Raw genomic sequence first — 1,153,433 nt, 5'->3', positions numbered from 1 at the left:
TTGGTTTTTTGGTTGGGGGGGGGGGGTGGAATTTAATAAATTTTGACTGACTGACACCCCCTTCCGAACAGTTAGGTCAAAGTATGTCATTTTTCACACCAAATCCGTGTTTAGTCATCTCTAGCAAAGAATTGACAAGTTTCCAAACTCAAATATAAATTTATTTTAATAGCAAACATCTTCCGAAAAAGAAAGATACCCCAGGAAAGTATGTTGGTCCACCTACTGTCTACAAACAGAGCATAAACATGGTGCAAATGTGGTTAATCGCTGAGACATTGCTTCGTTATCTCTCCTGGGAGCAGGTGAGACGTGGCATTTTATAAAGTATGGCAAGGAGAATGCAAGGGCAGGCAGACAGCGTGTTTTCTGCTAGGGGAAAACTGGTATAGGTGTTTTTTTTTTGTTTTTTTTTTTTTTGACACAAGCGACTAACCCAGGGGAATAGATAATTGCTTGAGCTGTAAACATGAGAATCTCCGGCAGCAGTTAAAACAAAGGTAGAAGGTGGGCACGTAACCGTTCAGTTTCTGTGTATTTTTTGTTACGAGTATGTGGAGGAAATGGGTTTGTATATTAGGTACAGCGTAATTCATTTTTAACCGACTTCAAAAAAAGAGGAGGTTATCAATTCGACTGTATGGTTTTTTTTTTTTTTATGTTTGTTACCTTAGTACGTTCGACTGGGTGAACCGATTTTGATGATTCTTTTTTCATTTGAAAGCTGGTGCTTCCCATGTGGTCCCATTTAAATTTGGTCCAGTTCTGACAATGGCATCCATGAGAAAACCATATAAGTCAAATTTTCATTAAATGTGTGCGCGACAAAAGGACGAATAACTCAATATCACGCCAACCGATTTCGATAAATGTTTTTTTTATTGGAAAAGACGTACTTCAAGGGTATTTTAATGAGAGTTTGGTTAGGTTCTGATCATGGGATCCATGACAAAGTAACGGAACTCTTCAATTCTTAGGTGCCTGCCATGGTGCTAATTAGCAATAGCAAAAAATTTTTTTAAGTTTGTTATTTTAATTTCATTTAATTTGGTTAAACGTGACTTCAAGAGGTAGTTTAACCCTTTCACTCCTGGTGTCCACTGTAATGGACACAAACTTTGAACGAAGTTTTATTTCAAACTAAGCGGCATTTTGCTCCACACAAGTATTGGAACGCACCCTTATTCAACCCAGCGCACTACCTGACGTGTGGTGCTATCTTGTGACGAAGGTTGGAACTGCCTGGCCACTCTATCTCTTGCATGTCGTCATGGCGCGCAATAGACAAGGTATCATCATTTTGTCCTTACATTTTTAATATTATTTTTAAGTGGTTTTAAATGTTTTATCATTTGTGATTGCATTGCTAAGATAGAATGAAGTTGTAAAAATATGTATACCACTGTTAATCTAAAGGTTTTATCATAATATGACTTCAAATTGTTTGTCCATTAGAATGGACATATCGTTTGAAGAGTTGCAAATCGCCTTCAAGCCTTTTAAATACTTTTGTCCACTGGAATGGAAATTTATTTGATATACATGCAAATAAATATTATAAAACTTTACATATATGTATGAATAATGTATAATTAATAATTACACCTGTCTACAAAATAAATTCTAGTATAAATTTCATTTTAGAAACAGGAATAATTTGTTTTACTACATTTTGAAGAGTTAACTTTATGTTTACTTGTTTTTCAGAACGTTTCAATCTGTCGGATCCTAAAGACGTGGCACGTATTTTCGATTTATTGGAGAATGCCTACAACACTCTTGAAGAAGATATTCCTCAGAGAGATTTTACATCTCCTACAAACAACTTACCAAAACAAAGGATATAGGGTGGAGGCGAAGACCTTTCGACCCACCAAGTATTGAGTGGAATGATTCCGAGGTGTGTGATAGTGGAATATCAGAATTGACCCCTGTTCAGTACTTTAGTAGATACATTTCAGATTAAGACATTTCGACTATTTCATCCATGACCAACATCTTTGCTCTCCAACAAGGGACTTCTTTTATTCCAACAAATGACTTGGAGATACGAGCTTTTATAGGGTTGCACGCAGTCATGAGTTGTCTGAAGTATCCCAGGATAAGCATGTACTGGGAAAAATCACTACAAGTAAACATTTTTCCAGATACTATGACAGTAGATCGGTTTTACAAACTACGTTCACATATTCACATTGTAAACAATTTGCAACGACCAAACGATAATACTTACAAATTCTATAAAGTCAGGCTGATTTATGATGCAGTACGTTGTCGTTGCCTAGAGTTGAATGTGGAACAAAATGTTTGTGTAGATGAGCAAATGATTCCATTTCGAGGAACACTCCAGACAAAACAGTTCATGCGAGGAAAGCCAAATCCTTGGGGGATAAAAAACTTTGTTCTTTGTGTGAAAAGTGGCTTATGTTATGGTTTTCTTCTTTATCAGGGTAGTAGCACTGAAATCGACCCAAATGTGCTGAAAACATTTGGTTTTTGTGCAGCAATAGTGATACACTTGTCAATAAGACTGACAAAAGAGCATCACATTCTCTTCTGTGATAACTATTTTCATACCTACAACTTAGTTGAACAACTCAGGCAGCAGAAGTTACACATTGCTGGAACTGTTCGTGTCGCTAGGTTTGGTAAGCCTCAATTTTTGAGTGACAAAGAGTCAGCCAAGACAGGGCGTGGATTTTGAGAAGAGCTTGTGAGTCGAGATGGAGAAGCAGTTCTCGTGAAATGGACTGATAACCGCAGTGTACACTTGGCATCCAACTTCATCGGCACTGGTGAATGTGATGAAGTCAAGAGATGGGACAAAACTAAAAAATCTCATGTAAATGTGAAACGTCCACAATTTGTCAAAATGTACAATGAAAGCATGGGTGGGGTTGACAAATACGATATGTTAGTTTCACTCTACAGAATTTACTTGAAGAGTAGAAAGTAGACCCTACGTATGTTTTCCATGCAATAGACATGGCTATCGTGAATTCATGGCTCGAGTACAAGCAGGACAACAAACACATAAATGACAAGAAATTACTTGATCTTTTACATTTCAAGTTGAGGTTAGGCGAGTCACTGGTGAAAATGTACAGACCTACTTCAGGTTCTGCAAAAAACCGAGGGCGCCCGAGGCAAAGTGATAGTCCAACAGTAAAGTGCAAATCTCTTGAAAAGCGACCACTGGAAGAAGTTCAAAAATAATTGACAGATCATATGCCAGAGTATGATGATGCCAAAGAAGCAACACGTTGTAAAGAAAAGAAATGTCTTGGAAAAACACATGTTTATTGTGATAAATGTAAAGTTCATTTGTGTTTCGTGTAAGGAAGAAACTGCTTCAAGAATTTTCATATAAACTTGACTTCAAATTTACAGAAAAAATCTTCAAGTCAGAGTGTAATTTTCTTGAAAGATATATTCAGTGTGCATATCATCTGCTACTGACAATTATTCTTTGGCTAAAGAATTTTTTGTGATAAGTGTAAATTTATTTGTGCCAAATATGTGTTTGAAGAAATTTCCACAGACGTTTTCCATGGATCGTGTATCTAATGACTGAAAAAAAAATTTTGTTGTACAATTATCTTTATTTTTATACATTACAAGGGTAATAAATGTAATTGTAATAAGTGTACAGTTTTGTATGCTCTGTAAAAGACGGGACATGTTTCAAATCAGCGTTCACGGTCTGAAGCATAAAAACCTTTGTAAATGGAATTATTATAAACATGTAATTTCCTCAATTTGAGGATCAATATCACTTATAAATGTCTTAAACAGTGTTTATGCTAATATATGACTTGAATTTTCTGTGTCTGTAACAAATTTGGTGTATGTTTACTGATTTTATTGTAATTTTTTTACTTGCAGCATTAAAAATAATTTCACTCTAAATTGTCACGGTTGACTCTATATGTCCACTACAATGGACGTAATCAAATTGTATAAAAAAAATTAAATATTCGTTTTTATGAAACTATTTCTAGGGTAAATAAGTCATTTTAAAAAAGAATTTCATAGCCAATAATTTTTTTACCCAATAAAAAAAATTTTAGAGTGAAAGGGTTAAAAAACATTTAATACCTGTATTTATACCTATTTACGAACTTAAATTAAAAAGTATAAAATAAATAATACTTCAGAGTCCCTAAAAATGAAAAAAATAAACAAACATTTTAATAAAAAAAAAACCGACTTCAAAATAAACAATTCCAACACAAAATAATATGCACTAAAAAGTAAAAAAATAATTGTGTATTCTTCTACAACTTAATAATCAAATTACTTTTTCTACTCATCAATATGTATGTAAGATCTATATGTTTACCACGCAAGAAGGTAGGTAGGTACCAACCCACTTCAAATATAACTCAACACATACCTATGAATAACAAACAATGATCAAAATGTTTTATAGAGTTCTCCTAAGTAAAATGAAATGAAAAATATTAGACTACTTAAAAGTCAATCAAATTATTACGATAATATAATGTAGTTATAATTATTGTTATTTTTGGAGTCGGTGTCAGCCAAGTATGCTAGCATACTTGGCTGACACCGACTCCAAAAATAACAATAATTGTAACTACATTATATTATCGTAATAATTTGATTGACTTTTAAGTAGTCTAATATTTTTCATTTCATTTTACTTAGGAGAACTCTATAAAACATTTTGATCATTGTTTGTTATTCATAGGTATGTGTTGAGTTATATTTGAAGTGGGTTGGTACCTACCTACCTTCTTGCGTGGTAAACACATAGATCGTACATACATATTGATGAGTAGAAAAAGTAATTTGATTATTAAGTTGTAGAAGAATACACAATTATTTTTTTTCTTTTTAGTGCATATTATTTTGTGTTGGAATTGTTTATTTTGACGTCGGTTTTTTTTTTTTGTTAAAATGTTTGTTTATTATACAGTTAATTACTACGTACTATCTACACTTTAAATTAAATCAAGAACCCTCTCAGTTCAACCACACATTAGCCTGCACACTGGAGCTCGGCTCGACAGTGTCTGTCCGCTCACCGCAGTCGTCGACAACTACCCCACCACTCACCCACGCTGCACCCCAACATCGCCCCGACTCTACCGAAGAGGTGCTCGCGTGGGTCACCCTTGCCGGTATCGCTGCCACAGAGACTCTTCCTCGGTGGCCAGGCCTTCAGCCGCAGAACAGTCGCTCCGATGCCACCACGCGGGTATCACCAATGTCACTTGCCAGTAAAAATGTTCTGCACCCTCCCTTCCCTCTCCTCCCGGAGGCCGGGCATGGAAGCACCCAGATTCCGCATTTGACGACCCAGAACTTTCTCTCGACATCTCGGCGGTGGCGTGTTGGTATGCCAAGCCTCCAGGGCTCTAGCGAGGGAGGCCGGGAGGGGGGGGGGGGGGAAGCGGCCAGTGTAACAACATACTGGAAAAACATGTAATGTCATTTCAGGATAACAGATTCCATATAGTATTTTAGTTCATAGCCGGATAGTGGTATATAATAGAGGCTCCAGAAACTGGCGCCGGCGCGTGGATTGTGATTGTCGGTCCGCCATCTTGGATTGTGACGTCACGGCGGCCATTTTTGACTCAAAAATTCCTCAAAATTTCTCAAAAATGGTTCAAAATGACTCAAAAATTCCCATTTTGAGGAAAAATTCCCATTTTAGTCCTTAAAAATACCAGCAGCTAGAAATGTCCATATATAGGCTTTAGCATCCATGTCTACAGCCTCCGATAAGACTCTTACATCATCTATGGATTCTCTTTCTGAACGCCGTATCTATCTGGATTATGTATTTATTAAAAACTGTTACTGTTCAAAATTAAATTGTAAGTACATTCTTGATAATACTGGCATTAGAATTCCCCAATTTAACAGCCGTTTAACTTCTATCTTATGTACATACCATAAAAAGAATGATATAATTTTTCGACTCATTTCTAATTTCAATAAAATTGATCATCTTAATCTGTGAAAGTGTAGCTAGGTAATAATATATATATATATATATTTTTTTTTTTTTTTAAATTATTTTTTACATAACCCCGCAATTAGTAATTTCATTATAATGTAATGTCTATGTTTTGTATTTCTTTTTATGCATTTTATATTTTGATGTTTATTTTTAATAGTTTTACTTATTTTAACTTTACTTGTTTGTTTGTATTTTGTTTGTATTGTTTATATGTTGTCCTTGTATATATGTGTTGTGCCCACCGCTAAAGCCCTCGGCTGTTGGTGGGCATGTTACAATATTAAATAAATAAATAAAATCTTGGATTATGTCGTCACCGTTGAAATTTCCGTTATGCCCGCCATCTTTTACTTTTAAAATTTATTATACGATTTTAATGAAAAAATTTAAAATTTATAAAAAAATTCAATTAATAAAATTTCAATAAAAAAAATTTAAAAAACATATATTTATGGCACGGAGCTCGAAGTCCTCAGTTCGAACCTGACGGGTGCAAAAAAAAAATTGCGACCGAAACTTCCTCCACGGAAACCCCTGACAGTCTGACCTCCCACGACTAATACTGATGTATATATCGTCAGCTGGTATGACATCATGTCAGCCATCTTGTCTTCATCTGCTGAAAGACACCATCGTGTTATCGTCTGCTAGAGTGCGCTGACATGTCAGTTGAATTCTTACCCGCTAGAGTGCAGTAATCTTTTATTATTACGGAGGCACCCGTCATCTTGGAATTTCAACGCCATCTTTGAATCATGTAATTATTTAGCTAGAAATTCGGGAAAAATTCCAAAATTCACCAAAAAAAAATTGGCAATCATTTCACAGAATGATTCGATCTGTTCCAGTCCTTGGTTCGATACTCGATCAATGTAATAATGTTAAATTTTATACAAAAAATAATAATTCAATATCCATGTTAAAATTCTTTAAGAGACTTTAAATCCTCTACTACCATCATCCTATAATCCATGAAGACCACCATCTTGGAAATTCGTAATAATTAACCTAGAAATTCAGAAAAAAGTTCAGAATTCATTAAATAAATTTCCAATCAATATACTGATTAATTAGATCGACTAAGGTCCTTGGTACGATCTTGGATGATGCAAAAAATTAAATATATGTAACATCAATTTAACATAATAGTGACAGGTTCGAGGAATTAAACACCGCAAGTTCTTTTACATAGGTACCTACATATTATTTATTACATAATTTCTATTCTACTACGGGAACACTTACGAAAGCTAGCAATCTTATAATCAATCATTTAGTTCCGCATCGGTGTGAAATGACTAATTCTTAGCTCCAATTGGTTTACACTAGACAGAGACCAGCCAGAACATTTACTGACATAGTTCTCCTCTTCTTGACAGAGTTTCTGGATACTGTGTTTAACAGTTTGCTTCACATCGTCAGAACTGTAAATTACTGCAGCCGAAGTCTTGAATGCACACTTCTTCACTTTGTCATCTAATGGATATGGCTTTCCATATATGCAGTCCATCCAAAAGTTATATTTCAAAGGTCCATTTGTTGCTACATCATCAGTAAGCTGATTGATTATGTCCTGTCTGATATCATCAAAAAAAGTACAAATGTCCTTCGTCTCACCTATCGTATTTAAATAATAGTAGTCTTTCAACGTTCCACGAAATGCAGACTGCGCCAAGTAGAAGCCATTATCGTTCACTTGTAATGCTCCGAACAAAGTCTTAGGTTTATTTTCATGTTCAGACATCATAGCAATCGGTTGCTGCACATCTGTTTTTTTAGCTTGTACGCTCACGAGTCTCCAATCTAAACCGAGGAGTCGAAATGACGGCAGGTAGTTCAACAGTAGGCGCGCGGACTTCACCTATTCAGTTTTTCGCATGTCGGCGCAAATTATCAATTCGAGTAAACCATTTATGGCACTCATCACAGCGAAACTTCATGCGAGAAGGATTCTTCGTACATTTACTCCTCTCATGTCATCGTACATCATGTGCAAATGCAAACGTCATGTCGCAGTAGCCACAAGGATGCCTAGTTGAAGTCAAACCCGAACCAGATGACGATGTAACTGTGGTTGTACCATTTCCAAGCATAATCTTATGCACATCAATCATTCGCTGTTGCACCTAAACCTTTACTTTCTGCCGCTCTGCAGGGCCTTTACATGTCTCCAAGTGATGCTTCAAATTAGCATTTCTTGTAAATTGCTTGCGACACTTAATACAGCCAAACATTTTACGATAAGGGTTCTTAGCACATTCTCTCTTCTCATGCCGACAAGCATTGCTGATGTTTGAGAAAATCTTGTCCCAGTAACGACATGGATGTTCGTTAGTTGTTGAGGATTCGTCATCCATTGAAGACTCCATCGAGGGCGAAACAGTGTTCGTTCAGGTTTCCTGTACAGCCAGCACTACCGGCATTACAGTCTATTCTGCTGGTGGTATCATGTCTGTTGAATTCTCCTCCAGTGTTGTCGTCACCATTGCCAACGGGATCTGCTCCATCATCGTCGTCGCTGACGTCAAGGTTCACGTAGACGATGGTACAACGTCCATCGTGTTCGTCTTTAAAGACGGTAAAGATGACATCGAGTTCTCAAGAACAGGTAATTGACACGACGTATGCACCAGATGAAACAAACTATGTGATCCTTACACCGTCGACGACAGTAACAAACTGAGCGGTCTGCTGTCTAGGACTCGATTATATACATGCACCGGATGGAATAATACACTAGTCAAATCAAGAACCATTTACTATAATACTAGAATCAAAACAACATTCAAAATAGAAGCACCATCAAAAAGGCAGTACATTTTGGACGCACCGTCAATAAAAACGAAGAACATTATACAAAACAAAAGCTCATTTAACGAAAAGGAAGTACATTCTCAGTTACATTCAACTTGGTAGGATGCGATTGTCAGTGTTAAGTTAGGATATAATGTCTCCATCAGTCTATGAATCCATCAGTTAATAGTTCCATAAGTCATTGGCTCCAATAGTCATTGGCTCCATCAGTCATTGACTCCCCAACAGTCTTTTGGCTCCAATATTCATTGGCTCCAATATTCATTAATATTCATTGGCTCCAATATTCATTGGCTCCAAAATTCATGGGCTCCAATATTCATTGGCTTCATCAGTTATTGACTCCAACAGTCTTTTGGCTCCAAAAGTCATTGGCTCCAATATTCATTTGCTCCAATATTCATTGGCTCCAATATTCGTTGGCTCCAATATTCGTTGCCACCAATAGTCATTGGCACCAATATTCATTGGCTCCAATATTCATTGGCTCCAACAGTCTTTTGGCTCCAAAAGTCATTGGCTCCAATAGTCATTAGCTCAAAAATTCATTGGCTCCAATAGTCATAGGGCTCCAATAGTCATTGGCTCCATCAGTCATTGACTCCAACAGTCTTTTGGCTCCAAAACTCATTGGCTCCAAAAGTCATTGGCTCCAATATTCGTTGCCACCAATAGTCATTGCCACCAATATTCATTGGCTCCAATAGTCATTGTCTCCAATATTCATTGGCTCCAGTGTTCATTGACTCCAATATTAATTGGCTCCTATATTCATTGGCTCCTATATTAATTGGCTCCAATATTCATTGACTCCAATATTCATTGGCTCCAATATTCATTGGCTCCAATATTCATTGGCTCCAATATTCATTGGCTCCAATATTAATTGGCTCCAATATTCTTTGGCTCCAATAGACATTGTCTCCAATAGTCATTGGCTCCAATATTCATTGACTCCTACAGTCTTTTGGCTCCAAAAGTCATTGGCTCCTACAGTCATTGGCTCCAACTGCATTTTGTCTCGTCAGCTTCAAATATATTTGGCTAGAATTCTACGAGTCTAAGAGACTATGAGGCCAGAAGGCGACGAGTCTAAAAGGATCTAGCTGGTTACGAGTTAGACATGGCTGCGAGGCTACAGAGCTACGAAGCTTTTAGAACACAAGTTTACGTGACTGCGAGGATCTTGGACTACAAGTCTGCATGAGTACTTGACTACGAAGCTACTCGTCTACAAGGCTCCAATTGCCGCATATGTCTTCGACGAAATTTTCTCTTTTGCTCCAACTGCTTCAACAGCATTATGTTATAAGATTACAAGGCTACTTGCTTACGTAGCTTCAAGTCTACGAGGTTCCAATGCATCATGACTACGAGACTACGAGCCATGAGGTTACGAGACTATGCGATTGCGATTCTTTAAGGTTACGTGATCGCGAGGCTATAGGACTACGAAGCTTCCAGAACGCATGGTTACGAGACTGCATGGCTAAAAGGCCGCGTGGCTACGAAACTTCATGACTCTAACTAACTACAATAGCACCATTCAGTGGTGAGAGTTAATTTATCTCATGCAAAATAACCTGTTTAAAGTAGTGTCGATTATTGTCATCAGATGACAACACGTGTTGTTTACAGGTAAATATTATTTATTTCTTTTATGCGGGATGCGGGATGCTCACTAACGATCGCAATAGAAGGATGGCTTCGCTGGACTTCAAGGAAAAGGAAGTTTGTTCTTCCAGTCAGTGTTTCACAGATTTCTCAGAGCATATTATTTGACTGAGTAATGATATTTTTTTTTTAATTTCCACCTGATAAAAATATTGCTTGTGTTGATTTAGTAGCAGAAATTATCGAATTAAATGTAACTCCAAATAAAATGCCATGACTCATTAGGCAAAAAAAATCATTCATGCAGAGAGCTGTTTCTCAGAATAGACAGAAGCACTTGAAGAAACGACAGGAATGATCGCAAGAACACGGAAAAAACCATCTAAATATTGACAAGAATAATCAGGAGCACACGGAGAAAACCATCATAATATTGGCAAGAATAATCAGGAGCACACGGAGAAAACCACCATAATATTGACAAGAATAATCAGAAGCACACGGAGAAAACCTACACACGTTTTCTTTGATATCATAAAATTACAGGAAATAATATTTAAAAATAAAAATAAATTAATAAAAAATTTAAAATAAAATAAAAAAATACATAAAATTCTGGCTTGTACTAGAACTCTATCTTTGCTCAACATAGTCCAGTCCCTTAGGATAGAAAATTGAAGTCCGTATGCTCCTTCGTGAAGAAAGCAAGAGACAAATTTTATTGTGTTCTTATATGTCCCAGGATACCGAAATGCCTTGGTGCCACTTTCACAGTGACGTCATTATAAATTGGCGGCCATTTCAAAATGGCCGCCAATTGCATTCATAAAACAAACTGTATCTCTGCTTTCCTTCATCCGATTTTCATTTTGTTTTTTTTATTAGACAGATATTTTAACGGTGATTACATTTGTTGTCTACTAGATTTTTCATAGGTCTGACCATTTTCCTAAAATTTTGGAAAAATTGAGTATTTAAGAATTTTTATTTTAAATATCTTATTACTGTGAAAAAACAAAGCTGTACACGATAATAAGTGTTTCATGAAACTTAAAGATAATTTATTAAGCTTTAATTTGATATATTACACAATGATACTGATCTTCAGTACAGCAACATAGTTAGTGAATTCATCTGGGAAAGTGTACTTTTGTAATTGATAAAAAATGTCACAAATATTTCTGCTTGTTCTATCTTCTCTCTAACCTGTGATTTTAATGTAATATAATTTAATTTTATGTTGCAGGTGAACTGTTGAGTAAGCTTTGATGGAGAACATAAAATCAGTTGCTAAGTTCGACCTGCCACCTTCTGCTAAGAGAAGGCGAACTTCGGAAACAACATGGACACTGTGTTTATTGTGCTAGTTAGAGACTGCAGAAAGTGTTTCGGAACCAAAACGTAAAGAAAGTTATGAGAAGTTATTCAACTGTATCACAGAGCGAGCAACATGGAATGACTTGAACTTTGTGGAGTTGAAAATGTGCCTAGGTGAGTTGACAGCAACAGACTTTGAAGTAAACAAAGCAAAGTGGCATCATTCTTGCTATCAAAATGCCACACATAAAGGGCATATGGAACGTGCCCACAGAATGTTCATTGAACAGTCCCGAAGTTCAATAGAGTGTCAACAAGAATGTAGCTCTTCTCTACATTTACCATACACCAGAGCAAAAACTAGTGTTTATGTGAAATCTGTTTGCATTTTTTGTGACAATGGTCCAACCAACCACAGTAAACTACATTTAGTGCAAACTGATATTGCCGGGGAAAAACTGTTGAAAGCTGTAGAACTCAGTAATGACGATAGGTTACGTGTGCGAGTAAATGAAAGTTTAAATCCTGCAGATGCTCACGCCATTGATGTAATGTATCATAAAAATTGTTGGAATACAAATGTGAACAACAAGTTGCGGCAAGTAAATGTTCCATATCAAAAGCAAGATAAATTTGTTGAGGCATCAGACATTGAATTTATTAATTCGCTAAGAGATTTTTTGGAACAAGGTCATGTTGTTAGTATGGCAGAATTGGAAAATGTGTACAAAAATATTTGTCTAACAAATGGTGTCCCTGAAAGTGAAGTTAAGAGTAGACGGCAGATAAAGAAGTTGATTGAAGAACAACTTTTGGAGTTTGACGTGCTATTCAGTTCTCCAAAGCGTAAAAATGAATCGGAAAGGGTGTCATTGAAAGCAGTTAAAGATGTCGCAATGGCACAAGCAGAAGACGAAAATGTTGGAGAAAACCTGAGGAATTTGTACTCTGCAGCAAAGTGTATCAGAAAACTCGCATTGGAAGCAAAAAATTGGAACTTTGAAGGGTCTCTATTACAAGACAATGTGGATGATATTGTGCCAATGGAAATGTACTATTTCTTCAAGTGGTGCCTTGTTGGCCAAGTAGATATGTCCCATGTGAATGCTAGCAAATCGTCAGAAGTAAATAACAGAGCTGTACGACTTTCGCAAAGTTTGATGTATGAATGCATGTCATCACGCCAAGTAGCAAAGAAGGATTCCCAGTTATCTCGCCACATTCATGATGTACCAGTTCCATTAGCTGTTGGAATAGCTGTTCACAAAGAAAGCAGAAGTAAGAAACTTATTAAGATTCTAAATGGGTTTGGCTGCTGTGTTGATTACCATAGGATTTTACAACTAGAAGATCAGATAGTGGGTGAAGTTTTACATAGGATGGAAAAAAATGATGGTGTTTACATTCCTCCTGACCTGACAATAGGTAGGTTCATATTTTGTGCTGCGGATAATATTGACTTTCAAGAAGATACACGTGATTGGAAGCAAACCCTGCATGGAACTGTTATGGTAGTCTACCAAGAGATGCAAGAAGATGACACAAGTGTACCCCTGGTGTTAACTGGAAAATCACATAGTGAATCTGGGAGAAAAATTAGCTATAGCAAACAAGAATCAGTACATCTGAGGTCAAAACAATTGAAACCATCTATGCCAGTTTTAAATGCAGAATTGAACACCAACATGTACAGTAATGTATTTGAAGGAGCAGAATTAGATAACACTGCTTGGTTGATACTACAGGCAACATCTGTATCTTCCTTGACTGAGCACCCTGATAAAGAATCAAATGATTTTTTTGAAGACAACTCAGTGAACATCAGCTTACCTGAAGCTAACCACACATATACTTGGTCTGCATACAACTCCCTCATAGGTTCAGTCCGTCAGAGAACTCGGGTGTGTGTACTGCCACTCATTGCTGAGTCACCTACGGACAGTCAAACTCAAATTAAGTTTATGAAGACCTTAGAGAAAATCAATACTATGGTGCAATGTAGCCAAAAGAAGGTGGTAGTCACTTTGGATATGGGACTTTATAGACCAGTTAAGCGCCTTGAATTCAACCACACTGACAACCAAAACAAATGGATCCTTCGACCTGGAGAGTTGCATATTATTATGGCTCAACTAAGAACTATAGGCAAATATATCGATGGCACAGGTATCCCAGAATTGTGGGTCGAGTCCAACATATATGGCCCTGCAACTGTGAAACAAATCTTGGAAGGTAGGCATGTACGGAGAGCACTAGAGGCTCATAAAGTCGTTCTCATATCTCTTTTTTCACTTTACCAAGAAGCATTTTTTGAGCAGTATCCAGAAGTGAAGCAGATTTTAAGTTTTAAGTTGAAAGTCCTTATTAAAGACTTTACTGATGGAGATGTTAAAATGGCTCACAAAGATATCTTATGTATACTTTAACCTGTGAGGATATCATCAATAAGTTTGAATGTTTCGACTCTTCAAATGAAGTTATGAACCCTACCTTCAAAGTAATGAGGCAGTACATGAAGATGGTACAGTCCATGCTAGCATTTGTAAGCTCAGTACGCATAGGGGATTGGCATTTGCATCTTTCTTCCTTACATGACTTCACAAAAATTTCTTTGCAATGGACCTCTTCAACTACTCTGGCATGATTGCTTGGTACCTGGCTGAAATGGAAACACTCAAAACTACAGATCCAGAAATTTGGGAAGAGTTTGAAAAGGGAAACTGGGTAGTTAACAAAACACAAGTACCATTTTGTAGTTTGGGTGCAGATGAAGCCTTAGAGCATGAAAACAGGGCTATGAAAGTTATGGGAGGAATTGTAGGAATTACTCTTAATGAAAATGCAAGAACCCGTTTCTTTCTCACCTCTCCTGAGCTCACGCGGCTTGTAAAAGAAGCTAAGGATATGGCTGGATTTCAGGGATCCAATAAAACCAAACATCATGAACTGTCAAAAGTTGCTTCAGGAAGGCAAAGCAAAAATGTTTCAGCACTTTTGAAAACCCTTGAAAGAGTCGGGAACCCATTCAAATACTGCAGAAATGAATTGATAAACATTAGAACAATGTGTGTTATGCCTCAGAAGACGAAGGAAGATATGTGTAACATGTCAACCATAGGCCAAAAACAGTTTATTAAATTCACAACAGAGCGCATAATTACTGGTCAAGTAAACCTATGGGATCCCATAAAAAAATTAAATCTTAGCACCTGCAAACATTCAGTGAAGACAGTACAAATAAAAATGAAAGACACTGTTTTGTAACTGAAACAAGACAGGGACCTATTTGCGAGATTGCTCATAGTGGCCAGATCCCGTCCTCGGGTGGATGTGTGCGATACCATCAGTAATTATGAACTTTCTGTTGTACCACGTTCAATGCTTGCTCCTGATGGAACAATGTTGCACTGCTCTCAGAAGAGTAAGCTAATGGAACTACTCGAGTCATTACTAGACAACTTCCAGCATGAAGATAGCCACTCAGACATGGTCGAAGCAATGCAACCCAACTTAAGTGGCAGTGTTGCTATTATTGATGCCATGGCCGAGGTACAGGCGCTAGACAAACCACCTCACATTAAGACTTGTTCAGACTTGGCAGACCACTTTATAAACCGCATTACTAATAAATATTGTTCATACAAATGCATCCACTTGATATTTGACTCATACATAGAAGATTCCTTAAAGCAGTTCACTAGAGAAAGGCACCGTGTTAATGTTGAGCCAACTCATTACCGAATTCAATCTGAAACTACTATTTATACAATTTCAAAACAGAAGCTCCTTTCCCATGAAAAGACAAAGGACGAATTGTCCAACCTTTTAGCTGAGCAGTTTCTAAAATATGCAGCACGCACAGGTCAGGATGTGGTAGTTGCTTGGCGTCAGATTGCTAAGGGCACAAATGAATGTGCATCTTTTCTGAGCAGTTCTCATGAAGAGGCAGATGCAAAGATCATTTTGCATGCCATAGAATCAAAAAAGGCTGGAGCAACACATTTAGACATCATCTCTCCTGACACTGATGTTCTTGTTCTTGCTTTGAGCAAGTATCCATCACTCCCACAAAACACAAATTTCATCACTGGAAGTAGAGACAGGAACAGAAGTATACCACTTCAGCCACTGCACAGTAAATTGGGAAATCTAAAAGCTGAAGCACTTGTGGGTTTACACTCAATATCAGGAGCTGATATCACTGGCTCGTTTCACAAAAAAGGGAAATTAAGTTTCTGGAAGCCCTTCATGACTGCAGACAATAATGTTCTGCATGCACTGGCAAACCTTGGTAAAACTGAAGTAGTGTCTGATGATGTAATGCTGGAAATTGAGAGGTTCCTATGCAAAGTGTATGTTCCCAATACAACTATTACTACAATTGGAGAATTGAGATGGTGGCTTTTTACACAAAAGCAAGTGGTGGGTGAAAATCTCCCTCCAACGAGGTCTTCACTTAGATTGGCTATATTGAGGGCACATTTGCAGGCAATGGAATGGCATCAGTGCGACAAACGACATCCAAGTTCAGCAAATCCCACAGAGTTTGGCTGGAAATATGAAGATGGACACTTAGTCCCTGTTACTTGCAACAATATTCCAGCCCCTCAAGCAATACTTGAGCTTGTTAAGTGCAACTGTGTCAAAACAAAATGTCAAACTGTTCGCTGTAAGTGTTCAAAAAGTAACCTCCCCTGCACAGAAATGTGTAATTGTGGTGGAGATGCTGACTTGTGTGGAAACAATTTGAACAGTGAAACATTCACATTCGAAAGTGACGATGAAGATGAAAATGGTGTCCATTTCATGTGAAATCAAAATGATTAAAAATATTCATGACAGCTGTATTATTATGTCTACATAATGCAATTATTATGTACCTAATTATAACTCTATTTATGAGACAATGCGACATGAGATGCTATTTGAGCAATAATTTCAGTTTTTTTAATATTTTTTTTATGTTATGCATAAGAACGCCAAAAATGAGTACATGGTTTGTTTAAAAGTTTAATTTCGCACCAAGAAATAGAAGAATAAAAAAATTTCATTGGTTTGATAAGACTTTTCATATTTGTGTTTTCTTTTTTTGTTAACAACACGTTCTCCTTAACACAATAATAAAATAATACAGATATATTCACTTGTAGTGTAAATATTATGCATACATTGAAAACAAACTACATGAGTATTAAACAAATCATCATATAAAATAAATAAAGTTTAATAAGGAGCATTTGTCAATTGACAAAAATACACTTTCCCAGATTAATTCGTTTACTATGTTGCTATACTGAAGAACAGAATCTTGTGTAATATATCAAATTAAAGCTTAACAAATTATCTTTAACTTTCATAAAATACTAATTATCGTTTACTGCTTTTTTGTTTCACAGTAAAAAAAATATTTAAAATAAAAATTCTTAAATATTTAGTTTTTCCTAATTGTTTTGAAAATGGTTAGACCATTGAAAAATGTAGTAGGTAACTAATGTAATCACCGTTAAAATATCTGTCTAAAAAAAAAAAACAAAATGAAAATCGGATGAAGGAAAGCAGAGATACAGCTTGTTTTATGAATGCGATTGGCGGCCATTTTGAAATGGCTGCCAATTTATAATGATGTCACTGTGAAAGTGGCACCAAGGCATTTCGGTATCCTGGGACATATAGGAACACAATAAAATTTGTCTCTTGCTTTCTTCACGAAGGAGCATACGAAATACCCTAACGGCCCCTACTAACAATGATAGTTAGTCCAGTAGAAATTATTGAAGTCCGTGTGTTTTTAAAGGGGGACCTTTTTTTATTATTACAATACATTTTTGGTATGCCAAAAAGGAATTTAAGCATGGGAGCCATTTTTGAAATTTTGGCATTTGACCGCTATTTTGAAAAAACAAAAACCAATGTCGTTTACATGATAATTCTTGGTATATTCCCCAAACTAACCTTTTTTTTTAGGTCGGGGCTTTTTTTAATAATTCCATTCCATTCATTACATTATATAATGTAGTTAGCATGGTAAACATTTGTTTAATTTTAGCATTTATGTGCTATTAATGTAAAAAAAAGTAACCAGTATATACTATATGACAGTTTTAATTGGAAGTCTCAAATGTCCTATGTGTGATTGTTATGTTAGTACTATAGTCTGTATATATTTTCTTTTCTTTGTTGCAGTGAGTTAGTAGCATAGAAATGGAAAATGGATGATCCTGGTACATCAAAATTAAGAAAACGACATGCATTGTTGAATGCATCGCCACCTGAACCTATTGGCAAGAAAACGAAAACACGTGCAGAAGACGACTGTGTGATATGTAAGCAATCAACTACATCTAAAAGAAATCCACTACAGAATCCAAATCAAGACACCTGGAACAAAATTGCAGAAAAAGGACTAGAATGGAAGGATTTAGGGACGAGCTTCGATAATATTCACGAAAAGATACAGGTAAATGCTTTTCCTAGGAAAATTCATAAAGTCTGCAGGCTTGAAGTCGTTGGTCATTAGCTATTACGAGCACAGGATACATATTATAGAAAATCTATGCCTGAAGAAAATGTGGGAGAAGCTGCTGGTACCTCTGCAGAACACACAAAAGAACAATGCATACGAAGCAGCCGCATTGTTTCTAAATCTGTTTGTGTTTTCTGCACAGAAACCTTGGAGGGAAAAACTGTTAGAAACAATGTTGGTGGAAGAACACCAGTGAAGGTTCACAGACTGGAAACACAAGATGCTTGGAAAACTTTCTTCAAAGCAGTCGAGTACGTTGATGATAAACAAACTAAGGATAGACTGCAGGCTATAATTACCTTCTGTGACAATGAAGGATGGATACTTAAAGCGGTTGCATTGGATATTAAATATCACAAAGACTGTTGGAAGACATACTGCAGACCAGTGTACAACCAGAATGAGAGCGGCATAAAAAAAGAACATAAGCAACAGCGATTAAAATGGTTGGAAGAAAAACAAACTGAAGCATTTAATAGCTTGCGTAAATATATTGTTGAGCACTTGAACATTCGCAAAGAGGTTTATACTCTGAGAGACTTATTGTCAGAATATGAGCAAATTCAGAGAGACATGATGATCAGAAATGAAGAAATCAGAATCACATGTGATGACAAATACGCCCTACTGGATTTCAGCCGAGATACCGGCGAAACGAATCTTCAATAGCATTTTTTACTAAGCATGGTGGGGCATATGTGGAAAGTGCTCTGAATAGTTGGGGCATGAACACTTCAAAATTGATACAGAACGTTGCTAAAATTCTACATGGTAAACATAGAAAAGTGCCTGGAATACCATGGCCATGCCAGGTTGAAGAACTCAAGAATGATAATACTCCTAATGACATCCATAACTTAATAGCCTTGCTTGCTGACCCTTATGCTAAATTGGAAGAAGACCGTGTAGTTGTTGAAGAACGTTTGCCGTCAGCTGTTTGTTTCCTATCTGAAGGTGTAATGCATTTAATTACAAGAAAATGCCAACCACTGCAAGTAAATTTATCAATATCTGTACACAACTTGACGGGCAGCAAGAGCTTATCAATGTTCTCAAAAAATTGAGAATTGGCATTTCATATGATGATGTACTCGACGAGTTGTCAGCATTAGCATTACAGCAACACAACAACGGAGAACTAAATAATACTGGTTCAGATATCCTAATATGTCCACAGCAAATAGCATCAGGTCAGTCGGGAACATTAGTGATGGATAATGATGATTTTAAAGAAGATGGACTTACAGGTTCTGAGACTAGTCATTACACGAATGTCATAATGGCACAACCAAAATCTTTTCGTCGTGATGCACAGACGAATAGTACAAGATTAATTATACCAACGCCTGAAGCCAGAAGAGCTCTAGTTTGCCCTGTTGTCACCAAAAACTTACACAATGATGGCATACATAGCGACCCACAACCACATAAATTTAAACCTGCTGAAAACACTGTAACAGTACACAGACTGGTAGCTCACTCACTTCACCGTGTGATTCAAAAAGAAGGAAATGTGCCTTCATATACTGGTTACTATTGTCACCTTTCAAGTGATACAGACAAGTGGGAAACATATAATGTCAAATCTTATTCACAGCCACCAGGTAAGGAAGTTGTCACATATGTATTGAATTGGTGCCAACGAGTTGCCAAACACAAAAAAAAAGCCTCTTATTCAACTTGGTGACCAAGCAATATATATATATATTGAAGAATGTCTATGCGAGTATGAGGATAGGTGGTCTCGTAAAGGGTGTGTTAGGTGGATTTCACACAGAATTGTCATACCTTAATTCTGTAGGAAAAAGATATTCTGGAAGTGGTATCGAAGAATTAGCTGTTGCTGCAGGTGTTGTAGCTGTAGGAAGTTTAAGTCAAGCATTATCTGGAAAACATTACAACAGGGCAATGCGTCTGCACAAATTGATAGCAGAAGCTTTAATACATATGCTTACACAAAGTTACATTGAAAATCACCCAGATATACTTGAAGGCTTAGAACAGGTGGTGGATATTTCAACAGAAAAAGAATTTGATGAATTTGTTGCATCACACTCATTTAATGGATTCGTGCAATTGATTTTTCAAAACATCTTTGAGAGTAACTCAGATATAGCAAAATTTTGGCTTTCTCATATTATTTATGTGGAAGTCTTGTTTCAGCACTACCATTGTCTACGGAGTGGAGTAAATTTTGATGAATACTTAAACAGTTGTCGTAGAATGCTTCCTCTACTAGCATCATATGGAAACATAAATTACCTTCGCTTCCTCTCTCTCTATTATTGGCGAATGTCCAACTTGACAGATAATGAGAAGAAACATATGGCTTCAATATACTCATTTTCATTGACTGGCAAGAGTTACAGCAAATTGCCTCCTGACCAGGTCATTGAAATGACTATGAAGAAACAATCCAAGAACCGTAGAAGTGGTGGCTGGGTTGGATTTTCCAAGAATCTCTCCATGATTGCTATTAACATTTTGAGCAGGCCTGCTGTGTTGTACTTAAGAGAGCAATTGCAAGAAGCCATAGATATGAAGAAGCATCTTTACAGCCACCCAGAATTGGGTCCATCGAGGATGAAGAAAGACTTGCGAGTGATTCACGAAGTGAAACTTGCTCTAGAGGAATGGGATGCGAACCCATGGGACATAAGTCGGCCAAATCTACGCTCACTTTGCACTGGACAGCCAGCACCAGAACACGTAGTGAAAAGTTTGGACACAGCTCATGATAAGGGAAATGCCATAGCAGAAGCAATATTGAACCGACTATCTTCAGAAACTAAATCACTCCACAGACCGATTACAAAGAGGAAAAGCCAAACATTTGCGACGAAGACTGTCTCCACTGCAAAGAGCAGGCAAACACTGAGGACATTGGTAGATCATACTGCAACAAAGCAAGTTGTCGATATGTTAAGTGGAGAAACTGCGACCAAGACACTACTGGATATCATGCAGTATAGAATAACAAATGTGTGTTTATCATTGTTTACAGCTGATGGTATGATCCATAAACCAGTTAAGTCAAAATTCATGATATTACAATATCTTCACCCTGTGATGGCACCACCGCTTTAACATGCTATCGTAGATCTCGGAATGGCCTGGAACAAGATACCAACTTGCAAGACTTGGAGTCTTTATGCCTACAACCTCTACAACTTCATACTAAGTCGCCATACTGAAGCAGTAGCATTTCACATAGTCAATGATATTTACAACGAAGAAACATTGATTGACAGTACTAAATATCATGAGCAAAAACGTCGTATGCAATCGTATGGGTTCGTACCGAACATTTACCCCATTGCTGACAAGCAAATGCCTACAGGAAATGCATGGCGCTCATTTCTCTCAAAGCCTGCAAATAAACTAAGACTTCAACCCTTCCTTCTCAATGAGTGGCAATCCTATAAGCACAATACTAACTGGTATTACACGAAAGATCTTCTCTGTTATGATCTCACATCCAACGAATGTGATCCCCGATTCGAAGCACCACTGCCATGTGATGCAGATATAAGGGCGTTCTTCCAAGCAGCACAAATAGATGATCCTCATCCAATTGTACTTGATTTCGAAGACACAGACGTATGGGTTATTGCTTCATACATCAGTCACATAACCGAGCAGGATATGTACATGTATAAAAGGAAATCGGATAAGTTCTGCAGAATTCTACACCTGTCGCTCATTGTTCTCTAAAAAAGACAAAGCATGTGCTGCTATTGGTCTCTGCACATTTACCGGTTGTGACACGGTAGAAGGTTTCTTTGGCTGTGGCAAAGTGACAGCAATGAAACACATTCTCCAATCAAACAATCTGACATACCTACAGACAGTACTACAACTAGGAGTCGGCAAAGAACTATCCCATGAAATGTTCATTCAACTGGAGTTGTTAACGATTAGGATTATCTACAATGACTCTGTGAGTCAACGATTGTGTGAAACACGAGAACGAAAATGGAGGCAGTTACGACATTATGATTCTGCCAGGTTGCCTCCAGACGAGGACTTATTTAGACAACACTGTCTCCGAATTCATTTGCAAGCATATGAATACAAGAATGCGAGACTTCTAAAGCAGTTGCCCCCTACTAACTTCGGATGAGAAAGACACAAAGATGGATTGCGACCTGTCACACACACCATACCCGCACTTCCATTTGGAACCCAATTGCCTCAATCCAATGAAACCCTTTCAGAGGAGTGTGGTAATGAATTAGAAGATGAAAAGGAGCAAGTCAGTGGAATTCTGTATGACTCATCAGTGGAAACCAGTGATACCGATGAAGAGTATAGTGATTCAGTAGAAGATCAGTGAGATGATTGTCATATACAGTGAACATTAACTATGTGTGATGTTACATTCAAGACGTTTCCATATGTAAAAAAAAGTCCTGTTTAAAATTCACAGGCTGTGGTGTATTAACCTGAAAAGCTCATATAGCATACACTAGTTTCTGTTTTCCAAATGGCGCCCAAATGCCAAAATTAAAAAGGTGATTCCCATGCTAAATTTCATTCTCTAAATGTTAATAATGAAATTCAATCGAAATATAAAGGTCCTGTTTAAAAATGCACAGGCTGTGGTGTTTTAACCTGAAAATCTCATATAGCATACACTAGTTTCTGTTTTTCAAAATAGCTGCCAAATGCCAAAATTACAAAGGTGACTCCCATGCTAAATTTCATTCTCTAAATGTTAATAATGAAGTTCAATCGAAATATAAAGGTCCTGTTTAAAAATGTACAGGCTGTGGTGTATTAACCTAAAAAGCTCATATAGCATACACTAGTTTCTGTTTTTCAAAATGGCGGCCAAATGCCAAAATTACAAAGGTGACTCCCATGCTAAATTTCATCCTTGGCATTCCGAAAATGATTTTCAATAATAAAAAAAAAGGTCCCCTAAAAAAACGCACGGACCTTTGTATATCGACCGGACTAAGTGTTCTATTACAAGCTATCAGAATCTGTTTATGTATTTTTTTTATTTTATTTTAAATTTTTCATTAATTTATTTTTATTTTTAAATATTTTTTCCTGTAATTTTATATCAAAGTAAACGTGTGTCGGTTTTCTCCGTGTGCTTCTGTTTATTCTTGTCAATATTATGGTGGTTTACTCCGTGTGCTCCTGATTATTCTTGTCAATATTTTGATGTTTTTTTCCGTGTTCTTGCGATCATTCCTGTGGTTTCTTCAAGTGCTTCTGCCTATCCTGAGAAACCGCTCTCTGCATGAAGGATTTTTTTTTTTTTGCCTAATGAGTCATGACATTTTATTTGGAGTTACATTTAATTCGATAATTTCTGCTACTAAATCAACACTTTCAATATATTTCTATCAGGTGGAATTTAAAAATATATCAAATAATATGCTCTGAGAAATCTGTGAAACACTGACTGGAAGAGCAAACTTCCTTTTCCTTGGAGTCTAGCGAAGCCATCCTTCTATTGCGATCGTTAGTGAGCATCCCGCATCCCGCATAAAATAAATAAATAATATTTACCTGTAAGCAACACGTGTTGTCATCTGATGACAATAATCGTCACTAGTTAAAACAGGTTATTTTGCATGAGATAAATTAACTCTCACCACTGAATGGTGCTGTTGTAGTTAGTTAGAGTCATGAAGTTTCGTAGCCACGCGGCCTTTTAGCCATGCAGTCTCGTAACCAAGCGTTCTGGAAGCTTCGTAGTCCTATAGCCTCGCGATCACGTAACCTTAAAGAATCGCAATCGCATAGTCTCGTAACCTCATAGCCAGTGCCGTGCACAGCCTTAAAAAGTGGGGGGTGGGGTTATAAAATTTCGCCCCCCCCCCCCCCCCCAACCCCGTCATTAGGCGATTGAAGAAAAAAAATCAATAATAAACAAAAAGTTTTATTTTTAATATCAATACCTCAGTAATTTGACCATGTTGTTTGGTGTAAATTTTAAACATACACGTGTTGACAATTTTCCAATTTCTCCAATTGAAAAAGTAAATTTTAAATATATTTTACAACGTTTAACCCTTTCTCAATAGTGCTAATAGTCCCAAAAGCAGAAGTAGTATACTTTTAGCATATAATAATATTCTTCAAGAAAATAAATTTATTTTAAACAAATCCAACTTAACATTCTTCACTGTACTTATTTTTAAATCTTACAATGAAAATATTTTATTTATCATACCACAAAATAAGATATAAATAAAAATTTCTTTTTGCAGAAGAACTGTATACATAAACTGAGAAATTTTTCAGTGCAGGCGACGTGCCTTAATAGCGGCAAATTGCTCTATAACTGTATCAAAAGATAGGTTGCGAGCATTGTCACTTTCTATTGAGAGTATTGCCAGTCCAGATAACCTTTCTTGAGCAATGGTGGATCGCAAGTAGTTTTTGATGAGTTTCAGCTTGCTGAAACTTCTTTCGCATGAGGCTATTGAAACTGGAATAGTCAATAACAATTTATATGCCGTAAAGGATTCTGTGAAAGCTTCCTGCAAGTCATTGTTTACAATTATTTGAATTACATCTTTGGGTTTAGATTTTGGTGGAAGTTTGTCAGCCAGGATGTTTCTTAAAGAAAGAAGCTCGGAATAGAGGCCACTGTCCAAGTCCCGCTCGTAATATCTCGTCAGCTGTTCACAGGATTTCTGTAAATCATTGCTACTTAGTTTCATGAGTCGGCAGGGATACATGAATGAAAACATGTTTGCTACGTCTATAAGGCCTTCAAAACTTTCGGAAAGGCTTGCAATGATCCTGTCCAAAATTTTGTTGTAGATATTAACTTCGAAAGCTTTATTCTTGTCTGTAATTGGCTCATATTTAGTTAACTCATCCGAAAATGATACCTTTCTTCTTTGTCGTTTTTCAGAGAGTGGTACGGATACTCCCAATTTACTTGCAAGTTGTATGGCTTCATCCATGAAACTGCTGAACTCATTTGCTCTCATATTCTGTATATTCTTGGTCGAAGACTGGAGAAGATCAGCTGCAGTCAAAATATCACAATCTGCCTTTTGCAAGTATTTGCTTGTTATATTCAGCAACGTTACGATGTTATCCTATATAACAAGCATCACAATGAAATCAAATTTTGATATATGACTCAAAAGACCATCACAGTCACATTTATCACTGACATCTTTACTTTCTGACTTGATGCACTTGAGAACATCAAAGATTTTTGGCAGGGCTTTTCGGAGATTGCGAATTGGAGCAAGTCGGCCTTCCCAACGTGTGTGGTGCAGACTTGCTTAACTATGACTGACCTTTTTGGCAGGCTATTGTCTTGTTGATTTTCAGGTATTTCATCATTTGTGTTTTGCAGTATATCTTCAGTTGGGTCACATTCATGAATTCTTTCAGAAGCCATAGCTGGGTCTGAAGCTTTTATGAGCATTTCCCACCGACGGTTACTTGAAGAGAAGAATGTGTAAAACTTCTGTACTACTCCAAAGAAAGTTACTATCTCGGGATCAACTTTAGCCGAATCTGCTATGACGAGATTAAGAGTGTGGGGTGCACAGTGAACATAAACAGCCAACGGATTTTGTTCTTTGATACGTGTTTGTACTCCAGAAGAATAGCCCTTCATTACTGATGCACCATCATAGCTTTGCCCTCTACAGTTAGCAATATCCAGTCCCAGATTTTCCAAGAAAGAGAGCATTTAACCACGAAGTCAGTGGCTCTTGCTTCATCTCCTGGTATACAGATGAATCCAAGGAATGACTCGGTGACTTTAACTTGGTCATCAATTTGGACATAACGAATTATGAAGGATAACTGATCAGTGTGGGAAGTGTCAGTGGTTGTATCTACCATAACAGAGTAATATATTGCATTTTTGATAGCGTCAATGATGGCCTATTGAACTTGTTTGCCAAGAACAATTAACTCATTCTAAATTCTGTTGCTGAGATACTTTACTCCTTCCTTCTTGTTTATGTGGTTATGTAAAACCGGATCATATTTAGCTAGCAAGTACACTAGAGCCAAGAAATTCCCACTGTGTCTATGGCCAATTTGTTCAACTGACCCACGAAATGCCATATTCTGTGCATAAAGAAGCAGAATTACATCAATGATTCGTTTTAAAATATCATTCCAATTAGCAACCTCGTGTTCATATTGTTTCTGTAAATCGCGATCAATTAAGGCATTGCTACTGACCATTTTCAAAGAAATCAGAGCATTTCTATGCAAATATGATTGTTCATGTTTTGCCACCTTGTCATGTATCTTACGCCAGTTACAAACACCTACTCTGCTAAATGCTGGATCGTAGTTAGGATCACTAGTTTTGGAGAACAGCCAGCAACAGAAACAATAAAGTCTGTCATGTTTCACTGAGTAATGGATCCAGCCAGTTTTTGAATGCCTTTGTTGGTAAATAGCAGGGGTAAAATGGCCTCCATACTTATTTTTGGGAAACTGGCATTGGTCCTTTGTTGGCTGACAAGGCCCTACTTTGAGTAGAAATTTCTTGGTCTCAAAATTAAGTTCACTGCCAGATCTGCCACCATAATATATTGGATCACTTGGCCACTTTTGACTGAGCAGATTTTCAAGTTCTGTGTCGTTGCCTATCTCATTAGTTTGGTTCGGTAGAAATTCTATTAGTACTTTTGGAGATGAATCCAAATTCTTCAGAGAGGTCAACGGAGTGTCATCTTGAACTGCACAATTCCTTAATGAGTTATCTAGATTTTTTTCAGGGTAAGTTGTTTCCCTGAAATAAAATCAAATTGATAAAAATTGAACAATTAACAATGAACATGTTTCGTATAAACAAAAATCCTGAAACAATACTTACACAGAAATGAGCCCATATTTCCCAGTAATTGAACTGCTTGCTAGTTCTGGTATTGTAGATACTATTACTGCTTCAGAAAAACCTTTGGAACTCTTCAATGTTTTTATTTGTGGGAAGTCTGTTAAAGTTTGAGCTGGATCAAAATCCATCACAGAGTTCAAAGGAGTATAATCTTGAACTGCGCAATTCCTTAATGAGTTATCAAAAATTTTTTCAAGGTAAGTTGATTTCCTGAAATAAATTCAAATTGATAAAAATTGAACAATTAACAATGAACATGTTTCGTATAAACAAAAATCCTGAAACAATAATCACACAGAAATGAGCCCAGATTGCCCAGTATTTGAACTGCTTGTTTGTTTCGGTATTGAAGTTGGAGATATTTCTTCAGATAAATTCTCAGAACTTCTTACATGACTTTGTAACAACTTTTCACTTAAAATTGAACCTGAAGTTTCCACAGATGTAGATGTAGATGGAGCAGGGTCTGAGCCTGGATTTAAAAAATTTAGCAAAGAAGCTCGTGTATTTTATCTTCTTCGTCGTGCAGTCGCTTTTGCAACTTTCGCTGAGCTCCAGAAAGTTTAGCATATTTCCGCTCTGCAAGAGGGTGTGAGTCCATATCTGTAAAATTAGGTAATTTACTATACTGACGCAATCAGTGTGTAACACATAGGCTACATATACATACTTTCCGAGCCAATAAAAATAAGTTACTTTCTAAAATGTTTAGGCAACATAGATTTTTTAATATAAAAATATAAACTCATCACTTTTTATTTTAATATCAAATTGTATAATCATGATTGTTTGATTGAGATATTGAGATGGGTCAGGTGTATGTTGTGATTTATTTACTATTGAATTTTATAATTGAGCCACGAATACTTCAACGCTGATGGCCTAAGCTTTTATTTTTTGGTACGTTGATTTCGCATTTACATAATATTATGTACCTATCTCAAAAATGTATTTTTGCGAATTAGTAGCCAACGTTTTTTAATGTTTCATGTAATCTCGATGCCATTAAGAAAATATTGTTCAATTTTAATGCATCTGTTTTTAAGATATAAAAATCAGCACTCGAACAATTAATTATAATACAAGTAACTAACTAGAGCTGTACCGATTCACAAATTTTTGCCGATACACACATACAGATGTTGCCGATACGTCTATTCCAAACCGATACAAGGGAAAACACTTTTTTTTTCCCGCCACATGATCGTACAGCACCACAAATTACACGTGCTTTACTTTAATTATCTTGCACAATTTCATACAGTTTTTTATTTTAAATTTTGTTTGGACGTATTTGTGGTAACTTAAGTTAGTGCATTGCCATCCTAATTTTGTTTACATTAACCTTTGGCCTACTACAAACCAAAATTAGGTGTAACTACTGTGCAAGCACCATACTCTAATTTTGTAGAATAAGCAGTTTCTTAAAATACTTTTAAATATCCTCTCTCACATAAATAATATTCAAACCATGTATAACTGAGAAGCAATAATAAGAAACATCTGTCTATTTAACTGTCCAAAACAATAATGGTGCACGTAAATGTGAAGACAAATGAATAGCAACTTACGTAGAATTATAGAATATTTACCATAACTACAGCACAAAACCCAATATTTACCTTAAGATAATTATCTTAAAAAGAACAAGATTCTGTGAAAATACCATAATTACTGCAGAAGCATGATAAGCTACCACATTTACACTATAGTTACCGTGACACAGTTTTACAAAACTAATTAATTATCAAATTTATTATGAAAAGAAATAAAAAAGATAGCCGTATGTACATACCTCCTCGATATTTCGCCTCCTGTAGAAAATTTCGCCCCCTCTGGCGATTTGTGTGGGGGGAGAAAACACCCCCCAACCCCCCCACTAAGCACGGCACTGCTCATAGCTCGTAGTCTCGTAGTCATGATGCATTGGAGCCTCGTAGACTTGAAGCTACATAAGCAAATAGCTTTGTAATCTTATAACATAACTATAACTATCTGCCCGACCCGGCTTCGCACGAAGTAAAGTTTTCGGTGCAACAGCGAATTATTGATGTGCATAAGAGTATGCCTGGAAATGGTACAACCACAGTTACATCGTCATCTGGTTCGGGTTTGACTTCAACGAGGCATCCTTGTGGCTACTGCGACATGACGTTTGCATTTGCACATGATGTACGATGACATGAGAGGAGTAAATGTACGAAGAATCCTTCTCGCATGAAGTTTCGCTGTGATGAGTGCCATAAATGGTTTACTCGAATTGATCATTTGCGCCGACATGCGAAAAATTGAATAGGTGAAGTCCGCGCGCCTACTGTTGAACTACCTGCCGTCATTTCGACTCCTCGGTTTAGATTGGAGACTCGTGAGCGTACAAGCTAAAAAAACAGATGTGCAGCAACCGATTGCTATGATGTCTGAACATGAAAATAAACCTAAGACTGTGTTCGGAGCATTACAAGTGAACGATAATGGCTTCTACTTGGCGCAGTCTGCATTTCGTGGAACGTTGAAAGACTACTATTATTTAAATACGATAGGTGAGATGAAGGACATTTGTTGTTTTTTTGATGATATCAGACAGGACATAATCAATCAGCTTACTGATGACGTAGCAAAAAATAGACCTTTGAAATATAACTTGTGGTTGGACTGCATATATGGAAAGCCATATCCGTTAGATGACAAAGTGAAGAAGTGTGCATTCAAGACTTCGGCTGCAGTAATTTACAGTTCTGACGATGTGAAGCAAACTGTTAAACACGGTATCTAGAAACTCTGTCAAGAAGAGGAGAACTATGTCAGTAAAGGTTCTGGTTGGTCTCTGTCTAGTATAAACCGATTGGAGCTAAGAATTAGTCATTTCACACCGATGCGGAACTAAATGATTGATTATAAAATTGCTAGTTTTCGTAAGTGTTCCTGTAGTAGAATAGAAATTATGTAATAAATAATATGTACCTATGTAAAAGAACTTGAGGTGTTTAATTCCTCGAACATGTCACTATTATGTTAAATTGATGTTACATATATTTAATTTTTTTGCATCATCCAAGATCGTACCAAGGACCTTAGTCGATCTAATTAATCAGTATATTGATTAGAAATTTATTAATTAATTCTGAACTTTTTCAGGAATCTATAGGTTAATTAAAACGAATTTCAAAGATGGTGTTTTTTATGGCTTAAAGTATGATGGTAGTAGAGGATTTAATGTCTCTTAAAGAATTTTGAACATGGATTTTGAAACTATTATTTTTTTACATAAAATTAAACATTAATACATAGATCGAGTATCGAACCAAGGACTGGAACAGATCAAATCATTCTGTGAAATGATTGCCAATTTTTTTGGTGAATTTTGGAATTTTTCCCGAATTTCTAGCTATTAATTGCACGATTCAAAGATGGCGTCCAAATTCCAAGATGACGGATTACTCCATAATAATAAATGATTACTGCACTCTAGCGGGTAAGAATTCAACTAACATGTCTTCAGCGCACTCTAGCAGATGGTGTCTTCCAGCAGACGAAGACAAGATGGCAGACATGACGTTTTACCAGCTGACGATATATACCTCAGTATTAGTGGTGGGAGGTCAGTCTGTCAGTGGTTTCCGTGGAGGAAGGATCGATCGCCATTTTTTTTTTTTGCACGCGGGTTCGAACCGATGACTCCGAGCTCCATGCCGTAAATATATGTTTTTAAAATATTTTTTTATTAAAATTTTATTAATTGAATTTTTTTATGAATTTTAATTTTTTCATTAAAATCGTATAATAAATTTTAAAACTTAAAGTTGACGGGCGTAACGGAAATTTCAACGGTAACGACATAATCCAAGATGAAGTCAGAGGCTTATCGGAGGCTGTAGACATGGATGCTTAAGCCTATATATGGACATTTCTAGCTGCTGGTATTTTTAAGGACTAAAACGGGAATTTTTCCCTCGAAAATGGGAAATTTTTCCTCAAAACCTGAATTTTTGAGTGATTTTGAGTTATATTTGAGGAATTTTGAGGAATTTTTGAGTCAAAATGGCCGCCGTGACGTCACAATCCAAGATGGCGGACCGACAATCACAATCCACGTGCCGGCACCAGTTTCAGGAGCCCCTATTATATACTACTCCGGTTGTTTTCTGCCTGATCCAAACAAGTTTTTTTAGCCACATTTTGAATGAAAATAACCACTATACAGTGAATGTTGTGCCTTGTTTTGCGGACAAGTAGATATAAGGGTTTTACCAGTTTGCTTACAGCCTCGATTTTATGGAGGTAGCGATTTTACGAATGCAATCAGTGGAACCGTGAGCGTACGTAAAATTGGGATACTAATGAGTGGCTGGCTCCAAATTCAAATTTCAAAAGATGTCAACAACTGTATTGTCTGCTAGGGAGCGCCATATTTAAATTCTAAAAAGGCCCCAAGTCTAAATTCAAAGACCACCATTTTTTTTATAGAACTAGTTGCTGGAGCCATGTTTAAATTTCAAAAAACCGTAAATAGTAAAAGGCACCGACGACTTTGTTGTCTGCTAGGGACAGCTATGTTTAAACACCAGAGGGTGCCATATTTTTTTATATATTACAGTTGTCTGTGTCAAATTCAAACACGAGGCGTGCCATCTTGGATTGGCATGATGCGTCTGAGGACTCGTGCAGCATTAGGTAGCCCTGCTATCTGGGATCGAGTTCATGCCCAAGTATATGCATTAAAAATTTTCTTAAAACAAAGGTTTTTTAAGTGGTAGGTATGCTTATAGGTATGCCTTTTTTTTTCATTATAGAAATAAGTGATATCTTTATAAGTATTATTTTAGGCATATGTTTTTTCTTTTTCAGTAAAAAAAAGTTATTGCTTTATAAGTATGCTTATAAGCATTTCTGTTCAGTTATAAGTTAGTGAAGGCATTTTTTTATGTTAGTGATACCTTTTCTCTCTACTATAAAAACAATATTTGTTTATGATAGGGATGGACAAATCAAATTCTTAGTATTCGAAGGATTCAATGTTTGAGGAAAAAAATTTGAAGAAAATATTGGTATTGGAGGAACTAAAGTAGGTAAATGTAAAAAACCAACACTGATAACCCCTCAAGTTTACTTGTTTACTTCTTTTTTTCCCCACATCTGTCCTGTTACTATCCCCGAAGATATTGTACAATAATTACCTACATTATGTATTGATTAACAAAACTTAATTTGTGAAACGAACATTTAAAATTTGGATGTTTCAACACTATAGTTAACATTTATATTTCTTGTAGGGTTGTTTTCTTCTTCTTTTTCTTCTTCGAAGCCTATATTCGGATTCCAGGGATATATTTTAGATACTCTTTGGGATTGAGTCATGACACCCACCTTGTCAAATTTTCATGAAAATTGGTAAAAACGATTCTGTTACTATTCTGATAAACCCTGTAAAACCTTTTTTCATTATCATTTACAGGTTTTTTTTTTCTAAGAGAATCTTTAGACATTGTGCCTGTAAAGTGCACTCACAACTTAAAAAATATTTTTCTTGAAAAATATTCAATATGATATGAAATTTTGTAGGAAGTGTGTGTGTGATGCCTAAAGAGCAGCTGAAAATTCTATTACTAACCTACCTCAGTTCCCCAAATATATATAATTATATATATATAATAAAAATATAAAATAAAGAACTATACAGGCCTATTTAAAAAATGTAGTATTTTTAAAGAGGTAGTCAATAGGAAATTGGAGTTCTAGTATACTTTTAAGTTACAAGCATACAAACATTAAACGTACTGCATAAAACAATTGGAATATATACTAGTAAGTTTGGAAAGTAATGAGGGTAACTCCGAGTGTGCGCGATGCGCCGAGCCTGTCTCAACGGACTCTTCTCCTGTGGCTGCGTGCTCCTGTTCTGGCTTGTACTAGAACTCTTATCCTTGCTGAACAAATCAGTTCACAAGATGGCAGAGGTTTTTGTAATTTTTTTATGTTTATTATTTTTCTTTTTTTATTATTTACTAATTTGTTTATTTTGTTTTTTACTGATCTTGCTTTAGGAAAATGTGCATTAGTTTTCTCCGTGTGCTCCTGATTATTTCTTTCACTATTGTGTTGTTTTTCTCCATGTGCTCCTGATTATTCCTGGAAAGACTTATGCTAATGTTCTCCATGTGCTTCTGGTTATTTCTGAGAAAATAATTTCTCCATTAAAAATTTTTTACTTAGTCAAACATGTAATTTTATTCAGAGTTACATTTAATTAGTGAATTTCTGTTACTAAATCAGCACTCACAATATTTTTATCATGTGGAAGTCAAACAAAAGTATCAGTACTCAGTCCAATAATATGCCTTAAGGTGGTTGAGAATCTCTATCATGAAGACAAACTTCCTTCTCCTTGGTGTCTAGCAAAGTCGTCCTCTTGCGATCATGAGCATCCCACATACCACACACATGAAAAATAAATATTTACCTCCACGCAACATGTGGTGACATCTGTTATTGATAAAAACTGTTTGGCCATGAATCTTTAACAATTTTAATTAACTCTTACTTATGGATTACTCAAATATCTGTTTCTAATTAAAAGTCTCAGTTTGCATCTATCATTAGTTGCTGAAGCTAACATTGATCCTGGTTCGTTGTCTGCAGCAAATTTGACCTGATAAGGAATGCTATAGGCATCACGAGAAGATTGATTGTGTTCAAAACTCACTATGCAAAAAGTTAAGCTGCAATCGGTGTAGCAGGTTTTTTTACATGAATTTATAGCTTAAAAAGACATGGTAGAACATGTAAAGACAACCCCACTTACGAAAGAGAGGCCATCAGTATAGCCACTACACTAAGGAAGAGTGTGCTGCATGATATATATAATTTTACTTGTCTTGAATGCGATTATGTTCATAGCTCTCCTGATTTCAGCAAAGAACTTAAACTGGAGGTTGCTGACGGTTTAGGAAGACTGAAACCAATGAAAGTATAATCGTGAAAAGTGAAAATACATTCAAGCCCATATAAGATAGAATTCATTCTTTATTCTTTGGAATAATGATGGACCCTTAAAAAAGAAGCTGTTAGATGATGAAAAAGCTTCAGAATCAACAATTTCGAGTTCTTGCAGTAATCCAGTAATTTATTTAAACTTTATTTACTCTTATCACTGACCAAGAATCGAAACATGGATGTTTTGAGTGCTTAATACTTTTTTTATCTCAAATAAATGTTTTTGGATCAAGCAAGGGTTGAACCAAGCACTGTAATATAAATATTTCATCATTTTAATAAGGTTTTTTTTAAATGAATTTTGGAATTTTGTCTGATTTTCTAGCTTATTAAATACAGATTTCCAATATGGCACCCAAATTTTAAGATGGTGGGTGCAATGGCACTAAATAATTACTGAACTCCAGTGGGTGAAAATTGAACTGACATGATAGTAGTGTCCTCTAGGAGATGAAAACAATATGTTGGGTCCAAGATGGCAGCCACCAGCAGACAAAAACAAGATAGTGGACATGACATACTAGCTGGCGATATAGTATTTACCCTAGCATTAGTGGTGGGAGGTCACACTGTCGTTTGCTTCTCTGGATAAAGGATCTGTCGCTTTTTTTTGTGAAGTTTGAACAAAGGACTTCATATGTAAGAGCTTTTTTAAATTAAAATTCTAATTAAATATTTTTATGAATTTTTTCCTATAATTACAGATTTCCAATATGGTGAACGTGCACTGAAAAAACAGTTTTGTGGTGACCAAAAAATTTTTGTTGGCGACCACTAAATTTTTTTGTCAATATAGACATGACAAAAATTTTAGTGATGCCAACAAAATTTTTTTGTCATTGTGTGTTTTGTGGTGACAACAAAGTTACTGTATTGGTAGGCAGATAAAGTATTTTGCTGGAACCAATAACCAATTTAGTAGTGTTAGCTAAGTGATTTTGTCGCAATTGCAAAGTAGGGTTGCAGTGACTACAAAATTGATTTTGCAACCACTGCAAAAGTGGTTTGCAGTCACTACAAAAGTTATTTTGCAATCACTACAAAAGTTATTTTGCAGTCACTACAAAAGATATTCTTCAGCCACTACTAGTCATTTTGCAGCCACTACAAAAGTGGTTTTTCAGCCACCACAAAACTTGTTTTGCAGCCAATACAAAAGTTGCTTTGCAGCAACTACAAAAGTTGCTTTGCAGCAACTACAAAAGTTGCTTTGCAGCAACTACAAAAGTTGTTTTGCAGCAACTACAAAAGTTGTTTTGCAGTCACTTCAAAAGTTTTTTCGGGCATATAAAAGTGGATTTTCAGCCGCTACGAAAGCGGAGTAGTGGGTGCTGCAAGAGTGGTTTGTAGCAGCTTCAGAAGTTGGCACTTAAGTTAAAAGAAGTATTGTAGCTACAACAGAAATTGCTACAATCTTATTCAACAATTGTACAAATAAACGTATGGTAAAATATTACACAAAAAGCTTTCACGTTAACCATCTTAAGCAGGGCTTTCAAAGTGCTCAAATTATTTTCAAAAGCAGATAACAGGACTTCCTACCACTTAGTCGTTTGTGGCCTTGGCATGTTTGCTGCAAGAAATAACCAGCAAACTAAAAGTACAAGTATTACATTACTAGAGAACGGATTATGAAACCTCACGTACACACATAACAAATCCAAATCAATAACTTGGACTGTTTTAATCAAAAGCACTAACTTTTAGGGAGATAATTTTAATTTAAAATTTGAGAGAGAATTGTACATCATTAATAACTTACACTGGTGGTAAACACAAAAAAAAAATTATCTGCTGACTAATTTTACTATAAATTTTTTAAGTATTTCCATTTTCATTACCTACCTAAAATCACACAATTTGCAAGTAACTAAGTATGTATGATTTTTCAGAATCAATGATCATTATAATATGTGAGTAAACATGAAAAGTATCAGTAAGAATTTCCTTCAAAATGTGTAGTAAATGTTTTCTCATCACTGCTAATCAATGAATTAAAATGAAAAGTATTCAAATAACCATAGGCTACGAAATTACCAACATCATGCAACTTATGTGAGACCATTCTTCCGCTATTGTAACATACAAAGGGAAGGTTGGCAAAACATGCATTGTTGAAACAGATCTACATTGTTAATGTACCTCCCGTGAAATGCATTCAGAAATTTTTCTCATTTTTTGAATTACATGAAATTATTCATTATGTTAAATGTGAAATATTGCAAAATTTTCTACTTGCTGTAATTCAAAAAGAAAGAATAAATTAAAGTGATCTGATACTGCTCTAGAATCCAAAAATCTCAACAAAAAAGTTAGATCAGAAATCATCACCCTCCATTTTAAACACAATTAAAATATAAAATAAACAATTTAAAAAAAATCCAATTTTATTTATCTTTTAGATACTACATGAAAATACAAGCTTCACCATTATGTACAAGATAGCCTACTGGTTATCTTCTGTCATAGTAGTTAATTTATCACAAACAAAAGTGCCCATTTCCAAGTATATTTACCAAAACCATACATTAACACAGTAGTAAAATAAACAAATAACTAATATAGTAAAACCCTGTTTAAAAGTTTTCCTGACAATAAGTTGAAAACTTTGTACACAGACTGCTGTTAACTTACGAGAATAATACTATATTCTCGTAAATTTATACATGTCAGAAGTCTTGGCTGCATTTCCCTACATTGAGTACAATTTGTTACAATGTTTCAATATCTGTATAACTTACAAAAACAGCTATGTTTATCATAGGTCTACAAAGAAAAAATTACTTTAATTCAACTAAATATTAAAAAATAATGGAACATTCATATCTTATGTGCTTCACTTTTACTTAACCTACATAGAAACTTATTTTTATTGATCAAATAAATGAAAAAATAATCTAAGTTTAGTTAAACATTATAAAAAAAAATAAACATTGTTATTTGATTTCAACATTCCTGGAACTGCACAAAGTTACTCAAAATATTTATACATAATATATAATAGATAATATATATATTTTTTACATGCATTTTGATGTTGCCAGGGCTAATCTTTATATACTAATAAATCAAAGTGAGACTACATAAAAAAATTTCTTCAATTTTCTATAAAAGATTACTCAGTGAAATTACATTTCCGTAAAAGAAAGCACAACATTATTAACTGCCAAATATTTTATGCATAGTTACTGTTTATGCCAAAAATCTTAGGGGGGGAAACATTTTTCAATAAAGAATGTAATGGAAAATTTCATATTACAGTTGCCATGACATAAGATATACTACATTGGGCGGGGCCAGGTAAGACAAAAAAAATGGTTGACTGGAGAACTAACAGTGCTCACGAGACATAATTAGCATTCATAGCACTGTACAAGATTTCAGAGTAAGTTACAAGTAATTTCTGCATTCAGTTATTACAGCGACAATGTTGTAAGAATTCAGAGTATTATTGTTTGTATCAAATTAAATAATTGTCTTCATGTTTATACACTTGTGTGGTGGACAGAAACATAACCAAACTATTGTCATGCAACATTGCCATGCATCAATTATGCGATAAAAAGTGTAACTATTTTCTTTCCTGGAAAATTTAATGCGATAACTGATGGTGATGAGAAAAAAAAAACCTTTATTTTAAAACATAATTATTTTACAACATAATTATTTTACCTCAACTGTACGCAAGTACAACCATTGGCTGCCATGTATTTCCACTGAGGATTTGTATCATTGATTGAACATGACCCCTGGTGAGAGATGGTTTGGCATATAGATTCGCCAAGAAGGAAGCAATTTCAGTTTTAAACATTTTGTGATATTCATCTAATGACATATTTTTGAGCTGAACATTTTCTAAAGGTAAATGTTCTTCAGTTTTATTTGTTTTTAGGTCAACTACACCCAATCCTCCAGATGAACTGGAATTACACGTTGGTTCACAATGAAACCGAACATCTGGCTTGGCTTGCAGCACTAATTTGTGTGAAAATTTCAAGTGACTACGAAAAGATGCCAACTTGTTGAAACTCCTTGAACACTTATTTTCACCACACATAAAATAACTGGATGAATTTAAGCAATGAATATACTTCATATGTGACAACAGTCCATTAATATTAAGAAAATTGTTTTACAAAGATAACACCTAGGCATTTTTCTTTCTTCTAGTTTTAAAAGTTGCATAAAAAGTCAGCTGCACAAATATGTAAATTTACAAATATGTTACATTTAAGATAAAAATATAGCATGTAGCACTTTGACATGTTGCAAGAAACTCTTCTAGATCAAAAATGTTATGCTTTTAAGGTAAGAAATATGTATATGTATCAATTTTTATACTACTAATATTTTATACATCAATGTCAAAGTAGAATCACACTGCCAACAACCAAATGTAAAATTAAATCCCCATATAAATTGCAATATTCTTTTAAAACAATACTAATCAGCATTACTTGAAATGTTTTAGGTGATATTGCTATTTAGTAAGGAATAAACTCAGCATCACACACTAAAAATCAACTAGATTGACGCATCTGAACAAAATGTTATATTCCCTGAAACCACTTATATCTACCAATATACTTAAATATCACCATTGTTTTGCATTAACAAGATCAAAAACAACAACGCAGCAACTTTTAACTCTGAAGTTACCTAACATCCTATAAGTAACGTGATTACAAAATCTTAACGCACATGTAGTTGCAGTTTTACAAATGATACCACTAAAACCCAAACATATATATAGTAAAGCAAAAATAATTAGAAAGTTTGTTACACTTACAAAAATTGCGGAGATTCTAGTTTGTAAAGCACATTATCCACAGCAATGTACGAGGATTCCACTGACGATTCACTCTCACCAACAAGGTAGATACATGGTTGCACTGGGAGTTCCAGAAGAGCTGCTTTGTTTTTCCTTCTTTCAATTGCTGGCTTAACATCACCAGAGACCTACGAATAGTACCAAACATTTCTATACATAAATTATTATTAGGAAAATGAATTGTTACTATTAATATTGAATTGACAACTAAAATTAAGAAGCTGCAATATTGCGTGCGAAATTCCTAACTGGTGGTTATTATTTCCAGATATAAATATAAAAATTAAATTCTTCAGTTTCTACGAAAACATCACACAAGATATAATTAATACACCTCAATAATTTTAACTTAGAATAACACTTTGAAATAATTTCATGCAATGGTATTATTTTTGGAATAGTACATTGTAGTTTAGCATAGCAGAGCTGTAAAACTCAACATAATATCATGCAATATTATTAACTACAGTATAGATGATCAAAAATTTGCAGAGCACTCCAAGATGCTGGATGAATAATGTACTGTACTTCAATGGACACTCAATAAATGATACTAATTATCAGAATAATTTGTAGTTCTGCCCTTATGTGTAATATGTTAACATTACCATTTAATGTTTCAGGCACATATATAAATGTATATTTCAGTCTGTAATAGTGCTGGTAAAGTGGCCACTTTATAGTAAATAACTATTTGACAAATAATACTGCCCATAGGTGCATATATATTTTATGTAGACCCACACTTTCTTCTAACAATCACATAAATGATACCTTGTTAGTTATCAGGTCACTTGTTTTGTTACCATCCCACCAGGTCGTATAAAGCGAGAGTTCCCTGAAAAGAACTACAAAACGCAGATACTTTTGGGTTTTTGTTCCTGCAGATGTTGACGATATGATGGCATACGTAGTACCAGTCATTTCAAAAAAATTTAGGAATCACTGCGACATCCATATAAATTCTCAACTTTGCAGAAAATGTGTTGTTTTAATATTTGGATTTAAGTTTTCGGCTACCGCATACAAACAAAATGTGCCACCATCTTCTATGCAAAATTGTACTATGGCATGTGGTCACTGATTTAACCAAAAATCCAGTAATTCTTGTAAATTACCGGAAAAGCAGATTACTGCCAAATGCATTTAATGAATGCCATTGAAATGTGAAGTACTTTAAATATTTCACAAAATAATGAATCCGTTTGAGCTTTGTGGTATGAGTTATTGTTATTGATTACGAAAAAATAAAACATATATATAGTATTTCAGTGCATAAAAATAGATATTTTGCTATATCGAGCTACTGAATTAGTAACATGTGTCAGTGTAGGTATATATTTCAAAGCTCACAGGAGATGTTACGACAAGTTCTCTCTTTCATTTTGCCATAAATATGTTTTAGGAAATGATTTAGCTCTGATAAGGTGAAGAATAGAAAAAAGTGTACATTTTAAATACAATAATGATGGAAATCATTAACAAGTAGTAGTGCAATCACAAAAATGCAATGACAAAATTGTTTTTGTGTTTCACATGTATGACTGAGAAATGCAAATACGTATATTAAACGTAAGTAAGTAAAAATTTGAAAACAATTCCGTAAGAAAATGTAATACATTGCAGAAGCTTTATTTTGGCAGCAGAGCACATATGATATTGGTTTATGACAGTAAAGATATTGATGCTATAACAATGTAATGTATTTAAAATATTGATTTTTCTACATAGCAATAATTTTACAACTTCCATGTAGTTAAAACATTTCTTCCTAATTCACATGGGCGGCATTTGCCACCCTTTGAAACAAATTTCACCTATCAATTTATCATGAAACAAACACCTGCTGATGAAGCATTACTAATGAGTTAGAACCTTATAATATTGCTCACATCTATTACCTTGACCATTGTGACGAAGCTCTCCTGGCACTCAATTCGCAAAGGTCTCCATATACCAGATTTTTGCTTAATCGTCGGAGTCACTCGGAAAAGGCTCACGAGTGTGAACAGTATGCGTACAGAGATGTCCTCTACGAAAGAGATAGGATAAAAAAAAAAAAAAGAAACAACTACTGTCAGATAACACTGTTATTTCGAAAACATTACAGTATAACTGTGAAATCCAACGTATCCAAAAACACTCCACTATTTGTGTGAATAAGTCACATTGATTCTTATTTTCCCATTATTTTTAACCGCACAGTACTCATTTCGCTAAAATATGCCATATTAAAAAAAATATCAATGTGCAGACAAGCTGACTTAAGAATCAAATAATATTTTTAAAAATATAACGTCGGCTGTTAATTATTCTACACAAAAATTACGTGTAAAACTCACAAAAGTGTGTCGTTTACCTATATTACTTCTAAAACATTGTATTTTTCCTTTTGCTTTCCTGAAGGGATAAAATATTTTACTGTGCTGAAGTTAGCTTTATCCGTCCGGCAGTGAGAGGGCGAATAAAGCTAACTTCAGTACATTAATATTTTTGCTTGTAAAAATAAAATACGAAAACTAATTAGGTTGACTATACAAAATAATGTTGCTGGTTAAATACAGAGCAGTCTGCTGGTGATCTTACATCCTTGTTTCAGCACATTTTAAACAGAAAGAATTTACTTCCAAGATTTAATGACTTTTAGGTTAGGCCTACTCCCCACTCTCGTAGGCGGCTACGTTCTCGCTTGTTGTGTCGCATATTACCACATATTTTATGTACAAAGGCTTCCAAAAATACTTTGAAGTATAATAAAATGATAATAATTTAAGAACAGTGTTTCATGAAGAGTTAAAAGGTTTCTGTTCATCATAAATATTAACATAGTAATTTGCCAGAATAGCGACTTCGATGAAAATAAAGTATTAATAAAAATCAGAAAAAAGTATTTAAGTTCCTCTAACTTTCTGATTGTTAAAAAAATCAGAATAATGTCTACAACAGTTTTTTTTTAAAGTTATATTCAGGCATTTAGTTAACAACGCCGATTTTATGTTCCAATGTTTGAAGTGCTAAATAAATAATATTATCTGGATATTTGCCCAATGAGTATGCTGGGGTGCAAAACCGTGTTAATACTTGTAGTGTACTAAAATAATTCTATAAGCAAGTCTAAACATAATGTAATTTAATAAAACAGCACTATTTTTTTTTAATTATAAAGGGGCGTTGGGAAAATTGCGTTGTTTCTATTCTTTCGAATCGGCAACCAACTTCGACGGTAACGTAAATAACCAAGAGTTTTAGTATTTCCTGTTTTATTATAATATTGAAACAAATTGCCATTGCAAACCAAATTAAGAAAAACGGACTTCACATTTCACGAGAAGACTAAACAATACCATAATTTATTAAACTACAAGCTTCCACATTTTTACAAAACATTTATCGAGTGTATTGTGGTGACATATTACAGTTGCTTTAACACGTATACTGACATTATTTATTTTGCACGTTATTTTACATGCTATTGAATGTAATGAGGGTAAAGGTTCTGTATTGTGTATCCAGGTGTCTCGAGATATACCTATGATCCTAATGGCATGATCCAGTACACCTGATCCTGTGGTACATGATGCTTATTTTTTTAGCAGTAGGTAGGCGCTGCTAATAAAAACATGTACCACAGATTCAGGTATACAGGGTCATGCCATTAGGATCATACCATCAGGATTACAGGGTTAACTTGGATACGCAATACGGAACTTTTACCATAATAAGCACAGAATGTGAAACGTAAATAAACGTAAACAAATAACAACATGGCCATTGCTGCACTAATGTTGACACTTAGAATTGTCAACCATAAACAGCAATTTCTCTGAAAACTGTAAGGAATTTATCTTCAACTTTTGCAATAAATTCTGGAACGTTTATATTATTAATTGAAATTTAACAGTATTTTTCACTTTTGTATTAAAGAAGATGTGCTAAACTAGAAAATTATCCTAGGCTACAAGTCCAATGACAATTTGAGGGGAATCTACGCTATTTCGGTAAGACATTTGGTTTTTCACAATACACAAATTTATTACTGCAATGGTATTAACACCAACGTTCCATAAAAGGCGTGTAAAATATTTATTATTCCCGATGTTACACAACGCCACACTAGGTACCCCCAAGATGCCATGCGAGGTTAAATAGACTTCAATTAAATAATTTTTTCTCAAGTAGAATATCAATGATCAATATTTATGAAAATTATAAAATTGTTGTGATAATTATAAAAATTACGTGAACACATTTTGGGTAAATATTGTGGTAAATATTTACAATCGCGGTAGATGCCAAAAATAATGCTAAAAATCCGAAAATACTTTTATTCTATGCACTTTCACTTCCTCTTTTCAAATCAACCGGCGGAGATAAGAAATTCCAAATACTTTAGGAGATATCGAATTGTTTAATTTCATGATATGTAGAGTCGCGGTAGATGCCAAAAAAAATGTAAAAAATCCTAAAATACCTTTATCATATGCTCTTCAACTTCCTCTTTTCATTAAAAGCGGCGGAGATAAGAAATTCCAAATACTTTAGGAGATATTGAATTTTTTAATTTTGCAATACAAGACCTGTGGAACCATTCGAGCGGCGCCATTTTTGTTATTTTGCCGTGTTCGTGAATACGTGAATCGTGAATGCGTAATTAATAAAATGGTTGATTAGGTCAGGTCAGTTACATTATTAATACTTTCAAACTAAGCCGACATTAAAAATTATTTTGTGAATTAATTTTAATGGCTGTTTAGTTTTAAAATATTTATAATGTAACTGACCTGACCAAACAAACCCGGACAGAGGGTGAACAGTAAACTAAAATGGTCGATTATGTCAGGTCAGTTACATTATAAATACTTTCAAACTAAGGTGATATTAAAACTAATGTGAATTAATTTTAATTATTCTTTAGTTTTAAATTATTTATAATGTAACTGACCTTACCTAACAAACCCGTAACAAAGGATGTACAGTAACAACTCACGTAAAAAAATTTTTTTGTTACTTATTACTTGCGCAACAATATCAAAATAACAAATAAGACTTTAAAATTAGAAACGTTAAAAACTCACGTAAGTTGGAGGCGGTAATTAAACACCTTTTAAACAATAATTGAACTAAATAATCACGTATTAGTTCATTTGAATTCTGGCCTATCACGAACAATCACGTGACATCATAATCCAATAAAAAAAAATAGATACTCGTACGTAAACAAGAAACAATGGTGCACGCACGCCACAGGAATGCGCTGGTTTTGTGCTGAAATTTAAAAATTCGATATCTCCTAAAGTATTTGGAATTTCTAATCTCCGCCGCTTTTAATGAAAAGAGGAAGTTGAAGAGCATATAATAAAGGTATTTTCAGATGTTTAGCATTTTTTTTGGCATATACCGCGACTCTACATATGATGAAATTAAAAAATTCGATATCTCCTAAAGTATTTGGAATTTCTTACCTCCGCCGGTTGTTTTGAAAAGAGGAAGTGAAAGGGCACAGAATAAAAGTATTTTCAGATTTTTAGCATTTTTTTTGGCATCTACCGCGATTGTAAATATTTACCAATATTGTTGTAGGCCTAAAGGTTAAGTACGGTAGGCCTATGGCTTTATATTATGAAATTCATAATTTCATAAATGTAATTAAGGTTGTGTTTCGACAATTTTCTGATACCGGCCAAATCGTAAACAGTAACAGTTGAATATACGAAATGCAAATCATAAAATACGAAGCGTAAAGTGAATTTAATTGGAATAGCCTACGACGTAAACAACACTGTTGTTTAACTGAAGAAATGTTTTTTTATGATTAAATGCGTTAAGTAGGTAGCTTACGTGACGCATCATAATATCGCACAAAAATAAAATACGTCTTACTTACATAAGTGAAGGCCATAAAGCGACACGTAAATATGAAACATCTTAATCCCAGCATAATGTATTTAGGCCTAATGCTCACAGAACCTCAAATATCTCGTTTATGCCTAAGCACCTAATGAAAATACAGGTATACAACCTTGCGTGTTTATAAAGTTAGCTGAAGTATTTCACTTACCTTCGAATAAAGGGATTCTGTCCTCCATTCCCCATTTTTTTAACATATCTCTCGTAAACTCGTCCATGCTGGCGACGCTAACACACAAACGACACAATATGGCGTCGTCACGGGTCACGGTTTCCTTCTGTCCAGCGGGCTGATTACGAACACCATCGACGACTAGCGTTATTCTTCACGCGGTAACGAAACACGTATCGCATTTGGTGATTACGACCCACCTTGCGATATGCGTTTCGTTATTTTTCACGGTAACGCTGACCTGCGATACGAATCCATGACGTCAGAGGACAAGCAACAATTGAACAATTAATATGTTCGTCGAACAGACTATTTTGTAAGTGAATCATGAATACTTAGTGTTACTTGGAACAAAATAATCTTTTTTAATGCACTAATTTCTTAAATAAAGTCTTTAAAGCTTTTTTGCTGCCTTTTTCGTAGAAGTTTAAATTGAAAATGCAGTTAAAGATTTCGCGTCGTCATTGTGGCTAACTGCGTCTTGCCATGTAAACATAAACATCGAACGAGAAGCATGTTTAAACTTCAATAGAATGAAAATGAGGCCACTCTACAGGTTACAAAATTAAAGGAACAACTAATTACCACGAACCCGTGTCTGTTTTTATTTTACCTATTATTGATATGATATGAAGAGTGGAATTAAAAAAAAATATTTAGTCAAGTTTTGTGTGCTTGTGTAAAAACATAACCTTATACTTCAAAGTTAAACATATATGTGGTTAATGATATATTTAAGTGGTTATTAGCATACCTAATAAAAACTACACTTTTTAACATATTTCCAGCGGTGAGCTTTCTAGTTTATGTAATCTAATCAGTTAAAATTTTATAAATATATTTTAATACTCATGTGCTTTCGTATATTTTATATACAAGTGTTTTGAAACAATGTTTCCAAGATATTAGTACCATTCGTAAATAAAAATAATTTTGCTAATATTTATATTATAGGTCACTCAAACATTTTTTACTCCCTTCGTACACTTGGTAAAGTTTAATTACAGAAAATTATTTAAATTTGTGGTTTTCTTGATTAGAGTGCACATGCCGCTATTAAAGAGGACACTGTGTTGAATATTTGTGTTCTCAGTTAAAATAAGCCTTAGAGTGGCACTGGTAAAGTTACTGCTGCCCAACAGAAATCATGGTGTGGTTTATTAAGAGCCACAGAGAGTTTGCAGCCAATTTTTCTTCAAATAATGAATGTGAAGCTTGCATGTATCTGTGGATTTAACTGACAAAGAGGCTTAACAAACGTTTAGGGACATTAAAAACCATTGACCATTGGCAAAATATTAGTTTTCTTTTTTTTTTCTTTAGTGAATATAGCATTACAATTTTTATGTAAGCAGCAGCCTTCAATTAGCCTTCAATTCATTTTTTGAAGTCTGTTTTAAACTCTTCAGTGTATTGGGTTGCATATTCTAAGGATAAAATTAGGCCCATAATGTTTCAATTTAAAAAGATTGACATTTTAAACAGTTATTATGGAACAGTTCTTGAAAATTTTCAGTGTAAGAACAGTTTTTTTTTTTTATAATCTGAGGATATGAAAGTTCATTGCTATGTTTTTTTTAATTGCTGTTTAATTTAATCTCACCAATGACTTAAACAAGTGAAACTAAGTACTGAGTAATTAGAGTAAGTACTGAGTTAACAACTTTGTTTTCAAGATGGCATTCAAGTTGGTTAATGATCCAACATGTATGTAAATTATTAATATGCTGCAATTATTTTAAAAACTGTCTTGAAATATTCAATAATTTTAATTCTCCCCTCCCCCTTTTTTTCCATTAAGATAAATTAATAGATTACTTTTTCTCAGCAAGTTTAGAAATTGATGGTTTAATATGTAAAATAATATTCAGTTTGAACAATTTCTCATGTACATGCATTCCAATTATTTAATCCATTTTTTTTAAATTCAGTAATGGATCAACATGATATATGCTGCAATAAAAAGAGCAGCTTAAGCAATAGCTGCTAAGATAACAGCTGGCAATATTATCCAAGTTATATTTCTGAGCAGCCTTGACCAGTGAATTATCCAAATATTCGGTACAGCATCATTGGGAATGATGTAGATTCTAGAAGGTGGTTTTGTCCCTCAACCTCTGGTAGACATTATATTGTGTTAGTCATGCATTTTGTTTATCCTATACTTTTCCAAATATTTATTTGAAAATTAAATATATATTTTTTTCAATACTGGTATGCTTCCAGTTTTGTTGTTTGAGATTGGTGTAGTGGGTTTAAAATAAGAGTGGTGAAAATTAAGTAGTTAAGATACCTGAAAGTTGACAGAGAGAAATTGGAGGTGTGCTACATTTAAAATGAAACACAAAAAAATGACTTGCATAAACATGTAAGTGTTAATAGTTCATATTAAAAAAAAAAATTAAAGTTGTTCTACTCAGAAGTGTATGCAGAATTTTGTTATGAGGGAGGAAGGGGGATGGGGAGGAGGAAAGTGGTATAGAAGCACTTAGCCTGTTGGCTTTATTTTTTTTTGTGGTGGGGGGGGGATATAGATTTTTCTTTTAAGAATTTTGGGGGAGGCATATATTCCTCTTGCCCCTGCATATACCCCTGGTAGGTTCATTATTAAAACAAGACCTCTTACAATCCTTGTGTTTTCATAAGATAGCCAAGAAACCTAAGAGTTTTTTATGCATATTTGTTATAATGGCCATCAGTCATAATCAGTTACATATTAATTTACTGTATTAGTCTTTTATTTAAGTTAAATTTTACTTAATATAGTTAAATAAGCTGTTTAAATGCTTCATCACATATTTTAAGAAAGATATGATTTGATCTCTAAATACTAGCTCAAAAATTGCTTATTTTAATGTTCACACACATCTAAGCACAGATTTAGTGGTTATTGGTTATTCTGATGATAAATAGAAAGATAAGAACAGTGAGTGATGATAAAAATTCATAAGATGCAGAGTGTTGACTGGGGAGGTGCAAGAAATGGAGCTGTACCAAACTTTATCGCAAGATGAATCATACTAAGTAAGTCAATATTTGTTCCTGAATTATCTAGCTAAATGCAATGTGTGTCATTTAATTTGTTTGTACTTGTCTCAGTCTCAATAAACATACCTACATTGATTCTAAACTTACAATAATAAAAATTAGTTCAAAATATTTTTTTTATATTCGTCCGCATGAAACAATGTCAATACTGTATACAAATGGGCTCACTAGCAACAACAAGCAGTTGTACCTGCTGGAACTTGCATTGATAGTCAGCTAGTCTAATGAAATTCTTCCATGTAATATCTTGTTTACACAAAAAAAAGTAAAGAATGGTTAGATACAAGCATTGTGAAATATTTGACTGGAAAAACCTTGATAATTCTTTTAGTCAGCATACTTTATAGAATCTGTACTTTGTTATTAGCACCTCCTTTATTATAACTCTGCCTCTATGATACCTAGTGTAACCTATACAATTCATACTGGTAATGATCAATAGTACAATTTAAAAATAATAAAAAAAAAGATCAGTTGAGCAGCATTCAAGAAAGATAGCTGGCAGCTGATAAACAACATTCAAGAAAGACAGCTGGCAGCTGATGAGAAGCATTGGGAATATGTGCTTCTGAAATGGTAACCAGCAATTTGATTAAAAATGCATCAAAGAACTTAAAGAAAAGTTAAAAGGCATGCTAGAGGCATGTGCTAAAATTGCCAATTATGAGAAAATATTGTGTTAAGAAATAATTTTTTGTATACAAACATGGAAATGAGTGAACACTTATTTTCACAATTTCTTTAATAAATGCAACAAACTTGATAACAAAGTATTTATTAAATTGCATAGCTCGTTTCTTCATGTTTCTTCATTTTCTAAGGTTTTCCAACTGCTATGAGGGTGCAATCTGGCAATTCGAAGGGATTTTGATGGTTTCTTAACAATCTTCTCTGCCTTCTCCTCCAGTTCGATAGCTAGCAGAAAGGCAGCAAAGGCCATTGTGTAGAACCTGAAATATTTTCAAACATTAACTAAATTAGTGTAATATAGTTTGGTAGGCTACTAATTGTTAACAAGAGGGCCTGATTAATAAAAATAATTTTTTAAGATGATATTATTGAGCTAATATTCCTCGATGTAACGCATAACTGCATTCATTTTTCTTTAATTTCTAAAAACAATTTTAACTTTTCGACTTCTTTTCCAACAATTCTCCATGAGTGTGTTGTAATTCTTCAAGCAGTTAAACTAGAAATATGCCATTTTAATAGCTTGTTAGGTTAGGTAAATCAAAAAATTTAGACATGAGAATGATTGGTTGACTTAAGTAAGCTACATTAAAAATACTTACTGTGTGATTTTGTGAACTGTTTCTTAAGTTATGTTACCAAAAAAAATAATAGGTATAAACTGTTGTGTGGTTGGTTAGGTTAGAGTTAGCTGTGTTACAATATATAATTCTTAAAAACTGTTAAAATGAGTTCACAGTATATTTAATATAACTACCATAACCTAATAAACTGTCTACACTACTTTCAAGTATTTGTAATTAACCTAATCAAACCAGCCATTCCCACCATTAAGTTTGTTAGATGAATTAAAAATAACAAAAAAATAGTGTGGATCTGTGTGAATGGTTAGTTAAGTTAGGTTAGTTACATTAATTGTACTACAAAATATGTGTGGATGGTTGGTTAGGTGAGGTAAGCTTAATTTTCTATTAGTAAAACAATGTTACAGTATTGATAGCCTATGTTAATTATTGGAATTAATGTCTGAAAACTAATAAATAATTTTAAAAAAACATATGGACAAGTAGCTTTTCACCAGATTTACCTCATTATACAATATTTAAAATGTAGCTAACCTATCCAACTGTAGACATGAATAGGTTTGCAGTATTTGAAGTGTAGCTACCCACACATAACCAACAATTTAAACAGTAAACAACTTGAAATATCTCAACAGAAATAAGTATCAAGGTTAATAATAGGAACTCAAAATTACCGTTTTCATAAACTTATTTTTATAATAAAGCCTTGCCTCCCCTACATAAAAACTCGAAATGTTATTTAATAGAATCATCCTGGGGAGGGGAATTCATAAATAAATTATTCATCAAGTTATTTGTTTTATGATCAGCCCCACTTGTTAACAATTACCAATGTTAACACATTTAGGTAATAGAGCCAATATGTAAATGAATGAGCACAAATGAAAAATGTCTTGCACAATTGAACACACAAGGAGGCCGGAAATAGCTTTCTGAAACTAAATAGAGAAATATACAATTTACTGTCTGAAGTCTACAAGCGCACAGATTAAAAAAAAATTGCATGTTGAGCAAATACCCGAACACAAAATATACATAAGTAGCCTATTTGAACTATTTATAGCTATGTTGAGTTCATAATGTGCGTGTAAATAATATCGCTCTTTAGGTTAGGATTAATTTGATAAGCTATGACACAGCATTTATTAATATTCTTATTACCTACTTTGATCGTATTTAAACCACTTCATAATTATTCCACACAAACTATGCATTGAAAACAATGATCCCATGGTACAATTAATAAACAGAAATAGCATGTTAAAGGCCGGGATACATTCGCAATAGCACGCAAACAGCACACAGATAGCACACACGCACAGAGATAGCACAGAGCTTGATGCTACATTCACGCACAACACAACACAAAATAATACCGGAAGCATTCAAAAAAGTTTTTTAAATGTAAAACTCCCGTTCACAATTTTGGTCACTGAAGTTGGCATACGTGACGTTTGTTTAGATTCGTGTGTTGTTATTGTGGTACGGTTTTCGTTAAACCCAGAAATATTTTAAATATTTCAAAGTTTACGTACAAAACACAATGAGCATTCAAAAATATATATATCACTGTTTATTTCAAATCCGGCTTCTTTAACACATTCAGACACAGACTTCCAAGCATTTAATTTAGCTTCTTCATTTTTGTATCCTGCGGATCCCCTGTCATACAAAATATTTTTACTTTCTATTACAGCTATCAAAAAGCTATCAAATGTGCCTTCCATTTTTATGTTATCGCGTGTTTGAAAACAATAACAAACTACTCAAGTCAAGAGCACCAATACTTTCGTGACAATTGTTCTTTTATAAGCCCACTCGAGTAGTACTTAAACTGTTTGCTGATTGGCTACCATCATGGTCGCGCACAGAAAATAACCTAAAAGTTAAAAGTTAATGAACTTTCTGTGCGCCGATCCTGTGCTATTTTTCTGTGCGCGTGCTATTTGCCAATGTGGCAGCTCATATCTAATAGTGTATGTTGAACTTCTGTGCGTCTGTGCTGTTTGCTTGCTATTGCGAATGTAGCCCGGGCTTAAGAATAATGTTCGCGTGTTAAATATGCACACACTAACCTAAAACAATTGTTTACTTTTAACTTCATCGCTTTACATCGTACTCGACTATATTTAAAACAATAATGTGCGATTATAATGACGTTTTTAGGACGGGAGGACATTATTTTTAAGAGTAATTATATCACTTACCTCACATTCGCTTCGTATCACCAGTTGAAATGCTCGTGATATATAACGTAGCTACGGTGCGATAAATATCACTTGAAAAGTGTGCTCGTAATCAAAGTTTGCGATATATACCGCCACAACGTCATCAATATTCGAAGTTTAACGAAACAGGATGTGTTCGTAATCACGTTGCTGGTTCCTGCGATATTCTTCGCAAACCTTCGTTATTTATCGCAACTTATAACGCAAAGTGTGTGCTCGTAATCAGCCCGCAGCTCGTCACGCGCATGCGCAGATTTTTTTTTTTTTTTTTTTTTTTTTTTTTTGGATAGTGGCCTACAGCATGAAGCCCACGGCCATAGTTCAGAGTGTCGGGAGCATGTTAATCAGAAGAGGAGACTAGAGAATAAACTACATCTTCTTGGTAGAGGCCCGTCTACCGAGGGTGGAGTAGGCCGTGGAGCATGGAACAAGGAGTTGGGGAGGGCCGGCCACCAAGGAAGTTACAAGAGCAACCCCAGGGTTACAAAATGATGCCATTGGACAAAAAGTAAGCGATGATTGCCAAATATGCAGCGTGGGTGGAGGTGTATACCATATTAGGGTATGATAGTGGGGACGGCAATTCCAGTTCCTGAAAAGTACGTAGGAGGTGCGTTCTCGCACTCAAACGGGGACATTCCAATAAAAGATGCTGAACATCTGCGACAGGAGCCCCACAAGGGCAGGTCGGATGGGGTGTCATGTTCAATCGACAGAGGTGCTCTGGAGTCAGAAGATGCTCGGACCGAAGACGGAAGGACATGACCGCCTGACGGCGAGAAGCATATGGGGGAAGCGTTTTGTAAACTGGAACCGTAGAGGGATGGAGAGAAGGGTAGAGTGATGAATGCGTGTGGGCATAAGCAATCCAATCCTGGAACATAATCTCCTTGAAGTATCTCGTCACGAGAGGGAGCAGAGGCTGGTACGAGGCGGGTTGTACTAGGTGACCAGTGGATATGGCTAAATTGGCCATCTTATCGACAGTTTCATTTCCCCCCAAGCCAACATGGCTGGGAACCCAAAGGAACGTAACAGGGCCCGAATGTGGTTCAATTTGAAGGCAGAGGTGTTTAATACGTAAGAGAAGCAAGTCGGAGGTCTGATGAGACGAACAGAGGGACGTGAGAACGCTGGCAGAATCTGAAACAATCAAGGGAATGGGAACCACGTGCGACAGAATATATTGTAAGGCCATAAGTATTGCAAGCGCTTCGGCATAGTAGATGGAAGTGTAATCAGGAAGCCTGTAAAGTCCAGATCGACCGTGCGAGGAGTCAAACCATGCGGCACCCACACCATCCTGACGTTTAGAGCCGTCCGTATATATGCGAGAGGCAGAGGGGTATGATGCAAGAAGGTCCAAGTATATTTGCCGAAGCACCGCGGGGGGTTTGTCTTTATGACCCTCAATACGAACCAAGGGGACATAAGTAAGAACATCAAACGAGTAGCAGTATTTATAACAATACAGTCCGGGATCAATGGATCGAGCAGCTGTAAGAACTGGAGTGGGAATGTCATATAGGGCGTCCATAGCCCGTCGTAAACCTGGCATCTTTACGATACGAAGGTGAACCCAATGGCGGGCATATAGCATACGGCGAGATAAGGATAACGGAATAAGGCCTAGTTCAATGTACATATACATGATAGGTGTGGATTTAAACGCACCTAGGATGATTCGCATAGCATTATTCTGAAGTGTTTCCAACCTTTGCAACTGGGAAGTGGACGCGTGCATTAATACCTGGCTACCGTAGAGAAGGATCGGTCGGATAGTAGAAATGTAAAATGAGCGAAGACTACGGACATCAGCCCCCCAAGTTTTCCCCGCTAGAGCCTTAAGGAGGTGTAACCGACGAGAGCATTTATCAATGACATAATTAATGTGAGTGATACCGAGCATTCGTTGATCTAAGAAAACACCAAGGTATTTGATGCACGTGACTATAGGTAAGGGAACACCATCCAATGAAATAGCATGAGCAGGCGTCGTAACCCGTTTTCGTGTGAAGTGAATTATCTTCGTTTTCGATAGGGACAGACTGAATCCATGCGTTCCCAACCAATGTTGAGCCTTAGTGAGTGCAGCTGAAAGAGTAGTACTAGTGTCAAGAATAGTAGAACCACGATACCACAACACCACATCATCGGCGTACGCAGTTAATTTAGCCGAAGTTCCAATGTGAAACATAAGGTCTTGAGTATAGAGAAGGAAGAGAAGAGGGCTAAGAGAGCTTCCTTGCACTAATCCCTGGGACACCTGGCGGGTGTAAGGTGCAGGTCGTACCATCCGCGGTGTATAAGTACGAGAAGAGAGTAAGGCAGAAAGGATCCTGATAATCTGACTAGGAAGTCCTAATTTATATAGTTTCGAGTACAGGATGGGAAGTTGGACATTATCAAAAGCCGCAGATATGTCCATGAATATGGTAGAGAATATCTCTTTACGTTGAAAGGCTAAACGAATTTGAGAGTAAAGGGAGCAGATGGCATCTTCAGTGCCCATACCAGAACGAAAGCCAAATTGTTCTGGACGAAGGAGGTTATGATACTCAAACCACCACACCAACCTATTTTTGAGTAACTTCTCAAATAATTTAGCCAAGCACGAACGGAGAGCGATAGGTCTATAGGAGGTGGCCTCAAGAGGAGACTTGCCTGGTTTAAGTATCGGAAGGATGTAGAATTCGCGCCAGCTAGGTGGAATAATGCCAAGCCGTAGAATGAGGTTAAAAATGTGCAATAAGAAGGACTGCGCATTTACAGGAAGATGACGGATCATACTATAAGTAACCAAGTCCGGTCCGGGTGCAGAATCAGGCGTAGTCTGGACACATTGAGAGAGTTCTGAAAAAGAAAAGTCTTGTAGGAGCGAGGTACAGTCCTTATCCTTTGACGTGGGGCGAACCGGAGGAACGTCATCGATGAAAGGCGGAGGAGAAACTGTAGGAGGAGCGACCAGTGACATGAAGTCATGGAGTAAGTGGGGAGGCAGAGATGCCCAGGCCGTGGATGTGAGACTATGTCGAAAAGTATTGAATTGTCGCCATAACGTTTTCAGAGAGGTAGAACGTGAAAAAGATTCACAGTAAGATTGCCAGTGAGCTTGTTTACGTTTTTTCCAGGTTAACTTAGCAAATGCTTGGGATTTTTTAAGAAGTATAAAGTTCTCCAAAGTAGACCGTGTTTTGTACGTCCGTAAGGCGTTTAAGCGCTGCCGATTGGCACTGGCACAGTGTTCATCCCACCAGGGAGCCTTACTTTGTTTATGTACAGGACCCTTTAAACGGAATGGCATAGATGCGCAAGCTGCTTGGAAGAGGTTATTATAGAAGCTAGAGTATAAGTGAAGGAGGTCATCATTGGAAGAGCAGAACGTAGCAGCGGTCCGAGATTCCAGCCACGAAGAAAACAAAGTCCAATCGGCCCGTGATGAAAGAAAAGTATAATACCAGTGTGATTCTGAGTGCCATTGGGTAGTGGGGTGTGACGTGGTGATAAGAATAGGGAAGTGGTCACTGCCCCAGTTGTCCGAAAGAACCTCCCATTTAAAGTTGCCAGCCAGATTAGACGTTATGAAAGAGAGATCGATTGCAGTAGATGACGCAGTAGGAGGACCCATCCAGGTGTGTTGTGTACCATTTAATAGAATATAAGGAGACGTATGTAAATAGTCAAGAAGATTGATCCCAGCTGCATCATTAGATTTGTTGCCCCAGAAAACATGATGGGCATTAAAATCACCCCCAATGAACACAGCACCATCGAATTGTTGAAAAAAGTCTTCCCAATTTTGAGATGTATACGAAGATCGGGGGTGGACATAAATCGAGACAATGGTGAGGGGAACATCATCAAGGAGGAGCCTGATAGCGATAGCATCTACGCGTTGCATAGAGGGAGGGAAGGACACGTTAATTTCCGTGCTGGGATGTCTTCGAGAGACCAGAATGGCCGTACCCCTATCCAACTTTTTCGAGAGGTATAAGTTATAGCCGGGAAAAGTAACATGATGTCCTGAATTTAAAAGAGTTTCTGTAAGAAGAACTGCATCACATGAGACCGTAGAGAGAAAATGGAGCAGGGGGAACCTATTAGCCGAAAGAGATTGCGCATTCCACTGAAGAAGCAAGAAGGGGTGTTTGAGAAGCATTGTTAAACGAGCACCTGGACAAAAGCCGCGATGAGGCTTTCTTTGTCGAAGGCGTAATCAGTTTCCTTTTTAGCTGTAGCTATCATAATTTCAATGGTATCGACCAATGACTTAAGTTTTTCCATGTTAAGCTTTAATCGTGTGGAGTGTGGAGGTGGAGCTATGTCAGAAGAGGAAGTGTCCTGAAGGGCATCCTGTGAAGGATGACGCGTATGCATCATAGGGGGAGAAGAGGACAGTCCTCCGTCGGGAGGCCCCGGCAGTGCCACACCATTGGTGATGTCAGGCGTGTAGGGCCGAAACTGAGAATAATAATGTTGAAGATTGAAAGAATTCTGACTTGTTACATTCGTGATCGGTGGTACTGCTTTATAGCAAACCCTGTACCCATCCGATCGAAGGGGTGGATTCGAGGAGTCGGAGTGAAGAGCCTGTGCGTAAGAGTGATCAGAAATGGGAATGTGTTGTGGACCGATAGGTGAAGGCTGCGTCAGAGGGGGGAAGCTGGTGAGCCTCGGCAAGTGGTGGGGATCCATACCATCTTTAGGTAATGGGTATATCCGACCAGTAGCGCGCTGTACCTGCTGTCTCGCATCCGAATATGAGAGATTATTGTAGGCCATTACCCGTTTTATTTCCCTCTCAAATTCCCAAGCAGGGCACTTAACCTTGTCCGTGGAGGGGTGGTTACCCCGGCAGTTGACACATAATGGAGAATCGTTATGGGGACATGTATCCAAGGAGTGCTCCTGAGAGCAAATTGCACATGATAGAGCCTTAGATCGACATAACTTGAGCGAGTGACCAAAGCGGTGACATCGATGGCATTGAAGGACTGACTGAACACGAGGTTTGACGATGAAACGCTCTTTAAAGATGGCAATATATTCGGGAAGGGTTTGTCCCTCAAACGTCACTTTAACCAGTTTAATGGGTACCCGGGTATCTGGAGCTATATATTTAGTCAACCGCTCAAGATGTATGACGCGTTGAGGGGACTCGATACCCTCTAGCAGATCGTCAATGGCCACGTCCAAAGGGATGCCATAGATCAATCCCTCCCGCTGGATTAGGCCTTGGGGAATAAGATATTTAACCTGAAGTGACTTGACTTGCTCTGAAGTAACGAATTGGTTCGCTGCCTGTAGGGTAGCGAAGGTAATCTTCAGCCTGTTAGGCCCCGAGCGCTGAATTTGGACAATATAAGGGTTAGGATGAAGTTTTTTGCCAATGGTCAAAGGGTGTAAGTTACCTATATTATGTTGCATTGATTCTATCAGGACAATATATGGGCCAGGATGGTTAATGGGGTAACGACACTCTGAACGATGAACATACCTGTTATTAGGAGAACTGTGTTGCTGTGGATCTGCAATCTTATGAGCCTTAGCTTGTCTATCAACTTCAGTAACTTCCTCAGTTAGCAATTTCCTCTTAGTTAGACTACTATTATCCACCTCCATAGTTAAATGTTCGGTAACCTGCAAATTTACATCATGCTGTAATTCACTATCCAGACTGACCACAGATTACAGTCTCTGTGAACTGTCGCACTCGATGGTCAAAACCCGAATCCCAAGTCTACAAAAATCCGCATGCGCAGATGATTTCGTTACTTTGTTTTGTTGTTATGGCAAAAAGTTTTATTGGGGATGACATGCGTACTATTGGTGTCAGCAAAATATTTAGTTGTAGCTAATAAATATATATCCAACAAATAAATATTTTAAACACTACTAAATGACTTTAGTACTTGTAAACCTATGTGTTAGTGAGGACCACAAAGTGTTTTTTAGCGACTACCAAAATTCACTTCAAGAAGTATCAACCAAATAGATTTTGTAGCCACTAACAAATCATTTCTTTCAGTGTGGCATTATAATTTTAACATGTCAGAACTTGTTTCTTAGAAATTTATTCTATGAATTTTTTGTTAGTTTAAAAAATCTTCCTGATTTTCGATCATAAATACGATTATTAAGATGGCAGCAGTTATGTCATAATTAAAAATGGCGGTCGTGACATGGTTGAGGTCTAGATCTCATTTGCTTTCCCTTAGGCAATTCAAGCCGTTGAAATTATTGGAGACAAATGGGAAATTTTCCCTCAAATAGGGTAATTTTAATTTTTCTGATTTTTAGGATTTTCATTAGAATTTTTTTTTTTTTTTCAAAAAACTAGAAATTTTGGCTAATTTTGAAAGTCAACGTTCAAATATGGCCGCTATTGCATCAGAATCCAATATGGCGGCCGACACCACCAACACATCCTGAACCATGAGCTCGGACCTACTATTATGTACTACTCACAATTGGAAGCACCGTTGGAGAAACATTAAAAAAAAAAAAAAAAAAGTACATTTAACGAAAAGGATGCAAATTTTTAACTGGGTAGGATACAATCTCCTCAGTAGGATTCGATCGGTCGCAGAATGCTGTATGACACTTTGGCTCCAAACGTCATTGACGTCAAAACATGGGTTCAGGGTACATTCCTCTGGTCTCCGCCTGGGAACAAGAGCATTCACTCTCATACTAAACCATACAAGCTTAGGAAGCTACCACTTCTCTGAGCAAAAATCAGCTGAATACACAACAATAATACCCTATCTCAGCTGATTAATTTGCCGTCACAAACAATAACAGGTGTACACGCTTGTATTACACCCTCTCATATGCCAAGGTAACATATTAAATTTGGTGTGGCATTCAGGCATAGCTGCAAAACAGAGTAACACGCCTGCTACTTGGCATATACAGTTGTTTACACTTTGTTATGATTCAACTTTAGATGGATCTCAATTCTTGACTATTCCAAGACAGGGTGATAGGGGGCTCAAGACTAACAATGAAAGACAATTCAATATATAGACTTGATTTACTGTCACGTACTATTATAGAGTTAGCGGTCACCAAATTAGACAATAATCAGGGAGCCTCGCTACCACACCTCGGCAGGTTCCTTACCCACGCTGTGCTGGGTCGCGCTCGCGGCAGGATCTCGACGACGGACTGCGGCGGCCGAGGACCACGGCGCTCCGTGGTGCCGATGTCAGGACTCCAGCCGTCCAGTCGCCGGTGACCAGAAGAAGCCCCTTCTCGACGGTGGCTGTCGTTTTTATCCTTCTGTCCGCGTCCGTGTTGATGTTCCGTGTTGTCCCCTTTTCTCTCGCAGCGGCGGTCGGCCTTCGGCGACCCGCGTCGCTGTTTCGCTGGCGGTGTTGAAATTGCTGACACCTCGTGTTTGACTCAGGGCGAGCCTCGAAGCCGCTTGCCAGAGTGCTCAGAGCGAGTCATAACACTCTCCCCCTGGTTGGATTAAGAGGCTGTCCTCAGCCTAGTTCAAGAGGACACTGGTAACTGCATCTTGGAGCGGGACGTAGGTATCTTGATGCATCGGCCGCGGACCCGATCTTCCTGTAGGTGCCTTTACGCTCGGAGCGCCGCGTGTCCTTTCTTCTCTCGCAGTCGGTTACAAGGATCGACTTGCTTTCCTGACGTGGTGTGACGGCGAGACTTTCTATAGTTGTTATAACTTTTCTATTTAGTATTCTGAGGGTACCGATTTGTGATTACATTGATTCTTTACAACCGATATAACATAACAAAACACAATTTAATATAATCAACGTGTTAACAACTTGATACATGTTAGTTGTATTATAAATACATCAATACAATTCATATGAACATACTCTGACTATATGTATGGTAACCAGATTTTTTTTGTAATTTTACTCTATCATTTATTTATTTATTTATCCATTGTTACATTCACAGCAACACTCAAGTGAGTCTAAACGTTGTGCACGACTTACAAGACAACTACTACATACAAAATAATATATAATAAAGTGAAATAAAATATAAATACAAACAAAAACAACATTAAGACAAAAACTTATAACAAAATATACAAATTACAATACAAACCACTTTGGACAACAAAATATACAGACACATTGATAAAGGAATGAAAAATAATTATATCATCTAAAAGGAACATATCTTTGACACAAATGGACTATAAAATTAAGTTTTGTATGGAGACATAAAAATAATTTCCACATAATTATGTTCTTATTTTATATATATATATATATATATATATATATATATATATATATATACATACATATCCTTTTTGTTCTTATATCTAATTAATAACATTTCCCTACTATCTATAGCATATGCCATCCTCCTATACTATAAGCTGTAAGTTATAATTTATTGTATTAACTATTACTAATATAATTTATTTTATTAAACTACTCCTTACATCCTATATCTCAGTAACTTATTGACATGGACACTTATCTACACGATTTATACCATTATTTTATTGTACAAAAATGGGTCGACCCTTAACTCTTGTCCACTGTAGCGCTACATAACGTGAACTCCCGGGAGTGAAAATTGGTACCATGGCGAGGGAATTTTATAGGATAAGGTTTTATTTACTATTGTACCTACACCTATATGGGTGCGTTTTTTTTTTCCATATAGACTTGTACCTTGTCTGCTTTTTTCCTAGAAGGTTGGAATGGGTTTGCGGCCGTCTTGTTGTATCCTTATACTTACTCTTATTTTTCTCTCTCTCTCTTTTTGTAGGATCTAAAAATTCAAAACGGGCATCAGTTTTAAAACTGTTTTCCAGTCGTTGCGCAAATGTTTTTAATACTTGTGCATTGCTACACAAGTGTTTTTGTGTCATGGAACAAGTCTTGTTCTCCCATTCCTCTATTACCTTGCTATCACTAGATGGTGAAAATGGAATTTTATATAGCAAGGGAATCGATTCCTCATATGTAATTACGCCTTTTTTTTTTTTTTCCCCAGCCAATACACACCCGCATGAGTACGAAAGCTAGGCATATTGTTACTGACGACACTGACTGCAAACATGCTGAGTATTAATAGATGCCAGATTACCTGACAGAACTCCATGATTGGCTCCTCCCCTGTAATACAAAACATGCCATTAGGTTCATACATATTATACTATGCTATATCAGTATCCTATATATTTGTCTTGCCTTACTGTCTTATTGTTATCGTTATTCTTATTACTAGGCCGAGCATTATCACTCTGATAACAGTACGAACTGTCGGTTTATGTATGCTCGCTTTAAATGACGTGTTGACACCGTGTCGTTGATCATTTTATTACCTTTCTTCATTCTCAACACTACTGTCGCTGGCCCCAACACCTTGACAACCTGGAAAGGACCTATGTATTTAAATGATAATGACTTATGCCGAGCTTTACGTCTAAGCCAAACGGAATCACCTTCCTTGTATGTATTTACTTTAAATTTCTTATTAAAATTGGTTTCCTGTGTTTTTTGACTGTGCATGATATTTATTTTTGCTTGCTCTCTATCACTACGTAAGTGTTTTTCCCAATCTACCGGCCGACGTGGAAATTTCCCAAGCACAGCGTGTGATGGTTGCATGGCCTCAACCCCGTGTACAAGGAAAAAGGGTGTGTATTTACTGCTGGAATTTACTGTCGTGTTATAATTAAAAATTATGTATTGGAGATATTCATCCCATCCGCGGGGGTCTTCAGCTGCCCATATTGTCAGTTGTTCTCCAATTACACGGTTAATAGATTCCACCAATCCATTACAACAGGGATTGAAACTTGTTGTCTGGAGCTTCTTGATCTGCAGTTTTTGTAAAAGTTTTGTTACTAACTCGTTATTAAATGACGTTCCTCTGTCCATCAGCAGCCTGTCTGGACATCCAAAACGTAGAATAACGTCCTTGATAAATTCTGCACAGGTCTCGGCGTCGATTCTTGGTACTGCCTTAGCAACTACAAATCTTGACGCATATTCTGTCATAACAAGAATATACTTGTTGCCATTCCTGGTACAAGTAAGTGGACCTTTGGCATCCAGTGCCCACTGTTTAAATATTGGTAGCGGTTCAATTGGTTGCAATTGACCCGATGGTTTTTCACGCCCTTGTTTAGCTCTTTGACAAATTTCACATGATTTGACATAATTTGTTACGTCCTTACTTATTGTATCCCTATAATATGCCTGGCGTATTTTTGCAATTGTCTTAAATATGCCGAAATGGCTGCCTCCTAAAAGTGCATCATGGTGGGCTTGTATAATTTCCCGTTGAAAATTTTTAGGGACTAATGTCAGATGAATTTCTCCTCCCGGTGTATTTAATTTATAATATATTTCCCCATTATTTTTCATTCCATAACGCCGAGCTAATTTGATGTATTTTCCCTCCGCATGTTCCGGGTCTGTAAGGGCTACTTTTAATTTTTGAATATGGGGGTCTTCGCTATATTCTCCTTGAAAGGGTGATGTGTTTACAATGTCGTTCACTGAAAATAGTAAATCTTCATCTCGTTCAATACCTATATCGTACCAGGAGTTCAACACTACTGTTTCGAATACTTGTTTATTATGTTTGTTATGTTTGAGCAGCACTATTGTTTGAGTAGGCATTTTAGTTTCGAATGTTTTCTCTTGACATGTTTCGATATCAATTATCTTAATATTGATCTGATAAATTTCCACGGCTGCGTGTAATATAGGCTCACTTAATACCTCGTCCTTACTCATGTTTATTAGTAGAATTTTTTCTTTGTTCAATATAGGGCTACCCAGGTTTTCGTAAAATGTTTTGTAATCACTCCAGTTTTTGTGGATGTGGGGGGGGGGGGGGGGGAAGCGTCATGACGTTCCGAACTTTCTAATGTGCCGTTATTCCAAATTTATAATTTTAATTAGACATTATTATTTCTAGAACCCTCGTAAATTAATGACATCTGTCTGAATTAGTTGGCGGAAGGCCTATAATAATACATAATAAAATTGAGATTAATAATATTTGAAAATAGAAAGTCAAGCTGGAGACTGTCTGTCACTTGTTGACTACTCCAGTGGCTATTTGCAGGTGAAAACGGAGAGGTTAATTAGGTTGATTTATGCTGTTGTTAATTATTGGCGGAAGGCCGCAAGGGATGTTCCGAGCGTTTATTAACTGCGGTTTCCCACGGGGAAAACCGCTGCACCCCTATGGCGCACTTTCACTCTTAAGGGTTGTTTTAATAATTAAAAATCACTTAATTACTCCCAGTAATTAATGAAGCATAAGAGCTGTTTGGTGGAGTTGGCATATGGGCGTAATCTATTTAAACACTCACCGACGTCGACGGCTCGCTTGACTCACGTGACCTGGACTAGGGTTGTGTTCCGTTAGCGGGGTTTAATACTGGCGGGTGGAGGCCGGGCTTTATGGCCTTCGGACGGACGACGACAAACGCCCCCCCCCCCCCAACCCCCTGGAGAAGCCTGGCCTAGCACGCGATAGGCCCCGCCACGGTTTGGCATCCCTAGCTCCGGCAGCCGGTGTGTGCAGGTGTGTGCAGGTGTCGCCTCATTACTGCGGAGGCAGTGTGGCTGAGGGGCGGCGTCGTGGCACCTGTGGAGGCGAGAGTGCGCAACTCCTCGGCGGCTGCTGTGGCAGGCTGGCCGAGGGGCGGTGTCGTGGCGCCTCCTATTCCTGGCAACCGGTCAACTCGGGTGGTGTTCGTGGTTGGTAGGCCTGTCCCCTTGCTCTTGGGTCGTCCCACGTCGAGCACCCGGGGGTCGGGTTGTCCACCTGTCCCCTCAGGAAGTCTCCCAGGTCGTAATCGGCCAGGTACTTCGGAAGTTGTGGGGCTCGTCGGGGGCGCTCAATGGGGCCCTCCGCCTGGTGGTAGGGCTTCTCATAGCTTGGAGCTGTGGGGGCCTCCCCTTCTGTGGTTGGTTGGTGGGGTATCGCTCGGTAGGGCCTCCTCTCCCGTTCCGGGATGCAAGGTGGGTCGTGCGTCTCCGTCTCTCCGTCGTCCCGTGGGATCCCCATGTAGGGGTCCTTGGATCGGTGAGACCGGTTCCGTTGTCGCCATGACTTTTTCCGCGACTTCTCCCCGGGCAGATCGATGCACACGCGGAAGGTGGCGTCAGCGAGTGAGGCGAAGTGTCCCCATGCTCCCCGTGTTGGGGACTCGGGTGTCACATCCCCCTCTTCCGGCTCTGAGATAAGTGGGGTTGGTCCTGGGCCCTCTTCCGCTTCGGCCCCGTCCAAGTTGTGTGAGACGTCTGTTATTGTCAGTGTCCGTGACCGTCTTCGGCGAGGGCGCCGTCGGGTGGGTGTGGGTTCCAGGGCATATTCCCCTAAGTGCTGTAGCCGGCGTCGGAGACGACGTGGCCGTGGCCTGGGCCCCTCCTCCGGGTCCTCCGTGTGGCTCTGGTCGGGGGTGCTGGCCGGCTGATTGTGGTGGCCTTCGAGTTCGCCCACCAGGTCCCCGCGTGCCTCTGCAACCGCCTCTAGGGGCTCGACTTCTGCTGTTGTGGCTCCGTCGTTATCAGGCTCCACTGCGGTTCCGGGTAGCCCTCGGAGGGAAAGTGGGAGTGGCTGTCCTGGTCCGTGTTGGCGTCGGTGGGGTGTCTGGTAGGGGTCTGCACCCTCTTCTTCGCGCGCTGCATCAGCCTCGGGGGTGGGCGGTGTCCCTGAGGCCGGGAGCCTGTCTCCTGGCAGACTGGCGAGGCGCAGGTCGTCCCGGTGTACCTTCTTCACCTTCCGCCCCCCGAGGTGTACCAGGTACGTTGTCCTCCCCAGTCGGCGCTGCACTGTGTAGGGGCCTCCCTATCGTTGTGCTAGACCGGCACAGTAGTTGCGGGGTGCAGCTGACAGCGGGTGTACCCGCGCGAACACCTGGTCCCCGGCCTGCACAGTCGGTGGTGGGTGCTGCATCACCGGGGTTATCTCTTCGGCATAGGCCCTTTGGCGACGCCGGGCATCCTCCTGGACTGTTGTGCGGCGCTGGTCGCGCTCCTCTGCGGTTTCTGTGGGGTGTGGGACCCCGTGAGTTGCCCACTCACCTGGCAGTGGCAGGTTGTGTCCTTGTGCCATCTCCGCCGGCATCATGCCAGTCGCGGCGTTTGTCCGGCGTCGGATACAAAACAGTGCGTCAGCCACATGCAGGTCCCATTGTGTGTGATCCCCACCGAGACATATGCGCAACTGAGCCTTCAGCTCCTGGTTACGTCGTTCGGTGGGGTTCGCCCTCGGATGGTAGGCGGGCGTGGTGTGGTGTTCGATGCGCTGTTCGTTGCACCAGACTTTCCACTGTCGCCCCAGGAATTGGCTGCCATTGTCCGTGAGGATGGACTGTGGGTAGCCCCAGCGCGGCAGGAACTCGCTAGTCAGGATCTCGGTGATGGTGGGAGTTCTTACGTTTCTACATGGGTATACCTCTGTCCACCTCGTGAAGAGGTCCGTGACCACTAGTAGGAAACGTTGTGCGGGGGTACGGGCCCATTACATCCAATGCTATGGTCTGGAACGCGGTAGTTGGTACCCGTGGCCGCTGCTGTTCTTCGCTGTCTCGTCACCGTGCCTTCTTCACTTGACAGGTCTCACATTCCCGAACGTACTCTCGCACGTCGTGGGTGATGCCGGGCCAGTGGTAGTGCTGGCTGATGGCCCGTCGTGTATGGTCTGTCCCTGGATGGCCCGCGAGGTCATGGTCATGGAAGAACCTTAAGGTCGCCTCCCGTGCCTCAGGCGGTACGTAGACTCTCCAGTCGCGACTGCCTCCGGGTGTCCGGGTCATCACTGTCTCATCTCGCATGCTCCACGCCTCGTGGTCTCCGGCTGTTGCTTGCCGGCGGCGCCGGTTGGCATCCTGCGATGTCTCCTGAGCTCTGAGGACGCGATTATGGACGTCGGCCACTGTACTCGGTGGGCTCTCGTTGCTATGCGCGTCGGCGGTGATGCGTGCGCACGTCGAGTCCAGGTATGTCCGTTCGTCCTGCGGGCTAGGGGGCAGTATCCCTTCCCAGTCCTCGCCGTCCGTTAGCTGGGTCTGGGTGTCAGGTTCTCGTGACAGTAGATCGGGTAGTTGATTCTCGGTACCAGGGACGTATTCTACTTCGAAATCGAAGGACTGAAGGAACAGCGCCCACCTAATCAATTTCCCCTTCCTCCCCTGCATTGTATGCAGCCACGTGAGACACCTGTTGTCCATCCGCAGCGTGAAGTTTCTCCCCTCTAAATGGGGGCGGTATGTTTTCATCGCCCACACTACTGCTAGGCACTCTTGTTCGTTGCTATGGTACCGGCGTTCGGCCGGACCGAACTTGGCACTAGCGTAGTCCACTACCTCCTTGTCACAGTTCGGGTTTACGTGGAACAGTACCGCCCCCACCCCAAGGGAACTTGTGTCCGTTTGCAGGTACAGGCGGTGGTCGGGGTCTACTCGCGCGAGCGTGTGGCATCGTGTGAACGAGGTTTTGATTTTGTCAAACGTGTGTTGGGCCACGTGGTTCCAGTGATATCGAGATTGTGGTGACAGGAGGTCAGTTAGCGGTGCTATTGTTTGAGAGAATTCAGGAATGTAGCACCTGAGCCAATTCACGAGTCCGACGAAACGTTGCAATTGCTTTCGGGTCCGCGGTACCTCTGCCTCCATGATCTTGCGCAGGTGGCTGGGCTGGGGGCGGTTACCTTCGGCACTCACAACGTGTCCCAGGAACTCTACCTCCTGTGTCCCAATGTGGAACTTGTGGTGGGCGGCTGTCAGGTGGTGTGTCGCTAAACGCTCCAGCACTAATGCCAGGTGTTGGACGTGGTTCTCCCATGTCTCCGAGAAGACTATGACATCCTCCAGGTAGGCGATCGCAAATTGGCCCACATAACCTTCCAGTACCCTCGTCATCATTTCCTGAAACATGGCGGGAGCGCATTTCAGGCCGAATGGCATGGCCCTAAACTGAAACCGGCGCACGTCTGGGTTTGTGAAGGCGGTCTTTTCCCTGTCCTCAGGACGTATCGGCACTTGCCAGTAGCCGGCTTTCAAGTCGAGGGTGCTGAATACCCTGGCTCAGCCTAGCCCCGCTACGGCGGCTTCGACACTGCTCTGCGGTGGGGTGGAACTGACCGTGATGGCATTCAGTGGGCGAAAATCTACGCAGAAGCGTAGGGGGCCATCTTTTTTAGGCGCCAGCATGACACATGCATTGTAGTGGCTGTTAGATGGTTCTACTACTCCGTCCCTCAGCATCTCTGACACTTGCTCCCGAATGGCGCGCTGTTCCCGGAAGCTGTAGCCTCTAGGGGTCTCGCGCACGGGGTTGTTATGAAGTGTGGGTATGCGGTGTTCCGCCACGGTGGTGGGTTTGAGGGGGTCGGTTGTCGCGAACACGTCCTGCCTCTCTGCTAGCACACGGTTCACCCTATCCTGATAAATGTGGGGGACATCAAGTCGCAATTGTTCTAATGTTAACAGTTCTGCGGGGGCCTCGGGTGTGGTACTGGTCGCGTACACAGTGAAACGTTCATAGGTGCCTAGGTGAACTCGCACAGGCCTCATCTCTACCACTGCGTCATGCTCAGCTAACCAGGGCTGACCCAATACAATTTCTTCGTGTAAGTTTTCGACGACAAGGGCTGTCACTGTTGTTGATAGGCCCCGAAGGCTTACCTTAAGCTCCACCTGTCCCACCGTCACGCCTGGTTGGGTGCTTGTTGCCAACCGCAGCTAGGCCTGGTGTGGTCGCAGCCCGCCGGGTGGCACCAGGCTCGGAGACACGAACACGTGACTCGCGCCCGTGTCTACCAGGGCGGCTGCAGGCCGTCCTTCCACCTCCACCGGGAGGCGTATGAGACCATCCCGGGAGCGGGACAGTTGGTTCAGGACGGGCGTGGTTCCGTGCCGGTCCCGCACGTCTCGAGCTGCAGTTGTCGGGGGCAGGGCACTTAGTTCCGTGCCCCCGGGGTCCTTTCCCGGCGGGTGAGTTGGTGGAGGTCGCTGTGGTGGTGGTAGTGGGCAGTCCATGTGCCAGTGGCGCGTTCCAGGCAGGCAACCTCGTTGACATCGGGGTAGTGATGTGTCGGTCTGCCTGGATGGGCCGTCGTGACCGTCCCGTGCGTCTCTTCCGTTGTGCCTAGGTGCCTCCTCAATGGCACGTCGCCGTGTGGACGGTTGTTGTTGTCCATCGGCCCCCTCTGGTAGGTTCGCTAGGGGCGGGCCTCGCCTCGCTGGGAAATTAATTTGTCCCCTGTTGGTGCTCGGCGTGCTCCGGCGCAATAGCCCCTGTAGGTTGCGCTCGATGTCTACGGCCTGTTGGACGTAGTCTTCGATAGATTCGTGCCGCTGGCATCTCAAGAAGGGCTGTAGCTCATTACATAATAGGGCTGTCATAGTAGTCAGTGCATGTGTCGGCTCCCTGCCAGGCGATATTCGCCTGAAGAGTTTTTTTTCTGTGCGATGAATTACTCGACTGGTTCGCCGTCCCATTGTCGTTCGCCGTAGAACTGAGACATACACTGTACGATGGCTTGGTCGTTATCGAAGCGCCGTGTGAACGTGGCTGTGAAGGCCTCCCAGGGCATGCTGAATTGCCCCCACGAGTTCCACCATTGGCGGGTGGTGCCTTTCAGTTGCTCGCTGGTGCGTTCCGCCCATTCGTCCGTGGGTATCCCGGACCTAGCCAGTCGCGTTTCACAATGTTGCAGGAATGTGGTAGGGTCTTCGTGTGCAATCCCACTGAACTCGGGCAGCACTAATTTGCTCTGGTTCCACGATGGTCGCGTGGGCATCCAGGAGCTTGGTCCGGTTAGTGAAGCTAACATTCTAGCTCGTGTTGGGTTTGGTGCGGCATGCACATAAGTCGGGTACGATGTGGTCTTCGTGTCGATCAGCGTGGTGCTAATCTCGGTTTTTACTGTAGTGGGTGATATGGGCGTCTTGGTGGGTTGCAGCGGCCATGGCAGTTCGCTAGCCCCTGCCTCTTGCTTGCACCCGCCCCATGGGCAGCTGGTCACTTTCCCTGTCGGTGTGCATTGGCACGTGCTGTACCATGGTAGTGTCTCTGTCAACAGGTCTACTTCCCTAGGCAGTAAGCAGTACGCACACACGGTAGTCGCCGGCGGTGACTGCATGTTGTTGATTAGCTGCTGGGGGTGGTGCGCGGTGTTCCGCGCTTAAGTCAGTGAATGGGCGTGGCAGTGACGAGTCCGCTGGCCGGTCGCGCGCGCCGGGTCGGGCCGCTGGCTGAGAGGTGCCCGGACAGCCGCACAAAGAGGAATCGTGAAGGATTAGGGAGGGGAGCGCTGCCCGGATGACCGCGCGAAGCGGGGAGCGTCGAGAGGTGTGAGGAGGTGGGGGGAGAGTGCCCGGACAGCCGCACAAAAGGGAGAGCGGGAGGATGCGAAAGTGGAGAAGGGTTGGGGGTGGGCGCTGTGCTGTGACGTCACGTGTCCGCGCATCCTTTGTTCCGCCGGCTTGCCTTTGTCCAGGAGGCGGAAGGGGACCATTTGTCCGCTACTCTGGCCGTGCCTGCCTGTCTGACCCCAATCACTTGTCGCTCGCAAAATGGCCGCTTCTTGCCCACGCCGTGGTCCGTTTGAAGAAAAATGGCTAAAAACTGTTAAAAAAGTCCGGTTTTCGCCACACGCAAAGGGCACCAAATGCCGTCACCCGCGGTCTCGTGATCGAGACCCGGGGCGGTCCTAGTTGTTTTAGTGGCTCTTAATGAAATCTCCGGCGGGCGCCAGGTTAATTTGAGTATTAACCGAGGTGGTCGTGCGTTTTTGCCCCTGTGTGTTCCACTAGGATCGGCGGCTGTTGATGGTGGAAGGGAGTCTCTGCTTTTAATACGCACTGGCCCTAAACAGTGTAGAGGACTGAATGATGTAATCCAAGATGCCGGCCGGAAGTGACGTCAGGGGTCAAAGGTCATAACAGTGACATCAGGGTTCAAAGGTCACGAATCCTGAATCCTTTGCCACCAGCCACTGTGCTCGGATCGGCTATTACATACTACTCTGGTGGTTCTAGCATTTCGCCTCATTTCTTCCTATTCTTCGCTTCCTGTATAAGCTTCTCGCTTATAAACTCTTCAATTTCTTTCCTGCTGGGTAGATTTTCAACTCGGGTGTCGTTTCACTTCGGGAGGTATTGAGGGCGATTGAACTTTCTGCATAGAACTTGAGTGTTATTTCCTCGCCTAGAACGAGGGCTTGGTGTAAAAGAGGGGGGAAGGAGTGTGTGCGCGAACAAACTGTCAGACTGGGTTGGGCCGCCAACGAAAGACATGACCGCGTGCGACTGTTTCGCGAATTTATTCTGTCGCAGTTTTTAAATATTGTAGTGTTAAATGGGCGCAGCAACTGTTTAATTGTGGTACACGAGTGAAGTGCAAGAAATGCGCTTGTGTGAAATCCGTGTGAGACAGACTCGAAAGGAGCGGAAATATGCTCGTGTTTATTTCGCGGTGATTACTTTTTCACACATTTAGGGCGGTATTCTAAGGCATTCGGGTAGGGTAGCGAATTAGCACTATTGTATTTGGATACAACCGTAACCAAACTCACAGACTGTATTCCAGAACTTGTCCAAGCCCAATCCCTGTAAGGTAACGAGAAAGTAACCATTCTAATAAACTGTGCCTTGCACGAGGCTAGAAACTGATTTGAATGCATTCTAGCAGACTTTGACAACCATCGATACATTTGTTAAGTCAAAAATCCTACAAATAGCAGCACTATCGCGCATATTTAATTGTGTAATTTCAATTTTTTTAAGTACTTTTGAAGTTCCGATTATAGTTTTTATGACCATTAAAATGTATTACAGGATAGTTTTGCAATCATAAAGTTTCATTTAGCACACCAAGACGCATGGTACATCCCCCGACGATCACAAAAATTACTGCTAACCTAAGCTGAGCTCTGGGAAGAAGGGTGCCCCGGGAGGACGCTGAGAAATGCGCTCCCGGTCACGAAGTTGGACACTGTTCCTGGTCATGTTCGTCGTCCGAGGAATCAATTTTGGAGCTGGAAAAAGCATCGTGGGACTCTAGTAGGAAATATTTAATGAGGATGAAACAATGGACTAACAATGTTTATGTTGAGGAATTTAGGTGAGAAATAAATTTGTGCCAAATATTTCTAATTTGCAGCACTTCTTGGGAGACGTATGTATTATTTACGATACACATGAACTAAAGTATGTGGACTAGTCCTAGTCCAAGTGGGGCTTCCCAAGAATGACTTATAACCAAACACATGCAATCAGAACTGATCCGAAAGTTGGCGCAAGTCCGACACCATCAGATTTTGAAGTGCACGAGATAGTTGATGGGATGGAAGGCACAAACACGAGTAGGGAAGGAACATCAGTGAGGAAGGAGATAAGAGAGTAGAGTTTACAAAATGCCACCACACAGTATACTCATATACTAATTGGGCCAACACCCCGAAGTCATGCCGAAAAGCATCATGACCTCAATAATTCAACATAACATGACACATCACCCATATATGATGTCTATACTAAGCGAGTCACTGCCTGCCAGTCTACAGTAAGCCACTGATCTAGTTGATGTGCATGGGGACCTTCCTACGATGTTCAAACAGGTAGGGCAAGCAATAGAAGGTACAGTCGCAGAGGCAAGGACACTTATGTTCCAACTCAAACCAAGCGAGTCATCAGATGCGCACAACGAGACTTATTTGCAGTCGAATGCTAGGAGGACATGCCCGAAAAGCCAAATCCTCAAAGGCCCTGTCACACTGTCAAATTTTTGTAATCAACTTTATTTGACAGTAAAGTTGGAAGTGTAATATTAGATTAAAAAACATTTCAGTTTTTTACACCAAATTAGGTTGAACAGATAAACACACATATTATTTTTTTAACATGTTACACTATTAAAGATGATCCTAGGTCTGAGTTATCTCATTTTTTCAATTAAAATCTCATTTTGAAATTTAATATGTAACTTTTAAATCTTCTAATAAATTTAACTCACTTTGATGCATGTAAGGTAAAGTTAATGTTCAGTGTTTTTTTGACGTGACAATGTCTAATAAATCGATGAACGCCGGCTGCACGCACGAAAAAGTGTTCCATAACAAACATTGTCCCACTACGACGTGTCCCGTTACGCTCATTGTACGCTTGCACCGCATCTCTCTTCCACTCGATTGCAACAACCATTGATTTGACTTTTCAATCATGTTTTCGTCTTTTGAATTATTAATATTATGTAATTTAACGATAGTCCACCGATTTTCAGCACAATCGGTATGGTTATTTAAAAGTAATGTTGAATTTTCAAATATGTTTTTGTACGAACAATGGTGTTTTACAGTTACACATTGATGCCTTCTGCCTTCTGCCGAGGTGATTTTAAGGGTGTGGAGTTGCTTTTGGGCACCAACTAGCAATATTAACTACGTGCTAGTGCATAGCCGAGACTCTTGACTCAGGGCGTGACGTCGCCAGGTGGCCGGCAGGCAGTAAGGGTCGTTCCGTCAGAGTTACCCCCGGCTGTTTTAGCCATCAGAGATGCTATGCTACGGGCGTTGTAACAGATACGCGAAGGCTCAATTTAAAGTGATTTATTACAAGGCACGCTATACATGCGCTGTGTCGTGCATGGCCCGCTTACTGGGAGCCGCGCTCTACAGGCCAAGTTTCTGATGGGCTTGTGCCGTGCTACCCTAATGTTCCGTGCACACTTCACACTCCACTAACCTTAAACAGTATTTAAGTAACACTGGGAGTTCCGGTGATGAGCACGAATTAAGTAAGGGGTGAACTCAGGTCGACTAGCCGGACTGTCCGTGAGGCTCGGAGCTTACGGGTTTAAAACTCACGCAATTCCGGTAGAGATGGCAAGGGCGGAGGTCGAGAGGCTCCACGGGCGACTCGCGACTAGTCTCCTTGGAGGGCGGTGATCAACTGGCGATGGCTGTGGCATCCGCACGACTCCCCAGCCTCGCTCCCACGAAAACATGTCGTGTGCAAAAGTAATCCCGGGCCATGCACGCTGCCTGATCGCGCTAAAGTCCAGAATTACAAATAACATTTAATCATAGCCATTACTCAATTAAGATTGTTTTTAAGAGCGCTGGAAGTTAATTACAATATCCAGATAATAAGGTCACCTCACAGTACCCCCGTGGTCGACTATCACGCGGGCGACAGTCGATTAGGCAGGGCAGCTTATGTTCGAGGCGTTGCACCACACTGCACCCAGGTGCGTTCACGTCGCACACGCTCGGGTCGAGGCGGCGACGCGCCATAGCGGTCTGTGCGGATTCGAGGAACACTAATGGTTGGCGTCAAATGCCCCCCTTTTCCTGAGGCCGCTATGGTCATCGACGCCCCGATCACACACATTGGCTCGTTGTACTGAGGCCGACACTGCCTTGGGGGATTGGTCCTGGTGCTGCTGGGTTTTGGGTGAACGGGGGAAGCAGAGACATGACACTGAGGCGGGGTACATCGGGGTGTGGCTTCCGGTCTACTGGTAGTCGTAGTGGGCGCCAAATGAACTCCCTGAGGTGCCCCAGATTTTAGCGGACTCGGGTGGACTGTCGTGGTCCCTCGGCACTAACGTTCGCCCCTCCCACTCCGGGGGCTGTCTGGTCACCACCCTCCCCCCTGCCGGGAGGAGCAATGAGTACTTCTTGGCTGTTGGCCTCGCAGCATCCTCTCGTCGGCGCCCTAAGCACTCGGTGGGATGCCTGACCTCAGGTTAATCGGGGGGGGGGGGGGGGTAAAATACCACGGGGCATGGCTGAGTGGTCGTAGTAGTTGGCCCGCTGGGGCATTCGCCCCCTGGGTCCAACCTGTCAATCAGACGCCCAAGTCCCCTTAGCTCGCTCCTCGCACTTCGGCTAAGATGGGGGGGAGTCGTGACAGGTGACATGGTGGGTGATGTGGGGCATGTGACTGGTGATGCGAACGGTGACATTGGTGATGGTGCGTCAGCTATGATGATGGGCCGGCACACGTCCTGCATGTCGGCGGGTGAGGTGGTGCGTTGTGGTGTGGCTGATGGCATGGCTGGTGGTGTAGCATGGGGAGCTGGTGACGGGGGTGGTGATGACAGCGATGTGGTGTCCATGGTGGAGGGTTGGTGGTAAGGTGATTGGCCGACTAATGACGTGGCTCGTGAGGCTGGTGCGCTTGGGGTGGGGGCCCTTGGGCACTCCCTACCCTCAGAGGGATCCTCGGCGGTGGAAACGAGATGCAGGTCGTCCCTGTGGTTTTTTGTGGCCCTACCATTTGGGAGTCTGATGAGGTGTGTGGTGGGGCCTAGGCATCGCAAGACCTCCCGGGGGGCTGCCCACTTGGGGCTCAGCCCCGCGCAGTAGTTCTTCCCGCCGGACGACAGGTGGTGACACCGGGCATAGACCATCTGCCCTGGCTCCAATGGTGTTGGGGGAGTGGCTGAATGCAGGGTTCGGGTGGTCAGGAACTGGGCCTGGTGCCGTCGTGCCTCTTCCCTTAGGTCAATGGCTGGTGGACGGGTGACTGCCTCTGCTGCCTCGGCGACCCGCAACTCACCCGGTATGGCGAGGTTCAGACCGTGGAGCAGTTCCGTGGGGGAATGGCCGGTAATGGCATTGACACGCTGGCGCAGGCAGTAGAGCAACTTGGACAGGTGTACGTCCCATTTCGAGTGATCATCCCCCAGGCGGAGGCGCAACTGAACTTTGATGTCCTGGTTGCGTTGCTCCATCGGGTTCGCCCTCGGGTGGTACGTCGGGGTAGTGTGATGCTCAACTCCCCAGCATCGGCAGTCTGCCGCCCAACATCTCCCTGTGAACTGGGTACTGTTGTCTGTGAGTAGCATCTTTGGGTACCCGTAGTGGGGGAACACCTCGCTGTCCAGAACGCCACTATCGTCCCTGTGCGTGTGTTGGACACTGCAAATGCCTCTGAACATTGCGTGAATACGTCGGTGGTCACAACGAGGAAGCGCTTTCCCTGGGTCATGCGGGGGTAGGGCCCCATGACGTCGAGGGCCACAGTGTGGAAGGGCTCCTCCGGTCGTCTGGGGCGCTGCTGTTCTACCCCGTCCGCACGGCGCGCCTTTCGTTGCTGACACGGTTGGCAGCTGCGCACGTGCACGCGGACATCCCACGCTACCCCTTACCAGTGGAACAGCTTTCGGAGTGCATGTTGGGTCTGTTCAGCCCCTGGGTGGCCAGCCAGATCATGGTCGTGAAAAAATTGAAGGACCACTTGCCTCGCCGCAGGGGACACATGGATCTGCCAGCTGTCCATATCACCTGGGGCCCGATTCTGCAAAACCCTGTCTAGACTACGCTGATGGGGCTGAACCCCTTCCCCATACGCGGCCAGGTCGCGCTGCGTGTCGGGGTCGTCGACCTAGGCCTGCCTCACATGCTCTATTAGGGCGAGTAGGGAGGCATGTGTGTCTGCCTGGGTAGTAGGGTTCGCCCGCTGGATGGCTTAGAGGGTCACTGGCGCAGGTGCCGTGGTGCTGCTGGCTGGCGGGTGAGGTGGTGGCAGGAGTTCCTCCCAGTCCTGGGGATCCTGGAAGACAGTAGTGGGGCCAGAGTGACAGGACAGCTCGTCTGCCAGCTGGTTCTCCCACCCTGGGATGTGTTCTATGCGGAATGCGAAGCCCTGGAGCATGAGCGCCCAGCGGGTAAATTTGGACTTCCGCCCCTGGGCAGAGTCCAGCCACCGCAGACACTGGCTATCAGTGCGCAGGGTGAACGGCCTCCCCTCGAGGTGGTGCCGATAGCGCCCTAGTGCCCACACCACTGCAAGGCACTCCTGCTCGTTTGCATGATAGCGGCGTTCTGCGGGGCCGAATTGGCGCTGGCATACTCGGCCACTCGCCGCTCCCCGTCTCCCCCTTCCTGGTAGAGCACCGCCCCCATGCCCTCTTGGCTGGCGTCCGTCTGGACGAAGATGGGTTTGTCTGGGTCCAGGCGCGATATGGTGTGGCACTCTATAAATCGCTGCTTGACCGCAGTCAGGGCCTGCTCGGCGGCGGTCGTCCACCGGAACTGTGACTTGGGCGATAGGAGGTCGGTCATGGGTGCTGTGATAGTGGCGAAATGGGGTATGAAATACCACAACCAGTTGAGCAGCCCCATCAGTTTCTGGAGCTGCTTCCTGGTGCGGGGTGCCTGTTTGCTGTCGATGAGGTCCAACTGGGCGGGAATGGGCCGGCATCCCTCGGCGCTGACAATATGCCCCAAGAACTCCAGCTCAGCGGCACCAATGTGACACTTGGGCGGCGAGCACGTGAGTCCGTGTGTGGCGAGCCGTTTGAGGACCAGCGCGAAATGGTGGGCATGGTCCTCCCACGTCCATGACCAGATGATCACGTCGTCCAGGTACGCGGTGGCAAACTCGCCGATGTACCCATCCAGGATGCGGACCATCATAGTCTGGAACGTCGCGGGGGCGTCCATCAGCTCGAACGGCATCGCACAGAACTGGAAGCGCCGCCCATTGGGGGCCGTGAACGCTGTCTTGGGGCGGTCCTCGGTACGTACTGTGACTTGCCTGTACCCCAACTGAAGGACGAGAGATGAAAAGATGCAGGCGTACCCCAGCCTGGTGAGTGCCTCAGTGATGTTAATGAGGTGTGGTGGTGCTAAGATGGTGGTGTCGTTGACGGGCTTGAAGTTAATGCAAAAACGGAGAGATCCGTCCTTTTTGCTAGCCATGACGATCCGGCAGTTGTATGGGGATTCTGTTGGCTCGATGATGCCATCCTCTAACATCTCTGTGATTTGATCCCTGATAGCAAGATGCTCACGAGGTCCAAACCCAAATGGTTTCTCGAAAGGGGGCCGGTGTGGTATGGTTGGTAGGCAATGTTCTGTATAGTGGTTCAGCACAGTAGGTCCGTGGCGGCAAACACCTGGGGCTGCTGCCCCAAGACCGCATCAAACATGGGCACATGTGTTCTTCGCCATTTTAAAGTGGTGTGGGCACTAGGGCGCTGTCGGCACCACCTCGAGGGGAGGCCGTTCACCCTGCGCACTGATAGCCAGTGTCTGCTGTGGCTGGACCTCCCGCACCAGGTCCACCTCAGGGATGAGGTGGGCAGCGATGTAGGTATGCGTGGCCGCGGTGTCCACCAGAGCGGTGATGGGCTGGCCGTTCAGCTCCACTGGGATGCGGATCAGCGCAACAGCCTCGGGCCCCACTCGGCCCAGCCTGGGCCGACACCCCAGCGTGCGGGGGCGGCGTCGATGCCAGGTGGGCAACGTCGCTCGCCGGCGACCTGGGGCAGGCCGCGAACGGGTGAGGCGGCAGCTGCGAGGCCCCTGCAGCAGCATGCGGAACCGCCCCAACCCCAGGTGGGCGGCGTCATTCGCCTGCGACCTGGGGTGGGCCGCGAACATCGCGAACAGGTGAGGCGGTCCCCTCCCCAGCTGTTATTTGTGGGCGGGGCGGCAGCTGGGTGGTTCCGAAGTGCCGGGGTGCGTCTCTCGGCGGAGCTGGGCGGCTAATTGGGGGATGGTGGCCAGCGGCGTCACTGCCCCCTAGATGGAGTTTCCCGGGAGCATCACCTCGCCCCCTCGCGTTCGCCAGTCTGCCTCGCAGGTCGGGCACACATAGTGCCAGTGGTACTGCTCTGTCGCGCAGTAGCGGCAGTGGGGTGGCCGGCTGTCCGGGGCGCCCTGTGTTCCCAGCGGTGGTCGTCGCGACGCGTTTGTACAGCACCACGATGAGGAGGGCCCATTAGGGGCATCCCTTCCCCCATTGTGGATGGGTCGGTGGGCCGGTAGTTGCCCCTCGGCGGCGGTGGGCCCGTGTACGGCACTACGGCATGTTCGTCCTCTGCGTGCGCCGCCACCTTGGTGGACGGGACTGATGGGGGTGTCGCGACGCCCTTGGCGCTGCGAGCTGATTTGAGGTCATGCGCTACGGCTCGTGCTCGCGCGAGAAAAATGTCCAGCCTGCGAGTCACTGCTTCGCGCAAGAATGGGCGAAGTTCGGGGGACACTAGCTCAACTATGAAGGGAAGTATGTCACTAGATTGACCCCCGGGTGTTAGGCGGTGGTATAGTTTGAGCTTGTTATAAACAAACGTCTCCACCGCCTCCCCGTCCCCTTAGCAATGGCTGAACATCTCACAACGACATGTGTTCAGGGCTCGGGTGTCATTGAAGCACGCCTCCAGCTGGCAGGTGAAGTTCTCCCAGTCTACATCGTAGCTGCTTGCCTGGGCCCACCACTCGCGCGCCTCCCCGCGCAGCTGCACGCTTATGCATTCCGCCCGCTCTTCCCGCGGTATCTGGTGCCACACGAGCCTCGCCTCGCATGCTCGCAAAAACACGCGCGGATCCTCATGGTTGAGGCCAGCGAACTCCAGGAGGGTAATAGGCCCGGTGGGTAGGGCGGGACGTGGTAGCTAGCTTACCCCCTGGGTGCCCTCGTGCGCGTCGCTCGCAACCTCCACACGGAAATAGTCCGTCCCGGAAATTTACGAATTCCAGCGCATCTGCGCATGCGCGGTGTTTAATTGTTCCGCACTGCTGGCATTTCGCTACCTCGCCTCAGTAACCGTGACAGTGGACAGTGGCGTACTGGGGACCCACCTAAGTTCTGGGCTGCCCCTCCGTCTTGACGCGTACCCTTTCGGAGGTGCAGTACAGGTGGGGGTATTCACCAGTGCTGTGGCTGGTGGTGTGTGGCTTGCCGCACTCGGCGCAATAGCTCTCCATGGTGATGGCTATGTCCGACCTCTTGTCCATGGGCGATCCGCGGCTGTCCGAACCGAGCGTAGGGTTGAAGCGTCGGTGGCGGGATAGGGCAGATCCGGGGGTGCGCCCCCTTGCGCTTACGACCGAGCGGTCTTGCCCACACACACGCGCCTCACGGTTGTTTAACGCGGCCGCGGCTGGTGACGTACTCTGGCGTCTTGGTGATCTTCGGGTGCGCTCGTTTGTCCTCAGCGCGCGATCGGTCGGGGCAGTCCACTCTCCCGCGAGGGGTTTGGGGGACCGTGAAATTCGGGAGGGGGTGAGCGAATGAATTGCGCGCGGTAGGGGGGTGGTGTGGAACCGTGGAATGCGGGAGGGAGTGAGCAAACGATCTTGCGGCAGGAGGGGGGTGCTGTGGCCTTATTACCCGGCGCGTCCCTTATGCGGCGCCTGCACGTATGCGCGCGCTTTCTCTCCTCTTTGTGCTGTTACTACGCGTAACTCTGCCGGATTTTATGCGATTCGGATGGCATTTGCGGCGTTGTTATGTTGCCACACTAGGTGGGCACCATTTGACGCCTTTTCCTTCTGCCGAGGTGATGTTAAGGGTGTGAAGTTTCTTTTGGGCGCCAACTAGCAATATTAACTACGTGCTAGTGCGTAGCCGAGACTCTTGACTCAGGGCGTGACATCGCCACGTGGCCGGCAGGCAGTAAGGGTCGTTCCGTCAGAGTTACCCCCGGCTGTTTTAGCCATTAGGGACGCTATGCTACGGGCGTTGAAACAGATACGCGGAGGCTCAATTTAAAGTGTTTTATTATAAGGCACGATATACATGCGCTGTGTCGTGCATGGCCCGCTTACTGGGAGCCGCGCTCTACAGGCCAAGTTTCTGATGGGCTTGTGCCGTGCTACCCTAATGTTCCGTGCAAACTTCACACTCCACTAACCTTAAACAGTATTTAAGTAACACTGGGAGTTCCGGTGATGAGCACGAATTAAGTAAGGGGTGAACTCAGGTCGACTAGCCGGACTGTCCGTGAGGCTTGGAGCTGACGGGTATAAAACTCACGCAATTCTGGTAGAGATGGCAAGGGCGGAGGTCGAGAGGCTCCACGGGCGACTCGCGACTAGTCTCCTTGGAGGGCGGTGATCAACTGGCGATGGCTGTGGCATCCGCACGACTCCCCAGCCTCGCTCCCACGAAAACATGTCGTGTGCAAAAGTAATCCCGGGCCATGCACGCTGCCTGATCGCGCTAAAGTCCAGAATTACAAATAACATTTAATCATAGCCATTACTCAATTAAGATTGTTTTTAAGAGCGCTGGAAGTTAATTACAATGTCCAGATAATCAGGTCACCTCACAGTACCCCCATGGTCGACTATCACGCGGGCGACAGTCGATTAGGCAGGGCAGTTTATGTTCGAGGCGTTGCACCACACTGCACCCAGGTGCGTTCACGTCGCACACGCTCGGGGCGAGGCGGCGACGCACCATAGCGGTCTGTGCGGATTCGAGAAGCACTAACGGTTGGTGTCAACATAATAATTCAAATTACACCCGGGATCTTTTGCACAATGTTTAAAAAAATATTGTAACACATTATAAATAAGTTTGGTGTTTTTGGGATGCGTATATGTTATAAAATCGTATTATTGAAACAAAATAATATTATTCCCCTACGGTGCTGCCATCTACAGTGACGGACGCAAACCGAACGTTTCGCGCTATCTATTCGCTTCCGCGGCAACTAGGCACAAGTTAATACATATTTTCCTTTGCTTATCGCGAGGGGCGTTATTATTAATGAATTATAAATAAAATTTCGTGCCCGGGGTTACAATTGCATATTATTTTGAGCACTTGAAGACATAAAAACGTAAAATATTCTCGACGAATTTTAATCTATGGTTTTCATTGTTTATTACAACAACAAATTCGGCAATAAAGGTTAATTATTCGTGCATTTTAATAATCTGATTACTAGTATAATTTCAAGTATTTATTCTTTTATTATTAAATAGTAGCATCTGTCGGCGAGTGCAGGTTATGTTACAATTGACTAAAAAATTATGGTGATTCATATAATTGATTATAGATATTTGATTACAGTTTATTTATATGAAAACTTGTTCATCATTATATTTAAACTTTATAGCTAAATGCCAGTTTTTAAAAGTAATTACAATTCATCTACACGTGAACTGTTTCGTCGACTGTTTATAAAGTGATGTGAAAAGTTAATGTGGTTTTCATTGCTTATTTCAACAATAATTTCGGCAATAAATGTTAATTATTCTTACATTTTAAAAATATGATGACGTCGTACCGCCGAAGGCCACAAAGCCCGGCCTCCACCCGCCAGTATTGGCCCCCGATGGTGGAACGCACCCCTCGCCGAACCAACACGAGTCAAAGGAAGAACCCTCCCGCAAAGTAGCCCTAGCGCCCTGTAACTTAAACATACTCACCTAGCAAGGATGCTAGAAAATTAAGCCCCATTAAACTCATCAGGTATAATTACCCAAAGTTAAGTGCCGGGAATGGTGCGTCTTAGTGTGTGTGTGTGTGTGTTGGCCCCCTAAGGGCATCCCAATTCGCTAACAGAAAATCTTTCCCGTGCGGCCTGGGGCCTTAATTATAGTGGAAAACTGCATGAGTGCATCATAGTCGTGATTAATTATAAAATGTGCAGCGAGGGGAGTGTTTAAATAATAAGCGAACAGTCACGAACTTGAGCCCCACTTTTGAATGTTTTATCGGCTAAGTGTGTGGCCACAAATTCAATAGACACAGAACCAGTTGAGAGTAGCCTTAAATCTAATTAAAACAAGAGTGACATGTAATTAGCACGTAAGTTTTCCAGTTTATATTTTATAATGGTAAATTCGATATTTTGGCGCGAGGGAACAATGACTCCCTCCCTGGCGCCATGTTCCCCCGGCAGTTCTTCGCGACTCGCGGTCTAGGGCGTACGTGTTCGTCCCGTGAAGTGTCATGACCTTTGTCTCACTGATCGTCATACTGATAATTATTTTATTCTTCAAAACCCTTTTCAGTCACCCTCCGCGAGCCCCTAGACCATTTACGGTGCAGGGCTTAACTCGGCCGCTTTTCATTTCACTCCCGTGACGCGTTCATGTCGCCACGCGAGTAACAGCATAACGGACCTGGCTGACTCCAGACCACAGAACTTTTGCTAATACAACCGCGCAAATTCCTGCCGGTCACAAACTTTGGTAATTAGCAAACACGTGAAGTGTCAATTTAATTATAATTCACGGGGCTGGCCGACTCCAGCCGAGACACAACATATAACTGCCGCTAGGGAACGTGGACAATTAGCGTAAGCATAGTAGGTACTCTGCCTTGTACTTTATTTTAATTAACGTGTCAGTGTAAAGTGTTAGTGCAACGTATCGAATATAATTGTGTACTTTGTAAACAGTGTTTGCGGCATCGCAAAATAAAGTGACACGCACAGAGCGTAATAAAATCCACCAATCGGATCTTGCCGTCAATTATTTCACTCAAACCAGTAATCACCTCAACCGACCCTCCGCATATGGTGTGCTGCAAACCAACTCACAGCCTACGGACCTAGTTAACATGCTGGGGCTAACGAACCATACCCTGCTCTACCACCCAGTGTCTTCAACAACGGCTAGACACACAGACTAGCCTGGCGCCCACCTGGTAAATTCGGCATAGAAACAACTCACTACACACTAGGTCCTCCCTGGGGTGCGACCACAAAAACCCAGGTGATGGGAATGATTACTAGTATAATTTCAAGTATTTATTCTTTTATTATTAAAATGAAAATGATTTAATTTTATTCAAAAAAGTATGCAATCATTTCATCAATGTTTTGTTATGACATCATGTTAAACTATCGTCCGTAAACCGACTTTACAGACAATAATTTTTTTTTTTACAATTTATAAACACCTAATTTTCTTATCCATTTAAAATTAATTCCCATACGACATAGATTATAGCATTACCCTATTTTAGTTGTTTCAACTTAACAACTCTATAATCGCCCCTGTGTTCTTCGCCATTTAAGAGATTAGTTTTGCTTATTTAGTGGTGCAATTTTGACTGGCTAATTTCGTCTAACATCCAACATATTTTAAAACTGGTCCTATGTGCAAAATAATTGATAAAGAATCAAGTCAAACAAATATGGTATAACATTGATGTCATAACACTACAAATTTATTTTACAAAATATATTGGAAGGTGTTGAAAGTGAAGTCTGACAGTGTAGCAGTGACCGTGTGACAGCAGAGCCATGTTTTTTCGACATATTGTGTAACTTGATTTTCCATGAAATATTTCACATTTTGGATGGGTTCTAAAATATGTTGGAAGTTTAATTCAATCAGCCATTATAAATTGTGTCTAGCGAAAAACAGAAAAAAAACTTATGTTTCCTCACAACGAATCTTTAAAATGGCGAAGAACACATGAGCGATTAAAAAGTAATTAAAGGTGAAATAACTTGATGTGTCCCAAGATGTCCATCAGGAGTGTGAGGCAGGGAAGGAGGTAGGAGTGGTCCTCGAAGGTCGCTGCATGGGAGAGGGAGGTACAGGGTGTCCCGAAGAACACTACCCGTGAAGGAGGTCGTGGTGGTCCTAAGGTCGCTACAGAGGACGAATTATTAACTCCAGTCTTTTACTAGGCTCCCAGATAACTCTGGAAGGAGCTTCTTCTGTGGTTGAAGGTGATGTATTGTTTGCATAGCCCACATTCCTTGTGGCAGGTGGGGTTCTGGGTTCAAGTTGATCTTTGGATTGTGGGTGGTGTCACTCGGAGTCTGTATCCATGGCTGCATAGAAGATTTTATCTTTGGGGTTTACCCTTTCTTATGCCAATGAAAAACACTGCTTGATTTGGTAAGGGTCAATGGGGTTTGTTGGCAATAAGGGAGAAAGAAATTTCCTGGAATTGTGGCCTTCTGGTTCCTGTGTGAAAGAAGTTTAATCCATTTGCCAATCCTCTTGATTTTTTCGGAAGAGTAATCAGTACCGATCTCATTCGGTGTATTCGGGTTGACTCATTCTTTGTTGCTCGAGTTAAGAGCTTCGGGAGAGGTTTGTCTGAAGTGAATAGTTTTCTCTTCGAAGTTTAGAGTCGCCTGCTAATTTGCGAACCAATCGTGTCCCAGTACAACTTCTTCTAGGCAGGGGATCTGCATCTCTTGGTCGGCGATGCATATTGCAACATGGCTTATTGTAATGAAAGGGTAGTTCCCTGTTGGGCCAGTTGCACAGTTTAGGTTTAGGAATTTGACGACATCCGTCATGCCTTCCTCAGTCGCTAAGGTCGCTGTTACCCATCGCCGTTCCTTTTGTCCTTGTGCACCGGGAGGGAGCGAGTGCGAGTGTCAGTGCAGTGGCCCAGTGTGTGTGTGTGTGCAGAAAAGTGACAATCGTCCATTTACAAGATGTGGAAACTAGGTTCTCTCGACTGCCGCACGGCGACAGCAGAGTACCTATGTTTGCGGTTACACCACTCTGGCAGTGGAGGGAGGGGAGGGCCTGCTACTGCGCTCCCGCTGGCTCTGGATTCAGTGTGCAAGTGCAAGAGCTAGTGGTGAGAGCGGTGATCGACAACCGCTACACCCACGCCGAGCGAGACGTCGCCCTGCAAACCAGGGTGCTGAGGCCAGAGGAGCAGTTGCCTGGAGGATGACCGGAGGCACCGTCAAGAGCTGCTGGCTCGCGCCGACTGGGAGAAGCAGCTAAAAGGTGAGAACAGCCTCATCAGCTGAGCCATCCCCTTCCCCTCATCTATAAGGCCCAAACCTACCCCTGAAACCGAGCCAAGCCCCAACCCACATCGACAACCATTGGGGAACAGATGGAACCAGCTTCAAATTGGTGCCCAACTTGTGTGGCTTGGTTTTCTATTCACAAACACATTAAACTCGAAAATTACTGCTGAGTGACTTAAAATGGAAGAGTGTTGCATGGTAGCATCAGACGCGAGAAGGGACAGGTGCGACACAGAGAGCAAAGAAAGGGAGTGGCACGGGATCACATCGCAGTGTGACAGGACAGATCTGATAACGAGGCGTCGCGCGCGTTTCACTTGCCAGTGCCGTGCGGTGAAACAGTGTGTCTACTGTCACCCATAAGGTGGCGAGCATGCAGATAAAGGACACTTTTGTGCAGGGAAGAGAGACTGACCTCTCCCCCTACCTGCACCTTGCCACCGATGACCTGGCCCATCGCTCGTGTCAGGCAGCCACAAAAGCCTATGCAATGGTACATGCCCGTAGTTTTAAAAAAGGACGGAATATGCCAGACTTGTACTTAGCACACAGAAATATTAGCATGTGCTCATGTGCTCGTGCGCACACGTCGACTAAATCAACTGGGAAACAGATCACGTGGGAAGTGCAGCAGTTGTGAAGTGCACGGTGGTAGGCTGTCCCAGACAACTCGATGAGACGGCCCGGTGCTATCAGAGTGGCACTGCAAGCAGGAGCGCAACAACAGGGGGGGCAAGGGTATTTCCCCTCCCCCCTCTGAAACCTTGAAGTGGGGGCAAACAGGGGCAAAGAAAGTGCTGTGTAATCAATTTTTAGATAATAAAACTGCTTAAATTGCACCATTTTCCACCCTGAAATACAAATTTTCCCGGTGGAGGACCCTCGGACCCCCGCTTCAATAGGGGGGATCGATGATTCTTTATAAAAGGGTATATTGCCCCCCCCCTTTAGAAATTTAGTTGTTGCGCCCCTGCATGCAAGCATAGGACTTGCTCTGATGTACGCGAGTTCCGTAATTTTCGCTACAATTTGCGAGGACATTTGGACAGCCCTCACACCTAGAAACCAAAGCCAGTGCAACAGGTCGTGAATGCAGCTGTGTCACTAGTGGTGTTCGCACGCCTGGCGCATGAGCATCTTCATGCATTTACCCAGTCATGTCAGGACAGACTAACAACACATTCTGTGGCCAATGATGGGTACACAGAGAGGGTCAGTAGACAGCTTTGTGGATGTGCCTAGGAGTGATGGTCAATAGCAGGTGAGTACCAGATGCCCTGGTACAAGTTCGCGACCCGACTAGAGACCTGTTTTGACGATGCCTGAGTGCAGGCCGACTGTCAGCATCAGCTGTTCTGCCACCAGCAGGCCGCCGGGGAAAGGGTTAAAGGCTTCGTCTATGATAAGCTATGGCTCCAGCACCGATGTCTGAAGACGGGCAAACAGAACGCCGAGATATTCCTGGTATTCGTGGAACTTCTGATCCCAGACTTACACCTATTCATGCGTGGTGTGGCAGGACGAAGTGTAGACGAGTTCCTAGCTGTGGCCAGAGAGGTGGAACGGGACATCCATGCCCTGTGTCTAGCACCCAGAGCATTGGGGGTGCAAAGGAACAAACCTACCTGGGATGTCACATCTCCGGAAGATGCTATGGCAGTAATGCCGTAAACAGGACCGCCAACACCACGAGAGATGATCACTCTCACAACAGAGCTATGCGGGTGCAACCTGGTGCCACAGCAGGAATGGCGACAGTCTCACAAGGAGGAATGACACAGAGGCCAGGTGGCCTGTGGAGAGCAGCCTTTCCGCTTCAGATACTGCCCAACTGAAGTGTACCACTGGCACCGCGAGTGTCCCTTCAGGGCTCCCAACAGAAGGGCGGATGAAGTTCACCCCATGCCATCGGGAAATAGTCGATAGCGGGCAGAGAGACAGCATGGCCCTGCTCCCTGACTTCCCGACCAGCCACGCAGCCAGGCAGCTGTATCTCGAAATGCATGTCCTTGGACCGTTTACAGATTTCATCGTACTTAGCCCCCTCCTCCATGCTCAGTCACCCACATGGATTATTTTCGGCAAACATGCCAGATGAGTACACTGGTCTCATAAACAGAGTGATAGTGAGCCAACCGCAGGTCTTAGCCGCTGCAGGCATGTTACGTCTGCTACACATACTCTCTTCTTCACTTGTGTAACTTATATGTCCCCTTAAAACGACTTTGGGAGACTGGTGAATCTCTTAGTTTCAAAGGCAAAACAATAAAAGAAGTGATTTCGTCTATATTTATTGTACCATCAATTAAGTGAATATAAAACAACAAAACATGAATTCCACAAACAGGTTAATAAGGTAACTTAATTTACATATATGTATTGACATATATATTAAAATTATAATATTCAATGAATTGGTTAACAAATATATTAAGTTTATTAAATTATATTAAAACATAGTAAAATTACATCATTTAAAGTATGGGTGGGACCTAATTAGACTATTAAACTTAGGTTTCCTTTGGCATAGATAATAAACCATAAAAAGGTTCAAATAAACAATCCCAGAGTTAGTGCTTAGTGTGATTAAAGTCCCATAAAGAAAAATTTCGGCTGTTCCAATCTTTTCAGCGTAGTGATCTAATGGTCATGCTGTAGACATCACCAAAAAATCTGGAGGACTGGAGATTTGACGTTAGCTGGCCGAAGTTGACCTGTTACATGGTACCAGGATGCCTTAGTCGTCCTGCTTTCCAGAAGAAGGAGTCGAGGGTGGTGTAGTAATGTCCACACCCGGCTCTTGGACCCTGTCTGTGAACAAGCCCGAATCGAACATGATCAGAACTGGTTCACAGACAGTCAGAAAAATGGCAGAAATTGCCCACTAAAAGTGGTGATGGTTGGGGAATAAAGATTTGGCAAAAACTCACTAGGCAGGAGATGGCTTCTAGCATCAACAAAGTAGCCCAACCAGGATGCGAAGCTCGCAAACACGTGGTTGCTGCGGACGTTTCCATAATTTAAAATAATTAGTAAAATTTAGCGAAGTATATCTATCTCTACTAGGCACGCAGACTGACTAATTACTGGTTTAAGAAATTAATTAAGGGACAACATCCCTTGACTAGCCGACTGAAGTCTTGCAGTATGCTGGCCGATGCTCGCGAAATTCGGAGTGTCTTCGTGGTGGTAGTGACTCGTAATTAAAAAGGCGATAGCAATCAAAAGAAAGGGGGGGAACTTCGGCTTCTGGACCGAAAGATTCCGAAGATTTTCGAGGGGGTGGTCGAGAAATACTGACTTCGATATCTCGAAGTTGGTGGTAGCGGCCGATGTCTGTGCGACCTACTGAGGGATGTCCGAAACAAGAAAATATTGACTCATGCATCTCTCGCATGAGGCGACTGCTAAATCATGGAGCTTATGGAAGGGACTAGTGCAATGCTCTGGTGGCTTGGAAATGAATTATGGTGCACTGCTTGTTGCGTGAGGTGCCAGGGGGCAAACATTTAGCGGGTGTTCAAATGCCAAGGAGAAATAACTCGCAAATCCGTCACGAGAGGCCAGAGGCGGTACATTAGAAGATCGATTTGCGTCCTTGGATTCAGCTGGGGTTGGTGGCCGGTCAGTGAACTGGGCATGGTTCCCTGGAAAGGCAGTAAGAGGGATGGTGGAAAAGTGCTAGAGCAGTGGGAAACTCTCCCGACAGAGGCCTGAGACATGCTGGGGCGGTGGTTAAGACGACCCGCGGATGTGCCTCTCGGTGCTTGCCTCAGGAGCGCTCCAAGAAAAAGTGTCCTGGGAGAATGCCGAGATAAGCTGTCTTGATCACGGCTCATGGAGAATTAGAGGCGGTAAGTGTGCCTCCTAGCCGTGAAAATGCGAGACCCTGGATGACTTGCAAAGGCTTGGCAAAAATCAGACCTAGTGCTGGGAAGAGAATGGGGAGGCTAGCCTCACAAAGAATAAATGGGAGTGGAAAATGTTCAAGTTTTAGCAGGAATAATGACTGGCACAATTATTTTTCTAAATTCAAATTTAGAATTGTGCCAAAAAATGCTAATTGGTGGCACATGTCGCACGACGATCACCGAACACTCCATTCCGATGGTTCCACATCAACCGCCACACAAGAAGGTGTTTGGGCCCAGGGAGCAGGATGCTATACAAGAACAGATACGCGAAATGCTACTAGATGGGGTTATCGAGCCCAGCACTTCCCTGTATAACTGCCAGATAGAGATGGCTGGCAAAAAGGATGGCATGCTATGTTTTTGCGTGAATTTCAAACCGATAAATTGCCTCACTATTCCAGTCCCGCCACCACTAATAAACATTACCGACACCCTGGCCAGCCTAAGAGATTCTAAGAGCTTCACGACCATTGATCTCAAATCCAGCTACAGGAAGGTACCAGTAAGTACCGCCGACCGCCCCAAGACAGCATTCACGGTGCCTGATGGTCAGTATTTTCAGTTCTGTGCCAATATATTCGGGCTGATGGATGCAGCTAGACACAAACAGTGCCGCACACCAGGAAGTAGCTCCAGAAACTCATGGGGCTGCTGAACTGTTCCAGTCGTTCATCCCTGAAGACCAAGTTCCAGTGAACAACTGCTACTGACGAGGCCTTTCACCAGGTCAAACAACAATTTTGTAGCTGTCACACCTTGTATGATGCTCCAGAGTTTTCCTTCTCTGTCAAGCATGTTCGGGGGAGGGATAACCAACTGGCTGACGAGTTTTCCCGACATCCGGACCTGGCCAACGAGTCTCACGACAACCATGGTTGAGAAGAGCTTCTTCTGGGGCCCGAGTCCGCCAGAGATAATCCAGAATCGCGGTCACAAACCTTGTACTTATTGCTCGGTTATTCTGCAACCCCTTCAAAGGTAGAGTCTGCCACCCTGGCGAAGCTGATAGTGCAAGTATATGACATGCAGCACCTCGACCCATATACGCGAGCCCGCTAGGATGGTTGTGGGGCAAAGGTGGTCCCTAACCACAGTAGTCTGGAAGAGCTACTCCAGATGAAGGGCTACCACCGAAGGGGTTGCAGAAGAACCACGCAATAAGTACAAGGTTTGTGACTGCAATTCTGGATCATCTCTGGCAGACTCGGGCCCCGGCTGAGCAAATGCTGTGGAGGTGAAGTTGACTTTCCATTGGCAGGGAATGACCACGGATGTCAGGCAGTATGTCAGGGCATGTCAACATGCCAGAAAAATAAATCCTGCCGCCCATATGGAAAATAATATCAGTTGCCACGATGGCCCAACATCCCCTTCAATATCTTCACCATAGACATTATGGACCCATACCAGTGTACGTCCCGAGGCTGCATCTTCATCGTCGTGGTCACAGATGTCTTCAACCACTGGGGTAAGGCATTCGCGGTGGCAAGCATGAAGGCCAGCATGCTGATTGCGCGGCTAGAGCGCGAAGTCTTCCTGCGATATGGGTCCCCAGGGGTGTTGTTGATTGACAAAATGGTTCAGTTCGGAGGACGGGATTGGAAGGGGCCTGTAAGTATGGGGGGTTGGAGCACTACAACACACTTTCCTACCACCTACGTGCGAACCCTACCGAACGCAGAAACCAAGACATTAATACCCAGCTTCGCATAAAGTTAGATGAGAACCACACCAAGTGGGACTTGCACCTCCCTACCCTCTACTGCCTACATCGCCGTACGAACTTCGTCATGGGGCACTCTCCTGCCAAACTGCTGCAGGGATGTAAACTCGCCCTGCCCAGAAGAGGTCCAGGCAGGATCAAAGAGCGAGCTCTCATGGCAGTGCAGAGAGAGAGGGCCTGCCAGCACCAGGTGCAGTTCCTCGCATAGTGCACACCCCAGACGACCCGACCCCCTGTCCCGCTGGACCCGGGTTAGCTGGTATATGTACGGTGCCACCACCTGTCGGCTGCCAGCCAGAATTTTTGCGTAGGGTTGGCGCCGAAGTGGTCTGAGCCACGGAGGGTGGTAGCCTGCTTCAGGCCCACTGCATACCTGGTGTGATGCCCGAATGGACATAATGTGGTTCACCAGGACGACATCCACCTAGCCGATCTACCTGATGACCAACCCGACACTGCCCCAACATTCTCATTGACCCAGCAGGGAACATGTCCACACAGCCCCCCCCCCCCCCCGACCAGAGACAGACATAGATTAGCCCACACCTAGGGACAGCAACCTGAGCACTTGCCCACCCAGTACCAAAAACCAAGTTAGGATAAGGACCCAGGTGTCTGCTATGGACGAGCCATGTGGAGCAACCATCGCCGAGCTCGAGCAGCTCATGAACAGACTGTTTCCAGAGGACAACATCCCGGAGCCCGTCGATGGCCCTTGTCCCGACCTAGGTGTCTCGAACACCCTGATCATCGAAAAGGGACTGGAAATTATCGAGTTCTCGGAGGGCGATGCACTGGGTACTCCAGTTGCCAGAACTAAGTTGTTGGTGTTTTCCCCGACGACCCCACTGAGCAAGGAGACAGCCGCAGCAGTGGACGTGAACTTAGGGAAGCCTGTAGTGGTGCCAGCCCGATGCCCTGTCACATCCTGTGTCTGCCATTATATCGGTGCAGACACGATGAGGTGGAGGGACTTTCCATCCAACTTTTCATTGGGGAAGAGGACAAAGATCGGGCGCAGCTTGTCACTATTAGCATGGGCCAAGAGGAACAGAGTTTTCACCCACCTAGATTCCTGATAGCAGTGTGTCTATCCTCACATCAATGGAAAGCCCCAGGTTACCTGCGCGACTGCAAGTTGGCAGGCCAAGTCCCAATTCGAGTCACACTGTGGAACCTTACCCGCCCGACTATCTGGCCTCGTTGCTGTGTCTTACAGCACCTGCCAACCTTCGCCAGACCCCGGGGTCACTCAGGAGGTGTACCTACAGTATGTATATCGCCATTGCACTGTCGTGGTTCCACCCCTCTGGCAGTGGAGGGAGGAGGGGTCCCGCCACTGCGCGCCCACCGGCTCTGGAGTCAATGTGCAAGTGTAAGAGCGAAAAGTGAGAAAGCTGACCGACAACTGGAGCAGCCCTGACGACCGCTACACCCCCGCTGAGCGAGACGTAGCCCTTCAGACCAGGGTGCTGAGGCCAGAGGAACAGAGAGCTGCTGGCTCACACCGACTGGGAGAAGAAGCTACAAGGTGAGAACAGCCTCATCAGCCGAGCCATCCCCGTCTTCCCACCTATATTACCCAAATCTACCCTTGAGATCGAACCAAGCCCTAACCCACATCGACGACCACCGAGGGACATACAGAAGAACCATCATCAACTTAACAGTGGTTCCTGTTTGTTTCAAGTATTACATCCTTGTTCACAAAACCCACTGTGACTGCTGAGTCAATAAGGACATGAATAGACTATGGTTCAGTTGCACTTCGATTCATGACAGTTCCTGGAGTGTGTTGTACTGTTTGAACATAATACTCTCGGTTAAAGTACTTTCTGGTGTAGCTTGTATACAGGGATTATTTCACTTGGTCTCAGTAGTTGTTGGTTCAACACATTAACTACCCGTCAATGCATCCTCCCTCTATAACAATTAACCGCAAAACACATAATTAACCATGCAATAAATAAAACATTACCATCCCGATCGTTGCATTGCATTTACTTGCGATTACATTACACATCTCATCTTTTGTTACAATGATCACACTTTTAACAAACATATACACCATCTTGAGTGGCTGATATATTACTAAAACAGAAAACATTTAACTCCTTAATTCCAAGTTGTGTCCAATACAAAAACATTCAGCAATATAGTGTTCATATCCAACATACTCCCACCTTTTGATTACAGGACAAACCAATCAAAACACAAATTAAAATTAAATCGTTACGTACTTCACCACTTTTTTTTTTAGTCTTCAACAAATCTAGATGGAAGTTTTACAACCCTGCCACTCCTAGTTAATATAACCTTATTAATAGGTAGAGCCCCAGACTTTTCTTTTTCTATGACAAGGTCTGTTGGGCTAGAGACTTCTAAATGATACAGATGTTGCACAGGTCGCATCATCTCGCCATTCATAGTCTTCAAAAGCACCACTCTGACTTCTCCATCTTTTCCAGGGAACACCTTTATCACCTTAGCCATGGGCCAGTCTATTCTTCTTTTACCATCACTGCCTATTAGAACCACGTCACCTTCTTTAATGCCTCTTATGCAATATCATTTTCCTGGGTGTTGCACAAGTTGACTTAAGTACTCTGCTCGAAACCTCTCACTTAAGTCACTGCAAAGTCGCTGCAGATATTTAAATCTGTTTGACAAGTTGATCTCATCTAAATTATCAAGATCGGCAACTCCCACCATTTCCTGGTCTTGTATGAACGTTGCCGGTGTTAATGGTAGAAGGTCTTGAGGATCATCTGACAGGTAAGTTAGTGGCCTCGAGTTTATTATTGCATCGCAATCAAACAGCAGGCTCAGAACTTCCTCATAGTTCAATGATGCTTTATCTAAAGTATGCATTAACAATCTTTTCACAACCTGCACTAAACGTTCCCAACAGCCACCCCACCATGCTGCGGTGGGTGGAATAAACTTCCACTGAATCTTTAGCACAGCAGCTTCACAATTGTCTTCCAATCAAGAGTTTTGAACAAATTTTCTGCTCTTGTGAAATTTGTTCCATTATCACTGTAAACAATCTTCGGCCTGCCAAAGCGAGAGATAAAACGTCGAAAACTAAGAAGAAAGCAATTTGTACTGAAGGAAGAAACAATTTCCAAATGCACAGCTCTGTACACGGCCCAAGTGAAGAGAACGATCCAAGCTTTACTTTCATCTCTGAGGGTCAATGGTCCTGAGTGATCAACCCCAATGATTTCCAATGCAGAAGCATCTTTGACTCTATCTTCAGGTAAAGGCACAGGAGAAGTACAAATACTCTTTGCTTAATACTTCCTACATTTAACACACTTGGAGAGACCTTTTCGAACATTGCGTCTCCCTTTTAGAAACCAGATTCGCTCTCGCAGTTTTGACAGGAGGATGTGAGTTCCAGCATGGGCATTCCTGTAGTGCTCCTCAAGAACCAACAATCTGGTTAGTTCGTGGTTATTTGGAAGTACCATTGGACATCGAATATCCTCAGCATCCTTTCGAGAAGTTATTTTAGTTCTGACTCTCAAAATTTTTTCGCTGTCTTCAAAAGTGCACAATGTTTTCAGTTCATTCAATTTGTTGAACCGGAATGATTCATTTTGAACAATTATCACGAGAAGCTTCTCTGCCATTAAAAGTTCCTTATTTAACAACTCCCCCTTTCTGTCGTTTCTCAGGCTTCGCTTGTACATTATCTCTGAATCTCAAAATCCACGCTATCATTCTTAACACTCGTTTGTAACAAGAGAAGTACCTTAAGTACCATGCCTCTTCCTGACATTCTGCAACAAAACATTTCACATTCTTGTTATTATTTTCGTGACCAATGCTTTCTGTATGAGGAGTGAGTTCAGACTTTGGCCAATCTTCTTCTCTCTATTTAAGCCAGTCTGGTCCCTCCCACCATCTTGACTCCAACAGTGTATCAACCTACATCCCCGCGAAGGAAGATCAGCTGGGTTAAAACACCCCGGAACATGATACCAGTCCTCAGTGTTGGATATTGATTGTATTTCCTTAACCCTGTTGTTGACAAATGTTCCCTGTGATTCACCTCTCGTGATCCAATAAAGAGCAGTAGTTGAATCAGTCCATAAATAAATTGGTACATCCCATAAATCCAAACTTTCCTTTGTTGTTATTGCAAGCCGAGCCCCAATGCAACACGCCAGGAGTTCCAGTCTTGGAATTGTTGTTTTCTTCAGTGGAGCCACTCTAGACTTTGCCTAAACCAGTTGAACACAAGTTGAATTGTCAATCTCATGCTCACTTCGCATGTACACCACAGCAGCATATGAGGATTGACAAGCATCACAAAATACATGAAGACTTCGTTTCACGTGACCACCTGGCAGCGAAACGAATCTTGGTATCTTCACATTCGATAGCCCTGGTAACTCTTGAACCCATTTGAGAAATTTGAATTTGACATCTTCTGACACTTCTCCATCCCAGCTCACCTTGCTTTTCCAGCTATCTTGCAACAACAGTTTAGGTGACAGAGTAGCTGGACACGAGAAACCAATGGGATCGAACACCCTTTGTGCCATTGACAAGATAATTCTCCTAGTAATGGGACCTTCAGGCAGTTTTATTTCACTGACACAGCAATAAAGTAAATCCTTTTGTTTGTCCCATGACAAACCAAGTACTGTTGATGGCTCGTTGACCACTTCTTTCTGTTGTATCACTGTGTGCTCCCAACCTCTCAAATCAAACATGGCCGTAGACATTAACTGAGAAGCAACATCAATAAAATCCTTTAGTTCATTTTCATTGCTAACTGGTGTCACACAATTGTCCACATAGAATGATCTCTTGAGTTTCTTTGCTGATGGCCTAAGCTCAGGTGGACAGTTTTCCAAGTGATTGTTTATAACTGCACCAAGAATAAATGGGCTACAGTTCACTCCAAACACTACACGACAATGTCGGAAAATTTTCACCTCATTGACAACACTGTCTGCCCACCACAAAAATCTCAAATAGTCACGGTCACTTTTACAAACAGAAACTTGCAAGAAAGCCTTTTTGATGTCAGCTATAACTCCAATTACATTCTCTCGAAACTTCATCAACATGGAAGGTGTAAGTTCTAACAAATTTGGTCCCTTAGCAAAGCAGTCGTTAAGTGACAGTGATCTTTTGATTTTACACGAAGCATCAAACACAGGCCTGACCTTTGTTGTGGAACTGCTCTTGAACACATCTCTGTGAGGCAAATAATGCCCATGTTTTTCAGGATAATCCTTCGAAACATCCTCGAACACTCCTTCCTTCACCCAAGCTTTGAAAATTTCATCATAATCACGAAACCTGCCATCAGATATAAGTTTATAAGTCATGCATGTCAACCTTTTATCTGCAACTTCTTTGTTTTTATTAAGGTCATTCCGATCTTGCAACCATGGAAGGGCTACTTCATACCTGCCCTCACAGTTAACGCTCACAGTCTCTTTGAAATGATCCAACACAGCAGCATCTATTACTTCTTTTGTTTTCACCTCACAAGGATCCTTTATACCTATGGCTTCAAGACTCCACAAATCAGGTAAGTTCTGGCTGTTGATTAATAGAGTAGTTACCATGTTAGCATAGTTAGCACTTACTTTCTGATCAGGCATTCTTCCCATGGTCACCCATCCAAATAGTGTTTCCATTGCAGTGTGCGTATATGTTCCTTGAGTATATACATCACACTGTTATGTATCCAGATCCGTAGACAAATTTTATAATAAAATAATCAATACAAATTTAAGAATTATTAGTATGTTTACCCTAGGTAGGAAAGCTAATATTTAAATTTCCATTATTGTATTACTACCATATATAATTTATAGGATCTACCCTGTACCAGACTGATTTTTGATCAAGTACACGGATTAGGTCGGACACATAACACTCAAGTGTTCTTAAATATAATGAATGTTTAGTTAAGATGTCTATGTTTAATTATGACACCAAACAATTTTTTATTGTTAAAATTTATTTTAATTCCTCGGCTATAGTTAATCTCAGGGTAGCATTTCTTGAGTTCTGTCTAACGAGACTGCTGGGGGCCGAAAATGACTTGATTTCTTTCAACAGAAAACATATTATCCGGAAAATATTTGATTCATTTAAATTATATTTAATTGTCAGCTTTTCTTGTTAAAATTATCACTGATTTCACTTTAGACTGTTACTTATATGTATATAATTATTGAATCTTGTAGAACCCGAAAAGACATGTAATAAAGTACACATACCACATCAGCAGGATGAACTTACAATACGAACATTGTTTCTTGAATGAACAGATAGGATTAGTAATATTATTTTCAATCTTCTCGGCATTAATTACATACATTTTCCCTTTTAGCGTCCTTAGCAACCAACTTATTTTTCATAAAACAAGCCTTTCCAAAGAATAATGTACACATAGACATGGTTGTCTTTGACCGCAACCATGGAGTAACAAAAAATAATTAAATGAATTACATGCACAATTTGTAAGATAACTATGCACCGTAACGGTACATAATTGCCGCTTCTGATAATGACACAAAACAGACTATGTCAGCACACAGTAATTCGACTATGGAGTTTTTGTGTTCATTAACAATCTCTAGAATCACATTAACCGTGTACACTCAACTGTATTACTAAATAAAAAAACGTACTATCGCTCGGGCGATCAACACACACTGTAACATAAACATTCACAACAATGGGTGATGTCTGTCCGAAGCAATGTTGCATCTCGTTGCACGAAGACGTACTGCATTATACAGCAGCATCTGACTCCATCCTCTGCATATCCTGCGTTGATGTTCAAAGACGACGACACACACAAGCAGACATCACGGTGCACTCTTACCTCCATGATGAAAACAACAGTGTACCTGGGTAGAGGCAATGGTACAGGTCGATTGGCAGTGTCCTGACAGTGGACACCACTTAAGCAGCTTCCTGGGTTGACAGGCAGTCACTAGTCGTCAGCCTCGGGGCTATGATAGTGATTCTGGTCCATGCGTCGCTGCTGCCGATGACAGGCGCCTCTCCCAGGCGACAGCGCCATCACCGCGACGAAGCACGTGGCAGCGATCCGTGCCGCTTCCGCCACTTGGACTCACAACCATCCGCTGATCGTCGTTCAGATACCCATTATACAAGTCTCTTAAATGGTTTTTGGGTTTAATGGTAGGTGTCCCAGCACTTACATATAACTATCACACACTTTGAAACATAGCGTGTCCCAATTTCGAAATTAAATGTGTCTACTTGCACTATTCCTTGAGCAAGTCTTACACCTACACAAAGCTTCTTTTCTTGAAGTTGTCTGGTACAGAATAGATCTTTTTTTTTTTTTTTAACTAAATTAAATACACTTAATAATATTTAACACTAACGTTGTGTTAGAATAACATAATAACCTAGGGTCAAATTTTTTTATTAGCTTGTCAGCTGAGGAAAAAAATATGTAAACAGTGTATAGTGATGCGTTGCGTTGACAAGGCGAATAAACGCTTTTCGGAGGCGTTGTAAATACCGTACACCTTTCGTGTGCTTCTTAAGATAATTAAAATGTTCAAATTTTTCAATCCAATCGAAATAGTGTCAACTACGAGTGAGGATATATATATTTTCTTATTTCACTGGATACCAACTGAATTATCATCAAACAAGGTAATTACTCATTCTTGACAGTGTATTTGCAACTGTGTAGTCTCTTCCTTTATTTTGCAGGTAATACTGATTTAGAGCCTGATAGTTACGATGTTGTTCTAAAATACGCTTTTCGTCAGATCACAAAATGTAACAGGCGTTATTGAAATATACATGTGAGTAAAATCAGCTATCATCATATGATAAAATCTCGTCAAATTAAATAATACTGGCTCTCGTGCTTGAGTAGTGTACTAGTTGATACCGAATAGTTTCTGTATATCTTGACCTGATGTGTTAATGCCAAACTCATGGTTTGAACACAAATCACAGTAAATAGAATCTATGCTTTAAGTCCTCGGACTTCGCCGAACTGTGACATAATATTCCGTACGCAGGCGGTATCACACCTCACCTATACGTCAGACATCGACTGGAAAATACTTCAGCCGACACAAAAAAAACACAGTCAGTCAATTCCAGCGACTCGTCGGCACTTATAACTACTGTACCATACTGTTATACACGATGCAGCTGAATTTTCTCTCTACTCTGGAGAACTATGTAGATAATTAAATTTCATTTAACTGACCATACTCAATTGTTTACTTTCATAACAGATTACATTAGCATTGTGTTGACATCAATTTATCTAACTATCGGAGGCTTATATTCGCGTAATTGAGCAATATTGTATCTACCAATTACACGCTTAGTATCTACCTCAGCTAGCGTATAGCAATTTTCATTGATGACTTCAGTAATCACATATGGTCCAGTGAATAGTAAGAATAACTTGCTGGTTACATTATACCATTTCTTGCTAATATTGGACGTCTTACGAAGAACTAGCGATCCAATTTCGAAGCTACTTCTCTTAGATGCTGGCTTTCTTCGGCATCTTGTTGCTGCGGCAGACAGTAGTTTAGCCTGTACTAGCTGATGGACATCTTCGCTCGTAGGTAGGTCTTCTCTTGATGATTTCTCGTCTAGTCCAGGAAGGTAACGCGGGTCTATCGCATCGGAACGGTTCGGACAAAGGATTTCAAATGGAGTTAACCTCTTTCCAGGTACTAGGGTCTCGGTCCGGGGCGATATTACCTTGACCTGTTCTAGTTTAACATCTGGTCACATTTCGCTCTTCCGTCTGTTACTGTAGAGGTAGCAGCTCCTGACGGCATCCAGATGCCTGCTTTGTTGGCATTATTTACAGCTGTTTGGAAATTTGGAGCTGTAGGGTTCAATGGCTCGTTCCTAGAAAAATAGCCATGTTGTTGCTGTGGTGATAATGTTGAAGTGAACGGTGGAGGAAATGTAGGACTGATTTGTTTACTGTTCGAGGCGTACCCTGCTGTTCTGGGGCTGAGACGATCTTCTCGTACAGTAGGAGACTGGGATAATGTCTGTCGATCTTCCGTGCAGTGTCTCGACGCTTGCTGGTATTCTTTTGTCTCGTGCGCCTTGCGTGAATCTTCATATTCATCATCGGAATAAGCTCGCCGTTTCTCGCACATGGATTCCCTGGAAGGCTGTTGTTCTGGTGTTAGTGATCTATGTCGGTTGTCGCTCCTGCTGTACCTATTCTGATGGTAATCCTCTTCATGATCATTACTGTACCACTTGTTGCGAGACCACCATGTTTTACCTTTGTATGCAGCCTTTCGCTGGTGCTGGTTTGATTGTTGATAATTTCCCTTGAAATTGTTTCGGTGCCTTGGTCGTTCTTCCTGGTACTGCCAGCGTACGTAGTTTACCGCGGCTTTTCGTTCATCCTTAGGTCGATTATCTCTATTATGCCAATAGTTATGAACGGGGGTATTTTTCGAATGTTGAACAATGTCGTGGACAGGATTATCGCGAGGTGTTTGTGTGCGATTCATTTTCTCGAGTTTATCAAAATTTAGTAGTTGTTCTCGGAAATCATTTATTTCTCTGTATGTCCTACCAGTCAATTGCAATTGATATTTTATCGGTAATTGCGTCAGTATGGTGGCGATGAATTCGTCATCCGTCATCTGCAAATCCAAATAACGAGTGCGTTCAAACATGCTGGATACATGAGCTTCTAGCGACATTCCTCGCTTATGATCATACCACTCAGTATGTAGTTGCGCACGCAAATTTCCCTGGATCCTTAAGCTCCAGTATTGCTGTTTAAACGATTCTCTGAAATGTTCGTATGACGTGATCGTAGTGTTGACCATCTCCCACCAATAAAATGCGTGACTCTTTAAAGCAGTGTTTAGGCATTTTAATTTTTCTGTGTCCTGTAGTCCAAATGTTTGGGCGTATTCCTCAAACTTATTAAGGAATCTGATAGGATTTTCGGATGTTTTTCCGGAAAATGTTGGCATTGCCTCAGACCAATGGCGTGCCGGGTGATGCATAAGCGTGGCAGGGTCCATGTTTGGGGTACTGACGGTATTTCTCAACAATGCCTGTCCTGAAATATGATCATTTACCGCTGTTTCAGGAATGTAATCGACTCTAGGTGCCTGAATAGGTGTAGTATTATTTAGTGTTGGTAGGGGAGGTGACATATCACAGCTTATTTTGCTTAACCGCCGCTCCAGCTCCTTAACCTGGTTTCGTAACAGTTCAGTGTGACTACTTACTGTTTCGGTAGCTACCTGGATGCAGTTAGTTCCTAGAGCATCTACTCTGCTGTGAAAAGTAGCAGTAGACTCTTCCACCTGCTCTAACCTCAAATTCAGCTGTTCTGCCTGCTTGTGTATTTCAGACCTCAGTAACATATGGTTGTGCGTGCACTGGTTCTGAATTTCTTGTTGTTTCTCCTGAGCAGCAGTTAATAAAGACGTGGTCTTCGTTTCTAAAATATCAAGTCGCGACTGTCCTTGTGATACTCGTTCATTGAGATGTTCAATAGCAGAATTCTGTTCTGCTATATGTGCCCCTAACCTGTCCTGTAATTCTCCAATATCCCTCTGTACGTTACTTAGACCATACTGAAAATCAGCACGTAGGCTAGACTGACCACTGCTCACCTTAACCTCTAAACCATTTATATCAGATCGTACGCTGTTCAAACCAGACTCTAGGCTAGATTGAAAATCTGACTTAAAACTAGCCAACACTTGTTGTAATATTTCCACGGTAATTACCGGTGTACGTGTGTACTCACTATTTGCAGTAATAGATCTGCCAACATCTACATTAATTTCTGTATCTTCACCTTGAAATTGGTCATATAATGTAGGGTGTTGAGTGTTAACTATATCATTGTTTTCTAACAATGCATCTGGCTGTACAAAAGCGTGAGATAAGTTTGGTTCGTCTAACAACGGCCGCTCCACCTCCTCGTTTTCCCCTTGTCGTGTCATCAATGCACTGTCAATGTCATCATTAACATTATCTACTATACTTAGGTTATCCGAATTTGCAGTCAGATTTTCGCTACTTGATGATTGCTTTTCTACATTTAATTCGTTATCAGGATGCATTTCAGAGCGATTTCGCAGACAATATCCGGCGGTAGTTTGTCTAGACATGGTAAATTTAGTGGGTTATACCACACAAAAGAATAATAACTATCAACCAAATCAAATCACTTTCTGGCTTAATATCGAGCCCCACGTTGAGTTGACAAATTTTTATGTGCGTATATGTTCCTTGAGTATATACATCACACTGTTATGTATCCAGATCCGTAGACAAATTTTATAATAAAATAATCAATAAAAATTTAAGAATTATTAGTATGTTTACCCTAGGTAGGAAAGCTAATATTTAAATTTCCATTATTGTATTACTACCATATATAATTTATAGGATCTACCCTGTACCAGACTGAGTTTTGATCAAGTACACGGATTAGGTCGGACACATAACACTCAAGTGTTCTTAAATATAATGAATGTTTAGTTAAGATGTCTATGTTTAATTATGACACCAAACAATTTTTTATTGTTAAAATTTATTTTAATTCCTCGGCTATAGTTAATCTCAGGGTAGCATTTCTTGAGTTCTGTCTAACGAGACTGCTGGGGGCCGAAAATGACTTGATTTCTTTCAACAGAAAACATATTATCCGGAAAATATTTGATTCATTTAAATTATATTTAATTGTCAGCTTTTCTTGTTAAAATTATCACTGATTTCACTTTAGACTGTTACTTATATGTATACAATTATTGAATCTTGTAGAACCCGAAAAGACATGTAATAAAGTACACATACCACATCAGCAGGATGAACTTACAATACGAACATTGTTTCTTGAATGAACAGATAGGATTAGTAATATTATTTTCAATCTTCTCGGCATTAATTACATACATTTTCCCTTTTAGCGTCCTTAGCAACCAACTTATTTTTCATAAAACAAGCCTTTCCAAAGAATAATGTACACATAGACATGGTTGTCTTTGACCGCAACCATGGAGTAACAAAAAATAATTAAATGAATTACATGCACAATTTGTAAGATAACTATGCACCGTAACGGTACAGCAGTGAGTCCACTTTTCAGTTGGCAGTTATTTCCTGTGAACAGTAGTCCCGCATAATCTACACCAATCAACAACTCAATATCACAATGTCCTTCACCAAAGTCACTTAGCCACATTCCCTTAGTTCTAATTTCGCTAAGAATAGGCCCATATTTAATTCTAGGAATTTATCCACAAATGCTTGGCTGATCCAAGACTTGAATATTGCATGACTTATTCCCCTTTAGACTAGCGAGTGTCAACTTATAACAGTGATGTACTTCTTTCTTTGACTTTGCACCACCAAATAGCACTTGTACCAAAGTTTTAGAGCTAACAGGCACGCAACCCATTACATCCGCAGTGCTGTTCAAAATATAAGAATGTTGAGACCCACAATCTATAAGAGCACGTACTGTTCTACTCTTTCCAATCGCTTCTAATTTCACAAGCAAAGTCTGCAACAACACTTCCTGAGAGCAGCACTGATTGGACAAATCACTGGCATTCTCTTCTTCCTCATTTTGTTTATGCTGTTTCACTTCAGTGTCTTCCTTGTTAATTGGCAAGTCTGTACACATCACTGCATGGTGACGCTTCCCACAGACGACACATCTCATACTTGTTTTGCAGTCCTTTGCCCTGTGACCAATTTTCAAACATATAAAACATGCTTTATGTAACCTTATTGCTTCTCTCTTCTCGCCAAGGGGCATTATTTGAGCTTGAAAACACTATTTGCTCTCATGTTGTTTTTCACAGAATATGCAGCCATCCCGTTTCTTGCTATTGCTTTCTCCTGCAAACAAATTGTTAGCCGTAGATACTCGTTCTTAAGGTCGTCTAGGTTTGACCTTGCTCTCTTGATTTTCCAACACCCTGAACACCTTTAGCAAGAGAAATCCTTTCCTCTCCCTAAACTTCGATCCTCAGAAATGTTAGCAACTGTTAAAGATTATCACTGTAGGTGTTTGGAACACCATTTACTGCATCACGAGCCTGTTGACTTGAAGGACAGCTCAGCCACACTCTTAAAATTTCCTCTGGTACACACGACTCTACAAGAGGGAAAAACATAGCTGCATACTTATCTTGAGTCATTTATATTGATTCCAATGCCCTCAGATGTGATTTCAGTCTGTCGTACAACTGAGGCATGTCCAATTTGGCTTTAGCACTCTTCACATTTTTTATCACAAGTCCTAACAACTCCCTGACATAAAACTCGATAAGTAACTCTTCTCTTCCGAATCTCACAAGCCTTTTGATAGTTCTCTTCTGTTGCAGGAAAACTGTCAACAATCTCACGGGCTCTGGAGCCAGCGATCGTAGCCTGAATTAAATATTGAAACTTATCTTCAGATTCTATTTCGTCATCTTCATGTATTCTTTTGAATTGATTCCAAAAACCCAACCAATCTTTTATATCCCCACCTAACTTCTTTAATTCGATTTTTTGTAACTTCAATTTTTTTCTGCGATAGGTTGGAGACGAACATGTTGATGCAGTACCATTTTCACTGCAAGCAGATTTCACTATCTTTTCATTGTAGAATGCTTCTACTTTCAACCTGGCCATGTCTATCTTGTCCTTATACTCTTCGATAGTCGTGTACTCAGCTTCATAAATGCTGCCTTCATCATCATCTTCCTGCGATATTACATCAAGCACTCGTTCATCTAATGCACTCATCTCTTGTGATAATCGTTCTAACTTTCCGAACATAAACTTGACTTTTTCTTCATTGTGTTCATGTTCACTTAACTGTTCACATAACGAATTAAACGTCTTCGTGAAATATATTCTGACTGGCTTACGTTGTTTCACGAGACCTTCCATTTTCGTTTTCATTGCGATGTACGCACTAAACTTTCATTAACAAAATACAGCGCATATCACGTCGGGGTCACTACTTTATGTTGGGTCCACACATTAACAAGGTACCCGTCAATGTGTCCTCCCTCTATAACAATTAACCGCAAAACAATATTAACCATGCAATAAATAAAAAATTACGATCCCGAACGTTACATTGCATTTACTTGCAATTACATTACACATCTCATCTTTTGTTACAATTATCACACTTTTAACAAACATAGACACCATCTTGAGTGGCTGATATATTACTAAAACAGAAAACATTTAACTCCTTAATTCAAAGTTGTGTCCAATACAAAAACATTCAGCAATACAGTGTTCATATCCAACAGTAGTAGCATTAGTGAGCACTGTGTTCTCACTCCATGAATCTTCCTGAGGTAGGCTTTCCTTTTCAGACCACTTTCTGTGGAATACTGGACAGTTTGTTGAAAATGTGTTTCTGGACAGCATAAACACTTTGGTAAGCTTCTGTTAAGGGCAAGGTTCGCTTATTTTTTGGTCAGATTTGGCCCTTTTTTAATTTTTGGGGAGCCCCAAGTTTCAGTGGTGGTTTGACTAAGGATATAGGAAAGATCACTTTGAAGAGGGTATCTGAAATTATGGCCGTATGTTTATCTGCACTAGTTTCACTAGTTTCTTCTCTGGAGTAGAAAACTTTCCACATCCTCCCCTTTTCTCTCTCTGGTGCGAAATAACTAGGCTGTGAGTTCGGCCATCCTTGGTTGGTTACCAAAGCAGTTCAGTAAACCCTTTGCGAACTCATCCCAGGTGTCATATGGTCCTTTATAAATTTTCCACCATCTAACAGCTTCCCTACCATGTTCACCTACTCAGTGTAGTGAAATCCCTGCAACTGCTAGGTCTGTTCCTTTTGCTGAACATATTGTGCTAGGTCCTCATGATTCTGGATTCTTAAGTGTTGGGGTTCAGTGGTAGGTTTGGTATCTGCTAGGAAGTGGGGCGATTTTTGGCACTCCCTATAACTAAATGATAACTCGGTGAGGTTCAATGGAGTGTCTTCGCAGCCTATGCACATGAGTAGGTATTCCTTCTGGCAGGTCTGGCAAATGGTGATAACTATTGTGGTCTGTGGGATTTTCAGTGAAAAGCAGTGTTGGGGTGATAAGGTTATTGGTTTTCTATTCTATGGAATCTCTCGACATGGGTAACAGATGTGGCTGAATGCCCGAGGTTCAATCATCTGTTCGACCAGGCCAAAAAATTGTACATGAGACTGCATGGTATAATCCACAGGTGACTCTCTGGTCTTCCATGGAAATGCAGCGGGGTGTTGCATGGGTTGAGGGATGGTGTTTAGACACCACCAGGTGTTTCAACACTCCTGGAATGGTGGGATGCTCTAGCAGCTTCTGGCAGTTGGATATGAGCATCTGAAGGCCTAAATAGGCTTATTAGGATCCATGATATGATTGATATGTTCCCAGATGTCCATCGGGAGTTTGGGGTAGAGGAGGAGGCAGGACTGTTCCTAGAAGGTGACCGCCAGAGAGGGAAGAAGCAGTTCCCGAAGGTCGTTACTTGGGAGAGGATAGGATCGAGTACAGATGGTTGCTGCCTGGGAGAGGGAAGGTGTGTGTTCAGGTCACTTCTTATGAATGAGGTCGGGGTGTTCGGAGCGAGTAACGAATTTCACTATCGAACAAAGGAACTTTAAAAACAACTTTTATACTTTTTTCCTAAACTAGGCTCCTATGTTACTCTGAGAGTAGCTTTATCTTAAGTTTAGTAATTTTTTAATAACCTAACTAAACCAAAGTGTTGTTGGAGGGTTCGGGTTAAGAAGGAAACTTGGCCCATATTATGCAAACGTATACATCTATTAATTCTGGGATTATTCATGCAGAGAAAGGTCACATGGATCATTTGCTTTGTTCAGCATTTGGCCAGCCATGGCAGTAATTGAAGCCTTGATTTACTCCCCTATCTTAGAAACTAGATTAAGTCTATGTTCTGTTGAGCCCAGGTAAAACCTACATAGACACGGGGAAAATGCTAAAGTGTATGGTTACACAGCAGTTGGTGTAAAGTTTTATCAACTACAAAACCGATTGTCTACAGTCATTGAATGAATGTGTCGTAGATCCTATTTATTTGAACTGGTATACCTCTCTTGCAGAAGTACTGTCAGCATCAATTTTCCCACAATATAATATTTACCTGTTGATATTTTTCGTTGCAATCATTAAAATATCACATGCACTTGTGTCAGAAACACACTCCATTTTACATTTTTCACAAAGGACTGTTTATACTTTCAACACTCAATCAGAGGCATATGCAGAATAGATGTCATTCTGAACTACTTTGCCAACATGTTTAGGTTTGAGTGAGAAATTGCCTCTACCGAAAAATGTTTTAGACTATTGTAATTGCACACAAAGGTTGAACATGTTTACCTGAAGTAGTTCAGTAGCTCATGTAAACACACTCTAAATAGGGTGCATAACCCATCAATTCGATATAAGTAGAAATCTGTTTTGGAACTGAATACACTTTACACCAACTTCCGTGTAACAGTACTCTTTCGTGTTTGTTAACATGTTTATTTTAACCTGTTCACCTGAAGTAGTTTGGTATTCCACATAAACACACTCTTACTCTTTGAATGTCCAGAAATGTTAGGCAGGAATAACTATACATGGACCTCCGTGAAACAAAAGTGAAGTTTCCTGTGGCATTTCCATTAATCTTATTTTCCAACTCTTCTTATATAATTACCATAATAGTAACATTTTTCATTAAAAAAAAATAAAATACACATTAGAGAGATCTTATTAATTACATCCTAGGTGGCCAGACCGACCTATCTGTACAATCTTTTGTTTCAGGGTATAATGTGTTCCGGGTTGATGGGCCATTATCCAGTAGACTTCTAGGGCAGTAATCCAAGACATTTGTATAAGGTAGCGAATAGGTAAGCAATACCTTTTTTGGGATGCAACCATAACCTAACTCACTGACCATATTCCAGAACTTGTCCAAACCCATTCCTTGTTATGTAACAAGAAAGCAAACGTTTTAATAAACTGTGCCTTGCACGAGGCTAGAAACTGATTTCAATGTATTCTAGCGGCCGTTTGGCAACCATCGATACATTTGTTGAGCCAAAAATACTACTGAATGCAGCACTATTGCGCGAATTCAATTGTGTAATTTTAATTTTAATTTAGTAGGTACTTTTAAATTTGCTATTATTGTTTTCATGACCATTCAAGTGTACAAAATTTATTACAGGATCGTTTTGCTATCATAAAGTTTCATTTAGAACACCAATATACGTGGTAAGGCCCCAAATGATCACAAAAATTACTATATACGAGTTAATGGTGCCATATACAGTTAAGCTTCTAGTTCATTCAGATTTGACATCGTGCAATGCATCAAATTATGTTTTCTTTATTTTTTATATGTTGTTAATGATGCAAAGGGAATGTTAAATTCAAGTTTTCGACCTTGGCAAACGACCACATCATTGTCAAAAATCAAGATAACCTCGGATATTTTTCCTCCAGGTTTCTCGATTTTGGTATGGAAGGAGGGAAGCCTACAACTCACGTAGTTTCGGTTCCCTACCACGTTCGTGCAACTTCGGATTTCTCTCAAAAATTGAAATTAAAAAAATTGAAGGGTTAGATTAGGCTAGGACAGTCACAACATGCTTGTTTCATTAGAAACTTCTGATTTAGCGGCTGAAGTGGCGTTAATACCAAAACGCAAAACTTCGGAAATCTTCGGAAATTCTTGCAGGGAACCGAAACTACGTGAGTTGTAGGCTTCCCATGGAAGGACACTGGTTTTCCCACAGATATAAGAAGTAACCAGATAGAGTTCATGGCTGCGAATGTGTAACCAAACAAACTTGACGTGGAATGTACCAATATGGCGGCCGTATTTATATTCTGCCGAGCCACACCCACATTGAGAACCAAAACATTGCATTGGTGCTATGTGTTTTATACGCACCAACCTGGTTTTGAATTAATTGGAGTTCTTATGCGAGTATATGAAGTAGGTAATATTCGATGAAAATTAAATCACACTTGAATAAAGATGCTTTAAATATTCCTGTGGTTTATTTATATCATTTAAATTATGTGTGTCGCTCTTTGGAGCACAACGAGATGTGATAGTTCACACCTTTTTATAATACGATCAGTGGCGAGGCGTGAGGTTTAAATGAGGGAAAGCAACATCTCCGTTCACCCCAAAACACGGTGGAGGGGAGGGTGGGTCCGGGGCAGGGGGGAGCCGATTTAGGGGCTGGGAATAACGGTACTTGGCCGCCCGGACCTGTGACGTAGCTCGGAGCAGCAGTCTCTTGCCCATGCTCGAGGAACGCGGCCTACGCTTTCCCGGTAAGCTCGCTATCGCAAAGGCGCGTTGTTTACCACAATCTTTCTTCGTATTCTGTACAAACTTTAAGTAGGCTCTAATTCTAGATGAAAACATAATTACTTTAAAAAGTAGAACCTATTGCGAAACCCATCAAACGTAAATAAGTGAAAACAAAAGTACGGTGTAAATACTTCAGTTACAGATAATACTATTAGCTCTTTTTTTTTTTTTTTACTGAATTGTGGCATAGTATGGTATGTAAATAGCTGTTTTTCAAGTTATAATTTTCTAAGATGCCCGGACGTGCAGTGCAGAATTGTAGAAACTATAAAGACAAGACAGGCGCAGCTTTAAGTTATTTTAGATTTCCAAAACACGATTACTTATTAAAGAAGTGGATTTTTTTGTGTGTGGTAGGAAGGATACGTTTGACCACAAAACAGTACGACTTTGTTCTGAACACTTTACCGATGAAGATTATTATCAAAGAGACTTGCGTGCCGAATTAATGGGCGAGAAAAGGCGTAGGTTGCTTAAACATAATGCAGTCCCAAACATTAATTTGCCAAACAACAGTTGATTCCACGAGGAGCGATAGACTTCAGTCTAGAACCGTTAAACGAAAGCTTGTTGACGAGTTGAACACATCTAAATCAAAACAGCTGCGATCTATTGTCGATGTATCCGTATCACAGGAAATACTCCTTAACAGTTCTCATTGTGAAAACTCTAAAATTGAGAGCTCCAATACCAACACTGAGGCAACTTACCATCATGATTTTACACAAAATATATGTACATTTACAAAAACAAATAGATTTACTACAATTGCGGATTCTCTCTCTGAAAAAACAAATTGAAAGTAGAAAAGAAGGGGAGAAAAAATTACAAAAGCAAAATGAGCTTCTGAAATCTCAGTTACTGTCACTGAAAATTGTTCATAGGCAGTGCAATAGGTCTCATTACATTTGCAACAGCCATTCCCGCTAGGAACCGCACCGGGACTCGAACCCGAGACCCCGGACGACGGCAGATGGAAGATACTGTTATGACCAAACAGCAGACCAAATTTTATGTCCTAGAAAAAATGCACAAGTTATAATGGCCAGAGGTCTGGCTTCTAAATGGAAGCAGCAAGTTTTTTATGATTTTGATGTCAAAAGTACTCAAATTCTATACGTCTAATTTAATATGTTGCGTTCTTATTGTTATCTTCATACTTTTCCCATCAAAATAAACAATTATTATTCTCGGTTCTTTATTTTTGAAAATACTCTCGTTTTTCTCCAGTTATTATTTTTTTACTACTTTATTTTGTATCAATAACTTCGGTGTGAAATTATGCTACTATGCACTTTGGTTGTAAATAATGGGAACACTCAACTACGATTTTTTTTCACTTGATAGAGTTACGCTTCTTCAATCAGAGCAGCTGTATACGAGTCTATGAAATGTATTTTCAGTCATTTTTGATGCGTTACTAGTTATTTTGTTAGTTAGAAATAAAATAAATAAATACTTACTTTACTTTTCAAGTAAAAAAAAAATATTTCATAGCCTTAAAAAGTCTTTAAAATTTAAAACCCTTCACTGCAGTATAAAAATGTGTGCCAACAGAAGAAAAAAATATGTTTTTACTTTAAATGTCGATAATACTACATTCATATTGAAATGTGTGTATTTTGTTATAAAATAAGCCAACAGCGCACAACAGCGATACTAGCTCCCAATGCAATGTGCATGCGAAGCTACACCCAGCGCGAGCACACAACAGCCGGACTCTGCTCCCAGCTACGTCACAGGGCCAGGTCGCTCCCCCTTCCACTTTCTCCCTTCATATCGGCGCAACCTCCCTCTCTCTAGTAACCTTGGGTCCGGGGACCCTCCCCCGGGAAAATATGGATTTCAAGGTACAAAAGGGTGCTATTTAAGTAGTTTTCTTAACTGAACATTGACTATTCCACAGGTAGAAAAATTGACATTTTTTTAAAATTATAAACTATTTTTGAAAAATAATAATTTTTGGCATACATTATTCTGATAATAAAATACCTACTCTACATTATTTATATACTAAGTGGGAGTGTAGTATCATCGATATCTGGTACAAAATATATAAACAGACAACACATAGCAAAGTAAGTACTTAAAATAAAGAGAAGAAGCTCATAAAAATGTACTCGAATAGTAAAAATTAAATGTTGGTATTTTTTGTACCAACACAAAAGAAACTATCTTCATACATGATCAGAAACTCTGTTAACTTGTACGTGGTTATTCGCAGTCACTCCAGCGAGATTGCAACTCTCGAGCTGGGATCCTGTATCTGCCACCCGCGGGACGCGGTCGGTAGCAGTTGGCACTGCTAGGCCGCCCCCAGCACGCACACAAATCCCCCACGCACTGTCAGCCTTTGGTTACCCAATAGGGCGTAGGGAACTCCCAGCCAACAGCCCGCGAGAGAGATGCGCGCGCCCCGAGAGACGACCGCCGACTGAAACGCCACCTCGCCACCTGCCCTGCCGAACTGTAGCGGACATAGCCGAAGTAGTCGGCGGAAGAATTCCACCGTCTGCTTCGGCCATGTTCGCTTCAGTTCGGTAAGAAAGTGCTACCTTCGTAGCTTCTACCACGTGTTTTTACAGCCAATCCCCTCCTCGAACCTTTGTACCATGCCACCCCCCTTCCGAAAGGAAACTACTGCGGTAGCCTTCCTGCTGAAAGCGGTCCTACCAGCGCTTCTAAACCTAGCAACGCTTCTAAAACAGCAGGTTTTGTGTGTCAACGAGTTCTTTTCATATAGTGCACAGCTCACAGTATTGGATCCCAAGAAGATAATGTAAAAAATACATACACCTAACTGCACGAGCCAAAGTAAAATACTATTCTGAATAAAATATTTATTTAAAAAATACAATGTCTGGAAACTGCCTGGGCAAGCACTGCTTGCCTTGCTTGCCCTGACGAGACGCCACTGAATACGATGTGTTCTTAAATTTGTGTTGGTCTCCACTTTAATGCTTTAAATAACGTCTTGTTGAATTACTCAATAGTTTGAAACTTGGAAACTTAAATTTTGAGTTTTTCGATGATTATTAATGTGAACTCGGTGACAACATAATAAAGTTGTAAAATTACAAATAATTACACAATTGAATGTCCGGCATGCTGAACTGGGATAAAATATAGCAAGAAGTTGCTAAAATCAAAAAAAATATTGGTTATTGTACTTCTTACAAATGTCTCAAAAATTCGTTTTGTTAGGTATGACATCAGGTTTTGTCTTAGTACATAAACAGAAAAACAGGCTTCAAACAATACATAGAACCGTAACTAATAATAAAATAATCTATAAATAACTGTGAAAAGTAATTTTACTAATACTTTCATTCTCCAATTGAAAATTGGATTTTCGTCCAGTTCGGTTACTACAGCCGAATGCTACACAAGTCATTTTCGTTTATCCCAAATCTAGTAACATGAAATAATAAAGGGAGCAGACCATGTACACGTTTTTTATATCAATATATTCACGAACTGTTTGTTTTAAGCCACTAAATACACATTTACACCAATTTTGAAGCTTAACACCACCACCTGCCCAATGCAATCTTATGAGTGCTTTTCGGGAAGTGGAATCTACCAATATGGCGACCGGACAGTTCCAGCTGATTCTATCTCCCCCCCTCTAGGCATCATACCCCTCGTCCGTCGCCCGATCTTGGCAGATGGAGCCAATGACTGTTGGAGCCAATGAATTTTGGAGCCAAAAGACTGCTGGAGTGAATGACTGATGGAGCTAATGACTATTGGTGTCAATGACTTATGGAGCCAAAAGACAGTTGGAGTCAATGACTGATAGAACTAAAAACTATTGGGATCAATGACTGATGGAGCCAAGGACTATAGGAGCCAATGACTTATGGAACTAAAAACTGATGGAGACATTATATCCTAACTTAACGTTGACGATTGCATCCTACCGAGTTGAATGTACGTGAGAATGTACCTCCTTTTCGTTAAATGAGCTTACGTTTTGTAGAATTTACTTCCTTTTGATTGACGGTGCATCCAAAATGTGCTTCCTTTTTGTTGATTAAGCTTTCAAATGTGCTGCCTTTTTTATTATGCTTTCGAAATGTGCTGCCTTTTTCATTGTGTTTCCAAAATGTGCTGCCTTTTTGATGATGGTGCTTCTAAAATGTGCTGCCTTTTTGATTGTGCTTCCGATATGTGCTGCCTTTTTTTGTGCTTCCAAAATGTGCTTCCTTTTGATGATGGTGCTTCCAAAATCTGCTGCCTTTTTGTTGATGGTGCTTCCAAAAGGTGCTACTTTTTTGTTGATGGTGCTACCAAATTGTGCTGTCTTTTTGATGATGGTGCTTCCAAAATGTGCTGCCTTTTTCGTTTGAATGGGCACTATTTTTTTTATTGTTTTGACTGTAGTATTATAGTAAATTGTTCTTGATTTGACTAGCATATTGTCGCAGTTCGAAATTTTGCAGGGTTATTGAAATCAAATTTAGGGACTTTACTGACGGGACTCTGGGCTGGCTGCTCTGTTCACTCGTCAGCGCAAGTGGCGTGACCATGTAATTGGGGCACGGGGCCGGCGCGGCGCGCTGCGGGCTTGCAGATTTTTGTTTGTTTGTTCGGCCGCGCGCGGGCGCAGCCACGGGCCGCAGTTACTGGGGCGCGCTGTCGTAACAAACCGCGCGGTGTGGCCTGCACGTCGGGGTAGAGGGGGGTAGCCTTCCCAGATGTTCTAGTTAGTTGTTTAGTAAATTTGGCTTCAATAACGAGCATTTGTTATTGCTAGGCGCGGCAGGGCGCACGAATTTAAGCGCAAGTGAGTGGTAGCTCGGGGCTCACTCAGGCGGAGGCTATGTGTCTCACCTGTGGCCACGAGTTGTTTAGTTAGTTCGTTCGTGATGTAGGAATTCAGGCTCACTCTGGCAGAAGCTATGGCAGTCGCCAGAGGTAACGAGTTACTTATGTCGTAAAGTAATTTAAGTTAGGTCATAATGTAGTCGTCTTCAAGCATTCGGGTGGAGGCTATGGCCCTCGTCACTAGTCGTTTAGTTCTAGTTTTTAAAATGTAATGTTCGTTCGGGATTTCAAGGGCAGGAGAGGCCCCTACGTTAGTTTTTAAAGTAATCAATCAATAGGTGCTTATTGGAAAATGTGAGTATTGCTTGATCTTTGTCTTGATTTTAATTATAAGTTAAGATGTACTCGTAAGGATTAGGGAAGTGTTTAGTGAAGTTCTCTCTTTCTCTCTTGTAAAGATCGTTTCAGCAGTTAAGGAAGAAATGAAGAGATTATTGTTGTGGTAAATTTTAATCCCGCTGTGTAAATGTTCGTCAAGACTGATTTTACTTTATTTGACTTTAAAAATAAAATCATTTTAATTTAGTATTATGTTATTTTGCAAAATCTCTTTAGTTCAGCTCTCACCAGACATCCTGTACGGGATGACGAACCTATGATCCTAGGTACAGTAAAGTATTTTATGAAGTTAAGACTAGTTGAAGCCAGCAAGCGAGTTGTTTCTATGTAAAGAGCTACGATTTTCTCTCCCCCCCGTAACTTTTGATGCTTACGAGTTATTTACGATCTATCTTCCTTGCCTTTTTTTTCCCCTTTAACATATGGTGGAGGCGCCGAGTAGTTTCTATTTCTGGAGAGAGAGGGAGATTTTTATGTTTATTATTAAGTTAGTTTCAGCTTCCAATAGCAGGTTATTAAGAGTTTACTTGAGGAGAGGATTACGGATTTTAGTCTAAGTGGAGGAAGTCTTTGAGATTTTTTTTGACATAACAGATGTGTATTTGAGGATACTTGTAAGGATAAAGTTTATAGTGATAAGTTGTTTGAAGTCGTTGAATTTATTGTAGATTTATCGGGGATTATTACGTGAGGAGAATACGTTATAATTTAAATGCTTATTAGAGATAATGCAAGTGGTTTAATTTAAGTGAAATTAATTTAAAGATTGTAGGTTAAGAGAATTAAAATTTAAAATAAAGTTTTTTTTTCGTAAATAGGATTTTTGCATTCAAGGGAAGTTGGTTTTGCTGTCGTGCGCGTAGGAGACAAGACGCACGAATTAAATCAGCCGAGGGAAAAGATAAACGTTAGAAAGGAATTAAAGAGAAAACGAGAGTTTATTTAAAAAGAGAGTTAAAGAATTTATAGTGATGTGGTGTTTTAATAAGAAAAATGTTGAGAGTTGTTTCAGAACGACACGTCAGTGGACGTGGCAGAATGAACACGTGACGGGGAGGTGCTGAGACCTAGCGGAGAACGGAGGAACCGACAAGCGAGGGTTGGCGAACCTGGCGGAATTCGGTGATGTCACGGGCTTGTACGGAGAACAGAGACGTGGACAGGCGACCTTGTTTTGATCAGCTGTATGGTAACTGAGCGATAAGAAAATAGACTATTATTTAATAAGTTAAATTTAAGTGTGTTTTCAGAGAAGAGGAACTTTCAGTATGTAAGTAATTTATTTTAAGAAGTGTATGATGTATAGGCTATAAGTGTTTCGTTGTAAGTTGTTTATGTTTTTGTTAGTTAAATTCTACCTCTGTTTTAAAAATAATCTTTGGGATTTGTAAACAGTTATAAAGAGGTACACTATAAAAAGGGATAAGCATTGAGAAAAGTGGAAGGATAGTTTTTGTGTGTAGAGGGAATTTACTCCAAGGGAACAGAGAGACAAAATTAATGTTTTCTTTAGGGCGAGAGACCCTAAGGCGAGGTGTTGTGTCCCTGGGAAGTAGGTATTGTAGAGCAGACCCATAGGAGATGGGCTGACTACTGAATTAAGGGTCAGGAGAATCCTGAGAGTTGTTAGTTGCAAGGGGCAGGAGTTCCCCATGGTAGTACCGAAGTGGTTATCCCGTATGGGATAGGGTACCATTTCAATGAATTTTGTTGGTGGGGTTAGAGCCCCCTGTGTAGTGGGCCTATAGCAGATAGGCACTACAGCGAAATTTTTGGTTATTTTGTGAGGTAAATTCCCTGGGACAAGTTAGAGAATGTGTTATCAGTTAGGAAGAAGGGAAATGAGAAACATTGCTGTAGAGAGTTAGTGTACTTGCCTAAGTGTGAAATTGAATTTTAAATTAATTTAGGAGAAAGTTTTTTTTCTGTCAAATAATAATGGAAGGGATCTAATTGAATTAATTTTTTTAGTAAGGTGTTTTAAGTAATGAAATAAAATAATGTGAAATAAGTTGAATAATAGGGGAGGAGTTTCTTTAAGAGTTTAGATAATTGAATCGGTCATTGTAAAAACGCACTTAGTCCACAAATCACAATTGTGGGATATTAATTAAAACTGTTTTAAACAAAATGTTCTACTGTTATGATGTTAAAATTTTTTATATATCAATTTCTATCATTAACAAACATATTAAACTGATATCATGTCTCAGATTACACTTTGTTTCTAATATATAAAGCCTAAAGTCTTTGGAGTTAGTTCCTTTTAACAGTGAATGCTGAAAATATTATGTAAATGATTGCATTTTACAAAAAAAACACGGATATTTAAATATAATAAGACAGTCATTGATTGTTATTAAATTAAATAATGTTAAACAGCCATTTTTGGAAAGTATTACAGTCATTCGTCCTCCACTTCTACAGTTGTTAGCCTTTATAAAATGTCTTCATAAAATGATAGCGTTTCCGTGTCACCCACGACGTATTTTAAAACTTTCTGGATGTCCTGCAGCTTTAGATGATTAATAGGCAGCTTTCCTGCAGGGTATGCTTTTGGAATAATCATGGAGAAATGATTATTAATGCTGGGCTGAGCCAAAGGAAAGGTGTATGTAACAAGTGCACCAATAAAAGGACATGCCTCAACTACTCCTGGCCTTGCTGCTGAATATCTGAACTCCTTGAAAGAGGAAGGAGTAAAATTCACTTTACAATCACGAGTATCTCTTCCCACACATTCTATAGCTACACAGTTTTTCTTGAAGAAATGAGGCCACCATGTATTGAAGTCCAAAATGTCTTCAGTCTCCACCATCTTTACTGTGAAGTTTGACTTACTGTGTACTAACAGACTAACATATTCTTTTGGAGTGTAGATTCTATTACATTTCTTAATGTTCTTTTTGATAAACCCAAAATCCCTATCGCGGGGAAGGAATGAATGTCCTCTTACAGGATAACAATGTACAATATTTTGTAACATTTTATTTTGCACCAGTCCTAAGCACATGCGGATCATTGAATGATTTTTGTTTTGGCCAACACAGTCATCAGAGTACAAGTTTAGGTCTGTTATATCTTTAGACACACAGTGAGTTATGTAGTCCAATAAAAATGAACATACTTCATTGGCACCTTTCTTGGCCACGTCCTCATGATATACATACAAACACGAATGGTGAGTTTTATATCGTTTACACAAAAGCAGTTTACCCATAACTGACGTAGGTAAAATATTTCTTGGACTGGTATGTGGGGTAAGGGTATATTCTGCATGAAGTCAAAGACTATTCCTGCCACATGGGGATTTTCCTTGCATAGCTGTTCAGTTTGTTTTAAAGACTTATAAAATTTTTGGCTTCTGCGTTTATGAACAACTAATTCCGATTCAGAGGCACGTTTTACAATTTCCGCAAGATAAGTAATCTTCAGTTTTGTTGTCAGTTTTTCGCACATACTGCATACATCGCTTTGTGGTCTTCCAAAGCGTTACCGAAAATTCTCATTATAATATTTTAGGTAATATTTGTAAGACACCTTTGTGTTTTGGTATTTATCTTCGTAAATGGTGTGCATTTGTTTTACATCTAACTTCCCATCATGATACTTCACCTCTTTGCCTGAGTAATGAGTAGTTTTCACTGGGAATGACTCAATATGTTGCTGGATTTTATTTCTTACTGTGTCTGACATTTTTTTGGGATTCGGATTCAAACCACGCTTATCTTTAGGAGTCTCTCCTTTCAGCAGCAGTGCTGCTAACCTAAATACTCTCTTTTGAGACACAGCATGCAAACTTAAAAAAGCCTTTCTAAATACCATTACTCTTGTATCTCCATTCATGACATGAAAATTTAAACTCCCATTTCTTTGCTTCCTCGTCCCTCCTTCATCACTTCAATCCTTGGTCTCCGACGCTGAATAGGTTTTGACTCTATAAGTCGCTGTAGATGAAGGTCTTGGTGGTTTTTGTTTTCAAGATCCAAGAATGATGAAAGGATAGTGATACGATTTTCTTCTTTTATTTTCTGGAAGCATTGGAGCCTGCAGCTGACAAACACAAAACATCCCTTCAACTATGTATGCTTTCAGCTACTTTACGTATTTATAAGCATAATCATATAACTCTTAAGTTTGATTTTATATGGCTTATAACCTATAAAATAATCTATTAAGAATTAGATTTTACCAATATCTGTTAGGTTATTAATAGTAATTATTAGTCGAGTGTTTAACAAAAAAAATTATTTAGAAACCTTTTTTGAATAAATTTGCATGTCACATCAATAAACATACCTGCAATCATCTCCAGTTTTCTTTGCTTCAACAACCTTTTTTCCATGACTGACGTATTCTTCTCCGCTTATACGAGCACTTTTAACTTTATTTATCTTATAATATGTAGTATTTATACTCCTCTTCTTTCCTTTTTTCTCCATCATCAAACATTAAACATCACAAGAATACCAAATATAAACAATACATCCTTAGACAAAGAAGGTGGAAAACATAAAATCTTTAGATGTTCAATAAAACTTGAAATATCAACTAGACAGGCAGAGCCATCTAACAGAGAAAGTGTAACTAATGCGACATATAGCACTGCAAGATTGAAATGTGCTGCAATCTACAAGCCTGTCATCAATAAAAGGAACTAACTCCACAAATCAATAATCAGCATTAAAAGGAACTAAGTCCATGGACTTAGTTCTTTTTAACAGAGCCTGCAATAACGCATATGCCCGTTTTATATGTATAGAAAGTAGGAACTAAGTTCCTTTCAACATCAATCAATCCGGCGAACCCAATAATATTATTTACCATTAAAAAACATTTTTGGTAAAATATGGACTTAGTGCGTTTTTACAATGACCGATTCAATTGTTTTTGAATTTATTGAGATATTCAGCCAGTAAAGTTTGAGTGTGAGAGATATACAGTGAGATTTTAAGGAAATCGGTTGTTTATTAATTAGGAAGAATGAGATTTTATGATTAAGAGTCAGTAAGCCTAGTTAAATTTATGACATGATATTGGTTTACAGTTATTAAGGAGAAAACAGAGTAATCTATTTATTTTTATTTTTTTGAAGATAAGATTATGAAGTTTTTTTAAGTGTCTTTGGCATGTTTTGAATATTTTTTTTTTGATTTTTAAGAAATTACAGAGAAAATTTAATTGTTTTACATTATTTTGGAAGTATGGAGGTTTAGTGTTCTGTTAGCCCTAACTTGATGGTCGGATCCCAAAAGAATGCCGTAAAACCGATAGCCAATTCAGAAGAATGCGGTAGGCGCTTGTGTAGAGAGGGGTTGTGGGAAAACTCCTTGGGACTGATAGCAGATCAGGGGCCCTAAATAGTGTGTGATGCTGTAAAACTAGTGCAGGGAAAGCCTGGTATGCTTAAATTTTTTTGGGCACAGGTTATGTAAACCTGGGGTTCCATGTGATTTAGTCATGTTAGCTGCTGTGGGACATTAAGATTTCCAGGCTCCATAGTAAATTCAATGTTAATTTTTGTTTTCTTAAAATAATAAATTTGTTTTTAATTTTTTTTGAGAAATTTGATTTGGAACAGTGAAGACAGACCCCGAGGAATAGTAGTTGTCATGATGAGAAGAAGGTGGTAGTCCTAAAAGGGTACAGGCACCACAGAGGTTATTTGTATTGCATAATTTAAATATGAGGAAACTTGAGAAATTGAAATTTTGTTGTTGGGTTGGATACTTATAAGAAGAGTATAGGCAGAATTTTTATTGTTATGAGATGTCTAATTTAATGGAAAAGAGGAAAGTTTAAAGATGCAAAGTAACATTATTATTGTAATATTTGAAAGAGATTAAGAGGTAGAGAGAAATAGGTAATAATTTTTAGAAAGCACTAAAGTTTACATATAGAAATTAAGTAACTAAGAACCATTATGAGTTAAGTCTAGTGTAAAAAGTTATTGTGTTAAGTTAGGGCCGGTTTTATGACCTCCGGCTAAAGTTCCGGCTAAAATTTAACCGTAGGCTAGCTCTTATTTCGGTTTTATGACTCCCTGTTAACGTCTACCTTCCAGTTAAATTTCCGGCTAACCTAGCGGGTGGATGAACCGGCCGCTAGCTGCTTAACCGGAGGCTAAGCAACAGAAAATAAAATGGCGATGTATCAGCCGAGGTTAGTTGTTGATAGTGATGATGACTATTTGAGGAATTCTATTGAATATTTGCAGGATGCGATGGAATAATTTATTACTAAATGTAAAATGCTTCGCCGTATTCGTCAAAGTTTTATTAAAAATTACATGGCATGAAAGTGTAGTCACGCTTTTCTATTCTCGTCGAGTCGTGTATTATTATTTGACTTTAATTGATCACGAAGTACATAAACGTATGCTATGTATATAAACTTAAATGTTCCTGCTTAAGAATATGTGTAAATAAGTGAATTTTAAAATTGCAAAACGAGGGTTATTATTACCTATAAAATGCGTGTTTTCGTGGAAGTTGTATCTGTGAATTTTTATTCGTAATACAGTGGACATATGCCAGGAATGAAATGCACTTCATACGACTTCAGACGTGGTTCTAATCCAATGAATACAATTGAATGTGAAAATAAATGTTACCCAATTATCCCTTCCCTATCTTACAAACCATTAGGTACTTATTATCTACCTGCCACGCAAGTGCAAAACGAAAACAGCACTGGAATTATTCTGTTTACCGTATCCAAGTTTATCCCTTGATCCTATCGGCATGACCCTTTATATGTTGGTCTTGTTTTACATTATACTTGCTGTTTTAATTTAGAATGTTGAAAAATCCTGTACATAACACAAAATACCTAACATATCACGATGCAAACAAATTATGTCAGGTCTTGTAAAAATATATTTCTTTCGTATACATTTTACAATCATACCTAATTATTTCCCCAGTGAATATATCTAGGATCTCTGGACCTACTAAATTAAAACAGCAAGCATCCTATACCACAAACTAATTCCATCAGGATCGGATTAATTTGGATATGTGATACGAAACTATTAGTAAAAAAATGAAACCTACACCAGTGAAATGAAAATCGACAAGTATTTTCCCGAAACGGGGTCTATATTATTTGATTATGAAATAAATTTATGAAATAAATAAGTGTTCTCTAGAAAAAATTGTCATCCCTATTTATTTGTTGGTATAGAATTACTTCGTTAGTTTTGGCTTAATATATAACCTAACAAAATCATGTGTTTCAATACAAGAGTAAAGTTGAAAACACACGGTTTTGAATCGTAAAATGTAATTTTATGGTTTAATACAAAGCAGGTTAGACATCAAAGTAATTTTTGGTTAATTTAATTATATCTGTTGCAAGATAAAGTTCGCGGCATATTTCTTTACTGCAGCTGTAAACATTCCGAATCACAATACAAACAAACAGCTGACAAACATTCTACCAGAAAAAATAACTGTCTTGCAACAAAAGTTACCAAATTCTGTTTTATTTCATTACCAACACAACCATTATTACACCACACGCTTCGTCAGGTTCCGGTTAGCCAACCGCAGGCTAAGTATGGGTCATAATACACCCCTCTTTCGTTAACTGGAGGCTAGCCTTACCTGGAGGCTAGCTAACCTAGGTATTTAGCCAGAGGTCATAATATTGGGCCTTAGAAGTCATAAGTAAATTTTTTTAAAGAGAGAATGTATTTGACAGGAAATAGTGGAAACTTATCGGAAATTTAAGGGTAACATAAATAATGTATGTAGGTAATAAATAATAAATAGATGGTAGGTCTTAAGTTAAGATTAACATTTGAAGCAGAATTTAATTGAGAAAAAGGAAAATAAGTAGGCTTAATGAAAAAAAAAGAGGGTTTTATGGTAAAGAAATTTTTAAAATAATAAACAATGAATAAATAATGTTGTTTCAGGGTAATGTGTACTAATAACACAATTTTTTCTAGGACCAAAAAAACAGGAATTATTTAACTTAAATTAACATTATATTTGAAACTGTTACAGATACCTTAAGATGAGCTGAGCAGCAGTCCAGTTTACAAGATGACAAGAGTTCGAGAGACAAGATACAAGATCACTGAAACAAGAACCAAGACTGAAGATTCAAGAGAAGAGAAAGCTGGCAGCCATGGACTTACAAGTTGTCGTCGTCCAGGCTATTCCCCGGGAAAGGTGCAGCTGCCCGACTGCTCGAGGTAGAGGGGGGTTCCGGCCTCGTGGCCTCCGGGGAAAGCTAACCTGGTGCTTACCCGCGCTGGGAAATAAACCGCGACCTCTCCACTCCCGTGACCGACCGGGCCCGTGACTCGCTCGCGACTCCCGCGTGCCGCCGTCTGCGCGCGGCGCTACCCCTCCTGACACGTCTCCCCCTCCCCTCACCGTCCCCCATGGAGCTCGTGACGTGTCGCAGGCGGGGTGGAACCTAAGTCGCCCAGTGCACAGTCAGAAATAGACCCTTCAAATAAAAGTAAAAAAAATATATACAAATTCAGTCTCTCTTCTGCGATACATAAATTGTCTGCTGAAAAATAAAACACATCACCCTCGTCGCCGGGAAGTACTGTCGTACTTGTTGGTACCACTGCGCCTAACTGGCCCCTACACCTCCCCCCCCCACCTTAGCTACACTGCACCACACACGCATAACTGGCAGGAGGGGCGTTGCCACGTCATAACGGCCTGTAGGGAGCTAGGTAGGCACTTGGTTCGACGTCAAATGCCCCCCCTCCCACGAGGCCGTTATGTGCGGCATCGTCTCTCAGTTAGGCACCACTCGACGCACTTGGGGACAAGTCGAACACTGTGTGGTCAAATCTGGGGGGCCAACCTCGCGCTGCTCCCAGGAGGGTAACAGGCTCATCACGCTGCACCTGGGTCTGGGCACGTCGCGGCGCACTGGCATGGTCAGGGTGGGGCACACGTAGTCGTTCAGATACTCAGGGGCCCTGCGGGTCCTGGAGGGGCGAATTGGGGTAGCGGGTTCGCTCACCACGAGTGCCGCGGGGTCTGCCTGAGGGGGGGGCAGCTATGGGCAGACTCGCCTTAGGTGTGGATACCGCCTGTGGGAATATGTTGAGCAGTGTGGGGGTTGGGTCGTCCGAACAGCACTCACTCCCGGTCAACCACCTCTGTTGGCGCGGGCAGCGCTCCTCCTCGTCCCCTGTGTCCGCCTCGACATCAGACCCAAGACACTCAGAGATGTTGCAACCGACCGCAGAGATCTGGCGGGGAAGGCCCTGCTCCTCACTGACCTCCCCTTCATCCTCCGAATCCGGTTCCGTGACGATTTCCCGTGACCCGTCCGCCCCCGGCCTGGGGCTCCCAGGTCGAAGAGGCGCTTGAGCTACCTGCCCCTTCTGACCCTCCCACTTCCTGTCGTTGGGCACTGCCACTGACTGCTCCCGGTACACCTGCCATCCCGTGTCCAGGGCGGGCCACCCCTTCCATCCCCTCTCCAGAGAGTCCAATGTTGTCTCCAAATACTGCCACATCTCCCGGCTATAAGGCCACAGCTCTGCCTCCTCCCATTCGGCTCTGCCTGGTGTTCTGTCTCCCACAGCCGCGGGAGTCACGTCTCGTGCTGCGTCACCCCGGGATGCCACGTCCTCTGTCGCGTCTGTCAGCCTTGTGTCTGTTATGTCCATGGACGTTGGTGCTGAAGTAACTTCTGTGGGTGTAGCGTCTGACACATTGCCCCTTGCTTCCCCTGGGGCCTGTGGGCGTACTGGACCATGTGGCTCTGACGTCCGGGATGCTCCTGGGGGGTAGTCGCCGGATATGCTGGCGGCCCATCCCGACTCCTGTGCTGGACTGTGTCCGTCTCCACGTCCGTTGCACCTCTGAGGTCATCCCTGTGAATTTTGGCTAGTCCTCCATTGGGCGTCCGTACTATGTAAGACGTTGGTCCAGCCTGACGCAGAATTAGCCGGGGCCCTGCCCATTTCGGCGCTAACCCAGCGCAGAACTTCTTGGCTCCGGATGACAGGTGATGTTGGCGCACAAACACCTGCTCTCCGGGTGCCAGCGGCGGAGGCGGTCTGTCCGGTCGTGGCGTGTGCTTGCGGAGGTAGGTTTCTTGATGTTGCCTGGCCTGCTCCTGCTTCTCTGATAACTCCGCCCGCAGCGACTCGCCCCACTCACCCGCCGTAGCGGCCGCCACCACGCGACACTCACCTGGCAGCGCCAAGTTCTGCCCCTGGACTAGTTCTGCTGGTGTGTACCCCGTGACCGCGCTCGTCCTTCGTCTCAGACTGTACAGGAGGGCCGGAATATGCATGTCCCACTTGCTATGGTCCTCGCCCAACCGGAGACGGAGCTGCGCCTTGATTTCCTGGTTCCGTCTCTCGGTTGGGTTGGCCCTTGGGTGGTATGTGGGGGTAGTATGATGGTCCACCCCCCACCTCCGACACGCCTGCTTCCACCTGGCCCCCGTGAACTGGCATCCATTATCACTTAAGACCACTGCCGGGTATCCAAATCAGGGAAAAACCTTCCCGTCCAACAGGGCGACTAGTGTACCCGAACGGACATTGGAGACAGGGTAGGCCTCCACCCACCTGGTGAACAGGTCCGTTACTACCACGAGAAACCTTTTCCCCCTGCTGCTCCGGGGATAAGGGCCCATGATGTCCAGCGCTATGGTGTGGAAAGGGTACTGGGGCCGCCTGGGTCGCTGCTGCTCCTCGCCATCTGCCCTCCTCGCCTTGCAGTGTTGACAGCGGAGACAATTCCTCACATATTCCCGGACGTCCCTGGTCACCCCCGGCCAGTGAAATGTGGTGCGCAGCACCTCCGCCATCTGCTCTGCGCCGGGGTGGCCCGCGAGCTGGTGGTCATGGAAGTAGGCGAGAATGGCGGCTCGAGCTCCCTCCGGGGCGTAGATTCGCCATGAAGCCATATCCCCAGGTGCCCTACTCTGCAGGACTCCATCTACCACCCTCTGGTACGGTGTTACCTGGGTGCCACAGGCCTCAACAACAGCCCTGGTGGCAGCGTCTCCCAGCTGTACCTGCTTGACAGCACTGATGAGGTCGGCTAGAGTGTCTACCGAATCGGGACTGGTGCTCTGGGGCTGGTGGGTCACAGTGTACAGGGCGGCATGCCTGGATGACTCCCCTATGGCAGAGGAGTGGCCTTGTGGAGGAACCAGGTCCTCCCAGGATCCTCCGTCCTCGTAGACATTTGTCGGGTCAGGGTGCCAGGAAAGCTCGTCCGCGAGCTGGTTCACCTTCCCCGGCACATGCTCGACTTGGAAGGCATAGTTCTGGAGCGTCATGGCCCACCTGGTAAACTTAGACTTGCGGCCCTGCATCGTGTTTAGCCATTTGAGGCATTGACTATCTGTCCTCAGGGTGAACTCTTTGCCCTCAAGGTAGTGCCGGTAGCGACTGACCGCCCACACTACCGCCAAGCACTCCTGCTCATTTACGTCATAGTTCCTCGCGGCTGGCCCGAATTTGGAGCTAGCATACTCCAACACTCTCCGCTCGCCGTCAGGGCCGACCTGGTATAGCACCGCCCACATACCCACCTTGCTGGCATCCGTCTGGAGGTACAGATGCTCCCCTGGTGCCATGCGGGCGAGAACATGACTTCTCCGGAACAGGCGCTTGACGGCAGCCAGGGCGCCGTCTGCCTCGGCTGTCCACCTATACTTCGTCTTGGGCGAGAGCAAGTCTGTGATAGGAGCAGTCACCGTCGCGAAATCCGGGATGAAGGAGCGTAACCAATTCAAGAGGCCCATTAGGCGCTGCAACTCCTTCCTCGTGCGTGGTGCTGGCTTGGTTTCAATCAAGTCTAAGTGCTTTGGCAGCGGTCGGCAGCCCTCGGCATCAACAATATGCCCCAGGTATTCGAGCTCCGCCGCCCCGATGTGACACTTACGTGGCGCACATGTGAGGCCGTGCCTGGCCACCCGTTCGAGGACCAAGGCAAGGTGTTGTGCATGGTCCTCCCACGACCTGGACCAGACGATCACGTCGTCCAGATAGGCCGTGACGAATTCGCCCACGAACCCATCCAGGACGCGGACCATCATGGTCTGAAACGTCGTGGGGGCGTCCATCAGCCCGAACGGCATGGCGCAGAACTGGAATCGGCGGCCATCCGGGGCGGTGAAGGCTGTCTTGGGGCGGTCCTCAGGTTTAACAGGGACCTGCCAGTACCCGCTCTTTAGGTCTAGTGATGTGAATATAGTGGCGTCCCCCAGCCCCGCGAGGGAATCTGCAATGTTTATGAGGGGTGGGGGTGCAGGGATTGTTACTGAGTTCACCGGCTTAAAATTCACACAAAAACGAAGAGACCCGTCCTTCTTGGTTGCCATAACCACTTGGCTGTTGTAAGGGGACTCGCTTGGCTCGATCACCCCGTCCCTGAGCATCTCTGTAATCTGCTCCTGTATGGCCACCAGCTCGACTGGTCCAAAACCATGGGGCTTTACAAAAATGGGTTGGTGGGGCCGGGTAGGTATAGAATGCTCCGCCATTGTCGTGCGTCTTAGCATGTCTGTGGCTGCGAAGACTTGAGGGTGCTGTGACAACACGTCCTCGAACAGGGTGACATACTCAGGGGGCACGTCATTGGTAATGTCCGCCAGTCGGACTGGGTTGGCTGGAGGGGCGGGAACTGCTCGACCCACGCCGTACACCGTGCGACGGCCCCGTCGACCCACGTGCAGCCTACCTTGTCTGATGTCGATGGTGGCGTCCTCCTGGACCAACCAGGGTAGGCCCAGGATCAGGTCATCTCGGAGTCCTTGGACGACCAGGGCGCTCGTCTGACTAGACTGGTCACGTATGCCGATGGTTACCTGGGCGCGCCCAGAGGTGGGCGCGCTGGTCCCCTCGGTGGCCAGTAGGACAGTCCCCTCGTACTGCTCCAGGTCCCCCTCCGGCACCAGGTGGGCAGCGACGTACGAGTGGCTCGCCGTCGTGTCCACCAGAGCATGGACGGGGTGCCCGTTCAGGAGCACCGGGACTCGGAGCAGAGTAGCCTCGTCGTCCCCCAGCCGTCCTAGGCAGGCAGGTGCGGCCCAGCTCGCTGCAGGGGCTGCCAGTGCGCCTGACGGCCGGGTGGGTTCGGCCGTGCCGGCCAGTGACGTGATGCCGGCGGCTGCTGGTACCGGCACGTCGCTGACGTCCTCTGGTGGTGCCAGCTGTGCTGGTACACCCTGATGTGCTGCGGATGATGTCGCGACCTCTGATGACGTTTGCCCGTTCGTCCTGTTCCCCGTGAATCTGGCTGAAGATTCCTGTCGGCGACCCCTCTCTCTGTCCGCCGGCAGTGACTGATTCGTGATCGTCGGGCGGGTGCGTTGGGGACAGTGGCCGACTAAATCGCTGCCCCCTACTGGAAGTTTCCCGGCCGGCGTCCCTCGGCCTCCATCTTCCGCCACACTTGTTCCCGTGTCGGACAGTCCATGTGCCAGTGGTATTGCTCAGAGGTGCAATATTGACACCGCGGTGGCCTGCTGTCACTCGCCCTTCTGTCCGCATACCGCCCTTCCCGCCTGGCTGCTTGTTCCGGTCTAGCCTCGAGTTGCGGTCTTGAGTGACGTGGGGGAGGCTGGGCCCCGTAGGACACCAAGGCCATAGCGTCCCCTGGCGCCACCTGTCCCTGAACACGAGTCTCGCGCCTCGGGCGCAACTGCGTCCTCTCCTCCCGGTTGGCACGCAAGTCGCCTTCCACCTCCCTTGCCCGCTCGACAAACTCGGACAGCTCCAAATCGGTCGCGCCCCGCATGAATGGTCTCAAGTCCGGTGACAGCTGCTCGCAGATGAGTGGGAGGATCTCGCTCGTCGGCCTCCCAGTGTCCAAACGGCGATAGAGTCGCATTTTCATGTGCACAAATGCCTCGACCCTTTCACTGTCCGCCTGCGTCGTGCAGTACAGCTGCCGATGACAGCTGGCCCGCGCCTGTGGCCCGTTGAAGCGCCTCTCGAATGTCCGCACAAACTCCTCCCATCCTGTGAGGTAATCGCCGGTGTCCGTCCACCAGGTTCGTGCACGGCCCCGTAGCTGCCCGCTGACCTTGGGCACCCAACTGTCCCTCGGCACACTCGCCAATCTGTCCCGGCATGCGGCTAGGAAGGCCCGCGGACATTCGTGTAATTCTCCCGAAAACTCCGGCAACACGACGGCGACCTCTGTCACTCGCATCACTATAGGTGAATGTCCGTGATTCTGTCCGTCACTCTCCCGCGTCACTCCCGGATTCCCTGTCTTGTTCCACGGACAGGTGCACACTTCACTGTCCTCCGTTTTTACGCCGCCCAGTTTCGCGGTAAAAACTAGCCCGCACCACACGCACCTATCTCCCCCTTCCATCTTTGTTGCGTCGGAGTCCATGCCGCCACTGCGTCCCTCCGACCCGGCTGAACCGGCAGGCCCGTCCATTATCGCTCGCACGATAAGCTTTGTAAGCGAATACGCGCCAACACTCAACACCGCCGTGCGACACTTCACTCACAGCTCGCTATCTCGCCGCGCGATCTGATCCCTGCGTGAGACGCGACGTGCTATCGTCCGCAGCTTGCTATCTCGCCGCGCGATCTGATCCCGGCGTGAGACGCGACGTGTTTTCGCCCGCTGACGCGCCGCACTGGCGCGCCTGCATCCGCTCCCCGTGTCTCTTGCTTCCCTGCGTACTTTCACGGCCCATCCTACAACTCTGCACGTCACTGAAATTACTCACTACTGTTCGTTGCCCTGTGTAAAGTTCGTAGCCCCACGTTGGGCGCCACTTGTCGTCGTCCAGGCTATTCCCCGGGAAAGGTGCAGCTGCCCGACTGCTCGAGGTAGAGGGGGGTTCCGGCCTCGTGGCCTCCGGGGAAAGCTAACCTGGTGCTTACCCGCGCTGGGAAATAAACCGCGACCTCTCCACTCCCGTGACCGACCGGGCCCGTGACTCGCTCGCGACTCCCGCGTGCCGCCGTCTGCGCGCGGCGCTACCCCTCCTGACACGTCTCCCCCTCCCCTCACCGTCCCCCATGGAGCTCGTGACGTGTCGCAGGCGGGGTGGAACCTAAGTCGCCCAGTGCACAGTCAGAAATAGACCCTTCAAATAAAAGTAAAAAAAATATATACAAATTCAGTCTCTCTTCTGCGATACATAAATTGTCTGCTGAAAAATAAAACACATCACCCTCGTCGCCGGGAAGTACTGTCGTACTTGTTGGTACCACTGCGCCTAACTGGCCCCTACACCTCCCCCCCCCCCCCCCCACCTTAGCTACACTGCACCACACACGCATAACTGGCAGGAGGGGTGTTGCCACGTCATAACGGCCTGTAGGCACTTGGTTCGACGTCAAAGTGAAGATAAATAAGGTCATGTAAAATTTTATTTTTTATGGAAGATAGCCACTGTAGTTTTTTCGTTATAAACATTCTTTACAGAACTTTTTAGGTTATAGTAATGTAATGGAACTAGTGAGTTGTGATAGCTGTCAAAGAGAACTCATACCTTAATTTTAATTTTAAAGTTAATTTTCTTTATTTACAGAGGGATTATGAGTTTTATTAAACCTTGTTTAGTTTGGAATTTTAACATTTCGAGTTCACAGTACTGATAGGTAGGTTAGATGATCTTACTGATTTTTATGATTTGTTTTTGGGTTGATTTTAAGTGTTGTGGATTAGACAATGGAATGGTTCTGAAAACTTAAATTATTTCAAGCTAAGAAATAGTAAATTTAATTTTAACTCAAAGGATACTAGAATTTAAATTTTTTGAATTAGTAATGTTTGAAAATTTTATACTTTACAAGAAAAGTTATAAACAAACTGATCAAATTGAATAAGGATGCAGTAAATCACAGGTTCAGTTAGAATTATTGATTTGCTTTTGAGGTTCTGAAGGAAAAGTAATTATAATTTAAAAGTTTGAATAAAAATGTTTTTTCTAATTGGTTTGAAAAAAAAAACATTTAAAAGTTAATTAGTCATGATCTAGGTGGGTGATGGGATGGGAATTGGCCACTCTTTTTCCCTGTAACCTCCCTAACATGGCCTTCTATTACAACTAACAGATAAAATAAAGAAGAAGAAGAAAAATGAAGAATTATTAGTTAGACACTGTTTTCATGAAGATAACTTGATGAACTTTTTATTGTTGGGAAGAATAGTAGCAAGGCCAATCAGATGTTTTACTCGGAGGAAGAAGAATAAGTTAAAACTGTTTTATGACTCGACAAGCCAGAGAGTGGTGTTTCCCCTCTGCGCTTCTATTGACTTCGTTGTTTTACTCTCATGGGATAGCTGGTTCGGCACCATGGAGAGAGATTGGTGGGCATTGTGGTTGCCCCCAGAAGAAAAGAAGAGTAGAAGAAGTTATGGGTGGTTTATGTGAAGGGACCTTCAACCCAGTTACTTTGTGGGGACTATTTGCTGTATAGAGAAGATCAAGACTCAAGAGTTAGGGAAAATCATTGGAGGTCATGTTTCCCTTCCTTAAGTTTTTCCTATGAAATAATTTTCCTTATGAGATTATGCTAAGGGTGGGATACTTTATGTTAGCAGTTGAATTAATTAATTTTATTTTTTTGTTGTGTTTGCATCCTTACCCATCGATTGCAGTTTAGTAGTTAGTTTTGTATTTGTAAGGTGTGTTGGTAATGCCAGTTGATGATGTTTCAGAATTGTAATCTGTTCGTGATGAGGATGGCTCAACTCCGAAGCAGATGTGGGGAGAAGATGTGAGCTGCCCTGGAAGCCAGTCCAGTAGCTGTTGGAGTTTATTGGTGTTTGTTGATGGCCAGCCCAGGGAGCTACTCTTCTCGACAACACTGACTTCGATAAGTTGCACCAACCTTCACGAGATAAGAGTTTAATTAATTGAAACACTGATAATTTTGTAAGAACACTTAATTTTTTTTAAAGAAAGAAAGAAGTATTGTGATAAACGGAAACTAAAAAAATAATAATAATAATTATCAAGAATTTGCACATTGTTGAACGAATACTGAGAAACTAAGAACATTAATTTAATTTGTAAAGAGAGCTTCACTAACAGAACAATTTTTTTTTGAATTGAGAACTCGAGCCTCTGAAGGTCCCTGTGAGAACAACTAACCAGATAAAAAGGTTTACATTTTTAGTTTAATGAATAATTGTTGTTTTAAATAAATCTTGTGCAGAATCTAGATGTATGTTCAAAAAACAAGGATATAAGACAAATTATTATTTTTGTGAAATGAGGAATTTATAGTTATGGTTTAATGGAAAAAGAAAATTTGTAATTTTGAGGTAGCTCGATGGGGCTCGAGCTCTGTGAGGGGAGGGTTATGTCGCGGTTCGAAATTTTGCAGGGTTGTTGAAATAAAATTTAGGGACTTCACTGACGGGACTCTGGGCTGGCTGCTCTGTTCACTCGTCAGCGCAAGTGGCGTGACCATGTAATTGGGGCACGGGGCCGGCGTGGCGCGCTGCGGGCTTGCAGATTTTTGTTTGTTTGTTCGGCCGCGCGCGGGCGCAGCCACGGGCCGCAGTTACTGGGGCGCGTTGTCGTAACAAGCCGCGCGGTGTGGCCTGCACGTCGGGGTAGAGGGGGGTAGCCTTTCCAGATGTTCTAGTTAGTTGTTTAGTAAATTTGGCTTCAATAACGAGCATTTGTTATTGCTAGGCGCGGCAGGGCGCACGAATTTAAGCGCAAGTGAGTGGTAGCTCGGGGCTCACTCAGGCGGAGGCTATGTGTCTCACCTGTGGCCACGAGTTGTTTAGTTAGTTCGTTCGTGATGTAGGAATTCAGGCTCACTCTGGCAGAAGCTATGGCAGTCGCCAGAGGTAACGAGTTACTTATGTCGTAAAGTAATTTAAGTTAGGTCATAATGTAGTCGTCTTCAAGCATTCGGGTGGAGGCTATGGCCCTCGTCACTAGTCGTTTAGTTCTAGTTTTTAAAATGTAATGTTCGTTCGGGATTTCAAGGGCAGGAGAGGCCCCTACGTTAGTTTTTAAAGTAATCAATCAATAGGTGCTTATTGGAAAATGTGAGTATTGCTTGATCTTTGTCTTGATTTTAATTATAAGTTAAGATGTACTCGTAAGGATTAGGGAAGTGTTGAGTGAAGTTCTCTCTTTCTCTCTTGTAAAGATCGTTTCAGCAGTTAAGGAAGAAATGAAGAGATTATTGTTGTGGTAAATTTTAATCCCGCTGTGTAAATGTTCGTCAAGACTGATTTTACTTTATTTGACTTTAACAATAAAATCATTTTAATTTAGTATTATGTTATTTTGCAAAATCTCTTTAGTTCAGCTCTCACCAGACATCCTGTACGGGATGACGAACCTATGATCCTAGGTACAGTAAAGTATTTTATGAAGTTAAGACTAGTTGAAGCCAGCAAGCGAGTTGTTTCTATGTAAAGAGCTACGATTTTCTCTCCCCCCCGTAACTTTTGATGCTTACGAGTTATTTACGATCTATCTTCCTTGCCTTTTTTTTCCCTTTAACAATATTATTCCATCCAGTGCATGTATATAAGCGAGTCCTAGAAAGCAGGTCGCTCAGTTTGTTACTGTCGTCGACGGTGTAAGGAGCACCTAGTTTGTTTCATCTGGCGCATAAGTCACATAATTACTTGTTCGTGCGAACTCGATGGCATCTTTACCGACTTTAACGACGAACTTTATGGATGTTGTACCATCGACTATGGGAACCCTGATGTCAGCAACGACGATGGTGGAGCAGATACCGTTGACAACGTCGACATGAACACTGGAGGAGACTTCAACAGTCACGATACCACCAGCAGAATAGACTGTAATGCCGGTAGTGCTGGCTGTACAGGAAACATCGACAAACGCTGTTTTGCCCTCGATGGAGACTTCAATGGATGGAGAATCGTCAACAACTAACGAACATCGATGTCGTTACTGTGACAAGGTTTTCTCAAACATCAGCAATGCTCGTCGACACGAGAAGAGAGAATGTGCTAAGAACCTTTATCGTAAAATGTTTGGTTGTATTAAGTGTCACAAGCAATTTACAAGAGATTCTAATTTGAAGCATCACTTGGAGACATGCAAAGGCTCTGCAGTGCGGCAGAAAGTAAAGGTTTCGGTGCAACAGCGAATGATTGATGTGCATAAGAGTATGCCTGGAAATGGTACACCTGCAGTTACATCGACATCTGGTTGGGGTTTGTCTTCAACTAGGCATCCTTGTGGCTACTGTGATATGTCCTTTGCATTTGCACATGATGTACGGAGATATGAGAGGAGTAAATGTACGAAGAATCCTTCTCGCACGAAGTTTCGCTGTGATGAGTGCCATAAATGGTTTACATGAATTGATAATTTGCGTCGACATGCGAAAAACTGTAAAGGTGAAGTCCGTGTGCCTACTGTTGAACTACTTGTAGAAAGTTCGACTCCTCGGTTTAGATTAGTGACTTGTGAGCGTACAAGCAAAAAAAAAACCGATGTGCAGCAACCGATTGCTATGACGTCTGAACATGAAAATAAACAGAAGAATGTTAATGGCTTCTACTTGGCGCAGTCTGCATTTCGTGGAATGTTGAAAGACTACTATTATCTAAATATGTTAAGTGAGTCGAAGGACATTTGTACTTTTCTTGATGATATCAGACAGGACATAATCAGCTTACTGATGACGTAGCAACAAACGGTCCATTAAAAAAAAACTTTTGGTTGGACTGCATATGTGGAAAGCCGTATCTGTTCGATGAGAAAGTGAATAAGTGTGTATTCAAGACATCAGCTGCAGTAATTTACAGTTCTAACGATGTGGAGCAAACTGTTAAACATGGTGTCCGGAAACTCTGTCAAGAAGAGGAGGACTATGTCAGTAAACGAACTGGCTGGTCTCTGTCTAGTATAAACCGATTGGAGCTAAGAATTAGTCATTTCACGCCTATGCGGACCTGAATGTTTGTAAGATTGCTAACCTTCGCAGGTGATCCTGTAGTAGAATAGAAATTAAGTAATAAAATTTATTTTGTGAAAGAACTTGTGGTGTTTTATTTCTCGAACCTGTCACTATTATGTTAAATTGTTGTTGTTTTTAATTTTTTTTGCATCATCCAGGATCGTACCAAGGACCTTAGTAGATCTAATTAATCAGTATATTGATTGCAAATTTATTTAATGAATTTTGAACTTTTCCTGAATTTCTAGGTTAATTATTACGAATTTCCAATATGGTGGTCTTGATGGCTTATAGGATGATCGTAGTAGAGGATTTAAAGTCTCTTTAAGAATTTTGAACATGGTTTATTGAAATTATTATTTTTTACATAAAATTAAACATAATTGCATCGATCGAGTATCGAACCAAGGACAGGAACTGATCGAATCAATCTGTAAATTAATAAGTGATATTTTTTGTTGAATTTTGGAATTTTACGAATTTCTAGCTAAATAATTGCACAATTCCAAGATGGTGCCCAAATGACAAGATGGCGGATGTCACAGTAATAATAATAAATGATCACTGCACTCTAGCTGGTAAGAATTAAACTAACGTGGCGTCAGCACACTCTAGCAGACGATAACATGATTGTGGCTTCCAGCAAACGAAGACAAGATGGCGGACATGACATCATGCTAACTGACGATATATATGCTGTGAACAAAGTGGTGGGGGTCAGTCTGCCAGCAGCCACTGTGAGGGAAGGATCGGTCGCCATTTTTCTTTTTTTGTCCTCGCAGGGTTCGAACCGAGGACTCCGAGCTCCATGCCGTAAATGTTTTTTTATTTTTTAAATTTTTTATTTAAATTTTATTTTTTAATTTTTTTATAAATTTGTTTTTTTTTCATTAAAATCGTATAATAAATAAGATTTTCAAGATGGTCGCCGTAGCAGAAATTGCAACGGTGACGTCATTATTCATGATGACGTCAGAGGCTTTCGGAGGCTGTAGACAGGATATATGGACATTTTTAGCCTCTGGTATTTTTATGAACTAACTAGCTGTACCCTGCCACGCTTCGCTGTGGCACATTGTGATTGAATAGTTGAGAAATAAGAAACAAAACAAAGACTACATTTCATATAAGTTTAATTTTGCAATACTTGTGGATATACAATATTTTTTTGTTTTTCCACTGTATGCGTAGATATAGACTATCTGGTTTTCCGACTCGGGAACACGCAACATACAGTTGTCCATGTGAAAAGCAATCCGCATCTAAATCTAAACCACACAATTCTAATGATTGACCTTGAGCTTTATTGATTGTGATTGCAAAAGCCAATCGAATTGGGAATTGCAATCTTTTAAATTGAAGTGGTGTATCGGTCGGGATCATGGGTATTCGAGAAATGAGGACTTCACCTTTAAAAGGCCCCGTTAAAATCGTTGCTTCCACTACGTTATTCATTAATTTCTTAACTAAAAGTCGCGTGCCGTTGCAGAGTTTTGGCTGATTAATATTCCGCAAGAGGATAATTGGCACACCTATCATGTAATTGGAAACGAATATTGTTTGTCATGTGACTGCGCCATTACTATTGCGGTTGTCAGCGAGTGTTTTCCTCGATTACGGCAAATGGCGCGGTCACTGGTACACAGCTAATAGGTAAAAATCTGTTTTTTCGCACTTGTGCTATGAATGTGACGCAATTGTTGTTATTGGCGACATAACATTTTAATTTAAATTAAAAATTAAAAAAAAATGGTATAGGGTGTACGGAGTTCAAAAAATGAATCACCTAGTACCATCTACACGCAATCCCACATCAAGTGGACATAGACCCATACAAAACATAACCTCTACTTACGATTGATGCAATTGTTGTTATTGGCGATAGAACATATTAATTAAATAAAAAATAAAAAAAGGTATAGGGTCTATGGAGTTCAAAAAATGAATAGCCTAGAACCATCTACATGCAATCCCACATCAAGTGGTGATAGACCCATACAAAACATAACCTCTACTTACGATTGATGCAATTGTTGTTATTGGTGATAGAACATATTAATTAAATTAAAAATTAAATAAAAAGTATAGGGTCTAAGGAGTTCAAAAAATGAATAGCCTAGAACCATCTACATGTGGTGATAGACCCATACAACACATAACCTTGACGTCCCTCGGCTTCAGGTCCCCGTTTTCCCGTTGAAATAAATGTCCTGTTATGCCCGTACTGCCCTCGTCGGAGAGGTGTGGGTCCAGGCCAACGTGGCCGGGACCGGGAAAGGCGGGACCTGGAGGGAGAGTGAAGTGATTGCGAGGAATGTTGGTAGGTTGTCGCAAGCAGAACACGGCATTAACGAATTTCACGAGCCGTCTTTTATTAACGCTTATAAAGTCCTGCCGCAGCCTGGCGGAACCGTCGCGGAACAAGTGCCCTACCACGGCGACACGGACTCCCTGATGACGGGGCGGTTCTCAAATACGTTTCGGCGCGAATCGTAAAGTTTATTAATGCTAGGCTGACCCAGTGAGAGAGGGCCCGAAGACGGAGCGCTGTACATACGCGGCCCGTTACGTAATGTTCCGTGGACGGCGAAAAGTTCAGAGACTCGTAGCACCACGTTCGCGTTGTAGAAACTGCCCGCTAGACACGTCTCCCGATGACTCGTAAGTTAACAATGCTAAGCTGATTCGCGGTGGCAGCTCAGCTGCCGTGACCGACTGCGGACTGAGCGAACGTTCAATCCCGAGCGCAACGTGCGCGGCTCGCGGAGCAACGAACACGTCTGTCTCCGCTCGAGACCAGGACGCGACTGCCTCTCCCCGCTCGCCCGCGGGCCGGCGCCCGCGGGTGGCGGGGAGGGAGGGGAAAATCGGCCGGCGTGGGAGAGAGCTCCGTCCCGCGGCGCGCCAGGCTGCAATTACATACTACGGCGAAACGCTTCAGAAAAAGTTATTGAATTATTTACAAAGACATACACGAGACATTAATTACACAGCGAACTTGCACAATGAATAATAAATAAAATAAGTTAATTACACACATTCAAATCCCTTAATCGTTTACAAATATATACACACTGAAATAAAAGATAAAGTCACATAGAAAAAACACTCGTTGGCATGCTAGGGCGCACGCGGGTGCGTCCCTGGCCGTCGCACACACTGGGGTTCACTGGGGGGGAAAACAGGCCCCCTCAGGCCCGCGTCGGTGGCCAGGTACGGCCTCTGTATCTGGGAGGGTACGACGACTGTCGTCAACCTCTACTTACGATTTGGATAACGGCGCAGCTCAATCGAGACACAATCACACTAAAGTACCTCATTCATATTGTACAATTAGTCCCATACCGGTACGCTTAGTAATTTTTTAATTATTGCACCTCACATTAAAAGCATTCTCATTGTATATAGCCATTTCCCGCTCGCTTCACTTGACGTAGTTTTTTCCATTGCTTAGAGAAATCCTTTGGCATGGAGAAACGTTTTCATAACAGAAAATGCGTGATTTTTGTTTTTATTGGTGAGAAAACACATTAATAAAATGACGCAGTTACTTTTTCGCGGTCGCGGGTATGTTGCTGAAGTAAAAAGTAGATAAAAACAATCCTTGATGCGGGTTGTATATAATGGTAAAATTTCAGCTCGATCGGTGCAGAACTTTTTGAGATTTTGAAGCGTACACAAACCAAAAAAACATTTTTATTTATATAGATAAGCTATAAGATAAGAATTATTTAATTTTTAAATGTATTGTACGAAATGTATTTTTTAATTTAAACAAATTTTTATCAATAGAGTCGAAAGAATATACTTTCAAATTAAATAAAGTTTTTTATTCTTTCTTGAAATATATATATATATATACATATTTGTGTAAATTGTAGTCGTCAAGGCACAATGGTCGAGTAGCCTGATGTGCTTGAACTTCGACAATATGGTACAGCATCGTCGAGCGTGGTCACAACTAAGTTGGGTGACCATGATATTTAGTTATAGAAACTTTTTTTTCCGACTTTTCCGGTGGATTTTCCCAAACATTTATTTCATATAAACACTCTTCTGTTAAGATGCAATGTTCTGTAAAAATTTCAATCCAAACCATCGTATACTTTCCGAGTTTTGCGGCCAAATACATATGGAAGCTAAATTTTTATATATATAGAAAACGAGACATTTTCCGTCGCAACAGGTATTTTTCCCTCAAAAAGAGAAATTTTTCCTCAAAACGGGAATTTTTGAGCTATTTTGAGTCATTTTTAAGGAATTTTGAAGAATTTTTGAGTCCAAAAGGCCGCAGTGACGTCACAATCCAAGATGGCGGACCGACAATCTCAATCCACAGCCAGAAGCCGTGTCCCAGGACCGGCCAAAACATACTACTAGCCTCAGGCATTCATTTACTTATTATTGCATGTGCGCGAGCAACTCACTTATTTCTATGTGTATCTAGGCAGTATCGTTTGTCTTTAAAGAATTACTGGTTTTGTCGCAAACATTCGTTGATCACAGTATTTCCATCATGAAAGTAGTCATCTGAGGGTGGAAATGAAGTTGTTTCAAAAGGTTGTGCGCGAATATCCTTTCTTATTAGATCGGCAGTTTCCTTAAACACACAGTCTCTCTTGTTGAGGAAATGAATGTTTATCATTGTACCAAGTGGATGTCAGAATTTTGTGTCTGGTATTTTTAAAACAAACTTTATTTTTTCAAGCAGTTTCTGCAGTTATTATATCTTCCCAATACTTCTTATACAGACGACTTTTGATTGTTCAATTATCTGGCTTTTCCCCTTCTATCTTGTTGAGGTCATCCAGAGAAAAATGGCATTTTGAGTTCTCTTGGAGATGTGCAAAAAATTATTTAATGGTATCTCAATCGTGGTGTGCTTGCGACCTCTCTCTTCACACCATCTTGTGCTGGGGGCAAGTAGAGTTTATTTTGGTAAAATCGGTGATATCTCGTATCTACTGCTACCAAATCAGTGTCTTTAATTTTTAAGGTTCAGTTATTACCTCGTTTTTCTGGTGCCCTTAAAATTGTTGCACCAAGATCAACTTTTTCCACAATAATGATGGTATTTATTTTTGTCCCATTTTTTCTTCTAGGCTGCAATGAACTGTTCTGTTATTCTATCTCGACAGAGAAAACAGTGTTCTCTGAAACTGAACTGTTCACTCAATGATCTTGTACATCTTGCATATTTTGCTTTCATACGTGTTTCTCCATGGCGAACTCCTGCTGCAATCCACTCGATCCCTCAATGAAATACTGGACACCAGAAGGGTTTGTATCCGTCTAGCCTTTACTGTCACCACTTCACCCTCATTCAAACTCCTGCAGCAAGTCCCGGGCTCCAACACTCTGTAGGCCTAAATAACTGTGCATAACTGGCCACACTCGGCTTAGTAGTACACAGGAGGGTAGGTATGGTTGATTGGGGGGAGGATGGGAGGTATGGTTTAGTACTCAGGAGGGGTGGTACATGAATTGGGAGTGTGAAAGGGAGGGGAGGTATGGGTGAACACCCAATTCTTTTGTAGTATCAAAGTACCAATCCCTAAAGTTAGTCCCCTGTCCAGATGCCCCTCCTTTGCCCATGTATAAAACATATAGTTATTTATAGGTACAGGCAAACAGTACAGTTAGATGGGTAGCACTAAAAAAATAGTACCTAGGTAGGTAGCTCCCATATTTTGATTTCAACAGACCCACAAATTGCCCAAATTAACAGGGAAAGGGGGGTCTCACATTAGGATACCCTGAGACCCCAGTAAAATCAATTGGGATGGTAGGAGGGAATTTCCGAACAATAAACTAGGCCTTTAGAAATACTAATTGTACTGAAAATAAATTAATTTGGCTAAAATCATGTATCTTAAAAAGTAAGCCAAACTTTGAAAAGCTGTCTCTTTAAAATTATTGGTCTTATAAATACAGTTCTTAAATTGTTGTTAATTTAATCTATTTCAAAAGCATATAGAACAGTTATTGCCTTAAAACGAGTCCTTTCGGGTCTAAATCGAACAAAACTGAAAAAAAAGTAGAAAATTTCGAAGTTTTATTGATTTTGTATAACGGTGCTTTCGTCTACGAGATCGAAAATTTTGATTTAACATCCACTTTACAACATAAACATCATTATATATATATATAACCCTGATTTGATAATTTAACTGGGATAATCCAGAAGAAATCAACTAAAAGTTCAGCTCTTCGCATACAGTAGTGGAATTTTAACAACAGAACGGCAATGGATAGGACTCCAAAATCCGTTGCCTAAAAATAAGGGAATGGCCGTGTGCTATTGTGCACTATAAATATGGTTGGGGTACATGTGTATATAAATCATTAATTTTGTGTCTTGACTATGCAGGTTTTACCTGGGTCACTTTAGTTAGCTTGTCTTATTCCTGGTTGCGGGACAAGGCAGTGGTGAGTCTCAGGTGGATGTAAAAAAAACCCTGGGCGCTGTGTGCCTAAGTGCCGCTGTCGAAGATCTCCTGCAAACGCACGACGCACCTGGCCAAGACGGGCTGTGGTAGTGGGTCTCTGGGTCAAGCACCAGGGATGCAGGGTCCTGGTGGATGCCGGGTATGAGGGGGTGGGATATAGATGAGGATGAGGGGACAGGTGGGTGGTTTGATTGGGGAGAGGAGAGTCGGGGGATGGGGGAACAGCATCTCAGCAGTCGGTAGGTGCTCGGGTGAGTAGAGGACCGGCGCGAAGTCGAAGGAATGCAGGGGGCTGTACGTTGGGCTGGGCGCACCGGGTCGTCAGGTGCCGAGCGGTAGCCCAGATGGTATGTAGGCAGCTGCTCCTGGTCCTTGCTGAGACGGGCGCCACACCTCTTGCCGTGCCTTTTACCAGCCCTCTTGCTCAGCATGTAAGGAGCAGCACAAGAGAAGGGGTCGTGGACCGGAGGATCCTAGAGCAAGCACTCGAAGGCCACTCCAGGGGAGAAGGAAAGGGGGAGAGATAGAGAGAGAGAGAGATGTAAGGAAGGTAGAAGAAAGTAGCAACTCAATTATACCAATTCAGGTTTATTACCTCAGGATAAACTGGGGAGAGGAGCTCTGTCAGGTCTGGTTGGCCTTGCATTTATATACATCAAGAATACATGTTCATCACGGTATGTGCATACACTTATCCTACATACTTAATACCTATACATACATATCATATTTACATTAGCTTCTACAATTATATTACATATTATTACTACATTTATTATGTCTATTATGGCTCTGGATGTCCCATGACATTTGGATGATTTCACTTAATACCAATTCTTCATTACCTGCCATCTATGAACAACGAGACCACTACCATCCTACTTGCTATGCAATGTTTGCATAGAGTATCAGACGGGAATGTTGTTGTTGGTTGCTCTGGGATGCTGCCAAGTTGGGGTAGGCAACGAAGTAAGGGGGGATTGGTCATCGACTTGGAGTGTCGGCCGAGGCCATAATGGTGGATGTGACAATTTCCCCCCCCCCTCCCTTTTTTGGCCTCGACTAGTTATTTACATATAAATGTTTTTTTTTTCTTTTGTTGCACTTGCCTGGGGTCAGCATGCTGGGCTTCAGTCCCAGGGCGGGCCCCTCTACACAGGTCACTCCACTGGACCTTAGGTCAGTCGGTACCGTGCCGGTTTTACAAGGTGTTCTCATAGTCGTAGTCGCTGGTCCGGACAAGGGTGTCCGCTTGGAGTGGAGCACAGACGGTGGGCTGAGTGTCCCGAGGTTCAGCTGCAGAGGCCTCGTGTTGCTGGGGTTCCGAATGGTTAGCTGGATGTGGACAAGGTGCCTCGCTGGGGCCTCCTCGCAGTGCCTTTCGTAGTTCTTTTTGTGAACTTTGATAGTTCTAGGTAAAATACTTGCCCGTGTCTCTGCACTATTTGGTAAGGTCACTGCCATTTAGGGGAGAGGCTGGCACAGACGTTATCCTCTTAAGAGGACAGGGAGTGTGTTCACCAGTAGGTGTGGTCCCCTACTTGGAGTGCTGCTTCCAGCACTTCTTACGGAAGTGCAGGTTAGGTCCTTTGGTGGTATTGGTGCTGATGGTCTTGGGCGGCTTGTTGTCTGTCTTTGGCTTCGGGGCAGGGGCTTTCTACCTGGGTTACTTCGTTGTGTTGGGCTTGGGAAGCAGGGAGTTCCCAGTCACCAGGCCGGGATAGGTCGTTCCCCAGTATCAGATGGCTGGGGCTACAGTCTATCGCTTCATTGTGAATGCTCCGCAGTGAGAATAATATCACTGGGATGTGGGCATCCCATTGATGGTGGTCCTCCTTGAGCCGCAGGCGTAGTCCCTTCTTGATTTCCTGATTCCTCCGCTGCGTAGGGTTTCCCTGGGGATGGTAGAGTGCGGTTGTCCATCGTTTTACTCGCCATCACTTGCAGGCCATCTTCCACAGTTCTCCAGTGAATTGTTTCCCATTACCTGTAAGAATCCTTTCGGGGTATCCCCAGTGAGAGAAGAGTTCACACTCCAGGATTTGGATTAGCTTTGGTGCCTTAGAGGTCCTTTGTGGGAAGGCCTCCACCCATCGAGAGAACAGGTCTGTGATTAACAACAGGAAGCGGTTCCCCTGAGTACTCTTAGGATATTGTCCCATGAGGTCGGCGGTTACTGTTTCTCATAGTTTCTTGGGGCAGCGAGAATGAAGGTGGTTGGGCCCGGCGGGCGGTGGGCTTTGGTGGTGTTGCATAGATGACCCTGTCCAATGTAATTTTCCACTTCCTTTTTAAGCCCCTCCCAGGTATATCCCTTCTGTATGGCACTCCTTGTCTCAGCCAATGTTCCAGGTAGGGTCGGAAGCGCTTTATAGCCCACATGATTGCCAAGCATTCCAGCTCATTGCTGTGGTATTTTCGTTCGGTAGGTGAGAGTTTGGCACTGGCATATGATATAACCTTTCGGTTCCTGGGTGTTGGTTCCTGGTATAGTACTGCTCCGAGACCTCGTTGGCTCGCATCTTTTTGTAGGGTGAATGGCTGAGTTGTGTCAGGTCGGCCAAGCTTTTTGATCTGGGCGAATTGTTCCCGGAGTTCTCTTGGTCGGCTACCCAATAGAAGCGCACTTGGGGGCTGAGTAAGTTGGTAATGAGTTGGCAGATACCCTTATCCAATTGCAGAGGCCCAGTAGCTTCCGGACTTGACGTAGGGTTCGGGGAGCTTCGGCTTCCATAATAGCCTGTATCTTCTCAGGGTTGGCTTCATTCCCTTCTGCTGACACCAGGTGTCCAAGGTATTCCAACTGTTTTTTCCCAAAGTGGCACTTGCTTAGATGGCAAGTCAGGTAGTGTATCAGACACTGCTCGAGTACTTGTGCCAAATGGGTGAGGTGTTCCTCCCAAGACTTTAAAAAAATGATGATGTCATCAAGATATGCGAAGCAGCATCGCCCAATAAGGTCGGGCAGCACATCCTGGGTCATCATTTGTTGGAAGGTGCTCGAGGCATTCTTGAGGCCAAAGGCATGACCTTAAATTGATAACATTCCCCTGCAGGTATGGTGAATGACGTCAAATGTTTGGAGTCGGGATGCATGGGTTTCTGCCAATATCCAGATTTGAGGTCCAGGGTAGAAAACACTCGTGCCCTCCCAATGGCTTTGAGGGTATCAGGGATGTTTACTGGTGGTGCTGCACTGACCTTGGCATGATTCAGTGGCTGGAAGTTGATGAAAAATCGTGGGGTCTTGTCCTTTTTAGTTACAATCACAATTTGGGAGCAGAAGGGAGACTGACTGGGCTCTATGATATCAGCCACCCGCATTTCCGCCACCTGCTCTGCAATCAAACTTCGTTTGTGGTGTGATGGAGCCCCTGGTCGGCTGTAGATGGGGTGTTTGTCCTTCAGCATGATCTGGTGGCATGCACTTGAAGTCTATGGTTGATTCCCCTGGGGCATAAATACAGTTCCATAAGGTTGGAGGGTATCCAACAGTTGTTGAAGAACCTCAGGAAAACCTTGCTGTAGATCAGCCAATGATAGTAATGTTGGGGCCATCTTGGTTACTCTCCAGGTTACCCAGTAGAGCATTTGGCATGGAGCTCTTCCAAAACATACCCGCTGTGCTTCGAAATCCATCACCGCTTTCTGTTCGATGAGCCAATCCTGCCCTAATATTAAGTCTTCATGGAGGTCCTCTGCTACCCAGCAGAATACTGTCATTTCCGTCCCCGACGTGGCATTTTAAGGAGATCCTGCCCTGGAGTGGTATACGGAGGTCTTGTTGTGCCAGTTGCGCATACTTCACTTGTGGGGTCATGGCTGACCCAGTCTGTTGGACCCAATGGGCTGCCATGTAACTGGTGGTGGCTGCAGAATCTAGCAGAGCGAATATATGGTGATTCCCCAGACACAGTGACAGGCAGGGTAGGATCTGAGGGTAATCATGCTGGATTCTTGTTACTTGTTTGGCTCCCTCTGCGGCTCCTGATGAGGCAAGCTGGTCCGGGAATTCCTCCACTTTCTTGGGGGAAGTTCTGGAGGTGAGTTTCCTTCCCTTTATGCGTTTCCGTGTGGCACTTTCTTGTCCTGGGTACCTCGCTCGTGGCATTGGACAGGGCAGTCTGCATTAAAGTGCCTTTCGGGGCAATACCAGCATTTTGGACCCTCTTGGCGGTTCGCGAGAATCTCTTTATCCCAGGTGGACAGAGCCCCTATTCTGCCCGCAGAGTTACCTCGGGTCTTCTGGCAGTCGCATTGTACTGCTGCAGCCCGGAGGCGGAGTTCGGACCAGTCCTGGGGTGGTGGGTGTCTGAGGAATGGCCGAAGTTTGGGTTTCACCAATTACAGGGCCGTGGCAAGGAACTCCTTGGCATCCCTGTCAGGGTAGAGCTGTTCAAACAGTTTCTTCTTGCGGATCAGAAAGCTTTCTATGTCCTCGCTTTCTTTCTGCTTGTGGCTGAACAACTGTGAAGTAAGTTCCACAATTCGGAGTGGGCTACCGAACTGATTCGCGAAACTCGAGGTGAAATCCTCCCAGGTGTTGTATAGCCCTTAATACATTTTCCACCACTTGGTGGCATCCCCCATTAGTAGCCCTCCGATGTGATCGACCCACTCAGCTTGGGGAGTACCCTGGGACTGCAAGGCCTGTTCCCAATGCAACAGCTGTTGGACAGGGTCCTCATGGTCCTATCCTCGGAAGAGTCTTGGGGCTATCTTGTTTTCAGTACTTCTGGAAATTTCTTGGGGACTTCTACATATTCCACACTTGAAGGAGAGTACTGCAAGGTTCAGAACCCAACCCAAGAATGACAAATGATACTCTTTACTGAAACTTTGGCAGGTAGTGAAGACTATGGCCATCTATGGGCAGTCGGGGGCGAAGCATCGCCGGGGTACCACGGGTGTCGGTTTCCGATCCCGCAGCTGTTCCTGGCATGGACGACATATTTGGATAAAGTCTTAGGGCTCGATGTCTTAATTTGTCTTCCCCAGACACAGCAGGTGGAATGGGGTTCCACAACATTCACAGGGGAGGCTTGGTCCCTTCTGTGAATGGCAGCCTGCTGCAGCGCATTTTATAACCTCCATCAGAGTAGCGGGGGTGAGCACCACCAATTGTTTGCTGCACTCCTGGAAGTGGATGGGGCTCTGGTAGCATGTAATGGGCCCTTCAATATTTCTATACTAATGTGCCCCACATTGGGCGCCAAATTGTCTTATTCCTGGTTGCGGGACAAGGCAGTGGTGAGTCTCAGGTGGGTGTAAAAAACCCCTGGGCGCTGTGTGCCTAAGTGCCGCTGTCGAAGATCTCCTGCAAACGCACGACACACCTGGCCGAGACGGGCTGTGGTAGTGGGTCTCTGGGTCAAGCACCAGGGATGCAGGGTCCTGGTGGATGCCGGGTATGAGGGGGCGGGATATAGATGAGGATGAGGGGACAGGTGGGTGGTTTGATTGGGGAGAGGAGAGTCGGGGGATGGGGGAACAGCATCTCAGCAGTCGGTAGGTGCTCGGGTGAGTAGAGGACCGGCGCGAAGTCGAAGGAATGCAGGGGGCTGTACGTTGGGCTGGGCGCACCGGGTCGTCAGGTGCCGAGCGGTAGCCCAGATGGTATGTAGGCAGCTGCTCCTGGTCCTTGCTGAGACGGGCGCTACACCTCTTGCCGTGCCTTTTACCAGCCCTCTTGCTCAGCATGTAAGGAGCAGCACAAGAGAAGGGGTCGTGGACCGGAGGATCCTAGAGCAAGCACTCGAAGGCCACTCCAGGGGAGAAGGAAAGGGGGAGAGATAGAGAGAGAGAGAGAGAGAGATGGAAGGAAGGTAGAAGAAAGTAGCAACTCAATTATACCAATTCAGGTTTATTACCTCAGGATGAACTGGGGAGAGGATCTCTGTCAGGTCTGGTTGGCCCTGCATTTATATACACCAAGAATACATGTTCATCACGGTATGTGCATACACTTATCCTACATACTTAATACCTATACATACTTAATACCTATACATACATACATACATACATATCACATTCACATTAGCTTTTACAATTATAATACATATTATTACTACATTAATATGTCTATTATGGCTCTGGATGTCACATGACATTTGGATGATTCCACTTAATACCAATTCTTCATGACCTGCCCTCTATTATCAACAGGAACACTACCGTCCTACTTGCTATGCAATGTTTGCATAGAGTAACAGACGGGAATGTCGTTTATGGTTGCTCCAGGATGTGGCCATGTTGGGGTAGGCAACGAAGTTGGAGGGGGGGGGGAATTGGTCGTCGGCTTGGTGTTTCGGCCGAGAACATAATGGTGGATGTGACAAGCTTTTAGGCTAGACTATCAAATGGGTGTCAGCCATGGTGCCAATTGCAGCCATGGCTGGCCAATAAACCTCAATTATCACATGATGCACACGCTTTTGTACTGCATGGTTAAAATCCCGCATGGTAGTGTGTATAGGCTTTGGCCTGAGACCAAAGATAAGTAAATGGACCAGATGGAACTTAACCGATACTTCTTGATTGTTTACATGAACAGCTGTTTTAAACAACAAACATACACATGTGTTGTTATACTTCTAAAACCATTAAAATCATTAAAATAATGATTTTGGATGGTTAATTAGGTTAGTATAGCTACATTAAAAAAATTGTCAGATTTTGTGAATGGTTTGTTAAGTCAGGATAGCTACATTTAAATTAGAAATTCCTAAACAACCATTAAAATTATTTGACTGTATTTTTAATGTAGCTATATTAACCAAACATAACCAACCATCCACAATTTTGTAAAGTAGGTATTTATAATGTAGCTAACCTAACCTAATCGACCATTAGTTATCATGAGTTTATCTAAACAAACATACACGGTGTGCTGTTACTATTTTCATAATGCACAGAAAGTTATGACTTATTTTAATGATACTATTATTTATAAAGTCTTATTATTTTGATTGTTATTATTATTATTATGAAATTTTATTATTTAATTTGTATATTGTTCGCCCGCAAAAGTTATTTAAATATATTTTTTATTAATTATGTATATCTACGAGAGCTATGCTCTATGACCTGAAATGGAATTATATGGACAGTCAATTGAGTATACCCCTCTAAGGACTAATGAACTTAACGAATAAACGATGATTTTATTCGGGGTATTACTTAAAGAAATTTTCATTGTTGGAAATTTTCGTTTTAAATTTACCGCATTTTTGTGTTTTCAATTGTATTAATAAGTGTTATTTACAGTATTTATATTGTAAATTACGCTAACCGATTTTGGTTTCGGCCAATGAGAGGCCGTGTTTTAGATGTGAGGCGTCTAGAACGTATTAATTAGGAGGTTGGTTGTATGAAGGCGTCTGATGCCGACGCAAAGGCGCGAGGCCTATTTTAAATTTGAAATATAGCTAGCTAGATTATGCCATCCGACACTCAGGATGAGCTTAAACGACGTATAAATAAATAATGTGTAAGATTATAAGGGCATATTCTGACGGATATGTTATTAGGAGTGAAAATCTGTAAGTAAAGATCTTGTATTTTGTATCGCCCATAGACATACCCAGCTGTATGTAATTTCGTCGTAAATAACTCCGATTTGACTACAAACTGATTAGTTTTCACGTAAAAGGTGTCAATTATCCTGAACTACGTCATGAATTATTAGTTCCAAGATTTAAATTATTATTTTATTTTGTGATACCCAGAGGTGAAATGGGAGTACAAGTTTCGTGTCTCTACCATATAAACTGAGTTAAGCCAAGGCAAATACGAACCCAAATATAAACATAAACAGTAATCATACTAATTATTAATTGTGCTATGATTTCAAACATTTTCTGGTATGTAAGAATGCGTCCGTAAAAACATCATTTGATTTTTTTTTTCTGAACATACACTAACGAACTTTTGTGAACGATTCATGTGTGCTACGTATTTTCCTGATGTTTTAATTTACATAAGCGCATATCCACGAGTCATGTTCAGTATCGTTAGGATTGTTTTTCTGTGATTTTTTTTTATCTAATTATATTAATATTGATTTTTATCTCTACACATATGTTAGTTGTCCCTGATGAATAGCAATTTTTATTATTAATAAAAACCTGAATTCTATCCCTATGTGTTGATATATGTTACCTAGCTACCTGTGTCCAAGAGTGTGTGTTTTATGATAAATAACATTTTTTTTGCATGTTTCTAAGGGTCAGAGTACAAGAGCATAACAGTACCATTGACACATATATATATATATATATCTATATATATATTTTGAAAAATAGTGACAGCCAGTGTATATCGTCCCGACAACACACACACAACAAAAGGGTCTATATATATAAATAAACGAGTACTATTAATGGTACTGGCACCAGCAGTAAGAACACACCAAAGAAGTTTAGCAGCAGTATAGTATAGAAAGTGGCGCACATAAACGTGGGGCCCGAGTGTGTTGACACTGAGTTGTCGCACCTTAATTCAAGTTGTCATTTGATCCTGCATTGTGTATCTAATCCATTATAATAACATGGCACACAACCACCCCACATACTCGCTCAGGAGTAGGCATGACAGTATGTGTGAAGACTGCGATAACACAGGGAATTCAGGAAGTGACACGGCGACATCATCAGCAGGGGGTTCACCAGGGAACACTTGTGTGGAGGGACCTAGTGATCACTCTACCACCGTGGCTGAGAGGTTAGGGCGGCCCACGTCACCAGCAACAGGGGAGCAGGAGGAAAGGGAGGCCACTGTCCCTAACATCACACCATTGCCAGATAATACTTCTACATCACCTGTGACACTGGAAGCACTCATGCAATTATTACGGCAGAGTAATACTCAACTAAATGCGAAATTAGAACAGAACAATACTCAAATGGAGCAGCATAATGCATCCCTAAATGCAAAATTAGAACAGAACAATACTCAAATGGAGCAGCATAATGCATCCCTAAATGCAAAATTAGAACAGAACAATACTCAAATGGGGAGGCTTACGACTGAGTTGGGAGCGCTGAGGGATCAGACCAACTCAGGATTAAAGAGCCTGGAACACAGCATTGAGGTTAGGCTGGCCCAGCAACACGAACAGGTCCAGCAGATATCTGAGCAGGTATCACAGAACAGTAGTCGTGTGGACAGTCTGGAGACTCATGTAACATCCATACGAAACATGATCTCAAATGAACACCAGGGACAAGCTAGTGCTAGGGAGGAGGTGCGAGGACATCTCCAGCATCTCGAACATAGACTGGAGGACATGGAGGTGGCTACTGCCACACTACGAGATAGAATCGAGCACCTTAGTGTACACCCCAGTCCCAGGAGTGAGTCAGCTGACCGCCAAGCTCATGTACCGTCACACACAGCCCCTGTGTCAACTGTACCGACTGCCCCAGTAGACAGGCAACCGTACCCCAGTGAGATGTACACAATTCCACTGCTACCCATCCACAATCATCCTACCGTTCAAATGGATCTGCCCAGAGAAACCCCTGTATTGAGCCCATCCAACATTGATGCGGCCACGCTCATGCACCATCCAGCTAAGCATTGGGCAGAAGCTATGCCCACGTTTGCTGGCAGAGCTACAGAGAACCCCATCCGTTTTCTGAAAAGATTTGAGGAATACACCTCAACCTTTCATTTGAGAGATACAGAGATACTGAAGTGTCTCAACAGCGCCCTGAAAGGACCGGCATTTTACTGGTGGGAGATGCTGAGTGCATCAACGCATAGTTACGCCCAGTTCCAGTCCCTGTTCCACAACCAGTATTGGAACATCCGAATACAGAGTCACCTCCGTGCACAGCTTCACACGGAGAAGTATGACCCAAGGAAGTGCGCGTCCTTGGAAGCGCATCTATCAGCAATGTTTGAGAAGACACGCTACTTGGATCAGCCCATGACGGATGATGAATTCATCGCGGCCATCCTCACGCAGCTTCCACTCAAGTATCAGAAGCAGTTGTCAGGCCTGCCGTACCGTGATGTGACAGAGTTCCGCGAGTGCCTTCTCAATTATGATAAACTTGAGAAAATGGACAGAGCACCCAATACCAAGGAGGAGAGTGAGAGGGTATCACAGCCCCACCGACAACAGCCAGTCCACAACTACTGGCAGAATCGCGAGGGAAAACCCAAGGAGCTCAGACAGGCAGCGGTAAACACAATGAACTGGCAGCCAAGAGGAGGAGGACCTAGCCGGAACGATCAATACCAGACAGGCTACAGGAAGACCCCCTATTACAAGAGAAAGACGTGGTGGTCCAACTCCAGGAATTACCACAGCGATGACGAAGCAAACCACCGCCGGAGGCAGGGGGACTACCGACACAACAAGCGAAGATCATTCTCGCCAGAGTCACGGCCACCCAGGGAGTCAGCAGACCGCCGCCGGAGAGCATCGTCAGAAGACGAGCTGGAGTACTGCAAGAAGTACCGCCGTACCGACGAGCCCCGCTACAACGGCAAACCTGAGGACTACCGCCCGCCATACCACTATGCCCCCAGGACTCACGAGACAAGTGGCGGCCATGCCCAGAACAGCCACCTCTCATACAACCGGAACACACAGATGACAACATTCCCACCACCATTTGCTGCACCGTCTACATCTCAGCAGACGACGTACTACAACCAGGGACCAGCAAATCAGGTGGCAGCAGAATTCAAAGCTGCTGTGTCTGAAGCAGCAGGGAACCGACAATGGAATCGTCAAGAAGGAGCCAGATCACCAGCTCCAGGTGGACGTGCCAACACTGGCACGTTAAACTATTAAGGATCTCTGTACGATCAACCCTGAATTTATACCCCATTGTGACAAGGAGCCCGAAAGGACAAGACTACCCACCGGAGAAGAAGTGGAAGCATTCGTAAGAATGAAGCTCACAGCAGAAGCTGATGTACGAAGAAGAAGGAAACCAGCATCCAAATTATCTAAATTTAATATCGGCGACCTTGTGCTCAAGAAAACATCTCCTGTCAGCAAGGCATGGGAGAATGTCACCAGGAAATTATTTTTGCTTTTCGACGGACCATATGTCATAACTGACATAGTTCAAGAGAACTGTTATGCTCTGGAAGACCCATCTACAGGCCGACCAGTAGGCCGGTATAATATTTCGCAGTTGAGAGCCTACAAGAAACCTGTGTCCCAGTGAACAAGTTCGACACAAGCTAGTGAGACACCTGTATAGTACGAGTATAGGTAGCATAACAGCTGAGCGCAATCGGAATGTCTAGGTCAGAGCCAGGACCAGACCAGTATAAATGTGAAAGGTATTAAATGGTTACTGTGTAATTTGATACGCCATGTGAGGCGTATTGCAACCACTGACCGGTACCTAATGTGTAGCGGAAGTGTGATACCCGCTTGGTACATTATCGTCGCGTCGATGCGGAAGTGCAATTCCCGCTTATTATTGCCTGTAGTGAGGTGAAGGGAAATGCCACCCACACAGATGTAATGAATCTTCGAATTTAATAGTGTATTATGTGTATAATATTGTTTGTCAGTTGGTCTGCATTATTCTTCGTGTGAGTATAAGTTCACTAACAGTAATACCTGAATCTGTGTAATGAGATGCGCCTATCTGTAAGTACTATCATACTAACTAGCAAAAAGAAATGTCAAGCTTGTGTGTTGTCGACTAACTTGTGTGAGAGAAGTATGGCCTAGCTGTGTAAACATGGGTGAGCACTGTTCTACAAAGCATCTAAGAAGCACATGAACACTTTGCAACTACTAGCATAATAATAATAAGATTACCTTGAATTACTGATGTGGTTACTCCAATTTTTCCGAAGCACAACACACCACTGAATTTATTAAGAATCGCCGAGATTTATTTTTTTTTTTGTTATTAAACACTGCTGGAGAAGAAGATGGAAAAAAAAATAATTATCTTTTTTTTTTTGCAAATTTAATACTCTTGTTTTACACGAATTCTATGATTGAAGTAGGGCTTTGCAAATGATCTCATAGGGTTGCATTCTGCCCTGAATGCAGAGTAGAAAAGTATGCATTCCTTTCGCATACAAATCCACTCAGTATTAGAAAGCTATTTCTTTAAATTAACTTGATTTGGTTATTTTAAATAATGATATTTATGAAATGATAACGAGATATATACGAACGACTGTGTCATTTATTGTGAAAAAAAAAAAAAAACTATACAAAAGATTTTAATTTCATTCAACGTGGAACTTGAGATTTTGTTTGTTTATGTTTGTAATCGTCGAGTAGGCGAATATGATGTCAAACGAAGACCTGAAAAACTCAATTCTAACAACTATGTCGCGGACTTAGTACACTGTTGCAGTAAATGTCAGCAGGCTGTATTATAAACAAGTACTAAGTTACTGCAAAATTGAGCCAGCCAGAAAAGAAAAAAAAAAGAATTTTTTTTTTGCAAGCTATCGTGAAAGCATTTTTGTTGTGTTTCACATAGCTTTGTCAGGATAGAATTATCCTTTGCATCGAGATCATGAATCTCAAGTGATTTTAACAAGAAACAATTCCTATCAGAGAAATTTCTGAATGATATGAATACACAGTCAGGATCCTGCGAAGCCCGCATCGGATACCTGAAAACGAAACTAATGGTTGAGATGAGAGGGAAACTACTATACACTTTCCAAACAGCTGTTTGCGTTATATGAGAACCCAGCTGATTACAGAAAAAAAAAATACTACCTTGCGAGAAGTGGTAGAAATAAAAGTTCACCAGACACTCGAGTAAAATAAAAGAAAGAAAAAGAAAGCCGAGCGGTAAGCTGCGAGAAAAGAGAGATAAAAGAGAAGGAAACACTGTGCGTTCCCTTTCCAAGCACAAGTTACACATGATGCGTGTACTTAAACGAAATCAAAACTATTGTTGATTTGTTTGCTAACATAAACAAATGCTTTTAATTATGTAATATATGAAATGTTCCTTGAAGTGATATTGTAAATATGTTTTTATGTATATGATATGAGATGTTAATGAGAATTATTAATTTTATCAATTGTTGATATTATGAAGTTATGAAAGATTGTGAGATGATGCTTATGGAAATGCACGAGATGCATAATGAAATTGTACATAGAATAAAACAGGTACAACCTGAAGGCATAAGGATGCTTAACAATGATGTAAACAAACCATTTCATTAACATGAAAATCAGTTTAGTTAGTTATGCTTGAATGTTATCTAGCTAATGATACCTATTGTTAAGATGTAACAATTTCACTTTGAAAGTTATTGAATGTTTAGCCTAAGTTACTATACTTATTATTTAATATCTGATGTTATTTGATCCCATTAGTTACTATTTGTTTTAATAGATTTAGTTTATACTGAACTGGCTTGTGGATAGGCTACGTTAAGCACAGAAGATGTCTTAGCCTGCCGACATTCGTGCGTTACAAGTGCACGATTCACACATGAGTGAAGAGTTTTAAGACTGTTTAATGACCGGGATACTTGTTAGTTAAAATGTACACAATACGGTTCGCAACGGCTGTGTACCTATCAGTGATGGGACCCGACGAGTGCGTCCTTGTGAGATGGCGGTTCCGCCGACACGAGCAGCACCGCAGACGTCCCGACGCCGCCTCTCACGTGTTCATGAGGTAGGGCGGCAGCTGCAGCCGCAGTTCGCCGCGGAGCCAGGAGCCGTGGTGTCCGGTACTGCGAGCCGCCACACGCCAATCCCGCCGACGTGAGGTGTGGAGCAGGTGTTGGTGTTGGCCGCTTTGAGGTCGGGCGCTGTCCCGATGCCTCCTCAGCCGCCGCCGTGGATGTCGTTTGCACCGCGGGTGGACATTGATCCACTGCCGTGACGTGTCCTGGAGAACGTCACATTGTTGACTCACATGTACATACACCCGTTACAGCCATATGAGATTGCTACTTACAGTAAGTATGTCCTCCCACGTCCCTCTCAACAGGAGCGGCTCAAGGGAGTAGACGCCGTCGGAGAGCTGCAGCAGGTCCAGCAGAGATTTTGCGCGGGAAAACCCGTGGACCATTCGAGCGCAGGTCTGCTAGCGGCGACGACCCGTTGCAAAGTGATTAAAATTGCGCGAATTGTCTGGTGTAACAGGCGAAATGACGATAGAAAAAAAAAATAAAAAGGAGGAGAAGAAGAAACTCAGTCGCTCCAAGTTTTTTTTTTTTATGTGTGGTGCGCGCGCCGCTTGGCGACAAGGCTATTCGTTGTACACAGTGCGAGAGAGACGGTAAACTGCCAATCACATTGTACTGTTTTGAACAGGTCAACGATTGCAGTTCAATATGATTGACAAGGGCGGCAATTCTGTGCTGTTACTATTTTCATAATGCACAGAAAGTTATGACTTATTTTAATGATACTATTATTTATAAAGTCTTATTATTTTGATTGTTATTATTATTATTATGAAATTTTATTATTTAATTTGTATATTGTTCGCCCGCAAAAGTTATTTAAATATATTTTTTATTAATTATGTATATCTACGAGAGCTATGCTCTATGACCTGAAATGGAATTATATGGACAGTCAATTGAGTATACCCCTCTAAGGACTAATGAACTTAACGAATAAACGATGATTTTATTCGGGGTATTACTTAAAGAAATTTTCATTGTTGGAAATTTTCGTTTTAAATTTACCGCATTTTTGTGTTTTCAATTGTATTAATAAGTGTTATTTACGGTATTTATATTGTAAATTACGCTAACCGATTTTGGTTTCGGCCAATGAGAGGCCGTGTTTTAGATGTGAGGCGTCTAGAACGTATTAATTAGGAGGTTGGTTGTATGAAGGCGTCTGATGCCGACGCAAAGGCGCGAGGCCTATTTTAAATTTGAAATATAGCTAGCTAGATTATGCCATCCGACACTCAGGATGAGCTTAAACGACGTATAAATAAATAATGTGTAAGATTATAAGGGCATATTCTGACGGATATGTTATTAGGAGTGAAAATCTGTAAGTAAAGATCTTGTATTTTGTATCGCCCATAGACATACCCAGCTGTATGTAATTTCGTCGTAAATAACTCCGATTTGACTACAAACTGATTAGTTTTCACGTAAAAGGTGTCAATTATCCTGAACTACGTCATGAATTATTAGTTCCAAGATTTAAATTATTATTTTATTTTGTGATACCCAGAGGTGAAATGGGAGTACAAGTTTCGTGTCTCTACCATATAAACTGAGTTAAGCCAAGGCAAATACGAACCCAAATATAAACATAAACAGTAATCATACTAATTATTAATTGTGCTATGATTTCAAACATTTTCTGGTATGTAAGAATGCGTCCGTAAAAACATCATTTGATTTTTTTTTTCTGAACATACACTAACGAACTTTTGTGAACGATTCATGTGTGCTACGTATTTTCCTGATGTTTTAATTTACATAAGCGCATATCCACGAGTCATGTTCAGTATCGTTAGGATTGTTTTTCTGTGATTTTTTTTTATCTAATTATATTAATATTGATTTTTATCTCTACACATATGTTAGTTGTCCCTGATGAATAGCAATTTTTATTATTAATAAAAACCTGAATTCTATCCCTATGTGTTGATATATGTTACCTAGCTACCTGTGTCCAAGAGTGTGTGTTTTATGATAAATAACATTTTTTTTGCATGTTTCTAAGGGTCAGAGTACAAGAGCATAACAGTACCATTGACACATATATATATGTCTATATATATATTTTGAAAAATAGTGACAGCCAGTGTATATCGTCCCGACAACACACACACAACAAAAGGGTCTATATATATAAATAAACGAGTACTATTAATGGTACTGGCACCAGCAGTAAGAACACACCGAAGAAGTTTAGCAGCAGTATAGTATAACGGACACATGACAAAAATAACTAAACTAGTTTGAATTTACTATCTCCACAAAATGTGGTAATAGAGGAAATTTTGTAGCACGAAATAAAAGTATTGCCAATTTTTTTTCATTTTTTTTAAGGAGGGACTAGTCGAGATAATTACCCCTTCAACATCAATAATCAGTTACATCATTACCTACCTAACCCAGATGTAGTTTAAACAAAGAAAGGTACCGTAAACTGGGCCAACTTTGGCCCTTGAGGTCAACTTTGTCCCACACAGAGAAAAAAGATTGATTATTTTGTTTTACAAATGTTTTTAAAATAACAAGTCAAACATTAGTTAGACTTCTTTCCAATTATGTTACTGTTTAAATTATGTTGGTAGGAAATTTTTGTACCACTTCAATTGAGGTGGTAGCACTGTTACTAAAGAATCAGCTGTTTCATGAAGAATTATTTAGTGCACAACTTTGTAGTATGCATATTTTGATTTTAGTCTGAAAATTTTGGTAACTGTAAGATTGTTTTCGTTATACATATGTCCTTACAGGAACATTTCAATATCAGCTTAATTGTACTGCCGTCGTCCGGTTTCTCGTGTTCGAGACCGGGCGTGTATCCTAGTGGGAAATTGGCTCTTATTGAAATTACGTTCCGGGAGGGCGCCAGGTTAGCTCAGCGGCTAACCAACTGTGAGTCGTGTGGCTGCATTGCCCCTACATGGCCCGCTAAGATCGTCGGCGGTGGTTGGAGGGGCCCTAGCTGGTGAAGAGATGCTGAATTCAATAATAGACACGAACTCGAGATTTAGATGGTTGTTGGCACGTCGCACATGGGGGGTGCAGAGTGGGCGTTTAATTAGATGAATTATTACAGTCGCAAATTACACTTACACTACACTTGCACTTGCACTTGCAAGTCGCACACAGAGTTACCCTACAAAGTTACAATTAGTTCAATATGAGTGCTCTGACACACTGTCACTAGTTATACCCTCACGCCAGTCGAGGTTAAGGGGGAGGTTGATTGGAGGCGGCCAATCCCGAAAATTGTTAATTGGGCGGTGTCCGAATTCACTTGTGGGAATCGCGGTTCGCAGTTAAATTAGATACAAAGTTCACTCGTGGTTGTCGTCGGTGTCTATGCACTCGACATTAATGAAAGTTCCCTGTTAGCGGGAGTCGGCCCATGCTGTAAAGTGGACTACCCCACGTAATGTCTCTTGCGGGGAGTTTAAAAAATTATGCGGCTGGGTTAGGCCCTACACAGTAAAAGGACTGGGGACGCATGGGGAGTTAACGTAACGAATAAAAAATATTTGGTTCAATTGACTATATTTACCAGAAGTACTGTTCCGTGTGGACAAAGGATGATGGCTCCCCGTGGAACGCACGTCCGCCCCGGTCTGCGAGTCACTCGGTACTGGCATTTGCCCTTGGCGCGAGGGGAGGCCTCAGCGTCCTCTCGCGCCAAAGTTGCTAAAGTTCCGTTATTCGGAAATTATTTTAATAATAAGAAGCTGAGAGCAGCTCTAAATTCACACATTAATTATTAATAGTAAATCTGATTAGCAGATACTATTTAATAATTATGGTTAAAAAATTGATGTAAATTAAGTTTAAATATTAAGAGTCACACCAGAGACTGTTCATCACTTGCTGACTGCTCCAGTGGCGAGTTACACATAAAACATAGGGAGGTAATATTTACATCAACACAGCACTATAATTAATTAAGGCTGAAGGTTGCAAAGGAGGCACTCACAAACTGATTAAGGTAAGTTCACACGTGAGTGACTCGGGCACTCCTGTGTCGCACTTTCCTTATGCAGGGGTTTTAATTAATAGTGGAGTTGTCATTAATTTATGTTTGATTATTAGTGAACTGGGTCGAGGTGTTTAACTAATTAGACCCGGCCCTTGATTCTACCTTGGCATCGAAGGCTTGCCTGACTCAGGTGGGCCATGGCTAGGGGTGCATTCCTTTAGCGGGGTCGGATACTCGCGGTTGCAGGTCGGACTTTGGGGTGGCCTTCGGCTGGACGACATCAGTACAAGTTTTTTCAACTTTGCTCATAGTAATAGGAAATGTCAACTTAGAAGTTAGTTTGGACAACTTTGTCCCAGGTTAAAGTTGCACCATTGAAAAAAAAATTACCTCATCTGTCACTCTCTGTTTTAATGTTTCAGAAAACTTTATATTACATTTAGGCCAAACTATGCTAAATATTTTTTGCTTGTTTATATGTTTCAGGGAGTCAAACAGGCAGCACTATGATAACAGCGAGAAAAGGAAGTATAAGAAAGATAGGGAGTCGTAGATATCAGGACTACACAGAAGATACTTTACAGAAGTGTTTGGAAGAGGGCAGCAGAGAAGTTTTGGAACATCCCCCACAGCACAATTAAAAACAAACTGAAAGGTCTGTACACTAAAAAAACCAGGTAGGCAGCCAATACTAACCGAAGAACAGGAAGAAACACCAGTTTAACATACTACGATTTTATGTGATTTTGGGTTTCTCATTACAGAGTATGATATAAGATGTTATCAAACTTTATTTAGACAAAATGGGTCGAAATGTTTGTGAGTTCCGTGACAACCTACCAGGTTATGACTGGGGATGGCACTTTTTGTAACATCACCCCGAGTTAACGTGCCGCATATCCTTAAACATTAAGCGAGACCGGGCTGGTATAGATTAGGAGACAATACTTAATTTTTTTTAAATCTGGAGAAACGTGCTGAATGCATTCCACCTGAAAATATGTGGAATTACGATTAAACCAACCTGACTGATGACCCAGGAAGCATAAACGTTTTGTCAAGGCGCAGAATGAAACATTTTGAGCAAGTAATGGATTATTCCAAAACGTCAACCTCAGTTATGTTTTGTGGAAATGCTAAAGGGGAACTTCTGCCCGTCTATGTTGTCTACAAGGCAGAAAAGTTATGGGACACATGGATGGAAGGGGGTACGAAAGGTGCACGATTTAATAGGTCGAAGAGTGGATGGTTTGACTCGGGATCATTTGAAGACTGGTTTTTCCATCTTGTGCTCCATAGACTCAAAAGATAAGAAGGAAAAAAGTTACTGATAGGAGACAACTTAGCATCTCACATTAGCAAGGAAGTCATTTCAGCTTGCCAAGAAAATGACATTGTCTTTGTTTGCCTTCCCCCACACTCCACCCATCTGACACAGCCACTTGATGTGGCATTCTTTCATCCACTGAAGACAGAATGGAGGAAAATTCTACATGAACAGCGTAAAACTCCTAGTGGAGAGCGTTTCAAAACTCTACCGAAGAATTCCCTAGATTGCTGAATAAACTTTTGGGAGTCTCTGGCAAGACAAGGGAAAAAAATTTAGTATCAGGTTTCAAAAGTTGCAACATTCATCCTCTTGATGCCACCAATGTTTTGAAACGATTGCCAGGCGCTGAAAGTTCTGTGAATGTTGAGATTGTCAGTGAAGCATTCCTCGAAACAGTTATCAGTAAGAGATCAGAAGCCACCCCTTCGATTCGAAAGAAGAGAAAACTTGCAAACGTTGAAACTGGTAAAGGAATCACTCCAACAAACGTGGATAACGGTACACAAGTCGCCTCAGAACCTAAACAAAAGAGAAAGAGGAGAAGGCCGAGGAAAGACAATTCTACCTCATCTGACGAGGGATCCAGTTTTGACATTTCTGATTCCACAAGTGACGATCTGGAATCTGAAAACCAAAATTCCGATTCTGAGTGCCTAACTCCACACAAAAATGAATCATGGAAGGAAGAACTAAGTGAGTGTGACTATGTTGCAGTCATATAAAATGGAGAACTCTATCCTAGCAGGATTGTTGGTTTTCCCATAGAAGATGACAGTAGAATCAAGAAAGTTAAGGTGACGTGTATGGAAAAAACTATGAAATTTTGGAATTGGCCAGTCAATGGTAAAGAGGACATAATGATTTATGATTTTGATGACATAATAATGAAAATATGTGAGCCTGTACCAATAAGGAGGGGATATTTTTCTGTCCCTCAACTAAACACTTTCACTTCATAAAGAGTTTTGTCCTCATATTGACTTGACTACCTATGTAAAAAAAAATCGGTTGTCTGTAAACTCGGTTTACGGACGATAGTTTAACGTGACGTCATAACAAAACATTGATGAAATGATTGCATACTTTATGAATAAAATTGAATCATTTTTATTTTAATAATAAAAGAATAAATACTTGAAATTATATTAGTAATCCGATTTTTAAAATGCAAGAATAATTAACCTTTATTGCCGAAATTGTTGTTGTAATAAGCAATGAAAACAACATTAACTTTTCACTTCACTTTATAAACAGTCGAGTGGAAGAGAGATAGATGCGGCGCAAGCATACAATGAGCTTAACGGGACACAGCGTAACGGAACAATGTGCATAATGGGACACAGCGTAATGGAACAATGTGCATAACGGGACACCTTTTCGTGCATGCAGCTGACGTTCATCGATTTATTAGACGTTGTCACATCAAAAATACACTCACTACTGCAGTAAAAATGATAGTGAGCTAAATTTGTCATATCATGGGACAACTTTAACCCACTGAAAAAATAATTTGTAAAATAACAATACAATTTTATAATACTCCAAACCGACATAACTACTTATCCCAAATACTTTCACCTTTACACCAAAAATGTTTTGGAAAATTGTACCTACTTTACTAATGCAAAAGATCAGAAGCATCAAATTTGAAAAATTGAAAAAAGTGGGTCAAAGTTGGCCCAGTTTACGATAATTGAATGCTTTCTATTCGTTTACATATCCATAAATTCAAACTATGCCTTCAACATTGAATCCTCTTCCCCAGCCAACAATTTAGGGTAGCCATCGTCCACACTAATATCTCGTTCTTTAACAATGAATCCATCCAACAGTTACTAACATTTGATGCATTCCTGTGTACACATGCAAAGGTTAGTGCCCCTGACTTGTCAATGAATACCACCTGCGCAACAGTGAGCGCGCGGCCGTTCAAATGCTGTGGCAGGAGGTCGGCTGTCGTCGGACGAGTTCGTGCGCCATCGGCTGCGCGCGGATCTGGTCGGGAACAGAAGTTGGGCTGGCTTCTCCCAAATAGACAAGACTGTTATTATTCCAGCTCGTCAGGGAAGTCAGCGCGTATAAAAGGGCATCCACCAAGTCAACCAACGAGCAGAACAAATGGGACATCAGCGGGCAGGCTGCCACACTGCTCCGACACCGCTCGCTGGCCTACACCGTCAAAATACAACGGAGTTGCTGCTGCCAGAGGACCAAGAAGACTTCGACTGGGTGAGACCTCTTCAAGTTGTAAACCGGAATTTAGACAGTTAAGATGAAGCGCCGCTGTATTTGGCATAAAATTCTTCAGAGTGGTTAGTAACTAACTTTGAAGGTCCAACGACAAGGGCAAGAGGGCGCGCCATAGCAACTTCCGTGAGGGCCGAGCGAGCTGGTGTAGCGAAACTATCACGACCCGATCACGTCACTTAAAAACTATACGGACTTTAATTCTCCACATCCTGTAATGAAGAATCGTAGCCATAACGACCCGAAGATAGTACGTACGGCATGGCTATTTGCGGACACAAGGGACTGCGCGCACGATAAGAATTACGTGTTACGGAAGCAATGCGTAGGAGGCTTCACGTGGTAGTGGCGGAATAGAAACATAAAACTGATTGTATAGACGTAGTCTTGTGCTATGCTACGTTGTATTAATGTGGGTGCTGTTAATCTTAACCAAGGGTTGTGTGCTATAATAAGGTTAAAGAAACAAATCTAACCACCTGTAAAGTACAATGTAGATGGACTAAGGACCTGGAGTTAATGATAAGAGAATTAGTTATTAATGTTATGAATGTTCGTGGTGACTAACACTTTGTATTTTTCAAGCCTCTGCAGGTTAGATTGATGGTGTACTGGTCGTAGGCTGTGACGAGCTCATGCCTCGACAGAATTAAGGCTATTGTTTTTACATTTTTCATAATTATTCACAGAGTGTTAATTCGTCTGTCTTGTGTTGTAGTGGGATCACGTATCAGCCGTTCGACATCACAAGGACCCGGCTTATTTATGAAACATGTCAGTTTGAGATTCAATGAAATACGTGTTTGTGTTATTGGGTTTGTTAATAAATTATCCTTGGAATGAGTTCTACTTGGCAGCTAATTTACGAACCACCCGCAAATGTTCTTTTTCCTCCTTGTTAGGGTTTTCCTATGTTTATAGTAAAACCTGTGACAACTGCTTTATCAATACCGTCTGATTACATTTGGTCCTACGGAAGTGCGACATTGTCTATTGCATCTTAAATATCATATAGAGAATAGCAACTAATAGAGCTGATAAAAATAGTATTTCACTAAAATAATCAAACAAATTTACCTGTGAAAGGTTATCTTCTTATGCTTTTCCTTCAGTAACTGGATCTCAGTTTTCCTAGAACTTCTGTTCACGCAACCATATGCAACACACGATGCCATAATATATTAATATATCATGCTGTATATATTGTCACACTGGTTCAAAATCACACATTGTACTTCTAAAACAACCAAACTTTTGAGAAATTACAACAGATTCACCTACAACACTCAAAAACCAAATTAACGATAGGCCTACATAAATTAACAAACTTTCAACTACTCGCATTGTAATCCAATTGTGTAATCAACGATGTTATTCACTAAGCAATATGGTGGATCTTCTCCCTCTCCATTCCTCCCCTAACTTCAAAACCCTCATCTAAACTATGTGTTTGTTTTCCATCTGGTCCATTCACTTATCTCTGCCTGAGACACACTTACTGTCCGCGCCAGGAATGGTGGCACTTGAGCTCCCTAGTCCTCGGGCTAATGGGAGGGGACGACCACCCGCAGCGACGGACGACAACAGTAAAGGCGTGGCCGTATATTCTCTTACATGAAAACATTTGTCCGCGCCAGGAATGGTGGCACTCGGTCACTTTAGTCCTCGGAACAGAGGGTACGATCATCTGTAGCGAGGACGATAGTAGTAATGGCCTGGTCATATATTCCGTTACATGAATATATTTATAAATGTTTCACAGTAAATGTTGATATACACCTGTACCATGTGACCATAATCATTGACTTTACAACAGCTTTCAAGACAAGATACTAATTTGTTTCAGTAAAAAAAAAAAAATCATCGAATATTAAACATAATTTAAAATACTAAACATTTATGTCACATCGAAATGTAAACAAAACATTCATCACGGTACTGCATTACTGCGCAGCTGAAATGTCCCTACAGTTTTTGTATTGCTATGCAATACAAAGTGTCTTAGGCATTGCTGTCTCTTGTGCAATCAAATATCATAACACATATCTTACAATGCATTAACATTTTGTCAATACTATATAATAATCTTCTTAAAACACAATTTAATTGATATCGAAAATATGGTAGTGCAATTAAAAATGTGATAACATGAATGGTAAAATAATAATAATAAGGCTGAAAGTGTAGCATTACAAATGCTATAAATAAACAATGCCAACGAATTAACTACGATTCAGAAATGTATGAGTGAAATACCAAGCTACGCTGATAGAGATATATTTCAAATATAATGTTGTTTCAAACGTACAAAATGTGTTGCACGTGTCAGGAAACTCACAATGGATTTGCCAAAACACTGTCGTTACTTTCACAGGATGTAGAACAGTAACCATCACTGTTTTCGGCACTGTTTTCACTACCCTCACCGGTATCACTATCTTCACTGTCGTTCCCAATAATGATGAAATATTCGTCTTGAATATCGTCCATTAATGGGTCTTTCTTGCAATAATTGTCTTCCGTGTTCTGTACGTGTTGGCAGTAGCCCTCCCAGTCACTGCAGGTAATATAATATTTGAATATATATACGGTATAGAAGTCGCGAGTGGATAGGATTTACTCTACGTTTTTCAGGAGCGTATGATGAGCAGCTTGGGAACTTCACCGCTGCAATTCGCTGCCATAACGCCCTGTATCGTCTTAGTTGTTATTTACACGTTAGAGCGCAGCACTGTCGCCCGCTGTCATTGCCCGCACCCCCCACCTATCATTCACTGCAGCTCAAGGTCTTTCAACAAGAGGGGGAAGGGGTGTTTGAAGAGTACGACACTTGTCCGCTAGGGACCAACACAAGTCGATGCCCTAGAGATGGTGGCGATTGCGGCGGTGAATTAACCAACTACCTCAAACCGTATTAGAAATTTTAACCTGGGCTGGCGACTTCTATACAGTAGGTATATATATTCAAAGATATAATTCATAGCTTGTGTGGTTTGAATTTGCAATGATTGGAGAGAGAGAGACAATTCACCGGTGGTGTTATTTTCTCGCACTAGACGTTTAAGTTTTGCCCAAGCGAGCTCTATAGCATTCAATTCACACATGTAGGGTGGTAATCTGATAGCCCGATGACCATGAGTTGCTAATAGGTGATCAACTCTAAACCTTTTTGTTTGTGGTCGATGTCTGTCCAGCAGATCTAGTAGCTCTGTTTTACTCATAGTCACATTACATTCGACCCCATTTCTATTAAGCTATCCCACTATTTCTCGTTTAACATCGTATTTTGATGGTGGCTTGTCCACTTTTTTGGAGTGGTATGGTGCGTTGTCCATAACTACGATCGATGCAGGTGGTAGATTTGGCAGTACCTTTTCTGAAAGCCATTTTTCGAAATTTACAGAGTTAATTTTTCCGTGGTAATCCCTCACTGTAGCACTAGCTTTGTAAACAACACATTCTCCTGGAAGGAAACCATTTCTCGAACCAATATTCAAAACTATTAGTCTGTGAGCTGCGTTTCCTGTACTCATAACACCGTTTATATCGTCCTTTTTCTTCCAACATTTCTTGAATGTTAAATTTGTGTCAACCCAAGTTTCATCAAGGAAAAATATTTATTTTCCATCTTTTCTAATTTGCTTCATTTCAGTAAGGTATTTTGACCGCCAACGAATGATATCAGCTCGTTCAAGGAGTACTACACGTTTGTCTTGGGTTTTCCTCCACACGAAACCCATTTCCTGCAGAAGTCGGCGCAATGACGATTTGCTCCAAATCCAGCCGATCTTTTCTTTAAGAATTGGTAATAGCTTGTTGACTGTTGGCACAACCTTTTTCACAATATAGAATTCGTGAATTGTATCTCGAATAACTCTTCTATCAAAACTGTCGTCAATTTTTACAGTCTTTCTTTGCCTGCAAAAACATGTTAATTTAAATTAGAATCAACAAGTTAGCTTTAAGGGGGTAGTTTCCTTACTTTCATGAATTGGTTGAGATTTCGCCATTACTATATTTTTATATCCGATATTTTCAAACTAGGTTAAGTATGACATACATCACGTTTTAACAGTAATTTTAAGTACTATTTTGTTAATATTAAATCATTTTATGACCTGCATGATCCTAATTAGGTATATTCTAATAAGTCAATAATTTCAGTCCCTCAACAAATAATATGGATGACAGGCAACTCATTTCAAATTCAAAAGGTCTGATAAGTACCTACTTTACTGTGTCATGATTACCACCAAATTTAAAGATTAAGCCATAAATATTAATTGCCGAGTAATAATTATAAAATTATTAAATCTAGGAAACTACTCCCTTAATAAAACAAACATACTTAAATAGAAACTGGACAGTTTTCACGAATCAATTTCAGCACAAACTACAATTCGGACACATATGAACATACACCTGATTTTCCATCGGTTCTTTGTGTTTAATGAACGTATATATTGGGCTTAAGTAGGCGGCCTTTCTATGCCGAAAACCCCCGTTAATATAGGTGGAGAGGATTTTTGGATTAATTAAAATAAAGTTCATTTATTTTTCACATATTCACTAAAACAAACGTCATATTTAATATTTAATTATATTTGGTGTTTACAATATAAATAGCTAGGCACCCAATACAACTATATCACCATTTTGATCCTTAAAATAGTTGTTTATTTTCCGGGGGAGGGCCCCCAGACTCATCCATCGTAACCGACTACCACTGTTGAACTGCTGTGAGGGAACAATGTTTGTAGGTTGCAGACTACAGACGCAGGTATACGCGGGGAGTCACTTCCCCTCTCTCCAGCATGACCCCTCACCGACGCGGAGAGAAGTGCCACCTTTCCTGACGCGGACAGTAGGTCCTCCCCTAACCAGGACCTTCCCCTTACACACTTAGAATAACTTAGGCTAGGAAAAAAAAAAACTTGGAATACCGACCCTAGATACTATAATCATAATTCCTACATTCAACATCTCTCGATAACGGATGACCGCTGCCGCTAGTGTAAACTGTTGGCTTGCAAGTTACGTCACCCCTCACACGTGTGTGGCCATGACTGCGCAGTATGCGGGAATGGCCAGGTAACCTGTTATACCTGGGGACATAGTGACACGTGGGAAATTATAGGCGAACAGTATCGTGTAAAAACATTGTATATATTGCAAATTAAATACTCATTTTTGCTGTGAATAATAAATAAATGGGTAAGAATTTAAGATATTATGTACTTAAGTGAATTATGTAAGTGCTTTATCGTGGTACTCGTAGCCGCGTGACCGTGTGCGACACCTCATACATGGTCTGTTGTAGGTTTGTAAACATTACTACATGTATCTAATTACTTCTTAACATGTTTGCTAATAATTTCGTAAAAGCGTATTGCATTGGAGTATGAGGTTCCCCGTAATAATTTTAAGTGAATGTAGATTAGGGTAGTTTCATGAGTAAAATGGTTGGTGTGAAAATTATTGTAAATATTACTTGCAACGTAGATATAGTGACGTAAACTTGTGTCGACAGAATTAACGAGAGATTGCTCTGGTTATGTTGTTGCCGCCCTACTGTGTGGTGGTTAGAGAGACATATGAGTATACCTAGCGTAGCCGATAATGTTTATCAAAAGAAAGGGACGTCAGTACGTTATGGCCGGGCTCAAGAATATTTTCCACCTTAATGGGTTTTTCATTTCAAGTGAAACCAGTTAGGTTGGAAAATTGTCTGGCCCTGCCTGTTAAGTATTGGACATGGCCTAAAAAATTACATTTTCAAATTCAGTTTGTAAACACTGCTAGACATTCATCGTAATACAGGCAATGGCCAACTTTCAACTTCTTGCATTTGCACCTTTTGTATTGGAAGCGAAGGGTTCTGAAAACATTTAAAGATGCAGATGTAATGTGTATAGAAAGCTTTAATTTTATTTTTGAAATATGTATAATGTATTTATCTAACTGGTGCATTTAGGGGGGAAAAAAAGCAGTAAAATTCTTGAGTCGTGGCTTTTCCATAAATAAAAAAATAAAATTAGGAAAATACGTCTTTCGAACACTAAAGACGTTCCTCAATTTACCCTGTAAACAGCGTTTCTTAATTCCTGAGAAATAACAGTTTGTAGGTAATATCAGTGAAGCAACTGTCACCATTGTGCTTTAATTGCGTTGTAGATCCTGTGGTTTTCCATCAGTAAGAACGTGTTTATTTTTAATTAGGATGTTGTAACGTAAATAATAACTTTAAGTTGAATTATCAGATTCCCTACTGTGCATCCAAAACAAATCGTCAATCCTTGACAGGGATGCTTTTAGCAGTCTGGAGGCGTGAAGCGTCAACATGTTATGTGCGATAGCACATAAGGAATTATTAAGTTTGATACAAGAATGACATTAACTTTTATATGTCAGGTTACGTGCTGTTGCACAATATAAGTTAGCACTTTGTGTCTCCATTCTGCTAAAAAAAAAACTTGCAAGGGTTGACGCTTGGTTTTGGATACACAGGGAATCACATAATTATTTTTAAAATTATTATTTACATTCCATTGCATCACAATATCAGAATGCAGAATACGCATGTTCTTACATATGGAAAACCACATGATCGACAACGCAGTTAAAGCTCGACATGGCGACGGTCTCTGCATGGGCTATCTATTGTAATCTACAAACTGTAATGAAACCAGGATGAATTTATTATCGCTGTTTATTGGCTGAATAGAGGAACACCTTTATGGTTCGAAAAAGGTATTTTAAGAATTTAACTATTATAGATATTTAAAGTAGTTTACCAATAATTTTCCTTTTATAATGGCATAGTTTCGTTAGGTTAGGTTATTTAAATTTAAAACACTGTAAAAAATGTTTTGGTTATATTATGTTTACTAATTGAATTACTTTTTACATATTCATTTCTTTGTATTAAATACATTTTATTAGTGTAGCTAGTCCAGGCCAAAAAATATTCTAAAAGAGGTGTTAGGATAATTTGTAGTTTGTTGGGTTAGGTTAGATTAGGTTAGATACATTTAAAAATACTTTATAATAGTGTGTATGGTTGATTAGGTAAGGTTAGCTACATTAAAAATACTTTACTGTAGTGTGTATGGTTGATAAGGTTAAGTTAGCTAGGTACTTTAAAATACTTGGAAATCATGTGAACGGTTGGTTGATGAGGTTAGGTTTCACTAAAAAAGCAAAGGGTATTCAGAAGTGAGATGTGACGCACACAATCCAATTTTAAGGACTTTGTAGCGGTACTAGAACAGCACAGGTGCAGGAGCTACGATAATTCATTGGACCTGGCGTGGAAACCATTGTGTTAGTGATAGAAAAATAAATAATGCACTAAATATGTATGCAATTATTTACTAGCTTTGTGGATCGTAGTTGTCACAGTCATGACAATGCTATCACTAGTAGTTTGCCATGACCGAGACCTCGTGATGTTCCATTTGTAGTGTCGGTAAAAGTACTGACCTTCTTAATTTCAGAACAAAACAAGGAAACAGTTTGACGTCAAATACTATCGATTACTAACCAATAAAATTAAATCAAAACAATTCCAAGGAAAACATTAAATATAGATACGTTAGTTTTACAAATTTGCACATGTCAGAATGTGTTTGATTTTGAAAGCTAGATGTGTATTATGAGTATTTATTAAGAACCAATTTCAGAAACACCTTCACTGTTTTTGCTTACACAAACTTAAAACTTATCTTGGCCATACCTGCCTACGTACCTAATATTATAAAAATGCAACCTACGGTTGGAAAGTTATCGTCGGACTAAGTCACACACAAACGTGCATTGAAATGCCAATTTCTCTAGTTATGGATCATCGCTTTGCTCGGTTAATTAACATTGTTTAATTTACACCCAGAGTACAGGGCTAATGTAATAGTAAAACTTCCACAATGTCCCTGATCTTCATCGCTCACCACCATTAAATCAATATTCAGTTGGAATTTGAAAACACTCATTTTCAAGATAATCAGTCAACATTTGTGATAGGTACTCAAAAACACCATTTTCAGATTTAAAACAAAGTAGCAACTTTAAACTTTTACATCAGCCAAAGTAATTTATGAACTTAAGTATAGTGCAAATGATTCAACAAACAACTGAAAAATAACATAGTTTACACGAAAATAACTACTTGCAATATTGCTATGCAGCGTAGTAGAGAATATTGTTAATGCAGAAAAAAAATGGTTTATTTAGTCACTTTTGAAGAAAGAAACAGTATTTTCAACATTTACAGTAACATAAATGTTAATAAACATCAACTTCTCATCAGTACTATTATTTTAGGGTTATTTGTGTAAAATGCAACACAATAACTCCCTTACAATTGTACTTCCAACAGATGTTACACTTGGTGAACGTCTGTTGGGAATATCTGTGATAGATCTACAATTGCAAGGGCTATCATGTTGAAATTGACGAAAAGCACTAAAGGGTCATTCCGAAATCAAGGGACGAATTGTAGTTGTTAAATTATTAAAATTAAAAATTCAAGAAAAAGGGAAATTATGGTATTTCTATGATCAGCATTTATTGGTTGTCACAAAAGTACCATAGAATTAAATCAACTGTTTCTATTTTAAGTAGAAAAATTGGTTGTCTGTAAAGTCGGTTTACGGACGATAGTTTAACGTGACGTCATAACAAAACATTGATGAAATGATTGATCCAGAAGAAAAGGAAATATCATATTCGGCCTGAGACTGAGCCGTAATAGGTTTTTGCAACCAAACCATTTAGGCATTAAAAATATTATATTCTTTGAGGAAGAATTTTTTTTTATATTTTTCTATCTTTTGTATGATAAAATCTACCTCTGCATACTTTTATGAATAAAATTGAATCATTTTTATTGAATTATCACTATTTTGTATGGATAAAAAGAAGGAGTGAAATGAAATCTACAATTGAATTAATAAATTTACTTTTATTTGCATTCATTAATTCAAATATATTTATTACTTTTGAAGTGTCGTGCGCGCCGTATTTATTTTTACAAGTACAAAAAAAAAATTTCAGTCGCCGGTATTTGATCTGTCAACCTATCGACAGGTAGTCAGCGTTGCCATTGAATATATATAACGTATAGAAGTCGCGAGAGGAAACAATTTATTCTGCCAGTTTTGGAATCCAAACTGAGGTAGTTGGAAGCTCCCCCGCCAGACAGCTCTGCTTTCGAACAGAAGGCACTCGTGGTTAGTGTCTCCCACGCTAGAGCGCTATAGTATCGCTTGTCTCAAGGTTGCGCACGTATTATCTCTTTCCCCCTTCCCCCTCTCTCTCTCTCTCTCAATCTTTTGTATTTTGTTTCCGTTGCTGTGTGGAGAGCCAGCGCATTGACAAGGCGGGAGGTTATGCTCGTCAAAACGATGCGTAAATTGTTTAAAGAACCGAAAGCAAAAAATAAATTGTTGAAATATTACACAATTATTTAAAAACAGCCACATATATCAGTAATTCATTGGTGTTGATTCCAGATGGTGTAATAATTATTGTATTTGAATAAAAATTGGTCCAATTGGATATAAAATAAATATTTTATTCACCAAATTAATTAAAGTACCTCAAAAGAATCCACTTTAATATATATTCAACCAAATGTATGCAAAGCGGAAATTATAAAATACCGGACACTATTATATAAATAATTTATCAGTGTAAATCTGTGCATGAACTGTCATACATTCAAAAAACTTTAGTAAGCTCTAACACCAGAAACTCGTTTTTATCGGGGGAAAAAAATTATATATTAAAGAAATAACTAAACAGTAAACATGTACATACATATTATTTATGTTTGCATACGTGCAGTGAATATTATTTTGCAGTGATAAATTAATATTTTATTAACATGGCTAGATATAAAAAAAGTTTATAGAAAATTTTATAAATATTTAATACCTATACTTTTCAGAAGTAAGGTTGGTTTGTAAATTCTCCTTCAGGAGCATTATACAACACAGTGCATTAAATTGCATTACAAGTCACATAAAAAAATTAAAAATAGGTGGAAGTAAAATAAAAATACCACAAACAAATGATTATACGTACTTATAATTTCCAAATAATGAGGGCCCAGTAACTTTGAGTTAAGTTGGCGTATAAAACAGTTCTCTGTATTCTAGAGTTGTTTGAAGAGTTTATTTACATGCACAAAAACTTTCAATGTAAAAAAAGCCACATAATCATCCTATCACAGTAGGTGACAATTTTGACAGGTCGTACAAAGAAATTTGAGACTTTGACATTATGAAATATGTGAAGCATTAAGAATTTGTGAAGCAATAAACAAAACTAACACATATTCATGTAGTGCAAGACTAGTTAATCATGTATTAATAATTTTTGTTTATTTTACAGTAAAATATTCAGTGGCCAAAGACTTAAGCCGTCACAATGAATGTAATTTAAAGCCACCTTAAGTGAACCAGACTGTGGCTAAATGGGGCACAGTAATTTTGAGCGAAATTGTAATCGTGCAAGTTCCCATGTACCACAGCTGTATTTACCTTACATTATATGTATATGCACAATAAATTTAAATATCACTTAACAACTTAAAAAACAAAACAAAAAGAAAACAGTACAAAATAAATTTCCAAGAATTATTTCATTTTAAATATCAGTATATAAAACTCTTCCATTGCGTATAAAAATTTTGTAACTTTTACTTCCGTACATTCTTAACGATACGAAACATGCACAATGCCATCTAATGACATTTAACAAAACTATTATGTTATTGTCCATAGGTATACATTACGTATACGTTTTATACATTAAGTAAAATAATCTCATTATTTTTTTAAAACATTAACTAATGTAAAATATTTCATTGTCGAGCTTTAGCAAACGACTTATACACGTGCAATCACTGACACGTATAGAGGGAGGTTTATAAATCAATGACTCGTTATAAAATGTACGTGTTTGTTTCAAAATCTGTGAAATATGTAAAAATATGATTGTGTAAAACGCAGAGGAATAATCTACTGTCATATGTCAGGACTGAGATTATTTGTCAGAAACGTTTGTTGAAAGCTATCAAACTAGCAATAGTTCTAATGAAGGAATAGCCCAGTCAAAATATGCTAAAATTTCGCTCGTAGTCGAATTAAATCCGATATTTTTGTTACACTTTACACGTATTTAGTAGTGTCCAGGGAATTAAAATCAAAAGTCCTGATGAATAGGAAGTGAGGTAGTCAGAAACTAGAAAGGATTATATAAAAAAAGGCATTTGTTTTTGATTTTTAAAGAAATATCTCGTAAATGATTAACCTTAAAAGAATACGTTTTTAATAAAAAATGAAAAAGCATTAAAAATCCTATAAAAGATTTTTTTTCACTTTTTTCATATCTCCAATATTGTTTGAGATAGTTTCGCTTAAAAAATGAGTTTTTCTTATTTTATCTCAAACCTTTTTGCTATAGCAACTGACCTATATATTTGTGAACCGTGCCTCTCGTATGCCAAATGCTGTCACTTGACTTTACAAGACATGTTTAAGCTAGAGTCCATGATAATCCCAGAATTCAACATTTTTGCATATCAGGGTTACTTCTCAAAGAAAAGAACTGATAGCGTTTGGTCAGACAGACCACAGAACAGACTTAAATGCGTAACATGAAAATTGTTGGAAGCCTCACACGAGGACGAGGATTCACTGATATGTTCTTGAGCGAGTGGACCTTGGGGATGACTGCAACTGCATCTGCTCATCATTGAAGAGTTATGCGCTACTCATTTTATATCTTTGAACTTGATTTCTGACAATCTCGAAGAAGTAGGGATGCCACAGATTAATATAAGATCTCTGCTTAGCTAAATAATCACCCACCATTTCCTGGATCACAGCAAATCATGTCTATAGCAACTGGACTAGTAGGGGATGCCACAGTTACCTCTTTCAATGCTATAGTAATTGGCAAGCAATCAAAACAGAGTAATGTTGGAAAAATTATAATCAAGCATTGTCACGAAAAGATCAAGCTCTCCCTCTGGCGAATATAAGCTACACTATTACATTCAATTGTAATAGCTCATTCATCATTTGTTAGTTTTCCAGAGGATAACGATAAGTGAAGAAAAATATGATGACTTGATCATGTATATGCAGTATGAGTTGGCTCCATTTCATTTAGCTCTCTTTAACGCAGCTGGGATACGCAAAACCAAAAAAGCAACCCTGTACATGTTTTAGGTGACAAGGGAGAATTTGGACTTGGAGAACGCTGACTTTGTTCTTAATGGTGGTTTCTTACTACACAGTCATATAGCCGACAAGTGGTACTGATTCATCTATTTGCCCAAAATATTTCAATTACATTATCATTTCCTATTTATCATGACTGTTGATGTGACATTCCGTGCAGACCACTGAACAATTGAAACACAAAATCATAAACATCGGATTGAATTTGAGCACTTAATATACTTTGGCTGGGCTAGAAGTCTATATAACACCTCGTGTTTAAATGAGTACCTAATTTTTAGAATATCAATATAAGTGTCTTCCAGGTTAATTTTGTTTCTGGATACATAATAAAAAATTTTGGAATTTAAATTGTTCATAACTTAGGTAATAACGGTAGAATTTAATGCATTTTAAACAGTTTTATCTAATTAAAAAAAGTACTGAGGTGGTTGTGTGGACCAATTTTTACCACGGTTTTGTTTTTATTTTTGTATAAAACAAAAGTTCGAACTTATGTTTTTCTTTCACTAATCCACTTACAAAGTATGTTCTCTGGTAAATAAATGCAAAATTTTTCACATGACATTTTTTGACAGCGATCATTAAGCTACTAACATCTTAATATTATAAAGTAATAAACAAAAAAATACTAATGCAGCTGCAGTCTATATACTCACAAATAATTAATTGTTTAGTTATTTATTAAACATATTTTGCAATCAATCTTAAAATTTTTGTTGAAACAGACGACGTGGGTAATACTTGGCTAAAGCTTTGAGTTTATTTAAATTTACATCGAAAATTAACTAGCGTTCACTCGGTTTTATTCAAAATTATGAAATTAAAAATATGTGGTTGTTGTAATCTAATTAGTTTTTATAAGTAATTAAAACATGGATATTTTAAATATAAAAGAAAAGAATTCTTTACTAATTCATACTAAATAATTAGGACTTTCCTCGCATACTCGCGTCGTTTTTTTTACACAGTATCTAACTGATAAATAATGTAAAACAAAATTGGCAAGTTATAATTCACAACTTCCCTGTCATTTTTAACTGGAAAGCGGAACATCGGAACATTGATGTGCCTCATGAACTGATCCTCGTATTCTGACAACCAGTGTACGCACCTTTTTATCCTTCAGAATGTTTGACATAAAATTATCAATGCGAAATAAAGTTAAAATAAATGGGTATTTATTTATTAAACTCAACACTGACTGTAGGCCTGATACAAAGTTATTAGGAGCTAATTTTCACGTTACTAGGGTCATTCTAGAGTACACAATCCCTCGATAATCCATTCCAGTAATTGTCTTCTCCCGGGGTTTCGTGGCTCTCAAAGGCAGTGGTAAGGAATACTTATCGTCAAGGTCGCCGAGCGGTGCTGATGCCAGCTTCCCGAATATGGGAGGGTGAAGGGAGGTGGTATGACTGGCTGGTTAACGTAGTATGTTCTAAGACCGCTAGGGGCGTGCGCTGTTGATACCCAGCGATTGAAGCGATCGCTGCGACGGCGCTTCCTACTACAGCAATTCTTCTACGAAAACGGACAGAAAATTTAACCTGGGCTCGCGACTTCTATACATTATATATATTCAATGGCATTGCTAACCGCACAGCCACGAGGCCATATTGGGAACAATTGTTTCAGATGTTATAAATTAATAATATTCCACGCACAATATTTGTTTGAATTTCTAGCATATTCTCTGTTGGACTCAAAATATTTACACGCTCGTGGGCTCATAACTATAATACGGTGTGTGATTTAGTTGATCAAATAATAACTCATGACAAATAATTACCAATGTCAAACTAAAGCGTGAAAAGTATCATACCAGCAATAAATATTTAGTTACACAGCTAAAACAATACTCATACAACACTGTTTAAATGTACTGATTTACACTAGTAATTAAAATAATACGTACTTGTAAGAACGCCATTTCCTTGCGAATATACTCCCGTGACGCGGTGCACAACAATAACCTCGAACCAGTACACCGCCACGTGCCGGCCGAGTTCTCTGTACAGTCCGCAACATACCAGAGAGATGCCACGCATGCGTAAACACATCCGTAGTGGGACAATCCTTAGTGGGACAATTTTTCTTGCGTGCAGCCACCGTTCATCGATTTATTAGACGTCACGTCAAAAATACAAAAAAAAATATTGTAAGACATGGAGGTGACACAAATTGCCATGGAGGTGACAATACACTACATGGAGGTGACAAAATTTTCAATTGGGGTAATCATATAATAATAAATAATAGTATTCTGTAGTCCTATAGTATTAAGCAAAATAACATTATTTCAAACTGTTGTTTTAAGGCACTCAGTAATAAAAAAACGATGATACTAAATCAACTGAAAACAAATCAAATCAATGTAGTAAGTACACTCTGAAGACTAATCCCATCAATATTCCATATCTAACAAAGATTTTTAATACCTGACAAATCATTATAAAATATGTATGCATCTCTTCTACCCAGTTTTGGCTCAGACAGTATGCCTTTAATGTCTCGAAAATCAACAACAGCTATATCGTCATCCACAGGAAAAACAAATGTATTGTTTGTAACCAGTCTTAAAAACTTGACAGTGTATTCCTCTTTATTTGCATTTTCTACAGAAGTTAGTATGCCAATGTAGTTTCGTACACTTTTTTTCCCTTGAAATTCTACAATGACATAACTATGAAGTGCGAGACTGTCCTTAGTAGGCTTAGCTGTTATTGCCTCAATATGAGTGTCACCAGCTTCTGAAGTGCATGAATCTGAATCTGTATATATGTTGCTGTAACACAGCTTCTTGTGCTTACTAAGCAAAGGCGTGGAATCTGAATTTATTCAATTAAGGTTAAGGTTAATTAAAACAATTGGTCATAGAGGTTATATATAGGATACGTATAAACATGAGCTTTTAAATGGTCCAGAAGACAAATAACTAAATGTAACTTCAGCGAAAAGGATACAGATATCACTAGGTGCAGCTGCAGCTTTCACTGAGCAGTAGTTACCAATATTATAATGTGCACACTGCTTGGTTGGTAAGCATTTGAAGCAACTAAGACGTCTGAACTGTAGTACATGATTTTGTACCTTGCTCCAAGAAACTTGATGGGTCATCATTGTAACTTTGAAGACTGGAATTTATTTGGAAGCATTTCATCAAACTGTGCGATGTCAGCTGGACTTACAGTAAACATTTTTATATTAGATCTTTTCTTGAGGTGCTAAGTTAAAGTCTCGTAGCTGTCCAAATCGTTACCTTGTGCCAACAGCTGGTCAGCGGTTCTTCTGAGTGTAGCACCCACTCCATCCGGAGCCCCTTTCACTGTAGTTCCATGTTAGTGATTCTTGAGCGAATTCATTAAGGTAATGGGACATGGAAAAGTAACATTTTTTTATTTCTGTACTGAGTCGACGGGGAATCACTTAGGAAGTGGATATTTCTAATAGGTTGCACAAAACTGGAGACAAGTTTGAGTACTGGTGTAAGGTATGCACATATTGAACTGGGATCATGTCTCAGACAATTTGACAGGGTACAAACTGGTAGTATTTTCAAAGACTGTGAATCATTGTCTCTGTAGTACAAACACATGTTTGAGTGTGACTTGCTGGCGAGATCCACCAAAGTGAATGCTTTGTATTTCCTTTCCATATTTGCACACATAATTTTCCGCAAAATCAACGTGAATGAGAATATCTTTAAATTTGAGATTCTTCTTCAAGTCATCAATTACTTTGTACTGATGGTTAATGTTAGAAAGATGTCCCATGTAATTCGGTAATGAATCAACAAGCAAATTAAATAATCCTTTGACATTTGTAGGAACAGTTTCTTTCAGGACCTTTACACAATATGTTTCTTTCCCTTTAACACAAATCTTTTCTTTCCTCCTAGACCACTGCTGGTATGTGGTTTCCTCATCTTCAAACTCCTTTGCTACTACTTGTTTATTCTTGCAGTCATTACATTTCCTTTCCAAACACTTCTCTCTGTCGCAATTGTCATTGCAGATTAATTCCTTAATCAGATCTTCTGGCCTTGTGTACTCTATCACATTGAGATGATACTTCAAACGTTCAAAAATCATGGAAAAATTCTCATGTTTTGCACATAAACAAGAATTCAGCTTATGTATATTGGGTGGAGTGATCCAAAATGGACGCAAGAAGCAGAATGTAGAGTTAGAAATGTTGTAAGCATGTGATTCGTTGAACTGTTCGTGTAGCACAATCAAACTGTTGTTAAGTATTCTTCTCTGCTTTTTAACCTTATTTCTTGTAATGATGTCCTTCTTTCCTGCTTCTAGTCTGCTAACGTTATCACTCTCAAAAAAAGCAATAACATCGTTTTTCACATGCAATGAAATTTTAGTTTCATACTTCCTCTTTACAAAAACATTCATAATTTTTTTCCCTGTATTCTTTTTGTGTCGCTTGTGTGAGAGAAACTGCTGGGTGTGAGAAAGGAACCTGCATTTTTTAATAATTTTTCCGCTGAGAACTCTAGAAAAAATCTGACGAGCTTTCGACTCTTTGTGTTCTTTATAGTTGTAAGCTATCTGTGTAGTGAGTGCCTCTGCAAACTGCAAGCATTTCACTACCTTAGGAGAGACTTTCTCGCCACTCAGAAATTCTCTAACTAGTTCGTGGACTCTCATTATTCTCCTTTTGTTTATGTAGTCTGTAGTATTTTGCCTTGTATTTTGCTGCACTTTTTGATAGCCTTTTCAGTTTTCCCTCTAGTTTTTTTATTTTGCGATAAGCCTGTTATCTATTCCTTAACACCTTTTTGCGGCCTAGGTTTTTCCTGCTAGAACCGAGCTTTCCTAGTACGTCATTATAAGATCCTGCAGAATAAACATATAACTCTCTTGCTCTGTTAGTAGATTCTGTTTTATCTAATGATGGAGTACCACAGTCTAAAACTCCGTGAGCTTCATTTGTCTGCTTCTTATTTCTGTGCTGCCGCGTTCTCTCTGTCCAATTTTTCCTTTGCTGTCTTTTACCTCTCTCACTAAGTCTGAAATTTTTTTTAATTTTCCCTTCCTCCTTTCTTTTGTGATACCTTTCTCTTTCTTTTCGTTTGAACTCTTCATAAAGTACTGGATTATCCCTAATTTTATTTCTTCGTGCCATTTCTGCTTCTTTTTTTTTTTCTTAACCTCTGCTAAATCCTTCTCAGATAACTTTTTCTTCCGTGCCATGTTTTTTTTCTGAAAATGTAAACATTAGCTTAGGAACTTTTTGTGCAGGATTTCAAAGTAATGTGTTATATTCTGGACCAAAAAATTAAAAATAGATCATTTTTTGTTGCTTAACTTCAATAATCCATGATTATTTGCACATTATGTAGACTATAAACATAAACAAAAACTTTGTACCTGCATAAAATATATTGTGTTTTTAACTATGAGTTGCAACTTAACCATTTATTAAACAATTTTTAAATTTTGACACACAATAATAAAATATAAATAAACAAAAATTACAATTATTTATTTTGGTCAGCAAAATTGTATTATTTACATTACGAAAATTCAAAGTTTTATAGCAAAAAATATTTTTTTTTGTATCTATTTCATAATATTCACATGCCAGTTAGTCATGTCGCAAAGATATGGACTACTTGTTGAACCCTGTTGTAACTAAACCTACCTTGAAAGCACACAACTGATACTATTATCCAAAATAACAATTTTCATTCAAGTGACTTTCAAACTCAGGAAATTAATTAAGAGAACAGTGATTATAACAACAATGCCTATGCCTGTGTGTACTATAGTAAAGTTTGGAAATGAATACAGATAAAGTAAAATTCAAAGCCTATTATGTCACCTCCATGAATATTGTGTCACCTCCATGCTAGATTAAGAACATGGAGGTGACATTTTTGAAGTTTTCTTTAAACACAACCTAACCTAAAACTTACTCAACCACATTGTCATGGATTTCCTTTAATAACATGTTATTCAACCTAACTGTAATGCAAACTTTTTTTTTTAAGAAAAGAACAAGATTTATTAAATCCATGGAGGTGACCACAAATAAAAATACTTCTCAATAATCAAGTGGAATCTCTTAAATAAAACAATACAAACACATACCTGCCTGTCTTTACTGAAACACTATACAAGATGGCTACTCAAGGTTTTTTTCACATGGCTTCTGAGCATCCATACACAATCTAGTGGATTTTTAAGGAACTTCTATGTGTACCATGGAGGTGACATTGAAACAAGGAACAGTAAATGAAGTTAAAATTGCTTAGATAGTCTCAGTAAAATTATGACCTTTATAAAGCAGAACTTCTGGTTTGTATCACATGCCATTTTATGTTATACACCATAGATTTGTACAGCCAGTTTTAAGTTATTATTCTCATATTATTCTAGATACTTAGGGGTAGTGACAGGCCATGGAGGTGACATTTCAGCCATAAATGTTTTGTTTAGTTAAAAATTTATTTTTATTTTAACTATGACATCGTCCGAGCCTCCGAGCCCGATACGCCAGTACCCTCCCACCTTCCCCTCCAGCCACGGCATTCAAACCTCCCGCTGCGTGTTTAGTGGGGGGATAGAGTGCCACGGACCTGGAAAAGATGGCGCGAGAGGCTTTTGTTGAGGCTACCCTGCGGCCATGTTTTTCCCGGCAGTTCTTCTTCGTCATCGCGGTGAGAGTGAGCTGAACTCGACGTAAACCGGACGTACCGCGGAGTGTTTATTTGAGTATGAGTTATCTTGTAGAGTTTAATTCGTAACTAAACGTGTGGACAATCTGTGTGCGCGCGCCCGTGACAGTCAGCTCAGTGCTACCACGTGCATGTTGTCTGAGTGCCGGATCACGGGTTTGCCTCCTCGACGTCTGGCGCGTGGGACGCCCTAAGAACCCACCCATCTAATCATCAGAGCGTGCCCGGCGCTGAGATCGGGCCAGGTTCAGGTGTCGCCGAGAACTGCAGCAAGGGGGTCGAGTCACGTCCTCACACGGGCGACGTTACGCCCTGAGGCGAGAGTCTCCGCCGGGTCCGTGCCCCTTGACACGGTGGCGCCCAATAAACTCGTATGTCTCATTTACAATACCCCCGACCATGTCAGTATATTAAGTGAAGTATTCATCTTCATCCAGAGTCCTTTTTCCTAAAACAATGAAATGCAAATTAAAATAATCAATACAAAAATAGTAAAGCATTGTCTACCTAATTTGTCCCTATATTTCGGAATGACCATAAAATGTAATTAATAACGAGAAAATGAAAGAAATAAACGTAAATTATGAGACTAAGCCTTAGGTGTGAATGCTTTTTTAAACCAAAAAAAAAATTGCATGAAGGGTATTTTGAATAGTATACTGATGGTGGATTGTAATGTCACAGAATTCCTGCCGTCCCAACTTCTATAAGCATATTTTAATAGATGGGTAGTGAAGTTACCTTTAATAGTATAATTACTTCATAATAATTTTTGGCTGATTGTAAGTTCAGCTGTGTTCAGAATCGTTTGACCTGGGCCCTATTTCATAAACGTTACAATTCTACAGGTGACAGGTGACAATGAATTGTCAGACATATTTACAATTCGACATATAATCTACACATATGTCACGACAAATATGTATAAATGTATGACAATTTGACATATAACTGTTTCATAAAAGTTTAAAGCTGACAGGTAAAAATGTGACATATGTGTCACATCTGACAGGTAATACTGCGTTATGAAACACAGATATGTAAATTGTATTTAACAATTTTACAAATTTGTAGAATTGTCAGAGTGGAAGTGACAGGTAAACCATTTAGTGTCACCTAATTATTGGTAATAACAACAGTGCAATAGTGTGTTAAAATATTGGGTTAATTTGATGTGAATGGACATAATGGACAGTAGTAGCAGCAGTAGCAGTAGCGGGAGTGATGAAGAAAGAGAAAGACGAGTTCAAAGAGTTTTTAGGCCACGGATTAACCTAACCTTCAATTTCAGTGACTTTGTCTTCAAAGAGAAATTCCGCGTTAGCAAGGTAACAGCTGAATACATTATAAATAGGTTAGGGCCACAGTTGCGGACAGAAACAAAAAGAAATCATGCACTTACTGTTCAAGAACAACTTTTGTGCGCATTGCATTGGCTGGGCACAGGAGCACAATATCATGTAAATGCAGATGCACATGGCTTATCAAAAGCCACTATCCACCGATGTGTAAAAAAGTTATGTCACTTACTGGTTCACACCTTTCTTGGAGAAGAGGTTCGCTGGCCAACTGAATCTGTCCAAGCAATTCCACAGCTTTTCATGAGTGTAGCAAACATTCCAAGGGTTGCTGGAGTTGTAGATGGGTCATTGATCAAGATAGATGCCCCACATGATAATGAAGTCTCATTTGTAGACAGGAATGGCAACCATTCAATCAATATAATGGTAGTGTGTGGACCTAACCTAGAATTTTTGTATGCCAGTGCTCGGTGGCCCGGTTCAGTACATGATGCACGAGTACTACGATGTTCATCGTTGTCACAACAGTGGGAAAATGGATGGAGACCATTTCCACATGCAATATTACTGGGAGACAGTGGATATGGATTAAAAAAGTGGCTTATTACACCAAATATCCCAGTACAAATACCTCGGACAAATGCTCTTACAAGTTTTCTTCGAGCCTTTAAATCTACAAGACGACTGGTGGAAAATGCACTTGGTATTTTAAAAGAGAAGTTCCCATGCCTTAATCATCTGAGAATGCAGCCAGTGTCAGCATGTAACATTATCTTGTCTTGTATAATTGTGCATAACATAGAGAAACGCCTAGGATCAGAGGTGTATGAACCATATGAAAACGATGAAAATGTAGAAGGCGAGGATGGGGAAGCTCATGAGGATGTTGACGCAGCTGATCCAGAGGCTATTGCAGTATTGCAAGAACTGATACATGTGTTTGAACATTAAGTGGTTTCTTTGTTTTTAGCCATATACATATCAATGAGTTTGCTTTGTATCATGCACTGACATTTCCATTATAATTAAATCAACAAATATTTATCCACTATTACAAAAACTGAAACGAATAATTAGGTACAAAATATACATAACTATTGAAAATTAACGTAAGTTTCTCTTGAAATGTCCGTTTAATTATTTTGGTTTCATTACACAAGATTATATACATCAGATGTTAATGTGTAGAACATATATATTAGTTATTTTCACATGTATTGTTAACAATGACAATAGCATCTTCAATTACACTGTTTGAAGCACTAAATTGCAACATTTCGGTGTTAACAGGAAATATTTTTGAATTAGTCAAATGAGCTGTAAATTCAGATGGCGGAAGGCCTGCTTCTTTCTCCATTTTCAGTAACTCTAGATCCATTTTATATGTTTCTCGTTTTGCTGTTTCGAGTTTCTGTACTAGTAATAACGTTTGCAGTTTAATTTTTTTTGTTCTTAACAATTCATATTCCTTCTTTGCAGAGTTTATGTTTCTTTTCCTTGTGTTGCCACCTGTGCTTGCAGATGGTGTTTGATGAGTACCGCTCAAATTGTCAGATGCATTTGAACACGTTGGTTCAGCAACACCATCTGCATTATTTACAATAACTTCTCCAGTCTGATTTCCTAAATCCTCGTGGTATGCGAATGTAATTGCAGCAATGTCAGTCCCAGAAGATTCAGGAGCCATTATTCCTTCAAGAACAGGTGATTCTTTTCCAATAATGTCCATGATAATATGATCTGCCTCGTCATAAATACATTTCTTCCCACCTGCACTTCCCGTCTTTGTTCTGTTATCTTTTTTCTCCTGGGCATGAAAAAGATTTAGGTTTTAGTAATTGAATTATAATATACATCCTATATCACTTAGGTGTGTTCCATTGCTAGCACAGGCAGATACAAAAGATCTAATTTTTTAATTTTTTATTTTTATTTCTTAAACCATATTAATTACACTACTGATGCCAAATATGAAGTGTCATACTATATTAGCGGCTACTTGTTGCAAACACATGAAGGTAATTGTTAATTCTACCTACTCATTGAATATCGGCTAACTATTGATAATATAAGCAATATTTATTAAAGAAAAATGCCTCTTTTGTTACGAAAATGTGCATGTGGCACATGTTTATTTTTTTCCGATTTTCGTAGATTTTCTGTTCCACAATCAAAACAAGCTAAATGTTACATGTAATTTGTACACAGAGACTAATCTAACATAACATCACCAAACATAACCTAACTTAACCCAACCTAAGATAGGTTTATTTACATTAGATTATGTATGCTTACGTTAAGTTTGTTAAGGTTTGGTTACTTTTGGTAAGGCTACATTATGTGACGTTAGGTTGGTTTAGGTTATGTTAGGTTAGTATCTGTGTACGAATTATAAGTCCATACATTTCTTTTGCTTGTGGAAATTAGAAAATCTACGAAAATCTAAAAAATAAACATCTGTAACATGCTCTTTTTGTCTCTCGCGACAACTTTTCGTAACAAAAGAAGCAATTTCATTAATACACCTTGCTTCTATTATCAATAGTTTAGCCGGTATACCATGAGTAGCTATACCTAAAAATTATTCACATGAATAACATGCCCCTGTGTCCATACCTAACCTATTAATAATCTGGTACCCATACAATTTATACTTACAATCGTTCTCTTGCGCCAGTTTTGCCATGTAGTATCCCTAAGATACTTCCAATCCCTTGTAAAGGCTCCGATGGCTTTCGCTTTTTCAGTTACGCGTTTCCATGAGTCCATTTTCTGTTCATGTGTCAAACTGCATGAAAATCTTCCAAACAACACCTCCTTTTCCTCACGAATGAGGTTTAAAATACTTATCTTATCCACACTGTTCATTGTACTGTATGTGTGCAGGTTATATATGTCGCATAAATATTTTACTGCTTACTTTGTTGTGGTACAAATCGATTGTTCTTGAAAAGCAAAGGTATGGCAGGGTTCGATTATCGCACGCACCACTTGAAAGCCAAATCATGTTTTGACATACACGTGGCCGCGGGCGATCACTAAACAAACATCACTAAAAAAAATTTTGACCTACAATTAATTGTCACATACGGTCGTGTTTATGAGACAGTTGTTTTTAATTGTAGCTATTTAAGATTATTTGCCTGTCAACCTCTTTTTATATGAAACGTACACTTGTAATTACAAATTGACATATTTGTAAATTTTGACATAATTGTCGCATATGTCACGCCTGTCGAGTTTTATGAAATAGGGCCCTGGTTCCAAGAGTTAATATACAATAAGTAGGTAGTACTTTTAAGCATTGCTAAGAATTTATTTACCTAATTGTCATAAAGATGGTATAAGTAATTACTACTATATTTCAGGCTGTAGGTTAGGTTACATTTTGTAGAAATCTATTTTTCATTTCCTTTTCTTTTATTTAAACAATACTTCATTTCAGTAAATTTTATGTTTACATTCTGTTGTACCTATTATATTTTTATATTTCAAGAACATAGTCAATAACAGTATGTAACACGAGAAAAAAAAGGCAGCTATTCGTCATGCCAGAAGTTATTAAGCTAATAACTGTTAATTATTGTAGATTACATTACTATGCTGACTCTTATACTGTAGAAAATTTATTTGTTTTAACAGTATACTGTCAAGTTAAAATGTAATGTAGATAAGTAATTGAAAGTAATTGTGAATATTTGTTCATTTTTAGGTATAAGATAATATTTAGCTAACTTTAGTTACCTAACATGACATAAAAAAGGATTTTTTTGAATATTTTGGTTTCTTGAGGTTCAAGTTTAAAAAGTTGCTAAAAATTCAATATCGCTATCTATATCATCAACTATTTAATTAAAAATATGCCTCTTTAAAACCAATGTATAATGTTTGCATTCATGATAAAATATTACTAATAAAGCTGTACTGAAGTACTAGTCACGATGAACCATGTTGTCAGAATTGTACAATAACTGTAGCGAATGCTTGCTAATGAATAAAGGATATTGCCGGGCCTGTGGGAAGTGCGGGAAGTGCCCCACAAGGGGGGGGGTTGTGCTGCAGCCATGGAGTTCCCCGCCCTGAAGAACGACCGGCTGCTGCGCGCGGCCAGAGGCGAAGCGGTGGACCGCGTGCCCGTGTGGGTCATGCGCCAGGCGGGCCGGTACCTGCCTGAGTTCCGGGAGCTGCGCCAGAAGCACGACTTCTTCACCATCTGCCGGACGCCGGAGCTGGCCGCGGAGATCACGCTGCAGCCGGTGCGCAGGTTCGACCTGGACGCGGCCATCATCTTCTCGGACATCCTGGTGGTCCCGCAGGCCCTGGGCATGGTCGTGGAGATGCGGGCGGGCGTGGGCCCCATGCTGCCCGCCCCCCTGGTGGAGCCCGGGGACCTGGGCCGGCTGGTGACGCCCGTGGACGTGCGTGCGCAGCTGGGCTACGTGGCCCGGGCCATCACCCTGGTGCGGCACCGGCTGGAGGGCCGGGTGCCCCTCGTGGGCTTCTCGGGGGCCCCGTGGACGCTGATGGCCTACATGGTGGAGGGCGGGGGCTCCAAGACGCAGTCCAGGGCCAAGGCGTGGCTGTACCGCCACCCGGAGGCCAGCGCGCGTCTCCTGGGACTGCTCACGGACGTGGTGGTGGACTACCTGGTGATGCAGGCGGAGGCCGGCGCCCAGCTGCTGCAGGTGTTCGAGTCCAACGCGGAGTACCTGGGCCCGGACACCTTCCGGGAGTTCGCGCTGCCGTGCATCCGGCAGGTGTCGGAGCGCGTGCGCGCGGGGCTGGCACAGCGCGGGCTCCCCCCCGTGCCCATGACCATCTTCGCGAAGGGCGCGCACTACGCGCTGCAGGAGCTGGCGGGCAGCGGCTACGAGGTGGTGGGGCTGGACTGGACGGTGGACCCCGGCGTGGCCCGGGCCGCGGTGGGCCCCGGGGTCACGCTGCAGGGGAACCTGGACCCCTGCGCGCTGTACGCGCCCGTGGAGAGCGTGCGGGAGCGGGGGGCCGCCCTGGTGCGCAGCTTCGGCCGGCAGCGCTACATCGCCAACCTGGGCCACGGCATGTACCCCGACATGGACCCCGCCAGCGTGCAGGCGCTGGTCGAGGGCGTGCACGGCGCCTGAACAAACTGTGCGTCAGAGTACACAGTTGCTGTTTAATTCAGAAATATGTTATATTTCTAATTCAACTCCTGATGTAATTTGTTTTTAATTATTATATTTATGATTAAAGTTTTATTCTTGTTTCTTTTATCTTAACTCCGATTATAATGATGATGAAAAGGAATGCTGTAATAGCATTATATTTATTACAAAAAATAAAGTAAATGTTAGAATTTATTGGTACCATCTTGTTTCAGAGCTTGTTTATTCAACGTATATTTTTCTATACATGTATTTGTTAATTTTTTGTAACTTTTAGAACATAAGTTTGTCAAAATTGTTCAAATGCAACATAATATGAACCAAAATCTGTTTATTATTATGATTTAATTCAGTAAAAGAAATAGCTATGTAAATTATTAATTACAGAAATTTCATTAATGGAAAAACCCTGTGGCCATAAGCATTTTCGCTTTTGTATTTGCACAATGAATGCTGAGAATATGAGAATGATAGGCTGTTAAGTTTTGGGGTTCTCTGGAACTGATGAAAATAATGTTTCAAAATATTAATACAAATGCTCCGTTGCTAGCCTATAGATTGAGTCTGTAATCTCTGGACTACTGAGTTCATGTCTATAGCACGCAAAATTGCATTGAGGAATTAGTGACTAAGCAAACTTTATACAAATGATGGCAGCACACAGAAGAATTACCCTTTTTTATCGCATAATCGCCGCACGCGCATAATTGTGCACCTATATTTTAGGTCGTCAAAATTTGGATAAAAAAAATTCTCGCGTAAACGTTGCATGATGTTTTTGGTCCCGCTATTATATTCAGAGTGTTTTGTGTAGGTATTTTTCCGTGTAAAATGATGTATTTTAAAGTAGAAATCTAATATTTATTCGGACATTACCACTTACTTATTTAATTAACGGAAATACAAAGTTGTCTGACGTGTAAATTTTGTTTTACAGAATTTTTAAAACTTTATAATCTTAATCTGTACATCTGCGTCGCCGCGGTAGCCAGTGCTAGTTGGCATCATTCATGTTTGGTTATGTTGCTGTCCGTATAGAGCGCGCACACGTAGTCGAATATCAATATCTCGCTGATTGCATGCAACGCGCGCTGTCAAGTGCAGAGTTAACTGCATATGATGGCCCGCACTCTTTCGTGTTAAGTGTGTACTACGGCGATAGTTATCGTTCCGACTCACGTTTGCATCACAGTTTTGGTTTTTCTATTTAAAGTTGAAGAAAGTTTTTTGTTGCATGACTTATTATTAATTGAAATTGTTGGGCGTGCTTCTTTATACTCCACTTTTAAATAAACGTACTTTCCATGAATGGGTTTTGTTTATATGATTAACTTTCTGTAACAAAAAAAAAAATTTTCCCGCATAAACGTGCTACCCCTACTTTTAAAACTTGTTTTTTTGTATAAAATGTGCGATGATTATGTGAGAAAACACGGTATCGTCAGATAGCTCGAAACTGGAATAGTGGTATTGAATTTACCAATTACTGCTGCTAGGTACGGAGAGGCAGGAACATAATGGCATCACCTCAGGGACCATCGGTGAAGAAGCATGGAATTAGGGATGGGTCGGTACCAGTTCTCGGTTCTCGGTTCCTACGGTTCTCAGCATTTTAACCGGCACCGAGAACCGCAGCTAAAATGTCTGTGCCGGTACCGGTACCGGCAGTATAGCAAAACCCTTTACGAAAATAGTCCACTACAACTTAACTGCAGCTCAACTCACGTTCAATTCACATATGAATTATTTTTTTGGACTTCTATGGAATAATATTCATCTCTAACTATAAAATAAATAACACGTGAAAATATTTAATGTTCTCGCCCCATCTGTAAACAAAGTACGTTATACAATCAAAACATAACAGTTGAAGGTGCCATAGATGTATGTAGTTCATAGATGTGTGTAACTCTATAACGTGCCTCGGCAGAAATGTGAGAACAGAAAGACGCCATGTTTGTTTCAATTTGTTTTTAAAAATAGGTAGTTAATTGAGTCGTTGACACGTAAGTAAGGGTGACTGGTGTATAAAGAACAATTCAAAGTGCAAAATTCCACAGAATATTTGTTTAATAGAATTAATGATTGATTTATAATTTTCGGTAATAGTTTTCGGCAATCTAAAATTTTATGATTTTTGTGCAGTGCTTTGGACTGTAAGTTCACTGCATCTGCAGCCATCTAGCGTGATGGCTAGTAACTTTCTCTTTTAGGTAAACGGGATTGCTTTGAAGGGGGAAGTTTTTTTTTTTTTTTTTTTTAATTAAAGTGGTGTATGGATGTGTAGATGTATTTTACTATTGGCTGGTCAAACAAAATGCTTGTTGACAATTCTAAAGTATAATTATTCTGGCCAAATAGAGCAAATTGTGTAAGAAATGGCATCAGAAGTGTGGCAGTAATTTACTGTTGACTGTGCAAACAAACTGAATTCAATGTAGGCAATAAATTTGATGGACAATTTAATATTTTAATTCTTTGAAAGTTCACCAACATTGTATTTTCCATTATTGTAAAATTTTTTTTATTCCTATGTTTTAAAGGAGGGTGTATGTAGATTTATTGAGGTAATTACTAGATTGATATAGTAAATTTTAGTTTTATTAAGTGTTCTCCATATTATTTCGAATTTATTCTTTATTAATACATATTACATTTTTAATAGGTTGGTGTGTTTACTGTAGCTTGAAACAGTGCTTTTTTTGTAGCAAAAACAATAAATAGTTTATTACTTAAAACACCATAAATAATGTGTGAATAATATTTATTTTATTGTTTAAGTCAGAACCGAGAACCGATTTTTAAGAACCAGTACTTAACCGAGAACCGGGAAAAAACAGGAATTGACCCATCACTATATGGAATGTAATGTTACGAACAAATATTTCCTGATGTGCACTTGCAAAAGTTAAAGTCGGTGTAATAAGATTTTATACATTTAACACTTAAAGCAAGGATTTAAAATCACACAAATGACTCACAAGTAAACATGTGAGCACTGTACAGTACAATACTACTTTGACACTTTTTAATAGACTAATTATGTATTAATGCTTTTTAATAGAGTGGATTCGGATCAAATGCAAAATTATTGAAAGTTATTATTATTATTACACTGGTAAATTTGTAAACAGGGCTGTTTGTAAATCAGATTGGTTGTGTTTTTGTGCCAGTAGTGTTTGGTAATGTAATGTATGATCCAAGAGTTGCTGTCGGGGTTTGTTTCCCGGGACCTTGACTGCTTGTGTTGTCCCACCTCCGGCGCCAGAGGGCAGCGGTGATCCATCGCAGGTTCAAACCTCGAGTTCCTCCACCACGGTGTTTCCTGGTGTCCCCTCTCTGACATTCTGTTCCCGATTGGCACGGCTTACTGTCTGTTTTATTACTTGCAAAAATAAAAACCTATTCAACAACATAGCCCTAAGATTGTGACCAGAACTGTTTTTCGCACAGATAATTACATATAGACAATAGCTGGCAAAATTAATAGAAATAATATTGAAGCTCTTTTTGTAAGTCCAGATAGAAACATTACAGATAATGTTGTGTGTGAACTAGGTCAGCTTCATTTACATATTTCTTTAACTTAGATGTAGGTTTATATTAATACAAATTTTGGTGTGTAGGTTACTAACAAGTATATTGAAATATGGTACAATCCTTTCAGACATTTATAAAGAGAGAAAATAGAAATGCTGTTGGCACAGTTGGATGTGGGCAAAGCAAATGTAATAAACTGGTAACAGTGGACAAGTAAATCATATTTGTGGTGTTTCTGTAACCTGAAAATTTCTTAACTAATTTTTAGTCAGTGATTTAGAATCCAAGAACTGTTGTTCAGTATTCTGATTTTGGTTGGCTGTGCCGCCTCATTCCATTTTCACAAGTGTACCTGAACTTAGATATCATGCAGCCCTACTCTGCAGGTTTTCACTGCTAAAATGTCGGAGTACAATTAAAACTATGCATTAGCTTTAGCAACAAACTTCTATGAGACTGCTTACTGACGTTGCTTGTACATAATTGTGTGTTAATCACAGTGACAATTCCTCTCATTGTGAGATTATTTATCAGAGAGATGTATTTTTTAAAATATTTTTTGGTAAACATTGTTTATTTTTTATCAACTGTGCATTGATTTGTATACAGCAGTTGTCAATTCTACAGTGTCGTAAAGTTTGTATTAATATTTCTTCTCATTTGTTATTTGTATTGTTAAAATTTTGCCAAATTATATATTTACTTTCAAAATTCTATGTTGTATGAGTTATCACACCTTAGACCACCTCGGCCAGCTCCAAATGCAGTCTGAAGCGACAGATATAAAACACTTGCATGAATAATTTTTTGAATTCGAATATTGTTAGCAATTACAGAAGAAATATTACTATAGTTAATTTTAATGAATTAAGCTCTTTCTGACGCTGATTTTTTTATTGCAACTTGAAAAAATTCACAGTCACTGTGGCAGCCAGCTCGCAACCACAAAAGCATACAACTTTTGCACATAACCTCTTCCCAGACTTTCACACAACACACACGTCGACTGTTCGCTGATACCGAAGGATAGCTATTACTAAGACAGTTCGCACTAATGTCCCGTGGTCACTCACGAACTCACGGTACCGCCAAAAGACTGTCTCCTTGGAGCGACGATGGAAAAGTTTAAAGTCTCGTTGTGGGCTTCACTGACGACTGTAGTCAAGATTTCTATCTTAAGAGTCCTAATGATTAAAAATAAAGGTTGATCTTACACAGAGGTGCCTGGACCACAACTACATAACGTTATAATTCGTGAGCCACTGCCCAACACGCGGTCTATTGGTACCTTGTCCAGACAATGACTAACGAAACACAGCACATCACAAAGCACTTACGAAATTTCAGTTAGCTAGGGACTTCCCCGAAATACTGCTTTACCATTGGCTACAACATTCATTCTAACAAATATGTCAAGTAACTCCCCTCTTTGAGGGCTTCCGCTGCTGTGTCACATGTGTCTGTCTTTCTCTCACACCTTCTGTCTCTTTCTGATCCAACACAGAATGCTGGGATGTCTGTCTATCTCTCTTATACCGGATGCTATAAACTATCTTCTTTCGGCGCCACTATCTCACCGCAAGTCTTTCTTTCCATATACCAGTACTCGCTGTCTTAAACCACTTTAAAACACATACATAAAATTATTATTATATAAAAAAACATTTAAATGGAATAAAATACTGAAATTCACACTTAAATAATAACCAAGCCAGCACAGTGAACACCAGTAACTTCAAGTTAAATCAAATGACTAAATATCAAAATTAATTACAAGAACATTACCAATAATAAATTCAAGTATGGGTAACTATGTCTGTTATAGCGCGATAACTGAGTGGACTGTATACGATAATGATTATAGATGCCATTTTAATACAACAATTTAATCGTGAGGCTACACCATAGTACTACTCACCGCCATGATTAAACAAATGACTGACTTTCGGCTGGAAGTTCAGGGCTGCCAACTATTGGCAGATGATGCTGGATAATGGTTGCCACTACACAGCAGCACGGGAAATACAACTTTAAGTATTCAGAGACTTCTCAGAAGCACTGATTACGTTGAGGTCTAATTAATGTTACTAACACCAAATTACACACGCTAATACACAGTCTGAACATTCCACCCACCTTGAAACGTCATTTCAACACAATGGTAGGGGACAGAGTTTGACCACTGGGCGTTTGAGAGATCCAGTGATGGTGCGCACAGTAGCCACTCTTGCCACACCATCCTTTCCAGGGTGAAGGTTCTGGATACGCCCCAGGCGCCACTGAAGAGGTGGTGATCTCTCTTCTTTCAGCAGCACGAGCTGATGGGGTACAAGAGGCGTTGCTGGTTTGTGCCATTTATGTCGCTGTTGCAAAGTGTGCAGATAGTCTCTGTGCCAGCGATGCCAGAAATCCTGCTGTAGCCGCTCCACAAGCTGCCAACGATTCAGATGATTTAGCGGAAAATTCTGAAGATCAGGCTCTGACAATGTTACCAATGGTTCCAATGTCAAGAAATGACCAGGAGTCAACGCATTGACGTCGTTGGGGTCGCTGCTCAATGGACACAACGGTCGGGAATTCAAGGTGGCTTCCACCTGGACCAGTACACTGTACAACTCTTCATACGTCAACACCTGCTCATCAGTCACTTTCTGAAGATGGGTTTTGAAAGACTTGACTCCAGCCTCCCAGAGGCCTCCGAAGTAAGGAGTGGCAGGTGGGTTGAAGTGCCATGTAATACCGAGCTGAGACACGGCATCCGTGATGGCTTGTTGATGACCAGGTGACGACACTATCTGTTGAAGCTCCTTGAGGTGATTGTGTGCTCCCACAAAGTTTGTGCCACAATCTGAGTAAATGTCTGAACATCTTCCTCGCCTACCAATGAAGCGCTTGTAGGCAGCAAGAAATGCCTCAGTGGATAGATCAGAGGCCAGTTCAACGTGGACAGCTTTGGTGGCACAGCATACAAAGATACAAAGGTAAGCCATCAAGATGGGTGCCCTGCGTACTCTAGCAAGTTTGATGGGAAATGGTCCAGCATAGTCGACTCCTGACTTAGCAAAGGGCTTGATCTGCTGAACCCTCATGGCTGGAAGATCTCCCATCCTAGGTTGAGCAAAGGAGGGTCTTTGCCTGAAGCAGCGCAAGCATGTACGCAGTAAGCGAGTAATGGCATCCTTGTCACCCAAGATCCAAAACTGTTCCCTCAGAATACCTCTGAGTGTCTCAACTCCTGGATGATAAATTTTTTCGTGATAATGGCGTATGATGAGATCAGTCAGAGGATCGGATTTCGGCAGAAGGAATGGGTGTTTGTGCTCAAATGGGACTGTAGCTTGAGGCAGTCTGCCACCCACCCTAACCAATCCATGCTCATCCAGAAAGGGTACTAGTTTTCGAATCAGGGAAGAAGTGCAACGAGCTCTCCGAAGAGCATCAATGTCCTCCTGGAATGAACTAGATTGAGTGCGAAGCAGCCAAAGCCTTAACGCATGATTCAATTCCAAGGGTGTGAGGCTCCTGTATACACGTGCTGAGTGGGAAGTACGCAAGTTGTGAATAAAACGCACGGCTGAATCTGGTTACCAGATGTTCTAAGTCACGATTGTGGGTCATAGTTTCCAACGTCACAGCCTTGTGTTCCAGAAGGACTGGGTTCGCTTCAACAGAGAGTTGGGATTTGGAGGCCAATATTGAGTTGGCTCTTGTAACCATAATGGCCCTGTCCACCACAAGTGGTGGTTTAGCAACTGAGTAGGTAGAAGGCCACGGGAGGCACAGTCCGCCGGATTGTATTCAGATGGCACATGTCGCCACCAGGATGAGGGTGTCAAGTCTTGAAGCTCACTTGGTTGGCCACGAAGGTTTTCAACTGGTGCGGAGAGGAGTTAATCCAGGCCAAAACCACTTGAGAGTCTGTCCATGCTGTAATTGATGACAAACTAAACTCCTTTTGATAGGTTGCAACAACAAGTTTGAGCAAGCGTGTCAGCAATAAGGCACCACACAACTCTAGGCAAGGCAAAGACTGGACCTTGACTGGTGCTATTTTAGACTTTCTGACTAACAAATGAGTGCTGATTCTGTTGTTAGCTTCTATGATGCGTAAGTACACAACAGCGGCAAAGCCTGTCTCAGAACTATCCGAAAAACCAGGGATTTCATATAAGCACCCCTCAGAACCGTATAGGTGACGAGGAATAGCAACAGTTGTGAGGCAAGGGAGCTCCTGTCTGAATTTCTGCCAACGTTCTGCCAGCTCAGACGGAAGATCAGCGTCCCAATCAATAGTTTGTAACCAAAGTATCTGCAGAAAATGTTTGGCGAACATTAACAGAGGGCAAAGCCAACCAAGTGGGTCAAATAATCTAGCAATCATCGAAAGGATGGTTCTTTTTGTGGCATGGTTGGAACTATCCTAAATTTTGTACGCAAATGTGTCTGACGCTGGGCTCCACTTCAGTCCTAAGACTTTGACAATAGCCTGACTATCAGGATCGAAGCTCAACATCTGGGGTGTTTCAACATCTTCATGTGGAAGCCAATCAAGAAGTGCGGGGGGATTGCTCATGAATTTCCTTAGTTTGAAACCACCTTTGGCAAGACAAAAAAGAAGTTCCCTTTGAACATCCAGGGCTGAATCAATAGAACTGGACCCTGTGACAACATCATTTACATAAATGTCAGATAACAGGACTTTAGATGAAAGCGGAAAGGTTGCAGCCTCATCCTTAGCCAGCTGCTGTATTGTACGAAGAGCTAGGTATGGGGCTGCAGATATTCCATAAGTCACCGTCTTCAAGCGATAGTCTTGAACAGGATCAGTGTCACAAAACCTCCAGACAATGCGTTGGTAATCCTGGTGCCTTTGATGGATAGAAATTTGTCGATACATCTGTTTTATGTTTGCAGTGAATACTACCGCATGTGACCGAAAGCTAAGTAAAACATCAATTATTTCTTTCTTTAGTTTGGGACCAGTAAGTAGGCAGTCATTCAATGATCTCCCAGTGGAGCCCTTAGCCGAGGCATCAAACACCACCCGTAACTTGGTGGTACAACTGTCAGGCCTAATTACAGCGTGGTGAGGAATGTTATGTAGTATGATGGAACTGAATGTTTTTGTTCTGGAGGAACCTTCTCCGTGTGTCCTGCAACCAGATAGTCCTTCATGAAGTCAGAGTACATTGCTGATACATCTGGATTCCGTTTAAGGCGCCTCTCCACACCAAGCAGGCGATTTATGGCTTGAGCACGAGTGTCTCCCAACTCAGGGGATGAGGTGTTGAATGGCAGACATACATTGTAGCGCCCATCCTCCATGCGCTTGTGAGATTCGACAAACATTTTCTCACAACGCGTATCTTCAGGTGAATAATGCTTGATGGTGGGGTACTCCTCAACTTCCCAAAATTTCTTCATGACTTCTCCCAATGGAGGAGAGGAACAGAGCAAGGAGACAGTGAAGGACTGTGAGTACGCAGGAACTGGCTTAGAAGCTACCCTTCCCATCAAGATCCAGCCAAACACTGAATCTAATGCAACAGGTGGGCCCTCTATGCTGCCCCCTGTAACCAATAGGGGAAACACATCTGCACCGATAAGCAGGTCGATGGGGCCAGGCGTATCAAATGAGGGATCCGCTAGCTTTAAGCTCGAGACTGCCTTGCGTACATTGGGCGATACCACCACACTCGGAAAATTACCAGTTATCCGTGGAAGAATAAATACATCAATAGTTAACTGAGGACCAGTGCTACCAACTGGCATGACTACAACTGAAGCATGAGCCTTAGCAACGTTCACTTGGGTGCCTGATAACCCACTGACTGGTTCTCTCACGATGTAGCAGCAACTTCTGCATGCATTGCTCAGTAAGGAAGCTAGCCTGACTTGGTGTGTCCAACAAGGCCCTAACAACAAATGGATTACCTGAACTGTGGACAACAGAACAGTGTGATCAGCTCTCGCAACGGCTGATGTGACTGAGGAGACTGCGGATATAGTTTCTCCAGAAGAAGCTTGGTCAGCATCTGATACTTGTGCTACTTTGTCATGAACATGATCATTTTCAAAATGCAATAAGGTGTGATGTCTAATACCACATTTGTGACATGAGAAAGTAGATGAGCACTGTTTCGAAAGGTGTGTTTTACCAAGGCAGTTTAAACACAACTTTTCTTTCTTCACAACAGCAAAACGATCCTGAGGGTTTAGGTTATGAAAGTCGGGGCACTGGTGCAACATATGAGATGCACTGCACATACAGCAATGTGTTGAAGTAAGAAAAGCATTAGTACGGTACTTAGATTAGGTTGGGGGTTTCTGCTTAAAGGGCTGTATCCCCAAAGTTTTAGCACGAGATGCACCACAGACTACTTCCTGGGCCCTACAGTGCCTTTCCAGAAATGCACAAAAGGAATTAATGTTGGGAAACTCACGACCTAATGTCATCTCCCACTCTACCTGAAGCTTAGAGTCTAGGCACTTGCTCAGTATAGGGAGCAGGATCATGTCTCAATGGTTTACCGGGGCCTGCAATGCCTTAAGTGCTGAGATATTTTCAGAAATGACTGTCAACAGCCGCCGTAGAGAACTTGGTGAGTCTACTGAGGCTGCAGGTGCATGCAGTAGGGCCTCAACATGTGCTGACACAATCAAACGTTTGTTCTCATAGCGTTCCATGAGCAAGTTCCAAGCTACTTTAAAGTTTGCCTCCGACAAGGGTAACGACTGAATCATCCCAAGCGGATTGCCCACAAGAGCACCCTTCAGGTATGCCAACTTTTCTACAGATGACAAAGCAGTGTTGTCTGAAACTAATGTGGAAAACAAATTAGAGAAATTCGACCACTGCTGCGGAGTTCCGTCAAAGATGGGAAGTGTGATTTTCGGTAATGCGACGTTTAACTTACAGAGTTCTGAAGCACTGCCTTCAGGCCCAGGTGATAACCCAGGCTTCCTGTTCACAGAGTCGATGGCGGCCATGACTGTCAAAGTCTATCAAACGTCGCTGATGCTGTTCACTGTTGAAATTCTTTCTTTTGTCTGACGAAGCTTCTACGTCGATGAAATCCGCTTCGTAGGAGCGCTTCACGTCCGGTAGGTCACGCTCACTGGCAAGAAGCAACGGGACTTTGGTCGTGTCACTCGCTGCCGCTTTTGCTAAGTCACACGCACGTTTCACCCGTCCCTCCGCTAATTGCAGCCACAAACCCAGCGCTTTAATTTCACTCATGATGAGACTACTTACGTGATTCCCCGCTATTAACCTCAAACTTGCTTACGCGAAAATGCGGTAATTAATGCACGCACGAACCAACTAAGTTACACCGTTCGTGCAGCTACGTACAACACAACCAGATCAACGTACACGGGCTTGTAATCACTTCAATGCACTTTTGAAGTATTCAGAGACTTATCAGCACTGATTACGTTGAGGTCTAATCAATGTTACTAACACAAAATTACACACACTAATATACAGTCCGATCAACGTCACTACTACCTTCAATGCTATAAGCAGCTGATCCACTGCAGTAGCTACTGAGAAACCATAATATTTATGTTTTTTAAGAAATACTTTTAAAAGCTGGGTATGGCAGTCTTGCAACCTTACAGAATAATATTTACTGTCTGCACTCGTGTGCTCATACCTTTTTCTGGCCAATGAGTTTTTCTGCAGGTAGAGATGTGTGTCTGCCAATTCTGTAGCGTAGTCAATCAAAGTTAAGTTAACAGTAGTTGCAGGAGTTTTTTTTACCGTGTAGTATGGTATTTTAATGTATTATGCTGTTGGGGATACTGGGAGGTACCTCAACAATCTTAATACTAGCCAGGGTGTGCGGTGTCAAAGAATATATAATTTATTCAACACTATTTACAAGACACCCAAAGGATATTTGCATGATCACTTATTTCGTGGGTTGGCAACATTTGCTCAGGTATTTCAACATGACACCCCTACGTCACTGTTAACAAAGAGAATTAAGTTTTATTGCAAAATTACATTGAAATTTTACAACAATAAAACTTTGACATAAAATCTAACAGGATTTTAGTGACAAAATGAGCACAATTAGTGCTTTAAAAAACCAGTACGTGAAGTTAAGATAAAACTCTTCACTAGAAAAATAATTGTTTTTATTAATTATTCTGTGCATGCAATTTAATTTTTAACATTGACTCATTTCTGTAATCATACACTTACGTTTGCGTGTGTGTGCTGACTGAAAACACACTTGGAATTATGAACCAAATAAAACTCACTCTAACATCACTATAACTTTCACTTAAATTATGAAGCTGACTAAACAACACTATATATATATATATATATATATATATAGCTACCAATGTTAGTCCCTTGACATCAATATGTCTTAATCTCCTCCTGTGCACTGGACATGAGTGATGTGACAAGACTCGCCTGATAGTCATGGCCGTCCATGCTGCAGTGACGTCACTGGCCAAGTCCACACCTGGGGCTGCTTGCTGCAGTTGGGACGTCCTCGGCTCTCGAACACCACGTGCTCGCTTGCCAACTCCGGGAACCTCGTCCAAGCCTCTACCACTGTCGCAGGTAATGAAGGTTTGAAGTGCCTTACTCCGTTCAGTAGCGTAACTTCGCAGGCTGGTGGTCTGCTGCAGTGTGATCGCCGAGCTCCTCACGGGTCGTTGGTCCGGTGGTCCGGTTACCTTCTGGGCCCAGCTGAACACTTCCTGACCCAAGCACGGGTCACTGCTGGTCCCCGGGAGAGATGTGGTCACGTGGTTTGGGTCACGGGTCTAGGGACTCTGGTCATATTCAGTCAATCAAAGACAAACAGTTTGAATATTTAGAGTCCAAATACAATTGTGCTTGTACTGCAACCTAGTGATGTCTGGATGAAGTTTGTCATTCTTAGTGATGATTTCACCCACCAGGTTGAGTAGAGATGCGCTAGCACAAGAATCGCGCATACTGCAGTAAAAAGTTGTTTTAAGTTGTGTCAAGTAAATTTTTTCATTTCCCGTTGAATGGTTTTTTTTTATTTAAACGACCTGTATAAACATTGTTTTGTGTACCACTACTGGATAGCTCATTTGGTGAGTGAAAAATGATAAGCATTTATCTTTCTGTCGTGTTTTAGACTGCCAGTAGCCATTCGTGTTAAAAAATACATCATCATGTACCTTGAACCAGTGGTCCTTGGTACAAGAAATTACCATCAATGGTGAAGAAATGCTCGTGTGTGGGGTTGCAGCATCCCAACAATGGTACATTTCCCCCGCACACATCTCACAAGCTGCAGCCATTGGACATATCTGTATATGGCCCACTGAAGACCTGTTACAATCAGGCTGTCAGTGAATGGATCTATAACAACAAGGGAAAAACATTTGATATTTATACAGTAGCAGAGGCCTTGGGGGTGGCTTATCCAAGAGAATTTACACCAAATAACATGTTGTCTGTGTTTAGAAAATCGGAAATATTTCCATTAAACTCAGTAGTCTTCTCCGATTACGACTTTTTGAGTGCATACGTTACTTAATAGGGCCATATAAAACCTGTCATCAGTAAAGCTTACGACTGCATCAGAGAACCAAATTACGGAATTGGGGGGGGGGGGGGGGGGGGGGGGCAGGAAGCATCAACCTCTACAGCTCTCAATGAACCTACACCCAGCAGATCATGTGACTCTCATAACAATGCTGTCCACTGTTACACCTGACACGAAATGGTCACCCCTGCAGACATCCAGCCATATCCGAAGGCTGCACTAAGGGAAATCTCAAACATAGGAAGAAGATCTAGAAAGACGATGATAGCTATGGACACTCCAGAAAAACAAGCTATAAAGCAACATAAAGGTAAACAGCGAGAGAAAAAACAAACTTCGAAGATTAACACAGAAGTTCTTTTTAAGTTGCCAAGAATTTAAGTGAAGTGTTTAAATCAAAGCCAGCCATTAAAAGCGACCAGTCTCAGAAGATATTGATACCTCCAAACATGGCGAAGAAGCTGAAACTACTGGATCCATTGTCATCTGAAAGTGAAGATGAAGACACTGTTCTTCACGTAGGCCAATCTACCGATAAAGCAACTTTGAACAGTGCTGACGAAGAATGTCTTTACTGCAGGAATTCAAAGAAGGCTGACTGTAGTGGCGAAAAGTGGTGCAGATGCATCAAATGTGGTCACTGGACTCATTTCCTGTGCGCTGGGGTAGAAGGCAACATACATTTGTGATTATAGAGTTTCATGTTAAAACCTAATTAGTAATTACCTATTGATAGGCTATTTTCTTGTAGGTATATCTTTGTTTGATTAACAGTAGGGCCTAGTACTATAAATAAGAGCTTTTCAAACAAATTTTTCAAGCCATTTTTTTTTAATTGTTTAAGGTAACCTAAAGGAGACTTGTCCGAATTTTTCTTTGTATTATTTTGTGACATTATTTACATTACTTCTATGGATGTGTGCCTTTGAATTAACTAACAGTAAAGCAATACTTTGTTTTGAATGTGTTTTGTTTTACTTTCAAGGTACACTATGTTTTTAAAATGTTTTATTTGTGTTTTTTGTATGTTTTTTTTTTGCTACAGTATATGAAATAATGATTATTAATTATAGTTCTAATATATTGCATTACATAGGCTCGGCTACATATTACTTTATTAATGTGGCCCAAGGTACAGGATGGTTGTCCCACGGTACATGAGCATCATGTACCACGGTCCACTATGCAGCATATTATTGTTTTGTATCTGGAATTATTTTGTGCATAAATCGTGGGTTTATACCGATGCAGATACAATGAAAACACATTGAAGAGTTAATTGCGCCCAAGAAAACAGCAAATGTATTTATAACTCGAGAATTACGATTTTTATGATAAATGGTCCAAGATACAACACTGTTAATGCTTTTGATTATGCATCCCCTTGAAACATCTAAATTGGGTATTTATATAGAACAAATTACTTAATCTTATTAGTGAATGTTGGTAAATGACAAACTCATGAGGTATGCTATGTCTAACATTTGTTACCAATTAAATATTCTGTTTTGAATCTAGTACGAATAATAAACTATATGTATTCAAAAAGTTAAATTTTCGCTTAGGCCTATAAATAACCATTCTATTGATAACACTTCAAAATAAAATCAAAGATGCTATTTTTTAAAGGAAAAATTATTTGGAATACTACAGCAGCAAAAAGTTTTAATAGAGTGAATTTGAATAGTCATACTGTAAAAAAAAGTTACTTTGCTAACTTAGCACGTTATTTAAAAAGATGGCTAACTAAAGCAAATAACTAAGTGACATGATGAAAGTTATTAAATAACTGTTTTCAATAATTTTTAATATTAATTTTTTAAATAAGTTATTATTTTTCATTTGTCAGTTTTGAACCAAGAACTCATTTACTTAAATCTAAAAAGGGAACTTTCTGGCGCACCCTCCCCCCCCCCCCCCCCCCCATATATTTTTTGGAATTTTAAGAATCTTTACTCGTTAATTAATGTCTAGTGAGTTTTTATATGTCACGGCGGCTGGGGTCGCTATTCCACCAGTCACTGACCCGCTCCTACATTCTAGTGACCAGGGATTCAATAAACAGGATTAACAGAAGGAAGAGGCATAAATACTAATACAGTAGCGTCTTGCTTATCCGACATACGGGCTGGCAGAATGTCGGATAATAGGGCGATGCTAAGGTAAAACCAAATATAATATACCCATTATGTAACAAATAATCATGTTTTACGACAAAAAAAAAGGTTTCACAATTTTCTTAAGACTTTGAACATTGTTGGGATGGGATGTTTGATGAAACGGAATGTTGAATAAGAGAGGTTAGTTTAGCCATGTAGAGAAGGGGGATACTCCCACATGGACTGGAATACTAATCAGGAGGATATAGTAATGATAATTAAGAAACAAGGCAGTCAATAAGATTTACAAATTTTTACTTTAATATAATCTTGTACAAAGCCATAACATAACAGCTAGACTATGGAATGTAAAACATTCAATATTGTATTTGTACATATTTAATTTACAGAGTTCATTAAAAAAGAATGCTTGAACTTGGTGCATGTACATGGCACTGTTTTAAAAAAATTAGTATCAAAAATATACAACAATTATACTTTTTGTTTTCAGAAAAAAGGAAGTATACAAGTAATTCATATATCTTATTATATTTATAGTTACTGAAAAAACATTTTAAATCCTCAGATAATTAATAGAATTATTTATATAAAAACTTATCAACATTAACCCTTAAATAAAGCAAACATACATTAACTCCATTTTATAGCAAAACATTTTAATATGGCATCTAAAAAATATAAATTTTATTTTAATGCGGGTCAGGAATATAAGCTAACATAGATGTTATTGAAAGATTTAAAAGAAACACTGTTTAATCGGAAGGTTAAGTTCGGAATCATAGTTAAACCCCCTCCTCCCCCAAAAAACAGAAAATTATAATGACAAGTTACATGCCTGCAACACAACCTAGCATGAAGCATGAGCATACAGTTGCAAGGTGGTCGACAAGGGCAAGTGTTCGCAAGTCTCTGGAGAAGATACACTGTTCAACATTCTCTTAGTGACTTCGCAGAAACTCTGCCTCTCATATGTCATATTGGCCTATTGGCATGTTTAAAGAGAGCAACAGTATTTGCTATTTTAATAAAAACTAAAAGCATACAGGTTCTTTTTGTATTTACCAAAAGTATTTAGCATGTATTTTGACAGTATTACAAATTAGTTACTTTAATTCTTGTGTAATTTTGAGTTATTTGGTAATTTAGGGGCACATGTGTAATTATGATTTTAGGCACTACGTATATTTTATGTAAATATCTCTTTGGTTTGGTAATGTTTATATTATTTATTGATCAATCAAGTTCTGTTATTTTCAATAAAGTACATTTTTGACACTATATAACGGAATCGTTAAGAAGTTATTTGTTTATCTTGCAGAATGTTTGGATAGGTTGAATATACATAGTTGGCCAATCATGATTAATTTCACAGGAAATTCAATTAACATTTGCTATATTCAACAAAGCTCTGTGATTGCTATATAAAGGCACATGTTTAAAGAACAATGCTCTTGTTGGTCGGATGAGCCACCGTGTTGCATGCCAGCAGTTGTTTTCGGCTAATGTTACAGCCAATAAGAATGTATAGCTTGTACTGTGACCGCTAGGTGTTGCGAGTGACTGGCAGACGTCTGTTTCCTTCCTCGCGCGACTGGCAGGGACTCAACAGTCAATTACTCGCTGAGATCCGAACAACCCCTTCTGCCAAGTGATTGTGTGTGACTTTAAGTCATAACATGGCAAACCAATAAAACCGGTGCGACACAAGTGTTTTTCCTTCAAAACTACCAACTACCAAAAAATATGTTTTTTTGGACCTAACTTCCAAATTTACATTTAGATTGACAATGCCAATATCATCATGGGCACACTCAACACACCACCGTGATACATGAATCAACATTCACCCTTAGCTCTGTTAGAAATAATACTATAGCCAAACCTTCAGCCTGCTAGCATGGATTGCTACAACGTTAGAAGAAATTTCCAGAGTTGTATCAGATATCGGTAGGCATGTAACAAATTAAAAATATAATAAGTAGAATACAAATAAACTATTATAAATTTAAACACTTTGGTCCACATAAGGTAAATGCACACACAGTGTCTAGTGCAATGATCCTTAAAAAAAACAATTCTCATACATTTCTTTACAGTTCACCCCAAATTCTTGTTCAACTACCTTCATTATTTGAGGCACTACAATAATACTTAAATGCCAACGGCCCAATAATTTTTGTACAGAATGTTCTAAAAGATGACATTTTCAAACTGTCAACAAGTGTAAATATTTTGCACGAAATATGAACATAGGTTCTGAAAGATTTGCGTAAGTACAACAGTACTGGTTCCTACTGTGCCACCAACACTCTCTGGTGTGAGAACCTGCAAGCTCATACGCCATGGTCAAACACTAGAGAGCTAAATGCTTTAGACAACTTCACTCCCCCCACTCTGCCCCCCAACTCCCCTTAAGAGCAGGGGGTGGGGGAAGTGGAAAAATACTACACACAATTTGACTTATGTAAAAATAATAATAGTAGTAATAATAATGTAAGTTTTTAACTGGAAAAATTCATTAATAATTTGTAATCTCTTTAGACAATTGTACCTGAAACTGTGCTGTTATTTCTTAGATCAGAGTCACAAGAGAAGTGTAAAATATTTAGCCTCATTAATATTAGTACACATATTTTGCACAACTACAAAACAAATACATTATTTTCTCTCAAACTTTATAAGCAACTTGAAGCATTTGAAGCTTATATATAAGCACCATAAACATTCTTAATATTTAGCACTTAGGTAAATGCTCACATACTACATAGTAAAACACTCTATAAACTTTGAATTTCTCACACATCAACACTGTTCCAATAATGCTGGGTAAACTTTACTTTTTATGAAAGCAGATTACATATTTTAACAAACAATGTTTTAAACACTACAAAACCAGATAAATTAAATTGATGATACATTTTCTGATAAAGTGGCATGCTTTAAGCTGCTACTAAATAAGTTAGTAATGTATCACATTGTTTACCATATTTGCCTAAACATAAGAATGGTTAAAAAAAAGTATTATATTTCATTTACTACAATATATGCCCATAAAAATAGTAACGATGTGGACTGACACTGAATGAGCAGAAATGAAATATTCTGGCATGAACCAATGATTCCAGCATATTAGATTGAGCGCAATCAAACTCAAACATGAATTCTATTGACTTTATTTCTGTAATTTTTGACATGATAACGTCTTATAAATCGATGAACGCCGGCTGCACGCACGAAAAATTGTCACGTTCCGCCTGAGTCGAGCGTTTAAGAACCGGCCAACCACAGTGCGAGAAAATCTTCTATAATATCAACCAGGTTAAGGTGGGCTTTTTAACTAATTGTTCGTGATTATATTTAAACAAATTATTTAAATTAAATTTGCAAAAACTGAAAATAATATTTGAAAAATAAAAAATTGCAATTTTTAATCAATGTTTTCTTATGATGTTATTACGTAAAATTATAGTCCGTAAACAGACTTTACAGACAACCCCCTTTTTTTAGTTTTGTATTTCTAAATGATTCCTGATGCCATTTGTTTTCCCCACCTACATTAAAACAAGTGCGGTCTGGTTTTCCATTCATATATTTTGTTTAATGTCAACACATAAGCCCTACCTACGCATCCAGTCTATACGAACATTGCAGAAATCACAAATATATTCTCCTTGAAAACACTTTGGTCTTGATAGCCTTACAACAAAAAAATTATTAATTTAAATTTTATCGCAAATGATAATATTATTCTGCTATTTCTAAATAACTCTTCTTAACTTTATCTCTATTAATCCGCAGAAGCCGGTAATCTCCAGAATTAATGTAAATAAATTCTGCGTTTGATTATTTACTGACGATACATGCCCATGAAAATAAATGGCAGTGTAGTGAAACAAATGCTGTTTCAGATCAAAATAAGTGTTTGCAAATAATATACATTGATACTCCTGAAACTACTGAGTAAAGGCTATTGAACTTGTATGTAAACATGTGTAAATATTTTTTCTTGTAAAAACCAAGTGTTTACAGAAAAAAGCGTGAGAATTCACGAAAGGATGGAAAAACAACTGAATTTCATGATTTAAATAGTTTCAGTATTTTTTGAGGTGCCTAGCCTTCAATGGAAGAGCAGACCTGCCAACATTCAAATTAAAAAAATCATGAGGTCCTCGATAAAAATTTTCAGGCCCATAAATACAGGTTAGATATAAAAAACAACAAATGAGAATCTTTAAATTTAAGTGACATACCTGTACATATGTTACATGGTCTCTGCTTCAAAATTTATTTCAACAAATTATAGGTTGCAGATTTAATTTAGTTGAACATAATTTAGTGCTGTCGTGTAGTGATCATGCAGGGCCACAACTAAAAAGATGTAAAATAACATTCTTCTCGTGTAACACTATTATCACTGTTCACAGCAAAATTAATTTTTTTATTGGAAGCAATACACTTCACGTGTTAGCTGTGTTTTTTGTAGCGACATGTTTCACAATGTTTCCTCTTCCACTATGCGAGATAGAAAAATCAGCACGGCACACTCTAAAAAACGCAAAATTGCTTCCTTTACATGACTCGAGTATTGATGGCAACTCGTTACTGTAAGCTTTCGTAAAACTTGTTTTGTAACTTTTACAAACAAAATCTTGGGGCCCCGAAAAATCGTGAGGAAACACTATTTTGGCGTGAGGGCGTGAGATGGACCTTAAAATCGTGAGCCTCACACCAAAATCGTGAGAATTGGCAGGTCTGGAAGAGGTACTTTATGTTTCACGTTTATTGGCACAAGTATAAATTCCAGAAACATGCAGTGATTTCACCCGACTTTTCCTGGAATTCCCTAATCATTCTAAATTCCCTGACTTTTCCCAGTTTTCTAGTCCTGTAGCAACCACGATCTTTTTCCATAAGAAGAGACTACAAACGAACTTCAGGTGCGAGTTTTGGTAAACCGTGCACATCATTCAGCCATTTATGCGATATTTTTTGGCAAAAGCCAGATGTTGAATTGTCTTCCTGAGGTACAAATTTGTTACTTTGTAAAAAAAATAATTAAAATAGACCTGGCGACGCTTGCTGCTTGCTAAACGTATCAGTTAGTTGGGAAAACGTCAACAAATTAAATTGATAAATTTTGTATTAATATGTTGTCAAGCATATTTGTATTAAGCCCCTAAACAACTATAATAAAAGTGGTTTATCTGCAATTTTAAATCACCTAGGATTTGGAACTACCCACAGCATCACCTCTTAAGTTTTGCGTTCCCTCCATCTGGAAACTGGAATAAAAAACTAAACTGAACTGAGTTTTTAAGTCAAGTAAGCTTTAACTACTTTTCTTGGAAACTTAAAGGTATGTAACTGAAAAAAGCTACTTACGAAATGATGAAATTAAAGTCACTCAACAGTTTATAAATTACAATTTTACAAAAGGGTTATAAAAGATGTTTTATTGGATATCTGGCATTTAATTTTGGTGGCTAAATTATCATATATTTCATATCAATGAAGAAAACAATTATAACTACTGTCTAAACATACAAAATCTTTATTTAAAAAAAAAAACCTTATGAAACTGAATAAAAAATGTGATTTTCATGTTACTTGTGCTACCAAATACAGATATTTATTTTTCAATAAAAATTTGTATGCTTTCTCGTCATTTCACATAGATTCACTGGAAGAATGTAAACTTTATCCAAAAAGACAAAATTTTTTCAAGATGGCTGGCTAATTTACCTGAACTGAAAAAAATCTCTTAGATATATTTGCCACTAAAAATTCTAGTAGAAATCTTAAACAGAAACAATTTTAGTTTAATTCTGAGTAAGGATTAGTTGAGTGCAGTGTGGTTACTTTCCAGCTAAAGGAAAGAATTGCAATATTAAAAAGTTCATAATTTTTGCACATGATTCTCAGGTTACAAATGTAAAGTTCAGCCTTCAGTGCGGAGCGAGACAGGCTTTTGAGTAATGGAGGCTCTACATCACTGGAGACTTGCGAGCATGAAGTGACAGGAGTGACGTGAGTGACGTGAGTGACGTGAGTGGAGTGTGTGTGTGAAGACTTACTGGCTCCCTGCAACATTGGGGTCGACCGCAACTACGCTCATATTTTAATGAACAAGGTCTACTGAGTAAGTTGACTGATACGTGTATTAAGAAGGAAGATACAAACTTCTTACATGCAAAATCTATAGCAAAAAAAAAAATACTAAGTAGAAAAAACAGAAATTATTACCAATATATAAAGTTAAAGCCTAACAAGATAATGTATCTTCACCTGACTGAAACTACATACTCTTATAATCCTGTTCATTACTAAATATTATTGAGAGTAATTATCATGCAGCATTATTAATGCCTATTTTATTAAGTACTATGTAATTTATTAACGCAGGTACACAACAACTATGTGCATTAAAGCTTATTCTTCCGTTATATTTATGGTATATATGTATATGAAATATTTTTTAATGTTTTAATTGCTTGAATATTTATTATTAAAATAAGTGTTACTATATTTTATTTTCACTGAGCATACATTTTCCATTTTCAATGTTTATAAGTTTTTTACTTATGTAGGTCTTCCAGGAAGTTTACTAGAACAGAAAATAATTATTTTGAAAACATTAAGAATACGTAATGTTTCTGATTAGTGTCAAACATCAGTAAAACAAAACTTTTAGTAGAAGCAAGCTTTAACATATTTGATAACTTAGCCGCATGAAACTGAAAGATGATGAGTACACAATGGTTCGTCGGTGGTCGCGATTGCTTGCTCGCAGAGGGTCGTTGGTTCCGTACCATCTGCCGGCACAACTCAACTTATGAGTTATGAGCACCAAGTCGGTATCAAGCGAGCTTCGCAAGCCACCATGATCATGGATAAAACAACATTCACACATGTTAGTCTCCTGTTAGCACTTTACGGACAGCTGCAGTCTCCAGCAGCGACGCAGCACCTGCCTGCTTCACTGCAGCCCTTACCTCTCCATCATCGGCCTACACAAGTGCGTGACCAATATCATACCACACATATCATTGCTTTCATTTCACCCAATTTTGGATCTGGTTAAATAAAATACTTCTGCGCCCATGCTTGACATTGACATGCAAATGCCAAGATGGCAAAGACTTGCACAAATATATTAAACTGGTTAAGTAAAGTCTCTATGGTCCTGGCTTGCAAGAGTTTCACTACATCATTAATCTGCATGCCAGAAAAACCTTCATTTGAAAAGATTGTTCTACTAATGTACAGATAGATGTGTTAGCAGCTGTGCATGTCTACTTTGTAATTCACTAGCTCACAAACACAAGCTGCCTTCATAAGCACTACCACAGAGAACCAAACATTATTTATTTTACTCTTTTCAGCTTTTTCCCAGGGAAAAAAATAAAATAATATCACTTCATTTTTTTTTTTTAAATTTATACACTACAACACTAGTTTTAGTTATTAATGTTACTTATTTTTAAGACAAAGCTTTCCCGAAATTCACAGAGGTTCTCAAATGGGTAAATCGGTAGTAGTATGCATGCCTTGGCTTTGAAACTTGTTGAGGTTAATTCATTTGTGAATAAAACAATTTATACCTTACGTTCTTTGATGTGTAAACATCTTAGCTCTCTGTAGGAGTGATTGAGTGATAACGGAACAGAAATGTGACACACAGATGGTGCATCCACACGCAGACATGAGTAGTAAATACTGTATTAGGGTGCATACCAAAAATATTGGTAGCCATATGAAACTTTATGGTAGTGAAACTACCCTGAATATATTTGGTACTAAAAAAGTCATAATAAAAAGTAATCTAATACCTAAGAAAACTGGCATTACAAATATTATAAAACATATGCTCTTTTTAAGCTTCAAATTGGCTAAATAGTGGGCACTTGTTTACCTCCATGAATGTTATTCAACCTCTTCACCGTGAAAATTTTTACACTTTTTAAAATAACATTTTAACATAAAAATATTATATAATAATGTTGAATCAGCTCAATATGGTTAAGATTTGTTTGTAGGAAGTATTTACAAACTGGCTTTAGTTCTTTAAATAAAAACAAATATATGAACATAACGCTTAGTGTTATAATGTGCTTTAAAATGTTTCAAGATAATATTTTAGTAATGCCATAGAAGTATAACTTCTAATGTGAGCGAAAAATTTGTAGTATTACTGTTTAATGAATTTTAACAAAATGGGTAGTATTTTAATAAAATTAATTGTCGAAAATCAAGTCCATAGCAGGGCTTTAGAAATTTTGTTGTTAAAACTTTAAAGTTTAATCAGCTCAATAAGATCAAGGTTTGTTTGGAAGGAAGTATTTATAGACTGATTTCTGTAGTTTAAGCACAAAAAATAATACATACACATACTTAGAGCTATTTCTTTTTTTTTTTTAAATTTCTCAGATTAATTCTGTTTTAATGAATCTAAGGACTGCAACTTTAAGTTTGAAAAATTTCTAAAAAAAAGCACCACGTTTTTGATGCTTAGGAGAACCAACAAAATGTTAAATATCTTTGATTCCATGTTCGTTCCAACACAATTTTCTTGGCTACTAATTATAGATATTTTTTTAAGTTACTGTTAATTTCTGTTATGACTATTCAAGTTCACAAAATGTATTCCAGGAAAGTATCACTACTTTGGCACACCAATAGACTCAGTTCACGGAACATGCACGAGTGTGGGGCCGTCATCTTGATGACCTCGGCTCACAGCTATAGCAGTTTCTGTCTGCACGCACAGTGTCAGATCTCACTTCACTGCATTTCTGCTGCTTGCAAAAATTTCACCCACAATGCACCTAAAGAAGTATAACCTAAAAATGCAGGCAATGAAAATTATGATCTAGGGAGAAATGGATGTGTACAGTGTTAATGCATTTAAACGCAACACGTTCGGAACTCCTGTTGTTCGGCTAGCCCTGAGAAATCAATAGCACCAACTTTTTAAAAAGAATTATAGTTGGGTTTTAAAACAAAAAAAAACTTTTACAGTTTTCCCTAAATTGAATACTTTTTCCACATATTTACCTTGCTCTGCATTATTTGAAAGATGCGAACACATGGATGTGCTCGTTACCGAGGCTAGATGTTTACACATCACTGGCTAATATTGCTTTCTTTTTAAACATTTATGTGCAACTAAAAGTAGAGTGTTGATTTCTTTCCCATTCCTTCTAGTCATTTAACATGAGCAACACTTCCGCAGTGCTGAAACTCACTGTAGTTCCCTGGGAGCTTCCAATACCACGCCTACGGCACCTCTTCTTCAAGAGATGCTCGTAACTGTCACTTTGAGAGATTTCGGAAAATCTGTTGTGTTTCCAGGTAGAGCAGATGTAAGGTGCATCACCAGAGCTCTGCAGACCTCCGGCAGTGCTACACGTTGATGGGCGAGGTGAGTTCCATGGCACCCTTGCTGTGCCTCCTCGACTGCCAGTCGTCTCCGTACAGCCGCTTGGCCTCGCACTTGCACAGGAACATGGTGTCTATGACCACCTGCAACACAGACCTGCTCTCCAGACCTCCCCTCCAGACCTGCTCTACAGACCTGCTCTCCAGACCTGCTCTACAGACCTGCAACACAGACCTGCTCTCCAGACCTGCTCTACAGACCTGCAACACAGACCTGCTCTACAGACATGCTCTACAGACCTGCAACACAGACCTGGTCTACACACCTCCCCTCCAGACCTGCTCTACAGACCTGCTCTACAGACCTGCAACACAGACCTGCAACACAGACCTGCTCTACAGACCTGCAACACAGACCTGCTCTCCAGACCTCCCCTCCAGACCTGCTCTACAGACCTGCAACACAGACCTGGTCTACACACCTCCCCTCCAGACCTGCTCTACAGACATACTCTACAGACCTGCTCTACAGACCTGCAACACAGACCTGCTCTACAGACCTGCAACACAGACCTGGTCTACATACATGCTCTACAGACCTGCAACACAGACCTGGTCTACACACCTCCCCTCCAGACCTGCTCTACAGACATACTCTACAGACCTAATCTACAGACCTGCTCTACAGACATGCTCTACAGACCTGCAACACAGACCTGGTCTACACACCTCCCCTCCAGACCTGCTCTACAGACATGCTCTACAGACCTGCTCTACAGACCTGCAACACAGACCTGCTCTACAGACCTGCAACACAGACCTGCTCTACAGACCTGCAACACAGACCTGGTCTACACACCTCCCCTCCAGACCTGCTCTACAGACATACTCTACAGACCTGCAACACAGACCTGGTCTACACACCTCCCCTCCAGACCTGCTCTACATACATGCTCTACAGACCTGCAACACAGACCTGGTCTACACACCTCCCCTCCAGACCTGCTCTACAGACATACTCTACAGACCTGCTCTACAGACCTGCTCTACATACATGCTCTACAGACCTGCAACACAGACCTGGTCTACACACCTCCCCTCCAGACCTGCTCTACAGACCTGCTCTCCAGACCTGCAACACAGACCTGGTCTACACACCTCCCCTCCAGACCTGCTCTACAGACCTGCAACACAGACCTGCTCTACAGACCTCCTCTCCAGACCTGCAACACAGATCTGGTCTACACACCTCCCCTCCAGACCTGCTCTACAGACCTGCTCTACAGACATACTCTACAGACCTGCTCTACAGACCTGCAACACAGACCTGCAACACAGACCTGCAACACAGACCTGCTCTACAGACCTGCTCTCCAGACCTGCAACACAGACCTGGTCTACACACCTCCCCTCCAGACCTGCTCTACAGACCTGCAACACAGACCTGCAACACAGACCTGCTCTACAGACCTCCTCTCCAGACCTGCAACACAGACCTGGTCTACATACATGCTCTACAGACCTGCAACACAGACCTGGTCTACACACCTCCCCTCCAGACCTGCTCTACAGACCTGCTCTACAGACATACTCTACAGACCTGCTCTACAGACCTGCAACACAGACCTGGTCTACATACATGCTCTACAGACCTGCAACACAGATCTGGTCTACACACCTCCCCTCCAGACCTGCTCTACAGACCTGCTCTACAGACCTGCTCTACAGACCTGCAACACAGACCTGCTCTCCAGACCTGCAACACAGACCTGGTCTACATACATGCTCTACAGACCTGCAACACAGACCTGGTCTACACACCTCCCCTCCAGACCTGCTCTACAGACCTGCAACACAGACCTGGTCTACATACATGCTCTACAGACCTGCAACACAGACCTGGTCTACACACCTCCCCTCCAGACCTGCTCTACAGACCTGCTCTACAGACCTGCAACACAGACCTGCTCTACAGACCTGCAACACAGACCTGCTCTACAGACCTCCTCTCCAGACCTGCAACACAGACCTGGTCTACATACATGCTCTACAGACCTGCAACACAGACCTGGTCTACACACCTCCCCTCCAGACCTGCTCTACAGACCTGCAACACAGACATACTCTACAGACCTGCTCTACAGACCTGCAACACAGACCTTCTCTCCAGATCTGCTCTACAGACTGCCGTTAGTGAGAGCATTTTGATTTAATCCTGGCACATGTGGACGTGTATAATGTCCATACTTGCAAAAGTGCTTGAAAGTAGCCTACAGAAGTTGGGAGTCACAATGTGCATAGTTGCAAGTTCATGGAAAGTAGGGCTACGAATGGTTATTCTAAAATGGTATTGATTTAAAAAAAAAGCTGGAAGTTCATTTAAATGTAACGTGCACATTGGTAACAAGATTAAGCCGATGCAAAAAAGATGCAATGAGTTGAGCTGAAAGTAGTGCTGGAGTGCACTTAAGCCACTTGAACACTCAGGTATTCGACCAAGGAGGAAGAAAAGTGCTGTTGGTTTCCTGCAACTCTCGAAGTCCGTTGTTGGGGAAGAAGTTGAGCTATGTGGTTGGCCTTCTACCCACCTTCTACCCACCATCGAAACAACACTGGCATTCACAGGGAAGACGGCTTCTAAAACACAGAATAGATGCAGCCTTCAAAATAGGGCAAGCAATTACAGGAGAAGTGCGGAACAAACACAACACAACAGGCACAACGCCAGGTCTGTTGACCCTCGACCACAGCAGCAGCTGTCTGCTTTCAAGCGAGAGACCACGACAGTAAGAAATTCAATTGTCGCGGCCACTTGTCCGACGTCGATGGATGTGTTTTGCGCATGCTCGTGCTGGGGGTTAAGCAGTGGATTGTCTGTAGTCATTGGTAGTTTTTCTGTGCCTTGTCATATTGAAAGTTTTGAGAATAAGTGTTATAATTCTTCCATTGATGACAATTCTTCCATTGATGACAATCAGGAATTTTTGGGGTTTTCGGTTCCCCTTGATCAAGATCGACATGTGTTAACATTTGAACTTGTGTCAGACACGAATATGAACAAAACTAAAAACTCTCAACTGAAGTTGTTTACTAAATCTAAAGAAATAACCATCAATAAACTAAGTTAGTGGCAATGGAATCCAGTAAACTCACACAATTAATATATCTAGTGAAAACTTTGTGCACTAAAACTGATGATCTAAAAAGTAACAATGAAGTGCTGAAGACGTTGTTGGACGACTCCAGGAATGAAATCTTGTATCTAAAATATGAAATGATCCAAGTCAAAGATAGAGGAATGCAGCATCAGGCACCCGGACGGCTGACCTGTATCCCGACATCAGCAACTCACAAACCACACATCGCAGATGATATGGCTTGATCACTGAACTGAACACATGCAAGCCCAAAACCAACAAGAGTCTTTAGTCAAAATATATTACTAATGACATAAAGAAAACCCCAATGCAAGTTAGTATTAGAAATCAATGTTAAACCAAACCAGCATTCAAAAGAATCAAAGCTTTGTCTGTAACATGTTTCACTTCCAACAGATTTTTTTTTGCTTTTATGCCCACCTGACTGACAGTGCTTGTCCAAGTTATCCCCCATTCCAACCTTATATTACATATCCCACAAATTAAAATTCCCAAATCACTTACATAAAATTTTTCTTCTTTGTAGTCTCTCGCACGGTCTTTAATAGTTATTTTTGGTCGCCCCATATCTAGAGATAATTATACTTACTTCCGCCGACGCATAAAAAAATTGCAAAAAAATGAACACAATGCACCGACTAGACAAATGTCACAACATTTGTACACACAAATCTATGGTGATCTGATCTGAAAGCAGCCAAAACAGTGCGTGCGCAGCGAAATTAAAAATGCATGCGATAATAAACGCCTCGAAACGGACAGTGTGAGCGCGCCGACTGTAAGCTGAGTCTCGCGAACGTGCATGTAGTTCGAACTTCCAACGCCAGATCAACGCGGCAGCACTTCAGATGTGCTGCGATCTGTTGTCGATATTCAAACTACATCGTTGAATCACAGCTTTTGTTCGCAGCGAGCTTGTGCCGTGCCGTGATTATTGTGTTGTAATTTCTTGTTAGTAAACAACCCTCGGAAGCAAAAAATAGCAAAATCGAAAGATGTTTCGTCTTGATTACAGCTGATTAGATAATGTTGCAAGCTAAATAGTTTTCAAACATAATATTGATATATTGTGTTCGCATTAGGTTAGCGGGCATGGACGGGATTTTTTTTACTATACATTTGACAGTAAACGTGAATGTGTGACCAAAATTATACGACTGTGTTTTCCGAATCCTGAATAACATATGTATTTGCCATTAAAACATTAATAGTATACTTAATTTGTTAAGTCTTATTCTGAACATATTAATTTGTTGTGTAGGGCCAATCGGCACTTCTTTGAATGATCTTCCAAGTTTTGTAAATAGTCGCATATATTTAGCAAAAACCCGGATATTTCGCATCTATTTCGCATTTATCGCAATTGCGATTTTAACGTACCATTAATGATGGCCATACAGCCACCACTTGCACAAAACACCCAGGAATTTACTGAAAAATGAAACAGGGTCAAAAAGAAAGAAAAAGAAAAAAAAAACAAATCGGGTAAGATATGACACAAGGAATAAAAGGAAACAAAATTGCACAGCACTCACAAATGTATCAAAAACTTAATTACAGTATTTCAAAGATAAGGAATAATACCTGATCTGACTGTGGAGTCACTGAAATGCAAGGCGCAGTAGCTGTTGAAGGCAATACTTCGGAATCACAAGTTGTAAACAAGGTGAGAAACAGGGGGAAGAAGAAATTGTTGTTTGCAAAGCTAATGGTCATGTGGTAGAACAGGAAATGGCAAGAGTTGAAGAGAATCACAGGCTACAATGTAGTGGCAATGCTGCAGTAGAAGATCAACTACATACCGTATTTACTCGCATATAGAATGCACCCATAATTTGAGGTCTTGAATTTGGTATTTAAGATTCCCCCCATATAGGTCGCACCAGTAAATTAATGACGTGAACGGCCGGCGCGCCGTGCACGAAAGAGTTAACGGGTACTGTAAAACTCCGCTACTACGAGAGCTGATAATTGCGTGATAAATTGTTGTAACAACAAGTACTCGTAATAACCGAATATAGAAAATTGAAGTCAAGTTAGATTCCTGACTTCTTAAAAAGTCTTAATTGTAGACTATAACTCGAAAACAGTGCTTTGTATTGAAAAAATGCACAGAATAAAAGTTGTAGTAAATTTAATTTTGAATAGAAAAGGCTTGTTATGATTTTTTATATCTACAGCGGTTTTCGTTTTAAACGTGCGATTGGTCTGACGCGTGAGGAAGTTCCCGACACAGATAAGATAGTGGCTGGGGAAACCATTGCTTCTCCCCTTCCCTTTTTCTACTTGTTTGCCATCCAGGTGCAACATCGCTCTTCGTTTACCTTTTTTTTTGGCGCTAAGTGAATTTGCGTCATGCGAGTTTGGCTATGCTAGCCGGCTGGTTGTTATTTTCGTTCAAAACGTGGCGAAAGAACTTGTGTGGATCAGGTAGAAAACATTCGGCTATAAACGAAAGATATAAGAACAATGCTATCCTGAAATGCTGTGACATGTTTTTGGAGTAGATAATCACAGCGACAGACTGACAGGATGCGCTCCCGCCCTTGCCATCAGCGATGTTTATTTTGACAGCTCAAACAATTACAGGAAAGCTTCACTATAAAGAACATGAAGGGACCAAAAAATAGTTGAGTTTGTTATACTGAAGTTCTTTATACTGAAACATAAGCATTGTTATAAATATGTTGACGCCGTCCCCGCTACCTCTGATTATTTAAACGTAATTTTTGTTCAGTTCGTGATCTCAGGGAAGGTTCGGCCTTGTGGCTAGAGGTAGGGGTCAACGCAGTAGGGCCCCCCGAGCTGTTGAGGCCACTCGGGACGCCTGAATAATAACACAAAACCTCTTTAGATAGTTGGTGAATTTAATACAGCACAGCCCAATACATGGTGCTGCCCGTTCTGGCCGTAACGGTTTGCCCGACGCGACTAGTCACACGCGCAGCTCACTTCCTCAGTGGCGGCTCACGATTCTTATGCGCGTGAGGGGCAGACTCGTATACGTGACGCGAAAGTTACAAAAGACACTCTGACATGGCACACGATATTTTGAAGCACAATACACTACACTAATACCTAGCTCTGGATAAACTGGGCTAGCAACACGTAGGCCCGTGTCTCCGGCGACTCTACGTGGTGTCTAGGTGTGTCCCAGGGACTGAATCGTTATTAAGATTGGTGGCGCACTGCCGTACGACGGTGATACATAAGCCCTGACATGACGAATTACACTTAGGCGAAAAACTATTCCACTAACATATTACACTTGATAAACTGGGCTAGCAGCACGTAGGCCCGTGTCTCCGGCGACTCTACGTGGTGTCTAGATGTGTCCCAGGGACTGAATCGTTATTAAGTTTGATGGCACGTGTCGCCTGCTGGCTGCCCCGTGCGGGCCAAAACTAAGTAGCCTGTAGGCTAGGTTGGGCGTGAAGCGCCGACGTAAAACCACATACTCTCCCCACAGTACTTACGTATGACGTGGAACACTCATCTCGGAGCACTGATTGAATTAAGTTAAGTACCTCATGGTAAATTTAGGCCGACCGCGGAACTGTACAAAAGGTTGAAAAGAAATTACACTATGGAAAACTATATGTCGGTGAATGCAAAGGTTGAAGGTTCCGCGTTGCGCGCAGGCTGCCGGCCTGGGTGAGCTCTCGAAGGACACTGACTGTGTCGCCGCGTACGACCCCCCTCCCCCGCCAGCCCTCCCGCGGAAACGTGTGAATTTCGCGGGAAACTGAACCGGCCAGGTTCGGGACAAATCGCACCGTGAAACATGATTTTGCAAAGACTGAATTATTAATTAATGAAAAATAATGTTTAATAAAATCCTGTGGAAAAACATAATTATAACAATTTGTTGTAGTGCGGCAGAAGGATATGCCACACCCGGCCGGATCCTTCCGCCGGCGCAGCACTCGTTGCACGGCGATCGCCTCGACGCACGCACTACACTTAGCTGCGCGCACGGGCGCGTTCGGTGCACACGCTTCTAGGAGACGTTGATGAGGCATAGCGGTCTATGCGACATAGAGGAGCATTGGCGGTCGGCGTCAATGTATACCGATAAACACATGAAACACCTTAAGTGTTTTAAGGTTCAGTATCTCAGTCATTAGTCTATGGCCGCTTGAAGAACCTGTTCACATACTCTCTGCTGATGCTTTGTCTATGGTCAGGAGACACATTGTAGGCAGAGCTGCCAACCTCAAATCACACCCATCAGTAATGACAATTATATTAAAAAAGTACGCGTAAATCATGCACAATAAATTTTTTCTGAGGAATTATGACACACACAAGAGAAAACAAAGGACAATAATATGCAAAAAAAATTAAAAATGTAGGCCTATGTATATGAATACAATGAAAATTAATGAATCGAAGAAAAAAACTATTTGAACAATACAATCATCTGAATATGTAAGAAATGTCATTAATTTTACAGGAAATTTTCAACCTTCAATTCAAAGTATTCAAAGTTATACTTTTGAACAATTATATTTTTATTTGCTTCTTTTATCCTGGTTGGATAAGAACTGTCTTATAAACAAACAACAGAAGACAAACAAAAGAACTTGTAAACAATAACTCTGCGTTCGTTACTTTCGTTTTTTCAGATGTAGCGAAAAAACTACGATATGGATTTATTGCTCGTCATGACTATAAAATGTTCCGCCTGTTTCTTTAATTCAATGTGCCCTCTACAGTCATCCCTTCCACCATGTGCAATCGAAAAGTCAAACGTGCATACATTACAAAACGCGTGGTGTTCCAAAACATTTGAAGACAAGCATGGCCATTCTTTTGAATAGTTAGGTCTTAGGTCGAAAGTTTTGAAGAATTGCTTTCTTTTTTTTATCCCCCAGATACACGCTTCATTTCTACAACCGGCCGGTAGCCTACAACTCACGTAGTTTCGGTTTCCTACCACGTTCGTGCAACTTTGGATTTCACTCAAAAATTGAAATTAAAAAAATCGAAGGGTTGGGTTAGGTTAGTCACAACATGCTTGTTTTCATTGATTTAGCGGCTGAAGTGGCGTTAATACCGAAACGCAAAACTTCGGAAATCTTCGGAAATTCTTGCAGGGAACCGAAACTACGTGAGTTGTAGGCTTCCCACAACCGGCACTGAAGAACACAACCACAGAATAATATTTATTCTGTGACACAACACTATTGAAAAAAGGAAAAAAATTTCACGTCTGTAGACACGACAAAAACAATATGGTGAAAAAAATGAATTTCAAGAAATAAATTAAAACAGCACAGGTTAGCCAAAGTACCGTACAAAAATTATCGTGATGTAAGTAGCCAACAAACGAAAAGTCCGAGAATATGTACTATTTGTATCGTACAACGGACGTAATACCATCCCATTATTATTTCAAAACACGAGAATTAATCTACTCATGTCAACAGTACATGCGCACACATACTAGTTCCGTTATTGTTTTTGTTTACGTACACGCTGTTACGTTTGAATAAGAAAATTAAAAATAAAGTACAAGTTTTTGGATGGTAATTTTTTTCAAAATTTGCCTCAAGGTTGTTCGTTCAAGTGAATATTTTTGTTTCAGGAAGAAACGGACCGTCGTAAAATTCCTTAAGATGAAATAAAATTAAAGGTTATTATATACGTTTTTGGCGGGACCAAACAATGAGTTCGGTTAAGTGAAGTGTTCGTTTAACTGAAGTTCGTTGTACTGGTGCTTTCCTGTATCTTTTCCACGACCCTTCACAGCGTAAAAAAAAAGAGAAAAAAAAAAACATGTTCGAATGCAGATGGAAAAGTAACTATGCAGTAAAAGAAATATATTTACGGCCCTGCTAAATTTTTCTATTCAATAAAATTCGAGGTATTAGTGATTTTTCAGCAGAAACTGCTGTGTGACTAATAAACAAATTGTATCATAATAACTTAAACTTATAAAGTATTTATTTACGGAGGACAGTCGTATAAGCCCATAAAAAAATTTATTTGACCGAGAATGGACTATACAACATGGCTTTTGTCGCACGTGGTGTGGGAGGGGTGGAGGAGGAGGATGCTGACAGTTTCTCACGCAGAAGGTTGAAATAAGGTAGGGAATGTGTTGAAATGTTAGTTGGAAAAGGGGGGAGGGCATTTTTATATGGTTTGTGGCTCTGGGAGGGATGAGCCTTGAAGTATTAGCAGGGGATGGGAGAGGTAAGCGTGTCGTCACGTATGTCGTCAAGCCGCCGCTACCGCCAGCCTGGCCGGACGAGTTTCTAACGCTCTCGCAGCAGCTACCACAGCGGCTTTTCGTGCGGGCGGGTGAGATAACATGACAGCTGAGACGGCTTTTCGTGCGATAGCGGAGGCGCCGAGCTCGGCTAGACACTGCCACGTGGACAGTCTAGAGGGGTGGTATCTATTTTTAGCCGTCTTTTGTATGCCTGCCTGCTTACAGTACAGCTCTCGCCAAGATAAACGTGAACACATAGCGCCCAACAAAGTGTAACAGACTTGTTTTACAGCCCATTTTACTCAAATTTTCGACTTTCTCTGCTCAAATTTTTCACGGTTCCTCAAAAAACGGTCGTATAAACGGAATGGACGCATCAGAGGGGGGTCGCATCGGCGGGATTCTACTGTATTGCAAAAAAAAATTCTCAAAAATTTAAAAAAATTTTTCTTCACATATAGGTCGCACTTTATTTTTTCCCCATCAAATCTGGTAAAATTGCCGCGACCTATATGCGAGTAAATACGGTATGTACATGAAAGACAGATCCAACAGATGCAGGCTAGTCTATACTTACAAAGGGAAAGTGTGTGTAGTGAGTGTGGACAGAGGTGCTGAAACGAGAGCACTAAGTATCACATGCAAGGAGAAATGTGAGAAATGTTGCAACCAGTGAGGTGTCAAAAAAGGATTCTGATGTGAAAAGAAATGTACTTGTAAGAGAAGTGTGTAGTGTTGTTGGTAGTTCTGATAGGCCTTGTGCTTGGAAAAGTGCAATAAGAATATTCGGTGGTAAAGATGTCTGCAAACAAGGCATGGCTGATGTCAACTCAGGGCATCATAAAAAACTTAAGTAGCTTGATTAATGTAAACAACATTATGAGTTTTGCTACGCGAGAGTAAACAGTGTTACTGTAACGTTTTGTGATGATTTTTTGAAAGAAACTACTGTTGTTTTGCATTGTTTTAAGATTTACATGTGTCTATTTGAAGGGTAGTGTGTAGAGCTGGGCCGTTGCCGATCACCGATCTCAATAATCGGCTGATTTTAACACATCGGCATTGGTACCGATCTGCAAATTATATACCGATCACCAAACGCCGATCTTTACATACTAAATCAAAATTAATAAATACTGAATTAAGCTTACAAATGCAAAGTTGTACGTTTCAAATTTACTTACAAAATAACTAAATAAGGTAGGCTTACAATCACGTATCAACAAAACCACGAATTTACAGTACAGTAGAACCTCGATGATACATTCCTGTTTCATACATTTTCCCGTGTCATACGCCGCTTATTTTGGTCCCGCCGAAAGTAATATATTTACAATTGTTTATTTTCCCGGAACATACACTAATAAAATATTTAATTTACCGTTTCATACGGTTTCACGAAGCGGAAAAGTCCCAAAATTCACAAATGGTTTGGTTTTATTCCTCCTTATAAACTACGTTTAAATGCTTTTTGAAAAACGTTCATTGTTTACCTTTGCAAACGTAATAAAATAACTTTACTGCGCCATATATATGGATAGTATCAGGAAGACTGTGCACTTCGCTAGTAGCATCTATGGCCAGCACCGAAGCGAGACTAGTGGCGCAAACTAGCAATGATTATGAAAACGGTGCACGCTCTTTACCAAGGCATGGATATCATATTTTTTGCATTCATTAATCTTTGAACTAATATACCTGTTTGTTATTGTTTCCTTACGATCTGATTGTTTTGTATTCTAAGTTTCTAAAGTTAAAATTTTATTGAAAATTTTTCTGTTGCATAAAGTTGTTTGTAAAAACAAACAAACATTTCTGATATTTTTTTTCTTTATTTCTAATTTAGGCTTGGTGACTTGTTGTCTATTTTAGTGATTCTTTAAAGCACTTATTTTCAAGACCTGTGAAAAGTGTCGTATGGGTACTTTGGTTTGTGGGGTGGGAAGGTCTAGAAATAGTAGAAATAGGAAATACTTAGTTTACATTATATTATTGTTCATTTTTAAAAACCAATGAACAAATTGTTTTCTGTCAAAAGTGTTAAAAAAATGGTAAGTTATCATAAGGTAACTTTTTCATAAAATTTTTTTTTAGATTTTTATTAATAACATCAAACAAGCTATATAATTCTTAATTTGTCTGATCAGTGATCGGCAATGATCGGCGCCGATCATCGGCGGAAATGATCGGTATCGTAATGATCAGCAAATTTAGTGATCGGCCCAGCCCTAGTAGTGTGTTTACCAGAGAGGTTGTAAACAATGGTTTTAAGGAAGTTTATGGATGTAGAGGAACTGGCAGTTTTAGTGTTAAATGATGCCAGTTTTTGAACACAAAGGTGTAGTTTTTGTACAGAATTTTTATTAGTTAATTTAATTGATATGAGTACAGTTTTACATAGGTGGTAAGTATTTAGATAGTTATCTGAAGCTATTAGCAGCTGAAAGGAATTAGTCGAGCATCCTTACCTTCGGCAGGTCAGGAGCTCGGCAAGTTCATTCAGAATACTTAGGGAAATTATTTTTTTTTTTTATTGTTGACATAAATATTGTTCAGCCCATAATGCAATTGATGGTTAATTAGCATTTTTTGATTTTCTTATTGGTTTGTTTACATTTTGTGGCTTGTAATTGTTGCATGTGACATATTTTTCTGACAAAGAATCAAACATGTTTAGCATATAACAAAGAAGTTTGAATTTTAGCTGCAAATGCAAAATAATATTATAAAACTAATAAAAGATTTTCTACAGTGAACTTTTTTGAAGATAGCAATTGGTTTTCTGTTCTCAAGGATTGAGTTGATAATGTTACCTGCTGTTACTACTCGAGTGAATATGTTGCATGTTGAACAAGATTTTGATGAGAGTGCCGGATGAGCAGTGGCTCCAAGTTTCAAGTTGTTTCCAGGCAGCTGAGAGGTTGAATGGCAGAGTCCACTGTTCTTCTTCAGGGCACACTCCCTCCTCAGTGATACTGTGTAATGATGTTATTGCTTGCACTGTCGACTAGTAGTCAAAGTAACCATGAATGTATTTCAGTTTGTTTCGAAAAGCTCTGCTGTCAGATAATGTTCAATTAATTCTGAGAATGCAATATAACTGTTAAAAACTATAGAATAATTTTAAATACCAAATATTGATATTATTTTTGAAATTTTTTGCAATGGTTGAAATGATGGATTTCCTTATTTTTATGTCTTGATAATTAAGTCTTTTGTTTGTCATGCTCAATAATGTTGAGGCATAATTGTATTAACCAAGGTGCATATAAATTTTTTTTACAAGAGTTGTGAGTTTATGTTAATGTATTTTGTCGTTTTCTAGCGTAGATGTGCAAAGGTTATTGTCGTTTTGTAGGCCAATGTGGTCCAAATCATTTTCTGGTCGTTTTATGGGCCAAGAGTGTCGAGTGTTACTTCATCGTGTTAACCAAGAGGGTCCAATGTTTCAAGAAAATATGTATAATGTTGTCGATTGTATGTTTTAACTATGGAAGTCAACTGTTAGGGAATGTTTTGTATATGCTTTTTCTTTGTAATAGGTAAAGTCAAGATTTTGTGGTGTTATTTTAAGACAAATTTTGGTGTAAAGAAATAAAGGTTTCGGTGTTATATGTTTTTATTTTTTTGCACAAAATACCCACGGCAAAATTTTCTTGCTTTTCTGTACGACATGCAAATTTATTAAAACAAATATTAATAAACACTAAAACCTCATGATCTTATTACAATTAAGTTCATTTGCAAATTCATAGATAATTAAGTTCATTTGCAAATTCATAAATTAAAACTTTTAATTAACTACTAAACATTTCACGACTTAATTACAATAACATACACTACAAAATTACACAATTAAGCACTTCCAAAGTTACTATTAAGATGGTTTTATTGAAATGCGATCATAGTTAAATTTTCCGCATTTTCTGGAGTGAGACGTTGTCTTCTGTCACTAACTACCAGTGAGTACCTGGAAAATGAACGTTCTGCATCAACATTTGATGTTGGGAACCAGATTGCCCTTAAACTGGCTTGAGCAAATTCACTGTAGTCCCCTTTAAGGGAGCAAAGTACCTTTGCAACATCAATTTGGCTTGTTTCTGGCAATGAAAGTTCATCCTCAATTATTTTTTTGAAAGCAACATAGCCATGTATGAATGTATCAATAGGAAGATGGGAAACAGAAGGCAAGTTATGCAGAGACTTCTGTAGGTTTGCATCTTCTATGCTAACCCTACTCACATTTCTTGGGTTGAACAGCAAATTAATGGCATTAAAGACTCTTAGACAAGGATGTCGTTTAACAGATGAGTTTTGCCTCAAACGCTTATTTTTCTCACTCGCGACATGTTTCACAAGCGTATCGCGTCTCTCGTAGTCTAGCCTGCAGTTACAGAATTTGCACATTAAAATTCTATCACTGAAATAAAATCCTTCGCTGGAAAATTCTTTCGATCGGTCACTAGCAGAAACTTTCGTTTTAGGCATTATCAAAAATTTTTAATCACATAGGAAATATTTAACCTCTTAATACGCAAAAACTTGCCGTGCTGGAAAGATCAAAACAATGGAGAATAGATGCGAATACAAACACATACCGAATACCAACATACGTACGTGAAAATTAATACCAACATAAACATGTACAATTTATTATTTACAATCGTTACTTTAAGCAGGGTTAATTTTATTTTCGTACCCTACGTACTTTATTTTAAATAAACAGTAAAAGCAATGCGCTTTAGTGTGTAATATTTTAATGATTAAAAACGTAATCTTAGAAAAACATATTTTGGACGTTTGTTATTTTTGTATTTACAGAAAGTGAACGGCGGCCATTGTATCATAGTTATCAACATCTTAAATTATTATGGTACACAAGATTACCGTTTAAAGAAAATATTACGTTAATTCCGAGACTTCATTTTAAAATCTATAATGAATCACCGTCGCATATAATATATAATGGCTGCTAGTTACTGTCAGAAATATTTGATTGTGCTGAAGATAGTGAATTGTCCTTACAGAATGGAAAAATAAACATAAATAATCAGGATATACGAAATTTCGTGACATATCGCGGATTTCGCACAATTTCGTTTTATTTCGTGTTTTCCCACGGTTTTCGGTGTTATTTCGTTTTATCGCGCATTACCATATAATCGTGCCTCTAGTAATAGGCATGAATTTAAATTCTCACTTTGTTATACTACAGATGTAAATTTTTTTGGCAGGGATAATTTGATAGGTTCAGTATATTTTTCATCTTCTTCAAATTTGGCAGATTTAATTTTAATACACTGAAGTATTGTCACACAATTTGACATTACTGTGTTGACTGTAGACATGAATAATGCTGGCTGTCCTCCATATTGATCTGAAGTAGCGACGGGTCTCAGCACATGAACGGCTCTAAGGCGGGTACAGGAAATGCGCTGGCCGCTCGCCCGGCAGCTGGGTGCTCTTGAGCTCTGCCACCTTCTCGTGCCTCTTTCCACCCATAGGAGAATAATACAGGCTCAATTATCTTTTGAAAATTATCAGAAAAATAAAATCCATGATTTAAAGTTGTCTAATATTAATTGTCTGCAGGTATTACATACGACATTTACAGCTTACATCACTTACAACTAGGGAACCAGAAATATTGCAACTCATGAATTTGAGAAAAATCACAAAACACTATTAAACAGTAAGAAATGTTTTTAATGAAAGTTAAATATAATTAAAAGGTATTTTCACTTTGGATTCACTCATGAAATTATTTGTAAATGATTTCTATCCCAAATTTTTATATCTATTCAAGAATATCCACAATTTTTTAGTTATTTAATTTTTTCTTTTATCATAAAACACATAGGTGCGAACGCACGATAACAATGATTGAGTCAGATAATATGATACACTATACGGGATTCAATGGTACAAATTATAGTTGCTTCACCCATAATTACGGTACGCGACGGCAGATTATTACCGTAGTGCTGGAACGGCAGTGGGATGCAGACATGATAACGTATCTCATTTTCAGACAACTAGCATTTGAACAATTATATAGCTTACTTGTAGGCTGTGTTTTATTGTTATTAAACCAGTTAGATTATCATGACATTTTTAAAGCAGATCAAAATTAACTGCCCTCACTGATGTATGGCAGAAGCTGCCTTCAAGCAAGAAAATTGATAAACAAATATTAGGCCTGTGTGAATATTCAAATTTTCGAATATCAAAACGAATAGTTTTTTATTCGTATTCGATTCGATTTCGAATACTAACACTTCGAAAAAACGAATATTCAGTCATTTACGAAAAAGGCTGAGCGGGATCACTGAAACCGGTAAACATTTCGGGATCACGGAGGTTTCTCTCGTTGGGCGGGGGCAAAAGTTCAGCGGGATTTTCGTAATGTTTTAGAGTTATGTATGTCGAGTTATTCCACTACATCTGGCCACGTAAAGTCCGTTCGAACACAGTAATTCGGAGCGATAACTAACGTATTTTATGTAGAAGAATGTTGTCAGGTTGTTTAAAATAGATTTGAACTGTCAGCATACTGATAAAGATAAATACGTGTCTGTAAAATCCACACAACCGGGGTGTTATAAGTGACAGTTTTCAGATTAGAGGGTGAAACATGGTTTGTCGGCACTGTAATTTCGTTTTGAACGTGACGGCGAAGAGAAAGAAAATTGTACAGACTATGTGGAAAACATCTGGCCGCATACTCACAGCAAAGACTCCAAAAGCCTAACATGCTACGTCAATGTTTTTCAATAGGATAATACACAGTAAACGACCGGATGCAGGCGGCCACCCCACCCCCACCCCTTCAAACCCTTCCCAAATTCCTCGTGAAATGACAGCTCAGGCAATTATCCTGTCCCGCGCGTCAAAAAAAAAACTCTTGCCAAGAACTTACTTAAAAGCTTGCGATCACGTTACATGGTGTACCAAGATTGTGAAGTAAATGTGTTTTCTATGATGGTAGATCCACGGTTCAAAGATTCACTAATTGAGGATGAAAAAAAAAAAATATGGGTTGAAAATTTGTGCAGGTAGGTATGAAAGCTCAGTAAGCTGAACACAGTAGCTGAAACTATAACTGAGACAAGTGAGGCTACAAGTGAAATGCCTGTTAAGAAGTCATCTCTGTGGGCCTACGTGAAACCTTCAACAGCAGCTCAGTCTACGCTTGCAAGCTACGAAGAAACTATCCAAGGAGAAGTAAACGAATATCTGGCAGCACCCTTAATCCCAAAGAATGAAAATCCTTTCAGTTTCTGGTCAGAGAAGGGACGCACTTGTTTCCGAAACATAGCTGTGGTAGCAAGAAAGTACTTGCCTATACCTGCCACACAAGTGTGCAGTGAGAGACTTTTCTCAACAGCTGGCAACATTGTGACGTGTAGAAGAGAGAGTCTACTCCCCGAAAATGTAGAGCAGCTTGTGTTTCTCCACAAAAATTTAAATTAGCTAATATGTAGTGCTGTGACAAGACTTTTTTTAATACGAACTAATTATAAAATTGGAGAGCCTTAAAATTTTAAGTACTGTCAGTTTTTTGTTTTTACATACATTGTATCAGTAAATATGTACCTGTTATTGTAATTGATGTGATATAACATGTTTTATGGGATTTCAATTCTCATTCCAATTATTCAAACTCAATATTCGTATTCGAGAATAATTTGGTATTCGTATTCGAAATCGATTCGAACTAAAAAACTGATATTCGCACAGGCTTAACAAATATCTCCAAGGCCCCATGCTGATTCAGCATTCAAAACAAAAACTTACTTTGTTCTGTCCACTTGCCCTTGCTCTAAAAGCTTTCAAGGCCACAACAGTACTTAACTTCGCAGTCTCTCCCATTTATCCAGCGCGGAGTTTCTTCGTCGCTCCCACCTCCTCCTCCAACAGACTGTTTCCCTTCATAAGCCCTTACACGCCCGGTCATGCCAGCCTCGTCACTTCCACCCCAGCCAACCACATTTCTTTCAGCCACAGATTTTCAAGCCAAACGACCCAATGACAATAATAAATTATTACAGTATTCTGAGGGGTTTTGCAAGACAAGAGATTCTTTCGATATTGATGGATATAAATATCTACTCTCTTTTATTAATTCTTTATTAAATAAGTATTAAAATTAGCTTCTCTGTAAATATTTTGTAGTAAGTAAGGTATAAATGGGATTTTCTTTAATCTAATAGCATCTAGTGACATGAGAAGCAACTCTGCTACGTGGGGCTGGGTGCTTATTTGTGTCTAGTTATGGTTGAGCAGGATGCTGACGAGTCATGTTAAACAAACACACCATTTATTAGGGCAGATTTGTATATTTAGTGTGATCTGATAGAGGTACTCGAATTTCGTTAATGACGAAATCGCGAAATTTTACTAACGATTTTGGAACTACATTCTAAGCACTTACAAATGTGTTTCCAAACGCTTATTTTGAATTTACAGCATTTCGTTTTCACGAAATAACTGGCGATGCCGTGAAATTCATTACTATTCGCGATATTCTTGTTGTTTCACGAAATATCCACGAAAAGTCAGAATTTTCACGCGATATGAATATGTATTAAGTTATGCAATAATAATTTTGCCGCAAAACGTATTCGTTTAGTAAACTAAAACATCGTAATCCATCTTTATTGTGAGATGCGCCATAGATAAGTTGAAGCAAAATAAATACCAAAATAACGGCCTGAAAGCAGCAACCATTTATCAGCGTTCCTAGCGGGATGTGGATGAAGTTAGTTGTTTGGCCATATTCGTTTCTGTTGCAAAGATACTTATCTCTGTTCTGTTGTTGTATTGCTTGGAAATAATAACAGAGAGGTTATGGGACTTTAACGTCGCAATACGCCGGCCATGTGAAATGACCAAATGAGGTTTGAAAAGATCCTACGTTCCATGTAAATAGTTAAATGTGAACGAAAATAGGTAGTTGCGGTTTGTTTTGTTTGAAGTTTACTTGGTTTACTTGATACTTCACAATGCCTAAGGTCCTATCAGTGTTTGAACGAGCTAAAGAATACGAGCATGAAGGATTCTTTGTTTTTAATAAAGAAAAGCCAATAATGATGTGTACATTTTGCAATATGGTAGTATATTGGAAAAGGAAAGATACTTGTGAAAAACACTGCAAACAGCGAGCATCTCATTTAGAGAAGAAAAAAAGTCAAACATCACCATCCGGTTGTGGAGTGACACTCGAGGATAATATTGTTCTCCATAAACGAGCAAAGGAAATGAAAGTAAAATTTGCAAGCGATACATTGCGTGCATTTGTTTCTGCAAATATTCCCCTAGAGAAGCTAGATCACCCAGCTATGAGGGAATGGTTAAATGAATACATGAAAGGTAAGTCAAGGAAATGTGTTACGGTTCTAAAGTCCTAATAAACACAATTTGATGGGAAAGAGGCCGGAAAATGTGTAGTAAAACAAAATTATAGTAAATTAAAAATAAACTTTTGAGCCTGAAATTTTACATTGTAATTTACTAATTTTTTAGGGAACCCTGTTTTACATGTTTACCAAACTATTTGGCCAAAGTGGCCAATTCTCTTGACAGGAAAAAATTAATTCTATAAAGTTTTGTGCAGGAACATAGCATAGGCCTATTTAATAGTCAAAATGTTTAAATACATTAACACAGACTGTAAAATTCTAGACACTATTTGTGATGTAAAATTTAAGTAATGTGTATAAGTATAATCTACTAGATAACATTTCCACTTCTGTAAGGCTTACGCAGGAATCTAGTGATTGCTGCATCAAGTATCATGTACAGCTTTGTGTGTGTATCATGCAATTAAATAATTAGTAGAATATACCACCGAAATATTTTTTTTTACCGAAATATAGCACCGAAATCCTATAGTTTATTTACCGAAATCAGGCAGTTTTAATTAACATTTTTCATGGGCTCTACTGATAGTGTGTGGAGGTCAACCTAAAACTGAGAACCAAGAACTGATTTTTAAGTACCGGAACCAAACCGAGAACCGGGAAAAAGTAGAACTGCCACATCATAATGTACTTGCCCCTGGGCCGCAGCACCTGTGCACGAGGCGGGCGGAGAAGGTACACACCGAGTGTTCTTGTTCGTGGCCAGGCGACCAGCTCCTACCAGCTCCTGCCAGCTCCTGCGACTTGCTAGTGGTGGCCTGCCTGTTCGCTGTTGATCAGTCTTCGTTGTTATGCTTTTCCAAATTTATTTTGGGTTAGCCACCGTTTAAATTATAGTTTTGCTTTAACGGTGTGTTTGTGTTGCGAATGAGATTTATAATATTTAGCACTGCTCCTTTTGTTCTTGAAAGCCATGTTTCCTGATAGGTAGTCGTACGCCGGGGTTTTGTAGCAGTTTGAATGTTGCTCATCGTAAATTTTAATGCTTATTCTCGCTGCTTGTTTGCTGCGATGACAGATTGTGTAACTTGGTAGGGTACGCACTTAATGCTTGTCGAGTTGTGTACTCCCATTTGCATCGCGGCTGTTGTTTCTTCCATTTGAGCACTGCGCATAGCTGTTGCCACACTTGATTCTCTCACGGAGTTTGGTTACGCAAATGCTGCCTTGCATTTATCATGTTTTGCACGGAAGTGAATTTTTTATTTAAGCCGTGTATTTTATGAATTTTGTGAATTGAATTCTTTAACATTTTTTCCTTGCTCAAGACTTATATAGTTATATTGTATAGTAGTGAGAACTGATGAAAATGTATTCTGTGTACAGTTATTCCGAATTCCCATGGATAGTGTTAGATGTTGATTTAAATACTTGGCGAGAGTTGGAACACAGCAACAGTATTTCATTCACCATACCTTGCTAGAATGCTAGTCTTTTCATGTTTAACACAAGTATCTGGCAGTTATGTTTATATCTAGTCTGATGTGAACGACTGTTTATTTTTATAGAGTAAATTATTTTGTAATAACTATATATGATAATTTTATGAAGGTTTTTGCAGTTGTGTCCTGGCTGATATGAGCTTAATTTTGTATGAAGTCATTTTTGATGTTTTTTTCACTTTATTTGGATTGATATCTAAAGATTCATGTGTAGTGACCTTAATGTTACAGAGTATATCTTTTTTGTGATATTTACACTTATTTATCTATTTTGAAATATGCTTAAGTGTAAATTGTATGGCATACTTTGTTAAATATTGTTAATGATTATAGAGGTACATGAACTCTTTCAAAATTTATATATTTTGGATTAATTAATAAATTGTGTGACATCTTCAGTTTAACTAATTATTGAGAGTCTCACAGTCATCTGTTATCCACTAAGTTAATCAAAACACTCCACACTGCTCTTCTTGGAAACAGAACCGAGCTAATGTTTCCCTCCTTAATCTTGCAGGACTATGCTTGATCCAGGGAGACTTCACATCATTGCTAGTTTCTCAGCAACTGATATCGGCTTTCTTTTAATCCTATTTTGAGATGTAGGTATTTCCACCTGTTCGATGTTTTTTACGTTATTTGAACATCATTTCATTTATTTAATACAACCAAAATTTTTCCAAAATTAGACAACCATAAAAGTAATGCAACAGCACATATAAGTACATAAACACAATGGAATGATCCTCCATAGATTTTACAAACGACTAATAACACTTGAAGATGTGTTTCATAAAAAAGTGTAGTTTCTTAAACTCCATTCAGCAAGCGCTAGCAGCAATGAATAGTAAGAATCACACAATAAACTGTCAACCTAGTTGCATGTGTTATTCTATGAAGCAAACTGCTGCAACTGGGCTAAACTGTGGAAAGTGCAATCAATATGGTGGAAACAAATATTTTTTGCACGTAAACAAATGTATGAAGGTAAATGTTTGCAGATGAATAGTGCTATCAGAAATGTCTTTGGAGTTGAAATTTTACTGAAGTGGATTTAGCAAACTTTTGACGTGACGTCTACTAAATCGATGAACGCCGGCTGCACGCAAAAAAAAGTGTCCCGTAACGCACATTGTCCCACTACAATGTGTCCCGCTACGCTCATGGTACACTTGCGCCGCATCTCTCTTCCACTCGATTGGAACAACCATCGATTTGACTTTTCAATCATGTTTTCGTCGTTTGAATTATTAATATTATGTAATTTAACGATTGTCCACCGATTTTCAGCACAATCGGTACGGTTATTTAAAAGTAATGTTGAATTTCCAAATACGTTTTTGTACAAACATTTTGCACAATGTTTTAAAAAATATTGTAACACATTATAAATAAGTTTGGTGTATTTGGGATGCGTATTTGTTATAAAATTGTATTATAAAAACGAAATAATATTATTCCCCTACGGTGCTGTCATCCACGGTGACGGACGCGAACCGAACGAATAGTGCTATCTATCAGCTGCCGCGGGAACCAGGCACTCGTTAATACATATTTTCCTTTGTTTATCGCAAGGGGCGTTATTATTAATGAATTATAAATAAAATGTCGTGCCCGGGGCCACAATTGCATATCATTTTGAGCACTGGAAGACATAAAAAGGTAAAATATTCTCGACAAATTTTAATCTTGGCCCCAGCGCACCACGAGCGTCTGGGTTGGAGATTAAAGCCGAAATTCTTTCTTAAACTTACTAATACTTATTTTACTAACCGCAAGGGCATTTTAATTAAATTCTACGTTTAATTTCACAGCGAACAAACTTCGTCGTTAAATGTGTAATTGCGAAAAAGCTTAAAACATTCTCCACGATCTTGAAGTTAAATAGCAAACATGTATAAACGTTATAGTTAAAATAATCTCTTCGTTAAAGTAATTAACATATTAGAATTAATGTGTGCAAATAAAAGTAAATTTATCAATTAAATTGTAGATTTCATTTCACTCCTTTGTATTTCACAACGAACAAACTTCGTCGTTAAATGTGTAATTGCGAAAAAGCTTAAAACATTCTCCACGATCTTGAAGTTAAATAGCAAACATGTATAAAAGTTATAGCTAAAATAATCTCTTCGTTAAAGTAATTAACATATTAGAATTAATGTGTGCAAATAAAAGTAAATTTATCAATTAAATTGTAGATTTCATTTCACTCCTTTGTATCCACACACAATAGTGATAATTCAATAAAATTTATTCAATTTTATTCATAAAAGTATGTAATCATTTCATCAATGTTTTGTTATGACGTCAGCACGTCACGTTAAACTATCGTCCGTAAACCGACTTCACAGACAACCAATTTTTTTTTGGATGGGAAATTGTTAAAGATGTGAAATGTTTCAAATGGTGTGGTATCTATAGGTTAAAGGTACCTAGGTAAACATAACATTTGATTCTTTAACATTTTGGTGTTGAAAGCAGAAAACTTATCAAATCACATGTTCTTAAATAACTTTTAAAATTGTTAACACAAAGAGATCCCTAGAGTATAACAAAATGTTTTGCAGCATGAATATCTAAGAAGTTAATACTTGTTTTCCAACAACGGGAATGGTGTTGTTCAGTACAAAATCAATCAATGTGATTTTCTTTGTAAATGCATTTTAGCTTCAATAAGAAGTACCATTTGTTATTTTCATAGCCACAGAACATAAGTCACACCTGTGCCGTGCATAATTACTTAATGAAACGGTGGCAAAGTTGTAGGATACAGCTTGCATATCTTCGTCACAAGACTGAGATTCAATACCAACCTTATAAAAAATACTAAAAACCACCAAGAATCACTTCTTCAGTAAATGTCTAACATATTGTGTTTCTAACATACTGTTTAATATATGAGACATCCGGGCTTATTGACACTAACTTGTTTAGTTTTATAAAAGAAGATGACCGGAAGCGTGCCACAGCTGGAAATCGGCAGTCCACGCCCGACTGAGAGCCAGCGGGAGAGCAGTCCTCACCTCATACAGAGAGATGACCGAGTGGGCAATGAAGAAGGCGAAGATGCAGACGACGAGGGTGGGAATGGCGTAGAAGTGGAGGTGAGGGTTGTGCTTCATGATGAGAAGGCCGATGGAGCCTGTCACCGCTGTCACGATGCACTTTCCCAGGAACAAGATGAAGTCCCCGATGCTGTTCACCGTCGCCAAGTTGAGTGCGTTGCTCACCAGGGCATTCCACGCCTGCCGACACGACCCATCGCACTGACTGCACATACTCCCGAACAGCCGCGACTGCATTACAAATCATCAAAGCTAGGGCTATAACAATTTAACAACAAGCGTTTATTAGTTCTTCCAATTCATATACAGATTCTGTTTAAATTTTCATCAATCCTTGACTGCTAATGCATACCTACTTTACATATCATCAAAACACATTCATTAGATTTTGTTTTAGAGCACATTGGAGAAATTTTGTAACCGAGGATATCTCATTTCAGAAGTCACCTCCAACTCAAGGTCAAAACCTTCCAACCATTTTCAGGTTGAACCTCATTGATCAATAATATATTATTACATAAGCTATGTATATTCATTTAAAGCAGTTTATAGTTTACTGTGTATATGCTTATTGTGAAGTAGTGTATGTACATAACACTGATCAGAGTGTAAAAGTGACCTTTTGAGTATTTAATTGAAACATTAATTTACACTTATCACTCCAATGTGGTTTACAAGCAGAGATGGACCCAGACTTCCTTGGCTCAGCTCGTAAGTGGAGCGTGAGAGGCCAGGCGCCCGCGTCAGAGCTGCCCTGCTCCTCTGTCCCTGAGTGGCCCGGGCATTCAGCACACTGACAGAGGCCACAGTAACAACAACTAACGGGGAAGATAAATGGAATAATGCCAGCTTGAAGGCAGCGCAGCGGCAGGATCCTGACCTAGCACCTATCATAAGCTGGCTAGAGAGTGGTACTGGGCGTCCAATATGGCATGAGATCTCCAGTGATTGAAGGGCGGTGAAAGCTTACTGGGCACAGTGGGATTGCTTGAGGATGGTGAATGGGCTGCTAATGAGGGCATGGGAGAGTTGAATGGAAGAGTAGTTACCATGCAACTACTCCTTCCAAAGAGTCTAGTGGCAGAGGTGTTGAAGGAAATTCATGATGGTACCTCTGGTGGTCATCTAGGGGTGAACAAAACTCTAGCCAAGACCCGTCAACGCTTCTATCGGTTGAGGTGTCGCCAGGATGTGGAGGCTGGGTGTAGAAAATGCGAAGCATGCTCGGCTAAAAAGGGGCCACAACACCGAAGTCATGGGAAAATGAGGGCCTACAATGTAGGGGCCCCCTTTGAGAGGAAAGCCATCGACATTGCTGGACCATTTCCCAAGAATAAAGATGGTGACCGGTGTATTCTGGTAGCAATGGTTTACTTCAGCAAGTGGCCAGAGGCTTATGCACTTCCTAACCATGAAGCCAGTGCCGGTCCTATCAAAAATTTTAGGTGGTGCGAGATCTAAAAATGGCGCCCCTCCAAATAAAAAAAATATTGTTAAACTGGTTGCTTAATTTTCCATCAAAAAAAGCAGCCGCCTCAGATTATTAAGCCGAATTACTGCTGTCTAAAATGTCAAATCTTAGAAATGTTCGTTTGACCAGTTTGTGCGATTACCTATATGTGATAGATGTAGTGGACAAATGACAAATAATAATATTAAATATAATGATTGTCAACTTTAATTTATTCTATGTTCCATGCAAACATTAATCAAAAAGTATGTAGACATGTAGTAAAAATATTAAAAAAAATACCTAGATAATCACTTTTCTAGCTTTAGCACTTGCAAATTTTTTTGCCAAGTCAGAATAATTCAACTTTTGGGCAATAGCATTTTCTATAGACAAAATTCCAAGATCGGACAGTCTTTCCTGACACATAGTAGACCGTAGGTAGGTTTTTATAAGTTTTAATTTACTGAAACTTCGTTCTCCTTTGGCAACAGTTATAGGCACAGTTAGCAAGATACGAAGCACTGTCCATACATTCGGGAAAATATCTTGCCAATCATTTTTTTTATAAGTCGAAGTACTTTTATTGGCTCTCCTGACTGGATCTCTTAGTAATGGGTTCAGGCTCACAAGTTCTTCAACCAATTCATGACCAGATATGTCACATGTTTCTCCATCGGTTAAAGTGATTTGCAATTCAGCACAGGCTTTTTCCAACATGGATTTTTCTGGAATTATTTTAATGTCGTATAAAAATGACCATGTATCATTGAATTTTGACAGTTGTTGAAAACGTGTAACCAATTTATTCTCAATTGTGTCTATCATCGGTAAAAAAACGTTCATTTTATATAATTCCTCCGGATCAGTTGGTGTTTCATCTAAGGCTTCGTATTCAAATAACATTTTTTTTCTTCGCGATCGGACTGCCTTAAAAACTTGGTTTATTTCAGCTAGAGACGCTATTTCTTTAGCTGTAATTAGAGTTGAGGAAAAGCTACGGTACTCTTTCACGAATTCCGAACAGTTTTTCAGTAATTGCGATGCATTTGGTAAGTTCATAGTTTCAGACTGCATAGCTTTACTTACAATGTTTACTTGAAACAATATATCATACCAAGCCACCATTGTAGTTATGAACTCAAATTGCTCCATATTCTGAATAAGCGACAATGCCTCTGATGCTGCAACTGAGTCATTAGTTTCTTCATGAAGATTTTGAAGGGCTTCACGAACTGAAGTGTAGTTAAAGCGAACAGCAGCAAGACTAGAAACTCTACTCTCCCAGCGAGTTTCGCAAACTTTTTTTAATGATAATCCGTCTATGTGCTTGGATATCACTTCCCATCGTTTGGTTGATCCGCAGAATAAAACAAATAGTCTTTGTACACCTTTGTTCACTCCTATCATATTCGCTCCATTATCGTAGCCTTGACCTCTACAATCGTTCATGTCTAAATCAAATTCTTGTACAATCGAATCAAGAAAGAGGCCAGTGAGTCCTGCTCCCGAAGAGTCACTTACTGGCTTGTAAGCAACAAAACACTCTCGCACTTCCACTTCTTCTTCATTAACGTCAACGAACCGGAATGTTAGTGACATTTGTTCAATGTGGCTTACATCAGGAGTGCAGTCCATAATGATGGAGAAGTATTTAGCTGACTACCATATTCACTATATTATTTCGAACTTCACTTCCAAGTAAGCCAATTAATTCGTTTTGAATGCGTTTGCTGAAATAGTGGACATTAGTCTCTTTATTTACAACACGGCGGAGGTGCTCCATCATCACATTGTCAAATTTTCCTAGTAATTGCACCAAACCCAAGAAGTTGCCATTATTAGAGGTGTATAATGTTTCAGAGCTCCCTCTAAACGCCAAATTATTGCCTGCCAAGAAGAACACTATCGACATCATTCTTTCGAAGATAGCAACCTATCTCGATTTCTCATCTTCAATCTGTTTTTGTAATTGTTTGTCTATCCCGCTACAGTTCTTCAACCTAATCGATGCTTGTATCCAACTGTTCAAAGCACGTCGGTGATCTGAGGATGTTTCGTGTGTTTTGAGACGCGTTGATAAGTGCCGCCAGTCGTCAAATCCTTCTTTTCCCAAATTAGAGTTGGGGTTTGTGTTGAGTAAACGACAGCAAAAACAATATACTTTATCTGCAGATTTAGAGTACACAAGCCATCTTCTTTTAAAAATCTCCCCATTTGGCATTACTTTTTCAAAATGCGAATTTGAAAAATGACGGCCGTCACAATTCTTTGGGTAATTTTCGTTGTTCATTTCATTACAAACAGGGCCTCGAAGAAGGATTTCATCTTTTGTTGCAGAGTCAATAATAAGCGACCATTTTGAAATATCATCTAGTTTTCTCTCTTTAAAAGATGATGATAACGATTCATCTGTTACAACTTCTTCTGTAATATTTTGAGATGCAGATGAGGTTCCAGGAACAGCTAAATCTTCTTGAAAATGGTGCTGTGTATCTTCAAGATCAGAACTTTTTTCAAGCGGGTATTCTTCTATTGCTTGTTGATATTGAAGTTCTGGTGATGAAGGGTCAGATAACTTTTCGACTCTCAAAAATTTTGATAGCAAATTTGCAGATTTTTCAGTTTCGGCTAGCTTTATCCGTTTACTTTTTAAGTTTTGTGCACCAGACAATTTTTTTGAAGACTGTGACATGTTTTTAATCTGTAAAAGACACATTTAACCATCACTCGTTACATACATGATATCAGGAAATCAGTGACATAGAATAGGACATACTTGAGTTAAAGATTTAAATTCTGATGTGCGATAATCTATTCCCACGGACCCACGCGATCGAAATCGCCGGCAGTAGCCAGTTATAAAATAATTAAATTAAGTTTTTTTTTCCTTTATTTAAGTTCAGGGACTATTTAAAAACCCGTTTTTTGCACTTTTAATTAATTACGGACCTGTTTTTAACCACCTTTATTTAACTGGCAGTTAGTATAACTGATTGATTTTTCATTTATTTTCCATTCAAAATACGTAAAAACTCAGTTACGCTAATTGTCACTTAAATAAAGGCAGTAAAACAGGCCCTTAGACAAAACATTTTTAATAGTTATTGGACAAAAAATAAATAACTTTAACAAGAGTGATATATAATATATAGTAGGCCTATACAAATTTGTTAAAACAAACTAGTACCTACACCTTTACCACCTTATATATAAAACGCAGTATAGGCAAAGATTAAATAATAGTTATTACGTAACAAGTACATCACTACAATACAAAAGCTACCATACATACACTATAATAAATACACTACAAAAGTGCAGTACATCGGGCTGCAAGGAGAAACGTACTCGACAAACGCGCGTAATCATTAAATGCCTAAGACACCGTGTTTAATCTCGCCGTGCGGTTTCGTTCGTTGATAAGTGGATATGTCTTATCGCAGTACCACAGAATACACTAGAAAGTAGTGGTGCACTGATATGACTTTACCGATTACCGATTCTTGAAACGTCGCTTTATATGGTAATAAAATATTACGCTATTCATGTTTGGCCTTTGTGTATAATGATATGTTAACATTTAAATAAGTTAAGATTCTTATCGGAAAATAACTGTACTAAGATAATTTCAGAACGATTGTGAACGTTTAGAACAAGTAAACGTTAATAACATTTCAATGCAATGTATATGTATGCAAATTAAGTGTCGCCAACGTCTTGCCGCAATATGTATTTCTTATTCGTTAAAACAAACATCGCCGAACATGCACGAAGACGCCATATTTACAAAACTTTGGATACGTTGCTGTTAATATGCGATTAATCGGTATCCGCATCTGTGCTCCACTACTAGAAAGGAACTTATATAAACAATACTTACCTACTTCTGTTTTCTATTAAGAATTCTTCTGTAATAATCTAACGACACACACACTGTACAACACAGATATACACTCGCGCATGTTTGAACGACTTGGCAATTCAATAGACAAATGCTTGCCTAGCGAAACAAGTGACGGACGAAATTTAACCCCGCGCCCCACTTGCCCCTAATGAACGACTGGAAATTGGAAGACTCAGGCGCCAAGCAGTTCAAGTAACGGCCGGATGAAGCGCCACTGTAAACTGTGGGACACAGGATGTAAATAAACAATTGCTAGTAATGTAATACGAATGAGCTACGTTAAAAGAGCTGTCGTACACATAATTAATCATTATTAATTTGGATTCATTCAATTTGGAGATCTGACACCGTGACTTCGGAGGGCGGGTACCTCAATTCGTCCATTTTCCCGTGAGACCGATCGTCACCGTCGTTTGTCTCATGTGTCGGTTGATTTCGGCACCCCCTCCCTTGATGGCGCCCGGTGCGGTCGCACCGCTCGCACCGCCCTAGGACCGGCCCTGCATGAAGCCACTACCATTGGGGATGCAATAGTCAACAACTTCATTTGCAGATTTGGGGTACCAATGGAGCTCCACTCAGACCAGGGCCGCAATTTCGAGTCGACAATATTTCAGGAGGTGTGTCGGTTGCTGGGAATAAATAAAACCAGGACTACAGCTCTACATCAGTCCGATGGCAGGTGGAGAGGTTCAACAGAACTCTGGAGGAACACCTTGCCAAAGTTGTAGCCGAGCATCAACAGGATTGGGATCAACACATCCAGTTGTTCCTGATGGCATATAGATCTACCATCCATGACTCCTCTGGGCAGACCCCTGCGAGTATTGTGTTTGTACAGGAGTTGAGGTTGCCCTGTGATGTCAGGTTCTGTCGTCCTCGCAAGGAGCCGACCAGCACTACCAACTATGCGAATCGTCTGGAGGAACATATGAAACTCATACACGATCATTAGAGGTACACGAATTTCGTTAATGACGAAACGCGAAATTTTACTAATAATTTTGGAACTACATTCTAAGCACTTACAAAAGTGTTTCCAAACGCCTATTTTGATTTTACGGCATTTCGTTTTCACGAAATAACTGGCGATGCCGCGATTTTTCGTTACTATTCGCGATATTCATGTTGTTTCACAAAATATCCGTGAAATGTCAGAATTTCAACGCGATATGAATATTAGGTTTCACAATGATACTTTTGCCGCAAAACGTATTCGTTTAGTAAACCAAAACATCGTAAGCCATTTTTATTATGAGATGCGCCATAGATAAGTTGAAGCAAAATAAATACTAAACACTCGGCCTGAAAGCGGCAACCATTTATCAGCGTTCCTAGCGGGATGTGGATGAAGTTAGCCATTTGGCTATATTCGTTTCCGTTGTTGTATTGCTTGTGAATAACAATAATCTCTGGTAAATAATAACAGAGAGGTTATGGGATTTTAACGTCGCAATACGCCGGTCACATGAAATGACCAAATGAGGTTTGAAAAGATCCTACGTTCCATGTAAATAGTTAAATGTGAATGAAAATAGGTAGAGACCTGAAAAAGTAGATGTTATTTTTTAGTGATGGTTCGAATCACATTTTTCTCGAATCCGAATCTCGAATCCGAATCCCAAACAGTACCTCGAATCCACCCCTCGAATCCGAATCCAGATCTCAAGGGTTAATTATAAAATAATTTATAAGTTAAGAGAAAAAATTAAACATTATGCAGAATTATTTAACCCTTTAAATTTTTATTTAAAAAAAACAAGGATTTTGACACGGTCTGGATCAAGACGATTCTGTTTTTGGTCACATATGTTTCCTGCAGTGCTGAACAAACGTTCAGAAAACACTGTCGCAGGTGGTGAACACAAATATTTTTTGGACAGTTTATGTAGCCTGGGTGAACACGCAGACTGAGTTTTCCAGTATTCGAGGATGTTTATTTCTGGGTTAACTGTAGGATCACGTAAGAAACTGGTCACTTCATCAATTGCTGTAGAATCCGACTTGGTGGATTTAAGGCATTCAGGCATTATCTGCGAGTACAGTGATTCATGTATCCACGGAAATCGGAAAACGAAATTCAACATCCGACGGAACAATATTTTGTAGTTACCAACTTGACATTTGTTTAAAGTCCCAAATGAAGGTAAACGCTTTCCTGAAATATTTAATGGAAACTGAAAGGCGCCATCTTGGCTTCAATGGTTTTAGGCCATAAGAAATATTGTCGTGCGTCTTTTACAATTAAGCCTCACTAAAGCATAGTGATTAATATGCCCGAAGTTAAAAGTGACGGGGTGTTTTCTCTAGTTTACCCATTAATTTTTTTATATTATTGTTAGTTATTTTTTATGTTGCTCAAAATGATTGGCTAACAAATTCATTGGTTGGCCATCATGGAATTCTCAGATAATATATATTTTAACGTTGGTAGTCTACACAAACCAAACTTGGTCCTAAAAAAATTCATAAATAGAACGTGTATCAGAATATTTAAAATTGAATTGCTATTAAAATAATAATTGTATAATGTATTAATTTTTGTCATTCATTATTTCATTTTTATTACTACATGTGCGAATGTAACTTGTGATGAAAGTCGGTATTATTGTTGTATTACTAAGTAACAGATTTCTCTGTAAAGTTATTTAAAAAAAAAAAAAACAAGATTCATATTTAGTCTAGATCCTAAATGTGCTTTATTTTATTTTTTAGCATATTCTGAGAATACTGTAGCATCGCAGAACCCTGCCCTCCAAGATAAATAACTTTCTTTTAAACTCCTTTTTTGTATATGTAAATATTAATAAGTCAATGTTTTGTGCCGTTAATTAGTAAATTCGACACGATATATATTAAATTTTTATTATGATTTTAAATTTTTGTGTGGAAATTTTATTTGCTCTACTATAGTGTAATTTTAATTTGTTAGTCTGGTGTACTCCTCTAAGTTAAACTTTGTCTCAGTGCTCTGAAGCCCCTTTCCCATCGGCGTATCGGATATTTTGCTGGCCTAATCTCTGACTGGCAGACAGCTTACCGTTTCCCCCGCCTTCAGTCACGCCTCAAGCCTGTAATATCATTTCTCTTCGTGACCCTAACTGCATAGACAAGCCTGTAGGTTGCAGGCGACCAGTTCTCAGAGACGAGCTGAGATTGGCCTTTTTCATCACGTATTAGTGTTATGTTCGCTCCCCTGCAGCCACGACGGGACGCTTGTTCTCAGCGCCGTTGCACTTTAACCCTCCCCCCCCTTTCTCCGTTCCCAGTAAGACCAATGACCGGTCGTAACCCCCTGGGCACCAGTGACTGTTCCCAAGGCCTCTCCAAAAAAACGTGCGCGCTAAAACTGAGCACAAGCGCTGCCTAGCGACCAAGTCGCGAACTTCTCCGCTAGCCTACCCTCTAAGGCGCCAGAGAGCAGCACCTGCCCTTCCTTGAGTTATATGGACGCCGTGCGCGAGTCAATTGTTTTCAACTCAGACCCCTCCGACAGAGTTCGCTACTGTCGCCCAGTGTGGCCAACTTCAAGACTATAGTCGCCGCACGGTAAGTTCGTACTTTTGGGAAGAACTGTTGACAATGGAACTAAGAATATTTGGTTTACTATTGTGCAATTTGTTTGACAAATAAATAAACAAAATAGGACGACATAATTTATCAAGCTATTACGTTTCCGTACGTGTATATGAATACTGAAATAATTTGTATTTGTTAATTTTATATGTAAGTTTTTAAACACGCGTGGCAACGATATTTATCGGTATGTTGGCTACACACTTGAAGAAATAGTTCCTTAGTATGTAATTTTGAACAGCTGAAATAACGATAAATATTGCTGAAAATGTTTCACATATGTTTACTTCCAGATCCTGGAGTAATATTGTTTAATATATACGAAAGTTAAGTTATTTTGTTTACAGATGACGTTGCAAGCTGTTGCGGATGAATCACCTACGTAACTGTGTGTCGGCCCGAGCCATGTTGAACGCTTGTTTTTGTTTGCTCAAAACGACTTCTGATTTTCCGAAAACATCCCGTGTATTTGTGTACTAATTAATTTTCTAATTTTAAAGGGTTGTCTTAATTGTAACTTGTAGTGAACTATTGCTTTTACAGTGTAACTTTGTGTTAGTTATTACGGTTTGTTAGGTTATTAAAATGAATGTAAAGAAGGAGACAGCACGATATTATCAACGTGGCACGAAGAGTTACGATGTTAATAAATACAGGTCAACTGGAACAGGGTGATGTCGCAGAAATGACAGCATTTCTTCTAGATCTGGGCGTCACGACCGTGAAAAAGTGAGTGACTAATTAACACGTTATGAAAGTATGTGCGTGAAAACGTTCCGTTAGGTTGGGGCGTGTTTGTAAAATAGTGTAAAAGTACCTTCCTCGCAGCTTTCTTGTTTTGAATGTCGGGCAAATTACAAACAGACACGTTCTTATATTTTCGTTTATATATTAGGTAATGTCCCACAAGCAAAACATATTAAATGTAAGGGCATGTACACAGATACTAACCTAACATAACCTATCCTCAACCAACATAATGTAACCTAACCCAACCCAAATGAGGTTTATTTACATGAAATTAGGTTTGGTAAATTTTGGTTAGGTTAGGAAACATAATTGTCAATAATTAGAATGCATTTTAAAAAACTTGAGTAGAAATTCAACTCTACGTAGGTTGTTGTCATGACTTTTTGTTAACACCTGTAACCATAAAAAAATACAGCATTTGAATATATGCTCAGGGTAAATGTGCTAATGTATGCTTTTTAATTACAGGTGTTTTGGATAACGTGTTTAGTGATATGTAATTTCTCTGCTGTGTTTATATGTGATTCTTAAACATTAGTTTCATTACAGGATATAACATAATATTGATGGTAGTGATAATTTATTGCTGAGTTTCGATTTATTTAATATATTTATTTTATTACAGATTCTTAAGTTAAGTTTTTTATGGCAACAATTTCTTTTCTGCATTGTACATACTTAAGTGATATAGTTTTTATATGAGACAAACCACATAGACACATAAAAATACACACTTACAGAAATGTTTAATGTATAACTTAGAATTTGAATTTAAAATTTATTCTGCTTGATAGAAAATAATGCCTCTAATTACAAAACACATGTTGGTTAGCCATAACCTTTAACCGATACTTGACTCGGTTCGTAGTGCCAGAAAAGTGTTACTAACTTGGGTAAATATGTAGTTGGGCGGTATTTGCGAAAAAAAATGTTAAAAATCCGAAAATACCTTTATTTTATGCTCTTCAACGTCCTCTTTTCATTAAAAGCGGCGGAGATAAGAAATTCCAAATACTTTAGGAGATATAGAATTTTTTAATTTTGTAATACAGGACCTGTGGAACCATTCGAGCGACGCCATTTTTGTTATTTTGCTGTGTGTTCGTGAATACGCGAATCGTCAATGCGTAATTAATAAAATGGTTGATTAGGTCAGGTCAGTTACATTATTAATACTTTCAAACTAAGCCGACATTAAAAATAATGTGAATTAATTTTAATTATTCTTTAGTTTTAAATTATTTATAATGTAACTGACCTTACCTAACAAACCCGTAACAAAGGATGCACAGTAATAACTCACGTATTTTTTTGTTACTTATTACTTGCGCAACAATATCAAAATAACAAATAAGACTTTAAAATTAGAAACGTTAAAAACTCACCTAAGTTGGAGGCGGTAATTAAACACCGTTTTAAACAATAAATGAACTAAATAATCACGTATTGGTTCGTTTGAATTCTGGCCTATCACAAACAATCACGTGACATCATTATCCAATTAAAAAAAGTAGATACTCGTACGTAAACAAGAAACAATGATAATCGCCACATTAGTGCACTGGTATTGTGATGAAATTTAAAAATTCGATATCTTCTAACGTATTTGGAATTTCTTACCTCCGCCGCTTTTAATGAAAAGAGGAAGTTGAAGAGCATACAATAAAGGTATTTTCGGATTTTTAACATTTTTTTTTCGCAAATACCGCCCAACTACATATTTAACCTAACTTGTTATTTTCTATTCACAAATGACCTCTCGATGTAATGGCAGTGATGTGCCTGGCACTCACGGCTTTAGGAAAATAACAGTTTACATAACTACCTCATACTGAATAATTTCTTAAAGTTGAATTCTTCATAAATGATACTGACATAACTTTCATGCTTTCAACCATAGCACTTTGTGATATAGTAATCTCGAAGCAGCAAAATTTCTTTTGTAAAACTTAACATCAATTTTTATGGATATTATGTGAAGACACAGCACCACGCTGGGTTTAAACTCTAAACTATAAAAATTTGCTTAGATTTTTTTATATTTAATATTTGAATTATTAAACATGGTGTTATGACATTTTCTACTGACATTTAACCAATTATAAAAATTGCAGTGTAATTTTATTATCCATTAATTACATCCCTATTTGACAGTTACCCAACCAAAACATTGCCATGTGGTAGTCACATGGTTTTCCACATGGCAATGTTATTGTTGATATTTGGCGGAAGGATACATAGTCACCTTGAAAATAGATCCCAGCTTGAAGCAGGGCTTCCTAAAAGTATGAACTTACCGTGCGGCGACTATACTGCCAGAGTTTTTTTTTCGCCCACATTCGGGCAAGTTCGGAATCTTTCGGCGGCACAGACCCCCCTCCACCTGTTAGAGCCGGCGGGCACTTTTAATTACGAGATGCGGTTTGCCGCGACACATATCAACTCGCGTCGCGTCTGCAGACAGATCTCCATCGAGTATCGGCGAATCGGCAAGACTTCATCCGACCGCTAACGACTATGTAGTCGCTTTGTATAAGGGATGCTATCCCTCAATTCAATTCTAGTAGATTAGTCTGTCTGCATAGTTTAGTTATTTGCCTTAGAAATTTTTCTCTTTTATATTTAATCATGGAGAAATCATCCGCGTCCTGCCGCGCAATTCGCGAGCTCCAGATCCTGGCTGACTCCACGATGGCAGCGTGCTGGGCAACTCCCCTGTTTTGGTGAGTGATAATTCGCGACCCCCCCCTTTTTTTTCCCTTAAATTTTTTTTTGGGCATTTTCTGCCCCATAGACTGCCTGTATACAAGTTCTAATCAGGTTTGATTTGGACTGTTGCAGACAGGGTCGATGACAGGGAGAGACTGATGCTCCCATCTCGTGGCCCCCTCCCCTTTCTGTTCCGTGGGTCACATTAGAAGAAACAATTTCTACTACCCGACGTGATCATTTGAAGACCCCGGGTGGTAATGTAAATTCAACATTCCCCCCTTACCTAGCTACGAACTATCTTAAGCGGATGACCAAACCACCAGCGACCAGTGTTTTTCTCAAGAAAATGTAGAACGAATAGAAATAACTATCAATGTAATCATCGGATCCATCCAACTTTGAGTGTGAAACTTATAATGCAAAGGTTTATATGTCAAACCAAGAATGTAAATTGTTTTAAAGATTCGCGGGCCGGCCCCCATGTTCGTTTTTATTTTTGTTAATCTTTGAAACTTGTTAAAACCTTGTGTGTGTAAAATAATGGAAACAAGATAATTCATCAGGGCAAATAAAACAGGGAAACTATAGATCAAGTTAATCGTGTAGTTTTTATTTATTGATTTTAACGATCCACACCAACTTCCTCCTTGCTTGTTACAGGAAGTTCCTAAATTTTGTTTGTTCCCCACCTCGTGTCGCCTCTGGTAAATCAATTTATTTAACTAATTTTTTTTTCCAGCAAGTTTCCAAGGCTCCTTTTAATTAATTCAAAATTATTCAATTTTGAGGCACGAGGGGTGTTACAGTTTTTTGAGTGATATATAGGTTATGAAACAGTAGAATCAGACGTTATGGCTATTAATATATGTTATTTTAACTTGCTGAGAGTTATAAGAAGGTATTGTGTATTTTATTAGACATTTTTAATCATCAGTATTTTTTATGTAATTATTCACAAATGAGCCGCTGTTCTAGATTTTTGCCTGTTTAGGCCTAAAAAAAAATTTATGTAATCAATTTTTTTTGGAGTTCGACACGACATGGAGGGTTGTGGAATGAGCGAGAAGGTGTGAAACTAGTCTACCGAGTCAACTTGCGCAGCTGGCACAGGAGGAGGACAACATTTTATAAACTTAAATTTTGGTCTACTATTTGATTTTTCCTGTTTATTGCGGAGGAAGAGAATAGATCGTCTCGACGGATTAATTTTTTTTGGAATTGAAATTTGGGAAGAAATGAAGTTTCGTCAGTAGCTGAGCGAAGGAAATTCCACGAAGTTTAAATGGTTCGTCGTATGGAATGCAGCTGGTTCGAGAGTCGGTGGTTGCAGTCGGCGTCCCAGCTGTCCAGTTAATGGTGGTGTAGTGATATTTTCTTTTAAATGGCCTTTTTAAATGATTTATATTGTGCGTCGTCCAATTCCCGATGGCAACTGATGGGGTGAGTCTTGCAAAAAAAATAAAATATATTTTTTCGTGAGTGGCTGCGGAGGGTGAAGAAATAGCAAGAAGTTATGAGATATTAAATAAATATTAGTAAGGGGTTGTGTGAAAGACTAAATCGCGTGATCTTGTTGAAGTAAATTCGTACTACATTCCTTTAATATGTTTTAATTTTTTTTTTCTGATTTAAGTTATGCTGGAAATACTTTAGGCATTTTATTGTTGGCATGTTGCCCGCCACCGTAGGTTGAAGTCCAATTAATATAGACCTGTTCTTATATGCTTATTTCAATCGTGAAGTTATGATCTCCTGGAAATAATATGGCTTTAATGAAGTTGGCAGTTAAAAAAGCCTGCCATGCGTGATTAGTGAGATTATAATTTTGTTATATTGTTTTTATTATATTTTTTATTATATAAATTTTTTTATAGAATTATATATTTATATTGTTGATATCTTGAGTGGTACAAATTATTATCATATATGTTTTATTAGATGTTAAATGTATGATAGTTAAAATTTTCTATTCATGCTCATTTGAGGCTGCCATCTGTGATTGATGAAATTAGGAAATCTTTATTATCATAATTGTCTTTTGTATAAAATTTTATAAAACTATATAGTCATAATGTTGGTAGAGTACCGTAATTAAATTATTGTTTAGAGTGTCGGGACTTGCTATAGGAGAGCTCTCGGGGTAGGATAAACGAAATATAATATTTTAAAATTTTTGTTAGGTAATTATTTTTTTGTATTTGGTGTATGAAAATGGACTAAGAGTTCATGAACTTGTGGTGAATTTGTGGTGAAGCCTGTGAACCCACGCAACCAAAAAGAAAAATATACCCACCTCTATTAAAGTTTTTGTCTTGTACCTGAATTTTGAGATTTTTAAAGTTATTCTGATTGTTGTAGTAAAGCAATTTTTTTGCTTTTGAGCGCTGTTGAGATGTGCATATACCAAGTTGTTTGCAAAATAATTAAAATATATTTATACCACTGAGCTCTGCTCTTTGTTTTGTTTAACGTAACCTTTTCTTTGCCTTCGATTTAGTATCCTTGGGCCAATTGTTAGGCCAAGTTCTCCCTGCTGTAAGGGTAATAGGTAGAGAAGGGTAACACGTTGATAGTGAGAGAGCGTTCTCCCAGTACAGCAACATCATGACAGACAAGCGTACAGCATTAAAAGCAGACAACATCGAAACTATGCTTGGAATGTGTTTTGGAGAAGTCTAAAACAAGTGTTATTTTTAAGAAAGTTAAATTACATGAAACTATCTTATTTAATTCTCTAGTTTGTTTAAAAGTTATGTGTATATATTCTACTAGATAACATTTCCACTTCTGTAAGGCTTACGCAGGAATCTAGTGATTGCTGCATCAAGTATCATGTACAAGTTTGTGTGTGTATCATGAAATCAAATAATTAGTAGAACAAATGCACTCATTTAACAAAAAAATACTTTTTTTTTTTACTGAAATATCGCACCGAAATCCTATAGTTTATTTACCGAAATCAGGCAGTTTTATTTACCATTTTTCATGGGCTCTAACGATCATACTCATTGGAACCTCAGATTAGCAACAAACAAAATGAGGACGAGGTAAGACCTGAAGGCCAAATCGACTGGTTATCAAGGTGATTTGCTGTGGCTGTACAACCTGCAGTGAAGGAAGGGCAAAAGCCCTAAGCTTCAAGTGGCACATGAAGGCCCATATGAAGTGTTTAAATTTTAAAAGGATAAATAATTAGTTGTATTGCATCCAGAGGGGAAAGAGAGGATGAAAGAATATACTGGAAGAGACGGGACAAACAGGCCTCGCGCTCCCCTTCCTCGGTGCTGGGGCATTCAGCACGCCTACAGAGGCTGCCGTGTGGAGCTGCTGTTCTGGGTGCCCGGGATGACTCGACACTCCAGTCAGTAAGGGCGGTGATGCCGGCCTCCGCAGCAGTTGAGTTCCGACAGGAGAGTTCAGTGAAGCGGGAGTCCGTCGAGCGGCGCAACCACGCGTGTATGACCGAGTGGCGCGAGACTGTGTGTTCAGCCTAGCTCCAGTGGGGAGTGCCAACTGTGGACTGGACAGATACTTGGTGATTTGTGAACACATTAAGTGTGGTGATTTAATTAGTAATGCAAATATTAGCAGCAAATAAAACTGTATAAATCTGAGCTATCCTCACGAACCTGATCTTCTCCATCCATAACGATACATTTGATATATGCAATGAGCATAAAATCACATCGTATTTAAAAAAAAATCTTCACAGTAAAACTTTGTATCATAAGTTCTCACTCTTTACATATTCATGCAAACTGATTAAAGCATGGTATCTTTTTCACGTTACATTGCCCGCAGCCCACAATTGACAACTCATAAATAGAAACCTGAAAAATTCGCTACCGCGATAACGCGAATTTAAGCATTTTCACATGTAAAACGCGAATTTCTGCACTTTTAATTGAAAACGCCTATTTATCATGCTTTTGGCACATTTTAAAGAAATTTTGTTAAATCCGCCTAACAATTACGTATCAAAATAAGATGTATCGTAATTAAATATACATACGTATATTTACAATGATTTTCCGTAAGTTCATTACTTTTCTAGATACTACGGTTATTTTGATTTCTTAGTTTAGTCGCCATCTTCCTTTTCTCAACGGTTGTTCACTTGTTGTACTATAAAAATAAAATTTGTCGCGGGCTTGAAATATATTCATACATAATAATATAATTTTAAAAATGCAATGTTCAATTTCTTTTGTAAATGGTTCTCATATTCTTATAACATCGATTAAATTTACTTTGATATTTTTAACGGTGTCTTTACGTTTGGGTTGAAAATAAATCGGCTGGCTAAGAATGTTTGAGATTTCATGTTGGTCACTCTGTTTTGTTCGTTATTTTCATACAAACAAGTTTCTTCTTACAAAACTATAATGCGTAAATTACGTTGTAGTATAATACGAACGACAATATTTATTGTTAAATAATTATTGAAATTAATTTTTAAACTTTCCTATACCCATATTTTAATGTTATAGTTGAATAACACAAAAGAGACATACAACAAGTATGGAACTTCAACAGGGTGGCCACAGAAATGTAGAAATGAAATTCCCTGACTTTTCCAGGTTTTCCCTGACTGTGTAAAAAAAATTCCCTGACAATTTTTTTAAATTTACACAACCGTGATTGCGATTTTATAAATATATTTTAAAACGAGAAATATAGGATCTCTGTTGTTAGCAGTTTTGTTAAGATTCTTTGGCATAAAAATTTCAACAGTACCTAATAAAAACAATAAAAAATTAATAACACCATGCAGTATCTTAAAGTATTAAACATTTGAAAAGTAAAAATTGTTACAACCAAGCAATGCAAATATTTAGGCCTGACAAAGAAGCACAAAGATTACAGTGAAACTTTAGGTTGAAACTGGGACCATCCATAGAGATTTGCAGAATTTTGCACAAATCTATTTCTGACAGTGTCTCAGTGAATGCTTTCAGCAGATCAGCTGTGGCATGATTCAAAAATGCTGAGTTGAAGTACCTAGTTGAAACCTGGCAGCTCTGTTCTCTCCAAAATCTCACCACTATATCCATTTGTCCAAGTTCGGAAGTCTTATTTAGTGATTCATCAAACACCACAACTATTTCAGTACACTGGAATATGTTTTTCACTAATTCATTATGGAAATAAGGAGCTATGCCATGTAATATAATGTACCCAATTTTTGTTCTTGCAGTTGCAGTTTTTTGGCAACTGATGAGTCTGGGAACATCATTTGCATCACAGCACATCACTTGCTGTACAACACAAAGACTTATGTGATAAAACTGTTTGCATGCACCACAAAACTTCAGCCCTAGTCACCTCCTCATTCAAAACAAACGTGTTTATCCCAGACAGTGGTATTTTGCAAAGAGCTGTAGATTCCACAACTGACTGTTCACAATTTTTCTCAGGTTGCATTTTACTGACAACCCCCGACTGGTCACCAAGTACAGTCCATCAGAAACAATAGTAGTAGTATACAACATGGAATCAGAATTACCACTGGCACTAGTAGAAGGCTTTGGCTCACAAGAAAAGTACATACCCAAGTTACAAATGCTACGTTTGGAATATTCTTCTGCTTGCCTGTGTTTTTCACCATTCATGTGACTTGTGAGTGCACGTTTCCCATGTTGCTGAGGGAGAATGTTTTCTGACAGCGAACAACGAGCATGATTATTACTTCCGGTTTTAGGTCGTTCCAACCACAAACAAAATCTCTCATCTTGAAGCCAATCATCTTTGAAATTTGAAGTCATTCTTGGAAATACCATGTTTCAGGGTCTCAAATTATTCACAACTTACCATGAAACTGTTAACGAACTTAACTTAAATTGTCCTTTCTAAACTATGAAAATTTCATCACACTTTAAATACTGAAACACGAAATTTTACGCAATCTTTTCACATGTAAACAAACAAATTGAACGTCTGTATAAAAATAGGTTAGCTAACTCTCTGAACAGCTAGCCAGCCATGTTAGACGTTTCATAATCCCCATTTACGATTCCTAAGAAGTAGCTCACTGCAGTAATAATCACTTCAAACACTACGTCTAACGAACACTACCCCTACAACTCCGTCGTAATAATTTCCGCAACACCAGCAATAGGTACTTTACATAGAGGTGGGTCGAAAAGTATCAACAAGATACTTTGGCACTGATACGCGCCTGTATCAGGAACGGCAAACGAGTACACTTGAAAAGTATCAAGTACTTTAGTATCAGTTCAGAATTCGCCTGGAACACCACCACGGCCAATGTGCGCAGAACCCGATCGCAGATGACGGTCACTTGGGCGGAGCTTGTGAAAGGGGAGGGAGCAGGAATGACGAATAAGGGATAAAGAAGGGAAATAATGTAGGGGAGGAAGCTCAGGGGAAGGCGTTAAAGGAGAGGTGCAAAGCGAAATTAGCGAACTGACTGGCAGCTTGGTGGGAACAACAACATGTTGCCCCTAAAGACCAGTACCAACCAAACCAAATGCGGACAAAAGGTCCAAGCTCCCAAATTGCTTAGTAGAATTTTTCTATCTGCCCAACTCTTCTTCCAGGACCATCCTTCTTTTCCTGTACTCAACCTGCCTGCTAATAATGCATGATATTTTTGCATCCCGCATGAAAGTGCCCAGGGTTTTCCCTCTGTCTATGGAGGTTTTACCTGGGCTCAACTTATCTAGTAATTAGTCTAGAATTAAGATAGGGGAGATAGTCATGGCGCCAATTGTTGCCATGGCTGGCCAATCCCCGAGCAAAGCACACGATGCATGCCTCCCTTTCTGCATGGCTTAAACCCAGCATGATTAGGCGTAAGGGCTTCGGCCTGGGACACACCTAGAGTCTTCCCTAACCCAGACCCCTCCCAAACAAAATACACTTAGTTTTAGTTAGGTTAAGGAAAAAAAAAAAAAAAAAAAAAAATGTGAAATTGTTACGAGTCGTTTGGTTATTGTCCCACATCAAAGTACGCTCAGTGCACAGTGCGTGCATAGTCTCGTTCAATAATAAAACTAATGAAATTTTAATATTAAAAAGTACATTAATACAAGATATAATATTTATATTTGTGCACCTAACAGCTATGAAAATGCAAATAAATTCTCAGTTGACACTAATAACAGATGTAATCAACATTAGGACTTTTTTTCCCGAAAACAATTAGTAACTAGTGTTTTCATACATTAAAACATTACGATTTTATCAAAAATTAAAAATAAAAAAAAACAGATACATACATTAGTGAGCATACTATATCAATGTTTACGTTTCAAATGTTTCTTCAGATTAGTCGATGATGATTTATAACTCAGTTTTTGTTTACACAAATTACAATTAGCAAACTCATTATTTTCCGTAAAAAAATTCCACACAAATGAAGTCTTTTTCTTGCACTTATCCATTCCTTATATAAAGATACTAACTACAAAGCATGACAGCCCGCAACAATGTACATGGTGGTAATTAATACACGGCCAGGACGAACTGCAGTGAATGTTGAACTGATTGATACTGGCTGTATCAGGCGGGCATGAGAGTAACAGAGGTAGAGAATTACCGGGCGTGATAAATAATGTATCAGAGACACCGATACCTTTTTACGCTGGTGATGATGGCATGGAGGTTGTGTACCCTGTAACGAGAATGCTGATACCTTGTCGCTAACTGGGACCGCTACTGCTCTGATACAAACGTATCAGATACTTGTAACTAGGTACATTACTCTATCAGTATCAGGTTGGAACAGATATCGAAAATTGCTGTAACAACCCACCTCTAACTTTACAAGTGTACACAAAGGCAAATAAGCCAATATGGCGATCCCAGCCGAAACCGAAAGAAATAATGTTGAAATTAACCCAACCACCGGCTTTTTATTTCCTTTTGATTTTCATTGCAATGTTTTAACTCGTCAATTATTAAACCTTTTATTTTAGAAAAATCCCTACGAAATAATATGCATGATATATGCGAAAATAAGAACTGAAAATATTCTGCCAAACAAAGAAGCCATTTGATTTTGTAGATTTCTTAGAACGTGCTCAAAAACAAGTACATTTGTTGGCAAAACCGAGAGCAGAAAAAAATACACACCAAATTATTATGGTACTGGTGTGTGATATTTAGCATGTAAAAAGAGATAAACGATAGTTATTCATGTTGCACGCAAGCCATTGTTTTCGTACTGTTGATCTAGAACAGCACGTAAGAACTGGTTTACCGGTATGCATTACATTTGTTGGCAACACCGAGAGCATAAAAACCATACACACCAAATTATTATGGTACTGGTGTGCGACATTTAGCATGTAAAAAGAGATCTACGATAGTTATTCATGTTGCACGCAAGCCATTTTTTTCGTACTGTCGAACGAGAACAGCATGTAAGAACTGGTTTACGGTACACATTCTAACATTACATGGCATATTCAAAGTTAATAATGCACGGTAGAAGAGAAAATTTTCCCTGACTTCTCAGGCGATTCCCTGACTTTTCCCGATTTTCCCTGACCATTTCTAAAATCCCTGACTTTTCCCGGTTTTCCCGGTTTTCCCGGTCTGTGGCCACCCTGTTCAATTGTAACCTAAAAATATGTAATTCTTTGAAGCTGTAAACAAATTTGCCGCGAAAACCAATTATTTTATCATCAACGAGTAACGTAGCTAGTGCGATTATATGAGGTGTTTGTTTTCGTTGTGGTTTTCTGGATTTTGAGCATTGCTTTAAAATAATTGTACAGCTAATGTTAAATTAAGTATAAAGTTACCCATATTTTGTTTGAAATGCCTAAGCCTACCGTAAATGCGTGTATACGGGCGGAAGAATTCAAACGTTAAGGTTTCTACGCTTCTGACCCAAAAACGTTAATGTGCAGACAATGCAGCAGCACAGTTACATATCAAAAAAGAGACAAGAACAGCAGAAGTTAGTGGGGTCGTTACCACAACGCCGAAATACCATAACGCCGAATGTCAAAATTGACCACAACGCCGACAGCTAGAAAACTGCTGTGTACCACAACGCCGAAATAACAACTGAATGAATTTGTGTGTGTTTCTTAAATGTACCTAATGCCGAAATACCACAATCAAACCTAACCTAACCTAATATAACCTAACCTAACCTAACCTAGCCTAGCCTAGCCTAGCCTAGCCTAGCCTAACCTAGTCTAACTTAACCTTGTCTAACCTAACCTTTGTAGCAGTCCTGCAATGACATTTTTCGGCATTAGTGTATTTCGGCGTTGTGGTACACAGCAGTTTTCTAGCTGTCGGCGTTGTGGTCAATTTGGCATTTCAGCGTTGTGGTGCGTTCCCTAGTTAGTTTTTGTAAACAATAATTCGTAATTTTGTAAAAAAAAAAAATCAATACCAGTTTTAAAGTAAGGAAAATAATACCTATTTTGAAAAAAAAAAAAAAAAAAAACACACACCTATTTTTCAGAAAAATAACACCTATTTTTCAGAAAAATAACACCTATTTTTGAGAAAAATAACATCTACTTTTTCAGGTCTCTACTCATAAACAATGGAAATCGTCACCATTTTGGACTGAAAGGCCATTACTACCTCACTGATTTGTGATTTATTCTAAAAAAATTAATGTTTACAATGTAAGTTTTTTTTACTACAGCATCGATCAATAATATTAATGTTCAGCACAAACTGACGGGGGGTGGGGAGGGGGCAAAAAGAATTATATTTTGTTAATAGTAGATGCTTTTATGAATATTAATCTAGTTAACTAATTTTTTTTAAATGTGATGTGACATTTTAAAATGACTATGTATAGTCATTTCTGAAGTGGGGAAATTTGTTGTTAACCAGAAAATGGCAGTAGAAAAAGGAAAAAATTATACCAAAGATAACCTCTTTGCTGGTTGTGTTTACACATTACATTTCAGTTTTTAATAAGTTGTATGTAGTTTTTTAAACATGTCAATAGAATGGTGTAGGAAAAATTTCTGCTGGATTAGTTATAAAGTGTAATAATAAAAATTTATTATCTGTGAACTTAAAATTATTATATTCATATTTTTAAATGATGTTACTTTATCCCACTTAGTTCCAATGTTTTACTATTTACAACCTTAACTAATACCTATACAAATAATAAAACTATTAAGAGGTAAAAAATAAAACATTTCAAGAGGTAAAATGTCTGTACAATTTAAGAAATAATTTTTGGAAATTGCTAGTTACATTATTTAGAACTCAAAAAATGTTTTTTAAATTTTTGTCCGTTGTCTGCTTATCTATCTGTTATAGCATATAGGGGAGAGCAGGGTAAAGTGGCCATCCTAAGATAAAACGATACATAAATTTTATATTGTAATTAAAATTGAAATAACCCTTCATATAATATAGTATTCGTACAATCAAAAAAAAATTAATTTCTTTATGTCTTGCAAACCATTATTTTTTTTATTAAATTTTAAAATTAATTGTACCAAATGGCCACTTTGCCCACATGTCGGGTAAAATGGCCATTGACTAGCCATTTTACCCGACGTAGGTAAAACATTAACACAACTCATTATAATAATAAATATAAAACAAAGAAGTGTGTATACAATTTGATAGCAAGTTCAGGAGATAGACTTAAAAAAATTGTTTCCACAATATCTAAATTAAATAAAATTACGAACTAAAACCCCAACAAAACATCATTAAAAAAACAATTGCATTTACACTATGTTAACAAACAGAGTGCTAAAGTTTTAAGTGTCTTCAAATAAAATGTCTTGACTTTACTTAAACAAGAACCAATTAAAAATTAAAACCTAACCTATCAAACATAACATAAACAGTTTAGCGTCTACAGCCTTCACATAAAAAGTCACCATTTTTCTCTTCGCAGCAAGCACACTCTTCGTGAGCCCAGCGGTGACATCCAGAACACCTAATCCACACTTCATTTGTTTTTGAGTTTGAATATGCTTCTTCACAATATAAACAGTCAGCGTCATCGCTCTCACCTTCGTCCTCTTCGTTGAAAAGGCTTCGCCTACTTTTGGCAGGTTTTTTCATCATTTCAATTCTATTTTTTTGGGGTTTGAGATTTGTAAACGTTTTCTTTTGACTTTTGTTGCTTGTTTTGGTTCTCTTTTTGTTATTTTGGCCTTCCCTTATAGATTTCTCCTCCAAAAGTTCTCTCTTGTACGGACTCGAAGTAAGAATCACTGTTTTACCTTTCTTACGGTTAGTTTCGCTTTTGGTGATGTTGGATTTTGGCAAAGGTAATATATCTCTTTGAGATATTGCAAATGATGTGCTTGGTTCAGAAACCGTCACTGGACTCTTATTTAGACATTTGCCAATGTTTTTGGACTTTCCACTCTTAGTTGAACCATCTTCACAGCCAGCTTCTACATCTTCACCTCCAGTAATTGCATCTTCACCACCATCAACTTTGTATTCACCTCCAGCAGCTGTACCTTCACCAACATCAGCAGCTGTACATTCACCGTCAGTCATCGTACCTTCACTACCAGCAGCTGTACATTCACCGTCAGTCATCGTACCTTCACTACCAGCAGCTGTACATTCACCGTCAGTCATCGTACCTTCACTACCAGCAGCTGTACATTCACCGTCAGTCATCGTACCTTCACTACCAGCAGCTGTACATTCACCGTCAGTCATCGTACCTTCACTACCAGCAGCTGTACATTCACCGTCAGTCATCGTACCTTCACTACCAGCAGCTGTACATTCACCGTCAGTCATCGTACCTTCACTACCAGCAGCTGTACATTCACCGTCAGTCATCGTACCTTCACTACCAGCAGCTGTATCAACTACACCACCCACTGTTACATCTTTTCCTTGAGCTATTTCTTCACTGCCATCAGACATTGCATCATCGTTACTGCCAACTTCTACAGGATTAACACTGGCCAATGAAATATCCGTGGGTTCTGCAGCGAAAAAATCTAAGTCGGAAAATATGTTAGGGTCCAGCGGAACAATACCTTATTTCCGAAATCCATTAATAGCTGTAGCTGGTAAAGCTGCTCGTAAAAATGCTTCTCCAAGCAGCTTACTTACTTGAACTGAGTACACGAAAACAACACACACACATTGCCATACACGTTAAACATTTATAGTGCAGATTAAAAGAATTAAAATGTTCAATAGTTTATTTTATCATTTAGTAATACATAAATAGAGCTAAGTATACAGTTCGGGCAAAGTTAACATACGGTCGGGTAAAATGGCCATGTAGTCGGGCAAAGTGGCCAGCCACCTGGCCACTTTGCCCTCTGAGACGCCATTACACAAAAACTAGCGGGGGAAAAAAACCTATGACATCTTCTATAGTTATTAATATGAGATTTAAAATATAAAACTTGCTCTTTTTGCTAGGCTATATTAAATAATTATGGCGTTACTAAGCATTTACACATGACCAACATTAATTATCACTTACCTTATATCATAAATAATAAAAACCGTAAAACCTTAATAAATCAAATAACTTTCACTGCAAACAGGCCGGGTGCTCTCAGAACACTAATGGCGTCTCTTACAAATGTTTCACATCCTCGCCACCAGACTTCAGCACTCACCAGCGGAGTAACAGCCGATGGCCACTTTGCCCGCCCTGGCCACTTTACCCTGCTCTCCCCTAACTGAAAACTACTTGATGGATTTTGATGAAAGATTTTCCATTAGTACGGTCTATGGCTAACTTAAACACTAGGCCCCTGGGATACCCCAGGCTGGGAATACCATCCTTCATTTCAACTCTTCACTAAATTTGAGGTCAGTTTGTGAGATTTAGCGATACAGGATGAATCGAAGATGATAAAAACGTCCAGTAGAAGAAGTTGTGTTTTGATACATATGCAGAGAACACACATTAAAAGATATCAGAAAGACTGTTAGTGACCTTGTAAAGAGAGCTTAACATGGATACTTTGGTGTTAAGCTCGGTGATCAGGATAAATCCTGGACACCGCCTCAGGTTTGTAAAACTTGAACAGAACATTTACGCCAGTGGACTAGCAGGAAAAGAAAAAGTTTGAAATTTGGTGTACCGATGGTTTGGAGAGAACCCAAAAACCACATCTATGACTGTTATTTCTGTCTAACAGATATTACTAGAATTATCGAAACAACCGTAGCAAGTGGACTTATCCTGATTTAGTCTCTGCAAGACGCCCGTTCCCTCACTCAGAGCAAGTACCGATCCCAGCATTTCACTGCTTCCAGAGCTTTCTAAAGACGAGTGTTGTCCCTATAACCCCCCTTCTGATACTAGCAAAGGTGACAGTGATTATGAGGGGATGTCCACAATTCCTCAACGTTTCCAACAGGATGAGTTGAATGACCTGTCAAAAGAAGCTTCTGAATTACTGGCTTCCAGAAAATTACTGAAACACGAAACCAAAATTACTTTTTACCGTACAAGAGAAAAGAGTCTGCTACCATCCTTCTCTCAAGAAGAAAATCTTGTATTTTGTCACGATATTAGAGGACTCCTGGAAAAAATGGTTTCCTGAATATGATTGGCGCCTATTTATTGATAGCGCAAAGCAAAGCTTGAAATGTGTTCTTCTACACAATGGGAAAAAATATGGTGCAATACCAATTGCTCATTCAACGACAATGAAAGAATAATATTGCACAATAGCTTTAGTCTTGGAGAAGATAAGTATCATGAACATCAATGGGTAGGGATGGTGATTTTTCGTTTTCGCGAAATAGATGCGAAAATATGCTAAATTATATTTTTTCCGCTATAAAATGTGCAATCTACACTATTCCGAGATAAATGCGAAATCAAGGTAAAAAACGTAGATTCGTCTTCACTCTACACAATTTCTTTACAGATTGTATTTCGTTTCAGTTCAGTATCAAAAGAAACCATCATTGTATGGCGTATTCAGCACAAGTATCTTATTGTCACGTCATTCACAACACTATTGTTTGTAAATAATGAATGAAAAATGGCCATCTGTGCCTCGCGATTGTAAACAAAGCAAAGAACAACTAGCTGGAAGTGTGTCCGTCATCTTGCAGAGTACAAGTTTTTAGGCCGCCATATTGCGACATCTCTGCTTCGCCGCGCTAACAATTCCCATTTTCTGGCTGTGTTTCACATGAAAGCCGCGTTCTTGTGTAGTCTGTGGAAGGTGGTGTGTTTACAAATACGTGCATACTCGTGAGTGTGTTGTATACTGTTATTTCTCGTGGTAAAAAAGGGACGAAACGTAATTTCCATTCGCGATCGCATAAATGAATACAAAAGTGAACAGTTCTACGAAAGTGATACGAATATTTTAATGCGCAATTTATGTAATCGCCGTCTGGAGTGGAAAAAAAAAAATTATGTACTTGAAAAGCACATTAAATCTGAGGGACATCAGGCTGCAAAAAAAAAAAAAAAAAGATTCACCGAGAAATCGGATGAAGAAAAAAAGTCGGTAAAATAGCAAGCAACTGTTTCTGCATGATCGAAAACCAAAAGAAGGCGAAAATCGAAAAAACGAAAGAAAAAAAAATTGAAAAAACGAGTTTCAATAACATTATTTGTGCACTCTACATCAACTATGGCCATGAACACAGCTAAAAAATATTAATTGTAATTTTAAGTATTCAATTTATTGCACTCATAAGTGCTAAAAAGTTGTTTGGAAACCTGCCAAGATAGGCTATCTTTGTAGTTGTGCTAGATTTTTATTTCTGTGGTTGTTAATTAATATGTGTATTATTTAATGCTTTTTAAAAATATTCTTTTCTTCGGTAATGTAAAATGAGAGAATTGGCTAAATCTTGTTTTTAAAAATGCTACAAAATGCTAAATTTCAAATTGAAAATGCTAAATGTTATTATTTTAAATACTATAAATCACCATCTCTATCAATGGGTGATTTGTGTGGACTTCAAAATGGTAAACTTTCTCTTCGGACAGCAAAGTGGAAACACCAAACATCCTTGTTTCTTGTGCCTCTGGGATAGCAGAGAAAAAACACACCACTGGGTTGGACAAGAGCGGCCATGGCTAGTTTTCACTGTATGTCATACAGAAAACCTGAAGAATGGACAAATATAGTTGAATACACATACGCAATTAGCCAATGTCAAATGTTGAATGTATGGACAGCACATATAATTCTGTGGAAGGAATTATAACAAAATCACAGCACAAACACAGGCAAACAACAATCTTGGAAAACACAGCGAAAGACAGAAGAACCCAGTGATGAAATCAAACAGGTATTCTGACAAACAATGATGACAGCCCAGTCAAACACAGAAGGCTTCCAAGACAGGAACATACAACAAATTAAATCACTAATTAATTAAATTAAAATGCTGATTACATATGAAAATTGTAAACATGATTTTCACACAATCTAGGCAACCTTGAAGATAATATGTTAGTTTTATTTGTACAGAGAAAGCTATTCCAATGTTTAATAAGTTGACAAATACTGGACTAATGTTGGTGTAAGTCAGTAGGGAAGGATCACGTCCTGCTCTGGGCCAGGGTCTAGGGAGCACCCGCGCCTGGCGACGCCACTCACGATCCTGGCGGAGGTGCAGAAGCTGGTTCCCTCCATGGCTACGACGGTGTAGGCGTTGTGGTTCATGAACTTGATGAACTGCTCGAAGCAGTACAGGCAGCACACGCAGCACCGCAGCAGGTGGAGCGCACAGGTCGAGCCCGCCTCCTTCGCCTGCCGCAGCCTGCGACACACGCCTGCGCTCAACTGCCACTCGTCCACTTCAACAAGGAGTGCAGCAGTAAGCTTTAGGTAAGGGAAAGCATAGGCGGCTCTAGAAATTTCAATGATCGACGATAGATTTTTTCCCCCCTAAATTTTAGGTTGATTATAGTTTGAGTGAAACAAAGTTATTTGTAATTTACAAAAATTTTCTGATATTTACACAAAAACAATAAAATCACTTTCTAAACACAATCCTAAATCAAAGGTAAATAGTGTATATTGTTCTAAACAGGATATTACAATAGCAAGGTGTATGAATAATCTCCAGGTAACCAACTCACTTGAAGTCAATGTACGTGAGTACGAGGCGTGGCAGCTTGAACAATGTGATGAGGAATGATCCTTTGACTACGGATCCCAAGTGGAAGCTGAACATCTGCCCCATAGATGACAGAACTGAGCAACTTTCATTCTTGCCTCTGAAACAGAGAAACAACTATCATGATCAAACAACACTCTATTGCCAATACACTAACATCTTCACTGAAGACTAACATATTGCATTCAAGTCAAGCTGTCATTTCTGGCCGGGTGATCTCGCCAAATACTACATTGTAATACAGCCAGTAAAATGCATTATTACCAATATGGATAGATTGTATCATTTTAATGATTAACATTGCAATTACTTATGTCTGCTATGTGTAAGTCCTTAACCAAGAAGTGAAACTAAAATCAACTATATGCAGATGCAAAATGTAACTACGTATACTCGGAGAATTGTTTTCTTGGATACCCGCACCCCTAACGGAGCATCCACAAATATATTTTGGAATATTTTCTGTGCCTTCACAATCAAAACGGAGTATCACAATTCTCACCTGCCTGTCCCTAGTTTGAACATTTTGTTAAGTTGTATAATGTCAATATTAGTGGTGTGCAAAATCTTGACTTTCGGGAAAAACTTTGGGAGGGCTTTACTTTTTTTCCCATCAGGAGGGAACAATATTTTCCCCGGTATTTTTGGGAAAAACCAAAAATTACTCAAGTTCAAAAAATTTGAGCATCTATTAACAACAGCGTGCCATTTGGCCTACAACAAAACAACAGACAACAAATGTTTATGAAAAATGGCACGTTTAGTACCGACACTATTTAAAAATTCCACTTCCGATAAAAATAATCCCCAGAAAATGACGTATGTTATGATTATCGTCAAAACTGAAAATAAACGGGCAGTGAATGGCTTGAAACGCAGCGCTGAACAAGACATTATTTTAATAGTATACTGCTTTATCATTTCCCGTGTATAACATTACTCATTTGAATTTTATATCTGTATTAATTATTGTGTGTACTTAAATTAAATCAAAATATCTAACATCTTGTTTGATTCAAAAATCAAGAAAAAAAAAAATAACGAAAATCATTACGGACTACTGTGATTGGCCCGTGCATCACTAAGGGGTGGTGCTTCGTCTGACAAGAGATGGCAGCACTTTCGTTTTTTTCCCACTCAAAGTACCTCTGTCACACTTGCAGTGTTTTGCTGATAACTTACAGCTTGCTCTTAGTCATGCTAAACAATCTCACGAAGGAATGGGAGGTGTGATGATAAGGCTCGTGGCATTGTTGGTCATTACAAGCACAGCACATCAGCAACTTCTGTATTTCACAAAGTTAAAGAAGAAATGGGACTAGACCGTTTAGAATTAATTCAAGACTATGTGCCTTTTATACAAGCACATACCTGCCAAACTTGGCTAGTCAAAAAGAGGGAGGTTTTTAGTGGAGTAAATACTTGGTTCCCCAAATAAAGCCTGGGGGCCTTCTCCCGGGTAAATGTTGATTTGAAGGTGCAAAATGGTGCTATTCGATCATTTTTTGAAGTAAAAATTGAAAATTAGATGGTGGAAATTTTTATATTTTTATGGGGCTAGTTGCTATTTTTAAGAACTATTTTCTGCACCATTTTTTACACCCACTCTTTACACCCACTGGAGCATTGTGGAAAGCAATGCTCCGTGATCTAAATTAATCCAATACAAGTTTGGCAATATTTAAAACAATGAAATCACTATTTAAAATAGAAATTCACAACACAGAACTCTCAATCTTTTGTATCTCATTATTGTCGCAAGTAACCACCACAGAATACAGTTTGGCATTTCTAGAGGCAAGTTTGTTTCAACACCAAACTCAAAGAAAAACACACAGGATACCAAATATCAATCAATGGCAAAAATTAATTTAGATAATATAACTCTTAGTTACTTACAGGTAGGTATAACTTGGCTGATAAATTACTTCTTCAAGCTTTCTCTGGTTGCAGATTTAGCTTTCTTCAGGAAAGCAGAGTCAAATTGTTGTTCATAGCAGCATCCCTGTTGCCTTGATTTTACCAACATCAATGTGTCTAATGTCTCATTAGACATGGATGACCTAAACTGTGTCCTTGACTTTCGTACCTGGCTGAATATTCTCTCAGATTCAGCATTGCTGTGGGGAATTGTCAAAATTGCCAGAATAACCTTAGACAGTTTTTCATACTTCAAACTTCCAGATGCACTTTTAATTTGTCCCACCAAACTCCACTGAATATCAGTCCTTTCTTCTTTCTTGATGGCTTCATCAAGATCTTCAAGTTGAAACTGACAAAACTCCGACTGCAAATCATCAATGGCAGAATCTAAAACCTGGTCTTCATAACTTAACATGAATGGAAATTTATTTACAAAAAATGTCAAACAGGAGAATGATGCATTACAAACATTATTAATCTGGGCTACCTCAGCATTGATTAAAACTTTATCATTGAAGGAAAATTTGTGAAGCATGTAATCACATGCACGTACAAAATACACCCTAACAGACGAGTAAAAAATTGTCTTTTCTTCAGGTTTAAGGTCACACACTGCCCTAGAAGTAGAATTTCCAATTGTAATGTCATTATCTTCTTTTTAGTTCATTCTCTTGTGATAGTCAACCTCCAACAATGATGAAGAGTTTTAACAAGAGTAGGTTTCACAAATCTTGTAATGACATCTTTGAACAATTCTATTAGAATACAGCGTAACAAGAGAATTTGTGGTTTCTGCGATTGAAAAACCACATTTGGTTTTTCAAATACTGGCAATGTATTCTGAAGGAACAGACAAAACGATTTATTTAGTTGCCGTGTAAGGAACATCAATAGTCTCTCTTCTCTTGAAAGATTACATGCACTATTTCCACTTTTTTTGTGCAGGGTGGAATTTTGTTACTTTTGACTCTGGAACTGGTGATTCAGAACTTTGTTTCAAGCTAGAACATTTAACTGAAGTTTGGCTATCAGAAGAGGCAGCTTTGGACATTTTTGGTTTCCTGTACGAATCTAATTGTCCCGACTTCTCATGTGGATGTGAAGACTTAACCTAAAAATTGAAATAACTAGCTAGGGGGTCCCACTGTTGCAGCATTCTTGACAAACATTTCCCTTACGAGAGCCACATTTTTTTTACATCTGTGTCATGCAATACTTGAAATTATTTTAACTTATCTTTCCTTTTTGCACTTTTTTCAAGATAAAAATAAATATCTACTAATATCTCATCAACTTTGCAAGGAAGAGTTGCTGCTGCCTTTTCTGCAGCCAAATTGATTAAATGACAAGCACAACCCACAACAAACAAATTGGGCATTTCTTTTTTTTAAGTGTGCTGCTGCCCCGTTTTTCAAGCCTATCATTACAGGAGCATTATCAGTGCTGAATGATATGCAATTTTGAAGTTTAATATTCCGTGACCTCAAAGACTGTATGACCAATGCTGCAATATTAACTCCAGTAGAGTCTCCAGACAGTACAGGTACACAAAGCACTGAACTTTCCACCTTACCTGCTTCACTGCTGTAATAACTTACAACAACGGGGTATAATTTTGAATCGCTATCGTTACTCCCATCTGTCGCCACAGAGAATGCACCGTTTTTTAACGTCTGCACAAGTTTTTCTTCTTCTATTTTTGCCATTTCAGATATAATTGCTGACGATTTTGTACGTGCACAGCCAAATTGTTGAGCTATAGCGCTATCAGGGAACATTTTGCGAAACAACAACCCAGCATGATCTGAACAACTAACAGGGAGATTGTGTTCTAAAACAAAACACGTAAACAAGCACTCGGCATTCGTAACACTTTCTTCTTGCCGGCTTGCACTGCCACAAAGCTTAACTTCTTGTTTGCATCAACACAGCGTACATTATCTTGATGTTTCTTGGTTTGGATGTGTTTCACGACGTCCCACCTTCCCCCATGTGATACAGCAACGTCACAACGACACAGCGAACAAAAAGCAAAATGATCTTTTCTGGAAGTTAAAATACAAGGAAACTCGTCACTGTAAGCTTTCTTGTATACAGTCAAGTATTTAGTCACTTTCTTTTCCGCCATGTTACTTGAGGTATGGAACCTTACTTGCTGCTTTAACAGCAAAATTCATTTCATAAACACATTCGCCGTGCAATTAATTTTGTAAACATATTGATATTTATCACGACACAAACTACCAAAGATGACCAACTAAAAAAAAAACCCAAGCAGCACAAAGAATGCAAGATTTCTATTGGCGAATTATTTTAAGCGCTGATTACGGGTTGGCTACGCCCTTCGTGTTCTAGCCGAATAGCCCAGGAAACAAAGGTTTCAACCAGTGAAAAATTTGTCCAAAGCTGAATTTTTGCACAGTGGTAGAGTTGACTATGCTTAATAACATATTGAAAGTTTACCGCTGTAGACCTTGTGCATATCACTGAAAATTTGCAGTTAAGTCCTGGATGACAGCGACTTGCAGCAGTTCATTAAAATGCTCCCCATTTACACACTTTTTAACGTAGACTCTCGATAGCTATATGAAAATAATCTTAAAGCACTACTACTCACATTTATAATGAATGAAGTTCTAAGTGTTAATATTAAAGGTAAGAAAAAAATGTTTAATTAATTAAATAAGTTTTTTTACATCAGTCAAGGCAATAAAAAACAATTCACTTAAAAATAAAGGGTCTTACGCAAACATTTCTTAAACAAAAGTTGTTGTATAGTTCTTAAGCTTTACAGGGACATATATCTCAAAAGTCTAGATTAATTTATAGGATCACTAGAGACTCCTGAGCTCATCACTGTCGTCTACGCACTGCGACAGAGCCACAGCCGCAAGCGCTGTGGCCACTCTCACTCCCACGAAATCGAAGATTTTTAATCTTTGTAAAATTTGCTCCTAACTGAAATTTAAAACAGTGGTAACATTAAAGTTTTCTAGTAACATTTGAAATGTTTACCTCCGCAAACCTTGCGCGGAACACCGAAAAACGAGAAGTTAAGTCCTAAATAATACTTTATTAACCACTCAACAATATGGCACTATAACGTAATTACTATAGTATACTTTCAGAATAGCAAACCAAAACTTACTCAAAACATTATTCTCAATGATTAAATTTAAAAATCTTTCACTACGTTTGACTAAATATACTATTTATTCAATAATATTAGAAGAGAGGTGTTATGAAAAAAAAAGGCACAAATGGAAATATGTATTACAAAAAACACGAAGAGGCCGATGTGAAAACATTAAATAAAAGTAGTTGCAAAGTTCTTAAACTTTAAATTAGTTTATTTGTTGAGAGCCTGGTACAAAGTGTCTGACTGCTAAAGCGATCCGAGCCGCGTAGTGTAAACTACTGCGAGGTTGTCGAAGTAGGCTCGGGTCGGGACGAATTTCGCTGTAAAGAAACAAAAGTTTTTAATACATGGAAAATTATCTCAAAGCCGAAAATTTGTATATTAGTAGAATGAACATTTCTTAGTAACACGTCAAAAGTTTACTGCCGTAAACCTTGTGCGTCACACCAAAAACGAGCAGTTAGTCCAAAATGACAATTTTTTGCAACGATCCACAATAATGGATATTGAAAATGCAGTTTATGGAGTAGACTGACAGTATGGAACCCAAAATAATCTAGAAACATTGCCCTATCTGAGGATAGTGATAAAAAGTACAAAGTTTAAACATCTTTCTATAAAATAGACAATTTAAATCATTAAAGTTAACGAATTCACTTTCATTCAATTTTAAGGAAATATAAATACATTTTACATAAACTTAAAGAGCCCAATTTGGAAATCGCTTACAGTAAACGTTGTTGCATATTTATTCATCTTTAAATGGGTATATTTGAGTGATGGGTCAATTCCTGTTTTTCCCGGTTCTCGGTTCGGTACCCGTTCTTAAAAATCGGTTCTCGGTTCTCGGTTCCTCGGTTCTGACTTAAAAAATTAAATAAATATTATTCACACATTATTTATGAGGTGTTTTAAGTAATAAACTATTTATTGTTTTGGCTACAAAAAAGCACTAAAAAGCATGTGTCCAGACTTACATCTTCAACAATTTACTGTTTATAACACTAAAAATAATAATTTGTTTGTATTGTTCTGTCCTCAAAAAGTTTTTTTATTGTATGCTTACAAAGAAATGCATTAGCATAATGATTCAGTCTTTAAAGAGGCTATCAAAGAAAATTAAAAGGTTTAGTATAGTTTCCAAGCTACAGTAAACACACCAACCTTAATAAAACTAAAATTTACTATATTAATTAAACCCTCCTTTAAAACATAGGAATAAAAAGAAAATGTTACAATAATGGAAATAAATACAGTGATGGTGAACTTTCAAAGAATTAAAATATTAAATTGTCCATCAAACTTATTGCCTACATTAAATTCACTTTGTTTGCACAGTCAACAGTAAATTACTGCCACACTTCTAATGCCATTTCTTACACAATTTGCTCTGTTTGGCCAGAATAATTATACTTTACAAGTGTCAACAAGCATTTTGTAAATTCCCCTTCAAAAAAATCCCGTTTGTCTAAAAGAGAAAGTTAATAGCCATTTCACTAGATGGCTGCAGATGCAGTGAACTTACATTCCCAAGTACTGCACAAAAAAATGACGAAAATTATTACGGAAAATTTTTAATCAATCATTAATTCTATTAAACAAATATTCTGTGGAATTTGCAATACACCAGTCACCATTACTTACGTGTCAACGACTCAATTAACTGCCTATTTTTAAAAACAAATTGAAACAAACATGGCGTCTTTCTGTTCTCACATCTCTGCTGAGGCACGTCATAGAGTTGCACACCTCTATGAACTACATCTATGGCACCTTCAACTGTTATGTTTTGATTGTAAAACGTACTTTGTTTACAGATGGGGCGAGAACATTAAATATTTTCACGTGTTATTTATTTTATAGTTAGAGATTAATATTATTCCGCGGAAGTCCAAAAAAATAATTCATATGTGGATTGGACGTGAGTTGAGCCATTTCATGCTGCAGTTAAGTCATAGTGAAGGACTATATTCGTAAAGGGTTTTGCTATACTGCCGGTACCGGTACTGGCACCGACATTTTAGCTGCGGTTCTCGGTGCCGGTTAAAATGCTGAGAACCGTAGGAACCGAGAACCGAGAATCGGTACCGACCCATCCCTAGTATATTTTTTAAGTGTCTCATACAATTAGTCTGACCGCTGAAGCGATCCGAGCCGCGTAGTGTATACTACTGTGATGTTGTCGAAGTAGGCTCGGGTCGGGACGAATTTTGCTGTAAAGAAACAAAGGATTTTAATACATGGAAAATTATCCCAAAGAAGAAACTTTGTACAGTTGTAGAATGAACGTTTCTTAGTAACATGTCAAAAGTTTACCGATGCAAACCTTGTGATCAAACCAATAACGAGCAGTTAAACCCAAAATGACAATTTTTTGCAACGATCCACAATAATGGATATTATAAATGCAGTTTATGGAGAACGCTGGCAGTATGGAACCCAAAATAATCTAGAAACATTGCCCTATCTGAGGATAGTAATAAAAAGTACACAGTTTTAACATCTTTATATAAAATAGAAAATTTAAATCATTAAAGTTAAGAAATTCATTTTCATTCAATTTTACGGAAAAGTTAATCTTACATCTTACATAAATATAAAGAGCCCTACGTGAAAATCGCTTTCAATAAACGTTGTTGCATATTTATTCTTCGTTAAATGGGTATATTTGTTAAGGGTCTCATACAATTTGTTTGACCGCTGAAGCTATCCGAGCCGTGTAGTGTGTACTACTGTGAGGTTGCCGAAGTCGGCTTGGGGTCGGGACGAATTTCGCTGTTAAGAAACATGGAAAATTATCCCAAAGCAGAAACTTTGTACTGTTGTAGAATAAACGTTTATTAGTAACATGTAAAAAGTTTACTAATGTAACCCTTGTGATCACACCAATAACGAGCAGTTAAGTCCTAAATGATAATTTCCCAAACGATCCACAAAATTGTGTTTCGTAAATAATTTAATAACTCCATAAATACTTTTTTAAGTAGGCTTTCAGTATACAGCAAACTTGGTTTGTCCTCAAACGCCATACTGCTACGTTAATAAGAATATGAAATCACTACAGACAAGATTTTGTTCCGTTTACTATGGTGAAACCAGAGCTAACCAAGAAATGACCGAACGTCCCGGAAAGTTGTGATATTTGACGATATTGCGCGAGTAGCACACCCGTACGTGACTACAGAGAATGGATAGTTTCCTCAACCGTTAGGATTTCTGGTACGAACACCCTCTCACAGGTAGGGTCATAAAATACGGTCAAACTCTTGCAAAAACATCCACCACCGCTCTTTGCCACTAGCAATCCAACGACGTCAGCTAGGCGCAGCACTCAAATACATTAACTTATTAAAAAAAACTGAATATTTAATGCTACCTATACGTTTTACAACACAACTCGTGTTTTATTTATTTTCTGGAAAAAAAAAAAACTTATTATTATAGGAATTATGTTGTAAAAGTGGAAAAAAAAAAAAAAAAAAAAAGAAACTCAGAGTACATGTACGATGTATCGTTTTATTCAATTTTTATGTAGGAAACTTATTTTAAAGAAGTAAATATATAATTTTTCAATTTGTCGAATACAGGCTACATTAAAATTTTGCATTGTTCTGATCGAAAATAAAACAATGTATCAGAAATTAAAAACAAAATTTGTTGCTAAAAAAATAATTTTTAATAATAACATTTTTGAAACAGAATAAATCCATGCAGATATAAAACCAGAGGTCCTCTAGAGTTTTTCATTTACAAGTTCCAAGCAGAAATTGTTTATTGTTAATTTTATTCTATCAAAAAACATTCATATAAGAAAAAAATGCATATCTCATTACATGTAACTTAAATACACCCTCTAATATGAATTAGATATGTTTTAAGTAATCCCTAAATAAGACCAAGTTGAATGAGTGTCGCAGTACGCAGTGTGTCGCAATGACGCGCCGGAACGGCGGTGGCCGTGAGAGATCAGTCCAGCCGCAGTACACTGCAACGCTCGGGCCGCTTTAATGAGCCAACTAATTACGTTAGACTCTTTATAAATATACTGTCTTAAAGCTAAAGGTATAACCAAAAACATTTATTTGGACATTTTTCGCATTGGACTCTTCAAATTGGTGTAAATAGTATTTTTATCTGGGTGGCAAAGACAAAAAAAAATATGCCATGAATTAATCGCTTAATATCATATCTTTAATATTAACAATTTATGCTTTTTACAACATTAATGGCTGTATTAGAGTATCAAGATTATTTTGGTAATTTTATGGACAGTCTAAATTAAAAACTGTACAAATGGGTAGCATTTTAATGGACTGATGTAAGTCGCTGTCATCTAGGACTTAAATGCAAATTTTCGGTGTTACGCACAAGGTCTACAGCGGTAAACTTTCTGTATGTTATTAAGCATAGTCAAATCTACAACTCTGGAAAATTCAGCTTTGGACAAATTTTTCACAGGTTTGTGCCTTTTTAAGTCTTGGTTTCCTGGACTAGAAGTGAGACGAACGTTACCGATCGCCGAGCTGTGAGACAGCTGTGCGAGGGCCACAGCGCAGCGCCGAGCACATGGAGAAACATAACCTTGAAACCTGATACCGGCCATTTCTAGTGCCGCTAAGCTAGAGCCACAATTATATGGTAATGCGCGATAAAACGAAATAATACCGAAAACCGCTTGAAAACACGAAATAAAACGAAATTGTGCGAAATCCGCGATATGTCACGAAAGTTCGTCTATCCTGATTATTTACTTTTTTTTTTTTTTCCATTCTGTAAGGACAATTCACTACCTTCAGCACAATCAAATATTTTTTACAGTAACTAGCAGCCATATATATTATATGAGACGGTGATTCATTATAGATTCCAAAATGAAGTCTCGGAATTAACGTAATATTTTCTTTAAACGGTAATCTTGTGTACCATAATAATTTAAGATGTTGATAACTATGTTACATAGGCCGCCGTTCACTTTCTGTAAATACAAAAATAACAAACGTCCAAAATATGTTTTTCTAAGATTACGTTTTTAATCATTAAAATATTACACACTAAAGCGCATTGCTTTTACTGTTAATTTAAAATAAAGTACGTAGGCTACGAAAATAAAATTAACCCTGCTTAACGTAACGATTGTAAATAATAAATTGTACATGTTTATGTCGGTATTAATTTTCACGTACGTATGTTGGTATTCGGTATGCGTTTGTATTCGCATCTATTCTCCATTGTTTTGATCTTTCCAGCACGGCAAGTTTTTGCGTATTGAGAGGTTAAATTCTTCCTATGTGATTAAAATTTTTTTGATAATGCCTAAAACTAAGGTTTCTGCCAGTGACCGATCGAAAGAATTTTCCAGTGAAGGATTTTATATCAGTGATAAAATTTTAATGTGCAAATTCTGTAACTGCAGGCTAGACTACGAGAGACGCGATACGCTTGTGAAACATGTCGCGAGTGAGAAACACAAGCGTTTGAGGCAAAACTCATCTGTTAAACGACATCCTTGTCTAAGAGTCTTTAATGCCATTAATTTGCGGTTCAACCCAAGAAATGTGAGTAGGGTTAGCATAGAAGATGCAAACCTACAGAAGTCTCTGCATAACTTGCCTTCTGTTTCCCATTTTCCCATTGATACATTCATACATGGCTATGTTGCTTTCAAAAAAATAATTGAGGATGAACTTTCATTGACAGAAACAAGCCAAATTGATGTTGCAAAGGTACTTTGCTCCCTTAAAGGGGACTACAGTGAATTTGCTCAAGCCAGTTTAAGGGCAATCTGATTCCCAACATCAAATGTTGATGCAAAACGTTCATTTTCCAGGTACTCACTGGTAGTTAGTGACAGATGACGTCTCACTCCAGAAAATGCAGAAAATTTAACTATGATAGCATTTCAATAAAACCGTCTTAATAGTAACTTTGGAAGTGCTTAATTGTGTAATTTTGTAGTGTATGTGATTGTAATTAAATCGTGAAATTTTTGTAGTTATTTAAAAGTTTGAATTTATGAATTTGCAAATGAACTTATTATCTATGAATTTGCAAATGAACTTAATTGTAATTAGATCATGAGGTTTTAGTGTTTATTAATATTTGTTTTAATAAATTTGCATGTCGTACAGAAACGCAAGAAAATTTTGCCGTGGGTATTTTGAGCAAAAAAATAAAACCATATAACACCGAAATCTTTATTTCTTTACACCGAAATTTGTCTTAAAATAACACCACAAAATCTTGACTCTACGCTAAGCGAAAGGAAGCAAAAGCGGGAGATTCAAAGGCAAATGCGGGAGGGCGGGAGGCTACACACAAAAGCGGGAGACTCCCGCCTGAAGCGGGAGGGTTGGCAGGTATGCAAGCATACACATGTATTTGAGAGAACAAGAAAGGGACAAGCTAGATTTAAAAACTTATTTCCTAATATTAAAAACAAATAAATAAAAACAACTATACAAGTGTACTTCTGTTGCTTCCAACCAGTGAAACAGATATTTCTCCTGCTCTCACGCAACCAAATACAGTCAAACCTCTCTGAAACGACCCCTCACGGTTCCCAGGAATAGGGTCTTAATAGAGGGGGGGTCGTAATAGATGTTTTCCGATTTTCAGTTGATTTATCCCCCCCCCCCCCCTTTCCAAACCGCTACTCGCTAAGAAACCAGCCATACAATGACAGGATGCTGTCACTCACAATGCTAGACGGCTTTGCTTTAAACCCACTTCAACCTTCATGACAAGTCCGATGCCCTACAAGCCACCTCTAAAGAAAATATGTCAAAAGACAGTTTATTTTTACTGGTTAGTTTACATGTATGTTTTCTGCTTGCCGTAGTTAAATACACTAGAACCCCAATGTCACGAACCCCGGATTTAACGAAGCAGTGATTTTACGAATACATTCTCGGGAACGGTCAAAAAATTGGTTATTTTGACCAAAATGTGAAAATCAGAAAAAAATTAAAAACAAAACGAAATGAAAGATCATTAAAATCTGTTAATTTTAACACACAGCGTATTTTTGTGTCGGCTTTAATACTTCCATAAATGTTCATGTAAGAATAACAAAAAAATAATGAGACATTTCCTTTAAAAATATGGCAGCGGTAGGTTCTGCAACGCGAGTGGGTGCACACTAAGCTCGCCCGGCTGGCTGGCGGCAGCTGCTTCATGACTCATAAGCTCACCCCTCCCTCCTCTCGGTAATATTCTTCAAGGCTAGCTCATCCCTCCCAGCCACACAAACCATCTAGTGTCCTCCCAACTTCGCTTCCTTTGAAAAACCTTCAGTGAGAAAATGCTCTTTTCACCCTCCCTTCTCCCGTAAAATTGGGCTAATATGAATGGGGTACTAAAGCGGTGAGGGAGGGGTAAGATCGTTGTAAATATTTTCGGGTCCTCCCTCCCCATCAAACACGCCCAAAAAAAAGTATGCCAAAATATGTCACTTTTCACACCAAGTTCGAGTTCAGTCATCTCTGGGAGGAATTTACAAGCTTTCAAACTTAAATAGAAATGTATTTTAATAGCAAGGGTCCTATGAAAAGGATATACCGAATAAAATCAAGCTGCTGTCACCAAACAAAGCATAAAACGGCCCAATGCGTAGTCGCTTCGTTATTGCTCGCGCGAGAGGCGAGACATGGAATGTTAGAAGAAAGATAAATGTGGGGAAAACAGACGGCAGCCAGTGTGTTTCCTACGTGGGGAATAAGTGGCGTAGCCTTTTTTATTTATATGCTGGGTAAAGCGACCTTTTTCTGTCAACCCACAGGAAAAGATAATTGCTTGAGCTGTCAAAATAAACATAGCTGCGGCAATTAAAACAAGTCGAGGCGGGCGTGCATCCAGTCGGTCGCTGTGTATTGTCAACCGATAGTAATCAAAATCAAGAGAAATCCAGCAGGTAGCTTTGCCTTAATTGCGTACCACACTAGACATTCGCAAAATGCTAAACGTAAACACATTGCCACAAAAACCTTTATCTGCACCCTGCCGGCAAAGGGACGTGGAATGGGGGTTGTCAGCGCTGACAGCGGTCGACAGGAAGTGGTATCTATTTTAAGATATGCGCTGCTACGGCAGTACAGCACTCGGCAAGAGAAACGCAGTAACAGGCTACTCACCACAAGAAACTTATTTTCTGTCCAATTTTCTTTGGATTTTCGGCAATTTTTTCACGGTTCCTCGAAATCAGGTTGTAATAGAGAGGTGGTTGCAATAAATGGGGTCACAACAAAAAGGTTTTACTGTACATGTTCTGATGAGATAGACCACTATTAAAAACGAAATCCATGCAATACAAATATTTTAGCCATATTATTAATTCCATGTGTTAGAAGAACATTTACATTATGAAGAGCAGTTTTCCAAGTCGGTACTCACTGACTGAAGTACCACTGGGCCACCGCGCCGGCTATCACCATCTGCTGGCACGACAAGAAGAACTCCGACACCCAGATCAGGCCCACCAGGTACACCCACCACATGTACGGCACCCAGGCTAGTGTAATATATGCATGCTAACATGGTACTCACTGGCTGAAGTACCACTGGGCCACCGCGCCGGCTATCACCATCTGCTGGCACGACAAGAAGAACTCCGACACCCAGATCAGGCCCACCAGGTACACCCACCACATGTACGGCACCCAGGCTAGTGTAATATATGCATGCTAACATGGTACTCACTGGCTGAAGTACCACTGGGCCACCGCGCCGGCTATCACCATCTGCTGGCACGACAAGAAGAACTCCGACACCCAGATCAGGCCCACCAGGTACACCCACCACATGTACGGCACCCAGGCTAGTGTAATATATGCATGCTAACATGGTACTCACTGGCTGAAGTACCACTGGGCCACCGCGCCGGCTATCACCATCTGCTGGCACGACAAGAAGAACTCCGACACCCAGATCAGGCCCACCAGGTACACCCACCACATGTACGGCACCCAGGCTAGTGTAATATATGCATGCTAACATGGTACTCACTGGCTGAAGTACCACTGGGCCACCGCGCCGGCTATCACCATCTGCTGGCACGACAAGAAGAACTCCGACACCCAGATCAGGCCCACCAGGTACACCCACCACATGTACGGCACCCAGGCTAGTGTAATATATGCATGCTAACATGGTACTCACTGGCTGAAGTACCACTGGGCCACCGCGCCGGCTATCACCATCTGCTGGCACGACAAGAAGAACTCCGACACCCAGATCAGGCCCACCAGGTACACCCACCACATGTACGGCACCCAGGCTGGCTCGACGAAGCGCAGCCATGTGAACGCTGCGACACACAACAGCACGTATGCTTCAACATCATTGTTAGCAAATTTACATTAACATTTGCTGGAAATACTGCTTGTTCCGGTAACTTTACTTTTGTTTGGTTTTTGTGTTGCAAAGTATGTTTCATTATTATTAAATATAGCAAGTAAGCTGCTAGTGTTTTTCATGGTGGTTTACAGTCATACTATTTATTTACACAAAATGACTCTCATTAATTTGTGTTAATGTTTGTGGCAAAAGATTGCCTGCTCATTCAGTAGTTGTCCGAACAAGAACAGATCTCCAGAACTTGAATAAGATCATCAAAAAAGCAAGAATTAAATGCTATGACCATGTCTAAAGAATCGTAAATTAGTAGGCCTATGCGTTTTTTGTTTTAATTGAATATGAATACCAAATTATTTATTGAATACGAACATTGAATTTGAATAGTAAGAATGTGAAATAAAATCTCAATAATAATTTTTTTTTTCATATTGTGTAACAACTCCTAGAAAATTTATACAAATAACACTTAAGTGAAAGGGATTGGATGGTTAAATCAACTACAGTAATTATATTGAAAAGGTTTTCTTAAATATATAAATTATGAAATAATTTTTTTTTAATTTTGTGGCTAACTTAACCGAACCAACAAACCTTTTATTTCAGTTTCTATTTGCCTTATTTTCCAGAACCTGCAGCTGTACACATTGATCCAGAAAATTTTCGTGATTCGCAAAATACTGTGAAATCGATTGCTATCTATTCCATGAAAAAATGATATATTCCCAAATTAGCGATTCATTGAGTTCATATTTAAATATCTAAACCCTAGTTATTTATGATTTATATTGTTAACGGCAGCCTGGTAATTTGTACTTTATTCAGTAATATTATGAAAACAATTTATGTTGATTTCATCTGGAATCTTAAAACTATTATTTACATTTCTTTATATATTTTTAATTCACAAGTCTGTTTAGTTATTGATGTCTACAGCAAGTAAGCTGCTACCGTATCACATGGTGGTAGATTTATTGTGACTATAGATTTATACATTGCATACATTTGCATAAATTTGCATTGAAAATATCCGTGTTTTGTAGTGTTGTAGTCCATGGTTGTTGAATGAATTTTGTTAATATTTCTGCTCACTTCTGGTGCATATGATGAAAAGAATACAAAAAATAGTTTGTTTTCAATTTTGAAATGACAAATATGCCATATTTGGAGTCGTTTACTTGAATTTGTCCATTACTGTTTAGTAAAACAGTAGTGAAAAAAACTTTGAATACTTGTTGCATGTTTAAAACATTGCTTATTGTTCATGTTTTTGATTCTGAAATCCCATTAAAACATTAAAAAAGGGTACTGTGTTTTATTGCATAATCGTCACACATTTTATGCTAAAATCAAGTTTGAAAGGTAGAAGTGCGACATTTATGCAGGAAATAAATTTTTTTTTAGGTAAAATTATTCATAAAAAAAAAACCATTCATGGAAAGTATGTTTATTTAAAAAGTAGAGTACCTATACAAAAGCACGCCAAACAATTTAAATTAATAAGTCATGAAAAAAACCTTTCTTCAACTTTAAATAGAAAAACCAAATCTGTGACCCGAATGCGAGCCTGAACTAACCCATACCTATCGTCGTAGTACACACTTACCACGAAAGAGTGCGGGCCATCAAATGTAGTTAACTCGGCACTCGACAAGCAATCGGCGAGATATCGATATTGATATTCAACTATGTGTGCATGCTCTATACGGGAAGCAACATAACCAAACATGAATCATGCCAACTAGCGTTGGCTACATTTTTATAAACGGTACACTGCGGCGATGCAGACGAAAAGAATAAAGGTTATAACGTTTAAAAAGTCTTTAAAAGAAAATTTACACATCAGACAACTTCGTATTTTCGTTAATTAAATAAGTAAGTGGTAATGTCTGAATAAATATTATATTTCTACTTTAAAATACATACATAGTTTTAAAGGGTAAAAATACCTACACAAAGAGCTCGGAATCTAATAGCGGGACCAAAAACATCATGCAACGTTTACATGAGAGGTTTTTTTTATCCAATTTTTGACACTCTAAAATATAGGTGCGACGGTTATGCGATAAAAGAGGGTATTTATATCGCATAAATGACTTCACTTCAGCAGTGAACGTTGGTATATGACTAACTTATGAGGTATGCTATAAAATACTCGTAAGCAAACAAATATTCCTTATTTCAAAGTGTCAGTATTTGAATTTGAATCGAATACAAATAGTTTATCATTCATATTTGTATTCCAAAATTCCAGTATTTGCATAGGCATAGAAATGAGAGGCCACCTTACATAGGAAGAATAAGAAGGATGTGGGAATAGCAGATAGTTAAGAGAACACAGAGAGAGGCGAATGCAAACCAGTAAAAGAGGAGAATTTCACTTTGCAGACCCATCAGCAGGTGGGAAGCAGTTGATGATTGCGAAGTCTAGTACGTGTGATGAAAAAAATACAACTATCAAAATTATGGTTTTAAAGTTTAAAATATTAAAAACTGTCTGTGATTCAATTGTACATTCAATATTTCCCGTTAATATTTTGTGACAGAGTAATGAAGTAACTTGATTACTCATTGTTTGTTTAAAATGCAGATGTTCCTATTTTTGATTGAGCTTATAAATGATATTATGCCATTCGCAATTGTTTTAAATTGAAAGTACTGTAAACAAGTGTGACAATGACCAGGGGCTAGATGCGCCCCATCGCCCCACCACTTCCGCCCCGCTCCGCCACAGCATTAGAACCACCTGCAGAGTGGCACGTGAGTGAGTGCAACTGAGCACTTTGCAGGAACACATAACACAGACACAGTGTCATTCACTCATCATTTTTAATGTATCATAAACTTTAATTTCTCATGAACCTTAGTAAATGTTTCTTTCCAGGTATGCATGGATGTTTCTAAACACACCCCGCACACTATGTTTCAATACTGAAGTATTGGACTAGGAGATTATTAATATTGTGTGAAAACCTCTGTTAAATTAAATGTTTTACTGTATAATCTTCGCACTGTTATTTTATGGCGTCAAATTGGGAAAGGAGGGGGGAGATCTAGCATAAAAATTGCATATTGCATGATGTTTTTGATCCTGCTGTTAGATTCCGAGCACTTTATATAGGTAGTAAACTAACATGACCTTGCCGAAGATCACAGGACAAATGACCCTGCAACAGAAATTTGTTTTCAAGCTGTTGTCAAGTGTTTTACTTATCTAAATACATTATTTCTCCAAGGTGTTTTCTGGTTGGTATGCCATACATAAGGGAGCGTTCAAGTATTACGTAACACAATTTTTTTATATGTAACACGCCGTAACGTTTTTCTGTACCCCCCCCCCCCCCCCCCCTAGTAAAAGTTACGTAACCCCAAGTGACCATTTTTACCTAAAAGTCACAATTATGTGGCGTAACCTGTTATTGTTTTAATCGCGTTAATGTTATTTATTAACATTTGAAATGTCTTGTTTTTAAAAGCAAGAGCTTTCTAATGTTTTTTTTTGTCCTAATAAATTTTTACTACTCAATCATACATTTAATTACGTCATTTTCCTGACTTGGCCCTGTCCTTACACACTTTTTTCTTTATCCGCCATTGTTCTTCTCATGCATTCTCCTATTTTAGCGTTTTACTAATAAAGCTATTAAAATCAAATAACAAATAATTTTATTTCTAATAATTTATTTTTACCTTTGGCAATGCAATTACAAACATAAAACTAACTGAAATAAAATATATTTGTCAAAATATAATCATATTTAAGAATACAATCGAACGAAAATGAAAACATTAAAAATAATATCAGCCATAATTAAAATAAGTAGATTGTAAAAAAAAAAAACAATTCAATTGGAGTTTTACTGCTCCTCTGTCCATGGGCTTGCCAGCCACTCAGATTCTTTCATTACTGGCATCCGGAGAGCAGACGAAGAGGGTTCCGGAATTGTTAACCCGCTTGCATCAACTTCGTCTTCGTCGAGCCAATCGGCATCCTCAGACGATGTTTCACAGCGACGCACAATGCAGAGAAGCTCATTTGCCCTTCTTGCAGCAAGTCGCTGTGGCCGTACTCGACTTTCACGAAGGTCTTGGGCAGTCTTGCCATGCATGTAATGATTGTGCATTTGCACTCTCTTGTGGGATGTAAAAAAAATCCCACAGGTATAACATACTCGGTTCTTTAGGTCGGATTGTACTGATGGGTAAAAGAAATCGTAAGGCATCTGCTTAAACCCTTCTAGAGCAGGCGACAGATCAACAGACAACCTCACAAAAAGTGGTGAAAACTAGCCTGATCCTTTGTCTATCTGACTAGGTACCACGAGCTTGTTTGTGGTTTGAAGGATTGGGCAGGGTGGCGGCAGGAAAGTTTCTGGAAAAACAGATTTTAATGCACTCCTCAAGCAGGAACAGCAGGATTCATCCGCACATTTAATAACTTGCAAGAAATATTGCGATTCAAGGACGTGAGCGCTATACCACGCCATATTAGGTTCTGCTGGATCCTGCAAGCTATCTTTGGGGTTTCTATATTCCGCCGAAACATCATAGTTGTCAATTTTCATTTCCCTCCAGACCTTAGCAAGTGTCTCCCCAGCATGTTGAAAATTGCATTTTTCCAAATCATCATCAATAGTATTTCCTTGGTTGTCGAGATGAGAACCAAAATGTTCATGCGGCAGGATGACGCCTGACAGTCGTTTGCTGAGGGGGGCCATGCGTCTCTCAACTCGGTTGTATGCACTCCGCCCAGGAGCATTAGTCGCTATGAACAGGGCATCCGGGTTGTATTTTTTGAAAGTGTTGAATGGCAAAGTTCTTGAATTTCCGATAACGCGGGTTTTCGTCCGGCCCACCATCTACAAACATGATGATCACTGGCTTCACGGTGTTAGATTCTGTCATCATTAAGGGTTTAAATGCAGACACTGATAAAAGTGATTCGAAATCATAAGCATGGGTGTTCGCTGTGGAGGATGCGTGTTTTCCACTCCTTATAGATATGCATGTCGGCCCGCTGTAACCGACAGCTTCTTCCTTACCGAAACCGTCAAAATCCACATTGACGCCGGCATATACTGAAGGAATAAGTTTGTGTCGCTCTGCTACGACCCAGTCATGGTCAGGTAAAAGTACTCTGTATTCCATATGCATTAAAAGAGGACTATGACTTTTCACTGCCGGTAAACCTATTGGTACACGGGCCTTATCGTCTTGAGAACGAACAAATACTTGCTGCGGTCCCAGAAGCGACGCGAGAGACTCCAAGGACCTGATTGTAGCAGTGCAGAATTCCCCATCCTCATGCTTTTTGTGCATCTCGGTCTGTGGTCTTGCTAACTTTGCTAACTTTACGGGGACGGTGCGTACGTGCCTCCTTCCCTCTTGAGTATCAGAAGCACGTGGAAGTAAATGAAGATACGTGCCGCTTCGAGAAATTTGGAATCCCATTGACCACAGCCTCTCATGCAAATCGGACAGAGTGAGACAACTTCTAATCATCTCTGTTCGGCGGCGTTCATCAGCAGCGCTGCCATGAATGTCAATGTTAATTATGGTCTCTAGGAGAGCAGGTTGTGAGTCAACCAAAGGGGGCTGCCCAGGGCCAGATCGAGCTTTTACTGCAGAAGGATTGTTTTTCTGATGTTCAGCTTTCTCAAGTTTTTCTTTGGCTCGAAATTTTTTTGCTCGCTCTGCACCGTCTCTTTTCTTCTTTAAACATTTTTGTTCTTCTTTCAGTTCTTTCCTTAGTGTTTTTATTTCTTCGTGAACTTCATCTTTTGCTATACCAGCATCTCTTGCTTCAGTAAGAACATTTATTCTCTGTTGAAGTAGGCTAATTTTCTTCATAAGAGTTTCTTGAGTCGGTTTGTTTGGAACCTTTTTATTGATGTCCGAAACAATCGAAGTCGTGTGTGGTTCCGTAGACGGGATGTCCAGGTTGTCTACAGTCTCCTCACTAGCAGTCTCACTTCGCTCAACATGGGCATCGCTCATCTTTCGTTTGACGGCAGTGCTCTCTCTTCCAGCGACTCCGACAATCGATCCCATAAGAGATGAACACGCGGATGAAGCTTCAGCATCCGAATCCTATAAACAAAGTGAACAAATATTTTAAACTAAACTCAGATGTTTCAGACAGACAGCTAATGTCAAAATATGTGCACACACTGTATAAAACCTCCATGCCGAACTTTTATATAAAAAAAGTGTATAACATGTGCATTGAAATATATAATAAATTACCCGAGTTCATTAAAAGATTAGACATAAATAAATTTAGAAGAGCTTTAATATTACGGCTCAATAAGAGGTGTTTTTACACAACTAAGGAATATTTTGATTATAAATGAGCGTGAAATGATATAGTTCTGTATCTACTTTCTAAATTATTATTGTTTATTGATAATTAAATAATTATAGCTAAATATTAGGTTAAGTTTTGACATTGTTTTTTATTATTTATTTTGTTATGACTTGATGTAATTTTGATTCTAATTAACTTTGTATGAAATTTGACACTATGATATAAAAATTACATCCTTAATTTGCACGCCTTACCTCAGGCTGAATACTATAACTGTAGATACCTATTTTTAAGACCTTGTAAAACTACCTGTGGTCATGCAAATAAAAAAATATAACTCGTAATAGCAGATTTTAACTAGGATTCCCTTAATAACTATCCCTTTGGTCAGCAAGGTTTTTGGGTACTCTGCAACCCCCTATGGAGCAAGGTTTTTATAAAAAATAATACATGTTCGTAATGAAAATTTTAAAAATATTTTTTAAAAACTTATAAAAATTTAAATTGCAGATTGATAACAATTATGTGTCCAGCAAAATAAAAAAATCACTATTTTACTATTAATAGTTTTCTAACCCATTTTTTCTCATTGGGTGCAACAATGGTCTATATTACATTTCCAAATTCTACTTATATTTATCATTTTCATTTTACATTCAAACAAAAACAAAAATAGGACAAAAGTAAGTTTTCAATTGTTCCCCAAGAAGGGCTATGTATGCTCAATGATTTATACTACACATATATTTTATATAAACATCAAAACCTAGAAAACTGTACTGAAAAAGTGCACATACACACCTGTTTTTGTTGAAGAGTACGCGAAGATGATGCGACATTGGGCCCTGCTGATGTTGCTGGCATGCTTGATGTCATCATGGCTAGCTAAAATATATATAATAGTTATGACCAGTTGTTTTATGGAAAATTTAGGTTTCCAATTATTATTACATCTTAACAGTACTTACCTGTGTAAAATAACTAAGCATTGTTGCTTTCTTCTTCGTGGCCTTCACCTTGAACTCTCGTATAACATAATTTATATGTTCTACAAACTTTTCTTTATTTTTTAATTTTTCTTTAGCCGTTTTCCAGATTTCGGTGGTATTTTTTTGGCATAGTTGTGCTGGCAAGTCAGCATGACAGCCTTTATACTCCAAGAACAACTGATGGTACAAATCTCCCTCTTTTGAGGACATTACTCTCTTTAAAAATAATATGAACTAAATTTAATATCACTCACTACGGCAATCAGCTATTGCCGTATTACGCAGGACTCGAATACTGACAATGAAATGACGTGAATACAGTCGGTCGAGTGCTTGGAGCACATAAACGAAAAGGGTTGCCATCTTGGGAGAACAAAATACGAACAATTCAATCGGGAATCCCCCGTTAAAAATAAACGAAAAGGGTTGCCAACTTGGGAGATTTTAATTCACTAGTTTTTTTATTAACCCTTCAGACCAATCGTCTTTCCTACCACAACATTACTGTTGTGATGAGAGAAAATCTCACACATAGAAAACAGTGTATTTTGAATATCTATACCTATATAATTCTAATATGGCGATTGGAGTCTACGTTGACAACCGAAGTATAACGAAGCCATCCGAATTGCGGTATTTTTTGTTTTAACTGCTTTACTGGAGTGATGTTAAAAACTATCACAGCTGTTGATAAATATATATTTTTTTGCTTTATGTTTGGAGTTAAAAAAACATTATTCACTAATCCTGTAAAGCAAGCAGTGGCAATTTTGTGAAGGTAAAAAAAAAATTTCAGTTATCATGCCATTTGAAATTTTGAGAAAAAAAAAAAGTTTTAAAAATGTGTGAAAGAATCTGTCTCTATGCGACCGTTCTTAAGGGTTAAAACCCCCCACCCCCACCCCTGTAACACATCGTAACGTTTTACAAGGACCCCCTCCCCCCCCCCACCTCACAAATTCGATACGTAATATTTGAACGCTCCCTAACTACCTACTGTCCGGACCAAACGTTGTGGTAGCTGGACTCCCTAGTACTGTAGGCGCGTAATGTCGGCACGGCCCGGTCACACGCGGCGCACATTCGGCACGGCCCGGCACGGCTCGGACGTGTTGTCTCTGTTACAAAAACATATGCGTGTATCGCTTTCTCATCACTCCCCAGGCCACAACGCTTTGGGTTTCACTTGTCCTTATCATGACACCTGAGGCCCATATAGGCAATAACTTAATAACTGAAGGTATAACATGCTTCACAGTGTAGAACTCGTGTATGACATCTCGTATGACTCGTCTGTCAAAACTGTTGACAACGATCTTACGAATTTTCTTCGGCCTCAAAAAGGAAAGGGGTATATTTCACTTCACAGTATAGTATTTCTCTTTAGACAAAAAGGCGTAGCATAGAATTGAAAAAGAAACCGTTAGGTTGAACTACCATTTCATTAAACAATAAAGAATATTTGCAATTGTTAAGGTCATTTGTACGAGCATTCCTAAGGTAGACTTAATTTACATGAAAATGCAAACACAAGTGTTCATCTACTTAAATACTATTACTTTCTCACTGGCATAAATGATATTCCCACAAATTCGTCATACAACGGTCGATACGGCCGCTGTATTTTATGCCGAAACAGAATATCTAACGTGCCTGCATGAATTAGTACGCAGTGTTAAGAAAATTAATTGCGTTGTATTTCAAAACACCAATATGGGGTGTGGGGCCGATAGTTGGTGTTTTTACCCTAACAATAAATACTTAACAACACGAAACAAACACAAAACTGAGATTTCTAAACAAGCTTTAAATTACTTAGTGATTGCACAACTTTCACTCAACTATACCTTTACGGCCATTGCATTTCTATCTATGCTGCTTTTGCGATTTGTACTTTTAAATTCTAGTACGGACGCGGATATCGTAAAACCGCATAATAGAAAAGTTGAACATCGTTTATACCATGTACACTGGAATTTTAGGGATGTGCGAAAGTGACTTTATCCACACGAAATGAAAGTGAAAGAAAATTTATCAAGTTTCGCGAAAGTGAAACGAAAATGAATTTTTCTATGAGATAAATATATTCTTAACGAAAGTTAAGCGAAATTTTTTAATTAACAAAGAAAAAAAGTGCCCCAAAATTTGCTCTTCAGTAATAAATTCTATTACATAAATCATTTTGGTACCTTTTGATGTATATATAAATATTACTATTTAATAAAATCAACATCCGCCCTAGACCACACAACACAGCCCCATGTCACTCGTAAATTTCAAGAATCAATCCAGATCTTTCAGCGCACAGACTATTTCCTTTACAGTCGTAATGTCACAGTCTATGATAATATATTTATCACGTGCATGGTACTGATGAAAAAAATACGTGAATACTGCGGAACGGCCACCATCTTGCACCACTGTCACACATGGCTAGCTCAGGAAGCTGTAAACTAGGCAATGGACATGGTCAAAACAAAACATAACAAATGGTTGCTGCCAAGTGGTCATTACATGCAGTGACTTGTTGACCTTTTTGTCTAATTGGCTGTATATTATGAGGATTTTATATGCCAGTCAGAGTATGTAAAATTTAAATAAAGCAGACGACAATGTTTTTGTTTGGCTGTGCGCAAATAAAAGTAGGTACGTTCTTTGTTTATGTGTATACGGTAAATACTAAATAGTGTACTAACAGTTCTGGAATGTATGTTTTACGAATATAGTACCTACACTACTGTTTGAAATCAAATGAATCAGGTAATTTTTCAAATATTGCATGATTTTGTTTTGATACCTAGGCCTACTGTAATCACGGTTAAATTTTATTTACTTTATCTGCCATGTTTGTTCAAATTATGATTTTACCGTATTTTCATTAACGTGAGTTTTTTTCATCACCACGTAAATTAATCTTAATGGAAATCTTTTTTCTAATTAATGTCTTTATATGATTTGCATATGTTATTACATTATTAGTAATAACAAGCAAATCATATAAAGACATTACAGTAGAATCTCAGTGCTAAGTACTTACAGGTACCTCAAGTTTTTGTACTTAGCACTGAAACATGCATACATATCTTTACAAAGAGAAAAAAATATATAAAAAAATAGCTACAGGAGAGCCGCAATGCCATATGTATTCGCAACTGCGACTTGCTTTTTTCCCCGTGTCTAGTTCTCTGAGTATATCCACTTTTTCCTTAAGCGTGAATTGCTTTCGTTTCTTTTTATCTCCAGGATCATTCATATTGTAGCACAAATACAATGCGGTGTTTAAATAACGTAACCTGAAAATAAACTCAACAATAACAATAAACAATCCCGGCACAGACATCAAACAGTATTTTTAGCGTAGCGTAACACTTTTGTCTAAATAATTAATACTTCTCTCAAACCTCCGTCTTTCGATGTATCGAATGGTGTTGTGTTGCTCACGTCGCATACTACGTACGGTATAATCTATGGTTGTGCGCGCAACTGTTTGTTAACCCTTAGCCGGAGACGTGAAAATATTTGACATATCTGGTGACGTGGTGCCCCTCAGACCCCAAAATGTTTTGTAGAAATTAACTGATTAGAAATTATTTTTGTTCCATGTAAAATTATTTAATGCATTTTTTATACTTATTAATTAAATTAAAAAATAAATTAGTAAATAATTATTTACCAATTATAAAATACAATTTTTTCCATTGGTGCTTGCTCAAATAAATCTAAAAATGCCTATTTGTAATAATTGCTTTAAAAAAAAATAAGCAGATGGTAGCCTAAAAGTTTTATTTGCTATTCAATATAGATATAGTGACAAAACAAAATATAGAAAACTTCTATGAATAATAAGACTTTTTCATAAAATCTACAACAGATAAATTTTCCCAAAAAAAGAAATTACTTTTTTCCCCCCAAAATTTTTTCCTTGCATAACCAATGCTTAAACCACAACAAAATATATAATCTAGCCAACTAGAAAGCACATGCATACTTACATATTTTGAAAATGGCATTTTTACATAAAATATGTTAGTCGAACATTGTTTGAAAAAATTAAATTTGTACGTAAAGTCACTGTTTGCTCTTAATCATCACACATTGCTTTTCCACACACACTTTGATCACTTAAGTTACTAAAAATATCTTTCAACCACTTAGAAATAGTTTCGTCATAATCTGGATCGCCCACACGTACACATGTTCGTTTAGAAGCCATTTTATCACTTCTGAGATAGAAACATAACTGGTGACGTGGTACCACTACGACCCCAAATTATCTTTGCGACCTGATATCTAGCGCCAGACAGCGTAAACAAATCTGACACTGCAGGAGGAGACTATGTGATATCCAAGCGAAAGGTAGATGGTACCACAAGCAAGTGCCTTGAACTGCACATAGATGGCAGCAAGTTAAAGTTTTGCTGGGGTCACGGAGACCCCACGTCTCCGGATAAGGGTTAACTTTGTTTTGAGAATTTAGAGGTTAGAAAATACGTTGCGTTGGTATTTGTGTATCTTTGTTCTACTACATTAATCATTTAGCTGGAAATTTATTTACCAGTTTAAGTAATTTTTGTTGTAGTAATGCCACGCTACTAGTAGAATTTATACGTTATAGTGAAAATGATACTTTAAACTAAAACCGTTTTGCATGGCGAAGATACGATTTTTGGCGGGGACTTAAAAAAAATTCGTTAAGTGAAATATACTTTATAATAAGGAACGTTATTTACCGGTATTATACTGTACATTTTTATTAAATTACGATTTCTTTTTCAACTAGAACAAACGAACTTCGGTAAGCTATTGAACTTTCGTTTGGCTCGAAATATTTCGCTAAAAACGAACTTCGACAGATGAAATTCTTACCGAAATCGAAAATGAAAGTAGCAAAATTTCGATTTCGGTATCGGTATACCGAACATTCGCACAACCCTATGGAATTTCACATTATAATTTTATATAATTTAGACGAAAAATACAATTATTTAAAATGTTTTGCTTTGAAAACAAGTCGGGTACATTGTACAAACGATATTCAATAAACAATTTATTACTAGGTTTGACGATACCAGCTCCCTTTCAATTTATAATTCAACCCGGAAACATTCGAGTTTAAAACATATCACTTTGTCACCAAATGGAGTAAACAACATTGCTCACTGTTTTTTCCCTGGAATTCTCTGAGGGTCATTTGGATGTTGTCTGCTCCATTTCCTTATCCTCATTATGCTGGACTCATTCACACCGGTATATATCGCTGCTCTTTCTGTTGCCTTCAGAATTATTGGTGCTGCGAGAAATTTATTTTCTGATTCACTATCACAACAACTCACTACTTCAGCAATAATGTCTCTTTCTCGACTATGAATAACTTTATGAGGCCGTCGGCAGCGTCTACGTCCGTCCATTTCCGTACGTCTCGTAACACGCGCTGCGAGTTGGTCACGTAGCAATGTTTTCATGCTGAACGCTACACGTACCGACCTGCGCGCGCATCGCCTGCCCCTCCGCCGCCTTGCCCCTTCACCCCCGCGCTGACAGCTATCACAACGTTTGGTCCGGACAGTAATACTTCATCGAAATTAATGATTAAGACATTATTTTCACCGCTAATGTCAAAAAATTAAAAAACTATAAAAAAATAATTTTTTCATAAGAAAAAATATTTTTCATTATTTCTCAAATGTCATATCTCCCTTAATACTTGATCAAAATTAATGATACTAATTACAAAAATAAACAGTCAAAAATTAATGTTTTCACAAAAAACAATTTTTCAAATACATTTTTATAAATATCCTTTATTTTGTCATTAAGGCAGCACAATTTAAAGAGCCTGCCATATATTGACAATCTATGTAACTAACTTGCACAATAGTTGTTGGATTTGTTTTTAGATTCTTTACACAAGCATAGTTTCACATGAATAAACCAAATTAAAAATTTCTTATCACAAGGAAGAACCATACAATTTTGCAACTTAATTTATTGAACTTTTGACATGATAACGTCCTATAAATGGATGAATGCCGGCTGCACGCACGAAAAAAGCATGACTCATTGTTACGTTCCGCCTGAGCCGAGCGTGCAAACGAGACTGCGGGACAAGCGACAGAGAGGCACGATCGGCTTGTGACGCATCTATCTCTCTTCCACTCCATCGGCCGATGCGTCCGAGTAGAAGAGAGACAGCGGCAGCACACAACCTACACGTGAACTGTTTTGTCAACTGTTAATAAAGTGAAGTGAAAAGTTGATGTGGTTTCCATTCTTTATTACAACAACAAATGCGGCAAACAAGGTAATTAATTCTTGCATTTTAAGAATTTAATTAGCGATTTAATCTCATATATTTGCTCTTTGATTATTAAAAATAAGTTGCATCGGTCGGCGTGTGCAGTAATAAAAGGTTACGTTATAATTTTGACTAAAAAATTATTATCGCATATAAACGATCGTATAAAAAGTAAACTGATTTTATTTAGTATTCAATGAAAAAAATTGTAATTTTCAATTAACTCCTTCTTTGTATTATACAAAATAATGATAATTCAGTGATAATAATTCAATTCAATTCATAAAAGTATGCAATTTTTCATCAATGTTTTCTTATGACGTTATCACGTAAAATTATCGTCCGTAAACCGACTTTACAGAAAAAACCTCCCCCCCCCACTTGTTTTACTATTACTTTACATCGTTTGGAAATTTAGGTTAAACCTTTCATAACGTCAATAACACTGACCTGCATTTTTATATTTTTTCTCCAAATTTATGAGATGTGAGTCATGAATAAGTTGTTTTTAAAGAAAAGAAAATTATTATGTTGGTTAGAAATCTTAATGCTAGTCAGGGATTAATTAATAATTAATATTGCAAGATTAGTAGTAACTCATTTAGGCAAACAACATCATCACTGCTAAATTTATTCACTCCAAAAAACTGTGTTCATACCCTGCATTAATCTCACACCTTCTGATCCAACCATGCCTTTCCAAATGAGAAAAAAATTCTCATTAAAGTAGCCTTCGCTATGACCATTAATAAAGCACAAGGCCAAATGCTTGAAAGGGCAGGATTATATTCCCCAGAACTTATTTTTTCACATGGACAGTTATATGTGGCTTTTTCACGAGTTTGTAAATTCTAAGATATTTATGTTTTTTTAAAGACACATAAAGCCAAAAAATAAACAATGATCACATTATAACTTCTAATATTGTTTTCAAAGAAGTTTTGTAAAGTGAAGAAATCTAAAATAGCCAGTATGTATCTGCTTTTTAATTGATTTACAATACCCTTTAATTAATAATTACTTGCATTTACTTATTTCCCCATCATTATAATACCATTCGGTAAATAATCAAGATAAAATATGAATTATTCGCATGTGCCAGCTAGTAATGGGAAAATGCAAAAAATACAATTACAGTAAGACTCGTTTAAAATGTACCTGCACAATCTTATTTCCCATCCAATTCTGTCAAATGTTATGGTCCTGCCATTTTCTCCATAAGATGTAAGTTGTTCTTTCCCATGTAAGATGTTGTCTTGTACAAAACAATATACATATTTTAAAGTTGAAATCCATTATACATTAGGATATTACTGCTTACTTATTATTTAACTAACAGAAATACGAAGTTGCCCAATGTGTAAATTGTATTTTAAAGATGTTTTCAAACATTATAACATTTATCTGTTCATCGCCGCTGTGTAGCGCATATAAAAATGTAGCCAGTGATAGTTGAAATCATTCATGTTTGGTTATGTTGATGCCCGCAGTCAAATATCAATATCTCGCCAACAGCATTAACGTGCGCGCGCTTTGTCTCATGCGGAGTGAACTACTTTCAATAGCCCGGACTCTTTTCACGGTTAGTGTGTAATACGATCATATTTATGGGTGTACTGTGTTAGTTCCTGCCAATGTTCGGGTCACAGTTTCCCTTTTTCTATTTTAAGTTGAATGAAATATGTTTTGTTGCATGACTAATTAACTCAAATTGTTTGGCGTGCTTTTGCATACTCAGATTTTTTTTTAATGTACTTTCCATGCAACATGTTTTGTTTTTATGAAAAGCCTGACCTCATCAAAAATGCTATTCTGGCATAAAAATCATACCCCTATTTTAAAAATTGATCTCAGAATAATGTGAGACGACCATGCGACAAGACGGTCCAGAGCCAGTCGCCGGGCCGGGCCGTGTTCCCCCGGTCTCTCCGCACCGCCAGCCCACGCCCGGATCACCTTGTCCATTCACATCGTTCTTATTTTCCTCGGGGCCTACTAGGGGGGCAGACTATCTTACCTAACTATTTTTTCAATCCAATATAGATTTTTGAAACTAACGATGAATTAAATTTTCCAGGTCACGTGGTGTCCTGGACCTAGATGAAATTTCTATTCCACGCCATGGGGTTTTGTAGAACGTGGGATATTTACTTATTGACATTGGGCGCCTAATTTTATATATGGTGTTTTCCAGAGATAAACAATGGATTATGATTCCTCTTATTAATATTGCTTAATTCAAGTTATTACACTCATTTGTTCCTGGCAAATTTGTTTCCACTTACAAGACATGTAAGTGTCCAAAATGTGTAGTAAATAAGTGTAGAGTGAATCATAAAATAAATATTCTATTATGAATTCGATTTGTCAAATGTATATTTTAAAAAAAATGCCAAAGGTTAGGAATTTGACGTAACTAGTTATACCTTCCAAAATGTTAATTATACCTACAGTCAAACCTCTCTGAAACGACCCCTCACAGTTCCCAGGAATAGGGTCGTAATAGAGGGGGGGTCATAATAGATGTTTTCCGAAATTTTCAGTTGATTACAAGCCCCCACCCCCCAACCGCTACTCCTTAAGAAACCAGTCGTACAATGGCAGGATGCTGTCACTCACAATGCTAGACGGCTTTTCTTTAAACCCACTTCACCCTTCATGACAAGTCCGTCGCCCTACAGGCCACCTCTAAAGAAAATATGTCAAAAGACAGTTTATTTTTACTGGTTAGTTTACATGTATGTTTTCTGCTTGCTGTAGTTAAATACACTAGAACCCCGATGTCACGAACCCCGGATTTAACGATGCAGTGATTTTACGAATACATTCTCGAGAACCGTCAAAAAATTGGACATTTTGACCAAAATGTGAAAATCAGAAAAAAATTAAAAAAAAAAAAAAAACTAAATGAAAGATCATTAAAATCGGTTAATTTTAACACACTGCATATTTTTTTGTCGGCTTTAATATGGGACATTTCCTTTCAAAATATGGCAGCGGTAGGTTCTGCAACGCGAGTGGGCGCACACTAAGCTCGCCCGGCTGGCTGACGGCAGCGGCTTCATGACGCATAAGCTCATCCCTCCCTCCTCTCGGTAAAATTCTTCAAGGCTAGCTCATCCTTCCCACACACAAAAAACCATCCAGTGTCCTCCCTTATAACACCCCAACTTCGCTTCCTTTGAAAAACCTTCAGTGAGAAAATGCTCATTTCACACACCCTTCTCCCGTTAAATTGGGCTATTATAATTGGGGTACTAAAGCGGTGAGGGAGGGGTAAGGTCGTTGTAAATATTTTCGGACCCTTCCCTCCCCGGCAAAACGCCCAAAAAAAAAAAGTATGTCAAAATATGTCACTTTTCACACCAAGTTCGAGTTCAGTCATCTCTGGCAAGGAATTTACAAGGTTTAAAACTTAAATATAAATGAATTTTAATAGCAAGGGTCCTATCAAAAGGAATATACAGAATAAAATCAAGCTGCTGTCACCAAACAAAGCATAAAACGGCCCAATGCGTGGTGGCTTAGTTATTGCTCGCGCGAGAGGCGAGACGTGGAATGTTAGAAGAAAGATAAATGCGGGGGAGACAGAAGGCAGCCAGTGTGTTTCCTGCGTGGGGAATAAGTGGCGTAGTCTTTTTATTTATGCCGGCTGAAGCAACCTTTTTCTGTCAACCCACAAGAAAAGATACAGTGGAACCTCGATGCATGGATCCCGCATCTAACATTTTTCCGTATCAATCGTTTGTTTATTCTGGTCCCTTCAATAAGCCCATATAAACAACGTTAAATAATCCCGTTTGTGTCGTTTTTGAATGTTCGTTTTTCCCGTATTGATCGCTCAAAATGTTGGAACGCGCCCTTTGTTTTTCTTGTATCGATCATTGAACAACGCAAGATGGCGGCTAATGTACTTCTATAATCGATAGTTGCGCTTTTATCTCATCGCTCAGACGGTCTTTTTGTCTTGTTGGCAACACTACGCACGTCTTTTTTATGTATCTCGTCATCTTTGGTCTAATTCATTTCTGTTTTGTTTTGTGCATCTACATGTAAACATTTTTTGGCACGCGGTCACGTGAAAATACGGTGCATTTGAAAGTATTCAGCAGCTACATTAAATATATTTTAACGTTTTTATTGTGACCCTGGTGATGGCCCGACCGAAAAAAGTAAAAACACTAGACGAGAGGTTAAAGATCGTCAAAGAAGTGGAGAAGAATCCTGGCGAGAATAGAGTGGATGTTGCTAAACGTCTCGGAATTCCACCTACACTAAATTCGGTCTTCAACAAACGTGAAGAAATACGTGTGCAGATCAGCAAATACGGCCCTCAAGTAAAAAAAGTAATTTAAAGTAAAACTGTTTTAACAAATGATTACTATTATTTAAATTTATTATAATGATTTTATGTATAATAAGCTTGGAAACCATTGCTTTGCAGTTTGCATACATTTACCGAGGTCTGTAAACAAATCCCACATCTATTGTTTTCCTGCATGCATTGTTTTTTTCTGCTGGTCCTTTGAAAAACGATGGATAGAGGTTTCACTGTAATTGCTTGAGCTGTCAAAATAAACATCGCTGCGGCAGTTAAAACAAGTCGAGGTGGGCGTGCATCCAGTCGGTCCCTGTGTATATCTACTCGAAAAACATAACATCTCAATTCATAACAAGATTCCTTTTAACCTACACGTATTTCCGGATGTTTTCAGCCTGATCCATGCAAGTTCATTAGCCATTTTTTGAATGAAAACAACTGGCGGGCCAGTGTTGTGCCCTGTTTGCGGACACATAAAGATTTTATCAATTTGCTGACAGTTTTAATATATTTTTACTCTCGTTAAAATGAAGCAGATAACGTGATTGTTAACAAGTACAAGCAGCATCCGAGATCGGCCGCAGCGCACGGTACGGCATTGTATTAATAGTAATTAATATTTAATGGTTTTTTATTTATTAAGTCATAATACACAAAATCAGAAGAAAAAAAAACCTGCATAAATCATCAACAATAGTTCACAAATTCAAGCCAGAAAATATACCAAATCGGACTTCAAAAACAAAGCAAACATTGTCAACCGATAGTAATCAAAATCAAGAGAAATCCAGCAGGTAGCTTTGCCTTAACTGCGTACCACACTAGACACTCGCAAAAAGCTAAACGTAAACACGTTGCCACAAAAACCTTTATCTGCACCCTGCCGGCAAAGGGACGTGGAATGGGGGTTGTCAGCGCTGACAGCGGTCGACAGGAAGTGGTATCTATTTTTAGATATGCGCTGCTACGGCAGTACAGCACTGGGCAAGAGAAACCCAGTAACACGCTACTCACCACAAGAAACTTATTTTCTGTCCAATTTTCTTCGGATTTTCGGCAATTTTTTCACGGTTCCTCGAAATCGGGTTGTAATAGAGAGGTGGTCGCAATAAATGGGGTTGCAACAAAAAGGTTTTATGTACTGTATTATCTTGACTTAAAAGAACAAGCAAACACAAATGACATATATTTAGGTGATAAAATAGTCTCAATAACATATATACTAGATCAGTGATAGTTATCTATATGCGGAAAAATATTCCTAGAGCCAAAAATCTAAGTAAAGGTATTTCATACTAGTAATGTCACGATTCACGTAACCTTACGTCTAGTTCAGTCGTTCGGAGACACTTCAAACTCTGCTGCACTGGACTTCTGGATAGCGGTAACCAGAGACAAGGACGTTTTCGACCAGCTGAAAACTACGAATACTACGGTTCTAGTTGTAAAATTAGATGACGGCAGTCCAGCATCCTCCTCTGATCCTAAAAAGTATTTATAATTAATGTGAAACGATCTCACCGACGTAGACCACATGGAACCTTAGATGTATGGTCATCATGGTTGTGTCGGGAACTCAGGCCTCAGAATTCTTGTGGCAGCGACTGACGGCACCTACCATCGTCCTTCAGAGATGGAAAGTACGAAGATTCGAACCCAGGATGGTCAGGAATGTAGATATCGACCGAAGAGTAAGTTCATTCTTGAAGTTCGGAAAATCCATAATTCTGTCAAATTAATGAAGAATTTCATGAACCCAACTGACGTCTATCAAAATAACGGAACTCCGCCGTAGTCTCGGAAATGTAAAGAAAAGTAGGACCCTCACTCAGTACGTATCTTCCTCTCCAGATAATTTTTCCTTATTTTATTTGCTTTTTACACATCCGTATTCGAAAAACCACTATCGAACGAATACCTGTTTATAGCAACCATAGATGAATTAACCAAAGCTGGAATTGAAAATCCACAGACTTATGCAAGTAGGAATAACGAGAGTTTAAACCGCGCTAAAATATAGTAATGGTTTTATAAATGCATAGATAAAATAGCTTTGCAATAGCATCATTGATTAGATTTGAGGCTCTCTATTCACATCTTCCTCTTACTTTTTTTTTAACATCAAACATTTTAAATAAATTACAAATTTTGCACTCATAATCTCATAAAAAAAGGAAAAAAAAGAAAAAGAAAAAGAAAAACTATAAACATAGTGACGGTTTACAGTTTCTTAACCACTTTATTGTACAGGCATGTATCACGTTAAAATTTAACGTGATACATGCCTGTACAGTAAAGTGGTTAAGAAACTGTAAACCGTCATAAGAGTCCACTATCCTTCATTTCTATATGCTCAGAGAGGCCTGATGATGATTAGTGTAAAAGTATTCAGAGATAAATCGAGCCTCGCACCCACACGGCTTGTATGAGTCTCCGCAGGGTCAACGTGATGGCGCCTAGGAATGTCTTCAACACCTTTCATTGCATGACAACTTAGGTTGTTCCGAAAATAGTTTAACAACTGATACCATTCCATATTTCAAAGAAAAACTATTAACTTATTTACACTGATTAATTGACAAATAAGATAGCATGTATACGATATGACAACAATTTTAATGGTAATAAACTGAAACACGCATTTAGCAATGAAGTTAATGGTTAATGCAGTTTACATCATGATAATTCTGGCCTCAATTCAGAAAATTAAGGGTGCCTCACTCTATTCTAACAAAATAGCCAGTTTGTCCTGTCAATCCGACACGTGAAGAAAACTCGTGCAAAAAGCTTCACTGAAAAGTGCTCAATGGTCACAAGCAGACCAGTCGAAAGTCGTGGGTTTAATGCCAATCAGGGGAGCTGGAATGTTTTCCGAAACATATTATTTACATCTAGTGGTTACAATACATGCACATTACTATCAACCACTTGCATACACACAACAGCAAAGCAGTAAGTAATGCTAGTGCTCACACTTCATCTTGGAGAGAGAGATGTTGGTGAGCAGCGGACTGTCGGTCCCCTCCTGCCGCAGCGCCGACCTGCTGGACACAGGGGCGGCCGTGGGCGAGGGACCGCTCCCAGAGAACGGGAAGTACGACTCCGTGCCGGGGTAGCCTGCAGCAAGGGTTCCCCACACTGCATTACCACCGGCACCCACGTCGCTACATGGACATCAGCACCCCACACAGTCACCTAACCCTTGAAGATGTGAGCATTTTTAATTGTTAAAAGTAAAATATAAACTGGTTAAATATCATCAACTTGAGTAGAAGTGAACACCAGACATGTGCCGCCACGTAGGCACCATCTACACCTCACCATCCTCTTGTCTGTCCGTCCCTCGAGTCACGAGTCATGGCACGGAAAGGAGGAGTTACACTATACAAGGCACTCTGGGTGAACACACTTACACAGTCCTCCTCCACCTATTGCTGGTCTAGCTGTATCACTCACCGGCCGCTCCATTGCGTGCACATTGGGAAAGGAAAAATAACTACAAACAAACCGCGGCAAGTTATGAAAGTTAACTCTTACTGAAGATACCAAAATTCTACCACCCCATTTAATGATCTGTATTGCTCATTGCATTTGAGATCCAACAAATTAAATTCCAGGTTTTCAAGTGAAATCATATAATCTGTTTGATAGCTAATAGTAATCATAGTAGTAGTAGTAGTAGTAGCAGGAGTCACTGGAGGTGGCGAGGCACACTATCACATAGACCCAGAGGGAGAAGAAGGCCACCAGAGCCAGGAAGGTGAGCAGGGGCTGCAGGAACAGCGCTGGCATGTCGGCCAGACACTCGGCCACTAGTAGTAGTAGTAGTAGTAGTAGCACTCACTGGAGGTGGCGAGGCACACTATCACATAGACCCAGAGGGAGAAGAAGGCCATAAGAGCCAGGAAGGTGAGCAGGGGCTGCAGGAACAGCGCTGACATGTCGGCCAGACACTCGGCCACTAGTAGTAGTAGTAGTAGTAGTAGCACTCACTGGAGGTGGCGAGGCACACTATCACATAGACCCAGAGGGAGAAGACGGCCACCAGAGCCAGGAAGGTGAGCAGGGGCTGCAGGAACAGCGCTGGCATGTCGGCCAGACACTCGGCCACCAGTAGTAGTAGTAGTAGCACTCACTGGAGGTGGCGAGGCACACTATCACATAGACCCAGAGGGAGAAGAAGGCCACCAGAGCCAGGAAGGTGAGCAGGGGCTGCAGGAACAGCGCTGGCATGTCGGCCAGACACTCGGCCACTAGTAGTAGTAGTAGCACTCACTGGAGGTGGAGAGGTACAATATCACATAGACCCAGAGGGAGAAGAAGGCCACCAGAGCCAGGAAGGTGAGCAGGGGCTGCAGGAACAGCGCTGGCATGTCGGCCAGACACTCGGCCACCAGTAGTAGTAGTAGTAGTAGCACTCACTGGAGGTGGCGAGGCACACTATCACATAGACCCAGAGGAAGAAGAAGGCCACCAGAGCCAGGAAGGTGAGCAGGGGCTGCAAGAACAGCGCTGGCATGTCGGCCAGACACTCGGCCACCAGTAGTAGTAGTAGTAGTAGCACTCACTGGAGGTGGCGAGGCACACTATCACATAGACCCAGAGGAAGAAGAAGGCCACCAGAGCCAGGAAGGTGAGCAGGGGCTGCAGGAACAGCGCTGGCATGTCGGCCAGACACTCGGCCACTACTAGTAGTAGTAGCACTCACTGGAGGTGGAGAGGCACACTATCACATAGACCCAGAGGGAGAAGAAGGCCACTAGAGCCAGGAAGGTGAGAAGGGGCTGCAGGAACAGCGCTGGCATGTCAGTCAGATACTCGGCCACTAGTAGTAGTAGTAGCACTCACTGGAGGTGGCGAGGCACACTATCACATAGACCCAGAGGGAGAAGAAGGCCACCAGAGCCAGGAAGGTGAGAAGGGGCTGCAGGAACAGCGCTGGCATGTCAGTCAGATACTCGGCCACTAGTAGTAGTAGTAGCACTCACTGGAGGTGGCGAGGCACACTATCACATAGACCCAGAGGGAGAAGAAGGCCACTAGAGCCAGGAAGGTGAGAAGGGGCTGCAGGAACAGCGCTGGCATGTCGGCCAGACACTCGGCCACTAGTAGTAGTAGTAGCACTCACTGGAGGTGGCGAGGCACACTATCACATAGACCCAGAGGAAGAAGAAGGCCACCAGAGCCAGGAAGGTGAGCAGGGGCTGCAGGAACAGCGCTGGCATGTCGGCCAGACACTCGGCCACTACTAGTAGTAGTAGCACTCACTGGAGGTGGAGAGGCACACTATCACATAGACCCAGAGGGAGAAGAAGGCCACCAGAGCCAGGAAGGTGAGCAGGGGCTGCAGGAACAGCGCTGGCATGTCGGCCAGACACTCGGCCACTACTAGTAGTAGTAGCACTCACTGGAGGTGGCGAGGCACACTATCACATAGACCCAGAGGGAGAAGAAGGCCACCAGAGCCAGGAAGGTGAGAAGGGGCTGCAGGAACAGCGCTGGCATGTCGTTCAGATACTCGGCCACTAGTAGTAGTAGTAGCACTCACTGGAGGTGGCGAGGCACACTATCACATAGACCCAGAGGGAGAAGAAGGCCACTAGAGCCAGGAAGGTGAGAAGGGGCTGCAGGAACAGCGCTGGCATGTCGGCCAGACACTCGGCCACTAGTAGTAGTAGTAGCACTCACTGGAGGTGGCGAGGCACACTATCACATAGACCCAGAGGGAGAAGAAGGCCACCAGAGCCAGGAAGGTGAGAAGGGGCTGCAGGAACAGCGCTGGCATGTCGGCCAGACACTCGGCCACTAGTAGTAGTAGTAGCACTCACTGGAGGTGGCGAGGCACACTATCACATAGACCCAGAGGGAGAAGAAGGCCACTAGAGCCAGGAAGGTGAGAAGGGGCTGCAGGAACAGCGCTGGCATGTCGGCCAGACACTCGGCCACTAGTAGTAGTAGTAGCACTCACTGGAGGTGGCGAGGCACACTATCACATAGACCCAGAGGGAGAAGAAGGCCACCAGAGCCAGGAAGGTGAGCAGGGGCTGCAGGAACAGCGCTGGCATGTCGGCCAGACACTCGGCCACTAGTAGTAGTAGTAGCACTCACTGGAGGTGGCGAGGCACACTATCACATAGACCCAGAGGGAGAAGAAGGCCACCAGAGCCAGGAAGGTGAGCAGGGGCTACAGGAACAGCGCTGGCATGTCGGCCAGACACTCGGCCACTAGTAGTAGTAGTAGCACTCACTGTAGGTGGCGAGGCACACTATCACATAGACCCAGAGGAAGAAGAAGGCCACCAGAGCCAGGAAGGTGAGCAGGGGCTGCAGGAACAGCGCAGGCATGTCGGCCAGACACTCGGCCACTACTAGTAGTAGTAGCACTCACTGGAGGTGGGAGGCACACTATCACATAGACCCAGAGGGAGAAGAAGGCCACCAGAGCCAGGAAGGTGAGCAGGGGCTGCAGGAACAGCGATGGCATGTCGGCCAGACACTCGGCCACTACTAGTAGTAGTAGCACTCACTGGAGGTGGCGAGGCACACTATCACATAGACCCAGAGGGAGAAGAAGGGCACCAGAGCCAGGAAGGTGAGCAGGGGCAGCAGGAACAGCGCTGGCATGTCGGCCAGACACTCGGCCACTAGTAGTAGTAGTAGCACTCACTGGAGGTGGCGAGGCACACTATCACATAGACCCAGAGGGAGAAGAAGGCCACCAGAGCCAGGAAGGTGAGCAGGGGCTGCAGGAACAGCGCTGGCATGTTGGCCAGACACTCGGCCACTAGTAGTAGTAGTAGCACTCACTGGAGGTGGCGAGGCACACTATCACATAGACCCAGAGGGAGAAGAAGGCCACCAGAGCCAGGAAGGTGAGCAGGGGCTGCAGGAACAGCGCTGGCATGTTGGCCAGACACTCGGCCACTAGTAGTAGTAGCACTCACTGGAGGTGGCGAGGCACACTATCACATAGACCCAGAGGAAGAAGAAAACCACCAGATCCAGGAAGGTGAGCAGGGGCTGCAGGAACAGCGCTGGCATGTTGGCCAGACACTCGGCCACTAGTAGTAGTAGTAGTAGCACTCACTGGAGGTGGCGAGGCACACTATCACATAGACCCAGAGGGAGAAGAAGGCCACCAGAGCCAGGAAGGTGAGCAGGGGCTGCAGGAACAGCGCTGGCATGTCGGCCAGATACTCGGCCACTACTAGTAGTAGTAGTAGCACTCACTGGAGGTGGCGAGGCACACTATCACATAGACCCAGAGGGAGAAGAAGGGCACCAGAGCCAGGAAGGTGAGCAGGGGCTGCAGGAACAGCGCTGGCATGTCGGCCAGACACTCGGCCACTACTAGTAGTAGTAGCACTCACTGGAGGTGGCGAGGCACACTATCACTTAGACCCAGAGGGAGAGGAAGGCCACCAGAGCCAGGAAGGTGAGCAGGGGCTGCAGGAACAGCGCTGGCATGTTGGCCAGACACTCGGCCACTAGTAGTAGTAGCACTCACTGGAGGTGGCGAGGCACACTATCACATAGACCCAGAGGAAGAAGAAAACCACCAGATCCAGGAAGGTGAGCAGGGGCTGCAGGAACAGCGCTGGCATGTCGGCCAGACACTCGGCCACTACTAGTAGTAGTAGCACTCACTGGAGGTGGCGAGGCACACTATCACTTAGACCCAGAGGGAGAAGAAGGCCACCAGAGCCAGGAAGGTGAGCAGGGGCTGCAGGAACAGCGCTGGCATGTCGGCCAGACACTCGGCCACTACTAGTAGTAGTAGCACTTACTGGAGGTGGCGAGGCACACTATCACATAGACCCAGAGGGAGAAGAAGGCCACCAGAGCCAGGAAGGTGAGCAGGGGCTGCAGGAACAGCGCAGGCATGTCGGCCAGACACTCGGCCACTACTAGTAGTAGTAGCACTCACTGGAGGTGGAGAGGCACACTATCACATAGACCCAGAGGGAGAAGAAGGCCACCAGAGCCAGGAAGGTGAGCAGGGGCTGCAGGAACAGCGCTGGCATGTCGGCCAGACACTCGGCCACTACTAGTAGTAGTAGCACTCACTGGAGGTGGCGAGGCACACTATCACATAGACCCAGAGGAAGAAGAAGGCCACCAGAGCCAGGAAGGTGAGCAGGGGCTGCAGGAACAGCGCTGGTATGTCGGTCAGACACTCGGCCACCAGTAGTAGTAGTAGTAGCACTCACTGGAGGTGGCGAGGCACACTATCACATAGACCCAGAGGAAGAAGAAAACCACCAGAGCCAGGAAGGTGAGCAGAGGTTGCAGGAACAGCGCTGGCATGTCGGCCAGACACTCGGCCACCAGTAGTAGTAGTAGTAGCACTCACTGGAGGTGGCGAGGCACACTATCACATAGACCCAGAGGGAGAAGAAGGCCACCAGAGCCAGGAAGGTGAGCAGGGGCTGCAGGAACAGCGCTGGCATGTCGGCCAGACACTCGGCCAACAGTAGTAGTAGTAGTAGCACTCACTGGAGGTGGCGAGGCACACTATCACATAGACCCAGAGGGAGAAGAAGGCCACCAGAGCCAGGAAGGTGAGCAGGGGCTGCAGGAACAGCGCTGGCATGTCGGCCAGACACTCGGCCACTAGTAGTAGTAGTAGTAGTAGTAGCACTCACTGGAGGTGGCAAGGCACACTATCACATAGACCCAGAGGGAGAAGAAGGCCACCAGAGCCAGGAAGGTGAGCAGGGGCTGCAGGAACAGCGCTTGCATGTCGGTCAACACTCGGCCACCAGTAGTAGTAGTAGTAGCACTCACTGGAGGTGGCAAGGCACACTATCACATAGACCCAGAGGGAGAAGAAGGCCACCAGAGCCAGGAAGGTGAGCAGGGGCTGCAGGAACAGCGCTGGCATGTCGGCCAGACACTCGGCCAATAGGAGTAGTAGTAGTAGCACTCACTGGAGGTGGCGAGGCACACTATCACATAGACCCAGAGGGAGAAGAAGGCCACCAGAGCCAGGAAGGTGAGCAGGTGCTGCAGGAACAGCGCTGGCATGTCGGCCAGACACTCGGCCGCTACTAGTAGTAGTAGCACTCACTGGAGGTGGAGAGGTACACTATCACATAGACCCAGAGGGAGAAGACGGCCACCAGAGCCAGGAAGGTGAGCAGGGGCTGCAGGAACAGCGCAGGCATGTCGGCCAGACACTCGGCCGCTACTAGTAGTAGTAGCACTCACTGGAGGTGGAGAGGTACACTATCACATAGACCCAGAGGGAGAAGACGGCCACCAGAGCCAGGAAGGTGAGCAGGGGCTGCAGGAACAGCGCTTGCATGTCGGTCAACACTCGGCCACCAGTAGTAGTAGTAGTAGCACTCACTGGAGGTGGCAAGGCACACTATCACATAGACCCAGAGGGAGAAGAAGGCCACCAGAGCCAGGAAGGTGAGCAGGGGCTGCAGGAACAGCGCTGGCATGTCGGCCAGACACTCGGCCAACAGTAGTAGTAGTAGTAGCACTCACTGGAGGTGGCGAGGCACACTATCACATAGACCCAGAGGGAGAAGAAGGCCACCAGAGCCAGGAAGGTGAGCAGGGGCTGCAGGAACAGCGCTGGCATGTCGGCCAGACACTCGGCCACTAGTAGTAGTAGTAGTAGTAGTAGCACTCACTGGAGGTGGCAAGGCACACTATCACATAGACCCAGAGGGAGAAGAAGGCCACCAGAGCCAGGAAGGTGAGCAGGGGCTGCAGGAACAGCGCTTGCATGTCGGTCAACACTCGGCCACCAGTAGTAGTAGTAGTAGCACTCACTGGAGGTGGCAAGGCACACTATCACATAGACCCAGAGGGAGAAGAAGGCCACCAGAGCCAGGAAGGTGAGCAGGGGCTGCAGGAACAGCGCTGGCATGTCGGCCAGACACTCGGCCAATAGGAGTAGTAGTAGTAGCACTCACTGGAGGTGGCGAGGCACACTATCACATAGACCCAGAGGGAGAAGAAGGCCACCAGAGCCAGGAAGGTGAGCAGGGGCTGCAGGAACAGCGCTTGCATGTCGGTCAACACTCGGCCATCAGTAGTAGTAGTAGTAGCACTCACTGGAGGTGGCGAGGCACACTATCACATAGACCCAGAGGGAGAAGAAGGCCACCAGAGCCAGGAAGGTAAGCAGGGGCTGCAGGAACAGCGCTGGCATGTCGGCCAGACACTCGGCCAATAGGAGTAGTAGTAGTAGCACTCACTGGAGGTGGCGAGGCACACTATCACATAGACCCAGAGGGAGAAGAAGGCCACCAGAGCCAGGAAGGTGAGCAGGTGCTGCAGGAACAGCGCTGGCATGTCGGCCAGACACTCGGCCGCTACTAGTAGTAGTAGCACTCACTGGAGGTGGAGAGGTAAACTATCACATAGACCCAGAGGGAGAAGACGGCCACCAGAGCCAGGAAGGTGAGCAGGGGCTGCAGGAACAGCGCTGGCATGTCGGCCAGACACACGGCCGCTACTAGTAGTAGTAGCACTCACTGGAGGTGGAGAGGTACACTATCACATAGACCCAGAGGAAGAAGAAGGCCACCAGAGCCAGGAAGGTGAGCAGGGGCTGCAGGAACAGCGCAGGCATGTCGGCCAGACACTCGGCCACTACTAGTAGTAGTAGCACTCACTGGAGGTGGCGAGGCACACTATCACATAGACCCAGAGGGAGAAGAAGGCCACCAGAGCCAGGAAGGTGAGCAGGGGCTGCAGGAACAGCGCTGGCATGTCGGCCAGACACTCGGCCACCAGTAGTAGTAGTAGTAGCACTCACTGGAGGTGGCGAGGCACACTATCACATAGACCCAGAGGGAGAAGAAGGCCACCAGAGCCAGGAAGGTGAGCAGGGGCTGCAGGAACAGCGCTGGCATGTCGGCCAGACACTCGGCCACCAGTAGTAGTAGTAGTAGCACTCACTGGAGGTGGCGAGGCACACTATCACATAGACCCAGAGGAAGAAGAAAATACCAGAGCCAGGAAGGTGAGCAGGGGCTGCAGGAAAAGCGCTGGCATGTTGGCCAGACACTCGGCCACTACTAGTAGTAGTAGTAGCACTCACTGGAGGTGGCGAGGCACACTATAACATAGACACAGAGGAAAAAGAAGGCCACCAGAGCCAGGAAGGTGAGCAGGGGCTGCAGGAACAGCGCTGGCATGTCAGTCAGATACTCGGCCACTAGTAGTAGTAGTAGCACTCACTGGAGGTGGCGAGGCACACTATCACATAGACCCAGAGGGAGAAGAAGGTCACTAGAGCCAGGAAGGTGAACAGGGGCTGCAGGAACAGCGCTGGCATGTCAGTCAGATACTCGGCCACTACTAGTAGTAGTAGTAGCACTCACTGGAGGTGGCGAGGCACACTATCACATAGACCCAGAGGGAGAAGAAGGCCACCAGAGCCAGGAAGGTGAGCAGGGGCTGCAGTAACAGCGCTGGCATGTCGGCCAGACACTCGGCCACCAGTAGTAGTAGTAGTAGCACTCACTGGAGGTGGCGAGGCACACTATCACATAGACCCAGAGGAAGAAGAAAACCACCAGAGCCAGGAAGGTGAGCAGGGGCTGCAGGAAAAGCGCTGGCATGTTGGCCAGACACTCGGCCACTAGTAGTAGTAGTAGTAGCACTCACTGGAGGTGGCGAGGCACACTATCACATAGACCCAGAGGGAGAAGAAGGCCACCAGAGCCAGGAAGGTGAGCAGGGGCTGCAGGAACAGCGCTGGCATGTCGGCCAGACACTCGGCCACCAGTAGTAGTAGTAGTAGCACTCACTGGATGTGGCGAGGCACACTATCACATAGACCCAGAGGGAGAAGAAGGCCACCAGAGCCAGGAAGGTGAGCAGGGGCTGCAGGAACAGCGCTGGCATGTCGGCCAGACACTCGGCCACTAGTAGTAGTAGTAGCACTCACTGGAGGTGGCGAGGCACACTATCACATAGACCCAGAGGGAGAAGAAGGCCACCAGAGCCAGGAAGGTGAGCAGGGGCTGCAGGAACAGCGCTGGCATGTCAGTCAGATACTCGGCCACTACTAGTAGTAGTAGTAGCACTCACTGGAGGTGGCGAGGCACACTATCACATAGACCCAGAGGGAGAAGAAGGGCACAAGAGCCAGGAAGGTGAGCAGGGGCTGCAGGAACAGCGCTGGCATGTCGGCCAGACACTCGGCCACTAGTAGTAGTAGTAGCACTCACTGGAGGTGGCGAGGCACACTATCACATAGACCCAGAGGGAGAAGAAGGCCACCAGAGCCAGGAAGGTGAGCAGGGGCTGCAGGAACAGCGCTGGCATGTCGGCCAGACACTCGGCCACTACTAGTAGTAGTAGCACTCACTGGAGGTGGCGAGGCACACTATCACTTAGACCCAGAGGGAGAAGAAGGCCACCAGAGCCAGGAAGGTGAGCAGGGGCTGCAGGAACAGCGCTGGCATGTCGGCCAGACACTCGGCCACTACTAGTAGTAGTAGCACTTACTGGAGGTGGCGAGGCACACTATCACATAGACCCAGAGGGAGAAGAAGGTTACCAGAGCCAGGAAGGTGAGCAGGGGCTGCAGGAACAGCGATGGCATGTCGGCCAGACACTCGGCCACTACTAGTAGTAGTAGCACTCACTGGAGGTGGCGAGGCACACTATCACATAGACCCAGAGGGAGAAGAAGGGCACCAGAGCCAGGAAGGTGAGCAGGGGCAGCAGGAACAGCGCTGGCATGTCGGCCAGACACTCGGCCACTAGTAGTAGTAGTAGCACTCACTGGAGGTGGCGAGGCACACTATCACATAGACCCAGAGGGAGAAGAAGGCCACCAGAGCCAGGAAGGTGAGCAGGGGCTGCAGGAACAGCGCTGGCATGTCGGCCAGACACTCGGCCAACAGTAGTAGTAGTAGTAGCACTCACTGGAGGTGGCGAGGCACACTATCACATAGACCCAGAGGGAGAAGAAGGCCACCAGAGCCAGGAAGGTGAGCAGGGGCTGCAGGAACAGCGCTGGCATGTCGGCCAGACACTCGGCCACTAGTAGTAGTAGTAGTACTCACTGGAGGTGGCAAGGCACACTATCACATAGACCCAGAGGGAGAAGAAGGCCACCAGAGCCAGGAAGGTGAGCAGGGGCTGCAGGAACAGCGCTGGCATGTCGGTCAGACACTCGGCCACCAGTAGTAGTAGTAGTAGCACTCACTGGAGGTGGCAAGGCACACTATCACATAGACCCAGAGGGAGAAGAAGGCCACCAGAGCCAGGAAGGTGAGCAGGGGCTGCAGGAACAGCGCTGGCATGTCGGCCAGACACTCGGCCATCAGTAGTAGTAGTAGTAGCACTCACTGGAGGTGGCGAGGCACACTATCACATAGACCCAGAGGGAGAAGAAGGCCACCAGAGCCAGGAAGGTGAGCAGGGGCTGCAGGAACAGCGCTGGCATGTCGGCCACACACTCGGCCAATAGTAGTAGTAGTAGTAGCACTCACTGGAGGTGGCGAGGCACACTATCACATAGACCCAGAGGGAGAAGAAGGCCACCAGAGCCAGGAAGGTGAGCAGGGGCTGCAGGAACAGCGCTGGCATGTCGGCCAGACACTCGGCCGCTACTAGTAGTAGTAGCACTCACTGGAGGTGGAGAGGTACACTATCACATAGACCCAGAGGGAGAAGACGGCCACCAGAGCCAGGAAGGTGAGCAGGGGCTGCAGGAACAGCGCAGGCATGTCGGCCAGACACTCGGCCGCTACTAGTAGTAGTAGCACTCACTGGAGGTGGAAAGGTACACTATCACATAGACCCAGAGGGAGAAGACGGCCACCAGAGCCAGGAAGGTGAGCAGGGGCTGCAGGAACAGCGCTGGCATGTCGGCCAGACACTCGGCCACCAGTAGTAGTAGTAGTAGCACTCACTGGAGGTGGCGAGGCACACTATCACATAGACCCAGAGGGAGAAGAAGGCCACCAGAGCCAGGAAGGTGAGCAGGGGCTGCAGGAACAGCGCTGGCATGTCGGCCAGACACTCGGCCACCAGTAGTAGTAGTAGTAGCACTCACTGGAGGTGGCGAGGCACACTATCACATAGACCCAGAGGGAAAAGAAGGCCACCAGAGCCAGGAAGGTGAGCAGGGGCTGCAGGAACAGCGCTGGCATGTCGGCCAGACACTCGGCCACCAGTAGTAGTAGTAGTAGCACTCACTGGAGGTGGCGAGGCACACTATCACATAGACCCAGAGGAAGAAGAAAACCACCAGAGCCAGGAAGGTGAGCAGGGGCTGCAGGAAAAGCGCTGGCATGTTGGCCAGACACTCGGCCACTACTAGTAGTAGTAGTAGCACTCACTGGAGGTGGCGAGGCACACTATCACATAGACCCAGAGGGAGAAGAAGGCCACCAGAGCCAGGAAGGTGAGCAGGGGCTGCAGGAACAGCGCTGGCATGTCGGCCAGACACTCGGCCACCAGTAGTAGTAGTAGTAGCACTCACTGGAGGTGGCGAGGCACACTATCACATAGACCCAGAGGGAGAAGAAGGCCACCAGAGCCAGGAAAGTGAGCAGGGGCTGCAGGAACAGCGCTGGCATGTCGGCCAGACACTCGGCCACTAGTAGTAGTAGTAGTAGCACTCACTGGAGGTGGCGAGGCACACTATCACATAGACCCAGAGGGAGAAGAAGGCCACCAGAGCCAGGAAGAAGAGCAGGGGCTGCAGAAACAGCGCTGGAATGTCGGCCAGACACTCGGCCACTAGTAGTAGTAGTAGCACTCACTGGAGGTGGCGAGGCACACTATCACATAGACCCAGAGGGAGAAGAAGGACACCAAAGCCAGGAAGGTGAGCAGGGGCTGCAGGAACAGCGCTGGCATATCGGTCAGACACTCGTCCACCAGTAGTAGTAGTAGTAGTAGCACTCACTGGAGGTGGCGAGGCACACTATAACATAGACCCAGAGGAAGAAGAAGGCCACCAGAGCCAGGAAGGTGAGCAGGGGCTGCAGGAACAGCGCTGGCATGTCAGTCAGATACTCGGCCACTAGTAGTAGTAGTAGCACTCACTGGAGGTGGCGAGGCACACTATCACATAGACCCAGAGGGAGAAGAAGGCCACTAGAGCCAGGAAGGTCAGCAGGGGCTGCAGGAACAGCGCTGGCATGTTAGTCAGATACTCGGCCACTACTAGTAGTAGTAGTAGCACTCACTGGAGGTGGCGAGGCACACTATCACATAGACCCAGAGGGAGAAGAAGGCCACCAGAGCCAGGAAAGTGAGCAGGGGCTGCAGTAACAGCGCTGGCATGTCGGCCAGACACTCGGCCACCAGTAGTAGTAGTAGTAGCACTCACTGGAGGTGGCGAGGCACACTATCACATAGACCCAGAGGAAGAAGAAAACCACCAGAGCCAGGAAGGTGAGCAGGGGCTGCAGGAAAAGCGCTGGCATGTTGGCCAGACACTCGGCCACTAGTAGTAGTAGTAGTAGCACTCACTGGAGGTGGCGAGGCACACTATCACATAGACCCAGAGGGAGAAGAAGGCCACCAGAGCCAGGAAGGTGAGCAGGGGCTGCAGGAACAGCGCTGGCATGTCGGCCAGACACTCGGCCACCAGTAGTAGTAGTAGTAGCACTCACTGGAGGTGGCGAGGCACACTATCACATAGACCCAGAGGGAGAAGAAGGCCACCAGAGCCAGGAAGGTGAGCAGGGGCTGCAGGAACAGCGCTGGCATGTCGGCCAGACACTCGGCCACTAGTAGTAGTAGTAGCACTCACTGGAGGTGGCGAGGCACACTATCACATAGACCCAGAGGGAGAAGAAGGCCACCAGAGCCAGGAAGGTGAGCAGGGGCTGCAGGAACAGCGCTGGCATGTCGGTCAGACACTCGTCCACCAGTAGTAGTAGTAGTAGTAGCACTCACTGGAGGTGGCGAGGCACACTATCACATAGACCCAGAGGAAGAAGAAGGCCACCAGAGCCAGGAAGGTGAGCAGGGGCTGCAGGAACAGCGCTGGCATGTCGGCCAGACACTCGGCCACTACTAGTAGTAGTAGCACTCACTGGAGGTGGCGAGGCACACTATCACATAGACCCAGAGGGAGAAGAAGGCCACCAGAGCCAGGAAGGTGAGCAGGGCCTGCAGGAACAGCGCTGGCATGTCGGCCAGACACTCGGCCACTACTAGTAGTAGTAGCACTCACTGGAGGTGGCGAGGCACACTATCACTTAGACCCAGAGGGAGAAGAAGGCCACCAGAGCCAGGAAGGTGAGCAGGGGCTGCAGGAACAGCGCTGGCATGTCGGCCAGACACTCGGCCACTACTAGTAGTAGTAGCACTCACTGGAGGTGGCGAGGCACACTATCACATAGACCCAGAGGGAGAAGAAGGGCACCAGAGCCAGGAAGGTGAGCAGGGGCTGCAGGAACAGCGCTGGCATGTTGGCCAGACACTCGGCCACTAGTAGTAGTAGTAGTAGCACTCACTGGAGGTGGCGAGGCACACTATCACATAGACCCAGAGGGAGAAGAAGGGCACCAGAGCCAGGAAGGTGAGCAGGGGCTGCAGGAACAGCGCTGGCATGTCGGCCAGACACTCGGCCACTAGTAGTAGTAGTAGCACTCACTGGAGGTGGCGAGGCACACTATCACATAGACCCAGAGGGAGAAGAAGGCCACCAGAGCCAGGAAGGTGAGCAGGGGCTGCAGGAACAGCGCTGGCATGTCAGTCAGATACTCGGCCACTACTAGTAGTAGTAGTAGCACTCACTGGAGGTGGCGAGGCACACTATCACATAGACCCAGAGGGAGAAGAAGGGCACCAGAGCCAGGAAGGTGAGCAGGGGCTGCAGGAACAGCGCTGGCATGTCGGCCAGACACTCGGCCACTAGTAGTAGTAGTAGCACTCACTGGAGGTGGCGAGGCACACTATCACATAGAACCAGAGGGAGAAGAAGGCCACCAGAGCCAGGAAGGTGAGCAGGGGCTGCAGGAACAGCGCTGGCATGTCGGCCAGACACTCGGCCACTACTAGTAGTAGTAGCACTCACTGGAGGTGGCGAGGCACACTATCACTTAGACCCAGAGGGAGAAGAAGGCCACCAGAGCCAGGAAGGTGAGCAGGGGCTGCAGGAACAGCGCTGGCATGTCGGCCAGACACTCGGACACTACTAGTAGTAGTAGCACTGACTGGAGGTGGCGAGGCACACTATCACATAGACCCAGAGGGAGAAGAAGGCCACCAGAGCCAGGAAGGTGAGCAGGGGCTGCAGGAACAGCGCTGGCATGTCGGCCAGACACTCGGCCACTACTAGTAGTAGTAGCACTCACTGGAGGTGGCGAGGCACACTATCACATAGACCCAGAGGGAGAAGAAGGGCACCAGAGCCAGGAAGGTGAGCAGGGGCAGCAGGAACAGCGCTGGCATGTCGGCCAGACACTCGGCCACTAGTAGTAGTAGTAGCACTCACTGGAGGTGGCGAGGCACACTATCACATAGACCCAGAGGGAGAAGAAGGCCACCAGAGCCAGGAAGGTGAGCAGGGGCTGCAGGAACAGCGCTGGCATGTCGGCCAGACACTCGGCCAACAGTAGTAGTAGTAGTAGCACTCACTGGAGGTGGCGAGGCACACTATCACATAGACCCAGAGGGAGAAGAAGGCCACCAGAGCCAGGAAGGTGAGCAGGGGCTGCAGGAACAGCGCTGGCATGTCGGCCAGACACTCGGCCACTAGTAGTAGTAGTAGTAGTAGCACTCACTGGAGGTGGCAAGGCACACTATCACATAGACCCAGAGGGAGAAGAAGGCCACCAGAGCCAGGAAGGTGAGCAGGGGCTGCAGGAACAGCGCTGGCATGTCGGTCAGACACTCGGCCACCAGTAGTAGTAGTAGTAGCACTCACTGGAGGTGGCAAGGCACACTATCACATAGACCCAGAGGAAGAAGAAGGCCAACAGAGCCAGGAAGGTGAGCAGGGGCTGCAGGAACAGCGCTGGCATGTCGGCCAGACACTCGGCCATCAGTAGTAGTAGTAGTAGCACTCACTGGAGGTGGCGAGGCACACTATCACATAGACCCAGAGGGAGAAGAAGGCCACCAGAGCCAGGAAGGTGAGCAGGGGCTGCAGGAACAGCGCTGGCATGTCGGCCAGACACTCGGCCAATAGTAGTAGTAGTAGTAGCACTCACTGGAGGTGGCGAGGCACACTATCACATAGACCCAGAGGGAGAAGAAGGCCACCAGAGCCAGGAAGGTGAGCAGGGGCTGCAGGAACAGCGCTGGCATGTCGGCCAGACACTCGGCCGCTACTAGTAGTAGTAGCACTCACTGGAGGTGGCGAGGCACACTATCACATAGACCCAGAGGGAGAAGAAGGCCACCAAAGCCAGGAAGGTGAGCAGGGGCTGCAGGAACAGCGCTGGCATGTCGGTCAGACACTCGTCCACCAGTAGTAGTAGTAGTAGTAGTAGCACTCACTGGAGGTGGCGAGGCACACTATAACATAGACCCAGAGGAAGAAGAAGGCCACCAGAGCCAGGAAGGTGAGCAGGGGCTGCAGGAACAGCGCTGGCATGTCAGTCAGATACTCGGCCACTAGTAGTAGTAGTAGCACTCACTGGAGGTGGCGAGGCACACTATCACATAGACCCAGAGGGAGAAGAAGGCCACTAGAGCCAGGAAGGTGAGCAGGGGCTGCAGGAACAGCGCTGGCATGTCAGTCAGATACTCGGCCACTAGTAGTAGTAGTAGCACTCACTGGAGGTGGCGAGGCACACTATCACATAGACCCAGAGGGAGAAGAAGGCCACTAGAGCCAGGAAGGTGAGCAGGGGCTGCAGGAACAGCGCTGGCATGTCAGTCAGATACTCGGCCACTACTAGTAGTAGTAGTAGCACTCACTGGAGGTGGCGAGGCACACTATCACATAGACCCAGAGGGAGAAGAAGGCCACTAGAGCCAGGAAGGTGAGCAGGGGCTGCAGGAACAGCGCTGGCATGTCAGTCAGATACTCGGCCACTACTAGTAGTAGTAGTAGCACTCACTGGAGGTGGCGAGGCACACTATCACATAGACCCAGAGGGAGAAGAAGGCCACCAGAGCCAGGAAAGTGAGCAGGGGCTGCAGTAACAGCGCTGGCATGTCGGCCAGACACTCGGCCACCAGTAGTAGTAGTAGTAGCACTCACTGGAGGTGGCGAGGCACACTATCACATAGACCCAGAGGAAGAAGAAAACCACCAGAGCCAGGAAGGTGAGCAGGGGCTGCAGGAAAAGCGCTGGCATGTTGGCCAGACACTCGGCCACTAGTAGTAGTAGTAGTAGCACTCACTGGAGGTGGCGAGGCACACTATCACATAGACCCAGAGGGAGAAGAAGGCCACCAGAGCCAGGAAGGTGAGCAGGGGCTGCAGGAACAGCGCTGGCATGTCGGCCAGACACTCGGCCACCAGTAGTAGTAGTAGTAGCACTCACTGGAGGTGGCGAGGCACACTATCACATAGACCCAGAGGGAGAAGAAGGCCACCAGAGCCAGGAAGGTGAGCAGGGGCTGCAGGAACAGCGCTGGCATGTCGGCCAGACACTCGGCCACTAGTAGTAGTAGTAGTAGCACTCACTGGAGGTGGCGAGGCACACTATCACATAGACCCAGAGGGAGAAGAAGGCCACCAGAGCCAGGAAGGTGAGCAGGGGCTGCAGAAACAGCGCTGGCATGTCGGCCAGACACTCGGCCACTAGTAGTAGTAGTAGCACTCACTGGAGGTGGCGAGGCACACTATCACATAGACCCAGAGGGAGAAGAAGGCTACCAGAGCCAGGAAGGTGAGCAGGGGCTGCAGGAACAGCGCTGGCATGTCGGTCAGACACTCGTCCACCAGTAGTAGTAGTAGTAGTAGCACTCACTGGAGGTGGCGAGGCACACTATCACATAGACCCAGAGGAAGAAGAAGGCCACCAGAGCCAGGAAGGTGAGCAGGGGCTGCAGGAACAGCGCTGGCATGTCAGTCAGATACTCGGCCACTAGTAGTAGTAGTAGCACTCACTGGAGGTGGCGAGGCACACTATCACATAGACCCAGAGGGAGAAGAAGGCCACCAGAGCCAGGAAGGTGAGCAGGGGCTGCAGTAACAGCGCTTGCATGTCGGCCAGACACTCGGCCACTAGTAGTAGTAGTAGCACTCACTGGAGGTGGCGAGGCACACTATCACATAGACCCAGAGGGAGAAGAAGGCCACCAGAGCCAGGAAGGTGAGCAGGGGCTGCAGGAACAGCGCTGGCATGTCGGTCAGACACTCGGCCACTAGTAGTAGTAGTAGCACTTACTGGAGGTGGCGAGGCACACTATCACATAGACCCAGAGGGAGAAGAAGGCCACCAGAGCCAGGAAGGTGAGCAGGGGCTGCAGTAACAGCGCTGGCATGTCGGCCAGACACTCGGCCACTAGTAGTAGTAGTAGCACTCACTGGAGGTGGCGAGGCACACTATCACATAGACCCAGAGGGAGAAGAAGGCCACCAGAGCCAGGAAGGTGAGCAGGGGCTGCAGGAACAGCGCTGGCATGTCGGCCAGACACTCGGCCACTACTAGTAGTAGTAGCACTCACTGGAGGTGGCGAGGCACACTATCACTTAGACCCAGAGGGAGAGGAAGGCCACCAGAGCCAGGAAGGTGAGCAGGGGCTGCAGGAACAGCGCTGGCATGTTGGCCAGACACTCGGCCACTAGTAGTAGTAGCACTCACTGGAGGTGGCAAGGCACACTATCACATAGACCCAGAGGAAGAAGAAAACCACCAGATCCAGGAAGGTGAGCAGGGGCTGCAGGAACAGCGCTGGCATGTTGGCCAGACACTCGGCCACTAGTAGTAGTAGTAGTAGCACTCACTGGAGGTGGCGAGGCACACTATCACATAGACCCAGAGGGAGAAGAAGGGCACCAGAGCCAGGAAGGTGAGCAGGGGCTGCAGGAACAGCGCTGGCATGTCGGCCAGACACTCGGCCACTAGTAGTAGTAGTAGCACTCACTGGAGGTGGAGAGGCACACTATCACATAGACCCAGAGGGAGAAGAAGGCCACCAGAGCCAGGAAGGTGAGCAGGGGCTGCAGGAACAGCGCTGGCATGTCGGCCAGACACTCGGCCACTACTAGTAGTAGTAGCACTCACTGGAGGTGGCGAGGCACACTATCACATAGACCCAGAGGGAGAAGAAGGCCACCAGAGCCAGGAAGGTGAGCAGGGGCTGCAGGAACAGCGCTGGCATGTCGGCCAGACACTCGGCCACTACTAGTAGTAGTAGCACTTACTGGAGGTGGCGAGGCACACTATCACATAGACCCAGAGGGAGAAGAAGGCCACCAGAGCCAGGAAGGTGAGCAGGGGCTGCAGGAACAGCGCAGGCATGTCGGCCAGACACTCGGCCACTACTAGTAGTAGTAGCACTCACTGGAGGTGGAGAGGCACACTATCACATAGACCCAGAGGGAGAAGAAGGCCACCAGAGCCAGGAAGGTGAGCAGGGGCTGCAGGAACAGCGCTGGCATGTCGGCCAGACACTCGGCCACCAGTAGTAGTAGTAGTAGCACTCACTGGAGGTGGCAAGGCACACTATCACATAGACCCAGAGGGAGAAGAAGGCCACCAGAGCCAGGAAGGTGAGCAGGGGCTGCAGGAACAGCGCTGGCATGTCGGCCAGACACTCGGCCACTACTAGTAGTAGTAGCACTCACTGGAGGTGGCGAGGCACACTATCACATAGACCCAGAGGAAGAAGAAGGCCACCAGAGCCAGGAAGGTGAGCAGGGGCTGCAGGAACAGCGCTGGTATGTCGGTCAGACACTCGGCCACCAGTAGTAGTAGTAGTAGCACTCACTGGAGGTGGCGAGGCACACTATCACATAGACCCAGAGGAAGAAGAAAACCACCAGAGCCAGGAAGGTGAGCAGAGGTTGCAGGAACAGCGCTGGCATGTCGGCCAGACACTCGGCCACCAGTAGTAGTAGTAGTAGCACTCACTGGAGGTGGCGAGGCACACTATCACATAGACCCAGAGGGAGAAGAAGGCCACCAGAGCCAGGAAGGTGAGCAGGGGCTGCAGGAACAGCGCTGGCATGTCGGCCAGACACTCGGCCAACAGTAGTAGTAGTAGTAGCACTCACTGGAGGTGGCGAGGCACACTATCACATAGACCCAGAGGAAGAAGAAAACCACCAGAGCCAGGAAGGTGAGCAGAGGTTGCAGGAACAGCGCTGGCATGTCGGCCAGACACTCGGCCACCAGTAGTAGTAGTAGTAGCACTCACTGGAGGTGGCGAGGCACACTATCACATAGACCCAGAGGGAGAAGAAGGCCACCAGAGCCAGGAAGGTGAGCAGGGGCTGCAGGAACAGCGCTGGCATGTCGGCCAGACACTCGGCCACCAGTAGTAGTAGTAGTAGCACTCACTGGAGGTGGCGAGGCACACTATCACATAGACCCAGAGGGAGAAGAAGGCCACCAGAGCCAGGAAGGTGAGCAGGGGCTGCAGGAACAGCGCTGGCATGTCGGCCAGACACTCGGCCAACAGTAGTAGTAGTAGTAGCACTCACTGGAGGTGGCGAGGCACACTATCACATAGACCCAGAGGGAGAAGAAGGCCACCAGAGCCAGGAAGGTGAGCAGGGGCTGCAGGAACAGCGCTGGCATGTCGGCCAGACACTCGGCCACTAGTAGTAGTAGTAGTAGTAGCACTCACTGGAGGTGGCAAGGCACACTATCACATAGACCCAGAGGGAGAAGAAGGCCACCAGAGCCAGGAAGGTGAGCAGGGGCTGCAGGAACAGCGCTTGCATGTCGGTCAGACACTCGGCCACCAGTAGTAGTAGTAGTAGCACTCACTGGAGGTGGCAAGGCACACTATCACATAGACCCAGAGGGAGAAGAAGGCCACCAGAGCCAGGAAGGTGAGCAGGGGCTGCAGGAACAGCGCTGGCATGTCGGCCAGACACTCGGCCATCAGTAGTAGTAGTAGTAGCACTCACTGGAGGTGGCGAGGCACACTATCACATAGACCCAGAGGGAGAAGAAGGCCACCAGAGCCAGGAAGGTGAGCAGGGGCTGCAGGAACAGCGCTGGCATGTCGGCCAGACACTCGGCCAATAGGAGTAGTAGTAGTAGCACTCACTGGAGGTGGCGAGGCACACTATCACATAGACCCAGAGGGAGAAGAAGGCCACCAGAGCCAGGAAGGTGAGCAGGTGCTGCAGGAACAGCGCTGGCATGTCGGCCAGACACTCGGCCGCTACTAGTAGTAGTAGCACTCACTGGAGGTGGAGAGGTAAACTATCACATAGACCCAGAGGGAGAAGACGGCCACCAGAGCCAGGAAGGTGAGCAGGGGCTGCAGGAACAGCGCTGGCATGTCGGCCAGACACACGGCCGCTACTAGTAGTAGTAGCACTCACTGGAGGTGGAGAGGTACACTATCACATAGACCCAGAGGGAGAAGACGGCCACCAGAGCCAGGAAGGTGAGCAGGGGCTGCAGGAACAGCGCTGGCATGTCGGCCAGACACACGGCCGCTACTAGTAGTAGTAGCACTCACTGGAGGTGGCGAGGCACACTATCACATAGACCCAGAGGGAGAAGACGGCCACCAGAGCCAGGAAGGTGAGCAGGGGCTGCAGGAACAGCGCTGGCATGTCGGCCAGACACACGGCCGCTACTAGTAGTAGTAGCACTCACTGGAGGTGGCGAGGCACACTATCACATAGACCCAGAGGGAGAAGACGGCCACCAGAGCCAGGAAGGTGAGCAGGGGCTGCAGGAACAGCGCTGGCATGTCGGCCAGACACACGGCCGCTACTAGTAGTAGTAGCACTCACTGGAGGTGGCGAGGCACACTATCACATAGACCCAGAGGGAGAAGACGGCCACCAGAGCCAGGAAGGTGAGCAGGGGCTGCAGGAACAGCGCTGGCATGTCGGCCAGACACACGGCCGCTACTAGTAGTAGTAGCACTCACTGGAGGTGGCGAGGCACACTATCACATAGACCCAGAGGGAGAAGACGGCCACCAGAGCCAGGAAGGTGAGCAGGGGCTGCAGGAACAGCGCAGGCATGTCGGCCAGACACTCGGCCGCTACTAGTAGTAGTAGCACTCACTGGAGGTGGAGAGGTACACTATCACATAGACCCAGAGGGAGAATACGGCCACCAGAGCCAGGAAGGTGAGCAGGGGCTGCAGGAACAGCGCTGGCATGTCGGCCAGACAATCGGCCACCAGTAGTAGTAGTAGTAGCACTCACTGGAGGTGGCGAGGCACACTATCACATAGACCCAGAGGGAGAAGAAGGCCACCAGAGCCAGGAAGGTGAGCAGGGGCTGCAGGAACAGCGCTGGCATGTCGGCCAGACACTCGGCCACCAGTAGTAGTAGTAGTAGCACTCACTGGAGGTGGCGAGGCACACTATCACATAGACCCAGAGGGAGAAGAAGGCCACCAGAGCCAGGAAGGTGAGCAGGGGCTGCAGGAACAGCGCTGGCATGTCGGCCAGACACTCGGCCACCAGTAGTAGTAGTAGTAGCACTCACTGGAGGTGGCGAGGCACACTATCACATAGACCCAGAGGGAGAAGAAGGCCACCAGAGCCAGGAAGGTGAGCAGGGGCTGCAGGAACAGCGCTGGCATGTCGGCCAGACACTCGGCCACCAGTAGTAGTAGTAGTAGCACTCACTGGAGGTGGCGAGGCACACTATCACATAGACCCAGAGGAAGAAGAAAATACCAGAGCCAGGAAGGTGAGCAGGGGCTGCAGGAAAAGCGCTGGCATGTTGGCCAGACACTCGGCCACTACTAGTAGTAGTAGTAGCACTCACTGGAGGTGGCGAGGCACACTATAACATAGACCCAGAGGAAAAAGAAGGCCACCAGAGCCAGGAAGGTGAGCAGGGGCTGCAGGAACAGCGCTGGCATGTCAGTCAGATACTCGGCCACTAGTAGTAGTAGTAGCACTCACTGGAGGTGGCGAGGCACACTATCACATAGACCCAGAGGGAGAAGAAGGCCACTAGAGCCAGGAAGGTGAGCAGGGGCTGCAGGAACAGCGCTGGCATGTCAGTCAGATACTCGGCCACTACTAGTAGTAGTAGTAGCACTCACTGGAGGTGGCGAGGCACACTATCACATAGACCCAGAGGGAGAAGAAGGCCACCAGAGCCAGGAAGGTGAGCAGGGGCTGCAGTAACAGCGCTGGCATGTCGGCCAGACACTCGGCCACCAGTAGTAGTAGTAGTAGCACTCACTGGAGGTGGCGAGGCACACTATCACATAGACCCAGAGGAAGAAGAAAACCACCAGAGCCAGGAAGGTGAGCAGGGGCTGCAGGAAAAGCGCTGGCATGTTGGCCAGACACTCGGCCACTAGTAGTAGTAGTAGTAGCACTCACTGGAGGTGGCGAGGCACACTATCACATAGACCCAGAGGGAGAAGAAGGCCACCAGAGCCAGAAAGGTGAGCAGGGGCTGCAGGAACAGCGCTGGCATGTCGGCCAGACACTCGGCCACCAGTAGTAGTAGTAGTAGCACTCACTGGATGTGGCGAGGCACACTATCACATAGACCCAGAGGGAGAAGAAGGCCACCAGAGCCAGGAAGGTGAGCAGGGGCTGCAGGAACAGCGCTGGCATGTCGGCCAGACACTCGGCCACTAGTAGTAGTAGTAGTAGCACTCACTGGAGGTGGCGAGGCACACTATCACATAGACCCAGAGGGAGAAGAAGGCCACCAGAGCCAGGAAGGTGAGCAGGGGCTGCAGGAACAGCGCTGGCATGTCGGCCAGACACTCGGACACTACTAGTAGTAGTAGCACTGACTGGAGGTGGCGAGGCACACTATCACATAGACCCAGAGGGAGAAGAAGGCCACCAGAGCCAGGAAGGTGAGCAGGGGCTGCAGGAACAGCGCTGGCATGTCGGCCAGACACTCGGCCACTACTAGTAGTAGTAGCACTCACTGGAGGTGGCGAGGCACACTATCACATAGACCCAGAGGGAGAAGAAGGGCACCAGAGCCAGGAAGGTGAGCAGGGGCAGCAGGAACAGCGCTGGCATGTCGGCCAGACACTCGGCCACTAGTAGTAGTAGTAGCACTCACTGGAGGTGGCGAGGCACACTATCACATAGACCCAGAGGGAGAAGAAGGCCACCAGAGCCAGGAAGGTGAGCAGGGGCTGCAGGAACAGCGCTGGCATGTCGGCCAGACACTCGGCCAACAGTAGTAGTAGTAGTAGCACTCACTGGAGGTGGCGAGGCACACTATCACATAGACCCAGAGGGAGAAGAAGGCCACCAGAGCCAGGAAGGTGAGCAGGGGCTGCAGGAACAGCGCTGGCATGTCGGCCAGACACTCGGCCACTAGTAGTAGTAGTAGTAGTAGCACTCACTGGAGGTGGCAAGGCACACTATCACATAGACCCAGAGGGAGAAGAAGGCCACCAGAGCCAGGAAGGTGAGCAGGGGCTGCAGGAACAGCGCTGGCATGTCGGTCAGACACTCGGCCACCAGTAGTAGTAGTAGTAGCACTCACTGGAGGTGGCAAGGCACACTATCACATAGACCCAGAGGAAGAAGAAGGCCAACAGAGCCAGGAAGGTGAGCAGGGGCTGCAGGAACAGCGCTGGCATGTCGGCCAGACACTCGGCCATCAGTAGTAGTAGTAGTAGCACTCACTGGAGGTGGCGAGGCACACTATCACATAGACCCAGAGGGAGAAGAAGGCCACCAGAGCCAGGAAGGTGAGCAGGGGCTGCAGGAACAGCGCTGGCATGTCGGCCAGACACTCGGCCAATAGTAGTAGTAGTAGTAGCACTCACTGGAGGTGGCGAGGCACACTATCACATAGACCCAGAGGGAGAAGAAGGCCACCAGAGCCAGGAAGGTGAGCAGGGGCTGCAGGAACAGCGCTGGCATGTCGGCCAGACACTCGGCCGCTACTAGTAGTAGTAGCACTCACTGGAGGTGGCGAGGCACACTATCACATAGACCCAGAGGGAGAAGAAGGCCACCAAAGCCAGGAAGGTGAGCAGGGGCTGCAGGAACAGCGCTGGCATGTCGGTCAGACACTCGTCCACCAGTAGTAGTAGTAGTAGTAGTAGCACTCACTGGAGGTGGCGAGGCACACTATAACATAGACCCAGAGGAAGAAGAAGGCCACCAGAGCCAGGAAGGTGAGCAGGGGCTGCAGGAACAGCGCTGGCATGTCAGTCAGATACTCGGCCACTAGTAGTAGTAGTAGCACTCACTGGAGGTGGCGAGGCACACTATCACATAGACCCAGAGGGAGAAGAAGGCCACTAGAGCCAGGAAGGTGAGCAGGGGCTGCAGGAACAGCGCTGGCATGTCAGTCAGATACTCGGCCACTAGTAGTAGTAGTAGCACTCACTGGAGGTGGAGAGGCACACTATCACATAGACCCAGAGGGAGAAGAAGGCCACTAGAGCCAGGAAGGTGAGCAGGGGCTGCAGGAACAGCGCTGGCATGTCAGTCAGATACTCGGCCACTACTAGTAGTAGTAGTAGCACTCACTGGAGGTGGCGAGGCACACTATCACATAGACCCAGAGGGAGAAGAAGGCCACTAGAGCCAGGAAGGTGAGCAGGGGCTGCAGGAACAGCGCTGGCATGTCAGTCAGATACTCGGCCACTACTAGTAGTAGTAGTAGCACTCACTGGAGGTGGCGAGGCACACTATCACATAGACCCAGAGGGAGAAGAAGGCCACCAGAGCCAGGAAAGTGAGCAGGGGCTGCAGTAACAGCGCTGGCATGTCGGCCAGACACTCGGCCACCAGTAGTAGTAGTAGTAGCACTCACTGGAGGTGGCGAGGCACACTATCACATAGACCCAGAGGAAGAAGAAAACCACCAGAGCCAGGAAGGTGAGCAGGGGCTGCAGGAAAAGCGCTGGCATGTTGGCCAGACACTCGGCCACTAGTAGTAGTAGTAGTAGCACTCACTGGAGGTGGCGAGGCACACTATCACATAGACCCAGAGGGAGAAGAAGGCCACCAGAGCCAGGAAGGTGAGCAGGGGCTGCAGGAACAGCGCTGGCATGTCGGCCAGACACTCGGCCACCAGTAGTAGTAGTAGTAGCACTCACTGGAGGTGGCGAGGCACACTATCACATAGACCCAGAGGGAGAAGAAGGCCACCAGAGCCAGGAAGGTGAGCAGGGGCTGCAGGAACAGCGCTGGCATGTCGGCCAGACACTCGGCCACTAGTAGTAGTAGTAGTAGCACTCACTGGAGGTGGCGAGGCACACTATCACATAGACCCAGAGGGAGAAGAAGGCCACCAGAGCCAGGAAGGTGAGCAGGGGCTGCAGAAACAGCGCTGGCATGTCGGCCAGACACTCGGCCACTAGTAGTAGTAGTAGCACTCACTGGAGGTGGCGAGGCACACTATCACATAGACCCAGAGGGAGAAGAAGGCTACCAGAGCCAGGAAGGTGAGCAGGGGCTGCAGGAACAGCGCTGGCATGTCGGTCAGACACTCGTCCACCAGTAGTAGTAGTAGTAGTAGCACTCACTGGAGGTGGCGAGGCACACTATCACATAGACCCAGAGGAAGAAGAAGGCCACCAGAGCCAGGAAGGTGAGCAGGGGCTGCAGGAACAGCGCTGGCATGTCAGTCAGATACTCGGCCACTAGTAGTAGTAGTAGCACTCACTGGAGGTGGCGAGGCACACTATCACATAGACCCAGAGGGAGAAGAAGGCCACCAGAGCCAGGAAGGTGAGCAGGGGCTGCAGTAACAGCGCTTGCATGTCGGCCAGACACTCGGCCACTAGTAGTAGTAGTAGCACTCACTGGAGGTGGCGAGGCACACTATCACATAGACCCAGAGGGAGAAGAAGGCCACCAGAGCCAGGAAGGTGAGCAGGGGCTGCAGGAACAGCGCTGGCATGTCGGTCAGACACTCGGCCACTAGTAGTAGTAGTAGCACTTACTGGAGGTGGCGAGGCACACTATCACATAGACCCAGAGGGAGAAGAAGGCCACCAGAGCCAGGAAGGTGAGCAGGGGCTGCAGTAACAGCGCTGGCATGTCGGCCAGACACTCGGCCACTAGTAGTAGTAGTAGCACTCACTGGAGGTGGCGAGGCACACTATCACATAGACCCAGAGGGAGAAGAAGGCCACCAGAGCCAGGAAGGTGAGCAGGGGCTGCAGGAACAGCGCTGGCATGTCGGCCAGACACTCGGCCACTACTAGTAGTAGTAGCACTCACTGGAGGTGGCGAGGCACACTATCACTTAGACCCAGAGGGAGAGGAAGGCCACCAGAGCCAGGAAGGTGAGCAGGGGCTGCAGGAACAGCGCTGGCATGTTGGCCAGACACTCGGCCACTAGTAGTAGTAGCACTCACTGGAGGTGGCAAGGCACACTATCACATAGACCCAGAGGAAGAAGAAAACCACCAGATCCAGGAAGGTGAGCAGGGGCTGCAGGAACAGCGCTGGCATGTTGGCCAGACACTCGGCCACTAGTAGTAGTAGTAGTAGCACTCACTGGAGGTGGCGAGGCACACTATCACATAGACCCAGAGGGAGAAGAAGGGCACCAGAGCCAGGAAGGTGAGCAGGGGCTGCAGGAACAGCGCTGGCATGTCGGCCAGACACTCGGCCACTAGTAGTAGTAGTAGCACTCACTGGAGGTGGAGAGGCACACTATCACATAGACCCAGAGGGAGAAGAAGGCCACCAGAGCCAGGAAGGTGAGCAGGGGCTGCAGGAACAGCGCTGGCATGTCGGCCAGACACTCGGCCACTACTAGTAGTAGTAGCACTCACTGGAGGTGGCGAGGCACACTATCACATAGACCCAGAGGGAGAAGAAGGCCACCAGAGCCAGGAAGGTGAGCAGGGGCTGCAGGAACAGCGCTGGCATGTCGGCCAGACACTCGGCCACTACTAGTAGTAGTAGCACTTACTGGAGGTGGCGAGGCACACTATCACATAGACCCAGAGGGAGAAGAAGGCCACCAGAGCCAGGAAGGTGAGCAGGGGCTGCAGGAACAGCGCAGGCATGTCGGCCAGACACTCGGCCACTACTAGTAGTAGTAGCACTCACTGGAGGTGGAGAGGCACACTATCACATAGACCCAGAGGGAGAAGAAGGCCACCAGAGCCAGGAAGGTGAGCAGGGGCTGCAGGAACAGCGCTGGCATGTCGGCCAGACACTCGGCCACCAGTAGTAGTAGTAGTAGCACTCACTGGAGGTGGCAAGGCAAACTATCACATAGACCCAGAGGGAGAAGAAGGCCACCAGAGCCAGGAAGGTGAGCAGGGGCTGCAGGAACAGCGCTGGCATGTCGGCCAGACACTCGGCCACTACTAGTAGTAGTAGCACTCACTGGAGGTGGCGAGGCACACTATCACATAGACCCAGAGGAAGAAGAAGGCCACCAGAGCCAGGAAGGTGAGCAGGGGCTGCAGGAACAGCGCTGGTATGTCGGTCAGACACTCGGCCACCAGTAGTAGTAGTAGTAGCACTCACTGGAGGTGGCGAGGCACACTATCACATAGACCCAGAGGAAGAAGAAAACCACCAGAGCCAGGAAGGTGAGCAGAGGTTGCAGGAACAGCGCTGGCATGTCGGCCAGACACTCGGCCACCAGTAGTAGTAGTAGTAGCACTCACTGGAGGTGGCGAGGCACACTATCACATAGACCCAGAGGGAGAAGAAGGCCACCAGAGCCAGGAAGGTGAGCAGGGGCTGCAGGAACAGCGCTGGCATGTCGGCCAGACACTCGGCCAACAGTAGTAGTAGTAGTAGCACTCACTGGAGGTGGCGAGGCACACTATCACATAGACCCAGAGGAAGAAGAAAACCACCAGAGCCAGGAAGGTGAGCAGAGGTTGCAGGAACAGCGCTGGCATGTCGGCCAGACACTCGGCCACCAGTAGTAGTAGTAGTAGCACTCACTGGAGGTGGCGAGGCACACTATCACATAGACCCAGAGGGAGAAGAAGGCCACCAGAGCCAGGAAGGTGAGCAGGGGCTGCAGGAACAGCGCTGGCATGTCGGCCAGACACTCGGCCACCAGTAGTAGTAGTAGTAGCACTCACTGGAGGTGGCGAGGCACACTATCACATAGACCCAGAGGGAGAAGAAGGCCACCAGAGCCAGGAAGGTGAGCAGGGGCTGCAGGAACAGCGCTGGCATGTCGGCCAGACACTCGGCCAACAGTAGTAGTAGTAGTAGCACTCACTGGAGGTGGCGAGGCACACTATCACATAGACCCAGAGGGAGAAGAAGGCCACCAGAGCCAGGAAGGTGAGCAGGGGCTGCAGGAACAGCGCTGGCATGTCGGCCAGACACTCGGCCACTAGTAGTAGTAGTAGTAGTAGCACTCACTGGAGGTGGCAAGGCACACTATCACATAGACCCAGAGGGAGAAGAAGGCCACCAGAGCCAGGAAGGTGAGCAGGGGCTGCAGGAACAGCGCTTGCATGTCGGTCAGACACTCGGCCACCAGTAGTAGTAGTAGTAGCACTCACTGGAGGTGGCAAGGCACACTATCACATAGACCCAGAGGGAGAAGAAGGCCACCAGAGCCAGGAAGGTGAGCAGGGGCTGCAGGAACAGCGCTGGCATGTCGGCCAGACACTCGGCCATCAGTAGTAGTAGTAGTAGCACTCACTGGAGGTGGCGAGGCACACTATCACATAGACCCAGAGGGAGAAGAAGGCCACCAGAGCCAGGAAGGTGAGCAGGGGCTGCAGGAACAGCGCTGGCATGTCGGCCAGACACTCGGCCAATAGGAGTAGTAGTAGTAGCACTCACTGGAGGTGGCGAGGCACACTATCACATAGACCCAGAGGGAGAAGAAGGCCACCAGAGCCAGGAAGGTGAGCAGGTGCTGCAGGAACAGCGCTGGCATGTCGGCCAGACACTCGGCCGCTACTAGTAGTAGTAGCACTCACTGGAGGTGGAGAGGTAAACTATCACATAGACCCAGAGGGAGAAGACGGCCACCAGAGCCAGGAAGGTGAGCAGGGGCTGCAGGAACAGCGCTGGCATGTCGGCCAGACACACGGCCGCTACTAGTAGTAGTAGCACTCACTGGAGGTGGAGAGGTACACTATCACATAGACCCAGAGGGAGAAGACGGCCACCAGAGCCAGGAAGGTGAGCAGGGGCTGCAGGAACAGCGCTGGCATGTCGGCCAGACACACGGCCGCTACTAGTAGTAGTAGCACTCACTGGAGGTGGCGAGGCACACTATCACATAGACCCAGAGGGAGAAGACGGCCACCAGAGCCAGGAAGGTGAGCAGGGGCTGCAGGAACAGCGCTGGCATGTCGGCCAGACACACGGCCGCTACTAGTAGTAGTAGCACTCACTGGAGGTGGCGAGGCACACTATCACATAGACCCAGAGGGAGAAGACGGCCACCAGAGCCAGGAAGGTGAGCAGGGGCTGCAGGAACAGCGCTGGCATGTCGGCCAGACACACGGCCGCTACTAGTAGTAGTAGCACTCACTGGAGGTGGCGAGGCACACTATCACATAGACCCAGAGGGAGAAGACGGCCACCAGAGCCAGGAAGGTGAGCAGGGGCTGCAGGAACAGCGCTGGCATGTCGGCCAGACACACGGCCGCTACTAGTAGTAGTAGCACTCACTGGAGGTGGCGAGGCACACTATCACATAGACCCAGAGGGAGAAGACGGCCACCAGAGCCAGGAAGGTGAGCAGGGGCTGCAGGAACAGCGCAGGCATGTCGGCCAGACACTCGGCCGCTACTAGTAGTAGTAGCACTCACTGGAGGTGGAGAGGTACACTATCACATAGACCCAGAGGGAGAATACGGCCACCAGAGCCAGGAAGGTGAGCAGGGGCTGCAGGAACAGCGCTGGCATGTCGGCCAGACAATCGGCCACCAGTAGTAGTAGTAGTAGCACTCACTGGAGGTGGCGAGGCACACTATCACATAGACCCAGAGGGAGAAGAAGGCCACCAGAGCCAGGAAGGTGAGCAGGGGCTGCAGGAACAGCGCTGGCATGTCGGCCAGACACTCGGCCACCAGTAGTAGTAGTAGTAGCACTCACTGGAGGTGGCGAGGCACACTATCACATAGACCCAGAGGGAGAAGAAGGCCACCAGAGCCAGGAAGGTGAGCAGGGGCTGCAGGAACAGCGCTGGCATGTCGGCCAGACACTCGGCCACCAGTAGTAGTAGTAGTAGCACTCACTGGAGGTGGCGAGGCACACTATCACATAGACCCAGAATAAGAAGAAGGCCACCAGAGCCAGGAAGGTGAGCAGGGGCTGCAGGAACAGCGCTGGCATGTCGGCCAGACACTCGGCCACCAGTAGTAGTAGTAGTAGCACTCACTGGAGGTGGCGAGGCACACTATCACATAGACCCAGAGGAAGAAGAAAATACCAGAGCCAGGAAGGTGAGCAGGGGCTGCAGGAAAAGCGCTGGCATGTTGGCCAGACACTCGGCCACTACTAGTAGTAGTAGTAGCACTCACTGGAGGTGGCGAGGCACACTATAACATAGACCCAGAGGAAAAAGAAGGCCACCAGAGCCAGGAAGGTGAGCAGGGGCTGCAGGAACAGCGCTGGCATGTCAGTCAGATACTCGGCCACTAGTAGTAGTAGTAGCACTCACTGGAGGTGGCGAGGCACACTATCACATAGACCCAGAGGGAGAAGAAGGCCACTAGAGCCAGGAAGGTGAGCAGGGGCTGCAGGAACAGCGCTGGCATGTCAGTCAGATACTCGGCCACTACTAGTAGTAGTAGTAGCACTCACTGGAGGTGGCGAGGCACACTATCACATAGACCCAGAGGGAGAAGAAGGCCACCAGAGCCAGGAAGGTGAGCAGGGGCTGCAGTAACAGCGCTGGCATGTCGGCCAGACACTCGGCCACCAGTAGTAGTAGTAGTAGCACTCACTGGAGGTGGCGAGGCACACTATCACATAGACCCAGAGGAAGAAGAAAACCACCAGAGCCAGGAAGGTGAGCAGGGGCTGCAGGAAAAGCGCTGGCATGTTGGCCAGACACTCGGCCACTAGTAGTAGTAGTAGTAGCACTCACTGGAGGTGGCGAGGCACACTATCACATAGACCCAGAGGGAGAAGAAGGCCACCAGAGCCAGAAAGGTGAGCAGGGGCTGCAGGAACAGCGCTGGCATGTCGGCCAGACACTCGGCCACCAGTAGTAGTAGTAGTAGCACTCACTGGATGTGGCGAGGCACACTATCACATAGACCCAGAGGGAGAAGAAGGCCACCAGAGCCAGGAAGGTGAGCAGGGGCTGCAGGAACAGCGCTGGCATGTCGGCCAGACACTCGGCCACTAGTAGTAGTAGTAGTAGCACTCACTGGAGGTGGCGAGGCACACTATCACATAGACCCAGAGGGAGAAGAAGGCCACCAGAGCCAGGAAGGTGAGCAGGGGCTGCAGGAACAGCGCTGGCATGTCGGCCAGACACTCGGCCACTAGTAGTAGTAGTAGCACTCACTGGAGGTGGCGAGGCACACTATCACATAGACCCAGAGGGAGAAGAAGGCCACCAGAGCCAGGAAGGTGAGCAGGGGCTGCAGGAACAGCGCTGGCATGTCAGTCAGATACTCGGCCACTACTAGTAGTAGTAGTAGCACTCACTGGAGGTGGCGAGGCACACTATCACATAGACCCAGAGGGAGAAGAAGGGCACAAGAGCCAGGAAGGTGAGCAGAACTGCAGGAACAGAGCAGGCATGTCGGCCAGACACTCGGCCACTAGTAGTAGTAGTAGCACTCACTGGAGGTGGCGAGGCACACTATCACATAGACCCAGAGGGAGAAGAAGGCCACCAGAGCCAGGAAGGTGAGCAGGGGCTGCAGGAACAGCGCTGGCATGTCAGCCAGACACTCGGCCACTACTAGTAGTAGTAGCACTCACTGGAGGTGGCGAGGCACACTATCACTTAGACCCAGAGGGAGAAGAAGGCCACCAGAGCCAGGAAGGTGAGCAGGGGCTGCAGGAACAGCGCTGGCATGTCGGCCAGACACTCGGCCACTACTAGTAGTAGTAGCACTTACTGGAGGTGGCGAGGCACACTATCACATAGACCCAGAGGGAGAAGAAGGTTACCAGAGCCAGGAAGGTGAGCAGGGGCTGCAGGAACAGCGATGGCATGTCGGCCAGACACTCGGCCACTACTAGTAGTAGTAGCACTCACTGGAGGTGGCGAGGCACACTATCACATAGACCCAGAGGGAGAAGAAGGGCACCAGAGCCAGGAAGGTGAGCAGGGGCAGCAGGAACAGCGCTGGCATGTCGGCCAGACACTCGGCCACTAGTAGTAGTAGTAGCACTCACTGGAGGTGGCGAGGCACACTATCACATAGACCCAGAGGGAGAAGAAGGCCACCAGAGCCAGGAAGGTGAGCAGGGGCTGCAGGAACAGCGCTGGCATGTCGGCCAGACACTCGGCCAACAGTAGTAGTAGTAGTAGCACTCACTGGAGGTGGCGAGGCACACTATCACATAGACCCAGAGGGAGAAGAAGGCCACCAGAGCCAGGAAGATGAGCAGGGGCTGCAGGAACAGCGCTGGCATGTCGGCCAGACACTCGGCCACTAGTAGTAGTAGTAGTACTCACTGGAGGTGGCAAGGCACACTATCACATAGACCCAGAGGGAGAAGAAGGCCACCAGAGCCAGGAAGGTGAGCAGGGGCTGCAGGAACAGCGCTGGCATGTCGGTCAGACACTCGGCCACCAGTAGTAGTAGTAGTAGCACTCACTGGAGGTGGCAAGGCACACTATCACATAGACCCAGAGGGAGAAGAAGGCCACCAGAGCCAGGAAGGTGAGCAGGGGCTGCAGGAACAGCGCTGGCATGTCGGCCAGACACTCGGCCATCAGTAGTAGTAGTAGTAGCACTCACTGGAGGTGGCGAGGCACACTATCACATAGACCCAGAGGGAGAAGAAGGCCACCAGAGCCAGGAAGGTGAGCAGGGGCTGCAGGAACAGCGCTGGCATGTCGGCCAGACACTCGGCCAATAGTAGTAGTAGTAGTAGCACTCACTGGAGGTGGCGAGGCACACTATCACATAGACCCAGAGGGAGAAGAAGGCCACCAGAGCCAGGAAGGTGAGCAGGGGCTGCAGGAACAGCGCTGGCATGTCGGCCAGACACTCGGCCGCTACTAGTAGTAGTAGCACTCACTGGAGGTGGAGAGGTAAACTATCACATAGACCCAGAGGGAGAAGACGGCCACCAGAGCCAGGAAGGTGAGCAGGGGCTGCAGGAACAGCGCTGGCATGTCGGCCAGACACACGGCCGCTACTAGTAGTAGTAGCACTCACTGGAGGTGGAGAGGTACACTATCACATAGACCCAGAGGGAGAAGACGGCCACCAGAGCCAGGAAGGTGAGCAGGAGCTGCAGGAACAGCGCAGGCATGTCGGCCAGACACTCGGCCGCTACTAGTAGTAGTAGCACTCACTGGAGGTGGAGAGGTACACTATCACATAGACCCAGAGGGAGAAGACGGCCACCAGAGCCAGGAAGGTGAGCAGGGGCTGCAGGAACAGCGCTGGCATGTCGGCCAGACACACGGCCGCTACTAGTAGTAGTAGCACTCACTGGAGGTGGAGAGGTACACTATCACATAGACCCAGAGGGAGAAGACGGCCACCAGAGCCAGGAAGGTGAGCAGGGGCTGCAGGAACAGCGCTGGCATGTCGGCCAGACACTCGGCCACTACTAGTAGTAGTAGCACTCACTGGAGGTGGCGAGGCACACTATCACTTAGACCCAGAGGGAGAAGAAGGCCACCAGAGCCAGGAAGGTGAGCAGGGGCTGCAGGAACAGCGCTGGCATGTCGGCCAGACACTCGGCCACTACTAGTAGTAGTAGCACTTACTGGAGGTGGCGAGGCACACTATCACATAGACCCAGAGGGAGAAGAAGGTTACCAGAGCCAGGAAGGTGAGCAGGGGCTGCAGGAACAGCGATGGCATGTCGGCCAGACACTCGGCCACTACTAGTAGTAGTAGCACTCACTGGAGGTGGCGAGGCACACTATCACATAGACCCAGAGGGAGAAGAAGGGCACCAGAGCCAGGAAGGTGAGCAGGGGCAGCAGGAACAGCGCTGGCATGTCGGCCAGACACTCGGCCACTAGTAGTAGTAGTAGCACTCACTGGAGGTGGCGAGGCACACTATCACATAGACCCAGAGGGAGAAGAAGGCCACCAGAGCCAGGAAGGTGAGCAGGGGCTGCAGGAACAGCGCTGGCATGTCGGCCAGACACTCGGCCAACAGTAGTAGTAGTAGTAGCACTCACTGGAGGTGGCGAGGCACACTATCACATAGACCCAGAGGGAGAAGAAGGCCACCAGAGCCAGGAAGGTGAGCAGGGGCTGCAGGAACAGCGCTGGCATGTCGGCCAGACACTCGGCCACTAGTAGTAGTAGTAGTACTCACTGGAGGTGGCAAGGCACACTATCACATAGACCCAGAGGGAGAAGAAGGCCACCAGAGCCAGGAAGGTGAGCAGGGGCTGCAGGAACAGCGCTGGCATGTCGGTCAGACACTCGGCCACCAGTAGTAGTAGTAGTAGCACTCACTGGAGGTGGCAAGGCACACTATCACATAGACCCAGAGGGAGAAGAAGGCCACCAGAGCCAGGAAGGTGAGCAGGGGCTGCAGGAACAGCGCTGGCATGTCGGCCAGACACTCGGCCATCAGTAGTAGTAGTAGTAGCACTCACTGGAGGTGGCGAGGCACACTATCACATAGACCCAGAGGGAGAAGAAGGCCACCAGAGCCAGGAAGGTGAGCAGGGGCTGCAGGAACAGCGCTGGCATGTCGGCCACACACTCGGCCAATAGTAGTAGTAGTAGTAGCACTCACTGGAGGTGGCGAGGCACACTATCACATAGACCCAGAGGGAGAAGAAGGCCACCAGAGCCAGGAAGGTGAGCAGGGGCTGCAGGAACAGCGCTGGCATGTCGGCCAGACACTCGGCCGCTACTAGTAGTAGTAGCACTCACTGGAGGTGGAGAGGTACACTATCACATAGACCCAGAGGGAGAAGACGGCCACCAGAGCCAGGAAGGTGAGCAGGGGCTGCAGGAACAGCGCAGGCATGTCGGCCAGACACTCGGCCGCTACTAGTAGTAGTAGCACTCACTGGAGGTGGAAAGGTACACTATCACATAGACCCAGAGGGAGAAGACGGCCACCAGAGCCAGGAAGGTGAGCAGGGGCTGCAGGAACAGCGCTGGCATGTCGGCCAGACACTCGGCCACCAGTAGTAGTAGTAGTAGCACTCACTGGAGGTGGCGAGGCACACTATCACATAGACCCAGAGGGAGAAGAAGGCCACCAGAGCCAGGAAGGTGAGCAGGGGCTGCAGGAACAGCGCTGGCATGTCGGCCAGACACTCGGCCACCAGTAGTAGTAGTAGTAGCACTCACTGGAGGTGGCGAGGCACACTATCACATAGACCCAGAGGGAAAAGAAGGCCACCAGAGCCAGGAAGGTGAGCAGGGGCTGCAGGAACAGCGCTGGCATGTCGGCCAGACACTCGGCCACCAGTAGTAGTAGTAGTAGCACTCACTGGAGGTGGCGAGGCACACTATCACATAGACCCAGAGGAAGAAGAAAACCACCAGAGCCAGGAAGGTGAGCAGGGGCTGCAGGAAAAGCGCTGGCATGTTGGCCAGACACTCGGCCACTACTAGTAGTAGTAGTAGCACTCACTGGAGGTGGCGAGGCACACTATCACATAGACCCAGAGGGAGAAGAAGGCCACCAGAGCCAGGAAGGTGAGCAGGGGCTGCAGGAACAGCGCTGGCATGTCGGCCAGACACTCGGCCACCAGTAGTAGTAGTAGTAGCACTCACTGGAGGTGGCGAGGCACACTATCACATAGACCCAGAGGGAGAAGAAGGCCACCAGAGCCAGGAAAGTGAGCAGGGGCTGCAGGAACAGCGCTGGCATGTCGGCCAGACACTCGGCCACTAGTAGTAGTAGTAGTAGCACTCACTGGAGGTGGCGAGGCACACTATCACATAGACCCAGAGGGAGAAGAAGGCCACCAGAGCCAGGAAGAAGAGCAGGGGCTGCAGAAACAGCGCTGGAATGTCGGCCAGACACTCGGCCACTAGTAGTAGTAGTAGCACTCACTGGAGGTGGCGAGGCACACTATCACATAGACCCAGAGGGAGAAGAAGGACACCAAAGCCAGGAAGGTGAGCAGGGGCTGCAGGAACAGCGCTGGCATATCGGTCAGACACTCGTCCACCAGTAGTAGTAGTAGTAGTAGCACTCACTGGAGGTGGCGAGGCACACTATAACATAGACCCAGAGGAAGAAGAAGGCCACCAGAGCCAGGAAGGTGAGCAGGGGCTGCAGGAACAGCGCTGGCATGTCAGTCAGATACTCGGCCACTAGTAGTAGTAGTAGCACTCACTGGAGGTGGCGAGGCACACTATCACATAGACCCAGAGGGAGAAGAAGGCCACTAGAGCCAGGAAGGTCAGCAGGGGCTGCAGGAACAGCGCTGGCATGTTAGTCAGATACTCGGCCACTACTAGTAGTAGTAGTAGCACTCACTGGAGGTGGCGAGGCACACTATCACATAGACCCAGAGGGAGAAGAAGGCCACCAGAGCCAGGAAAGTGAGCAGGGGCTGCAGTAACAGCGCTGGCATGTCGGCCAGACACTCGGCCACCAGTAGTAGTAGTAGTAGCACTCACTGGAGGTGGCGAGGCACACTATCACATAGACCCAGAGGAAGAAGAAAACCACCAGAGCCAGGAAGGTGAGCAGGGGCTGCAGGAACAGCGCTGGCATGTCGGCCAGACACTCGGCCACTAGTAGTAGTAGTAGCACTCACTGGAGGTGGCGAGGCACACTATCACATAGACCCAGAGGGAGAAGAAGGCCACCAGAGCCAGGAAGGTGAGCAGGGGCTGCAGGAACAGCGCTGGCATGTCGGTCAGACACTCGTCCACCAGTAGTAGTAGTAGTAGTAGCACTCACTGGAGGTGGCGAGGCACACTATCACATAGACCCAGAGGAAGAAGAAGGCCACCAGAGCCAGGAAGGTGAGCAGGGGCTGCAGGAACAGCGCTGGCATGTCGGCCAGACACTCGGCCACTACTAGTAGTAGTAGCACTCACTGGAGGTGGCGAGGCACACTATCACATAGACCCAGAGGGAGAAGAAGGCCACCAGAGCCAGGAAGGTGAGCAGGGCCTGCAGGAACAGCGCTGGCATGTCGGCCAGACACTCGGCCACTACTAGTAGTAGTAGCACTCACTGGAGGTGGCGAGGCACACTATCACTTAGACCCAGAGGGAGAAGAAGGCCACCAGAGCCAGGAAGGTGAGCAGGGGCTGCAGGAACAGCGCTGGCATGTCGGCCAGACACTCGGCCACTACTAGTAGTAGTAGCACTCACTGGAGGTGGCGAGGCACACTATCACATAGACCCAGAGGGAGAAGAAGGGCACCAGAGCCAGGAAGGTGAGCAGGGGCTGCAGGAACAGCGCTGGCATGTTGGCCAGACACTCGGCCACTAGTAGTAGTAGTAGTAGCACTCACTGGAGGTGGCGAGGCACACTATCACATAGACCCAGAGGGAGAAGAAGGGCACCAGAGCCAGGAAGGTGAGCAGGGGCTGCAGGAACAGCGCTGGCATGTCGGCCAGACACTCGGCCACTAGTAGTAGTAGTAGCACTCACTGGAGGTGGCGAGGCACACTATCACATAGACCCAGAGGGAGAAGAAGGCCACCAGAGCCAGGAAGGTGAGCAGGGGCTGCAGGAACAGCGCTGGCATGTCAGTCAGATACTCGGCCACTACTAGTAGTAGTAGTAGCACTCACTGGAGGTGGCGAGGCACACTATCACATAGACCCAGAGGGAGAAGAAGGGCACCAGAGCCAGGAAGGTGAGCAGGGGCTGCAGGAACAGCGCTGGCATGTCGGCCAGACACTCGGCCACTAGTAGTAGTAGTAGCACTCACTGGAGGTGGCGAGGCACACTATCACATAGAACCAGAGGGAGAAGAAGGCCACCAGAGCCAGGAAGGTGAGCAGGGGCTGCAGGAACAGCGCTGGCATGTCGGCCAGACACTCGGCCACTACTAGTAGTAGTAGCACTCACTGGAGGTGGCGAGGCACACTATCACTTAGACCCAGAGGGAGAAGAAGGCCACCAGAGCCAGGAAGGTGAGCAGGGGCTGCAGGAACAGCGCTGGCATGTCGGCCAGACACTCGGACACTACTAGTAGTAGTAGCACTGACTGGAGGTGGCGAGGCACACTATCACATAGACCCAGAGGGAGAAGAAGGCCACCAGAGCCAGGAAGGTGAGCAGGGGCTGCAGGAACAGCGCTGGCATGTCGGCCAGACACTCGGCCACTACTAGTAGTAGTAGCACTCACTGGAGGTGGCGAGGCACACTATCACATAGACCCAGAGGGAGAAGAAGGGCACCAGAGCCAGGAAGGTGAGCAGGGGCAGCAGGAACAGCGCTGGCATGTCGGCCAGACACTCGGCCACTAGTAGTAGTAGTAGCACTCACTGGAGGTGGCGAGGCACACTATCACATAGACCCAGAGGGAGAAGAAGGCCACCAGAGCCAGGAAGGTGAGCAGGGGCTGCAGGAACAGCGCTGGCATGTCGGCCAGACACTCGGCCAACAGTAGTAGTAGTAGTAGCACTCACTGGAGGTGGCGAGGCACACTATCACATAGACCCAGAGGGAGAAGAAGGCCACCAGAGCCAGGAAGGTGAGCAGGGGCTGCAGGAACAGCGCTGGCATGTCGGCCAGACACTCGGCCACTAGTAGTAGTAGTAGTAGTAGCACTCACTGGAGGTGGCAAGGCACACTATCACATAGACCCAGAGGGAGAAGAAGGCCACCAGAGCCAGGAAGGTGAGCAGGGGCTGCAGGAACAGCGCTGGCATGTCGGTCAGACACTCGGCCACCAGTAGTAGTAGTAGTAGCACTCACTGGAGGTGGCAAGGCACACTATCACATAGACCCAGAGGAAGAAGAAGGCCAACAGAGCCAGGAAGGTGAGCAGGGGCTGCAGGAACAGCGCTGGCATGTCGGCCAGACACTCGGCCATCAGTAGTAGTAGTAGTAGCACTCACTGGAGGTGGCGAGGCACACTATCACATAGACCCAGAGGGAGAAGAAGGCCACCAGAGCCAGGAAGGTGAGCAGGGGCTGCAGGAACAGCGCTGGCATGTCGGCCAGACACTCGGCCAATAGTAGTAGTAGTAGTAGCACTCACTGGAGGTGGCGAGGCACACTATCACATAGACCCAGAGGGAGAAGAAGGCCACCAGAGCCAGGAAGGTGAGCAGGGGCTGCAGGAACAGCGCTGGCATGTCGGCCAGACACTCGGCCGCTACTAGTAGTAGTAGCACTCACTGGAGGTGGCGAGGCACACTATCACATAGACCCAGAGGGAGAAGAAGGCCACCAAAGCCAGGAAGGTGAGCAGGGGCTGCAGGAACAGCGCTGGCATGTCGGTCAGACACTCGTCCACCAGTAGTAGTAGTAGTAGTAGTAGCACTCACTGGAGGTGGCGAGGCACACTATAACATAGACCCAGAGGAAGAAGAAGGCCACCAGAGCCAGGAAGGTGAGCAGGGGCTGCAGGAACAGCGCTGGCATGTCAGTCAGATACTCGGCCACTAGTAGTAGTAGTAGCACTCACTGGAGGTGGCGAGGCACACTATCACATAGACCCAGAGGGAGAAGAAGGCCACTAGAGCCAGGAAGGTGAGCAGGGGCTGCAGGAACAGCGCTGGCATGTCTGTCAGATACTCGGCCACTAGTAGTAGTAGTAGCACTCACTGGAGGTGGCGAGGCACACTATCACATAGACCCAGAGGGAGAAGAAGGCCACTAGAGCCAGGAAGGTGAGCAGGGGCTGCAGGAACAGCGCTGGCATGTCAGTCAGATACTCGGCCACTACTAGTAGTAGTAGTAGCACTCACTGGAGGTGGCGAGGCACACTATCACATAGACCCAGAGGGAGAAGAAGGCCACTAGAGCCAGGAAGGTGAGCAGGGGCTGCAGGAACAGCGCTGGCATGTCAGTCAGATACTCGGCCACTACTAGTAGTAGTAGTAGCACTCACTGGAGGTGGCGAGGCACACTATCACATAGACCCAGAGGGAGAAGAAGGCCACCAGAGCCAGGAAAGTGAGCAGGGGCTGCAGTAACAGCGCTGGCATGTCGGCCAGACACTCGGCCACCAGTAGTAGTAGTAGTAGCACTCACTGGAGGTGGCGAGGCACACTATCACATAGACCCAGAGGAAGAAGAAAACCACCAGAGCCAGGAAGGTGAGCAGGGGCTGCAGGAAAAGCGCTGGCATGTTGGCCAGACACTCGGCCACTAGTAGTAGTAGTAGTAGCACTCACTGGAGGTGGCGAGGCACACTATCACATAGACCCAGAGGGAGAAGAAGGCCACCAGAGCCAGGAAGGTGAGCAGGGGCTGCAGGAACAGCGCTGGCATGTCGGCCAGACACTCGGCCACCAGTAGTAGTAGTAGTAGCACTCACTGGAGGTGGCGAGGCACACTATCACATAGACCCAGAGGGAGAAGAAGGCCACCAGAGCCAGGAAGGTGAGCAGGGGCTGCAGGAACAGCGCTGGCATGTCGGCCAGACACTCGGCCACTAGTAGTAGTAGTAGTAGCACTCACTGGAGGTGGCGAGGCACACTATCACATAGACCCAGAGGGAGAAGAAGGCCACCAGAGCCAGGAAGGTGAGCAGGGGCTGCAGAAACAGCGCTGGCATGTCGGCCAGACACTCGGCCACTAGTAGTAGTAGTAGCACTCACTGGAGGTGGCGAGGCACACTATCACATAGACCCAGAGGGAGAAGAAGGCTACCAGAGCCAGGAAGGTGAGCAGGGGCTGCAGGAACAGCGCTGGCATGTCGGTCAGACACTCGTCCACCAGTAGTAGTAGTAGTAGTAGCACTCACTGGAGGTGGCGAGGCACACTATCACATAGACCCAGAGGAAGAAGAAGGCCACCAGAGCCAGGAAGGTGAGCAGGGGCTGCAGGAACAGCGCTGGCATGTCAGTCAGATACTCGGCCACTAGTAGTAGTAGTAGCACTCACTGGAGGTGGCGAGGCACACTATCACATAGACCCAGAGGGAGAAGAAGGCCACCAGAGCCAGGAAGGTGAGCAGGGGCTGCAGTAACAGCGCTTGCATGTCGGCCAGACACTCGGCCACTAGTAGTAGTAGTAGCACTCACTGGAGGTGGCGAGGCACACTATCACATAGACCCAGAGGGAGAAGAAGGCCACCAGAGCCAGGAAGGTGAGCAGGGGCTGCAGGAACAGCGCTGGCATGTCGGTCAGACACTCGGCCACTAGTAGTAGTAGTAGCACTTACTGGAGGTGGCGAGGCACACTATCACATAGACCCAGAGGGAGAAGAAGGCCACCAGAGCCAGGAAGGTGAGCAGGGGCTGCAGTAACAGCGCTGGCATGTCGGCCAGACACTCGGCCACTAGTAGTAGTAGTAGCACTCACTGGAGGTGGCGAGGCACACTATCACATAGACCCAGAGGGAGAAGAAGGCCACCAGAGCCAGGAAGGTGAGCAGGGGCTGCAGGAACAGCGCTGGCATGTCGGCCAGACACTCGGCCACTACTAGTAGTAGTAGCACTCACTGGAGGTGGCGAGGCACACTATCACTTAGACCCAGAGGGAGAGGAAGGCCACCAGAGCCAGGAAGGTGAGCAGGGGCTGCAGGAACAGCGCTGGCATGTTGGCCAGACACTCGGCCACTAGTAGTAGTAGCACTCACTGGAGGTGGCAAGGCACACTATCACATAGACCCAGAGGAAGAAGAAAACCACCAGATCCAGGAAGGTGAGCAGGGGCTGCAGGAACAGCGCTGGCATGTTGGCCAGACACTCGGCCACTAGTAGTAGTAGTAGTAGCACTCACTGGAGGTGGCGAGGCACACTATCACATAGACCCAGAGGGAGAAGAAGGGCACCAGAGCCAGGAAGGTGAGCAGGGGCTGCAGGAACAGCGCTGGCATGTCGGCCAGACACTCGGCCACTAGTAGTAGTAGTAGCACTCACTGGAGGTGGAGAGGCACACTATCACATAGACCCAGAGGGAGAAGAAGGCCACCAGAGCCAGGAAGGTGAGCAGGGGCTGCAGGAACAGCGCTGGCATGTCGGCCAGACACTCGGCCACTACTAGTAGTAGTAGCACTCACTGGAGGTGGCGAGGCACACTATCACATAGACCCAGAGGGAGAAGAAGGCCACCAGAGCCAGGAAGGTGAGCAGGGGCTGCAGGAACAGCGCTGGCATGTCGGCCAGACACTCGGCCACTACTAGTAGTAGTAGCACTTACTGGAGGTGGCGAGGCACACTATCACATAGACCCAGAGGGAGAAGAAGGCCACCAGAGCCAGGAAGGTGAGCAGGGGCTGCAGGAACAGCGCAGGCATGTCGGCCAGACACTCGGCCACTACTAGTAGTAGTAGCACTCACTGGAGGTGGAGAGGCACACTATCACATAGACCCAGAGGGAGAAGAAGGCCACCAGAGCCAGGAAGGTGAGCAGGGGCTGCAGGAACAGCGCTGGCATGTCGGCCAGACACTCGGCCACCAGTAGTAGTAGTAGTAGCACTCACTGGAGGTGGCAAGGCACACTATCACATAGACCCAGAGGGAGAAGAAGGCCACCAGAGCCAGGAAGGTGAGCAGGGGCTGCAGGAACAGCGCTGGCATGTCGGCCAGACACTCGGCCACTACTAGTAGTAGTAGCACTCACTGGAGGTGGCGAGGCACACTATCACATAGACCCAGAGGAAGAAGAAGGCCACCAGAGCCAGGAAGGTGAGCAGGGGCTGCAGGAACAGCGCTGGTATGTCGGTCAGACACTCGGCCACCAGTAGTAGTAGTAGTAGCACTCACTGGAGGTGGCGAGGCACACTATCACATAGACCCAGAGGAAGAAGAAAACCACCAGAGCCAGGAAGGTGAGCAGAGGTTGCAGGAACAGCGCTGGCATGTCGGCCAGACACTCGGCCACCAGTAGTAGTAGTAGTAGCACTCACTGGAGGTGGCGAGGCACACTATCACATAGACCCAGAGGGAGAAGAAGGCCACCAGAGCCAGGAAGGTGAGCAGGGGCTGCAGGAACAGCGCTGGCATGTCGGCCAGACACTCGGCCAACAGTAGTAGTAGTAGTAGCACTCACTGGAGGTGGCGAGGCACACTATCACATAGACCCAGAGGAAGAAGAAAACCACCAGAGCCAGGAAGGTGAGCAGAGGTTGCAGGAACAGCGCTGGCATGTCGGCCAGACACTCGGCCACCAGTAGTAGTAGTAGTAGCACTCACTGGAGGTGGCGAGGCACACTATCACATAGACCCAGAGGGAGAAGAAGGCCACCAGAGCCAGGAAGGTGAGCAGGGGCTGCAGGAACAGCGCTGGCATGTCGGCCAGACACTCGGCCACCAGTAGTAGTAGTAGTAGCACTCACTGGAGGTGGCGAGGCACACTATCACATAGACCCAGAGGGAGAAGAAGGCCACCAGAGCCAGGAAGGTGAGCAGGGGCTGCAGGAACAGCGCTGGCATGTCGGCCAGACACTCGGCCAACAGTAGTAGTAGTAGTAGCACTCACTGGAGGTGGCGAGGCACACTATCACATAGACCCAGAGGGAGAAGAAGGCCACCAGAGCCAGGAAGGTGAGCAGGGGCTGCAGGAACAGCGCTGGCATGTCGGCCAGACACTCGGCCACTAGTAGTAGTAGTAGTAGTAGCACTCACTGGAGGTGGCAAGGCACACTATCACATAGACCCAGAGGGAGAAGAAGGCCACCAGAGCCAGGAAGGTGAGCAGGGGCTGCAGGAACAGCGCTTGCATGTCGGTCAGACACTCGGCCACCAGTAGTAGTAGTAGTAGCACTCACTGGAGGTGGCAAGGCACACTATCACATAGACCCAGAGGGAGAAGAAGGCCACCAGAGCCAGGAAGGTGAGCAGGGGCTGCAGGAACAGCGCTGGCATGTCGGCCAGACACTCGGCCATCAGTAGTAGTAGTAGTAGCACTCACTGGAGGTGGCGAGGCACACTATCACATAGACCCAGAGGGAGAAGAAGGCCACCAGAGCCAGGAAGGTGAGCAGGGGCTGCAGGAACAGCGCTGGCATGTCGGCCAGACACTCGGCCAATAGGAGTAGTAGTAGTAGCACTCACTGGAGGTGGCGAGGCACACTATCACATAGACCCAGAGGGAGAAGAAGGCCACCAGAGCCAGGAAGGTGAGCAGGTGCTGCAGGAACAGCGCTGGCATGTCGGCCAGACACTCGGCCGCTACTAGTAGTAGTAGCACTCACTGGAGGTGGAGAGGTAAACTATCACATAGACCCAGAGGGAGAAGACGGCCACCAGAGCCAGGAAGGTGAGCAGGGGCTGCAGGAACAGCGCTGGCATGTCGGCCAGACACACGGCCGCTACTAGTAGTAGTAGCACTCACTGGAGGTGGAGAGGTACACTATCACATAGACCCAGAGGGAGAAGACGGCCACCAGAGCCAGGAAGGTGAGCAGGGGCTGCAGGAACAGCGCTGGCATGTCGGCCAGACACACGGCCGCTACTAGTAGTAGTAGCACTCACTGGAGGTGGCGAGGCACACTATCACATAGACCCAGAGGGAGAAGACGGCCACCAGAGCCAGGAAGGTGAGCAGGGGCTGCAGGAACAGCGCTGGCATGTCGGCCAGACACACGGCCGCTACTAGTAGTAGTAGCACTCACTGGAGGTGGCGAGGCACACTATCACATAGACCCAGAGGGAGAAGACGGCCACCAGAGCCAGGAAGGTGAGCAGGGGCTGCAGGAACAGCGCTGGCATGTCGGCCAGACACACGGCCGCTACTAGTAGTAGTAGCACTCACTGGAGGTGGCGAGGCACACTATCACATAGACCCAGAGGGAGAAGACGGCCACCAGAGCCAGGAAGGTGAGCAGGGGCTGCAGGAACAGCGCTGGCATGTCGGCCAGACACACGGCCGCTACTAGTAGTAGTAGCACTCACTGGAGGTGGCGAGGCACACTATCACATAGACCCAGAGGGAGAAGACGGCCACCAGAGCCAGGAAGGTGAGCAGGGGCTGCAGGAACAGCGCAGGCATGTCGGCCAGACACTCGGCCGCTACTAGTAGTAGTAGCACTCACTGGAGGTGGAGAGGTACACTATCACATAGACCCAGAGGGAGAATACGGCCACCAGAGCCAGGAAGGTGAGCAGGGGCTGCAGGAACAGCGCTGGCATGTCGGCCAGACAATCGGCCACCAGTAGTAGTAGTAGTAGCACTCACTGGAGGTGGCGAGGCACACTATCACATAGACCCAGAGGGAGAAGAAGGCCACCAGAGCCAGGAAGGTGAGCAGGGGCTGCAGGAACAGCGCTGGCATGTCGGCCAGACACTCGGCCACCAGTAGTAGTAGTAGTAGCACTCACTGGAGGTGGCGAGGCACACTATCACATAGACCCAGAGGGAGAAGAAGGCCACCAGAGCCAGGAAGGTGAGCAGGGGCTGCAGGAACAGCGCTGGCATGTCGGCCAGACACTCGGCCACCAGTAGTAGTAGTAGTAGCACTCACTGGAGGTGGCGAGGCACACTATCACATAGACCCAGAGGGAGAAGAAGGCCACCAGAGCCAGGAAGGTGAGCAGGGGCTGCAGGAACAGCGCTGGCATGTCGGCCAGACACTCGGCCACCAGTAGTAGTAGTAGTAGCACTCACTGGAGGTGGCGAGGCACACTATCACATAGACCCAGAGGAAGAAGAAAATACCAGAGCCAGGAAGGTGAGCAGGGGCTGCAGGAAAAGCGCTGGCATGTTGGCCAGACACTCGGCCACTACTAGTAGTAGTAGTAGCACTCACTGGAGGTGGCGAGGCACACTATAACATAGACCCAGAGGAAAAAGAAGGCCACCAGAGCCAGGAAGGTGAGCAGGGGCTGCAGGAACAGCGCTGGCATGTCAGTCAGATACTCGGCCACTAGTAGTAGTAGTAGCACTCACTGGAGGTGGCGAGGCACACTATCACATAGACCCAGAGGGAGAAGAAGGCCACTAGAGCCAGGAAGGTGAGCAGGGGCTGCAGGAACAGCGCTGGCATGTCAGTCAGATACTCGGCCACTACTAGTAGTAGTAGTAGCACTCACTGGAGGTGGCGAGGCACACTATCACATAGACCCAGAGGGAGAAGAAGGCCACCAGAGCCAGGAAGGTGAGCAGGGGCTGCAGTAACAGCGCTGGCATGTCGGCCAGACACTCGGCCACCAGTAGTAGTAGTAGTAGCACTCACTGGAGGTGGCGAGGCACACTATCACATAGACCCAGAGGAAGAAGAAAACCACCAGAGCCAGGAAGGTGAGCAGGGGCTGCAGGAAAAGCGCTGGCATGTTGGCCAGACACTCGGCCACTAGTAGTAGTAGTAGTAGCACTCACTGGAGGTGGCGAGGCACACTATCACATAGACCCAGAGGGAGAAGAAGGCCACCAGAGCCAGAAAGGTGAGCAGGGGCTGCAGGAACAGCGCTGGCATGTCGGCCAGACACTCGGCCACCAGTAGTAGTAGTAGTAGCACTCACTGGATGTGGCGAGGCACACTATCACATAGACCCAGAGGGAGAAGAAGGCCACCAGAGCCAGGAAGGTGAGCAGGGGCTGCAGGAACAGCGCTGGCATGTCGGCCAGACACTCGGCCACTAGTAGTAGTAGTAGTAGCACTCACTGGAGGTGGCGAGGCACACTATCACATAGACCCAGAGGGAGAAGAAGGCCACCAGAGCCAGGAAGGTGAGCAGGGGCTGCAGGAACAGCGCTGGCATGTCGGCCAGACACTCGGACACTACTAGTAGTAGTAGCACTGACTGGAGGTGGCGAGGCACACTATCACATAGACCCAGAGGGAGAAGAAGGCCACCAGAGCCAGGAAGGTGAGCAGGGGCTGCAGGAACAGCGCTGGCATGTCGGCCAGACACTCGGCCACTACTAGTAGTAGTAGCACTCACTGGAGGTGGCGAGGCACACTATCACATAGACCCAGAGGGAGAAGAAGGGCACCAGAGCCAGGAAGGTGAGCAGGGGCAGCAGGAACAGCGCTGGCATGTCGGCCAGACACTCGGCCACTAGTAGTAGTAGTAGCACTCACTGGAGGTGGCGAGGCACACTATCACATAGACCCAGAGGGAGAAGAAGGCCACCAGAGCCAGGAAGGTGAGCAGGGGCTGCAGGAACAGCGCTGGCATGTCGGCCAGACACTCGGCCAACAGTAGTAGTAGTAGTAGCACTCACTGGAGGTGGCGAGGCACACTATCACATAGACCCAGAGGGAGAAGAAGGCCACCAGAGCCAGGAAGGTGAGCAGGGGCTGCAGGAACAGCGCTGGCATGTCGGCCAGACACTCGGCCACTAGTAGTAGTAGTAGTAGTAGCACTCACTGGAGGTGGCAAGGCACACTATCACATAGACCCAGAGGGAGAAGAAGGCCACCAGAGCCAGGAAGGTGAGCAGGGGCTGCAGGAACAGCGCTGGCATGTCGGTCAGACACTCGGCCACCAGTAGTAGTAGTAGTAGCACTCACTGGAGGTGGCAAGGCACACTATCACATAGACCCAGAGGAAGAAGAAGGCCAACAGAGCCAGGAAGGTGAGCAGGGGCTGCAGGAACAGCGCTGGCATGTCGGCCAGACACTCGGCCATCAGTAGTAGTAGTAGTAGCACTCACTGGAGGTGGCGAGGCACACTATCACATAGACCCAGAGGGAGAAGAAGGCCACCAGAGCCAGGAAGGTGAGCAGGGGCTGCAGGAACAGCGCTGGCATGTCGGCCAGACACTCGGCCAATAGTAGTAGTAGTAGTAGCACTCACTGGAGGTGGCGAGGCACACTATCACATAGACCCAGAGGGAGAAGAAGGCCACCAGAGCCAGGAAGGTGAGCAGGGGCTGCAGGAACAGCGCTGGCATGTCGGCCAGACACTCGGCCGCTACTAGTAGTAGTAGCACTCACTGGAGGTGGCGAGGCACACTATCACATAGACCCAGAGGGAGAAGAAGGCCACCAAAGCCAGGAAGGTGAGCAGGGGCTGCAGGAACAGCGCTGGCATGTCGGTCAGACACTCGTCCACCAGTAGTAGTAGTAGTAGTAGTAGCACTCACTGGAGGTGGCGAGGCACACTATAACATAGACCCAGAGGAAGAAGAAGGCCACCAGAGCCAGGAAGGTGAGCAGGGGCTGCAGGAACAGCGCTGGCATGTCAGTCAGATACTCGGCCACTAGTAGTAGTAGTAGCACTCACTGGAGGTGGCGAGGCACACTATCACATAGACCCAGAGGGAGAAGAAGGCCACTAGAGCCAGGAAGGTGAGCAGGGGCTGCAGGAACAGCGCTGGCATGTCAGTCAGATACTCGGCCACTAGTAGTAGTAGTAGCACTCACTGGAGGTGGCGAGGCACACTATCACATAGACCCAGAGGGAGAAGAAGGCCACTAGAGCCAGGAAGGTGAGCAGGGGCTGCAGGAACAGCGCTGGCATGTCAGTCAGATACTCGGCCACTACTAGTAGTAGTAGTAGCACTCACTGGAGGTGGCGAGGCACACTATCACATAGACCCAGAGGGAGAAGAAGGCCACTAGAGCCAGGAAGGTGAGCAGGGGCTGCAGGAACAGCGCTGGCATGTCAGTCAGATACTCGGCCACTACTAGTAGTAGTAGTAGCACTCACTGGAGGTGGCGAGGCACACTATCACATAGACCCAGAGGGAGAAGAAGGCCACCAGAGCCAGGAAAGTGAGCAGGGGCTGCAGTAACAGCGCTGGCATGTCGGCCAGACACTCGGCCACCAGTAGTAGTAGTAGTAGCACTCACTGGAGGTGGCGAGGCACACTATCACATAGACCCAGAGGAAGAAGAAAACCACCAGAGCCAGGAAGGTGAGCAGGGGCTGCAGGAAAAGCGCTGGCATGTTGGCCAGACACTCGGCCACTAGTAGTAGTAGTAGTAGCACTCACTGGAGGTGGCGAGGCACACTATCACATAGACCCAGAGGGAGAAGAAGGCCACCAGAGCCAGGAAGGTGAGCAGGGGCTGCAGGAACAGCGCTGGCATGTCGGCCAGACACTCGGCCACCAGTAGTAGTAGTAGTAGCACTCACTGGAGGTGGCGAGGCACACTATCACATAGACCCAGAGGGAGAAGAAGGCCACCAGAGCCAGGAAGGTGAGCAGGGGCTGCAGGAACAGCGCTGGCATGTCGGCCAGACACTCGGCCACTAGTAGTAGTAGTAGTAGCACTCACTGGAGGTGGCGAGGCACACTATCACATAGACCCAGAGGGAGAAGAAGGCCACCAGAGCCAGGAAGGTGAGCAGGGGCTGCAGAAACAGCGCTGGCATGTCGGCCAGACACTCGGCCACTAGTAGTAGTAGTAGCACTCACTGGAGGTGGCGAGGCACACTATCACATAGACCCAGAGGGAGAAGAAGGCTACCAGAGCCAGGAAGGTGAGCAGGGGCTGCAGGAACAGCGCTGGCATGTCGGTCAGACACTCGTCCACCAGTAGTAGTAGTAGTAGTAGCACTCACTGGAGGTGGCGAGGCACACTATCACATAGACCCAGAGGAAGAAGAAGGCCACCAGAGCCAGGAAGGTGAGCAGGGGCTGCAGGAACAGCGCTGGCATGTCAGTCAGATACTCGGCCACTAGTAGTAGTAGTAGCACTCACTGGAGGTGGCGAGGCACACTATCACATAGACCCAGAGGGAGAAGAAGGCCACCAGAGCCAGGAAGGTGAGCAGGGGCTGCAGTAACAGCGCTTGCATGTCGGCCAGACACTCGGCCACTAGTAGTAGTAGTAGCACTCACTGGAGGTGGCGAGGCACACTATCACATAGACCCAGAGGGAGAAGAAGGCCACCAGAGCCAGGAAGGTGAGCAGGGGCTGCAGGAACAGCGCTGGCATGTCGGTCAGACACTCGGCCACTAGTAGTAGTAGTAGCACTTACTGGAGGTGGCGAGGCACACTATCACATAGACCCAGAGGGAGAAGAAGGCCACCAGAGCCAGGAAGGTGAGCAGGGGCTGCAGTAACAGCGCTGGCATGTCGGCCAGACACTCGGCCACTAGTAGTAGTAGTAGCACTCACTGGAGGTGGCGAGGCACACTATCACATAGACCCAGAGGGAGAAGAAGGCCACCAGAGCCAGGAAGGTGAGCAGGGGCTGCAGGAACAGCGCTGGCATGTCGGCCAGACACTCGGCCACTACTAGTAGTAGTAGCACTCACTGGAGGTGGCGAGGCACACTATCACTTAGACCCAGAGGGAGAGGAAGGCCACCAGAGCCAGGAAGGTGAGCAGGGGCTGCAGGAACAGCGCTGGCATGTTGGCCAGACACTCGGCCACTAGTAGTAGTAGCACTCACTGGAGGTGGCAAGGCACACTATCACATAGACCCAGAGGAAGAAGAAAACCACCAGATCCAGGAAGGTGAGCAGGGGCTGCAGGAACAGCGCTGGCATGTTGGCCAGACACTCGGCCACTAGTAGTAGTAGTAGTAGCACTCACTGGAGGTGGCGAGGCACACTATCACATAGACCCAGAGGGAGAAGAAGGGCACCAGAGCCAGGAAGGTGAGCAGGGGCTGCAGGAACAGCGCTGGCATGTCGGCCAGACACTCGGCCACTAGTAGTAGTAGTAGCACTCACTGGAGGTGGAGAGGCACACTATCACATAGACCCAGAGGGAGAAGAAGGCCACCAGAGCCAGGAAGGTGAGCAGGGGCTGCAGGAACAGCGCTGGCATGTCGGCCAGACACTCGGCCACTACTAGTAGTAGTAGCACTCACTGGAGGTGGCGAGGCACACTATCACATAGACCCAGAGGGAGAAGAAGGCCACCAGAGCCAGGAAGGTGAGCAGGGGCTGCAGGAACAGCGCTGGCATGTCGGCCAGACACTCGGCCACTACTAGTAGTAGTAGCACTTACTGGAGGTGGCGAGGCACACTATCACATAGACCCAGAGGGAGAAGAAGGCCACCAGAGCCAGGAAGGTGAGCAGGGGCTGCAGGAACAGCGCAGGCATGTCGGCCAGACACTCGGCCACTACTAGTAGTAGTAGCACTCACTGGAGGTGGAGAGGCACACTATCACATAGACCCAGAGGGAGAAGAAGGCCACCAGAGCCAGGAAGGTGAGCAGGGGCTGCAGGAACAGCGCTGGCATGTCGGCCAGACACTCGGCCACCAGTAGTAGTAGTAGTAGCACTCACTGGAGGTGGCAAGGCAAACTATCACATAGACCCAGAGGGAGAAGAAGGCCACCAGAGCCAGGAAGGTGAGCAGGGGCTGCAGGAACAGCGCTGGCATGTCGGCCAGACACTCGGCCACTACTAGTAGTAGTAGCACTCACTGGAGGTGGCGAGGCACACTATCACATAGACCCAGAGGAAGAAGAAGGCCACCAGAGCCAGGAAGGTGAGCAGGGGCTGCAGGAACAGCGCTGGTATGTCGGTCAGACACTCGGCCACCAGTAGTAGTAGTAGTAGCACTCACTGGAGGTGGCGAGGCACACTATCACATAGACCCAGAGGAAGAAGAAAACCACCAGAGCCAGGAAGGTGAGCAGAGGTTGCAGGAACAGCGCTGGCATGTCGGCCAGACACTCGGCCACCAGTAGTAGTAGTAGTAGCACTCACTGGAGGTGGCGAGGCACACTATCACATAGACCCAGAGGGAGAAGAAGGCCACCAGAGCCAGGAAGGTGAGCAGGGGCTGCAGGAACAGCGCTGGCATGTCGGCCAGACACTCGGCCAACAGTAGTAGTAGTAGTAGCACTCACTGGAGGTGGCGAGGCACACTATCACATAGACCCAGAGGAAGAAGAAAACCACCAGAGCCAGGAAGGTGAGCAGAGGTTGCAGGAACAGCGCTGGCATGTCGGCCAGACACTCGGCCACCAGTAGTAGTAGTAGTAGCACTCACTGGAGGTGGCGAGGCACACTATCACATAGACCCAGAGGGAGAAGAAGGCCACCAGAGCCAGGAAGGTGAGCAGGGGCTGCAGGAACAGCGCTGGCATGTCGGCCAGACACTCGGCCACCAGTAGTAGTAGTAGTAGCACTCACTGGAGGTGGCGAGGCACACTATCACATAGACCCAGAGGGAGAAGAAGGCCACCAGAGCCAGGAAGGTGAGCAGGGGCTGCAGGAACAGCGCTGGCATGTCGGCCAGACACTCGGCCAACAGTAGTAGTAGTAGTAGCACTCACTGGAGGTGGCGAGGCACACTATCACATAGACCCAGAGGGAGAAGAAGGCCACCAGAGCCAGGAAGGTGAGCAGGGGCTGCAGGAACAGCGCTGGCATGTCGGCCAGACACTCGGCCACTAGTAGTAGTAGTAGTAGTAGCACTCACTGGAGGTGGCAAGGCACACTATCACATAGACCCAGAGGGAGAAGAAGGCCACCAGAGCCAGGAAGGTGAGCAGGGGCTGCAGGAACAGCGCTTGCATGTCGGTCAGACACTCGGCCACCAGTAGTAGTAGTAGTAGCACTCACTGGAGGTGGCAAGGCACACTATCACATAGACCCAGAGGGAGAAGAAGGCCACCAGAGCCAGGAAGGTGAGCAGGGGCTGCAGGAACAGCGCTGGCATGTCGGCCAGACACTCGGCCATCAGTAGTAGTAGTAGTAGCACTCACTGGAGGTGGCGAGGCACACTATCACATAGACCCAGAGGGAGAAGAAGGCCACCAGAGCCAGGAAGGTGAGCAGGGGCTGCAGGAACAGCGCTGGCATGTCGGCCAGACACTCGGCCAATAGGAGTAGTAGTAGTAGCACTCACTGGAGGTGGCGAGGCACACTATCACATAGACCCAGAGGGAGAAGAAGGCCACCAGAGCCAGGAAGGTGAGCAGGTGCTGCAGGAACAGCGCTGGCATGTCGGCCAGACACTCGGCCGCTACTAGTAGTAGTAGCACTCACTGGAGGTGGAGAGGTAAACTATCACATAGACCCAGAGGGAGAAGACGGCCACCAGAGCCAGGAAGGTGAGCAGGGGCTGCAGGAACAGCGCTGGCATGTCGGCCAGACACACGGCCGCTACTAGTAGTAGTAGCACTCACTGGAGGTGGAGAGGTACACTATCACATAGACCCAGAGGGAGAAGACGGCCACCAGAGCCAGGAAGGTGAGCAGGGGCTGCAGGAACAGCGCTGGCATGTCGGCCAGACACACGGCCGCTACTAGTAGTAGTAGCACTCACTGGAGGTGGCGAGGCACACTATCACATAGACCCAGAGGGAGAAGACGGCCACCAGAGCCAGGAAGGTGAGCAGGGGCTGCAGGAACAGCGCTGGCATGTCGGCCAGACACACGGCCGCTACTAGTAGTAGTAGCACTCACTGGAGGTGGCGAGGCACACTATCACATAGACCCAGAGGGAGAAGACGGCCACCAGAGCCAGGAAGGTGAGCAGGGGCTGCAGGAACAGCGCTGGCATGTCGGCCAGACACACGGCCGCTACTAGTAGTAGTAGCACTCACTGGAGGTGGCGAGGCACACTATCACATAGACCCAGAGGGAGAAGACGGCCACCAGAGCCAGGAAGGTGAGCAGGGGCTGCAGGAACAGCGCTGGCATGTCGGCCAGACACACGGCCGCTACTAGTAGTAGTAGCACTCACTGGAGGTGGCGAGGCACACTATCACATAGACCCAGAGGGAGAAGACGGCCACCAGAGCCAGGAAGGTGAGCAGGGGCTGCAGGAACAGCGCAGGCATGTCGGCCAGACACTCGGCCGCTACTAGTAGTAGTAGCACTCACTGGAGGTGGAGAGGTACACTATCACATAGACCCAGAGGGAGAATACGGCCACCAGAGCCAGGAAGGTGAGCAGGGGCTGCAGGAACAGCGCTGGCATGTCGGCCAGACAATCGGCCACCAGTAGTAGTAGTAGTAGCACTCACTGGAGGTGGCGAGGCACACTATCACATAGACCCAGAGGGAGAAGAAGGCCACCAGAGCCAGGAAGGTGAGCAGGGGCTGCAGGAACAGCGCTGGCATGTCGGCCAGACACTCGGCCACCAGTAGTAGTAGTAGTAGCACTCACTGGAGGTGGCGAGGCACACTATCACATAGACCCAGAGGGAGAAGAAGGCCACCAGAGCCAGGAAGGTGAGCAGGGGCTGCAGGAACAGCGCTGGCATGTCGGCCAGACACTCGGCCACCAGTAGTAGTAGTAGTAGCACTCACTGGAGGTGGCGAGGCACACTATCACATAGACCCAGAATAAGAAGAAGGCCACCAGAGCCAGGAAGGTGAGCAGGGGCTGCAGGAACAGCGCTGGCATGTCGGCCAGACACTCGGCCACCAGTAGTAGTAGTAGTAGCACTCACTGGAGGTGGCGAGGCACACTATCACATAGACCCAGAGGAAGAAGAAAATACCAGAGCCAGGAAGGTGAGCAGGGGCTGCAGGAAAAGCGCTGGCATGTTGGCCAGACACTCGGCCACTACTAGTAGTAGTAGTAGCACTCACTGGAGGTGGCGAGGCACACTATAACATAGACCCAGAGGAAAAAGAAGGCCACCAGAGCCAGGAAGGTGAGCAGGGGCTGCAGGAACAGCGCTGGCATGTCAGTCAGATACTCGGCCACTAGTAGTAGTAGTAGCACTCACTGGAGGTGGCGAGGCACACTATCACATAGACCCAGAGGGAGAAGAAGGCCACTAGAGCCAGGAAGGTGAGCAGGGGCTGCAGGAACAGCGCTGGCATGTCAGTCAGATACTCGGCCACTACTAGTAGTAGTAGTAGCACTCACTGGAGGTGGCGAGGCACACTATCACATAGACCCAGAGGGAGAAGAAGGCCACCAGAGCCAGGAAGGTGAGCAGGGGCTGCAGTAACAGCGCTGGCATGTCGGCCAGACACTCGGCCACCAGTAGTAGTAGTAGTAGCACTCACTGGAGGTGGCGAGGCACACTATCACATAGACCCAGAGGAAGAAGAAAACCACCAGAGCCAGGAAGGTGAGCAGGGGCTGCAGGAAAAGCGCTGGCATGTTGGCCAGACACTCGGCCACTAGTAGTAGTAGTAGTAGCACTCACTGGAGGTGGCGAGGCACACTATCACATAGACCCAGAGGGAGAAGAAGGCCACCAGAGCCAGAAAGGTGAGCAGGGGCTGCAGGAACAGCGCTGGCATGTCGGCCAGACACTCGGCCACCAGTAGTAGTAGTAGTAGCACTCACTGGATGTGGCGAGGCACACTATCACATAGACCCAGAGGGAGAAGAAGGCCACCAGAGCCAGGAAGGTGAGCAGGGGCTGCAGGAACAGCGCTGGCATGTCGGCCAGACACTCGGCCACTAGTAGTAGTAGTAGTAGCACTCACTGGAGGTGGCGAGGCACACTATCACATAGACCCAGAGGGAGAAGAAGGCCACCAGAGCCAGGAAGGTGAGCAGGGGCTGCAGGAACAGCGCTGGCATGTCGGCCAGACACTCGGCCACTAGTAGTAGTAGTAGCACTCACTGGAGGTGGCGAGGCACACTATCACATAGACCCAGAGGGAGAAGAAGGCCACCAGAGCCAGGAAGGTGAGCAGGGGCTGCAGGAACAGCGCTGGCATGTCAGTCAGATACTCGGCCACTACTAGTAGTAGTAGTAGCACTCACTGGAGGTGGCGAGGCACACTATCACATAGACCCAGAGGGAGAAGAAGGGCACAAGAGCCAGGAAGGTGAGCAGAACTGCAGGAACAGAGCAGGCATGTCGGCCAGACACTCGGCCACTAGTAGTAGTAGTAGCACTCACTGGAGGTGGCGAGGCACACTATCACATAGACCCAGAGGGAGAAGAAGGCCACCAGAGCCAGGAAGGTGAGCAGGGGCTGCAGGAACAGCGCTGGCATGTCAGCCAGACACTCGGCCACTACTAGTAGTAGTAGCACTCACTGGAGGTGGCGAGGCACACTATCACTTAGACCCAGAGGGAGAAGAAGGCCACCAGAGCCAGGAAGGTGAGCAGGGGCTGCAGGAACAGCGCTGGCATGTCGGCCAGACACTCGGCCACTACTAGTAGTAGTAGCACTTACTGGAGGTGGCGAGGCACACTATCACATAGACCCAGAGGGAGAAGAAGGTTACCAGAGCCAGGAAGGTGAGCAGGGGCTGCAGGAACAGCGATGGCATGTCGGCCAGACACTCGGCCACTACTAGTAGTAGTAGCACTCACTGGAGGTGGCGAGGCACACTATCACATAGACCCAGAGGGAGAAGAAGGGCACCAGAGCCAGGAAGGTGAGCAGGGGCAGCAGGAACAGCGCTGGCATGTCGGCCAGACACTCGGCCACTAGTAGTAGTAGTAGCACTCACTGGAGGTGGCGAGGCACACTATCACATAGACCCAGAGGGAGAAGAAGGCCACCAGAGCCAGGAAGGTGAGCAGGGGCTGCAGGAACAGCGCTGGCATGTCGGCCAGACACTCGGCCAACAGTAGTAGTAGTAGTAGCACTCACTGGAGGTGGCGAGGCACACTATCACATAGACCCAGAGGGAGAAGAAGGCCACCAGAGCCAGGAAGATGAGCAGGGGCTGCAGGAACAGCGCTGGCATGTCGGCCAGACACTCGGCCACTAGTAGTAGTAGTAGTACTCACTGGAGGTGGCAAGGCACACTATCACATAGACCCAGAGGGAGAAGAAGGCCACCAGAGCCAGGAAGGTGAGCAGGGGCTGCAGGAACAGCGCTGGCATGTCGGTCAGACACTCGGCCACCAGTAGTAGTAGTAGTAGCACTCACTGGAGGTGGCAAGGCACACTATCACATAGACCCAGAGGGAGAAGAAGGCCACCAGAGCCAGGAAGGTGAGCAGGGGCTGCAGGAACAGCGCTGGCATGTCGGCCAGACACTCGGCCATCAGTAGTAGTAGTAGTAGCACTCACTGGAGGTGGCGAGGCACACTATCACATAGACCCAGAGGGAGAAGAAGGCCACCAGAGCCAGGAAGGTGAGCAGGGGCTGCAGGAACAGCGCTGGCATGTCGGCCAGACACTCGGCCAATAGTAGTAGTAGTAGTAGCACTCACTGGAGGTGGCGAGGCACACTATCACATAGACCCAGAGGGAGAAGAAGGCCACCAGAGCCAGGAAGGTGAGCAGGGGCTGCAGGAACAGCGCTGGCATGTCGGCCAGACACTCGGCCGCTACTAGTAGTAGTAGCACTCACTGGAGGTGGAGAGGTAAACTATCACATAGACCCAGAGGGAGAAGACGGCCACCAGAGCCAGGAAGGTGAGCAGGGGCTGCAGGAACAGCGCTGGCATGTCGGCCAGACACACGGCCGCTACTAGTAGTAGTAGCACTCACTGGAGGTGGAGAGGTACACTATCACATAGACCCAGAGGGAGAAGACGGCCACCAGAGCCAGGAAGGTGAGCAGGAGCTGCAGGAACAGCGCAGGCATGTCGGCCAGACACTCGGCCGCTACTAGTAGTAGTAGCACTCACTGGAGGTGGAGAGGTACACTATCACATAGACCCAGAGGGAGAAGACGGCCACCAGAGCCAGGAAGGTGAGCAGGGGCTGCAGGAACAGCGCTGGCATGTCGGCCAGACACACGGCCGCTACTAGTAGTAGTAGCACTCACTGGAGGTGGAGAGGTACACTATCACATAGACCCAGAGGGAGAAGACGGCCACCAGAGCCAGGAAGGTGAGCAGGGGCTGCAGGAACAGCGCAGGCATGTCGGCCAGACACTCGGCCGCTACTAGTAGTAGTAGCACTCACTGGAGGTGGAGAGGTACACTATCACATAGACCCAGAGGGAGAAGACGGCCACCAGAGCCAGGAAGGTGAGCAGGGGCTGCAGGAACAGCGCTGGCATGTCGGCCAGACACTCGGCCACCAGTAGTAGTAGTAGTAGCACTCACTGGAGGTGGCGAGGCACACTATCACATAGACCCAGAGGGAGAAGAAGGCCACCAGAGCCAGGAAGGTGAGCAGGGGCTGCAGGAACAGCGCTGGCATGTCGGCCAGACACTCGGCCACCAGTAGTAGTAGTAGTAGCACTCACTGGAGGTGGCGAGGCACACTATCACATAGACCCAGAGGGAAAAGAAGGCCACCAGAGCCAGGAAGGTGAGCAGGGGCTGCAGGAACAGCGCTGGCATGTCGGCCAGACACTCGGCCACCAGTAGTAGTAGTAGTAGCACTCACTGGAGGTGGCGAGGCACACTATCACATAGACCCAGAGGAAGAAGAAAACCACCAGAGCCAGGAAGGTGAGCAGGGGCTGCAGGAAAAGCGCTGGCATGTTGGCCAGACACTCGGCCACTACTAGTAGTAGTAGTAGCACTCACTGGAGGTGGCGAGGCACACTATCACATAGACCCAGAGGGAGAAGAAGGCCACCAGAGCCAGGAAGGTGAGCAGGGGCTGCAGGAACAGCGCTGGCATGTCGGCCAGACACTCGGCCACCAGTAGTAGTAGTAGTAGCACTCACTGGAGGTGGCGAGGCACACTATCACATAGACCCAGAGGGAGAAGAAGGCCACCAGAGCCAGGAAAGTGAGCAGGGGCTGCAGGAACAGCGCTGGCATGTCGGCCAGACACTCGGCCACTAGTAGTAGTAGTAGTAGCACTCACTGGAGGTGGCGAGGCACACTATCACATAGACCCAGAGGGAGAAGAAGGCCACCAGAGCCAGGAAGAAGAGCAGGGGCTGCAGAAACAGCGCTGGAATGTCGGCCAGACACTCGGCCACTAGTAGTAGTAGTAGCACTCACTGGAGGTGGCGAGGCACACTATCACATAGACCCAGAGGGAGAAGAAGGCCACCAAAGCCAGGAAGGTGAGCAGGGGCTGCAGGAACAGCGCTGGCATGTCGGTCAGACACTCGTCCACCAGTAGTAGTAGTAGTAGTAGCACTCACTGGAGGTGGCGAGGCACACTATAACATAGACCCAGAGGAAGAAGAAGGCCACCAGAGCCAGGAAGGTGAGCAGGGGCTGCAGGAACAGCGCTGGCATGTCAGTCAGATACTCGGCCACTAGTAGTAGTAGTAGCACTCACTGGAGGTGGCGAGGCACACTATCACATAGACCCAGAGGGAGAAGAAGGCCACTAGAGCCAGGAAGGTCAGCAGGGGCTGCAGGAACAGCGCTGGCATGTTAGTCAGATACTCGGCCACTACTAGTAGTAGTAGTAGCACTCACTGGAGGTGGCGAGGCACACTATCACATAGACCCAGAGGGAGAAGAAGGCCACCAGAGCCAGGAAAGTGAGCAGGGGCTGCAGTAACAGCGCTGGCATGTCGGCCAGACACTCGGCCACCAGTAGTAGTAGTAGTAGCACTCACTGGAGGTGGCGAGGCACACTATCACATAGACCCAGAGGAAGAAGAAAACCACCAGAGCCAGGAAGGTGAGCAGGGGCTGCAGGAAAAGCGCTGGCATGTTGGCCAGACACTCGGCCACTAGTAGTAGTAGTAGTAGCACTCACTGGAGGTGGCGAGGCACACTATCACATAGACCCAGAGGGAGAAGAAGGCCACCAGAGCCAGGAAGGTGAGCAGAGGCTGCAGGAACAGCGCTGGCATGTCGGCCAGACACTCGGCCACCAGTAGTAGTAGTAGTAGCACTCACTGGAGATGGCGAGGCACACTATCACATAGACCCAGAGGGAGAAGAAGGCCACCAGAGCCAGGAAGTTGAGCAGGGGCTGCAGGAACAGCGCTGGCATGTCGGCCAGACACTCGGCCACTAGTAGTAGTAGTAGTAGCACTCACTGGAGGTGGCGAGGCACACTATCACATAGACCCAGAGGGAGAAGAAGGCCACCAGAGCCAGGAAGGTGAGCAAGGGCTGCAGAAACAGCGCTGGCATGTCGGCCAGACACTCGGCCACTAGTAGTAGTAGTAGCACTCACTGGAGGTGGCGAGGCACACTATCACATAGACCCAGAGGGAGAAGAAGGCCACCAGAGCCAGGAAGGTGAGCAGGGGCTGCAGGAACAGCGCTGGCATGTCGGTCAGACACTCGTCCACCAGTAGTAGTAATAGTAGTAGCACTCACTGGAGGTGGCGAGGCACACTATCACATAGACCCAGAGGAAGAAGAAGGCCACCAGAGCCAGGAAGGTGAGCAGGGGCTGCAGGAACAGCGCTGGCATGTCAGTCAGATACTCGGCCACTAGTAGTAGTAGTAGCACTCACTGGAGGTGGCGAGGCACACTATCACATAGACCCAGAGGGAGAAGAAGGCCACCAGAGCCAGGAAGGTGAGCAGGGCCTGCAGGAACAGCGCTGGCATGTCGGCCAGACACTCGGCCACTACTAGTAGTAGTAGCACTCACTGGAGGTGGCGAGGCACACTATCACTTAGACCCAGAGGGAGAAGAAGGCCACCAGAGCCAGGAAGGTGAGCAGGGGCTGCAGGAACAGCGCTGGCATGTCGGCCAGACACTCGGCCACTACTAGTAGTAGTAGCACTCACTGGAGGTGGCGAGGCACACTATCACATAGACCCAGAGGGAGAAGAAGGGCACCAGAGCCAGGAAGGTGAGCAGGGGCTGCAGGAACAGCGCTGGCATGTTGGCCAGACACTCGGCCACTAGTAGTAGTAGTAGTAGCACTCACTGGAGGTGGCGAGGCACACTATCACATAGACCCAGAGGGAGAAGAAGGGCACCAGAGCCAGGAAGGTGAGCAGGGGCTGCAGGAACAGCGCTGGCATGTCGGCCAGACACTCGGCCACTAGTAGTAGTAGTAGCACTCACTGGAGGTGGCGAGGCACACTATCACATAGACCCAGAGGGAGAAGAAGGCCACCAGAGCCAGGAAGGTGAGCAGGGGCTGCAGGAACAGCGCTGGCATGTCAGTCAGATACTCGGCCACTACTAGTAGTAGTAGTAGCACTCACTGGAGGTGGCGAGGCACACTATCACATAGACCCAGAGGGAGAAGAAGGGCACCAGAGCCAGGAAGGTGAGCAGGGGCTGCAGGAACAGCGCTGGCATGTCGGCCAGACACTCGGCCACTAGTAGTAGTAGTAGCACTCACTGGAGGTGGCGAGGCACACTATCACATAGACCCAGAGGGAGAAGAAGGCCACCAGAGCCAGGAAGGTGAGCAGGGGCTGCAGGAACAGCGCTGGCATGTCGGCCAGACACTCGGCCACTACTAGTAGTAGTAGCACTCACTGGAGGTGGCGAGGCACACTATCACTTAGACCCAGAGGGAGAAGAAGGCCACCAGAGCCAGGAAGGTGAGCAGGGGCTGCAGGAACAGCGATGGCATGTCGGCCAGACACTCGGCCACTACTAGTAGTAGTAGCACTCACTGGAGGTGGCGAGGCACACTATCACATAGACCCAGAGGGAGAAGAAGGGCACCAGAGCCAGGAAGGTGAGCAGGGGCAGCAGGAACAGCGCTGGCATGTCGGCCAGACACTCGGCCACTAGTAGTAGTAGTAGCACTCACTGGAGGTGGCGAGGCACACTATCACATAGACCCAGAGGGAGAAGAAGGCCACCAGAGCCAGGAAGGTGAGCAGGGGCTGCAGGAACAGCGCTGGCATGTCGGCCAGACACTCGGCCAACAGTAGTAGTAGTAGTAGCACTCACTGGAGGTGGCGAGGCACACTATCACATAGACCCAGAGGGAGAAGAAGGCCACCAGAGCCAGGAAGGTGAGCAGGGGCTGCAGGAACAGCGCTGGCATGTCGGCCAGACACTCGGCCACTAGTAGTAGTAGTAGTAGTAGCACTCACTGGAGGTGGCAAGGCACACTATCACATAGACCCAGAGGGAGAAGAAGGCCACCAGAGCCAGGAAGGTGAGCAGGGGCTGCAGGAACAGCGCTGGCATGTCGGTCAGACACTCGGCCACCAGTAGTAGTAGTAGTAGCACTCACTGGAGGTGGCAAGGCACACTATCACATAGACCCAGAGGAAGAAGAAGGCCACCAGAGCCAGGAAGGTGAGCAGGGGCTGCAGGAACAGCGCTGGCATGTCGGCCAGACACTCGGCCATCAGTAGTAGTAGTAGTAGCACTCACTGGAGGTGGCGAGGCACACTATCACATAGACCCAGAGGGAGAAGAAGGCCACCAGAGCCAGGAAGGTGAGCAGGGGCTGCAGGAACAGCGCTGGCATGTCAGCCAGACACTCGGCCAATAGTAGTAGTAGTAGTAGCACTCACTGGAGGTGGCGAGGCACACTATCACATAGACCCAGAGGGAGAAGAAGGCCACCAGAGCCAGGAAGGTGAGCAGGGGCTGCAGGAACAGCGCTGGCATGTCGGCCAGACACTCGGCCGCTACTAGTAGTAGTAGCACTCACTGGAGGTGGCGAGGCACACTATCACATAGACCCAGAGGGAGAAGAAGGCCACCAAAGCCAGGAAGGTGAGCAGGGGCTGCAGGAACAGCGCTGGCATGTCGGTCAGACACTCGTCCACCAGTAGTAGTAGTAGTAGTAGCACTCACTGGAGGTGGCGAGGCACACTATAACATTTACCCAGAGGAAGAAGAAGGCCACCAGAGCCAGGAAGGTGAGCAGGGGCTGCAGGAACAGCGCTGGCATGTCAGTCAGATACTCGGCCACTAGTAGTAGTAGTAGCACTCACTGGAGGTGGCGAGGCACACTATCACATAGACCCAGAGGGAGAAGAAGGCCACTAGAGCCAGGAAGGTGAGCAGGGGCTGCAGGAACAGCGCTGGCATGTCAGTCAGATACTCGGCCAATACTAGTAGTAGTAGTAGCACTCACTGGAGGTGGCGAGGCACACTATCACATAGACCCAGAGGGAGAATAAGGCCACCAGAGCCAGGAAAGTGAGCAGGGGCTGCAGTAACAGCGCTGGCATGTCGGCCAGACACTCGGCCACCAGTAGTAGTAGTAGTAGCACTCACTGGAGGTGGCGAGGCACACTATCACATAGACCCAGAGGAAGAAGAAAACCACCAGAGCCAGGAAGGTGAGCAGGGGCTGCAGGAAAAGCGCTGGCATGTTGGCCAGACACTCGGCCACTAGTAGTAGTAGTAGTAGCACTCACTGGAGGTGGCGAGGCACACTATCACATAGACCCAGAGGGAGAAGAAGGCCACCAGAGCCAGGAAGGTGAGCAGGGGCTGCAGGAACAGCGCTGGCATGTCGGCCAGACACTCGGCCACCAGTAGTAGTAGTAGTAGCACTCACTGGAGGTGGCGAGGCACACTATCACATAGACCCAGAGGGAGAAGAAGGCCACCAGAGCCAGGAAGGTGAGCAGGGGCTGCAGGAACAGCGCTGGCATGTCGGCCAGACACTCGGCCACTAGTAGTAGTAGTAGTAGCACTCACTGGAGGTGGCGAGGCACACTATCACATAGACCCAGAGGGAGAAGAAGGCCACCAGAGCCAGGAAGGTGAGCAGGGGCTGCAGAAACAGCGCTGGCATGTCGGCCAGACACTCGGCCACTAGTAGTAGTAGTAGCACTCACTGGAGGTGGCGAGGCACACTATCACATAGACCCAGAGGGAGAAGAAGGCTACCAGAGCCAGGAAGGTGAGCAGGGGCTGCAGGAACAGCGCTGGCATGTCGGTCAGACACTCGTCCACCAGTAGTAGTAGTAGTAGTAGCACTCACTGGAGGTGGCGAGGCACACTATCACATAGACCCAGAGGAAGAAGAAGGCCACCAGAGCCAGGAAGGTGAGCAGGGGCTGCAGGAACAGCGCTGGCATGTCAGTCAGATACTCGGCCACTAGTAGTAGTAGTAGCACTCACTGGAGGTGGCGAGGCACACTATCACATAGACCCAGAGGGAGAAGAAGGCCACCAGAGCCAGGAAGGTGAGCAGGGGCTGCAGTAACAGCGCTTGCATGTCGGCCAGACACTCGGCCACTAGTAGTAGTAGTAGCACTCACTGGAGGTGGCGAGGCACACTATCTCATAGACCCAGAGGGAGAAGAAGGCCACCAGAGCCAGGAAGGTGAGCAGGGGCTGCAGGAACAGCGCTGGCATGTCGGTCAGACACTCGGCCACTAGTAGTAGTAGTAGCACTTACTGGAGGTGGCGAGGCACACTATCACATAGACCCAGAGGGAGAAGAAGGCCACCAGAGCCAGGAAGGTGAGCAGGGGCTGCAGTAACAGCGCTGGCATGTCGGCCAGACACTCGGCCACCAGTAGTAGTAGTAGTAGCACTCACTGGAGGTGGCGAGGCACACTATCACATAGACCCAGAGGGAGAAGAAGGCCACCAGAGCCAGGAAGGTGAGCAGGGGCTGCAGGAACAGCGCTGGCATGTCGGCCAGACACTCGGCCACCAGTAGTAGTAGTAGTAGCACTCACTGGAGGTGGCGAGGCACACTATCACATAGACCCAGAGGAAGAAGAAAATACCAGAGCCAGGAAGGTGAGCAGGGGCTGCAGGAAAAGCGCTGGCATGTTGGCCAGACACTCGGCCACTACTAGTAGTAGTAGTAGCACTCACTGGAGGTGGCGAGGCACACTATAACATAGACCCAGAGGAAAAAGAAGGCCACCAGAGCCAGGAAGGTGAGCAGGGGCTGCAGGAACAGCGCTGGCATGTCAGTCAGATACTCGGCCACTAGTAGTAGTAGTAGCACTCACTGGAGGTGGCGAGGCACACTATCACATAGACCCAGAGGGAGAAGAAGGCCACTAGAGCCAGGAAGGTGAGCAGGGGCTGCAGGAACAGCGCTGGCATGTCAGTCAGATACTCGGCCACTACTAGTAGTAGTAGTAGCACTCACTGGAGGTGGCGAGGCACACTATCACATAGACCCAGAGGGAGAAGAAGGCCACCAGAGCCAGGAAGGTGAGCAGGGGCTGCAGTAACAGCGCTGGCATGTCGGCCAGACACTCGGCCACCAGTAGTAGTAGTAGTAGCACTCACTGGAGGTGGCGAGGCACACTATCACATAGACCCAGAGGAAGAAGAAAACCACCAGAGCCAGGAAGGTGAGCAGGGGCTGCAGGAAAAGCGCTGGCATGTTGGCCAGACACTCGGCCACTAGTAGTAGTAGTAGTAGCACTCACTGGAGGTGGCGAGGCACACTATCACATAGACCCAGAGGGAGAAGAAGGCCACCAGAGCCAGGAAGGTGAGCAGGGGCTGCAGGAACAGCGCTGGCATGTCGGCCAGACACTCGGCCACCAGTAGTAGTAGTAGTAGCACTCACTGGATGTGGCGAGGCACACTATCACATAGACCCAGAGGGAGAAGAAGGCCACCAGAGCCAGGAAGGTGAGCAGGGGCTGCAGGAACAGCGCTGGCATGTCGGCCAGACACTCGGCCACTAGTAGTAGTAGTAGTAGCACTCACTGGAGGTGGCGAGGCACACTATCACATAGACCCAGAGGGAGAAGAAGGCCACCAGAGCCAGGAAGGTGAGCAGGGGCTGCAGGAACAGCGCTGGCATGTCGGCCAGACACTCGGCCACTAGTAGTAGTAGTAGCACTCACTGGAGGTGGCAAGGCACACTATCACATAGACCCAGAGGGAGAAGAAGGCCACCAGAGCCAGGAAGGTGAGCAGGGGCTGCAGGAACAGCGCTGGCATGTCAGTCAGATACTCGGCCACTACTAGTAGTAGTAGTAGCACTCACTGGAGGTGGCGAGGCACACTATCACATAGACCCAGAGGGAGAAGAAGGGCACAAGAGCCAGGAAGGTGAGCAGAACTGCAGGAACAGAGCAGGCATGTCGGCCAGACACTCGGCCACTAGTAGTAGTAGTAGCACTCACTGGAGGTGGCGAGGCACACTATCACATAGACCCAGAGGGAGAAGAAGGCCACCAGAGCCAGGAAGGTGAGCAGGGGCTGCAGGAACAGCGCTGGCATGTCGGCCAGACACTCGGCCACTACTAGTAGTAGTAGCACTCACTGGAGGTGGCGAGGCACACTATCACTTAGACCCAGAGGGAGAAGAAGGCCACCAGAGCCAGGAAGGTGAGCAGGGGCTGCAGGAACAGCGCTGGCATGTCGGCCAGACACTCGGCCACTACTAGTAGTAGTAGCACTTACTGGAGGTGGCGAGGCACACTATCACATAGACCCAGAGGGAGAAGAAGGTTACCAGAGCCAGGAAGGTGAGCAGGGGCTGCAGGAACAGCGATGGCATGTCGGCCAGACACTCGGCCACTACTAGTAGTAGTAGCACTCACTGGAGGTGGCGAGGCACACTATCACATAGACCCAGAGGGAGAAGAAGGCCACCAGAGCCAGGAAGGTGAGCAGGGGCTGCAGGAACAGCGCTGGCATGTCGGCCAGACACTCGGCCACTACTAGTAGTAGTAGCACTTACTGGAGGTGGCGAGGCACACTATCACATAGACCCAGAGGGAGAAGAAGGTTACCAGAGCCAGGAAGGTGAGCAGGGGCAGCAGGAACAGCGCTGGCATGTCGGCCAGACACTCGGCCACTAGTAGTAGTAGTAGCACTCACTGGAGGTGGCGAGGCACACTATCACATAGACCCAGAGGGAGAAGAAGGCCACCAGAGCCAGGAAGGTGAGCAGGGGCTGCAGGAACAGCGCTGGCATGTCGGCCAGACACTCGGCCAACAGTAGTAGTAGTAGTAGCACTCACTGGAGGTGGCGAGGCACACTATCACATAGACCCAGAGGGAGAAGAAGGCCACCAGAGCCAGGAAGGTGAGCAGGGGCTGCAGGAACAGCGCTGGCATGTCGGCCAGACACTCGGCCACTAGTAGTAGTAGTAGTACTCACTGGAGGTGGCAAGGCACACTATCACATAGACCCAGAGGGAGAAGAAGGCCACCAGAGCCAGGAAGGTGAGCAGGGGCTGCAGGAACAGCGCTGGCATGTCGGTCAGACACTCGGCCACCAGTAGTAGTAGTAGTAGCACTCACTGGAGGTGGCAAGGCACACTATCACATAGACCCAGAGGGAGAAGAAGGCCACCAGAGCCAGGAAGGTGAGCAGGGGCTGCAGGAACAGCGCTGGCATGTCGGCCAGACACTCGGCCATCAGTAGTAGTAGTAGTAGCACTCACTGGAGGTGGCGAGGCACACTATCACATAGACCCAGAGGGAGAAGAAGGCCACCAGAGCCAGGAAGGTGAGCAGGGGCTGCAGGAACAGCGCTGGCATGTCGGCCAGACACTCGGCCAATAGTAGTAGTAGTAGTAGCACTCACTGGAGGTGGCGAGGCACACTATCACATAGACCCAGAGGGAGAAGAAGGCCACCAGAGCCAGGAAGGTGAGCAGGGGCTGCAGGAACAGCGCTGGCATGTCGGCCAGACACTCGGCCGCTACTAGTAGTAGTAGCACTCACTGGAGGTGGAGAGGTAAACTATCACATAGACCCAGAGGGAGAAGACGGCCACCAGAGCCAGGAAGGTGAGCAGGGGCTGCAGGAACAGCGCTGGCATGTCGGCCAGACACACGGCCGCTACTAGTAGTAGTAGCACTCACTGGAGGTGGAGAGGTACACTATCACATAGACCCAGAGGGAGAAGACGGCCACCAGAGCCAGGAAGGTGAGCAGGGGCTGCAGGAACAGCGCAGGCATGTCGGCCAGACACTCGGCCGCTACTAGTAGTAGTAGCACTCACTGGAGGTGGAGAGGTACACTATCACATAGACCCAGAGGGAGAAGACGGCCACCAGAGCCAGGAAGGTGAGCAGGGGCTGCAGGAACAGCGCTGGCATGTCGGCCAGACACTCGGCCACCAGTAGTAGTAGTAGTAGCACTCACTGGAGGTGGCGAGGCACACTATCACATAGACCCAGAGGGAGAAGAAGGCCACCAGAGCCAGGAAGGTGAGCAGGGGCTGCAGGAACAGCGCTGGCATGTCGGCCAGACACTCGGCGACCAGTAGTAGTAGTAGTAGCACTCACTGGAGGTGGCGAGGCACACTATCACATAGACCCAGAGGGAAAAGAAGGCCACCAGAGCCAGGAAGGTGAGCAGGGGCTGCAGGAACAGCGCTGGCATGTCGGCCAGACACTCGGCCACCAGTAGTAGTAGTAGTAGCACTCACTGGAGGTGGCGAGGCACACTATCACATAGACCCAGAGGAAGAAGAAAACCACCAGAGCCAGGAAGGTGAGCAGGGGCTGCAGGAAAAGCGCTGGCATGTTGGCCAGACACTCGGCCACTACTAGTAGTAGTAGTAGCACTCACTGGAGGTGGCGAGGCACACTATCACATAGACCCAGAGGGAGAAGAAAGCCACCAGAGCCAGGAAGGTGAGCAGGGGCTGCAGGAACAGCGCTGGCATGTCGGCCAGACACTCGGCCACCAGTAGTAGTAGTAGTAGCACTCACTGGAGGTGGCGAGGCACACTATCACATAGACCCAGAGGGAGAAGAAGGCCACCAGAGCCAGGAAGGTGAGCAGGGGCTGCAGGAACAGCGCTGGCATGTCGGCCAGACACTCGGCCACTAGTAGTAGTAGTAGTAGCACTCACTGGAGGTGGCGAGGCACACTATCACATAGACCCAGAGGGAGAAGAAGGCCACCAGAGCCAGGAAGGTGAGCAAGGGCTGCAGAAACAGCGCTGGCATGTCGGCCAGACACTCGGCCACTAGTAGTAGTAGTAGCACTCACTGGAGGTGGCGAGGCACACTATCACATAGACCCAGAGGGAGAAGAAGGCCACCAGAGCCAGGAAGGTGAGCAGGGGCTGCAGGAACAGCGCTGGCATGTCGGTCAGACACTCGTCCACCAGTAGTAGTAATAGTAGTAGCACTCACTGCAGGTGGCGAGGCACACTATCACATAGACCCAGAGGAAGAAGAAGGCCACCAGAGCCAGGAAGGTGAGCAGGGGCTGCAGGAACAGCGCTGGCATGTCAGTCAGATACTCGGCCACTAGTAGTAGTAGTAGCACTCACTGGAGGTGGCGAGGCACACTATCACATAGACCCAGAGGGAGAAGAAGGCCACCAGAGCCAGGAAGGTGAGCAGGGCCTGCAGGAACAGCGCTGGCATGTCGGCCAGACACTCGGCCACTACTAGTAGTAGTAGCACTCACTGGAGGTGGCGAGGCACACTATCACTTAGACCCAGAGGGAGAAGAAGGCCACCAGAGCCAGGAAGGTGAGCAGGGGCTGCAGGAACAGCGCTGGCATGTCGGCCAGACACTCGGCCACTACTAGTAGTAGTAGCACTCACTGGAGGTGGCGAGGCACACTATCACATAGACCCAGAGGGAGAAGAAGGGCACCAGAGCCAGGAAGGTGAGCAGGGGCTGCAGGAACAGCGCTGGCATGTTGGCCAGACACTCGGCCACTAGTAGTAGTAGTAGTAGCACTCACTGGAGGTGGCGAGGCACACTATCACATAGACCCAGAGGGAGAAGAAGGGCACCAGAGCCAGGAAGGTGAGCAGGGGCTGCAGGAACAGCGCTGGCATGTCGGCCAGACACTCGGCCACTAGTAGTAGTAGTAGCACTCACTGGAGGTGGCGAGGCACACTATCACATAGACCCAGAGGGAGAAGAAGGCCACCAGAGCCAGGAAGGTGAGCAGGGGCTGCAGGAACAGCGCTGGCATGTCAGTCAGATACTCGGCCACTACTAGTAGTAGTAGTAGCACTCACTGGAGGTGGCGAGGCACACTATCACATAGACCCAGAGGGAGAAGAAGGGCACCAGAGCCAGGAAGGTGAGCAGGGGCTGCAGGAACAGCGCTGGCATGTCGGCCAGACACTCGGCCACTAGTAGTAGTAGTAGCACTCACTGGAGGTGGCGAGGCACACTATCACATAGACCCAGAGGGAGAAGAAGGCCACCAGAGCCAGGAAGGTGAGCAGGGGCTGCAGGAACAGCGCTGGCATGTCGGCCAGACACTCGGCCACTACTAGTAGTAGTAGCACTCACTGGAGGTGGCGAGGCACACTATCACTTAGACCCAGAGGGAGAAGAAGGCCACCAGAGCCAGGAAGGTGAGCAGGGGCTGCAGGAACAGCGATGGCATGTCGGCCAGACACTCGGCCACTACTAGTAGTAGTAGCACTCACTGGAGGTGGCGAGGCACACTATCACATAGACCCAGAGGGAGAAGAAGGGCACCAGAGCCAGGAAGGTGAGCAGGGGCAGCAGGAACAGCGCTGGCATGTCGGCCAGACACTCGGCCACTAGTAGTAGTAGTAGCACTCACTGGAGGTGGCGAGGCACACTATCACTTAGACCCAGAGGGAGAAGAAGGCCACCAGAGCCAGGAAGGTGAGCAGGGGCTGCAGGAACAGCGCTGGCATGTCGGCCAGACACTCGGCCAACAGTAGTAGTAGTAGTAGCACTCACTGGAGGTGGCGAGGCACACTATCACTTAGACCCAGAGGGAGAAGAAGGCCACCAGAGCCAGGAAGGTGAGCAGGGGCTGCAGGAACAGCGATGGCATGTCGGCCAGACACTCGGCCACTACTAGTAGTAGTAGCACTCACTGGAGGTGGCGAGGCACACTATCACATAGACCCAGAGGGAGAAGAAGGGCACCAGAGCCAGGAAGGTGAGCAGGGGCAGCAGGAACAGCGCTGGCATGTCGGCCAGACACTCGGCCACTAGTAGTAGTAGTAGCACTCACTGGAGGTGGCGAGGCACACTATCACTTAGACCCAGAGGGAGAAGAAGGCCACCAGAGCCAGGAAGGTGAGCAGGGGCTGCAGGAACAGCGCTGGCATGTCGGCCAGACACTCGGCCAACAGTAGTAGTAGTAGTAGCACTCACTGGAGGTGGCGAGGCACACTATCACATAGACCCAGAGGGAGAAGAAGGCCACCAGAGCCAGGAAGGTGAGCAGGGGCTGCAGGAACAGCGCTGGCATGTCGGCCAGACACTCGGCCACTAGTAGTAGTAGTAGCACTCACTGGAGGTGGCGAGGCACACTATCACATAGACCCAGAGGGAGAAGAAGGCCACCAGAGCCAGGAAGGTGAGCAGGGGCTGCAGGAACAGCGCTGGCATGTCGGCCAGACACTCGGCCAACAGTAGTAGTAGTAGTAGCACTCACTGGAGGTGGCGAGGCACACTATCACATAGACCCAGAGGGAGAAGAAGGCCACCAGAGCCAGGAAGGTGAGCAGGGGCTGCAGGAACAGCGCTGGCATGTCGGCCAGACACTCGGCCACTAGTAGTAGTAGTAGTAGTAGCACTCACTGGAGGTGGCAAGGCACACTATCACATAGACCCAGAGGGAGAAGAAGGCCACCAGAGCCAGGAAGGTGAGCAGGGGCTGCAGGAACAGCGCTGGCATGTCGGTCAGACACTCGGCCACCAGTAGTAGTAGTAGTAGCACTCACTGGAGGTGGCAAGGCACACTATCACATAGACCCAGAGGAAGAAGAAGGCCACCAGAGCCAGGAAGGTGAGCAGGGGCTGCAGGAACAGCGCTGGCATGTCGGCCAGACACTCGGCCATCAGTAGTAGTAGTAGTAGCACTCACTGGAGGTGGCGAGGCACACTATCACATAGACCCAGAGGGAGAAGAAGGCCACCAGAGCCAGGAAGGTGAGCAGGGGCTGCAGGAACAGCGCTGGCATGTCGGCCAGACACTCGGCCAATAGTAGTAGTAGTAGTAGCACTCACTGGAGGTGGCGAGGCACACTATCACATAGACCCAGAGGGAGAAGAAGGCCACCAGAGCCAGGAAGGTGAGCAGGGGCTGCAGGAACAGCGCTGGCATGTCGGCCAGACACTCGGCCGCTACTAGTAGTAGTAGCACTCACTGGAGGTGGCGAGGCACACTATCTCATAGACCCAGAGGGAGAAGAAGGCCACCAAAGCCAGGAAGGTGAGCAGGGGCTGCAGGAACAGCGCTGGCATGTCGGTCAGACACTCGTCCACCAGTAGTAGTAGTAGTAGTAGCACTCACTGGAGGTGGCGAGGCACACTATAACATTTACCCAGAGGAAGAAGAAGGCCACTAGAGCCAGGAAGGTGAGCAGGGGCTGCAGGAACAGCGCTGGCATGTCAGTCAGATACTCGGCCACTACTAGTAGTAGTAGTAGCACTCACTGGAGGTGGCGAGGCACACTATCACATAGACCCAGAGGGAGAAGAAGGCCACCAGAGCCAGGAAAGTGAGCAGGGGCTGCAGTAACAGCGCTGGCATGTCGGCCAGACACTCGGCCACCAGTAGTAGTAGTAGTAGCACTCACTGGAGGTGGCGAGGCACACTATCACATAGATCCAGAGGAAGAAGAAAACCACCAGAGCCAGGAAGGTGAGCAGGGGCTGCAGGAAAAGCGCTGGCATGTTGGCCAGACACTCGGCCACTAGTAGTAGTAGTAGTAGCACTCACTGGAGGTGGCGAGGCACACTATCACATAGACCCAGAGGGAGAAGAAGGCCACCAGAGCCAGGAAGGTGAGCAGGGGCTGCAGGAACAGCGCTGGCATGTCGGCCAGACACTCGGCCACCAGTAGTAGTAGTAGTAGCACTCACTGGAGGTGGCGAGGCACACTATCACATAGACCCAGAGGGAGAAGAAGGCCACCAGAGCCAGGAAGGTGAGCAGGGGCTGCAGGAACAGCGCTGGCATGTCGGCCAGACACTCGGCCACTAGTAGTAGTAGTAGTAGCACTCACTGGAGGTGGCGAGGCACACTATCACATAGACCCAGAGGGAGAAGAAGGCCACCAGAGCCAGGAAGGTGAGCAGGGGCTGCAGAAACAGCGCTGGCATGTCGGCCAGACACTCGGCCACTAGTAGTAGTAGTAGCACTCACTGGAGGTGGCGAGGCACACTATCACATAGACCCAGAGGGAGAAGAAGGCTACCAGAGCCAGGAAGGTGAGCAGGGGCTGCAGGAACAGCGCTGGCATGTCGGTCAGACACTCGTCCACCAGTAGTAGTAGTAGTAGTAGCACTCACTGGAGGTGGCGAGGCACACTATCACATAGACCCAGAGGAAGAAGAAGGCCACCAGAGCCAGGAAGGTGAGCAGGGGCTGCAGGAACAGCGCTGGCATGTCAGTCAGATACTCGGCCACTAGTAGTAGTAGTAGCACTCACTGGAGGTGGCGAGGCACACTATCACATAGACCCAGAGGGAGAAGAAGGCCACCAGAGCCAGGAAGGTGAGCAGGGGCTGCAGTAACAGCGCTTGCATGTCGGCCAGACACTCGGCCACTAGTAGTAGTAGTAGCACTCACTGGAGGTGGCGAGGCACACTATCTCATAGACCCAGAGGGAGAAGAAGGCCACCAGAGCCAGGAAGGTGAGCAGGGGCTGCAGGAACAGCGCTGGCATGTCGGTCAGACACTCGGCCACTAGTAGTAGTAGTAGCACTTACTGGAGGTGGCGAGGCACACTATCACATAGACCCAGAGGGAGAAGAAGGCCACCAGAGCCAGGAAGGTGAGCAGGGGCTGCAGTAACAGCGCTGGCATGTCGGCCAGACACTCGGCCACTAGTAGTAGTAGTAGCACTCACTGGAGGTGGCGAGGCACACTATCACATAGACCCAGAGGGAGAAGAAGGCCACCAGAGCCAGGAAGGTGAGCAGGGGCTGCAGTAAATGCGCTGGCATGTCGACCAGACACTCGGCCACTACTAGTAGTGGTAGCACTCACTGGAGGTGGCGAGGCACACTATCACATAGACCCAGAGGGAGAAGAAGGCCACCAGAGCCAGGAAGGTGAGCAGGGGCTGCAGGAACAGCGATGGCATGTCGGCCAGACACTCGGCCACTACTAGTAGTAGTAGTACTCACTGGAGGTGGCGAGGCACACTATCACATAGACCCAGAGGGAGAAGAAGGCCACTAGAGCCAGGAAGGTGAGCAGGGGCTGCAGGAACAGCGCTGGCATGTCGGCCAGATACTCGGCCACTACTAGTAGTAGTAGTAGCACTCACTGGAGGTGGCGAGGCACACTATCACATAGACCCAGAGGGAGAAGAAGGCCACCAGAGCCAGGAAGGTGAGCAGGGGCTGCAGGAACAGCGCTGGCATGTCGGCCAGACACTCGGCCAATAGTAGTAGTAGTAGTAGCACTCACTGGAGGTGGCGAGGCACACTATCACATAGACCCAGAGGGAGAAGAAGGCCACCAGAGCCAGGAAGGTGAGCAGGGGCTGCAGGAACAGCGCTGGCATGTCGGCCAGACACTCGGCCAATAGTAGTAGTAGTAGTAGCACTCACTGGAGGTGGCGAGGCACACTATCACATAGACCCAGAGGGAGAAGAAGGCCACCAGAGCCAGGAAGGTGAGCAGGTGCTGCAGGAACAGCGCTGGCATGTCGGCCAGACACTCGGCCGCTACTAGTAGTAGTAGCACTCACTGGAGGTGGAGAGGTAAACTATCACATAGACCCAGAGGGAGAAGACGGCCACCAGAGCCAGGAAGGTGAGCAGGGGCTGCAGGAACAGCGCTGGCATGTCGGCCAGACACACGGCCGCTACTAGTAGTAGTAGCACTCACTGGAGGTGGAGAGGTACACTATCACATAGACCCAGAGGGAGAAGACGGCCACCAGAGCCAGGAAGGTGAGCAGGGGCTGCAGGAACAGCGCAGGCATGTCGGCCAGACACTCGGCCGCTACTAGTAGTAGTGCACTCACTGGAGGTGGAGAGGTACACTATCACATAGACCCAGAGGGAGAAGACGGCCACCAGAGCCAGGAAGGTGAGCAGGGGCTGCAGGAACAGCGCTGGCATGTCGGCCAGACACTCGGCCACCAGTAGTAGTAGTAGTAGCACTCACTGAAGGTGGCGAGGCACACTATCACATAGACCCAGAGGGAGAAGAAGGCCACCAGAGCCAGGAAGGTGAGCAGGGGCTGCAGGAACAGCGCTGGCATGTCGGCCAGACACTCGGCCACCAGTAGTAGTAGTAGTAGCACTCACTGGAGGTGGCGAGGCACACTATCACATAGACCCAGAGGGAAAAGAAGGCCACCAGAGCCAGGAAGGTGAGCAGGGGCTGCAGGAACAGCGCTGGCATGTCGGCCAGACACTCGGCCACCAGTAGTAGTAGTAGTAGCACTCACTGGAGGTGGCGAGGCACACTATCACATAGACCCAGAGGAAGAAGAAAACCACCAGAGCCAGGAAGGTGAGCAGGGGCTGCAGGAAAAGCGCTGGCATGTTGGCCAGACACTCGGCCACTACTAGTAGTAGTAGTAGTAGCACTCACTGGAGGTGGCGAGGCACACTATCACATAGACCCAGAGGGAGAAGAAGGCCACCAGAGCCAGGAAGGTGAGCAGGGGCTGCAGGAACAGCGCTGGCATGTCGGCCAGACACTCGGCCACCAGTAGTAGTAGTAGTAGCACTCACTGGAGGTGGCGAGGCACACTATCACATAGACCCAGAGGGAGAAGAAGGCCACCAGAGCCAGGAAGAAGAGCAGGGGCTGCAGAAACAGCGCTGGAATGTCGGCCAGACACTCGGCCACTAGTAGTAGTAGTAGTAGCACTCACTGGAGGTGGCGAGGCACACTATCACATAGAACCAGAGGGAGAAGAAGGCCACCAGAGCCAGGAAGAAGAGCAGGGGCTGCAGAAACAGCGCTGGCATGTCAGTCAGATACTCGGCCACTACTAGTAGTAGTAGTAGCACTGACTGGAGGTGGCGAGGCACACTATCACATAGACCCAGAGGGAGAAGAAGGCCACCAGAGCCAGGAAGGTGAGCAGGGGCTGCAGGAACAGCGCTGGCATGTCAGTCAGATACTCGGCCACTACTAGTAGTAGTAGTAGCACTGACTGGAGGTGGCGAGGCACACTATCACATAGACCCAGAGGGAGAAGAAGGCCACCAGAGCCAGGAAGGTGAGCAGGGGCTGCAGGAACAGCGCTGGCATGTCGGCCAGACACTCGGCCACTAGTAGTAGTAGTAGTAGCACTCACTGGAGGTGGCGAGGCACACTATCACATAGACCCAGAGGGAGAAGAAGGCCACCAGAGCCAGGAAGAAGAGCAGGGGCTGCAGAAACAGCGCTGGCATGTCAGTCAGATACTCGGCCACTACTAGTAGTAGTAGTAGCACTCACTGGAGGTGGCGAGGCACACTATCACATAGACCCAGAGGGAGAAGAAGGCCACCAGAGCCAGGAAGGTGAGCAGGGGCTGCAGGAACAGCGCTGGCATGTCGGCCAGACACTCGGCCACTAGTAGTAGTAGTAGTAGCACTCACTGGAGGTGGCGAGGCACACTATCACATAGACCCAGAGGGAGAAGAAGGCCACCAGAGCCAGGAAGAAGAGCAGGGGCTGCAGAAACAGCGCTGGAATGTCGGCCAGACACTCGGCCACTAGTAGTAGTAGTAGCACTCACTGGAGGTGGCGAGGCACACTATCACATAGACCCAGAGGGAGAAGAAGGCCACCAAAGCCAGGAAGGTGAGCAGGGGCTGCAGGAACAGCGCTGGCATGTCGGTCAGACACTCGTCCACCAGTAGTAGTAGTAGTAGTAGCACTCACTGGAGGTGGCGAGGCACACTATAACATAGACCCAGAGGAAGAAGAAGGCCACCAGAGCCAGGAAGGTGAGCAGGGGCTGCAGGAACAGCGCTGGCATGTCAGTCAGATACTCGGCCACTAGTAGTAGTGGTAGCACTCACTGGAGGTGGCGAGACACAATATCACATAGACCCAGAGGGAGAAGAAGGCCACTAGAGCCAGGAAGGTGAGCAGGGGCTGCAGGAACAGCGCTGGCATGTCAGTCAGATACTCGGCCACTACTAGTAGTAGTAGTAGCACTCACTGGAGGTGGCGAGGCACACTATCACATAGACCCAGAGGGAGAAGAAGGCCACCAGAGCCAGGAAAGTGAGCAGGGGCTGCAGTAACAGCGCTGGCATGTCGGCCAGACACTCGGCCACCAGTAGTAGTAGTAGTAGCACTCACTGGAGGTGGCGAGGCACACTATCACACAGACCCAGAGGAAGAAGAAAACCACCAGAGCCAGGAAGGTGAGCAGGGGCTGCAGGAAAAGCGCTGGCATGTTGGCCAGACACTCGGCCACTAGTAGTAGTAGTAGTAGCACTCACTGGAGGTGGCGAGGCACACTATCACATAGACCCAGAGGGAGAAGAAGGCCACCAGAGCCAGGAAGGTGAGCAGGGGCTGCAGGAACAGCGCTGGAATGTCGGCCAGACACTCGGCCACCAGTAGTAGTAGTAGTAGCACTCACTGGAGGTGGCGAGGCACACTATCACATAGACCCAGAGGGAGAAGAAGGCCACCAGAGCCAGGAAGGTGAGCAGGGGCTGCAGGAACAGCGCTGGCATGTCGGCCAGACACTCGGCCACTAGTAGTAGTAGTAGTAGCACTCACTGGAGGTGGCGAGGCACACTATCACATAGACCAAGAGGGAGAAGAAGGCCACCAGAGCCAGGAAGGTGAGCAAGGGCTGCAGAAACAGCGCTGGCATGTCGGCCAGACACTCGGCCACTAGTAGTAGTAGTAGCACTCACTGGAGGTGGCGAGGCACACTATCACATAGACCCAGAGGGAGAAGAAGGCCACCAGAGCCAGGAAGGTGAGCAGGGGCTGCAGGAACAGCGCTGGCATGTCGGTCAGACACTCGTCCACCAGTAGTAGTAGTAGTAGTAGCACTCACTGGAGGTGGCGAGGCACACTATCACATAGACCCAGAGGAAGAAGAAGGCCACCAGAGCCAGGAAGGTGAGCAGGGGCTGCAGGAACAGCGCTGGCATGTCAGTCAGATACTCGGCCACTAGTAGTAGTAGTAGCACTCACTGGAGGTGGCGAGGCACACTATCACATAGACCCAGAGGGAGAAGAAGGCCACCAGAGCCAGGAAGGTGAGCAGGGGCTGCAGGAACAGCGCTGGCATGTCGGCCAGACACTCGGCCACTACTAGTAGTAGTAGCACTCACTGGAGGTGGCGAGGCACACTATCACTTAGACCCAGAGGGAGAAGAAGGCCACCAGAGCCAGGAAGGTGAGCAGGGGCTGCAGGAACAGCGCTGGCATGTCGGCCAGACACTCGGCCACTACTAGTAGTAGTAGCACTCACTGGAGGTGGCGAGGCACACTATCACATAGACCCAGAGGGAGAAGAAAAGCACCAGAGCCAGGAAGGTGAGCAGGGGCTGCAGGAACAGCGCTGGCATGTTGGCCAGACACTCGGCCACTAGTAGTAGTAGTAGTAGCACTCACTGGAGGTGGCGAGGCACACTATCACATAGACCCAGAGGGAGAAGAAGGGCACCAGAGCCAGGAAGGTGAGCAGGGGCTGCAGGAACAGCGCTGGCATGTCGGCCAGACACTCGGCCACTAGTAGTAGTAGTAGCACTCACTGGAGGTGGCGAGGCACACTATCACATAGACCCAGAGGGAGAAGAAGGCCACCAGAGCCAGGAAGGTGAGCAGGGGCTGCAGGAACAGCGCTGGCATGTCAGTCAGATACTCGGCCACTACTAGTAGTAGTAGTAGCACTCACTGGAGGTGGCGAGGCACACTATCACATAGACCCAGAGGGAGAAGAAGGGCACCAGAGCCAGGAAGGTGAGCAGGGGCTGCAGGAACAGCGCTGGCATGTCGACCAGACACTCGGCCACTAGTAGTAGTAGTAGCACTCACTGGAGGTGGCGAGGCACACTATCACATAGACCCAGAGGGAGAAGAAGGCCACCAGAGCCAGGAAGGTGAGCAGGGGCTGCAGGAACAGCGCTGGCATGTCGGCCAGACACTCGGCCACTACTAGTAGTAGTAGCACTCACTGGAGGTGGCGAGGCACACTATCACTTAGACCCAGAGGGAGAAGAAGGCCACCAGAGCCAGGAAGGTGAGCAGGGGCTGCAGGAACAGCGCTGGCATGTCGGCCAGACACTCGGCCACTACTAGTAGTAGTAGCACTGACTGGAGGTGGCGAGGCACACTATCACATAGACCCAGAGCGAGAAGAAGGCCACCAGAGCCAGGAAGGTGAGCAGGGGCTGCAGGAACAGCGCAGGCATGTCGGCCAGACACTCGGCCGCTACTAGTAGTAGTAGCACTGACTGGAGGTGGCGAGGCACACTATCACATAGACCCAGAGCGAGAAGAAGGCCACCAGAGCCAGGAAGGTGAGCAGGGGCTGCAGGAACAGCGCAGGCATGTCGGCCAGACACTCGGCCACTACTAGTAGTAGTAGCACTGACTGGAGGTGGCGAGGCACACTATCACATAGACCCAGAGCGAGAAGAAGGCCACCAGAGCCAGGAAGGTGAGCAGGGGCTGCAGGAACAGCGCAGGCATGTCGGCCAGACACTCGGCCGCTACTAGTAGTAGTAGCACTCACTGGAGGTGGAGAGGCACACTATCACATAGACCCATAGGGAGAAGACGGCCACCAGAGCCAGGAAGGTGAGCAGGGGCTGCAGGAACAGCGCTGGCATGTCGGCCAGACACTCGGCCACCAGTAGTAGTAGTAGTAGCACTCATTGGAGGTGGCGAGGCACACTATCACATAGACCCAGAGGGAGAAGAAGGCCACCAGAGCCAGGAAGGTGAGCAGGGGCTGCAGGAACAGCGCTGGCATGTCGGCCAGACACTCGGCCACCAGTAGTAGTAGTAGTAGCACTCACTGGAGGTGGCGAGGCACACTATCACATAGACCCAGAGGGAAAAGAAGGCCACCAGAGCCAGGAAGGTGAGCAGGGGCTGCAGGAACAGCGCTGGCATGTCGGCCAGACACTCGGCCACTAGTAGTAGTAGTAGCACTCACTGGAGGTGGCGAGGCACACTATCACATAGACCCAGAGGGAAAAGAAGGCCACCAGAGCCAGGAAGGTGAGCAGGGGCTGCAGGAACAGCGCTGGCATGTCGGCCAGACACTCGGCCACCAGTAGTAGTAGTAGTAGCACTCACTGGAGGTGGCGAGGCACACTATCACATAGACCCAGAGGAAGAAGAAAACCACCAGAGCCAGGAAGGTGAGCAGGGGCTGCAGGAAAAGCGCTGGCATGTTGGCCAGACACTCGGCCACTACTAGTAGTAGTAGTAGCACTCACTGGAGGTGGCGAGGCACACTATCACATAGACCCAGAGGGAGAAGAAGGCCAACAGAGCCAGGAAGGTGAGCAGGGGCTGCAGGAACAGCACTGGCATGTCGGCCAGACACTCGGCCACCAGTAGTAGTAGTAGTAGCACTCACTGGAGGTGGCGAGGCACACTATCACATAGACCCAGAGGGAGAAGAAGGCCACCAGAGCCAGGAAGGTGAGCAGGGGCTGCAGGAACAGCGCCGGAATGTCGGCCAGACACTCGGCCACTAGTAGTAGTAGTAGTAGCACTCACTGGAGGTGGCGAGGCACACTATCACATAGACCCAGAGGGAGAAGAAGGCCACCAGAGCCAGGAAGAAGAGCAGGGGCTGCAGAAACAGCGCTGGCATGTCGGCCAGACACTCGGCCACTAGTAGTAGTAGTAGCACTCACTGGAGGTGGCGAGGCACACTATCACATAGACCCAGAGGGAGAAGAAGGCCACCAAAGCCAGGAAGGTGAGCAGGGGCTGCAGAAACAGCGCTGGCATGTCGGTCAGACACTCGTCCACCAGTAGTAGTAGTAGTAGTAGCACTCACTGGAGGTGGCGAGGCACACTATAACATAGACCCAGAGGAAGAAGAAGGCCACCAGAGCCAGGAAAATGAGCAGGGGCTGCAGGAACAGCGCTGGCATGTCAGTCAGATACTCGGCCACTAGTAGTAGTAGTAGCACTCACTGGAGGTGGCGAGGCACACTATCACATAGACCCAGAGGGAGAAGAAGGCCACTAGAGCCAGGAAGGTGAGCAGGGGCTGCAGGAACAGCGCTGGCATGTCAGTCAGATACTCGGCCACTACTAGTAGTAGTAGTAGCACTCACTGGAGGTGGCGAGGCACACTATCACATAGACCCAGAGGGAGAAGAAGGCCACCAGAGCCAGGAAAGTGAGCAGGGGCTGCAGTAACAGCGCTGGCATGTCGGCCAGACACTCGGCCACCAGTAGTAGTAGTAGTAGCACTCACTGGAGGTGGCGAGGCACACTATCACATAGACCCAGAGGAAGAAGAAAACCACCAGAGCCAGGAAGGTGAGCAGGGGCTGCAGGAAAAGCGCTGGCATGTTGGCCAGACACTCGGCCACTAGTAGTAGTAGTAGTAGCACTCACTGGAGGTGGCGAGGCACACTATCACATAGACCCAGAGGGAGAAGAAGGCCACCAGAGCCAGGATGGTGAGCAGGGGCTGCAGGAACAGCGCTGGCATGTCGGCCAGACACTCGGCCACCAGTAGTAGTAGTAGTAGCACTCACTGGAGGTGGCGAGGCACACTATCACATAGACCCAGAGGGAGAAGAAGGCCACCAGAGCCAGGAAGAAGAGCAGGGGCTGCAGAAACAGCGCTGGCATGTCGGCCAGACACTCGGCCACTAGTAGTAGTAGTAGCACTCACTGGAGGTGGCGAGGCACACTATCACATAGACCCAGAGGGAGAAGAAGGCCACCAGAGCCAGGAAGGTGAGCAGGGGCTGCAGGAACAGCGCTGGCATGTCAGTCAGATACTCGGCCACTACTAGTAGTAGTAGTAGCACTCACTGGAGGTGGCGAGGCACACTATCACATAGACCCAGAGGGAGAAGAAGGGCACCAGAGCCAGGAAGGTGAGCAGGGGCTGCAGGAACAGCGCTGGCATGTCGGCCAGACACTCGGCCACTAGTAGTAGTAGTAGCACTCACTGGAGGTGGCGAGGCACACTATCACATAGACCCAGAGGGAGAAGAAGGCCACCAGAGCCAGGAAGGTGAGCAGGGGCTGCAGGAACAGCGCTGGCATGTCGGCCAGACACTCGGCCACTACTAGTAGTAGTAGCACTCACTGGAGGTGGCGAGGCACACTATCACTTAGACCCAGAGGGAGAAGAAGGCCACCAGAGCCAGGAAGGTGAGCAGGGGCTGCAGGAACAGCGCTGGCATGTCGGCCAGACACTCGGCCACTACTAGTAGTAGTAGCACTGACTGGAGGTGGCGAGGCACACTATCACATAGACCCAGAGGGAGAAGAAGGCCACCAGAGCCAGGAAGGTGAGCAGGGGCTGCAGGAACAGCGATGGCATGTCGGCCAGACACTCGGCCACTACTAGTAGTAGTAGCACTCACTGGAGGTGGCGAGGCACACTATCACTTAGACCCAGAGGGAGAAGAAGGCCACCAGAGCCAGGAAGGTGAGCAGGGGCTGCAGGAACAGCGATGGCATGTCGGCCAGACACTCGGCCACTACTAGTAGTAGTAGCACTCACTGGAGGTGGCGAGGCACACTATCACATAGACCCAGAGGGAGAAGAAGGCCACCAGAGCCAGGAAGGTGAGCAGGGGCTGCAGGAACAGCGATGGCATGTCGGCCAGACACTCGGCCACTACTAGTAGTAGTAGCACTCACTGGAGGTGGCGAGGCACACTATCACATAGACCGAGAGGGAGAAGAAGGGCACCAGAGCCAGGAAGGTGAGCAGGGGCAGCAGGAACAGCGCTGGCATGTCGGCCAGACACTCGGCCACTAGTAGTAGTAGTAGCACTCACTGGAGGTGGCGAGGCACACTATCACATAGACCCAGAGGGAGAAGAAGGCCACCAGAGCCAGGAAGGTGAGCAGGGGCTGCAGGAACAGCGCTGGCATGTCGGCCAGACACTCGGCCAACAGTAGTAGTAGTAGTAGCACTCACTGGAGGTGGCGAGGCACACTATCACATAGACCCAGAGGGAGAAGAAGGCCACCAGAGCCAGGAAGGTGAGCAGGGGCTGCAGGAACAGCGCTGGCATGTCGGCCAGACACTCGGCCACTAGTAGTAGTAGTAGTAGCACTCACTGGAGGTGGCGAGGCACACTATCACATAGACCCAGAGGGAGAAGAAGGCCACCAGAGCCAGGAAGGTGAGCAAGGGCTGCAGAAACAGCGCTGGCATGTCGGCCAGACACTCGGCCACCAGTAGTAGTAGTAGTAGCACTCACTGGAGGTGGCGAGGCACACTATCACATAGACCCAGAGGGAGAAGAAGGCCACCAGAGCCAGGAAGGTGAGCAGGGGCTGCAGGAACAGCGCTGGCATGTCGGTCAGTCACTCGTCCACCAGTAGTAGTAATAGTAGTAGCACTCACTGGAGGTGGCGAGGCACACTATCACATAGACCCAGAGGAAGAAGAAGGCCACCAGAGCCAGGAAGGTGAGCAGGGGCTGCAGGAACAGCGCTGGCATGTCAGTCAGATACTCGGCCACTAGTAGTAGTAGTAGCACTCACTGGAGGTGGCGAGGCACACTATCACATAGACCCAGAGGGAGAAGAAGGCCACCAGAGCCAGGAAGGTGAGCAGGGCCTGCAGGAACAGCGCTGGCATGTCGGCCAGACACTCGGCCACTACTAGTAGTAGTAGCACTCACTGGAGGTGGCGAGGCACACTATCACTTAGACCCAGAGGAAGAAGAAGGCCACCAGAGCCAGGAAGGTGAGCAGGGGCTGCAGGAACAGCGCTGGCATGTCGGCCAGACACTCGGCCACTACTAGTAGTAGTAGCACTCACTGGAGGTGGCGAGGCACACTATCACATAGACCCAGAGGGAGAAGAAGGGCACCAGAGCCAGGAAGGTGAGCAGGGGCTGCAGGAACAGCGCTGGCATGTTGGCCAGACACTCGGCCACTAGTAGTAGTAGTAGTAGCACTCACTGGAGGTGGCGAGGCACACTATCACATAGACCCAGAGGGAGAAGAAGGGCACCAGAGCCAGGAAGGTGAGCAGGGGCTGCAGGAACAGCGCTGGCATGTCGGCCAGACACTCGGCCACTAGTAGTAGTAGTAGCACTCACTGGAGGTGGCGAGGCACACTATCACATAGACCCAGAGGGAGAAGAAGGCCACCAGAGCCAGGAAGGTGAGCAGGGGCTGCAGGAACAGCGCTGGCATGTCAGTCAGATACTCGGCCACTACTAGTAGTAGTAGTAGCACTCACTGGAGGTGGCGAGGCACACTATCACATAGACCCAGAGGGAGAAGAAGGGCACCAGAGCCAGGAAGGTGAGCAGGGGCTGCAGGAACAGCGCTGGCATGTCGGTCAGACACTCGGCCACTAGTAGTAGTAGTAGCACTCACTGGAGGTGGCGAGGCACACTATCACATAGACCCAGAGGGAGAAGAAGGCCACCAGAGCCAGGAAGGTGAGCAGGGGCTGCAGGAACAGCGCTGGCATGTCGGCCAGACACTCGGCCACTACTAGTAGTAGTAGCACTCACTGGAGGTGGCGAGGCACACTATCACTTAGACCCAGAGGGAGAAGAAGGCCACCAGAGCCAGGAAGGTGAGCAGGGGCTGCAGGAACAGCGCTGGCATGTCGGCCAGACACTCGGCCACTACTAGTAGTAGTAGCACTGACTGGAGGTGGCGAGGCACACTATCACATAGACCCAGAGGGAGAAGAAGGCCACCAGAGCCAGGAAGGTGAGCAGGGGCTGCAGGAACAGCGATGGCATGTCGGCCAGACACTCGGCCACTACTAGTAGTAGTAGCACTCACTGGAGGTGGCGAGGCACACTATCACATAGACCCAGAGGGAGAAGAAGGGCACCAGAGCCAGGAAGGTGAGCAGGGGCAGCAGGAACAGCGCTGGCATGTCGGCCAGACACTCGGCCACTAGTAGTAGTAGTAGCACTCACTGGAGGTGGCGAGGCACACTATCACATAGACCCAGAGGGAGAAGAAGGCCACCAGAGCCAGGAAGGTGAGCAGGGGCTGCAGGAACAGCGCTGGCATGTCGGCCAGACACTCGGCCAACAGTAGTAGTAGTAGTAGCACTCACTGGAGGTGGCGAGGCACACTATCACATAGACCCAGAGGGAGAAGAAGGCCACCAGAGCCAGGAAGGTGAGCAGGGGCTGCAGGAACAGCGCTGGCATGTCGGCCAGACACTCGGCCACTAGTAGTAGTAGTAGTAGTAGCACTCACTGGAGGTGGCAAGGCACACTATCACATAGACCCAGAGGGAGAAGAAGGCCACCAGAGCCAGGAAGGTGAGCAGGGGCTGCAGGAACAGCGCTGGCATGTCGGTCAGACACTCGGCCACCAGTAGTAGTAGTAGTAGCACTCACTGGAGGTGGCAAGGCACACTATCACATAGACCCAGAGGAAGAAGAAGGCCACCAGAGCCAGGAAGGTGAGCAGGGGCTGCAGGAACAGCGCTGGCATGTCGGCCAGACACTCGGCCATCAGTAGTAGTAGTAGTAGCACTCACTGGAGGTGGCGAGGCACACTATCACATAGACCCAGAGGAAGAAGAAGGCCACCAGAGCCAGGAAGGTGAGCAGGGGCTGCAGGAACAGCGCTGGCATGTCGGCCAGACACTCGGCCAATAGTAGTAGTAGTAGTAGCACTCACTGGAGGTGGCGAGGCACACTATCACATAGACCCAGAGGGAGAAGAAGGCCACCAGAGCCAGGAAGGTGAGCAGGGGCTGCAGGAACAGCGCTGGCATGTCGGCCAGACACTCGGCCGCTACTAGTAGTAGTAGCACTCACTGGAGGTGGCGAGGCACACTATCACATAGACCCAGAGGGAGAAGAAGGCCACCAGAGCCAGGAAGGTGAGCAGGGGCTGCAGGAACAGCGCTGGCATGTCGGCCAGACACTCGGCCAATAGTAGTAGTAGTAGTAGCACTCACTGGAGGTGGCGAGGCACACTATCACATAGACCCAGAGGGAGAAGAAGGCCACCAGAGCCAGGAAGGTGAGCAGGGGCTGCAGGAACAGCGCTGGCATGTCGGCCAGACACTCGGCCGCTACTAGTAGTAGTAGCACTCACTGGAGGTGGCGAGGCACACTATCACATAGACCCAGAGGGAGAAGAAGGCCACCAGAGCCAGGAAAGTGAGCAGGGGCTGCAGTAACAGCGCTGGCATGTCGGCCAGACACTCGGCCACCAGTAGTAGTAGTAGTAGCACTCACTGGAGGTGGCGAGGCACACTATCACATAGACCCAGAGGGAGAAGAAGGCCACCAGAGCCAGGAAGGTGAGCAGGGGCTGCAGGAACAGCGCTGGCATGTCGGCCAGACACTCGGCCAATAGTAGTAGTAGTAGTAGCACTCACTGGAGGTGGCGAGGCACACTATCACATAGACCCAGAGGGAGAAGAAGGCCACCAGAGCCAGGAAGGTGAGCAGGGGCTGCAGGAACAGCGCTGGCATGTCGGCCAGACACTCGGCCGCTACTAGTAGTAGTAGCACTCACTGGAGGTGGCGAGGCACACTATCACATAGACCCAGAGGGAGAAGAAGGCCACCAGAGCCAGGAAAGTGAGCAGGGGCTGCAGTAACAGCGCTGGCATGTCGGCCAGACACTCGGCCACCAGTAGTAGTAGTAGTAGCACTCACTGGAGGTGGCGAGGCACACTATCACATAGACCCAGAGGAAGAAGAAAACCACCAGAGCCAGGAAGGTGAGCAGGGGCTGCAGGAAAAGCGCTGGCATGTTGGCCAGACACTCGGCCACTAGTAGTAGTAGTAGTAGCACTCACTGGAGGTGGCGAGGCACACTATCACATAGACCCAGAGGGAGAAGAAGGCCACCAGAGCCAGGAAGGTGAGCAGGGGCTGCAGGAACAGCGCTGGCATGTCGGCCAGACACTCGGCCACCAGTAGTAGTAGTAGTAGCACTCACTGGAGGTGGCGAGGCACACTATCACATAGACCCAGAGGGAGAAGAAGGCCACCAGAGCCAGGAAGGTGAGCAGGGGCTGCAGGAACAGCGCTGGCATGTCGGCCAGACACTCGGCCACTAGTAGTAGTAGTAGTAGCACTCACTGGAGGTGGCGAGGCACACTATCACATAGACCCAGAGGGAGAAGAAGGCCACCAGAGCCAGGAAGGTGAGCAGGGGCTGCAGAAACAGCGCTGGCATGTCGGCCAGACACTCGGCCACTAGTAGTAGTAGTAGCACTCACTGGAGGTGGCGAGGCACACTATCACATAGACCCAGAGGGAGAAGAAGGCTACCAGAGCCAGGAAGGTGAGCAGGGGCTGCAGGAACAGCGCTGGCATGTCGGTCAGACACTCGTCCACCAGTAGTAGTAGTAGTAGTAGCACTCACTGGAGGTGGCGAGGCACACTATCACATAGACCCAGAGGAAGAAGAAGGCCACCAGAGCCAGGAAGGTGAGCAGGGGCTGCAGGAACAGCGCTGGCATGTCAGTCAGATACTCGGCCACTAGTAGTAGTAGTAGCACTCACTGGAGGTGGCGAGGCACACTATCACATAGACCCAGAGGGAGAAGAAGGCCACCAGAGCCAGGAAGGTGAGCAGGGGCTGCAGTAACAGCGCTTGCATGTCGGCCAGACACTCGGCCACTAGTAGTAGTAGTAGCACTCACTGGAGGTGGCGAGGCACACTATCTCATAGACCCAGAGGGAGAAGAAGGCCACCAGAGCCAGGAAGGTGAGCAGGGGCTGCAGGAACAGCGCTGGCATGTCGGTCAGACACTCGGCCACTAGTAGTAGTAGTAGCACTTACTGGAGGTGGCGAGGCACACTATCACATAGACCCAGAGGGAGAAGAAGGCCACCAGAGCCAGGAAGGTGAGCAGGGGCTGCAGTAACAGCGCTGGCATGTCGGCCAGACACTCGGCCACTAGTAGTAGTAGTAGCACTCACTGGAGGTGGCGAGGCACACTATCACATAGACCCAGAGGGAGAAGAAGGCCACCAGAGCCAGGAAGGTGAGCAGGGGCTGCAGGAACAGCGCTGGCATGTCGGCCAGACACTCGGCCACTAGTAGTAGTAGTAGTAGCACTCACTGCAGGTGGCGAGGCACACTATCACATAGACCCAGAGGGAGAAGAAGGCCACCAGAGCCAGGAAGAAGAGCAGGGGCTGCAGAAACAGCGCTGGAATGTCGGCCAGACACTCGGCCACTAGTAGTAGTAGTAGCACTCACTGGAGGTGGCGAGGCACACTATCACATAGACCCAGAGGGAGAAGAAGGCCACCAAAGCCAGGAAGGTGAGCAGGGGCTGCAGGAACAGCGCTGGCATGTCGGTCAGACACTCGTCCACCAGTAGTAGTAGTAGTAGTAGCACTCACTGGAGGTGGCGAGGCACACTATAACATAGACCCAGAGGAAGAAGAAGGCCACCAGAGCCAGGAAGGTGAGCAGGGGCTGCAGGAACAGCGCTGGCATGTCAGTCAGATACTCGGCCACTAGTAGTAGTGGTAGCACTCACTGGAGGTGGCGAGACACAATATCACATAGACCCAGAGGGAGAAGAAGGCCACTAGAGCCAGGAAGGTGAGCAGGGGCTGCAGGAACAGCGCTGGCATGTCAGTCAGATACTCGGCCACTACTAGTAGTAGTAGTAGCACTCACTGGAGGTGGCGAGGCACACTATCACATAGACCCAGAGGGAGAAGAAGGCCACCAGAGCCAGGAAAGTGAGCAGGGGCTGCAGTAACAGCGCTGGCATGTCGGCCAGACACTCGGCCACCAGTAGTAGTAGTAGTAGCACTCACTGGAGGTGGCGAGGCACACTATCACACAGACCCAGAGGAAGAAGAAAACCACCAGAGCCAGGAAGGTGAGCAGGGGCTGCAGGAAAAGCGCTGGCATGTTGGCCAGACACTCGGCCACTAGTAGTAGTAGTAGTAGCACTCACTGGAGGTGGCGAGGCACACTATCACATAGACCCAGAGGGAGAAGAAGGCCACCAGAGCCAGGAAGGTGAGCAGGGGCTGCAGGAACAGCGCTGGAATGTCGGCCAGACACTCGGCCACCAGTAGTAGTAGTAGTAGCACTCACTGGAGGTGGCGAGGCACACTATCACATAGACCCAGAGGGAGAAGAAGGCCACCAGAGCCAGGAAGGTGAGCATTGGCTGCAGGAACAGCGCTGGCATGTCGGCCAGACACTCGGCCACTAGTAGTAGTAGTAGTAGCACTCACTGGAGGTGGCGAGGCACACTATCACATAGACCAAGAGGGAGAAGAAGGCCACCAGAGCCAGGAAGGTGAGCAAGGGCTGCAGAAACAGCGCTGGCATGTCGGCCAGACACTCGGCCACTAGTAGTAGTAGTAGCACTCACTGGAGGTGGCGAGGCACACTATCACATAGACCCAGAGGGAGAAGAAGGCCACCAGAGCCAGGAAGGTGAGCAGGGGCTGCAGGAACAGCGCTGGCATGTCGGTCAGACACTCGTCCACCAGTAGTAGTAGTAGTAGTAGCACTCACTGGAGGTGGCGAGGCACACTATCACATAGACCCAGAGGAAGAAGAAGGCCACCAGAGCCAGGAAGGTGAGCAGGGGCTGCAGGAACAGCGCTGGCATGTCAGTCAGATACTCGGCCACTAGTAGTAGTAGTAGCACTCACTGGAGGTGGCGAGGCACACTATCACATAGACCCAGAGGGAGAAGAAGGCCACCAGAGCCAGGAAGGTGAGCAGGGGCTGCAGGAACAGCGCTGGCATGTCGGCCAGACACTCGGCCACTACTAGTAGTAGTAGCACTCACTGGAGGTGGCGAGGCACACTATCACTTAGACCCAGAGGGAGAAGAAGGCCACCAGAGCCAGGAAGGTGAGCAGGGGCTGCAGGAACAGCGCTGGCATGTCGGCCAGACACTCGGCCACTACTAGTAGTAGTAGCACTCACTGGAGGTGGCGAGGCACACTATCACATAGACCCAGAGGGAGAAGAAAAGCACCAGAGCCAGGAAGGTGAGCAGGGGCTGCAGGAACAGCGCTGGCATGTTGGCCAGACACTCGGCCACTAGTAGTAGTAGTAGTAGCACTCACTGGAGGTGGCGAGGCACACTATCACATAGACCCAGAGGGAGAAGAAGGGCACCAGAGCCAGGAAGGTGAGCAGGGGCTGCAGGAACAGCGCTGGCATGTCGGCCAGACACTCGGCCACTAGTAGTAGTAGTAGCACTCACTGGAGGTGGCGAGGCACACTATCACATAGACCCAGAGGGAGAAGAAGGCCACCAGAGCCAGGAAGGTGAGCAGGGGCTGCAGGAACAGCGCTGGCATGTCAGTCAGATACTCGGCCACTACTAGTAGTAGTAGTAGCACTCACTGGAGGTGGCGAGGCACACTATCACATAGACCCAGAGGGAGAAGAAGGGCACCAGAGCCAGGAAGGTGAGCAGGGGCTGCAGGAACAGCGCTGGCATGTCGACCAGACACTCGGCCACTAGTAGTAGTAGTAGCACTCACTGGAGGTGGCGAGGCACACTATCACATAGACCCAGAGGGAGAAGAAGGCCACCAGAGCCAGGAAGGTGAGCAGGGGCTGCAGGAACAGCGCTGGCATGTCGGCCAGACACTCGGCCACTACTAGTAGTAGTAGCACTCACTGGAGGTGGCGAGGGACACTATCACTTAGACCCAGAGGGAGAAGAAGGCCACCAGAGCCAGGAAGGTGAGCAGGGGCTGCAGGAACAGCGCTGGCATGTCGGCCAGACACTCGGCCACTACTAGTAGTAGTAGCACTGACTGGAGGTGGCGAGGCACACTATCACATAGACCCAGAGCGAGAAGAAGGCCACCAGAGCCAGGAAGGTGAGCAGGGGCTGCAGGAACAGCGCAGGCATGTCGGCCAGACACTCGGCCGCTACTAGTAGTAGTAGCACTGACTGGAGGTGGCGAGGCACACTATCACATAGACCCAGAGCGAGAAGAAGGCCACCAGAGCCAGGAAGGTGAGCAGGGGCTGCAGGAACAGCGCAGGCATGTCGGCCAGACACTCGGCCACTACTAGTAGTAGTAGCACTGACTGGAGGTGGCGAGGCACACTATCACATAGACCCAGAGCGAGAAGAAGGCCACCAGAGCCAGGAAGGTGAGCAGGGGCTGCAGGAACAGCGCAGGCATGTCGGCCAGACACTCGGCCGCTACTAGTAGTAGTAGCACTCACTGGAGGTGGAGAGGCACACTATCACATAGACCCATAGGGAGAAGACGGCCACCAGAGCCAGGAAGGTGAGCAGGGGCTGCAGGAACAGCGCTGGCATGTCGGCCAGACACTCGGCCACCAGTAGTAGTAGTAGTAGCACTCATTGGAGGTGGCGAGGCACACTATCACATAGACCCAGAGGGAGAAGAAGGCCACCAGAGCCAGGAAGGTGAGCAGGGGCTGCAGGAACAGCGCTGGCATGTCGGCCAGACACTCGGCCACCAGTAGTAGTAGTAGTAGCACTCACTGGAGGTGGCGAGGCACACTATCACATAGACCCAGAGGGAAAAGAAGGCCACCAGAGCCAGGAAGGTGAGCAGGGGCTGCAGGAACAGCGCTGGCATGTCGGCCAGACACTCGGCCACTAGTAGTAGTAGTAGCACTCACTGGAGGTGGCGAGGCACACTATCACATAGACCCAGAGGGAAAAGAAGGCCACCAGAGCCAGGAAGGTGAGCAGGGGCTGCAGGAACAGCGCTGGCATGTCGGCCAGACACTCGGCCACCAGTAGTAGTAGTAGTAGCACTCACTGGAGGTGGCGAGGCACACTATCACATAGACCCAGAGGAAGAAGAAAACCACCAGAGCCAGGAAGGTGAGCAGGGGCTGCAGGAAAAGCGCTGGCATGTTGGCCAGACACTCGGCCACTACTAGTAGTAGTAGTAGCACTCACTGGAGGTGGCGAGGCACACTATCACATAGACCCAGAGGGAGAAGAAGGCCAACAGAGCCAGGAAGGTGAGCAGGGGCTGCAGGAACAGCACTGGCATGTCGGCCAGACACTCGGCCACCAGTAGTAGTAGTAGTAGCACTCACTGGAGGTGGCGAGGCACACTATCACATAGACCCAGAGGGAGAAGAAGGCCACCAGAGCCAGGAAGGTGAGCAGGGGCTGCAGGAACAGCGCTGGAATGTCGGCCAGACACTCGGCCACTAGTAGTAGTAGTAGTAGCACTCACTGGAGGTGGCGAGGCACACTATCACATAGACCCAGAGGGAGAAGAAGGCCACCAGAGCCAGGAAGAAGAGCAGGGGCTGCAGAAACAGCGCTGGCATGTCGGCCAGACACTCGGCCACTAGTAGTAGTAGTAGCACTCACTGGAGGTGGCGAGGCACACTATCACATAGACCCAGAGGGAGAAGAAGGCCACCAAAGCCAGGAAGGTGAGCAGGGGCTGCAGAAACAGCGCTGGCATGTCGGTCAGACACTCGTCCACCAGTAGTAGTAGTAGTAGTAGCACTCACTGGAGGTGGCGAGGCAAACTATAACATAGACCCAGAGGAAGAAGAAGGCCACCAGAGCCAGGAAAATGAGCAGGGGCTGCAGGAACAGCGCTGGCATGTCAGTCAGATACTCGGCCACTAGTAGTAGTAGTAGCACTCACTGGAGGTGGCGAGGCACACTATCACATAGACCCAGAGGGAGAAGAAGGCCACTAGAGCCAGGAAGGTGAGCAGGGGCTGCAGGAACAGCGCTGGCATGTCAGTCAGATACTCGGCCACTACTAGTAGTAGTAGTAGCACTCACTGGAGGTGGCGAGGCACACTATCACATAGACCCAGAGGGAGAAGAAGGCCACCAGAGCCAGGAAAGTGAGCAGGAACTGCAGTAACAGCGCTGGCATGTCGGCCAGACACTCGGCCACCAGTAGTAGTAGTAGTAGCACTCACTGGAGGTGGCGAGGCACACTATCACATAGACCCAGAGGAAGAAGAAAACCACCAGAGCCAGGAAGGTGAGCAGGGGCTGCAGGAAAAGCGCTGGCATGTTGGCCAGACACTCGGCCACTAGTAGTAGTAGTAGTAGCACTCACTGGAGGTGGCGAGGCACACTATCACATAGACCCAGAGGGAGAAGAAGGCCACCAGAGCCAGGATGGTGAGCAGGGGCTGCAGGAACAGCGCTGGCATGTCGGCCAGACACTCGGCCACCAGTAGTAGTAGTAGTAGCACTCACTGGAGGTGGCGAGGCACACTATCACATAGACCCAGAGGGAGAAGAAGGCCACCAGAGCCAGGAAGAAGAGCAGGGGCTGCAGAAACAGCGCTGGCATGTCGGCCAGACACTCGGCCACTAGTAGTAGTAGTAGCACTCACTGGAGGTGGCGAGGCACACTATCACATAGACCCAGAGGGAGAAGAAGGCCACCAGAGCCAGGAAGGTGAGCAGGGGCTGCAGGAACAGCGCTGGCATGTCAGTCAGATACTCGGCCACTACTAGTAGTAGTAGTAGCACTCACTGGAGGTGGCGAGGCACACTATCACATAGACCCAGAGGGAGAAGAAGGGCACCAGAGCCAGGAAGGTGAGCAGGGGCTGCAGGAACAGCGCTGGCATGTCGGCCAGACACTCGGCCACTAGTAGTAGTAGTAGCACTCACTGGAGGTGGCGAGGCACACTATCACATAGACCCAGAGGGAGAAGAAGGCCACCAGAGCCAGGAAGGTGAGCAGGGGCTGCAGGAACAGCGCTGGCATGTCGGCCAGACACTCGGCCACTACTAGTAGTAGTAGCACTCACTGGAGGTGGCGAGGCATACTATCACTTAGACCCAGAGGGAGAAGAAGGCCACCAGAGCCAGGAAGGTGAGCAGGGGCTGCAGGAACAGCGCTGGCATGTCGGCCAGACACTCGGCCACTACTAGTAGTAGTAGCACTGACTGGAGGTGGCGAGGCACACTATCACATAGACCCAGAGGGAGAAGAAGGCCACCAGAGCCAGGAAGGTGAGCAGGGGCTGCAGGAACAGCGATGGCATGTCGGCCAGACACTCGGCCACTACTAGTAGTAGTAGCACTCACTGGAGGTGGCGAGGCACACTATCACTTAGACCCAGAGGGAGAAGAAGGCCACCAGAGCCAGGAAGGTGAGCAGGGGCTGCAGGAACAGCGATGGCATGTCGGCCAGACACTCGGCCACTACTAGTAGTAGTAGCACTCACTGGAGGTGGCGAGGCACACTATCACATAGACCCAGAGGGAGAAGAAGGCCACCAGAGCCAGGAAGGTGAGCAGGGGCTGCAGGAACAGCGATGGCATGTCGGCCAGACACTCGGCCACTACTAGTAGTAGTAGCACTCACTGGAGGTGGCGAGGCACACTATCACATAGACCGAGAGGGAGAAGAAGGGCACCAGAGCCAGGAAGGTGAGCAGGGGCAGCAGGAACAGCGCTGGCATGTCGGCCAGACACTCGGCCACTAGTAGTAGTAGTAGCACTCACTGGAGGTGGCGAGGCACACTATCACATAGACCCAGAGGGAGAAGAAGGCCACCAGAGCCAGGAAGGTGAGCAGGGGCTGCAGGAACAGCGCTGGCATGTCGGCCAGACACTCGGCCAACAGTAGTAGTAGTAGTAGCACTCACTGGAGGTGGCGAGGCACACTATCACATAGACCCAGAGGGAGAAGAAGGCCACCAGAGCCAGGAAGGTGAGCAGGGGCTGCAGGAACAGCGCTGGCATGTCGGCCAGACACTCGGCCACTAGTAGTAGTAGTAGTAGCACTCACTGGAGGTGGCGAGGCACACTATCACATAGACCCAGAGGGAGAAGAAGGCCACCAGAGCCAGGAAGGTGAGCAAGGGCTGCAGAAACAGCGCTGGCATGTCGGCCAGACACTCGGCCACCAGTAGTAGTAGTAGTAGCACTCACTGGAGGTGGCGAGGCACACTATCACATAGACCCAGAGGGAGAAGAAGGCCACCAGAGCCAGGAAGGTGAGCAGGGGCTGCAGGAACAGCGCTGGCATGTCGGTCAGTCACTCGTCCACCAGTAGTAGTAATAGTAGTAGCACTCACTGGAGGTGGCGAGGCACACTATCACATAGACCCAGAGGAAGAAGAAGGCCACCAGAGCCAGGAAGGTGAGCAGGGGCTGCAGGAACAGCGCTGGCATGTCAGTCAGATACTCGGCCACTAGTAGTAGTAGTAGCACTCACTGGAGGTGGCGAGGCACACTATCACATAGACCCAGAGGGAGAAGAAGGCCACCAGAGCCAGGAAGGTGAGCAGGGCCTGCAGGAACAGCGCTGGCATGTCGGCCAGACACTCGGCCACTACTAGTAGTAGTAGCACTCACTGGAGGTGGCGAGGCACACTATCACTTAGACCCAGAGGAAGAAGAAGGCCACCAGAGCCAGGAAGGTGAGCAGGGGCTGCAGGAACAGCGCTGGCATGTCGGCCAGACACTCGGCAACTACTAGTAGTAGTAGCACTCACTGGAGGTGGCGAGGCACACTATCACATAGACCCAGAGGGAGAAGAAGGGCACCAGAGCCAGGAAGGTGAGCAGGGGCTGCAGGAACAGCGCTGGCATGTTGGCCAGACACTCGGCCACTAGTAGTAGTAGTAGTAGCACTCACTGGAGGTGGCGAGGCACACTATCACATAGACCCAGAGGGAGAAGAAGGGCACCAGAGCCAGGAAGGTGAGCAGGGGCTGCAGGAACAGCGCTGGCATGTCGGCCAGACACTCGGCCACTAGTAGTAGTAGTAGCACTCACTGGAGGTGGCGAGGCACACTATCACATAGACCCAGAGGGAGAAGAAGGCCACCAGAGCCAGGAAGGTGAGCAGATGCTGCAGGAACAGCGCTGGCATGTCAGTCAGATACTCGGCCACTACTAGTAGTAGTAGTAGCACTCACTGGAGGTGGCGAGGCACACTATCACATAGACCCAGAGGGAGAAGAAGGGCACCAGAGCCAGGAAGGTGAGCAGGGGCTGCAGGAACAGCGCTGGCATGTCGGCCAGACACTCGGCCACTAGTAGTAGTAGTAGCACTCACTGGAGGTGGCGAGGCACACTATCACATAGACCCAGAGGGAGAAGAAGGCCACCAGAGCCAGGAAGGTGAGCAGGGGCTGCAGGAACAGCGCTGGCATGTCGGCCAGACACTCGGCCACTACTAGTAGTAGTAGCACTCACTGGAGGTGGCGAGGCACACTATCACTTAGACCCAGAGGGAGAAGAAGGCCACCAGAGCCAGGAAGGTGAGCAGGGGCTGCAGGAACAGCGCTGGCATGTCGGCCAGACACTCGGCCACTACTAGTAGTAGTAGCACTGACTGGAGGTGGCGAGGCACACTATCACATAGACCCAGAGGGAGAAGAAGGCCACCAGAGCCAGGAAGGTGAGCAGGGGCTGCAGGAACAGCGATGGCATGTCGGCCAGACACTCGGCCACTACTAGTAGTAGTAGCACTCACTGGAGGTGGCGAGGCACACTATCACATAGACCCAGAGGGAGAAGAAGGGCACCAGAGCCAGGAAGGTGAGCAGGGGCAGCAGGAACAGCGCTGGCATGTCGGCCAGACACTCGGCCACTAGTAGTAGTAGTAGCACTCACTGGAGGTGGCGAGGCACACTATCACATAGACCCAGAGGGAGAAGAAGGCCACCAGAGCCAGGAAGGTGAGCAGGGGCTGCAGGAACAGCGCTGGCATGTCGGCCAGACACTCGGCCAACAGTAGTAGTAGTAGTAGCACTCACTGGAGGTGGCGAGGCACACTATCACATAGACCCAGAGGGAGAAGAAGGCCACCAGAGCCAGGAAGGTGAGCAGGGGCTGCAGGAACAGCGCTGGCATGTCGGCCAGACACTCGGCCACTAGTAGTAGTAGTAGTAGTAGCACTCACTGGAGGTGGCAAGGCACACTATCACATAGACCCAGAGGGAGAAGAAGGCCACCAGAGCCAGGAAGGTGAGCAGGGGCTGCAGGAACAGCGCTGGCATGTCGGTCAGACACTCGGCCACCAGTAGTAGTAGTAGTAGCACTCACTGGAGGTGGCAAGGCACACTATCACATAGACCCAGAGGAAGAAGAAGGCCACCAGAGCCAGGAAGGTGAGCAGGGGCTGCAGGAACAGCGCTGGCATGTCGGCCAGACACTCGGCCATCAGTAGTAGTAGTAGTAGCACTCACTGGAGGTGGCGAGGCACACTATCACATAGACCCAGAGGAAGAAGAAGGCCACCAGAGCCAGGAAGGTGAGCAGGGGCTGCAGGAACAGCGCTGGCATGTCGGCCAGACACTCGGCCAATAGTAGTAGTAGTAGTAGCACTCACTGGAGGTGGCGAGGCACACTATCACATAGACCCAGAGGGAGAAGAAGGCCACCAGAGCCAGGAAGGTGAGCAGGGGCTGCAGGAACAGCGCTGGCATGTCGGCCAGACACTCGGCCGCTACTAGTAGTAGTAGCACTCACTGGAGGTGGCGAGGCACACTATCACATAGACCCAGAGGGAGAAGAAGGCCACCAGAGCCAGGAAGGTGAGCAGGGGCTGCAGGAACAGCGCTGGCATGTCGGCCAGACACTCGGCCAATAGTAGTAGTAGTAGTAGCACTCACTGGAGGTGGCGAGGCACACTATCACATAGACCCAGAGGGAGAAGAAGGCCACCAGAGCCAGGAAGGTGAGCAGGGGCTGCAGGAACAGCGCTGGCATGTCGGCCAGACACTCGGCCGCTACTAGTAGTAGTAGCACTCACTGGAGGTGGCGAGGCACACTATCACATAGACCCAGAGGGAGAAGAAGGCCACCAGAGCCAGGAAAGTGAGCAGGGGCTGCAGTAACAGCGCTGGCATGTCGGCCAGACACTCGGCCACCAGTAGTAGTAGTAGTAGCACTCACTGGAGGTGGCGAGGCACACTATCACATAGACCCAGAGGGAGAAGAAGGCCACCAGAGCCAGGAAGGTGAGCAGGGGCTGCAGGAACAGCGCTGGCATGTCGGCCAGACACTCGGCCGCTACTAGTAGTAGTAGCACTCACTGGAGGTGGCGAGGCACACTATCACATAGACCCAGAGGGAGAAGAAGGCCACCAGAGCCAGGAAGGTGAGCAGGGGCTGCAGGAACAGCGCTGGCATGTCGGCCAGACACTCGGCCAATAGTAGTAGTAGTAGTAGCACTCACTGGAGGTGGCGAGGCACACTATCACATAGACCCAGAGGGAGAAGAAGGCCACCAGAGCCAGAAAGGTGAGCAGGGGCTGCAGGAACAGCGCTGGCATGTCGGCCAGACACTCGGCCGCTACTAGTAGTAGTAGCACTCACTGGAGGTGGCGAGGCACACTATCACATAGACCCAGAGGGAGAAGAAGGCCACCAGAGCCAGGAAAGTGAGCAGGGGCTGCAGTAACAGCGCTGGCATGTCGGCCAGACACTCGGCCACCAGTAGTAGTAGTAGTAGCACTCACTGGAGGTGGCGAGGCACACTATCACATAGACCCAGAGGAAGAAGAAAACCACCAGAGCCAGGAAGGTGAGCAGGGGCTGCAGGAAAAGCGCTGGCATGTTGGCCAGACACTCGGCCACTAGTAGTAGTAGTAGTAGCACTCACTGGAGGTGGCGAGGCACACTATCACATAGACCCAGAGGGAGAAGAAGGCCACCAGAGCCAGGAAGGTGAGCAGGGGCTGCAGGAACAGCGCTGGCATGTCGGCCAGACACTCGGCCACCAGTAGTAGTAGTAGTAGCACTCACTGGAGGTGGCGAGGCACACTATCACATAGACCCAGAGGGAGAAGAAGGCCACCAGAGCCAGGAAGGTGAGCAGGGGCTGCAGGAACAGCGCTGGCATGTCGGCCAGACACTCGGCCACTAGTAGTAGTAGTAGTAGCACTCACTGGAGGTGGCGAGGCACACTATCACATAGACCCAGAGGGAGAAGAAGGCCACCAGAGCCAGGAAGGTGAGCAGGGGCTGCAGAAACAGCGCTGGCATGTCGGCCAGACACTCGGCCACTAGTAGTAGTAGTAGCACTCACTGGAGGTGGCGAGGCACACTATCACATAGACCCAGAGGGAGAAGAAGGCTACCAGAGCCAGGAAGGTGAGCAGGGGCTGCAGGAACAGCGCTGGCATGTCGGTCAGACACTCGTCCACCAGTAGTAGTAGTAGTAGTAGCACTCACTGGAGGTGGCGAGGCACACTATCACATAGACCCAGAGGAAGAAGAAGGCCACCAGAGCCAGGAAGGTGAGCAGGGGCTGCAGGAACAGCGCTAGCATGTCAGTCAGATACTCGGCCACTAGTAGTAGTAGTAGCACTCACTGGAGGTGGCGAGGCACACTATCACATAGACCCAGAGGGAGAAGAAGGCCACCAGAGCCAGGAAGGTGAGCAGGGGCTGCAGTAACAGCGCTTGCATGTCGGCCAGACACTCGGCCACTAGTAGTAGTAGTAGCACTCACTGGAGGTGGCGAGGCACACTATCTCATAGACCCAGAGGGAGAAGAAGGCCACCAGAGCCAGGAAGGTGAGCAGGGGCTGCAGGAACAGCGCTGGCATGTCGGTCAGACACTCGGCCACTAGTAGTAGTAGTAGCACTTACTGGAGGTGGCGAGGCACACTATCACATAGACCCAGAGGGAGAAGAAGGCCACCAGAGCCAGGAAGGTGAGCAGGGGCTGCAGTAACAGCGCTGGCATGTCGGCCAGACACTCGGCCACTAGTAGTAGTAGTAGCACTCACTGGAGGTGGCGAGGCACACTATCACATAGACCCAGAGGGAGAAGAAGGCCACCAGAGCCAGGAAGGTGAGCAGGGGCTGCAGTAAATGCGCTGGCATGTCGACCAGACACTCGGCCACTACTAGTAGTAGTAGCACTCACTGGAGGTGGCGAGGCACACTATCACATAGACCCAGAGGGAGAAGAAGGCCACCAGAGCCAGGAAGGTGAGCAGGGGCTGCAGGAACAGCGATGGCATGTCGGCCAGACACTCGGCCACTACTAGTAGTAGTAGTACTCACTGGAGGTGGCGAGGCACACTATCACATAGACCCAGAGGGAGAAGAAGGCCACTAGAGCCAGGAAGGTGAGCAGGGGCTGCAGGAACAGCGCTGGCATGTCGGCCAGATACTCGGCCACTACTAGTAGTAGTAGTAGCACTCACTGGAGGTGGCGAGGCACACTATCACATAGACCCAGAGGGAGAAGAAGGCCACCAGAGCCAGGAAGGTGAGCAGGGGCTGCAGAAACAGCGCTGGCATGTCGGCCAGACACTCGGCCACTAGTAGTAGTAGTAGCACTCACTGGAGGTGGCGAGGCACACTATCACATAGACCCAGAGGGAGAAGAAGGCTACCAGAGCCAGGAAGGTGAGCAGGGGCTGCAGGAACAGCGCTGGCATGTCGGTCAGACACTCGTCCACCAGTAGTAGTAGTAGTAGTAGCACTCACTGGAGGTGGCGAGGCACACTATCACATAGACCCAGAGGAAGAAGAAGGCCACCAGAGCCAGGAAGGTGAGCAGGGGCTGCAGGAACAGCGCTGGCATGTCAGTCAGATACTCGGCCACTAGTAGTAGTAGTAGCACTCACTGGAGGTGGCGAGGCACACTATCACATAGACCCAGAGGGAGAAGAAGGCCACCAGAGCCAGGAAGGTGAGCAGGGGCTGCAGTAACAGCGCTTGCATGTCGGCCAGACACTCGGCCACTAGTAGTAGTAGTAGCACTCACTGGAGGTGGCGAGGCACACTATCTCATAGACCCAGAGGGAGAAGAAGGCCACCAGAGCCAGGAAGGTGAGCAGGGGCTGCAGGAACAGCGCTGGCATGTCGGTCAGACACTCGGCCACTAGTAGTAGTAGTAGCACTTACTGGAGGTTGCGAGGCACACTATCACATAGACCCAGAGGGAGAAGAAGGCCACCAGAGCCAGGAAGGTGAGCAGGGGCTGCAGTAACAGCGCTGGCATGTCGGCCAGACACTCGGCCACTAGTAGTAGTAGTAGCACTCACTGGAGGTGGCGAGGCACACTATCACATAGACCCAGAGGGAGAAGAAGGCCACCAGAGCCAGGAAGGTGAGCAGGGGCTGCAGTAAATGCGCTGGCATGTCGACCAGACACTCGGCCACTACTAGTAGTAGTAGCACTCACTGGAGGTGGCGAGGCACACTATCACATAGACCCAGAGGGAGAAGAAGGCCACCAGAGCCAGGAAGGTGAGCAGGGGCTGCAGGAACAGCGCTGGCATGTCGGCCAGACACTCGGCCACCAGTAGTAGTAGTAGTAGCACTCACTGGAGGTGGCGAGGCACACTATCACATAGACCCAGAGGGAGAAGAAGGCCACCAGAGCCAGGAAGGTGAGCAGGGGCTGCAGGAACAGCGCTGGCATGTCGGCCAGACACTCGGCCACTAGTAGTAGTAGTAGTAGCACTCACTGGAGGTGGCGAGGCACACTATCACATAGACCCAGAGGGAGAAGAAGGCCACCAGAGCCAGGAAGGTGAGCAGGGGCTGCAGGAACAGCGCTGGCATGTCGGCCAGACACTCGGCCACCAGTAGTAGTAGTAGTAGCACTCACTGGAGGTGGCGAGGCACACTATCACATAGACCCAGAGGAAGAAGAAAACCACCAGAGCCAGGAAGGTGAGCAGGGGCTGCAGGAAAAGCGCTGGCATGTTGGCCAGACACTCGGCCACTACTAGTAGTAGTAGTAGCACTCACTGGAGGTGGCGAGGCACACTATCACATAGACCCAGAGGGAGAAGAAGGCCACCAGAGCCAGGAAGGTGAGCAGGGGCTGCAGGAACAGCGCTGGCATGTCGGCCAGACACTCGGCCACCAGTAGTAGTAGTAGTAGCACTCACTGGAGGTGGCGAGGCACACTATCACATAGACCCAGAGGGAGAAGAAGGCCACCAGAGCCAGGAAGGTGAGCAGGGGCTGCAGGAACAGCGCTGGCATGTCGGCCAGACACTCGGCCACTAGTAGTAGTAGTAGTAGCACTCACTGGAGGTGGCGAGGCACACTATCACATAGACCCAGAGGGAGAAGAAGGCCACCAGAGCCAGGAAGAAGAGCAGGGGCTGCAGAAACAGCGCTGGAATGTCGGCCAGACACTCGGCCACTAGTAGTAGTAGTAGCACTCACTGGAGGTGGCGAGGCACACTATCACATAGACCCAGAGGGAGAAGAAGGCCACCAAAGCCAGGAAGGTGAGCAGGGGCTGCAGGAACAGCGCTGGCATGTCGGTCAGACACTCGTCCACCAGTAGTAGTAGTAGTAGTAGTAGCACTCACTGGAGGTGGCGAGGCACACTATAACATAGACCCAGAGGAAGAAGAAGGCCACCAGAGCCAGGAAGGTGAGCAGGGGCTGCAGGAACAGCGCTGGCATGTCAGTCAGATACTCGGCCACTAGTAGTAGTGGTAGCACTCACTGGAGGTGGCGAGACACAATATCACATAGACCCAGAGGGAGAAGAAGGCCACTAGAGCCAGGAAGGTGAGCAGGGGCTGCAGGAACAGCGCTGGCATGTCAGTCAGATACTCGGCCACTACTAGTAGTAGTAGTAGCACTCACTGGAGTTGGCGAGGCACACTATCACATAGACCCAGAGGGAGAAGAAGGCCACCAGAGCCAGGAAAGTGAGCAGGGGCTGCAGTAACAGCGCTGGCATGTCGGCCAGACACTCGGCCACCAGTAGTAGTAGTAGTAGCACTCACTGGAGGTGGCGAGGCACACTATCACACAGACCCAGAGGAAGAAGAAAACCACCAGAGCCAGGAAGGTGAGCAGGGGCTGCAGGAAAAGCGCTGGCATGTTGGCCAGACACTCGGCCACTAGTAGTAGTAGTAGTAGCACTCACTGGAGGTGGCGAGGCACACTATCACATAGACCCAGAGGGAGAAGAAGGCCACCAGAGCCAGGAAGGTGAGCAGGGGCTGCAGGAACAGCGCTGGAATGTCGGCCAGACACTCGGCCACCAGTAGTAGTAGTAGTAGCACTCACTGGAGGTGGCGAGGCACACTATCACATAGACCCAGAGGGAGAAGAAGGCCACCAGAGCCAGGAAGGTGAGCAGGGGCTGCAGGAACAGCGCTGGCATGTCGGCCAGACACTCGGCTACTAGTAGTAGTAGTAGTAGCACTCACTGGAGGTGGCGAGGCACACTATCACATAGACCAAGAGGGAGAAGAAGGCCACCAGAGCCAGGAAGGTGAGCAAGGGCTGCAGAAACAGCGCTGGCATGTCGGCCAGACACTCGGCCACTAGTAGTAGTAGTAGCACTCACTGGAGGTGGCGAGGCACACTATCACATAGACCCAGAGGGAGAAGAAGGCCACCAGAGCCAGGAAGGTGAGCAGGGGCTGCAGGAACAGCGCTGGCATGTCGGTCAGACACTCGTCCACCAGTAGTAGTAGTAGTAGTAGCACTCACTGGAGGTGGCGAGGCACACTATCACATAGACCCAGAGGAAGAAGAAGGCCACCAGAGCCAGGAAGGTGAGCAGGGGCTGCAGGAACAGCGCTGGCATGTCAGTCAGATACTCGGCCACTAGTAGTAGTAGTAGCACTCACTGGAGGTGGCGAGGCACACTATCACATAGACCCAGAGGGAGAAGAAGGCCACCAGAGCCAGGAAGGTGAGCAGGGGCTGCAGGAACAGCGCTGGCATGTCGGCCAGACACTCGGCCACTACTAGTAGTAGTAGCACTCACTGGAGGTGGCGAGGCACACTATCACTTAGACCCAGAGGGAGAAGAAGGCCACCAGAGCCAGGAAGGTGAGCAGGGGCTGCAGGAACAGCGCTGGCATGTCGGCCAGACACTCGGCCACTACTAGTAGTAGTAGCACTCACTGGAGGTGGCGAGGCACACTATCACATAGACCCAGAGGGAGAAGAAAAGCACCAGAGCCAGGAAGGTGAGCAGGGGCTGCAGGAACAGCGCTGGCATGTTGGCCAGACACTCGGCCACTAGTAGTAGTAGTAGTAGCACTCACTGGAGGTGGCGAGGCACACTATCACATAGACCCAGAGGGAGAAGAAGGGCACCAGAGCCAGGAAGGTGAGCAGGGGCTGCAGGAACAGCGCTGGCATGTCGGCCAGACACTCGGCCACTAGTAGTAGTAGTAGCACTCACTGGAGGTGGCGAGGCACACTATCACATAGACCCAGAGGGAGAAGAAGGCCACCAGAGCCAGGAAGGTGAGCAGGGGCTGCAGGAACAGCGCTGGCATGTCAGTCAGATACTCGGCCACTACTAGTAGTAGTAGTAGCACTCACTGGAGGTGGCGAGGCACACTATCACATAGACCCAGAGGGAGAAGAAGGGCACCAGAGCCAGGAAGGTGAGCAGGGGCTGCAGGAACAGCGCTGGCATGTCGGCCAGACACTCGGCCACTAGTAGTAGTAGTAGCACTCACTGGAGGTGGCGAGGCACACTATCACATAGACCCAGAGGGAGAAGAAGGCCACCAGAGCCAGGAAGGTGAGCAGGGGCTGCAGGAACAGCGCTGGCATGTCGGCCAGACACTCGGCCACTACTAGTAGTAGTAGCACTCACTGGAGGTGGCGAGGCACACTATCACTTAGACCCAGAGGGAGAAGAAGGCTACCAGAGCCAGGAAGGTGAGCAGGGGCTGCAGGAACAGCGCTGGCATGTCGGCCAGACACTCGGCCACTACTAGTAGTAGTAGCACTGACTGGAGGTGGCGAGGCACACTATCACATAGACCCAGAGGGAGAAGAAGGCCACCAGAGCCAGGAAGGTGAGCAGGGGCTGCAGGAACAGCGCAGGCATGTCGGCCAGACACTCGGCCGCTACTAGTAGTAGTAGCACTCACTGGAGGTGGAGAGGTACACTATCACATAGACCCATAGGGAGAAGACGGCCACCAGAGCCAGGAAGGTGAGCAGGGGCTGCAGGAACAGCGCTGGCATGTCGGCCAGACACTCGGCCACCAGTAGTAGTAGTAGTAGCACTCATTGGAGGTGGCGAGGCACACTATCACATAGACCCAGAGGGAGAAGAAGGCCACCAGAGCCAGGAAGGTGAGCAGGGGCTGCAGGAACAGCGCTGGCATGTCGGCCAGACACTCGGCCACCAGTAGTAGTAGTAGTAGCACTCACTGGAGGTGGCGAGGCACACTATCACATAGACCCAGAGGGAAAAGAAGGCCACCAGAGCCAGGAAGGTGAGCAGGGGCTGCAGGAACAGCGCTGGCATGTCGGCCAGACACTCGGCCACCAGTAGTAGTAGTAGTAGCACTCACTGGAGGTGGCGAGGCACACTATCACATAGACCCAGAGGAAGAAGAAAACCACCAGAGCCAGGAAGGTGAGCAGGGGCTGCAGGAAAAGCGCTGGCATGTTGGCCAGACACTCGGCCACTACTAGTAGTAGTAGTAGCACTCACTGGAGGTGGCGAGGCACACTATCACATAGACCCAGAGGGAGAAGAAGGCCACCAGAGCCAGGAAGGTGAGCAGGGGCTGCAGGAACAGCACTGGCATGTCGGCCAGACACTCGGCCACCAGTAGTAGTAGTAGTAGCACTCACTGGAGGTGGCGAGGCACACTATCACATAGACCCAGAGGGAGAAGAAGGCCACCAGAGCCAGGAAGGTGAGCAGGGGCTGCAGGAACAGCGCTGGCATGTCGGCCAGACACTCGGCCACTAGTAGTAGTAGTAGTAGCACTCACTGGAGGTGGCGAGGCACACTATCACATAGACCCAGAGGGAGAAGAAGGCCACCAGAGCCAGGAAGGTGAGCAGGGGCTGCAGGAACAGCGCTGGCATGTCAGTCAGATACTCGGCCACTACTAGTAGTAGTAGTAGCACTCACTGGAGGTGGCGAGGCACACTATCACATAGACCCAGAGGGAGAAGAAGGCCACCAGAGCCAGGAAAGTGAGCAGGGGCTGCAGTAACAGCGCTGGCATGTCGGCCAGACACTCGGCCACCAGTAGTAGTAGTAGTAGCACTCACTGGAGGTGGCGAGGCACACTATCACACAGACCCAGAGGAAGAAGAAAACCACCAGAGCCAGGAAGGTGAGCAGGGGCTGCAGGAAAAGCGCTGGCATGTTGGCCAGACACTCGGCCACTAGTAGTAGTAGTAGTAGCACTCACTGGAGGTGGCGAGGCACACTATCACATAGACCCAGAGGGAGAAGAAGGCCACCAGAGCCAGGAAGGTGAGCAGGGGCTGCAGGAACAGCGCTGGAATGTCGGCCAGACACTCGGCCACCAGTAGTAGTAGTAGTAGCACTCACTGGAGGTGGCGAGGCACACTATCACATAGACCCAGAGGGAGAAGAAGGCCACCAGAGCCAGGAAGGTGAGCAGGGGCTGCAGGAACAGCGCTGGCATGTCGGCCAGACACTCGGCCACTAGTAGTAGTAGTAGTAGCACTCACTGGAGGTGGCGAGGCACACTATCACATAGACCAAGAGGGAGAAGAAGGCCACCAGAGCCAGGAAGGTGAGCAAGGGCTGCAGAAACAGCGCTGGCATGTCGGCCAGACACTCGGCCACTAGTAGTAGTAGTAGCACTCACTGGAGGTGGCGAGGCACACTATCACATAGACCCAGAGGGAGAAGAAGGCCACCAGAGCCAGGAAGGTGAGCAGGGGCTGCAGGAACAGCGCTGGCATGTCGGTCAGACACTCGTCCACCAGTAGTAGTAGTAGTAGTAGCACTCACTGGAGGTGGCGAGGCACACTATCACATAGACCCAGAGGAAGAAGAAGGCCACCAGAGCCAGGAAGGTGAGCAGGGGCTGCAGGAACAGCGCTGGCATGTCAGTCAGATACTCGGCCACTAGTAGTAGTAGTAGCACTCACTGGAGGTGGCGAGGCACACTATCACATAGACCCAGAGGGAGAAGAAGGCCACCAGAGCCAGGAAGGTGAGCAGGGGCTGCAGGAACAGCGCTGGCATGTCGGCCAGACACTCGGCCACTACTAGTAGTAGTAGCACTCACTGGAGGTGGCGAGGCACACTATCACTTAGACCCAGAGGGAGAAGAAGGCCACCAGAGCCAGGAAGGTGAGCAGGGGCTGCAGGAACAGCGCTGGCATGTCGGCCAGACACTCGGCCACTACTAGTAGTAGTAGCACTCACTGGAGGTGGCGAGGCACACTATCACATAGACCCAGAGGGAGAAGAAAAGCACCAGAGCCAGGAAGGTGAGCAGGGGCTGCAGGAACAGCGCTGGCATGTTGGCCAGACACTCGGCCACTAGTAGTAGTAGTAGTAGCACTCACTGGAGGTGGCGAGGCACACTATCACATAGACCCAGAGGGAGAAGAAGGGCACCAGAGCCAGGAAGGTGAGCAGGGGCTGCAGGAACAGCGCTGGCATGTCGGCCAGACACTCGGCCACTAGTAGTAGTAGTAGCACTCACTGGAGGTGGCGAGGCACACTATCACATAGACCCAGAGGGAGAAGAAGGCCACCAGAGCCAGGAAGGTGAGCAGGGGCTGCAGGAACAGCGCTGGCATGTCAGTCAGATACTCGGCCACTACTAGTAGTAGTAGTAGCACTCACTGGAGGTGGCGAGGCACACTATCACATAGACCCAGAGGGAGAAGAAGGGCACCAGAGCCAGGAAGGTGAGCAGGGGCTGCAGGAACAGCGCTGGCATGTCGGCCAGACACTCGGCCACTAGTAGTAGTAGTAGCACTCACTGGAGGTGGCGAGGCACACTATCACATAGACCCAGAGGGAGAAGAAGGCCACCAGAGCCAGGAAGGTGAGCAGGGGCTGCAGGAACAGCGCTGGCATGTCGGCCAGACACTCGGCCACTACTAGTAGTAGTAGCACTCACTGGAGGTGGCGAGGCACACTATCACTTAGACCCAGAGGGAGAAGAAGGCCACCAGAGCCAGGAAGGTGAGCAGGGGCAGCAGGAACAGCGCTGGCATGTCGGCCAGACACTCGGCCACTACTAGTAGTAGTAGCACTGACTGGAGGTGGCGAGGCACACTATCACATAGACCCAGAGCGAGAAGAAGGCCACCAGAGCCAGGAAGGTGAGCAGGGGCTGCAGGAACAGCGCAGGCATGTCGGCCAGACACTCGGCCGCTACTAGTAGTAGTAGCACTCACTGGAGGTGGAGAGGCACACTATCACATAGACCCATAGGGAGAAGACGGCCACCAGAGCCAGGAAGGTGAGCAGGGGCTGCAGGAACAGCGCTGGCATGTCGGCCAGACACTCGGCCACCAGTAGTAGTAGTAGTAGCACTCATTGGAGGTGGCGAGGCACACTATCACATAGACCCAGAGGGAGAAGAAGGCCACCAGAGCCAGGAAGGTGAGCAGGGGCTGCAGGAACAGCGCTGGCATGTCGGCCAGACACTCGGCCACCAGTAGTAGTAGTAGTAGCACTCACTGGAGGTGGCGAGGCACACTATCACATAGACCCAGAGGGAAAAGAAGGCCACCAGAGCCAGGAAGGTGAGCAGGGGCTGCAGGAACAGCGCTGGCATGTCGGCCAGACACTCGGCCACCAGTAGTAGTAGTAGTAGCACTCACTGGAGGTGGCGAGGCACACTATCACATAGACCCAGAGAAAGAAGAAAACCACCAGAGCCAGGAAGGTGAGCAGGGGCTGCAGTAAAGCGCTGGCATGTTGGCCAGACACTCGGCCACTACTAGTAGTAGTAGTAGCACTCACTGGAGGTGGCGAGGCACACTATCACATAGACCCAGAGGGAGAAGAAGGCCACCAGAGCCAGGAAGGTGAGCAGGGGCTGCAGGAACAGCACTGGCATGTCGGCCAGACACTCGGCCACCAGTAGTAGTAGTAGTAGCACTCACTGGAGGTGGCGAGGCACACTATCGCATAGACCCAGAGGGAGAAGAAGGCCACCAGAGCCAGGAAGGTGAGCAGGGGCTGCAGGAACAGCGCTGGCATGTCGGCCAGACACTCGGCCACTAGTAGTAGTAGTAGTAGCACTCACTGGAGGTGGCGAGGCACACTATCACATAGACCCAGAGGGAGAAGAAGGCCACCAGAGCCAGGAAGAAGAGCAGGGGCTGCAGAAACAGCGCTGGCATGTCGGCCAGACACTCGGCCACTAGTAGTAGTAGTAGCACTCACTGGAGGTGGCGAGGCACACTATCACATAGACCCAGAGGGAGAAGAAGGCCACCAAAGCCAGGAAGGTGAGCAGGGGCTGCAGAAACAGCGCTGGCATGTCGGTCAGACACTCGTCCACCAGTAGTAGTAGTAGTAGTAGCACTCACTGGAGGTGGCGAGGCACACTATAACATAGACCCAGAGGAAGAAGAAGGCCACCAGAGCCAGGAAAATGAGCAGGGGCTGCAGGAACAGCGCTGGCATGTCAGTCAGATACTCGGCCACTAGTAGTAGTAGTAGCACTCACTGGAGGTGGCGAGGCACATTATCACATAGACCCAGAGGGAGAAGAAGGCCACTAGAGCCAGGAAGGTGAGCAGGGGCTGCAGGAACAGCGCTGGCATGTCAGTCAGATACTCGGCCACTACTAGTAGTAGTAGTAGCACTCACTGGAGGTGGCGAGGCACACTATCACATAGACCCAGAGGGAGAAGAAGGCCACCAGAGCCAGGAAAGTGAGCAGGGGCTGCAGTAACAGCGCTGGCATGTCGGCCAGACACTCGGCCACCAGTAGTAGTAGTAGTAGCACTCACTGGAGGTGGCGAGGCACACTATCACATAGACCCAGAGGAAGAAGAAAACCACCAGAGCCAGGAAGGTGAGCAGGGGCTGCAGGAAAAGCGCTGGCATGTTGGCCAGACACTCGGCCACTAGTAGTAGTAGTAGTAGCACTCACTGGAGGTGGCGAGGCACACTATCACATAGACCCAGAGGGAGAAGAAGGCCACCAGAGCCAGGATGGTGAGCAGGGGCTGCAGGAACAGCGCTGGCATGTCGGCCAGACACTCGGCCACCAGTAGTAGTAGTAGTAGCACTCACTGGAGGTGGCGAGGCACACTATCACATAGACCCAGAGGGAGAAGAAGGCCACCAGAGCCAGGAAGAAGAGCAGGGGCTGCAGAAACAGCGCTGGCATGTCGGCCAGACACTCGGCCACTAGTAGTAGTAGTAGCACTCACTGGAGGTGGCGAGGCACACTATCACATAGACCCAGAGGGAGAAGAAGGCCACCAGAGCCAGGAAGGTGAGCAGGGGCTGCAGGAACAGCGCTGGCATGTCAGTCAGATACTCGGCCACTACTAGTAGTAGTAGTAGCACTCACTGGAGGTGGCGAGGCACACTATCACATAGACCCAGAGGGAGAAGAAGGGCACCAGAGCCAGGAAGGTGAGCAGGGGCTGCAGGAACAGCGCTGGCATGTCGGCCAGACACTCGGCCACTAGTAGTAGTAGTAGCACTCACTGGAGGTGGCGAGGCACACTATCACATAGACCCAGAGGGAGAAGAAGGCCACCAGAGCCAGGAAGGTGAGCAGGGGCTGCAGGAACAGCGCTGGCATGTCGGCCAGACACTCGGCCACTACTAGTAGTAGTAGCACTCACTGGAGGTGGCGAGGCACACTATCACTTAGACCCAGAGGGAGAAGAAGGCCACCAGAGCCAGGAAGGTGAGCAGGGGCTGCAGGAACAGCGCTGGCATGTCGGCCAGACACTCGGCCACTACTAGTAGTAGTAGCACTGACTGGAGGTGGCGAGGCACACTATCACATAGACCCAGAGGGAGAAGAAGGCCACCAGAGCCAGGAAGGTGAGCAGGGGCTGCAGGAACAGCGATGGCATGTCGGCCAGACACTCGGCCACTACTAGTAGTAGTAGCACTCACTGGAGGTGGCGAGGCACACTATCACATAGACCGAGAGGGAGAAGAAGGGCACCAGAGCCAGGAAGGTGAGCAGGGGCAGCAGGAACAGCGCTGGCATGTCGGCCAGACACTCGGCCACTAGTAGTAGTAGTAGCACTCACTGGAGGTGGCGAGGCACACTATCACATAGACCCAGAGGGAGAAGAAGGCCACCAGAGCCAGGAAGGTGAGCAGGGGCTGCAGGAACAGCGCTGGCATGTCGGCCAGACACTCGGCCAACAGTAGTAGTAGTAGTAGCACTCACTGGAGGTGGCGAGGCACACTATCACATAGACCCAGAGGGAGAAGAAGGCCACCAGAGCCAGGAAGGTGAGCAGGGGCTGCAGGAACAGCGCTGGCATGTCGGCCAGACACTCGGCCACTACTAGTAGTAGTAGCACTCACTGGAGGTGGCGAGGCACACTATCACATAGACCCAGAGGGAGAAGAAAAGCACCAGAGCCAGGAAGGTGAGCAGGGGCTGCAGGAACAGCGCTGGCATGTTGGCCAGACACTCGGCCACTAGTAGTAGTAGTAGTAGCACTCACTGGAGGTGGCGAGGCACACTATCACATAGACCCAGAGGGAGAAGAAGGGCACCAGAGCCAGGAAGGTGAGCAGGGGCTGCAGGAACAGCGCTGGCATGTCGGCCAGACACTCGGCCACTAGTAGTAGTAGTAGCACTCACTGGAGGTGGCGAGGCACACTATCACATAGACCCAGAGGGAGAAGAAGGCCACCAGAGCCAGGAAGGTGAGCAGGGGCTGCAGGAACAGCGCTGGCATGTCAGTCAGATACTCGGCCACTACTAGTAGTAGTAGTAGCACTCACTGGAGGTGGCGAGGCACACTATCACATAGACCCAGAGGGAGAAGAAGGGCACCAGAGCCAGGAAGGTGAGCAGGGGCTGCAGGAACAGCGCTGGCATGTCGGCCAGACACTCGGCCACTAGTAGTAGTAGTAGCACTCACTGGAGGTGGCGAGGCACACTATCACATAGACCCAGAGGGAGAAGAAGGCCACCAGAGCCAGGAAGGTGAGCAGGGGCTGCAGGAACAGCGCTGGCATGTCGGCCAGACACTCGGCCACTACTAGTAGTAGTAGCACTCACTGGAGGTGGCGAGGCACACTATCACTTAGACCCAGAGGGAGAAGAAGGCCACCAGAGCCAGGAAGGTGAGCAGGGGCAGCAGGAACAGCGCTGGCATGTCGGCCAGACACTCGGCCACTACTAGTAGTAGTAGCACTGACTGGAGGTGGCGAGGCACACTATCACATAGACCCAGAGCGAGAAGAAGGCCACCAGAGCCAGGAAGGTGAGCAGGGGCTGCAGGAACAGCGCAGGCATGTCGGCCAGACACTCGGCCGCTACTAGTAGTAGTAGCACTCACTGGAGGTGGAGAGGCACACTATCACATAGACCCATAGGGAGAAGACGGCCACCAGAGCCAGGAAGGTGAGCAGGGGCTGCAGGAACAGCGCTGGCATGTCGGCCAGACACTCGGCCACCAGTAGTAGTAGTAGTAGCACTCATTGGAGGTGGCGAGGCACACTATCACATAGACCCAGAGGGAGAAGAAGGCCACCAGAGCCAGGAAGGTGAGCAGGGGCTGCAGGAACAGCGCTGGCATGTCGGCCAGACACTCGGCCACCAGTAGTAGTAGTAGTAGCACTCACTGGAGGTGGCGAGGCACACTATCACATAGACCCAGAGGGAAAAGAAGGCCACCAGAGCCAGGAAGGTGAGCAGGGGCTGCAGGAACAGCGCTGGCATGTCGGCCAGACACTCGGCCACCAGTAGTAGTAGTAGTAGCACTCACTGGAGGTGGCGAGGCACACTATCACATAGACCCAGAGAAAGAAGAAAACCACCAGAGCCAGGAAGGTGAGCAGGGGCTGCAGTAAAGCGCTGGCATGTTGGCCAGACACTCGGCCACTACTAGTAGTAGTAGTAGCACTCACTGGAGGTGGCGAGGCACACTATCACATAGACCCAGAGGGAGAAGAAGGCCACCAGAGCCAGGAAGGTGAGCAGGGGCTGCAGGAACAGCACTGGCATGTCGGCCAGACACTCGGCCACCAGTAGTAGTAGTAGTAGCACTCACTGGAGGTGGCGAGGCACACTATCGCATAGACCCAGAGGGAGAAGAAGGCCACCAGAGCCAGGAAGGTGAGCAGGGGCTGCAGGAACAGCGCTGGCATGTCGGCCAGACACTCGGCCACTAGTAGTAGTAGTAGTAGCACTCACTGGAGGTGGCGAGGCACACTATCACATAGACCCAGAGGGAGAAGAAGGCCACCAGAGCCAGGAAGAAGAGCAGGGGCTGCAGAAACAGCGCTGGCATGTCGGCCAGACACTCGGCCACTAGTAGTAGTAGTAGCACTCACTGGAGGTGGCGAGGCACACTATCACATAGACCCAGAGGGAGAAGAAGGCCACCAAAGCCAGGAAGGTGAGCAGGGGCTGCAGAAACAGCGCTGGCATGTCGGTCAGACACTCGTCCACCAGTAGTAGTAGTAGTAGTAGCACTCACTGGAGGTGGCGAGGCACACTATAACATAGACCCAGAGGAAGAAGAAGGCCACCAGAGCCAGGAAAATGAGCAGGGGCTGCAGGAACAGCGCTGGCATGTCAGTCAGATACTCGGCCACTAGTAGTAGTAGTAGCACTCACTGGAGGTGGCGAGGCACATTATCACATAGACCCAGAGGGAGAAGAAGGCCACTAGAGCCAGGAAGGTGAGCAGGGGCTGCAGGAACAGCGCTGGCATGTCAGTCAGATACTCGGCCACTACTAGTAGTAGTAGTAGCACTCACTGGAGGTGGCGAGGCACACTATCACATAGACCCAGAGGGAGAAGAAGGCCACCAGAGCCAGGAAAGTGAGCAGGGGCTGCAGTAACAGCGCTGGCATGTCGGCCAGACACTCGGCCACCAGTAGTAGTAGTAGTAGCACTCACTGGAGGTGGCGAGGCACACTATCACATAGACCCAGAGGAAGAAGAAAACCACCAGAGCCAGGAAGGTGAGCAGGGGCTGCAGGAAAAGCGCTGGCATGTTGGCCAGACACTCGGCCACTAGTAGTAGTAGTAGTAGCACTCACTGGAGGTGGCGAGGCACACTATCACATAGACCCAGAGGGAGAAGAAGGCCACCAGAGCCAGGATGGTGAGCAGGGGCTGCAGGAACAGCGCTGGCATGTCGGCCAGACACTCGGCCACCAGTAGTAGTAGTAGTAGCACTCACTGGAGGTGGCGAGGCACACTATCACATAGACCCAGAGGGAGAAGAAGGCCACCAGAGCCAGGAAGAAGAGCAGGGGCTGCAGAAACAGCGCTGGCATGTCGGCCAGACACTCGGCCACTAGTAGTAGTAGTAGCACTCACTGGAGGTGGCGAGGCACACTATCACATAGACCCAGAGGGAGAAGAAGGCCACCAGAGCCAGGAAGGTGAGCAGGGGCTGCAGGAACAGCGCTGGCATGTCAGTCAGATACTCGGCCACTACTAGTAGTAGTAGTAGCACTCACTGGAGGTGGCGAGGCACACTATCACATAGACCCAGAGGGAGAAGAAGGGCACCAGAGCCAGGAAGGTGAGCAGGGGCTGCAGGAACAGCGCTGGCATGTCGGCCAGACACTCGGCCACTAGTAGTAGTAGTAGCACTCACTGGAGGTGGCGAGGCACACTATCACATAGACCCAGAGGGAGAAGAAGGCCACCAGAGCCAGGAAGGTGAGCAGGGGCTGCAGGAACAGCGCTGGCATGTCGGCCAGACACTCGGCCACTACTAGTAGTAGTAGCACTCACTGGAGGTGGCGAGGCACACTATCACTTAGACCCAGAGGGAGAAGAAGGCCACCAGAGCCAGGAAGGTGAGCAGGGGCTGCAGGAACAGCGCTGGCATGTCGGCCAGACACTCGGCCACTACTAGTAGTAGTAGCACTGACTGGAGGTGGCGAGGCACACTATCACATAGACCCAGAGGGAGAAGAAGGCCACCAGAGCCAGGAAGGTGAGCAGGGGCTGCAGGAACAGCGATGGCATGTCGGCCAGACACTCGGCCACTACTAGTAGTAGTAGCACTCACTGGAGGTGGCGAGGCACACTATCACATAGACCGAGAGGGAGAAGAAGGGCACCAGAGCCAGGAAGGTGAGCAGGGGCAGCAGGAACAGCGCTGGCATGTCGGCCAGACACTCGGCCACTAGTAGTAGTAGTAGCACTCACTGGAGGTGGCGAGGCACACTATCACATAGACCCAGAGGGAGAAGAAGGCCACCAGAGCCAGGAAGGTGAGCAGGGGCTGCAGGAACAGCGCTGGCATGTCGGCCAGACACTCGGCCAACAGTAGTAGTAGTAGTAGCACTCACTGGAGGTGGCGAGGCACACTATCACATAGACCCAGAGGGAGAAGAAGGCCACCAGAGCCAGGAAGGTGAGCAGGGGCTGCAGGAACAGCGCTGGCATGTCGGCCAGACACTCGGCCACTAGTAGTAGTAGTAGTAGCACTCACTGGAGGTGGCGAGGCACACTATCACATAGACCCAGAGGGAGAAGAAGGCCACCAGAGCCAGGAAGGTGAGCAAGGGCTGCAGAAACAGCGCTGGCATGTCGGCCAGACACTCGGCCACTAGTAGTAGTAGTAGCACTCACTGGAGGTGGCGAGGCACACTATCACATAGACCCAGAGGGAGAAGAAGGCCACCAGAGCCAGGAAGGTGAGCAGGGGCTGCAGGAACAGCGCTGGCATGTCGGTCAGACACTCGTCCACCAGTAGTAGTAATAGTAGTAGCACTCACTGGAGGTGGCGAGGCACACTATCACATAGACCCAGAGGAAGAAGAAGGCCACCAGAGCCAGGAAGGTGAGCAGGGGCTGCAGGAACAGCGCTGGCATGTCAGTCAGATACTCGGCCACTAGTAGTAGTAGTAGCACTCACTGGAGGTGGCGAGGCACACTATCACATAGACCCAGAGGGAGAAGAAGGCCACCAGAGCCAGGAAGGTGAGCAGGGCCTGCAGGAACAGCGCTGGCATGTCGGCCAGACACTCGGCCACTACTAGTAGTAGTAGCACTCACTGGAGGTGGCGAGGCACACTATCACTTAGACCCAGAGGAAGAAGAAGGCCACCAGAGCCAGGAAGGTGAGCAGGGGCTGCAGGAACAGCGCTGGCATGTCGGCCAGACACTCGGCCACTACTAGTAGTAGTAGCACTCACTGGAGGTGGCGAGGCACACTATCACATAGACCCAGAGGGAGAAGAAGGGCACCAGAGCCAGGAAGGTGAGCAGGGGCTGCAGGAACAGCGCTGGCATGTTGGCCAGACACTCGGCCACTAGTAGTAGTAGTAGTAGCACTCACTGGAGGTGGCGAGGCACACTATCACATAGACCCAGAGGGAGAAGAAGGGCACCAGAGCCAGGAAGGTGAGCAGGGGCTGCAGGAACAGCGCTGGCATGTCGGCCAGACACTCGGCCACTAGTAGTAGTAGTAGCACTCACTGGAGGTGGCGAGGCACACTATCACATAGACCCAGAGGGAGAAGAAGGCCACCAGAGCCAGGAAGGTGAGCAGGGGCTGCAGGAACAGCGCTGGCATGTCAGTCAGATACTCGGCCACTACTAGTAGTAGTAGTAGCACTCACTGGAGGTGGCGAGGCACACTATCACATAGACCCAGAGGGAGAAGAAGGCCACCAGAGCCAGGAAGGTGAGCAGGGGCTGCAGGAACAGCGCTGGCATGTCGGCCAGACACTCGGCCACTACTAGTAGTAGTAGCACTCACTGGAGGTGGCGAGGCACACTATCACTTAGACCCAGAGGGAGAAGAAGGCCACCAGAGCCAGGAAGGTGAGCAGGGGCTGCAGGAACAGCGCTGGCATGTCGGCCAGACACTCGGCCACTACTAGTAGTAGTAGCACTGACTGGAGGTGGCGAGGCACACTATCACATAGACCCAGAGGGAGAAGAAGGCCACCAGAGCCAGGAAGGTGAGCAGGGGCTGCAGGAACAGCGATGGCATGTCGGCCAGACACTCGGCCACTACTAGTAGTAGTAGCACTCACTGGAGGTGGCGAGGCACACTATCACATAGACCCAGAGGGAGAAGAAGGGCACCAGAGCCAGGAAGGTGAGCAGGGGCAGCAGGAACAGCGCTGGCATGTCGGCCAGACACTCGGCCACTAGTAGTAGTAGTAGCACTCACTGGAGGTGGCGAGGCACACTATCACATAGACCCAGAGGGAGAAGAAGGCCACCAGAGCCAGGAAGGTGAGCAGGGGCTGCAGGAACAGCGCTGGCATGTCGGCCAGACACTCGGCCAACAGTAGTAGTAGTAGTAGCACTCACTGGAGGTGGCGAGGCACACTATCACATAGACCCAGAGGGAGAAGAAGGCCACCAGAGCCAGGAAGGTGAGCAGGGGCTGCAGGAACAGCGCTGGCATGTCGGCCAGACACTCGGCCACTAGTAGTAGTAGTAGTAGTAGCACTCACTGGAGGTGGCAAGGCACACTATCACATAGACCCAGAGGAAGAAGAAGGCCACCAGAGCCAGGAAGGTGAGCAGGGGCTGCAGGAACAGCGCTGGCATGTCGGCCAGACACTCGGCCATCAGTAGTAGTAGTAGTAGCACTCACTGGAGGTGGCGAGGCACACTATCACATAGACCCAGAGGGAGAAGAAGGCCACCAGAGCCAGGAAGGTGAGCAGGGGCTGCAGGAACAGCGCTGGCATGTCGGCCAGACACTCGGCCAATAGTAGTAGTAGTAGTAGCACTCACTGGAGGTGGCGAGGCACACTATCACATAGACCCAGAGGGAGAAGAAGGCCACCAGAGCCAGGAAGGTGAGCAGGGGCTGCAGGAACAGCGCTGGCATGTCGGCCAGACACTCGGCCGCTACTAGTAGTAGTAGCACTCACTGGAGGTGGCGAGGCACACTATCACATAGACCCAGAGGGAGAAGAAGGCCACCAAAGCCAGGAAGGTGAGCAGGGACTGCAGGAACAGCGCTGGCATGTCGGTCAGACACTCGTCCACCAGTAGTAGTAGTAGTAGTAGCACTCACTGGAGGTGGCGAGGCACACTATAACATAGACCCAGAGGAAGAAGAAGGCCACCAGAGCCAGGAAGGTGAGCAGGGGCTGCAGGAACAGCGCTGGCATGTCAGTCAGATACTCGGCCACTAGTAGTAGTAGTAGCACTCACTGGAGGTGGCGAGGCACACTATCACATAGACCCAGAGGGAGAAGAAGGCCACTAGAGCCAGGAAGGTAAGCAGGGGCTGCAGGAACAGCGCTGGCATGTCAGTCAGATACTCGGCCACTACTAGTAGTAGTAGTAGCACTCACTGGAGGTGGCGAGGCACACTATCACATAGACCCAGAGGGAGAAGAAGGCCACCAGAGCCAGGAAAGTGAGCAGGGGCTGCAGTAACAGCGCTGGCATGTCGGCCAGACACTCGGCCACCAGTAGTAGTAGTAGTAGCACTCACTGGAGGTGGCGAGGCACACTATCACATAGACCCAGAGGAAGAAGAAAACCACCAGAGCCAGGAAGGTGAGCAGGGGCTGCAGGAAAAGCGCTGGCATGTTGGCCAGACACTCGGCCACTAGTAGTAGTAGTAGTAGCACTCACTGGAGGTGGCGAGGCACACTATCACATAGACCCAGAGGGAGAAGAAGGCCACCAGAGCCAGGAAGGTGAGCAGGGGCTGCAGGAACAGCGCTGGCATGTCGGCCAGACACTCGGCCACCAGTAGTAGTAGTAGTAGCACTCACTGGAGGTGGCGAGGCACACTATCACATAGACCCAGAGGGAGAAGAAGGCCACCAGAGCCAGGAAGGTGAGCAGGGGCTGCAGGAACAGCGCTGGCATGTCGGCCAGACACTCGGCCACTAGTAGTAGTAGTAGTAGCACTCACTGGAGGTGGCGAGGCACACTATCACATAGACCCAGAGGAAGAAGAAGGCCACCAGAGCCAGGAAGGTGAGCAGGGGCTGCAGGAACAGCGCTGGCATGTCAGTCAGATACTCGGCCACTAGTAGTAGTAGTAGCACTCACTGGAGGTGGCGAGGCACACTATCACATAGACCCAGAGGGAGAAGAAGGCCACTAGAGCCAGGAAGGTGAGCAGGGGCTGCAGTAACAGCGCTTGCATGTCGGCCAGACACTCGGCCACTAGTAGTAGTAGTAGCACTCACTGGAGGTGGCGAGGCACACTATCTCATAGACCCAGAGGGAGAAGAAGGCCACCAGAGCCAGGAAGGTGAGCAGGGGCTGCAGGAACAGCGCTGGCATGTCGGTCAGACACTCGGCCACTAGTAGTAGTAGTAGCACTTACTGGAGGTGGCGAGGCACACTATCACATAGACCCAGAGGGAGAAGAAGGCCACCAGAGCCAGGAAGGTGAGCAGGGGCTGCAGTAACAGCGCTGGCATGTCGGCCAGACACTCGGCCACTAGTAGTAGTAGTAGCACTCACTGGAGGTGGCGAGGCACACTATCACATAGACCCAGAGGGAGAAGAAGGCCACCAGAGCCAGGAAGGTGAGCAGGGGCTGCAGTAAATGCGCTGGCATGTCGACCAGACACTCGGCCACTACTAGTAGTAGTAGCACTCACTGGAGGTGGCGAGGCACACTATCACATAGACCCAGAGGGAGAAGAAGGCCACCAGAGCCAGGAAGGTGAGCAGGGGCTGCAGGAACAGCGATGGCATGTCGGCCAGACACTCGGCCACTACTAGTAGTAGTAGTACTCACTGGAGGTGGCGAGGCACACTATCACATAGACCCAGAGGGAGAAGAAGGCCACTAGAGCCAGGAAGGTGAGCAGGGGCTGCAGGAACAGCGCTGGCATGTCGGCCAGATACTCGGCCACTACTAGTAGTAGTAGTAGCACTCACTGGAGGTGGCGAGGCACACTATCACATAGACCCAGAGGGAGAAGAAGGCCACCAGAGCCAGGAAGGTGAGCAGGGGCTGCAGGAACAGCGCTGGCATGTCGGCCAGACACTCGGCCAATAGTAGTAGTAGTAGTAGCACTCACTGGAGGTGGCGAGGCACACTATCACATAGACCCAGAGGGAGAAAAAGGCCACCAGAGCCAGGAAGGTGAGCAGGGGCTGCAGGAACAGCGCTGGCATGTCGGCCAGACACTCGGCCGCTACTAGTAGTAGTAGCACTCACTGGAGGTGGAGAGGTAAACTATCACATAGACCCAGAGGGAGAAGACGGCCACCAGAGCCAGGAAGGTGAGCAGGGGCTGCAGGAACAGCGCTGGCATGTCGGCCAGACACACGGCCGCTACTAGTAGTAGTAGCACTCACTGGAGGTGGAGAGGTACACTATCACATAGACCCAGAGGGAGAAGACGGCCACCAGAGCCAGGAAGGTGAGCAGGGGCTGCAGGAACAGCGCAGGCATGTCGGCCAGACACTCGGCCGCTACTAGTAGTAGTGCACTCACTGGAGGTGGAGAGGTACACTATCACATAGACCCAGAGGGAGAAGACGGCCACCAGAGCCAGGAAGGTGAGCAGGGGCTGCAGGAACAGCGCTGGCATGTCGGCCAGACACTCGGCCACCAGTAGTAGTAGTAGTAGCACTCACTGGAGGTGGCGAGGCACACTATCACATAGACCCAGAGGGAAAAGAAGGCCACCAGAGCCAGGAAGGTGAGCAGGGGCTGCAGGAACAGCGCTGGCATGTCGGCCAGACACTCGGCCACCAGTAGTAGTAGTAGTAGCACTCACTGGAGGTGGCGAGGCACACTATCACATAGACCCAGAGGAAGAAGAAAACCACCAGAGCCAGGAAGGTGAGCAGGGGCTGCAGGAAAAGCGCTGGCATGTTGGCCAGACACTCGGCCACTACTAGTAGTAGTAGTAGCACTCACTGGAGGTGGCGAGGCACACTATCACATAGACCCAGAGGGAGAAGAAGGCCACCAGAGCCAGGAAGGTGAGCAGGGGCTGCAGGAACAGCGCTGGCATGTCGGCCAGACACTCGGCCACCAGTAGTAGTAGTAGTAGCACTCACTGGAGGTGGCGAGGCACACTATCACATAGACCCAGAGGGAGAAGAAGGCCACCAGAGCCAGGAAGGTGAGCAGGGGCTGCAGGAACAGCGCTGGCATGTCGGCCAGACACTCGGCCACTAGTAGTAGTAGTAGTAGCACTCACTGGAGGTGGCGAGGCACACTATCACATAGACCCAGAGGGAGAAGAAGGCCACCAGAGCCAGGAAGGTGAGCAGGGGCTGCAGGAACAGCGCTGGCATGTCGGCCAGACACTCGGCCACCAGTAGTAGTAGTAGTAGCACTCACTGGAGGTGGCGAGGCACACTATCACATAGACCCAGAGGAAGAAGAAAACCACCAGAGCCAGGAAGGTGAGCAGGGGCTGCAGGAAAAGCGCTGGCATGTTGGCCAGACACTCGGCCACTACTAGTAGTAGCACTCACTGGAGGTGGCGAGGCACACTATCACATAGACCCAGAGGGAGAAGAAGGCCACCAGAGCCAGGAAGGTGAGCAGGGGCTGCAGGAACAGCGCTGGCATGTCGGCCAGACACTCGGCCACCAGTAGTAGTAGTAGTAGCACTCACTGGAGGTGGCGAGGCACACTATCACATAGACCCAGAGGGAGAAGAAGGCCACCAGAGCCAGGAAGGTGAGCAGGGGCTGCAGGAACAGCGCTGGCATGTCGGCCAGACACTCGGCCACTAGTAGTAGTAGTAGTAGCACTCACTGGAGGTGGCGAGGCACACTATCACATAGACCCAGAGGGAGAAGAAGGCCACCAGAGCCAGGAAGAAGAGCAGGGGCTGCAGAAACAGCGCTGGAATGTCGGCCAGACACTCGGCCACTAGTAGTAGTAGTAGCACTCACTGGAGGTGGCGAGGCACACTATCACATAGACCCAGAGGGAGAAGAAGGCCACCAAAGCCAGGAAGGTGAGCAGGGGCTGCAGGAACAGCGCTGGCATGTCGGTCAGACACTCGTCCACCAGTAGTAGTAGTAGTAGGAGCACTCACTGGAGGTGGCGAGGCACACTATAACATAGACCCAGAGGAAGAAGAAGGCCACCAGAGCCAGGAAGGTGAGCAGGGGCTGCAGGAACAGCGCTGGCATGTCAGTCAGATACTCGGCCACTAGTAGTAGTGGTAGCACTCACTGGAGGTGGCGAGACACAATATCACATAGACCCAGAGGGAGAAGAAGGCCACTAGAGCCAGGAAGGTGAGCAGGGGCTGCAGGAACAGCGCTGGCATGTCAGTCAGATACTCGGCCACTACTAGTAGTAGTAGTAGCACTCACTGGAGGTGGCGAGGCACACTATCACATAGACCCAGAGGGAGAAGAAGGCCACCAGAGCCAGGAAAGTGAGCAGGGGCTGCAGTAACAGCGCTGGCATGTCGGCCAGACACTCGGCCACCAGTAGTAGTAGTAGTAGCACTCACTGGAGGTGGCGAGGCACACTATCACACAGACCCAGAGGAAGAAGAAAACCACCAGAGCCAGGAAGGTGAGCAGGGGCTGCAGGAAAAGCGCTGGCATGTTGGCCAGACACTCGGCCACTAGTAGTAGTAGTAGTAGCACTCACTGGAGGTGGCGAGGCACACTATCACATAGACCCAGAGGGAGAAGAAGGCCACCAGAGCCAGGAAGGTGAGCAGGGGCTGCAGGAACAGCGCTGGAATGTCGGCCAGACACTCGGCCACCAGTAGTAGTAGTAGTAGCACTCACTGGAGGTGGCGAGGCACACTATCACATAGACCCAGAGGGAGAAGAAGGCCACCAGAGCCAGGAAGGTGAGCAGGGGCTGCAGGAACAGCGCTGGCATGTCGGCCAGACACTCGGCTACTAGTAGTAGTAGTAGTAGCACTCACTGGAGGTGGCGAGGCACACTATCACATAGACCAAGAGGGAGAAGAAGGCCACCAGAGCCAGGAAGGTGAGCAAGGGCTGCAGAAACAGCGCTGGCATGTCGGCCAGACACTCGGCCACTAGTAGTAGTAGTAGCACTCACTGGAGGTGGCGAGGCACACTATCACATAGACCCAGAGGGAGAAGAAGGCCACCAGAGCCAGGAAGGTGAGCAGGGGCTGCAGGAACAGCGCTGGCATGTCGGTCAGACACTCGTCCACCAGTAGTAGTAGTAGTAGTAGCACTCACTGGAGGTGGCGAGGCACACTATCACATAGACCCAGAGGAAGAAGAAGGCCACCAGAGCCAGGAAGGTGAGCAGGGGCTGCAGGAACAGCGCTGGCATGTCAGTCAGATACTCGGCCACTAGTAGTAGTAGTAGCACTCACTGGAGGTGGCGAGGCACACTATCACATAGACCCAGAGGGAGAAGAAGGCCACCAGAGCCAGGAAGGTGAGCAGGGGCTGCAGGAACAGCGCTGGCATGTCGGCCAGACACTCGGCCACTACTAGTAGTAGTAGCACTCACTGGAGGTGGCGAGGCACACTATCACTTAGACCCAGAGGGAGAAGAAGGCCACCAGAGCCAGGAAGGTGAGCAGGGGCTGCAGGAACAGCGCTGGCATGTCGGCCAGACACTCGGCCACTACTAGTAGTAGTAGCACTCACTGGAGGTGGCGAGGCACACTATCACATAGACCCAGAGGGAGAAGAAAAGCACCAGAGCCAGGAAGGTGAGCAGGGGCTGCAGGAACAGCGCTGGCATGTTGGCCAGACACTCGGCCACTAGTAGTAGTAGTAGTAGCACTCACTGGAGGTGGCGAGGCACACTATCACATAGACCCAGAGGGAGAAGAAGGGCACCAGAGCCAGGAAGGTGAGCAGGGGCTGCAGGAACAGCGCTGGCATGTCGGCCAGACACTCGGCCACTAGTAGTAGTAGTAGCACTCACTGGAGGTGGCGAGGCACACTATCACATAGACCCAGAGGGAGAAGAAGGCCACCAGAGCCAGGAAGGTGAGCAGGGGCTGCAGGAACAGCGCTGGCATGTCAGTCAGATACTCGGCCACTACTAGTAGTAGTAGTAGCACTCACTGGAGGTGGCGAGGCACACTATCACATAGACCCAGAGGGAGAAGAAGGGCACCAGAGCCAGGAAGGTGAGCAGGGGCTGCAGGAACAGCGCTGGCATGTCGGCCAGACACTCGGCCACTAGTAGTAGTAGTAGCACTCACTGGAGGTGGCGAGGCACATTATCACATAGACCCAGAGGGAGAAGAAGGCCACCAGAGCCAGGAAGGTGAGCAGGGGCTGCAGGAACAGCGCTGGCATGTCGGCCAGACACTCGGCCACTACTAGTAGTAGTAGCACTCACTGGAGGTGGCGAGGCACACTATCACTTAGACCCAGAGGGAGAAGAAGGCCACCAGAGCCAGGAAGGTGAGCAGGGGCTGCAGGAACAGCGCTGGCATGTCGGCCAGACACTCGGCCACTACTAGTAGTAGTAGCACTGACTGGAGGTGGCGAGGCACACTATCACATAGACCCAGAGGGAGAAGAAGGCCACCAGAGCCAGGAAGGTGAGCAGGGGCTGCAGGAACAGCGCAGGCATGTCGGCCAGACACTCGGCCGCTACTAGTAGTAGTAGCACTCACTGGAGGTGGAGAGGTACACTATCACATAGACCCATAGGGAGAAGACGGCCACCAGAGCCAGGAAGGTGAGCAGGGGCTGCAGGAACAGCGCTGGCATGTCGGCCAGACACTCGGCCACCAGTAGTAGTAGTAGTAGCACTCATTGGAGGTGGCGAGGCACACTATCACATAGACCCAGAGTGAGAAGAAGGCCACCAGAGCCAGGAAGGTGAGCAGGGGCTGCAGGAACAGCGCTGGCATGTCGGCCAGACACTCGGCCACCAGTAGTAGTAGTAGTAGCACTCACTGGAGGTGGCGAGGCACACTATCACATAGACCCAGAGGGAAAAGAAGGCCACCAGAGCCAGGAAGGTGAGCAGGGGCTGCAGGAACAGCGCTGGCATGTCGGCCAGATACTCGGCCACCAGTAGTAGTAGTAGTAGCACTCACTGGAGGTGGCGAGGCACACTATCACATAGACCCAGAGGAAGAAGAAAACCACCAGAGCCAGGAAGGTGAGCAGGGGCTGCAGGAAAAGCGCTGGCATGTTGGCCAGACACTCGGCCACTACTAGTAGTAGTAGTAGCACTCACTGGAGGTGGCGAGGCACACTATCACATAGACCCAGAGGGAGAAGAAGGCCACCAGAGCCAGGAAGGTGAGCAGGGGCTGCAGGAACAGCACTGGCATGTCGGCCAGACACTCGGCCACCAGTAGTAGTAGTAGTAGCACTCACTGGAGGTGGCGAGGCACACTATCACATAGACCCAGAGGGAGAAGAAGGCCACCAGAGCCAGGAAGGTGAGCAGGGGCTGCAGGAACAGCGCTGGCATGTCGGCCAGACACTCGGCCACTAGTAGTAGTAGTAGTAGCACTCACTGGAGGTGGCGAGGCACACTATCACATAGACCCAGAGGGAGAAGAAGGCCACCAGAGCCAGGAAGAAGAGCAGGGGCTGCAGAAACAGCGCTGGCATGTCGGCCAGACACTCGGCCACTAGTAGTTGTAGTAGCACTCACTGGAGGTGGCGAGGCACACTATCACATAGACCCAGAGGGAGAAGAAGGCCACCAAAGCCAGGAAGGTGAGCAGGGGCTGCAGAAACAGCGCTGGCATGTCGGTCAGACACTCGTCCACCAGTAGTAGTAGTAGTAGTAGCACTCACTGGAGGTGGCGAGGCACACTATAACATAGACCCAGAGGAAGAAGAAGGCCACCAGAGCCAGGAAAATGAGCAGGGGCTGCAGGAACAGCGCTGGCATGTCAGTCAGATACTCGGCCACTAGTAGTAGTAGTAGCACTCACTGGAGGTGGCGAGGCACACTATCACATAGACCCAGAGGGAGAAGAAGGCCACTAGAGCCAGGAAGGTGAGCAGGGGCTGCAGGAACAGCGCTGGCATGTCAGTCAGATACTCGGCCACTACTAGTAGTAGTAGTAGCACTCACTGGAGGTGGCGAGGCACACTATCACATAGACCCAGAGGGAGAAGAAGGCCACCAGAGCCAGGAAAGTGAGCAGGGGCTGCAGTAACAGCGCTGGCATGTCGGCCAGACACTCGGCCACCAGTAGTAGTAGTAGTAGCACTCACTGGAGGTGGCGAGGCACACTATCACATAGACCCAGAGGAAGAAGAAAACCACCAGAGCCAGGAAGGTGAGCAGGGGCTGCAGGAAAAGCGCTGGCATGTTGGCCAGACACTCGGCCACTAGTAGTAGTAGTAGTAGCACTCACTGGAGGTGGCGAGGCACACTATCACATAGACCCAGAGGGAGAAGAAGGCCACCAGAGCCAGGATGGTGAGCAGGGGCTGCAGGAACAGCGCTGGCATGTCGGCCAGACACTCGGCCACCAGTAGTAGTAGTAGTAGCACTCACTGGAGGTGGCGAGGCACACTATCACATAGACCCAGAGGGAGAAGAAGGCCACCAGAGCCAGGAAGAAGAGCAGGGGCTGCAGAAACAGCGCTGGCATGTCGGCCAGACACTCGGCCACTAGTAGTAGTAGTAGCACTCACTGGAGGTGGCGAGGCACACTATCACATAGACCCAGAGGGAGAAGAAGGCCACCAGAGCCAGGAAGGTGAGCAGGGGCTGCAGGAACAGCGCTGGCATGTCAGTCAGATACTCGGCCACTACTAGTAGTAGTAGTAGCACTCACTGGAGGTGGCGAGGCACACTATCACATAGACCCAGAGGGAGAAGAAGGGCACCAGAGCCAGGAAGGTGAGCAGGGGCTGCAGGAACAGCGCTGGCATGTCGGCCAGACACTCGGCCACTAGTAGTAGTAGTAGCACTCACTGGAGGTGGCGAGGCACACTATCACATAGACCCAGAGGGAGAAGAAGGCCACCAGAGCCAGGAAGGTGAGCAGGGGCTGCAGGAACAGCGCTGGCATGTCGGCCAGACACTCGGCCACTACTAGTAGTAGTAGCACTCACTGGAGGTGGCGAGGCACACTATCACTTAGACCCAGAGGGAGAAGAAGGCCACCAGAGCCAGGAAGGTGAGCAGGGGCTGCAGGAACAGCGCTGGCATGTCGGCCAGACACTCGGCCACTACTAGTAGTAGTAGCACTGACTGGAGGTGGCGAGGCACACTATCACATAGACCCAGAGGGAGAAGAAGGCCACCAGAGCCAGGAAGGTGAGCAGGGGCTGCAGGAACAGCGATGGCATGTCGGCCAGACACTCGGCCACTACTAGTAGTAGTAGCACTCACTGGAGGTGGCGAGGCACACTATCACATAGACCGAGAGGGAGAAGAAGGGCACCAGAGCCAGGAAGGTGAGCAGGGGCAGCAGGAACAGCGCTGGCATGTCGGCCAGACACTCGGCCAGTAGCACTCACTGGAGGTGGCGAGGCACACTATCACATAGACCCAGAGGGAGAAGAAGGCCACCAGAGCCAGGAAGGTGAGCAGGGGCTGCAGGAACAGCGCTGGCATGTCGGCCAGACACTCGGCCAACAGTAGTAGTAGTAGTAGCACTCACTGGAGGTGGCGAGGCACACTATCACATAGACCCAGAGGGAGAAGAAGGCCACCAGAGCCAGGAAGTTGAGCAGGGGCTGCAGGAACAGCGCTGGCATGTCGGCCAGACACTCGGCCACTAGTAGTAGTAGTAGTAGTAGCACTCACTGGAGGTGGCAAGGCACACTATCACATAGACCCAGAGGGAGAAGAAGGCCACCAGAGCCAGGAAGGTGAGCAGGGGCTGCAGGAACAGCGCTGGCATGTCGGTCAGACACTCGGCCACCAGTAGTAGTAGTAGTAGCACTCACTGGAGGTGGCAAGGCACACTATCACATAGACCCAGAGGAAGAAGAAGGCCACCAGAGCTAGGAAGGTGAGCAGGGGCTGCAGGAACAGCGCTGGCATGTCGGCCAGACACTCGGCCATCAGTAGTAGTAGTAGTAGCACTCACTGGAGGTGGCGAGGCACACTATCACATAGACCCAGAGGGAGAAGAAGGCCACCAGAGCCAGGAAGGTGAGCAGGGGCTGCAGGAACAGCGCTGGCATGTCGGCCAGACACTCGGCCAATAGTAGTAGTAGTAGTAGTAGCACTCACTGGAGGTGGCGAGGCACACTATCACATAGACCCAGAGGGAGAAGAAGGCCACCAGAGCCAGGAAGGTGAGCAGGGGCTGCAGGAACAGCGCTGGCATGTCGGCCAGACACTCGGCCGCTACTAGTAGTAGTAGCACTCACTGGAGGTGGCGAGGCACACTATCACATAGACCCAGAGGGAGAAGAAGGCCACCAAAGCCAGGAAGGTGAGCAGGGGCTGCAGGAACAGCGCTGGCATGTCGGTCAGACACTCGTCCACCAGTAATAGTAGTAGTAGTAGCACTCACTGGAGGTGGCGAGGCACACTATAACATAGACCCAGAGGAAGAAGAAGGCCACCAGAGCCAGGAAGGTGAGCAGGGGCTGCAGGAACAGCGCTGGCATGTCAGTCAGATACTCGGCCACTAGTAGTAGTAGTAGCACTCACTGGAGGTGGCGAGGCACACTATCACATAGACCCAGAGGGAGAAGAAGGCCACTAGAGCCAGGAAGGTGAGCAGGGGCTGCAGGAACAGCGCTGGCATGTCGGCCAGACAATCGGCCACTAGTAGTAGTAGTAGTAGCACTCACTGGAGGTGGCGAGGCACACTATCACATAGACCCAGAGGGAGAAGAAGGCCACCAGAGCCAGGAAGGTGAGCAGGGGCTGCAGAAACAGCGCTGGCATGTCGGCCAGACACTCGGCCACTAGTAGTAGTAGTAGCACTCACTGGAGGTGGCGAGGCACACTATCACATAGACCCAGAGGGAGAAGAAGGCTACTAGAGCCAGGAAGGTGAGCAGGGGCTGCAGGAACAGCGCTGGCATGTCGGTCAGACACTCGTCCACCAGTAGTAGTAGTAGTAGTAGCACTCACTGGAGGTGGCGAGGCACACTATCACATAGACCCAGAGGAAGAAGAAGGCCACCAGAGCCAGGAAGGTGAGCAGGGGCTGCAGGAACAGCGCTGGCATGTCAGTCAGATACTCGGCCACTAGTAGTAGTAGTAGCACTCACTGGAGGTGGCGAGGCACACTATCACATAGACCCAGAGGGAGAAGAAGGCCACCAGAGCCAGGAAGGTGAGCAGGGGCTGCAGTAACAGCGCTTGCATGTCGGCCAGACACTCGGCCACTAGTAGTAGTAGTAGCACTCACTGGAGGTGGCGAGGCACACTATCACATAGACCCAGAGGGAGAAGAAGGCCACCAGAGCCAGGAAGGTGAGCAGGGGCTGCAGGAACAGCGCTGGCATGTCGGTCAGACACTCGGCCACTAGTAGTAGTAGTAGCACTTACTGGAGGTGGCGAGGCACACTATCACATAGACCCAGAGGGAGAAGAAGGCCACCAGAGCCAGGAAGGTGAGCAGGGGCTGCAGTAACAGCGCTGGCATGTCGGCCAGACACTCGGCCACTAGTAGTAGTAGTAGCACTCACTGGAGGTGGCGAGGCACACTATCACATAGACCCAGAGGGAGAAGAAGGCCACCAGAGCCAGGAAGGTGAGCAGGGGCTGCAGGAACAGCGCTGGCATGTCGGCCAGACACTCGGCCACTAGTAGTAGTAGTAGCACTCACTGGAGGTGGCGAGGCACACTATCACATAGACCCAGAGGGAGAAGAAGGCCACCAGAGCCAGGAAGGTGAGCAGGGGCTGCAGGAACAGCGCTGGCATGTCAGTCAGATACTCGGCCACTACTAGTAGTAGTAGTAGAACTCACTGGAGGTGGCGAGGCACACTATCACATAGACCCAGAGGGAGAAGAAGGCCACCAGAGCCAGGAAGGTGAGCAGGGGCTGCAGGAACAGCGCTGGCATGTCGGCCAGACACTCGGCCACTAGTAGTAGTAGTAGCACTCACTGGAGGTGGCGAGGCACATTATCACATAGACCCAGAGGGAGAAGAAGGCCACCAGAGCCAGGAAGGTGAGCAGGGGCTGCAGGAACAGCGCTGGCATGTCGGCCAGACACTCGGCCACTACTAGTAGTAGTAGCACTCACTGGAGGTGGCGAGGCACACTATCACTTAGACCCAGAGGGAGAAGAAGGCCACCAGAGCCAGGAAGGTGAGCAGGGGCTGCAGGAACAGCGCTGGCATGTCGGCCAGACACTCGGCCACTACTAGTAGTAGTAGCACTGACTGGAGGTGGCGAGGCACACTATCACATAGACCCAGAGGGAGAAGAAGGCCACCAGAGCCAGGAAGGTGAGCAGGGGCTGCAGGAACAGCGCAGGCATGTCGGCCAGACACTCGGCCGCTACTAGTAGTAGTAGCACTCACTGGAGGTGGAGAGGTACACTATCACATAGACCCATAGGGAGAAGACGGCCACCAGAGCCAGGAAGGTGAGCAGGGGCTGCAGGAACAGCGCTGGCATGTCGGCCAGACACTCGGCCACCAGTAGTAGTAGTAGTAGCACTCATTGGAGGTGGCGAGGCACACTATCACATAGACCCAGAGTGAGAAGAAGGCCACCAGAGCCAGGAAGGTGAGCAGGGGCTGCAGGAACAGCGCTGGCATGTCGGCCAGACACTCGGCCACCAGTAGTAGTAGTAGTAGCACTCACTGGAGGTGGCGAGGCACACTATCACATAGACCCAGAGGGAAAAGAAGGCCACCAGAGCCAGGAAGGTGAGCAGGGGCTGCAGGAACAGCGCTGGCATGTCGGCCAGACACTCGGCCACCAGTAGTAGTAGTAGTAGCACTCACTGGAGGTGGCGAGGCACACTATCACATAGACCCAGAGGAAGAAGAAAACCACCAGAGCCAGGAAGGTGAGCAGGGGCTGCAGGAAAAGCGCTGGCATGTTGGCCAGACACTCGGCCACTACTAGTAGTAGTAGTAGCACTCACTGGAGGTGGCGAGGCACACTATCACATAGACCCAGAGGGAGAAGAAGGCCACCAGAGCCAGGAAGGTGAGCAGGGGCTGCAGGAACAGCACTGGCATGTCGGCCAGACACTCGGCCACCAGTAGTAGTAGTAGTAGCACTCACTGGAGGTGGCGAGGCACACTATCACATAGACCCAGAGGGAGAAGAAGGCCACCAGAGCCAGGAAGGTGAGCAGGGGCTGCAGGAACAGCGCTGGCATGTCGGCCAGACACTCGGCCACTAGTAGTAGTAGTAGTAGCACTCACTGGAGGTGGCGAGGCACACTATCACATAGACCCAGAGGGAGAAGAAGGCCACCAGAGCCAGGAAGAAGAGCAGGGGCTGCAGAAACAGCGCTGGCATGTCGGCCAGACACTCGGCCACTAGTAGTTGTAGTAGCACTCACTGGAGGTGGCGAGGCACACTATCACATAGACCCAGAGGGAGAAGAAGGCCACCAAAGCCAGGAAGGTGAGCAGGGGCTGCAGAAACAGCGCTGGCATGTCGGTCAGACACTCGTCCACCAGTAGTAGTAGTAGTAGTAGCACTCACTGGAGGTGGCGAGGCACACTATAACATAGACCCAGAGGAAGAAGAAGGCCACCAGAGCCAGGAAAATGAGCAGGGGCTGCAGGAACAGCGCTGGCATGTCAGTCAGATACTCGGCCACTAGTAGTAGTAGTAGCACTCACTGGAGGTGGCGAGGCACACTATCACATAGACCCAGAGGGAGAAGAAGGCCACTAGAGCCAGGAAGGTGAGCAGGGGCTGCAGGAACAGCGCTGGCATGTCAGTCAGATACTCGGCCACTACTAGTAGTAGTAGTAGCACTCACTGGAGGTGGCGAGGCACACTATCACATAGACCCAGAGGGAGAAGAAGGCCACCAGAGCCAGGAAAGTGAGCAGGGGCTGCAGTAACAGCGCTGGCATGTCGGCCAGACACTCGGCCACCAGTAGTAGTAGTAGTAGCACTCACTGGAGGTGGCGAGGCACACTATCACATAGACCCAGAGGAAGAAGAAAACCACCAGAGCCAGGAAGGTGAGCAGGGGCTGCAGGAAAAGCGCTGGCATGTTGGCCAGACACTCGGCCACTAGTAGTAGTAGTAGTAGCACTCACTGGAGGTGGCGAGGCACACTATCACATAGACCCAGAGGGAGAAGAAGGCCACCAGAGCCAGGATGGTGAGCAGGGGCTGCAGGAACAGCGCTGGCATGTCGGCCAGACACTCGGCCACCAGTAGTAGTAGTAGTAGCACTCACTGGAGGTGGCGAGGCACACTATCACATAGACCCAGAGGGAGAAGAAGGCCACCAGAGCCAGGAAGAAGAGCAGGGGCTGCAGAAACAGCGCTGGCATGTCGGCCAGACACTCGGCCACTAGTAGTAGTAGTAGCACTCACTGGAGGTGGCGAGGCACACTATCACATAGACCCAGAGGGAGAAGAAGGCCACCAGAGCCAGGAAGGTGAGCAGGGGCTGCAGGAACAGCGCTGGCATGTCAGTCAGATACTCGGCCACTACTAGTAGTAGTAGTAGCACTCACTGGAGGTGGCGAGGCACACTATCACATAGACCCAGAGGGAGAAGAAGGGCACCAGAGCCAGGAAGGTGAGCAGGGGCTGCAGGAACAGCGCTGGCATGTCGGCCAGACACTCGGCCACTAGTAGTAGTAGTAGCACTCACTGGAGGTGGCGAGGCACACTATCACATAGACCCAGAGGGAGAAGAAGGCCACCAGAGCCAGGAAGGTGAGCAGGGGCTGCAGGAACAGCGCTGGCATGTCGGCCAGACACTCGGCCACTACTAGTAGTAGTAGCACTCACTGGAGGTGGCGAGGCACACTATCACTTAGACCCAGAGGGAGAAGAAGGCCACCAGAGCCAGGAAGGTGAGCAGGGGCTGCAGGAACAGCGCTGGCATGTCGGCCAGACACTCGGCCACTACTAGTAGTAGTAGCACTGACTGGAGGTGGCGAGGCACACTATCACATAGACCCAGAGGGAGAAGAAGGCCACCAGAGCCAGGAAGGTGAGCAGGGGCTGCAGGAACAGCGATGGCATGTCGGCCAGACACTCGGCCACTACTAGTAGTAGTAGCACTCACTGGAGGTGGCGAGGCACACTATCACATAGACCGAGAGGGAGAAGAAGGGCACCAGAGCCAGGAAGGTGAGCAGGGGCAGCAGGAACAGCGCTGGCATGTCGGCCAGACACTCGGCCACTAGTAGTAGTAGTAGCACTCACTGGAGGTGGCGAGGCACACTATCACATAGACCCAGAGGGAGAAGAAGGCCACCAGAGCCAGGAAGGTGAGCAGGGGCTGCAGGAACAGCGCTGGCATGTCGGCCAGACACTCGGCCAACAGTAGTAGTAGTAGTAGCACTCACTGGAGGTGGCGAGGCACACTATCACATAGACCCAGAGGGAGAAGAGGGCCACCAGAGCCAGGAAGTTGAGCAGGGGCTGCAGGAACAGCGCTGGCATGTCGGCCAGACACTCGGCCACTAGTAGTAGTAGTAGTAGTAGCACTCACTGGAGGTGGCAAGGCACACTATCACATAGACCCAGAGGGAGAAGAAGGCCACCAGAGCCAGGAAGGTGAGCAGGGGCTGCAGGAACAGCGCTGGCATGTCGGTCAGACACTCGGCCACCAGTAGTAGTAGTAGTAGCACTCACTGGAGGTGGCAAGGCACACTATCACATAGACCCAGAGGAAGAAGAAGGCCACCAGAGCCAGGAAGGTGAGCAGGGGCTGCAGGAACAGCGCTGGCATGTCGGCCAGACACTCGGCCATCAGTAGTAGTAGTAGTAGCACTCACTGGAGGTGGCGAGGCACACTATCACATAGACCCAGAGGGAGAAGAAGGCCACCAGAGCCAGGAAGGTGAGCAGGGGCTGCAGGAACAGCGCTGGCATGTCGGCCAGACACTCGGCCAATAGTAGTAGTAGTAGTAGCACTCACTGGAGGTGGCGAGGCACACTATCACATAGACCCAGAGGGAGAAGAAGGCCACCAGAGCCAGGAAGGTGAGCAGGGGCTGCAGGAACAGCGCTGGCATGTCGGCCAGACACTCGGCCGCTACTAGTAGTAGTAGCACTCACTGGAGGTGGCGAGGCACACTATCACATAGACCCAGAGGGAGAAGAAGGCCACCAAAGCCAGGAAGGTGAGCAGGGGCTGCAGGAACAGCGCTGGCATGTCGGTCAGACACTCGTCCACCAGTAATAGTAGTAGTAGTAGCACTCACTGGAGGTGGCGAGGCACACTATAACATAGACCCAGAGGAAGAAGAAGGCCACCAGAGCCAGGAAGGTGAGCAGGGGCTGCAGGAACAGCGCTGGCATGTCAGTCAGATACTCGGCCACTAGTAGTAGTAGTAGCACTCACTGGAGGTGGCGAGGCACACTATCACATAGACCCAGAGGGAGAAGAAGGCCACTAGAGCCAGGAAGGTGAGCAGGGGCTGCAGGAACAGCGCTGGCATGTCAGTCAGATACTCGGCCACTACTAGTAGTAGTAGTAGCACTCACTGGAGGTGGCGAGGCACACTATCACATAGACCCAGAGGGAGAAGAAGGCCACCAGAGCCAGGAAAGTGAGCAGGGGCTGCAGTAACAGCGCTGGCATGTCGGCCAGACACTCGGCCACCAGTAGTAGTAGTAGTAGCACTCACTGGAGGTGGCGAGGCACACTATCACATAGACCCAGAGGAAGAAGAAAACCACCAAAGCCAGGAAGGTGAGCAGGGGCTGCAGGAAAAGCGCTGGCATGTTGGCCAGACACTCGGCCACTAGTAGTAGTAGTAGTAGCACTCACTGGAGGTGGCGAGGCACACTATCACATAGACCCAGAGGGAGAAGAAGGCCACCAGAGCCAGGAAGGTGAGCAGGGGCTGCAGGAACAGCGCTGGCATGTCGGCCAGACACTCGGCCACCAGTAGTAGTAGTAGTAGCACTCACTGGAGGTGGCGAGGCACACTATCACATAGACCCAGAGGGAGAAGAAGGCCACCAGAGCCAGGAAGGTGAGCAGGGGCTGCAGGAACAGCGCTGGCATGTCGGCCAGACAATCGGCCACTAGTAGTAGTAGTAGTAGCACTCACTGGAGGTGGCGAGGCACACTATCACATAGACCCAGAGGGAGAAGAAGGCCACCAGAGCCAGGAAGGTGAGCAGGGGCTGCAGAAACAGCGCTGGCATGTCGGCCAGACACTCGGCCACTAGTAGTAGTAGTAGCACTCACTGGAGGTGGCGAGGCACACTATCACATAGACCCAGAGGGAGAAGAAGGCTACCAGAGCCAGGAAGGTGAGCAGGGGCTGCAGGAACAGCGCTGGCATGTCGGTCAGACACTCGTCCACCAGTAGTAGTAGTAGTAGTAGCACTCACTGGAGGTGGCGAGGCACACTATCACATAGACCCAGAGGAAGAAGAAGGCCACCAGAGCCAGGAAGGTGAGCAGGGGCTGCAGGAACAGCGCTGGCATGTCAGTCAGATACTCGGCCACTAGTAGTAGTAGTAGCACTCACTGGAGGTGGCGAGGCACACTATCACATAGACCCAGAGGGAGAAGAAGGCCACCAGAGCCAGGAAGGTGAGCAGGGGCTGCAGTAACAGCGCTTGCATGTCGGCCAGACACTCGGCCACTAGTAGTAGTAGTAGCACTCACTGGAGGTGGCGAGGCACACTATCACATAGACCCAGAGGGAGAAGAAGGCCACCAGAGCCAGGAAGGTGAGCAGGGGCTGCAGGAACAGCGCTGGCATGTCGGTCAGACACTCGGCCACTAGTAGTAGTAGTAGCACTTACTGGAGGTGGCGAGGCACACTATCACATAGACCCAGAGGGAGAAGAAGGCCACCAGAGCCAGGAAGGTGAGCAGGGGCTGCAGTAACAGCGCTGGCATGTCGGCCAGACACTCGGCCACTAGTAGTAGTAGTAGCACTCACTGGAGGTGGCGAGGCACACTATCACATAGACCCAGAGGGAGAAGAAGGCCACCAGAGCCAGGAAGGTGAGCAGGGGCTGCAGGAACAGCGCTGGCATGTCGGCCAGACACTCGGCCACTACTAGTAGTAGTAGCACTCACTGGAGGTGGCGAGGCACACTATCACTTAGACCCAGAGGGAGAGGAAGGCCACCAGAGCCAGGAAGGTGAGCAGGGGCTGCAGGAACAGCGCTGGCATGTTGGCCAGACACTCGGCCACTAGTAGTAGTAGCACTCACTGGAGGTGGCGAAGCACACTATCACATAGACCCAGAGGAAGAAGAAAACCACCAGATCCAGGAAGGTGAGCAGGGGCTGCAGGAACAGCGCTGGCATGTTGGCCAGACACTCGGCCACTAGTAGTAGTAGGTGTAGCACTCACTGGAGGTGGCGAGGCACACTATCACATAGACCCAGAGGGAGAAGAAGGGCACCAGAGCCAGGAAGGTGAGCAGGGGCTGCAGGAACAGCGCTGGCATGTCGGCCAGACACTCGGCCACTAGTAGTAGTAGTAGCACTCACTGGAGGTGGAGAGGCACACTATCACATAGACCCAGAGGGAGAAGAAGGCCACCAGAGCCAGGAAGGTGAGCAGGGGCTGCAGGAACAGCGCTGGCATGTCGGCCAGACACTCGGCCACTACTAGTAGTAGTAGCACTCACTGGAGGTGGCGAGGCACACTATCACTTAGACCCAGAGGGAGAAGAAGGCCACCAGAGCCAGGAAGGTGAGCAGGGGCTGCAGGAACAGCGCTGGCATGTCGGCCAGACACTCGGCCACTACTAGTAGTAGTAGCACTTACTGGAGGTGGCGAGGCACACTATCACATAGACCCAGAGGGAGAAGAAGGCCACCAGAGCCAGGAAGGTGAGCAGGGGCTGCAGGAACAGCGCAGGCATGTCGGCCAGACACTCGGCCACTACTAGTAGTAGTAGCACTCACTGGAGGTGGAGAGGCACACTATCACATAGACCCAGAGGGAGAAGAAGGCCACCAGAGCCAGGAAGGTGAGCAGGGGCTGCAGGAACAGCGCTGGCATGTCGGCCAGACACTCGGCCACTACTAGTAGTAGTAGCACTCACTGGAGGTGGCGAGGCACACTATCACATAGACCCAGAGGAAGAAGAAGGCCACCAGAGCCAGGAAGGTGAGCAGGGGCTGCAGGAACAGCGCTGGTATGTCGGTCAGACACTCGGCCACCAGTAGTAGTAGTAGTAGCACTCACTGGAGGTGGCGAGGCACACTATCACATAGACCCAGAGGAAGAAGAAAACCACCAGAGCCAGGAAGGTGAGCAGAGGTTGCAGGAACAGCGCTGGCATGTCGGCCAGACACTCGGCCACCAGTAGTAGTAGTAGTAGCACTCACTGGAGGTGGCGAGGCACACTATCACATAGACCCAGGGGGAGAAGAAGGCCACCAGAGCCAGGAAGGTGAGCAGGGGCTGCAGGAACAGCGCTGGCATGTCGGCCAGACACTCGGCCAACAGTAGTAGTAGTAGTAGCACTCACTGGAGGTGGCGAGGCACACTATCACATAGACCCAGAGGGAGAAGAAGGCCACCAGAGCCAGGAAGGTGAGCAGGTGCTGCAGGAACAGCGCTGGCATGTCGGCCAGACACTCGGCCGCTACTAGTAGTAGTAGCACTCACTGGAGGTGGAGAGGTAAACTATCACATAGACCCAGAGGGAGAAGACGGCCACCAGAGCCAGGAAGGTGAGCAGGGGCTGCAGGAACAGCGCTGGCATGTCGGCCAGACACACGGCCGCTACTAGTAGTAGTAGCACTCACTGGAGGTGGAGAGGTACACTATCACATAGACCCAGAGGGAGAAGACGGACACCAGAGCCAGGAAGGTGAGCAGGGGCTGCAGGAACAGCGCAGGCATGTCGGCCAGACACTCGGCCGCTACTAGTAGTAGTAGCACTCACTGGAGGTGGAGAGGTACACTATCACATAGACCCAGAGGGAGAATACGGCCACCAGAGCCAGGAAGGTGAGCAGGGGCTGCAGGAACAGCGCTGGCATGTCGGCCAGACACTCGGCCACCAGTAGTAGTAGTAGTAGCACTCACTGGAGGTGGCGAGGCACACTATCACATAGACCCAGAGGGAGAATACGGCCACCAGAGCCAGGAAGGTGAGCAGGGGCTGCAGGAACAGCGCTGGCATGTCGGCCAGACACTCGGCCACCAGTAGTAGTAGTAGTAGCACTCACTGGAGGTGGAGAGGTACACTATCACATAGACCCAGAGGGAGAATACGGCCACCAGAGCCAGGAAGGTGAGCAGGGGCTGCAGGAACAGCGCTGGCATGTCGGCCAGACACTCGGCCACCAGTAGTAGTAGAATAAGCACTCACTGGAGGTGGCGAGGCACACTATCACATAGACCCAGAGGGAGAAGAAGGCCACCAGAGCCAGGAAGGTGAGCAGGGGCTGCAGGAACAGCGCTGGCATGTCGGCCAGACACTCGGCCACCAGTAGTAGTAGTAGTAGCACTCACTGGAGGTGGCAAGGCACACTATCACATAGACCCAGAGGGAGAAGAAGGCCACCAGAGCCAGGAAGGTGAGCAGGGGCTGCAGGAACAGCGCTGGCATGTCGGCCAGACACTCGGCCATCAGTAGTAGTAGTAGTAGCACTCACTGGAGGTGGCAAGGCACACTATCACATAGACCCAGAGGGAGAAGAAGGCCACCAGAGCCAGGAAGGTGAGCAGGGGCTGCAGGAACAGCGCTGGCATGTCGGCCAGACACTCGGCCAATAGGAGTAGTAGTAGTAGCACTCACTGGAGGTGGCGAGGCACACTATCACATAGACCCAGAGGGAGAAGAAGGCCACCAGAGCCAGGAAGGTGAGCAGGTGCTGCAGGAACAGCGCTGGCATGTCGGCCAGACACTCGGCCGCTACTAGTAGTAGTAGCACTCACTGGAGGTGGAGAGGTAAACTATCACATAGACCCAGAGGGAGAAGACGGCCACCAGAGCCAGGAAGGTGAGCAGGGGCTGCAGGAACAGCGCTGGCATGTCGGCCAGACACACGGCCGCTACTAGTAGTAGTAGCACTCACTGGAGGTGGAGAGGTACACTATCACATAGACCCAGAGGGAGAAGACGGCCACCAGAGCCAGGAAGGTGAGCAGGGGCTGCAGGAACAGCGCAGGCATGTCGGCCAGACACTCGGCCGCTACTAGTAGTAGTAGCACTCACTGGAGGTGGAGAGGTACACTATCACATAGACCCAGAGGGAGAATACGGCCACCAGAGCCAGGAAGGTGAGCAGGGGCTGCAGGAACAGCGCTGGCATGTCGGCCAGACACTCGGCCACCAGTAGTAGTAGTAGTAGCACTCACTGGAGGTGGCGAGGCACACTATCACATAGACCCAGAGGGAGAAGAAGGCCACCAGAGCCAGGAAGGTGAGCAGGGGCTGCAGGAACAGCGCTGGCATGTCGGCCAGACACTCGGCCACCAGTAGTAGTAGTAGTAGCACTCACTGGAGGTGGCGAGGCACACTATCACATAGACCCAGAGGGAGAAGAAGGCCACCAGAGCCAGGAAGGTGAGCAGGGGCTGCAGGAACAGCGCTGGCATGTCGGCCAGACACTCGGCCACCAGTAGTAGTAGTAGTAGCACTCACTGGAGGTGGCGAGGCACACTATCACATAGACCCAGAGGAAGAAGAAAATACCAGAGCCAGGAAGGTGAGCAGGGGCTGCAGGAAAAGCGCTGGCATGTTGGCCAGACACTCGGCCACTACTAGTAGTAGTAGTAGCACTCACTGGAGGTGGCGAGGCACACTATAACATAGACCCAGAGGAAAAAGAAGGCCACCAGAGCCAGGAAGGTGAGCAGGGGCTGCAGGAACAGCGCTGGCATGTCAGTCAGATACTCGGCCACTAGTAGTAGTAGTAGCACTCACTGGAGGTGGCGAGGCACACTATCACATAGACCCAGAGGGAGAAGAAGGCCACTAGAGCCAGGAAGGTGAGCAGGGGCTGCAGGAACAGCGCTGGCATGTCAGTCAGATACTCGGCCACTACTAGTAGTAGTAGTAGCACTCACTGGAGGTGGCGAGGCACACTATCACATAGACCCAGAGGGAGAAGAAGGCCACCAGAGCCAGGAAGGTGAGCAGGGGCTGCAGTAACAGCGCTGGCATGTCGGCCAGACACTCGGCCACCAGTAGTAGTAGTAGTAGCACTCACTGGAGGTGGCGAGGCACACTATCACATAGACCCAGAGGAAGAAGAAAACCACCAGAGCCAGGAAGGTGAGCAGGGGCTGCAGGAAAAGCGCTGGCATGTTGGCCAGACACTCGGCCACTAGTAGTAGTAGTAGTAGCACTCACTGGAGGTGGCGAGGCACACTATCACATAGACCCAGAGGGAGAAGAAGGCCACCAGAGCCAGGAAGGTGAGCAGGGGCTGCAGGAACAGCGCTGGCATGTCGGCCAGACACTCGGCCACCAGTAGTAGTAGTAGTAGCACTCACTGGATGTGGCGAGGCACACTATCACATAGACCCAGAGGGAGAAGAAGGCCACCAGAGCCAGGAAGGTGAGCAGGGGCTGCAGGAACAGCGCTGGCATGTCGGCCAGACACTCGGCCACTAGTAGTAGTAGTAGTAGCACTCACTGGAGGTGGCGAGGCACACTATCACATAGACCCAGAGGGAGAAGAAGGCCACCAGAGCCAGGAAGGTGAGCAGGGGCTGCAGGAACAGCGCTGGCATGTCGGCCAGACTCTCGGCCACTAGTAGTAGTAGTAGCACTCACTGGAGGTGGCGAGGCACACTATCACATAGACCCAGAGGGAGAAGAAGGCCACCAGAGCCAGGAAGGTGAGCAGGGGCTGCAGGAACAGCGCTGGCATGTCAGTCAGATACTCGGCCACTACTAGTAGTAGTAGTAGCACTCACTGGAGGTGGCGAGGCACACTATCACATAGACCCAGAGGGAGAAGAAGGGCACAAGAGCCAGGAAGGTGAGCAGGGGCTGCAGGAACAGCGCTGGCATGTCGGCCAGACACTCGGCCACTAGTAGTAGTAGTAGCACTCACTGGAGGTGGCGAGGCACACTATCACATAGACCCAGAGGGAGAAGAAGGCCACCAGAGCCAGGAAGGTGAGCAGGGGCTGCAGGAACAGCGCTGGCATGTCGGCCAGACACTCGGCCACTACTAGTAGTAGTAGCACTCACTGGAGGTGGCGAGGCACACTATCACTTAGACCCAGAGGGAGAAGAAGGCCACCAGAGCCAGGAAGGTGAGCAGGGGCTGCAGGAACAGCGCTGGCATGTCGGCCAGACACTCGGCCACTACTAGTAGTAGTAGCACTTACTGGAGGTGGCGAGGCACACTATCACATAGACCCAGAGGGAGAAGAAGGTTACCAGAGCCAGGAAGGTGAGCAGGGGCTGCAGGAACAGCGATGGCATGTCGGCCAGACACTCGGCCACTACTAGTAGTAGTAGCACTCACTGGAGGTGGCGAGGCACACTATCACATAGACCCAGAGGGAGAAGAAGGGCACCAGAGCCAGGAAGGTGAGCAGGGGCAGCAGGAACAGCGCTGGCATGTCGGCCAGACACTCGGCCACTAGTAGTAGTAGTAGCACTCACTGGAGGTGGCGAGGCACACTATCACATAGACCCAGAGGGAGAAGAAGGCCACCAGAGCCAGGAAGGTGAGCAGGGGCTGCAGGAACAGCGCTGGCATGTCGGCCAGACACTCCGCCAACAGTAGTAGTAGTAGTAGCACTCACTGGAGGTGGCGAGGCACACTATCACATAGACCCAGAGGGAGAAGAAGGCCACCAGAGCCAGGAAGGTGAGCAGGGGCTGCAGGAACAGCGCTGGCATGTCGGCCAGACACTCGGCCACTAGTAGTAGTAGTAGTACTCACTGGAGGTGGCAAGGCACACTATCACATAGACCCAGAGGGAGAAGAAGGCCACCAGAGCCAGGAAGGTGAGCAGGGGCTGCAGGAACAGCGCTGGCATGTCGGCCAGACACTCGGCCAACAGTAGTAGTAGTAGTAGCACTCACTGGAGGTGGCGAGGCACACTATCACATAGACCCAGAGGGAGAAGAAGGCCACCAGAGCCAGGAAGGTGAGCAGGGGCTGCAGGAACAGCGCTGGCATGTCGGCCAGACACTCGGCCACTAGTAGTAGTAGTAGCACTCACTGGAGGTGGCGAGGCACACTATCACATAGACCCAGAGGGAGAAGAAGGCCACCAGAGCCAGGAAGGTGAGCAGGGGCTGCAGGAACAGCGCTGGCATGTCGGTCAGACACTCGGCCACCAGTAGTAGTAGTAGTAGCACTCACTGGAGGTGGCAAGGCACACTATCACATAGACCCAGAGGGAGAAGAAGGCCACCAGAGCCAGGAAGGTGAGCAGGGGCTGCACGAACAGCGCTGGCATGTCGGCCAGACACTCGGCCACTACTAGTAGTAGTAGTAGCACTCACTGGAGGTGGCGAGGCACACTATCACATAGACCCAGAGGGAGAAGAAGGCCACCAGAGCCAGGAAGGTGAGCAGGGGCTGCAGGAACAGCGCTGGCATGTCGGCCAGACACTCGGCCAATAGTAGTAGTAGTAGTAGCACTCACTGGAGGTGGCGAGGCACACTATCACATAGACCCAGAGGGAGAAAAAGGCCACCAGAGCCAGGAAGGTGAGCAGGGGCTGCAGGAACAGCGCTGGCATGTCGGCCAGACACTCGGCCGCTACTAGTAGTAGTAGCACTCACTGGAGGTGGAGAGGTAAACTATCACATAGACCCAGAGGGAGAAGACGGCCACCAGAGCCAGGAAGGTGAGCAGGGGCTGCAGGAACAGCGCTGGCATGTCGGCCAGACACACGGCCGCTACTAGTAGTAGTAGCACTCACTGGAGGTGGAGAGGTACACTATCACATAGACCCAGAGGGAGAAGACGGCCACCAGAGCCAGGAAGGTGAGCAGGGGCTGCAGGAACAGCGCAGGCATGTCGGCCAGACACTCGGCCGCTACTAGTAGTAGTGCACTCACTGGAGGTGGAGAGGTACACTATCACATAGACCCAGAGGGAGAAGACGGCCACCAGAGCCAGGAAGGTGAGCAGGGGCTGCAGGAACAGCGCTGGCATGTCGGCCAGACACTCGGCCACCAGTAGTAGTAGTAGTAGCACTCACTGGAGGTGGCGAGGCACACTATCACATAGACCCAGAGGGAAAAGAAGGCCACCAGAGCCAGGAAGGTGAGCAGGGGCTGCAGGAACAGCGCTGGCATGTCGGCCAGACACTCGGCCACCAGTAGTAGTAGTAGTAGCACTCACTGGAGGTGGCGAGGCACACTATCACATAGACCCAGAGGAAGAAGAAAACCACCAGAGCCAGGAAGGTGAGCAGGGGCTGCAGGAAAAGCGCTGGCATGTTGGCCAGACACTCGGCCACTACTAGTAGTAGTAGTAGCACTCACTGGAGGTGGCGAGGCACACTATCACATAGACCCAGAGGGAGAAGAAGGCCACCAGAGCCAGGAAGGTGAGCAGGGGCTGCAGGAACAGCGCTGGCATGTCGGCCAGACACTCGGCCACCAGTAGTAGTAGTAGTAGCACTCACTGGAGGTGGCGAGGCACACTATCACATAGACCCAGAGGGAGAAGAAGGCCACCAGAGCCAGGAAGGTGAGCAGGGGCTGCAGGAACAGCGCTGGCATGTCGGCCAGACACTCGGCCACTAGTAGTAGTAGTAGTAGCACTCACTGGAGGTGGCGAGGCACACTATCACATAGACCCAGAGGGAGAAGAAGGCCACCAGAGCCAGGAAGGTGAGCAGGGGCTGCAGGAACAGCGCTGGCATGTCGGCCAGACACTCGGCCACCAGTAGTAGTAGTAGTAGCACTCACTGGAGGTGGCGAGGCACACTATCACATAGACCCAGAGGAAGAAGAAAACCACCAGAGCCAGGAAGGTGAGCAGGGGCTGCAGGAAAAGCGCTGGCATGTTGGCCAGACACTCGGCCACTACTAGTAGTAGTAGTAGCACTCACTGGAGGTGGCGAGGCACACTATCACATAGACCCAGAGGGAGAAGAAGGCCACCAGAGCCAGGAAGGTGAGCAGGGGCTGCAGGAACAGCGCTGGCATGTCGGCCAGACACTCGGCCACCAGTAGTAGTAGTAGTAGCACTCACTGGAGGTGGCGAGGCACACTATCACATAGACCCAGAGGGAGAAGAAGGCCACCAGAGCCAGGAAAGTGAGCAGGGGCTGCAGGAACAGCGCTGGCATGTCGGCCAGACACTCGGCCACTAGTAGTAGTAGTAGTAGCACTCACTGGAGGTGGCGAGGCACACTATCACATAGACCCAGAGGGAGAAGAAGGCCACCAGAGCCAGGAAGAAGAGCAGGGGCTGCAGAAACAGCGCTGGAATGTCGGCCAGACACTCGGCCACTAGTAGTAGTAGTAGCACTCACTGGAGGTGGCGAGGCACACTATCACATAGACCCAGAGGGAGAAGAAGGCCACCAAAGCCAGGAAGGTGAGCAGGGGCTGCAGGAACAGCGCTGGCATGTCGGTCAGACACTCGTCCACCAGTAGTAGTAGTAGTAGGAGCACTCACTGGAGGTGGCGAGGCACACTATAACATAGACCCAGAGGAAGAAGAAGGCCACCAGAGCCAGGAAGGTGAGCAGGGGCTGCAGGAACAGCGCTGGCATGTCAGTCAGATACTCGGCCACTAGTAGTAGTGGTAGCACTCACTGGAGGTGGCGAGACACAATATCACATAGACCCAGAGGGAGAAGAAGGCCACTAGAGCCAGGAAGGTGAGCAGGGGCTGCAGGAACAGCGCTGGCATGTCAGTCAGATACTCGGCCACTACTAGTAGTAGTAGTAGCACTCACTGGAGGTGGCGAGGCACACTATCACATAGACCCAGAGGGAGAAGAAGGCCACCAGAGCCAGGAAAGTGAGCAGGGGCTGCAGTAACAGCGCTGGCATGTCGGCCAGACACTCGGCCACCAGTAGTAGTAGTAGTAGCACTCACTGGAGGTGGCGAGGCACACTATCACACAGACCCAGAGGAAGAAGAAAACCACCAGAGCCAGGAAGGTGAGCAGGGGCTGCAGGAAAAGCGCTGGCATGTTGGCCAGACACTCGGCCACTAGTAGTAGTAGTAGTAGCACTCACTGGAGGTGGCGAGGCACACTATCACATAGACCCAGAGGGAGAAGAAGGCCACCAGAGCCAGGAAGGTGAGCAGGGGCTGCAGGAACAGCGCTGGAATGTCGGCCAGACACTCGGCCACCAGTAGTAGTAGTAGTAGCACTCACTGGAGGTGGCGAGGCACACTATCACATAGACCCAGAGGGAGAAGAAGGCCACCAGAGCCAGGAAGGTGAGCAGGGGCTGCAGGAACAGCGCTGGCATGTCGGCCAGACACTCGGCTACTAGTAGTAGTAGTAGTAGCACTCACTGGAGGTGGCGAGGCACACTATCACATAGACCAAGAGGGAGAAGAAGGCCACTAGAGCCAGGAAGGTGAGCAAGGGCTGCAGAAACAGCGCTGGCATGTCGGCCAGACACTCGGCCACTAGTAGTAGTAGTAGCACTCACTGGAGGTGGCGAGGCACACTATCACATAGACCCAGAGGGAGAAGAAGGCCACCAGAGCCAGGAAGGTGAGCAGGGGCTGCAGGAACAGCGCTGGCATGTCGGCCAGACACTCGTCCACCAGTAGTAGTAGTAGTAGTAGCACTCACTGGAGGTGGCGAGGCACACTATCACATAGACCCAGAGGAAGAAGAAGGCCACCAGAGCCAGGAAGGTGAGCAGGGTCTGCAGGAACAGCGCAGGCATGTCGGCCAGACACTCGGCCACTACTAGTAGTAGTAGCACTCACTGGAGGTGGCGAGGCACACTATCACATAGACCCAGAGGGAGAAGAAGGCCACCAGAGCCAGGAAGGTGAGCAGGGGCTGCAGGAACAGCGCTGGCATGTCGGCCAGATACTCGGCCACTACTAGTAGTAGTAGTAGCACTCACTGGAGGTGGCGAGGCACACTATCACATAGACCCAGAGGAAGAAGAAGGCCACCAGAGCCAGGAAGGTGAGCAGGGGCTGCAGGAACAGCGCAGGCATGTCGGCCAGACACTCGGCCACTACTAGTAGTAGTAGCACTCACTGGAGGTGGCGAGGCACACTATCACATAGACCCAGAGGGAGAAGAAGGCCACCAGAGCCAGGAAGGTGAGCAGGGGCTGCAGGAACAGCGATGGCATGTCGGCCAGACACTCGGCCACTACTAGTAGTAGTAGCACTCACTGGAGGTGGCGAGGCACACTATCACATAGACCCAGAGGGAGAAGAAGGGCACCAGAGCCAGGAAGGTGAGCAGGGGCAGCAGGAACAGCGCTGGCATGTCGGCCAGACACTCGGCCACTAGTAGTAGTAGTAGCACTCACTGGAGGTGGCGAGGCACACTATCACATAGACCCAGAGGGAGAAGAAGGTCACCAGAGCCAGGAAGGTGAGCAGGGGCTGCAGGAACAGCGCTGGCATGTTGGCCAGACACTCGGCCACTAGTAGTAGTAGTAGCACTCACTGGAGGTGGCGAGGCACACTATCACATAGACCCAGAGGGAGAAGAAGGCCACCAGAGCCAAGAAGGTGAGCAGGGGTGCAGGAACAGCGCTGGCATGTTGGCCAGACACTCGGCCACTAGTAGTAGTAGCACTCACTGGAGGTGGCGAGGCACACTATCACATAGACCCAGAGGAAGAAGAAAACCACCAGATCCAGGAAGGTGAGCAGGGGCTGCAGGAACAGCGCTGGCATGTCGGTCAGACACTCGGCCACTAGTAGTAGTAGTAGCACTCACTGGAGGTGGCGAGGCACACTATCACATAGACCCAGAGGGAGAAGAAGGGCACCAGAGCCAGGAAGGTGAGCAGGGGCTGCAGGAACAGCGCAGGCATGTTGGCCAGACACTCGGCCACTAGTAGTAGTAGTAGTAGCACTCACTGGAGGTGGCGAGGCACACTATCACATAGACCCAGAGGGAGAAGAAGGGAACCAGAGCCAGGAAGGTGAGCAGGGGCTGCAGGAACAGCGCTGGCATGTCGGCCAGACACTCGGCCACTAGTAGTAGTAGTAGCACTCACTGGAGGTGGCGAGGCACACTATCACATAGACCCAGAGGGAGAAGAAGGCCACCAGAGCCAGGAAGGTGAGCAGGGGCTGCAGGAACAGCGCTGGCATGTCAGTCAGATACTCGGCCACTACTAGTAGTACTAGTAGCACTCACTGGAGGTGGCGAGGCACACTATCACATAGACCCAGAGGGAGAAGAAGGGCACCAGAGCCAGGAAGGTGAGCAGGGGCTGCAGGAACAGCGCTGGCATGTCGGCCAGACACTCGGCCACTAGTAGTAGTAGTAGCACTCACTGGAGGTGGCGAGGCACACTATCACATAGACCCAGAGGGAGAAGAAGGCCACCAGAGCCAGGAAGGTGAGCAGGGGCTGCAGGAACAGCGCTGGCATGTCGGCCAGACACTCGGCCACTACTAGTAGTAGTAGCACTCACTGGAGGTGGCGAGGCACACTATCACTTAGACCCAGAGGGAGAAGAAGGCCACCAGAGCCAGGAAGGTGAGCAGGGGCTGCAGGAACAGCGCTGGCATGTCGGCCAGACACTCGGCCACTACTAGTAGTAGTAGCACTTACTGGAGGTGGCGAGGCACACTATCACATAGACCCAGAGGGAGAAGAAGGCCACCAGAGCCAGGAAGGTGAGCAGGGGCTGCAGGAACAGCGCAGGCATGTCGGCCAGACACTCGGCCACTACTAGTAGTAGTAGCACTCACTGGAGGTGGAGAGGCACACTATCACATAGACCCAGAGGGAGAAGAAGGCCCCCAGAGCCAGGAAGGTGAGCAGGGGCTGCAGGAACAGCGCTGGCATGTCGGCCAGACACTCGGCCACTACTAGTAGTAGTAGCACTCACTGGAGGTGGCGAGGCACACTATCACATAGACCCAGAGGAAGAAGAAGGCCACCAGAGCCAGGAAGGTGAGCAGGGGCTGCAGGAACAGCGCCTGCATTTCGGTCAGACACTCGGCCACCAGTAGTAGTAGTAGTAGCACTCACTGGAGGTGGCGAGGCACACTATCACATAGACCCAGAGGAAGAAGAAAACGACCAGAGCCAGGAAGGTGAGCAGGGGCTGCAGGAACAGCGCTGGCATGTCGGCCAGACACTCGGCCACCAGAAGTAGTAGTAGTAGCACTCACTGGAGGTGGCGAGGCACACTATCACATAGACCCAGAGGGAGAAGAAGGCCACCAGAGCCAGGAAGGTGAGCAGGGGCTGCAGGAACAGCGCTGGCATGTCAGTCAGATACTCGGCCACTACTAGTAGTAGTAGCACTCACTGGAGGTGGCGAGGCACACTATCACATAGACCCAGAGGGAGAAGAAGGCCACCAGAGCCAGGAAGGTGAGCAGGGGCTGCAGGAACAGCGCAGGCATGTCGGCCAGACACTCGGCCACTACTAGTAGTAGTAGCACTCACTGGAGGTGGAGAGGCACACTATCACATAGACCCAGAGGGAGAAGAAGGCCCCCAGAGCCAGGAAGGTGAGCAGGGGCTGCAGGAACAGCGCTGGCATGTCGGCCAGACACTCGGCCACTACTAGTAGTAGTAGCACTCACTGGAGGTGGCGAGGCACACTATCACATAGACCCAGAGGAAGAAGAAGGCCACCAGAGCCAGGAAGGTGAGCAGGGGCTGCAGGAACAGCGCTGGCATGTCGGTCAGACACTCGGCCACCAGTAGTAGTAGTAGTAGCACTCACTGGAGGTGGCGAGGCACACTATCACATAGACCCAGAGGAAGAAGAAAACCACCAGAGCCAGGAAGGTGAGCAGGGGCTGCAGGAACAGCGCTGGCATGTCGGCCAGACACTCGGCCACCAGTAGTAGTAGTAGTAGCACTCACTGGAGGTGGCGAGGCACACTATCACATAGACCCAGAGGGAGAAGAAGGCCACCAGAGCCAGGAAGGTGAGCAGGGGCTGCAGGAACAGCGCTGGCATGTCGGCCAGACACTCGGCCAACAGTAGTAGTAGTAGCACTCACTGGAGGTGGAGAGGCACACTATCACATAGACCCAGAGGGAGAAGAAGGCCACCAGAGCCAGGAAGGTGAGCAGGGGCTGCAGGAACAGCGCTGGCATGTCGGCCAGACACTCGGCCACTACTAGTAGTAGTAGCACTCACTGGAGGTGGCGAGGCACACTATCACATAGACCCAGAGGAAGAAGAAGGCCACCAGAGCCAGGAAGGTGAGCAGGGGCTGCAGGAACAGCGCTGGCATGTCGGTCAGACACTCGGCCACCAGTAGTAGTAGTAGTAGCACTCACTGGAGGTGGAGAGGCACACTATCACATAGACCCAGAGGGAGAAGAAGGCCACCAGAGCCAGGAAGGTGAGCAGGGTCTGCAGGAACAGCGCTGGCATGTCGGCCAGACACTCGGCCACTACTAGTAGTAGTAGCACTCACTGGAGGTGGCGAGGCACACTATCACATAGACCCAGAGGAAGAAGAAGGCCACCAGAGCCAGGAAGGTGAGCAGGGGCTGCAGGAACAGCGCTGGCATGTCGGCCAGACACTCGGCCACTACTAGTAGTAGTAGCACTCACTGGAGGTGGCGAGGCACACTATCACATAGACCCAGAGGAAGAAGAAGGCCACCAGAGCCAGGAAGGTGAGCAGGGGCTGCAGGAACAGTGCTGGCATGTCGGTCAGACACTCGGCCACCAGTAGTAGTAGTAGTAGCACTCACTGGAGGTGGCGAGGCACACTATCACTTAGACCCAGAGGGAGAAGAAGGCCACCAGAGCCAGGAAGGTGAGCAGGGGCTGCAGGAACAGCGCTGGCTTGTCGGTCAGACACTCGGCCACCAGTAGTAGTAGTAGTAGCACTCACTGGAGGTGGCGAGGCACACTATCACATTGACCCAGAGGGAGAAGAAGGCCACCAGAGCCAGGAAGGTGAGCAGGGGCTGCAGGAACAGCGCTGGCATGTCGGCCAGACACTCGGCCACCAGTAGTAGTAGTAGTAGCACTCACTGGAGGTGGCGAGGCACAATATCACATAGACCCAGAGGGAGAAGAAGGCCACCGGAGCCAGGAAGGTGAGCAGGGGCTGCAGGAACAGCGCTGGCATGTCGGCCAGACACTCGGCCACTAGTAGTAGTAGTAGCACTCACTGGAGGTGGCGAGGCACACTATCACATAGACCCAGAGGAAGAAGAAGGCCACCAGAGCCAGGAAGGTGAGCAGGGGCTGCAGGAACAGCGCAGGCATGTCGGCCAGACACTCGGCCACTACTAGTAGTAGTAGCACTCACTGGAGGTGGAGAGGCACACTATCACATAGACCCAGAGGGAGAAGTAGGCCACCAGAGCCAGGAAGGTGAGCAGGGGCTGCAGGAACAGCGCTGGCATGTCGGCCAGACACTCGGCCACTACTAGTAGTAGTAGCACTCACTGGAGGTGGCGAGGCACACTATCACATAGACCCAGAGGAAGAAGAAGGCCACCAGAGCCAGGAAGGTGAGCAGGGGCTGCAGGAACAGCACTGGCATGTCGGTCAGACACTCGGCCACCAGTAGTAGTAGTAGTAGCACTCACTGGAGGTGGCGAGGCACACTATCACTTAGACCCAGAGGGAGAAGAAGGCCACCAGAGCCAGGAAGGTGAGCAGGGGCTGCAGGAACAGCGCTGGCATGTCGGTCAGATACTCGGCCACCAGTAGTAGTAGTAGTAGCACTCACTGGAGGTGGCGAGGCACACTATCACATAGACCCAGAGGGAGAAGAAGGCCACCAGAGCCAGGAAGTTGAGCAGGGGCTGCAGGAACAGCGCTGGCATGTCGGCCAGACACTCGGCCACCAGTAGTAGTAGTAGTAGCACTCACTGGAGGTGGCGAGGCACACTATCACATAGACCCAGAGGGAGAAGAAGGCCACCAGAGCCAGGAAGGGTGAGCAGGGGCTGCAGGAACAGCGCTGGCATGTCGGCCAGACACTCGGCCACTAGTAGTAGTAGTAGCACTCACTGGAGGTGGCGAGGCAAACTATCACATAGACCCAGAGGAAGAAGAAGGCCACCAGAGCCAGGAAGGTGAGCAGGGGCTGCAGGAACAGCGCAGGCATGTCGGCCAGACACTCGGCCACTACTAGTAGTAGTAGCACTCACTGGAGGTGGCGAGGCACACTATCACATAGACCCAGAGGGAGAAGAAGGCCACCAGAGCCAGGAAGGTGAGCAGGGGCTGCAGGAACAGCGATGGCATGTCGGCCAGACACTCGGCCACTACTAGTAGTAGTATCACTCACTGGAGGTGGCGAGGCACACTATCACATAGACCCAGAGGGAGAAGAAGGCCACTAGAGCCAGGAAGGTGAGCAGGGGCTGCAGGAACAGCGCTGGCATGTCGGCCAGATACTCGGCCACTACTAGTAGTAGTAGTAGCACTCACTGGAGGTGGCGAGGCACACTATCACATAGACCCAGAGGAAGAAGAAGGCCACCAGAGCCAGGAAGGTGAGCAGGGGCTGCAGGAACAGCGCAGGCATGTCGGCCAGACACTCGGCCACTACTAGTAGTAGTAGCACTCACTGGAGGTGGCGAGGCACACTATCACATAGACCCAGAGGGAGAAGAAGGCCACCAGAGCCAGGAAGGTGAGCAGGGGCTGCAGGAACAGCGCTGGCATGTCGGCCAGACACTCGGCCACCAGTAGTAGTAGTAGTAGTAGCACTCACTGGAGGTGGCGAGGCACACTATCACATAGACCCAGAGGAAGAAGAAAACCACCAGAGCCAGGAAGGTGAGCAGGGGCTGCAGGAACAGAGCTGGCATGCCGGCCAGACACTCGGCCACAAGTAGTAGTAGTAGTAGCACTCACTGGAGGTGGCGAGGCACACTATCACATAGACACAGAGGAAGAAGAAGGCCACCAGAGCCAGGAAGGTGAGCAGGGGCTGCAGGAACAGCGCAGGCATGTCGGCCAGACACTCGGCCACTACTAGTAGTAGTAGCACTCACTGGAGGTGGCGAGGCACACTATCACTTAGACCCAGAGGGAGAAGAAGGCCACCAGAGCCAGGAAGGTGAGCAGGGGCTGCAGGAACAGCGCTGGCATGTCGGTCAGACACTCGGCCACCAGTAGTAGTAGTAGTAGAACTCACTGGAGGTGGCGAGGCACACTATCACATAGACCCAGAGGGAGAAGAAGGCCACCAGAGCCAGGAAGGTGAGCAGGGGCTGCAGGAACAGCGCTGGCATGTCGGCCAGACACTCGGCCACCAGTAGTAGTAGTAGTAGCACTCACTGGAGGTGGCGAGGCACACTATCACATAGACCCAGAGGGAGAAGAAGGCCACCAGAGCCAGGAAGGTGAGCAGGGGCTGCAGGAACAGCGCTGGCATGTCGGCCAGACACTCGGCCACTAGTAGTAGTAGTAGCACTCACTGGAGGTGGCGAGGCACACTATCACATAGACCCAGAGGAAGAAGAAGGCCACCAGAGCCAGGAAGGTGAGCAGGGGCTGCAGGAACAGCGCAGGCATGTCGGCCAGACACTCGGCCACTACTAGTAGTAGTAGCACTCACTGGAGGTGGAGAGGCACACTATCACATAGACCCAGAGGGAGAAGTAGGCCACCAGAAACCAGGAAGGTGAGCAGGGGCTGCAGGAACAGCGCTGGCATGTCGGCCAGACACTCGGCCACTACTAGTAGTAGTAGCACTCACTGGAGGTGGCGAGGCACACTATCACATAGACCCAGAGGAAGAAGAAGGCCACCAGAGCCAGGAAGGTGAGCAGGGGCTGCAGGAACAGCGCTGGCATGTCGGTCAGACACTCGGCCACCAGTAGTAGTAGTAGTAGCACTCACTGGAGGTGGCGAGGCACACTATCACTTAGACACAGAGGGAGAAGAAGGCCACCAGAGCCAGGAAGGTGAGCAGGGGCTGCAGGAACAGCGCTGGCATGTCGGTCAGACACTCGGCCACCAGTAGTAGTAGTAGTAGCACTCACTGGAGGTGGCGAGGCACACTATCACATAGACCCAGAGGGAGAAGAAGGCCACCAGAGCCAGGAAGGTGAGCAGGGGCTGCAGGAACAGCGCTGGCATGTCGGCCAGACACTCGGCCACCAGTAGTAGTAGTAGTAGCACTCACTGGAGGTGGCGAGGCACACTATCACATAGACCCAGAGGGAGAAGAAGGCCACCAGAGCCAGGAAGGTGAGCAGGGGCTGCAGGAACAGCGCTGGCATGTCGGCCAGACACTCGGCCACTAGTAGTAGTAGTAGCACTCACTGGAGGTGGCGAGGCAAACTATCACATAGACGCAGAGGAAGAAGAAGGCCACCAGAGCCAGGAAGGTGAGCAGGGGCTGCAGGAACAGCGCAGGCATGTCGGCCAGACACTCGGCCACTACTAGTAGTAGTAGCACTCACTGGAGGTGGCGAGGCACACTATCACATAGACCCAGAGGGAGAAGAAGGCCACCAGAGCCAGGAAGGTGAGCAGGGGCTGCAGGAACAGCGATGGCATGTCGGCCAGACACTCGGCCACTACTAGTAGTAGTAGCACTCACTGGAGGTGGCGAGGCACACTATCACATAGACCCAGAGGGAGAAGAAGGCCACTAGAGCCAGGAAGGTGAGCAGGGGCTGCAGGAACAGCGCTGGCATGTCGGCCAGATACTCGGCCACTACTAGTAGTAGTAGTAGCACTCACTGGAGGTGGCGAGGCACACTATCACATAGACCCAGAGGAAGAAGAAGGCCACCAGAGCCAGGAAGGTGAGCAGGGGCTGCAGGAACAGCGCAGGCATGTCGGCCAGACACTCGGCCACTACTAGTAGTAGTAGCACTCACTGGAGGTGGCGAGGCACACTATCACATAGACCCAGAGGGAGAAGAAGGCCACCAGAGCCAGGAAGGTGAGCAGGGGCTGCAGGAACAGCGCTGGCATGTCGGCCAGACACTCGGCCACTAGTAGTAGTAGTAGTAGCACTCACTGGAGGTGGCGAGGCACACTATCACATAGACCCAGAGGAAGAAGAAAACCACCAGAGCCAGGAAGGTGAGCAGGGGCTGCAGGAACAGCGCTGGCATGTCGGCCAGACACTCGGCCACAAGTAGTAGTAGTAGTAGCACTCACTGGAGGTGGCGAGGCACACTATCACATAGACCCAGAGGGAGAAGAAGGCCACCAGAGCCAGGAAGGTGAGCAGGGGCTGCAGGAACAGCGATGGCATGTCGGCCAGACACTCGGCCACTAGTAGTAGTAGTAGCACTCACTGGAGGTGGCGAGGCACACTATCACATAGACCCAGAGGGAGAAGAAGGCCACCAGAGCCAGGAAGGTGAGCAGGGGCTGCAGGAACAGCGCTGGCATGTCGGCCAGACACTCGGCCACTAGTAGTAGTAGTAGCACTCACTGGAGGTGGCGAGGCACACTATCACATAGACCCAGAGGAAGAAGAAGGCCACCAGAGCCAGGAAGGTGAGCAGGGGCTGCAGGAACAGCGCAGGCATGTCGGCCAGACACTCGGCCACTACTAGTAGTAGTAGCACTCACTGGAGGTGGCGAGGCACACTATCACATAGACCCAGAGGGAGAAGAAGGCCACCAGAGACAGGAAGGTGAGCAGGGGCTGCAGGAACAGCGATGGCATGTCGGCCAGACACTCGGCCACTACTACTAGTAGTAGCACTCACTGGAGGTGGCGAGGCACACTATCACATAGACCCAGAGGGAGAAGAAGGCCACTAGAGCCAGGAAGGTGAGCAGGGGCTGCAGGAACAGCGCTGGCATGTCGGCCAGATACTCGGCCACTACTAGTAGTAGTAGTAGCACTCACTGGAGGTGGCGAGGCACACTATCACATAGACCCAGAGGAAGAAGAAGGCCACCAGAGCCAGGAAGGTGAGCAGGGGCTGCAGGAACAGCGCAGGCATGTCGGCCAGACACTCGGCCACTACTAGTAGTAGTAGCACTCACTGGAGGTGGCGAGGCACACTATCACATAGACCCAGAGGGAGAAGAAGGCCACCAGAGCCAGGAAGGTGAGCAGGGGCTGCAGGAACAGCGATGGCATGTCGGCCAGACACTCGGCCACTACTAGTAGTAGTAGCACTCACTGGAGGTGGCGAGGCACACTATCACATAGACCCAGAGGGAGAAGAAGGGCACCAGAGCCAGGAAGGTGAGCAGGGGCAGCAGGAACAGCGGTGGCATGTCGGCCAGACACTCGGCAACTAGTAGTAGTAGTAGCACTCACTGGAGGTGGCGAGGCACACTATCACATAGACCCAGAGGGAGAAGAAGGCCACCAGAGCCAGGAAGGTGAGCAGGGGCTGCAGGAACAGCGCTGGCATGTTGGCCAGACACTCGGCCACTAGTAGTAGTAGTAGCACTCACTGGAGGTGGCGAGGCACACTATCACTTAGACCCAGAGGGAGAAGAAGGCCACTAGAGCCAGGAAGGTGAGCAGGGGCTGCAGGAACAGCGCTGGCATGTTGGCCAGACACTCGGCCACTAGTAGTAGTAGCACTCACTGGAGGTGGCGAGGCACACTATCACATAGACCCAGAGGGAGAGGAAGGCCACCAGAGCCAGGAAGGTGAGCAGGGGCTGCAGGAACAGCGCTGGCATGTTGGCCAGACACTCGGCCACTAGTAGTAGTAGCACTCACTGGAGGTGGCGAGGCACACTATCACATAGACCCAGAGGAAGAAGAAAACCACCAGATCCAGGAAGGTGAGCAGGGGCTGCAGGAACAGCGCTGGCATGTCGGTCAGACACTCGGCCACTAGTAGTAGTAGTAGCACTCACTGGAGGTGGCGAGGCACACTATCACATAGACCCAGAGGGAGAAGAAGGGCACCAGAGCCAGGAAGGTGAGCAGGGGCTGCAGGAACAGCGCTGGCATGTTGGCCAGACACTCGGCCACTAGTAGTAGTAGTAGTAGCACTCACTGGAGGTGGCGAGGCACACTATCACATAGACCCAGAGGGAGAAGAAGGGCACCAGAGCCAGGAAGGTGAGCAGGGGCTGCAGGAACAGCGCTGGCATGTCGGCCAGACACTCGGCCACTAGTAGTAGTAGTAGCACTCACTGGAGGTGGCGAGGCACACTATCACATAGACCCAGAGGGAGAAGAAGGCCACCAGAGCCAGGAAGGTGATCAGGGGCTGCAGGAACAGCGCTGGCATGTCAGTCAGATACTCGGCCACTACTAGTAGTAGTAGTAGCACTCACTGGAGGTGGCGAGGCACACTATCACATAGACCCAGAGGGAGAAGAAGGGCACCAGAGCCAGGAAGGTGAGCAGGGGCTGCAGGAACAGCGCTGGCATGTCGGCCAGACTCTCGGCCACTAGTAGTAGTAGTAGCACTCACTGGAGGTGGCGAGGCACACTATCACATAGACCCAGAGAAAGAAGAAGGCCACCAGAGCCAGGAAGGTGAGCAGGGGCTGCAGGAACAGCGCTGGCATGTCGGCCAGACACTCGGTTACTACTAGTAGTAGTAGCACTCACTGGAGGTGGCGAGGCACACTATCACTTAGACCCAGAGGGAGAAGAAGGCCACCAGAGCCAGGAAGGTGAGCAGGGGCTGCAGGAACAGCGCTGGCATGTCGGCCAGACACTCGGCCACTACTAGTAGTAGTAGCACTTACTGGAGGTGGCGAGGCACACTATCACATAGACCCAGAGGGAGAAGAAGGCCACCAGAGCCAGGAAGGTGAGCAGGGGCTGCAGGAACAGCGATGGCATGTCGGCCAGACACTCGGCCACTACTAGTTGTAGTAGCACTCACTGGAGGTGGCGAGGCACACTATCACATCGACCCAGAGGGAGAAGAAGGGCACCAGAGCCAGGAAGGTGAGCAGGGGCAGCAGGAACAGCGCTGGCATGTCGGCCAGACACTCGGCCACTAGTAGTAGTAGTAGCACTCACTGGAGGTGGCGAGGCACACTATCACATAGACCCAGAGGGAGAAGAAGGCCACCAGAGCCAGGAAGGTGAGCAGGGGCTGCAGGAACAGCGCTGGCATGTTGGCCAGACACTCGGCCACTAGTAGTAGTAGTAGCACTCACTGGAGGTGGCGAGGCACACTATCACATAGACCCAGAGGGAGAAGAAGGCCACCAGAGCCAGGAAGGTGAGCAGGGGCTGCAGGAACAGCGCTGGCATGTTGGCCAGACACTCGGCCACTAGTAGTAGTAGCACTTACTGGAGGTGGCGAGGCACACTATCACATAGACCCAGAGGGAGAGGAAGGCCACCAGAGCCAGGAAGGTGAGCAGAAGCTGCAGGAACAGCGCTGGCATGTTGGCCAGACACTCGGCCACTAGTAGTAGTAGCACTCACTGGAGGTGGCGAGGCACACTATCACATAGACCCAGAGGAAGAAGAAAACCACCAGATCCAGGAAGGTGAGCTGGGGCTGCAGGAACAGCGCTGGCATGTCGGTCAGACACTCGGCCACTAGTAGTAGTAGTAGCACTCACTGGAGGTGGCGAGGCACACTATCACATAGACCCAGAGGGAGAAGAAGGGCACCAGAGCCAGGAAGGTGAGCAGGGGCTGCAGGAACAGCGCTGGCATGTTGGCCAGACACTCGGCCACTAGTAGTAGTAGTAGTAGCACTCACTGGAGGTGGCGAGGCACACTATCACATAGACCCAGAGGGAGAAGATGGGCACCAGAGCCAGGAAGGTGAGCAGGGGCTGCAGGAACAGCGCTGGCATGTCGGCCAGACACTCGGCCACTAGTAGTAGTAGTAGCACTCACTGGAGGTGGCGAGGCACACTATCACATAGACCCAGAGGGAGAAGAAGGCCACCAGAGCCAGGAAGGTGAGCAGGGGCTGCAGGAACAGCGCTGGCATGTCAGTCAGATACTCGGCCACTACTAGTAGTAGTAGTAGCACTCACTGGAGGTGGCGAGGCACACTATCACATAGACCCAGAGGGAGAAGAAGGGCACCAGAGCCAGGAAGGTGAGCAGGGGCTGCAGAAACAGCGCTGGCATGTCGGCCAGACACTCGGCCACTAGTAGTAGTAGTAGCACTCACTGGAGGTGGCGAGGCACACTATCACATAGACCCAGAGGGAGAAGAAGGCCACCAGAGCCAAAAAGGTGAGCAGGGGCTGCAGGAACAGCGCTGGCATGTCGGCCAGACACTCGGCCACTACTAGTAGTAGTAGCACTCACTGGAGGTGGCGAGGCACACTATCACTTAGACCCAGAGGGAGAAGAAGGCCACCAGAGCCAGGAAGGTGAGCAGGGGCTGCAGGAACAGCGCTGGCATGTCGGCCAGACATTCGGCCACTACTAGTAATAGTAGCACTTACTGGAGGTGGCGAGGCACACTATCACATAGACCCAGAGGGAGAAGAAGGCCACCAGAGCCAGGAAGGTGAGCAGGGGCTGCAGGAACAGCGCAGGCATGTCGGCCAGACACTCGGCCACTACTAGTAGTAGTAGCACTCACTGGAGGTGGAGAGGCACACTATCACATAGACCCAGAGGGAGAAGAAGGCCACCAGAGCCAGGAAGGTGAGCAGGGGCTGCAGGAACAGCGCTGGCATGTCGGCCAGACACTCGGCCACTACTAGTAGTAGTAGCACTCACTGGAGGTGGCGAGGCACACTATCACATAGACCCAGAGGAAGAAGAAGGCCACCAGAGCCAGGAAGGTGAGCAGGGGCTGCAGGAACAGCGCTGGCATGTCGGTCAGACACTCGGCCACCAGTAGTAGTAGTAGTAGCACTCACTGGAGGTGGCGAGGCACACTATCACATAGACCCAGAGGAAGAAGAAAACCACCAGAGCCAGGAAGGTGAGCAGAGGCTGCAGGAACAGCGCTGGCATGTCGGCCAGACACTCGGCCACCAGTAGTAGTAGTAGTAACACTCACTGGAGGTGGCGAGGCACACTATCACATAGACCCAGAGGGAGAAGAAGGCCACCAGAGCCAGGAAGGTGAGCAGGGGCTGCAGGAACAGCGCTGGCATGTCGGCCAGACACTCGGCCAACAGTAGTAGTAGTAGTAGCACTCACTGGAGGTGGCGAGGCACACTATCACATAGACCCAGAGGGAGAAGAAGGCCACCAGAGCCAGGAAGGTGAGCAGGGGCTGCAGGAACAGCGCTGGCATGTCGGCCAGACACTCGGCCAACAGTAGTAGTAGTAGTAGCACTCACTGGAGGTGGCGAGGCACACTATCACATAGACCCAGAGGGAGAAGAAGGCCACCAGAGCCAGGAAGGTGAGCAGGGGCTGCAGGAACAGCGCTGGCATGTCGGCCAGACACTCGGCCACTAGTAGTAGTAGTAGCACTCACTGGAGGTGGCGAGGCAAACTATCACATAGACGCAGAGGAAGAAGAAGGCCACCAGAGCCAGGAAGGTGAGCAGGGGCTGCAGGAACAGCGCAGGCATGTCGGCCAGACACTCGGCCACTACTAGTAGTAGTAGCACTCACTGGAGGTGGCGAGGCACACTATCACATAGACCCAGAGGGAGAAGAAGGCCACCAGAGCCAGGAAGGTGAGCAGGGGCTGCAGGAACAGCGATGGCATGTCGGCCAGACACTCGGCCACTACTAGTAGTAGTAGCACTCACTGGAGGTGGCGAGGCACACTATCACATAGACCCAGAGGGAGAAGAAGGCCACTAGAGCCAGGAAGGTGAGCAGGGGCTGCAGGAACAGCGCTGGCATGTCGGCCAGATACTCGGCCACTACTAGTAGTAGTAGTAGCACTCACTGGAGGTGGCGAGGCACACTATCACATAGACCCAGAGGAAGAAGAAGGCCACCAGAGCCAGGAAGGTGAGCAGGGGCTGCAGGAACAGCGCAGGCATGTCGGCCAGACACTCGGCCACTACTAGTAGTAGTAGCACTCACTGGAGGTGGCGAGGCACACTATCACATAGACCCAGAGGGAGAAGAAGGCCACCAGAGCCAGGAAGGTGAGCAGGGGCTGCAGGAACAGCGCTGGCATGTCGGCCAGACACTCGGCCACTAGTAGTAGTAGTAGTAGCACTCACTGGAGGTGGCGAGGCACACTATCACATAGACCCAGAGGAAGAAGAAAACCACCAGAGCCAGGAAGGTGAGCAGGGGCTGCAGGAACAGCGCTGGCATGTCGGCCAGACACTCGGCCACAAGTAGTAGTAGTAGTAGCACTCACTGGAGGTGGCGAGGCACACTATCACATAGACCCAGAGGGAGAAGAAGGCCACCAGAGCCAGGAAGGTGAGCAGGGGCTACAGGAACAGCGATGGCATGTCGGCCAGACACTCGGCCACTAGTAGTAGTAGTAGCACTCACTGGAGGTGGCGAGGCACACTATCACATAGACCCAGAGGGAGAAGAAGGCCACCAGAGCCAGGAAGGTGAGCAGGGGCTGCAGGAAAAGCGCTGGCATGTCGGCCAGACACTCGGCCACTAGTAGTAGTAGTAGCACTCACTGGAGGTGGCGAGGCACACTATCACATAGACCCAGAGGAAGAAGAAGGCCACCAGAGCCAGGAAGGTGAGCAGGGGCTGCAGGAACAGCGCAGGCATGTCGGCCAGACACTCGGCCACTACTAGTAGTAGTAGCACTCACTGGAGGTGGCGAGGCACACTATCACATAGACCCAGAGGGAGAAGAAGGCCACCAGAGACAGGAAGGTGAGCAGGGGCTGCAGGAACAGCGATGGCATGTCGGCCAGACACTCGGCCACTACTACTAGTAGTAGCACTCACTGGAGGTGGCGAGGCACACTATCACATAGACCCAGAGGGAGAAGAAGGCCACTAGAGCCAGGAAGGTGAGCAGGGGCTGCAGGAACAGCGCTGGCATGTCGGCCAGATACTCGGCCACTACTAGTAGTAGTAGTAGCACTCACTGGAGGTGGCGAGGCACACTATCACATAGACCCAGAGGAAGAAGAAGGCCACCAGAGCCAGGAAGGTGAGCAGGGGCTGCAGGAACAGCGCAGGCATGTCGGCCAGACACTCGGCCACTACTAGTAGTAGTAGCACTCACTGGAGGTGGCGAGGCACACTATCACATAGACCCAGAGGGAGAAGAAGGCCACCAGAGCCAGGAAGGTGAGCAGGGGCTGCAGGAACAGCGATGGCATGTCGGCCAGACACTCGGCCACTACTAGTAGTAGTAGCACTCACTGGAGGTGGCGAGGCACACTATCACATAGACCCAGAGGGAGAAGAAGGGCACCAGAGCCAGGAAGGTGAGCAGGGGCAGCAGGAACAGCGGTGGCATGTCGGCCAGACACTCGGCAACTAGTAGTAGTAGTAGCACTCACTGGAGGTGGCGAGGCACACTATCACATAGACCCAGAGGGAGAAGAAGGCCACCAGAGCCAGGAAGGTGAGCAGGGGCTGCAGGAACAGCGCTGGCATGTTGGCCAGACACTCGGCCACTAGTAGTAGTAGTAGCACTCACTGGAGGTGGCGAGGCACACTATCACTTAGACCCAGAGGGAGAAGAAGGCCACTAGAGCCAGGAAGGTGAGCAGGGGCTGCAGGAACAGCGCTGGCATGTTGGCCAGACACTCGGCCACTAGTAGTAGTAGCACTCACTGGAGGTGGCGAGGCACACTATCACATAGACCCAGAGGGAGAGGAAGGCCACCAGAGCCAGGAAGGTGAGCAGGGGCTGCAGGAACAGCGCTGGCATGTTGGCCAGACACTCGGCCACTAGTAGTAGTAGCACTCACTGGAGGTGGCGAGGCACACTATCACATAGACCCAGAGGAAGAAGAAAACCACCAGATCCAGGAAGGTGAGCAGGGGCTGCAGGAACAGCGCTGGCATGTCGGTCAGACACTCGGCCACTAGTAGTAGTAGTAGCACTCACTGGAGGTGGCGAGGCACACTATCACATAGACCCAGAGGGAGAAGAAGGGCACCAGAGCCAGGAAGGTGAGCAGGGGCTGCAGGAACAGCGCTGGCATGTTGGCCAGACACTCGGCCACTAGTAGTAGTAGTAGTAGCACTCACTGGAGGTGGCGAGGCACACTATCACATAGACCCAGAGGGAGAAGGGCACCAGAGCCAGGAAGGTGAGCAGGGGCTGCAGGAACAGCGCTGGCATGTCGGCCAGACACTCGGCCACTAGTAGTAGTAGTAGCACTCACTGGAGGTGGCGAGGCACACTATCACATAGACCCAGAGGGAGAAGAAGGCCACCAGAGCCAGGAAGGTGATCAGGGGCTGCAGGAACAGCGCTGGCATGTCAGTCAGATACTCGGCCACTACTAGTAGTAGTAGTAGCACTCACTGGAGGTGGCGAGGCACACTATCACATAGACCCAGAGGGAGAAGAAGGGCACCAGAGCCAGGAAGGTGAGCAGGGGCTGCAGGAACAGCGCTGGCATGTCGGCCAGACTCTCGGCCACTAGTAGTAGTAGTAGCACTCACTGGAGGTGGCGAGGCACACTATCACATAGACCCAGAGAAAGAAGAAGGCCACCAGAGCCAGGAAGGTGAGCAGGGGCTGCAGGAACAGCGCTGGCATGTCAGCCAGACACTCGGTTACTACTAGTAGTAGTAGCACTCACTGGAGGTGGCGAGGCACACTATCACTTAGACCCAGAGGGAGAAGAAGGCCACCAGAGCCAGGAAGGTGAGCAGGGGCTGCAGGAACAGCGCTGGCATGTCGGCCAGACACTCGGCCACTACTAGTAGTAGTAGCACTTACTGGAGGTGGCGAGGCACACTATCACATAGACCCAGAGGGAGAAGAAGGCCACCAGAGCCAGGAAGGTGAGCAGGGGCTGCAGGAACAGCGATGGCATGTCGGCCAGACACTCGGCCACTACTAGTAGTAGTAGCACTCACTGGAGGTGGCGAGGCACACTATCACATCGACCCAGAGGGAGAAGAAGGGCACCAGAGCCAGGAAGGTGAGCAGGGGCAGCAGGAACAGCGCTGGCATGTCGGCCAGACACTCGGCCACTAGTAGTAGTAGTAGCACTCACTGGAGGTGGCGAGGCACACTATCACATAGACCCAGAGGGAGAAGAAGGCCACCAGAGCCAGGAAGGTGAGCAGGGGCTGCAGGAACAGCGCTGGCATGTTGGCCAGACACTCGGCCACTAGTAGTAGTAGTAGCACTCACTGGAGGTGGCGAGGCACACTATCACATAGACCCAGAGGGAGAAGAAGGCCACCAGAGCCAGGAAGGTGAGCAGGGGCTGCAGGAACAGCGCTGGCATGTTGGCCAGACACTCGGCCACTAGTAGTAGTAGCACTTACTGGAGGTGGCGAGGCACACTATCACATAGACCCAGAGGGAGAGGAAGGCCACCAGAGCCAGGAAGGTGAGCAGGGGCTGCAGGAACAGCGCTGGCATGTTGGCCAGACACTCGGCCACTAGTAGTAGTAGCACTCACTGGAGGTGGCGAGGCACACTATCACATAGACCCAGAGGAAGAAGAAAACCACCAGATCCAGGAAGGTGAGCAGGGGCTGCAGGAACAGCGCTGGCATGTCGGTCAGACACTCGGCCACTAGTAGTAGTAGTAGCACTCACTGGAGGTGGCGAGGCACACTATCACATAGACCCAGAGGGAGAAGAAGGGCACCAGAGCCAGGAAGGTGAGCAGGGGCTGCAGGAACAGCGCTGGCATGTTGGCCAGACACTCGGCCACTAGTAGTAGTAGTAGTAGCACTCACTGGAGGTGGCGAGGCACACTATCACATAGACCCAGAGGGAGAAGATGGGCACCAGAGCCAGGAAGGTGAGCAGGGGCTGCAGGAACAGCGCTGGCATGTCGGCCAGACACTCGGCCACTAGTAGTAGTAGTAGCACTCACTGGAGGTGGCGAGGCACACTATCACATAGACCCAGAAGGAGAAGAAGGCCACCAGAGCCAGGAAGGTGAGCAGGGGCTGCAGGAACAGCGCTGGCATGTCAGTCAGATACTCGGCCACTACTAGTAGTAGTAGTAGCACTCACTGGAGGTGGCGAGGCACACTATCACATAGACCCAGAGGGAGAAGAAGGGCACCAGAGCCAGGAAGGTGAGCAGGGGCTGCAGAAACAGCGCTGGCATGTCGGCCAGACACTCGGCCACTAGTAGTAGTAGTAGCACTCACTGGAGGTTGCGATGCACACTATCACATAGACCCAGAGGGAGAAGAAGGCCACCAGAGCCAAAAAGGTGAGCAGGGGCTGCAGGAACAGCGCTGGCATGTCGGCCAGACACTCGGCCACTACTAGTAGTAGTAGCACTCACTGGAGGTGGCGAGGCACACTATCACTTAGACCCAGAGGGAGAAGAAGGCCACCAGAGCCAGGAAGGTGAGCAGGGGCTGCAGGAACAGCGCTGGCATGTCGGCCAGACATTCGGCCACTACTAGTAGTAGTAGCACTTACTGGAGGTGGCAAGGCACACTATCACATAGACCCAGAGGGAGAAGAAGGCCACCAGAGCCAGGAAGGTGAGCAGGGGCTGCAGGAACAGCGCAGGCATGTCGGCCAGACACTCGGCCACTACTAGTAGTAGTAGCACTCACTGGAGGTGGAGAGGCACACTATCACATAGACCCAGAGGGAGAAGAAGGCCACCAGAGCCAGGAAGGTGAGCAGGGGCTGCAGGAACAGCGCTGGCATGTCGGCCAGACACTCGGCCACTACTAGTAGTAGTAGCACTAACTGGAGGTGGCGAGGCACACTATCACATAGACCCAGAGGAAGAAGAAGGCCACCAGAGCCAGGAAGGTGAGCAGAGGCTGCAGGAACAGCGCTGGCATGTCGGTCAGACACTCGGCCACCAGTAGTAGTAGTAGTAGCACTCACTGGAGGTGGCGAGGCACACTATCACATACACCCAGAGGAAGAAGAAAACCACCAGAGCCAGGAAGGTGAGCAGAGGCTGCAGGAACAGCGCTGGCATGTCGGCCAGACACTCGGCCACCAGTAGTAGTAGTAGTAACACTCACTGGAGGTGGCGAGGCACACTATCACATAGACCCAGAGGGAGAAGAAGGCCACCAGAGCCAGGAAGGTGAGCAGGGGCTGCAGGAACAGCGCTGGCATGTCGGCCAGACACTCGGCCAACAGTAGTAGTAGTAGTAGCACTCACTGGAGGTGGCGAGGCACACTATCACATAGACCCAGAGGGAGAAGAAGGCCACCAGAGCCAGGAAGGTGAGCAGGGGCTGCAGGAACAGCGCTGGCATGTCGGCCAGACACTCGGCCACTAGTAGTAGTAGTAGTAGCACTCACTGGAGGTGGCGAGGCACACTATCACATAGACCCAGATGGAGAAGAAAGCCACCAGAGCCAGGAAGATGAGCAGGGGCTGCAGGAACAGCGCTGGCATGTCGGTCAGACACTCGGCCACCAGTAGTAGTAGTAGTAGCACTCACTGGAGGTGGCAAGGCACACTATATAATAGACCCAGAGGGAGAAGAAGGCCACCAGAGCCAGGAAGGTGAGCAGGGGCTGCAGGAACAGCGCTGGCATGTCGGCCAGACACTCGGCCATCAGTAGTAGTAGTAGCACTCACTGGAGGTGGCGAGGCACACTATCACATAGACCCAGAGGGAGAAGAAGGCCACCAGAGCCAGGAAGGTGAGCAGGGGCTGCAGGAACAGCGCTGGCATGTCGGCCAGACACTCGGTCACTAGTAGTAGTAGTAGTAGCACTCACTGGAGGTGGCGAGGCACACTATCACATAGACCCAGAGGGAGAAGAAGGCCACCAGAGCCAGGAAGGTGAGCAGGGGCTGCAGGAACAGCGCTGGCATGTCGGCCAGACACTCGGCCACCAGTAGTAGTAGTAGTAGCACTCACTAGAGGTGGCGAGGCACACTATCACATAGACCCAGAGGGAGAAGAAGGCCACCAGAGCCAGGAAGGTGAGCAGGGGCTGCAGGAACAGCGCTGGCATGTCAGCAAGACACTCGGCCACTAGTAGTAGTAGTAGCACTCACTGGAGGTGGCGAGGCACACTATCACATAGACCCAGAGGGAGAAGAAGGCCACCAGAGCCAGGAAGGTGAGCAGGGGCTGCAGGAACAGCGCTGGCATGTCGGCCAGACACTCGGCCACTAGTAGTAGTAGTAGCACTCACTGGAGGTGGCGAGGCACACTATCACATAGACCCAGAGGGAGAAGAAGGCCACCAGAGCCAGGAAGGTGAGCAGGGGCTGCAGGAACAGCGCTGGCATGTCGGCCAGACACTCGGCCACTACTAGTAGTAGTAGCACTCACTGGAGGTGGCGAGGCACACTATCACATAGACCCAGAGGGAGAAGAAAACCACCAGAGCCAGGAAGGTGAGCAGGGGCTGCAAAAACAGCGCTGGCATGTCGGTCAGATACTCGGCCACTACTAGTAGTAGTAGTAGCACTCACTGGAGGTGGCGAGGCACACTATCACATAGACCCAGAGGAAGAAGAAGGCCACCAGAGCCAGGAAGGTGAGCAGGGGCTGCAGGAACAGCGCAGGCATGTCGGCCAGACACTCGGCCACTACTTGTAGTAGTAGCACTCACTGGAGGTGGCGAGGCACACTATCACATAGACCCAGAGGGAGAAGAAGGCCACCAGAGCCAGGAAGGTGAGCAGGGGCTGCAGGAACAGCGCTGGCATGTTGGCCAGACACTCGGCCACTAGTAGTAGTAGCACTCACTGGAGGTGTCGAGGCACACTATCACATAGACCCAGAGGAAGAAGAAAACCACCAGAGCCAGGAAGGTGAGCAGGGGCTGCAGTAACAGCGCTGGCATGTCGACCAGACACTCGGCCACTACTAGTAGTAGTAGCACTCACTGGAGGTGGCGAGGCACACTATCACATAGACCCAGAGGGAGAAGAAGGCCACCAGAGCCAGGAAGGTGAGCAGGGGCTGCAGGAACAGCGCTGGCATGTCCGCCAGACACTATGCCACTACTAGTAGTAGTAGCACTCACTGGAGGTGGCGAGGCACACTATCACATAGACCCAGAGGGAGAAGAAGGCCACCAGAGCCAGGAAGGTGAGCAGGGGCTGCAGGAACAGCGCTGGCATGTTGGCCAGACACTCGGCCACTAGTAGTAGTAGCACTCACTGGAGGTGGCGAGGCACACTATCACATAGACCCAGAGGAAGAAGAAAACCACCAGAGCCAGGAAGGTGAGAAGGGGCTGCAGGAACAGCGCTGGCATGTTGGCCAGACACTCGGCCACTAGTAGAAGTAGTAGTAGCACTCACTGGAGGTGGCGAGGCACACTATCACATAGACCCAGAGGGAGAAGAAGGCCACCAGAGCCAGGAAGGTGAGCAGGGGCTGCAGGAACAGCGCTGGCATGTCAGTCAGATACTCGGCCACTACTAGTAGTAGTAGTAGCACTCACTGGAGGTGGCGAGGCACACTATCACATAGACCCAGAGGAAGAAGAAAACCACCAGAGCCAGGAAGGTGAGCAGGGGCTGCAGGAACAGCGCTGGCATGTCGGCCAGACACTCGGCCACTAGTAGTAGTAGTAGCACTCACTGGAGGTGGCAAGGCACACTATCACATAGACCCAGAGGGAGAAGAAGGCCACCAGAGCCAGGAAGGTGAGCAGGGGCTGCAGGAACAGCGCTGGCATGTCAGCCAGACACTCGGCCACTAGTAGTAGTAGTAGCACTCACTGGAGGTGGCGAGGCACACTATCACATAGACCCAGAGGGAGAAGAAGGCCACCAGAGCCAGGAAGGTGAGCAGGGGCTGCAGGAACAGCGCTGGCATGTCAGTCAGATACTCGGCCACTACTAGTAGTAGTAGTAGCACTCACTGGAGGTGGCGAGGCACACTATCACATAGACCCAGAGGGAGAAGAAGGCCACCAGAGCCAGGAAGGTGAGCAGGGGCTGCAGAAACAGCGCTGGCATGTCAGTCAGATACTCGGCCACTACTAGTAGTAGTAGTAGCACTCACTGGAGGTGGCGAGGCACTTTATCACATAGACCCAGAGGAAGAAGAAGGCCACCAGAGCCAGGAAGGTGAGCAGGGGCTGCAGGAACAGCGCAGGCATGTCGGCCAGACAATCGGCCACTACTTGTAGTAGTAGCACTCACTGGAGGTGGAGAGGCACACTATCACATAGACCCAGAGGGAGAAGAAGGCCACCAGAGCCAGGAAGGTGAGCAGGGGCTGCAGGAACAGCGCTGGCATGTCAGTCAGATACTCGGCCACTACTAGTAGTAGTAGTAGCACTCACTGGAGGTGGCGAGGCACACTATCACATAGACCCAGAGGGAGAAGAAGGCCACCAGAGCCAGGAAGGTAAACAGGGGCTGATGGAACAGCGCTGGCATGTCAGTCAGATACTCGGCCACTACTAGTAGTAGTAGTAGCACTCACTGGAGGTGGCGAGGCACACTATCACATAGACCCAGAGGAAGAAGAAGGCCACCAGAGCCAGGAAGGTGAGCAGGGGCTGCAGGAACAGCGCAGGCATGTCGGCCAGACACTCGGCCACTACTAGTAGTAGTAGCACTCACTGGAGGTGGAGAGGCACACTATCACATAGACCCAGAGGGAGAAGAAGGCCACCAGAGCCAGGAAGGTGAGCAGGGGCTGCAGGAACAGCGCTGGCATGTCGGCCAGACACTCGGCCACTACTAGTAGTAGTAGCACTCACTGGAGGTGGCGAGGCACACTATCACATAGACCCAGAGGAAGAAGAAGGCCACCAGAGCCAGGAAGGTGAGCAGGGGCTGCAGGAACAGCGCTGGCATGTCGGTCAGACACTCGGCCACCAGTAGTAGTAGTAGTAGCACTCACTGGAGGTGGCGAGGCACACTATCACTTAGACCCAGAGGGAGAAGAAGGCCACCAGAGGCAGGAAGGTGAGCAGGGGCTGCAGGAACAGCGCTGGCATGTCGGTCAGACACTCGGCCACCAGTAGTAGTAGTAGTAGTAGCACTCACTGGAGGTGGCGAGGCACATTATCACATAGACCCAGAGGGAGAAGAAGGCCACCAGAGCCAGGAAGGTGAGCAGGGGCTGCAGGAACAGCGCTGGCATGTCGGCCAGACACTCGGCCACCAGCAGTAGTAGTAGTAGCACTCACTGGAGGTGGCGAGGCACACTATCACATAGACCCAGAGGGAGAAGAAGGCCACCAGAGCCAGGAAGGTGAGCAGGGGCTGCAGGAACAGCGCTGGCATGTCGGCCAGACACTCGGCCACTAGTAGTAGTAGTAGCACTCACTGGAGGTGGCGAGGCACACTATCACATAGACCCAGAGGGAGAAGAAGGCCACCAGAGCCAGGAAGGTGAGCAGGGGCTGCAGGAACAGCGCTGGCATGTCGGCCAGACACTCGGCCACTAGTAGTAGTAGTAGCACTCACTGGAGGTGGTGAGGCACACTATCACATAGACCCAGAGGAAGAAGAAGGCCACCAGAGCCAGGAAGGTGAGCAGGGGCTGCAGGAACAGCGCAGGCATGTCGGCCAGACACTCGGCCACTACTAGTAGTAGTAGCACTCACTGGAGGTGGCGAGGCACACTATCACATAGACCCAGAGGGAGAAGAAGGCCACCAGAGCCAGGAAGGTGAGCAGGGGCTGCAGGAAAAGCGATGGCATGTCGGCCAGACACTCGGCCACTACTAGTAGTAGTAGCACTCACTGGAGGTGGCGAGGCACACTATCACATAGACCCAGAGGGAGAAGAAGGCCACTAGAGCCAGGAAGGTGAGCAGGGGCTGCAGGAACAGCGCTGGCATGTCGGCCAGATACTCGGCCACTACTAGTAGTAGTAGAGCACTCACTGGAGGTGGCGAGGCACACTATCACATAGACCCAGAGGAAGAAGAAGGCCACCAGAGCCAGGAAGGTGAGCAGGGGCTGCAGGAACAGCGCAGGCATGTCGGCCAGACACTCGGCCACTACTAGTAGTAGTAGCACTCACTGGAGGTGGCGAGGCACACTATCACATAGACCCAGAGGGAGAAGAAGGCCACCAGAGCCAGGAAGGTGAGCAGGGGCTGCAGGAACAGCGCTGGCATGTCGGCCAGACACTCGGCCACTAGTAGTAGTAGTAGCACTCACTGGAGGTGGCGAGGCACACTATCACATAGACCCAGAGGAAGAAGAAAACCACCAGAGCCAGGAAGGTGAGCAGGGGCTGCAGGAACAGCGCTGGCATGTCGGCCAGACACTCGGCCACAAGTAGTAGTAGTAGTAGCACTCACTGGAGGTTGCGAGGCACACTATCACATAGACCCAGAGGGAGAAGAAGGCCACCAGAGCCAGGAAGGTGAGCAGGGGCTGCAGGAACAGCGCAGGCATGTCGGCCAGACACTCGGCCACTAGTAGTAGTAGTAGCACTCACTGGAGGTGGCGAGGCACACTATCACATAGACCCAGAGGGAGAAGAAGGCCACCAGAGCCAGGAAGGTGAGCAGGGGCTGCAGGAACAGCGCTGGCATGTCGGCCAGACACTCGGCCACTAGTAGTAGTAGTAGCACTCACTGGAGGTGGCGAGGCACACTATCACATAGACCCAGAGGAAGAAGAAGGCCACCAGAGCCAGGAAGGTGAGCAGGGGCTGCAGGAACAGCGCAGGCATGTCGGCCAGACACTCGGCCACTACTAGTAGTAGTAGCACTCACTGGATGTGGCGAGGCACACTATCACATAGACCCAGAGGGAGAAGAAGGCCACCAGAGCCAGGTAGGTGAGCAGGGGCTGCAGGAACAGCGATGGCATGTCGGCCAGACACTCGGCCACTACTAGTAGTAGTAGCACTCACTGGAGGTGGCGAGGCACACTATCACATAGACCCAGAGGGAGAAGAAGGCCACTAGAGCCAGGAAGGTGAGCAGGGGCTGCAGGAACAGCGCTGGCATGTCGGCCAGATACTCGGCCACTACTAGTAGTAGTAGTAGCACTCACTGGAGGTGGCGAGGCACACTATCACATAGACCCAGAGGAAGAAGAAGGCAACCAGAGCCAGGAAGGTGAGCAGGGGCTGCAGGAACAGCGCAGGCATGTCGGCCAGACACTCGGCCACTACTAGTAGTAGTAGCACTCACTGGAGGTGGCGAGGCACACTATCACATAGACCCAGAGGGAGAAGAAGGCCACCAGAGCCAGGAAGGTGAGCAGGGGCTGCAGAAACAGCGCTGGCATGTCGGCCAGATACTCGGCCACTACTAGTAGTAGTAGTAGTACTCACTGGAGGTGGCGAGGCACACTATCACATAGACCCAGAGGAAGAAGAAGGCCACCAGAGCCAGGAAGGTGAGCAGGGGCTGCAGGAACAGCGCAGGCATGTCAGCCAGACACTCGGCCACTACTAGTAGTAGTAGCACTCACTGGAGGTGGCGAGGCACACTATCACATAGACCCAGAGGGAGAAGAAGGCCACCAGAGCCAGGAAGGTGAGCAGGGGCTGCAGGAACAGCGATGGCATGTCGGCCAGACACTCGGCCACTACTAGTAGTAGTAGCACTCACTGGAGGTGGCGAGGCACACTATCACATAGACCCAGAGGGAGAAGAAGGGCACCAGAGCCAGGAAGGTGAGCAGGGGCAGCAGGAACAGCGCTGGCATGTCGGCCAGACACTCGGCCACTAGTAGTAGTAGTAGCACTCACTGGAGGTGGCGAGGCACACTATCACATAGACCCAGAGGGAGAAGAAGGTCACCAGAGCCAGGAAGGTGAGCAGGGGCTGCAGGAACAGCGCTGGCATGTTGGCCAGACACTCGGCCACTAGTAGTAGTAGTAGCACTCACTGGAGGTGGCGAGGCACACTATCACATAGACCCAGAGGGAGAAGAAGGCCACCAGAGGCAGGAAGGTGAGCAGGGGTGCAGGAACAGCGCTGGCATGTTGGCCAGACACTCGGTCACTAGTAGAAGTAGCACTCACTGGAGGTGGCGAGGCACACTATCACATAGACCCAGAGGGAGAGGAAGGCCACCAGAGCCAGGAAGGTGAGCAGGGGCTGCAGGAACAGCGCTGGCATGTTGGCCAGACACTCGGCCACTAGTAGTAGTAGCACTCACTGGAGGTGGCGAGGCACACTATCACATAGACCAAGAGGAAGAAGAAAACCACCAGATCCAGGAAGGTGAGCAGGGGCTGCAGGAACAGCGCTGGCATGTCGGTCAGACACTCGGCCACTAGTAGTAATAGTAGCACTCACTGGAGGTGGCGAGGCACACTATCACATAGTCCCAGAGGGAGAAGAAGGGCACCAGAGCCAGGAAGGTGAGCAGGGGCTGCAGGAACAGCGCAGGCATGTTGGCCAGACACTCGGCCACTAGTAGTAGTAGTAGTAGCACTCACTGGAGGTGGCGAGGCACACTATCACATAGACCCAGAGGGAGAAGAAGGGCACCAGAGCCAGGAAGGTGAGCAGGGGCTGCAGGAACAGCGCTGGCATGTCGGCCAGACACTCGGCCACTAGTAGTAGTAGTAGCACTCACTGGAGGTGGCGAGGCACACTATCACATAGACCCAGAGGGAGAAGAAGGCCACCAGAGCCAGGAAGGTGAGCAGGGGCTGCAGGAACAGCGCTGGCATGTCAGTCAGATACTCGGCCACTACTAGTAGTAGTAGTAGCACTCACTGGAGGTGGCGAGGCACACTATCACATAGACCCAGAGGGAGAAGAAGGGCACCAGAGCCAGGAAGGTGACCAGGGGCTGCAGGAACAGCGCTGGCATGTCGGCCAGACACTTGGCCACTAGTAGTAGTAGTAGCACTCACTGGAGGTGGCGAGGCACACTATCACATAGACCCAGAGGGAGAAGAAGGCCACCAGAGCCAGGAAGGTGAGCAGGGGCTGCAGGAACAGCGCTGGCATGTCGGCCAGACACTCGGCCACTACTAGTAGTAGTAGCACTCACTGGAGGTGGCGAGGCACACTATCACTTAGACCCAGAGGGAGAAGAAGGCCACCAGAGCCAGGAAGGTGAGCAGGGGCTGCAGGAACAGCGCAGGCATGTCGGCCAGACACTCGGCCACTACTAGTAGTAGTAGCACTCACTGGAGGTGGAGAGGCACACTATCACATAGACCCAGAGGGAGAAGAAGGCCACCAGAGCCAGGAAGGTGAGCAGGGGCTGCAGGAACAGCGCTGGCATGTCGGCCAGACACTCGGCCACTACTAGTAGTAGTAGCACTCACTGGAGGTTGCGAGGCACACTATCACATAGACCCAGAGGAAGAAGAAGGCCACCAGAGCCAGGAAGGTGAGCAGGGGCTGCAGGAACAGCGCTGGCATGTCGGTCAGACACTCGGCCACCAGTAGTAGTAGTAGTAGCACTCACTGGAGGTGGCGAGGCACACTATCACATAGACCCAGAGGGAGAAGAAGGCCACCAGAGCCAGGAAGGTGAGCAGGGGCTGCAGGAACCGCGCTGGCATGTCGGCCAGACACTCGGCCACTAGTAGTAGTAGTAGCACTCACTGGAGGTGGCGAGGCACACTATCACATAGACCCAGAGGGAGAAGAAGGCCACCAGAGCCAGGAAGGTGAGCAGGGGCTGCAGGAACAGCGCTGGCATGTCGGCCAGACACTCGGCCAACAGTAGTAGTAGTAGTAGCACTCACTGGAGGTGGCGAGGCACACTATCACATAGACCCAGAGGGAGAAGAAGGCCACCAGAGCCAGGAAGATGAGCAGAGGCTGCAGGAACAGCGCTGGCATATCGGCCAGACACTCGGCCACTAGTAGTAGTAGTAGTAGCACTCACTGGAGGTGGCGAGGCACACTATCACATAGACCCAGAGGGAGAAGTAGGCCACCAGAGCCAGGAAGGTGAGCAGGGGCTGCAGGAACAGCGCTGGCATGTCGGCCAGACACTCGGCCACTACTAGTAGTAGTAGCACTCACTGGAGGTGGCGAGGCACACTATCACATAGACCCAGAGGAAGAAGAAGGCCACCAGAGCCAGGAAGGTGAGCAGGGGCTGCAGGAACAGCACTGGCATGTCGGTCAGACACTCGGCCACCAGTAGTAGTAGTAGTAGCACTCACTGGAGGTGGCGAGGCACACTATCACTTAGACCCAGAGGGAGAAGAAGGCCACCAGAGCCAGGAAGGTGAGCAGGGGCTGCAGGAACAGCGCTGGCATGTCGGTCAGATACTCGGCCACCAGTAGTAGTAGTAGTAGCACTCACTGGAGGTGGCGAGGCACACTATCACATAGACCCAGAGGGAGAAGAAGGCCACCAGAGCCAGGAAGGTGAGCAGGGGCTGCAGGAACAGCGCTGGCATGTCGGCCAGACACTCGGCCACCAGTAGTAGTAGTAGTAGCACTCACTGGAGGTGGCGAGGCACACTATCACATAGACCCAGAGGGAGAAGAAGGCCACCAGAGCCAGGAAGGGTGAGCAGGGGCTGCAGGAACAGCGCTGGCATGTCGGCCAGACACTCGGCCACTAGTAGTAGTAGTAGCACTCACTGGAGGTGGCGAGGCAAACTATCACATAGACCCAGAGGAAGAAGAAGGCCACCAGAGCCAGGAAGGTGAGCAGGGGCTGCAGGAACAGCGCAGGCATGTCGGCCAGACACTCGGCCACTACTAGTAGTAGTAGCACTCACTGGAGGTGGCGAGGCACACTATCACATAGACCCAGAGGGAGAAGAAGGCCACCAGAGCTAGGAAGGTGAGCAGGGGCTGCAGGAACAGCGATGGCATGTCGGCCAGACACTCGGCCACTACTAGTAGTAGTAGCACTCACTGGAGGTGGCGAGGCACACTATCACATAGACCCAGAGGGAGAAGAAGGCCACTAGAGCCAGGAAGGTGAGCAGGGGCTGCAGGAACAGCGCTGGCATGTCGGCCAGATACTCGGCCACTACTAGTAGTAGTAGTAGCACTCACTGGAGGTGGCGAGGCACACTATCACATAGACCCAGAGGAAGAAGAAGGCCACCAGAGCCAGGAAGGTGAGCAGGGGCTGCAGGAACAGCGCAGGCATGTCGGCCAGACACTCGGCCACTACTAGTAGTAGTAGCACTCACTGGAGGTGGCGAGGCACACTATCACATAGACCCAGAGGGAGAAGAAGGCCACCAGAGCCAGGAAGGTGAGCAGGGGCTGCAGGAACAGCGCTGGCATGTCGGCCAGACACTCGGCCACCAGTAGTAGTAGTAGTAGTAGCACTCACTGGAGGTGGCGAGGCACACTATCACATAGACCCAGAGGAAGAAGAAAACCACCAGAGCCAGGAAGGTGAGCAGGGGCTGCAGGAACAGAGCTGGCATGCCGGCCAGACACTCGGCCACAAGTAGTAGTAGTAGTAGCACTCACTGGAGGTGGCGAGGCACACTATCACATAGACACAGAGGAAGAAGAAGGCCACCAGAGCCAGGAAGGTGAGCAGGGGCTGCAGGAACAGCGCAGGCATGTCGGCCAGACACTCGGCCACTACTAGTAGTAGTAGCACTCACTGGAGGTGGCGAGGCACACTATCACTTAGACCCAGAGGGAGAAGAAGGCCACCAGAGCCAGGAAGGTGAGCAGGGGCTGCAGGAACAGCGCTGGCATGTCGATCAGACACTCGGCCACCAGTAGTAGTAGTAGTAGCACTCACTGGAGGTGGCGAGGCACACTATCACATAGACCCAGAGGGAGAAGAAGGCCACCAGAGCCAGGAAGGTGAGCAGGGGCTGCAGGAACAGCGCTGGCATGTCGGCCAGACACTCGGCCACCAGTAGTAGTAGTAGTAGCACTCACTGGAGGTGGCGAGGCACACTATCACATAGACCCAGAGGGAGAAGAAGGCCACCAGAGCCAGGAAGGTGAGCAGGGGCTGCAGGAACAGCGCTGGCATGTCGGCCAGACACTCGGCCACTAGTAGTAGTAGTAGCACTCACTGGAGGTGGCGAGGCACACTATCACATAGACCCAGAGGAAGAAGAAGGCCACCAGAGCCAGGAAGGTGAGCAGGGGCTGCAGGAACAGCGCAGGCATGTCGGCCAGACACTCGGCCACTACTAGTAGTAGTAGCACTCACTGGAGGTGGAGAGGCACACTATCACATAGACCCAGAGGGAGAAGTAGGCCACCAGAAACCAGGAAGGTGAGCAGGGGCTGCAGGAACAGCGCTGGCATGTCGGCCAGACACTCGGCCACTACTAGTAGTAGTAGCACTCACTGGAGGTGGCGAGGCACACTATCACATAGACCCAGAGGAAGAAGAAGGCCACCAGAGCCAGGAAGGTGAGCAGGGGCTGCAGGAACAGCGCTGGCATGTCGGTCAGACACTTGGCCACCAGTAGTAGTAGTAGTAGCACTCACTGGAGGTGGCGAGGCACACTATCACTTAGACACAGAGGGAGAAGAAGGCCACCAGAGCCAGGAAGGTGAGCAGGGGCTGCAGGAACAGCGCTGGCATGTCGGTCAGACACTCGGCCACCAGTAGTAGTAGTAGTAGCACTCACTGGAGGTGGCGAGGCACACTATCACTTAGACACAGAGGGAGAAGAAGGCCACCAGAGCCAGGAAGAAGAGCAGGGGCTGCAGGAACAGCGCTGGCATGTCGGCCAGACACTCGGCCACCAGTAGTAGTAGTAGTAGCACTCACTGGAGGTGGCGAGGCACACTATCACATAGACCCAGAGGGAGAAGAAGGCCACCAGAGCCAGGAAGGTGAGCAGGGGCTGCAGGAACAGCGCTGGCATGTCGGCCAGACACTCGGCCACTAGTAGTAGTAGTAGCACTCACTGGAGGTGGCGAGGCAAACTATCACATAGACGCAGAGGAAGAAGAAGGCCACCAGAGCCAGGAAGGTGAGCAGGGGCTGCAGGAACAGCGCAGGCATGTCGGCCAGACACTCGGCCACTACTAGTAGTAGTAGCACTCACTGGAGGTGGCGAGGCACACTATCACATAGACCCAGAGGGAGAAGAAGGCCACCAGAGCCAGGAAGGTGAGCAGGGGCTGCAGGAACAGCGATGGCATGTCGGCCAGACACTCGGCCACTACTAGTAGTAGTAGCACTCACTGGAGGTGGCGAGGCACACTATCACATAGACCCAGAGGGAGAAGAAGGCCACTAGAGCCAGGAAGGTGAGCAGGGGCTGCAGGAACAGCGCTGGCATGTCGGCCAGATACTCGGCCACTACTAGTAGTAGTAGTAGCACTCACTGGAGGTGGCGAGGCACACTATCACATAGACCCAGAGGAAGAAGAAGGCCACCAGAGCCAGGAAGGTGAGCAGGGGCTGCAGGAACAGCGCAGGCATGTCGGCCAGACACTCGGCCACTACTAGTAGTAGTAGCACTCACTGGAGTTGGCGAGGCACACTATCACATAGACCCAGAGGGAGAAGAAGGCCACCAGAGCCAGGAAGGTGAGCAGGGGCTGCAGGAACAGCGCTGGCATGTCGGCCAGACACTCGGCCACTAGTAGTAGTAGTAGTAGCACTCACTGGAGGTGGCGAGGCACACTATCACATAGACCCAGAGGAAGAAGAAAACCACCAGAGCCAGGAAGGTGAGCAGGGGCTGCAGGAACAGCGCTGGCATGTCGGCCAGACACTCGGCCACAAGTAGTAGTAGTAGTAGCACTCACTGGAGGTGGCGAGGCACACTATCACATAGACCCAGAGGGAGAAGAAGGCCACCAGAGCCAGGAAGGTGAGCAGGGGCTGCAGGAACAGCGATGGCATGTCGGCCAGACACTCGGCCACTAGTAGTAGTAGTAGCACTCACTGGAGGTGGCGAGGCACACTATCACATAGACCCAGAGGGAGAAGAAGGCCACCAGAGCCAGGAAGGTGAGCAGGGGCTGCAGGAACAGCGCTGGCATGTCGGCCAGACACTCGGCCACTAGTAGTAGTAGTAGCACTCACTGGAGGTGGCGAGGCACACTATCACATAGACCCAGAGGAAGAAGAAGGCCACCAGAGCCAGGAAGGTGAGCAGGGGCTGCAGGAACAGCGCAGGCATGTCGGCCAGACACTCGGCCACTACTAGTAGTAGTAGCACTCACTGGAGGTGGCGAGGCACACTATCACATAGACCCAGAGGGAGAAGAAGGCCACCAGAGACAGGAAGGTGAGCAGGGGCTGCAGGAACAGCGATGGCATGTCGGCCAGACACTCGGCCACTACTACTAGTAGTAGCACTCACTGGAGGTGGCGAGGCACACTATCACATAGACCCAGAGGGAGAAGAAGGCCACTAGAGCCAGGAAGGTGAGCAGGGGCTGCAGGAACAGCGCTGGCATGTCGGCCAGATACTCGGCCACTACTAGTAGTAGTAGTAGCACTCACTGGAGGTGGCGAGGCACACTATCACATAGACCCAGAGGAAGAAGAAGGCCACCAGAGCCAGGAAGGTGAGCAGGGGCTGCAGGAACAGCGCAGGCATGTCGGCCAGACACTCGGCCACTACTAGTAGTAGTAGCACTCACTGGAGGTGGCGAGGCACACTATCACATAGACCCAGAGGGAGAAGAAGGCCACCAGAGCCAGGAAGGTGAGCAGGGGCTGCAGGAACAGCGATGGCATGTCGGCCAGACACTCGGCCACTACTAGTAGTAGTAGCACTCACTGGAGGTGGCGAGGCACACTATCACATAGACCCAGAGGGAGAAGAAGGGCACCAGAGCCAGGAAGGTGAGCAGGGGCAGCAGGAACAGCGGTGGCATGTCGGCCAGACACTCGGCAACTAGTAGTAGTAGTAGCACTCACTGGAGGTGGCGAGGCACACTATCACATAGACCCAGAGGGAGAAGAAGGCCACCAGAGCCAGGAAGGTGAGCAGGGGCTGCAGGAACAGCGCTGGCATGTTGGCCAGACACTCGGCCACTAGTAGTAGTAGTAGCACTCACTGGAGGTGGCGAGGCACACTATCACTTAGACCCAGAGGGAGAAGAAGGCCACTAGAGCCAGGAAGGTGAGCAGGGGCTGCAGGAACAGCGCTGGCATGTTGGCCAGACACTCGGCCACTAGTAGTAGTAGCACTCACTGGAGGTGGCGAGGCACACTATCACATAGACCCAGAGGGAGAGGAAGGCCACCAGAGCCAGGAAGGTGAGCAGGGGCTGCAGGAACAGCGCTGGCATGTTGGCCAGACACTCGGCCACTAGTAGTAGTAGCACTCACTGGAGGTGGCGAGGCACACTATCACATAGACCCAGAGGAAGAAGAAAACCACCAGATCCAGGAAGGTGAGCAGGGGCTGCAGGAACAGCGCTGGCATGTCGGTCAGACACTCGGCCACTAGTAGTAGTAGTAGCACTCACTGGAGGTGGCGAGGCACACTATCACATAGACCCAGAGGGAGAAGAAGGGCACCAGAGCCAGGAAGGTGAGCAGGGGCTGCAGGAACAGCGCTGGCATGTTGACCAGACACTCGGCCACTAGTAGTAGTAGTAGTAGCACTCACTGGAGGTGGCGAGGCACACTATCACATAGACCCAGAGGGAGAAGAAGGGCACCAGAGCCAGGAAGGTGAGCAGGGGCTGCAGGAACAGCGCTGGCATGTCGGCCAGACACTCGGCCACTAGTAGTAGTAGTAGCACTCACTGGAGGTGGCGAGGCACACTATCACATAGACCCAGAGGGAGAAGAAGGCCACCAGAGCCAGGAAGGTGATCAGGGGCTGTAGGAACAGCGCTGGCATGTCAGTCAGATACTCGGCCACTACTAGTAGTAGTAGTAGCACTCACTGGAGGTGGCGAGGCACACTATCACATAGACCCAGAGGGAGAAGAAGGGCACCAGAGCCAGGAAGGTGAGCAGGGGCTGCAGGAACAGCGCTGGCATGTCGGCCAGACTCTCGGCCACTAGTAGTAGTAGTAGCACTCACTGGAGGTGGCGAGGCACACTATCACATAGACCCAGAGAAAGAAGAAGGCCACCAGAGCCAGGAAGGTGAGCAGGGGCTGCAGGAACAGCGCTGGCATGTCGGCCAGACACTCGGTTACTACTAGTAGTAGTAGCACTCACTGGAGGTGGCGAGGCACACTATCACTTAGACCCAGAGGGAGAAGAAGGCCACCAGAGCCAGGAAGGTGAGCAGGGGCTGCAGGAACAGCGCTGGCATGTCGGCCAGACACTCGGCCACTACTAGTAGTAGTAGCACTTACTGGAGGTGGCGAGGCACACTATCACATAGACCCAGAGGGAGAAGAAGGCCACCAGAGCCAGGAAGGTGAGCAGGGGCTGCAGGAACAGCGCTGGCATGTTGGCCAGACACTCGGCCACTAGTAGTAGTAGCACTTACTGGAGGTGGCGAGGCACACTATCACATAGACCCAGAGGGAGAGGAAGGCCACCAGAGCCAGGAAGGTGAGCAGAAGCTGCAGGAACAGCGCTGGCATGTTGGCCAGACACTCGGCCACTAGTAGTAGTAGCACTCACTGGAGGTGGCGAGGCACACTATCACATAGACCCAGAGGAAGAAGAAAACCACCAGATCCAGGAAGGTGAGCTGGGGCTGCAGGAACAGCGCTGGCATGTCGGTCAGACACTCGGCCACTAGTAGTAGTAGTAGCACTCACTGGAGGTGGCGAGGCACACTATCACATAGACCCAGAGGGAGAAGAAGGGCACCAGAGCCAGGAAGGTGAGCAGGGGCTGCAGGAACAGCGCTGGCATGTTGGCCAGACACTCGGCCACTAGTAGTAGTAGTAGTAGCACTCACTGGAGGTGGCGAGGCACACTATCACATAGACCCAGAGGGAGAAGATGGGCACCAGAGCCAGGAAGGTGAGCAGGGGCTGCAGGAACAGCGCTGGCATGTCGGCCAGACACTCGGCCACTAGTAGTAGTAGTAGCACTCACTGGAGGTGGCGAGGCACACTATCACATAGACCCAGAGGGAGAAGAAGGCCACCAGAGCCAGGAAGGTGAGCAGGGGCTGCAGGAACAGCGCTGGCATGTCAGTCAGATACTCGGCCACTACTAGTAGTAGTAGTAGCACTCACTGGAGGTGGCGAGGCACACTATCACATAGACCCAGAGGGAGAAGAAGGGCACCAGAGCCAGGAAGGTGAGCAGGGGCTGCAGAAACAGCGCTGGCATGTCGGCCAGACACTCGGCCACTAGTAGTAGTAGTAGCACTCACTGGAGGTGGCGAGGCACACTATCACATAGACCCAGAGGGAGAAGAAGGCCACCAGAGCCAAAAAGGTGAGCAGGGGCTGCAGGAACAGCGCTGGCATGTCGGCCAGACACTCGGCCACTACTAGTAGTAGTAGCACTCACTGGAGGTGGCGAGGCACACTATCACTTAGACCCAGAGGGAGAAGAAGGCCACCAGAGCCAGGAAGGTGAGCAGGGGCTGCAGGAACAGCGCTGGCATGTCGGCCAGACATTCGGCCACTACTAGTAATAGTAGCACTTACTGGAGGTGGCGAGGCACACTATCACATAGACCCAGAGGGAGAAGAAGGCCACCAGAGCCAGGAAGGTGAGCAGGGGCTGCAGGAACAGCGCAGGCATGTCGGCCAGACACTCGGCCACTACTAGTAGTAGTAGCACTCACTGGAGGTGGAGAGGCACACTATCACATAGACCCAGAGGGAGAAGAAGGCCACCAGAGCCAGGAAGGTGAGCAGGGGCTGCAGGAACAGCGCTGGCATGTCGGCCAGACACTCGGCCACTACTAGTAGTAGTAGCACTCACTGGAGGTGGCGAGGCACACTATCACATAGACCCAGAGGAAGAAGAAGGCCACCAGAGCCAGGAAGGTGAGCAGGGGCTGCAGGAACAGCGCTGGCATGTCGGTCAGACACTCGGCCACCAGTAGTAGTAGTAGTAGCACTCACTGGAGGTGGCGAGGCACACTATCACATAGACCCAGAGGAAGAAGAAAACCACCAGAGCCAGGAAGGTGAGCAGAGGCTGCAGGAACAGCGCTGGCATGTCGGCCAGACACTCGGCCACCAGTAGTAGTAGTAGTAACACTCACTGGAGGTGGCGAGGCACACTATCACATAGACCCAGAGGGAGAAGAAGGCCACCAGAGCCAGGAAGGTGAGCAGGGGCTGCAGGAACAGCGCTGGCATGTCGGCCAGACACTCGGCCAACAGTAGTAGTAGTAGTAGCACTCACTGGAGGTGGCGAGGCACACTATCACATAGACCCAGAGGGAGAAGAAGGCCACCAGAGCCAGGAAGGTGAGCAGGGGCTGCAGGAACAGCGCTGGCATGTCGGCCAGACACTCGGCCAACAGTAGTAGTAGTAGTAGCACTCACTGGAGGTGGCGAGGCACACTATCACATAGACCCAGAGGGAGAAGAAGGCCACCAGAGCCAGGAAGGTGAGCAGGGGCTGCAGGAACAGCGCTGGCATGTCGGCCAGACACTCGGCCACTAGTAGTAGTAGTAGCACTCACTGGAGGTGGCGAGGCAAACTATCACATAGACGCAGAGGAAGAAGAAGGCCACCAGAGCCAGGAAGGTGAGCAGGGGCTGCAGGAACAGCGCAGGCATGTCGGCCAGACACTCGGCCACTACTAGTAGTAGTAGCACTCACTGGAGGTGGCGAGGCACACTATCACATAGACCCAGAGGGAGAAGAAGGCCACCAGAGCCAGGAAGGTGAGCAGGGGCTGCAGGAACAGCGATGGCATGTCGGCCAGACACTCGGCCACTACTAGTAGTAGTAGCACTCACTGGAGGTGGCGAGGCACACTATCACATAGACCCAGAGGGAGAAGAAGGCCACTAGAGCCAGGAAGGTGAGCAGGGGCTGCAGGAACAGCGCTGGCATGTCGGCCAGATACTCGGCCACTACTAGTAGTAGTAGTAGCACTCACTGGAGGTGGCGAGGCACACTATCACATAGACCCAGAGGAAGAAGAAGGTCACCAGAGCCAGGAAGGTGAGCAGGGGCTGCAGGAACAGCGCAGGCATGTCGGCCAGACACTCGGCCACTACTAGTAGTAGTAGCACTCACTGGAGGTGGCGAGGCACACTATCACATAGACCCAGAGGGAGAAGAAGGCCACCAGAGCCAGGAAGGTGAGCAGGGGCTGCAGGAACAGCGCTGGCATGTCGGCCAGACACTCGGCCACTAGTAGTAGTAGTAGTAGCACTCACTGGAGGTGGCGAGGCACACTATCACATAGACCCAGAGGAAGAAGAAAACCACCAGAGCCAGGAAGGTGAGCAGGGGCTGCAGGAACAGCGCTGGCATGTCGGCCAGACACTCGGCCACAAGTAGTAGTAGTAGTAGCACTCACTGGAGGTGGCGAGGCACACTATCACATAGACCCAGAGGGAGAAGAAGGCCACCAGAGCCAGGAAGGTGAGCAGGGGCTGCAGGAACAGCGATGGCATGTCGGCCAGACACTCGGCCACTAGTAGTAGTAGTAGCACTCACTGGAGGTGGCGAGGCACACTATCACATAGACCCAGAGGGAGAAGAAGGCCACCAGAGCCAGGAAGGTGAGCAGGGGCTGCAGGAAAAGCGCTGGCATGTCGGCCAGACACTCGGCCACTAGTAGTAGTAGTAGCACTCACTGGAGGTGGCGAGGCACACTATCACATAGACCCAGAGGAAGAAGAAGGCCACCAGAGCCAGGAAGGTGAGCAGGGGCTGCAGGAACAGCGCAGGCATGTCGGCCAGACACTCGGCCACTACTAGTAGTAGTAGCACTCACTGGAGGTGGCGAGGCACACTATCACATAGACCCAGAGGGAGAAGAAGGCCACCAGAGACAGGAAGGTGAGCAGGGGCTGCAGGAACAGCGATGGCATGTCGGCCAGACACTCGGCCACTACTACTAGTAGTAGCACTCACTGGAGGTGGCGAGGCACACTATCACATAGACCCAGAGGGAGAAGAAGGCCACTAGAGCCAGGAAGGTGAGCAGGGGCTGCAGGAACAGCGCTGGCATGTCGGCCAGATACTCGGCCACTACTAGTAGTAGTAGTAGCACTCACTGGAGGTGGCGAGGCACACTATCACATAGACCCAGAGGAAGAAGAAGGCCACCAGAGCCAGGAAGGTGAGCAGGGGCTGCAGGAACAGCGCAGGCATGTCGGCCAGACACTCGGCCACTACTAGTAGTAGTAGCACTCACTGGAGGTGGCGAGGCACACTATCACATAGACCCAGAGGGAGAAGAAGGCCACCAGAGCCAGGAAGGTGAGCAGGGGCTGCAGGAACAGCGATGGCATGTCGGCCAGACACTCGGCCACTACTAGTAGTAGTAGCACTCACTGGAGGTGGCGAGGCACACTATCACATAGACCCAGAGGGAGAAGAAGGGCACCAGAGCCAGGAAGGTGAGCAGGGGCAGCAGGAACAGCGGTGGCATGTCGGCCAGACACTCGGCAACTAGTAGTAGTAGTAGCACTCACTGGAGGTGGCGAGGCACACTATCACATAGACCCAGAGGGAGAAGAAGGCCACCAGAGCCAGGAAGGTGAGCAGGGGCTGCAGGAACAGCGCTGGCATGTTGGCCAGACACTCGGCCACTAGTAGTAGTAGTAGCACTCACTGGAGGTGGCGAGGCACACTATCACTTAGACCCAGAGGGAGAAGAAGGCCACTAGAGCCAGGAAGGTGAGCAGGGGCTGCAGGAACAGCGCTGGCATGTTGGCCAGACACTCGGCCACTAGTAGTAGTAGCACTCACTGGAGGTGGCGAGGCACACTATCACATAGACCCAGAGGGAGAGGAAGGCCACCAGAGCCAGGAAGGTGAGCAGGGGCTGCAGGAACAGCGCTGGCATGTTGGCCAGACACTCGGCCACTAGTAGTAGTAGCACTCACTGGAGGTGGCGAGGCACACTATCACATAGACCCAGAGGAAGAAGAAAACCACCAGATCCAGGAAGGTGAGCAGGGGCTGCAGGAACAGCGCTGGCATGTCGGTCAGACACTCGGCCACTAGTAGTAGTAGTAGCACTCACTGGAGGTGGCGAGGCACACTATCACATAGACCCAGAGGGAGAAGAAGGGCACCAGAGCCAGGAAGGTGAGCAGGGGCTGCAGGAACAGCGCTGGCATGTTGGCCAGACACTCGGCCACTAGTAGTAGTATTAGTAGCACTCACTGGAGGTGGCGAGGCACACTATCACATAGACCCAGAGGGAGAAGGGCACCAGAGCCAGGAAGGTGAGCAGGGGCTGCAGGAACAGCGCTGGCATGTCGGCCAGACACTCGGCCACTAGTAGTAGTAGTAGCACTCACTGGAGGTGGCGAGGCACACTATCACATAGACCCAGAGGGAGAAGAAGGCCACCAGAGCCAGGAAGGTGATCAGGGGCTGCAGGAACAGCGCTGGCATGTCAGTCAGATACTCGGCCACTACTAGTAGTAGTAGTAGCACTCACTGGAGGTGGCGAGGCACACTATCACATAGACCCAGAGGGAGAAGAAGGGCACCAGAGCCAGGAAGGTGAGCAGGGGCTGCAGGAACAGCGCTGGCATGTCGGCCAGACTCTCGGCCACTAGTAGTAGTAGTAGCACTCACTGGAGGTGGCGAGGCACACTATCACATAGACCCAGAGAAAGAAGAAGGCCACCAGAGCCAGGAAGGTGAGCAGGGGCTGCAGGAACAGCGCTGGCATGTCAGCCAGACACTCGGTTACTACTAGTAGTAGTAGCACTCACTGGAGGTGGCGAGGCACACTATCACTTAGACCCAGAGGGAGAAGAAGGCCACCAGAGCCAGGAAGGTGAGCAGGGGCTGCAGGAACAGCGCTGGCATGTCGGCCAGACACTCGGCCACTACTAGTAGTAGTAGCACTTACTGGAGGTGGCGAGGCACACTATCACATAGACCCAGAGGGAGAAGAAGGCCACCAGAGCCAGGAAGGTGAGCAGGGGCTGCAGGAACAGCGATGGCATGTCGGCCAGACACTCGGCCACTACTAGTAGTAGTAGCACTCACTGGAGGTGGCGAGGCACACTATCACATCGACCCAGAGGGAGAAGAAGGGCACCAGAGCCAGGAAGGTGAGCAGGGGCAGCAGGAACAGCGCTGGCATGTCGGCCAGACACTCGGCCACTAGTAGTAGTAGTAGCACTCACTGGAGGTGGCGAGGCACACTATCACATAGACCCAGAGGGAGAAGAAGGCCACCAGAGCCAGGAAGGTGAGCAGGGGCTGCAGGAACAGCGCTGGCATGTTGGCCAGACACTCGGCCACTAGTAGTAGTAGTAGCACTCACTGGAGGTGGCGAGGCACACTATCACATAGACCCAGAGGGAGAAGAAGGCCACCAGAGCCAGGAAGGTGAGCAGGGGCTGCAGGAACAGCGCTGGCATGTTGGCCAGACACTCGGCCACTAGTAGTAGTAGCACTTACTGGAGGTGGCGAGGCACACTATCACATAGACCCAGAGGGAGAGGAAGGCCACCAGAGCCAGGAAGGTGAGCAGGGGCTGCAGGAACAGCGCTGGCATGTTGGCCAGACACTCGGCCACTAGTAGTAGTAGCACTCACTGGAGGTGGCGAGGCACACTATCACATAGACCCAGAGGAAGAAGAAAACCACCAGATCCAGGAAGGTGAGCAGGGGCTGCAGGAACAGCGCTGGCATGTCGGTCAGACACTCGGCCACTAGTAGTAGTAGTAGCACTCACTGGAGGTGGCGAGGCACACTATCACATAGACCCAGAGGGAGAAGAAGGGCACCAGAGCCAGGAAGGTGAGCAGGGGCTGCAGGAACAGCGCTGGCATGTTGGCCAGACACTCGGCCACTAGTAGTAGTAGTAGTAGCACTCACTGGAGGTGGCGAGGCACACTATCACATAGACCCAGAGGGAGAAGATGGGCACCAGAGCCAGGAAGGTGAGCAGGGGCTGCAGGAACAGCGCTGGCATGTCGGCCAGACACTCGGCCACTAGTAGTAGTAGTAGCACTCACTGGAGGTGGCGAGGCACACTATCACATAGACCCAGAAGGAGAAGAAGGCCACCAGAGCCAGGAAGGTGAGCAGGGGCTGCAGGAACAGCGCTGGCATGTCAGTCAGATACTCGGCCACTACTAGTAGTAGTAGTAGCACTCACTGGAGGTGGCGAGGCACACTATCACATAGACCCAGAGGGAGAAGAAGGGCACCAGAGCCAGGAAGGTGAGCAGGGGCTGCAGAAACAGCGCTGGCATGTCGGCCAGACACTCGGCCACTAGTAGTAGTAGTAGCACTCACTGGAGGTGGCGAGGCACACTATCACATAGACCCAGAGGGAGAAGAAGGCCACCAGAGCCAAAAAGGTGAGCAGGGGCTGCAGGAACAGCGCTGGCATGTCGGCCAGACACTCGGCCACTACTAGTAGTAGTAGCACTCACTGGAGGTGGCGAGGCACACTATCACTTAGACCCAGAGGGAGAAGAAGGCCACCAGAGCCAGGAAGGTGAGCAGGGGCTGCAGGAACAGCGCTGGCATGTCGGCCAGACATTCGGCCACTACTAGTAGTAGTAGCACTTACTGGAGGTGGCGAGGCACACTATCACATAGACCCAGAGGGAGAAGAAGGCCACCAGAGCCAGGAAGGTGAGCAGGGGCTGCAGGAACAGCGCAGGCATGTCGGCCAGACACTCGGCCACTACTAGTAGTAGTAGCACTCACTGGAGGTGGAGAGGCACACTATCACATAGACCCAGAGGGAGAAGAAGGCCACCAGAGCCAGGAAGGTGAGCAGGGGCTGCAGGAACAGCGCTGGCATGTCGGCCAGACACTCGGCCACTACTAGTAGTAGTAGCACTCACTGGAGGTGGCGAGGCACACTATCACATAGACCCAGAGGAAGAAGAAGGCCACCAGAGCCAGGAAGGTGAGCAGAGGCTGCAGGAACAGCGCTGGCATGTCGGTCAGACACTCGGCCACCAGTAGTAGTAGTAGTAGCACTCACTGGAGGTGGCGAGGCACACTATCACATAGACCCAGAGGAAGAAGAAAACCACCAGAGCCAGGAAGGTGAGCAGAGGCTGCAGGAACAGCGCTGGCATGTCGGCCAGACACTCGGCCACCAGTAGTAGTAGTAGTAACACTCACTGGAGGTGGCGAGGCACACTATCACATAGACCCAGAGGGAGAAGAAGGCCACCAGAGCCAGGAAGGTGAGCAGGGGCTGCAGGAACAGCGCTGGCATGTCGGCCAGACACTCGGCCAACAGTAGTAGTAGTAGTAGCACTCACTGGAGGTGGCGAGGCACACTATCACATAGACCCAGAGGGAGAAGAAGGCCACCAGAGCCAGGAAGGTGAGCAGGGGCTGCAGGAACAGCGCTGGCATGTCGGCCAGACACTCGGCCACTAGTAGTAGTAGTAGTAGCACTCACTGGAGGTGGCGAGGCACACTATCACATAGACCCAGATGGAGAAGAAAGCCACCAGAGCCAGGAAGATGAGCAGGGGCTGCAGGAACAGCGCTGGCATGTCGGTCAGACACTCGGCCACCAGTAGTAGTAGTAGTAGCACTCACTGGAGGTGGCAAGGCACACTATATAATAGACCCAGAGGGAGAAGAAGGCCACCAGAGCCAGGAAGGTGAGCAGGGGCTGCAGGAACAGCGCTGGCATGTCGGCCAGACACTCGGCCATCAGTAGTAGTAGTAGCACTCACTGGAGGTGGCGAGGCACACTATCACATAGACCCAGAGGGAGAAGAAGGCCACCAGAGCCAGGAAGGTGAGCAGAGGCTGCAGGAACAGCGCTGGCATGTCGGCCAGACACTCGGCCACAAGTAGTAGTAGTAGTAGCACTCACTGGAGGTGGCGAGGCACACTATCACATAGACCCAGAGGGAGAAGAAGGCCACCAGAGCCAGGAAGGTGAGCAGGGGCTGCAGGAACAGCGCTGGCATGTCGGCCAGACACTCGGTCACTAGTAGTAGTAGTAGTAGCACTCACTGGAGGTGGCGAGGCACACTATCACATAGACCCAGAGGGAGAAGAAGGCCACCAGAGCCAGGAAGGTGAGCAGGGGCTGCAGGAACAGCGCTGGCATGTCGGCCAGACACTCGGCCACCAGTAGTAGTAGTAGTAGCACTCACTAGAGGTGGCGAGGCACACTATCACATAGACCCAGAGGGAGAAGAAGGCCACCAGAGCCAGGAAGGTGAGCAGGGGCTGCAGGAACAGCGCTGGCATGTCAGCAAGACACTCGGCCACTAGTAGTAGTAGTAGCACTCACTGGAGGTGGCGAGGCACACTATCACATAGACCCAGAGGGAGAAGAAGGCCACCAGAGCCAGGAAGGTGAGCAGGGGCTGCAGGAACAGCCCTGGCATGTCGGCCAGACACTCGGCCACTAGTAGTAGTAGTAGCACTCACTGGAGGTGGCGAGGCACACTATCACATAGACCCAGAGGGAGAAGAAGGCCACCAGAGCCAGGAAGGTGAGCAGGGGCTGCAGGAACAGCGCTGGCATGTCGGCCAGACACTCGGCCACTACTAGTAGTAGTAGCACTCACTGGAGGTGGCGAGGCACACTATCACATAGACCCAGAGGGAGAAGAAAACCACCAGAGCCAGGAAGGTGAGCAGGGGCTGCAAAAACAGCGCTGGCATGTCAGTCAGATACTCGGCCACTACTAGTAGTAGTAGTAGCACTCACTGGAGGTGGCGAGGCACACTATCACATAGACCCAGAGGAAGAAGAAGGCCACCAGAGCCAGGAAGGTGAGCAGGGGCTGCAGGAACAGCGCAGGCATGTCGGCCAGACACTCGGCCACTACTTGTAGTAGTAGCACTCACTGGAGGTGGCGAGGCACACTATCACATAGACCCAGAGGGAGAAGAAGGCCACCAGAGCCAGGAAGGTGAGCAGGGGCTGCAGGAACAGCGCTGGCATGTTGGCCAGACACTCGGCCACTAGTAGTAGTAGCACTCACTGGAGGTGTCGAGGCACACTATCACATAGACCCAGAGGAAGAAGAAAACCACCAGAGCCAGGAAGGTGAGCAGGGGCTGCAGTAACAGCGCTGGCATGTCGACCAGACACTCGGCCACTACTAGTAGTAGTAGCACTCACTGGAGGTGGCGAGGCACACTATCACATAGACCCAGAGGGAGAAGAAGGCCACCAGAGCCAGGAAGGTGAGCAGGGGCTGCAGGAACAGCGCTGGCATGTCCGCCAGACACTATGCCACTACTAGTAGTAGTAGCACTCACTGGAGGTGGCGAGGCACACTATCACATAGACCCAGAGGGAGAAGAAGGCCACCAGAGCCAGGAAGGTGAGCAGGGGCTGCAGGAACAGCGCTGGCATGTTGGCCAGACACTCGGCCACTAGTAGTAGTAGCACTCACTGGAGGTGGCGAGGCACACTATCACATAGACCCAGAGGAAGAAGAAAACCACCAGAGCCAGGAAGGTGAGAAGGGGCTGCAGGAACAGCGCTGGCATGTTGGCCAGACACTCGGCCACTAGTAGAAGTAGTAGCAGCACTCACTGGAGGTGGCGAGGCACACTATCACATAGACCCAGAGGGAGAAGAAGGCCACCAGAGCCAGGAAGGTGAGCAGGGGCTGCAGGAACAGCGCTGGCATGTCAGTCAGATACTCGGCCACTACTAGTAGTAGTAGTAGCACTCACTGGAGGTGGCGAGGCACACTATCACATAGACCCAGAGGAAGAAGAAAACCACCAGAGCCAGGAAGGTGAGCAGGGGCTGCAGGAACAGCGCTGGCATGTCGGCCAGACACTCGGCCACTAGTAGTAGTAGTAGCACTCACTGGAGGTGGCAAGGCACACTATCACATAGACCCAGAGGGAGAAGAAGGCCACCAGAGCCAGGAAGGTGAGCAGGGGCTGCAGGAACAGCGCTGGCATGTCAGCCAGACACTCGGCCACTAGTAGTAGTAGTAGCACTCACTGGAGGTGGCGAGGCACACTATCACATAGACCCAGAGGGAGAAGAAGGCCACCAGAGCCAGGAAGGTGAGCAGGGGCTGCAGGAACAGCGCTGGCATGTCAGTCAGATACTCGGCCACTACTAGTAGTAGTAGTAGCACTCACTGGAGGTGGCGAGGCACACTATCACATAGACCCAGAGGGAGAAGAAGGCCACCAGAGCCAGGAAGGTGAGCAGGGGCTGCAGAAACAGCGCTGGCATGTCAGTCAGATACTCGGCCACTACTAGTAGTAGTAGTAGCACTCACTGGAGGTGGCGAGGCACTTTATCACATAGACCCAGAGGAAGAAGAAGGCCACCAGAGCCAGGAAGGTGAGCAGGGGCTGCAGGAACAGCGCAGGCATGTCGGCCAGACACTCGGCCACTACTTGTAGTAGTAGCACTCACTGGAGGTGGAGAGGCACACTATCACATAGACCCAGAGGGAGAAGAAGGCCACCAGAGCCAGGAAGGTGAGCAGGGGCTGCAGAAACAGCGCTGGCATGTCAGTCAGATACTCGGCCACTACTAGTAGTAGTAGTAGCACTCACTGGAGGTGGCGAGGCACACTATCACATAGACCCAGAGGGAGAAGAAGGCCACCAGAGCCAGGAAGGTAAACAGGGGCTGATGGAACAGCGCTGGCATGTCAGTCAGATACTCGGCCACTACTAGTAGTAGTAGTAGCACTCACTGGAGGTGGCGAGGCACACTATCACATAGACCCAGAGGAAGAAGAAGGCCACCAGAGCCAGGAAGGTGAGCAGGGGCTGCAGGAACAGCGCAGGCATGTCGGCCAGACACTCGGCCACTACTAGTAGTAGTAGCACTCACTGGAGGTGGAGAGGCACACTATCACATAGACCCAGAGGGAGAAGAAGGCCACCAGAGCCAGGAAGGTGAGCAGGGGCTGCAGGAACAGCGCTGGCATGTCGGCCAGACACTCGGCCACTACTAGTAGTAGTAGCACTCACTGGAGGTGGCGAGGCACACTATCACATAGACCCAGAGGAAGAAGAAGGCCACCAGAGCCAGGAAGGTGAGCAGGGGCTGCAGGAACAGCGCTGGCATGTCGGTCAGACACTCGGCCACCAGTAGTAGTAGTAGTAGCACTCACTGGAGGTGGCGAGGCACACTATCACTTAGACCCAGAGGGAGAAGAAGGCCACCAGAGGCAGGAAGGTGAGCAGGGGCTGCAGGAACAGCGCTGGCATGTCGGTCAGACACTCGGCCACCAGTAGTAGTAGTAGTAGTAGCACTCACTGGAGGTGGCGAGGCACATTATCACATAGACCCAGAGGGAGAAGAAGGCCACCAGAGCCAGGAAGGTGAGCAGGGGCTGCAGGAACAGCGCTGGCATGTCGGCCAGACACTCGGCCACCAGCAGTAGTAGTAGTAGCACTCACTGGAGGTGGCGAGGCACACTATCACATAGACCCAGAGGGAGAAGAAGGCCACCAGAGCCAGGAAGGTGAGCAGGGGCTGCAGGAACAGCGCTGGCATGTCGGCCAGACACTCGGCCACTAGTAGTAGTAGTAGCACTCACTGGAGGTGGCGAGGCACACTATCACATAGACCCAGAGGAAGAAGAAGGCCACCAGAGCCAGGAAGGTGAGCAGGGGCTGCAGGAACAGCGCAGGCATGTCGGCCAGACACTCGGCCACTACTAGTAGTAGTAGCACTCACTGGAGGTGGAGAGGCACACTATCACATAGACCCAGAGGGAGAAGAAGGCCACCAGAGCCAGGAAGGTGAGCAGGGGCTGCAGGAACAGCGCTGGCATGTCGGCCAGACACTCGGCCACTACTAGTAGTAGTAGCACTCACTGGAGGTGGCGAGGCACACTATCACATAGACCCAGAGGAAGAAGAAGGCCACCAGAGCCAGGAAGGTGAGCAGGGGCTGCAGGAACAGCGCTGGCATGTCGGTCAGACACTCGGCCACCAGTAGTAGTAGTAGTAGCACTCACTGGAGGTGGCGAGTCACACTATCACTTAGACCCAGAGGGAGAAGAAGGCCACCAGAGCCAGGAAGGTGAGCAGGGGCTGCAGGAACAGCGCTGGCATGTCGGTCAGACACTCGGCCACCAGTAGTAGTAGTAGTAGCACTCACTGGAGGTGGCGAGGCACACTATCACATAGACCCAGAGGGAGAAGAAGGCCACCAGAGCCAGGAAGGTGAGCAGGGGCTGCAGGAACAGCGCTGGCATGTCGGCCAGACACTCGGCCACCAGTAGTAGTAGTAGTAGCACTCACTGGAGGTGGCGAGGCACACTATCACATAGACCCAGAGGGAGAAGAAGGCCACCAGAGCCAGGAAGGTGAGCAGGGGCTGCAGGAACAGCGCTGGCATGTCGGCCAGACACTCGGCCACTAGTAGTAGTAGTAGCACTCACTGGAGGTGGTGAGGCACACTATCACATAGACCCAGAGGAAGAAGAAGGCCACCAGAGCCAGGAAGGTGAGCAGGGGCTGCAGGAACAGCGCAGGCATGTCGGCCAGACACTCGGCCACTACTAGTAGTAGTAGCACTCACTGGAGGTGGCGAGGCACACTATCACATAGACCCAGAGGGAGAAGAAGGCCACCAGAGCCAGGAAGGTGAGCAGGGGCTGCAGGAAAAGCGATGGCATGTCGGCCAGACACTCGGCCACTACTAGTAGTAGTAGCACTCACTGGAGGTGGCGAGGCACACTATCACATAGACCCAGAGGGAGAAGAAGGCCACTAGAGCCAGGAAGGTGAGCAGGGGCTGCAGGAACAGCGCTGGCATGTCGGCCAGATACTCGGCCACTACTAGTAGTAGTAGAGCACTCACTGGAGGTGGCGAGGCACACTATCACATAGACCCAGAGGAAGAAGAAGGCCACCAGAGCCAGGAAGGTGAGCAGGGGCTGCAGGAACAGCGCAGGCATGTCGGCCAGACACTCGGCCACTACTAGTAGTAGTAGCACTCACTGGAGGTGGCGAGGCACACTATCACATAGACCCAGAGGGAGAAGAAGGCCACCAGAGCCAGGAAGGTGAGCAGGGGCTGCAGGAACAGCGCTGGCATGTCGGCCAGACACTCGGCCACTAGTAGTAGTAGTAGCACTCACTGGAGGTGGCGAGGCACACTATCACATAGACCCAGAGGAAGAAGAAAACCACCAGAGCCAGGAAGGTGAGCAGGGGCTGCAGGAACAGCGCTGGCATGTCGGCCAGACACTCGGCCACAAGTAGTAGTAGTAGTAGCACTCACTGGAGGTTGCGAGGCACACTATCACATAGACCCAGAGGGAGAAGAAGGCCACCAGAGCCAGGAAGGTGAGCAGGGGCTGCAGGAACAGCGCAGGCATGTCGGCCAGACACTCGGCCACTAGTAGTAGTAGTAGCACTCACTGGAGGTGGCGAGGCACACTATCACATAGACCCAGAGGGAGAAGAAGGCCACCAGAGCCAGGAAGGTGAGCAGGGGCTGCAGGAACAGCGCTGGCATGTCGGCCAGACACTCGGCCACTAGTAGTAGTAGTAGCACTCACTGGAGGTGGCGAGGCACACTATCACATAGACCCAGAGGAAGAAGAAGGCCACCAGAGCCAGGAAGGTGAGCAGGGGCTGCAGGAACAGCGCAGGCATGTCGGCCAGACACTCGGCCACTACTAGTAGTAGTAGCACTCACTGGATGTGGCGAGGCACACTATCACATAGACCCAGAGGGAGAAGAAGGCCACCAGAGCCAGGTAGGTGAGCAGGGGCTGCAGGAACAGCGATGGCATGTCGGCCAGACACTCGGCCACTACTAGTAGTAGTAGCACTCACTGGAGGTGGCGAGGCACACTATCACATAGACCCAGAGGGAGAAGAAGGGCACTAGAGCCAGGAAGGTGAGCAGGGGCTGCAGGAACAGCGCTGGCATGTCGGCCAGATACTCGGCCACTACTAGTAGTAGTAGTAGCACTCACTGGAGGTGGCGAGGCACACTATCACATAGACCCAGAGGAAGAAGAAGGCAACCAGAGCCAGGAAGGTGAGCAGGGGCTGCAGGAACAGCGCAGGCATGTCGGCCAGACACTCGGCCACTACTAGTAGTAGTAGCACTCACTGGAGGTGGCGAGGCACACTATCACATAGACCCAGAGGGAGAAGAAGGCCACCAGAGCCAGGAAGGTGAGCAGGGGCTGCAGAAACAGCGCTGGCATGTCGGCCAGATACTCGGCCACTACTAGTAGTAGTAGTAGCACTCACTGGAGGTGGCGAGGCACACTATCACATAGACCCAGAGGAAGAAGAAGGCCACCAGAGCCAGGAAGGTGAGCAGGGGCTGCAGGAACAGCGCAGGCATGTCAGCCAGACACTCGGCCACTACTAGTAGTAGTAGCACTCACTGGAGGTGGCGAGGCACACTATCACATAGACCCAGAGGGAGAAGAAGGCCACCAGAGCCAGGAAGGTGAGCAGGGGCTGCAGGAACAGCGATGGCATGTCGGCCAGACACTCGGCCACTACTAGTAGTAGTAGCACTCACTGGAGGTGGCGAGGCACACTATCACATAGACCCAGAGGGAGAAGAAGGGCACCAGAGCCAGGAAGGTGAGCAGGGGCAGCAGGAACAGCGCTGGCATGTCGGCCAGACACTCGGCCACTAGTAGTAGTAGTAGCACTCACTGGAGGTGGCGAGGCACACTATCACATAGACCCAGAGGGAGAAGAAGGTCACCAGAGCCAGGAAGGTGAGCAGGGGCTGCAGGAACAGCGCTGGCATGTTGGCCAGACACTCGGCCACTAGTAGTAGTAGTAGCACTCACTGGAGGTGGCGAGGCACACTATCACATAGACCCAGAGGGAGAAGAAGGCCACCAGAGCCAGGAAGGTGAGCAGGGGTGCAGGAACAGCGCTGGCATGTTGGCCAGACACTCGGTCACTAGTAGAAGTAGCACTCACTGGAGGTGGCGAGGCACACTATCACATAGACCCAGAGGGAGAGGAAGGCCACCAGAGCCAGGAAGGTGAGCAGGGGCTGCAGGAACAGCGCTGGCATGTTGGCCAGACACTCGGCCACTAGTAGTAGTAGCACTCACTGGAGGTGGCGAGGCACACTATCACATAGACCAAGAGGAAGAAGAAAACCACCAGATCCAGGAAGGTGAGCAGGGGCTGCAGGAACAGCGCTGGCATGTCGGTCAGACACTCGGCCACTAGTAGTAGTAGTAGCACTCACTGGAGGTGGCGAGGCACACTATCACATAGTCCCAGAGGGAGAAGAAGGGCACCAGAGCCAGGAAGGTGAGCAGGGGCTGCAGGAACAGCGCAGGCATGTTGGCCAGACACTCGGCCACTAGTAGTAGTAGTAGTAGCACTCACTGGAGGTGGCGAGGCACACTATCACATAGACCCAGAGGGAGAAGAAGGGCACCAGAGCCAGGAAGGTGAGCAGGGGCTGCAGGAACAGCGCTGGCATGTCGGCCAGACACTCGGCCACTAGTAGTAGTAGTAGCACTCACTGGAGGTGGCGAGGCACACTATCACATAGACCCAGAGGGAGAAGAAGGCCACCAGAGCCAGGAAGGTGAGCAGGGGCTGCAGGAACAGCGCTGGCATGTCAGTCAGATACTCGGCCACTACTAGTAGTAGTAGTAGCACTCACTGGAGGTGGCGAGGCACACTATCACATAGACCCAGAGGGAGAAGAAGGGCACCAGAGCCAGGAAGGTGACCAGGGGCTGCAGGAACAGCGCTGGCATGTCGGCCAGACACTTGGCCACTAGTAGTAGTAGTAGCACTCACTGGAGGTGGCGAGGCACACTATCACATAGACCCAGAGGGAGAAGAAGGCCACCAGAGCCAGGAAGGTGAGCAGGGGCTGCAGGAACAGCGCTGGCATGTCGGCCAGACACTCGGCCACTACTAGTAGTAGTAGCACTCACTGGAGGTGGCGAGGCACACTATCACTTAGACCCAGAGGGAGAAGAAGGCCACCAGAGCCAGGAAGGTGAGCAGGGGCTGCAGGAACAGCGCAGGCATGTCGGCCAGACACTCGGCCACTACTAGTAGTAGTAGCACTCACTGGAGGTGGAGAGGCACACTATCACATAGACCCAGAGGGAGAAGAAGGCCACCAGAGCCAGGAAGGTGAGCAGGGGCTGCAGGAACAGCGCTGGCATGTCGGCCAGACACTCGGCCACTACTAGTAGTAGTAGCACTCACTGGAGGTTGCGAGGCACACTATCACATAGACCCAGAGGAAGAAGAAGGCCACCAGAGCCAGGAAGGTGAGCAGGGGCTGCAGGAACAGCGCTGGCATGTCGGTCAGACACTCGGCCACCAGTAGTAGTAGTAGTAGCACTCACTGGAGGTGGCGAGGCACACTATCACATAGACCCAGAGGGAGAAGAAGGCCACCAGAGCCAGGAAGGTGAGCAGGGGCTGCAGGAACCGCGCTGGCATGTCGGCCAGACACTCGGCCACTAGTAGTAGTAGTAGCACTCACTGGAGGTGGCGAGGCACACTATCACATAGACCCAGAGGGAGAAGAAGGCCACCAGAGCCAGGAAGGTGAGCAGGGGCTGCAGGAACAGCGCTGGCATGTCGGCCAGACACTCGGCCAACAGTAGTAGTAGTAGTAGCACTCACTGGAGGTGGCGAGGCACACTATCACATAGACCCAGAGGGAGAAGAAGGCCACCAGAGCCAGGAAGATGAGCAGAGGCTGCAGGAACAGCGCTGGCATATCGGCCAGACACTCGGCCACTAGTAGTAGTAGTAGTAGCACTCACTGGAGGTGGCGAGGCACACTATCACATAGACCCAGAGGGAGAAGTGGGCCACCAGAGCCAGGAAGGTGAGCAGGGGCTGCAGGAACCGCGCTGGCATGTCGGCCAGACACTCGGCAACTAGTAGTAGTAGTAGCACTCACTGGAGGTGGCGAGGCACACTATCACATAGACCCAGAGGGAGAAGAAGGCCACCAGAGCCAGGAAGGTGAGCAGGGGCTGCAGGAACAGCGCTGGCATGTCGGCCAGACACTCGGCCACTAGTAGTAGTAGTAGTAGTAGCACTCACTGGAGGTGGAGAGGCACACTATCACATAGACCCAGAGGGAGAAGAAGGCCACCAGAGCCAGGAAGGTGAGCAGGGGCTGCAGGAACAGCGCTGGCATGTCGGCCAGACACTCGGCCACTAGTAGTAGTAGTAGTAGCAGTAGCACTCACTGGAGGTGGAGAGGCACACTATCACATAGACCCAGAGGGAGAAGAAGGCCACCAGAGCCAGGAAGGTGAGCAGGGGCTGCAGGAACAGCGCTGGCATGTCGGCCAGACACTCGGCCACTAGTAGTAGTAGTAGTAGTAGTAGCACTCACTGGAGGTGGAGAGGCACACTATCACATAGACCCAGAGGCAGAAGAAGGCCACCAGAGCCAGGAAGGTGAGCAGGGGCTGCAGGAACAGCGCTGGCATGTCGGCCAGACACTCGGCCACTAGTAGTAGTAGTAGTAGTAGTAGTAGTAGTAGCACTCACTGGAGGTGGAGAGGCACACTATCACATAGACCCAGAGGGAGAAGAAGGCCACCAGAGCCAGGAAGGTGAGCAGGGGCTGCAGGAACAGCGCTGGCATGTCGGCCAGACACTCGGCCGCTACTAGTAGTAGTAGCACTCACTGGAGGTGGAGAGGCACACTATCACATAGACCCAGAGGGAGAAGACGGCCACCAGAGCCAGGAAGGTGAGCAGGGGCTGCAGTAACAGCGCTGGCATGTCAGCCAGACACTCGGCCGCTACTAGTAGTAGTAGCACTCACTGGAGGTGGAGAGGTACACTATCACATAGACCCAGAGGGAGAAGACGGCCACCAGAGCCAGGAAGGTGAGCAGGGGCTGCAGGAAAAGCGCTGGCATGTCGGCCAGACACTCGGCCGCTACTAGTAGTAGTAGCACTTACTGGAGGTGGCGAGGCACACTATCACATAGACCCAGAGGGAGAAGACGGCCACCAGAGCCAGGAAGGTGAGCAGGGGCTGCAGGAACAGCGCTGGCATGTCGGCCAGACACTCGGCCACTAGTAGTAGTAGTAGCACTCACTGGAGGTGGAGAGGTACACTATCACATAGACCCAGAGGGAGAAGACGGCCACCAGAGCCAGGAAGGTGAGCAGGGGCTGCAGGAACAGCGCTGGCATGTCGGCCAGACACTCGGCCACCAGTAGTAGTAGTAGTAGCACTCACTGGAGGTGGCGAGGCACACTATCACATAGACCCAGAGGGAGAAGAAGGCCACCAGAGCCAGGAAGGTGACCAGGGGCTGCAGGAACAGCGCTGGCATGTCGGCCAGACACTCGGCCACTAGTAGTAGTAGTAGCACTCACTGGAGGTGGAGAGGTACAATATCACATAGACCCAGAGGGAGAAGAAGGCCACCAGAGCCAGGAAGGTGAGCAGGGGCTGCAGGAACAGCGCTGGCATGTCGGCCAGACACTCGGCCACCAGTAGTAGTAGTAGTAGCACTCACTGGAGGTGGCGAGGCACACTATCACATAGACCCAGAGGGAGAAGAAGGCTACCAGAGCCAGGAAGGTGAGCAGGGGCTGCAGGAACAGCGCTGGCATGTCGGCCAGACACTCGGCCACTCGTAGTAGTAGTAGTAGTAGTAGCACTCACTGGAGGTGGCGAGGCACACTATCACATAGACCCAGACGGAGAAGAAGACCACCAGAGCCAGGAAGGTGAGCAGGGGCTGCAGGAACAGCGCAGGCATGTCGGCCAGACACACGGCCGCTACTAGTAGTAGTAGCACTCACTGGAGGTGGAGAGGTACACTATCACATAGACCCAGAGGGAGAAGAAGGCCACCAGAGCCAGGAAGGTGAGCAGGGGCTGCAGGAACAGCGCTGGCATGTCGGCCAGACACTCGGCCACCAGTAGTAGTAGTAGTAGCACTCACTGGAGGTGGCGAGGCACACTATCACATAGACCCAGAGGGAGAAGAAGGCCACCAGAGCCAGGAAGGTGAGCAGGGGCTGCAGGAACAGCGCTGGCATGTCGGCCAGACACTCGGCCACTAGTAGTAGTAGTAGCACTCACTGGAGGTGGAGAGGTACAATATCACATAGACCCAGAGGGAGAAGAAGGCCACCAGAGCCAGGAAGGTGAGCAGGGGCTGCAGGAACAGCGCTGGCATGTCGGCCAGACACTCGGCCACCAGTAGTAGTAGTAGTAGTAGTAGCACTCACTGGAGGTGGCGAGGCACACTATCACATAGACCCAGAGGGAGAAGAAGGCCACCAGAGCCAGGAAGGTGAGCAGGGGCTGCAGGAACAGTGCTGGCATGTCGGCCAGACACTCGGCCACTACTAGTAGTAGTAGTAGCACTCACTGGAGGTGGCGAGGCACACTATCACATAGACCCAGAGGAAGAAGAAGGCCACCAGAGCCAGGAAGGTGAGCAGGGGCTGCAGGAACAGCGCAGGCATGTCAGCCAGACACTCGGCCACTACTAGTAGTAGTAGCACTCACTGGAGGTGGCGAGGCACACTATCACATAGACCCAGAGGGAGAAGAAGGCCACCAGAGCCAGGAAGGTGAGCAGGGGCTGCAGGAACAGCGCTGGCATGTCGGCCAGACACTCGGCCACTAGTAGTAGTAGTAGTAGCACTCACTGGAGGTGGCGAGGCACACTATCACATAGACCCAGAGGAAGAAGAAAACCACCAGAGCCAGGAAGGTGAGCAGGGGCTGCAGGAACAGCGCTGGCATGTCGGCCAGACACTCGGCCACAAGTAGTAGTAGTAGTAGCACTCACTGGAGGTGGCGAGGCACACTATCACATAGACCCAGAGGGAGAAGAAGGCCACCAGAGCCAGGAAGGTGAGCAGGGGCTGCAGGAACAGCGATGGCATGTCGGCCAGACACTCGGCCACTAGTAGTAGTAGTAGCACTCACTGGAGGTGGCGAGGCACACTATCACATAGACCCAGAGGGAGAAGAAGGCCACCAGAGCCAGGAAGGTGAGCAGGGGCTGCAGGAAAAGCGCTGGCATGTCGGCCAGACACTCGGCCACTAGTAGTAGTAGTAGCACTCACTGGAGGTGGCGAGGCACACTATCACATAGACCCAGAGGAAGAAGAAGGCCACCAGAGCCAGGAAGGTGAGCAGGGGCTGCAGGAACAGCGCAGGCATGTCGGCCAGACACTCGGCCACTACTAGTAGTAGTAGCACTCACTGGAGGTGGCGAGGCACACTATCACATAGACCCAGAGGGAGAAGAAGGCCACCAGAGACAGGAAGGTGAGCAGGGGCTGCAGGAACAGCGATGGCATGTCGGCCAGACACTCGGCCACTACTACTAGTAGTAGCACTCACTGGAGGTGGCGAGGCACACTATCACATAGACCCAGAGGGAGAAGAAGGCCACTAGAGCCAGGAAGGTGAGCAGGGGCTGCAGGAACAGCGCTGGCATGTCGGCCAGATACTCGGCCACTACTAGTAGTAGTAGTAGCACTCACTGGAGGTGGCGAGGCACACTATCACATAGACCCAGAGGAAGAAGAAGGCCACCAGAGCCAGGAAGGTGAGCAGGGGCTGCAGGAACAGCGCAGGCATGTCGGCCAGACACTCGGCCACTACTAGTAGTAGTAGCACTCACTGGAGGTGGCGAGGCACACTATCACATAGACCCAGAGGGAGAAGAAGGCCACCAGAGCCAGGAAGGTGAGCAGGGGCTGCAGGAACAGCGATGGCATGTCGGCCAGACACTCGGCCACTACTAGTAGTAGTAGCACTCACTGGAGGTGGCGAGGCACACTATCACATAGACCCAGAGGGAGAAGAAGGGCACCAGAGCCAGGAAGGTGAGCAGGGGCAGCAGGAACAGCGGTGGCATGTCGGCCAGACACTCGGCAACTAGTAGTAGTAGTAGCACTCACTGGAGGTGGCGAGGCACACTATCACATAGACCCAGAGGGAGAAGAAGGCCACCAGAGCCAGGAAGGTGAGCAGGGGCTGCAGGAACAGCGCTGGCATGTTGGCCAGACACTCGGCCACTAGTAGTAGTAGTAGCACTCACTGGAGGTGGCGAGGCACACTATCACTTAGACCCAGAGGGAGAAGAAGGCCACTAGAGCCAGGAAGGTGAGCAGGGGCTGCAGGAACAGCGCTGGCATGTTGGCCAGACACTCGGCCACTAGTAGTAGTAGCACTCACTGGAGGTGGCGAGGCACACTATCACATAGACCCAGAGGGAGAGGAAGGCCACCAGAGCCAGGAAGGTGAGCAGGGGCTGCAGGAACAGCGCTGGCATGTTGGCCAGACACTCGGCCACTAGTAGTAGTAGCACTCACTGGAGGTGGCGAGGCACACTATCACATAGACCCAGAGGAAGAAGAAAACCACCAGATCCAGGAAGGTGAGCAGGGGCTGCAGGAACAGCGCTGGCATGTCGGTCAGACACTCGGCCACTAGTAGTAGTAGTAGCACTCACTGGAGGTGGCGAGGCACACTATCACATAGACCCAGAGGGAGAAGAAGGGCACCAGAGCCAGGAAGGTGAGCAGGGGCTGCAGGAACAGCGCTGGCATGTTGGCCAGACACTCGGCCACTAGTAGTAGTAGTAGTAGCACTCACTGGAGGTGGCGAGGCACACTATCACATAGACCCAGAGGGAGAAGGGCACCAGAGCCAGGAAGGTGAGCAGGGGCTGCAGGAACAGCGCTGGCATGTCGGCCAGACACTCGGCCACTAGTAGTAGTAGTAGCACTCACTGGAGGTGGCGAGGCACACTATCACATAGACCCAGAGGGAGAAGAAGGCCACCAGAGCCAGGAAGGTGATCAGGGGCTGCAGGAACAGCGCTGGCATGTCAGTCAGATACTCGGCCACTACTAGTAGTAGTAGTAGCACTCACTGGAGGTGGCGAGGCACACTATCACATAGACCCAGAGGGAGAAGAAGGGCACCAGAGCCAGGAAGGTGAGCAGGGGCTGCAGGAACAGCGCTGGCATGTCGGCCAGACTCTCGGCCACTAGTAGTAGTAGTAGCACTCACTGGAGGTGGCGAGGCACACTATCACATAGACCCAGAGAAAGAAGAAGGCCACCAGAGCCAGGAAGGTGAGCAGGGGCTGCAGGAACAGCGCTGGCATGTCAGCCAGACACTCGGTTACTACTAGTAGTAGTAGCACTCACTGGAGGTGGCGAGGCACACTATCACTTAGACCCAGAGGGAGAAGAAGGCCACCAGAGCCAGGAAGGTGAGCAGGGGCTGCAGGAACAGCGCTGGCATGTCGGCCAGACACTCGGCCACTACTAGTAGTAGTAGCACTTACTGGAGGTGGCGAGGCACACTATCACATAGACCCAGAGGGAGAAGAAGGCCACCAGAGCCAGGAAGGTGAGCAGGGGCTGCAGGAACAGCGCAGGCATGTCGGCCAGACACTCGGCCACTACTAGTAGTAGTAGCACTCACTGGAGGTGGAGAGGCACACTATCACATCGACCCAGAGGGAGAAGAAGGGCACCAGAGCCAGGAAGGTGAGCAGGGGCAGCAGGAACAGCGCTGGCATGTCGGCCAGACACTCGGCCACTAGTAGTAGTAGTAGCACTCACTGGAGGTGGCGAGGCACACTATCACATAGACCCAGAGGGAGAAGAAGGCCACCAGAGCCAGGAAGGTGAGCAGGGGCTGCAGGAACAGCGCTGGCATGTTGGCCAGACACTCGGCCACTAGTAGTAGTAGTAGCACTCACTGGAGGTGGCGAGGCACACTATCACATAGACCCAGAGGGAGAAGAAGGCCACCAGAGCCAGGAAGGTGAGCAGGGGCTGCAGGAACAGCGCTGGCATGTTGGCCAGACACTCGGCCACTAGTAGTAGTAGCACTTACTGGAGGTGGCGAGGCACACTATCACATAGACCCAGAGGGAGAGGAAGGCCACCAGAGCCAGGAAGGTGAGCAGGGGCTGCAGGAACAGCGCTGGCATGTTGGCCAGACACTCGGCCACTAGTAGTAGTAGCACTCACTGGAGGTGGCGAGGCACACTATCACATAGACCCAGAGGAAGAAGAAAACCACCAGATCCAGGAAGGTGAGCAGGGGCTGCAGGAACAGCGCTGGCATGTCGGTCAGACACTCGGCCACTAGTAGTAGTAGTAGCACTCACTGGAGGTGGCGAGGCACACTATCACATAGACCCAGAGGGAGAAGAAGGGCACCAGAGCCAGGAAGGTGAGCAGGGGCTGCAGGAACAGCGCTGGCATGTTGGCCAGACACTCGGCCACTAGTAGTAGTAGTAGTAGCACTCACTGGAGGTGGCGAGGCACACTATCACATAGACCCAGAGGGAGAAGATGGGCACCAGAGCCAGGAAGGTGAGCAGGGGCTGCAGGAACAGCGCTGGCATGTCGGCCAGACACTCGGCCACTAGTAGTAGTAGTAGCACTCACTGGAGGTGGCGAGGCACACTATCACATAGACCCAGAAGGAGAAGAAGGCCACCAGAGCCAGGAAGGTGAGCAGGGGCTGCAGGAACAGCGCTGGCATGTCAGTCAGATACTCGGCCACTACTAGTAGTAGTAGTAGCACTCACTGGAGGTGGCGAGGCACACTATCACATAGACCCAGAGGGAGAAGAAGGGCACCAGAGCCAGGAAGGTGAGCAGGGGCTGCAGAAACAGCGCTGGCATGTCGGCCAGACACTCGGCCACTAGTAGTAGTAGTAGCACTCACTGGAGGTGGCGAGGCACACTATCACATAGACCCAGAGGGAGAAGAAGGCCACCAGAGCCAAAAAGGTGAGCAGGGGCTGCAGGAACAGCGCTGGCATGTCGGCCAGACACTCGGCCACTACTAGTAGTAGTAGCACTCACTGGAGGTGGCGAGGCACACTATCACTTAGACCCAGAGGGAGAAGAAGGCCACCAGAGCCAGGAAGGTGAGCAGGGGCTGCAGGAACAGCGCTGGCATGTCGGCCAGACATTCGGCCACTACTAGTAGTAGTAGCACTTACTGGAGGTGGCGAGGCACACTATCACATAGACCCAGAGGGAGAAGAAGGCCACCAGAGCCAGGAAGGTGAGCAGGGGCTGCAGGAACAGCGCAGGCATGTCGGCCAGACACTCGGCCACTACTAGTAGTAGTAGCACTCACTGGAGGTGGAGAGGCACACTATCACATAGACCCAGAGGGAGAAGAAGGCCACCAGAGCCAGGAAGGTGAGCAGGGGCTGCAGGAACAGCGCTGGCATGTCGGCCAGACACTCGGCCACTACTAGTAGTAGTAGCACTCACTGGAGGTGGCGAGGCACACTATCACATAGACCCAGAGGAAGAAGAAGGCCACCAGAGCCAGGAAGGTGAGCAGAGGCTGCAGGAACAGCGCTGGCATGTCGGTCAGACACTCGGCCACCAGTAGTAGTAGTAGTAGCACTCACTGGAGGTGGCGAGGCACACTATCACATAGACCCAGAGGAAGAAGAAAACCACCAGAGCCAGGAAGGTGAGCAGAGGCTGCAGGAACAGCGCTGGCATGTCGGCCAGACACTCGGCCACTACTAGTAGTAGTAGCACTCACTGGAGGTGGCGAGGCACACTATCACATAGACCCAGAGGGAGAAGAAGGGCACCAGAGCCAGGAAGGTGAGCAGGGGCAGCAGGAACAGCGGTGGCATGTCGGCCAGACACTCGGCAACTAGTAGTAGTAGTAGCACTCACTGGAGGTGGCGAGGCACACTATCACATAGACCCAGAGGGAGAAGAAGGCCACCAGAGCCAGGAAGGTGAGCAGGGGCTGCAGGAACAGCGCTGGCATGTTGGCCAGACACTCGGCCACTAGTAGTAGTAGTAGCACTCACTGGAGGTGGCGAGGCACACTATCACTTAGACCCAGAGGGAGAAGAAGGCCACTAGAGCCAGGAAGGTGAGCAGGGGCTGCAGGAACAGCGCTGGCATGTTGGCCAGACACTCGGCCACTAGTAGTAGTAGCACTCACTGGAGGTGGCGAGGCACACTATCACATAGACCCAGAGGGAGAGGAAGGCCACCAGAGCCAGGAAGGTGAGCAGGGGCTGCAGGAACAGCGCTGGCATGTTGGCCAGACACTCGGCCACTAGTAGTAGTAGCACTCACTGGAGGTGGCGAGGCACACTATCACATAGACCCAGAGGAAGAAGAAAACCACCAGATCCAGGAAGGTGAGCAGGGGCTGCAGGAACAGCGCTGGCATGTCGGTCAGACACTCGGCCACTAGTAGTAGTAGTAGCACTCACTGGAGGTGGCGAGGCACACTATCACATAGACCCAGAGGGAGAAGAAGGGCACCAGAGCCAGGAAGGTGAGCAGGGGCTGCAGGAACAGCGCTGGCATGTTGGCCAGACACTCGGCCACTAGTAGTAGTAGTAGTAGCACTCACTGGAGGTGGCGAGGCACACTATCACATAGACCCAGAGGGAGAAGGGCACCAGAGCCAGGAAGGTGAGCAGGGGCTGCAGGAACAGCGCTGGCATGTCGGCCAGACACTCGGCCACTAGTAGTAGTAGTAGCACTCACTGGAGGTGGCGAGGCACACTATCACATAGACCCAGAGGGAGAAGAAGGCATCCAGAGCCAGGAAGGTGATCAGGGGCTGCAGGAACAGCGCTGGCATGTCAGTCAGATACTCGGCCACTACTAGTAGTAGTAGTAGCACTCACTGGAGGTGGCGAGGCACACTATCACATAGACCCAGAGGGAGAAGAAGGGCACCAGAGCCAGGAAGGTGAGCAGGGGCTGCAGGAACAGCGCTGGCATGTCGGCCAGACTCTCGGCCACTAGTAGTAGTAGTAGCACTCACTGGAGGTGGCGAGGCACACTATCACATAGACCCAGAGAAAGAAGAAGGCCACCAGAGCCAGGAAGGTGAGCAGGGGCTGCAGGAACAGCGCTGGCATGTCAGCCAGACACTCGGTTACTACTAGTAGTAGTAGCACTCACTGGAGGTGGCGAGGCACACTATCACTTAGACCCAGAGGGAGAAGAAGGCCACCAGAGCCAGGAAGGTGAGCAGGGGCTGCAGGAACAGCGCTGGCATGTCGGCCAGACACTCGGCCACTACTAGTAGTAGTAGCACTTACTGGAGGTGGCGAGGCACACTATCACATAGACCCAGAGGGAGAAGAAGGCCACCAGAGCCAGGAAGGTGAGCAGGGGCTGCAGGAACAGCGATGGCATGTCGGCCAGACACTCGGCCACTACTAGTAGTAGTAGCACTCACTGGAGGTGGCGAGGCACACTATCACATCGACCCAGAGGGAGAAGAAGGGCACCAGAGCCAGGAAGGTGAGCAGGGGCAGCAGGAACAGCGCTGGCATGTCGGCCAGACACTCGGCCACTAGTAGTAGTAGTAGCACTCACTGGAGGTGGCGAGGCACACTATCACATAGACCCAGAGGGAGAAGAAGGCCACCAGAGCCAGGAAGGTGAGCAGGGGCTGCAGGAACAGCGCTGGCATGTTGGCCAGACACTCGGCCACTAGTAGTAGTAGTAGCACTCACTGGAGGTGGCGAGGCACACTATCACATAGACCCAGAGGGAGAAGAAGGCCACCAGAGCCAGGAAGGTGAGCAGGGGCTGCAGGAACAGCGCTGGCATGTTGGCCAGACACTCGGCCACTAGTAGTAGTAGCACTTACTGGAGGTGGCGAGGCACACTATCACATAGACCCAGAGGGAGAGGAAGGCCACCAGAGCCAGGAAGGTGAGCAGGGGCTGCAGGAACAGCGCTGGCATGTTGGCCAGACACTCGGCCACTAGTAGTAGTAGCACTCACTGGAGGTGGCGAGGCACACTATCACATAGACCCAGAGGAAGAAGAAAACCACCAGATCCAGGAAGGTGAGCAGGGGCTGCAGGAACAGCGCTGGCATGTCGGTCAGACACTCGGCCACTAGTAGTAGTAGTAGCACTCACTGGAGGTGGCGAGGCACACTATCACATAGACCCAGAGGGAGAAGAAGGGCACCAGAGCCAGGAAGGTGAGCAGGGGCTGCAGGAACAGCGCTGGCATGTTGGCCAGACACTCGGCCACTAGTAGTAGTAGTAGTAGCACTCACTGGAGGTGGCGAGGCACACTATCACATAGACCCAGAGGGAGAAGATGGGCACCAGAGCCAGGAAGGTGAGCAGGGGCTGCAGGAACAGCGCTGGCATGTCGGCCAGACACTCGGCCACTAGTAGTAGTAGTAGCACTCACTGGAGGTGGCGAGGCACACTATCACATAGACCCAGAAGGAGAAGAAGGCCACCAGAGCCAGGAAGGTGAGCAGGGGCTGCAGGAACAGCGCTGGCATGTCAGTCAGATACTCGGCCACTACTAGTAGTAGTAGTAGCACTCACTGGAGGTGGCGAGGCACACTATCACATAGACCCAGAGGGAGAAGAAGGGCACCAGAGCCAGGAAGGTGAGCAGGGGCTGCAGAAACAGCGCTGGCATGTCGGCCAGACACTCGGCCACTAGTAGTAGTAGTAGCACTCACTGGAGGTGGCGAGGCACACTATCACATAGACCCAGAGGGAGAAGAAGGCCACCAGAGCCAAAAAGGTGAGCAGGGGCTGCAGGAACAGCGCTGGCATGTCGGCCAGACACTCGGCCACTACTAGTAGTAGTAGCACTCACTGGAGGTGGCGAGGCACACTATCACTTAGACCCAGAGGGAGAAGAAGGCCACCAGAGCCAGGAAGGTGAGCAGGGGCTGCAGGAACAGCGCTGGCATGTCGGCCAGACATTCGGCCACTACTAGTAGTAGTAGCACTTACTGGAGGTGGCGAGGCACACTATCACATAGACCCAGAGGGAGAAGAAGGCCACCAGAGCCAGGAAGGTGAGCAGGGGCTGCAGGAACAGCGCAGGCATGTCGGCCAGACACTCGGCCACTACTAGTAGTAGTAGCACTCACTGGAGGTGGAGAGGCACACTATCACATAGACCCAGAGGGAGAAGAAGGCCACCAGAGCCAGGAAGGTGAGCAGGGGCTGCAGGAACAGCGCTGGCATGTCGGCCAGACACTCGGCCACTACTAGTAGTAGTAGCACTCACTGGAGGTGGCGAGGCACACTATCACATAGACCCAGAGGAAGAAGAAGGCCACCAGAGCCAGGAAGGTGAGCAGAGGCTGCAGGAACAGCGCTGGCATGTCGGTCAGACACTCGGCCACCAGTAGTAGTAGTAGTAGCACTCACTGGAGGTGGCGAGGCACACTATCACATAGACCCAGAGGAAGAAGAAAACCACCAGAGCCAGGAAGGTGAGCAGAGGCTGCAGGAACAGCGCTGGCATGTCGGCCAGACACTCGGCCACCAGTAGTAGTAGTAGTAACACTCACTGGAGGTGGCGAGGCACACTATCACATAGACCCAGAGGGAGAAGAAGGCCACCAGAGCCAGGAAGGTGAGCAGGGGCTGCAGGAACAGCGCTGGCATGTCGGCCAGACACTCGGCCAACAGTAGTAGTAGTAGTAGCACTCACTGGAGGTGGCGAGGCACACTATCACATAGACCCAGAGGGAGAAGAAGGCCACCAGAGCCAGGAAGGTGAGCAGGGGCTGCAGGAACAGCGCTGGCATGTCGGCCAGACACTCGGCCACTAGTAGTAGTAGTAGTAGCACTCACTGGAGGTGGCGAGGCACACTATCACATAGACCCAGATGGAGAAGAAAGCCACCAGAGCCAGGAAGATGAGCAAGGGCTGCAGGAACAGCGCTGGCATGTCGGTCAGACACTCGGCCACCAGTAGTAGTAGTAGTAGCACTCACTGGAGGTGGCAAGGCACACTATATAATAGACCCAGAGGGAGAAGAAGGCCACCAGAGCCAGGAAGGTGAGCAGGGGCTGCAGGAACAGCGCTGGCATGTCGGCCAGACACTCGGCCATCAGTAGTAGTAGTAGCACTCACTGGAGGTGGCGAGGCACACTATCACATAGACCCAGAGGGAGAAGAAGGCCACCAGAGCCAGGAAGGTGAGCAGAGGCTGCAGGAACAGCGCTGGCATGTCGGCCAGACACTCGGCCACAAGTAGTAGTAGTAGTAGCACTCACTGGAGGTGGCGAGGCACACTATCACATAGACCCAGAGGGAGAAGAAGGCCACCAGAGCCAGGAAGGTGAGCAGGGGCTGCAGGAACAGCGCTGGCATGTCGGCCAGACACTCGGTCACTAGTAGTAGTAGTAGTAGCACTCACTGGAGGTGGCGAGGCACACTATCACATAGACCCAGAGGGAGAAGAAGGCCACCAGAGCCAGGAAGGTGAGCAGGGGCTGCAGGAACAGCGCTGGCATGTCGGCCAGACACTCGGCCACCAGTAGTAGTAGTAGTAGCACTCACTAGAGGTGGCGAGGCACACTATCACATAGACCCAGAGGGAGAAGAAGGCCACCAGAGCCAGGAAGGTGAGCAGGGGCTGCAGGAACAGCGCTGGCATGTCAGCAAGACACTCGGCCACTAGTAGTAGTAGTAGCACTCACTGGAGGTGGCGAGGCACACTATCACATAGACCCAGAGGGAGAAGAAGGCCACCAGAGCCAGGAAGGTGAGCAGGGGCTGCAGGAACAGCGCTGGCATGTCGGCCAGACACTCGGCCACTAGTAGTAGTAGTAGCACTCACTGGAGGTGGCGAGGCACACTATCACATAGACCCAGAGGGAGAAGAAGGCCACCAGAGCCAGGAAGGTGAGCAGGGGCTGCAGGAACAGCGCTGGCATGTCGGCCAGACACTCGGCCACTACTAGTAGTAGTAGCACTCACTGGAGGTGGCGAGGCACACTATCACATAGACCCAGAGGGAGAAGAAAACCACCAGAGCCAGGAAGGTGAGCAGGGGCTGCAAAAACAGCGCTGGCATGTCAGTCAGATACTCGGCCACTACTAGTAGTAGTAGTAGCACTCACTGGAGGTGGCGAGGCACACTATCACATAGACCCAGAGGAAGAAGAAGGCCACCAGAGCCAGGAAGGTGAGCAGGGGCTGCAGGAACAGCGCAGGCATGTCGGCCAGACACTCGGCCACTACTTGTAGTAGTAGCACTCACTGGAGGTGGCGAGGCACACTATCACATAGACCCAGAGGGAGAAGAAGGCCACCAGAGCCAGGAAGGTGAGCAGGGGCTGCAGGAACAGCGCTGGCATGTTGGCCAGACACTCGGCCACTAGTAGTAGTAGCACTCACTGGAGGTGTCGAGGCACACTATCACATAGACCCAGAGGAAGAAGAAAACCACCAGAGCCAGGAAGGTGAGCAGGGGCTGCAGTAACAGCGCTGGCATGTCGACCAGACACTCGGCCACTACTAGTAGTAGTAGCACTCACTGGAGGTGGCGAGGCACACTATCACATAGACCCAGAGGGAGAAGAAGGCCACCAGAGCCAGGAAGGTGAGCAGGGGCTGCAGGAACAGCGCTGGCATGTCCGCCAGACACTATGCCACTACTAGTAGTAGTAGCACTCACTGGAGGTGGCGAGGCACACTATCACATAGACCCAGAGGGAGAAGAAGGCCACCAGAGCCAGGAAGGTGAGCAGGGGCTGCAGGAACAGCGCTGGCATGTTGGCCAGACACTCGGCCACTAGTAGTAGTAGCACTCACTGGAGGTGGCGAGGCACACTATCACATAGACCCAGAGGAAGAAGAAAACCACCAGAGCCAGGAAGGTGAGAAGGGGCTGCAGGAACAGCGCTGGCATGTTGGCCAGACACTCGGCCACTAGTAGAAGTAGTAGTAGCACTCACTGGAGGTGGCGAGGCACACTATCACATAGACCCAGAGGGAGAAGAAGGCCACCAGAGCCAGGAAGGTGAGCAGGGGCTGCAGGAACAGCGCTGGCATGTCAGTCAGATACTCGGCCACTACTAGTAGTAGTAGTAGCACTCACTGGAGGTGGCGAGGCACACTATCACATAGACCCAGAGGAAGAAGAAAACCACCAGAGCCAGGAAGGTGAGCAGGGGCTGCAGGAACAGCGCTGGCATGTCAGCCAGACACTCGGCCACTAGTAGTAGTAGTAGCACTCACTGGAGGTGGCAAGGCACACTATCACATAGACCCAGAGGGAGAAGAAGGCCACCAGAGCCAGGAAGGTGAGCAGGGGCTGCAGGAACAGCGCTGGCATGTCAGCCAGACACTCGGCCACTAGTAGTAGTAGTAGCACTCACTGGAGGTGGCGAGGCACACTATCACATAGACCCAGAGGGAGAAGAAGGCCACCAGAGCCAGGAAGGTGAGCAGGGGCTGCAGGAACAGCGCTGGCATGTCAGTCAGATACTCGGCCACTACTAGTAGTAGTAGTAGCACTCACTGGAGGTGGCGAGGCACACTATCACATAGACCCAGAGGGAGAAGAAGGCCACCAGAGCCAGGAAGGTGAGCAGGGGCTGCAGAAACAGCGCTGGCATGTCAGTCAGATACTCGGCCACTACTAGTAGTAGTAGTAGCACTCACTGGAGGTGGCGAGGCACTTTATCACATAGACCCAGAGGAAGAAGAAGGCCACCAGAGCCAGGAAGGTGAGCAGGGGCTGCAGGAACAGCGCAGGCATGTCGGCCAGACACTCGGCCACTACTTGTAGTAGTAGCACTCACTGGAGGTGGAGAGGCACACTATCACATAGACCCAGAGGGAGAAGAAGGCCACCAGAGCCAGGAAGGTGAGCAGGGGCTGCAGGAACAGCGCTGGCATGTCAGTCAGATACTCGGCCACTACTAGTAGTAGTAGTAGCACTCACTGGAGGTGGCGAGGCACACTATCACATTGACCCTTAGGGAGAAGAAGGCCACCAGAGCCAGGAAGGTAAACAGGGGCTGATGGAACAGCGCTGGCATGTCAGTCAGATACTCGGCCACTACTAGTAGTAGTAGTAGCACTCACTGGAGGTGGCGAGGCACACTATCACATAGACCCAGAGGAAGAAGAAGGCCACCAGAGCCAGGAAGGTGAGCAGGGGCTGCAGGAACAGCGCAGGCATGTCGGCCAGACACTCGGCCACTACTAGTAGTAGTAGCACTCACTGGAGGTGGAGAGGCACACTATCACATAGACCCAGAGGGAGAAGAAGGCCACCAGAGCCAGGAAGGTGAGCAGGGGCTGCAGGAACAGCGCTGGCATGTCGGCCAGACACTCGGCCACTACTAGTAGTAGTAGCACTCACTGGAGGTGGCGAGGCACACTATCACATAGACCCAGAGGAAGAAGAAGGCCACCAGAGCCAGGAAGGTGAGCAGGGGCTGCAGGAACAGCGCTGGCATGTCGGTCAGACACTCGGCCACCAGTAGTAGTAGTAGTAGCACTCACTGGAGGTGGCGAGGCACACTATCACTTAGACCCAGAGGGAGAAGAAGGCCACCAGAGGCAGGAAGGTGAGCAGGGGCTGCAGGAACAGCGCTGGCATGTCGGTCAGACACTCGGCCACCAGTAGTAGTAGTAGTAGTAGCACTCACTGGAGGTGGCGAGGCACATTATCACATAGACCCAGAGGGAGAAGAAGGCCACCAGAGCCAGGAAGGTGAGCAGGGGCTGCAGGAACAGCGCTGGCATGTCGGCCAGACACTCGGCCACCAGCAGTAGTAGTAGTAGCACTCACTGGAGGTGGCGAGGCACACTATCACATAGACCCAGAGGGAGAAGAAGGCCACCAGAGCCAGGAAGGTGAGCAGGGGCTGCAGGAACAGCGCTGGCATGTCGGCCAGACACTCGGCCACTAGTAGTAGTAGTAGCACTCACTGGAGGTGGCGAGGCACACTATCACATAGACCCAGAGGAAGAAGAAGGCCACCAGAGCCAGGAAGGTGAGCAGGGGCTGCAGGAACAGCGCAGGCATGTCGGCCAGACACTCGGCCACTACTAGTAGTAGTAGCACTCACTGGAGGTGGAGAGGCACACTATCACATAGACCCAGAGGGAGAAGAAGGCCACCAGAGCCAGGAAGGTGAGCAGGGGCTGCAGGAACAGCGCTGGCATGTCGGCCAGACACTCGGCCACTACTAGTAGTAGTAGCACTCACTGGAGGTGGCGAGGCACACTATCACATAGACCCAGAGGAAGAAGAAGGCCACCAGAGCCAGGAAGGTGAGCAGGGGCTGCAGGAACAGCGCTGGCATGTCGGTCAGACACTCGGCCACCAGTAGTAGTAGTAGTAGCACTCACTGGAGGTGGCGAGTCACACTATCACTTAGACCCAGAGGGAGAAGAAGGCCACCAGAGCCAGGAAGGTGAGCAGGGGCTGCAGGAACAGCGCTGGCATGTCGGTCAGACACTCGGCCACCAGTAGTAGTAGTAGTAGCACTCACTGGAGGTGGCGAGGCACACTATCACATAGACCCAGAGGGAGAAGAAGGCCACCAGAGCCAGGAAGGTGAGCAGGGGCTGCAGGAACAGCGCTGGCATGTCGGCCAGACACTCGGCCACCAGTAGTAGTAGTAGTAGCACTCACTGGAGGTGGCGAGGCACACTATCACATAGACCCAGAGGGAGAAGAAGGCCACCAGAGCCAGGAAGGTGAGCAGGGGCTGCAGGAACAGCGCTGGCATGTCGGCCAGACACTCGGCCACTAGTAGTAGTAGTAGCACTCACTGGAGGTGGTGAGGCACACTATCACATAGACCCAGAGGAAGAAGAAGGCCACCAGAGCCAGGAAGGTGAGCAGGGGCTGCAGGAACAGCGCAGGCATGTCGGCCAGACACTCGGCCACTACTAGTAGTAGTAGCACTCACTGGAGGTGGCGAGGCACACTATCACATAGACCCAGAGGGAGAAGAAGGCCACCAGAGCCAGGAAGGTGAGCAGGGGCTGCAGGAAAAGCGATGGCATGTCGGCCAGACACTCGGCCACTACTAGTAGTAGTAGCACTCACTGGAGGTGGCGAGGCACACTATCACATAGACCCAGAGGGAGAAGAAGGCCACTAGAGCCAGGAAGGTGAGCAGGGGCTGCAGGAACAGCGCTGGCATGTCGGCCAGATACTCGGCCACTACTAGTAGTAGTAGAGCACTCACTGGAGGTGGCGAGGCACACTATCACATAGACCCAGAGGAAGAAGAAGGCCACCAGAGCCAGGAAGGTGAGCAGGGGCTGCAGGAACAGCGCAGGCATGTCGGCCAGACACTCGGCCACTACTAGTAGTAGTAGCACTCACTGGAGGTGGCGAGGCACACTATCACATAGACCCAGAGGGAGAAGAAGGCCACCAGAGCCAGGAAGGTGAGCAGGGGCTGCAGGAACAGCGCTGGCATGTCGGCCAGACACTCGGCCACTAGTAGTAGTAGCAGCACTCACTGGAGGTGGCGAGGCACACTATCACATAGACCCAGAGGAAGAAGAAAACCACCAGAGCCAGGAAGGTGAGCAGGGGCTGCAGGAACAGCGCTGGCATGTCGGCCAGACACTCGGCCACAAGTAGTAGTAGTAGTAGCACTCACTGGAGGTTGCGAGGCACACTATCACATAGACCCAGAGGGAGAAGAAGGCCACCAGAGCCAGGAAGGTGAGCAGGGGCTGCAGGAACAGCGCAGGCATGTCGGCCAGACACTCGGCCACTAGTAGTAGTAGTAGCACTCACTGGAGGTGGCGAGGCACACTATCACATAGACCCAGAGGGAGAAGAAGGCCACCAGAGCCAGGAAGGTGAGCAGGGGCTGCAGGAACAGCGCTGGCATGTCGGCCAGACACTCGGCCACTAGTAGTAGTAGTAGCACTCACTGGAGGTGGCGAGGCACACTATCACATAGACCCAGAGGAAGAAGAAGGCCACCAGAGCCAGGAAGGTGAGCAGGGGCTGCAGGAACAGCGCAGGCATGTCGGCCAGACACTCGGCCACTACTAGTAGTAGTAGCACTCACTGGATGTGGCGAGGCACACTATCACATAGACCCAGAGGGAGAAGAAGGCCACCAGAGCCAGGTAGGTGAGCAGGGGCTGCAGGAACAGCGATGGCATGTCGGCCAGACACTCGGCCACTACTAGTAGTAGTAGCACTCACTGGAGGTGGCGAGGCACACTATCACATAGACCCAGAGGGAGAAGAAGGCCACTAGAGCCAGGAAGGTGAGCAGGGGCTGCAGGAACAGCGCTGGCATGTCGGCCAGATACTCGGCCACTACTAGTAGTAGTAGTAGCACTCACTGGAGGTGGCGAGGCACACTATCACATAGACCCAGAGGAAGAAGAAGGCAACCAGAGCCAGGAAGGTGAGCAGGGGCTGCAGGAACAGCGCAGGCATGTCGGCCAGACACTCGGCCACTACTAGTAGTAGTAGCACTCACTGGAGGTGGCGAGGCACACTATCACATAGACCCAGAGGGAGAAGAAGGCCACCAGAGCCAGGAAGGTGAGCAGGGGCTGCAGAAACAGCGCTGGCATGTCGGCCAGATACTCGGCCACTACTAGTAGTAGTAGTAGCACTCACTGGAGGTGGCGAGGCACACTATCACATAGACCCAGAGGAAGAAGAAGGCCACCAGAGCCAGGAAGGTGAGCAGGGGCTGCAGGAACAGCGCAGGCATGTCAGCCAGACACTCGGCCACTACTAGTAGTAGTAGCACTCACTGGAGGTGGCGAGGCACACTATCACATAGACCCAGAGGGAGAAGAAGGCCACCAGAGCCAGGAAGGTGAGCAGGGGCTGCAGGAACTGCGATGGCATGTCGGCCAGACACTCGGCCACTACTAGTAGTAGTAGCACTCACTGGAGGTGGCGAGGCACACTATCACATAGACCCAGAGGGAGAAGAAGGGCACCAGAGCCAGGAAGGTGAGCAGGGGCAGCAGGAACAGCGCTGGCATGTCGGCCAGACACTCGGCCACTAGTAGTAGTAGTAGCACTCACTGGAGGTGGCGAGGCACACTATCACATAGACCCAGAGGGAGAAGAAGGTCACCAGAGCCAGGAAGGTGAGCAGGGGCTGCAGGAACAGCGCTGGCATGTTGGCCAGACACTCGGCCACTAGTAGTAGTAGTAGCACTCACTGGAGGTGGCGAGGCACACTATCACATAGACCCAGAGGGAGAAGAAGGCCACCAGAGCCAGGAAGGTGAGCAGGGGTGCAGGAACAGCGCTGGCATGTTGGCCAGACACTCGGTCACTAGTAGAAGTAGCACTCACTGGAGGTGGCGAGGCACACTATCACATAGACCCAGAGGGAGAGGAAGGCCACCAGAGCCAGGAAGGTGAGCAGGGGCTGCAGGAACAGCGCTGGCATGTTGGCCAGACACTCGGCCACTAGTAGTAGTAGCACTCACTGGAGGTGGCGAGGCACACTATCACATAGACCAAGAGGAAGAAGAAAACCACCAGATCCAGGAAGGTGAGCAGGGGCTGCAGGAACAGCGCTGGCATGTCGGTCAGACACTCGGCCACTAGTAGTAGTAGTAGCACTCACTGGAGGTGGCGAGGCACACTATCACATAGTCCCAGAGGGAGAAGAAGGGCACCAGAGCCAGGAAGGTGAGCAGGGGCTGCAGGAACAGCGCAGGCATGTTGGCCAGACACTCGGCCACTAGTAGTAGTAGTAGTAGCACTCACTGGAGGTGGCGAGGCACACTATCACATAGACCCAGAGGGAGAAGAAGGGCACCAGAGCCAGGAAGGTGAGCAGGGGCTGCAGGAACAGCGCTGGCATGTCGGCCAGACACTCGGCCACTAGTAGTAGTAGTAGCACTCACTGGAGGTGGCGAGGCACACTATCACATAGACCCAGAGGGAGAAGAAGGCCACCAGAGCCAGGAAGGTGAGCAGGGGCTGCAGGAACAGCGCTGGCATGTCAGTCAGATACTCGGCCACTACTAGTAGTAGTAGTAGCACTCACTGGAGGTGGCGAGGCACACTATCACATAGACCCAGAGGGAGAAGAAGGGCACCAGAGCCAGGAAGGTGACCAGGGGCTGCAGGAACAGCGCTGGCATGTCGGCCAGACACTTGGCCACTAGTAGTAGTAGTAGCACTCACTGGAGGTGGCGAGGCACACTATCACATAGACCCAGAGGGAGAAGAAGGCCACCAGAGCCAGGAAGGTGAGCAGGGGCTGCAGGAACAGCGCTGGCATGTCGGCCAGACACTCGGCCACTACTAGTAGTAGTAGCACTCACTGGAGGTGGCGAGGCACACTATCACTTAGACCCAGAGGGAGAAGAAGGCCACCAGAGCCAGGAAGGTGAGCAGGGGCTGCAGGAACAGCGCAGGCATGTCGGCCAGACACTCGGCCACTACTAGTAGTAGTAGCACTCACTGGAGGTGGAGAGGCACACTATCACATAGACCCAGAGGGAGAAGAAGGCCACCAGAGCCAGGAAGGTGAGCAGGGGCTGCAGGAACAGCGCTGGCATGTCGGCCAGACACTCGGCCACTACTAGTAGTAGTAGCACTCACTGGAGGTTGCGAGGCACACTATCACATAGACCCAGAGGAAGAAGAAGGCCACCAGAGCCAGGAAGGTGAGCAGGGGCTGCAGGAACAGCGCTGGCATGTCGGTCAGACACTCGGCCACCAGTAGTAGTAGTAGTAGCACTCACTGGAGGTGGCGAGGCACACTATCACATAGACCCAGAGGGAGAAGAAGGCCACCAGAGCCAGGAAGGTGAGCAGGGGCTGCAGGAACCGCGCTGGCATGTCGGCCAGACACTCGGCCACTAGTAGTAGTAGTAGCACTCACTGGAGGTGGCGAGGCACACTATCACATAGACCCAGAGGGAGAAGAAGGCCACCAGAGCCAGGAAGGTGAGCAGGGGCTGCAGGAACAGCGCTGGCATGTCGGCCAGACACTCGGCCAACAGTAGTAGTAGTAGTAGCACTCACTGGAGGTGGCGAGGCACACTATCACATAGACCCAGAGGGAGAAGAAGGCCACCAGAGCCAGGAAGATGAGCAGAGGCTGCAGGAACAGCGCTGGCATATCGGCCAGACACTCGGCCACTAGTAGTAGTAGTAGTAGCACTCACTGGAGGTGGCGAGGCACACTATCACATAGACCCAGAGGGAGAAGTGGGCCACCAGAGCCAGGAAGGTGAGCAGGGGCTGCAGGAACCGCGCTGGCATGTCGGCCAGACACTCGGCAACTAGTAGTAGTAGTAGCACTCACTGGAGGTGGCGAGGCACACTATCACATAGACCCAGAGGGAGAAGAAGGCCACCAGAGCCAGGAAGGTGAGCAGGGGCTGCAGGAACAGCGCTGGCATGTCGGCCAGACACTCGGCCACTAGTAGTAGTAGTAGTAGTAGCACTCACTGGAGGTGGAGAGGCACACTATCACATAGACCCAGAGGGAGAAGAAGGCCACCAGAGCCAGGAAGGTGAGCAGGGGCTGCAGGTACAGCGCTGGCATGTCGGCCAGACACTCGGCCACTAGTAGTAGTAGTAGTAGCAGTAGCACTCACTGGAGGTGGAGAGGCACACTATCACATAGACCCAGAGGGAGAAGAAGGCCACCAGAGCCAGGAAGGTGAGCAGGGGCTGCAGGAACAGCGCTGGCATGTCGGCCAGACACTCGGCCACTAGTAGTAGTAGTAGTAGTAGTAGCACTCACTGGAGGTGGAGAGGCACACTATCACATAGACCCAGAGGCAGAAGAAGGCCACCAGAGCCAGGAAGGTGAGCAGGGGCTGCAGGAACAGCGCTGGCATGTCGGCCAGACACTCGGCCACTAGTAGTAGTAGTAGTAGTAGTAGTAGTAGTAGCACTCACTGGAGGTGGAGAGGCACACTATCACATAGACCCAGAGGGAGAAGAAGGCCACCAGAGCCAGGAAGGTGAGCAGGGGCTGCAGGAACAGCGCTGGCATGTCGGCCAGACACTCGGCCGCTACTAGTAGTAGTAGCACTCACTGGAGGTGGAGAGGCACACTATCACATAGACCCAGAGGGAGAAGACGGCCACCAGAGCCAGGAAGGTGAGCAGGGGCTGCAGTAACAGCGCTGGCATGTCAGCCAGACACTCGGCCGCTACTAGTAGTAGTAGCACTCACTGGAGGTGGAGAGGTACACTATCACATAGACCCAGAGGGAGAAGACGGCCACCAGAGCCAGGAAGGTGAGCAGGGGCTGCAGGAAAAGCGCTGGCATGTCGGCCAGACACTCGGCAGCTACTAGTAGTAGTAGCACTTACTGGAGGTGGCGAGGCACACTATCACATAGACCCAGAGGGAGAAGACGGCCACCAGAGCCAGGAAGGTGAGCAGGGGCTGCAGGAACAGCGCTGGCATGTCGGCCAGACACTCGGCCACTAGTAGTAGTAGTAGCACTCACTGGAGGTGGAGAGGTACACTATCACATAGACCCAGAGGGAGAAGACGGCCACCAGAGCCAGGAAGGTGAGCAGGGGCTGCAGGAACAGCGCTGGCATGTCGGCCAGACACTCGGCCACCAGTAGTAGTAGTAGTAGCACTCACTGGAGGTGGCGAGGCACACTATCACATAGACCCAGAGGGAGAAGAAGGCCACCAGAGCCAGGAAGGTGACCAGGGGCTGCAGGAACAGCGCTGGCATGTCGGCCAGACACTCGGCCACTAGTAGTAGTAGTAGCACTCACTGGAGGTGGAGAGGTACAATATCACATAGACCCAGAGGGAGAAGAAGGCCACCAGAGCCAGGAAGGTGAGCAGGGGCTGCAGGAACAGCGCTGGCATGTCGGCCAGACACTCGGCCACCAGTAGTAGTAGTAGTAGCACTCACTGGAGGTGGCGAGGCACACTATCACATAGACCCAGAGGGAGAAGAAGGCTACCAGAGCCAGGAAGGTGAGCAGGGGCTGCAGGAACAGCGCTGGCATGTCGGCCAGACACTCGGCCACTCGTAGTAGTAGTAGTAGTAGTAGCACTCACTGGAGGTGGCGAGGCACACTATCACATAGACCCAGACGGAGAAGAAGACCACCAGAGCCAGGAAGGTGAGCAGGGGCTGCAGGAACAGCGCAGGCATGTCGGCCAGACACACGGCCGCTACTAGTAGTAGTAGCACTCACTGGAGGTGGAGAGGTACACTATCACATAGACCCAGAGGGAGAAGAAGGCCACCAGAGCCAGGAAGGTGAGCAGGGGCTGCAGGAACAGCGCTGGCATGTCGGCCAGACACTCGGCCACCAGTAGTAGTAGTAGTAGCACTCACTGGAGGTGGCGAGGCACACTATCACATAGACCCAGAGGGAGAAGAAGGCCACCAGAGCCAGGAAGGTGAGCAGGGGCTGCAGGAACAGCGCTGGCATGTCGGCCAGACACTCGGCCACTAGTAGTAGTAGTAGCACTCACTGGAGGTGGAGAGGTACAATATCACATAGACCCAGAGGGAGAAGAAGGCCACCAGAGCCAGGAAGGTGAGCAGGGGCTGCAGGAACAGCGCTGGCATGTCGGCCAGACACTCGGCCACCAGTAGTAGTAGTAGTAGTAGTAGCACTCACTGGAGGTGGCGAGGCACACTATCACATAGACCCAGAGGGAGAAGAAGGCCACCAGAGCCAGGAAGGTGAGCAGGGGCTGCAGGAACAGTGCTGGCATGTCGGCCAGACACTCGGCCACCAGTAGTAGTAGTAGTAGCACTCACTGGAGGTGGCGAGGCACACTATCACATAGACCCAGAGGGAGAAGAAGGCTACCAGAGCCAGGAAGGTGAGCAGGGGCTGCAGGAACAGCGCTGGCATGTCGGCCAGAGACTCGGCCACTAGTAGTAGTAGTAGTAGCACTCACTGGAGGTGGCGAGGCACACTATCACATAGACCCAGAGGGAGAAGAAGGCTACCAGAGCCAGGAAGGTGAGCAGGGGCTGCAGGAACAGCGCTGGCATGTCGGCCAGACACTCGGCCACTAGTAGTAGTAGTAGCACTCACTGGAGGTGGCGAGGCACACTATCACATAGACCCAGAGGGAGAAGAAGGCCACCAGAGCCAGGAAGGTGAGCAGGGGCTGCAGGAACAGCGCTGGCATGTTGGCCAGACACTCGGCCACTAGTAGTAGTAGTAGTAGCACTCACTGGAGGTGGCGAGGCACACTATCACATAGACCCAGAGGGAGAAGATGGGCACCAGAGCCAGGAAGGTGAGCAGGGGCTGCAGGAACAGCGCTGGCATGTCGGCCAGACACTCGGCCACTAGTAGTAGTAGTAGCACTCACTGCAGGTGGCGAGGCACACTATCACATAGACCCAGAGGGAGAAGAAGGCCACCAGAGCCAGGAAGGTGAGCAGGGGCTGCAGGAACAGCGCTGGCATGTCAGTCAGATACTCGGCCACTACTAGTAGTAGTAGTAGCACTCACTGGAGGTGGCGAGGCACACTATCACATAGACCCAGAGGGAGAAGAAGGGCACCAGAGCCAGGAAGGTGAGCAGGGGCTGCAGAAACAGCGCTGGCATGTCGGCCAGACACTCGGCCACTAGTAGTAGTAGTAGCACTCACTGGAGGTGGCGAGGCACACTATCACATAGACCCAGAGGGAGAAGAAGGCCACCAGAGCCAAAAAGGTGAGCAGGGGCTGCAGGAACAGCGCTGGCATGTCGGCCAGACACTCGGCCACTACTAGTAGTAGTAGCACTCACTGGAGGTGGCGAGGCACACTATCACTTAGACCCAGAGGGAGAAGAAGGCCACCAGAGCCAGGAAGGTGAGCAGGGGCTGCAGGAACAGCGCTGGCATGTCGGCCAGACATTCGGCCACTACTAGTAGTAGTAGCACTTACTGGAGGTGGCGAGGCACACTATCACATAGACCCAGAGGGAGAAGAAGGCCACCAGAGCCAGGAAGGTGAGCAGGGGCTGCAGGAACAGCGCAGGCATGTCGGCCAGACACTCGGCCACTACTAGTAGTAGTAGCACTCACTGGAGGTGGAGAGGCACACTATCACATAGACCCAGAGGGAGAAGAAGGCCACCAGAGCCAGGAAGGTGAGCAGGGGCTGCAGGAACAGCGCTGGCATGTCGGCCAGACACTCGGCCACTACTAGTAGTAGTAGCACTCACTGGAGGTGGCGAGGCACACTATCACATAGACCCAGAGGAAGAAGAAGGCCACCAGAGCCAGGAAGGTGAGCAGGGGCTGCAGGAACAGCGCTGGCATGTCGGTCAGACACTCGGCCACCAGTAGTAGTAGTAGTAGCACTCACTGGAGGTGGCGAGGCACACTATCACATAGACCCAGAGGAAGAAGAAAACCACCAGAGCCAGGAAGGTGAGCAGAGGCTGCAGGAACAGCGCTGGCATGTCGGCCAGACACTCGGCCACCAGTAGTAGTAGTAGTAACACTCACTGGAGGTGGCGAGGCACACTATCACATAGACCCAGAGGGAGAAGAAGGCCACCAGAGCCAGGAAGGTGAGCAGGGGCTGCAGGAACAGCGCTGGCATGTCGGCCAGACACTCGGCCAACAGTAGTAGTAGTAGTAGCACTCACTGGAGGTGGCGAGGCACACTATCACATAGACCCAGAGGGAGAAGAAGGCCACCAGAGCCAGGAAGGTGAGCAGGGGCTGCAGGAACAGCGCTGGCATGTCGGCCAGACACTCGGCCACTAGTAGTAGTAGTAGTAGCACTCACTGGAGGTGGCGAGGCACACTATCACATAGACCCAGATAGAGAAGAAAGCCACCAGAGCCAGGAAGATGAGCAGGGGCTGCAGGAACAGCGCTGGCATGTCGGTCAGACACTCGGCCACCAGTAGTAGTAGTAGTAGCACTCACTGGAGGTGGCAAGGCACACTATATAATAGACCCAGAGGGAGAAGAAGGCCACCAGAGCCAGGAAGGTGAGCAGGGGCTGCAGGAACAGCGCTGGCATGTCGGCCAGACACTCGGCCATCAGTAGTAGTAGTAGTAGCACTCACTGGAGGTGGCGAGGCACACTATCACATAGACCCAGAGGGAGAAGAAGGCCACCAGAGCCAGGAAGGTGAGCAGAGGCTGCAGGAACAGCGCTGGCATGTCGGCCAGACACTCGGCCACAAGTAGTAGTAGTAGTAGCACTCACTGGAGGTGGCGAGGCACACTATCACATAGACCCAGAGGGAGAAGAAGGCCACCAGAGCCAGGAAGGTGAGCAGGGGCTGCAGGAACAGCGCTGGCATGTCGGCCAGACACTCGGTCACTAGTAGTAGTAGTAGTAGCACTCACTGGAGGTGGCGAGGCACACTATCACATAGACCCAGAGGGAGAAGAAGGCCACCAGAGCCAGGAAGGTGAGCAGGGGCTGCAGGAACAGCGCTGGCATGTCGGCCAGACACTCGGCCACCAGTAGTAGTAGTAGTAGCACTCACTAGAGGTGGCGAGGCACACTATCACATAGACCCAGAGGGAGAAGAAGGCCACCAGAGCCAGGAAGGTGAGCAGGGGCTGCAGGAACAGCGCTGGCATGTCAGCAAGACACTCGGCCACTAGTAGTAGTAGTAGCACTCACTGGAGGTGGCGAGGCACACTATCACATAGACCCAGAGGGAGAAGAAGGCCACCAGAGCCAGGAAGGTGAGCAGGGGCTGCAGGAACAGCGCTGGCATGTCGGCCAGACACTCGGCCACTAGTAGTAGTAGTAGCACTCACTGGAGGTGGCGAGGCACACTATCACATAGACCCAGAGGGAGAAGAAGGCCACCAGAGCCAGGAAGGTGAGCAGGGGCTGCAGGAACAGCGCTGGCATGTCGGCCAGACACTCGGCCACTACTAGTAGTAGTAGCACTCACTGGAGGTGGCGAGGCACACTATCACATAGACCCAGAGGGAGAAGAAAACCACCAGAGCCAGGAAGGTGAGCAGGGGCTGCAAAAACAGCGCTGGCATGTCAGTCAGATACTCGGCCACTACTAGTAGTAGTAGTAGCACTCACTGGAGGTGGCTAGGCACACTATCACATAGACCCAGAGGAAGAAGAAGGCCACCAGAGCCAGGAAGGTGAGCAGGGGCTGCAGGAACAGCGCAGGCATGTCGGCCAGACACTCGGCCACTACTTGTAGTAGTAGCACTCACTGGAGGTGGCGAGGCACACTATCACATAGACCCAGAGGGAGAAGAAGGCCACCAGAGCCAGGAAGGTGAGCAGGGGCTGCAGGAACAGCGCTGGCATGTTGGCCAGACACTCGGCCACTAGTAGTAGTAGCACTCACTGGAGGTGTCGAGGCACACTATCACATAGACCCAGAGGAAGAAGAAAACCACCAGAGCCAGGAAGGTGAGCAGGGGCTGCAGTAACAGCGCTGGCATGTCGACCAGACACTCGGCCACTACTAGTAGTAGTAGCACTCACTGGAGGTGGCGAGGCACACTATCACATAGACCCAGAGGGAGAAGAAGGCCACCAGAGCCAGGAAGGTGAGCAGGGGCTGCAGGAACAGCGCTGGCATGTCCGCCAGACACTATGCCACTACTAGTAGTAGTAGCACTCACTGGAGGTGGCGAGGCACACTATCACATAGACCCAGAGGGAGAAGAAGGCCACCAGAGCCAGGAAGGTGAGCAGGGGCTGCAGGAACAGCGCTGGCATGTTGGCCAGACACTCGGCCACTAGTAGTAGTAGCACTCACTGGAGGTGGCGAGGCACACTATCACATAGACCCAGAGGAAGAAGAAAACCACCAGAGCCAGGAAGGTGAGAAGGGGCTGCAGGAACAGCGCTGGCATGTTGGCCAGACACTCGGCCACTAGTAGAAGTAGTAGTAGCACTCACTGGAGGTGGCGAGGCACACTATCACATAGACCCAGAGGGAGAAGAAGGCCACCAGAGCCAGGAAGGTGAGCAGGGGCTGCAGGAACAGCGCTGGCATATCAGTCAGATACTCGGCCACTACTAGTAGTAGTAGTAGCACTCACTGGAGGTGGCGAGGCACACTATCACATAGACCCAGAGGAAGAAGAAAACCACCAGAGCCAGGAAGGTGAGCAGGGGCTGCAGGAACAGCGCTGGCATGTCGGCCAGACACTCGGCCACTAGTAGTAGTAGTAGCACTCACTGGAGGTGGCAAGGCACACTATCACATAGACCCAGAGGGAGAAGAAGGCCACCAGAGCCAGGAAGGTGAGCAGGGGCTGCAGGAACAGCGCTGGCATGTCAGCCAGACACTCGGCCACTAGTAGTAGTAGTAGCACTCACTGGAGGTGGCGAGGCACACTATCACATAGACCCAGAGGGAGAAGAAGGCCACCAGAGCCAGGAAGGTGAGCAGGGGCTGCAGGAACAGCACTGGCATGTCAGTCAGATACTCGGCCACTACTAGTAGTAGTAGTAGCACTCACTGGAGGTGGCGAGGCACACTATCACATAGACCCAGAGGGAGAAGAAGGCCACCAGAGCCAGGAAGGTGAGCAGGGGCTGCAGAAACAGCGCTGGCATGTCAGTCAGATACTCGGCCACTACTAGTAGTAGTAGTAGCACTCACTGGAGGTGGCGAGGCACTTTATCACATAGACCCAGAGGAAGAAGAAGGCCACCAGAGCCAGGAAGGTGAGCTGGGGCTGCAGGAACAGCGCAGGCATGTCGGCCAGACACTCGGCCACTACTTGTAGTAGTAGCACTCACTGGAGGTGGAGAGGCACACTATCACATAGACCCAGAGGGAGAAGAAGGCCACCAGAGCCAGGAAGGTGAGCAGGGGCTGCAGGAACAGCGCTGGCATGTCAGTCAGATACTCGGCCACTACTAGTAGTAGTAGTAGCACTCACTGGAGGTGGCGAGGCACAATATCACATAGACCCAGAGGGAGAAGAAGGCCACCAGAGCCAGGAAGGTAAACAGGGGCTGATGGAACAGCGCTGGCATGTCAGTCAGATACTCGGCCACTACTAGTAGTAGTAGTAGCACTCACTGGAGGTGGCGAGGCACACTATCACATAGACCCAGAGGAAGAAGAAGGCCACCAGAGCCAGGAAGGTGAGCAGGGGCTGCAGGAACAGCGCAGGCATGTCGGCCAGACACTCGGCCACTACTAGTAGTAGTAGCACTCACTGGAGGTGGAGAGGCACACTATCACATAGACCCAGAGGGAGAAGAAGGCCACCAGAGCCAGGAAGGTGAGCAGGGGCTGCAGGAACAGCGCTGGCATGTCGGCCAGACACTCGGCCACTACTAGTAGTAGTAGCACTCACTGGAGGTGGCGAGGCACACTATCACATAGACCCAGAGGAAGAAGAAGGCCACCAGAGCCAGGAAGGTGAGCAGGGGCTGCAGGAACAGCGCTGGCATGTCGGTCAGACACTCGGCCACCAGTAGTAGTAGTAGTAGCACTCACTGGAGGTGGCGAGGCACACTATCACTTAGACCCAGAGGGAGAAGAAGGCCACCAGAGGCAGGAAGGTGTGCAGGGGCTGCAGGAACAGCGCTGGCATGTCGGTCAGACACTCGGCCACCAGTAGTAGTAGTAGTAGTAGCACTCACTGGAGGTGGCGAGGCACATTATCACATAGACCCAGAGGGAGAAGAAGGCCACCAGAGCCAGGAAGGTGAGCAGGGGCTGCAGGAACAGCGCTGGCATGTCGGCCAGACACTCGGCCACCAGCAGTAGTAGTAGTAGCACTCACTGGAGGTGGCGAGGCACACTATCACATAGACCCAGAGGGAGAAGAAGGCCACCAGAGCCAGGAAGGTGAGCAGGGGCTGCAGGAACAGCGCTGGCATGTCGGCCAGACACTCGGCCACTAGTAGTAGTAGTAGCACTCACTGGAGGTGGCGAGGCACACTATCACATAGACCCAGAGGAAGAAGAAGGCCACCAGAGCCAGGAAGGTGAGCAGGGGCTGCAGGAACAGCGCAGGCATGTCGGCCAGACACTCGGCCACTACTAGTAGTAGTAGCACTCACTGAGGTGGAGAGGCACACTATCACATAGACCCAGAGGGAGAAGAAGGCCACCAGAGCCAGGAAGGTGAGCAGGGGCTGCAGGAACAGCGCTGGCATGTCGGCCAGACACTCGGCCACTACTAGTAGTAGTAGCACTCACTGGAGGTGGCGAGGCACACTATCACATAGACCCAGAGGAAGAAGAAGGCCACCAGAGCCAGGAAGGTGAGCAGGGGCTGAAGAAACAGCGCTGGCATGTCGGTCAGACACTCGGCCACCAGTAGTAGTAGTAGTAGCACTCACTGGAGGTGGCGAGGCACACTATCACTTAGACCCAGAGGGAGAAGAAGGCCACTAGAGCCAGGAAGGTGAGCAGGGGCTGCAGGAACAGCGCTGGCATGTCGGTCAGACACTCGGCCACCAGTAGTAGTAGTAGTAGCACTCACTGGAGGTGGCGAGGCACACTATCACATAGACCCAGAGGGAGAAGAAGGCCACCAGAGCCAGGAAGGTGAGCAGGGGCTGCAGGAACAGCGCTGGCATGTCGGCCAGACACTCGGCCACCAGTAGTAGTAGTAGTAGCACTCACTGGAGGTGGCGAGGCACACTATCACATAGACCCAGAGGGAGAAGAAGGCCACCAGAGCCAGGAAGGTGAGCAGGGGCTGCAGGAACAGCGCTGGCATGTCGGCCAGACACTCGGCCACTAGTAGTAGTAGTAGCACTCACTGGAGGTGGTGAGGCACACTATCACATAGACCCAGAGGAAGAAGAAGGCCACCAGAGCCAGGAAGGTGAGCAGGGGCTGCAGGAACAGCGCAGGCATGTCGGCCAGACACTCGGCCACTACTAGTAGTAGTAGCACTCACTGGAGGTGGCGAGGCACACTATCACATAGACCCAGAGGGAGAAGAAGGCCACCAGAGCCAGGAAGGTGAGCAGGGGCTGCAGGAACAGCGATGGCATGTCGGCCAGACACTCGGCCACTACTAGTAGTAGTAGCACTCACTGGAGGTGGCGAGGCACACTATCACATAGACCCAGAGGGAGAAGAAGGCCACTAGAGCCAGGAAGGTGAGCAGGGGCTGCAGGAACAGCGCTGGCATGTCGGCCAGATACTCGGCCACTACTAGTAGTAGTAGAGCACTCACTGGAGGTGGCGAGGCACACTATCACATAGACCCAGAGGAAGAAGAAGGCCACCAGAGCCAGGAAGGTGAGCAGGGGCTGCAGGAACAGCGCAGGCATGTCGGCCAGACACTCGGCCACTACTAGTAGTAGTAGCACTCACTGGAGGTGGCGAGGCACACTATCACATAGACCCAGAGGGAGAAGAAGGCCACCAGAGCCAGGAAGGTGAGCAGGGGCTGCAGGAACAGCGCTGGCATGTCGGCCAGACACTCGGCCACTAGTAGTAGTAGTAGCACTCACTGGAGGTGGCGAGGCACACTATCACATAGACCCAGAGGAAGAAGAAAACCACCAGAGCCAGGAAGGTGAGCAGGGGCTGCAGGAACAGCGCTGGCATGTCGGCCAGACACTCGGCCACAAGTAGTAGTAGTAGTAGCACTCACTGGAGGTTGCGAGGCACACTATCACATAGACCCAGAGGGAGAAGAAGGCCACCAGAGCCAGGAAGGTGAGCAGGGGCTGCAGGAACAGCGCAGGCATGTCGGCCAGACACTCGGCCACTAGTAGTAGTAGTAGCACTCACTGGAGGTGGCGAGGCACACTATCACATAGACCCAGAGGGAGAAGAAGGCCACCAGAGCCAGGAAGGTGAGCAGGGGCTGCAGGAACAGCGCTGGCATGTCGGCCAGACACTCGGCCACTAGTAGTAGTAGTAGCACTCACTGGAGGTGGCGAGGCACACTATCACATAGACCCAGAGGAAGAAGAAGGCCACCAGAGCCAGGAAGGTGAGCAGGGGCTGCAGGAACAGCGCAGGCATGTCGGCCAGACACTCGGCCACTACTAGTAGTAGTAGCACTCACTGGATGTGGCGAGGCACACTATCACATAGACCCAGAGGGAGAAGAAGGCCACCAGAGCCAGGTAGGTGAGCAGGGGCTGCAGGAACAGCGATGGCATGTCGGCCAGACACTCGGCCACTACTAGTAGTAGTAGCACTCACTGGAGGTGGCGAGGCACACTATCACATAGACCCAGAGGGAGAAGAAGGCCACTAGAGCCAGGAAGGTGAGCAGGGGCTGCAGGAACAGCGCTGGCATGTCGGCCAGATACTCGGCCACTACTAGTAGTAGTAGTAGCACTCACTGGAGGTGGCGAGGCACACTATCACATAGACCCAGAGGAAGAAGAAGGCAACCAGAGCCAGGAAGGTGAGCAGGGGCTGCAGGAACAGCGCAGGCATGTCGGCCAGACACTCGGCCACTACTAGTAGTAGTAGCACTCACTGGAGGTGGCGAGGCACACTATCACATAGACCCAGAGGGAGAAGAAGGCCACCAGAGCCAGGAAGGTGAGCAGGGGCTGCAGAAACAGCGCTGGCATGTCGGCCAGATACTCGGCCACTACTAGTAGTAGTAGTAGCACTCACTGGAGGTGGCGAGGCACACTATCACATAGACCCAGAGGGAGAAGAAGGCCACCAGAGCCAAAAAGGTGAGCAGGGGCTGCAGGAACAGCGCTGGCATGTCGGCCAGACACTCGGCCACTACTAGTAGTAGTAGCACTCACTGGAGGTGGCGAGGCACACTATCACTTAGACCCAGAGGGAGAAGAAGGCCACCAGAGCCAGGAAGGTGAGCAGGGGCTGCAGGAACAGCGCTGGCATGTCGGCCAGACATTCGGCCACTACTAGTAGTAGTAGCACTTACTGGAGGTGGCGAGGCACACTATCACATAGACCCAGAGGGAGAAGAAGGCCACCAGAGCCAGGAAGGTGAGCAGGGGCTGCAGGAACAGCGCAGGCATGTCGGCCAGACACTCGGCCACTACTAGTAGTAGTAGCACTCACTGGAGGTGGAGAGGCACACTATCACATAGACCCAGAGGGAGAAGAAGGCCACCAGAGCCAGGAAGGTGAGCAGGGGCTGCAGGAACAGCGCTGGCATGTCGGCCAGACACTCGGCCACTACTAGTAGTAGTAGCACTCACTGGAGGTGGCGAGGCACACTATCACATAGACCCAGAGGAAGAAGAAGGCCACCAGAGCCAGGAAGGTGAGCAGGGGCTGCAGGAACAGCGCTGGCATGTCGGTCAGACACTCGGCCACCAGTAGTAGTAGTAGTAGCACTCACTGGAGGTGGCGAGGCACACTATCACATAGACCCAGAGGAAGAAGAAAACCACCAGAGCCAGGAAGGTGAGCAGAGGCTGCAGGAACAGCGCTGGCATGTCGGCCAGACACTCGGCCACCAGTAGTAGTAGTAGTAACACTCACTGGAGGTGGCGAGGCACACTATCACATAGACCCAGAGGGAGAAGAAGGCCACCAGAGCCAGGAAGGTGAGCAGGGGCTGCAGGAACAGCGCTGGCATGTCGGCCAGACACTCGGCCAACAGTAGTAGTAGTAGTAGCACTCACTGGAGGTGGCGAGGCACACTATCACATAGACCCAGAGGGAGAAGAAGGCCACCAGAGCCAGGAAGGTGAGCAGGGGCTGCAGGAACAGCGCTGGCATGTCGGCCAGACACTCGGCCACTAGTAGTAGTAGTAGTAGCACTCACTGGAGGTGGCGAGGCACACTATCACATAGACCCAGATGGAGAAGAAAGCCACCAGAGCCAGGAAGATGAGCAGGGGCTGCAGGAACAGCGCTGGCATGTCGGTCAGACACTCGGCCACCAGTAGTAGTAGTAGTAGCACTCACTGGAGGTGGCAAGGCACACTATATAATAGACCCAGAGGGAGAAGAAGGCCACCAGAGCCAGGAAGGTGAGCAGGGGCTGCAGGAACAGCGCTGGCATGTCGGCCAGACACTCGGCCATCAGTAGTAGTAGTAGTAGCACTCACTGGAGGTGGCGAGGCACACTATCACATAGACCCAGAGGGAGAAGAAGGCCACCAGAGCCAGGAAGGTGAGCAGAGGCTGCAGGAACAGCGCTGGCATGTCGGCCAGACACTCGGCCACAAGTAGTAGTAGTAGTAGCACTCACTGGAGGTGGCGAGGCACACTATCACATAGACCCAGAGGGAGAAGAAGGCCACCAGAGCCAGGAAGGTGAGCAGGGGCTGCAGGAACAGCGCTGGCATGTCGGCCAGACACTCGGTCACTAGTAGTAGTAGTAGTAGCACTCACTGGAGGTGGCGAGGCACACTATCACATAGACCCAGAGGGAGAAGAAGGCCACCAGAGCCAGGAAGGTGAGCAGGGGCTGCAGGAACAGCGCTGGCATGTCGGCCAGACACTCGGCCACCAGTAGTAGTAGTAGTAGCACTCACTAGAGGTGGCGAGGCACACTATCACATAGACCCAGAGGGAGAAGAAGGCCACCAGAGCCAGGAAGGTGAGCAGGGGCTGCAGGAACAGCGCTGGCATGTCAGCAAGACACTCGGCCACTAGTAGTAGTAGTAGCACTCACTGGAGGTGGCGAGGCACACTATCACATAGACCCAGAGGGAGAAGAAGGCCACCAGAGCCAGGAAGGTGAGCAGGGGCTGCAGGAACAGCGCTGGCATGTCGGCCAGACACTCGGCCACTAGTAGTAGTAGTAGCACTCACTGGAGGTGGCGAGGCACACTATCACATAGACCCAGAGGGAGAAGAAGGCCACCAGAGCCAGGAAGGTGAGCAGGGGCTGCAGGAACAGCGCTGGCATGTCGGCCAGACACTCGGCCACTACTAGTAGTAGTAGCACTCACTGGAGGTGGCGAGGCACACTATCACATAGACCCAGAGGGAGAAGAAAACCACCAGAGCCAGGAAGGTGAGCAGGGGCTGCAAAAACAGCGCTGGCATGTCAGTCAGATACTCGGCCACTACTAGTAGTAGTAGTAGCACTCACTGGAGGTGGCGAGGCACACTATCACATAGACCCAGAGGAAGAAGAAGGCCACCAGAGCCAGGAAGGTGAGCAGGGGCTGCAGGAACAGCGCAGGCATGTCGGCCAGACACTCGGCCACTACTTGTAGTAGTAGCACTTACTGGAGGTGGCGAGGCACACTATCACATAGACCCAGAGGGAGAAGAAGGCCACCAGAGCCAGGAAGGTGAGCAGGGGCTGCAGGAACAGCGCTGGCATGTTGGCCAGACACTCGGCCACTAGTAGTAGTAGCACTCACTGGAGGTGTCGAGGCACACTATCACATAGACCCAGAGGAAGAAGAAAACCACCAGAGCCAGGAAGGTGAGCAGGGGCTGCAGTAACAGCGCTGGCATGTCGACCAGACACTCGGCCACTACTAGTAGTAGTAGCACTCACTGGAGGTGGCGAGGCACACTATCACATAGACCCAGAGGGAGAAGAAGGCCACCAGAGCCAGGAAGGTGAGCAGGGGCTGCAGGAACAGCGCTGGCATGTCCGCCAGACACTATGCCACTACTAGTAGTAGTAGCACTCACTGGAGGTGGCGAGGCACACTATCACATAGACCCAGAGGGAGAAGAAGGCCACCAGAGCCAGGAAGGTGAGCAGGGGCTGCAGGAACAGCGCTGGCATGTTGGCCAGACACTCGGCCACTAGTAGTAGTAGCACTCACTGGAGGTGGCGAGGCACACTATCACATAGACCCAGAGGAAGAAGAAAACCACCAGAGCCAGGAAGGTGAGAAGGGGCTGCAGGAACAGCGCTGGCATGTTGGCCAGACACTCGGCCACTAGTAGAAGTAGTAGTAGCACTCACTGGAGGTGGCGAGGCACACTATCACATAGACCCAGAGGGAGAAGAAGGCCACCAGAGCCAGGAAGGTGAGCAGGGGCTGCAGGAACAGCGCTGGCATGTCAGTCAGATACTCGGCCACTACTAGTAGTAGTAGTAGCACTCACTGGAGGTGGCGAGGCACACTATCACATAGACCCAGAGGAAGAAGAAAACCACCAGAGCCAGGAAGGTGAGCAGGGGCTGCAGGAACAGCGCTGGCATGTCGGCCAGACACTCGGCCACTAGTAGTAGTAGTAGCACTCACTGGAGGTGGCAAGGCACACTATCACATAGACCCAGAGGGAGAAGAAGGCCACCAGAGCCAGGAAGGTGAGCAGGGGCTGCAGGAACAGCGCTGGCATGTCGGCCAGACACTCGGCCACCAGTAGTAGTAGTAGTAGCACTCACTGGAGGTGGCGAGGCACACTATCACATAGACCCGGAGGGAGAAGAAGGCCACCAGAGCCAGGAAGGTGAGCAGGGGCTGCAGGAACAGCGCTGGCATGTCGGCCAGACACTCGGCCACTAGTAGTAGTAGTAGCACTCACTGGAGGTGGAGAGGTACAATATCACATAGACCCAGAGGGAGAAGAAGGCCACCAGAGCCAGGAAGGTGAGCAGGGGCTGCAGGAACAGCGCTGGCATGTCGGCCAGACACTCGGCCACCAGTAGTAGTAGTAGTAGTAGTAGCACTCACTGGAGGTGGCGAGGCACACTATCACATAGACCCAGAGGGAGAAGAAGGCCACCAGAGCCAGGAAGGTGAGCAGGGGCTGCAGGAACAGTGCTGGCATGTCGGCCAGACACTCGGCCACCAGTAGTAGTAGTAGTAGCACTCACTGGAGGTGGCGAGGCACACTATCACATAGACCCAGAGGGAGAAGAAGGCTACCAGAGCCAGGAAGGTGAGCAGGGGCTGCAGGAACAGCGCTGGCATGTCGGCCAGAGACTCGGCCACTAGTAGTAGTAGTAGTAGCACTCACTGGAGGTGGCGAGGCACACTATCACATAGACCCAGAGGGAGAAGAAGGCTACCAGAGCCAGGAAGGTGAGCAGGGGCTGCAGGAACAGCGCTGGCATGTCGGCCAGACACTCGGCCACTAGTAGTAGTAGTAGCACTCACTGGAGGTGGCGAGGCACACTATCACATAGACCCAGAGGGAGAAGAAGGCCACCAGAGCCAGGAAGGTGAGCAGGGGCTGCAGGAACAGCGCTGGCATGTTGGCCAGACACTCGGCCACTAGTAGTAGTAGTAGTAGCACTCACTGGAGGTGGCGAGGCACACTATCACATAGACCCAGAGGGAGAAGATGGGCACCAGAGCCAGGAAGGTGAGCAGGGGCTGCAGGAACAGCGCTGGCATGTCGGCCAGACACTCGGCCACTAGTAGTAGTAGTAGCACTCACTGGAGGTGGCGAGGCACACTATCACATAGACCCAGAGGGAGAAGAAGGCCACCAGAGCCAGGAAGGTGAGCAGGGGCTGCAGGAACAGCGCTGGCATGTCAGTCAGATACTCGGCCACTACTAGTAGTAGTAGTAGCACTCACTGGAGGTGGCGAGGCACACTATCACATAGACCCAGAGGGAGAAGAAGGGCACCAGAGCCAGGAAGGTGAGCAGGGGCTGCAGAAACAGCGCTGGCATGTCGGCCAGACACTCGGCCACTAGTAGTAGTAGTAGCACTCACTGGAGGTGGCGAGGCACACTATCACATAGACCCAGAGGGAGAAGAAGGCCACCAGAGCCAAAAAGGTGAGCAGGGGCTGCAGGAACAGCGCTGGCATGTCGGCCAGACACTCGGCCACTACTAGTAGTAGTAGCACTCACTGGAGGTGGCGAGGCACACTATCACTTAGACCCAGAGGGAGAAGAAGGCCACCAGAGCCAGGAAGGTGAGCAGGGGCTGCAGGAACAGCGCTGGCATGTCGGCCAGACATTCGGCCACTACTAGTAGTAGTAGCACTTACTGGAGGTGGCGAGGCACACTATCACATAGACCCAGAGGGAGAAGAAGGCCACCAGAGCCAGGAAGGTGAGCAGGGGCTGCAGGAACAGCGCAGGCATGTCGGCCAGACACTCGGCCACTACTAGTAGTAGTAGCACTCACTGGAGGTGGAGAGGCACACTATCACATAGACCCAGAGGGAGAAGAAGGCCACCAGAGCCAGGAAGGTGAGCAGGGGCTGCAGGAACAGCGCTGGCATGTCGGCCAGACACTCGGCCACTACTAGTAGTAGTAGCACTCACTGGAGGTGGCGAGGCACACTATCACATAGACCCAGAGGAAGAAGAAGGCCACCAGAGCCAGGAAGGTGAGCAGGGGCTGCAGGAACAGCGCTGGCATGTCAGTCAGATACTCGGCCACTACTAGTAGTAGTAGTAGCACTCACTGGAGGTGGCGAGGCACACTATCACATAGACCCAGAGGGAGAAGAAGGCCACCAGAGCCAGGAAGGTAAACAGGGGCTGATGGAACAGCGCTGGCATGTCAGTCAGATACTCGGCCACTACTAGTAGTAGTAGTAGCACTCACTGGAGGTGGCGAGGCACACTATCACATAGACCCAGAGGAAGAAGAAGGCCACCAGAGCCAGGAAGGTGAGCAGGGGCTGCAGGAACAGCGCAGGCATGTCGGCCAGACACTCGGCCACTACTAGTAGTAGTAGCACTCACTGGAGGTGGAGAGGCACACTATCACATAGACCCAGAGGGAGAAGAAGGCCACCAGAGCCAGGAAGGTGAGCAGGGGCTGCAGGAACAGCGCTGGCATGTCGGCCAGACACTCGGCCACTACTAGTAGTAGTAGCACTCACTGGAGGTGGCGAGGCACACTATCACATAGACCCAGAGGAAGAAGAAGGCCACCAGAGCCAGGAAGGTGAGCAGGGGCTGCAGGAACAGCGCTGGCATGTCGGTCAGACACTCGGCCACCAGTAGTAGTAGTAGTAGCACTCACTGGAGGTGGCGAGGCACACTATCACTTAGACCCAGAGGGAGAAGAAGGCCACCAGTGGCAGGAAGGTGTGCAGGGGCTGCAGGAACAGCGCTGGCATGTCGGTCAGACACTCGGCCACCAGTAGTAGTAGTAGTAGTAGCACTCACTGGAGGTGGCGAGGCACATTATCACATAGACCCAGAGGGAGAAGAAGGCCACCAGAGCCAGGAAGGTGAGCAGGGGCTGCAGGAACAGCGCTGGCATGTCGGCCAGACACTCGGCCACCAGCAGTAGTAGTAGTAGCACTCACTGGAGGTGGCGAGGCACACTATCACATAGACCCAGAGGGAGAAGAAGGCCACCAGAGCCAGGAAGGTGAGCAGGGGCTGCAGGAACAGCGCTGGCATGTCGGCCAGACACTCGGCCACTAGTAGTAGTAGTAGCACTCACTGGAGGTGGCGAGGCACACTATCACATAGACCCAGAGGAAGAAGAAGGCCACCAGAGCCAGGAAGGTGAGCAGGGGCTGCAGGAACAGCGCAGGCATGTCGGCCAGACACTCGGCCACTACTAGTAGTAGTAGCACTCACTGAGGTGGAGAGGCACACTATCACATAGACCCAGAGGGAGAAGAAGGCCACCAGAGCCAGGAAGGTGAGCAGGGGCTGCAGGAACAGCGCTGGCATGTCGGCCAGACACTCGGCCACTACTAGTAGTAGTAGCACTCACTGGAGGTGGCGAGGCACACTATCACATAGACCCAGAGGAAGAAGAAGGCCACCAGAGCCAGGAAGGTGAGCAGGGGCTGCAGGAACAGCGCTGGCATGTCGGTCAGACACTCGGCCACCAGTAGTAGTAGTAGTAGCACTCACTGGAGGTGGCGAGGCACACTATCACTTAGACCCAGAGGGAGAAGAAGGCCACCAGAGCCAGGAAGGTGAGCAGGGGCTGCAGGAACAGCGCTGGCATGTCGGTCAGACACTCGGCCACCAGTAGTAGTAGTAGTAGCACTCACTGGAGGTGGCGAGGCACACTATCACATAGACCCAGAGGGAGAAGAAGGCCACCAGAGCCAGGAAGGTGAGCAGGGGCTGCAGGAACAGCGCTGGCATGTCGGCCAGACACTCGGCCACCAGTAGTAGTAGTAGTAGCACTCACTGGAGGTGGCGAGGCACACTATCACATAGACCCAGAGGGAGAAGAAGGCCACCAGAGCCAGGAAGGTGAGCAGGGGCTGCAGGAACAGCGCTGGCATGTCGGCCAGACACTCGGCCACTAGTAGTAGTAGTAGCACTCACTGGAGGTGGTGAGGCACACTATCACATAGACCCAGAGGAAGAAGAAGGCCACCAGAGCCAGGAAGGTGAGCAGGGGCTGCAGGAACAGCGCAGGCATGTCGGCCAGACACTCGGCCACTACTAGTAGTAGTAGCACTCACTGGAGGTGGCGAGGCACACTATCACATAGACCCAGAGGGAGAAGAAGGCCACCAGAGCCAGGAAGGTGAGCAGGGGCTGCAGGAACAGCGATGGCATGTCGGCCAGACACTCGGCCACTACTAGTAGTAGTAGCACTCACTGGAGGTGGCGAGGCACACTATCACATAGACCCAGAGGGAGAAGAAGGCCACTAGAGCCAGGAAGGTGAGCAGGGGCTGCAGGAACAGCGCTGGCATGTCGGCCAGATACTCGGCCACTACTAGTAGTAGTAGAGCACTCACTGGAGGTGGCGAGGCACACTATCACATAGACCCAGAGGAAGAAGAAGGCCACCAGAGCCAGGAAGGTGAGCAGGGGCTGCAGGAACAGCGCAGGCATGTCGGCCAGACACTCGGCCACTACTAGTAGTAGTAGCACTCACTGGAGGTGGCGAGGCACACTATCACATAGACCCAGAGGGAGAAGAAGGCCACCAGAGCCAGGAAGGTGAGCAGGGGCTGCAGGAACAGCGCTGGCATGTCGGCCAGACACTCGGCCACTAGTAGTAGTAGTAGCACTCACTGGAGGTGGCGAGGCACACTATCACATAGACCCAGAGGAAGAAGAAAACCACCAGAGCCAGGAAGGTGAGCAGGGGCTGCAGGAACAGCGCTGGCATGTCGGCCAGACACTCGGCCACAAGTAGTAGTAGTAGTAGCACTCACTGGAGGTTGCGAGGCACACTATCACATAGACCCAGAGGGAGAAGAAGGCCACCAGAGCCAGGAAGGTGAGCAGGGGCTGCAGGAACAGCGCAGGCATGTCGGCCAGACACTCGGCCACTAGTAGTAGTAGTAGCACTCACTGGAGGTGGCGAGGCACACTATCACATAGACCCAGAGGGAGAAGAAGACCACCAGAGCCAGGAAGGTGAGCAGGGGCTGCAGGAACAGCGCTGGCATGTCGGCCAGACACTCGGCCACTAGTAGTAGTAGTAGCACTCACTGGAGGTGGCGAGGCACACTATCACATAGACCCAGAGGAAGAAGAAGGCCACCAGAGCCAGGAAGGTGAGCAGGGGCTGCAGGAACAGCGCAGGCATGTCGGCCAGACACTCGGCCACTACTAGTAGTAGTAGCACTCACTGGATGTGGCGAGGCACACTATCACATAGACCCAGAGGGAGAAGAAGGCCACCAGAGCCAGGTAGGTGAGCAGGGGCTGCAGGAACAGCGATGGCATGTCGGCCAGACACTCGGCCACTACTAGTAGTAGTAGCACTCACTGGAGGTGGCGAGGCACACTATCACATAGACCCAGAGGGAGAAGAAGGCCACTAGAGCCAGGAAGGTGAGCAGGGGCTGCAGGAACAGCGCTGGCATGTCGGCCAGATACTCGGCCACTACTAGTAGTAGTAGTAGCACTCACTGGAGGTGGCGAGGCACACTATCACATAGACCCAGAGGAAGAAGAAGGCAACCAGAGCCAGGAAGGTGAGCAGGGGCTGCAGGAACAGCGCAGGCATGTCGGCCAGACACTCGGCCACTACTAGTAGTAGTAGCACTCACTGGAGGTGGCGAGGCACACTATCACATAGACCCAGAGGGAGAAGAAGGCCACCAGAGCCAGGAAGGTGAGCAGGGGCTGCAGAAACAGCGCTGGCATGTCGGCCAGATACTCGGCCACTACTAGTAGTAGTAGTAGCACTCACTGGAGGTGGCGAGGCACACTATCACATAGACCCAGAGGGAGAAGAAGGCCACCAGAGCCAAAAAGGTGAGCAGGGGCTGCAGGAACAGCGCTGGCATGTCGGCCAGACACTCGGCCACTACTAGTAGTAGTAGCACTCACTGGAGGTGGCGAGGCACACTATCACTTAGACCCAGAGGGAGAAGAAGGCCACCAGAGCCAGGAAGGTGAGCAGGGGCTGCAGGAACAGCGCTGGCATGTCGGCCAGACATTCGGCCACTACTAGTAGTAGTAGCACTTACTGGAGGTGGCGAGGCACACTATCACATAGACCCAGAGGGAGAAGAAGGCCACCAGAGCCAGGAAGGTGAGCAGGGGCTGCAGGAACAGCGCAGGCATGTCGGCCAGACACTCGGCCACTACTAGTAGTAGTAGCACTCACTGGAGGTGGAGAGGCACACTATCACATAGACCCAGAGGGAGAAGAAGGCCACCAGAGCCAGGAAGGTGAGCAGGGGCTGCAGGAACAGCGCTGGCATGTCGGCCAAACACTCGGCCACTACTAGTAGTAGTAGCACTCACTGGAGGTGGCGAGGCACACTATCACATAGACCCAGAGGAAGAAGAAGGCCACCAGAGCCAGGAAGGTGAGCAGGGGCTGCAGGAACAGCGCTGGCATGTCGGTCAGACACTCGGCCACCAGTAGTAGTAGTAGTAGCACTCACTGGAGGTGGCGAGGCACACTATAACATAGACCCACAGGAAGAAGAAAACCACCAGAGCCAGGAAGGTGAGCAGAGGCTGCAGGAACAGCGCTGGCATGTCGGCCAGACACTCGGCCACCAGTAGTAGTAGTAGTAACACTCACTGGAGGTGGCGAGGCACACTATCACATAGACCCAGAGGGAGAAGAAGGCCACCAGAGCCAGGAAGGTGAGCAGGGGCTGCAGGAACAGCGCTGGCATGTCGGCCAGACACTCGGCCAACAGTAGTAGTAGTAGTAGCACTCACTGGAGGTGGCGAGGCACACTATCACATAGACCCAGAGGGAGAAGAAGGCCACCAGAGCCAGGAAGGTGAGCAGGGGCTGCAGGAACAGCGCTGGCATGTCGGCCAGACACTCGGCCACTAGTAGTAGTAGTAGTAGCACTCACTGGAGGTGGCGAGGCACACTATCACATAGACCCAGATGGAGAAGAAAGCCACCAGAGCCAGGAAGATGAGCAGGGGCTGCAGGAACAGCGCTGGCATGTCGGTCAGACACTCGGCCACCAGTAGTAGTAGTAGTAGCACTCACTGGAGGTGGCAAGGCACACTATATAATAGACCCAGAGGGAGAAGAAGGCCACCAGAGCCAGGAAGGTGAGCAGGGGCTGCAGGAACAGCGCTGGCATGTCGGCCAGACACTCGGCCATCAGTAGTAGTAGTAGTAGCACTCACTGGAGGTGGCGAGGCACACTATCACATAGACCCAGAGGGAGAAGAAGGCCACCAGAGCCAGGAAGGTGAGCAGAGGCTGCAGGAACAGCGCTGGCATGTCGGCCAGACACTCGGCCACAAGTAGTAGTAGTAGTAGCACTCACTGGAGGTGGCGAGGCACACTATCACATAGACCCAGAGGGAGAAGAAGGCCACCAGAGCCAGGAAGGTGAGCAGGGGCTGCAGGAACAGCGCTGGCATGTCGGCCAGACACTCGGTCACTAGTAGTAGTAGTAGTAGCACTCACTGGAGGTGGCGAGGCACACTATCACATAGACCCAGAGGGAGAAGAAGGCCACCAGAGCCAGGAAGGTGAGCAGGGGCTGCAGGAACAGCGCTGGCATGTCGGCCAGACACTCGGCCACCAGTAGTAGTAGTAGTAGCACTCACTAGAGGTGGCGAGGCACACTATCACATAGACCCAGAGGGAGAAGAAGGCCACCAGAGCCAGGAAGGTGAGCAGGGGCTGCAGGAACAGCGCTGGCATGTCAGCAAGACACTCGGCCACTAGTAGTAGTAGTAGCACTCACTGGAGGTGGCGAGGCACACTATCACATAGACCCAGAGGGAGAAGAAAACCACCAGAGCCAGGAAGGTGAGCAGGGGCTGCAAAAACAGCGCTGGCATATCAGTCAGATACTCGGCCACTACTAGTAGTAGTAGTAGCACTCACTGGAGGTGGCGAGGCACACTATCACATAGACCCAGAGGAAGAAGAAGGCCACCAGAGCCAGGAAGGTGAGCAGGGGCTGCAGGAACAGCGCAGGCATGTCGGCCAGACACTCGGCCACTACTTGTAGTAGTAGCACTCACTGGAGGTGGCGAGGCACACTATCACATAGACCCAGAGGGAGAAGAAGGCCACCAGAGCCAGGAAGGTGAGCAGGGGCTGCAGGAACAGCGCTGGCATGTTGGCCAGACACTCGGCCACTAGTAGTAGTAGCACTCACTGGAGGTGTCGAGGCACACTATCACATAGACCCAGAGGAAGAAGAAAACCACCAGAGCCAGGAAGGTGAGCAGGGGCTGCAGTAACAGCGCTGGCATGTCGACCAGACACTCGGCCACTACTAGTAGTAGTAGCACTCACTGGAGGTGGCGAGGCACACTATCACATAGACCCAGAGGGAGAAGAAGGCCACCAGAGCCAGGAAGGTGAGCAGGGGCTGCAGGAACAGCGCTGGCATGTCCGCCAGACACTATGCCACTACTAGTAGTAGTAGCACTCACTGGAGGTGGCGAGGCACACTATCACATAGACCCAGAGGGAGAAGAAGGCCACCAGAGCCAGGAAGGTGAGCAGGGGCTGCAGGAACAGCGCTGGCATGTTGGCCAGACACTCGGCCACTAGTAGTAGTAGCACTCACTGGAGGTGGCGAGGCACACTATCACATAGACCCAGAGGAAGAAGAAAACCACCAGAGCCAGGAAGGTGAGAAGGGGCTGCAGGAACAGCGCTGGCATGTTGGCCAGACACTCGGCCACTAGTAGAAGTAGTAGTAGCACTCACTGGAGGTGGCGAGGCACACTATCACATAGACCCAGAGGGAGAAGAAGGCCACCAGAGCCAGGAAGGTGAGCAGGGGCTGCAGGAACAGCGCTGGCATGTCAGTCAGATACTCGGCCACTACTAGTAGTAGTAGTAGCACTCACTGGAGGTGGCGAGGCACACTATCACATAGACCCAGAGGAAGAAGAAAACCACCAGAGCCAGGAAGGTGAGCAGGGGCTGCAGGAACAGCGCTGGCATGTCGGCCAGACACTCGGCCACTAGTAGTAGTAGTAGCACTCACTGGAGGTGGCAAGGCACACTATCACATAGACCCAGAGGGAGAAGAAGGCCACCAGAGCCAGGAAGGTGAGCAGGGGCTGCAGGAACAGCGCTGGCATGTCGGCCAGACACTCGGCCACCAGTAGTAGTAGTAGTAGCACTCACTGGAGGTGGCGAGGCACACTATCACATAGACCCAGAGGGAGAAGAAGGCCACCAGAGCCAGGAAGGTGAGCAGGGGCTGCAGGAACAGCGCTGGCATGTCGGCCAGACACTCGGCCACTAGTAGTAGTAGTAGCACTCACTGGAGGTGGAGAGGTACAATATCACATAGACCCAGAGGGAGAAGAAGGCCACCAGAGCCAGGAAGGTGAGCAGGGGCTGCAGGAACAGCGCTGGCATGTCGGCCAGACACTCGGCCACCAGTAGTAGTAGTAGTAGTAGTAGCACTCACTGGAGGTGGCGAGGCACACTATCACATAGACCCAGAGGGAGAAGAAGGCCACCAGAGCCAGGAAGGTGAGCAGGGGCTGCAGGAACAGTGCTGGCATGTCGGCCAGACACTCGGCCACCAGTAGTAGTAGTAGTAGCACTCACTGGAGGTGGCGAGGCACACTATCACATAGACCCAGAGGGAGAAGAAGGCTACCAGAGCCAGGAAGGTGAGCAGGGGCTGCAGGAACAGCGCTGGCATGTCGGCCAGAGACTCGGCCACTAGTAGTAGTAGTAGTAGCACTCACTGGAGGTGGCGAGGCACACTATCACATAGACCCAGAGGGAGAAGAAGGCTACCAGAGCCAGGAAGGTGAGCAGGGGCTGCAGGAACAGCGCTGGCATGTCGGCCAGACACTCGGCCACTAGTAGTAGTAGTAGCACTCACTGGAGGTGGCGAGGCACACTATCACATAGACCCAGAGGGAGAAGAAGGCCACCAGAGCCAGGAAGGTGAGCAGGGGCTGCAGGAACAGCGCTGGCATGTTGGCCAGACACTCGGCCACTAGTAGTAGTAGTAGTAGCACTCACTGGAGGTGGCGAGGCACACTATCACATAGACCCAGAGGGAGAAGATGGGCACCAGAGCCAGGAAGGTGAGCAGGGGCTGCAGGAACAGCGCTGGCATGTCGGCCAGACACTCGGCCACTAGTAGTAGTAGTAGCACTCACTGGAGGTGGCGAGGCACACTATCACATAGACCCAGAGGGAGAAGAAGGCCACCAGAGCCAGGAAGGTGAGCAGGGGCTGCAGGAACAGCGCTGGCATGTCAGTCAGATACTCGGCCACTACTAGTAGTAGTAGTAGCACTCACTGGAGGTGGCGAGGCACACTATCACATAGACCCAGAGGGAGAAGAAGGGCACCAGAGCCAGGAAGGTGAGCAGGGGCTGCAGAAACAGCGCTGGCATGTCGGCCAGACACTCGGCCACTAGTAGTAGTAGTAGCACTCACTGGAGGTGGCGAGGCACACTATCACATAGACCCAGAGGGAGAAGAAGGCCACCAGAGCCAAAAAGGTGAGCAGGGGCTGCAGGAACAGCGCTGGCATGTCGGCCAGACACTCGGCCACTACTAGTAGTAGTAGCACTCACTGGAGGTGGCGAGGCACACTATCACTTAGACCCAGAGGGAGAAGAAGGCCACCAGAGCCAGGAAGGTGAGCAGGGGCTGCAGGAACAGCGCTGGCATGTCGGCCAGACATTCGGCCACTACTAGTAGTAGTAGCACTTACTGGAGGTGGCGAGGCACACTATCACATAGACCCAGAGGGAGAAGAAGGCCACCAGAGCCAGGAAGGTGAGCAGGGGCTGCAGGAACAGCGCAGGCATGTCGGCCAGACACTCGGCCACTACTAGTAGTAGTAGCACTCACTGGAGGTGGAGAGGCACACTATCACATAGACCCAGAGGGAGAAGAAGGCCACCAGAGCCAGGAAGGTGAGCAGGGGCTGCAGGAACAGCGCTGGCATGTCGGCCAGACACTCGGCCACTACTAGTAGTAGTAGCACTCACTGGAGGTGGCGAGGCACACTATCACATAGACCCAGAGGAAGAAGAAGGCCACCAGAGCCAGGAAGGTGAGCAGGGGCTGCAGGAACAGCGCTGGCATGTCGGTCAGACACTCGGCCACCAGTAGTAGTAGTAGTAGCACTCACTGGAGGTGGCGAGGCACACTATCACATAGACCCAGAGGAAGAAGAAAACCACCAGAGCCAGGAAGGTGAGCAGAGGCTGCAGGAACAGCGCTGGCATGTCGGCCAGACACTCGGCCACCAGTAGTAGTAGTAGTAACACTCACTGGAGGTGGCGAGGCACACTATCACATAGACCCAGAGGGAGAAGAAGGCCACCAGAGCCAGGAAGGTGAGCAGGGGCTGCAGGAACAGCGCTGGCATGTCGGCCAGACACTCGGCCAACAGTAGTAGTAGTAGTAGCACTCACTGGAGGTGGCGAGGCACACTATCACATAGACCCAGAGGGAGAAGAAGGCCACCAGAGCCAGGAAGGTGAGCAGGGGCTGCAGGAACAGCGCTGGCATGTCGGCCAGACACTCGGCCACTAGTAGTAGTAGTAGTAGCACTCACTGGAGGTGGCGAGGCACACTATCACATAGACCCAGATAGAGAAGAAAGCCACCAGAGCCAGGAAGATGAGCAGGGGCTGCAGGAACAGCGCTGGCATGTCGGTCAGACACTCGGCCACCAGTAGTAGTAGTAGTAGCACTCACTGGAGGTGGCAAGGCACACTATATAATAGACCCAGAGGGAGAAGAAGGCCACCAGAGCCAGGAAGGTGAGCAGGGGCTGCAGGAACAGCGCTGGCATGTCGGCCAGACACTCGGCCATCAGTAGTAGTAGTAGTAGCACTCACTGGAGGTGGCGAGGCACACTATCACATAGACCCAGAGGGAGAAGAAGGCCACCAGAGCCAGGAAGGTGAGCAGGGGCTGCAGGAACAGCGCTGGCATGTCGGCCAGACACTCGGTCACTAGTAGTAGTAGTAGTAGCACTCACTGGAGGTGGCGAGGCACACTATCACATAGACCCAGAGGGAGAAGAAGGCCACCAGAGCCAGGAAGGTGAGCAGGGGCTGCAGGAACAGCGCTGGCATGTCGGCCAGACACTCGGCCACCAGTAGTAGTAGTAGTAGCACTCACTAGAGGTGGCGAGGCACACTATCACATAGACCCAGAGGGAGAAGAAGGCCACCAGAGCCAGGAAGGTGAGCAGGGGCTGCAGGAACAGCGCTGGCATGTCAGCAAGACACTCGGCCACTAGTAGTAGTAGTAGCACTCACTGGAGGTGGCGAGGCACACTATCACATAGACCCAGAGGGAGAAGAAGGCCACCAGAGCCAGGAAGGTGAGCAGGGGCTGCAGGAACAGCGCTGGCATGTCGGCCAGACACTCGGCCACTAGTAGTAGTAGTAGCACTCACTGGAGGTGGCGAGGCACACTATCACATAGACCCAGAGGGAGAAGAAGGCCACGAGAGCCAGGAAGGTGAGCAGGGGCTGCAGGAACAGCGCTGGCATGTCGGCCAGACACTCGGCCACTACTAGTAGTAGTAGCACTCACTGGAGGTGGCGAGGCACACTATCACATAGACCCAGAGGGAGAAGAAAACCACCAGAGCCAGGAAGGTGAGCAGGGGCTGCAAAAACAGCGCTGGCATGTCAGTCAGATACTCGGCCACTACTAGTAGTAGTAGTAGCACTCACTGGAGGTGGCTAGGCACACTATCACATAGACCCAGAGGAAGAAGAAGGCCACCAGAGCCAGGAAGGTGAGCAGGGGCTGCAGGAACAGCGCAGGCATGTCGGCCAGACACTCGGCCACTACTTGTAGTAGTAGCACTCACTGGAGGTGGCGAGGCACACTATCACATAGACCCAGAGGGAGAAGAAGGCCACCAGAGCCAGGAAGGTGAGCAGGGGCTGCAGGAACAGCGCTGGCATGTTGGCCAGACACTCGGCCACTAGTAGTAGTAGCACTCACTGGAGGTGTCGAGGCACACTATCACATAGACCCAGAGGAAGAAGAAAACCACCAGAGCCAGGAAGGTGAGCAGGGGCTGCAGTAACAGCGCTGGCATGTCGACCAGACACTCGGCCACTACTAGTAGTAGTAGCACTCACTGGAGGTGGCGAGGCACACTATCACATAGACCCAGAGGGAGAAGAAGGCCACCAGAGCCAGGAAGGTGAGCAGGGGCTGCAGGAACAGCGCTGGCATGTCCGCCAGACACTATGCCACTACTAGTAGTAGTAGCACTCACTGGAGGTGGCGAGGCACACTATCACATAGACCCAGAGGGAGAAGAAGGCCACCAGAGCCAGGAAGGTGAGCAGGGGCTGCAGGAACAGCGCTGGCATGTTGGCCAGACACTCGGCCACTAGTAGTAGTAGCACTCACTGGAGGTGGCGAGGCACACTATCACATAGACCCAGAGGAAGAAGAAAACCACCAGAGCCAGGAAGGTGAGAAGGGGCTGCAGGAACAGCGCTGGCATGTTGGCCAGACACTCGGCCACTAGTAGAAGTAGTAGTAGCACTCACTGGAGGTGGCGAGGCACACTATCACATAGACCCAGAGGGAGAAGAAGGCCACCAGAGCCAGGAAGGTGAGCAGGGGCTGCAGGAACAGCGCTGGCATGTCAGTCAGATACTCGGCCACTACTAGTAGTAGTAGTAGCACTCACTGGAGGTGGCGAGGCACACTATCACATAGACCCAGAGGAAGAAGAAAACCACCAGAGCCAGGAAGGTGAGCAGGGGCTGCAGGAACAGCGCTGGCATGTCGGCCAGACACTCGGCCACTAGTAGTAGTAGTAGCACTCACTGGAGGTGGCAAGGCACACTATCACATAGACCCAGAGGGAGAAGAAGGCCACCAGAGCCAGGAAGGTGAGCAGGGGCTGCAGGAACAGCGCTGGCATGTCAGCCAGACACTCGGCCACTAGTAGTAGTAGTAGCACTCACTGGAGGTGGCGAGGCACACTATCACATAGACCCAGAGGGAGAAGAAGGCCACCAGAGCCAGGAAGGTGAGCAGGGGCTGCAGGAACAGCACTGGCATGTCAGTCAGATACTCGGCCACTACTAGTAGTAGTAGTAGCACTCACTGGAGGTGGCGAGGCACACTATCACATAGACCCAGAGGGAGAAGAAGGCCACCAGAGCCAGGAAGGTGAGCAGGGGCTGCAGAAACAGCGCTGGCATGTCAGTCAGATACTCGGCCACTACTAGTAGTAGTAGTAGCACTCACTGGAGGTGGCGAGGCACTTTATCACATAGACCCAGAGGAAGAAGAAGGCCACCAGAGCCAGGAAGGTGAGCTGGGGCTGCAAGAACAGCGCAGGCATGTCGGCCAGACACTCGGCCACTACTTGTAGTAGTAGCACTCACTGGAGGTGGAGAGGCACACTATCACATAGACCCAGAGGGAGAAGAAGGCCACCAGAGCCAGGAAGGTGAGCAGGGGCTGCAGGAACAGCGCTGGCATGTCAGTCAGATACTCGGCCACTACTAGTAGTAGTAGTAGCACTCACTGGAGGTGGCGAGGCACACTATCACATAGACCCAGAGGGAGAAGAAGGCCACCAGAGCCAGGAAGGTAAACAGGGGCTGATGGAACAGCGCTGGCATGTCAGTCAGATACTCGGCCACTACTAGTAGTAGTAGTAGCACTCACTGGAGGTGGCGAGGCACACTATCACATAGACCCAGAGGAAGAAGAAGGCCACCAGAGCCAGGAAGGTGAGCAGGGGCTGCAGGAACAGCGCAGGCATGTCGGCCAGACACTCGGCCACTACTAGTAGTAGTAGCACTCACTGGAGGTGGAGAGGCACACTATCACATAGACCCAGAGGGAGAAGAAGGCCACCAGAGCCAGGAAGGTGAGCAGGGGCTGCAGGAACAGCGCTGGCATGTCGGCCAGACACTCGGCCACTACTAGTAGTAGTAGCACTCACTGGAGGTGGCGAGGCACACTATCACATAGACCCAGAGGAAGAAGAAGGCCACCAGAGCCAGGAAGGTGAGCAGGGGCTGCAGGAACAGCGCTGGCATGTCGGTCAGACACTCGGCCACCAGTAGTAGTAGTAGTAGCACTCACTGGAGGTGGCGAGGCACACTATCACTTAGACCCAGAGGGAGAAGAAGGCCACCAGAGGCAGGAAGGTGTGCAGGGGCTGCAGGAACAGCGCTGGCATGTCGGTCAGACACTCGGCCACCAGTAGTAGTAGTAGTAGTAGCACTCACTGGAGGTGGCGAGGCACATTATCACATAGACCCAGAGGGAGAAGAAGGCCACCAGAGCCAGGAAGGTGAGCAGGGGCTGCAGGAACAGCGCTGGCATGTCGGCCAGACACTCGGCCACCAGCAGTAGTAGTAGTAGCACTCACTGGAGGTGGCGAGGCACACTATCACATAGACCCAGAGGGAGAAGAAGGCCACCAGAGCCAGGAAGGTGAGCAGGGGCTGCAGGAACAGCGCTGGCATGTCGGCCAGACACTCGGCCACTAGTAGTAGTAGTAGCACTCACTGGAGGTGGCGAGGCACACTATCACATAGACCCAGAGGAAGAAGAAGGCCACCAGAGCCAGGAAGGTGAGCAGGGGCTGCAGGAACAGCGCAGGCATGTCGGCCAGACACTCGGCCACTACTAGTAGTAGTAGCACTCACTGAGGTGGAGAGGCACACTATCACATAGACCCAGAGGGAGAAGAAGGCCACCAGAGCCAGGAAGGTGAGCAGGGGCTGCAGGAACAGCGCTGGCATGTCGGCCAGACACTCGGCCACTACTAGTAGTAGTAGCACTCACTGGAGGTGGCGAGGCACACTATCACATAGACCCAGAGGAAGAAGAAGGCCACCAGAGCCAGGAAGGTGAGCAGGGGCTGCAGGAACAGCGCTGGCATGTCGGTCAGACACTCGGCCACCAGTAGTAGTAGTAGTAGCACTCACTGGAGGTGGCGAGGCACACTATCACTTAGACCCAGAGGGAGAAGAAGGCCACCAGAGCCAGGAAGGTGAGCAGGGGCTGCAGGAACAGCGCTGGCATGTCGGTCAGACACTCGGCCACCAGTAGTAGTAGTAGTAGCACTCACTGGAGGTGGCGAGGCACACTATCACATAGACCCAGAGGGAGAAGAAGGCCACCAGAGCCAGGAAGGTGAGCAGGGGCTGCAGGAACAGCGCTGGCATGTCGGCCAGACACTCGGCCACCAGTAGTAGTAGTAGTAGCACTCACTGGAGGTGGCGAGGCACACTATCACATAGACCCAGAGGGAGAAGAAGGCCACCAGAGCCAGGAAGGTGAGCAGGGGCTGCAGGAACAGCGCTGGCATGTCGGCCAGACACTCGGCCACTAGTAGTAGTAGTAGCACTCACTGGAGGTGGTGAGGCACACTATCACATAGACCCAGAGGAAGAAGAAGGCCACCAGAGCCAGGAAGGTGAGCAGGGGCTGCAGGAACAGCGCAGGCATGTCGGCCAGACACTCGGCCACTACTAGTAGTAGTAGCACTCACTGGAGGTGGCGAGGCACACTATCACATAGACCCAGAGGGAGAAGAAGGCCACCAGAGCCAGGAAGGTGAGCAGGGGCTGCAGGAACAGCGATGGCATGTCGGCCAGACACTCGGCCACTACTAGTAGTAGTAGCACTCACTGGAGGTGGCGAGGCACACTATCACATAGACCCAGAGGGAGAAGAAGGCCACTAGAGCCAGGAAGGTGAGCAGGGGCTGCAGGAACAGCGCTGGCATGTCGGCCAGATACTCGGCCACTACTAGTAGTAGTAGAGCACTCACTGGAGGTGGCAAGGCACACTATCACATAGACCCAGAGGAAGAAGAAGGCCACCAGAGCCAGGAAGGTGAGCAGGGGCTGCAGGAACAGCGCAGGCATGTCGGCCAGACACTCGGCCACTACTAGTAGTAGTAGCACTCACTGGAGGTGGCGAGGCACACTATCACATAGACCCAGAGGGAGAAGAAGGCCACCAGAGCCAGGAAGGTGAGCAGGGGCTGCAGGAACAGCGCTGGCATGTCGGCCAGACACTCGGCCACTAGTAGTAGTAGTAGCACTCACTGGAGGTGGCGAGGCACACTATCACATAGACCCAGAGGAAGAAGAAAACCACCAGAGCCAGGAAGGTGAGCAGGGGCTGCAGGAACAGCGCTGGCATGTCGGCCAGACACTCGGCCACAAGTAGTAGTAGTAGTAGCACTCACTGGAGGTTGCGAGGCACACTATCACATAGACCCAGAGGGAGAAGAAGGCCACCAGAGCCAGGAAGGTGAGCAGGGGCTGCAGGAACAGCGCAGGCATGTCGGCCAGACACTCGGCCACTAGTAGTAGTAGTAGCACTCACTGGAGGTGGCGAGGCACACTATCACATAGACCCAGAGGGAGAAGAAGGCCACCAGAGCCAGGAAGGTGAGCAGGGGCTGCAGGAACAGCGCTGGCATGTCGGCCAGACACTCGGCCACTAGTAGTAGTAGTAGCACTCACTGGAGGTGGCGAGGCACACTATCACATAGACCCAGAGGAAGAAGAAGGCCACCAGAGCCAGGAAGGTGAGCAGGGGCTGCAGGAACAGCGCAGGCATGTCGGCCAGACACTCGGCCACTACTAGTAGTAGTAGCACTCACTGGATGTGGCGAGGCACACTATCACATAGACCCAGAGGGAGAAGAAGGCCACCAGAGCCAGGTAGGTGAGCAGGGGCTGCAGGAACAGCGATGGCATGTCGGCCAGACACTCGGCCACTACTAGTAGTAGTAGCACTCACTGGAGGTGGCGAGGCACACTATCACATAGACCCAGAGGGAGAAGAAGGCCACTAGAGCCAGGAAGGTGAGCAGGGGCTGCAGGAACAGCGCTGGCATGTCGGCCAGATACTCGGCCACTACTAGTAGTAGTAGTAGCACTCACTGGAGGTGGCGAGGCACACTATCACATAGACCCAGAGGAAGAAGAAGGCAACCAGAGCCAGGAAGGTGAGCAGGGGCTGCAGGAACAGCGCAGGCATGTCGGCCAGACACTCGGCCACTACTAGTAGTAGTAGCACTCACTGGAGGTGGCGAGGCACACTATCACATAGACCCAGAGGGAGAAGAAGGCCACCAGAGCCAGGAAGGTGAGCAGGGGCTGCAGAAACAGCGCTGGCATGTCGGCCAGATACTCGGCCACTACTAGTAGTAGTAGTAGCACTCACTGGAGGTGGCGAGGCACACTATCACATAGACCCAGAGGGAGAAGAAGGCCACCAGAGCCAAAAAGGTGAGCAGGGGCTGCAGGAACAGCGCTGGCATGTCGGCCAGACACTCGGCCACTACTAGTAGTAGTAGCACTCACTGGAGGTGGCGAGGCACACTATCACTTAGACCCAGAGGGAGAAGAAGGCCACCAGAGCCAGGAAGGTGAGCAGGGGCTGCAGGAACAGCGCTGGCATGTCGGCCAGACATTCGGCCACTACTAGTAGTAGTAGCACTTACTGGAGGTGGCGAGGCACACTATCACATAGACCCAGAGGGAGAAGAAGGCCACCAGAGCCAGGAAGGTGAGCAGGGGCTGCAGGAACAGCGCAGGCATGTCGGCCAGACACTCGGCCACTACTAGTAGTAGTAGCACTCACTGGAGGTGGAGAGGCACACTATCACATAGACCCAGAGGGAGAAGAAGGCCACCAGAGCCAGGAAGGTGAGCAGGGGCTGCAGGAACAGCGCTGGCATGTCGGCCAGACACTCGGCCACTACTAGTAGTAGTAGCACTCACTGGAGGTGGCGAGGCACACTATCACATAGACCCAGAGGAAGAAGAAGGCCACCAGAGCCAGGAAGGTGAGCAGGGGCTGCAGGAACAGCGCTGGCATGTCGGTCAGACACTCGGCCACCAGTAGTAGTAGTAGTAGCACTCACTGGAGGTGGCGAGGCACACTATCACATAGACCCAGAGGAAGAAGAAAACCACCAGAGCCAGGAAGGTGAGCAGAGGCTGCAGGAACAGCGCTGGCATGTCGGCCAGACACTCGGCCACCAGTAGTAGTAGTAGTAACACTCACTGGAGGTGGCGAGGCACACTATCACATAGACCCAGAGGGAGAAGAAGGCCACCAGAGCCAGGAAGGTGAGCAGGGGCTGCAGGAACAGCGCTGGCATGTCGGCCAGACACTCGGCCAACAGTAGTAGTAGTAGTAGCACTCACTGGAGGTGGCGAGGCACACTATCACATAGACCCAGAGGGAGAAGAAGGCCACCAGAGCCAGGAAGGTGAGCAGGGGCTGCAGGAACAGCGCTGGCATGTCGGCCAGACACTCGGCCACTAGTAGTAGTAGTAGTAGCACTCACTGGAGGTGGCGAGGCACACTATCACATAGACCCAGATGGAGAAGAAAGCCACCAGAGCCAGGAAGATGAGCAGGGGCTGCAGGAACAGCGCTGGCATGTCGGTCAGACACTCGGCCACCAGTAGTAGTAGTAGTAGCACTCACTGGAGGTGGCAAGGCACACTATATAATAGACCCAGAGGGAGAAGAAGGCCACCAGAGCCAGGAAGGTGAGCAGGGGCTGCAGGAACAGCGCTGGCATGTCGGCCAGACACTCGGCCATCAGTAGTAGTAGTAGTAGCACTCACTGGAGGTGGCGAGGCACACTATCACATAGACCCAGAGGGAGAAGAAGGCCACCAGAGCCAGGAAGGTGAGCAGAGGCTGCAGGAACAGCGCTGGCATGTCGGCCAGACACTCGGCCACCAGTAGTAGTAGTAGTAGCACTCACTGGAGGTGGCGAGGCACACTATCACATAGACCCAGAGGGAGAAGGCTACCAGAGCCAGGAAGGTGAGCAGGGGCTGCAGGAACAGCGCTGGCATGTCGGCCAGACACTCGGCCACTCGTAGTAGTAGTAGTAGTAGTAGCACTCACTGGAGGTGGCGAGGCACACGATCACATAGACCCAGACGGAGAAGAAGACCACCAGAGCCAGGAAGGTGAGCAGGGGCTGCAGGAACAGCGCAGGCATGTCGGCCAGACACACGGCCGCTACTAGTAGTAGTAGCACTCACTGGAGGTGGAGAGGTACACTATCACATAGACCCAGAGGGAGAAGAAGGCCACCAGAGCCAGGAAGGTGAGCAGGGGCTGCAGGAACAGCGCTGGCATGTCGGCCAGACACTCGGCCACCAGTAGTAGTAGTAGTAGCACTCACTGGAGGTGGCGAGGCACACTATCACATAGACCCAGAGGGAGAAGAAGGCCACCAGAGCCAGGAAGGTGAGCAGGGGCTGCAGGAACAGCGCTGGCATGTCGGCCAGACACTCGGCCACTAGTAGTAGTAGTAGCACTCACTGGAGGTGGAGAGGTACAATATCACATAGACCCAGAGGGAGAAGAAGGCCACCAGAGCCAGGAAGGTGAGCAGGGGCTGCAGGAACAGCGCTGGCATGTCGGCCAGACACTCGGCCACCAGTAGTAGTAGTAGTAGTAGTAGCACTCACTGGAGGTGGCGAGGCACACTATCACATAGACCCAGAGGGAGAAGAAGGCCACCAGAGCCAGGAAGGTGAGCAGGGGCTGCAGGAACAGTGCTGGCATGTCGGCCAGACACTCGGCCACCAGTAGTAGTAGTAGTAGCACTCACTGGAGGTGGCGAGGCACACTATCACATAGACCCAGAGGGAGAAGAAGGCTACCAGAGCCAGGAAGGTGAGCAGGGGCTGCAGGAACAGCGCTGGCATGTCGGCCAGAGACTCGGCCACTAGTAGTAGTAGTAGTAGCACTCACTGGAGGTGGCGAGGCACACTATCACATAGACCCAGAGGGAGAAGAAGGCTACCAGAGCCAGGAAGGTGAGCAGGGGCTGCAGGAACAGCGCTGGCATGTCGGCCAGACACTCGGCCACTAGTAGTAGTAGTAGCACTCACTGGAGGTGGCGAGGCACACTATCACATAGACCCAGAGGGAGAAGAAGGCCACCAGAGCCAGGAAGGTGAGCAGGGGCTGCAGGAACAGCGCTGGCATGTCGGCCAGACACTCGGCCACCAGTAGTAGTAGTAGTAGCACTCACTGGAGGTGGCGAGGCACACTATCACATAGACCCAGAGGAAGAAGAAAACCACCAGAGCCAGGAAGGTGAGCAGGGGCTGCAGGAACAGCGCTGGCATGTCGGCCAGACACTCGGCCACTAGTAGTAGTAGTAGTAGTAGCACTCACTGGAGGTGGCGAGGCACACTATCTCATAGACCCAGAGGGAGAAGAAGGCCACCAGAGCCAGGAAGGTGAGCAGGGGCTGCAGGAACAGCGCTGGCATGTCGGTCAGACACTCGGCCACCAGTAGTAGTAGTAGTAGCACTCACTGGAGGTGGCGAGGCACACTATCACATAGACCCAGAGGAAGAAGAAGGACACCAGAGCCAGGAAGGTGAGCAGGGGCTGCAGGAACAGCGCTGGCATGTCAGTCAGTAACTCGGCCACTAGTAGTAGTAGTAGCACTCACTGGAGGTGGCGAGGCACACTATCACATAGACCCAGAGGGAGAAGAAGGCCACTAGAGCCAGGAAGGTGAGCAGGGGCTGCAGGAACAGCGCTGGCATGTCAGTCAGATACTCGGCCACTACTAGTAGTAGTAGTAGCACTCACTGGAGGTGGCGAGGCACACTATCACATAGACCCAGAGGAAGAAGAAGGCCACCAGAGCCAGGAAGGTGAGCAGGGGCTGCAGGAACAGCGCTGGCATGTCAGTCAGATACTCGGCCACTAGTAGTAGTAGTAGCACTCACTGGAGGTGGCGAGGCACACTATCACATAGACCCAGAGGGAGAAGAAGGCCACCAGAGCCAGGAAGGTGAGCAGGGGCTGCAGGAACAGCGCTGGCATGTCGGTCAGACACTCGGCCACTAGTAGTAGTAGTAGCACTCACTGGAGGTGGAGAGGCACACTATCACATAGACCCAGAGGGAGAAGAAGGCCACCAGAGCCAGGAAGGTGAGCAGGGGCTGCAGTAACAGCGCTGGCATGTCGGCCAGACACTCGGCCACTAGTAGTAGTAGTAGCACTCACTGGAGGTGTCGAGGCACACTATCACATAGACCCAGATGGAGAAGAAGGCCACCAGAGCCAGGAAGGTGAGCAGGGGCAGCAGTAACAGCGCTGGCATGTCGGCCAGACACTCGGCCACTAGTAGTAGTAGTAGCACTCACTGGAGGTGGCGAGGCACTCTATCACATAGACCCAGAGGGAGAAGAAGGCCACCAGAGCCAGGAAGGTGAGAAGGGACTGCAGGAACAGCGCTGGCATGTCGGCCAGACACTCGGCCACTACTAGTAGTAGTAGCACTCACTGGAGGAGGCGAGGCACACTATCACATAGACCCAGAGGGAGAAGAAGGCCACCAGAGCCAGGAAGGTGAGCAGGGGCTGCAGGAACAGCGCTGGCATGTCGGCCAGACACTCGGCCACCAGTAGTAGTAGTAGTAGCACTCACTGGAGGTGGCGAGGCACACTATCACATAGACCCAGAGGGAGAAGAAGGCTACCAGAGCCAGGAAGGTGAGCAGGGGCTGCAGGAACAGCGCTGGCATGTCGGCCAGACACTCGGCCACTCGTAGTAGTAGTAGTAGTAGTAGCACTCACTGGAGGTGGCGAGGCACACTATCACATAGACCCAGACGGAGAAGAAGACCACCAGAGCCAGGAAGGTGAGCAGGGGCTGCAGGAACAGCGCAGGCATGTCGGCCAGACACACGGCCGCTACTAGTAGTAGTAGCACTCACTGGAGGTGGAGAGGTACACTATCACATAGACCCAGAGGGAGAAGAAGGCCACCAGAACCAGGAAGGTGAGCAGGGGCTGCAGGAACAGCGCTGGCATGTCGGCCAGACACTCGGCCACCAGTAGTAGTAGTAGTAGCACTCACTGGAGGTGGCGAGGCACACTATCACATAGACCCAGAGGGAGAAGAAGGCCACCAGAGCCAGGAAGGTGAGCAGGGGCTGCAGGAACAGCGCTGGCATGTCGGCCAGACACTCGGCCACTAGTAGTAGTAGTAGCACTCACTGGAGGTGGAGAGGTACAATATCACATAGACCCAGAGGGAGAAGAAGGCCACCAGAGCCAGGAAGGTGAGCAGGGGCTGCAGGAACAGCGCTGGCATGTCGGCCAGACACTCGGCCACCAGTAGTAGTAGTAGTAGTAGTAGCACTCACTGGAGGTGGCGAGGCACACTATCACATAGACCCAGAGGGAGAAGAAGGCCACCAGAGCCAGGAAGGTGAGCAGGGGCTGCAGGAACAGTGCTGGCATGTCGGCCAGACACTCGGCCACCAGTAGTAGTAGTAGTAGCACTCACTGGAGGTGGCGAGGCACACTATCACATAGACCCAGAGGGAGAAGAAGGCTACCAGAGCCAGGAAGGTGAGCAGGGGCTGCAGGAACAGCGCTGGCATGTCGGCCAGAGACTCGGCCACTAGTAGTAGTAGTAGTAGCACTCACTGGAGGTGGCGAGGCACACTATCACATAGACCCAGAGGGAGAAGAAGGCTACCAGAGCCAGGAAGGTGAGCAGGGGCTGCAGGAACAGCGCTGGCATGTCGGCCAGACACTCGGCCACTAGTAGTAGTAGTAGCACTCACTGGAGGTGGCGAGGCACACTATCACATAGACCCAGAGGGAGAAGAAGGACACCAGAGCCAGGAAGGTGAGCAGGGGCTGCAGGAACAGCGCTGGCATGTCGGCCAGACACTCGGCCACCAGTAGTAGTAGTAGTAGCACTCACTGGAGGTGGCGAGGCACACTATCACATAGACCCAGAGGAAGAAGAAAACCACCAGAGCCAGGAAGGTGAGCAGGGGCTGCAGGAACAGCGCTGGCATGTCGGCCAGACACTCGGCCACTAGTAGTAGTAGTAGTAGTAGCACTCACTGGAGGTGGCGAGGCACACTATCACATAGACCCAGAGGGAGAAGAAGGCCACCAGAGCCAGGAAGGTGAGCAGGGGCTGCAGGAACAGCGCTGGCATGTCGGCCAGACACTCGGCCACTAGTAGTAGTAGTAGCACTCACTGGAGGTGGCGAGGCACACTATCACATAGACCCAGAGGGAGAAGAAGGCCACCAGAGCCAGGAAGGTGAGCAGGGGCTGCAGGAACAGCGCTGGCATGTCGGTCAGACACTCGGCCACCAGTAGTAGTAGTAGTAGCACTCACTGGAGGTGGCGAGGCACACTATCACATAGACCCAGGGGAAGAAGAAGGACACCAGAGCCAGGAAGGTGAGCAGGGGCTGCAGGAACCGCGCTGGCATGTCAGTCAGTAACTCGGCCACTAGTAGTAGTAGTAGCACTCACTGGAGGTGGCGAGGCACACTATCACATAGACCCAGAGGGAGAAGAAGGCCACTAGAGCCAGGAAGGTGAGCAGGGGCTGCAGGAACAGCGCTGGCATGTCAGTCAGATACTCGGCCATTACTAGTAGTAGTAGTAGCACTCACTGGAGGTGGCGAGGCACACTATCACATAGACCCAGAGGAAGAAGAAGGCCACCAGAGCCAGGAAGGTGAGCAGGGGCTGCAGGAACAGCGCTGGCATGTCAGTCAGATACTCGGCCACTAGTAGTAGTAGTAGCACTCACTGGAGGTGGCGAGGCACACTATCACATAGACCCAGAGGGAGAAGAAGGCCACCAGAGCCAGGAAGGTGAGCAGGGGCTGCAGGAACAGCGCTGGCATGTCGGTCAGACACTCGGCCACTAGTAGTAGTAGTAGCACTCACTGGAGGTGGAGAGGCACACTATCACATAGACCCAGAGGGAGAAGAAGGCCACCAGAGCCAGGAAGGTGAGCAGGGGCTGCAGTAACAGCGCTGGCATGTCGGCCAGACACTCGGCCACTAGTAGTAGTAGTAGCACTCACTGGAGGTGTCGAGGCACACTATCACATAGACCCAGATGGAGAAGAAGGCCACCAGAGCCAGGAAGGTGAGCAGGGGCAGCAGTAACAGCGCTGGAATGTCGGCCAGACACTCGGCCACTAGTAGTAGTAGTAGCACTCACTGGAGGTGGCGAGGCACACTATCACATAGACCCAGAGGGAGAAGAAGGCCACCAGAGCCAGGAAGGTGAGAAGGGACTGCAGGAACAGCGCTGGCATGTCGGCCAGACACTCGGCCACTACTAGTAGTAGTAGCACTCACTGGAGGAGGCGAGGCACACTATCACATAGACCCAGAGGGAGAAGAAGGCCACCAGAGCCAGGAAGGTTAGCAGGGGCTGCAGGAACAGTGCTGTCATGTCGGCCAGACACTGGGCCACTACTAGTAGTAGTAGCACTCACTGGAGGTGGCGAGGCACACTATCACATAGACCCAGAGGGAGAAGAAGGCCACCAGAGCCAGGAAGGTGAGATGGCACTGCAGGAACAGCGCTGGCATGTCGGCCAGACACTCGGCCACTACAAGTAGTAGTATCACTCACTGGAGGTGGCGAGGCACACTATCACATAGACCCAGAGGGAGAAGAAGGCCACCAGAGCCAGGAAGGTGAGCAGGGGCTGCAGGAACAGCGCTGGCATGTCGGCCAGACACTCGGCCACTACTAGTAGTAGCAGCACACTGGAGAAGGCGAGGCACACTATCACATAGACCCAGAGGGAGAAGAAGATCACCAGAGCCAAGAAGGTGAGCAGGGATTGCAGGAACAGCGCTGGCATGTCAGCCCGACACTCGGCCACTACTAGTAGTAGTAGCACTCACTGGAGGTGGCGAGGCACACTATCACATAGACCCAGAGGGAGAAGAAGGCCACCAGAGCCAGGAAGGTGAGCAGGGGCTGCAGGAACAGCGCTGGCATGTCGGCCAGACACTATGCCACTACTAGTAGTAGTAGCACTCACTGGAGGTGGCGAGGCACACTATCACATAGACCCAGAGGGAGAAGAAGGCCACCAGAGCCAGGAAGGTGAGCAGGGGCTGCAGGAACAGCGCTGGCAATTCGGCCAGACACTCGGCCACTAGTAGTAGTAGTAGCACTCACTGGAGGTGGCGAGGCACACTATCACATAGACCCAGAGGGAGAAGAAAGCCACCAGAGCCAGGAAGGTGAGCAGAAGCTGCAGGAACAGCGCTGGCAATTCGGCCAGACACTCGGCCACTAGTAGTAGTAGTAGCACTCACTGGAGGTGGCGAGGCACACTATCACATAGTCCCAGAGGGAGAAGAAGGGCACCAGAGCCAGGAAGGTGAGCAGGGGCTGCAGGAACAGCGCAGGCATGTTGGCCAGATACTCGGCCACTAGTAGTAGTAGTAGTAGCACTCACTGGAGGTGGCGAGGCACACTATCACATAGACCCAGAGGGAGAAGAAGGGCACCAGAGCCAGGAAGGTGAGCAGGGGCTGCAGGAACAGCGCTGGCATGTCGGCCAGACACTCGGCCACTAGTAGTAGTAGTAGCACTCACTGGAGGTGGCGAGGCACACTATTACATAGACCCAGAGGGAGAAGAAGGCCACCAGAGCCAGGAAGGTGAGCAGGGGCTGCAGGAACAGCGCTGGCATGTCAGTCAGATACTCGGCCACTACTAGTAGTAGTAGTAGCACTCACTGGAGGTGGCGAGGCACACTATCACATAGACCCAGAGGGAGAAGAAGGGCACCAGAGCCAGGAAGGTGAGCAGGGGCTGCAGGAACAGCGCTGGCATGTCGGCCAGACACTTGGCCACTAGTAGTAGTAGTAGCACTCACTGGAGGTGGCGAGGCACACTATCACATAGACCCAGAGGGAGAAGAAGGCCACCAGAGCCAGGAAGGTGAGCAGGGGCTGCAGGAACAGCGCTGGCATGTCGGCCAGACACTCGGCCACTACTAGTAGTAGTAGCACTCACTGGAGGTGGCGAGGCACACTATCACTTAGACCCAGAGGGAGAAGAAGGCCACCAGAGCCAGGAAGGTGAGCAGGGGCTGCAGGAACAGCGCTGGCATGTCGGCCAGACACTCGGCCACTACTAGTAGTAGTAGCACTTACTGGAGGTGGCGAGGCACACTATCACATAGACCCAGAGGGAGAAGAAGGCCACCAGAGCCAGGAAGGTGAGCAGGGGCTGCAGGAACAGCGCTGGCATGTCGGCCAGACACTCGGCCAACAGTAGTAGTAGTAGTAGCACTCACTGGAGGTGGCGAGGCACACTATCACATAGACCCAGAGGGAGAAGAAGGCCACCAGAGCCAGGAAGGTGAGCAGAGGCTGCAGGAACAGCGCTGGCATATCGGCCAGACAGTCGGCCACTAGTAGTAGTAGTAGTAGCACTCACTGGAGGTGGCGAGGCACACTATCACATAGACCCAGAGGGAGAAGAAGGCCACCAGAGCCAGGAAGGTGAGCAGGGGCTGCAGGAACCGCGCTGGCATGTCGGCCAGACACTCGGCCACTAGTAGTAGTAGTAGCACTCACTGGAGGTGGCGAGGCACACTATCACATAGACCCAGAGGGAGAAGAAGGCCACCAGAGCCAGGAAGGTGAGCAGGGGCTGCAGGAACAGCGCTGGCATGTCGGCCAGACACTCGGCCACTAGTAGTAGTAGTAGCACTCACTGGAGGTGGAGAGGCACACTATCACATAGACCCAGAGGGAGAAGAAGGCCACCAGAGCCAGGAAGGTGAGCAGGGGCTGCAGGAACAGCGCTGGCATGTCGGCCAGACACTCGGCCACTAGTAGTAGTAGTAGTAGCAGTAGCACTCACTGGAGGTGGAGAGGCACACTATCACATAGACCCAGAGGGAGAAGAAGGCCACCAGAGCCAGGAAGGTGAGCAGGGGCTGCAGGAACAGCGCTGGCATGTCGGCCAGACACTCGGCCACTAGTAGTAGTAGTAGTAGTAGTAGCACTCACTGGAGGTGGAGAGGCACACTATCACATAGACCCAGAGGGAGAAGAAGGCCACCAGAGCCAGGAAGGTGAGCAGGGGCTGCAGGAACAGCGCTGGCATGTCGGCCAGACACTCGGCCACTAGTAGTAGTAGTAGTAGTAGTAGTAGTAGTAGTAGTAGCACTCACTGGAGAAGGAGAGGCACACTATCACATAGACCCAGAGGGAGAAGAAGGCCACCAGAGCCAGGAAGGTGAGCAGGGGCTGCAGGAACAGCGCTGGCATGTCGGCCAGACACTCGGCCGCTACTAGTAGTAGTAGCACTCACTGGAGGTGGAGAGGTAAACTATCACATAGACCCAGAGGGAGAAGACGGCCACCAGAGCCAGGAAGGTGAGCAGGGGCTGCAGGAACAGCGCTGGCATGTCAGCCAGACACTCGGCCGCTACTAGTAGTAGTAGCACTCACTGGAGGTGGAGAGGTACACTATCACATAGACCCAGAGGGAGAAGACGGCCACCAGAGCCAGGAAGGTGAGCAGGGGCTGCAGGAAAAGCGCTGGCATGTCGGCCAGACACTCGGCCGCTACTAGTAGTAGTAGCACTTACTGGAGGTGGCGAGGCACACTATCACATAGACCCAGAGGGAGAAGACGGCCACCAGAGCCAGGAAGGTGACCAGGGGCTGCAGGAACAGCGCTGGCATGTCGGCCAGACACTCGGCCACTAGTAGTAGTAGTAGCACTCACTGGAGGTGTCGAGGCACACTATCACATAGACCCAGATGGAGAAGAAGGCCACCAGAGCCAGGAAGGTGAGCAGGGGCAGCAGTAACAGCGCTGGCATGTCGGCCAGACACTCGGCCACTAGTAGTAGTAGTAGCACTCACTGGAGGTGGCGAGGCACTCTATCACATAGACCCAGAGGGAGAAGAAGGCCACCAGAGCCAGGAAGGTGAGAAGGGACTGCAGGAACAGCGCTGGCATGTCGGCCAGACACTCGGCCACTACTAGTAGTAGTAGCACTCACTGGAGGAGGCGAGGCACACTATCACATAGACCCAGAGGGAGAAGAAGGCCACCAGAGCCAGGAAGGTGAGCAGGGGCTGCAGGAACAGCGCTGGCATGTCGGCCAGACACTCGGCCACCAGTAGTAGTAGTAGTAGCACTCACTGGAGGTGGCGAGGCACACTATCACATAGACCCAGAGGGAGAAGAAGGCTACCAGAGCCAGGAAGGTGAGCAGGGGCTGCAGGAACAGCGCTGGCATGTCGGCCAGACACTCGGCCACTCGTAGTAGTAGTAGTAGTAGTAGCACTCACTGGAGGTGGCGAGGCACACTATCACATAGACCCAGACGGAGAAGAAGACCACCAGAGCCAGGAAGGTGAGCAGGGGCTGCAGGAACAGCGCAGGCATGTCGGCCAGACACACGGCCGCTACTAGTAGTAGTAGCACTCACTGGAGGTGGAGAGGTACACTATCACATAGACCCAGAGGGAGAAGAAGGCCACCAGAACCAGGAAGGTGAGCAGGGGCTGCAGGAACAGCGCTGGCATGTCGGCCAGACACTCGGCCACCAGTAGTAGTAGTAGTAGCACTCACTGGAGGTGGCGAGGCACACTATCACATAGACCCAGAGGGAGAAGAAGGCCACCAGAGCCAGGAAGGTGAGCAGGGGCTGCAGGAACAGCGCTGGCATGTCGGCCAGACACTCGGCCACTAGTAGTAGTAGTAGCACTCACTGGAGGTGGAGAGGTACAATATCACATAGACCCAGAGGGAGAAGAAGGCCACCAGAGCCAGGAAGGTGAGCAGGGGCTGCAGGAACAGCGCTGGCATGTCGGCCAGACACTCGGCCACCAGTAGTAGTAGTAGTAGTAGTAGCACTCACTGGAGGTGGCGAGGCACACTATCACATAGACCCAGAGGGAGAAGAAGGCCACCAGAGCCAGGAAGGTGAGCAGGGGCTGCAGGAACAGTGCTGGCATGTCGGCCAGACACTCGGCCACCAGTAGTAGTAGTAGTAGCACTCACTGGAGGTGGCGAGGCACACTATCACATAGACCCAGAGGGAGAAGAAGGCTACCAGAGCCAGGAAGGTGAGCAGGGGCTGCAGGAACAGCGCTGGCATGTCGGCCAGAGACTCGGCCACTAGTAGTAGTAGTAGTAGCACTCACTGGAGGTGGCGAGGCACACTATCACATAGACCCAGAGGGAGAAGAAGGCTACCAGAGCCAGGAAGGTGAGCAGGGGCTGCAGGAACAGCGCTGGCATGTCGGCCAGACACTCGGCCACTAGTAGTAGTAGTAGCACTCACTGGAGGTGGCGAGGCACACTATCACATAGACCCAGAGGGAGAAGAAGGACACCAGAGCCAGGAAGGTGAGCAGGGGCTGCAGGAACAGCGCTGGCATGTCGGCCAGACACTCGGCCACCAGTAGTAGTAGTAGTAGCACTCACTGGAGGTGGCGAGGCACACTATCACATAGACCCAGAGGAAGAAGAAAACCACCAGAGCCAGGAAGGTGAGCAGGGGCTGCAGGAACAGCGCTGGCATGTCGGCCAGACACTCGGCCACTAGTAGTAGTAGTAGTAGTAGCACTCACTGGAGGTGGCGAGGCACACTATCACATAGACCCAGAGGGAGAAGAAGGCCACCAGAGCCAGGAAGGTGAGCAGGGGCTGCAGGAACAGCGCTGGCATGTCGGCCAGACACTCGGCCACTAGTAGTAGTAGTAGCACTCACTGGAGGTGGCGAGGCACACTATCACATAGACCCAGAGGGAGAAGAAGGCCACCAGAGCCAGGAAGGTGAGCAGGGGCTGCAGGAACAGCGCTGGCATGTCGGTCAGACACTCGGCCACCAGTAGTAGTAGTAGTAGCACTCACTGGAGGTGGCGAGGCACACTATCACATAGACCCAGGGGAAGAAGAAGGACACCAGAGCCAGGAAGGTGAGCAGGGGCTGCAGGAACCGCGCTGGCATGTCAGTCAGTAACTCGGCCACTAGTAGTAGTAGTAGCACTCACTGGAGGTGGCGAGGCACACTATCACATAGACCCAGAGGGAGAAGAAGGCCACTAGAGCCAGGAAGGTGAGCAGGGGCTGCAGGAACAGCGCTGGCATGTCAGTCAGATACTCGGCCATTACTAGTAGTAGTAGTAGCACTCACTGGAGGTGGCGAGGCACACTATCACATAGACCCAGAGGAAGAAGAAGGCCACCAGAGCCAGGAAGGTGAGCAGGGGCTGCAGGAACAGCGCTGGCATGTCAGTCAGATACTCGGCCACTAGTAGTAGTAGTAGCACTCACTGGAGGTGGCGAGGCACACTATCACATAGACCCAGAGGGAGAAGAAGGCCACCAGAGCCAGGAAGGTGAGCAGGGGCTGCAGGAACAGCGCTGGCATGTCGGTCAGACACTCGGCCACTAGTAGTAGTAGTAGCACTCACTGGAGGTGGAGAGGCACACTATCACATAGACCCAGAGGGAGAAGAAGGCCACCAGAGCCAGGAAGGTGAGCAGGGGCTGCAGTAACAGCGCTGGCATGTCGGCCAGACACTCGGCCACTAGTAGTAGTAGTAGCACTCACTGGAGGTGTCGAGGCACACTATCACATAGACCCAGATGGAGAAGAAGGCCACCAGAGCCAGGAAGGTGAGCAGGGGCAGCAGTAACAGCGCTGGAATGTCGGCCAGACACTCGGCCACTAGTAGTAGTAGTAGCACTCACTGGAGGTGGCGAGGCACACTATCACATAGACCCAGAGGGAGAAGAAGGCCACCAGAGCCAGGAAGGTGAGAAGGGACTGCAGGAACAGCGCTGGCATGTCGGCCAGACACTCGGCCACTACTAGTAGTAGTAGCACTCACTGGAGGAGGCGAGGCACACTATCACATAGACCCAGAGGGAGAAGAAGGCCACCAGAGCCAGGAAGGTTAGCAGGGGCTGCAGGAACAGTGCTGTCATGTCGGCCAGACACTGGGCCACTACTAGTAGTAGTAGCACTCACTGGAGGTGGCGAGGCACACTATCACATAGACCCAGAGGGAGAAGAAGGCCACCAGAGCCAGGAAGGTGAGATGGCACTGCAGGAACAGCGCTGGCATGTCGGCCAGACACTCGGCCACTACAAGTAGTAGTATCACTCACTGGAGGTGGCGAGGCACACTATCACATAGACCCAGAGGGAGAAGAAGGCCACCAGAGCCAGGAAGGTGAGCAGGGGCTGCAGGAACAGCGCTGGCATGTCGGCCAGACACTCGGCCACTACTAGTAGTAGCAGCACACTGGAGAAGGCGAGGCACACTATCACATAGACCCAGAGGGAGAAGAAGATCACCAGAGCCAAGAAGGTGAGCAGGGATTGCAGGAACAGCGCTGGCATGTCAGCCCGACACTCGGCCACTACTAGTAGTAGTAGCACTCACTGGAGGTGGCGAGGCACACTATCACATAGACCCAGAGGGAGAAGAAGGCCACCAGAGCCAGGAAGGTGAGCAGGGGCTGCAGGAACAGCGCTGGCATGTCGGCCAGACACTATGCCACTACTAGTAGTAGTAGCACTCACTGGAGGTGGCGAGGCACACTATCACATAGACCCAGAGGGAGAAGAAGGCCACCAGAGCCAGGAAGGTGAGCAGGGGCTGCAGGAACAGCGCTGGCAATTCGGCCAGACACTCGGCCACTAGTAGTAGTAGTAGCACTCACTGGAGGTGGCGAGGCACACTATCACATAGACCCAGAGGGAGAAGAAAGCCACCAGAGCCAGGAAGGTGAGCAGAAGCTGCAGGAACAGCGCTGGCAATTCGGCCAGACACTCGGCCACTAGTAGTAGTAGTAGCACTCACTGGAGGTGGCGAGGCACACTATCACATAGTCCCAGAGGGAGAAGAAGGGCACCAGAGCCAGGAAGGTGAGCAGGGGCTGCAGGAACAGCGCAGGCATGTTGGCCAGATACTCGGCCACTAGTAGTAGTAGTAGTAGCACTCACTGGAGGTGGCGAGGCACACTATCACATAGACCCAGAGGGAGAAGAAGGGCACCAGAGCCAGGAAGGTGAGCAGGGGCTGCAGGAACAGCGCTGGCATGTCGGCCAGACACTCGGCCACTAGTAGTAGTAGTAGCACTCACTGGAGGTGGCGAGGCACACTATTACATAGACCCAGAGGGAGAAGAAGGCCACCAGAGCCAGGAAGGTGAGCAGGGGCTGCAGGAACAGCGCTGGCATGTCAGTCAGATACTCGGCCACTACTAGTAGTAGTAGTAGCACTCACTGGAGGTGGCGAGGCACACTATCACATAGACCCAGAGGGAGAAGAAGGGCACCAGAGCCAGGAAGGTGAGCAGGGGCTGCAGGAACAGCGCTGGCATGTCGGCCAGACACTTGGCCACTAGTAGTAGTAGTAGCACTCACTGGAGGTGGCGAGGCACACTATCACATAGACCCAGAGGGAGAAGAAGGCCACCAGAGCCAGGAAGGTGAGCAGGGGCTGCAGGAACAGCGCTGGCATGTCGGCCAGACACTCGGCCACTACTAGTAGTAGTAGCACTCACTGGAGGTGGCGAGGCACACTATCACTTAGACCCAGAGGGAGAAGAAGGCCACCAGAGCCAGGAAGGTGAGCAGGGGCTGCAGGAACAGCGCTGGCATGTCGGCCAGACACTCGGCCACTACTAGTAGTAGTAGCACTTACTGGAGGTGGCGAGGCACACTATCACATAGACCCAGAGGGAGAAGAAGGCCACCAGAGCCAGGAAGGTGAGCAGGGGCTGCAGGAACAGCGCTGGCATGTCGGCCAGACACTCGGCCAACAGTAGTAGTAGTAGTAGCACTCACTGGAGGTGGCGAGGCACACTATCACATAGACCCAGAGGGAGAAGAAGGCCACCAGAGCCAGGAAGGTGAGCAGAGGCTGCAGGAACAGCGCTGGCATATCGGCCAGACAGTCGGCCACTAGTAGTAGTAGTAGTAGCACTCACTGGAGGTGGCGAGGCACACTATCACATAGACCCAGAGGGAGAAGAAGGCCACCAGAGCCAGGAAGGTGAGCAGGGGCTGCAGGAACCGCGCTGGCATGTCGGCCAGACACTCGGCCACTAGTAGTAGTAGTAGCACTCACTGGAGGTGGCGAGGCACACTATCACATAGACCCAGAGGGAGAAGAAGGCCACCAGAGCCAGGAAGGTGAGCAGGGGCTGCAGGAACAGCGCTGGCATGTCGGCCAGACACTCGGCCACTAGTAGTAGTAGTAGCACTCACTGGAGGTGGAGAGGCACACTATCACATAGACCCAGAGGGAGAAGAAGGCCACCAGAGCCAGGAAGGTGAGCAGGGGCTGCAGGAACAGCGCTGGCATGTCGGCCAGACACTCGGCCACTAGTAGTAGTAGTAGTAGCAGTAGCACTCACTGGAGGTGGAGAGGCACACTATCACATAGACCCAGAGGGAGAAGAAGGCCACCAGAGCCAGGAAGGTGAGCAGGGGCTGCAGGAACAGCGCTGGCATGTCGGCCAGACACTCGGCCACTAGTAGTAGTAGTAGTAGTAGTAGCACTCACTGGAGGTGGAGAGGCACACTATCACATAGACCCAGAGGGAGAAGAAGGCCACCAGAGCCAGGAAGGTGAGCAGGGGCTGCAGGAACAGCGCTGGCATGTCGGCCAGACACTCGGCCACTAGTAGTAGTAGTAGTAGTAGTAGTAGTAGTAGTAGTAGCACTCACTGGAGAAGGAGAGGCACACTATCACATAGACCCAGAGGGAGAAGAAGGCCACCAGAGCCAGGAAGGTGAGCAGGGGCTGCAGGAACAGCGCTGGCATGTCGGCCAGACACTCGGCCGCTACTAGTAGTAGTAGCACTCACTGGAGGTGGAGAGGTAAACTATCACATAGACCCAGAGGGAGAAGACGGCCACCAGAGCCAGGAAGGTGAGCAGGGGCTGCAGGAACAGCGCTGGCATGTCAGCCAGACACTCGGCCGCTACTAGTAGTAGTAGCACTCACTGGAGGTGGAGAGGTACACTATCACATAGACCCAGAGGGAGAAGACGGCCACCAGAGCCAGGAAGGTGAGCAGGGGCTGCAGGAAAAGCGCTGGCATGTCGGCCAGACACTCGGCCGCTACTAGTAGTAGTAGCACTTACTGGAGGTGGCGAGGCACACTATCACATAGACCCAGAGGGAGAAGACGGCCACCAGAGCCAGGAAGGTGACCAGGGGCTGCAGGAACAGCGCTGGCATGTCGGCCAGACACTCGGCCACTAGTAGTAGTAGTAGCACTCACTGGAGGTGGAGAGGTACACTATCACATAGACCCAGAGGGAGAAGACGGCCACCAGAGCCAGGAAGGTGAGCAGGGGCTGCAGGAACAGCGCTGGCATGTCGGCCAGACACTCGGCCACCAGTAGTAGTAGTAGTAGCACTCACTGGAGGTGGCGAGGCACACTATCACATAGACCCAGAGGGAGAAGAAGGCCACCAGAGCCAGGAAGGTGACCAGGGGCTGCAGGAACAGCGCTGGCATGTCGGCCAGACACTCGGCCACTAGTAGTAGTAGTAGCACTCACTGGAGGTGGAGAGGTACAATATCACATAGACCCAGAGGGAGAAGAAGGCCACCAGAGCCAGGAAGGTGAGCAGGGGCTGCAGGAACAGCGCTGGCATGTCGGCCAGACACTCGGCCACCAGTAGTAGTAGTAGTAGCACTCACTGGAGGTGGCGAGGCACACTATCACATAGACCCAGAGGGAGAAGAAGGCTACCAGAGCCAGGAAGGTGAGCAGGGGCTGCAGGAACAGCGCTGGCATGTCGGCCAGACACTCGGCCACTAGTAGTAGTAGTAGTAGTAGTAGCACTCACTGGAGGTGGCGAGGCACACTATCACATAGACCCAGACGGAGAAGAAGACCACCAGAGCCAGGAAGGTGAGCAGGGGCTGCAGGAACAGCGCAGGCATGTCGGCCTGACACACGGCCGCTACTAGTAGTAGTAGCACTCACTGGAGGTGGAGAGGTACACTATCACATAGACCCAGAGGGAGAAGAAGGCCACCAGAGCCAGGAAGGTGAGCAGGGGCTGCAGGAACAGCGCTGGCATGTCGGCCAGACACTCGGCCACCAGTAGTAGTAGTAGTAGCACTCACTGGAGGTGGCGAGGCACACTATCACATAGACCCAGAGGGAGAAGAAGGCCACCAGAGCCAGGAAGGTGAGCAGGGGCTGCAGGAACAGCGCTGGCATGTCGGCCAGACACTCGGCCACTAGTAGTAGTAGTAGCACTCACTGGAGGTGGAGAGGTACAATATCACATAGACCCAGAGGGAGAAGAAGGCCACCAGAGCCAGGAAGGTGAGCAGGGGCTGCAGGAACAGCGCTGGCATGTCGGCCAGACACTCGGCCACCAGTAGTAGTAGTAGTAGTAGTAGCACTCACTGGAGGTGGCGAGGCACACTATCACATAGACCCAGAGGGAGAAGAAGGCCACCAGAGCCAGGAAGGTGAGCAGGGGCTGCAGGAACAGCGCTGGCATGTCGGCCAGACACTCGGCCACCAGTAGTAGTAGTAGTAGCACTCACTGGAGGTGGCGAGGCACACTATCACATAGACCCAGAGGGAGAAGAAGGCTACCAGAGCCAGGAAGGTGAGCAGGGGCTGCAGGAACAGCGCTGGCATGTCGGCCAGAGACTCGGCCACTAGTAGTAGTAGTAGTAGTAGCACTCACTGGAGGTGGCGAGGCACACTATCACATAGACCCAGAGGGAGAAGAAGGCTACCAGAGCCAGGAAGGTGAGCAGGGGCTGCAGGAACAGCGCTGGCATGTCGGCCAGACACTCGGCCACTAGTAGTAGTAGTAGCACTCACTGGAGGTGGCGAGGCACAATATCACATAGACCCAGAGGGAGAAGAAGGCCACCAGAGCCAGGAAGGTGAGCAGGGGCTGCAGGAACAGCGCTGGCATGTCGGCCAGACACTCGGCCACCAGTAGTAGTAGTAGTAGCACTCACTGGAGGTGGCGAGGCACACTATCACATAGACCCAGAGGAAGAAGAAAACCACCAGAGCCAGGAAGGTGAGCAGGGGCTGCAGGAACAGCGCTGGCATGTCGGCCAGACACTCGGCCACTAGTAGTAGTAGTAGTAGCACTCACTGGAGGTGGCGAGGCACACTATCACATAGACCCAGAGGGAGAAGAAGGCCACCAGAGCCAGGAAGGTGAGCAGGGGCTGCAGGAACAGCGCTGGCATGTCGGCCAGACACTCGGCCACTAGTAGTAGTAGTAGCACTCACTGGAGGTGGCGAGGCACACTATCACATAGACCCAGAGGGAGAAGAAGGCCACCAGAGCCAGGAAGGTGAGCAGGGGCTGCAGGAACAGCGCTGGCATGTCGGTCAGACACTCGGCCACCAGTAGTAGTAGTAGTAGCACTCACTGGAGGTGGCGAGGCACACTATCACATAGACCCAGAGGAAGAAGAAGGCCACTAGAGCCAGGAAGGTGAGCAGGGGCTGCAGGAACAGCGCTGGCATGTCAGTCAGTAACTCGGCCACTAGTAGTAGTAGTAGCACTCACTGGAGGTGGCGAGGCACACTATCACATAGACCCAGAGGGAGAAGAAGGCCACTAGAGCCAGGAAGGTGAGCAGGGGCTGCAGGAACAGCGCTGGCATGTCAGTCAGATACTCGGCCACTACTAGTAGTAGTAGTAGCACTCACTGGAGGTGGCGAGGCACACTATCACATAGACCCAGAGGGAGAAGAAGGGCACCAGAGCCAGGAAGGTGAGCAGGGGCTGCAGGAACAGCGCTGGCATGTCGGCCAGACACTCGGCCACTAGTAGTAGTAGTAGCACTCACTGGAGGTGGCGAGGCACACTATTACATAGACCCAGAGGGAGAAGAAGGCCACCAGAGCCAGGAAGGTGAGCAGGGGCTGCAGGAACAGCGCTGGCATGTCAGTCAGATACTCGGCCACTACTAGTAGTAGTAGTAGCACTCACTGGAGGTGGCGAGGCTAACTATCACATAGACCCAGAGGGAGAAGAAGGCCACCAGAGCCAGGAAGGTGAGCAGGGGCTGCAGGAACAGCGCTGGCATGTCGGCCAGACACTTGGCCACTAGTAGTAGTAGTAGCACTCACTGGAGGTGGCGAGGCACACTATCACATAGACCCAGAGGGAGAAGAAGGCCACCAGAGCCAGGAAGGTGAGCAGGGGCTGCAGGAACAGCGCTGGCATGTCGGCCAGACACTCGGCCACTACTAGTAGTAGTAGCACTCACTGGAGGTGGCGAGGCACACTATCACTTAGACCCAGAGGGAGAAGAAGGCCACCAGAGCCAGGAAGGTGAGCAGGGGCTGCAGGAACAGCGCTGGCATGTCGGCCAGACACTCGGCCACTACTAGTAGTAGTAGCACTTACTGGAGGTGGCGAGGCACACTATCACATAGACCCAGAGGGAGAAGAAGGCCACCAGAGCCAGGAAGGTGAGCAGGGGCTGCAGGAACAGCGCTGGCATGTCGGCCAGACACTCGGCCAACAGTAGTAGTAGTAGTAGCACTCACTGGAGGTGGCGAGGCACACTATCACATAGACCCAGATGGAGAAGAAGGCCACCAGAGCCAGGAAGGTGAGCAGAGGCTGCAGGAACAGCGCTGGCATATCGGCCAGACACTCGGCCACTAGTAGTAGTAGTAGTAGCACTCACTGGAGGTGGCGAGGCACACTATCACATAGACCCAGAGGGAGAAGAAGGCCACCAGAGCCAGGAAGGTGAGCAGGGGCTGCAGGAACCGCGCTGGCATGTCGGCCAGACACTCGGCCACTAGTAGTAGTAGTAGCACTCACTGGAGGTGGCGAGGCACACTATCACATAGACCCAGAGGGAGAAGAAGGCCACCAGAGCCAGGAAGGTGAGCAGGGGCTGCAGGAACAGCGCTGGCATGTCGGCCAGACACTCGGCCACTAGTAGTAGTAGTAGTAGCACTCACTGGAGGTGGAGAGGCACACTATCACATAGACCCAGAGGGAGAAGAAGGCCACCAGAGCCAGGAAGGTGAGCAGGGGCTGCAGGAACAGCGCTGGCATGTCGGCCAGACACTCGGCCACTAGTAGTAGTAGTAGTAGCAGTAGCACTCACTGGAGGTGGAGAGGCACACTATCACATAGACCCAGAGGGAGAAGAAGGCCACCAGAGCCAGGAAGGTGAGCAGGGGCTGCAGGAACAGCGCTGGCATGTCGGCCAGACACTCGGCCACTAGTAGTAGTAGTAGTAGTAGTAGCACTCACTGGAGGTGGAGAGGCACACTATCACATAGACCCAGAGGGAGAAGAAGGCCACCAGAGCCAGGAAGGTGAGCAGGGGCTGCAGGAACAGCGCTGGCATGTCGGCCAGACACTCGGCCACTAGTAGTAGTAGTAGTAGTAGTAGTAGTAGTAGTAGCACTCACTGGAGGTGGAGAGGCACACTATCACATAGACCCAGAGGGAGAAGAAGGCCACCAGAGCCAGGAAGGTGAGCAGGGGCTGCAGGAACAGCGCTGGCATGTCGGCCAGACACTCGGCCGCTACTAGTAGTAGTAGCACTCACTGGAGGTGGAGAGGTAAACTATCACATAGACCCAGAGGGAGAAGACGGCCACCAGAGCCAGGAAGGTGAGCAGGGGCTGCAGGAACAGCGCTAGCATGTCAGCCAGACACTCGGCCGCTACTAGTAGTAGTAGCACTCACTGGAGGTGGAGAGGTACACTATCACATAGACCCAGAGGGAGAAGACGGCCACCAGAGCCAGGAAGGTGAGCAGGGGCTGCAGGAAAAGCGCTGGCATGTCGGCCAGACACTCGGCCGCTACTAGTAGTAGTAGCACTTACTGGAGGTGGCGAGGCACACTATCACATAGACCCAGAGGGAGAAGACGGCCACCAGAGCCAGGAAGGTGACCAGGGGCTGCAGGAACAGCGCTGGCATGTCGGCCAGACACTCGGCCACTAGTAGTAGTAGTAGCACTCACTGGAGGTGGCGAGGCACACTATCACATAGACCCAGAGGGAGAAGACGGCCACCAGAGCCAGGAAGGTGAGCAGGGGCTGCAGGAACAGCGCTGGCATGTCGGCCAGACACTCGGCCACCAGTAGTAGTAGTAGTAGCACTCACTGGAGGTGGCGAGGCACACTAACACATAGACCCAGAGGGAGAAGAAGGCCACCAGAGCCAGGAAGGTGACCAGGGGCTGCAGGAACAGCGCTGGCATGTCGGCCAGACACTCGGCCACTAGTAGTAGTAGTAGCACTCACTGGAGGTGGAGAGGTACAATATCACATAGACCCAGAAGGAGAAGAAGGCCACCAGAGCCAGGAAGGTGAGCAGGGGCTGCAGGAACAGCGCAGGCATGTCGGCCTGACACACGGCCGCTACTAGTAGTAGTAGCACTCACTGGAGGTGGAGAGGTACACTATCACATAGACCCAGAGGGAGAAGAAGGCCACCAGAGCCAGGAAGGTGAGCAGGGGCTGCAGGAACAGCGCTGGCATGTCGGCCAGACACTCGGCCACCAGTAGTAGTAGTAGTAGCACTCACTGGAGGTGGCGAGGCACACTATCACATAGACCCAGAGGGAGAAGAAGGCCACCAGAGCCAGGAAGGTGAGCAGGGGCTGCAGGAACAGCGCTGGCATGTCGGCCAGACACTCGGCCACTAGTAGTAGTAGTAGCACTCACTGGAGGTGGAGAGGTACAATATCACATAGACCCAGAGGGAGAAGAAGGCCACCAGAGCCAGGAAGGTGAGCAGGGGCTGCAGGAACAGCGCTGGCATGTCGGCCAGACACTCGGCCACCAGTAGTAGTAGTAGTAGTAGTAGCACTCACTGGAGGTGGCGAGGCACACTATCACATAGACCCAGAGGGAGAAGAAGGCCACCAGAGCCAGGAAGGTGAGCAGGGGCTGCAGGAACAGCGCTGGCATGTCGGCCAGACACTCGGCCACCAGTAGTAGTAGTAGTAGCACTCACTGGAGGTGGCGAGGCACACTATCACATAGACCCAGAGGGAGAAGAAGGCTACCAGAGCCAGGAAGGTGAGCAGGGGCTGCAGGAACAGCGCTGGCATGTCGGCCAGAGACTCGGCCACTAGTAGTAGTAGTAGTAGTAGCACTCACTGGAGGTGGCGAGGCACACTATCACATAGACCCAGAGGGAGAAGAAGGCTACCAGAGCCAGGAAGGTGAGCAGGGGCTGCAGGAACAGCGCTGGCATGTCGGCCAGACACTCGGCCACTAGTAGTAGTAGTAGCACTCACTGGAGGTGGCGAGGCACACTATCACATAGACCCAGAGGGAGAAGAAGGCCACCAGAGCCAGGAAGGTGAGCAGGGGCTGCAGGAACAGCGCTGGCATGTCGGCCAGACACTCGGCCACCAGTAGTAGTAGTAGTAGCACTCACTGGAGGTGGCGAGGCACACTATCACATAGACCCAGAGGAAGAAGAAAACCACCAGAGCCAGGAAGGTGAGCAGGGGCTGCAGGAACAGCGCTGGCATGTCGGCCAGACACTCGGCCACTAGTAGTAGTAGTAGTAGTAGCACTCACTGGAGGTGGCGAGGCACACTATCACATAGACCCAGAGGGAGAAGAAGGCCACCAGAGCCAGGAAGGTGAGCAGGGGCTGCAGGAACAGCGCTGGCATGTCGGCCAGACACTCGGCCACTAGTAGTAGTAGTAGCACTCACTGGAGGTGGCGAGGCACACTATCACATAGACCCAAAGGGAGAAGAAGGCCACCAGAGCCAGGAAGGTGAGCAGGGGGTGCAGGAACAGCGCTGGCATGTCGGTCAGACACTCGGCCACCAGTAGTAGTAGTAGTAGCACTCACTGGAGGTGGCGAGGCACACTATCACATAGACCCAGAGGAAGAAGAAGGCCACCAGAGCCAGGAAGGTGAGCAGGGGCTGCAGGAACAGCGCTAGCATGTCAGTCAGTAATTCGGCCACTAGTAGTAGAAGTAGCACTCACTGGAGGTGGCGAGGCACACTATCACATAGACCCAGAGGGAGAAGAAGGCCACTAGAGCCAGGAAGGTGAGCAGGGGCTGCAGGAACAGCGCTGGCATGTCAGTCAGATACTCGGCCACTACTAGTAGTAGTAGTAGCACTCACTGGAGGTGGCGAGGCACACTATCACATAGACCCAGAGGAAGAAGAAGGCCACCAGAGCCAGGAAGGTGAGCAGGGGCTGCAGGAACAGCGCTGGCATGTTAGTCAGATACTCGGCCACTAGTAGTAGTAGTAGCACTCACTGGAGGTGGCGAGGCACACTATCACATAGACCCAGAGGGAGAAAAAGGCCACCAGAGCCAGGAAGGTGAGCAGGGGCTGCAGGAACAGCGCTGGCATGTCGGTCAGACACTCGGCCACTAGTAGTAGTAGTAGCACTCACTGGAGGTGGAGAGGCACACTATCACATAGACCCAGAGGGAGAAGAAGGCCACCAGAGCCAGGAAGGTGAGCAGGGGCTGCAGTAACAGCGCTGGCATGTCGGCCAGACACTCGGCCACTAGTAGTAGTAGTAGCACTCACTGGAGGTGTCGAGGCACACTATCACATAGACCCAGATGGAGAAGAAGGCCACCAGAGCCAGGAAGGTGAGCAGGGGCTGCAGTAACAGCGCTGGCATGTCGGCCAGACACTCGGCCACTAGTAGTAGTAGTAGCACTCACTGGAGGTGGCGAGGCACACTATCACATAGACCCAGAGGGAGAAGAAGGCCACCAGAGCCAGGAAGGTGAGAAGGGACTGCAGGAACAGCGCTGGCATGTCGGCCAGACACTCGGCCACTACAAGTAGTAGTATCACTCACTGGAGGTGGCGAGGCACACTATCACATAGACCCAGAGGGAGAAGAAGGCCACCAGAGCCAGGAAGGTGAGCAGGGGCTGCAGGAACAGCGCTGGCATGTCGGCCAGACACTCGGCCACTACTAGTAGTAGCAGCACACTGGAGAAGGCGAGGCACACTATCACATAGACCCAGAGGGAGAAGATCACCAGAGCCAAGAAGGTGAGCAGGGATTGCAGGAACAGCGCTGGCATGTCAGCCCGACACTCGGCCACTACTAGTAGTAGTAGCACTCACTGGAGGTGGCGAGGCACACTATCACATAGACCCAGAGGGAGAAGAAGGCCACCAGAGCCAGGAAGGTGAGCAGGGGCTGCAGGAACAGCGCTGGCATGTCGGCCAGACACTATGCAACTACTAGTAGTAGTAGCACTCACTGGAGGTGGCGAGGCACACTATCACATAGACCCAGAGGGAGAAGAAGGCCACCAGAGCCAGGAAGGTGAGCAGGGGCTGCAGGAACAGCGCTGGCAATTCGGCCAGACACTCGGCCACTAGTAGTAGTAGTAGCACTCACTGGAGGTGGCGAGGCACACTATCACATAGACCCAGAGGGAGAAGAAAGCCACCAGAGCCAGGAAGGTGAGCAGGGGCTGCAGGAACAGCGCTGGCAATTCGGCCAGACACTCGGCCACTAGTAGTAGAAGTAGCACTCACTGGAGGTGGCGAGGCACACTATCACATAGTCCCAGAGGGAGAAGAAGGGCACCAGAGCCAGGAAGGTGAGCAGGGGCTGCAGGAACAGCGCAGGCATGTTGGCCAGACACTCGGCCACTAGTAGTAGTAGTAGTAGCACTCACTGGAGGTGGCGAGGCACACTATCACATAGACCCAGAGGGAGAAGAAGGGCACCAGAGCCAGGAAGGTGAGCAGGGGCTGCAGGAACAGCGCTGGCATGTCGGCCAGACACTCGGCCACTAGTAGTAGTAGTAGCACTCACTGGAGGTGGCGAGGCACACTATTACATAGACCCAGAGGGAGAAGAAGGCCACCAGAGCCAGGAAGGTGAGCAGGGGCTGCAGGAACAGCGCTGGCATGTCGGCCAGACACTCGGCCACTACTAGTAGTAGTAGCACTCACTGGAGGTGGCGAGGCACACTATCACTTATACCCAGAGGGAGAAGAAGGCCACCAGAGCCAGGAAGGTGAGCAGGGGCTGCAGGAACAGCGCTGGCATGTCGGCCAGACACTCGGCCACTACTAGTAGTAGTAGCACTTACTGGAGGTGGCGAGGCACACTATCACATAGACCCAGAGGGAGAAGAAGGCCACCAGAGCCAGGAAGGTGAGCAGGGGCTGCAGGAACAGCGCAGGCATGTCGGCCAGACACTCGGCCACTACTAGTAGTAGTAGCACTCACTGAGGTGGAGAGGCACACTATCACATAGACCCAGAGGGAGAAGAAGGCCACCAGAGCCAGGAAGGTGAGCAGGGGCTGCAGGAACAGCGCTGGCATGTCGGCCAGACACTCGGCCACTACTAGTAGTAGTAGCACTCACTGGAGGTGGCGAGGCACACTATCACATAGACCCAGAGGAAGAAGAAGGCCACCAGAGCCAGGAAGGTGAGCAGGGGCTGCAGGAACAGCGCTGGCATGTCGGTCAGACACTCGGCCACCAGTAGTAGTAGTAGTAGCACTCACTGGAGGTGGCGAGGCACACTATCACTTAGACCCAGAGGGAGAAGAAGGCCACCAGAGCCAGGAAGGTGAGCAGGGGCTGCAGGAACAGCGCTGGCATGTCGGTCAGACACTCGGCCACCAGTAGTAGTAGTAGTAGCACTCACTGGAGGTGGCGAGGCACACTATCACATAGACCCAGAGGGAGAAGAAGGCCACCAGAGCCAGGAAGGTGAGCAGGGGCTGCAGGAACAGCGCTGGCATGTCGGCCAGACACTCGGCCACCAGTAGTAGTAGTAGTAGCACTCACTGGAGGTGGCGAGGCACACTATCACATAGACCCAGAGGGAGAAGAAGGCCACCAGAGCCAGGAAGGTGAGCAGGGGCTGCAGGAACAGCGCTGGCATGTCGGCCAGACACTCGGCCACTAGTAGTAGTAGTAGCACTCACTGGAGGTGGTGAGGCACACTATCACATAGACCCAGAGGAAGAAGAAGGCCACCAGAGCCAGGAAGGTGAGCAGGGGCTGCAGGAACAGCGCAGGCATGTCGGCCAGACACTCGGCCACTACTAGTAGTAGTAGCACTCACTGGAGGTGGCGAGGCACACTATCACATAGACCCAGAGGGAGAAGAAGGCCACCAGAGCCAGGAAGGTGAGCAGGGGCTGCAGGAACAGCGATGGCATGTCGGCCAGACACTCGGCCACTACTAGTAGTAGTAGCACTCACTGGAGGTGGCGAGGCACACTATCACATAGACCCAGAGGGAGAAGAAGGCCACTAGAGCCAGGAAGGTGAGCAGGGGCTGCAGGAACAGCGCTGGCATGTCGGCCAGATACTCGGCCACTACTAGTAGTAGTAGAGCACTCACTGGAGGTGGCAAGGCACACTATCACATAGACCCAGAGGAAGAAGAAGGCCACCAGAGCCAGGAAGGTGAGCAGGGGCTGCAGGAACAGCGCAGGCATGTCGGCCAGACACTCGGCCACTACTAGTAGTAGTAGCACTCACTGGAGGTGGCGAGGCACACTATCACATAGACCCAGAGGGAGAAGAAGGCCACCAGAGCCAGGAAGGTGAGCAGGGGCTGCAGGAACAGCGCTGGCATGTCGGCCAGACACTCGGCCACTAGTAGTAGTAGTAGCACTCACTGGAGGTGGCGAGGCACACTATCACATAGACCCAGAGGAAGAAGAAAACCACCAGAGCCAGGAAGGTGAGCAGGGGCTGCAGGAACAGCGCTGGCATGTCGGCCAGACACTCGGCCACAAGTAGTAGTAGTAGTAGCACTCACTGGAGGTTGCGAGGCACACTATCACATAGACCCAGAGGGAGAAGAAGGCCACCAGAGCCAGGAAGGTGAGCAGGGGCTGCAGGAACAGCGCAGGCATGTCGGCCAGACACTCGGCCACTAGTAGTAGTAGTAGCACTCACTGGAGGTGGCGAGGCACACTATCACATAGACCCAGAGGGAGAAGAAGGCCACCAGAGCCAGGAAGGTGAGCAGGGGCTGCAGGAACAGCGCTGGCATGTCGGCCAGACACTCGGCCACTAGTAGTAGTAGTAGCACTCACTGGAGGTGGCGAGGCACACTATCACATAGACCCAGAGGAAGAAGAAGGCCACCAGAGCCAGGAAGGTGAGCAGGGGCTGCAGGAACAGCGCAGGCATGTCGGCCAGACACTCGGCCACTACTAGTAGTAGTAGCACTCACTGGATGTGGCGAGGCACACTATCACATAGACCCAGAGGGAGAAGAAGGCCACCAGAGCCAGGTAGGTGAGCAGGGGCTGCAGGAACAGCGATGGCATGTCGGCCAGACACTCGGCCACTACTAGTAGTAGTAGCACTCACTGGAGGTGGCGAGGCACACTATCACATAGACCCAGAGGGAGAAGAAGGCCACTAGAGCCAGGAAGGTGAGCAGGGGCTGCAGGAACAGCGCTGGCATGTCGGCCAGATACTCGGCCACTACTAGTAGTAGTAGTAGCACTCACTGGAGGTGGCGAGGCACACTATCACATAGACCCAGAGGAAGAAGAAGGCAACCAGAGCCAGGAAGGTGAGCAGGGGCTGCAGGAACAGCGCAGGCATGTCGGCCAGACACTCGGCCACTACTAGTAGTAGTAGCACTCACTGGAGGTGGCGAGGCACACTATCACATAGACCCAGAGGGAGAAGAAGGCCACCAGAGCCAGGAAGGTGAGCAGGGGCTGCAGAAACAGCGCTGGCATGTCGGCCAGATACTCGGCCACTACTAGTAGTAGTAGTAGCACTCACTGGAGGTGGCGAGGCACACTATCACATAGACCCAGAGGGAGAAGAAGGCCACCAGAGCCAAAAAGGTGAGCAGGGGCTGCAGGAACAGCGCTGGCATGTCGGCCAGACACTCGGCCACTACTAGTAGTAGTAGCACTCACTGGAGGTGGCGAGGCACACTATCACTTAGACCCAGAGGGAGAAGAAGGCCACCAGAGCCAGGAAGGTGAGCAGGGGCTGCAGGAACAGCGCTGGCATGTCGGCCAGACATTCGGCCACTACTAGTAGTAGTAGCACTTACTGGAGGTGGCGAGGCACACTATCACATAGACCCAGAGGGAGAAGAAGGCCACCAGAGCCAGGAAGGTGAGCAGGGGCTGCAGGAACAGCGCAGGCATGTCGGCCAGACACTCGGCCACTACTAGTAGTAGTAGCACTCACTGGAGGTGGAGAGGCACACTATCACATAGACCCAGAGGGAGAAGAAGGCCACCAGAGCCAGGAAGGTGAGCAGGGGCTGCAGGAACAGCGCTGGCATGTCGGCCAGACACTCGGCCACTACTAGTAGTAGTAGCACTCACTGGAGGTGGCGAGGCACACTATCACATAGACCCAGAGGAAGAAGAAGGCCACCAGAGCCAGGAAGGTGAGCAGGGGCTGCAGGAACAGCGCTGGCATGTCGGTCAGACACTCGGCCACCAGTAGTAGTAGTAGTAGCACTCACTGGAGGTGGCGAGGCACACTATCACATAGACCCAGAGGAAGAAGAAAACCACCAGAGCCAGGAAGGTGAGCAGAGGCTGCAGGAACAGCGCTGGCATGTCGGCCAGACACTCGGCCACCAGTAGTAGTAGTAGTAACACTCACTGGAGGTGGCGAGGCACACTATCACATAGACCCAGAGGGAGAAGAAGGCCACCAGAGCCAGGAAGGTGAGCAGGGGCTGCAGGAACAGCGCTGGCATGTCGGCCAGACACTCGGCCAACAGTAGTAGTAGTAGTAGCACTCACTGGAGGTGGCGAGGCACACTATCACATAGACCCAGAGGGAGAAGAAGGCCACCAGAGCCAGGAAGGTGAGCAGGGGCTGCAGGAACAGCGCTGGCATGTCGGCCAGACACTCGGCCACTAGTAGTAGTAGTAGTAGCACTCACTGGAGGTGGCGAGGCACACTATCACATAGACCCAGATGGAGAAGAAAGCCACCAGAGCCAGGAAGATGAGCAGGGGCTGCAGGAACAGCGCTGGCATGTCGGTCAGACACTCGGCCACCAGTAGTAGTAGTAGTAGCACTCACTGGAGGTGGCAAGGCACACTATATAATAGACCCAGAGGGAGAAGAAGGCCACCAGAGCCAGGAAGGTGAGCAGGGGCTGCAGGAACAGCGCTGGCATGTCGGCCAGACACTCGGCCATCAGTAGTAGTAGTAGTAGCACTCACTGGAGGTGGCGAGGCACACTATCACATAGACCCAGAGGGAGAAGAAGGCCACCAGAGCCAGGAAGGTGAGCAGAGGCTGCAGGAACAGCGCTGGCATGTCGGCCAGACACTCGGCCACCAGTAGTAGTAGTAGTAGCACTCACTGGAGGTGGCGAGGCACACTATCACATAGACCCAGAGGGAGAAGGCTACCAGAGCCAGGAAGGTGAGCAGGGGCTGCAGGAACAGCGCTGGCATGTCGGCCAGACACTCGGCCACTCGTAGTAGTAGTAGTAGTAGTAGCACTCACTGGAGGTGGCGAGGCACACGATCACATAGACCCAGACGGAGAAGAAGACCACCAGAGCCAGGAAGGTGAGCAGGGGCTGCAGGAACAGCGCAGGCATGTCGGCCAGACACACGGCCGCTACTAGTAGTAGTAGCACTCACTGGAGGTGGAGAGGTACACTATCACATAGACCCAGAGGGAGAAGAAGGCCACCAGAGCCAGGAAGGTGAGCAGGGGCTGCAGGAACAGCGCTGGCATGTCGGCCAGACACTCGGCCACCAGTAGTAGTAGTAGTAGCACTCACTGGAGGTGGCGAGGCACACTATCACATAGACCCAGAGGGAGAAGAAGGCCACCAGAGCCAGGAAGGTGAGCAGGGGCTGCAGGAACAGCGCTGGCATGTCGGCCAGACACTCGGCCACTAGTAGTAGTAGTAGCACTCACTGGAGGTGGAGAGGTACAATATCACATAGACCCAGAGGGAGAAGAAGGCCACCAGAGCCAGGAAGGTGAGCAGGGGCTGCAGGAACAGCGCTGGCATGTCGGCCAGACACTCGGCCACCAGTAGTAGTAGTAGTAGTAGTAGCACTCACTGGAGGTGGCGAGGCACACTATCACATAGACCCAGAGGGAGAAGAAGGCCACCAGAGCCAGGAAGGTGAGCAGGGGCTGCAGGAACAGTGCTGGCATGTCGGCCAGACACTCGGCCACCAGTAGTAGTAGTAGTAGCACTCACTGGAGGTGGCGAGGCACACTATCACATAGACCCAGAGGGAGAAGAAGGCTACCAGAGCCAGGAAGGTGAGCAGGGGCTGCAGGAACAGCGCTGGCATGTCGGCCAGAGACTCGGCCACTAGTAGTAGTAGTAGTAGCACTCACTGGAGGTGGCGAGGCACACTATCACATAGACCCAGAGGGAGAAGAAGGCTACCAGAGCCAGGAAGGTGAGCAGGGGCTGCAGGAACAGCGCTGGCATGTCGGCCAGACACTCGGCCACTAGTAGTAGTAGTAGCACTCACTGGAGGTGGCGAGGCACACTATCACATAGACCCAGAGGGAGAAGAAGGCCACCAGAGCCAGGAAGGTGAGCAGGGGCTGCAGGAACAGCGCTGGCATGTCGGCCAGACACTCGGCCACCAGTAGTAGTAGTAGTAGCACTCACTGGAGGTGGCGAGGCACACTATCACATAGACCCAGAGGAAGAAGAAAACCACCAGAGCCAGGAAGGTGAGCAGGGGCTGCAGGAACAGCGCTGGCATGTCGGCCAGACACTCGGCCACTAGTAGTAGTAGTAGTAGTAGCACTCACTGGAGGTGGCGAGGCACACTATCTCATAGACCCAGAGGGAGAAGAAGGCCACCAGAGCCAGGAAGGTGAGCAGGGGCTGCAGGAACAGCGCTGGCATGTCGGTCAGACACTCGGCCACCAGTAGTAGTAGTAGTAGCACTCACTGGAGGTGGCGAGGCACACTATCACATAGACCCAGAGGAAGAAGAAGGACACCAGAGCCAGGAAGGTGAGCAGGGGCTGCAGGAACAGCGCTGGCATGTCAGTCAGTAACTCGGCCACTAGTAGTAGTAGTAGCACTCACTGGAGGTGGCGAGGCACACTATCACATAGACCCAGAGGGAGAAGAAGGCCACTAGAGCCAGGAAGGTGAGCAGGGGCTGCAGGAACAGCGCTGGCATGTCAGTCAGATACTCGGCCACTACTAGTAGTAGTAGTAGCACTCACTGGAGGTGGCGAGGCACACTATCACATAGACCCAGAGGAAGAAGAAGGCCACCAGAGCCAGGAAGGTGAGCAGGGGCTGCAGGAACAGCGCTGGCATGTCAGTCAGATACTCGGCCACTAGTAGTAGTAGTAGCACTCACTGGAGGTGGCGAGGCACACTATCACATAGACCCAGAGGGAGAAGAAGGCCACCAGAGCCAGGAAGGTGAGCAGGGGCTGCAGGAACAGCGCTGGCATGTCGGTCAGACACTCGGCCACTAGTAGTAGTAGTAGCACTCACTGGAGGTGGAGAGGCACACTATCACATAGACCCAGAGGGAGAAGAAGGCCACCAGAGCCAGGAAGGTGAGCAGGGGCTGCAGTAACAGCGCTGGCATGTCGGCCAGACACTCGGCCACTAGTAGTAGTAGTAGCACTCACTGGAGGTGTCGAGGCACACTATCACATAGACCCAGATGGAGAAGAAGGCCACCAGAGCCAGGAAGGTGAGCAGGGGCAGCAGTAACAGCGCTGGCATGTCGGCCAGACACTCGGCCACTAGTAGTAGTAGTAGCACTCACTGGAGGTGGCGAGGCACTCTATCACATAGACCCAGAGGGAGAAGAAGGCCACCAGAGCCAGGAAGGTGAGAAGGGACTGCAGGAACAGCGCTGGCATGTCGGCCAGACACTCGGCCACTACTAGTAGTAGTAGCACTCACTGGAGGAGGCGAGGCACACTATCACATAGACCCAGAGGGAGAAGAAGGCCACCAGAGCCAGGAAGGTGAGCAGGGGCTGCAGGAACAGCGCTGGCATGTCGGCCAGACACTCGGCCACCAGTAGTAGTAGTAGTAGCACTCACTGGAGGTGGCGAGGCACACTATCACATAGACCCAGAGGGAGAAGAAGGCTACCAGAGCCAGGAAGGTGAGCAGGGGCTGCAGGAACAGCGCTGGCATGTCGGCCAGACACTCGGCCACTCGTAGTAGTAGTAGTAGTAGTAGCACTCACTGGAGGTGGCGAGGCACACTATCACATAGACCCAGACGGAGAAGAAGACCACCAGAGCCAGGAAGGTGAGCAGGGGCTGCAGGAACAGCGCAGGCATGTCGGCCAGACACACGGCCGCTACTAGTAGTAGTAGCACTCACTGGAGGTGGAGAGGTACACTATCACATAGACCCAGAGGGAGAAGAAGGCCACCAGAACCAGGAAGGTGAGCAGGGGCTGCAGGAACAGCGCTGGCATGTCGGCCAGACACTCGGCCACCAGTAGTAGTAGTAGTAGCACTCACTGGAGGTGGCGAGGCACACTATCACATAGACCCAGAGGGAGAAGAAGGCCACCAGAGCCAGGAAGGTGAGCAGGGGCTGCAGGAACAGCGCTGGCATGTCGGCCAGACACTCGGCCACTAGTAGTAGTAGTAGCACTCACTGGAGGTGGAGAGGTACAATATCACATAGACCCAGAGGGAGAAGAAGGCCACCAGAGCCAGGAAGGTGAGCAGGGGCTGCAGGAACAGCGCTGGCATGTCGGCCAGACACTCGGCCACCAGTAGTAGTAGTAGTAGTAGTAGCACTCACTGGAGGTGGCGAGGCACACTATCACATAGACCCAGAGGGAGAAGAAGGCCACCAGAGCCAGGAAGGTGAGCAGGGGCTGCAGGAACAGTGCTGGCATGTCGGCCAGACACTCGGCCACCAGTAGTAGTAGTAGTAGCACTCACTGGAGGTGGCGAGGCACACTATCACATAGACCCAGAGGGAGAAGAAGGCTACCAGAGCCAGGAAGGTGAGCAGGGGCTGCAGGAACAGCGCTGGCATGTCGGCCAGAGACTCGGCCACTAGTAGTAGTAGTAGTAGCACTCACTGGAGGTGGCGAGGCACACTATCACATAGACCCAGAGGGAGAAGAAGGCTACCAGAGCCAGGAAGGTGAGCAGGGGCTGCAGGAACAGCGCTGGCATGTCGGCCAGACACTCGGCCACTAGTAGTAGTAGTAGCACTCACTGGAGGTGGCGAGGCACACTATCACATAGACCCAGAGGGAGAAGAAGGACACCAGAGCCAGGAAGGTGAGCAGGGGCTGCAGGAACAGCGCTGGCATGTCGGCCAGACACTCGGCCACCAGTAGTAGTAGTAGTAGCACTCACTGGAGGTGGCGAGGCACACTATCACATAGACCCAGAGGAAGAAGAAAACCACCAGAGCCAGGAAGGTGAGCAGGGGCTGCAGGAACAGCGCTGGCATGTCGGCCAGACACTCGGCCACTAGTAGTAGTAGTAGTAGTAGCACTCACTGGAGGTGGCGAGGCACACTATCACATAGACCCAGAGGGAGAAGAAGGCCACCAGAGCCAGGAAGGTGAGCAGGGGCTGCAGGAACAGCGCTGGCATGTCGGCCAGACACTCGGCCACTAGTAGTAGTAGTAGCACTCACTGGAGGTGGCGAGGCACACTATCACATAGACCCAGAGGGAGAAGAAGGCCACCAGAGCCAGGAAGGTGAGCAGGGGCTGCAGGAACAGCGCTGGCATGTCGGTCAGACACTCGGCCACCAGTAGTAGTAGTAGTAGCACTCACTGGAGGTGGCGAGGCACACTATCACATAGACCCAGAGGAAGAAGAAGGACACCAGAGCCAGGAAGGTGAGCAGGGGCTGCAGGAACCGCGCTGGCATGTCAGTCAGTAACTCGGCCACTAGTAGTAGTAGTAGCACTCACTGGAGGTGGCGAGGCACACTATCACATAGACCCAGAGGGAGAAGAAGGCCACTAGAGCCAGGAAGGTGAGCAGGGGCTGCAGGAACAGCGCTGGCATGTCAGTCAGATACTCGGCCATTACTAGTAGTAGTAGTAGCACTCACTGGAGGTGGCGAGGCACACTATCACATAGACCCAGAGGAAGAAGAAGGCCACCAGAGCCAGGAAGGTGAGCAGGGGCTGCAGGAACAGCGCTGGCATGTCAGTCAGATACTCGGCCACTAGTAGTAGTAGTAGCACTCACTGGAGGTGGCGAGGCACACTATCACATAGACCCAGAGGGAGAAGAAGGCCACCAGAGCCAGGAAGGTGAGCAGGGGCTGCAGGAACAGCGCTGGCATGTCGGTCAGACACTCGGCCACTAGTAGTAGTAGTAGCACTCACTGGAGGTGGAGAGGCACACTATCACATAGACCCAGAGGGAGAAGAAGGCCACCAGAGCCAGGAAGGTGAGCAGGGGCTGCAGTAACAGCGCTGGCATGTCGGCCAGACACTCGGCCACTAGTAGTAGTAGTAGCACTCACTGGAGGTGTCGAGGCACACTATCACATAGACCCAGATGGAGAAGAAGGCCACCAGAGCCAGGAAGGTGAGCAGGGGCAGCAGTAACAGCGCTGGAATGTCGGCCAGACACTCGGCCACTAGTAGTAGTAGTAGCACTCACTGGAGGTGGCGAGGCACACTATCACATAGACCCAGAGGGAGAAGAAGGCCACCAGAGCCAGGAAGGTGAGAAGGGACTGCAGGAACAGCGCTGGCATGTCGGCCAGACACTCGGCCACTACTAGTAGTAGTAGCACTCACTGGAGGAGGCGAGGCACACTATCACATAGACCCAGAGGGAGAAGAAGGCCACCAGAGCCAGGAAGGTTAGCAGGGGCTGCAGGAACAGTGCTGTCATGTCGGCCAGACACTGGGCCACTACTAGTAGTAGTAGCACTCACTGGAGGTGGCGAGGCACACTATCACATAGACCCAGAGGGAGAAGAAGGCCACCAGAGCCAGGAAGGTGAGATGGCACTGCAGGAACAGCGCTGGCATGTCGGCCAGACACTCGGCCACTACAAGTAGTAGTATCACTCACTGGAGGTGGCGAGGCACACTATCACATAGACCCAGAGGGAGAAGAAGGCCACCAGAGCCAGGAAGGTGAGCAGGGGCTGCAGGAACAGCGCTGGCATGTCGGCCAGACACTCGGCCACTACTAGTAGTAGCAGCACACTGGAGAAGGCGAGGCACACTATCACATAGACCCAGAGGGAGAAGAAGATCACCAGAGCCAAGAAGGTGAGCAGGGATTGCAGGAACAGCGCTGGCATGTCAGCCCGACACTCGGCCACTACTAGTAGTAGTAGCACTCACTGGAGGTGGCGAGGCACACTATCACATAGACCCAGAGGGAGAAGAAGGCCACCAGAGCCAGGAAGGTGAGCAGGGGCTGCAGGAACAGCGCTGGCATGTCGGCCAGACACTATGCCACTACTAGTAGTAGTAGCACTCACTGGAGGTGGCGAGGCACACTATCACATAGACCCAGAGGGAGAAGAAGGCCACCAGAGCCAGGAAGGTGAGCAGGGGCTGCAGGAACAGCGCTGGCAATTCGGCCAGACACTCGGCCACTAGTAGTAGTAGTAGCACTCACTGGAGGTGGCGAGGCACACTATCACATAGACCCAGAGGGAGAAGAAAGCCACCAGAGCCAGGAAGGTGAGCAGAAGCTGCAGGAACAGCGCTGGCAATTCGGCCAGACACTCGGCCACTAGTAGTAGTAGTAGCACTCACTGGAGGTGGCGAGGCACACTATCACATAGTCCCAGAGGGAGAAGAAGGGCACCAGAGCCAGGAAGGTGAGCAGGGGCTGCAGGAACAGCGCAGGCATGTTGGCCAGACACTCGGCCACTAGTAGTAGTAGTAGTAGCACTCACTGGAGGTGGCGAGGCACACTATCACATAGACCCAGAGGGAGAAGAAGGGCACCAGAGCCAGGAAGGTGAGCAGGGGCTGCAGGAACAGCGCTGGCATGTCGGCCAGACACTCGGCCACTAGTAGTAGTAGTAGCACTCACTGGAGGTGGCGAGGCACACTATTACATAGACCCAGAGGGAGAAGAAGGCCACCAGAGCCAGGAAGGTGAGCAGGGGCTGCAGGAACAGCGCTGGCATGTCAGTCAGATACTCGGCCACTACTAGTAGTAGTAGTAGCACTCACTGGAGGTGGCGAGGCACACTATCACATAGACCCAGAGGGAGAAGAAGGGCACCAGAGCCAGGAAGGTGAGCAGGGGCTGCAGGAACAGCGCTGGCATGTCGGCCAGACACTTGGCCACTAGTAGTAGTAGTAGCACTCACTGGAGGTGGCGAGGCACACTATCACATAGACCCAGAGGGAGAAGAAGGCCACCAGAGCCAGGAAGGTGAGCAGGGGCTGCAGGAACAGCGCTGGCATGTCGGCCAGACACTCGGCCACTACTAGTAGTAGTAGCACTCACTGGAGGTGGCGAGGCACACTATCACTTAGACCCAGAGGGAGAAGAAGGCCACCAGAGCCAGGAAGGTGAGCAGGGGCTGCAGGAACAGCGCTGGCATGTCGGCCAGACACTCGGCCACTACTAGTAGTAGTAGCACTTACTGGAGGTGGCGAGGCACACTATCACATAGACCCAGAGGGAGAAGAAGGCCACCAGAGCCAGGAAGGTGAGCAGGGGCTGCAGGAACAGCGCTGGCATGTCGGCCAGACACTCGGCCAACAGTAGTAGTAGTAGTAGCACTCACTGGAGGTGGCGAGGCACACTATCACATAGACCCAGAGGGAGAAGAAGGCCACCAGAGCCAGGAAGGTGAGCAGAGGCTGCAGGAACAGCGCTGGCATATCGGCCAGACAGTCGGCCACTAGTAGTAGTAGTAGTAGCACTCACTGGAGGTGGCGAGGCACACTATCACATAGACCCAGAGGGAGAAGAAGGCCACCAGAGCCAGGAAGGTGAGCAGGGGCTGCAGGAACCGCGCTGGCATGTCGGCCAGACACTCGGCCACTAGTAGTAGTAGTAGCACTCACTGGAGGTGGCGAGGCACACTATCACATAGACCCAGAGGGAGAAGAAGGCCACCAGAGCCAGGAAGGTGAGCAGGGGCTGCAGGAACAGCGCTGGCATGTCGGCCAGACACTCGGCCACTAGTAGTAGTAGTAGCACTCACTGGAGGTGGAGAGGCACACTATCACATAGACCCAGAGGGAGAAGAAGGCCACCAGAGCCAGGAAGGTGAGCAGGGGCTGCAGGAACAGCGCTGGCATGTCGGCCAGACACTCGGCCACTAGTAGTAGTAGTAGTAGCAGTAGCACTCACTGGAGGTGGAGAGGCACACTATCACATAGACCCAGAGGGAGAAGAAGGCCACCAGAGCCAGGAAGGTGAGCAGGGGCTGCAGGAACAGCGCTGGCATGTCGGCCAGACACTCGGCCACTAGTAGTAGTAGTAGTAGTAGTAGCACTCACTGGAGGTGGAGAGGCACACTATCACATAGACCCAGAGGGAGAAGAAGGCCACCAGAGCCAGGAAGGTGAGCAGGGGCTGCAGGAACAGCGCTGGCATGTCGGCCAGACACTCGGCCACTAGTAGTAGTAGTAGTAGTAGTAGTAGTAGTAGTAGTAGCACTCACTGGAGAAGGAGAGGCACACTATCACATAGACCCAGAGGGAGAAGAAGGCCACCAGAGCCAGGAAGGTGAGCAGGGGCTGCAGGAACAGCGCTGGCATGTCGGCCAGACACTCGGCCGCTACTAGTAGTAGTAGCACTCACTGGAGGTGGAGAGGTAAACTATCACATAGACCCAGAGGGAGAAGACGGCCACCAGAGCCAGGAAGGTGAGCAGGGGCTGCAGGAACAGCGCTGGCATGTCAGCCAGACACTCGGCCGCTACTAGTAGTAGTAGCACTCACTGGAGGTGGAGAGGTACACTATCACATAGACCCAGAGGGAGAAGACGGCCACCAGAGCCAGGAAGGTGAGCAGGGGCTGCAGGAAAAGCGCTGGCATGTCGGCCAGACACTCGGCCGCTACTAGTAGTAGTAGCACTTACTGGAGGTGGCGAGGCACACTATCACATAGACCCAGAGGGAGAAGACGGCCACCAGAGCCAGGAAGGTGACCAGGGGCTGCAGGAACAGCGCTGGCATGTCGGCCAGACACTCGGCCACTAGTAGTAGTAGTAGCACTCACTGGAGGTGGAGAGGTACACTATCACATAGACCCAGAGGGAGAAGACGGCCACCAGAGCCAGGAAGGTGAGCAGGGGCTGCAGGAACAGCGCTGGCATGTCGGCCAGACACTCGGCCACCAGTAGTAGTAGTAGTAGCACTCACTGGAGGTGGCGAGGCACACTATCACATAGACCCAGAGGGAGAAGAAGGCCACCAGAGCCAGGAAGGTGACCAGGGGCTGCAGGAACAGCGCTGGCATGTCGGCCAGACACTCGGCCACTAGTAGTAGTAGTAGCACTCACTGGAGGTGGAGAGGTACAATATCACATAGACCCAGAGGGAGAAGAAGGCCACCAGAGCCAGGAAGGTGAGCAGGGGCTGCAGGAACAGCGCTGGCATGTCGGCCAGACACTCGGCCACCAGTAGTAGTAGTAGTAGCACTCACTGGAGGTGGCGAGGCACACTATCACATAGACCCAGAGGGAGAAGAAGGCTACCAGAGCCAGGAAGGTGAGCAGGGGCTGCAGGAACAGCGCTGGCATGTCGGCCAGACACTCGGCCACTAGTAGTAGTAGTAGTAGTAGTAGCACTCACTGGAGGTGGCGAGGCACACTATCACATAGACCCAGACGGAGAAGAAGACCACCAGAGCCAGGAAGGTGAGCAGGGGCTGCAGGAACAGCGCAGGCATGTCGGCCTGACACACGGCCGCTACTAGTAGTAGTAGCACTCACTGGAGGTGGAGAGGTACACTATCACATAGACCCAGAGGGAGAAGAAGGCCACCAGAGCCAGGAAGGTGAGCAGGGGCTGCAGGAACAGCGCTGGCATGTCGGCCAGACACTCGGCCACCAGTAGTAGTAGTAGTAGCACTCACTGGAGGTGGCGAGGCACACTATCACATAGACCCAGAGGGAGAAGAAGGCCACCAGAGCCAGGAAGGTGAGCAGGGGCTGCAGGAACAGCGCTGGCATGTCGGCCAGACACTCGGCCACTAGTAGTAGTAGTAGCACTCACTGGAGGTGGAGAGGTACAATATCACATAGACCCAGAGGGAGAAGAAGGCCACCAGAGCCAGGAAGGTGAGCAGGGGCTGCAGGAACAGCGCTGGCATGTCGGCCAGACACTCGGCCACCAGTAGTAGTAGTAGTAGTAGTAGCACTCACTGGAGGTGGCGAGGCACACTATCACATAGACCCAGAGGGAGAAGAAGGCCACCAGAGCCAGGAAGGTGAGCAGGGGCTGCAGGAACAGCGCTGGCATGTCGGCCAGACACTCGGCCACCAGTAGTAGTAGTAGTAGCACTCACTGGAGGTGGCGAGGCACACTATCACATAGACCCAGAGGGAGAAGAAGGCTACCAGAGCCAGGAAGGTGAGCAGGGGCTGCAGGAACAGCGCTGGCATGTCGGCCAGAGACTCGGCCACTAGTAGTAGTAGTAGTAGTAGCACTCACTGGAGGTGGCGAGGCACACTATCACATAGACCCAGAGGGAGAAGAAGGCTACCAGAGCCAGGAAGGTGAGCAGGGGCTGCAGGAACAGCGCTGGCATGTCGGCCAGACACTCGGCCACTAGTAGTAGTAGTAGCACTCACTGGAGGTGGCGAGGCACAATATCACATAGACCCAGAGGGAGAAGAAGGCCACCAGAGCCAGGAAGGTGAGCAGGGGCTGCAGGAACAGCGCTGGCATGTCGGCCAGACACTCGGCCACCAGTAGTAGTAGTAGTAGCACTCACTGGAGGTGGCGAGGCACACTATCACATAGACCCAGAGGAAGAAGAAAACCACCAGAGCCAGGAAGGTGAGCAGGGGCTGCAGGAACAGCGCTGGCATGTCGGCCAGACACTCGGCCACTAGTAGTAGTAGTAGTAGCACTCACTGGAGGTGGCGAGGCACACTATCACATAGACCCAGAGGGAGAAGAAGGCCACCAGAGCCAGGAAGGTGAGCAGGGGCTGCAGGAACAGCGCTGGCATGTCGGCCAGACACTCGGCCACTAGTAGTAGTAGTAGCACTCACTGGAGGTGGCGAGGCACACTATCACATAGACCCAGAGGGAGAAGAAGGCCACCAGAGCCAGGAAGGTGAGCAGGGGCTGCAGGAACAGCGCTGGCATGTCGGTCAGACACTCGGCCACCAGTAGTAGTAGTAGTAGCACTCACTGGAGGTGGCGAGGCACACTATCACATAGACCCAGAGGAAGAAGAAGGCCACTAGAGCCAGGAAGGTGAGCAGGGGCTGCAGGAACAGCGCTGGCATGTCAGTCAGTAACTCGGCCACTAGTAGTAGTAGTAGCACTCACTGGAGGTGGCGAGGCACACTATCACATAGACCCAGAGGGAGAAGAAGGCCACTAGAGCCAGGAAGGTGAGCAGGGGCTGCAGGAACAGCGCTGGCATGTCAGTCAGATACTCGGCCACTACTAGTAGTAGTAGTAGCACTCACTGGAGGTGGCGAGGCACACTATCACATAGACCCAGAGGGAGAAGAAGGGCACCAGAGCCAGGAAGGTGAGCAGGGGCTGCAGGAACAGCGCTGGCATGTCGGCCAGACACTCGGCCACTAGTAGTAGTAGTAGCACTCACTGGAGGTGGCGAGGCACACTATTACATAGACCCAGAGGGAGAAGAAGGCCACCAGAGCCAGGAAGGTGAGCAGGGGCTGCAGGAACAGCGCTGGCATGTCAGTCAGATACTCGGCCACTACTAGTAGTAGTAGTAGCACTCACTGGAGGTGGCGAGGCTAACTATCACATAGACCCAGAGGGAGAAGAAGGCCACCAGAGCCAGGAAGGTGAGCAGGGGCTGCAGGAACAGCGCTGGCATGTCGGCCAGACACTTGGCCACTAGTAGTAGTAGTAGCACTCACTGGAGGTGGCGAGGCACACTATCACATAGACCCAGAGGGAGAAGAAGGCCACCAGAGCCAGGAAGGTGAGCAGGGGCTGCAGGAACAGCGCTGGCATGTCGGCCAGACACTCGGCCACTACTAGTAGTAGTAGCACTCACTGGAGGTGGCGAGGCACACTATCACTTAGACCCAGAGGGAGAAGAAGGCCACCAGAGCCAGGAAGGTGAGCAGGGGCTGCAGGAACAGCGCTGGCATGTCGGCCAGACACTCGGCCACTACTAGTAGTAGTAGCACTTACTGGAGGTGGCGAGGCACACTATCACATAGACCCAGAGGGAGAAGAAGGCCACCAGAGCCAGGAAGGTGAGCAGGGGCTGCAGGAACAGCGCTGGCATGTCGGCCAGACACTCGGCCAACAGTAGTAGTAGTAGTAGCACTCACTGGAGGTGGCGAGGCACACTATCACATAGACCCAGATGGAGAAGAAGGCCACCAGAGCCAGGAAGGTGAGCAGAGGCTGCAGGAACAGCGCTGGCATATCGGCCAGACACTCGGCCACTAGTAGTAGTAGTAGTAGCACTCACTGGAGGTGGCGAGGCACACTATCACATAGACCCAGAGGGAGAAGAAGGCCACCAGAGCCAGGAAGGTGAGCAGGGGCTGCAGGAACCGCGCTGGCATGTCGGCCAGACACTCGGCCACTAGTAGTAGTAGTAGCACTCACTGGAGGTGGCGAGGCACACTATCACATAGACCCAGAGGGAGAAGAAGGCCACCAGAGCCAGGAAGGTGAGCAGGGGCTGCAGGAACAGCGCTGGCATGTCGGCCAGACACTCGGCCACTAGTAGTAGTAGTAGTAGCACTCACTGGAGGTGGAGAGGCACACTATCACATAGACCCAGAGGGAGAAGAAGGCCACCAGAGCCAGGAAGGTGAGCAGGGGCTGCAGGAACAGCGCTGGCATGTCGGCCAGACACTCGGCCACTAGTAGTAGTAGTAGTAGCAGTAGCACTCACTGGAGGTGGAGAGGCACACTATCACATAGACCCAGAGGGAGAAGAAGGCCACCAGAGCCAGGAAGGTGAGCAGGGGCTGCAGGAACAGCGCTGGCATGTCGGCCAGACACTCGGCCACTAGTAGTAGTAGTAGTAGTAGCACTCACTGGAGGTGGAGAGGCACACTATCACATAGACCCAGAGGGAGAAGAAGGCCACCAGAGCCAGGAAGGTGAGCAGGGGCTGCAGGAACAGCGCTGGCATGTCGGCCAGACACTCGGCCACTAGTAGTAGTAGTAGTAGTAGTAGTAGTAGTAGCACTCACTGGAGGTGGAGAGGCACACTATCACATAGACCCAGAGGGAGAAGAAGGCCACCAGAGCCAGGAAGGTGAGCAGGGGCTGCAGGAACAGCGCTGGCATGTCGGCCAGACACTCGGCCGCTACTAGTAGTAGTAGCACTCACTGGAGGTGGAGAGGTAAACTATCACATAGACCCAGAGGGAGAAGACGGCCACCAGAGCCAGGAAGGTGAGCAGGGGCTGCAGGAACAGCGCTAGCATGTCAGCCAGACACTCGGCCGCTACTAGTAGTAGTAGCACTCACTGGAGGTGGAGAGGTACACTATCACATAGACCCAGAGGGAGAAGACGGCCACCAGAGCCAGGAAGGTGAGCAGGGGCTGCAGGAAAAGCGCTGGCATGTCGGCCAGACACTCGGCCGCTACTAGTAGTAGTAGCACTTACTGGAGGTGGCGAGGCACACTATCACATAGACCCAGAGGGAGAAGACGGCCACCAGAGCCAGGAAGGTGACCAGGGGCTGCAGGAACAGCGCTGGCATGTCGGCCAGACACTCGGCCACTAGTAGTAGTAGTAGCACTCACTGGAGGTGGCGAGGCACACTATCACATAGACCCAGAGGGAGAAGACGGCCACCAGAGCCAGGAAGGTGAGCAGGGGCTGCAGGAACAGCGCTGGCATGTCGGCCAGACACTCGGCCACCAGTAGTAGTAGTAGTAGCACTCACTGGAGGTGGCGAGGCACACTATCACATAGACCCAGAGGGAGAAGAAGGCCACCAGAGCCAGGAAGGTGACCAGGGGCTGCAGGAACAGCGCTGGCATGTCGGCCAGACACTCGGCCACTAGTAGTAGTAGTAGCACTCACTGGAGGTGGAGAGGTACAATATCACATAGACCCAGAAGGAGAAGAAGGCCACCAGAGCCAGGAAGGTGAGCAGGGGCTGCAGGAACAGCGCAGGCATGTCGGCCTGACACACGGCCGCTACTAGTAGTAGTAGCACTCACTGGAGGTGGAGAGGTACACTATCACATAGACCCAGAGGGAGAAGAAGGCCACCAGAGCCAGGAAGGTGAGCAGGGGCTGCAGGAACAGCGCTGGCATGTCGGCCAGACACTCGGCCACCAGTAGTAGTAGTAGTAGCACTCACTGGAGGTGGCGAGGCACACTATCACATAGACCCAGAGGGAGAAGAAGGCCACCAGAGCCAGGAAGGTGAGCAGGGGCTGCAGGAACAGCGCTGGCATGTCGGCCAGACACTCGGCCACTAGTAGTAGTAGTAGCACTCACTGGAGGTGGAGAGGTACAATATCACATAGACCCAGAGGGAGAAGAAGGCCACCAGAGCCAGGAAGGTGAGCAGGGGCTGCAGGAACAGCGCTGGCATGTCGGCCAGACACTCGGCCACCAGTAGTAGTAGTAGTAGTAGTAGCACTCACTGGAGGTGGCGAGGCACACTATCACATAGACCCAGAGGGAGAAGAAGGCCACCAGAGCCAGGAAGGTGAGCAGGGGCTGCAGGAACAGCGCTGGCATGTCGGCCAGACACTCGGCCACCAGTAGTAGTAGTAGTAGCACTCACTGGAGGTGGCGAGGCACACTATCACATAGACCCAGAGGGAGAAGAAGGCTACCAGAGCCAGGAAGGTGAGCAGGGGCTGCAGGAACAGCGCTGGCATGTCGGCCAGAGACTCGGCCACTAGTAGTAGTAGTAGTAGTAGCACTCACTGGAGGTGGCGAGGCACACTATCACATAGACCCAGAGGGAGAAGAAGGCTACCAGAGCCAGGAAGGTGAGCAGGGGCTGCAGGAACAGCGCTGGCATGTCGGCCAGACACTCGGCCACTAGTAGTAGTAGTAGCACTCACTGGAGGTGGCGAGGCACACTATCACATAGACCCAGAGGGAGAAGAAGGCCACCAGAGCCAGGAAGGTGAGCAGGGGCTGCAGGAACAGCGCTGGCATGTCGGCCAGACACTCGGCCACCAGTAGTAGTAGTAGTAGCACTCACTGGAGGTGGCGAGGCACACTATCACATAGACCCAGAGGAAGAAGAAAACCACCAGAGCCAGGAAGGTGAGCAGGGGCTGCAGGAACAGCGCTGGCATGTCGGCCAGACACTCGGCCACTAGTAGTAGTAGTAGTAGTAGCACTCACTGGAGGTGGCGAGGCACACTATCACATAGACCCAGAGGGAGAAGAAGGCCACCAGAGCCAGGAAGGTGAGCAGGGGCTGCAGGAACAGCGCTGGCATGTCGGCCAGACACTCGGCCACTAGTAGTAGTAGTAGCACTCACTGGAGGTGGCGAGGCACACTATCACATAGACCCAAAGGGAGAAGAAGGCCACCAGAGCCAGGAAGGTGAGCAGGGGGTGCAGGAACAGCGCTGGCATGTCGGTCAGACACTCGGCCACCAGTAGTAGTAGTAGTAGCACTCACTGGAGGTGGCGAGGCACACTATCACATAGACCCAGAGGAAGAAGAAGGCCACCAGAGCCAGGAAGGTGAGCAGGGGCTGCAGGAACAGCGCTAGCATGTCAGTCAGTAATTCGGCCACTAGTAGTAGAAGTAGCACTCACTGGAGGTGGCGAGGCACACTATCACATAGACCCAGAGGGAGAAGAAGGCCACTAGAGCCAGGAAGGTGAGCAGGGGCTGCAGGAACAGCGCTGGCATGTCAGTCAGATACTCGGCCACTACTAGTAGTAGTAGTAGCACTCACTGGAGGTGGCGAGGCACACTATCACATAGACCCAGAGGAAGAAGAAGGCCACCAGAGCCAGGAAGGTGAGCAGGGGCTGCAGGAACAGCGCTGGCATGTCAGTCAGATACTCGGCCACTAGTAGTAGTAGTAGCACTCACTGGAGGTGGCGAGGCACACTATCACATAGACCCAGAGGGAGAAAAAGGCCACCAGAGCCAGGAAGGTGAGCAGGGGCTGCAGGAACAGCGCTGGCATGTCGGTCAGACACTCGGCCACTAGTAGTAGTAGTAGCACTCACTGGAGGTGGAGAGGCACACTATCACATAGACCCAGAGGGAGAAGAAGGCCACCAGAGCCAGGAAGGTGAGCAGGGGCTGCAGTAACAGCGCTGGCATGTCGGCCAGACACTCGGCCACTAGTAGTAGTAGTAGCACTCACTGGAGGTGTCGAGGCACACTATCACATAGACCCAGATGGAGAAGAAGGCCACCAGAGCCAGGAAGGTGAGCAGGGGCTGCAGTAACAGCGCTGGCATGTCGGCCAGACACTCGGCCACTAGTAGTAGTAGTAGCACTCACTGGAGGTGGCGAGGCACACTATCACATAGACCCAGAGGGAGAAGAAGGCCACCAGAGCCAGGAAGGTGAGAAGGGACTGCAGGAACAGCGCTGGCATGTCGGCCAGACACTCGGCCACTACAAGTAGTAGTATCACTCACTGGAGGTGGCGAGGCACACTATCACATAGACCCAGAGGGAGAAGAAGGCCACCAGAGCCAGGAAGGTGAGCAGGGGCTGCAGGAACAGCGCTGGCATGTCGGCCAGACACTCGGCCACTACTAGTAGTAGCAGCACACTGGAGAAGGCGAGGCACACTATCACATAGACCCAGAGGGAGAAGATCACCAGAGCCAAGAAGGTGAGCAGGGATTGCAGGAACAGCGCTGGCATGTCAGCCCGACACTCGGCCACTACTAGTAGTAGTAGCACTCACTGGAGGTGGCGAGGCACACTATCACATAGACCCAGAGGGAGAAGAAGGCCACCAGAGCCAGGAAGGTGAGCAGGGGCTGCAGGAACAGCGCTGGCATGTCGGCCAGACACTATGCAACTACTAGTAGTAGTAGCACTCACTGGAGGTGGCGAGGCACACTATCACATAGACCCAGAGGGAGAAGAAGGCCACCAGAGCCAGGAAGGTGAGCAGGGGCTGCAGGAACAGCGCTGGCAATTCGGCCAGACACTCGGCCACTAGTAGTAGTAGTAGCACTCACTGGAGGTGGCGAGGCACACTATCACATAGACCCAGAGGGAGAAGAAAGCCACCAGAGCCAGGAAGGTGAGCAGGGGCTGCAGGAACAGCGCTGGCAATTCGGCCAGACACTCGGCCACTAGTAGTAGAAGTAGCACTCACTGGAGGTGGCGAGGCACACTATCACATAGTCCCAGAGGGAGAAGAAGGGCACCAGAGCCAGGAAGGTGAGCAGGGGCTGCAGGAACAGCGCAGGCATGTTGGCCAGACACTCGGCCACTAGTAGTAGTAGTAGTAGCACTCACTGGAGGTGGCGAGGCACACTATCACATAGACCCAGAGGGAGAAGAAGGGCACCAGAGCCAGGAAGGTGAGCAGGGGCTGCAGGAACAGCGCTGGCATGTCGGCCAGACACTCGGCCACTAGTAGTAGTAGTAGCACTCACTGGAGGTGGCGAGGCACACTATTACATAGACCCAGAGGGAGAAGAAGGCCACCAGAGCCAGGAAGGTGAGCAGGGGCTGCAGGAACAGCGCTGGCATGTCGGCCAGACACTCGGCCACTACTAGTAGTAGTAGCACTCACTGGAGGTGGCGAGGCACACTATCACTTATACCCAGAGGGAGAAGAAGGCCACCAGAGCCAGGAAGGTGAGCAGGGGCTGCAGGAACAGCGCTGGCATGTCGGCCAGACACTCGGCCACTACTAGTAGTAGTAGCACTTACTGGAGGTGGCGAGGCACACTATCACATAGACCCAGAGGGAGAAGAAGGCCACCAGAGCCAGGAAGGTGAGCAGGGGCTGCAGGAACAGCGCAGGCATGTCGGCCAGACACTCGGCCACTACTAGTAGTAGTAGCACTCACTGGAGGTGGAGAGGCACACTATCACATAGACCCAAAGGGAGAAGAAGGCCACCAGAGCCAGGAAGGTGAGCAGGGGCTGCAGGAACAGCGCTGGCATGTCGGCCAGACACTCGGCCACTACTAGAAGTAGTAGCACTCACTGGAGGTGGCGAGGCACACTATCACATAGACCCAGAAGAAGAAGAAAACCACCAGAGCCAGGAAGGTGAGCAGGGGCTGCAGGAACAGCGCTGGCATGTCGGCCAGACACTCGGCCAACAGTAGTAGTAGTAGTAGCACTCACTGGAGGTGGCGAGGCACACTATCACATAGACCCAGAGGGAGAAGAAGGCCACCAGAGCCAGGAAGGTGAGCAGGGGCTGCAGGAACAGCGCTGGCATGTCGGCCAGACACTCGGCCAACAGTAGTAGTAGTAGTAGCACTCACTGGAGGTGGCGAGGCACACTATCACATAGACCCAGAGGGAGAAGAAGGCCACCAGAGCCAGGAAGGTGAGCAGAGGCTGCAGGAACAGCGCTGGCATATCGGCCAGACACTCGGCCACTAGTAGTATTAGTAGTAGCACTAACTGGAGGTGGCGAGGCACACTATCACATAGACCCAGAGGGAGAAGAAGGCCACCAGAGCCAGGAAGGTGAGCAGGGGCTGCAGGAACCGCGCTGGCATGTCGGCCAGACACTCGGCCACTAGTAGTAGTAGTAGCACTCACTGGAGGTGGCGAGGCACACTATCACATAGACCCAAAGGGAGAAGAAGGCCACCAGAGCCAGGAAGGTGAGCAGGGGCTGCAGGAACAGCGCTGGCATGTCGGCCAGACACTCGGCCACTAGTAGTAGTAGTAGTAGCACTCACTGGAGGTGGAGAGGCACACTATCACATAGACCCAGAGGGAGAAGAAGGCCACCAGAGCCAGGAAGGTGAGCAGGGGCTGCAGGAACAGCGCTGGCATGTCGGCCAGACACTCGGCCACTATTAGTAGTAGTAGTAGCAGTAGCACTCACTGGAGGTGGAGAGGCACACTATCACATAGACCCAGAGGGAGAAGAAGGCCACCAGAGCCAGGAAGGTGAGCAGGGGCTGCAGGAACAGCGCTGGCATGTCGGCCAGACACTCGGCCACTAGTAGTAGTAGTAGTAGTAGTAGCACTCACTGGAGGTGGAGAGGCACACTATCACATAGACCCAGAGGGAGAAGAAGGCCACCAGAGCCAGGAAGGTGAGCAGGGGCTGCAGGAACAGCGCTGGCATGTCGGCCAGACACTCGGCCACTAGTAGTAGTAGTAGTAGTAGTAGTAGTAGTAGCACTCACTGGAGGTGGAGAGGCACACTATCACATAGACTCAGAGGGAGAAGAAGGCCACCAGAGCCAGGAAGGTGAGCAGGGGCTGCAGGAACAGCGCTGGCATGTCGGCCAGACACTCGGCCGCTACTAGTAGTAGTAGCACTCACTGGAGGTGGAGAGGTAAACTATCACTAAGACGCAGAGGGAGAAGACGGCCACCAGAGCCAGGAAGGTGAGCAGGGGCTGCAGGAACAGCGCTGGCATGTCAGCCAGACACTCGGCCGCTACTAGTAGTAGTAGCACTCACTGGAGGTGGAGAGGTACACTATCACATAGACCCAGAGGGAGAAGACGGCCACCAGAGCCAGGAAGGTGAGCAGGGGCTGCAGGAAAAGCGCTGGCATGTCGGCCAGACACTCGGCCGCTACTAGTAGTAGTAGCACTTACTGGAGGTGGCGAGGCACACTATCACATAGACCCAGAGGGAGAAGACGGCCACCAGAGCCAGGAAGGTGAGCAGGGGCTACAGGAACAGCGCTGGCATGTCGGCCAGACACTCGGCCACTAGTAGTAGTAGTAGCACTCACTGGAGGTGGAGAGGTACACTATCACATAGACCCAGAGGGAGAAGACGGCCACCAGAGCCAGGAAGGTGAGCAGGGGCTGCAGGAACAGCGCTGGCATGTCGGCCAGACACTCGGCCACCAGTAGTAGTAGTAGTAGCACTCACTGGAGGTAGCGAGGCACACTATCACATAGACCCAGAGGGAGAAGAAGGCCACCAGAGCCAGGAAGGTGACCAGGGGCTGCAGGAACAGCGCTGGCATGTCGGCCAGACACTCGGCCACTAGAAGTAGTAGTAGCACTCACTGGAGGTGGAGAGGTACAATATCACATAGACCCAGAGGGAGAAGAAGGCCACCAGAGCCAGGAAGGTGAGCAGGGGCTGCAGGAACAGCGCTGGCATGTCGGCCAGACACTCGGCCACCAGTAGTAGTAGTAGTAGCACTCACTGGAGGTGGCGAGGCACACTATCAAATAGACCCAGAGGGAGAAGAAGGCTACCAGAGCCAGGAAGGTGAGCAGGGGCTGCAGGAACAGCGCTGGCATGTCGGCCAGACACTCGGCCACTAGTAGTAGTAGTAGTAGTAGTAGCACTCACTGGAGGTGGCGAGGCACACTATCACATAGACCCAGACGGAGAAGAAGACCACCAGAGCCAGGAAGGTGAGCAGGGGCTGCAGGAACAGCGCAGGCATGTCGGCCAGACACACGGCCGCTACTAGTAGTAGTAGCACTCACTGGAGGTGGAGAGGTACACTATCACATAGACCCAGAGGGAGAAGAAGGCCACCAGAGCCAGGAAGGTGAGCAGGGGCTGCAGGAACAGCGCTGGCATGTCGGCCAGACACTCGGCCACCAGTAGTAGTAGTAGTAGCACTCACTGGAGGTGGCGAGGCACACTATCACATAGACCCAGAGGGAGAAGAAGGCCACCAGAGCCAGGAAGGTGAGCAGGGGCTGCAGGAACAGCGCTGGCATGTCGGCCAGACACTCGGCCACTAGTAGTAGTAGTAGCACTCACTGGAGGTGGAGAGGTACAATATCACATAGACCCAGAGGGAGAAGAAGGCCACCAGAGCCAGGAAGGTGAGCAGGGGCTGCAGGAACAGCGCTGGCATGTCGGCCAGACACTCGGCCACCAGTAGTAGTAGTAGTAGTTGTAGTAGCACTCACTGGAGGTGGCGAGGCACACTATCACATAGACCCAGAGGGAGAAGAAGGCCACCAGAGCCAGGAAGGTGAGCAGGGGCTGCAGGAACAGCGCTGGCATGTCGGCCAGACACTCGGCCACCAGTAGTAGTAGTAGTAGCACTCACTGGAGGTGGCGAGGCACACTATCACATAGACCCAGAGGGAGAAGAAGGCTACCAGAGCCAGGAAGGTGAGCAGGGGCTGCAGGAACAGCGCTGGCATGTCGGCCAGAGACTCGGCCACTAGTAGTAGTAGTAGTAGCACTCACTGGAGGTGGCGAGGCACACTATCACATAGACCCAGAGGGAGAAGAAGGCTACCAGAGCCAGGAAGGTGAGCAGGGGCTGCAGGAACAGCGCTGGCATGTCGGCCAGACACTCGGCCACTAGTAGTAGTAGTAGCACTCACTGGAGGTGGCGAGGCACACTATCACATAGACCCAGAGGGAGAAGAAGGCCACCAGAGCCAGGAAGGTGAGCAGGGGCTGCAGGAACAGCGCTGGCATGTCGGCCAGACACTCGGCCACCAGTAGTAGTAGTAGTAGCACTCACTGGAGGTGGCGAGGCACACTATCACATAGACCCAGAGGAAGAAGAAAACCACCAGAGCCAGGAAGGTGAGCAGGGGCTGCAGGAACAGCGCTGGCATGTCGGCCAGACACTCGGCCACTAGTAGTAGTAGTAGTAGTAGCACTCACTGGAGGTGGCGAGGCACACTATCACATAGACCCAGAGGGAGAAGAAGGCCACCAGAGCCAGGAAGGTGAGCAGGGGCTGCAGGAACAGCGCTGGCATGTCGGTCAGACACTCGGCCACCAGTAGTAGTAGTAGTAGCACTCACTGGAGGTGGCGAGGCACACTATCACATAGACCCAGAGGAAGAAGAAGGCCACCAGAGCCAGGAAGGTGAGCAGGGGCTGCAGGAACAGCGCTGGCATGTCAGTCAGTAACTCGGCCACTAGTAGTAGTAGTAGCACTCACTGGAGGTGGCGAGGCACACTATCACATAGACCCAGAGGGAGAAGAAGGCCACTAGAGCCAGGAAGGTGAGCAGGGGCTGCAGGAACAGCGCTGGCATGTCAGTCAGATACTCGGCCACTACTAGTAGTAGTAGTAGCACTCACTGGAGGTGGCGAGGCACACTATCACATAGACCCAGAGGAAGAAGAAGGCCACCAGAGCCAGGAAGGTGAGCAGGGGCTGCAGGAACAGCGCTGGCATGTCAGTCAGATACTCGGCCACTAGTAGTAGTAGTAGCACTCACTGGAGGTGGCGAGGCACACTATCACATAGACCCAGAGGGAGAAGAAGGCCACCAGAGCCAGGAAGGTGAGCAGGGGCTGCAGGAACAGCGCTGGCATGTCGGTCAGACACTCGGCCACTAGTAGTAGTAGTAGCACTCACTGGAGGTGGAGAGGCACACTATCACATAGACCCAGAGGGAGAAGAAGGCCACCAGAGCCAGGAAGGTGAGCAGGGGCTGCAGTAACAGCGCTGGCATGTCGGCCAGACACTCGGCCACTAGTAGTAGTAGTAGCACTCACAGGAGGTGTCGAGGCACACTATCACATAGACCCAGATGGAGAAGAAGGCCACCAGAGCCAGGAAGGTGAGCAGGGGCTGCAGTAACAGCGCTGGCATGTCGGCCAGACACTCGGCCACTAGTAGTAGTAGTAGCACTCACTGGAGGTGGCGAGGCACACTATCACATAGACCCAGAGGGAGAAGAAGGCCACCAGAGCCAGGAAGGTGAGAAGGGACTGCAGGAACAGCGCTGGCATGTCGGCCAGACACTCGGCCACTACTAGTAGTAGTAGCACTCACTGGAGGAGGCGAGGCACACTATCACATAGACCCAGAGGGAGAAGAAGGCCACCAGAGCCAGGAAGGTTAGCAGGGGCTGCAGGAACAGTGCTGGCATGTCGGCCAGACACTGGGCCACTACTAGTAGTAGTAGCACTCACTGAAGGTGGCGAGGCACACTATCACATAGACCCAGAGGGAGAAGAAGGCCACCAGAGCCAGGAAGGTGAGATGGCACTGCAGGAACAGCGCTGGCATGTCGGCCAGACACTCGGCCACTACAAGTAGTAGTATCACTCACTGGAGGTGGCGAGGCACACTATCACATAGACCCAGAGGGAGAAGAAGGGCACCAGAGCCAGGAAGGTGAGCAGGGGCTGCAGGAACAGCGCTGGCATGTCGGCCAGACACTTGGCCACTAGTAGTAGTAGTAGCACTCACTGGAGGTGGCGAGGCACACTATCACATAGACCCAGAGGGAGAAGAAGGCCACCAGAGCCAGGAAGGTGAGCAGGGGCTGCAGGAACAGCGCTGGCATGTCGGCCAGACACTCGGCCACTACTAGTAGTAGTAGCACTCACTGGAGGTGGCGAGGCACACTATCACTTAGACCCAGAGGGAGAAGAAGGCCACCAGAGCCAGGAAGGTGAGCAGGGGCTGCAGGAACAGCGCTGGCATGTCGGCCAGACACTCGGCCACTACTAGTAGTAGTAGCACTTACTGAAGGTGGCGAGGCACACTATCACATAGACCCAGAGGGAGAAGAAGGCCACCAGAGCCAGGAAGGTGAGCAGGGGCTGCAGGAACAGCGCAGGCATGTCGGCCAGACACTCGGCCACTACTAGTAGTAGTAGCACTCACTGGAGGTGGAGAGGCACACTATCACATAGACCCAGAGGGAGAAGAAGGCCACCAGAGCCAGGAAGGTGAGCAGGGGCTGCAGGAACAGCGCTGGCATGTCGGCCAGACACTCGGCCACTACTAGTAGTAGTAGCACTTACTGGAGGTTGCGAGGCACACTATCACATAGACCCAGAGGAAGAAGAAGGCCACCAGAGCCAGGAAGGAGAGCAGGGGCTGCAGGAACAGCGCTGGCATGTCGGTCAGACACTCGGCCACCAGTAGTAGTAGTAGCACTCACTGGAGGTGGCGAGGCACACTATCACATAGACCCAGAGGGAGAAGAAGGCCACCAGAGCCAGGAAGGTGAGCAGGGGCTGCAGGAACAGCGCTGGCATGTCGGCCAGACACTCGGCCACTACTAGTAGTAGTAGCACTCACTGGAGGTGGCGAGGCACACTATCACTTAGACCCAGAGGGAGAAGAAGGCCACCAGAGCCAGGAAGGTGAGCAGGGGCTGCAGGAACAGCGCTGGCATGTCGGCCAGACACTCGGCCACTACTAGTAGTAGTAGCACTTACTGGAGGTGGCGAGGCACACTATCACATAGACCCAGAGGGAGAAGAAGGCCACCAGAGCCAGGAAGGTGAGCAGGGGCTGCAGGAACAGCGCTGGCATGTCGGTCAGACACTCGGCCACCAGTAGTAGTAGTAGCACTCACTGGAGGTGGCGAGGCACACTATCACATAGACCCAGAGGGAGAAGAAGGCCACCAGAGCCAGGAAGGTGAGCAGGGGCTGCAGGAACAGCGCTGGCATGTCGGTCAGACACTCGGCCACCAGTAGTAGTAGTAGCACTCACTGGAGGTGGCGAGGCACACAATCACATAGACCCAGAGGGAGAAGAAGGCCACCAGAGCCAGGAAGGTGAGCAGGGGCTGCAGGAACAGCGCTGGCATGTCGGCCAGACACTCGGCCACTACTAGTAGTAGTAGCACTCACTGGAGGTGGAGAGGCACACTATCACATAGACCCAGAGGGAGAAGAAGGCCACCAGAGCCAGGAAGGTGAGCAGGGGCTGCAGGAACAGCGCTGGCATGTCGGCCAGACACTCGGCCACTACTAGTAGTAGTAGCACTTACTGGAGGTGGCGAGGCACACTATCACATAGACCCAGAGGGAGAAGAAGGCCACCAGAGCCAGGAAGGTGAGCAGGGGCTGCAGGAACAGCGCTGGCATGTCGGCCAGACACTCGGCCAACAGTAGTAGTAGTAGTAGCACTCACTGGAGGTGGCGAGGCACACTATCACATAGACCCAGAGGGAGAAGAAGGCCACCAGAGCCAGGAAGGTGAGCAGAGGCTGCAGGAACAGCGCTGGCATATCGGCCAGACAGTCGGCCACTAGTAGTAGTAGTAGTAGCACTCACTGGAGGTGGCGAGGCACACTATCACATAGACCCAGAGGGAGAAGAAGGCCACCAGAGCCAGGAAGGTGAGCAGGGGCTGCAGGAACCGCGCTGGCATGTCGGCCAGACACTCGGCCACTAGTAGTAGTAGTAGCACTCACTGGAGGTGGCGAGGCACACTATCACATAGACCCAGAGGGAGAAGAAGGCCACCAGAGCCAGGAAGGTGAGCAGGGGCTGCAGGAACAGCGCTGGCATGTCGGCCAGACACTCGGCCACTAGTAGTAGTAGTAGCACTCACTGGAGGTGGAGAGGCACACTATCACATAGACCCAGAGGGAGAAGAAGGCCACCAGAGCCAGGAAGGTGAGCAGGGGCTGCAGGAACAGCGCTGGCATGTCGGCCAGACACTCGGCCACTAGTAGTAGTAGTAGTAGCAGTAGCACTCACTGGAGGTGGAGAGGCACACTATCACATAGACCCAGAGGGAGAAGAAGGCCACCAGAGCCAGGAAGGTGAGCAGGGGCTGCAGGAACAGCGCTGGCATGTCGGCCAGACACTCGGCCACTAGTAGTAGTAGTAGTAGTAGTAGCACTCACTGGAGGTGGAGAGGCACACTATCACATAGACCCAGAGGGAGAAGAAGGCCACCAGAGCCAGGAAGGTGAGCAGGGGCTGCAGGAACAGCGCTGGCATGTCGGCCAGACACTCGGCCACTAGTAGTAGTAGTAGTAGTAGTAGTAGTAGTAGTAGTAGCACTCACTGGAGAAGGAGAGGCACACTATCACATAGACCCAGAGGGAGAAGAAGGCCACCAGAGCCAGGAAGGTGAGCAGGGGCTGCAGGAACAGCGCTGGCATGTCGGCCAGACACTCGGCCGCTACTAGTAGTAGTAGCACTCACTGGAGGTGGAGAGGTAAACTATCACATAGACCCAGAGGGAGAAGACGGCCACCAGAGCCAGGAAGGTGAGCAGGGGCTGCAGGAACAGCGCTGGCATGTCAGCCAGACACTCGGCCGCTACTAGTAGTAGTAGCACTCACTGGAGGTGGAGAGGTACACTATCACATAGACCCAGAGGGAGAAGACGGCCACCAGAGCCAGGAAAGTGAGCAGGGGCTGCAGGAAAAGCGCTGGCATGTCGGCCAGACACTCGGCCGCTACTAGTAGTAGTAGCACTTACTGGAGGTGGCGAGGCACACTATCACATAGACCCAGAGGGAGAAGACGGCCACCAGAGCCAGGAAGGTGACCAGGGGCTGCAGGAACAGCGCTGGCATGTCGGCCAGACACTCGGCCACTAGTAGTAGTAGTAGCACTCACTGGAGGTGGAGAGGTACACTATCACATAGACCCAGAGGGAGAAGACGGCCACCAGAGCCAGGAAGGTGAGCAGGGGCTGCAGGAACAGCGCTGGCATGTCGGCCAGACACTCGGCCACCAGTAGTAGTAGTAGTAGCACTCACTGGAGGTGGCGAGGCACACTATCACATAGACCCAGAGGGAGAAGAAGGCCACCAGAGCCAGGAAGGTGACCAGGGGCTGCAGGAACAGCGCTGGCATGTCGGCCAGACACTCGGCCACTAGTAGTAGTAGTAGCACTCACTGGAGGTGGAGAGGTACAATATCACATAGACCCAGAGGGAGAAGAAGGCCACCAGAGCCAGGAAGGTGAGCAGGGGCTGCAGGAACAGCGCTGGCATGTCGGCCAGACACTCGGCCACCAGTAGTAGTAGTAGTAGCACTCACTGGAGGTGGCGAGGCACACTATCACATAGACCCAGAGGGAGAAGAAGGCTACCAGAGCCAGGAAGGTGAGCAGGGGCTGCAGGAACAGCGCTGGCATGTCGGCCAGACACTCGGCCACTAGTAGTAGTAGTAGTAGTAGTAGCACTCACTGGAGGTGGCGAGGCACACTATCACATAGACCCAGACGGAGAAGAAGACCACCAGAGCCAGGAAGGTGAGCAGGGGCTGCAGGAACAGCGCAGGCATGTCGGCCTGACACACGGCCGCTACTAGTAGTAGTAGCACTCACTGGAGGTGGAGAGGTACACTATCACATAGACCCAGAGGGAGAAGAAGGCCACCAGAGCCAGGAAGGTGAGCAGGGGCTGCAGGAACAGCGCTGGCATGTCGGCCAGACACTCGGCCACCAGTAGTAGTAGTAGTAGCACTCACTGGAGGTGGCGAGGCACACTATCACATAGACCCAGAGGGAGAAGAAGGCCACCAGAGCCAGGAAGGTGAGCAGGGGCTGCAGGAACAGCGCTGGCATGTCGGCCAGACACTCGGCCACTAGTAGTAGTAGTAGCACTCACTGGAGGTGGAGAGGTACAATATCACATAGACCCAGAGGGAGAAGAAGGCCACCAGAGCCAGGAAGGTGAGCAGGGGCTGCAGGAACAGCGCTGGCATGTCGGCCAGACACTCGGCCACCAGTAGTAGTAGTAGTAGTAGTAGCACTCACTGGAGGTGGCGAGGCACACTATCACATAGACCCAGAGGGAGAAGAAGGCCACCAGAGCCAGGAAGGTGAGCAGGGGCTGCAGGAACAGCGCTGGCATGTCGGCCAGACACTCGGCCACCAGTAGTAGTAGTAGTAGCACTCACTGGAGGTGGCGAGGCACACTATCACATAGACCCAGAGGGAGAAGAAGGCTACCAGAGCCAGGAAGGTGAGCAGGGGCTGCAGGAACAGCGCTGGCATGTCGGCCAGAGACTCGGCCACTAGTAGTAGTAGTAGTAGTAGCACTCACTGGAGGTGGCGAGGCACACTATCACATAGACCCAGAGGGAGAAGAAGGCTACCAGAGCCAGGAAGGTGAGCAGGGGCTGCAGGAACAGCGCTGGCATGTCGGCCAGACACTCGGCCACTAGTAGTAGTAGTAGCACTCACTGGAGGTGGCGAGGCACAATATCACATAGACCCAGAGGGAGAAGAAGGCCACCAGAGCCAGGAAGGTGAGCAGGGGCTGCAGGAACAGCGCTGGCATGTCGGCCAGACACTCGGCCACCAGTAGTAGTAGTAGTAGCACTCACTGGAGGTGGCGAGGCACACTATCACATAGACCCAGAGGAAGAAGAAAACCACCAGAGCCAGGAAGGTGAGCAGGGGCTGCAGGAACAGCGCTAGCATGTCGGCCAGACACTCGGCCACTAGTAGTAGTAGTAGTAGTAGCACTCACTGGAGGTGGCGAGGCACACTATCACATAGACCCAGAGGGAGAAGAAGGCCACCAGAGCCAGGAAGGTGAGCAGGGGCTGCAGGAACAGCGCTGGCATGTCGGCCAGACACTCGGCCACTAGTAGTAGTAGTAGCACTCACTGGAGGTGGCGAGGCACACTATCACATAGACCCAGAGGGAGAAGAAGGCCACCAGAGCCAGGAAGGTGAGCAGGGGCTGCAGGAACAGCGCTGGCATGTCGGTCAGACACTCGGCCACCAGTAGTAGTAGTAGTAGCACTCACTGGAGGTGGCGAGGCACACTATCACATAGACCCAGAGGAAGAAGAAGGCCACTAGAGCCAGGAAGGTGAGCAGGGGCTGCAGGAACAGCGCTGGCATGTCAGTCAGTAACTCGGCCACTAGTAGTAGTAGTAGCACTCACTGGAGGTGGCGAGGCACACTATCACATAGACCCAGAGGGAGAAGAAGGCCACTAGAGCCAGGAAGGTGAGCAGGGGCTGCAGGAACAGCGCTGGCATGTCAGTCAGATACTCGGCCACTACTAGTAGTAGTAGTAGCACTCACTGGAGGTGGCGAGGCACACTATCACATAGACCCAGAGGGAGAAGAAGGGCACCAGAGCCAGGAAGGTGAGCAGGGGCTGCAGGAACAGCGCTGGCATGTCGGCCAGACACTCGGCCACTAGTAGTAGTAGTAGCACTCACTGGAGGTGGCGAGGCACACTATTACATAGACCCAGAGGGAGAAGAAGGCCACCAGAGCCAGGAAGGTAAGCAGGGGCTGCAGGAACAGCGCTGGCATGTCAGTCAGATACTCGGCCACTACTAGTAGTAGTAGTAGCACTCACTGGAGGTGGCGAGGCTAACTATCACATAGACCCAGAGGGAGAAGAAGGGCACCAGAGCCAGGAAGGTGAGCAGGGGCTGCAGGAACAGCGCTGGCATGTCGGCCAGACACTTGGCCACTAGTAGTAGTAGTAGCACTCACTGGAGGTGGCGAGGCACACTATCACATAGACCCAGAGGGAGAAGAAGGCCACCAGAGCCAGGAAGGTGAGCAGGGGCTGCAGGAACAGCGCTGGCATGTCGGCCAGACACTCGGCCACTACTAGTAGTAGTAGCACTCACTGGAGGTGGCGAGGCACACTATCACTTAGACCCAGAGGGAGAAGAAGGCCACCAGAGCCAGGAAGGTGAGCAGGGGCTGCAGGAACAGCGCTGGCATGTCGGCCAGACACTCGGCCACTACTAGTAGTAGTAGCACTTACTGGAGGTGGCGAGGCACACTATCACATAGACCCAGAGGGAGAAGAAGGCCACCAGAGCCAGGAAGGTGAGCAGGGGCTGCAGGAACAGCGCTGGCATGTCGGCCAGACACTCGGCCAACAGTAGTAGTAGTAGTAGCACTCACTGGAGGTGGCGAGGCACACTATCACATAGACCCAGATGGAGAAGAAGGCCACCAGAGCCAGGAAGGTGAGCAGAGGCTGCAGGAACAGCGCTGGCATATCGGCCAGACACTCGGCCACTAGTAGTAGTAGTAGTAGCACTCACTGGAGGTGGCGAGGCACACTATCACATAGACCCAGAGGGAGAAGAAGGCCACCAGAGCCAGGAAGGTGAGCAGGGGCTGCAGGAACCGCGCTGGCATGTCGGCCAGACACTCGGCCACTAGTAGTAGTAGTAGCACTCACTGGAGGTGGCGAGGCACACTATCACATAGACCCAGAGGGAGAAGAAGGCCACCAGAGCCAGGAAGGTGAGCAGGGGCTGCAGGAACAGCGCTGGCATGTCGGCCAGACACTCGGCCACTAGTAGTAGTAGTAGTAGCACTCACTGGAGGTGGAGAGGCACACTATCACATAGACCCAGAGGGAGAAGAAGGCCACCAGAGCCAGGAAGGTGAGCAGGGGCTGCAGGAACAGCGCTGGCATGTCGGCCAGACACTCGGCCACTAGTAGTAGTAGTAGTAGCAGTAGCACTCACTGGAGGTGGAGAGGCACACTATCACATAGACCCAGAGGGAGAAGAAGGCCACCAGAGCCAGGAAGGTGAGCAGGGGCTGCAGGAACAGCGCTGGCATGTCGGCCAGACACTCGGCCACTAGTAGTAGTAGTAGTAGTAGCACTCACTGGAGGTGGAGAGGCACACTATCACATAGACCCAGAGGGAGAAGAAGGCCACCAGAGCCAGGAAGGTGAGCAGGGGCTGCAGGAACAGCGCTGGCATGTCGGCCAGACACTCGGCCACTAGTAGTAGTAGTAGTAGTAGTAGTAGTAGTAGTAGTAGTAGCACTCACTGGAGGTGGAGAGGCACACTATCACATAGACCCAGAGGGAGAAGAAGGCCACCAGAGCCAGGAAGGTGAGCAGGGGCTGCAGGAACAGCGCTGGCATGTCGGCCAGACACTCGGCCGCTACTAGTAGTAGTAGCACTCACTGGAGGTGGAGAGGTAAACTATCACATAGACCCAGAGGGAGAAGACGGCCACCAGAGCCAGGAAGGTGAGCAGGGGCTGCAGGAACAGCGCTGGCATGTCAGCCAGACACTCGGCCGCTACTAGTAGTAGTAGCACTCACTGGAGGTGGAGAGGTACACTATCACATAGACCCAGAGGGAGAAGACGGCCACCAGAGCCAGGAAGGTGAGCAGGGGCTGCAGGAACAGCGCTGGCATGTCGGCCAGACACTCGGCCACTACTAGTAGTAGTAGCACTTACTGGAGGTGGCGAGGCACACTATCACATAGACCCAGAGGGAGAAGACGGCCACCAGAGCCAGGAAGGTGAGCAGGGGCTGCAGGAACAGCGCTGGCATGTCGGCCAGACACTCGGCCACTACTAGTAGTAGTAGCACTTACTGGAGGTGGCGAGGCACACTATCACATAGACCCAGAGGGAGAAGACGGCCACCAGAGCCAGGAAGGTGAGCAGGGGCTGCAGGAAAAGCGCTGGCATGTCGGCCAGACACTCGGCCGCTACTAGTAGTAGTAGCACTTACTGGAGGTGGCGAGGCACACTATCACATAGACCCAGAGGGAGAAGACGGCCACCAGAGCCAGGAAGGTGAGCAGGGGCTGCAGGAACAGCGCTGGCATGTCGGCCAGACACTCGGCCACTACTAGTAGTAGTAGCACTTACTGGAGGTGGCGAGGCACACTATCACATAGACCCAGAGGGAGAAGACGGCCACCAGAGCCAGGAAGGTGAGCAGGGGCTGCAGGAAAAGCGCTGGCATGTCGGCCAGACACTCGGCCGCTACTAGTAGTAGTAGCACTTACTGGAGGTGGCGAGGCACACTATCACATAGACCCAGAGGGAGAAGACGGCCACCAGAGCCAGGAAGGTGACCAGGGGCTGCAGGAACAGCGCTGGCATGTCGGCCAGACACTCGGCCACTAGTAGTAGTAGTAGCACTCACTGGAGGTGGCGAGGCACACTATCACATAGACCCAGAGGGAGAAGACGGCCACCAGAGCCAGGAAGGTGAGCAGGGGCTGCAGGAACAGCGCTGGCATGTCGGCCAGACACTCGGCCACCAGTAGTAGTAGTAGTAGCACTCACTGGAGGTGGCGAGGCACACTATCACATAGACCCAGAGGGAGAAGAAGGCCACCAGAGCCAGGAAGGTGACCAGGGGCTGCAGGAACAGCGCTGGCATGTCGGCCAGACACTCGGCCACTAGTAGTAGTAGTAGCACTCACTGGAGGTGGAGAGGTACAATATCACATAGACCCAGAGGGAGAAGAAGGCCACCAGAGCCAGGAAGGTGAGCAGGGGCTGCAGGAACAGCGCAGGCATGTCGGCCTGACACACGGCCGCTACTAGTAGTAGTAGCACTCACTGGAGGTGGAGAGGTACACTATCACATAGACCCAGAGGGAGAAGAAGGCCACCAGAGCCAGGAAGGTGAGCAGGGGCTGCAGGAACAGCGCTGGCATGTCGGCCAGACACTCGGCCACCAGTAGTAGTAGTAGTAGCACTCACTGGAGGTGGCGAGGCACACTATCACATAGACCCAGAGGGAGAAGAAGGCCACCAGAGCCAGGAAGGTGAGCAGGGGCTGCAGGAACAGCGCTGGCATGTCGGCCAGACACTCGGCCACTAGTAGTAGTAGTAGCACTCACTGGAGGTGGAGAGGTACAATATCACATAGACCCAGAGGGAGAAGAAGGCCACCAGAGCCAGGAAGGTGAGCAGGGGCTGCAGGAACAGCGCTGGCATGTCGGCCAGACACTCGGCCACCAGTAGTAGTAGTAGTAGTAGTAGCACTCACTGGAGGTGGCGAGGCACACTATCACATAGACCCAGAGGGAGAAGAAGGCCACCAGAGCCAGGAAGGTGAGCAGGGGCTGCAGGAACAGCGCTGGCATGTCGGCCAGACACTCGGCCACCAGTAGTAGTAGTAGTAGCACTCACTGGAGGTGGCGAGGCACACTATCACATAGACCCAGAGGGAGAAGAAGGCTACCAGAGCCAGGAAGGTGAGCAGGGGCTGCAGGAACAGCGCTGGCATGTCGGCCAGAGACTCGGCCACTAGTAGTAGTAGTAGTAGTAGCACTCACTGGAGGTGGCGAGGCACACTATCACATAGACCCAGAGGGAGAAGAAGGCTACCAGAGCCAGGAAGGTGAGCAGGGGCTGCAGGAACAGCGCTGGCATGTCGGCCAGACACTCGGCCACTAGTAGTAGTAGTAGCACTCACTGGAGGTGGCGAGGCACACTATCACATAGACCCAGAGGGAGAAGAAGGCCACCAGAGCCAGGAAGGTGAGCAGGGGCTTCAGGAACAGCGCTGGCTTGTCGGCCAGACACTCGGCCACCAGTAGTAGTAGTAGTAGCACTCACTGGAGGTGGCGAGGCACACTATCACATAGACCCAGAGGAAGAAGAAAACCACCAGAGCCAGGAAGGTGAGCAGGGGCTGCAGGAACAGCGCTGGCATGTCGGCAGACACTCGGCCACTAGTAGTAGTAGTAGTAGTAGCACTCACTGGAGGTGGCGAGGCACACTATCACATAGACCCAGAGGGAGAAGAAGGCCACCAGAGCCAGGAAGGTGAGCAGGGGCTGCAGGAACAGCGCTGGCATGTCGGCCAGACACTCGGCCACTAGTAGTAGTAGTAGCACTCACTGGAGGTGGCGAGGCACACTATCACATAGACCCAGAGGGAGAAGAAGGCCACCAGAGCCAGGAAGGTGAGCAGGGGCTGCAGGAACAGCGCTGGCATGTCGGTCAGACACTCGGCCACCAGTAGTAGTAGTAGTAGCACTCACTGGAGGTGGCGAGGCACACTATCACATAGACCCAGAGGAAGAAGAAGGCCACCAGAGCCAGGAAGGTGAGCAGGGGCTGCAGGAACAGCGCTGGCATGTCAGTCAGTAATTCGGCCACTAGTAGTAGTAGTAGCACTCACTGGAGGTGGCGAGGCACACTATCACATAGACCCAGAGGGAGAAGAAGGCCACTAGAGCCAGGAAGGTGAGCAGGGGCTGCAGGAACAGCGCTGGCATGTCAGTCAGATACTCGGCCACTACTAGTAGTAGTAGTAGCACTCACTTGAGGTGGCGAGGCACACTATCACATAGACCCAGAGGAAGAAGAAGGCCACCAGAGCCAGGAAGGTGAGCAGGGGCTGCAGGAACAGCGCTGGCATGTCAGTCAGATACTCGGCCACTAGTAGTAGTAGTAGCACTCACTGGAGGTGGCGAGGCACACTATCACATAGACCCAGAGGGAGAAAAAGGCCACCAGAGCCAGGAAGGTGAGCAGGGGCTGCAGGAACAGCGCTGGCATGTCGGTCAGACACTCGGCCACTAGTAGTAGTAGTAGCACTCACTGGAGGTGGAGAGGCACACTATCACATAGACCCAGAGGGAGAAGAAGGCCACCAGAGCCAGGAAGGTGAGCAGGGGCTGCAGTAACAGCGCTGGCATGTCGGCCAGACACTCGGCCACTAGTAGTAGTAGTAGCACTCACTGGAGGTGTCGAGGCACACTATCACATAGACCCAGATGGAGAAGAAGGCCACCAGAGCCAGGAAGGTGAGCAGGGGCTGCAGTAACAGCGCTGGCATGTCGGCCAGACACTCGGCCACTAGTAGTAGTAGTAGCACTCACTGGAGGTGGCGAGGCACACTATCACATAGACCCAGAGGGAGAAGAAGGCCACCAGAGCCAGGAAGGTGAGAAGGGACTGCAGGAACAGCGCTGGCATGTCGGCCAGACACTCGGCCACTACAAGTAGTAGTATCACTCACTGGAGGTGGCGAGGCACACTATCACATAGACCCAGAGGGAGAAGAAGGCCACCAGAGCCAGGAAGGTGAGCAGGGGCTGCAGGAACAGCGCTGGCATGTCGGCCAGACACTCGGCCACTACTAGTAGTAGCAGCACACTGGAGAAGGCGAGGCACACTATCACATAGACCCAGAGGGAGAAGATCACCAGAGCCAAGAAGGTGAGCAGGGATTGCAGGAACAGCGCTGGCATGTCAGCCCGACACTCGGCCACTACTAGTAGTAGTAGCACTCACTGGAGGTGGCGAGGCACACTATCACATAGACCCAGAGGGAGAAGAAGGCCACCTGAGCCAGGAAGGTGAGCAGGGGCTGCAGGAACAGCGCTGGCATGTCGGCCAGACACTATGCAACTACTAGTAGTAGTAGCACTCACTGGAGGTGGCGAGGCACACTATCACATAGACCCAGAGGGAGAAGAAGGCCACCAGAGCCAGGAAGGTGAGCAGGGGCTGCAGGAACAGCGCTGGCAATTCGGCCAGACACTCGGCCACTAGTAGTAGTAGTAGCACTCACTGGAGGTGGCGAGGCACACTATCACATAGACCCAGAGGGAGAAGAAAGCCACCAGAGCCAGGAAGGTGAGCAGGGGCTGCAGGAACAGCGCTGGCAATTCGGCCAGACACTCGGCCACTAGTAGTAGAAGTAGCACTCACTGGAGGTGGCGAGGCACACTATCACATAGTCCCAGAGGGAGAAGAAGGGCACCAGAGCCAGGAAGGTGAGCAGGGGCTGCAGGAACAGCGCAGGCATGTTGGCCAGACACTCGGCCACTAGTAGTAGTAGTAGTAGCACTCACTGGAGGTGGCGAGGCACACTATCACATAGACCCAGAGGGAGAAGAAGGGCACCAGAGCCAGGAAGGTGAGCAGGGGCTGCAGGAACAGCGCTGGCATGTCGGCCAGACACTATGCCACTAGTAGTAGTAGTAGCACTCACTGGAGGTGGCGAGGCACACTATTACATAGACCCAGAGGGAGAAGAAGGCCACCAGAGCCAGGAAGGTGAGCAGGGGCTGCAGGAACAGCGCTGGCATGTCGGCCAGACACTCGGCCACTACTAGTAGTAGTAGCACTCACTGGAGGTGGCGAGGCACACTATCACTTATACCCAGAGGGAGAAGAAGGCCACCAGAGCCAGGAAGGTGAGCAGGGGCTGCAGGAACAGCGCTGGCATGTCGGCCAGACACTCGGCCACTACTAGTAGTAGTAGCACTTACTGGAGGTGGCGAGGCACACTATCACATAGACCCAGAGGGAGAAGAAGGCCACCAGAGCCAGGAAGGTGAGCAGGGGCTGCAGGAACAGCGCAGGCATGTCGGCCAGACACTCGGCCACTACTAGTAGTAGTAGCACTCACTGGAGGTGGAGAGGCACACTATCACATAGACCCAGAGGGAGAAGAAGGCCACCAGAGCCAGGAAGGTGAGCAGGGGCTGCAGGAACAGCGCTGGCATGTCGGCCAGACACTCGGCCACTACTAGAAGTAGTAGCACTCACTGGAGGTGGCGAGGCACACTATCACATAGACCCAGAAGAAGAAGAAAACCACCAGAGCCAGGAAGGTGAGCAGGGGCTGCAGGAACAGCGCTGGCATGTCGGCCAGACACTCGGCCACCAGTAGTAGTAGTAGTAGCACTCACTGGAGGTGGCGAGGCACACTATCACATAGACCCAGAGGGAGAAGAAGGCCACCAGAGCCAGGAAGGTGAGCAGGGGCTGCAGGAACAGCGCTGGCATGTCGGCCAGACACTCGGCCAACAGTAGTAGTAGTAGTAGCACTCACTGGAGGTGGCGAGGCACACTATCACATAGACCCAGAGGGAGAAGAAGGCCACCAGAGCCAGGAAGGTGAGCAGAGGCTGCAGGAACAGCGCTGGCATATCGGCCAGACACTCGGCCACTAGTAGTATTAGTAGTAGCACTCACTGGAGGTGGCGAGGCACACTATCACATAGACCCAGAGGGAGAAGAAGGCCACCAGAGCCAGGAAGGTGAGCAGGGGCTGCAGGAACCGCGCTGGCATGTCGGCCAGACACTCGGCCACTAGTAGTAGTAGTAGCACTCACTGGAGGTGGCGAGGCACACTATCACATAGACCCAAAGGGAGAAGAAGGCCACCAGAGCCAGGAAGGTGAGCAGGGGCTGCAGGAACAGCGCTGGCATGTCGGCCAGACACTCGGCCACTAGTAGTAGTAGTAGTAGTAGTAGCACTCACTGGAGGTGGAGAGGCACACTATCACATAGACCCAGAGGGAGAAGAAGGCCACCAGAGCCAGGAAGGTGAGCAGGGGCTGCAGGAACAGCGCTGGCATGTCGGCCAGACACTCGGCCACTAGTAGTAGTAGTAGTAGTAGTAGTAGTAGCACTCACTGGAGGTGGAGAGGCACACTATCACATAGACTCAGAGGGAGAAGAAGGCCACCAGAGCCAGGAAGGTGAGCAGGGGCTGCAGGAACAGCGCTGGCATGTCGGCCAGACACTCGGCCACTAGTAGTAGTAGTAGTAGTAGTAGTAGTAGTAGCACTCACTGGAGGTGGCGAGGCACACTATCACATAGACCCAAAGGGAGAAGAAGGCCACCAGAGCCAGGAAGGTGAGCAGGGGCTGCAGGAACAGCGCTGGCATGTCGGCCAGACACTCGGCCACTAGTAGTAGTAGTAGTAGCACTCACTGGAGGTGGAGAGGCACACTATCACATAGACCCAGAGGGAGAAGAAGGCCACCAGAGCCAGGAAGGTGAGCAGGGGCTGCAGGAACAGCGCTGGCATGTCGGCCAGACACTCGGCCACTAGTAGTAGTAGTAGTAGCAGTAGCACTCACTGGAGGTGGAGAGGCACACTATCACATAGACCCAGAGGGAGAAGAAGGCCACCAGAGCCAGGAAGGTGAGCAGGGGCTGCAGGAACAGCGCTGGCATGTCGGCCAGACACTCGGCCACTAGTAGTAGTAGTAGTAGTAGTAGCACTCACTGGAGGTGGAGAGGCACACTATCACATAGACCCAGAGGGAGAAGAAGGCCACCAGAGCCAGGAAGGTGAGCAGGGGCTGCAGGAACAGCGCTGGCATGTCGGCCAGACACTCGGCCACTAGTAGTAGTAGTAGTAGTAGTAGTAGTAGCACTCACTGGAGGTGGAGAGGCACACTATCACATAGACTCAGAGGGAGAAGAAGGCCACCAGAGCCAGGAAGGTGAGCAGGGGCTGCAGGAACAGCGCTGGCATGTCGGCCAGACACTCGGCCGCTACTAGTAGTAGTAGCACTCACTGGAGGTGGAGAGGTAAACTATCACTAAGACGCAGAGGGAGAAGACGGCCACCAGAGCCAGGAAGGTGAGCAGGGGCTGCAGGAACAGCGCTGGCATGTCAGCCAGACACTCGGCCGCTACTAGTAGTAGTAGCACTCACTGGAGGTGGAGAGGTACACTATCACATAGACCCAGAGGGAGAAGACGGCCACCAGAGCCAGGAAGGTGAGCAGGGGCTGCAGGAAAAGCGCTGGCATGTCGGCCAGACACTCGGCCGCTACTAGTAGTAGTAGCACTTACTGGAGGTGGCGAGGCACACTATCACATAGACCCAGAGGGAGAAGACGGCCACCAGAGCCAGGAAGGTGAGCAGGGGCTACAGGAACAGCGCTGGCATGTCGGCCAGACACTCGGCCACTAGTAGTAGTAGTAGCACTCACTGGAGGTGGAGAGGTACACTATCACATAGACCCAGAGGGAGAAGACGGCCACCAGAGCCAGGAAGGTGAGCAGGGGCTGCAGGAACAGCGCTGGCATGTCGGCCAGACACTCGGCCACCAGTAGTAGTAGTAGTAGCACTCACTGGAGGTGGCAATCACACTATCACATAGACCCAGAGGGAGAAGAAGGCCACCAGAGCCAGGAAGGTGACCAGGGGCTGCAGGAACAGCGCTGGCATGTCGGCCAGACACTCGGCCACTAGAAGTAGTAGTAGCACTCACTGGAGGTGGAGAGGTACAATATCACATAGACCCAGAGGGAGAAGAAGGCCACCAGAGCCAGGAAGGTGAGCAGGGGCTGCAGGAACAGCGCTGGCATGTCGGCCAGACACTCGGCCACCAGTAGTAGTAGTAGTAGCACTCACTGGAGGTGGCGAGGCACACTATCAAATAGACCCAGAGGGAGAAGAAGGCTACCAGAGCCAGGAAGGTGAGCAGGGGCTGCAGGAACAGCGCTGGCATGTCGGCCAGACACTCGGCCACTAGTAGTTGTAGTAGTAGTAGTAGCACTCACTGGAGGTGGCGAGGCACACTATCACATAGACCCAGACGGAGAAGAAGACCACCAGAGCCAGGAAGGTGAGCAGGGGCTGCAGGAACAGCGCAGGCATGTCGGCCAGACACACGGCCGCTACTAGTAGTAGTAGCACTCACTGGAGGTGGAGAGGTACACTATCACATAGACCCAGAGGGAGAAGAAGGCCACCAGAGCCAGGAAGGTGAGCAGGGGCTGCAGGAACAGCGCTGGCATGTCGGCCAGACACTCGGCCACCAGTAGTAGTAGTAGTAGCACTCACTGGAGGTGGCGAGGCACACTATCACATAGACCCAGAGGGAGAAGAAGGCCACCAGAGCCAGGAAGGTGAGCAGGGGCTGCAGGAACAGCGCTGGCATGTCGGCCAGACACTCGGCCACTAGTAGTAGTAGTAGCACTCACTGGAGGTGGAGAGGTACAATATCACATAGACCCAGAGGGAGAAGAAGGCCACCAGAGCCAGGAAGGTGAGCAGGGGCTGCAGGAACAGCGCTGGCATGTCGGCCAGACACTCGGCCACCAGTAGTAGTAGTAGTAGTTGTAGTAGCACTCACTGGAGGTGGCGAGGCACACTATCACATAGACCCAGAGGGAGAAGAAGGCCACCAGAGCCAGGAAGGTGAGCAGGGGCTGCAGGAACAGCGCTGGCATGTCGGTCAGACACTCGGCCACCAGTAGTAGTAGTAGTAGCACTCACTGGAGGTGGCGAGGCACACTATCACATAGACCCAGAGGAAGAAGAAGGCCACCAGAGCCAGGAAGGTGAGCAGGGGCTGCAGGAACAGCGCTGGCATGTCAGTCAGTAACTCGGCCACTAGTAGTAGTAGTAGCACTCACTGGAGGTGGCGAGGCACACTATCACATAGACCCAGAGGGAGAAGAAGGCCACTAGAGCCAGGAAGGTGAGCAGGGGCTGCAGGAACAGCGCTGGCATGTCAGTCAGATACTCGGCCACTACTAGTAGTAGTAGTAGCACTCACTGGAGGTGGCGAGGCACACTATCACATAGACCCAGAGGAAGAAGAAGGCCACCAGAGCCAGGAAGGTGAGCAGGGGCTGCAGGAACAGCGCTGGCATGTCAGTCAGATACTCGGCCACTAGTAGTAGTAGTAGCACTCACTGGAGGTGGCGAGGCACACTATCACATAGACCCAGAGGGAGAAGAAGGCCACCAGAGCCAGGAAGGTGAGCAGGGGCTGCAGGAACAGCGCTGGCATGTCGGTCAGACACTCGGCCACTAGTAGTAGTAGTAGCACTCACTGGAGGTGGAGAGGCACACTATCACATAGACCCAGAGGGAGAAGAAGGCCACCAGAGCCAGGAAGGTGAGCAGGGGCTGCAGTAACAGCGCTGGCATGTCGGCCAGACACTCGGCCACTAGTAGTAGTAGTAGCACTCACAGGAGGTGTCGAGGCACACTATCACATAGACCCAGATGGAGAAGAAGGCCACCAGAGCCAGGAAGGTGAGCAGGGGCTGCAGTAACAGCGCTGGCATGTCGGCCAGACACTCGGCCACTAGTAGTAGTAGTAGCACTCACTGGAGGTGGCGAGGCACACTATCACATAGACCCAGAGGGAGAAGAAGGCCACCAGAGCCAGGAAGGTGAGAAGGGACTGCAGGAACAGCGCTGGCATGTCGGCCAGACACTCGGCCACTACTAGTAGTAGTAGCACTCACTGGAGGAGGCGAGGCACACTATCACATAGACCCAGAGGGAGAAGAAGGCCACCAGAGCCAGGAAGGTTAGCAGGGGCTGCAGGAACAGTGCTGGCATGTCGGCCAGACACTGGGCCACTACTAGTAGTAGTAGCACTCACTGAAGGTGGCGAGGCACACTATCACATAGACCCAGAGGGAGAAGAAGGCCACCAGAGCCAGGAAGGTGAGATGGCACTGCAGGAACAGCGCTGGCATGTCGGCCAGACACTCGGCCACTACAAGTAGTAGTATCACTCACTGGAGGTGGCGAGGCACACTATCACATAGACCCAGAGGGAGAAGAAGGGCACCAGAGCCAGGAAGGTGAGCAGGGGCTGCAGGAACAGCGCTGGCATGTCGGCCAGACACTTGGCCACTAGTAGTAGTAGTAGCACTCACTGGAGGTGGCGAGGCACACTATCACATAGACCCAGAGGGAGAAGAAGGCCACCAGAGCCAGGAAGGTGAGCAGGGGCTGCAGGAACAGCGCTGGCATGTCGGCCAGACACTCGGCCACTACTAGTAGTAGTAGCACTCACTGGAGGTGGCGAGGCACACTATCACTTAGACCCAGAGGGAGAAGAAGGCCACCAGAGCCAGGAAGGTGAGCAGGGGCTGCAGGAACAGCGCTGGCATGTCGGCCAGACACTCGGCCACTACTAGTAGTAGTAGCACTTACTGAAGGTGGCGAGGCACACTATCACATAGACCCAGAGGGAGAAGAAGGCCACCAGAGCCAGGAAGGTGAGCAGGGGCTGCAGGAACAGCGCAGGCATGTCGGCCAGACACTCGGCCACTACTAGTAGTAGTAGCACTCACTGGAGGTGGAGAGGCACACTATCACATAGACCCAGAGGGAGAAGAAGGCCACCAGAGCCAGGAAGGTGAGCAGGGGCTGCAGGAACAGCGCTGGCATGTCGGCCAGACACTCGGCCACTACTAGTAGTAGTAGCACTTACTGGAGGTTGCGAGGCACACTATCACATAGACCCAGAGGAAGAAGAAGGCCACCAGAGCCAGGAAGGAGAGCAGGGGCTGCAGGAACAGCGCTGGCATGTCGGTCAGACACTCGGCCACCAGTAGTAGTAGTAGTAGCACTCACTGGAGGTGGCGAGGCACACTATCACATAGACCCAGAGGAAGAAGAAAACCACCAGAGCCAGGAAGGTGAGCAGGGGCTGCAGGAACAGCGCTGGCATGTCGGCCAGACACTCGGCCACCAGTAGTAGTAGTAGTAGCACTCACTGGAGGTGGCGAGGCACACTATCACATAGACCCAGAGGGAGAAGAAGGCCACCAGAGCCAGGAAGGTGAGCAGGGGCTGCAGGAACAGCGCTGGCATGTCGGCCAGACACTCGGCCAACGGTAGTAGTAGTAGTAGCACTCACTGGAGGTGGCGAGGCACACTATCACATAGACCCAGAGGGAGAAGAAGGCCACCAGAGCCAGGAAGGTGAGCAGAGGCTGCAGGAACAGCGCTGGCATATCGGCCAGACACTCGGCCACTAGTAGTAGTAGTAGTAGCACTCACTGGAGGTGGCGAGGCACACTATCACATAGACCCAGAGGGAGAAGAAGGCCACCAGAGCCAGGAAGGTGAGCAGGGGCTGCAGGAACCGCGCTGGCATGTCGGCCAGACACTCGGCCACTAGTAGTAGTAGTAGCACTCACTGGAGGTGGCGAGGCACACTATCACATAGACCCAGAGGGAGAAGAAGGCCACCAGAGCCAGGAAGGTGAGCAGGGGCTGCAGGAACAGCGCTGGCATGTCGGCCAGACACTCGGCCACTAGTAGTAGTAGTAGTAGCACTCACTGGAGGTGGAGAGGCACACTATCACATAGACCCAGAGGGAGAAGAAGGCCACCAGAGCCAGGAAGGTGAGCAGGGGCTGCAGGAACAGCGCTGGCATGTCGGCCAGACACTCGGCCACTAGTAGTAGTAGTAGTAGCAGTAGCACTCACTGGAGGTGGAGAGGCACACTATCACATAGACCCAGAGGGAGAAGAAGGCCACCAGAGCCAGGAAGGTGAGCAGGGGCTGCAGGAACAGCGCTGGCATGTCGGCCAGACACTCGGCCACTAGTAGTAGTAGTAGTAGTAGTAGCACTCACTGGAGGTGGAGAGGCACACTATCACATAGACCCAGAGGGAGAAGAAGGCCACCAGAGCCAGGAAGGTGAGCAGGGGCTGCAGGAACAGCGCTGGCATGTCGGCCAGACACTCGGCAACTAGTAGTAGTAGTAGTAGTAGTAGTAGTAGCACTCACTGGAGGTGGAGAGGCACACTATCACATAGACCCAGAGGGAGAAGAAGGCCACCAGAGCCAGGAAGGTGAGCAGGGGCTGCAGGAACAGCGCTGGCATGTCGGCCAGACTCTCGGCCGCTACTAGTAGTAGTAGCACTCACTGGAGGTGGAGAGGTAAACTATCACATAGACCCAGAGGGAGAAGACGGCCACCAGAGCCAGGAAGGTGAGCAGGGGCTGCAGGAACAGCGCTGGCATGTCAGCCAGACACTCGGCCGCTACTAGTAGTAGTAGCACTCACTGGAGGTGGAGAGGTACACTATCACATAGACCCAGAGGGAGAAGACGGCCACCAGAGCCAGGAAGGTGAGCAGGGGCTGCAGGAAAAGCGCTGGCATGTCGGCCAGACACTCGGCCGCTACTAGTAGTAGTAGCACTTACTGGAGGTGGCGAGGCACACTATCACATAGACCCAGAGGGAGAAGACGGCCACCAGAGCCAGGAAGGTGAGCAGGGGCTGCAGGAACAGCGCTGGCATGTCGGCCAGACACTCGGCCACTAGTAGTAGTAGTAGCACTCACTGGAGGTGGAGAGGTACAATATCACATAGAACCAGAGGGAGAAGAAGGCCACCAGAGCCAGGAAGGTGAGCAGGGGCTGCAGGAACAGCGCTGGCATGTCGGCCAGACACTCGGCCACCAGTAGTAGTAGTAGTAGCACTCACTGGAGGTGGCGAGGCACACTATTACATAGACCCAGAGGGAGAAGAAGGCTACCAGAGCCAGGAAGGTGAGCAGGGGCTGCAGGAACAGCGCTGGCATGTCGGCCAGACACTCGGCCACTAGTAGTAGTAGTAGTAGTAGTAGCACTCACTGGAGGTGGCGAGGCACACTATCACATAGACCCAGACGGAGAAGAAGACCACCAGAGCCAGGAAGGTGAGCAGGGGCTGCAGGAACAGCGCAGGCATATCGGCCAGACACACGGCCGCTACTAGTAGTAGTAGCACTCACTGGAGGTGGAGAGGTACACTATCACATAGACCCAGAGGGAGAAGAAGGCCACCAGAGCCAGGAAGGTGAGAAGGGGCTGCAGGAACAGCGCTGGCATGTCGGCCAGACACTCGGCCACCAGTAGTAGTAGTAGTAGCACTCACTGGAGGTGGCGAGGCACACTATCACATAGACCCAGAGGGAGAAGAAGGCCACCAGAGCCAGGAAGGTGAGCAGGGGCTGCAGGAACAGCGCTGGCATGTCGGCCAGACACTCGGCCACTAGTAGTAGTAGTAGCACTCACTGGAGGTGGAGAGGTACAATATCACATAGACCCAGAGGGAGAAGAAGGCCACCAGAGCCAGGAAGGTGAGCAGGGGCTGCAGGAACAGCGCTGGCATGTCGGCCAGACACTCGGCCGCTACTAGTAGTAGTAGCACTCACTGGAGGTGGAGAGGTAAACTATCACTAAGACGCAGAGGGAGAAGACGGCCACCAGAGCCAGGAAGGTGAGCAGGGGCTGCAGGAACAGCGCTGGCATGTCAGCCAGACACTCGGCCGCTACTAGTAGTAGTAGCACTCACTGGAGGTGGAGAGGTACACTATCACATAGACCCAGAGGGAGAAGAAGGCCACCAGAGCCAGGAAGGTGAGCAGGGGCTGCAGGAACAGCGCTGGCATGTCGGCCAGACACTCGGCCACTAGTAGTAGTAGTAGTAGTAGTAGTAGTAGTAGCACTCACTGGAGGTGGAGAGGCACACTATCACATAGACTCAGAGGGAGAAGAAGGCCACCAGAGCCAGGAAGGTGAGCAGGGGCTGCAGGAACAGCGCTGGCATGTCGGCCAGACACTCGGCCGCTACTAGTAGTAGTAGCACTCACTGGAGGTGGAGAGGTAAACTATCACTAAGACGCAGAGGGAGAAGACGGCCACCAGAGCCAGGAAGGTGAGCAGGGGCTGCAGGAACAGCGCTGGCATGTCAGCCAGACACTCGGCCGCTACTAGTAGTAGTAGCACTCACTGGAGGTGGAGAGGTACACTATCACATAGACCCAGAGGGAGAAGACGGCCACCAGAGCCAGGAAGGTGAGCAGGGGCTGCAGGAAAAGCGCTGGCATGTCGGCCAGACACTCGGCCGCTACTAGTAGTAGTAGCACTTACTGGAGGTGGCGAGGCACACTATCACATAGACCCAGAGGGAGAAGACGGCCACCAGAGCCAGGAAGGTGAGCAGGGGCTACAGGAACAGCGCTGGCATGTCGGCCAGACACTCGGCCACTAGTAGTAGTAGTAGCACTCACTGGAGGTGGAGAGGTACACTATCACATAGACCCAGAGGGAGAAGACGGCCACCAGAGCCAGGAAGGTGAGCAGGGGCTGCAGGAACAGCGCTGGCATGTCGGCCAGACACTCGGCCACCAGTAGTAGTAGTAGTAGTAGTAGCACTCACTGGAGGTGGCGAGGCACACTATCACATAGACCCAGAGGGAGAAGAAGGCCACCAGAGCCAGGAAGGTGACCAGGGGCTGCAGGAACAGCGCTGGCATGTCGGCCAGACACTCGGCCACTAGAAGTAGTAGTAGCACTCACTGGAGGTGGAGAGGTACAATATCACATAGACCCAGAGGGAGAAGAAGGCCACCAGAGCCAGGAAGGTGAGCAGGGGCTGCAGGAACAGCGCTGGCATGTCGGCCAGACACTCGGCCACCAGTAGTAGTAGTAGTAGCACTCACTGGAGGTGGCGAGGCACACTATCAAATAGACCCAGAGGGAGAAGAAGGCTACCAGAGCCAGGAAGGTGAGCAGGGGCTGCAGGAACAGCGCTGGCATGTCGGCCAGACACTCGGCCACTAGTAGTAGTAGTAGTAGTAGTAGCACTCACTGGAGGTGGCGAGGCACACTATCACATAGACCCAGACGGAGAAGAAGACCACCAGAGCCAGGAAGGTGAGCAGGGGCTGCAGGAACAGCGCAGGCATGTCGGCCAGACACACGGCCGCTACTAGTAGTAGTAGCACTCACTGGAGGTGGAGAGGTACACTATCACATAGACCCAGAGGGAGAAGAAGGCCACCAGAGCCAGGAAGGTGAGCAGGGGCTGCAGGAACAGCGCTGGCATGTCGGCCAGACACTCGGCCACCAGTAGTAGTAGTAGTAGCACTCACTGGAGGTGGCGAGGCACACTATCACATAGACCCAGAGGGAGAAGAAGGCCACCAGAGCCAGGAAGGTGAGCAGGGGCTGCAGGAACAGCGCTGGCATGTCGGCCAGACACTCGGCCACTAGTAGTAGTAGTAGCACTCACTGGAGGTGGAGAGGTACAATATCACATAGACCCAGAGGGAGAAGAAGGCTACCAGAGCCAGGAAGGTGAGCAGGGGCTGCAGGAACAGCGCTGGCATGTCGGCCAGAGACTCGGCCACTAGTAGTAGTAGTAGTAGCACTCACTGGAGGTGGCGAGGCACACTATCACATAGACCCAGAGGGAGAAGAAGGCTACCAGAGCCAGGAAGGTGAGCAGGGGCTGCAGGAACAGCGCTGGCATGTCGGCCAGACACTCGGCCACCAGTAGTAGTAGTAGTAGTAGTTGTAGTAGCACTCACTGGAGGTGGCGAGGCACACTATCACATAGACCCAGAGGGAGAAGAAGGCCACCAGAGCCAGGAAGGTGAGCAGGGGCTGCAGGAACAGCGCTGGCATGTCGGCCAGACACTCGGCCACCAGTAGTAGTAGTAGTAGCACTCACTGGAGGTGGCGAGGCACACTATCACATAGACCCAGAGGGAGAAGAAGGCTACCAGAGCCAGGAAGGTAAGCAGGGGCTGCAGGAACAGCGCTGGCATGTCGGCCAGAGACTCGGCCACTAGTAGTAGTAGTAGTAGCACTCACTGGAGGTGGCGAGGCACACTATCACATAGACCCAGAGGGAGAAGAAGGCTACCAGAGCCAGGAAGGTGAGCAGGGGCTGCAGGAACAGCGCTGGCATGTCGGCCAGACACTCGGCCGCTACTAGTAGTAGTAGCACTCACTGGAGGTGGAGAGGTAAACTATCACTAAGACGCAGAGGGAGAAGACGGCCACCAGAGCCAGGAAGGTGAGCAAGGGCTGCAGGAACAGCGCTGGCATGTCAGCCAGACACTCGGCCGCTACTAGTAGTAGTAGCACTCACTGGAGGTGGCGAGGCACACTATCACATAGACCCAGAGGGAGAAGACGGCCACCAGAGCCAGGAAGGTGAGCAGGGGCTGCAGGAAAAGCGCTGGCATGTCGGCCAGACACTCGGCCGCTACTAGTAGTAGTAGCACTTACTGGAGGTGGCGAGGCACACTATCACATAGACCCAGAGGGAGAAGACGGCCACCAGAGCCAGGAAGGTGAGCAGGGGCTACAGGAACAGCGCTGGCATGTCGGCCAGACACTCGGCCACTAGTAGTAGTAGTAGCACTCACTGGAGGTGGAGAGGTACACTATCACATAGACCCAGAGGGAGAAGACGGCCACCAGAGCCAGGAAGGTGAGCAGGGGCTGCAGGAACAGCGCTGGCATGTCGGCCAGACACTCGGCCACCAGTAGTAGTAGTAGTAGCACTCACTGGAGGTGGCGAGGCACACTATCACATAGACCCAGAGGGAGAAGAAGGCCACCAGAGCCAGGAAGGTGACCAGGGGCTGCAGGAACAGCGCTGGCATGTCGGCCAGACACTCGGCCACTAGAAGTAGTAGTAGCACTCACTGGAGGTGGAGAGGTACAATATCACATAGACCCAGAGGGAGAAGAAGGCCACCAGAGCCAGGAAGGTGAGCAGGGGCTGCAGGAACAGCGCTGGCATGTCGGCCAGACACTCGGCCACCAGTAGTAGTAGTAGTAGCACTCACTGGAGGTGGCGAGGCACACTATCAAATAGACCCAGAGGGAGAAGAAGGCTACCAGAGCCAGGAAGGTGAGCAGGGGCTGCAGGAACAGCGCTGGCATGTCGGCCAGACACTCGGCCACTAGTAGTAGTAGTAGTAGTAGTAGCACTCACTGGAGGTGGCGAGGCACACTATCACATAGACCCAGACGGAGAAGAAGACCACCAGAGCCAGGAAGGTGAGCAGGGGCTGCAGGAACAGCGCAGGCATGTCGGCCAGACACACGGCCGCTACTAGTAGTAGTAGCACTCACTGGAGGTGGAGAGGTACACTATCACATAGACCCAGAGGGAGAAGAAGGCCACCAGAGCCAGGAAGGTGAGCAGGGGCTGCAGGAACAGCGCTGGCATGTCGGCCAGACACTCGGCCACCAGTAGTAGTAGTAGTAGCACTCACTGGAGGTGGCGAGGCACACTATCACATAGACCCAGAGGGAGAAGAAGGCCACCAGAGCCAGGAAGGTGAGCAGGGGCTGCAGGAACAGCGCTGGCATGTCGGCCAGACACTCGGCCACTAGTAGTAGTAGTAGCACTCACTGGAGGTGGAGAGGTACAATATCACATAGACCCAGAGGGAGAAGAAGGCTACCAGAGCCAGGAAGGTGAGCAGGGGCTGCAGGAACAGCGCTGGCATGTCGGCCAGAGACTCGGCCACTAGTAGTAGTAGTAGTAGCACTCACTGGAGGTGGCGAGGCACACTATCACATAGACCCAGAGGGAGAAGAAGGCTACCAGAGCCAGGAAGGTGAGCAGGGGCTGCAGGAACAGCGCTGGCATGTCGGCCAGACACTCGGCCACCAGTAGTAGTAGTAGTAGAAGTTGTAGTAGCACTCACTGGAGGTGGCGAGGCACACTATCACATAGACCCAGAGGGAGAAGAAGGCCACCAGAGCCAGGAAGGTGAGCAGGGGCTGCAGGAACAGCGCTGGCATGTCGGCCAGACACTCGGCCACCAGTAGTAGTAGTAGTAGCACTCACTGGAGGTGGCGAGGCACACTATCACATAGACCCAGAGGGAGAAGAAGGCTACCAGAGCCAGGAAGGTGAGCAGGGGCTGCAGGAACAGCGCTGGCATGTCGGCCAGACACTCGGCCACTAGTAGTAGTAGTAGCACTCACTGGAGGTGGCGAGGCACACTATCACATAGACCCAGAGGGAGAAGAAGGCCACCAGAGCCAGGAAGGTGAGCAGGGGCTGCAGGAACAGCGCTGGCATGTCGGCCAGACACTCGGCCACCAGTAGTAGTAGTAGTAGCACTCACTGGAGGTGGCGAGGCACACTATCACATAGACCCAGAGGAAGAAGAAAACCACCAGAGCCAGGAAGGTGAGCAGGGGCTGCAGGAACAGCGCTGGCATGTCGGCCAGACACTCGGCCACTAGTAGTAGTAGTAGTAGTAGTAGCACTCACTGGAGGTGGCGAGGCACACTATCACATAGACCCAGAGGGAGAAGAAGGCCACCAGAGCCAGGAAGGTGAGCAGGGGCTGCAGGAACAGCGCTGGCATGTCGGTCAGACACTCGGCCACCAGTAGTAGTAGTAGTAGCACTCACTGGAGGTGGCGAGGCACACTATCACATAGACCCAGAGGAAGAAGAAGGCCACCAGAGCCAGGAAGGTGAGCAGGGGCTGCAGGAACAGCGCTGGCATGTCAGTCAGTAACTCGGCCACTAGTAGTAGTAGTAGCACTCACTGGAGGTGGCGAGGCACACTATCACATAGACCCAGAGGGAGAAGAAGGCCACTAGAGCCAGGAAGGTGAGCAGGGGCTGCAGGAACAGCGCTGGCATGTCAGTCAGATACTCGGCCACTACTAGTAGTAGTAGTAGCACTCACTGGAGGTGGCGAGGCACACTATCACATAGACCCAGAGGAAGAAGAAGGCCACCAGAGCCAGGAAGGTGAGCAGGGGCTGCAGGAACAGCGCTGGCATGTCAGTCAGATACTCGGCCACTAGTAGTAGTAGTAGCACTCACTGGAGGTGGCGAGGCACACTATCACATAGACCCAGAGGGAGAAGAAGGCCACCAGAGCCAGGAAGGTGAGCAGGGGCTGCAGGAACAGCGCTGGCATGTCGGCCAGACACTCGGCCAACAGTAGTAGTAGTAGTAGCACTCACTGGAGGTGGCGAGGCACACTATCACATAGACCCAGAGGGAGAAGAAGGCCACCAGAGCCAGGAAGGTGAGCAGGGGCTGCAGTAACAGCGCTGGCATGTCGGCCAGACACTCGGCCACTAGTAGTAGTAGTAGCACTCACAGGAGGTGTCGAGGCACACTATCACATAGACCCAGATGGAGAAGAAGGCCACCAGAGCCAGGAAGGTGAGCAGGGGCTGCAGTAACAGCGCTGGCATGTCGGCCAGACACTCGGCCACTAGTAGTAGTAGTAGCACTCACTGGAGGTGGCGAGGCACACTATCACATAGACCCAGAGGGAGAAGAAGGCCACCAGAGCCAGGAAGGTGAGAAGGGACTGCAGGAACAGCGCTGGCATGTCGGCCAGACACTCGGCCACTACTAGTAGTAGTAGCACTCACTGGAGGAGGCGAGGCACACTATCACATAGACCCAGAGGGAGAAGAAGGCCACCAGAGCCAGGAAGGTTAGCAGGGGCTGCAGGAACAGTGCTGGCATGTCGGCCAGACACTGGGCCACTACTAGTAGTAGTAGCACTCACTGAAGGTGGCGAGGCACACTATCACATAGACCCAGAGGGAGAAGAAGGCCACCAGAGCCAGGAAGGTGAGATGGCACTGCAGGAACAGCGCTGGCATGTCGGCCAGACACTCGGCCACTACAAGTAGTAGTATCACTCACTGGAGGTGGCGAGGCACACTATCACATAGACCCAGAGGGAGAAGAAGGGCACCAGAGCCAGGAAGGTGAGCAGGGGCTGCAGGAACAGCGCTGGCATGTCGGCCAGACACTTGGCCACTAGTAGTAGTAGTAGCACTCACTGGAGGTGGCGAGGCACACTATCACATAGACCCAGAGGGAGAAGAAGGCCACCAGAGCCAGGAAGGTGAGCAGGGGCTGCAGGAACAGCGCTGGCATGTCGGCCAGACACTCGGCCACTACTAGTAGTAGTAGCACTCACTGGAGGTGGCGAGGCACACTATCACTTAGACCCAGAGGGAGAAGAAGGCCACCAGAGCCAGGAAGGTGAGCAGGGGCTGCAGGAACAGCGCTGGCATGTCGGCCAGACACTCGGCCACTACTAGTAGTAGTAGCACTTACTGAAGGTGGCGAGGCACACTATCACATAGACCCAGAGGGAGAAGAAGGCCACCAGAGCCAGGAAGGTGAGCAGGGGCTGCAGGAACAGCGCAGGCATGTCGGCCAGACACTCGGCCACTACTAGTAGTAGTAGCACTCACTGGAGGTGGAGAGGCACACTATCACATAGACCCAGAGGGAGAAGAAGGCCACCAGAGCCAGGAAGGTGAGCAGGGGCTGCAGGAACAGCGCTGGCATGTCGGCCAGACACTCGGCCACTACTAGTAGTAGTAGCACTTACTGGAGGTTGCGAGGCACACTATCACATAGACCCAGAGGAAGAAGAAGGCCACCAGAGCCAGGAAGGAGAGCAGGGGCTGCAGGAACAGCGCTGGCATGTCGGTCAGACACTCGGCCACCAGTAGTAGTAGTAGTAGCACTCACTGGAGGTGGCGAGGCACACTATCACATAGACCCAGAGGAAGAAGAAAACCACCAGAGCCAGGAAGGTGAGCAGGGGCTGCAGGAACAGCGCTGGCATGTCGGCCAGACACTCGGCCACCAGTAGTAGTAGTAGTAGCACTCACTGGAGGTGGCGAGGCACACTATCACATAGACCCAGAGGGAGAAGAAGGCCACCAGAGCCAGGAATGTGAGCAGGGGCTGCAGGAACAGCGCTGGCATGTCGGCCAGACACTCGGCCAACGGTAGTAGTAGTAGTAGCACTCACTGGAGGTGGCGAGGCACACTATCACATAGACCCAGAGGGAGAAGAAGGCCACCAGAGCCAGGAAGGTGAGCAGAGGCTGCAGGAACAGCGCTGGCATATCGGCCAGACACTCGGCCACTAGTAGTAGTAGTAGTAGCACTCACTGGAGGTGGCGAGGCACACTATCACATAGACCCAGAGGGAGAAGAAGGCCACCAGAGCCAGGAAGGTGAGCAGGGGCTGCAGGAACCGCGCTGGCATGTCGGCCCGACACTCGGCCACTAGTAGTAGTAGTAGCACTCACTGGAGGTGGCGAGGCACACTATCACATAGACCCAGAGGGAGAAGAAGGCCACCAGAGCCAGGAAGCTGAGCAGGGGCTGCAGGAACAGCGCTGGCATGTCGGCCAGACACTCGGCCACTAGTAGTAGTAGTAGTAGCACTCACTGGAGGTGGAGAGGCACACTATCACATAGACCCAGAGGGAGAAGAAGGCCACCAGAGCCAGGAAGGTGAGCAGGGGCTGCAGGAACAGCGCTGGCATGTCGGCCAGACACTCGGCCACTAGTAGTAGTAGTAGTAGCAGTAGCACTCACTGGAGGTGGAGAGGCACACTATCACATAGACCCAGAGGGAGAAGAAGGCCACCAGAGCCAGGAAGGTGAGCAGGGGCTGCAGGAACAGCGCTGGCATGTCGGCCAGACACTCGGCAACTAGTAGTAGTAGTAGTAGTAGTAGTAGTAGTAGCACTCACTGGAGGTGGAGAGGCACACTATCACATAGACCCAGAGGGAGAAGAAGGCCACCAGAGCCAGGAAGGTGAGCAGGGGCTGCAGGAACAGCGCTGGCATGTCGGCCAGACTCTCGGCCGCTACTAGTAGTAGTAGCACTCACTGGAGGTGGAGAGGTAAACTATCACATAGACCCAGAGGGAGAAGACGGCCACCAGAGCCAGGAAGGTGAGCAGGGTCTGCAGGAACAGCGCTGGCATGTCAGCCAGACACTCGGCCGCTACTAGTAGTAGTAGCACTCACTGGAGGTGGAGAGGTACACTATCACATAGACCCAGAGGGAGAAGACGGCCACCAGAGCCAGGAAGGTGAGCAGGGGCTGCAGGAAAAGCGCTGGCATGTCGGCCAGACACTCGGCCGCTACTAGTAGTAGTAGCACTTACTGGAGGTGGCGAGGCACACTATCACATAGACCCAGAGGGAGAAGACGGCCACCAGAGCCAGGAAGGTGAGCAGGGGCTGCAGGAACAGCGCTGGCATGTCGGCCAGACACTCGGCCACTAGTAGTAGTAGTAGCACTCACTGGAGGTGGAGAGGTACAATATCACATAGAACCAGAGGGAGAAGAAGGCCACCAGAGCCAGGAAGGTGAGCAGGGGCTGCAGGAACAGCGCTGGCATGTCGGCCAGACACTCGGCCACCAGTAGTAGTAGTAGTAGCACTCACTGGAGGTGGCGAGGCACACTATCACATAGACCCAGAGGGAGAAGAAGGCTACCAGAGCCAGGAAGGTGAGCAGGAGCTGCAGGAACAGCGCTGGCATGTCGGCCAGACACTCGGCCACTAGTAGTAGTAGTAGTAGTAGTAGCACTCACTGGAGGTGGCGAGGCACACTATCACATAGACCCAGACGGAGAAGAAGACCACCAGAGCCAGGAAGGTGAGCAGGGGCTGCAGGAACAGCGCAGGCATATCGGCCAGACACACGGCCGCTACTAGTAGTAGTAGCACTCACTGGAGGTGGAGAGGTACACTATCACATAGACCCAGAGGGAGAAGAAGGCCACCAGAGCCAGGAAGGTGAGCAGGGGCTGCAGGAACAGCGCTGGCATGTCGGCCAGACACTCGGCCACCAGTAGTAGTAGTAGTAGCACTCACTGGAGGTGGCGAGGCACACTATCACATAGACCCAGAGGGAGAAGAAGGCCACCAGAGCCAGGAAGGTGAGCAGGGGCTGCAGGAACAGCGCTGGCATGTCGGCCAGACACTCGGCCACTAGTAGTAGTAGTAGCACTCACTGGAGGTGGAGAGGTACAATATCACATAGACCCAGAGGGAGAAGAAGGCCACCAGAGCCAGGAAGGTGAGCAGGGGCTGCAGGAACAGCGCTGGCATGTCGGCCAGACACTCGGCCACCAGTAGTAGTAGTAGTAGTAGTAGCACTCACTGGAGGTGGCGAGGCACACTATCACATAGACCCAGAGGGAGAAGAAGGCCACCTGAGCCAGGAAGGTGAGCAGGGGCTGCAGGAACAGCGCTGGCATGTCGGCCAGACACTCGGCCACCAGTAGTAGTAGTAGTAGCACTCACTGGAGGTGGCGAGGCACACTATCACATAGACCCAGAGGGAGAAGAAGGCCACCAGAGCCAGGAAGGTGAGCAGGGGCTGCAGGAACAGCGCTGGCATGTCGGCCAGACACTCGGCCACTAGTAGTAGTAGTAGGACTCACTGGAGGTGGCGAGGCACACTATCACATAGACCCAGAGGGAGAAGAAGGCCACCAGAGCCAGGAAGGTGAGCAGGGGCTGCAGGAACAGCGCTGGCATGTCGGTCAGACACTCGGCCACCAGTAGTAGTAGTAGTAGCACTCACTGGAGGTGGCGAGGCACACTATCACATAGACCCAGAGGAAGAAGAAGGCCACCAGAGCCAGGAAGGTGAGCAGGGGCTGCAGGAACAGCGCTAGCATGTCAGTCAGTAACTCGGCCACTAGTAGTAGTAGTAGCACTCACTGGAGGTGGCGAGGCACACTATCACATAGACCCAGAGGGAGAAGAAGGCCACTAGAGCCAGGAAGGTGAGCAGGGGCTGCAGGAACAGCGCTGGCATGTCAGTCAGATACTCGGCCACTACTAGTAGTAGTAGTAGCACTCACTGGAGGTGGCGAGGCACACTATCACATAGACCCAGAGGAAGAAGAAGGCCACCAGAGCCAGGAAGGTGAGCAGGGGCTGCAGGAACAGCGCTGGCATGTCAGTCAGATACTCGGCCACTAGTAGTAGTAGTAGCACTCACTGGAGGTGGCGAGGCACACTATCACATAGACCCAGAGGGAGAAGAAGGCCACCAGAGCCAGGAAGGTGAGCAGGGGCTGCAGGAACAGCGCTGGCATGTCGGTCAGACACTCGGCCACTAGTAGTAGTAGTAGCACTCACTGGAGGTGGAGAGGCACACTATCACATAGACCCAGAGGGAGAAGAAGGCCACCAGAGCCAGGAAGGTGAGCAGGGGCTGCAGTAACAGCGCTGGCATGTCGGCCAGACACTCGGCCACTAGTAGTAGTAGTAGCACTCACTGGAGGTGTCGAGGCACACTATCACATAGACCCAGATGGAGAAGAAGGCCACCAGAGCCAGGAAGGTGAGCAGGGGCTGCAGTAACAGCGCTGGCATGTCGGCCAGACACTCGGCCACTAGTAGTAGTAGTAGCACTCACTGGAGGTGGCGAGGCACACTATCACATAGACCCAGAGGGAGAAGAAGGCCACCAGAGCCAGGAAGGTGAGAAGGGACTGCAGGAACAGCGCTGGCATGTCGGCCAGACACTCGGCCACTACTAGTAGTAGTAGCACTCACTGGAGGAGGCGAGGCACACTATCACATAGACCCAGAGGGAGAAGAAGGCCACCAGAGCCAGGAAGGTTAGCAGGGGCTGCAGGAACAGTGCTAGGATGTCGGCCAGACACTGGGCCACTACTAGTAGTAGTAGCACTCACTGGAGGTGGCGAGGCACACTATCACATAGACCCAGAGGGAGAAGAAGGCCACCAGAGCCAGGAAGGTGAGATGGCACTGCAGGAACAGCGCTGGCATGTCGGCCAGACACTCGGCCACTACAAGTAGTAGTATCACTCACTGGAGGTGGCGAGGCACACTATCACATAGACCCAGAGGGAGAAGAAGGCCACCAGAGCCAGGAAGGTGAGCAGGGGCTGCAGGAACAGCGCTGGCATGTCGGCCAGACACTCGGCCACTACTAGTAGTAGCAGCACACTGGAGAAGGCGAGGCACACTATCACATAGACCCAGAGGGAGAAGAAGATCACCAGAGCCAAGAAGGTGAGCAGGGATTGCAGGAACAGCGCTGGCATGTCAGCCCGACACTCGGCCACTACTAGTAGTAGTAGCACTCACTGGAGGTGGCGAGGCACACTATCACATAGACCTTGAGGGAGAAGAAGGCCACCAGAGCCAGGAAGGTGAGCAGGGGCTGCAGGAACAGCGCTGGCATGTCGGCCAGACACTATGCCACTACTAGTAGTAGTAGCACTCACTGGAGGTGGCGAGGCACACTATCACATAGACCCAGAGGGAGAAGAAGGCCACCAGAGCCAGGAAGGTGAACAGGGGCTGCAGGAACAGCGCTGGCAATTCGGCCAGACACTCGGCCACTATTAGTAGTAGTAGCACTCACTGGAGGTGGCGAGGCACACTATCACATAGACCCAGAGGGAGAAGAAAGCCACCAGAGCCAGGAAGGTGAGCAGGGGCTGCAGGAACAGCGCTGGCAATTCGGCCAGACACTCGGCCACTAGTAGTAGTAGTAGCACTCACTGGAGGTGGCGAGGCACACTATCACATAGACCCAGAGGGAGAAGAAAGCCACCAGAGCCAGGAAGGTGAGCAGGGGCTGCAGGAACAGCGCTGGCAATTCGGCCAGACACTCGGCCACTAGTAGTAGTAGTAGCACTCACTGGAGGTGGCGAGGCACACTATCACATAGACCCAGAGGGAGAAGAAGGCCACCAGAGCCAGGAAGGTGAGAAGGGGCTGCAGGAACAGCGCTGGCAATTCGGCCAGACACTCGGCCACTATTAGTAGTAGTAGCACTCACTGGAGGTGGCGAGGCACACTATCACATAGACCCAGAGGGAGAAGAAGGCCACCAAAGCCAGGAAGGTGAGCAGGGGCTGCAGGAACACCGCTGGCATGTCGGCCAGACACTCGGCCACTAGTAGTAGTAGTAGCACTCACTGGAGGTGGCGAGGCACACTATCACATAGACCCAGAGGGAGAAGAAGATCACCAGAGCCAAGAAGGTGAGCAGGGATTGCAGGAACAGCGCTGGCATGTCAGCCCGACACTCGGCCACTACTAGTAGTAGTAGCACTCACTGGAGGTGGCGAGGCACACTATCACATAGACCCAGAGGGAGAAGAAAGCCACCAGAGCCAGGAAGGTGAGCAGGGGCTGCAGGAACAGCGCTGGCAATTCGGCCAGACACTCGGCCACTATTAGTAGTAGTAGCACTCACTGGAGGTGGCGAGGCACACTATCACATAGACCCAGAGGGAGAAGAAAGCCACCAGAGCCAGGAAGGTGAGCAGGGGCTGCAGGAACAGCGCTGGCAATTCGGCCAGACACTCGGCCACTATTAGTAGTAGTAGCACTCACTGGAGGTGGCGAGGCACACTATCACATAGACCCAGAGGGAGAAGAAGGCCACCAGAGCCAGGAAGGTGAGCAGGGGCTGCAGGAACAGCGCTGGCATGTCGGCCAGACACTCGGCCACCAGTAGTAGTAGTAGTAGCACTCACTGGAGGTGGCGAGGCACACTATCACATAGACCCAGAGGGAGAAGAAGGCCACCAGAGCCAGGAAGGTGACCAGGGGCTGCAGGAACAGCGCTGGCATGTCGGCCAGACACTCGGCCACTAGAAGTAGTAGTAGCACTCACTGGAGGTGGAGAGGTACAATATCACATAGACCCAGAGGGAGAAGAAGGCCACCAGAGCCAGGAAGGTGAGCAGGGGCTGCAGGAACAGCGCTGGCATGTCGGCCAGACACTCGGCCACCAGTAGTAGTAGTAGTAGCACTCACTGGAGGTGGCGAGGCACACTATCAAATAGACCCAGAGGGAGAAGAAGGCTACCAGAGCCAGGAAGGTGAGCAGGGGCTGCAGGAACAGCGCTGGCATGTCGGCCAGACACTCGGCCACTAGTAGTAGTAGTAGTAGTAGCACTCACTGGAGGTGGCGAGGCACACTATCACATAGACCCAGACGGAGAAGAAGACCACCAGAGCCAGGAAGGTGAGCAGGGGCTGCAGGAACAGCGCAGGCATGTCGGCCAGACACACGGCCGCTACTAGTAGTAGTAGCACTCACTGGAGGTGGAGAGGTACACTATCACATAGACCCAGAGGGAGAAGAAGGCCACCAGAGCCAGGAAGGTGAGCAGGGGCTGCAGGAACAGCGCTGGCATGTCGGCCAGACACTCGGCCACCAGTAGTAGTAGTAGTAGCACTCACTGGAGGTGGCGAGGCACACTATCACATAGACCCAGAGGGAGAAGAAGGCCACCAGAGCCAGGAAGGTGAGCAGGGGCTGCAGGAACAGCGCTGGCATGTCGGCCAGACACTCGGCCACTAGTAGTAGTAGTAGCACTCACTGGAGGTGGAGAGGTACAATATCACATAGACCCAGAGGGAGAAGAAGGCCACCAGAGCCAGGAAGGTGAGCAGGGGCTGCAGGAACAGCGCTGGCATGTCGGCCAGACACTCGGCCACCAGTAGTAGTAGTAGTAGTTGTAGTAGCACTCACTGGAGGTGGCGAGGCACACTATCACATAGACCCAGAGGGAGAAGAAGGCCACCAGAGCCAGGAAGGTGAGCAGGGGCTGCAGGAACAGCGCTGGCATGTCGGCCAGACACTCGGCCACCAGTAGTAGTAGTAGTAGCACTCACTGGAGGTGGCGAGGCACACTATCACATAGACCCAGAGGGAGAAGAAGGCTACCAGAGCCAGGAAGGTGAGCAGGGGCTGCAGGAACAGCGCTGGCATGTCGGCCAGAGACTCGGCCACTAGTAGTAGTAGTAGTAGCACTCACTGGAGGTGGCGAGGCACACTATCACATAGACCCAGAGGGAGAAGAAGGCTACCAGAGCCAGGAAGGTGAGCAGGGGCTGCAGGAACAGCGCTGGCATGTCGGCCAGACACTCGGCCACTAGTAGTAGTAGTAGCACTCACTGGAGGTGGCGAGGCACACTATCACATAGACCCAGAGGGAGAAGAAGGCCACCAGAGCCAGGAAGGTGAGCAGGGGCTGCAGGAACAGCGCTGGCATGTCGGCCAGACACTCGGCCACCAGTAGTAGTAGTAGTAGCACTCACTGGAGGTGGCGAGGCACACTATCACATAGACCCAGAGGAAGAAGAAAACCACCAGAGCCAGGAAGGTGAGCAGGGGCTGCAGGAACAGCGCTGGCATGTCGGCCAGACACTCGGCCACTAGTAGTAGTAGTAGTAGTAGCACTCACTGGAGGTGGCGAGGCACACTATCACATAGACCCAGAGGGAGAAGAAGGCCACCAGAGCCAGGAAGGTGAGCAGGGGCTGCAGGAACAGCGCTGGCATGTCGGTCAGACACTCGGCCACCAGTAGTAGTAGTAGTAGCACTCACTGGAGGTGGCGAGGCACACTATCACATAGACCCAGAGGAAGAAGAAGGCCACCAGAGCCAGGAAGGTGAGCAGGGGCTGCAGGAACAGCGCTGGCATGTCAGTCAGTAACTCGGCCACTAGTAGTAGTAGTAGCACTCACTGGAGGTGGCGAGGCACACTATCACATAGACCCAGAGGGAGAAGAAGGCCACTAGAGCCAGGAAGGTGAGCAGGGGCTGCAGGAACAGCGCTGGCATGTCAGTCAGATACTCGGCCACTACTAGTAGTAGTAGTAGCACTCACTGGAGGTGGCGAGGCACACTATCACATAGACCCAGAGGAAGAAGAAGGCCACCAGAGCCAGGAAGGTGAGCAGGGGCTGCAGGAACAGCGCTGGCATGTCAGTCAGATACTCGGCCACTAGTAGTAGTAGTAGCACTCACTGGAGGTGGCGAGGCACACTATCACATAGACCCAGAGGGAGAAGAAGGCCACCAGAGCCAGGAAGGTGAGCAGGGGCTGCAGGAACAGCGCTGGCATGTCGGTCAGACACTCGGCCACTAGTAGTAGTAGTAGCACTCACTGGAGGTGGAGAGGCACACTATCACATAGACCCAGAGGGAGAAGAAGGCCACCAGAGCCAGGAAGGTGAGCAGGGGCTGCAGTAACAGCGCTGGCATGTCGGCCAGACACTCGGCCACTAGTAGTAGTAGTAGCACTCACAGGAGGTGTCGAGGCACACTATCACATAGACCCAGATGGAGAAGAAGGCCACCAGAGCCAGGAAGGTGAGCAGGGGCTGCAGTAACAGCGCTGGCATGTCGGCCAGACACTCGGCCACTAGTAGTAGTAGTAGCACTCACTGGAGGTGGCGAGGCACACTATCACATAGACCCAGAGGGAGAAGAAGGCCACCAGAGCCAGGAAGGTGAGAAGGGACTGCAGGAACAGCGCTGGCATGTCGGCCAGACACTCGGCCACTACTAGTAGTAGTAGCACTCACTGGAGGAGGCGAGGCACACTATCACATAGACCCAGAGGGAGAAGAAGGCCACCAGAGCCAGGAAGGTTAGCAGGGGCTGCAGGAACAGTGCTGGCATGTCGGCCAGACACTGGGCCACTACTAGTAGTAGTAGCACTCACTGAAGGTGGCGAGGCACACTATCACATAGACCCAGAGGGAGAAGAAGGCCACCAGAGCCAGGAAGGTGAGATGGCACTGCAGGAACAGCGCTGGCATGTCGGCCAGACACTCGGCCACTACAAGTAGTAGTATCACTCACTGGAGGTGGCGAGGCACACTATCACATAGACCCAGAGGGAGAAGAAGGGCACCAGAGCCAGGAAGGTGAGCAGGGGCTGCAGGAACAGCGCTGGCATGTCGGCCAGACACTTGGCCACTAGTAGTAGTAGTAGCACTCACTGGAGGTGGCGAGGCACACTATCACATAGACCCAGAGGGAGAAGAAGGCCACCAGAGCCAGGAAGGTGAGCAGGGGCTGCAGGAACAGCGCTGGCATGTCGGCCAGACACTCGGCCACTACTAGTAGTAGTAGCACTCACTGGAGGTGGCGAGGCACACTATCACTTAGACCCAGAGGGAGAAGAAGGCCACCAGAGCCAGGAAGGTGAGCAGGGGCTGCAGGAACAGCGCTGGCATGTCGGCCAGACACTCGGCCACTACTAGTAGTAGTAGCACTTACTGAAGGTGGCGAGGCACACTATCACATAGACCCAAGAGGGAGAAGAAGGCCACCAGAGCCAGGAAGGTGAGCAGGGGCTGCAGGAACAGCGCAGGCATGTCGGCCAGACACTCGGCCACTACTAGTAGTAGTAGCACTCACTGGAGGTGGAGAGGCACACTATCACATAGACCCAGAGGGAGAAGAAGGCCACCAGAGCCAGGAAGGTGAGCAGGGGCTGCAGGAACAGCGCTGGCATGTCGGCCAGACACTCGGCCACTACTAGTAGTAGTAGCACTTACTGGAGGTTGCGAGGCACACTATCACATAGACCCAGAGGAAGAAGAAGGCCACCAGAGCCAGGAAGGAGAGCAGGGGCTGCAGGAACAGCGCTGGCATGTCGGTCAGACACTCGGCCACCAGTAGTAGTAGTAGTAGCACTCACTGGAGGTGGCGAGGCACACTATCACATAGACCCAGAGGAAGAAGAAAACCACCAGAGCCAGGAAGGTGAGCAGGGGCTGCAGGAACAGCGCTGGCATGTCGGCCAGACACTCGGCCACCAGTAGTAGTAGTAGTAGCACTCACTGGAGGTGGCGAGGCACACTATCACATAGACCCAGAGGGAGAAGAAGGCCACCAGAGCCAGGAAGGTGAGCAGGGGCTGCAGGAACAGCGCTGGCATGTCGGCCAGACACTCGGCCAACGGTAGTAGTAGTAGTAGCACTCACTGGAGGTGGCGAGGCACACTATCACATAGACCCAGAGGGAGAAGAAGGCCACCAGAGCCAGGAAGGTGAGCAGAGGCTGCAGGAACAGCGCTGGCATATCGGCCAGACACTCGGCCACTAGTAGTAGTAGTAGTAGCACTCACTGGAGGTGGCGAGGCACACTATCACATAGACCCAGAGGGAGAAGAAGGCCACCAGAGCCAGGAAGGTGAGCAGGGGCTGCAGGAACCGCGCTGGCATGTCGGCCAGACACTCGGCCACTAGTAGTAGTAGTAGCACTCACTGGAGGTGGCGAGGCACACTATCACATAGACCCAGAGGGAGAAGAAGGCCACCAGAGCCAGGAAGGTGAGCAGGGGCTGCAGGAACAGCGCTGGCATGTCGGCCAGACACTCGGCCACTAGTAGTAGTAGTAGTAGTAGCACTCACTGGAGGTGGAGAGGCACACTATCACATAGACCCAGAGGGAGAAGAAGGCCACCAGAGCCAGGAAGGTGAGCAGGGGCTGCAGGAACAGCGCTGGCATGTCGGCCAGACACTCGGCCACTAGTAGTAGTAGTAGTAGCAGTAGCACTCACTGGAGGTGGAGAGGCACACTATCACATAGACCCAGAGGGAGAAGAAGGCCACCAGAGCCAGGAAGGTGAGCAGGGGCTGCAGGAACAGCGCTGGCATGTCGGCCAGACACTCGGCCACTAGTAGTAGTAGTAGTAGTAGTAGCACTCACTGGAGGTGGAGAGGCACACTATCACATAGACCCAGAGGGAGAAGAAGGCCACCAGAGCCAGGAAGGTGAGCAGGGGCTGCAGGAACAGCGCTGGCATGTCGGCCAGACACTCGGCAACTAGTAGTAGTAGTAGTAGTAGTAGTAGTAGTAGTAGCACTCACTGGAGGTGGAGAGGCACACTATCACATAGACCCAGAGGGAGAAGAAGGCCACCAGAGCCAGGAAGGTGAGCAGGGGCTGCAGGAACAGCGCTGGCATGTCGGCCAGACTCTCGGCCGCTACTAGTAGTAGTAGCACTCACTGGATGTGGAGAGGTAAACTATCACATAGACCCAGAGGGAGAAGACGGCCACCAGAGCCAGGAAGGTGAGCAGGGGCTGCAGGAACAGCGCTGGCATGTCAGCCAGACACTCGGCCGCTACTAGTAGTAGTAGCACTCACTGGAGGTGGAGAGGTACACTATCACATAGACCCAGAGGGAGAAGACGGCCACCAGAGCCAGGAAGGTGAGCAGGGGCTGCAGGAAAAGCGCTGGCATGTCGGCCAGACACTCGGCCGCTACTAGTAGTAGTAGCACTTACTGGAGGTGGCGAGGCACACTATCACATAGACCCAGAGGGAGAAGACGGCCACCAGAGCCAGGAAGGTGAGCAGGGGCTGCAGGAACAGCGCTGGCATGTCGGCCAGACACTCGGCCACTAGTAGTAGTAGTAGCACTCACTGGAGGTGGAGAGGTACAATATCACATAGAACCAGAGGGAGAAGAAGGCCACCAGAGCCAGGAAGGTGAGCAGGGGCTGCAGGAACAGCGCTGGCATGTCGGCCAGACACTCGGCCACCAGTAGTAGTAGTAGTAGCACTCACTGGAGGTGGCGAGGCACACTATCACATAGACCCAGAGGGAGAAGAAGGCTACCAGAGCCAGGAAGGTGAGCAGGGGCTGCAGGAACAGCGCTGGCATGTCGGCCAGACACTCGGCCACTAGTAGTAGTAGTAGTAGTAGTAGCACTCACTGGAGGTGGCGAGGCACACTATCACATAGACCCAGACGGAGAAGAAGACCACCAGAGCCAGGAAGGTGAGCAGGGGCTGCAGGAACAGCGCAGGCATATCGGCCAGACACACGGCCGCTACTAGTAGTAGTAGCACTCACTGGAGGTGGAGAGGTACACTATCACATAGACCCAGAGGGAGAAGAAGGCCACCAGAGCCAGGAAGGTGAGAAGGGGCTGCAGGAACAGCGCTGGCATGTCGGCCAGACACTCGGCCACCAGTAGTAGTAGTAGTAGCACTCACTGGAGGTGGCGAGGCACACTATCACATAGACCCAGAGGGAGAAGAAGGCCACCAGAGCCAGGAAGGTGAGCAGGGGCTGCAGGAACAGCGCTGGCATGTCGGCCAGACACTCGGCCACTAGTAGTAGTAGTAGCACTCACTGGAGGTGGAGAGGTACAATATCACATAGACCCAGAGGGAGAAGAAGGCCACCAGAGCCAGGAAGGTGAGCAGGGGCTGCAGGAACAGCGCTGGCATGTCGGCCAGACACTCGGCCGCTACTAGTAGTAGTAGCACTCACTGGAGGTGGAGAGGTAAACTATCACTAAGACGCAGAGGGAGAAGACGGCCACCAGAGCCAGGAAGGTGAGCAGGGGCTGCAGGAACAGCGCTGGCATGTCAGCCAGACACTCGGCCGCTACTAGTAGTAGTAGCACTCACTGGAGGTGGAGAGGTACACTATCACATAGACCCAGAGGGAGAAGAAGGCCACCAGAGCCAGGAAGGTGAGCAGGGGCTGCAGGAACAGCGCTGGCATGTCGGCCAGACACTCGGCCACTAGTAGTAGTAGTAGTAGTAGTAGTAGTAGTAGCACTCACTGGAGGTGGAGAGGCACACTATCACATAGACTCAGAGGGAGAAGAAGGCCACCAGAGCCAGGAAGGTGAGCAGGGGCTGCAGGAACAGCGCTGGCATGTCGGCCAGACACTCGGCCGCTACTAGTAGTAGTAGCACTCACTGGAGGTGGAGAGGTAAACTATCACTAAGACGCAGAGGGAGAAGACGGCCACCAGAGCCAGGAAGGTGAGCAGGGGCTGCAGGAACAGCGCTGGCATGTCAGCCAGACACTCGGCCGCTACTAGTAGTAGTAGCACTCACTGGAGGTGGAGAGGTACACTATCACATAGACCCAGAGGGAGAAGACGGCCACCAGAGCCAGGAAGGTGAGCAGGGGCTGCAGGAAAAGCGCTGGCATGTCGGCCAGACACTCGGCCGCTACTAGTAGTAGTAGCACTTACTGGAGGTGGCGAGGCACACTATCACATAGACCCAGAGGGAGAAGACGGCCACCAGAGCCAGGAAGGTGAGCAGGGGCTACAGGAACAGCGCTGGCATGTCGGCCAGACACTCGGCCACTAGTAGTAGTAGTAGCACTCACTGGAGGTGGAGAGGTACACTATCACATAGACCCAGAGGGAGAAGACGGCCACCAGAGCCAGGAAGGTGAGCAGGGGCTGCAGGAACAGCGCTGGCATGTCGGCCAGACACTCGGCCACCAGTAGTAGTAGTAGTAGTAGTAGCACTCACTGGAGGTGGCGAGGCACACTATCACATAGACCCAGAGGGAGAAGACGGCCACCAGAGCCAGGAAGGTGAGCAGGGGCTGCAGGAAAAGCGCTGGCATGTCGGCCAGACACTCGGCCGCTACTAGTAGTAGTAGCACTTACTGGAGGTGGCGAGGCACACTATCACATAGACCCAGAGGGAGAAGACGGCCACCAGAGCCAGGAAGGTGAGCAGGGGCTACAGGAACAGCGCTGGCATGTCGGCCAGACACTCGGCCACTAGTAGTAGTAGTAGCACTCACTGGAGGTGGAGAGGTACACTATCACATAGACCCAGAGGGAGAAGACGGCCACCAGAGCCAGGAAGGTGAGCAGGGGCTGCAGGAACAGCGCTGGCATGTCGGCCAGACACTCGGCCACCAGTAGTAGTAGTAGTAGCACTCACTGGAGGTGGCGAGGCACACTATCACATAGACCCAGAGGGAGAAGAAGGCCACCAGAGCCAGGAAGGTGACCAGGGGCTGCAGGAACAGCGCTGGCATGTCGGCCAGACACTCGGCCACTAGAAGTAGTAGTAGCACTCACTGGAGGTGGAGAGGTACAATATCACATAGACCCAGAGGGAGAAGAAGGCCACCAGAGCCAGGAAGGTGAGCAGGGGCTGCAGGAACAGCGCTGGCATGTCGGCCAGACACTCGGCCACCAGTAGTAGTAGTAGTAGCACTCACTGGAGGTGGCGAGGCACACTATCAAATAGACCCAGAGGGAGAAGAAGGCTACCAGAGCCAGGAAGGTGAGCAGGGGCTGCAGGAACAGCGCTGGCATGTCGGCCAGACACTCGGCCACTAGTAGTAGTAGTAGTAGTAGTAGCACTCACTGGAGGTGGCGAGGCACACTATCACATAGACCCAGACGGAGAAGAAGACCACCAGAGCCAGGAAGGTGAGCAGGGGCTGCAGGAACAGCGCAGGCATGTCGGCCAGACACACGGCCGCTACTAGTAGTAGTAGCACTCACTGGAGGTGGAGAGGTACACTATCACATAGACCCAGAGGGAGAAGAAGGCCACCAGAGCCAGGAAGGTGAGCAGGGGCTGCAGGAACAGCGCTGGCATGTCGGCCAGACACTCGGCCACCAGTAGTAGTAGTAGTAGCACTCACTGGAGGTGGCGAGGCACACTATCACATAGACCCAGAGGGAGAAGAAGGCCACCAGAGCCAGGAAGGTGAGCAGGGGCTGCAGGAACAGCGCTGGCATGTCGGCCAGACACTCGGCCACTAGTAGTAGTAGTAGCACTCACTGGAGGTGGAGAGGTACAATATCACATAGACCCAGAGGGAGAAGAAGGCTACCAGAGCCAGGAAGGTGAGCAGGGGCTGCAGGAACAGCGCTGGCATGTCGGCCAGAGACTCGGCCACTAGTAGTAGTAGTAGTAGCACTCACTGGAGGTGGCGAGGCACACTATCACATAGACCCAGAGGGAGAAGAAGGCTACCAGAGCCAGGAAGGTGAGCAGGGGCTGCAGGAACAGCGCTGGCATGTCGGCCAGACACTCGGCCACCAGTAGTAGTAGTAGTAGTAGTTGTAGTAGCACTCACTGGAGGTGGCGAGGCACACTATCACATAGACCCAGAGGGAGAAGAAGGCCACCAGAGCCAGGAAGGTGAGCAGGGGCTGCAGGAACAGCGCTGGCATGTCGGCCAGACACTCGGCCACCAGTAGTAGTAGTAGTAGCACTCACTGGAGGTGGCGAGGCACACTATCACATAGACCCAGAGGGAGAAGAAGGCTACCAGAGCCAGGAAGGTGAGCAGGGGCTGCAGGAACAGCGCTGGCATGTCGGCCAGAGACTCGGCCACTAGTAGTAGTAGTAGTAGCACTCACTGGAGGTGGCGAGGCACACTATCACATAGACCCAGAGGGAGAAGAAGGCTACCAGAGCCAGGAAGGTGAGCAGGGGCTGCAGGAACAGCGCTGGCATGTCGGCCAGACACTCGGCCGCTACTAGTAGTAGTAGCACTCACTGGAGGTGGAGAGGTAAACTATCACTAAGACGCAGAGGGAGAAGACGGCCACCAGAGCCAGGAAGGTGAGCAGGGGCTGCAGGAACAGCGCTGGCATGTCAGCCAGACACTCGGCCGCTACTAGTAGTAGTAGCACTCACTGGAGGTGGAGAGGTACACTATCACATAGACCCAGAGGGAGAAGACGGCCACCAGAGCCAGGAAGGTGAGCAGGGGCTGCAGGAAAAGCGCTGGCATGTCGGCCAGACACTCGGCCGCTACTAGTAGTAGTAGCACTTACTGGAGGTGGCGAGGCACACTATCACATAGACCCAGAGGGAGAAGACGGCCACCAGAGCCAGGAAGGTGAGCAGGGGCTACAGGAACAGCGCTGGCATGTCGGCCAGACACTCGGCCACTAGTAGTAGTAGTAGCACTCACTGGAGGTGGAGAGGTACACTATCACATAGACCCAGAGGGAGAAGACGGCCACCAGAGCCAGGAAGGTGAGCAGGGGCTGCAGGAACAGCGCTGGCATGTCGGCCAGACACTCGGCCACCAGTAGTAGTAGTAGTAGCACTCACTGGAGGTGGCGAGGCACACTATCACATAGACCCAGAGGGAGAAGAAGGCCACCAGAGCCAGGAAGGTGACCAGGGGCTGCAGGAACAGCGCTGGCATGTCGGCCAGACACTCGGCCACTAGAAGTAGTAGTAGCACTCACTGGAGGTGGAGAGGTACAATATCACATAGACCCAGAGGGAGAAGAAGGCCACCAGAGCCAGGAAGGTGAGCAGGGGCTGCAGGAACAGCGCTGGCATGTCGGCCAGACACTCGGCCACCAGTAGTAGTAGTAGTAGCACTCACTGGAGGTGGCGAGGCACACTATCAAATAGACCCAGAGGGAGAAGAAGGCTACCAGAGCCAGGAAGGTGAGCAGGGGCTGCAGGAACAGCGCTGGCATGTCGGCCAGACACTCGGCCACTAGTAGTAGTAGTAGTAGTAGTAGCACTCACTGGAGGTGGCGAGGCACACTATCACATAGACCCAGACGGAGAAGAAGACCACCAGAGCCAGGAAGGTGAGCAGGGGCTGCAGGAACAGCGCAGGCATGTCGGCCAGACACACGGCCGCTACTAGTAGTAGTAGCACTCACTGGAGGTGGAGAGGTACACTATCACATAGACCCAGAGGGAGAAGAAGGCCACCAGAGCCAGGAAGGTGAGCAGGGGCTGCAGGAACAGCGCTGGCATGTCGGCCAGACACTCGGCCACCAGTAGTAGTAGTAGTAGCACTCACTGGAGGTGGCGAGGCACACTATCACATAGACCCAGAGGGAGAAGAAGGCCACCAGAGCCAGGAAGGTGAGCAGGGGCTGCAGGAACAGCGCTGGCATGTCGGCCAGACACTCGGCCACTAGTAGTAGTAGTAGCACTCACTGGAGGTGGAGAGGTACAATATCACATAGACCCAGAGGGAGAAGAAGGCTACCAGAGCCAGGAAGGTGAGCAGGGGCTGCAGGAACAGCGCTGGCATGTCGGCCAGAGACTCGGCCACTAGTAGTAGTAGTAGTAGCACTCACTGGAGGTGGCGAGGCACACTATCACATAGACCCAGAGGGAGAAGAAGGCTACCAGAGCCAGGAAGGTGAGCAGGGGCTGCAGGAACAGCGCTGGCATGTCGGCCAGACACTCGGCCACCAGTAGTAGTAGTAGTAGTAGTTGTAGTAGCACTCACTGGAGGTGGCGAGGCACACTATCACATAGACCCAGAGGGAGAAGAAGGCCACCAGAGCCAGGAAGGTGAGCAGGGGCTGCAGGAACAGCGCTGGCATGTCGGCCAGACACTCGGCCACCAGTAGTAGTAGTAGTAGCACTCACTGGAGGTGGCGAGGCACACTATCACATAGACCCAGAGGGAGAAGAAGGCTACCAGAGCCAGGAAGGTGAGCAGGGGCTGCAGGAACAGCGCTGGCATGTCGGCCAGAGACTCGGCCACTAGTAGTAGTAGTAGTAGCACTCACTGGAGGTGGCGAGGCACACTATCACATAGACCCAGAGGGAGAAGAAGGCTACCAGAGCCAGGAAGGTGAGCAGGGGCTGCAGGAACAGCGCTGGCATGTCGGCCAGACACTCGGCCACTAGTAGTAGTAGTAGCACTCACTGGAGGTGGCGAGGCACACTATCACATAGACCCAGAGGGAGAAGAAGGCCACCAGAGCCAGGAAGGTGAGCAGGGGCTGCAGGAACAGCGCTGGCATGTCGGCCAGACACTCGGCCACCAGTAGTAGTAGTAGTAGCACTCACTGGAGGTGGCGAGGCACACTATCACATAGACCCAGAGGAAGAAGAAAACCACCAGAGCCAGGAAGGTGAGCAGGGGCTGCAGGAACAGCGCTGGCATGTCGGCCAGACACTCGGCCACTAGTAGTAGTAGTAGTAGTAGTAGCACTCACTGGAGGTGGCGAGGCACACTATCACATAGACCCAGAGGGAGAAGAAGGCCACCAGAGCCAGGAAGGTGAGCAGGGGCTGCAGGAACAGCGCTGGCATGTCGGTCAGACACTCGGCCACCAGTAGTAGTAGTAGTAGCACTCACTGGAGGTGGCGAGGCACACTATCACATAGACCCAGAGGAAGAAGAAGGCCACCAGAGCCAGGAAGGTGAGCAGGGGCTGCAGGAACAGCGCTGGCATGTCAGTCAGTAACTCGGCCACTAGTAGTAGTAGTAGCACTCACTGGAGGTGGCGAGGCACACTATCACATAGACCCAGAGGGAGAAGAAGGCCACTAGAGCCAGGAAGGTGAGAAGGGGCTGCAGGAACAGCGCTGGCATGTCAGTCAGATACTCGGCCACTACTAGTAGTAGTAGTAGCACTCACTGGAGGTGGCGAGGCACACTATCACATAGACCCAGAGGAAGAAGAAGGCCACCAGAGCCAGGAAGGTGAGCAGGGGCTGCAGGAACAGCGCTGGCATGTCAGTCAGATACTCGGCCACTAGTAGTAGTAGTAGCACTCACTGGAGGTGGCGAGGCACACTATCACATAGACCCAGAGGGAGAAGAAGGCCACCAGAGCCAGGAAGGTGAGCAGGGGCTGCAGGAACAGCGCTGGCATGTCGGCCAGACACTCGGCCAACAGTAGTAGTAGTAGTAGCACTCACTGGAGGTGGCGAGGCACACTATCACATAGACCCAGAGGGAGAAGAAGGCCACCAGAGCCAGGAAGGTGAGCAGGGGCTGCAGTAACAGCGCTGGCATGTCGGCCAGACACTCGGCCACTAGTAGTAGTAGTAGCACTCACAGGAGGTGTCGAGGCACACTATCACATAGACCCAGATGGAGAAGAAGGCCACCAGAGCCAGGAAGGTGAGCAGGGGCTGCAGTAACAGCGCTGGCATGTCGGCCAGACACTCGGCCACTAGTAGTAGTAGTAGCACTCACTGGAGGTGGCGAGGCACACTATCACATAGACCCAGAGGGAGAAGAAGGCCACCAGAGCCAGGAAGGTGAGAAGGGACTGCAGGAACAGCGCTGGCATGTCGGCCAGACACTCGGCCACTACTAGTAGTAGTAGCACTCACTGGAGGAGGCGAGGCACACTATCACATAGACCCAGAGGGAGAAGAAGGCCACCAGAGCCAGGAAGGTTAGCAGGGGCTGCAGGAACAGTGCTGGCATGTCGGCCAGACACTGGGCCACTACTAGTAGTAGTAGCACTCACTGAAGGTGGCGAGGCACACTATCACATAGACCCAGAGGGAGAAGAAGGCCACCAGAGCCAGGAAGGTGAGATGGCACTGCAGGAACAGCGCTGGCATGTCGGCCAGACACTCGGCCACTACAAGTAGTAGTATCACTCACTGGAGGTGGCGAGGCACACTATCACATAGACCCAGAGGGAGAAGAAGGGCACCAGAGCCAGGAAGGTGAGCAGGGGCTGCAGGAACAGCGCTGGCATGTCGGCCAGACACTTGGCCACTAGTAGTAGTAGTAGTAGCACTCACTGGAGGTGGCGAGGCACACTATCACATAGACCCAGAGGGAGAAGAAGGCCACCAGAGCCAGGAAGGTGAGCAGGGGCTGCAGGAACAGCGCTGGCATGTCGGCCAGACACTCGGCCACTACTAGTAGTAGTAGCACTCACTGGAGGTGGCGAGGCACACTATCACTTAGACCCAGAGGGAGAAGAAGGCCACCAGAGCCAGGAAGGTGAGCAGGGGCTGCAGGAACAGCGCTGGCATGTCGGCCAGACACTCGGCCACTACTAGTAGTAGTAGCACTTACTGAAGGTGGCGAGGCACACTATCACATAGACCCAGAGGGAGAAGAAGGCCACCAGAGCCAGGAAGGTGAGCAGGGGCTGCAGGAACAGCGCAGGCATGTCGGCCAGACACTCGGCCACTACTAGTAGTAGTAGCACTCACTGGAGGTGGAGAGGCACACTATCACATAGACCCAGAGGGAGAAGAAGGCCACCAGAGCCAGGAAGGTGAGCAGGGGCTGCAGGAACAGCGCTGGCATGTCGGCCAGACACTCGGCCACTACTAGTAGTAGTAGCACTTACTGGAGGTTGCGAGGCACACTATCACATAGACCCAGAGGAAGAAGAAGGCCACCAGAGCCAGGAAGGAGAGCAGGGGCTGCAGGAACAGCGCTGGCATGTCGGTCAGACACTCGGCCACCAGTAGTAGTAGTAGTAGCACTCACTGGAGGTGGCGAGGCACACTATCACATAGACCCAGAGGAAGAAGAAAACCACCAGAGCCAGGAAGGTGAGCAGGGGCTGCAGGAACAGCGCTGGCATGTCGGCCAGACACTCGGCCACCAGTAGTAGTAGTAGTAGCACTCACTGGAGGTGGCGAGGCACACTATCACATAGACCCAGAGGGAGAAGAAGGCCACCAGAGCCAGGAATGTGAGCAGGGGCTGCAGGAACAGCGCTGGCATGTCGGCCAGACACTCGGCCAACGGTAGTAGTAGTAGTAGCACTCACTGGAGGTGGCGAGGCACACTATCACATAGACCCAGAGGGAGAAGAAGGCCACCAGAGCCAGGAAGGTGAGCAGAGGCTGCAGGAACAGCGCTGGCATATCGGCCAGACACTCGGCCACTAGTAGTAGTAGTAGTAGCACTCACTGGAGGTGGCGAGGCACACTATCACATAGACCCAGAGGGAGAAGAAGGCCACCAGAGCCAGGAAGGTGAGCAGGGGCTGCAGGAACCGCGCTGGCATGTCGGCCCGACACTCGGCCACTAGTAGTAGTAGTAGCACTCACTGGAGGTGGCGAGGCACACTATCACATAGACCCAGAGGGAGAAGAAGGCCACCAGAGCCAGGAAGCTGAGCAGGGGCTGCAGGAACAGCGCTGGCATGTCGGCCAGACACTCGGCCACTAGTAGTAGTAGTAGTAGCACTCACTGGAGGTGGAGAGGCACACTATCACATAGACCCAGAGGGAGAAGAAGGCCACCAGAGCCAGGAAGGTGAGCAGGGGCTGCAGGAACAGCGCTGGCATGTCGGCCAGACACTCGGCCACTAGTAGTAGTAGTAGTAGCAGTAGCACTCACTGGAGGTGGAGAGGCACACTATCACATAGACCCAGAGGGAGAAGAAGGCCACCAGAGCCAGGAAGGTGAGCAGGGGCTGCAGGAACAGCGCTGGCATGTCGGCCAGACACTCGGCAACTAGTAGTAGTAGTAGTAGTAGTAGTAGCACTCACTGGAGGTGGAGAGGCACACTATCACATAGACCCAGAGGGAGAAGAAGGCCACCAGAGCCAGGAAGGTGAGCAGGGGCTGCAGGAACAGCGCTGGCATGTCGGCCAGACTCTCGGCCGCTACTAGTAGTAGTAGCACTCACTGGAGGTGGAGAGGTAAACTATCACATAGACCCAGAGGGAGAAGACGGCCACCAGAGCCAGGAAGGTGAGCAGGGTCTGCAGGAACAGCGCTGGCATGTCAGCCAGACACTCGGCCGCTACTAGTAGTAGTAGCACTCACTGGAGGTGGAGAGGTACACTATCACATAGACCCAGAGGAAGAAGACGGCCACCAGAGCCAGGAAGGTGAGCAGGGGCTGCAGGAAAAGCGCTGGCATGTCGGCCAGACACTCGGCCGCTACTAGTAGTAGTAGCACTTACTGGAGGTGGCGAGGCACACTATCACATAGACCCAGAGGGAGAAGACGGCCACCAGAGCCAGGAAGGTGAGCAGGGGCTGCAGGAACAGCGCTGGCATGTCGGCCAGACACTCGGCCACTAGTAGTAGTAGTAGCACTCACTGGAGGTGGAGAGGTACAATATCACATAGAACCAGAGGGAGAAGAAGGCCACCAGAGCCAGGAAGGTGAGCAGGGGCTGCAGGAACAGCGCTGGCATGTCGGCCAGACACTCGGCCACCAGTAGTAGTAGTAGTAGCACTCACTGGAGGTGGCGAGGCACACTATCACATAGACCCAGAGGGAGAAGAAGGCTACCAGAGCCAGGAAGGTGAGCAGGGGCTGCAGGAACAGCGCTGGCATGTCGGCCAGACACTCGGCCACTAGTAGTAGTAGTAGTAGTAGTAGCACTCACTGGAGGTGGCGAGGCACACTATCACATAGACCCAGACGGAGAAGAAGACCACCAGAGCCAGGAAGGTGAGCAGGGGCTGCAGGAACAGCGCAGGCATATCGGCCAGACACACGGCCGCTACTAGTAGTAGTAGCACTCACTGGAGGTGGAGAGGTACACTATCACATAGACCCAGAGGGAGAAGAAGGCCACCAGAGCCAGGAAGGTGAGCAGGGGCTGCAGGAACAGCGCTGGCATGTCGGCCAGACACTCGGCCACCAGTAGTAGTAGTAGTAGCACTCACTGGAGGTGGCGAGGCACACTATCACATAGACCCAGAGGGAGAAGAAGGCCACCAGAGCCAGGAAGGTGAGCAGGGGCTGCAGGAACAGCGCTGGCATGTCGGCCAGACACTCGGCCACTAGTAGTAGTAGTAGCACTCACTGGAGGTGGAGAGGTACAATATCACATAGACCCAGAGGGAGAAGAAGGCCACCAGAGCCAGGAAGGTGAGCAGGGGCTGCAGGAACAGCGCTGGCATGTCGGCCAGACACTCGGCCACCAGTAGTAGTAGTAGTAGTAGTAGCACTCACTGGAGGTGGCGAGGCACACTATCACATAGACCCAGAGGGAGAAGAAGGCCACCTGAGCCAGGAAGGTGAGCAGGGGCTGCAGGAACAGCGCTGGCATGTCGGCCAGACACTCGGCCACCAGTAGTAGTAGTAGTAGCACTCACTGGAGGTGGCGAGGCACACTATCACATAGACCCAGAGGGAGAAGAAGGCCACCAGAGCCAGGAAAGTGAGCAGGGGCTGCAGGAACAGCGCTGGCATGTCGGCCAGACACTCGGCCACTAGTAGTAGTAGTAGCACTCACTGGAGGTGGCGAGGCACACTATCACATAGACCCAGAGGGAGAAGAAGGCCACCAGAGCCAGGAAGGTGAGCAGGGGCTGCAGGAACAGCGCTGGCATGTCGGTCAGACACTCGGCCACCAGTAGTAGTAGTAGTAGCACTCACTGGAGGTGGCGAGGCACACTATCACATAGACCCAGAGGAAGAAGAAGGCCACCAGAGCCAGGAAGGTGAGCAGGGGCTGCAGGAACAGCGCTAGCATGTCAGTCAGTAACTCGGCCACTAGTAGTAGTAGTAGCACTCACTGGAGGTGGCGAGGCACACTATCACATAGACCCAGAGGGAGAAGAAGGCCACTAGAGCCAGGAAGGTGAGCAGGGGCTGCAGGAACAGCGCTGGCATGTCAGTCAGATACTCGGCCACTACTAGTAGTAGTAGTAGCACTCACTGGAGGTGGCGAGGCACACTATCACATAGACCCAGAGGAAGAAGAAGGCCACCAGAGCCAGGAAGGTGAGCAGGGGCTGCAGGAACAGCGCTGGCATGTCAGTCAGATACTCGGCCACTAGTAGTAGTAGTAGCACTCACTGGAGGTGGCGAGGCACACTATCACATAGACCCAGAGGGAGAAGAAGGCCACCAGAGCCAGGAAGGTGAGCAGGGGCTGCAGGAACAGCGCTGGCATGTCGGTCAGACACTCGGCCACTAGTAGTAGTAGTAGCACTCACTGGAGGTGGAGAGGCACACTATCACATAGACCCAGAGGGAGAAGAAGGCCACCAGAGCCAGGAAGGTGAGCAGGGGCTGCAGTAACAGCGCTGGCATGTCGGCCAGACACTCGGCCACTAGTAGTAGTAGTAGCACTCACTGGAGGTGTCGAGGCACACTATCACATAGACCCAGATGGAGAAGAAGGCCACCAGAGCCAGGAAGGTGAGCAGGGGCTGCAGTAACAGCGCTGGCATGTCGGCCAGACACTCGGCCACTAGTAGTAGTAGTAGCACTCACTGGAGGTGGCGAGGCACACTATCACATAGACCCAGAGGGAGAAGAAGGCCACCAGAGCCAGGAAGGTGAGAAGGGACTGCAGGAACAGCGCTGGCATGTCGGCCAGACACTCGGCCACTACTAGTAGTAGTAGCACTCACTGGAGGAGGCGAGGCACACTATCACATAGACCCAGAGGGAGAAGAAGGCCACCAGAGCCAGGAAGGTTAGCAGGGGCTGCAGGAACAGTGCTGGCATGTCGGCCAGACACTGGGCCACTACTAGTAGTAGTAGCACTCACTGGAGGTGGCGAGGCACACTATCACATAGACCCAGAGGGAGAAGAAGGCCACCAGAGCCAGGAAGGTGAGATGGCACTGCAGGAACAGCGCTGGCATGTCGGCCAGACACTCGGCCACTACAAGTAGTAGTATCACTCACTGGAGGTGGCGAGGCACACTATCACATAGACCCAGAGGGAGAAGAAGGCCACCAGAGCCAGGAAGGTGAGCAGGGGCTGCAGGAACAGCGCTGGCATGTCGGCCAGACACTCGGCCACTACTAGTAGTAGCAGCACACTGGAGAAGGCGAGGCACACTATCACATAGACCCAGAGGGAGAAGAAGATCACCAGAGCCAAGAAGGTGAGCAGGGATTGCAGGAACAGCGCTGGCATGTCAGCCCGACACTCGGCCACTACTAGTAGTAGTAGCACTCACTGGAGGTGGCGAGGCACACTATCACATAGACCTTGAGGGAGAAGAAGGCCACCAGAGCCAGGAAGGTGAGCAGGGGCTGCAGGAACAGCGCTGGCATGTCGGCCAGACACTATGCCACTACTAGTAGTAGTAGCACTCACTGGAGGTGGCGAGGCACACTATCACATAGACCCAGAGGGAGAAGAAGGCCACCAGAGCCAGGAAGGTGAGCAGGGGCTGCAGGAACAGCGCTGGCAATTCGGCCAGACACTCGGCCACTATTAGTAGTAGTAGCACTCACTGGAGGTGGCGAGGCACACTATCACATAGACCCAGAGGGAGAAGAAAGCCACCAGAGCCAGGAAGGTGAGCAGGGGCTGCAGGAACAGCGCTGGCAATTCGGCCAGACACTCGGCCACTAGTAGTAGTAGTAGCACTCACTGGAGGTGGCGAGGCACACTATCACATAGACCCAGAGGGAGAAGAAAGCCACCAGAGCCAGGAAGGTGAGCAGGGGCTGCAGGAACAGCGCTGGCAATTCGGCCAGACACTCGGCCACTAGTAGTAGTAGTAGCACTCACTGGAGGTGGCGAGGCACACTATCACATAGACCCAGAGGGAGAAGAAGGCCACCAGAGCCAGGAAGGTGAGCAGGGGCTGCAGGAACAGCGCTGGCAATTCGGCCAGACACTCGGCCACTATTAGTAGTAGTAGCACTCACTGGAGGTGGCGAGGCACACTATCACATAGACCCAGAGGGAGAAGAAGGCCACCAAAGCCAGGAAGGTGAGCAGGGGCTGCAGGAACACCGCTGGCATGTCGGCCAGACACTCGGCCACTAGTAGTAGTAGTAGCACTCACTGGAGGTGGCGAGGCACACTATCACATAGACCCAGAGGGAGAAGAAGATCACCAGAGCCAAGAAGGTGAGCAGGGATTGCAGGAACACGCTGGCATGTCAGCCCGACACTCGGCCACTACTAGTAGTAGTAGCACTCACTGGAGGTGGCGAGGCACACTATCACATAGACCCAGAGGGAGAAGAAAGCCACCAGAGCCAGGAAGGTGAGCAGGGGCTGCAGGAACAGCGCTGGCAATTCGGCCAGACACTCGGCCACTATTAGTAGTAGTAGCACTCACTGGAGGTGGCGAGGCACACTATCACATAGACCCAGAGGGAGAAGAAAGCCACCAGAGCCAGGAAGGTGAGCAGGGGCTGCAGGAACAGCGCTGGCAATTCGGCCAGACACTCGGCCACTATTAGTAGTAGTAGCACTCACTGGAGGTGGCGAGGCACACTATCACATAGACCCAGAGGGAGAAGAAGGCCACCAGAGCCAGGAAGGTGAGCAGGGGCTGCAGGAACACCGCTGGCTAGTCGGCCGGACACTCGGCCACTAGTAGTAGTAGTAGCACTCACTGGAGGTGGCGAGGCACACTATCACATAGACCCAGAGGGAGAAGAAGGCCACCTGAGCCAGGAAAGTGAGCAGGGGCTGCAGGAACACCGCTGGCATGTCGGCCAGACACTCGGCCACTAGTAGTAGTAGTAGCACTCACTGGAGGTGGCGAGGCACACTATCACATAGACCCAGAGGGAGAAGAAGGCCACCAGAGCCAGGAAGGTGAGCAGGGGCTGCAGTAACAGCGCTGGCATGTCGGCCAGACACTCGGCCACTAGTAGTAGTAGTAGCACTCACTGGAGGTGGCGAGGCACACTATCACATAGACCCAGAGGGAGAAGAAGGCCACCAGAGCCAGGAAGGTGAGCAGGGGCTGCAGGAACAGCGCTGGCATGTCGGCCAGACACTCGGCCACTAGTAGTAGTAGTAGCACTCACTGGAGGTGGCGAGGCACACTATCACATAGACCGAGAGGGAGAAGAAGGCCACCAGAGCCAGGAAGGTGAGCAGGGGCTGCAGGAACAGCGCTGGCATGTCGGTCAGACACTCGGCCACTAGTAGTAGTAGTAGCACTCACTGGAGGTGGCGAGGCACACTATCACATAGACCCAGAGGGAGAAGAAGGCCACCAGAGCCAGGAAGGTGAGCAGGGGCTGCAGGAACAGCGCTGGCATGTCGGTCAGACACTCGGCCACTAGTAGTAGTAGTAGTAGCACTCACTGGAGGTGGCGAGGCACACTATCACATAGACCCAGAGGGAGAAGAAGGCCACCAAAGCCAGGAAGGTGAGCAGGGGCTGCAGGAACAGCGCTGGCATGTCGGCCAGACACTATGCCACTACTAGTAGTAGTAGCACTCACTGGAGGTGGCGAGGCACACTATCACATAGACCCAGAGGGAGAAGAAAGCCACCAGAGCCAGGAAGGTGAGCAGGGGCTGCAGGAACAGCGCTGGCAATTCGGCCAGACACTCGGCCACTATTAGTAGTAGTAGCACTCACTGGAGGTGGCGAGGCACACTATCACATAGACCCAGAGGGAGAAGAAAGCCACCAGAGCCAGGAAGGTGAGCAGGGGCTGCAGGAACAGCGCTGGCAATTCGGCCAGACACTCGGCCACTAGTAGTAGTAGTAGCACTCACTGGAGGTGGCGAGGCACACTATCACATAGACCCAGAGGGAGAAGAAAGCCACCAGAGCCAGGAAGGTGAGCAGGGGCTGCAGGAACAGCGCTGGCAATTCGGCCAGACACTCGGCCACTAGTAGTAGTAGTAGCACTCACTGGAGGTGGCGAGGCACACTATCACATAGACCCAGAGGGAGAAGAAGGCCACCAGAGCCAGGAAGGTGAGCAGGGGCTGCAGGAACAGCGCTGGCAATTCGGCCAGACACTCGGCCACTATTAGTAGTAGTAGCACTCACTGGAGGTGGCGAGGCACACTATCACATAGACCCAGAGGGTGAAGAAGGCCACCAAAGCCAGGAAGGTGAGCAGGGGCTGCAGGAACACCGCTGGCATGTCGGCCAGACACTCGGCCACTAGTAGTAGTAGTAGCACTCACTGGAGGTGGCGAGGCACACTATCACATAGACCCAGAGGGAGAAGAAGATCACCAGAGCCAAGAAGGTGAGCAGGGATTGCAGGAACAGCGCTGGCATGTCAGCCCGACACTCGGCCACTACTAGTAGTAGTAGCACTCACTGGAGGTGGCGAGGCACACTATCACATAGACCCAGAGGGAGAAGAAAGCCACCAGAGCCAGGAAGGTGAGCAGGGGCTGCAGGAACAGCGCTGGCAATTCGGCCAGACACTCGGCCACTATTAGTAGTAGTAGCACTCACTGGAGGTGGCGAGGCACACTATCACATAGACCCAGAGGGAGAAGAAAGCCACCAGAGCCAGGAAGGTGAGCAGGGGCTGCAGGAACAGCGCTGGCAATTCGGCCAGACACTCGGCCACTATTAGTAGTAGTAGCACTCACTGGAGGTGGCGAGGCACACTATCACATAGACCCAGAGGGAGAAGAAGGCCACCAGAGCCAGGAAGGTGAGCAGGGGCTGCAGGAACACCGCTGGCTAGTCGGCCGGACACTCGGCCACTAGTAGTAGTAGTAGCACTCACTGGAGGTGGCGAGGCACACTATCACATAGACCCAGAGGGAGAAGAAGGCCACCTGAGCCAGGAAAGTGAGCAGGGGCTGCAGGAACACCGCTGGCATGTCGGCCAGACACTCGGCCACTAGTAGTAGTAGTAGCACTCACTGGAGGTGGCGAGGCACACTATCACATAGACCCATAGGGAGAAGAAGGCCACCAGAGCCAGGAAGGTGAGCAGGGGCTGCAGTAACAGCGCTGGCATGTCGGCCAGACACTCGGCCACTAGTAGTAGTAGTAGCACTCACTGGAGGTGGCGAGGCACACTATCACATAGACCCAGAGGGAGAAGAAGGCCACCAGAGCCAGGAAGGTGAGCAGGGGCTGCAGGAACAGCGCTGGCATGTCGGCCAGACACTCGGCCACTAGTAGTAGTAGTAGCACTCACTGGAGGTGGCGAGGCACACTATCACATAGACCGAGAGGGAGAAGAAGGCCACCAGAGCCAGGAAGGTGAGCAGGGGCTGCAGGAACAGCGCTGGCATGTCGGTCAGACACTCGGCCACTAGTAGTAGTAGTAGCACTCACTGGAGGTGGCGAGGCACACTATCACATAGACCCAGAGGGAGAAGAAGGCCACCAGAGCCAGGAAGGTGAGCAGGGGCTGCAGGAACAGCGCTGGCATGTCGGTCAGACACTCGGCCACTAGTAGTAGTAGTAGTAGCACTCACTGGAGGTGGCGAGGCACACTATCACATAGACCCAGAGGGAGAAGAAGGCCACCAAAGCCAGGAAGGTGAGCAGGGGCTGCAGGAACACCGCTGGCATGTCGGCCAGACACTCGGCCACTAGTAGTAGTAGTAGCACTCACTGGAGGTGGCGAGGCACACTATCACATAGACCCAGAGGGAGAAGAAGGTCACCAGAGCCAGGAAGGTGAGCAGGGGCTGCAGGAACAGCGCTGGCATGTCGGCCAGACACTCGGCCACTAGTAGTAGTAGTAGCACTCACTGGAGGTGGCGAGGCACACTATCACATAGACCCAGAGGGAGAAGAAGGTCACCAGAGCCAGGAAGGTGAGCAGGGGCTGCAGTAACAGCGCTGGCATGTCGGCCAGACACTAGGCCACTAGTAGTAGTAGTAGCACTCACTGGAGGTGGCGAGGCACACTATCACATAGACCCAGAGGGAGAAGAAGGCCACCAGAGCCAGGAAGGTGAGCAGGGGCTGCAGGAACAGCGCTGGCATGTCGGCCAGACACTCGGCCACTAGTAGTAGTAGTAGCACTCACTGGAGGTGGCGAGGCACACTATCACATAGACCCAGAGGGAGAAGAAGGTCACCAGAGCCAGGAAGGTGAGCAGGGGCTGCAGTAACAGCGCTGGCATGTCGGCCAGACACTAGGCCACTAGTAGTAGTAGTAGCACTCACTGGAGGTGGCGAGGCACACTATCACATAGACCCAGAGGGAGAAGAAGGCCACCAGAGCCAGGAAGGTGAGCAGGGGCTGCAGGAACAGCGCTGGCATGTCGGCCAGACACTCGGCCACTAGTAGTAGTAGTAGCACTCACTGGAGGTGGCGAGGCACACTATCACATAGACCCAGAGGGAGAAGAAGGCCACCAGAGCCAGGAAGGTGAGCAGGGGCTGCAGTAACAGCGCTGGCATGTCGGCCAGACACTCGGCCACTAGTAGTAGTAGTAGTAGCACTCACTGGAGGTGGCGAGGCACACTATCACATTGACCCAGAGGGAGAAGAAGGCCACCAGAGCCAGGAAGGTGAGCAGGGGCTGCAGGAACAGCGCTGGCATGTCGGTCAGACACTCGGCCACTAGTAGTAGTAGTAGCACTCACTGGAGGTGGCGAGGCACACTATCACATAGACCCAGAGGGAGAAGAAGGCCACCAGACCCAGGAAGGTGAGCAGGGGCTGCAGTAACAGCGCTGGCATGTCGGCCAGACACTCTGCCACTTCTAGTAGTAGTAGCACTTACTGGAGGTGGCGAGGCACACTATCACATAGACCCAGAGGGAGAAGAAGGCCACCAGAGCCAGGAAGGTGAGAAGGGGCTGCAGGAACATCGCTGGCATGTCGGCCAGACACTCGGCCACTAGTAGTAGTAGTAGCACTCACTGGAGGTGGCGAGGCACACTATCACATAGACCCAGAGGGAGAAGAAGGCCACCAGAGCCAGGAAGGTGAGCAGGGGCTGCAGGAACAGCGCTGGCATGTCCGCCAGACACTATGCCACTACTAGTAGTAGTAGCACTCACTGGAGGTGGCGAGGCACACTATCACATAGACCCAGAGGGAGAAGAAGGCCACCAGAGCGAGGAAGGTGAGAAGGGGCTGCAGGAACAGCGCTGGCATGTCGGCCAGACACTCGGCCACTAGTAGTAGTAGTAGCACTCACTGGAGGTGGCGAGGCACACTATCACATAGACCCAGAGGGAGAAGAAGGCCACCAGAGCGAGGAAGGTGAGCAGGGGCTGCAGGAACAGCGCTGGCATGTCGGCCAGATACTCGGCCACTACTAGTAGTAGTAGTAGCACTCACTGGAGGTGGCGAGGCACACTATCACATAGACCCAGAGGAAGAAGAAGGCCACCAGAGCGAGGAAGGTGAGCAGGGGCTGCAGGAACAGCGCTGGCATGTCGGCCAGACACTCGGCCACTAGTAGTAGTAGTAGCACTCACTGGAGGTGGCGAGGCACACTATGACATAGACCCAGAGGGAGAAGAAGGCCACCAGAGCGAGGAAGGTGAGCAGGGGCTGCAGGAACAGCGCTGGCATGTCGGCCAGATACTCGGCCACTACTAGTAGTAGTAGTAGCACTCACTGGAGGTGGCGAGGCACACTATCACATAGACCCAGAGGGAGAAGAAGGCCACCAGAGCGAGGAAGGTGAGCAGGGGCTGCAGGAACAGCGCTGGCATGTCGGCCAGATACTCGGCCACTACTAGTAGTAGTAGTAGCACTCACTGGAGGTGGCGAGGCACACTATCACATAGACCCAGAGGGAGAAGAAGGCCACCAGAGCGAGGAAGGTGAGCAGGGGCTGCAGGAACAGCGCTGGCATGTCGGCCAGACACTCGGCCACTACTAGTAGTAGTAGCACTCACTGGAGGTGGCGAGACACACTTTCACATAGACCCAGAGGGAGAAGAAGGCCACCAGAGCCAGGAAGGTGAGCAGGGGCTGCAGGAACAGCGCTGGCATGTCGGCCAGACACTCGGCCGCTACTAGTAGTAGTAGCACTCACTGGAGGTGGCGAGGCACACTATCACATAGACCCAGAGGGAGAAGAAGGCCACCAGAGCCAGGAAGGTGAGCAGGGGCTGCAGGAACAGCGCTGGCATGTCCGCCAGACACTCGGCCGCTACTAGTAGTAGTAGCACTCACTGGAGGTGGCGAGGCACACTATCACATAGACCCAGAGGGAGAAGAAGGCCACCAGAGCCAGGAAGGTGAGCAGGGGCTGCAGGAACAGCGCTGGCATGTCGGCCAGACACTATCCCACTACTAGAAGTAGTAGTACTCACTGGAGGTGGCGAGGCACACTATCACATAGACCCAGAGGGAGAAGAAGGCCACCAGAGCGAGGAAGGTGAGCAGGGGCTGCAGGAACAGCGCTGGCATGTCGGCCAGACACTATGCCACTACTAGTAGTAGTAGCACTCACTGGAGGTGGCGAGGCACACTATCACATAGACCCAGAGGGAGAAGAAGGCCACCAGAGCGAGGAAGGTGAGCAGGGGCTGCAGGAACAGCGCTGGCATGTCGGCCAGACACTCGGCCGCTACTAGTAGTAGTAGCACTCACTGGAGGTGGCGAGGCACACTATCACATAGACCCAGAGGGAGAAGAAGGCCACCAGAGCCAGGAAGGTGAGCAGGGGCTGCAGGAACAGCGCTGGCATGTCGGCCAGACACTCGGCCACTAGTAGTAGTAGTAGCACTCACTGGAGGTGGCGAGGCACACTATCACATAGACCCAGAGGGAGAAGAAGGCCACCAGAGCCAGGAAGGTGAGCAGGGGCTGCAGGAACAGCGCTGGCATGTCCGCCAGACACTCGGCCGCTACTAGTAGTAGTAGCACTCACTGGAGGTGGCGAGGCACACTATCACATAGACCCAGAGGGAGAAGAAGGCCACCAGAGCCAGGAAGGTGAGCAGGGGCTGCAGGAACAGCGCTGGCATGTCGGCCAGACACTATGCCACTACTAGTAGTAGTAGCACTCACTGGAGGTGGCGAGGCACACTATCACATAGACCCAGAGGGAGAAGAAGGCCACCAGAGCGAGGAAGGTGAGCAGGGGCTGCAGGAACAGCGCTGGCATATCAGTCAGATACTCGGCTACTAGTAGTAGTAGTAGCACTCACTGGAGGTGGCGAGGCACACTATCACATAGACCCAGAGGGAGAAGAAGGCCACCAGAGCCAGGAAGGTGAGCAGGGGCTGCAGGAACAGCGCTGGCATGTCGGCCAGACACTCGGCCACCAGTAGTAGTAGTAGTAGCACTCACTGGAGGTGGCGAGCCACACTATCACATAGACCCAGAGGGAGAAGAAGGCCACCAGAGCCAGGAAGGTGAGCAGGGGCTGCAGGAACAGCGCTGGCATGTCGGCCAGACACTCGGCCACCAGTAGTAGTAGTAGTAGTAGTACTCACTGGAGGTTTCGAGGCACACTATCACATAGACCCAGAGGGAGAAGAAGGCCACCAGAGCCAGGAAGGTGAGCAGGGGCTGCAGGAACAGCGCTGGCATGTCAGTCAGATACTCGGCCACTAGTAGTAGTAGTAGTAGTAGTAGCACTCACTGGAGGTGGCGAGCCACACTATCACATAGACCCAGAGGGAGAAGAAGGCCACCAGAGCCAGGTAGGTGAGCAGGGGCTGCAGGAACAGCGCTGGCATGTCAGTCAGATACTCGGCCACTAGTAGTAGTAGTAGTAGTAGTAGCACTCACTGGAGGTGGCGAGGCACACTATCACATAGACCCAAAGGGAGAAGAAGGCCACCAGAGCCAGGAAGGTGAGCAGGGGCTGCAGGAAAAGCGCTGGCATGTCGGCCAGACACTCGGCCGACTCCTGGAACAGCTGGGCCATGAAGCCAACACTCTTCCTCACCGCCGCCACCAGCAGTAGAATGACCACCTGCACACAGAGGCTTACCTGCTCACTCGTCTATACTCATACACTTACACTGGCTAACAAGTGTACTCTCCTTAATGTTAATAAATGGACGACTTGAAGAACACAAGTGTTCACTGCCAAAGCAAACATACTGCACAATTAGATGTGGGCACCGATTAAACAATAGGTATAGAAATTATTCAAGGTCTTAATAATAATGGAATCGAATTGCACCTGCTAAGGTTTGATATCATTCTTCTCTGCGATATTTTTTGAAGTGGAAAGAGGGTGGTACACAAGTTAGGAAACTGAGGTGGGAGTGGTGTGTAGGGTGTGGAAACTGAACCAGCAGTCGACTTATGCATTGGCCCTGGATTAGGGATACTGGGTTTGATACCTGGGTAGTTTGGTGTCTTGCTCGGAAAACAGTCCCTCTTGCAATTATTCATCAGTTTATTGACGAACAACACCCACTTAGTTTGTCCTCGGAGAGTATGAACGAATTAGCAATACTCAAATGTACATGATTAAAGTGAGTGATTGTACACTGTATGTTGCAGGATTTTTCCTTGTGCCCAGCTGGCTAACAACAACTTCTTGTATTTTAAATGCACACATATTTAATTCGTTCTGGACTGCACACAGCTCACAGTGTCCCGAGGATCAGTACCAGCAAGCTGAAGCTACGGTGTCTTATATCCGGTCAGTGGAGAGCCCAATCCTGCAGATTAAGACATAAATGCAAGGCGAAACAATGATGGGATTCCTTCTAGTACGGATATCTGGAAGCAGAAGTCTACATTAACTAATTCATGGGACAAAAAATACATTTATTTGCATATGTGCACTGAGAAACTAAATATCACATCAAGGCTTAGAAAAATCATGCGATACAATTGTGCAAACACATGCGTGCGGGCAGGTAAAGAACACGACACCACATGACAAAATACAGCACGTCAAACAAAAGGGTAAGGTAATTAATCTAGATTAATTTTCCCATCATAAAATTAAGGAGATTATTCACTTATACAAAAAAAAATATGGTCTCAACAAACAACAAATAGCTATACCATTTAACATGACTAGAAAAAACACAGGATTCCTCTGCAATCCATGGAATGCTTGCAGCCAAGACCAATACATGGCCATTCAATTACTCAATCAAGAAAAAAAAAATTACAATGACATGACATTACTTGTGAATTCAACCTTTAAGATGAGCACAAGCTAAGTCAAACATTAAAGAAAAACAACAAGAAATTCAAAAAAGAATTTAGAAGGTGGCAGCCAGGAGAAAATTTAACTAACACAAGTTAACCAAGTTACATGAAGTGGTATCGTCACCAGATACTGTGTGCCAACACAACATTAAATAAACCTACATGCTCTCACGGTCAGACCTAGCCGCACCATCTTCACAGCTAATACGCCCCTGGGCGAATAAAAGTGTTGCGTCTGATTAAATAAAAAACGGATAAATGATACTGCGCACGTGCAAGAAGGGGAGGGAGAGAGGCAGCGCACGTGCGGCCTTCCTAGAGCAGGTACTCCTACACCAACACAGGCAACACTATGGAACTGTTTGGAATTTTTGAGACTGTAAGGTGATTTTAGAAGTATTTTTTTATGCTGATGTCAAATATGATTTTACTTTTCCTGTATTACGTAAGGTTTTTATACAATTCAATTTTTAGTTTTTTTTTAAGGGGCAGTAAGACACCCCTGGCCTGAACAAGCGTTTTCGGATGCTAAATTATGTACGACTTCTTTAATACTTTGTTTATAATGACAAAATGTTACGTTGCAAGAGAGAAAATTTCTGAAAAATTAAAATTAAGTTGGTTTTCACCAATTTTCTCTCTTGTGACATAATATTTTTGAATGGTTTCACTTTTCATATTTAATTTACATTATTATCTAAATAATTTGTTACAATTGTAATTATAAACAAAATATTAAAGAAGTTATGTGCTGTTTAACATCCCAAAATGCTTGTTCAGACCACAGGTAAATAAAACCCCTTAAGTAATTGAATTTTTTGGACAGTGAACAATTTATTTGAGTTTCAAAAGTTGTGTATTTGAAACCCAGTATGAGAGTACAGTGGACAATCGTATAATATATTATACTCACTTTACAATTCTATGACTGTTACGAAAACACAACGGTATCTGACAATTTAATTAGTCTTGGGTGATTTCACTTCAAGATCAGTCTGACTTGGGTTGAAACTTCTCTTCCTTGATTGTCTTCCTTCAGCAGTGCCATGAAGTAGTAGTCCGCCATCATCTTTACATCCCACCTTCCCCGGTATCTCTTCTCCATGTCCGTTACATCTTGGTGAAAACGTTCTCCTTGTTCTTCACTGACATCGCCGAGATTCGCAGGGAAAAAATCACGTGAATGTAAGAAGTGAAGTTACATCCTAATTCTATGATGTCCTCCAACATTTCTTTAACTGTTTTTTTGCAATTTGGATGTCTTTTGTTACCTAAAATGTTAGCCACAAATTCTTTAAAATAAATTCAGGCCTTTTTTTTCTACAGGATTCATTGTATTTTCAAACATACTTATTGTCTTTCATTAATTTTCTGATCTGTGGTCGCACAAAGACCTCTTCTTTCAGTTTCGCATAAGATATTTTCGGAAATTTTGTTACCAAATACTGGAAGCAGTCACCTTCTTTTGGAAGTGCTTTAGTGATCTGCTTCATTAATCCCAGTTTAATGTGAAGAGGAGTTAATAGTACCTTGCTTTGTTGAACAAGTGGTACATTTATTATCTGTGAACCGGGTTGTAGGGTTTTTCTTTTGGGCCATTCTGTCTTTTGTCTTTGGCTCTGCTGTCCCATTCACAAATAAAACACGGCATTTTTGTGTAGCCTGATTGTAGACCAAGTAGCATACAAACAACTTTTAAATCACCGCAAATTGTCCAAGAATGTTTTTCATAGTGCACACATTTTAACAGAATTTTGAGATTTTCATGTGTTTCCTTGAGATGCACTGAATTTGCAATGGGTAATGAACCAAAGAAATTTCCATTATGTAAAACTACACCTTTGAGACTACTTTTGGACAAGTCTATAAATAACCTCCACTCACTTGGATTGTAAGTGACGTTAAAGAAATTCAATAAACCCTCAATATAAGAATTTTATTAATTCCTTTTCTTGAGTCATATACAAGAGAACGAAACTCCAGGTAGTAGGAGATTTTTTGCTTCCAATCTTGATCCAAGCAATTGAGCAGCATCCTTTGTCAGATTTCAGTCACAAGTTAAATCATTAAGTTCATTTTGAGTGAATAATTTTGATGCAGAATTTTCTTCGGACTTGTAATCATCAGTATTACCACATTCATTTTCTGAACTGCTCTTCTGTAGCACATTTTCGAGAACGGGAGGTGGAATTGGTATAGGAAGAGATTCACAATGTATAACGGGTTGTATGGAGGAAGGAATGTTCAGATATGGTATGTCCTTCTTAGTTGTTGTGTTATGACCTTGAACGTTAACCATATAGAAATAACAGTCAATATGATTTTGTGGCTCCCTCCAAACCATTGTAATTACAAAGGGCATTGATTTGTTTCCACCATTTTCCCACAGTCTTGATCCCTCATCACATGTATAACATACCTTGCGTGGTGCCCAGTTTGAGTCTTGATCACCAAGCTTTATGCCGAAGTAAGCATAATAGACATTTCTCACAAAACTACTGTTGTCTTGTCTTTGCTTAGCAGTTACATAACTACCACAAATATAACAGAACACATTTGGGTTATTTAAACAATTATTGAAACTCATTTTGCAAATATAACATCACACTACAGCATAGAAACAATGAATTACTTATTTTCCTCCCAAAGCCAGCTAGGTGTAGCAAGTGTTGCCAACTATTCCCTTTTACCAAAATAAAATTTCCCCTTTGCAATAAAAATTCCCATTGTAACGTTCTAGGAAAAAACAGATTGCAGATCTGGAATCAGCACAAAAAAAATACTTTAGGAACACCTAACAACAGAGAATCATAGAAAACCATGTTGCAAGGTGTTATTCATACTGTATTATCGTCAAAATGTTGCTTACCTTGGCTCTGTTTCTGAGAAATAATATAATTTATTTTATTTTAAATCCCCCAAAAATTAGAATACTGCCGAGTGAGGGGGAACAAGACTCGGGTAGCCACATGCCAACTAAGCTCATGGCAAATGTGTAAACAGAAAAAACAGAAAAGGGCACTAAGCTGCTAAAAAAACTATATATGTGAAAGAAACATCTAACTAAAACATTTTAAAAAAACAAACTTTGCTTGTTTCTTGGCTGAAACTACCCACATTAATAAAAATAGGTCTCACGGACATGGAGCAAGTCTGTGCGAGCAATAATAAATTTTAGGTTTGCAAATAAGAGGTCAAAATTACTGCGCGCTGGCATGCAGGATACAAAATATCACATATGTATTTAAATACTTCAACTATAATTAAAAATATTTTAAACACTTGTAAACTTTGCTCAAAACAATTGAAGAGGTCAAGTAGTGGTAATGCGCTACTCCCCTACTCCGATAGCTTGTGCAGGTGCACTGGCGTCTCCGCAGGTTTGCGAGAGCTTGCACTCGGGCACGAGCCCTTCGACTTCACGTCGTAACTTGCACGTACCTAGTCCTCTAGTCCTCTAGTCCTCCCTGGCTGCCATCGTCCGGGTATGTTTAGTACGTTGTGGCCGTCATGCAGATTTGCTCAAGTCGAATTTGGATTTAATTCATTTTCCATCCACCTCGTTGATCTTATGTTTGGATTACAATGTGTTGGCTGTAGATATTGTACTCTCGGTACTTTCATTCCACCTGTAGCATGCGCATGAGATGTGTGTCATTTTAATTTTTCTTTTTAAATTGGTGATCTGAAATTTAAATACTATTTAAAGTATATTGTGACTTATACTGCGAGAGGGTTTCTGAGCTAAAATATCGGCTCAGGTATGATTCTGTTTGTATTTAGATATGATTCCCAGCATAAAATGAAAACAAAAAATTAATAGAATATCACATTTTGTAACTCTAATCAATTGAAAAAACACACAAAAACACACTCATTAATTGAATAACCACTTTAATTAGTACTGAAAACTTTAGTAAAGTAATATCTAAAATACTTCATGAAATGTGTATATGCTGTACTAAACAATGATACTCACACAAGAATTTATTTTACTGTAATTTCACAGAGAGCTAACAAAAAAAGTTTATGTGTATGTACATTTATGATACCGTTGAAATGACATTATTTAAAAATAATGCAAATATATACCATTTAAAATAATTTCATACATTATATACATAGAAATAGGCATAATAAAACATTAAAGATTTAAATTAACATGTTGGCGTACATTTTTAAATGAGGAAATTATAGACTTTTTAGCACTTTTAATACTATAATACACATAAAATTACTTTTAGCACAAGAAAGAATGTATAAAAATTAGTAAGTTCTAATTTAATTTACATATAATCATAAAATATGTATTTAGTATCTAGAATTCTTTAAAAACCGTTGCTAAGATGACCAAATAACAATACTGAAAATAGAAGAACAAATGCATAAAACTCACGTGAAATTAGGAAACCATGACTGAAGTAATAATCCTTTTTATGGTTTTCTTTTGTGTTTCTTGAGCTTCCTTTATAAAGTTAGGTTCTCGCGTCTTAAGGCTTCGTGCAATTAATGGATCTGCTATCTCTGGAATTAAGCATTCCTCAAAATTTTTTGTAGTTTTGGAAGCATGCATTTCTCCCTAATTTCTATGTCGAACAAAATTCTTTCAATGTGGAAGTAATTTTTTGTATAAACTACAAAGTCACAATATTTTCTATTGCAGATGGCAAATTGCCCTTAAATCTGGTAAAACAAATTGTGAGTTTTATTTAGACGCAACAGCCCAAGTTTTACTTCTAGTCCTTTAATTTACGTCCCCAGCCAAAAACAAGCATTTGATTTGCAGCAGACCATCAGGAGATGCTCCGAAAAATGGAAAGCATTGATATACAAAAAAAGCAACAATCTTTTAGCTTGGAATACATATTCTTAGCCACATTTTTGTTCCCTCGTCCATTTTTTTTTACCACAGAACCGAAATTAGATGTTTTCTATTCATACGAGTATCCTTCCATTTAGTGTTCTCGTGTTGACCAACAGGACTTCTTTCCAACTCAGGAATACGCTTTAATGTTGTTCAGATTTCTGAGGATTAACTTTATCTTTGTACCAAGTTCTTAAGAACCTAACACATCCTCAGCACTTGGACCGTACTCCAAATCAGGGCCAGAATTGTTGTTCGGTCGTCTCTTTTTCTTTGGAGGGCCATCTTCGTACTGGAGACAGTGAACTGAACGGCATTTCTCTCTTCTTTGGAACTGCTTTCCTGGACTTTGATGGAACTTGTTCTTCCACGGACAGAAGTGGGCCAGTCCAGCTCCCATACAGTGTACGTGATAAGAGCATTTTTTGGCAAAGTTTACCTGTTTTCCACCTCAAAATTTAGCTACCATACTCATATATCACTCAGCTTGATTTGTAGTTTTGTTCAGTACGAGTGTGTCAGCTTTCATCACCATGGAATCAAAAAATATTTTGATGGCTTTCCGAATCCTCGACTCTTTCTCAATGGTACAAAATTCTTGTCATTCATATTTTTTTCTTTTACAGTATTCTTCACGACAACTGAATACATGGTAAGGACCATTTTTTATGCCTTGTTTTAGTTGAATGACAAATGTGCCAATAGCAGATTTTCCAGCACTTTTGATTACTTTTCTAATGCCGGATTTTGACAGTACAGTAAAACCTTTTTGTTGCGACCCCATTTATTGCGACCACCTCTCTATTACAACCCGATTTCGAGGAACCGTGAGAAAATTGCCGAAAATCAGAAGAAAATTAGACAGAAAATAAGTTTCTTGTGGTGAGTAGCGTGTTACTGCGTTTCTCTTGCCCAGTGCTGTACTGCCGTAGGCGGCGCATATCTAAAAATAGATACCACTTCCTGTCGACCGCTGTCAGCGCTGACAACCCCCATTCACGCTAACTACTTCATTTCAATGAGAGTAAAAATATATTAAAACTGTCAGCAAATTGATAAAAGCTTTATGTGTCCGCAAAAAAAGGCACAACACTGGAACGCCAGTTGTTTTCATTTAAAACGTGGCTAAAGAACTTGTATGGATCAGGCTGAAAACATCAGGCAATACGTGTAGGTTAAACGGAATCTTGTTATGAATTGAGATGTTATGTTTTTCGAGTAGATATACACAGCGACCGACTGGATGCACGCCCACCTCGACTTGTTTTAACTGCCGCAGCGATGTTTATTTTGACAGCTCAAGCAATTATCTTTTCCTGTGGGTTGACAGAAAAAGGTCGCTTCTCCCAGCATAAAAAAAAAGACTACGCCACTTATTCCCCACGCAGGAAACACTGGCTGCCGTCTGTCTCCCCCGCATTTATCTTTCTTCTAACATTCCACGTCTCGCCTCTCGCGCTAGCAATAATGAAGCGACCACGCATTGGGCCGTTTTATGCTGTTTGGTGACATCAGCTTGATTGTATTTGGTATATTATATTCCTTTTCATAGGACCCTTGCTATTAAAATACATTTATATTTAATTTTGAAAGCTTGTAAATTCCTTGACAGAGATGACTGAACTCAAACATGATGTGAAAAGTGACATATTTTAACATACTTTTTTTTTGGGCGTGTTTGGTGGGGAGGGAGGGGTCCGAAAATATTTACAACGATCTTACCTCTCCCTCATCGATTTTGTACCCCATTCATAATAGCCCAATTTTACGGGAGAAGAGAGGGTGAAAAGAGTATTTTCTCACTGAAGGTTTTTCAAAGGGGAGCGAAGTTGGGGTGTTATAAGGGAGGACACTTGATGGTTTGTGTGTCTGGGAGGGATGAGCTAGCCTTGAAGAATATTACCGAGAGGAGGGAGGGGTGAGCTTATGCGTCATGAAGCCGCTGCCGCCAGCCAGCCGGGCGAGCTTAGTGTGCGTTGCAGAACCTACCGCTGCCATATTTTTAAAGGAAATATCCCATTTTTTTTTGTTATTTTTACATGAACATTATTGGAAGTATTAAAGCCGACACAAAAATATGCTGTGTGTTCAAATTAAAAGATTTTAATGATCTTTCATTTGGTTTTTTTTTTCCTTTTTTCTTCTTCTGATTTTCACATTTTGGTCAAAATGTCCAATTTTTTGACTATTCCCGAGAATGTATTCGTAAAATCTGGGGTTCGTGACATCGGGGTTCTAGTGTATTTAACTACGGCAAGCAGAAAACATACATGTAAACTAACCAGTAAAAATAAACTGTCTTTTGACATATTTTCTTTAGAGGTGGCCTGTAGGGCGACGGACTTGTCATGAAGGTTGAAGTGGGTTTAAAGCAAAGCCGTCTAGCATTGTGAGTGACAGCATCCTGCCATTGTACGGCTGGTTTCTTAGCGAGTAGCGGTTTGGGAAAGGGGGAGGGGGGGGGGGGTTTGAAATCAACTGAAAATTTCGGAAAACATCTATTACGACCCCCCCCTCTATTAAGACCCTATTCCCGGGAACCGTGAGGGGTCGTTTAAGAAATGTTTGACTGTACTATTCTTGAATCAAGCAAATGTCGCACAGGTGGTGAAAATTACATATTTCTTGAAATTTTGTGCAAATGGTTTTGATAGTTTTTTTACAATGTGGTTTTTTGCACATGCAACTTTTATGACTTCCCTTCCGTAAGGAACTCGCTGCTTAATTCTGAAGTAAACACTTGAATCTCTGTCACCAATTCTAAACTTGTATTTTAACCCGTGCTGCTCAATACTCATGCAGAACCCTTCTGTAATTATAGTTTGTTTCATTCCTGTGCTAGAACCACTGTAGTTTCTACAACACTATTTCCCTTTCGCTCCCAGGTACAAGAGTGTATTTGTTTCGGCTCCGATCATGCAACTCTTCAAACAATGATATGACGCATGTGTGTCACATAAAATAATCTGTTGGTTAAACATCTGTCACATAACTCCAGTTTTGCGCTGAAAGACCTACCGGGGTCAGGCTTACGGACTGAACTGACATAACAAGTGTCCCCGGGATAAGAAACATACCAATGAGCCAGGGTGGGCGAGAGGCATGTACCCCCTCCACCACTCGTGGGTGGTGTGAAAAACATTGCATGTGATTCATTTACACTTTAAAATACTTCATGAGGAAAAGTCCAAAACAAACTATGTTTTACTTAATGTTGCAGCAATTTGTTGAAACAAAAATAATACAATCTCTATTTAAAAATAATTCTTGAATATTAACATTCCAATTTGTCTTCTTAGCTTTTAGGGGAGGAGTGTAAACCACTACTTTCTTTTTGCATAGTCCTGAATCGACCGAAGGTCCGCGAGTTAGAATCATGCTTTGTTTGTCAGCATTAAAAACCCTGGCTAAAACAAAGAATTCCCTAAATCAATTTCAAGCAACATTCACACACAATTATTTCCTCTTAAATCAACATAAATTAGATATGGTTGTCTACTGTATTATTTGCGGGCCCACTCTGGAAATTCTCTTCAATATACATGTCATTTTTAAGACTCAAAATTATGATAGTTTAAAATATTAATTTTTAATGTATTCCTGAACAGTCTAGGTAATATCTCTGGTTCAAGCACTCATGCTTTGTTGTCAGATGTAAATAAGTTGCAAGTTTGTCACCTGTCCCCTAAATAACTTCATAGCACTAACTACACTAACTAGAACCTATGTATTTTCCTGAGTGGTTAGATTAAAATAACATTAGTGTTTATAGTTTGTCCCCTGAAAAGCATTTCACTGAATACTCAATAATGTGTACGCCTATCGTCTCTTGTATTTAATTTGTTACATAGATAAACATTCTTTATTCTCTATTTCTGTATCAAGATTGTTTTATTATTTAATTGGAGCAGATGTTCGAAAAGCAAACTGAATACATACTGTGTTTATTTAAAGTTGAAACAAAAACAGTTAATTGGCATGTTTTAAAAGGATATTTTTAGTACTGATACACAGTACTGTATTTGGTGAACAGTACATCACAGAGAGATAACTCATCACTCCACTTGTTGAAATGTAATTGTGTCCGTACGTCCTCATGTTTCAACCACCGTACCCCATGGCACAAATAAATGAAGAACCATTTTCTACATTCCCTTTGGCAATAGATATTATTTTTTCCATTCTCTATCATTTTCTTGGCAAGTTGTTCTTACCAAAAACTAAACATAAAATCATATAAATAGTGTTAAGAAAACTAATGCAAGTTACATGTACAAATACATAAACCCACGTACCACCCGCCCCCGGGTAAGACCCGCACCCTTATATTTAGAAGGTCATGGTGGGAAAAAATGTTTTTATTGTAAATCTGCAAGGAAAAAAAAATAATTTAGTTGTGATTTCTTTTCCTTTCAAGCAGTAACAAATCGTAAAGAATTACCAAAAAAGTACTATGCTACTTATTACAGCCTCGGCATTTGTGTTAAAAGTGTACAGAAGGCAGGCAACTGCAATGTGGCAACATCGCACGAGTAGAACGTGGCATCAGCGTGCGCGATCGATAACAACACGCCGTGTGTGCGCGTGACCTTGCCCAGCTCCCAGCTGTTTACAGTTACAGTCTTCAGCGTCCATTATCGTGCGCTGGGCATTGACCTTGTTCAAACAAATAAATGATAAAGCACGCGAGTCCTAGACACGCATAATAAAAACAATTTTTTTACATTCATAATAAAAAACCTTGTGCCTAAATGTGGCATATTCTACATAAAAATATAAATTAGGTTAACACAAATACTGCATTTATTTAGGCTTAAATAAAAGTGACGTACAAAATCACACTGACAATAAAATTAACAAAAGAATAACATGATGTCACAGCCGTCGGCCAAGAACGGACTTAAACTTCCTCACAGCTGTATGTAGTCGTAGAGTTTTTCCTCTATCTCCAGAAACTTTGCTACCGCACCACGGAACGCTTGTCTATCGCCACTGGCCGAAAGCAGTTTGTCTTTAATTTTCCTCCAATCCCTCACACATGATTCGTCGACAACATATTTTTGCCCAGCAGCACGGTTACCGATTTCTTCCGCTTCACTGATTATTTTTAATTTTTCCACAACTGTGAAAGAACACAACTTTTTAGAATTCATTAGGTACAATACTTGCAGCCAACACACGTGTAAAACCACTGGGTACTTTGCAAATGAGGATAGGACAGTGTGTGGGAGTGCGCGTTTGTAACCAGCGAAGCTGCAGTGTGACAACGCTGTGAGGAATGTGACCTTGACTGTCTGCCGCTTCCTTCCCCTCCTTTTCCCCTACCCTCTTGCCTATCGCAGCAACCTCCAGTCGCGCCGGCGTTATTTCGTCACCGTGCAAAAATGGCCCAAGACTTATGAACACCCGCACCCTACTTTTTCGAACTTGATATTTTTTTAAAAAGGTGCGGGTGGTACATGGGTTTACATATGGTATTTCCACACAAATGTAACACATTTATAGAAGTGTGCGAATAGTGGATTTTGGTGGTGGAATATTTTTGAATCGGACTGTAAAATTTTTTAAATGATTGCAAATAATTTTGTAGAAGAATAGTTATCTTACATTTTTACTATGGTATGTTACCACACCATGTAACATTGCAGAATTCCTACCCTCTACTACCAATAACACGTTGGCTGAGAAGTACTTATGTTGATGGTTTTTTTTAATGTTTCATTATTATTTTGTACTAATGTTTCTTCTATTATGCATAGTAATTTGTCATTTTGTGCTTTAACCAGTGATTATTATTAATTTGGGTTAGGTTATATGTAAAACAGAATGTAGTGTGGTTTATTATTATTTGTTTCATTGTAATTTACTTAATCACTTAATTAACATGAGTATTAATCATGTTTTGTCAAATTTTAAAGCAAAGTCTGGGTAGTAAAACTGTAACATTCTAGAACCTTCTGGAAAGGTTCAAAATAAAGGAAGACAGGTGTGACACACTGTCACGCCTCAAGCCAGTGAGTTGTTGGAAAACCCAGCACGAAGGCGCATGACTGTGCAGCAATAGACTGGAACTATCGCTGGGCGCTGCCTCGCCAGCCAATTAGAGTGAGCCTTCAAGTGGTGTGATATGTCTTCTCAGACCTTTAGAGGAAAACATTTTTTCAGTATTTTTCCCTATATGGACAGGTACTGGATTCTGTGTTATGATTAGTCGGTTGGCCCACGGGCCTTTGTAACAGTAAGCTAACAGCGTGGTGCAAGTTAGTTGTCGCTCGATCGCATCTCCTCATGCCAACGTCGTCGGCAGCTCACCAGGAAAAAATGGAGTTAAAAGATGTAACTTGAAAATCATCATATATAAAATTTTTTTCAAGTTTTTCAAATGTCTTTGTTATTTTTCTGGGTTGTATTGCCGGGCCAACCTGGAATGTAACAACCAAACCTAAGTTGTGAAAATAATAATGCTACATTCACTTTTGAAGACAAAGGAAAAATGGCACAATATTTATTAACTCTGCCCCGATAAGTTAAAAGGCCCAAAGTAAAACTTATTTATAAATATATATTTTTTAGCATTACCGAATCTGTCTAAAAAAAAATTTTTATGACATTATAAAGCCCTAAATCTAATACAGTGATGAGTTATGTTACATTTATACTGGCTCCAACACCAGCTTGTGGTCTTTTTGATAATATTTCCTTATTTTCTATAACATGTTGTTTGGAGATAGGACTTTCTATCTTACGTGGGCAGACTATTGATGTAGTGTGAAGATTTTGTTATGAGTTAACATCCTTAATATTATACTTCATCATAGTGAAGAATCAAAAAATGCATTTCTGTACATTTTCAAATAAAAAGTCAAATACCAATTACATGATCACCAGGAGTAACGACCCTCTTAAAGTAAGGACCCCTTTTCCGGGGAAACATGATAAAATTGGTTGAGAAACTGTTAAATAGTTAAATATTGTTACGAACGTGACATTGGCCGGGACACGTGCAGGTGCAGAGCTGGCTGGCGACTGCCGCAATATGATATGTGCCGCGCGCGCCTGGAAGATAACAAGGATTGTCACTTTACCTCCTCCTTCCCACCACTCCCTGCGCGGAGCCCTGCCTTTGACACGTAACTGACACCGGACAGCTGGGAGTTGCGCGAGCCGCCGACACGTGTTTCGAGAGCTTTCTGCCGTCCGGACGGCTCGGAGTGACGCGACTGGCCCCGGCCGCTCTCGTGAGTTCTGGAATTGTGCTGGGCCCTATATATATGCCCGAGGACGTCAGTGGAGTTGAGTGGAGTCAGTTCGGAGTGTTCAGTCGGGAGTTCTCCCGCGGCGGAGCTTGCGGGGCGATAGAGTGGCGAAGTCCTTGGACGAAGGTTCCAGGGCGAAGAGTTCAGTTCAGGGCAATAGTGTCGTGGGTGCGGCGGAGTTCCGAGCGAGGCGTCGAGTGGGATCTCGGCGAAGGGGATGTGCGACAGCGGCGGCGGAGTCCTGCGACGGAGGACCACGAGGGGTGCTGCGGCGAGAGTAGCGCCAGAGGTGCGGCCCAGCGAGGTGTGTGGATTGTGAGAAACGAGTAACTGGAGGGAGCAACATTTTTTTTAAGTACAATTGATTAATTGGCATTTTTAGATTATTAGCTAGTAATGTAAATAGTGGCAATAAATAAAACTGTGCTTGATAAAAATCTTTAATTGGGCTATCCTTTACGAACCCGCAGTAAATCGTAACAATATGAAAGAAGTAGGATGCACTTATTTTGGGTGCCACATGTTGAGATTCTCTTGTTGGGAACTGTACTACCACCCCGAGCTTGGACTGGAGATTCAGCGGCGCCCGTACACGCACACCAACAACGAAGCTCTGCCCAGTGTCGTCACGTGGAGGTGCCAGACACAGCTGACAGTTCACGTGTTCAGTAGCGTGGTCAGCTTGTGATGCTTTGGTACGTAACTCTGCTTGGTTTCGCCATTTACGACAGGTTTATAACACGTTCATGTCCACCACTGTAACTTGCACGTAGTCGCGGGGCATCGCACTACGACACAGTGGTAACGAACGCTGATGTTCTCCTGGTGGTTGCTAGCTGCCAGGTAGTGCCATGTCTGGGGACAAGGAGGCCTCCTTCCCGTCACCGCTTGTCTTGGCTTCTCCGTGTACTTACTTGGTTATCACATACACCTATTTCAACAAGTAAATAATACAATAAAACTGCGTGTTATTTTCATGCTGGAGAAGGTTGGCCACGGACTTCATGCAAAAAGATTCTGTTAGTGGGTCGGGGATGGTTGAAACTATGTATCTTCATGTGTTCGCACAGTACCGGCACTGAGTCCCGCGGGCCGAGGGCGGGAGAGAAGTTTGGCAACATGGCAGGCGACTGCGTGCTCCTGCTCACAGTCAGAATATAGCTGTATATGCAAAATAATTCTTACTTTTTTTTAACCTTTACTTCAAAAGGAAAAATCTGGCAAAGTATAAATATTTATATATTACACAGCCTGTTCTTCAGACCACTTTTTAAATTTTCCTGAATATTAAAAATGTAAACTAAAATACTCACCGATATTTTTTCAACACTATGAACATGTATAATGATTTATGTTGTAAAACTGCAGCAAACAAGCCAAGTACAAAAAATTTGATCTGAAAAACTGTAAATGTAGAAAACTTGTTTAAAAATACAATTCCCCATCAAGCCTCTGGGCCAGAAAAGACTTAAAAATTCATTTACAGTATTAATGATATGCATCAAAGAGACAGAAAAAATATATATATATAAAAAAAAAGGTGTGAGTGTACTTATATACGCATGTTAGAAGTTATACTTACTTGCCATAGTAAAAAAAAACTAACTTTAATTATATATGCAAATAATTAATAGAAATAAAATAATAATAATAATAAAAGGACTGGAGTGATATTATAAATACTGTTGGTAAAGTATAAATACAATCAAATTTAAAAAATTTAATTGATACTCAGTATTCAATATTAATATAAATACTTGTATAAAATTTATTGTTTAATTTAGTAAAATAATCTAGATGATTTTTAAACAACAATGTAAATCAATAAATATGCTGAATGTTCATTCTAATTTATTAATTTTAATTATATATTAAATAATGAAGTAAAATTTATAATGCAAATAAATTATACTACGAACTACGGGAACATAACATCACACACACTTGCATGAGAACTGCAAGGATACTACTAAAACTACCACAGGCATTCTCTGCCAGCAACAATGGAAGCTTAAAAGCTAACTGACATTGGTATACAAACACGAACATAACCACACTTATATAACTACACTTGAAAAAATTTATAAACACAATTTCTATCACTCATATTCAAAATAAATACAGTAAGTCCTCTATTTACGTCGTACCGATTTACGTCGTTTCGGATTAACGTCGCTAATGTTTGAGTACTCATGTTTCAATTTAAGTTGTCGCCGATTCACAATAACGTCGTTTACAATGACCGTAAATCTTTATTTTAACCAAAACACCGTATATAATTCGTTTATAATTCTTTGTTTCCTTCGGTAGTTAATTTATGCTATGTAGCGTAAGCTACACGTTCACCGCCTTATCTTATCATACATCATGAGGGACGCTTCCTGCTCTCCGCTGCTCTCCGCGCGGTGATGCAATACTACCAGCCCGCCCGCTCGGCCACCCACGTATCTCGCACGTAGAAGTGTTATCTACTTCCCGCAACGACACAGCCTTTTCTCCTACCCCTTTTCGTCCAACTCCTTGGCACTTCAGTAGAGGTGTAAAAGTAACTAAAAAAAGTGTACCCGTATGTATTCGTTACTATAACAATTAGTACTCATTACTATCGTATCGTTACTCATTACTTCTGATACCGCATAACATGCTATGTTATGTAACAGCAACGAATCGAGTCGTATTTCGTACGCGTACAGTATGACGTCGCGTAAATAATAATAAATCGAATATAAACAATTAAAAGTATTTGATAATTAACAGCTTTTGTTAACCAAGAAACAATAAAATCTCATTAGAGCAGCTTTATTATAATATCTCTTTTAAGATAAGAACAAAAAACGTGAAAATACGCGATAATAAAAAACAAAAACATACATATTTATAATTTGTAAAAAATACTTTCTTACGTTGTTTCTGTTCCAATCTCAAACTTTGTCTACACACACAATACCTTTAATAAACAGTAAAAAACTTGGACGACGAATTTCCAAATTATACTTTTCTTAGTAAACAAACATCGTTCTTTGTAACGAATAAGCGCGCGCATGCGTAAAACATACGAAAAATGTGAGTAACGAAATGCATTCGTGTGTAACGTTTCGTTACTCGTTACTAGATGCCGCACCCGTTACTCAGTTACGAATACATACGGTTTGCTACAGCTCTACACTTCAGTCGCTATAATATCATTGAGTTGGCTGGAGTTTTAAACGTGCCGTTGTTAACTTTATCGTGATTAAATGCGTTTGTAGTAGGCCTACAGTATCAGCTCACTGCAATTTATGATTTTTTCTTCATAAGATGTCTTCCAAACGACTATATATATGTTTTTATATTTCAATCAATAAAGGTAATAAAGCAGCTGGTTAAATAACCATTCTATAAAGCTGAGAAGTACTAGTTGGACTTGTTTCCCACGCTGTCGGTTGTCATTTGCTTGTCATTTGCTGATAAAATTGCCCGTTGTCACGTCTGTATGCCAGCGCTTCCGGCCGACCTTGGGCCGTGGCCGGCCGGTGGCATGAAACATGGCTCATTTTGCGTCGTTTCTATTTACGTCGCGGTTTTCAGGAACGTAACCCCGACGTAAACCGAGGACTTACTGTACAGTAAAACTTTTTTGTTGCGACCCCATTTATTGCGACCACCTCTCCATTACAACCCGATTTCGAGGAACCGTGAAAAAATTGTCGAAAATCCGAAGAAAATCGGACAGAAAATAAGTTTCTTGTGGTGAGTAGCTTGTTACTGCGTTTCTCTTGCCGAGTCCTATACTGCCGTAGGCATATCTAAAAATAGATACCGTATTTACTCGCGTAAAGGCCCCCTTTTTTTTCCAAATTTTCGACTCCAAAAAAGGGGAGGGGGCCTATACGCGAATTTGGAGGAAAAAATAGATTTTTCTTTTTTTCTGGTATGAAAAACTAACATTTAATAAAAGCCAAATGAAATACCGCCACAACTTATTTAAAAGCCAATCAAACTATGATTAAATGAAACAGCTGGCCGTACGACTGGTAAGTTGAGCGTCTTTGTTTTAATGAGGGTGGGTGGGGGAGGCAGCGACGCGGCAGGAGGGGGAGAGAGGCAGAGGCGTGGCTTAACCTTCCTCCTGCCAGCTAGCCAGCCAACCAGACACCACTTCCCTTCCTCCTTCACTTCCCCTCTTCACCGACAACATTGCACATCAACACAAGCGCGCGAGTCCAGCTTTCTTTATCTTTATGTCTTTTGAGATACGACTAACTGCGTACGTCTGTCACGCCTCACGACAGTTCTACTGAGAGCGGACTGTATCACTGCCGCTTACGATAAATGGTTTGTTGTTTGATGCATGCCAAGCTGCACTGCCCTCAGCTAAACCCAGAAAAACTCATTTATAAATTTTTTCTCAAAAAATGTTTACAAAACAAGGAGGGGGGGCGTATACGCGGGCGGGGCCTTTACGCGAGCAAATACGTAGGTACCACTTCTTGTAGACCGCTGTCAGCGCTTGACAACCCCCATTACACGTCCCTTTGCCGGCAGGGTGCAGATAAAGGTTTTTGTGGCAACGTGTTTACGTTTAGCTTATTGTGAGTGTCTAGTGTGGTACGCAGTTGGCAAAGCTACCTGCTGGATTTCTCTTGATTTTGATTACTATTGGTTGACAATGTTTGCATAGTTTTTGAAGTCCGATTTGGTATATATTCTGGCTTGAATTTGTGAACTATTGTTGATGACTTATGCAGGTTTTTTCTTTCTTTTTTTTCTTCTGATTTGGTTACTTTAAAGGTTGGGTTTTGTGACGATAGTTGACGATTTCCACATTTGTTTTATTCCATTTGGATTTGCGGTTTTGACGAAATGAGTGGTAAACGAGCCAGCTTGTCGCTCATTAAGAAGTACAAGATAATCCAGAAAATGGATGAGAAGAAGCTGTCGAAGACGGATATCGCGCAACGACATGGCATTCCGAAATCAACTCTTTTCACAATAGTAAAAAAAGGGAAGAGATAGTAAATGCAGTTTTGAAGGACGGCCGCAATGTCCAGTTGAAAAATTTGAGGAGCGTGACACATGCTAATCTAGAAGTAGCAATGCTGGAGTGGTTTGGCCAGCTTAGGGGGCAAAACCTGCCTGTAAGTGGACCGATGATGCTAGAAAAGGCAGACGAATTAAGCTTGAAGTTAGGCGTTGAGAACTTCAAATGTTCAAATGGTTGGCTGGATCGTTTCATGGTTCGTCGTAGTATATCGAGTCGCAAAAGTGCGTCAGTCGACCCGCAATCTGTAAACGAATGGTTGCCCTTGCTCAGAAACATCCTTTGCCGATACCCACGTCGCGATGTTTACAACGCGGACGAGCTGGGGATGTTCTATAATCTCATGCCAGATCGTACTCTAGCTATGAAAGGTGACATGTGCAAGGGTGCAAAGCGAAGCAAGGAACGCCTTACCGTCCTTCTGTGCTGCAACATGGACGGCAGTGACAAAATAAAGCCTAGCCTCTCGTGATAGGAAAATTCCAGAAACCGAGAGGATTCAAGGGCAATGTGATTCCATGTGATTACGATTTTAATAAAAAGGCATGGATGACTTCAACGGTGTTCATGAGATGGCTTCGTGGCTTTGATGCAGCCAATCGAAAAGTTGTTCTATTTGTCGACAATTGTCCAGCACATCCTGCTGTCGACAACCTCAGGAACATTGAGCTGGTGCTCCTGCCAAAGAACACCACCAGTGTGCTTCAGCCTCTGGACCAAGGCATAACACAGCAAGTGAAGCTGAAGTTCCGCGAGATGCTAGTGCGGAGCGTGGTTTTAAAAATGGAAATTGGCAGAGATTTGAAGAAGTGGGATGTATTTAGAGGAATAGAAGCGATTGTTGCTAGTTGGAGGGCAGTGCAGCCTACAAAGAGTATGCCGTCCATGTGCATCTTGCTGCTGCCAGCTCTGAAGACCCGGACGACCAGCCGACAAAGGATGCCAAACCCCAGCCAGGCCCTGTGACAGTGTCGACACCTTCCCCTTGCACTGTTACTAGGCCTTGCGACGATCAAATGTGGCAGCATTTGGCCCCAGACTGTACGTTTGAGGAATTTGTGAGAGTGGACGATGACGTCGCAGTTTGGGGTGCCCTTGATGATGCCGGGAAAATACAGCAAGAGTCCACTGATGAAGAGGGGGAAGGAGAAACGGAACAACTCGAAGACGTCCTCAAAGCTGGAGACGTCTATGCATCAATGCTACGAAAACATGGTGCAAGTGAGGAGATGTGGTCTCACTTTAACAAAATTGAAAGAGTTTGTCGAGAAAGCTGCCATTAAGCAGAAGCAGACCTCAATTAAAGACTTTTTTTAAAAAGTAAGGCAGGTTCAATATTACATTGAATTTTTTATTTTCATTAAATGAGTTTGTGTGTATGATATTTTTCCCCCCTCGTACGATAAACATTTCTTTATTAAAGTGACAGTTAAGTGTGAAATATGTGTGTAGAGCGGGAGACAATTGCTTCCACGTGTCAGTGTTTACAACTTAATGACCAGCTGTCACGTCAATTACGTTGTTGGATATTACTTAACTGGCGAGTTTTATTCAGTGCTGGATGTTGCCATATTATGTGTTGCTTTTGTAGAAAGGCCATACTTTTATGTCAGAATATTATTGTTTTAGTGTCAAAATTTCCAACTTTTTGAGTTCCTGGGAATGTATTCGTAAAATCGATGCTTCAAATTCCCTCACCATTTTTTTTTTACTTTTGGAACCAAATATATCTGGTATGTTTAGTGTATTGTGACTTAATAAAAAAATACCATTAAATAATAATTACTATTAATACAACGCAGAAAAAAACCCTCCGGCCGCAGCGTGTGAACATGGTAGTCGGCCGCTCGCTCGCACTTGCTCACCCTCTTCCCGTACCGTGCGCTGCGGCCGATCTCGGATGCTGCTTGTACTTGTTAACAATCACGCTATCTGCTTCATTTTAGCGAGGAGAGTAAAAATATATTAAAAATGTCAGCAAATTGATAAAAGCTTCGTGTGTCCACAAAACAGGGCACAACACTGGCCCGCCAGTTGTTTTCATTCAAAACGTGGCTAAAGAACTTGCATGGATCAGGCTGAAAACATCCGGCAATACGTGCAGGTTATAAGGAATCTTGTTATGAATTGAAATGATAAGTTTTTCGAGTAGATATACACAGCGACTGACTGGACGCACTCCCGCCTCGGCTTGTTTTAACTGCCGCAGGGATGTTTATTTTGACAGCTGAAGCAATTATCTTTTCCCATGGGTTGACAGAAAAAGGTCACTTCACCCAGCATAAAAAAAAAGGCTACGCCACGCAGGAAACACACTGGCTGCCGTCTGTCTCCCACACATTTATCTTTCTTCTAACTTTCCACGACTCGCCTCTCGTGCGAGCAATAATGAAGCGACCACGCATGGGGCCGTTTTATGCTTTGTTTGGTGACAGCAGCTTGATTTTATTCGGTATATTCCTTTTCATAGGACCCTTGCTATTATTAAAGCCGACACAAAAATACGCTGGTTGTTAAAATTAACAGATTTCAATAAACTTTCATTTCGTTTTTTTTTTAATTTTTTTCTGATTTTCACATTTTGGTAAAAATTTCCAATTTTTTGACGGTTCTTGAGAATGTATTCGTAAAATCACTGCTTCGTTAAATCCGGGGTTCGTGACATCGGGGTTCTAGTGTATTTAACAACGGCAAGCAAGAAAATGTACATGTAAACAAACCAGTAAAAATAAACTGTCTTTTGACATATTTTCTTTAGAGGTGGCCTGTAGGGCGACGGACTTGTCATGAAGGTTGAAGTGGGTTTAAACAGGGTGTCTACCAGATCTAGTAAATGAAATACCCTGATTTTTCCAGGTTTTCCAGGTCTAAAACTGAATTTTTCCAGGTTTTCTTTAACACAATTACGACATTACACGAAACTGAAAAAAATTCAAAACAATACATTGACGGGTTTCAAAGTACATATTTCAACTTACTTAAATTAGTAAAAATATTACCTTCTTCTAGACGTGGCCAAAGTGACTCAATTGTTGGCAAAGAAAACATGCTGCTACAAATATTTCACACACTTACTTTTGCAAAAAACATTAATAAAAGGAAGCTCCCGTCAATTTCGCAGTGACTCAACTTTTGCGTCTATAGCACTTGCTTCAGAACAAGCCAAATCCAACACTCGAGCCTTCTTAAACTGCAATGCCTTGATCTCCTCTTCAACGCTTCTTTTTTCTGCCTTCTTCTTGTCTGTAGCTTCCTTTTCTTTTTGTTTTGTTTGCAGGGCTTCCTTACGCCTACAACTAGCATTTCTTACATACTGCTCTACACCTCCAGAACGTTGAACAAAGTCATACATCTGTCTTTGTGCGATCAGTATTTCTTCCTGCAAGTTTTCAGTCAGCAGATTAGAATTCACTAAAAATCCTCTTTCCAATGATGCATTTCCATCATCATCCTCACAAACTTTAGAAGGCCTGTTTTGGCAACTACTGTATGCTTATTATATATACTGTATATGCCTTAAGAATGAGCATCCACAAGTGATCAAGGCGCCCATCTTCTCGAGAAAAAGACGAGAACAGTGCTTCAGAATCTTGCGAGGAACATACCAACTGATATGATCACTCAATGTTATCAGCTTCTTGTCCTGATAGCCACCTGTTTCGAAGACAACATTCTAAACTGTTCCTTTGGGAAGTTTGTACTTTAGGGGACTTTTGTCTTGAAGTTTTTTTTTACCATAACCTTTGGACAAGTCCTAACATCATTTTTCAGTAACAGGACAGACTTTTCTGGTACTTTCTCTTTCTTGATGGCATGGCGTACTGCATAACCCAACTTGATATTGTTAGCAGTCAATAGATTTTCCTGGTTATCTACATCCAATCGAGATACATTGCGTTTTTCCCTAAAGCTCTTCAGTACCTCTGGTTTCACAAACTTTCCTGCCAAAGTTAATAAAATGTCTACCAGTGAATCATACAGAAAAGGTGCCATGTGTGCTTCACTTCGGAACATTGTAAGAAACAATTCCAGCTCTGATGCCAAAGAGTGGAAAAATGTAAATTTTACTTCTAGACGGATGAAATAGAAACTTCACTAACAAATTTCTTTAGGTGGGGTAACGTTTTCATGGCACGCTCAGCAACTGCAGTAATTTCTAACCATCTGATTGCACAAAATTTCTTGGGAAAAAGCTCTGATCTAGTTATTCTAATGTAATCTGCCCTCCTTGCAGGTACATGCTTAAACAAAAAGTAACTGTGCCTCAAAAAACTAACAACATCCCATTGTGTAGCAGAAATTCCAGTTTTCACCATGGACCGTATGAAGCCCACAGCTACCAATTTCTAGCAACGATGGCGAATCTTCACCAAAAGTGTCTGTGATATGTATTTTCAAAGCTAACAAAAATGCCCAGTTTACGTTGGGGGCATCCATAATTACTTAAAATTAAATGCACCTGTCGGTGTAATCCGAACGCGGGAAGCACATGCTGCAGCACATCACGTCAGCAGGATAACAGACCAACTTGAACCAGTTTGTATCACGTGATTTAACGCCACTTCCGTATCCGATGGTAAATAAAAGAAAATGGACGTGGGAACTGTTCTTTTTTTGCCATTCAAAAATAAAAATGGGACGGGATACACTTGATGCTACGTCAATGCAAGCTGATCAATAAACAAAAAAGTATTGCCAACTACAACCTACCAAACAAAAATTCCCTGATTTTTTAAAAAATTCCCTGATTTTTCCCTGATTACAATATTCCCTGATTTTTCCAGGTTTTCCAGGTTTTCCAGGGTCAGTAGACACCCTGTTTAAAGCAAAGCCGTCTAGCATTGTGAGTGACAGCATCCTGCCATTGTACGGCTGGTTTCTTGGCGAGTAGTGGTTTGCATGAGGGGGGGGGGGTTTAAAAAACTGAAAATTTCGGAAAACATCTATTACGACCCCCCCCTCTATTACGACCCTATTCCTGGGAACCGTGAGGGGTCGTTTCAGAGAGGTTTGACTGTGAATGTTTCAATTAATTGGACCAGTATTTAAAATCAATCCCTAAAATATATGACTTAAAAGCAAATATATAATTTTTATTTGTATGTAACCTTTTTTGATCATGTTAATTTTTGTTGCATTTGCACACATATCGTAAAAATTCACCTTCATTATTTTTTTCATAATGTGCCCAAGGAAGTATAACCTAACTTCACTTGTATAAATAACCTAGAAAAAGTTTATGAACACAATTTCTAACACTAATATTTATAATAAAAAATGTTTTAATAATATGGACCAGTATTCAATATCAATCACTAATGAATTTAACAAATTTATAATTTTTATTTGAATGTAGAATTTTTTTTTCATTGTGTGAAAATGTTGTTGCATGGTGCACGTACATGGTAATAATTCACCGTCACCATTTATTCGTGATGTGCCTACAGAAGTATTCACAAGAACTGAACTCTGTACGCACCGTTATGACGGTGGCGATGATGGAGTAGGTCAGGAAGGCTGTCTCGTTGTAGACCGACTCGGACAAGAGAGAGTCTGGCGTGCTGTGTGCGGAGCGCTTCAAGTCAGCGTACGTCCACCAGAGGAAGCCCGTGCCAGCTGCAACCAGAACAACAGTTGACAGTAGCAGAGATGCTGTACCTAAGCCGTGCGACCGTCGCCTGCACGGCGCGATGTCTTCCCTTGCGGTGCTGCAGCCCCTCACTAGCATCACACTGATGTGCGTTCTAGTGGATGATCTGCCACACAGGCATCTACCTACCACTGCAGTCATCACTGCGTGTTGCCAGAGTGCCATCTAAAGTTTATTTGTGGCTTGGTTAATTTTTTTCTCGTTTTCATAGTATTAATGATGAATGCTATAACACCAATGTAAAATTTTTATTTGACTTTCTGAACTTGATGGGACCTGTTCTCCCGGCCCCGCGCTGCATCATGCAGTCGCCCGAATACCGCTGCTCTACCGGCGCTGGTGGCCGGCAGCTGCCCTCTCTGTCGCACCCGGGCCGGGCCGAGCCGAGCCGAGCCGAGCGACTACCGGTGGCTAGCCTCGGGTGACGTGTCACAGCCGAGCCCTGACCCTGAAGGAATAAACACCTGGCTTCCTGCAGCGATTGTGGAGACTGTATCTCAGCCTATGGCCTATCACAGTTAAAATAAACAAATTTTTAGGGTAATTTTGTTTTATCACGTATATTCCTAAACTTATATACATACATATAACTGATAATGTATTTTGTGTTCCGTTGTTTTGTATGCAGTTAGTATAAATTAAATTGTAAATCTAAAAACGACTATATAGAAAACAATTTAGGTAGTGGATTTTGTTACCATGTTGGTAACTGCCTCGACAGTGTGTTTTTACTTGCTGATCACATTATTTGTTTTATATTTATTTAATTTCTTTTTATATTTAATTAATTAAATTTTCTTTTTTGTACTTAATTGGTAAATTTAATTCCGTGAATTTTTCAGAATTTGCACTGTCGAGCTAGCAAGTGTTAAGTTGGTACACTATACCGCACGCCTTCGGTAATGTTCGGGCCGAGCCGAAGATGTCCGAGTGGAAGGCTCCGAGTGAAGGCCGCGAGGAAGCGGGACTGCTCGATGTGACGCCGGAGTGGACGTACCGCAAGGGACGAGTGCCTGCGCTGAACGAGCGTGGAGGTTTCGACGGCCGGGCCGCGGTGGAGAGACGCGAGGCGATGGATATGGCTGGTGCCCCGGGGTGGTCAAGTGCCACGGCAGCGGCGGACTCGCTGCGACTCTGAAAGTAAGACTAGAGACCCTTATTTATTTTCTGGTGATGGTTCACATGCACGGAAGGTGGAAAAAGAAAATTGCAATTTGACTAGGGATGGGCCGGTCGAATCCACGATTCGTCGAATCCCTCGAATTCAAGGGATTCGAGGGATTCGACAAATCTGCGAAGATTCAAGTAACTAATTGGCGAAAACCACACACATTAGTAAACATTCAGCCAAGAACAAGATAAATATGTCCGTAGATATAACCATATTTACCCGAATATAATGCGATGATTGTTATCAAAATATCCAAAACTGAAAGTGGGGATCGCAGTATATCCGCAAACCTACATCTTTGCCGCTCGAAGAATGTTTTGAAATGACGCGGCGCAGCGAGACAACCGTGTCAAGGTCAGGGCCGGCACCAGCAATGCGGGCAAAGCGTGAAGTATGTGTTTTAAGGGATAATAGTTGCACGTTTTATAATCAAACCGTGCATCAAAAACACATTTTGTTCAAATTAAAACATAAAAACGTAACTCGGACGAAAGACAGAATTAACGCATAATTATCATCGTTGTACATACTAACGAAAAAATAGGTAGTTTACTCAGTACTTGATAGAGCGCGCGTGGGGCATTCAATCATCGGCGATTTATAGATAGCCCACTACGTGCGCGCACTCTATACGGGAATCAACGTAACCAAACGTGAATGATGCTAAGATGCAACGACATAATTCAACATGTTTGAAAATATCTTTAAAAAAATTTCCACATTAAATCAGTAAGTGGTAGTATTTAAACTAACAATAAATTTCAACTTGTAAAATACATAAAACGTTTGATATGGGAAAATAACTTTATTGACATCCTGGAGAAAAATAGTGTATATCTTAATGAGAAAAATGGCAGGACCTAAACTTTTTCCCGTGTTTGCAATATGATCTGTGGTGGTGACTGTTAATTGTTGCGATGTGGGGTTATGTTATGAGGGGAAAAAACGTAAATAGCGGAATTGATGGTTACATATTTTACCTGTAGTAGGCCTACTAAGGCTGTGTTCCAAAAGGTAAACATGCGTGCTCACGTACTCGCTCTCGGAAGTGACGTCACGAGAGTGTTGTTCCGTATAGTCGAGTGCGTTTGAATGCATGCTCGTTGCGTACTCTCGTAACCATTGTTTGTTTACGTTTACGTTGACTATTGATCTAAAACAATGGCAAATGAACAATGCACGTTTCATTGTAAGTACCTGTTCGTAATTAAACAACACGCGATGTCTTCATGTGTACCTCCAGTACCAATCATTGCTGTAAGGATCGTGTTATAATTAAGGTTATGTTACCCGTCTCCTGTTTATTGCCTGGACAATGCGACGTAACCGTTGCCGTCGTAAACGTCTCTGTTGGTTTACTACCATTTGGGCCGCAATTGCTCCTACTGCGTGTTCCATTGTCACAAATCAAAACCTACACATAAACATACGTCGCCGCCTACCACATGGGTGTGTTTACTTTGGAGTATGGTTGTGTTCCAAATGGCGAGCACGCATGGAGCATGCACTTTGCACGCAAGGAATTGTGGGTGTGAGTATGAGCACGAGTGCATGTGCGAGTGCGGATTATTTGGAACACAGCCTAAGTGTACATCAGGCATGTTCCATTATTATGGTTTTTAAATTAGGCTTCTGTGCTCATTGAATGTGACATTCATATTACTTAAATTAACTCATGAGTAGTGTTAAAGTAGGTTTTTTTAAATTTTTTAGGTCATATTAATTAGCATAGCATGCCCATATTTCATCAAGTTCCTTGTATTTGTTTTATGCATTTTTTAATGGAATAAACTCCATGTTTTAGGTTCATTTGTACTAGAAAACAACAATTTGAATGAAAATTTTTTTTTAATATTTTTTTTTTCATGGATTCGGATTCGATATTCGACTGGCGCTAACGTGATTAATACCCTCAAGAACTTATAACTGAAGCGTGCTCGATATAGCTCGATATGTAGCTACAAAAACAATGTGGAAAATACTGTTCGGTAAAAATGGCCATACAAACAATTTTTTGAACTTTCATAATAATAGTTCATAATAATATTCCTTTTTTTAGTAAATCCATGCGCATGGTGTTGTTGCGATTATATTCTCTGTATCACTTATTAATTTTTCATGTCAGTGCTAAATGTATATTATTATTATTGTACGGCGTCATCACTCGCAGTAACAGTATTGCATTAAATTCTTATACCGTACGTCTGTTTGCTTTACAGGTGATGCCCCATCGACCCCACTTTAATTTGTTGCTTGTAGAATCTTTTTCGAATCCCATACACACAAGACAGGGGAAGGGTACATATAACATTTTTTTTATTTTCCTTTGCTTCCCTGTGGCGGTGTGTGTGGAAGGTTTTTTGTAGACCCCGGTAGCGATCAAGGTTTTTGAGATTGCTGGAGGCCGGGGTTACAATTTTTAAAATAAACACTTATACAAACATAGTGTACATACAAATTATATTCTAAATAAATGATGTTGCTTAAATGTCACTCTCATGGGACATGGGTCGTGTATTCTATCCCAAACCTCTTTTTGACTCAATTTATGAGCACTGAGTTGTTAGCATAACACTGTTACCAACACTCAAATCAACACGTGATTTTCAAGTAATATCGCAAACTGTTCTCTTTGAGATTGTACGTGATCTAAATTGCATTCGTAACAGTTTACTGACTGAATAAGAAATGGTGCATGGCTCGAACATTGTATCTTGTCACCTTTAGTACGAAATGCGTACTAATTTTTAATGATAAATATCTTTGACATTAAAATACTCTGTGGAAGGGAACACACAGTTAATTATCATATATGATGTTCAAAACCAATATAAAAAATAAGCATATCTTCAAATAAAAAAATCCATCAAGAAATATGCTGTTGATCAACAACTTGTTTGGAATCCCAGTTTTGCCGTGAAATTTCCAAAAATTAATATATTTTTTAATACAGAATTTTTAGTGTATATTTACCTTGCCTATTGCTACAAATTAGTTATGTTACATGTATTTTTTTGTGGAATTTGCCAAACATATCTAAATGCAAATCTGAGTTATTTAAATTAGGCCATTATACATTCTCATAATATACATATGTCAACTGGTATTTTGGTATTGAATACCTAATATTGAGAATACAGTATATGAAAAAATTCAAAAAGTGTTTTAATTTTTTTATATTGTATATTTTGCCCGATGCTTTTGTTCAGAAATCACTGACATTATCTCAATTGAAACAGCAAGGCTCTTCCTCAACTAAATACAGTAAAAACTTTTTGTTGCAACCCCATTTATTGCAACCACCTCTCTATTACAACCCGGTTTCGAGGAACCGTGAAAAAATTGCCTAAAATCCGAAGAAAATCGGACAGAAAATAAGTTTCTTGCGGTGAGTAGCGTGTTACTGCGTTTCTCTTGCCGAGTGCTTCCTGTCGACCGCTGTCAGCGCTTGACAACCCCCATTCCACGTCCCTTTGCCGGCAGGGTGCAGATAAAGGTTTTTGTGGCAACGTGTTTACGTTTAGCTTCTGCGAGTGTCTAGTGTGGTACGCAGTTAAGGCAAAGCTACCTGCTGGATTTCTCTTGATTTTGATTACTATCGGTTGACAATACACAGCGACCGACTGGATGAACGCCCGCCTCGACTTGTTTTAACTGCCGCAGCGATGTTTATTTTGACAGCTCAAGCAATCATCTTTTCCTGTGGGTTGACAGAAAAAGGTCGCTCCACCCAGCATAAAAAAAAGGCTACGCCACTTATTCCCCACGCAGGAAACACACTGGCTGCCATCTGTCTCCCCCGCATTTATCTTTCTTCTAACATTCCACGTCTCGCCTCTCGCGCGAGCAATAACTCAGCGACCACGCATTGGGCCGTTTTATGCTGTTTGGTGACATCAGCTTGATTTTATTCGGTATATCCTTTTCATAGGACCCTTGCTATTAAAATACATTTATATTTAAGTTCGAAAGCTTGTAAATTCTTTGCCAGAGATGACTGAACTCGAACTTGGTGTGAAAAGTGACATATTTTGACATACTTTTTTTTGGGCGTGTTTGAGGGGGGGGGGGGGGGGGGTCCGAAAATATTTACAACGATCCTACCCCTCCCTCACCACTTAAAGTACCCCATTCATAATAGCCCAATTTTACGGGAGAAGGGTGGGTGAAATGAGCATTTTCTCACTGAAGGTTTTTCAAAGGAAGCGAAGTTGGGAGGACACTAAATGGTTTGTGTGGCTGGGAGTGATGAGCTAGCCTTGAAGAATTTTAATGAGGGGAGGGAGGGAGGGAGGGGTGAGCTTATTCGTCATGAAGCCGCTGCCGCCAGCCAGCCGGGCGAGCTTATAGTCGCCGCACGGTAAGTTCGTACTTTTGGGAAGAACTGTTGAAAAATGGAACTAAGAATATTTGGTTTACTATTGTGCAATTTGTTTGACAAATAAATGTGTTAGTTATTACGGTTTGTTAGGTTATTAAAATGAATGTAAGGAAGGAGACAGCACGATATTATCAACGTGGCACGAAGAGTTACGATGTTAATGAATACAGGTCAACTGGAACAGGGTGATGTCGCAGAAATGACAGCATTTCTTCTAGATCTGGGTGTCACGACCGTGAAAAAGTGAGTGACTAATTAACACGTTATGAAAGTATGTGCGTGAAAACGTTCCGTTAGGTTGGGGCGTGTTTGTAAAATAGTGTAAAAGTACCTTCCTCGCAGCTTTCTTGTTTTGAATGTCGGGCAAATTACAAACAGACACGTTCTTATAATTTCGTTTATATATTAGGTAATTGTCCACAAGCAAAACATATTAAATGTAAGGGCATGTACACAGATACTAACCTAACATAACCTATCCTCAACCAACATAATGTAACCTAACCCAACCCAAATGAGGTTTATTTACATGAAATTAGGTTTGGTAAATTTTGGTTAGGTTAGGAAACATAATTGTCAATAATTAGAATGCATTTTAAAAAACTTGAGTAGAAATTCAACTCTACGTAGGTTGTTGTCATGACTTTTTGTTAACACCTGTAACCATAAAAAAATACAGCATTTGAATATATGCTCAGGGTAAATGTGCTAATGTATGCTTTTTAATTAGAGGTGTTCTGGATAACGTGTTTAGTAATATGTAATTTCTCTGCTGTGTTTATATGTGATTCTTAAACATTAGTTTCATTACAGGATATAACATAATATTGATGGTAGTGATAATTTATTGCTGAGTTTCGATTTATTTAATATATTTATTTTATTACAGATTAAGTTAAGTTTTTTATGGCAACAATTTCTTTTCTGCATTGTACATACTTAAGTGATATAGTTTTTATATGAGACAAACCACATAGACACAGTAAAATACACACTTACAGAAATGTTTAATGTATAACTTAGAATTTGAATTTAAAATTTATTCTGCTTGATAGAAAATAATGCCTCTAATTACAAAACACATGTTGGTTAACCATAACCTTTAACCGATACTTGACTCGGTTCGTAGTGCCAGAAAAGTGTTACTAACTTGTTATTTTCTATTCACAAATGACCTCTCGATGTAATGGCAGTGATGTGCCTGGCACTCACGGCTTTAGGAAACTAACAGTTTACATAGCTACCTCATACTGAATAATTTCCTAAAGTTAAATTCTTCATAAATGATACTGACATAATTTTCATGCTTTCAACCATAGCACTTTGTGATATAGTAATCTCGAAGCAGCAAAATTTCTTTAGTAAAACTTAACATCAATTTTTATAGATGTTATGTGAAGACACAGCACCACGCTGGGTTTAAACTCTAAACTATAAAAATTTGCTTAGATTTTTTTTATATTTCATATTTGAATTATTAAACATGGTGTTATGACATTTTCTACTGACATTTAACCAATTATAAAAATTGCAGTTTAATTTTATTATCCATTAATTACATCCCTATTTGACAGTTACCCAACCAAAACATTGCCATGTGGTAGTCACATGGTTTTCCACATGGCAATGTTATTGTTGATATTTGGCCGAAGGATACATAGTCACCTTGAAAATAGATCCCAGCTTGAAGCAGGGCTTCCTAAAAGTATGAATTTACCGTGCGGCGACTATAGTGTGCGCCCACTCGCGTTGCAGAACCTACAGCTGCCATATTTTTAAAGGAAATGTCCCTTTATTTTTTTGTTATTCTTACATGAACATTATTGGAAGTATTAAAGCCGACACAAAAATACGCTGTGTGTTAAAATTAACTGATTTTAATGATCTTTCATTTTTTTTTTTTTCCCCCTTCTGATTTTCACATTTTGGTTAAAATGTCCAATTTTTTGACGGTTCCCGAAAATGTATTCGTAAAATTACTGCTTCGTTAAATCCGGGGTTCGTGACATCGGGGTTCTAGTGTATTTAACTACGGCAAGCAGAAAACGTACATGTAAACTAACAAGTAAAAATAAAACTGTCTTTTGACATATTTTCTTTAGAGGTGGCCGGTAGGGCGACGGACTTGTCATGAAGGGTGAAGTGGGTTTAAAGCAAAGCCGTCTAGCATTGTGAGTGACAGCATCCTGCCATTGTACAGCTGGTTTCTTGGCGAGTAGCGGTTTGGGAAGGGGGGGGGGGGGGGGTTGAAATGAACTCTCTATTACGACCCTATTCCTGGGAACCTTGAGGGGTCGTTTCAGAGAGGTTTGACTGTATTAATGTAACAAAGAATTTGTAAACATGTTTGTCCACTCCTGCACATAAAAAAATTGGGAGATATTTATGTTCATTTAGGTATAAATTTTAAACAGCCACTATACTAACAGCCACAATGTAAATTACCAAATCTGGACAACTGTTTAATTAATTTTTTTATAAACTTTTATGTACAAAAGAAAACAGACTGTATAATATATCATTTTAAAGAACTATTTAGGCAAATACCATTAGAATACTTTAACTGTAAGTTTCCTTGTACCATTCTAAACTGTAACCTGCCCCACGACGAACTCCGTCTGTCCTTTGCTCCGGCTAGTAATGGGTAAACACGAGACTGGTTGCGAGGTCAGATGCAATAAAAAAAATTTAATTAAAAATGTCTTTCATGTAACTTGGCTGCTATGGCTCGGTTTTACATACGTTTGATATTCTATCTCAATATCTGGCTTGCTTATATTTTAATCATCGACTATACGGTGCCTTTAGCAGATAAAATTTCCTGGGACCGGCGTTTACGCTTCAAGACCCAGAACTCTTAAATATCGAACTGTGCCGAGACCTTTCGAAGGTCGGACACGGTAATCTGCCTGGGAGGCTAGATCATGACCACCGTTTTTCTCTCTTCGCACATTGTCCCTCGAGGCGGCCTGTTGGGTGCCCCCAGAGCTCTCGCGGTCCACCAACCAGCGCTCCTCGACTATCCTAGCCCCGCCCCCGCAGCCAAATTACGTGTTTGTGGTCAGAGTTTTACATGGTTCCCACTCCTTTTAGCTAAAAAAAAATCAAGCACTTTTCAAGCATATTCAAGGACTTTTTCAAAAATTTCAAGGACCCAAATATTATGAAATAATTTTAGTACGTATATTTTGAACACATGCAGAATTGTTTTTTTTTTTCCTGTCTATTACTAACAAACAGAAAGATAAATCTTATCGGAGGAACAGTAACATTGCAAACTGGCTGAGTTTAACATTATACCCAACTTTTATCATTACAAAAACATTGATGACACCATAACTGCCGATAAAAATAGTACATATAAGATATATTATCGTATGCCGTCGAAAAACGGGGCATTAATCTATGTAAAATTTATTTGAACATAAAATAAATATCGTAAAATTAAATTGCTGTGCCCCACTTTTAAATTGTTCTAAATAAATACAACGTAATTATAACTCCTACAAACGGTGTAAATTTTATCAAGCACTTTTAAGCACCTAAATGTTTTTTCAAGCACTTTTAAGGGCCCTTGATTACTTCAAACCATTTCAAGCACTTTTCAAGGACTTTCAAGGAGCGTGGGAACCCTGTTTTATTGCGATATGTTTGACTTTTTGTATAATTTACATTGGTGCGCTGTAACATATTTTATCTGATTTTATCAATTAAAATTGGTCAATTATTTAGAACTAGTTTTAAAATCAATATTTGTTTGAACTTTAATACTGTTTCCCTATTGGCCAGAACCAAAGAAAGAGACGGTCAGTCAACCCTTTTGACCGTTAGGCGGGGTGGTTGCACAGCCCCTGAGCGCAGGCCGGCAGGAAATCCTTCGACAAATGAGTTCCGTTAGGCCTCGCATAGTGCATAGTTTGAATTGTTACATTTAACATCTTAAACCATACTTAAAACATAGCATTAATCAATTTATATATTATAAATTATAACAAAACATAAAATTAAAATAAGTAAATGGGCGTATTACAAAACATACACTAGTCCCGTTATAGCGAGGTGTCACGGTTCCGGGTTTGATCCTCGCTATAACCGTGTCCTCGCTATAACCGAATTGGACAGATTTTGGCCCCCAAAAAATAAAAATTAACTAGGGTTGTGCGAGAATGAGATTTAGGCCTCGAGAAATTTTCGAGAAATAAAATATTTTTCTCGCGAGAAACGAGACGAAAATGAGAAATTTTTAAATAATCAAGATTTACTGTAGATATCACGTTCAAAATATATTGTTCTGTATCTGTACATAAAACTGTTGTTTATCTTATAGAATGACAATTTAGTTGCCTGTGCACAACTGACATGCACCACACGTTATGTAAGCCTACACTAAATTATAAATAAACATTCACTCACTTAGGTAAAAGTCTAGTAGCTAACATGTTAATTGTGATGATAAGCATCAACAAGAAATCATCTAAGAAGAAATAAAAATAACCTGTACTAATAATAAAAATAATCGTATCAATAAAAATAACAAATTATGAAGAAAACACCTTGAATTCTTAAACACACTATTTTTACATCCTTTTTTTATTTTCATGGAGAAAAACAAGTTCTTGCACATGTTCTGTAGCAAGAAGTTGTCTCCTGCAGCTCACAATGTTCCCAGCTCCTGAGAACACTCGTTCACTGGCTGCCTCAGTCGCAGGAATCCCGAGAAACTGCATTGCAATTTTGCACGATTGGGGGTAAAGACTACTGCCCTTCTCTTTCCACCATTTTAAGGGGTCATCCGCTCTTGGAATAGTAGGCAAAGAAAGATAGTCTGACACTTCCATGTTGCCATTATTTTCTGCCTGTTGTGCCAGTTCATCGAATGCATTCCAGAGAGATGATTTCTTTTGCTGAGCTTCAGGTTTTTCTGAATCAGAGAGAACATATTTTGCTTTAAATATAACATTTTGACAACTTCAATAAATACACACTTTGCAGATATACAAACTTTAAACAGCTGTACACATTGTTAAAAAAATAATATAGTAGGCATTCAAAAATTATGTAAGTATGACAAATATGTTTTTTTTAACGTTAATGTAGGTAATGTTGAAGTTAGTGTCCTGAAACATACATGTTACTCATAATATATTTAATATTGATCAATATTTGAAGCCTTAAAAATGTTTTAATTCAACACTTGAGCTTACCTGGTGTGTTTGTTTGTGAAGGCGAAATTTGTTCCACTTTTCGCTTCAAATGCTCAACTGCCATCATTTTTTTATCTTTGGGTACAACAACATGCTTGAGGAGACTGTTCTGCACATAATTCAGTTGTGGCTTCATATAACGGTTTCAAAATTTCGTCTTGAGGGTAAAATCTTTGATAAAGTGGCATGTCACTGCCATGAACGCATCATTGGCAAGGGAAGTCCACAAGTCACATGTGAAAGACATGGAAGCTACACTTGCCAATGCATCGTCCACTTGTTTGCTCACATTTTCTTTAACTTTAAGATACAAGCCGGGGACTACACTGTGTGAAAACGTTGTTCTGCTAGGTACTCTGTAGAGGCTGCGCAGTACCAAGAACTTTTATGAAAGACATGTTCTCCACTGTGTTATAAGGTAACATGGCATCAGCCAGCCATTCCCCAATTGAATTTGTGATGGCTGCAGCTTTCACATGAGTTGGAGACCATTTAAATGTATCCTCTATTTTAAGCTGTTTGGGCACAGGTTCTCCAGATACACTAGAAAATCTAGGCTGTGATGATTTTTGTTTCTGAAGGTCATCAAATTCATTTTTTATGGCAGAGTGCTGTGAAAGATGTCTCAGTAGACCTGATGTATTTCCGGACTTCGTTTTGATAACTTTTCTACAAATGTTACACGTTCCCGTTGACTTATCGCCACTTTTTGTGTAATACTGCCACACTGATATGTCCACATCCTTCCATTTTACTGTAAAATCAAAGTTTAATTTGACAACAAAGTTTACTTCTGTTAAACTGTTATATTCCCGCAACACTTTTTTTTCCCTACTTGGTTACGCCGCAGTTGGAGATAAAGAAGTATTAAGAAATTATTCTCATATTCCTAATAACATTTTACAGGCGTCACATTACATTTATTCATACCCGCAGAGTAGCTCGCGTAAACGGGAAACTCTGGTACTGTAATGAACAAGAGTCTAGCGACAGCAATGCTACCTTCCTGCAACTGGCCGCAAATGCCGATCCTTTCCGAAGTTAGCCGATCGGGAGCGCCTACCCCCTGGATGTTTTTTATTTTTAAGCGCGCGTTTTTTCTCTCCAGTATAAAAATGCAACATAGACTGTTTAGTGGATGGTTGGTTATATTAGGTAAGTATAGCTACATTAAAATTACTGTAAAATCATTTTATGGTTGCTTAGCAAATAACTTTTTAATATGTAGCTATCCAGCGCTAGGAAACAGTTTACATGATTTCACAGTATATTTAATGTAGCTATCCTAACCAAATCAACCGTCCACAAAGTTTTAAAGTGTTTATAATGTAGCTAACCTAACCTAATTGACCATTAGTTATCATGTCCTTACCTGAAAATTACAATTTAATTAATAAATATACTTTTATTTGCATTCATTATTCAAATATATTATTACTTTTGAAATGTTACGTGATCGTATTTATTTTTACAAGTACAAAAAAAAGTTCGTACCTGACGGGATTCGAACCGTCAACCTTTCTTTTAGAAGTTAGCGCCGCTGAGCGCTCAGCCACGAGGACATATTTCATAACTGAAAGTTTCAGATGGCATATATGATCGTGCCGCCGGCCCCGGAACGAGCGTAAGCAGTGCGGCATTGCTGCCAGTTGCAGGAAGGTAGCATTGCTGTCGCTAGACTCTTCTCTGTAATGAAAACAAAGAAATTGATACTAGGGAGGCTTTGGCGGGATTCATTACTCGTGACGTCTTACGACTGAGTGAAACAAAGGTGGAAAAGGAAATGGGATGAACATACTATTTATTCTGCCTTTTCAACGGGTTTGAACACACACATTCACGTAATTTTACGTAATACAAGGGCGTGAATTGTTCTGTGTGTTCAATCCATTCCTTTCCATTCCAGTCCATTTAACACTCACATGACTTGAGCATTCTTTTATTGGAAATGAAATAAGAAACGGAACAGCGAAGCAGACTCGGTCTGGCAGCATGACCACCATTCCCTTTTGTTCGTTAAAAAGTAAATGTATTTTGCCGTAATAATCAACATTTCAGTATGCTATTAAACATTACCGAACAAAATATTATGAATAAATTAAAGGTAATGCATGCTTTTAATAACTTGACCGTAATAACGTGTATGTAAAGAAAACCAATTTTGTAGGTTAGGTTCGAACTGTGGCCGGCAGGGCCACATTTTTACTTGTAATTTATTTTTGTTGCTGGTCTCTAGTTTTATATGGTTTTTTTATTTCACGTATTTTTACGCCTTTTTTAATTAATGTTAATTTATCTGTAAATTTATTTAATTATATTTGTTTCTGTTAATTAGTTATACGCCGTTTGGTAGCTATCGATTATGAGTTTAAGAACATCGATTGTGTTTCACGTAAATACCACTTGGCGAGCGCCCGGCGGTTGGCTGATGACGTCAGACATTCGGCTTGCCGGGAGTGAAAATCAGCTGGGGCCGCGCGAAGAGTGTGTGGCGAGCGACCGTCGAGGACAGAGCCATGTGACGGCGCGGACTGGTGTGCCGGACGGCAACGGGCGACGAAGAGTATTGGGATGGAGGCTCCACGCTGGGTGACAGGGCAATGGTTTGCCCTGTGATACTGAACTTATCAAGGTAAAGAGAGGCCGCAATTTTGATTTTTACCCTCGTGGTGCTGCACTGGTTTTTGGCAAACCTAATGAACTGTGTATTTTCCCATACTAAATTTTATTTGGACGGAACTTTTATTAGCCTGTTTGGTGAAGAGGCCCATTCGTTTCACACGTTGTTCCAGTGTGGGATTTTTTAAATTGGTCGCCCGTTTGCCTGTAGTTGTAATAAAAGTATAAGTTTGGAAGAAACGAACATTTTGCAATTTGTTTTTGAGACTTTGTCTTCGTAATTTGCATACTTAAAGTTGGCTTTAGCTAATATAATCAGCTTGTGCAGTATTATTAAAAGTATGCGATTTGTATTGGACTACATGCGCAGCCTGATGTTGGTTGGTGCGCCCATTTTACGTTTTTATGAAATCATTGGCAAGTTAATAAAGAAGTAAGACTTTGTTTTAAGTAGATGATAAATACTTCTGTGGTAACATGGTTATGTTACGTGAAGAGTTTTTGCTACATTTCCCTTAAAAATAAGATAATTTTTTTTTGATCATCGTTCACGCCTTTGTGAATTCGTACCTATGGCCCGGCGTGGCATTAGACTCTGGAGTTGGTGAGGAAGGTCAGGAAGCCAGCGCACGCCTAGGATATTAACTTTTTTTTTTTTTTTTTTTTTTGGCAAGTCTTTAGCAACGAACATCAGAAGAAAGACTAAACCGTTGATTGAGAGTTTAAGAACTTTATTTCAATAAATTTTTTGTACTTCAGTTTTATTATTGTAGAATTTTTTATATATTTGTATTGATTGTCTTGTTTGATTTTTGGTATTAGGGTAGTCAGTAAATTTTGATATTTTATAGTGGCCACGCCTCACGCCCTTATATATTTTTATACTTGTTGTTATCAGTATTTATATTTTTATGATGTTTTAAAGGTTATTGTTAGTATCGCAAATGGGGATAAGATGCTGCCATTATTTAACGTCAGCTTTTGTAACTAAGCTTGTATGGTTATGTATAGTAAATACTATTTTTGCAAATTTCTATTTTTTAATAACATACGTCCAAAGTCTTGCCTCTTGTTTGTTTAATGGTTACTCTGCTACTATATCCTTTGAAGTTTTTGGCCTGACCCCTGGGCAGTGGTGTGGGGAATTTATATTGTTTAGCTTTTTATGCCTGGTTTTAATATTTATTTTTTCCCTTCGCGCCCAGAGTGAGTCGGGGACGCAACCCCTCTTCCAATTAAGGAGGAAGAAGGGTTACAACCCACACTCACGCGCGGCCCAGCTGATTTTAACTCCCGGCAAGCCGAATGTCTGACGTCATCAGCCAACCGCCGGGCGCTCGCCAAGTGGTATTTACGTGAAACACAATCGATGTTCTTAAACTCATAATCGATAGCTACCAAACGGCGTATAACTAATTAACAGAAACAAATATAATTAAATAAATTTACAGATAAATTAACATTAATTAAAAAAGGCGTAAAAATACGTGAAATAAAAAAACCATATAAAACTAGAGACCAGCAACAAAAATAAATTACAAGTAAAAATGTGGCCCTGCCGGCCACAACCTCCGCCTTGAACAAAAAAAAAAATTTAAACAGTAAAGAAAATCTTAAAAATACTAAAGCGTCAAAAAAAAAACCTTGGACTTGGAGAAAAAGTATTCACAAAAACTTCTAATCCAACAAACCAGCCCAAACTCAAACAAACAAACCAGCAACAAGGAAAACTTGCCTCCAAAGTCCCAGCCAAAAATTTCAACGCTCAAAAAAAAAACAAGAGAAGGATTTTCCGACAAGAAACGGAAAAGACAAGCTAAACATCACAAACCCAACAAACGGGATCTAAGAATGCCAAAACAAACAAACAAGCTCCAAAGTCAAATCCGAAACATATTAGACAAAACCTTCTCTTTCAAAATTATCAAAAACTAAAGATCAAAAAAAAAAAAAAAAAACAAAGTCTGACAACCCGGAGGTTGCAAACTAAAGCAAAGAACTATAAAAACTGTAACCTCACAGGAAAAAAATCAAAACCATCACTGGTAATCTAAATGACCACTAAAATTCCTGGTGCTGATCCTGCTCCCGCTTCTTTTTAAAGCAAAATTTTTCTGAATGACCATTTTTACCACAAAAACCACAAACAAATTTATTTACCTCCGAAACCGAGCAATCCTTAGCAAAATGCCCTACCTTATTACACTTAAAACAAGTCTAATCACTTTTTTTATTACCCGGCGTTTTAAAACAAACCGGTTTAAAATTGATTTTGCCTTTACACTTATCGAATTCACATTTAGCGTAAAAAATATTATCAACCTGGATAGCCCAAGTGTTGAGTTCCTCCACACTATTAGGTCTGCCAATAAATGTGCATTCGTGTCTGATGGCAGGATTTAGATTTTCCAAAATAATAGCTACAAAACGGTGATCATCTAACTGCAGACCAAATACATTAACGTGATTTCTAATATCCTGTATAAATTCTAAGGTGCTTTCATTTTCCCGTTGAAAACGGAAAATCAATTCCTTAATTAGATCGTCCTTCACCCTCTTAGGGCACAAATATTCCCACAAATTCTCTTTCACTACCGACCATCCAACAGACTTATTTATACCTGACGTAATCACGTCCCTAGCGATCCCGCTACATTTAGTCGAAATACACCTTAACAATTCTTGCTCATTTTGTAAACAACAATTAGTTTTCAGAACGTATTTTATTATGTATTACGCTGACGTAATTTAAAAATTAAATACGGCAGTTTTTCTTTCAGGATAAATTGGAATTTCATATGAAATTTTTATTCACAGTTTCGGTTATTGATATGGTTTTGGATGGTTGACTATCGGCTAGTCTAATATCTCTTTTAGTTTCCATACCAAATTGAGTTGTTACCGGTACCAAAAAAATTTCTCGTTTTTTTTCGAGAAATTATTTTTCTCGTTCGGTGTTCGAGAATGCAATATTTCTCGAAATTTTTCTCGAGGTTCGAGATCTCGCACAACACTAAAATTAACCGAAAATAGCATAAAAATTGTGTTTAAACCTGCATAGTTGGAAAATAACAGGTTATATTAATTAAATATTAATTTCTGTGAGCAGATGTGTGAATTCTCTTTAAAATGATACCCCACAAGTACGGATGTGATCACCGATTGCATCAAAATAACCAGAATACCCTACCACGCCACGTAAGTAAGGCATCTCAGCCCGCAATTGATTACTCGACTTGGCCCGCGGCTGACGCAGCATTGTCCTGCTATCTATTGTCGACGTGGGCCTTCTGCTGGCGGCCATGTTGGTTCGGGGTGTAGCTAACAGGTGGCGCTAGTGTAGCGCGACGATTTAATACCTTACAAAAAAGCAGGAGTGCGGCAACGCACGTACGCCTCAAACGAAATAGTCGCTGGAAAACTATACTTTTTTCATTTAAAGAAGCCTGTCAACTTTTTTAGAAAATAAATTTGGGATTAAACTCAAACCATCACCACCCCCTTCCCTGACAGATACCCCAACAACTGAACGAAACAAAAGTTACAAGAAAACTGTCCTACCGATTCAGAAATAATTATGGTAGTGCCTACTATTTGTCAGATAGTAAAATAAATAACATGACGTGTTATTTATATTTTTAAAAAAAAGTGCGCATTGTTGTTTCATGGCGAGAAAAAATAGATTTTGTCTATTTTATAAATAATAAGAAATGTGTACAAACATATGAATATGATTGGTTTATTCGAGTCGAGCATACCTTGGCCTTGAAGCCAAGCGGAAGTTTGATAAAAGAAAGAAAGGACGGGATTCTATTTTTAAAGCCACGCGCTTAGGTGGCGACTGCAAGGCTGAAGAATGTGACAGGTGTCAACGGCAAGATGTCTAGCGGCGAGCGAGAGGGGTGGAGATAAAGCAGACAAATAACCAAGGCGCGCTTCACGCGATCACGCTGTAAATTCCTCAAAAAGACCTCGTTATAGCCGTGTTCTCGCTATTACCGTGCTCGCCATAACAGGATTCTCCTGTATTTCCAAAACAAAAAAAAATTAGTGAAAAATAAAAGGTTTCTGAAATCAATTTTGGACATTATTTGTATTGTCTACAAGAAAAACGAAACAATTACAAAAGATATAACCCACAGAACGAATTGTTGATTGCTAAGAAGTTAAAATTCAATATAAAGGACACAAAACCACCCGAATATCAACTAAAATAATTAGAAGGATAAAATGCATGTAAAGAAGTAACTATTCAAAGTATCAGAATTAACCCCATTAACGTAACTATTTTGTATTAGCTACCAACGAAACTAATAAATACAAAAACATATTAACTCACAACAAAATGGCAGATGCCTAAATAGTTAAAATTCAATACCTGTACACAAATCTAATGCCGATAGTAAAAATACTTAAAATATAATTTTGTAATTCGGCGTTTACAATATGTAGTGATTATTTTGAGCTTAAAAATAATTTTCTATGATAAAACGTATTTTGTATTGGCTGCCTATAAACTTTTTATTGCAGAAACATATTAACATACAGAATGACTTGGCAGATGCTTATAAAACATTTTGCTTCACTGTTTACATCAATATAAATAAAAATGAATCGCCAAATGTTTTGCTAAGCACAAAACTCGAGAACGGCTCTAACAATTCGGCTAATTTTTTGTGTTTTCATATGTTCGTTATGGTATAAGGAAGGTTCTTATGGAGAGAGAAAAAACGTAAACATTGCAAGGAAAATAGTAAAAACAACACTTTTCTTTTCCCATACAAACCACAGAGTAAATTAAAACCCCCTAGCTGTCAAAAATTTGGCATCAATCAATACAAAACAAAGGCGGGAAGGATTATCTTTGGTATGCCTTCAAGTTGATTAAGCTGTATGGCACATAAAAAGTCTTTGCAGGCATTAGACAGAACTATGAAAGATCTGCGAAACAATCAAAACCGATTTGGTGGAACAATGATTTTGTTAGCAGGAGATTTTCGTCAAACATTACCAGTGATTCCACGGTCAACGCCAGTGGATGAACACAATGCATATTTGAAGTCTTCCATTTTGTCGAAAAACGTTAAGATACTAAATTTAAGCAAGAATATGCGTGTTGAATTGCAAAATGATCGGTATGGAGAAATATTATCAAAACAACTCATTGACATTGGCAAAATCCCTGTAGATGTTTTGACTGGCTGCATTACATTTCCTGTCAATTTTTGTCAGTTTACTGAATAAAAAACCGAGCTCATTCATAAGATGTTCCCAAATGTCACTGAAAATTCCAGAGATAATTTTTGGTTGAACGAACGAGCTATATTAGCTGCCAAAAACACGGATGTAAATTAAATAAATTACAAAATTAAAAATGAAATTGCTGGTGAATTAAGGACATACAAATCAGTTGATGGTGCAACTAACCAAGATTATGTTGTCAACTATCCAACAGAATTTTTTAACTCACTGGATTTTCCAGGATTGCCGCCTTATAATCTTAAAAAGTTAAAAGTAGGATTGGTGGTCATAATGTTGCGAAATATCAACAAACCGCGTCTTTGTAACGGCACACAGCTAACAGTGAAAAAAATTACTGAACAATGTAATCAAAGCAACCATTCTAAAGGGTAGATATAAGGGAGAAGATGTGTTTATACCTCGCATCCCAACGGTACCAACTGACGTACCATTTGAATTTAAATGACTGCAATTTCCAGTGCGGCTTGCTTTCGCTTTCTCAAGGTCAGTCGAGTGTTTGCGGCGTTAATCTTTAAAACCCATGCTTCTCTCATGGACAGTTGTGTGTTGCCTGTTCCCGCGTTGGAAAACCTTCAGCTTTATTTGTTTACGTGCCAGGTAATCAAACAAAAAATATTGTGTCCTATAACGCATTACAATGAAAATATCATCATATTATTACTGAAGTCTAGCAGTGTACGAAGCAGAAAACGTAATTTTGTAAGTAAACGTCGTTTATTATCGAGACATTAAATAAATAAAGTGATCACTCTGAAATACGTTACATTTTTTTTTCTATTGGACTGTGATGGGCCAGTAACTTTTGACAGAACGAAGTCTGTCGGGGCAGCTAGTAATGAATAAAATTTCATTTGTTTGGCCTAAATCTATAAATCATAGCAGATCAGAAATATTTTTTATGCGCAAAGGAAAGAATTTGAACTACAGCAAAGTGGATGAGTCACTTTTCAGGTCACAATTTTAGATTTAGGTTAAAATTTGTCAAACTTCACAATTTTTAGTGTGTTTATATTGACAAAGTGAAAAATCACTGTATTAAGTAATTTTTTGCATAATTAGCTCCCAAAAGTACATTTTTAACGATTTTGGTCAGTAAATATAAGTAGAATTTAAATGGATTACGGAACTGAAACCTTACAGTTTAAATGGAATTATATTGGCTATTTCATGATATGGTTATAATTTAGTTGAGAAAATTTTATATAGATAAAGATAACTATTTTCAGCCTGTCAAAATTATTTAATTTTTGAGGATTATGAGAGCTAAATGAAATAAATTATCTGGTTATGAAAGAAATTAAAACCATAGAGCCCCAATGAAGTAACCAGTAGCATTGCCTTTATGCATACATAAAAAGTTTCAGTTCAGTAGTTCAGTAATACATTTCATTCTTTTTATTTGTAGGCCTACTGCCCAAAATCGTAAACCATGTTACTTTGTCAGTTAACTATGCAAACATTATGCAATATATTTACTTTTCAGTTTCTGAAAGTTAAGCCATTAAAAATCTACACGTTTAAAAGCTTTATTAACGTTACTTTAAAATTATGACTTGAAATGGGATGCACCATTTTAATACTTATATTTTTTTATAGAAAATAAACAACTCTGTTAGGCATCATACCATTTCCTTATTTTGAATTGTCTTTCTTTTCACGCTGTCGCATCTGTGCTTCGACTATGTACAGTGGTTCAGGAACCTGCAAACCGCGAGGAATACGTGGGTCAGCGGGACTACCCTGGAATGTGGGGGTGGGGGCAACAAGCTGGGCTCGTATGCCTGCCGGCAGCACGGCAACAGCGCGCCGTGTCGAGCCGCGCTGGCTGCAGACACTGTGGCACCGGCAGTGCTGCGGGCTGCGTCCGATATATTCTCAGAATGCCAGGCGCAAAAAATATTTGCACTGCTTGGATAGTACAAATCTGCCGTAATTTTATTACAATCCAACATTTTGAAACGTAAATAATAAATTGAAATCCGAACGCACTTCGTGCATATTCCCATTTTGTTATAGATTTAACCATGGAGTTTTTACAGTCTAATGAAAAATGATGTTTTTACATGCCTGCACACTTTTTTCGTATCAATTTATGAGCAATTTCAATTAATTCCTCCAATAGATTACTAAACATACTTCAGTTATACCAAATTTTATCGACATATCTTGTTTCGTTTCATGTTTTGTAGGATCCAAAATTGAAAAAAAATCAATCTTTGGTAGCCATTTATCTAAAAATCATATGCTTAATAAATCGAAAATTTGATACACGAGATGCTCTGCATAGGATGAATAAATGTCATAAAGAAAAACAGAAAAAAAATTTTGCGAGCAGCTCCCTTAAAGTACACCTATCCCATCCCTCACTTAACACGTCTTCAGATTGTGCGGATTCATTTAGCGCGATGTGAATTTTACTGCCCCAGTCTTGAATAGCACGTCTGTAAATTTCAGTAAACACAAAATCTCTGCAAGCAAAAAAAAAAAAAAAAAGTCGATCACAACACCACGAAGTCTGTTTTAACTTCTGTAAACAACACATGTGCTGTGGGATACAGTTAGCCAAAGAATCGTGTCAGGCCCGTGATTTTTTTTTCATTGCACCATTCTTTTAACAACCTTTTCCATGAGAATCATCTGTTCATTTCTATTCCGGTTGCTAATGTCAAAATTATTCCCGCTCGTACAAACAACAGCATTAGACTTGTATGATCGTTTGGTAGAATTTTTTATTTTGTATGATTGTGCACACATTTGACTTGCTTGAAACTAGCAACCAACATAAGTGTTGTCTTCATGACAATCTGCATGCCGTAACACTTCTAGTTTTGTCTCAAATACTTGAACACGAAGCATTATGCTCTCACTTGGAAGCCATGATTCCACTATGATTCTAACTACAGGTGCTTACGTACGTACGGTTACCAGCAGACGAATGGGCAGACGTTACTTGTGTTTGTACGAATTCCCTGCCACTAACTAGACTGAAGTTCATCACGGCCTGGTCTGTGGCCGGGCGACAACGGTACAGCCCGACGGTATACGCGCGGGCATAAAAACATTTTGTCTTTTAACCTTACTAGCTGCATCTGAACTTGCCATAGCTGGTGTTTGTACAACAGCCAATAGCGTAGTCAGGCCTGCGTGCGCATCTCTTCCTCCCTCGTGTAGCTGCTGTATGCCACGGAACATCTGTGGTTTACCGAGTTGAAGCAGACTTTTATTTTGCCTGTGGTGATTTCATGCTGACTGAAATTTACAGTTGTGATTTTCAAGCACGGGGTCAGAAAAATTAACATTTCACTAAATTATTTCTTGCAATCTGAAGATGTTTTAAGTGAGGGATTAGTGTATTATCATATTTTGGATATAAATACTTGCAAGTATCACATACAATAAGGGTACTGCTGATTGTTTTTCATATATGTGTTACTTGTTTGTTTCTATATATTGTTTTTATGTACTTGTATCTGTTTGTTTTTTGTTGTGATGTGGCCCAGCAAGCGTGCAGAGCCTGCTGGCTATGTGCAGCTGCGATCGCTCGCACATCACATCCTTGCAGCCCGGCTCGGCCTACCAGCCCGTCCGCTCATATCAGTGACCTTAGTTCAGTAGCGCATCTGCCCGTCATTACCTGATTGGAAGCAGAATAAAAGATGAAGGTGGCTTGGTTGTTGCAACATTTCAGGTGACTACAGGATACGGAGACGTCGAGCGTGAATGTCACCTCTGATTCTAAGCTGGGCGGTCGTGGTGCACTACACGTGATAAAACTGTTATAGACCTAGCAACTAAATGTAGCTAAAGGCCAGTGTAGGTAGCTCTCAGTCGTGTGAAAACCTTGAAAAAAATAGCATTGTCTGATTTAGAATCATATAAATAATTGAGGAGGCCACGCGATGAAAGAGCATTGTCAGAAATGATAAGATTGTGAAGTCTAACTTTGTCCTACAAATACTAACAAATTATCCTTTTTACTTGTAACATATATTAAAAATTGCATTATTCACACACAATAAATCAATTCACGTATTTATGCTGTTATTTTTTGCTTAGTACTACAGTAAGGTACCTAATTATAGTATTGACATGATATCCATATTAACTCTATCCACACATTCGCGCTGTTTGTAGTGAACCTTCGTAGTCCAGTCCAACACATACTTAAACATAGTTAGGTTCCTATCTTGTTTTGGGGTTGTCATAAACCTAACAATACCTCAATCACTATAAACTTCATATTTGATTTAAAGGAGATCCCTGGTGTACCTTCGAAGTACAAGGTCCAAAAACAATGAAATTAAAATGGGAACACCTTGGTACTATACTGAACCCAACACAAAAAAAAAATCACTTAAACTGGTTCATAAACAAAGAAGTTATGCCCAAACATATATATATATATATATATATATATATATAGATCTTTATATATATATATATATATATATATATATATATATATAGATCTTTATATATATATTTCTTGTGTGTGTCTGTATGTCACTGAACTCCTCCTAGACGGCTGGACCGATTTTGATGAAATTTTGTGTGTGAGTTCACGGGGATTCGAGGATGGTTTAGATTCACAATTGGATATTTTATCTCGATTCTGAGTTAAGAAAACTGAAAAAAAAAACACGCTTTAAAAGCAAAAATTGCAACGCATTATTAGAAGCCATTAAGTTTTGCTATTGTAAGGAACTAAGTAGAGAGTAAGAAAAAAATAAAGATCCTGACAGTTTATAGTTTCGCCATATTTGTTTAAATTTTCAATACCCTTTTTGTATATTACAATTTAAATTGCAGAAAAAAAATCATGTTTCATAGCCACACAAATAGTGAGTGTGTGTCATTTCTCTATGTCCACGAGGTCTCGCCACGTCAATTTTCTCCTTGGAGCGAACCCCTTAGCTTAATTAAATAAACAGCTTTTATCGTTGAATGATTTCATGATTTATTTAATGAAAATATGCTCTCATAAAAAAATTAGTTAGATAGACATTCAATAGGTGTCTTTCTCTCTCTCTCTCTCTGAAATGTATGTAGCTTGCTCGCGGGTCAGTAATGCAGACAATCTTTACATTCTAGCTCGAGACGGAAAAAACAGTAAATGTGGTTTACAAAGACATTTTATGAAGTGTCATCCCGTCATTACATTTGAAAGTAGAAACATATTTACTCAAAATTTAGGTAGTAACATATTTTTATTGCAAAGACTGAAATAGAGGTGAGAAAAATTATCATTTTTGAACAAAAGAAAACTACTACAACTGTATCAACTGTTATGTTATAATGTTTAAATTTCTAAATGGTGCAAGATAATACAAAATTCCATGCGGAAAAAGTCGTGGGCAGCAGATACGTATAGTTATAGGTGTGGGTCTATGCATGCTGATTTTTCATATACTGCATGGATGCGAACATGTAAGAATAATCTATCTATCTTACTATAATAAAACAGTACTTTTTCTGTCTGTCTGTTTGTACGCGATTTTGATGAAATTTTGTGTGTGAGTTCACGGGGATTCAAGGATGGTTTAGATTCACAATTGGATATTTTATCTCGATTCTGAGTTAAGAAAAACTAAAAATACATGCTTTAAAAGCAAAAAAAAACAGCATTGTTGATAATTAGCCTCCATGGCAAAGGGCTTTTGCATTGTTGTTGCCTTCTGCGTAACTATGGGAAAGGTTTTTGGTAACGGCAGTGGCGTGCCCAAGAGGAGGGGTATGTATAATGAGAAGATACAAAATGTCCAGCGTAGAAATACTTACCGCCATATCCATATCTCACAAAAAGTACATTTGGGCAGGACAATGTCTGTCGGGTCCGCTAGAAAGATATATAGAGAGATAGAGATATTAATAGAAAGATAGAGAGAGTTATAGAGATATATATAGAGAGATAAAGAGAGATGCTTAGTATACGTTTAAAAAATTACAAAAAAAAATTGATTGAGGCATTGCAACGCATGCCGGGCATTATCTAGTATATATATATATATATATTAGACACAAAACATGTATTGAGAACAACCTCCTTTTTTAAAAGTCAGTTAAAAAAATTGGTGCGTGTACTTATTAACACACGTTAAAGTTATACTTACTTGGCATAGTAAAAAACTAACTTTAATTCTGCATGCAAATAATTAACAGAAATACAATAATAAAAGGACTGCAGTGATATTTTTAATACAGTTGGTATTTTCATAAGTACATATTAGGCTTCCAAAGTTTTAAAGCTTTGCAACAAATCGACGATAAGCTTTGCATCACAACCAAAGCATTTTTTAATAAAAAAAATTCCATCACACAAAAAATATTGTAAATGGGCATACCCTAGTCAGTGGACTCAAGAAGTTGCGCCGAATGCAGATGGATGGCAGTTAATGTTAAATGTGATCTAGACAATTGTGTTGCTATTTGTTGTGCTCATCGCCAGCTATGTTAGCTACCTGGACTTAGTAGGCGTGGCTACAAGTGATGTACTGTTCCACCCCCTAATGATTATTTACAGTTCCCTCTATGTGTGTGTATCCAGCAAATGTCAAGTACTTAGTTTATATTATCATGGCTATATGATAATTTTTGGAGACTGCCTTCTTCACTTTAAATTCTAAAAAAAATATTGGAAAACGGCCACCATGCGTATCACAAGTGAAATTTTATACAGAGGGAAAGGAAATTTTTTAGGGTACTCTTAATATTTGAAAAACTCATAATCATGCGTTGAAAGTAGACTTCTACTAGTTTCTGTCCATGTCTCCAGTGGAATCTAATAATGAATCTATAGGTTTATGATAGCTAAAAATATGATTAGTAACCCTTTTGAAGATGTCTATACATAATGTCACAATTTTAATGCTAACACAGGATCTAACCTGAGAGTTGAGAGTTGCGAAATATGCAGAAGTATTAGAAAGTATCTAAAAGTTTACAAAAGTATTTGAAAATAACAATATATATGAAATCACACACTGTTGCTGGCATCAAACAATCACCAGCTATCTCTCTCTTTCTTATCCTTCTACGTGGCAACATTGGAAAGTAACACAAATGTTAAACATGAGAACCTCGTACAAGAAGTATAATTTCAAATACAAACAAAATCAGGCACTCTGCTTTTATAAATGCTGAATATTAATATTATGCATGGTTATTTGATAATTTTTACTGAACAATGTTATTCATAGGGATCCATGGGTAAATAATTTAATCAGTGCAAACATTACAATTGATAATGATAACTTTTGTTTTACTTCAGCCATGTATCTTGTAAAATAAGTGTAATACTGTTTTGCCAAGAACAATATTCTCATATCCATTCGACTTCGCAAATATTTTAATTAGTGATGGCCCGATATCCAAAAACCCGATACCGATACCGATTCCGATATTTCCAAATTTACCGATCCGATAACCGATACCCGATATTCCGATATTCTGATAATAGGCCTATCTCATTTCTAACACTGATTCTATAAAATTGTGTTTCTGGAGTATTGTTAGAGACAATAATGAAAAATGTTAAATATTAATAAAACATACATATGTGAATGTATATTATTTTTATTAAATGTAAAATATAGTAAATTCACATTAAATGAAAGCTAATAATGAATTTATCATAATGGCCTACAAATAAGCTCTCTAAATTCAAGGTCTTAAAAATTTAAATTGTTTTTCAAGGCCAGATAAAGCAATATTCTGGTGTAGGTATTACCTACAGTATGCAAAAAACATATTGTAACTACAAGGAAACAAATTTCAGATTTTTGTGGAGAAATGTTGAGAAATATTGTAGCTGTCCGGTATTAGTCTCTAGTGTATTTGTTTATAATGTATGAATTACAAACCACTGCATGTACTGAGTCCAGTGTCTCAACTGTAATCTACGAAAAATACCGTCCGAAAAACGGGAAGCCCACAATTCACGTAGTTTCGGTTCCCTGCAAGAATTTCCGAAGATTTCCGAAGTTTATTAACGCCACTTCAGACGCTAAATCAGAAGTTCAAGCATGTTGTGACTGACCAACCTAACCTAACACTTCGATTTTTTTTAATTTCAATTTTTGAGAGAAATCCGAAGTTGCACGAACGTGGTAGGGAACCTAAACTACGTGAGTTGTAGGCTACCGCCGAAAAACATCAAACTTTTGTACCCTTTGTAAAATTTCATCACGGTAAACGACACGCTAGAAAGGAAGGTCTTCAAGTAGTAAATTTTGTGACCATTTTTCAAGTGTATCACTCCATTTATTGGTGCGAAAACACGTTAAAAATACGTGAAAAGTAATTTCAATACAACTTTGAAACGTACTACAGAGTTTATAAAACCACACATCTTTATTTATGTTGTTTTCAATGCACTCAATATAGCCAACATAATACCTTTGCTGCAACTTGCCCTACGTAAACACGTTTCATATTTTAGCTTTTGTAAAAACTTACGTAATGTTTTTGTGTAGAACAGCAGTTGGCGACCATGAAACGACACGGAAAGAAAATGTCTGTTATATCAAGCAGCAACTTTATTCTTCTTCATGTTTACTTACGGCTACACCACTTAATAAATTAAATATCGTAATTATTTTCGTTTATGTTTTCAATTTATGTGCACATAGTGAACTTCGAAAATTCATCAAGCGAAAACATTTTGCGAATATCTGAAACGAATAAATATGCACTAATGACTGGGATTTGTGTCACATGGAAGAATTGTACCGTCGGGATGCATTGCAGTATCAGAAAGAAGAAATAGGCTTGAAATTGTTTCTGTGGAAAATATGCTTGAAATTACTAGGTAATATGGTGACGTGAAGATAGATTAATTACGCCCGCGGAAAATAAGCTTGGGATTACGGTTAAGGTTATGTGAGAAGTATTATTGGCGAGAGCAACCATCGGTTATCAAAATATCGCAAGTATTAACCGATGTCCGATATTGAAAAATGTGCCGATATTACCGATCTCCGATATCGGATATCGAATATCGGGCCATCACTAATTTTAATAATTCGATTCGATATTCACTTCACACAGGCCTAATTGTAGCAGTATTATAAAATATAATAAATACAATATTGCTCAACAAAATCATTCAAAAGTTGCCTCAAATATAATTACAAAAGTTATCTCTTTAGTGTATAGCAAGGAGAACCAAACAACCACTATAAATCAAAAAGCACACACAATCTCACACACAAAACAGAATATTATACAAAGCACAAGAAACTGATAAAACAAAACTACATACAATGCAGACGTACGAGCTACCTCACAAACTACACTAAACGGCCCAAGTTACCTGGGAACACATACTATGTGCAAAGCTTCAGGAAAAATAACGCGATCTGAAAACTACTCAAGATATCCGAGCGGGGTCTGTTTATGAAAATAATTTGTTAAGGGCCGAAAAGCAATTTTGATTCCGGATAGAGTTATTAAACTTAATCCTTGCGTCACAGCATTATGTTGATGTAATGTTAGATATCGCAGTGCCGGCTCACTCACCCACAGCTGCGACGGAGACGGCCAGCATGAAGATCCAGGCGACGCACGACGCCAGCCAGTGTATGACGGCAATCATGGCCAGCGACAGAACTGAGGAGCAAGCAGCACACCTGCCAGTTAGTAGTTGGTCTGTTTATCTGGACCACACACAATGTGGTAAGAATATACAGTTGACAGTACAACAAAACAGAAAACGGTTTAGTTAACACAAATTTAATTACTGTTCAAAATTGTGATTCCTTCTAGGTCACGTCGTTCAGTATTCCTATACTCATACTAAACAACCAGTAGAAAAAAATTATAAATAAATAAAATAAACAAATTAAACTTAAAAAAGATGCATTGACCTAAATCTAAAAACTTTTGCTTTATTTAATGATTAACACAAAATAACTTAAACACACTTCCCCCCTCCCCCCATATATATGCTGATTTTCTCTTTAATCCTTTTTATCTGCCTTTTGTTTTATTACTCTGTTATACATAAAAAAAAAAACAGTCTAAATATTCTCAAACTTACAGAATTCAACAAAACTCTAGGTTATAACATTTTAGAAAAGTCTGTGTAGACAAGAGAGAAAAAAACTAACCAAAAAAATGAAAAACTTCTAAATTTCAAAACAATCACAGAAAAAATTTAAAAATTTTTTTGCAAAATTTTATAGAATCACAAAATTACTGTAAAATCACAAAGAATTTCAGACAATTGAAAAACCTCGCAAAAATATTTTTGCGAGGTTTTTCAATTGTCTGAAATTCTTTAGCAGCAAAACAAAACCTATTAAAATTATAGAAAATGTTTTAAAATATTTAATATTTTAAATAGCTTAATAAAATTGCCTAGCAATGCAGAAAATAAATATATGAATTGAAATCTATCTACTGTCTGTGAGACCAACTGTAAATTATTATTGTTGCGTTCTCACGGGGTTCTTGGCGCCTACCCTCGTTGCAGTAAATACCAGGACCGCTACTGCTGGATGGTCTGCCCAGACTGATAGTCCAGCTAGCACGTCACTGCCCTGGGTTACTGTATGGAGAGTAATTATAAAAAGTAAATTTAGTGGTGTTACGTGAATAGTGGAAATTTGCATATAAATGAAATAATAATAATTGAAAAACATATGATTTTAATGGTTCTTAAATATTGGTGTGAAGTTACATTTAAAATGAGATTAATTGAGAAACAACCAAGGTGTCAAATCTAGGTGTCGAAAATTAGATGCAAATGACGTCACTAGAACACGTGGAATATACTGCCGGGTCTAGCTATCCGTCGTCGGAGGCTTGAGGCTCTCTTCACAGGACCTCCAGGTGGTCTGCTGCTACACTGGAACTCTGGATGCTGTAATGCTGTAATTAGCGAACTACAGAGGTGCTGAGGTCACCGGGTATCAGCTGAGGACTCGACATCCCTCTCGTCCTGGAAAGTCTGGTCTAATTCTGGATTGGTCTCACCAATCTTCGTGGTCGAATCTCAGCTGGCGCTGCCCTCAGATGTCTGGAACCACTACGAGACGAAAACGGGACCGACACGGAAGTTGGCACTCGAAGTCGCCGATACTCCCTATCTAGGATTTATTTAATCCAGATACAATTCTCTCAACTCGTAGAGAGGAGAATGCTAAGCAGAACACGATCGCGGATGACGCGAAATCTTCTATTTCTCGGGCGGCAACCAAGGCTTTGGTTCGCCCCAGCCCGAGAAACGTCTTCTTTCCGCAAGATGGCGATGGCGTCTCCCTTCCTTCTCCTAATATCTATTTACTGGTCGTCCTTAGCAACCAAGGAGCTATCGATATCAGCAAACAGAATAAGCTGCATAGTGAAATAAAAACGTGGATGTTGGAGTGTAAAAGAATCGAACTAAGACCAAATGAATAAAGTTTCCAAGGAAAAATTCTTAGAAGACCCTGAAGTTGAACGTGTGTCGTCTATGGTAATAAGATGTGTCATATTTGTTATGCCTTGGTTGTCCTCTTTACAATCAAAACAATTAAATACATAATATTCGCTCATGGAATATACAATTAATATTACAATCATAATAAAAATAATAATATATAACTGTAAACAGTTGTACTGGTTACAAAATCCAAGAATTGCAGAAAATTCTAAAAGAAAAACTCAAAGAGATTACCTAAAAATCTGAACAAAATGTAATGAAATCTCTAAAGAGCACAATGAAAAAATTAACTATAAAATAAATTGCTTAAAATGTTAAATAGTCTCAGAAGAACATACACATTCAAATTTAAATAAAAGCGCTGTCACTAACAGCATCCACCTTTAAAACAGTTCATCACTCAACTGTGAAGTCATATTCGAGTCTTGGCGTCCGCGACAAGGGACGCAATGTGTCACACCATGCAGCGCTACTAGAAAATGCTTTGAGGTTTCGAGCCTAGTCCTGAAGGTAATTATAACAATGTTAAAAGGGGTAAAAAATATATTAAATTTCTAATTGGATTATAATATGAATATATGAGATAATATTAACAAAAGATTGAAAATGTTGATTGCAAAAGTAAGGCTATGATCCTTCATTCGTTGGTCACGACTCGAACATGCGAGCCTGGTCGATCAAGTGGCTTCAGCTGGACTTGGTTCCAGATGTGACTTCACTGCACTCGACCGAAGTGACACTATAGTGTTTATCTTAATGTGATACACATTTGACATGTACCATTTACTATCTTACAAACACTTGAGAGTCAAACTTCATATTTACATTATTATTTAAATTTGCCAGCAATTAATGCACTGCCCAATAAGTTCATCTCGCTATTTACGTCTCAGAACACTAGCAACTGATCCCATTTTATATATTAGGCAAGAACATAGCAAATTCAAAAGTGATATGCCTTGTGCCTGTACTTTCAAATCTTTTATCCCTGCTTTTCAGATTAATTTTATTATCATTTATTTGTATCTAGTTTAATGTCTAAGTATTGGTATTTTGAAGTGGGGAAGATTGTTGCTAACCAGAAAATGGTTTATCCAATTGGAACATTTTATAATTTTTTGAAACCTCAAGATTTTACAAACCTTTGAGAATTTTCTAAGAATAATCTACAGTGATTTTGTCATTATCTTTGGCTGTCTGGTATTTCTCTATGAAATTGAATGAGTTGACAACGAACCACTATGTTTGCAGATTTATAGCTACTGTTTAAAATGAAACAATATACTTTTCATCAATAATAAACAAAACAATAATTTGCTATGCAGAAAATTTTATGCTGCAATAATTTACTTGGGTTTGTTTCACATCTACTACATAAAACCATGAATAAATCCCATACTGCACCATCATGTTATCATTACAACACCTTACCCATCATGCCATGTAATGCAACACAATAACATGACAAAAATATTTGATCTTTGTTTACAAGTAAGTTGGTTTTTTCCCCACTATATTAATAAACGATTCAGCTGTAATAAGTGCCTATGTTAAAGCACTACATTAAAATGCAAAATACTGTGACTTATCTGGGACATCCGTCGATTTACTCTAGTTAATGCCCCTTCACTAAGCCTGTGCGAATATTAAATTTTTTGAATATGAAAATTAACTATTCATATTTGATTCGAACTCAAATTCCCTACACTTTGAAATAATGATTATTCACTTGCTTTCGAATATTAGACGTAGCACACCTCACGAGTTTGTCATATACCAATGTTCACTGTTCAGGTTAAGTCATTTGTAAGATATAAATACCAATTTCCGATGTTTTAACAGAACTTCATAATCAAAATCATTAACAATAATAATTTTAATCATGCAACAAGTATTCTAAGTTTTTCTTTACTATTTGTTGGCTAAACATTAGCGAAAAAATTGTGTGAATGATTCAAAACATGGCAGATTTGTGACATTTCAAACTAGACAAAAATATTATTTGTCTTTGTTTTGCGACACAGTGGGGAAAAAAATAAGTTACAGTCAACAAACATGGACTACACCACAAAAGACGGACAAACCATTGTGATGGTCATTAAAAGAATTATTTCAATGGCATATAAATCAATAATCACAACTGATATAACACCATGTGACACAGTAGCAGCTTACTTGCCGAAGGTATCTATAAAAAAACAGACGTTGTGTTAAATAATGATTTAAGATTTCAGTTGAAATTAGCAGAAATTGTGTTTATAATATCGCTGAACTAAAATACATAGTGGTGCACCGATATGACTTTACCGATTACCGATTCGATTACCGATTATGAGAGCAATAATCGGCAGATACCGATTCAGTTACCGATTATAATGAAGAAATTGTTATAAGTGTAGCCTAATAATGCACACAAAATTTTTTATTCCCATGTGAATGTAATAACAAGATTAGGTAAAATTGAGAATACAGTTATAATAACAGTATAAAAATATATAAAATACACTATTAAGTCATTGAAAGGGGAAATTAAAAAAATTGGTAAATATTTACAATCGCGGTAGATGCCAAAAAAAATGCTAAAAATCCGAAAATACTTTTATTCTATGCTCTTTCACTTCCTCTTTTCAAATCAACCGGCGGAGATAAGAAATTCCAAATACTTTAGGAGATATGGAATTTTTAAATTTTGAACATGAAGAGTAGCGGTATTTGCGAAAAATAATTCTAAAAATCTGAAATTACTTTTATTATATGCTCTTTCACTTCCTCTTTACATTAAAACCGGCGGAGATAAGAAATTCCAAATACTTTAGGAGATATCGAATTTTTAGATTTTCACAATACCTGTGAATTCAGGCGGCCACCATTGTTTCTTGTTTACGAGACTTTTCCGCGTAGGTGAACCGACCATTGTCGCTTGTTTACGTTTATGATTTTTTATTTTCGCAACGTAGGTAGAACGACTACATCGTTTTCTACTAATGTACCCGCCTCTAACGTATCTGAGTTTTTAACGTTTCAAATTTTAATGTTTTATTTGTTGCGCAAGTAATAAGTAAAAAAATTACGTGAGTTCCTACCGTTCATCCTTTGTCCCGGTTTGTTAGGTCAGATCAGCTACATTATAAATACTTTAAAACTAAACAACCATTAAAATTAATTTATATTATTTTTAATGTCTGCTTAGTTTGAAAGTATTAATAATGTAACTGACCTGACCTAATTGACCATTTTAATTAATTAGGCATTCACGAACGGTAAATCAAGACGCACATAAAGTTCTGCCATTCCCGATTACACCCGAACCATTTACCTTCGGCCAACCTCGGTTTTATTTATTAATATTTATATTTATTTGTTTATTTTAATGTAGCTATACTAACCTAACTAACCGTCCATAGTGTTTTAAAGTGTTTTAATGTAGCTAACCTAACATAACATAACTATAATAAAAGTATTTTCAGATTTTAATAGATACTCCTAAACAAGCAACAATGTAGTCGTTCACCTACGTCGCGGAAAAAAAATCATACTCGTCTCGTAAACAAGAAACAATGGTGGCCGCCTGAATTCACAGGTATTGTGATGAAAATTTAAAAATTCGATATCTCCTAAAGTATTTGGAATTTCTTACCTCCGCCGGTTGATTTGAAAAGAGGATGTGAAAGAGCACAGAATAAAAGTATTTTCAGATTTTTAGCATTTTTTTTTGGCATCTACCGCGACTCTACATATGATGAAATTAAAAAATTCGATATCTCCTAAAGTATTTGGAATTTCTTACCTCCGCCAGTTGTTTTGAAAAGAGGAAGTGAAAGGGCACAGAATAAAAGTATTTTCAGATTTTTAGCATTTTTTTTGGCATCTACCGCGATTGTAAATATTTACCAAAAAATTATATTTAAATATTTGTTATTGTAAACAACTTGAACTACAGTCTAATAATTGTAATTTACAATGGGTAAGTTTTTGTTGCGGAAAACTAGCATTATTATCGACTATCACATAAGGTTGCATCAAGAAATTACCGTTTAACAATGTAAACATGCTGCTTTATTTTGTTCACTTGAGTTTATAGAAAAATGTTTCCACACTTCACTTTTTTTCTCCCTACTCGCCATCTCACTATAATTATATAAAAATGACTAAAAACCAATTCTAGCACATGTGATTTTATATATGTTGACTGAATATATAAAATTATAAATACTTTTTCACTTTTCACATCACATACAAATAACAAACGGATAATGTTACCAAAGACGCCTATAACGAGTTTGTAAAACGCAGTGATAAAAACTAGAAGGTATCGGGACCACGATTTTGAACCGCTACTACGACTTGAAAAGATCGATTGTCATAGAATCCACTGCAACTGTTTGTGGTATTTTGATTGCGTGCCATCTATTTCACTTCTCTGGCTATACGTAATGTACAAGGCCACTAAACAAAAGACGAAACGTAAATAAACGTGTAAGAAAAATGCATTTTTTATTGTTTGAGGCAATGAGATTTATTAAACTTAACGAAATATCTGTAATTATGATATGACGCAGTTAGATGAATTTTGTAATATATACAAATATTACCGTATTTCGTCCCAAAACGTGTAACAGAATATTACACGGTAAAAACCTACTTAATTACGCCGGGACGTAAATAATCGGCAAAGTAATCGTTAAGATAATCGCCGATTACGATTAATCGGTAAGTACCCATAATCGCCGATTACGATTCATCGGTATCCGCATCGGTGCACCACTAAAAATACAGTTTATTTGGCTACTGTTAACAATGAAAAAGTGTGAATAACTTGGGTTTAAGTATGTAAATATGAGAACAAACACTAATTTAGGAACAAAACTTTGAAGAAGAAAAAAATGTTTGTTTGTGAAATGGATTAGATTTCACAGTACTATTTTGCAGTTCAAAAATTTTCAGAATCAATATGTAGAGTAGCAGGTTTGGTAAAATAAGGCAAATAGGAATCGATTATGAAAGTTGGTTGGTTAGGTTAGGTTGGTTTCGCTGCATAAAAACACAAAGTTTTTCTTTCAAAACTTAGATAGTCTAAAAAGTATTTTACGTATAATTAATCGTAGCTGACTTAACCTAACAAACCTTTCACTTAAGTTTCATTTGTCTTATTTCCCAGAAGCCACTTCACTACACATTACCTAACTATTTCTTTCCCTATGTATTTGTTAAATGATGTGAAAAAAAAATTTTCGGTGGGATTCTAATTCTTAACCTTATTATTCGAATTTGATATTCATATTCGAGAATAAACTGGTAGTCATATTAGAGTCTAACTAAAAACATTGATATTCTCACAGGCCTAACTCACCAAAACTACTGCACAAACCCACAATGTGTAGATTTCAAAACTGCAAATTTGCATAACACTAAACCACAGATCTCTGGCTCAGACAGCACTTAGTTGAAGTTGACATGCACGGCTGCTAGTCGAGTCTGGTATTCTGGTATTCCAGGTATCAACACTTTGCTCACACACAACACAGCACTTCACACCTGCTCCTACGTTCATATCAACATCATTTACTATGTTATCCCCACTACAGTAACTGTTGTTTGAGAATTAGATTTTTTTCTATATTAACTGATTTACTAAAACAGACAGTGTTGTATTCCAAGTAGACTATTTTTTTGAGACTGACTCAATGCTCTAAAATACCTCTTCTGTTTGACACAATATATTGTTTTTGCCTATGTTAGATAATATTTTGAAAGGTTGTATCCTACAACGAAAACAAAGGTCATTGTCATACTCCAATTAAGAGTGATGTCATGTGGGCATGATCATTTCGAAAATGATTATTTATTTTATCATACAATTTAAAAAAAAATTATCAGCAATCATGAACTGTACAGTGAAAATAGTGTGTACTGTTGTTAAGTGTTGTAAGGTGAGGCTAGTACCGAAGGCAGCGACCATGAGGCAGGTAATCTCCTTCCACGTGGCGTACAGGTCGCCCAGTATCTGCTCCACTGCGCCCCAGCCCTCCAGCAGGGAGCGCGCTCCGTGGAACACCTGCCCCGTCACGTGCGACACCAGGCGCGGCACACAGCGGTTCAGCACGCCCGCGCTGCAGCACCATAGCACAAGTCACTACCCCAAGTAGTCACACTCTCTCTCGCCCCAGCCCTCCAGCAGGGAGCGCGCTCCGTGGAAAACCTGCCCCGTCACGTGCGACACCAGGCACGGCACACAGCGGTTCAGCACGCCCGGGCTGCAGCACCATAGCACAAGTCACTACCCCTAGTAGTCACACTCTCTCTCGCCCCAGCCCTCCAGCAGGGAGCGCGCTCCGTGGAACACCTGCCCCATCACGTGCGACACCAGGCGCGGCACACAGCGGTTCAGCACGCCCGCGCTGCAGCACCATAGCACAGGTCATTTCCCCTAGTAGTCACACTCTCTCTCGCCCCAGCCCTCCAGCAGGGAGCGCGCTCCGTGGAACACCTGCCCCGTCACGTGCGACACCAGGCGCGGCACACAGCGGTTCAGCACGCCCGTGCTGCAGCACCATAGCACAAGTCACTACCCCTAGTAGTCACACTCTCTCTCGCCCCAGCCCTCCAGAAGGGAGCGCGCTCCGTGGAACACCTGCCCCATCACGTGCGACACCAGGCGCGGCACACAGCGGTTCAGCACGCCCGCGCTGCAGCACCATAGCACAGGTCATTTCCCCTAGTAGTCACACTCTCTCCCGCCCCAGCCCTCCAGCAGGGAGCACACCTGCCCCGTCACGTGCGACGCCAGGCGCGGCACACAGCGGTTCAGCACGCCCGCACTGCAGCACAGGTCACTACCCCTAGTAGTCACACTCTCTCTGGCCCCAGCCCTCCAGCAGGGAGCGCGCTCCGTGGAACACCTGCCCCGTCACGTGCGACACCAGGCGCGGCACAAAGCGGTTCAGCACGCCCGCGCTGCAGCACCATACCACAGGTCACTACCCCTAGTAGTCACACTCTCTCCCGCCCCAGCCCTCCAGCAGGCAGCGCACCTGCCCTGTCACGTGCGACACCAGGCGCGGTACACAGCGGTTCAGCACGCCCGCACTGCAGCACAATAGCACAGGTCACTACCCCTAGTAGTCACACTCTCTCCCGCGAAATCCCTCCAGCAGGGAGCGCACCTGCCCCGTCACGTGCTACACCAGGCGCGGCACACAGCGGTTCAGCACGCCCACACTGCAGCACCATAGCACAGGTCACTACCCCTAGTAGTCACACTCTCTCCCGCCCCAGCCCTCCAGCAGGGAGCGCACCTGCCCCGTCACGTGCGACACCAGGCGCGGCACACAGCGGTTCAGCACGCCCACACTGCAGCACCATAGCACAGGTCACTACCCCTAGTAGTCACACTCTCTCCCGCCCCAGCCCTCCAGCAGGGAGCGCACCTGCCCCGTCACGTGCTACACCAGGCGCGGCACACAGCATTTCAGCACGCCCGCACTGCAGCACCATAGCACAGGTCATTTTCCCTAGTAGTCACACTCTCTCCCGCCCCAGCCCTCCAGCAGGGAGCGCACCTGCCCCGTCACGTGCGACACCAGGCGCGGCACACAGCGGTTCAGCACGCCCACACTGCAGCACCATAGCACAGGTCACTACCCCTAGTAGTCACAAACTCTCTCGCCCCAGCCCTCCAGCAGGGAGCGCACCTGCCCCGTCACGTGCGACACCAGGCGCGGCACACAGCTGTTCAGCACGCCCACACTGCAGCACCATAGCACAGGTCACTACCCCTAGTAGTCACACTCTCTCCCGCCCCAGCCCTCCAGCAGGGAGCGCACCTGCCCCGTCACGTGCGACACCAGGCGCGGCACACAGCGGTTCAGCACGCCCACACTGCAGCACCATAGCACAGGTCACTACCCCTAGTAGTCACACTCTCTCCCGCCCCAGCCCTCCAGCAGGGAGCGCACCTGCCCCGTCACGTGCGACACCAGGCGCGGCACACAGCGGTTCAGCACGCCCACACTGCAGCACCATAGCACAGGTCACTACCCCTAGTAGTCACACACTCTCTCGCCCCAGCCCTCCAGCAGGGAGCGCACCTGCCCCGTCACGTGCGACACCAGGCGCGGCACACTGCGGTTCAGCACGCCCACACTGCAGGACCATAGCACAGGTCACTACCCCTAGTAGTCACACACTCTCTCGCCCCAGCCCTCCAGGAGGGAGCGAGCTCCGCCTAACTCCTGCCCCGTCACGTGCGACACCAGGCGCGGCACACAGCGGTTCAGCACGCCCGCACTGCAGCACCATAGCACAGGTCACTACCCCTAGTAGTCACACTCTCTCTCGCCCCAGCCCTCCAGCAGGGAGCGCACCTGCCACGTCACGTGCGACACCAGGCGCGGCACACAGCGGTTCAGCACGCCCACACTGCAGCACCATAGCACAGGTCACTACCCCTAGTAGTCACACTCTCTCCCGCCCCAGCCCTCCAGCAGGGAGCGCACCTGCCCCGTCACGTGCGACACCAGGCACGGCACACAGCGGTTCAGCACGCCCACACTGCAGCACCATAGCACAGGTCACTACCCCTAGTAGTCACACTCTCTCCCGCCCCAGCCCTCCAGCAGGGAGCGCACCTGCCCCGTCATGTGCTACACCAGGCGCGGCACACAGCATTTCAGCACGCCCGCACTGCAGCACCATAGCACAGGTCATTTTCCCTAGTAGTCACACTCTCTCCCGCCCCAGCCCTCCAGCAGGGAGCGCACCTGCCCCGTCACGTGCGACACCAGGCGCGGCACACAGCGGTTCAGCACGCCCACACTGCAGCACCATAGCACAGGTCACTACCCCTAGTAGTCACAAACTCTCTCGCCCCAGCCCTCCAGCAGGGAGCGCACCTGCCCCGTCACGTGCGACACCAGGCGCGGCACACAGCTGTTCAGCACGCCCACACTGCAGCACCATAGCACAGGTCACTACCCCTAGTAGTCACACTTTCTCCCGCGAAATCCCTCCAGCAGGGAGCGCACCTGCCCCGTCACGTGCGAAACCAGGCGCGGCACACAGCGGTTCAGCACGCCCACACTGCAGCACCATAGCACAGGTCACTACCCCTAGTAGTCACACTCTCTCCCGCGAAATCCCTCCAGCAGGGAGCGCACCTGCCCCGTCACGTGCTACACCAGGCGCGGCACAATGCGGTTCAGCACGCCCACACTGCAGCACCATAGCACAGGTCACTACCCCTAGTAGTCACACTCTCTCCCGCGAAATCCCTCCAGCAGGGAGCGCACCTGCCCCGTCACGTGCTACACCAGGCGCGGCACACAGCGGTTCAGCACGCCCACACTGCAGCACCATAGCACAGGTCACTACCCCTAGTAGTCAAACTCTCTCCCGCCCCAGCCCTCCAGCAGGGAGCGAGCTCCGCGGAACACCTGCCCCGTCACGTGCGACACCAGGCGCGGCACACAGCGGTTCAGCACGCCCGCACTGCAGCACCATAGCACAGGTCACTACCCCTAGTAGTCACACTCTCTCTCGCCCCAGCCCTCCAACAGGGAGCGCACCTGCCCCGTCACGTGCGACACCAGGCGCGGCACACAGCGGTTCAGCACGCCCACACTGCAGCACCATAGCACAGGTCACTACCCCTAGTAGTCACACTCTCTCTCGCCCCAGCCCTCCAGCAGGGAGCGCACCTGCCCAGTCACGTGCGACACCAGGCGCGGCACACAGCGGTTCAGCACGCCCGCACTGCAGCACCATAGCACAGGTCACTACCCCTAGTAGTCACACTCTCTCCCGCCCCAGCCCTCCAGCAGGGAGCGCACCTGCCCCGTCACGTGCTACACCAGACGCGGCACACAGCGGTTCAGCACGCCCACACTGCAGCACCATAGCACAGGTCACTACCCCTAGTAGTCACACTCTCTCCCGCCCCAGCCCTCCAGGAGGGAGCGAGCTCCGCGGAACACCTGCCCCGTCACGTGCGACACCAGGCGCGGCACACAGCGGTTCAGAACGCCCACACTGCAGCACCATAGCACAGGTCACTACCCCTAGTAGTCACACTCTCTCTCGCCCCAGCCCTCAGGCAGGGAGCGCACCTGCCCCGTCACGTGCGACACCAGGCGCGGCACACAGCGGTTCAGCACGCCCACACTGCAGCACCATAGCACAGGTCACTACCCCTAGTAGTCACACTCTCTCCCGCCCCAGCCCTCCAGGAGGGAGCGAGCTCCGCGGAACACCTGCCCCGTCACGTGCGACACCAGGCGCGGCACACAGCGGTTCAGCACGCCCGCACTGCAGCACCATAGCACAGGTCACTACCCCTAGTAGTCACACTCTCTCCCGCCCCAGCCCTCCAGGAGGGAGCGAGCTCCGCGGAACACCTGCCCCGTCACGTGCGACACCAGGCGCGGCACACAGCGGTTGAGAACGCCCACACTGCAGCACCATAGCACAGGTCACTACCCCTAGTAGTCACACTCTCTCTCGCCCCAGCCCTCCAGCAGGGAGCGCACCTGCCCCGTCACGTGCGACACCAGGCGCGGCACACAGCGGTTCAGCACGCCCACACTGCAGCACCATAGCACAGGTCACCACCCCTAGTAGTCACACTCTCTCCCGCCCCAGCCCTCCAGGAGGGAGCGAGCTCCACGGAACACCTGCCCCGTCACGTGCGACACCAGGCGCGGCACACAGCGGTTCAGCACGCCCGCACTGCAGCACCATAGCACAGGTCACTACCCCTAGTAGTCACACTCTCTCTCGCCCCAGCCCTCCAGCAGGGAGCGCACCTGCCCCGTCACGTGCGACACCATGCGCGGCACACAGCGGTTCAGCACGCCCACACTGCAGCACCATAGCACAGGTCACTACCCCTAGTAGTCACACTCTCTCTCGCCCCAGCCCTCCAGCAGGGAGCGCACCTGCCCAGTCACGTGCGACACCAGGCGCGGCACACAGCGGTTCAGCACGCCCGCACTGCAGCACCATAGCACAGGTCACTACCCCTAGTAGTCACACTCTCTCCCGCCCCAGCCCTCCAGCAGGGAGCGCACCTGCCCCGTCACGTGCGACACCAGACGCGACACACAGCGGTTCAGCTAGCCCACACTGCAGCACCATAGCACAGGTCACTACCCCTAGTAGTCACACTCTCTCCCGCCCCAGCCCTCCAGGAGGGAGCGAGCTCCGCGGAACACCTGCCCCGTCACGTGCGACACCAGGCGCGGCACACAGCGGTTCAGCACGCCCGCGCTGCAGCACCATAGCACAGGTCACTACCCCTAGTAGTCACACTCTCTCCCGCCCCAGCCCTCCAGGAGGGAGCGAGCTCCGCGGAACACCTGCCCCGTCACGTGCGACACCAGGCGCGGCACACAGCGGTTCAGAACGCCCACACTGCAGCACCATAGCACAGGTCACTACCCCTAGTAGTCACACTCTCTCCCGCCCCAGCCCTCCAGCAGGGAGCGCACCTGCCCCGTCACGTGCGACACCAGGCGCGGCACACAGCGGTTCAGCACGCCCACACTGCAGCACCATGGCACAGGTCACTACCCCTAGTAGTCACACTCTCTCCCGCCCCAGCCCTCCAGCAGGGAGCGCACCTGCCCCGTCACGTGCGACACCAGGCGCGGCACACAGCGGTTCAGCACGCCCACACTGCAGCACCATAGCACAGGTCACTACCCCTAGTAGTCACACTCTCTCTCGCCCCAGCCCTCCAGCAGGGAGCGAGCTCCGCGGAACACCTGCCCCGTCACGTGCGACACCAGGCGCGCACACAGCGGTTCAGCACGCCCACACTGCAGCACCATAGCACAGGTCACTACCCCTAGTAGTCACACTCTCTCCCGCCCCAGCCCTCCAGCAGGGAGCGCACCTGCCCCGTCACGTGCGACACCAGGCGCGGCACACAGCGGTTCAGCACGCCCACCTTGCAGCACCATAGCACAGGTCACTACCCCTAGTAGTCACACTCTCTCTCGCCCCAGCCCTCCAGCAGGGAGCGAGCTCCGCGGAACACCTGCCCCGTCACGTGCGACACCAGGCGTGCACACAGCGGTTCAGCACGCCCACACTGCAGCACCATAGCACAGGTCACTACCCCTAGTAGTCACACTCTCTCTCGCCCCAGCCCTCCAGCAGGGAGCGCACCTGCCCCGTCACGTGCGAAACCAGGCGCGGCACACAGCGGTTCAGCACGCCCACACTGCAGCACCATAGCACAGGTCACTACCCCTAGTAGTCACACTCTCTCCCGCCCCAGCCCTCCAGGAGGGAGCGAGCTCCGCGGAACACATGTTCCGTCACGTGCGACACCAGGCGCGGCACACAGCGGTTCAGCACGCCCGCACTGCAGCACCATAGCACAGGTCACTACCCCTAGTAGTCACACTATCACCCGCCACAGCCCTCCAGCAGGGAGCGCACCTGCCCCGTCACGTGCGACACCAGGCGCGGCACTCAGCGGTTCAGCACGCCCACACTGCAGCACCATAGCACAGGTCACTACCCCTAGTAGTCACACTCTCTCTCGCCCCAGCCCTCCAGCAGGGAGCGCACCTGCCCCGTCACGTGCGAAACCAGGCGCGGCACACAGCGGTTCAGCACGCCTACACTGCAGCACCATAGCACAGGTCACTACCCCTAGTAGTAACACTCTCTCCCCCCTTAGCCCTCCAGCAGGAAGCGCACCTGCCCCGTCACGTGCGACACAAGACGCGGCACACAGCGGTTCAGCACGCCGACACTGCAGCACCATAGCACAGGTCACTACCCCTAGTAGTCACACTCTCTCCCGCCCCAGCCCTCCAGCAAGGAGCGCACCTGCCCCGTCACGTGCGACACCAGGCGCGGCACACAGCGGTTCAGCACGCCCACACTACAGCACCATAGCACAGGTCACTACCCCTAGTAGTCACACTCTCTCCCGCCCCAGCCCTCCAGCAAGGAGCGCACCTACCCCGTCACGTGCGACACCAGGCGCGGCACACAGCAGTTCAGCACGCCCACACTGCAGCACCATAGCACAGGTCACTACCCCTAGTAGTCACACTCTCTCCCGCCCCAGCCCTCCAGCAAGGAGCGCACCTGCCCCGTCACGTGCGACACCAGACGCGGCACACAGCTGTTCAGCACGCCCACACTGCAGAACCATAGCACAGGTCACTACCCCTAGTAGTCACACTCTCTCCCGCCCCAGCCCTCCAGCAAGGAGCGCACCTGCCCCGTCACGTGCGACACCAGGCGGCTCACACAGCGGTTCAGCACGCCCACACTGCAGCACCATAGCACAGGTCACTACCCCTAGTAGTCACACTCTCTCTCGCCCCAGCCCTCCAGCAGGGAGCGCAACTGCCCCGTCACGTGCGACACCAGGCGCGGCACACAGCGGTTCAGCACGCCCACACTGCAGCACCATAGTACAGGTCACTACCCCTAGTAGTCACACTCTCTCCCGCCCCAGCCCTCCAGGAGGGAGCGAGCTTCGCGGAACACCTGCCCCGTCACGTGCGACACCAGGCGCGGCACACAGCGGTTTAGCACGCCCGCACTGCAGCACCATAGCACAGGTCACTACCCCTAGTAGTCACACTCTCTCCCGCCCCAGCCCTCCAGCAGGGAGCGCACCTGCCCCGTCACGTGCGACACCAGGCGCGGCACACAGCGGTTCAGCACGCCCACACTGCAGCACCATAGCACAGGTCACTACCCCTAATAGTCACACTCTCTCCCGCCCCAGCCCTCCAGCAGGGAGCACACCTGCCCCGTCACGTGAGACACCAGGCGCGGCACACAGCAGTTCAGCACGCCCACACTGCAGCACCATAGCACAGGTCACTACCCCTAGTAGTCACACTCTCTCTCGCCCCAGACCTCCAGCAGGGAGCGAGCTCCGCGGAACATCTGCCCCGTCACGTGCGACACCAGGCGCGCACACAGCGGTTCAGCACGCCCACACTGCAGCACCATAGCACAGGTCACTACCCCTAGTAGTCACACTCTCTCTCGCCCCAGCCCTCCAGCAGGGAGCGCAACTGCCCCGTCACGTGCGACACCAGGCGCGGCACACAGCGGTTCAGCACGCCCACACTGCAGCACCATAGCACAGGTCACTACCCCTAGTAGTCACACTCTCTCCCGCCACAGCCCTCCAGCAGGGAGCGCACCTGCCCCGTCACGTGCGACACCAGGCGCGGCACACAGCGGTTCAGCACGCCCACACTGCAGCACCATAGCACAGGTCACTACCCCTAGTAGTCACACTCTCTCTCGCCCCAGCCCTCCAGCAGGGAGCGCACCTGCCCCGTCACGTGCGACACCAGGCGCGGCACACAGCGGTTCAGCACGCCCACACTGCAGCACCATAGCACAGGTCACTACCCCTAGTAGTTAAACTCTCTCTCGCCCCAGCCCTCCAGCAGGGAGCGCACCTGCCCCGTCACGTGCGACACCAGGCGCGGCACACAGCGGTTTAGCACGCCCACACTGCAGCACCATAGCACAGGTCACTATCCCTAGTAGTCACACTCTCTCTCGCCCCAGCCCTCCAGCAGGGAGCGCACCTGCCCCGTCACGTGCGACACCAGGCGCGGCACACAGCGGTTCAGCACGCCCACACTGCAGCACCATAGCACAGGTCACTACCCCTAGTAGTCACACTCTCTCCCGCCCCAGCCCTCCAGGAGGGAGCGAGCTCCGCGGAAAACCTGCCCCGTCACGTGCGACACCAGGCGCGGCACACAGCGGTTCAGCACGCCCGCACTGCAGCACCATAGCACAGGTCAATACCCCTAGTAGTCACACTCTCTCCCGCCCCAGCCCTCCAGGAGGGAGCGAGCTCCGCGGAACACCTGCCCCGTCACGTGCGACACCAGGCGCGGCACACAGCGGTTCAGCACGCCCACACTGCAGCACCATAGCACAGGTCACTACCCCTAGTAGTCACACTCTCTCTCGCCCCAGCCCTCCAGCAGGGAGCGCACCTGCCCCGTCACGTGCGACACCAGGCGCGGCACACAGCGGTTCAGCACGCCCACACTGCAGCACCATAGCACAGGTAACTACCCCTAGTAGTCACACTCTCTCCCGCCCCAGCCCTCCAGGAGGGAGCGAGCTCCGCGGAAAACCTGCCCCGTCACGTGCGACACCAGGCGCGGCACACAGCGGTTCAGCACGCCCGCACTGCAGCACCATAGCACAGGTCACTACCCATAGTAGTCACACTCTGTCCGGCCCCCTCCCTCCAGGAGGGAGCGGGCTCCGCGGAACACCTGCCCCGTCACGTGCGACACCAGGCGCGGCACACAGCGGTTCAGCACGCCCACACTGCAGCACCATAGCACAATTCACTACCCCTAATAGTCACACTCTCTCTCGCCCCAGCCCTCCAGCAGGGAGCGCACCTGCCCCGTTACGTGCGACACCAGGCGCGGCACACAGCGGTTCAGCACGCCCACACTGCAGCACCATAGCACAGGTCACTACCCCTAGTAGTCACACTCTCTCCCGCCCCAGCCCTCCAGGAGGGAGCGAGCTCCGCGGAACACCTGCCCCGTCACGTGCGACACCAGGCGCGGCACACAGCGGTTCAGCACGCCCGCACTGCAGCACCATAGCACAGGTCACTACCCCTAGTAGTCACACTCTCTCCCTCCCCAGCCCTCCAGCAGGGAGCGCACCTGCCCCGTCACGTGCGACACCAGACGCGGCACACAGCGGTTCAGCACGCCCACACTGCAGCACCATAGCACAGGTCACTACCCCTAGTAGTCACACTCTCTCGCCCCAGCCCTCCAGCAGGGAGCGCACCTGCCCCGTCACGTGCGACACCAGGCGCGGCACACAGCGGTTCAGCACGCCCGCACTGCAGCACCATAGCACAGGTCACTACCCCTAGTAGTCACACTCTCTCCCGCCCCAGCCCTCCAGCAGGAAGCGCACCTGCCCCGTCACGTGCGACACCAGACGCGGCACACAGCGGTTCAGCACGCCCACACTGCAGCACCATAGCACAGGTCACTACCCCTAGTAGTCACACTCTCTCTCGCCCCAGCCCTCCAGCAGGGAGCGCACCTGCCCCGTCACGTGCGACACCAGGCGCGGCACATAGCGGTTCAGCAAGCCCACACTGCAGCACCATAGCACAGGTCACTACCCCTAGTAGTCACACTCTCTCCCGCCCCAGCCCTCCAGGAGGGAGCGAGCTCCGCGGAACACCTGCCCCGTCACGTGCGACACCAGGCGCGGCTCACAGCGGTTCAGCACGCCCGCACTGCAGCACCATAGCACAGGTCACTACCCCTAGTAGTCACACTCTCTCCCGCCCCAGCCCTCCAGCAGGGAGCGCACCTGCCCCGTCACGTGCGACACCAGGCGCGGCACACAGCGGTTCAGCACGCCCACACTGCAGCACCATAGCACAGGTCACTATCCCTAGTAGTCACACTCTCTCCCGCCCCAGCCCTCCAGCAGGGAGCGCACCTGCCCCGTCACGTGCGACACCAGGCGCGGCACACAGCGGTTCAGCACGCCCACACTGCAGCACCATAGCACAGGTCACTACCCCTAGTAGTCACACTCTCTCCCGCCCCAGCCCTCCAGCAGGGAGCGCACCTGCCCCGTCACGTGCGACACCAGGCGCGGCACACAGCGGTTCAGCACGCCCACACTGCAGCACCATAGCACAGGTCACTACCCCTAATAGTCACACTCTCTCCCGCCCCAGACCTCCAGCAAGGAGCGCACCTGCCCCGTAACGTGCGACACCAGGCTCGGCACACAGCAGTTCAGCACGCCCACACTGCAGCACCATATCACAGGTCACTACCCCTAGTAGTCACACTCTCTCCCGCCCCTGCCCTCCAGCAGGGAGCGCACCTGCCCCGTCACGTGCGACACCAGACGCGGCACACAGCGGTTCAGCACGCCCACACTGCAGCACCATAGCACAGGTCACTACCCCTAGTAGTCACACTCTCTCCCGCCCCAGCCCTCCAGCAGGGAGCTCACCTGCCCCGTCACGTGCGACACCAGGCGCGGCACACAGCGGTTCAGCACGCCCACACTGCAGCACCATAGCACAGGTCACTACCCCTAGTAGTCACACTCTCTCCCGCCCCAACCCTCCAGGAGGGAGCGAGCTCCGCGGAACACCTGCCCCGTCACGTGCGACACCAGGCGCGGCACACAGCGGTTTAGCACGCCCGCACTGCAGCACCATAGCACAGGTCACTACCCCTAGTAGTCACACTCTCTCCCGCCCCAGCCCTCCAGCAGGGAGCGCACCTGCCCCGTCACGTGCGACACCAGGCGCGGCACACAGCAGTTCAGCACGCCCACACTGCAGCACCATAGCACAGGTCACTACCCCTAGTAGTCACACTCTCTCCCGCCCCAGCCCTCCAGCAGGGAGCGCACCTGCCCCGTCACGTGCGACACCAGACGCGGCACACAGCGGTTCAGCACGCCCACACTGCAGCACCATAGCACAGGTCACTACCCCTAGTAGTCACACTCTCTCCCGCCCCAGCCCTCCAGCAGGGAGCGCACCTGCCCCGTCACGTGCGACACCAGGCGCGGCACACAGCGGTTCAGCACGCCCACACTGCAGCACCATAGCACAGGTCACTACCCCTAGTAGTCACACTCTCTCCCGCCCCAGCCCTCCAGCAAGGAGCGCACCTGCCCCGTCACGTGCGACACCAGGCGCGGCACACAGCAGTTCAGCACGCCCGCACTGCAGCACCATAGCACAGGTCACTACCCCTAGTAGTCACACTCTCTCTCGCATAGCCCTCCAGCAGGGAGCGAGCTCCGCGGAACACCTGCCCCGTCACGTGCGACACCAGGCGCGCACACAGCGGTTCAGCACGCCCACACTGCAGCACCATAGCACAGGTCACTACCCCTAGTAGTCACACTCTCTCCCGCCCCAGCCCTCCAGCAGGGAGCGCACCTGCCCCGTCACGTGCGAAACCAGGCGCGGCACACAGCGGTTCAGCACGCCCACACTGCAGCACCATAGCACAGGTCACTACCCCTAGTAGTCACACTCTCTCCCGCCCCAGCCCTCCAGGAGGGAACGAGCACCGCGGAACACCTGCCCCGTCACGTGCGACACCAGGCGCGGCACACAGCGGTTCAGCACGCCCACACTGCAGCACCATAGCACAGGTCACTACCCCTAGTAGTCACACTCTCTCCCGCCCCAGCCCTCCAGGAGGGAGCGAGCTCCGCGGAACACCTGCCCCGTCACGTGCGACACCAGGCGCGGCACACAGCGGTTCAGCACGCCCGCACTGCAGCACCATAGCACAGGTCACTACCCCTAGTAGTCACACTCTCTCCTGCCCCAGCCCTCCAGCAGGGAGCGCATCTGCCCCGTCACGTGCGACACCAGGCGCGGCACACAGCGGTTCAGCACGCCCACACTGCAGCACCATAGCACAGGTCACTACCCCTTGTAGTCACACTCACTCCCGCCCCAGCCCTCCAGCAGGGAGCGCACCTGCCCCGTCACGTGCGACACCAGACGCGGCACACAGCGGTTCAGCACGCCCGCACTGCAGCACCATAGCACAGGTCACTACCCCTTGTAGTCACACTCTCTCCCGCCCCAGCCCTCCAGCAGGGAGCGCACCTGCCCCGTCACGTGCGACACCAGGCGCGGCATACAGCGGTTCAGCACGCCCGCACTGCAGCACCATAGCACAGGTCACTACCCCTAGTAGTCACACTCTCTCCCGCCCCAGCCCTCCAGCAGGGAGCGCACCTGCCCCGTCACGTGCGACACCAGGCGCGGCACACAGCGGTTCAGCACGCCCGCACTGCAGCACCATAGCACAGGTCACTACCCCTTGTAGTCACACTCTCTCTCGCCCCAGCCCTCCAGGAGGGAGCAAACTCCGCGGAATACCTGCCCCGTCACGTGCGACACCAGGCGCGGCATACAGCGGTTCAGCACGCCCGCACGGCAGCACCATAGCACAGGTCACTACCCCTAGTAGTCACACTCTCTCCCGCCCCAGCCCTCCAGCAGGGAGCGCACCTGCCCCGTCACGTGCGACACCAGGCGCGGCACACAGCAGTTCAGCACGCCTACACTGCAGCACCATAGCACAGGTCACTACCCCTAGTAGTCACTCTCTCTCCCGCCCCAGCCCTCCAGCAGGGAGCGCACCTGCCCCGTCACGTGCGACACCAGGCGCGGCACACAGCAGTTCAGCACGCCCACACTGCAGCACCATAGCACAGGTCACTACCCCTAGTAGTCACACTCTCTCCCGCCCCAGCCTTCCAGCAGGGAGCGCACCTGCCCCGTCACGTACGACACCAGGCGCGGCACACAGCAGTTCAGCACGCCCACACTGCAGCACCATAGCACAGGTCACTACCCCTAGTAGTCACACTCTCTCCCGCCCCAGCCCTCCAGCAGGGAGCGCACCTGCCCCGTCATGTGCGACACCAGGCGCGGCACACAGCAGTTCAGCACGCCCGCGCTGCAGCACCATAGCACAGGTCACTACCCCTAGTAGTCACACTCTCTCCCGCCCCAGCCCTCCAGCAGGGAGCACACCTGCCCCGTTACGTGCGACACCAGGCGCGTAACACAGCGGTTCAGCACGCCCGCGCTGCTGCACCATAGCACAGGTCACTACCCCTAGTAGTCACACTCTCTCCCGCCCCAGCCTTCCAGCAGGGAGCGCGCTCCGTGAAACAACTGCCCCATCACGTGCGACACCAGGCGCGCACACAGCGGTTCAGCACGCCCGCACTGCAGCACCATAGCACAGGTCACTACCCCTAGTAGTCACACTCTCTCCCGCCCCAGCCTTCCAGCAGGGAGCGCGCTCCGTGGAACACCTGCCCCGTCATGTGCGACACCAGGCGGGGCACACAGCAGTTCAGCACGCCAGCACTGCAGCACCATAGCACAGGTCACTACCCCTAGTAGTCACACTCTCTCCCGCCCCAGCCTTCCAGCAGGGAGCGCGCTCCGTGGAACACCTGCCCCGTCACGTGCGACACCAGGCGCGGCACACAGCGGTTCTGCACGCCCACGCTGCAGCACCATAACACAGGTCACTACCCCTAGAAGTCACACTCTCTCATGACCCAGCCTTCCAGCAGGGAGCGCACTCCGTGGAACACCTGCTCCGTCACGTGCGACACCAGGCGCAGCACACAGCGGTTCAGCACGCCCGCACTGCAGCACCATAGCACAGGTCACTACCCCTAGTAGTCACACTCTCTCCCACCCCAGCCTTCCAGCAGGGAGCGCGCTCCGTGGAACACCTGCCCCGTCACTTGCGACACCAGGCGCGGCACACAGCGGTTCAGCACGCCCGCGCTGCAGCACCATAGCACAGGTCACTACACCTAGTAGTCACACTCTCTCCCGCCCCAGCCCTCCAGCAGGGAGCGCGCTCCGTGGAACACCTGCCCCGTCACGTGCGACACCAGGCGCGGCACACAGCGGTTCAGCACGCCCGCACTGCAGCACCATAGCACAGGTCACTACCCCTAGTAGTCACACTCTCTCCCGCCCCAGCCCTCCAGCAGGGAGCGCACCTGCCCCGTCACGTGCGACACCAGGCGCGGCTCACAGCGGTTCAGCACGCCCGCGCTGCAGCACCAAAGCAGAGGTCACTACCCCTAGTAGTCACACACTCTCCCGCCCCAGCCATCCAGCAGGGAGCGCACCTGCCCCGTCACGTGCGACACCAGGCACGGCACACAGCGGTTCACCACGCCCACACTGCAGCACCATAGCACAGGTCACTACCCCTAGTAGTCACACTCTCTCCCGCCCCAGCCCTCCAGCAGGGAGCGCACCTGCCCCGTCACGTGCGACACCAGGCGCGGCACACAGCGGTTCAGCACGCCCGCGCTGCAGCACCATAGCACAGGTCACTACCCCTAGTAGTCACACTCTCTCCCGCCCCAGCCCTCCAGCAGGGAGCGCGCTCCGTGGAACACCTGCCCCGTCACGTGCGACACCAGGCGCGGCACACAGCGGTTCAGCACGCCCGCGCTGCAGCACCATAGCATAGGTCACTACCCCTAGTAGTCACACTCTCTCTCGCCCCAGCACTCCAGCAGGGAGCGCACCTGTCCCGTCACGTGCGACACCAGGCACGGCACACAGCGGTTCAGCACGCCCACACTGCAGCACCATAGCACAGGTCACTACCCCTAGTAGTCACACTCTCTCTCGCCCTAGCCCTCCAGCAGGGAGCGCGCTCCGTGGAACACCTGCCCCGTCACGTGCGACACCAGGCGCGGCACACAGAGGTTCAGCACGCCCGCGCTGCAGCACCATAGCACAGGCCACTACCCCTAGTAGTCACATTCTCTTTCGCCCCAGCCCTCCAGCAGGGAGCGCACCTGCCCCGTCACGTGCGACACCAGACGCGGCACACAGCGGTTCAGCACGCCCGCACTGCAGCACCATAGCACAGGTCACTACCCCTAGTAGTCACACTCTCTCCTGCCCCAGCCCTCCAGCAGGGAGCGCACCTGCCCCGTCACGTGCCACATTAGGCTTGGCACACAGCGGTTCAGCACGCCCGCGCTTCAGCACCATAGCACAGGTCACTACCCCTAGTAGTCACACTCTCTCTCGCCCCAGCCCTCCAGCAGGGAGCGCACCTGCCCCGTCACGTGCGACACCAGGCACGGCACACAGCGGTTCAGCATCCCGCGATGCAGCACCATAAAACAGGTCACTACCCATAGTAGTCACACTCTCTTCCGCCCCAGCCCTCCAGCAGGGAGCGCGCTCCGTGGAACACCTGCCCCGTCACGTGCGACACCAGGCGCGTCACACAGCGGTTCAGTACGCCCACACTGCAGCACCATAGCACAGGCCACTACCCCTAGTAGTCACACTCTCTCCTGCCCCAGCCCTCCAGCAGGGAGCGCACCTGCCCCGTCACGTGCGACACCAGGCGTGGCACACAGCGGTTCAGCACGCCCGCACTGCAGCACCATAGCACAGGTCACTACCCCTAGTAGTCACACTCTCTCCTGCCCCAGCCCTCCAGCAGGGAGCGCACCTGCCCCGTCACGTGCGACACCAGGCGCGGCACACAGTGGTTCAGCACGCCCGCGCTGCAGCACCATAGCACAGGTCACTACCCCTAGTAGTCACACTCTCTCCTGCCCCAGCCCTCCAGCAGGGAGCGCACCTGCCCCTCACGTGCGACTCCAGGCGCGGCACACAGCGGTTCAGCACGCCCGCGCTGCAGTACCATAGCACAGGTCACTACCCCTAGTAGTCACACTCTCTCCCGCCCCAGCCCTCCAGCAGGGAGCGCACCTGCCCCGTCACGTGCGACACCAGGCGTGGCACACAGTGGTTCAGCACGCCCCGCGCTGCAGCACCATAGCACAGGTCACTACCCCTAGTAGTCACACTCTCTCTCGCCCCAGCCCTCCAGCAGGGAGCGCACCTGCCCCGTCACGTGCGACACCAGGCGCGGCACACAGCGGTTCAGCACGCCTACACTACAGCACCATAGCACAGGTCACTACCCCTAGTAGTCACACTCTCTCCCCCCTTAGCCCTCCAGCAGGAAGCGCACCTGTCCCGTCACGTGCGACACCAGACGCGGCACACAGCGGTTCAGCACGCCGACACTGCAGCACCATAGCACAGGTCACTACCCCTAGTAGTCACACTCTCTCCCGCCCCAGCCCTCCAGCAAGGAGCGCACCTGCCCCGTCACGTGCGACACCAGGCGCGGCACACAGCGGTTCAGCACGCCCACACTACAGCACCATAGCACAGGTCACTACCCCTAGTAGTCACACTCTCTCCCGCCCCAGCCCTCCAGCAAGGAGCGCACCTGCCCCGTCACGTGCGACACCAGGCGCGGCACACAGCAGTTCAGCACGCCCACACTGCAGCACCATAGCACAGGTCACTACCCCTAGTAGTCACACTCTCTCCCGCCCCAGCCCTCCAGCAAGGAGCGCACCTGCCCCGTCACGTGCGACACCAGACGCGGCACACAGCTGTTCAGCACGCCCACACTGCAGAACCATAGCACAGGTCACTACCCCTAATAGTCACACTCTCTCCCGCCCCAGCCCTCCAGCAAGGAGCGCACCTGCCCCGTCACGTGCGACACCAGGCGGCTCACACAGCGGTTCAGCACGCCCACACTGCAGCACCATAGCACAGGTCACTACCCCTAGTAGTCACACTCTCTCTCGCCCCAGCCCTCCAGCAGGGAGCGCACCTGCCCCGTCACGTGCGACACCAGGCGCGGCACACAGCGGTTCAGCACGCCCACACTGCAGCACCATAGCACAGGTCACTACCCCTAGTAGTCACACTCTCTCCCGCCCCAGCCCTCCAGGAGGGAGCGAGCTTCGCGGAACACCTGCCCCGTCACGTGCGACACCAGGCGCGGCACACAGCGGTTCAGCACGCCCGCACTGCAGCACCATAGCTAGGGATGGGTAAATGTCCAAAATTTTATCTATCTGAAATTTTCCTGGAAATTTTCATGGAAACTTTCCAAAAACCGAAAAACATAGGAAATTTTAGGAAACTTTGATGTTGGTTTATAAATAACCATTTCAGAGAATTAGACATGTGACTGTCTCTACTGTATGAAATTTTCATATTGTAAAATACAATATTCATAGTTGCAGTATTAAGAGGACATTAAAATATCTTTCGTTAGCGATGTAGAATTTACTGTGGGTGCTGTTCTAAATTAATTTCAACATTTAGGTGGAATTATTCTTTTTACAAATACAGTTCACAAATTCATTGCAAGTAGGCCTAATCAGTTTTTAAATCTGAAAATTATTTAATCAGCTGCTTTCAACATTACAAAAAGCTAATGTAGTGGAAGAAAAATTAAGGTAAAGAATACTTAACTGCAGATTTAAAAGAAATGATTCCTTCTGAAAAAACAATTACCTGGTCAATAACAGTTAAAATATTTGACTACATAGATTTGAAAATATTAACACTATATTATTACAATTTATCAACTGATTGGAAATAAAGACAAATAAGTTGTAACAAATAGAACACTAAAAAAAAATATTGATCAACAATTAGTTGCATTCATAATAAGAAATAATACATATGTTACAGTTTTAACTGAATTGGAAACAAACATGTCCTTATTTAAGTCATATTGGGTCTTATAAACTAATGAAATCATCATTGTCCTCATAACTGAAATCTGTTTTCTTCCTCTTCTGTTTCATTGTTAGAACAAGATGCACTGTCTTCTTTTAAAAAACACTGTCGTAGTTTTTTATTCTGCTATACTTTCTCACATTTGTCTTCCACAATGACAGTAATAGAATCTTTCCTTTCCAATTTTTCAATGTCCTCCAGGATGTGGTGACACAATTTCCAGTTGTGGGCAATGAATGATATTTTACCTGCTCTTTCAGTGGTCAAGCGGTTTCTTAGTTTTGTATGTACTATACTACCATGTGTACTGAAAGACCTCTCTGTAGCAGCAGAGGTTACTGGCATACCTAAGATTCTGTTTTCTACTTTTGACAGCTGTGTATGACCACACAGACCTTTCCACCAAGTACAGGGTTCAATTTTACCTTTTTCAAGCACCATCCAAAGAAATTCTTTGGCCCACATACCTTCTCTACTTCGGTACTGAGCTAACTCTGTTAAAACTATACCTTATTCAATGTGTTTCATATCGGTTGAAATTTTGCATATATACTCAACAGCACTCAACTGTTACAGCTAAAAAAAATTCAATGTTTTCCAATGTTTCCACTTTTTTTCAAAGTTTCCATGAGGTGTGTAAATTTTCCATTTTTGAAAGTTTTCGGCAGGAAATTTCCAACTGGAAACTTTCCACTACCCATCACTAACCATAGCACAGGTCACTACCACTAGTAGTCACACTCTCTCCCGCCCCAGCCCTCCAGCAGGGAGCGCACCTGCCCCGTCACGTGCGACACCAGACGCGGCACACAGCGGTTCAGCACGCCCACACTGCAGCACCATAGCACAGGTCACTACCCCTAGTAGTCACACTCTCTCCCGCCCCAGCCCTCCAGCAGGGAGCGCACCTGCCCCGTCACGTGCGACACCAGACGCGGCACACAGCGGTTCAGCACGCCCGCACTGCAGCACCATAGCACAGGTCACTACCCCTAGTAGTCACACTCTCTCCCGCCCCAGCCCTCCAGCAAGGAGCGCACCTGCCCCGTCACGTGCGACACCAGACGCGGCACACAGCGGTTCAGCACGCCCACACTGCAGCACCATAGCACAGGTCACTACCCCTAGTAGTCACACTCTCTCCCGCCCCTTCCCTCCAGCAGGAAGCGCACCTGCCCCGTCACGTGCGACACCAGACGCGGCACACAGCGGTTCAGCACGCCCCCACTGCAGCACCATAGCACAGGTCACTACCCCTAGTAGTCACACTCTCTCCCGCCCCAGCCCTCCAGCAGGGAGCGCACCTGCCCCGTCACGTGCGACACCAGGCGCGGCACACAGCGGTTCAGCACGCCCACACTGCAGCACCATAGCACAGGTCACTACCCCTAGTAGTCACACTCTCTCCCGCCCCTTCCCTCCAGCAGGAAGCGCACCTGCCCCGTCACGTGCGACACCAGACGCGGCACACAGCGGTTCAGCACGCCCCCACTGCAGCACCATAGCACAGGTCACTACCCCTAGTAGTCACACTCTCTCCCGCCCCAGCCCTCCAGCAGGGAGCGCACCTGCCCCGTCACGTGCGACACCAGACGCGGCACACAGCGGTTCAGCACGCCCACACTGCAGCACCATAGCACAGGTCACTACCCCTAGTAGTCACACTCTCTCCCGCCCCTTCCCTCCAGCAGGAAGCGCACCTGCCCCGTCACGTGCGACACCAGACGCGGCACACAGCGGTTCAGCACGCCCCCACTGCAGCACCATAGCACAGGTCACTACCCCTAGTAGTCACACTCTCTCCCGCCCCAGCCCTCCAGCAGGGAGCGCACCTGCCCCGTCACGTGCGACACCAGGCGCGACACACAGCGGTTCAGCACGCCCGCACTGCAGCACCATAGCACAGGTCACTACCCCTAGTAGTCACACTCTCTCCCGCCCCAGCCCTCCAGCAGGGAGCGCACCTGCCCCGTCACGTGCGACACCAGACGCGGCACACAGCGGTTCAGCACGCCCACACTGCAGCACCATAGCACAGGTCACTACCCCTAGTAGTCACACTCTCTCTCGCCCCAGCCCTCCAGCAGGGAGCGCACCTGCCCCGTCACGTGCGACACCAGGCGCGGCACATAGCGGTTCAGCAAGCCCACACTGCAGCACCATAGCACAGGTCACTACCCCTAGTAGTCACACTCTCTCCCGCCCCAGCCCTCCAGGAGGGAGCGAGCTCCGCGGAACACCTGCCCCGTCACGTGCGACACCAGGCGCGGCACACAGCGGTTCAGCACGCCCGCACTGCAGCACCATAGCACAGGTCACTACCCCTAGTAGTCACAAACTCTCTCCCGCCCCAGCCCTCCAGCAGGGAGCGCACCTCCCCCTCACGTGCGACACCAGGCGCGGCACACAGCAGTTCAGCACGCCCACACTGCAGCACCATAGCACAGGTCACTACCCCTAGTAGTCACACTCTCTCCCGCCCCAGCCCTCCAGCAGGGAGCGCACCTGCCCCGTCACGTGCGACACCAGGCGCGGCACACAGCGGTTCAGCACGCCCACACTGCAGCACCATAGCACAGGTCACTACCCCTAGTAGTCACACTCTCTCCCGCCCCAGCCCTCCAGCAGGGAGCGCACCTGCCCCGTCACGTGCGACACCAGGCGCGGCACACAGCGGTTCAGCACGCCCACACTGCAGCACCATAGCACAGGTCACTACCCCTAGTAGTCACACTCTCTCCCGCCCCAGCCCTCCAGCAGGGAGCTCACCTGCCCCGTCACGTGCGACACCAGGCGCGGCACACAGCGGTTCAGCACGCCCACACTGCAGCACCATAGCACAGGTCACTACCCCTAGTAGTCACACTCACTCCCGCCCCAGCCCTCCAGCAAGGAGCGCACCTGCCCCGTCACGTGCGACACCAGGCGCGGCACACAGCAGTTCAGCACGCCCACACTGCAGCACCATAGCACAGGTCACTACACCTAGTAGTCACACTCTCTCTCGCCGCAGCCCTCCAGAAGGGAGCGCACCTGCCCCGTCACGTGCGACACCAGGCGCAACACACAGCGGTTCAGCACGCCCACACTGCAGCACCATAGCACAGGTCACTACCCCTAGTAGTCACACTCTCTCCCGCCCCAACCCTCCAGGAGGGAGCGAGCTCCGCGGAACACCTGCCCCGTCACGTGCGACACCAGGCGCGGCACACAGCGGTTTAGCACGCCCGCACTGCAGCACCATAGCACAGGTCACTACCCCTAGTAGTCACACTCTCTCCCGCCCCAGCCCTCCAGCAGGGAGCGCACCTGCCCCGTCACGTGCGAAACCAGGCGCGGCACACAGCGGTTCAGCACGCCCACACTGCAGCACCATAGCACAGGTCACTACCCCTAGTAGTCACACTCTCTCCCGCCCCAGCCCTCCAGCAGGGAGCGCACCTGCCCCGTCACGTGCGACACCAGACGCGGCACACAGCGGTTCAGCACGCCCACACTGCAGTACCATAGCACAGATCACTACCCCTAGTAGTCACCCTGTCTCCCGCCCCAGCCCTCCAGCAGGGAGCGCACCTGCCCCGTCACGTGCGACACCAGGCGCGGCACACAGCGGTTCAGCACGCCCACACTGCAGCACCATAGCACAGGTCACTACCCCTAGTAGTCACACTCTCTCCCGCCCCAGCCCTCCAGCAAGGAGCGCACCTGCCCCGTCACGTGCGACACCAGGCGCGGCACACAGCAGTTCAGCACGCCCGCACTGCAGCACCATAGCACAGGTCACTACCCCTAGTAGTCACACTCTGTCTCGCCCCAGCCCTCCAGCAGGGAGCGAGCTCCGCGGAACACCTGCCCCGTCACGTGCGACACCAGGCGCGCACACAGCGGTTCAGCACGCCCACACTGCAGCACCATAGCACAGGTCACTACCCCTAGTAGTCACACTCTCTCCCGCCCCAGCCCTCCAGCAGGGAGCGCACCTGCCCCGTCACGTGCGAAACCAGGCGCGGCACACAGCGGTTCAGCACGCCCACACTGCAGCACCATAGCACAGGTCACTACCCCTAGTAGTCACACTCTCTCCCGCCCCAGCCCTCCAGGAGGGAGCGAGCACCGCGGAACACCTGCCCCGTCACGTGCGACACCAGGCGCGGCACACAGCGGTTCAGCACGCCCACACTGCAGCACCATAGCACAGGTCACTACCCCTAGTAGTCACACTCTCTCCCGCCCCAGCCCTCCAGGAGGGAGCGAGCTCCGCGGAACACCTGCCCCGTCACGTGCGACACCAGGCGCGGCACACAGCGGTTCAGCACGCCCGCACTGCAGCACCATAGCACAGGTCACTACCCCTAGTAGTCACACTCTCTCCTGCCCCAGCCCTCCAGCAGGGAGCGCACCTGACCCGTCACGTGCGACACCAGGCGCGGCACACAGCGGTTCAGCACCATAGCACAGGTCACTACCCCTTGTAGTCACACTCACTCCCGCCCCAGCCCTCCAGCAGGGAGCGCACCTGCCCCGTCACGTGCGACACCCGACGCGGCACACAGCGGTTCAGCACGCCCGCACTGCAGCACCATAGCACAGGTCACTACCCCTTGTAGTCACACTCTCTCCCGCCCCAGCCCTCCAGCAGGGAGCGCACCTGCCCCGTCACGTGCGACACCAGGCGCGGCATACAGCGGTTCAGCACGCCCGCACTGCAGCACCATAGCACAGGTCACTACCCCTAGTAGTCACACTCTCTCCCGCCCCAGCCCTCCAGCAGGGAGCGCACCTGCCCCGTCACGTGCGACACCAGGCGCGGCACACAGCGGTTCAGCACGCCCGCACTGCAGCACCATAGCACAGGTCACTACCCCTTGTAGTCACACTCTCTCTCGCCCCAGCCCTCCAGGAGGGAGCAAACTCCGCAGAACACCTGCCCCGTCACGTGCGACACCAGGCGCGGCATACAGCGGTTCAGCACGCCCGCACGGCAGCACCATAGCACAGGTCACTACCCCTAGTAGTCACACTCTCTCCCGCCCCAGCCCTCCAGCAGGGAGCGCACCTGCCCCGTCACGTGCGACACCAGGCGCGGCACACAGCAGTTCAGCACGCCCACACTGCAGCACCATAGCACAGGTCACTACCCCTAGTAGTCACACTCTCTCCCGCCCCAGCCCTCCAGCAGGGAGCGCACCTGCCCCGTCACGTGCGACACCAGGCGCGGCACACAGCAGTTCAGCACGCCCACACTGCAGCACCATAGCACAGGTCACTACCCCTAGTAGTCACACTCTCTCCCGCCCCAGCCTTCCAGCAGGTAGCGCACCTGCCCCGTCACGTACGACACCAGGCGCGGCACACAGCAGTTCAGCACGCCCACACTGCAACACCATAGCACAGGTCACTACCCCTAGTAGTCACACTCTCTCCCGCCCCAGCCCTCCAGCAGGGAGCGCACCTGCCCCGTCATGTGCGACACCAGGCGCGGCACACAGCAGTTCAGCACGCCCGCGCTGCAGCACCATAGCACAGGTCACTACCCCTAGTAGTCACACTCTCTCCCGCCCCAGCCCTCCAGCAGGGAGCACACCTGCCCCGTTACGTGCGACACCAGGCGCGGCACACAGCAGTTCAGCACGCCCGCGCTGCTGCACCATAGCACAGGTCACTACCCCTAGTAGTCACACTCTCTCCCGCCCCAGCCTTCCAGCAGGGAGCGCGCTCCGTGAAACAACTGCCCCGTCACGTGCGACACCAGGCGCGCACACAGCGGTTCAGCACGCCCGCACTGCAGCACCATAGCACAGGTCACTACCCCTAGTAGTCACACTCTCTCCCGCCCCAGCCTTCCAGCAGGGAGCGCGCTCCGTGGAACACCTGCCCCGTCATGTGCGACACCAGGCGGGGCACACAGCGGTTCAGCACGCCAGCACTGCAGCACCATAGCACAGGTCACTACCCCTAGTAGTCACACTCTCTCCCGCCCCAGCCTTCCAGCAGGGAGCGCGCTCCGTGGAACACCTGCCCCGTCACGTGCGACACCAGGCGCGGCACACAGCGGTTCTGCACGCCCACGCTGCAGCACCATAACACAGGTCACTACCCCTAGTAGTCACACTCTCTCATGACCCAGCCTTCCAGCAGGGAGCGCACTCCGTGGAACACCTGCTCCGTCACGTGCGACACCAGGCGCGGCACACAGCGGTTCAGCACGCCCGCACTGCAGCACCATAGCACAGGTCACTACCCCTAGTAGTCACACTCTCTCCCACCCCAGCCTTCCAGCATGGAGCGCGCTCCGTGGAACACCTGCCCCGTCACTTGCGACACCAGGCGCGGCACACAGCAGTTCAGCACGCCCGCGCTGCAGCACCATAGCACAGGTCACTACACCTAGTAGTCACACTCTCTCCCGCCCCAGCCCTCCAGCAGGGAGCGCGCTCCGTGGAACACCTGCCCCGTCACGTGCGACACCAGGCGCGGCACACAGCGGTTCAGCACGCCCGCACTGCAGCACCATAGCACAGGTCACTACCCCTAGTAGTCACACTCTCTCCCGCCCCAGCCCTCCAGCAGGGAGCGCACCTGCCCCGTCACGTGCGACACCAGGCGCGGCTCACAGCGGTTCAGCACGCCCGCGCTGCAGCACCAAAGCAGAGGTCACTACCCCTAGTAGTCACACTCTCTCCCGCCCCAGCCATCCAGCAGGGAGCGCACCTGCCCCGTCACGTGCGACACCAGGCACGGCACACAGCGGTTCACCACGCCCACACTGCAGCACCATAGCACAGGTCACTACCCCTAGTAGTCACACTCTCTCCCGCCCCAGCCCTCCAGCAGGGAGCGCACCTGCCCCGTCACGTGCGACACCAGGCGCGGCACACAGCGGTTCAGCACGCCCGCGCTGCAGCACCATAGCACAGGTCACTACCCCTAGTAGTCACACTCTCTCCCGCCCCAGCCCTCCAGCAGGGAGCGCGCTCCGTGGAACACCTGCCCCGTCACGTGCGACACCAGGCGCGGCACACAGCGGTTCAGCACGCCCGCGCTGCAGCACCATAGCACAGGTCACTACCCCTAGTAGTCACATTCTCTCTCGCCCCAGCCCTCCAGCAGGGAGCGCACCTGCCCCGTCACGTGCGACACCAGACGCGGCACACAGCGGTTCAGCACGCCCGCACTGCAGCACCATAGCACAGGTCACTACCCCTAGTAGTCACACTCTCTCCTGCCCCAGCCCTCCAGCAGGGAGCGCACCTGCCCCGTCACGTGCCACATTAGGCTTGGCACACAGCGGTTCAGCACGCCCGCGCTTCAGCACCATAGCACAGGTCACTACCCCTAGTAGTCACACTCTCTCTCGCCCCAGCCCTCCAGCAGGGAGCGCACCTGCCCCGTCACGTGCGACACCAGGCACGGCACACAGCGGTTCAGCACGCCCGCGCTGCAGCACCATAAAACAGGTCACTACCCATAGTAGTCACACTCTCTCCCGCCCCAGCCCTCCAGCAGGGAGCGCGCTCCGTGGAACACCTGCCCCGTCACGTGCGACACCAGGCGCGGCACACAGCGGTTCAGTACGCCCACACTGCAGCACCATAGCACAGGTCACTACCCCTAGTAGTCACACTCTCTCCCGCCCCAGCCCTCCAGCCAGGAGCGCACCTGCCCCGTCACGTGCGACACCAGGCGCGGCACACAGCGGTTCAGCACGCCCACACTGCAGCACCATAGCACAGGTCACTACCCCTAGTAGTCACACTCTCTCCCGCCCCAGCCTTCCAGCAGGGAGCGCGCTCCGTGGAACACCTGCCCCGTCACGTGCGACTCCAGGCGCGGCACACAGCGGTTCAGCACGCCCGCGCTGTTCACCATAGCACAGGTCACTACCCCTAGTAGTCACACTCTCTCCCGCCCCAGCCCTCCAGCAGGGAGCGCACCTGCCCCGTCACGTGCGACACCAGGCGTGGCACACAGCGGTTCAGCACGCCCGCACTGCAGCACCATAGCACAGGTCACTACCCCTAGTAGTCACACTCTCTCCTGCCCCAGCCCTCCAGCAGGGAGCGCACCTGCCCCGTCACGTGCGACACCAGGCGCGGCACACAGTGGTTCAGCACGCCCGCGCTGCAGCACCATAGCACAGGTCACTACCCCTAGTAGTCACACTCTCTCCTGCCCCAGCCCTCCAGCAGGGAGCGCACCTGCCCCGTCACGTGCGACTCCAGGCGCGGCACACAGCGGTTCAGCACGCCCGCGCTGCAGGACCATAGCACAGGTCACTACCCCTAGTAGTCACACTCTCTCCCGCCCCAGCCCTCCAGCAGGGAGCGCACCTGCCCCGTCACGTGCGACACCAGGCGTGGCACACAGTGGTTCAGCACGCCCGCGCTGCAGCACCATAGCACAGGTCACTACCCCTAGTAGTCACACTCTCTCTCGCCCCAGCCCTCCAGCAGGGAGCGCACCTGCCCCGTCACGTGCGACACCAGGCGCGGCACACAGCGGTTCAGCACGCCTACACTGCAGCACCATAGCACAGGTCACTACCCCTAGTAGTCACACTCTCTCCCCCCTTAGCCCTCCAGCAGGAAGCGCACCTGTCCCGTCACGTGCGACACCAGACGCGGCACACAGCGGTTCAGCACGCCGACACTGCAGCACCATAGCACAGGTCAATTCCCCTAGTAGTCACACTCTCTCCCGCCCCATCCCTCCAGCAAGGAGCGCACCTGCCCCGTCACGTGAGACACCAGGCGCGGCACACAGCGGTTCAGCACGCCCACACTACAGCACCATAGCACAGGTCACTACCCCTAGTAGTCACACTCTCTCCCGCCCCAGCCCTCCAGCAAGGAGCGCACCTGCCCCGTCACGTGCGACACCAGGCGCGGCACACAGCAGTTCAGCACGCCCACACTGCAGCACCATAGCACAGGTCACTACCCCTAGTAGTCACACTCTCTCCCGCCCCAGCCCTCCAGCAAGGAGCGCACCTGCCCCGTCACGTGCGACACCAGACGCGGCACACAGCTGTTCAGCACGCCCACACTGCAGAACCATAGCACAGGTCACTACCCCTAATAGTCACACTCTCTCCCGCCCCAGCCCTCCAGCAAGGAGCGCACCTGCCCCGTCACGTGCGACACCAGGCGGCTCACACAGCGGTTCAGCACGCCCACACTGCAGCACCATAGCACAGGTCACTACCCCTAGTAGTCACACTCTCTCTCGCCCCAGCCCTCCAGCAGGGAGCGCACCTGCCCCGTCACGTGCGACACCAGGCGCGGCACACAGCGGTTCAGCACGCCCACACTGCAGCACCATAGCACAGGTCACTACCCCTAGTAGTCACACTCTCTCCCGCCCCAGCCCTCCAGGAGGGAGCGAGCTTCGCGGAACACCTGCCCCGTCACGTGCGACACCAGGCGCGGCACACAGCGGTTCAGCACGCCCGCACTGCAGCACCATAGCTAGGGATGGGTAAATGTCCAAAATTTTATCTATCTGAAATTTTCCTGGAAATTTTCATGGAAACTTTCCAAAAACCGAAAAACATAGGAAATTTTAGGAAACTTTGATGTTGGTTTATAAATAACCATTTCAGAGAATTAGACATGTGACTGTCTCTACTGTATGAAATTTTCATATTGTAAAATACAATATTCATAGTTGCAGTATTAAGAGGACATTAAAATATCTTTCGTTAGCGATGTAGAATTTACTGTGGGTGCTGTTCTAAATTAATTTCAACATTTAGGTGGAATTATTCTTTTTACAAATACAGTTCACAAATTCATTGCAAGTAGGCCTAATCAGTTTTTAAATCTGAAAATTATTTAATCAGCTGCTTTCAACATTACAAAAAGCTAATGTAGTGGAAGAAAAATTAAGGTAAAGAATACTTAACTGCAGATTTAAAAGAAATGATTCCTTCTGAAAAAACAATTACCTGGTCAATAACAGTTAAAATATTTGACTACATAGATTTGAAAATATTAACACTATATTATTACAATTTATCAACTGATTGGAAATAAAGACAAATAAGTTGTAACAAATAGAACACTAAAAAAAAATATTGATCAACAATTAGTTGCATTCATAATAAGAAATAATACATATGTTACAGTTTTAACTGAATTGGAAACAAACATGTCCTTATTTAAGTCATATTGGGTCTTATAAACTAATGAAATCATCATTGTCCTCATAACTGAAATCTGTTTTCTTCCTCTTCTGTTTCATTGTTAGAACAAGATGCACTGTCTTCTTTTAAAAAACACTGTCGTAGTTTTTTATTCTGCTATACTTTCTCACATTTGTCTTCCACAATGACAGTAATAGAATCTTTCCTTTCCAATTTTTCAATGTCCTCCAGGATGTGGTGACACAATTTCCAGTTGTGGGCAATGAATGATATTTTACCTGCTCTTTCAGTGGTCAAGCGGTTTCTTAGTTTTGTATGTACTATACTACCATGTGTACTGAAAGACCTCTCTGTAGCAGCAGAGGTTACTGGCATACCTAAGATTCTGTTTTCTACTTTTGACAGCTGTGTATGACCACACAGACCTTTCCACCAAGTACAGGGTTCAATTTTACCTTTTTCAAGCACCATCCAAAGAAATTCTTTGGCCCACATACCTTCTCTACTTCGGTACTGAGCTAACTCTGTTAAAACTATACCTTATTCAATGTGTTTCATATCGGTTGAAATTTTGCATATATACTCAACAGCACTCAACTGTTACAGCTAAAAAAAATTCAATGTTTTCCAATGTTTCCACTTTTTTTCAAAGTTTCCATGAGGTGTGTAAATTTTCCATTTTTGAAAGTTTTCGGCAGGAAATTTCCAACTGGAAACTTTCCACTACCCATCACTAACCATAGCACAGGTCACTACCACTAGTAGTCACACTCTCTCCCGCCCCAGCCCTCCAGCAGGGAGCGCACCTGCCCCGTCACGTGCGACACCAGACGCGGCACACAGCGGTTCAGCACGCCCACACTGCAGCACCATAGCACAGGTCACTACCCCTAGTAGTCACACTCTCTCCCGCCCCAGCCCTCCAGCAGGGAGCGCACCTGCCCCGTCACGTGCGACACCAGACGCGGCACACAGCGGTTCAGCACGCCCGCACTGCAGCACCATAGCACAGGTCACTACCCCTAGTAGTCACACTCTCTCCCGCCCCTTCCCTCCAGCAGGAAGCGCACCTGCCCCGTCACGTGCGACACCAGACGCGGCACACAGCGGTTCAGCACGCCCCCACTGCAGCACCATAGCACAGGTCACTACCCCTAGTAGTCACACTCTCTCCCGCCCCTTCCCTCCAGCAGGAAGCGCACCTGCCCCGTCACGTGCGACACCAGACGCGGCACACAGCGGTTCAGCACGCCCCCACTGCAGCACCATAGCACAGGTCACTACCCCTAGTAGTCACACTCTCTCCCGCCCCAGCCCTCCAGCAGGGAGCGCACCTGCCCCGTCACGTGCGACACCAGGCGCGACACACAGCGGTTCAGCACGCCCGCACTGCAGCACCATAGCACAGGTCACTACCCCTAGTAGTCACACTCTCTCCCGCCCCAGCCCTCCAGCAGGGAGCGCACCTGCCCCGTCACGTGCGACACCAGACGCGGCACACAGCGGTTCAGCACGCCCACACTGCAGCACCATAGCACAGGTCACTACCCCTAGTAGTCACACTCTCTCTCGCCCCAGCCCTCCAGCAGGGAGCGCACCTGCCCCGTCACGTGCGACACCAGGCGCGGCACATAGCGGTTCAGCAAGCCCACACTGCAGCACCATAGCACAGGTCACTACCCCTAGTAGTCACACTCTCTCCCGCCCCAGCCCTCCAGGAGGGAGCGAGCTCCGCGGAACACCTGCCCCGTCACGTGCGACACCAGGCGCGGCACACAGCGGTTCAGCACGCCCGCACTGCAGCACCATAGCACAGGTCACTACCCCTAGTAGTCACACTCTCTCCCGCCCCAGCCCTCCAGCAGGGAGCGCACCTGCACCGTCACGTGCGACACCAGGCGCGGCACACAGCGGTTCAGCACGCCCACACTGCAGCACCATAGAACAGGTCACTACCCCTAGTAGTCACACTCTCTCCCGCCCCAGCCCTCCAGCAGGGAGCGCACCTGCCCCGTCACGTGCGACACCAGGCGCGGCACACAGCGGTTCAGCACGCCCACACTGCAGCACCATAGCACAGGTCACTAACCCTAGTAGTCACACTCTCTCCCGCCCCAGCCCTCCAGCAGGGAGCGCACCTGCCCCGTCACGTGCGACACCAGGCGCGGCACACAGCGGTTCAGCACGCCCACACTGCAGCACCATAGCACAGGTCACTACCCCTAGTAGTCACACTCTCTCCCACCCCAGCCCTCCAGCAAGGAGCGCACCTGCCCCGTCACGTGCGACACCAGGCGCGGCACACAGCAGTTCAGCACGCCCACACTGCAGCACCATATCACAGGTCACTACCCCTAGTAGTCACACTCTCTCCCGCCCCAGCCCTCCAGCAGGGAGCGCACCTGCCCCGTCACGTGCGACACCAGACGCGGCACACAGCGGTTCAGCACGCCCACACTGCAGCACCATAGCACAGGTCACTACCCCTAGTAGTCACACTCTCTCCCGCCCCAGCCCTCCAGCAGGGAGCTCACCTGCCCCGTCACGTGCGACACCAGGCGCGGCACACAGCGGTTCAGCACGCCCACACTGCAGCACCATAGCACAGGTCACTACCCCTAGTAGTCACACTCACTCCCGCCCCAGCCCTCCAGCAAGGAGCGCACCTGCCCCGTCACGTGCGACACCAGGCGCGGCACACAGCAGTTCAGCACGCCCACACTGCAGCACCATAGCACAGGTCACTACACCTAGTAGTCACACTCTCTCTCGCCGCAGCCCTCCAGCAGGGAGCGCACCTGCCCCGTCACGTGCGACACCAGGCGCGGCACACAGCGGTTCAGCACGCCCACACTGCAGCACCATAGCACAGGTCACTACCCCTAGTAGTCACACTCTCTCCCGCCCCAACCCTCCAGGAGGGAGCGAGCTCCGCGGAACACCTGCCCCGTCACGTGCGACACCAGGCGCGGCACACAGCGGTTTAGCACGCCCGCACTGCAGCACCATAGCACAGGTCACTACCCCTAGTAGTCACACTCTCTCCCGCCCCAGCCCTCCAGCAGGGAGCGCACCTGCCCCGTCACGTGCGACACCAGGCGCGGCACACAGCAGTTCAGCACGCCCACACTGCAGCACCATAGCACAGGTCACTACCCCTAGTAGTCACACTCTCTCCCGCACCAGCCCTCCAGCAGGGAGCGCACCTGCCCCGTCACGTGCGACACCAGACGCGGCACACAGCGGTTCAGCACGCCCACACTGCAGCACCATAGCACAGGTCACTACCCCTAGTAGTCACACTCTCTCCCGCCCCAGCCCTCCAGCAAGGAGCGCACCTGCCCCGTCACGTGCGACACCAGGCGCGGCACACAGCAGTTCAGCACGCCCGCACTGCAGCACCATAGCACAGGTCACTACCCCTAGTAGTCACACTCTCTCTCGCCCCAGCCCTCCAGCAGGGAGCGAGCTCCGCGGAACACCTGCCCCGTCACGTGCGACACCAGGCGCGCACACAGCGGTTCAGCACGCCCACACTGCAGCACCATAGCACAGGTCACTACCCCTAGTAGTCACACTCTCTCCCGCCCCAGCCCTCCAGCAGGGAGCGCACCTGCCCCGTCACGTGCGAAACCAGGCGCGGCACACAGCGGTTCAGCACGCCCACACTGCAGCACCATAGCACAGGTCACTACCCCTAGTAGTCACACTCTCTCCCGCCCCAGCCCTCCAGGAGGGAGCGAACACCGCGGAACACCTGCCCCGTCACGTGCGACACCAGGCGCGGCATACAGCGGTTCAGCACGCCCGCACTGCAGCACCATAGCACAGGTCACTACCCCTAGTAGTCACACTCTCTCCCGCCCCAGCCCTCCAGCAGGGAGCGCACCTGCCCCGTCACGTGCGACACCAGGCGCGGCACACAGCGGTTCAGCACGCCCGCACTGCAGCACCATAGCACAGGTCACTACCCCTTGTAGTCACACTCTCTCTCGCCCCAGCCCTCCAGGAGGGAGCAAACTCCGCGGAACACCTGCCCCGTCACGTGCGACACCAGGCGCGGCATACAGCGGTTCAGCACGCCCGCACGGCAGCACCATAGCACAGGTCACTACCCCTAGTAGTCACACTCTCTCCCGCCCCAGCCCTCCAGCAGGGAGCGCACCTGCCCCGTCACGTGCGACACCAGGAGCGGCACACAGCAGTTCAGCACGCCCACACTGCAGCACCATAGCACAGGTCACTACCCCTAGTAGTCACACTCTCTCCCGCCCCAGCCCTCCAGCAGGGAGCGCACCTGCCCCGTCACGTGCGACACCAGGCGCGGCACACAGCAGTTCAGCACGCCCACACTGCAGCACCATAGCACAGGTCACTACCCCTAGTAGTCACACTCTCTCCCGCCCCAGCCTTCCAGCAGGGAGCGCACCTGCCCCGTCATGTGCGACACCAGGCGCGGCACACAGCAGTTCAGCACGCCCACACTGCAGCACCATAGCACAGGTCACTACCCCTAGTAGTCACACTCTCTCCCGCCCCAGCCCTCCAGCAGGGAGCACACCTGCCCCGTTACGTGCGACACCAGGCGCGGCACACAGCAGTTCAGCACGCCCGCGCTGCTGCACCATAGCACAGGTCACTACCCCTAGTAGTCACACTCTCTCCCGCCCCAGCCTTCCAGCAGGGAGCGCGCTCCGTGAAACAACTGCCCCGTCACGTGCGACACCAGGCGCGCACACAGCGGTTCAGCACGCCCGCACTGCAGCACCATAGCACAGGTCACTACCCCTAGTAGTCACACTCTCTCCCGCCCCAGCCTTCCAGCAGGGAGCGCGCTCCGTGGAACACCTGCCCCGTCATGTGCGACACCAGGCGGGGCACACAGCGGTTCAGCACGCCAGCACTGCAGCACCATAGCACAGGTCACTACCCCTAGTAGTCACACTCTCTCCCGCCCCAGCCTTCCAGCAGGGAGCGCGCTCCGTGGAACACCTGCCCCGTCACGTGCGACACCAGGCGCGGCACACAGCGGTTCTGCACGCCCACGCTGCAGCACCATAACACAGGTCACTACCCCTAGTAGTCACACTCTCTCATGCCCCAGCCTTCCAGCAGGGAGCGCACTCCGTGGAACACCTGCTCCGTCACGTGCGACACCAGGCGCGGCACACAGCGGTTCAGCACGCCCGCACTGCAGCACCATAGCACAGGTCACTACCCCTAGTAGTCACACTCTCTCCCACCCCAGCCTTCCAGCAGGGAGCGCGCTCCGTGGAACACCTGCCCCGTCACTTGCGATACCAGGCGCGGCACACAGCGGTTCAGCACGCCCGCGCTGCAGCACCATAGCACAGGTCACTACACCTAGTAGTCACACTCTCTCCCGCCCCAGCCCTCCAGCAGGGAGCGCGCTCCGTGGAACACCTGCCCCGTCACGTTTGACACCAGGCGCGGCTCACAGCGGTTCAGCACGCCCGCGCTGCAGCACCATAGCAGAGGTCACTACCCCTAGTAGTCACACTCTCTCCCGCCCCAGCCATCCAGCAGGGAGCGCACCTGCCCCGTCACGTGCGACACCAGGCACGGCACACAGCGGTTCACCACGCCCACACTGCAGCACCATAGCACAGGTCACTACCCCTAGTAGTCACACTCTCTCCCGCCCCAGCCCTCCAGCAGGGAGCGCACCTGCCCCGTCACGTGCGTCACCAGGCGCGGCACACAGCGGTTCAGCACGCCCGCGCTGCAGCACCATAGCACAGGTCACTACCCCTAGTAGTCACACTCTCTCCCGCCCCAGCCCTCCAGCAGGGAGCGCGCTCCGTGGAACACCTGCCCCGTCACGTGCGACACCAGGCGCGGCACACAGCGGTTCAGCACGCCCGCGCTGCAGCACCATAGCATAGGTCACTACCCCTAGTAGTCACACTCTCTCTCGCCCCAGCACTCCAGCAGGGAGCGCACCTGTCCCGTCACGTGCGACACATGGCACGGCACACAGTGGTTCAGCACGCCCACACTGCAGCACCATAGCACAGGTCACTACCCCTAGTAGTCACACTCTCTCTCGCCCTAGCCCTCCAGCAGGGAGCGCGCTCCGTGGAACACCTGCCCCGTCACGTGCGACACCAGGCGCGGCACACAGCGGTTCAGCACGCCCGCGCTGCAGCACCATAGCACAGGTCACTACCCCTAGTAGTCACATTCTCTCTCGCCCCAGCCCTCCAGCAGGGAGCGCACATGCCCCGTCACGTGCGACACCAGACGCGGCTCACAGCGGTTCAGCACGCCCGCACTGCAGCACCATAGCACAGGTCACTACCCCTAGTAGTCACACTCTCTCCTGCCCCAGCCCTCCAGCAGGGAGCGCACCTGCCCCGTCACGTGCCACATTAGGCTTGGCACACAGCGGTTCAGCACGCCCGCGCTTCAGCACCATAGCACAGGTCACTACCCCTAGTAGTCACACTCTCTCTCGCCCCAGCCCTCCAGCAGGGAGCGCACCTGCCCCGTCACGTGCGACACCAGGCACGGCACACAGCGGTTCAGCACGCCCGCGCTGCAGCACCATAAAACAGGTCACTACCCATAGTAGTCACACTCTCTCCCGCCCCAGCCCTCCAGCATGGAGCGCACCTGCCCCGTCACGTGCGACACCAGGCGTGGCACACAGCGGTTCAGCACGCCCGCACTGCAGCACCATAGCACAGGTCACTACCCCTAGTAGTCACACTCTCTCCTGCCCCAGCCCTCCAGCAGGGAGCGCACCTGCCCCGTCACGTGCGACACCAGGCGCGGCACACAGTGGTTCAGCACGCCCGCGCTGCAGCACCATAGCACAGGTCACTACCCCTAGTAGTCACACTCTCTCCTGCCCCAGCCCTCCAGCAGGGAGCGCACCTGCCCCGTCACGTGCGACTCCAGGCGCGGCACACAGCGGTTCAGCACGCCCGCGCTGCAGTACCATAGCACAGGTCACTACCCCTAGTAGTCACACTCTCTCCCGCCCCAGCCCTCCAGCAGGGAGCGCACCTGCCCCGTCACGTGCGACACCAGGCGTGGCACACAGTGGTTCAGCACGCCCCGCGCTGCAGCACCATAGCACAGGTCACTACCCCTAGTAGTCACACTCTCTCCCGCCCCAGCCCTCCAGCAGGGAGCGCACCTGCCCCGTCACGTGCGACACCAGGCGCGGCACACAGCGGTTCAGCACGCCCGCGCTGCAGCACCATAGCACAGGTCACTACCCCTAGTAGTCACACTCTCTCCCGCCCCAGCCCTCCAGCAAGGAGCGCACCTGCCCCGTCACGTGCGACACCAGGCGCGGCACACAGCGGTTCAGCACGCCCACACTGCAGCACCATAGCACAGGTCACTACCCCTAGTAGTCACACTCTCTCCTGCCCCAGCCCTCCAGCAGGGAGCACGCTCCGTGACACCTGCCCCGTCACGTGCGACACCAGGCGCGGCACACAGCGGTTCAGCACGCCCACACTGCAGCACCATAGCACAGGTCACTACCCCTAGTAGTCACACTCTCTCCTGCCCCAGCCCTCCAGCAGGGAGCACGCTCCGTGAGACACCTGCCCCGTCACGTGCGACACCAGGCGCGGCACACAGCGGTTCAGCACGCCCGCGCTGCAGCACCATAGCACAGGTCACTACCCCTAGTAGTCACACTCTCTCTCGCCCCAGCCCTCCAGCAGGGAGCGCACCTGCCCCGTCACGTGCTACACCAGGCGCGGCACACAGCGGTTCAGCACGCCCGCGCTGCAGCACCATAGCACAGGTCACTACCCCTAGTAGTCACACTCTCTCCCGCCCCAGCCCTCCAGCAGGGAACGCACCTGCCCCGTCACGTGCTACACCAGGCGCGGCACACAGCGGTTCAGCACGCCCGCGCTGCAGCACCATAGCACAGGTCACTACCCCTAGTAGTCACACTCTCTCCCGCCCCAGCCCTCCAGCAGGGAGCGCACCTGCCCCGTCACGTGCGACACCAGGCGCGGCACACAGCAGTTCAGCACGCCCGCGCTGCAGCACCATAGCACAGGTCACTACCCCTAGTAGTCACACTCTCTCCCGCCCCAGCCCTCCAGCAGAGAGCGCACCTGCCCCGTCACGTGCGACACCAGGCGCGGCACACAGCGGTTCAGCACGCTCACACTGCAGCACCATAGCACAGGTCACTACCCCTAGTAGTCACACTCTCTCCCGCGACATCCCTCCAGCAGGGAGCGCACCTGCCCCGTCACGTGCGACACCAGGCGCGGCACACAGCGGTTCAGCACGCCCACACTGCAGCACTATAGCACAGGTCACTACCCCTAGTAGTCACACTCTCTCCCGCCCCAGCCCTCCAGCAGGGAGCGCACCTGCCCCGTCACGTGCGACACCAGGCGCGGCTCACAGCGGTTCAGCACGCCCGCGCTGCAGCACCATAGCACATGTCACTACCCCTAGTAGTCACACTCTCTCCCGCCCCAGCCGTCCAGCAGGGAGCACGCTCCGTGTGACACCTGCCCCGTCACGTGCGACACCAGGCGCGGCACACAAGGGTTCAGCACGCCCGCGCTGCAGCACCATAGCACAGGTCACTACCCCTAGTAGTCACACTCTCTCCCGCCCCAGCCCTCCAGCAGGGAGCGCACCTGCCCCGTCACGTGCGACACCAGGCGCGGCACAGAGCGGTTCAGCACGCCCGCACTGCAGCACCATAGCACAGGTCACTACCCCTAGTAGTCACACTCTCTCCCGCCCCAGCCCTCCAGCAGGGAGCGCACCTGCCCCGTCACGTGCGACACCAGGCGCGGCACACAGCGGTTCAGCACGCCCGCACTGCAGCACCATAGCACAGGTCACTTCCCCTAGTAGTCGCACTCTCTCCCGCCCCAGCCCTCCAGCAGGGAGCGCACCTGCCCCGTCACGTGCGACACCAGGCGCGGCACACAGCGGTTCAGCACGCCCGCACTGCAGCACCATAGCACAGGTCACTTCCCCTAGTAGTCACACTCTCTCCCGCCCCAGCCCTCCAGCAGGGAGCGCACCTGCCCCGTCACGTGCGACACCAGGCGCGGCACACAGCGGTTCAGCACGCCCGCGCTGCAGCACCATAGCACAGGTCACTACCCCTAGTAGTCACACTCTCTCCCGCCCCAGCCCTCCAGCAGGGAGCGCACCTGCCCCGTCACGTGCGACACCAGGCGCGGCACACAGCGGTTCAGCACGCCCACACTGCAGCACCATAGCACAGGTCACTTCCCCTAGTAGTCACACTCTCTCCCGCCCCAGCCCTCCAGCAGGGAGCGCACCTGCCCCGTCACGTGCGACACCAGGCGCGGCACACAGCGGTTCAGCACGCCCACACTGCAGCACCATAGCACAGGTCACTTCCCCTAGTAGTCACACTCTCTCCCGCCCCAGCCCTCCAGCAGGGAGTGCACCTGCCCCGTCACGTGCTACACCAGGCGCGGCACACAGCGGTTCAGCACGCCCACACTGCAGCACCATAGCACAGGTCACTACCCCTAGTAGTCACACTCTCTCCCGCCCCAGCCCTCCAGCAGGGAGCGCACCTGCCCCGTCACGTGCTACACCAGGCGCGGCACACAGCGGTTCAGCACTCCCGCGCTGCAGCACCATAGCACAGGACTATGTTTAAACCTTTAAGCATTTTCCCTCATGCAGAACCGAGCTATCTTTTTTTAATTTACAAAATAAGCTTAAGTAACAATGTACATTTGTAAAGCACATCAACCTACATTTTGTAGAATTAAAGTCCACAAAGTTAATGTGCAAATACATTTAGTAAGTATTTGCACTAGAGAAGCATTTTAAAAACATAGTTCTGTATTCTCTGCCTAATACCTGATCACGTCCACAGCTGGCTACTAGGCTACTGGGGCACTGGGGTACAGGGAGCGCCAATGAAGCTCACCTCTTGTACACAGGCAGCGAAGGACACGGCCCAAACTTCCCGCTGAAGGCCATCAGCTTTTCCTTGTCATTCAGAGATCTGTTGTCGAACTCCTTCATGTCAAAATCATACCTGCAACATTAAGCAAAGTACTTCCCTCACAGTTCAACTTGCTCCACATGACCGCTAGCCTAGTAGGGACAAGCTAAACCCCAAAGTGTGCTTGCATTACATTTCTTTTTTCTGTTTGCGGGCCACCTCAGGCGCAGGCAGTACTGCCAGACTGCACGACTGGAACCGAGTCTCGATAACGCCTTCATCCTGGAACATCTAAAGACTCTGCTACTGTGTGTGTGTGTCTGTATGTGCATGTATGTGTATATACATATATAATATATCTTCTAAATATACAAACAGCCAAATATGTTGCAGTGTGCTGAGGCGCACTGCTTCCGTCACATCTTATTAATTACGTGATGTTTTTTTTTGTTTTCTTTCACCTGTGAGTGCGCCGTCCCTTGAGCGGAGTATTTCCCCTCCTTTTCTCCCTCCAGTGTTGACGTCAACGTGTCCCCTCTCTAGGCGCTTGTGGTGCGCGGAAGGATTTTGCTTGTCGCTTGTAACTATGCATGTGTGTGTTCTTACGCCGGACTAGTTTCCTTAGAGTATAAAGGGGCTGGGCGCGCTCGCCTCGTTCTTAGATAGTATATAGTTCTAGTGCGAATAGTTTGTCGCGGGTGGTGCGTCCGGTCACCGGTCATGGGTGGGTGAGTGTTGGTGTGTAGTGGCTTGAATTCCCCTTCGCTTACGTTTGGCCGCCACGTTCAAAATTCTAAATTTTTCCTTTTTTCATTTATACTAATTCTTGTCCTCGGCGCCGCCCATGGCCGGGAATCCGGCCCGCTCCCGTCTTAGGAGGATATGTACATTTTGCACTATCGGGTTTCCTTCTGTTGCGTCTCTCGTATACTTAACGTAGAACGTACCTCGCTTCCTTATATTGTCTGCTTAGGCTCACTATGAAAATGTGCGCGATGCGCCCAACCCCTGCAGAAACACTGTTCCAATATATACGTTGTTAGAAGTAATTAAAGACACGTTTCTGTGACACTAGTAATATTTACGGATGTACTTTAAAGTCTGTAACCACTGTTGTATAACCGAACTAAATTATACGCCCCACACGCGCGTGTACGAAGTTAGGAGTAGAATTAAGTATTCAATGTTAACCTTAAGGTAGTACTGTTTGACATATAAGACTTCTCGCCCGTGTAGCGAACACATATTGTAAGAGACACGGTTTGACGACTACGGTCACGCTCTACTCAATATTGTACTGTTTAGCTTGTTGTAAACTTTTGTATTCATGGAATACTTATGTATATCTTAATTTTATATACCTCCCTTTTGATGAGTTGGGATCTATTAAAAAGATACTTGAAATCTTTCTTGTATATGAGTAGACTAGTGGTCATCCCTTAATGCACAGTTACCCTTACACCAAGATATACTCTATTTATGCTGATTGATAGCCGTATGCTCCACCCCGGCGGGTTGGAAAATATCACGACTATATGGGAGGGGTCTGGGATACTTGCTTTAGTAAACGTACATCGTGGTATGTTTCAATGTGACTCACTCATATACACAAATTCTAAGCCACTCCTAGTGATGGGTTAGAAACTTGAATCTTGGCCAACTCGTAACTCTCACTCTGAAACTGATGAGAAAATCCCAAAAAGTTAAAATTATTGATTTATAAACTCTGACATAAATTAAAAACTTTAAAAATCTTACCAAGGCGGTGCAATGTAGTATTTTATAGCAGAGTCGTAATTGCGACACCACTGTTTAAATTTATCATTGTAAAAATTTTTTAAACTGTTGCCTATTAGGATTAAAAGTTCAGGACTGTAGTAGTACAAAATATGCCAACGAAATAAAATCAAAACAAAAAAATATTGACGTTAGTGCATACCCATCTTCAGAGGTCCAATGTGGCCAAAGGGTAGGAAATGAAAATACAGATTAACCATGCATTGGATATGGCCAGATCTACAATTTAGATCCCATGATGTGTTGTCATTTCTCCATTGGTTATACCTCAAATAGAGATAATGTTAATGTTCTACAAAAAATTAGTACTTTTTTTTTATTATATTTTCCAATTATTCAAACTTGGCAGGCCTATCAAAATCAACAATTTTGGTTCTATGACGTTTTGTCGTAACTCCATCCGTTATAACATAAATTGAGTTACAAACTTGATTCGTATAAATTTTCCACTCAGCATCTAAAGTATTTTTATACTCTTAAGGTACCTAGTGTCATCAAATTCGGTATGTTTTAGGCCATTGGAAAGATATATATTTTTGGATAATAAATGAACAATTTTAAGACATTCTATTCATATTCAATACTGATGGGGCAGCTATAAACATCAAATTCGGCACGATTATGAAAGTTGTTGGAATTGAAGCTGTATGATTTAAAATTGAAATTTCACTGTCCAAATCACTAACACTTTCTTGTATTTACTGCCCCACTGATTTGAATACAAATGCCTACTTTGAATATTTGGAGACCTTACAAGACAAACTTGTTACATGTCTAGATGACTTAATGATACCAGGTGATTTGCACGTTCCTGGTGTTGATTGGGCTAACAATCTCACTGATAAAACGTACATACTCACCTAAAATCCAAGGCTCAATCCTTCTTAATTTTACTTAAGCCTTGGGTTAATATAGTGCAATAAAATTTTACCATTTAAAAATATTACAGAATTGTGTTTTTCAAATATTTTTCAATGTACAGTAGCTCATGCGAATGATGTCATCAAAGAAGACCTGTATTATGATAGACTGTTTCTGGTACAAAAAACAGATCAGATTCTGTGTTCTGAAATTACAAAAAGTGTAACTTTCTTGCTCTCTACAATTCTATGAAAAATCATGACTGGTCCGGTTTTTATCGATCTTCAAAATTATGAAAGAAGGCCTCTACGAACAACACTTTATTAAAGTGAATGGTGTTACATCTAGTGAACCAACTGTGTTATCGAATGTATTTGCCCAATATTTTTCTAGTGTCTATGTCTCTACTAGCTGTAAACCTGCAGTTCCCAACGCTGACTTATGCCTAGAGAATATAACTAACTTCCATCTCTGAAAGCCTTGTACTTTGGGGAATCAAGGCCCTAAAATCCTCCAAATCACCTGGTCATTATGGCATAACCAAATTTATTTTGAAAGGTTGCGCCCATATTCTAGCACCACTTTTGCATCACATTTTTAACTCTAGTTTGCAATTGCAAGTTTGCCCAGTGCATGGAAAATTTCCAAGGTGATCCCTATTCATAAAAATGGAACCAAACTAAATACTTCTAGTTACAGATGAATTTTTTTACTTAATGGTTTTTCTAAAATTTTAAAAAAAAATTTAATTAAAAATTCTTAACTTCCTAATTAGTAATAAATTAACTTGTAATAAGTATGGCTTCAGATATGGTAAGTCAACTACTTTTCTTAATCCCATCTGTAACACAGTAACAATGAGGGGGCAGGCTGAAGCCTGTTATTTCAATCTAGCAAAGGCCTTTCATACTGTTAATCATTCATTTGTACATTAAAAAGTTGTGATCTTAGGGTTGATTAGCTTTCCAGATATGATCTTTTATTATAAACCCAAACTTAGCTACTTTTTTACTCCTTTTGTACAAAATTTTAAAAAAAACAAAGTACGTAATGCTGTATATGCATTATTGGTATTAATTCTTCGAACCTTACCTCTTGCTCTGGCAAATTCAGAGATATGAATTCTTCATACAATGAAATTTACCCTTTTTTCACCTCTTAGGATTTGAATTTCGTCAGATGGTAAAATGGATAGTATTTTTTTAATCATGCTCATTATTTAAGAACGAAAGTTTTGCTTGTAATTTCAACTTGTCCCAGGTGGGGGGGGGGGGGGGGGGGTTAAGCCCACTCTCGCATTTAAAAGTTTCTTAGGTTAGATTGTATTAAAGGTCTGTGGAATTAGGGGGGAGGAAATCCCCACCATAGGTGAAATTTTGACTTAGAATAATTTTGGCAGTCGGTATGGATTGTGGATTGTGCTTACTCAAATCTTCTATGGCATGACCTTTTACGACTCCCATGCACGTGGTGTATTGCGGGCCCGTTGCATGGGGTAAATTATTCATGCTCAATATCTGACGTTCTGTTTGACTAGCTTTAGAGAATTTTTTTCTATAAAACTATACTAATCCCATTTTTAAACTCCTTAAGAATGGAACTTAGTAATGATATACAGCTTTGTGTTCAAGTACTGAAGTTAGCTCAAAAACTTTTAAATAAAAAATAATTTTACCAAAATTCATTTAATCATTTACACACAATGGCAATGGTCCTACAATATAAATTCTAAAAAACTATACATTTGAGTTTTTATTAATGTAAATAGCCATTTCCATATTTTTTTTTAGTTTTTTTTTATGATTTTATGTCATGTAGAAATTATCTCGAAACAATTTAACAATTTGATTATCAGTATAGATTATGTACAGATGTGACTAACGTTCTGTAAATAAGCAAATGAGAATCATGCAATTTTTATTCAAACATACATGCATTTACAGATCAGACTATATCAGACTATTAATTCAAACATACAGGCATTTACAGATTGCACCATATCGTCCCTGAAACACATGTAAAATGTTGTGAGTATGTGGATGCACGGGGAGGCCAGTGATTGCCAGTGGTCAGGGAGAGGGGGTAGGCCCTGCAGCGGGTCCGGGGTGTGACCTCACGTACTTGTATCGACAAGCTTCGTCAAGGTGACAGCGTGCCAGGCAGTAAACTGTCCTGTGAAACACTGATGAAAAAAATAGTATTTGAGTAGCCATGACAAACTGAGTAAATTGTTGATGATAAACTTCGGCAAATAAACTTATCTATGCTAATATTATAAAGCTGAAGAGTTTGTTTGTTTGTTTGTTTGAACGCGCTAATCTCAGGAACCACTGGTCCGATCTGAATAATTATTTCAGTGTTGGATAGTAAATTTATCGAGGAAGGCTATAGGCTATATTATATTATCAATAACATTATGGATCCTTACTAAAAGTCCAATTTAGAATCAAATGCGTTGGAGGGGGTTAGATACAACATGCAGTACATATACTGTAGCATGTGTGCTACAGCCTCTACCTTTTATAATGTTTAGGTTGACAGAATTGGTTAACTTATTTTATTAACCTTTTCGGATGCCCTGGTAATAAAGAGTTATTTTGGATTTAAGTTTGTTATATTTTGTTTTAAATAAGGAAATTGTAATTCTTGTTTAGTCTTATTACTTTTAATTTTAAGATTTTAAGTTATTAAATTGGTCTGGAAAGTTCAAGGACACCACCGTATATTTTGGTAATCGCTGCGCTAGGCGGCGCGCGAGCAGAACAGCTGAGTGTGTGACGTCAGGGGTGACTGGCGAGTGACAGTCGCCTCGTAGGCCCGGGCGGGCGCGGACGTGAGTTAAACGCAGGTTGGCCATGGTGCTGGTTCCACGTCGAAGTGACTTGCCGGTCGAACATCAGAATACGAGTGTTTCTTTTTGAATATGAACGGGGTTCATATATATATAATTTAGAACGCATTGGTACGATGAAAAGCGAGGGGTTGGTGAGACGTGTGCTAATGTCGCGAGGATTTTCCAAGGATGAATTATGTGCGCCAAGACTCCAAGACGGTATGGCGAAGGATTCGTCATAGCCGTACAATCACCCGCAGCTAAGGTAACGTGTTATGGCAAGGGTTTGCCATTAAAAACACTCGTGAGCAAACGAGTGTATTTGGTGACCGAACATCACGACGTCAAAAAGCAAGTAAGTGCCAGCCGTGCCACCGCCCCGTTGACCCCTTTGACCCCTAGGGCGAAACTATAATTTGTGGATTTTTGGGAATTAAATTAACGGACCAATAACTTTGAAACTGGGATTTTACGTTCAGCCTGTTCATCCAATCCCTGCCAGACATGGAAGAAAAAAGGCGTCGACCGTTAGAAAATGACAACTGAGGAACGCTTGTTAAACCATAATTTGTAATTAGCTAAATTTTTGATATATTGATTTGGATGCTAATGTGTGCCAAATTTTTTGCTAGATTTCATTCTGTTAATTGGTATTTACAGTAGTGCTACGCCCGGTGCGTATCTAAATTTGTTATTGTATTAATATGTTCTTATATATTTTTAATGCCTTTTTGTTAATTACCTTTAATTTTTCGGAGCTCCGAAGTATATGATCAAATTATACTTTTTGGGCGAATTGTTAAAGTATTTTTATTTAGTTTTATTATATAGCATTTTTTTTAATAAGTAGTAATAGGGTATGTATTTTATGATGAAGGTGCCGATTTGTGATGAAACGATTTTATGGTATATTTATATATATACAGTAAACTCTCGATTATCCGTGTTAATTGGGACCTTCCGATGCCCGGATAATTGAATGCTAGGGCTGGGCGATTCCACAGATTTAATTTCGGTTCGATTCCGATTCAAATTACTGTAAAAATTGCAATTTCGATTTCGATTCGATTCTTTAATTCTAGAGCAAATGCATAAGGTAAACAACCTTTAAATGCACCTTTCACGTTTTCACTCATTTCTACAATCAGCACAGATTGTTTTCACACGAGAAACTCAACACGGTATTGGACGTGACAAAATAAAATAAACATGATGGATCATTTCTCATTTCCACAGTACTAACGCTCTTGCATTTTCCATTAATGTCGTCGGCATCTGTGATACTGCAGTGAAGGCATATATGTTAAGACAAAGAAAAAGAACACAACTACCACATGTGTAGCTATCAAACTTCCTCACTTAAAAAAAAACGTATAAAAGCGGAATCCAGAATCAAAACAAAGTGGTTATCACAGATATAGTGCAACAACTGCACAGCTTCGATGGAAGAATCAGACTTTTTTATGTCCAAGCCGTGGTACTGAAGTCTGCCACCATTAGCGCTCAAGTTGCAGACAATTCGGCAGCCATTTTGTGGAAGTGTTGCGTGCACGTCGGTATCATATCTATGAAGCTAAGGTAGTGTTTATTTACCGCTTTCGGTGATTGAGGTTATATTCACAGCCCAGAAATGAAACTTATTGGACGATTGGGTCGTGGACTTTTCAATTGCATAATTAATGTGTTTCCCGGCCGTTTGTAATAAAGATTTTTTTTTTCCCATTTTGAACAAAATGAGTGTTGTTATTTAGAGGATTGGAGGTAAATATTGCTTATGAATCATGAGTGTTTGGCAGAACCAAAGTTCGTAGATATGAAGAACGTCGCTAAATGGAATATTCGTTGAGGATTTACGTACATACAAAGTTTATATGCAATTTAACGGAATGTGTGGAAATTGTCACCATGCAAATGACCTAGACAAAGTTCGAATTTTTTGAATCTTAACTTTAAAGAAGAAACGATTTCGATTATTTACGGAATCGAATCGAAATCGTAATTTTCGATTAATCGCCCAGCCCTATTGAATGCCCATAAGAAAACCCGGATAATCCGTTTCACCACTTAAAAATGGTGTATTTACTGGCAAAAGAGTGTCTCTTCAGTAGAATTCTATGAGTACAAGCAAAGGCTTTGTATACCGTGTCCCAGCTTATTGGACCGTAAACAATACTGGCATTGTGTTGCCACCATCCTTCTCCTGTCCCCTTTATTGCAACAGGAGGGAGAGCGGTGGCAGTCCCAACTCAGCCTCTCCCTCCACCCTTCTAGCGACCTATTATCCGGGGTCACTACAAAATAAGTGTCTGAACCACAGCACAATATTATACACCTTTTTTCCCCCCTTCCAGCTATTGCATTTTATTTTTCTACCTCGCGCGGCAAGATATTGTTTCTTGTTAATTCCGCCTATTAAAATTAGGATGCACTTTACAGTCATAACTACGAGTATGGGATACTACAAGACCTTCGAAGTTACGAGAGTTTTGAAATGCACCGTCAGTTTGACTACGTAAATAATAATCCTAAACTAATCTAGTTATTACGAGTGCTTCCTTGTTGGCTCTTTCGAGAGAAAAAGTGATTTAAATGGCATCTTCAAACAAGGAACAATACCGTTAGTTGGAAGGGAAAAAAAGTTCATGCAGTAAACAAAAGGCTGCAAAGCGAGAGAGGGCCGTGGCTATGCTGGCGCGGGGGCTGTGGACCATGACTCGCGCACCTAGCTGTCCAGAAAGAATGATGGCTGTTGTTGGATGGGGGTTTTTGGGAGAGGAAGGGGTGTCTGGTGGCGAACAACATACTCCCTCTCTCTCTCTCTCTCTCTCTCTCTCTCTCTCTCTCGCTCGGCGTTTTCAAGAAGCCCTCCCCCTCCCATTGTGTTACTGGCTGCTCTTCGGCCGGTAGAGGGGAAATTCCTAAACCCCCCCCCCCCCCCCCCCCCCCCCGTGTGTGTACGTGTGTACGAGAGCCTTGTTGTTCCTTTTGTGCGTGTGTGAGACCTCGTTGCGTGCGTGTGTAGATGTTTTCATGCTTTTACATTTAGAAGGCCCTGCCACACTGTCTGATCTACTAGCAAACTGCAAAAGTTTTTCTTCACTTTTATTAATGTCTCGCACGGTTTGGATTGCAATTTCATATTCCTGTGCTAATTTCGCGCCAGTTTCTCCTTTTCTTAACCTGTCCACAACTTCTAACTTCTCTGCTATTGTCAGCACTTTACGTTTCCTTTTACCAGACATGATTACAAAAACAAATGTGCCTGGGAGAACTGATGTAAATAACTGCATGAAAAATGCCTCTTCCAGCCGTCAGGAGTGTGGGAAGGTAAAAGAGGTAGAGGGACTTTTTTTTTTTTTTTTTTTTTAGCGTGGCGGGGCGCTGTTGAAAAGAAAATGAAAAAGGGGGGGGGGGGGGGGGTGGAGTTGAGCCGGAAGCAGCAGTCGAGGCATTCCTTTTTGGTTTAAAGTGTGACAAATTGATGGGTGAAGGTGGCGGGGAAACGAGGGTCTGAAGGGTCAGCAGTATAAAAAAAAAAGCGCTGCGCAGTCGCGGCGTAGCTACACCCGTCATTTTTTTTACAACTTCATAAAAAAATCAAGCACGGATAACCCGAAAACCGGATAATCCAGGCCCGGATAATCGAGAGTTTACTGTATTTATTAAATGTTGCCATATACATTTTGCGTCTTTTTATCTTGCTGCCTCCTCTCACTGTTCGCAATCTTATTAGTATTTTTTAAGCCCGCCATTTGTTTGGGTTTTAATATTTTTTTGGGTTTACCTGCGCTCGCGGTACGGGGCAATATAGGAGTTTTACTGTGTCGCGGGTTGCGGAAGTTGTTTAGTTTGGCCGGGGTTAGGGCCAAACTTTACAGTACGAAGTGTGTGTTGACAATGCCGCAGGCGCTAGAATTTTATTTCATATTGCCTATTAACATTGTTGCCACGCACTAGATGCCTTAACATTCTTAATTTTCCCATACAAGTAAAAAACACCCGTGTGATATTAACAACGAAGCAATCAGTACCCTCATAAGAGTTCAATTAGTATTTAAATACTTTTTATCACTTTAAATCGCAAACCTTAACTATTTTTTTTTTTCCCTCTCTCTGTGTTCAATTTGTTTTTTTTTTCTGTAACTAGAATAATTTTTATTATTTTTAATTATTTTCATTTTTCGGACCATAAATAATTTTCCTCTCTCGTTACAATTCTGACAAGGACGTACTTGTACACGCGCACACGTGTGTGTGTGTGTGCGTGCGTGTGCGTGTGTCTGTAAAAATAAGCGAAATACCACTCACTGACTCACTCATCACTAGATCTCTAAAACTATACACCCGATTGACTTGAAATTTAGCATAGTTACTCATTTTGTGAAGCAGACGCTCACTAAGAACGTATTCTGCTGAAATCCGATCCCAAGGGGATTTTCGGGGGCGTAATATATCAAAATTTCCAGTTTTTGGTAGGAAATCACCATGGCAACGGCTGTTGCTTTGTTGATGCTTCATTCGTCTCTATGGCAACGACTATTTCATTGTTAGTGCAGTCCTCATCACCGTTGAAATTTCGCGAGTACTTTAAATATCAAAAATTGCCCTTTTTTTCAAGTATATATATTTTACAGACTTGAAACTTCACAGTAATGTTCCTTATGTTACACAGGATGACATTTTCTGAAAATTAGATCCCATGGTGGTTAAAACCAGGCAACAGTGGGTACTTTGTCTGCATGAGAACAGGATTTTGCATTGTTCAAGCCTTCTGCGTCTCCTTGGCAACGGGCATCGCGCGGCAGTGGCGTACCCACAAGGAGGGGGGGGGGGGGGGGGGGGCGCATGTATAATGAGCGGCGCAAGAGTGATCTGCCTGTAGACTGTCATAGCGAAGTACAGGTACATCAGTTGTACGTTGCGTGCACGAGTCGGGAAACCATCGGTGCTATTCATTTTCTCTCCGGTACATTATACAGCATTGTAATAAATTTTCACTGAATTGTTTTTTATTTACCATTACTGTAAATGGGAGATGTGGCTTAATTTTTTTTCCATTAGTATAGCCGTGCGAAGCCTGGTCGGGCAGCTAGTAATCAAATAAAATTGTGGAAATTTAGACACTAAGTTCTAGATCCCATGCGTATCCGCCTTTCCGTGGCCAACACTCAACAAATCATAGAAAGTTTAATACGCATATTTGATATAATCTCATTTAGTTGACATGTATGTGAGAAGATAAACTTACCTGCACAGCTTTGAGCCGGTCTCCTGGTAGAACTTCCTGATATCGCTCAGTGTGTCCAGATTGCGGTCCGGACACTTCTTCACGCATATCTTCATGGCGGCAGAAACGTGACCAACATCCATGAACAACAGATATCTGCAACAGCATTCACAATTTACAGTTACACACCAATACTAAATATTGTGGGCAAATCAAAGTTCACTCATATGAGGAGAATTCCATGTCAAATCAGCACAGTTTTAATTTTAAATTCAACCTCTCAGATTTCAATGATTTTTTTTTTGTTTAAAGTTACCTGTGTGACGGAAATGAAAAAATTAATTTGTTTGAGTTTTTTTGAGTGAGTGGGTTTTTTAAAAATTCATTTACCAAATTTGCAAAACAACAAAAATTTTGCATGCTTCTGATATATAAATACATTTCACATTTATTTTGAGAATGGTTTATATTAGAAAACTCAAATTGGTCATGTTTGTAAGCTTTTTTTTAATAGTATTCACTATGACATACAACTCAATTAAAAAATATTAAAATAATATGATGGCAATTTCCAAATTTGGATTTTTCAAAAAGTGACCCTATTTAAATTAACAAAAAATTTGCAAAAATTCGTATTTTGTCTGGGTAGGAGTAAGGAAGGAGGAGGGGGTAGGGGTACTTCTGTTTCTCACTGTCTGTCAATAATGAAGTAACGTAGTGTATACTGGAGTTGCAGGCACGAGTTCCAGTGCCTCCCGCCACTGCTGGGTCTGCATCAGCTTCGTGGCGATGCCTGCAGCCAGCCGGCGAACCTGCTCTTCCTTTGCAACTTGCCAAGCGACTCTCGACACGAGTCCATCAGTTTTTATTTCAACACTTCACCTATCTTCTAGAACATATTCTTTATCTGCTCTGAAGCATTGCTAAAAGTAATCCAAACTTAAAAATATCATGTTCACTGGCACGTTTTAATATTAGTTACGATATTTTTGAATAAGGAGATATTTTCTTTTCATAAACCATTTTTCATTTGAATTTGTACTCAAAAATGTTGTTTAAATTGGCAGAACAAACATACTTAGCCATTAAAAATTGGAAACATACCTAAGAGTTGACTTTCATTTCTTAATTATGTAAACATCCTCTATTTTCGCCTTTGGTAGATTTGCAACAAACTGATGTTACTTTGGGTAAGACTCTTCTTTTTTTCCCCTTTTTTTTGTGTACTACAGGTGATAAGCGACCCACTACAAGTCTTATGAAGAGTTGTTAAGCAGCATATCCAGTATACGTGGCATTCTAAATTAATTGGGAGAAAAATGCCTTCACCCTCTCAGCACACACAGAAGTTTTTACTATTTTTAATGATTACATGTATACTTATAATAAATGGCTTTTTTTGGAAGGCAACTGTTAAAAAGAAGAACAGTATTTATCTCAAAATTGAGTACTATTTTCTGCTCCTAGTCTTTGGCATATTAGATGTGAATTAACAACATTCTCCTGACTCCTGAGGTCTATTTCATGAACACTACAACTTATATGTTCACAAGTTACAAGTTACAAATTTAGAATTTACAAGAGTAAGATGTATTTCATTAATATTTGTTCAAACTTGGTATATTTGGTGAGGGTAAAAAACAAATTTCAAAATGTCAGTTGATATTATGTACAATTTGTTTTACACAGACAATAGAAGGCATACTAGAGACAAAGTAACTAAAATATTGTAAACAGCATTAAATAAAAATATAATTTTCTATTGGTGAAGTAATGTGAGAAAGTAACAAATCAAGAATTAATGGTAAAAATAAGGTTTATGATGCCTGATGACAGTCGCTACAGAATCACCATGAACCTGAGGCTACAGAAACAACATGAACGTGTCGCTACAGAAACAATATGAATGTGACGCTACAGAAACAACATGAAGGTGTCGCTACAGAAACAACATGATGGCGTCACTACAGAAACAATATTAATATGTCGCTACAGAAAAAAAACATGACAGTGCCGCTACAGAAACAACATGAATGTGCCAACAGCAAAGAGTTGCCCTGTATTACCTGAGCAATGCAAAACACAACAGAACATGTCGCTACAAAAACATTATTAACGTATTTCTACAGAAACATCATGAACACATTCACTACAGAAACATCATGAATGTGTTGCTACAGAAACAATATGAAAGTGTCGCTACAGAAACAACATGATTGTGTCGCTACAGAAACAATATTAATGTGTCGCTACAGAAAAAAAACATGACAGTGTTGCTACAGAAACAACATGAACATGTTGCTACAGAAAAATCATGAACGTGTCACTACAGAAACATTTCGAACGTGTTGCTACTTAAACAACATGAACGTGTTGCTACTTAAACAACATGAATGTCGCTACTTAAACAACATGAACTTTCGCTACAGAAACAACATGAATGTGTCACTACAGAAACAACATTAAGGTGGCGCTACAGAAACAACATGAACATACCAACAGCGAGGAGTTGTCCTGTATTTTCTGAGCAATGCAATACACAACTGCTTTGTATGGAGTGCCTTGTTTCTATTTGTTTATCCCTAAGCAAGTTTCTAATCCTTGTAGAGACCCTGGCTCCTACCCTCCCCACTGTTACTTAACATTTATTATTATTATGTTTTTATAATTAAAGATGATGCATGGTTAGGTTTTCTTGTGTTATGTAAATAATAGCTGTTTATCCTTTTTAGATGTACTTACCTGACTGTTAGCAAAGTGTTTTAAGGATTATATCTGACTTTAATTCGTGTTTTACAGTATTTCCGATGTTTTACGAGATTTTGAGTTATAAAGCTGTTCAATTTTTTTTTTACCTATTTTTTATCAGTTGGTTTAATTTTGTGTGTTTACTGTATTCATGTATATTTTAGGTATTTTCTGCCATATTTTGTTTATTTACTAATGCTTGTATACAGGAATGAATGGTTCTAGAATGGTCTAAACAATTTGGCTGATGTAATGATTTTGCCTGTTACGTAAGCATTAGGGTGAGACAGGTAGATTCGGTGCATGATGTGGCTCATGGATGATGGTCCATTTCCACCATGGTAAAGTGTTGTGTCACTGGGTAAGTTATTAAGTAAGATGCTCTGAGATTAGCTTACAATGCCAACTAGCTGCAGTCAAGAAGGATGTGGATGTTAGTCATTATTTGAACACGAGGGAGTAGGAGAGCCAAGTTAACATCTCTATGTAGAGGTGTTTCCTGCTTGTGTCCGGACCAGGCTGCTCAGCATTCAGTACGACCACAGGCGGCAGATAAGTGGCCGCATCGAGAATACGGTGGTCCCTCAGGCAAGCGCGGGAGTGTCATAACATGGTCCTTCACAAATAACAATTATTTTTTTTCCTTTTCCTTGTGTAAATGTTACTGTGTGATAAAATGGCAGCGATTTTCAGTCTTTGGTAAAGGAAAAAAATTGACAACATTATTCATGAATTATTTTATTTATGCCAGGATATCTTCACTTTATGCAGTTTTAACTGTGAGATGAACCTTTTCGAGAAATCAAATATTTTTTTTTCCAGCATTCAGCAAATTTCTTCAAGTGCTAAAACAATACCACAGAGTATTGAAACATCGCATATTTATGTTTTTACAACGGCTAAATTACAGTTTTAAGAACAACATTTTATGTTTGTTTACATTTTAATAATGTCTCTGGAGTGATATTTTATTGTTTCTTACATCTGTTTATTGTTTCAGATCCTGAGGACATTTATTTTTATTTTATACCATGGTGTTATGTATTTACGGAACATTTAGAGCTCCAATGGCATTTTTAATTGGCATGATGTGATTGGCTGCTGCTTCAGTGGCGTAGCATTCAAAACTTCAAACAATTTGATTGATTGAATCTTTTGAGGATCCGGCTCAAGGCATCACTGGAGAGTTGGGGTCCAGGCCTGGGACGTTCAAGCGTCACCTACGTCGGGTGGGGCTCTACCTGGCCCGATAGTTACTGTGGCACATCAATTAACGTGCAAAGGACATACTGTGGTGCTGCTTCAAGAATTTGTGTATTTGTGCAACGTGGTTGGCCTATGCTGTGTCCTTAAGGTGCCTGCCTAGCTGGAAGTGAATCCCCACATTTCGCTCGCTGGCCAGGTAGTCTGGGCAGCCCACAGTGGTCGAAGCTGGAACTAGTCTGTAGCTGTGGTCACACCGCGGGGTCACAGCCATCTCCCCCCTTCCAGGAAGTGTCACGGCCAGTAACAGGGTGTTTGTAAACCTCCCACTACTGCTGCTGCGTTCTTCAACCTGCAGGCCATTGCTCTCTCTCACTAGAGACGTATGCTACTCTCGAAAAAATCCTATACCTAAAGTAAGAAAAACCCTATACATATAACTATATATAAAAATTTGTATCCAAAGCATCATATATACAGTAAACTCTCGATTATCCGTGTTAATTGGGACCTTCCGATGCCCGGATAATTGAATGCCCATAAGAAACCCCGGATAATCCGTTTCACCACTTAAAAATGGTGTATTTACTGGCAAAAGAGTGTCTCTTCAGTAGAATTCTATGAGTACAAGCAAAGGCTTTGTATACCGTGTCCCAGCTTATTGGACCGTAAACAATACTGGCATTGTGTTGCCACCATCCTTCTCCTGTCCCCTTTATTGCAACAGGAGGGAGAGCGGTGGCAGTCCCAACTCAGCATCTCCCTCCACCCTTCTAACGACCTATTATCCGGGGTCACTACAAAATAAGTGTCTGAACCACAGCACAATATTATACACCTTTTTTCCCCCCTTCCAGCTATTGCATTTTATTTTTCTACCTCGCGCGGCAAGATATTGTTTCTTGTTAATTCCGCCTATTAAAATTAGGATGCACTTTACAGTCATAACTACGAGTATGGGATACTACGAGACCTTCGAAGTTACGAGAGTTTTGAAATGCACCGTCAGTTTGACTACGTAAATAATAATCCTAAACTAATCTAGTTATTACGAGTGCTTCCTTGTTGGCTCTTTCGTAAGAAAAAGTGATTTAAATGGCATCTTCAAACAAGGAACAATACCGTTAGTTGGAAGGGAAAAAAGGTTCATGCAGTAAACAAAAGGCTGCAAAGCGAGAGAGGGCCGTGGCTATGCTGGCGCGGGGGCTGTGGACCATGACTCGCGCACCTAGCTGTCCAGAAAGAATGATGGCTGTTGTTGGGTGGGGGTTTTTGGGAGAGGAAGGGGTGTCTGGTGGCGAACAACATACTCCCTCTCTCTCTCTCTCTCTCTCTCTCTCTCGCTCGGCGTTTTCAAGAAGCCCTCCCCCTCCCATTGTGTTACTGGCTGCTTCGGCCGGTAGAGGGGAAATTCCTAAACCACCCCCCCCCCCCCCCGTGTGTGTACGTGTGTACGAGAGCCTTGTTGTTCCTTTTGTGCGTGTGTGAGACCTCGTTGCGTGCGTGTGTAGATGTTTTCATGCTTTTACATTTAGAAGGCCCTGCCACACTGTCTGATCTACTAGCAAACTGCAAAAGTTTTTCTTCACTTTTATTAATGTCTCGCACGGTTTGGATTACAATTTCATATTCCTGTGCTAATTTCGCGCCAGTTTCTCCTTTTCTTAACCTGTCCACAACTTCTAACTTCTCTGCTATTGTCAGCACTTTACGTTTCCTTTTACCAGACATGATTACAAAAACAAATGTGCCTGGGAGAACTGATGTAAATAACTGCATGAAAAATGCCTCTTCCAGCCGTCAGGAGTGTGGGAAGGTAAAAGAGGTAGAGGGACTTTTTTTTTTTTTTTTTTTTTTTTTAGCGTGGCGGGGCGCTGTGAAAAGAACGCTTGAAAAGAAAATGAAAAAGGGGGGGGGGGGGGGGGTGGAGTTGAGCCGGAAGCAGCAGTCCAGGCATTCCTTTTTGGTTTAAAGTGTGACAAATTGATGGGTGAAGGTGGCGGGGAAACGAGGGTCTGAAGGGTCAGCAGTATAAAAAAAAAAAGCGCTGCGCAGTCGCGGCGTAGCTACACCCGTCATTTTTTTTACAACTTCATAAAAAAATCAAGCACGGATAACCCGAAAACCGGATAATCCAGGCCCGGATAATCGAGAGTTTACTGTATATTCAAATTTAAAAAAAAAATAGATCAAACATCTCCCCATTTTTAAACCAAAAATTTTGTCTTAATTAGAAAATTTACAAATACTTTGAAATGCTGGATACTGTATTTACTTAGGGTGTAATCAATTTGTTGTTCTGCATGCGTATTTTGGTCACCCATAGAAGTAACAGTTGGTCATATCAATAACTAGTTTAGGCCCTATTTTATAGATAGTATTTAGAAAGTTTTAGAATATGGGGTCACTAGGCTATATATAATTTACAATTATATTTCTCAGGTGCAATTTTCGAAGATCAATATCTGGTTTCGGGTTGTGCAGTGGATATCTCTCTCTTCCCTCGTTGGCGTCAGGGCAAGATGCTGCTGGTTATTCCAGCTGGCACGCCACTGAATGTGTGAGAGCGAGTGTGAGCTGGTTGCTATGAAACCAATACTGTATGTATTAGGTGTGTGATGTACCTCTGCATAAAGTTATTGGTCAGGTCCATAGAGTTCAATTTCCATTTAATAAAATACAAATGATTAAAAGATACTAAATTTATTCAATAATTAGCAATGACTATATGATTCTAACGTGGCTAGTGTAAAGACCATTTTCATGTATGTATATGTATTTAAAATAGGCCTTCACATAAGAGGACAACCCTAGATAAAGGAGATTTCAATTACCATCCTGATGGAAACCTGCACCTATGTTACTTTAATATCTGATAATGCAAGAGGGCACACAATAAAATGCCGGAACTAGCTGCGTGGAGTCGGGAACAAACTTATTGTATCTGTCGGACCTCCAGGTGGTACTCAGCTACACTGGAAACTGGATCGAGGATCGGCATCCCTCTAGTCCTGAAAGGTTTATAGGCGAATTGGATTTCACCACACGTCGAAAATATTCATTGTAGAGTACTGCAACCTTTGTCTTGAGGCACTATATGTACGAAAGCGACCGACGCGGAAGTGTCTCGCAAAGACGTCGTAATTCTCTATTTCTGACGTACAATGTCATGTCAAGACTTTCAGAAGATGGATCTGTATCAAATTAAATAGCGGTTGACCCACATCTTCGGCCGCTCGAGCGGGCAACCGAGGAATTGGCAAGCCCCAGCCCGGGCAACGTCTTCCCCAAGCAATGACCAAGGCTTCCCTCTAAGCCTTGTTTCTAAAAAAAAATGCTGTTGAATTTGGTTGTTCATAGCAACCAAGGAACTGAAAGGTTTTCTCAGTCATTCCTCAATGGCGAAGTAGTTGAAAGGTGAAAAGAGGAACGAGTAAAATATCAATGTGTGTGAGCAAAGATATGGCAAAATGAATAAAACTCCAAGGAATAATAATTCAGAAGATCATGAAACTAAATAGGTATTATAAAATGTAGTGTTGTGTTATATGACTGTCAAATGGTTGCCCTAATATACAAAAATTGTTACATTAAATATGATTTATCACAAAATGATGCAAATTAAATTAGAACAATAATACAAATAATAAAATAAAAACTGTAAGCCGTCTGACTGATTACAGCTGCAGAACTATGTGAGTAATCAGATGGTCCATACCAGCAGCATCTCAAGGTAGACCATCTTGAAAAGTCATTGGACTCTGCTGGTCAAAAATCTAGTGACACCACTACAATTTCGTGCTCATATCACATATTAAGTGGTTTTAGACTTGATTCCACATGTAATAGAAACTTCAACACACATTTTGACATTAATTATATGTGGTTATATCCACCGAAATACTAAAAAAAAAGTCACCTGAATTATAATATTGAGAAATACAGATCCACAAGTCTGTGGCATATAATTTGATTGTAATACTGGCCTGAACTTTGCCAGAGCTTTTGATAAAATTACACTGAAATACATTTTTATGACATTTTTAATATTTAATTTCTTTTTGAGAACTTTACCACAAAAAGGAATAAGCTTTATTTGTGCCCATCATACTAGCCACACTAGTCTGAGATTTTATTATTACATCTTTATTATTTTTACCAGGACAAAGGTGGAGTAGCTTTCTGATTTTAATATTTTTTAATAAATTTAAATAATTTACTGTTATGTCATATGTTGTTGATTTTTTACTCTTTCATTAATACCAGTAAAGTTCACTTTTTTTATTGATAAATTTAAATTATACATATTTGAATCAAAAGATTGTTTTCCTTGTCCAATGCCCAACGCATCACATTCATTTACGTGAAAAGTATGATAATAATAAGAGTAAAGCCAAAAACTGATATAAAAGAGTATACAAATACACCCGCCCTCAAAGTAACGCTTTTCAATTGCGCAGTTTTGAAGTAGTGACACCGAAAAATAAAGGCATGATTTGATGTAGCGCAGTCATAGATTCGAAGTAGCACTTTTTTCTTTTACGTGAATTTTTATTTCCGTGCGTGCACAATGACAACAGTACTTGTGTAACATTAAATAAAATGCAACAAATTAATAATGTGACGAATCAACAAACAATATTTTGCTCTTTCCTTGAAAGCTACTGGCTTCCTTCATTGAGAGTTTATTTTTGATGACAGCCCGAGTGTTCAGCCCTCCTGTATGTCAGCACCTCTGGCTAGTTTACCTCAGGCCTAGTAGGCAATCATGCCAGACACACATTTAGTAAACAACACAGTCTTTCTAATAATGGAAAACATTTAGCTTATGATACCAAACCCTAGTATGTAAACAAGGTCTATGAATTTTTATAAATTAAATTTTAGGTTTTTTTAATCTTAAAATAGTACTCAACATTTCTGTAAGTGTATTTTAAATGTATTTAGACATACATTAGTATTGTTAATCAAATTTAACGGGAGTAGTGTCTTAATTAAAATGTTTGTCAGCAAGCACACTTAAATCATTCAAAAATGAATATTTACATACTCTCTTGTAGAAAAAATGTATTTGATTAGCGCTGTGTTTTCCTGGGACGAATTAGGGCGTTACATCGAGGGGCGGGTGTAAAAGCAAACGTAGAAACGAATATTGAATGTTGCTAAAATTAAAGTTCACATGTTTCTCTACAGAGGGTGCCCAACACTAAGTTTTTTTATGTGTTTTACAACAGTTGGTCTCGCACAGTTAAGACCATGTTAAATACGACGTTGGCAACAGTCGGACCAAATAGAGCTAGCCAGAGGTCTGGACTGTTACATTCTTTGTAAGAACTACTCCACTTTAAATGAACACATCCTGAAATGTACATTGTATTTATTTATTTGTTTAAATTTTGTTCCATTCCCACCAACAGTCCATGGACTTTAGCGGTGGGCACAACAAATACAAAATACACATGCAAATACCGTATTGGTCCGAACATAGGCCGACCTTTTTTGCCAGTTTTGTTAACCTTGAAATCTAGAGTCGGCCTATAATGGGGCACTAGCCAAAATAGTATAATTAAACACATACATTTCAAGGAGAACACTTATGGCATAAAAATGTAATCAGATATACAATTCATTGACCTAAAATTACGCCGTACTTACGTGGAATTAGTAATTTTTCCAACTTAGAAATTTAGTAAACACACTTAACCTCAATAACGTATCATACTTTAAGTACACAGATGTGGTCACTTGTAGCACATATCTTTTAAAATCTCGGTCTGGTTATTTTTTAACTGTATTTAACAGGCTGCAGTAATTTTATTTGCTTAGTAAAAACAGCAATTTTTCCGTAAGGTTATTTACCGTAGTATGCTTTATTTATTCTTCTACCACAGGAAAATCAAAATGGCACCAGTGTTGGCAACTTGTAGTTGCGACACGAATAAACAAATTCCGGTACATACCAACAGTAACAAGAACAATAAAACCTATTTGCAATATTGGCTTATTTATGGTTGATTCATACACGTTTTACATGAAACCATTTTGGGTTTTTACGTCAAAATTAAACGTACCGGTAAATGTTTTTACGTCACAATTTCTATGAACTTAGAAAATTTAGCCATTGCCGTAGGGAAGCCTAAGATGTACATCAAGCTGTCCCTGCCCGAACACACCCGAATATTCACCTTCGGCCAACCTCGGGTTTATTTATATATATTTATATTTCTCTGTTTATTTTAATGTAGCTATACTAACCTAACTAACCATCCATATAGTGTTTTAAAGTGTTTTAATCTAGCTAACCTAACCGACCACTTTTAATATTTGAATTCATTTTTCCTGCGCAAAAATAAAACAAATCCCGAGGTTGGCAGAAGGTGAATATTTGGGCGTGTTCGGGCAGGGACAGAACTTGATGTACATCTTAGGCTTCTCATTACGGTATAAAATGTTGGCACCACTACAAAAGAATGTGAACATAAAAAGAAACACAGCTTATATATATTTATATATTTCGGCAAGTGAGAATAACACATTTTGTCAGTTCAATAAATACTAACTTAGTTGAAGTGTTACTGTGGTAGTATGCTGCTGATAATCATTTTAGTTAGCTAAAATTTATTTTTCCCTGATTTTGAGTGTGCTGTAGAAGGGGTCGGCCTATTTTCGGACCAATACAGTACACAAAATAACAATAAATAACAAGCAACTAAGGACAAGACACGCAAATGAACAGACAGCACAAGGAAAAATATAAAATGTAATATAATATATAGTAATAAGTAGTAACATTGCAAGCAGCAAGACGTAAATTTAATAGAGTACAATAATGTTAACTTGAAGGTAAAAAAATACTAAATATAAATATTTTTACGATCAAAATTCATATTAAATTTATTATAATTTGAAATAAGTCTATAAATAATATTATTTTTAACTGCACACAAGGCTGATTAAAGGCAACTATTAAATTGGAGCACTCTAAGGCCACTATTATCCCAAATATATTTGCAATTGATTTTTCAATTATTATAAAAATCATATACAAAAAGTTGATCTAATTAAGCTCTATGATCTGAAAGGGATGTTAAGGTGGGTGGAGGGAAATTCTTTAAAGTTATTAATTTTACAATTTTGGTTTGTATGTCATGTGTTAATGCTATTCCATATAAATGAACGGTATTCTAATTTAGATCTGATTAAGGCCAAATAAAGTGAGAGAATTCAGTCAGTATTAGCAGCATGAAATGTGATGTACTTAATGAGGACCAATGTTCTTCGGGAACCGGAAATTAAATATTCCACATGCTGTTGAAAGTATAATTGGATGGTGTTATGCAGAAAGGAACCAGTCCACAAAAATGGAAAAAATGAGTTTATGGTGTAACCACATTATACACATCCATTTCTGTCTTTTTCATAATAGAACCAGTCCACAATGTTGATTGGTGCCACCAAAACAAAGGATGTTTTAAATCCCAAATCCAAAAATAGTGTACTTCAATTTTGCTGGATGGAACCAGTCCTCAAGTTCCATTCTGTAAAATATTACAAATGTGACACATATTTTTCTATTTGGAACCAGTCCACACAGAGTTCACTCTGCAAAACAGAGATGGTGCTGTTTGTATTATCTAGACGGAACCAGTCCACACAGGTTCCTTCCTGCAAAACAGAATTTGTGCTATTGAGTGCATTGGTCTGGCCACAGAATGTCATTCTGCTAACAAAACGGTAAGTTGTGTTGCGGAAACTTGTTTATCTCTATTACAAAATGTTTCTTTTAGTAAGATCAGAATGAAAAGATTGTTTTGTTTATTAGGCGGGTTGATGTTAACATCGAATAACATGTATTGTTTTTAGTGCTTGAAAAATGTCTCGTCACCGTACTTTGAAAATACTTCATTTGGCACAATCATTACAAGGTAAGTTAGTAGCAAATATATAGAATATAATATATATAGAATAAAATTTCTTATAAAATTATAATATTTAATTTGATAGTTGATGTATTAAATGTAGCTATTTTAATTCTATTAACTTAATTGGTGGAGTTTTAATAAGGAAAACATTATACTTGTGTAGTAATATTGTGAAAAGAAATGTGAAAAAATGTTTAGGTGAGCAAGGAAGGAGTATCAACCTAGAAGCAAATACATCGCCATCGTCTTTAGATTTGTCAAAAAGTCATGAAGAAAAAGCTGATTGTGTAGAAAATATTGTGTACAACAGTTGTGAGGAGGTACTCAATTCGACTGATGGCTCCAAATCCAGTGGAATTCAGGTAGGCCTAATAGTATCACTTAAGTTATTTATTTATTTTATTTTGTTCTGCTGAACATAATTAATCAATCTATTGTTCCTTTTATGTATAGACTGCCAGCATACCTACAGGAAGTGACCTTCCATGTGGCGCAAATAATAGTCAGGACCAACAACAACTACTGGAACTTGCCATGGAGTTAGAAGTAGAACAATGCTCAGCTGCACAGCAACCATTGTATATATTTGAACTTCCTGCTGATGATCCACTTCTTCAAGGATCTACAAACACTGGTCATGAGAAGAAAATTGCTGACCAAGAGACAGAAAGAAATTGTGACATTCAACACGAAATTTTGTTGGAGGTGGATTTAGAACAACATGTAAATACTCTGCAGCCACTTCATGAGTTTGATGTTTCTTTATTCCACGAGTCAGGAAATGAAAAGCCTGCATTACAACAGAGTATAGAGTGTGATACACCTCAGGATGAAGATGTTGATGAACGTGTTGGCATTGAAGAGGAAAATGATGGTGTCGAGAAAGGAAAAGGAAGAAACAAAAAGGGAAGAAAACGGAAACATGCTCAGCAGAACAGAAGTGATTGTAAGAAAAAGCGGGACAGTAATGAAACCTACATAAATAGTAAAGGAACAGAAGTAGCACCAAGTGTATTTGAAGATTATGACTGTCAATGCACAAACAAATGTTCGTCAATAGTTGCTGTAACAAAAAGAAAACATTTGTTTAATGAATTTTATAGATTGGGGTCATACAACAATCAAACGACTTTCATAACATCTCTTGTCTCAGAAGCACCAAAAAAGAGACACTACAGAGCAGATACAGAAAAAGTACAGTTTTCTAGAATATATAACTTGGACGGTCAAAGAGTGTGCAGAGAAATGTTTTGCAAAACATTAGGTATCTCAACAAAATGTGTAAATACAGCACTGAAAAAACTACGGAATAACCAGTTGCTGGACAAAAGAGGTCAAGTACAAGGTGGAAAAAATGAAGTCTGCGCTGAACGTGTGAAAGTAGTGATTGACCATATCAAGAAAGTGCCCAAATATACATCACACTATACAAGAGAAGAAAACAGTACATCTGAATTCTTACCATTGGGCATGACCATATCTAAGATGTATGAACAATATAAAACAGAAACTCCAAATACTGTGAGCTACTCTAAGTACAAGGATGTGTTTTATAAGAACTTCAATATTAAGACCAAAACTCTGAAGAAGGATACATGCAACAAATGTGATTCTTTATGTTCTCAGATAAAGAATGAAAATGACCAATGTCAGAAAGAAAGGCTCCAGGAGGAACACAAAACACATTTGTCATTAGCAAATATTGCCAGACAACAGATGAATGAAGATTTGCTTAGAGCAAAGAATGAAGAAAACATTGAATGCTGTACTTTTGACCTTGAAAAAACTTTACCATTGCCTCGCCTGCAAACAAAGATTGTCTTTTACAAACGACAGCTGTGGGTGTACAATGCAGGAGTACACAGCGGCAAAACCGACGATGGCTTCTGCTATGTATGGATGGAAAATGAAGCTGGAAGAGGTGCGCAAGAAGTGGGTTCTTGTCTATTAAGACATCTCAAAGAAAATTTGACAGACAACATAACTGAACTGATACTATGGTCGGACTCATGTGGTGGCCAAAACAGAAATATAAAACTGATATTGATGTTGAAATGTTTCTTAGGGTCTTCCGAAGCACTGAACTTGCGTTAAATCACTCTTAGATTTCTAGTATCTGGCCACAGTTTCCTGCCGAATGACACAGATTTTTCCCACATTGAGCGATCATTGAAGCACCATCAAAGACTCTACAGCTGTTCAGACTACATTGACGTCATGAAAGCAGCTAAGAAGAAAAAACCACTAAAAGTAACAAAAATGGCAAGTAAAGATTTTGTTGGGACAGCAGCTGTTGAGAAACTCATAACTAACAGAAAAGTTTCTGTAACACATGACAAAGTGAATTGGTTCTTTGCAAGAGAAATAGTGATCAGAAGAGACGAACCATTTCTTTTCCATATGAAATATGAACTAGGTTCGGAAAGAGAGTACGAGGTTGACATTTCTAAGAAAAGACCAGGAAGACCGATGGAATGTGGCTCTTCCCTAACATATGATCGGCTTGTTCCTTTGTGGGAAAACGGGAAAACCATAAATCCTGCAAAAATACGAGACCTGAAGAGCCTAATGCAACTTGTACCGCCATGCTATCAGGGGTTTTATAAACATCTGAGAGCATCTGCTACAGAAAAAAATGAAGATGTCAATGGTTTAAATCAAGACCTTGACTTCGAAGTAGATGATGAATAAACACTTAATATGTTGTTGCAGAGCTGGTTCGCAATACAAGTTCAGGATTTTGATGTACAAGGTATTTTTAATCTCACCAGCATTTTAAATTTGATTTCTAAAATGCCCTAAAATATTTTTCATGTTAATGCTATAAAAGATTATAATAGTTTCTATTTTAAATGTCATAATGACATTCTCATGTGTAGTGATGCTTATGACGGATAATGCGCAAAAGTGTAACACTGATATTGTTTTCGCATTATCAACATTATTGGTTGTAACACTAGTTTATAATGAATTATTGTCATACTATTTTGTTTAATGTATAGTGAAATTTTGAATATTAAAGTAATTTATGTAGAATGTTGTGCATTAGTAGTTTAAAGACAAAACATTAAAATTCCTTCGAGCCTGATAACAACAATATTGCATAAGAAAAATACAGAACACATGTTTCCTTTCTGCAAAATTCAGATGTTGTAAAAACCTATTTCTGCAGAAAAGAACCAATCAACAAATTACACTATTTTTAACTGATAATGAAATTAAATGTGGTTACGATGTATGAGATAAGATAGCCTGTTTTAATCTTTGTTTGAAAACACTATAACAATGATCTATGTTATGTGTGAATTAAAGTAAACCTCGAACTTTGGGCCTGTTTTTCTCAGTTTGGTTTCAGTGTTGATTGGTTCCTTTCTGCATAACACCATCCAATTTAGAGTCTAAAGTTCATATTACTTAATTCTTTGCTTGTAATTTCTTTCCCACAAAGCCTTGACATGCCTCAAGGCCTTCTTTTGAATCAATAAACACAGCTAGCATAATATATATTTACCACACAAAAAAAAAATCTTAATGAGAATTTATGTTCAACAAAAAAGTTTCCCAAATCAACTACCGAGTGAAACATAATGCAGGACCACAACTTACGGTTTGTCAATGGTGTTAACGCCAGAGAGATTGTCGCCTTCTCTTTTCTCGTTGTAATTGGTCCCACACGTGTTTCCAAAACTATCGTAGCCATTGATGAGTCGTAGTGGGTTGCCGTATACGATCGCAAAGGCTGCAATAACTATCTGTAGCAAATACACATATCAATCATTAGTTTTACTGCAGTGCCTTAAGGTAAAAAAAATTAACAGATCAGCTGCTATTTCAGTAGCATGCAGGTAAATATATAGGCTACATAAGTAATAGGTTTCTATCTACTGTTTATTTACAGCACAATATTAAATGAATAATTTCTTAAATATAATTATATTTATCCTAATTATTAATTATCTGAAGATAAATATTAAATGTATTGAAAAATTATATTATTTTATATTCAATATTTTTTGTAAGGTTTGTGTACATGCAGTGCATTCCATCTGGAAACTCTTAGATGGCAGTACAAGGTAAAAAATATGCACTGTTGCCAAATTGATATTGCATGGTGACGTTTACATTGCAGAGTGCATGTGTTTTAAATTTTTTAAAAACATTTAAAATAGTTATAATATTTAACAAGTTGAATAATAATTGTGCTTAAAACTAGGTACACAAATTATTACACATACATTCCTTAGTCATACATAACTATAAAAACCCATTAACATGACTTGCAATATAATTTTTTGATAAATATTACTAATGGGGAATTCATCAAAATTATTTTGAAAATAAATAAATTGTGTCCAATAATTTCAATTTCAAAGGAACATGCTAGCTATAACAAGATCAAATCTGGAGTAGTCTCTCTCTATTCATTTAAGTTACAATTATGATAAAAATTGGATCACTATTATCGAATAAAAGTGTGCATGCAGATTATACAGTTCCATAATTAACTTCTACTTCATTTTTATTTTCATTTCTGTTTCAGTTTACTTTTGATATGACTCAAGCAGCGTCTGGCAGGGCTCGAACAATGTGCACACACAGCCCCTGGTTGTCAGGCGCCAGGCGGTACACGCAGGAGGCCACGCCATGGATATTATCAAACATGGGCTCATTTAATGGGTGGAAGGAGAACATATTCCATTAGTCATTCTGAAGTGCAGAGTCCACCCTTTTTCAAGTATGTGTGTGAGTGTCAGATTTCTCTGAGAGAACTGTTAGAACTCATGAACTCATTTGCTAATCTTAATATGTTATACCTAAGTTATCTTAAAGGAAGTTACTCAACATTGCTTTTAAAATATCATAATCGCAAAACTGCTAGTACAAGTTAATCTTGAAAACTTAAAAAGAGGTAGCAATGAAGTACTTTTCAAGATTTTATTTACGATCGCAAAAGAAAGTGATAAGAGGCACCGAGTAGGTGATGCCGCTGCTACGATGGTTGTCGAGGCATTGTGTTCAACTGCCATTACTGTATCGGGTGTCTTGCAGTGGTCACTTTGGTCTATTACTTATCGACATCATCCATGACGTTCCTGTATGAACCTAAACCTACGACTAACAGGACTAACAGTGAATAACGAAAGCACAAGGAAATCTTCTATTGCGATGGCTGTGATGATATACTCTTGGAATATGACACATACATGTCCCTTCACAAGAGGACGCACATTACAAAGATACTGTGGTGGCTTCTGTCACTAACCGCTCAAACCCAGACCGCTACAGCCCGCAATATCTGATTCGATCCCAGCCGTATGTGCGTGCCAGCCGTGCGACAGTAGGACGCTGGACTCTCGTTCAGGTTGGAATCTCGGACCATCACCGGCGCGAGGGATCATGGTGTCAGCACGTATCGACTACCTGGTGGTTTGCAGTCTGCTAACACTGTGTTGCCACATGCACTTCTAAAGCAACGCCCATTGCTCGAATGGCAAAGTGACATAGTTGTTATGATCAAATAAGTGTTCTGATAGTAACTGCACAGCTTTTAACACAACTGCAATAGCTGGCTCCATTTTAGCGGACATGGGACGAACACAACTAGCTCAAATATATGGTCACCTTAGCTTTCATGTAACTTAAAGACATAATGTTCAGTTGGTTTGAATAAAATAACATAGGATAAATGACAAGGAATTGCGAAAGACATCCCATCAGTTGCTGCATCATGCCATGAAATGGATGACACTGAGTGACTGTACTCTTTATTGCTATTTTAAGCTGGCCTAAGTGGAACCGGGAGCAAATGCAGTTCTCTTTCAGAAGTTATACGTTGTCTACTTCACGTAGCCTACCGACACACGCTTTTCCGTTAAAATTATTACAAAGCATTTAATGAATATTATTTAAATTAGTGTTTTATGATGAGATAAGTTTCATTACCCCTACAACATAATACACTGAAAATTTATAAAAACAATATTACATTAATAAAAACAAGTTAGTTGCAAGTATAGACAACTGGTAACTTGGAAAAAATATAAATATTCAGGGAATACCAGGAATAGTGAGACAAATCTTTAAACATTTCTGCTATTTCTTGCTAAGCCGAAGGTCGTGAAAAGGGAATATGCCTCATGCATTGATATAATAGTATATTCACTATAATTCCAAGTTTTGAAACTTAGCACACTGGCCTAAAGGAACTATACTTAAGTCCTGATAAATTAGAGGTGAGCTCTAACAGCAGTGACAGAAAACATGTTTTTTTTTTTCCCCACACCCAGCAAAACTTTCTTCGAGTGTCCTATGTATTGTTATGAGCGGTGCCAGGCTCGGAGCTGGCCAGCGGCCCTGCACGTCCCTGACGCAAGGCACGTCACGCGCGCCTGGCCGGACTACAAGGGTCGTCGCTACCTCTCCTCACACAGCATCCTCCTCTGCACGGCCACTGACGTAAGGCATGTCACGCGCGCCTGGCCGGACTACAAGGGTGGTCGCTACCCCCTCTCCTCACACAGCATCCTCCTCTGCACGGCCACTGGCGTAAGGCACGTCACGCGCGCCTGGCCGGACTACAAGGGTCGTCGCTACCCCCTCTCCTCACACAGCATCCTCCTCTGCACGGCCACTAGCGTAAGGCACGTCACGCGCGCCTGGCCGGACTACAAGGGTCGTCGCTACCCCCTCTCCTCACACAGCATCCTCCTCTGCACGGCCACTGGCGTAAGGCACGTCACGTGCGCCTGGCCGGACTACAAGGGTGGTCGCAACCCGCTCTCCTCATACAGCATCCTCCTCTGCACGGCCACTGGCGTAAGGCACGTCACGCGCGCCTGGCCGGACTACAAGGGTCGTCGCTACCCCCTCTCCTCACACAGCATCCTCCTCTGCACGGCCACTGGCGTAAGGCACGTCACGCGCGCCTGGCCGGACTACAAGGGTCGTCGCTACCCCCTCTCCTCACACAGCATCCTCCTCTGCACGGCCACTAGCGTAAGGCACGTCACGCGCGCCTGGCCGGACTACAAGGGTCGTCGCTACCCCCTCTCCTCACACAGCATCCTCCTCTGCACGGCCACTGGCGTAAGGCACGTCACGTGCGCCTGGCCGGACTACAAGGGTGGTCGCAACCCGCTCTCCTCATACAGCATCCTCCTCTGCACGGCCACTGGCGTAAGGCACGTCACGCACGCCTGGCCGGACTACAAGGGTCGTCGCTACCCCCCTCTCCTCACACAGCATCCTCCTCTGCACGGCCACTGGCGTAAGGCACGTCACGCGCGCCTGGCCGGACTACAAGGGTGGTCGCAACCCGCTCTCCTCATACAGCATCCTCCTCTGCACGGCCACTGGCGTAAGGCACGTCACGCGCGCCTGGCCGGACTACAAGGGTCGTCGCTACCCCCTCTCCTCACACAGCATCCTCCTCTGCACGACCACTGGCGTAAGGCACGTCACGCGCCTGGCCGGACTACAAGGGTCGTCGCTACCCCCTCTCCTCACACAGCATCCTCCTCTTCACGGTTACAGGGCGTCTACTGAGTTACAAAAATTAAAAATTAGTGACTTTTTCTTGACAATTTCTACTGAAGTGTGACCACGAATAAAACATGTTAACATTTGTTGGCAAACATTTTCAGCACATTATATCATAGAAAATATTACAATTCCATTCCGTAGCACTTTAACCTCTTCGACAATGATTTCAGTTGGAAAATAAAATGTGGCGGCAATTTAGGGATTTCGTGTTTTGTAATTTGTAAACATAGTCGTTAACAAAACCAAAACACGAAAATACATCACACATTTTGTGCACAAATTTTTGGCTTTCTTTTATCTTAGCCAAACATAAATTTACATTTCGTACACACAAGCAAGCAGTAAACATACAAACTCAACGCTATAAGTTTGATTATGATCACTCGCCATTTGGCTAACAATTTTTCGATATGGACGTGGGTCACGCGCATTGACGCCTTGACAGCTACAATCAATTATGTGTGATCGTTGTGTGCTCTGTAGAGTAAGAATGAAACTGACTACGCCGTGGCCGCCACGGAACGAATACCACCCTTTTTTTAAGCGTGTAAGGTACAAGAATTGATTAAATTACATTTTCACAGCATTCTTATGGACTTTTTTTTTTAAATAAAGAAGAGCAAATCGCTATTATTAATTTTTCTCTGCATTCTATGTGAAAATTATGACGTTGCACGTAGGAGAATAGAAGCAGTAAACAACATTTTGAAAGGGATTTTAACGCAAACGTCTTATGGCGAAAATGGCGGGACTGGCCTAGTTAAACACGGGAAAATGTATTGTGTGGGAACATCTCAAGCAATGATTTTCCCGAAAATGCAAGCTGCCAAAAGCACAAAAAATATGGTATAAAAAAGATCAGTGCACAAGAAATAATACACATTAGCCTTGTAATTAATTTTTCGTGACTTTTACCAAAATATACTTAAAAATGGTGACTTTTTCGGGACTTTCGTGACCTAGTACACACCCTGGGTGATCTATCGCTGAGCGGCCTTGGGAATTCCGCTGGCCGCCGCGTGGAGTAGTGACCATAAACACTCGATGTTCTGGGCGTCGGGTCGGCCTGGGATGACGTGACTCGTCACAGCTACTCTCGTGTTCTGAACCCCGGCTGATCAAACAACCGTGCACTCGCTTCTGTCCGTCATACCACCTCACCGTTGTCGAGGTACTCAAGCCGTGACATCGACCTCTGCGGAGTTCCGGAGTCCCATGACAGGAGCTGCGAGAGTTTCTACGAGTGCTGTGTGACTGCCGGGTTCCGAGGGAGTCCCGCGAGCGAAGGGCAGTGCGACCTCGGCAAAGAGGGTGAGAGACTGTGAGGACAGGCGCGAGGTGTTGAGCCTGGCTCCAGTGAGGAGTGCGGACTGTGGACTGGACAGGCATTCAGTGACTTGAGAACAAACAATTTGAAGTGCCAGTGATTTGTGATCAAACATTTTTAAGTATAATTATTTATTATTAATGTAAATTAGTAATCAATAAAACTGCAACTGGAAAACTTAACTGGGCTATACCTTATGAACCCAGTTCTCCCCACATTATAAATCATAACAGTATGTAAGTCAGACCACATTGTACGGCAACATGCACATAGAAGTTGCAATTTGATTTAGTCATTGATATGTATGTAGTTAACTTTTATTGTATACATTTCATTTCTGAGCAGTAAGTTTTTGTTCTCTTTGCTAAATTACTCTGAGCACTATTGCAAAGACAAACTATGTATAAAAGCTACAAAACATAAAAACTATATATGAATGTTAAATGTATTATTGTTTATCAATAATTTTATTTGGGAGAATAAAAGAAATGTTATATTTCAGTTAAGAGTGCAGTGTAATTGCTTTGATCAGATTGTCCTAACAACCAACTTAAGATTTTATTTTGGCATATTTTTTATGTAATGTAATTTAATTATTGTAAATTTTTGGTAATTTATAATGAAGTTTCTTATGGCTAGCTAGTTGGAATAAAGTATGTTTCTGGACCTGCTGAAGTGTGTCTTAGAACAGTGGTGCCCAAACTTTTGTGGTTCATCTCCCCTTTCTGGAGGTCGACTAACACCTATCGCCCCCCCCCCCCCCCCCCTTTTTTTTTAAATTTCTTTGTATGCCTAATTTTAATTTGAGGTAAACTGTAAAAATTAAAAAAAAGTTTTATTTATTTAAACATTTCAACAATTTTATTATCGTATATAAAAAACAACCAAAGCAGTTTTATCCGGTAACTCTTAAATAAAATATTTAAAAAATTAAAATGTACATTTTATACAGATTTATTTTTAAGAACAAAGAACTAAGATCATTGACATACATTAAAAAAAAAAAAAACAGGAGTACCTACATGTTTTCATTTTTAAATTGGAATCTGGAAAAATTAAGAAAGTTGACAGTTAAAATTTGAAAAAATTATTCAAATAACTTTATTAACACTAGAAACAGCTGTAGCAATCATTCACAGTTAATTGAAAGTTTGAAAACTTTGTTATTGTTTTATTTTACCTTTTCAATGGCTGCCTTGTGCTTGGTGGATTTCAGTTAAAGCTTGAATATCCGGCTTTATGTTCGTCAAGTTCAGACACAAGTCTCCTTTTAGGCAAATGTCCAACTTATTTCTTTGTTTTGTGAGGAGCTGAACTTCTTTTTCAACTAAATATGTTGACAGGAACGAGATGAGAAGTGGTTCAGTTTTTCCCCACAGTTGTGGATAAGTGTCTGTAAGCTTCACCCATGCTAACTCGTAACCGCTCTGCTTGAAAATGATTTTCGCCTCACAGTCATACTTCAGATCTAGAAACTCCGTCTGCAAAGAGTTATCAAGCTTATCCACAGGATCAAACGAGAATGGATCTAGAATCCAATCCATAATTTGTAACTGGATCAAATCTTCAAATCTTGATTCCATGTCAGTTTTTAGCTGGTCAAGGTGATCAGTAAAAATTAGGATTTTGTATTCTGGGAGTTCAGGAATCTCATTATCTGACACAGAACACTTTTTAAGGGTCGAAAACTGAATCAGCTCTTTACGGCCAATATTTACCTTGTGAATATCAAACTTGGCGATGAATGATGAAATAAATCCTTTGGCCTTGATAAGGTTCATCTTGTTTTCTTGAAGCCTTATATTGACTTTGTTCATTTTTTCAAAAATATCTGTAAGGTACGCAAGTTCAAACATGTGTTGCTTCAAATTCTCACTTAAAACAGGATCAGACGTGTCAAGAAACTCGGTAACCGTGTCAAATAATTCTAAGAAACGGCGGAAAAAGTTTCCTTTGGAAAGCCACCTCACGGCCGTATGTAGAAGCAAGCGTTTGAATTCCTCATCATTTTCATGGCAAAGTTGTCGGAACAAACGGTCATTGAGGGGATTAGCTTTGATCTTGACACCAGCAATAACCAGTTGTAGGGTTTCATGCAGGACACCACTCAATTTTTTCGCAGCTAAGTGTTGACGATGAATGACACAGTGAATAGTGATGACCTCTGGCACTTCTTTCTTAAGGTGGGCTAGAAACCCAGCATGACGCCTGACATGGCAGGAGCACCGTCTGTTGCGCAAGAACTGACGTTTTTTAGAGGAATCTCTTTTTCCTCAAAATAACCTTGCACCGCTTTAAAAATCGACGATCCCTTCGTATCATTTTCAAATTTCTAGCAAACAACATTTCCTCGGTAATTTACTTTTGTTCATTGATAAACCTCACATAAGCTAATAAAATTGCTTTGCTATCAATCACAGTTTATTCATCAATCTGCAATGCAAACTTACTTTTTTCAACAAATTGGTGAGTTTGGATTCAAGGTCCGTGGCCATTTCGTCAATTCGCCTGGAAACAGTATTGTTGCTCAAAGGAACCAATTGACTTATCTTATTACTAGGGCCCTCGCCTAATATGATTTCAATAATTTTTTTGGTAGCAGGTAAAACAAGAGTCTCGCCAATTGTGTGAGGTTTATCACATTTAGTGATCAATAAAGACACCTCGTAAGAAGCAAGAAGACCTTTGTCAAGATCAGTTGCTCGTTTTTTAAATAATTCACTCACATTAGTCCGTTTATCAGCTTTAGCTTTGAGGTGTTGAAAATAACTAAGTTCTTTACCCACTTTATTACTGTGTACTCTTGATAAATGATCTTTCATTCGCGAAGGCTTCATGGCTTCATTACTAGTAAATGTTTTATCACACAAAAGACAAAGTGGAAACTGCACATTTTGCGGTGACGCGATAAAACCGAATTTTAAATACTCAGCTGAGTATTGACGACACTTCTTTTTTGATTCCATTGTGCATGAACTTCTACACTTCAAAACAAACGCACAAAAGCAGAAAAGACACGTACAAAAACTGATGGTGAAGACTGAAGATGAATGTAGGTCAATGGCAAGTGGAGGGGGAGGGGGAGGGGGTTCAGTCACCAGGCGGCCGTGCTGAGCAACAACAGGTGGGTGACTGTGGAGAGGGGTGAGTGCAGTCAACTCGCCGGCTAACAATAGCTAGTGACTCATGCTATATGGCAACTTGTACTGTACAGTATTATTTTAATTTTTTCCCCTTTGAATACTCATCGCCCCCAAATCGCCCCCCACTTATTTATTGCCTCCCTGATAACCCAAATCGCCCACTTGTGGGCGATCGCTCCCAGGTTGGGAACCACTGTCTTAGAATATGTCAATTGTGATCAACGATGGCTGAAATACCATGAAATAAAGACAGGAAGTGGAAATTAAGGTTTGAATAGATACTCAGCTGAAATGAAGTTTAACTTTAGTGATGGAACTAAATGTTCTAATGCACTGATAGTAAATTTTGAAATGATTATGAGTAGGAAATATTAGTAATATACTTTTGATTTTGTTGCTGTTTTTAAGATATTTCAGTGTTGTGAATTATGATAAATTGTGACCAATACCGTAATACCTGACTCAGACTGAACCAATATTTAATGAACCTAATCACATCTGTATACATTAATAATTAATGACACAGAGGGTTTTGCAAGGTAAATAAACCCAGTGGTAAGAGATTATATGGATTGGGATAATCTACAGAAAGTGTCCTAACAACGTGGGGCTAATAACAGTAGGCCTCTACACCTACAACATTGAGTAAGATTTTGTTACGCCAAAGAGGTCACAAGATTACAAGAAACAATCAAAGTCATTTAAGTTACAAGTAATATTGAAAAACAAAACAGCTGCCGGCAAGACTCAATAACAATAAGCTATCCTTGTCGCACCTATGGCTATGACTTTTTTGTCGTATACATTTGTGAACTTTATCGCCTATGGGAGTTGTTTAAAACCGCTCAATCCATCTGGCGATTTGCAGGTATTATCAAAATTACTCAATAAATATGTGAATAAAATTCCAGATTGCCAAAATTATATTTTTTGGGAATTTTCATAAAATATTTTTTAAAGGGGTCTGGTAATATTTTATAACCAAAAAAAAGTCTGGGATTTTATTAAAATTCTTTAAAAACTAATTTTAAAAAAAATCTAATGCCAAAAACTTTTGCCATTTTTTTTTGCAAATGTTATATGCTGCACAGTAGCAAAACAACCGCAAACTCTCTGCCAGACTTGCAGGCCTGGTTTCGCCAATTGACGAAATTACATTTTTTCACAATTTCATTTTGCCAAAAGAACCTTCCCAAAATTTGTTGCGAGCTCTTGGACTATCTATTCAACACATGGTCTGCTTTCCAAAACTGAAGTTGTAGCTGAACCACTATAATAATACAGTAAAACTTGTTAAGACGTTCCCGCATAATACATTTTCCCGCTTATTAACATCACAAAATTATTTCTTTGATCACTTCCATACATCCCTATGTTAGATTTTCCCATTCAGAACGTTTGCATTAATAGATACTTCTCGCATATAACGTTCAGCATTTGTGGGGGGAAAAAAATTTATTCTTTAAACTTTTAAACTATATTTATTTTTAATTTCCAAAATTAACTTATTTCCGAATGATAAAGAAATAATTTGAACGTGCACAAGACCGTCGAAACCTTTGCATACCCCGCACGCTGTAACAAGTGTTGTTTTCGACCAATAATCTGCTTGCATTGAGAGGCTGTTCCATCTGAACGCCATTTCCCCCATTCAAGGCAGAACATCTGAAGAATGAGAAACGCACACGACCGTCGAAACCTGTGCCACACGCCGCACGCTGTTACAAGTTTTATTTTCGACCAATCATCTGCTTGCATTCGTATAGACTGAGAGGCTATTCCATTTACACATCTTTTTTCCTAATCCAGTTATAACATATGATGAATATGCAGCAAGCCATATTTACTACCAGCCATTACTCTTTTTTAGTTTTGTGATCTTTGTAGGTGTGATTTTAAGGTTATCAAGCACAATAAATATTTAGTGTTGTGGCACACAGTGCATAATGGCATCTACAAGTAGTGGAGGAACCATTAAACGCAAGGCATTGTCATTTGAAGAAAAACTGAAAACAATATCAGAAGTTGATGCGAATTCTTTAATACCAAAAGTGAGAATAGAAAAAAAACTTGGGATGCCGCCGTCTAATTTGAATGGAACCATGATGAAGCGAGACCAACTTTTGGCTACTAGTGTTTCGTCAACGTGTAAAAAAATTGAAAATTGGTAAATACAAAGAAGTATAAATTTGACTCTTGGCGTGGTTTAAAGAACAGAGTGCACTTGAAATTCCAATGAACGTCCCCATTTTAAGAGAGAAAGCTGCACAAATAGCACATAGCCTAGGTGTGGAATTTCATGCTTCGAATAGCTGGTTCGACAGATTTAAGAACAGAGTAGGAATTGTCTATAGAACTGTAAGTGGGGAATCTCAGATTGTGTGTGAAGATACTGTCCAGGGTTGGATAAACACAAAGTTGCCTGCAATTATAAGGGACTTGGAACCAAAAAATGTATTCAACGTCGATTAAAATGGTCTGTTTTTCAACATGCTTTCGGACAAAACCTTTGTTTCGAAAGATGAAACATGCCATGGAGGAAAACAAAGTAAGGAACGAGTGACAGTGTTATTGGGTGCCAACATGGATGGCACTGAAAAGTTACCATTGCTGGTAATTGGGAAACAAAAAAAAACACAATGTTTTAACAACATAAAGACATTACTGTGCAAGTATGTAAACAAGTCTGCGTGGATGACAGGCAGCATGTGAGAGCAAGATGGGGTGCAAAAATTGGAAGATTTTGCTCTTCATGGATCACTGCCCTGCTCATCCCAAGGAAATATCCAACCTTGAGATATCCAGAATGAATTTTTTTCCACCAAATTCAATATCAAGGCTACAACCCATGGAACAGGGAATTATAAAAATTCTGAAACAGCATTTTCGTACGCGCCTTGTGTTACGACTTATAGAAAGAATGAACAGTACCAAAACTAGTGGTTATAAAATCAACATCCTGGACAGCTTCATGGGAAATGCTTGACTCAACCATCATTAGCAATTGCTTCAGAAGAGCAGGCTGTGGTGCTCAACAAGTTAACTATATTTTCCCTGAAGAAGCATTTGAGGACAGTGCTTCTACATGCAGTGCAAATTGGAAAACTCTCAAGAGCACCTAAATTTTTCATGCATGTTTTGAGATATGTCTCAGTTGATGATGCGGATCTACCATGTGAGCCACGGTCGTGCACAACACAAGGACTCAGCTGAGGATGAGACTGGCGATGGTGACAGCGACGAAGGTGATTCCAGTGATTCCACTCCCACGCCAACTTACTCCGAAGCCCTTGACCACCTGGACAAGCTCAGGTTATTTGTTATGGAACACCAAATGTTCCAGGTAGTTTATGGGAACTGGACAATTTTGTGATGTGTCAGAACGAAAATGTGTTGAAACAAACAACTCTAATGCAGTATTTTTAAAAACAGTAAATGTTAGGTTTTCTTTTTTTGGTGTTTTGATATTTGTTTTTTATTGTGTTTATTAAAAAAATCCATTTTAAATAATTTTATATACTGATATAATTATATAGTTTTCCCAGCATGCCGACGATAATTGGTAAGTAATTTTGAGTTGATCAGTATGTCATATCTTATTAAAATTGATATTTATGAAGAAAGGTGTATTTCCCTTTTAAGAAGTTTTCCTTGTTAAGAAGTTTTTAGCATCTTTACAATAAAAAAACCAGCCTTGGAAATGGAAAGCAATTATTATGTCGTAATGAAGTCATCTTTTTTTTTTTTTTTTTTTAATAAGTTTGATTATGAATAATTATTTTCATGTGACCCATTATGATCCCATGTTAAAAATTACACTATCAGTTTGAAAACCATATAAAGGTGTTTCTAAATTTTTTTGAAATGGTGAAGATTTTAAGAAAACCAAAATTAATATTTTGACTGTTCATAAAAAAAATTTTATAACTTAACTACGAGGGTTATTTTTTTTTCAACCTCCGATCGGCTGTAATAAAAAAACGGGAATGAATTGGGAACTTATTTTAATGTCAAAAGAAACGTACATCTTTACTCTATTTTTCCACATAATCACCGTGCAGATTGAGGCATTTGTCGTACCGATGCACCAGCTTTCCAATACCCTCTGCATAAAATGATGCCTCCTGCCTATTCAGTCACGTTTTAACAGTGCCCTGCAGTGTGATTACAGTTTCATTTCTCCATGGCATGCCCATTAATCGATACCCTAATCGCTCGTACACGAATCGACACGTCTTGTAGTGTTTACCCCCTTCCACCAACCATGTGGAGCGGCCAACTCACACCTCAGTTGAAGCTTGGTTATGGGAATGTCAACATGGCTGCAACGATAAACTGTACGGCGAAATGCGAGCTGCGTGGAGTCATCCGTTTCTTACAGGCAGAAGGACACACCAGTGATGAACTGCAGAGCACTGTTAAAACGTGGCTGAATAGGCAGGAGGCATCATTTTATGCAGAGGGTATTGGAAAGCTGGTGCATCGGTACACAAATGCCTCAATCTGCACGGTGATTATGTGGAAAATAAGAGTAAAGATGTACGTTTCTTTTGACATTAAAATAATTTCCCAATTCATTCCGGTTTTTTATTACAGCCGATCGGAGGTTGAAAAAAAAATAACCCTTGTACGTTGCATTAAAAATAATAATAGCAGGTATTAAAAATGCTGGAAAATGGCACCTCTCAAGAGTTGCAATTACAGAATATAAAGAGCATTGTAAGGGTGAGCTGGGCGCTCAACCTCTGGCAGGCGCCGTGCCATTCAGCAGTGCCGGCTCCGAGAGGTCCCTGGGACGTGTGCAGAAGCAACGGAGCAACGGAGGAGCAGAGTCATGTCGCTCAAGACATTGTGTTGTGTCAGGTACAGTTGTGAGTACAGTGGGTTACATACGCTGGGGGTCTCCGGTTCCAAGCTAGAGCGAGTAGGAGCATACCGATCATTGTGTAAAAGAGAATAAACAGGCTTGGGAGTAGTATCCGAGTACATCTTATGGGCGTGCTGTCATAACTTAGAAACACACAACTTAGAAACACATAACTTAGAATTGTCTAAGTTATGACTTTCTACGTTACGTTTCTAAGTTGTGTGGTTCTGCGTTGCGTGTTTCTAAGTTACTTGTTTCTAATTTATGACAGTTCTAAGTTGTGTGTTTCTAAGTTGTGATAGTTCTAAGTTATGACTTTCTACATTATGACGTTTCTAAGTTGTGTGAATCTTGAATTGTTAACATTCGGTTGTGTGTTTGTGGCGAAGGTTTTCATACGGTCTTTCATGCAGTCCCTACATAGTTCTCACTTTGCCCGCTAGATGGAGATGAATACCTAACCATCTTTACCAGGAGTGCTTTCTATTGGTTACTTTAAATACTACATTTTTATAAACTTTTTTTAATTAACTATGGAAATTTCTCACAGTGAGTGCATTTAACAAAAAAAACTTATTATTAATTGTAGAATAGTAAATAATGAGCTTATCTCCAATTGAAACACAAAGTTTAACTATGATATATAAAAACAGCCTAAATTATTTGAAGCGCAATCTAACAAAAAATTACTTCAACTGAATTAAAAAATAAAGTTAACATCCAATTACCAATATTATGGAAATAACGGCTATTTACATGAGCTACAAATGCCTAAAACTTGATGGGTAGTTTTGATTGCATGGTTTTAAAACTCGGAACAATACAATTATTGGTTTATTCTTTGTAATAGTGAACACCAAATAACTATTCGTGTTTTTAAACTGCGTAATTAAAACAAATATTTTAAATTTATATGTTATTTCGTTTAATTGATAAAGCTCTGCTTTATTGGTCATTTGTGAAACGGAAAAATTAATTCACAGTCCAATGTTCAATAATAATGTTTGTTCGCTGAAGTATTACGTGTAATAAAATGCATTAATGACTACGGCTAGTCGACGTCTTATAGAAAATGCATAATCATCCCATGCAACACAGAAAGTTAACCAATAAATTCACAGTGAAACATTTTTTTAAGTTTTCGTTATGTGCAATTCACAGTTAAATAGTAGGTATTATTTTAGTTTAAACATTGGTTTAATAAATACATACTTAGCAGACTTACGGGTCTATCTTTTGACAAAAGTTTGAAATCAACATATTTCATATGCTTAATTTTTGTATATATAAATTTTATTAGTTACTGCAGGGCTTTATAATCATGCAAATTTAAAATATATACATGATAGTTCAATGGTTTCATTACACGTTACATGATATTACTTCAACCATTTGTTATTTGTAAGTAAATCATCTAGAGTTTGTGTTGTAGGCTAATGGAAATGAGAAAATAAATCTTAGCGACATAGTTTTGTACACTTAAAACGGATTGTCGAATAGAGTTTGATCGTGTATTGGATTATCAAGAAAACAATGCCAAAAACACGTAAAAAGTTTATGAAATGTATATTGAAATTATATTTGATACTGCTGTAGCGACCAGCCATCCTATCTTATTTTAACTCAATAAGGTTAATTGTTTAAGAGAGTTGTTATTTTAAGAACTAATTTTATAACCTTACATTAATTATACTGTTCCGGAGCTTACTTTTACTATCCATAATTTATTTGTGTTAACGCTTAATAGGCCCCTACATCAGAATTTTATTTTAAAATGATTTCTCTAGACTCATCAAAAATTAAAAACTTTGTTTTAAATTTTATATGAAAAATTAGCCTGAAAACCAATTTAAGTTTGTTTTTTTTCGTAACAATACAAAATATTGCCTGAAGATATTTTTCGGTTGACTGATTCATACCGCTGTATTTTTTAAGTGTACTTGGGTTTGGTTGCCAAAATAATTAGTGTAACTTCTGCAGTCACAAACATTTTGTCGTTATTTTTACCAGTTACAAAATTCCTTTAAATTAAATGAATAAGGAAAGTATCATTTTAACAGATATTTTCATGTTTGTTAACTTGAATATTTTAACATTAAAAGAGAACAAAATTACATAACATTTTCATGGACTAACAAATTTCTGAATTCTTGCAAGTAGTAAGGTCTGACGAGTCGAAAACATAATTTAGAGTTGTTATTGTTGTTAAAGTTTGGTTCTACCCGAATTTGACGTATTACTTTGACAGAAAAATAACAGATCTCATAAAGTTCCATAACTCAGGTAGAATTTGATGCTTCGAGTGAAATTTGAATCCTAGATTCCAATTTTACCTAGAAACTGAAAGATTCAAATAAAAAAAAAATTGAATAAATTAAAAACTTTATGAATTCTTTTTTCATTCTCTTTTCTTCAGACATTTTTTATAAATATAACTTATATTAAGACGTATTTGAAACCAGTCACATGAAAAAAAATATATTAGTGTCAATTAATTCAATTACGGTATTTGAACCTCGGGAAAACAACAATAAAATCCACCGCTGTCTTTACACTTCCAAGCCCATTAGGTGACTGATCTCCTCCGCAGCAAGCAGGAAGTCTTTGTGTTCAAATACTCTTTCTCACTGAACATGACATAAAAATAAACAGAATGCTGGTAAATCTTCATACAATTAAAACAAATATTAATGACAATTATTCTCATACGATGAAATTCTTTCCTAACTTTTAATGCAAATAATTATTTTTAGAAATGTTTGGCAACGTATGGTATATACATAAAGAGTCATTTTAAATATTTTAAGGTAGCAAAAAAATGTTAACGTCATTGTTTTCTTGTCCTATATTTAAGTGAATACAGAAATATACATTTAACAAAAAAAATCAGATTTAGTTGTTGCTTAAAGAAGGTAACACAAGTGTCATGTAATGTAACATCATTAAAAAAAATTTCAAAAGTTCTAACCAAGAAGACGCAATTTTTTGTTTATACAATTCAATAATTTATAAAAGCCTTATTTGTGCATATAATTGGATTCACTTACAACATACAAAAGTGCGTTTTTATTAGATTTAAAGGCGTAAAATGCACACGCCGTCCATTTCACACTTGTTTTATTCGTCATGACGGGTGAGCGCCACTTAATGTTTACAAATACAGTAGGCTCAGATATTCTTTTATTGTATTGAATTAAACCTTACATATGTAAGAAATTAATTCCCCTTTCGCTAGACGTGATTTGAACTTTCTCGTTCGAAGCCTCCGATTTGATTTACTTCGCAGGCAAATTACTTTAAATGTTGCGAGACACTCTATGCTTAGTTTTCGTTTGGCGCAAACAAGGCTTTGAAAATAACAGTTTGCGGTAATGTTTTGTTCAGAAAACATTTGTATGAATAAATTGTGTTTATGTTTTAATATTGTACTAAGAAGCCACAACGAATTTTCTTTTATCAAATATCCGTCTGATAGTTTTACTTTTCTTTTTGAGTAATTCTTCTTCAATATCTTCATTTTTTAACGTGGATTCTTTGGTATCTGTATTTATAAATGGACGTAACTGACCTATTTCTAAGCATCGCTTTGATTTTTAAGTGGGTTCTTAAGCCAGTGATATAACGTTGACTGATTTTCAAAAATTGAGAACACATTAGGTCTTCAGACGTATTTAATTAATGCCATTAAACTTTAACATTACTGTCACCAAAATTCTTCTGATGTGGTTTTGAAAGAGCCATACTTTACTAGTACCCGCAATTAAAAATAATAGATTAGGTTTTGTACATGAATTAATGTAATACACCTTACGTGAATAGCTAATAAAATTGCTCTAAAAAGTTACCACAATTCAATGGGATTATCTTGAAAGGTAATCGCAGAAATTATTTAAATGAACGTAAAGAAAAATATAATTTACTAACACGACGACGGATTGTTCGCGAAACCACCCATGTTTTTTTGCGCGAGTCAAATGCCAACTGGCGAGTGAGACGGCGGCGCGGCTATGTCCGAGTGCATGCGAGATGCAGAGCGACGGAGCGGCAACGTCGCGCTAAGCGATTCAAAGAGCAGCAAATTTGACTGAATTTTCCGCTTTTTGTCAATAAATTCACGATGTGGATCCACAAGCCAGTGCGGGATCCCCCAGGCCTTCAGATGATGCTGCATCCCGCGGGATTGCGGGATTCCACTTAGCTGTATTGCAATCCCTAGTCTCAGTGCCTTGCTCCTGTCAAGCTTATACGCCTATAGCGTTACAGTCATTCATTTACATGTACCTTATTAAGTAATGCGATTGTAGTCTCGTCTTTATTTACTGTCAGCCACGCACACGGAGCTCAGAAGGGAGACGCTAGCCAACAGTGTGTACCTAACTACGTTTTGCTAACTAATCAAACCATCTTTCTTTACAATAAATATATTTTAAAGTTTCTCTACTTTTAAGAGCAAATCATATATTTTAAACCTTCTTTGCTATGCTTTTTTACACGCTTTATATTAGCTTCACCTGTATGTTTGTATGTATGTTTGTAACCGACTCCTTTGGGTGCGATTTTGACCCACTTTAAACGGCCAGATTTCATTGAAACTTTGTAGATTTATCGAGTACCAATGATAATACACTAATTTGATAACATTATTCCATTAATCAATTTGCAAAATAAGATTTCTGTCAATTTATATAATTGGTAAAATGAAACAAAGACATATATGTACAGAAAACCATTTCGCTCATGTGCGAACTCTTTTCTTTCAGTTTGTCTTTGGCGCGATATAAACAAAGCCTACTAAATATTGTGACATTTAATTAAATGAAAATTGAGAGTGGGTTACGATTATTGTGAACAATATACTTTCTTGAAGAGAATATTATCTATATTTGTAAAAATATGAAGAAAAAAACCTGAAATAAGGGCTTTAAATGTTGTTTCTTTCGTTAAATAGAGAAACACAATTACGTCTTTGTTTCATTTTTACCAATTAACCAAGAGTGAAACATTATTATAAAACAACATTTTCTGCAAAAATTTCACGAAACATGGAAAAATTGAGGTTTGATTTTGCTGTGAAACCAACAGCAGATGGGAAATCAAACACCATATCCATAACCTCAATAGCTACACCTGATGGGCAGATTTTTGAAATTCCACTCGAACACCAACCTGCAAATCTACACCAAGCAGTTACAAATACTCCAAACTATGCCAAGGTCAGTAAATCATTAAATAAAAGACATCAAACACGGAAAATATGGATAAGTTTGACAGATGATATATCAAAAAACATATTTGGATAGAGAGCAAAACTTACAGTTTAAGGATTTTTACCTGGAATAAATTGAGCGAAAAAAAAAAAAAAAAACACTTTTATAAATAAACCAAACTAAAAAGTAGAAAATAAATAAGTTTCAAAAACTAAAAACACTCTTAATATAGAAAACCAAACTAAAAAATAGAAAATAAATTTTAATAAATTTGAATTAATAATAGTGTAAAAAATTGTTATAAATATAAATTAATAATAGTATTAATAAGAAAATAATGTATTTTATTTAAAAAAAAAAAAAGAGTGGGGTGCTTTTTAAGATATTATCGAAATGATAAACCTTATACTCATATCTGTCAATAAAATATTTATAACTATTGCCACCATGCACCCCACACTTTTTTTTAAATAAAATACATTATTTTCTTATTTACACTATTATTAATTTATATTTATAAAAAAATTTTACACTATTATTAATTCAAATTTATTAAAATTTATTTTCTATTTTTTAGTTTGGTTTTCTATATTAAACGTGTTTTTAGTTTTTGAAACTATTATTTTTTCATCAATTCTGTCTATTACAATAATAAATTAGTGTTTTTCTGTCTGTCTTTCGTGCTGCTCGGAGACGTTAATTTTTTATATAGATTTTTCTGGAAGAGAGGAAAGGGAAGGGGGTCAAATTTCCTTTCAAATAAATATTATCAGAATTTAATAAAGTTTCCTTTATTTCATGTTAAACGATCCTTACGCCATTATATACACCTCGACAACACGACAAATCCCGTGTTTCATAAATTGTAAAACCATTATTTTAAACATACTCCCCTCACATGCCTCTTCTGCATATATTAAGTTTACTTTATATTTATTATATTAGTATTTTTTTCTTAATATGAACTTTTTTCTATTCGGAAATTCCTTACAAAACACTTAAAAGGTTTTGTTTTTATCAACAGCATACTTATTTTGTAGCATGACTTTTAATTTGACATATTCTTAGTATAGTCTCTATTCCGTGTTATTCCTACTGACCGCAGCTATTGCATTGTCAATGCTTTCTTCACTGCAGTTGTGAAAGGCCCTTGGTGTATTGCACACATTGCTCTTTATAAACTGCCAAAAAGTTTTAATTTTTCAAAAATTCCTACTAGATTCAAACCTTTGCGTTTTAATTAAATTGGCTTTACAACAAATATTTAAGTAGAAATACATTTTTTAATATGTTTGTTTTTGTACAATTATGTGTGGTGTTAACATTTCAGTTTCGATTTAAGTTCGGAATAAAATAATATGTATTTCAATACTTTCTTGGCGATATTTTTGTGTAGAATCAATTATGACTATTTAATGTGTTAAAAAAACAGGAATAATTCATTGATTCAATTACTATTTTATTACTGCATGGTTGCACCAGAACGTGGCGCACACGTGCTTTTGAAATATTATATATTATAATTCTCACAAGTTAACATCACTTTTGAATGTTAACCCAGTCCATCTGTTATTATTACCACATTTCTACAGCAATAATTAAATAAAGTTGAACTTAAAAACTAAATATAATAAATTGTTCGAATTTTACATTAATGTTGATATCAGTTATTTGTACCGCTTCTTTAAAGAAAACATGCTAAATCTGATCCAACCATACAACTTACTTAGTCCCATTACTTTTTCATTAGAAAAATCTGGTCTAAAAACTAAAAAAATAAAGAATTATTGTTTTACAAGTATTCTGTATGTTTATACTTCACTTAAGATAAAGTAAATTTCTTAGTTACTCATGTCAGAAGTAATAGGTATATATTCAGTGTAAGTTTAAGCCGCAGCGTCAGAAAAGCATAGTGTAATATTAGCCTAACAACTGCAAGCGCGCAAGGAAAGAATATATACATACACACATATACACACACCTAATATGTGTGAGTGTTTGTGTTTGTATGTACATGTGTGTATATATAAAACATTTTCAGCAGTTTATAGAACAAGAAATTAATAAATGATACATAATACATTTATTTCTTTAAATATAATAAAAATTATATCCATCACATTTACTACTTCCTAGCTTTATCCCACGGTTAGCTCGCGTTTAAGTAGATTTTGTCATTCAATTCAGTTTGTCGGTCGACACAGGAAGCAAAACTATTAAATTCAATTAATTAATAATATAATTAACTCATTTAATTCAGGTTGTTGTTCAATACGGGTAGAGGTTAAATATTTACAAAAGAAAAAAAACTACACAATATAAATCAGGGTTAAGTGTTGGAGAAGAAAAGAAATAGCGGAATTTGTGTTAGTAGAGTCATAGGTTCTGCCTTGTCGCGAATTTAAGATTTCACTCCATATTAAATTTTACCTACAGTTAATTAACATCCCTTATTAACTCCGCTTGTAATCTATATCTTACATAGTATAAAACAAAGTCGCTTCCCGCTGTCTGACTATCATTATGAATGCTTAGATCTTTAAAACTACGCAACGGATTTTGATGCAATTTTTTTTAATAGAGAGATTGATTCAAGAATAAGGTTTATATGTATAAAACATGCATCATATAGAGAAACACTGATAATTTTAGAGGTTTAGAGGTGTATGTTGTGATGAATTGGTAGAAAATCACCATGGCAATGGCTATTCGTATCTATGGCAACGACTATGTCATTGTTAGTGCAGTCCTCATCACCGTTGATATTTTGCGGGGAATTTAAATATAAAAAATTGCTCTTTTTTTCCAAGTATATAGGTATCCTACAGACTTGAAACTTGACAGTAATGTTCCTTATGTTACTAGGATGACGTTTTCCGAAAATCAGCTCCCAAGGGTGGTTAAGCCCGTGCAACAGTGGTTACTTCGTCTCCATGGCAACGGGCATCGCTTTGTTTTCTTTTTCCATTCGAGACACTGCAGGGCGTACCCACAAGGAGGGGCATATAAAATGAGCGACGCAAGAGTGTACTGCCTGCAGACTGCCGAAGCGAAGTATGGGTACACCAGTTGTACGTTGCGTGCTCGAGAGTTGGGAAACCATCGGTGCTATTCGTTTTCTCTCCGATGCATTAAAAACATTGTAATAAATTAATTGCCATGGTATTTCATTTATTATTACTGTAAATGGGAGATTTGGTCTTCTTTTCCCTGTAGTATAGCCGTGCGAAGCCGGGTCGGGCAGCTAGTATATATATAAATGATGAAATTTCTTCTGCTTTATGGTGCAATCACGTTAACACGACTAAACGTACCGGTATGGGACCATCACCATTCGAAGCAGGATCACATGTAGGTGGTTCTAGGTTATTCATTTTTTGAATTCCGTAGACCCTTTCACCAATTTTTTTTTAGATTTTTAAATTTGATAAGATTTTTTGCCAGTAAAAAAATATACATACAATTTATGTTATGGAAACTTTTCTCCGTGCAAACAGATTGCTCATGTCATAGCAACAAAAAATAACTACACCCAATGATATATTAGTTAGATTTGCTGTTGAAGTTTTCTTTTAGTTTATTAAACTATAATTTATTTTTTGATGAAATATATCCTATGTCCTTTTCTGTACCCCTGACAACGTGTATGCAAAATTTAATGATGATCGGTTGAGTAATTAAGGCGTGAAAGCGTAACAAACAAACAATCAAAATCAAATTCGCATTTATAATATTAGTAGGATGATGAATAAAAGTGCTAATTTAACAAATCAGGCCTGTATTTATTTTTCATAGTCGTTTACCTATATTTGTTAAGTCATTGACATTTCTTTCAATGAAATTAGATATGTGCCTCCCGAAATCAGATAATAAATATAAATAAAAAAAGTTAAATTAGTTTTGTTTATGAATAGTTTGAACGAATATTTATGCTTGTGTATACGAGCACAGCTGCTTGTTGTCGACGGAAATGTGTGCAGATCGTACTGTATGGCTTGGCATTGTGATGCCTCAGCGGGGCGCCTGAGATCCCGGACTCAAGGTCGTAGGGTCTTTGGAGAAGAATACCTGAAATGTGCTGGGATGGGGTGTGGCAGGAAACCCGTGCGTCACTGGGGAAGGGGAGAGAAGTTGCCAAGTGGTGGGGGAACAATTTACGGGCAAACGGATTCTCATGACAAAGGACAGAACGAAACTTAAGCAGATTTTCGTGCTGGTTAGTATGAAATATAATTTGAGTATTCACAAACACAAAATATTAAAAAAAACGCAATACAGTCTCCTTTAGTTCTATGGAGAAATAAATTTTTGTTTAGTTTAAGTGCTCCAAGTTACTTCCAAAATTAAACCTTCACATTAAATAATGTTATAAAAATCTGCAGTTTTTCACTTTTTACAATAGTATTCTAACACATAAAAAATTTTCACCCATTCATATAGTATAACAACGAGTTTTGAGAGATGCACGTGTACACTTACAAGGGGCCATCCATAAATTATGTCATACGAATCATGATTTTTTGCCCCCCCCCCCCTCTCCCCCCCCCAGGGGCCTTGTCAAAGAAGATGGTGTGACGTCACAAAACTTCCAACTTTATATATTGCACTAATTGAATTAAAACAGCAGTTTTAAAATTATTTTTACCTTCATTAAAAATATGTTTTAAACAAAATAACATAAAATCAAAAATTTCTTAAACTTGAAAACTTTTTAAAGAATGATAAACTAATAATTATATCAATGAAAGATACAAAACTCAATCATCTTGTGTCCATGGACTCTGAACCCACTCCTCTATATTGCTTATCACTGGCATATCAGGCATTTCGTTCTCATTTTGGTTGTTAATGTCAGGAACACGGAGGACATTTGTCGTTCAACAATGTTGATTGCACTTCTTCCCGGAGCATTGGTGGCAATGTAAATAGCATCCAAGTCAAAATCTTTAAAATATTGCACAGCTGATACTATAATTCGCTCAAATTTCAAATCTCAAAAACTTCTTTGAATTTCGCATTCATGAGTTGATTACCTTAAAACGCATAGGCGTATTGATATGTTGGTAATATTTCTAAGTTTTTTCGCTTACATTTAAAGTTTCGCATTTAAATATTTTATATTTGGACATGTGACATCACGAAGCTTATGACGCCTCCTACCCCTTGTCACACGTCACACTTCGTCGACCACCTCCCCTCCCCTTAACGCGTGGCGTTATTTAGGGATGGCCCCCAATGAGACCGAGTCTTATCAGTTTCAGACAAGAAAATCAAGAAAAGGCAAATAACAATGTTTTCAAATAACCTTTAAAAATCACACTACATCTTGCAATTCTGTCCTCCATATTTAATGTAACGTGTTCCGAAAACACTGAAGTTATTTATATGGAAGCCGACTTTATTTTTATTACACGTTTCACGTTTTTACTTACGAAATTACCAAACAGTTAAAGCACATGAAAATGTTTAATGAAATTACAAAGAACTGCTTACTTTGACATAAAAATTAACATTACTTATAGAAATAAGCCAAATGTAAATTGTTTCGACATTTGTGATGTTTCAAGTTGCAGGGTCGGTGATGTCTAGCGTCTGGCGTATTTTACCTATAAATTGCCGCAGTTTTATTGCACTTGTTGCATGTAGCGTCCTGTGCGTTTGCTTTTCTTGCGAAGTTTATAACATTAGCCTTGTAGCCAACTAGTGAACACCTTAAGGTGTAGCCAAATTATACTTGTTGATTTTATTTAATTTCAGACGCCCGTGGACACTTCTTAAACATAATTTACTACAGTTACATCCAATTGTTAAACTGTCATGTATTTCACATTTCTTCCATGTGAAAAGTGCCACGTATCTACCGCTCAAGCCCGCTCCAGAATGTGTAATGGAACTTCAAGAAATTTAGGTTTCAATATGCGTTCGCTGCTTCCACAGTGTGTGAAAACTTAACAAATGGTAATTAAGTGATTGAATTTCACGGTTATGAAAAAAATTAATTAACTGAAAATTTGTTGAGTTACGATAAAATAACCACGGTCATGATTTACATACACACATGTATATAAACATAATTATATGATTAAATATAATTAAAAAACAAAGTAATGATTCTGGAGGCAAATTGAAAATAATGTCTTATAATAGCGTATTACATATTAAAAGTTCTCAAATAAACTCGTTGAAAACAACCGCATACTCTGTTTATTAATTACTGAAATCCAGCGCTATTGGACGTCTACACTCTTAACTACCATGATTCACAACTGCATTTGCTTTACGAGAACTTGCAAAAAAAAAATCAGTGTAAAAACAACAACCCAAAGGTTACATACAGGATTAGCATATATGAATAACCAGATGTAAAAAAAATCATATTTTCAAAGATATTATTCTATCAGTGATACTGAAAATAATAATAAAAAAATTCAAATTTCTTATAAAAATCGTTCTCTTCATGGCAGCTTTACCTTAGAACTCGATGATAATAGGAAAAAATGATGTGTTTATAAACCAAGTATACATTAATAGTTAATAATCAGGCATTTATATGTTTACATCTCATGACCTAACTTCGTATTACGCTTCATATCCTAGTAATTTCGTCACTATAGATCCACAAAATGTACTAGTACTGGGCCCCAATTTACATATGTGTCAACCAGGCATTCGCCCAGATTTCCAGTTTTTGAGCGGCGAAAGAATTTGAGGTACGAAAAAAATTGGACAAAAAGGTTTGAGGGACGAGAAATAATGCCTAAAAATATAAATTATTAAACAAAACAATTTAGAAAAAGATTTAAAATTTGTTTAACAGTATACTGTAACTCATATTTAATTACGGTACCTATAACAGCCGTATAAAAATGCTACAAGCATTCATTAAATAAAAAAAATACACACAGCCTTTGTCTTTGAGAAACCTTAGTATTTAGTTGCATAATATGCTGTTTTAAAACTTATTATAAATAAGCTTGACTTTTAAAAATTTATTATTTTTGCGGGGAACTGGAATGAAAGGGGGGCGGCTAAAAATTATTTTCCCAGAGCGCTGGCTCCTGAAATCGGTGCCTGGCTAGTACATAATACAAGAGCAACCAAATTTCTCAAATTGTTTACGATGAAATGTACTTATTTTCCACTTTCCCTACAACCAATTCTATTGATTTTGGCGTAAAGTAAAAATCGTCCTCAAAACTAATCAAGTGAAAACTTACATACGAAAATATCTTAAAAGAAATGTTTTGTACAAATAAAACAGAAAGGCTGTTTACAAAACAATCTGTTATTCACAAATGCAAGGATACGCACAGTTAAAACATACTTGTTTTTCCAACACTCTACCCACTTAGTACAGTAAAACCTTTTTGTTGCGACCCCATTTATTGCGACCACCTCTCTATTACAACCCGATTTCGAGGAACCGTGAAAAAATTGCCGAAAATCCGAAGATAAACAGACAGAAAATAAGTTTCTTGTGGTGAGTAACGTGTTGCTGCGTTTCTCTTGCCGAGTGCTTCCTGTCGACCGCTGTCAGCGCTTAACAACCCCCATTCCACGTCCCTTTGTCGGCAGGGTGCAGATAAAGGTTTTTGTGGCAACGTGTTTACGTTTAGCTTATTGCGAGTGTCTAGTGTGGTACGCAGTTAAGGCAAAGCTACCTGCTGGATTTCTCTTGATTTTGATTACTATCGGTTGACAATACACAGCGACCGACTGGATGCACGCCCGCCTCGACTTGTTTTAACTGCCGCAGCGATGTTTATTTTGACAGCTCAAGCAATTAATTTTTCCCGTGGGTTGATAGAAAAAGGTCGCTTCACCCAGCATAAAAAAAAAGGCTACGCCACTTATTCCCCGCGCAGGAAACACACTGGCTGCCGTCTGTCTACCCCGCATTTATCTTTCTTCTAACATTCCACGTTCTCCTCTCGCGCGAGCAATAACTAGGGCCACGATTATATGGTGAATCGCGAAATCGCGAAATTTTCCGCGAATTTATATGGAAAATGCGAAAAAAGCGATTTTTAAGAAAAACCGCTAAATAACACCGAAATTACACAATACAAGTCTCTTATATTTTAATGTGAAAAGCTTAATAGTCAAGACTTGCCCGGGTCCTGGTTGATAAGCTGGAAAAATTTCCTGCCTTGCATTTCTACATGCTTCCTCTAATCAGCTTTAGGGCGCCGTCTGGTCAGCGTGTGTGTTAGTGAAGCGGGATGATAAGATCGACGCTCAATGGTAGTTCTAGCGCGGTAAAACCTCTAAGTGCAAGGCTTCTGAACTGGCGCGCAGTCATCTCGTTCCCGTCAGATAACAGTGAAATTTGAGCGGTGACCATAACATTATATGGCGGAAAAATAAAGATAAAGGTGTAATGCATTTCCCTATGATACTTTCAAGAAATTTGTAACGGGTTTTTTACACCTAAAACTTCGAAAACATGTCTTTTAGCCATTTTATCTCAAAAGAACAATTAACAAATTCTTAAATGCTTTTCGTAAACAGACTCCAGTCGGATATATAGTATAGTTTGGAAATTGCGTAGGTTTTTCGTGGCTGTGCGCGGCACACGACTGTAGTTGCCATGCGTCACGCGCCGAGAATGTTGTCCGGCAGGAAGGGCGAGTATAGTTCATTTGCGGCAAAAATGAATACTTTTACGGCCCTGCTAAATTTTTCCATTAAATAAATTTTGAAGTTTCAGTGATTTTCCTTCAGAAATAATGTTGTGTAACTAACAAACAATTTGTATCAAAACAATTAACGGTAAATGGCTGTCGCGGGGGCCCTTAAAAATTTTTCATTTTACCAGAACTGGACTATACAAACCTGGCTTTAGTCGCACACAGTTTGGTGAAGGTGAGGAAGGATGTTGACAGTTTCACATGCCAAAGGACGTTGAAGTAGGAGGGGGAGAGAGACACGATGGTTTGTATGCCTGGGAGGGATGAACCTTGAAGTCTAGACAAGGGAAGGAGAGGTAAGCCGTATGACGTCATGCATCCGCCGCCTGTGCTGCCGCCAGCCTGTCTAGACGATATTCCCGCGCTCCCACTTACGTTGCACAAGCTACTGCTGCCGTATTTTTAAAGGAAATGTCCCATTATTTTTTTGTTATTCTCACATGAACATTATTGGAAATATTAAAGCCGACACAAAAAATACGCTGTGTGTTAAAGTTAACAGATTTTAATAATCTTTCATTTTGTTTTGTTTTAAATTTTTTTTCTTCTGATTTTCACATTTTGGTCAAAATGTCCAATTTTTTGACGGTTCTCGAGAATGTATTCGTAAAATCACTGCTTCGTTAAATCCGGGGTTCGTGACATCGGGGTTCTAGTGTATTTAACTACGGCAAGCAAGAAATCGTACATGTAATCTAACCAGTAAAAATAAACTGTCTATTGACATATTTTCTTTAGAGGTGGCCTGTAGGGCGACGGACTTGTCATGAAGGTTTAAAGCACAGCCGTCTAGCATTGTGAGTGACAGCATCCTGCCATTGTATGGCTGGTTTCTTAGCGAGTAGCGGTTTGGGAAAAGGGGTTGGGGGGGGGGGGGGGGGGTTGAAATCAACTGAAAATTTCGGAAAACATCTATTACGACCCCCCCTCTATTCCGACCCTATTCCTGGGAACCGTGAGGGGTCGTTTCAGAGAGGTTTGACTGTATTAAAGAACATATACTGAGAACTAAAATCAACTTAGCCAAACTCAAGAACTAATTATTCTTAGATGATGCTGTGGGCACTATTCATTTGGTTATAATTCGTATATAAGGAGTATAAAATCTATATTGTAACACAAAAATTTAGGATAGGTTCCTAATATTATAAAATAATAGCTTCTTGTAATTAAGGCTAATACAAAACCGTCAAGTTGAAGACTCGTTGCGTAAATTCAGAAGTAGAAATATTTTTTTGGTACATAAGTAAAACTTTATAAGTAATAAATAAAGGCAACCTAACTAACCTTTAACTGTAGTTACTATTCAACTTGTTTTCCAGGAGCCGCTACTCTGTAATTTCCCCCTAAAACATTCCGATGTGGCATACGAATAATATATAAATGTATGTCTGGCATCTGGTGCCAGTACATTGTGTGTGGTTGAGGTCCATCATCTTGGATTGTAACTTCACGGCTGCCATTTTGCATGATCTTGACTTTGAGCTCGGCCGCTTGTTATTCCTGACAACATTTGGTTTGTGTTCTCCCTGTGTTCCTGGTTATTCCTGTCAAAACGTTTGTTGAATTTCTTAGTGTGCTTCTTGTTAATCATTAGAAAGTAGGTAATATTTCCAAGCATTTTTTCGATATGAGACATGCAATTGTATTCAGTTTTGCGTTTATTTAGTGAATTCCTGTTACCAAATTACTTTCGATATAAGACGTATGCAATTGTATTCAGTTTTACGTTAAGTTAGTGAATTCCTGTTACCAAATTACAACTACAAATTAAATCAGGTGAAACTCACACATAAATTAGATTTATCACTGAGTCGATTTCTATGAATTAAAACAGCTGAGAACCACAGCATGCAAGATTATTCTCCTTCTGCTTGAGGTCTAGCAAAGCTCTCCTATTCCGATCGTGAGTGAGCATCCCGCATCACGCCTAAAACAGTGACCGCTTTTACAACATAACAAATAACGAATGTTTTATACTTGCATTATTATACAAGGTAAATTGTACTAGATGGATTAAGATATATTGTTTAAAGCACGAACACTGTGAGCAATTACATGAGGAGACATCTGTTGGTGAAAAGCAGATATTTTTGGAGATGAATTTTTCAACAAATGTAAAATTAACTCTAGCTGATGGTTTACTGAAATTCCTACTTGGATGTCTGTTTTAGTTTGGAACACTCAGTATGCTTCTGACCACATTCACAGAAGCTAGTATGGATTCCGTAGTGATGTCTGTAGCCGTTATCGAACGGACACAAGTGTAGTTATCGCAGCAAGAAATTTACCTTGCAATAAATGTTAAACATCATGAGAGAAGTGAGTGTATTTTGGGGCATTACCAAAAATTATTTAGTTGCACTCAGCATCATTTAGTTGACGAAATATCTTGAATAAACATCACAAGATCTGTACAACCAAGCTAACTGATGATAAAAAGAACGGTGCTTCAACATCCAGAAAGTGAAATAAAGACAACACTATCCCAGATTTCGTTAATGATCTGAAATTAAATGCTAACGAAGAAAGTAGCATCTTTAATGGAAATGAAAAAAAAATTATCTTAGCAAATTCAAGTAATCTTTGCAGAACTGAAAACAATATAAAAGCATCTGAAGCTGACAAGTTCGAAGACCAAGCTGAAGCACATGAATCTTACAAGATTGACAATTGTGATGAAGCACTGAGACCTAAACGATGGAAGCGACATGTTAAAATTATCAATTCTGATCATTTCCGTGATGATCAATGGGACGATTATGATTATAATAACTATGAGGCTATCGAGTTTCTCAGAAAATTGGCAGTAAAAGCGCAAAGAAGACGGAGGCAGCAGCAGAAGAGATTGATTACACAACATGAGAAGATCCTAAAATATTGGTCGATAGGTTAAGACTTCTACTTGCTTCCCAAAATGTTAAAAATATATCCATCAATAAAGAAAAATGTACTATACTTCATGAACTAAGATGTACGGGATAGTACAATAATGCCTTGTTTTACCTGCAAGTGTGTTTTATTGAAAAATAAATTATATTTTGTATTTTGGAAAAAGTGTTTTATTTCTTGTATTTTAATTTATCACCTAAGATTGTTTTCTCACACTACAATTTCTAACTAAAATATGCAAAAATCGTCACCAAACAAAATAATAAGTAACAAAAAAGCCTTCTCAGCAATCGAGACAGTTTCGGGCTAAATATAATTGAAACCAATTGGAGCCAAATTCAGTTGTAGCTGTTGTAGAGAGTTGGAGCCATTGTAGCCGTTGTAGGTTGATTTTAATCTTTACTCGGACTGGACAGTAGCAGTCGCAACAACGACGAAAACCTTGATGACGTATGTACCATCAGCAATTGGAGGTTCATCAGTTCAGTCTGACCTATCACCTACAACAACAGTAATGCTGACTATCGTCAGTAGAGATCATTGTGGAAGGTCTACCATCGCCGTTTACATACTAGAGGAGACTTTAACGGGTTCAGCGACTTTATCAGCAGTAAAAACATAACAAGTACCTATCGAAAACGAATACATCGTGGTTCGGATACGCTTGGCCTACAAGGCTGACATTGTAAATTATCGGTTCGAACAGTATGCTGAGAATCGATGAATTATATCTTTTGGTTCGGGATACTTTGTCTATACCTGAAATGGTACATGAGTAAGCTGTAGGGGTTTCCAAACCTCTTGGTGTGGAGATGCTTGTCATACGGCCTGTCTAGAGAGACGTTTCGTTGTAAGGCCAACTATCCAATTGTCAGAAGGTAAAGAGAGAAATAAAAAATATATTTTTTAGTCTAAAGTCCCCTTTTTTGCATCGACCAAGGATCGAACCGAGGACTGAAATCAATTGATTGAATCGCTAAATAATTTGGCTAATTTTCTAATATTTTGTCGATTTTTCCTCAATTATTTATTTAATAAGTACAGAATTTCAATATGGCGACCAAACCTACATCTGCGGCTCACTGGAAGCTGATAGATCAGGAAAGTAAATATATATATTTTGTATTTTTAAATGAATTAAATTAAATTTTAAACATAAAACTTTATTTGTATTGGTCAAGTATTGAACCTAAGACTTAAATCAATCGGGTCAATCATTACATTAATGGGCGATCTTTTTTTTTTTTATAATTTGTGGAATCATTTCCAGATATATAGGTTAATAATTACAGAATTACAATATGACGGCTATGATGTCCGAATAGATGGCGTAAGTGACAAAATTCTTGCAATAAATACTCCTGCACTCTTGCCAACACAGCAGTAGCGCTCTATAGCATACGGCTGGACACTAACGTGCCTGGTAGCAAGAACTGAAAACAAAGATGGTGGCAGCGTCCTCTAGCATATGGTTGGTGTACTACGTGACACTCGCGCTCCTATTATTGTGAATTGAAAACAAGTATGGCGGCAGTTCCCTCTAACAAATTCTACAATTTTTATTTCATCATATTGAAAAAAATTACTAGTCCGAATATGTGACATTTTTTATATATACCTTATATAATTCTCAGTCTGTTAAATGTCTCGATGGTCATGTGGTAAAACGCGTATGTTTCTAATCCAGAGTTCCGAACTGCCATGGTTCGAATCACCTAACTGCCAATGTATATAGTATAAAAAATTCAATTTAATATGGTGATAAGGGTCATAGCCTCATTAGTAGGTAACGGAACATCGAACTTATGTACATGAAACAGAGAGTAGCTGACACTAGGAAAAAATAGCAGAAACAAAAATGGTAGACATTACATAATCCAAGATGGCAACCTCCAGTAGAAGAAAGAAAAGCAAGATGACAACTTCCGGCAGATAAAAACAAGATGATGGAAAAACCAGATTGCGGCCGTAACGAAAAGTGCAACGTTCGAGATTGGGGCATTCGATTTTAAGATGGTGGAAAGTTTCAGAACAAAATGGTGGATTCCAATATGGCGGCGAGATCATAGTCAAGGTCATTCAAGATGGCCGCCGTGATGTCACAATCCAAGATGGCGGACCCCAAACACACCACGCACCGACTTCAGTTTCCGGACATACATTTATACACTTCTCATACGGAATGTTAGAAAAAAAGTTTATTTTGAATGCATACTGGCGTGAACTTATTCACTATAAATAATTTTTTTTGTTAAGAATTCTTTAAAAATATATCAAACTGAGTTTTGTGTGTTTCAAGGGAAAGGACCATCTGTTAATTTCAGCTGCAAAAAAATAAGTCAAAATATGACAAAACAACACAAGTGAATATGTTTAAATTACTAGTTAATGGAGTGTAGCACTATGAGGCAAAAAGCCACAGACTAATATAATGTAGGTCTACACATAACATAACCAACCACAGACATTCAATTAAGTAATTGTGTCACAGCATTTTTCTCAATAAAACAATTAGTTAACTCATTTGTGAATAATGCCTCTCCACTCACCTACTCACACTTGGCAATGAATTAGTGAAAGTGTTAATTCAAAGTCGAGTAAATAGTTATCTGGTTGCAAGCAATATAGCTTAAAATTGTCGTCCAAATCACCTGACACAATTATTACTTTTAGAGTAAAGTAAATAAGAAAAGGGAATTTTTTTCATAGAAGCATTAAAATACATAATATTAAATTTTTAAGTTTATTGTGCAAAATACGAAATCAAAAATAATGTAATCATTAATTGATGAATAACCGTATATTGTTAACACTTAACTATAAAAAGGGGGGGGGGGGGGGGTGGAACTGCCGTAGTACGTACATTACAACTTATTTACTAAGACATTGGAAAGTTAAAAGTCTGTAGACATAATACGCTGCAATCGTACGTGATGGAAGAGAAAGTCCGCGAGAGATAGTAACATTTCTGATTTAGACGTAGGGCATAACGCAGGTCACACCGAGCAGATCGACCCGCATTTTCAGCCACATGAGTCACGTTGAAATATGAACTCGATTGAAACTTCTACGAGCCGAAGAAAAGAAACCGCAATTTTTCCTAAACTGTTACTAATTCAAAGTAATGATAAATATATAAACGGAAAATTCCCTGCAAAATTGTTATAATATTAGTCAAAAATAGTTATAAATAACTATGGGGAACTCATTCAAAGATATGAATAGGCATATTAAACAAAAATAGTTATCGAATTTTATTTTAAAACTATGAAAATAGGTTACACAAACCATAATTAATCAATGTAACAAAGAAAAAATTTGTAAAAAAATATATACTTTTAAATTTAAAACCTAATTACCGTAAAAATACTTCATTATCTCACATCAAGTAATGATAGTTACTCGGAAATGCACTACGTATAATACGAGGTAGAGCAAACGCGAAAGCTAGGTTAGAAATCATTTCATGAATCTTGATTTTTTACCACCTCTCCAATAACCTAGCCGTCATGTTGGAACCAGCTGTCTGGCCAAATATTTTCTGCATCCCCAGTAAACATTGCTTGTGCAGTAGGTATTGCCCCGGAAATTAACAGGAAAATAGTACCTTGATATAAATTTTATGAAATGGAAAAATTAAATTTTTATGTTCCTCATATATAAAATTTGCAACGCTTTTTATCTAAAAATGTTTTAAAAATATTTAATAACTACCCTGCTTCTGAACATTAATATTTCTGCTTTCTCTGCATTACGTGATTTCTTACTTATTAAAGTTTTAACGATTATTATACATACATTCTGTATTTATATTCTTAAGATTATGTTTAACGCTAAATTTAAAAAATGTAAAAATTTTATATTAAATAAATGGCATTAACCTTCGAGAGAAGAATACCTAATGACGCTACAACGAAAGTAAATGAGATAATAAAAGTTTAATTTATATACATTTTTTTATTTCGTTTTAAATTTCCGTCAAGAACGACGTCATAGAAACGGGGCAAATTAATTCAATTTTTTTTCTTCTTGGGTTTACATGTAGTTATTTAAACACGTGAATTTAGCCCAACGCTCATTATGTAATCAACTTAATTTATTATAGCTATACAAACAAAAAACAACTGTTTTACTAACACAAATTAAATCTTAATCATTGAAAACAGGAATAAAATTAATGTGTCATTCAGATGTGGTGAGCAAACCATTAGCTGAAGTCAATTTAGCTGAAGTCAATTTAGCTATGTGTGGAACTAACAGCGCCATCTATACAGGGAGAACCAAACTGAACGCGAAAGTAACTATTTAGCCACAAGAGTGCAGCTCTGAATGCAGGGAGTGCAAACAAAAATATTTCTCACTACAGTCCTTTCAAAATATTTACGCCTTCTCATTCATATTCTAAGTTGTGTGGTTCTGCGTTGCGTGTTTCTAAGTTACGTGTTCCTAAGTTATGACATTTCTAAGTTGTGTGTTTCTAAGTTGTGATAGTTCTAAGTTGTGACTTTCTACGTCACTATGTTTCTAAGTTGTATGGTTCTGCGTTGCGTGTTTCTAAGTTGTGTGATTCTAAGTTGTGATAGTTCTAAGTTGTGACTTTCTACGTTATGACGTTTTTAAGTTGTGTGGTTCTGCATTGTGTGTTTTTAAGTTACGTGTTTCTAAGTTATGACAGTTCTAAGTTGTGTGTTTCTAAGTAATGATCTTTCTAAGTTGTGTGTTTCTAAGTTACGTGGATTTTTCCAAGTTTTCTAAGTTATGACAGTTCTAAGTTGTGACTTTCTAAGTTATGTGTGGTTCCCCATCTTATGACTTGACTGACAAGTGGGAACATCCAGAGATCCAGAATCCCACTCCGTAAAAGCTTGAACTTCTCCCTTCCTTCCAGAGGTTACTCCGGTGGTGTCAGAACCTTGGACCGCTGAAGAGATGGGTCAAGAATGATTATGGAACCCTTATAACATGTGATTTTGAGCCATTTTTGGAGAACTTTGGGTTATATAATTTTCTAAAATGTTTATTTATAAAGATGACACTATGACTGTAGAGCAGGTAGGACTCACCATGAGGAACAAGAAAGCAATGAAGAAGCAGAGCCACACGACGTCCGTGCAGGAGCGCGGCCGGGGACTGCTCGCTGGCCGCTGGGCCTCTCCCCCCTCGTCACCGTCGCAGCACGACATGGTCTGAAACACACACGCTGCCACTGACGCCTGTCCGCCCGAACGATGGCTCTCCGTTCACCCGGGGCTTCACAGGCCACCAGTCTGCCCCGATACACTGCAGCTTCGTTACCTTGTGTGTTACAAGTGTGTGTTACAAGTATCAATAACTCTCTAAGCATAGAACACAATTTCTACAATTGTATGTATTTTCACAAACAAATTTAAAATGGCATCAACAAAATTGATGTTAATGACTTTGTTAATTACTTTATTTATGTAAAAAATTTTCTGCAGATTTCTTGTGAATAAGATTTTATTCTAATTGTATTTTTTTTCCTAACAGTATACAGTGCAAACGAGAAAAATGACACAAAGAGAATAAAAAAATACTTAAATACAAAAGAGAATGGTAAAAAGGTTAAAAGTAAGGGGCAAATAATAAATTAAGTGAAAGCTTTGTTAGGTTAGGTTCTATACATTAATAACACGTAGCATCTTTGTTAAATTATTTAATTTAAAAAAAAAAAGTCTTAACTCCAACTGAAAACATTTCACTTAGGTATTACCATTTGCCTTTATTTCCAGAAGCCAAAAATTTCAACAACAAACAATTAGCCCTAAAATGTTATGCATAAGTTTTGTTGGGATGTATGTCACTTATCACGAAGGCCTACTAACCACTCTATTTGTACGTACTTAATGTAATTTTTGAAACGAGTAGCTTTTCCATAAAAATAAAAAAAGTTGTGAAATTATTTATTTTTAGTTTGACATAAAAGCACTGCCATAATTAAATGACTTTCTGTTAATTCACAGTTTTAATGGTTAAATACGTAAGATTAGCAATATCAATAAAGTCCATAAAATCACAGTAGTACCGTCAGTTGGGGTGGAGGTGACCAGATTTCATCTTCATAATGAATTTTTGCTAACAAATTTTAATATGTTTATTTATCTAACTATGTACGTGTATAGATCTATACTTACTTGTTTTCTGAAATGCTGTCATTGAAAGAAAAAATTACTAATATTATAATGATGTTTTTAATTTTTTTATGTAATTGGTCATGTTCACCCCCAGTGGGGTGAATGTGACCATTAAGTTTATTTTCATTGTAATTTTTACCTTGCTAGTGTTAGGGTTAAGTTGACTACATTATATGTAAGAGAAACACCAAAAAAAATATTTTGAGAAAAAAAAATCTTAATTTGAATTTTTACTCTTTAATAAAAAATATATATACAATTTAGAACAAAATAAAGTGTTATTTATTTAGACTGCCAATAATGAAAACTCAAGTGAACAGATTTATTTACCCACCTATCAATAGTTAAGGTGACTTCACTTAAACTACTTGTGCGCAAAACTGGAAAATAATTGAATTGATATTTTACAAACATTATCATTTAGGCTATTCCAGAATATGACTGATGGTTATTTCCTAAAATAGAGGAACCTACAAGTTATGAAAACAGCCAATAACCAAAAAATATATTTTTATTAGTATAATAAAACATTTAACTGATATGTGAAGTAAACCTTACAATAATAGAAAAAATAGACCAAACAACGACAGGTAAGCTACTGGAAATAACAATTGAAACTATATGTTAGTAAACATTGAACTGCATTTCCATTCTAGTTCATTCTGCTATCACTTTTTCTTGGCACACATAATGGCCTCGTTTGTTTAGTTTATAAGGAGGCAGAACTGTTTTCTGAATTAGACACTTCTCAACATAAATTACTAGACATTGGGGTGAACATGACCATGTGGTCATCTTCACCCCAAAATGCTAAATAAACTGCACAGTTTCAATAAAATTTGTTTACCTTAGAAATTTTTATTTATTTGGCAATTTTTATTATTTACTTACTCTTCTATCCTCTCAAATCAGCAAACATAGCAATTTTATTTGCAATTATTTTTTTATTATACCCGGCAGCAATAAAGTATTAACAACATTATTAATCATAACAAATAGTTCTTGGTTTTTATTTGTTTCTAAATTTCTGTCTAAAATTGTAATTTCAATCCCAAAATCACTTCTTTTAAGAGAAACTCTCCTAGATTTTAAAACATAACCACATAATTTTTTATCTTCATTGCCTGGATTGTGTCAGGCCAACAAAACAAATTTCATAAAAATGGTCAACTTCACCCCACTGGTCAACTTCACCCCAACTGACGGTAGTTGTAAAGATTATGTTAGTTACATTTGAAATACTGTGAAAGTGTGTGAAACATTGGTTAGGCCAGGAAAGCTAAATTTAAATTCCTTATATAATGTTAACAGTTGGTTTGGTTGTTACCTACATTTAAAATAGATAATTCCTAACCAACCATTAACAATATTTTACAGTATTTTAAGGTAGTTAGCTACCCAAACCCATCGCTAAAAGGGGCAAATATGGGTATCCCGCTTGAAGTATTGCAATATCCTTAAACAGAATTAGAACAAAGATCACACATATTCCTGCATTTGTTTCCTTTATTTTTACAGAAAAGTCCCTCTTATTGAGAATTAATATTTTTTTCAGAACAGCAATTACTATATAAAATTACCAAAATCACTTATAATATTTTGATGCCTCTCTCAGCAAAACTAACACTGAAGGAAATGCTTATCTGTAAAAACACATAAATAATTGTGCAATTAGTTTCTTCCAATTCTTATCATTTTTTCTAATAATTCTGTAAAATATTGTTGCAATATTTTACACAAATTACCAGTAGTTACATTTTTAAAGGTTAGATTTCTTACATTTGATAATATAGTGAAACAGTTATGACTGTTAGAGTAAATACGCTACATTTAAGGTACTGTTAAATAGTGTTGACTGTTGGTTGAGTTAAGGTTAATAGTAGGTTCAGTATCAAGTTAATTTTTTGGCTACCTTTTTTATTGAAAACGTTTCAACCACTACAATCTAGGAGCGGGCTCATCTAAGGCAAGCCTAACATTTCTGCACCTTGGTGACATGCGTAACGATGATACAAAACAATTCCGACTCAATTGGTACCATGAAAATGAAATAATTAAAAATCTTTATTTGTACAATCGACCTTTTCGAATACTCATTCCAATATATATTTGACATACCATTTATAATTTAGTAGCAGTTGTAAATGTTTCATTCCGATCTCCAAAAGAATAAGACTGAACGAGTTTCTAACCTCAACATATAACGGCTCAAGTGATTAGCGTCTCATTAGTCACTTGTTAAGGTTGAAGACACCCCAAATAATAAAGACATTTCATAAGCACAAAATATAATTAAACATAACAGTTGAACTACAAGTAATTCAATTTAACTAGCTACAATAATTCATTGTAATAAATATTTAAACAAGCGCGGTATAACGATTCCTTAAAGGTTTGAAACTTGTTTTTATACAAACAAAATGAAACAACTGCTGTGATACAGACATAAAGAAAGTGTACAATTCTCGCTTCACGGTTTTAATTCTTCCAGAATGCAGCACTGGGAACCCTTGAAGACTGTTTGAATCGCTGTTTATTTTACTCCCAAGAAATAGGTCTCCAGACTCGGTTCAAACGTTGCCTACGTTATTATTCAAGGCCGGGAAGGAGAGAATGTAAAACGCGAGACGATTCAGTTCCAGAGATCGCCGCTAGGTAGCTCTCTCATGTGCAGTACACGGAACCGCGCGAAACATCTGTTTAAATTACCGTTGGTCCTATAACTCATGAAATTGGTGTTTAGAACTAACTGTTATGATAAATACAATGAAGCCCTATGTTCAAATACTTCTAAAAGATAAAGCAGTCGTAAACAAAATGAATGTAACAGTTGTAACACCAAATAAAGTGTTAATTGTTACTCACCTGGAACTACGCTTACAGTTTTAAAATTTTGCGGCTCAATGGTTTTCTGTATATTTTTGATGGTTTGTCAATTTTGTCTGTCACCGAACGTGCTTCGTTGTCCAAAATAGGCTTCAGAAATTTGGTTATTATGGTATTTGCAAGCTTTTCTTGACTGCACAGTGAACACTTAAAATATTGAAGAAACTTTGGCACTAGAAACACTTTAAGCTTCTTGATGAGCTGTTTACGTCCTAAGTGTTTAAGAGTGACACAAGTAAATTTTAGTATCTTGCTCAGGAAAAAAACGAATTTTCTAGATGGGTACCGCAGACCACCGCGATCTTGCATTTTAATCAATCGGAGCAACGGGCTGTCACAATCGGGAGTTGATATTTGTTCTAGGCAATAGGCACAGTTAAAATTTTCTTCTGCAACCCGTACCAAGTACCCAGCAATCATAGCTAAGGACGCGATTTGCAGCGTTACTGGAGTTTCTGCAAAACACAAAAACAAAAACAACATGAAATTACGTAACTCATTAAATTAAGGCTCGGCATCACATAACTTTTAATGTTCCATTATTGTCTTCAAAATTAGATATACATTATAGACCTTATAGATCACAAGTAGACCTACCTATGATATTAGTTTCTAACAAATAAAATATCTTCGACAAAATATTATATCTAACACTTAAAAAAAGCAGGAATGCATTAATAATTTATTTTAAAAAGTAGGTGGTATGACAAAAGGCGTCATAATTTAATAAATGTTTGCACTGTATTGGAGTGCATGTTGTCAACTACCTATAGTCGCATTTTCAAAATGTATCTTCGCATGCAATTTGAATATGCTACAATTATAGTAATGTAATAACTAGACAGCGAGTGGGGCATAGCCTTAAATTAAAATTATAATAAAAAATTTCCCGTTCAATTTATCTTACCTTCAAGATTTTCGTCAAGAATTCCTGTTGCTTCAACTGGAACATCACAAATTACTGTGTTCAGCTCACTTATTCGTTTGTGATGTGCAATTGCATCCAATGTCTTGAAAGTTTGTCTTTCTACATTTGATGTAGCTGAAGGATTTATTAAACCCGTTTTTAGCGTTGTGTCGATTGCATACATGCATGCTCTTGCGTCCATCATATCGTTGAAACCACCTTTTCTTCGCAAGTGACTGAAGAGAAGTTCGATGTCATCGCTGCTCAGGTTCCTGCTTAAAACGAAATGAAATCCAACTGATATTAAATGTTGTATACATTTTACAGTTGCCTGAGTTGTCACGACTAGAGCTTCGTATGTCTCTTCACTTAGTTTATTTTGTTTGCTGCTCGACTTTTGGATATTTTCCATGTAAGGCAGGAATGTATCTAGCAACCAAGACAGTCTGTCATCGTCAAATTCTGTGAACACTAGTTTGTCGGTGTTTCTTGACATATATGCCTGCTTTGTGTTACAAACATCGTGAATATCGTGCCATTTTCTGACATATTCCAAAAACTGTATGGTTTCAGCAAGGCTTTCGTGGTTTTCGACTAACTCAGGTGCTATTGTAGGAAGAGTCTTCAATGCAGCTGTCAGAGGAAGGGAAAAAACATACTTGGCTCGTTGCACATTCATTTTTTCGATGTTCGAAGGGTAAACAACTTTTCTGTTCAGACATCGAACAGGTTTCACTGTACAGTGCTTCTGTGCATCGTACAATTTTTTCAAGGGCTTGCTTGAGATCATTATACCCCTGTAGAAAAAATTCTTCTGAAGAAACTGAGTGCGAATATTTTTCAAAATGTGGCTCAAGTCAAAACTCAAAAAGATTACTCTGTTTTCATCATTTGGGTGTTGTATTTCAGGTAGTAATTGGCCGCCACACACCTCCTTCATCATGCTAACATTTACCGAAGAGTTATCAGTAACTATTCGCAGAATTTCAAAACCTGTTTCTTCTACTTCTTCGATCACCTTTTTGGTTAATTTACACAGCTGAGGTCCTGTTAATTGACGAGTAAAATAAAACGCGACGGGAATTCGGATGGGAGTGGAGAGGCCGCGAAACATGAAGCACAATAGTCTGTTGGCTATTTTATCACTTACACCCATCTCCTCAATTTCTGCCTCTGAATATCCAAGGAACTGGTCAAGGTTGCGATCATAACTTACTTTTGCCTTGATCGCCATCTCATCTATTATCAGCGAACCTAACTTTTCTTCTGAGTGATTCAAATTGCTGACCTCATAAATAAGGCGTTCTTTAATTACTGAAGTTATACCAGTTTCACCACTCGCACATCCAATATAACCCCTCAACGTTTTTTCATGAGGAAGTTTCAAACAGTTCATTGATCTTATGAAACGATACCCAGCTGCTGCTTTCCTGTGCCAAAGTACACAAATTTTGAGAGTTGTTTCACCATAAACAACATGCTGTTTTCCATAGCTATCAATTTGCTCTAACAAGAATAGTGCTTTTAAGTTTCCATTTTTTCCATCTTTTTCTATTTTTTCAATTTTCTCCAGGTGTTTATTATTTTTGCCGTTATTTTCTTTTTTCAGTTCCTTAATTTGTTTCCTCAATCTACTGACAGTTTGAATGAGTCGGCCATTAGACTGTTTGACGAGTTTGTACTTGTGTTTTATGGCTGTGAGTTTAGGTCTGCATGGAAAAAATGATGATACTTGAATTCCTACTTCTTTGACTTCAATCTTATCTTCAGACAAGAATGCAAGCTCCTTGTTTTCATTTTGTATACACACTTTTTTTCGTTTAATTTGCGGGCTTACATCGGATCTAGAAGCTGGACTTCGTTTCGGTAATTTGCTCTGTTTGTGCAGAGGATACCCTTGGAACAATGTAGGGACCACATTTGGAAGTAATCTTTTTCTTGTTGTACTTATGCTGAAATCAGATGTCCTGAAGTGTAAACTACAAACTCGTGAACTCGAAGACGGAGACCAGAGAGATCCAGCTGTTTTACCCTGCCTTGAAATCGCTGTTCGCCACCTATCCTTTAGTTCAGTCTGTATAGGAAATGTATGGAAAGTCACTTTTTTATCACATTTTGAAGACTCAGACGTGCAGTTTGGCACGCAACAGTAAACCATTTCGAATGGCGGGAATTAACACACATGTGAAATTATATTTGAATATTGTACAATCGCCCTACAAGTTTCTGAATAATTATATCATATTTACAATGTCCTACATACATAATTTTGTTACTTACACATTTTCAACACCTAATATAATTTTTAAAAAACACATTTTTAATGCAAAATAACATACACAGTATGCCGAACACTCGTAATACATTACAAATCGACCACACTGCGCATACAACTCCGTGTTGAATTGCCGCTTTTACTGCACATGAGAGAGACATCTAGCGGCCATTGCGTGAAACGCAGCGGCACGGATTTCGGAGCTGAAAACCCCCTCTCCTTCCCGGCCTTGAATAATAACGTAGGCAACGGTTCAAACCCAATCCGTAGCACGGCGAAAAAACGTTATGCGCCTATTGCCATGTCTACCAACCGGCGTCAACAGTCAACAGACTGTCTTATGTCAAAATATTACTATAATAATATAAATAGTCTTATAGAAGTTACTAAACCATAGTTATTTTTTATTACACACACTTAAGGCCCTGTCACACTGTCAAATATATTGTCTCCAATATATTGGACAACAAAATTGAAGGATGATTTTGGATGAAATACGTCTTCAAATATATTGTATATTATATATTATTTGATGAGCACTGTAAAATATATTTGAAGTCATTTCACACTATCAAATTTCTTTGAGTGAGCTCGTTTGACCAAACATTCTGTAGAGAACTGTAAATGACAGGATTTAGAAACGAAAACAAATTTTGGGTCAAGGAACGCGGACTTTTTTAAGTAGGTTATATTCAAATTTAGGTATATTATGATCATATACAGTTTAAAATTTACGTTTTCCAGGTGTTTGCAATGCCTGCATTAAGTAAGCATCAAAGTGTTTCAAAAGCTGTAGCTGTAATTGCAATTGTAGCAAGTGTCAGTAAACTATAAGAGAAATCTAAGAAAAGGAAACACAGATGGTGGACGAGACAGTGGATACTTTTCCGGCAAACAAAACCCCTTTTTGTCATGAACTTCGATACGAAGATGCCGATTCTGAAAGTTTTGATCTTCTTATTTCAATTGTGGAGTCTCGCATTGCAAAGAAGGATACTCATTTGCGCCAGTCTATACCAGCAAAGCAGAGGCTGGCAGTTACATTAAGATTTTTGGTTCTCTACAAGGATTCCACACAACTCCATCTCAAAATTTGTACTTGCAATTTGTGGTGCAATTTATAGTGCTCTTCAAAAACAATATTTAAAGGTATGTTTAGTAAGAATAAAACATATAATTAAATGTAAATCTGCAAGTAGGATATCCCTTCTCATTCCCGCTTATTTTCTTACCCAACTAACTGCTGTTGTATGGACACTTTTGCTTGTATTTCATCAAAATTGTTCCTATACTTTAAAGTGAAAGTGTTAATTTTTGCTGTGTTTAGAAATTGGCAATTTTGTTTTATTTTGAATTAAGTGTATTTACTGTTACAAACCTCAACTTGAGCTTTTAAGCTACCAAATTCACCTCAGTCACATTATCTCTTTAAAATATTTTTTTTAATGAGATATTAGACCAGGTATGCTTGTTTCGTACAGCCTGTTAAGTATACTGACAAGGATCTGCTACACAAATATTTACATTCACGAAAAATGGTATTACTTTGACGTCGTCCAGCCGAAGGCCACCCTAAAGCCCAACTTGCAACCGCCAGTATCCGACCCCGCTAACGGAACGCGCCCCTAGCCATGGCCCACCCGAGTCAGGCGAGCGCTGCGGAACATAGGTATAATCAACGCCCTTGACTTAATCGGCAAGACAACCCGATTCCCGTACATGGTAAATTATATACACTTTAAAGAATACACCACTTTAAATTAGCATCACCGTGCCACACAAGTGCGACGTAGGAGTGCCCGGGTCACGCACGTGTAGTTTTTTAAAAATACAGTTGTGAGTGCTCCCCTTGCGGCCTTCAGCCTGATTTCAGTAAGATGGAGCCACTACGCCTATGGAGCAGTCATCAAGCGACAAACAGTCTCCAGTGTGACTCTGTGTATTCAAACTTATTTCATATAAACCTGTTACATCTAATTTCTAAAATATATATATTGAGTTAATTATTAAGTTTTATTGTGTGAATTTAGAGCCACTTACATTTTGTTATTAATATAATTTTTTCGAATAACGGAACTTTAGAAACTCTGGTGCGACAGGATGCTCACCACTCCCCGCGCGCCAGGGCCAGACGCCAGTACAGCCCGACTCGCGAACCGGGACGGACGCACGTCCCACGGGCAGCCACCATCCTTTGTCTTCACTGAAATTCACTCTGGTAAATATAGTCAATCTTCAAAACCTTTTTTAATTACTCCCCGTGTGCGCCCGGTCCTTTTACGGTGTAGGGCCTGCCGTCAGCCGCGGTCTCGTGTTCGAGATCGGGCGCAGGTCCTAGCGGGGTGGCTGGCTTTCTTAGAGTTTTCTGTTCCGGGAGGGCGCCAGGCTAGCTCGGTGTCTAACTGTGTGATGGTCGTGGGTTCGTTGCCCCAGCGTGGTCCGCTAGAACCGTCGGCGGTGGTGAAATTTGCTTCCTGGCTGGGTTGGGTTGTTTAGGTTAATTTACATACACTTCTGGTTGTTCTACGGGTCGCACGTCGCGCACGGGGGGTGCGGGGTGGACTTTTTATTGTTCACGATTGACACTGGTTCATTACATTGGGCGCGAGGTTTACTCGGCGGTACATGACTGCCAATGGGGCGTCGGAAAACGTAGAAGTTTTGATTACACTATGATTACAATTACACTTGATAAAACGGCACTCTGTGGTGCTTTTAAGTACACGACTACACTGCACACGTTATCTGAGAGGGACACCTGCGTGCCTCTACGTGTGTTTACTTATTAAATCCTCACGCCAGTCGCAGTCGAGGGAGAGCGTTCAATTAGCATCGGCTAATTTCGTAATCTGTAACTGGCGACGCGCGGGCCCACCTGTGCGGACCGCGGCTCGCTACTAAATTAAAACACGTTTAATCTTGAATGTAGCCTGTGCCTGTGCACTAGGCGATTAAATAAAGTTCTGGGGAGGCGGGAGACGGCCCGTACCGTATACTGCACGGCCCCACGTAATGCTTTGTGTGGGGCGTGTTAAATTGATGCGGCTGGGTTAGGCCCTACACCGTAAAAGGACCGGGCGCACATGGGGAGTATTAAAAAAAAGGTTTTGGTTGTGACTATAATTACCAGATGGACGTTCGGTGAAACAAAGAGATGCTGGCTCCCCGTGGGACGTGCGTCCATCCCGGTCCGCGAGTCGCGCTGTACTGGCGTGCAGCCCTGGCGCGAGGGGAGGGGTGAGCTCCCTGTCGCGCCAGAGTTTCTAAAGTTCCGTTATTCGTAAAAATCTATATAATTAACTAAATTTAAGTGGCTCTAAAATTCACATAATAAAACATAATGATTAATTTAATATCTATATATGTTATAGAATTGACATTTAATAAGTTTGTCTAAAATAAGTTTGAATATTAGAGTCAAGCTGGAGACTGTCCGTTTCTTGAAAACTACTCCAGTGGCGAACGATAATGCTAATTTGGGGTGGTTTGAATTACGTCACATGTTTCACTACTGAAATTAGGCTGAAGGCCGCAAGGGTTGCACTCACAGCTGTTTTAGTAGAAAACTACACGTGAGTGACCCGGGCACTCCTACGTCGCACTTTATTAATTAGGGGCTTTTGTTTGTTAATGATTACGTTATTATTGTGTGGGGAATTTTGTAGTCACGGGGAGTGCATTGCATGCGTAATTAAAAATGGTTCACTATTCTCTACCTTGGGCTGCGGTCCACTCACTTGACTCGGGTGGGCCATGGCTAGGGGTGCTTTCCGTTAGCGGAGCCGAGTACTGGTGGGTGCAGGTCGGGCTTTGGGGTGGCCTTCGGCCGTACGATGTCAGGCCTATCCCAGCTGCGTAAACGTAACACTCCCCGCACAACGCATACGCGGGGCAGTCTAGCATACGGCGACTCAAACCGAACCCTCTCCCTAAACCTCGACTGGCGTGAGAACGTAACTTTAGTGACGGCGCGTCAGAGCGCCTAGTGTATAATTGACAGTGTACTTTATGTAGGGAAATCGTGTGAATGTAATTGCAAGTGTAACTACTACGTAATTAAATGTCCACTCCGCACACTCCGTGCGCGACGTGTAAACAATAGTGCAAAACCATGTACGTTATTTGCAAACCTCCCCAATCCAGTTAGGGATCAGCGTCCAATGCTGTGTAGGGCCAGTGGTACAGCAGGCATTAGGGACCCCTAACATCACGACCACCACCGCCGTTCCTAGTGGGCCACACAGGGGCCTTCGGACCTCACGACCCACCTCGTGGCAAACCACCGCGTTAGTCTGGCGCCCTCCCGGACACATCTCTTAGCAAGAAAACAGCCTTCCCGCTAGGAACCCCGCCGAGTCTCGAACACGAGAACCCAGGCGACAGCAACTTTCAAAACTTAAATAAGAATAATTGAATATTTAGGCAGAATTTTAATATTTCTAGACCTTTCTTTCAAATCACCAGAGCTACTTGCTTACTCAAAGATGCTGCTTTAACATAGGTCAGTACCATCTATTGTTAGGACATTATGTGTCTATATTCCAGAAAATTCCAGACAATACTTACAGAGTAGCAGCTATTGTGAAATAAGGTGAACAAAGACTTATAAGAAAGATTGCTTGGGTAAGCCAAAATAATTTTATTTACATTAAGTCTCTGAATTGATATACTTTAAAATTTATTTTAGATGTTATTAATTTGGATTTGTAGGTAAAGTTCCGAAATTCATATCCTAGTTGATACGTCATTCCTGATGGCACATGTTGTACGCAATGCTTGCTGTTTTAATTTAGTGTATCAAAAATAACTGAACATAAGCAAAACTGGTATAGCAATCAAATAATGATCGTAAGTTGAATACAAGATGTTTTCTGTTTTAAGGACCATAATATTCCAAAACTGCAGTAACTTTTTTAGTCAAATATATTAACCTGCACTTCCGTACATACAGAGTCAATTGGAGGAAAATATACAATAACAATTATTCCAGCAGGAAATAAAATAGTATTAGTTCAAATACTGCATTTCTTTCCCATGTAGTATTCGCCATTGCTGATATTTAAACTATTACACTTCGGAAACGGAAACAAAAGTGGCTGCTTTATTTTAGATAACTCTGATTGGCTGATCCCATCCAACATCCAACATATTTTACAACCAGTCCTATACATAAAATATTTGAAAGAAACTCTAGACATTCAATCTCTCAAATAAACATGGCTGCGATAGTGACGTTTAACGTGACATCACAACCCTCAAAGATATTGGAACCAACATATTGGAAGGTGTTGGAAGCTAAAATTTGACAGTGTGACAGGGCCTTAAGTAACTCTAGAATAAAATTAAAACTGATTTAAAACTTTCCCCCGGCATTATGAAAAGTCAGGGTATCAGAACAATATGGTGCTGGGACTGACGTGGCTTATGGCACATAATGGGAATATCGAGCTGAACTCTGGACACGTCAATGTCAGCCGACTTTAATGTTTTGAAGGTTTATGCTTCCAATAAAGCAGCCAAACTAACTAGCGAACTCACTGCAGTGGCGTAGCCAGGATTTGTGTATGGGGGGTGTTAAGAAGCATGGCCCCCGTATTAAAGCGGGGTGGCCGGGAGTTCTCCCCCGGGAAAATTTGGATTTAAAGGTGTAAAATAGTGCTATTTTAGCAGTTTCTGGTACTTATATTTAAATATTGTAATGGTAAAAATGTTATTATTTAATATGAAATTGTGTTTGAGTGATGAATAAGAAATTAATTAAAGATTTGTTGCTAAGGGAGGGGGGTGGGTTGAACCCCTAACCCCCCCCCCCCTGGCTAAGCCACTAACTCACTGTAATAAAATATATTGACCATCATGTACCTGTAGCTTGACGCCAACCGCTGGTGCTCCCTTTGGTTCGCACAGGCCATTATGTCACAACAACACTTACTCTTAAATGCATCGAACACGCCCGAGAGTGATGTCCGCCGAGTGAGTGAAAGTGCACCGCGACGAACACCGAGTCGATTACAGCACCCGGCCGGGTGTGGCAATGCGCCAAATTAAATCATTAATACTTATTTTTAAAACAACCAAATTAATATAAATTAAAAGATAATTAATTCAAGTAAACATTATGTCCAATTGTTCAATAATCATGTATTGTCAAATATGTTATTTAAGTCCAAAACTGGTCGGAGCTGTTTTCCCGCGCATCACGTGTCTTGGCGCGAGGTCGCGCGGCGCCCTCACGCTCAGTTGCCGTCGGGAGCTCACAGGGGTCGGTCGCTCCGCGAACGCAGAGCCTACAGATTTCGCGCCACAAGTCATCGCAATAGTGTAAGTTTATTAAATCCTTTTTCAGCTCTGCGCCCGACCCCACTATGTCGTACGTCATTTTGTGCGACTCATAACTTAGCGCTTTTATTCCCAACAGGGAGATTTCTATTTACTACGTAATTTTCATGTCCTGAGCAGACGGACAGCGTAAATGAGTCTTACACAGTTTTCAGGCTTCGAAGCCAGTTAATCATTATTCGTCATAGGCTCCTAGCCAGCCTCGTGTGTCGAGTTCTAACTCTTTAATCTATGTATTTACGATTTATCATATTTAACTGTGTAACATCTATCTTGCAATCTAACCACGTAATAACTGTTTTAAGCTGTAATAAGTGACTGTGACTCTTATGTTCTCATCTAGCCGGGCCTACATACATTTCGGGACATTAATTTCTTGTAGCAGGTTAGATCGCAAATAACGTTAAGAACATTCATTTACATATTGCCGTTTACATGTTAACGTCATTCACTGCATAAGCCGTTGCAACATATCCGCTCCGCAATAATTCGCCGCATCCTTCATGACGATAATGGCCACAGTATAAGTCCGCACATACAATTTTGCCATCTATCCTGGTCTCGCGTATCGTCTACGTAGAGGGACTCTCGTGCAGCGACGGTCAGACAATAGACGCGGCCAGTCCTTGGACAAGCGTGTGTAACGGTTTTTAATAAAGTGCAGTGTCTTATCAATCAGTTTACCATTTATTTATAAGGCCTGAACAGCCCAGGTAGTTTCAAACCGCGACGTGCTCCTGCCTGCAGCCACGAGGCCGAATCCCCGTTTTTGCCCCCTGAGATCATTTTCATTTAATAATTACTCGAAAACTTAAACAGGCAGCGGGAGTGGCGTCAAGCTAATCAAAATGCATTGCTACGCCTTCTAAGGGAAGGGCAAGACTTCTTAGACTCGGCCGACCAGTTAAGGTACACGATTATGGCCAAACACCCGATCCCAATGACTTGAGGCCACCTGTAGGTGCTCCTCTCGTCACACAGGCGGTGATGTATCATTAGCACCTGCCCAGAAGCGTGTGCAAAGAAAACGCCAGTGCGCGCAGCATAGTGCAAATGTGAGCAGTGCGCGAATGCTACAAAGATAGCGTCCCTATCGGCCACGTTAGCAGTATCACTCCACGGGGTGTGGCAAGATGCTTCAGCCCAATTAGGCAAAAGGGTTTATGTATTTATTTTCAGTGACAAGCTAAAACTTGTAACAGCTTTCAATTACTTTTCTGATAAATACAAATTTTTCAACGTGCTACTATGCCGTAAAACTGGTCGCTTCTGTTTTCCCGCACTCTCTGCTTTTTAGTGGGAGGTAGAATCTTCCTCCAACACAGTGCTGGGGAGACAGGCAGTCACGGTCAGAGGCTCACAGAGTCTGGCAGCCTCCACACAACGCAGAATCAGCATTTTTGCATGCAATTGGGCATGTAGTGGAGACATCTGCCACGTCGGTATAGTACTGCACATCACATGCATAGTCAGTATGACGACATCTACACCTTTAGTAAAGTGTCAGGGTTTCATGTATGTACTTCAGTATTAGTACAGAGGCTTTGTTCAAATTTGAAACATCCACCATGGCAGTATAGTGCCGCACATCATGTGCACAGTCAGCACGCAAGTGTCTATGTCTTAAGAAAAGGGTCAGGGTTTCATATATGTGCTTTAGTATTAACTGCAGGGACTTAGTTCCACGCGGAAACATCTGTCTCGTCACTCGTCGAAAGAGACCTTCACTAGCAACGTAATCAGTGCTGCCAGTGGGAGGGGCCACATTAATGCAACATCTATCCGATAATAGAAATGGTCAGGAGTACGATAGCACCATGTACCTAATGCCAGTGTTATAAACCACTATATGTTATCCATGTATTCTTATTTTCATTTGATACAGTATCCTGGGTAGCCTGAACAAGCAAGATGAACCTTCGGTCGGCATGGCTCTGCCTCCAGTCACATGGCCGGACCGAACTCTGGGTCCCACTTATTTTCCTTACAGACTAACACTCTATACAGACAGGCATACAGAGCATAGCCAGACTCATGATCAACTTGTGAATGATTACCCCAGAAACATTGACTTCGATGAATGGAAAATCATTAGAAAGCAAGTACAGGAAAGACGGCTTGACTGTGCCCTCCTCTAACACATACAACGTCTGACTTGTATTGGACTTGAAAAACGATGGGAAAATACGCTTCTGCGTTGATTTCTGTCGATTTAAATCTGGCGAAATATGTGCCTACCAGCTTGCCACTCCGAACCATGCAATTGTGCCAGACTCTACAACCACTACACCTGTCGTGTGCTCAGCTTATCAAAAATCGCTATTCTAAAACAGGGCACAGCAAATGTCTATACAATTTTATGGTGCTATGATATAATCTCACCCTGCCACCTTCTGCCATTGGTCATGATTATGCAAGTTATTGCCCGTGGTGCCAACTACCATTTCAAGCCGGTCCTGTGTATTAGTTCACAGGGTAGTTGAGACACTCCTTACTCGGGACATAATGTCGCTACGTGGTCGGGGGATGAGAAGTGGAAAAAGGCAGAGGTATCCCCAGCTGTTTTAGCTACCATGACTTTATGTTACTAAGAGAAAGGTAGTTATTCTATTAAGACTTTATTTAATAACATATATCCCTCAAACATGGTGCTACTGCAAACAAGGCTTGATTATGTCCAGAGCCGAAGTTAGGGATTGTTGGGGTCAGCAATTGTACATTTATTTTCGGTAGACACCATTCAATTTATTTGCTGCTAATATGCCCAGTTTGGTGAACCTAGTGGCGACGTGGGTAAGTCGCGTGATGATACGCAATATGATCGTTTTGTTTGTCTTGTGCAAGATATTAACATAAGTAACAATATCATAAAATTTACTACCTACATATAAAATATTAAATTCCTCCATTGGGTCCAAATTTAAATTCAAAGTAGAGGGCAGAAATTTCGCCTGGCAAACAACTCTATGTCGTTTCCTCAGCTCTTGGGCATCCCCTAAGGGGGATTGGCCACGAAGTAATAATTCATAGATCACCTCGTACTTAAGAAGATATTCTGGAGTGATCATAATAAAGTTTATTTTGGTAATTTACACAAAAGAAAACCTTTCAGGTGAGCAGATGTGTACATGCCAGCAATTAGTATATATTAACGTAAACTCTTATTCTAGGCTTACTCACTATGTGTAGAACACTCTTGACTTTAACATAAATTATACTATTAAGTAGTTGGTCGCACCCTGACTCGCTACAATCAGTGGGTTGAGTACTTGTAATTATTTCCACTCCTGCAGAGCGTGAAGTGGCAATGACCGATGGGGTGATGGACAGAAGAAGGTGGGGTGGTCTGTTGTAGCTGCGTGTTTTCACGCACCCTATGAAATGAAGGCAGCCAGGAAGGTTGTCTGCCCGCCTGGCCGGCAGGCGGGTATGGGAGGGGGGGACTCGCATATGAGATGAGGCACATCACTCGCACAGAGGTGGTGGTGAAACAGCTGGGCTGGGCTGAAGTGAAAAGACCGCTAGCGAGAAAACCAATAAGATAAGTTGGTCATTTAAATTTAAAATGTCAACTCTCTCATGGGTCGGGATTTGATTAGGTAACATTTATAATGCCTACTGGATAGGGAATAATATGCAAAAATGAGAGGCAAATTAATGAAATTTATTTATTTTTAATAGTAGTAGGTATGCTCATAGACGAAATCAAACTAAATGCATTTGAACCCACAGCAAATGCATTTGAACTTCAGCTCTGCCGCCACTTGTAATTGTTATATTTAGAAAAAGATAATACTACAATTATAATAAATTACCTTGGAAGTAGCTGGGATTAAAAAGGGGAACTGGCTAACAAAACTAAGTACCTCAGAGGCGACACTAAAGGCCAAACAAAGAAAAGATAATGCCTCCCTGTAAACACTGTGGAAACTGTGGATCAGTAACTTTATATTAATAAAAAAAATGCAGTTTCGTCTATAGGCGTGCTTAGATTTATTTTACTTCATATATCTGAATTGTTACAAAGGAAATAAACATGTCAAGTTTATGACAGAGATAAATTTTGTAATAGGGCTGGCCCGAAAATAATTACACAAATGTATTATGACATAATCAAAAATATAATTTAATACAATATGTTAACATACTGACGACAGTCGTCGTGCACTCCTAGGCTGAGAGGCCGTTTCTGCCCATCGCCGGGTACCTGAGGGGTACGCCCTGTTTCCCCCCAGTGCAGTGCAGTGCTGTGTGACGTATTAGGGATGCACCCATGTGCGCTGTAACGGCTATGATAATGACTGCTCAAAGACAGACAATTTTGTATATATTGTAAATTTTACTTAAATATTAATTATATGTTCATTAGGGTTTATGTATAGTTATGTAGGGGCCGCACCTGGCTCGCAGCGAACACACAGTCTCTCCGCAGCGACTTTCCCCCTCCACCTCTCTCCACTCACGCGGTGCAGGGCGCGCTTGCGGCGGGAGGGGCGAATCTTTCGCCGCTTGCCGGTCGAGCAGTGCGGACCTGTGACTCCGCGCTCCGCGAGTTCTGACGTCCACAGCCACGCACGGGCTTATGTATCGATTCGTAGTCTTCGACAGTTTAAAGTACTCGTCCATCACGTCGACGAACTACAGTCTCTGTGGAAGTTTCTTTTCGCGGCGTGACGGGAAGTGTGTGTTTCCATTACTGCGGGACAGGTGCGGTCAGGGCTAAGGCGGACTAGCCGCAAAATAAATCAATGTGCGAACAATTAGTGGACGATTCCTAATTTTCGACCCGACCTCCAACTCCTCCAGCCTGTCTGAACCTCATTTCCTCAGCTCCCGGTCCCGGCCACAGTAGGCCTGAACCCCAACCCTCTCACTGGATTAGCCAAGCAATTCATAATAATCCATATTTCAGACATAAATCGGGGACCGGGAAGGGACTAAGAACCCTAGGGACGACATATGATGCCTAACTAGAGTGGCCACTGGACATTACGAACAGGACGCAGTCGCCGGACACGGACTTCCATGCGGCGACAAGGGTTGGTTGGCGCCATGGTGGCGCGACATGAAGCAGCTGCGTCTGCGCTTCGTCAGAACGACGCGAACCGGAGACGGTGGCGCGTCGGGATCCGTCTGCGCTCGATAATGCCGCGAGCCGAGCGTGGGTTGTGTTCCCGATCGGCGAGGAATAGGAGCGCTACCGATAACCATGACGGGAAGAGAAGTAATGCGAGATAGGGACGATCTGATAACGTTTGACACAGTGCAATACTCCGTGCTGGACATGATAACGAGTGACATTGGCGATGCGGAAAAATACGCCGCACAGGACACGATAACAAGTGATGTTGGCGATACAGTGAAATACACCGTGCGGGACTTGGTAAAGAGTGACATTGGCGATGCAGTAAAATTCACCGTGCGGGACACAATAACGAGTGACGTTGGCGACGCAGTCACACTCGCCGTGCGGGACATGATAAAGAATGGCGTTGCTGACATAGGGCAATTCACAGTGCGGGACTCGAACAAGAGTGATGTTGGCGGCACAGGGCAATATGCCGCGTGGGACACTATAACCAGTGACGTTGGCGATGCAGTGGAATATGCCGTGCGGTACTCGAACAAGAGTGACGTTGGTGACACAGGGCAATACGCTGCGGGGAACAGGATAACCAGTGACGTTGGGGACACAGGGCAATACGCCGCGGGGGACAGGATAACCAGTGACGTTGGCGACACAGGGTAAAATGACGCACAGGACACGAAAACCATAGTGATGTAGGAGATGCCGTGAAATACGCCATGCGGGACACAAACAAGAGTGATGTTGACGACACAGGGCAATACGCCGCAGGGTACATGATAACCAGTGACGTTGGCGACACAGGACAATTCGCCACACGGGACACAAAAAGGAGTGATGTTGGCGACGCGGTGAAATACGCAGGAGGGACACGATAATGAGTGATGTGGCGACACAGTGACACATGCTGTGCGTGACACGATAACCAGTGATGTTGGCGATGCAGTGACACATGCCGTGGGGTACACAATAAAGAGTGACACTTGCGACATACGGAAATTCGCCTTGCGGGACACAAAAAAGGAGTACCGTTGGCGACGCAGTGAAATACGCTGTGCAAGGCACAATGAAGGGCGACGGTAATGGCATGGAGAACAGTGATGTAGAAAACACGTGGAAGGGAGCAGGCGGCTCCTCAGGATGCGATAACATATTCTAGAACTATAAAGGTGCGGCTGGTCAACTGGGCCTCGCGGGCAAGTGGGCAGCTTCATGAAGATGCGAAAGATTGGTGGTCCATGGCAGGGAGTTTTAGCAGGGGATGGGGCGATTTTGTACGTCAGATCAAGGCCCATTATGACAACAACCAGGTGCGCGCGAGATACCAGAGGGCTTTCTACTGCTGGCCGCAAAGGACAGAGGAGGGGGCGGAACGCTTAGTTTACAAGAAGTTGCACCTTCACAGGCGGATGGCAGAAGGAAGGGACCCGCGCGCGGCATTACCTACAGTCGTCGAACTAATGCTGCCAGAGTTTCGGCCCTTTATGAGGGCGGTGGTCGGGCGGAGCCCGGATGTGTTTATGGCCCTCACCCGCGAAATCGTACGGAATCTGCTAAAGTGGAGAGCGGAGCCAAGGAACGTGCACGGGCTCCAAACCCATCTGGGGACAAGTGGACCGATCCTAACCAAAGTACCGGATGGCGACCGAGCGGTGATGAGGTTCCTCGAAAACTCAGGCTACCAGCAGATGCTCGGTCAGGGAGGAGTCGGTGGCAAGCCACAGCAGTCCCGGGCCAGGGACAGCAGGACGAGTGAGGATAGGGACGAACGTCTGCCGCGTTGCTGTTTCTGTCCAGAGGCTTACCACTGGACTCGTGTGTGCCCCACGAGGGCCATGCTGGACGAAGCGCATGAGTCACGCACACCGTCGGTGGGAATGCAGAGCCGGGGGTGGTCAGACAGCTGGGCGCTGTGCCCCAGCACATTAACCATCAGCAGAACCAACATCCGAACTGATTCACCTACCACGTCATGCTCCGGGGACACAGGCACAGCCGACAGAGCAGAACCGATCGCTGTCAGAATGGAGGAGCACTGTTGCCCCCCTCGTGGCCTCGTCAATGGTCCACCGGGGGCTGGACCTGCCACTCTGTCGGCCTGACGCCAGCAGAGACACCCACCAAGATAATGATGCATCGGTGCCAGCATTGCCAATGGAGCCCTCAGGGGTTTTTTTACGTCCGGGCGACTTGGAGCCTGGGGATGAAGGGGGCCAGGTGCATGTCTACTTGGGATGACATGTTTTCGGAGGCCCGAAGGCCAACGCACCCGCCTTCCGCCCCTCCCAAATGTGCGCCTTTTAAGGGTAGATTGGGAGTCTGCTTACAGATCTGTATAGTCCAGGGCCCCTTCCTACTGAAGCTACCAGATCCAGAAAACATGTCCCCTCCACCACTATGGTACCCATAGTGGCTTCTTAGGAACCTGTAGACTGAAATCCCCACATGGGGCTGTATGCAGGTAAGGGTTCAAGTCAGGTGCATTCACAGTCCAGCAAAACCAACACCATAATATATATATATACTTCCATTACATGTCCTTTATATGCCATTATATATTGATTATATGTCCATTACATGTATTTTTATATATTGATTATATTCCTTATATTGATTATATATCCATTATATACCCATATACAAATTGCCGGACATGCTTCAGCACACTGCTACCCATCAGTCATCCAGGTATTGCCATAATTGAGGACCATCCACTGGGGCCAGGTCCCCCATTAGGGCCCTGACTAACCAGTAGGTAGTCATTGATCCTGTGCGTGCCTTATCCAGGAATACATATTCCAAGTATCTCAGTAGTAGTTGAATACTACTCCACTGACAGTTGCAAGGGAGAATGTTCATGGAGCCAGTGGCTCGGCTTCGTCTGCCACTTGAAGTCTCGCTATGACTCTCCGAGCAAATTCACGGAAGAGAACCCAACTCTCTCTCCGCGCCACCACATTTGCAAGGTCGTAGTCACACCCAATCAGACCCAGATGGAACTTCAGCTGTTCACGAAGATCCTCAACCCTTTTCACAATTATGCAGCACATGTCTGACATCATCCACCATGTGGCAGTGCCCACACAGCGGATTCTCTGCTAGACCAAATTGGTGTAGTTTGGCCTTGAAATTACCATGCCCAGTTAGAAGTTGAACCGTGGCTGGCATCAGTTCTATATGCTTGCACTGAAGACGATCTTGTACATTCGGGAAGATCTCATAGGTATGCCTACCCTTTTCACTAGCTTCCCACTTGCGCTGCCACTGCCCCATGGTCACTTCCCTGAGTCTTATGTGGTCCTCTGGCCTGAGGGTGCCCGCAGCTTTCAGGGCAGCAAGCTGCCCTTTTTCAGCCACGAGCAGATCCAGTGGGATCACCCCAGCGAGAACCTGCAGAGCGTCATTGGATACAGTACGGTAGGTACCGGTAACCGCAAGAAGGGCAGCACGCTGCGCCGACTGCAGTTTCCTCCTCATATGTACTAATCCTGAACGATGCCACCATGCTACTCCACCATAAGTCATGATTGGGATGAACACCCCCCTGTACAGACATGCCAGCGTAGGCGACGATAGGCCCCGGTTGGTCGGGGACAATCCTCGGAGGCGATAAAACATCACCACAGCCTTTTGGGAAAAGTACTCTAAATGCTTAGCAAATAAGAGCCGATCATCCAGTAAGACTCCCAGATACTTATGAGTGGTGGTAAATTTCAGGCGCTCACCCCCCAGGCTCACATGTGTTTAGTGAGCCCAGGCTCTGCTAAACTTGCCCTTTAGCATCATGCATCTGGACTTTCCCGATGAGAACCGAAGTTTCACCGAGTCAGCCCAGGATGAAATCTGCCCCAAGATCTCATTACATCGCCACTAAAGAGCAGCCCTGGAACAACCTGAGACGAGAATAAGTCCATCATCGGCATACCCAAAGATCTCGCAACCCTCAGGCAGCCGGATCCGGAGGAATCCATCGAACAGTATGTTCCACAACAAGGGTCCAAGCACGGAGCCCTGGGGGCAGCCCTTTGGCAAAGTCTTTTCTACTTCCGCATTCCGCAATTCCACCACAGCTATGCGGTTGCGAAAGTAGTCACACAACAAGGAGTAGAGGTTCTGAGGACACTCCAGCTCTCTCAGCCGGCTGAGGATCCCCGGCCACCACGCTGTGTCAAAGGCACTGGCGATGTCCAGGAATATCCCCTTTAGGTATTTTTCCGTACATCGCTCCACACTGCTGAGGAGGTCATGCAGAGCGGTTTCCGTTCCAACACCAGATCGAAAGCCGTACTGACGGATGTGCAATCCCCCAACTTGCTCAAGGTGGTGGGTTAGCCGCCTGTTAACTAACTTTTCGAGGACTTTCCCCAGGACTGGCAGTAGTGTGAGAGGCCGGTATGACTTTGCATTAGCCTGGTCCTTCCCATCACCTTTGTATAGGGCTCGAAGGATGCCCTTTTTCCAGGTCTTCGGAAATTTTCCCTCAGCGAGGGATGAGTCGGACCCGAAGAGCCAGAACTGCTGTGGATATCAGTCCGTGCCGACGGTCAGGCGGTGCTGGCCCTAGTGACACGGCTACCAGCCAATCTTACGTTGCGGCTCGCCTGGTCACCGAGGAGGTGGTGGTACCATGCCCGGAGCAGGTGCAGCTGGCCACCCAAGATGCCACCACGACAGTGAGGGGCACCATCCAGGTAACGCTGAACATCGTTGGGCATGTTAGCCGCATCGAGACCTGGGTGGTTCCTGACCTGCGAGAGGAACTGATCCTGGGGGTGCCCTGGCTGCACTAGTTTGACGCCGCTGTGGAGGTGCGGGCCGGGCGGATGCACTTCGGCACCCCCGGGCGCTGGACGTTGTACGGCGTACATCAGGCCCCCCTAGCCTGGAGGACCTCCGGCACAACATCCCTGCCGAACATGTCTATGCCATCAGCCAGGCCCTGGAGTCCCAACCTCAGGTATTTGTGGCGGCAGACCGGATAAGACATACGATGATGACAGAGCACAGAATAACTATTGTTCCGCACTGCCCGCCGTTTGAGAGGGTACTTGGTTCGGGCCCCGGGAGCGCGATGCAATCCAGTCCCAGGTGGATGAGATTCTGAGCGACAGGTTCATCGAGCTCAGCACCTCCCTATACAACTCGAGGGTGGTGTTGGCTACCAAAAAGGACGGAAGTTTATGCTTTTATGTTAACTTTAAGGCCGTCAGCCGACTGATTATTCCAACTCCCCCCCCCCACAAACGCAAATCAACATCACTGACGCCTTGGCCGGGCTGGGGGATGCCAAAATCTTCTCGACACTGGACCTGAAATCGGGCTACTAGCAGGTGCTGGTATGCCACGCCGACCGTCCTAAAACGGCGTTCACTTCGTGGGAAGGACTGCGGTACCAGTTCTGCGCCATGCCTTTCCTGCTCATGGTAACCCCGGCTACTTTCCAGTCTATGATGGTGCGCATCCAGGATGGATACATCGGCCTCTTCGCCAGTGCCTATCTGGATGATGTCACCATATATTCTGGAATGTGGGAGGACCATGCGCACTACCTGGAGCTGGTCCTAGAAACCTAGAAAGACTGGCCAGACACGGACTGATGTGCGCCTCGAATAAGTGTCACATCGGGGCTGAGGAGATCGTGTTCCTGGGTCACCTGGTGACGACAGAGGGATGCCATCCGCATCCCGACCAGCTGGAACTCATCGTGGGGAAGCAGGTGCCAAAGACCAGAAAGCAGCTCCAAAAGCTTATGGGACTGCTGAACTGGCTGAGGTCTTTCGTGCCTGACTTCGCTACGATTACGGCCTCGATGACGGACCTGTTGTTGCCGAAGGCCACGTTCCGGTGGACACCCACTGTGGACAAGACCCTGCATCAGGTTAAAGACCATTTCCGGAACTGTCACACGCTGTCGCGACTGACACCCGACCGACCCATCTTCGTCCAGACAGTGGCGAGTCAGGAGGGGATGGGCGCAGTCCTGTACCAGGTGGACAGCGACGGTGTTAGGCATGTGATAGAGTACGCCAGCGCGATGTTTGGCCCGATTGAGAGGAGGTATCACGTGAACAAGCAGGAGTGACTGGCGGTGGTCTGGGCCCTGTAGCAGTACCGGCACAATCTCGAGGGCCGCTTGTTCACGTTGAGGACTGACAGTCAGTGCCTTCGCTGTTTGGACTCAGCTCAGGGCCGGAAGTCCAAGTTCACTCGCTTTGCCATGCTGATTCATGAGTTCTTGTTCTGTGTAGAGCATGTCCTGGGACGGGAAAAATCAGCTGGCCGACGAGCTGTCCTGGAATCCGTATCCTACAAGTGTGTTCTGCGACGACCAGGATTGGGAAGAGGTGCTTCCCCTGACACATGAGCCCGTAGTCGAGAACCCGGGGCCACAGCCGTGTGAGTTGTAGGTGCTGCCGGCCCCGCTAGCCCTGAACGAGACACACCGCCGGAGACGCTAGCAGACTTGCTTTCGTGGGTGCGTGTGGAGCAGCTCTGGGACCCAGACACCCAGTCCCAGCTGAGCGAGTGTGGATAGAAGGAGGTACCGGGCCACTGGAACCTTGACGGTGAGCTCCAGACCCGGGGGCCTCACAGGTCGAGCAGGTGGCGGACCCACATGCCACCAAGGGCTAGGCAATTGGTGCTGGGGTGCCTGCACGATCATCCCCTGGCTGTACACCCCGGTGCAGAGCAGATGCTTTGGGAGATCTGACAGACTTTTCACTGGCTAAGTGATGTGGCGGAGGTGCGACGTTATGTCAGGGCCTGCCAGCATTGCCAGGAACCTAAGTCCCAGAGATTTGATGGCGAGGAGCAACAGGTCCCACGACGGCCCCAAGATCTCTTCCACACTGTGGTGGTGGACATCATGGGGCTGTAACCTCGCACGTCCCTCGGCCGGCGTTTTTTTGATCGTGTTAGTCACGGGAATCTTCACCCGTTGGGCGGAGGCGTTCGCTGTGCCAAACGTGAATGCTGGCACCTTGATTGACCTGCTTGAGCGCGAGTTCTTCCCACGATACAGGTACCCTGCGGTCCTCCTGAAGGACAATGGGGTGAAGTTCACGGGGAGACACTGTTGAATGTCCTGTGCACGGTGGGGGGTGGAGCATCACACCACGTCCACATACCACCCGCGCGTGAATCCGACCGAGAGGCGGAACCAGGACATTAAAACTCAGCTTCGCATCCAGTTGAACGAGGACCACACCAAGTGGGACCTGCACGTACCGACGTTGCTGTACTGCCTGCGCCGCCAGACGAACGTGGTCATGGGCCACTCTCCCGCCGAACTGGTACAGGGTCGCAATCTCACCCTTTCCGGGGAGGCAAAAGCAATCGCCGACACTGACACAACGACCGCTGAAGAACTACGTGACGATGCCCGATGGTGACAGGAGCGGTTCCTGGCGCGACGATTGCCCCAGATGACTTGGCCTCCTGGCCAGCTCGAGCCAGGAGAGTGGGTATATGTTCGGTGCCACCACCTGTCATCAGGCGACAGGGGTTTTTGCGCCGGCCTGGCCCCCAAGGGGTTGGGCCCGCAGGAGGTTGCCGCCCGGCGGGTAGTTCTATGTACCTCGTCCGTCGCGCTGACGGACACACGACGAACGTCCACAGGGACGACCTTCGACTGACGGACTCGACTGATGACGTCGTTCTTCAGAGTCCCGTGCACACCGATGACCCTGGTGAGGAGCCAGATCAGGCCAGGCAGGACCAGATGACTACGAGGGAGCCAGGTGTTGAACGGCCGCCACACTCAAGTGACTCAGGGAGGAGTGGTGACTTCTGATGCGGATGACGGAGGGAGACCACGGGGTGCGATCCTGGACGAGCTGGAGTACCTCATGGACGCGTTTCTCTCCGACGACAATGATGCATAGCACAAGAGAGACGTCACCATTGAGGATGTGTCCGCCGACGACACCGTTCTCGGGGACCTGGTAGACCTGAGCGACCCGACGGTTAATTTTCCGGACCACGGTGTGAGGCGCCACCGGGGCCCACATGCCCGTGGGAACGACAGATGGGGGCGCACCGGTGACTTGGAACAACGCGACGACCAACAGAGTGACGGTGAAGCTCCTCAGCGGGGAGAGCGACGTGGACTGGGCGCAGCCCGTTGTCCTGGACATGCCCTCCGAGGGGTCGACGACGGTGAAGCACGTGAGGAACGGGCCTGAGGTACGCCGGTCCACACAGCACAGGACAGCCCCTTGCTACCTCCAGGATTATGATTGGGAGGGGCGATACAAGTACCGCGACATACTAAACACAGACATGGGTGGACTGCGCTGCAGCATCATGCAGCTGCTACCGCGGTTCGCTCGGCCTCTGACAAACAACGGGAGCCTGCCGAACTGACCTAACGAACGGACTTGACCGCGTCTGCCGGTCTGAGCCAACGTCCTTGGGCAGAAAGGTTTCGGGAAGAGGGGGGAATATGACGACAGTCGTCGTGACCTCCTAGACTCAGAGGCCGTTTCTGCCCATCGCCGGGTACCTGAGGGAGCACGCCCTGTTCCACCCCAGTACAGTGCATGGAGCTAATATACAGTAATAACATCTGTAGAAGACAAGGGAAGGCTAGCAGAGGATGCGAGGTGGAGCCGGGTATCGGCGTTTGTTCCCTGCTTCCTACGCTGGAAGAAAACGAAAACAAGCCAAACTTGCCTCGCGCGGCCGAAAAATCCTCCAAACTTAACTCGCAACAGCTGCGAAACTATCAAAACAATCAAACTGAAAATTTTACTAATTATCTGTAAACATTTTCCCCCACAACACTTTAATTTTTTTTTCGAAACATGAATACTTTCATTTTTAAATATTAAATACTTATTTACTGCCAAACATTTTTGTGAATACGCAGAGTAAATGACAACATTGAGGAAAAATTTTTGTTTGCAATTATAGGTGCGGGATACCAGCGTAAGAAATTATGAAGAAGCCTCAAATTTTATTTATATACCCCTCTTGACGCATTCAACCCCATACTTTTATTTTTACAGAGAGTTTAAGTGGGAATAATATTTCAGTGGGTAACACTACCGAATTATGTCTTCGGAATGCACTTCTTTTTGTTATTATACGTCTCAAATTTTATAATTGCATACACAACGTTTATAAAATCGAATTCTTGTTTACCTCATTTAATCTAATACAAATCTCTTGTAATATACAGGTAATTCTCATGGAAACTCGAAATTCCTGTCCTAGCAATTTTTACAATAATCCTAAGCGATTTAGGATGGTATTTTTTTTTTTCGGAAAGAATATCATCAAGGCTAAAAAGTTGGTCATAACTTAGGAACCGTACGGGCATTTGTGAAGAATAATAAATATATAGTACTCTGAAAATCATTCCCTCACTATATCCCAAACTCCAGATTAAAACATTGTCTAAAGTTTTTATCGAAAATTTCTTAAAAAATTTGTTTGCAACTATGGCTTGTCTATTGTAAATACAACAACTTTTCAAAATTTCTCTGAGTTTATGATTTGACTTAACATGTGTCCCATGAAAAATTATCATTCCCTCACATCATTACCAACAGTCGATAAGTATGTATTTTCTTGAGGACTTTAGTAATAGTCTCATTAGTTTTTGATAGTTGGTAGTATGGTCACTTGTTCGAAATGGCAAATTGACTTCAAGCTTGTTAAAGTACTTGTTGGAAGAAGATGTCATTGTAATTTTTTAAAGATCACATTTTAAACAATCATTCCATCACAACGAAGAATAAAGAAGGTAATTGTAATATTTGAATTTTGATGACGTAGTAAAGTATGTTTTTAAAGGTAGAAAGCGTAGAGAAAAGTTAGATGGTTACAAAAGGTTATGTTGCGAGATTTTTTAGGTTATGGTTTTGACGCCGACCGCCGGTGCTCCCTCTGGTTCGCACAGGCCGTTATGTCACAACAACACTTACTCTTAAGTGCGCCGAACACGCCCGAGCATGATGTCCGCCGAGTGTGTGAAAGTGCGCCGCGGCGAACACCAAAGCGACGTCAGCGCCCGGCCGGGTGTGGCAATGCGCCTAATTAATTATATAATTATTTTGTCAAATTAAAACTAAATTAATAACAATTTAAAAGAGGATTCATGTAAGGGAAATTATGTCTAATGGTTTTATAAGCATATATTTTGTAACTTGTCTTTAAGTCCAAAACTGGCCGGGTCGGTTTTCCCGCGTTTCACGTGGTTAGGCGCGAGGCCGCAGGGCGGTCTCGCGCGCAGTTACCGTTTGGAGCTCGAAGGGGTCGGGCGCTCCGCGAACGTCGGGTCGTCAACTCTAGCATCTCTTCAACATTTCAGCAATAGTGTAAGTTTTCGTAAATCTTTTAATTAACTCGGCGCCGACCCCAACCCAGTCGCACGATATTTCGTGCGGCTCTTAATTTATTAAATTCTTCCCACCAGGGAACTTTACTTTTTATACGTAATTCCAGGTCCAGTTTAAGGACCGTGTAGTAGTGGTACGCAGTTTTCGGCTGATTAGCCAATTAATCGTTATCGTCGTAGATCCTCCATATAAGTGTTGAGAATAGCACTGACTAACTTTCGTCTTGTAACTTTCTCCATTTTTATGTGCAAAGTGTAACGTGTATTTTAAGTGACTAACTTTTATTTGTAGGAACTTTTACGTGTACGTCTTCAGTCGGCGTGCCCACGTCTTTGTTAGAGACGATAATATTTCGTAGCGGGCTAGACTGCAAACTATCCTGAACATAGAATCTTGCCTGCGTATTTACGTGCCGGCCTAAGTTTCGGCAACAGCCATTCATTTACATGCTAAACCTTTCATAGGGACGTGAAGCCACTGTTTCAGCTTGTTGATAAAACTTTGCAATCTATCCTGGTCGCGCGAACCGTCACGTATAGAGATACGCGTGTCATAGCGGTCCGACAACGGACGCGGCCAGTCTCGGGACGTATGAGTGTATCGATACTGAATAAAGTGCAGTGTCCTGTAAACCGTTTTCCATTCATTTACAAGGCGTCCTGGGTGGCCTAAACAGCCCAGGTAATTTCTGAACGTTTTTTCAAACTCCGAGACGCGCTCCTGCCTGCAGCCACGAGGCCGAACCCCGTAAAACCTCTGAGATATTTTACAACGCTAATAATTAATTAAAAACTAAAACAGGCAGCGGGAGTGGCGTCAGTTTATTTTGTCATTCCCTCACCGTCATTCCCTCACATTTGATTATTTTCAGTTATATTATAAGTTTAATCAAAATAATGTTCAAGAATCTCACTAAGAGATTTTAACAATTTCTAAAGAAGTACAACATTTTTGGTAATTTTATATTAATAGTTTATTGTTGTAATTGAACTGTGATTACTACTACGATAAGAAAAAGTTTTGGATTAAGTATTCTTTTACTCATCTTCAAGTTGCAATATGAGTTTTAATTCATAATTTTTAAGTTAATGTAACCTAGTAGAATTCTATAGATATTTAAAAAATAAATAATACGATTTCATAAGAGAAATGAATATAAACATCTGTCGACGTTAGGGCCGTTCCCGTGGTTCGGAGTCGCTGCCCAGCTGCTCCGGTAGAGAGGGTACGTGCCACGTGGCAAGGGAACTACCCTAACTTGGGTGAAATAAAAGAGTTTATGATGTTAAGCTGGGTTTAATGCACACGTCACACACTGTACATGGGCTGTCACGGCTCCCCTCTGTGACAGTCCATCAGGGCGAGGCCTGGCTCCACGCACTTTGAGCGCGACACGACACTACCAGTGACCTGACTGGTGGTGACACGACAGTGACGCGACTGACAGTGGCGTGAATGACAGTGACGTGACTGGCAGTGACGCGAATGACGATGACACGAAAGACTGACGTAACTGCCGACGCAAACGACGGTCACGTGAATGACGGTGACGTGATTGACGGTGACGTGAAAGACAGTGACGCGAATGACGATGACACGAACGACTGTGATGTGACTGACGGTGACGTGACTGACAGTGACGCGAATGACGATGACACGAAAGACTATGACGTAACTGCCGACGCGAACGATGGTGACGTGACTGACGGTGACGTGACAACGGTGACACGACTGACAGTGTCCGTTTGACTCTCACTCACAACTTCGCGACCGCACTCTCTCATGCCACTCAGGCGACTGCTCGACCCACGCTCCGCGACGTCTCAGCGGCCTCTTCCCTTGCCGCGCGCACATGAATCCCCCCTCTTCCCTTTGTGTGCGAGTGCGTGGAGCCACATGGTCTCAGGCGGGGAGACACGACACAGTCGCCCGGGAAACACATCTACAGGTACACAACAAGACAAATAGATATTTACACCCTCATATAATTACATAAACAAAACCTTTGTTACACTTTTGCGCACGGGCGCCGGCGCACACGCAAGCCTGAAGCAGCAACGGGCAATAATGGCCTCAGCGAGCCGGAGGAGCACTTAAGACGACGTCAAATGCCCCCCCCCTCCCCGAGGTCATTTTGCCCGCTGATGATACGATCACACGCACTTCACCATTAACACTCGGGCACTCGGGCGTTCATTTTGGCATCCCATGGGCGGAAGTAGGAGTAACCTGCTGGGTGAGTACCCATGGCCAATAGTCTAGCAGGTAGGAGGGAGGCCTGCGCTGACGAGTGGAATAACGGGCTATTTCCGGAACCGGGGAATTCGGTGCAGTGTCTGGGTGCATAGGTGGGGATCTGTCCCCTTCCTTCACCTCATCAAGGAGTTCAATGATGACCCCTTCCTCGGGACCACAGGGCCCTTCAGGTGGATAAACTATGTGGTGGTGGTACCCATCTCTGTTTAACCCATCCATTACTTCCTCGGGGAATACTATTTTAGGGATGGTGTCAATGGTTGGTAACTCAGGGTCCTCTTCATCAGGGATTGGGGTAAGGGATGTGTTAACGACGGAGTTTTGGGCATCCCTGGAGTCCAGCCTGTCAGCAAGCTCATTCAGTTGGTCCATGGGGAAACTGTTGGGCTCATACCTATATGCTTGTTGGGTGGGCATAGCTTCTCGGGAAAATACTGGAGCTTTGGGATTTAAAGAAACCTCGCAACCCGCTGGGTTGGTATTGCCAGTGACCATTTCGTCACCGAAGTTCGTCAGCACCTGAGGTGAGTCCGATCTCCTTCCTTCCCTACTGCAGTGGTTTCTTCCAGGGTCGGTGTCTAGGGGCATCGGGTCAGAATTGGCACAACGGCCTCCTCGCGGTGTCTCTGGTTCGTCCCTGGGGCTGTCCTGGTCTGTAAAACTGTCCACGGCTCCTGCGGTTGACGGCTGCTGTGGCATCGGGACCGTGGATAGCCGCAAGGCATCACGGTGGATTTTGGCCATTCGGCCATTCGGCTGCCGCACCAGGTAAGTGGTCATCCCCAAGCGAGCCACCACCTCCCTGGGCTCGGACCACTTGGGCGCGAGGCCCGCGCAAAACCCACGGCCCTTGGCTGACAGATGCTGGAGCCTTACATGCACAAACTGGCCTGGAATGATCTGCGGGGGTGGATTTAGGGACTGGGGCGTTCGATGATCCAAAAACTGGGCCTGATGCCTGCGTGCCCCAGCCCGTAGGTCCTCTACCGGGAAAGGTTCTTCTATGTGAATGACGCCCAGTTCGGCTGTTAATGCTAAGTTGTGACCATGGAGCAGCTGAGCTGGAGAATATCCCGTGACCTCGTTCGTGCGCCGGCGGAGGCAGTACAAGAGGGTGGGGAGGTGAATGTCCCACTTAGTGTGGTCCTCATCAAGGCGGATACGGAGCTGGGTCTTAATGTCTTGGTTGCGGCGTTCAGTGGGATTTAATCTGGGATGATAGGTAGGGGTGGTGTGATGATGGACCCCCCACCGCCCACATGCCTTCCTCCAGCTGTGACCCGTAAATTGGACTTCATTATCCGTGAGCAGCACTCTCGGATACCCATACCGTGGGAACACCTCTCGGTCCAGTAGGGCGATGATTGTTCCCGCCTTGACATTGGCGACAGCAAACGCCTCTGTCCATTGTGTGAACACATCAGTGACTACAATGATGAATCGCTTTCCCCGGGAGGTGCGTGGGTAGGGGCCCATAATGTCAAGGGCCACCTCGTGGAATGGGTGGTCAGGGCGTCGGGGAACCTGTTGCTCCATGCCATCAGGTCGACGCGCCTTACACTGTTGGCAGCGTTGGCACTCACGCACGAACTGCTTAACGTCGGCCGTGACCTCAGGCCAGTGGAACGTCCTGCGGATTTCTCGCAGGGTCTGTTCAGCCCCAGGGTGCCCCGCCAGCTCATGACTGTGGAAGAACAGTAGGATGGCTGGCCGTGCAGCAGGGGGTGCATGAAAACTCCAGCGGCTTCCTCTGCGAGCACCACGGGTCTGCAGCATGCCATCGAGACTACGCTGATGGGGAAATGCTTGGTCGCCACACTCGGCCAGTCGGGCTCGCGTTTTTGGGTCGTCCTGCTGGGCGTCACGCACGTGAGCCACCAGCTCTGCCATGGTGGCGAATTGGGTGGCCGGCTCTGGTGTGCTGGGCCCAGGCAGCGTGTACAGTAGGGCATCGTCGGTGGCCGGGTCCGAATAGTTGGTAATTGGAACCGGGGGTAGGAGGTTGTCCCACCCCTGGTCATCGTAGACTATGGTTCTGGGGTCCGGGTGCCGGGAAAGCTCGTCAGCGAGCTCATTTTCCCGGCCGGGAACATGTTCCACCGTGAAGTGGAAGCTCTGGAGGAAAAGGGCCCATCGGGTAAATTTGGACTTGCCCTCCTGCACGGAATCCAGCCATTTGAGGCACTGGCTGTCCGTGCGGAGAATGAAGGGGCGCCCCTCGAGGTAGTGTCGGTATCTTTTTAGTGCCCACACCACAGCGAGGCACTCTTGCTCATTGACATGGTATCGTCTTTCCGCTGGGATAAACTTGGCACTCGCGTACTCGACGATATGTCTCTGGCCTTGGCCGTCCAACTGGTACAGCACCACCCCCATGCCTTCCTGGCAGGCATCGGTCTGCACAAACAGTGGTTCGTCCGGCACCAGCCGCGACAGGGTGTGGCAGTTGCGGAGCTGTTGTTTTACCTCGCCCAGGGCCTGGTCGGCGGCCTGGGTCCACCGGAATTTGTGCTTAGGTGAAAGCAGGTCGGTCATGGGCGCGGTAATCGAGGCGAAGTGGGGAACAAATGACCTCAACCAATTCAACAGCCCCATGAGTTTCTGGAGCTGCTTCCATGTCTTGGGTGCCTGCTTGCCCTCAATAATGGACAGCTGTTTGGGCAGCGGGCGGCATCCCTCTGCGTCCACAATATGGCCCAGAAACTCGATCTCCTCCGCCCCAATGTGGCACTTCCTCGGGGCGCACGTCAGCCCGTGCCTGGCGAGCCACTCAAACACCAAGGCCAGATGGTGTGAGTGTTCCTCCCACGAACATGACCAGATGATCACATCGTCCAGGTAGGCTTGGGCAAACTTGCCGATGTAGCCATCCAGGACACGGACCATCATGGTCTGGAAGGTCGCAGGAGCATGTATCAGGCCGAACGGCATCGCACAGAACTGGAAGCGCCTGCCGTCTGGGGCGGTAAAGGCTGTTTTGGGGCGGTCGGCAGGGCATACTGGCACTTGCCAGTACCCCGACTTGAGGTCAAGCTTTGAAAATATGGTGGCTTTCCCCAAGCCAGCGAGGGCATCCGTGATGTTGATTAATGGTGGTGGTGCCGGAATGGTGAGGTGATTTATTGCTTTCAAATTTACGCAAAATCTCAGCGTTCCATCTTTCTTGGTGGCCATTACGATACGACTATTATAAGGTGAATTACTAGGTTCTATGACGCCACTCGCCAGCATCTCCTCGATTTGCGCCTGTATGGCATCCTGTTCACGGGGTCCGAACCCGAACACTTTCTGGAACGGAGGGGTATGGGGCACCAGGGGTATGCAATGCTCTGTAATTGTAGTCCTCTGTAACTGGTCTGCAGCTGCAAACACTTGCGAATGAGCCCTTATCACCTCATCGATGTCCACGTGGTGCTCGGCTGGAACTCCGTGGGTCAGCTCATCCAAACCTACAACTGTGATAGGTGGGGATGGAATAGGCCGGTGGATACTGTAGACAGTCCAACGGCCACGGGTACCAAGGTGCAAGCGCCCAGCACGGACTTCGATTGTAGCATCGACCTGTGCCAGTCAGGGGGCTCCCAGGATAAGCTCTTCTCGTAGCTCATGAAGCACTATGGCGTCCGTTTGGCTAACATGGTCCCTTATGTGGATTTTTACCTGGGCGCGCCCAGACATGGGCGCGCAAGCTCCCCTGGTGGCCAGCAGGACTGTCCCAGCCTCAGCTGTCACATCAGCACCGGCGACGAGGTGGGCGGCAATATAGCTGTGGCTGGCGGCGGTGTCCACCAGCACCTCCAGTTCCCGGCCGTCCACCCGGACAGGTATGCGCAGTAGACAGCCTTCCTCGGGACCCATGCGCCCGAGCCGGGACAGCGTATCCTCTAGCCCCGCATCTACTGTCGAGGCCCCCAGCGATGTAGGGCGAGCGGCAGAGCTCACTGAAGACTCGGGGCACGGCACATCGGGCCGGTGCGTACCACCCCCGCCGACGTCAGGTGGGCGGGGCGGTAGCTCACTGGAGCCCGCAGTTGCTGGCGGGGATGCCGACGACATGGGGCAAGCGGCAGAGCTCGCCGAAAACTCGGGGAACGGCCCGCCCCCGCCGACGTCAGGTGGTCGAGGCGGTAGCTCACTGGAGCCCGCAGTTGCTGGCGGGGACGCCGATGACGTGGGGCGAGCGGCAGATCTCGCCAAAGACTCGGGACACGGCCCGCCCCCGCCGACGTCAGGTGGGCGGGGCGGTAGCTCACTGGAGCCCGCAGTTGATGGCGGGGACGCCGACGACATGGGGCAAGCAGCAGAGCTCGCCGAAGACTCGGGGAACGGCCCGCCCCCGCCGACGTCAGGTGGTCGGGGCGGTAGCTCACTGGAGCCCGCAGCTGCTGGCGGGGACGCCGATGACATGGGGCGAGCGGCATAGCTCGCCGATGATTCGGGGCACGGCCTATCGGGCCGGCGCGGCCCGCCCCCGCCGACGTCAGGTGGTCGGGGCAGTAGCTCACTGGAGCCCGCAGCTGCTGGCGGGGACGCCGATGACGTGGGGCGAGCGGCATAGCTCGCCGATGACTCAGGGCACGGCCTGTCGGGCCGACGCGGACCGCCCCCGCCGACGTCAGGTGGGCGGGGCGGTAGCTCACTGGAGCCCGCAGCTGCTGGCGGGGATGCTGACGACATGGGGCGAGCGGCATAGCTCGCCGATGACACGTGGCACGGCCTGTCGGGCCGGCGCTGACCACTCCTGCCGACGTCAGGTGGCCGGGGCGGCGTGGCTGGTTGGAGTTTCAGAGAGCGGGGCCCAGCTGTCTCATCGCCCTCACCTAGGCGTTTCTCGATGTTGTTGTGTCACCTCCGTTTCCCCCTTCTCCGGCGGCCTTGACGGGGCATTCACGGTGCCAGTGGTACATTTATGTTGGACAGTATCTGCAGCAGGGAGGCCGCTCTTCGCGGGCTGTCGGGCCTCCGCGTCGCTCCCCTCGGTCAGCCTGCCACCAGGTCAGCCGCGACTGGCCCTGTGGCTCAAGGTTGCGTCCCCGCGACCCCGGCGACTGGGCGGATCTGGACGGCGGTGCTGGCGGGCCAGTGTGCCGCACCATCGCTCCAGCATCTTCTGGTGACAGCACCGCCGGGGTGGGGTTGGGCCTCCACGGCATCATGGTCTCCGTTGCACTCTGTATGGCCTGGATGTCTCTCTCTGTTTCTCTCGCCATGGCTAGGAAATCGTCCACGCTTCTTCCCGCGGCGTTACGCATGAAAGGTCGTAATTCCGGTGACAGTAGCTCCACAATCACTAGCAGTATCTCGGCGACTGAGCCGCTTGTCGTCAGACGTCGGTGGAGGCGTAGCTTTTGATAAATAAAGCCTTCCACGCTTTCCCCGGCCCGCTGTGTTTGACAGTACAGCTGGTACCGACAGCTGGCACGGGAACGCGCGTCATCAAAACGGGATTCGAACCGTGTAACGAATTCGGTCCAAGACATCCGGTATTCGCCTGCCATCGCCCACCAGGCTTGGGCACTGTCCCGGAGCTGTCCACTAACTCTGTCCGTGAACTCGTCCTCGGGCACCGCGTGTCTTGATAGTCTGTCCCAGCATGCTTGCAGAAATGTATGCGGATCTTCATGTGCTCGTCCTGTGAATACAGGTAGTGACACCGCCACGCTTGCATTTCGTGGTACCGGTTCCGGTTGTGCCTCCCCATAGTGCCGCACACCGTCGTTACAGGCTGCGCATAGAAATAGTCCGTCCCTGAAATTAGCGAATTCGCGTGCAGTCGTACAAATCCGGTGTCTGACAGTGCCCCACACATAGCACCGCGCCGTCTCGCCTGGTCGCCCGGGACAGCCTACCATCGCGCACGTCACGCGCTCCCTTATCACGGCCCGTTCTGTGTCATGGTTATATACTTACTTTTTTACAGTCTTTTCCTTAGGGGTACACGAGCACCATAGTGTAGTGCCCTCCCCTCGCAAGCTGCCCTCTCCGTGTGGCTTATGACACACCTGGCAGACCCCGTCCATATTCACGCGCACAGGTGTGTAGCATTCCGCGACCTGCGCGGCTGACCGGCCCGAGCGGCGGACCGGGACGTCAGGTGGTGGGGAACAGACAGGCAGGGCCCGCCTCCCCCCATCCACAGTCGGAGGTCCCGTTTCCGCACGCTCTTCGTAACGCGGAAGTTGACCCGGCGGCGCGGTGATCTTGAATGGTCCGACTCGGCTGTACTCGTCGTCGCTTGGCTGGACTCGGCTCCCGCTCGACCCGAAGGGCGCAATTCGCCTGCGCTCATCCGACGCGATCCCTTGAAGGGGAAAAGGGGGAAGAGAGCACTTACTCGCGTGGCCGAATGAAACCCGATACCTGTGTGACGCGCTCTTATCGCTTGATGGCGCAATCTCACACCATTTTGGCGCGTCGGCTTCCGCTCCTGCGCCGCGTTTGTCCACGCTCGACTCCCTGCAGCATCCTCGCGGCTCCCGAAAGTTTTGAAAATCCGCACTTTTTATGTCCGTTTCTATGTAATAGCTCATGGTCAGCCACACCAGTTGGGCACTATTTTGTCGACGTTAGGGCCGTTCCCGTGGTTCGGAGTCGCTGCCCAGCTGCTCCGGTAGAGAGGGTACGTGCCACATGGCAAGGGAACTACCCTAACTTGGGTGAAATAAAAGAGTTTATGACGTTAAGCTGGGTTTAATGCACATGTCACACACTGTACATGGGCTGTCACGGCTCCCCTCTGTGACAGTCCATCAGGGCGAGACCCATCTCCACGCACTTTGAGCGCGACACGACACTACCAGTGACCTGACTGGCGGTGACACGACAGTGACGCGACTGACAGTGGTGTGAATGACGGTGACGTGACTGGCAGTGACGCGAATGACGATGACACGAAAGACTGACGTAACTGCCGACGCGAACGACGGTCACGTGACTGACGGTGACGTGATTGATGGTGACGTGAAAGACAGTGACGCGAATGACGATGACATGAACGACTGTGACGTGACTGATGGTGACGTGACTGACAGTGACGTGACAACGGTGACACGACTGACAGTGTCCGTTCGACTCTCACTCACAACTTCGCGACCGCACTCTCTCATGCCACTCAGGCGACTGCTCGACCCACGCTCCGCGACGTCTCAGCGGCCACCCACCCTGCCGCGCGCACATGAATCCCTCCTCTTCCCTTCGTGTGCGAGTGCGTGGAGCCACATGGTCACAGGTGGGGAGACACGACTCAGTCGCCCGGGAAACACAACTACAGGTACACAACAAGACAAATGGATATTTACACACTCATATAATTGCATAAACAAAACATTTGTTACACTTTTGCGCACGGGCGCCGGCGCACACGCAAGCCTGAAGCAGCAATGGGCAATAATGGCCTCAGCGAGCCGGAGGAGCACTTGGGACGACGTCACATCATTTCCTCACCTCAGTCATCATTCCCTCACATTTGATTATTTTCAGTGCTCATAAATTCGTTCAAAACTCATTTATTCTGGGGACCACGATATTTTTCACTTTTAGTAACACACTCTTCCTCTTTCTTTTCATCTCTTCTTCGCAACCGGCTGGCTTCGCTCTCGCCCTACACATGTCCACTCCAGATCTTCTTACATGCTCCTTGGTGCAGTGCAGAGCTGTGCGACGTATTAGGGACACACCCGCGTGCGCCGCAATGGATATTGTGACGTAGCGCAGCCGGGCCTCCGACAAATTACCACCTAAAACATGATTATGACTAAGGGGGTAGAAAAACACAAAAAGGTAGAGCACTAGCATGAGGTACCCGAGACCTAGTCTGCTACCTATACAGGTAGTGTAGGGAAAGTTTCACAAACTGAAGAAAACATTATTAAATAATTTAGACACAGATTTATTAATTACCAAAAATAATTGTTACAAATAAATAAACGACTAAATAACCAAACATTAACGTGATGTCGGCCGTCACACAAGTTTTAAGTATTTATTTCTAGACAACATGGCTGCTCTCCCGTCGCCGCCAATCCGCTACGGAATCGTCTACTCCCCACCCACTACATGTAAGCTTTCAACAAGACATTGATCACCAAACTACTTTTTAAAAAAAAACATAATTGACCTGGATACCGATTGAAACTACATTACTTTTTACTATGGACTTATTAAGTGCTGGATGGAGATCGCCCAGCCTGAAGTTCCGTCTCACGAGCCATCACTGCCAATCACTTACCCTCACTTCGTCGCTGTGATACGGCCCCGTACCGACGTGGATCACCCGTCCAGAGAGGTCCCGCAGGCGAAAAAGCCCCGGTCCCTCCCTGGACGAGAGTTTTACCTCACGAACGAGGTCACCCCGAAAAACACGAACACCGGGAAAAACTTAGCCATGGGGAAAATGGCTGTCCCTTCTTCCCGCAAGGAAAAACAAAAACAAGCGAAGTAGACAGTTCCCTCTGCGCAGGCGCGTGCGAGCCTCCCCCTTCCCCCTCGAGTTGCTCGATTGTTTAAGCAACGTTGTCAAACTCGACCGTCAGGTTGCGACACTAATACAGGACAGAGTCCTCGAAACGGATACATGAAAGCCTTGCGTGGCAGAACTAGCAAAACGACAAACAAGAAACTAGCACAGCGCAGCGGGTTTTCTGGAACGACGTGGTGCAATCTCTTCGCGAGCCCTGGCCAGCGGCCTGCGAGAATCAGCAAACCACGCAGCCTCGAAAAAGCCCGCGGCGCCTGCATACTACAATCGCAGCAACCTATATTCCTCTACCCGTGTGTCGCAAACAACTGGCCAAGCATGGAAACGTGCACGTACACCAACATATTAACCAGACGGGACACAAAAGTAAAATAAATTTAAAAAAATAAACTAATTAAGTAACGAAATTTTCAGACCATGACATTACCCTGGTCTACGAGGGCTTGTGCCCCACAAGCCATAAAACTCCTAACCAAGAATAAAACAAAGGGGCAAAGAATTACAAGTCAAATGCCTACTCGAGCAAGAGATCTGTAGCTCACACCCAGGATCCAGCATTCAGAGCAGGTCTGCCCTCAGCCCGCCCTCCTTGCAGCATGTCATCGGGGATGTCTCCCCAGCGAAACTGAACAAACATTTCAAAACCAGCATCAGATTCTCACCAAATAACATACATTACACTTTCAAGTTCATTTCAACATTAAGTTAATTAGGGGGGGGGGGTTAATTTTTATTTAACTTCATATCAAAACATTATGTTAATACAAGATTGATAATAATTAACCCAAAAGAAATTAAATTATTCCATTAAGCAAAACTGTGAAGTGACCCTATTAAATAATTATCAAACAATGTTGTCAAATATTTTAACTTTACATTAAAAACAACTGAGTAATACAGGCAATTTTTATCTCACATCTACTCTTTATCACACCAATGAGCAGTAAGACAAACCAAGGATGAGTCCAGGGGCATGTTATTCTCCAACAACAACAACAACAAAGATGATCATAAATACATCAAGAAAATGAAAACAAACACAGCTAAATTAAAATGGGAGCTTGGCCTCCAAGATAAAAGGAATGGATTATACAGGTCAGGAATACAAAGGATAAACATCAGGAAAGGAACCTGAAATATCCATAGGGTTAGGTGAAGTCCAAGATCTTCAAAACACGCCTCTGCAGCTACTAGCTACAGAACAGAAAAAAATATATAGCATTGTCACTGGTTAGCCGAGAATAACTAATTTCTTCGTTCGGCACAAGTCGATGAAAGCGAGCCCCATGCTGATCATCAGTTTCTTCATTCTTTTAAGACAGAGAGTTCACATATACACAGAAATTGATTTGGAGGGGGGGCTTCCACAGTATAACTCCTCATGAGTTATAAGCAGCCCACCACACAACAAGGGAGGAAACAGTAGTCCATCTCCCACACAAGTTCAATGGCTGCACAACACATGGTCCTCAGTCAGGAGGACATACATGACGAAGAAAAGTTCTTCACCTAGCTTACGTATTCGTTGAAGTCTCTGGATGTGGTAGGTACATCGAAGCACTATCTCTTCTTCATGAAAGAAAAAGAAAACGCAAACACTTGTCGCTAATAACTCTGCCTCACTTGAGTCTGTGGAAAATAAATTACACTGTCTTTAGAGGCACAAGGGCACACAGGTTTGGACAGGGGAGGGATTAGACCAGGAACAAGGTATCCCTACCCAGGTTAAGTCAAAGTCGAGCGTAAACAAATAAAAAAAAATTTAAAAAAAAATTAACCCTAGGTTAATTATTGCTTGGGCCCCTAGATTCATCCTCGATTGTTGTTTTTATTCTTTGAACAAAAAGGAAAACCTCTAAACTGAACAGTTAATTACAAAAACATTATTAATCATAACCACAAAAGTGTTTAACAACAATGTGCCCTAAATGGGTTGAACAACTCGAACAACATAAACAACAGTTCTGTTAATTAATCACACAGGGTGAGATAAACATGGATTTCCTCACCCGACCCACTAACCAACTTAGATTTTAATTGACAATTCTCAGTAAATTTCTCACGTAAATTAAATGCTTCACTGGTAGACGCAACAACAGTCTGTACAGGAGGTGAAATTTCCTCAGTTTTTCGTAATTTCCACTTGAGTGACAACCATTTCCATAGCAGAAAAAGAATCATACACATTATGACACCCAGTATGAACACAGTTACACCTCTACAGTATTTGGTTACACTAACTTCCAGTGATAACATAGCATTTTTACTAAGAGCAGATACATGGGGTAATGTGCCAATCCCCACTAGATAAGGATTTCTTACAACAATTAATAATAAAGTGCCACCAATCACAAATAATGAAATACTTCGCAAATGTTTTAACAAAAAGTTTACAACTTCAACAGGTTCTTGTAAATGTAATTCCTCTGGCCGTGTAAAGGAACGAGAAACAACCAATTTAAATGCGGAATAACAGAGGGCCAGTCCTCATCCAAACAATCTGCTAATGAAGGAAAAACGGTGTGTGATGAAGCAGTTAAGGGTAAAATCTTTAATTTTTTTAGTTTAGTCCAGGCAGCTGGAATTACATGAATCATCTGAAATTTAGCTTTAGAAAGAAAATCACACGGATAAAGTTCATTTATTTTAAGCTCATCATTCATGTACAAGCGACAATCGCAAGGGACCTCAATGTCCACAGCGCCAGGTCGATCCGCAGCAGCTAAAAACAAGGTTTGGTTCTTATTCATTAAACACTGTACTTCTAGTTTACCAAAAGGGTTAGTTAAGAAATAACGTTCAGGGCCAGCCTGAGTAATCATGAGGTGGGTTCCCGAATGGCATCTGTAAGCACACAGTTCACCAAGTTTTTCTGCAGTCACTCCCTGAAATAAAGCTTTAGGACATAGAGAACTTCCCATGGCATCACCTGAAAATCTGGGAACAAAACATAAACTGTCTTCGAAGGGACGACAATCCAACAAATTTCGACCCTGAATGGTCACCAGTTGCTCATTATTTACGACTAAAAAGTTGGGCTCGTGCTCTAAGTGGCAAGTGTTATTCCTCCAGCGGAAAGGTACCGCCACAAACTGAAATAGTTTCCAATTGGAATTAACATGATCAATAGGTATTTTAAGTTTTACATACAAATTCTCTTGGTAAACATGTCAGCGACAAATGGGCAAATGAAAATACTTTTGTACTTGGGCAACACTAATAGCTAGCCTGTATCCATCTTTATTTAAAATCTTTTCCAATACTTGTAGTTGCTTTTGTAAATGATCTGGGGTAACCAACACAGAAGGGATCTTATGAGAACAACATTGGTCCAAGATTTAGATTCGAGTTAAAGTATGTGAATGCTTAAGTAGTTGGGCCACCAACAAGAGCTGCAATTGAAAAGAATGACCAATCTCTTGACCCATACCAGAAAATTTAACCGTCATGGATTCTCTCAATTCTTTAAGGTAATTAGTAAGGTTAACAAATTTGGACTGTACTCGTTTTAAAACACCGGACATTGCCTCATTAACCACACATATTGTATTACTTAGATTAGCTAGGGCAAAATGGTCATCTAAAATTTGCGATTCCATCACACCAACATGTTGTGCCATCTGTTTTTGATTTAAAAATAAACTGTCAACTTGGCTAGTGACTGCTATATCGCAACACCACCTAACAAAGTCACCAATTAAGGACAGCCCCCGTTTCTCCCCCTCTTCTAACTTTTCATCTACCAAATATTCTCCAGCAGCCTCATTTAATTTAGTTATTAACATGTCTAACTGAAACATAACCTGTTTAAGTTCCATGAAAAGTTTACACCAGTCACCAAAACCATTTCTGGGACAGGAAGTTAAAAGTACAATACTCTCCTGTATGTCTGTTAGTTTGGTAGGCCACGAGACCTTGAAATTGAGTGGAACCGAAGAAGTATACGTCACCTGAGTCAACGGCTCAAAGTGGGCCCCTGCCACAACTCCGACCGCGTCCCGCTGTTGATGAGGGGAAGAGGCAGCCGTACTATCGAGCGCCCCCACCAGCACCCAGAGGTTCATCTTCTGCCCGTGGGCCTGAGAGGCTTACTTGTTGCAACCTGTAACACTCTTAAAAACTGATTTTAGGTACAAAATAGAGGCTAGAGCACCATCAACAGCCTTTTATCAAACAAAACAAAACATAATCCAAACTCTGTTATCAATTTAGACACATTATTAACGAGACACTGAAACATAACCTGCAATAGATAAATTAATCAAACATAACATCTAGACACACACTTACTTCATTAACATCAGGATAGATTTTGAGTCGACCCCAGTAATTACACAAAAAGAAACTGAGGATGAATAAAAGGGTTTCATACGTTCCACATTTGTCACCTCAAAAAACATCTTTCCCACGTCGACTCTTCTTCAGTCGATACAGGTTATCCGACAGCTTGTCCTCCACTACATAGGGTCCAAACCAGCGATGAAACAGCTTCTCGGACAGACCCTTTTTGCGAATAGGGGTAAATACCAAAACTTCCTGCCCAATTCTGTAATTTACAACTCGTCTACGTTTATCATACCTGTGTTTGTCTACCTGTTGCTGTTTCTTCAAATTTTCAGCTGCTTGGCGAAGCGCATCCTTCCAACGACTGCGCAACCCCAGACTTTCGTCCTCATCTACTTGTTGACTTAGGTTGATCTCTGAGGTTAGGACGGGTTCTCGTCCATAGAGCAAAACAAAAGGGCTAAAATTAAGGGTTTCTTGTTTCGACGAATTGTAGGCGAATGTTACCAAAGGTAAATACTCATCCCAATTTTTCTGTGAACTGGATACATACTGAGACATCATCATGGCTAGGGTACCATTTAAACGTTCACAAAGACCATTAGTGTTAGGGCGGTAACCCGAGGTCATTAAAGACTGTATGTCCATTAATCTTAACAGCTCCTTCAAAATTTTTGAACTGAAAACCTTTCCTCTATCGGTAAGGATAGAAGAGGGTACAGAATGACGACAAATAATTTGTTCCAATAAAAATTTAGCTACATCTGTAGCATTGCTGGTAGGAGTGGCTTTTGTCTCAGCCCACCTAGTACCATAGTCTATTGCAACTAACACATACTTATTTCCAGACGTCGTCCTGGGAAAAGGGCCTAGAATGTCAACTCCAATACGTTCAAAGGGCTCGCAAACAGGTAAGGGTTGAAGTAGCCCAGCTTTCTTTTGAGGGACCCCTTTCTTCCCTTGACAGTCCCTACAACTACGTACGTATGCCTGAATTTATTTAATCATGTTAGTCAAATAATACCGACGGGTGATTTTATGTATAGTGCGCGCTGCGCCTAGATGTCCTCCAAAGATAGGGTTATCATGACATTCACTCAAAACCTCAGCTTTCAGATTATCAGGTACCACTAACAATTTTTCTTTACCAACCGAGTTGGGGTTATTTTTGTACAACACATCGTCAATCAAAGAGAATTTTTTGATTTGTCTGCTAAGAGTACTGTTGCGTCCAGAAGGGTTTTTAATTTCGTTGATCAAAGGTACAAGACTATGGTCAGATTGTTGTAATTTGGCTAAATCAACATCCTGCAAAGTAAATATTGGTAATTCCAAGGACTTATCTTTATCCCTTAAGGTTCCCTCATTCACCGCATTACGACTCAGACTATCAACATGACCATGGGCCTTACCACTACTATAACAAACAGTGTAGTCATACTCCATGAGTTTCAAGGCACACCTTGTTAATCTCCCTGCACTGTGAGCATTGAATTTTAACCTATCAAGGTAACACAGGCTATGGTTGTCGGTGACGACCTTGAAAGGTTTGAGGTAGATGTAAGATCGAAACTGGTCAAGAGCATAAATCAAAGCTAGACATTCCAGGTGGGTTATAGGGTATCGTGTTACTGCATCTGTCAAAGTACGACTAGCATAGGCTATGGGTTGTAACTTTTCATCGACTCGTTGCAACAGGGTAGCCCCTATACCTACTGTACTGGCATCAGTGTGCACTTCAATGGGTAATTTCTCCTGGAAATGGGCCAAAACAGGTGCTGTCGTTAATTTGTCTTTCAAAGTTAGAAATGCTTTTTCCTGTTCTGCTCCCCAGATGAATTTCTCATTTTTCTTTAATAAAGAGGACAAAGGTGTCGCAACTTGAGAAAAATTTGGAATGAATTTACGATAAAACGAAGCAAGTCCTAAGAAACTCCTAACTTCCCGTTGATCCTTAGGTTGGGGAAAATCCCTGACTGCACAAATCTTTCCAGGGTGGGGCTTAATACCTTCGCTGTTAACTACATGTCCTAGAACCTCAGTTTAAAAATACCCAAAGGTGCACTTAGAAGGTTTCAAAGTAAGATTTGCATCTTGCATTCGTTTCAAAACTAATTCAAGTCTGGCCAAATGCTGGTTAAATGAATTTCCTACCACAAGGATGTCATCGAGATAAACTAAACATGACCCTCATTTTAATCCTGCCAAAGTTTTATCCACGTACCTCTGGAAAATAGAAGGTGCCGTTTTCAGACCAAAGGGCAAAGTTTCAAAACAATAAGTCCCAAAAGAAATTACAAAAGCAGTTTTCTCCTTATAATTTTCAGCTACTCTCAATTGGTGGTACCCAGCATTCATGTCGAGGTGGGTGAAATATCGTGCCCCTGTGAGGTGACTCAAAAAATCATCTATCCTAGGTAGAGGGTACTTATCATCTTTAAGTACTACATTAAGTCGACAATAATCAACACACATGCGGAAATCATTATCTTTTTTTCGTACTAACACAACAGGGGAACACCAGCTGGTGTCACATGGCCGAACTATCTTGTTGTCTATGTGTTCTTGTACAATTTTATTAATGATTTCGCGTTCTCCTGGAGACACGCGGTAAGGTACAGACGAAATAGGAGGACTATCCCCTGTGTCAAGGAAGACAACTTCCTCTTTAGTGCGTCCTATTTGTGAGGGATTCCAACTAAAACAGCCCCTGTACTTGTACAACAGTTGTGTTAGCCTCTCTTTTTGGTCAGGGGGTAAATTAGGATTCATATCCAATTGGGTCAGGTCGAATTGGTTTTCCTCCTTAGCTTGAAAAATGTTATTAACTTCAGATACTGTGGGGGGCAACGCCTTCAATTTCATGTAAGTAGGTATCCTAATTTCATCCCAGGATGCAAGACTACTGGATGAGGAGCGGTATTCGTGATCCATATGTGATTGTGTTGTTTCTGATTTACAATACTGCGGGGAACTAACACTGAAAATCTACTGTACACATCCACTTTAGGTTCTAGCAAAACTTCATCAGGTTGGCCCTCTCCCTTGAAATAAACAGGTACCAACTGATGTGTTCGAGCATCTAAGCGCAAGTGTTCTGACACTGACACATAACCTACCCTCACAATTTCCTCTGGCTGAATTTGAGTTAAGATAGGTTGTTCCTTTGAAATTACTTGCTGATTGCCTTGAATGCTTCCATGAACTTCATAGGAAAGTGTCAACAGGTGAAGTACTTTCACGTGAACCTTCAAATGCGTTAACACAATCCTTAAAAACTAATAAAATAATTTGAGCTGAGTAAACAGTGTACAAAAGGGTATTCAAATTAATTAGTTAATCACAGCCAAGGATAGATGCAAAGGTTAAATTAGCAAGTATTTAAATTAACTCATTTCGTTTAATCAAGGGCAAAAGCCTCATGTAGATCCTCATACAAATACATCAATCTTTCACATATAAATTAATACTGATTAACTGATTAATACTGATAGCAAGAAAAGCACTAGTACAGATGTCACGGCAAAATACGTGGACGTAAATATTATATTACAAATACTTTAGTATTTACTTTAAACAGATAGTATTGGAAGGTAAAAATAATACTTTATAGTTAATTTAACGTTAACATACAGCGACCATGAATGTCGTTAGCACAGACAAATGCCTCATTAGACGATACAAAACCCGTAAATGGACATGCAGGCGACCGCGGCCTAACTTACACTAGGCAGTATTAAACTTATTTTAAAGCATAACATCATAAGAAAACCCACAAATTAACACATTAAATACATTACGTAAAAGCGAAAGACAAGTCCTAATGAAGAGTGAAGACTGGGGGGGAGAAATGTCAAACAAACTACACGTAGCAAAGAGAGCAATTAATCAAAAAAATAATAGGGTAAAATAAATGCCAAATAGAATTTAGAAGGTGTCGGCCGAATAAACAATTTAGAGTTTAGCTATTGCCAGTTACCAATTACATGACTGTAAGGGTCACCACCTTACATACACTTACGTGCATTCTCCCTGCTGTCACACTCTCTCTAAATCAACTATCTGACCTACATACTTAATTCAGCGCGTAACCAGCACCGACTGGTTATCACGACCAATCTACCTGAGTTCTAACGAACAAGAAGAGCCTTCAAGGCAATACACGCAGTTTTAAGTAAGAAAGAGGGCGCCACGCGCATGCGCGGACACCTCAAGAGGGGAAGTCAATCACAGCACTAGACGCAAGGAGGGGGGAAAGGAGGAAGGGAAGGAGTGCCAAAGCCCGCCGCGCGGCTCGATGTTCAATCACAGCGCACCGACCACTTAAACTCCCCCACCCTTGACGAGCGCAACCGCGAGCCTCGCCAACCAAGTCTCAAGGACACGAGCTGGCACTGCAGGTCCGGTCACAACACTCTTGAAGTAAAGAATCTCAAATGTCAAGTCAACACAATTCTATGTGTGTACAATAACAAAAAGTGTTTCTAATTTCTTGAAGCGAGTTCATGACTGGCATAATTTTCCGTGTAAGACACATAATATGGATTCTCAGTGTATCCACTGAAATAAAGAGTCTTCAGCGCTGAAGAGAAAGTTTAGAGTACAGGACGTCCCTAATAAATTCAATTTCGAGCAGCATCCCCTTCATCCCAGAGTAGCAGGAACAGCCTGCCTTCAGCCAGCGCGACACCAGGGCGGAACGGCGGGCGTCCCCACCGCCTGCCCACGCTCGGCGCCTGGCAGGCAGGGCCATCCGAAGCGGCAGCTGCAGAAGAGTCAGTCTCCGTAGGCGTCACGGCCCCTCACGGGCAGGAGACGGCGGCGACTCCATGCCACCGCTCCTCATCGGTGACGTGACGGCGGCCAACGTCCCAGCAAGCAAGTGACCTCGCAGACACGACGAACCCGGCGGACGGCTGCGGTCACGGTATCTCGGGCAGGGCGAGGAGCGTCGGGTGCGCTGCTGCGCTAAGTCCTCTTCTGGGTGTGGCGGGAGCATCGGTGGGAGAAAAGGAAAAAAAAAGGGAGAAAGAAACACAAACACCCAAACAACAACAAAAAAACTATTGTCTAAGAGAGAGAAAAAAGAAAAAAATATTGGTGAAATTTCTTTAATTGACCCACATGGGCCTTTTTATATTTTCTAGTACCAGAAGGGTTACGCAATAGGACCGTGTTGTCTCCCAAAAATTTATCAATGACAAACGGTCCAACAAAAGCAGAAATTAATTTTGAATTAACATTATCAGCCAGTTTTGGCAATTTAAAATTCTTTAAGAGAACCAAGTCATTAACAGCAAAACCATGTGGTCTCCGCGTAGAGTTATAAGAGGCGGCTACAGTCTCGCGGGCCCTCTTAAGATTGCAACTCACATCGTCAAGCATGGCCTCCAGGGAATCACTGTCAGAGGCGGGTTCCAGAGGCGGCAGTCCCCAGGAGTTAAGCAAGGGATGGGTCAACTCACGGCCAATGAAGGGGATGGAAGGGGGAAACCCTGTCGCCATATGGACAGCAGAATTAAATGCCACGTTGATGAATTCAAGGTCACTGTCCCACAATGACTGATCATCCCTGTAATAAGCAGTAAGAGTGGCTTTAAGCACCTTGTTTACACGTTCAGACTGATTGCCCTGGAAGCAATAGGGACTACTGTAAATGGGTTTAATAGCCCATTCAAAACACATATCCTTAAATAATACAGACCGGAAGTAACGGGCATTATCACAGGTTATCATAGCAGGAGCACCAAATAATTTCCACACTTGCTCTCTTAAGGCTTTTACAATACTAGTCGCCTTCATATTTTTTAAGGGGAGTAGCATCACAAATTTGGAAAAGATGTCCAGAACAACTAGAATGCAAATATTTCCCTTTTTGGAGCGTGTAAGGGGGCCATAAATATCCATATGCAGAACGTGCCATGGAGCAACTGGGGGATCCGCACAATACAGGCCAACCTTGGCACATTGCGGGGGTTTAGAAACCTGACAGTCAACACACGACCTCACATGGTGACGTACGTCTGCTCGTAGTTCAGGCCATGCCAGATGCGCGCTGATGCGGCGGAACGTTTTTTCTATACCCAAGTGAGCACCCAACAAGGAGTCGTGAAAATACTTAAGAACCATCGGACGAAGGGAGGCAGGGACCACAGCCTTCCTCTGCTTGCCAGACTTCCCTGTATAATAAATTACACCTTGTTCCTCTACGTAGGGCGTAACAGTGCCATGATGCAAATCCCTGCGTATGTGAACGCACTGCGGGTCATCCTTCTGACAATCCCGGATACTAAGGAAAGACTCTGGGAAAACCTTGCACACTGCGGCACTAATTGGCTCAGAACAGGATACAGGCAAAGCACTGGTGTCAAACTCCTCAGGGGTAAACATCCGTGACAACGTGTCCGCGACCACATTGTCACTACCCTTAAGATGGTGTAGCTTAAAGTTAAAACGGGACAGCCGTAACACCCAGCGCCCTAATTTTCCTAGCTGGTTAGGGTGGTTAAATAACCAGCTAAGCGCCTGATTGTCTGTGTACAGGTCAAATTCCTGACAGTCCAGGTACGAGGCGAACTTCTCAACGCCGAACAAGCATGCAAGCGCTTCCTTCTCATACACGCCGAGACGCCTTTCTCCGTCTGTCAACGATCGGCTAGCATAAGCTATGGGACGTAATCTTTCATTTTCGAGATGACCCAGGACGGCTCCTAGAGCAATGCTAGACGCATCGACCTGAAGTGCGAACCTACGCTGAAAATCCGGAAGGATCAAAACGGGAGGAGAAGAGACAAGGGCCTTAAGATTATCAAAGGCTTTCTGTTGTGCGTCACCCCATTCAAAGGCAGTGTTTTTCTTACGCAGCTTATTCAACGGACCACAGACCGCAGCATAGTCCGGTATAAAGCGTGCATAGTAACCTGTCATGCCTAGGAATCTCTGAATTCCCTTGACGTTTTTAGGGGGCGGAAAATTAACTATGGGTAAAACCTTGTCAGGGTCCATAATGAGCTTTCCCTTAGAAATAATGTAACCAAGGAACTTAACATGGTCCTGGGCCAAACGAAGTTTGTCAGGATTAACAGTTAACCTAGCCGCTCGAAGACGGTCAAACACCTGGGTTAGATGTTGTTTGTGCTCTTCTAAGCTAGCGCTATAAACAATAATATCATCAATATAGTTAAAGACAAATGTATACTTTAAATCAGAAAGAATATGGTCCAGCACGCGGCTCATGGCCTGACTACCAAATGAAACTCACATGGGCACCCTATTGAACTGAAATTGTCCCCAAGGGGTAGAAAATGCGGTGTATTTACGGCAATCAGGATGCAAGAGGATTTGATGGAAACTGGCGTTCAAATCGATGACGGAAAAAATGGCTGCCTCTCCCAGGTGTTGTAGAGCGCTCTCTACCGTCGGTAATTCATAAGAGTCCTGAATGACCTTATCATTTAAAGATTTAAAGTTGTGAACCAAGCGAAATTCTCCAGCCTCCTTTTTAGGAACTAGAAAGGTGGGCGAGCTAAAATCAGAAATAGAAGGGGCAATGACCCCAGCTTCCATGAGGCGATCAACAATAATCTTCATTTTTTGTAGTTTAGGGGGTGATACTCTGTGGCCTTTGTCCTTAACAGGTGTGCGATCCTTTAAATAAAACTTGTAGGGCAATACATCACACCTATCTATACGACTGTTTATTACGTCAGGATAACGACTGAAGATGTCCGAAATCAGAGAGTCTCTGAAGGTCACGTCATTCATGTCGGGACAAGACATGACTTCAGGGGCGGCATCCTGCGGGATTAATTTAATTTTTAATGAAGGGCGAAAACCAAAAACAAGATGCTGATTAGCCACGTCAATCAAGCAACGAGTTTTCCCCAGAAAATCCAGACCAAGGATAAGTGGATGACACAAACCAGGAATAACATAAAAATGCCAGTTCCAGGAAAATCCGGCAATTTTCATGTGAAGCTCAACTGTCATGTTAGCACGTACTACTTCTCCGTTAGCTACACAAATAATTACGTCAGGGCACGTAGTCACACGGCTCTGCAATGCAGGATGTTTATTACGTAAGGAATCAAAAAAATCAGCACTCAACAAAGAACGAGTTGCTCTTGAATCCACTAAAGCCGGAACAATGTCACTAAATAAATTAACATGAACAAAGTTGTAAAATTAATGAAAGGCGGCTTTTCTCTGACGACGATAGCGGCGACCGCTCATACGCCCGATCGGGGCCCGTTTCCCGGACAATGATCCCTATAGTGCCCTGCCCGGTTGCACCTAAAGCATTTGCGTAAATCGCGGCTCACGGCGGGCTGCGTGCACTCAGACACCGCGTGACCGAACTTTCCGCAGTTGGCACACCTGGACCGGCTGGCCTTAAGGCCGGGCGCATTAGTGGGAGGGGGGGGGCCTGTCGGGGGCGCGGCCGGCGCCGACAAGGGGCTCGGTTACACTAACCGCACAATCGACGAGCTGCGGCGCGCGAGTAGCACAAGCAGACTGAGAATAAACATTCACAGCAGGCTGAAATTCAAAGTTTTTGGGCTTAGAAAACCGCGATGTAGATGAAATGGGGAATTCCTCCTTATATTTTCTAACAGCGAGCAAGCGATTCTCCACTTCAGAGCTCCACTTGCGTAAGGCATTCAAAGTTGTGGGAGGACTAAGCATGGCGTTATGTTGAAGCACAAGCGGAGAGACATTCCCTAATATAGTTTGTACTAACTCAGTTTCCGTGAGGTTTAAATTAAGAACGGCCGCATAATTGGCCACGGAATTAATAAACTGAAGAGTGGGCTCGTTAGGCAATTGAAACCTAAATACTAAGTCCCGTTTACAGCTCTCAAGCACACATGGAGGACAGGCAAATTGCAAAACTGAGCTCTTGAACTGAGCAAAAGAAAGATTCTGAGTAATTGCGTCAGTAAGTAATTGCAAAAATGCGGCTCCACAGAGACTCAGTAGGGCCTTTAATAATTCTGCCTCACTGACTAATTTCAGCCCTTCAAGACGTGAAGCCGCACTTAAAAAATCCAAAACTGCTCGTGGCTCACAGCTATCAAGGCGAGGAAGAAGCTTGAGGTTGGAAAAAAATATTTTTGAATTAAATTTTGAGTTCAAGGCGGGGCCAGAAGAGGGTGGGAACTGCCGAGACGGTACCTCCTCCGCCGATTTCCAGGAGTTACGAACATGCTGGACGAGTAGGCTCCTCAGAACAGCAACGGTAGCGCCCTCCTCGAAGGGAACGCCCTCCTCGGAGAGGATTTGAACCAGCTCGTCACGGCGCAGACGATACACCCATCCCGTGACCGGTGACCCCATGGTGCATGCAAGACAAAAGAGAAAAACAAACACTTTAGTACTCAGCACAAAAAAAGCAGAGTTGCGCAGTTGAAGGCTTCCATGAGCTTCATAGAAAAGTGTCAACAGGTGAAGTACTTTCACGTGAACCTTCAAATGCGTTAACACAATCCTTAAAAATTAATAAAATAATTTGAGCTGAGTAAACAGTGTACAAAAGGGTATTCAAATTAATTAGTTAATCACAGCCAAGGATAGATGCAAAGGTTAAATTAGCAAGTATTTAAATTAACTCATTTCGTTTAATCAAGGGCAAAAGCCTCATGTAGATCCTCATACAAATACATCAATCTTTCACATATAAATTAATACTGATTAACTGATTAATACTGATAGCAAGAAAAGCACTAGTACAGATGTCACGGCAAAATACGTGGACGTAAATATTATATTACAAATACTTTAGTATTTACTTTAAACAGATAGTATTGGAAGGTAAAAATAATACTTTATAGTTAATTTAACGTTAACATACAGCGACCATGAATGTCGTTAGCACAGACAAATGCCTCATTAGACGATACAAAACCCGTAAATGGACATGCAGGCGACCGCGGCCTAACCTACACTAGGCAGTATTAAACTTATTTTAAAGCATAACATCAAAAGAAAACCCACAAATTAACACATTAAATACATTACGTAAAAGCGAAAGACAAGTCCTAATGAAGAGTGAAGACTGGGGGGGAGAAATGTCAAACAAACTACACGTAGCAAAGAGAGCAATTAATCAAAAAAAGAATAGGGTAAAATAAATGCCAAATAGAATTTAGAAGGTGACGGCCGAATAAACAATTTAGAGTTTAGCTATTGCCAGTTACCAATTACATGACTGTAAGGGTCACCACCTTACAAACACTTACGTGCATTCTCCCCGCTGTCACACTCTCTCTAAATCAACTATCTGACCTACATGCTTAATTCAAGCGAAACCAGCACCGACTGGTTATCACGACCAATCTACCTGAGTGCTAACGAACAAGAAGAGCCTTCAAGGCAATACACGCAGTTTTAAGTAAGAAAGAGGGCGCCACGCGCATGCGCGGACACCTCAAAAGGGGAAGTCAGGCACAGCACTAGACGCAGGATGGGGGGGGGGGGGGAAAAGGAGGAAGGGAAGGAGTGCCAAAGCCCGCCACGCGGCGCGAAGTTCAATCACAGCGCACCGACCACTTCAGCCTTTACTAGGGGAGGGGGGTGAGTCTACTTGTTTTTGCCCCATTTGTTTACCATTGCCCCGATAACAGCCTTTGTCTTCTCTCACCTCTGCACCTCGTGTGGGGAGAGACAAATCGGGATGGTTCAAAGTTAGAGACAAATTTCTATCACCAATACATGAAATTACAGCACCGTATTTACTCAAAAAGTCACACCCTAAATAAGCCCTTTTATTGGGGTCTCCACAAGCCCCACAGGGTGAGAATACCTAAACCTACCTAGTCCAAAGTATAATCAACTCATGTGTTTCAAGTGGTGAAGTTTTCCTGACACTCCCGAGAATACTCTGGGCTCTGCCGTCCTCTAGTATTTAGTTGGCATCAACCGATTTTCTAATAGTGATACAGCTGCACCACTATCAATAAACACGGGGATTTCTGTCCCAAAAATTTTTGTTGTGAGGCTCAGCACCCCCTCACGCTTGCAAATGGACATTTTGTTATCCCAGGACGAATGGACACCCCGAATGTACCCCGTCCTGTCTAGTTTCCCTGTTTCTGATTACTGAACAGAGATGGGCACTCTCTCCTCATATGTCCTGGTTTATTACAATGAAAACAGATGGCTCGTCCATCTGGGGTCCACTGGGGCCTATTAGAGGGTCTAGGACCCGAGCCTGGTGTTGTGTTTTTGTAAGCGTTACTCCTGAACTGACTGTTTGGTGAAAAAAAATTTCTGGTTACACTCGGTCTATGATCTTCCCTTGACTTAAAACCCCCTTGTGGTTTTGATTGAACACGCAGTGTTTTCATGTCCTCTCGTAACTGTGTTATTTGTTTCCCAAATTCAAGCAAGGTGTTTTAAAGTGTAGCATTATTAGAGTTATTCGTGTTCCTAATGTTCCTACTAGGAACATGTTCTGCTTTAATGTTAATTTCCTGTTCCCTGTTATGACTCTTGGCATAGTACAGCAATATTGAGGCCTATTACACAGTTGTAATACATCATAAACAAAAGACTCGAAGGGCTCCTCCCTACCTTGTATCCTTGACTGGAGTCGTAATTCCAAGTCTTCTACCTGTCCTACTCGTGTAAAAGCTGCCTTCAAAGCAGTGGCAAGTTCCTCAAACTTAGTAAGGTTTTCTAAAGTTTTCTCATTACTATCGTACCAACGTCCCACAGGTCCCCTAAGGAAGGTTGGTAAATAGGAAATGCATTTCTGTTCATTCCATTCATTAAACTTAGCTGCTCTCCTGATTTGTTTTAAAAGCTCTTTCACATCATCACACTGTTTCCCCCAAAAATGACCAGGATCTACAAAGAATTTTCCTGCCTCCATGTTTCCACCCTCTTCACAACTATTTCCTAACTGTAATGCACGTATTTTATCTTATAGGTTAACTAAAGGTTCATCATAAGAGCTACAGTTTTCTATTAAGTCCTGAACATCTGTTTTATCGTCCTCACATAAACTTAAGGTGAACCTCTGTGACTTACCTCAACCCTTAAAATTATGTAATTTAAAACTTAAATCATCTCTAAATTCATAAATCGTACTATTATTTAATACCGACGGGAGAAAACACACAAAAAAAATTAATAACTGTTCCCAGTCCACACAAGAATAAATTCAACCTATTAATTAAAGTCAACAAGTTAAATAAAATTTAAAATTCACTCAATAACTGTATGGGAATGTGTCTCTGTGCCTGATTATAACAAATGCCTTATGTCTAAACTTAAAGCATTCTAACTTAATTAAAAATAAAACAAATTATAATTACAACATGCACTTCATTAATAACATAATAATTAATAACGTAATTTGTTCATCCTGAAAAAAAACATGCCGACAATTAAACTCGAACCTCCTAATACCAGCTGCTGTAAGGGAGAAGAAAAAAAATTAAATAAATAAAGTACCTAAATTTAAACTGTGATTAACAACACGGGACTATTACATAAAAATACAAAACGTAACTTAACACAGCTTGCCACACTCTTCTTTCCATCCTGAAAAAAAAATTTTAAACACACAAACCCTACATCAGACTTACCCGAAGCCTCACACCACTTGTGACGTGGCGCAGCCGGGCCTCCGACAAATTACCACCTAAAACATGATTATGACTAAGGGGGTAGAAAAACACAAAAAGGTAGAGCACTAGCATGAGGTACCCGAAACCTAGTCTCCTACCTATACAGGTAGTGTAGGGAAAGTTTCACAAACTGAAAGAAAACATTATTAAATAATTTAGACACAGATTTATTAATTACCAAAAATAATTGTTACAAATAAATAAACGACTAAATAACCAAACATTAACGTGATGTCGGCCGTCACACAAGTTTTAAGTATTTATTTCTAGACAACATGGCTGCTCTCCCGTCGCCGCCAATCCGCTACGGAATCGTCTACTCCCCACCCACTACATGTAAGCTTTCAACAAGACATTGATCACCAAACTACTTTTTAAAAAAAAACATAATTGACCTGGATACCGATTGAAACTACATTACTTTTTACTATGGACTTATTAAGTGCTGGATGGAGATCGCCCAGCCTGAAGTTCCGTCTCACGATCCATCACTGCCAATCACTTACCCTCACTTCGTCGCTGTGATACGGCCCCGTACCGACGTGGATCACCCGTCCAGAGAGGTCCCGCAGGCGAAAAAGCCCCGGTCCCTCCCTGGACGAGAGTTTTACCTCACGAACGAGGTCACCCCGAAAAACACGAACACCGGGAAAAACTTAGCCATGGGGAAAATGGCTGTCCCTTCTTCCCGCAAGGAAAAACAAAAACAAGCGAAGTAGACAGTTCCTTCTGCGCAGGCGCGAGCGAGCCTCCCCCTTCCCCCTCGAGTTGCTCGATTGTTTAAGCAACGTTGTCAAACTCGACCGTCAGGTTGCGACACTAATACAGGACAGAGTCCTCGAAACGGATACATGAAAGCCTTGCGTGGCAGAACTAGCAAAACGACAAACAAGAAACTAGCACAGCGCAGCGGGTTTTCTGGAACGACGTGGTGCAATCTCTTCGCGAGCCCTGGCCAGCGGCCCGCGAGAATCAGCAAACCACGCAGCCTCGAAAAAGCCTGCGGCGCCTGCATACTACAATCGCAGCAACCTATATTCCTCTACCCGTGTGTCGCAAACAACTGGCCAAGCATGGAAACGTGCACGTACACCAACATATTAACCAGACGGGACACAAAAGTAAAATAAATTTAAAAAAATAAATTAATTAATTAACGAAATTTTCAGACCATGACATTACCCTGGTCTACGAGGGCTTGTGCCCCACAAGCCATAAAACTCCTAACCAAGAATAAAACAAAGGGGCAAATAATTACAAGTTAAATGCCTACTCGAGCAAGAGATCTGTAGCTCACACCCAGGATCCAGCATTCAGAGCAGGTCTGCCCTCAGCCCGCCCTCCTTGCAGCATGTCATCGGGGATGTCTCCCCAGCGAAACTGAACAAACATTTCAAAACCAGCATCAGATTCTCACCAAATAACATACATTACACTTTCAAGTTCATTTCAACATTAAGTTAATTAGGGGGGGGGGGTTAATTTTTATTTAACTTCATATCAAAACATTATGTTAATACAAGATTGATAATAATTAACCCAAAAGAAATTAAATTATTCCATTAAGCAAAACTGTGAAGTGACCCTATTAAATAATTATCAAACAATGTTGTCAAATATTTTAACTTTACATTAAAAACAACTGAGTAATATAGGCAATTTTTATCTCACATCTACTCTTTATCACACCAATGAGCAGTAAGACAAACCAAGGATGAGTCCAGGGGCATGTTATTCTCCAACAACAACAACAACAAAGATGATCATAAATACATCAAGAAAATGAAAACAAACACAGCTAAATTAAAATGGGAGCTTGGCCTCCAAGAGAAAAGGAATGGATTATACAGGTCAGGAATACAAAGGATAAACATCAGGAAAGGAACCTGAAATATCCATAGGGTTAGGTGAAGTCCAAGATCTTCAAAACACGCCTCTGCAGCTACTAGCTACAGAACAGAAAAAAATATATAGCATTGTCACTGGTTAGCCGAGAATAACTAATTTCTTCGTTCGGCACAAGTCGATGAAAGCGAGCCCAATGCTGATCATCAGTTTCTTCATTCTTTTAAGACAGAGAGTTCACATATACACAGAAATTGATTTGGAGGGGGGGCTTCCACAGTATAACTCCTCATGAGTTATAAGCAGCCCACCACACAACAAGGGAGGAAACAGTAGTCCATCTCCCACACAAGTTCAATGGCTGCACAACACATGGTCCTCAGTCAGGAGGACATACATGACGAAGAAAAGTTCTTCACCTAGCTTACGTATTCGTTGAAGTCTCTGGATGTGGTAGGTACATCGAAGCACTATCTCTTCTTCATGAAAGAAAAAGAAAACGCAAACACTTGTCGCTAATAACTCTGCCTCACTTGAGTCTGTGGAAAATAAATTACACTGTCTTTAGAGGCACAAGGGCACACAGGTTTGGACAGGGGAGGGATTAGACCAGGAACAAGGTATCCCTACCCAGGTTAAGTCAAAGTCGAGCGTAAACAAATAAAAAAAAATTTAAAAAAAAATTAACCCTAGGTTAATTATTGCTTGGGCCCCTAGATTCATCCTCGATTGTTGTTTTTATTCTTTGAACAAAAAGGAAAACCTCTAAACTGAACAGTTAATTACAAAAACATTATTAATCATAACCACAAAAGTGTTTAACAACAATGTGCCCTAAATGGGTTGAACAACTCGAACAACATAAACAACAGTTCTGTTAATTAATCACACAGGGTGAGATAAACATGGATTTCCTCACCCGACCCACTAACCAACTTAGATTTTAATTGACAATTCTCAGTAAATTTCTCACGTAAATTAAATGCTTCACTGGTAGACGCAACAACAGTCTGTACAGGAGGTGAAATTTCCTCAGTTTTTCGTAATTTCCACTTGAGTGACAACCATTTCCATAGCAGAAAAAGAATCATACACATTATGACACCCAGTATGAACACAGTTACACCTCTACAGTATTTGGTTACACTAACTTCCAGTGATAACATAGCATTTTTACTAAGAGCAGATACATGGGGTAATGTGCCAATCCCCACTAGATAAGGATTTCTTACAACAATTAATAATAAAGTGCCACCAATCACAAATAATGAAATACTTCGCAAATGTTTTAACAAAAAGTTTACAACTTCAACAGGTTCTTGTAAATGTAATTCCTCTGGCCGTGTAAAGGAACGAGAAACAACCAATTTAAATGCGGAATAACAGAGGGCCAGTCCTCATCCAAACAATCTGCTAATGAAGGAAAAACGGTGTGTGATGAAGCAGTTAAGGGTAAAATCTTTAATTTTTTTAGTTTAGTCCAGGCAGCTGGAATTACATGAATCATCTGAAATTTAGCTTTAGAAAGAAAATCACACGGATAAAGTTCATTTATTTTAAGCTCATCATTCATGTACAAGCGACAATCGCAAGGGACCTCAATGTCCACAGCGCCAGGTCGATCCGCAGCAGCTAAAAACAAGGTTTGGTTCTTATTCATTAAACACTGTACTTCTAGTTTACCAAAAGGGTTAGTTAAGAAATAACGTTCAGGGCCAGCCTGAGTAATCATGAGGTGGGTTCCCGAATGGCATCTGTAAGCACACAGTTCACCAAGTTTTTCTGCAGTCACTCCCTGAAATAAAGCTTTAGGACATAGAGAACTTCCCATGGCATCACCTGAAAATCTGGGAACAAAACATAAACTGTCTTCGAAGGGACGACAATCCAACAAATTTCGACCCTGAATGGTCACCAGTTGCTCATTATTTACTGCTAAAAAGTTGGGCTCGTGCTCTAAGTGGCAAGTGTTATTCCTCCAGCGGAAAGGTACCGCCACAAACTGAAATAGTTTCCAATTGGAATTAACATGAACAATAGGTATTTTAAGTTTTACATACAAATTCTCTTGGTAAACATGTCAGCGACAAATGGGCAAATGAAAATACTTTTGTACTTGGGCAACACTAATAGCTAGCCTGTATCCATCTTTATTTAAAATCTTTTCCAATACTTGTAGTTGCTTTTGTAAATGATCTGGGGTAACCAACACAGAAGGGATCTTATGAGAACAACATTGGTCCAAGATTTAGATTCGAGTTAAAGTATGTGAATGCTTAAGTAGTTGGGCTACCAACAAGAGCTGCAATTGAAAAGAATGACCAATCTCTTGCCCCGTACCAGAAAATTTAACCGTCATGGATTCTCTCAATTCTTTAAGGTAATTAGTAAGGTTAACAAATTTGGACTGTACTCGTTTTAAAACACCGGACATTGCCTCATTAACCACACATATTGTATTACTTAGATTAGCTAGGGCAAAATGGTCATCTAAAATTTGCGATTCCATCACACCAACATGTTGTGCCATCTGTTTTTGATTTAAAAATAAACTGTCAACTTGGCTAGTGACTGCTATATCGCAACACCACCTAACAAAGTCACCAATTAAGGACAGCCCCCGTTTCTCCCCCTCTTCTAACTTTTCATCTACCAAATATTCTCCAGCAGCCTCATTTAATTTAGTTATTAACATGTCTAACTGAAACATAACCTGTTTAAGTTCCATGAAAAGTTTACACCAGTCACCAAAACCATTTCTGGGACAGGAAGTTAAAAGTACAATACTCTCCTGTATGTCTGTTAGTTTGGTAGGCCACGAGACCTTGAAATTGAGTGGAACCGAAGAAGTATACGTCACCTGAGTCAACGGCTCAAAGTGGGCCCCTGCCACAACTCCGACCGCGTCCCGCTGTTGATGAGGGGAAGAGGCAGCCGTACTATCGAGCGCCCCCACCAGCACCCAGAGGTTCATCTTCTGCCCGTGGGCCTGAGAGGCTTACTTGTTGCAACCTGTAACACTCTTAAAAACTGATTTTAGGTACAAAATAGAGGCTAGAGCACCATCAACAGCCTTTTATCAAACAAAACAAAACATAATCCAACCTCTGTTATCAATTTAGACACATTATTAACGAGACACTGAAACATAACCTGCAATAGATAAATTAATCAAACATAACATCTAGACACACACTTACTTCATTAACATCAGGATAGATTTTGAGTCGACCCCAGTAATTACACAAAAAGAAACTGAGGATGAATAAAAGGGTTTCATACGTTCCACATTTGTCACCTCAAAAAACATCTTTCCCACGTCGACTCTTCTTCAGTCGATACAGGTTATCCGACAGCTTGTCCTCCACTACATAGGGTCCAAACCAGCGATGAAACAGCTTCTCGGACAGACCCTTTTTGCGAATAGGGGTAAATACCAAAACTTCCTGCCCAATTCTGTAATTTACTACTCGTCTACGTTTATCATACCTGCGTTTGTCTACCTGTTGCTGTTTCTTCAAATTTTCAGCTGCTTGGCGAAGCGCATCCTTCCAACGACTGCGCAACCCCAGACTTTCGTCCTCATCTACTTGTTGACTTAGGTTGATCTCTGAGGTTAGGACGGGTTCTCGTCCATAGAGCAAAACAAAAGGGCTAAAATTAAGGGTTTCTTGTTTCGACGAATTGTAGGCGAATGTTACCAAAGGTAAATACTCATCCCAATTTTTCTGTGAACTGGATACATACTGAGACATCATCATGGCTAGGGTACCATTTAAACGTTCACAAAGACCATTAGTGTTAGGGCGGTAACCCGAGGTCATTAAAGACTGTATGTCCATTAATCTTAACAGCTCCTTCAAAATTTTTGAACTGAAAACCTTTCCTCTATCGGTAAGGATAGAAGAGGGTACAGAATGACGACAAATAATTTGTTCCAATAAAAATTTAGCTACATCTGTAGCATTGCTGGTAGGAGTGGCTTTTGTCTCAGCCCACTTAGTACCATAGTCTATTGCAACTAACACATACTTATTTCCTGACGTCGTCCTGGGAAAAGGGCCTAGAATGTCAACTCCAATACGTTCAAAGGGCTCGCAAACAGGTAAGGGTTGAAGTAGCCCAGCTTTCTTTTGAGGGACCCCTTTCTTCCCTTGACAGTCCCTACAACTACGTATGTATGCCTGAATTTATTTAATCATGTTAGTCAAATAATACCGACGGGTGATTTTATGTATAGTGCGCGCTGCGCCTAGATGTCCTCCAAAGATAGGGTTATCATGACATTCACTCAAAACCTCAGCTTTCAGATTATCAGGTACCACTAACAATTTTTCTTTACCAACCGAGTTGGGGTTATTTTTGTACAACACATCGTCAATCAAAGAGAATTTTTTGATTTGTCTGCTAAGAGTACTGTTGCGTCCAGAAGGGTTTTTAATTTCGTTGATCAAAGGTACAAGACTATGGTCAGATTGTTGTAATTTGGCTAAATCAACATCCTGCAAAGTAAATATTGGTAATTCCAAGGACTTATCTTTATCCCTTAAGGTTCCCTCATTCACCGCATTACGACTCAGACTATCAACATGACCATGGGCCTTACCACTACTATAACAAACAGTGTAGTCATACTCCATGAGTTTCAAGGCACACCTTGTTAATCTCCCTGCACTGTGAGCATTGAATTTTAACCTATCAAGGTAACACAGGCTATGGTGGTCGGTGACGACCTTGAAAGGTTTGAGGTAGATGTAAGATCGAAACTGGTCAAGAGCATAAATCAAAGCTAGACATTCCAGGTGGGTTATAGGGTATCGTGTTACTGCATCTGTCAAAGTACGACTAGCATAGGCTATGGGTTGTAACTTTTCATCGACTCGTTGCAACAGGGTAGCCCCTATACCTACTGTACTGGCATCAGTGTGCACTTCAATGGGTAATTTCTCCTGGAAATGGGTCAAAACAGGTGCTGTCGTTAATTTGTCTTTCAAAGTTAGAAATGCTTTTTCATGTTCTGCTCCCCAGATGAATTTCTCATTTTTCTTTAATAAAGAGGACAAAGGTTTCGCAACTTGAGAAAAATTTGGAATGAATTTACGATAAAACGAAGCAAGTCCTAAGAAACTCCTAACTCCCCGTTGATCCTTAGGTTGGGGAAAATCCCTGACTGCACAAATCTTTCCAGGGTGGGGCTTAATACCTTCGCTGTTAACTACATGTCCTAGAACCTCAGTTTAAAAATACCCAAAGGTGCACTTAGAAGGTTTCAAAGTAAGATTTGCATCTTGCATTCGTTTCAAAACTAATTCAAGTCTGGCCAAATGCTGGTTAAATGAATTTCCTACCACAAGGATGTCATCGAGATAAACTAAACATGACCCTCATTTTAATCCTGCCAAAGTTTTATCCACGTACCTCTGGAAAATAGAAGGTGCCGTTTTCAGACCAAAGGGCAAAGTTTCAAAACAATAAGTCCCATCAGAAATTACAAAAGCAGTTTTCTCCTTATAATTTTCAGCTACTCTCAATTGGTGGTACCCAGCATTCATGTCGAGGTGGGTGAAATATCGTGCCCCTGTGAGGTGACTCAAAAAATCATCTATCCTAGGTAGAGGGTACTTATCATCTTTAAGTACTACATTAAGTCGACAATAATCAACACACATGCGGAAATCATTATCTTTTTTTCGTACTAACACAACAGGGGAACACCAGCTGGTGTCACATGGCCGAACTATCTTGTTGTCTATGTGTTCTTGTACAATTTTATTAATGATTTCGCGTTCTCCTGGAGACACGCGGTAAGGTACAGACGAAATAGGAGGACTATCCCCTGTGTCAAGGAAGACAACTTCCTCTTTAGTGCGTCCTATTTGTGAGGGATTCCAACTAAAATAGCCCCTGTACTTGTACAACAGTTGTGTTAGCCTCTCTTTTTGGTCAGGGGGTAAATTAGGATTGATATCCAATTGGGTCAGGTCGAATTGGTTTTCCTCCTTAGCTTGAAAAATGTTATTAACTTCAGATACTGTGGGGGCAACGCCTTCAATTTCATGTAAGTAGGTATCCTAATTTCATCCCAGGATGCAAGACTACTGGATGAGGAGCGGTGTTCGTGATCCATATGTGATTGTGTTGTTTCTGATTTACAATACTGCGGGGAACTAACACTGAAAATCTACTGTACACATCCACTTTAGGTTCTAGCTAAACTTCATCAGGTTGGCCCTCTCCCTTGAAATAAACAGGTACCAACTGATGTGTTCGAGCATCTAAGCGGAAGTGTTCTGACACCGACACATAACCTACCCTCACAATTTCCTCTGGCTGAATTTGAGTTAAGATAGGTTGTTCCTTTGAAATTACTTGCTGATTGCCTTGAAGGCTTCCATGAGCTTCATAGGAAAGTGTCAACAGGTGAAGTACTTTCACGTGAACCTTCAACTGCGTGTAACACAATCCTTAAAAACTAATAAAATAACTTGAGCTGAGTAAACAGTGTACAAAAGGGTATTCAAATTAATTAGTTAATCACAGCCAAGGATAGATGCAAAGGTTAAATTAGCAAGTATTTAAATTAACTCATTTCGTTTAATCAAGGGCAAAAGCCTCATGTAGATCCTCATACAAATACATCAATCTTTCACATATAAATTAATACTGATTAACTGATTAATACTGATAGCAAGAAATGCACTAGTACAGATGTCACGGCAAAATACGTGGACGTAAATATTATATTACAAATACTTTAGTATTTACTTTAAACAGATAGTATTGGAAGGTAAAAATAATACTTTATAGTTAATTTAACATTAACATACAGCGACCATGAATGTCGTTAGCACAGACAAATGCCTCATTAGACGATACAAAACCCGTAAATGGACATGCAGGCGACCGCAGCCTAACTTACACTAGGCAGTATTAAACTTATTTTAAAGCATAACATCATAAGAAAACCCACAAATTAACACATTAAATACATTACGTAAAAGCGAAAGACAAGTCCTAATGAAGAGTGAAGACTGGGGGGGAGAAATGTCAAACAAACTACACGTAGCAAAGAGAGCAATTAATCAAAAAAATAATAGGGTAAAATAAATGCCAAATAGAATTTAGAAGGTGACGGCCGAATAAACAATTTAGAGTTTAGCTATTGCCAGTTACCAATTACATGACTGTAAGGGTCACCACCTTACATACACTTACGTGCATTCTCCCTGCTGTCACACTCTCTCTAAATCAACTATCTGACCTACATACTTAATTCAGCGCGTAACCAGCACCGACTGGTTATCACGACCAATCTACCTGAGTTCTAACGAACAAGAAGAGCCTTCAAGGCAATACACGCAGTTTTAAGTAAGAAAGAGGGCGCCACGCGCATGCGCGGACACCTCAAGAGGGGAAGTCAAGCACAGCACTAGACGCAGGAAGGGGGGGGGGGAAAGGAGGAAGGGAAGGAGTGCCAAAGCCCGCCGCGCGGCGCGATGTTCAATCACAGCGCACCGACCACTTCAACTCCCCCACCCTTGACGAGCGCAACCGCGAGCCTCGCCAACCAAGTCTCAAGGACACGAGCTGGCACTGCAGGTCCGGTCACAACACTCTTGAAGTAAAGAATCTCAAATGTCAAGTCAACACAATTCTATGTGTGTACAATAACAAAAAGTGTTTCTAATTTCTTGAAGCGAGTTCATGACTGGCATAATTTTCCGTGTAAGACACATAATATGGATTCTCAGTGTATCCACTGAAATAAAGAGTCTTCAGCGCTGAAGAGAAAGTTTAGAGTACGGGACGTCCCTAATAAATTAAATTTCGAGCAGCATCCCCTTCATCCCAGAGTAGCAGGAACAGCCTGCCTTCAGCCAGCGCGACACCAGGGCGGAACGGCGGGCGTCCCCACCGCCTGCCCATGCTCGACGCCTGGCAGGCAGGGCCATCCGAAGCGGCCGCTGCAGAAGAGTCAGTCTCCGCACGCGTCACGGCCCCTCACGGGCAGGAGACGGCGGCGACCGCATGCCACCGCTCCTCATCGGTGACGTGACGGCGGCCAACGTCCCAGCAAGCAAGTGACCTCGCAGACACGACGAACCCGGCGGACGGCTGCGGTCACGGTATCTCGGGCAGGGCGAGGAGCGTCGGGTGCGCTGCTGCGCTAAGTCCTCTTCTGGGTGTGGCGGGAGCATCGGTGGGAGAAAAGGAAAAAAAAAAGGGAGAAAGAAACACAAACACCCAAACAACAACAAAAAACTATTGTCTAAGAGAGAGAAAAAAGAAAAAAATATTGGTGAAATTTCTTTAATTGACCCACATGGGCCTTTTTATATTTTCTAGTACCAGAAGGGTTACGCAATAGGACCGTGTTGTCTCCCAAAAATTTATCAATGACAAACGGTCCAACAAAAGCAGAAATTAATTTTGAATTAACATTATCAGCCAGTTTTGGCAATTTAAAATTCTTTAAGAGAACCAAGTCATTAACAGCAAAACCATGTGGTCTCCGCGTAGAGTTATAAGAGGCGGCTACAGCCTCGCGGGCCCTCTTAAGATTGCAACTCACATCGTCAAGCATGGCCTCCAGGGAATCACTGTCAGAGGCGGGTTCCAGAGGCGGCAGTCCCCAGGAGTTAAGCAAGGTATGGGTCAACTCACGGCCCATGAAGGGGATGGAAGGGGGAAACCCTGTCGCCATATGGACAGCAGAATTAAATGCCACGTTGATGAATTCAAGGTCACTGTCCCACAATGACTGATCATCCCTGTAATAAGCAGTAAGAGTGGCTTTAAGCACCTTGTTTACACGTTCAGACTGATTGCCCTGGAAGCAATAGGGACTACTGTAAATGGGTTTAATAGCCCATTCAAAACACATATCCTTAAATAATACAGACCGGAAGTAACGGGCATTATCACAGGTTATCATAGCAGGAGCACCAAATAATTTCCACACTTGCTCTCTTAAGGCTTTTACAATACTAGTCGCCTTCATATTTTTTAAGGGGAGTAGCATCACAAATTTGGAAAAGATGTCCAGAACAACTAGAATGCAAATATTTCCCTTTTTGGAGCGTGTAAGGGGGCCATAAATATCCATATGCAGAACGTGCCATGGAGCAACTGGGGGATCCGCACAATACAGGCCAACCTTGGCACATTGCGGGGGTTTAGAAACCTGACAGTCAACACACGACCTCACATGGTGACGTACGTCTGCTCGTAGTTCAGGCCATGCCAGATGCGCGCTGATGCGGCGGAACGTTTTTTCTATACCCAAGTGAGCACCCAACAAGGAGTCGTGAAAATACTTAAGAACCATCGGACGAAGGGAGGCAGGGACCACAGCCTTCCTCTGCTTGCCAGACTTCCCTGTATAATAAATTACACCTTGTTCCTCTACGTAGGGCGTAACAGTGCCATGATGCAAATCCCTGCGTATGTGAACGCACTGCGGGTCATCCTTCTGACAATCCCGGATACTAAGGAAAGACTCTGGGAAAACCTTGCACACCGCGGCACTAATTGGCTCAGAATAGGATACAGGCAAAGCACTGGTGTCAAACTCCTCAGGGGTAAACATCCGTGACAACGTGTCCGCGACCACATTGTCACTACCCTTAAGATGGTGTAGCTTAAAGTTAAAACGGGACAGCCGTAATACCCAGCGCCCTAATTTTCCTAGCTGGTTAGGGTGGTTAAATAACCAGCTAAGCGCCTGATTGTCTGTGTACAGGTCAAATTCCTGACAGTCCAGGTACGAGGCGAACTTCTCAACGCCGAACAAGCATGCAAGCGCTTCCTTCTCATACACGCAGAGACGCCTTTCTCCGTCTGTCAACGATCGGCTAGCATAAGCTATGGGACGTAATCTTTCATTTTCGAGATGACCCAGGACGGCTCCTAGAGCAATGCTAGACGCATCGACCTGAAGTGCGAACCTACGCTGAAAATCCGGAAGGATCAAAACGGGAGGAGAAGAGACAAGGGCCTTAAGATTATCAAAGGCTTTCTGTTGTGCGTCACCCCATTCAAAGGCAGTGTTTTTCTTACGCAGCTTATTCAACGGACCACAGACCGCAGCATAGTCCGGTATAAAGCGTGCATAGTAACCTGTCATGCCTAGGAATCTCTGAATTCCCTTGACGTTTTTAGGGGGCGGAAAATTAACTATGGGTAAAACCTTGTCAGGGTCCATAATGAGCTTTCCCTTAGAAATAATGTAACCAAGGAACTTAACATGGTCCTGGGCCAAACGAAGTTTGTCAGGATTAACAGTTAACCTAGCCGCTCGAAGACGGTCAAACACCTGGGTTAGATGTTGTTTGTGCTCTTCTAAGCTAGCGCTATAAACAATAATATCATCAATATAGTTAAAGACAAATGTATACTTTAAATCAGAAAGAATATGGTCCAGCACGCGGCTCATGGCCTGACTACCAAATGAAACTCCCATGGGCACCCTATTGAACTGAAATTGTCCCCAAGGGGTAGAAAATGCGGTGTATTTACGGCAATCAGGATGCAAGAGGATTTGATGGAAACTGGCGTTCAAATCGATGACGGAAAAAATGGCTGCCTCTCCCAGGTGTTGTAGAGCGCTCTCTACCGTCGGTAATTCATAAGAGTCCTGAATGACCTTATCATTTAAAGATTTAAAGTTGTGAACCAAGCGAAATTCTCCAGCCTCCTTTTTAGGAACTAGAAAAGTGGGCGAGCTAAAATCAGAAATAGAAGGGGCAATGACCCCAGCTTCCATGAGGCGATCAACAATAATCTTCATTTTTTGTAGTTTAGGGGGTGATACTCTGTGGCCTTTGTCCTTAACAGGTGTGCGATCCTTTAAATAAAACTTGTAGGGCAATACATCACACCTACCTATACGACTGTTTATTACGTCAGGATAACGACTGAAGACGTCCGAAATCAGAGAGTCTCTGAAGGTCACGTCATTCATGTCGGGACAAGACATGACTTCAGGGGCGGCATCCTGCGGGATTAATTTAATTTTTAATGAAGGGCGAAAACCAAAAACAAGATGCTGATTAGCCACGTCAATCAAGCAACGAGTTTTCCCCAGAAAATCCAGACCAAGGATAAGTGGATGACACAAACCAGGAATAACATAAAAATGCCAGTTCCAGGAAAATCCGGCAATTTTCATGTGAAGCTCAACTGTCATGTTAGCACGTACTACTTCTCCGTTAGCTACACAAATAATTACGTCAGGGCACGTAGTCACATGGCTCTGCAATGCAGGATGTTTATTACGTAAGGAATCAAAAAAATCAGCACTCAACAAAGAACGAGTGGCTCCAGAATCCACTAAAGCCGGAACAATGTCACTAAATAAATTAACATGAACAAAGTTGTAAAATTAATGAAAGGCGGCTTTTCTCTGACGACGATCGCGGCGACCGCTCATACGCCCGATCGGGGCCCGTTTCCCGGACAATGATCCCTATAGTGCCCTGCCCGGTTGCACCTAAAGCATTTGCGTAAATCGCGGCTCACGGCGGGCTGCGTGCACTCAGACACCGCGTGACCGAACTTTCCGCAGTTGGCACACCTGGACCGGCTGGCCTTAAGGCCGGGCGCATTAGTGGGAGGGGGGCGCCTGTCGGTGGCGCGGCCGGCGCCGACAAGGGGCTCGGTTACACTAACCGCACAATCGACGAGCTGCGGCGCGCGAGTAGCACAAGCAGACTGAGAATAAACATTCACAGCAGGCTGAAATTCAAAGTTTTTGGGCTTAGAAAACCGCGATGTAGATGAAATGGGGAATTCCTCCTTATATTTTCTAACAGCGAGCAAGCGATTCTCCACTTCAGAGCTCCACTTGCGTAAGGCATTCAAAGTTGTGGGAGGACTAAGCATGGCGTTATGTTGAAGCACAAGCGGAGAGACATTCCCTAATATAGTTTGTACTAACTCAGTTTCCGTGAGGTTTAAATTAAGAACGGCCGCATAATTGGCCACGGAATTAATAAACTGAAGAGTGGGCTCGTTAGGCAATTGAAACCTAAATACTAAGTCCCGTTTACAGCTCTCAAGCACACGTGGAGGACAGGCAAATTGCAAAACTGAGCTTTTGAACTGAGCAAAAGAAAGATTCTGAGTAATTGCGTCAGTAAGTAATTGCAAAAATGCGGCTCCACAGAGACTCAGTAGGGCCTTTAATAATTCTGCCTCACTGACTAATTTCAGCCCTTCAAGACGTGAAGCCGCACTTAAAAAATCCAAAACTGCTCGTGGCTCACAGCTATCAAGCCGAGGAAGAAGCTTGAGGTTGGAAAAAAATATTTTTGAATTAAATTTTGAGTTCAAGGCGGGGCCAGAAGAGGGTGGGAACTGCCGAGACGGTACCTCCTCCGCCGATTTCCAGGAGTTACGAACATGCTGGACGAGTAGGCTCCTCAGAACAGCAACGGTAGCGCCCTCCTCGAAGGGAACGCCCTCCTCGGAGAGGATTTGAACCAGCTCGTCACGGCGCAGACGATACACCCATCCCGTGACCGGTGACCCCATGGTGCATGCAAGACAAAAGAGAAAAACAAACACTTTAGTACTCAGCACAAAAAAAGCAGAGTTGCGCAGTTGAAGGCTTCCATGAGCTTCATAGGAAAGTGTCAACAGGTGAAGTACTTTCACGTGAACCTTCAAATGCGTTAACACAATCCTTAAAAATTAATAAAATAATTTGAGCTGAGTAAACAGTGTACAAAAGGGTATTCAAATTAATTAGTTAATCACAGCCAAGGATAGATGCAAAGGTTAAATTAGCAAGTATTTAAATTAACTCATTTCGTTTAATCAAGGGCAAAAGCCTCATGTAGATCCTCATACAAATACATCAATCTTTCACATATAAATTAATACTGATTAACTGATTAATACTGATAGCAAGAAAAGCACAAGTACAGATGTCACGGAAAAATACGTGGACATAAATATTATATTACAAATACTTTAGTATTTACTTTAAACAGATAGTATTGGAAGGTAAAAGTAATACTTTATAGTTAATTTAACGTTAACATACAGCGACCATGAATGTCGTTAGCACAGACAAATGCCTCATTAGACGATACAAAACTCATAAATGGACATGCAGGCGACCGCGGCCTAACCTACACTAGGCAGTATTAAACTTATTTTAAAGCATAACATCAAAAGAAAACCCACATATTAACACATTAAATACATTACGTAAAAGCGAAAGACAAGTCCTAATGAAGAGTGAAGACTGAGGGGGGAGAAATGTCAATCAAACTACACGTAGCAAAGAGAGCAATTAATCAAAAAAAGAATAGGGTAAAATAAATGCCAAATAGAATTTAGAAGGTGACGGCCGAATAAACAATTTAGAGTTTAGCTATTGCCAGTTACCAATTACATGACTGTAAGGGTCACCACCTTACAAACACTTACGTGCATTCTCCCCGCTGTCACACTCTCTCTAAATCAACTATCTGACCTACATGCTTTATTCAAGCGAAACCAGCACCGACTGGTTATCACGACCAATCTACCTGAGTGCTAACGAACAAGAAGAGCCTTCAAGGCAATACACGCAGTTTTAAGTAAAACAGAGGGTGCCACGCGCATGCGCGGACACCTCAAGAGGGGAAGTCAAGCACAGCACTAGACGCTGGAAAGGGGGGGGGGGGGGGGGGAAGGAGGAAGGAAAGGAGTGCCAAAGCCCGCCGCGCGGCGCGAAGTTCAATCACAGCGCACCGACCACTTCAGCCTTTACTAGGGGAGGGGGGTGAGTCTACTTGTTTTTGCCCCATTTGTTTACCATTGCCCCGATAACAGCCTTTGTCTTCTCTCACCTCTGCACCTCGTGTGGGGAGAGACAAATCGGGATGGTTCAAAGTTAGAGACAAATTTCTATCACCAATACATGAAATTACAGCACCGTATTTACTCAAAAAGTCACACCCTAAATAAGCCCTTTTATTGGGGTCTCCACAAGCCCCACAGAGTGAGAATACCTAAACCTACCTAGTCCAAAGTATAATCAACTCATGTGTTTCAAGTGGTGAAGTTTTCCTGACACTCCCGAGAATACTCTGGGCTCTGCCGTCCTCTAGTATTTAGTTGGCATCAACCGATTTTCTAATAGTGATACAGCTGCACCACTATCAATAAACACGGGGATTTCTGTCCCAAAAATTTTTGTTGTGAGGCTCAGCACCCCCTCACGCTTGCAAAGGGACATTTTGTTATCCCAGGACGAATGGACACCCCGAATGTACCCCGTCCTGTCTAGTTTCCCTGTTTCTGATTACTGAACAGAGATGGGCACTCTCTCCTCATATGTTCTGGTTTATTACAATGAAAACAGATGGCTCGTCCATCTGGGGTCCACTGGGGCCTATTAGAGGGTCTAGGACCCGAGCCTGGTGTTGTGTTTTTGTAAGCGTTACTCCTGAACTGACTGTTTGGTGAAAAAAAATTTCTGGTTACACTCGGTCTATGATCTTCCCTTGACTTAAAACCCCCTTGTGGTTTTGATTGAACACGCAGTGTTTTCATGTCCTCTCGTAACTGTGTTAGTTGTTTCCCAAATTCAAGCAAGGTGTTTTCAAGTGTAGCATTATTAGAGTTATTCGTGTTCCTAATGTTCCTACTAGGAACATGTTCTGCTTTAATGTTAATTTCCTGTTCCCTGTTATGACTCTTGGCATAGTACAGCCCTGCCTCAATGTTTCTAATGTTCCCTAGCAATTGTTCAACTATATTGTTCGGAAACAACATAACTTTTTCAACAATATCAGAAGTTAGTCCTCTTAACAAGTACCTAATCTTGTTAGCTTCAGACATATTCGAGTCAAGCCTATTACAAAAATGTAATTTATTTTCCCTGATCATAGAATATTTTGCATATGTGGCACTACAGCATCTTGCTTGGCACAAGAAACAATACATCAGTATTATACTTGACTATGGTAATGGCCATGAAATACAGAATTATCTTTATAAATGCCCTGAATTTATGCCAGAAACCCAGTGACAGTGTGCGATTGAACAGTGGACATACAACATTTTGGAACATTTTTCATATTTACATTTTATTATCACACATAAGTTTGTCAGATAGTGTAAGTATACTACCAGGTATTATTGATGCATCATATAAACATGTATATGAGTGTATCCCATTGTGTTATTTATATTTAAATATATATTAATCACATTTTTCCTTCTCCTGAACATTTTAGTCAATGGCACTTACAACGTTTTGGCATGGCAGTCTTCAAATATTAATTATATGTTCATTAGGGTTTATGTATAGTTATGTAGGGGCCACAACTGGCTCGCAGCGAACACGCGGTATCTCCGCACCGACTTTCCCCCTCCACTTATCACCCCTCGCGAGTCTTTCGCTTGGCTGTCGAGCAGTTCGGACCTGTGACATCCGCAGCCACGCACGAGCTTATGTATCGATTCGTAGTCTTCGACAGTTTAAAGTACTCGTCCATCTACGTCGACGAACTACAGTCTCTGTGGAAGTTTCTTTTCGCGGCGCGACGGGAAGCATGTGTTTCCATTACTGCGGAACAGGTGCGGTCAGGGCTAAGGCGGACTAGCCGCAAAATAAATCAGTGTGCGAACAATTAGTGGACGTTTCCTAATTTTCGACTCGACCTCCAACTCCTCCAGCCTGTCTGAACCTCATTTCCTCAGCTCCCGGTCTCGGCCACAGTAGGCCTAAACCCCAACACTCTCGCTGGATTAGCCAGGCAATTCATAATAATCCATATTTCAGACACATAAATCGGGGACCGGGAAGGGACTAAGATTCCTGGGGACATCAATATACAAATATATATATATATATATATATATATATATATATATATATATATATATATATATAATTCACACACACTTTTGTTTGGTATATAAGTAATTATAAAAATGTGGTAGTATTAAAATTTCGCATTTTCGCTCGACTTGCTAACATACTAATTCTTGTGGAAATGGCCTACTGTTGGTTTTACGGAACAAACCTGAGTCGTACAGAATTAAAAAGTTGAAAGTCCTTAGCTGGTTGATTTAGAGTGATTATTTCTTATGATGCCAGGAAGACCATTTGGCCGCAATCTCGGCTCCGGTTCGTGGACCCTGTCTGTGAACAAACCAAATTCAAAAGAATTAGATATGGTCTGCAGACGTAGTAAATAAGCAGAGTTGTGACTTATTTAAATTCCTTGTTTTTAAAATGCAAATACGAAAACCGTATTTTATATTTTGTAGGTACTTAAATACCTTTTATTAAATGTATTTTGTATTTTATTTGCAATACTTTAAGAAATGTATTTGATATTAGTCAAATATAAAATACTTTTTTACTGCTAAGTTTCAAAAGTATTACCACTAGAATTTTCAAGTGAATGGGTCAACGATGCGGCAAATGGCCACTAGAGGCACTGCAACTTTGAAAGTCTATGTGCAAAATGACTGTTAAATAATATGAACGTTATTATCTGTGAAACATGATGCTACGCTTTGCTTTTTAACGAGATTGACTTTGATTTTGTTTCGATTACTTTTTTTATTTTACACCCTTAATAGTGTTTGTTATCAAAAATATACAGTTGGATTTCGCGTTGTACTGTTATATTAATCAGTGATTACTTGGCCAATATCAATGGTGTTGTGAAGTGAATGCAAAATGAATGTAGGCCCTACTTAAACATTAATTCAAAAAGTTCATACGAAATCTGAGGTTAAAGATAAAGGTTTATACAGTTTCTAAATATTTCTCAATCAGTAACGACAGTAATATATACATATTACTTAACCTATTTGTGTTTGGTGTGCCAACAGTAACTTGTCGCGGCCTCGTCTCTGGTGAAGCTGTGGAGACGGGGTGGACGTCGCTCTGTCGTTCAGTTGTTGTGTTGTTTGCCCGGCGCCAGCTCTTGGGTAGAGCAGCCTCACACTCTGAGGCGGGAGTGGACCGTTCGGCCCAGTGCAGCTGACCGAGGACGTGCTGACAGGGGGTGGCTAGCAGGATGATTGGGTGTAGGAGAGAGGGATGCCCGCGGTCTCACGAAGAGTCGCTAGCGGATGGGTAGGCAGAGAGAGAGAGAGAGAGAGAGAGAAGGAAGCCTGCGGTCTCACTAGGAGTCGCTAGCTGAGGAAAGGAAAATGAAGAAGGCAAGCCAATAATACCACTTTTGTCTATGTCAATATTTATTCTACCAGATTGGCTGGGAGTGAGGAGAGTTGTCTAGGCGATTTTTTTTTCCTAGCCTAAGTTAATCTTAGTGTGTAGGGGAGGGTCCAGGTTAGGGGAGGACCTAAGTGTGTCTCAGGCCGAAGCCTATACACTCTACCATGCGGGTTTTTAACCATGCAGGACAAGGGCGCGTGCATCGTGTGCTATTGGGGTTTACTGGCCAGCCATGGCTGCGATTGGCGCCATGACTGACGCCCCATTGGTCGCCTAGCTTAAAAGCTAGCTAAAGTGACCCAGGCAAAACCTGCATAGACACAGGGAAAACCCTGGGCCGGTTCATGCGGTGATCAATTAACATGCATTAAGCAAGCAGGTAACTACTGGACAAGGGGGAAGAAGGGTCCAGGTAAGAAGGGTTGGAGGGGCTGAAATCAACCATGCTGGAGTTAGGTGCTTGGGCCTTGCGGCCCGCATTTAAGGGTTGGGAACTCCTGGGTTATTATTAGCCAGGGGCGGGCAACTTCACGCGTCAGCCCAGCCACAGCTGCCCAGGCAGCCACAGTTAAGACAGAGGTGGGCAGACGAGCCAGTAAACCGGCTCGAACTGCTGGCTGTCGGAGCGAAGGGCAGCCTGACGTTGCGCCATCTTCATCTTCATCTTCCAGTCAACAGCCAGCGACCTTTCAAGCCAGGGTGGGGGTAAGTCGTTCAGGCGAATGAAGTATCTTGCGAGTTGGACCCTCTTGCTCCCCAAATTCCCGGGTCGGTTGAAGGTCGCGCCGCCCAGGCAATTTTTTTTATTCCTAGCCTAAGTTATTTCTAAGTGTGTAGGGGAGGGTCCAAGTTAGGGGAGGACCTAGGTGTGTCTCAGGCCGAAGCCTATACACTCTACCATGCGGGTTTCGAACCATGCAGGACAAGGGCGTGTGCAATTGTGTGCGTGTTGGGGTTTACTGGCCAGCCATGGCTGCAATTGGCGCCATGACTGACGCCCCATTGGTCGCCTAGCTTAAAAGCTAGCTAAGTGTGACCCAGGTAAAACCTGCATAGACACAGGGAAAACCCTGGGCCGGGTCATGCGGGGATCAATTATAATGCATTAAGCCAGCAGGTAACTACTGGACAAGAGGGAATAAGGGTCCAGGTAAGAAGAGTTGGAGGGGCTGAAAAATCAACCATGCTGGAGTTGGGTGCTTGGGCCTTGCGGCCCGCATTTAAAGGTTGGGAAATCCTGGGTTATTTTTAACCAGGGGCGCAAGCGCCCCCAGGGGTGGGCGACTTCACTCGTCAGCCCAGCCACAGCTGCCCAGGCAGCCACAGTTAAAACAGAAGTTGGCAGACGAGCCAGTAAACCGGCTCGAACTGCGGGCGCACGGAGCGAAAGGCAGCCTGACGTTGCGCCATCTTCATCTTCCTTCTTCAGGTCAACAGCAGTACTTTTCAAGCCAGCGGGCTGATTACGAACACCATCGACGACTAGCGTTATTCTTCACGCGGTAACGAAACACGTATCGCATTTGGTGATTACGACCCACCTTGCGATATGCGTTTCGTTATTTTCCACGGTAACGCTAACCTGCGATACGAATCCATGACGTCAGAGGACAAGCAACAATTGAACAATTAATATGTTCGTCGAACAGACTATTTTGTAAGTGAATCATGAATACTTAGTGTTACTGAGAACAAAATAATCTTTTTTAATGCACTAATTTCTTAAATAAAGTCTTTAAAGCTTTTTTGCTGCCTTTTTCGTAGAAGTTTAAATTAAAAATGCAGTAAAAGATTTCGCATCGTCATTGTGGCTAACTGCGTCTTGCCATGTAAACATAAACATCGAACGAGAAGCATGTTTAAACTTCAATAGAATGAAAATGAGGCCACTCTACAGGTTACAAAATTAAAGGAACAACTAATTACCACGAATCCGTGTCTGTTTTTATTTTACCTATTATTGATATGATATGAAGAATGGAATTTAACAAATATTTAGTCAAGTTTGGTGTGCTTGTGTAAAATCATAACCTTATACTTCAAAGTTATACATATATGTGGTTAATGATATATTTAAGTGGTTATTAGCATACCTAATAAAAACAACACTTTTTAACATATTTCCAGCGGTGAGCTTTCTAGTTTGTGTAATCTAATCAGTTAAAATTTTATAAATATATTTTAATACTCATGTGCTTTCGTGGATTTTATATACAAGTGTTTTGAAACAATGCTTCCAAGATATTAGTACCATTCGTAAATAAAAATAATTTTGCTAATATTTATATCATAGGTCACTCAAACATTTTTTACTCCCTTCGTACACTTGGTAAAGTTTAATTACAGTAAATTATTTAAATTTGTGGTTTTCTTGATTAGAGTGCACATGCAGCTATTAAAGAGGACACTGTGTTGAATATTTGTGTTCTCAGTTAAAATAAGCCTTAGAGTGGCACTGGTAAAGTTACTGCTGCCAAACAGAAATCATGGTGTGGTTTATTAAGAGCCACAGAGAGTTTGCAGCCAATTTTTCTTCAAATAATGAATGTGAAGCTTGCATGTATCTGTGGATTTAACTGGCAAAGAGGCTTAACAAACGTTTAGGGACATTAAAAACCATTACCATTGGCAAAATATTAGTTTTCTTATTATTTTTTTCTTTAGTGAATATAGCGTTACAATTTTTATGTAAGCAGCAGCCTTCAATTACAATGGAGAAGATATGGGCTACTTTTTGTATTTTCATTTTTTGAAGTCTGTTTTAAACTCTTCAGTGTGTTAGGTTGCATATTCTAAGGATAAAATTAGGCCCATAATGTTTCAATTTAAAAAGATAGACAATTTAAACAGTTATTATGGAACAGTTCTTGAAAATTTTCAGTGTAAGAACAGTATTTTTTTTTATAATTTGAGGATATGAAAGTTGCCATCGTCCGGGGTCTCGGGCTCGAGTCCCGGTGTGGCTCCTAGTGGGAAAAGGCGGTTCTTGATCTGTGTTGTCCGGGTGGGCGCCAGACTAGCTCGTTTCTAGTCGTGAATTTGGGGTCGTGGATGTATGTGCCCCTGCGTGGCCCACTAGGGCCGGCGGCAGTGTTGTGTGAGATGATTTTAAATAAGAGGCGTGGAGTTGAGGTGGTGGTGTCGTACCTTTTATTCATAGGAACGAGTCGTACCCAATACAACACTCTACAGAGGTCCCCGGGGGGGGGGGGGGGGTTTACTCGTTATTCCGTGGCGCCGTATTGTTTGTGTTCCGCGTTACGTGGCCTCGGATTTGTTACGTCTCAGACGTCTCACTGGGTACGCAGGTAACGTAATTTCGTAACACAAAGGCAGGACACAAAATACACTGAATTAAGGGGGCGCGCACAGGTTACGTGGCACTCATTACTCGGGTAACGTAAGTTAGCAATACAAAGTACGGGATACAAAAATACACTGAATTAAGGGGGTGCGCACAACTTACGTGGCACTCGTTACTCGGGTAACGTAAGTTAGCAATACAAAATACGGGATACAAAAATACACTGGATTAAGGGGGGCGCGCACAAGTTACGTGGCACTCGTTACTCGGGTAACGTAAGTTAGCAATGCAAAATACGGGATACAAAAATACACTGAATTAAGGGGGCGGGCGATTGGAGACGGCCAATCCCGTATGCAAATGTCTCGGCGCGGGTGTTGTGCCCACTGTGGTGAAACACGCACCGCAATTAAGTTTGTCGAAGTTCCCTTGCAGGTTTGTGGTCAGCGCCGTGCGCGTGACCTTAAATAAAGTTCTGTAAGTTGCGGGAGACGGCCCGTGCCGTATACTGAAGAACAGCCCCGCTGACCAAGTGTGGTGCGGGGTGTCTTTAAATTGATGCGGCCGTATTAGGTCCTAGACCGAAAAAAGGGGCCGGGTACTCACGGAGAGGTTAAGTAATAAAAGGGGTTCTGTTAATTAGTGACTATATTTACCGGACGTTACTTTCGATGAAGACAAAGGATGTTGCCTCTCCGTGGGACGTAGGTCCGCCCCGGTCCGTGAGCTGCGCTGAACTGCCGAACTGGCATGGCGTCCGAGGGAGGCTCGGCCTCTCTCGCGCCAGGCGTGACCTCATTACGCTAGACTCCAAACGGGTGTGTCTGGAAGAGATTTTATTGTCGCTAAAATCCTAATTTAATGTTTCAGGAGGAATGGGTACGGTTCTTCTCTTGTCTACTCAGGTTTCCGCGGTTTTGCCTTTAATTGCTGTTCGGCTCGCCTGACTCGGGTGGGCCATGGCCAGCGGGCTGATTACGAACACCATCGACGACTAGCGTTATTCTTCACGCGGTAACGAAACACGTATCGCATTTGGTGATTACGACCCACCTTGCGATATGCGTTTCGTTATTTTCCACGGTAACGCTAACCTGCGATACGAATCCATGACGTCAGAGGACAAGCAACAATTGAACAATTAATATGTTCGTCGAACAGACTATTTTGTAAGTGAATCATGAATACTTAGTGTTACTGAGAACAAAATAATCTTTTTTAATGCACTAATTTCTTAAATAAAGTCTTTAAAGCTTTTTTGCTGCCTTTTTCGTACAAGTTTAAATTAAAAATGCAGTTAAAGATTTCGCATCGTCATTGTGGCTAACTGCGTCTTGCCATGTAAACATAAACATCGAACGAGAAGCATGTTTAAACTTCAATAGAATGAAAATGAGGCCACTCTACAGGTTACAAAATTAAAGGAACAACTAATTACCACGAACCCGTGTCTGTTTTTATTTTACCTATTATTGATATGATATGAAGAATGGAATTTAACAAATATTTAGTCAAGTTTGGTGTGCTTGTGTAAAATCATAACCTTATACTTCAAAGTTATACATATATGTGGTTATTAGCATACCTAATGAAAACAACACTTTTTAACATATTTCCAGCGGTGAGCTTTCTAGTTTATGTAATCTAATCAGTTAAAATTTTATAAATATATTTTAATACTCATGTGCTTTCGTGGATTTTATATACAAGTGTTTTGAAACAATGTTTCCAAGATATTAGTACCATTCGTAAATAAAAATAATTTTGCTAATATTTATATCATAGGTCACTCAAACATTTTTTACTCCCTTCGTACACTTGGTAAAGTTTAATTACAGTAAATTATTTAAATTTGTGGTTTTCTTGATTAGAGTGCACATGCAGCTATTAAAGAGGACACTGTGTTGAATATTTGTGTTCTCAGTTAAAATAAGCCTTAGAGTGGCACTGGTAAAGTTACTGCTGCCCAACAGAAATCATGGTGTGGTTTATTAAGAGCCACAGAGAGTTTGCAGCCAATTTTTCTTCAAATAATGAATGTGAAGCTTGCATGTATCTGTGGATTTAACTGGCAAAGAGGCTTAACAAACGTTTAGGGACATTAAAAACCACTACCATTGGCAAAATATTAGTTTTCTTATTATTTTTTTCTTTAGTGAATATAGCGTTACAATTTTTATGTAAGCAGCAGCCTTCAATTACAATGGAGAAGATAAGGGCTACTTTTTGTATTTTCATTTTTTGAAGTCTGTTTTAAACTCTTCAGTGTGTTAGGTTGCATATTCTAAGGATAAAATTAGGCCCATAATGTTTCAATTTAAAAAGATTGACATTTTAAACAGTTATTATGGAACAGTTCTTGAAAATTTTCAGTGTAAGAACAGTATTTTTTTTATAATCTGAGGATATGAAAGTTCATTGCTATGTTTTTTTAATTGCTGTTTAATTTAATCTCACCAATGACTTAAACAAGTGAAACTAAGTACTGAGTAATTAGAGTAAGTACTGAATAAGTACTGAGTAAACAACTTTGTTTTCAAGATGGCATTCAAGTTGGTTAATGATCCAACATGTATGTAAATTATTAATATGCTGCAATTATTTTAAAAACTGTCTTGAAATATTCAATAATTTTAATTCTCCGCCCCCCCTTTTTCCCATTAAGATAAATTAATAGATTACTTTTTCTCAGCAAGTTTAGAAATTGATGGTTTAATATGTAAAATAATATTCAGTTTGAACAATTTCTGATGTACATGCATACCAATTATTTAATCCATTTTTTTTTAAATTCAGTAATGGATCAACATGATATATGCTGTAATAAAAAGAGCAGCTTAAGCAATAGCTGCTAAGATACCAGCTGGCAATATTATCCAAGTTATATTTCTGAGCAGCCTTGACCAGAGAATTATCCAAATCTTCGGTACAGCATCATCATTGGGAACGATGTAGATTCTAGAAGGTGGTTTTGTCCCTCAACCTCTGGTAGACATTATATTGTGGTAGTCGTGCATTTTGTTTATCCTATACTTTTCCAAATATTTATTTGAAAATTAAATATATATTTTTTTCAATACTGGTATGCTTCCAATTTGGTTTGAGATTGGTGTAGTGGGTTTAAAATAAGAGTGGTGAAAATTAAGTAGTTAAGATACCTGAAAGTTGACAGAGAGAAATTGGAGGTGTGCTACATTTAAAATGAAACACAAAAAAATGACTTGCATGAACATGGAATTGTTAATAGTTCATATTAAAAAAAAATTAAAATTGAAGTTGTTCTACTCAGAAGTGTATGCAGAATTTTGTTATGAGGGAGGAAGGGGGATGGGGAGGAGGAAAGTGGTATAGAAGCACTTAGCCTGCTGTTGGCTTTATTTTTTTTTTGGGGGGGGGGGGGGGAATTATAGATTTTTCTTTTAGGATTTTGGGGGAGGCATATATTCCTATTGCCCCTACATATACCCCTGGTAGGTTCATTATTAAAACAAGACCTCTTACAATCCTTGTGTTTTCATAAGATAGCCAAGAAACCTAAGAGTTTTTTTATGCATATTTGTTATAATAGCCATCAGTCACAATCAGTTACATATTAATTTACTGTATTAGTCTTTTATTTAAGTTAAATTTTACTTAATATAGTTAAATAAGCTGTTCAAAGGCTTCATCACATATTTTAAGAAACATTTGATTTGATCTCTAAATACTAGCTCAAAAATTGCTTATTTTAATATTCACACACATCTAAGCACAGATTTAATGGTTATTGGTTATTCTGATGATAAATAGAAAGATAAGAACAGTGAGTGATGATAACAATTCATAAGATGCAGAGTGTTGACTGGGGAGGTGCAAGGAATGGAGCTGTACCAAACTTTATCGCAAGATGAATCATACTAAGTCAATATTTGTTCCTGAATTATCTAACTAAATGCAATGTGTGCCATTTAATTTGTTTGTACTTGTCTCGGTCTCAATATACATACCTATATTGATTCTAAACTTACAATAATAAAAATTAGTTCAAAATATTTTTTTTATATTCATCCACATGAAACAATGTCTATACTGTATACAAATGGGCTCACTGGCAACAACAAGCAGTTGTACCTGCTGGAACTTGCAGTGATAGTCAGCTAGCCTAATGAAATTCTTCCATGTTATATCTTTTTTACACAAAAAAAAAAAAGAGTAAGGAATGGTTATATACAAGCATTGTGAAATCTTTGACTGGAAAAACCTTGATAATACTTTTAGTCAGCATACTTTATAGATTGTGTACTTTGTTATTAGCACCTCCTTTATTATAACTCTGCCTCTATAATACCTAGTGTAACCTATACAATTCATACTGGTATTGATTAATAGTACAATTTAAAAATAATAAAAAAAAAAGAGCAGCATTCAAGAAAGATAGCTGGCAGCTGATAAACAACATTCAAGAAAGACAGCTGGCAGCTGATGAGAAGCATTGGGAATATGTGCTTCTGAAATGGTAACAAGCAATTTGATTAAAAATGCATCAAATAACTTAAAGAAAAGTTAAAAGGCATGCTGGAAGCATGTGCTAAAATTGCCAATTATGAGAAAATATTGTGTTAAGAAATCATTTTTTGTATCCTTACAGACATGTGCATTGATTTTTTTTATTGGACAGGCTATTAATAGTTAATATTAATAATTGTTTAATTATAACCATCCATGGAAATAATTGAGCTATTAAATAATACACTCTTTGTAAATATTTTTCGTTTAAAACCAAAACAAAGTCTGAAATTGCAAAATTTTTAAATAATAAACCTGTAAACATGAAGCAGCACATGTATGTATGAGATTTACTTTAAATAACAACCTATCATTAAATGATTCATAGTATCTATTTTTTACACAAAAAAAAAAACAATGGTTCAAAAAAGCCACTGCCAACTCTCTCAGGACAATGAGATCATCTGCTGAAACCAGAAAACAAAAAGTTAACATGTGTTTAATATAATATCCAAGTTATACTCAAAAGTAACATGGAAATGAGTGAACACTATTTTCATTTCACAATTTCTTTAATAAATGCAACAAACTTGATAACAAAGTATTTATTAAATTGCATAGCTTGTTTCTTCATGTTTCTTCATTTTCTAAGGTTTTCCAACAGCTATGAGGGTGCAATCTGGCAATTCGAAGGCATTTTGATGGTTTCTTAACAATGTTCTCTGCCTTCTCCTCCAGTTCGATATTTAGCAGAAAGGCAGCAAAGGCCATTGTGTAGAACCTGAAATATTTTCAAACATTAACTAAATTAGTGTAATATAGTTTGGTAGGCTACTAATTGTTAACAAGAGGGCCTGATTAATAGAAATAATTTTTAATATAGTATTATTGAGCTAATATTCCTCGATGTAATGCATAACTGCATTCATTTTTCTTTAATTTCTAAAAACAATTTTTAACTATTTGACTTCTTTTCCAACAATTCTCCATGAGTGTGTTGTAATTCTTCAAGCAGTTAAACTAGAAATATGCCATTTTAATAGCTTGTTAGGTTAGGTAAATCAAAAAATTTAATACATGAGAATGATTGGTTGGCTTAAGTAAGCTACATTAAAAATACTGTGTGATTTTGTGAACTGTTTCTTAAGTTATGTTACCAACAAAAATAATAGGTATAAACTGTAGTGTGGTTGGTTAGGTTAGAGTTAGCTGTGTTACAATATATAATTCTTAAAAACTGTTAAAATGAGTTCACAGTATATTTAAAATAACTACCATAACCTAATAAACTGTCTACACTACTTTCAAGTACTGTATTTGTAGTTAACCTAATCAAACCAGCCATTCCCACCATTAAGTTTGTTAGATGAATTAAAAATAACAAAAAAATAGTGTGGATCTGTGTGAATGGTTAGTTAAGATAGGTTAGTTACATTAATTGTACTACAAAAATATGTGTGGATGGTTGGTTAGGTGAGGTAAGCTTAATTTTCTATTAGTCAAACAATGTTACAGTATTGATAGCCTATGTTAATTATTGGAATCAATGTCTGAAAACTAATAAATAAATTTAAAAAAAAAACATATGGAAAAGTAGCTTTTCACCAGATTTACCTCATTATACAATATTTAAAATGCAGCTAACCTAACCAAATGTAGACATGAATAGATTTGCAGTATTTGAAGTGTATCTAACCACACATAACCAACAATTTAAACAGTAAACAACTTAAAATATCTCAACAGAAATAAGTATCAAGGTTAATAATAAGAACTCAAAATTACCGTTTTCATAAACTTATTTTTATAATAAAGCCTCGCCTCCCCTACATAAAAGCTCGAAATGTTATTTAATAGAATCATCCTGCTTAAGGAGGGGAATTCCTAAATAAATTATTCATCAAGTTATTTGTTTTATGATCAGCCCCACTTGTTAACAATTACCAATGTTAACACACTTAGGTAATAGAGCCAATATATAAATGAATGAGCACAAATTAAAAATTTCTTGCACAATTGAACACACAAGGAGGCCGGAAATAGCTTTCTGAAACTAAATAGAGAAATATACCATTTACTGTCTGAAGTCTACAAGCGCACAGATTAAACAAAAATGCATGTTGAGCCATTCGTAGGCAACGGTTGAGCAAATACCCAAACACAAAATATGCATAAGCAGCCTATTTGAACTATTTATAGCTATGTTATGTTCATAATGTGCGTGTAAATAATATCGCTCTTTAGGTTAGGATTAATTTGATAAGCTATGACACGGCATTTATTTATTCTTCTTACCTACTTTGATCGTATTTAAACCACTTCATAATTATTCCACACAAACTATGCATTGAAAACAATGATTTCATGGTACAATTAATAAACAGAAATAGCATGTTAAAAATAATGTTCGCGTGTTAAATATACACAAGCTAACCTAAAACAATTGTTTTCGTTTAACTTCATCGCTTTATATCGTACTCGACTATATTTAAAACAATAATGTGCGATTATAATGCCGTTTTTAGGACGGGGAGGACATTATTTTTAAGAGTAATTATATCACTTACCTCACAATCGCTTCGTATCACCACTTGAAATGCCCGTGATATATAACGTAGCTCCGGTGCGATAAATATCACTTGAAAAGTGTGCTCGTAATCAAAGTTTGCGATATATACCGCCACAACGTCATCAATATTCGAAGTTTAACGAAACACGATGTGTTCGTAATCACGTTGCTGGTTCCTGCGATATTCTTCGCAAACCTTCGTTATTTATCGCAACTTATAACGCAAAGTGTGTGCTCGTAATCAGCCCGCAGGGGTGTGTTCCGTTAGCGGGAGCATATACTGGCGGGTGCAGGTCGGGCTCTGGGGTGGTCGTCGGCCAGACGACGTCAAAGTTCATTGCTATGTTTTTTTAATTGCCGTTTAATTTAATCTCACCAATGACTTAAACAAGTGAAACTAAGTACTGAGTAATTAGAGTAAGTACTGAGTAAGTACTGAGTAAACAACTTTGTTTTCAAGATGGCATTCAAGTTGGTTAATGATCCAACATGTATGTAAATTATTAATATGCTGCAATTATTTTAAGAACTGTCTTGAAATATTCAATAATTTTAATTCTCCGCCCCCCCCCCCCCCCCCCCCCCCCCCCCCTTTTTTCTAAATTAATAGATTACTTTTTCTCAGCAAGTTTAGAAATTGATTGTTTAATATGTAAAATAATATTCAGTTTGAACAATTTCTGATGTACATGCATACCAATTATTTAATCCATTTTTTTTTTAAATTCAGTAATGGATCAACATGATATATGCTGTAATAAAAAGAGCAGCTTAAGCAATAGCTGCTAAGATAACAGCTGGCAATATTATCCAAGTTATATTTCTTAGCAGCCTTGACCAGAGAATTATCCAAATATTCAGTACAGCATCATCATTGGGAACGATGTAGATTCTAGAAGGTGGTTTTGTCCCTCAACCTCTGGTAGACATTATATTGTGGTAGTCATGCATTTTGTTTATCCTATACTTTTCCAAATATTTATTTGAAAATTAAATATATATTTTTTTCAATACTGGTATGCTTCCAATTTGGTTTGAGATTGGTGTAGTGGGTTTAAAATAAGAGTGGTGGAATTAAGTAGTTAAGATACCTGAAAGTTGACAGAGAGAAATTGGAGGTGTGCTACATTTAAAATGAAACACAAAAAAATGACTTGCATGAACATGGAATTGTTAATAGTTCATATTAAAAAAAAATTTAAATTGAAGTTGTTCTACTCAGAAGTGTATGCAGAATTTTGTTATGAGGGAGGAAGGGGGATGGGGAGGAGGAAAGTGGTATAGAAGCACTTAGCCTGCTGTTGGCTTTATTTTTTTTTTTGGGGGGGGGGGGGGGGGGAATATAGATTTTTCTTTTAGGATTTTGGGGGAGGCATATATTCCTATTGCCCCTACATATACCCCTGGTAGGTTCATTATTAAAACAAGACCTCTTACAATCCTTGTGTTTTCATAAGATAGCCAAGAAACCTAAGAGTTTTTTTATGCATATTTGTTATAATAGCCATCAGTCACAATCAGTTACATATTAATTTACTGTATTAGTCTTTTATTTAAGTTAAATTTTACTTAATATAGTTAAATAAGCTGTTCAAAGGCTTCATCACATATTTTAAGAAACATTTGATTTGATCTCTAAATACTAGCTCAAAAATTGCTTATTTTAATATTCACACACATCTAAGCACAGATTTAATGGTTATTGGTTATTCTGATGATAAATAGAAAGATAAGAACAGTGAGTGATGATAACAATTCATAAGATGCAGAGTGTTGACTGGGGAGGTGCAAGGAATGGAGCTGTACCAAACTTTATCGCAAGATAAATCATACTAAGTCAATATTTGTTCCTGAATTATCTAACTAAATGCAATGTGTGCCATTTAATTTGTTTGTACTTGTCTCGGTCTCAATAAACTTACCTACTTTGATTCTAAACTTACAATAATAAAAATTAGTTCAAAATATTTTTTTTATATTCATCCACATGAAACAATGTCTATACTGTATACAAATGGGCTCACTGGCAACAACAAGCAGTTGTACCTGCTGGAACTTGCATTGATAGTCAGCTAGCCTAATGAAATTCTTCCATGTTATATCTTTTTTACACAAAAAAAAAAAGAGTAAGGAATGGTTATATACAAGCATTGTGAAATCTTTGACTGGAAAAACCTTGATAATACTTTTAGCAAATATTGTAATAGGATAATATGGGAAACAGACAAAAGAAATGCGAGACATGTTTTTCAGCGAACCTGGCGGCGTGGACTGAACCTACGCTTTGGAAACGCGGTAAAAGCCATTGAAGTGTGTTTGGTGTGATAAGATTATGGTTCTATTTGCGAATAAATGAACTCATTATTATGTGAACAGTAATTCAGAATGGCCGGAAATATTTGTGCGGTGTTTGGCTGCAAAAATTACAACGTATATATAGTTAAGACACTATAGTTTCATGCAAAAATATATATATTTATTTCAGAATAATGCACTTTTACAAATAATTTAGACTTGTGTATACATTTATAATATTTTTCAACTGTGAAATTGTGTTTGTTATGTTTTTATTGATATAGTAAATGATGTTAAGACATTTTGTATTTTTACATTGACTAGCTTCATATGGATAATTTTAATAATAAATATATGTCTGCTTGGAGATCGATCAATGCCGAGATAAAAAATATAAAACATAAAAATAAAGATACACCTATATCAGTTCAATGCTTTGCAAATGTTTGTGAAAATGCTAGGCCCCAATGATCATGGTGTTGATTTGGATAATGTTTTACAACTGTTAAGTCACAAACAAAAAATGGTAACTTACAACGATTTTTAAATGTATTGAAATAACAGTAAGTGATGTAAACAATGTTTTCTTCAGTTTAAGTAATTCTCGTTGTTGTGTTTTCACCTTGTTTAAATGGACATCAACTCATTACACTGTACGACTATCACATATTTATTCAAAATCGCTCTACTCATTATGTTACATTCACTCTCCACCATTACATCACGATCCACTTGCCGCTCTACCACTTCCTTTCATAGATACCAACTCTCATAGATGCCAACATCACATATCACAACACCTTCCCTTTTATAGCAAATACATCCACACTCTTGACATATTACTACAATCCAGAAACAGAGCAAAAGTTAAAACGTCATCAGTTTGGGGAATCATATTATTTGGTACTCACTAGTCTTTGTATCTTGCTGGCACTTTCACCTCACGTCCACTTTTTGTACGTCTCGACACATTGACCTTTTCCTTACCACTCATCAGTGCTGGTGGGCACTCTCCCTGCCGCACTCTTGACCCTGCTCCCTGCGACTCTCCTCCTGCCTCGTCTTCTGCTGGGAACCCCCGGAACTCATCATCAGAGTCCAGGCTGGACCTTCTCCTATGCAACTCAGGAGCAAGGCTGGATGGTCTCAAGTGATGGGAGTTCCTCCGCACGTGCTGGCCATCCTGATCACGGACAACGTATGATCTCGGAGTCGAAGACTTGTGTACAATTTCTGCTGGTTCCCACTGATTGTTTCTATTTAACAAGACCCTATCTTGGTGCTCGAACTCGGTTGCCTTTCTTGCCCGTTGATCATACCACTGTTTGATCTTCGCTTGCCTGTTACGTAGTTCTTCTGCTACCTTTCCCTGAACTTCCGGTTGTAGTAACTGCTGCCTCATTGGTAGTTTCGTCCTTACCCGGCGACTCATTAGCAACTGTGCTGGTGACAGGCCTACAGCAGTCAGAGGAGTGTTTCTGTACTCTAGTAACATGACAGGTAGATCACTAGACGAATCCGAACACCTCCTCAACATGTTCTTAGCAATCTGCACTGCTCGTTCTGCAAGCCCATTCGACTTTGGGTAGTGAGGACTTACTGTCACTACTTCGAAGTCCCAACTCATTGCGAACTGCCTGTATTTATAGGAGTTAAATGGCATATTGTCTGAAATAATGAGCTTTGGCACACCATGAGTAGCAAACACAGATTTCAGTCCTCTTATGACTTCATTGGCTTGTTTATTTGCTACTGGTACTATTTCAATCCACTTGGAATAGTAGTCAATGACAACCATATAGCTGTTGCCCCCATAGTCACAAAGATCAATACCAAGTTTCTCAAACGGTAATTCTGGAATGTTGTGAGATATGAGTGGTTCTGCTTTATTCTGGCTTCTGAATTTTTGGCATGTGAAACACCTATTTACCAATATCTCAATGTCTTCTGCCATTTTTGGCCAATACAGTACTTGCCTGGCTCGTGCTTTGGTTCTTTCTATGCCTAAGTGGCCCTCATGGAGTAAGAGTAGCATCTGCTGCCTCAATGCCACTGGCACTACAATGCGATCATTTAAGAACACTAGACCCTTGTCGAGATGCAAGCAATTCCTTTGGACAAAGTACATTTGAGCTTGCTGGCTGACTTGATGTTTGTGTTCTGGCCACCCATTTTGACAGTACCTCATAACCTCACACAGTGCTGTATCCTTAGCAGTTTCCCGCCTGAACTCATCCTTTCTAGTAGTCGACACCTGACTTGTATCACTCACACTCACAAGGTGAACCATTTCTGCAGACAAATCTTCATCTGCATGTTCCACTTCTGGCAAATACGCCCTTGACAGTAAGTCTGCTACATGCATGAGTTTGCCTGGAAGATACTCTACCGACAGCGTGTACCGTAGCAGCCTGATTTTCATCCGTTGAAGTCTAACAGAATACACATCTGCTATACTTTTCTTAAACACTGGAACTAATGGTTTGTGGTCTGTGTGTACTATGACATGCCTTCCATATATGTAGTGATGAAACTTTCTCGCTGCAAACACAATACTGAGCATTTCCTTCTCGACTTGTGCATAATTCTTTTCTGCTGAGGACAAACTTCGGGAAGCATAGCTGATCGGCTGATCATCACACATTAAACAACATCCCAGTCCATCTTTTGAGGCATCACACTGAATGGACAGTTTTTTGTTGGGGTCATACAAGCCGAGTACTGGTGCCTTGCTGATCAACTCCTTGACTTGCTGCAACACATCAGTGTGCACTGGTAACCACTGCCACTCAGTATCGTTCTTCAGGAGTTCCCTCAGTGGAGCTATGATGCTAGCTAAGTTAGGTAAAAACTTCCTTAAGTAGCTGATGAAACCCAACACTCTTTGCAGCTCAACTTTGTTGGTGGGTGTTTGTAGTGCTAGAATAGCTCGCACCTGGTCGGGATCTGGCTGCATACCATTTGAGGAGAACACATGCCCAAAATACCTTGCCTCCTTCTTTTTGAACTGAACTTGCGTACATTGAACTTCACATTTAGCGCTCTCGCTCTCTGTGCTACCTGTAACAATATTTGATCGTGCTCAACTTCATTTGCAGCAGCAATCAAGAGGTCATCAAAGTATACTAGTACCCCTGGAATATCACCAAAGTTTTGCATGTTTATTCGTTGAAAAATTTCAGGTGCACTCGATAACCCAAATGGGAGCCTGAGAAATTTATAACATCCAAATGGTGTGCTGAAAGTGCAGTACATACTTGATTCCTCATCTAGTTCCACCTGGTAAAACCCATCTTTCAGGTCCAACACTGTGAAAATGGACTTATTGTTCAGCTGGCAGCTCAACTCCTCTAATGTTGGTATCATGTGATACTCCCTGCAAATTGCCTTATTCAGGTCTACTGGATCTAGACAGAGTCTGAGACTTTTGTCGCCCTTTTCAACAACAGTTAGGTTGCTAACCCATCCAGTTGGCTGATCAACCTTGGCAATAATTCCTAGCTTAACAAGCTCGTCCAACTTGATTTTTAATCTATCTCTTAAGGCAAAGGGCACTCTTCGAGGTGGTTTAGCAACTGGCTGAACAGATTTATCTACTACCAATGTGCACTTGTTCGGAATACACCCGACTCCCTGAAATACATCTGCAAATTCTGAGAGGAACTTATCTTCCGATAAAACGCTACTGTGTAAGGTGTGGACAAAACTGCGAGAAACTAACTTCAAACACACGCATCCTGGCAGTCCAAGAATGGGCATTCTGCAGCTACCATCTTCAACAACAACAAACTCCAGGCACTCCTGAGCACCATCTGCTGTATTTACTCCACACATTAGCTTAATGACACCCACTGGTTTCACTTTTTTGCCGCCGAACCCTTCGAGTGTTATGTGTGACCATTTCAACTGGGTTGGGCGAGCCAGCTGCTTCACAATACTCTGTGATATGATATTTACCTCTGAGCCCGTATCAAGCTTGAAATATACAGTCTTACCTTCAACCCACATTTCTTGGATCCACTCCTTTCGGCCTGGCTTGGCATCCTCCACCCCGGTCGTTGCTTCTGCCACTTCTAATGTGCTGACAAAGAACTCTTCCATCTCACCTCCCGTTAACCTAACCTCTTCAACTTGGTTGGTGCACACGGTTGCAAAATGATTGAACTTCATGCACTTGTAACATTTTTTTCCAAAGGCAGGGCACTCATTCTTCCTATGTACCCTCCCGCACCTTCGGCACTTAGGACTTCCTTGTTGCACATGCTTCTGTTCAGCCCCCCCTTTGTATGGTACCTGCTGCTGTTCAGTTGATTTCTGCTTTCTTCTATTTCGCCACACAGTTTCAACTGTGCCTCCTCTCGGGTGAATTTCATCATCCGACGAATCCTCACGCCGATTAACAGGATTGACAGCTTTGGTTTGTATAGCGTCGGCACGTTGCTTGCCTAGCTCAGCCACCCTACACTGTTCCATTGCCCGTGACAAGCTGAGATCCGGTTCACGCAACAAACGTTCCTGCAGCCCTTTGTCCCGAATGCCCAAAACTATTCTGTCCCGCACAACACTGTCTGTCTGGTCCTTGAAGTCACAACTTTGAACCAGCTTTTTTAAATCTCTCACAAACGAGTCAAACGGCTCTCCCTCTTCCTGAGATCGGCAATTAAACTTGTACCGCTCAACTACGATATTTTTTACAGGGTTACAATAATGTTCAAATGCTCGCAACACCTTTTCAAAATCCCTACGGTCTTCCGCTGGAAGATCGAATGTGTTGAACAACTCAACAGCCTCGTCTCCTATGAGGTTTAACCACATCGCCGCCTTGACTGCCGATGGTTTGGACTCATATCCAGTCGCCAGCATAAAAATATCAAAGCTCTGTTTGAACCGCCGAAAGTGTTCACACAGATTTCCATCTAGAAGCAGCGCCGGCGGTGGCTTAAACGATTCCATCGCGCCGAAACCTGTATAACCTCTATCTCCACGTGGCACAACAACGAAACAACACCACTAAGGTCACGTTGCGAACACTATGCGATTTACTACCGACTGCGCCATGTTGTGTTTTCACCTTGTTTAAATGGACATCAACTCATTACACTGTACGACTATCACATATTTATTCAAAATCGCTCTACTCATTATGTTACATTCACTCTCCACCATTACATCACGATCCACTTGCCGCTCTACCACTTCCTTTCATAGATACCAACTCTCATAGATGCCAACATCACATATCACAACACTCGTTCTGAGGATTATTATGGTTCTAATTAAATTATTAGGCAATTGCATGATGTATGACTAGTTCCTGTCACTTTCTTAATTAATTGGTTGTTTCAGGAAGGAGATTATCCAAGTTGTTTAAAGATATCTTTAAATTCTATAGGATGGAACATGGAATTAATGTTATTATCTTCTTATTTAAATGGATGCAAATTTTCAAAATAAAAGATAAAACATTAGGCATATTGGGCCTTAAAAAGATAGAGTACCACAAGGATTAGTCCTTGGACCATTGTTTTTTTAATCTTCTTCAATGACTTACCTGATTATGTACAAAATGGGAAATGTATTTTATATGTTGTTTACACTACCTTTTTAAATAATGATAAATATCCAGATTTTTTTACATCTCACAATTTTACAAGCTTCTGATAAGTTTCATTACTGAGTTAAGATAAATAAGTTAGTTGCTAAACATGATAAAACAATATTTTTTTCTTTAAAAACTTAACAATTAAATACTGTAAATTTTTTTGGTATTTATCTTGAGAGTAATTTAAATTGGAATTCTTACACAAATGTCCTAACAAACGTCTTTCGAAGGTAACCTATTTACTAAGAAAATTAAAATATTGTACAAATCAACAACTAGTAATTAATTCCTACTACGCTTCATTTCATACTCATCTCCTTTATGGAATTAGAGTATGGAGTAATTCAGCTGAAGCGTATGGCTTTTTCTATGGCAGTAAAAAGTAATCAAAAGTATGGTAGGAATTTCTGACAGAATGATGTAGAGAGCATTTCATAAATCTTAAGATACTCGTGTCGTTACCTTGTATTTTTATTTTACATTGTTTATTGTTTATTAAAAGTAATTTAGCGACATATCTTAAGAAAAAGTGTGCATGATTACAATACTAGAAATAAGAGATTTAATTTATGTTAATTGCAGACTATTATCCAAGACTCAGATGAATTTAAATAACATAGGTGTAAAATTGTTGTAACAGGTTACAGTTAAGTGCTAGATATGTATCTTTTAATAAGTTAAGATGATCTTTGGTACAGTGGTTTAAAACTTATGCATTGTATTCATTGGAAGAATGTAACAATTTAAATTTTAGTGACCTTATGTTTTTCTAAGTTATAATAATGTAATATTTTATTTGTATATATAAATGTTTCATGTACTTATATTGTAATGTGTTGACAATTTCTATTATACTTAACGAGTTTAATGACATTAAAGTTTATGTTTATGTTGCAACCTTAAGATGAAGTATCTAATTCATATAGTGGTTGAATGAATGAAGCTAGAAATGTGTCGAATTACATAAAATTGAAGCTAGCCAAGAAGAATGCTAATACATACATCTGAAATGTGTTGATTCTTTATATCATTGTGAAGAAAATTTTTTAATTTTGTGTCACACCTGCCGGTAAAATTGTTTGGTTGCTGTAGGTACGTCGAATTTTAAGTTACAGCTAAAAAAAAATTGTAAGAATTAAATTTTTAAACTATCAAGTGTATTCTGTAATATTTCTAGAAGCATATATTACAAATATTATGAATAATGTACTTAAAGGATTATGTTATGTAGTTACTTCTGCATTTTGAAAGTATGTAATTATGAAAATAAGGTTTGGTATAATTTTGTTATATTGAAATGTGTTTCATTAAAGTACAACAACTGTATTTCAATTTTTGATATTCAATTTGATGTCCTGTGTATTCATCCTGTAAAACCAATCTTAAAAAATATCTGATAACAAGAGATTATGCCCTAATATCTTGATGACTAGTAATCCACAATTGAAAAAAAAAATTTATAGCACAAATAAATATATAAAATTTGTGTGTGGAGGTTGTATTTTTATTTCTACAATCCCAACTTGCATGCTATTAGTGTTCCGATGGATATGAAGTTCTACATAAATGCTGACTAACCTCGCACTCTTTAACATGCTCAACTAGTTTGAATCAAGTTAATTGTTACATGATGACACAGTATTTCTCGTATTGAAAATGTTATTTATTATAAAGAAATTAATTTTGTTCCATATTGTAACTGGAATGCACATTTCATATATACCAGTGGAAGTAAGTAAATTAAAAAAATTTCAGTACAGCTATTACATATGTGTGTCTGCATAACTAATATTGAAGGAATTTCCAAAATATTAAATGGAAGAAACCTGATATAACATGACATACATATTTATATACTAGACAAAGTCTAGTATTTACATGTCCACCAAGAATTTATTTCCTGTATATCAACTTTACTATATTATGTAGTGTGTCTAAATAGAAATACTTCCAACGGAGATGCACTGGTTGAGTGATAACACTCGCTTCCCAAGGTGACTGGGAATTGATTACCAGCACAGATATTTAACTAATTGGAAACATGGTGGACGTTTGCATTGCCTGGGGGTTTTATCGGGGCACTCCCATTTTATTCACCATTCTTCAGGCTGGTGGGAACAACAGGTCTATCATTTGGGTACTTACACCTTGTCTCTTGCATGGAAACTAATATCGATTTACATTTTCATTTCCTAACATGAAAAGTACTGCCGTAAAATTAATATATGCTTATAATTAGGTATAACATTTTGTAATTATTGTAAAGTGAGCCATTTCCCTTGCATACTGGCAAGCTATGCAGAGATCACCTTCAGATTAACTGAACTCAACCTAACCTAACAATATTAAAAACAGCAGTTCCATAATCACACTGCTTTGATGGAGAATAAAACTTATCCGCTACAGCATCCATAGTGAACAAAAATGTGGCATGCCTTAGACTACTCTGAAATTAAGAAGGTTCTTGCTAATATACTACTGGTAGTAATTTATCTATTGCTAGACCATTTTTTTAATGTTAATAATAACAATGTGTTAACACTTGCAGCTAGGTTTTGTCATAATTACACTTATCCTATACCTTAAGTCTGTTTTGTTAAATAGGGTGTCAACAGTTTTTGCCAATGACTATTGATGCTCAAAAGTCACTTCATATTTAACTATACAATTATGTATACAAAACTATAATAGTTATCAAAACTAATATTCTTTATTAATGTCTAGATCTTTCTTAAACAAACATGCAATGCTACACTTATAACCCCAGCCCAAAAAACATAACCTAACTCTGTGGTCACAACATAAAAACTTTTAATGATTTTAGTTTCTATGCACTTCTATAGCCTCCCGCTGTCTACTTCTAATAATTCTCCCAATTTCAATATCACACTATCATCAAGTCTTCTAAACCTAATAAATAAATATATATATATATGTATGTTTTTGGTTTGATTAAGGATTTTTATTTAAAATGCAGTCACATTTTCAGGTGAGAAGTTAATTTCATACATACAATTTACTTCCGTTACTAAAACTAGTTCTTGTTTCCTTAAAAATAAAACAGCTGGAAAACCAATTAGATACTACCTACTACTTGTTCAGTTATTTTGATAGATTATATTTTAAACATAATTACATATCTATATTTGACACCTACCTTTAAATAAAGCCTGAGAACAGTTCTGTATGAATAATAGCCTTTAAATTTGTTTGAATTTCTAGTTTTGGTAAAAACAGCACTTAATTGTGTAAACATGTTGCCTTTAATATGCACGTAAAATTGAATTACGCGGGGCTTTCTTCAGTCCACGCCGCTAGAATACGCTGCAGTCTGGTGTCTCGCGCTTCGCCAATGCTAATTGGCCTGAGTTTCCCATATTATCCTATTACAATATTTGCTTTTAGTCAGCATACTTTATAGATTGTGTACTTTGTTATTAGCACCTTCTTTATTATAACTCTGCCTCTATAATACCTAGTGTAACCTATACAATTCATACTGGTAATGATTAATAGTACAATTTAAAAATAATAAAAAAAAAGAGCAGCATTCAAGAAAGATAGCTGGCAGCTGATAAACAACATTCAAGAAAGACAGCTGGCAGCTGATGAGAAGCATTGGGAATATGTGCTTCTGAAATGGTAACAAGCAATTTGATTAAAAATGCATCAAAGAACTTAAAGAAAAGTTAAAAGGCATGCTGGAAGCATGTGCTAAAATTGCCAATTATGAGAAAATATTGTGTTAAGAAATCATTTTTTGTATCCTTACAGACATGTGCATTGATTTTTTTTATTGGACAGGCTATTAATAGTAAATATTAATAATTGTTTAATTATAACCATCCATGGAAATAATTGAGCTATTAAATAATACACTCTTTGTAAATATTTTTCGTTTAAAACTAAAACAAAGTCTGAAATTGCAAAATTTTTAAATAATAAACCTGTAAACATGAAGCAGCACATGTATGTATGAGATTTACTTTAAATAACAACCTATCATTAAATGATTCATAGTATCTATTTTTTACACAAAAAAAAAACAATGGTTCAAAAAAGCCACTGCCAACTCTCTCAGGACAATGAGATCATCTGCTGAAACCAGAAAACAAAAAGTTAACATGTGTTTAATATAATATCCAAGTTATACTCAAAAGTAACATGGAAATGAGTGAACACTATTTTCATTTCACAATTTCTTTAATAAATGCAACAAACTTGATAACAAAGTATTTATTAAATTGCATAGCTTGTTTCTTCATGTTTCTTCATTTTCTAAGGTTTTCCAACAGCTATGAGGGTGCAATCTGGCAATTCGAAGGCATTTTGATGGTTTCTTAACAATGTTCTCTGCCTTCTCCTCCAGTTCGATATTTAGCAGAAAGGCAGCAAAGGCCATTGTGTAGAACCTGAAATATTTTCAAACATTAACTAAATTAGTGTAATATAGTTTGGTAGGCTACTAATTGTTAACAAGAGGGCCTGATTAATAGAAATAATTTTTAATATAGTATTATTGAGCTAATATTCCTCGATGTAATGCATAACTGCATTCATTTTTCTTTAATTTCTAAAAACAATTTTAACTTTTTGACTTCTTTTCCAACAATTCTCCATGAGTGTGTTGTAATTCTTCAAGCAGTTAAACTAGAAATATGCCATTTTAATAGCTTGTTAGGTTAGGTAAATCAAAAAATTTAATACATGAGAATGATTGGTTGGCTTAAGTAAGCTACATTAAAAATACTGTGTGATTTTGTGAACTGTTTCTTAAGTTATGTTACCAACAAAAATAATAGGTATAAACTGTAGTGTGGTTGGTTAGGTTAGAGTTAGCTGTGTTACAATATATAATTCTTAAAAACTGTTAAAATGAGTTCACAGTATAGACTTGTCCCAGGCAGAGAGGAGGAGCGGGAGCAGTCCCCGAACAGGGGTCGCTGCCCAAGAGCAGGGGGAGATCGGGCAGAGGTGAGGAGCGGGAGCGGTCCCCAAGTTGGGGTCGCTGCCCAAGGGCAGGGAGAGATCAGGTAGAGGGGGGGGGGAGAGCGGGAGCGGTCCCCGAGATGGGGTCGCTGCCCAAGAGCAGGGGGGGGAAGAGAGTGGGAGCGGTCCCCGAGTAGAGGTCGCTGCCCAAGAGCAGGGAGAGGTAGGGGTAGGAGCGGTCCTCCAGAGAGGTCGCTGCCGAATCAATACTGCTCAAGTATTCTGTCACTGTTATTTGCCCAGAAATCCTGGGAAGAGCTTTCTGCCTGGCTTAGCTAAGCCAGAGTAAATATACAAGGTATGTACATATTCATCAGGGAGGGCACATCTGTACCCTTCCTGTGCATACATATTCGAATTACAATACTCTTTACATTCACTTGTATAATTAACAGGTTTCTTGTCACAACACTGGGTATTTACATAATTGGCCTGAATTAGGCTGGGCCGGTAGACAAAGTTACCTTAATTTACATTCCCCTTTGTCTGCCATCTAGGGGCGGGTGGCGAACTAACTTTCCTCCCCATATATTGTGTAGGAGGGGTGGCGCACTTGGGGCTTGTGCTATCATACCAGCCGAGGCCAAAATGGTGGACATGACAATTCGCCCCCCTCCCTCTGTGGCCTTGACTGGGATCGTTGTACATGCCAGGAGTCAGCACGCTGGGCTTCAGTCCCAGGGCTGGCTCCTCTACACTGGCCACTACACTATGTGGAGGATAGACGGTAGCGGGCTGGTCTGCCCAGCTGTTCCCATGGTCGTAGGGTCCTGGAGGTAGTTGTCCTGGTGAAGAGGGGCTAGTAGGTTCCTGGGGTTCGGGGTTTTTGGATAGATCTGTTTTCCGTCTCCATGGCTGCAGGTGAATCCTGTTCTGGGGAAACCATATTCCTCGGTCTGGAAAAGGCTCTTTCTTCCAGTGGCATCTTGCCTTTGAGAGGGCGCCGCTCAGCGGCTGTCTCCATGACTGCATGGTCGATTTCCCCTTTGGGGTTCCTCCTTTCTGGTACCACTGAAAACCACTGCCCGAGTTATTTTGGCTTAGCTTGGTTGTGGCAGAGCGAAGGGAAGGAGTTTCTTGAGGTCTCTGGTCCCCTTGCGTCAACACAACCATAGGTTGGTCTCTGTGTTGTTCAGTGCAGATTCCAGGATTAGGGTTACCACCACTTTGATTAGGGGCATTCAGGTCACCCATTCCTTTGGTGCCCCAGTCAAGAGTCCGGTGGGACGTTCGTCCGAAGTGTATAGTTTGATCTTCAAAGTCCAATATCGCCTGCTGCTGCGTGAGCCAATCTTGGCCCAGCACAAGTTCTTCTCGAAGGTCCTTTGCGACTAAACATGGGATCTCCATCTCCATATCGGCTATGCAGCATTGTACCACAGCATTGCCCAGTAAGGTCATGGTGGATCCCTGGGTGGCAAGCTGTGCCATTTGGGGTTGGGAATTAATAGGGGTCCCTATTATCTGCACCACACTCTCGCGCACATAATTAGTGGTGGCGGCTGAGTCGATAAGAGCCTGAATGGGCTGTGAGTCCAGTTGCACCTTGACTCTTGGCAGTTCTTGTTGTGGGTGGTGCTGTACGCACATAAGGCTCGGGGTCGGTCTACCTTCGAGCCGAGCTTGGAAGTTGAGGTCTTCTACCTTCGGTGTAGGGGTAGGGCTCGTTGGCACCACTCTTTCCCTCCAGGGGTCTACTGTGTTGAGGCTGTTCCTTTCAGACTGTTTGCAGCGGAGCACTGGGCAGTCTTTGTGAAAGTGTTGTTCAGGGCAGTGCCAACACTTCGGAAACCTTTTGTTGGGGGTAGCATATTCTTGTACCAGGGTTGGTGGTGAACAAGGTTTACTTGTTACAGTGCCCCTAGTTTCGAGACAGTCTCGCTGCACGGCAGTGGCTCGAACCATAAGTTCGGATAAATTCTCGGGAGGCGGATGCCGTAGAAATGGCCGTAGGTTGGGCCGCACCAGCTCCAACAAGGTAGGAAGAAATTCATTTGGGTCTCTCCCTGGGTGTAGCCTCTTATAAAGTTTCCTTTTCTGTAGTAAGAAACTTTCGACATCCTCTCCTTCCTTTTGTTTGGTACCATATAACTGGGCAGTAAGCTTTGCCAGTCTTGATTGGTTTCCAAAATGGTTCAGGAAGCCCCCTGTGAACTCTTCCCAGGTGTCATACAGCCCTTCATGGTTATTCCACCATCTAGAGGCTTCCCCAAGTAGTAATGGACCTATCTGGTCCACCCATTCGGTGGGGTGGATTGCATGTGCCCGTAGGGCTTGCTCCCATTGGTGGACAGATTGCACAGGGTCCTCATGATCCTGCCCTCTAAAGGGCCGAGGTACACTTGCAGATCCTGTAGTTGAAGGTAAAGTGGGATTCACTCTACACTGGGCGCAGGTAAACGACATCCCAGCAAGGTCCAGTGGTGTATCTTCCCAGCCTAGACAGGCGAGATGGTAGTCGCGCTGACAGGCCTGGCAGGTGACGAGGACTAGGGCTGTCCCCTGGCAGTTCGGCGCGAAGCAGCGCCGGGGAGCTGGAACTGTTGGCTTCTTCTCTACCAGAAGTTGTCTGCAGGGCTGGCATATGTGGATATATGCCTGTTCACTGACTTGTTCCACGATACCAAGGCATTGTAGGTGAAACTGGGCATTGCAGCATACACAGGGAATGCTGGGTCCATCCGGTGCACTGCAGCGAGGTGCGGCACAGGATCCAGAAGACATCCTTCAGTTGGGTTGGGCGCCACCAGGTGTTTTCTGCACTCCTGGAAGTGGATGTGGCTCTGGCTGTGCTGATAGCTCTCGTAGAGGCAGGGCGTGGTCCTCAGGTTATCCAAGCTGACAGGCCCCATGTTGGGCGCCAAATTGACTTGTCCCAGGCAGAGAGGAGGAGCGGGAGCAGTCCCCGAACAGGGGTCGCTGCCCAAGAGCAGGGGGAGATCGGGCAGAGGTGAGGAGCGGGAGCGGTCCCCAAGTTGGGGTCGCTGCCCAAGGGCAGGGAGAGAACGGGAGTGGTCCCCGAGATAGGGTCGCTGCCCAAAGGCAGGGGGGGGGGGAAGAGAGTGGGAGCAGTCCCCGAGTAGAGGTTGCTGCCCAAGAGCAGGGAGTGGTAAGGGTAGGAGCGGTCCTCCAGAGAGGTCGCTGCCGAATCAATACTGCTCAAGTATTCTGTCACTTTTATTGCCCAGAAATCCTGAGAGGAACTTTCTGCCTGACTTAGCTAAGCCAGAGTAAATATACAAGGTATGTACATATTCATCAGGGAGGGCACATCTGTACCCTTCCTGTGCATACATATTCGAATTACAATACTCTTTACATTCACTTGTATAATTAACAGGTTTCTTGTCACAACACTGGGTATTTACATAATTGGCCTGAATTAGGCTGGGCCGGTAGACAAAGTTACCTTAATTTACATTCCCCTTTGTCTGCCATCTAGGGGCGGGTGGCGAACTAACTTTCCTCCCCATAGATTGTGTAGGAGGGGTGGCGCACTTGGGGCTTGTGCTATCATACCAGCCGAGGCCAAAATGGTGGACATGACAGTATATTTAATATAACTACCATAACCTAATAAACTGTCTACACTACTTTCAAGTATTTGTAGTTAACCTAATCAAACCAGCCATTCCCACCATTAAGTTTGTTAGATGAATTAAAAATAACAAAAAATAGTGTGGATCTGTGTGAATGGTTAGTTAAGTTAGGTTAGTTACATTAATTGTACTACAAAATATGTGTGGATGGTTGGTTAGGTGAGGTAAGCTTAATTTTCTATTAGTAAAACAATGTTACAGTATTGATAGCCTATGTTAATTATTGGAATCAATGTCTGAAAACTAATAAATAAATTTAAAAAAAAACATATGAACAAGTAGCTTTTCACCAGATTTACCTCATTATACAATATTTAAAATGCAGCTAACCTAACCAACTGTAGACATGAATAGATTTGTAGTATTTGAAGTGTAGCTAACCACACATAACCAACAATTTAAACAGTAAACAACTTGAAATATCTCAACATAAATAAGTATCAAGGTTAATAATAGGAACTCAAAATTACAGTTTTCATAAACTTATTTTTATAATAAAGCCTCGCCTCCCCTATATAAAAGCTCGAAATGTTATTTAATAGAATCATCCTGCTTAAGGAGGGGAATTCCTAAATAAATTATTCATCAAGTTATTTGTTTTATGATCAGCCCCACTTGTTAACAATTACCAATGTTAACACACTTAGGTAATAGAGCCAATATGTAAATGAATGAGCACAAATTAAAAATTTCTTGCACAATTGAACACACAAGGAGGCCGGAAATAGCTTTCTGAAACTATTTATATATATAATAGAGAAATATACCATTTACTGTCTGAAGTCTACAAGCGCACAGATTAAACAAAAATGCATGTTGAGCCGTTCGTAGGCAACGGTTGAGCACATACCCAAACACAAAATATACATAAGCAGCCTATTTGAACTATTTATAGCTATTTTATGTTCATAATTTGCGTGTAAATAATATCGCTCTTTAGGTTAGGATTAATATGATAAGCTATGACACGGCATTTATTTGATCGTATTTAAACCACTTCATAATTATTCCACACAAACTATGCATTGAAAACAATGATTTCATGGTACAATTAATAAACAGAAATAGCATGTTAAAAATAATGTTCGCGTGTTAAATATACACACGCTAACCTAAAACAATTGTTTTCGTTTAACTTCATCGCTTTACATCGTACTCGACTATATTTAAAACAATAATGTGCGATTATAATGCCGTTTTTAGGACGGGAGGACATTATTTTTAAGAGTAATTATATCACTTACCTCACAATCGCTTCGTATCACCACTTGAAATGCCCGTGATATATAACGTAGCTCCGGTGCGATAAATATCACTTGAAAAGTGTGCTCGTAATCAAAGTTTGCGATATATACCGCCACAACGTCATCAATATTCGAAGTTTAACGAAACACGATGTGTTCGTAATCACGTTGCTGGTTCCTGCGATATTCTTCGCAAACCTTCGTTATTTATCGCAACTTATAACGCAAAGTGTGTGCTCATAATCAGCCCGCAGGGTGGGGGGAGGGAACCAACCTCGCCACCCAATATCCCCGAGACGGTTTAAGGTCGCGCCGCTCGAGGCTACTGCTGCCACAGCTACAGCAGCCCCAGCTGAAGGTTCCTGATGTCTTCCTTCAGAGTACCGATGCATTTCAATTCCGTTGCGCGCGCAGCAGTTCACAGTTCCACAAGTTCCAGCCCGCAGTTCGTCTACACTTCGCATTGTTTCAGCACATCGAGCTCCCCTGCAGTGCCTTCGCCGACGAAGCTGCTTCCTGCCACGCGCCGAGCTACATTCAGGCTACCTTTCACCCCGATAGCCGTAATAACGACTCCACAGGCCGGCCATTGGTCCGCGGACTGCTATTGGTTATTCACAGCCACCCCAGCTAGATTGCAACTCTAGAGCTGGGCTCCCGTATCTGCCACCCGCGGGACGTGGTCGGTAGCAGTTGGCGCTGCTAGGCCGCCCCCAGCACGCACATAGGGATGCAAACGATACATCAATGTTTTCAAAACATCGATGTATCGTTCATGAAACATCGATGTTAGCATCGATGTTTTGAAGAGCGATACATCGCCGATGCATCGACGAAAAAGTAAAAAAACCATCGACATCGTTCATCATTAAAATTACCCTAGCCTTTTATAATATTTTGGCTATCATTTCATGAATATTTATTGAATATATAGAAAACATTACTATACGACATTTAGTTTTCAAGATACAATTTTTTTAACTGCCTATACTTACCATAAAAACCTAAATTTTTAAGTAGGTATCAAAAATGTTGTAAATACTGAACTATTTGGTTGATTTAAATATCAATTTTTTTCCAGTACTTTAAGATGTGTAAAATCATTTGGAAAAAATAAATACCATTTAAAAAAATTGTTTACATAAGAATTTTATTTAAATTTTGAAAAATATAGGGAAAAAGCAGCGAGCAGACTTCATGGACAATTTCATAGCTTGTTGTACATACAAGCATAACAGAGGGGGCAAGGGTATTTTGCCCCCACCCCCCTGAAACCTTGAAGTGGGGGCAAAGGGGGGCAAAGAAAGTGCTGTACAAGTCAGATATGTTATTTCCACTAGCTGTGTAATCAATTTTTAGATAATAAAACTGCTTGTATAGCACCATTTTCCACCTTGAAATACAAATTTTCCCGGGGGAGGACCCCCCGCTTCAATAGGGGGATCGATAATACTTTATAAAAAGGTATATTGCCCCCCCCCTCCCAATTTTGAAAATTTAGTTGTTGCACCCCTGCATACAAGCTAGTGATTGGTACCGATACGGTCTCGCTAGCTGTATCGAGAAAATTAATGTTAAATTTTTAACCTGCACATACACTTCATGCTTTTTCCCTATTTTTGACGTGACAACGTCTAATAAATCGATGAACACCGGCTGCACGCACGAAAAAGTGTCCCGTAACGCAACGTTTGTTTCGTCTTTTCGTTTTGACGTGTTTTAGTTTCGTTTCAACCGTTGTGCTGAATTTTTTGGGTTCAATATTTCCGTGTCATCATCATTTGTGTTTTTTTTTTTGTTCTCTTAGTACATTTTTTTCTTTGTTTTGTTGACCATATTACTGTTACGGAATATTTTGTGGTGTTTATATCCGTGTTGACAACAGCAATTTTCTGCTTAATTTTGTGTTTTTTTTTTCCTTTTTGGGTTTTATTTATTTATTTTTTAGTTTTTAGTTTTTCTTCAACAGAAAAAAAGTTCTTAGCAATGGAGTATGTCCAAAAACTTACATCAAGTACCACTACGATGTGTCCCGTTACGCTCATTGTACGCTTGCGCCGCATCTCTCTTCCACTCGATTGGAACAACCATCGATTTGACTTTTCAATCATGTTTTCGTCGTTTGAATTATTAATATTATGTAATTTAACGATCGTCCACCGATTTCCAGCACAATCGGTACAGTTATTTAAAAGTAATGTTGAATTTTTAAATTCGTTTGTTGATGTGACGTCTAATAAATTGATGAACACCGGCTGCACGCACGAAAACGTTTCCCGTAACGCACATTGACCCACTACGATGTGTCCCGCTACGCTCATTGTACGCTTGCGCCGCATCTCTTTTCCACTCGATTGGAACAACCATCCATTTGACTTTTCATTCATGTTTTCGTCGTTTGAATTATTAATATTATGTAATTTAACGAGCGTCCACCGATTTTCAGCACAATCGGTACGGTTATTTAAAAGTAATGTTGAATTTTCAAATATGTTTTTGTACACACAATGGTGTTTTACAGTTACACATAATAATTCAAATTACACCCGGGATCTTTTGCACAATGTTTTAAAAAATATTGTAACACATTATAAATAAGTTAGGTGTATTTGGGATGCGTATTTGTTATAAAATTATATTATAAAAAAGAAATCATATTATTCCCCTACGGTGCTGCCATCTATGGTGACGGACGCGAGCCGAACGAATCGTGCTATCTACCCGCTTCTGCGGAAACCATAGGCACTCGTTAATACATATTTTCCTTTGTTTATCGCGAGGGGTGTTATTATTAATTAATTATAAATAAAATTTCGTGTCCGGGACCACAAGTGCATATCATTTCGAGCAATGGAAGACATAAAAAAGTAAAAAATTATCAACGAATTTTAATCTCAGCCCCAGCGCACCACGAGTGTCTGGGTTAGAGATTAAAGCCGAAATTATTTCTTAAACTTACTAATACTTTGACGCCGCCGTCAGTGCTCCCTCTGAGAGCACAGGCCGTTATGTGTCCTCAACACCTGATCAGTGCCGTGCCGCGAACGCGCCCGCGCGCGCAACATAGTGCAGTGCCCCGAACGGCGTGACGTCAGTCACGGCCCCCTACGCTTGCAAAGCGCCCGGCCGGGTGTGGCACTGCGCAAGGGTATTATTTATTCATGCATTTGATAAGATAAACAGAAACTAATAAATCTAAAACCATCAATAATTAATGTTAATTTAATAATCATTTTATAAAGGGTTATCATTCACAAAACTGGCCGAAGTCATCTTCCCGCGCTCCGCAGTTTTCCCGCGGAATTTCCCCCCTCCCTGGCCCCGGCGGCCAGGGAGGTTAGTCAGTCGCCATCCAGCACTCGCCAGGGCAGGCAGCCCACGCACGGGGAGCTCTCAACTTTCCTGCCAACATCACAGCAACTACATTAGGTAATTATAGCCAAATCATTTTAATTCAGCTCCCCGGTCGGCCCGAATCGACCGTTCGAGACCCTGCGCGGTCCTTCAATAAAGTGTGCAGTCCGACACAGGACTTTTAGTGTAATACGTAAGACATTAAGTGACCCCTCGTGGCTCCTGCGCCTCACGCTGTAAAGTCCCACATCGGGACATAGTTCATCGCCCACGCAGGGCGGCACTGCGCCAAACGCGATACCAAACTTTCAGACGAGTCATTAACTGGGACGTGCCACGGCCACGCGTGTGATATCCTGCAAGATTCCACCGTGCCCGTACCCAGCGTAACGTGGCCCTCGCCACCACGCGGAGTAGCCGCCTTTGTATACCCATCTGTGCGGGACTAACCACAGTGATTATAGTGTAATGTGTTATCTTAAGTAATTTGCGGTACCTATCGCCCACGCATTTCAAGTTGCGTCCACGTACTTTCGCATAAGCCGGAATAGGTTCATCGTGCGCGAAGCTTAGGTCGACGATGAAGCGGCCAGTTACGTGAGCGTGTAACGTGTAGATTGTGCGACGGAATAAAACAGCTAAGAATACGTGAGTGTTTTATTAATCAGGCGTCCTGGGAGGCCATAACAGCCTGGGGGGCCCTTTGTCGACACGTCCCTGCCTGCAGCCACAAGGCCAGGAACCCCGCCCTTGATACCCGAAATTAATTAAAAGTTTAAATTCACATAAAATTCAGATCAGGCAACGGGGACGGCGTCAAAATGGCGCCCAACTAGTGTGGCTAGTACATCACCAAACTCTTTCGACAAACAAGCCAAGAAAACGAAACGGAAAAATTAGCAGACAAAGGGCTCGAGTAGGGATAGGGCAACAGCGCGCAACGTGGCAACACCGCGCGCCGGAGCGGCGCCGCGCCAGCACGATAAGCCGGGCCGAGACCAGACATCACCCCTCCCTCGCCCCTCCACCCTTGCTATCCACTCGCCTACCACCCCCGCTCGACACCCCCGCCCCCACCCCTCACCACCCTCGCTCTTCACCCCTCACCCTCCCGCTCAAAAACCCCGCTCCCCCACCCCGCGCCGCTCCTCTTCCACCGGCAGTCAGCTGTCAACAGACGTCATGCAGCCACGCCGCCACGGGCTCCCGCGAGGCAGGAAGCGAGCGAGCATGGAAATGAACTCTGTTGGTGAGGGGAGGCGAACCCCCCTACCTGCTCGCGCCCAGCCATCAACGTCCCCACCCGCCGCTCGGGTCGGACAGCCGCGAGCCAAGCACAGTGGAGCAACAAGGTCGTAAGTCACCACGAGTCTCTGAAGATGAACGACTTCCAGGAGGCCTACGAGGCATGGGCAAGCGAGGGCTACCCATGCCCAGGGTACAACTGGGAGTACGAGGAACCGGACGAGTAGGAGGATGACGTCACCGCAGAGTACACTGAGGGGCCGGAAGTAGACTGGATGCCGCCACGACTGTACCACATGACACAGCACGCATCGCCGCTTCCACACACGGCCAACCACCCCGCCGCTGTCGCGGCCAAGATGCCGCCCACTTTAAGAACCACCGAGACGTCCATCTGCCACTCGTCGCCGCCCCCGACATCGCCACCGACGCCGCCCCCGCCATATGGGGTGGAGACATCACCACAGGCGGAAGAAGCCACGCCCTTCCAGCCCCTGTGGTACAACTGGCGCGCGGGGGTCGGGTGGACAGGTCAGGCCGATGCAGACCCGCCGCCTCCGACGACGCCCCCTGTTGCTGCTCAGGTGCCAACCGAGACCGCAGAGACCAACGACACAGAGCGGCACAGCAAAGGGGGCGGATATGTGAACTGGGCGGAGCTGACGCGCTCCACCGTTACGCCGCCTCCACTGCCACCAGTAATACCGATGCCGCCCCAGCCACATGGGGTGGGAACCTCGCCGCATACAGGGGATGCCACGCCCGTCCAGCCCCTATGGTACAATTGGCACACGGGGACCGGGTGGACACGTCAGGCCGACACGCCGCCTCCGACGCCGCCTCCGACGCCGCCCCCTGTTGCCGCCCAGGTGGCAATTAGGCCAACCAAAACGGCCACTTCGCGACAACGTCGGCCGGATCACCAGGTGGCGGATCACACGCAGCACCACTGCGGATCCCGAACACCACCTCCGGCACCACCGACGCCGCCGCCCCCAGCCACTGAAGGAGCGACTGGCGCGGCCGCAAGTCTCAAAACGGCCACTTTGCGACACCGTCGGCCGGATCAGCAGGTGGCGGATCACACGCAGCACCACTGCGGATCCCGAACACCACCTCCGGCACCACCGACGACTTTGCCCCCAGCCACTGGAGAAGCGACTGGTGCGGCTGCAAGCCTCAAAACGGCCACTTTGCGACAACGTCGGCCGGATCACAAGGTGGCGGATCACACGCAGCACCACTGCGGATCCCGAACACCACCTCCGGCACCACCGACGACGCCGCCCCCAGCCACTGGAGAAGCAACTGGTGCGGCTGCAAGCCTCAAAACGGCCACTTTGCGACAACGTCGGCCAGATCACCAGATGGCGGATCACACGCAGCACCACTGCGGATCCCGAATACCACCTCGGACACCACCGACGACGCCGCCCCCAGCCACTGAAGGAGCAACTGGTGCGGCCGCAAGCCTCAGAACAGCCACTTTGCGACTCAGTCGGCCGGATCACCAGGTGGCGGATCACACGCAGCACCACTGCGGATCCCGAACACCACCTCCGGCACCACAGACGCCGCCCCCCCAGCCACCGAGAGCGCAGATGGCGGAGCTGCGTGTCGAAAAACCACCACATTTCGATCTTGTCTGGCAGACCACCGGATTGTCGACGCCGTGCCACAAGGCACCGAGGCAGACTTGACAGCCACGACGCCGCCGCCGCCCCCGACGCCGCCCCCAACTGCCGTGAAGGCTCACGGGGGGTGGGCGCGGTGCAAACCGGCCGTGCTGCCACTCGCGCCGCTGAGGGCGCCACCTCGGGCGCGCCGCCGCCTGCCGCTGAGGGCGCAACCACGCGCGCCACCTCGGGCGCGCCGCCGCCTGCCGCTGAGGGCGCCACCACGCGTGCCACCTGGGGCGCGCCGCCACCTGCCGCTGAGGGCGCCACCACGCGCGCCACCTCAGGCGCGCCGCCGCCTGCCGCTGAGGGTGCCACCACGCACGCCACCTTGGGCGCGCCGCCGCCTGACGCTGAGGGCGCCACCACGCGCGCCACCTTGGGCGCGCCGCCGCCTGCTGCTGAGGGCGCCACCTCGAACGTGCCGCCGCATGCCGCCGAAGGCTCCGCCATGCCGCCGCTGCCCACCTCGGCCGCAGCTGACGCTGACGCACAGGTACCTGACGCCGCCCCATGGACAGCCGCCTCGGGTCTACCAGGTCAGTGTGCCGGTGTATCTTTAAGTGTGTGTGTAAGGTGTTGAGGCACATAGCGGCCTCGTCGAGGGGGGGGGGCATTTGACTCCGCCGTCAGTGCTCCCTCTGAGATCACAGGCCGTTATGTGTCCTTAACACCTGGTCAGTGCCGCGCCTCAAACGCGCCCGCGCGCGCAACATAGTGCAGTGCCCCGAACGGCATGACGTCAGTCACGGCTCCCTACGCTTGCAAAGCGCCCGGCCGGGTGTGGCACTGCGCAAGGGTATTATTTATTCATGCATTTGATAAGATAAACAGAAACTAATTAATCTAAAACCATCAATAATTAATGTTAATTTAATAATCATTTTATAAAGGGTTATCATTCACAAAACTGGCAGAAGTCATCTTCCCGCGCTCCGCAGTTTTCCCGTGGAATTTCCCCCCTCCCTGGCCCCGGCGGCCAGGGAGGTTAGTCAGTCGCCATCCAGCACTCGCCAGGGCCGGCTGCCCACGCACGGGGAGCTCTCAACTTTCGCGCCAACATCACAGTAACTACATTAGGTAATTATAGCCAAATCATTTTAATTCAGCTCCCCGGTCGGCCCGAATCGACCGTTCGAGACCCCGCGCGGTCCTTCAATAAAGTGTGCAGTCCGACACAGGACTTTTAGTGTAATACGTAAGACATTAGGTGACCCCTCGTGGCTCCTGCGCCTCACGCTGTAAAGTCCCACATCGGGACATAGTTCATCGCCCACGCAGGGCGGCACTGCGCCAAACGCGATACCAAACTTTCAGACGAGTCATTAACTGGGACGTGCCACGGCCACGCGTGTGATATCCTGCAAGATTCCACCGTGCCCGTACCCAGCGTAACGTGGCCCTCGCCACCACGCGGAGTAGCCGCCTTTGTATACCCATCTGTGCGGGACTAACCACAGTGATTATAGTGTAATGTGTTATCTTAAGTAATTTGCGGGACCTATCGCCCACGCATTTCAAGTTGCGTCCACGTACTTTCGCATAAGCCGGAATAGGTTCATCGTGCGCGGAGCTTAGGTCGATGATGAAGCGGCCAGTTACGTGAGCGTGTAACGTGTAGATTGTGCGACGGAATAAAACAGCTAAGAATACGTGTGTGTTTTATTAATCAGGCATCCTGGGAGGCCATAACAGCCCGGGGGGCCCTTTGTCGACACGTCCCTGCCTGCAGCCACAAGGCCAGGAACCCCACCCTTGAGACCCGAAATTAATTAAACAGTTTAAATTCACGTAAAATTCAGATCAGGCAACGGGGACGGCGTCAACTTAGTTTATTAACTGCAAAGGGCATTTTTATTAAATTATACGTTTAATTTCACGACGAACAAACTTCGTCGTCAAATGTGTAATTGCGAAAAAGCGTAAAACATTCTCGACGATCTTGAAGTTAAATAGCAAACATGTATAAAAGTTATAGTTAAATAATCTCTTCGTTAAAGTAATAAATATGTTTGAATTAATGAGTGCAAATAAAAGTAAATTTATCAATTAAATTGTAGATTTCATTTCACTCCATCTTTGTATCCATACAAAATAGTGATAATTCAATAAAAATGATTCAATTTTATTGATAAAAGTATGCAATTATTTTATCAATGTTTTGTTATGACGTTTTCACGTTAAACTATCGTCTGTAAACTGACTTTACAGACAACCAATTTTTTTTTCAATTGCTTTTAATATATTTTTTTTGTTTTGCATGAGACACAACTGTAAATGGGTTGTGGATATTGTGGTCAGGGACCTGTAGTAGGTATGGTTTTTGGATACATACTATAATTTTAATCATTTCGGCATGTTTTTCTTTATATTTAAAAACTTCGGTTAAAACATCTATGTATCGGTTGTCAGAACGATGTTTTTTTACATCGATACTTTTTCGTAGAGGTGGGTCGAATAGTAACAACCTGATACTTTGGCACTGATACGCGCCTGTATCAGGAACTCCAAACGATTACACTTGAAAAGTATCAAGTACTTTAGTATCAGTTCAGAATACGCCTGGAACAACACCACGGCCAATGTGCGCAGAACCCGATCGCAGATGACGGTCACTTGGGCGGAGCTTGTGAAAGGGGAGGGAGCAGGAACGACGAATAAGGGATAAAGAAGGGAAATAATGTAGGGGAGGAAGCGCAGGGGAAGGCGTTGAAGGAGAGGTGCAAAGCGAAATTGTTACGAGTTGTTTGGTTATTTTCCCACATCAAAGTACGCTCAGTGCGCAGTGCGTGCACAGTCTCGTTCAATAATAAAACTAATGAAATTTTAATATTAAAAAGTACATTAATACAAGATATAATATTTAAATTTGTGCACCTAACAGCTATGAAAATGCAAATAAATTCTCAGTTGACACTAATAACAGATGTAATCAACATATGGACTTTTTTTTCCGAAAACAATTAGTAACTAGTGTTTTCATACATTAAAAGATTACGATTTTATCAAAAATAAAAAATAAAAAAAACAGATACGTACATTAGTGAGCATACTATATCAATGTTTACGTTTCAAATGTTTGTTCAGATTAGTCGATGAAGATTTATAACTCAGTTTTTGTTTACACAAATTACAATTAACAAACTCATTATTTTCCGTAAAAAAATTCTACACAAATAAAGTCTTTTTCCTGCACTTATCCATTCCTTATTTCACTATAAAGATACTAACTACAAAGCATATGACAGCCCGCAACAATGTAAATGGTGGTAATTAATACACGGCCAGGACGAACTGCAGTGAATGTTGAACTGATTGATACTGGCTGTATCAGGCGGGCATGAGAGTAACAGAGGTAGAGAATTACCGGGCGTGATAAATAATGTATCAGAGACACCGATACTTTTTTACGCTGGTGATGATGGCACAGAGGATGTGTACCCTGTAACGAGAATGCTGATACCTTGTCGCTTCCTGGGACCACTACTGCTCTGATACAAAAGTATCAGAGACTTGTAACTAGGTACATTACTGTATCAGTCTCAGGTTGTAACAACCCACCTCTACTTTTTCGTTTGAATATAGATGTTCATGATATCGATGTTTTTAAGAGCGATATTGCATCCCTACACTCCGGACAGAAAACAATCCAGGAGAAATTTAAAAACAGAATTCTTCAAGCCATTCCCAACTCAGACGACAAAGCGGGCACGAAACGGCCATTTTGCGGGCGAGAACGTATCAGGTTCAGACAGACGGCGCATCGAGGCGAGAGGACATAGGAGCTTCTCCCCACCCACCCGCATCATCAAGCTTCGCGTCCTTCGCGAGGCGGGAGCGCGACGCCACAGCCCGACATCCCCTCCCCTCAACGACCGTTTTTCACCACCGCTTTGTGCGGCTGTCCGGGTGCTCTCGGCCGTCGCTTCGCACGCCCATCCGCATACCCTCCTCCGCCGCGACCATTCTTGACCTCCGCTTTGTGCGGTTGTCCGGGCGCTCTCGGCCGCCGCTGTGCATTGCTATCCGCACTCCCCCTCCTCCACCCCGCCTGTTCGGTCCTCTGCTTTGTGCGGCAGTCCGGGCGCTCTCGGCCCCTACCTTCACACGTGTATCAGCACCACCCCCTTCTCCCGGCCACTGGAGCGGCGCGCGCAACCAACCCGCCCTCCCAATCGCAATCTCCGCTTTGTGCGGCTGTCCGGGCACCTAGCCCGCGGACCCGCTAAGGCGCGCGGGGCACGTCAACGATAACAGCTGTCCAAAGCACCAAGAGTCGCAACACAACTATGTTTCACCAAACATCCAACGGGACATGCGCACACTGCAAGCAACCGAGAACCGCCGAATTGCTGACAGGCTCACTGCCTTAGCAAAGCACGTGCCAATTCGCAGCGCAAACCAATACCATGTCACCAACCAACCAAGCGTAACACGTACAGTGGAACATAGATTGGGAGAAGATTTGGAAGGAAAAATTAGAGACAGGGTATACAATACCACCACAACCCACACTGACAGTGCCAGTCACCGGGAACAAGCCAAACACATGTTACGGCATGCCCCCACACCAAACCACAGCACAACCGATTGGGCACGACATAGCAACGCGACCCACCAACACGCGCATGGAGTCGGTGCAAACCGCCCCATACTCATCGAGGTTACCCGAATTCAGTGGTGCGCCTCACGAGGACCCTCGCGCATACCTCCACCAGTGCGAAATCCGACTCACGCGAAGCGGAACCCCAATCGACGAGTGGCCCGAGCGGACCAGCGAACAGCTGCTGGGAAGCACCCTGACATGGTGGCGCCTATGGGGCCGCTTCGATATGGAGTGGCAGGAGTTCACGGAGGCCTTCAGCCAAAGGTTCGATGCAGTCGCGACGATGGTGCAATGCACCGCACAATTCTACGGGAACACACAGCGAGACGGCGAACCCATTGAGAACTTCATGGCACACAAGCTACAGCTCTTCAAGCGCATAGCACCACTCGCAGAGCCCACCAGAGCACTCCCTACCATTACCCTACTGTTGAGGGACGAGTTCCAGCCGTTCATGCGCGTCACCCACGTAAACACCGTCATGGAATACGTGCAACTCGCAGTGGCGACGGAGCAAAATGTTCAGATGATGTGGGGAAGGAGCTCACGTGGCCCCGAGCGAGAACGGAGCAGCCCACCCAACAGCCGACACCTGCTAGCAATCCAGGCACCTCCACCCCAACCACAGCAGAGGGGCCCCAACCTCAGGGAGCCAAGAACACGACGCACCGACGGCCTGACGCGGCCAGAAGCCAACGCGAGTTATCAACCGCCGCAGTGCAGGTTAGGATGCTCCCAGGGCACGTACCACTGGCACAGCGACTGTCCTAGGGGGGCAAACGCCCGGCGCACGACATAACCCGCCTACAGGCTACCCACCACCTCGCACGACCAAGAGCCGACGGGAAACGAGTAAGGGGGGGATACAGATGGAGCCCCCCACCCGCAATACCGACGCGCGAACCAGGTGATGCCACGACCACTGCAAACCCACCTGCGACAAGGGCAGCACGACGTGAACCACCCACCACGACACTCACGACAGGACGCGATGACCCCAGCGCCGCACCATGCTCAACCGCCGAGTGCATCCACCGTGCCGACATACCCCACATGAGCACCGGTGACAACCATGACGAGCCACGACAAGCGCCACCCACCACAACACCTCGCTACCGAAGACCACCAGGTATACCAACCATGTCAGAACCCACCACGACACTCATGACAGGACCTGGCGACCCCAGAACCACACCACGCTCAACCGCCGAGCGCACTCACCGCACCGACATACACCACGCCCAACAGCCCGGCCACAGCGGACCAATCCAGTTACAACCACCCAGGATGGGACAACTCGCACAGCCCAGTGACCACCTGCTCCGCGTGCCCGTCGAGGTGAATGGGTGCCCGACCCTCGCCCTCATCGACACGGGGGCGAGCCAGGTGTTCATCCACCCCTCGCTGGTACCTCCCGGCACCTTCCGCCTACACCAGGGCGAGCTCCGGCTGGCAACCACCACCCACAACGGCCGGATGATGGGACATGCGGATGTGAAGGTAAGCCTTCGGGAGCTAACTACACCAGTGACCGCTGTTGTTGTGGGGGACTTGGGGGAAGAGCTTGTGTTAGGGCAACCCTGGCTGGCAGAACACGATGCCGTGTTGGAGATGGGGCCAGCTAAAATCAATGTGGGGCGAACTGAGAGATTCGTTGTGTATGCGGTGGGTCGAACACCTAGTCCATCAGGCCCAACCATAACCCTAGACGACCTCCACCACGATGTACCACCGGAGTTCCCTAGCGCCATCAACAAAGTCCTGCACGAACGACGAGGCATGTTCGCGACCGCCGAGCCCCTACGGCACACCACTGTAGCCGAGCACTCCATCCCGACCACCACCGACCAACCCATCTATGAATCACCCCGGGGTTATGGGTACAAGGAGCAGAGGATCATACGGGAGCAGGTCACTGAAATGCTGCACAGTGGGGTGATCGAACCCTCCAACAGCCCCTACAATGCGTGTATCGTTCTGGCCCCCAAAAGGGACGGTACCCTGCGTTTTTGTACTGATTTTCGCCCCCTCAACGCTGTAACCATCAGCGCACCACCCCCGCAGATCAGCGTCGAGACGGCGGTATCCAGCCTCGGGAGGGCCCGCATGTTCAGCATGCTAGATCTGAAGTCAGGGTACTGGAAAGTACCAATCAAACACCAAGACCGGGAGAAAACCGCCTTCACCGTCCCTGATGGCAGGCGATTCCAGTACAGGGCCATGCCTTTCGGGCTCAAGTGTGCACCAACGAAATTCCAAGCAATGATGACGCGGGTGCTAGAAGGGTACCTCGGCCAGTTCACCCTCGCGTATCTAGACGACGTTATCGTCTTCTCGGAGACATGGTAGGACCACTGCCGCCAACTAGCACTCGTGCTCGAGAGACTCGCTACCCACCACCTGACCGCGAACCTCGCTAAATGCCACCTGAGTACCGAGGAGGTGGAATTCCTGGGGCACCACGTCAACGCGGAGGGGAGCCAGCCTCAGACTGGCCATATCCAGAAGATCTCGACCGCGGAGGCTCCACGTACGAGGAAGCAGCTCCAAAGGTTTATCGGTCTGATCAATTGGCTGAGGGTATACATACCCGATTTCTCCCGTGTAATCGCACCCCTCACCGACCTGCTGTCACCGCAAAGGCGCTACCACTGGGGCAGCGATGCGCAATGAGCGTTCGAGGAGGTGAAGAGCGCGTTCACTTGCTGCCACACCCTTGCGCGTATTGACCCAGAACGCCCACTCATCCTACAGACAGATGCTAGTGCCTTAGGGGTAGGCGCTGTCCTGTTTCAAGTTGACCACCTAAGAGACAAGCACATAGTGGAGTACACCAGCGCGAAGTTTGGGCCGGCTGAGCGTAGATACCACAGCAATTAGCAGGAGTGTTTGGCGGTGATCTGGGCAGTTAAAAGGTACTGGCTGCACCTCGAGGGCCGGACCTTTACTCTCCGGACCGACAACCACTGCCCCACCTGGCTCCAGACAATGCAGGGCAGAAAAGGGAAACTCATACGGTGGGCATTACTCCTCCAGTCCTTCGACTTCGTGGTGGAGCATGTGCCAGGGCGAGAAAACCAGCTGCCAGACGCCCTGTCGTGGCAACCAAGCGACCAACACGAGGTCATCGACGTGGAGGAGTGGGAGGACATGCTGCTGCCCGGTCCCAACACCGAACACCTCTCGCCACTAAACACCTGTTTACGGATCACGACCGACGCCAACCAAACCGACCCACCACCTGACACAGCAACTGACGTCGACCAACAGGTCATGACCGCTCAACGTCAATTAACCGAAATGACCCGACGACGACAACAAGCCGAAGACGAACTACACCCGACGTGGAGAGACCAGGACGGCCAAATCATGCACCGAGCGCTTGGAGTAGCTGGGTCGTGGAACACCTACGTGCCTCCCGAGGCGCGCGAGGCCATCTTGAGGTTCTACCATGACCACGACCTGGCAGGACACCCCGGTACGGACCAGACACGACACGCGGTCTCCCATTACTACCATTGGCCTGGCGTGGTGCGGGATGTGAGGGAGTACGTCCGGGAGTGCGAGGTCTGCCAGGTCCGCAAGGCGCGCCGACGCGATGGGGAGCAGCAACTGCACCCACGACAACCGACCCACGCCTTCCAGACCATCGCACTCAACCTGATGGGGCCCTACCCCAGGTCGCCCAGAGGGAAGAGGTTCATACTCGTCGTGACAGATATGTTCACAAGATGGACAGAGGCATATCCGTGCAGCAATGCCAGGGCATCCACCATCATCCACCTCATGACGCAGGAATTCCTGCCTTGGTGGGGCTACCCACAGTCGGCGTGACCGATAATGGCAGCCAGTTCATCGGCAAGCAATGGCAGGACTGGTGCGTGCGGGTGCATATCCACCACCACACCACCCCAGCTTACCATTCCAGAGCCAACCCCACAGAGCGCAGGAACCAGGACTTGAAGATTCAACTCCGACTCCGACTGACTGACGACCACTCGAAGTGGGACCAACACCTCGACGACGCCCTGTTCTGCATCCGCCGTCGTGTGAACGCAGCCACAGGCCACACACCCGCCGAGATGGTGCAAGGGAGTAACCTGCACCTCCCAGGCGAATGGGCCACCCACGGGATGCTGCACGATGGAGAAGGGACGGAGGAACGTGACCAGCGCAGGACAGACATGTATGAAGATGCACGGCGACGAAAAAGGACCTACTCGCAGAATATCACCCCCAAGACCACGCGGGAGCCACCCCTAGTCCGAGCGGGAGACCAAGTCTACGCCCGGGTCCACCCGCTGTCTGCAGCCCCCCGCAACTACTGCACCGGATTGGCACCGCGCTGGAGCGGGCCTTACAAAATCCAGAGACGCGTGGGCAGGACCGCATATCTGGTCAGATTCTGGGGGCGGCGCATCCGGAAGATCCACCGCGACGATCTACGACTGGCCACGACACCGGGTGAGCTGATGCCGGAAGTACCCGACCACAACGAGACACACAACGACATGCACGACGATGAAAAACCGGTAGCAGACGAGCCCGAACCGGCTACCGGAGAACAAGACCACGACATCCGAACCAGGACACCAGAAGAGGCCCTCGAAGTCCTGGAAACAACAAGTGATGCACAAGATCTCACGCACGAGATGAAAACGTCACGCCAACCAGGACAGATGACTCGCCACGGACAGGTGACCATCACCGACGTCTCACTGAGCGATCCGGAGGGCCTATTGAGAGACACCACCACCATCATCAACTAGCCCGACGACATGGTACTCGGCGCCACCAGACAACAACTACAACTCTGTGCGGCTGGGCCAGTGAACGCCCACGCATCAGAGGAGGAGGCGGCAACCCTACCTGAGGGCACTACACCCGGCGTGGAGGAACCCGATGATGAGGCAGGAGAAACACCGGGTATACCCGAACGAAGGAGGCAACCTTACTCTAGCGGGCCATCCAACAACCACGACGCAAGCAACCGCCATACAACACCGACAGAAGACCACAACAACACCACCAAAACCACCACCCGGCCCCCTTACGACCCACCAGAAGCGCCCGACGAACTGCCCACACGTCAAGTGATGAGACCCGCCAGGGACAGGCGGCCCCCGGGGTACCTGGCCGAGTACGATCTCGGGAGGGCCGAGAGAGGCCACCGCGGCCCCCGCAATCCTGAGGGCACGACGGAGAAAACTCGACCACCGGTGGACACATACTACTACCTGCGACCGCCCAGAGCTTCAACCACCTGGACATGCTGTGAAAACTAGGCCACCACACCACACCACCACACGACCACAACACTGCACACCACCACCTACCTCATCACGCCTCCACGTGGCCCCACCAGCCGCAGCCACCAGGTCCAGAGTGCCGGCCCCAACAGCCGCAGCCACCCCAGGCGCCAGGCTGGGGAGTCAACGACATGCTAGGGGTGTAAACCGCTGCAGAGCCTGATCGCGTGCAAGGCCGGGCTTCTTCAGTGGGGGGCGTTTGACGTCGTACCGACCGAAGGCCATAAGCCCAGCCTCAGCCCGCAGTACTGGCTCCTGCTGGCGGAACGCACCCCTCGCCAAGTCTTCACCCAAATGAGACGAGCGGCGTAACCTTGGTGCATGGAGGGAGTGTCCCCCCCATCCGCACGCCAACCCCTGAAGCAGTTCTGATCAGCTCGCGGCCCGGAGCGGACGTGCGTGTACCGTTGGGAGCCTTTAAGTTTTGTCTCTGATTCCTCATGACTGGTAACTATAGTCATCACCGAATACCTTTTTCAACGCAACTCCCCATGCGACTCCGGGTCGGTTATTTTTCTACGGTGCAGGGATTAATCCGGCCGTCGCTACTTTCCAAGTCAAGCCACCGAGTCTAGGGGACACGCTGGGGCCGATCGACCCACTCACGGTTAGACGACAGAGCTAGCCTGGCGCCCTTCCGGAAAACACCCCAATTTTCATGTACAGCTCCTTAGACTCGCCGCGGGAATCGCACCCGAAACCCCGGCTAATGGCAACATAGTGGACTTATATTTATTGTTAATATTTTATGTTATATTGTACTAAAGCTATTTGTACTTTGACGCCACTCCCCCTGCCTGTCAGAGTTTTTAAATTTATTATTAATGTTGAAAGTGATCTCAGGGGTTTTAACGGGGGTTCGGCCTCGTGGCTGCAGGCAGGAGCGCGTCTCTGTTCGAAACCTACCTGGGCTGTTCAGGCCACCCAGGACGCCTTATAAATAACTGGTAAACGATTTGACACGACTCTGCATTTATTCAGAACCGATACACTTGTTGGTCCAGGTACTGGCCGCTTCTGTTGTCTGACTGCTGCAACACGCGTATTTCTCTACGGTGAACGGTACGCGCGACCGGGATAGGTTGCCAAGTGGTGTACACGGACTTCTACAGTGGTCGATTATAAATGTGAATGGCGCGGCGGATAGCCACAGATCTCCTATGCTGCAAGAACTTCTACAGGCAGTTACATCAACATGGAAAATAGCACATACAAACGGACGTTCCAAAGTTATTTGCAATCTAACTTGTGGCGAAATATGAAGGTCCCGAAAAGTACGTAACCCGGTACACTGGAATCATACACGTTACAGTCACTTATTAATCAGAAATTACTCGGTTAGATTGCACGTTACAAGATACACATTTACAGACGATGAAAGTTAAGAGACGTAAATTAACGAGTAAGAACTCGACACACGTTGCTAAGAGTCTTCGGCGATAACAATTAATTGGCTTTGAAGCCGAAAAGCTGCATACCTCAATTACGCTTTCCTTAAACTGGACATGGAATTACGTAAAATATGTAAGACTCCCTGTTGGGATAAAATTAATTAGTTACGAGTCGCACGAAATATCGTGCGACTGGGTGGGATCGGCGCAGAGCTGGTAAAAGGATTTTAATAAACTTACACTATTGCTGATATGTGGATGTAGCGCAAAAGATGATGGCTCTGCGTTCGCGGAGCGTCCGACCCCTGCGATCTCCCGACGGTAACTAGGTTCGAGACCGCCCCGCGGCCTCGCGCCTAAACGCGTGGAGCGCGGGATAACAGATCCGACCAGTTTTGGGCTTAAATGACATGTTACACAATATATGATTATAAAATAATTAGACATGATATCCCTTAAATAATTATGTTTTTAAATTGTTATTAAATTGGTTGTTTTTGATTTGAACAGAATGACGTATTTAATTCGGCGCATTGCCATACCCGGCCGTGCGCTGTCGTCGCTTTGGTGTTCGTGGCGGTGCACTTTTATACACTCGGCGGACATCACGTTCGGGCGTCTTTGATGCACTTAAGAGTAAGTGTTGTTGTGACATAACGGGCTGTGCGAACCAGAGGGAGCACCGGCGGTCGGCGTCAACTTCATTCCTTTTTCAGTTAATATGGTTGTTCTAATTTCTAATGTCATTATCTTTTTTTTTTTTTAGAGAAAAGGCCATGAGGATCTACTGAATGAGTATGAGGATTTGTAACCCCAATATAATAAGAAAAGAAAATGTGACATTACTGAATCTTATGGCAATGGAACAAGTACAAAAAAAAGAAAATATAACTGAAACAAACTACTTTTACAAACACTTTACCAAAGTCAATTATTTTGGATAAATTAATTGTGATTTTTTTGTTGATACCATGTCACCTGTCTCAATTGTTGAAAATAAGTCATTCCGAGCACATGTTGAAGGTGTTAAACAACTGTCAACTCCACCAAAAGTGATGTGCCGCCGGACATGCCATTACAATATTAGTAACTCATACATAGAATATAAAGAACATTTGAAACATACAATGAAAACTGTTGATTATGTTTGTACCATCGCAGATATTTGGTCATCACCTAAACGAAGCTATTTAGGTATGACTGTACATTGGATTGATTTTACCACATTTGCAAGAAATAGTTCACCACTCGCATGCATATTATTTAAAGGATCACATACCTTCGACAAGGTAGCAGAACTCTTTTTTGATATTCATTCTGAATATGATTTAAGACTGCCTAAAATAACAAAAAACTTGAACCAATAATGGTCCAAATATGATAAAAGCTTTAAAAATATTTGGAAAGCCAGATTTACCAGACTTAGAATGTGATGGAAACTTTAGTGTAAATGATGACTTCTTTGATGACAATAATGAGAAAAGTAAATATGACACTGATGCCAGCCGCCGGATCTCCCTCTGGGTCGCACAGGCCGTTACATCCCAACAAGACTTACTCGTAAGTGCAACGAGCGTGATTTCCGCCGTGTGAGTGAAAGTGCGCCGCGACGAACGCCAAGTCAACTGCAGCACCCTGCCGGGTGTGGCAATGCGCTAGTGTGTAAACAAATAAGTAATTCTTACTTTTAAAAAACCAAAATAATAACAATTAAAATATACTGAAATAATACGAGAATTACCTATGTGCAATTGTAAAATAATCATGTAATATCAAATTTAATATTTAAGTCCGAAACTGGTCGGAGCTGTTTTCCCGCGCTACACGCATCTTGGCGCGAGGTCGTGCGGTGATCGAGCGCCAGTTGCCGTCGTGAGCTCGCGGGGGTCGGTCGCTCTGCGAACGCAGAGCCTACAGTTTTCGCGCCAATTTTCCAGTTCATCGCCATAGTCGTAAGTTTACCAAATCTTTTCAATTAGCTCTGCGCCGACCCCACTTAGCCATATATTCTTATGTGCGGCTCTTCGCATAATCATTAAGAACCCAACTGGTATATTTCGGCATATTACTTAAATTTCACGTTCAAAGCATTCGGACAGCGGATTTTAGCCATACGAGCAAGCTTTGAGTGTCATGTAGTACTAACTTTAATATACATGTCTTCGATTTAGCTAATTTTGACTGTGTAATACTATATGTATTTGCAATCTAACCAAGTAATAGCTTTTTCAACCTTTAAGAAGCTACTGTGACTCTCGTATGTTGTAACGCCCCTCGTGCCCAATTTTATATTATTTTTAATTAATCAAAAAGTCCTTGGAAACTGCTGGGCAAAATATTAAGAAAATTTAAAGTTAATTACCAGAGGGGGCACGAGACGGTGAACAAGACAAAATTTACACTCCCTGCACACTAGTAACTTGGGAGTTCGTGGATCGTTACAATGAAGAAGGTATTTGATAAATAAATACACAACATCGGTAGCTTGGTCTATAGGTTTTCCTAGTTTATTATTAAGGAATTTTGTGTTTGCATTATTTAAACCTGACAATAAAAATCTTAGTAATTAACAAAGTTAAAGGGGGTGCCCCGGCATTATTTAAAACAATACATATTACACCTTAACAAACAAATTATTACATTAACAAAATTTCAAATATAGCTCCCAACGATTACATATATATATGAGATTCCTCGATTTTACAGATTCTTGAGGATGACGTCCTTAAAGCACTGCTCGCTGGTATCTTTGTTTTATGAATTTAGTTCCTTCTATGCAAGTGAAAAAAATATATATCTCATATCATCCGGGTCTTTCCAGGATGACATTGGACTGCGAGGAAAACTCTTCTAAAAGGGGGGATCAGCTGGAGGTCCCGAAGATCATGCGGGGAGCAATTTCTCTCCTCCGTAACTTCGACCCTGTCTGAAACACAGCCCAAATTCAAAACGAATTAGACCTGCGTCCAGACAGTCATACACAGTTGGCGCGAACGCCAACAACGGGAATTTGGGGAGAAAAAAAAAAACAAAAAAAAACTGATTACTCACCAAACAGGGTGTGGAAACAGGGCTCGCGAGGTGTCTCGCGCCGACATCAGGATTACGCGCACCGAGAATTCGCGGATGCGCGAAGGAAACCAGAATTTTTAGAATTAAATATAAATAAAAAAATTTAACTACGCATGACTTTTCTAAAAACTACCTCTGCCTGGCTACTGTACAAATGGGATCACATCCCTTAAGCAACTGACTACATCTTTTGTGCAACCGAAAATCGCCGTTCCCGCGAAAAGCCTCTTAGCGCAGAGGATGCTGAGAACACGTGGACAGCAGCCGAGCTCAGAGAACTAAGTGCCACGATGGCGGACAAGGCTTCTAATTAAAACAGGCGCTAAAGCCCTAGGGAGGAGGGGGGAAGGTTCGGTTCGTAGCCGAAAATTTCCGAAGGAGTCCGAGGCGGGCGTGACAAGAACACGACATGCGCGCTCTCTACCGGACAGAAACGAAGGCAACGAACAATCGACTTCTACAGGCCGCGAGAAGAAAGTATAGTGCCTTATGGCACCGCGACGCTGCTTTCTAGCGGCGTAAGGGAGAACTACTTGAGGCGGTGAGCTGATTTGCCACCAGGTGTCATGAGGGTGAGCTCTGCACGCTGGCGACCAGGCCCGCGGTTACTTTTTCCTCCGCTAGATGTCGGGGATGTGTCTGTCGGACCAGGGAGAAGGTTTTTGAATTAGGCCATCGTCCCGTCCGGTCACTGCTCCTAGCTTGATTTCTCAGAACTAAAGTGATGTGGAGAGAGAGAAAACGCCACTCCGCTGGGAACACAGCTCCACTGGATCCCCATTCGTGACGAGACCTGCTATTCTCAGCAGGTCTCTACAAGGTAGCAGCTTGCAGCTCAGGAGCTGCTCTATGCAATTTTGGTCATGCAGGGAATTAAAATTACAAACTCGGGACGTGACTGCAGGCGAGAGAAATTTCAACCGGGCTGACCATGTCCACATTAGACAGCAAAATATCAGATTGGCCCCCTGGGAAGAGGCTTCGGTCCACTGGCACAAAGTTTAAATCCGTGGCGTACACTGGCCTAACAAAAAGTAAATCACCCCCATTAACAACCAGATAAATATAAAAAATAAGAAACCCCAAAAAATTTAATAATTATGGAAAAAATTAAAAAAGGTGACGAAATGCGGAGCATATAGGGAAAATAAAAAACAACACTTACACTGCTCAGTAAAACTAGTACCAGGTTCGCCTGTATCCTACTACTTATATTCTATCACCTTTGAGACGCGTCCGCCTCTCAGGCACAACATATCGATAACCCTTAAACAAACTTATTAACTAAGAGCTTATTAACTAAGTGGCCACTTAAAACTAATACAACGTAAAGCTAGCATTCTTATTTCTAGTACCTACCATGGATTTTTAAGACCTTGAGGATTTCTGGCATGCCTAATATTAGAGAGTCCCCTATGTTAGGGGAAAGAAATTAAACACATCTACTTTAAGTCAGCCTGTGTTTTCTTTAGATGGGAGATGTGCGCTCTGGTCACGAATTCTCCTGAACTGGGGTCAGCTAGGCTAACCGTAACAGGCGTTAAAAATCGCTGTATTTGAAAGGGACCTCTCCAGCGGTACGCCAGCTTGGCGGGAAACTTATCCACTGCCTTGCTGAGTGGGTCTGCCTTACAAAGCACAAAATCGCCTACCCTGTAAGGGTTAGGAGATCGGTTTTCGTTGTATTTCTTTTTTCTGCTCTCATGAGCCAGATTGAGATTTTTACGAGCTCTTCTCCAAATCTCCCTGATGTCTCTCGGATCATCGAGCAATAGGTCATTCAAAGACTAAAGATTTGAAAGTGGGGTATTAGGTCGGTAAGTGAACATGAGTTCGAAAGGAGTACTTTTATGTCATTCATGATGTGCATAATTAAAGGCCATTTGCAGCCACACCAAATTCGAATCCCATTTATCCTGCTCCTGCGCATGGTAAGCTATTAGAGCAGACCGGAGATTGAGGTTGAATCTCTCAGCATGCGAGGGCTGCGGATAATAAGGCGAGGTTGTGACGTGCAGAATGCCATGTGAGAAGCACATGTTCTTAAAAATCCTAGCCGTGAATTGGGTTGCATTATCTGAAACTACTATAGACGGGACTCCCGACGTCTTGAAGACCTGATTACGTAGCGCAGATACAGTTTTTACTGTGGTGGCTTTTCGCATCGGGATGAGCCTGACAAATTTTGTGAAAGCGTCGATACACACCAGCAGCATAGTGTTTCCTGTCTTTGAGCGCGGGAAAGGCCCGACAAAGTCAATAAACATCTTTTGCATGGGTCGCTCGGCCACATCTGAAGTTAAATAACCGAAAAGAGTGTTCTGCGCTGGCTTACTCAGCGCACAGATTTTGCATAGTTTCACCTGCTCGGTGATGTCCTTGTGCATGCCGTCCCACACGAAATGACGTCGGATAGCCTGAATGGTCTTATATATACCGAGGTGTGCGCCCACCGGCGAGATGTGATAATAATGAAAAATCATATTACGCAGATTTTGTGGGAGCACAATTTTGTATGTTTTTGATTGGGGGGTGCGTTTTTGTAGCAGCCCCTTAGACATCCTAAAGTATTTTGGCGCCGTTCCTGAACTAAAAAGGTTAATAATGCTGGAAATTTGGGGATCAGCTTCCTGCTGGTTCTGTAAATCCTAAAATGCCAACGGGAAATCTGTCAATAGGGCTTGACATAAGAGTGGTGTTCCTTCGGGCGGAGTCTGAGTTGGGTTTTCGAACATGCGAGACAGTGTGTCCGCAACTATATTCTGTGTGCCACGAATGTGTTGGATTTTGAACTTCAAAGAGGAAATTTTTGCAATCCATCGCCCGAGTTTCCCTAATTGTTTCGGGTGTGCCAAAAGCCAGGCTAATGCCTGATTATCTGTCTCTAACAGGAATTCCCTGTGTTCTATAAATTGGCGGAATTTGTCAATGCCAAATACCACGGCGAGGCATTCTAATTCGTAGATCGAGGAGGCTTTCTTCTCGGCGTGGGTAAGTGTCCGCGATGCAAACACAATAGGCTGTCTGCAGCCTTCGACTTCCTGTGACAGTACTGCGCCAATAGCCACACTGGACGCATCAGTCTGTAAAATAAAAGGTTTGGTGAAGTCTGCCATGCGGAGTGCAGGCGGGGAAGAAATCGCCTGTTTCAGGAAATTAAAAGCTTTTTCTTGATCCGGACCCCATGTGAAAGGTGTGTTTTTCTTACGCAAAGTATTTAGTGGTGCTGCATGCTCAGCGAAATTGGGAATATATTTTGAGTAATAATTTGCCATACCAATAAAACGTGAAATACCCTTAGGGTTTGTGGGAGGCGGAAAATCACGAATAGCTTGTGTACGTGAATGATCAATGGTGACTCCCTTGCTAGAAACCAAGTGTCCTGAAAAAGACAGTTCTTGGACTGCAAACTTAACCTTTTTTGTGTTGACAGTTAACCCCGCTTTACGAAATCTACTTAGGACTTCCTCTAAATGTTTGATGTGTTTTTCAAATGTTTCTGAATATACGACGACATCGTCTAGATAGTTGTACACTGTTTTGAATTTTAGATCTCTTAGTATCTGATCCAGGAGTCGAGTTAGTACTTGGGCTCCCGTGGCATGTCCGAAAGGTACTACTGTGTATTGGTACAAGTTCCAAGGGACACAGAAGGCTGTGATGGGTTTTGAATCCACAGTAAGGGGAATTTGGTGGTAAGCAGAATTTAGATCAAACACACTAAAATATTTGTCCTTACTGAACCAATGAAAAGCAGTGTTTAGGTCTGGCAAAGGTATGTTTTGTATGACTATTTTCTCATTAACTTTTCTGTAATCAATTACACATCGTTGTTGATCCTTGCCCTTAGGCACCAGAAAAGCTGGGGAACTGTAGGCGGAGGTCGAGGGTTCGATTACCCCTTTTTACAAAAGCTCCTGAACATGATTGCGCATCGTCTGCATCTTAGGGCCTAAAAATTGATAAGGGTGAGATCTCACTGGTATTTTATCCGCTAACTCAATTTGGTACTCGACTAAATTTGTGCGACCTAGTTTACTAGTCAAGACATCTGGAAAACTACTGCATAATTTATCAATGGCGGCCCGCTCCTGTGTATTAAGGTGCTCGTGTGAAGTGGTGCTACCCTGATCCAAGATGGCTGCCGTTGGCTCGGCCGGAACTGAAACTATTTGTTCAGGGGTCCCACAAAGAATAGGATTACCCATGTTGAATTTGAAAACAAAATCCTTCGCCTGAAGATTAATGATTAGACCTGTCTTGGCAATGAAATCAGACCCGTAGATTAGGTCTGTGGCAAGTTGATCAGACACCAAAAATGGGAAATTCCATGAATATAAATCAATCTTCACCTTGATCACAACTGCTAACATAATATTTAATGGCTGTTCTGAAGCTGTGAAACATTGTAACTTAGTGGTCTCAGTCCTTAGAATTAATTTGCTCTGTTTTAACTTGTCAAACAACTGCCCAGAAATTAGGCTGCGCGCTGATCCCGTATCAATTAGTCCCGGTACAGTGTGTTCGCCAATCGTTGTTACTGCATATGGAATTACTGTAGGAATATTGCCAAAAATTTGGTGGCACTTTCTCATGCCCTTATTTGTAGGATCAACACACGTTTTACATGAGTACGTGTGCGTTGAATTACCATTTCCCTTATTTTTGTAATTTCTTCTGCTATTGTGCTTTCTTTGTTTATGTTTGTGACCTCGCTTGTTACTTTTATTCCTGGACTCCTTGTTGTTAGGATTATTGTTTTTATGTAATGGTGTTTCTTGTGTACTGCCATTACTTGGCGCAAGTTGAACTTCCCAATTATAAGAAAAAATTTTAACACTAGAATTTTTCGGTGACCCTAAATTAGGTTGTTCGGGCCACCGCGATATGCGTTTTTTGGAGTGTCGCCATTTTGTTTGTTGTTTTTGTGGTAACACTGGGACGGGAATGTCCGTCTCTTTTACAGAAATTACAATGTGCATTTTGTTGATATCTCCCTTGTGGCCTTGAAGAGAAAAATGTATTGCCCTGATGTTTCTGTGCTGCATTCTTATGTTGCGAATTACTGCGCTCCGTTCCCGCGCTGCTACCTTGTTGACTAGCGAATGTGGCTTGTTTATTTCGCTGAAAATCAGTGTATTCTATGTTTGTGGCGTGTACGCAAAGTTTATCTAGCTCAGCATAATTTTGGGGGCATGCCTGGAACAATGAGCGCGAGCGCTCCGCTGGGTTCAAACCGTCTAGGATCGTACTCACGACCTCTCCCTCTGAAACCTTTAGCCTGAGTACCTGGTTGGCTTCCCGTATGTCAGCAACGTAATTCGGCAAGGCTTCATTACGCTGCTGCAAGCGGTTAAACCACTCCAACCGGATGTTTGTGAGTAGCCTACTTGGTATACAAAAATTTAACACGTCTTCATGAAACTCGTCGAAAGTGAGGTCATTCTCAATGGCTGCCATGATCCGCTCACTTAAGGGAGCTTGGGTGTATGGGTAAACAATTTCAAAAATTTGTTTGTCGGGAATCCCTCCCTTTTGCCGTAGCTTTAACAAGACTCGAAGGAAATCAATCAGTTTGTGTGCGTCCAGACCCGACGCCTCTGGCAAATCCTTGAGTAGCCTTTCTACAGGATGGGTGATTTTTCCGTAGAAACTGTAGCCAGTTTCTGGGGCTGTCGTGCTCCTCAATACTGAGTCGTGGGGCTGAGCCGCGGCGCCTGCCGGCTGAGGTGAAGGCTGGTGTGACACCGGGTGCTACTGAGTCTGTTCCCGAGTCGCACCCGAGGGGCTGATTTGTGGTGGAGTGAGCTGGGGCGTTGTGAGTGGTGGCTGCAGAATACCAGCACTCGGAAGTGGGGTGGTTTGCCATGAAGGAAACTGTGGCTGAAATTGAGCATAAGGTTTAAAATAGCCCTGAGCAGTCGGATAAGGGAAAAACATGTTTGGTGGGTATGGTTGTGTCATGTGGTGTGCCAAGGTTGGTAATCCCTGTGAAAATGTCATGCTAGTGATGGGGTGGGTTGTCACGTGACCCGTTGTAATGTTTGTCGCCGCTGTCGTCAACTGCACAAGCGGCTCAGAATGAGTGGTAGATACGGGTATCGGTTGGTTTGGAAGCGACATTAGTGGCTGTGAGTCAGGGGCTGCGTCTGGCGATCTGCTTGTTTCCCTCTCCTGTCTGTTTACCGTCGCCCGTACTCCTGATGGTCGCGTGTCGGGTTGCTCTACCCCCAGGGACAAGTTAGTAGAGTCCCCTTCCGGGAAGGCAGGACAATCGATGCCTAAAGCCTGTGCCTCAGCCACATAATGCTGACTGCGTCGTGTGTCTTCCAAAAAGGCTGCTCTCGTCGCCAATTTTATGTGGAAACCTGCCGTCTGTTGCAAACATCGATCTATCTCTTTTATATAAATTCCATTGAGAAGGTCTGCCGAAAGCTGTTTCAGGTTTTGCAAACGTCAGGTAACATGTTTTAGCCTGACTATATGTCGCTCGACATTGGGTAAATTTTCCTCCACATCTAGATAGCTTACGAAAGCCGATATATCATAAAACTTGGCGCAAGCAAGGTTGAATTCTTCAGTTACATCTAAATCCAAATTCGATACACTAGTGGGCATGCCATCATGAAGGGCGGCCCTGAGCCTCTTCCTGAGGACTTGGACATTGCCACTGGAGGGCAAATTGCGTAGCTGTAACTCATAGGTTAGCTCATCTGACAGCAATAACTCCGGCTTAAACATACTGCTTGGACGTAAATTACTGCTAATTAAAACAAAAATTTAACACACATGTACGATTCAAACGTACACCATAAATTCTCCTCCCTTAACAACTATCTTAATTTTAAATACCTCATAAGGCTTCCTATATTAATATAAAATACCAACTAGCCCCAATGCGCGGGGACTAAGACACACCTTCATGCCTTGGGGGGGGGGGGTATGTGCCCAAACTTATTTGCGTATAAAGTCGCCGTACTACTCAGACAACTGCGCGAACTTCCCCTGTCAGTTTGACTTGCCAACCTGTATACGTCAACAGGGGGACTGACCTGCCGCTCGCAAGGTCGTCTGCCACGACGGACAAGGGAGAGGGGTGTGCGGGAGGAAACGGGCCGTGTCGTCGCCCTCAGATTATGGGCGTGTCGCTGGCTCGAGCGGGTATGATGGGGGGGGGGGGGGGGGGGAACGCCAGCCGAGGCGAGAGATAAGACACGTCTCGCTGCCGGCCCGCTAGCGGACCGGACGCCGCGACTTCTTGCACCGCGTGCAGACTAAGTTCGCACGGGACTTTAAAACGCAATCATAACTTTAAAATAGAAAAGCAATATAACTACCGGGTGTACCAGCAATCAGTTTACAATGTTAAAAATACAAAATTGGTTTCACAAAAAATTAATTATTTTTTTTTAATTAAATTTTTTTTAATATTTTATTTTAGGTATGCCTACTTTATTTAGGTATGCCTATAGACCAAACCACGCTCTGCTACCAATTGTAACGCCCCTCATGCCCAATTTTTATATTATTTTTAATTAATCAAAAAGTCCTTGGAAACTGCTGGGCAAAATATTAAGAAAATTTAAAGTTAATTACCAGAGGGGGCACGAGACGGTGAACAAGACAAAATTTACACTCCCTGCACACTAGTAACTTGGGAGTTCGTGGATCGTTACAATGAAGAAGGTATTTGATAAATAAATACACAACATCGGTAGCTTGGTCTATAGGTTTTCCTAGTTTATTATTAAGGAATTTTGTGTTTGCATTATTTAAACCTGACAATAAAAATCTTAGTAATTAACAAAGTTAAAGGGGGTGCCCCGGCATTATTTAAAACAATACATATTACACCTTAACAAACAAATTATTACATTAACAAAATTTCAAATATAGCTCCCAACGATTACATATATATATGAGATTCCTCGATTTTACAGATTCTTGAGGATGACGTCCTTAAAGCACTGCTCGCTGGTATCTTTGTTTTATGAATTTAGTTCCTTCTATGCAAGTGAAAAAAATATGTATCTCATATCATCCGGATCTTTCCAGGATGACATCGGACTGCGAGGAAAACTCTTCTAAAAGGGGGGATCAGCTAGAGGTCCCGAAGATCATGCGGGGAGCAATTTCTCTCCTCCGTAACTTCGACCCTGTCTGAAACACAGCCCAAATTCAAAACGAATTAGACCTGCGTCCAGACAGTCATACACAGTTGGCGCGAATGCCAACAACGGGAATTAGGGGAGGAAAAAAAAAACTGATTACTCACCAAACAGGGTGTGGAAACAGGGCTCGCGAGGTGTCTCGCGCCGACATAAGGATTACGCGCACTGAGAATTCGCGGATGCGCGAAGGAAACCAAAATTTTTAGAATTAAATATAAATAAAAAAATTTAACTACGCATGACTTTTCTAAAAACTACCTCTGCCTGGCTACTGTACAAATGGGATCACATCCCTTAAGCAACTGACTACATCTTTTGTGCAACCGAAAATCGCCGTTCCCGCGAAAAGCCTCTTAGCGCAGAGGACGCTGAGAACACGTGGACAGCAGCCGAGCTCAGAGAACTAAGTGCCACGATGGCGGACAAGGCTTCTAATTAAAACAGGCGCTAAAGCCCTAGGGAGGAGGGGGGAAGGTTCGGTTCGTAGCCGAAAATTTCCGAAGGAGTCCGAGGAGGGCGTGACAAGAACACGACATGCGCGCTCTCTACTGGACAGAAACGAAGGCAACGAACAATCGACTTCTACAGGCCGCGAGAAGAAAGCATAGTGCCTTATGGCACCGCGACGCTGCTTTCTAGCGGCGTAAGGGGGAACTACTTGAGGCGGTGAGCTGACTTGCCACCAGGTGTCATGAGGGTGAGCTCTGCACGCTGGCGACCAGGCCCGCGGTTACTTTTTCCTCCGCTAGATGTCGGGGATGTGTCTGTCGGACCAGGGAGAAGGTTTTTGAATTAGGTCATCATCCTGTCCGGTCACTGCTCCTAGCTTGATTTCTCAGAACTAAAGTGATGTGGAGAGAGAGAAAACGCCATTCCGCTGGGAACACAGCTCCACTGGATCCCCATTCGTGACGAGACCTGCTATTCTCAGCAGGTCTCTACAAGGTAGCAGCTTGCAGCTCAGGAGCTGCTCTATGCAAGTTTGGTCATGCAGGGAATTAAAATTACAAACTCGGGACGTGACTGCAGGCGAGAGAATTTTCAACCGGGCTGACCATGTGCACATTAGACAGCAAATTATCAGATTGGCCCCCTGGGTAGGGGCTTCGGTCCACTGGCACAAAGTTTAAATCCGTGGCGTACACTGGCCTAACCAAAAGTAATTTACCCCCATTAACAACCAGATAAATTTTAAAAAATAAGAAACCCCAAAAAATTTTAAAATTATAGAAAAAATTAAAAAAGGTGACGGAATGCCTAATTTCCGGCACAATGTTTTTCAACTAGCCGGGCATATGCACAATTCGAAACATTCGCATTGTAGTGGGTTAGATTGCAGTCACCTTTAAGAACGTTTGATTATATACTGCTGTCATTGTATGTTTAACTTCGTTTACCATATAAACTGTTGCAATTTATCAGCTCTACAATAATTTGCCACAGCCTTCGTGTTGTTAGAAACGGTCACAGGATAGAACATTATACACGAGTTTGCAGCCTATCCTGTTCGCGCACAACATCAATGTGTTGAACCAATCGTGAAGTGACGGTCTGACAACAGACTCGGCAAGGCGTTCGACATGCAAGTGTATCAGTCTTAATAAAGTGCAGTATCTTTTCAGTCGGTTTCTTTTTTATTTCAAGGCGTCCTGGGTGGCCTGAACAGCCCGGGTGGTTTAAAATCACGACGCGCTCCTGCCTGCAGCCACGAATTCGAACCCCCCTTTTTTTGCCCCTGAGATCATTTTCAATTTAATATTTATTCAAAACTAATCACTCAGCGGGAGTGGCGTCAATACGAATGAAATGTTATTCCTAAAAGAGTTTCCCAAATACGAAAATAGTGATACATACCAAATGCCCAACCATGAGCGATGTGTTACCCACACCTTGCATTTAATTCTTACTCGAGACATAGACAAAGCCAGATGTAACAATAACTCATAACAAAAAGTACATGATGCGGCTATGGCTAAATGTCAGGCTGTTTGGAATTTATGTGCTGGTTCTCCAAAAGCTTTTGAAATTTACCTGGAAATCACTGGTAAATCTCCAACAAGCCCCTGTCCAACTAGGTGGAATTCATATTACGATTGCATAACTGATATCTTAACAGTCCAAGAAACCATCAATGAAGCTCTGAGAAAACTTAGATTGGCTGTCTTAAAGTAGATAGAAGTCCAGTTTTTGATTGAATATATTAGCACGTCTAAACCCATAGCTGAAGCCATCCGGAGCTTAGAAGGGGACAAGGAGACTTTATATGGGTGCCTGCAGCCAGAATTGTATCGAATGCAAAAAATGTTGGACTTATTAAAGCAAGACAATCCAGTATATTGTGGTGGTTTAAATGATATAATAAAATAAAGCATACAAAACTGGATTGAAAAATATAACTTACATGATACTCGTGCCAAAGACAGCATTTTAGCAGCTGTGTCATATCCCTTCTTCAATTTAAAGTGGGTGCCAAAGACTAAAAAGGAGTATGTGAATGAGTTGTTTATTGTGGAAGTGCGAAGAATCAAACAGGAAGATTTAAAAAGTGCACACCCACAAACATCAACAGGGAAAAATAAGCAAAACAGTGAGTCTTACTATATGTTCAACGATTCAGACTCCTCGGCAACCTCAACTGATGGCAACAGCAGCACCTGCATTGATTTGGAGACCCTCCAATATTTAAGAGAAGAAAACACAAGTCGGACCATTCTCAACACATAGCCAACAGTAAAAAAGTGATTTTAAAATACAACACCTGCCTCCCTAGTCCGGCACCAGTGGAACGGTTATTTTCATATGGTGGTATTGACGTCGACCCAAGTGTCTCCTCGGCTCCTTCAAGCCGTTATGCCTCGTCAACGTCCTCTCTTGCATTACTAGTGCAACCTAAGCGCAGTGCTACGCTCAGGGACGCACCCGCGTGCGCCCTAGCATGCCAGTGGGCTTCTTTTAGTATGTAAATAAGTATGCTTTTTATGTATTTTAAAATGGTCACGAGCCTCAACAATTGTGTATATTTTGTAACGTAACAAAACTCTCACGTCTGAAACACTGTGTAAATACTTCGCTTGTCGTGTAATCGTAACTAATTAATCCATGTGTAAATTCGATTTTTAATTAATTACCTGCTAATTTGTGTTAATAATTCTGTGATTTTTCTCAAGTGCTTATGCCGTGCTAGTAATGTAATCGCAGCCTGGCGCGTCACGGGGCGGGCATCTCCCACGCCGGCCGATTTCCCCTCCCCTCCTCCGCGGCCCGCGGGCCTTGGTCCGCGGGCGGGCGGGAGAGCGCAGTGGTGTTCTGGGCGCGATAGAGAGCAGATGTGCACGCCGCTCCGCGCTGCTCGTGAGGCGCGTTTTCTCATCTCGTAGTCCGACGACAGTGAAACGTCACGGGTCGTCTCTGCAGCTGAGCTGCATTCGTTGTATCGCTGGCCGTATTAAGTTTTACGAGTTTTTCCGGGACGTCACCAGCCGAACATCATAGGCCGTGTACGCGCAGTTACAGACCGCCGAACCTCTCAGTCAGTACGAAACTCTTATGTGACGGACTGGTCACGCGCTGCGCATCATTACAGAGCAATCTTAACCGGACGGAACCATAGTTATGGGATTAATTTCCCTGTTCGTGTCGGGACGTTCTCTACAGACGAGAATTATTTCCGGGAGTCCGGGTCGTGGCGGGGAGGGCGCTCATTCCGTGACGTACCCGCCAGGCTGCGGCAGGTTCTCTGTGCGAAAATAAAAGGGGCTCGTGGAAACGAACATCACCGAGTTATCCTTGGAGCTGCCTACCATTCCTCCTTCCCACCTAAATTCCCTCCAGGTCCCGTATTTTCCAGTCCCGGCCACGTTGGCCTGAACTCACTCCTCACCGACGAGAGCTACACGGGCAAAACAGGACAATTACACTAACAGGAAATCAGGGACCTAAAGCAGAAGGACGTCATTATGATAATGTGTCCACACAGACGCAACATGTCTGATGCTCTTTTTGAAGAGCTTGTAATGTTAAAATCTTTAATAAATAAAGAACATTAGTATTTTATCTGAAATTATTTTATTTCAATAAAGTATTTTGAAAATACCTATTTTTATTTAGTATGTATTTAAACACAAAAAGCAAAAGTATTTTGCATTTGAAATAGTAAATTAGAAAATTATTTGCATTTTTTATTTAAATTCTTATTTAAATGTATTTGGTACATCTCTATAAATAAGCACAAATCGGGGAAGAGAATAGGCATCGACAACTCATCAAAACCAGGTGTTGATCCTTGAAATCTGGAGATGTTTTGTCGAGGTGTACACGAAACTCGACGCGAAACTAGCGCAGTGGACGCAGTAGCACTCATAATTTTAAAAATTAACAAACTATTAACTATAGCACAGATTGACTGTTTACACAAAGGCAACTAAAAATTAAGTTTGGGAAAACATCCCTTGATAAAGCGACTACATCTTAGTTGAAGTAATGAGTCGAATCTAGCTGAGGGCTGCCGAGAACGATGCAGTCAGTATCTGGTTCCGGTCTGAAAGGCTCGTCTTCATCACCGCATTATCCTTGCAGCTACTGTGATATGTCGTCCGCATTTTCCCATGATGCATAAAGACATGAGCAGAGCAAATGTGTAAATAATCCTACTCGTACGATGTTTCACTGCAATGAGTGCCATGTTTGGTTTACACATATTGACAGTTTGCGATGGCATGCGAAAAAATGTAAAGTTGAAGTCCGTGTGCCTACTGTTGAACAACCATCAGACTTTTCGACTCCTTGGTTCAGGTTGGGGACTCGTGAGTGTACAAGCACACATGCAGATGTTCAGTAACCGATTGCTATGAGTCCTGGACATGAAACTAAACCCAAGACTGTACTCGGTGCATTATATGTGAATTATATTAGGTTCTACTTGGCACAGTCTGCAAGCTTAATATGGCCGTCTATACACAATTCGGAGCTTGGTGCTTCTATGTTTCATCAATTTTCGGACGAAATTATTAATTTCCATCTTCACAGAACAGCAGGGACTCTGAAATATTTGTGTTTGTTTACATGGGTACTACCGTCACCCGACCTCTGTGAAAGGTCCGGGGGGTACCTGACGGGCGCTACGGGCGTCGCGATGCTGCTGTTGTCCGGAGGGGCGCCAGGCTAGCGGGCTGCTTGGCCGTTGGTGTTGGGTCGTGGGTACTCTGCCCCCGCGTGCCCCGCCAGGTACACGGTTTGAATCTAACCTGAATGGTTCTCCCTTGACTGTGAAGGCCGCTCGGCCGTGTGGAGGACGGGAGACTACAGAAAATTATTGTACATGAGTTGGTGAGAATTACCTTTAATTTAGTCCCGCTACAAAAACTGTCACCAACACTTGGCGATGTCTAACAGTTACACAATTAACACAAAAATAAACACAACACTACACGACACTAATGGTTACCGCGGCAGTCTCCCGGGACGTGGGTCGATGCTCGCTGGAGATGGCCAGCGCTGAAAGTTAACGGGTGCAAGGGGGGCTCGATGAGTGGGCTCCTAAGTTCGGAGAAACACGTGAGTGCAGCCGGCAGGCATATGCACGGCGTCCTTAATTAAAAATACTTTCACTGGAGTCGGCCAGTACCGTACGTTCAGTGATACGATACATAGCGCAGTATCACACTGAAGACGGTCGGGATAGGCCCGGTTCCGCAAAATACGCGCCGAGTCGTAGTGGGCAGCGGTGAATTGATAAAAGGATTTAAATTTGAAGATGTAGTACAGAATAAAAATAATCGATGAAACAAACTTGAATGCTGCCCACGGACACACGTCTGTTCCCGGCGCAGATTGGTTGGAGACTGCCGAAAATGGCCGCCTCGAATGGAAGAGAAACTTTCTCTTCTTTGTGAGTCGGCACCAAAAACTTATAATAATTTAATTGGTTATAAGATGAGTAAAAAACATGCTCTAGGTGCTTGATTAAAACTTTGCACCTGGTAAATATTTGCCTAAGGCTTAACAATTATTTTAATTGATTTATTAATTTAAAAAGCGGCACCAAGTTGGCGACTGTAAATTTAACTACAAATTGTCTCAATGTGCACTGTTTGGGTTTGAATTTCCTTAGTTTGGCTAGACCACTATCATAGGCCAATTAATCAAGGCCAGTAGCCGCTGTGGCTAGTAACGAGGGTTGTTTTCTGTTCCATGCGAGCCGCGCACGCACGGAGTCTCTACGACGCACTTGCTCGCTGCATGTGATTACTTAATTGCGTCCTAATGCCTCGTTTAGGAATTGTTTTCCGTAGTCAAGCCCCCGGGATTTCGTGTCCTGTTGTTTAATTCAGTTAATTGAGGTCACGCCCGGGGCGCTCGCTTGACTCAATCCGGCTGGGCGAGGGGCGCGCTCCGAAAACGGGATACGGTACTGGCGGTGAGGAACACGGGCGTAACGGCCATGGTCAGTACGACATCAGTACCTGTAAAAACAATAACAAACACAAGACGACCCATATTTTAAATTTTTATTTTGGAGAGCTCGAGAGATACAAGGATTATTACAAATTAAATAATAAAAAACTCCCTTAAAAACTGCACGCGCACAAGAAAAACATCGAAACGAAAGCTGCCTTTTTACAACTAACTCTGGAAGTAGAATGAAAAACAAATCTCATCACTAGCGCTAAAACGACTCCGTGGTTTGAAAATATACTAACGAGGCAGTCAACATAAGCCCTATAGAGATACCATGCCATGACTCACACCATAGACAGGAAATAATGTTTATAAAATTACAACTACCAGTTTCACACATAAGAATGCATGTAATGATCCAAGTGAGGATACTAAAAAATTAATACAATTTGCTGTGCATTGTTGATAGTTAAAATTAAAACTAACCATAAAAAAGGGAAATTAAAAAAATATATTTTCCATTATTTCACTTGCACATATAAATAAAAACTTGTAATTTTTTAATATATAATTTTTTTAAAAGAAAAGGTATGTAATTGTTCTGTATCACATATTTACATTTATTCCTTGATTCATGTGACATGATCATGTATACATATATTGATCCTTTGGTACATGATGCTGTCGCGGCCTCGTCTCTGATGAAGCTGTGGAGACGGGGTGGACGTCGCTCGGTCGTTCAGTTGTTGTGTTGTTTGCCCGGCGCCAGCTCTTTGGTAGAGCAGCCTCACACTCTGAGGCGGGAGTGGACCGTTCGGCCCAGTGCAGCTGACCGAGGACGTGCTGCCAAGGAGTAGCTAGCAGGAAGATTGGGTGTAGAAAAGAGGGATGCCCGCGGTCTCACGAAGAGTCGCTAGCGGATGGGTGGGCAGAGAGAGGTAGAATGAGAGAGAGAGAGAGAGAAGAAAGCCCGCGGTCTCACTAGGATTCGCTAGCTGAGGAGAATGGGACAGAGGTAGAATGAGAGAGAGAGAAGGAAGCCCGCGGTTTCATGAAGAGTCGCTAGCTGAGGATAGGAAGGTGAGGAAGGCAAGCCAATAATACCACTTTTGACTGATAATATTTATTCTCCCAGATTGGCTGGGAGAGAGGAGAGCTTACAATGTTGTTTCTTCTCCCAGATTGGCTGGGAGAGGAGAGCTGTCTAGGCAATTTTTTTTTCCTAACCTAACTAAAACTAAATGTATTTGTTTGGGTGGGTCTGGGTTAGGGAAGACTCTAGGTGCGTCCCAGGCCGAAGCCTTTACGCCTATTCATGCTGGGTATTTGGTTTAAGCCATGCAAACAAGGGAGCGTGCATCGTGTGCTTTGTTTGGGGATTGGCCAGCCATGGCTGCAATTGGCGCCATGACTAACTCCCCTATCTTAACTCTAGACTATAACTAGGTAAATTGGGCCCAGGTAAAACCTCCATAGACAGAGGGAAAACCCTGGGCACTGACATGCGGGATGCAAACTTCATGCATTAATAGCAGGCAGGTTGGTTACGGGAACAGAAGGATGGTTCAGGATGAAGAGTTGGTCAGAGTAGAAAAGTGTCTACCATGCGGGGTTTGGGCACTTGGACGGTTGTGTCCGCTTTGGGGGGTTCGATGGCACTGGTTTTTGGGGGCGACTTAGTCTTTCCCACCCAGCTGCCAGCCAGCTGAACTTAAAACTAAATTGTATTCTAAAAACTACGTGACTTGTGTATAGCGCATGTGTGACATTAAAATGGTTTAATTACGTTAAATATCCGCGAGCTGAGACGTGGGCCTTACTCTGGAGGAACTATAGCTTCAGGTCGCCTGTCGTCTGTCAATGACTGTCGGCACTTAGAGAAATTAGTTCGTCCATCATTGCTTAACCCATTATCACAGCATCTACGCATCCAGAGCTACGAATAATTAATTTAAACTGTGTATCCGCGAGTTGGCGCGTCAGGAATCACTCAGGAAGAGGACACAGCCCATGTCGCCTGTTGCCAGTAAGGGCAGTCGGTTGGTTAGGGAATCTACCCAATTCCTTCATCGCGAGCCCTGAGGCCCCAACTTTCTACGCTTTAATTATCTACGAAATTGTGTACGCTTAGTGTTAGCTGTAGTGTGTGTAAGAACTGCCAGCATACTTGTGTGAAGTGCACTAGGATATCTGTGTAGTTTGAAATCGCGATTTTTTGTATTTTTTTTCCCCTAACCTAACTAAAACTAAGTGTATTTGGGAGGGGTTCGGGTTAGGGAGGGACCTAAGTGCATCTCAGGCCGAAGCCTATACACCTTAGTCATGCTGGGATTAGCCATGCAGGGAGAGGGTCGCATGCATCGTGTGCTAGGAGGGGATTGGCCAGCCATGGCAGCGATTGGCGCCATGACTAACTCCCCTCACTCTTAACTCTAGACTAAACTACTAGATAAGTTGGGCCCAGGTAAAACCTGCATAGACACAGGGAAAACCCTGGGCACTTTCATGCGGGATGCCAAATTTCATGCATTAATTTCAGGCAGGTTCAATACGGGAGAAAGAAGGATGGTTCAGGAAGAAGAGTTGGTCAGAGCAGAAAGAGTCTACCATGCGGGGTTTGGGCGCTTGGACTTAATGTCCGCATTATTTGTTGTTCCGCAGTTCTGGATCTTCTGACCAGGGACGCAAGCGCCCCTAGTGGTGGCTGGCCACACCGGGCCACCCACTCCGCCTCCAGTAGCACCTAAACTAAAAGAAAATTAGAACACCTTACTTACTAAACATACACAAACAGAACATATGTCACTATGTGTACTCTCTGCGATTTCGGAGCGTGGGCTACATTATTTAAGATATTTTAAAGCTAATAACTTAATATGAATTAAACTATTAAATTTTTGGTATTTTTTTTTGTTTTTGTTTTTATTATTTTTAATTTTTCTCTCAGCCTAATATATTATATTACTTTATTTAGTATCTTAATATATACGCACTTTAATATAGTGGTAGAACTGCCAACATATAAAGTCACAGGCGAATGGGAACAGAGCACTCGTATTATTGTTTTAAATATTCAAAATTTTAAGTAGCCATGCCCTGCAGCAGTGGTACCCATCGGAAAGCAGCATGCCACTCGTATCGGCATCCCCAGCTCGATCGGTGTTTATTTGCACTGACAATCCAGGCAAACACGTATCACAGGACACGACTTCTACCACTAATTTTAAATTATATCGTCGCGACGCACCACAGGCCTACCATGCCCGGCAGCAAGCAGCATGCCACTCGTATCGGCATCCCCAGCTCGATCGGTGTTTACTTTCACTGAATGCGAGGGCAGAGGGCAGGTTCAATGCAGTACGACACTCTTTGTCGCTACGTTTGGTAGCCTAACTATTTATTATTGTTATTAAGTATAAATTAACTTGAAGTTACATTTTAATTCGCGAGTAGTATTTTCATTGGCCAGACGAGTCGGCCAACCACAGCGCAGCTACGGGGGCCTGTGAGCCAGGATTGAAACCGGCATTTTATATTTCCGATGCAAATCCGGATCTTTGTCGCCAAGGGAGGAAATAAACGGATTTTCACTTAATTTAAATTTATCATAGAATTTCTGAGTAGTCCTAACATAATAATCCTTTAATAATTCGAGTTTTAGCTCCCTATGCATGGCCCTGACGGGACAATACACAGGTGCTTCAGTCGCGATACGAATGCTCTTGTAAGTGGCTCTTAATTCACACAATAAAACTTAATGATTAACTATATATATATATATATATATATATATATATATATATATATATATATATATGTTTTAGAAATGACATGTAATAAGTTTGTATAAAATAATTTTGAATTATCAGTGTCACACTGGAGACTGTTATTTGCTTGATAACTGCTCCAGTGGCGAATGATAAATGCTAATTTGGGGCGGTGTTAGTTAAGTCACATATTACACTATTGAAATCAGGCTGAAGGCCGCAAGGGGAGCACTCACAGCTGTTTTAGTAAAAAAACTACACGTGTGTGGCCCGGGCACTCCTACGTCGCACTTGTGTTGCACGGTGTTGTTAATTCAAAGTAGCATATTCATTAAAGTGTAGTGAATTTACCGTGTACATGACTCTGTTTGTCTTGCCGATTAAGTTAAGGGCGTTGATAATACCTAAGTTCCGTGGCGCTCGTCTGACTCGGGTGGGCCATGGCTAGGGGTGCATTCCGTTAGCGGGATCAGATACTGGCGGTTACAGGTCGGGCTTTAGGGTGGCCTTCGGCCGGACGACGTCACTACTGGCTTAATAATTGAAGAAAAAATATGGGTTTGTCGCGTACCCATCTCTGTAGAATACTGGAGACGTGGCGGACGTCTCTCGGCCATTTTCTTGTATTGCCCGGCGCCAGCTCTCTCGCATAGAGCCGCCTCCTGCGGGGAGGCAGGGGTGGACCGTCCGGCCCGTGTAGCTGCCGAGGGACGTCTCGCGCGCTGGAGAAATATGCGGTGCAGGCTAGTTGTGTTAGTCCACGTGTTTTGGCCCGCGGACACGCCAGATACAAAACAACACTCACGCACACTGTAAAGAAAACGATATAAGAGATTATAACACACTATAGTACAGAAAACAAAAGCGATAATAACAGCGAGTTTATGGAGTGTCTCGCGGCCGCATCTAGCCTCGAAGGTGGCTCGCACGGGACTGGAGACCAGGACGCTGGCGCACTGCTCTTGCACGCACGGAGCGGAAGTGACGTCATTCCCAAAGCCGCGGTGTGCTTTGGACAGGGTTGTGATCCGGGCTTTAATGCCGAGGCTCGGAGGTACGACATCAGACGCCCCCCTTGGATAAGCCCGGGTCCAGGCCGTCCGTGCTTCCACCCGAGGAAGCAGGATATGGACGCCCTCTCCCGCGCCGGTCGTCGGGGTTAGGGCCGTCTCTCTCGCCCCGTACTCGCCGGGTCGTCGCACACAAGCGCGTCCAGCTCCGAGCCTGTTACATAGTCTGCGAAGTAACGTGGGGCTCGGCGACGTCGTCGGTTGCGTCTCGGGGTCGTCTCAGCCGGCTCCTCGACTGTGACTCGGAACTCTGCATCGGCAAGGGAGGCACCATGTCCCCATCCACCTCGGGTGGGGGAGAGTGGCTCAGCTGCCTCCTCCTCGTCCGGCTCGGTCACCAGAGGTTGTTCCTCCGCCGCATCGGCGCCCGCTTCGGGCATCCCGGTGACGTCACAGATCTGTGTCCGCATCGTGCGTCTCTGACGGCGTCGCCTCGAACTTGTGGCCGAGCTTCCTGCTGTTTCCAGGGTCGCTGTTTCTGGGCTAGGGGTTGCATGGAACAGGCCCCGCATGCCTCGGGGCATGATCGAGTCGTCTGAAATAGGCGTTTCGTCCACTTCTACTAGGGTGACATCTTCAGAGACCAAATTTTCTCCTGGGAATGTTGTTCTCCATATGGTGTCTCGGTGCACTTTTAGCACCCGCCGTCCATCCAGGTGGACTAGGTAGGTGCTCCTACTTAGCTGTTTAAGGATCGGGTGTGGTCCCGACCATCTGGGGCTCAACCCGGCACTGTAGTTCTTCGGCGCGCTGGACAGAGGCTGCGTGCGCACGTATACCAGTTCTGCAGGTTGGAGTTCCGGTGGCATACTGGTCGTCTGCGGCGTTATCTGGCGAATATAGGCCCTCTGGGGTTCGCGTGCTGTTGTCATTTATGTCTCTCGCCGTTGATGGCGCTCCTCTGGGTCTTCTTCTTCATCGGCTACCCCGTGGGCTGTCCATCTCCTGGCAAGGGCAAATTGTGGCCTTGGACTAATTCCGCTCGGGTCATTCCTGTGGCTGCATTGGTTCTGCGATGGATGCAAAACAGAGCCTCTGCAAGATGGTCGTCCCACTTAGTATGGTCGCTACCCAGCCTTATGCGCATCTGGACTTTCAACTCTTGGTTTCGCCTCTCCGTCGGGTTGGCTCGGAGGTGGAAGTCAGGTGTGGTCCGGTGTTTGACGTGCCACAAGTTGCACATTTCCCGCCACTGCCTCCCGACGAATTGGCTGGCGTTGTCCGTCAGCAGGTCTCTCGGGTAGCCCCAATGCGGGAAGAATTCCGTTTGTAATATTGTCCCAATGGTGTTGGCCCGAACGTTGCTGGTGGGGTAAGCTTCTACCCAACGGGTAAAGAGATCGGTCACTACCACCAGGAATCTCTTGCCCCGGGCTGTGCGGGGATATGGCCCCATGACGTCCAGCGTGATAGACTGGAAAGGGGTAGTGGGAATGCGAGGCTGTTGTTGCTCCATCCCGTAGCTCTGCCGCGCTTTCCGCTCTTAACACGTCTCACAAGTCCTCACGTGCTCCCGCACGTCCCGGGCCATGCCGGGCCAGTGGTAATGCTGACCGTCCACCCGCCATGTTTGCCTGCCCCAGGGTGTCCGGCCAGGTCGTGATCATGCATAAAGCACAACACCGCTTCACGTGCCTCCGGTGGGACATAGGTGCGCCACTCCTGATCGGGTCCCATTTCTCGTGTGTAGAGCACGCCATCCCTCATTGTCCAGGTCTCACATGGTTCCGCTATTTGCTTCGCGCATCTGAGCTCAGCGTCCTGAGAGGTGCGTTGGGCATGGTGCACCCGACATTTTAGCTCGACCAGGTCCGCAGGAGGCGGGTCATCGTCCACACCTAGAGCAAGCAGGCGGCAGGTTGGGTCCCTTGGGTGGTGGTGATCCATCTCATGGCCAGGTGGCAGTATCTCGTTCCAAGATACCTCGTCCTCCAGGCACGATCCCTTATCAGGGTCCGGTGACAGGGCATCCGGCAGCTCGTTTTCTACTCCTGGGACGTGCTCCACAACGACGTCGAATGACTGTAGAAACAGTGCCCACTTCACGAGTTTGCTTTTCCGCCCCTGGAGGGTCCGCAACCATGTGAGACATTGGTTGTCCGTGCGCAATACGAATTGCCTACCCTCGGGGTGGGAACGGTACTTCCTCAGTGCCCATACCACTGCCAGGCACTCCTGTTCATTGCTGTGGTAGTTCCGTTCAGCGCGGCCGAACTTTGCACTGGCATAGTCGATTATGCACCTGTCCCCATTTTCGTCTCGTTGGTATAGAACCGCGCCCACCCCCTCATCGCTCGCATCCGTCTGAACGTACAGCGTCCTCTCGGGTTTTATCCGTAACAGAGTGTGATATCGGAGAAAAGCCGCCTTCAAGCTGTCCAGCGCCTTCTGTGCAGCCGGTGTCCAGTGGTAGCGCTGTCGTGGTGACAACAGATCTGTCAGGGGGGCAGTGAGCGTGGAGAACTGCGGGATATAGTTCCGAAGCCAGTTGGCGAGTCCCAAGAGCTTCTGAAACTGCTTGCGGGTTCTATGGGGTTCAGCTTCTGCAATTTCCGCCAGGTGCATCGGGTGCAGAAGATTACCCTCAGCATCCACCACATGCCCCAAAAACTCCACCTCTCTCCATCCAATGTGACACTTCTGTGTGGCACAGGTCAGGTGGTGCATCTCGAGCCGCTCCAGGACCAGGGACAGGTGCCGCACATGGTCCTCCCAATTCTTGGAGTACACGATCACGTCGTCGAGGTAGGCTGTCACGAACTGGCCAATGTACCCTTCCAGTACGCGGGCCATCATAGCTTGAAATGTGGCCGGCGCGCACTTGAGCCCGAAGGGCATGGCACAGAACTGAAAGCGTCTACCATCGGGCACCGTGAACGCAGTCTTTTCTCTGTCATCTGGGTGTATTGTCACCTGCCAATAGCCCAAACGTAATTCAAGGGTCGTTAACACTCGCGCATTGCCCAGGCCTACCAAGGCCTCGTACACACTGATCTGCGGTGGTGGAGAACTGATGGAGACACTATTAAGGGGACGGAAGTCCACACAGAAGCGCATGTTCCCATCCGTCTTGGCAGCTAGGACGATGCGTGAGTTGTATGCGCTGTTGGAGGGTTCAATGACACTATCTCGCAACATTTCGTGCACTTGCTCACGTATCACCTGTTGCTCACGGAAACCATATCCCCTGGGGGCCTCATACACTGGTTGGTCGTGCATAGTGGGGATTCGGTGTTCTGTCACTGTTGTGCGCCCGAGTGGGTCGGCAGTGGCGAAGACGCTCTGCCTTTCCCTTATGAGCTGCCTGAATGCATCCTGATACTCTGGGGGTACATCACTGTCCACATCTTCTAACTTCGTGGGCTCTCTCGGGGGAGGTGGTGCTCTACCTAGTGCATACACTGCCAGGCGCTCATGTTTGCCGACATTCACTAGCCCAGAGGCCGGCGCTATCACTGTGTCATGCTCCACTAATCAAGGCTGTCCGAGCACTAGGTCCTCCCTGAGTCCCTCTACTACAACTGCTGCCGTCTGTGTAACCAGCTCCCTCACACTCACCATTATGATGGTGTCCCCGATGGCTGTTCCGACTCCGGTGCTCGTGGCCAGGCGCAGCGCGCAGCGTCTCGGTGTGACGTCCGTTGGCGATACCAAGTGCTGGGCCAGAAACACGTGGCTCGCACCTGTATCTACGAGAGCGGCCGTCGGTCTCCCGTTCAGAGTGACAGGTACCCGCATCAGCCGGTCGTCAGGGGTGGTGAGCTGTCCCAGTGTTATGCGTGTCTCGGCCGTGGCTTTGGGAAGGAGGTTAGGTGGTGTGGGGGGCAGAACTGTTGGTCCTACACCCCCTGCTGCCCATTTCCCGCCATTTGTTGTTGTTGTTGTTGTCTTGGGCAGTCCTGATGTCAATGGAACGTGTCCTGCGGGCATCCAAGGCGACACTGGGGTGGTCGGCCTCCGTCCCGCCGATTCCCCGCGTTACGCCACTCTGGTGTGTTGGTCTGTCGGCTGCCACTCGGTGGGCCTTCGATTACCCGTGCTACCATCTGCTGAGGACGTTCAGGCTGCGTGTCGCCCTCTGGGAGAGCGGGCGCTCTGTACTGGTGTCTGGCCTCTCGTCCGGGAGTTGTTGTAATTGTCCGGCGCCCCAGAAGGCGCTGCAGGTTGCCCTCCGTGGCTACGGCCTGTCGTACATATTCTTCAACAGACCCTTTGCAATACATCCTGAGGAAGGGTTGTAATTCTTCCCGCACTAACGCGGTCACGTCCGGCAACGCCTGCTCTGGAGCTTCCCCTGGGACTATGCGACGATAAAGCTGCAACTTGCCCGCCAGGAATCTCTCCACCGATTCCGTGTCCCTCTGCGCCTCACCGTAGAAATGGGCCTTGCAGCTCAAGACTGCCTGGCGGTCGTCAAATCGCTGCATGAGATGCGTGGCGAACTCTCGCCACTGCATATCGTATCGCCCCCATAGAGTCCACCACTCACGAGCTCGCCCACGCAACTGTTCGCTCGTACGTTGTGTCCACTCCTCTACTGGCATACTGCACTGTAACATACGCCTCTCACACCATCGCACAAACTCCCGTGGGTCTTCGTGAACGAGCCCGCAAAACTCCGGCAGCACTAAACGCCCGGCCCCTGTGGCAACCCGCACAGCGTACACGACTGGCGGCGCTGCCGAGTTCGTAGGCGTGACCCAGTCAATTATGTTCGGCGACAGTGGATTCTGGTTCGGTAACATCGACCCGACGCGGTTGCCCGAGCAGCTTCTACACTCGTCACATCCCCTTTTTTCCCGGTACACGGCACTCGCTGTGTGCGAGGCTACCTCATGCATCTGCTCTGATGCTGTATCCCTGTCCCACAACAACACACCCTCAGCAGCTTCTGCATTCACCTCACTGCGCCTCAGTGGCACGCACATGCACGTGTTCCAACACTGCCACTCTCCTGTCACAAGGTCCATGGCTTTCGGTAGATGACACGTCGCGCACGTAACTGTTAAACCACGCGGCAGCATTGTTTACAAACACGGGGCCACGTGGCCGCTTCGTCTGCGCAGCCTGCCCGCGCAGGCTATCACCGCGCCCGCCCGAACACCGCCGGCGCCCCACGAAGATCACCGATGGCAGAACGGTGAAAGGGAGGAAAAGGAGGGGCTACCACAGTGCGTTATCCCTCGAAAGGGGGAGGGGGGTGAATCGATGGGAAATATAGTCTGGTTGCGGGACAGGAGATGGCGATGCGTTATCAGCTGAACCGTGAAACTGATAGGTGTTGGAAACGTGGGAAAGGAATGGTTGTGTCCTCGCGTTGATGAGATCAGAAGTACTGTCTAGGTGGATAAGTGAATCAATTGATTGTCCCAGGTGGATTTTCACGCTATCTGATCCCTCACTGTACGCTCTTTTCCCGCACTGCACGCGCTCTCTTGTGGACTTGAAGTTCGCCACATGTACGGGCGCTAAATGTCACGTACCCGTCTCCGTAGAATACGTGGAGATGTGGCGGACGTCTCTCGGCCGTTTTCTTGTATTGCCCGGCGCCAGCTCTCTCGCGTAGAGCAGCCTCCTGCGGGGAGGCAGGAGTGGACCGTCCGGCCCGTGTAGCTGCCGAGGGACGTCTCGCGCGCTGGAGAAATGTGCGTTGCAGGCTAGTTGTGTTAGTCCACGTGTTTTGGCCCGCGGACACGCCAGATACAAAAAAACACTCACGCACACGGTAAAGAAAACGATATAAGAGATTATAACACACTATAGTACAGAAAACAAAAGCGATAATAGTGGCGAGTTTATGGAGCGTCTCGCGGCCGCGTTTAGCCTCGAAGGTGGCTCGCACGGGACTGGAGACCAGGACGCCGGCGCACTGCTCTTGCGCGCATGGAGCGGAAGTGACGTCATTCCAATATCCGCGGCGCGCTGCGGACAGGGCTGTGATCTGGGCTTTAATGCCGAGGCACGGAGGTACGACGTCAGGTTTTAAAGTATCTTTGTTATATTAAATCTGTAACTACCAATTGTGTGCAAAGTTACAATATATTATTATGTATTCGAACCATACAAAGCTTTCAAATAAATTAAAGCCCTAATTTTATCTGACATTCATAATGAAACTATTAAAAAGATATATATACATACTTTTATATAAAACTTCTATTTAAACAAATAAAAATGAAGGGGACACCTCCTACTAGCGCGTTTAGTTCATGAGCTTCACTAAGCCGATGGAGAATGAAGATAAGTTGCCAGACCTATTTATATGATAGAGTTCGTTGCTATAGATGTGCGTTCATAAGTATCCTACCCCCAATTGAATTTAGTAATTATCCCAAGCAGCGAGAGCGCTGTGTTAGCTTTCTTCACTTTTTTTACGTGTGATTTTGATCCATACTAACATTTGTCTATGGTGTGAGGAATGGAATGGCGGCTACTGAAGAATCGATGTCACGACTGCTAAGACTTGCACGAAAATTCAACTGTTTTTATGTGTCAGGTAAGAAAATGCTTACAACAAATTGTAGGCGAATAATCAATAGCTGAATTGATTTCGTATTGCATAAATGAATAAAAAATAATTTGAATCCTGTTTCTTGATACAGATCCTATGTATTTTGTTGTGTATACAATTTTTTTTTTGTAATTTTTAAAAGTAGCGGCTTTTTTGTTAATTAAATCCCTTAAATTGTTTTTATTGGGCAGTACTTAGGTGTGATCATCCCGCTAAACGGCGTTTTAGTTTATTTTTTTACTGCGTAAGAGGAGAGGGCAAAAAACAAAACAATTGATGTACTTTCTGGAAAAATTTGTGACATTATTTTAAATACTTCTAAGTCTAATTCTATATCCAAACTGACATTTCTAGACAAATGGCTTTTCAGGAAAAATGTAGTAAATAAACCAGTACCAAGGAAATCTACCTTACTTGATAAGTGGCTATTAAAAAATAACAAAACTGATACAAAATTTTTTAGATTAAATTCTATAATCAGTAGCAGTAAATATGCATGTTGCTCTAATACAAGAACTGCTGATTATAAGGAAAATATTAAAAACAACTTTTAATATTATGCATCTAAATATTTGCAGTCTATTTAATAAAAAATTACTATTTGAATCATTACTTCCTTCATGTATTGATGTATTATGCATATGTGAGCATTGGCTTTCTTTCGATAATACTAATTATTGTAAGATAAACAATTTTTATTTAGCTTCATATTATTGTAGAGCCACTTGTAAAGGTGGTGGTGTTTGTGTATTTTTAAAAAACAATCTTTGTAGTAGTATGGTTGATGTAAAAAATTTATGTGAAGTTAAAAATTTTGAATGTTGTGTAGAAATTGGTTCTTTAAATATCATTATAGCTGTTGTCTATAGATCTCCGAATTCACATGAATATAATGTATTTTTTAACAAATTTGAATCATTGATTAAAATTATCAGTTCTCGACAAAAACATATTATAATATGTGGTGATTTTAACATTGATTTTAATAGTGGTAATTCACACTGTACTAGGCTAAAAAAATATCCTTAAGCAATTTAATCTGCTCAATACAATTAAAGAAAATACAAGATATTCAAAATTGGGTAGTAAATGTATAGATAATATTTTAACAAACATAAACTTTTTGTATTACACAGCCTCGAATTTTGATACTGCACTCTCTGACCATATGGCACAAAATATTTGTATTGTCTACAATTATCTAGCTTCCTGTAAATTAACAAATAATTATAAGTATTTTCAGAAAACTAAAAGAAATTTTTGTATTAACAATATGCAAACCTTTAACAATATCATGTTAATGGAAAGCTGGTGTGAAGTATATAATGAATCAGATCCTAATCAAGCATGGAATATTTTTAGTAATATATTTATGTTATTTTTTAACAATGTTTTTCCTAATCAAGTAGTTAGATTTATTCCTGGGAAGGAATCCACTTGGATGACTAAAGGTTTAGGTGTCTCTCTTAATAAATTAATCTCCTTAAAAAATAAGATAAATAATAAACACAACACAAATGATATTGTTATATACAAGAAATATAAAAAAATATATGAAAATCTTGTATCTGCTGCTAAGAAATTGAATAATGACAAATTTTTAAAAAAATCTAATAACAAATCCAAAGATATGTGGAAACTAATAAATAATGAGATAAAAAATAAAATCATCTTAAGGCGATTGGTGCATGGAAAATATTACGACAAAACTAATTTAACTGTACATATTTATTTTTGATGCTTCTTTTTAAGACATTATATACCTAGGATATTTTTAATAAACTTTTTTTTACTGAGTTATGTCATTTTAAATGCATTTATTTTTATTCCAAGCCAGAATTATTTAGAAAACACATAATTATGTTAAACTTAAGTATAGTTCAAGAAACGAGTGTACAAATAGGTTTCTGCACATATAAAAGTAAGAAGAAAAAATTTTCATCGTCAAAATTACAGTTTAATATTGACAATTTCCATTGATCACTGCTGGACTACTTCAGGAGCGATTTAAAGAATAAATTTAAATGAAAATGAAAACATAATTGGCAGAAAACTATTGAGTTATGTATATATTTTCATATCCTTTTGTTTTTGATACGATCCGACTCAAAACATGCCCTCTGGAGTGACAGTTCTAGTGCTGCGTGTAAAACTCTCGCCGCCGGGAAGAATGTCCCCGCGACGTGGCGCTAAGGGCGGCGCATGTCGCAACCAGGTAGTCCGGCGGAGCTCCGGCCGGCTGGCCGCAGCCTGCGGGTGGGGAGGGGGAAGAATGGGGTGTAGAGGGATGACGAGAAAGGAGGCCGAAGAAACGAAGGGTCTGTCAAGGTCGCGCTCATGGAGCTAATATACAGTAATACATCTGGAGAGGACAAGGGAAGGCCAGCAGAGGATGCGAGGTGAAGCCGGGTATCGGCTTCCTACGCTGGAAGAAAATGAAAAAGAGCCAAACTCGCCTCGCACGGCCGAAAAATCCTCCAAACTAAACTCGCAACAGCTCCGAAACTATGAAAACACTCAAACTGAAAATTTTACTGGAGTATCTGTAAACATTTTTCCCCACATCGCTTTAATATTTTTTTCGAAACATGAATGCTTTCATTTTTAAAAATTAAATACTTATTTACTGCCAAAAATTTTTGTGAATACGCAGTGTAAATTAAAACATTGAGAAAAAATTTTTGTTTGCAATTACAAGTGGGGGACACCAGCGTATGAAATAAGGAAGAAGCCTCAAATTTTATTTATATACCCCTTTTGACGCATTCAACCCCATACTTTTATTTTTACAAAGAGTTGAAGTGGGAATAATGTTTCAGTGGGTAACACTACCGACATGTCTTCGGAACGCACTTCTTTTTGTTATTATACATCTCAAAATTTATAATTTCATACACAACGTTTATACAAACGAATTCTTACTTACCTCATTTAATCTATTACAAACCTCTTGTAATATACGTGTATTAGTAGAAGAACCAACATAACATGCAAACCTTAGGTAAACACTGGTAGAGAATTGTTTGGAATAACTGTAATGCTATGCATATACTGACAATGTAAGAAACTTCCAATTTTATTAATTGTTTGCATAAGAATTAATAATTTTAAAAAAATCATAGAATAGGCCTTTATAGACTGAAAACCTTTCACGTAGTTTCAAGTCGCGTACATAAAAGTTTTTTAATATATATTATTACCAAATATTGTTGAATATATTTAACATTTTTATACATGTTACAACACACATATAATAACAAACCTATATAGTATATAAAAAGGCAAACACCAAATTTTAGCATTTTGTATTTCTTTTCTCTGTGTGAATAAAATAACAGTTCTTAACGTAGTTGCTAATACTGTACTATATTTCTAAAAAAAATTACGAAAACCCCTGACATCGTCACCATAACAATGATAAATTTGCAAAATAATTAAGGCACATTTTTTTAATGCTACGAAGCACACTCTTAAGAGAAATGTTTTAAACTTATGTTGGGATGTAACTAATATCTTAAAAGCATTCTGAAACCGTTACTTTGAGGGAAACCTTAATATACCGAACACCATACCATCCTTTAATCGAGTACGATTTTCGCTTCTTAAGACCCATTTGTCTTCAAAATGCACTGTACTGTGTAAGTAATAAATCAGTCTTAAAATCAGTTAATTATTTTATCTTCCTATTTTCTATTCTAATTGAGATAAATATCAGATAAGCATGTGTTACTTGTATCACGACATCAAGGTTTTATTTATCAGTAATTAATATTTCATTTTATTTTTTTGTTAACTAATGTGCATAGGGCAGTGCACTAGACATCACTACCTGTGTGTAGTGTTGCGTTACACTTTTTAACGCATTAGAGTTTACATAAAATGATAAATCCAAAATTTCGTTTAAAAGTATAAATATCAGCGATCAATTTAATTAATGTCCAGTATAACTCAGTCAGTAAAACATTCGGAAATATGTATAGGACCTGTTAACCTTAATATTTGTTAACAGTTAAACTGAACTAAGATGTATTAGAGTGGTTTTTTCTCTGTCCGTATATTAGAGGTATGGAACATCAAAATACGCATCTGTCGCCCATTTACTTTAAATACAGAATTATAAACTACATATTGTGAAAACATTCTGCAGTAGTTTTTGCTGAACGGAAAAACACGGATGAGAAGACAGACGAAATGTGTTTGGTAAGTGATGTTTCGTCAAATGAAATGGAACAGGACAGTGCTTATCAGAATTAAATTACAGAACTACTTTTGTGCAAGGAAATGTATTTTACTAAGACATTTCAAGAGAAATCACCTTTAAATGAAATAGATCTTGCTGACATGGAAGAAATAGACTTAGATTTAGAGGCCAGGCCCCTTTCAAGTGACGAAATTTCTCTTGAAGGGCTGAAATATGTTTCTGGCTATATAGCTCACAGTTTCAGAAATAAATATCCTGACCTTGGCACTACGGATTTCAATTCGGAGGACGATAGCTGGATACATGTACAATCAAAGGGTAACTTAAAATGTCCCACTAATGAATTTTTTGAATAAATAAAGATTGCTGAAATGTGTTTTGATAATGTTCATGGCAACAATTTGTGCAAAAAAGAGCGGATTTTTGAATCACTGACTAAAATTATTTGTGGAACTACTGAAAATAAATATCCAGAAGAAGTTATATACTGTTTTGTCAGGACAAGAACGTATATGTGTATCAAGTATTTGAACATGAAATATTTTAACGAACAAGACCAAAAACGCAAAGAAAGAAATAAGATGAGGAAAACTACCCTCTAAGATTTTTCAGTGTGATAGTGACCACATTCCTTCACCATAATATGTATGTTCATAATTTATTTACGATGTTTTTTAATTACTATATTTAAGAAAAGCATTTATTGTGAATATCGCAGCAATTATGTAGGGCTTAAGGTATTTATTGTATTCCAAATATTGAGTATATCATTTTTATTGCCTTTATTAAAAATAATATATATGTTAACAATGTAACAAAATTGCGATATTTTTGTATTGCTATTGCAATTTCGTTTCTTGTAAACATTATTGTAGACTTTTTCATATTGAAATTAAATTTGCTATAGGGTTGTTTGTATTTTAATTTTACAGTTATAAGATTTTTTATATGTTGTTTACTGTTTACAAACATTTGAAAAATATTTCCTTAACCATATTTCCATTTCCATGGCAATAGTCTTGTTAGCTTTTCGGGTAACTCTTCTACATGGATGATAAGATGGTGCGACATCTGAAACATATCACACCACCTTTACATAACTATAAAGCTAAGAGGTGTTTTCTTTACATAATATTAAAGCCTAATGTTTCTTTGTGGCGTAGGTGATTTAGAATTTCCATTTATCTAGAAAAATGGGCTTTCAGAATGTTTTTTAACACACAGTGTTTCGGAAGGTTTTTGAAGAAAAAAATTGACTACGCGTTTTATTTTTTTGCAGCGAATTCGGGCACGTGCATGAAATATAATTAATCCGTAGGAAGCGCAATGGTTTAAAGTATTGATGTTGAAGATTTGAAAAGATTTATTGAAATAGTGTGAGAGAACGAGCGAGTTCAGTGAGAAGATGTGCGCTCTCAACCACATGACGTGCACAGTTGCGAACAAATAAATAATCCATTCCGCCTCCCCATGGCGAAGGATGAGTGAAAGAGAAACCTGCTAAACCTTCCCCTCCTCCGGGCACGATAGAACTGTATCGGCTGTGTGTTAGAGGGAGAGCGAGATACAACCTTTGAGGTTTTGTTAGTTCCCGCTAGATGGCAGGCCGCAGAGCGACCGCCAGCGACACCCTTCCCGTATGAAGGCCATCTCACCACTGACGAGCTGGAACTAAGCTCCTGACCTCCCTACATAGTAACGGTCACCCACATAGGCATCTAGACTCTTTAGTGGTCATATGATACAAAATTCATTGTTTTCGGGCCTGTGACCGTTTTTTACCGTGCACCAATCGCCTTAAAAGATATCTCCCTAAACCATAATCATACTGTTATTACTAATAAACATATGATTGCTCAGCATTTTAATAACTATTTTATTTCAGTTGCATTAAAGCTTGCATCATCTTTACAATTACCTGTTCAAAATTCTGGCCAAGTTTTTGTTTCTAAAACATATTGGCAAGATTTTTCATTTGTTTATGTTAATGAAAAAGATATATCAGATATTATCATGAAATTAAAGAATAAAAAATCAGCTGGATTGGATGATGTTCCCATTAAAGTTATAAAATATTGTGCTGATAGCATTAAAGGCCCACTTAGTCATATTTTAAATAAATGTCTGTCTAAAGGCATCTTTCCAGATAGATTAAAATACTCAAAAGTTATTCCTATACACAAAAAGGGGAGTGAAATGGAATTTATTAACTATAGACCTATTTCAATCCTACCTGTATTCTCCAAAATATTGGAGAAAATAATTTACAATCAGCTATTTGCCTATCTCAATAAGAATAATCTTATTTCTGGAAACAAATTTGGCTTTCTACCAAAAAAATCAACTGAGCTTGCTTTATATCATCTTATAAATGAAGTCTTACAAGGGATAGAAGATAGATATTTTGTTGCTGGAATATTTGCTGATTTATCTAAAGCTTTCGATTGTATGGACCATGATATACTGATTCATAAAATGAAAAATTACGGTATTACAAAAACATCATTGGAAATGTTTAACTCATATTTGACTAACAGAACTCAGCTTGTTTGTGTTACTCAATATAATGAAAAAAATCATTTTATAGAATATAAATCACATATTTGTAATATAAAAATTGGTGTTCCTCAAGGTTCTGTACTAGGTCCTTTATTATTTTTACTGTACGTTAATGACTTCCCAAACTGCCTAACATCTGGCAAACCCACTATGTTTGCAGATGATACTTCCATAATACTGTGTGATAGGAATATAGAGATACTCCATTCTAATGTAAATATTACTCTACAAGAGATGGATAACTGGTTTAGAATTAATAAATTAACACTTAATATACATAAATCTTCACTGGTTTTTTTCTCGAATAGTAACTCCTCCTTAATGAAAAAAGTACCTGTGACTCCAATAAAATTAAAAAATGTCATTTTTCCTGTAAATGATAATATTAAATTACTTGGATTAGCAATAGACAATAATTTGTCTTGGAAAACACATATCACAAATTTATGTAGCAGAATAAGCTCATTATGTTATGCTTTTAATGCTCTTAGGAAAACATGTACTCATGATACAGTAAGAACAATGTATTTTGCTAATGTTAATTCTATTATCAGCTATGGGGTTATATTTTGGGGGGCATCTAGCTATTGGAAAAATGTATTGATTTTGCAAAAAAAAATTATACGGATAATTCAAAACGTTAAATCTTCAATTACATGTAAACCCCATTTTGAATACCTAAAAATTCTTACTGTGCCAAGTTTATATATATATATCAAACAATAATTTTTGGGTTAACAAACATTAAGTTTCCCCATAATAATGATATCCACTTTTATTTATACTCGAAAAAAGGCTGATATATATTTTAAATCTCATCGAACAACATTATATGAAAAGAATCCTTATTTTTCAGCAGCAAAATTAATAAATAAACTTCCTAAAGATCTTCAATTATCTTTTAAAATAAATAAATTTCCAGTTTTCAAAGAAAGTTTAAAACAATTTCTTATTAAGAAAGCCTATTACAGTGTGGATGAATACCTAATATCTTCTCATAATTGTGATTAATGTATAGATGCTTATTAATTGTCTTGTCAATTTTATTATTTTATTGTGTATTTTTGTTTTATATTTATTAGCTTTTACATAATATGGCCTTTTTATACTTTGTGTGATGTTTATTATATTGTTTGTTATGATTTTTATCATTTATAATATTGTAATCAATTGACAACTCCTATTTCACCTTGTGAGTGTATAAAACAGGAAGATAATAAATAAATAAAACATGTTAAAGAAAGAAATTGTTTCTAAACTTGACTTAAATTAATCTGTAAGCTATTCATTAACTACACATTTGGTTCACTTCCTTGTAATACAAAGGAGAGTAATTCCAAAATGCCATAGGATATCTGCTTCTTGCCATGTTTTTTGATCATTCTTAAAAAGACTTGTGATAATTCTTGTAGTTTAACAATAGTTTACCAGTTTAATGAGGTGTTGGATTAGGTAGTTTTATATATTACAAATACTGTGTTATAGTGAGGGTGGGCACTTAGATTGTTAGATTTTGTACAGTCAAAAGACTTAAAATAGTTGCTTAGGTTAGGTACATTTATAACGCTGAAATATTTCTTCAAAATTTGGTTAGGTTAGCTACATTAAAATACTGTAAAATCATTTTATCAGTTAGTCAGGAATTACCAATAGTGTTTCTTAGTTTAGCTAATCTAACCAGTCATTCAGGGCCATTCCATTATTGAGAATGTGACAGTTGCACTATTTACAGTGTAAATAACCTGAGATAATTTTTATTTCCTTTTTAAGCATTATAACAAACCTTTCGAAACACATTTATTAGTGCCTTCTCTTGTGTAGTATTTTGAGGAGCCTGATGACTTATATTATCATGACTATAAAAATCAACAAATTTATTTTTGTGATATTTTTTAAGTTCCTGTAACATTACTGAAAACTGCAAAAGTTATTTTAGAGGTATCATGCTCAAAGTTAGAACTAATTTTTTTTTCTATGCACTTTTTAACTTAAAACTATATTGAAGTGATTTACTTTTAACACTGTTTTTCAAAATGACTGAGGATATCTCTATGTACCTTTGCTGAGCCTGTCAATTAGTTTTTCCCTTCTTTCATGGCATAATCTTTGACATTTTCTATTACTTCTTCGTTCTGCACTAGCCTCTTATTGTTTGTTACTAAGATTCTCTTCTTTTCTCGCATCTTTTCCTTTCTTTCTTTAGATAATATGCATAATTTTTAGGGTCTACTATTGTTGCTTCTTTAACTCTTTTCACATTTTAATATATTTAAGCCTATATAATGTATAAATGTATATTTATATATTTTCATATTATTAATAAATAAAAAAGTTATGTAAATTCTTAATAGTTTTATTAGATACTGTAGATAAGTTGTTTCAGTATTTAAAAACTCACTACTACATAGTATTATAAATGTAATTCAATGCTTACCTTTTACACCGAAAGTATGTTAAGCAATTACACACATTTCAGCCATGTTCTGCACCAAATATGGTTGCTATTTAATGCTTAGATAAGTTATTCCAGGGTTGCCAATTTGTGTCAGTTCAACAAGCCAGATTTGTGTGTATGCTGCTGACTGACCAAAAAAATGTTAAAAACTTTGTTTGGAAGTAACAACAAAAATTTTTTTAAGTAATTTCTGTAAGTATAATGTTTGTACAATATACAAAAACTAACATAACTTAATTACTAATGTTTTACAATATATCAAAACATTCCCACTTTTCATGGATTTGTGCTGTAAAAGCTGTAATAGCAATGTTTTTGTTTTTAATGCTAGTAATTACACATTTTACTTAGTAAATACAATGTTTTTGTTTTTAATGCTAGTAATTACACATTTTACTTAGTAAATACAACAAGCACTTGCAATTTGTTAGTGGAAATCACATATAGGTACTTTTTTTTATTCTCATTTTATTTAAAATTTGTATCATGCCCACCAACAGTTGAAGAATTTATATACCTGCATCCAGACAGGAGAGACACAAAAGAAAAAAACAAAACACTTCTACAATTAATAAAAAAAATGCATAGAGTCCACGTGCGACAGAAGGAAGCTTCTTGCTTATCAGATACCTATAGATACAGATAGAATATTAGTGATTATTATTGAACAAGCGATAATAATTGAGAATAGTGAGGATGCGGGAATGATCTCAGATATTATATATATATATATATATATATATATATATATATATATATATATATATATATATATATATATATATATATATATATAAAGAAATATGGTAGCGTCAATTTTTAGCCGTTACGAAGCAGTGTTACGATCGTATCATCACTGCTCCCCTTGTTACAACTAGCATGTGGCGTACCCTCTGCCATGCTAGTGCATGCTGGGAGTGGCACTCACTGGTTCCCCACCACCCACCTAGCTAGTCGCCTCATGGACTGCAATTGTAGCCCCCTTGGCAAAGAACTTTCACTTCAACAATCATAAGGTACGCTAACAAATTCAACAATGTAATATGTAAACACTGACATATATATCTAATGAATTGAATTGACAGAATATATATTGTAGATGGCTATTAAATTATGATTACTTTAAGGCTGGTAGTTTACATTTGCAGTTAAGTTTAGAATTATAACAGTTACAAACAAATAGTCCATCTAATAGTTTTATATGTTCAACATTAAGCTTAGGTAATTTTTTTGGGTAAATCATTTTCAAGAGTATGTTTAGAATGTTTTCAATTGTACTACCATATGATTTATTTAAGTTATTCCAGATAACCGAGCCACATTCGAACTTTGATCATAAAGTTTGGTAGTTGAACAGATGCAAATGTATGTTTATTAACAGCAATCAAAACACTACCACTGCTTTCCATTTTTGTAAAAAATATTGGCTTTCTATCAGATGTAAATATTAGATATTGGTCTGTAAAGTGATGTTAGGTAATACCAGCCTCGCAGCCTCGTGAGACAGAGCGTGTGATGTTGACCGAGGTCAGCGCTGGCGTGTTGGTAACAGTGGCGAGGCCGTCAGCAGGCGAACAGGCACAGCCGAGTGGTTCAGAATGTAGTTTTCTCATGTCAGTATCATATTCCAACACTTCTTTCACTACAACAATTAAACTGATGAATAAAATATTACATGTCTTAACGATAGGTATTAGTCACACTGTATCATTTTTATTATTACACCCGTAAACCAATTTTTGCAACAATAATCGTATAAATGCACAATTTTGAAACTTCTTAGCAATAAAGTACCTACATTCATGACATCACTTTCACAAAGGCTTACTCTTCTAGGGCAAACATATTTAAAGGCTCAAAACTTCTTGTTCATGCTTTTGTTCTACACCTAGAGTAGCAGTATTTACTGTTTTATGGTATGATTTAGGGCCTACCTGAGATTTCTAGCAACAAAAATTAATTTCCATAGCAATAAAAATAATTTTTATTTTCTCTTAAGAATCTTCTGAATGTGAATAATTCCGTGCTCACATTTTGTCACTCTGTGCCTTTGCTTTCTTTTGGTGAAAATAAGATGTTGAAAATAAATGTCTGTGTGACATTTTGTTCAGAAGACATATTTATACTTACGCTATTATATATTATGACAGTAAAAATTCTTGTTTTGTTGTAACAAAACACTAATATAGCCTTGAAATGGTCTTCATACTAGCAGCTTGCTGAAGCTAGGCTACTCGTAATTTATGTTTCTTTAAGACACAACAAGCAACATTTTTTTAACTTATTTATTTATTCAATAAACTTATACGTTTTGAAATAAATTCATATCTAAATTGGATTTTTTTTGGTATTTTATATTTACCTTTAAACTAAAAAGGTGTATTTATGGTCTTACTTTCAGAACTTATAAAGAAAATAATTAAATTTAAGGTTACAGCTACAAATTTCACGTTCTATGATTGGGTTAATTGTGTTCCTGAGATAATTCTGGACATAAATTTAAAAAAATATATAAAGAAAACCATGTTTATGATTATTTTTAACTATTGGTAACATTAAACTTTTAGCAAAAGTCTGCATTAACTTAGCCAACATGAAACTGGAAGAATGGGTTCTTGATTGCCATTGTCGCTGAGACGTCACACCTCCCGATATGACTACTCATGGGCACCGCGTCAGTATCAGGCACAGTGTGCGTAGCTAACTGAGACGTGAAGCATGTTGCCGTTCCACGGCTCAGTGTCCGTGCAGGCGGCCGTGCACCACACTTTCGTTCATTTAGTTTTACCAAATTGTGGATGTGGTTAAATAAAATACATTTTCTGGGTTAATATATATGGGGGGGGGGGGGGGGGGTGTTTTATGTCCTCAGTTGCGGCTTTGAATATATATACTGTATAGAAGTCGCGAGTGGATAGGATTTACTCTACGTTTTACAGAAGCGTATGATGAGCAGCTTGGGAACTTCACTGCTGCAGTGCGCTGCCGTAACGCCCTGTATCGTCTTAGTTGTTATTTACACGTTAGAGTGCAGCGCTGTCGCCCGCTGTCATTCCCCGCACCCCCCCATCTATCATTCACTGCAGCTCAACGTCGTTCAACGGGAGGGAGAAGGGGTGTTTAAAGAGTTTGACACTTGTCCGCCAGGGACCACCACGAGTCGATGCCCTAGAGATGGTGGCGCTTGCGGCGGTGAATTAACCAACTACCTCAAAACCGTATTAGAAATTTTAACCTGGGCTGACGACTTCTATACAGTATATATATTCAAAGGTTGCGGTGTCTGTGCTGGAAGTATCAGCTCCCTCTTAGAAAATTATTAGAAAACATGCCAAGAAGTAAAAAACCATTTAGTGATATGTTTTTGTACAGAAAAGAGGCTCTTCTTCAGGATTAATCATTACTTTAATAATTCTTAGGACATAATTGATTATTTAATAATACATATAGTGCCTTATGTTGAAAATTGTGAAAATGGTACACTTGTATAAACAACATACTTGAAATAACATTCGTGACAGGTAATAAATTTCTTGGAATATTGCCGTGCTGTTTCACAAAATCATTCAAAATTATAAAACGAACGTGTTCATATCAGTTGCTGAATTTGGAAAAATAAATTTTGCCCAAGAAGCTGCCCTCAGTTGGTTAGCTTAGGTGTCTCGATTGTCACGCAAATCAGAGTTCTTGAATTCCTTGTGGGTTCTGAGAAACTTGGTGGTGGAGAGGGCAGTGAAGTCAAGGACAATTTTGGGGTGAATAAGCATAACAAATGAGTTAATATATTAAAAAAATATTTAAACCTCATTCAAAAGTTTTTCATTAATATTTACTATTTCTTAATTTATTAAACCACACAAATTTCCTTGACTTCAAAGTCCTTCACAACTGCCTAGTTTCCCAGAATCATCATCATCATCATCATCATCATAATCATAATCATAATCATCATCCATCAATCATCCATCATTCATCATTCATCATTATCATCCATCACCCAATCCATCCAATCCATCCACCCAATCCATTCACCCAATCCATTCACCCAATCCATCCACCCAATCCATTCACCCAATCCATTCACCCAATCCATCCACCCAATCCATCCACCCAATTAATCCACCCAATCAATCCACCCAATCAATCCACCCAATCAATCCACCCAATCAATCCATCCAATCCATCCATTCCATTCCATCCAATCCATCCAATCCATCCATCCATCCATCCACCAATCCACCCATCCAGCCTGTGGACATTCCAACTGACATGATGTATTAACAAAATAGTCATTTGACCCTATCTGTCCAAAATTCCAATTACGTATATTTTTTTGTAATTTCCATTAAGCGTTATCCCAGCATCAATGTTTGATTATTGTCACATTGTTAATTTTCTTTGTTTTATTGCTGCAGACATTCACAAACTAGGTTAATTATAATAAATTTTTATTACTTACAACATTCTTCTTACAATCATTGTTGCATGCATTTATTGACTATTATTTTTTGCTTCAATTTTAATCCATTATCATGCTAAACAATCAATGTTTAGTATATAAAAGTTCTATAAAGAATTAATGATATTTGGCGATATACGTGTGCCATTTACTTTAGAATATTTATTTTTCATTTGTCTGAGCTCATGAATTATTTTACATGCTAAGTAGCTCACGTAGCAAACAAGTATGACAAGCAAATTATTTTGATTCAAAACTGACAAATTGCAAGTTTAAAATGACTGTACTGGCAACTTGTAACCCATCGTGGTGTCCAACAGTGGATGCTGCCAGAGAACTTCGTGCTCATGGAAATTATGCGGTGAGGGGTGGGAAAGGGGGTTGGGGTGGTTTTTGCAGAGTCTCGTGAAGATGGCGAGCTTCCTCTTGATATGAAGGTCAGGGTGCAATATTTCATCAAGCTCGGAATAAAACTGTATTTGTATTGAAAAAAACAAACATGTATTCACATATTCCTAACTAATCACTTTGAATGTGTTTTTAAGATTAATTTTTATTATTAGAAAAAAAATTCATTTTTATATGCCTATCAAGTGTAAAAAAAACTAACAATTGGACTGAGCTGTGCATTAAAAGTTATTTATTTATTTATTTATTTATTTATTTGTAATTGTAACATGCCAACCAACAGGACAAAGCCTTTAATGGTTGGCACACAATTAGATACATATACACACACAATAAATAAACATAAATGAAAAACACAAAACAATACAATATAATACATATAAAAACAAAACACATATAACGAAAGACAATAAAACAAAATTCAAACGTTACAATTTAGACAATATAGAACTAAAACACACATGATCATTAAGAACTAAGGAAAATAATTAAAGTCTTTATCAAATTTATTAAAATTGGTTTTAGCCTAAAGATAAGATCATTATTTCTGTTAACTGTACATAAAGTGGAAGTTAAACGACTGTTGAAAGGAGGTACTCTTAAACCAGTGTTGTCAAGCATATCTTTACAGTTTAATTTGTTAGTATAACAGTTTTTAATGAAAATAGAGTCAAGTACAGTAGTGTCTCGCTAATCCGGACCCCGCTAGTCCGGACATCCGGTTAATCCGGACGGATCTAAAAAAAATGATGGAAAATAATGTTGTGACAAAGGATAATAAGACAATACATTTCTAAAAGAGGGTCCTCTTGCCCTCAGTTGCCGGGAGACTTACCGCTAGTTTTCCGCTCATCGTCTGTTTTCCAAGAAACGACTCGCTCTATACCTGCGAGTGGTTTTGTTTTGTTCCCTCCAGTCAATGGTTACTCATGCTGGTGATAGGTGCTTGTGAAAGTTATTTTTATTCGGTGCGAGTGTTGTATTGTGTGCACTTATTAAGAGCAACATAATGGCTACTAAACGTAAGAAAGTGACTGTAACAATGGAGCAAAAACAAGTCTTATTTTCGTATTGATGCGGGTGAATCATTAACTAGAATCGCGCAAAATTTAGGAATGGGAAAACCAACTATTCCTGATTGGAAAAAAAATTTGAAAGAAATTGAAGATTTTTTTGCCAAAATGGTGAGTAAAGACAGTCTGGGTAACAGGAGCACGTTAAAAAAAATTAAACTTTAGATGAGGCTTTGTACATCTGGTTTTGCCAACAAGGTGAAAAAGTCGTTCCGCTGTCGGGCGTAACATTACAAGCGTTCGCGCTCAAACTCAAAAAAATTAAATGTTAATTAATTGTAATTTTAATGTATTGTATTATTTATAAGTTACATACATGTGTACTTAGTTTTTTAAGTACTTTATAATAAAACACAGTTGATTTTTAAGCATAAAGATTTTTCTTTAGCCAATAAAACTTATTTTTGATACATTTTAAAGTTGATTACGGTTAATCCGGACAGGGTCCGATCCAGACAAGTCCGGATTAGCGAGACTCTACTGTAATTCTCTTCGACTTGAGAGAGATATCAGATTGGGTAGAAGAAGATGTTTTTGATTAATAATATTTATTAATTTATTCTGTACATTTTCAATTTTCATATTATCGCACATATTGATGTTGTTCCAAGTTACTGAACAGTATTCTAGTTTTGACCTAATTAATGCTAAATAAAGTGAGAGGATAGAATCAGTTTTTGTAGCATAACATGTGACATATTTAATTAAAGCTAATGTTCTTCGGGAACTAGAAATTAAATGTTGAACATGTTGGTGAAAGAACAATTTAGAATCTAGAATGATACCTAAATCTTTGAGAGAAGAGGATTTCTGAATTAAGGTGTTGCCCAATTTATAATCGTATTTGATAGGAAGGTATTTTCTAGTAAAGGATATTATTTTTGTTTTGCCTTCGTTGAGGGTCACAAGATTTGTTTACACCAGTTATTAATTTCATTAATGTCAGTTTGTAATAATAAACAGTCATTAAAAGAGAAAATTTTTCTACTTATTTTTAGATCATCTGTGAATAGAGTGCCAGAAGAATGATTCAGAATCTGAGTAATATCATCAATAAATATGTTAAAAAGTAAAGGAGACGAGGTACCACCTTGAGGAACTCCAGATCTAGCTATAAAATTTGAAGAATTGGAGTTGTTGATAGATACAAAAAAAAGTTCGATTTTTAAGGTAGCTAGAAAACCAATTAACATAATTGTCACTAAGACCGAAATTATGTAACTTGCCTAATAGTAATGAATGGTTTACAGTATCGAAAGCTTTAGCAAGATCAAAATAGCAGGCATCTACCTGACCCCTGCTAATGACTTCATTAAAAATAGGATTGAGGAAAGTAGGTAATTAGATTGGTGGCTTTGGTCATTCCTGATCTAAAGCCATGTTGATTACTAGATAAACAATTTTTTAGTTGGAAATTAGTGATTTTAAAAACTATTTTTTCAAAATTTTTAGAGACCATTTAATAGTGATATTGGTCTATAGTTAACCACATGTAATTTGTTTCCGGTTTTATGAATTGGAATGACTTTTGCAATTTTCCATTTATTTGGAAAAACTTGGGTTCTTAAACTAGTATTAAATAAATGCTTTAATAAGGGTACTAATAAATGTGAACAGCCTTTCAGAATAAAATTAGGAATCCCGTCGGGTCCTGTAGACATTGAGGGTTTTAGAGCCCTTATGCCCCAAAGCACAAGGCTGTCAGAAACAGAGGGAACAGATATTGTATCAAGGAATGAATTTAAGGTGGGAACTTGGTAATTGACATTAGAGGACACATAAACACTTTAAAAGTATTCAGCAAATGCATTAGTCAACACCACTGGATCACTAGATACAACATCATTAACTTTTAACGAATGCTGTTCATGATAACAGTTTTTTATTAATTTGACATAGTGCCAAAACTACTTAGGGTTGTTGTTGATATTATTGTTAGTGGTTCTGGTCCAATTTATTTTATCACGCTTGATAAGATATTTGGTTTGTTTTCGAAAGAATGAAAATTTAGTATAATAGTACATATTTTTGTTTCTTCTGTAAAGTTTGTGAAAATGTTTCTTGGATTTTAAAGCTTGAATTAAGTCTTTTGTAAACCAAACAAGGTATTTAGATGGTTTGATAATGAAAACGGGGATGAATTCATTAATATTGTGACATATACAAGTAGTTAATTGATCAACAAGATAGTTAATTAACATCAGTAGATTCATAGAAATTTGACCAATCATAGTTTTTAACAGCATTGTAAAGACCAAGATAGTCACCATTTATATAGGACCTAGAGACTCTAGTAGAACTGACCACATAAGGAATGCTGTCAGATATTATTTTTATAATTAAGGCAGGATGATATGGGTCTTCAGTGACAATTGCTTCATCCGCATGAGATACTGAACATTGTGAGTTGTTTGTAAAACAAAGATCTAAGAGGTTTTTGGATGATAGGATTGTATTATACTGAAATAAACCAAGACTAGATATAAAGTTTATAAGATATCGTGCTGTAGTCTTGATGTGCATGTGCACGATGTTGGTAGTTAGATTGATGTTTGGGGGGGTAAATATATATTGCCAATTATAAAGGATTTATTCTGAGTCATTTTAACTTTTAACCAAACAGATTCAATTCCGGGGTAGTCCAGGTGAAAAATAGGCTCAATAGAAGTGAATTTAAACTTATTGACTGCTATCAAAACACCGCCACCACGATCTTTAGTAGTCAGCAAGGCGTCTCTATCATTTCTGTAGATTGAGTATTGATCTGGGAAGTAGTGGGAATTAATGCTAAGATCGTTGAACCAGGTTTCAGTTAGACAGATAAAATCATAATTAGAGATAATAATGTTTTCATAGAATTCTTTTGATTTAGTTCTTAGACCACGGACGTTTTGATAAAAAATTTCCAATTCCTTTGAAATAGGATGCACAAAAACAAATTACGGGTCTCCTCCTGGCACCGGAGACAGGTTCGTTGCAGTGACACCAGCTGATAAGGGCTTCATGGGGATGCCGGTCTTGTCAGTGCTGACGGAGTTATTTGATGTAGAGTCACTGGTAGCAATTTGTTCCGGGTGGAGTTTACCGTAGAAGGGACTGATTAAGCACCCACTCGGCCAGAATACTATGTTATTTATTCTATTAAAATCTTCTTCAAGTACTACTATGTGAAACGAAGCGTAAGAATCAAATTTGGTTCTAAGTTTAACTACCTTAACATGTGAAAGATTGAGTTCATTAGTTATATAGTCAACGATCTCGTTTGCATGAACAGAAGGATCAAAACGAGTAACAAACAGTGCTTTTGTTTTTCTCGGAACAGGCTTTGCGACCGTTTTAAGGGTGGGAATATTCCTTATTCCCACTTGCATTGGTGTTTTCTTTCTCTCCGGCTCACGCTTGGATTCTGTATTCGTATTCATTTTGGATTTTCGTGCATTTTGCACAACAGTGAAGCCGTCAGAGTCAGCATGTTGGTTGGTGTGGTTGTTTTTGGTGACATCACTATTTTCTCGCTGCATCGGAAGTAGGTCACTGGACGGACGCCCTTACCCGAGACGCTCTGTGCTGCTACACGTTCAGTTTTTTTGTCGCTCGAAGACTTCATTAAAGCCAGACTATAAGATATCTCACTTTTATTTATTACAAACAAACTTTCTTTTATTGAGATGAGTTCTTGTTTAATCACGGCCGTTTCAGAGTGGGAGTCGATAAGCAGACACTTAAGTTGAGCGTTTTTGTTTTGAAGAGCATAAACTTTATTGCAAAGCAGTTCAACCTTTTTATTAAATCATCGAGTTTAAGAGCTTCTGGCTTCATTATTTCCAGCTTGGTTATCTCCAACGTAGGTAGTTTCTGAGTTGCACTAGAACTGGAACCAGATTTCTTGGTCTGCGATCTAAACATTTCCGTGTTGATGACCTGCACTGACTTTAAAGAGAGAGGTTCATTACGGGGCAAAAAACCCCGGAAACCAGGTTGATCTAAGATGGAAGAATTAATATTTAACACCAACAGACGATGTTAAACCAAAATAGATCAAGATAACCGACGGTAAATGAGGAACGCGCGCGCACACGTCCGTCGGCTATGAACTTCCAGCCGCTACTGATAATAATTAATAAAACAAATAGAATTAAAAATTTAGTGTATAGTATAGTGTTAAAAGGCATTAATAAGTTCCAGAAGAAAAAATATCCTCCAGTGATGGATTTGAACCTGAAAACCTATGTCCTAAACCCAGAACTGAACCACTGAGCTATGTAGACATGTTCAGTGTTTGGTAAAAAGTATTTAATTATCAACAATGAAATCCTAGGGATAACATACTTAAAAATGGGTGGTTATTTCTTTTTGTGCTGTTAAATTTTATAAAAACATTTTTCCAGGATAGTATTGCTATCACAAAGATTTATTTGGCACATCCATATGGGGTCATTCCATGTCAGTTCATCCAACAAAAATTGAAAATGTAACCATTGTTTTTTTAATTTTGATAAAAATTGGTTCATTTGTTTGGTGACATAAGGCCACTTAAAAACCAAAATTTCAGATTTTTATCTCAAATACTTCCTGAGAAATCGAAGGTTCCTTTGTGACCATTTTTGGCCTAAAACGGGTTGTAATGACAGCATAAATTGGTCAGTATCTGTTTTTCCTTTCTTTGTATTTCACTGTTATACCAATATTTCAGAATAAGAACACTTTTCCTTATGTAAAATTCTCTAGAGAATTAAAATTTTTCCACCAAATTGCTATATCTAGAATGGTTTGTAAGTTATAACAGAATTATTAACATGACTGATGTTTCATGTATCATCTGCATTCTTTATTACAAAATAGACTGTATCTCAAAAGGCAGACCTCATAAAAAATTAGCTTGGTACTATGTGAAAGAGAAGGAAATTTCCTATAAGATACATTAAAAAAAATAGTGGCTTTCTGCTGGCAACATGTAATGTACTCGATAATCGCTTACTAATGTTATATGTACACATAAAAAAATCCCCTACTTACACAAATCTATTGCCAATGAATTAGAATCTACAGACACAATCCTCCAATTTTTGCAATTAGCAAACTGCATTGCTTTTCTGATAAAGCTGCCATTCTATTTCACACTTGCACAAGTCTTCTTTCTGCCAGAGCTGCTTGTTGATGGTGCCTGCAAAAGGAACCCAGCACACATCGTCTCGAGGTGAAGGCCAGTAAAAGGAAGCACTTGGACCGGCAGGGTGCATGAAGGTTACTTGAGCATCTTCTTCTGACCTATCAATGTTGTTTACAGCACCAACGAACCATTTTTTGTCATACACACAAGACACATAGCAACCAGTATACAGTTTTGATATCGTACCACCAGGGTCTTTGCTAGCAGCTGTAGCGAAATTGAAAACTAAGGAATATGCATTATCCTGACTTGTTTTCTTCATTCCTTATTCATACTGGGATATTGGTGAAGCATTGTGAAACCCTCTTGTGCCTGGGATTGTCTTTGCCATAGTATACTGTTGTTGTAGAGTCGAACGAACGTCATCCACATCATTCTTGTCAATGTAATGAAAGATAATACCTGTTATGTGTTCATTGCAGTAGGTAAACATCTTAGACACTGATGTAATTTGGTCTTGGAATGATAGTTGAAGACTAGCTTTTGATGTCAGTCGCTTAACAGTTCCCCCAATTCCATCGCAAGATGATTTGCCATGGCTTGTGGCAAAGAATGACCAAGAAGCTGTGAGCTGAAAATCTTGTGTGTGGTGGCACAAATTGAGGATATTCTTGCAGTTCTTGTACTGAGCAGCACAACCATCACTGAAATAATGTATGTGTTTTACATGAGGCAGGTGTCTTAACATATGTGACTATTTCTGACTGTGTTTTATACACCATGGAAACATCATGATCCAAATCATTTGACAAAAAACAATGACTGCTTGTTTTCAAATTAGCATTGTCTGAATTTTTGTAGTAAATGACTACTGGATGAACTGTACATTGACTATTGGTCCAATGGTATCCTTGTGCTTAATTTTGGATAACGAAGGAAAATTTTTCACTGAAATCTAATAAAGCTATAACTTCTCTTTCACTTATTTTCTCTTTCAGCTGCTTGAGGTAGTCCAATTGTTTTTTTGTGTTATAGGAATGGGGTATGAGGTGTTCCATTTTTTGTACTAAAATTTCCATAAAGTCTTCTACACTTGTGGTAAGGGTTTGTAATTGTGTTCGGTCTGTATTGACCCACTGTTGATATTCAATCACATCATCTGGATCACAGTCTAAAGTATGATGTAGATGCTGCTTTAGAGTATCTGGAGAAGGACATTGCTCACATTGTCTTAGCATACAGGCAGGATTTAAAATGTCACATACAATATACAAAATAAGTGAACTATACTTTTCACCTACACCAAGACAGTGAAGAAGTAATTCAACATTTTGGTGTATAGTGCACACACAGACAGAATGGGTTCCAGAACTTCCAGCTAAAACGCACCATTTAGGATGCAACCTTCAAAACTTTGAAAACCCTACCTTGAGAGATGGATATTTTGCCTTAAAAGAACAATACAGCTCATGCAAGTTGCATAGCAAAAGTCTTTTCTGTTTGTTAACATTTTTGGATATACTAACTTTATCTTTCATTCCTGGCATTTCCCTGGGAAACTCATCATGACTGCACAGTTTCTTCAGGTAACTTCTTCCCACCTGTGGGATGAACTAATGCGCAGATTCCTTTTTCCAGTGTAAGTTGTCTTGCTTGTCTTACCATGTACTCAGAAACACCAAATTCTTGTGCTGCCTTCTGTCTGGACCATGATGAGGGATAAGGGTAAGAATTTGTAATTTTCTTTGTCTATTCATTGTGGGCAGCTTTTGCTTTATTTAAGTTACCAAACGGTCCAAATCGGCAGCCTTGTTCCACTTCATGCCTCTGTAATTCTGTACTTCCACTAGTTGATGTAGCTTGAAGCTATACATCTAATACTTTAGATATTTTGTCTGCTACAGCTGATGATACCTCTTGTACTTTACGTTTCCCATATTTTTCTTTTGCATGTTGTGGTACAGCATGCAGTTTTATTGGTGACTGTTGCAAATATTCCAAACTTTTGTCAAGTAAGCTACGGGTTTCTTCTTTTGATGCTTGAATCTCTAAACCCTCTGCAACGTCACTTTCAGATGATTCTGAAGATACCTGTGCACCTACTTCTTGAATATTATACAACCTATTCCTACATGGGGAGCATAATTTTTTACCAGGAATTAAATTAAGTCCCTTGTCTGCTGCTTTTCTGTAGCACTGTAAAGAGATTGTGCGCAAATAACGCTTAACTGGAACACTAAGCACTTCATAGGATCACAACATGTTGTCTGAAACATTTCATACTTCTTAATATAAAACAATTCGTGATGAAAACATATGGTGTGAAGATTATGTTTAGAAATACCTGTTCTCAGCACAAGAAGAGTGAATTTCTTTGGAAAGTGATTCCAATCTTTTGATTCCTTTTGTTTTAATATAACACTCTTTATGGCATTCTTCATGCATATCATTCCCAACAGAACAGAATTCTAGTTTAGTAGTACTGGTAGCCATGTAGTTCTCATCCAACTTATAATGAACTAAGACTTTCCACTAACATTATACACAGGCAGCGCAGTGAGACTGGCCTACACAGTGTAGTCTGCATGGTGGCAGACACAGGCTCTGACCCGGTTATCTTTATTGCTTTCCTCCCCTCCGCCCCTCTGTTCATGGGCCACTATACTGCATTTGCTGTGACAGCCCAGATATTAGGCCTATCTCTCAGCTGCCTCTGAGGAAGCAGGAAAAAAAACCAATGCCAAGGGGAACAGCGCAAGTATCAAAGAACCCATCTCTTATAGCTAGCAGGCAGACTCCATGCAGAAATGACATATGTACAGTCACATGACATGGCTCTGCAGATAACACAGGGAAGGTAAATAGAGGCTTTGAAATTTGCACAAAATCCTTGTGTAATATGCGGAAAATATGGGACATACACAACCCTTATATTCAATCCTCTTTGCTTCCATCTTCTGGCTGCCTTTTGTTAGGGGCCCCTTTTACATCACCAAGTCATTTTCATTTTGTTTTTCAACATTCCAGCAGAAAGCCACTATTTTTTTTAAATGTATATTATAGAAAATTTCCTCCTCTTTCACATAGTACCAAGATCATTTTTTTTTATGAGATCTGCCTTTTAAGATACAGTCTATTTTGTAATAAAGAATGCAGATGATACATGAAACATCAGTCATGTTAATAATTCTGTTATAACTTACAAACCATTCTAGATATAGCAATTTGGTGGAAAAATTTGAATTCTCTAGAGAATTTTACATAAGGAAAAGTGTTCTTATTCTGAAATATTGGTATTACAGTGAAATACAAAGCAAGGAAACACATATACTGACCAATTTATGCTGTCATTACAACCTGTTTTAGGCCAAAAATGGTCACAAAGGAACCTTCAATTTCTCAGGAAGTATTTTAGATAGAAATCTGAAATTTTGGTTTTTAAGTGGTCTTTTGTCACCTAACAATTGAACCAATTTTTATTAAAATCAAAAAACATGGGTTACATGCCCTGGATGAACTGACATGGAATGACCCTATGATGTTCATGTGGGTGGTGAGTGTAAGGCAGCCCTACACAATCGACTACAGCAGAAGCATGCATGCACACTATTGCATTTCCCCCTCAGCGTGGAGAAGTAACTGGAGCAGTGCTGATCGATGTGCCCTTGTAATTGTTGAACGATGAAGTGCCGTTTGAAGGACGTTTAATTACAATATGTTTACATACAGGCACCACAGCAATGAGAAGAGTTCCATTTAGTCCCAAACAAAGTTAGGATCTCTTCCCGTGTCTCGGTAGTTTCAACTTTTGGAAGAGAAAATAAACCTAGGATGACCTGGGCAGTCATTGCATCTAAAAGTTGCTGAAGAAGATAACATACATCGCACATCAAACACAAACCCAAGCATCTTCAGCTAATTTTGAAATTCCTCTCTCATGTAGATTTGAACCTTCTGAACAAAATTTACATCATCCAGTTCAAGGTACATCATTCCCAGTCCAAACAAACCAAAGTTGTACAAAACAAAAATAGTCAGTCATGGGGACTGTCAACAGAAGTAAAAACTTAAAACTTTGTTTTTTAATTTGTAATCTGACATAATTTCTACATCAAATGTACGTAAGAAAATTATTTTGGTATTATATCAGTACAATGTTAGCATGATATCAATATCATTTATCCTTACATCATTTTTTGGTCACAACAAATGTCAGTGATATGAAAAAAATTACGTAAAAATTCATTACCTGGCTATGACTTACCAGTGATGATAGACCTAGATCATGTATTCACGTGGTCAAACTAACTTCACTTACTGCTACTACAGCATGTCGGTGATGCGAACTCAAAAGATTTTACCCGTCCAAAAAAGAGTCCAACACGCACTTGATACAGTCGAGTATATACAATGTATTAGTGTATATATGCGTATACATGTACACAGGAAGCTGTGATTCGCCAGTCTGGCGCAACACGTCACTAGCATGTCGGTGACGCGAACACATAAGTTTTGCTCCTACCAAAAATCGCTCAACGCGACTAAAGAAGTTTTCACTTCAAAAAATGTATTTTATTGGTCCTACAAAAGCTATGAAAACAAGTAAGGCTTCCAGAACTACAACTCAGTTGGAACTTGCAGTTAGCCGGGTGCATGATGCAGCTCAGGTAACCTCAGCTGATACTAGAGGTCAGCATGACAGCCTCTCAATGCTGGGATCAGGAGTACCAACTGCGGCAGTCTCTCGCGTGTTGTGTAACGCACCCACACCACAGCACACGAGGAACAGCCTCTTTCTGCTCTTTGGACACGACTCAGAAAACATTATCTCGTTGTTATGTTTGTCATATTGTATTTTATTTCTTACCTTTGTTAAATTGTAATGTAAAAGCTTTATGAATAGTAAAATTAGTTACTGATCCAAATTTTAAAGAAATGGCCAAAATTATGTTCAGTAATTCAGACAAAAACATCAATTAAATAACTAAAGTCATTCCTCATAATTATAATATTTTGTATTTTATCAGTTGGGGTCAAGAGGTACCTTGAGGAGGCTGAAGTTTACTGCTTCTGATGATGACATGTACTGTATAACAACCTCTACTCAGTTTCTCCCTACATTTTATTTAAGTTGTTAATAAGAATACAAAAGAATTCTTTCAATGTACATATGTTTTAGTAAACATTTTTATTCATGAAAACAAATCGCCTTCTTTCACTAACGTATTACTCTACCATTGGTATTAATAAAGAAAATTTTTTTCATTCTGTTTGTGAGATACAAAGTGATCTATGTAATTTGATTGACTTATCTTAATAAATTCTTGCAGAAATTCATATATTATGGCACTCAGCACCGTGCGTAAAAAAATATATAAATGTGTGGTTGTTTGAACATTCCCAAAAGATATAGAAAGCTGTCCAGTGTGAGGGTGTTGAGTTGTGTTGGTGCGTGCGCAGGGCTGCACAAGGGGGACTGCCTGCCCTTCGTGGTGGAGGGCTGTGAGGGTGAGGGTGTTGGGGTGCATGCGCAGGGCTGCACAAGGGGGACTGCCTGCCCTTCGTGGTGGAGGGCTGTGAGGGTGAGGGTGTTGGGGTGCGTGCGCAGGGCTGCACAAGGGGGACTGCCTGCCCTTCCTGGTGGAGGGCTGTGAGGGTGAGGGTGTTGGGGTGCATGCGCAGGGCTGCACAAGGGGGACTGCCTGCCCTTCGTGGTGGAGGGCTGTGAGGGTGAAGGTGTTGGGGTGCGTGCGCAGGGCTGCACAAGGGGGACTGCCTGCCCTTCGTGGTGGAGGGCTGTGAGGGTGAGGGTGTTGGGGTGCGTGCGCAGGGCTGCACAAGGGGGACTGCCTGCCCTTCGTGGTGGAGGGCTGTGAGGGTGTTGGGGTGCGTGCGCAGGGCTGCACAAGGGGGACTGCCTGCCCTTCGTGGTGGAGGGCTATGAGGGTGAGGGTGTTGGGGTGCGTGCGCAGGGCTGCACAAGGGGGACTGCCTGCCCTTCGTGGTGGAGGGCTGTGAGGGTGAGGGTGTTGGGGTGCGTGCGCAGGGCTGCACAAGGGGGACTGCCTGTCCTTCGTGGTGGAGGGCTGTGAGGGTGAGGGTGTTGGGGTGCGTGCGCAGGGCTGCACAAGGGGGACTGCCTGCCCTTCGTGGTGGAGGGCTGTGAGGGTGAGGGTGTTGGGGTGCGTGCGCAGGGCTGCACAAGGGGGTCTGCCTGCCCTTCGTGGTGGAGGGCTGTGAGGGTGAGGGTGTTGGGGTGCGTGCGCAGGGCTGCACAAGGGGGACTGCCTGCCCTTCGTGGTGGAGGGCTGTGAGGGTGAGGGTGTTGGGGTGCGTGCGCAGGGCTGCACAAGGGGGACTGCCTGCCCTTCGTGGTGGAGGGCTGTGAGGGTGTTGGGGTGCGTGCACAGGGCTGCACAAGGGGGACTGCCTGCCCTTCGTGGTGGAGGGCTGTGAGGGTGAGGGTGTTGGGGTGTGTGCGCAGGGCTGCACAAGGGGGACTGCCTGCCCTTCGTGGTGGAGGGCTGTGAGGGTGAGGGTGTTGGGGTGCGTGCGCAGGGCTACACAAGGGGGACTGCCTGCCCTTCGTGGTGGAGGGCTGTGAGGGTGAGGGTGTTGGGGTGCGTGCGCAGGGCTGCACAAGGGGGACTGCCTGCCCTTCGTGGTGGAGGGCTGTGAGGGTGAGGGTGTTGGGGTGCGTGCGCAGGGCTGCACAAGGGGGACTGCCTGCCCTTCGTGGTGGAGGGCTGTGAGGGTGAGGGTGTTGGGGTGCGTGCGCAGGGCTGCACAAGGGGGACTGCCTGCCCTTCGTGGTGGAGGGCTGTGAGGGTGAGGGTGTTGGGGTGCGTGCGCAGGGCTGCACAAGGGGGACTGCCTGCCCTTCGTGGTGGAGGGCTGTGAGGGTGAGGGTGTTGGGGTGCGTGCGCAGGGCTGCACAAGGGGGACTGCCTGCCCTTCGTGGTGGAGGGCTGTGAGGGTGAGGGTGTTGGGGTGCGTGCGCAGGGCTGCACAAGGGGGACTGCCTGCCCTTCGTGGTGGAGGGCTGTGAGGGTATGGGTGTTGGGGTGCGTGCGCAGGGCTGCACAAGGGGGACTGCCTGCCCTTCGTGGTGGAGGGCTGTGAGGGTGAGGGTGTTGGGGTGCGTGCGCAGGGCTGCACAAGGGGGACTGCCTGCCCTTCGTGGTGGAGGGCTGTGAGGGTATGGGTGTTGGGGTGCGTGCGCAGGGCTGCACAAGGGGGACTGCCTGCCCTTCGTGGTGGAGGGCTGTGAGGGTGAGGGTGTTGGGGTGCGTGCGCAGGGCTGCACAAGGGGGACTGCCTGCCCTTCGTGGTGGAGGGCTGTGAGGGTATGGGTGTTGGGGTGCGTGCGCAGGGCTGCACAAGGGGGACTGCCTGCCCTTCGTGGTGGAGGGCTGTGAGGGTGAGGGTGTTGGGGTGCGTGCGCAGGGCTGCACAAGGGGGACTGCCTGCCCTTCGTGGTGGAGGGCTGTGAGGGTGAGGGTGTTGGGGTGCGTGCGCAGGGCTGCACAAGGGGGACTGCCTGCCCTTCGTGGTGGAGGGCTGTGAGGGTGAGGGTGTTGGGGTGCGTGCGCAGGGCTGCACAAGGGGGACTGCCTGCCCTTCGTGGTGGAGGGCTGTGAGGGTATGGGTGTTGGGGTGCGTGCGCAGGGCTGCACAAGGGGGACTGCCTGCCCTTCGTGGTGGAGGGCTGTGAGGGTGAGGGTGTTGGGGTGCATGCGCAGGGCTGCACAAGGGGGACTGCCTGCCCTTCGTGGTGGAGGGCTGTGAGGGTGAGGGTGTTGGGGTGCGTGCGCAGGGCTGCACAAGGGGGACTGCCTGCCCTTCCTGGTGGAGGGCTGTGAGGGTGAGGGTGTTGGGGTGCATGCGCAGGGCTGCACAAGGGGGACTGCCTGCCCTTCGTGGTGGAGGGCTGTGAGGGTGAAGGTGTTGGGGTGCGTGCGCAGGGCTGCACAAGGGGGACTGCCTGCCCTTCGTGGTGGAGGGCTGTGAGGGTGAGGGTGTTGGGGTGCGTGCGCAGGGCTGCACAAGGGGGACTGCCTGCCCTTCGTGGTGGAGGGCTGTGAGGGTGTTGGGGTGCGTGCGCAGGGCTGCACAAGGGGGACTGCCTGCCCTTCGTGGTGGAGGGCTATGAGGGTGAGGGTGTTGGGGTGCGTGCGCAGGGCTGCACAAGGGGGACTGCCTGCCCTTCGTGGTGGAGGGCTGTGAGGGTGAGGGTGTTGGGGTGCGTGCGCAGGGCTGCACAAGGGGGACTGCCTGTCCTTCGTGGTGGAGGGCTGTGAGGGTGAGGGTGTTGGGGTGCGTGCGCAGGGCTGCACAAGGGGGACTGCCTGCCCTTCGTGGTGGAGGGCTGTGAGGGTGAGGGTGTTGGGGTGCGTGCGCAGGGCTGCACAAGGGGGTCTGCCTGCCCTTCGTGGTGGAGGGCTGTGAGGGTGAGGGTGTTGGGGTGCGTGCGCAGGGCTGCACAAGGGGGACTGCCTGCCCTTCGTGGTGGAGGGCTGTGAGGGTGAGGGTGTTGGGGTGCGTGCGCAGGGCTGCACAAGGGGGACTGCCTGCCCTTCGTGGTGGAGGGCTGTGAGGGTGTTGGGGTGCGTGCACAGGGCTGCACAAGGGGGACTGCCTGCCCTTCGTGGTGGAGGGCTGTGAGGGTGAGGGTGTTGGGGTGTGTGCGCAGGGCTGCACAAGGGGGACTGCCTGCCCTTCGTGGTGGAGGGCTGTGAGGGTGAGGGTGTTGGGGTGCGTGCGCAGGGCTACACAAGGGGGACTGCCTGCCCTTCGTGGTGGAGGGCTGTGAGGGTGAGGGTGTTGGGGTGCGTGCGCAGGGCTGCACAAGGGGGACTGCCTGCCCTTCGTGGTGGAGGGCTGTGAGGGTGAGGGTGTTGGGGTGCGTGCGCAGGGCTGCACAAGGGGGACTGCCTGCCCTTCGTGGTGGAGGGCTGTGAGGGTGAGGGTGTTGGGGTGCGTGCGCAGGGCTGCACAAGGGGGACTGCCTGCCCTTCGTGGTGGAGGGCTGTGAGGGTGAGGGTGTTGGGGTGCGTGCGCAGGGCTGCACAAGGGGGACTGCCTGCCCTTCGTGGTGGAGGGCTGTGAGGGTGAGGGTGTTGGGGTGCGTGCGCAGGGCTGCACAAGGGGGACTGCCTGCCCTTCGTGGTGGAGGGCTGTGAGGGTGAGGGTGTTGGGGTGCGTGCGCAGGGCTGCACAAGGGGGACTGCCTGCCCTTCGTGGTGGAGGGCTGTGAGGGTATGGGTGTTGGGGTGCGTGCGCAGGGCTGCACAAGGGGGACTGCCTGCCCTTCGTGGTGGAGGGCTGTGAGGGTGAGGGTGTTGGGGTGCGTGCGCAGGGCTGCACAAGGGGGACTGCCTGCCCTTCGTGGTGGAGGGCTGTGAGGGTATGGGTGTTGGGGTGCGTGCGCAGGGCTGCACAAGGGGGACTGCCTGCCCTTCGTGGTGGAGGGCTGTGAGGGTGAGGGTGTTGGGGTGCGTGCGCAGGGCTGCACAAGGGGGACTGCCTGCCCTTCGTGGTGGAGGGCTGTGAGGGTATGGGTGTTGGGGTGCGTGCGCAGGGCTGCACAAGGGGGACTGCCTGCCCTTCGTGGTGGAGGGCTGTGAGGCTGAGGGTGTTGGGGTGCGTGCGCAGGGCTGCACAAGGGGGACTGCCTGCCCTTCGTGGTGGAGGGCTGTGAGGGTGTTGGGGTGCGTGCGCAGGGCTGCACAAGGGGGACTGCCTGCCCTTCGTGGTGGAGGGCTGTGAGGGTGAGGGTGTTGGGGTGCGTGCGCAGGGCTGCACAAGGGGGACTGCCTGCCCTTCGTGGTGGAGGGCTGTGAGGGTATGGGTGTTGGGGTGCGTGCGCAGGGCTGCACAAGGGGGACTGCCTGCCCTTCGTGGTGGAGTGCTGTGAGGGTGAGGGTGTTGGGGTGCGTGCGCAGGGCTGCACAAGGGGGACTGCCTGCCCTTCGTGGTGGAGGGCTGTGAGGGTGAGGGTGTTGGGGTGCGTGCGCAGGGCTGCACAAGGGGGACTGCCTGCCCTTCGTGGTGGAGGGCTGTGAGGGTGAGGGTGTTGGGGTGCGTGCGCAGGGCTGCACAAGGGGGACTGCCTGCCCTTCGTGGTGGAGGGCCACCAGGTGGGGCTGGTGCGGCCCGACGTGCTGCGCCAGCTGCTCTGCTTCCCCGACATCTTCCTGGTGCAGCCCGACGCGGTGGAGCTGAACCCCGCCTTCCGCGACTACTCGGAGCGCACGGCCCGCCTCGAGGGCTTCCTGCGGCAGTGCCGCGCGCTGCACGTCTTCGTGGCGCTGCAGGGCTGGCGGGACGAGGTGATGCCGCGTGCTTTAACCTGTACTTACTTAATAAAGTAGCAATTGGAAGTAACCAAATTGAAATTACCTCGTATACTTACAAAGTGCATCATCAGTTCTGTGAAATTGATAAACATGGATTTCCCACATATTAACATCAATTACAGCAGTTTTTACTCCTTCCTGTATCATTTCCTTGCTATTGAGAATATCTAAGAATGTTTATGTGTCTGTTAATCATATTTACAACTTAGGTACCAAATACCCGAGATAGTTAAACGTGTGAAAAACTAAATGGTCACAGAATAATAATGCTTGGTTTTAAAGGCAGGAGTTGGAACCCATTAAATGAGTTACAGTAGAATCCCGCCGATGCGACCCCCCTCTGATGCATCCATTCCGTTTATACGACCGTTTTTTGAGAAACCGTGACAAATTTAAGCAGAGAAAGTCGAAAATTTGAGTAAAATCGGCTGAAAAACAAGTCTGTTACACTTTGTTGGGCATTATGTGTTCACGTTTATCTTGGCGAGAGCTGTACTGTAAGCAGGTAGGCATACAAAAGACGGCTAAAAATAGATACCACCCCTCTAGACTGTCCACGCGGCAGTGTCTAGCCGAGCTCGGCGCCTCCACTATAGCCAGCGCACGGTAAGTTCATACTTTTAGGAAGCCCTGCTTCAAGCTGGGATCTATTTTCAAGGTGACTATGTATCCTTCGGCCAAATATCAACAATAACATTGCCATGTGGAAAACCATGTGACTACCACATGGCAATGTTTTGGTTGGGTAACTGTCAAATAGGGATGTAATTAATGGATAATAAAATTACACTGCAATTTTTATAATTGGTTAAATGTCAGTAGAAAATGTCATAACACCATGTTTAATAATTCAAATATTAAATATAAAAAAATCTAAGCAAATTTTTATAGTTTAGAGTTTAAACCCAGCGTGGTGCTGTGTCTTCACATAATATCTATAAAAATTGATGTTAAGTTTTACTAAAGAAATTTTGCTGCTTCGAGATTACTATATCACACAGTGCTATGGTTGAAAGCATGTAAATTATGTCAGTATCATTTATGAAGAATTTAACTTTAAGAAATTATTCAGTATGAGGTAGCTATGTAAACTGTTAGTTTCCTAAAGCCGTGAGTGCCAGGGACATCACTGCCATTACATCGAGAGGTCATTTGTGAATAGAAAATAACAAGTTAGTAACACTTTTCTGGCACTACGAACTGAGTCAAGTATCGGTTAAAGGTTATGGCTAACCAACATGTGTTTTGTAATTAGAGGCATTATTTTCTATCAAGCAGAATAAATTTTAAATTCAAATTCTAAGTTATACATTAAACATTTCTGTAAGTGTGTATTTTACTGTGTCTATGTGGTTTGTCTCATATAAAAACTATATCACTTAAGTATGTACAATGCAGAAAAGAAATTGTTGCCATAAAAAACTTAACTTAAGAATCTGTAATAAAATAGATATATTAAATAAATCGAAACTCAGAAATTAATTATCACTACCATCAATATTATGTTATATCCTGTAATGAAACTAATGTTTAAGAATCACATATAAACACAGCAGAGATATTACATATCACTAAACACGTTATCCAGAACACCTGTAATTAAAAAGCATACATTAGCCCATTTACCCTGAGCATATGTAATTAAAAACATGAAATTTTAACCAACTACATTGTAAAAATTCCTACCTACGCATACTCAAATGGATCATTAAATGCAGCTTAGAAGCAATAATTTTAAAAAAAAATTATCATACCGATTTTATAATCTCTAATGTTTACCAAACATACGGGTATTTTTCGCAAAACAAAAGATTATAATAATTTTCAGAAAGACTGCACTAAAATGTAAACACAATTATACATTTTTTACTTGAATTAAATTAATAATATACATTAATTGCTATTTTTTAGTCGGTGAACCTCCTCCTTGATGTTGTGGGTTGAAAATGCTTACAAATGAAAGAAAACGCTACGCATTGTTTACACAATTATGTTTACAGTATTTAATTGTAGGCCTATACTGACCTCTAAGGACCTATGTATTATTTAATGTGCTGTCTTGAACAGCCCTGCAACCTTTTCCACGGGTGCACAGCAGATAAATCCATTACCTAATATTTATTTATTTATTTATTTATTTAATATTTGTTGCATGCCTACCTACAGCTTATGGCCTTGGGTGGTAGGCACGATACAAACAACACATATACATACAGACAGACAGAACACAACAATACAAAATACAAGACAACAAAACAAAACAAAACGATACACACAACATGCAACATTTAATAATTAGTAAATAATTTATTTGTAAATTTTATAATGTAGAAATAAGAATAACACAAAAAAAAAACTAACTTGAAACAATATGATTATTCACCACAAGAAAGAGAAAAAAAAAAATTAAGTTAGGAATAGTTGTATTTTTTAAAATTTTATTTTGCATCTAATTCAGGAAATAACCTTGCATATTTATTGTAATTTTTAGTTATTCTGTTTAATAGATCATTAGTTTTACTTAACGTACAAATTTAAGATTGATTACGACTATTGAAAGTAGGTATTCTAATTCCAGTGTTGTGAAGAAAATAGTTACAATTAATTCTATTTTTATAACAATTGTGTACAAATAATGCATCTAATACTTCTCTTCTTAATGGTAAGGAACCAAGAAGGGAGTGTAAATCTACATTTAGATTAATGTTTCTTTTTAGGTTTATAATTTTGATCAGTTTGAATTGTATATTATCCAATTTGTCACTATCTGATTTATTAATGTTATTCCAAATCAAAGAACCATATTCAAATTTAGATCTCACCAAGGATATATAAAGACTAAGTGTTGAATCTAAATTAGATGCATTAAATGTGATATATTTAATCAACGCTAACATTTTATTAGCATTTGATCTAAGTGTTTCAATATGATTGTGAAAGAATAATTTTGAATCTAGCACAATACCTAAGTCTCTGACACAGTTTGATTTTGCAATAGTACAATTGTCTAGTTTATATTCAAATACAATAGGATTATATTTTCTTGAGAAGGTTATTGTGGTGGTTTTACTGTAGTTAAGTTTAACGAGATTAGTCTTACACCATGCAACAACAGAAGAAATGTCATGTTGAAGTAAGTGACAGTCATTTAATGAAGTAATTTTTCTATATATTTTTAGGTCATCTGCAATTAACAGACCAACAGAATAATTTAGTGCTTTGGTTATATCATCAATAAAAATGTTGAACAGAAGGGGAGAAAGGGTACCACCTTGAGGTACTCCAGAGTTTGCCATATGTAAATCAGATTTAGTTTTATTAATAGAAACAAAGTATTTCCTATCTTTTAAATAGCTGCCAAACCATTTGATATATTTGTCGCTCAATCCCATAATGGATAATTTGCTGAGTAATATCTGATGGTTTACTGTATCAAAAGCCTTTGCTAAATCAAAATAGCAAGCATCCACTTGGCCTTGGGTTTATCACTTCAGAATAAATTGGATTTATGAAAGTTATCAGATTGGTAGTAGTAGATTTGCCAATTCTGAAACCATGCTGACAATCAGATAGTTTATTTTTGAGATTGAAATCAAGGTCCTTAAATATTATTTTATCAAAAACTTTAGCAAATCCATTTAAAAGAGAAATAGGCCTATAATTTGTGACATTAAATTTACTACCTTTTTTATGTATAGGAATGACCTTGGCAGTTTTCCATATATTGGGGTAGATGCTGTTTTTAATACTGCTATTGAATATAAACTGAAGGATAGGAACAAGAACCAGAGAGCATCCTTTTATTATGAAATTAGGAATACCATCTGGACCTGTTGACATAGTAGATTTCAAGGATTTGATCCCCCATAGTACAAGACTCTCAGTAATAGTGGACATAGGAATGGAGCAAGCAGTATTATCAGATATCAAAGGAGTGCTGTTATTGGCTGGAGTTACATATACGCTAGAAAAATAGTTCGCAAAACTGTTTGCAATACAAAATGTGTCATTAGTGACAGTATCATTGACCGAAAATATAAGAACGTGTCTGTTCGTAATTTGCCCAACATTCAAAACAAGAAAGCTGCGAGGAAGGTACTTTTACACTATTTTACAAACACGCCCCAACCTAACGGAACGTTTTCACGCACATACTTTCATAACGTGTTAATTAGTCACTTTTTCACGGTCGTGACGCCCAGATCTAGAAGAAATGCTGTCATTTCTGCGACATCACCCTGTTCCAGTTGACCTGTATTCATTAACATAGTAACTCTTCGTGCCACGTTGATAATATCTTGCTGTCTCCTTCTTTACATTCATTTTAATAACCTAACAAACCGTAATAACTAACACAAAGTTACACTGTAAAAGCAATAGTTCACTACAAGTTACAATCAAGACAACCCTTTAAAATTAGAAAATTAATTAGTACACAAATACACTGGATGTTTTTGGAAAATCAGAAGTCGTTTTGAGCAAACAAGCGTTCAACATGGTTCGGGCCGACACACAGTTACGTAGGTGATTCATCCGCAACAGCTTGCAACGTCATCTGTAAACAAAATAACTTAACTTTCGTATATATTAAACAATATTACTCCAGGATCTGGAAATAAACATATGTGAAACATTTTAAGCAATATTTATCGTTATTTCAGCTGTTCAAAATTACATACTAAGGAACTATTTCTTCAAGTGTGTAGCCATCATACCGATAAATATCGTTGCCACGCGTGTTTAAAAACTTACATATAAAATTAACAAATACAAATTATTTCAGTTTTCATACACACGTACGGAAACGTAATAGCTTGATAAATTATGTCGTCCTATTTTGTTTATTTATTTGTCAAACAAATTGCACAATAGTAAACCAAATATACTTAGTTCCATTTTTCAACAGTTCTTCCCAAAAGTACGAACTTACCGTGCGGCGACTATATCGCACGAAAAGCCGTCTCAGCTGTCATGTTATCTTACCCGCCCGGCGGCTTGACGTCATACGTGACGTGACGCTTACCTCTCCCATCCCCTGCTAATTCTTCAAGGCTCATCCCTCCCAGAGCCACAAACCATGTAAAAACAACACCCCCCCTCCTTTTTCAACTAACATTTCAACACATTCCCTCCCTTATTTCAACCTTCTGCATGAGAAACTGTCAGCGTGTTTTATTTCTTCTTTTTTTTTACGCTGCGAAGGGAGGAAGGGACGAAATGATAATTGCTTGAGCTGTCAAAATAAACATAGCTGACGGCAGGGCGGGAGCGCATCCTGTCGGTCTGTTGCGGTGATTATCTACTCCAAAAACATGTCACAGCATTTCAGGATAGCATTGTTCATATATCTTTCGTTTATAGCCGAATGTTTTCTACCTGATCCACACAAGTTCCTTCGCCACGTTTTGAACCTAGCTTGACTTTCGTCTGAAAATCAGTATTTATAATTGTAAACAACTTCTCGACTTTGACAGTAAATCTTGAAAGAATTCTGTTTTGAAAAATCCAATTGCTGAACTCTGCATGCAGATGAGTTTGTCGCAAGTTGTTGGGTGTTGGTGCATGTGACGTCGTGGCATTATCGTCATTTCACGCTCAACAATTTGTCTTATTATCTTCGTAATATCTTGTAATAGTGGGGCAATTCTGAGTTACATCAATTGTACACATCATGTCAAATTTTTCAAAGTGTATCATTTGGCCCAATTTGTTGTGCTTCTGTCTTTTTATTTTGAGATTTGATGCAATTCTGATCCCAGCAGAAACATAAAAACAAGAAAAGTTGGAAACAATTGCAGTTTATTTAATTTCATTATTTTCATTTGCATCCTAGTACCGTAACCTGTTGAATGTTTGCGAATGTACAGTAGCAAAATGCAACTGAATTATGAAGAATTTATTATAAAAAAATAAAAAATAATCCTTTTCGGCACAGCCTTCAGGCGCAGGTATATTTCAAAGCTTTGTTTCTTTTGAATTAGTCAAAAATCTTCTGGAGGAAAATTTAGAAAACTTAATGTACAAAACATCCAATTTGTTGTCCAATATTTCAAAAGTACTGATGAAACATTTCAGTATATTGGGAGCAGCCAGACTGTTGAAAGTATGACAGCACGTCAGCGGCCGTGAGCTCAGCAGATAGGCCCTGCTCTGTGTCTTGCTGTCCTGTGAGGTTAACCCTCTTAGTGCCAGCCTCTGCTAGGATGGTACATGGTAGTGCTAATAGTGCCAGGTCATTTTTAACTAAATTGCATCTCTAGAGTTTAATTTTAATAACTTTTTAACCTTTACTGTTATAACTATAAAATTTTTTACTGTTTATAGATAAATGTTTTCTTCTGTCACTTCTCATGTTTAAACATAAAAATTTTCATCTTATTTTATTTTTGTTGTTTTTTAAATTAAAAAAAAAATATTATTAAATTTTTTTTATGGATTGTAATGTGGATAGGGAGTAGTTTTGACAGTAATATTCTTTGATTTGAATTTTTTTTTAAATATTTAATTGTTTTTCTATATGATAGTATAATAGTAATGTAATTTTTTCCAATATTTATTCTAATAATAATTTTTTGAAAAAAAAAAAAAAAAAAACATTGCTTTTCTAACTGTGTACAATACAAATGAAATATTTTCTTAGCATAAGTCCAACTATATAGTGTATTTTGAATCCTTATAATTTTTTAATAATTATAAGTCTGTTATTAATGTATTTAAAAAGTAAACGATTTAATTAAAAAATTATGCATTGCTATTGTATGTCTTTACACAAATTTAGGTGAAACTGACTTTCAAATTTTAGAAGAAAAATATTGTCTTGGTTTGATCAGCATTTTGCATTATCACATTTTTTTCAATTAAAAATATAAAATTAATTGGTAGTTCATGATAACAACAACGATAAATCCATCACAACTATAGTCAAATAAATATTCACTGGTCCTAGCAGCTGTGTTTACTAAAACAAACACCATGCAATCCTTTATGGCATTTTGCACAAACTGTCCTTGAACGCTTTCTTTTTCCTCCCTGACGTTTACTCGATACACTGCAAACACAACATTCTTTTTCTTTCTTCAATGGCAGTTTCAGAATTCCTGATGACGCCACACTTTTGTTAGTGTCACCAGGTTGTTGGTGTTGCTGTTCTAGCCACTCTTTCCCGAGACTGTCCACTACAGCAGAGACTAACTCATATCTTGTCAGAATGTTACCATCTGTATTCATTTTGTACAAAATATAACTGTTGAGTACCATACGGCCAAATATATTGAAACATACTTTTTTCCAGTATTTCAATGACCTTCTTTCGTCGAGATAACAATACAGCATCATATCACTTGTGTCTATACCACCCATGTATTTATTGTATTTGTGAATGATTTCTGGTTTTTCACACACTCTCTCTAGTCCGTGCCGTTTTTTAGTACACTGAACATCTTCTGTTTTTCCATTTGTTGATAGTAAAATTACTGGTTTTGTTTGAGATTTCTTTTCGCGATATGCCAATAACAGCAGTTCATTACTTTTGAAATACCTTTTCTCCCCAACCTGAAATTTATTTTGCCTGTGTAATTCGGCTGGTAGATGCTTCCTGTTCCGCCTAACAGTGCCAGTAAGGTAAGTCCCTTCAGAATAGAGTTTCTGTGCAACTGGTACACTTGTAAAAAAATTATCAACAAAAATGTGATAACCTTTTCGAAGTAAATTCACACCTGATAATAGCTTCATTATCACAGTGTACCCAAGACCATATAGTTTTATGCTAGTCTTATCTAATTGATCTTTAGCACCACGGTATACATAAAATCCCATGCAGTAATTGACAGTACTATCACATAGCATCCAAAATTTTATTCCCCATCTATGGTGGTGTTTGTTGGGAAGGTATTGAAGTAATGAAGTATGGCTCTTTGTTCCGACCAAACTTTCATCAATGCTCAGCATTTGGTATGGAGTGAAGTGGTGCTTGAAAACATTATTTGCGTGGTCAATAATTGGCTTGAATTTTCCTTCTGGATCATAGTTTGATTCGCCTGGTAGACCAAGGTTTTTGTTATCCGATAGGTGGAAAAATTTTAGAAGTAGTTGAAATCTATTGCGAGAAAACATTTTTCGAAACCATGGCATGCTGCGAGAAGGAACAGTAGACCAATATGAGGAAAGTGTAGGCATTTTTATGAGGCCCATATTTATTATACATGCTACAAATGCTTTCATTTCAACAACTGAAGTTTTTTTTCCAAGAAATAGCTCTTGAACCTGTACCTAATTTACCCTTGTTCTGTGATAAAAACTGCTGAGCATATCTATTGGTTTCCATTACAAGAAGCTGTAGTAAGGAAAAAGTAAACATTAGCTGGAAATATGCTATGGGCTTCGAGTTTCGAGGGGGTAAATGTTTTGGTCCAGCATTTTCTAAAAACTGGGGTATGTTGTGTTTTGGTGGTGAAAAGTTTTCACAAGAAGACCAGATTATATTATTTACGTCAGTCTGTTCATTTTCATCCGACGAATCACTTGAACTATCGCCTGAATTCGTACGAAGTGATGCACCGGCTGGAATATAATTATCCGCAGCCACAGGAGTAAGTCTCGGTGTGTTTGAAGTAGATGGTAAATGCTCTTCCTCATCAGTACTTGTATCGTTGTCGCTTGTTGTATCACTTTCACAAATATCACTATCGAGCGAATAAAAATAGTCGAGCATTTCTTTGTCATCTTTACCCGCAATGTAACTTCTTTTCTGAGACATTATTATGAAAACGAAAACAAAAGCCTTGATCGCACAAAGTTTCGCGGTAGTATTAGTTTGAAACAGAGTAACATCACTTTCCACTGAGAAATATGCGGGAAAACGTGTTTACTATGACTACTGCAATAATAATTTTCAACACAGAATAACCAACGGTATAAAATCCTACGCAATTTGTAATATCCACGAAACTGGTAGTTACATATATCGTTTACATAAATGAACCATTGTTGTCATAACTTTGAAAGAAATACATTTGTAGAAATTTCTGGAAAACAGTTTCATGATATTTATAAAATAATTAAAATAAAGAATTTACAAAAGAAGCAATTTTTTTTCAAAAGGAAAAGTGTTTCTTTAGAATAAAAAATGCAGCAAAACGCGGTTTCTTACGCTGTGCGATGTCCAGCAGTATGACACTCATACTCTCTGTTGTGAGAAAAAAGAACTAAATAGTAGGGCACATACACTACCTGTTTACAGAAAAAGGAACTAGATAGTAGGACACTTCATTAGAGAAAGGTAGAATGCGCTGCTAGTAACAAAAACCTGTCTTGAAAACGGAAAAAAAATCGGGCCGATTTTTCGGCCCTGGCAATTCTCGCACAACAAGGCAAGGCCGATTTATCGGACTTTGGCACTAAAAGGGTTAACCTACAACTTGTTCGCCCCTTGCACTGAGGATTGCAGTTATAAAAAACAATTTGAAACAAAATATTAGGTAATATTTATAAGATTTATAAAAAGTTGAAATTCATTGAATAGTCTATCTGCTAAGGGAGTTAAAATTTTTTTATTCCTTAAACCCCTGTTTTTCCCATCCATTGTGGGAATAATAATTGGTCTTATCAAAAAATTGTTTCAGCCAAAGTTTTTGATGATGTTTTGAAAATTTAAAACATAGGTAACAAATCTGAATGGAATTGAAAGTGTGCCTAATTAGGAAGTTACACATTTTTTAGTCCTTCAACCCCTGTTTTTGTTGTTGTTTTTTTCACATTTGCAGTAATGGTTTGTTGTATCAACAATTGATTTGAAAAAAAAAAAGTGTTTGGTACTACTATAATGAGGTATAGAATCTGCAAAATGATGCAACATTTATCATATAAAGGGAGTTATTGGGGTTTTTATCAGTTTTTCAAAATTCCTTCTCCATTTCTACCCTCTTCATTCAATTTTTTCCATTTACAAAGTCGACCGAGATTTTACATCTATACATTTTGTTTCGAAACCTCACGTGATTTGTGCAAAATTATGGCAGTTATCAATCATTGTGTCTATATAAAGTTTAAAATTGACATGCATGAGCCCCCCTCACTCTCAGAACTAAGTGGCTCTTCGTAGAGGGGGCGCGCATAGTAACTGTGAAACAGGGTTGATAAATGTAAAAGTCAAAACTAGTGATGGGTCGAATCCCATTTTTCCCGAATCCGAATCTTGAATTTGAATCCCAAACAGTACCTCGAATCTACCCCTCGAATCCGAATCCAGATCTCAAGGGTTAATTATAAAATAATTTATAAGTTAAGAGAAAAAATTAAACATTAATTTTTTTTTTCAGTGAAACCCTTAAGTGTTGGTTCAGTGTGATGTAACATGGTTTTGCTACATTTTGGTTTATCTTCTGCATTAGACGAACCAGTTTCAGTTGTAACTAAATTTGGTTCATCTACATTCTCACAAATATTTTCGTTAGGCTTACTAACTGAACGTGATGCGGCCCTAACATGAACTGGGTGTAGCTTCAAATGTTTCTTCATTGCACTTGTTGTTCGGCTCGTGCCACCCGAGAAATGTTTTGTTTACAGTGATTACAGGTGGCATATTTATGATTAGCATAAACTGAAAAGTGTTCCCACACTTCACTCGACATTTTGACCTTCTCTAAATCTTATAAATTAAATTTCTTGCATTTAAATAACACTCTCACACCTTTCCTACAAAAACACCATGATTTCTGGAATTCATGTATCCACGGAAATCGGAAAACTAAATTCAACATCTGACGGAACAATATTTTGTAGTTACCAACTTTACATTTGTTAAAAGTCCCAAATGAATATAAACGCTTTCCTGAAATATTTAATGGAAACAAAGGCGCCATCTTGGCTTCAATGGTTTTAGGCCATAAGAAATATTGTCATGCGTCTTTTAAAATTAAGCCTCACTAAAGCATAGTGATTAATATGCCCAAAGTTAAAGTGACGGGGTGTTTTCTCTAGTTTACCCGTTAAAATTCTTTATATTAATATTAGTTATTTTTTGTGTTGCTCAAAATGATTTGCTAACAAATTCATTGGTTGGCCATCATGGAATTCTCATATAATACATATTTTAACGTTGGTAGTCTACATCTACAAAAAAAAAAGCTTGGTCCTAAAAAAATTCATAAATAGAACGTGTATCAGATTATTTAAAATTGAATCGCGATTAAAATAATAATTGTATAATGTATTAATTTTTGTCATTCATTATTTCATTGTTATTACTACATGTGCGACCGTAACTTGTGATGAAAGTCGGCATTATTGTTATATTACTAAGTAACATTTCTCGGTAAAGTTATTAAAAAAAAAAAAATCATATTACTAGTCTAGATCCTAAATGTGCTTTATTTTATTTATTAGCATATTCTGAGAATACATCTGAGATTTATGCCTTATTTAATGCCAATTTAGTAGAGGTGGGTTGTTACAGCAATTTTCAGTATCTGTTCCAACCTGTTACTGATACAGTAATGCACTAGTTACAAGTAGCTGATACTTCTGTATCAGCTAGAGCAGTAAGCATTCTTGTTACAGGTTACACATCCTCCGTGCCGTCATCACCAGCGTAAAAAGGTATCGGTTTTCTCTTTCCACGCCTTTCGTAATCTGCAGCCCCCCCCCCCCCCCCTTCTCCTTGTCATTCTTCATTCCCCCCTTTCCGACGTTAAAGGAGTATTTCTCACTCTCTTCCAACCTCCCCTTCCTGTTCTTACTTCTCTCCAACAGTAAAAAAAAAAGCTCCACGTACGAAGACCGTGCGACCGTAAGGAGAATCTGATACATTATTTATCACGCCCGGTAATTCTCTACCTCTGTTACTCTCATGCCCGCCTGATACAGCCAGTATCAATCAGTTCAACATTCACTGCAGCTCGTCCTGGCCGTGTATTACCACGTACATTGTTGCGGGCTGTTATGCTTTGTAGTTAGTATCTTTATAGTGAAATAAGGAATGGATAAGTGCAGGAAAAAGACTTCATTTGTGTGGAATTTTTTCACGGAAAATAATGAGTTTGCTAAGTGTAATTTGTGTAAACAAAAACTGAGTTATAATGCAATACTACAGGATGTCCCATAAGTCAGGGTACATAGGAGAAACATGATATTTGTTTGTTTGTTGCAGACTGACCAATAGAAGATGGGTTTGAGCAAAGAGGAACGTATTCAGATCATCTTCTTGTGCGGGGGAAGACGTTTTAGGGACGTAGCTGCATAATTTAACAGACTGAACCCCGAACGACCTCCGATAAAATTGTCATGCGTGCAGAAATTAGTGACAAAATTTAATCAAACAGGTTCCATACAAGATAAACCTCGCAGTGGTGCCCCACGACGATCGACTGACGAAACAACATAAATAGCAATTCTTGGCAACTTCGTAAGAAGTCCCAAGAAATCTCTGCGGCGAATGGCCACCGAAACGAATGTTTAGAAAAGCGCATAAATGGCACCCGTACAAACTTCAACTTCTGCAGAAGTTAAGCGAAGATGATCCAGATCGTCGAATTGAATTCTGTGAGTGGGCCGTGGATAAATGTGCTGTGGATCCCATCTTCCCAAGCACAATTCTGTTCAGTGACGAGGCGAATTTTTACGTCTCTGGTGAATTTAATTGGCAAAACACGCATTACTGGTCTGACAAAACCCCTCATTGGATGGACCCAGCAAAAGAACAGGGCACTGAACGCATCATGGTATGGTGCGGGCTATGGAAGGATCGGATCATTGGCCCTTTCTTCTTCCAGACGACCGTGACAGGTGTCGCATACCTGGACATGCTTCGTGATGAAGCATTACAAAATGTCCTGAACGAAGAGGGGGAATTTCCGACATGGTTCCAACAGGACGGGGCTCCTGCCCATCATAGCTTGGCAGTTAGGCACTGGCTGGGACGTCGGGGAACAGTGGAATGGCCAGCACGAAGCCCAGACCTTACGCCTTTAGACTTCTTTCTGTGGGGCCACCTGAAATCCTTGGATTACGCAGAGAAGATTCGATCCTGTGCACATCTGCGCGAGCGGATAATTGCAGCCTGTTCACAGATCACGCCAGATACCATTCGCCGTGTTATCCACGACTGGGTGAAAAGACTGCGCCTTTGCATTGAACAGAATGGTCAACATTTCGAACACATTTTGTAAATTTTGTATTTTCCCTATGTACCCTGACTTATGGGACACCCTGTATTTATTAAATAGTGGCTGAACTTGCAAAGTGTTAGTTTTTTTATCGATATTGGCACTGCTATCTGCCTGATGTAACTCAAATGTCTATTGATATAGTATGCTCACTAATGTACCTACCTGTTTTTTTTTTATTTTTAATTTTTGATAAAATCGTAATCTTTTAATGTATGAAAACACTAGTTTCTAATTGTTTTCGAAAAAAGAAAGTCTATATGTTGATTACATCTGTTATTAGGGTCAACTGAGAATTTATATTCATTTTCATAGCTGTTAGGTGCACAAATATAAATATTATATCTTTTATTAATGTACTTTTTAATATTAAAATTTCATTAATTTATTTTATTGAACGAGACAGTGTTTTAGCTTTGCTCCCTAGATCGTAAATCCACATATCTATCACCTAAGGATGATGGATCTAGAACCAGTGTCCTTCGTCTTGTATCGCTATTAGCGTACTAACTAGAGTCTTCAGTCTTCGGAAGAAGCACGCACTGCGCACTGAGCGTACTTTTATGTGGGACAATAAACAAAACAACTCGTAATAATTTTGCTCTGCGCCTCTCCTTCAACGCCTTCCCCTGTGCTTCCTCCCCTACATTCTTTCCCTTCTTTATCCCTTATTCGTCGTGCCACTCCCTCCCCTTTCACAAGCTCCGCCCAAGTGACCGTCATCTGCGATCAGGTTCTGCGCACATTGGCCGTGGTGTTGTTCCAGGCGAATTCTAAACTGATACTAAAGTACTTGATACTTGTATAGTGTACTCATTTGCAGTACCTGATATAGGCATATATCAGTTACAAAGTAGCATGTTGATACTCTGCGACCCACCTCTACAATGTAGCGACAATGCATCCATGTTCATGAATATAAAGTAAGTTTCCCAAATTAGTACATGCTTCATAATTTTTTTATATAATAATGAATTAAAAGTACAAAATCGCAATAGGATGTGTTCCAAGGAAAACGTAAACAGGCCAAGTAAATTGTAAGTACAGTAGAATCCCGCTGATGCGACCCCTCACGGTTTCCGGAAAAACGGACTTATAAACGGAATGGTCGCAATAGAGAATTTCGGCAAATTTTTACCCCCCCCCCCCCCCCCCCCTCCCCCTCAATATATCTAAATACATAAAAAATTGCCTTTGTTCGCATAGATTTCATATTCAAATAGTCTATGGTGTAAAAATGACAACTTTTTAAATTCATATTACACCTCGGACTCGCATACCCCGAACAATGGGTTCCGATAAATACTGCGCTAAGTGAATTCGCGTCACGCAAGTTCGGCTATGCTAGCCGGCTGGTGGTTATTTTCGTTCAAAACGCTGCGAAGGAACTTGTGTGGATCAGGTAGAAAACATTCGAGTTGTAGCGATTTGAAATGCGCGCGTCATCGCGGGCCTCCGGCACTTCGCTCCCCTCATCCTTCTCCCTCCTTTTCTCCCCCTCCTAGTGTTTGTTCAATTTGTACTCGTTCCCCCACCCTTTCAATATGCACATGCGCGCGCTGCGGCGCGAGTTTATAAAACAAGCTGCAGACATGATGAGGGCCTTCTTCTACTGGTAGCCTTTGTGAGGCTTGGTTGTCAGCAGTAGCTGACCAGTTGTTAATTTCACTAGCATGTAGTCCGAGAGCTTCGACTTAGTCTTCGTGCGTGTGCGACCTCAGGGGAGAAATGTAAGTTGAATCAAGTCGTCAGTGAGGCGGTGGCCCTCACCCTAATGTAGAATCAGTATTGTTTAAATTTGTTCTGTCTAAATTCCTTTTCGGCTGCCACCATCAAAAATTGTTTGGATTTCTGCTTTAAATTTAAATTTAATTTAACCTTCGCTTCCGTTTTTCTGTTTCTACCTGTCTCCCCCTGAGACGTCGTCGCACGTATTTGTTTGGTACTGCTTTTTAAAGAATAATGTAACTTCTTTCTTTCGTGTACCTGCACTTTGCAGTAGTTTTGTAAATGTAACTTTTTTTGTAATATAATTTCAGACAAGGAAATTATGTCCCTTTTTGACGATCGTTGATTGGATCGTTCTCTGTGTAGCCGGCTTACCCATGCAAATTATAATTGTCAACTAACTCGTTTTGTCAGAAATGTTAACGTAATATTTATTTTGAATTAATATTGAATTTGAATAAAATGTCTGTGTACCTGAAACCTTGCTTACCCAACTCCTCCAATCACGTAATCCGCAGTCCTAGCCAGGTTCTGGTCTTCCTTCAATCCCTAATAGTCCCCCACCTATTTCAGGCTATAAACAAAAGATATAAGAACAATGCTATCCTGACATGCGGTGACATGCTTTTGGAGTAGATAATCACAGCGACAGACTGACAGGATGCGCTCCCGACCTTGCCGTCAGCGATGTTTATTTTGACAGCTCAAGCTAGAGGTGGGTTGCAGAATATCAACCTGCTACTTTGTTACTGATACATGCCTGTATCCGGTTTTGCAAACGAGTACACTATTCAAGTATCAAGTACTTTAGTATCAGTTTAGAATTCGCCTGGAACAACACCACGGCCAATGTGCGCAGAACCCGATCGCAGATGACGGTCACTTGGGCGGAGCTTGTGAAAGGGGAGGGAGTGGCACGACGAATAAGGGATAAAGAAGGGAAAGAATGTAGGGGAGGAAGCACAGGGGAAGGTGTTGAAGGAGAGGCGCAGAGCAAAATTATTACGAGTTTTGTTTATTGTCCCACATCAAAGTACGCTCAGTGCGCAGTGCGTGCTTCTTCCGAAGACTGAAGACTCTAGTTAGTACGCTAATAGCGATACAAGACCAAGGACACTGGTTCTAGATCCATCATCCTTATGTGATAGATATGTGGATATACGATCTAGGGAGCAAAGCTAAAACACTGTCTCGTTCAATAATAAAACTAATCAAATTTTAATATTAAAAAGTACAATAATAAAAGATATAATATTTATATTTGTACACCTAACAGCTATGAAAATGAATATAAATTCTCAGTTGACCCTAATAACAGATGTAATCAACATATAGACTTTCTTTTTTCGAAAACAATTATTAACTAGTGTATTCATAAATTATAAGATTACGATTTTATCAAAAATAAAAAATAAAAAAAAACAGATAGGTACATTAGTGAGCATACTATATCAATATCCATTTGATTTACATCAGGCAGATAGCAGTGCCAATATCGATAAAAAAACAAACACTTTGCAAGTTCAGTCACTATTTAAAAAATAAGTATTGCATTATTTTCTTAACTTACACGTTTGATGTTCGGGCACATCGGTCAGACACAATAAGTCAAGTTCAGTCACTATTTACAATATTTCTTAATGGCATTTAGAAAAACAAGTTTCTTGACTTTCTCGCTTGATGTTCGGGAACGTCGATCAGACACAATAATTCCAGTTTTTGAGAACAATCGTTCACAAGGAACAGAGGTAGCAACTATAGCAAACTTCTCTAGGACTACTCTCTTAATGTATCAGATTCTCCTTACGGTCGCACAGTCTGCGTACGCGGAGCTTTTTTTTTTTTACTGTTGGAGAGAAGTAAGAACAGAGAGGGGAGGTTGGAAGAGAGTGAGAAATACTCCTTTAACGTCGGAAAGGGGGGAATGAAGTATGACGAGGAGAAAGGGGGGGGGGGGCTGCAGATTACGAAAGGCGTGGAAAGGGAAAACCGATACCTTTTTAGGCTGGTGATGACGGCACAGAGGATGTGTAACCTGTAACGAGAATTCTGATACCTTGTTGCTTCCTGCTGATACAGAAGTATCAGCTACTACTAGTAACTAGTACATTACTGTATCAGTATCAGGTTGGAACAGATACTGAAAATTACTGTAACAACCTACCTCTAGCTCAAGCAATTATCTTTTTCACGTCCCTTCGCAGCGTAAAAAAAAAGGGGAAAAAAACACGTTCGAATGCAGATGGAAAAGTAACTATGCAGTAAAATAAATATATTTACGGCTCTGCTAATTTTTTCTATTCAATAAAATTCGAGGTATTAGTGATTTTTCAGCAGAAACTGCTGTGTGACTAATAAACAAATTGTATCATAATAACTTAAACTTATAAAGTATTTATTTACGGAGAAGGACAGTCGTATAAGCCCATAAAAATATTTATTTTACCGAGAATGGACTATACAACCTGGCTTAGGCCGCACGCGGTGTGGGTGGGGAGGTTGATGCTGACAGTTTCTCACGCAGAAGGTTGAAATAAGGGAGGGAATGTGTTGAAATGTTAGTTGGAAAAGGGGGGAGGGCATTTTTACATGGTTTGTGGCTCTGGGAGGGATGAGCCTTGAAGAATTAGCAGGGGATGGGAGAGGTAAGTGTCACATCACGTATGTCGTCAAGCCGCCGCTACCGCCAGCCTGGCCGGACGAGTTTCTTATGCTCTCGCAGCAGCTACCACAGCGGCTTTTCGTGCGGGCGGGTGAGATAACATGACAGCTGAGACAGCTTTTCGTGCGATAGTGGACGCGCCGAGCTCGGATAGACACTGCCGCGTTGACAGTCTAGAGGGGTGGTATCTATTTTTAGCCGTCTTTTGTATGCCTGCCTGCTCACAGTACAGCTCTCGCCAAGATAAACGTGAACACATATCGCCCAACAAAGTGTAACAGACTTGTTTTACAGCCCATTTTACTCAAATTTTCGACTTTCTCTGCTCAAATTTTTCACGGTTTCTCAAAAAACGGTCGTATAAACGGAATGGACGCATCAGAGGGGGGTCACATCGGCGGGATTCTACTGTATTTAAGTTTTTAAAGTACTACATTTACATCAATATTTTTCCTCGAATCCCGAATCTTTTCCCTCAAATTTCGAATCTTTTGAATACTAGAGATTCAGTGAGATTCGAGGATTCGACCGGCCCATCCCTAGTCAAAACTATGTTTTATGGAAAACTTTATGTACTTATATTTTAAAGTTTTCTGCGTAGTGCACACAAATAGGCAAACATATGGGTGGTATACAACATACAAACGCCCAATCCATAGATGAGTCGTGTCAATTAAAACCTACGCGCCAAACTCTGGCAACGTTGGCTTCCGTGGGCCTCCCTGGAGAATGTGCGGACTGGCACCCCTGTTTGCGTGTCCGGAGCGGGGCGGACGCTCGCGGAAGCCGAGGGGCCACCTCTTCTCGACCGTCGCGTCACACAGTTTCACCGAACATCATGAAAGTTGTCACATCAAAGTGGTTTTTTTTAGGGAGAAAATTTTTATGCTATCCAATTTTTGATGTGATAACGTCTTATAAATCGATGAACGCCGGCTGCACGCACGATAAAGCATGACTCATTGTCACGTTCTGCCTGAGCGGAGCGTGCGAGAACCGGCCGACCACTGTGCAAGAAAATCTTCTGTAATATCAAACATGTTTAGGCGGGCTTTTTAACTAATTGTTTGTGATTATATTTAAACAAATTATTTAAATGAAATTTGCAAAAACTGTAAATAATATTCGAAAATTAAAAAGTATGCAATTTTTCATCAATGTTTTCTAATGACGTTATCACGTAAAATTATCATCCGTAAACCAACTACAGACAACCCCCTTTTTTTTTTGTATAACACTCCACTAGATGGTGCTGCAGCACATTACTTCTATACCGTTATGTATTCATTTTGTAATAGAAAATCATAGGTCATAAACATTCAATAGTGAGTGTGTGTAGACAGGGTGCGAGTCCTTCTCCTTGGCTTCTGTTGTGGTTGATGCCGCTGCTTCTCCGGTCGACAGGTAGTGCAGTTACGTGTGACACAAATAATATAGACATCCAGCACTTTGAATGATAATGGTATTCCATTTTAAACTCACTCACTAATTACTAATTACAGTAACAATCACTAAAATTTAAAAAAGCCAGTGATTATTTTCCACATTTGACGTTAAAATTAAGAAGATCATTACTGCCTACATCTGATTTTAAAAAAAGTTCCCTTCTCCCTGAGTTCAGCCTAGGCTATCTGGGTACTGCAGCGTGTGTGTGTGTATATGTGTGTGTGTGTATATATATATAGAGAGAGAGAGAGCGAGAGAGGGAGGGAGAGAGAGAGAGAGAGCGAGAGAGGGAGGGAGAGAGAGAGAGAGAGAGAGAGAGAGAGAGAGAGAGAGAGAGACACACCTATAGATAAACAGTGGTTATAAATTTAATGGATGACAGGGAGCACAAACTCAAGTCATTTTTAAAGACTACATTTATAAAACTTCAATAAATATGTTTTGGTAGTTTTAATTAAATAAAATCTTTGGCTCTTAGGCATGATTTCCTTCGAAGAACAACTTATTTTGGTGGTACAGCACATAGCAATGTGGTCTGTCCTCATATATAGAAGAATGTCTAGAAGCAGCATGACAGAACTGATGATGGAGGTAGAGTATTGTAGTGAACACCTTCCCTGCAGTTATAACGTGCAAGACTCGGTTATACAGAGCTTAGTTTTGTCATTTTCTTGTTACGTCATATACATGCGTAAAAAAAGCAAAATATGAACCATTGTAAAAACAAATTTTTATATAAAACGCGAAAGGTTTTATCACGACTCTTATTTTTGTACAAATAAAGCCATATTTCTTGGATTTTTTTTACAGCATTTCAATCACATTAAAGAAAACAGAATCGCCAAGAAACATCTGCTGCAATAATACCTAAATTACTAATTCATTTAAGACCCATTTGTACCACATTATTATTTTTCAGTTAATTGTAAGGTACTTGTAATTGATTACATGGAAACGTTTGTGATAACTGCAGGCCGCCGAGTGGAGTGGGGAGAGAGCGCGGGCACGGAAGTGCAGGGACTCCGATCGTTTGTGATGTTGGGCTTTCCTGTACTTCGAGTGTGACTTGTTCCAGTTCGAGGGCCATCATACAGATGATGTTTGAGTTAGGGTAGCTGTTGGTTTCCCCTCTATGCAGAGATGCTGCCTTGCTGCCGTGCTATTGCTGTGGAGCACTCGGTGCTTCCGGTGTTCCTGGGGCCCACTTGCATATGGCTCATCTCGCATGCTTCCTATTCCATTTCTAAAGTTTAGTTTAAATATTTAAGTCATCGATTTTTTATTCATTCCCGTGAATATATTTCATGAGAGTTTTTTGAAAGTCATGTTCTTGATGTTAGTTTCTTTTTTATTTTAGAATGGTTAAGTCTTCATCTATATTATCTAAACAGAAAATTCTTCCATTCTGGAGTGAAGCTATTTCATATCACATGTCCCACAGTTATATATATTTCATATTGCATTTACAATGTAGAGACCTGGTTGTGTGCCACTACTTTTATGACTGATTTCTCCAAACTTTCCCACGCACAATAGAAGCTATTACATTAGCTAGTTACATTTTAGTTACAGTAATAACATTTTACTTCTTGCGTCGTGAACGCCTAACGCCAGTGCTTGTTGTCAATTGTGACAATAGAAGTTATTTGTTATCTCACCTGCGCCCATGGAAAAGTCCTGTTGCTACGAAAACTTGAGAGTGTTCACATAGGCATGACAAATTCCAATTATCTGGTGTGGCTTTTGCTTGAAAATGTTTGGCGATTTTCTTTTTTAATGCTTAACTACAAACTATATAGGCAATCAAAAAATTTGTGTAGGCTTATCAGTCTGTATCAAACTTATATTTAAGTTCATGTATATGCCCAAACTTATATCTTAACATTTTGTTTATAACTTGTATTATTTGAAGAAAATTCTGACACTTTTTCATAACAAAAAATCATAAATAGAATGTACTTGTTGAAAAGAGAAGTATGTTTTAGAAAAAAACCACGAATTGTTTTCATTAATGCAGTTGTAACTGTGTGCTGTTGGCAGTGTTACGAGGTCAAACCCATGTTCTCGAAGGAATCACTGTTGAAAATGGACAGATCTGCTACTTGTAAGTACTTTCAGCTTTTTTATTTGGTCAGTTGCAGATGCTTAAACCTTTGCTGCAGTTTTGATCATAATCATATTATTCAATTATTTATAATAGTAATAAAAATAATTAAGTGATGACATGATGTACCAGAAGAAACATATCAAGACCCACATACTAAAATAGTTATTAAAGGGCTATGATGGGGAATAATTCTAGTTACTCTTTGAAAAGTTTTCTTCTTCATTTCTTTTTTTTTCCTGGACCACCAAAACAAATTTATCCTATTAAGCCTATTAAAATTCAACTTAAAAACACAAGCGCCTCTTATAATTCTTAGGAATAATTTAAAAGTTGTGACACAACACTGAATGATTAAATTTTGAAATACTCCAAGCACAATTTCACATACTGTTACTGTCACTGTCATACTGTTTAGTAAAGTGTGTGGCAGGGTAATGATATTATATCCTCTTAGATTTTTTTTTAAGTGAGTTGTAACCTTTTCAATTTTATAGTTTAAGAGTTATTATTTTCTGAACCAACATAGTTCATACTTTGTTGGATTATGTGTGGCTTCTTTTGAAGTGTGTTCTTGAACACTTGAATGAATGAAATAACATAAAACACTTACTCTGCATACATACAACTGTGAAGTTATATTGTTTGCATTTAATTCCTATTTGCTAATAATATGCATGATAACTCAGATCTTAAATTATTCTAGCCTACTTTTTTAATGTTATTTATTGTCCTAAAACTATATGTAGATATTATATTGAATTAAAATTACAGTCATTGTGGTGTTGGTACAAGTGGCACTGATAGTCTAGAATGTGATTGTCAGACATGCCTGGCTGGAGCGTTCCAACAATCTGCCATCTCTGGGCATTTCTGTTTAATGGCCCTGTGCAGGCGTGAAGGAAACGGCATTGACAGTTTGTCCCGGAGGCACCACTTCTTTGTGGACCATCTCACGCTTGTCACATAGTCTTTACCTTTGATTTCAACATTCTCGCTGTCTTGGGGCGCGGGGAGTTGGAGGTGTGCCACTCCGAACTGTGGCGCTCTGTTTCGGGGTCGTTCTGGAACATCCATGATTCATCGCGTGTTACTATGTACGTTGTCTAGAAGTCAGATTCACTTTCTAACTGCTCCGGAATCTAACGGTAAACGTCAGCTCGGCATTTTTGTTCATGACACTTATGGCACCAATTTTACACAAACCTTCCGCATGTTCAGATTTTCAGAATTATTTGTTGTGAACAGTTGTTTTGCACATGTTTAGGTCTTCGGTGATTAATCTCACTCAAACGACAATCGAAGTCCAGGATATTTTTTACCTTGGCCACATTTCAATCCGAACCACTCGTTGAAGACATGGAGCGATCTGAACGCCCTTCAACCAGTGGTTGGGATTGAAATGTGGCCAAGGTAAAAAATCTCTAGGACTTCGATTGTCCATTCTGGAAAACTTTGGCCCTCGCCAGGGCGTCTTTTTGAGCCTCCTTAACCAAGGCTAGCGTCTCGGAAGGGGTTTCGCCCAGGCTGCTCCAGTGAACGCGCCAGTTGGGAGATACAGCTGATCCTCGCTGCATCGAAGCTCGGACGTGACCGTCACCGGGTCCGTGGCTTTGTTTAGACCCCCTCCCCCCCACCAGCGACGCATTACTTCACGCACAAACCCTGTACGTTACAACGAGGGAGATTGTAACAGTCAAATATATTTTAACAAAAAAAGCTATGTATGTGTAAGAGTAATAAAGGTTGGTATATGCAAACTAGAGTATTAAGAAAAGTGTGTGAATGAAAAATATTAGTGGAAAAAGAGTGAAAATAGAAAGTAAGAAGAAATGGCTTGTAATGGGGAAGTTGGATTAGCGAGTATAAAATTGAAAGGTAAGTGAGCAATTGTTTGTTATTTTGAAGATGGATCAGCCTAGCGGTAGTGGTGTGAGTGGTTTAAGGCGTAGATGCGAACTCAACATGAGTAGCGAAACACCAAGTGAATACAAAATTGAAATCTTTAGGGGTAAACAGAAGAGTGGAGAGGTTATAAATGTAGCTTATTTAATGATAGTTGTATCTGCAGTAGACGCTGCAATTCAGTAGGCAATGGACGAGGGCCTTTTAGCGATATATAATAATAAATGTAGTAAATACAGAGAAGAGATGGGGTCGACACGTACCTGAGAGCAGGACCAAGGATGGAAAGATGTGGCGATGCAGAAAGGACAAAGTGTGGAGGCGTATCAGAAAAGGTAGTTGGTTTGAGAAGTCGACAATGAGTGTGAACGATGTCTTGTTACTGACGTACATGTGGGTGTGGAGGCATCCCGTTAAAGTGTAAATGCATGAATTAGTAGCGACGAGAACTGTTGTAGATTGTTACAACTTTTGTAGAGATGGGAGGTGGAGAGGGATGGATTAGGGGAGAAAGAATGGTAGTAGAAGTGGACATAAGTTATTTTGGGAAGAGGAAAAACTACAGAGGAAAAAAAAAAATGAAGGCCGAGTGGGTATTTGGAGCAGTCGAAAAAGTAACAATAAATAAGGGAATTATATTAAGACAAAAGGGGCAAGGAAACCTTGTGCGAAATTATAAAAGACAATGTAAAGGACGGAACAACTATGTATGGTGATGTGGAAGGCATATGGAGGATGTGAGCACTATGCTGAATCACAAGATACAATTTAAGGACTATGACACAGATTGCTGCACAAACACAAGAGAGGGATTCTGGAGTGCGATAAACAAAATGTGAGTTCAGGAAAATTAAAGTATCAAGGTTACAAAGTTATTTAAATGCATATGTTTGGAGTTATAGTAATAGTGAAGAAGAAAGTTTATAAAGTTTATTAAAGATGTTAGTGTATTGTATCATCCAAACAGAAGTGATCGGATATAAAGAAGAGGGTAAAAACAATAGCTAACTTTATACAGAGGGGGAAAAAAAATAGGAATTAGAAGATAAAAACATAGAAAAATAGAATAAATAAGTGTATGGTATATGAATATAGTGGAATAAATTGATAGTTGTAGAAAAAAAATAGTCTGTAAAAAATAAGATGTAAAATGAAAGCAGGAAAAAAAATTAGAAAATAAAGAGAAAACAAATGAATCAAAAGGTAGCAATATGGAATAGAAAAAAGAGGGTTGTCTGCAAAGTCGGTTTACAGACGATAATTTTACGTTATAACGTCATAAGAAAACATTGATGTAAAAGTACTTATTGATACATTGTTAATTAAAATTTGATAACTTGTGATTTTTTTGAATTGGTGTTGAGCTAGATGAAAATACATGTAATTAAATATGAATCAATACACTTAATTAAATTCATCCATGATTAGATTTTTTTCAATTTTTGCAAGTTTAATGTGAATTATTTGTTTAAAAATAATTATGAGCAATTTTATTAGAAATAAACTTTAATCAAATCAATGTTAATGAAGTGTTAATGTAAAACTATGAAATTGAAATCATAAATTAAATTCATGATACTGATGTTTTTGCAAAGCTGGCCAAAACCTGCTTGAAATAATAATATATTCCCTTGCACTGCGTTAACTGGTCATTAAAACATAAATATTTGTAAAACTCTGGTTAAAAACATTAATTTTTAATTTTCAAATATTATTTACAGTGTTTGCAAATTTGTTTAAATATAATCACGAACCATTAGTTATAGAAATAAACTGAAATCAAATCAATGTCAATAATTTGTTAATTTGAAATGACGAAATTGGACTATAAATTCAAATTTTTTAAATTGCTGCTTTTAAAAAGCCTGCCTTAACCTGTTTGATATTATAGAAGATTTCCTCGCACGGTGGTTGGCCGGTTCTTGCACGCTCGGCTCAGGTGGAACGTGACAACGAGTCATGCTTTTTCGTGCGTGCAGCCGGCGTTCATCGATTTATAAGACGTTGTCACGTCATAACGTAGGGTAAGAGTGACCAGGAAAGAAACGCATAGAGTCATGTTATGAAGAAAAAATAAATGGAGGAATGCCAATTTATTAGTTGTAAATCAAATAAATACTAAAAATATATTCATAGAAACAATAATTGACATAAAGCAACGAAAGAATAAGTGTTATATTAAATGGAAAGTTTGTTATTTGTAGTTGTGTTATGTGCTGTTTGATTTGTTAGGTGACAGTTGTGATGTTAGGAAAAGGTCACGTAAAAAAGAGTAAAATTCTACAAGTAATGGTTTATTTTGAAATGCGGAAAATTCATTACTAGAAAACGAGTAATATGGGGATATAAGTGTATTGTTTTCGTGAAGTCAAATGCAGTTGAATAATCTCATGAACAAACCAATAGCATCTACGTTGAATATGTGTAAGATAGAATACAAATTTTTCAGTTAGTGAAAAATAGAATAAAACGAGCGGGAGTTTAAACTGGATGACGATACTGAATAAAAGGTTTATGTTGCAAAGGTATATTGGCCATATTGCATTATAGAATAATCAACCACTCGATACTGATACTTAAATGTTGAATGTGTGTTATATTAAAAATAAATATTTCTGGTATTGGAAAATATTGTATAATGAATGGGAGTTAATTCGAGGACACGGTACTGATTAATTAATTTTTCATTCAAAATAATAATGGCACGTAGCACAGAGTACAATATTCTACCTCTCGATACCGATATAATCTCTTTAGATTATGTTATAATTTCAAGAAAAATTTAATAAGGAATCGCGTAATAGAATTAAGCAGGTGGGAGATTATTGTAGTTCATGATACCGAATAAAATAATATTATTTTACATTATTATTTAGAGGCATCGCGATAAAGAATAGGCTTATTCTATTATTTCTAATATTCTAATTTGCATACGAGAAAAATATGTGGAAAAAAGATTATCGTATTGTGTACTAGAATAAATTCCCACCCGATCTATTCTATTAGATGATACCGGTAATTTAATCGTAATAATTTAGCATGAATTCCGGAAATGTTATATTTCAGAATCATGAAGTTTTGAAATAAAAGGGATAAGTGTTATATTTAATGATATTGCCTTCAGTTGTAACTTCTATAGGCACCGTTTCTTAGAAAATAAAATAACGCTATCAGAAAATAGAAAAGCGTGGGGGATATTATATTCCAGTTCTGCGACACCAGAAAAATGTAAAATTAACAATATGAATAGCGCGATAAATAGTGTGTTTATATTTTCCCGCCCAAAGCACGCATATCCCGCGCTTTTTCCCTAAGAATGAAGGGGAGGTAATGACGTATACGACGCCATCAGTAATTTATTTATTTATTATTTATTTATTAATGTTGTGAGATGACTACCAACAGCGATGAGCCAGGGTGGTGGCCACCATACATAAAAACAAACAAACACAAAAAATTACAATTAACAAATACAAAACAAAATGAATTAAAACATTGACACATACAACAGACACACAATCTGAAGTTATACCTAGTGTGAATAATTGAAACATAAATTAAAAGATAATACAAAAGGAAATATAGGTAATGCATTACAACACCATGGAATATACTACATGTAACTAAGGTAAGTACAGAACATATAATATTATGTAGATAATTACAGATAGTATCCATAGATTGATATAAAATTTTATATTAATATATCTAGGATTAAATAATTTAGGGAAAAAATATTAGAGCATAAAGATGATTTATCTTTGGATGCCGAAAAAATAATTTTTTTAACAATTTTTTTCTTTCTGGTAGGTTTTTTCTTTCTGAATTTGTTAACAAGTCTATATATAATATCATTTGTATTTAAGAGTGTGCACAAAAAAGGTTGGTTACGGCTATTAAATGAAGAAATTTTAAAGCCAGTAACATCAAATATATGAGGACATATACAATTACCATTATAACAATTGAAAACAAATATGGCATCTAAGATCTTTCTTCCAGTTGATAATGAACCGAGGAGGGAATATAAATCTATGTTATTGATGGTATTTAATGTTTTGTTAATATAGTCAGATACTTTAGATTGAATCCTGTCAAGCTTTTCAATATCAGTGTTATTGATGCTATTCCATATAATAGAACCATATTCAAGTTTCGATTGTATTAGTGCTGTATAGAGAGAGAGAATATAGTCAATATTGGAGGTGTTAAAGGTGATAAATTTAATTAGACCAAATATTTTGTTAGATACCGAGATAATGTTTTCAATGTGAAGATGAAAAAATAGTTTTTGATCAAGTGAACTTCTTAGGTCTTTGACATGTTGAGATTTTTTAATAGGTGAGTTATCAAGTTTGTATTCATATTGCAACGGGTAGATTTTTATAGAGAAGGTAATTATGGTATCGTGAACCAGAAAAATTCCTTTTAGTTTGTACAGACGAGCTACTATATTGGAGCATAGTTTTAGTTTTTGAAAATTGTAATTTCGCCAAAGTGATGTTCAGAATGTTTTTTTTTTTCATTTCTGTGCGCTATGATCAAGTTGAGACGTTTATCTTCTCTCGTGTGTCAATAGTGTTATGTTACTGTTTTACATGACGAAAAAGTAAGTAAATTTATTTATCACAAATTGTTAATTGCATACTTAACTGGCTCTATCAATACTTATAAAAAAATATTTTCTTACCATTTACATGTAAGAGTTCAAACTTTGTTTTTGTCTGCCTAAAATGATTTAAAGCCCTTTGGTACAATTAGGTGTCCTCAGACGTGACACTATTGTATTCTGAAAATGTATTGTACGTGACGTCACTCTGTACATGTCGAGATTGCCAACTTTAATATTTGTGGTCGTCAGCAGGCTGGCGGGTGTGAGGATTCCATTTGCCATTGTTTTTGTATGCCATGAATGACATATGCCAAATCAAAGGTGTATCTATTGTACAAAGGTGCAGTAAACACTATTTGGGTTCATTGAAAATGTATATTACATGAAATAAAACATATTAACAAGCAAAGTATGTTGTTAAAACATATTCACTCACAAACCTTGGCTGGCTGAAATCGTGTTTGATAGCATAAACAAGAAGGCTGTTTTCACATATTTTTCACTTTTATATTCTTTTTTCTGTTGTATTTAATTTTGTTTGAATTTATATGTCTACCAATTAAAAATATTTTTTTTATAAAATGGCATTGGCAATTTTACGAAAGCTCCTATTCACAAATAAATTTTGATGAGCATATGAAACTGTACATAGCCAACATTGACTAGAGCAGGAGCGTAACAAAGTTTTGCGTAATTTTCTTGGTGGTTCTTGCCTCCCATTATTATCTTTATTCTCAGAAATTAATAGCGAGCAACAAATTGTAAGATATAGTAGCTTAATAATATCAAAATAAAATTATGAATCTTAAAATATAACAGTGCCAGTGAAAACCATTTAAATGTTTTTTGACACTTTAATAAGTAGCTTATGTTTCACTAATCTATACTAATATTATAAAGCTGAAGAGTTTGATTGTTTGTTTGTTTGAACGCGCTAATCTCAGGAACCACTGGTCTGATTTGAAAAATTCTTTCAGTGTTGAATAGTACATTTATCGAGGAAGGCTATAGGCTATATTATATTATCAATAACATTAGGGATCCTTACTAAAAGTCCAATAAGGTAACCCAAAGTGTAAAAAAATTACCTGAAAAAATCCTTACACGGCGTGCGCTGTGAAACCTCTTTATTATAGAACAAAACAATGTACTACCACTTTGCAGAACATATAATTGTCTTCAAAAAATATCGCGTAACCAAATGTCTAACTATTGTATTGTGTAATTAGTGTTTTCTTTTATTTTTTTAAATAATTAAAATGCCGTCGCTTCAAAAACTCTTTATTGTGTACCTTGGTATTAATCCTTATCAAAATAAATTACTGCATATTCAAGACAAATTCGATACCTTTCTAGAACTTTTTGAATTATTCAATTCGGACGTTTCATTCAAAAGATATCGCGATATTTAAAATGTAAGTATTAGTGTTGTAGCCAAATAAGTATTAAGTATTGCACACGCATGTATGACTAGCATTGAAGACCTAATCTCTAAAGTGTACCCAGATGTAGTCCATATAGAAAACAAAGACTACCAGTGGATGTGTCAAAGGGCAATATTGGCAGCTAGAAACAGTAGCATTGACGACATCAATAACATGATACTGGGTAAACTTCCAGGAGATAGAGTGAACTACAGGTCCATTGATAAAGTAATGGATCAAGAAGATGGGTTTCATTATCCACAAGAATTTTTAAATTCTTTAAATCCGAGTGGCCTTCCCTCACATTCACTTAAATTAAAAACTGGCTGTCCAATTATGCTGCTAAGGAATCTTAAACCACCCAATTAATGCAACGAAACCAGACTCCAAGTAAAATTCATTCGCGATAACGTGATTGGTGCTACAGTATTGACTGATCCAGCAGTAGGGCAAACAGTGCTCATACCTCGCATACCTATGATACCAACGGATTTGCCTTTTCACTTTAAGCAAATTCAATTTCCGGTGAAGGTATCGTTTGCGGTCACAATTAATAAGGCCCAGGGACAAACATTTAAGTACTTAGGAATAGATTTACGCCAAGAGTGTTTTTCGCACGGGCAACTATATGTTGCTCTGTCGAGATCTGGTTTGGGAGAAAATCAATTTCTACTTCTGCCGGAAGACAAAACTAAAAATATAGTTTACGCAGAAGTACTTTAATATACCATTGGTTATGAGTGTTTTGAGAATAACCTAAAACTGTGCATCTACCATATTATCTCAGAAAGTCACAATACCCCCCAACAAAGTCCACGCGGACAAAGTCGCGGGCACTGCTAGTAAGCCAATAAAGGCACTTAGGAAATTTAACCGGCCACATGACTATGTATATTAATAATTTTTGGTTGGGTGTGTAGTTTGGGAACTATTCGATTCAAGCATAATTTTTTTTTGTTTCCGGTAGTTCGGAAACAATAATCAAATTCTTTATGCTGTCTTTTGTTGGAATATAAGGATAGGGCCTGTGTCGTTATTACATAACTTTGTATTGACATCCTAAAGTCCACAGCCGGCTAAGTAGGGATGAGCGGCCCCCACGCGCACACATTTATAATTTTGGCCAAAAGTTGCGTCTGAATGGTTAAAAACTCACCCAAAATTTCAACCTTATAGCTGCACTAGGAACAAAGATAAAAATACAACTAGTATTTTTGGTGAAGATGTTTTTTCTCAGGATCTGCTGGACCGATTTTTATGAAAAAAATGTGTATTGTAAATATATTCAAGGTGATTCACAGAAAAAATCAAGAACCTAATTCCACAAACATAACTACCCGAATAAAATTATTTTAGTTTTCATGATTTTTTTTTCTATTAGACAATTGGACTTCTTTCTACAACATATAATTTTTCCAATCAATCGAAGAGGTGGAGCATAGTTAAAAAAAAATACAATATGGTTATGTCCCAACATGGCAGTGCTTGCTCGCTAACTTACCCGAACGTCTTGGAATACCACCCGTAGATTTAATTTGAGAGTGAGTGACATGAAAGCAGTCTTTTTTTTTTTTTTTTCATAGCTTCTCTACACTAAAATAATTTCATAATAAAATGCCACCCAAAACATGGTTAAGATTACACACACCACGGGCCAACCGGATGGAGCACTGGTGTCCGGGTGAAGAAGACTCGAGTGGCCAGGTGGCCTGGTCGGCGCCAGCGACTGCAGGCAGTGAGGTGAGGGGTGCAGCGGGGTGTAGCGGGTGCGGTGTGCGCAGGCCTGTTCGGCGTGTGCAACTACGGGGTGGGCATCAACGGCTACGTGCAGCACCCGGACCAGGGGCTGTGCATCTGGCTGCAGCGCCGGTCGCCCACCAAGCAGTGTGGTGCTCAGCTGGGCCGGAGGTGAGGGGTGTAGCGGGTGCGGTGTGCGCAGGCCTGTTCGGCGTGTGCAACTACGGGGTGGGCATCAACGGCTACGTGCAGCACCCGGACCAGGGGCTGTGCATCTGGCTGCAGCGCCGGTCGCCCACCAAGCAGACCTGGCCGGGCAAGCTGGACAACATGGTGAGCAAACATTCAACCACCCTGAACATCAGGTGAAAATAACTGGAAAGTAGTAAAATAGACCAAACAACAAAGAGAAATGTACTATTGAGTTGTATGAAGCCTTCTGTGTTCATCTGTGTTGTCCACATTCGTGTCCACACAGATTTGTTTGCTCCTGTGTTCCTCTCGGTTATTTTCGCTGTGTTATCCAAAGCTTGGACTTTCAATTATTTCAATTAAAGTATATTAGGTATCAATATTAATGTGGTAGCATATTAAGAATATTATCCTTTATTTAATATTTTATTTAGACTTAAATGGTTTAAATTTTGTCGTGATTTTATTCCCCAAGGTACATTATGATGTGTCGTGCGTGTGATATTTGCCACCGCTGAAACTGTCTGAAACGTACTGCGTCATCTCCCAGGTTTTGTTATTATAGCTCCTGAAAGATAAATTAGTAATAAGCAACCACAAAACTAAAGTTTCCATCGTAACTCAGCTTCAAAATATCTTATTGGTTTAAAGTTACCAATTACAAAAAAAAATGATTTTTAAATTTTTGAGTTACCCAGCCCCATTTTTTTTTAATAAGCAGGTATAAAATTTTTTTACAATGTTGCAAACAATATTTTTTAATTGATATTCATCATTGTTAAAATTAAAATTTTACTAGCATCAAAATCCACTTTCAAATTAAACTAATTTTGTCTTTTACTTAATTTTAATTTACAAATTCCAAAGAACAGAAAGTACAAAAAAAGTAAAAAAACTAATCATGTAATGTACAATCATGATTTTCATCCAGTACTTCTAGAACTATAAAATAATCATTTAGTAGTTTTGATTTGAAATTAATGAATGGTTCAATATGGTCTAAATATTAAATGATGTTAGTTTTATCTACAACTGATATTACATTTGTTGGATGAATGTTTACGCCAAATAATTTTCACAAGTTGAGATTTTTACGCACATTAAAGTTTTTCTAAGGCATTTTTGCCAGAGAAGTCAACTTTTGTATTATTTGAATTTCACCACATGGTTACTTGTAGTTTTTTGTAGCCTTAAACATTTAAAGTTGCTACTATGTAATGATGAGAAGTGTGGAGCAGTGGTCGGTGCTGGTGTCGGCAGGTGGGCGGGGGCTTGTCGGTCGGCTACGGGGTCGTCGAGACGGCCCACAAGGAGGCGGCGGAGGAAGCCAGCCTCACCGCGGAGCTGCTGAGGGGGCTCAGGCCGGCCGGCTGCGTCTCGTGAGTCCTGTTCATGCAAGCAACTTTTACAGTGTTTTAACAAATACATTCAAGTATCAACATTTTATTGACAAAATTGGTTACACATAAATTTGTTTAAAATATATAACTTATACTTATTTTTAAGATCTTGTATTTAATTTAATTTTAAGCAATTAATATAATTATAACTGTACCTATAACTATAATATAATATTATAGAGGTTAGCAGTAAGATCACATTTAAACTATAAAAGTTTATGTTTTCACGCGCGTCTTTCCCTGTCATCTCTTGTTTCCCATTTTGTGTGTGTTTTGAGAAGTTTCTGACTAGACCAAGTCAGGGTGTCTACTGACCCTGGAAAACCTGGAAAACCTGGAAAACCTGGAAAAATCAGGGAATATTGTAATCAGGGAAAAATCAAGGAATTTTTTCAAAAATCAGGGAATTTTTGTTTGGTAGGTTGTAGTTGGTAATACTTTTTTGTTTATTGATCAGCTTGCATTGACATAGCATCAAGTGTATCCCCTCCCATTTTTATTTTTGAATGGCAAATAACGAACATTTCCCACATCCATTTTCTTTTATTTACCATCGGATACGGAAGTGGCGTTAAATCACGTGATACAAACTGGTTTAAGCTGGTCTGTTATCCTGCTGACGTGATGTGCTGCAGCATGTGCTTCCCGCGTTCGGATTATACTGACAGGTGCATTTAATTTTAAGTAATTATGGATGCCCCCAACGTAAACTGGGCATTTTTGGTTAGCTTTGAAAAAAAAAATCATATCACAGACACTTTTGGTGAAGATTCACCAACGTTGCTAGAAATTGGTAGCTGTGGGCTTCATACGGTCCATGGTGCTTTCAAAACTGGAATTTCTGCTACATAATGGGACGTTGTTAGTTTTTTGAGGCACAGTTACTTTTTGTTTAAGCATGTACTTGCAAGGAGGGTAGATTAAATTAGAATAACTAGATCAGAGCTTTTTCCCAAGAAAATTTGTGCAATCAGATGGTTAGAAAATACTGCAGTTGCTGAGCGTGCTATGAAAACATTACCCCACCTAAAGAAATTTGTTAGTGAAGTTTCTATTTCATCTGTCTTTCAATGTAGTGAAAAGTGCTCTTGAAGATAATCTTCTAGAAGTAAAATTTACATTCTTCCACTCTTTGGCATCAGAGCTGGAATTGTTTCTTACAATGTTCCAAAGTGAAGCACCCATGGCACCTTTTCTGTATGATTCACTGGTAGACATTTTATTAGCTTTTGCAGGAAAGTTTGTGAAACCAGAGGTACTGAAGAGCTTTAGGGAGAAACGCAATGTATCTCGATTGGATGTAGATAACCGGTAAAATCTATTTACTGCTAACAACATCAAGTTGGGTTATGCAGTACGCCATGCCATCAAGAAAGAGAAAGTACCAGAAAGGTCTGTCCTGTTACTGAAAAATGATGTTAGGACTTGTCCAAAAGTTATGGTAAAAAAACTTCAAGACAAAAGTCCCCTAAAGTACAAACTTCCCAAAGGAACAGTTTAGAATGTTGTCTTCGAAACAGGTGGCTATCAGGACAAGAAGCTGATAACATTGAGTGATCATATCAGTTGGTATGTTCCTCGCAAGATTCTGAAGCACTGTTCTCGTCTTTTTCTCGAGAAGACTGGCGCCTTGATCACTTGTGGATGCTCATTCTTAAGGCACATACAGTAGTTGCCAAAACAGGCCTTCTAAAGTTTGTGAGGATGATGATGGAAATAAGAGTTGAAGAGGAGATCAAGGCATTGCAGTTTAAGAAGGCTCGAGTGTTGGATTTGGCTTGTTCTGAAGCAAGTGCTATAGACGCAAAAGTTGAGTCACTGCGAAATTGACGGGAGCTTCCTTTTACTAATGTTTTTTTGCAAAAGTAAGTGTGTGAAATATTTGTAGCAGCATGTTTTATTTGCCATCAATTGAGTCACTTTGGCCACGTCTAGAAGAAGGTAATATTTTTACTAATTTAAGTACCTAAGTTGAAATACTTTGAAACCCATCAATGTATTGTTATGCAGTTTTTTCAGTTTCATGGAATGTCGTAATTGTGTTAAAGAAAACCTGGAAAAATTCAGTTTTAGACCTGGAAAACCTGGAAAAATCAGGGAATTTCATTTACTAGATCTGGTAGACACCCTGCCAAGTGGAAATTTTGCAATCATCAAGTTTGTCCCAGTCACTGTTTTGTATAGAATGTATGCATTCAGCAATTCAAGATCTAGGAGGTGGAAGAAAACTTTGTGCCATTTTACGCATGTCTGAGTTATCAACTGCCCCCATGTTTTCATTGTAGTCAATAACACACTTGGGTTTCTTGAGTTTTTCAGAAGTCTTCAGCTGAATTTCCAACGTTTCTGCAGTTTGACGTGTTGTCAGCATAAACACCTGAGTGCTAACAAATTCTCGGATGACTTGAAAGTCATTTCTCCTGTGTTCAGGCTTGTGTCCATTGTCAGCGCTAGTTCCTCGCCGACTATAGCGACAAGCTTGAGCGGTGCAGCAGGTTGTCTCAGCTCTGCTGCATGCCTGGCTTACGCTTACCTCTACCTCTCTCACTGTCGCTGTGTGGTCCAGTCACATCATTACAATATAATATTCTATATCAATATTTAGAATTATCTCTAATTATAATCTTGGACTCAGTGATGTTTATTTAGTATGTGACACAAATTTACACACTATTTTAGGTTTTCATATACAAGTAAAGACATTTCATTTATCACACAACACAATACTATAACAAATCTAAATTTTATATATATATATGTCAATATATATACATATATATATATTAGGGATGGGGCAACCGAATCCAATATCCGCCAAATCCGCCGAATCCTAGGGATTCGAAGCTTCGGCAGGTCTGATATAGGATTCATCAAAGGATTCGGTGTTTTAATATTTACGGAAAAAAATACAGTAAAACTCGCTTACGAGTTCCCGCATGGTAGGTTTTTCCGTATAAAGCGTTTAAATTGCCCGGGGTCTCAACATTTACGCCATTAAATGTGTGATATAAAGTCCCGATAATTTTTTTTCTGAAGGTTCCTGTCTCAAATAGTAATGGCGCACGTAAATATGAAGAAAAGACAAATGAACAACAACTAAAGAAGAAATATGGATGATGTACCATAACTACAGTACAAACCCAATAGTTATTTTAAGAATATTACCATAAAAAGAACTAAAGATTCTTTGTAGATACCATAATTACTACAGAAGCATGATAGCTACCATATTTGCACTATAGTTTCCGTAACAACCAAAATGTATATTTACCGTGATGGTAATGTATTATTTATTTATGACATATTAAATCAAAGAACATTATTGAAAGAAAAAAAAAAGGATGTTAAATTTTGATATGTACGGTTGGCACATGTTGCTAAGAAATAATGCGATCTGAAAGAATGCACAGTACTACTACGAAAAGTGAAAATGGTACTCGTGGATTTTTAGGTTATGGCAGTCTCTTTCGTTTTTCAGTAATATCGGCCGAAAATTAACAAGTGTATTGGAAGTCGGCAGAAATGCTGATACAACTAAATATTGGCAAAATCGGCTTCTTCAGTACAGCTCTACATTTGATGACATGAGTAAACATTAGGGATGGGAAAACCGATTCCCAATTTCATCGATACCTACCGATTCTACTTAAATAATCGAGAATCGAGAATCAATTATAAAAGTCGATTCCCGCATGTAGCAAAAAAAAATCATTTCACAACATTGCAAATCTGTCAGATACAATTATTTAACGACTCTTTGAGTGGGGTTATGACTGACTAGACGCATATATAACAGTCATATTTCCCCAAATAAACAATATCTAAAACTTGGGTCGATGTTATAAACAAGTCAAAGTACAAAAATTATTTATAAAAAAATTATCACTGTGTATTAGGAACGGGCGTATTCTTTTCGCGATCGCGATTAAACGATGATAAACGCGAAATCACCGTAAAATACAGTTTTTACGCGAAATCGCCACAACACAGCGTTTTTCCACGAAATGTAGTATTAAAATGTGAAATCGCAATGTTTTTACAGGAAATTTAAATACTGTGTAAAAGACTTGTCTCGTCACTGTTATACAAACACCGCAACATGGCCGCCACTAAACATTAATCATAAATGCACTAAAGCAAACAAAAGCTTACACACGCTCACGTTATAATGTTAAACCCAAAAATATAGTTTAAAAATACACAATACTACGGCGTTTATTTTCCTTTCCGGCATAATGTTTGGATAGATATGACAAACAGGCGAAGTTTTAAAGCCTACGCACACCGCTCGGGGCACTGACGTCAGCTTGGAACAGCGACAACGGATAAATACAAAAGCAAGCAGATGATTGGGCGAACCTTGTTTGGAACAGCCTTAACGTGAGTGGCCATACCACGTCAGCCGGGGGCGCTGGCATATAGTTGGAACAGCGTCGTAGTATCAAGCAGATTATAACGGGCGAACCAGGTACCAGGCTCTGTACTTCGTCACCCAGCCGTACGTGGCAGCACAAGCATTTTAAAACGCACCAAAAAGCGGAAAAATGTAAACAAACATTCATTTTCGAATGGTGTGACGATAATGATTAGTTGGTCAACAGTGTTTTATAGATTTTGTTGGGTCGTTACCACAACGCGGAAATAACAACGAATGAATTTGTGTGTGTTTCTTAAATGTAACTTAACGCTGAAATACCACAATCAAGTACAACACTTTCATTTGCTAGTTCTCTAGTTGCTTAATGTTGTTACTGTTTCATTTCACAATTTTTTTAGTTAATTTGTACCCTTCTCTAAGTTAGGTAAGTTGTATTAACGAAAATAATTTATACTGCTCAAGGAAAGCTTAAAAAATTTTTTTATAGTTTATTCCGTATTACAAAACAAATTTTAGATTAGTTTGACCCCTTTGACATATGAGCCATTAACTTCTAATGATGTAAACATTTATATGAGTTAATGTTAATAACTTAGTTGTGTACTCAAATTTGATAAATATGAATTTATGATGTATGCTACATGATATATGTATTGAAAGCTGAAAAAAAAATGTTGCAAATAGTATTTGAATTATTTAATATTAAGTTAACTAGGTGAGTATCGAGTATCGAGAATCGAAGGATTTTTTAAGGAATCGATAATCGGATATCGGAATCGAAAATTTTGGAATCGTCCCATCCCTAGTAAACATATTTCAGACTTCAGGATATTGAAAAAGACTTTAATTTCCATGTATGTAGGTTTATTGTGCGTATGTTTTTTGCAAGTGTAAATTGAATCAAGTAAAATGCTTTTATTTTTATTACTTTCAATTGATTAAACTTTAATGACCAGTTACAGATATTTATGACACTAATTTTGAGGTTAAGCAATTTTACTAAAGCATTCCAGCCACGCAGGTTTCCAGCGAAAGACGCTTCTCTTCTGCTGGAAAAACTATCTCCAATCGTAGAGCTAATTTAACTCCTGAACGTGCAGAACAAATTATTTTTCTGCATGATAGATTAAAGAACAGTCTTTAATACTCTATGACAATCTCTCTCATAATTATTGTGCTCAAAAGTGGAAATGTTGAAACAATGTGAATGTACTTTTCAAACAACATGATTTTTGGTGCTAAGTTTGTTGAAGCTTATGTTGTATGATATCAGTTACTAATGAACCAATGGAAACAGGTAAGATTCAATGGAAATTTTTTTTTCTAGCAGTGCAAAATGTAAACACACTTTGTAAATACCTAGTTACCCAAAATTAATAAGCCCAATTTATTTAATGTTAATACTTTATTCAAACATTGTACTAAGTTTAAGATAAAAATAATTTCCCAAAAGTGTAACTGTACCACAAAAGCTCGAGCTCGGCTAGGCTAGGCTCGCAGACCTCTAGTTATTTACAGGAAAAAAAAAAAACCGCTAATCTGTACTAAAACTGAATTTTCACAAGAAAAATTTTTTTGTCTTTATATACACAAGAAACTGTAAAAGCACAACATATTTGAGGTTAGGAAGGCATCAGATGTTATAAACAAGAATGTACCCATCCTAAGCTATGTTGATATTATGTTTGCCAACATACAACAGTTTAAGAATTTATTAATAAATCTGCCACTTTTCAAAATACAAGCAGTGATGCAAAAGTATTATTGATTTTTACAGTTTGTGCCGTAACCTAATCAAGCACCAAACTTCCACTCACGACTCGCGACCGCGGCACATCGTCAGCTGCATTATCTTCGAACTCATCAAACACTGTTCCGTTTTCTTTAAGCATGTGAGAATTTGTTTTTGTAGGCTAATGTTTTAATCAAGAATATAAATGAATAAAATAGTTCACAAACAAACGTAAAAGTTTTCAACAGAAACGAAGTTCAAACAAAACACTATTCACAACACGCAATTCGCACACAAAGTATTGGCGACACTGGGCACGGAACAATGGCGTCTCGTCCCGTTTGTTTATTAATTTGTTATCGGTATTGATTTTATCTGTGCAAGTTTTTCTACTTAACTGAATATTTCCATGTAACATGTGGTTTATCTTTCGTTGTGAATGGTGATTTAAAGTCATTTACGTGACATAAATCACAATCAGAGATGTCGGACGTATGGGAACATTTTGTTTTGGATAAATCCGACACCACCAAAGCTGCATGTCTGTTTTGTGGTGCAAAAATATCCCGCGGAAAGTCATGTACAAGTGCGTTACGTAAACATCTTAAACTCCACTCGGCCCAAATCGCTGTTGATAAACGGGAGAATAGTGAATCTTCCGGTTCAGGAGAAATTGCAGGGCCTAGTAGAATCTTATCTGAACCTCAAAAAAATGAACTATCACTCACACAGCCCACACTAGCACAATTCATGACAAAAATATGTAAGTTTTCAAGCAAAGATGGCAAAGGAAAACACATAGGTAGGCTTATTGCAGATCTGATATGTGTAGACAATCAGCCACTGTCTGTTGTAGAAAACAAAGGCTTCAGAAAGCTTATTGCATTTCTGGAACCTCGTTATTCAATGGTTTCGAGAAAATTTCTGGCAAATACACTTATACCAGGAATGTACCAAACTACATGTGAGAAAGTCAAGGGACTTTTAGTGCAAGCAGAATACATCTCACTTACATTAGATATGTGGACATCATCTGTTAAAAGAATTGGGTTTGGGTTCGAGATTCGGCAATTCCAGTCGAGGATTTGAGTTAGGATTCGGATTCGAGGAAATCAGGATTCGCCCCATCCCTAATATATAAGCATATATACATACCTACATATATATGCACATACATATATATATATTGCCATGGCCACGGCCTAACAGTCCTTATGCTAAGCGGAGGTTTGTGTTGATACATGTACACCAATCCCTCACTTAGCACGACTAATTCGTTCCTAAAAATGTTCGTGTTAATCGAAATCGCGTATTCTGAAGCATTAGTCCCCATAAATATAAGGCTAAATTATTTAATGTGTTCCAAGATGTGTAGGGAAGTAATCTTTACATAATATAAATGCGTAGAATAATACTTGAAAATGCATATGTCATATCATTTATCTTTTTAAGCCTACCACCGAATACGTTAGATAAAGAAAACATGGCACAGTGTAACGGGAGATAAGTGGTAACATATTTACCGTCAGTCAGCAGGTTGGCTTGCCCGCCCAGGCGTGACCTTCAACACGCGCGTGCGTCTGTCTGCCTGCTGTTGCAAGCAGCTGGATCCTTTGTTATTATGTTTAAAACTTAACAAAATTAAAACACTTTTATGAAATTAAGAACCGGTTTTATATAACTTTAAAACACACAGCCATATGTAAACATTTAATTTGTTATGCACACCTCTTATAAAAGCGGCTACTATGTAAACAAATCAGTTAACAGATAAACAGATTTAGATTTTCCCTAGAGCACAAACATAACATTAAAATACGGGTACACTCCCTATTTAACGCGGTTGTCGGGGGACATAACTTTTACCCGCGTTGTTGCAAAACCGCGATGTTTCGATGTGACCAAGGTCAAAAGGCATAAAACACCGCCTGTGTTCTAATAGGTCGGCAAGCACGCACATTATAGACGGCCCGCCTTTGTGCGGACTTTGCATCCGCAGTTTCCACTAAACACGGGTGAAAAAATAAAAATAAATTTTAAAGATAAATATTAAATGTTGAATTGTTTTTATTTTTCCGCGTGCCGCGCACAGTTTGTCGCACGGCTACGAGCGCGCCACACGCCGCCATACACACGTGCGGCACACAAGCTGCTGCCAGTCTCGTGGTGTCAGCCACAGTATCTGCTTCGTCTGAGTGTCTGTAACAAAGTAAGTGCAGTGTGTGCAGTTACACACGATTCTGTGGTCAAAGTCTTCTAAAAAGAAAGGCCGTAATGATACTTCAAACCGAATATGAATCGCAAAGTACCGAGTTTGATTGACAAAATAAAAATTCTAGATTTACTTACAGATAGCTTGTCTTTTGTAGAAGCAGGCCGCAGATACAGGAAAAAAACGATTCTAGCATTCGTACAATAAAAAAATAAAGAATCGTCTATCGTGTCAAGTGGTTAAACTTTATTATCCATGCTTACAGTAAATTATAAATGGTCACATGTGGGAAACAAAAATTGCGCCAATTTAATTTTAGCGCAATCAGTGACGCCGTATTAAAAACCGTGTTAAACTTTGTCTTTACTTATTTCACCAAACGCTGTGTCGAATTGCTGAGTGTGTGTGGCTCGGATCGGCAAGTGTTATATTCCCCAGCCTCTGTTTAAAGGTCGGGAGACCGCTACACATAAACATTTCCGGGACTTGTTTACTACCTCACGGCAAAAGTGGTACAGTATGGTTCACGTAAATATTGGACCACTGGGAATTCCTGGGCAAAGATTAAAAATACGCTAGCCGATTTACTTTACTATTTAATGTTAAAACATTATACCAAAGTAAAAAGATGAACTTGTATAATACAATGAATTACCCAATAATATTACGTCTGTAGGTTTAAGTTGTAACAAAACATTTATATACAGATGTCCAGTAAAGTACCAATTAAGATTCTGGAGTGGAATTTTAAACACCGGACTACCTGATTTTGCCTTGTACGCAGCGACGCTGCTCAGTCAAGTGACTCATGCTCTGCCTGTGTGCTGAGTGAACACATTCCCTCCCCCACTCCCCCTCTTCAAGTTTCTGCCCGCTCTAATCTCTACCTCTCTCCATGTTCTCGGCTAGCCTCTCCCTACCCAGCGCTTGCCGACAACCAAGCCTATCCAACATCAATCCCCAGCCGAGTCACGCTGGATAATGTCGCTGGACGGTGGGCTTTATCAGGTCCCCGTTCCGATGCTTCATTTGTGAGATAAAGCGACGTTAAGAACTAGTGTTTCAGAAAATATCACTGGGCTGGATTGGACCATAATTTGAAAACCCTACAAGATAGAGGAATAATGTACGGAGATATCTTGTTTATAATTTTACTGCGGACATTTTCTACGCCTAGGCTTTTTTCTTCCCGATGCTTAGTTTGTTAGTTACAACGCAAAATTATCCTAATCGGCTGTCAACCATTTATTCCATTATTATTATTCATTTCTGACTGGGGGACATGGTTTGACCCGCGATATACCCGATTCCGCGATCAATCGGGGCGCGATATACCGGGAGTTTACTGTATGTACAATATGTACATATACAAAACATAAAAGTTAGTTAAATATTTTCTGGGGTGAAATTAACACTATCATCTTGCTTTTTTTTTAAAAAAGTGTCCAATTTCATCTGCTTTGGTTTCTGTACGGTACGGCCTGGTCTGCAGCCGGGCATCAACGGTACGGCCTGGTCTGCAGCCGGGCATCAACGGTACGGCCTGGTCTGCGGCCGGGCATCAACAGTACGGCCTGGTCTGCGGCCGGGCATCAACGGTACGGCCTGGTCTGCAGCCGGGCATCAACGGTACGGCCTGGTCTGCAGCCGGGCATCAACGGTACGGCCTGGTCTGCGGCCGGGCATCAACAGTACGGCCCGGTGTTTGTTTATCTGCGTGCGCATCTCTTTCCCCTCAAATTCCATACCTGACGTCGCGTCGTTTCCGAGATTTTTTTTAGCCTGTGGCGATTTCGTGCTAACTGAAATTTACAGACGTGCTATTCGAGACTAGGGCAGTAAAATTTACATCGTGCTAACTGAATTCGCATTAATTGAAGACGTGCTATGCGAGGGATTGGTGTACTGAGATTAATTTGTGGGCGCCACCGTGCAAGGGGCACGGGACCAGGAGGGCCGTGACGTCGTCCATGTGACCCCCTAAAGCCAATCCTAGTACTCGCCACTGGTCCAGTCTCAGCGTCGGGTACGCTCTCCACCTACCTGTTGAATTAAACAAATAATAATAAACTTGTATGCCCTGGTTTATTAGTTGCTACTTCGCCTACACCTTTGATTATATCACACAACGCCTGCGGCACGAATCGGTTCACGTGGTGCGACCTGACATAGTGGTCACTCGTACAATTATTTAAACAGCCCCCCCGACCGAGAGAAGCCCCGAGGAATTACGAACGAAAAATTTAAGATGATTAAGATTTAACATACAGTAGAATCCCGCCGATGCGACCCCCCTCTGATGCGTCCATTCCGTTTATACGACCGTTTTTTGAGAATCCGTGACAAATTTTGAGCAGAGAGAGTCGAAAATTTGAGTAAAATCGGCTGAAAAACAAGTCTGTTACACTTTGTTGGGCGCTAACTGTTCACGTTTATCTTGGCGAGTGCTGTACTGTAAGCAGGCAGGCATACAAAAGACTGCTAAAAATAGATACCACCCCTTGACTGTCCACGCTAGCCAATACCGGTAATCTGCGCGCATCACCTGATAGCATCTATGCGCGCGTCTATTACCGTCCCGGTCCCGTGCCTTTGTCTTGCGACTGGTTAGTGTGATCTTGCCAGCTGCATCTCGGGTGTCACTGGCCACACAAAGCTGTGTTCACTGTGTTAACGACGTCGCCAGGTGTTTGGTTCTCGGCTATTTTTCTATAACATCGCTGACTTCGCACATGCGCAGATAAACATAAAAAAATGCGTGGAATTATGCTATACACCTCGGACTCGCATACCCCGAACAATGGGTTCCGATAAATACTCGCGCTACGTGAATTTGCGTCACGCGAGTTCGGCTATGCTAGCAGGCTGGTGGTTATTTTCGTTCAAAATTTGGCGAAGGAACTTATGTAGATCTGGTAGAAAACATTCGGCTATAAACAAAAGATATAAGAACAATGCTATCCTGACATGCTGTGACATGTTTTTGGAGTTGATAATCACAGCGACAGACTGACAGGATGCGCTCCCGCCCTTGCCGTCAGCGATGTATATTTTGACAGCTCAAGCAATTATCTTTTCCTCGTCTCTTCACAACGTAAAAAAAAGAAGAAAAAAACACGTTAGAATGCAGGTGGAAAAGTAACTGTGCAGTAAAATAAATATATTTACGGCCCTGCTAAATTTTTCTATTCAATAAAATTCGAGGTATTAGTGATTTTTCAGCAGAAACTGCTGTGTGACTAATAAACAAATTGAATCATAATAACTTATAAAGTATTTATTAACGGCGAAGGACAGTTGTTTAAGCCCATACAAATATTTATTTTACCGAGAATGGACTATACAACCTGGCTTTTGCCGCACGCGGTGTGGGTGGGGAGTTTGATGCTGACATTTTCTCACGCAGAAGGTTGAAATAAGGGAGGGAATGTGTTGAAATGTTAGTTTGAAAAAGGGTTTGGGGGAGGGGTTTTTTTTTTTACATGGTTTGTGGCTCTGGGAGGGATGAGCCTTGAAGAATTAGCAGGGGATGGGAGAGGTAAGCATCGCGTCACGTCACGTAATGACGTCAAGCCGCCGCTACCGCCAGCCTGGCCGAACGAGTTTCTTACGCTATCTCAGAAGCTACCACAGCGGCTTTTCGTGCGGGCGGGTTAAGCATGACAGCTGAGATGGCTTTTCGTGCGATAGTGGACGCGCCGAGCTCGGCTAGACGCTGCCCGAGCGGCATTCACACGATGTATCTGACGATGCGGTGACACCCCGAATTCTCTATTGCGACCATTCCGTTTATAAGTCCGTTTTTCCGGAAACCATGAGGGGTCGCATCAGCGGTATTCTACTGTAATTACTTAGCAGTGCAGGCAAGCGGTGAGGTCCCCGGGGTGCTGATGCATCTGCTCTCGGTCGGCTGGCGAGGACTGGGGTGAGCTCAGGGCTCCACTAGCCCAGCATGGCGTCTTCGCGCCGAACCAATTACTGTTATACCTATTTATGATTACGTGACACAGGAAGCTACAGGTAAAATATGAAACACTCTTAATAATTATATTACACCTAATGCATGATAAAAACTATTAACTAAAATTACAACAATTTATTATTAGTGATAACCAGTCCGTCTTCGGCGGACTTCGGTTCGCCTCGTGCATGTTCGTTGTTAATGCCTTTACTAAATATTAATAACTTAAAGTACATGAAGACTCCCGGCCGACCTGCCTTCACACCCCACTTGGGGAACAGGGGAACAATAAGCATAAAAGAATGACAGTGTTTGTCTCTAGTTAGAGGGGTGTGGTGCACTGCTGCTACGGCGCCAGAAGAGGGACGGGGGCGGAGGCTGACCAGGCTCCTGGGGCGCGGGCGCGGTTGACGTCTATATATATATATATATATATATATATATATATATATATATAAAGAGGTGGGACGATACCACACTTTCGATACTCGATTCTGTATTGTTTTTTCAGTTCAATACTTTCAATACTTTCGATACTCCAGGGAAAAATATTTTCCCATTAAGTAACAATAATTACAAATAACATAAATTAGTTTTAAACTATATAAATTCCCTCTTTATTACAAAAATACAAACTGCAAACAACTTTAAATACTTGAGTATAAAAAATAGAAGCGAAATACAAACTATCTTCAAGAGAGTTAGCCCTTTATTTTCCAGTACACTTTTTTTACCGCGAACAAATGTAAATAAAAAGAAAATCAGAAATTTTTTCTTGTTTGTTTCATTTACAAACAACTTTATGCAACAGAACAATTTTAAATAAAATTTTAACGTGAGAAAAGTAAAATACAAAACAATAACAAACGGGTATATTCAGTTCAAAGATTAATGAATGCACAAAATATGAGTGCACCATTTTCATGATCATTGCTAGTTTGCGCCACTAGTCTCGCTTGGTGCTGGCCATAGATGCTACTAGCGAAGTGCACAGTCTTCCTGATAGTAGGCTATCCATATCTATGGTGCGATAAAGTTATTTTTCTACGTTTCCAAAGATAAACAATGAACTTTTTCCAAATAAAAGCATTAAAACGTAGTTTATCAGGAGGAATATAACAAAAAAATTTGTGAATTTTAGGACTTTTCCGCTTCATAAAAATGTATGAAACGGGAAATTAATTATTTTATAAGTGTATGTTCCGGGAAAGTAAACCATTGTAAATATAGTACATACTTTCGGCGGGACCAAAATTAATCGGCGTATGACACGGGAAAATGTATGAAACGGGAACGTATAATCGAGGTACTGTAGTTGTATTTTGTACAATACAAATGAACAAGCATTCCGGTATCGAAAAAATGTATCGAACTTACAGTTTCGATACTCGATACTTTGCGATACCGTCAAGTATCGAAGGTATCGAGGTATCAAAGTATTGAAAATCCCATCACTTGTATATATATATACGTATATATGTATATATATGTGTGTGTATATATGTAAATACATATATAATATATATATACACATACAAGCTATAAGCATTACGTGGTTATGAACAACCATTTATGTAAACAGTATCTAGGTTTAATAATATGTTGTTCTTTGATTATATTAACTTGAGAATGATAAAAAGTATAATTTCTATACTCTTTATTTTTGTCAAAATTTACAATTAATACTGTCCAGAAAAAGGTTTTAGTAATTTCAAATTCTGCTTCTGCCAAAACTAGTTCTGTTTTTGCCAAAACTAGTTCATAATCAAGCTCTCTCTTGTTTCTCAACCACTGGGTTGTGAATTTAGACAAGGTTGTTTCAGATAAAATGTCACTTAAGGGAAATATTCCAACATATAATATTTAAATGAATTATAATTAAGAAGGACCTACCGTTTCCTGTCGCCAGCCGTCCTCTGTCGGGCGTGTGTTGGGGGGGGGGGGGGGGGGGGGGGTAGATGCTTCTGTGTTCTAATGCAGTTTGATTGCAGCTATTAATGGCGTTTCATGTACAACTTTAGTCTGTGTGATGACGCACAATATTTCCGTGTATTTGAAACTGCACATAACTAGTGTAATATGTAGTGTTTGCAACAGTAATAATAGGCGAGGTAAATAAATACCTTCCCTATGTGAACTGCATGGACTGCTCTTGTGCCAAGTGTCATGAAAGCTGTATAACAATAACAGGTGTTTTGAAGACTTAACCTGTGCCATAAATGTCAAACAATGAAAGCATTAAAACCAAATTCTTTTGTAGACTCAAATTCTTGTTAAAATTTCAGTAAGGGTAAAGGATCTAGCTTCTTGTCAGCTGCTGCAAAAGGCTCTGACTTAAATTTATCATTCAAGATGCATGCTCCTGCATGTGAAATTGATGTTCAGACTGAAGAACCGTTAAAAAACATTTGGCACTTTTGGTCCTTAAACTTTACCGGAAACAATTTGCCTGGACTGGATATTATGACAGTCAAAATGGAGGAATTAAAAAATTAAAATGTTATTAAATGATACTAGAAATAAATTGTCGCATCTCACATCTGCTCCGGTAGCTTGATAACCTCCCGACTCTAGTGTCTCTTGGCAAGGCTGCCTACCGTCAGGTTACACAACAAACAAGCGTCTTCGTGGCCCAGAGAATGTCGAAAGTTGGCCAGCTCAATCAAGTTACTGCTGAAAATAGTATAACAGTAATTCCAAGATTGTCTAGCATGCTGTATGCTGGAAAGAAGGGAGAAATGCAGCTTGGCATTATTGAAAACTGTATCAACCCTATGCAATATAAATCTAAAGCCCTGTTTGTCTCCAAAGTTGATCCTTCATTTACTGAAAGTGATATTACATCCTACTTAAAAAGTGAACTTGGCATATTCTATCCACGAGTAGTTAAGCTGAAGACCGAATATGACACTTATGCCTCTTTTGTATGGCAGTCTACGAGAATGACTATGATGGGCTGAATAATACTTTACTGTGCTTGATCCCTCTGGCTCAATGACCGGGTTTTGTGATAGACTTCACAATCAAGCCGGAAGTCATAACTCTAACTTTAATGCTCACACAGAATCTACAAATGCAATGACTGCAGTAGCCAATGAGGTTCTACCGCCTGGAACAGCACACTGCCCCTGCTAGCCTCTGTGGGTGTTACATTTTTTATCAAAATTTAGAACTAAATTAATTGAATTTTTTGATAACTTGCCACATACAGATTGACATTACTTGCCTTGCAGAAACATTGTTTAATCAGTGCAGCATTAACTCACACTCCTGTAATGCAAATTACACTAGAACTCCTTTTTTTACACTATCCAAGGGGGTGTCTGAAAATGTTGTAGAATGTATGAAAAATTATTATTTGCTCAGAGAACAGTGATATACACCCTTAAAATTGGCCTACCATACTCTGATGTACACATGATTATGTATTAAGTGTGTGTGAAGCCTATTTAAATAGAATAATTACCGTATTGGCCCGAATATAAGGCGACCTGCAGTTTCAGGAGGCCAAACAAATGTAAAAATAATTTTTGTAGAAATCAATGTGAAAATTCATTAGACATACATTTTGTGTTTATAAATCCTTTTTGCATTTATATATATATAACAATTAATTTATATTTATCACGTTACTTGTTTAAAAAAAGTTTGAATGGCCATACCCTAAAAGTCAAAAGAAAACAATTAGAAAATAGTTACATTTTTAAGAATGATACTACAAATTTTTTTGTATGTTCACTCTAATGCAGCTCCATCATTGTCATCTTCAAAGCTGTTTATTTATCTAGAGCTCGTTCCCCGCCGTTCCACCAATGTGTGATCGTGATCGTTCATTTTTCAAAGTTTACTGTATCTACGAATTTAAAATTTTTACAATGGCTTTTAATCACTCTTAAAATACAGCATTTACCTTTCCGTTTCACTTCAGAGTGCGTGATACATGTGGTTCCAAGTAGCAAAATCGACGTTTGCGGCGGAGCAGATTCTGTAAATACCATGACATAAATTGGATTTTGGTAAAATATTATTTACAGAGTAAGGATGGATCTTAAAAATGTTATTACTCGAAATTTCGCTATGCGTCTTATTTTATTAACTAATTATTCCTAAAAACTGCAAAGTTTAGTAGACGAATGCTAGTATTTCAAATAACAGCAGCGCAGAGACTGTAGCATGGGAGACTGGCCGCAGCGTGGGAAGATAGCGCGGGAAAAGGGCGGGCGGCTCCGGGCTGGCGGGGCAGGCCAGTGCGCATTCCACGTTCACACGCTGCAGCCGGAGGTTTTTTTTTTTCCCCTCGTTGCAGTAATAGTCGTTAATATTTAATGATATATTGTTTATAATGACAAAATACACACAAGTAATACCAAATAAAAGTTAAAGAAATAAAATGGTGAGAAAAGGGGGGGGGGGGGGCAAATGGGCCAGCCCCGATTTTACAAAGGCAGCGATTTTACGAATGCCATCCTTGGAACCGTGAGCCAAGGGCGCCCATACCCATGAGCAGGTAGGGCTGTGGCCGCCTCCCCCAGCTTTCAGGAAGAGGAAACAATTTATGGGTTTTTGAGGATTTTTGGCAAATTGTAATTTTTGACACTTTTTGTCAATTTTTGAAGGTCTGCCCCCCTCCCCTTACAAACTATTTTATAGTCTGGCCCCCCTTACAAACTGCCATATGGGCGCCCTTGCCGTGAGCATTCATAAAATCGTGGTTATAGTATTATTAAAATGTGGAAACTAACAAGTTCTAGTGTTGTTACAAAAAATGAACTTGTTAATTATACTCCAGGATATCAGTCATCAAAGTTACGAATGGTTTTCCACCTAATTTAATACTGTCACACCGGGCACTTCTCAGTACAGACATTCTAACATTAAAAAAAAAGAACATCAGCATTGGACCATAGATGACAAGAGAGCATAGATACATATACAATATTGATGTTACACTCAACACTCCTCCCCAATGATTATGTTTTTTTTTCTTTTTTTTTTCTTTCTTTTTTTTTTTTCGAATGTAACAGTATATACAAAAACAGAACTTACATTTTCCACTTGACATTTTCATGATACAATTCTTTTAAAATTAACCTTATACAATGTCATAACATATGACTAATACAATCCTAACTCCTTCAACAATACTCTAAATACCTCAGCAGTTAGTGGCTTAGTTAAAATGTCAGCTAGCTGGTCTTTTGTGTTAACATATTTAAGCACCACCTCTTTTCCTTCAACTTTGTGTTTTACAAAATTCATTTTTACGTCTATGTGTTTCAGACGTTTTTGATCCCACCTGCTCACTGCTTTTATGGTACTAATGTTGTCTTCATACACTATCATAGTATCACACTTAATATTTATTTCATTTAGTATCTTTTTAATCCAACACCCTTCCATCACAGATTCACATAGTGCTACAAACTCAGCTTCAGTAGTGCTCAAGGCAACTGTTGACTGTTTCCTTGAACGCCACACTACTGTATTATTATAAACCTTAAAAACATATCCTGAAATTGATTTTCTGTCTTGTTCCCTCGCAAAGTCAGCATCAGCATACCCTACTAAAGGGTAATTTTTTTCAGTTTTATTGTAACGCAATTTATAATGAAGTGTGCCCTTAAGGTACCTTAGCACCCGTTTCAGGCTGTTCCACAATAGTTCACTGGGTTTTGATTGAAAACGTCCTAGGTAAGACACTGCAGCTGTTATATCAGGTCTAGACCCAACTGAGGCAAACATCAGAGAACCAATACATGACCTGCACTTGGCTTCTTGCCTCATATCAATCATTTCAGATTCTGACAATTTACAATTAACCTCCATGGGTGTCTGCACCGACCTGCTTTCATACATTCCGAACAATTTTAATACATTCTTTAAATAGTCCCTCTGGTCAAGTACCAAACCATCTCTCTCTTTACAAATATTAATACCTAAATATCTCAAATTTTCACAACCCATGTCTTTCATTTTAAACTCTGAGCTCAAAATTTTCTTAACCCACGTTATTTTTTCCATCGTATTACTTAGAATTAATATGTCATCAACATACAAAAGAATGTAAACATCTACATTCACATATAAGCAATAGTCATTTTCAGAACGTTTAAACCCGTGATCTGTAACAAACTTTGAAAATCTCTCATACCAGCACTTGGGAGACCTCCTAAGACCATACATAGATTTCTTAAGTCTGAGAACACAATTCTGGTTTACTTCTATTCCTACCGGAGGTTCTAAATACACTTCCTCCTTTATTTCACCATACAAAAAGGCTGCTCTTACATCCATTTGATGTATGTGATAATCACGTTGAACTGCAATTGACAACAATATCATCAGAGTTTGTAATTTCAACACTGGTGAATAACTATCCTCTAATAAGCCTTCTTGTTGGAACCCCCTTGCTACTAAACGAGCCTTGTACAGACATGAATCACCAAATATCTTTTTTGAAAAAATCCACTTAGTATCAATAGGTTTAATTCCCTCAGGTTTTTGAACTACTTCCCAAGTCTGATTATCTTCTAATACACTGATTTCTTCTTTTATTGCATTATACCACTGATCACTATCCTCCATGTTACCTACATCCTCATACCTCAACGGTATGTTATCCTGATATGAAGTACACATAGCAAACAAAATTTCATCCTCACTGTCTGAAAAATATTCTACATAATTATCAAATCGTTTGGGTCTAACTACTGCCCTTTTTCCTAAACCTCTTGCATTCGATTTGTCCATACCTGTATGTTCCTCACTCTGTTGAACCTCTTTATTTACATCCATACCTACGCCGTTATCTACATGTGTCCAGTCCCTGTTAGGTAATTCATGAATTTCTGATTGTGTTTTTTTAGTCTCTGGTACTAAGTTAGGTATACTCTCATCAAATATCACATTCCTTCCAATTGTTATTTTCCTCTGCTCTTTATCCCACAGGCGGTAACCTCTTTGGCCATAGCCAACCATTACTAACTTCTGTGCTTTAGGGTCTAATTTTGATCGTGTTTCTTTTGGAATGTGATTAAATGCACTACTACCAAATACCCTGAGTTTACTTAAGTTAGGTTTTTTACCTTCCCACAATTCAAAAGGTGTTTTGCTATGAACTGAGGTTGGACTTCTATTTGTGGCATGAGCTGCAAAATAAATCGCTTCTCCCCACATATCTTTAGGCAAAGTAGATTCAACCAAGCAAGTTCTTGCTTTGTCAACTAAGGTTCTATTGAACCTCTCTGCCACTCCGTTTAATTGGGGATTGTAGGGTACAGTGAACACCATCCTAATACCCTTACTACTACAAAACCTTTTAAATTCTTGATTAGCATATTCTCCTCCATTGTCAGATATCAATTTCAAGATATCTGCACCAAAATGTTTGGTTGCATAATAGAAAAAATCTTTGAATTTTTCCAGTACCTCACTCTTATTTTTTATCAAGTAAATTACAACAAAATGTGTGTAATCATCAATGAATGTAACAAAGTAATTACATCCATCCCAAGATGTTGGGCTAATAGGACCACACACATCAGTATGGATTATTTCTAATGGTTTGACTGCCCTATCATATTTTCCTTTATAAGGTAGTTTAGACATTTTCCCTAAGATACAAGGTTCACACATTGCGTTGAAACTATCTACATTTGCTATATCATTTAAACCATCAACCAAATTATGTTTCCACAACAGTTTCAAATTTGAATATCCTAAGTGCCCAAGGCGTCTATGCCATAAATTAACCGATTCATTTTCATTGACATTCCCCTTTTGAGTACATGAATAGTTTGTCTCTGGACCATCCAATATCATCTCAACTGTATATAGTGAGCCTTGCTTACAACCAAACAAGATCAACTTGTTGTGCAAAAAAATCCTTACACAGCCCTTATCAAATAACACTTTCATACCTTTTTCTTCCAATTTTGAAACTGACAGCAAGTTTTTTCTGACCTCAGGGACATGATACACATTTGTGATAGTACAATAAATTGGATCATTATTATAGTTGTAACCACATACCTTTACATTCCCAATACCAACAGCTTCCAATTCGACTCCATTTTTAGCAGCACATATTCGTCTTGGTGCACTTAGCTCTATGTAATCTGAAAAAAACCCTTTCTCTCCCACAATATGAACTGAACTTCCCGAATCAACACAAAAAACAATTTTACTACCTTCCTTTTGTTCACTTTCATTTCTAAACTCATCTGCCAAAAACACCACTCGACTTGAATCACTATCTTCTTCTGCGATGTATGATCTAGCTGGCCCACCTCTTCTTGCGCCAGAGAACCTGCCTTTACTTGTTGCTCTTCCGAAGCTGTAGTTGCTGCTGTAATTTCTGCCTGTTGTTTGCTTCGCTCCTCGGGATGACCCCTCTGTCGGTTGTACTGCATCTGGACTTCTGTAACTTGATCCTCGTAACTTCACACGACACTGGTATTGTTTATGGCCCTTTTTTCCACATGAATAGCAGAAAAAGGCATAACCTCCAGTTTCATTCTCTTCACCTCCACTTTTCTTCCGTTTCTCCTCCTCCCCTAGGAGGCGATCCTTGACCAAGTTCATGGTTAGGTTTTCCATAACCTCTAATGCAGTGACTATACTTGTATAGGATTTAGGCATTGAGAGTAAAATATAGTTTACTTTTTCTTCTTCCGACAGTACACTACCAGCGTCTTTCAATTTGGAGTAAACTTCTTCCATTTGTACGAAATGTTCCATGAGCGAATTTCGTTCATTATATTTCATTGTATTCAATTGTCGGCGCAAGAAAAGTTTACTTCGCACTCCTTTTTTCTTGAAATTGTCCTCCAAGTTTTTAAACATGGCGAATGTGGAGTTTTCATTGCGTAAATATTCTAAGTGGCTATCCGCAACAGCTGCTATCAAAATAGCTTGTGCCCGAGCCTCGGCTGCTTGATTTTTGTCATCCGCTGCAAACCGATCATCTTCAATTGCCTTCGCCACGCCATTTTCTCTCAATATACTCTTGACCCTAAATTCCCAAGCAGAAAAATTTTCTCCTGCAAATGGAACTATACAGTATTTCTCTCGCGATAACATAATGCATTGAAGCCGCAGTAACCACGCTATGCTACCACTGTTAATTATACTCCAGGATATCAGTCATCAAAGTTACGAATGGTTTTCCACCTAATTTAATACTGTCACACCGGGCACTTCTCAGTACAGAAATTCTAACATTAAAAAAAAAGAACATCAGCATTGGACCATAGATGACAAGAGAGCATAGATACATATACAATATTGATGTTACACTCAACAGAACTTGAACCCAAATTTGTTGACACGAACTTGAACCGAACTATTTTAAAGTTTGGTTCGAGTTCGAAATTTCTAAAGTTCGTACAGCCTTATGCAATACAGTAAAGCACTCCTCAACCGGAATCATTGGGGGAAGGTGCAGTAGGGAGGCAAATAAAAAGGCCTTTACATGCTGCACATATTAACTTATATGTAAAGCCAAAGTTCTACTGTAAATATTTTCCACAGTTATAAAACCATACAATAAAAAATATGTAGATCTACATAAGTACTGTTTTCAAAACGTACCGGGTCGTAAAACTCTGGGCTGGTTGAATAACCTTCATTCTAGCAAGCTGGCAAGCGGGTGTTTCTTATCTCTGTGGGTGGGGGCGTGCGTGAGCGAAGAGGACGATGAAGAGGGTTCAGGGGAGGTAGTAGGCCTACAGCTACAGTGTTGTGTTACTTCTGTGTTGACGTGCTAGTGATTCACACTTCCTGGAGAGTGTATAGTCACTGCCACGCACAGTTTACATTTCACATACACAAGAATAACACTTCAAGCATCTTGTTTAAAAACACAGAGATAGAAAATACAGATAAATGTAGACTGTTTAACCATATATTAAAGTATAAATATTTACATAATACATATTTGTACACTAAATTATTGTCTACAAATTGAAAGCATCACACATTGGAAGTAAATGTTACTCGCTATCACGTGTGTCAGCGTGTATAGTGGGAGTCGGTGTACATACTCTCTGGCCGGCCGGAATTTTCCGTTTACTTTACATAGTGAATCAATAAAACTACTTATAGGATAAACATCTTTATAGTAATTCACGTCCGACGCGAAAACCAGCGGTGTATTTACGCAATGCGCGGGAAAGACAGGCTATATTTAGCTCTCTGACAGACGTGCGCGCGCGCGCCTACATCTACAGTCAGGCAGAAGCAAAAACGCCTCGTTCCAGTGCGGAAATGTTTTGGAGATGTTTTGTGATGTTTTAATTTTTTTGGAAAATTAGTTCCGGATATCGGGAGTTCCGCTTGTGGGAATTACGGTTGAGGGGTGCTCTAACTGTACTACTCTTGAAATGTCACACGTGAATGGAAACTTATCAAATAAGCGTAGCATAGCAATTATATATCGCATCTATTAAAAACATGATTTCAGAGGATTTAAAAACCGCTATCCAGGACTCTTTTTGGTCATTACAAATTTTCTATTTTGCTACATCTGGACACACATTATTGTTAATTGTTGCTGACATCACATAACACAGTATAAACAAATACTAAACGTCCAAAATATGTACGGCACAACTGCATTGCCAATTCACTATCTAGCACTAGCGGCCGGCCGAGGTCGACGTGCGACCTGAAAGATAAGGTATAGCGCTGTAGGCAAATACCGCGTCTACCATAAAAGGAAAGTGAATGGGTGTTGGGTTTGACGGAGGGCAACATGGATGCACGGGGGAGGAGTACTGTTTAATAGAATATTATAATTACATCGTAAAAATGTTATTGGTCCCGAAATGTTTGTATCAGTACGCAGTGTAACATAGTTACACTTATTTGTAAGTGAGGAGTATTTCAAACTTTTGGGCACGGTAAACGAATCTTACGAGCTGCTATAGCTTCAATTATTTAATGTGTACTACTTTTGATGGTGAAGCTTTTATGTGCTCTTGTTCTGTTTTGTGCGAGTACATTACAATAATCGTAATTTTCACCGCGACTGATACTGGAGAACATTGTAAAAAATATCACGTGTCTAAAAATTTCATAAATACGCATGAACAGATGAATAGAAAACAAATTGCAATGGCTACTAAGGTACTATTCCAGCTTTAACAATTAATCGTTAATTGGTGGTATCATATGTGGTTTTCTACTAAGACTATGCTTTTTTTTTTTTTTTTCAAAATAAATCTTGACGTACTTTATATAGTAAATTTAAAAAAAAAAATTATAGGTGGAAAATAATTTGAAAGTTTATGTATTTTATCGCTCAAAGACTTGTTGGAAACTACAGCTTTGAAGCAATTCGATACCACGAATATCTTAATGAAATTTAAGAACCGTTACTAATACTTAGCTAACCAACATGGAGGATTTTGGGCTCTTTTGGCGAAAAACCGAGACTGCCTAAAATGACTCATGAAAACTGAGTCAATAAAGGTGCTTCACCTACACCATTACAGACATCCTGCACTACGCCAAGAGACTCTGACCCTTTGACCCCATAACACGTAACATTTTTGAAATATTGTATTTTCCCCAAATTTAATGTTACTGACAATATTTCATTTTCGTGACTTTTTATTAATACATACACGACTATGTGACCTTGAACTTTACTACATACCCAAATGAGCCAAAAAAAAATCCCCCCCCCCCCCTTTTATATACGCCCATGGACCTATCCTACTGTAAATTAATTTCATATCATTTTCTTAAAATATAGGTACTCCATAATCTTTTATATTTTCTGCACACATTACTTATTATTTTGTGGATGCGATTTGTAAAACTTTGATTCTTGCAAGGGCAGAACACGGAATGTCAACTTTCTAAAGTATTCTATATACATTTTTAAAGTTAGTAATGTATATACCTATATTATATGTGCAAACTTTCTACTGTATTCCATATAAATATATATATATGTGTGTGTGTGTGTGTGTGTGTGTGTAAACTTTCTAATGCATTCTATATACAACGTGTATCTAAAACATACTGACAAATTCTGGCAGAATATTCCTGGCGAAAATACAAGACGAAAACCTGTGTACCATACTTTTCTCGTAAATGGATTCGTAGTTTTGAACCCCCAAATATCAAATTTTCTTATTCTTGAATAACTTGCACTGCGTCTGATGATTTTGTAGAACGCAAATTTTTCACCACTAGATACGTAGGTTGTAATGAACATCCTTCAATGAATATAACGGCATTTCTGTTTTAGCACATTTTATCACATGAAAAGCTAATAATAAATTAATAAATAATAGTTTAAAAAAACTAAAAAACACGCTTTTATAGAAAATTGAACTAAAATTAAAAAATAAATTTGAATAAATTTGAATTCAAAATAGTGTAAAATAAAAAAAGTATTTTATTTAAAAAAAAGCGTGGGGTGCATGGTGTCAATAGTTATAATTATTTTATTGGCAGGTATGAGTAGAAGGATTATCATTTTGATAATATCTTAAAAAGCACCCCACACTTTTTTTTAAATAAAATACTTTTTTATTTTACACTATTGAAGCTAGGTGGAAGTGGGAGATCGATGTAACTTCAACAGGTTAAGTGGGAACCAATGGTGTACCATTCCAGTATGATACAACAGCAGTTGTAAAAATGTTGTTATATTAGAAAAAAAATGAAAGTAGAAAAAAAAATATATTTTATTCATTAAACAAAAATGATAATGTATTAAGGTACAATAGATATAACAAATGTGCAGACAACACCCATTAATCGTTATGGTTTTTACAAACATGAGTATAAAACAGATGCTTGAAAAGAGAGCATCATGAACAATTTGCGCAATGAAAATGCGCCTGACGTAACACGTATTTAAGTACTGCGCGTAAGGAAAATTCTTTTAATTAATGTACATTTAAAAGACCTTAGCAAGCAGACAAAAGTCATATAAAAGTCTCACGCAGAGCAAATTCGTTATCAAGCAATTAAGTATAAATATTAAGGCTTTAAATTATGCATTAAGTTTACACGCAACATAAGTTTTCATGGCAAATTTAAATGGGAATCGCGAACCCCAGCTAAAAGACATTAAAACAAAAAATATTACGACAGGGAGGAAGCCCAAAGCGCAAAACAAATAATCAAGCAAACACTCATGTAAATTAAGGTCGGTGATAAATGGAACATCCAACAAAATTAGGTACAAGACCCATCTAGACCACTCAATCAAGAGCAGAAGGCTCGTAAGAAAGAAGTTAAACTTGAGCAAACAGACCATTAATGCCCGCGGAAATTACAAGGCAGAGATCCATAGTGGATTTAAAGCGAAGCTTCTAACATAACTAATCAACCATGAGCGCGGCCTCCTCCCAGCGGACTGCCTACGAGCGAGAGTGACTGAAGACAGTGCCGGCCTAAGCAAACTCGCGGCCTTATATACAGGCGAACTGTCTTTCGAGAACAATAGAGAAAAGCGGCGGAGGGGAAGGTTCGAGAAACGAGGAGAAGGGAAGACGGGAAGCCTCGGGAAAGGAGGGGAAGTGCGGAGGGGAAGGCTGGGGCAAGGTGGAGAGGGGGAAAGGATGGAGGGGAAGGGAGCGCTCTGCTAGCCTGGGAGGCGGCAACTGCTGCAACCCCCCCCCCCCCCTTAAGTGGCCCTACCCTGAGAGCATAAGATCATGAAGTCGAAGAACAATGCGAAGCCACGCAAGCTGCAAAAACATGGATGCTGGAACACCAGCATGAAGAAATCTTTAGCGGCTCGCAGCTCGAGCCGAAACGTTGACGAGTCCAGAAGCGGGGCAGAAGACGCCATCAGTGTCGCTTGGTGCAGGAAATCCGCGAGTCTCAACCACCCAGGCCTAGGTGGGACTCCAGCGGAACCCGCCGTAGACCGAAGTGCCGAGGCAGGCAATCCAGAGCGGCAATCGTCGTAGATGAGGGATCACCTCTAATGGGCTCTGGAGCATCCGAGCGCTCACAGGAGCGCGAAGGCGTTCAAACTGGAGACTGCCGGCGCTCAACAGGGCACCTCAACAGGGGGCCTGCATCCGGGCGCCGCGAAGGAGCCATGCCATCAGGCAAGAAGTCGAAGCGAAGATTGCTCTCAGGGGGACACGTCCCGGCGGGGGGGGGGGGGGGGGGGGGCGAAGACGACGACGACGCCCTGAAGAGACGTCTCTCCTCGAGGCGAAGAAGCAGGCTGGTGAAGATCGTAGAGATGCGGGGCCAGCAGAGCGAGGACAGGGGAGAAGAGGATGGCGCGCCAAACTAAAAAGGAGAGAAAAAAAAAAGGAGAGCCGCAACAGCAAACACAACAAACAAACAACACTGAAACTTAATAATAAAACAGTTATCTAAACGCAAGCCTAATAAACACTCTCAAGTAATAATAGCAAAATACTTTAACTCACAAAGGCCTTGATTTGACTCACATGAGCCTTCTTAAACTTATGTTTAAACTTACATGACTTAAGTAATAAGGTATTAGCGGCCAAAATCCTATGCACACTATAAGGTCCTTCATAGGGAGGCAAAAGTTTCACATTTAATTTACTGGCCAAAGAAGGGAGGGTGAAGCTGCGACAGAGAACAAGGTCTCCGACTTTGTAACCATGAGGGGATCTGGATTTATTATAAGATTCAGCGACAGCCTGACGGGCCTTACGTAAATTGCAAGCTACCGAGTCGAGCACACTGTCAAGGCCCGAGGCATCGAGGGCGGAGTCGAGAGGGGGGAGGCCCCACTGGTTAAGTAAGGGATGAGTGAGCTCACGCCCAAGGAAGGGAAGAGAGGGAGGAAATCCAGAGGAGGAATGAGTAGCAGAGTTCAAACCCACGTTAATATAATCCAAATCGGAATCCCAAAGAGTTTGGTCAGAACGATAGAAGGATATAAGGATGCTCTTCAAAACCTTATTTACTCGTTTGACCATGTTACCCTGAGGAAAGTAAGCAGAGCTATAGATGGGTTTCACAGCCCATTCAAAAAGAAAATCACTGTAAACAGAAGATCTGAAATAAGGAGCATTGTCAGAAACCATGATACAAGGGGGACCAAATAATTTAAACACCTGTTCTCTAAGAACCCTAACGATCGTAGCAGCCTTCATGTTTTTGAGAGGAAGGAGAATGACAAATTTCGAAAAAATGTCCAGAACCACTAGTAAACAAATATTTCCCTTTTTGGACCGGGTAAGAGGCCCAAATATGTCAATATGTAAAGCGTGCCAAGGAGCAACAGGAGGATCGGCGGCATAGAGCCCTACCTTGGAGTTGTGAGGGGGCTTTGATATTTGACAGTCTACACAAGAGCGAACATAGCTACGAACATCGCTCAGTAACTCGGGCCAGAATAAATGCGCGGAAATCCTGCGCTGGGTTTTCTCGATACCCAAATGGCCACCGAGAAGTGAAGAATGAAAATAAGCCAATACCATGGCCCTTAAGGCGGCTGGAACGACTGCCTTGCGAGCTCTACCTGAGGTTCCAGTAAAGTAAAGTAAACCCTGTTCTTCAATATAAGGCACAGGCCTTTTGTGATGAAGATCTCTATGAATCTCCTGGCAAAAAGGGTCATTGCTCTGACATTCTCTAATATTTAAGTATGACTCTGGAAAAATTTTACAAACAGAGAGGAATTCAGTTCTCTCAGAATAGTCCTCATCAACAGGCTCAAACTCATCAGTACAAAACATACGGGAAAGAGAATCAGCAATAATGTTTTCTCTACCTGGGATGTGATGAATGGAAAATCGGAACCGCGACAACTGAAGGATCCAACGACCCAACTTACCCAGCTGGTGTGGGTGGTTAAATAGCCAACTAAGGGCTTGGTTGTCGGTAAATAGGTCAAACTCGTTAGCATCCAAATAATTTTCGAATTTTTCAAGAGCAAAGAGGCACCCAAGGGCCTCCTTCTCGTACACACCCAGGCGCTGCTCGGATTCCGAAAGAGAACGGCTTGCAAAGGCGATGGGTCTGATCTTACCCTCTTCCAAATGACCTAAAACTGCTCCAAGGGCGATAGAAGAGGCGTCAACCTGAACTGCGAAGCGTCTACTGAAATCGGGTAAAATAAGAACTGGAGGAGAGGCCATACAAGTCTTCAAGGCCTGAAAAGATTTTTCTTGTTCAGGACCCCACTCAAAAGCTACATTCTTTTTTCGAAGGTGATTTAAAGGAGCACTTAGAGAAGCAAAATTATGAATAAATCTGGAAAAGTAACCCAGCATGCCTAAAAAACGCTGAACTCCCTTAATGTTGATAGGCTTAGGAAACTGTACAATGGGTGCAATTTTATCTGGATCCATGAGGAGGGTTCCCTGAGAAATGACATAGCCAAGGAATTTTACTGACGTCTTTGCCAAAATGACCTTATTAGGGTTAACAGTCAGATGAGCAGCTCGTAAACGAGTAAGAACTTCTGTTAAGTGGGCAATGTGATCGTCAAGAGTATCGCTATACACAATAATATCATTGACATAATTAAACACAAATTTATACTTAAGGTCCTTTAGTACATGGTCCAAAACACGACTCATGGCCTGACTGCCAAAATTAACCCCCATGGGTATGCGATTAAATTCAAAATGGCCAAACGGGGTGGAAAAGGCGGTATATTTACGACAAGAAGGATCCAGGAGGCATTGATGGAAGCTTTGATTTAAATCAATAATTGAAAACACCTTGGCCTTGCCTAAGTGCTGCAAGGCACTTTCTACAGTAGGGAGGGGATAAACATCCTCCATGGCTATTTTACGATTCAAGGGAATGTAGTTATGAACCATTCGCCAATTAACCCCGTCCTTCTTACGCACTAGGAAGGTGGGAGTGCTAAAATCAGAAGTGGAAGGAGAAATAACGCCAGCAGACAAGAGCTTATCTACGATATCATGCATGGCCTGAAGTTTAGGAGGGGAAACCTTGTGATATTTACTGCGAACCGGAGTTTCATCCTTCAAGTAAAACTTGTAGGGCAAGATGTCGCAGCGTCCGATTTTAGGAGAAATAACATCGGAAAATCTATGCACGAGGTTGGCAACGGCTTGCTTCTGTAGAGAGTCGTTACTATCACGACATTCAAAAATGACAGGCTTAGAAGAGTCGAAAGTTAAAGGGATTTTGACAGTAGGTGCGAATCCAAAAGAAAGCTCATGAAGACCAAAATCTAAGACTGCTTTAGTCTTGCCCAAAAAATCTAAACCCAAAATAAAGTCAGGGTGTAAATCAGAAATAACAGCGAATTTCCAGTTCCAGGAAAAATGTTTAATCTTTAATGTAAAGTGACTGACTTGTTAGATCGAATGCATTCACCATTTGCAACACAAATATTAACTGGATCATTGCAATACACATGTGAAGCAATAGTAGGAAACATTTTAATTAAATTCTGCAAAAAACCTTTGCTAATAACCGAATGGGTGGCGCCAGTGTCAACTAGAGCCGGAAAAGAATGCTCCTGAATATGAATTGGAAGAAAATGCAAATAGACTGGCACAGAGGATTTTTTAACAAACCGATAGAAACGACCTCTCTTACGTCCCGTCAGACGGAGTTTCCCGGACACTTAGCCCGGTAATGCCCTGTTCCCTTACAGGAAAAACATTTCCGGTCATTGCGCGGTATGAATGGCTGACCGCAGTCTTTAGAAATATGTCCAAAAATGCAACAGTTTGCACAGCGAGTGCGTACATTTCTTTGATCGCACTGTACATGACCTGTGGCTTTAAGAGCGGAGGCGGCAGCAAGGTGGGCGGGAGCACTTACACGAGGCGAAGAGAATGCGCCCGCTGCCGGCGCGCTAATGCGTTCAGTGTTGTGTGACTGAATGCGTTGCCGGAATGCACCCCGACTAGGATTTGAGGGGCGATAAGAATGACATGCCTTATCATTTGCCTCTGAGCCAAATGTGGGTAACGAGCGAACCTCGCACTTACAGTCGCGAGGCTGCCACTTACTATCAGTGTCACGACGCGATGGAAATTCCGTCTCGTATTTAGAGACGGCTAACAAACGGGCCTCTATTTCACTGCCCCTATGCTCGTAAAGAATCAAAGGTGGAAGGAGGAGTTAACATGCTAGCAAGACTGAGAACACAAGGGGCAAAGTTACCTAAGACAAGCTGAACTAATTCCGCCTCGGGGGTATCAAGTTCCAACACATCCGCGTACGAAAGTACCGAATCAATGTACTGAGTATAGCTGCCAACCATTACGGATTTTCCGTAATTATTACGGATTTAACACCGAATTACGGAATTACGGAACATCGCTGGTGTATTACGGAAACGAGGCGTTGTGCTGCACGGAGACGGAAAAAATTCAGTTTCTGCTGTGCGGTTTCGTGAACGCAGTTCGAATACATCGCGTGGTTGCGCAAATAACGGAACTAGTATGTGTGCGCATGTACTATTGAAATTAGTAGATTAATTCTCGTGTTTTCAAATAGTAATGGGATGGTATTACGTCCGTTGTACGACAAAACTAGTACATATTCTCGGACTTTTCGTTTTTCGGCTACTTACATCACGATAATTTTTGCACGGTACTTTGGCTAACCTGTGTTTTAATTTTTTTTGAAAGCCATTTTTTTCATCATAGTGTTTTTGTCTTTCTACAGACGTGAAATTTTTTTAAATGTTTTTCGATAGTGTTTTGTTCTTCAGTGCCGGTTGTAGAAATGAAGCGTGTGACAGAACAAGTGTTTCTGGGGGGAAAAAAAGAACGCAATTCTTCAGAACTTTCGACTTAAACTATTCAAAAGAATGGCCATGCTTGTCGTCTTCAAATGTTTTGGAACACCACGCGTTTTGTAATGTATGCACGTGTGACTTTTCGATTGCACATGGTGGAAGGGATGACTGTAAACGGCATATTGAATCAAAGAAACATGCGGAACATTTTATAGCCATGACGATTAATATATCTATATCGTTGTTTTTTTCGCTACATCTGAAGAAACGAAAGTAACGAACGCAGAGTTATTGTTTACAAGTTCTTTTGTTTGTCTTCTGTTGTTTGTTTACAAGGAAGTTCTAATCCAACCAGGATAAAAGAAGCAAATAAAAAGACAGTTGTTCACAAGTTTAACTTTGAATACTTTGAATTGAAGGTTCAAACTTTCCAGTAAAATTATTGACATTTCTTACATATTCAGATGAATGTATTGTTCAAATAGTTTTTTTTATTCATTAATTTGCATTGTATTCATATATACCTATAGGCCTATATTTTTCATTTTTTTTTTGCATTTTATTTTCCTTGTTTTATCTTGTATGTGTCATAATTCCCCAGGAAACATTTATCGTGCATTATTTACGCGTACTTTTTTTTCTTCATATAATTGTCATTACTGATGGGTGTGATTTGAGGTTGGCAGCTATGTGAGTCACCGACTCATCAGGGCGCTGAAAGCGAAAGACTAAGTCTCTCTTGCAGGCGTCCAACACCCGGGGGGGGGGGGGGCAAACTCCCCTCAGCACGGATAACTTAAATGTGTGAAAATCCGACTTTTGCACAATAGCCTCAGTTAGCCTATTCACAAATATACCAGAACACTTAGTTAAGAGCGCCTTCATAAACGCCTCAGAAGGAACCAGGTTCAGCTTAATGAGGCGCTCAGCCTCATGAAAAAATTCAAGAACACGCTTAGGCTCACTGCTGTCAAGAGCAGGCATACACTTCAAAGAGGAAAAGAACAACTTTTGAGAAAAGGAATGAGTGGGACCAGGACTTACTTCCAGTGAGGCTTCCACCTCGCCCCTCACAGGTGTGATGTCACTGCTGTCACGCATAAACCGAACGAGTCGGGCACGCAAGGTCGTGACAGTGTCGCCCGACTCGGCAGGCAGTTGATTTTCTTCACAGTACCGGACAAGTTCATCCCGGTGCAGCTGATAGATCCATGTGACTCCAGGGCGGCTCATGGTAACAGAGAACAAACAACAAAGTAACAACTGCCGAAGCAGAGTTGCGCAGACGTTGAAGCTAGGTGGAAGTGGGAGATCGATGTAACTTCAACAGGTTAAGTGGGAACCAATGGTGTACCATTCCAGTATGATACAACAGCAGTTGTAAAAATGTTGTTATATTAGAAAAAAAATGAAAGTAGAAAAAAAAAAATATTTTATTCATTAAACAAAAATGATAATGTATTAAGGTACAAATAGATATAACAAATGTGCAGACAACACCCATTAATCGTTATGGTTTTTACAAACATGAGTATAAAACAGATGCTTGAAAAGAGAGCATCATGAACAATTTGCGCAATGAAAATGCGCCTGACGTAACACGTATTTAAGTACTGTGCGTAAGGAAAATTCTTTTAATTAATGTACATTTAAAAGACCTTAGCAAGCAGACAAAAGTCATATAAAAGTCTCACGCAGAGCAAATTCGTTATCAAGCAATTAAGTATAAATATTAAGGCTTTAAATTATGCATTAAGTTTACACGCAACATAAGTTTTCATGGCAAATTTAAATGGGAATCGCGAACCCCAGCTAAAAGACATTAAAACAAAAAATATTACGACAGGGAGGAAGCCCAAAGCGCAAAACAAATAATCAAGCAAACACTCATGTAAATTAAGGTCGGTGATAAATGGAACATCCAACAAAATTAGGTACAAGACCCATCTAGACCACTCAATCAAGAGCAGAAGGCTCGTAAGAAAGAAGTTAAACTTGAGCAAACAGACCATTAATGCCCGCGGAAATTACAAGGCAGAGATCCATAGTGGATTTAAAGCGAAGCTTCTAACATAACTAATCAACCATGAGCGCGGCCTCCTCCCAGCGGTCTGCCTACGAGCGAGAGTGACTGAAGACAGTGCCGGCCTAAGCAAACTCGCGGCCTTATATACAGGCGAACTGTCTTTCGAGAACAATAGAGAAAAGCGGCGGAGGGGAAGGTTCGAGAAACGAGGAGAAGGGAAGACGGGAAGCCTCGGGAAAGGAGGGGAAGTGCGGAGGGGAAGGCTGGGGCAAGGTGGAGAGGGGGAAAGGATGGAGGGGAAGGGAGCGCTCTGCTAGCCCGGGAGGCGGCAACTGCTGCACTATTTTTAATTCAAATTTATTTTTTAATTTTTATTTTAATTTTCTATAAAAGCGTGTTTTTTAGTTTTTTAAACTATTATTTATTTTCGACTTTTTACTTTCGTTTATTTATAATTTAAAGCGATACTTCTTTACCGATGTATGAAAGAAATTTTATAACAGTGTAAAAAAACTTGATAGTTATTACATCAATTTACTATTAAAGTAGATTTTGAATAGATATTGGCTGCAGTCAAAATAAAATAGATAAATATTGTTTTATCTCAGAAGTGTCTCTAGATGTGGCTCAATTTTTTATTTATTACATGACTTTACTATTAAAGTGAATTTGAGTAGATATTGGCTGCTTCTAAAATATATATCCAATATAGCATGTTGAAGAACTACAGTACTCAATAATTTCAATATCCTGCTATGAATATTAATATATTCGGGAAGTCATTGATGTTTATTCTAAGTCAGCATATCTGATGGGTGACCATCCTTTGTTTGCAAAAGTCACAAAAAATTTTCTCCCATTTGTTCCAGTTTGATTCCAGTGTAAGTTTCATTTGCATGCAGTTGTACAATACTACACTGGAGTATTCTAAGAAATGTTTTAAAATTTCTATTTTCTTTTTGTCTGCTTCTTTGATTAGGAAACGTTCACACTCTTTGTTGAAATCTTTAATCCACTGGTAAGCATTTGAGGTTCTGCCCGTGAATTTCTCAATCATGAAATCTTTTGCAATTTTCCCTAATTTTTGAGTTTCAGACATAGTTGTTTATTTCTTCAAGAAATTTTTCTAACAGTTTTTCCAATTTTTTATTTGATCCACTAGGTATAGATTCAGCACTTTTTGTTTTTTCCTCAATTTCTTCCAGGTAAAAATCCTTAAACCAGGGGTGCCCACAGGGGGGTAACGACGCAGACTGCGTCATTAAAATTTCAGAAGGGGGGGGGGGGGTGTGGTTAAAAGACGAGAAAAATGTAGCTATATATTATTTACATAATTATAGCTTCTAATGTGAAAATACTTTTCTGGTGCTTTGATAATTGAAAGGGATCTTGTAAATCAAATTGGCAACCCCGCACTTTCCTTAACAAAAGCAGTTTGGCATCTGTCGGTTCAGGATGGAAATATTACCTGATATGACCAAAATTATTATTAGAAAATCAGTTTTAATTAATGCAAAATGTGATAAAATATAATAATAAAAAAGTATAATATAAAATAATTGAGTAAATCATTGAGAAAATGGCATAAAAAATTTCGTTGGGGGGGGGGGGGGGGGGGCAACATTAGGTTAGGGGGGGTGAGTCATAGTGTTTGGGGGGGTGGGCACCTCTGCTTAAACTGTAAGTTTTGCTCTCTATCCAAATATATTTTTGATATATCATCTGTCAAACTTATCCATATTTTGCATGTTTGATGTCTTTTATTTAATTATTTACTGACCTTGGCATAGTTTGGAGTATTTGTAACTGCTTGGTGTAGATTTGCAGGTAGGTGTTCAAGTAGAATTTCAAAAATCTGCCCATCAGGTGTAGCTATTGAGGTTATGCATATGGTGTTTGATTTCCCATCTGCTGTTGGTTTCACAGCAAAATCAAACCTCAAATTTTCCATGTTTCGTAAAATATTTGCAGAAAATGTTGTTTTATAATAATGTTTCACTCTTGGTTAATTGGTAAAAATGAAACAAAGACGTAATTGTGTTTCTCTATTTAACGAAAGAAACAACATTTAAAGCCCTTATTTCAGTTTTTTTTTTCCTTCATATTTTTACAAATATAGATAATATTCTCTTCAAAAATTATATTGTTCACAATAATCATAATCCACTCTTACTTTTCATTTAATTTAATGTCACAATATTTAGTAGGCTTTGTTTATATTGCGCCAATGACAAACTGAAAGAAAAGAGCTCGCACATGAGCAAAATGGTTTTTCTTTACAATGTGCGAACTCTTTTCTTTTTTGGCGCGATATAAACAAAGCCTACCAAATATTGTGAAATTATATAAATTGACAAAAATCATATTTTGCAAATTTAAAAATGGAATAATCTTATCAAATTAGTGAATTGTCATCGGTCCTCGATAAATCTACAACGTTTGAATGAAATCTGGCCTTTTAAAGTGGGTCAAAATCGCGGAGTCGGTTACAAACATAGAAACAAACATACAGGTGAAGCTAATATAAAGCGTGTAAAAAAACCGGGGCAGGCATTACAAAGCATGTTTGCAAGGTGTAAAGTTTCCTTTCTAAATAAATCGTATGCCACAGTTCACTTACTGATGATGTTAATTTCAAGATATGAAAAATTCCATTTTCGGAGGTTCGTAACTCGATTTATGAGTAAAGTGGTTATTAGGCTTTCGTCTTGTATTCTTTCCAGAAACAGCCTGCCGAAGTTTGTACGTATGTTTTAGATACACGTTGTGTATATATATGTAAACTTTATATGTAATATATATATATATATATATATATATATATATATATATATATATATATATATAGTGCTCAATAACCAAGAGTAAACTTACTTTGGTTACGTTAGTGAACCTATGACTAGCCTATGGAAAGAAAATGCTACGTAACATGAACAAAAAAAATCTTAAGTAAAACATAATTTTTCACTCAAATTAATTACATGCTTCAATATTAATTTTCGATGGGCTCTTTCGTGGGCATCTTTATTGGAAGGCCGCAGTGTGCTAGGGTTAATGGCTGTCGCTCATTAGCTGTTATAGTCTCTGTATCATATTTAGATATACGGTAGCTTCAATTACAGAACAGCCACTGAGCGACAGGCAGCAAGCCCTCCCACAGACGGCCATGGCTCTTAACGACACATAATTTATTCTAATATTTGCCGCAATATAGATACACTACTTAAAATATAACAAGACTCTCTGGAAAAGGATTGAAACCCAGGCCACCGCGAATGCGAGTTTAGTAATTGTACCTTCAGAGGTAGTATATAGGTGGGTAGTTACCACGACCATGTTCTACGTTATATGAGAAGATACATACGTTTTCTTTCTGTAGCGAGAAGTTGGCTCAATTTCAACATACCTATCACAATGATAATATAGTGAACTGTCATTCAATTTCGAAAAACCGATATGGTAATATTTTGTATTCAGAAATAACTTCCATTGAGATAAAGTCCATGTTGTCTGAACTTTGACGTTCACTTTTTAAAAAGTTTCTGGCAGTCCAATAGTTTTTTGGTAAAATAAGATCTTTGCAATCCTGTTCACAGAGACCTTTCTCACAAGCTAAACGTCAAAATTTGTACAATGAAATAGATTATAATAGTTCTGTTTAAATTATGATTACCAGTTGTGATTGCAATAATAATAATTTATGTGTAATATACTGTAATGCCAGTAACATTGACTTTTAAGTTCACTTAATTAGTTACGGAGCAAATATTATGTTGATCGATAAAAAAAGGTATACTTAATTATACACAACATACATTTATAAAAGTTAACTTAAAGTTAAAATTAAAGTATGAACATTTGGATTTACAGAAAATATAGAAACTATTATTTAGGTCCATTGCGGGAAAAAAAAAGACAAATTCTTGTTTGACTTTTCTTAAAATCAAAAACGTAGACTACACTGACTGCACTTTTTTTTTAAACTTCGAAACAAAATTTGGAGAAACAATTAACAAATTTTCATTTAGAAAATAGTTAACTAGCAAACTGATTAGGATAATATTTCCTGGAGTAATTCAGCTTCAGTTGCCTGAGCCAGTACCTAGTAATTCGGGTGCCGGGACGCCGGCCAGACAGAGCGGAAAACTGTTCCAGCCTATCAGGACGCGCCATTAGTATTAATGCCACCTCGCGCGATAAGAGCAGAAAAAGTTGAGTTCAAGCCGATATTTTGTAATGCGGAAAGTGCCGAGATCGCCAATTTTTCAGAATTGAATATTCTGTTATCTTCTCAAACTATTAACAAATTATGTTGTGTTTTGTTCTCTACAAATCAACGGGATATTTGTTACAAAACACGAGTGAGAAACGTCAAGTGTATTAAAAAAGGTATAAATAAGAAGTTTCGTTCTGCAGTTGTCAGGCAGATGACAATACTAAACTATTAGGTATGTAGTGTAGACTTGTATCTACAGTTCTTTTTTTTTTTTTTCGCTTGCAGTAAAATGTAAAATAAACATGAGTGATAATTTTACTTTGTAATATTTTATGTACCAGAACTGTTGAACGGTTTTTATTTAAACGAAGTGGTGTTGTATCACACAGTAACATTCACGAAGCGTAAAGGTTATAAAATGGACGCCGAAACAGTTAAGCATAAAATCAGCGTTCCTTTAAATGAAAAAAAAAATATCTATCCGCTCAGTCTGGTTTGTATGAAACGGGCGTGATAGTCCAGTGTCGTCATGTGCTTCTCAGCACATCACAAAGCCGTTGCCTCGGCTGCTTCAGCTGACTCATCCCACCCTATCAGCCGTCCTTCATTTGTCTTTCTCACTCACTCCACTAACCCCCCCCCCCCCCCCCCCCCCCATCACCACACCAGGTGGCATTCCGTTTTCCTACTAGTTCGCGGGATTTCTACATGATGACGTGCCGTACGCTCTTCTGGCCGAATGCAACGCTATCCTACGAGGAAAAAACGAACCACTTCAACTGACCGCGCGCGAGAAAATATTATCTCCCTCGCACTCTTAAGCTACGTATTACAATTTAGTAGTGTGTTAAACGTAAGAAAGCAAACAAAGAATGCAGCTTGCCGGAACAAAACAAGTGGCTAGCTGCCATGGTGAAGCATACGGCCATGAATAACTTTGGTGACGTGACCGCGAATATTTGTCCATATTACTCTCTGACAGAGTCTCTGTCCTATGAATTTTAAAGAATAATCTATGATAATTACTTTGTTTGAAAGGTTTTTACATACATAAATGGTGGGTTACTGTGAAATTTTTAAAATAGCTTTTGAAGTAACGTGCCAAATTCCTGTAAATATGGCGTCTTGGTGCGTGTTCGGCAATGTTGGTTTTACAACAAAGAAATATTGTGGAAAGCAAGGAGTAGGGAGGAGGCGCCCTACCAGCGCTCCCGCAGGCTGAGAGTTGAAGCATTTTCCATGCCGTGCCACGCCCACATTGCATTGGTGCTGTGTGTTTGGGTACCAACTACATGGTTTTGAATTAATAGGAATACATATACGCAAATATGCTGTAATATTCGGTGTATATTAAATCACTTACACTTCAATAAATATGTTTTCAATTTCCACTGGTTTATTTATATCATTTTATAGACGTACGGTGTGTTATAGCGTACAGTGCAAGGTGGTGATGTTCGTGTTTTTTTGATGTACAGTAAGAATTATTTTTGACTTTTTTATTTTTGTCACGTGAACACTGTTAAATAAAGTTTTTAAGTTAGGCAGTAGTTCTAAACTTGCAAAAAACTTAATTTATAATCTTTAAGAGATTATTAACCTTAACTCAGTGTCAGCATAATAAGTTTTAAAATTACAGTTCTACGATTGCATCTTTCAGCATGCTGAGCTGGAATTCAATTTATGAAGTTGCTAAAAGAGAAACACACTAATGTTTTGTTCAAATATGCCCTACCGGCGTCTCAAACTCGAAATTGGGTAAGTCATGAACACTACCTGGGAAAATGGTAGGCCAAAAATCATTAAAAATGATTAACTATGAATAAATACTTAAAATCGCTAGGATGGAATACTTTTTGCCATGAAAGAGAGATAGAAATATACTAATGCAGTGTTAATATTTCTAGTACAAGTAGGCGGGAGTCAGTAAATGTCAATAATATCGGCTCGTGGGAAACATTGTCTTACATGAAACACGAAATAAGCACCGATACTTCTGGTATGCATAAAACCTCCTTTCTTTCCAAAATTAAATACAATTTACAGAGTATAGAATTTTAAAAAGGCAACTTAATTTTATGTTAGTGAAGGAATACGTACCTTACAACCTAATTTAAGCACTAATCTCACCTTATTCATAAATAATAGCTATTGATATTTGAAATAAGTTATATTTCCAATTTGGACATAATTTTTAATAACAAAGAATGTAAGCATATTTTGAATTTTATCACATTATAATTAATTGCTTCCAATAGTGAGGAGTGATAAGTGGAGGCAAGGTCAAGTAGTGAAAAACAATAAAACCAGGATTACAGCTTAATTGAAGTTGAAGCACTGGCAAACATAGAAGTGGAAGTCAAAACACTGCACAACACCGAAACGCAAGGATTAAACACAAAATGCAATGAAAATCACCTCAATTATTTAATTTATCGATTAAAATATACATATTGAATTCAGTTCATAATTTTCATCTAAGACATTAATTTAAAACATATTGTTATTTAGCCTACTACATCAAGGAAATTATTTTCTGTGTAATTTTTTCTCGAAGTAAACTAAATCAGTCTATATATAACCCCCTACAGATAGGACCTGCAGGGGAACATTACAAGGAAAAGTTTAAGTAGAATGATTATTTGCTGTAAATGTTGCTTAGTAATTTTTTGTTTCATGTTAATAGGGCTATAATAATAAGACAAACAAAAGTAAACATATAATTTTAAAATATGAAGGCACCAGAAATAAACTTCAACCACACAATGTATGAAAATTTTTTCTTGAAACATAATTTAGGTTTAGTACCTAGTCCATTAACAAGATTTTACATCTTAGAACAAATTATTGCAGCAGTTGGTTGTAAGTAATTATGCATTATAAGTACTAATTGTTACATGTGTGTTAATTTTTAATGATAAAGATGAAATTCACTATTATGAATGATGTAATTAGCTTTTTTACATCACAAAATCTTTCTTCTATTGATTAGTTCTCACACCTATTTGATTAAGAAATATTCTGCGATTGTACAGCCAAAACACATTTTACTTCTTTGTAGGACATTTATTTCTCACTTAGTGAGAGAAACTTGCACATTATGTGCTGTTTCCAACCAATAGCAGACAAAAAAAAATTCAAGCCATTTCATTTGACTACATTGTACCAAGAAATGTTTTGCTCCATATAGGGGATGTGGTCGTGTTTGCTTTAACCACACACACACTCTCTCTCACACAACACACACACACACTACACCCTTCTTAATTCCACACTTAAATCAGTACTCAATCATTGTACTTAAATAGCAACTGATTTAATTCCAGTATTCTTTTAGACAGCAATTCCAAGTCTGAAAGCTTTTACTTAAAAACAAGTATTACCTTGATTAAATACTTTATACTCAGCCTATTAGCTGATGTTTAAAACATGACTCACCTGTGTATCAACTGATAAGTTGTATGTAAATAAACCCTGGGAATATGCAAATCATGCAAAAAAAATTCTTGTAACATTTCCAGATAAAACTGATTGATTTAATGATCATAAGACTATGGATACACATATCAGAGTTTGTCATTACAAAAATAAAAATATAGTAACAATGAGAGCAAATCACAAAATAGGATTAGTGGAAAAATGTTAAAAACAATAAAAACACCAACAAAAACCAATAAAACAAGCTAAAATGAAACATTAAAACATTATAGTTGTATTAGTAACATACAATAAATCTAGGTGGAAAAAAGTATCTGGAAAAGTCAATGGTACAAGATACTTTTGCTATGTTAATAGCTTACAGTATGAGCCTAAGAGAGTAATTTATTAAACAATTTCTCAACAGTTGCACTAATATTTTCTATGTGAGACAATGGTCTCTAAATTCAGTTTCAGATAAAACTCAAATTTTTTATTTGTAGTCCATACAAGAATGTAATCTACATCTTTCGAGTTGCCCTAAAGGCACAAGCCATACATCAAACTATGAAATAGTTCATAATATATTTTTCTCAGTACACCATTTGTAGTATTCAATTTCAGATATTTTACAAGGTTTATAATTCTGCCAACTTTCTTACTTACATAACAATATGTAAATTCCATGATAGTTTAGGGTCAATACATATACATATGAGTTTGATTCAAATTTTAACATCATTAATATAATTGTTATTAAGTATTTCTACATTCATAAGGAATTGATTAAAACCATATCAAACATCAGCATCTTCAAGAATATTGTACAACTAGATTTGATAAAATCAACAGATGGATTAAATTAAATAATTAAAAACAGTTTCATAATCACATAATACAGAATTAGAATTGAAATTAGAACTTAAATACAAATCATAACTAAGAAATTTTAAAGCTCCAAGCACTGATCCCACAGGTAACCCAACTCAGCGAAGTTGAGAGTATATATTATTGGAATACAGTTTCTGATAATGTTAACTTACATACAGGGTTTGTCCGGAAAGTAATAGGACTGATTTTCTTCCGCCGCGACTGTACTTCGGAGCGTGCGCGCACTGACTGGATTCGGTAGAGGGGGTTCCTAGCCAACGAACGAGCGGCTGGTCAGTTGTCTCCGAGCAGCTGGAGAGTCAGGACAGGCTTTTCCGCGCGACGTGTTTCTGTGAGTGGTGCAAGCCGAAAATGCAGCGTTCGTTAGAGCAGAGGTACGTGATTAAATTCTGTGTGAAACTCGGTAAATCTGCGACAGAGGTGTTTGATATGATCAAGCAGGCTTACCCAGATGATGCTTTAGCAAGAAGTGGTGTGTTTCGGTGGCACAAGGCCTTTTTGGAGGGCCGGAAGAGGTCGCCGATGAAGACCGTGCTGGAAGACCTTCGACTTCGACAAACCCCGACAATGTGACTCGTGTGCGCAAAGTTTTGAACTCAGACCGTCGACTGAAGTATTCGTTTAATTGCCCAGATGTTAAATTTACCAAAATCTGTGGTTTATGACATTGTGACGGAGCATTTGAACATGCACAAGGTGCGCGCGAAGATGGTCTCAAAAGTGCTTACTGATGACCAGAAATTGCGGCGAGTGGAAGTGTGCCAAGAAAATTTGAACATGTGTGAAAGTGACCCCCAATTTTTGAATAACGTAATCACAGGTGACGAGTCATGGATCTTTGAGTATGATCCCGAGACAAAGAGGCAATCTTCCGAGTGGCACACGCCGGCGTCTCCTCGCCCAAAAAAGGGAAGAATGAGCAAATCCAAAGTGAAAACGATGCTCATTGTCTTTTTTGACATCAAAGGCATCGTCCACCATGAATTTGTTCCTCCTGAACAAACCGTCAACGCCAAGTTTTACGTGGAAGTGCTCAAGAGACTGTAACGAAGGGTCAATCGGGTCCGACAAGACATCGCAGCCGACTGGAAGTTGCACTACGACAACGCCTCGGCTCACACCGCCTTTCTTGTGAACAGCTACCTGACCAAGGCCGGCAGCCGGCCTACAGCCCAGATGTGGCCCCCCCCTCCCCTCGCTTGAAAAGGCCGATGAAAGGCGAGCAGAGACGACAGAGGGGATCCGAGCACTTGCACCGCGGCTCTCAAGGCTATTCCGGAGAAGGCCTTCCGTGACGCCTTCTATGCTTGGAAGTCGCGGTGGCAGTGCCGCATCGACGCAGAAGGAGCCTACTTTGAAAGTTTTTATAGAATTGTAACGATTGACTCAATAAATTCTTTTAAATCGACTCAGTCCTATTACTTTCCGAACAAACCCTGTAAGATTTAATTAAAGAATTCTAAGTTTTTTATTAGTATGTTAAAGTCACACAGTGAAAAGCCTTTGACAGATTGCATAAAAGTGCACCCATAGATAAAACTCATTAAAAAAATAGATAAAACATTGTTTACAAGTACTTCAATAGTATTAATAGTACCTAGACATGCAAAACCTAAATTCAAATTGAGTACTTCTAAGCAATGTAGATTTAAAAAAAAAACTCATGTTTTTTAATAGCAGATTTTTAATATTTTAGTAAAACAGAAACCAAACAGGTGGGTATGTAATTACCCACAGCATCAGGCCAACCTTGCTTGTAGATAGGAAAGATATTAGACAATTGAATTATTTGGTAAAATTTTTTTCGATAAAACTAGCAATAATAAATATGATTCAAAGTACAGCAATGTCTATAACTTGCTTTACTAAAAAAATTGGATATGACAAAAAGATCACAACTTTTTAATGATTTCAGTTTAGTCATTATGTTGATTATACCCTTGCATTATGGGGTGGTGAAGAATGCATTGTGTGTGTGTGTGTGTGTGTGTGTATAACCCCAACCTTGTATGTGTAGGCGAGTGATCGAGTGTTGCGATTTATACACCATTCCCTAATAGACTCTGCTCTTCACTAAGAAACACCTGCATTATGGGTAAATAAAATATACTCATGCAAATAATTATAGTTGGGTGCCGTATAGTTAAAGTTAATTCTGAACACCTTATTGAATATCTGTCTATTCTGAGTTTACGTAAATAAAAATTACTTGAATTGAAGTTAAAAGTATTTTGTTGAAAAACCAAAACAAAACACTACAATGTGACAACTTCCTAAACAGAATCGTAGTAGCTACAGCAATTATGTTGGTCTCAACTTCTTTACGAACCAGTAACACATTAAATAAACAGAACTCATAATTGAGGGCATTCAAATTGTATGTTTGAGTACTGCTTCGCAGTCTCGTGTATGACTCTACGTTAAATACAATTAAAATATAAGTTGACTAGAGCAAAACAAATGACTCTAAACTTTATAGCCAACTTGGTTGCACTCGGTTCTAGCTCTGGCAGATAACATCATAAATAAGAGATTCTATTAAAATTCTACAGGAACCACTGAGTGTTTCGTAGGACAAAGCAAAAATTATCTTTAACAATGGTCTGTAAGGTTAATGAGACCAGGCAAACAAGTGTGATTTCATAATTGTTAGCATGCTCAGTTATGCTGCTGCATATATCTTGAATGCCTTAGCTACCAACACTAAAACTACTAAACTAAGTACTACACATGGAACACTTACTTAAATCCTAAGTCACAATACCTTGAGTTGAACATTGTAAGAACATAAATCCCTTGAAACATACAATGCTGCCGATCAAATAATTCTTGCAATATGAGATACAGAGGCAGTAAATCTAAACACCTCCGTAGGGAAACTTCAATATATTCCAACGAATTTTTGGACGAATTTTTGGTCCTCGACAGTTCTCAGGATGCCGATCCTTCGTGTCTTGGTTCGGGCGTAGATCAGGCTCATGCAATCAGGAACATTTGCGACGTATTCTATTCCCAGATGAATAAGAGCACCTCTTCTTATAGCTAGGTGCTAAATAATTGTACTTCCACCAATTTCATACACTTAACACATATCAGTTCAAGCAAATAGCGCCTCTTCATTTAACTTTGCGCTTGTAACACAGTTCATGAATTATTATCACTCCAACGTACAATAACTTTTAAATGTTGCATATTTCGTAGAAATATGAGTGGGTACGAACAATGTACAGTTTATATCAAACTTCCTCCAGCTACTTACTGGGACGAAAGTAAAGTCCATGTTGAGACGTCTTGAAATGGTGCGATATTAAAAAAATATCCGCACAACTATAACACCACGAGTTCAGCTTGCTATTTAACTCATAGCAGCGAATCATTTCAATGAATTAGTGGTGTAAAACAACCAAAATTACACAAGACTATGAATTTTGTGTCTGTCATCTCAAAATAATTCCAAGATTCCTCTTCTAGAACATTTTTCATCGTAACTATGTACAAACAAAAAATGTAACTCCAACTTATTTCCATAGCTGAAGCGAAAATAAAAAGTTTTAAATTATATTGCTGTGAACTGCCCATGGATTACAAAAGTTTCTCAGCGCTAATGAAATAATCAAAGGCATAGCATAAAGTCAAAGAGTAATAATTACCATCGAAAATATAAAACAAATTAATGAGAATTTCTAATAAGGTGATACCTCATAGCATGTAATGTAATGTCATTTCAAGGTATCATTAGGTGAAAGCGTTAAGATTATTCGACAAAAAAACAGGATCAATAGATTTAGAAGAGTTCTTCTTACGAACATCATCTACGACATTAGGGAAGCAACGTGGATTCAATACATGTGTGCATTTAGTTGTGCTGGTAACACAAATACAATCATGAAATTCAACAACAGAAATAACATTTGAACACTAAATAAATTTGCAAGAAATCTTTTGCACTGAGAAAATCAATCACTGGCCTTTATACAAAATCATTTTTGTGTACTGCTGCCGCACCGATTTTGAATTATCAACTGCAGACTTTGCAAAATAAGAAAATCTAGTAGTGAGATATTGTTTTATGATTGCCTTAGACAGCTGAACTATATGATTGTCCAAAACATTAGTATCATGTGCGTGACTTTTCAAAGCTGAAAATATAGTGATATCAATTACCTGCTTCAACACACAATTGATGCATTTCAATAAACTATATTTACTGAGGTTCATGTCTCCAATGGTATTTGAATAATGCCGAAAATGAGTTTCACTTTTTTTGCAGATGACAAACACATCACTTGATGGGTAAATAAGGCAGCCATCACTCTTGTAGCACACCAATGTTTTTTTCTGTTGGCGACAGTCTTGGAACTCATCGTAAAGTGCAGTAACACACTGTTCACACTTCAGTTTTAAACTTAGTTTTCTCACTACAAAACCAGCAATGTAAAACACAATATTTTCAGTGACTTTACTGAGCGTACCAGCACAGAATATATAATTATGATCAGGTGGTATTTCAGTTTGAATTGTTTCAGAGTCAGAAATGTCCACTTCTGAAGTTCCATTAATTACATCTTCAGGAATCAAAGCACTATTTATGCTAAGTATAGGAGTGTAACACTGAGGCAAGCAGTTTCCTGTTGTCACACCAAGTTCAGTCTTCAAAAGCATTATCTTGTAGGCTGATGCAAACTGACGGGCAGTGGGGTTGTTGTTACAGCCACCATGGCGACGAATTGCTGCAAAGAACAGTTCAAGATGATCTTGGCTCATTCTGTAAGTTGGCAAACATGAAATATCTGGCTTAGAAATTAATGTATGTGAGGCGAACTTGACACTTTCAATGCAAATCAGGAAACCCAGAAAACCTGTCTTCCTATTGGACTCAACTAAAGCTGCGCCACTTACTGGGTCCTTAAGATGTAAAATGTAAGTTTCAATCTCACTCAGAAACTTCATGGTCTTCTCTAGGCTCTCAGTGCACAATGCTTTCTTCCATCCCAATTGTTTGAGGCTTTGTGAATTCAGTATATCAAACAAACTGTTGAAAATACGAATAAACTTTACTGTAGCTTCAGAGCCTTGGAATTGAGGCAATTGCATTTCAACATTGCAAAATTCAATAGCATCGGCTACTGATCTACTCAATATCATCGGCTACTGTGTACCGTTACGGTGCATAGTTATCTTACAAATTGTGCATGTGATTCATTTAATTATTTTTATTTGCTACTCCATGGTTGCGGTCAAAGACAACCATGTCCATGTGTACATTATTCTTTGGAAAGTTTGTTGATGAGAAAGGAAGGTGGTTGCTAAGGACGCTAAAAAGGAAAATGTATGTAATTAATGCCGAGAAGATTGAAAATAATATTACTAATCCTATCTGTTGGGAAATACCAAAGGAATTGACGTAGAGTTCATTTAAGAAACAATGTTCGTATTGTAAGTTCATCCTGCTGATGTGGTATGTGTACTTTATTACATTTTTTTTCGTGTTCTACAAGATTTAATCATTATATTCATATAAGTAACATGCTAAAGTGAAATCGGTGATAAGTTTAACCAGAAAAACTGACAATTAAATATAAGTTAAAATAAATCCAATATTTTCTGGATAATATGTTTTCTGTTGAAAGAAGTCAAGTCATCTTCGGCCCCCATAAGTCCCGTTAGAAAGAACTCAAGAAATGCTACCCTGAGATTAATCTATAGCCGAGGAAATATAACAGATTTACCTTAAAAAGAAATAATAATTGAAATTGATGGATGTCATAATCAAACATAGACATCATAATTAAATATTCATTATATTTAATTAAGAACACTTGAGTGTTGTGTCCGACCTAATCCGTGTACTTGATCAAAACTCAGTCTGGTACAGGGTAGATCCTATAAATTATATATGGTAGTGATACAATAATGGTAATTTAAATATTAGCTTTCCTACCTAGGGTAAACATACTAATAATTCTTAAATTTGTATTAATTATTTTATTATAAAATTTGTCTACGGATCTGGATACATAACAGTGTGATGTATATACTCAAGGAACATATACGCACATAAAAATTTGTCACATCAACGTGGGGCTCGATATTAAGCCAGAAAGTGATTTGATTTGGTTGATAGTTATTATTCTTTTGTGTGGTATAACCCACTAAATTTACCATGTCTAGACAAACTACCGCCGGATATTGTCTGAGAAATCGCTCTGAAATGCATCCTGATAACGAATTAAATGTAGAAAAGCAATCATCAATTAGCGAAATTCTGACTGCAAATTCGGATAACCTAAGTATAGTAGATAATGTTTATGATGTTGACATTGACAGTGCATTGATGACACGACAAGGGGAAAACGAGGAGGTGGAGCGGCCGTTGTTAGACGAACCAAACTTATCTCACGCTTTTGTACAGCCAGATGCATTGTTAGAAAACAATGATATAGTTAACACTCAACACCCTACATTATATAACCAATTTCAAGGTGAAGATACAGAAATTAATGTAGATGTTGGCAGATCTATTACTGCAAATAGTGTGTACACACGTACACCGGTAATTACCGTGGAAATATTACAAGTGTTGGCTAGTTTTAAGTCAGATTTTCAATCTAGCCTAGAGTCTGGTTTGAACAGCGTACGATCTGATATAAATGGTTTAGAGGTTAAGGTGAGCAGTGGTCAGTCTAGCCTACGTGCTGATTTTCAGAGTGGCCTAAGTAACGTGCAGAGGGATATTGGGGAATTACAGGACAGGTTAGGAGCACATATAGCAGAACAGAATTCTGCTATTGAACATCTCAATGAACGAGTATCACAAGGACAGTCTCGACTTGATATTTTAGAAACGAAGGCCACGTCTTTATTAACTGCTGCTCAGGAGAAACAACAAGAAATTCAGAACCAGTGCACGCACAACCATATGTTACTGAGGTCTGAAATACACAAGCAGGCAGAACAGCTGAATTTGAGGTTAGAGCAGGTGGAAGAGTCTACTGCTACTTTTCACAGCATAGTAGATGCTCTAGGAACTAACTGCATCTAGGTAGCTACCGAAACAGTAAGTAGTCACACTGAACTGTTACGAAACCAGGTTAAGGAGCTGGAGCGGCGGTTAAGCAAAATAAGCTGTGATATGTCACCTCCCCTACCAACAATAAATAATACTACACCTATTCAGGCACCTAGAGTCGATTACATTCCTGAAACAGCGGTAAATGATCATATTTCAGGACAGGCATTGTTGAGTAATACCGTCAGTACCCCAAACATGGACCCTGCCACGCTTATGCATCACCCGGCACGCCATTGGTCTGAGGCAATGCCGACATATTCCGGAAAAACATCCGAAAATCCTATCAGATTCCTTAATAAGTTTGAGGAATACGCCCAAACGTTTGGACTACAGGACACAGAAAAATTAAAATGCCTAAACACTGCTTTAAAAAGTCACGCATTTTATTGGTGGGAGATGGTCAACACTACGATCACGTCATACAAACATTTCAGAGAATCGTTTAAACAGCAATACTGGAGCTTAAGGATCCAGGGAAATTTGCGTGCGCAACTACATACTGAGCGGTATGATCATAAGCGAGGAATGTCGCTAGAAGCTCATGTATCCAGCATGTTTGAACGCACTCGTTATTTGGATTTGCAGATGACGGATGACGAATTCATCGCCACCATACTGACGCAATTACCGATAAAATATCAATTGCAATTGACTGGTAGGACATACAGAGAAATAAATGATTTCCGAGAACAACTACTAAATTTTGATAAACTCGAGAAAATGAATCGCACACAAACACCTCGCGATAATCCTGTCCACGACATTGTTCAACATTCAAAAAATACCCCCGTTCATAACTATTGGCATAATAGAGATAATCGACCTAAGGATGAACGAAAAGCCGCGGTAAACTACGTACGCTGGCAGTACCAGGAAGAACGACCAAGGCACCGAAACAATTTCAAGGGAAATTATCAACAATCAAACCAGCACCAGCGAAAAGCAGCATACAAGGGGAAAACATGGTGGTCTCGCAACAAGTGGTACAGTAATGATCATGAAGAGGATTACCATCAGAATAGGTACAGCAGGAGCGACAACCGACAAAGATCACTAACACCAGAACAACAGCCTCCCAGGGAATCCATGTACGAGAAACTGCGAGCTTATTCCGATGATGAATATGAAGATTCACGCAAGGCGCACGAGACAAAAGAATACAAGCAAGCATCGAGACACTGCACGGAAGATCGACAGCCATTATCTCAGTCTCCTACTGTATGAGGAGATCGTCTCAGCCCCAGAACAGCAGGGTACACCTCGAACAGTAAACAAATCATTTCTACATTTCCTCTACCGTTCACTTCAACATTATCGCCACAACAACAACATGGTTATTTTTCTAGGAACGAGCCATTGAACCCTACAGCTCCAAATTTCCAAACAGCTGTAAATAATGCCAACAAAGCAGGCATCTTGATGCCGTCAGGAGCTGCTACATCTACAGTAACCAACGGAAGAGAGGAAGGTGACCAGACGTTAAACTAGAACGGGTCAAGGTAATATCGCCCCGGACCGAGACCCTAGAACCTGGAAAGAGGTTAGCCCTAGAAGGGGTAGAAGATACACACTTGCCCGACTATAGCTGTGTAAGCTATAGGAAATTTATATACACAGTAGTTTTAAAAGATAATGAAAGAGAATTTTTGCTGAATGAAACCACTAATAATGATGTACCTCGGATCAGAAATATTTGTCCAGAAATTATTTTACGAGTCAACGGACAAGATGTTTTGGCATTGTTAGACAGCGGAGCAGAAGTGACATGCGTAAAGGAAGATCTGGTAAGATATCTAGAACAGCAAGGAGTTACACTACCTACCATACCTGTTCCAGCCATGAAGATAATTGGTGTTACATCACGTGCTAGTCCAATCGTCAACCGCCAAGTATTACTCACAGTAACAGGGCTGGGTAAACTTAAAAATATGACTGCGCTTGTAGTGAAAGGTCTCGCCAAGTCATTAATAGTCGGCACCGATTTTCTTACCCAGTTCGGTGTAGTAATTAACTTCCGACTGTGGACTATTAACACCAATGACAGCGAGCAGCCTATTCAACTGTCTGACAGATGGCAGGTGCGAGAAAATTTCATAGGACTGCTAGGCAATTGCGGATGGTCTAAAAACATCCTAAGCATCCAGCCAAATGAAAATCTAATAGCATCAATCGAAGAACTACAGGCAGCATTACACGAAGTCACCACTATAGATCAAGATCAACTGAGAATATGGCAGAGATTACTGGTTTTTCATCAGTGCGTATTTTCAGACAAACCAGGTCTTAACAAACATTATCAGGCAAAAATCAAAGTTTTGGAAAATGCTTCGTATCATCGAAAATCCTATCCAATACCTGCTAAATATTTGCCAGAAGCTACTGAATACCTGAAACTAATGTTAGATTGGAATGTGGTAAAGAGAGAAGCCAGTCCATATTCGAATCCAATTGTTTGTGTTGGGAAAAAGGATGGAACAGTACGCTTATGTCTAGACGCACGAGAATTGAACAAAATTGCTGTAAAAGATCGTGAAAGTCCGATACAAACAATTGAACAATTGAACAATTGAACAAAATTACTGTACAAGATCGTGAAAGTCCGATACAAACATCTGAAATTTTAAGGCTTTACCAAGGAGTAAAGTTCTTGACTACATTGGATTTAGCCGCAGGATATTGGCAAATCCCACTGGATCCAAATTCATGCCAATACACATCTTTTCTATTTCGTAATCAGCAATATGTGTTCAGGGTAATGCCTTTTGGACTTTGCAACGCAGTAGCGGAATTTACGCGCTGTCTAGATGTTACATTAGGACCTGAATGTCACAACTTTGCAAGAGCATATGTTGACGATATTTTAATTACATCGCAGAGTTTCGAAGAGCACATAGAACACCTGAACATCGTACTGACAAGACTACGACAAGCTGGAATGACAGTTAAAATAAGGAAGTCAATATTTTGTAGGGAAGAATTACCATTTCTAGGCCACGTGCTTACACCACATGGAATCAAAACAGCACCAGAGAAGCTCAAGGCCATTCAAGATTTTCCTACGCCTAAGAATGATAGACAACTCCGAGCCTTCCTAGGTATAGTGGGGTTTTACCGGAACTACTCTAACAAGATCGCGCAAGTAGCTGGATCGTTATTTGAGCTGTTAAAGAAGAATGCCAGTTGGAATTGGAATGCACAGCATGAACTTGCCTTCGTGGAACTGAAGAATATATTCATCACAGAACACGTGATTAACCACCCAGTACAAGGACGTGAATTCTATTTGTATACAGATGCGTCCGAGTCTGCACTCGGGTGTAAGTTAGCCCAGTGTAACGACGCAGGCGAGGAGAAGACGGTAGCGATGGCTAGTCGCACTCTAAATAAATCAGAAAAGAATTATACTGTAACAGAACGAGAGGCGCTCGCAATAGTCTGGTCATTGCAAAAATTTCGCAACCTACTTTTGGGAGAAAAGATTAAACTCCTAACCGATCATCAAGCCCTTACCTGTTTAAAAACCGGCAAATTGTTTGGCAGTAGACTCACAAGATGGGTACTACTTCTACAAGAATACGACCTAGAAATACAGTACATTAAGGGCAGTGAAAACATCACAGCCGACTACTTGAGTAGATTGGAAGAGTACGAAACTACTGACGGACGCAATGCAAACAAGACGAGAGAATTTCTCGTGGCACCTATGTCAGCCGATTTAATACAAGAAAATCAAAATTTAAAAATCTTACTCAGTGACTTCGCTGCAAAACAAGATCAAGATGAATACTGTAAAACTATTCAGACCCAGTTACAAGAAAAACCCGCCTGCCATAAGATACATCAGCATTTTTTTATTTCGCCAGAAAAGATTTTATTTGCACACACTAGAAAAGGAAGTCTGTATGATAATTATTGGAAACCAGTTGTACCAGCTAATATACGACATAAAATCATATGGGAAGTTCATGTGAACCTAGGCCACACCGGCGGAAGAAAAGTTCACAGTGCTATTAGTAAACAATTGTATTGGCCTAACATGTCGAGGGATATCACAAGTGTAACAAGATCATGTGATTTATGCCAGAAGACAAAACAAACACCGGAACAGTTACATGGCAAATTGCAGCCCATAATCCGCGAGGCACCATTGCAGTTAGTCTCGGTAGACTTATTTGGTCCTTTGCCCCAGTCAAAAGGAGGGGTAAGACACATTTTTGTAATACAAGACATATTTTCAAAATATACAAAATTATATGCAATCGTGAATGCAACTGCAAATACTGTGTTGCGAAAGTTCAAATCATTTGTGGAAGAGTTCGGCCTACCTAATTGTGTTCTATCAGACCGAGGTACTCAATTTTCCAGCGAAGTATGGCAACAGGGTATAGTCAAACTAGGTACTATACCTACTACTATTTCTGTGAGGCACCCGCAAAGTAACCCTGTAGAAAGAGTGATGAAAAATTTAGGTAATCTACTCCGCACATATTGCCACAATGCGCAGCAATCGTGGAGAGATAAGCTGCCTTACTTTGAATGTTTTATGAATCACACGGTGCACGAATCTACGGGGTTAACTCCATTTGAAATCCTTTGTCTGAACCGTTCCGATGCGATAGACCCGCGTTACCTTCCTGGACTAGATGAGAAATCATCAAGAGAAGACCTACCTACGAGCGAAGATGTCCATCAGCTAGTACAGGCTAAACTACTGTCTGCCGCAGCAACAAGATGCCGAAGAAAGCCAGCATCTAAGAGAAGTAGCTTCGAAATTGGATCGCTAGTTCTTCGTAAGACATCCAATATTAGCAAGAAATGTTATAATGTAACCAGCAAGTTATTCTTACTATTCACTGGACCATATGTGATTACTGAAGTCATCAATGAAAATTGCTATACGCTAACTGAGGTAGATACTAAGCGTGTAATTGGTAGATACAATATTGCTCAATTACGCGAATATAAGCCTCCGATAGTGAGATAAATAGATGTCAACACAATGCTAATGTAATCTGTTATGAAAGTAAACAATTGAGTATGGTCAGTTAAATGAAATTTAATTATCTACATAGTTCTCCAGAGTAGAGAGAAAATTCAGCTGCATCGTGTATAACAGTATGGTACAGTAGTTATAAGTGCCGACGAGTCGCTGGAATTAATGACTGACTGTGTTTTTTTTTGTGTCGGCTGAAGTATTTTCCAGTCGATGTCCGACGTATAGGTGAGGTGTGATACCACCTGCGTACGGAATATTATGTCACAGTTCGGCGAAGTCCGAGGACTTAAAGCATAGATTATATTTACTGTGATTTGTGATCAAACCATGAGTTTGGCATTAACACGTCAGGTCAAGATATACAGAAACTATTCGGTATCAACTAGTACACTACTCAAGCACGAGAGCCAGTATTATTTAATTTGACGAGATTTTATCATATTATGATAGCTGATTTTACTCACATGTATATTTCAATAACGCCTGTTACATTTTGTGATCTGACGAAAAGCGTATTTTAGAACAACATCGTAACTATCAGGCTATAAATCAATCAATATTATCTGCAAAATAAAGGAAGAGACTACACAGTTGCAAATACACTGTCAAGAATGAGTAATTACCTTGTTTGATGATAATTCAGTTGGTATCCAGTGAAATAAGAAAATATATATATCCTCACTCGTAGTTGACACTATTTCGATTGGATTGAAAAATTTGAACATTTTAATTATCTTAAGAAGCACACGAAAGGTGTACAGTATTTACAACGCCTCCGAAAAGCGTTTATTCGCCTTGTCAACGCAACGCATCACTATACACTGTTTACATATTTTTTTTCCTCAGCTGACAAGCTAATAAAATTGACCCTAGGTTATTATGTTATTCTAACACAACGTTAGTGTTAAATATTATTAAGTGTATTTAATTTAGTTTTTTTTTTTTTTTAAAAAAAGATCTATTCTGTACCAGACAACTTCAAGAAAAGAAGCTTTGTGTAGGTGTAAGACTTGCTCAAGGAAGAGTGCAAGTAGACACATTTAATTTAGAAATTGGGACACGCTATGTTTCTAAGTGTGCGATGATTTCTGTTGTGAAACAAGAACACGCGTTATTCAAAATGTGTGATAGTTATATTTAAGTGCTGGGACACCTACCATTAAACCCAAAAGCCATTTAAGAGACTTGTATAATGGGTATCTGAACGACGATCAGCGGATGGTTGTGAGCGTCCAAGTGGCGGAAGCGGCTCGGACAGCGTCCACGTGCTTCGTCGCGGTGATGGCGCTGTCGCCTGGGAGAGGCGCCTGTCATCGGCAGCAGCGACGCATGGACCAGAATCACTATCATAGCCCCGAGGCTGACGACTAGTGACTGCCTGTCAACCCAGGAAGCTGCTTGAGTGGTGTCCACTGTCAGGACACTGCCAATCGACCTGTACCATTGCCTCTACCCAGGTACACTGTTGTTTTCATCATGGAGGTAAGAGTGCACCGTGATGTCTGCTTGTGTGTGTCGTCGTCTTTGAACATCAACGCAGGATATGCAGAGCATGGAGTCAGATGCTGCGGTATAATGCAGTACGTCTTCGTGCAACGAGATGCAACATTGCTTCGGACAGACATCACCCATTGTTGTGAATGTTTATGTTACAGTGTGTGTTGATCGCCCGAGCGATAGTACGTGTTTTATTTAGTAATACAGTTGAGTGTACACGGTTAATGTGATTCTAGAGATTGTTAATGAACACAAAAACTCCATAGTCGAATTACTGTGTGCTGACATAGTCTGTTTTGTGTCATTATCAGAAGCGGCAATTATGTACCGTTACGGTGCATAGTTATCTTACAAATTGTGCATGTGATTAATTTAATTATTTTTATTTGCTACTCCATGGTTGCGGTCAAAGACAACCATGTCCATGTGTACATTATTCTTTGGAAAGTTTGTTGATGAGAAAGGAAGGTGGTTGCTAAGGACGCTAAAAAGGAAAATGTATGTAATTAATGCCGAGAAGATTGAAAATAATATTACTAATCCTATCTGTTGGGAAATACCAAAGGAATTGACGTAGAGTTCATTTAAGAAACAATGTTCGTATTGTAAGTTCATCCTGCTGATGTGGTATGTGTACTTTATTACATTTTTTTTCGTGTTCTACAAGATTTAATCATTATATTCATATAAGTAACATGCTAAAGTGAAATCGGTGATAAGTTTAACCAGAAAAACTGACAATTAAATATAAGTTAAAATAAATCCAATATTTTCTGGATAATATGTTTTCTGTTGAAAGAAGTCAAGTCATCTTCGGCCCCCATAAGTCCCGTTAGAAAGAACTCAAGAAATGCTACCCTGAGATTAATCTATAGCCGAGGAAATATAACAGATTTACCTTAAAAAGAAATAATAATTGAAATTGATGGATGTCATAATCAAACATAGACATCATAATTAAATATTCATTATATTTAATTAAGAACACTTGAGTGTTGTGTCCGACCTAATCCGTGTACTTGATCAAAACTCAGTCTGGTACAGGGTAGATCCTATAAATTATATATGGTAGTGATACAATAATGGTAATTTAAATATTAGCTTTCCTACCTAGGGTAAACATACTAATAATTCTTAAATTTGTATTAATTATTTTATTATAAAATTTGTCTACGGATCTGGATACATAACAGTGTGATGTATATACTCAAGGAACATATACGCACAACTGATCTACTCAAAAGCTGAGCAGCAAGAGAGACTTTCATCTTCTTCTTGAAAAATGCAATGTGGCTTGCTCGTAACTTATTTGCCAAATGCAAACCTTCAGATTTTTGAAGTTTATGTAATTCCTCCAAATATTTCCAATGAACAATGTTACTGGATCCATCAGTTACACATATCTTTTCACCCAGTGTATTTCTTACCAGCTTTAGCATGTGTGATGGGTCAAGGTACACAACTATAGGTTCACCAGTCACAGGATGACTGAATCTTATATTTATAGCTGTTGGATGTAAGTTGCAGCCCAACTCTCTAGCCATCACAAGATTAGATTGTAATCCATCAAAAGTCAAAGAAATAATGGTGACTCTGGCAGAATGAAGAAGAAACAGACATTGGTTTACTAAATTGGCTCTTTGGTTTGAATTCAAACCATCAACTAAAAAATATCCAACTGGAATTTTCCAAGTTTGGTTAATGCACACTAGCAGAAAAACCAAAACTTCTTTGGCTAGAGGCATACAATCATCATCAATGTTCTTCCCAACACCAGAATAACCATGAAACATTTTCCCATCAAATTCTACATGTTGCCGGATAGCCATATCATCGATAACTAAGGAAAAAAACAGCAAAGTACGGGAATCTTCAACCTTACTTTTTACTGAAGCCAATGCCTCTGCTGAGAAACCAGGTGAACCATTTACATGCCTGTACCATTTTGAAATAGTTCGAGGATGTGGTAGACAAGTGTTAAAAGAATTCCTGACATATTTATAAGCAGCAGGTGAGTAGAAATTGAGGGTAAGAGCAAATGTCCTTAACTCAGGTGGATACTTGTTTGGAACACTTTCCCCTGTAGCTTTGGCCAACTGTCTGACTAAAAGTTGCTTATTCTGCTTTGACACAGCTCCTAATACTTCAATTGAATCCTCTGCCATAAGATTTTTTTCTTAATACCTAATATTACATCGTTGAAGTCTGAAACCTTTTTTTTAAGTCTTCTTTTAGACTGATGAAGAAGCTTAATTTTTTTCCTAAGTTTCTCTTGTTTTTTTGAAGATTCTTCAAGAGTTCTCTTGAGACTTTCTTTCGATGGTGAGTATGGTAAAATTTGAGAAGATGGTGACTGCTCTGCAACTGGGAGAGCAGAACTTCTCTCTTTTGGAGGCAGTCTTGGTAATACATGCTGAAAAAAAGAAAAGAATATTGTTAAATAATTGCAATAAGTTTTAAAATTTAATAGCATAGTACTTCACAATTGAGTTTCTATTATGTTATTATGTATCATGCATCCCTACACAAATAAAATGGGAACTGTAACTTTCCCCACTAAGTATATAACTACAACTTTAAACCCAAATGGGTACTAGATGGGGAAGTGGAGGTAAATATGGATGGACTGAAACGGATAAAAGTGTGAAAACCAACCGTCTACACAATTTTAAAGTCTTTTTAATGTAGCTAACCTAACCAACCATCCATCCGATGCAACAGCATTTCAAATGAGGCAAACCTTAACTATAGATTCATTGAAATGATAATAACTGCAGGGTGTCTACTGACCCTGGAAAACCTGGAAAACCTGGAAATATCAGGGAATTTTGTAATCAGGGAATAATCAGGGAATTTTTTTAAAAATCAGGGAATTTTTGTTTGGTAGGTTGTAGTTGGCAATACGTTTTTTGTTTATTGATCAGCTTGCATTGGCGTGGCATCATGTGTATCCCCTCCCATTTTTATTTTTGAATGGCAAATAACGAACAATTCCCACGTCCAAATTCTTTTATTTACCATCGGATTCGGAAGTGGCATCAAATCACGTGATACAAACTGGTTCAAGATGGTCTGTTATCCTGCTGACGTGACGTGCTGCAGCATGTGCTTCCCACGTTCAGATTATACCGACAGGTGCATTTAATTTTAAGTATCTATGGATGCCCTCAACGTAAACTGGACATTTTTGTTAGCGTTGAAAATACATATCACAGACACTTTTGGTGAAGATTCACCATCTTTGCTAGAAATTGGTAGCTGTGGGCTTCATACGGTCCATGGTGCTTTCAAAACTGGAATTTCTGTTACACAATGGGATGTTTTTAGTTTTTTGAGGCACAGTTACTATTTGTTTAAGCACATATCTTCAAGGAGGGCAGATTACATTAGAATAACTGGATCAGAGCTTTTTCCCAAGAAATTTTGTGCAATCATATGGAATACTGTAGTTGCTGAGCGTGCCATGAAAACGTTACCCCACCTAAAGAAATTGGTTAGTGAAGTTTCTATTTCATCTCTCTCTTTCAGTGTAGTGAAATGTGCTCTTGAAGATAATCTTCTAAAAGTAAAATTGACATTCTTCCTTTTTTTGGCATCAGAGCTGGAATTGTTTCTCACAATGTTCCAAAGTGAAGCATCCATGGCACCTTTTCTCTATGATTCACTGGTTTTATTAGCTTTGGCAGGAAAATTTTGAAACCAGAAGTACTGAAGAGCTTTAGGGAGAAACGCAATGTATCTCCATTGGATGTAGATAACCAGGAAAATCTATTGACTGCTAACAATATCAAGTTGGGTTATGCAGTACGCCATGCCATCAGGAAAGAGAAAGTACCAGAAAAACCTGTCCTGTTACAGAAAAATGATAGGACTTGTCTAAAGGTTATGGTAAAAAAACTTCAAGACAAAAGTCCCCTGAAGTACAATCTTACCAAGGGAATTTCCTGCTTATGTCCGTCTGTGGCTTTAAATTCGGGTGTGAGGAAACAGCGTGTGAAGTACAGTTTAGAATGTTGTCTTCAAAACAGGTGGCTATCAGGACAAGAAACTGATAACATTGAGTGATCATATCAGTTGGTATGTTCCTCGCAAGATTCTGAAGCACTGTTCTCGTCTTTTTCTGGAGAAGACTGGCGCCTTGATCACTTGTGGATGCTCATTCTTAAGGCATATACAGTAGCTTCCAAAACAGGCCTTCTAAAGTTTGTGAGGATGGTGTTGGTACTTTCCCATGGAAATGCATCATTGGAAAGAGGATTTTCAGTGAATTCTAATCAGCTGACTGAAAACTTGCAGGAAGAAATACTGATCGCACAAAGACAGATGTATGACTTTGTTCAACGTTCTGGAGGTGTAGAGCAGTATGTAAGAAATGCTAGTTGTAGGCGTAAGGAAGCCCTGCAAACAAAACAAAAAGAAAAGGAAGCTACAGACAAGAAGAAGGCAGAAAAAAGAAGAGTTGAAGAGGAGATCAAGGCATTGCAGTTGAAGAAGGCTCGAATGTTGGATTTGGCTCGTTCTGAAGTAAGTGCAATAGACGCAAAAGTTGAGTCACTGCGAAATTGATGGAAGCTTCCTTTTACTAATTTTTTTTGCAAAAGGAAGTGTGTGAAATATTTGTAGCAGCATCTTTTATTTGCCATCAATTGAGTCACTTTGGCCACGTTTGGAAGAAGGTAATTTTTTTACTAATTTAAGTAAGTTGAAATACTTTGAAACCCGTCATTGTAATATTATGCAATTTTTTTCAGTTTCTTGGAATGTCGTAATTGTGTTAAAGAAAACCTGGAAAAATTCAGTTTTAGACCTGGAAAACCTGGAAAAATCAGGGAATTAAATTTACTAGATCTGGTAGACACCCTGTAACTGGCAAACAACTGGAAATATTGCAATTCCATTTTGTAGAATGATCATAAATAATTAAAAAGTAAAAAAAAAAATTTGCACATTTTTATCTTTTGTACTTCGTGGCACCCCTTTCCTCCATTTTTACGGTAATTTTTCCTTATTGCTTATCTGGTTGTATTTTAACATAAATAAAGAAATAATTTGATGTGTTAGTGATGAAAAGCTGTATAATTATGAAAACATACTTGACTTTGAAAGTATGTATGAAACTTAGGGGTACACTAACCAGAGGAGAAATTTTATTCATGACATGTATCCAATTAAATTTTAACGCAAGATATTAAAATTGTAACGCCCCTCGTGCCTCAAAATTGAATTATTTTAAATTAATTAAAAAGAGCCTTGGAGACTTGCTGTGTAAGAATAATAAGAAATAAGTTTATTGACCAGAGGTGGCACGAGGTGGAGAACAAGACAATTTAGAACTCCCTGACACAAGCAACTGGGGAGCTGGTGGATCGTTTAAGGGAAGAAGGTATATCATAAATAAATTAACACTACACAAGTAGCTTGGTCTATAGGTTCCCTGTTTTATTTAAAAATGTAACTAATGAATTCTGTTTTCATTTGATTTGGCATTTATAAGTTTCCCAATTAATGATATTAACAATATGCTTTAGTTTTTCGAGAAAGGGCCGGCCCTAATTTAGTATAACAACACATACTCAACTTTACCAACAAACAATTACATAAACAAAAATTTATTAGTATCACACCAAAATTTGATTTGTCCAATTATTACATTGATGATTAGTTTCATTGATTCTACATATTCTTGAGGAAAGCACTGTTCGCTGGTAGGCTATTCATTCGATTAATGTAGTTCGTAGCTAGAAAGTGGGGGGGGGGGGGGGGGGGGGGATGTTGATTTCACATTACCACCCGGGTCTTCAAAAAATAACGTCGGGTCGCGGAAACATCTCTTCTAACGTGACCTGCAGTGGAGGTGCAGGATCACGAGCTGGGAGCAATTTGTCTCTCCAGCACTTCGACCCTGTCTGAAACCCAAATCAAATTCAAAACGAATTAGACTTGTTTCCAGACAGTCCTACACCGTCGGCGCAAAAGGCCAACAAACGGAAATGGGGGGAAAAGGCCGGATTGTCACTCACCAGACAGGGAAGTTGACTTCTATTTACAGATGCGTCGCCAGCCAGGAACTGGATCCCGCGAATACGCGGCTGGGCGCGGTCGTTTTCTAATTTCAAAAAAAAAATAAAAGATAAAAAATAACTATTACATTTTATACTACGCAGACGGACTAAACTACTTGAAAAAGATTATAGGGATAGCATCCCTCATTTAGGCGACTACATAGTCGGTTGCGGCCGGATGGAAGTTTTGCAGAGTCTCGTCGACTCGCCGATAATCAAACGGTCCGTCTGCAGTCGCGGCGCGAAGTGTCCCGCGGAGAAACGCGTCTCGTAATTAAAAGTAAAACTTGAATCAAAAGAGGAGGGGAGGACTGGGAGTCCGGACCGAAAGGTCCCGAAGTTCCCCGAGTGAGGGCCATAAAAAAAAACTCTGATTGAAGTCTCGAAGCTGGTAGCATTGCGTCGACTTTAGCGCTACCTGTTGGGGGCTGTCTGAAATAAAAAAGAATCGACTCGCCCAAGGCGTCTGCTTAAACCAAGGGTTAAAGGGCGCAGTCTAGTGCTACACTCTGGCGGCCTACAGGGTAAGTTGGCTGGGTGGTTAGCGAGTTTGCCGCTAGGTGTCGCGGGGTGGTCCATTTTGGCACACACATTTTTTTTATGCAAGGCATCCTGGGAGACGGTCGCTGTCTGCTGGGGTTTCTGACCTGTCATTGGCCTTAGGCGAATTCTTAGAACCGAAAGAGGAGGGGGGGAGCAAAAGTGCAACGACGCTGAGAACAAGCGTCCATGACGTGCTTTTCGAGGAGAGAACCTAATACGTATTCGTGACCAGACTTACTTCTCTCAGCAGCTCTCTGAGAAGTAGCAGCTTGCAGCCCAGAAGCTGCTCTATGCAGTTTTGGTCGTGCAGGGAATTAAAATTACAAACTCGGGACGTGACTGCAGGCGAGAGAAATTTCAACCGGGCTGACCATGTCCACATTAGACAGCAAAATATCAGAATGGCACCTGGGAAGGGGCGTCGGTCCACTGGCACAAAGTTTAAATCCGTGGCGTACACCGGCCTAACAAAAGTAAATCACCCCCATTAACAACCAGATAAATTTAAAAAAATAGAAACCCCAAAAAATTTTAAAATTATAGAAAAAATTTAAAAAAGTGACGAAATGCCTAATTTCCGGCACATACTCCCCGCTTGAATGCGGAGCATATAGGGAAAATAAAAAAAAAACACACTGCTCAGTAAAACTAGTACCAGGTTCCCCTGTATCCTACTACTTACAAAAAAAAAATTTTTTTACGGTCAATACGAAGGAGTATTATAATTAATTAAATTACCCTTAACGGTGAATGATGTCATGAGGAAAGTTGATCTCAGATGTTGGGAATGGTGTCACGTGACAAATACTCTAAACATGGGCGCTGTGAGGCGGGCCTAAAACACTGGGCCGGAACCGGAACTTGGTCCGTCGGGTGCCAGTTATGAAAGATGGGGATTTGTGTACCCCTGAAAATAGTCTTTCCATAAGAAACCGAAGGCATTGGGACTTAGCCCTGCACAGTCAGGCGATGGAGAAGACAGTCAAATTTGCTGCTTGCTCGAAGGCGAAACAGAGCCTCAGTCCCAGAGTGACACAGGACCTAAGGGTGGCATTCCCTTGGCGGAATTTTGTATGTCTGGGGATGAAAACCCCAAAAGATCAACAATCCGTAGAGATTAATGAATTTAAAAATATTAAATATTCAATAAATTAAGAAATTTCAGTGCATACCACTCTGATGTTTATTATTATTAACTAATATTTATTATTTAAATGTTTTCTGCAAACAAAACGATAAATTAACGACTCTTCGCACTCAAACTTAAATTATTTAAAGAAATGTAAAATGCAATAAACCAACAATTATAAATCAAAACGGGGATAAATTATAATGGAGCGGTTAGATCTTCCATGACTGCTGATAGGCTTCGCACTGCCTGAGAAGGGGGTTTGAACATAGGCCGTCCAAAGATGAGTGGTGGGAATGTAACCCAAAGAACATTCGAAAATGGTCATGAGATTTTTCACTCAGAGGACCTGGTCATGGCTCGTTGGCTCAGAGGACCCTAACTTTTGCGCCGCTCGTTGGCTAGCTTGACCTAGCTCCTATTTTAGAAAAACACATAAAAGAAACCAGTTTGCCGTCTGGAAGTCTCGTAGCTCTTACTTAAATAAACAATCTCATCGATAACGATGCAAAAGAAATACAACTTTGGGATAGAATGCAAAAGAAAAAAGAAAAATGGCTAGATGTGACAGCTTCAGTGCTCAGACTCTATGTACGTCACTGTACATCACATTTACGTGCAAGGGAAAATAAAGAAATAAACATGTAACAGTATTAACGCGACATCAGTACAAAAAAAAACACTACACACCTCATTCTTGCTTACTTTACGAATTATCGTTATTAAAAAAAGGAACGTAATTAGAAATTAAATATATGAAATCGTGGAACAAGATTCATGAAGATTCAAAAAAATATCAGAGAGGTATTTCTGAGTAAAAAAAAAACATTAAAACTATTTACGTCAAGTAGCTTGTTAAGGACTGAACTTACGTATGTAAAAATTAAAAATTAAAATATCTTAAATTACCTAGCTTGTGCTAGCCTAGAAACGGGATGCTCAAACATACCCAAATTAATTAAGTGGACCTTTCGTTGGGGGTTGAAAGTATTTCACCCTTCTCGGTGATTAAAGACTGATAAATATTAAAATGAGACTAGTCACCTCGTAGCTGCTTAATTTCTGGGGGAATACATATTTTGATATGCTTGATTTTATTATTATTATTATTATTGAGCAAAAAAAAAGGATGCCTGTTGCCCTACTGCTTGTAATAGAAGCCGAATTAATTCCATGTCCTTTGACTGTAACATTTCCTGAGTCAAACACAAGGTTGATAATTAAATAGGGTCCATTTAAACTTGGTTTGAATTATTTAACATAAATCATTAAAATCATTTAATAAATAAAAATATTAAATTTAAAGCTTAACCTTAAAGTACCTGTATGCTTACAACTATTTATGTCTTTGCTATATTAATGAAATGAATTCATCCCGTTGATCTCAGATTTTGGATATCGTGTAGGAACACAAAATGGGCGCTATGAGGGAGGCCGAAAAGACTGAGGCCGAAACAAGGGAAATGCGTCCTTGAGAACTCAGTGATTAATGGGGACTGTAACCCCTGTAAATGGGTATGGTAACCCGTAACTTACAAACTATATTGGGAATATAACCCCTGTACATAATTGTTTCGCTGTCCTTAAGAAGTCGAAGGCATTGAGTCATAGCTCTGCACAATCTGACGATGGATCAGACGAAATATATGAATTTAATACTTGCTTAAAAAGCGAAGCACACCTCGGTCCCGGATACCTACATTTGTTAACTCACATAGGCTCAATATGTTCAAGCTCTGATGGTTGATCAGACCATCAGGCTGAAGCAGAGAGACCCACGAGGGAATTTCACCCCTGAGTTAGTTCGGGTTCGAAACCCGAAAGATCAACGAATTTGGATTAAAAATGGATCATGTAACGAAAATTTAGATTATAAGAAATTGACTGATATAATATTGTAGTTATTATATAATTTTAATAAATCATAATTCTTGCACTCAAATTTAATAAAAAAAAACTATAAGTAAAATCGTAAAATGATATACTATATCCTAAAAAAGCTAATTTTAAATTAATTATAATTTCGCTGTCGGATCTTCCATGGCGGGCATGAAAGTTCACACTGCCTGAGAGGGGGTTTGAACATAGGTCGTCCAAAGGGTGAGTGCTGGGGATCTAACCCAGGGAACACTCTATGGTCATAGGATTTTTCACCTAGAGGGCCAGGTCTTGGCTCATTGGCTCAGAGGACCTCTCGCGATTTAACGCCTGAATTTAGTGCTGCACTGTGACTAGCTTGACCTAGCTCGACTTTAGAAATACATAAAATTAAACCTTAATGCCACCTTGGAAGTCACAATTGCAAAACAATGCAAAATAATAATGAACATCAAACTACTAATTTTAGGTAAAGAGCAAGAAAACAATCAAATTTAGTGTACCGTGATGCACGAGCTACTGTGCTCAGTTTTAAATAACGTAGTTGTACGCCACCTTATAAAAGAAATTGATACTGATCCCAAAAAAAAAATATAAAAGTTAATAAATTGTTTACTCAAAAATCATAATTACAAAAATATTATTTATCCTTTACTTAGCATTCTTAGATTAATTGGTAATTTGCTCATAGAAAACTCGACGTTATAAAAAAAATTATAGTACTCTATCGTACAATAAATTCCTCACCTCCTGGCTAGCGTAAAAAGTATTGGGGATTCAACCCGTATATATAAACAATTTAATTCAGTAACCTTTCCTTAAAGGCATGAGTGATTGCACCTCTCGTTGGGTGATCACGAAATAAATCTAAACAAAAGCTAGGCACATGGATGTGTATAGTGACACAATTAAATGGTACGTCGAAGTATATTCACCTTGCTTGTGAACGATGCAATAGGATTAGAGTACTTGTTAAAATTACTTATGAGCATATTCTTATTTTATATTACGTAATGAATGGACACTTTATAAATTTATTTTATATACTATTAAAATACTTAATCGTTAATTTTAAGATACTTAGAAATAGTAAACAATGGAAGTTTCTTATTATTAGCTAAAACAAAAGGTTTATATTATCATATTATTTGTATTGGTAATATTATTATAAGGTATATATAAAATTACTATGTTATATTTTAGTAACCCTAGATTAAGAAAATACTTTGCTGCTAGATTTAAGGTAGTATAGATTATTTATAGTGCTTGTTTTGTGACATAAAAATTATATTATTAGGACATACAAAGCATGGGTAGTTTGTTTACAAAATACGTGGCACGTGGGTGGAGCACACAGGAGAAGAGAGGGGGGTTCCGCGCGGTTGGCGGCCCTGTCATGTGGTGAAGAGATAACAAGTCGGCGCGCGCAAGACGCCGAGAGACAAAACAAAAATACCACGATGTCCGAAAGGACTTCGATGTTCTGTTTTTCGCAAAGATGGCCTGGTTTGCAGGCGGATGTGTTATAAAAAAAACACAGATAAAGGGAGGAATTTAGACAAACTCAGGGCACTGTCGGCCGTGAGGAACAAACTAGATTACAACGTATTGTTTACGCTGCCGGACAAGGGGGCAACGACATGACCTTGCCTCCTCCAGCCGGTGAGGCGAGAGGGGGAGGGGTGAAGAGGATGACAGGGAGAATGACACGCGCGCTTGATAAAGCACGCTGCCTGAGGGTCGTCGCACCGACACGACGGAGGCCGCGCGGTGTCTCACCGCGCGCAAACTCAATCACAGTGGGATGTAAAACTCAAAATAAATTTTAAAATAGAAAAAGCAATATAACTACCGGGTGTACCAGCGATCAGTTCACAATGTTATTATTACAAAATTTGCTATCACAAAATTTAATTAATTTTTTTTTTATCTATATTTATTATTTTTTATTTTATTTTAGGTATGCCTACTCGATTTAGGTATGCCTATAGACCAAACCACGCTCTGCTACCAATTGTAACGCCCCTCGTGCCTCAAAATTGAATTATTTTAAATTAATTAAAAAGAGCCTTGGAGACTTGCTGGGTAAGAATAATAAGAAATAAGTTTATTGACCAGAGGTGGCACGAGGTGGAGAACAAGACAATTTAGAACTCCCTGACACAAGCAACTGGGGAGCTGGTGGATCGTTTAAGGGAAGAAGGTATATCATAAATAAATTAACACTACACAAGTAGCTTGGTCTATAGGTTCCCTGTTTTATTTAAAAATGTAACTAATGAATTCTGTTTTCATTTGATTTGGCATTTATAAGTTTCCCAATTAATGATATTAACAATATGCTTTAGTTTTTCGAGAAAGGGCCGGCCCTAATTTAGTACAACAACACATACTCAACTTTACCAACAAACAATTACATAAAACAAAAATTTATTAGTATCACACCAAAATTTGATTTGTCCAATTATTACATTGATGATTAGTTTCATTGGTTCTACATATTCTTGAGGAAAGCACTGTTCGCTGGTAGGCTATTCATTCGATTAATGTAGTTCGTAGCTAGAAAGTGGGGGGGGGGGGGGGGGGGGATGTTGATTTCACATTACCACCCGGGTCTTCAAAAAATAACGTCGGGTCGCGGAAACATCTCTTCTAACGTGACCTGCAGTGGAGGTGCAGGATCACGAGCTGGGAGCAATTTGTCTCTCCAGCACTTCGACCCTGTCTGAAACCCAAATCAAATTCAAAACGAATTAGACTTGTTTCCAGACAGTCCTACACCGTCGGCGCAAAAGGCCAACAAACGGAAATGGGGGGAAAAGGCCGGATTGTCACTCACCAGACAGGGAAGTTGACTTCTATTTACAGATGCGTCGCCAGCCAGGAACTGGATCCCGCGAATACGCGGCTGGGCGCGGTCGTTTTCTAATTTCAAAAAAAAAATAAAAGATAAAAAATAACTATTACATTTTATACTACGCAGACGGACTAAACTACTTGAAAAAGATTATAGGGATAGCATCCCTCATTTAGGCGACTACATAGTCGGTTGCGGCCGGATGGAAGTTTTGCAGAGTCTCGTCGACTCGCCGATAATCAAACGGTCCGTCTGCAGTCGCGGCGCGAAGTGTCCCGCGGAGAAACGCGTCTCGTAATTAAAAGTAAAACTTGAATCAAAAGTGGAGGGGAGGACTGGGAGTCCGGACCGAAAGGTCCCGAAGTTCCCCGAGTGAGGGCCATAAAAAAAAACTTTGATTGAAGTCTCGAAGCTGGTAGCATTGCGTCGACTTTAGCGCTACCTGTTGGGGGCTGTCTGAAATAAAAAAGAATCGACTCGCCCAAGGCGTCTGCTTAAACCAAGGGTTAAAGGGCGCAGTCTAGTGCTACACTCTGGCGGCCTACAGGGTAAGTTGGCTGGGTGGTTAGCGAGTTTGCCGCTAGGTGTCGCGGGGTGGTCCATTTTGGCACACACATTTTTTTTATGCAAGGCATCCTGGGAGACGGTCGCTGTCTGCTGGGGTTTCTGACCTGTCATTGGCCTTAGGCGAATTCTTAGAACCGAAAGAGGAGGGGGGAGCAAAAGTGCAACGACGCTGAGAACAAGTGTCCATGGCGTGCTTTTCGAGGAGAGAACCTAATACGTATTCGTGACCAGACTTACTTCTCTCAGCAGCTCTCTGAGAAGTAGCAGCTTGCAGCCCAGAAGCTGCTCTATGCAGTTTTGGTCATGCAGGGAATTAAAATTACAAACTCGGGACGTGACTGCAGGCGAGAGAAATTTCAACCGGACTGACCATGTCCACATTAGACAGCAAAATATCAGATTGGCTCCCTTAGAAGGGGCGTCGGTCCACTGGCACAAAGTTTAAATCCGTGGCGTACACCGGCCTAACAAAAGTAAATCACCCCCATTAACAACCAGATAAATTTAAAAAAATAGAAACCCCAAAAAATTTTAAAATTATAGAAAAAATTTAAAAAAGTGACGAAATGCCTAATTTCCGGCACAAAATAAAGGAATTTATTGAATGTGTCAGTGAAACCAAAACTGTAACATAGCCAATATATATCTACTTAATTAAAATATGAATTATAACAATTTCATATAGGTAAACTAGATATGCAGGAAGGAACAACTACCACGATTCTTTCTGAACAACATGCTTGCCAGTTTAAGCAATATTCACATTAGGCTTAAAAATGTTTTCCTGCAAAATACTTACAGGCTTCCAAGTGTCCTGGATACGCAGGAAAAACCGTAGGAACTGCATTCTCCTTTAGTCTGATTTGCTTCATAGTTCTGTCAATCAAATTGGGTTCAAAATGAACAGAACACAACCTGCTAGCTGATGTTGGTTTCCAGTTCTCCCTCCGAACCGCTTGTACCCATTGTCTTTTCAAAGTTTCATCCACGGGAAACCTATAAAAATATTGAATAAAGGTCAAATACACACTAACAAAATCACGAATAATTAAATTATGCAGTTAACTCCCGGCTTGGATTCGGATTCGTCACAAACCTTAGCAATTATACGAGTTTTAATTATTAATACACTATCTTTAAACATTACAAATTAAACAGCAAAATTAAACCACATAACTGGGGTGTTTTACGTATTTGATTAACAACAGACCTCCAGACATCTCAAATAAGCAACATAAACAACACAATAAAACAAATAAAAAAATAATACCTGTGAAATGTTATCCCCTCCAAGTGCTTGGATGACCTATTAGCACATCCATACGCTACACACGATGGCATGATGTACTTCAAATTCGCAAAATACCACAAAACATTTTCCAGCTCTTATAATAACAAGCACGCCATTGCTGCTGTTTTGGGTCTCAATGGGGGCGTGGCACATACTTCACAAATTCACCGTCAGGGTGCCTCCTCCCTACTCCTTGGTGGAAAGACAGTTGGTAGCTGTGAATTTCCAAACATTACATCCGAAATGTTATTAACATTTTCTGTTTGTAAACGTAAACAATCGTTCTGAAAATAGCTGTGATATTTTAGTACAAATATTTCCGTTAAAAATCTGAAAATAAATTACCGTAAATGTTAACACGCGATTATACACAAAGTACAAATATGAATTGTGTAATAAAAGGTTGCAATTTCGAGATGCTTCAACATTCACATTTTTACGCAAGAACAAATATTTTAATTTTCAACTTTAAAGAATTGTGAAATACTGCAATATTGGGTGAATTTATCGTTTTCCCCGTGTGAGGTAACGAAGTTTTAGTTAATATAAAAAATTGTGAACATTTTGTTTAACAATGTTTCTACTGTAGCTTTCAGCTTGGAACTAATAAATGTTTGCGGTTCTGACGTCTTGGGTGCGAAAATAAGGCGACTTCCAATTTTCGCATCTCTCATTTATGTAAAAATGGTCGCCTTATATTCGGACCAATACGGTAACATTGAAGTCCCAGATTTCCATTCTGTACAGAGTATAGGAAGCATACATACAGTATATGTACATATGTACTTTCATACTTCATAGTAATAGCGAACATTTACAGGGTAAATAAAAAATAATAAACAAAAGTACATTACTTTATCACTATACTGTACTGCATTTCCTTCAATGATTTTGTGATTTTTCCTGAAACATGAGTACTTTTGTGCTTATCCACATCATTTAAAATGTTTAGTTTTACATCAGTTGAAAATGTTTTCCCTCTTTTACAAGCTGCCATCTCGATAAAATACGTATAAATAAAAATTCAGTTAATTACTCACAGTAAAAGACAAAATTTTACGCTTATTGACATTCAAATGTGTTACTGACTACGTTATTTTTAACAGACGTTGACAAAGATGAATACCGTAAATATAAAGTACATAATACAGTATGTGTAAGTTACTGATGGACAATCAGAATGTATATAAACTGTAGTGCTAGCATCGTGTGCTAATATTTTCTCAGTGTGCCATTATTAGGCCAGTGTTGGCAGCCTGTGAATACCATTTTTAATGGAAGAGAACATGGAAAAATTCAGGAAATACAGCGCTACAGGTTTTGGATGTGGTATTTGACACTGAAGTGTCATCTTCGTGTGTATGATGTAGGTGTGACGGCCCAGGCCATCCCTAGACTGCACCTGCAGAGAGTGGACCGGGCCGGAGTGTGCTTCACTGAGCAGCGTGGTGCGAGGCCTCTTGACGTGTGTCACCGGTGACAGATGCATGTCTGGTCCGCCCCTTAGCGGGGTGAACGAGCGCTGTGCCTCCAGCCACCTGCTGCCATCTAGTTGTCTTCATTTGAAAACTAACACTGTCAGATAACAATTGATACTGTTTATAACTGGGTCTCTACTCTACTGTATCTATAAAAAATGACAGAATAACATAGAAAAAAAAGTTTTGAAATTTGTTTACCAGTTATTTGTAGACACCTTGGTGGAAGAAAAATAATTGACTTAAAAAATCTGTGTCCAGAGCAGTGAGTGTGCAGTATTTACAAGTCAGTCGTGTGCTTGTGTTTTCTCGTCTTGCAGATTTTTCTTTGAGAGTGAACGTGGACTCTTCCCAAACACGGAGTTTGTGTTTGACCTCGAACTGCCGACGGAGTTTGTCCCGTACAACACAGACGGCGAAGTGGAGAGCTTCGTTCTCCTGCCGGTTGCAGTGAGTATGAGGGTCAGCCACCCTGTTTGTGGCTTTCCGGGAGTTGGTTTCAACAAGAGACGGACAAGCCTGCAGATTTTTGAGTTAAGTTGAGTAGAGTCAAGTTCAGTATTTATATTGTAGAGTCAAGGTGAGGCTTGATTGCTTTTTAGTCGAGTCATCACACCCCAGACCACCCGGTTAGCAAATGGATTGGCCTAGGAGTGGACATGCATGTTTCATTAACACTTGCAGAAATGAATTGGGTGCTGAAAATTATACAAGTTCCTTAAAAAAGACTTTTTCTTAATTTCCTGGCATGTTTTCAAATCATTTTGCAAGATGGCATTGTGGTACTTCAAGTAGTTTTTCATCTTATAAAATGGTTAAGCTAGTTACAAATATAATAATGTGATATTGTAAAATGGGTTGGTTGGTATAGATTAGCGCTATTTAAATTACTGTGAAATCATAACGAATTACCAAATATAAATGTAGCTAACAATCTCAGAAACAAAAAAAGTGCTATGAGGAAGCATTTTATGTTTGCTAAAATTTTTATTTCTTGTTAATATTTCACTTTTGACTCTTGAAATCTATATTTGGATTGGAGGGGTGGATTCAATATTCTGATTTGAGAAAATAGGGATTGGACCCATCACTAATTTAAATGTCACAAATCAACATCCTGAGTCTCCCACTTCACTGCACTTTCGCAAATACACTTTAGTTTCCACGTGCTTCACATTTCATGCGAAAGATTGGGTTTTATTTTTAAAGTGAAACTTGTTCACAACCGGTAGGGTAATTGGAGGTGACAACTCACCAGAATGTAACGAGAAACAAGTGCAACACTTATGAATGAGGCTCTGGATGCTGGGGTTGGGAGAGGGAATCACCGGACAACTGTAAGACTTTCCGCCATGCTTGTTGCTACTGTGAACCTCCATGGAAGGCAACTGTATGTATCATATCTCAGCAATCAGATTACTGCTGAGAACACAGATGGCAGCAGCAGCAGTGCTACTCTATAGCACACCTGCACACCTGCACACTTGTGTGCACCAGCCCCTCGAAGTAACGCCCTAATTGTTCCAGGAAAACAGAGCACTAAGCAAATAAGCTTTATTAAAATAAGTTTTTTCCCATAAGAAAATCTGTTAATCAAAATAATCAACATAACCAGAAATGTGGGTTTGTTGATTACCATTTCAGTCATGACATTGCTCAGGTTTATATGAATTCACAGTATTATTTATGTGTCTGATACTTTTAAAGTATATTGATATAAATGTTTGAATAACCAATTTGAGATTAAGCATTATGAAAAGTTCACCATCCACATTGTAATAATAGGCCTTGGGCATAATAATAATAATCCATTATTAACATTTCTGATTTACAAATAATTATGTTATTGATACAAATAGAAATTGTGTTTCAGTGTCTAATATGATTAAAGAAGCATAGACTATATGTTTTATATTAGCAATAAAACTCAATTGCTGACAGTATTGTTGGCTAACTGCCAGTCTGCCGTCCAGAGCGCCTGGCTCGCGACCTCGCGACCTCGCGACCTGCCTCTAGCGTCCGGATCAGGGCTTCAGGGCTGCTCATTCTGTTGGAGATTAGTTTTAATTATTGTGTTTTTGGTACATGGGTGCTGTATGCTAGTATTAGGGGCCGGTCAAAATTAATATCTTGTTTAGATGTTTTTTTTTATTAATTTGCACTTTTTTTTTTATTTTGCTGATTTCCAACATCAATGATATTTTAGATTTTTTTCTAAATGGATGCTTTTTTTCAGCTAATTTTTTTTAAGTAAAATAAGCATTAATTTTTTTTGTGTTTTTGAACTAAAAGACTTGATCAATTTTTTTTGTACATAACTTAAATAGAGGGTTATTTGTAGTGCATATTTGTGTACATATGAATATTTCGTTTACAAACCTTTAGTATGTAAATTTTTTATATTTTTAATTAAGGTTCATTAAAAATCCTATTTTCATAATAATAAATGCTATAAGCAGTTGGGGCTAACTATTATAGGTTTATAGGAATTTAAAAAGAAATCTTAAGACATGTAAACTACTAATTTTTTTACAAAGTCCGTTTAGTTGAGAGTGAAAGTAAAATACAAAAAAAAAATGTTCTCTTAACTAGGTACTTGACTCAAAAAAACTTGATTATTTGAACTATTCGACTCTACTTGAAAATATGCAACTTGTGCACATTACTTTTCACATTTCTGTATTTCTTGTTTATGTTGTAAATTAGAAAACAGATAACTGATTTTGTGATTTTCAATGTATAACATTATTTCATTATTTTAATTAAATATATAATTCAATTGTAAAAAAAAAAGAAATCCTGTAAAATTTGCATTGATTTTATGACAATAACACTGAAAATTATAGGTAAGTCACTTAAATAATTTTTGAGTGCCAAACAACAATTTGTTTAGTTATTTGGATTTATTACGCTAGTTAGAACTAATCTTCATTATTCACTAAGAATTGATTAGAATCATATAAATTTTTAACTACAATTCTAATCTTTAAATGTTATATCGATCTAGTTACAAATATAGTCACCGTGGACTGGACCAGTTATGTAACTGGGATGGGACTGAGATGTAGTCTCTAACAATGGAGAATGTTGCGTGTGCATCCTTGCGCCCTGGCGTTGTTCCAGGAGGCCCTGGAGAAGGTGTTCTCGTCAGAGTTCAAGACCACCAGCTGCCCCGTGGTCATAGACTTCCTCATCAGACACGGGGTCATCACCGCAGACAACGGTGAGGCATTTATCATTTCATCCTCTAAGGGGGTATGTTTTCATTTATTTTTAAAAAAGGTATCTCTCAAACTAATAAAATAAGTTTTTTTTTTTTTTTTTGCGGAATTCCATCTTTAAGAGGTGTAAAAAGGGTAAGTTTGGTTTTAAGTGGAAAAAATTCATACTGGTTTAAAGGTAAGAAACTAAGAATGAAAAATATAAATATAGAGTTAGAAATTGTAGAATTATAATTTCTTTTAGTTTTTCTAAATTCAATCTTTTAAGGGATGAAAAAGGGAAAAAAAAAAAAAAGATTTTGAGATGATTGTTTTTCCGAAGCTAATCACATGAGGTAAGAAACTAAGAAAGAACAACGTCCATGTGGAGAGTTACATTTTGTATTTTATTGCATTTATTCAAATTTGTTCTTTAAGGGGTGAAAAGGAAGTAAGTAATTTTATATTTATTTTAAAATAACATAATTCCAAAACTAATAAATTAAGAGGTAAAATTTTGGGTAAGATTAATAAAATATAGTGACCACACATTTTTTACTAAATTGTGAGATTCCACCCCTAAAGATTGTAAAAGATAACATTTGGTTTTAAATATAAAAAAAAAGGAATACTTTTTAATCTACTAAATCTAAAGGTAAGGAACTAAGAATAAACAAAAAAACATTAAAAATTACGAATTCTATTTTTTCCCTTCAATTTTTTGGATTTTGTCTTTTAAGGGAGTGAAGAGGGAGTAACTATTTTTTATTATGCAAAAATTAAATATCTAAAGCAAATCAAGCTAAAGGTAAGAAAGTGAGCATGAATTACGTTTATGAGTTATCTTGCGTTTTGTTTTATATTTTCTCCAGATTCAACTGCAAAAAGAGAGTTTAAAACTTTTGAAAAAAATATCTTTAACTCAACAATGACCCTTTAATTTTTTAGTTCAAACCCATCATTAATTTGACTATCAACTGTTTACAGCTTGATGTTTTTGTTGGATGATGCCCTGTATTCTTTCTTTATTCCTTTTTATATTTCATCATCTACAGAAAAATGATTTACGTTTCTGCTACTCAGCAGCAGGAAAACACAGTATAATGTGTAGACATCTGTCCCTCCCAGCCGTACACACTGTATTCTTCCGTTCTCTCTCTCAACGATGTGTGTATTCTCAGGGGCATTCAGCACTATAGTCAAAGGAAATCCTTGCACCACAATCATTTGGTCACATCACTAAGGGGTTGTGATAATTAAGCTGCAGTTGCACTACGTATGTATAGCTGAGAAACACCCTATGTGCATATAACTGTTTAAATTGTTTGGTTCCTTTTACGGTGTGCATACATAAAGCGGAGAAGTGAGCAAACAAAATTATTCGTACCCAATTTTAAGACTTTTTATGTTTATTGGGTGCTGTATACTTATAAATTTAACAGAAAAATAGCTAAATTTCAAACATAATGTTTCAGAATTTACACAGCATATTTGAAAATATGTTAGTTATGTATAATAAGCAATACCGGTGTTTTGATCATGTTTCAATTGTACTTCATAAGTAAATCTTGCTATGTATTACATAAGTAATAGTTTTTGGTTTCACAATTTTAGGTTTTTATTTACAAGTTGTATTGACAGTTGGATAGTTTGCTAAATGTTTTATTGTTGTTATTCAGCACGTGGTATGCAGGAAGTGCTGTTTCACGCCTCCTCAAGCACTGCTTAAGTTGTAGCTATTGATTTTTCTTGATGTAGCAAAATATTGAAGTGATGTTGAACTGTGTGGTTGGATTGGAAGCACGGCCCTGATCACCGGCCGCTGCTCCCTGGTCCCTTGTTGCACGCGCCTGGCAGCAGGGTGGCCCTCGGTGCACTCCACCTTCCAGTCAGCTGCTGTCCACGTGTTCCCGTCGCAATGTTCTCTCGCTATCATTCTCTGACTGCAGCAGTTCCTGTCGGGTTTGGCAGTGGTTTTAATCCACAAGCCGTGAAACACATCTCTGGTCTCTCTCAGTTAGGACCACAGTTCTGATGTGGTGTATCGCGGCCACGTGTAGTACACCTCTGCTTGTAGACGTGTGGAACAGTCCGCTGCAACTTCACGCACCGTATGGCCGTGGGCATTGCCAAACACGATCACCCCTTTTCGCCACTCTGTCACATCCTTGCATCTACCCGTGTTGACGTACAATGTCTCACTGCGTCATCTGTACAGGCTTAACGATCCATCTGTGTGCACTAGGGTGACTAATGTTTGGTCCTGTGAACTTACATTCATTTTCATTACATTTTATCTATAGGAGCAGTTTTTGCTATTATAGCAGGTTTCATATATACGTAAATATGTCTTCCATCTGTCCATTCAACCACCCAAGCATCTCAGCTAGATTATTAGAAATGAATGCATTCAGCACAAGTCAGGGAAATCAGAGAAGAAATCTGTCATGGCTCATTGTCCATTGCCTGTTGTGGTTTTGAAAATCCATATAAAATGAAAATCAGAATGGTGGTGCCCAAAATAGAAACATAGTGTGAGTACAATGTTTACCATTGTTCTGCCTCTTAACTCTGTAGATATTTGTATAACATACAGTTGCTTTCTTCTCTTAAAATAGTTTTTATTTTTTTTTTTATGTAACAATTTATTCTGATCTGTATACTATGAATCTTTGGTGTGAGAGAATCAAAGGCAGTTCAAGGCCTGTCATGAAATGTTTTGATTGGGGGTCTCAGAAGATGGCAGGCGCTATGAACTTTCTTTGAATTTGCGTAATAATTAGAGACCTGAAAAAAGTGGGGTTATTTTTCTCAAAAGTGGTGTTATTTTCCCCAAAATTCGTGATATAAAAGCGAGGTTATTTTATTTAAAATTTATTTTTAATTTGACATTGTGCATGTTCCAAATGATGTATTCTAAGTATTCTGAAGTATGTCTGATTATTTGCTTAAACAACAGTGTTATTTTTACTTTTGAATACATATGCTGATAACACACAATTGCATAGAAAATAACAAATTAAAATCATCATTTAACAAATTAAGTAGGTACCTATTTACTGAATACAAGAAATTTCACTAAAGGAATTTTGTTATAGAGCACTTTAAAAATGGAAAGGCAAGGTTTAGTATAATGCTGCACTATTCTGATAGTGATAATAAATATTTACAAAAAAATCACACTGTATGTTACTTGTTAATTTTGGTCACCAAAAGAAAGCATGGTGAAAATGTCAATGTTTTTTTCTTTAAGGTTTTGTCGTGTGTCTGTTACGACATTATTGTAATGACTAAGCAGTCGCTCACTGTCTACATTGTGTGTGGGTTTCCAGACAGCATGCAGCACTGCCAGTGCAAATTCACTGGACTTAGCACTCAGAGCAGTCAGAACTTGCACAAAATCTATACTCTTTTCAGTCTTGATTATTTCTTGAACCTCTTCTCTTAAAGCTTTGTAACCCTTGAAAAGTTCTGTCTCTTCAAAGTTCTTCATTTCAGTGATACTTTTCAAAGTGGAAATAACATTTTCGGTCTGGTTCAGGATTATATTTTTTGGGTTGAACAACTTGCTCAAAGTTTTGAAAACTGGAGCTGAGGGGTCACCATTAAATAACATTTGGAGTTTATCCATCGCAAGTGCTGAGGCCTTCTGGCATTCGTGTTTGACGTGAGCTTGCTCACTCGTAGTCAACTTCTTCATTGCACTTTCTAGAGATGAATGGAAAATTCCCTTTGAATTAGCTTCAAACCCGCTTTTTACACTTTCCACATCTCCATACAAGGTGTGGGCAGTGGGATACTTCGCTCCTTCCAATTTAGTTAGCAAGTTCACAAGCTCTGATGCATGGTGCTTTATGAAAATACACTGAGCCAAAACTAACTTCACATCTTCATCAGAAAGCGAGGACAGGTATCTTATCCCAGCATTGCTAGACACCTGGTCAGACCCCTTGAAAAATGAAATGTGAATGAAGTAATCTGCTAGGTAGAACACTGCCTTGACCCAGGCATTCCACCGGGTAACTACTGGCATAGGAAATGGTGTGGAGGGCTGTGGGGTTTCTTCTTCCAGATACTGGAGGTATTGGTGCTTTCTTTTTCTAGTATTTAGAAAAGCCGACTTAACATTCGACACAGCATTGTTAACATCTGTAAGTTCACTACTGAGCACATTCCCTACAAGAGAGAGTTTATGAGCCCAACACTGAATGTGGGACACATGCTCACCAAACAACACTTGTAGACTTTTGATACATTTTGTCATATATCGTGCTGCATGTGTGACAAGTCCCATGATGTTTTGCTACTGAACTCCATACTTTCCCACACATTCTGTGATGACCTGAGCGCAAGTTGTAGCATCCGCCTTCTTCAAGAAATTAACAGACGCCACTACAAGTTTTGGTGGTGCAAATACGTCTGTAAACACTTGAAATAATACAACGAAAACACATCTGCCCATGCGGTCTGTCGTTTCGTCACAGAGAATGTAGAGATGATTGTCAGATACTACATCTTTAACACTTTTGAAGTGATCTGCTGCTAGTTGGGGTGTGTATTTTTCCCGTAAGTTTTTCACACATGGCAAATCTCCACCACCTAAAACAAAATGAAAACTTTGTGGTAAGTAATGCTGAAGAATAGAGACTTTTGTAAAGTTGGGCTCACTGTCTGTAAAAGGGTAGGCCTAGACCTACGATGCTAAATCATTTTATTGCATTAGGATTTATTTTTACATTCATTCTGCATTCCAAGAAACCAAATAAGTTAGTGTCAATGTTTGTGGGGTAAAAAAAAAGTAACCTAACCTAAAATGCTACAGAAACAGTAATTTGGGCCTAATTACTTTAATACCACAGTAGAGTGGCCTATTAACATCAAGGAAATTAATTCACACACTTTTTGTAAAGAAATTGCGATGACATTTTTTTGTACTTTGAGTTTTGTCTACTTCGAAGCAGTAAAAATACTAAATAAAGTAGGCCTACAAGTTACCAACTTGCCACCATATTTTTACTAAATAAATAACATTAAGTTACTTTACTAAGCACGTGTGTATCACAAATATAATAAATATTTGGTGAGTAATTCACCGAAATAATTTTAGGAAACACTTTTAATATTGCAGGTAAGTTGTGTACAGATCGAGGTGGTGTTTTCACACATTGCAAAATACAAAAAAAAAAACGGAGGAGGGTGGGGAATGAGTTGAGTTATACCCGGCCTCGTGAAAGAAAAAAAATTGATGCCTTCAGCTTTTAAATGTGTATGGACATTGGCATTATTTTTATTAAAACTGCGAGTTTCACAGACTCTCCGACATGGTTAGGCCTATGCACTGTAGGACCTAACAATACGTTATTTAATGACCTAGAATTAATAAATACAGAAGAGCTTAACTCAGAATGCAACGGGGAAAAATCCTACCTTCAAGGAACTCATTTCACCATGACTTTAAATGTGGGTCTTCTAATTTCTCCAGCGGTATATTTGCCTTGGCGAATGCCTCTGTCGTTTTCATTGCCACGTGTTCAATGACGATTTTACGTTGATTTACGCTGCCGAAATTCTCGACAACAGACGTCTGGAATTTCGTTTCAGAAGAACCACTTGTGTATTTTCTTTCAGAGTTGACATGTTTTTCACTTTTTATGTGTTTTAAAACATAATCTTTCCTCTCAAATGCCACTCTGCAGTTGCAGTATTTACACATAAGCGTTGACACATCTGACGCATAAACACCGGCACTTTTAAATTCGTCGGCTCGTTGCCGTACACTGGCTGGAAGTTTTGGCATCTTTAAACTTATAATAACGTCATGAAACTTTAGATAAATCACTTGTATGCGACAATCACGTCAAAACCCAAGAAGTAAAATCTGAAATGGCAATAGTTTGGCGTCGCATGTGGATGTTTTACTCCAAACCGATTAGTCAAACTCATTTAGATACAGCGACTTAGAGAACACGTAAATCAAAAGAAAACGATAAATATTGATGTATTCAATAGGAAATATCGCCAGCTCGTATATTCGTTAAATGAATTGTGAATAGTTACTTGTTTACAACAAATTCGCGTTATTGACTCAAAACATAAAAAATCACGTTTCTACTGTGAAATAAAGAATATCGTGTTATTTTTAGGTTTTATCGCGATCACGAATTTTTCAGGTCCCTAGTAATAATGTATTACAATTCCAATAAGTATTTTTAAAAACAATATGTATAAACTATAGTGTGAAATGTTAAATCATTCCTTGTTACTATATTGTGAATAGATCATTGGGCGCCTTGTAAAAATAAATGTGTAAACATTATACAAGTTAACTTAATTGAACTGAACTGTTTTCTCAATCTAGTGTGTATTGTGAACATCTTATAATCTTCAAGCTCATTTAAAACTTTTACAATGCACTAACGGATTAATGTGTATGGTATAACTAGTAATAATCTAGCACAACACAAAAAAAAAGTTGTAAGAAGAATGAATTTGATAGTTACAGACAGTGACTCACATGAACTACAAAATCAATATTAGGTCAGACCAAGAGTTAACCAGTATTACTTCAAGAATTATAATATTGAATGAACAGAATTATTAGTATTTATAAACAGTTTCCTACGAACATTAAAATAAAGTAAACTGTATTTGCAGAACTTGTTTCTCTCAATGGCAATAGCTACAATCACTGGGTATAGTTGCTAAAGTTGCTTAAGGAGACAATCAAAGGGAAATTATAATATTTCATATTAATGACAGATAAAATTGACAATGGTCAAATTCATACATATAACATTAAATTTTGGACATGTCAGAATAATGTATGTTAGAAATCCAATATTATTACATTGCTGATAATTTTTGGAGTTTAGTTTTAAATACATAGTACAAACTTGAACAATATAAAGGCAATTATATTATAACATCCGATCGACTTTATATATATATATATATATATATATATATATATATATATATATATATATATATATATATATATATATAGAGAGAGAGAGAGAGAGAGTTATTATTTATAATGTGGGGAGAAATGGGTTTGTAAAGGATAGCCCAATTAAATTTTATTACAGTTTTATTGATTTCTAATATTTACATTAATAATTGTACTTAAAAAATGTCCGATCACAAGTCACTGGCACTTAAAAATGTTTGTTCTCAAGTCACTGAATGCCTGTCCAGTCCACAGTTCGCACTCCTCACTGGAGCCAGGCTCAACACCTCGCGCCTGTCCACACAGTCTCTCACCACTCAGTCGCACTCTCTCGATCCCGTCGCTCCGCGTCACGCCACTCTTGAAGGGGTCTCGCACCCTCTTCACCAATGTCGCACTTCCCTTCACTCGAAATTCGCTTGGAACTGTCGCGGGACTCTTTCGGAACCCCGTGAAGGCCAGTGTCATGGCTTAATTACTCAGGGGTGTCCTTTAACCGACGAGAGCGGCCGTGGCGAGTCGCGTCATCCCGGGGCGGCCTGCGGAATACAGATAACAGCGCCGAGGCAGGGGGGAGGGGGTAGCAACGACACTTGTAATCCGGGCAGGCACACGTAGCACGCCTTACGTTACAGTACGGCACGTGATTCAAATGGCCGTGCATGGCCGCCAGCCAGCTTCGAACCTGGTGCGTGTTTCGGTCCTGCGTTTATAGCACTACCCCCTCAAACATGTTCGTCCCAATCAGGTAACGCATCGTTTCCAGCATATTCCCTCAACTTGTCCAAATGTACCTCTTTCATCTGTCCCATATTTCCTCTCTGGATCCAGTAGACCATATCATTTAGCCACTTCAGGACTTCATACAGGCCTTCCCATGCTGCTTGAAGCTTAAGGCTGCCCTTCCTTTGTTGCGGGTTGTACACACACCAAATCGCCCTCCCGATATCTGGTTGAGTTAGTCTTCAGGTCGTACCTCGTCTTCATTCAATTCTTCGCTAATCAAAGATTTTTGTGGGCTTCTACATGTAAAGCACCATTCGCTCCTCTAGACGATTCACATATTCAGTGGTGCTGGTCAGCTCCCTGCGAGGACGACCGAACCTGACATCACAGGGCAGCCTCCACTCCTGTCCAAACACAATACTAGCAGTCTGCCCAGAGGAGTCATGGATGGAAGACCTATATGCCATCAGGAACAACTGGATGTGTTGATCCCAATCCTGTTGATGCTGGGCCACAACCTTGGCAAGGTGTTCCTCCAGAGTTCTGTTGAACCTCTCCACCTGCCATCGGACTGAGGATGTGGGGCGTTAGTGATGGTTTCAATTATTCCCAGCAATCGTCACACCTCCTGAAATATTGTTGACTCGAAATTGCGGCCCTGGTCTGAGTGGAGCTCCATTTGTACTTCAAAACTAGTTGTTGACTATTGCATCCGCAATGGTAGTGGCTTCATGGTTAGGAAGTGCATAAGCCTCTGGCCACTTGCTGAAGTAAACCATTGCTACCAGAATACACCGGTCACCATCTTTATTCTTGGGAAATGGTCCAGCAATGTCGATGGCTATCCTCTCAAGGGGGCCCCTACATTGTAGGCCTGCATTTTTCCATGACTTCGGTGTTGTGGCCCCTTTTTAGCCGAGCATGCTTCGCATTGTCTACACCAAGCCTCCACATCCTGGCGACACCTCAACCGATAGAAGCGTTGACGGGTCTTGGCTAGAGTTTTGTTCACCCCTAGATGACCACCAGAGGTACCATCATGAATTTCCTTCAACACCTCTGCCACTAGACTCTTTGGAAGGAGTAGTTGCATGGTAACTACTCTTCCATTCAGACTCTCCCATGCCCTCATTAGCAGCCCATTCACCATCCTCAAGCAATCCCACTGTGCCCAGTAAGCTTTCACCGCCCTTCGGTCACTGGAGATCTCATGCCATATTGGACGCCCAGTACCACTCTCTAGCCAGCTTAAGATAGGTGCCAGGTCAGGATCCTGCCGCTGCGCTGCCTTCAAGCTGGCATTGTCCCATTTATCTTCCCCGTTAGTTATCGTTCGCAGATCATCTTCGATTCCCTCTTTTTTTCTGCCCTGTTGCAATTGTTGCAGTCTACCTTGCAAGGACTTCAGGAAAGGGCATCAGCATTGCTGTGAATTCGGCCTTTCCTATGTTCCATCCGACAATCGTACTGCTCTATCTGTTCAGTCCACCTAGCAAGTTGTTTCTCTGGATTCTTGAACCTCGGTAGCCACTTAATAGCGGCATTATCAGTGCGTAAATGGAGTTTTCTCCCATATCAATATATGTGGAAATTTTGCAGAGAATTCACTTCAGCCAAGAGTTTGCATCTGGTGACGCAATAGTTGCATTCAAGCTTAGACAAAACTTTGCTGTAGTATGCCATCTTTAACCTGGACAAGTACAGCACCCTACCCATTTCAGCTTGTGTCCATGTTGACGGGGGTAGGCAAGTATGGGGCTAGTGCACAGGGGTTGCTTGAGGTGTTTTCATGCGGAAGTCCATATACATTGTCTCTTGTCCTCGGTCAGCTGATGCAGTGGTTTTGCGACTCCTGAGAATCCAGGCACAAACAGCCTATAGTAGACACAGAGTCCAAAGAAACTCCTTACTTCATGCTTATTTTCAGGTTGAGGCCACTCCTCAACAGAATGGATCTTCTCAGGATCTGTTGGCACTCCATCCTGTGATACAATATGCCCCAGAAATGTTACCTCATGCTGGAACAAGAAAAACTTAATAGGACTTAAGTTGTCCATGACAAAGCGTGTCAAACACATCCTGGAGGTTTCGCAAATGTTCTTTCATTGTATTTCCCACCACAGTAATGTCATCCAGGTATACTAGGCATATTTTCCAAGTCAAGCCCTGCAGGACAAGTTCCATCAATCTCTCAAAAGTTGTAGTAACATTACATAACCAGAATGGTAGCACAGTGAACTGGAACAGCCCACTTACTACCTGTCGTGAGAGCAGTCTTCTCCTTATCCTCTGGGTGCAGCTCCACTTGCCAGTAACCTCTCTTCGGGTCCAGTGTAGAGAACCATCTGGTGCCAGAGAGTGTATCAAGTGTGTCATCGATATGTGGGAGGGGGTAGCTGTCATTTCTGGTGATGTCTTTTAGCTTCCGGTAGTCCACACAGATCCTCAGTTGGCCATCCTTCTTCACCACTAAACCAACTGGGGAAACCCAAGGGGTTGCTGATGGTTCTATTACACCGCCCTCCATCATACCTGCGATCAACTTCTCAGCTTCTTCCTGTTTTGCTAGAGGCTTGTCAGATCGGCTCTGCATCACCTGTGTTGATGTGATGGTAGTCCAGGCTTGGTCTCCCAGGGTCATTATCCCTTTAGGAAATTACCAGAAAAGCTGTGACTCCTCTATTTCTCCATCTGTTAGATTAATTTGGCATCACCTTAGTAGATGTTTTAGATTTCGGTTAGTGGTTGCGCATCACGTCTAATAGGTGAGAAACACTCACACTGGCCTACCCAAGAGACTGGTTCGCAGCTAGCTATTGGGTCTCCCTCTTTCAGAACTCTTGTTCGAGAGTCGAGGTTGGCCACCCTGACTGGTACCACCTCGCCGAACCTTGCAATGCTTCCAGCGACCAGGCGTGTTTTCTATCCTAATGTCATATCTGGCTCTATCAGGTAGCTTATGTTGCCCCTAGGGTCTCCTGTAATCCTAGCTGCTATTATCTTCTCATGATTTGCTGGAATTGAAACAGTTTCGCTAACGACAACTTGCATTACAGGAACTTCCAATTGTTCGAGGGTAAACCAGGCCACCTCTTCATCTTTAATATGCAGTACCTGTCCTTCCATGTCAATAACGAATCCATATTAATTAAGTATGTCCACTCCTAGAAATATCTCATCAGCGATATCAGCAACAAGAAAGGTCTGTGATAATGTCCAAGTTCCAATCCTTAACTCCAGATCCAACTGTCCATGCACAGGTGAGGTGTCTCCGGTGGCTGTTTTGAGTCTGTATGGTATAGGTGTTCTCTTCAGTTTTTCTCTACTTACAATGTCTGTGTGGATTATGGATTGCAGATGCTCCTGTGCCAACAGTAAGTAAACACTATCTGCCATTGATCCATCCATTGAGCAACAAACTGTCATGGCCTGTACGAAATACAGATGCAAGAAAAACCCTAGGGGCTACCATTTTCTGTAGAGCTGGCATGCGCCCCTTCGTACCAGCTATTGCTCATTTCCCTGTTCATTTTTTTTCTTCCTGTTGTATTTTATTCATGCATGTCGGACAGTCCCACTTGATGTGTCCTAGTTCATTGCAGATGAAGCACCGCGGGCATCCTCCTGCTCTTTTGATCTGGTTACCTGGAGTATCATTCAGCAGCTTCTTCAATGGCCTTAGAATATCTACTTCATTGGTGGTGTTTCTAGCATTTGCTGCATTGTAGGGCTCCAGTCCAGCTCTCCTTGTCCTGATGTTTGTGTTTCTTGAGGCACTGCGCGCTGCCTCGATTTCCAGGCCATGAACCATGGCCTCGCAGCTCTTCTTGTGTCGGGCCAACCGAAGAGATTGCTGAACCTCCGCATCTCTGATTCCGTCTATAAAAGCACTAGTGGCTAGCTGCTGGCAGAACTCTGTTGGTGCTTCTGGGTAGGCGAGGTGCACGAGTCGCTCGATGTCGGCTTCGAACTCTTGGAGGATTTCCGAAGATCTCTGTTGACCTGTATTCAGGGCTGTTCTGTACACCTCGCCCATGTGTCGGTCGCCATACCTCAACTCAAGGGCCTCTACTAATACCCCATATTCTTTCTGGTCTGTAACTGGCATGGTCTGCAGCAGCTCTAGTGGAGATCCTCGCAGGGCCAAGACGAGTACCGTAGCCTTTTCTTCATCGTCCCAGCCATTCACTTCAACAGCTGCCTCAAAGTTCCACAGTTCTCACTCCTCACTGGAGCTAGGCTCAACAGTGGTTTGCTTGTTACCTCACGCCTGTCCTCACACACAGTCTCGCACCACTCAGTCGCACTCTCGCTGTCCCGTCGCTCCGCGTCACGCCACTCTCGAGGGGTTCTCTCAACCTCTTCACCAATGTCGCACTTCCCTTCACTCGGAATCCACTCGGAACTGTTGCAGGACTTTCGGAACCCCTGCGGAGGCCGGCGTCGCGGCGTAGTACTCAGGGGTGCCCTGCTCGAACTGACGAGAGTGCTGTACGAGTCGCGTCATCCCGGGCCGACGTGACGCCCAAAGAGTCCGGAAAAGCAGTGTAAATCCACGCTACTAGGCGCGGCGGCACACGGAACTCTCAAGGCCACTCAGCGATAGATAACGGCGCAGAGGCAGGACGATGTGTGGTCAGTGGAGGGGGAAGGGGCTAGCAACGACCCTGTAATCCGGCCAGGCACGCGTAGCACGCCTTACGTCAGTGGACGGCTTGTGACAAAGCACGTGATTCAAATGGCCGTGCAGGACCGCCAACCAGCTCCGAAACTGGTGCGTGTCGCGATCCTGCTTTTGTAACTCTCTCTCTCTCTCTCTCTCTCTCTCTCTCTCTCTCTCTCTCTCTCTCTCTCTCTCTCTCTCTCTCTCTCTCTCTCTCTCTCTCTCTCTCTCTCTCTCTCTACACACACACACATATATATATATATATATATACACATACATATATACATATATATTCATATATATGACACCGCCCAACCACCGTCTCTATTCAAACCTCCCGCTCGTGCATGCGTGTGTGTGTGTGTGTGTGTGTGTTTCCAGCCCAGCAAGAGGGCGCTTAGCTGCAGTGCACCGCACCCCTAATTATGTTAATTAATATTGTAATCCTTTTTCTTTCCGCCCCAAAACAGTGTAACGATGGCTATGCATGTATGTGTTTTTAATTAATAACTTCATGGTCTTTTATTATTTAATAAGTTCAAGCACGAACAAGGACGCTCCCTAGCGGGCGACGGAGGAACTAGCATGAAACTCATTTGAACCCTGTTTTATGTTTATAAGCAATTATTACAGACGGTCTGGACATGGAAGTAATCTAATAATTATTGTAAAAGGATTTATGTATTTTATAATAGTAACTCGGGGCACGCTACAGCAAAGTTGTAACGGTAGTTGTGTTAGGCGCGAAGGACGCCATGTTGCCACCTGCAAGCGATGAGCTCAGCCCAGTCTCTCTCTCCCGCCGGCCAAGGGCGGTCGTGTCACTGCCTTGAGGCGACCACGTGCGTGGTTCGCCTCCTCACCTAATCTGATTCGTGCCTCGGGCGTTTTACAGTTGTATCAGTGGAGGATCGTGTAAGGACCTGTACCGTGAGTAGAATAAAAGCCAATTAACTGTGTTACGTGTTTTGTGTTCGGGGGGCCACGTGGGTCCCTAACCTGGTCAGCGGCGTGTGGGACGCCCTGAGAGCCCACTGCGGTTATTAGGAGCGTGCCCGACGCTGAGAGCGGGCTTAGTTAGGGACAGGAGCTGCGTAGAACATCTGGAGGGCTAATATCTCGCCGCACACGGGCCACGTAACGCCCTGAGTTAGAGTCTTTCAGCCGGGTCCACGTGCCCACTCACGTGGTGGCGCCCATTAATTTCCACCGATAATTTCACCACAACACCGGTACGCCCTCAATATATATATATATATATATATATATATTAGGGAGGTTTTGAACTCTCATGGACAAACCAACCTTGTTTTGACATGTCGAATAAAATGGAAAATGGTAATCCCAGTTTTGAGATTGGCTTTGTTCCAGTGGTTCAATAGAACTTCTGGATCAGCCTTTGAACGCAGCCTCTTCGGTCATTCTTCCTTCAGATGTTTTGGTCTGGGAGTCACTTTGTAATCTCTTTGACTGCAGTTGATGAAGCCTCGATGACAGCAACACAACATGGGATGACCTTCCTTCCGCGTTGATTCAGGAATCATTTCTAACTAGGCCTTCTTAAGAATTTCAACATCCTGTTGATGAGCTGATATATTCGTAAATAACTTATCTTGAAGTAACATATTTTCAAACGTCGAGTACAATCCACAAAATGATTGCAATATTAAACAGATACTTCTGCTCTTCAGCTCAGATAATTTTGAACTAACTTTCCAATTTGAATGTTTTTCTGTTCACATACTAATTATGTTTTTTTTTGTCTTAAATAAAACATAAGTAGTTCAGCTTTGAAGTGAAAACTAAACAACCAATAGTGATTGATGTTACAAATTTGTTCCCGCTTAACTGATAGCATTTAACAAAATGAAATTTGGTACAAACTCTTTCATTGGTGGTCGAACTTATTTTCACAAAATCAATCATTGAATCATATAAATGAAAAACAAATGATAGAGGAGGAAAAGAGAATATACATGCGTGATGCTGCAGAACCAAACCTGCCCAGCATCTTGGAGCTGCTGCATGTGCCGCTGCAGACGCTGTACCAGTCGCACGCGAGGCGGCCCCCGGCGGAGAACGGCCAGCGCCTCATCAGCTCCTTCCCCCTCGCCAAGTAGACGTCGCCGTGTGTATATTTAAAATTATTATTTTCATCAGTATTTTAGCCATTAAGTGGTAATTGCATTCCTCACGTTCCTGTTGATTATTTGTAAAAAAAATTTGCTTGTGGATTTAAATTGTTTGAATCATCTGCCTGTAATTCATGTTATGTTGTCCTGTGAGGAATATATTTGCTCAACAATGCAGTAGTTGTGAAGAAAATGTAAAGATTCTAGTCATGGGTTCCATTCTTGTAAAAGTGATGATGGCCAGTTTTGGTGGTGTGTTTTCATTGCTATGTTTCTTTGGTAGTGATAATTTTAAGTACCTGTTCTTGTCAAGTGCTGTACAATTTATATTTACAGTTTGAGCTCTAAGAGAAATTATGTAATTAATGTGTGTGTTTTTCAAAACTAAAGAAAGTTGACTGTGCCAGTTAAAAAATCTTCAGTTCCTTTTTTAATCCAAAGTTGTTGATAAAACTGTTTTCTCATTTTTTGTAATAAATTCTTCTTCCAAAGAACTGTCTGTGTAGATTAGGAAAGCCAATATTACCTTATTCCATGCACAGTAGTAATGTTGCTCTTGCAGAAAAGACATCTCTGTTTTTCTGCGCGATAGCAATTCATGATCAGAAGCAGTCGAGCTCGAAGTGTTCTCGAACTTGAAGTGAAAGTATTTTCTTTGTCGTGCCATCATCATGTTTTTATGAGAGCAAGTTTTTAATGTCACTGAAATTATAGATGTTAAAGTGATGGCAAAGAGTGATATAACTGTAGCAGCCTGTTCATTGCTTGGAGAAGCAGGTAATGTTGTTATCAGTGCAAGAGTATAACTAACATTTGTGGGGATTGTGCAATTTTTTTTTCCAAACCAAAATTAGAAAAGGAAATTATTAACTGGGCTCAAATGAGAAAGGAAAATAAGATGAAGTTGTAAAAGTTTGGTGGATGTCTTGTTGATACATTCATGTAGACTTGCACGGCCCACGCCGCGCCCGTCCGAGGTTCTGGCATTTCCACGTTTCCAGTCAGCACTTATTGAAACTGAAATAAAGTTTAAGGTATAATATTTGTTTAGTTAACAGCCCCCAAGATTTTGCATAATACATATTTCTTACACATGCACCTACACAAGCTGATTCAAACATGTCTGCTTCCATGATTGATGTATGTAGAGATGTATTAGGCTTGACTACTCCAGCAGAGTTGAGCAAGTGACTTTGGCTCCGCTAGGCTCTACTGGACTGGACTGGACTGGACTGGACTAGACTAATAGCATTTTTTTAAAAATATCAATTCATATGGGACATGGTGCACATACCATTATTTTGCTAAAACTTATCATTAAAAACCTTGTATGTATGTGCTCGTTATTTAAAAAGTACTATTAATTTTACTTCATACGCGCTGCCCTGAAAACGTATATCCAGTAGGCCTGAGGAAAGATCAGATTTTTAGTTTGAATGGAATACGAATACCATTTTATTCTGGAATATGAATATTGAAATTCAAATAGTAATAATGAAAATCATAACCCCACTAATTTTTTTTTTTACATGTAACAAATTCATATGGAAAGAAAAAATAAATGTGTAGTGTAGTGGCTTCTGGGAAATTAGACAAATGATACTAAAGTGATAGGTTGGTTAGGTTAGGTCTGCTACCATAATTATTTGTAAAATTTTTGTTAAAATATTTAAGTATTATATTATGAATAAAAAAAAAATTGTTTTAATTATGCAGCTAACCTAACTTAACCTAACCTAAACAAGCTTTTATATCAGTTCTTATTCACCTTATTTTCAGACCTGCTACTCTACATATTGAGCAAGAAAATTTTGGCAAACCGAATGATACTGTGAAATCCAATGTAATTCATTTAATGAAAAACGTGAATCATTTTTTAAATGTATTCTCAAATTAGTGATTGAATGAGCTTATATGCACACATTTAAACCCTAATTATTCATGCTTGTTGTTAACGGCACACATCTGGTGTGTCCACTGCCCGCCTCAGGCCCCCGGCCTCCCACACACTCTGGCTTCGCACGTGTTGCACATGACGGTAGCGCTTTGGCATATTTCAATACACTTCAATTACCTACTTCAAAACAATTTTTAACAAAAAAACCAAAAGCTGTACAAAGACATAAAAACAATTACCTGGCCATTTTACATCCAACTGTATAATTCCTAACCTCTAAGGTTAGAATTATTCATTCTTTAATCAATACCATCACCCTTTGTATATATCTGAGGTCATTTTTGATAGTGGGAGTTATCTGCTAACTCCAGAATTGCAGCAAGTCTTGCTACAATTGCTGCGAAAATGCTGCATGGCAGCAGACAGCTGAATAATACACAGCATTGCAACAGGGTGGCTGAATGAAGTGCTTCATTGCCAATTGGTGTCTGAATAAACAACTATGCAACAGTGTGGTAACATAATGCATTGTATTGCAGTAAGGTGGCTGAATAATGAGTGCATTGCAGCAGGGTGGATGAATGATGTGCTGTATTGCAGAAAGGTATCATATGATGTATTTCATTTACAGCAGGGTGGCTGAATAATGCCATGCATATCAGCAGGGTGACTGAATGATGTGTTACATTATAGCAGGTTTTCTGAAATATCCGCTGCAGGGTGGCTGAATGACATGCTACTTTGCAGCAGTTTGGCTGAATGACATGCTACATTGTAGCAGGGGGACTTCATGATATGCTGCATTGCAGTAGAGTGGCTGAATAATGCAATGCATTGCCAAAGTTGGCTAAATGGTGTTCTGCATTGTAGTAGTTAAGCTGATAGATGTGCTGTGTTTTAGCAGGGTGCATGAATGTTACTCTGCATTGGAGCTGGGTGTCTGATTTGCAAGCTACTTTGTATAAGGGTGGCTGAATACACGTTACTTTCCAGCAGTGTGGCTGAATGACATATTGCATTGCAGCAGGGTGTTTGAATGATGCACTGCACACAGTTTTAAAGCATAAATCTTATGACATGATAATTATAACATGCTGTTGCAATGACTCAGAAACAGTAGATTACTGGCACTGACGTAGTCACTGCCGCTACGGGAGCCTGCACCCTGCGCCGACACACCAGCCTTCAGTTCTGGGGGGAGCAGCAAATACTAGCATCATTCTTTTTGTCGGGGGAGGGGGGTACCTAATACAGTAAAACCTTTTTGTTGCGACCACCTCTCTATTACAACCCGATTATGAGGAACTGTGAAAAAATTGCCGAAAATCCGAAGAAAATCGGACAGAAAATAAGTTTCTTGTGGTGAGTAGCGTGTTACTTGGTTTCTCTTGCCGAGTGCTGTACTGCCGTAGCAGCGCATATCTAAAAATAGATACCACTTCCTGTCGACCGCTGTCAGCGCTTGACAAACCCCATTCCACGTCCCTTTGCCAACAGGGCGCAGATAAAGGTTATTGTGGCAATGTGTTTACGTTTAGCTTTTTGCGAGTGTCTAGTGGTACGCAGTTGAGGCAAAACTACCTGCTGGATTTCTCTTGATTTTGATTACTATCGGTTGACAATGTTTGCTTAGTTTTTGAAGTCCGATATGGTATATTTTCTGGCTTGAATTTGTGAACTATTATTGATGACTTATGCAGGTTTTTTTTTTCCGATTTTGTGTATTATGACTTAATAAATAAAATACCATTAAATATTAATTACTATTAATACAATTCCGTACCGTGCGCTGCGGCCGATCTCGGATGCTGCTTGTACTTGTTAACAATCACGTTATCTGCTTCATTTTAACAAGAGTAAAAATATAATAAAACTGTCAGAAAATTGATAAAAGCTTTATGTGTCCGCAAAACAGGGCACAACACTGGCCCGCCAGTTGTTTTCATTCAAAACGTGGCTAAAGAACTTGCATGGATCAGGCTGAAAACATCCAGCAATACGTGTAGGTTATAAGGAATCTTGCTATGAATTGAGATGTTATGTTTTTCGAGTAGATATACACAGCGACCGACTGGACGCACGCCCACCTCGACTCGTTTTAACTGCCGCAGCGATGTTTATTTTGACAGCTCAAGCAATTATCTTTTCCCGTGGGTTGACAGAAAAAGGTTGCTTCACCCAGCATAAAAAAAAGGCTACGCCACTTATTCTCCACGCAGGAAACACACTGGCTGCCGTCTGTCTCCCCCGCATTTATCTTTCTTCTAACATTCCACGTCTCGCCTCTCGCGCTAGCAATAACGAAGCGACCACGCATTGGGCCGTTTTATGCTTGCTTTGGTGACAGCAGCTTGATTTTATTCTGTATATTCCTTTTCATAGGACCCTTGCTATTAAAATACATTTATATTTAAGTTTGAAACCTTGTAAATTCCTTGCCAGAGATGACTGAACTCGAACTTGGTGTGAAAAGTGACATATTTTGACATACTTTTTTTTTGGGCGTGTTTGCCGGGGAGGGAAGGGTCCGAAAATATTTACAACGATACCCCTCCTTCACCGCTTTAGTACCCCATTCATAATAGTCCAATTTTACAGGAGAAGGGAGGGTGAAATGAGCATTTTCTCACTGAAGGTTTTTCAAAGGGGAGCGAAGTTGGGATGTTATAAGGGAGGACACTAGATGGTTTGTGTGACTGGGAGGGATGAGCTAGCTTTGAAGAATATTACCGGGAGGAGGGAGGGGTGAGCTTATGAGTCATGAAGCAGCTGCCGCCAGCCAGCCGGGCGAGCTTAGTGTGCGCCCACTCGCGTTGCAGAACCTACCGCTGCCATATTTTTAAAGGAAATGTCCCGTAGCAAAGCCGACACAAAAATACGCTGTGTGTTATTATTAACAGATTTTAATGATCTTTCATTTAGTTTTTTTTTTTTTAATTTTTTCTGATTTTCACATTTTGGTCAAAATGTCCAATTTTTTGACGGTTCCCGAGAATGTATTCGTAAAATCACTGCATCGTTAAATCCGGGGTTCATGACATCGCGGTTCTAGTGTATTTAACTACAGCAAGCAGAAAAGGTACATGTAAACTAACCAGTAAAAATAAACCGTCTTTTGACATATTTTCTTTAGAGGTGGCCTGTAGGGCGACGGACTTGTCATGAAGGTTAAGTGGGTTTAAAGCAAAGCCGTCTAGCATTGTGAGTGATAGCATCCTGCCATTGTATGGCTGGTTTCTTAGCGAGTAGCGGTTTGGGGGGGGGGGGGGGGGGGTTTGAAATCAACTGAAAATTTCGGAAAACATCTATTAAGATCCCCCCTCTATTACGACCCTATTCCTGGGAACCGTGAGGGGTCGTTTCAGAGAGGTTTGACTGTATTATGCTTGAATTATTTCTTGTTGCCAGGAATTCTATGTATCACTCACACGGACAATTTGTCTGTTAATTTTACAGTTTATGTTGAACTTAGATTTTTGGTAATATTATGATTGCCTTTTAATGAAAGAGAAAAAAAGTAATAGTTATTAACCTTTGAAAATTGAATACTTTTATTGTTCTTGCACATTCATATGGTACAAGATGGTGGTGGTGTAATTTTACAGGAGTTTTTGGACTTAGTGTGAATGTGATGCAAAATATGTACTTAGAGCACCTTACTTATTGAAACATTGATATGAAACATTAAATAAAAATATAAAAATTTTTTATTATTTTATATATTAATTTCTCTTGTATATTTTCCGGCCACTTATATGGTATAAATGATGCCTGTATTCATAGAATCTTCTTTGTGGGTTTACTTCGTTCAGAAAAGCCTCTACTATATTGTAAAATAGTCTTAGTGTATGAAAAATTTTATTTTGCCATGAAGCAGATGAGATGAATTAAACTTATTTCTGTGCATGACGATCAAGCTGTGTCAATAGTGTTATGTTGTGGTTGTGCATAGGAGAAAATAAGTAAATTAAATTCCTTTCACAAACTGGATCTTTTGAAAGAAGGTGAATGTACCAATTAAAAATATTTACTCACCATTTACATTTTAAATGTTAAAACTATTTTTTGAATGGGCCTAAAAGAATTAAACACCCTGGTACAATAGAGCTCCTTCCAATTATGAAATTTGATTGAGTTTGACATCACTCCGGCCTGCTGTATATGTCGAGATGGCCTACTATATTTCATTCGCCATTGTTTTGTAATGTCGTGTTACTTATAAATGTTACTTATAGTACAAACAGAGTGTAGGGTCATTGGAAATATATTCCAATGAGATCAAAAAAAAATATTAACAAGCAAAGTATGTTGTCTCATTATAACAAGCCCACTCACAAACTCTGGCTTGTGTGTGATCATAGAGAAGAGGGTACCGTTATGTATGTGTTCACTATTTGTTCTTCAATCGCAAAAATTTTACATTGGTGTCATTTATAGGACTACATATTGAAATAATTCTCATGTATGAACATGCCACAGTTAGTTTACGAAAGCTTCTGTTTAAAATACTTGCTTATATTTATTTTTAATGATGAAGCTCAAAACGTGCATAGCCAATGGTTACTTTATTTACAAACCTGTGACACGTATTGACTGGAGCAGGATTGTACGGACTGCTTGCGTGGTTCTGTCGAGTGGTTCTCAGCTTCGTGCTGATGTGAAGCCCGGGGCTCATACTTGTGTTGTTTGTAGACATTCAAGGAAACAATAAGAATTTAATTTGTTATTAGCATGTACTTGAAAGTACTGGCCGATATCCTTTCGATTCCACGATTTACTGTCTCAAATAATGACACCATTTCACCAGAATTTTACCATTGACATTTATAAAAAAAGTTCCGAAAAGAACATCAAATTTTATCAAAATGTATTAGCGAAACAGTTGCCGGAAATCAAGGTTACCTTTGGCTTAAATAAATATATTTTAAATAAATTATTCAAATTTCCTGGTGGAGACCACCAGGCTCCCCCAAACATCAGGACTCTGCCGCTGCGTGAGACACCAGCCTTATTGCAACGCAGTAGCATGGCATTATCAGCTTAATGATTATAAAATCAAGGAAGTTTTCAGGCTTGAAAAAAAATTAATTCCTTCAAAAACAGTGTAATTTAAGTTCCAACTGCGCAGAAGCAAAAATTACATTTCTTATGTTGTCATTTTTTTTTAATATATATAATCATGGGGCCCTTATATTTAGGATATAACTTTATTGGCCATTTAAATTTGCGTAGTTTAACATTGAAGCAAATTCCTTGAAAAATTAAATGATGTGCCTTGGAAACGAGGAAAAGTGCATGATATCAAAATCCCCGAGTGAAGTGGCCACTATGAATGAAAAATTGCTACTCCAAGAGAAGGACATTAGTTTCACAGATCACAGGACATGTCTATGATTGTGTTTTAATTTCAAATAAATAAAAATTTAAAAAAATTAATTTGTTTTGACAATAAAAGTAACCTAAAGTTAACCAGTAACACAATATTGCCTTAGAGTTTTGGATTTGTTTAAAATATTTGGTTTGTTGAGTACACAATCTGTTGAGTGATGTTAAGTTTGCATTTGTTTTGATGTAACTGTATCCCAGAAGCCAAGCTTATCTGTGAATATTTACAATTAGAGCTGTCCAGTGGTAAACTAGTGAAGGATTGAGTTTCATGACGTAAGTATTAGGGTTCTGCGAATATTCGAAATTTCCGAATTCGAGTTCGAATTTTTTGATATTCAATTCGAAAATTCGAATCGAATTCATTTTACAATAATTCGACTTGCAAATTCTGGCCCGGATACACTAATTTAAGACACCCCCCTCCCCCATTTTTAAAAGAAATGTAAATGGACGATTACATCTTCCACTTACAAAAAATTATACATCGTAACCCCTTATTTACGTTACCGTTAATTACGTTTACACGTTATTTGAATCATTTTATTTCTGTCCCGTTTTAACCTCATTTGATGTAATGCAATGAATTCCCGTTGTTTACAACGCGCCTATTGCTTTACGCAGTTTACGCCGTTCGTTCTGATAAAACTGCTAACTAACTAAATTAATCCTATTACAAAGTAACCTGATGTGTAAATCGTGTTTTAAAGACGTTTTTAAAAGTTAAAAAACTTCATCTTTAACGTCTCGGGAGTCTCTTTATTCCGCTTATAAAAACGTAAGCAGCGCCAGTTTGGTTGTGTTGGTTCCTGTATTCCATTATAGAGCGCTCTCACGTAGTCGGAGATCGATATCGATATCTCGCAGACTGCATGCACGCGCGCGCGCTCTATCAATAACCGAGTTAACCAGCACGATCGTTATGCGTATAGTTACAAATCACGTTCTTGTTACGGGTTTCTTTTTTTTTTTTACGTTGAATAAAATGGTTTTATTGCATCACTCATTAATTTAAATTATTTAGCTTGCTTTCACAATGCCTCTTGTAAACAAACATTTTCATTGGCTGCCGGCCGCCGCGCACATAATTCGTGCGCAAGAAATAGTCCCTTGGTTACGTACCATTTGTAAGTATTTTTACGCTGCCTTTTTTATTACAATTATGTTAGCAGACGCCGTGTGTATAGTGTACAGTTGATGCCCGGCCCAACAGTTGTATTTCGGATTCGCGCGCGCACGGTTTGTTATGGCTAACGCCGGACAAGGTTTTGTAAAGCACAGAACGGAAAAGCCTTTGAAAAGTGCACAGAAAACTATTGTGTTGAATGTTTAAACCTTTTCAGACAAATATCCGGATTGTCGTGTGAACGATATCGCGAGTTTAACTGCGGAATTTACGAGTGTTTCGAAGAGCAGTGTGCTTCGTGCAAGGAAAGAATTACAGGATACTGGGACATTAACAACTCCCGGGAAGAAAAGGAAACTTGAGTATCCTGTTATCAAAACTTGTGATGATTTTGTGAAGACGGCTATTAGGCGTAAAGTGCATAGTTTTTTCTTCGCAAATGAACCACCTACTCCGAACAAAGTACTACGGTGCTTCCTGTTATATTACTTCTCCGTTATTTTATTAGCACCGACTGTACTGAAGTTTCTGTGTTGCAACTAGTGCTTGGCGCGCAAGATGAATTCAGCCTATCACTTGCTGACGCGGGGCAGTGATACGGCGGTGTTTGTTTATTTAAAAAATCAGCTAAGAGTGAACCCACGGTCTCACCCCTAATTATAAACTTGATTTTAGAATAAAATGTGCGATGCTTACGCGATAAAAACTGTAAATTTGTTATTTTTATTATGTACCACTTCCTTATGCTGTGATATTTTTATTAATATTTTTATCCTTGAAAGTCAAATATGCTAATTAAGGTGGCAAGTTAGATAGTTTTCTCTACAGCAGGCAACATCAGGGGCGAAACAACTAAATTTCCAAAAGGGGGGGGGGGGGGGGGGGGGGCACTTTTTATAAAGAAAATATATATTTCAAGGTGGAAAATGGTTTGGGGCAGGACATTTTCACGAAAAAATCTGAACACCTACTAGATTGCAACAATGTATACCCACACCAGCGGTTTCTTCCTTGTGATTGGCGGCAGTCTGCGAGAGAAGTCGTTGCCTTGTTTGCACGAGCCACTAAGGACGAGTTTGCTTGCACAATGAATTAGTGTGATTGGTTGTTGTAAAAATCAACATGCACCTCAAAGTAACTCACCCAATCACGAAACACAGTCGATGCTGCAGTGTTTTAACTTCCAGCTACTCTCGGGATCTTTTCATGGCCCTAAAAATGATGCTTTTTAAGCAGTTTTGTTATCTAAAAATTGATTACACAGCACTTTCTTTGCCCCCGTTTGCCCCCACTTCAAGGTTTCAGAGGGGGGAAAAATAACCTTGCCCCCCCCCCCCCTCAGGGGCGTAGGAACCGGAAGGGGCAGGGGGGACGTGTCCCCCTGAACTTTTTGGGTGGAGGGGACTATCCCCCCCAACTTTCTAGACCGTGATATTTTTATTTTAAAATATTATTCCGCATTTCTGTTATGCTATTTGAATAAATCAATAATCTAAGCAATTTTAAGCGAATCGGGTACCATGTATCAAAGGTTCATGTGCAAGAAATATGTCCAGCATCGAAATTATAACATTCAAAAACAAACTTTACTTTAAAGGCAAAGTTTATGAATTATAAACAATTTTTTTTAATGTTTCCAAATGTACATGTTTTTTTTTAATTTAGATTAAAAATATTGTAAATGAATTAGTTGTAGAAAATAATTTATAAAAATATAATTATGATTGTAAAATAATACTATTTAATTCCATTCGAGTAAAAAAAAAAAGAGAGCTTGTGCCCTCCCTGCCATCTGCCCAACTTTATTTGTAAATTCTTCTCTAATCAAATTTTATCTTAAGGAAACAATAATAATTTTAACATCGCTGTATCCATTGGTTAGATACAAAAACTGCTTAAAAAGCGCTATTTTGCACTTTTAAAATCAAAATTTTCCGGGGGAGGACCACCGGACCTCCTGTCTTAGTAGGAGGAGAATGGGTTTACATGACATCAAAATCATTATTTTTCCCCCCCAACTTTATGAACACAGCTACGCCAATGCCCCCCCCCCCCCCCCCCCCCCCACCATCCTAGTTGTTGTGTCCCTGGGCAACATAGTTACCAGCCGCAGAGAATTGTTGCCGCACCATGTCAATGAACTCACCTTTCCTCCATGACAATTTGAAATGATTTGCGAAGTGATTTATGTAAGTGCTATAAACATATAATTTTTAATTTTTTTTTTTAATTTTTGAGAATCTGGTTGTGCTTCTTCAAAATAGTTTCACTTTAATTTTAGTTACTTGATTTAAACTGTGAATTATGTGACAAGTTTTTCAAAGGTGGTATGTTAAAAATTTTTAATGATCTATGTTATTTTAATAAATATTCCCAAATTCGATTCGAAAAAAATTCGAAACTCGTGAATTTTTTTGAAATTCGATTCGAACTGAGAAATCACAATTCGCAGATGTCTAGTAAGTATGAGGCATCAATATGCACTGATCTAAAGCTGTGCTCGGATACACGTATAGTAAATGCAGTACAATTGTGCCGATGCCTTGTGGGCACCGTGCCATTCGGGCGTATTTACTTCAGTCGGCCGTGTAGCCGCATGCTTATGGCCCAGTCTTGTGCCGTGCTCGTAGCCACATACATCTGCACTTGGACCTAGTAAACACTTATACAGTTTCAGTGTCCCTGGTTGAAGTTGAGTTGACCAACGCTTGCAGTCTTCATGAAGTTGCAACTACCATCTGCTCACATCTGCACACGTTGTATATCCACTTAGTAGGTTACTTGTCAGCCTTACTATTTCTGGTTGAGCATGACAGGTTGTAGCCAGTCGCTCTGGTGGGCTGATTGACTCCCTGGACCTTAACTGTTAGGATATAACGCTTAAAGTGCTGTCTCTTTGGGTTGTGATATTAGCGTAAGTTGCATTGCAGTTGTAAAATAACTTTGACTTAATGGTCACGACATAACATAACTGGTAACATTCAAACCTATTAAATAATTAAGTATTTTATGAAAAGAGAATTTTTTAATTATCCAAGAGGATTCAGTTATGGTTGCTAGCTTGACTTGCAGAAAAAAATTGTCTACAAAAGATGCCTAAGAACAATCCTTTTTTAAGTTTGTAACTAAATGTACGTAGCATTTTTGTATGATAGATGTTTATTTTAAATATCTATTAATTTATTTTGTTTCTTATTTACAGTTACGAACACAAAACTGCCTTAGGCTTAGAAAGCATATTTAGTTATATAAGCGTAAATGCTGGAACGGTTGGAGGAAATTGTGCAAGGACAGTGGCAGTGCTACCACGTCTGTAGTGAATGTGTTAAGCAGAAAAATTGAAATGTTGTTTTATTTGTGTTTGTGAAATTGTAATTCTATCTCTCGAGCAACCTATCTGTGCAACACCGGATGAGTGGGAAGGTCGAGGTTGTGAGGAACACTGTGGCACCGAGCGCTGGTCCTTGTGTCCCTGATGGCGACTAGGTCTGGGTCGAGGATGTGAGTTGTGAGCATGTGAGGAACACTGTGGCACCGAGCGCTAGTCCTTGTTCTCCGATGGTGACTAGGTCTGGGTCGAGGATGTGAGTTGTGAGCATGTGAGGAACACTGTGGCACCGAGCGCTGGTCCTTGTGTCTCTGATGGCGACTAGGTCTGGGTCGAGGATGTGAGTTGTGAGCATGTGAGGAACACTGTGGCACCGAGCGCTAGTCCTTGTGTCTCTGATGGCGACTAGGTCTGGGTCGAGGATGTGAGTTGTGAGCATGTGAGGAACACTGTGGCACCGAGCGCTAGTCCTTGTTCTCCGATGGTGACTAGGTCTGAGTCGAGGATGTGAGTTGTGAGCATGTGAGGAACACTGTGGCACCGAGCGCTGGTCCTTGTGTCTCTGATGGCGACTAGGTCTGGGTGGAGGATGTGAGTTGTGAGCATGTGAGGAACACTGTGGCACCGAGCGCTAGTCCTTGTGTCTCTGATGGCGACTAGGTCTGGGTCGTGGATGTGAGTTGTGAGCATGTGAGGAACACTGTGGCACCGAGCGCTAGTCCTTGTTCTCCGATGGTGACTAGGTCTGAGTCGAGGATGTGAGTTGTGAGCATGTGAGGAACACTGTGGCACCGAGCGCTAGTCCTTGTGTCTCTGATGGTAACTAGGTCTGGGTCGAGGATGTGAGTTGTGAGCATGTGAGGAACACTGTGGCACCGAGCGCTGGTCCTTGTGTCCCTGATGGCGACTAGGTCTGGTTCGAGGATGTGATTTGCGAGCATGTGAGGAACACTGTGGCACCGAGCGCTAGTCCTTGTGTCTCTGATGTTGACTAGGTCTGGGTCGAGGATGTGAGTTGTGAGCATGTGAGGAACACTGTGGCACCGAGCGCTGGTCCTTGTGTCTCTGATGGCGACTAGGTCTGGGTGGAGGATGTGAGTTGTGAGCATGTGAGGAACACTGTGGTACCGAGCGCTGGTCCTTGTGTCTCTGATGGTGACTAGGTCTGGGTCGAGGATGTGAGTTGTGAGCATGTGAGGAACACTCAGGCACCGAGCGCTAGTCCTTGTGTCCCTGATGGCGACTAGGTCTAGGTCGAGGATGTGAGTTGTGAGCATGTGAGGAACACTGTGGCACCGAGCGCTAGTCCTTGTGTCTCTGATGGCGACTAGGTCTGGGTCGAGGATGTGAGTTGTGAGCATGTGAGGAACACTGTGGCACGGAGAGCTAGTCCTTGTGTCTCTGATGGCGACTAGGTCTGGGTCGAGGATGTGAGTTGTGAGCATGTGAGTAACACTGTGGCACCGAGCGCTAGTCCTTGTGTCTCTGATGGCGACTAGGTCTGGGTCGAGGATGTGAGTTGTGAGCATGTGAGGAACACTGTGGCACCGAGCGCTAGTCCTTGTTCTCCGATGGTGACTAGGTCTGGGTCGAGGATGTGAGTTGTGAGCATGTGAGGAACACTGTGGTACCGAGCGCTTGTCCTTGTGTCTCCGATGGTGACTAGGTCTGGGTCGAGGATGTGAGTTGTGAGCATGTGAGGAACACTGTGGCACCAAGCGCTAGTCCTTGTGTCCCTGATGGCGACTAGGTCTGGGTGGAGGATGTGAGTTATGAGCATGTGAGGAACACTGTGGCACCGAGCGCTGGACCTTGTGTCTCTGATGGCGACTAGGTCTGGGTGGAGGATGTGAGTTGTGAGCATGTGAGGAACACTGTGGTACCGAGCGCTGGTCCTTGTGTCTCTGATGGTGACTAGGTCTGGGTCGAGGATGTGAGTTGTGAGCATGTGAGGAACACTGTGGCACCGAGCGCTAGTCCTTGTGTCCCTGATGGCGACTAGGTCTGGTTCGAGGATGTGATTTGCGAGCATGTGAGGAACACTGTGGCACCGAGCGCTAGTCCTTGTGTCTCTGATGTTGACTAGGTCTGGGTCGAGGATGTGAGTTGTGAGCATGTGAGGAACACTGTGGCACCGAGCGCTGGTCCTTGTGTCTCTGATGGCGACTAGGTCTGGGTGGAGGATGTGAGTTGTGAGCATGTGAGGAACACTGTGGTACCGAGCGCTGGTCCTTGTGTCTCTGATGGTGACTAGGTCTGGGTCGAGGATGTGAGTTGTGAGCATGTGAGGAACACTGTGGCACCGAGCGCTAGTCCTTGTGTCCCTGATGGCGACTAGGTCTAGGTCGAGGATGTGAGTTGTGAGCATGTGAGGAACACTGTGGCACCGAGCGCTAGTCTTTGTGTCTCTGATGGCGACTAGGTCTGGGTCGAGGATGTGAGTTGTGAGCATGTGAGGAACACTGTGGCACGGAGCGCTAGTCCTTGTGTCTCTGATGGCGACTAGGTCTGGGTCGAGGATGTGAGTTGTGAGCATGTGAGTAACACTGTGGCACCGAGCGCTAGTCCTTGTGTCTCTGATGGCGACTAGGTCTGGGTCGAGGATGTGAGTTGTGAGCATGTGAGGAACACTGTGGCACCGAGCGCTAGTCCTTGTTCTCCGATGGTGACTAGGTCTGGGTCGAGGATGTGAGTTGTGAGCATGTGAGGAACACTGTGGTACCGAGCGCTTGTCCTTGTGTCTCCGATGGTGACTAGGTCTGGGTCGAGGATGTGAGTTGTGAGCATGTGAGGAACACTGTGGCACCAAGCGCTAGTCCTTGTGTCCCTGATGGCGACTAGGTCTGGGTGGAGGATGTGAGTTATGAGCATGTGAGGAACACTGTGGCACCGAGCGCTGGTCCTTGTGTCTCTGATGGTAACTAGGTCTGGGTGGAGGATGTGAGTTGTGAGCATGTGAGGAACACTGTGGTACCGAGCGCTGGTCCTTGTGTCTCCGATGGTGACTAGGTCTGGGTCGAGGATGTGAGTTGTGAGCATGTGAGGAACACTGTGGTACCGAGCGCTGGTCCTTGTGTCTCCGATGGTGACTAGGTCTGGGTCGAGGATGTGAGTTGTGAGCATGTGAGGAACACTGTGGCACCGAGCGCTAGTCCATGTGTCTCTGATGGTGACTAGGTCTGGGTCGAGGATGTGAGTTGTGAGCATGTGAGGAACACTGTGGCACCGAGCGCTGGTCCTTGTGTCTCCGATGGTGACTAGGTCTGGGTCGAGGATTTGAGTTGTGAGCATGTGAGGAACACTGTGGCACCGAGCGCTGGTCCTTATGTCTCTGATGGTGACTAGGTCTGGGTCGAGGATGTGAGTTGTGAGCATGTGAGGAACACTGTGGCACCGAGCGCTAGTCCTTGTGTCTCTGATGGTTACTAGGTCTGGGTCGAGGATGTGAGTTGTGAGCATGTGAGGAACTCTGTGGCACCGAGCGCTAGTCCTTGTGTCTCTGATGTTGACTAGGTCTGGGTCGAGGATGTGAGTTGTGAGCATGTGAGGAACACTGTGGCACCGAGCGCTGGTCCTTGTGTCTCTGATGGCGACTAGGTCTGGGTGGAGGATGTGAGTTGTGAGCATGTGAGGAACACTGTGGTACCGAGCGCTGGTCCTTGTGTCTCTGATGGTGACTAGGTCTGGGTCGAGGATGTGAGTTGTGAGCATGTGAGGAACACTGTGGCACCGAGCGCTAGTCCTTGTGTCTCTGATGGCGACTAGGTCTGGGTCGAGGATGTGAGTTGTGAGCATGTGAGGAACACTGTGGCACCGAGCGCTGGTCCTTGTGTCTCTGATGGCGACTAGGTCTGGGTGGAGGATGTGAGTTGTGAGCATGTGAGGAACACTGTGGTACCGAGCGCTGGTCCTTGTGTCTCTGATGGTGACTAGGTCTGGGTCGAGGATGTGAGTTGTGAGCATGTGAGGAACACTGTGGCACCGAGCGCTAGTCCTTGTGTCCATGATGGCGACTAGGTCTGGGTCAAGGATGTGAGTTGTGAGCATGTGAGGAACACTGTGGCACCGAGCGCTAGTCCTTGTGTCTCTGATGTTGACTAGGTCTGGGTCAAGGATGTAAGTTGTGAGCATGTGAGGAACACTGTGGCACCGAGCGCTGGTCCTTGTGTCTCTGATGGCGACTAGGTCTGGGTGGAGGATGTGAGTTGTGAGCATGTGAGGAACACTGTGGTACCGAGCGCTGGTCCTTGTGTCTCTGATGGTGACTAGGTCTGGGTCGAGGATGTGAGTTGTGAGCATGTGAGGAACACTGTGGCACCGAGTGCTAGTCCTTGTGTCCCTGATGGCGACTAGGTCTGGGTCGAGGATGTGAGTTGTGAGCATGTGAGGAACACTGTGGCACCGAGCGCTAGTCCTTGTGTCTCTGATGGCGACTAGGTCTGGGTCGAGGATGTGAGTTGTGAGCATGTGAGGAACACTGTGGCACAGAGCGCTAGTCCTTGTGTCTCTGATGGCGACTAGGTCTTGGTCGAGGATGTGAGTTGTGAGCATGTGAGGAACACTGTGGCACCGAGCGCTAGTCCTTGTGTCTCTGATGGCGACTAGGTCTGGGTCGAGGATGTGAGTTGTGAGCTTGTGAGGAACACTGTGGCACCGAGCGCTAGTCCTTGTGTGTTTATTTTTTTCAGTGGCTCCTGCGAGAAAGGAATGTGTACCAATTTTATTCTTACCTTTTAGTGATGCTGCAAACTCATTGTCACTAATTTTGTGGCACAAAATATCTCGATTGATAGAAAGTGATATATATATATATATTTTAAATTAGTAAATACCTATGTTAAAGGTATAAATATTCATTGTGTGTGTTAGTAGTAATTAATCTGGCTAAGAGATTCTGTATTTTGTCTAAAATAATTTGTTTACATTCTACAGAATTTGTGGCAGATTTGAAAACTTGTTTTTCTCTCTGATTATTTCTAGGTTCCTATAAGAAAGTAAATTTTATTACAAAGTATTATACTGAAAAGAATACTAGTTATTAAAGTTCATTGCCTATGTTTAAAAAAAAAATGAAAATTGTAAAAGATAAAAAAGTGTGTAGTAAAGAGGGAGGGTGGATATGCCTAGTGGAAAATTGCTTAGTAAAAATACTTAGGGTTAGTGAAAAAATGTAAATTTAGTTTCCAAATTCCATTAGAACAAAAAGAGACTTTGTAAATAAATTTAGTTCATTTTACCATGTTAATTTAATGAGAATAGAGTAAGTTGTATAATGCAAGATAAACCAAAGAGCCTTCTTGGTTCTCGCTGAGTCACGGACTACCTTGTTTCACACAAGCACCAGTGTCGTCACTCGGAACTTTAGTTGAACATCATGTCTGAGCACTTTGAGATTGCTCTTCATACAGTACTATGTCATTTGGGGTTTCATGTCAATTCTTATTTAAATGTGTTTTATAACAATGTGACTTGATACTAAATATATGTTCCAATTTGTTGTATAACCCACATATAGGTATACAAACTGCTTTCAGATACTCATAAATTGAAAGGCCCTTGCCTAGGCTTAGCTGAAGAAACTGTTATGAACAAAGTACAATTAATGGCATAGTTAAAAAAATTAACTGCACCAATATTGTACAGAAGTGCTGAAGTACATATCTATTTAACACACATTTACCACTTCAGAATTTTGATACAGGAGTAAAAAGTTACCATTGTGCAAGAACAGGATAAAATTATAACAAAATTATTTTTGTACAGAAGTTTTACAAAAATAAAATTACTTTAATTATTTTTGTTAGGTTTTTGGTTAGGTTTTTGTTCAGCTGAACAATATGTTTAAAAAATTTGGCAGTTATTCACTTTTCACATACATTTAAAAATTTCAATATTCATATCGAGTCCAGACTTTTGCTGTGACTTTAATTTGAGGGAACCATTCAGAACAAAATCCTTTCCTCCATATGCATGCACAATAATTAACTATGTACCTGTGTGTCCCACTGTATTTTGTGATGCTATTTCCTTCTCGAGTGCTGAGTATGAACGTGATATTGTCGACATTAACTATTGTTCTATCAGTCTTACGAAATTCTTGTATTTGTATTTGTTCAAGATAACGCTCTCTCCAAACAACTATTCCAGGCCTTTTAACCAAAATATTAGACATTTTTTCCAGTAAAAACCTAGCTGCAAATTTCTCATTTATTTCTTTGCAGTTGAAATTGTGTCTTCTTGCAAAGCCTTATATAACTTCTTTAATTTTGGACAGATTCTTTTAGAGAGTAAAAATTTCCTATTTTTCTTCATCTGCTTTAATTACTTTCCTGTACTCTTGTTTTGATTATCTGAGGTTATCAAAAATTCAAACTGGTTTTGCTCATTCCCTTTCATTCAGTTGTTAATATTAAACAATTGTAACAGCAATAGTAGTTTCAGCGTCATGGCACGTCACAATTCCTGAAAATGTTTTGCACTGTTGTAAACTACATCTCGGATGCATGTCCCTGCAACCATACAACCAATTCAAAACGTGATTTAATTTCCGAAGTAAAAGCCATTCCATAAATGAAACTGTGTAGCTCAGCCAGGAGGCTGGCTCGTCATTGAAAATGTGGTTTGTACAGTTTCTTCTGATACGGTTACAATACTGCCATACTGGTGTCACAAATGTGTACCTATAAATACTGGACAGTATTTTATCAAGTTAAGTGTTACTGTAAGAATAAACCTCTTGCTAGCCTAAGGAAGTATGTTCTCTGAGTTACAGTTTCCCCCCCCCCCCCCCCCCCCCCCCCCCCAAATGAAGTTAAAGTCAACTCATTATGGTTTTCAGTTTATTTATTTATTTTATTTATTTATTTATTTATTTTTAGCTTTTATACCGAGACAAATTGCTAATAGCCTCTGTTGATTGTTACAATATAGATACCACAAATACCCTTTTTTATTGTATTTAGAAATATTGCAACTACATTGATTAAGAATTTACAGAACACAATTTGTTTCACTGTTATATGCAAAATAAAGCCAATGATAAAAAAGCATATACAAACTAGCATTAAATGGCAAAAACAAAATAAATTGTACAGACTTTGTAGCAGCAGATGTCATAAAAAACAATTACTAAATATAGTGTAATATTGTATTTGTGATACTCTGAACATGACAGAACCCTTTGTGGCAAAGAAGTAAACATGGAAAGTGGAAGAGGAGCAGGAAATGAAAGACAGACGACAGATAGCAGCACAGCTACTACAACTACTTAGTGTCTCTTCAAAATCACAGTCATTCCTCACACAACAGTATTTACTGACATGTCTAGCTTCTTCTGTGCATCATGTAATTATTGCAGTTAGCGACAACTTCCTAACATTTCAACTGGGAGAGAGTGGAATGAATGAAAGAATGTGGTAGAGATGGGGAGAGATCTGTGTGAACAGTGGAAGAGTAATGAAGAAGTGGAGAGTGAAAGTTATCATTGTAGTGGGTTGTGGGAGAGAGCAGAGCAGTAGAGGCATGCTGACAGCAATGCTCCAATCATCAATCAGCAGTTCTATCTGGTACTTCTGTGTTAGGGCTTGAACCATAATCATTTTTCATATCATTTAACCCTGTTTTAGATATTGGTAAATAAATAACCCTTAGCCTTTAGTTTTTTTTTTTTTTTTGGGGGGGGGGGGGGGGGGGTGTTAAAATCCAAACATTTCACCATTTCATTTGGCTGTGGTTTTGATTATTTTTGATTAAAATCAAATTTTTCGCTCCACGTGAAAGTTTTTTTTTGTCATGCCAGATTGATTATATATATATATTTTTTAGAGGTCTTATTTGTTTAACTGTGTGTTTCTTTATCTACAGCAACGAATAATTTTGTAATATTTAGAAATGTGAAATTTCATGTTAAAAGGTTTTGTCTTTTTTTGATAAAGTATACTGTGAATGCCATTAAGAAATATTTTGCCTGATTGTGATGAAATAGTACTTAGTCAGTGGTACCTTTTATAATGTTAAAATGTGTTTGTATTCGGCCTTTACTTTTTTGTATTCAACAAGAAGTATTAAAATTGTATGTTACAGATAGATGATGTCTTGGAATTCTTTTAAAATAGTGTTTATTATTTTATTTTGTGAGAATATCCACAAGCTACAAATATTAAAATATACCCACATGTAAAACAAAATTTCATTTTTCAACATAAAGATTTACCGTGCAGGTAATTATTTGTGAAGTATAGTTCTGTAAGGGTTCTGTTACCGTTTTGCTTTCTGTCGGGCAACACGACACAACAAAATTAGAAATAGAATCTATTCCATGCGGGCCGTTGAGGTGCATATTTTGTCGGGATGACGTCACGGCGGCCTTGTCTTTCATTGGCTGCTGAGCATGTTGGGCCTGTTGCTCAACAATGACTTGTGAGTTAGCGCATTTTTCAATGAAAGTTTAAGTAGTGAGATTGTGGAATTCAAACAAAAACACATCTCCCATAAGACATAAGAAAGCATGCATGAATGTCAAGTGCATATTTAAAACTGGAAGATTCCTGTTTTATACTTCAATCTCCAAGCAAGTTTAATTCTTTAAAATGTTATTTTTTGTGTGATCCAGCAATATTTTTTTTTAATGCAAGTAAGCAAAAGTTTTTTTGTTTACAGTTATAACCAAAATACCAATTTTAATGTTTATTTTCAAGTGCTTAGTTTATGTATAATAAAATAAAATTACTGGGTCACAAAATTCAAATTTTAAATAATTTACCTTGCTTGTAGATTAGAATATATAACACATGAATCTTCTGGATTAAAATGTGCACTCGACACTTATAATGCATGCTTTCTTATGGGAGTATTCTGCCTTATCGCCACTTCAACTGAAATTGACAAATGCTGAAAATTACAAGTGGTTATTATGAACACATACAAATAGTATTCAGTTACATTCAGAACTGTTACTTAACACAATGCTACGCTGGGCTACGCTGGGCCACGCCAAGGAGAAGGGACCCCCAGTCACAAGACCGGCGCCTGTGTGACCCCTGTGTGACCACTGTGTGACGCCTCCTCGCCGTCTTCACTGATGCTTCACTCTTTCACAATCCTCTACAGCGCATGGTCACTTGCCAAGTCTGAAGCGTCCGTGTGGTTGGAAGCTTGGAAGCGAATGGTCGCTGTGGTTTCAAACTCTGTGATTCATTTAAACAGTCTAAATCCTAAGGTAGGCTCCGAGGATAAGCGTAGTGTAAGTCACCAGCAGGAGACTGTCGTACCGCTGAGTGGCCAAGCTCAGCGTCACTTATGTCACACGGTGACACATTTGTGCTGCAGGCGGTAAGAGATTATATCTCGGTTACATTTGTTAAATTATGCTACGAAACTTAGTACACAATAGATTAATTAAACAAACAATAGTAGATTACAGAAAATATTTCTGATCCTGGTGCTCTCTGCTACCTTCAGGTCAGTTCGGATATGTTGGTTTGTTGTTATAATAAATAAAAAATATATGTCTTGGTGTTATCTTGAGTGTATGATGGGGGAAAAAACCTATTTCTTGTGACTTAAAATAAAGCCATTATGTTTTTATACTAATTAAGAGCTATCACACTGGCTTCACATGCATCGTCGCCGAGAGAGTAATCAACCGGTATTTAAGTAAAATGACCTCGCGAACACTGCATAAAGAATTAGTTTGCAGAGGTGTCTCAATTTGATGCCTATTGACTTGCAGATTTTATTGAAAACTGAGACAGTCCTCTTAGCCTTGTAACATTAAATGTTGTAAGATGTTATGTTGGCGACATGTTAACCAACATCCGGGCGGCCATGTTGTGTGGCTGGAACAATGTAAAACTGTAAGCTTGTACAGACGTGCAATTAAAGACTCCAGATGATAAAACTGCAGTGAACTTCTTATTTATAGCAAATTTTATGCAAAATGACTTTGGGACCCATTGCATACTTTATAGTTAGTAATCTTGTTAAATATTGTTTTTTATTCTATGAGTTCCTGGGTTAGCAGATGTTAGTTGCCATTCTTTTTGTGGTTGTTTTAAAACTGTGTTTAGTTATTGTCTTGTTTGTTTCATGTCAAAAATGCACCCAGGCTTAAGAGCATTTGTCGAAACAGTTAATTACAAATGGCATTTAAAGTGTTGTCTTGTACTTTGTTTGTGAATTATAATGACCTTTTAATAAAAATTCTCATTTGTGCGACTGGTAGGTACTTAGCTCTGATTTCCTGGCTGTTCAAGAGGATAATACGTTTCTTAAATACTGCAGTTTTTAAATTCTGCCTATGCAGAAGTTTCTTAAACTTACTAAATATTTTGAAATTATAATTGAAATAAAATTATTTATTTGTGATTTATTAATTAATGTTTCATTAATGTAACTACAGTTGAAAATTGAGAGAAACTACTTAACTGTGGATAGTAAAAGAATAATGATGCTCCAAAAAATATTTAAGAACATTTTGGGAAAATTTCGTAATTGTATGCAATGCCAGTTAAAAAAATATATATATTTATTATTCAAAAATTTCTAATTGTAAAACTTGGTAAACAACTTTTGACACCTCAGAATAAATTAATAGCATTCTCTATTTACATTTTTTCATTACGTTGTAGAACAAATATGTTACTTGCAATGACAGGAATGACACAGGCTTAGCTGTGCGGTCAGCAGTATAAAACCTTGCGGCCATACACAGGCGCTCCTAGCGTGACTTGCGGCAACTACTGGCAACGGAGACGGAAGAAAATTTTTGCGTGCGTTTCAGTGTCATCGCCCAAAGAAAACAGAGAGAATGGGAACAGAATTATGTGCAAAAAAAATATATATACATGTTTACTACGGCAAGAATTTTACATGAAGATGAATACACATGGCCAATATGTTTGTGGAAATATATTTTAGAATCTAAGTAAATACTAAGATATTTGATAAAATACGGTTTACAGTGCAGTCCCCCGGGTTCTCGTGTTTGAGACTCGGCGGTGTTCCTAGTAGGAAGGCTGTTCTGTTGCGGGGAAACGTGTCCGGGAGAGTGCCAGGCTAACGCGGTGGTTAGCCACGAGGTGGGTCGTGAGGTCCGAAAGCCCCTGCATGGCCCACTAGGAACGGCGGTGGTGGTGGTGATGTTAGGGATCCCTAATGCCTGTTGCCCCACTGGCCCTGCACAGCATAGGATGCTGATCCCTAAATAGGTTGGTGAGGTTCAGAAATAATGTACACGGTTTTGCACTGTCGTTTACACGTCGTGCACGGAGTGTGCGGAGTGGACGTTTAATTACGATGGCAAATTACATGCAGTTACAGTCACACGATTTCCCTACATAAAGTACACTGTCAATTATACAATAGGCACTCTGACGCGCCGTCACTAAAGTTACATCCTCACGCCAGTTGAGGTTGAGGGAGAGAGTTTGATTAGAGTCGGCTAATCCCGTAATTTTTGAATGGCGACACGTAATGCGTTGTGTGGGGCGTGTTAAGTTGACGCGGCTGGGTTAGGCCCTACACCGGAAAAGGACCGGGCGCACACGGGGAGTAGTTAAAAAAGGTTTCGGGGTTTGACTATAGTTACCAGATGGAAGTTCAGTGAAGACAAAGAGATGATGCCTCCCGTGGGACGTGCGTCTGTCCCGGTCCGCGAGTCACGCTGTACTGGCATCTGGCCCTGGCGCGAGGGGAGGGGTGAGCTCCCTGTCACGCCAATTTTCTAAAGTTCCGTTATTCGTAAAAAATTATATTAATAACAAAAAGCAAGTGGCTCTAAATTCACACAATAAAACTTAATGATTAACTTAATATATATATATATATGTTTTAGAAATGACATGTTATGTTTGTATAAAATAAGTTTGAATTATCAGAGTCACACTAGAGACTGTTCGTTGCTTGGTAACTACTCCAGTGGCGAATGATAAATGCTAATTTGGGGCGGTTTGAGTTAAGTCACATATTACACTATTGAAATCGGGCTGAAGGCCGCAAGGGGAGCACTCACAGCTGTTTTAGTAAAAAACTACACGTGAGTGACCCGGGCACTCCTACGTCGCACTTGTGTTGCACGGTGTTGTTAATTCAAAGTGGCGTATTCATTAAAGTGTAGTGAATTTACCGTGTACGTGACTCTGTTTGTCTTGCTGATTAAGTTAAGGGCGTTTATAATACCAACGTCCCGCGGCGCTCGTCTGACTCGGGTGGGCCATGGCTAGGGGCGCGTTCCGTTAGCGGGGTCGGGTACTGGCGGTTGCAGGTCGGGCTTTAGGGTGGCCTTCGGTCGGACGACGTCAAACGCCCCCCCCCCCCCCCCCCCCCCCCCTGAGAAGCCCGACCTTGCGCCACTAGTGACCCCGCCACGTGGGGGCGCCCCTAGCTTCCGCAGTAGCTCGATCCAGGTGGTGCTCGCGGTGGCCGCAGCTGGTAGGCTCCGCGCTCCAGTCTCAGGTCGTCCCACGTCGAACACCCGGGTGCTGGCCGGGTGGCGTGGTCCCTCGGCACCTTCCCCTGGTCATAGTCAGACAGGTAACCTGGCGGGCGGGCGGTCCTCTGGGGTTGGCCGCTGGGTTCATCTACCTGGCGAGGGGGCTCGCTGTGGGGCTCGGGTGCTGGGCAAGCCGTGGCTTGGTATGGCCTCTTCTCCCGTTCCGGTATGCCGGGCGGGTTCGGATTGGAGGCCTTCCCGGCCACGTCGTCCGGCTCTGTCACCACGGGGGTGGTGTGGGCGTCATCGTCTCCCGTCGGTGCGCCGGGGGTGTGGGAGAGCTAGGTGATAGAGAGTACCCAGTGGTTGTCGCCCTGTTGCTCTGGTGGTGTCGCGGGTTCCTCTGTGTCTGGTTCGGCGGGCCACTCGATGAGGGGGCCCTGGGGCTCTCCCTGCAGTCCTTCCCGGTCGTTCGGTGTCCCCCCAGGAGGAAGGTTTTCCTCTGGCTGATCGGGTACGTTGCCCGTGGGTGTGTCAACGGTGCTCCCTGGAGTTGTGGCCAGGACGTATGTCTCCAGGTGTCGAGGGAGGCGCCGTTGCCGGTGAGGTCGTGACCTCGCCTCATCTTCGGAGTCCGTCTCTGTGGGGTGTGACCCAGGTTGCCTCGTGGAGCGTGGCTCCTGTCCAGGCGAGCGAGGTGTTGGTGAACACCAGCGTGCGGGGTCGTCATGTTTCCGGCTGTCGTGTGGGTGTTGGTTCCGGTTGGTCGTCCTCCCCGCATGCCGCGTCGTCTGGGGGTGGGGGGGTATCCTCCTCCGACACTCGTTCCCCCGGTAAGGGGGCGAGCCGTATGTCGTCCCGGTGGACCACCTTCAGGCGCCATCCTTCGGTGCGGACTAGATATGTTGTCCTCCCCAGTCGCCGTCGTACGGTGTACGGACCACTCCAGCGTGGGGCTAGCCCCGCGCAATAGTTGCGGGGTGCAGCTGAAAGTGGGTGCATTCGTGCGAATACTTGATCGCCGACTTGCACGGCGGGTGGTTGGTGATTGGCGTTATTTTGGCGGCGTAATGTTCCTGTCGCCGTCGTGCCCCGTCGTGGAGGGCGATGCGTCGTTGGTCACATCCTTCTGTGGGTTCGTCGGGGTGTGGGACGCCATGTGTGGCCCATTCGCCCGGCAATGGCAGGTTGTGTCCCTGGATCATTTCGGCGGGCGTGAGTCCGGTGGCGGCACTACGGCGTAGTCGTACGCAGAAGAGTGCGTCCGCTACGTGTGCATCCCACTGTGAGTGGTCCGCCCCCAGTCGGATGCGAAGCTGCGCCTTCAGCTCTTGGTTACGCTGTTCTGTTGGGTTCGCCCTTGGGTGGTAGGCGGGCGTGGTATGGTACCTAATCTGTTGGTCGTGGCACCAACCTTTCCAGTGGCGTCCCAGGAACTGGCTCGCGTTGTCCGTCAGGACTGATTGGGGTTAGCCCCAGCGTGACAGGAACTCTCGGGTTAGTATCGCGATGATAGTGGGCGTTCTCACGTTGCCGCATGGATACGCTTCTGTCCACCGAGTAAATAAGTCCGTCACTACGAGGAGGAAGCGTTTTCCGCATGGTGAGCGGGGGTACGGCCCCATCACATCCAGGGCTATCGTCTGGAAGGCGGTTGTGGGTTCTCAAGGACGCTGTTGCTCTTCGCCGTCCCTTCGTCGTGCCTTCCTCGCCTGGCAGACCTCGCACTCCCGCACGTACTCACGTACGTCGTGTGTGATACGGGGCCAGTGGTAGTGTTGGCCAATCTCCCGCCGTGTTTGGTCAGTCCCCGGGTGTCCGGCGAGATCGCCGTCATGGAAGAACCGGAGCATCGCCTCGCGAGCTTCTGGCGGGACGTAGGTTCGCCAGTCCCCATGTTCTCTCGGTGTTCGTGTCATAATCACGCCCTGTTGCACGCCACACGCTTCGTCCCTGGCGATCGCCTGTTTGCGGCGTCGGTCGGCGTCTAGTGACGTCCCTTGGGCCCGGCTGACCCGGTGTTGTACATCGGCCATTGTGTTGGGCGGGTCCTCGTCCCCGTCCACGTCTGCCGTGATGCGTGTACACGCCGAGTCATGTCGTGTCCCGTCGTTTGCTGTGCCCGGCGGTAGTATGCCCTCCCAGTCGTCGGTGTCCGTCAACTCCGCCTGCTTGTCAGGTTCTCATGAGAGTAAGTCCGGCAGCTGGTTTTCGGTGCGAGGGATATGTTCAACATCGAAGTCGAAAGAATGGAGGAACAGGGCCCACCGGATTAGTTTGCCCTTCCTCCCCTGCATGGTGTGTAGCCATGTGAGGCATCGATTGTCAGTCCTCAGTATGAAGTTCTTCCCCTCCAGGTGGGGCCGGTACTTCTTCATGGCCCAGACTACGGCTAGACACTCTTGCTCGTTACTATGGTACCGGCATTTGGCCGGCCCGAGCTTCACGCTAGCATAGTCGACGACCTCCCTGTCGCCATTCTGGCCCACGTGAAAGAGTACCGCGCCCACGCCACATGCGCTGGCGTCTGTCTGTAGGTAGAGGCGGCGCCCGGGGTCTACTTGCGTATTTGCCAGCGGGTGAAGGCGGCTTTTATCCCATCAAAGGCACGTTGCGCGTGTTCGCTCCATCGGTACCGCGACTGAGGGGATAGTAGATCGGTCAGCGGGACCATTATCGGTGAAAATTCGGGTATGTAGCTCCTAAGCCAGTTCACGAGGCCAATGAACCGTTGCAATTGCTTGCGTGTTTGTGGGGGTTCCGCCTCCACGATCTTCGGCAAGTGCTCCGGCTGAAGCCGATTTCCTGCCGCGCTCACGAGGTGTCCCAGGAACTCCACTTCTTGGGTCCCGATGTGGCACTTCTGGGGCGCGACCGTTAGGTGGTGTGTGGCAAGGCGTTCCAATACCAGCGCGATGTGTCTAATGTGGTCCTCCTACGTCTCGGAGAATACTATCACGTCATCCAGGTAAGCGATTGCGAATTGACCTAGGTAGCCCTCTAACACTCGGGTCATCATCCCTTGAAATGTGGCTGGGGCACATTTTAACCCAAAAGGCATGGTGCGAAACTGGAATTTCCGTCCGTCAGGAATCGTGAATGCCGTTTTCTTCCTGTCCTCAGCTCGTATGGGCACTTGCCAATAGCCGGCCTTCAGGTCGAGTGTGTTGAAGACCCTAGCTTGACCGAGTCCAGCCACGGCGGCCTCGACGCTGATTTGAGGCGGAGTGGCACTGATCGTGATTGCATTTAACGGACGGAAGTCGACACAAAAACGCAATGAGCCGTCCATCTTGGGGGCCAGAACCACGCATGCGTTATAATGGCTGCTTGAAGGCTCTATCACCCCGTCCTTGAGCATGTCTGACACCTCGCGGATGGCTCGCTGTTCACGGAATCCGTAGCCTCTCGGGGACTCTTGCATGGGCTTGTAGTGTGTTATCGGGATATGATGCTCTGTGACAGTGGTGCGCCTGAGGGGGTCGGTGACACTGAAAACGTCTCGCCTCTCTGCTAGTACGCGGTTGATGGCTGCCTGGTACTCGGGAGGGACATTGTGGTACAACTGCTCCAAGGTTATGCTCTGCGTGTATGTCTCGGGGGTGGCTCCGATAGCGTACACCGTTAGGTGTTCGCGGTTACCTATATGGACACGCGTGGGTCTATTTCTATCACCGCCGCCTGCTCTGCTAACCACGGCTGGCCTAGTACGATCTCCTCGTGCAAGTTCTCATCGACAAGGGCAGTCACTGTGGTGGTGAAGTCCCGAAGGCTTACCTTGAGCTCTGCTTGTCCCACCGTCACTCCTGGTTGGGTGCTGGTTGCTAGTCTCAGCTTGGCCTGGTGTGGCTGCAGCGTGCCGGGCGGTACCAGGTGGGGTGCCACAAAGACGTGACTCGCGCCTGTGTCCACCACGGCCGCCGCGGGTGTCTGTTGACCTCCTCCGGGAGTCGCAGTAGTCCGTCTCGAGCGCGGGTCAGCTGGTTCAGCTGGGGTGGCGTCTCCTCCACGTGTTGCGCAGGCTGGGTCGTGGTGTTTGGAGGCATGGTGTTTAGCGCCATGCCCCCGGGGTTGCGTTTCCTGACGTGGTGGGGGGTGTGTTGGTTTGCTGGCGAGTGGGGCAGTCGTTGTGCCAATGACGTGTGCTGGTGGGGCAGCCTAATCGGCACTGTGGTGTTGGGGGTCACCTCGCTATGGTGTCCCGTAGTACTGTCCCGGTGTCGCTGCTTCGCGGTGCAGTGGTGTGCCTTCGATGGCGCGGCGCCGCATGGGTGGTGGATGCCTGCCTGTATCGGAGTCACGCCTGACAGGCGACCTTGGCTCAAGTGCGAGGCTGGTGTTCCCGCGCCCCGTGTTTGGCGTATTGCGGCGCCACAGTCCCTAGAGGTTACGTTCAGTTTCTGTGGCCTGTTGTACGTAGGCCTCTAT

General features: G+C 46.5%; 4 protein-coding genes and 1 long non-coding RNA gene across 14 annotated transcripts; 2 read left to right on the top strand and 3 right to left on the bottom strand.

The window, feature by feature from the left end:
- The first annotated feature begins 165,838 nt into the window (after window positions 1-165,838).
- LOC134533323 (uroporphyrinogen decarboxylase) lies at window positions 165,839-190,430 on the top strand. Of its 5 annotated transcripts, none has more exons than XM_063370824.1 (2): window positions 165,839-166,000; window positions 185,095-190,430. In XM_063370824.1, the coding sequence occupies exons 1-2, from the start codon at window positions 165,997-165,999 to the stop codon at window positions 186,153-186,155; spliced, it is 1,065 nt and encodes a 354-aa protein (XP_063226894.1). In that variant the 5' UTR covers window positions 165,839-165,996; the 3' UTR covers window positions 186,156-190,430. The 5 variants fall into 5 exon arrangements, with proteins under 5 accessions (XP_063226894.1, XP_063226893.1, XP_063226895.1 ...); XM_063370823.1 differs by lacking the exon at window positions 165,839-166,000 and adding an exon at window positions 166,013-166,102; XM_063370825.1 differs by lacking the exon at window positions 165,839-166,000 and adding an exon at window positions 166,016-166,106.
- A 19,354-nt stretch (window positions 190,431-209,784) lies between these two features.
- On the bottom strand, window positions 209,785-826,693 carry LOC134533322 (choline transporter-like 1). 6 transcript variants are annotated; one of them, XM_063370818.1, is made up of 15 exons: window positions 826,214-826,693; window positions 823,007-823,129; window positions 787,882-788,027; window positions 772,424-772,558; window positions 761,667-761,777; window positions 723,351-723,517; window positions 715,502-715,591; window positions 687,178-687,314; window positions 663,170-663,356; window positions 297,825-297,968; window positions 276,745-276,892; window positions 262,492-262,629; window positions 262,007-262,169; window positions 234,031-234,252; window positions 209,785-210,906 (listed from the first exon to the last, which is right to left on the bottom strand). In XM_063370818.1, the coding sequence occupies exons 1-15, from the start codon at window positions 826,214-826,216 to the stop codon at window positions 210,787-210,789; spliced, it is 2,034 nt and encodes a 677-aa protein (XP_063226888.1). In that variant the 5' UTR covers window positions 826,217-826,693; the 3' UTR covers window positions 209,785-210,786. The 6 variants fall into 6 exon arrangements, with proteins under 6 accessions (XP_063226888.1, XP_063226889.1, XP_063226885.1 ...); XM_063370819.1 differs by having other exon boundaries at window positions 826,556-826,689; XM_063370815.1 differs by having other exon boundaries at window positions 826,541-826,679.
- On the bottom strand, window positions 242,307-246,122 carry LOC134533320 (uncharacterized). The gene is made up of 2 exons (XR_010075308.1): window positions 245,482-246,122; window positions 242,307-244,639 (listed from the first exon to the last, which is right to left on the bottom strand). It is a non-coding gene; the product is annotated as an uncharacterized LOC134533320 (long non-coding RNA).
- Window positions 826,694-826,736: 43 nt separating the features above from the next.
- LOC134533321 (uncharacterized) lies at window positions 826,737-828,431 on the bottom strand. The gene is made up of 2 exons (XM_063370814.1): window positions 827,889-828,431; window positions 826,737-827,436 (listed from the first exon to the last, which is right to left on the bottom strand). Exons 1-2 carry the CDS (start codon window positions 828,382-828,384, stop codon window positions 826,973-826,975), a joined length of 960 nt encoding a protein of 319 aa, XP_063226884.1. The 5' UTR covers window positions 828,385-828,431; the 3' UTR covers window positions 826,737-826,972.
- A 144,735-nt stretch (window positions 828,432-973,166) lies between these two features.
- Window positions 973,167-1,134,127, top strand: LOC134533319 (uncharacterized). Its single transcript, XM_063370813.1, has 8 exons — window positions 973,167-973,261; window positions 1,003,634-1,003,872; window positions 1,024,936-1,024,999; window positions 1,034,880-1,035,010; window positions 1,036,130-1,036,248; window positions 1,107,487-1,107,616; window positions 1,110,290-1,110,389; window positions 1,124,700-1,134,127. The coding sequence occupies exons 1-8, from the start codon at window positions 973,189-973,191 to the stop codon at window positions 1,124,825-1,124,827; spliced, it is 984 nt and encodes a 327-aa protein (XP_063226883.1). The 5' UTR covers window positions 973,167-973,188; the 3' UTR covers window positions 1,124,828-1,134,127.
- The last annotated feature ends 19,306 nt before the right edge of the window (window positions 1,134,128-1,153,433 follow it).

The sequence above is a fragment of the Bacillus rossius genome, chromosome 6, assembly GCF_032445375.1.
Source record: "Bacillus rossius redtenbacheri isolate Brsri chromosome 6, Brsri_v3, whole genome shotgun sequence".
Classification (NCBI taxonomy): Eukaryota; Metazoa; Arthropoda; class Insecta; order Phasmatodea; family Bacillidae; genus Bacillus; species Bacillus rossius.
Note: the sequence above shows the minus strand (reverse complement) of the source record. Positions and strands in the feature narration are given on the sequence as shown.

What these genes read in the sequence shown, in the direction of transcription:
- LOC134533321 (XM_063370814.1), bottom strand. Translation starts at nt 828,384, where the DNA reads ATGTCAAGAAACACCGACAAACTAGTGTTCACAGAATTTGACGATGAC. An exon ending in TCTTGACGAAAATCTTGAAG is followed by an intron (nt 827,437 to 827,888) that starts GTAAGATAAATT and finishes TGTGTTTTGCAG; the next exon opens with AAACTCCAGTAACGCTGCAA.
- LOC134533323 (XM_063370822.1), top strand. Translation starts at nt 180,910, where the DNA reads ATGGACATAATGGACAGTAGTAGCAGCAGTAGCAGTAGCGGGAGTGAT.
- LOC134533319 (XM_063370813.1), top strand. Translation starts at nt 973,189, where the DNA reads ATGGCGGCTACTGAAGAATCGATGTCACGACTGCTAAGACTTGCACGA. An exon ending in TCGTTCTCCTGCCGGTTGCA is followed by an intron (nt 1,107,617 to 1,110,289) that starts GTGAGTATGAGG and finishes GCGTTGTTCCAG; the next exon opens with GAGGCCCTGGAGAAGGTGTT. An exon ending in GGTCATCACCGCAGACAACG is followed by an intron (nt 1,110,390 to 1,124,699) that starts GTGAGGCATTTA and finishes GTGATGCTGCAG; the next exon opens with AACCAAACCTGCCCAGCATC.
- LOC134533322 (XM_063370818.1), bottom strand. An exon ending in TCGCTGCCTGTGTACAAGAG is followed by an intron (nt 723,518 to 761,666) that starts GTGAGCTTCATT and finishes ATGGTGCTGCAG; the next exon opens with CGCGGGCGTGCTGAACCGCT. An exon ending in CTCTCTCTCCAAGATGAAGT is followed by an intron (nt 276,893 to 297,824) that starts GTGAGCACTAGC and finishes TGTGTGTCGCAG; the next exon opens with CGTTCACATGGCTGCGCTTC.